General features: G+C 46.1%; 108 protein-coding genes, 11 long non-coding RNA genes and 33 other non-coding genes across 279 annotated transcripts in view; 84 read left to right on the forward strand and 68 right to left on the reverse strand.

Moving 5' to 3' along the window:
* Positions 1-1,622: 1,622 nt before the first annotated feature.
* On the reverse strand, positions 1,623-3,499 carry LOC125969162 (centriole, cilia and spindle-associated protein). Its single transcript, XM_049720924.1, has 3 exons — positions 3,151-3,499; positions 2,689-2,987; positions 1,623-2,537 (listed from the first exon to the last, which is right to left on the reverse strand). Exons 1-3 carry the CDS (start codon positions 3,497-3,499, stop codon positions 2,343-2,345), a joined length of 843 nt encoding a protein of 280 aa, XP_049576881.1. The 3' UTR covers positions 1,623-2,342.
* Positions 3,500-4,763: 1,264 nt separating this feature from the next.
* Positions 4,764-6,741, reverse strand: ptp4a1 (protein tyrosine phosphatase 4A1). Of its 2 annotated transcripts, none has more exons than XM_068650666.1 (5): positions 6,599-6,741; positions 6,336-6,428; positions 6,119-6,249; positions 5,966-6,040; positions 4,764-5,822 (listed from the first exon to the last, which is right to left on the reverse strand). In XM_068650666.1, the coding sequence occupies exons 1-5, from the start codon at positions 6,701-6,703 to the stop codon at positions 5,663-5,665; spliced, it is 564 nt and encodes a 187-aa protein (XP_068506767.1). In that variant the 5' UTR covers positions 6,704-6,741; the 3' UTR covers positions 4,764-5,662. The 2 variants fall into 2 exon arrangements, with proteins under 2 accessions (XP_068506767.1, XP_049576884.1); XM_049720927.2 differs by having other exon boundaries at positions 4,764-5,826.
* Positions 6,742-9,461: 2,720 nt separating this feature from the next.
* Positions 9,462-12,039, forward strand: lgsn (lengsin, lens protein with glutamine synthetase domain). The gene is made up of 4 exons (XM_049720918.2): positions 9,462-10,237; positions 10,347-10,513; positions 10,668-11,207; positions 11,299-12,039. Exons 1-4 carry the CDS (start codon positions 9,649-9,651, stop codon positions 11,953-11,955), a joined length of 1,953 nt encoding a protein of 650 aa, XP_049576875.1. The 5' UTR covers positions 9,462-9,648; the 3' UTR covers positions 11,956-12,039.
* On the reverse strand, positions 11,935-16,201 carry LOC125969152 (protein FAM83B). Its single transcript, XM_049720912.1, has 4 exons — positions 15,114-16,201; positions 14,788-14,952; positions 14,220-14,344; positions 11,935-14,105 (listed from the first exon to the last, which is right to left on the reverse strand). Exons 1-4 carry the CDS (start codon positions 15,564-15,566, stop codon positions 12,266-12,268), a joined length of 2,583 nt encoding a protein of 860 aa, XP_049576869.1. The 5' UTR covers positions 15,567-16,201; the 3' UTR covers positions 11,935-12,265.
* Positions 16,202-16,334: 133 nt separating this feature from the next.
* Positions 16,335-27,725, reverse strand: myom2a (myomesin 2a). Of its 2 annotated transcripts, XM_049720903.1 has the most exons (34): positions 27,578-27,725; positions 26,247-26,376; positions 25,764-25,859; positions 25,557-25,701; positions 25,335-25,489; positions 25,174-25,266; positions 24,663-24,751; positions 24,555-24,593; positions 24,314-24,478; positions 24,088-24,249; positions 23,877-24,018; positions 23,468-23,679; positions 21,986-22,163; positions 21,796-21,917; positions 21,261-21,448; positions 21,059-21,185; positions 20,811-20,989; positions 20,634-20,748; positions 20,406-20,565; positions 20,238-20,344; positions 20,119-20,163; positions 19,887-20,026; positions 19,618-19,762; positions 19,484-19,543; positions 19,355-19,422; positions 19,172-19,285; positions 19,021-19,108; positions 18,903-18,941; positions 18,722-18,827; positions 18,146-18,309; positions 17,990-18,026; positions 17,884-17,906; positions 17,754-17,809; positions 16,335-17,441 (listed from the first exon to the last, which is right to left on the reverse strand). In XM_049720903.1, the coding sequence occupies exons 2-34, from the start codon at positions 26,351-26,353 to the stop codon at positions 16,734-16,736; spliced, it is 4,374 nt and encodes a 1,457-aa protein (XP_049576860.1). In that variant the 5' UTR covers positions 26,354-26,376; positions 27,578-27,725; the 3' UTR covers positions 16,335-16,733. The 2 variants fall into 2 exon arrangements, with proteins under 2 accessions (XP_049576860.1, XP_049576861.1); XM_049720904.2 differs by lacking the exon at positions 26,247-26,376 and having other exon boundaries at positions 27,578-27,720.
* Positions 27,726-28,505: 780 nt separating this feature from the next.
* Positions 28,506-32,330, reverse strand: cdc6 (cell division cycle 6 homolog (S. cerevisiae)). The gene is made up of 12 exons (XM_049720920.1): positions 32,010-32,330; positions 31,297-31,548; positions 30,942-31,208; positions 30,414-30,613; positions 30,146-30,294; positions 29,841-29,947; positions 29,620-29,759; positions 29,443-29,543; positions 29,308-29,369; positions 29,043-29,218; positions 28,831-28,971; positions 28,506-28,739 (listed from the first exon to the last, which is right to left on the reverse strand). Exons 2-12 carry the CDS (start codon positions 31,538-31,540, stop codon positions 28,650-28,652), a joined length of 1,677 nt encoding a protein of 558 aa, XP_049576877.1. The 5' UTR covers positions 31,541-31,548; positions 32,010-32,330; the 3' UTR covers positions 28,506-28,649.
* Positions 32,331-32,480: 150 nt separating this feature from the next.
* Positions 32,481-37,797, reverse strand: wipf2a (WAS/WASL interacting protein family, member 2a). Its single transcript, XM_049720921.2, has 8 exons — positions 37,207-37,797; positions 36,192-36,335; positions 35,988-36,120; positions 35,795-35,896; positions 35,044-35,661; positions 34,283-34,510; positions 34,108-34,209; positions 32,481-34,000 (listed from the first exon to the last, which is right to left on the reverse strand). The coding sequence occupies exons 2-8, from the start codon at positions 36,246-36,248 to the stop codon at positions 33,957-33,959; spliced, it is 1,284 nt and encodes a 427-aa protein (XP_049576878.1). The 5' UTR covers positions 36,249-36,335; positions 37,207-37,797; the 3' UTR covers positions 32,481-33,956.
* A 268-nt stretch (positions 37,798-38,065) lies between these two features.
* Positions 38,066-39,353, forward strand: mrpl21 (mitochondrial ribosomal protein L21). The gene is made up of 2 exons (XM_049720925.2): positions 38,066-38,577; positions 38,753-39,353. Exons 1-2 carry the CDS (start codon positions 38,257-38,259, stop codon positions 39,047-39,049), a joined length of 618 nt encoding a protein of 205 aa, XP_049576882.1. The 5' UTR covers positions 38,066-38,256; the 3' UTR covers positions 39,050-39,353.
* Positions 39,324-41,017, reverse strand: c5h6orf120 (chromosome 5 C6orf120 homolog). The gene is made up of 2 exons (XM_049720926.1): positions 40,863-41,017; positions 39,324-40,398 (listed from the first exon to the last, which is right to left on the reverse strand). The coding sequence occupies exon 2, from the start codon at positions 40,316-40,318 to the stop codon at positions 39,758-39,760; it is 561 nt and encodes a 186-aa protein (XP_049576883.1). The 5' UTR covers positions 40,319-40,398; positions 40,863-41,017; the 3' UTR covers positions 39,324-39,757.
* Positions 41,018-41,273: 256 nt separating this feature from the next.
* npepps (aminopeptidase puromycin sensitive) lies at positions 41,274-49,111 on the reverse strand. Its single transcript, XM_049720905.1, has 23 exons — positions 48,763-49,111; positions 47,642-47,726; positions 47,478-47,555; positions 47,225-47,346; positions 47,040-47,147; positions 46,766-46,966; positions 46,349-46,445; positions 46,240-46,273; positions 45,935-46,049; positions 45,691-45,855; positions 45,506-45,610; positions 45,359-45,419; positions 45,051-45,160; positions 44,917-44,980; positions 44,656-44,795; positions 44,450-44,584; positions 44,157-44,376; positions 43,948-44,090; positions 43,820-43,876; positions 43,644-43,751; positions 43,381-43,536; positions 43,133-43,180; positions 41,274-43,067 (listed from the first exon to the last, which is right to left on the reverse strand). The coding sequence occupies exons 1-23, from the start codon at positions 49,045-49,047 to the stop codon at positions 42,921-42,923; spliced, it is 2,784 nt and encodes a 927-aa protein (XP_049576862.1). The 5' UTR covers positions 49,048-49,111; the 3' UTR covers positions 41,274-42,920.
* Positions 49,112-50,131: 1,020 nt separating this feature from the next.
* Positions 50,132-52,356, forward strand: mrpl45 (mitochondrial ribosomal protein L45). Its single transcript, XM_049720922.1, has 8 exons — positions 50,132-50,271; positions 50,466-50,664; positions 50,830-50,947; positions 51,026-51,124; positions 51,254-51,302; positions 51,447-51,596; positions 51,849-52,022; positions 52,099-52,356. The coding sequence occupies exons 1-8, from the start codon at positions 50,218-50,220 to the stop codon at positions 52,195-52,197; spliced, it is 942 nt and encodes a 313-aa protein (XP_049576879.1). The 5' UTR covers positions 50,132-50,217; the 3' UTR covers positions 52,198-52,356.
* gpr179 (G protein-coupled receptor 179) lies at positions 52,195-60,165 on the reverse strand. The gene is made up of 11 exons (XM_049720902.2): positions 58,962-60,165; positions 58,706-58,814; positions 57,466-57,562; positions 57,190-57,386; positions 57,019-57,087; positions 56,575-56,684; positions 56,170-56,408; positions 55,965-56,103; positions 55,790-55,892; positions 55,567-55,707; positions 52,195-55,460 (listed from the first exon to the last, which is right to left on the reverse strand). Exons 1-11 carry the CDS (start codon positions 59,825-59,827, stop codon positions 52,509-52,511), a joined length of 5,022 nt encoding a protein of 1,673 aa, XP_049576859.1. The 5' UTR covers positions 59,828-60,165; the 3' UTR covers positions 52,195-52,508.
* An 830-nt stretch (positions 60,166-60,995) lies between these two features.
* socs7 (suppressor of cytokine signaling 7) lies at positions 60,996-65,841 on the forward strand. 2 transcript variants are annotated; one of them, XM_049721013.2, is made up of 10 exons: positions 60,997-62,794; positions 62,880-62,977; positions 63,050-63,157; positions 63,697-63,831; positions 63,971-64,116; positions 64,188-64,356; positions 64,427-64,555; positions 64,700-64,835; positions 64,908-65,032; positions 65,105-65,841. In XM_049721013.2, the coding sequence occupies exons 1-9, from the start codon at positions 61,464-61,466 to the stop codon at positions 65,008-65,010; spliced, it is 2,355 nt and encodes a 784-aa protein (XP_049576970.1). In that variant the 5' UTR covers positions 60,997-61,463; the 3' UTR covers positions 65,011-65,032; positions 65,105-65,841. The 2 variants fall into 2 exon arrangements, with proteins under 2 accessions (XP_049576971.1, XP_049576970.1); XM_049721014.2 differs by lacking the exon at positions 63,697-63,831 and having other exon boundaries at positions 60,996-62,794.
* Positions 65,842-66,392: 551 nt separating this feature from the next.
* sp2 (sp2 transcription factor) lies at positions 66,393-71,706 on the forward strand. 4 transcript variants are annotated; one of them, XM_049721298.1, is made up of 8 exons: positions 66,393-66,460; positions 68,072-68,148; positions 68,266-69,030; positions 69,149-69,370; positions 69,461-69,761; positions 69,854-70,037; positions 70,141-70,334; positions 70,584-71,706. In XM_049721298.1, exons 1-8 carry the CDS (start codon positions 66,454-66,456, stop codon positions 70,682-70,684), a joined length of 1,851 nt encoding a protein of 616 aa, XP_049577255.1. In that variant the 5' UTR covers positions 66,393-66,453; the 3' UTR covers positions 70,685-71,706. The 4 variants fall into 4 exon arrangements, with proteins under 4 accessions (XP_049577255.1, XP_049577256.1, XP_049577257.1 ...); XM_049721299.2 differs by lacking the exon at positions 66,393-66,460 and adding an exon at positions 66,467-67,668; XM_049721300.2 differs by lacking the exon at positions 66,393-66,460 and adding an exon at positions 66,467-66,705.
* Positions 71,707-72,034: 328 nt separating this feature from the next.
* On the forward strand, positions 72,035-79,592 carry abcc10 (ATP-binding cassette, sub-family C (CFTR/MRP), member 10). Its single transcript, XM_049721324.2, has 24 exons — positions 72,035-72,247; positions 72,886-73,090; positions 73,153-73,439; positions 73,602-74,284; positions 74,360-74,698; positions 74,783-75,010; positions 75,103-75,259; positions 75,358-75,503; positions 75,583-75,662; positions 75,727-75,898; positions 75,970-76,068; positions 76,132-76,321; positions 76,424-76,501; positions 76,577-76,765; positions 76,838-76,976; positions 77,076-77,253; positions 77,378-77,721; positions 77,777-77,946; positions 78,025-78,185; positions 78,266-78,519; positions 78,595-78,740; positions 78,815-78,912; positions 78,973-79,085; positions 79,143-79,592. The coding sequence occupies exons 2-24, from the start codon at positions 72,915-72,917 to the stop codon at positions 79,297-79,299; spliced, it is 4,584 nt and encodes a 1,527-aa protein (XP_049577281.1). The 5' UTR covers positions 72,035-72,247; positions 72,886-72,914; the 3' UTR covers positions 79,300-79,592.
* A 1,194-nt stretch (positions 79,593-80,786) lies between these two features.
* Positions 80,787-87,083, forward strand: si:ch211-69b7.6 (neuroblast differentiation-associated protein AHNAK). The gene is made up of 5 exons (XM_049721289.1): positions 80,787-80,896; positions 81,950-81,988; positions 82,070-82,187; positions 82,303-82,472; positions 82,544-87,083. The coding sequence occupies exons 2-5, from the start codon at positions 81,986-81,988 to the stop codon at positions 86,537-86,539; spliced, it is 4,287 nt and encodes a 1,428-aa protein (XP_049577246.1). The 5' UTR covers positions 80,787-80,896; positions 81,950-81,985; the 3' UTR covers positions 86,540-87,083.
* Positions 87,084-87,387: 304 nt separating this feature from the next.
* Positions 87,388-94,244, forward strand: nup133 (nucleoporin 133). 2 transcript variants are annotated; one of them, XM_049721290.2, is made up of 25 exons: positions 87,388-87,632; positions 88,024-88,139; positions 88,205-88,308; positions 88,369-88,602; positions 88,664-88,834; positions 88,978-89,133; positions 89,199-89,269; positions 89,343-89,490; positions 89,558-89,708; positions 89,779-89,936; positions 90,073-90,164; positions 90,265-90,428; positions 90,519-90,613; positions 90,708-90,932; positions 91,272-91,394; positions 91,505-91,604; positions 91,672-91,923; positions 92,030-92,163; positions 92,229-92,387; positions 92,466-92,601; positions 92,680-92,798; positions 92,953-93,033; positions 93,118-93,185; positions 93,284-93,372; positions 93,935-94,244. In XM_049721290.2, exons 1-25 carry the CDS (start codon positions 87,517-87,519, stop codon positions 94,069-94,071), a joined length of 3,399 nt encoding a protein of 1,132 aa, XP_049577247.1. In that variant the 5' UTR covers positions 87,388-87,516; the 3' UTR covers positions 94,072-94,244. The 2 variants fall into 2 exon arrangements, with proteins under 2 accessions (XP_049577247.1, XP_049577248.1); XM_049721291.2 differs by having other exon boundaries at positions 93,121-93,185.
* col9a1a (collagen, type IX, alpha 1a) lies at positions 94,050-101,436 on the reverse strand. Its single transcript, XM_049721296.2, has 32 exons — positions 101,172-101,436; positions 100,286-100,360; positions 99,790-99,828; positions 99,623-99,685; positions 99,181-99,234; positions 99,040-99,075; positions 98,939-98,962; positions 98,704-98,757; positions 98,570-98,623; positions 98,465-98,497; positions 98,327-98,383; positions 98,192-98,245; positions 98,034-98,087; positions 97,335-97,388; positions 97,213-97,266; positions 97,046-97,099; positions 96,921-96,974; positions 96,709-96,762; positions 96,569-96,622; positions 96,455-96,499; positions 96,335-96,388; positions 96,213-96,266; positions 96,086-96,139; positions 95,931-96,002; positions 95,740-95,775; positions 95,615-95,659; positions 95,511-95,543; positions 95,288-95,434; positions 95,101-95,155; positions 94,845-95,033; positions 94,660-94,737; positions 94,050-94,577 (listed from the first exon to the last, which is right to left on the reverse strand). Exons 1-32 carry the CDS (start codon positions 101,235-101,237, stop codon positions 94,369-94,371), a joined length of 2,058 nt encoding a protein of 685 aa, XP_049577253.1. The 5' UTR covers positions 101,238-101,436; the 3' UTR covers positions 94,050-94,368.
* Positions 101,437-102,001: 565 nt separating this feature from the next.
* Positions 102,002-106,193, forward strand: LOC125969368 (centriolar and ciliogenesis-associated protein HYLS1). Of its 4 annotated transcripts, none has more exons than XM_049721307.2 (12): positions 102,002-102,218; positions 102,525-102,654; positions 102,822-102,923; positions 102,996-103,063; positions 103,234-103,367; positions 103,444-103,499; positions 104,933-105,066; positions 105,141-105,186; positions 105,284-105,338; positions 105,399-105,480; positions 105,543-105,569; positions 105,645-106,193. In XM_049721307.2, exons 1-12 carry the CDS (start codon positions 102,084-102,086, stop codon positions 105,774-105,776), a joined length of 1,101 nt encoding a protein of 366 aa, XP_049577264.1. In that variant the 5' UTR covers positions 102,002-102,083; the 3' UTR covers positions 105,777-106,193. The 4 variants fall into 4 exon arrangements, with proteins under 4 accessions (XP_049577264.1, XP_049577265.1, XP_049577260.1 ...); XM_049721308.2 differs by having other exon boundaries at positions 102,549-102,654; XM_049721303.2 differs by lacking the exons at positions 102,002-102,218; positions 102,525-102,654; positions 102,822-102,923; ... (1 more) ...; positions 103,234-103,367; positions 103,444-103,499 and adding an exon at positions 103,509-104,798.
* Positions 106,178-108,255, reverse strand: mrpl4 (mitochondrial ribosomal protein L4). Its single transcript, XM_049721323.1, has 9 exons — positions 108,022-108,255; positions 107,740-107,821; positions 107,502-107,673; positions 107,378-107,429; positions 107,107-107,224; positions 106,927-107,033; positions 106,756-106,865; positions 106,544-106,617; positions 106,178-106,391 (listed from the first exon to the last, which is right to left on the reverse strand). The coding sequence occupies exons 1-9, from the start codon at positions 108,070-108,072 to the stop codon at positions 106,246-106,248; spliced, it is 912 nt and encodes a 303-aa protein (XP_049577280.1). The 5' UTR covers positions 108,073-108,255; the 3' UTR covers positions 106,178-106,245.
* A 288-nt stretch (positions 108,256-108,543) lies between these two features.
* On the forward strand, positions 108,544-112,002 carry taf5l (TAF5-like RNA polymerase II, p300/CBP-associated factor (PCAF)-associated factor). The gene is made up of 6 exons (XM_049721301.2): positions 108,544-108,709; positions 109,322-109,466; positions 109,601-109,705; positions 109,862-110,208; positions 110,267-110,692; positions 110,762-112,002. The coding sequence occupies exons 2-6, from the start codon at positions 109,325-109,327 to the stop codon at positions 111,557-111,559; spliced, it is 1,818 nt and encodes a 605-aa protein (XP_049577258.1). The 5' UTR covers positions 108,544-108,709; positions 109,322-109,324; the 3' UTR covers positions 111,560-112,002.
* A 502-nt stretch (positions 112,003-112,504) lies between these two features.
* capn9 (calpain 9) lies at positions 112,505-117,709 on the forward strand. The gene is made up of 19 exons (XM_049721294.2): positions 112,505-112,795; positions 113,267-113,336; positions 113,515-113,633; positions 113,702-113,835; positions 113,910-114,078; positions 114,333-114,502; positions 114,659-114,736; positions 114,866-115,026; positions 115,123-115,280; positions 115,577-115,785; positions 115,891-115,927; positions 116,018-116,098; positions 116,158-116,215; positions 116,314-116,378; positions 116,449-116,517; positions 116,801-116,879; positions 117,066-117,182; positions 117,249-117,307; positions 117,436-117,709. Exons 1-19 carry the CDS (start codon positions 112,592-112,594, stop codon positions 117,460-117,462), a joined length of 2,064 nt encoding a protein of 687 aa, XP_049577251.1. The 5' UTR covers positions 112,505-112,591; the 3' UTR covers positions 117,463-117,709.
* Positions 117,710-118,174: 465 nt separating this feature from the next.
* On the forward strand, positions 118,175-121,349 carry ltv1 (LTV1 ribosome biogenesis factor). Of its 2 annotated transcripts, none has more exons than XM_049721311.2 (11): positions 118,175-118,357; positions 118,746-118,877; positions 118,990-119,190; positions 119,249-119,336; positions 119,422-119,551; positions 119,665-119,878; positions 119,950-120,077; positions 120,141-120,274; positions 120,629-120,681; positions 120,790-120,990; positions 121,082-121,349. In XM_049721311.2, the coding sequence occupies exons 1-11, from the start codon at positions 118,355-118,357 to the stop codon at positions 121,193-121,195; spliced, it is 1,398 nt and encodes a 465-aa protein (XP_049577268.1). In that variant the 5' UTR covers positions 118,175-118,354; the 3' UTR covers positions 121,196-121,349. The 2 variants fall into 2 exon arrangements, with proteins under 2 accessions (XP_049577268.1, XP_049577269.1); XM_049721312.1 differs by having other exon boundaries at positions 118,990-119,181.
* On the reverse strand, positions 121,288-124,747 carry LOC125969372 (interferon gamma receptor 1). The gene is made up of 4 exons (XM_049721319.2): positions 124,488-124,747; positions 123,018-123,329; positions 122,795-122,940; positions 121,288-122,483 (listed from the first exon to the last, which is right to left on the reverse strand). Exons 1-4 carry the CDS (start codon positions 124,555-124,557, stop codon positions 121,896-121,898), a joined length of 1,116 nt encoding a protein of 371 aa, XP_049577276.1. The 5' UTR covers positions 124,558-124,747; the 3' UTR covers positions 121,288-121,895.
* Positions 124,748-125,281: 534 nt separating this feature from the next.
* LOC125969371 (uncharacterized) lies at positions 125,282-131,837 on the reverse strand. The gene is made up of 7 exons (XM_068650769.1): positions 131,662-131,837; positions 130,565-130,876; positions 130,335-130,480; positions 128,380-129,966; positions 126,917-127,228; positions 126,687-126,832; positions 125,282-126,318 (listed from the first exon to the last, which is right to left on the reverse strand). The coding sequence occupies exons 4-7, from the start codon at positions 128,447-128,449 to the stop codon at positions 125,659-125,661; spliced, it is 1,188 nt and encodes a 395-aa protein (XP_068506870.1). The 5' UTR covers positions 128,450-129,966; positions 130,335-130,480; positions 130,565-130,876; positions 131,662-131,837; the 3' UTR covers positions 125,282-125,658.
* Positions 131,838-132,260: 423 nt separating this feature from the next.
* Positions 132,261-137,413, forward strand: LOC125969373 (malate dehydrogenase, cytoplasmic). Of its 2 annotated transcripts, none has more exons than XM_049721321.2 (9): positions 132,261-132,405; positions 134,854-134,952; positions 135,082-135,178; positions 135,637-135,812; positions 135,899-136,021; positions 136,091-136,267; positions 136,385-136,498; positions 136,580-136,669; positions 137,071-137,413. In XM_049721321.2, exons 1-9 carry the CDS (start codon positions 132,352-132,354, stop codon positions 137,191-137,193), a joined length of 1,053 nt encoding a protein of 350 aa, XP_049577278.1. In that variant the 5' UTR covers positions 132,261-132,351; the 3' UTR covers positions 137,194-137,413. The 2 variants fall into 2 exon arrangements, with proteins under 2 accessions (XP_049577278.1, XP_049577279.1); XM_049721322.1 differs by lacking the exon at positions 132,261-132,405 and adding an exon at positions 133,499-133,658.
* A 414-nt stretch (positions 137,414-137,827) lies between these two features.
* Positions 137,828-142,099, forward strand: LOC125969369 (UTP--glucose-1-phosphate uridylyltransferase). Of its 2 annotated transcripts, none has more exons than XM_049721310.2 (10): positions 137,828-138,034; positions 139,201-139,316; positions 139,602-139,709; positions 140,197-140,382; positions 140,446-140,579; positions 140,643-140,928; positions 141,002-141,199; positions 141,284-141,526; positions 141,610-141,714; positions 141,824-142,099. In XM_049721310.2, the coding sequence occupies exons 2-10, from the start codon at positions 139,218-139,220 to the stop codon at positions 141,929-141,931; spliced, it is 1,467 nt and encodes a 488-aa protein (XP_049577267.1). In that variant the 5' UTR covers positions 137,828-138,034; positions 139,201-139,217; the 3' UTR covers positions 141,932-142,099. The 2 variants fall into 2 exon arrangements, with proteins under 2 accessions (XP_049577267.1, XP_049577266.1); XM_049721309.1 differs by lacking the exon at positions 137,828-138,034 and adding an exon at positions 138,892-139,038.
* A 147-nt stretch (positions 142,100-142,246) lies between these two features.
* On the forward strand, positions 142,247-148,933 carry vps54 (VPS54 subunit of GARP complex). Of its 2 annotated transcripts, XM_049721293.1 has the most exons (23): positions 142,247-142,416; positions 143,149-143,318; positions 143,448-143,689; positions 144,151-144,238; positions 144,321-144,355; positions 144,439-144,567; positions 144,629-145,014; positions 145,090-145,216; positions 145,279-145,386; positions 145,458-145,513; positions 145,594-145,690; positions 145,765-146,024; positions 146,154-146,289; positions 146,465-146,646; positions 146,714-146,826; positions 146,887-146,950; positions 147,048-147,153; positions 147,229-147,316; positions 147,386-147,507; positions 147,570-147,650; positions 147,751-147,858; positions 147,927-148,021; positions 148,315-148,933. In XM_049721293.1, exons 2-23 carry the CDS (start codon positions 143,159-143,161, stop codon positions 148,418-148,420), a joined length of 2,889 nt encoding a protein of 962 aa, XP_049577250.1. In that variant the 5' UTR covers positions 142,247-142,416; positions 143,149-143,158; the 3' UTR covers positions 148,421-148,933. The 2 variants fall into 2 exon arrangements, with proteins under 2 accessions (XP_049577250.1, XP_049577249.1); XM_049721292.1 differs by having other exon boundaries at positions 146,714-146,950.
* Positions 148,934-151,827: 2,894 nt separating this feature from the next.
* zgc:66455 (uncharacterized protein LOC393502 homolog) lies at positions 151,828-154,825 on the reverse strand. Of its 2 annotated transcripts, none has more exons than XM_049720460.1 (10): positions 154,681-154,825; positions 154,548-154,578; positions 153,441-154,253; positions 153,291-153,332; positions 153,105-153,205; positions 152,974-153,035; positions 152,700-152,860; positions 152,431-152,586; positions 152,083-152,345; positions 151,828-151,995 (listed from the first exon to the last, which is right to left on the reverse strand). In XM_049720460.1, the coding sequence occupies exons 1-10, from the start codon at positions 154,816-154,818 to the stop codon at positions 151,900-151,902; spliced, it is 1,863 nt and encodes a 620-aa protein (XP_049576417.1). In that variant the 5' UTR covers positions 154,819-154,825; the 3' UTR covers positions 151,828-151,899. The 2 variants fall into 2 exon arrangements, with proteins under 2 accessions (XP_049576417.1, XP_049576416.1); XM_049720459.1 differs by having other exon boundaries at positions 153,441-154,259.
* A 149-nt stretch (positions 154,826-154,974) lies between these two features.
* On the reverse strand, positions 154,975-156,590 carry b3gnt2a (UDP-GlcNAc:betaGal beta-1,3-N-acetylglucosaminyltransferase 2a). The gene is made up of 2 exons (XM_049720486.2): positions 156,219-156,590; positions 154,975-156,141 (listed from the first exon to the last, which is right to left on the reverse strand). Exons 1-2 carry the CDS (start codon positions 156,588-156,590, stop codon positions 155,248-155,250), a joined length of 1,266 nt encoding a protein of 421 aa, XP_049576443.1. The 3' UTR covers positions 154,975-155,247.
* A 269-nt stretch (positions 156,591-156,859) lies between these two features.
* On the reverse strand, positions 156,860-158,126 carry commd1 (copper metabolism (Murr1) domain containing 1). The gene is made up of 3 exons (XM_049720493.2): positions 157,806-158,126; positions 157,305-157,595; positions 156,860-157,129 (listed from the first exon to the last, which is right to left on the reverse strand). Exons 1-3 carry the CDS (start codon positions 158,085-158,087, stop codon positions 157,022-157,024), a joined length of 681 nt encoding a protein of 226 aa, XP_049576450.1. The 5' UTR covers positions 158,088-158,126; the 3' UTR covers positions 156,860-157,021.
* A 73-nt stretch (positions 158,127-158,199) lies between these two features.
* LOC125968920 (uncharacterized) lies at positions 158,200-160,699 on the reverse strand. Its single transcript, XM_068650614.1, has 4 exons — positions 160,559-160,699; positions 160,071-160,186; positions 159,978-159,992; positions 158,200-159,702 (listed from the first exon to the last, which is right to left on the reverse strand). The coding sequence occupies exons 2-4, from the start codon at positions 160,184-160,186 to the stop codon at positions 158,394-158,396; spliced, it is 1,440 nt and encodes a 479-aa protein (XP_068506715.1). The 5' UTR covers positions 160,559-160,699; the 3' UTR covers positions 158,200-158,393.
* Positions 160,700-160,782: 83 nt separating this feature from the next.
* Positions 160,783-181,632, reverse strand: usp34 (ubiquitin specific peptidase 34). Of its 9 annotated transcripts, none has more exons than XM_049720416.2 (79): positions 181,232-181,631; positions 179,649-179,742; positions 179,139-179,583; positions 178,850-178,900; positions 178,583-178,732; positions 178,430-178,497; positions 177,950-178,142; positions 177,805-177,866; positions 177,649-177,730; positions 177,476-177,568; positions 177,158-177,283; positions 176,940-177,069; positions 176,753-176,868; positions 176,357-176,680; positions 175,880-176,274; positions 175,540-175,754; positions 175,323-175,441; positions 175,112-175,239; positions 174,946-175,035; positions 174,730-174,825; positions 174,550-174,632; positions 174,310-174,464; positions 174,097-174,210; positions 173,930-174,029; positions 173,698-173,860; positions 173,510-173,636; positions 173,281-173,431; positions 173,103-173,203; positions 172,783-172,998; positions 172,570-172,698; positions 172,358-172,477; positions 172,164-172,247; positions 171,978-172,064; positions 171,704-171,904; positions 171,550-171,632; positions 171,303-171,343; positions 171,070-171,194; positions 170,847-170,999; positions 170,680-170,784; positions 170,268-170,323; positions 169,888-170,192; positions 169,664-169,827; positions 169,532-169,597; positions 169,288-169,434; positions 169,159-169,215; positions 168,986-169,063; positions 168,819-168,913; positions 168,557-168,729; positions 168,330-168,465; positions 168,188-168,266; positions 167,964-168,017; positions 167,798-167,893; positions 167,655-167,719; positions 167,508-167,583; positions 167,383-167,430; positions 167,156-167,221; positions 166,985-167,065; positions 166,819-166,904; positions 166,570-166,738; positions 166,350-166,424; positions 166,119-166,270; positions 165,870-166,023; positions 165,736-165,780; positions 165,496-165,600; positions 165,269-165,416; positions 164,887-165,191; positions 164,329-164,658; positions 164,110-164,267; positions 163,928-164,006; positions 163,721-163,847; positions 163,547-163,654; positions 163,369-163,473; positions 163,155-163,279; positions 162,955-163,078; positions 162,792-162,871; positions 162,583-162,723; positions 162,338-162,478; positions 162,120-162,276; positions 160,783-161,980 (listed from the first exon to the last, which is right to left on the reverse strand). In XM_049720416.2, the coding sequence occupies exons 1-79, from the start codon at positions 181,272-181,274 to the stop codon at positions 161,454-161,456; spliced, it is 10,641 nt and encodes a 3,546-aa protein (XP_049576373.1). In that variant the 5' UTR covers positions 181,275-181,631; the 3' UTR covers positions 160,783-161,453. The 9 variants fall into 9 exon arrangements, with proteins under 9 accessions (XP_049576373.1, XP_049576371.1, XP_049576372.1 ...); XM_049720414.2 differs by having other exon boundaries at positions 160,783-162,037; XM_049720415.2 differs by having other exon boundaries at positions 170,268-170,359.
* On the forward strand, positions 180,483-182,282 carry LOC125968931 (uncharacterized). Its single transcript, XR_011086826.1, has 2 exons — positions 180,483-181,127; positions 181,210-182,282. It is a non-coding gene; the product is annotated as an uncharacterized lncRNA (long non-coding RNA).
* On the reverse strand, positions 182,066-186,367 carry fam161a (FAM161 centrosomal protein A). 2 transcript variants are annotated; one of them, XM_049720456.2, is made up of 8 exons: positions 186,039-186,367; positions 184,604-185,323; positions 184,106-184,477; positions 183,876-184,045; positions 183,471-183,638; positions 183,217-183,316; positions 182,761-182,885; positions 182,066-182,677 (listed from the first exon to the last, which is right to left on the reverse strand). In XM_049720456.2, the coding sequence occupies exons 1-8, from the start codon at positions 186,213-186,215 to the stop codon at positions 182,425-182,427; spliced, it is 2,085 nt and encodes a 694-aa protein (XP_049576413.1). In that variant the 5' UTR covers positions 186,216-186,367; the 3' UTR covers positions 182,066-182,424. The 2 variants fall into 2 exon arrangements, with proteins under 2 accessions (XP_049576413.1, XP_049576412.1); XM_049720455.2 differs by having other exon boundaries at positions 183,876-184,477; positions 186,039-186,366.
* A 253-nt stretch (positions 186,368-186,620) lies between these two features.
* On the reverse strand, positions 186,621-189,698 carry cct4 (chaperonin containing TCP1, subunit 4 (delta)). The gene is made up of 13 exons (XM_049720467.1): positions 189,396-189,698; positions 189,214-189,266; positions 189,061-189,150; positions 188,879-188,987; positions 188,518-188,782; positions 188,322-188,454; positions 188,103-188,242; positions 187,899-187,995; positions 187,681-187,791; positions 187,465-187,595; positions 186,997-187,231; positions 186,798-186,911; positions 186,621-186,721 (listed from the first exon to the last, which is right to left on the reverse strand). Exons 1-13 carry the CDS (start codon positions 189,511-189,513, stop codon positions 186,707-186,709), a joined length of 1,611 nt encoding a protein of 536 aa, XP_049576424.1. The 5' UTR covers positions 189,514-189,698; the 3' UTR covers positions 186,621-186,706.
* A 347-nt stretch (positions 189,699-190,045) lies between these two features.
* On the forward strand, positions 190,046-194,503 carry pus10 (pseudouridine synthase 10). Of its 3 annotated transcripts, XM_049720465.1 has the most exons (18): positions 190,046-190,214; positions 190,438-190,566; positions 190,662-190,877; positions 190,952-191,038; positions 191,108-191,142; positions 191,209-191,323; positions 191,414-191,475; positions 191,543-191,588; positions 191,648-191,712; positions 191,775-191,860; positions 191,937-192,062; positions 192,136-192,192; positions 192,274-192,350; positions 192,420-192,475; positions 192,565-192,682; positions 192,756-192,898; positions 192,973-193,072; positions 193,154-194,503. In XM_049720465.1, the coding sequence occupies exons 2-18, from the start codon at positions 190,441-190,443 to the stop codon at positions 193,190-193,192; spliced, it is 1,554 nt and encodes a 517-aa protein (XP_049576422.1). In that variant the 5' UTR covers positions 190,046-190,214; positions 190,438-190,440; the 3' UTR covers positions 193,193-194,503. The 3 variants fall into 3 exon arrangements, with proteins under 3 accessions (XP_049576422.1, XP_049576420.1, XP_049576421.1); XM_049720463.1 differs by having other exon boundaries at positions 192,136-192,350; XM_049720464.1 differs by having other exon boundaries at positions 192,274-192,475.
* Positions 194,072-200,659, reverse strand: akt3b (v-akt murine thymoma viral oncogene homolog 3b). Of its 3 annotated transcripts, none has more exons than XM_049720469.1 (14): positions 200,320-200,658; positions 198,816-199,027; positions 198,585-198,710; positions 198,353-198,464; positions 198,134-198,278; positions 197,887-198,018; positions 197,688-197,753; positions 197,539-197,607; positions 197,314-197,436; positions 197,099-197,227; positions 196,585-196,799; positions 196,383-196,470; positions 196,074-196,176; positions 194,072-196,004 (listed from the first exon to the last, which is right to left on the reverse strand). In XM_049720469.1, the coding sequence occupies exons 2-14, from the start codon at positions 198,859-198,861 to the stop codon at positions 195,919-195,921; spliced, it is 1,440 nt and encodes a 479-aa protein (XP_049576426.1). In that variant the 5' UTR covers positions 198,862-199,027; positions 200,320-200,658; the 3' UTR covers positions 194,072-195,918. The 3 variants fall into 3 exon arrangements, with proteins under 3 accessions (XP_049576426.1, XP_049576427.1, XP_049576429.1); XM_049720470.1 differs by lacking the exon at positions 200,320-200,658 and adding an exon at positions 200,157-200,313; XM_049720472.2 differs by lacking the exons at positions 194,072-196,004; positions 196,074-196,176; positions 196,383-196,470 and having other exon boundaries at positions 196,581-196,799; positions 200,320-200,659.
* Positions 200,660-202,136: 1,477 nt separating this feature from the next.
* LOC125968923 (uncharacterized) lies at positions 202,137-205,224 on the forward strand. Of its 2 annotated transcripts, none has more exons than XM_049720488.1 (5): positions 202,137-202,276; positions 202,549-202,737; positions 202,919-203,506; positions 203,773-203,833; positions 204,948-205,224. In XM_049720488.1, the coding sequence occupies exons 2-5, from the start codon at positions 202,554-202,556 to the stop codon at positions 205,009-205,011; spliced, it is 897 nt and encodes a 298-aa protein (XP_049576445.1). In that variant the 5' UTR covers positions 202,137-202,276; positions 202,549-202,553; the 3' UTR covers positions 205,012-205,224. The 2 variants fall into 2 exon arrangements, with proteins under 2 accessions (XP_049576445.1, XP_049576444.1); XM_049720487.2 differs by having other exon boundaries at positions 202,138-202,276; positions 202,528-202,737.
* Positions 205,225-206,042: 818 nt separating this feature from the next.
* LOC125968904 (uncharacterized) lies at positions 206,043-210,612 on the forward strand. Of its 4 annotated transcripts, none has more exons than XM_049720435.2 (6): positions 206,043-206,205; positions 207,011-207,085; positions 207,150-207,323; positions 207,386-209,941; positions 210,042-210,102; positions 210,404-210,612. In XM_049720435.2, the coding sequence occupies exons 3-6, from the start codon at positions 207,161-207,163 to the stop codon at positions 210,468-210,470; spliced, it is 2,847 nt and encodes a 948-aa protein (XP_049576392.1). In that variant the 5' UTR covers positions 206,043-206,205; positions 207,011-207,085; positions 207,150-207,160; the 3' UTR covers positions 210,471-210,612. The 4 variants fall into 4 exon arrangements, with proteins under 4 accessions (XP_049576392.1, XP_049576393.1, XP_049576394.1 ...); XM_049720436.2 differs by having other exon boundaries at positions 207,153-207,323; XM_049720437.2 differs by having other exon boundaries at positions 206,069-206,205; positions 207,014-207,085.
* A 515-nt stretch (positions 210,613-211,127) lies between these two features.
* On the reverse strand, positions 211,128-217,802 carry LOC125968929 (small integral membrane protein 28). Of its 3 annotated transcripts, none has more exons than XM_049720495.1 (3): positions 217,659-217,802; positions 212,230-212,379; positions 211,128-211,755 (listed from the first exon to the last, which is right to left on the reverse strand). In XM_049720495.1, the coding sequence occupies exons 2-3, from the start codon at positions 212,326-212,328 to the stop codon at positions 211,345-211,347; spliced, it is 510 nt and encodes a 169-aa protein (XP_049576452.1). In that variant the 5' UTR covers positions 212,329-212,379; positions 217,659-217,802; the 3' UTR covers positions 211,128-211,344. The 3 variants fall into 3 exon arrangements, with proteins under 3 accessions (XP_049576452.1, XP_049576454.1, XP_049576453.1); XM_049720497.2 differs by lacking the exon at positions 217,659-217,802 and adding an exon at positions 212,900-213,184; XM_049720496.2 differs by lacking the exon at positions 217,659-217,802 and adding an exon at positions 212,652-212,887.
* Positions 213,362-217,169, forward strand: esf1 (ESF1, nucleolar pre-rRNA processing protein, homolog (S. cerevisiae)). Of its 5 annotated transcripts, none has more exons than XM_049720444.2 (14): positions 213,362-213,508; positions 213,591-213,685; positions 213,749-214,067; positions 214,137-214,360; positions 214,421-214,534; positions 214,605-214,714; positions 214,797-214,949; positions 215,064-215,178; positions 215,284-215,581; positions 215,673-215,815; positions 215,878-215,959; positions 216,050-216,144; positions 216,219-216,371; positions 216,443-217,169. In XM_049720444.2, exons 3-14 carry the CDS (start codon positions 213,791-213,793, stop codon positions 216,779-216,781), a joined length of 2,103 nt encoding a protein of 700 aa, XP_049576401.1. In that variant the 5' UTR covers positions 213,362-213,508; positions 213,591-213,685; positions 213,749-213,790; the 3' UTR covers positions 216,782-217,169. The 5 variants fall into 5 exon arrangements, with proteins under 5 accessions (XP_049576401.1, XP_049576402.1, XP_049576400.1 ...); XM_049720445.2 differs by having other exon boundaries at positions 213,762-214,067; XM_049720443.2 differs by having other exon boundaries at positions 213,437-213,508; positions 213,671-213,685.
* Positions 217,220-219,851, reverse strand: LOC125968924 (synaptogyrin-3-like). The gene is made up of 4 exons (XM_049720489.1): positions 219,628-219,851; positions 218,882-219,116; positions 218,655-218,800; positions 217,220-218,576 (listed from the first exon to the last, which is right to left on the reverse strand). The coding sequence occupies exons 1-4, from the start codon at positions 219,730-219,732 to the stop codon at positions 218,343-218,345; spliced, it is 720 nt and encodes a 239-aa protein (XP_049576446.1). The 5' UTR covers positions 219,733-219,851; the 3' UTR covers positions 217,220-218,342.
* LOC125968932 (uncharacterized) lies at positions 219,036-220,762 on the forward strand. The gene is made up of 2 exons (XR_007481383.2): positions 219,036-219,160; positions 219,620-220,762. It is a non-coding gene; the product is annotated as an uncharacterized lncRNA (long non-coding RNA).
* On the reverse strand, positions 219,946-222,793 carry zgc:136472 (uncharacterized protein LOC678514 homolog). Its single transcript, XM_049720468.2, has 11 exons — positions 222,625-222,793; positions 222,198-222,398; positions 221,904-222,031; positions 221,682-221,819; positions 221,490-221,597; positions 221,303-221,428; positions 221,045-221,242; positions 220,864-220,984; positions 220,581-220,762; positions 220,413-220,502; positions 219,946-220,339 (listed from the first exon to the last, which is right to left on the reverse strand). Exons 1-11 carry the CDS (start codon positions 222,791-222,793, stop codon positions 220,253-220,255), a joined length of 1,548 nt encoding a protein of 515 aa, XP_049576425.1. The 3' UTR covers positions 219,946-220,252.
* Positions 222,246-224,966, reverse strand: LOC125968930 (cell death-inducing p53-target protein 1-like). 3 transcript variants are annotated; one of them, XM_049720500.2, is made up of 7 exons: positions 224,917-224,966; positions 224,040-224,120; positions 223,756-223,910; positions 223,612-223,689; positions 223,303-223,471; positions 223,099-223,234; positions 222,246-222,380 (listed from the first exon to the last, which is right to left on the reverse strand). In XM_049720500.2, the coding sequence occupies exons 3-6, from the start codon at positions 223,895-223,897 to the stop codon at positions 223,126-223,128; spliced, it is 498 nt and encodes a 165-aa protein (XP_049576457.1). In that variant the 5' UTR covers positions 223,898-223,910; positions 224,040-224,120; positions 224,917-224,966; the 3' UTR covers positions 222,246-222,380; positions 223,099-223,125. The 3 variants fall into 3 exon arrangements, with proteins under 3 accessions (XP_049576457.1, XP_068506974.1, XP_049576456.1); XM_068650873.1 differs by lacking the exon at positions 222,246-222,380 and adding an exon at positions 222,708-222,844; XM_049720499.2 differs by lacking the exon at positions 222,246-222,380 and having other exon boundaries at positions 222,980-223,234; positions 224,917-224,964.
* Positions 224,630-226,841, reverse strand: LOC125968925 (lipopolysaccharide-induced tumor necrosis factor-alpha factor homolog). Its single transcript, XM_049720490.2, has 7 exons — positions 226,670-226,841; positions 225,941-226,064; positions 225,696-225,767; positions 225,545-225,625; positions 225,380-225,463; positions 225,090-225,315; positions 224,630-225,024 (listed from the first exon to the last, which is right to left on the reverse strand). Exons 2-7 carry the CDS (start codon positions 226,035-226,037, stop codon positions 224,904-224,906), a joined length of 681 nt encoding a protein of 226 aa, XP_049576447.1. The 5' UTR covers positions 226,038-226,064; positions 226,670-226,841; the 3' UTR covers positions 224,630-224,903.
* Positions 226,842-226,921: 80 nt separating this feature from the next.
* pdia2 (protein disulfide isomerase family A, member 2) lies at positions 226,922-229,801 on the reverse strand. The gene is made up of 11 exons (XM_049720466.2): positions 229,499-229,801; positions 228,855-229,058; positions 228,667-228,800; positions 228,451-228,588; positions 228,199-228,315; positions 228,007-228,132; positions 227,749-227,940; positions 227,557-227,677; positions 227,299-227,477; positions 227,107-227,208; positions 226,922-227,030 (listed from the first exon to the last, which is right to left on the reverse strand). Exons 1-11 carry the CDS (start codon positions 229,740-229,742, stop codon positions 226,971-226,973), a joined length of 1,617 nt encoding a protein of 538 aa, XP_049576423.1. The 5' UTR covers positions 229,743-229,801; the 3' UTR covers positions 226,922-226,970.
* Positions 229,802-230,300: 499 nt separating this feature from the next.
* Positions 230,301-232,476, reverse strand: LOC125968928 (protein PERCC1). Its single transcript, XM_049720494.1, has one exon. The coding sequence runs from the start codon at positions 230,962-230,964 to the stop codon at positions 230,404-230,406; it is 561 nt and encodes a 186-aa protein (XP_049576451.1). The 5' UTR covers positions 230,965-232,476; the 3' UTR covers positions 230,301-230,403.
* Positions 232,477-232,624: 148 nt separating this feature from the next.
* Positions 232,625-244,098, reverse strand: tmem131l (transmembrane 131 like). 4 transcript variants are annotated; one of them, XM_049720426.2, is made up of 34 exons: positions 243,887-244,098; positions 243,402-243,475; positions 242,058-242,101; positions 240,289-240,360; positions 240,067-240,190; positions 239,852-239,968; positions 239,605-239,709; positions 238,933-239,010; positions 238,680-238,833; positions 238,507-238,565; positions 238,318-238,423; positions 238,149-238,245; positions 237,947-238,091; positions 237,703-237,873; positions 237,569-237,638; positions 237,374-237,497; positions 237,223-237,292; positions 237,046-237,155; positions 236,902-236,971; positions 236,692-236,825; positions 236,439-236,581; positions 236,181-236,373; positions 235,901-236,086; positions 235,676-235,825; positions 235,059-235,575; positions 234,791-234,924; positions 234,553-234,716; positions 234,275-234,463; positions 234,108-234,186; positions 233,925-234,022; positions 233,713-233,851; positions 233,556-233,626; positions 233,338-233,477; positions 232,625-233,218 (listed from the first exon to the last, which is right to left on the reverse strand). In XM_049720426.2, the coding sequence occupies exons 1-34, from the start codon at positions 244,008-244,010 to the stop codon at positions 232,871-232,873; spliced, it is 4,599 nt and encodes a 1,532-aa protein (XP_049576383.1). In that variant the 5' UTR covers positions 244,011-244,098; the 3' UTR covers positions 232,625-232,870. The 4 variants fall into 4 exon arrangements, with proteins under 4 accessions (XP_049576383.1, XP_049576381.1, XP_068506823.1 ...); XM_049720424.2 differs by having other exon boundaries at positions 233,925-234,025; positions 243,887-244,097; XM_068650722.1 differs by having other exon boundaries at positions 237,569-237,635; positions 238,149-238,423.
* Positions 244,099-244,469: 371 nt separating this feature from the next.
* Positions 244,470-248,538, reverse strand: mnd1 (meiotic nuclear divisions 1 homolog (S. cerevisiae)). The gene is made up of 8 exons (XM_049720425.2): positions 248,380-248,538; positions 247,796-247,861; positions 247,657-247,714; positions 246,862-247,010; positions 246,661-246,735; positions 246,478-246,592; positions 245,468-245,512; positions 244,470-245,080 (listed from the first exon to the last, which is right to left on the reverse strand). The coding sequence occupies exons 1-8, from the start codon at positions 248,380-248,382 to the stop codon at positions 244,974-244,976; spliced, it is 618 nt and encodes a 205-aa protein (XP_049576382.1). The 5' UTR covers positions 248,383-248,538; the 3' UTR covers positions 244,470-244,973.
* A 447-nt stretch (positions 248,539-248,985) lies between these two features.
* trim2a (tripartite motif containing 2a) lies at positions 248,986-258,608 on the reverse strand. Of its 4 annotated transcripts, none has more exons than XM_049720453.2 (13): positions 258,566-258,608; positions 254,016-254,206; positions 253,699-253,951; positions 253,349-253,500; positions 253,103-253,283; positions 251,823-252,170; positions 251,192-251,570; positions 251,020-251,120; positions 250,745-250,912; positions 250,452-250,620; positions 250,284-250,354; positions 250,080-250,220; positions 248,986-250,003 (listed from the first exon to the last, which is right to left on the reverse strand). In XM_049720453.2, exons 2-13 carry the CDS (start codon positions 254,147-254,149, stop codon positions 249,851-249,853), a joined length of 2,250 nt encoding a protein of 749 aa, XP_049576410.1. In that variant the 5' UTR covers positions 254,150-254,206; positions 258,566-258,608; the 3' UTR covers positions 248,986-249,850. The 4 variants fall into 4 exon arrangements, with proteins under 4 accessions (XP_049576410.1, XP_049576409.1, XP_049576407.1 ...); XM_049720452.2 differs by lacking the exon at positions 258,566-258,608 and adding an exon at positions 256,460-256,741; XM_049720450.2 differs by lacking the exon at positions 258,566-258,608 and adding an exon at positions 255,481-255,647.
* Positions 256,797-260,521, forward strand: LOC125968934 (uncharacterized). The gene is made up of 2 exons (XR_007481385.2): positions 256,797-256,995; positions 258,598-260,521. It is a non-coding gene; the product is annotated as an uncharacterized lncRNA (long non-coding RNA).
* Positions 260,238-271,161, reverse strand: fhdc1 (FH2 domain containing 1). The gene is made up of 12 exons (XM_049720434.1): positions 270,703-271,161; positions 266,505-267,027; positions 265,783-265,844; positions 265,141-265,243; positions 264,956-265,041; positions 264,373-264,473; positions 264,156-264,226; positions 263,981-264,088; positions 263,778-263,848; positions 263,567-263,684; positions 263,325-263,489; positions 260,238-263,263 (listed from the first exon to the last, which is right to left on the reverse strand). The coding sequence occupies exons 2-12, from the start codon at positions 266,871-266,873 to the stop codon at positions 261,440-261,442; spliced, it is 3,078 nt and encodes a 1,025-aa protein (XP_049576391.1). The 5' UTR covers positions 266,874-267,027; positions 270,703-271,161; the 3' UTR covers positions 260,238-261,439.
* Positions 271,162-271,245: 84 nt separating this feature from the next.
* Positions 271,246-277,526, reverse strand: arfip1 (ADP-ribosylation factor interacting protein 1 (arfaptin 1)). Of its 4 annotated transcripts, none has more exons than XM_049720473.2 (10): positions 277,110-277,526; positions 275,629-275,921; positions 274,761-274,862; positions 274,585-274,693; positions 274,168-274,269; positions 273,647-273,759; positions 273,295-273,516; positions 273,058-273,215; positions 272,743-272,917; positions 271,246-272,668 (listed from the first exon to the last, which is right to left on the reverse strand). In XM_049720473.2, exons 2-10 carry the CDS (start codon positions 275,917-275,919, stop codon positions 272,513-272,515), a joined length of 1,428 nt encoding a protein of 475 aa, XP_049576430.1. In that variant the 5' UTR covers positions 275,920-275,921; positions 277,110-277,526; the 3' UTR covers positions 271,246-272,512. The 4 variants fall into 4 exon arrangements, with proteins under 4 accessions (XP_049576430.1, XP_049576431.1, XP_049576433.1 ...); XM_049720474.2 differs by lacking the exon at positions 277,110-277,526 and adding an exon at positions 276,887-277,061; XM_049720476.2 differs by lacking the exon at positions 275,629-275,921.
* Positions 277,527-277,571: 45 nt separating this feature from the next.
* On the forward strand, positions 277,572-288,143 carry fam193a (family with sequence similarity 193 member A). Of its 6 annotated transcripts, none has more exons than XM_049720427.2 (22): positions 277,572-278,002; positions 279,068-279,142; positions 279,411-279,656; positions 280,543-280,715; positions 280,802-280,969; positions 281,034-281,313; positions 281,396-281,520; positions 281,630-281,777; positions 281,842-281,916; positions 281,992-282,066; positions 282,147-282,256; positions 282,332-282,571; positions 282,796-282,943; positions 283,008-283,115; positions 283,419-283,718; positions 283,802-284,072; positions 284,217-284,561; positions 285,237-285,519; positions 285,589-285,775; positions 285,853-286,849; positions 286,963-287,044; positions 287,303-288,143. In XM_049720427.2, the coding sequence occupies exons 1-22, from the start codon at positions 277,778-277,780 to the stop codon at positions 287,394-287,396; spliced, it is 4,755 nt and encodes a 1,584-aa protein (XP_049576384.1). In that variant the 5' UTR covers positions 277,572-277,777; the 3' UTR covers positions 287,397-288,143. The 6 variants fall into 6 exon arrangements, with proteins under 6 accessions (XP_049576384.1, XP_049576386.1, XP_049576385.1 ...); XM_049720429.2 differs by having other exon boundaries at positions 284,217-284,519; XM_049720428.2 differs by having other exon boundaries at positions 281,067-281,313.
* A 2,240-nt stretch (positions 288,144-290,383) lies between these two features.
* Positions 290,384-293,507, reverse strand: tnip2 (TNFAIP3 interacting protein 2). Of its 2 annotated transcripts, none has more exons than XM_049720478.2 (6): positions 292,888-293,507; positions 292,205-292,498; positions 292,045-292,125; positions 291,711-291,974; positions 291,491-291,607; positions 290,384-291,325 (listed from the first exon to the last, which is right to left on the reverse strand). In XM_049720478.2, exons 1-6 carry the CDS (start codon positions 293,179-293,181, stop codon positions 291,050-291,052), a joined length of 1,326 nt encoding a protein of 441 aa, XP_049576435.1. In that variant the 5' UTR covers positions 293,182-293,507; the 3' UTR covers positions 290,384-291,049. The 2 variants fall into 2 exon arrangements, with proteins under 2 accessions (XP_049576435.1, XP_049576434.1); XM_049720477.2 differs by having other exon boundaries at positions 290,384-291,328; positions 292,888-293,504.
* A 788-nt stretch (positions 293,508-294,295) lies between these two features.
* On the forward strand, positions 294,296-297,220 carry sart1 (spliceosome associated factor 1, recruiter of U4/U6.U5 tri-snRNP). Its single transcript, XM_049720439.2, has 2 exons — positions 294,296-294,475; positions 294,611-297,220. The coding sequence occupies exon 2, from the start codon at positions 294,622-294,624 to the stop codon at positions 296,953-296,955; it is 2,334 nt and encodes a 777-aa protein (XP_049576396.1). The 5' UTR covers positions 294,296-294,475; positions 294,611-294,621; the 3' UTR covers positions 296,956-297,220.
* Positions 297,221-297,849: 629 nt separating this feature from the next.
* On the forward strand, positions 297,850-304,033 carry LOC125968907 (oxysterol-binding protein 1). 3 transcript variants are annotated; one of them, XM_049720447.2, is made up of 17 exons: positions 297,850-297,984; positions 298,614-298,762; positions 298,880-299,088; positions 299,151-299,262; positions 299,325-299,436; positions 299,496-299,694; positions 299,764-299,866; positions 299,937-299,994; positions 300,252-300,419; positions 300,490-300,735; positions 300,882-301,002; positions 301,094-301,197; positions 301,263-301,358; positions 301,431-301,615; positions 301,679-301,908; positions 302,544-302,615; positions 302,772-304,033. In XM_049720447.2, the coding sequence occupies exons 2-17, from the start codon at positions 298,623-298,625 to the stop codon at positions 302,915-302,917; spliced, it is 2,301 nt and encodes a 766-aa protein (XP_049576404.1). In that variant the 5' UTR covers positions 297,850-297,984; positions 298,614-298,622; the 3' UTR covers positions 302,918-304,033. The 3 variants fall into 3 exon arrangements, with proteins under 3 accessions (XP_049576404.1, XP_049576405.1, XP_049576406.1); XM_049720448.2 differs by lacking the exon at positions 302,544-302,615; XM_049720449.2 differs by lacking the exons at positions 302,544-302,615; positions 302,772-304,033 and adding an exon at positions 302,025-302,225.
* Positions 304,034-304,242: 209 nt separating this feature from the next.
* On the forward strand, positions 304,243-306,730 carry casp3a (caspase 3, apoptosis-related cysteine peptidase a). The gene is made up of 6 exons (XM_049720816.2): positions 304,243-304,453; positions 304,595-304,719; positions 305,054-305,182; positions 305,323-305,498; positions 305,614-305,725; positions 305,857-306,730. The coding sequence occupies exons 1-6, from the start codon at positions 304,392-304,394 to the stop codon at positions 306,084-306,086; spliced, it is 834 nt and encodes a 277-aa protein (XP_049576773.1). The 5' UTR covers positions 304,243-304,391; the 3' UTR covers positions 306,087-306,730.
* Positions 306,731-307,099: 369 nt separating this feature from the next.
* On the forward strand, positions 307,100-316,060 carry stox2a (storkhead box 2a). 3 transcript variants are annotated; one of them, XR_007481519.1, is made up of 5 exons: positions 307,100-307,597; positions 312,265-312,417; positions 312,482-314,996; positions 315,309-315,778; positions 315,874-316,060. XR_007481519.1 is itself a non-coding variant. In XM_049721249.1 (4 exons), exons 1-4 carry the CDS (start codon positions 307,264-307,266, stop codon positions 315,514-315,516), a joined length of 3,210 nt encoding a protein of 1,069 aa, XP_049577206.1. In that variant the 5' UTR covers positions 307,100-307,263; the 3' UTR covers positions 315,517-316,060. The 3 variants fall into 3 exon arrangements, 2 of the variants coding, with proteins under 2 accessions (XP_049577206.1, XP_049577207.1); XM_049721249.1 differs by having other exon boundaries at positions 315,309-316,060; XM_049721250.2 differs by lacking the exon at positions 307,100-307,597 and adding an exon at positions 309,887-310,973 and having other exon boundaries at positions 315,309-316,060.
* A 428-nt stretch (positions 316,061-316,488) lies between these two features.
* tll1 (tolloid-like 1) lies at positions 316,489-331,767 on the reverse strand. 4 transcript variants are annotated; one of them, XM_049721251.2, is made up of 21 exons: positions 331,578-331,767; positions 330,239-330,657; positions 325,858-325,959; positions 325,467-325,775; positions 325,181-325,298; positions 324,009-324,187; positions 323,752-323,857; positions 323,539-323,663; positions 323,109-323,224; positions 322,772-322,874; positions 322,572-322,688; positions 322,347-322,492; positions 321,858-322,053; positions 321,649-321,774; positions 321,367-321,527; positions 321,123-321,303; positions 320,869-320,994; positions 320,357-320,484; positions 319,121-319,334; positions 318,427-318,677; positions 316,489-318,204 (listed from the first exon to the last, which is right to left on the reverse strand). In XM_049721251.2, exons 2-21 carry the CDS (start codon positions 330,411-330,413, stop codon positions 318,070-318,072), a joined length of 3,114 nt encoding a protein of 1,037 aa, XP_049577208.1. In that variant the 5' UTR covers positions 330,414-330,657; positions 331,578-331,767; the 3' UTR covers positions 316,489-318,069. The 4 variants fall into 4 exon arrangements, with proteins under 4 accessions (XP_049577208.1, XP_049577210.1, XP_049577209.1 ...); XM_049721253.2 differs by lacking the exon at positions 331,578-331,767 and having other exon boundaries at positions 325,467-325,619; positions 325,695-325,775; positions 330,239-330,861; XM_049721252.2 differs by lacking the exon at positions 331,578-331,767 and having other exon boundaries at positions 321,123-321,527; positions 325,467-325,619; positions 325,695-325,775; positions 330,239-330,861.
* A 1,589-nt stretch (positions 331,768-333,356) lies between these two features.
* On the forward strand, positions 333,357-344,028 carry pcm1 (pericentriolar material 1). 9 transcript variants are annotated; one of them, XM_049721228.2, is made up of 38 exons: positions 333,358-333,543; positions 334,291-334,402; positions 334,531-334,767; positions 334,833-335,171; positions 335,531-335,701; positions 335,783-335,902; positions 335,974-336,163; positions 336,274-336,383; positions 336,484-336,757; positions 336,829-336,964; positions 337,122-337,331; positions 337,445-337,608; positions 337,674-337,885; positions 337,956-338,107; positions 338,193-338,322; positions 338,389-338,562; positions 338,639-338,808; positions 338,890-339,072; positions 339,156-339,399; positions 339,468-339,613; positions 339,679-339,755; positions 339,878-340,058; positions 340,137-340,453; positions 340,531-340,686; positions 340,825-340,881; positions 341,027-341,199; positions 341,267-341,398; positions 341,460-341,565; positions 341,626-341,751; positions 341,831-341,928; positions 342,001-342,135; positions 342,211-342,453; positions 342,535-342,661; positions 342,731-343,006; positions 343,106-343,311; positions 343,387-343,482; positions 343,545-343,660; positions 343,730-344,028. In XM_049721228.2, the coding sequence occupies exons 2-38, from the start codon at positions 334,307-334,309 to the stop codon at positions 343,737-343,739; spliced, it is 6,090 nt and encodes a 2,029-aa protein (XP_049577185.1). In that variant the 5' UTR covers positions 333,358-333,543; positions 334,291-334,306; the 3' UTR covers positions 343,740-344,028. The 9 variants fall into 9 exon arrangements, with proteins under 9 accessions (XP_049577177.1, XP_049577183.1, XP_049577180.1 ...); XM_049721229.2 differs by having other exon boundaries at positions 337,674-337,882; XM_049721220.2 differs by having other exon boundaries at positions 333,357-333,543; positions 341,460-341,751.
* Positions 343,792-348,064, reverse strand: asah1b (N-acylsphingosine amidohydrolase (acid ceramidase) 1b). Its single transcript, XM_049721257.1, has 14 exons — positions 347,898-348,064; positions 347,777-347,823; positions 347,255-347,345; positions 347,089-347,175; positions 346,940-347,018; positions 346,772-346,846; positions 346,644-346,689; positions 346,430-346,574; positions 346,304-346,358; positions 346,125-346,206; positions 345,802-345,933; positions 344,521-344,644; positions 344,241-344,297; positions 343,792-344,164 (listed from the first exon to the last, which is right to left on the reverse strand). Exons 1-14 carry the CDS (start codon positions 347,964-347,966, stop codon positions 344,075-344,077), a joined length of 1,179 nt encoding a protein of 392 aa, XP_049577214.1. The 5' UTR covers positions 347,967-348,064; the 3' UTR covers positions 343,792-344,074.
* Positions 348,065-348,591: 527 nt separating this feature from the next.
* On the reverse strand, positions 348,592-350,693 carry frg1 (FSHD region gene 1). Its single transcript, XM_049721261.2, has 9 exons — positions 350,536-350,693; positions 350,117-350,184; positions 349,904-350,026; positions 349,770-349,827; positions 349,580-349,694; positions 349,386-349,490; positions 349,218-349,309; positions 348,816-348,926; positions 348,592-348,729 (listed from the first exon to the last, which is right to left on the reverse strand). Exons 1-9 carry the CDS (start codon positions 350,589-350,591, stop codon positions 348,693-348,695), a joined length of 765 nt encoding a protein of 254 aa, XP_049577218.1. The 5' UTR covers positions 350,592-350,693; the 3' UTR covers positions 348,592-348,692.
* Positions 350,694-352,402: 1,709 nt separating this feature from the next.
* LOC125969331 (uncharacterized) lies at positions 352,403-355,037 on the reverse strand. Its single transcript, XR_007481520.1, has 2 exons — positions 354,665-355,037; positions 352,403-352,578 (listed from the first exon to the last, which is right to left on the reverse strand). It is a non-coding gene; the product is annotated as an uncharacterized lncRNA (long non-coding RNA).
* On the forward strand, positions 352,471-448,759 carry fat1a (FAT atypical cadherin 1a). Of its 3 annotated transcripts, XM_049721216.1 has the most exons (32): positions 352,471-352,596; positions 409,609-409,877; positions 411,576-414,842; positions 419,383-419,697; positions 423,947-424,008; positions 426,208-426,543; positions 426,773-426,989; positions 427,447-427,515; positions 427,934-428,073; positions 431,748-432,023; positions 432,112-432,322; positions 432,865-436,938; positions 437,015-437,211; positions 437,287-437,440; positions 438,344-438,577; positions 438,666-439,052; positions 439,463-439,677; positions 439,752-439,889; positions 439,964-440,107; positions 440,230-440,427; positions 440,934-441,518; positions 441,654-441,876; positions 441,962-442,096; positions 442,170-442,327; positions 442,645-443,119; positions 443,725-443,878; positions 443,963-444,073; positions 444,161-444,801; positions 445,103-445,237; positions 446,456-446,515; positions 446,741-446,776; positions 447,206-448,759. In XM_049721216.1, exons 3-32 carry the CDS (start codon positions 411,605-411,607, stop codon positions 447,757-447,759), a joined length of 13,872 nt encoding a protein of 4,623 aa, XP_049577173.1. In that variant the 5' UTR covers positions 352,471-352,596; positions 409,609-409,877; positions 411,576-411,604; the 3' UTR covers positions 447,760-448,759. The 3 variants fall into 3 exon arrangements, with proteins under 3 accessions (XP_049577173.1, XP_049577174.1, XP_049577175.1); XM_049721217.1 differs by lacking the exon at positions 427,447-427,515; XM_049721218.1 differs by lacking the exons at positions 427,447-427,515; positions 446,456-446,515; positions 446,741-446,776.
* LOC125969332 (uncharacterized) lies at positions 390,486-391,379 on the reverse strand. The gene is made up of 2 exons (XR_007481521.1): positions 390,656-391,379; positions 390,486-390,566 (listed from the first exon to the last, which is right to left on the reverse strand). It is a non-coding gene; the product is annotated as an uncharacterized lncRNA (long non-coding RNA).
* Positions 448,760-449,613: 854 nt separating the features above from the next.
* On the forward strand, positions 449,614-468,114 carry mtnr1aa (melatonin receptor 1A a). The gene is made up of 2 exons (XM_049721258.1): positions 449,614-450,112; positions 465,966-468,114. Exons 1-2 carry the CDS (start codon positions 449,920-449,922, stop codon positions 466,844-466,846), a joined length of 1,074 nt encoding a protein of 357 aa, XP_049577215.1. The 5' UTR covers positions 449,614-449,919; the 3' UTR covers positions 466,847-468,114.
* Positions 468,115-468,463: 349 nt separating this feature from the next.
* On the forward strand, positions 468,464-532,412 carry LOC125969320 (sorbin and SH3 domain-containing protein 2). 14 transcript variants are annotated; one of them, XM_049721237.1, is made up of 29 exons: positions 468,464-468,620; positions 470,248-470,392; positions 514,719-514,774; positions 515,208-515,297; positions 516,102-516,128; positions 516,187-516,305; positions 517,438-517,782; positions 518,589-518,715; positions 518,833-519,008; positions 519,570-519,636; positions 520,304-520,354; positions 520,426-520,639; positions 520,700-520,814; positions 521,550-521,621; positions 522,857-522,913; positions 523,370-523,419; positions 523,804-523,985; positions 524,172-525,845; positions 526,340-526,422; positions 526,724-526,821; positions 527,036-527,150; positions 527,232-527,360; positions 527,484-527,678; positions 527,810-528,436; positions 529,533-529,832; positions 530,229-530,297; positions 530,640-530,677; positions 530,776-530,882; positions 531,069-532,412. In XM_049721237.1, the coding sequence occupies exons 3-29, from the start codon at positions 514,765-514,767 to the stop codon at positions 531,131-531,133; spliced, it is 5,202 nt and encodes a 1,733-aa protein (XP_049577194.1). In that variant the 5' UTR covers positions 468,464-468,620; positions 470,248-470,392; positions 514,719-514,764; the 3' UTR covers positions 531,134-532,412. The 14 variants fall into 14 exon arrangements, with proteins under 14 accessions (XP_049577194.1, XP_049577191.1, XP_049577192.1 ...); XM_049721241.2 differs by lacking the exons at positions 468,464-468,620; positions 470,248-470,392 and adding exons at positions 505,774-506,420; positions 514,874-514,958; XM_049721234.2 differs by lacking the exons at positions 468,464-468,620; positions 470,248-470,392 and adding an exon at positions 505,767-506,420 and having other exon boundaries at positions 514,874-515,297; positions 527,235-527,360.
* Positions 493,486-499,044, reverse strand: cyp4v2a (cytochrome P450, family 4, subfamily V, member 2a). Its single transcript, XM_049721256.2, has 11 exons — positions 498,693-499,044; positions 498,455-498,567; positions 497,939-498,024; positions 497,622-497,812; positions 497,288-497,357; positions 497,079-497,205; positions 496,828-496,986; positions 496,626-496,728; positions 496,274-496,408; positions 495,834-496,013; positions 493,486-495,706 (listed from the first exon to the last, which is right to left on the reverse strand). The coding sequence occupies exons 1-11, from the start codon at positions 498,880-498,882 to the stop codon at positions 495,528-495,530; spliced, it is 1,533 nt and encodes a 510-aa protein (XP_049577213.1). The 5' UTR covers positions 498,883-499,044; the 3' UTR covers positions 493,486-495,527.
* tlr3 (toll-like receptor 3) lies at positions 499,205-503,141 on the reverse strand. The gene is made up of 5 exons (XM_049721255.2): positions 502,767-503,141; positions 502,039-502,458; positions 501,765-501,959; positions 499,770-501,622; positions 499,205-499,640 (listed from the first exon to the last, which is right to left on the reverse strand). The coding sequence occupies exons 1-5, from the start codon at positions 502,953-502,955 to the stop codon at positions 499,403-499,405; spliced, it is 2,895 nt and encodes a 964-aa protein (XP_049577212.1). The 5' UTR covers positions 502,956-503,141; the 3' UTR covers positions 499,205-499,402.
* Positions 532,413-533,051: 639 nt separating the features above from the next.
* On the forward strand, positions 533,052-537,636 carry LOC125969329 (PDZ and LIM domain protein 3). The gene is made up of 7 exons (XM_049721260.1): positions 533,052-533,218; positions 535,554-535,705; positions 535,765-535,849; positions 535,915-536,102; positions 536,734-536,861; positions 536,929-537,040; positions 537,321-537,636. Exons 1-7 carry the CDS (start codon positions 533,126-533,128, stop codon positions 537,490-537,492), a joined length of 930 nt encoding a protein of 309 aa, XP_049577217.1. The 5' UTR covers positions 533,052-533,125; the 3' UTR covers positions 537,493-537,636.
* Positions 537,637-537,729: 93 nt separating this feature from the next.
* LOC125969060 (neuropeptide Y receptor type 2-like) lies at positions 537,730-540,458 on the reverse strand. The gene is made up of 2 exons (XM_049720742.2): positions 539,487-540,458; positions 537,730-539,144 (listed from the first exon to the last, which is right to left on the reverse strand). The coding sequence occupies exons 1-2, from the start codon at positions 540,456-540,458 to the stop codon at positions 538,803-538,805; spliced, it is 1,314 nt and encodes a 437-aa protein (XP_049576699.1). The 3' UTR covers positions 537,730-538,802.
* A 2,112-nt stretch (positions 540,459-542,570) lies between these two features.
* Positions 542,571-544,197, reverse strand: LOC125969063 (lecithin retinol acyltransferase-like). Its single transcript, XM_049720746.2, has 2 exons — positions 543,688-544,197; positions 542,571-543,429 (listed from the first exon to the last, which is right to left on the reverse strand). Exons 1-2 carry the CDS (start codon positions 544,195-544,197, stop codon positions 543,274-543,276), a joined length of 666 nt encoding a protein of 221 aa, XP_049576703.1. The 3' UTR covers positions 542,571-543,273.
* An 879-nt stretch (positions 544,198-545,076) lies between these two features.
* LOC125969062 (lecithin retinol acyltransferase) lies at positions 545,077-546,270 on the reverse strand. The gene is made up of 2 exons (XM_049720745.2): positions 545,665-546,270; positions 545,077-545,391 (listed from the first exon to the last, which is right to left on the reverse strand). Exons 1-2 carry the CDS (start codon positions 546,235-546,237, stop codon positions 545,239-545,241), a joined length of 726 nt encoding a protein of 241 aa, XP_049576702.1. The 5' UTR covers positions 546,238-546,270; the 3' UTR covers positions 545,077-545,238.
* fgg (fibrinogen gamma chain) lies at positions 545,865-551,850 on the forward strand. Its single transcript, XM_049720744.2, has 10 exons — positions 545,865-546,009; positions 548,857-549,008; positions 549,086-549,154; positions 549,226-549,412; positions 549,883-549,967; positions 550,051-550,181; positions 550,730-550,863; positions 550,944-551,128; positions 551,200-551,477; positions 551,589-551,850. The coding sequence occupies exons 2-10, from the start codon at positions 548,949-548,951 to the stop codon at positions 551,765-551,767; spliced, it is 1,308 nt and encodes a 435-aa protein (XP_049576701.1). The 5' UTR covers positions 545,865-546,009; positions 548,857-548,948; the 3' UTR covers positions 551,768-551,850.
* A 6,346-nt stretch (positions 551,851-558,196) lies between these two features.
* On the reverse strand, positions 558,197-560,322 carry LOC125968389 (uncharacterized). The gene is made up of 2 exons (XR_007481305.1): positions 559,935-560,322; positions 558,197-558,640 (listed from the first exon to the last, which is right to left on the reverse strand). It is a non-coding gene; the product is annotated as an uncharacterized lncRNA (long non-coding RNA).
* Positions 560,323-560,354: 32 nt separating this feature from the next.
* cpe (carboxypeptidase E) lies at positions 560,355-565,076 on the forward strand. Its single transcript, XM_049719376.2, has 9 exons — positions 560,355-560,743; positions 562,605-562,801; positions 562,879-563,046; positions 563,155-563,272; positions 563,335-563,517; positions 563,625-563,764; positions 563,835-563,934; positions 564,018-564,136; positions 564,416-565,076. Exons 1-9 carry the CDS (start codon positions 560,509-560,511, stop codon positions 564,512-564,514), a joined length of 1,359 nt encoding a protein of 452 aa, XP_049575333.1. The 5' UTR covers positions 560,355-560,508; the 3' UTR covers positions 564,515-565,076.
* Positions 565,077-565,214: 138 nt separating this feature from the next.
* Positions 565,215-566,974, reverse strand: LOC125968384 (secreted frizzled-related protein 2). Its single transcript, XM_049719377.2, has 3 exons — positions 566,452-566,974; positions 566,291-566,371; positions 565,215-565,937 (listed from the first exon to the last, which is right to left on the reverse strand). Exons 1-3 carry the CDS (start codon positions 566,972-566,974, stop codon positions 565,630-565,632), a joined length of 912 nt encoding a protein of 303 aa, XP_049575334.1. The 3' UTR covers positions 565,215-565,629.
* Positions 566,975-570,010: 3,036 nt separating this feature from the next.
* dchs2 (dachsous cadherin-related 2) lies at positions 570,011-584,904 on the reverse strand. Its single transcript, XM_049719372.2, has 22 exons — positions 583,577-584,904; positions 582,690-583,508; positions 582,423-582,617; positions 582,116-582,347; positions 581,804-582,040; positions 580,844-581,273; positions 580,005-580,591; positions 579,725-579,912; positions 579,408-579,507; positions 579,170-579,339; positions 578,114-578,930; positions 577,815-578,054; positions 577,078-577,212; positions 576,725-576,934; positions 575,534-576,394; positions 575,199-575,315; positions 574,560-574,771; positions 574,280-574,431; positions 574,069-574,199; positions 573,714-574,000; positions 573,471-573,612; positions 570,011-572,610 (listed from the first exon to the last, which is right to left on the reverse strand). The coding sequence occupies exons 1-22, from the start codon at positions 584,474-584,476 to the stop codon at positions 570,185-570,187; spliced, it is 9,588 nt and encodes a 3,195-aa protein (XP_049575329.1). The 5' UTR covers positions 584,477-584,904; the 3' UTR covers positions 570,011-570,184.
* A 144-nt stretch (positions 584,905-585,048) lies between these two features.
* Positions 585,049-587,892, reverse strand: msmo1 (methylsterol monooxygenase 1). Its single transcript, XM_049719378.2, has 6 exons — positions 587,804-587,892; positions 586,941-587,197; positions 586,687-586,835; positions 586,185-586,311; positions 585,955-586,109; positions 585,049-585,848 (listed from the first exon to the last, which is right to left on the reverse strand). Exons 2-6 carry the CDS (start codon positions 587,193-587,195, stop codon positions 585,656-585,658), a joined length of 879 nt encoding a protein of 292 aa, XP_049575335.1. The 5' UTR covers positions 587,196-587,197; positions 587,804-587,892; the 3' UTR covers positions 585,049-585,655.
* A 440-nt stretch (positions 587,893-588,332) lies between these two features.
* Positions 588,333-594,454, reverse strand: klhl2 (kelch-like family member 2). Its single transcript, XM_049719373.2, has 15 exons — positions 593,991-594,454; positions 593,226-593,345; positions 592,952-593,058; positions 592,756-592,877; positions 592,514-592,676; positions 592,289-592,398; positions 592,109-592,225; positions 591,640-591,789; positions 591,460-591,577; positions 591,164-591,361; positions 590,876-590,977; positions 590,589-590,717; positions 590,377-590,517; positions 590,064-590,207; positions 588,333-589,682 (listed from the first exon to the last, which is right to left on the reverse strand). Exons 1-15 carry the CDS (start codon positions 594,056-594,058, stop codon positions 589,654-589,656), a joined length of 1,818 nt encoding a protein of 605 aa, XP_049575330.1. The 5' UTR covers positions 594,059-594,454; the 3' UTR covers positions 588,333-589,653.
* Positions 594,455-594,610: 156 nt separating this feature from the next.
* med28 (mediator complex subunit 28) lies at positions 594,611-596,457 on the reverse strand. Its single transcript, XM_049719380.2, has 4 exons — positions 596,269-596,457; positions 596,027-596,093; positions 595,826-595,938; positions 594,611-595,701 (listed from the first exon to the last, which is right to left on the reverse strand). The coding sequence occupies exons 1-4, from the start codon at positions 596,425-596,427 to the stop codon at positions 595,498-595,500; spliced, it is 543 nt and encodes a 180-aa protein (XP_049575337.1). The 5' UTR covers positions 596,428-596,457; the 3' UTR covers positions 594,611-595,497.
* A 233-nt stretch (positions 596,458-596,690) lies between these two features.
* On the reverse strand, positions 596,691-599,723 carry lap3 (leucine aminopeptidase 3). The gene is made up of 11 exons (XM_049719375.2): positions 599,505-599,723; positions 599,276-599,391; positions 598,886-598,940; positions 598,547-598,812; positions 598,312-598,476; positions 597,935-598,093; positions 597,745-597,869; positions 597,361-597,552; positions 597,139-597,218; positions 596,960-597,072; positions 596,691-596,890 (listed from the first exon to the last, which is right to left on the reverse strand). The coding sequence occupies exons 1-11, from the start codon at positions 599,598-599,600 to the stop codon at positions 596,704-596,706; spliced, it is 1,554 nt and encodes a 517-aa protein (XP_049575332.1). The 5' UTR covers positions 599,601-599,723; the 3' UTR covers positions 596,691-596,703.
* A 416-nt stretch (positions 599,724-600,139) lies between these two features.
* On the reverse strand, positions 600,140-601,798 carry clrn2 (clarin 2). Its single transcript, XM_049719379.2, has 3 exons — positions 601,051-601,798; positions 600,703-600,882; positions 600,140-600,615 (listed from the first exon to the last, which is right to left on the reverse strand). Exons 1-3 carry the CDS (start codon positions 601,301-601,303, stop codon positions 600,347-600,349), a joined length of 702 nt encoding a protein of 233 aa, XP_049575336.1. The 5' UTR covers positions 601,304-601,798; the 3' UTR covers positions 600,140-600,346.
* A 132-nt stretch (positions 601,799-601,930) lies between these two features.
* Positions 601,931-606,808, forward strand: tapt1b (transmembrane anterior posterior transformation 1b). The gene is made up of 14 exons (XM_049719374.2): positions 601,931-602,159; positions 602,476-602,606; positions 602,742-602,860; positions 603,124-603,286; positions 603,365-603,500; positions 603,657-603,754; positions 603,914-603,983; positions 604,070-604,150; positions 604,228-604,337; positions 604,768-604,827; positions 605,256-605,324; positions 605,396-605,472; positions 605,558-605,733; positions 605,824-606,808. Exons 1-14 carry the CDS (start codon positions 601,946-601,948, stop codon positions 606,087-606,089), a joined length of 1,770 nt encoding a protein of 589 aa, XP_049575331.1. The 5' UTR covers positions 601,931-601,945; the 3' UTR covers positions 606,090-606,808.
* Positions 606,809-607,560: 752 nt separating this feature from the next.
* On the forward strand, positions 607,561-624,987 carry prom1b (prominin 1 b). 11 transcript variants are annotated; one of them, XR_007481310.1, is made up of 28 exons: positions 607,561-608,120; positions 611,254-611,315; positions 611,394-611,420; positions 611,513-611,718; positions 611,900-612,020; positions 612,090-612,153; positions 612,223-612,312; positions 612,424-612,447; positions 612,600-612,817; positions 612,886-612,960; positions 613,029-613,092; positions 613,314-613,322; positions 613,414-613,573; positions 613,706-613,858; positions 614,176-614,299; positions 614,435-614,538; positions 614,612-614,696; positions 614,775-614,921; positions 615,335-615,406; positions 617,321-617,413; positions 617,520-617,537; positions 617,680-617,733; positions 618,036-618,116; positions 618,334-618,402; positions 618,480-618,569; positions 622,931-623,046; positions 623,285-623,477; positions 623,598-623,702. XR_007481310.1 is itself a non-coding variant. In XM_049719438.1 (28 exons), the coding sequence occupies exons 1-27, from the start codon at positions 607,838-607,840 to the stop codon at positions 623,668-623,670; spliced, it is 2,682 nt and encodes an 893-aa protein (XP_049575395.1). In that variant the 5' UTR covers positions 607,561-607,837; the 3' UTR covers positions 623,671-623,702; positions 624,022-624,987. The 11 variants fall into 11 exon arrangements, 10 of the variants coding, with proteins under 10 accessions (XP_049575395.1, XP_049575405.1, XP_049575398.1 ...); XM_049719438.1 differs by lacking the exon at positions 623,285-623,477 and adding an exon at positions 624,022-624,987; XM_049719448.1 differs by lacking the exons at positions 623,285-623,477; positions 623,598-623,702 and adding an exon at positions 624,022-624,987.
* Positions 615,486-615,556, forward strand: trnag-gcc (transfer RNA glycine (anticodon GCC)). Its single transcript has one exon. It is a non-coding gene; the product is annotated as a tRNA-Gly (tRNA).
* trnag-gcc (transfer RNA glycine (anticodon GCC)) lies at positions 615,673-615,743 on the forward strand. The gene has a single exon. It is a non-coding gene; the product is annotated as a tRNA-Gly (tRNA).
* Positions 615,860-615,930, forward strand: trnag-gcc (transfer RNA glycine (anticodon GCC)). The gene has a single exon. It is a non-coding gene; the product is annotated as a tRNA-Gly (tRNA).
* trnag-gcc (transfer RNA glycine (anticodon GCC)) lies at positions 616,047-616,117 on the forward strand. Its single transcript has one exon. It is a non-coding gene; the product is annotated as a tRNA-Gly (tRNA).
* On the forward strand, positions 616,231-616,301 carry trnag-gcc (transfer RNA glycine (anticodon GCC)). Its single transcript has one exon. It is a non-coding gene; the product is annotated as a tRNA-Gly (tRNA).
* trnag-gcc (transfer RNA glycine (anticodon GCC)) lies at positions 616,414-616,484 on the forward strand. The gene has a single exon. It is a non-coding gene; the product is annotated as a tRNA-Gly (tRNA).
* On the forward strand, positions 616,599-616,669 carry trnag-gcc (transfer RNA glycine (anticodon GCC)). The gene has a single exon. It is a non-coding gene; the product is annotated as a tRNA-Gly (tRNA).
* trnag-gcc (transfer RNA glycine (anticodon GCC)) lies at positions 616,783-616,853 on the forward strand. The gene has a single exon. It is a non-coding gene; the product is annotated as a tRNA-Gly (tRNA).
* On the forward strand, positions 616,967-617,037 carry trnag-gcc (transfer RNA glycine (anticodon GCC)). Its single transcript has one exon. It is a non-coding gene; the product is annotated as a tRNA-Gly (tRNA).
* trnag-gcc (transfer RNA glycine (anticodon GCC)) lies at positions 617,142-617,212 on the forward strand. Its single transcript has one exon. It is a non-coding gene; the product is annotated as a tRNA-Gly (tRNA).
* Positions 618,629-618,699, forward strand: trnag-gcc (transfer RNA glycine (anticodon GCC)). The gene has a single exon. It is a non-coding gene; the product is annotated as a tRNA-Gly (tRNA).
* On the forward strand, positions 618,923-618,993 carry trnag-gcc (transfer RNA glycine (anticodon GCC)). Its single transcript has one exon. It is a non-coding gene; the product is annotated as a tRNA-Gly (tRNA).
* trnag-gcc (transfer RNA glycine (anticodon GCC)) lies at positions 619,118-619,188 on the forward strand. The gene has a single exon. It is a non-coding gene; the product is annotated as a tRNA-Gly (tRNA).
* Positions 619,310-619,380, forward strand: trnag-gcc (transfer RNA glycine (anticodon GCC)). Its single transcript has one exon. It is a non-coding gene; the product is annotated as a tRNA-Gly (tRNA).
* On the forward strand, positions 619,499-619,569 carry trnag-gcc (transfer RNA glycine (anticodon GCC)). Its single transcript has one exon. It is a non-coding gene; the product is annotated as a tRNA-Gly (tRNA).
* trnag-gcc (transfer RNA glycine (anticodon GCC)) lies at positions 619,686-619,756 on the forward strand. Its single transcript has one exon. It is a non-coding gene; the product is annotated as a tRNA-Gly (tRNA).
* trnag-gcc (transfer RNA glycine (anticodon GCC)) lies at positions 619,864-619,934 on the forward strand. The gene has a single exon. It is a non-coding gene; the product is annotated as a tRNA-Gly (tRNA).
* On the forward strand, positions 620,039-620,109 carry trnag-gcc (transfer RNA glycine (anticodon GCC)). Its single transcript has one exon. It is a non-coding gene; the product is annotated as a tRNA-Gly (tRNA).
* Positions 620,223-620,293, forward strand: trnag-gcc (transfer RNA glycine (anticodon GCC)). The gene has a single exon. It is a non-coding gene; the product is annotated as a tRNA-Gly (tRNA).
* On the forward strand, positions 620,406-620,476 carry trnag-gcc (transfer RNA glycine (anticodon GCC)). The gene has a single exon. It is a non-coding gene; the product is annotated as a tRNA-Gly (tRNA).
* trnag-gcc (transfer RNA glycine (anticodon GCC)) lies at positions 620,587-620,657 on the forward strand. The gene has a single exon. It is a non-coding gene; the product is annotated as a tRNA-Gly (tRNA).
* Positions 620,769-620,839, forward strand: trnag-gcc (transfer RNA glycine (anticodon GCC)). The gene has a single exon. It is a non-coding gene; the product is annotated as a tRNA-Gly (tRNA).
* Positions 620,945-621,015, forward strand: trnag-gcc (transfer RNA glycine (anticodon GCC)). The gene has a single exon. It is a non-coding gene; the product is annotated as a tRNA-Gly (tRNA).
* Positions 621,124-621,194, forward strand: trnag-gcc (transfer RNA glycine (anticodon GCC)). Its single transcript has one exon. It is a non-coding gene; the product is annotated as a tRNA-Gly (tRNA).
* On the forward strand, positions 621,401-621,471 carry trnag-gcc (transfer RNA glycine (anticodon GCC)). Its single transcript has one exon. It is a non-coding gene; the product is annotated as a tRNA-Gly (tRNA).
* Positions 621,576-621,646, forward strand: trnag-gcc (transfer RNA glycine (anticodon GCC)). Its single transcript has one exon. It is a non-coding gene; the product is annotated as a tRNA-Gly (tRNA).
* Positions 621,755-621,825, forward strand: trnag-gcc (transfer RNA glycine (anticodon GCC)). The gene has a single exon. It is a non-coding gene; the product is annotated as a tRNA-Gly (tRNA).
* On the forward strand, positions 621,931-622,001 carry trnag-gcc (transfer RNA glycine (anticodon GCC)). The gene has a single exon. It is a non-coding gene; the product is annotated as a tRNA-Gly (tRNA).
* Positions 622,106-622,176, forward strand: trnag-gcc (transfer RNA glycine (anticodon GCC)). Its single transcript has one exon. It is a non-coding gene; the product is annotated as a tRNA-Gly (tRNA).
* Positions 622,282-622,352, forward strand: trnag-gcc (transfer RNA glycine (anticodon GCC)). Its single transcript has one exon. It is a non-coding gene; the product is annotated as a tRNA-Gly (tRNA).
* On the forward strand, positions 622,460-622,530 carry trnag-gcc (transfer RNA glycine (anticodon GCC)). The gene has a single exon. It is a non-coding gene; the product is annotated as a tRNA-Gly (tRNA).
* Positions 622,638-622,708, forward strand: trnag-gcc (transfer RNA glycine (anticodon GCC)). The gene has a single exon. It is a non-coding gene; the product is annotated as a tRNA-Gly (tRNA).
* trnag-gcc (transfer RNA glycine (anticodon GCC)) lies at positions 622,813-622,883 on the forward strand. Its single transcript has one exon. It is a non-coding gene; the product is annotated as a tRNA-Gly (tRNA).
* A 139-nt stretch (positions 624,988-625,126) lies between the features above and the next one.
* On the forward strand, positions 625,127-627,846 carry fgfbp2b (fibroblast growth factor binding protein 2b). Its single transcript, XM_049719454.2, has 2 exons — positions 625,127-627,475; positions 627,747-627,846. Exon 1 carries the CDS (start codon positions 626,768-626,770, stop codon positions 627,464-627,466), a length of 699 nt encoding a protein of 232 aa, XP_049575411.1. The 5' UTR covers positions 625,127-626,767; the 3' UTR covers positions 627,467-627,475; positions 627,747-627,846.
* A 304-nt stretch (positions 627,847-628,150) lies between these two features.
* anxa5b (annexin A5b) lies at positions 628,151-633,406 on the reverse strand. Of its 2 annotated transcripts, none has more exons than XM_049719449.2 (13): positions 633,251-633,406; positions 633,100-633,143; positions 630,976-631,060; positions 630,628-630,722; positions 630,275-630,388; positions 630,016-630,106; positions 629,765-629,844; positions 629,559-629,609; positions 629,118-629,211; positions 628,958-629,053; positions 628,790-628,848; positions 628,608-628,730; positions 628,151-628,467 (listed from the first exon to the last, which is right to left on the reverse strand). In XM_049719449.2, exons 2-13 carry the CDS (start codon positions 633,100-633,102, stop codon positions 628,405-628,407), a joined length of 954 nt encoding a protein of 317 aa, XP_049575406.1. In that variant the 5' UTR covers positions 633,103-633,143; positions 633,251-633,406; the 3' UTR covers positions 628,151-628,404. The 2 variants fall into 2 exon arrangements, with proteins under 2 accessions (XP_049575406.1, XP_049575407.1); XM_049719450.2 differs by having other exon boundaries at positions 633,225-633,353.
* Positions 633,407-633,966: 560 nt separating this feature from the next.
* Positions 633,967-636,897, forward strand: uchl1 (ubiquitin carboxyl-terminal esterase L1 (ubiquitin thiolesterase)). Its single transcript, XM_049719455.2, has 9 exons — positions 633,967-634,103; positions 634,204-634,215; positions 634,546-634,674; positions 635,068-635,209; positions 635,334-635,419; positions 635,737-635,784; positions 635,869-635,938; positions 636,129-636,187; positions 636,337-636,897. Exons 1-9 carry the CDS (start codon positions 634,071-634,073, stop codon positions 636,418-636,420), a joined length of 663 nt encoding a protein of 220 aa, XP_049575412.1. The 5' UTR covers positions 633,967-634,070; the 3' UTR covers positions 636,421-636,897.
* Positions 636,898-637,012: 115 nt separating this feature from the next.
* On the forward strand, positions 637,013-651,625 carry LOC125968412 (LIM and calponin homology domains-containing protein 1). 6 transcript variants are annotated; one of them, XM_049719435.2, is made up of 32 exons: positions 637,013-637,569; positions 641,300-641,370; positions 641,489-641,558; positions 641,811-641,917; positions 641,979-642,009; positions 642,073-642,183; positions 642,278-642,405; positions 642,624-642,694; positions 642,847-643,045; positions 643,100-643,234; positions 643,658-643,969; positions 644,043-644,285; positions 645,076-645,294; positions 645,849-646,157; positions 646,235-646,489; positions 646,785-646,994; positions 647,122-647,160; positions 647,560-647,689; positions 647,758-647,906; positions 647,979-648,218; positions 648,290-648,530; positions 648,695-648,988; positions 649,056-649,146; positions 649,215-649,240; positions 649,428-649,541; positions 649,786-649,878; positions 649,950-650,112; positions 650,180-650,270; positions 650,346-650,414; positions 650,483-650,591; positions 650,672-650,774; positions 650,847-651,625. In XM_049719435.2, exons 1-32 carry the CDS (start codon positions 637,474-637,476, stop codon positions 650,870-650,872), a joined length of 4,545 nt encoding a protein of 1,514 aa, XP_049575392.1. In that variant the 5' UTR covers positions 637,013-637,473; the 3' UTR covers positions 650,873-651,625. The 6 variants fall into 6 exon arrangements, with proteins under 6 accessions (XP_049575392.1, XP_068506729.1, XP_068506730.1 ...); XM_068650628.1 differs by having other exon boundaries at positions 642,624-642,693; positions 642,840-643,045; XM_068650629.1 differs by having other exon boundaries at positions 642,624-642,693; positions 642,840-643,045; positions 646,268-646,489.
* Positions 651,626-652,031: 406 nt separating this feature from the next.
* tmem192 (transmembrane protein 192) lies at positions 652,032-657,717 on the forward strand. Of its 2 annotated transcripts, none has more exons than XM_049719451.2 (6): positions 652,032-652,330; positions 652,872-653,024; positions 653,112-653,373; positions 653,452-653,574; positions 656,298-656,403; positions 656,632-657,717. In XM_049719451.2, the coding sequence occupies exons 1-6, from the start codon at positions 652,304-652,306 to the stop codon at positions 656,744-656,746; spliced, it is 786 nt and encodes a 261-aa protein (XP_049575408.1). In that variant the 5' UTR covers positions 652,032-652,303; the 3' UTR covers positions 656,747-657,717. The 2 variants fall into 2 exon arrangements, with proteins under 2 accessions (XP_049575408.1, XP_049575409.1); XM_049719452.2 differs by having other exon boundaries at positions 652,875-653,024.
* Positions 652,815-655,041, reverse strand: LOC125968420 (uncharacterized). The gene is made up of 2 exons (XR_007481313.1): positions 654,878-655,041; positions 652,815-653,018 (listed from the first exon to the last, which is right to left on the reverse strand). It is a non-coding gene; the product is annotated as an uncharacterized lncRNA (long non-coding RNA).
* Positions 657,718-658,952: 1,235 nt separating the features above from the next.
* Positions 658,953-660,530, forward strand: LOC125968421 (uncharacterized). Its single transcript, XR_007481315.2, has 3 exons — positions 658,953-659,609; positions 659,827-659,938; positions 660,013-660,530. It is a non-coding gene; the product is annotated as an uncharacterized lncRNA (long non-coding RNA).
* Positions 660,531-661,845: 1,315 nt separating this feature from the next.
* On the reverse strand, positions 661,846-662,468 carry LOC125968419 (uncharacterized). Its single transcript, XR_011086835.1, has 4 exons — positions 662,332-662,468; positions 662,172-662,235; positions 662,020-662,114; positions 661,846-661,942 (listed from the first exon to the last, which is right to left on the reverse strand). It is a non-coding gene; the product is annotated as an uncharacterized lncRNA (long non-coding RNA).
* Positions 662,469-663,892: 1,424 nt separating this feature from the next.
* On the forward strand, positions 663,893-670,025 carry marchf1 (membrane-associated ring finger (C3HC4) 1). 3 transcript variants are annotated; one of them, XM_049720243.2, is made up of 9 exons: positions 663,893-664,254; positions 666,159-666,215; positions 666,321-666,388; positions 666,715-667,398; positions 667,557-667,737; positions 667,804-667,948; positions 668,809-668,853; positions 668,951-669,203; positions 669,289-670,025. In XM_049720243.2, the coding sequence occupies exons 1-8, from the start codon at positions 664,177-664,179 to the stop codon at positions 669,199-669,201; spliced, it is 1,509 nt and encodes a 502-aa protein (XP_049576200.1). In that variant the 5' UTR covers positions 663,893-664,176; the 3' UTR covers positions 669,202-669,203; positions 669,289-670,025. The 3 variants fall into 3 exon arrangements, with proteins under 3 accessions (XP_049576200.1, XP_049576199.1, XP_049576201.1); XM_049720242.2 differs by having other exon boundaries at positions 668,951-670,025; XM_049720244.2 differs by lacking the exon at positions 668,809-668,853 and having other exon boundaries at positions 663,895-664,254; positions 668,951-670,025.
* Positions 669,717-910,505, reverse strand: tma16 (translation machinery associated 16 homolog). Of its 2 annotated transcripts, none has more exons than XM_049720249.1 (7): positions 910,501-910,505; positions 671,152-671,258; positions 671,009-671,046; positions 670,859-670,943; positions 670,548-670,696; positions 670,424-670,466; positions 669,717-670,292 (listed from the first exon to the last, which is right to left on the reverse strand). In XM_049720249.1, the coding sequence occupies exons 1-7, from the start codon at positions 910,501-910,503 to the stop codon at positions 670,091-670,093; spliced, it is 627 nt and encodes a 208-aa protein (XP_049576206.1). In that variant the 5' UTR covers positions 910,504-910,505; the 3' UTR covers positions 669,717-670,090. The 2 variants fall into 2 exon arrangements, with proteins under 2 accessions (XP_049576206.1, XP_049576204.1); XM_049720247.2 differs by lacking the exon at positions 910,501-910,505 and adding an exon at positions 671,378-671,515.
* tmem154 (transmembrane protein 154) lies at positions 672,405-675,488 on the forward strand. Of its 2 annotated transcripts, none has more exons than XM_049720251.2 (8): positions 672,405-672,590; positions 673,182-673,271; positions 673,534-673,608; positions 673,686-673,727; positions 673,811-673,984; positions 674,068-674,122; positions 674,194-674,270; positions 674,922-675,488. In XM_049720251.2, exons 1-8 carry the CDS (start codon positions 672,485-672,487, stop codon positions 674,924-674,926), a joined length of 624 nt encoding a protein of 207 aa, XP_049576208.1. In that variant the 5' UTR covers positions 672,405-672,484; the 3' UTR covers positions 674,927-675,488. The 2 variants fall into 2 exon arrangements, with proteins under 2 accessions (XP_049576208.1, XP_049576209.1); XM_049720252.2 differs by having other exon boundaries at positions 673,814-673,984.
* On the reverse strand, positions 674,927-676,442 carry LOC125968817 (uncharacterized). The gene is made up of 2 exons (XR_007481375.2): positions 676,298-676,442; positions 674,927-676,070 (listed from the first exon to the last, which is right to left on the reverse strand). It is a non-coding gene; the product is annotated as an uncharacterized lncRNA (long non-coding RNA).
* On the forward strand, positions 676,382-712,772 carry fbxw7 (F-box and WD repeat domain containing 7). Of its 4 annotated transcripts, XM_049720233.2 has the most exons (14): positions 676,382-676,785; positions 680,519-680,679; positions 685,824-686,075; positions 686,166-686,672; positions 701,790-701,872; positions 702,543-702,684; positions 704,843-704,977; positions 705,976-706,099; positions 706,188-706,324; positions 706,745-706,858; positions 708,014-708,195; positions 709,051-709,276; positions 709,342-709,552; positions 710,308-712,772. In XM_049720233.2, exons 3-14 carry the CDS (start codon positions 685,893-685,895, stop codon positions 710,574-710,576), a joined length of 2,313 nt encoding a protein of 770 aa, XP_049576190.1. In that variant the 5' UTR covers positions 676,382-676,785; positions 680,519-680,679; positions 685,824-685,892; the 3' UTR covers positions 710,577-712,772. The 4 variants fall into 4 exon arrangements, with proteins under 4 accessions (XP_049576190.1, XP_049576194.1, XP_049576191.1 ...); XM_049720237.2 differs by lacking the exons at positions 676,382-676,785; positions 680,519-680,679 and adding an exon at positions 682,958-683,131; XM_049720234.1 differs by lacking the exons at positions 676,382-676,785; positions 680,519-680,679; positions 685,824-686,075; positions 686,166-686,672 and adding an exon at positions 688,155-688,367.
* dctpp1 (dCTP pyrophosphatase 1) lies at positions 736,125-736,892 on the reverse strand. Its single transcript, XM_049720254.2, has one exon. The coding sequence runs from the start codon at positions 736,798-736,800 to the stop codon at positions 736,342-736,344; it is 459 nt and encodes a 152-aa protein (XP_049576211.1). The 5' UTR covers positions 736,801-736,892; the 3' UTR covers positions 736,125-736,341.
* On the forward strand, positions 736,951-740,621 carry gatb (glutamyl-tRNA(Gln) amidotransferase, subunit B). The gene is made up of 13 exons (XM_049720241.1): positions 736,951-737,115; positions 737,337-737,490; positions 737,566-737,679; positions 738,523-738,721; positions 738,796-738,918; positions 739,038-739,151; positions 739,245-739,329; positions 739,399-739,443; positions 739,512-739,704; positions 739,771-739,904; positions 739,964-740,042; positions 740,120-740,257; positions 740,395-740,621. Exons 1-13 carry the CDS (start codon positions 736,973-736,975, stop codon positions 740,527-740,529), a joined length of 1,656 nt encoding a protein of 551 aa, XP_049576198.1. The 5' UTR covers positions 736,951-736,972; the 3' UTR covers positions 740,530-740,621.
* Positions 740,679-750,511, reverse strand: fhip1aa (FHF complex subunit HOOK interacting protein 1Aa). Its single transcript, XM_049720222.1, has 13 exons — positions 750,344-750,511; positions 747,397-747,464; positions 746,880-747,061; positions 744,673-745,335; positions 744,111-744,269; positions 743,953-744,039; positions 743,710-743,877; positions 743,530-743,609; positions 743,293-743,462; positions 742,400-743,221; positions 742,150-742,328; positions 741,957-742,077; positions 740,679-741,449 (listed from the first exon to the last, which is right to left on the reverse strand). Exons 3-13 carry the CDS (start codon positions 746,985-746,987, stop codon positions 741,268-741,270), a joined length of 2,739 nt encoding a protein of 912 aa, XP_049576179.1. The 5' UTR covers positions 746,988-747,061; positions 747,397-747,464; positions 750,344-750,511; the 3' UTR covers positions 740,679-741,267.
* sh3d19 (SH3 domain containing 19) lies at positions 751,235-757,314 on the forward strand. Of its 3 annotated transcripts, none has more exons than XM_049720223.2 (18): positions 751,235-751,319; positions 752,911-752,950; positions 753,084-753,195; positions 753,320-753,464; positions 753,524-754,282; positions 754,540-754,611; positions 754,685-754,869; positions 754,932-754,975; positions 755,038-755,197; positions 755,268-755,309; positions 755,466-755,532; positions 755,696-755,826; positions 755,906-755,967; positions 756,069-756,304; positions 756,439-756,479; positions 756,567-756,744; positions 756,905-756,990; positions 757,071-757,314. In XM_049720223.2, the coding sequence occupies exons 1-18, from the start codon at positions 751,250-751,252 to the stop codon at positions 757,176-757,178; spliced, it is 2,538 nt and encodes an 845-aa protein (XP_049576180.1). In that variant the 5' UTR covers positions 751,235-751,249; the 3' UTR covers positions 757,179-757,314. The 3 variants fall into 3 exon arrangements, with proteins under 3 accessions (XP_049576180.1, XP_049576181.1, XP_049576183.1); XM_049720224.2 differs by having other exon boundaries at positions 754,935-754,975; XM_049720226.2 differs by having other exon boundaries at positions 753,341-753,464.
* On the reverse strand, positions 757,430-759,477 carry rps3a (ribosomal protein S3A). Its single transcript, XM_049720250.1, has 6 exons — positions 759,330-759,477; positions 758,613-758,716; positions 758,308-758,495; positions 757,933-758,141; positions 757,744-757,853; positions 757,430-757,605 (listed from the first exon to the last, which is right to left on the reverse strand). Exons 1-6 carry the CDS (start codon positions 759,464-759,466, stop codon positions 757,478-757,480), a joined length of 876 nt encoding a protein of 291 aa, XP_049576207.1. The 5' UTR covers positions 759,467-759,477; the 3' UTR covers positions 757,430-757,477.
* lrba (LPS-responsive vesicle trafficking, beach and anchor containing) lies at positions 760,106-855,299 on the forward strand. 6 transcript variants are annotated; one of them, XM_049720214.1, is made up of 57 exons: positions 760,106-760,934; positions 767,302-767,533; positions 767,977-768,077; positions 768,281-768,376; positions 768,442-768,563; positions 768,629-768,755; positions 768,842-768,961; positions 769,427-769,573; positions 769,962-770,159; positions 770,271-770,404; positions 770,940-771,048; positions 771,162-771,314; positions 771,392-771,560; positions 771,625-771,698; positions 771,778-771,840; positions 771,995-772,092; positions 772,172-772,264; positions 772,357-772,465; positions 772,544-772,625; positions 773,913-774,036; positions 774,108-774,300; positions 777,570-778,553; positions 778,628-778,812; positions 778,945-779,098; positions 779,361-779,541; positions 780,555-780,658; positions 781,060-781,167; positions 781,282-781,423; positions 781,512-781,869; positions 784,676-784,818; positions 786,038-786,119; positions 786,293-786,426; positions 786,991-787,052; positions 793,613-793,677; positions 794,525-794,633; positions 799,778-799,944; positions 808,731-808,855; positions 808,970-808,984; positions 811,539-811,682; positions 813,100-813,236; positions 824,142-824,259; positions 824,557-824,659; positions 825,606-825,721; positions 825,783-825,895; positions 828,404-828,544; positions 829,636-829,755; positions 831,960-832,112; positions 838,051-838,218; positions 841,843-841,932; positions 842,844-843,036; positions 843,534-843,608; positions 848,739-848,894; positions 850,087-850,254; positions 851,744-851,845; positions 851,911-852,107; positions 854,245-854,396; positions 854,486-855,299. In XM_049720214.1, exons 1-57 carry the CDS (start codon positions 760,785-760,787, stop codon positions 854,574-854,576), a joined length of 8,349 nt encoding a protein of 2,782 aa, XP_049576171.1. In that variant the 5' UTR covers positions 760,106-760,784; the 3' UTR covers positions 854,577-855,299. The 6 variants fall into 6 exon arrangements, with proteins under 6 accessions (XP_049576171.1, XP_049576170.1, XP_049576175.1 ...); XM_049720213.2 differs by having other exon boundaries at positions 760,107-760,934; positions 786,035-786,119; XM_049720218.2 differs by having other exon boundaries at positions 760,107-760,934; positions 786,035-786,119; positions 842,859-843,036.
* On the reverse strand, positions 813,789-815,372 carry mab21l2 (mab-21-like 2). Its single transcript, XM_049720245.2, has one exon. The coding sequence runs from the start codon at positions 815,119-815,121 to the stop codon at positions 814,042-814,044; it is 1,080 nt and encodes a 359-aa protein (XP_049576202.1). The 5' UTR covers positions 815,122-815,372; the 3' UTR covers positions 813,789-814,041.
* LOC125968807 (zinc finger protein 271-like) lies at positions 844,270-848,204 on the reverse strand. 2 transcript variants are annotated; one of them, XM_049720239.2, is made up of 3 exons: positions 848,040-848,204; positions 847,444-847,553; positions 844,270-847,241 (listed from the first exon to the last, which is right to left on the reverse strand). In XM_049720239.2, exons 2-3 carry the CDS (start codon positions 847,544-847,546, stop codon positions 845,224-845,226), a joined length of 2,121 nt encoding a protein of 706 aa, XP_049576196.1. In that variant the 5' UTR covers positions 847,547-847,553; positions 848,040-848,204; the 3' UTR covers positions 844,270-845,223. The 2 variants fall into 2 exon arrangements, with proteins under 2 accessions (XP_049576196.1, XP_049576197.1); XM_049720240.2 differs by having other exon boundaries at positions 847,444-847,594.
* dclk2a (doublecortin-like kinase 2a) lies at positions 864,029-876,134 on the reverse strand. Of its 6 annotated transcripts, none has more exons than XM_049720232.1 (17): positions 875,571-876,134; positions 872,182-872,522; positions 869,432-869,564; positions 868,963-869,061; positions 868,851-868,901; positions 868,709-868,791; positions 868,220-868,301; positions 868,018-868,126; positions 867,475-867,532; positions 867,290-867,409; positions 866,940-867,086; positions 866,743-866,876; positions 866,569-866,646; positions 866,398-866,494; positions 866,204-866,284; positions 866,004-866,117; positions 864,029-865,521 (listed from the first exon to the last, which is right to left on the reverse strand). In XM_049720232.1, the coding sequence occupies exons 1-17, from the start codon at positions 875,755-875,757 to the stop codon at positions 865,243-865,245; spliced, it is 2,193 nt and encodes a 730-aa protein (XP_049576189.1). In that variant the 5' UTR covers positions 875,758-876,134; the 3' UTR covers positions 864,029-865,242. The 6 variants fall into 6 exon arrangements, with proteins under 6 accessions (XP_049576189.1, XP_049576187.1, XP_049576185.1 ...); XM_049720230.2 differs by lacking the exon at positions 875,571-876,134 and adding an exon at positions 874,443-875,540 and having other exon boundaries at positions 864,029-865,518; positions 866,210-866,284; XM_049720228.2 differs by lacking the exon at positions 875,571-876,134 and adding an exon at positions 874,443-875,539 and having other exon boundaries at positions 864,029-865,518.
* nr3c2 (nuclear receptor subfamily 3, group C, member 2) lies at positions 887,522-922,872 on the forward strand. 2 transcript variants are annotated; one of them, XM_049720220.2, is made up of 9 exons: positions 887,522-888,031; positions 888,980-890,668; positions 910,022-910,149; positions 914,631-914,747; positions 915,084-915,416; positions 916,436-916,580; positions 916,980-917,110; positions 918,958-919,115; positions 919,771-922,872. In XM_049720220.2, the coding sequence occupies exons 2-9, from the start codon at positions 888,999-889,001 to the stop codon at positions 919,924-919,926; spliced, it is 2,838 nt and encodes a 945-aa protein (XP_049576177.1). In that variant the 5' UTR covers positions 887,522-888,031; positions 888,980-888,998; the 3' UTR covers positions 919,927-922,872. The 2 variants fall into 2 exon arrangements, with proteins under 2 accessions (XP_049576177.1, XP_049576178.1); XM_049720221.2 differs by lacking the exons at positions 887,522-888,031; positions 888,980-890,668 and adding an exon at positions 894,120-896,840.
* Positions 922,873-924,472: 1,600 nt separating this feature from the next.
* Positions 924,473-948,033, reverse strand: arhgap10 (Rho GTPase activating protein 10). Its single transcript, XM_049720238.2, has 23 exons — positions 947,499-948,033; positions 942,620-942,715; positions 942,275-942,336; positions 941,301-941,372; positions 941,111-941,212; positions 939,650-939,760; positions 939,260-939,364; positions 939,010-939,139; positions 938,830-938,936; positions 938,658-938,752; positions 938,490-938,571; positions 938,362-938,404; positions 938,194-938,262; positions 937,848-937,922; positions 936,637-936,721; positions 935,873-935,931; positions 934,477-934,582; positions 932,817-932,976; positions 931,400-931,541; positions 930,494-930,656; positions 927,201-927,278; positions 926,059-926,150; positions 924,473-925,416 (listed from the first exon to the last, which is right to left on the reverse strand). The coding sequence occupies exons 1-23, from the start codon at positions 947,650-947,652 to the stop codon at positions 925,328-925,330; spliced, it is 2,277 nt and encodes a 758-aa protein (XP_049576195.1). The 5' UTR covers positions 947,653-948,033; the 3' UTR covers positions 924,473-925,327.
* Positions 948,034-948,805: 772 nt separating this feature from the next.
* Positions 948,806-954,545, forward strand: prmt9 (protein arginine methyltransferase 9). The gene is made up of 14 exons (XM_049720089.2): positions 948,806-949,107; positions 949,726-949,929; positions 950,008-950,156; positions 950,317-950,553; positions 950,627-950,794; positions 950,972-951,074; positions 951,163-951,272; positions 951,372-951,564; positions 952,056-952,239; positions 952,855-953,204; positions 953,264-953,586; positions 953,654-953,807; positions 953,870-953,992; positions 954,177-954,545. The coding sequence occupies exons 2-14, from the start codon at positions 949,729-949,731 to the stop codon at positions 954,396-954,398; spliced, it is 2,517 nt and encodes an 838-aa protein (XP_049576046.1). The 5' UTR covers positions 948,806-949,107; positions 949,726-949,728; the 3' UTR covers positions 954,399-954,545.
* Positions 954,546-954,575: 30 nt separating this feature from the next.
* tmem184c (transmembrane protein 184C) lies at positions 954,576-957,858 on the reverse strand. The gene is made up of 10 exons (XM_049720091.1): positions 957,390-957,858; positions 956,976-957,106; positions 956,879-956,915; positions 956,599-956,804; positions 956,462-956,536; positions 956,297-956,390; positions 956,096-956,208; positions 955,912-956,011; positions 955,646-955,817; positions 954,576-955,570 (listed from the first exon to the last, which is right to left on the reverse strand). The coding sequence occupies exons 1-10, from the start codon at positions 957,504-957,506 to the stop codon at positions 955,287-955,289; spliced, it is 1,329 nt and encodes a 442-aa protein (XP_049576048.1). The 5' UTR covers positions 957,507-957,858; the 3' UTR covers positions 954,576-955,286.
* Positions 957,859-959,171: 1,313 nt separating this feature from the next.
* On the reverse strand, positions 959,172-967,946 carry ednraa (endothelin receptor type Aa). Its single transcript, XM_049720092.2, has 8 exons — positions 967,703-967,946; positions 966,258-966,729; positions 964,033-964,160; positions 962,402-962,600; positions 961,670-961,822; positions 960,946-961,079; positions 960,759-960,867; positions 959,172-960,685 (listed from the first exon to the last, which is right to left on the reverse strand). The coding sequence occupies exons 2-8, from the start codon at positions 966,684-966,686 to the stop codon at positions 960,548-960,550; spliced, it is 1,290 nt and encodes a 429-aa protein (XP_049576049.1). The 5' UTR covers positions 966,687-966,729; positions 967,703-967,946; the 3' UTR covers positions 959,172-960,547.
* Positions 967,947-1,008,897: 40,951 nt separating this feature from the next.
* On the reverse strand, positions 1,008,898-1,011,951 carry pou4f2 (POU class 4 homeobox 2). Its single transcript, XM_049721805.2, has 2 exons — positions 1,011,283-1,011,951; positions 1,008,898-1,011,100 (listed from the first exon to the last, which is right to left on the reverse strand). Exons 1-2 carry the CDS (start codon positions 1,011,535-1,011,537, stop codon positions 1,010,117-1,010,119), a joined length of 1,239 nt encoding a protein of 412 aa, XP_049577762.1. The 5' UTR covers positions 1,011,538-1,011,951; the 3' UTR covers positions 1,008,898-1,010,116.
* Positions 1,011,952-1,027,919: 15,968 nt separating this feature from the next.
* LOC125969580 (uncharacterized) lies at positions 1,027,920-1,076,437 on the forward strand. 2 transcript variants are annotated; one of them, XR_007481623.2, is made up of 6 exons: positions 1,027,920-1,030,816; positions 1,030,959-1,031,095; positions 1,045,465-1,045,519; positions 1,050,218-1,050,393; positions 1,065,209-1,065,344; positions 1,076,221-1,076,437. It is a non-coding gene; the product is annotated as an uncharacterized lncRNA (long non-coding RNA). The 2 variants fall into 2 exon arrangements; XR_007481621.1 differs by lacking the exon at positions 1,076,221-1,076,437 and adding an exon at positions 1,071,052-1,071,202.
* lsm6 (LSM6 homolog, U6 small nuclear RNA and mRNA degradation associated) lies at positions 1,072,170-1,073,461 on the reverse strand. Of its 2 annotated transcripts, none has more exons than XM_049721806.2 (4): positions 1,073,310-1,073,461; positions 1,072,615-1,072,728; positions 1,072,413-1,072,526; positions 1,072,170-1,072,333 (listed from the first exon to the last, which is right to left on the reverse strand). In XM_049721806.2, the coding sequence occupies exons 2-4, from the start codon at positions 1,072,706-1,072,708 to the stop codon at positions 1,072,299-1,072,301; spliced, it is 243 nt and encodes an 80-aa protein (XP_049577763.1). In that variant the 5' UTR covers positions 1,072,709-1,072,728; positions 1,073,310-1,073,461; the 3' UTR covers positions 1,072,170-1,072,298. The 2 variants fall into 2 exon arrangements, with proteins under 2 accessions (XP_049577763.1, XP_049577764.1); XM_049721807.2 differs by having other exon boundaries at positions 1,073,276-1,073,345.
* Positions 1,076,438-1,082,458: 6,021 nt separating the features above from the next.
* Positions 1,082,459-1,087,489, forward strand: part of znf827 (zinc finger protein 827) — a 38,157-nt gene continuing 33,126 nt past the window's right edge. The window contains exon 1 of one of the 3 annotated variants that reach the window (XM_049721796.2): positions 1,082,459-1,082,940. In XM_049721796.2, coding sequence (XP_049577753.1) covers positions 1,082,898-1,082,940 — 43 coding nt within the window. In that variant the 5' untranslated portion in view covers positions 1,082,459-1,082,897. The remainder of the gene's footprint in view (positions 1,082,941-1,087,489) is intronic. The other 2 variants (XR_007481618.2, XM_049721797.2) reach the window with 2 other exon arrangements.

Genomic DNA, 1,087,489 nt, shown 5'->3' on the forward strand with positions numbered 1-1,087,489 from the left:
AGATTTTTTTTCCCCCCTCCCTACAAAGTTTGCTTTTTTTCATATCTGTAAAAGGTCAAGCGAGTGTGACTTCTTAGCGATGAATGCAAACTTCTTCGGACAATGAACAAGGTGTCGGATTGATACGGTGAGTAAACACTCCACTCCTTCAAATAAAGAAATAAAAGAACCAACACGCCCAGTTGGACTCCCCCGTGATTCCAACTTGCATCGTAAAGCTTATTGAATGACTTTCGTGACTTGTAGGTCACTCTGCAAGCTTGTAGCTTTGCATCGTCGTCACGAACATCATGACAGAGGCATTAACTCTAAGGGGATAAATGTAAAAAGAGAAACTGGAATCATAGACCAGATTCTACCTTAATAAAAGTGACAAACTATTTTATTTTAGCATCTTCGTTACCTAATATCTAGATGAACTTTTGAGGTTGGTTTGAAATGTCTTTATTTGCCGCAAAAGGTCAAGGGAGGGTCAAAAGGTCGCCTGAGAATTGCAGTTGACATTTTTCCACAACTCAAGAGATACTCCATATGTTTAAAAAAATACTACTACTACTACTACTACTAACACACGCCCCCCCCCCCCCCGCCCCCCTCCCTGCGAAATGGGGGACAGCGAGCCTCCGAGGGCCCTTCGGCTGTCATGGCTGCTTGAGGGTGACCTTCCCCCAAAGACCCTTTTCTACTCTTGTTTGTGAATAGAAGCAGCCTTTGTTGGTCTTACAATAGGGAAATTCCAGTTTGGCAGCAGGAGAATCGACACTATCAGCGTCCCAAAAGATCTACATCCTTGTTTCTAAAACATATTGTAAATGCAGAAGTGAACAGCAGAATTATGTGTCGAAATTGCTTGACGACATCTAAAAGAGCATGTTTGAGCTTTTGCAACTCGCTGCTCGGCATATTATCACGCTCCAGTTATCGCCGATGACCCCTCCGTGCCGTCCCGCGCGGAGCAGCTTTCAAACGTTCCACGTTCGACTTTCAAGTCATATTTTTACTACGACACGAGCTAATAATATAAAATAAGGAAAAAAATGCTCACCTGTTGAAGAAACGTCATGGAGGTTGGCGGGGGTGGGGGGGGTTAAAACTTGTGAGAATCGGTCGTCTTTGGGATTATTAGTATGTTTAACAATAACAAAAAATGCCAAATAATTTTTTTTTAACATTTATAACATTGCTTCTTTCTTCTGACGTCACAAGAGTGTCGTTCACAAGTTGGCCGCCAGAGGAAAGTGTCGCTCCACTTAAGCTGATGTTTAGGACTGGAGTTGCGGGGGGTACAAGGTGGTCTTCAAGTGGAGACTCCTCAGGAACCATCTCGAAAGATCTTCTTGCATCTCCTTCTTTGGTATCTGCGTGCGTGCCACGTGCGCGGCGCGCCTCTCTTTGCTGCTTGCTTGAAACAAAAGCAAGAAAACTTTATTCCACCCTGCGTCAAAGCACAAAAAAACAAGACTTATGTGTGATTAACTCTGAGCGAACAATTAAAAACGGATTCATTATTAAATATTTTAATCACTTGACAACTTACTACATGGTCATTTAAATAAAAGCCTTATTATACACGCTCTTTTTTAATTTAAAGCCATTTAAAAAAAAAGCCTTGCTATACATGGTCATTTATAAAATCATTTATTCTTATTTATCTTTATCAAGTTAGTGAACAAAAGTGTGTAAACGAGTGAGCGCGTACTTCCTGTTCTGTCGGTGATATCACATTTACATGCACCAAAGTAGCAAAAAGGCTGTCAAAATGGACTGTGAATAAAAGAAAATACATATTTTGTCAAATGTAGAAACATTCTTTACAGATACAAACGTTAGTGCTAGTTAGCCGTATCTTCATTTGCAAGTTTTTCATCAATTCACGTCGGTTTTGTTTTTCACAATTCAAACACACTAAACCGCTACAACATCAAGGAATAAAAATAGAAATATCTCCGCTTCACATAAGCATGATTGTTTGTCCAGCTTATGCTGGTGTGCGTTTGCATAGTTTGCACGGCCGCGTCAGTTCTCACAAACGAGGTCAGCGATAATAAAAACAAAGCTTAACACTCCGACGTCATCATATTTCTAACCCTTAAAGTATCTACAATCGAAATGTTTCACTGCAATTAACTTGCGGAAAAACCAAAGCACACAATTTCCCTTTGGGATAAAAATAAATACAGTAAAATAGATAAATACAGCACAAGTACAATTTATGTAGTGATACTCTCGAATGTGATTAAGGACAGAAAAACTGTGGAATGTTAAAGACTTTGAGTAGAAATGTGTTTTTGTTGCGCTCCATCCAAACATTTTTATTTTTGGGTGGAGGCGTGTCCTTTCGTCTACCTGACCCGAGCAGAGAAGCAGCGCATGTACTCCGTCACCCAGCGCTCGGATGTGGACGTAGTCAGCTGCCAGCGTCTCAGCTTGTCCGGGTCGGCTGAGCGAGCGCGACGGCGATCGGTGCTCGCCGGACGCTTGTCGGGAGGACGCAACATCGTGGTCGGTGTCTGGACACTCGCGTCGCAACGCTCGCCCTGAAGGTGGGAATTCACCATTTTTTATGTCCTCATTAAATTGAGTGTCAGACCTGAGCAATAAATTTGTATTTTTTTTGTGATGCACATTATCAATCAAGAGTTTACGATACATTAGCTTAGCAGTAGCTTACCTCAGTCAAGGACTTACATTGTTGGGCGTTACGACTTTGCTGGTGGGAGCGTCTTCGCATCGGCTCCGCTGGTTGTCCCTGGCGCCCCCCAGTGGCGGTTGGCTCTTAGCGCGCTCTGGTTTGCGGTCAGCTGGCGACTTGTTGCCGCGGCAACTGCCCTGGCGAGGGCAGGATTGTTCCGTCAGTACCGCCGTTGCCTTGGGTGGATCCGTGTTCGAGTCGGGTGAGTCTGCCGACCCGTTGGCGGTCTCCAGCTCGTCTGAGGCGCCGCTCGGGTTTGGAGAAGGTGAGACGGCGTTTTCTGTCTGTGCCACTTCTGTCGCAAATCCAAAGAAAGAACATTCATTGTTTGTTTGAGCGCCTTTCTGTGACAAATCAAAAGAACATCACATCCTTTCCTGCTGACGATAGAGGTCGAAATTAAACGCTTAATCGGTCATCACGTTACCATGGCAACATTGAGCATGCCGGTGTCTCACCTGCAGGTGTCACTGCGTCGGCGTCCACGGCCTCCTCCTCTGCTTCCTGCTCCTCCTCCTCGTTCGACGGCTTCCTGGCGTCAGGACTGGAAATCAGCTGGTTTGTTACGGCGGCAACGGACAGCGGAGCCACCCGGTTGCATCTGGCCCGAGGTCCGGCGGTCCTGGGCGTGGACTGGCCGCTGGATAGCACAGAGCCGCCCTCCCAGAACCAGGGCTTGTGCGAGTGCTCCATGACCCGCCGAGTCAGGCGGTAATGTAGGGAATCCTCGTAGCATTTGGAAAAGGTCTCCCACTTGGGCTCCCGGAACTTCTTCATGTACTCCGTTCGGACTTTCTTGGTCACCATGGCGACGAGTGTGACGTCACTGCTAGGATGCAAGTGTGAGACAAAGCTTAGGGTACATACACTTTCCCAAAATAGACAAAGATATGCAAATAAATGGCCTGTATAGGTCTATCCTCCTTCAGTGCAAAGTAAAGCAATATTCCGCCAAAGCAGTGGTCCCTGAGTTGCTTCTTGGTTATAATAGTGGATAAAACCAGTTGAAAGCCCCAGTTTTATTCCAAAACAGTCCATTGACAGTGAAAAATATACACCAGCATGAATTAATTATGATTGGGTTACTGGTTCGATTTGTAACGTGTCAGTAAATAGTAAACAAACGAGGTGTGTTGTTTGTTTCTTACACGACATTTTGCAGCGGTTTCCGGCAAACGGTCCTAGGTGACGTCACCCGCCAGGTAGAGTAAAAGACCACGCCCCCTTTAGGCTGATCTCGGCTAAGTGGATCTACTCCACACGCGCGCTGTCACGTGACACGCAACCTGTCAGCTTCAATGGAAACAACATTCATTATTGATTAATCACCTGAGCTGCTCGCGTTATTAGTGGTCTTTTTGTCGAGAAAACGTCTTATGCAGTGTTGAATGTTGAGGTCTTGTAAGGTTTAGAAACGCTCAACGACGACGGGCGCGTTCCCGCCGTTCAGTAGGTTTGGGGAAACACAGCGAGGCGTTTAAAAGGCGACGATAACGGGACCGATTTGAAACTGTTCCACTCACACAGCACTTCCCGGGAAGGAGTTCGGGATCCTATGCTAAGCTCTTGAGTCGCGTAAATCCCTCTCGAGTAGTAGTAGCATTGGTTCGGTTCTGTTCAGCCCTGCAAGAGGCAGGGGGAGTGTAAGCTAACGTGAGTGGAGACAACCATTTCCGGTTTGGACCTTCAGTGTATGAAACGAAAGAAAAAAGATATAGGGTCCTAAAATAATTACGCAATCAAATAATCACTGCAAACTAAAATGTCACCTACTAAAAAATATATATCTCGTCTTGATTCACTCCGATGTGCGATAAAAAGATATTCTTTTGTATGTATAGCAATGTATGTATGACTGTACTGGAGCGCTTTTCCGGTGACGTCACGAGCTGCACAAGATGGCTGCAATCTCGAACATGTCCACAAGATGGAGCCATTTGCCACTGAAGCCCATTGAAAAGCAACCTGTTGTCGGGGAATATAATATATTGCAAAGCCTCCTGAGATGAACAGCAAAATTCCAATTCCTTACTGAAATGTCATGTCACATTTAGAAGTAAAGAGAAAACCATGGCGGTTTGTCACTTTAATAGAACCGTAACAAGTTGGTCAACAGGTACAACTTTGCTGCTCACAAACTGAATCACTCACGTCCATCGATAAGATATAAATAGCCAACCAAGAATAAGAATAATCATCAAATACATCAAATTATCAAGTATCCAAGAGTTAAGTTAGGGACATCAAATGAGAAGGCGTACAAAATAGCGCAAACGTCAGGTATCCAGTTTGAAAAAACAAATAAACAAAATCACATTGTGGCAGTTTAATTAGTAAACAAAAGCAAAGAAGCTAATCTAGACTTTTAATGAGACAAGATGGCCGTGAGGACAAACTGGTAAGGAAGGAAAGGCCTTTCAGCATTTGATAGCCTTGAAATCCAGCTTGAGGTCCATGTACTAGTGCGCTTTGTCCTCACTGGTAACACACGAGGCGGCGTTGACAAGATCGCCAGTAGCGACAATTAGCATGTCAAAGGCTAGTAGCTTCAAAAGGTCAAAGTTGTCCTAGTGTGCAAAAACTCAACTTTGCACCGATCAAATTGGCAAAAATCGGTGATGTCCAAACAACTAATTGGCAAATATCAGCTCTTTAAAAAATGAATAATTAGCCATTTTTTTCTGCCTGTTGTAAAGCTAAATATACAGTAAAGGCCAATAAATAAATTAAAAAGTATTGTAAAAACAAATGATGTTTTGCTATTTGTTATTCATTTTTGCAGTTGTGTTATTTCATTCATTATACCTTTTCAGACTTTATTACGCTAAATATTGGAATCAGCCTAAAAAAAAAAACAAATCCGTATCGGTGGGACCTTTCTCCTAGTGCGCTTAATCGAGAGGACAGAGCGTGTACTACGTAGTACATGGACCTTAAGATGGATCTGGAGAAAATGCTGAAATGTTTTTGTTATTTACGGGCTGTGAGACAAAGGCAACATGTCGTTGTCGACGTCCTACTGGATGCAGCAGTTGTTGCGATGGCTGTTGGAATCTTTGAAGCGCAGGCGCATCTTTGGACGATATTTCTCCAGGTAGAAGAGCTGCTTGCTGTTGAACGCGCCACGACGCTTCCTGGACCAAACGAAACGGCAAAAAAAAAAAATTATTAACATTTTTTGGGGATGGCAAAAAAAAGATAACATTTTTATGGGATGGCACGTTTTATTTCTTAGCCGTGACGGGTTACTGCAAAGAAAATGTTGCCACTCACTGCCGAATGAACTGCACAGCATCTTCATACTTCATGCCGCACTCAATGAGGGCGAGGGCGACCAGGACGGGAGCTCTGAAATGCAAACGAGACATTGGATGGGGAGCACGGGGCAACGGCGGCGAGGCAAGGCAGCTCGGGCCGGCCGCTCACCTGCCGAGGCCCGCCACGCAATGCACGGCCACGCAGCAGCCGGGTTCCTCGCGGAACTTGAGCTTGAGCAGGTTGAGCCAGTCGTCCACAATCTGGTTGGAGGGAGGAGCGCCGTCGTCAAACGGCCAGTCCTGCGTGGGGGCGGAAAGTGGGACATGCGCAAAAATAAAAAAACGGCTCGCAATGCTCATAGAGGAAAAGAACAAACGTGACTCACCAGGACTTGAATTCCCTCCTTAACGACCAGCGTGGCGTCGTATGTGGCCTCGCACACCCTCACTGCCGTGGTCACGCCGTACTTCTTCAGCTCCTGCAGGCGACAGGCAACACGCGTCAAACACCACCGTGGCTACGGTCGCTAACAACGATTAGCAACTGCCCTCGTCACTGGCCGTCAATGGCAAACAACTCTCACATTTTGGGACAAACGAGGGATCTTTCAACATTATGACAATTTGTGCGAGTCGAGACGAGGCTCACCTCAATGAACTTGTTGAGGGTGGCGTTGGTGGGGTTGTGAGTGATGAGGAACCTCATGTTCTTGTAGGTGATTTCCACCGGTGCGGGTCTGTTCATGCGTGCCATGGCGACAGGTAAAAAAGAAGCGGGGGAAAAAAGGCAAGATGGCTTCGGCACAGGGAGGGGAGAGCTAGAGACGCAAAACGTAAACAGTTTGGCGTGGAGGGACGGGGATCCTCCGGGCGGCGGGCGTCTCGTCGGGTGACCGCTCAGGGGGTGGCGGGCGGGCGGTCAGGCAGGCGGGCGTGTACGCCGGGGAGGGTGGGACAACAAAACGAGGCGGCTTCCACCTTGCTCGTGGCCGGGCGGGAGCCGACGGGGTGGGGCGGTGCGCAGCGGGTCAAGTTACCCCATCCAGGCCGAGTTGTCGCTGGTTGCGGGAGGCGTCCCGCTCGTGGCTTCGTCCTCCTGAGGCTCAGGTGCGTCCGGGCGGTTGCGGAGTTGGACCGTTCACTCGTCTGCATAAGCGGCGTGCTGAGCCTGGCAGTAGTCTCCGCTGCCCTTCAGAAACTCCATAAATGTGCGACCCAGAACACCACAGAACTGCTGCGAGGACGACATCAACAACAAACTCAACGCTTTGCAAGAAACGCACTTCAAAATCACTTGACAGCGTATCCCTAGCTTTATAGAAAGTCCTGTCTCACTTGTCGTCATGCTAACAAATATCAAACTTTGCTAACCACTAAAGCGGGGTGGATGTCAAGCGAGCTAACGAATTAAAAGAAACCAGAGTGAGCAAGATTTAAAGCCTTGTGACAGAGAATCAGCAAGGGACAGAAACCCGTCTCAGAAAGTCGCAAGTAATTGATGCGTACGCCCCAAAAGGTTTAGAGTGCAATCCCAAAACATTAGCATTTCAAACACATGTCAGATTTGGGGATATCTTGCTTGTCACATTGCAAATGATTGGCAATTGTAAGAGGGAGATTGTTTTTGAGAGGGGGTGGGGGAAAACTTGCAGATTTTCACTATTTGCGTCAAGACTCTGCAATTAGTGGGGGCACACTGACAACAATAAAAACACCTTCCTTCCACCTTGTGTAAACAAAGTCTTCTCGAACTTGTTGGAAAGTTGGAGAATGTCTGCACCTGCCCTGAGCAATGGCAACTAAACATCTTTATCTTCATTAGATGGTGTACGTAAAGAAGAATCTCACTGAGCATGTTTCAATGTGGTTTATTTGCATGGTCGCCTGTCGTCATCGCAACAAAGCTCTGCCGTGACGTCACAGCGTCTGACAAGTGTGTCATCAAACTCGACACCAGCCACTTGTTCTTAACTTAAAATTGGCATTTAAGGCGACTTTGTATGTTTTGAGTGTTTTATATTTACGAATCTTGTCTTAAAATCTTGTTATAACACACGTCACGAGAACGGCCGGCTAAATCCGCCATTGTCCGGTTCAAACTGCATCTGGCCAACATGGCGGCCCAAGTGACAAAGAAGGAAGCAGAAGACGCCTAATGAGTCTCGAACTTGACACAGTAGATTCTAGGTTTGGTCGTACGGGTTGTTAGCGAAATGTCAAAAGAAAGCACAGAAGAGGTTGCCTTTTGTGCCGCCGCCATGTTGGGCTGACAAACGTAATGTCGCCGAACATGGCGCCTCGACAAAACCACAGCGGGAGAAAAAAAAAACACCAAAACACAACCAAAAAGAGGAATAACATGCCCATTTTGATCCCATACAAAGTAGACGAATGTCGCTTGTAGAACAACTCGAGCCAAGCTACCGCCATCGGCTTCCGAGGAGCGCCCACATTGTGTTATTTTCTCGTGCCTTTATACTACATTTGCAATCTTTAGCTGACACCATTAGACTTTCCGAACCAGCTTTAAAAGCGCAACGAAGCCGTGATTTTTAAAAAAAAAATTATGGGGGGGGGGGGATGACACTCGTGCAAACATACAGAAAAAGAGGAACATGTTTATAAAAAAACAATACTCACTGGGATATGCTTACTCATTGAAGATTGTAACTTAATCATACAGCCGGTCCTCAGGTGGGGAAACGATGAAATGCTTCTTCACCATTCGAGCCCGTCGTTACGTTACGTGAGTGAGCGAGTGGAGCCCAAAGTCTTCACAATCGAGAAAGCAAAACCAAGTACTTCTTTTCAAGACCTTCAAAACAAAATTCTCTCACATGCGTAAAAATTTTTTAGAGCCCGAGTAAATGAATTGGAACACACCCTCCGTTGTAACATTATATAAAATGATAATATTTAATTGCTGATCGTCCCCCAAGACGTTTGTTTCTCTTTGGAAGGCGCTTTTTAAGTTTATGTTGAAGGATAGCTCAGGAGGCTAACGTCATTTCCTCTGATGCAACCTTGATGCAGCTCTTCAAACCCCACCCTGACAATAAAAAAAAGTGACACACATTTTAATCTATATCTTTTTTTAAATGTACAAAATCTTTTTCAAAAGTGGAAACAAAAGGTCAAAATAAAAATAAAAAATCATGAGCTTTTTTCGTTCTCTTCGGATTTCATCTTAATGTGCAAACACATTTAGAGAACGTTCATCACAGTACAAACCGACCTGCTAAACTTTTTTTTTTTGTTGATGTGTCTGTTTGTTTTTAATTCCAGTCTTCAAATCTACCATTCGGAAACAATCAAACAATGCAACCTGGAGTGTCATTCTGTCTATATCGTGCAAAAATGCATCCATCAAAGTCACTATATATGCTCCTGGCGCTTTCCTGTTGTCTCCACACTTTGGTTGGCGTCTTTCTGGAAAGGCAAAAAGCAGCTGACCTCGGCATTTTTGCACTGCCGGGACACAAAAGGCCCCTAAATGGTAGCCGGCGGCAACCAATTGGTTACAACTTATGTCATTTCTCTGTCCGGCGGGTGAGAGCCAGTCAATCCCCAGCTGCTGTGGGGCGGGGAAGGCAGAAAAAAGAACCTTCCACCATTGTACCAATTGTGTATAAAAATTAATGTGCCACTGAGGACCTCACTTGACAAATTCCACAAAGCAGAGTTGATTCAAATGTACAAATGAATGACTCTGAAGATTCCAAGGTGACTACTCCGCACTTCATGGACTCAAGCAAAAGCCCGCGTAGGAGCCAAGACCAAATGGACGGCACAGGAATGAGCGTGCAGAGAAGGAAAGGGGTGAGAGTCACGCCCCCCATCGACTGGGTCCGAATCTCCCACAAACCTCCAGACTCTCCTGTCTCTGGTGGACCTCCAACTGAGCCATTGGACCTACCCGCGATGGAGGGACCAGACGTCGGGGGGGACTTGATTCGGGTTCCTCTGAGTCGGGCTCCGCACAGGCAGACTGTGGAGCAACTGAAGAGCTTCCTCAGGGACGGAGCGGCTCTCCACCCTGGAGGAAGTCCTTACTCTTACCTCCACGGGGGCAGCGGCAGCAGCCCTGACGTCAGCCCACAAAGAACGTTCAGTACCTTCAAACCTCAGCCTGATGCTTCCAGAGAGAATTCTCCTATTCAGGTGCCTCCCACCATGGAGTCATCCAGCTCGTTCAGGCCCGATGCCAACACAAATAGGCAGATAGAATTCCCGACTCGCATATGCAACAGCGGAGGCTCCCGCGGAGAGACCAAAGCTCCTCATACAGGTCGGTTGTGACAGATTTACGATGGGGATTGTGCAGATGTTTTGGAGAGATGATGATAAATCGTTTTCAGACACGAGCCTTACGGTTAGAGGCCCACTCTTGTCTGTAGATCACGGAAACGAGAACCTGGACGCGTCAGGGAATCAAAGGTTCATCTCCAGCATGGAGATCATCAAGCAGCAGATGGCCAGGGAGAACATCAACTTTGTACGATTCGAGGCCACTGATCTACACGGGGTGTCCAGATCCAAGACTGTGCCTGTCCGCTTCTTTCATGTAATCACCTCCATCCATCCATCCATCCATCCATCCATCCATCCATCCATCCATCCATCCATCCATCCATCCATCCATCCATCCATCCATCCATCCATCCATCCATCCATCCATCCATCCATCCATCCAACATTCTATCTAACCTTCATTCCAGGAAAAGGCAGTGTACGGAATCCCAATGCCAAGGAGCTACCTGGAGCTGACGCTGAGTCCAAAGAGCAACGAGGTGGACCACGCCAACGCCGCCAACTTCAGCAGTGACATCCTCCTGATCCCGGACCTGTCCACATTCCGGATCCTCCCGTGGGCCGAGCAGACGGCGAGGGTCATCTGCGACCCGTGCACGGTGACGGGCAGCCCCCTGCGGACGTCACCTCGCCTCCTGGCCAAGCAGCTTCTGGGCCAGCTCCAGAGCCTGGGCTTCTCCCTGCGCTCCTCCTTCACCTACGAGTGCTGCGTCCTGGGGGCGCCGGACCGCATCGGGCCCAAGACGTTGCTGTTTCCTGCCACCACGCTGCTGGGTAATCACGACCTGCCTTTCTTCCAGCAGCTGGTGGACGGCATGTACTGCATGGGCGCCGACGTAGACAGCATGGCCTCGGCCAGCGGGCCAGGCCAGATGGAGATCAACCTGAGGCCCGAATTTGGCATCGCGGCGGCCGACAGCGCCTTCACCTTCCGCACCGGCATCAAGGTTCAAAGTTGTCTGCTTTATTTCCAGACTCAGGGTCCGGCGTAGCGCCAAATTCTTTTCCTCTCTTTGTTTCTGGTCCTGCAAACAAAAGGAGATGGCCCGCAAGCACAGCTACATCGCAAGCTTCTTCACGGACGACGGCCTCTACAACGCCGGCGTGCTCTCCCACAGCCTGTGGGACGCCGGCGGACGCCGTAGCCTGTTCCAGAGCGGGGAAAAGGCGACGGGCGAGCTCTCCGACATGGGCCGGCGGTGGCTGGCCGGGCTCCTGACGCACTCGGCCGCCCTCAGCTGCCTGATGTCGCCGGGCCTCGGGTGCCGGAGCCACATGGCCAAGGCCGTGAAGGACCCGAAGCGGATGCTGTACGCCACCTACGGCTGCAACGACAACAGCAGCTCTTTCAACGTCAAGTCCCACGGAGGACGCGAGACCCACATCGACAACAAGCTGGGCTCGGCCATGGCTAACCCCTACGTGGTTCTGGCCGCCACCGCCGCCGCCGGACTGGACGGCGTCCGGCGCAACTTGACCATCGAGGGCGGCTTGCACAAGGCGCCCGGTCAGCAGAAGGAATTTGCAATTCCCGTCAAGCTGGACGACGCCCTGGAGGCCTTGGCCGAAGACCACGTCATCCGCAGTGCCCTGGGGGAATCCTTTGTCCAGTACTTCATCGCTATGAAGAAGTTTGAGATTGAGACCCAGGAACTGGATGACGAGAGGAACAAGTGCCTGGAATATTTTATCTAGACTCTTGCCACGATCAAATCAAATATTCAAATGGACGTATCATTGTTACCATGGTACAGTTAACAAATAAAGCTGAAGTAGAAAGTGTCGTCTTGTTTTTATAGCTTATAGTTGAAATGTGACTTGTAAAGTTTCAAGTCTGTCCTGAGTTGTCTTGAAAAACCAAGCCAAGTCAAGTCAAGTCAAAGAGATTCGGTTGTATTTCCATCAGGCCGAGAAACTCGGCGTTGAGGGAATACAAGACGTCGCATTTGTGTCTCTTCAAAGCGAGAAGATTGCGAGCACCTGACGGCGTTCACCGTCTTCTGGTCTATTTGTTCTTCCCGATGAGATTCCCAAACCGCTGCATGAACCGTTCTAGTTTGTTCTCAGTGCCGCCGGCGTGTGTTTGGTGCGCCGGGTCGTTGTCCGAGAGCTGCACTCCGTCGCCTCGCTTGGCTTTGTGTAGCGGGACGCTAGAATGTAGCAGGTACTCGTAGCGACTGTAGGCCTTTTCCCGCCGGCTCTCGTAAGCCGCCTTTTCCTGCTCTTCTGGATTTTCCCGCGCCGTCTCCGTCATGGCCGGGTTGGGCTTTCGTTTGCTGGAGCGCTGTGATGAAAATCGGTGGAAGGTGAACGAAGACTTTGGCTTTTCGCTGTCCGCCGTGGACCTGCCGATGGAGTTCTGGCTGCTTCGGTGCTCGTTGGCGGTTTTTCCCACGGGAGACACCCGCGAGTTTGAGCCGGAAGAGTTCTGAGATCTCAACGAGGCCTTCCTTTGGATGGACTTCTCCTCCTTCTTGGAAGTCTTCTTTTCTTCTGAGTTTTTGCCTCTGGTGGAATTCTTCCGCTGTAGCGTGGAATCCTCCCGATGATGACCTTTCACCTCCGAGGGAGTCAAGTTTTTTGGAAGAGTTTCCTTTTCGTGAGGCGACTTTAGTTCTTGAGAATCCGGCTCTGTCTCTTGAGATCCAGATTTTTTCTCAGTCAAGTGCTTTTTGGAATTATTGTCTTGGTTTCTGGTTCTGTTTTTGAGAACATCAGCACCATTGATGGGATTACTGCAACCTTCTTTCTCCTCGGGGATTTCAATGAGAGACTCCATGGTTCTGGGGCGCTGGAGACCACCGGGGTACTTAAGGGGCGACTCTTTGAGTTTGTCCTCCAGTTGGGTGGCCGAAGTAGTCCTGGCAAGCGGTTCATACCATTCATACGCTGGGGTCGCCTTTTGCTCGGGACCTCTTTGGATGTCAAAGTACAAAGTGGAGCTGCTGCTGTCATCCACCTGCTGCGAATCGAGATCTTTGTGGTTGGCGTCCTCCTCCGCGACGTTCTGCCTCGCGTCGAGGCCTCTCAACGAAGATTTGAACTTGGGCCGATCCAGACTTTGGTAGATGGTTCGCAAGGACTCTTGGCTTTGCCTGAGATTGTTGTACTCCTGTAAACTGAGTCTCTTCTGCCGGATCTCTTCCAAGCGGGACTTGATGTCCCTGGATCTGTTGTGGTTCCCCGGCGGCTGATGGTCGTTGAGTCCCGTGCGGCTGTTGTACGGCGACGTCAGCGGGGACAAGGCGTCGTACGCTCCGTCGAGGTTCGCCTGGCTGTTCAAGTACGTATCCATCTTCCATCTGTGAAGGGAGGTCTCGGAGTTGAAAGGGATCAGATTCTGATCCAGACCGTAGCGACTTTGGTGTCGAACAAGTTGGTGAGACATCCGGTTGGGCACCGGCAGGCCGGAACCGCTCCTGTCTGGAAGGATGTCTTTGGTTCCCATCCTCAGCCGAGTCATGGAGTTTAACCTCTGCAATTCTCCACCATAACTGTGGCCTCTAGTCATGTGGTCGGGAAAGTGGGACAGATGTAGGCGGTCCTGCATGCTGAGGCCCCTGGTCATCATGGCGGGTGCATCCAAGAGCTCATCCTGAGCCCTCAAGCCGCGGGTTCCTCGAGATCGAACGTGGAGTTGATGCAGTGAAAGTTGGCTGGAGTTTGGACTACGCAGGAGCGCCGCCGCGTCTCTCAAGTACTCAGCCTGCGACCGTTCCTGCAACGCTTCGGGGACAGTGGAGCGAGCGTAGAGGCGGCGGAACTCTTCGTCGTAGGAGCTCACCAGCTGACCGGTGACCACCAGTACCATGCTCACGTTGATCTTCTCAAAAGACCACGTGTAGCTGGAAGGGAAGGAATCCATCAGTTAAGACTTGAAAAGATAGCCGTTGTGCTTTTTGACCGTCAAATTTGCCATGTGTTAGCATAGCAACTGTTAGCATCGGATCAATTCTCACCTGTAGGTTCCATACAAAACGCTGCGGCAGTCCACCAGGATGAATCGCTGCTCCAAGCCGCCGTGGAACTTGACGCCGGACTGACAGCGATATTGCTGACCTCGAACCGTCCGCACGCGAATGTTCTGATGGTGACAATTCCAATCTATGAGTCAAAGATGACATTGACAGGAGGCGTGTCTCCACGAAGGTGGATTCGTCAAGACCCGACACGCCGACTGACGTTTGATTGAAGTGGAGGACTGAGTTATGTGTGTTCTGTTGGAGTCGATGCTGCTTGACAAGAAAATCCGGACGCGCCGCAACTCACGCCGAGCCTTTGTCATCGCCGTATTTTTCATAATAAAGCTTGATAGCTATGGGAGAGATGCGATCACGTGAGCAATGGAGCTTTTGAGCATATCATTCTGCATTTTTTTTATTTCAGTCGGACATTTTGACCATTTCTTGGGTTTTGACTTGACCTGGAGAAAACCTCAGGTTGGAATTCGATGAAGTATGAATCACGTAAACTACACATGGATGCGTGTCAGCAGGCCTCGTCACTCAAGCGGGATTCGATCGTCACCTTGAGGTCTTGGATGTTGACGCCTGCTCTGTGCGACATGGCGTGGAAGCTGCCAAAGTGGCCCTCGTCCAGGAGGATGTAGACCACCACTCCCCGCAGCGTGGCGCCCAGGACCTCCTTGAAAATGTCCACGTCTGTGAAGACGTCCATGGCTATGGCGATCACCTAGAAACACGATGTTTTGAAATTGACAAGATCGATATCCAACCTTTTTATTGCACTCGTTATTTTTCTCGTATGCTCCAAAGACCCTTACCATAAATAAATAAATAAATAAATAAATAAATAAATAAATAAATAAATAAATAAATAACATAATGACTCACCTGCTTGGCATCCTGGATCTGCTTGCGGACCACCTCCTTGATGGTCGGTGTGTTGGCCCTGGGCGGGTGGAAGAGTAAACTGATGCTGGTGTCCTGGTCCTCCAGAGTCACCTCGGGCCAGCCCAGGTCAAGGTCGGGCACCTCCTCGTCCGACTCCAGCGGGAAGTAGGTGGACGGTCCGGGCTCGCCTGCAGGGCGCCGCACCTCCACGTCATCGACGTCCTCTATCAGGGGGACCTCGGCGTTCTCCAAGATGAAGCGGATCTCCTTCTCGGACAGGAAGTGGTTGATCTGCTCGGCCTGGAGGAAGTCGTTGTAGGCATCCTTGCCTCCGCACAGCAAGGCGTAGATGGCCAGACGGTAGGACTCCTTGTAGTGAGGGTGGATGTAAGGAGGAGGATCGCCATCCTTCAGAGCAGACAAGCCCGACAACAAAGACTCCTTGGACGCCATGGCATCCCCAACCTTCTCAATCTGAAAGTCTGCTCCTCTAAATTCGAACTTGAGCGACAATTTTCAAGTCAACAAGTGCACTTTGGGAAGAACTACATCTTTCAAAGTCTGCAAGTTCAAAGACAACAAATCCAAGATCCATCCACAAAGGTCATAAATCTTTAAGTCCACTTCACCACCTCCATCAAGTCCTTCAAGACCGGCTCTACAATGTCCAAAAGTCTATCAAGTTTGCAAGTGCACGCTACCAGATCACTCTCCAAAGTCTACAAGTCCACTCTATGAAGTCTAAGTCCTCTACCCAAGTCAAGGCAGCCATACTTGATGGACAATTCCACACTTGAAGTCTCCAAGTCCTTCATTTGACGTTGAAGCCGCTGCTTCACACGAATGGGCTCCGTGCAGTTGCTTTATCCTTCATTTTTTGTCTTCTCTCTTCGTCTCGTGTCTTTTTTGCTAACCCTGCAGCTAATACGTTGAGTAAAGACACCAGAACCGGTCGGCCCAGTGTGAGTAAACAAAGTTGGGCGAGTCTTTCCCTGCAACGCACACGCTAGCACTTGCCGGATCTTACCTTTGGTTTGGTTCCGACTGAGCTCGGCTTACCTGTGGGGATGTCAGGTCCTGTGTGGCGTCACGCGACTGAGCGTGCGTATGAACAACCTGTTGTACCGGCTACATACACCGACAAGCCTCGCCCACGGCGAGTTTGTTCAGCTAGCCGGCGGGCCTTACAGATGACACTACAAAACAAAAACTAAGACCAGGTCCATACGTCAGTGCCATTGTTTATTGAGGATATTTTGCATTACACATCCCCAGAAAAAAGAAGAAGAAAAAAAAATAGAAAAACAGCAGGAAACTGTGGAGCCTAAGTCATGACGTAGCACAAAATGCTAATTTGTGGTCGCCTATCTTGACTTGGTAGTTTAATTTCAAACTTGATGTGCGGGTAGATACTTCAGAAACAAGAAGAAGAAAAAAATTTGCATACTAGATCTCTCTTTAATGCTGACAACTTGAGATAATTTAATAATAGAATTGCAGAATCAGGATTTGGGGATTTCAGGGCTGGGGGTCACCAGTTGGAGACATTCCCAAGGAATTGGAGACCTGGAGATTTGGGGAGTTTTCAAGGCTGGGGGAGAGGGATTTCAGGGCCACCAACTACTTCCTGGGTGGGGTCGGAGACTTCATGAATCTTGATGGAGTGGGCGATTTGACACTGGGGGTCGGGGATTTAGGACTAGGGGCAGGGGTGGGGGACTTTGCTAATGGTGTTGGAGACTTAACGCCTGGAGATTTGGGGGCCGGAGTGGGAGACTTTGGAGCTGGGGTGGGAGACTTTGGGGCTGGGGTGGGAGATTTGGGAGCTGGAGTAGGAGATTTTAGGCCTGGGGTTGGGGATTTGGGGGCTGGAGTGGGAGACTTGGGAGCTGGGGTTGGGGATTTGGGAGCCGGGGTTGGGGATTTGGGGGCCGGGGTCGGGGATTTGGGGGTGGAGGCAGGGGTGGGGCTCTTCATGGACATGGCTGGGGTCTGGGATTTAGACGGGGCGGGGGTGGGCGTCGTGGAGGCCGGGATGACGGCGGGCTTGGCCATCTTGGGTTGGCCCAGCTTCGACTCTGGGATCTGCTCTCCGTGCCGGTACACGCTGACGGTGATTTCCACAAACTCGCCGCCGTACTTGTTGCGCACGTTGATGCTATACTTGCCCGAGTCTTCGGGCGTCACCTGGTTGATGACTATACTGGAGAACTTTCCGCCGTCGAAAGTGATCTTGGTGTGCTCGTTGGAGACCACCTCCTGTTCATTCTTGAACCAGGTCACCTCAGGGGTGGGCTCGCCCCACACGGTGCAAGTCAGGCTCAGGGACTGGACGAGGGGAAGGACAAGTGGAATGTTTGTCAAAATGCCTAGACCACTACAAACCATAAATATATATAATAAATATCTTTATAATATATATATAATAAATATATTTATATATAAAATATATATTGTTTCAGTTTGGTTACCGCCCTGTATGCTAAAATGAGGAGGGCGTGGCCGGTGTTTATGTCCTGCGGGTTCCAACACTGCTGACTTTGGAATGCAGCAGGGGAACTGAAGCTCCACCCGAGGCCGACGTGCTAGCGTTTGCGTGAACACAGTACTTTAGTGGGATCCCAATCTTGTTCAACGTACCTTATCCTCCATGATAGTGACCACGTCGGGCAGGCCGCCCAGCACACGGCCGCGATCTGACGAGACAAACAAACGCATGAGTGGAATGCATTCACGTCGAATGACTGGACATCCCAGTCGAAATACTCACTTTTCTCCGCAAAAGCAGCAGCCCTGAAAAAAACAGAAGGAGTTAAGTTTTCTCGGAAGAAGCAGCGAGAACACGGGGTCGATATTGACACAGATGAATGACTTACTTTAGTCTCAGGTACTCCTCGTAGGCGTCGGTGTACGCTGCCCAACGACAAAGGAAGGACATGTCAACCTCAAAGCTTCCTAAATGGCACACTTCCTGCGTGCTTGAGACTCTTTTTTGTGTTCAAAACAATGACATCATCCGAGGTAGGCCATACCTTGTCCGGACAGGTCAAAGGTCCTGGCGTGGGTCTTGACACCGTCGGAGATCTCGATGGTGTACAGCCCCTTCTCCTTGTCGGACGGGTCGCAGATCTGCATCCAGGCCATCTCGGCCGTGCCGCCGATTCTCATCTTCTCCGAGGAGGCGATCTTGCTCTCCCTGTAGATTGTGATTTTGTACGGTCACTGTTTATTTTTTATTGATTTGATCTTTTTTTAATTAATAATAATCATACAATAATAAATAGATATAAATAATATAAATAAATAATATTAATACAATTAACAAAATAAATTATTATTATTTAATTTATTTAATATAATCAGATCTATTCTCTTCCTCTCATTTGTTATTGTTTTTGTCGTGTCCGATGTTTATATTGTCTATCTGTTTATTTATGTATTTAACTGCTCACAACTAAATTTCCAATAGGAATAAAAATTCCAAGAATAATCTTTTGACCAAAAACCACATAATGAACGGACAACCGCTACTACAAAACAAGACATTCATTATCAAATCAGCAATGTGTCAGTAATTAATTGAGGGGAGGAAAAGACAAAAAGGCTACTTGTGTTTCCACACGGTCTTCATCTCTTCCGTGTAGTAGTTCATGTAGCATTGCAGACGAATACCCTCCGGAGTACACTGAAGCACCAGCTCGGAGGCCGATTCGCCTGGAACACAAATCGTTCATTGTCTCCACGGCAGCGACGGAGACACGTGCATACGTATCAATAGTGCGGACCCACCGGCGATCCTAGCGAGGGCGTTGATGATGTCATCAAAGACTGCAAAGACAGAATGTAAAACACCATGCATGAACAGGAACAAGAAGAGTGTCCCAAGCAGGAACCGGACCAGTCGTACCTTGTCCGGAAATGTCATAGGTGGACGTGTCCTTTCCACGCTGGTCTCCAATCACAGCCTTGTAGACACCTTGATCCTTCCTGGAAAACTGAAACCAGCAAGAAAGCGGTCAATCCGTTCGTCCGTCAATCACCATGAGTGAGTTCCTCACCAGCGGGATGGGGATAGCGCAGGCTCCCGACATGACGTTGGGGGGGGTTTCCGGAACCATCTCCGTGTCTTCTTTGTACCACTGGAAGGTGGTCTCCTTTTTCACGTTGGCCACCTGCAAAGAGACGCAGGTGTTGACCGCGTTCGCAAGGCAACGCCAGCCACAAAGGCCAACTTGCCGGACCTTGCAGGCCAGCATCACTGTGCAGTCCTCCGTCACGGCGAAACCCAGAGACTCGGAGAAATGCGCACCTGGAAGTGAAGTAACAACGTGAAGAACGAAGTGACGGACAAGCAAACCTCGTGAGTTTACCTTGCTTCCTGACGTATTCTCGCCTCTGGAACTCGGCTTCCTTCAGAGCAGCCAGGAAGACTGGACGGACACATGCTAACATTAGCATCTGTGCTAGCAGTACCACAGCGAGCGGGGTGCGGATTGAGGTTTACCATCTCCGACCAGGACCAGGGAACTCTGCGTCTTGGCCTTGCCGTCGTGGATCTGGACCGTGTAAGTGCCCTCGCTCTCTCGGGTGAAATTGTCTACGATCATCTGGATGACGCCCGTGGACGCGTCGTGGCTTATCTTATGGCCCTGAGACAAATGCCGACAGACGTGCAAATTGAAAACGAAGACCCTGCACGGGAAGTCCGCCATCTTGTTATGAAGCGGCCATCCTTCAGAGACAAACACCGCCCACAGATTTGAATATGCTTACCTCTTTGCCGCTGGTCACCTCCTTGTCGTTGACGACGAACCTGTAGGTCACGGCGGGCGTGAGCTGGACGGCCTGGACCCAGAAGCGCACGTGGCCTTTTTCCAGGACCTCGTAGTTCAGGCCGTGCTTGAGCGGGACGACTGCACGAAGGAGACAAAGTTCGGATTTCAACTGACTCCCAAGTTACGCTGGCCAAAGGGAGGATGGAGTCGGCATCAACCGTGACACTCACTGGGATTTCTGATAGCATGGCTCAGCTCCAGCATGGCGTTGAGTGCTGTGGGTAAAAGACATCCAATGTGAGGGCAAAGATTTGGGTCAGAGGATGACGGCCCGGTCTTGGCGGCATACCATCCTCGGTGAGAGTGTGGCTGGCGGAAACGCCGTCGGTGTCGGTGACCAGCACGGAGTAACGTCCCAGGTCATCTTTGTCGGGGTTCAGGAAACTCAGTCGGGAACTAAAACGGACACCAATTCCAAGACTCTGACTGGAGATGTTTTGGGGGCCGGCCATCTTACGTGCGTCCTTTGGTGGTGACGTTGACGCGAGGGCATTCCCCGATGGGCTTGTAGTTCTTGGACCACACGAAGGCGGAGGTCTGGCTGATGTCGCTGGCCTCCAGAGACAGGAAGATGTCACCCGTTTCCTCATCCACGCCGGCCACGATCTCCTTGGTGCCTGGAGACGCCGGGGAGCAGCGTTAAGGAAGATCTGCTCGGCAGACCCGGTGAAGACTGAGGCGTTACCTGGGGGAGGTCTGGCGCAGACGGCCTCGGTCACCAAGGAAGCTCTCCCGATGCCGTGAGCGTTGACGGTGCGAACCCGGAACACGTACCACTCGCCCTCCTCCAGACCGCTTACCTGCAGGGCAAATGCCAGCTGGAAGCTCCATCCAACAACAAGCGTCAGGTCTTCGGTCTCACCTGCATGTAGCGCTGGCTGATAGCGTTCTCATTCAGGGCGACAAAATCGCACGAGCCCTTCTTGGCCATGTCCACAAAGTACCCGGAGACGGCGCTTGCCCCTGTGTAGACCGGAGCTTTCCAAACCAGGACCAGGGAATGACTACGGACCTCGCTGAAGGTCAGGTCATACGCTGGACCTGCAGGCGTGATGACCAACCACATTTATTTCAGCATCCGAGCTCGAGTAACGTGACGGCGAGGCTTACCTGGCTGCTCCATGGTCCAAGCTTCACACTTCATCGGGAGACCGGGGGCCGAAGGCACGCCCACGCCTGCCACGTTGGCCGCTTGAACTTTGAACTCGTAGAAGGTTCCCTCCGTCAGGTTATCCACCTAAAGAAAGGCAAGGCAAGTTGGTTGCCAAATATGTTGACGAGCTCCAAGCTATGGCCGATGGACTCCACTCACCGTGCACACTCGGTCCACGATGGGACCCACGTTGACCTCCTTCCAGACCAGAGTTTCGACATCCCGCCGGTCCACGTAGTAGGCGCTGATCTTGGAGCCGCCGCAGCTCTTGGGGCTGCTCCAGGACACCGTCATGGAGGAGCCGTCGCAGTTCAGCAGGCTGATGCCGTAAGGGGCGCTGGGGGTGGCTGCCGGAAAGATTAGCGTCAATTCATTTCATTCCTTGCCCATGTTTGTCCCTGAAAACACTTGAAGCTCAAATCATCTCAGCGTTGGCGGGTGAGTGGTGGGTGTATCAGTGTTGGATCAGAACCTCACAACTCTTCAAATGTGACTAGAATAAATCATGTGGAGGAGGAGAAGGTGGTTGTGGTGGTGCGCAAATCAAAGAGGGAGTGGTTCGGGGTCTAGAGGAGCATAAGCCTTTCATACATACCATACTCAAAGCCCCCACCTGGCAGAACAATACAACGGCAGACAACATGAAAGACCCAAAAGACAAGCAAGCGCTCCAAAGTTTGCAAGCGGTGCTTACCCAGCGCCGGCTCCACTGCGATGGGTCCCGATTCCTGGGACTCTTCGCTTAGTCCGAAGACATTGACGGCTTGCACCCGGAAGACGTAGGTCTCCCCTGGCGTTAGGCCGTGCACCACAAACCTGGAAAGATCAAATAACGTGAACAAGGAGCTAAGAGTGACTCGGTCGCATGAGCAGATATGCTGGACCTGTTGAGTTTGAAGGGTTTGTGGTTGCAGGCAAACCAGTCCTTGCTGCCCACCGCACGAGCGTCGATGTAGTATCCCATCAGGCCTTGCTGTCCGTGCTTGGGCGCTTCCCATTGGACGAAAACGGACGACTTGGTGTTCCGGGTGGCGACCGGTTGGCCGGGAGCGGACGCCACGCCTGTTTGTCGGGAGAGACGGACGGGAGCCGTTAGCTGTTAGCAACTGGGTGGCTAACCAAGCAAACGTTGAGTTCCGGTGAAGGGTGCGCCATTCAAAAAAGATGTGAGTTAATCTTGTTGCCACTTTGCTTGCCTCTTGCTGACCTTTGACCTGTTTTTAAACAAAAAAGTAACCTTCCTTTCTTAATACCAAAGACTTTCTCCGGTTGCTTACCGAGTGTCGTCGCTATAGAAATCTCAATTTGATCATGACTCGGGTCAAATGGACCCAGGTCATATTTAAGTAACCAACTATCACAAACAACAACAAAATCATTGCTTCAACATCGTTAACCCCATTAGTGAGCATTTCATTCTTGACTTTAAACTCCTTATGGGTCATTTTGACCCGCATGTGAGGAAGCTTAATGTGCTCAGAGGTGAAACAAGCAAGTCAAAGTGAACCAAGGTGTTCTTACGTACCGACTGGCAGCACGCATCCTGCAACACAGCGTTTATATGGTCACCCACAGGACGGGACTTGGACCACGTGACACCCGCGCTTTCCCTTACCGTCCGGTTCGGCCTTCCTCACGGGCCGCGAGGGCTCCGAGACCCGGCCGACGCCGTACGCGTTGAACGCAAACACCCGAAAGTGGTAAGCGCCCTCGTCGGGCAAATGGAAGACGGCCAAACGGGGCGAGCGAAGCTCCACGCCCGCGTCCACGCGATGCCACGCCCCGCCGGGCTCGCCGTCAGCAGACAAACACTGAGATGACACACTTGGTTCTTTTGCACCCTGAACGCTACACACAAGTGCGCGGACACACCTTCTCCACGACGTAGGAGAGCGGCGCCGGTCCGCGCCGACTGGGCGGCGTCCAGCTGAGCACCACGTGCGTTTGGTAAATCTCAGACGCGTGAACGTCGCTGGGCGGGCCAGGAAGGCTCTCCTGGCCTAAGCATGTTAGGGTTTAAGATTTCAAGTGCGCTTTAAGGTTGTTTTACGTGGGCTGAAGAGGTTTTAGACGGGTTTAGTAAGGTGGGTTTTAAGTTTGATGCAAGGTGTTGATTTCTGGTAGCAAAGTTTAAGGTTCTTTCAAGGTGGCTTTAAGGTGGATGGTGGCTTTAAAAGTAGCTATCAGGTTTTTGAATGCTAAGCTATAAGGTTGCTTCAGTGGACACACAGTGAGGAGCTACCAGAATCCTGGTGTACCTTCCCGCTCATGATTCTTGGCGACAACATGGTACTTTCCCTGCGTCTTAATCACTACGAAAAAAAAAACCACGAGTCATCGCCTGGATTTCCTTTCGCCGCATTTACCTTCGGCGCTACCTTCCAGCTTGGCGCTCTCGGCGGCGTCCAGGGCCGTGACTCTGTCGGAGGGTCGGGAGGCCCTGCTGATGCCGGCGCTGTTCACGGCGCGCACCCGGAAGCGGTACGAGTGGCCCTCCTTCAGCCCGTGGACTGGGTACTTACACACCTTCACCGGGGCGTCGTTGCATTGCACCCAAGAGTCGCTGCCCACCTCACACCTGAAGCAAAAAGAAAGAAATTAGCAACACATGCTAATTGCTACATAAGGGGTCGGCAAACTTTTGCATTCAAAGATGAAGTAAAAGAAATCATAAACAACTTTTATATTATATTTTTGTATTTGATGTCAACATGTTCTTTTTAATAGGTGACTAATTCGTTCCAATTGAATTCTTTCAAATTCCTTCATTCCCACCTGTCCACAAAGTAGCCGACGATGGCCGCCTCGTTGACGGTGTTGGGCGGTTTCCAGGCGACCAGGATGTAGTCCGAGTTGATGTCGTAAGCCTTGACGCTCATGGGGGCTCCGGGGGCGCCGGCCACCGGCACGGCGGCGTCTGGGAAACCAGGAGCAAAGCAAATCGTTTGAGCAAATGCTAACATGCTAGCACGATAGGGGGCGCTACCTGACACAAAGAGGTAGGCGCAGTGCTCGGAGGTGCCGTCTTTGGTGTAGACGCGGATGGTGTACAGGCCCTCGTCGTCCTTAGCCAGTTGGGGCAGAACCAGGCGGGCCACGCTGCCGACCACCGACATGTCCACCAGGGGGCCGGGTTCCAAAAGTTTTTCTGGAAGAGAAGAAGAATGGTCAGCTTCAACACCGGAATCATTTGCGATGATTGCGGGACTCACCGTCTCGGTACCACTCGACGAAGGGGGGCAGGTTGGGGAGGTCGGGGACCACCACCAGGGTGCACAGCAGACTGGCCGACTCGCCCTCCGTGCCGAAGGTGACCGGGAAACAATGCACCAGGCTCACCTCCAGTTTGCTGAAGTGGCTTCCGCTCAGATGGGGGACTATAATTTGGGAAAAAAACTGCTCGCATCTGGATTCCATATAATCAATTCTTTGCGGAATAATGTCTGCTCTTACTTAGACCGATCTGGCTGGCCCATCCGCCTCCACTTGCGCCTGCACACACACACAAAGGTAGTCAGTCATCACACCGCCCAGTCAAGACGATTGATTAGGTGGACCTACTCCTGACGGCGACGGTGGCCGCGCTGGTGGCGGTGCCGTGGGGGTTGGTGGCCACGGCGCTGTAATCCGCAGAGTCGCTCACTGCACACCTGAAAAATGGTGGACCATACAAAATGGTCCAATCATGGTCAACATGGGGTCATGAATAATTGCGCAATATTTGGGGATGAGACTGTGGAATAATATTACTAAGTTGTGTTTTTAATCAAAAGACCAATGTGGACTGAACAGAGACCACTGCAGGGTGTCTGAAGGACAAGCAGGCTTGAAAAAAAAAAAAAAAAGCGAGGCAAGAATTTGAGGCTCCAATGACGCAAAGGTCAGCAGAGCTGTAAACAGCTGACGAGTCTCCAAAGATATCAGGAGGAGCCGCCCCCCCCCCCCCCCACTTCCATGACAGCGTTGAAACATTTCACCCCAACGCCCAAAATGTCCCCTCGCACAAAGATTGCAGGCAGCCATTATTTAGGCCACAAAATATTTGTAATATAAGTCATTTGTGCTGTCCTACCTGCTAATGATCAAACTGTGGACTCCATACTTGCTGTCAATCTTGTACTTTCCGGGAGTACTCAGAGGGTCCACCGGGACGCCTCCTTTGTACCTGCGCACGAGCGTGACCTTTGACCTCTGGGCATAACTCGACGTGGAAGACGGCGGTAGGGGCTGTACCATTTAACGACGGGCATGGGGGTTCCCAGCACGGTGCAGAAGAGTTTGACGGACATCTTCTCCCACACGGTGTGAGGGCGCAAAGCCACGATGAAATCGGGCATGCGGGGGATTTCCTCCAGCAAATCCACTCTCCTGTACATCTTCTCTTTCACCTGATGATGGACAAGAGGGATGGTTCGAGGAACAAGATCTTGGCGGACAGAAGCGGAGCGCGCTTGCCTCTTTCTCGATGGCCAGACTATCCACTTGAGCCTTGGTGGAGATCCTCATTCTGTGGAGTTCCTCCTGGATGGCAGCCAAGCCCTTTTCCACTTTTTTGCTGACTCGCAGGTACTCCTCCGTCTCTCCTGTCTCCTCGCTGGTCCTGTTGAATTTGGATCAAACGTTACGGTGATTGAGGACAAAGTGGCCACGCGGCATCCTCACCTCTGCCGGAACACCGGGATGGTGTACGCTTGTTCCGCCATCGCCTCCGTGGCCGCGGCCTGCACCTGGCTCGCCGACTTGGAACTTGACTTCTTGCTGAAAGGGGGGGAAATAAAAATTCAGCTGGCGGCATTTTGTCTCGCAATTTGTTGCTATGGAAACCTCAGCAAGGACTTGGAGCGAGACATTTGCACTTGACATTTGGTGGCCACAAGTAGGTCATGCACCCTGTGACACGGGCCGCGGGGTCGGGGGGGGGGGCAGAACAACACCAGCATTGCCACATTTTCCCAAGCGCATTGGAAAAAAAAAAAAAAAAAAGGAAGCGGCTAAGCATCAGCACTGTGGAGCCGTTCTTCAAACGACGCCATGCTATGGAGGCAAAGCTCAGCATGAAGGCCAAGAAGGAAAAATGATTTCCCACCCCGCGCCAACAGAACGCAGCCAAGCAGCGAGAGGCAGCGTCCGTCTCGGCGTGGGTACCTTTGCTGAGAGACCACGATGCGCTTGGTGCTGTACTGATAAGCCAGATCGCTTTTCACTTGGCTGTGGCGCTTGCGCTTGTACCAGGGAATGACTGTGGACGCCATGACGGGAACGCTAGAAAATGAGCCTTGACCAAGGGGGTGGGGGGGAAGGGGGGGACAGCATCTTCATCATCACCAATAATAATTTTCTCTGTCTGGCTCTGCACAAAAGGAAAATACTAAACAAGAAAAAACAAAAGCACCATTTTTTTTTCAGTGAGCAACAAAATGAGCAATCACTTTGTGCTGCTGTCCAATGACACAAGCAACCAAAAATCAGCCAGTCGCAGATGCTGAAGTCAGAAAACTCCCCAAAAAGCAAGACATGTCAAATTCTTTGACAGTTTCACATTGGATCCTCGTTCACACAAGAGCTGCAAAACAATTCGGTATACGATGTAACATGCATGCCGGGCCAGTAGGCGGCGACATCACTCTTGCAAACATATTTGAATTGCCATACAGTAGAAATCCAACGCTTTGCCCATCAGGGCACAAAAGTCAAATATGCTATTTTGCTTCTGATTCACAACTTTTTTTAAAAACAAAAAAGGCCATTTTGCCTTCCGGTCCATAAAACATTCTCAAGTCCAAACCTGACAGAAGGCCTCACTGAAATTTGGTTGAAATATCGCTCACGAGAAGAGCCACAAAATCACAAGGACAAACTCAGCGGCCTTTGAAATGTTTGGCCCGACAACCTCAAGGCGCTCAGCTATGAATAGCTCACAGCTGCTGTCAGCCGTGATTGGATAAGTACGTCTTAGCAAAAAAATGTTTGCTTTCTGGATTTTTATTGTCAGTTTGACAAGAATGAACTAAAACGACTAAGCTCATCTTTATATTGATGACTTTTGTGAGTACAATCAGCACGTAACATTCAATTCATAGTTTCATTTTTCTATACACAGCTCTGTTGTTACGGGTCGATTTGACCCAAAGCTACTTTAGCCGTATGAAATGATATGCTGGTGGTTTAAATTTCCGGGCTCAAATGAACTCAGAGGATTAGAAATGTTAGTACTTTGAGATGAGGGTTTTGGAGGGGTCAATTTGACCCCAGGCTCTGTAAAGTCTAAATATATTTAGAAAGTCAAAAATGTCAGAAGATTCTTTTTTCCCTCTTGTTCTTCAGCTGTCTAAAAAGAACAATCGACATGGACGGGCCACTTGGGCAGTCGCCAAGTCGATTTGTCATCCTTTAGCGGGCGGGCGGGCTGTTAAAACCGCAATGTCAACAAGAGGTTTAGTGGACAATTCCAAGCGGAGACAAAAGCGGGAACTTACCCCCGAGAGATTAAATGAGCGCAAAGCAACGGCGGCGTTGGCGGACGTGGATCAGGAGGCACTTTGCTGGTGGGAAGAAAAACATTGGCCACATTCGCCCCTCGCAGGCCACGGGCATGCCGATCCCCTTCCACCCCATGTATGGACGCGCCGGCGACTATATATAGCTAGGAGCTACAAATTTTGCTTTCTCTCTATCCATCAGACCAGCTTCTGATCATCTAGTAACTCATCCACTCATTCATTACTTTCCCTTCTTGCCCCCGTTAGTAGTTTTATTATTGTTTATATGAATTATTCTAATATTTCTGCTTTCCGGTAATCGCCACATTACTGTTCTTCATCGGTAAATGATTCGATTTAGCAGTTAATTGGCATTTATGTTGATTGACTTACAAATATACAGATCATTTATTTGCGAAAAGGTGGCAAAAGCCTGACGAAACCTTTTTAGGTTGAGGGCAAGGGTCGCGTGTCCTCCTTGGCTGACAGCAGTCAGTTATTTTTAAACTCCTGAGACGCACACGCCTCATGTCTTACTGTACAAGTCAGACGATCTTTCCGCCAGCTCAGAAACCAGAGGAACTGATTTACACGTTTTTTTTTTTCCCCCCCAAACCCGACACAAATAGTGCTTTGCCACGCCCAAGGAATACTGCTCGTCTTTACCTTGGAAAGGCGGCGAATGACTTTGGTCAGCTGATAGACGTCCCACAGCTTCGAAAGTAAAAAATGAGCCATTTTGAGCTCCTCCTCGCCAGTGGCCTTGCTGATGTAGTCCAGCTTGAAGAAATTCTTGTATTTATAATTCGTGTTGTGGAGGAACCCGACACAAACAGGACCCAATGTGGATGTTTTTGTCTCCCTCCGGTGGCCAAACCGATGACTCTTAAAAGTCAGTCATTTTTATTGACATTTGTTGGAAAGGTCAAAATAAATTTGATTTTATTTTTCCAAAAGTGTCACTTGGTTTATTGACGACAACAAACTCTCAGACTTTTTAAAAACTGTTCTCAGCAAAAATGAGAAGAAGTAAAAAAATTCCATAAAAACGAATTGACGGCGGCGGCGATCACGGGAGCCCCGCCTCCAGGATGCTTCCGACGAGCGTGCGATCCTTCAGAGCGTTTTCAACCGCCTTCTCGTCGAGCTTCAGGAACACCTGAAAACAAGCAAGAAACAGGATGAAATGTTGCACATCGTTTCAGGGTGTCTTGAAATGTCTCGAGGCCAAACGCTGGAGTTGCCGATACCTTGGTGAGCCGAGCTTCTTTGGCCTTCTTGAGAGCGAAGACACCGCGACTCTCCAGCAGCGAGCAAAGCGACAAACACTCCGACTGGCTGACCCCGCCCACCTGGCGTCGAGCGGCTAGTCGGCTGTGGACCTCGTGGAGCTGCGAGGGTGTGACGAGAAAAGGTCAGCGCGCTAAGCTGGGCAAAACGTTGGCTCGCACCGCGACGTTACCTTGCCGAGCAGGACCTCCTTGCTCTTGCCGGCCCGCACCAACATCAGCAGGCAGCACACCAGAAGTTTCTGCTGCAGCGGGAAACTTTCGTCGGTGCACGATGCCATGCGGTCGCCGTACACCTCGGACAGGACCCGCGCCACCTGGGGGACGCCGGCCGACACGCTGGACGAGTCTGAAATCACACGCGTGACCTCGGCGTGAAAATCAATCGACTAACAATGATGATGACATCATCACGAAAGCAGCGGCGGAGGCTCGGACCTGCGGCCGCACGCTGATCCGCCTTCTTCCTGTGTTCCGACTCGACGATCTCCACCGCCCGCCTGCCAACACACAGTCCATCGAATCAAGCAACCGATAATATCAAAGGATCGATCGTTCGCCACCGAGACGAACCTGCAGATGTCCAAGGCCTTCCTGGCGTCTCCCGACACCGACGAGACTTTACGGGCGCAAAACTGAACCGCTGCTGCGTCCAACACGCCTTCCGTGCATGCCTGACGACAATCGAATACAGACATGATAAACTGGACACACACAAGACAGCCTCACGCGAGTGTATCGCATGGGTACCTGCGCGAGTCGGTCTTGCACGATGGCGCTGAGCTGTTCTCGGCTGTACGGCGGGAAATTGAGCAGCAGGGGGCGACAGCCAGGCCTAGCCTGAAGGCGGGGTAGGATGCGGTCCGTTAGGTCCAAGGCGTTGGCGATTCCTACACCACATAAGCGTAATTTTAGAAAGCGGATCTGGATCGGACCTGGACATCCTGACGAGCAGATGACGATCATCTTACCGACAAGACAGAGTCGGGATTTGGGCAGGTGCGGCCACTCGAAAATGGTGTACAGGACGTCTTGACTTTTGCTGTCCAGCTGGTCCAACTCGTCCAGAACCAACAAGCTGAACAACAACAAGGAACTATGTTGAAGTGGTTTTGTTGAAACCAAAATCCAGTATCACTTGTCATCTCGGTCCCACCAAAACTATGTCGACGTAAGTTGTGAAGTTTCATTTGAACAAAAGTAGTGCTTTGCTACACCACTTATAGGCAATTTGGAAGCGCGTGTTGTCAATTAGTCAGGGATTTTGTGTACTCACACAGCTGGTCCAGGTCCGGTCAGGTGTTTCTGCAGACCTTTGGGGCCGGCAGACACGCTTAGCTTGTTTGCCAAAAGTGGGAAAATGGCGTGCGAGCTGCGCAGGTTCATGCAGTTCACCAGCAACGTCTGCACCTCCGACAACTCCTCCTAAACAACAAAAAGAGATGCTTTCATTGACCTCTTGGCCCAAAACTATAACTGGAAAAGGATTTTGAAAATCACCTACTCATGATTTGTGGATTTTATTTATTTGGTTGAAGCTTTACCTTCATATCACGCAGGACCCAGTTGAGACAGGCCGTCTTCCCTGACCCGGGCGCTCCGGAGACGTAAAGGCTGCCGGGTAGCCGCCGCACGGCCGTCTTATCCAGGAAGCTCCGGATGGAGGCGCACTCCGCTTCTCGGGAGACGAGGCGCTCGGGCGCCGCTGTGTGCAGCGCCTGCTTCACGCTCGCCAGGCCCTGCTCTGCAATGAAAATAAAATAAAAAGTATTTATTTGGATCGAAATTCCAATCACATTTACAAATGCAGTGCACTTGTTGTCATTTACAAAAAAAAAATATATATATATAGCAGAAGTCGTTTGTGATGACATTTTGCTTTGAGAAGACGTTTAGAATTTAGGTAACTGCATTATATTAGTTCACCACTAGATGGCACTAAACACAATGGGATTTAATTTGGACAGGGCATCCTATAAAAACTCATTTAAATCTTACAATGTGAGATTTGTAAAGTTCAGCAAAACGAACCAACAAGTTTTCCGCACGTTTGCGAGCCAACAAATACTTACTTTCAGCAAAGAGCCGACATGCCTCAGCCGCCGCCGCTTTCTTGTCAGGGCTCGGCCTCGCCGGGCTACCGGAGACCAACTCCGGGCGCCTCGGCGACGAGGCCGCGACGGGAGAGGACGGCGTCGGCTTGCGTTGACCCGGGACGGTGGCATTTTCGTCGAAGATTAAACGTCGCTGAGAAAACTGCGACACCCGCGTGGACGTTTTGCTCTGCTTGGGAGGCGACGCCAGCAGGGCGGTGTCCACATTGAGAGCATTGTCATCAACTTAAATCGGACAAAAGAAATTGACATTGAATTAGGGTTGCCATTGTGAACCAATTTAAAGCATTTTAACATCTGTGCAAAGACTCACCTGTGCGTTTCCGCGGGCTGAGGGGAAGCCTCACCGGGGTGGCCGGTGAGACAGAAAGCTGCGTCGGCGAGCCGTGAACGGCATCCGGTCGTCGGGGCGACAGCGCGGCGGGCGTCATCTTCTTTCCATGGGGTTTGGTGGGCTCAGGCGGGTTTGTTTTGGGCTTGGTCAGCACCCTGGCGGATTTGCGTCTGGGGAAGGACAGGGTGGGCTGAGGGTGAGCCTGCGAGCGAGTGCTCGGCATCTCCAAACCTAGAAGAGAAATAAAAATGTTTGATTATTCATGAACCGTTTGACCTCATTTGGAATTAAATATTGGGGGGGAGAAAAAAAATGGCAGTCTTAAGCAAATGCGCAAATTTAAAGATGTGTAACAATGCGATCTAAGTTTTTTTTAAAGAGACAAAAACATCTCTGAATGAGCGTTGCCAAAAGTGGACCTTTGCGGCAGCGCGGAAGGTAAAAGTTATTTGTTTTAAAAGATCTGATTCGTAGCGCCAAGGAAAAACGAACAATTTCACAATTTCAGAACACGCCAAAACACAATTTGATCAAATAATCAACATAAAGTGTCGATCCAATGCAAACAATTGAGGCGACTTGGATCGTTTAAAGGGCGAATATAATCATCGATAGTCGCTTACGTCCGTATTTGACAAATACGCACCCATAATATGCCATATCGGTACGACTTAAAGTGTTTATAAACTCACCTTTTTGTGAGGGTCGTTTAAGAAAAAGTTGCGTGTTGTCGTTTTAGGGTCGTGCTGCTCCTGCTCTTTTCTTCTTTGCTCTCGAACGCCGCAAAGTTCAGCGCCAAATATTGACCGCCTTCGCAGCCGCTTCCGGCCGACTTGCCGCTCTCTGATTGGTCCAACCCTTTCCAGCTCAATGTTCATTGGCCGCGCCCCAAAGACACCGGATGTTACGTTTACAGGACCATTTGAGGCGAGGCGGGAAATTCGACAGCTGTTGGTTTTGCCGGGAAAAGAGTTCAACATTAACATAGAAAAATGTTGCATATTCTGCGACTTTCAGTTTAATTTCATGCATCGTGCCATGTTATGAATGACACGTTCGCCAAATTTCATGCTGATTGAAGAAATTGGCGTCAGGGGCTGATATTAAGACCCCATCTATTTTAACAAGGATTCGAAGGAAAAACAAATACTTCACTCCTTGACTCCCCTTTTCCCCAACAGGACTAATTTTATTCAAAAGGTTTTCATGTGATAAAAACATGGCTGATTAACAAGAAAAAAACCGTGATGCGGCAAATGTGACACCAGAGTGACCCTGAAGATGATCATAATGAAGATGATGACGTCATCTGTGCACGCTGCTCCTCGTTAGAACTTTCCTATATTACACTCTTTGTACAGCACAAAAATAGATCAATGGTAACTAGGATTAATGTATTCTATGGTGTAAATATACATTTGCAAATAGATTCCGATTTTGTTTTAAATAAAAATAAATTTAGCACAGGTACCGTTATGGGACACAACGCGTGTAAGGCCACTGACGAGCAGCAGGGGGCGCCCCATCTGAAAGTGTTTTTTCATTTTGTGGATTCACAGCTGAATCGGTTTTTATTTTTTTCCTTTTAAGCTTAATGATCATTAAAAGTGACACCAAGACGCTCCGTCCTCTACATTCTCTCTGGCACTTTAGTGTTTCTTTTTTATTTGCTTTGTTAGCTGCTAGCAACTACGACCTGTACAAATTCTTGCATAGTAAAAGCAGCTGTGGGTCGCTTCCTGGCTGATGGACGCCGGCAACCCCCACCCCAGCCCAACACCCCCCCCCCCCCCCCCCTTTTCTTGAAACTATCCCTTTACGGTCAACTGGCAAAAAGCGGCCCAGTGAACGCAGGTTTTCCAAAAGTGAGACACTGGCTCTGAATTTCTAAGTTATGGCCAATGTCCCAGTGCCGCAAGTGCAAAAATGGGCATCATGCGTCTCTGGTGGCCAATGTGCAACATAAAAATTGTAGTAGAAATCCCCCCCCCCACCCCCCTCCTCCAAACGTTAACAAGCGCAGAAGATGGAGGGGATAGAAAGAAGGGGCTCAAAACAGGAATCAACAAGTTTCCCCCAAAAGACTTGACACCCTTCGGAATGTGAAACTCAACGAGCAGATGAGGAATCCAACAATCGACTTTTCGGACTGCCATCATTTAAGCTCCACCCGCCTTTGGCACATGGATGCAGTCGTTCCAAGCGCACCCTGGAGCGACGAAGAAAACCAAGCAGCAGAAAAAAAAAAAAAAAAAAAAGAAAGGAAGGAAGGAGAGAGCCCACATTCATGCATGATCATGCTTGTGTGTGTGTCCCACAAGATCAATGCTGGCACCCGACAAAAGAAAGAAAAAAAAAAAGAAGTGTATCAAAAGAGGGAATGTGCAGTTGTGGACGCCTGTGAAGATTTTTTTCTTTTTTGGTCCTCAAAGGTTAAAGAAACACAAACATCAAAAAGTCTCATGAGGTTTCTTCTCGTCTAGTCCACATGGCTGGTGCTGTGTGTGTGTTTGTGTATGCGTGTGTGTATGTGTGTGTGTGTGAGTGGACCTCCTCATTCCCCACAACACCAGACCGCACCAGACCAGACCAGACGCTTGGCTGCTGGGTTCAGGTGTTGAGCTTTAAGGTGCGTGCGTTCACCTTCCCACTGGTGGAGCAGGGGGGGCTCCTCGCAAAATGCCTGGGGAAAAAAGAAGTGGAAAGTAAATAAATCACACTGATGGACACACAACATACAAAAAGAATCTGGACAACTGACAACAACTGGACTGGCTTGGCTCGGCTTACCCTTGCCACTCTTACTGGGGTAGACCTTGTTGAAATGGCGATACTCCTCCGGAGGTGGAAGGTCCTCCATGGGGTGGAAGTTGAACTTGGATTCAAAATCATCTAGAGCAGGAAGAGAAAGGAACCTCGTCAGCTCGTTGTACGCCGCGAAGCGAGGCTAGCGTGAAGGACTCACCCATGATGAACTTGGAGGGGGTAGAGCTGGTGGAGTGTCCGTTGCGAATGGGTGGTGGCGGCGGTGGGGCTCCGGCGGGGTTGCGGGAGGGCAAGGAGGACGGGGGCGGAGGTTTGGGCCCCCGGCCCGCCGACTCCGTCGGGGTTGAGCTGTGGCCGCGGTACGGCGGGGGCGGCGGAGGGGCGTCGCGGTTGCCGTTGCGGGCGTTGGAAAGGGGCGCCTGAGGGGCTGGGTGGGGGCACATGGCACATCATGAGGTGGGGGCAACTCAAAAATCAATATTCAATAAAACATATTGCTTGGAAAGGATCGATTTAGACGTATACTAGAAAGACATGATAGTTATGCAATTAATAAATATGATCTGAGACGGACGGTTAAAGTATGCGTGTGTGCGCAAGTCAGGCAAAGGTTGGAGGGAAATGGCGACGGCGAGGTTGTTTGAGAGTCAAAGTTGAAAGAGTAAAAAAAAAAAACAACAACCCAGTGACGACGTGAAACAGCCTGGCCCCACTCTGCACAACCAAAACAACACAGCGACCCGTTCAAACTTGCAGGTAACATTCCAGCACGATTCAAAGGCAAACTCGGGTCTTGTCCACACGTGTTATCAAATGCTTCACGTCTTCCGTGTCGGAAAATGTTCAACTGAAGCTGTTCCCCCTAACCTTTGCGCTTTGTTACAGCTCCAGCTGTTGTGAAATGCGCTGAAGCAATGTGAGGGTACGCGAAATGACGTGTTCAGTGTTTTCACATGTTACCTGCTCTGCGCCCCGGCGGCTCCCTGGCGGGGGGCGGAGGTCGGCTGACCTGCGGGGAAGCTGACAAGGATGGCGGCGGGGGCGGGGCGTGGTTTCGCCCCTGCGCCGTGTGCTTTTTGCTCAGAGAGTTGTGCCTCTGTGGCAGCTCCGGGGCGCCACCGTCCATCTGGGCCGGCCCGTTAGAGAGCGGCGTGTGCGACCTGTAGGGCGGCGGTGGCGGCGGCGCGGAGGAGCCGCCGGTGGGGGGCCGGCTAGAAGACAGGGCGTTTTTGAGCACGTTGGAAGGAGTGGAACCTCGGTTGGGCGTGGGCGGCAGGGGCTTCTGCGCCGAGGACGCCGACACTTTCAGGTTGGGCGCGGGCGGGGCGTTGCTGCGGCCACCCCGGTTGAAGGGGGGCGGAGGGGGCGGGGCCGATGTGCTGTGCTTCATGCCGCCGCCTGAAGAGCCTCCGCCAGTGTTGGGGGGGCGGGTGATGTCGGGCAGAGAGGGCCGGTGAGAGCGCTGCTGCTCCGGCGGTGACGGCGATGACGAGCGGCCCGATGGAGGACGGGGCGCCGACGGCCGTGACCCCGGCGGTCTCAGGGCGGACCTGCCCACCGAGCCGCCGCTTGAACCGTCTGAGGGCGGCAAACCATAAAAATCAAAATCAGGAAACACAAACATGTCAAGTCAATGTACATTTACCAAATTCATTTAAGGCTGAATACAAAAAAAAGCACACAATAATGACATTGTTATTTTTTTTTTTACCTCCAGCTGGTCGCAGCTTTGGCAAGCCTCCTTGGAAGAGGCCCCCCATCCCCATTGGACCTCCTCCTCCTCCTCCTCCTCCTCCTCCACCTCCGCCAGATTCTGCAAAAAGACAAAATCGATAGGGACTATTGAGCCGCTGCTCTGGCTACAACAGATAAACAAGCCAGTTGAGAAGGATCCGCTTGCTCACTCTCGATGATGGGGGCGCTGCGGTCGTTGACCACGCCCACTTTCTTCAGCCTGGCCCCCTTGTGGATGTCGGACAGCAGGGCCCCTCTGCCTTTAACCTCGGTCGAGCTCAGCTTGGGAGGAGATGTGTTGGCCTGCCCGGGAAGGGGAACGCAACGGGTTAAAACGACTTGGACGGGGCCGGGCCGACTAAGAGTTCGCTCACCTGATGGAAGGTGGGGGGAGGCGGGGGTCCCGGAGGGGGTGGAGGGGGAATAGGCATCCTGTCCCTCGATTGGCACTTTCTTCTAGGACTTTTTCTTTAAGGACACTGACTCAGTGCCTCGGCTGCTGTGATATGCACCCACTCCTAAAAAAGAAAATAATAAAAAGAAATGACACACACGGCTTGAACAATTAATTCATACTGAGGACTCAGTTTGAGGCCCACAAATGAGTTTCTCCTGCTGGCCAATCCAGTGCTGCAACATGTGACACGAGCGAGCGAGCGCACGCATGCACACGCAATAAATGACTCAAGTCTCCGCATCTCCCCGAACAGGTTTCTTTCTTATTGTTGTTGCTCGCCGTGGAATCCAGCCCAGCAAGCCGGGAAACATGCGGTGACGTGAAAGTGAGAGGAAAATGTCCATTTTAAAGAACCAACACAAATACGACAGTATCGACTCGGGCCTGACCGATGCGGAATTTTTTTATTTGAGGCCGGTGCCAATTTTGATATTTGGCAAAGTAAAAACGAGGAAAACTGTTAGAACATGTGAGTATATTTGTTAAGACCTTGATCACTTAAATGAAATCATACGTCATTTCTTCATCGGTTAACTCACGAGGTTGACACAAGCCAAGCAGACGGGTAGTCGCCCCCTGCAGGCCAGCCGAGAGAAGGCTGGGATCCGACACACACGGAAGTTGTTCTTTTGACACGTTCAATCAACCAACCAGGCGCCCTTTGCAACCAAACATGTCCCCCATGGTATCATTGAAGATAAAAAAAATACAAAACAACATGGCCAAAGGTTGGCGGTGAACGAATTTCTGAGCTATTTTACGGGCAACATGAAGGCCCGAGTGGTGCCAAGGTGTCACTAGTACACAAGAAGCAATTGTTTCATAATAAACGCGTTAAACTCTACAGAAGTTGAACGACCAAGCTCGCTTCAAGTTAGCTGTTAAAAAAATCCTTTAAAATTAAAAGTTAAGTTAGCCTCAGGTTTACTTACCCAAACTCGACAAGGAAGCGATAAAGCGGCGTAGCCAAAAACAACATGGGTTGGGGGGGATTGTCTTTGTGGCAAATCCTTCTTTAGGTTCTTGGCGGAGAGCAAAATTCAAGTGAGAGGCCACTGGGCAAGGAGGAAAAACACCAGCACCAGCAGGCAGGTTAGCCGGCTAGCGACGCCCCTCTTAGCTTCGCGCTCCACGTCCAGAGGCGGTTAGCCCGAGGGGCTAATCGTCCGAAGTCGTCTATGAGTGCAATTAGCAGGTTAGCTCCGAAGCTAACGTGCTAAAGTGAAGCTAACTGCTTAGCATGTAGCTGTTTACGTTCAGTTGTCAGCGGCCAGGAGCGACAAGTTAAGGCGACGACTCGTCGTGTTCCTCCTTTTCGGAGGCGGCGATGGATCCAAACGTTGCGGGGAGACAGTTTGCCTTTAATTTCAGGCGCACCGTGAAGGCCTTTGCGGAGCCATCCTGTTTTGCTGGTTGGGCTCCTGCTGACTTCTTCTAAGCAAGCCCGGAAGCGAAGCGAACAGAACCCAAGCAAGCCAGCTACACAAAATGGAGGGAGGCAGCTTGGCTGGCGGTGCGTTCACGCACCGCGGAAACTGGAATCTCTGTCACTGCGAGTGGATGTCTGGCCCCCAGATAGATGGAAACACTGAAAAAACAGTCTGATAGATTAAATTAGAAAGCTATAGACATTGGTTGCACACAGTAAAGTGATTCACCAACATGAATATGATTTAATATTTCGCCGCAGTTACGGTGAATCGTGATATGTATAAAATGTGTGTAGTATGAAATTTCAGTAGTATAAATGCACATTCACAGAAGTTTATCGACGCATGCGCAGTTTCAACCAATTTATGGATCATGATCCTATTCTACCTACAAATTATCCAGAGGCCTGCCAAGTTCCACTAAAAGCGCAAAACGTATAAATAAATAATATTTGGATGACAGTGTATATGAAAATGTATTGTTTAAATAACCAACTTAATTCACTGACCCATTGAGAACACAGTCAAAGTCGTCGCTACTCGTCAATCTTCATGTGGAGAACATCTCTGGTCGACGCACTTCCGGCAAAGATGGCGCTGATGGTGGCGACCTTACGGAGGACATGGCGCGTGTTGAAATCAGCATCCTCCGTCCTTCCCCCTGACGCTGCCCGCTCACAGAGCTCAGTTAGTAGCCACTTAGTTCCCGTGACCTCGTTGTCCAGACCTCCATGGCCGGAGACGAAGCTGGTGCCCGAGGAGGAGCAGCGGCGGCAGCACGCTGTCCTGACGAGCACCGTCAACCGGCTGATCGAACAAGACGATTTCGGCCGTCTCTTCGCCATCGTGCACTTCGCCGGCCGCCAGTGGAAGGTGTTGTGGACAAAAATATGCTGTTGATTCAGTTTAGACAAAATCAGTGCTTTGGTGCTATCTGATTTCTGATCTTGTGGCATCTTGGTGCCCAAGAACCATGTTGAGTTTTAGACAAACGTTACTGCCATCTCAAGTTTGCCTAAGTGACACCGTTCGCTTATCCGTCCCACAGGTGACGGACGAGGACCTGATCCTCCTGGAGAGCCACGTGGAGGCGGAGTGCGGCGATCGATTGTTTCTGGAGAAGGTGCTGCTGGTGGGGGCGCGTGACTTCACACTGGTGGGCCGGCCGCTGCTGGCCAAGGAGCTGGTACGCGTGGAGGCCACCGTGCTGGAGAAGACGCAGTCGTGGCCCAAAGTGCACATGCGCTTCTGGAAGCGCCACCGCTTCCAGCGCAAGAGAATCATCGTGCAACCGCAGACCGTGCTCAGGATCAACCGCGTGAGGCTGGCCCCGGCGCTCACGTGACCGCCGGCCTCCTGGTCACCGTGTGACAATTGGGCACACTACCGGAATGGCTCCCTCGTCTGCAAGGCAAAACTGTGGACAATTGCGTACAATGCACCCAACTCGACCCACCAATAACATGTACGTGTTGTACTTGTGCGCACAAATGTCATGCAGGAGTTGGAGGCGGTAGCCGTGGTAGCCGCCCACCTGCTCCGAAAATAGCTCAGCTTTGATGGGACATTGTGATTTCCTTGGAACAGTGATCTAAAAAAACAATTAATTGTTGGCAATATATCATTAAAAAAAACAGATTTTAATGAAAGCTTTCTTGTAAACACTTCATAGTAATCATCATAGTAAGCATTTTCCTTCTTTATTGAACAAAAGGTCCTTCCGAAAAGGGCCCAAGTGAGCTCAGGGGGACGCGAAGGCACCAGGGCGCTAACGTGCTAAGTGCTAACCCAATCGTGCTAAAAGGTGGCTGTGCTAAAACCTGATTGTGACTGACTTCACGCTTTCATAGGTGGCGTTCCCTTTCCACTTGCGCATCATAGCAGACTCTTTTCCTCCACATTTGAATCTGCTTGTTGCTTTCCAATTGTGTCGTGTGTGTATCATGTTATGTGTATTTTTGTTTTTCACAAGTGTATTTTGTATCATTCATTCCGAGTGGTGTGGCCATCGCTGCCCGTCAGTGGCCCGCTTGGGCGAGACAAGCAACCGGTTTTAAAAGAGGATTTCCAGAATGATTTCCAAAAGTCTGATGAGATTGGTCCAGAACATGGAGTCCTCGTCAAAGTCCGGGCCGTCGACATCGTCCGCCTCCGTTTTGTGGGAGTCCTCAGCTGAGGAGCCTGTGGCGAAGTGGTCCATCGGGGTGGCGGGATCGCGGTAGACCCTCATCTCAAAGTCGCTGCGTCGGTGCGACGGGTGCCCGTAGATGGCGACCCCCACCGGCCGGGCGAATTCAGCAGGTACGACCACGGCGTCGCGGCCGCAGGTGACCGACTGCAGCTTGTAGGCGTCGAAGCTGGGCCTCAGCGTGGCGTCCGACACGTACAGGTCGGCATCGCCCGTCACGCTCAACATGTGCAGGATGATGGCGCCGTCGTGGTTGAGCCGCAGGTAGCTGTAGTTGCCCGCGCCCACCTGGCCCCGCACCACGTGCAGCAGGACCCATTCGGCGGGGACACCAGCCGCCGCATCCTCCGGCCTGCACAGCGGGCAGCGTAGAAACAGGAAGATAACGATGGCGGCGGCGGCAGCAGCGACGCGGGAAGGTGTCATTGCAGCGGACACATGTGGCCGACAAATGGCAGCTGTCGGTCGGCGGTGACGTCACTAGCTGGACGCCGCGTTGGCCACATCTGCACAATCACATCACGTTGTAAGTAAAATGCTTTTGTCCTGTTGTCCATAAACAGGTGCTAAGTTTTAAATATGCATCTCATGAACATTATACTTTTATGATTGGCATTATTTCAAAAGACCGTTTTATTATCGAACACAGAGCGGCAACAAGTGCCACGCTGACGCTCAGCTTTGTTTGCAACCCAAGGACACTTTGTACAACTTTGGCTATGTTCACACAAGCAACATTTCAAAGTCAAATGCACACTTAGAAGACGAGTTTTGTTTGTATCGCCAAAAATGGACTTGTTTGGCTTCGTTAGCTACTTAGCGGCTAGTCGCAATGAGTTCATGCTCCGCTCAGGTCTCGAGTGAAAACGACCACAAAACGCGACCAAAGCTGAGTCTACGTAAACGAGGATAAAGAAGAAAGACACGTCAATCATTAATAACATTTAAACACGCTTCTGTGGTCACTTACGCGGCTGACAGTTGCTCCCCATTTTCCCTTTCTACCGTAAAGCTCAACAACCTGCTCAGCGAAGTTGCTCTTCTTCGCCTCACCGGTCACCACAGCGACTGCAAATACTCAATGGCGCCCTCAACAGGAAGAGACGTGAACTACCACTAAATTGACTGCTTTTAACAGGGATTTTTAATTCATATTGCCAGTAATTTATCGACATTAAATTGCCAATTACAGTTATTGATATCATAAAACACGACACGAGTGTATATTAATGCTTGCATCTATCATGGACGTTGTTTTTTTTTTAATTTTGCAACCCTGCTAGGCAAAGTGCAGTCAATGTGAATTTTACTGCAATTGATTTGTGAAAGTGGCTCCCAAAATGTCGTTTTAATGAGTTAATCACGCAAAAATAAAGGCACGTTGTATAATCCTTTCACTTTAATGAACACCGAGCATACTTCGAACATAAAAGAAACGAAACAATAAATATTCCTGGGTGTGATGTCCGGGGAGGTCTGGATAACTCAATGTTTCCAAAAGGACATCAAACTCTAAATATGATATTCTTGTACTCCTACCACAAATCAAAATCATTGCGTTTCTTTCGTCTTTTCATTTCACTTTCCACAAAGCAGTCGACCAATTAATTTAAGGCTTCCGGATAAGGAAGGGGTTGGGGGGGGTCATTAGAAGAGAATTACGTCATCATCAGGTGGTCTTGTACAAACTTTAGGGACGGACGGGGGTGCAGAAAGGTTCTGTCGTGTAATTTGTAGGACTGCGCTAACCTTGCTCAAACAAAAAGCTTCAAAATGGAGGATGTGGCTGGCCTAGGTGTTAACAGCAACTGACCTGTCTGTCCGAAAGATAGAAAGAAAAGACAAAGAAATAAAAAATTAAAAAAAAGGAGAAAGGAAAACTTTTTCTAGTAGTGTGTTGGGAAATTGAGAGGGGGGAAAAAAATCTAATCAACACAAATTTTCACACAAGATGGGTTTACTGAATAAGAATTCATAGAATTATTAGAACAGAAAAGTATTGGCTGAAATACTTAGTTATTTTGTCCATGACAAGCATTTTGTCATGTTTCAGACTTTTCATCTATTTCTATTTTCACCTGTGTATTTTTGTAGCATATTTTTGGCCAATATATTTTTGCCCCCATTTTCCCTTATTCATTTCTCTCTCAAAATATTTCAGTCAAAATTAGGTAGTCACATTTGTCTGTATTTTTGCCTAATTTTAAAAAATAATTTCTAATTTTCAATCATTTGTATTTTTTAGCAATTTTTTTTATGCACCATCATTTTGTGACTTCATAACTTGCCTACATCCCCAATTTTTTCCTCTAATAAACACCAAATCAAGAATCTCAAGTGATAGGGATTATGTTGTATTTTTTTTACATCCCATATAGGTTTTTGATATTTTTTTCAGAATTTTTTTTAAATTTTCACTCAATGAATTTACTGTACTTCTTTCTCAAATGTATTTGAGTATTTTGTACTTTCCACCGCTCGATATTGTTTCGTCGTACTACTTGCATTTTGTGTGCTGGGAAATCGAAAAAGTCAAAATAAAAACTCGCCTAATAATACCAAATCAAGATTCTCACACGTGATTAGTTTGTTAGGAATTCATATTACCAGTCGGACTATTATCGATCGGCCGCACTGATTTGACGACGTAAAAAGTCGGAGCGCGCGAGCCGACCTCCCGGTGCCTTTTTAACACACTTGGCCGACAACGCTGAGCCAGTCATGCATGATAAACAGGGCTTCACAGTTGTCTGGAGGCAGGCGGGGATGATGACGACGAGTCTTGGCGGCGGTCGGGTTAAGAGGGGGCGGGGCTAAAAACAAGCATCCCTGTCAGTCCAGGTGTAAATGATGTAGCAGTCGTGTAGTCTGTGTAATTCTTGGCTTTGCGGTGTTCAGCGTCTGGAGAGAAAACCAACGTCCGCGGTCCATTTTCTACCGCCTGAGGAAGACGGAGCGGGGCTGGCCTGGAAGAAGGGGCGGGGAATGGTAATGGAGCGGAGGGGAAGTGGGGCGGGGGGTGTGCGTCTCAAACGGGCGGCGCCTTGCGCTGCATTAGATAGTGGTGGATGTCGTCGGCGTCGCGTTTGAGCCAGGCGGCGTTGAGCAGGATGTTCTCGCAGCACTGCTGCACCGTGCGCTCCACCGCCGGCGTCGGGTGACTCTCGAAGAAACTCTGTGGGGAAACGGCAGATGTTAGCGCGGCGCCAGGGTGAAAATCAAATCAAATCAAAATCCCACCTTGACTTCGGCGGCCATTTTGTCGATGGCAAACCCGTCCACTGTCAGCTGGAAGGATGACAAAGAAAATAAATGGCAACTGTAAATGTTGAAAATGTTTCTCACAATAATTAGGAAAGCGATAAAAAGGCTCTTGTTTAGTTGCGCAAGTGTCCCTAATGTTTTGACTTGTGGCGCTCTTATCCATCGGAAACGCAGCGGCGCTACCGCTAAGTGTCATCACATGATTTTATTGTCACGATAATGACCTTGATGAGCCGGGACAATAAAAATCCGCCCTGGTAGTGATTATGAAGTTCCTCCCAGTTGTCCTTGACAAACTTCCAGGCGGCTTTGCGGCCGTGTTTGCTGCTGCCCGCCACGCCACCGATCACAGACACCGTGTCCTGCGGACGGACCTCTTCCTGAACGCAAAAACAACACACACACGGGTTAACTCGTGCGTGTGCGCACCGTGGTTGTTTTATTTCTTTTTCTTTCGATCGGGGAAATAAATCAAGCTTTGGCTTACCGAGAGAGCGAAGGTGAGCACTCTCTGGATGAGGTCCGGCGCCGAGATCGCGCCGAGTACTCGCTCGATGCGATTCTTCTCCTCCTGCATGTCGGCTTGCTTGTGAAGCTGCGACAGAAGGACGCGTCGTCAACCGTCTACCAGAGGAGCACACACAACAGCGGCGTCCGTCTTACCTTCAGCATGGTGTCTAACGTGTTGCTGTCGCCGTGCTTCAGCACTGTTAAATAAACCTGAAAACCAAGACAACGTTAACCGTCCGCAGCGTAGTACCGCTTTGCGCCACAACACGCGTGAAGTTTACCGGGCTCCTGAGGTCGGCAGGCAAAATGTTTTTGCCATCCACGTGCTCCTTGAATCTCCGCCGGGCCTCCTCCAAGGTGGGCTTGTGTCCCGCCTTGCCCAACTTGCCTAGAACCAGACTCCTGAGCAGAGCGTCCAGGTGCCCTGCGGGGGGACAACATGATTTAAGAATCAATCAAAGCCGCCTCTACCTTCCCACCGTCGTCTCACCTTCTCCAGCCTTGCAGTCCCAGCCCAGGCGGAGTCCGATGGGCGTGAAGAGGTCTTGGATAAACTCCTGGATTTCGTCGTGGTAGTCGGTGTGGGACAACAGCGAGGACAGGACGCCCAGGTTGCAGCTGAGGTCGCTCCACACCGTGTAGTTGGGCTCGTTGACAAAGGCCTCCATCAGACGCAGCACCTCCACCGTGCTGATCATGCCTGCGCGGGACTTTGCCACAACACATTTATTACCCGTGTGACAAAACAAGACTTTTTTTATGATTTATTTATTTTTAACTCACAAGGGAGAAGAGGTCGTTCTGAAGGCTGAGGCGGTCCACGGGCTGCAGGCTGAGGTCTCGGATACCGGGCAGCAGGCTCTGCAGCATGGATGGGCTGTACTGCATGCGGTAGAAGCCCACCGTGCCGGGATTGATCTGAAAAGCGAGCGGCGGGTCAGAGCCGGTCCGTGTCGTCCGTTCCAAGGCCCCCGTTCGGGCGTGCTGACCTTCACCCACTGGTCGGGGGTGACGCCTTGCAGGGTGATGATGGTCTGGGGTTTGTCCAGTAGAACCTGGACTTTGTTGCAGGTGGGGTCCTGGCTGGTGCAGATGCTGATGGGTACCATCCAGTAAGGGCAATCCTCACCTGGGAAAGATCCTTAGCGTGAACTTTAATTTCCATACATACAGATGCAATGATAAAGCAAAGAAATTGGATAGAAGTTGAACAGCTCTTAAGTAAACAAATGTGTTGAAAAAGTACTTGCCATTATGAGGTCCGCTAGCGCAGAACTTCTTCTGAGAGATTGTGAGGACGCGGTCCTCGCCGTGCTTCAAACGAGACGGACGAGGAGTCACAAGCCAGTTCCTCAAAGTTATTGTTTTGTTTTTTTTGACTCACCTGCTCCTGCTCCACCGCAATAATGGGGAAGCCCATCTGTTTGGTCCACGAGCTCATCACCGTGGCGATGGGTTTGCCGCTGGCTTGCTCCAAACATTCCCAGAGGTCCTCTGAAGAATAAAATACACGTCTTAGCGTCCACGGTTATTGCTGGCAGTGAATTGGTTAATATACAAAATACAGCCAAGTGCGAATAAAGAGGTTAGCACCATTCATTGGAGTACCTCGTTTAATAAAAAGAAATCTTTAAGGCGCTTTTTCTTCCTCGTCTTCCTGACTAGTACCAAAAAGATATGGCGCCATCGTACCTGTTGAGGCATTTTTGTGCTGGAACTTCAATAAATAGGCGTTCATTCCTTTCCTGAAGTCCTGCAGAGAAGCAAGCAAAGGTTCGGTTAGTTATTTTGGGATTCGGAAACAAATGACAAATAAAGTTTTTGGAAATGCCGGACCACCTCGTCGCCAATGTAGCTGTGCAACATTCGGATCACCGACGCCCCTTTGCTGTAAGAGATGGCGTCAAAGATTTCGTCCACTTCGGACGGATGGCCCACGTTCACCTGAGGGAGGCGGAAGACGAAACGGGCCGTCAGCGCGGCGAAGCGACGGCGCCGCCACCGCTGACCTGACGGTTGCCCACCTCGATGGGATGACTGCTATCCAGCGCGTCCAGGTCCAGAGCACGCGTGTAGTCGGCGGACACAAACTGCGTCCAGATGTCGTACTCTGGGAAGCAGTGGTCCACGCAAAGGTACTCGATCCAAGACGCAAAGCCCTCGTTGAGCCACAAGTGCGTCCACCATTCCTGCGGGCAAAACAAGCACGCGTTGTCTTCGTGGCCGTTTGGAACATTTGGTTGATTTGTGCAGCTGTCGCCAGGTTACCATGGTGACCAAGTTTCCGAACCACTGGTGAGCGAGTTCGTGACCCACCACCAGCGCCACCCACTGCCTGGAAGACGCGCACGAGTTCTTTGGGTCAATAAGCAGCGCCGTCTCCCTGCACAGAAAGCAAACAACACGCTCTGGAACCACAATTTTTTCGTTTTTTTAAATGATCCAGTTTGATCCAGTTTTGATCCAGATATTTGCCAGCAATGTAAACGCACATGAGTTGCGTTCATCACAGTTTTGCTCCCATGGATCCAAACTACATTTTTGGATCCAAACGAGCAGGAACGGTTAGCTACCTGTAAGTAACAAGGCCCCAGTTTTCCATGGCACCTAAAAAAAAAATTAAAAAATCATTTTTCACAGCGGCTTGTGTGCTCGCAGAACGTTGCGGAGACAACCACCCACCGGCAGCAAAGTCGGCAATGGCGATGAGATCAATCTTAGGCAAAGGATAAGGAACATCGAAGTAGTCTTTGTAGAACGGTAACGTCTTCGTTGCCACCTGAACACACGGAAAAAAATTTAATGAGTCCCCAGCGGACGAGCGCTGCTTACACCGACAACACGGATGAAAATAGGGGCGCTCGTTTCCAAAAGCACAGGCCGTGTTGCCAGATAAGCTACATTGTTGCTATATATAGCAACTGGCCGTTCATTTCGAACAGGTTCATGTTTACATACAAAAATAATGGTGCTTGTTTGGTACGACGAGAACTAAAGAAAATTCCAGAAGGGGGGAAAGAACAAAAAAAAAGGTCAATGTCATTAGTTTTTTTTCTTCAGCAGAAGATAAAGTGGAACGAGGAAGACGGGCAAGCTCACCTCCAGGGCAAAGCGACCCTGCTCGGCTTTCCCCACCGGCGTGTAGACGCGCACCAGCACGCCGTCCGACGACTGACTCTCCACGTAGTCGAACTCGCCGATGACGAACGCCACCAAGTACGTGGACATGACGGGCGTGGTGCCAAACTTGATCTCCACCAGGTCCTCCTCGTTGGGGTTCGGTTGCCGCTCCACCACGTTCTGGAGGAACGTAAATGCGGAGATGCTAACGACGTGCGCAAAGATAGCGACGGGAAGTGGATTGTTCTCGTACCATGTTGGACAAGGCCACGCAGTGCTTGGGGACGATCAGCGTGATATCAAAGGTGGCTTTGATGGCCGGCTCATCCCAGCAGGGGAACGCTCGGCGGGCGTCCGTGGCCTGAGGAGTTCAAATTTCAGATCACGGTAGGAAGCAACTAAAGTCTGGCCCGTCCGGAAAAGGCACAAACATCTCACCTCAAATTGCGTGACGGCAGCGTAGCAAGTCTCGCCCGCGGTGTTGGTGTATTTACTCCTGTAGAAACCTTTCATTTTGTCATTCAGCTCCCCGGCAAACTTGATCTTCAGCACGCCAGAACCTTACAAGGAAGAAAGAGCAAAATGTCCAATAAAGTTACGTAAGAAGATTCAAGCACGCCTTCTTGGGCAACAATTCAATTTTTGGGCGTTACCAACTTTTAAAATGAGCGTCTTTTTGTAATCTTCTCACCTGTCTTTAGAATTGAAGGAAAGGACAAGGTCACCTTCTCGTCCTCATTTTGATAGTTGAACCCCGTGGCGTCAATTTCTAAAAAAAAAAAAAAAAAAAATACAAGACTCAAGTGATCATGTGATGAAAAAAAAAAAGCGGTGTGGTACAAATCAATCGCTCACCGTCTCCTCCATGAGGCACAAAGGAGGCGGTGATGATGTCGATGTCGGCACAATTCATCACAATCTGATTGGTGGCTTGCGTTACCTGCACAGGCAACACAAACAGATCCAAAGTTCACAAATCATCTCTTTTCAAGGAACACCATTTGACCAAAAAGGGACTTTCGGAAATTTCGGGCGGACAAACCCTCGAGCCACTCCATCGAGTCTTTGAGTGAATTGTTGGAACTACTTTGAGAGGTTGGAATCTACTCACACCGCTCACGTTCATGTGTGTGGGGAAAGTTGACCATTCCAACGTCTTGAGAATTGTGACATAGGACGGAATGTGACCAGTCAAGAAGTGACCTTACTGTGAAACAAGCAGAGCTTGCTATGTTTCTTCTTCATTTTTTATTAGATCACATTTGATCTGGAAATAATTGTGTCTTGGAGATTTTACAACAGTGATAGGATAGAAATCACTATGTGTGTGAGATTATCAGCGTAGACAACACACAATACAAACAAAAGTTAAATGATGAAAAGTTACCTAGTGTTGCTTTAAGATGAAAAAAAATCCATGTGTGTGTTGTGCGTGTGCGCGTGCGTGCGTGCGTGTCGGGCCTTGTCAAACACTAACCATCTTGCAATTATCCATCCACCGACTACGAATGACATTTGTTCTTATTAATCTTATTACGTTAATATTATTACCACCACAACTGCAAACAGTTGTTTAGCGGTCACGCACCGGTGAGGAAAAGGGCTTAATCGCGCAGGCAACATAAAAATACAATGATTAGTCGCAGTGACAAGCGATGTTAGCTAGCGCGCTAATTGCTAACCGCTAAGCTAACATGAGAGTGCAAGTCTTGGGCGATTTGGCGTCCAGACACACAAAACTGAAGCATAGCAGTATCTAAAACAACAACATTAAACATTAGTTATATTTTAATGGAAAATGTGCACGTCGCCATATTTCTTCTAAATGGGAAGTCCTTGTTGGGCTACGACAGGCGAGCTAATGGCCAACTGACTGACATATTACATAAGGGAAGAAAAAAAAAAAATCAAGAGTGCATTGAGTGAGTGAGTGAGTGAATGACAGGCGTGTTGTGTCACGTTTGAGTTGCAAGTACCTCCACCATCGCCTGCATCTTGCCGCCGAACGTGAAGTTGACCAGGTCGGGCTGCAGAGAGAGCCCGTAGTTTACGGGGTACACGTCCGTGGGTAGCCGCTCGAAGGGCCTCCTTTTGGCCATGGCTGCTGTACACTGAGCGGCCGCTCTCACCGTGGGAAGATCTGCAACGATTTGACGGACTTTTATTAGTGCGCACGGGAGGACAGTGGACGCTGGTCGGCCGCTGAGTCTTTGCACCAGCAGGGAGGACTGCGTGAGCGTGCGGCTCAGAAGGAGCGACATCAACCGGAAGCTTCGCTCTCTCGCTGTCGGATCACACTCACAGCGAGTCTCCTCCCGTCACGAGCGGAATTTCCGAGGTCCCAATCGGAAGCGGTTGATGGCGTGGTCCCACCCCACCAGGGCAACACACTCCGCCCAGGCTACCCAACAGCATGCCAGCTTCTCAGACAACACCCTGAACTGGTCGCCAGCCAAACAACCAGTCAGTCACACCCTCATGCACACCGGAGTCATTCCACGTTGCACGCATGTAATAATAATGATCATAATAATAATAATAATAATTAGAACCAGTGCAACAATTGCTCCATACAGTGCTGTACATGGAGCAAAATGAAGTCACACAATAAACGCAGGTAAAACAAATTCATAACCAAGACAACAAAAAACACAGTAAAAAAAACTAAATTTATATGAATATAAATGTAGTTTAGTAATAATAACAATAAAGTTCATGAATGCTTAAGTGTTTGGATAATGTTGTAGTGTCATTAAATCATTTATACTCACTTTATCCGTGGACGCGTTGCTTGTTGTTCGTGTTACGTAGCCTGAAATATTACAATATATTCAACACTACGAGTCTAATAAAATGAAAAAAATAATTTATGAAATGTAGCTTGATCACGTCAGTTTTTGAAATGGAATGAGATCTCTGATACTTAAAAAAATATATATACCCCTTCTTAATTGAAAAAGTGGACAATCAGCGGACGCATGTGTGACGTCATGCCAGGTTTGTGTGCTCACCCTTTGTCGGATCACGTGCGCGCGGCCACGTTTACCCTGACGTCACGGAACCGCATTGGGGTGCGGTGCGCGCGCACGCTACGTCAGAACAGCTCAACTTTTTCTTTTTTTTTTTTTAAATCTTCCAAGCCGATACCCGCAAAATGAGAAAATGAGATGTGAGAAAGTACAAATACTTATGTATTTGTGAAAATTTGTTGCTATTCACTAAAATTGTTGCTAAATTATCAAATGGCTATGGTGTGTAAGTGTGAGTCAAATCACATTTTTACTTTTGTTATTTTAAAGATTCTGTTAAACCAGTAGCAGCATTTAAAAATGTAAATATTAATTGTACGTATTTGTCTGTGAAGAAATGGTGCGTTCAGTGAACAACACCGGAAATAGTTTTCTTTACAATTTCCGCTAAATGGCATCAAGATGGCGGCGCCCTCAACGAGAACGCTAGCGGCGTTACAGCGAGCGACATGGAAGGTAAACGACCATTTCACCTTTGAAGCATTTTGTTCAACAAAGCAGACTAATTTTGTTGATCTAGTTGACGCGTTAATTGCACATTCTAAGTCACCGCCTGAACGTAGCGTTAGCTAGTGACTGGTTAGCAAGCATATAGACTCCTCTCAGCAGCGAATAAATAAATGAGCCTTTGCCCGTCATCTTCCCACAAGGTTTCCCAAACTTCAGCGGGCGTGCCGCGGCACCCCGTGCCGCTTTTAGTGCCCGTGCGAACTAAGAAGCGCTTTTATGTCCCACCGCCCGTGGGCATGAAGGGCAAGAGGGATGTCAACCCCGAAGCCAAGGCCAGAGCGGCTGGTGTTGTGTTCCGGCAGGAGTACATGGAGAGGCCCATCAATATTTCCTGTACCGGTACTGGCTCCTTTCTGCTCAAATTAATTTGCTTTCATTTGAAAATAAATATGGACTCTTCCTGTCAACAATTGTCCAACATGCCACCTAGTGGCAGAAAGATGACTTCCAAAAAATGTGATCCGACCGTTTCACTCTTCATTCACTGTTTTGTCTGTCTTCCAGCGGGAATCTTTGACCCCTACGTTCCTCCCGAAGGCGATGCTCGTCTCTCCTCTCTGTCCAAAGAAGGCTTGAAGCAGCGCACGGAGCAGCTGCGGCAGAGCGCCTCCTCACAGTTGGCGTAAGATTACGCCGTCGCGAATAGGCCCGGACACCTTTTCGGAACGGTCACAAAATGTTTTGTTTTTCATCCTTTCAGAATTCGTAAGATCAAAGAGTTCGACTCCGAGTTCTCCTCCAAGGATTTTGCCGAACGAGCCCAAGAAATCTTCACGGAGGCTCACAACGTGCTGTGCACGTACGGAATTTCTTAGTTGTCGATGAATACTTCTGTAAACTTTGGGGGGGTTATAAAATGTCAACAAACACTAATTTTACAAATAATTATGCAACTTGAAGCAGTTGATTCCTTTCAATGTTTGTGCAGCTTCAACAGAGAGAAGCTTCACTCGCTGGTGACGGAGCGCTGTTACCCGGTAAGAGGTCTGGGCGTGCTATGGCGACACTGACCACCTAAATAATTTCGAGACTGTGATAAGATAATTAGTCAAAAGAACTAAAAGACAACAAAAAGTATTTTGTAGCCCCATTGGGTTTTCTCTCGGCTTTCTTCATGGCAGGAGATGACTCGGGGAAACCGCTACAAGACCCTGCGCTGGCGCTTGGTGGAGTCACTGGAGCCGCCCCGCGTGGTTCACGCCCGCTGCCCCGACATGGTTTCTAAGGGCAACCTCTACGGCCAGGTGACGGTCCGCATGCACTCGAGACAGGTAAGACACTTGAGCTGAATTGGTCAGACTATTTTTTTTTTTTTTTTTTTTTTTTTTAGGGTTACAGGCTTTTTTATTTATTTTTTGTACTTGGTGAATAATTTAAAATACAATTATTTAATTTTTAAATTTGTATTATATTATTTATATTTGTATTTTTTATATTATTTTATATTTCTTTATTATTTTTTTGCATATTGAAAAAGAGTTGGAGCATGTGCGCATTTGCGTTGACAAAATGTCCTCCGGCAGATTCTGGCCATCTACGATCGCTTCGGCCGCTTGATGCTAGGCGACGAAGCTCAGCCCAAGGACGTGTTGGAATATTTGGTCATGGAGCGCCACCTGGTCAACCCATACGGACGCTGGCGACTTCACGGGAAGATTGTGCCGTCCTGGGCCCCCGCCAAGGCCCCCGTCATTAAAGTAAGCAGCAGTTGCCGTCACGTTCACTTCAGGTCACCTCCAAGGGCGCTTTGCAACTTGAGCTCCTTCTTTTTAGACCGTGATGATCCCCGGTCCAGACCTAAAGCCCGAAGAAGAATTCGATGCCCTCAACTACAAAGTTCCCAAAGCAGAGGCGGTGCAGTGGTCCAAATGAGCCTCCAGGTAGTGCTGCATTCAAAGTCCATTGTCTATTGGAGCACTTTTTGGTTGCTTAAATTTTGGTAAATCTCCGCTTCCTCTTTTTGTCTTTATTTTAAATCATTCAAACCTCATAAAAAGAAAGCGAATAAAAATGGACGTTCACAAATACAAAGGTTTATTTCGTTTGACTATGCTGCATGATGATGATGATGATGCATGGATGGATGGATGGAGGAAAAATTTAGCACGCAGCTGCATCTCTAAAAGGTCTCCTCAAAACCCGGTTCCTTGAAAAGCCTTCTCGCTTCCCGTCGGGCCTTGAGGTCACAAGTCGGGCGGGAATATGAGCGCTTCCGCCGCGCATTCGGCATCGTCTTCCTCGTCTTCCTCAGGGATGTTCTCAGGCTCCCACGTGAAAACGTCAGAGTTGTTGTCAGCGAAGGATCCCGAGCGACTTCTGGCCATCTCCCAGGGACACAAGGCGTCACGACGGCCCAGTGCCAGGCTGGCTTTGAGTTCGTCCGTTATGTCCTGTTCTTCTGTTATGTCTTCTTTCTCGCTGCTGGGCGAGGTTGATGTTTGCGGCTCCAGGATTTCAGCAGGAGTACCAACTTGGTCACCGCTCGTTCCTCCTGTTTCTGAAAGCAAGGTTTCTTGCTCTGTGGTGTCCTCAGTCTCCCAAGGGCAGACGCTAGCCCGAGAGCTGTCCTCTTTCTTGAGAACTTTGTCTCCTGCCACATGAGTTTCAGAAGCGTCTTGAGGGTTTTCCATTTCCCACGGGCAAACATCTCTTGTGGTATCTTGTCCCTTAGCAGACATTGTGTCTTCAGTTTCCCATGGACAAACACTTTGTCTAGAGGACTCCTGCTTTTTCAGAACTTTTGTCTGGTCCACACTTTCTCCAGAACCTTGTTTCTTCACAACCTTTGGTTCTTCTGTCTCCCATGGACAAATGTTTTCTCTGGAACTGTCCTGCTTTTTCAGGGCTTTTGGTTCTTCTGTCTCCCATGGACAAATGTTTTCTCTGAAACTGTCCTGCTTTTTCAGGGTTTTTGGTTCTTCTGTCTCCCATGGACAAACACTTTCTCTAGAACTGTCCTGCTTTTTCAGAACATTTGGCTCATTTGTCTCCCAAGGACAAACATCTTCCCTTGTGCTGTCTTGCCTTTGCGTAGACTTTGGTCGTTCGGTCCCAATTTCGCCCGTCGTGGTGTCCTCCCACGGGCAGACGTTTTCACGGGCAGTATCTTGCCTGATGTTTATGGAGGTTTCCGAGAGCTCCGTTTTTTCCAATTCTGACGTCTCCCAGGGGCAAATATTTCCTCGAACGCTGTGTGGCTTCTCTACTTGGGAATCCAGGCGCCCGATCTGTTGTCCAGGATCCCGGGGACAAATATCTGCCTTGATTGTAATTTGCGAAGCTGTTGCTTCTCGTTTCCCGTCTTCTACAAGACCATCTGTCGTTTTTGGTGGCTCCGGAAAATCCCACGGACAACTTTCTTGGGTCCGAGTCATTTTCCTGTCCTGATGCATCGCAGGAACTTGTTCTTTTGACGCACCAGGGAAGACTGCGGCTTTTGCTGCTTCCCGTCGTGAGGGCACCTTGAGGGACCCCTTGGTCTGGACAGGGTTTAGGTTCTCATACACGACTTCTGCTTCCCAAGGGCAAACGTTAGCATACTCGCTATCTTGTTTGATGATGGGTACAGGAACTTCTGCTGCCTCCCAGGGACATACATCCACGGATGGCTTCAGACACAGTTGGGTCTTTACCGGATTGGCATACGGATTTTCCGTAAGATCTTGACACTCCCAAGGACACGCGTCCGCCCGACCACTATCCTGCCTTGTCGCTGTGTCCTGCTGTTGAGGTGTTTCTGTTTCCCACGGGCAAACGTCTGCTTTCAAGCTTTGCTGCTTCTTTACGGCCTCCGCCAGTCCTTCCCACGGACAAACGTCGGCTTGAGATACGTTTTTCAACGCCGCCGCTGCCGCCGCCATTCGTTTGCTTCCTCTTCTGTGAGTGGACGGTGTCCTGGAACTGCAGGTGCTTATGCTGCTTCGTTTGCTACTCTGCCTGGAGAGGTATACGTTTTCGTAGGTGCCGTCGTCCGTATCGACTGGGTGGACGGCGGATCTGACAATCACCAACCTTCTGGGGCTCCTGTCGGACGAATCCCCGGAGGACAGTCGCACGGCGTTCTGCTTCACCAGGCACGGTTTTCCATCTGTCGTGGTCATGCTTCTCTTGCGAAGCGTCCTCTTCTCCACGCTCGGACGCCGAATGGACGACCTGGATGACGACGAGACGCTTTTTTGGGAACCTTCTCTATCTAGGACTTCATCTTTGTTTGTTTTGTTAGCCGCTTCCACCGAGGTCAGGAAGGATTTGACAGAGAGCCACTTGGTGGTTGTATGTCGGAAGGAAAAAACTCGCTGATCTTTGTCCGCTTTGGTTCTCGGAGAACCCGGCGCACTGGCGGAGACCGGGAGTTTGGGGGACTCGGCGTCGCCTTTGTCTTGCGATAGGTTGTTCTCCGTGAGCGGGAAATGGTCCCAGGGACATACCAGAGCAACCGGCGAGGACGGACATTCGTCCTCCTGAGAATTTGCGTAGGTGACACGCTTTTGGCTCTTATCCCCCGAATGTTCCGGCTCCACCTCCCAAGGGCACACCTGGGTTTTGTCGTAAGTCTCTGACTGCAGAGCACTCCTGGTCTGCTCGCTAATAGAGAGATTGGATCCGTTCCCCTTGGACATGTTCTCCATGGAATGAGTGGATGTCAGACTCCACGACTTGTGAAGCCTGCTGTGATCAGGAAGGTGCAAGAAATTGGTATCGATGGTTAAATTTTGCGCGCTGACCGATTTGCAGACCGCCGGGTGCATGTCTAAAGAGTCCGTCTCTGATCTTTGGGACGATCTTTTGGCCACGTCAGCCCGAAGTCTGGAGGAATCCCGCGAGGATGAATCTCTTTCGTGGGTGTAGTAATGATCGCACTTGCGTAGAGACGGTGATCGGGATTTCATGGAACTTCTGATGCTGAGGTTCTCCGGGGTCCTCCTGAAAGAGCCCGAGTGATTCCTGCTCCGGAAGGATCCGTCTCGGTCCTCCCGACTGCACTGCCGGCTCAAGGGGATCTCGGCGATGCGCTTGATAAGCGATCGGCCCAAAGCGCATCGAGAACTTCGCTTCTTTGGCAGGTGGGGGTTGTTTGCTGTCATCTTCTTGGATTTGTTGACTTCCAATTTGATGTATAATCTCTTGAGTTCGTCCTGGTTGAGTACAAGGCAGGAGGACAGAAATGGACAAAACATCAGAGGAAAAGTTTGCGATATCTTTCTGTCCAGTTGCAAAATGGCAACTTTGTCGGAACTTTACCCGAAAGTCATCGGGATCCACGCTGCGTTCGCTCCAGGCCGAGCGAAAGCTGCTGTTGAGGTACGAGCGCCGCAGGTCCACCTCGTCCTCGTACACCTCGGCGGCGATCTCCTCCCTGCCACCTTTGCTCATGTACAGGAACTGTCAGAAGACCACAAATCTCAGACTTCCTGTTTTGAAAGCAATCAAGACTTAACTTCAGGTCCTCAAGGATGTTCTTCACCTTCGGGATAAAGATCAGCGCGAGTGTCACCGTGATGGTCACGTGGGTGTGCGCAAAGGAGAGCAGCAGCATCCAGTCGGGATGCAGAGAAGGAAACGAAAACCTGAATGGGGGAGACCACGTTAATTCTCCGTCGGGTTCCTTTATCGCAACGCCGATCCAGCTCGCCGTTTACCGGCACAGGTGGAAGACGGTGGACAGAAGCAGCTCATTGTGGATGGCGATGCCCATGTAGCGAGGCTCGTGGAAAGCCGAGGGTACCGGCCGGACGGTGGTCCACAGGGAACTGCCCCAGCACAGGAACAGAAGCTCGGCTGTGGGAGCGCGTCAGTGACAATCAGCTGATCTGCAAGCAGGTAAGATTTTCTTCCGGTCCTCACCGACAGCCATCATGTAGTCCCAGCGGTCCAGGTAGCAAAGGTCGAAGCCCTGACCCTGTGCCGTGGTGGTGCTGACGATGACGGGAATGTTCCTGTCTCGGTTCTGGAGGACGCTCACCGTCCAGGCGCACAGGAACCAGCTGGCCGTCATCAGCATGACGCCCAGGATCCTCAGAAGGTGCAGGCTGGACATGTAAGGAACTCGCTGGGCCGTGCGGGACAGGAACACCTTCAGAACCCTGGAGGAACATTGACAACTTTCCAGATGGCAGACCTTAACCCAGACTACAATTTGGAGCCACGCTGTAAATCCGAACCCAGTGAGGAGTTCGGAGTCTCTCCAGGTCATCTGTGAGGTGCAAAATGTTGTCAACTTTTCTGTCCATGCACGTGCTCTGATCTGACCTGTACATTTTGAGAGTGAGCGTGCCGTAGACGATGGAGAAGCCCAACATGCGGACCCAGCGGAGAAGGATGCACCTGAAGGTGCTGGGTTTGAAGTAGAGGATGAACACCTGCGCACATTATGGCTTTCATAACTGCTCTGGCTTCACATGCTAGCCGTTTGGCGCGCCTGCCCCGTCGTCCGGTAATCCAGGAATTAGACCGTCCAGCCACTCGAGATAAGAGCATCAGCTCAAAAAAAAAAATGTGATACATGATTGTGTTGATGACGCACGCGCGTAAGCGGACGGCGTGCACTCAACGTGTCCTTTTAATCAGCACAAATGCTGAGCTGGCCGTCGAGGTCTGCCAGCAACACCGGGGAGACGAAGCTCTCCACCGAGAGAGCGACGCTAAGCTAAAGCTAAGCAAACAGAAGCTTTGCGTGAAGAATGTTTCGCTTACTGGGAAGTAGAGGAGCAGCGAGCCAAACAAGATGGCCTCCAGCAGCAGGAGGCCCGACGCACGAATCCGCTGGAAAGCAAACAATAAATTGCTTTAAGTGAAGTGAAACTTTTAGACAAAAGTAGTGCGTGTCCGCCATGTTGCAAAGTCTTTTGTTTTTGCAGTTGTTACCTTGCTCCTGCGATGTCGGTAGGCGGCCAGCATGCTAACAAAGACCAGCACCATGAAGGTCCCCTGGGCGGCCATGACGACGGCCCTCAAGGGTCCGTCCTCCTGTACCCGACAGGGGGCGCCGTCCCGGCACCGCCCGCACCCCGGCCAGCACGGCACGCACGTCGGCAAGGACGGGTAACACGCGCCGCCGTCATCTGCACAAAAACAGCCCGCCATGCTAGTGAGGAATTTTGAGCCCTACCCCAAAATCAAAGCCCTAAAAGACCATCTTACCTGCATCTTGATTGGCCACGTCCGGGTCGTAGTAGCCATCTTTGCAGCGGCAGCAGTACTGACCCAGCCGGAAGCCTCGCCCGCTAATCGGCACACACTGCGGCAAAGTTGATTCCAATTGAACATTTCGAAGAATCAAGAAGACAATTTTAATGCACATAAAATGGCTAACTAAGTTTTTTTATGTAATGTTTTTGCATAAAACATTTTTACACAGATTTTTTTTTGCCTCACAAATAGTAAACACACAAACACATTCTTGCTTGTTTGACTTGTGTGTTAATCTACGTTAAAAGCTAAATGGATGCATAAAACCACGCCTGAGTGTTTTATCCTTCTCTGAAGGAAGACCGGCGGTCAGCCACGCACACGAGCGCACAAACACACACGCGCACACAAAGTATATCCCATAAATGGTGCAAGCTGAACATTAAAGTGATATGGATTAGATTTTAACGCTGGTCCTTTATATCAGTATGCCGCCATTTTGAATGCTGTAGTTACATTATTGAGTCATCTTAGCTTTAGTTTCACTATAGCCACAAAAAAACTGATGACAAAAATATGTTGTTGTGTCTAAAGGCAGAAAATAATGCAACTAACAGTCAACAAAAACATCATTATTTGCATTTGAAGCTAAAAGTAGCTAACGAGCATTTCTTTGGTTGCTCTGAAACTATCTTAGCATTTTTTGACTGTAGACAGACAACGACAAACAAATTAGCATTTAAATGTTGAAGCTAATGTGGCTAACAGGCCTTGGTTGATTAGGGTTGCTCTGAAACTATTTTAGGATTTTTTTTATACTGTAGACAGACAATGAAAACATAATTTATAGCATCTAAATGTTGAAGCTAATGTGGCTAACAAGCCTTGGTTGGTGTTGAAATCCAAGAAAGGTTCTGTTAGCTTTGTGTATCCGCTAAGCCGGGCAGGTAGGATGGGACAAGAGGTGCTCTGTGGCTTTGGGAATTTTGTTTTGTATTTTTTTTTTCACTTCTACTGCTTTCAGACCTCCGCCAGGGAGGGGAAGTGTGTCAGCGGGCTGGATTAACGGCATAATCCCGCAGAACATCTGCAGCCGCCATCTTTAAATAGACCACCCGGGGGAAAGGACTCGAATTATGAATGGAGCCAACCTGGGTCAGAATACTTTGGGATTTTTCAGGATAGTTTTCATTTCGACATTCTGTTCGTTTTCTGTTAGCAACATGCTAACAAGTGACGTGTTGTTATTTACTTCCATGCTGGTGCGATTGCACTGGTGCGTGTCTGCAAACCATCCGTCCTGGGTGCTGCACTGGTCCACGTCCATGTTCTGGATGTCCACGTCCACGCGGATCACACCCCTACGCACACACATCTTAATGGATTAATCACTCACATGGCAATTTGCAATCAGATTGGTAAGGATGTGTTTTTTGGGGGTTTGTTCATGAGCTAGGCGAGTCCCAAGCTCGAGTTGGATCGCAATTGTGCTTGTGTGGCGTGCTGACCTGAACTCAGGGGTGAGGTCGGGCTTGAGGCCGTAGAAGGCGGTGGACAAGGTGAGCATCCACCTGGGTACGAAGCGGCCATCTTTGCAGTCCAGGTAGGGGGCGCCGGCCCAGCGGACGCCGCTGCCATTGCTCACGTAGCTGTCACCCCGACTCCACTTGGGCGTTTCCAAGGTGCTCAGGTCGTTCAGCAGGACCCGCTTGGCGAGGGCGGGCGGCCGGGTCGTGTCCGGAAATTTGAATCGACGGAACCAGCCGTCGTCCGGGGCCGGGGCGGGCGGGTGCAGGCTGTCCCACGTCTTGGATAAGTCCTGGAGAAAGATGCTGGGTGCCCCAGTTTGGGGGCCGCGGCTGGCCCGGAGCACCAGCTGGGGGGCAATGCCAGTCGGGTCACAATCGAAGGTGAGCAGCGCCAGACGGATCGGCCCAGCGGCCTCCAGCAGGGCTCGGACCAGGGCGTGGTACCACTCCATGTCTTCGGGAACCGAGCTCTCACGCAAGTCGCTGGCCTGGAAGATCATGTTGAGGAAGTTGGCCGTGTTAGCTAGCGCGTCCAGGGCCGGACGGAGGGAAGTCCGCATGCTGCCCGGAAGCGGGCCCGGCCGCCCGGGGGGGCTGTAGGCCCGAGAACAGCGTGCCGCCCCCACGACAGAGGAGTCCCCCGTGTACAGGAAGGTCTCCGCTGGTGACCAGTCATCCTCCAGGGGGGCTTCCGAGGTGCTGAACGAAGGCCCGGTCGGGTCCGGGGTGGACCCAAGAGGTTCCGGAGAGCTAGCGTTGAAGGAGTCACTGACGTTTCTCAAAGAGGCATCTGCAGTCACCTGACCTCTGACCAGCGACGGCAGTAAAAAGAAAAGAAGAAACATTCTGGAAGCTTCCGTGGCCAAGGATCACATGGTGACAGAAGTTTGGAAGATCATCTTCACAAGAGGAAACCTCATCCTCAACTCCAGATGTAGCACCAGGAACTCAAGAGGAACCCCAAAGTTTTCTTTCCAATGTTGCTTCTTCTTCCCCCTTTACGTCTTTCTCTTTTCCTGCTGCATCACCAGCACCCGAAGAGCCTGCAGCTTCTTCTTCTTCTTCTTCCTTCTGTTGTCAGATGGGCAGCCCCCCAACTTGTTGTTCTTTTGCGTCGCTCAGCTGCGTGTTGCTCCATAAGAGTTTCCAGAAGCTCTGCTGATTACACTCATCCATCCTACGCCTTCCCATCCCATCCCTCCCTCCCTCTCGCTCGCTCGCTCTTTTTTTGTTTCTCCCTTCCTCCCCTCACACATGCTGCTTGCTCAAAGGTGATGAGAGTGAGAGGGCATTTGCCGTGCGTGTGTGTGCGTGTGTGTGTGTGAGTGTGAAACTAGGGTTAAGCTGTGCATCATTTGGGATTAACGCAGCCGACGTAAAGACTCACTGGATGTGCTTTTACTGTGCTCATGCACACACACACACACTCACACGCACACACACACACACACACACACACACTGAAGAGCACCACACATGCACATTGTTCTGAAGTGTACCCATGTAGCGTCTGTGAGGTGTGATGCAGGCCAAAAACCCTTGTTGTGGTAACCATGGCAACGGCTCTCCTCATTCATGCACACACACACACACACACATGCCAATGCACACAAACACACTCGATACACTGTGTCACTGATTTTAGCGTTTAATATCACGTGTTCGTCATACATGAACACGTTTGTGACGATGACAACCTGTGAGAAATGAGATTTTTACGTTTCATTTTTGCCGTCAAGGCAGACCCAACAGCGCCCCCTGTTGGCAAAGTTGCCGCAAATCGGATTGAATACCGGAAGTAGTTCACATCGAGCGTCTTTTTGTTGTTTTGCTGCCACCTGTTGTATAAAAGCTCAGTTGCACTCACTCGCTCACTATATGAAGACCAAAAACTCCCTTTTTGTGGTGAACAGTATTTCATGACTCCACAGATGAGCAAATATAACGTGTTTTATAATGCACGTTTTTTATTTTTTATTTTTTTGAGGAAAGGTTTCGCACATTTTTTATTTTTTAAGACTTTGTAAATGAATAAGCGTGTGTGGGGCAGGCACAAAAACGTCGTTCAGATGATTTCAGTAAGTAAATCAAGTCAAGATGATTTGGTGCGCTCATCATCGTCGTGTCGTCACGAGTGATGCTGAGCGCGCGGGTGGGGCCTGGATGGAGAGCAAGGTGCTGGCGCTCGCGACGCCTGCCTGCCTGCCTGCCTGCCTGCCTTGCCTACGCCGTGTTTCACTGAGCGGGGACTCTGCGGCCGGCCTCCGCCTGCACGCCGCCGCGGGCCAAGCGCGCACCGCCGCAGAGGATGAACGCAGCGGCTGACGTCGTCCTCCTCGTCTCCTATCGGCCTTTTGTCTCGCTGCGCCTCGACGGGAGCTTCGGCCCCGCTTTGGCTGCTGGCTCTTCGACTTGTGCTGCTTTCGCCGAGATGTGACGCGCGCGTTGCCTGCCGATCGTGCGCGCGCCATCCAGAGCAAAATGACGAGCGACGCGCAGGAAATGTCGCCCGACTTCGTGCTCATGCGCCTGGTCTCCGCCGCTGAGGAAGACCGCCCGGATGCAGAGAGCGGCCCCGCGCCGCCGGGGGGGGTCGTGGTGGCGGGGCTGGGCCGGGAAGCGCTGGCTCACAAAGCAGCCTTGGAGCTTAGCCGAGACGCGGGCCTCGAGCGGAACAAAGCCCCGGCCTCTTGCGGCCCGGCTGCACCTGACGGCGGCCGCGGCGACGGCAGAGGACCACCGTGTGCGCCTCCTCGGCCTCGGAGCCCCGCGCAGGCTCCGGGATGCGAGTTCGGCTCTGGTCTGCGTCCTCAGCTGCTGGTCTTCTCGGACTTTGTGCGGAACAGGGACGGAATCTTAGAACTGAACCAGCAGAGGACTCCTCTGGGCTTAGACCTACAGAGTCCGGGCTCGGGGGCCGGTTGCTCTGAACTGTCCCTCGGTAACAACACTCGGACCCCGGAAGAGGTCCAGCAACAGCAGGATCAACTAGACAGAATCTGGGGGACGTGTCCTCCGGTCCCTCGGTCCACGGAGCCGCAAGGATCTGCAGAAGTGTGCCACGGACACCGACTGCTGTCCAACCCGCCCGAGTGGCCTTCGCCGTCCTCGCCGTCGGGGGGTTCCACCCCGCTGGCCGTCATCGACCCTGGATGGACCTGCGCCGGCCGGGACCGGGAAGGAGCCGTGTTGGAGTTGGCCCGGAGGTTCGGGGAGCTGGGGGTGGGCGCGGTACCAAAGATGCTCCTCAAAGCGGGGGAACTCCCTCATTGCGCCTGTCAGGGGGCGCACGCGCCGGGTGAGGAGAATGCCGACGACCCGGCCGTCACCAGCGACGCTCTGCTTGTTCTGGAAGGGCTCGGCAGCGACGAGGTGGCCGGGCTGGGCTTGCAGGACCGGAGTCCGGACGACAAGGAACGGCACCGGCACTTTTTAGTCGGCACGAAACCAGAACTGGACGGCAAAATGCCTTCTTTCCGGGCGGAAGTGACAATGGAGGAGGTCAGCGATGAGACCACCCGAGCTGCCAACCCGGTTTCGCAGAACTCCCCACCGGCCTCCACCCCCCGCAGGAGACCGGAGAGGTCCGCTAGTGCCCCACGGACCCCCTGCGGGGCGACCAAGACGCTGAGGGTGGCCGCCTTGGCCGCCAGGTCCAAGAAGGGCTCTCTGAGGGTCCGCCTGAGCAGATTATTCCGCACCAAGAGCTGTAGCGGCTCCTCGCACCTGCTGGACCAGGACTGCAGGAACCCCATCGGGACCCTGGCAGACGCGCACATGAGCGCCTCTGGACCTGCGCTAGACTCGGACAGGTGAGTAAAGCCTGTGAAAGGACCTTGACGAGGATTTGTTATGGTGATGCTAAGCTAATCGTGTGCACTTGTTGTGGTTGCTCAGCGTGGATCCCGAGGCAGCGGCCGGGAGCAGCGGCAGCAGCGGCGGGCTGAACCGGGCCCACGGTGCCTTCTGTCCCGCCTCCCTCTCGGCCTTCACCGGTAAGATCACCTCGTCGGGCGCACACGGTCACACAAGTTGACACTGCCGCTGTTGGTCTACTCTGAACGCAGGGGAGACGGTGTCTCTGGTGGATGTGGACATCTCCCGGCGAGGGACCACCAACACCACTCACCCGCCCACGCCGCCGCCTCCACCACGGCGAAGTCTCAGCCTTTTAGGTACTTCTTGACTTTCTGTCAATATCACTACTTCCTGGCACGTGGATAATTGGAAATTCGGACACCACGTGTGGATTAATTGCGGAAAACGCGGCCTTTGGAGGACCTGGCCTGTGGATTTAGACACAGCCTGCTCCTCCACTTCCTGTCTGTCTCTACTTTCTGTCTGCATGTACTTGCTGTCCATTTTCTTGTCTCCCTTAACCTACTTGTCTGGCCTCAACTTCCTGTCTACGTCCTTTCTCAGTTTCTTTTTTGGCCACGACCTCCTTTACGTCTGTCTTTGTGTCCTCAATGTGTCTCGTCTTTGGCTTCTTCTTTGTCTGTACTTTGCATCCAAACTCAGAGGCGGCATGTATTTTTGTATTTTCGAATCAACACGTCCCCCTTTTTCCTCACTTCCTTCTGTCCGGACTTCCCACCTTCCTTCCTTCCTTATCTTCCTTCCTTCCTTGTCTGCCTACTTCCTGGTGCATTTCCTTCCCTTCACATACTTCCTTCTTCCCCACCTTTGCTCCTTCCCTTGGCGTCTGCATCAGACGGCATCTCGGGTCCCCAGTCGGGCGGCTTCCTGTTGAGCGTGATGGGTGCGTCCTTGCAGTCCCTCCCCCTGCCACTCCCCCCTCCCGCTCCTCCCTCGCACGCCACCATGCAGCACAGCCTCAGCCTCAACGGTAAGATGCAAGGATGACAATACGTAGATATGAAACAAAAAGACAGAGCGGGACCAAATGGAACAGGACGGGAGTGGACAATGACAGGGTGGGACGGATGTCTGGACGCTCAAGCCTTCGGTGCGTCGTATCGTTTCAGACGCTTTCCTGCGAGCGCTTCCTCACGTCAACCCAGCGCAGGCCGACACGCCGCCCGCCTCCAGGCAGGCGCCGCCGTCCGTCCTCTGCGCCCTCCGCAGGTCCGAAGCCAGCAACTTCACCGCCAGCCTCCGAGAGCTGGAGAAGGTAAGCCGTCCTCACGTCGTCCCTGCCACGCTGTAAAAAATGCTTGATGTTGAGTTTGCGTGGGTCCGCAGTGCGGCTGGTACTGGGGTCCGATGAACTGGGAGGACGCGGAGATGAAGCTGAAGGGAAAACCCGACGGATCGTTCCTGGTCCGAGACAGTTCCGACCCGAGATACATCCTCAGCCTCAGTTTCCGCTCGCAGGGCGTCACGCACCACACGCGCATGGAACACTACCGTGGTGAGACACGGCTAACGCTGAGCCAGAACGTATTTTATTTTTATTTTATTGCATTTATTTGTGTTTTTAGGCACATTCAGCTTATGGTGTCACCCCAAGTTTGAGGACCGCTGCCACTCGGTGGTGGAGTTCATCGAGCGCGCCATCATGCACTCCAAGAATGGAAAGTTCCTCTACTTCCTGCGATCCCGAGTACCAGGTACGTTCGATGCTGTGTGGCCCACCAAATAAATAAAACAAAGACACTGTGTTTTTAAATCAGCTTTTCAGTCTTTCATCCTGCTAGCCTAATGCTAATGGGTGTTGCTAATGTTTTTATTTTGTTTTGTTTTTTGCGATACAGGCCTTCCTCCAACGCCAGTGCAACTTCTGTATCCCGTGTCCCGCTTCAGCAACGTCAAGTCCCTGCAGCACCTTTGCAGATTCTGCATCCGGCAAACCGTGCGCATCGATCACATCCAACAACTTCCACTACCCAGGTTCCGATTACCACAATCGAAGTAGCGCTACCGGTTGCGCTTTGAAAAACTTTTTTTTTTTTGTGCACGCAGGTCGCTGGTGTCCTACTTAAGTAAGTTTTATTACTACGACCCCGAGGAGGAGATGTACCTGTCGATCAAAAGCATCCGGGCGGCGCTGGAGGTGCACACATAGCACAAATAACGACAACATGAACGTACGTCAAAGCACGCGTTTGTTTATTATGTTGCGATTCTGATGATGATGATGACGCTGGTTTGAATTCAAGGCGCCACGTGGAGGCCTGAGTGTCGGCCAGAAGGAGGACCTGCTCCCGCTGCAGCTTCTCGGTTCTTGTTGTTCCTGCGCGGACTGCCGCCGATCCAGTGTTCAGGAGAAGTTTGCCGTTGTCCTTCCTTCCTCGAAGCTCCGTTTGGAGAGCAAAGGGCAGATGGACGCTAAAGTGCTTTTTGCTTTGATTGTTTCTGTTTGGACCGGTCCTCCCTTTTCTCTCCAGCCTTCTCTTTCTCTCTTTCTGTCCAATGTGATGATGGTGGCTTCAGGATGCTCTCAGGGCAGACATGCACACACATGCTGTATTTGTTGTCTCAATGCAAGGAGACCTCAGAAAGTCACTCAGCAGTGGAAAAAAAAAGCGTATTGAGCAGGATGTCACTCATTTTGCATTGACGCGGCCATTTTAGGGCGAATTTTGCCATTCGCCGGAGTTTGAAAAATTTGCCCTCGAAACTCGTTTCGCTGATCGTTTTAAACAACGGGATCAGAAGCAGAGGATGCTTGCATTGTTTGACTGGAGGTTCCAGTATATGATGTCATTGTTTGATTTTGTAAAGTTGACTTTTCCCATCATCCCTTGCTGCAAGACAATTTGTGTGTGCGCGCTTATGCGTGCACGTGTGTCTGCCCTGAGTCGTCTTCATGTGTTGAAATGTGGTTTGCTCATTGTGTTTCTCACAACATGGCGGCTCTTTTTTAAGTCAACATAAAAGAAAAAATGCAAACTTGTGATGTCTGCTTTCTCTTTATTTTGTTTGTTTCTCCACTAAAAACAAACTTTTTTAACTATCATGCTTGAACAAAAAAGTTCATGATTTGGCGTGTTGAGTCTTACATATTAAAGTTACTTCCTATGTAACTATAATACACTTATATAATATAATACTACTATAATCCTGTAAAAAAAGAAAAGAAAAATTAAGTGGTTGTGTGTGTTTGTTTGTGTGTAATTCTGGAAATTTGGAGTGTGTAAACTGATTGGCCAAGAGCTTTGTCATTCTTGTTCGTACCGCCCCACCCTTCAAATCTCACATTGGACGTTTGCCACGTCACTCAAACTTCAACCCTCCTCTAATAGGCTGGAAGGTCGCGCGAAGAAACGCCCCTTCAAGCCATTTTCTCCACAAGCCATTGGCTTAGCAGTCATCCATCGTTTGACGTCCGCATAAATCCCTCTCCAATTGGCTATATTGAATCGCAATCACGGCTATGTCTCAATGCGATTGGTCAATTTTGCCGCCAATCAAGTCTCCTCTGTGCGTGGATTGGTGCAGAGGCGAGCGGGCGGATTCCTCACGGCGCTCGCTGCGTTTCGAGGCTGAACGGACAGCGAATGTCGTCATGAGCGGTGGGTAGGAATTCAAACATTGGCGTTTATATTACCTTCTACTTGGTAAAACATGAAATTTGCGTGGCACGCGACTACGCGCCACTATTCCGCGGCCAAAGGATGGAAATTAAATCCGCCCTGCGGGGGCTCGCGTCAAGCCCGAAGCCGTCACACTTCCTGAATTGGCTTTCGCTTTTCTGTATTGCTACCGAAGAGTTTAACTCGCTAACTACGCGGATGCTAGCGTCACCGAGCTAGCCCGAGTAAGCTAAGATGCTAAGCTAAGATGCTTAACCCATAAATGGCCCCCTACTCCCTTTAATAAAGCACAATTTCACGTGCGTGGAACCCAAATTGTTTGTGTATTGCGGCTTGTTTTTTTCCCGCCGTTGCTAAAACGCACACAAAATAAATCAGATTACATTAGCCGCTAGTTGTTAGCCACTGCTGCTTCTATTTTTTGTGTGTGTAGCTTCTGTGCTAACGTCATTAGCACAAACAAACCAAGGCGAGCAAGCCGGCTAGTGATCAAATGACAAATTGAAGTACTTGTCACTACTACAGAGTAATGTGCTTTTTTTTTTCCCCTCGCAAATGCAAGTATACATTTGTTAATGTTCTTATTCTGTGTGGCATTTCTCTCGTAAGGTATTTATTATTTGGTTATCTTCTATATAATTCGATAAATAAAGGTCAAGACACTTGTTATGCACCCTTTTTATTTGGCAATTATTGTTTTGCTGCTTTTGTTTTTTATTGCAATGCAGAAACAGCCATGTTTGAAGTCGTCTTCAGAATTTAGTGATGATTTCAAATTTTAGGCTAGGATATAAAGAAGACTAATTGCAGGGGAGTCCAATGCAAATGTATTCTGATTTCTTCAACTTGCATGGGGGAAAATTATATTTTGCTGCAGCTTTGTTGATCAAGCCCATTGACTGAGCAAATAATGGTGGCCCACTAAATTACACTTGTTGCATAATGGTAGGGACATCAATAAAATTGATTTGGAAACTGAGAAATAGTTTCGTTGCAACCATGTGAGTTGCATGTTTTCTATGCATTGATCTCCCTCTACGGTTACAAGGGACTTAATGATCCTAACCTTTGACCCTTGTGCCTTTACACGTTTATAATAACAGTAAAAACAAGCAGGTGTTGTGACGCTTTCACAAGTTCATGCATCCCTCAGAAATAACGCCATCGATTTTGCAGTCTGCTATTGCGTGAGTCTTTCCTCTTGCTCCTTCTGTTGCATTTTTTTTTTCGTTATTCATGCACATCTACATCGTTCCTTCTATGGCTTAAACCTACCGGTCTCCTGAATGTTTTGATGTTGCTAAGCAACAACGTCCTGCTTAGTCAGGTGATGTGCGTGTGTGCTTGTACTCCCCAATACGTTGCGGTGAACCTCCATTTGACATTCCTGACCTCCCTGACTGAGAAAAAAAAAATGCAATAAAAATAGCAAAAAAACATTGATTTATAACTTGACCCCTTCCACATGATTGAAAGTGATTAAAACACATCTTCCTGGATTACAAATGTAGCCATGAAGCTGCTAAATTGACAGAATATCGGCCATGACACGCTATTGCTCATTTGATCCAATTTTTGTTTGTGTTGCAGATTTAAAGGACAACATGGCCACCGTTGTCGCTGTCAGTCCCAGTGAATATCTCCAGCCCTCGACCATCACCACACAGGTGAGGCAACACAGGAGGAGATGTGCTAGATGTATTTTTTTTGCACAATTTTAAAGGGTTGTATGGCAAAAAATTCAGCTTCTTCTAAAATTCGAATCGTCTTGTCTGTGTGTACAGGGAGAGAGCCAGCCGTCTCCTTTGGCCCTGCTGGCTGCCACCTGCAGTAAGATCGGCCCGCCCGCCGCCCAAGCCCCTGCCGCCTCGCCGCCGGCCCCGCCGCAGCCTCGTCGTCTACTTCCAATCAAACCGGCTCCCATCGCACCGGCGCCTCCCAAGAACCTGGGCTTCCTCCAAGCTAAGGGCAATGTGATCCAGCTCCCGGCCGGCCTGGGCACCGGCGCGCCCGGCAGCCCCATCGTGCTCACCATCCAGCAGAGCCCGGGCCGCCCCGGCCCCCAGTCCCCCGCCAACATCCAATACCAGGTCATGCCGCAGATCCAGGGCACCCAGACCATCCAGGTGATGCAGCAGGGCGGACAGATCCAGCTCATACCGGGCACCAACCAGGCCTTCATCACCACCCCCATGTCCGTGCCGGCCCAGGCGGCCGTCGCCCCCGTGGCCGCCCCCATCCTACCGCAAAAGACGCTCGCCATCAAACCTTCGCCCAAAACGAGGAAGTCGAGCGCCGTCGCCAACTTGGTGCAGTTGCCGCTCAATGTGGCGACGGGGGAGGTGGGCGGCGCTCAGATCGTAACCGAGACGGCGACGGCACCCGCCGTCGTGGGAAAGCCGCGACGAGGCAGGAAGAAGAAAGTGGTGCTGGATGCTCAAGCCCCGGCGCCGCCGCAGCCTTCGCTTCCTCCGCTGCCGCAGGTTCCTTCTCCGCCCCCGGAGCAGATGGAGACCATCGTGATAGAAACTGCGGACAACATCATTCAGGTTGGGAACAATGTATACAAAGCGGCGACCCGGGAAAAAAAAAGAATGTCGACATTTCCAGCCACATCATTCACAGATGGCTGACCTTGAGTAATCAAGTTTGATTTTGTGTCTGCAGGCGGGGAACAACCTGCTGATCGTGCAGAGTCCCGGCCAGCCGGCCATGGTACAGCAGGTGCAACTGGTGCCCCCTAAGCAGGACCCTCCTGTGGTCCAGATCCCCCAGCAGGCCCTGAAAGTGGTGCAGGCCGCCTCCGCCTCGCTGCCGCCCGTCCCGCAGCGCCAATCGCCCGCGCCCTCCGGCCTGCAGGTGGCGTCACCGGACACGGCGCCAACACAGGTGTGTAAAGCCGACCCGTCTCGCGAGCTGCCAACTTCTCCTCATTCCTTTCCAGTGCTGAACAATACGCAAAATGTCTTCTTTTGTCAGCTCTTTTTTAAGACGGGAGCCGGCGAGTGGCGGTCAGTGCAAATCCAGGATGCCATCTCCACGGCGACGACACCTACAACTCCTGTCGCCACCCCCGCCTCGCCGCCCCCCAACCCCGCCGTTGTCAAGAAGACTTCGACGGGCGGCAGAAAAGAGCGCACACTGGCCAAAATCGCACCGGCGGGCGGAATGATGGCGCTGAACACGTCTCCGCTGTCGTCGACGGCGCAGGCGGTGCAGACCATCAGCATCAATGGCGTCCAAGTGCAGGGAGTTCCTGTCACCATCACCAATGCAGGAGGTGAGGGAGGGATGACCTTGAAATGTCGCCCAGTGAGTGGGGCGGGCAAAATGATTTAAAATGATGTTTTTTGTTTTTTTTTCTTCTTTCAGGCCAGCAGCACTTGACCGTGCAGACCATGCAGGGCGGCGGCCTCCAGCTAGCGGGGGTGACGGCTCACGGCCAGCCCGCCATCCACGTCGACCAGACGCTCACGCTGGAACTTCCCGGACACGCCGGTGAGAAGAAGCGACGCATGGCCTGCACGTGCCCCAACTGTAAAGACGCTGAGAAAAGGTATCACGCAATACAAGCTGCAGATGAACTTGCTCCTCCTCGTCCTCTTACAATGTGGGCACGGGAAGGTCACTAACGCTGTCCCCCGCCCGCCCGCCCGCAGGCCGGGCGACGTGGCCAAGCGGAAGCACATCTGTCACTTTCCCGGCTGCGAGAAGACCTTCCGCAAGACGTCGCTGCTCCGAGCGCACGTCCGCTTGCACACGGGCGAGCGGCCCTTCGTCTGCAACTGGGTTTTCTGCGGCAAGCGTTTCACGCGCAGCGACGAGCTGCAGCGTCACGCCAGGACGCACACGGGTACGCTGCTCGCACGCCACACGTCTCAAATGTCGAGCTCGGTGTGAGAGGCTGGTAGTTGAGCCAGAACTTATTCTTCTGGGCCACTAGTGGCAACTGGAGGACTCGCAGGTTTGTTGCACCTTCTGCCACCTAGTGGAAGAGCCTGGCATTGTTCTGCCTGTCACTTGTTAGTTGACATCATCTTTGGATGTCAGTTGTATTTTGTTGCAATGATTAATCTAACTTTTTGTGTGTCTGTGTGTGTAGGAGACAAACGCTTTGAGTGCAACCAGTGTCAGAAGCGTTTCATGAGGAGCGACCACCTGACCAAGCATTACAAGACACACATAAACACCAAGAACCTGTGAGAAAACAACAAGACTCCACATTGAAAAACTGGAGTTCGTCGCTTGTCCCATACTGGGACCCCGAAGCCACTGCTTCAAAAAAAAAAAAAAAAGAAAAAATGGAAAAAGCCCCATCGTGCGACTCTTGCGGAACGTCATGTACAAAGAAAAAGCAGGCCGAAGAGACTCCTTCCAACTTATTTATGAGCCCTTTTGGAAACGGACAAAGTTGACACACACCAGGCTACGTGCAACGGCAGGACTCCAGTCAGAGCGGCCTCCATTTTGTGTCCTTATCTCAAAGCAGCCACCATTTTGTTTACCGCCGCAGTCCCCCTCCTCCTTCTCCGTGTGCTTAAAGCTGCCAGGGTTAAGTTTTTAATGGTTATTTTTACATTGACATTTGCCGCCTACTTTTAAGTTGACGCATGTGTATTTTTCCCGCCCAGTTGCGATTCTTTTCGAACATTCGTTTAGCAAACATTTGCGACCTTGAAAGACGCAGATGCTGCCTTCACTCACAATTGTTCGCCCCTCAGTGGGATTGGGGCTCAATGCCAATTTTGCTGAATCTCTTTGTTCAAGGATTTTGCACCATAGTTGACACCAGTATTATCATGCACATTTTAAATATGTTTTTAACCTCATAAGCTATCAACCGGTTGGACCACAGTGACGCGACAATCACCACAGGATGCAATCACTGGTGTGCGTGTGAAAGCGTTAAATCCACATCAAGCAGCGTCTGAGCACTTGTTCCCCTTTTACGCAAAGCAGCTTGAGAGACACCGCCGACCCCAAAGGTTGAACTTGGCACGAAAGGAGACGCACAAAGTGCGTGAAAGGAGAGGGGCAGAGTCTGCTGGTATTATTTATGTTTGTCCACTCCCTCAATGATGTAGTGAAGGAGGAGGACGTTGTACATACAGTGTATTGAAATATGATGTGTGACATTGTATATTTGCTTCATTAATGCTTTGTAAAAGACCTCTAGAGACCATTTTCTATAATTAAAGATGCCTTAGACAGCTATTTAAAATAAACTTTGTCCTTTTAATTTATGTTCCTTGCTAACCTCTTGTGCGCTGTTTTGTCCAGTCTCAGAATTTACATTTAATAATAGTCTAATTTCTAACAATTTAATGTTGTTTGAGGTCAAGCCAGGAAACCAGCAGTTTATTTTATACCGTGTATAAATAAATATGAATATATAGTATTATATAATATTATATATATATATATATTATTATATTATATATAATATTAAAAAAACGGTCGAGTCCTCGTTGAGGGCGACGCGTGATTGGGTGACTGCTTTTGACGTCACCAGGAAGCGACAGATTTACGTCGAAAAAACGACAATGACGATTAATTTAATTTCGAATTTGATTTTTAATTTCAAGATTTGTTTGGACTGCCGTTGTTTTTTAGCTTTGGGTGTAATGATTAAAAATTTGTAAGAAATAAAATATATGTCACCCGGCATATAACGTCATCAATAAGCGACAGATAATACTGTTATTTTACTTTTATTTCAATTTGCCGTCATAGTGTGTTTGTCTGACGTGGGGTTAAAGCGCTGAGGTGAGTAATACACATTTACTATTGAAATGGCTTATGTTCTCGTTTATCAAATATTGTTAAATTTGTGTTTGCGCGTGTTTACTTTCGGGGTCCAACCGGTTTGGCACCTTTTCGTCATTCGTCGAACTTCTATTTATCTCTTAAGGTAAGTGCTGACATTCCTTTCGTAAAATACCACAAAAATATTCGCTTGCTTTAAAACGTCCGTCCAAACTATAATACGACATCAGTTTCCATCTTCAATGCAAATAGAATTTGTGATAATTAATCATTAAGAGACATATCCATTAAATGCACCTGCCAGATGAGTAGGAAAATAAATAAACATATTTCACGATCTACCAATCATTAATATTAAATTAAAATGGCAGTTGCACACCAAAATATGATGTTTATTCATTTCTAAACTCACAGCCTTTACCTTACCTACCTAAAAACAAATTAAAAGTGACTACTAGATTCAAAATGAACTCTAAAATATGATGAAAATTCCAGAACTATTACAACCCTGCAAAGAACACCACAAAGAAATGTTTTGCCTTGAAGTGAGAACCTTTTGTCATCTCGACACTGATCGTCTTATTTAGATGTAATCACCCTCAAACCAACTTAACTAACGGAAGTGTTTTTCTTCTTAGATAGAGATGTGGGTCAATTAGAGGCCGGCATGGGGGTCTACGGGCCCACGGCGCTGCTGGTGGAGTTTTGCCACACGGACCAGCAGCAGCCGTTCCCGTTGTGGCAGGATGGACACGTGGGGGTCTGTTTCAACCAGCTGGTCCTCGGCGTCCTGCCCCACACCGTCATGGCCGCTCTCGCTGCCTTCTACATGGGCGTGGCCAGGTAAACATTGGGATTCTCTCATTTCAGAACCACAATTGTGAATTGACTGTGAATGTTATTAGGTGCCATCTCATGTGGGCAGCGCCACCTTGTGGCAGTTTGCTGCGCTTAGTGGCGTCAGCGTTGGCGTCGGCGCTGTTCGCTGCCGACGCGGCGCTGGCGGTGGCAGCCCGGCGGCCTGACATGTACCCGGACGCCCTCGCCGGCGGATTTGGCGCCCTGGCCTGGCTGGTCCACATGGGCGCGGTGGCCGCCCTCCCGCGGTGGACGCGGGGCCCTCTGCTGCTCAGCCTGTCCGTGCTTCTGTGCGTCCCACACCTCGTCATCACCTTCCTCATCTACCTCCAAAGTATGGAATTTCACATTATTTATTTATTTAAATATGGGAGGATATTTTGTCAAATTGTTTATTATAGATAAATTTAAAAAAATTAATTACACTTTTATTTTGAATTGGTTTAACTGCAAAGTGAAAATAGGTTGTTGACAGTAGGCGTTTGGAAATATGTAGGAACCCTCCCTGTGACCTCGAGCGGAACCCTCCTTTTGGCACGCTTGGTTCTGGCCGCCGCGAGGACGCTTCCCGTGTTGCTGTACTTCGCGGGGGTAGCGTGCCGGCCGCCATGCACACAAGGACCCATGTCGCTTGGCCAAGACGAAGATGCGGCGCCGCTGCTTCCTGAGGAGGACACAGGCGAGATGGTGGCGGAAGACGGCAGCGGCTGCTTCTCCCGCCTTTTCTACCTGTGGCTAACGCCACTTTTGCGGCGGGGCCAGCGGGGAGAGTTGGACCGGGCGGCCCGCGTCTACCACCTCCCCCGCAGCCTGCGCACCGCTGTCATCCGGCGGCGCTTTCACCGGAGCTGGGCCACGTGCCGCTGGGGGCCGGCGCCTGACCCCTGGCCTCGGCCGGTCCGCGACTTCGGGGAGGAGTTGCCCGAGCTGGTCGGCGACGTGAGTCTGTTGCGCGTCCTGCACGTGGCCTTTGGAGGGCGCTATTACGTCCTGGGGTTGCTGAAGCTGGCGGTCAACATGCTGCGGTTCTGCGGGCCAATCCTGCTCAGCCTCTTGGTGGGCTTCATGGAGGACCAGGATGCCCCAGTCAGTAACGGCGCCTGGTGCTGCGCCGCCCTCTTCGCCAGCTCCCTCCTCTGCGCCGTCCTCCAGAACATCTTCGCCTTCCAAGTGTCCAAGGTGGGACTTTTGTTTGCCACACACAACCACACTGTGTTTCTCATTTTGCCATCCTTTTTGTTGTCTTTTCTTTAGGTGGCTCTCTCGGCCCGCGCCGCCCTGGTGTCGGCCATTTACGTCAAGGCGCTGCGGGTGGGCGGCGCCGGTTTGGCCCGTCTGTCCTTGGGGGAGGTGGTCAACCTGATGAGCGCCGACACGGAGCGCGTGGTCAACTTCTTCAACAGCTTCCACGAGCTGTGGAGCCTCCCCTTCCAACTGGGCATCGCTCTCTACCTGCTTTACCTGCAGGTGGGCGTGGCCTTCCTGGGCGGGCTGGGCGTGGCTTTGCTGCTGGTCCCCTTCAACAAGTTTCTGGCATCTCGCATCGTCAGCAACAACCAGCACATGCTGCGATATAAGGACGCCCGCGTCAAGGTGAGCCCTCGATCCGAACAATCTGCCGGAATCGCAGTTCAGTAATTGACAGCCGTCTCAATACTTTTGTCAACGTGGTCCCAGCTGATGACGGAGCTCCTGTTGGGGATCCGCGTCATCAAGTTCTACGGCTGGGAGTCCTACTTTGCCCGTAAAGTGGGGACATGTCGTGGCGGCGAGCTGTCGCACCTCAAGGCCGTCAAGTACCTGGACGCCATGTGCGTGTACACGTGGGCCGCGCTGCCCGTGGTCATCTCCATCCTGACCTTCCTCACCTACGTGCTCCTGGGCCACCAGCTCACCGCCGCCAAGGCAAGCGCAGTAGCAGCTAAGATGCTTCACGGCTGCCTTTGACTTGGTCTGCTTGTTCCACGCCATTGACAGGCGTTTCCTCTCCCCTGCAGGTGTTCACCACATTGGCGCTGGTGGGAATGCTGATCGTTCCTCTCAATGCCTTCCCGTGGGTACTGAACGGCATCCTGGAGGCCAAGGTGTCGCTGGAGCGCATCCAGCGCTTCTTTGGACTCACCAACCGCAATCTGCAGGCTTACTACGCCCTGGGTAGGCTCCGCCTCTCGCCGCTGACGCATCGGCTTGTCACCTTGCGATGTAAAAATCTGAATGTAACTTTTTTTTTTTCTCAAATGTTTCATCTGCAGTGTGGCCTGAAGACAAGGAGACGACGGTGCTGTTGAATCAGGGCACGTTCAGCTGGCAGGGGCCCCAGGGGGATGCCGAATTGGACAGTGGCGCCCCCACTGGACCTCTGCTGCTACTGCACGGCCTCAATCTCAGCATAAGAAAGGTGCCGAGACACAACCTTGGCCAGTCGTGGCTTCCTAACCATGGTGTTACCATGACGACACGCGCGTGTTGTTTTCCAGGGGTCGCTGACGGTGGTGGTCGGAAAAGTGGGTTGCGGAAAGAGCTCATTGCTGGCCGCCATCACCGGAGAACTCAACAGGTAAGGCTCATTTTTCTTTCAATTTTTTTTCTGGACCTGACGCACGTGTGCGCCTCCTTGGTAGGCACAGCGGCGTGGTGTACGTGGCGGATCGCGAGCGCGGCCTGGGCTTGGCGGCGCAGGAGCCGTGGATCCAGCACGCCTCCGTCCGCGACAACATCCTGTTTGGCAAAAGCTACGACGCCTCCTTCTACCGGGCCGTGGTGGAGGCCTGCGCTCTGGCCGACGACCTCGCCGTACGTTGACCACGCCGCTCGCAAACTTAACCTTGGGTTTATTTTGAATGCGCTGCGGCGGTTTCTCCCAGATTCTACCAAACGGCGACCTCACCGAAGTGGGCGAGAATGGCGTCACGCTGAGCGGAGGCCAGAAGGCCCGATTGGCCCTCGCCAGGGCCGTTTATATGGTGAGGCGCGTTCGGCGTTCGCACCTTTTCATCCTACAGCACACGTGATTTTCATGCACGTAGGACAAAGACGTGTATCTGCTGGACGACCCGCTGGCGGCGGTGGACGCCGAGGTGGCTCGCCACCTCATGCGCAAGTGTATCCTGGAGCAGCTGGCGGGAAAGACCAGAATCCTTTGCACGCACCGCGTGGAGCTGGTGGACGCCGCCGACGTGGTCGTCCTCATGGACAACGGCACCGTCGTCAAAACGGGTCAGCTGCTTTGTGATTGGCTGAAAAATATGAAGGGAGAACGCATGGCGCCCTCTAGTGGGGAAACATCTCCGATGAATGGCGTCTTGCTGTTGTCTTCAGGTTCGCCAGCGGAAATTCTTCCTCTGCTGGAAGCTGAACCGACGCAACTCGACGAGGAGCACGACGACAAAGAAAAAGGTGCGTGAAGTTCTCAGCTTTCTTGGATGCTTTCTTCTACTTTTATTGCGACGCTGCTACGATCTATGCGAGCAGAAGCTGAGGTGGAGGTGGAGGAGGAGACTTCCCTCCGAGAGCTTCGTCTGGACGACGACGAGGGCGACCGTTCGGACTCGGAGAAGAAGCAGGCGGGAGGTCTGTCGTGGAAAGTGTACCACGCCTACTGGGCGGCGGTGGGTGGAGTCCTGGCCGCCTCCATTTTGATGTCGCTCCTCGCCATGCAAGGTTGGCATCCACTTTGACGCTCACCTTCCGAGCCGCTCGGCGTTGTCAGCGTGACGCTAGTGTTGTCCGTAGCTTCTAAGAACGTGTCGGACTGGTGGCTGTCTCACTGGATCTCGGCGCTGAAGAGCAACGCGTCCGCTAGCGCCAACCGTTCCTGCTGCGGCTCCCCTGCCTCGCCTCGCTTGCTGCTCTTCTCTGGCGGGAGTTTCATGTGAGCACACACCTTATCAAACATCTCAACTTTTTTTTTCCAAAATAACTTCTTTTATACGTGACTATAAAAGATGATGAAAAATGATGCTTAACTTAGGTCTCCTTTGTCGCCGGCGCCGGAGCCTGGCAGCGAAGTGCGCTTCTACCTGGCGGTGTACGGCGCCATAGCGGGCGCCAACAGCATCTTCACCGCCCTGCGAGCTTTCCTCTTCGCTTACGGCGCTCTCTGCGCCGCCGCCTCCATCCACGACCGACTCCTGGATCGCGTCGTCAAGGTGAGCACGAGTTTGCCTCCCCTGATGCGTGTGTAGAGGCTGTGAAGCAACAGTTCCCTGTAGATGGCGCCATTGAGTCACTTTTTGCGGTCACGCTAAAGATGAGCGGGGCTTGTGTCGGCAGGCCACGGTGAGCTTCTTCGACACCACGCCGCTGGGGCGCGTCCTCAACCGCTTCTCATCGGACGTGTACGCCGTGGACGACAGCCTGCCCTTCGTGCTCAACATCCTGCTGGCCAACGTCTTCGCTCTGCTGGGCACGCTGGCCGTGATGACTTTGGCGCTGCCTTGGCTGCTGCTGGCGCTGCCGCCTTTGGGTCTGCTCTACCTGCGCACGCAGTCCTACTACCGGCACACCTCGCGCGAGCTCAAGCGTCTGTGCAGTGTCACGCTCTCGCCCGTCTACTCGCACTTCTCGGAGACGCTCGCCGGCCTCGCCACCATTCGGGCCAGCGGCAGCTGCGCCAGGTAAGAACAAACCGGCGTAGCGGACGCACGGAATGATCAGCGTTGTTTTCGTCAGGTTCGAGGAGGAGAGCGTGCGTCGGCTGGACAAGAACCAGCGCTGCTTGTTCCTGAGCAACGCCGCCTCGCAGTGGCTGGACATCCGCCTGCAGCTCATGGGCGTCGCCGTGGTGACCGGCCTCGCCGTCGCGGCTGTCGTACAGCACCACCTGCGGGTGGTGGACCCGGGTAAGGGGCGGGGCTTATCTGCTACCTGTGGTCCGGTAACGTTCACAAGCTGCTATGACATCTTAGCGTGCGTTTCAGGCTTGGTGGGTTTGTCGCTGTCGTACGCGCTGTCCATCACCTCGCTGCTGTCGGGCCTGATCTTCGCCTTCACGCAAACCGAGATGCAGCTGGTCAGCGTGGAGAGAGCCCACGAATATTCCAACCAGCTCCCGGCGGAACCTCAGCAGCAGAACCCGGAAGTAGGCAGGCGGGAAAACTAACAACGGCCACCCGAAGAAACCGCAAGCGACTCAGCGGCAGGTCCGGTTTGTGTTCCCAGCTGCCGCCGTCGTGGCCCCAGTGCGGGAGCGTGGAGTTCCGCCAGGTGGTCCTGGTGTACAGGGAAGGTCTTCCCGAGGCCTTGGACGACGTGAGCTTGGTGGTACGAGCCGGTGAGAAAGTGGGCATCGTGGGCCGCACGGGCTCGGGCAAGTCGTCTTTGTTCGCCGCGCTCTTCCGCATGGTGGAGCTGAGTCGCGGCGAGATCCTCCTGGACGGGCTGGACGTCGCCAGCGTGGGGCTCCATCAGCTCAGGTGACCTCTCACGGGCTTTTAAAAGTTGCTTAGCTTTTCCAACTGCCGTCTCTAAATACTCTGTGTTCTCGGCAGATCCAGGCTAGCCATCATTCCTCAGGATCCTTTCCTGTTCAGCGGCACTGTCCGAGAGAATCTGGACCCCTGTGGCCAGCACCAGGACCAGCAGCTTCTGGAGGTCCTGGAACAGTGTCACCTCGGCTCCGTGGTCAATGCCATGGGTGAGGGACGAGATTCGGTCGCATCAGGTGATCATTTACTTTTGATTGACGAGGTGCTTCTCTGTGCGCGCCAGGTGGTCTGGATGCTGAGCTTCTGGACCGAGGCCGGACTTTCTCTGTGGGTCAGCGCCAGCTGCTGTGTCTGTCCCGCGCGCTGCTCACTCAGGCCAAGGTCAGATCGCAATCCTCCGCTTGACGCTCGGCGCGGATGATGACGGAAGCCTCTGCGTAGGTTCTATGTGTGGACGAGGCCACGGCCAGCGTGGATCACAAGACGGACCAACTGCTGCAGAAGACCATCGCCGACAGGTTCCGGCACCAAACGGTCCTCACCATCGCGCATAGGTCAGTGTGTGTGCGTGCGTGTAGGCGTGTTGGCGTTCACATGTCCACATGCACCAGGCTCAACACGATCATGGACTGCGAGCGTGTGCTGGTGATGCACGCCGGGAAGGTGGTGGACTTCGACACGCCGGCGGCGCTGTGCCAGAAGGACGATTCGCTTTTCCAGCGGCTCCTCGGCAGGCAGGGAAGCGCCACATCGGGATCGACACTTTGACCTTTTTTTTTCTTTGCGGATTTACGCCGCCGGACGTTCACGTTTGTAAAATGCGGCACTAGAGTTGAAGTGGAGCCTTGACTCTGCCATGACCTCAATATTTTTTGTTATGAGCCTTTTTTTTTTTTTTTTTATTGATACAAAGAGGTCGTTCCAATATGATTTGTCATTTTGTATGTTAGAAATTTATAAAGAAAAACATTTTGGCACAGGATTCACAATGGCCAAAACTGGTGGAGACGAGGAATGAGGAAACGGCTGTAAAGAAATAAACACAAACGTGTCATACCTGATGTTTTGTGTAAAAGTGGCTTCCCGAAACACGTCTTTTCATTACATGGCCATTTCTCATCGTTCTCGCCGGCGCACATGTACCGTGTTGTTGTTGCTTGGCGTCACCATGGGGACGCCAAAACTTTGAGTCACGCTCGCCAACCAAGGAGTGGCGAACCACCTTGTTTCTGGTAAAGGAAATAGTTGAAGAAACACAAGCAATGACTGAATCCTCTTGACAGTACAGTCCACTGCCTTGATTTTCCTAACTCCGCCCCCACAACAGTGTCTCCGCCCATGACCTGGAAGCTCAGCTGGCTGAATATCCAGAGTCACTTCTAAGCACTTCTGTGTGAAACAATCAGAGGTAAGCAGAGCTGCAGAATTTTCTTAGAAGTGAAATAGGATGTTTTGTTGCCACGCCCTGGTTTGCACACACAGTTGATTTTCTGCGCCATTTATTTTGGTGTCTTTTGAAAATTTTGAAAGACTAACTTGTTCTTGTACACACATGAAAGTTCTTGAGATGACTTCTGGAAGTCTTGTGCTGCAATTATGTTCAAAAGTATTTGTTCTTGGTAATTCAGCTTCAGTAGCCATCTTGCATTTTGCTTGCGACAGGAAGTCCATCCACCATTTTGTTTTTGGTCGTCACGCGGCAACCGAGGTTGACAAGTCGCCATAAAACGAAAGCTTAAGGTCAAACGTGTTAGGTGCCATGTGCACAGCTTGAAGTCTTCTTGCCCATGTAAAGCTTCACACAACGTGTTACGTAAGCACTCGTGTGCGTTCTGCAGACACACAATCACGTTGACTCACCGTCGACGCCCGCAATTAACACCCGCCAAGGTGTGTCAGTTTCATGAACAATCGACACGCACACCATACAAACTCACTGGAGATAGATGGACACACACAAACACACACAAGTAGTCAAACACAATCACTTGCACACGCACACACACAAGTAGTCAAATACACAATCACATGCACTACACTAAAATACACACACTGGCACACAAAGACAAAATAACAGTCACATGTAGTCAGACGCACAATGCACAAACACTGGAAAGAATCACAGTCATACGCACACATCTGTCATCTCAACTAAAGGGCGTGTGTGTGTGTGTTTCATATGTACACTTGATTGTGTGTTTGTGCCTCGCCAGCGTGTGTATGTGAGGGGCGTGGCCCGTCCGTCGCGTGTGTAACCTGTTTGTCTACTTTCAGGTGCTCAAGAGGTCCACCTGTTCTCTGTTGCTGCCTTGCATTCCCGCTGACACACACACGCACACACACACGCATGCAGATGGTGCCTCAGGTAAGTTTGGAGTTTGTTGTTGTGTACTTGAAAATATATCATAGTACGCTGTCCGGGTTGTACTTTGTGCTCAGCTGTGAATGATTGCCGCTTGTGTGTGTGTGTGTGTGTGTGTGTGTGTGTTGTCGTAAAATGAGAAATTTTGTTCTTGAAAAGTGGAAAGAAAACTTGCCATCCTGCTCCGAATTGTTTTTTGACACTTGAATGATGTATTGCAAAAATGGTCACGCATGTTTTTATTTTTTATAATTTTTATAGTGCAGTATTGATCGCTTGTGAAGACTATGAAGTTTGAAAAACAACAAAAGATGATCCATTTTTTTTTACTTTTGCACCAAACCTCAATAAATAACATTAAATGAACATGAGAAATTTGGGGTGAATTCAAACTCATCCATGTAGTTTAGAAATTATGAAAAGGATGGAATGTTTTTTTTTATTTTTAAATCTGATTCATTCACTGTGAAAATAATCGGTAGTTGCAGCCCATCTTAATTTTAAGACTTCCCCCGTTTTCATTGCCTGCAGGTGTCCCGATACTTTTGTCCACATCGTCTCAACTAGACTCAAGTTTTGATATCGCAATATTCCTGTGCCAACGTAATTGTCAATCCGATGAAATACACTGTGTCCCGATACTTTTGTATCGAGACTCGGCGGCCACTTGATTAGGTACACCTTTGCACCGAATGTCATCTCCCAAAAAAAAACGACTCTAACTTTTGACACTTGGAAGCCGCAGGAGTGTTTGTCATCCTTTTGCAACCGCAAGGCGTGTTCTGTAATCTCCGTGCGGCACATTGTGCACATAGTGCACATACTCTACTTAATGACCACCAATCAAATTGAAAAAAAACTCTCGATTGTGCCACCAAGCTTAAGCGAAGACGAGAAACGCCCCAAAAGACGATGACGCGCCGGATAAACTCGTTTACCTCGCTGACATTCCGCCGAGCATTCCTGCCGCCGGCCGATGTTCCCACATGGATGACTCGCTCGAACGCAACGCCGTATTGTGTCGGTTGGAGTTTCACATTTTTCTGTCTTCTGCAGGTTCATTCTTCACGGTGACAAATTCCACGACCATCAATGGTAGAAAACGTTCCCAAAGTCAAACGGTTCCCTTTGAATTGTCATGTTTGAAGATTTCTGGCCCTCTCGCCCACCCCGCAGGCGTATCACTTCAAGCGCAGGCTCTCGGAAGCCCTGACGCTGGAGCGATCCGAGCGGGGAGCCTTGGTCATCGCCAACATCGACGACGTCGATGGAGCTAATCAGGAGCTGAGGGAAGGTGGGCAAGGCTTTTGAAAATTCAGACCCTCCATCCTGTGTTTGCATGTCGAGAATGAGCAGACCCACAAAAAACCTTCTGCCGTGTCCACCAAATGTCAATTTATGTTCCTCAGGGGATGAAGTGGTCGGGGCGACCATCAAGTTCGACCGACTGACCAAAGATGAGGTGATGGGTGTCCTGAAGATGATGGAACCGTACGATGACAGAATTCAAGTGCTCACCAAGAACAACATGAGCAGGAGCATGGGGAACCTCAACCAGGGGGCTGTCAGTCCTGAAACGGTAAAGGAGGTCACCTCGCCGAGCCTGCTTGACATCCCCTAATGTTTCCGCTTTTGTCCGTTTGTCCTCAGATGCTGCACAATGCTTACAACAAGCTCTACGACACCAAAATCAAGCGCTTCATGCACAAGGACATGTCTAATGGCGAGAACCTGAAAGACTATGTGACCCTCCCTCGCTCCTCCAAACTCAGAACCAAGCAAGACTCGGACTTACCTCGTCTGGGGGTGGACTTTGGACGCCTGAGTCCCAACACGCTCAACAGGCGTTACAGCGCCGGCTCCGAGAGCAATTACGCCGCCGACGGGTCGGGAGCGTTTGAGCACGAGGCCAACCTGAACCTCCCGCCTCTGGGCGTAGGCCAGGTGAAAGCGGGCAGACGGGTTCAGGTGCCGCAGATGCTGAACGCTCGCGCTCCGTCTTTGAATTCACACGGTGGAGTCTACTCTGAAATGTATCCAGATGACGCTGGAATGGCCCTCCAAGGCACTGACGGGAGGTTCCTGAGCTACGACGATGATGCAGAGTTTGACGTGGACAGTTATGACGGATCGCCCACAATCCATCTGGCCGGACAGTCTTCTCGATTAAACGCACCCCAGTTCGATCTGAATGGCCGCAGCGGTCTTCAGGGGTCCGCTTTCGACGTGGACGGCCGTTCAGGTGGCTTTGACATCAAAGGAGCCAGGACCAGCGGTGATGTGAGAGTCCCGAATGCTCAGTTTCAGGGAGGCGGTGTGACCATCCCAGCAGTTCGCTCCAAGGTCCCGTCTGGAAAGTACAAGGCTCCTAAATTCACCATGCCAAATTATGGTTTACCAACTGTTGAGGTTCCAGAATTTGATGGGGACATAGGCGGTATGGACATGCCCAATGTACCCAAATTTAAAGTCGATGGTCGAAGCGCTTCTTTAGGGATGCCGGGTGTTGATGGAAAATTCCAAAGTCCAAACTTTAAGATGCCTGATTACGATCTCAATGGCCCTAATTTGGACCTCAGATCTCCTAACGTGGATTTCAATGGTCCCAATCTCCGAGGTGACGTCAGTGCACCTGATCTTAAAATGCCCAAACTCGGTGTCAAGACCCCCAATCTGGACTTGAACATGCCAGATCTTAATGGTGGCATTGATGGCCCCAATTGGGACGGAAACCTTAAAGCTCCTAAGTTAGATTTGAACTCACCAGATGTTGACCTTCCTAATATGCCCAAAGCGAAGTTTCCCTTATTTGACCGTCCGAATTTCAAAGGTCGTACCATTGAGCGTGACTCAGATGATTGGGACATGGGCATCGATACACCCAAATTCAAACTCAAAGGTCCCAAAGCTGATTTAGGGATGCCTAATTATGATCTCAATGGTCCTAACCTAGGCCTCAAGTCTCCTGACTTGGACATCGGTACTCCTAATCTCAAAGGTGGGTTAAATACACCAGATTTGACGATGCCTAAACTTGGTTTTAAGACCCCCACACTGGACCTCAAAAGCCCAAATTTGGACCTGCCAGATGTTCATGCCCCAGACCTGAAGGTGAAAACTCCCAAGTTAAAAGGTGGAATTCACGGCCCTGACTTGGACTTGCCCGACGCCAACTTTAAAACGCCCAAGTTAGATATGGGATCACCGAAAGCCAAATTTAAATTTCCAAAAATAAAGATGCCAAAACTCAAGCGTCCGAGCCTTAAAAGTCCAGACCTGAATGTGGATCTCGATGCTCCAGATATGGACGTCAAAGCACCCAAGTTAAATTTCAAAGGTCCCAAAGCTGATTTAGGGTTGCCAAATGTTGATATTGATGGAAAGTTCAAAAAGCCAAACTTGAACATGCCAGGTTTAGATCTCAATGGTCCGAAGATAGATGGACCTAACCTGGACCTCAGTGGTCCTAATCTCCATGGTGGGATAAACGCACCAGATTTGAATATGCCTAAACTTGATTTTAAAACCCCCACACTGGGTGTTAAAAGCCCAAACATGGATTTTCCTCATTTTCAGGGTCCCGACCTGAACCTGAAAACCCCGAAGCTAAAAGGCGACATAAATGGCCCTGACTGGGACCTACCGAGTGCAGATCTTAAAGGTCCAAAGATAGATCTGAAAGGTGACATCAACATGGGTTCACCAAAGGCAAGAATGAAGATGCCCAAATTCAAGTTCCCAAAATTCGGGCGTCCAAGCCTTAAAGGTCCTGACATTGATGCAGATTTCGATGGTCTGGACATGGGCATCAACGCACCCAAACTCAAAGGTCCCAACGCTGATTTAGGGATGCCAAATATTGATATTGATGGAAAGTTCAAAAAGCCAAACTTGAACATGCCAGATTTAGATCTCAATGGTCCCAAGATAGACGGACCTAACCTGGACCTTACTGCTCCCAACCTGGACCTCAGTGGTCCTAATCTCCATGGTGGGATAAACGCACCAGATATAAAAATGCCAAAACTCAATTTAAAAAGTCCAAAACTAGACTTCAAAGGGCCAAATGTGGACTTGCCAGATCTGAACGGTCCAGATGTCAATCTGAAAGCCCCAAAGATAAAAGGTGGCTTGGATGGTCCGGATTTGGACCTTAAGGCTCCCAAGGTTGATCTGAAAACTCCAGACATCAACATTGGATCACCAAAAGCTAGATTTAAGTTTCCCAAGATGAAGATGCCCAAATTGAAGAGTCCGAGCGTTAAAGGTCCAGACCTGGATGTTGATCTCGATGCTCCAGATATGGACATCAACGCTCCCACTGTCAACCTCAAAGGTAGCAAACCAAACTTGGATCTTAACGTTGGCGGGAAATTCAAGAAGCCAAACTTAACTATGCCAAAGATGGACTTCAAGAGCCCTAAACTGAACCTGAATGCCCCAAAGTTGGATCTCGATACTCCAGACTTGGATGTTAAGGCTCCAGACCTAAACCTGAAAGCACCAAAACTCAAAGGCGGACTGGACGTCAAAAGTCCCGACCTCGACATCGACGCGCCTAAAGCAAAAATGAAATTGCCCAAAGTGAAATTTCCCAAGGTCAATATGCCAACCCTGAACGGACCAAACATCGATGGTCCAGACTTTGACATTGATGCGCCAGACGTGGATTTCAGAAGACCAACGGGCAAATACAGAAAGCCGCATTTGAAAGTGCCGGATGTGGAGCTGTCGGGACCAAACGTAAAGTCACCAAAATATCATGGGAAGCTCAAAGGACCCGACGTGAATGTCAAAGCGCCAAAAGTCAAAGGATCTTGGGACACCCCCAAAGCAGAGCTACCAAACGTGGACCTCAAAGCCCCGAGGACGGACTGGAACGCCCCAGAAACAAAATATAAAAAGCCTCACATAAAGATGCCGAAAGGGTACGACACGGACCTGAACGGAGGCTTACAGGGTCCAGACCTCAGTCTCCCCGATGTGAGAGGTCCAAATTTGAAGCCATCGATGCCGTATTTAGACATGGATGACATCGATGTCAACGGACCGGACGTGAGTCTGTCAGGAACCAACGGCAAGCTGAGAACTTCAGATCTGGATGTGGACGACCCGACGCTCAAATTCAGGAAGACGTTGCACGGTGGCTCGGGCGTGCCGCTGCCCGGGCTCGACTTGGACCAAGGCATGATTCATTCTCGCTCCAAGGGCTCGATGCAATCAGATTTGAATTTCACACGCACGGACCTCAACATTGACGACTTCACCGGGAAGTATCACGTCCCCGGGTCTGACCTGGACCTCCAGATGCCCTCGACCTCCACGGGGCTGACAACCGATCAGAGGGTTACCCGATTCAGCGGCGCCACACTGAACGCAGACTCCATTTTGCACCCGAGTCACGCCGTGAAAGCCGCCCACACGTTAAATGACGGCCGCTGGTCGTATTCTCAGAAAAAACCTGTCGATACCTCGGACGGATACATGGTGACTGTTTTCCCCTCACAGGAAGAAAGCGAGATTAACCTAAAGCAAAAGTACGGCAGCCTCGGAGGCCTTAATTTTGGCTCCGGCGACGTCAACTTGGAAGTTCCCGATCAAGACGAGCTGAAAGGATCCACTTTTCTGTTCTCCAACCTCGTTTAGTCAGGCTGGCGCAAAATCAAGAACAAAAGCATCTCAACGAAATGCAAGCTCAGTTCCGCTCCACGCTTGTTGTCAATTTTAATTGCACGGTGCAATATTACATGTTTACCCAATGTAGAACAAAAATCTTGTGTTGTTTTTACATTCTGACTTTATTCTGCTAATGTTCTTTTGAATGACATTGTGAGGTTCTTGCCTGTCCTCTGTCTTTCGTTTTCACATTCTTCACGCATACGATATATGTCATGTACTTAAATAATAACTCGTGTGACTCGGCTGAGTCAGTTGAAGTATTTAAATGGCGTTGAACGGTAAAAAAATGTACATTGGGTTGTTTTATTAAATAATTGTGATGCTTGTGTGTGTGTATATAAAACACGTGTATATTTATCTGCGTTATGTGTTGTAAATGTGGCTCATCAAACTGTAATGGAAAATATGAAGTTTCAGGTTTCTTTTCCTTCCTATTTGCTATAATGGTAAAATGAAAACAAAATGTAACTATATGCAGGCTTGTGTCCAATAAAAAGGACGTGACTCAAAATGGCCTTTTTTTTTTTTTAGTCCATAAAAAATACAAAATTTTGCCTGTCGGTGGTCTGTAACCAAGAAAAAAAAATGTTACAATATTTTCCAGTTAAGTATTAAATAAGTTCAAAAGCTGCATAAAAAAATAAATATAGAGTAATGTTACTAAATAGCAAATAAAACAGTAGGTATGATATTATGTAATATAACTCCTCCTCCCTTGGCAATTATATTGATTTTTATTTAAAACTGATTTTTTTTTTAATATTCCGATATGCCCCCCCCCTCCCTCCCCTAAAAATATTTCGCAGCATGTTGATGACGTCATAACCAAGCGACTTCCGCGCGCTATCGAATTGAGAGCGCTGGCGGGGAAAGCAAAAGGTGCCATTGCACTAGTTAAGAGGATAATTACGTTCTTCTTTGGATAATTGAGCCTCACGGCACCGATGTTTTCTCCGCGTACCGGCCCGAGTTCGGCTCGCCGGCAGCAGAACAGAACCCCGGCCAGGAGAACGTCCAGCAGCCTGCTGCTCACCCCGCGGAGGACACCTCTGTCGGCGAGGTTGCTGTATTTTTACGATTATAATTTAATCAACACTTGCTTCGTTCTCTCGAAACAACTTTTACGATTATAAGTTAATCAACATTATCATGAAAGTATCCGTGTTGTTTTATCATTTAAATCAACTAAGCAGTGAAGACTTCTGACTTCAATCACATCAAACTTTATTGCTAAGCGTTGACAAAAACAGACAATCACGAACAAACAAAATAAATTTGAAAAAAAAAGTCTATATGATATGTTGTCTACACCTAAAATGCTAATCGCCTGCTTCTTGTCATTAGCACAAGATAATTCGAAAGTATTGCGTCATAAGTGTAGCAGTTTTTGTAAACTTAACTTTGTTAATTTCTATTAAAAAACTTGATCTGTGTGCTTATGTGGCGGACAGAGCAACCCCCAGTCGCGAGCAGAGCCATGCCGCCGCCGATGGCCTCAACTATGACGTGCAAACGTTCGGTTCTTCGCTTCCTGTCAAAGTGATGGAGGCACTGACCATGCTCAATGGTAAATAGGCTGACAAGCATGCCCCCTTTGCGTTCCATGATGACATCCATGCCCGTGTCGTCCAGGCGAGGAGCAGATCTCGGTGAAGGTGAGCGAAAGCGGCTGGGCCTGGCTGGTTTACGGAGACAGACTCATCATCTGGAAGGTCTGCCAGACGGCCGTGGCCAAGGTATGTTGACATTTTCTTTTCTTTTCTAATATGGCCGCTGACCTCGTTTTGCTGTTGCAGCTGTGCGTGTGCAAAGAGCTGCAGCTCCCTGCAAGCCAGTACGACTACACGGCCGAGCGCGTGGCCGTGACGTCGTCCGGCCCGCTGGACGCTGCCCCCGTGCAGGCCGTATCCGTGCTGGCCGTGACGGCCGAGGGCGCGGCTCGCTTGTGGCCCAGCTTGTCGCAGGAGGGCAACTACGCCGAGGCCGACCTGGACCTGGGAGACTTGTGCGCCTTTGTGGTGGCGGTCAATGTAAGCGGTCTTTTTAGTCGAGTCGTACATTTGCCCACGCCGTGTTCTTTGCTCCTGGCAGGGCGGCAGCTTTGTGGTGTCCTCGGCTAAGAGTCGCATGTTGCGGGTCGGGTGCGACGGTTCCCGAAGGCTTCAGTACCGAGCGCTGCAACAGGGCCAAGGCGTGTTGTCGGGCATCGGGCGCCGAATGTCTAGCCTGTTCGGCATCCTGTCGCCGCCTACCAACGACACCGTGAGTGCTTTCATCATTCAAAGTGAATGAAGCTTATATTATTTGGGGGGGGGTGGGATCAGATTTTTGTTTTGTTCAAATGGTGCGAATTGTGAAGTTGAGACCTTTGCTTTTTTTGACATTGTACTTTTTTGTTGTTGCAGCTAAACGGCGTGCTGTGGGTGGGCGCCACCGGCCACCTGTACGCACTGAGCAACTCCCGCCTCAGCAAATGGGAAGTGGACGAGAGCTGGGAGCAACAGACGATCAGCTGGGACATCCCGCAAACTCTGAACGAGAGCATCGCCGACGCCATTTGGGTGAGTCGACCACTTCATCAGTCCCTCATCGTGACGTTTGTCTCACGCCTCGTTCCCTCCACCAGGGCTCGGAGGGCAACTACGAGGAGATGCGAGACGGCGTCAATGTGACCTTTCTGGACGTGAAGCTCAGCGAGTGAGTTGGTCGTCTGTCTTTTTTTTTTTTTTTTCCTTGTGTCGTCATTAAACAAAGCCTCGCGCTCTCCCAGGCTCGGGCTGGTGATCCTGGCCGCCGCCTGGCACCCGTCCGACACGCCCTGCCTGGCTTACTTCTGCCTGGTCACACTGCAGGACCTGGGCGCCGCCATCTCCAATCAGTTAACCGTGGAAGTCACCAACTATAATCCCCCCTTCCAGGTGAGTCCAGGTGATTTCTGCCACGAGATGGACACGGTGTGGAGATTGTCACTACCGTCTTTCTCAGAGCGAGTCTGAGCTGCGCTCCACGCGACTCCTGTTGCCACCTTCTACCGGCGCCACCGCCTTCCTTTACAACGAGGAGCTCGTCTTCGCCTGCTCCACGGGAAGCGGCAGGGCGGGCCCCCCCGACGAGAAGATCCCCTTCAACGACTCCGGTGGGTTCCTCGACGGGGCTACAGACTCGATGATGTTTTTGGAGGTGACGTCGGCGCGTTTCTTCCCTAGGCGACGCCATCCGCGGCGGCGGCTGCTGCGCCAACCTGCCCGTCGTCTTCTCCCAGAATAGCGGCCTGGTCGCCGTGGTGGCCCGGGAGAGCGCCTCTATCCTGCCCGAGACCGTGGAAGAATCGCTGTGTTCGTCTCTGGCGGCGGCCACGCCAGAAGTTAGTCGCCCGAAATAAAACCTTGCCTCATCTGCACGCTTTTCTGAGCCAATTGAACAAGATCATCTTTATTTTCGTAGTTCCTTGACTTACAAGTTGCTGATCTTAAAATGAGTCCCGGTGTTCCCCATTCAAGGTGTCCATGATGGAGCAGTCCGGTCGAGCTGATCCCGTAGCTCAAGAAGACAAACCCAAGCGCTTGAAGGCGGCATTCTTGCAGTTCTGCCGGTAACCAGCAAGACTACATTTTTATCAATTGGCGCTCAGTGTCAATTTTATTTTCACGAGGTTATGTTTTGGATTTTTTTTCTTCCTGCTACATCCTCAGCAACGACCTCCTGGGCGCTCAGGCGCTTACCAACGAGCTCTTCCCGACCGGCGACGAGGCGGTGCAGAGCGGTGAGCTGGACGCCATGGTGATCCAGATGAACCTGGACCTGCTGGACGATTACCCGGCCTCAGACCCCCGCTGGGCTGAGTCCGTGCCTGACGGTGAGCGCCGTACCTTGACGTCCACCAACTTTACAATTAAAGGTGGAAGTCAAGTCAAGGTGCCGTCTAAAATGTTTCTTCTCCTTTCAGAGAGCGCCGGGTTCCCACTGACGTCCCTCATCATCCTCCATCAGCTAGAAGATAAGATGAAGGCCCACAACTGCTTCATGGACTTCCTGCTGCAGGTACACAAACAGCACCTCAGGTTCTCTTGGTCCACAGAGCGTGCCAGTTGAAACCTTGACAAGTTGGTTTGACTTTCTTTTTTCCCCCCATCAGGTGGGTCTCCTGGAGCGTCTCGGCCGCTTTCGGGTGCGCTCGTCCCCCATGGCCACGCGGCTGCTGCTGTGCGAGCACGCCGAGAAGCTGCAGGCGGCCATGGTGCTGAAGAACCAGCACAGCAAGCACGGCGAGCTGGTCAACCGGGCCATCGCCACGGCGCTGCACAAGAACGACGTCACCGTGCCGTCCAGCCTCACCGGAGCCGACGTCTTTTTTCGGGAGGTGAGACGGGAGCAGGCTTCTTAGGGGCTTTTGGAATTTTAAATTACTGTTAGCTTTGATTTGTTTCTTAAATTATTTAGTTACGGAAATTGAATTGGTATTCACGGCAGCTTGGTTAGTTATTATTCGATTTTTTTTAATGCCTGTTAATATTATATGAATTATTATATTATTTTTAAAACAACTAGCCCCGCACAAATCAAAAACAGGTACACTCGTTGACCTCTCAATGTTTTCACGCCCTGTCCGTCGGTCTAGCAAAAACATTTCATGGGTTTTCCCAAAAATGACGAGATGGGACGTTCTAAGAATTGCACCTAATGGAAGTGGCCGTCACAGGTTTCGCAAATCTCCACTATCTTTGATTGTCTTCTGGAAGAGGAGGAGAGGAGCTTGAGGGAGAAGCCGGTGGACTCGGTGCAATGGGCCGAGGTGGTTCTGACCGTCAACGTCATCATCAAGGTGAGCGGAGGTCGGTCCAAACGGAGAAGGACCGGCTTCTGAGCACATTTGGGGAAAATAGTCAGATCGCCAAAGATTTATTGTACTTTTTTTTTTTTTTTTTTTTGCAGGATATGCTTCATGCTGCGTGTCAGTACAGAGAGAGCAAAGCGTCCATGTACCGAGCGTCTGAACGTGCCGACGTAGACGCCGAGTACATCCCGTGGACGGGTGAGAGCGACAAATGAACGGGCTGAAGGACTTGATCCTGTTTCTCACGCTGGTGGTCCTCCCGTAGCGCTGGGCGGGCCAGGAGGCGTCCGCACGGTCATCTCCCGCCAGCATGAGCTCATCCTGCACTCCATGTACCCCCACGCCGACTCGGAGCTGCGCGGTGTGCTTTGCGAGCAGCTGGTGGCGCTGTTGGACTTCTACCTGGGCGGCTACGTGGCTCAGCTCAACTCCCTGAAGCGGCAGCAGGGGCAGGAGCGCTACAACAGCCTCGAAATGGAGTACAGTCAGCGGCGATTCGAGCTCCTGGCGTCGCTTCGTGAGTCTTCACGCAATTTGAAAAAAAAACAAATGCTGTATCAGCAGAAATAGGAGCTCACAAAGTCTTAGCAGAAGATATGTGACTGACTTGTGGGTCGCTTCAGTGGAGCTGGGTCAGTACCAGTGGGTGGCGGCGCTGGCTGAGAAGTACTGCGACTTCGACATCCTGGTTCAAATGTGCGAGCTGACCGACAACCAGAGCCGCCTGCAGCACTACATGAGCAAGTTTGCAGACCAGGTACACCGAGCGCTCCGAACGCCATCCTACTCCCAGCGGGCCTTTTGACTCTCGTCGTCTCGCAGAACTTTGCCGATTTCCTGTTCCGCTGGTACATGGAGAAAGGTAAGCGAGGGAAGCTTCTGTCGCAGCCGGCCGCTCAGCACCAGCAGCTGGCCGGGTTCCTGCAAGCGCACCAGCACCTCAGCTGGCTCCTCGACATCCACGTGCAGCAATACCACACCGTACGTCTTTCGCCGCCGTCTCCTTCCTCCAAAACGCCCGGCGCGTCCTTTAAATTGGACTTGCCGCTTGGAGCGCAGGCCCACGAGACGCTGTACAAGCAGGCCAACGCGGAGACGCGCTACTTTGCCAAGAAGAAGACTCTGCTGGCGCTCAGCAAACTAGCGGCGCTGTTGTCGCAGCTTCCCGAGGACCAGCTGGTCAAACAAGTCGACGGTAAAAAAAAAAAAAAAAACACTTCCTGGAACTTTGTCCTCACGGGCCTAATGAAAGAATTTTCTGTTTGGCCCTCAGAAATTGTGGAGCAGGAGCGCTTCTTGCTGCACCAGGAGACGCTGCCCAGGCAGCTTCTCGAGGACAAGCAGCAGAACCCCGACACCATGCCCCTACTCAGCGCTCACCAGCTGGTTCAGGTCAGACACAATGTTGGACGCACTCATTATTTGTCCAAAGGAAACTCGCATCAGTATAATTCCGGCTGGCGGCAAAGCACTACTTTTGACCTCATGAAGCGTCGCCATCCACACCGGTGACAATCATTCCGTGCGCTTGTGCTGGCTCGCGCAGCTTTACATCTGCGACGACAACCGGAGGGCCAACGAGTACGACTTCAAAAAGGCTTTGGATCTCCTCCAGTACATCCACGAGGTCCCTTCCTGTCGCCGTCGCACGGGACTGTTTTGATAGCATTTGTGCTGACCTTGTTTTTTTTTTCCTCTTCCCTCGTTTCAGCAGGAAGACGATATCAACATCCACTCGCTCAAGTGCCAAATTTTGGGAACCGTTCTCAGGAGAGACGAGTAAGCGCTTTTATTTGCCTATTTTTGTCAAAAGTACGTGTATTTTGGAATGACGGGAACGTGACCTGAAGATGACTTCCTTTCTGTTCCTCCTCCAGTTGGTCGTCTGTCGACGGCAACGACGACCCGCTGGAGGCCGCCAAGGACAGCATCTTTGTCAAGATCCTCGGCATGCTCACGCAGCAAGGTGAGTTCCAAATCTGCTTCGTCTTTTAGTCCATCACATGCACGAAATCGGTTTTTAAACGATATTGCAATGCAGGAACAATTTTTATAGAATCACTCCATTGTTGTGCTGCGAAAAAATACAACAAATAGGTCAAATGTGCTTAAAAATAAAAATATATATTGAGCAAAATAAATCCAACCAAATATAAAAGGCTAACGTTTCACTATTATTGTAAAATACAAAAAAAATGTATACATTGAAATGATATATTTGCAATCATATTTAAAAGAAAAATACAGTTGATTAAATATGGAAAAATGTCATCCTTTTATTACAAAATGTGTCAAACATGAAAATATAACTATTAATAATAATTAATTAATAAAAAAAAGAATGCATTTATCCCACAAAAAAACATTAGCAAGAATGTGTCATTTTATTTATCAAGCCAAAACATCATCGTTGATCATCTTTGGGTTTTTTCTTTTGCCACAATTTAGCGATTGATTGTTGAACGGTCATTGTCCTTGTTGCCTGTATCGTCTCGCGACGGCTCGTAACGCGTCCGCCGATGCCGCAGGTGTCCGGCTGCAGACGTACCTGCCGGAGGTCAAGGAGCTGCTGGAGCTGGACGAGCTGAGCGCTCTCAGGTCCAAACCGTACTTTGAGTTTGTGTTGCGGGCAAATTACGAACATTACCTACAGGCGCAGATGTGAACACTTTCTTTCTGGTTTTTCCTCAAAATCTTTTGTATAGTAAAAATAAAACATTATAAAAAAATCACTTTTTTCTTTTTTGTGTAGGGAGAAAAAAAACGGTCAGCATTTTATCAAAATGTCTTTTATTTCCGGTGGAATGTTGCTGGAATAAATAAAAGCAGTGAAACATTTTTGGGACTAAACACGAGTTATTGAACGTATTGACACATTTACAAGCGGACACAAAAGACCACTTTTTTTTTTTCTCCTGGCATTTTTCTGCGGCTGGCCTGTAGAAGGCGCTCCGCTTCCCGCTCACATGTCAGTGGGGCCCTTGAGAGCCGATTCTTTGCCCCCCATCACCGGCGACGCCACGGCAGGAAGGACACACTGCGATGACTCGCAGTATCCGGCGGCCCCCGACGGTCCGGGGGGGCCGGGAACACCAGGAATTCCGGGAGCCCCACGAGGGCCCCGGAAACCGTCGTGCCCGTCGCTGCCATACGCCGACCGGCCTGGCTGCCCTGTTTTCAAAAGGAAGCATGTTACGTATTCAAAACTCCGTCACATGCTCGCCCAGCCCAATGGCTCCAAGTGCTGGTTTACCTGGTAGACCAGGAGTACCCGCAACTCCTTTGGGGCCACGGGCGGTGAGGCCCCGGTCCCCCCTGTCGCCTTGGTCCCCTGTGGATGAAAAATATCCAGCAGCGTTACGATTCTGTTTCGTTCATGGAATTAAAACTGATTTGCCAATTTGAATCGTTTTTTGTTACACGCCCCCCTAATCCCACCTTTGGGTCCTTTGCGACCCAGCAGCCCGGGCGGTCCCTTGAGACCGGGAAGCCCTCGGGATCCGGTGTGACCGGGGAAACCGTTTTCACCGCTGGACCCCGGGGGGCCGGGCGGTCCCGGGGGCCCGGGCAGCCCCGAGACACCCGACTCGGGTCTGCTCAGGCTGGCCGCCAGCTGGGCCAGCTGCTCTGTGAAGCAGCACCGCTATAAGTTAGGACCACGGCGATCACGGTGGTGACAATGACGACGCCTCACCTTGCATGACTCTCATGCAGACCTGCTTGATGTGCGTGTCTGTCGGTGATTTGCCCTGCGTCAACACAAGCGCAACTCATTTGCTCCAATATTGACTTTGTGGAGTATGAATGAAGCCGTTTTCAACCATCGCAAGCAGGCGGCCAGTTTGCCTTTTGCTGAAGACTGAAAAGAAATACTTTCTCACCGCGGGTCCCTGCGCACCAGGCAGCCCCGGCAAACCCATGTCGCCCTGCATGCCACGCGGTCCCACTTGGCCCGGTTCTCCCTCTTTGCCCTGCTGCCCTCGCCCGCCCTCTGGTCCTTTGTTCCCCGTCTCGCCTGGTGGGCCCATCTGCACGCACAAAATAGATCAATATATATTACAAAGGCCCAGCCCCCTCCCAAATGGTGTTTTTGGGCCAACGTACCGCTCCTTTCTCGCCGGCCTCGCCTACTTCACCCTGCAAGACAAGACACAAGTTGCAGGAGAAGAAGCACGTCCGAAGATATTTATAGCCCGGCAGTCGCTCACCAGGTCTCCTCGATATCCGGGCGTCCCTTCGGCGCCCGGGGGTCCCTGGAGTAGACGCCACACACTTTTGTGATCCCGTTAAGAAATTGTGCAATGACACTTTTGAGGATGAGGAAAAAACGCACCTGCTCTCCTTTTGGACCATCCAGACCCACAGAACCCTGACGGGGGGAAAAAAAGAAACAAATGTAAATTGGCATCGACCTCAGCGAGGTCATCTAACAATACGCAGAGGCTAAAATTTGATTAAGAAAACTTAAAAAATACTTTCCAACACTGATGAATCACTTGTAAAAAAAATTCTGTATTGTCTCACCCTGTCGCCTTTCTGGCCTTGATAGCCAGCCGGTCCAGGGAGTCCGGGAAGACCCACGTCACCTTTGCCTCCCTGTCACAACACATTTCAAATAGTTAAATAGATGGAACCCCCCACCCCCTTTTTTTTTGCTAGCAGAAGTTGAGTGGTCTCACCCGTGGTCCCGGTGCGCCCGCCGGTCCAACCGGTCCTCTTTCCCCTCGTGCACCCTGACATCAAACAGTTGATTTGGGATCATCCGGCCGAGTGTACCTGTCTCTGGATTTACTGGCGACCACTCACCGGTCCTCCTCTGGGTCCGACAGGCCCCACCTCGCCCTGGTCGCCGCGCTCGCCCTGGAATGAAACCCTGTCCAGTTAGAGTTCAGCCCACTTCACCAGGAACGTTTTCCAGACTTCCATACTTGGTTTCCCGGAGAGCCCATCAGTCCCGCAACGCCCGGATCACCTGACGCGCCCTGAAAAACAAAAAAGGGTGTGATTAATTTTGATCAATAGTTTTGTGACCGATGGTGCTTTAATACCTTGGGACCACTAACTCCTTTTTGGCCATAAGAACCTGGAACCCCCTATAAAAAAAAAGCACAGAGTTATTCACTTAATCAACAAGTCATTTTGTTGCTACTAGTCAGACTTACAGGAAGACCTTGAAGTCCACCGTCGCCCGGAGCTCCATCCTTGCCAGGAAGACCCTGATGAACGAAGCACAGAATCCCAACCGTAAAGCAAACCAGAGGTCCTTTTTGGGTCTTACGAAAACCGCTAAGATCAAAGTCACCTTTGAACCAGGAAGTCCAGGGATTCCTTCACGACCGTCCGGACCCGGAAGGCCCTGCGAGAGTGACACGTTGCCAGGCAATTAGCGGTCAATAACCCCCACGAGGGCAAGGGAAAACTAAATCCAGCTAGGAGCTCGTTAGCATATGATAACTATTTTGCTTAGTTAGCCTCAGTTCAAGTTTCAATGCTAAGTTGGAAGCTAATGCTCACAGCTTCTCCCTTTGGTCCTGGTGGTCCTCTGATTCCGGAAGGACCTCGATCACCCTGCAAAGACACCAAGACCACGTTTGAGGCGGCCATAACCGTGGTGGCGCATATTCAGCGAGTGATCTAACCTGCACCCCCCTGGGTCCAGTCTCTCCGATGGCTCCTCTTTGGCCAAAGTCCCCCTAATTTTGTGGGGGGGTATTGTTAGACTGCTTGTGGAACAGAGACATGACATGGGAATTTTTTTTATTCCCCATAATACTAATTTGTAAGAAACTTGATCAGGGGAACTCACCGGAGGTCCCTGGCGGCCTTGAGGTCCTATACCCCCCAAGTTCCCTCGGGGTCCCTGTTGGGTGACATCTTGGGCATGAGTGGGACAAAATCTGAAAGTGAAGTGGAATTTGTGCATCTTACCCTTTCACCTTTGGAGCCCATGATTCCCGCCAAGCCCTTGGCTCCAGCTGGGCCCTGGAAGTAGCATGTTAGCACGTGTTAGCTAATGCCAAATAATGAAACAATTGTTCTCATGACGTTCTATAACGACTGTCTTAATCAAAAAACAAATGATTGTCTTTGGTTATTTTATAACTGGATGTTTGTATTTTACTAGTTTATGGCCAAATCATTTAGATAAAACTATGTGGGCCACGGTTAGTGCTAAGTTAAATTGGCTAGGACAAAGTTACCTTTAATTAGCATCTTTTGTCCATAACCTAAAGCCTCAGTTAACGTTTATAAATATTACTTTATTATTGCTTTAAGTATATGTGTGTGCCATCAAAGTTAATTGTTTAATCACTATTTTATTTTTGTGTATAAAGAAGATGGTTCGATTTTGTTTCCACCTGCTCGGCTAATTAGCGCTATTGTGACGTCAAAACATCAGGCACAATATTTACTTCTACGATAAATGTTCATTTTCATATATATGAATTAGTTTTGTTGAAAAATGTTTGAATAAGAAAGAAGAATATTTTCACTATAGACGCAGGTGGATTCCAACACATTTTGGTGTTGCACATGTTTGTCCACCAGAGGGCGCTGTTTCACCCATTGACTTATCAGACTGAATGGTGATAGTTGGGAGATGGTCTGGATATGAAGGTCGCTTACCGGAAGTCCTTGAGATCCAACTTCTCCATGTGGTCCTTGTTCCCCCTCCATTCCCTGAAAACATCTTTGATCATTCAGAAAAGTACTATAGACATTTTCATTAAAGCAAGCAGGGGGTAACCTTGCTTTACAGAAAGCTCAAGTACAAGGACCATCACCTTGTGTCCTTGTCTGCCGGGCTCTCCGGACTCCCCCTTCACCCCCTTGTGACCCTGCAAACAGGAAACGACTACTTGGACCAAAAAGAACATTCATGTGGATTTTGTTCTTTGGTGTCGAGGATATAAACGTACTTTCATGCCAGGCAGTCCAGAGTGTCCCGACAGTCCAGATGGACAAGCGCTAGGGCACTAAAACAACAATAGCAAGTTGATTGCCAGTTAGCGTGTGTTAGCATTAGTTAAGCATCTAAAGGTCAGTCCAGAACCCACCAGTTCTTGGCCTTGATAAACCCCTGGCGGACCCTGGAAGAAACATTTCGTCAAGCGTTGGCACCAGCAAACAAAAAAACGTAGCAGCATCTGAGTGGAATTTACCCGGGTTCCCACGGCTCCTGTAGCGCCCACTTGGCCCCGCTTGCCTCTGGCTCCCTGTACCGACAGGTAACTTTCATTCTTATTGTTTCGATTAGACCAGTTGGAGTTGGTAGTCGGGATGTTTGGGTACTCACAGGAGGGCCCGCTTTGCCCATTTCTCCTGGGAGCCCATCAGTCCCTGGGATTCCCTGGTCAATCCATACAATATAAATGTCAATATTGTTTTTATTTATTTTCTTATTTTTAACTATTGCTATTTTTATTATTTATGTATTTATTTTATTTTTTAATTTTTTTTTAACTATTACAAAAAGGATTTTTTTTTTAAAGAGATTTTCTTTACTAAAAATAATTCTTGGTTTTACTCACATCCAAGCCATCTGGTCCAGTACCCTGGAAGAAGCCACACATCCTTCACTAACAGAAAGAACGTCCCAAACATAAACACGAACAACAACGCGTGTACTTACCGGCTTCCCGACCGGGCCCGGTGGTCCGAGATCCCCCTGAAGACAAGATCATGCACAAACGCTGAGAAAAGTTTCAAAAATCAGCCAGTGAAAGACAAAAATGTTTCTCATGTTGAATTGGATCACATTTAATCAACTCACTTTGGGTCCTTTTACACCCGTTGGACCTGGATCTCCGGGAGGTCCCACAGGTCCCTACGCAAGACAAGAACATTGCTGAGATTCTGATGTTACTATTTTTTTCTAAAATAAAAAATGGGGGGGCACAAATGTGCCCAACTTCCTCCTCCTCCTTGCTTTATATGCCAATCGAAGGCCGAGTAGACGGGTAACAGAAGCTCAGGCACCGGAGCCGCATCACCTCTCCACACACTGGTTCCATTCTGCTCCGTTCCCCGAATCCCCCCCACCCGAAGCCCCCCCGCCGCCATTTCGCACAAATAGAGCCCTGTTTCCATCAGGAAGCCATCAAGGCCTTCCAAAAAAAAAAAATGGTGCTCACATCAGCAGCAGCATTCAGCTAGCTGCACGTGACCGAATGGTCTCATCTCGTCTTTTTGTGTTTTGTCATGGCTCCACTTACATCTGCTCCCGGAAGCCCTGCAGTTCCTGGAGCTCCGTTTTTGCCGTTTTCCCCAGGAGGCCCCTGCAAAACAAAAAAAAAAAGCAGTGTAACACCTGAGCAGGCGTGTGTGTGTGTGTGTGTGTGTGTGTGTGTGTGTGTGTCTTTGTTTGTGTGCGCTCACTCACTGGGCCGCCGTTGATTTTGGAGTCCACCCCTCGCTCGCCCTGAACACAATAAATTGCTCCGGTTGTCATTTAGTTGAGAATTTGGGCCAACATAAAAGTTGGTAGGCGTGTCTTTTATGAGTAGACCCACAAAAAAATCTCAACAAGCCATGCCTGAAAATCGACTGGAAGTCGGCCATTTTGTCTCAGATGGACTATTGAGCGTAGCATGACTGAAAAGTTTGATTTTTATATTGGCGAAAATTAGTTTGATTGCATTTTTTGTCAATGTTGCCCGTGAAACGATTTTTTAGTAACGCAGTTTGGGAGGATGTGTGAAATATACATAATTAAATAAATAAATAAATACAATTGAACTTGTTTGAAATAATGGAAGCAAGTTTGGAGGCTTTGATGTTGTTCCAAGCAGCTTTTTCATTAGCATGCACTGCCTTTGGCTTTCCTCAGCAGAACCTCGCAGAAGAATCTAGGTCAAAAAATAGGATGACAAACTCACGTCAATCCCGTCCACGCCGGGCACGCCGGCAATTCCGGGTGGCCCCGGCGGGCCTCTTGGACCCACCGGGCCCCTCTGGAGGATAACAAGAAAAACAAGTTATTTGGAGAGTCGGCATTGGACCTCCACACAGACGCCCTTTGTTCGGCTGATCCGAGGTCAGTGTGGCGGGATTAGAGATCCGTGCCACGTGTGAACGCCGCCGTCAATGTGTGTGCGTGTCCATATAAACACACATTTGAGAGCCGTGCTTGGCTTCTACCACCAAATAATTTATTCATGTTATGCACTAAAATCATTTCATCAGGTCCGTTCCAATACTTTTGCTCACTTGGAAGCTCCATCGCAAAAAACAATTCAGATGTTTTCTATTATACTCATTGTTGAGTTGAAACCCAAATATTGAGTATTCGGATAAAAAAACAAAAGGCATTGACCTTTGACCTTCCAATACCTTTAGAGGAGTAAATTGAGAATTGTCCACCACATGAATCGAAACGGATTTCATAATGCCACAACAAAAATAAATGCAAGCAGATTAAAGATCTAAAATATAAAAACTCTTATGGAGGTCACAACTAGCATTGAATATAGAACCAGCACAAGTCGAGTCCACTTGCGGTTCCACTTCTAATCCTCAAACTGAGGTCCAAGAATCCCTTGAAAGCCGTTTTACAGTATTTAATCAAAGTCATTAGGTTTGGATTATTACCAAACGTCGAGCCGTCACAATCATAATTTTGTTTGCCGTTTCTTGACACAAAATAAACAAGTTCCACTTCCACCTGATCTCAAAAGCAAGAATGGTGATCGTCAGCAGGTCGCACTCGGTTTCCTAACAATTCAAGCCGTAGCGACGTTAGAAAGAAGTGGAAATTTGCATCACCTGAGCGGAGGCGAGGAGAAGCGCTTGCAGGAGAAGAAGCAGCTGGCAGCTCCCAGAGAGATCCATGGTCTTCCCGGGATTGACCGTCGCACCGCGAGTCCCCTTTTTTCCAGATTTTACACGATGAGTCAAGAAGAGGCCACCTGTTGGCCTGCCTGCCAGTCCCCCTTTTCCTGCCTCCCTCCCTGAAGGGACGCTGGGAGGAGCTCCCGTGTAGGCCGAGGACAAGGAGTCTACCTAAAATGGTCTGTATAATTTCCTGAAGGTCCATTTGCCACAGAACTGCTTCATTCCAATTCAAAATTTGGAATTGTTTTGAATGTCAGATTTTTTTCAAATGTTTTGCGACATGACCATTTCTGGGCCAGCACACTTCCAATTTAGTAGCAGCTGGACAAAATCTAAGTTAAGTTATGAATTGGGAGACCAAAATGTGGCAAAAATGGGATGTCATGCTCAACCTTCAATTCTTGAGACTTTTTAATAGACATGTTTGGTTTATTTCTTGTTACTTAGTACATTGTAAAATTAATACTAAATTGTCAAATAATTCTGCGGTGGGCAACTCAACAAATTTTTGAGTGTCATTGCATACCAAATTGAAATTTTCAGGATGAATTGTTTTCAAGTACTCCAATTCATAAAGTAAAAACTCCCATTAATAAAGTAAAACAATACGGACATAAAACGAGTCCATATAATGTCATTTAACGAAATACATAACGTGATCAAATTTAATGTACAGCACGCTGCCAACATGCCCAGCCACAAGAGGGCAGTACAGCAATTGCGTGTTCGCCCACCACCACCAAATTAGAATGAGAGCGTAGAAGAAGAAGAAGCGTCCTTTTTAAATGCTCGTTGATTTAACGGTCGTGTCGCGACCCGTCGCCTGGGAACGAGCGTTTGTTGATGTCGTTTTATAAAGCAACAAAAATACAAAACGTCCAAAATGTTTTAATAACAGAAAATAGCGTTTTTTTAAACCACACTTCGCATTCACCGTGCTTGTTTGTGGGCTTTGTTGAACGCGGACGAGCCGCCGAGGTAAGCGAAACAAAAACTTGCTTACAACCACTTCAGATTATTTATAGCGTTTTGTTTTGCATCGTAAACTTAGTTTTGAATGTCATGTAAAAGTAAACAAAATAGTCCGAAAGTGTGTTCGACGCTAAAACGACAAAAACAAAGCAAAATAACAACAAAAACTACCATAAAATAGATGATATATCTGCTGGTGTGTCATTACAAACATAAAGCACAATATTGCAATGCCCTCTCACATGTTTCTATCTATTCAAGCTTGAATTTGTATTATGAAATTGAAGAAACAAAAATGTTACTGTTGTTCAGAATTCCAGCTGGCCTGACTTGCAGGTGACGATGGACAACCTGGACTTCTCCGAGGAAGAGATCCAGCAGCAGCTGGTGCTTCTGGGCTACACCGACGTCCCCAAACACAGACTGCGAGAGTTCAAGCAAGGTGAATTAAAGCTTTCAGTTTCGATGATCGAGCCCTTGCAACTCCATAATTGTAATCGTAAAACTTGCTTCCATGGCCAGCCCATGATGAAGTGAATAAAAGCGAAATATAAGTGAAAACATGTCGAGAGCCTCACAAAGGAAATTGACTGTCCAACTTGTCGTCAGATCTGGAACAGTTGATTCAAAATGGCGGTCGGCCCAAGGTGGCCACCATTGCTGCCTACGATAGGGGTGAGCCCGGACCTCCCGCGTTCACCAAGGAGAAAGGTATGTGTGTGTGCGCACCCGTGCCGTTTAGCAACGTGCAAGCCTGTGTGTAATGTTTGTCGTGTCTTCCAGTGAGACCTTGTGACGTGGGCAAGACTCCCGGAAGCTTTTTTATACATGACGAGCAACGTCGCACACAGGTGAGAATCCCAAGTTCAAGTTTCAAGTTGTACTTTCTCAAGTCTAAAACCTTTGACCCCAATCTCACTCCATAGAATATAAAGCAATTCATTCATGGTTTGCAGTAGTGTGTGTGTTATTGTTGCAGTTTGTTGTGTCAAATGTGTATTGATTCTTGCGACACTGTTAGGTCGTGAGCCCGCGTTCCAATCAAGATGGCTGCTCGCGTCGACACCGCGGGGACTTGTTGGAAAGTTCCCACAGCGCCGCGACGCTGATACCAGACACCCGCTGCAAACACTTCATCAAGAGGAAAGTGCTGAGGTGCGTATCGATCGTAATCATGCCGACGAGCCTGTTTGCACGCGTCTGAAAGCGCCTCTCGCTTGTTGATGAGCAGGAAGCGTGAAGGACAATCGCTGGTCTGCGATGAATCCATCTACAGCCAAGATTCTGGTAAGTCTTCCACTCGTTCGCATCACAGTCAAGGGCCGTCGCGTGCAATCTTACGAGCGTCCTGTGGGGGGCGCCTCAATCCTCAGCGCTGACTGACTTTTGGCTAATCAGCTTAGCAGCGTCTTAAGGGTTCTCGAGACATCCGTCTTCACCCACCTCCGCCTCTTGGCCACCCCGCAATGTACCGAATGTGCCGGGACCGCGACGAGAGCTCCCTGAGCCCGTCCGTTTCGTCCGGCGAGGAGGAGCGATGGACCGACGACTACGACAGTTCAAAGGACCAGACTGGAGAAGATGCCAGCGAAGAAGATGAGGGTCCGACGAAAGACCAAGTCGGAGAAGATGGTAGCGACCGAGACGCCAGTGATGAAGACACGGGGAGTGACGAAGATACTCGCAGTGATGCCGGCAGCGGCGTCAACTCCATGATGACGTCTGGTTACGGGACCCTGATACCGGGAGAAGAACGGGATAGTTGCCGAGACGATACCCGCATGAAAGACAGTAAAGAGGACCCCGGCTCACGGGACAGCTTTTATGATGATGACAGCCTAGAGTTAGAAGATGACCAAGACAGCTTTTGTGGAAGCAACGTTCCCCATGAAGAGCGGAAGGAACCAGAGAATGAGCAGTCTCACTGGAATCTAAACGCTGACACCAGGAGCGAGGACCAGAAGAGACTCGGGGCAAAAACTCAGGAAAACATTTGTGATCTCCTCCCGGACACTAGCGGTGAAGATGATAAGAAACCAGAGCTGGATGATGATCTCCATCCTGAGACCAGCATTGAAGATACTCTTCCAGAAGACAAGAAGCAACCAGAGAACACTCAACAGACGGACACCGAAAATGAAGATGACAAGAAAGAAAAAAGAAACTATTGTCCTCCTTCTGACGAGCGGAAACGAGAGGAAGACAAACAGCCTCTTTGTGATCTCCATCTTAACGCAAGGGGTGAAGACGTTCTTCATGAAGATAAGAAAAACCAGCAGTTTCAGTATGACCGCCACTCTGGTGCAATAAACGACCACGTTCCTCATGAAGACCAGAAGATGAAGCCTTATCTAGACCTTCACAGCAAGGACGGAGATGATCCTAATGAAGTTAAGAAGAAACCCGACGAGTCGTACCATGACACCAGGATTGAGGCGGATGAAGCAATGGGCGGGCTTCTGGGCAGTGAGGAAGAAGAACGCATCAGGGACCGGGACAAAAATCCCAGCAGCCAGAACGTCCAATTCCTTGATTCTGAAGGAAGTCTTCTCAACTGTGAGTCGAACAGAAAGCTCATACGCCAGGGTACGTGTGACATCACCATGAGGTCATCACAGGCTCTTGGACATTTGGCAGCGTCATTACGTTTTTTGGGAGAAGCAATTGACATTTGATGGACGTGCTTTGCTTGTGTCAAATTGCGTGTTGACGTTCCGCAGATTGCTCCAGTTCGCTGTCGGGTCGTCTGTCGGAGCTGCGCTTACACGAGGCGGAAAACGACAAAGCCAGCGTGGCCGCTGGCCACATGGAGGAAGACTCCCTCAGCACCTTTGGGTCCTTCACCACGTCTTCGGTACGTTATTTTTTTTTTTTTTGTAAATTGATGATATCGTCAAGCTCTTAAAAGATGCTCTCCTTTGGTTCCAGACACGATCGAGAAGCGAGAGCGACTTCCGCACCAAACCCAAATCCTGTAAGAACAGTAGCAAGAACCTCAAAATGACTTTTTTTAATTCTTCTCCATAATCTGAAGCGCCCTAGTCAAAAATGTCCCACCTGTGTCATTCCAGTCATCCGGCCGATCCTGACCCAGCAGACCATCAAGAAGGAGGACCCGGTGGCCAGGTGAGACTTCGGAGTACTCGTGGTCCGGTAGCACCTCCTCGCGCTGTTGTCGCTCCGCAGGTATTTCCAGTACAAGCAGCTGTGGGACGAGCTCAAGCTCCCCGGGGAGCAAGATCACCGGAAACTCCGCTGGGAAATCAGGGTAGGGATTTTTCTGTTTCCAACAGCACAAATTCCCTTAGTGATTTTTTTTTTTTTCCACAGGAAAGACTTGCATACCGGCAGCCGCCCGTAAGTAAAAACCCCAAAGTTTGAAACCCCCCACCCCGTGAGGATAAGCGTGACGTGCGCGTGTTTGTGTTTTAGCCCAAAGCTCGCCGGTGTTTGGCGGCCAACAGCTACGTGGTCCCCACGGAAAAGAAACGATCGGCTCTGCGCTGGGAAATCCGCAACCTCATGGCGCACCCCCTGCCGCAAAAGTTCACGTGCCGCTTTTGAAGCGTCTGCAACTTTTGTTTCTTTTAAGAGACAACAAGCACTAAAACAAAAATGGGAACTGAGGTGGCAACTTGCAGGAACAGGAACATGCAAGGAATTGAAATGAGGTGACGGATGGACCCTAACGACGAGAAGCATCACTTTTAGGCCTTTTAGCTTTTTCCTGACACACAGGAGCAAGGACATGCTGGAAATAGTCCCATTCCATGATGTTATCAACTCTTGGCCTTTTTCTGCTTTTTTTTTTTTTTTGTGACAAAGTAGGGGATTAGATGCTTCAGTGAGGAAATAGTTGATATTTTTAAAGGACAGGATGTGAGATCACCAAAGGTTGGTAAAATTACGAAAGTGACAAGCTCTAAGCTTGTTTTTCTTTTTCTCCCTCCCACCAGAAATAAAACTTTTTTTTTTATATAATCATTCATATTTATTTCACACACATACACACAAAACAGACGCACGAGGAAGTTCAGGGCAAGTCGGTGTAGGGCAGTTTAAATGGGTAGAGCGGTGTGTAGCGCTGGTCGTGCCAAAGCAGTTTGTCTTCCAGGAAGCGCAGCGTCTCCAGCGTGAGCACCAAACCTTCGTGCTTCAGAAGACTGTGCACATTTAAACCTGCGCCAGCACAAACACACAGGCGACATCATCATTTTCCTGTTCCCATTCAAGTGAGGTGAATATATGCACAACAGGACAATGGATTGAACGTAAGCAGGAACAGGATCAAGTAGGAAGTAAAGTGACACTTGCAGGAACAATTAACTCACCGAGGGCTGGGATGAGGTTGACCGTCTTGAGAGTTTCCGTGGCCTTCAGGATGTTGTCGGGAAAGTTGTCATTTCTAAAGAAAGCCACGTGGGGACAATACAAGGATTTCGGACAGGAACATCAACAAAATGACAATGTCGGATGAGCAGAAACAATTGCAGCTATGCGCTTCTTCAGATAATCAAACATGATTCTCAAGTAGAAAACATACACGTCGACTATGAGCAGCGACTCCTCCCAGTTTTTGTGTGCGACGGCGTCCAGCAGGTCCCGTGAGTCCGGACTGGGAATGTCGAGGGAGTCCACGACATGAAGCAAACCCTGGATGGAAGGACACCAGACTTGAATTCTGATCATTTGTCATCTACCAAACGTGTCCTACCTGGGCCACCTTGGAGCTCAGGGCCACTTTGAGCCCCAGCACTCGCACCTTCATGGGCAGCATGTAGTAGTAACTTTTGGGCCCCCGGGGACCGTGGGACACGCCCCCTGATGACATCACACCACATCAGAACCGCGAGGCAGGACAACAAAGGGGCGGGGCCACCGGACTTGGGCTCACCTCCCCTCCAAAGAGGCGAGCGGATGCTGCCGTGCCGAGCGCGGCCGCTTCCCTTCTGCTTCCACGGCTTGCGCCCGCCGCCCCTCACCTCCGACCTCACCTTGGTATTGGCATGACTCTGTCGTATTCACACACACACACAGGCGTGTTCAGTGCAGGCAGTTGTAACAAGCACGAATGAGACTACTTCTGTGCATGCAGGAACAGGAAAGGAGGAATAGCATGCAAGCACAAGGAGCGAGCCATAATGACGCAGGAACAGGCAGCTTACGATGCGTTTGTAGTCCCTCTGCCACAGTTCCACGCTGTGCACGATGTCCAGTCTTGCCGGCAACAAAAACAGTGACGTCAAAGGTTGCATTTGTGTGTTTCTGCACGATGGCGACCCGGCTCACCTGGGGGGGACGGCAAAGACATCGGGATGCAGCTCGGCCAGGCCAAGTGGCTCGCTGTCCCGTCCCTCCAGAGCATCCACCCACAGCCGCACGGCGCTCCGATAGGCGGGAATATCGGCGTCACAACGCCGCAGGAGCGGCAGTGGGGAATCTGGCGGGGGCAGCGGGCGCCCTGAGCCAGAAAATCACAGTCACTCACGGAAATACATTTGGAGACCAAATTAGGATTTGCACAAACTTGTTCTTGGCGGATCTCGCATGTTGGCGGGCAGCAGCAAGTTGGGCGGAAGAGTGTTTTCACCAGCCAGCGACGATGCACACTTATAACGACACAATTCACACAATTGTCATTCATTGTAGGCACTGCCAAGGAACAAGATACTGTTATTGACATTTAAAAAAAAAACGATAGATAGATAGATAGATAGATAGATAGATAGATAGATAGATAGATAGATAGATAGATAGATAGATAGATAGATAGATTGATTGATTGATTGATTGATTGATTGATTCTTACTCGTTTTACAGCTCCTCTTCCGCAGAGCAGCAGAGTAAATCGCATAAACATGTTGGTATGTGATTGAGGAAAGAACGAAAGAAACGAAAAAGAAAGCAGAGTAACGATTGAGTAAACAGGGGTCGCTCCCGGCCCGGTTCGCTCGGAAAGTCCACGGGGAGGTCGAGCCTGCTCGGTTGGGCCAAGTGGAGCTTGTCAACTGCTGGTCCGTCGCGCTTTGTTGTCGCGCACTTGACAAGACGCTTGATTGTGACGTCATCACGGACATCGCGCGAGAACTGACTGAATTAAGTATATCTGTTAACAATAGAGGGACTTTATTTGTTTGGAAATCTAATTAAGTTTCATATAATTAAAAAAAAGCCACGTCTTGCTGCTGTGAATTACACACAAACTAGAGAGGCGGCTTTTATGATTGGCAACGTAAGATGGCCGCCTGTGGCTTTGCCTTATCGAGAACATCATGTACTTCACACTCCATTCAAAAGGTGTCAGTAGTGAGTCTTGACGTTCTGAGTAACGGTAGCAGGCCGCGATGAACAAGAAGCAGAAGAAGAAGGACCGCCAGTACGATGGAGACGGATGGGCGGAACAACCAAATGGTCCACAAGAGAAACTCGCTGTCGTCCTGAACCCGTCCGGAGTGGAACCAGCCGCGCATCACTGAGTGGACCGCAGGGGAAATGCAGTGAGTTGAAGACGGTGACTGGTAAACGCTAAGCGTTGGAGCCGGCTGTGGCGGGCTCACTTTTTGCGGAGGCGCTAAGTTAGCGGTTAGCTCTTCGATCACACATCACAACGGAGACATGGCAGCCTTTCGATAACTACATCTAATTTTCCACAGTACGTCTTATTAATTAATTGACACCCAGTTGTAAGGACGCATTATTGCCCTCCACGTCAAGCTGTTAGCTGGATGCTTTGCTGTCGCTTTAGCCATTTCAAAGTTCTGTAACATTGTTCTAATAAGAAGTTTTAAACATTACTGTTAAATTCGTCATTTATATACCTGGGTTAACTCCACTCCTGTCAGAGACCAATATTCACATTTGGTCCTTTTTTTTATTTGGCAAAAGATTGTACTATTTATTCTTATAGTCATTACAGCTTCATAAGTCGACTACACTTATTGTGTGTGTGTGTGTGTGTGTGTGTGTGTGTGTGTGTGTGTGTGTGTGTGTGTGTGTGTGTGTGTGTGTGTGTGTGTGGAAACTGTTAAATGAATTTACACAAACTGGTAGAATTGCACTGACTTCTGCTCACCGTCATAATAAAAAGACATCTGTGGTTTTGCGTGCAGGTCATGAAGCGGGTCCGCAATGAGCAGATCCAGTATGTGGTGGCTCAGTACCTCAAGCGCAGACAGTATGTGGACTCGACCGACGGCTCCCTGAAAGCCGCCAAACTCTTCCAGACGGCTGAGGAGATGGCTGCCAGCCTCACTGGTAAAAAACAAAAACTACAGATGAATCACATTTTGAAAACGAATCAAAACTAACATAACCAAATTAAACCTAACTTCATTCAGCTTCACCAAGATCACTGACACGTGTGTGTTTGTGTGTGTGTTTATGCGCAGTCCAGAGCGAGTCGGGTTGTGCCAACGTGGTGTCTGCGGTGCCGTGCCAGTCCGACCCGCAGCAATACGAGTCGCAGTACGCCAGGCTGCGCTGTTTCCTGTCAGGTAGGTTACGGCATGTTCCTGCCACGCCGCATTCCACTGATTGAATCATTCCACCTCTGCGTGTGTGTTTTTTTAAAATTCTAATTCATCAAATAATCGTAATATACATAAATTGAATTGAAATAAGTTGAATTTGTAATTTGTCCGGCGCTCCAGAAGCCGACATCTCATGGGCCAAGGAAGTGAGCGCGTTACTCTTCCCGCTCTTCGTCTACCTCCACCTGGACATGGTACGCTGCGGCCTCAAGTCAGCGGTGGACGGCTTCTACGCGCGCTTCCACGCCGCCTTCCTGCAGGACAGCGATCAGCGCGCCACGGTGGAACAGCTGCGCAACGTCTTCAGCACTCCCGACGTGGCGGCCAGCCCGAGGCTCGCCGCTTTCCTGGAGCACAAGTACGTGGTGCGCCTCAGCGAGGGCGCCCACGGCTACCTGCTACGCTACCTGCAAAGCGACGACAACGGCGCCATCTGCAAAGTCCTCGGAGCGCACTTGCAGCTGGAGGTGAGCGTGTGAAGCCGTTACATGCAAACGGATAAATACATCAAACTGCTTTCCGTAGGTGAGCGCCTCCAAGCGAACCGACTACCAGCTTTACGGGGCGGCGGTCGGGACGGCCCCCTCCGCCGGCGCCCCTAACTCCATCCGGGCGGGAGCGGATGGCGGCGAGGAAGGCGTCGAGGCGGCGGCAGAGCCGCTGCCGGCGGGCGCCCCGCAAAACGAGGCGGCCCTGGAGGCACTGCGCGACTGTATCAAGAAGGTCCGCGAGGGTCCGCCCTCGCTCACCACCGTGTGCTTCTACGCCTTCCATCACACGGAGCGACTGCTCAACACCGCCGAGGTGTCGCCCGACAGCCGCCTGCTGGCCGCCGGCTTCGACAACTCCGCCGTCAAGCTGTGGAGCCTCCGTGCCCGCAAACTCAAGGCCAGGCCGCACGTGACGGATGTGTCGCGGGTACACCTGGCCTGTGACGTCCTGGAGGAAGAAGTGAGTACTTGTCCTACCCGCCCAGAAGAATTTTTTTCCTCGTTGACTTTTTTTTTTGTCCTATCCCAGATGGACGAGGAGGACACGTCGGGCAGTGAGGTCAAGATGCTGCGTGGCCACAGCGGCCCCGTGTTCCGGACCGCCTTCCTGACAGACAGCTCGGGCCTGCTGTCTTGCTCCGAGGACACCAGCGTGCGCTACTGGGACCTGGGCAGCTTCACCAACACAGCACTCTACCAGGGCCACGCCTACCCGGTGTGGGACGTGGCCGTGAGCCCGTGCAGCCTCTACTTCGCCAGTGGCTCGCACGACCGCACCGCCCGCCTCTGGACCTTTTCGCGCACATACCCGCTGCGCGTCTACGCCGGGCACCTGGCCGACGTGGACTGCGTGGGCTTCCACCCCAACTCCAACTACTTGGCCACCGGCTCCAGCGACAAGACGGTGCGGCTGTGGAGCACCCAGCAGGGGGCCTCGGTGCGCCTCTTCACGGGCCACCGCGGGCCCGTGCTGGCACTGGCCTTCTCGCCCAACGGCAAGTACCTGGCGTCGGGCGGCGAGGACCAGCGCGTCAAGCTATGGGACCTGGCCTCGGGGGCGCTCTTCAAGGACCTGCGGGGTCACGCCGACAGCGTCACCGGCCTGTCCTTCAGCCCCGACAGCAGCCTGGTGGCGTCCTCGTCCACCGACAACACCGTACGGGTGTGGGACGTGCGCGGCTCGCAAGGCGCGGCGCCGCCCGACGGCTCGTCCGCCGAACTGGTGGGCTCGTACGCCGGGAACACCGGCAACGTGCTCAACGTGCAGTTCACGGCCTGCAACCTGCTGCTGGTGACGGGCAGCGCCCGAGATAAAACCGAAGCTTAGAGGACACCGAGGCGGACTTTCTCCTTTGTGGATTTGAGCATCAGCTCAGCCTTTGCCGCTGGCATCGACAAATGAACACACATGCATTGTTTCTATCCAAGAAATAATTGTCAGGGCAATTAAGTGGAATTGGGTCAATACTGGCAGCGCACTCAACGATGCGTCACGCCACAGCGCTGGAGAATCGCTGATGTCAGCGTTATTTCAGTCACTTTTTTTCTTTTTTCTCAGTCGTTTTGATGTATTGCCACGCACTAAAAATGTAAATATCAATTTGTTGTCTGGAAAGAAGCACACTTTTGAGAGGTTATGTATTATTATTATTATTTTTTTATACCAAGTAGTTTGTCTAGATGGTTTAGATGCTTGTCGTCACTTCTAAACTTTTTGTTTGTGGCCTCTGGTGGCCTCAAATTAAAATAAATCACGTGACAAAGAAAAAATTGATTCCGCCATGTGACTGTCAGTGCGTGATGGCGCTAGCGAGCAGAGAAAAGCCCACAAACCTATAATAGAAGAATGAGATCCCACGAGTCTTGACTTACCTTTTCTGAAAGATGATTAGAATCCAAGGAATGAGGACCTTACATTTCTTGTGTGGCTGAAATCAACTTGTTTTTCTGACGTCCATGGCTGATAGTAGTTGGCAGCTAAAAAAAGAAAAAATCCAAAGTTGAGTTCTCAGTTTTACTTGTGGCACTGAACATCACTTACCGTAATTTGTAATTGATTTTTTTTTTTTTTTTTTTTACTGCATTCATTCACTGATGACATCATAATGACAGGAAGCGGCCGCGATCGAGGTATGCCATCGAAATGCATGCTATTGAGCCTTGTTGACGATTGCCTCTTTGTGCCCTTTGGCCGTCATTCCAGAGTGCAGAATGCGGCGGGGCGAGGCCCGAGAGGACAAACCCGTTTTCCAGGAGGGCGTGGAGGAGGTGACCCGGGCGCCGCGCTGCAGAGACCACACACGGCTGCGCCGCGCCGCCGCGCTTCACTTCTCCGCCGCTTCGTCCATCCGCCAGCATCATGCCCCTGCAGTCCACCCTGTCGGGGGGCCGCGTCACCCGCGCCGCCATCGACACGCAGATGGACGGCCGCTCTTTCGAGGAGCTACGTCAGGAATGCCTCCAGAAGCGGGTCCTGTTCGAGGACCCCGACTTCCCTGCGCAAGACTCGTCGCTCTTCTTTAGCCAGGCGGTTCCCGTCAGGATGGAGTGGAAGAGGCCGCCGGTACGTAGCGCTTTTTCCCTCCATGTGTTTGCATCTTCACGGCAATCCATGCTTGTGAAGATGTTGTGTGTCAAAGACTTGCATGCATGTGGCCATTGCATCTCATGAGGCATCACGTTTGTCCTGCATGGAAGCCAACTGTCACATGATGCATCCTATTTGAATGTATGTTGAATGGACGTAGAATGAACTTGCGGTGTGTTACTTCTTTCGACTGCTGCCATTGGCTAATCCGTGTGTCAACTTACTACACACACACACACACACCCCAGCAAGAAATGTGGCGTGTGTGTGTTTTGATTGATAAGCTTGGAATGTGAACATACCTGCCAGCTGGCACGTCACTCAACCTGTTTTGGTTCTTCTCCTCCTCATTCTCTTCATTCTTGGTCTTCCCCCTCTTTACTCTTAATCGACAACCCCCCCTCACCCCTCACCCACCGACCCCTCCCATCTTTTTTGTCGCCTCAGGAGTTGTGCGCCAACCCAAAGTTCATCGTGGGCGACGCCCACCGGACAGATATCTGCCAGGGACAGCTGGGTACGTACAAGGCGGCAAATATAATAATATATACGATATACATGTGTAATATATATAATATTTTAAAAAATGCATTTAATCTAAGTTGAGCATCACAGATAAGGAATCCGGCCGAGGTTCACGCGGAAACTTTTCATCTACTGGTGTCGTTTTGAAGATTGAACTTCCACTCCCGCAGGGGACTGCTGGCTCCTGGCCGCCATCGCGTCCTTGACTCTGAAGAAGGACGCTCTGGCCCGGGTGGTCCCCCACGACCAGGACTTTGAGCACCGCTACGCCGGCATCTTCCACTTCCAGGTAGGGCGCTGACTCATTAGCAGATTCTGTGCATCTGCTTGATATTTTTTGACTGGGCCCGTTTGCAGTTCTGGAAGCACAACAAGTGGCTGGATGTGGTGGTGGACGACCGTCTGCCGTCCGTACGCGGCCAGCTCATCCTGCTGCACTCGGCCTCCAACAATGAGTTCTGGAGCGCCTTGTTGGAGAAAGCCTACGCCAAGTAACCGCCACGCTTGTTGTTGGGAGGAAGGAAGGAGTAAGTGGCTATTTGCCAACACGTGTTTTTGGCCGCAGGCTGCACGGCAGCTATGAGTCGCTGAAGGGCGGCAGCACCATGGAGGCCATGGAAGACTTCACAGGCGGCGTTGGCGAGATGCACGATACCAAAACAGCCAAGGCGGATCTTTTCAACATCATGAAGAAAGGTCTGGACCGAGGATCCATGATGGGATGCTCCATCGATGTAAGAAAACTGGCTTGTGATGTCACTTAGTAGGCCACGCCCCTTAAAGGCACACATCAACATACAAATAAGTGCGCTTTGTGCGCTAATTGATTATAAAAAAATTTACCACCAATCAGTTTAAATCGTAAAAATTCAACTTAAGCATTTCCCGAACCAAAAAAATAATGAAAATTAAAAACTTTCTCGAAAAGTGTAATTCAAACTAATTGAATGTAAAAAAAAAAAGCAAAAATCGAAGTTGTTGGTTTCAGATCACCAGCTCGGCCGAGTCGGAGGCCAAGACCAGCAGCGGCCTGGTCAAAGGTCACGCCTACTCCATCACTGGTGTGCAGGAGATCACCTGCCGAGGTCAAAGGGTCAAACTGGTCCGCGTGAGGAACCCCTGGGGTCAGGTGGAGTGGAACGGACCCTGGAGCGACGGGTAGGGCAACAATATTGCGCAATTGGCCTTGACCTTGGCTGGCGACCAGTCCATTTTGGTCTCCAAGGCATCGCTCACACTGCTGCTCAATTCAGATTTTTTTTTTCTCTCAACTAAATATTTGTAGTTTTTTTGTTTTGTTGATTTTCCCGGCAGTTCCCGAGAGTGGGACTATGTGGACCAAGGGGAGAAAAATCGAATTCTGCAGCACTCCTCCGAAGACGGTGAATTCTGGTGAGTCTTTTGCACTCTAGAATTTTTCTACTCAAACAAATAATTTTTCATTACTTCAGGCAAAAAGTTTCAAAATGTTGGTTTGCGCTTCAAGAAGCTCTTTTCCATTTTGTGCGCACGTGCCGTCAGGATGACGTTTGAGGACTTCAAGGCCAACTTTGACAAGGTGGAGATCTGCAACATGACGCCGGACGCGCTGACGGACAACACCAAGCGCCACTGGGAGGCGCAATTGTTCGAGGGCCAGTGGATCCGCGGCTCCACCGCCGGCGGCTGTCGAAACTTCATCGGTGAGGAACAAACTCCAAAAATATTTACCTGCTTGAAAGTTTGGACTTGCTTCCGTGTGATTTGTGGCCTGAGAGTTGTTGCGCGTCGTTGGGCAGACACCTTCTGGACCAACCCGCAATTCAAGCTGGAGCTGGCGGACGCCGACGATGACGACGACATGTGCAGCGTGGTCATCGCGCTCATGCAGAAGAACCGACGGGAGCTGAGGAAAGAGGGCATGGACCTCCAGACCATCGGATTCTCCGTCTACGAGGTCTGACTGAGCTCGGCCCGAGTCGTCGTTCAGTTTGCTCACTTACTCGGGTGGCCTAAAAAGTCTACACACCCCTGGCATTTGAATAGGGGTGTGTAGACTTTTTAGACAATTTCGTTAAGAGGTTCTGTACTCACTATTTCGTTCATTCTTTTTTTTTTTTGGTCCATGATATAATTCAGTTTTGTTCTGGCCTCTAATTATTTTGAGTGTAATTTCACTGCTGGCCACTAGATGGTGGCACTTTCGATCATGTGTTCTAATGTTTTTCTAAGAGATGGAATATTGATGTTCAGGCTCCCAACAACGCCGATCAGCAGGGCAAAGACTTCTTCCGCACGCACGCGTCCAAAGCTCGCAGCAATACCTACATCAACCTGCGGGAGGTGTCGGAGCGCTTCACGCTGCCACCGGGCCGCTACTTGCTGGTGCCCAGCACCTTCCAGCCGCACCATGAGGCTGACTTCCTGGTGCGCATCTTCTCAGAGAAGAAGGTGGCTGCCCTGTGAGTACCGCCCAAAAAGATGCACGCAAAAATAAAGTTGTTGATAAGATCATAAAATTTCATTTTGATATTATTTAATGAATCTTTTACTTCATTGGTCATCAGGGAGATGGGCAGCAACATAGACGCGGACCTGCCTGAGGTAAGCGCATCATCCACATGTCAATCACCGGCTAGGCCCCGCCCCCTCACAGTTGATTGATTTCCCCTCCAACCCCGACCAAACCCGCAGCCTCCACCGCCCAGCGCTCCCGAGGATGAGACGGATGAGGAGAAAGGACTCAGGAGGCTCTTCGACCAGCTGGCGGGATCGGTGAGTCCGCTCTAACCCGTTTTTCGTTGGGGACATTATTTTATTTCATTTTATTCCAGGATCGAGCCATCTCCGTCAGGGAACTTCAGCACCTGCTCAACGGTGTCCTCAGCAGCCGTACGTCAACACTTTAATTTTACTTATCTTGGACTAGCTCCAGCCGGGCCACGAACCGAATGAGGACAATCGTGCCAGAACTGTCTTTCTGTCCACAGGCAAGGAGATCCAGTTTGATGGCCTGAGCCTCCACACGTGCCACAGCATCATGAATCTGATGGACGTATCCTTCCTTCATCACTCCAGAGAGCAAGAAGGCAGCGCTTCGTTGTTTCTTTAACTCAGACCGGCAGGTGGACAACACCGGGAAGATGGAGTTCCAGGAATTTAAGGTCTTCTGGGAGAAGATGAAGAAGTGGATCGTACGTGAGCCGCACGGCAGTCGCTGGCAGTTGGGCCAGGTGCATCATGGGAGATGTTGACCTTGTCTCGCTTCATCGTCTTCTGCTGCTGCTGCTGCTTCTCCTCCTCGTTCTTCCTGGTCTCCTTGTTCTGGTTCTCTTCTTTTGAGTCTCCTTCTTCTTCTGCAACTTTTTCTGGACCTCATGGATCTTTTTGTTCTTCCTCTTTTGCTTCTTCTTCTGGTTTTCCTTCTGCTTCTCCTTTTGGCTCTGGTTCTTCTGGTTCTTCCTGTGTTGGTTGCAGATGCTCTTCCTCTCCTTTGACACAGACCGCTCCGGCAAGATGTCCTCCTACGAGCTCCGCAGTGCCCTCAAAGCTGCAGGTGAGACTCAGTCACTGCAACCTGCAGTGTTGTACTTTAACCACCAGGGAACCTCATTGCATCTCCCTGAAATGAATAAAAATCGATGATCTTTAATTCTTATTCCAAAAATGCAACATTATTCAAACTAGCATGTTTTGGACATATAACATGTTCTTAAAAAAGCCACTCTGATGTGTGGTGCAGGCATGCAGCTGAACAATCAGTTGCTGCAACTACTTGGCCTGAGGTTTGCTGACGAGAAGTACGACATCGACTTTGATGACTATCTCACCTGCATCGTCCGACTGGAGAACATGTTCCGTAAGTCCCGCTGTGACAAACATGCTCAGAACGGCACAGACGATTAATCCGGGGATTTTTTCCCAGGAGTTTTCCAGGCTATGGATGAGCACAAGAAGGGCCGGATTCGAATGAACATGTTGCAAGTAAGCTAACGCAAACATTAACGCTAAACCTCTTTAGTATTGTTGATTTTCACTCATCATGGGTGGATGTGGAATATAGTGTACAGGGTTTTGTATTCCATTTAACTTCGTCTTTGCTTGTCTGTCAGTTTCTGATGTTGTCCATGAACGTGTGAGACGACGCCGTGAACAAAACGGAAGCCTACAGAAGAACAAAAGTTGTCTCGTTCTCATAATATGCATACATATACATAAATGCATGTTCTATCATTGTGCTGTAAAAGTTTCTAGTCTGGACAGGAATGGAGCAAAGAATGTGACATATCGGTTTGAGGGCTTAAACTTATGTTTGATTAGAACTTTTTGATTTTCTTTTTGTCACCACTATGAACCAATAAATTGTGAATAAAGCCGTGAAATATTTGTTGTGACTTTTTTTTGTTTACTCTTTAGACAGTCTCAAGTGCAACACTTCAGTTTTTTTAAATCACTGATGCGTGAATTTTATAAAATAAAAGATAGTAATAGGGAAAAAATATGTTTTAAAAAATATTCCGCCTCTTCAAGTTTAAGAGTTTCAATTGATTATTAATAACTTTCGGTCTTGACAGATCCAAAATGTGAAAAACGAAACCAAAATTCTGTTTTGTTTTGGTGCGAACTTATACTGTACGTACAGTAGTAAAAATAAGGCCATACCAATCCTGACACTGGAGAAAGACAAATCAACAACTTGAGCGCACTTAGGGGAATAATTCGACTTGTCCCTTCAAATTTTTAGCACGAATTATTGTTTCAAATGCATCGTAAGAGGAAAAAAACATTATTAGAGTTTATCGTGAAGTTTAGTAGTTCGCAAACGACCCCTTCCTTCTACAAGCAATGGTTGCGTCCAGTGCTGACGACATTGACAAAATGGCGGCGCTAGGAGTCAACGTGATCGACGAGCATCTTTGCCTAATTTTGACCATTTAAAGGTTAAACTGTTACAGTTGAGGGAGCAAAACGACAGCAGCGTCCGGTTTGACTATTTCTACGTAAGCCTATCCCGAGACCAATAAGAAAGAAATGGTAAGTTGTCACATTTTGGATGAGCCTTTGCTTTCCAGCTAACAAGCTAACATTGGTGGTCATAGGTAAACATGCTGCTGCGAATTAAGTTATTTTTAAATCCTTCTTAAACCACTTCTATGCCTTATTATTTGTCAGGTCATGTTTATTCCCGGACATTTAACATGAACATGTATGTACACGCTTTGAAAACTTACTGGTTTAACTGTGCTGCTTTAGTATGACGCACAGAACCCCAAATATCAGAAACAATCATTATTAAATGGTTTAAGATCTGCAATAAGAAAAACATCCGCCACTCATAATGAGGCCTCGTGAAGTGCCTTTATTTGGAGAAACGTGAAAAAAAGTCTATCTAGACTAAACAGTCTCAATCGTTTTCTGGCAGCCTCACCGCAAGAAAAAGTCCTTCATTGAGAAGAAGAAGGCCGTGACCTTCCACCTGGTGCACAGGAGCCAAAGGGACCCCCTCGCGGCAGATGAGAAAGCGCCTCAGCATGTCCTGCTGCCTGCCGCCAAGGTGCCAGTCAACCATCAAAACAGCGAATCCGCAATTATGATGATGAAGGGAGGAGGTTCCGCTTAGTTTACTGGACGTTGAATGACGGCGAGACTGCTGTTTCTTGTGACAGGCGGACGTGGAGAAGCGCCGGGCTGAGCAGAGAGATTTCGGCATCTTCTTTGATGACGACTACAATTACCTGCAACACCTGAAGGAATCTTCTGGACAGACTGAGCTGTTGGCTGCTGAGCCCTCGCCCCGCTTTCACCTTCGCAGTGATGATGGCGATGGTGTTGAGAATGACGCTGACGAAAAGGAGCAGGTAGTACCCGTGAGTTCATCTACTGTCAAAAAGAATTCAAGTAAGGTGACTATTTGTTGTCTTGCAGGCGGTGAGCATCCAGCTGCCGTCGTCGGTGTTCGCCTCCGACTTTGAGGAAGATGTGGGCCTCCTCAACAAAGCCGCGCCCATCTCAGGTGAGCCCTGGAACATGTGATGCTGACAAAAACGAAAATGATCCTTCACGCTAAGTCGTGATCACTTCTATGCGCTCGGTTTCAGGTCCGCGTCTGGACATGGACCCCGACATCGTGGCCGCTCTGGATGAGGACTTTGACTTCGACGACCCTGACAACATGCTGGATGACGACTTCATCGCCAAGGCCAACATTCCCAACTGCGCCCAGCTCGGGTGAGGCTTCACCGCCGCCACTTTATCTTTAGGAATTCCGAACTCTGACGCTGGGCCACAAATCAGGCAATTTTCAATTTATAGTCAGGCTTGCTAAACATCTCGTTTGACAGCGGCGACGACGATGGCGACGACGACTCGTGGGAGGACACGGACGATGACGGCAGCTTTGGCTCCGGGGGCGCCTTCTCGGACGAGGAGGGCGGCGCTCGGGAGTTGCTCTTCGAAGACGAGGAGACCAGGACTCGCTTCACCGAATACTCCATGACGTCGTCGGTGATGCGGAGGAACGAACAGCTCACCCTGCTGGACGACCGCTTCGAGAAGGTCCGCACGCTACTTTGACAAGCTAGATAGCGACGGACGCGTCCGCGTTGACGGCGGAATGTGCGTTTTAGTTTTACGAGCAGTTTGACGACGACGAGATCGGCGCCCTGGACAACGCCGAGCTGGAAGGCTACATTGCGCCCGACAGTGCTCGTCTGGAGGAGGTTATTAAGGACTACTTCGCCCAGAAAGCCAAAGAGTGAGTTCTTATCATCATCATCTTTTTCATCATCATCAAATGTCAACGTCATTTGTGCTTCAGGGCTCTGAGGCCTGATGACCTGGGCCCAAAAGAACTTTTTGTTCTTCAAGAGGAGGAAGATGAGGAGGAGGAGGAGATGGAAACTTTGGTCATCAAAGCTCCAGAGGAGAAGTGGGACTGTGAGAGCATCATCAGTGAGTACCACATTGCTCCGCTCAACGCCAAAAAATATATTCATGCAATGCATTAATTTATTTTATTTAAAAAAAATACAATCATCACATCTATGGTGTACTTTAGTTTTTTAGAAATATGTATTATTATTCAAAAGTAAATTATGATTAACAGTAGTCACATCATAATGTTTAAGAACAAATTAAAAGACTAGTGTACATTTTACTGCCACCTAGTAGTGTACTAATAGAATGCAAATGTTGGTAAAATGTCATTTCAAACGAGCGCCTCCTTTTGCTGCGGCATGATCATGACAGCCTGCCAAGGACCTTTTTGGCAATGAATGTGGAATTAAGCCAAACGTTTTCCTGCAGGTACTTACTCCAACATCTACAATAGACCCAAAGTCATCCCAGATCCTGCAAAGGTACCAACCGTCATCACCCTTCTTTAAAAAAAAAAAAAAAAAAGCTTTTTGTTCTCAAATAAAATAAGATGCACGACGTAAACTTTGGACTGTCGTTTTGCCGTCCAGGTGAAGCCGATCCGCGTCTCCGCCAGGTCGGGCATCCCTCTAGACGTCCTCCCCGCAAGAGGTCCCACCGGCAAGCAGGTCGAGCGAATGTGCAGGATCAACGACGTCGACCTGCCGCGCGCCGCCACGCTTCCGCGACAAAAAGACGAGAGCAAGGACCAGAGGAAGGCCCGCAAGAACGCCATCAAGGAGGAGCGCAAGGTCAAAACTCGCCTGGCTTACATCCGGCTGATTCCGTGAGATGATGGCAAAAGGTCCAAATTCAGCGGCTGACCTCATTTTGCATTTGCAGGAGAGGCGTGTGGAGAAGAAGGCCAACAAGATGGCTTTCAAGGAGGAGAAAGTGCGCCAGGAGAAACAGATGCTCAACATCAGGAACAATGTTCAGGGCCTCAAACTCTCGTAGAAGACGCGGGACAAATGGCGCAGGACAAACACGGGACTTCTTTCTGCCTGGTTTGCTTTTTTTAAGACTCTCGGCTAAATACAGGAGGTCAGTTGACCGCTTGCTTGCCTCTTTATTGTTCAAACCCATGTCAATTAAACAAGCACAAAAGGAATATCCACGATAGTAGCTTTCCATCCACGGCTCGACCGGTTCTACCCGTTTGACTGTCGCCACGGCAACGTGGCGTGATGCTGCCGAGTCGGTGCCCGTGTGCATTCCACAATGGGTGAGGCGGCCATGATTCACAAATCAAACGCACCGACGGGATCGTGATGCGCTTACACAATTATGGGAATTTTCCACGAGTGGGAGTGTTTGGTTTTCACGGCGTGACAGCAAGCTGAACAGCTGCCATGTTGGCCACAGGAATGGGATCCAACCAGTTGTCAAAAGGCCTCAGAATCGTCACCATCGAAGTGGTTGGCCTCTTCACCAAGTGCAAAAGGAGGAATAACGAATCAAACGTGGCGAGAAGACAGTTAAAGGTTGTGATAGAAAAAATTGAAGAGATATAAAATAGAAACAGAATAGCAAAAGGAAGCAAAGCAGATAAGAAAAGCAGAGGAATGATTTCAAATCCACCTTATTGTGTTTTTTTACTTGGCTCTTTGCAGGTCCCTGAGTCATTTTTCAAAGTGTTCTCTGGTTCCTCCTTTTGTCACCTTTCCATGTAACCCACAGCCTGGTCCCCATCGCCCATGTCCAAGTTCACCCTGTCCCCGTGGGGACAGTCGTAATTCGAGCCCCAGCACCCCTCCTCATCGTCATCCTCCACCTTCTGCTCTTCTTCTTCCGCTTCCTGCACTTCCTCCTCCAGGCACAGAGGAAGACTTTCCACCTCTGTGGAAACGCTTAAAGAGGAGTCGTCCACCGAGATGAGGCTGTAGTGGCCGGCGCAGCCGTCGACCTCGCAGCAGCCCACCTGAGCGTGCAGAGCGAGCTTGGCTACTTCCAGACACTTGGGGAGAGGTTCCTTGGGGGCCTTGGCCGGCAGCCTCCGCGCCACCACCGCCACGCAGATGAGCAGCGTCGCCGCCACCAGGACGCTGGGCAGCACGACCAGCAGCGTCGCCCGCCCCGACGAGCGCTTCACGCAAGTGCGACGAGACGACCCGAAGTCCAGCCGGCCTCCCACCGAGTCGCTCACCCATCCCCTCAACGTGACGCACTCGGCGGAACCCGGCGGGAAGGTCACGTCTCTCCGGCAAACGTTCTGGTGTGGACCGCAGAAATCCTCCACCGCCCCCTAAAAGGAGCCAAGGTAACGCCGTCAACATGTGATGTCATCATCACGTATGATGTCATCATTACGTGCGATGGAAAAATATTTAAGATATCAGCAGATAAAAGCTATTTTAAAATTAGTGAAAAAAAAACTAGATTGTATATCCAATTACCGCTAACGCCCTAAAAAAAAAAAAAAAAAGGTCATAAAGTCAGATACTTCAGGTATTGATGGTGGTAAAAAAAATATTTAACTATTTTGCTGATTCATTGGTTCCCGGAATTTGATTTTTGCCAATTATCAGAATGGGCATCTGCCAATTGTGTTCTTACAAAGTCATACGTAGCATTGAATCTCAAAGTGGCGGCGCCCCTTGTGGCGTGGCGCAGTTGCGGGTCGTGGCGCAACGGGTTGCGGAAGCTGACAATGGCGCTCCCGTCGTCCGCCTTCACGTCCACGTCAGGAAAGGCCAACTTGCCTGAGCCGCAAAAAACAAAAAATCTGTCGATTCATCGGTAAACCGATTTGATAAATGAGTGACGGCAGGCTACTCACATTTGACGTCGGCCATCTTGAAGCTGTTGTACGTGAAGGTGGCGGATTTATTGAGCGAGCCTCTGCCGGGCGCCACGGCGGCCACGCTGACGTAGTGCACGTCCATGGCGCTCTCCAACGACTTCCACACCCAAGCGCTTAGATTTTCGTAGGTGCGATGCGTCGTCTCGTGGGGCGTCGTCTCGTGCTGCTCGGAGTCGCCCACATAGACCAGGAAGCGGACATCGGCGTCTTCGGCGTACTGCCAGTGGACGCTAGCCCGGCTGTCCGTGCAATTCACCGTCACGTTGGTGGGCGGCGCTAGAGACACGTCTGAAAAAGAAGCCAGGCATGAGCGATCCTCAGAGGTTACACCTGCCTGCTTTTGTATCTATAATACTTATCAACTCGCTCTTTTAGCGACCTAAAAATTCTCAGTTCACTTCAACACAAAGATGGCGTCAAAGCACTACTTTTGCCTAAGTGAAGCTCCTCAATTCACCTTGACATTCCTTGCAGCAAGATGGCGGCAAAGCACTACTTTTGTACTAACGCTCCTCAACATTAATGACTACTTTGACAGATTTAAACTCTTCAACCAAGGTCAACATAGTCCCTGGATGGCGGTGAAACTTATTTCCTTGTGTCGGCTGTGTGATCATTTGAGAGCAAAGTTGGAGAAGCAGTTCTTCTATTGTGTTCAATTGTACCGAATAGTTTATTGCAGGCAAAACAAGGTGTGTGCGTGTTCGACATTTTAGCAGGTCATTAATCCCGACGAACGTTGGACTATACAATATATCGGAATGGGCCACTGAGTCACCCAAATACTTTACCTTATGCACACAACTCACTCACTCACCTCACCTCACGTCGATGCTCATAGCTCTATACATAAAAAGAAATTTCCTCGTCTTGGGCTCAATAAGGTTCTTATCTTATCTTTGCACGTTGACCCCAATAAAAGTAGAATTCCGTTTCAGTCTTGTGACTTTGTGCGACATTTTGAGCCCAAGACAACGACAGAGCAGCTTAACTCATCTTTTTTAGCCAATTAATTACAAACACCAGTGTAAAAATTAGGATTTTTTTTTTGCTTTGTAAAAATAATATTAATAGGATCTATATTGTCATAATTATTGTTATTTGGTTTTTCAATCTATGGCAGGGTAATTAACACATTTTGACGTATCACAACTTTTGCTAGTGATTTCGTAGAGTTGGGCAAACTGGACAAACGAGATTTCAAATGTTACATTTCAAATAAACACATGCGACACAACATGGGCGATGGGGTTGAGGAAAAAAAAAGAATTAAAAAAGTCAAATCTTTTTAATTATGAAATCTGTCATGTTTACTTGTCGATATTTATAATTGAAGTAGATGAACATACTTGGAAACTGTGCTTAACGATTTTAAAGTGTGCGGGACAAGAAACAAAAAATGTTGAGAAACAAGTCAAAGAGAAATAAGATGTGGAGTCAACCCACCGGCCGGCTGTAGGGACAGCGCGCATTCCAACAGCATCAGGAGGGCCGTAAACGCGACAATCGCAGGCATGGTCCCTCAATCCAAAATCGGAGCGCCCACGCGGGTCCTCATCACAAAACAAACCCGATTTAACATCACAAATGGACGTCAAACGATGAAGTGGCAACACTGGAGCTCGTCTTTTGCGCCCAGTTCGAACGTTAAGGCGACCGCGCACACTCGCTTCCTTACTTAACTTTTTCTGAGGACTCAATCGGGTTTTACCTCTGAGTCGGAAGTTACCTGCATGACGTCACAGCCACTTTCAAATTAAAAGTAGAAATGTGAAAAATGCGGATTAAAAAAGTGCCACTTAATAGTCAAGACAAATGCGCGTGTCAGGTTCTTAAATCATGTTAAATACACTAATGTCGCTTAGCAGAGACAATCACACAACTCAGAAATATCATGCTCTTTCAATTCATATGACTTTCTTGCAACACAATTACTATTTATTATTTTCAAAATGATCTATTCGGATTTTATTTCACCTGGAACTTACTTGAAAACTTCATATAAATTCTGATCATTTTCTACGCGTGAATTTGGCTCCGTACTTGGACCAGCCGTCCTGCAATCCTAATATTAGCCACATGATGTCGCTAAAGGAATATGGATTAAAAGAAAAAGAGAATTGCAAATGAAAGAGCTACAGCAATTGGAATTCATTTTCTAGTATGCAATCGTGCTAGTAATAGACTAAAGTATCAATATGTGAGTAAAAAAACACGTATACTGCATTCAAAGCTTTTCATTTTGATGAAACCAAACGTTGTGTAAACTATTATGATTTTATTAATTAATTTGCATGTCTCATCAGCTGCAGTTCAAATTATTCCACATATGTCAATTGTGTGGCATATACGTATAACTGTATATCATACATATACGTATATGCCACACAATTGACAAGAATAAGAGACAGAACGAGATCAAGACGGAAATTACTGGAGAAAGAAAGCTTTACAATGTAAAAATCAGTTGTATTCTTTCTCATGGCTCTTATCTGCAATTTTCCCTTGGTCCATTCAACTGAAAAATAAATATAAATAAATAAAATTCAAAAAATTACGGCACACAGACAAAACACGGGCCGGATCTGGCCCGCGGGCCGTAACTGACATATGTGCTTTACATAAACCCTCGAGAGTCCAAGAAATGCAGTAAAGCACAAAGGTGTTCTCTCGTTCTTCCTTTTTCCATGTTACCCACAGCCTTGTCTCCGTCGCCCATGTCCAACTTAGAGTTCACGATGTTCTCATGGACATGGTCGTCATTTGAGCCCCAGCACCCTTTCCCCTCCTTTTCCTCCTCCACCTTCTGTTTTTCTTGTTCCACTTCCTGCACTTCCTCCTCCTGGGGCAGAGGAGAATCAAAAAAGCGGGCTCCTTCACTGAGATGAGCTGGACCCTCAGACTGTGGTGAGTATTGGACCTGCAGCTCCCTACTTGAGCGTGCGAAGCAACTTTGAATCCCATTTTTGCAACAACCAGACACTTGAGGAGAGAGAGGTTCCTTGGGGGCCTTGGCCATCCGCCTCCACGCCACCACCGCCACCACCACGCAGATGAGCAGCGGCACCAGGACGCTGGGCAGCACGACGGGCAGCGTCGCCCACCCCGACGAGCGCTCTCTGCAAGCGCGGCGAGACGGCCCGAATTCCAGCCCGCCGCCCCCCGAGTAGCTCACCCATCCCGTCAGCGTGACGCACTCGGAGGAACCCGGCGGGAAGGTCACGTTTGCCCGGCACACGTTCTGATGTGGATGGCAGGAATTCTCCTCCACCGCCCCCTAAAAGGAGCCAAGGTAACGCCGTCAACGTGCGGCATCATGCGTGTTGTCATCACGTGTGATGTCATCACGTGTGACGGAAAAAATATTTTATGAATATAAAATCAGTGAAAAAAACCAAATGTTTCTTTTCTGTCTAAATATTAAAACATAAGAGCAAGATCATTTAAAAATCCACAGTAACAAAAATATCCAATTACCGCTAACCCCCTAAAAAAAAAAGTCATAAAGTCAAATACTTCAGATAATGATAGTGTGAAAAAAATATTTCATTCAACATGTTTTTAGACTAATTTGCCGATTCATTGGTTCCCGAAATTGGATTTTTGCCAAATATCAGAATGGGCATCAGCCAATTGTGGTCTTACACTGTCATAAGCGGCGATGAATTTCAAAGTGGCGGCGCCCCTTGTGGCGTGGCGCAGTTGCGGGTCGTGGTGCAAAGGGTTGCGGAAGCTGACAACGGTGCTCCCGTTGTCCGCCTTCACGTCCACGTCAGGAAAGGCCAACTTACCTGAGCCGCAAAAAACAAAGCAAAATCTGTCGATTCATCGGTAAATCCAATCATTTGATAAATGAGCGACGGCAGGCTACTCACATTTGACGTCGGCCATCTTGACTCTATTGTACGTAAAGGTGGTGGAGATTGGGGGGAACAAGGGTCTGTCGGGTACCACGGCGGTCACGCTGACGTAGTACACGTCCATGGCGCTCTCCAACGACTCCCACACCCGAGCGGTTATATTTTTGTAGAAGTGCTCTTTTGTCGCATGTCGTTTGTAGTCACTCTTGGGGTTGCCCACCTCGACCCGAAAGCGGACATTGGGTTCCTCGCCATATTGCCAGTGCACGGTACCCTGAGTGTCCGTGCAATTCACCATCACGTTGGTGGGCGGAGGTAAAGGCACGTCTGGAAAAAGAAGTGAGAGTTACACCTGCCTAGTTTTGTATATATAATTCTTATCAACTTCTTATCAACTCGCTCTTTTATCGACATAAAAGTTCTCAGTTCACGTCAACACAGTTACTTGACACAAAGATGCCGTCAAAGCACTACTTTTGCCTAAGTGAAGCTCCTCAATTCACCTTGACATTCCTTGCAGCAAGATGGCGGCAAAGCACTACTTTTGTACTAACGCTCCTCAACGTTAATGACTACTTTGACAGATTTAAACTCTTCAACCAAGGTCAACATAGTCCCTGGATGGCGGTGAAACTTATTTCCTTGTGTCGGCTGTGTGATCATTTGAGAGCAAAGTTGGAGAAGCAGTTCTTCTATTGTGTTCAATTGTACCGAATAGTTTATTGCAGGCAAAACAAGGTGTGTGCGTGTTCGACATTTTAGCAGGTCATTAATCCCGACGAACGTTCGACTATACAATATATCGGAATGGGCCACTGAGTCACCCAAATACTTTACCTTATGCACACAACTCACTCACTCACTCACCTCACCTCACGTCGATGCTCATAGCTCTATACATAAAAAGAAATTTCCTCGTCTTGGGCTCAATAAGGTTCTTATCTTTGCACGTTGACCCCAATAAAAGTAGAATTCCGTTTCAGCCTTGCGACATTTTGAGCCCAAGACAACGACAGAGCAGCTTAACTCATCTTTTTTAGCCAATTAATTACAAACACCAGTGTAAAAATTAGGATTTTTTTCTGCTTTGTAAAAATAATATTAATAGGATCTATATTGTCATAATTATTGTTATTTGGTTTTTCAATCTATGGCAGGGTAATTAACACATTTTGACTCATCACAACTTTTGCTAGTGATTTCGTAGAGTTGGGCAAACTGGACAAACGAGATTTCAAATGTTACATTTCAAATAAACACATGCGACACAACATGGGCGATGGGGTTGGGAAAAAAAAGAATTAAAAAAGTCAAATCTTTTTAATTATGAAGTCTGTCATGTTTACTTGTCGATATTTATAATTGAAGTAGATGAACATACTTGGAAACTGTGCTTAACGATTTTAAAGTGTGCGGGACAAGAAACAAAAAATGTTGAGAAACAAGTCAAAGAGAAATAAGATGTGGAGTCAACCCACCGGCCGGCTGTAGGGACAGCGCGCATTCCAACAGCATCAGGAGGGCCGTAAACGCGACAATCGCAGGCATGGTCCCTCAATTCAAAATCGGAGCGCCCACGCGGGTCCTCATCACAAAACAAACCCGATTTAACATCACAAATGGTCGTCAAACGATGAAGTGGCAACACTGGAGCTCGTCTTTTGCGCCCAGTTCGAACGTTAAGGCGACCGCGCACACTCGCTTCCTTACTTTAACTTTTTCTGAGGACTCAATCGGGTTTTACCTCTCAGTCGGAAGTTACCTGCATGACGTCACAGCCACTTTCAAATTAAAAGTAGAAATGTGAAAAATGCGGATTAAAAAAGTGCCACTTAATAGTCAAGACAAATGCGCGTATCAGGTTCTTAAATCATGTTAAATACACTAATGCCGCTTAGCAGAGACATCCACACAACTCAGAAATATCATGCTCTTTCAATTCATATGACTTTCTTGCAACACAATTAATATTTATTATTTTCAAAATGATCTATTCGGATTTTTTTTTTCACCTGGAACTTACTTGAAAACTTCATATAAATTCTGATCATTTTCTACGCGTGAATTTGGCTCCGTACTTGGACCAGCCGTCCTGCAATCTAATCATCACATGATGTCGCTAAAGGAATATGGATTAAAAGAAAAAGAGAATTGCAAATGAAAGAGCTACAGCAATTGGAATTCATTTCCTAGTATGCAATCGTGCTAGTAATAGACTAAAGTATCAATATGTGAGTAAAAAAACACGTATACTGCATTCAAAGCTTTTCATTTTGATGAAACCAAACGTTGTGTAAACTTATGATTTTATTAATTAATTTGCATGTCTCATCAGCTGCAGTTCAAATTATTCCACATATGTCAATTGTGTGGCATATACGTATAACTGTATATCATACATATACGTATATGCCACACAATTGACAAGAATAAGAGACAGAACGAGATCAAGACGGAAATTACCGGAGAAAGAAAGCTTTACATAAACCCTCAAGAGTCCGAGAAATACAGTCAAGCACAAACGTGTTCTCTCGTTCTTCCTTTTGTCATCTTTCTGTTACCCACAGCCTTGTCTCCATCGCCCATGTCCAACTTAGAGTTCACTATGTTCTCATGGACATAGTTGTCATTTGAGCCCCAGCACCCTTTTCCCTCCTTGTCCTCCTCCACCTTCTGTTTTTCTTCCTGCACTCCTTCATTGAGATGAGCTGGACCCTCAGACTGTGGTGGTTGGTGATACTTAAGCGTGTGAAGCAACTTTGAATCCAATTAATCCAATTTTGGCAACAAGCAGACACTTGAGGAGAGGGAGCCTTTACCACCGCCAAGATGATGAGCGCCACCACCACCACCACCACCACCGCCACCACCACCATCACGACGGGCAGCGTCGCCCACCCCGACGAGCGCTCTATGCAAGCGCGGCGAGACGGCCCGAATTCCAGCCGGCCGCCCCCCGAGTCGCTCACCCATCCCGTCAGCGTGACGCACTTGGCGGAACCCGGCAGGAAGGTTGCCCGGCACACGTTCTGATGTGGATGGCAGGAATTCTCCTCCACCGCCCCCTAAAAGGAGCCAAGGTAACGCCGTTAACGTGCGGCATCGTGTGAGTTGTCATCACGTGTGATGTCATCACGTGTGACGGAAAAAATATTTTATGAATATAAAATCAGTGAAAAAAAACAAATGTTTCTTTTCTGTCTAAATATTAAAACATAAGAGCAAGATCATTTAAAAATCCACAGTAACAAAAATATCCAATTACCGCTAACCCCCTAAAAAAAAAAGTCATAAAGTCAAATACTTCAGATAATGATAGTGTGAAAAAAATATTTCATTCAACATGTTTTTTGACTAATTTGCCGATTCATTGGTTCCCGAAATTGGATTTTTGCCAAATATCAGAATGGGCATCAGCCAATTGTGGTCTTACACTGTCGTAAGCGGCGATGAATTTCAAAGTGGCGGCGCCCCTTGTGGCGTGGCGCAGTTGCGGGTCGTGGTGCAAAGGGTTGCGGAAGCTGACAACGGTGCTCCCGTTGTCCGCCTTCACGTCCACGTCAGGAAAGGCCAACTTACCTGAGCCGCAAAAAACAAAGCAAAATCTGTCGATTCATCGGTAAATCCAATCATTTGATAAATGAGCGACGGCAGGCTACTCACATTTGACGTCGGCCATCTTGACTCTATTGTACGTAAAGGTGGTGGAGATTGGGGGGAACAAGGGTCTGTCGGGTACCACGGCGGTCACGCTGACGTAGTACACGTCCATGGCGCTCTCCAACGACTCCCACACCCGAGCGGTTATATTTTTGTAGAAGTGCTCTTTCGTCGCACGTCGTTTGTAGTCACTCTTGGGGTTGCCCACCTCGACCCGAAAGCGGACATTGGGTTCCTCGCCATACTGCCAGTGCACGGTACCCTGAGTGTCCGTGCAATTCACCATCACGTTGGTGGGCGGAGGTAAAGGCACGTCTGGAAAAAGAAGTGAGAGTTACACCTGCCTAGTTTTGTATATATAATTCTTATCAACTTCTTATCAACTCGCTCTTTTATCGACATAAAAGTTCTCAGTTCACGTCAACACAGTTACTTGACACAAAGATGCCGTCAAAGCACTACTTTTGCCTAAGTGAAGCTCCTCAATTCACCTTGACATTCCTTGCAGCAAGATGGCGGCAAAGCACTACTTTTGTACTAACATTCCTCAACATTAATGACTACTTTGACAGATTTAAACTCTTCAATCAAAGTCAACATAGTCCCTGGATGGCGGTGAAACTTATTTCCTTGTGTCGGCTGTGTGATCATTTGAGAGCAAAGTTGGAGAACCAGTTCTTCTATTGTGTTCAATTGTACCGAATAGTTTATTGCAGGCAAAACAAGGTGTGTGCGTGTTCGACATTTTAGCAGGCAAAAGCCTTAGTCAGTGGTTCTTAACCTTTTTGGAGGTACCGAACCCCATCAGGTTCATATGTGCCATCACGATGAACCGCCTCCTTCAACTTTTGCGTTTGGAGTGTCGGGCGTCTTTTTACCTTACTTTTCCCCTCCGTTCCACACATGCGCAAAAGAGGCCTGACTTTTGTTCTTCTTCAACGAGATGGTGGCAAAATACTACTTTTGTACTCTTCAACAAAGGTCAACATCGTTTTCAACCCATCGGCCAGCTGTGCTTAACGATTTTAAAGTGTGCGGGACAAGAAAAAAAAAATGTTGAGAAACAAGTCAAAGAGAAATAAGATGTGGAGTCAACCCACCGGCCAGCGCGCATTTCAACAGCATCAGGAGGGCCGTAAACGCGACAATCACAGGCATTGCAAGCGTGGTCCTTCAATCCAAAATCGGAGCGCCAGCGCAGGTCCTTGTTATATCCTTACTATTTTCCAGGTTCTTAGTTGGGGTTTGTTCCAAAATTTGTGTGGCACAGGGCATGCAACGAAGGCGGGGCGTGGGCGGGGCGTGGGCGGGGCAATGAGCTGGGCTCCTCCTTAAAGAGAACCGGACCCCTGAGTCAGCACTGAGGCCAACCTGGCTCGTCCCAGGTTAAGAACCACTGATTTAATAACTCTGGATTATTTAGTTGATTTGTGGCCCTTAAGAATAAACATAAATTGACATTTGGGGACAACACACATACGCACAATTCTTCATTTTGTGCCCCACAATAGAAAAAGTGTCTGATTGTGTATAATGATGTTGTGGAGTACATACACAGTTAATGATTGACACGAAAACGGTTTAGTAGCATCTATTTTTGTTCTTTAAATCTCATTAGGAGACTAGACTGTGGGTGGGTGTGAGCATCACTTTTCGCCATCCATTCGCGCATGCGCAGCTCCATTTCTCCTTCTGTCAAGGTGTCATTCTTGGTGGCGGGAAGGAGGACCCGGCCTACATCTTTATCATCGTCGTGGTCATCTGCGCTGAGCGGACGTGATTGAAGAACCATGTTGACGCTGCTGACCTCCATGTATCTGGTGGCCCGTGCCATTTCGTCGCAGGTGAGTCCCACGGTCCGTGAACGCGACACACCGACGGTGGTGCAAACACGGTTCACGAAGTTGCTGCTGCCGTTTACACATTAGGGTGGCGGACCATGAGTGCATCTTTTTTTTGCACATGCACCGGCGCTTTCCCCTTGACGTCACAGGGTGAACTTGTGAATGTGAGTGACACACCCAAAAAAAATACTTCTTGGTGTGGTGTCTCTTGGTTTCCAAAAGGATGAAGAATGTTTGTATTTGGATTAAATTGAATGGAACTATATAAGGATGGGATAGAAAATGGTTGCATCTGTTCTCGGAAAACTGGGCTTGCATTAAGATCAGATCAGACGGCGCTTGTTTAACGATCTGGCAGACATTCCCGTTGAACTTTTGATCCTAGTTTGTAAAGTCTCTGGAGTGGACTATGTTTCTTTAGGTTTGGATTTGAACTATCTGATGCGAGATTGCAAGACACATTACAAAATTAAAAATAATTGAAAAATAGTACACTAATACCGCTCAGCACAGACTCGCTCTTACAATTCATATGACTCTCTTTCAACACAATTACTGTTTATTATTTTCAAAATGATCTATTCGGATTTTCTTTCACCTGGAACTTACTTGAAAACTTAATATAAATTCTGATCATTCTCTACGCGTGAATTTGGCTCCGTACTTTGACCAGCAGTCCTGCAGTCCTAATAATAGCCACATGATGTCGCTAAAGGACTATGGATTAAAAGAAAAAGAAAGATTATAGCAAATGAATGAACTATAGCTATGGAATCATTTTCCTAGCATGCAATCATGCTAGTAATAGACTAAAGTGTCAATAAGTGAGTAAAAAAAAAAAAAAAAAACATATACCGTATTCTAAGCTTTTCATTTCGAAGAAACCATACGTTGTGCAAACTATTATTATTATTATTATTATTATTATTATTATTATTATTATTATTATTATTATTATTATTATTATTATTAATTTGCATGTCTAGTTACATTTCCTGGTCACGAGCCTTGTTTGGAGCAGTGAGCGCGGGAAGGGTGGCGCGATGCCTCATGGGACTTTGAGTCGCTTTTGGGGAGGCTGCCAGGCGTTGACTCTGTTAAAGGACTACAAGTCCCACACGTCACGCGTGAGGAAGGAGGTGGCCTAGCCAGAGGTGACCCCCAAGCCTCCAAGCACAAGCGGCTGAGTCTTCCTCCATCCTCTCCTCGCTCCTCTTGCTCGCTCGTCCTCGCTCGTCTCCTCGTCCAAGATGGTAAGAACAACATTGCAATGTTCTTCCAATACACCAAAATTTGACGACCTATGTCCCTTTTCGCCATTTTCCCCTGTAAGCTTTAATATGCGCCGATCAATGGCCGCCTCCATGAATGTGATTGAATGACATTTCTTCTATTCTTCGATCGTCCATCGTGACCCATTTTGTTGACGGAATGACGTGATGGGAAAACGCTAAAATACTGCACGGCAAAACATGATGTTATTGAAACTTGAATATATTTGTTTGGATTGCGGTGACGTAATCAGACTTGTGTCACGCGACTGTGCAAGAAAAAAAAAGCCACTTCAGTTTTAAATAGGACGACTGGAGAAAAACAGCCGAACAAATCATGATACACAAATGAACATTGGACGTGGCAGTCTTGAGTCCAAAATGCAATTGTGCAACTGTTAACTGGACAGAAAATGTGAACCGTTAATGATTATTTTGTGGTCAATTCGAATCAGGGACGTGTGCAAACGTGCAAAGTCATCTTGCTTCTCGTGGATCCGAATGGACTTCAGTGTACACTGCACGGGGAGGAGACTGGGCATCTTAACTTCTAATTATAGTTTTTGTAATTTGCACATCAAGTTAGAGCAAAGCCAAAAGAAATGTAACATGAGTAGAACTTTTCAATGAGTGATGCAACATTGTCTTAGTTCCTGTGGTTCTTATGGCCTCAGAATATTTCTCATTCATTTTGGTCATTTCATATTGAGGGCCTGGAATGGATTGCAGGTTTCACTCAGCAAGTCTTGATTAGGGTTGGACTGTGAGGAAGGACGCCAACATCTTTGAAGACCACAGCGGTCACGTTGCGATCGATTCAGTGCCGTGAGAGTGGTTGTTAATGGACATCGATGCATCTTAAAGTTACAGCAACATCTAACACAATGGACACTAAATGGAAGTTTGTTTCCAGTCGAGCTTTTATGAGACAGACATGTGACTAATCGCACAAACGTGCAAAGCCATCTTACCTCAAGCATCTCCAACTCCGCTTCAGTGAACAGACATGGCAGCAGACATGGCATGTCATCTCTAAATTTAGCCCAAGTCATTTACATATAAAGTTACACAAACTGACGACAAAGATAGATGTCCACCCTCCCTGGTCTCCCGGGTGCTTTCTTTTTTGAATTTGTCAGGTTGAGGCGAGGAATAAAGAGTGTTTGCTTGCCCGCAGGCTGAACCAATCCGAGTTGTGGTGACCGGCGCGGCCGGACAGATCGCCTACTCGCTGCTCTACAGCATCGCTAAGGGCGACGTCTTTGGGAAGGAGCAGGTGAGGTTGCCATGGTAACGGGATGCTGCCCTGATCCATGGATTGATACTATGTATGAAGAATTGTTTCCAAGACAAAAATAAACATCTTTACTGTTAATGCCACATGATGTTGTCTTGTGTGTGTCAGCCCATCGTCCTGGTGCTCCTGGACATCCCGCCAATGCTGCCGGTGCTGGACGGCGTGGTGATGGAGCTTCAGGACTGCGCCCTCCCGCTGTTGAGGGGTGAGCCGCCATCTTGTCACCTCATCCCGGCTCAGCTTGAGTAAGGGCGCTTAGGAAACGGGCGCAAAGATCGCGGTCGCCGCTTTGAGTGCGTTGACCAGGTGAGGAGGGAGGGGGCCCTCACAAGGCAGCCAGCCAATCGGAACGGGGATCGGAGGGGGCGGTGAACGGCGACTGAAGTCCGCTTTGATAATGACAACAGCACGCTTGTTATCATTTCGTGCCAATCTTCTGGAAGCTTCTCAAAGGTTGTTTGTCCTCCAATCGGGGAGTGACGACATACTTCCATTTAAGAATCACTGCAGTTAAAGGGAAATAGTTTGAAGGAAGTAAATATATAAATAAATAAAACATCATTTAGACCAGGGAAAAGTGACAACTACGAGATTTTGAGTGTTGTCCCCCTCGCGTGCTAACGGCTAATCAAGCTCATGGGCGATATCTCCTCGTCCTCCCAGAGGTGATCCCCACCGACAAGGTGGAGGTGGGCTTCAAGGACATCGACGCCGCCATCCTGGTGGGCTCCATGCCCAGAAAGGAGGGCATGGAGAGGAAGGACCTGCTCAAGGCCAACGTGGCCATCTTTAAGACGCAGGGCGCCGCCCTTGACAAGTTCGCCAAGAAGACGGTCAAGGTGAGCGCAGACATTTTGCTCACAAAATCGAAAAAGTTGCAAAGTTAGCGCTGCTCCGACCCTCATTGTCTCGCTTCTGTGTGGAGGTTCTGGTGGTGGGCAACCCGGCCAACACCAACTGCCTGATCGCCTCCAAGTCGGCTCCATCCATCCCCAAGGAGAACTTCTCCTGCCTGACCCGGCTGGACCACAACCGCGCCTGCTCGCAGGTGTGCTAACGCTAACCGCCATACCGTGTGAAGCGAAGCGCGCTGACGCGGCTTGTCCTCTGCCCGCAGGTGGCGCTGCGCTGCGGCGTGTCCTCCGACAAGGTCAAGAACGTCATCATCTGGGGGAACCACTCCTCCACGCAATACCCGGACGTTCACCATGCCAAGGTCAACGTGCGCGGCGCCGAGGCGTCCGCGTACGACTGCGTCAAGGACGACGCCTGGCTCAGGGGAGCTTTCATTTCGGTGAGCAAAAAAAAAAAAGAATTGTCATGTCAAATCTCTCATCATATGATATACCACGACGCCACAGACGCCAGGAACGAATCAGGACGTTTTCTCACCTTGTCGTCGTTTCTTCAGACGGTGCAGCAGCGCGGCGCCGCCGTCCTCAAGGCCAGAAAGCTGTCCAGCGCCATGTCGGCCGCCAAGGCCATCTGCGACCACATGAGGGACCTCTGGTTCGGAACCAAGGAGGTTCGAGCGTCCTGGGCTAATGCTAACCGTGTGACTTTTCTTCTTCTCCATTTTATTGACGTTTCCTTTTTGGGTGTTCAGGGTGAGTTTGTGTCCATGGGCGTGTACGCCGGCGGGAACTCCTACGGCATCCCGGAAGACCTCATCTACTCCTTCCCCGTCCAGATCAAAGTCAGTACTCAAGTTATTCAACTGCTGTAGATCGCTCTTCAAAGCGGGGAATACATTTGAGCCACATCCGTGATATAACGAACTTAAATGTGGTGTAACACACTTCTTTGCTTAGAGCCTCACATTAACTTAGTTTGTTGACGCCAAGCTGTCACAAGGCCGATAGTAAAGCACAACTTTTGTCCAAATGAAGAGGCTCAATTCTCTTCAACATAATCCTGTGGCACCAGGTTGCCACAAGATGGCGCCAAAGCTATACATTTCTTGTTTTAGACTGCATGACCAGAAAAATTGTGTTTTAATTGTACCACTGGTTTTTTAACCTTATTCTGAGTTGAGTGCACATGTATGTTAATTCTACAAAGTGAGTCAATTTCGTATACTTGTGACATGCTTTGCAGAACCGGAGCTGGAAGATGGTGGACGGCCTCAGCGTCAACGACTTCTCCCGGGCCAAGATGGATGCCACAGCCGCCGAGCTGGTGGAGGAGCGTGACACCGCCCTGGACTTTCTGTCTCAGTGACTGAGACCAGTCGACCCCGCTTGCCACCTTTGCTCTCGGCTGTGAAGACCGACAAACCCGCGTGTCCCGCCATCACCCGCACTGTCCCAGTGTGTGTGTGTTTGTTTGTTTTTGTTGTCCTCAGGCATTTCAAAGCTGTCAATCATCACAACCTGGCGTTGGCAAAAGCTCTCATAAGCAACAAAAGAATAATAAACCCATCAGGCTGAACGACAAAACACTTTTAATCGTTGTGATGTATTCAAAGTGAGACAATTTCAAAAAAGTTCTTGACGGTTGGGTTTTGTCTCAACACTTGCGATTGAGATTACACGGGATTTGACAACCAGGCAAGCGTAAACAATCGGCTCTAATATTAAAGACTCCAAAACACTCAATAAATCAGACTGCAAAACTCTACAAACGACCTTAATTTATAGAAACGTACGTCAAGAGGTTGACAGCAAAGTTTACCCAATCTGCACTAACGCCTGTTAATTTGTTAAAGCCAAATATAAACCAATGGTACTCATAAACTTTGTTGGAATTGTAATTGGCAAATTCTAATTGATGTATTAGAATTGAACAGGCAAACATCCGGCACCCGTGATTGACAGGAAAATCTGACCAATCAACTCTGGCTAGACTGTAAACTTCCGTGACTTTAGAAATTGGAAGGGGCGTGGTCGCCTGAAGGCTAAGCTAGGCGGCTATTTGGGCTAGCTCCCAGAAAAATGCTCGCCGAGCCACATTGGGCCCATAAAGGTCAACTTTGTGTGGCGCTGGACTGAGTTAGTTTTGGAGGGCGACAGAGTTGACGTGTTGGCTTTTCTGACCCTGACTCGCTTCTTCTAGTCTTGAGGTGAGCACGTCGTCTGTCAAGCGTTGAAAGCGCGTGCGCGTGCGAACTCGTGCGTGTCTTTTTGCATTTCATTTCTATCCAAAAGCAAACGTGCACGAGTTTTAGATGAATAATGATTAAAAATGTTATTAATAATAATGATCATGAAAACGGTTCAAACTTGTTGCACAAAATTGTCCGAAACCGATAAACTGTGGATAATTGATTGTAAAGAGTATTTGATCAATTGGTGTTTGAAATGATTATCAATGTAGAAACTGATAATACTTTAGTTCTATGTTTGAACTACAACGCTAACCCTAAGCCAGTCGAAATGTCAACTTAAAGCTCACGTTACAACACGTTTTTGTTTTTTTCGACATCAAAACAAATAGCGTACACTTCTGTTCCATCAGGAGGGGGGGAAAACACCCAGAGGAAAAAAAAAAGACAAAAAAAGTACAGGCGGAGTAGTGTGAATAAAGGAATCAAAATAAATAGATTTATTTTTCTTTCTGACATCGGTACATCATGCATTATTATTATTGTTTGTGCCTGTGCCCAACGATATCTTTTTAACCATAAAAATACATTTTCAGGATTTTATGATTGGAAATAATCTCAAAATCAACTTACATCCATTACCTGTACCACTTGTCCCCACACTGGAGCCAGCAGTCAGTAGGTGGGGGACACCCTGAACCGGTTCCCAGCCAATCACAGGGCAAGATGAACGACCATCCACACTCGCATTCTTATCTACAGGCAATTTGCAGTAAAATGACAGTGACAAGGGTATATTGATTTTATGTTGTATTTTGCCGGCCTCATCGACAACCCTTTACATACAAAGAAGGCTTTATCTCGCTACGTGTAATTGGCTGGCACGTTTGTGGGCGGGGCTGTCAGTCAGCGTTGTGAGGATGAGGGGGATGAAGGCTTTGCCATTTGTGAGGGACGCACTCACTCGGTCGCTTCGGCGTGCATGAGCTTTAAAACCACCGTGTCTGACTTGATGATGGCGGGTGAGTTTGGATTTTTAATCCTTTTTTTCCGCTCCAATCACTTTCACCCAAAAAAAACCAAAAACCTGATTTGGAACAAAAACCATCGGCGCACTTCTTTTCCATAAATATCAATTCCCCTCAGTGCAGACGACTTGAAACTTGTCTACTTCCTGTGCGCAGATCTCACTGCAGCAGCCATGACGGAGTTCCAGGAGAAGCTTCGGCAGCAGCACGAGGAGTCCATGTGCCGCGAGCTGGACGAGCTCGTCGCCACGGCAGGCGATGCCGACGCGCAGGTCAGATGAAAAGAGTTCAAAGGTCACGGCAAAACCACCAACAGGAAGTCCTACTCAACACAAGCTTTTTTTTTGGTTGCTTTTCTGACAAAAAAAAAATTCAATTCAGTAGCAACTGCTTAAAAAAAATGCTAAAATTTCTTTTTGTAAGGAGCGCTGGGATTGGACAAATTGCCCCAAATGTCGGACTCGCTTGCTGGCTTGCCGTGTGTTTTTCCTCGACGTGAGCTTGTGAGCGGCGGCGACTCGTCATCCTGTTGAAGGAGCCGCTGTGTCTTTTTTCAGAGTTGCAAGAAGGACTTTGAGGGCTTCAAGAGGCTCTTCCACAGGTTCCTACAAGTCAAAGGACCTTCCGTGGACTGGGCCAAGATCAAACGCCTGCCCAAGGAAGCCGTGAGTAACCCGCATGAGTGCCGGTTCTTGAAATGAGCACGCCGTGCATGCACACGCTTGGAATAGCGGCGGCGCCACTGAAGGTCAGCGCCAGGAATAGTTGTTGTGTTCGGGCAATGAGCGCCAGACCTTTGGACACCTGCTGGCCATGTTGAAACGCGCCTCGGGGTCAGGCCGCAACCTCGCGGCCGCTCGTGTTGCGTCACCGCCCGTGTTGACGCTTCACGGCTGACCTTGACTTCAGATCGGGTTTGTCGTGTGATTTTGATTTTCCTCATTGGACTAAGTGTAAAAAGAATTAAATTGATTGAGAAATTATTAAATAAAAATAAATGATTAAATACTGACACAATGATAAATCCTCTCCTCTGTGAGGGACAATCAATAAGTTACTTTTATGTAATTTTGAGATGTCCGACTTTGAGAGTGGTCACCGAACGCACCTCCGGTCGGCGACGCGTGTGACATAAGTCGTTGTGTCGTCGAGGTGGTGGCGTACGAGGAGATGGTGGCGGCTGACGTGCCGGCCGACGTGGCGGCGTGCCTCAACAAGCTGGCGGTGGTCAAGCTCAACGGAGGCCTGGGCACCAGCATGGGCTGCAAAGGCGCCAAAAGTCTCATCAGCGTCCGCAACGAAAACACCTTCCTCGACCTCACCGTCAAGCAGATCGAGGTCAGCAAGCCGTCAAGCCTTCTCCTTCCTTCCTCTTCTGCTTCTCATCCTCCCTTTTTGCAGCACTTGAACAAGACGTACGATGCCGACGTCCCTCTGGTGTTGATGAACTCCTTCAACACGGACCAAGAAACCAAGAAGATTCTTCAGAAGTACAAACATCACCGACTCAAGATACACACCTTCAACCAGAGCAGGTACAAAAATGACAAAAACGGGCAGGTGGACACACACACACACACCAAATGTGTGGTGCTTAGGTACCCACGCATCAACAAGGAGTCGCTGCTGCCCATCGCCAAAGGTTTGGACAGCGCCGAGGCGTGGTACCCGCCGGGTCACGGCGACATCTACGCCAGCTTGGCCAACTCGGGCCTTCTCCAGCGACTGCTGGATGACGGCAAGGAGTACATTTTCGTGTCCAACATCGACAACCTGGGCGCCACCGTCGACCTGCACATCCTCCGACGCCTCATCGACCAACCGGCCGACAGGCGCTGCGAGTTCGTCATGGAGCTCACCGACAAGACCCGCGCCGACGTCAAGGTGCGACCCGAGGGCACCTCCCGGCGCAGCCGCTCTAAATGTGACGCTCACTTCCTGTGGTTGTGACTTTCAGGGCGGCACGCTGATCCAATACGAGGACCACCTGAGGCTTCTAGAGATCGCTCAGGTTCCCAAAGCTCACGTGGATGAGTTCAAGTCGGTCACCAAGTTCAAGATCTTCAACACCAACAACTTGTGGATCTCACTGAGCGCCATCAAGAGGTTACTCCAAAACAACGCCTTGGACATGGAGGTCATCGTCAACCCCAAGGTCATGCGCACACCACGCCGTCAGGTCTCGTCCTGGTCTAGGATGTGATGTCACTTCACCGTCTCGTGCGATGTCTCCGCGTAGACCCTGGAGGGCGGTCTGAATGTGATTCAGCTGGAGACGGCAGTTGGCGCAGCCATCAAGAGTTTCCGCAACGCCATGGGCGTCAACGTGCCGCGTTCGCGCTTCCTGCCCGTCAAGACGTCCTCTGACCTCCTGCTGGTCATGTCCAACCTCTACAGCCTGGACGCGGGTTCACTCACCATGAGCCAAAAGAGGGAGTTTCCCACCACGCCACACGTCAAGCTGGGCAGCTGCTTCTCCAAGGTCAGTTGCGGGCTGTGACATTATAGCGTTGGCTTACATTCATGTTAGCAACACATAGCTTCAGCGCTAATTTGCTCCGTCAGGTCCAAGAGTTCCTGTCCCGCTTCGACAGCATCCCGGACATGCTGGAGTTGGACCACCTTACGGTGTCAGGAGACGTCACCTTCGGGAAAAACGTCTCGCTTAAGGTGGGAACTATCGTGATGCCTTTCGTACCAACCATGTTAACACTTAGGAAGCAGCACCACATACAAACTTAATTAAGAGCAACAACAATGTATGAATTTGTGCGGGCAGGGAACGGTGATCATCATCGCCAACCACGGCGACCGTATCGACATCCCCGCCGGAGCCATGCTGGAGAATAAGATCGTATCAGGAAACTTGCGCATCCTGGACCACTAACAAAAAGGGGACGGCGACGAAAACGAAGGCAGGAAAACCAAAAGTGTTCTTCTTCATGTTCATGTCTGACCCACAAGCGGGAATCGTTCAAGCCATTTTTGGTCATCAAACTGTTACTGTCCGCAACTGTAAGATTTTGAGGTCAATAAATGAAAAATCTTTATGGTCTGCCTGTGGCTCTTTTTGTGAAAGCAATCACTATATGTGAAGAAATAAAACAGGCAATGCTTATCAATACCAAATTGTTAGGAATCGCGAAAAGGCGGAGGTTGTCCGACTGGTGTGATTCCGTGCTTGTCCAGCAGGCGGCAGCAAAGCGCCCGGCGAATCACCCGTCAGAACAAAACGCCGCTAGCCGTTCAGCAGTGCGCGATGGTCGGCAGAACGCTAGTAGCCGTTGGTGTCCTCAGTGGGTCCTCGCGAGTTAGTGTGATGGTGAGGAGCAAAGGAAACAACGTCGGCTACTGTGCCGCTTCTGACGACAGGTAAGCGAGGAAGATGCACCAAGCCCGCGCTTTGGTTTTGTTGGTTGGATTGCGTGTTTTGCTGACTGGCTGTTTGGCTCTCAGCGTAGCTTGACTTAGCTTAGCAGCTAACCTGCTAGCGTCAGTGTACGTGGAACCGCCGAGTCGAATTAGCCTTAGCGTTAGCTCGGCCGTCTAACATTACAGCGGTGTCATTTGAAATCAAACATGGACGTTGCTCGTCTTTGTGTTGACACCAAGTCATAGTTTGTGTCGTGGCGTCTGCTGTGGGTCAGCGAGAGCTCCGCTGTCAACGCCGATGCTAATGCTAAAGCTACGAGAGTAAGTCACAGCTGCTCGTCCGGATTGACAACTCAGCCTTCAATTCACAAATCCTCCAACTTCCACAGAGTCGCCAAAGACGTTGCACGAGCCCCTCTTAAATTTATGACATTAGATTCGATTCAACTTTACTCATGTCACAGGTGCAATGGGACATTGACTTACAGTTGACTCCATTTTCTCAAATAACAAGCCAGCACTTTCATTTTTGTCTTGTTTTGCTTTCACTTAGTACAAGCAAGCGTCAGTTAGGCCCTTCTTCAAGTGAAACATTTTCATTAAAAAAAAAAAACAATAAGTACCTTAGCATGTGGGCAAGGAGAGCCACCACTGCTGTTTAATGTAAGAAACAACACAATGGCGCTTGGAAGGCATTGCCCATGTTTAACGCGTGCTCTCCCCTTCGAGCAGCTAGCTGGTGATGGCAGCCCGCCCCGTCTCCTCGCCAGTGCCTCGGCCCGCCGTCCCAGATGGGCTCTACCGCAAGGAGCGGGACCCCTCGTCGCCCTGCCCCTCTCCCTCCTCCTCCCGGCGTCGGCCGGTCCGCTCGCTGCCCGACGTGTGCCCCAAAGAGCCCACCGGTGAGGACAAACGGTGACGCGAACACATCGCCTGTGTGATGATGATGATGATGACACATCAAAACGTCACATTGAATTGGATTAATTGTTCAGCCCTAATCAGTGGCATCTTAATAATGCTCTGCGCAGGCGATGGACGGGGCCTACGCGAGGGTCCGTCCGTGGTCTCGGAGCACGACCGCTGGACGGTTTACAGTTCCAAGGTCAACCTGCCGGCGGCCCTCAACGACCCGAGGCTGGCCAAACGCGAGTCGGACTTCTTCACCAAGACCTGGGGTTTGGATTTTGCCGAGACGGAGGTGATGCCGTCCTTCTGCCTCGGCAACATCACGCAGGAACACTTCCGCGCGTACCTTCAGGAGAGCGCGCAGGTGAATGCTCGTGATGTGGATCTTCTGGTTTGTGTGATTCAAGTCCACCAAAGCCTTTCTTAATTGTGTTCTTTTAATCTGAAGACAGACTTGTTTTTAGCCACAATTCTCCCGCGTGATGTTATTTTAAGATAAGTCACATGAGGCGCTAATATTGACATTCTTGCTTACTTAACGCAGCTCACGCCACATTTCCCCGCTTCCTTGTTTCGGTCGCTCTGTTGTCCTTTTTGCGTCAACATCTTCCTCATGCCTGCCTCTCCCTTTTTGAACTTCTATCGTCACCTCATTCTTGGTCTTCTTTGTCGTCTGCATCCTTTTGGTGGCACCGCTCACCGTCATTCCTTTTGCGTCATCTTCCTTGGTGCTAAAGCTAAGCTAAAGCTAATTTAAAAGGTTAGAAAGCTGACAATTTATCGTAAATGTTACAACAAATGTTACGAGTGTTTTGTTGCTTTCAGAGGGAACGAATCCACGAACGATGCAAGACTCTTTGTCCAGTCAAAGACGACTTTGCGGACGCCATCTATAGCGTCAACAGCAACCAAGGTTCCAGTTCATCTGCTGAAGCCGTCATGCAGGCTTTAGTCATGTGACTAATTTTTTTTTTTTTACCTTTTGGTTCTCATAGAAAAGTCAAGAGCAGAGTTGGACCAAGTTCCCAAGGTAACAAATTTGTCTTGTTCATTTGCGTCGTCCAAATGCACCGCCAGAAGATGTGAGTGTGGTTGACGGTGATGACGTTTCAGATTTTCCTGAAACCCGACTTTGCCCTGGAGGAGCCCGTGACCTTTAACGCCGTCCTGCCGTGGTCGCACTTCAACGGCGGCGGGCGCAGCAACCGTGACGTGGCCTCCTCCAAACTGCTGCAAGAGAAGGTGGGTCTACGCGTGCTTCAAAGTGACCTCTGATGTGACAAGTGTGCGCCCGCGTTTACAGCTGAGTCACTACCTGGATGTGGTGGAGGTGAGCATCGCGCGGCAGATCTCGCTGCGCTCCGAGGCCTTTTTCCACGCCATGTCGTCTCAGCACGAGCTGCGGGACCGCCTAAAGGAGACGCAGGAGGCGGTGGCCGTTCTACGGCGCCGCACCGCCGCCATCGACCGCATCATGTGCCAGGGCCCGCTGGCGGCCCTGCGCGCCGCCCTGGCGCGCAACAACTGCGTCAAGCTACACGGCAAGCTAAAGCTAATGGCGGCCGTGCACCAGACGCAGCCCACCGTGCAGCTGCTACTCTCCACCTCTGAGTTTGTGGGAGCGCTGGAGCTCATCGCCACCACCAAGGAGGTCCTGCAGCAGGAGCTGCAAGGCATCCACAGCTTCAGGTGACGTGACGGCGGCTGTCCCAACCATTCTGCCATCTGTGGGCTCACGTGTTTTTTTCCCGCCCGTGTGCGTAGACATCTGGGCTCTCAGCTGTGCGAGCTGGAGAAGCTGATTGACAAGATGATGGTGGAGGACTTCAGCATGTACGCACGCAGCGAGCTCAACCGCAGCCTGAGGGACGACACGCAGCTCCTGGAGAAGGTCTGTTCGGAAGTCAATCCGCACTAGTCCAAAGCTGACCCGGCTCTCGTGTTTGTGTGCAGGAACGTCTTCAGTCACTGGTGTTTGGCCTGCTGCGCCAGAGAAAGTTGGACTTTTTGGACATTTACGGCGACGAGATGATTGCAGCGGCCAAGGCCATCGTGTCCCAGGTGCGACACCGATATTTTTTGCTCTCCGTGCGTTCACCGGAACAGGAAGTGAACTCCTTTTGTGTCGACAGTGCGTCGCCGAGCGGCTCCTGTCCATCGACGACATCGACACGGAAGTCGTCACCAAGTAAGTTGCGGCGGCTCCCCGACAATGTCACAGATGAAGAGGTCACAAGTGCGTCACGCCTGGAAATGTCCCACCTCCAGGTTAGCCGAGCAGATGCGTCTGATGACCTTCCCTCAGTGGTTTGAGTTCCTCAAGGACGTCTTTGACTGCTTCCTGCTTTTCCTCCACAGGATGAAGGTCAATTGGCATGTCTCGCTTATCAATTGGTCTTTCCAATCCATAACGCAGAGCGTGTTCTTGTCTTCTCCCAGGCCACGCTCGGCGTGATCCGCTCGGTGGTCTTAGAGGTTCTGGAATCCGCCCGGAAGAATTCCTCGGCGGCGAAGTCCCACCCGGAGCAGCTTCGGTCTCACGAGGCGGCCGGCACGTGCGGGGACGTCGCCGAGTTGGCCTACCTCACGCACGACGGCCCCTTTATCAGCGACGCCCTCCACGGCGCCCAGCGAGCCGGAACGACGACGCCGCCGGGGACGCCGGACGCTGACTCGGCATCTGGAGACCAGAACTTCATGTAGGTCGCACTCAACTCCCGCGTTCCCTCCATTGAATTCCAGTAGACTCCAAATGAAAAAATCAGAAGTTGACAGACTGAGTGCGCTGATAAAATGGCACGACTGGCGTTGCGATGAACCCACTTCAGGTACAACAGCGCCGGCGACACGATGCCGTCCGACTTGGAGCTGAACCGCGTGCTCAACAACATCCAGGAGCTTCTGCACGCCGCCTCCGACATCAGCCACGATCGCTGCGTCAAGATCCTCACCGCCAGAGCCAAGGTACAAAAAAAATAAAATATCCAAGACAGACTTTGGTTTGTCCACAACGGTTAAAGGAAATTGTATCCCTAAATATAGATTTTTCTAAAATGTTCTACGAAATATTTTGTAACTGCGAAAATCTCTTTTGTTCAAAAGTGTTTTGGAATTTGTCTTTTTTATTTTGACACACCAGGACGGTTCTCTGGAGCGCATCAGCTCGGGCGAGTTTGTGGACCTCTCGGTGGCGGTGGAGTCCTTCGCCAAGGACACGGAGGAGCTGTGCGGCAGGCGCAGCGTGTCCCTGCGGGGGGCGCTGCAGAGTCAGGCCGACCGCTTCGTCCACCGCTTCCACGAGGAGCGCAAGACCAAACTCAGGTGAGCGGCAGCCGTCGCTAGAACCACCGTCGGGCATCCTGATGAAGACGTGTCGCTGCGCCCGCAGTCTCCTGCTGGATAACGAGCGTTGGAAGCAGGCGGAGGTTCCTGCCGAGTTTCAGGAGCTGGTCGACTCCATGGCGGACGGCACCATTGCGCTCGCCGTGCGCAAAGCAGCAGGTAGCCAGCCGCCAGCACGTACACTTTGTTCAAAGATAACGCCGTTTCACCACATGGCAGGTCCAGATGAGAGGAAGCCGGGCGACTTCCTGCTGGTGAAGGGGAACAAGTACGCCGTGGTGGGGTAAGTGCGCTCACGCGGGTCACGTGACCTGCACGCGAGCAAAGAGCCAGCCTTCTTCACCGGCTTTGCGTTGGTTGTGGACCGTGGCGGTCTTCAGGACGGTGCTGCTCCTCATCCGGATCTTTCTGGAGTACTGCCAGTGCGTCAACGACATCCCGGCCATCGCCACCGACATGTTGATGCGGCTGGCTGACCTCCTCAAGGTCAGAACCCTTTTGACTTTTCCTTCATTTGCTCATTGAATCCATCTCAAAACGGTGTGTTTACACGCGTTGCAGCACTTCAACTCTCGCAGTTGTCAGCTGGTTCTCGGCGCAGGAGCTCTGCAGGTGGTCGGCCTCAAGACCATCACCACCAAAAACCTCGGTAAGCCCCCCCCCAACCCCGCGCTAACAATATGAATGTGGAAATTTGACGCGTATGCGTTTGTGCTAGCGTTAGCCTCACGCTGCCTGCAGCTGGTGGTGTTCTACATTCCTGTCATACGGCAACATTTTGAGAGCAAACTCCAGCCCAAACACTTGAGCGTCCTCAGACACTTTGACCACATCATCAAGGTAACCACACGGCCGCGCGCATCCACTTCCGGATGACTTTGTTGATTCTCACGTGCGCGCAGGACTATAACGACCACGTGTCCGAAATCTGGGCCAAGCTGGTGGCCATCATGGACAGCGTGTTTGAGAAGGTGCTGACCAAGGTACGGAAGACAACAGTAGTAGAAAATGGCTAGATGGATGCTTTCGTTTGAATCCGGGGTGTCGTGTCTCCTTGCCACGTACGTCACGGCATCTGCGCAGTATGAGGTGAAGGCCCCGATGCCGTCGGCGTGTTTCCGTAACGTGTGCAAGCAGATGGTCAAGATGCACGAGGCCATCAACGACCTCCTGCCCGCCGAGCAGACGCAGGTTCGCCACGCCGCTTCCCGTTTGGGCCTCCTGGCGAGCGATCGGCTGACGCCGGTGCGTATGCGTAGATGCTGTTTGTCCGGATCAACAGCAGCCTGAAGATGAACCTGAAGAGGCAGCTGACTCGACTCGGCGTGGTCAACGACGGCGGGCCTCAGCACGGGTAACTTGCTTGCTTTGAAATATTGCGCTATACCATTCAATAATAATAATAAATAACATTTCTGATACCCCTTTTTTTCAGACTAGTACAGTACAAATACTCAATTCTTGAATAGTCACCGATATCAAGTACCGATACCACTAGTGCTTAATACACATCAAATTATCCCCCAAAAATAAATCTGATTTATTGATTAAAAACTTCAACGGATAATCAAATAAAAACTTTAGGCCAGCAAGTCTCCTGTGAGTGGTACGGTTGTATTTCACTTGGTTGTCTGCATGTGTTCTCAGGCTGGTGGTGGTAGACGTGGCCTTCTACACGGAGAACGTCCAGGCCCTCAAGAACCTGGAGACTTTGGACCTCAACATGGCCGAGATCTGGGAGCAGAAGAGGTGACCCTCCGCTGACGCCGCCGACAGCAACGTTATCGGAAACAAGATGGCGGACGAGCGGCGGGTCCGGATCGCGACGGAAAGCTCAACGTCTCGCGTGCACAAGGACGCTCTTCGCCAGCAAGACAACCTAGCGCCACGAATTCAGCGACTGTCTTACTAGCAACGTTATTGCTCCACTACAAATGTCACTTTTGGCCCACTCGTACGCAAAACTAGTCCAAGAATCCAATATCCTACACACTTGTCCTCACTCGTAGGACTTTACTAGCAATCCAAAGCTGACAACTGACGAGTACTTATGAAGTGGAATTTTAGAATCTGACCAGTTGAGACCAGTCAAAAATGATTGGTTCATACATAACCCCCCCTCCCACACACACACACACACACACACACACAACCCGAAGAAGCTGTGGACCAAACTGTGACTTCTCCTTAAGTGCAATGCGGCATCTCAGGAAACCTGGGACGTTCCTTTTCACAAGTTGTACATTAAATTGTTTTTCTCTTCAAACCTGAAAAAAACCTTTATTGAATCAACAGATGTTATAAATGTGCCTCGACATGACTGTGATTGCGTGTGTGGGAGAGATTGAAAATGAGATAGTGTCAGTGAATGTTTGACAGACAAATTTTTGTGCGAGTGTGTTGTCAGACATGCAAATGTGTATTGAAGGCTTCAGTGACGTGCTGTGAGGTTCATGACTGGGGAGGCACTGACGTCATCCCCCCAGTAAAATTTGTCCGTACTAGTGATGTGCATTCCAGTTCTTTTAAGTGAACTGAATCTTTAGAATCAGTTCACGCAAAAGATTCGTTCAAACGAATCGTTCAACAAATCACCCCCCCACACACACACACTGATCTTTTTTTTTTTTTTTTTTTTTAGTAAATCAAATAATCAAATGGTCAAAGCTTAAATAAATGTGAAAAGTGCCACACCCGCCCTCACCCCCACTTTCTGATTGGCTGTTTGATCCGTGACGTCATTCGGACACCCCATTAGGTACACCGCCATGATATTTCCCTAATAAAGTGGCCTGTTATTATGTACACTTGAAAATAGCGGTGTACCTAATGGAGTGTCCGTGTGATTCCCTCGTTAAGTGCAGGTGCGTGAAAACTTTTAGCTCCTTTTGAACGTGAAAGAAGCTAAAAGTTTTCACGCAGGTGCGCTTAACGAGGGTCACTTGGAAAACATGTTGGAACGCGGCCCCGAGGACTAGAGCTTGAAACCTGTGACCTTTGACCATGATATTTCCCTAATAAAGTGGCCTGTTATTAGGTACACTTGAAAATGGCGGTGTACCTAATGGAGTGTCCGTGTGATTCCCTCGTTAAGTGCAGGTGCGTGAAAAGTTTTAGCTCCTTTTGAACGTGAAAGTGGCTAAAAGTTTTCACGCACCTGCACTTAACGAGGGTCACTTGGAAAACATGTTGGAACGCGGCCCCGAGGACTAGAGCTTGACACCTGTGACCTTTGACCATGATATTTCCCTAATAAAGTGGCCTGTTATTAGGTACACTTGAAAATGGCGGTGTACCTAATGGAGTGTCCGTGTGATTCCCTCGTTAAGTGCAGGTGCGTGAAAACTTTTAGCTCCTTTTGAACGTGAAAGTGGCTAAAAGTTTTCACGCACCTGCACTTAACGAGGGTCACTTGGAAAACATGTTGGAACGCGGGCCCGAGGACTAGAGCTTGACACCTGTGACCTTTGACCATGATAGTTCCCTAATAAAGTGGCCTGTTATTATGTACACTTGAAAATGGCGGTGTACCTAATGGAGTGTCCGTGTGATTCCCTCGTTAAGTGCAGGTGCGTGAAAAGTTTTAGCTCCTTTTGAACGTGAAAGTGGCTAAAAGTTTTCACGCACCTGCACTTAACGAGGGTCACTTGGAAAACATGTTGGAACGCGGGCCCGAGGACTAGAGCTTGACACCTGTGACCTTTGACCATGATAGTTCCCTAATAAAGTGGCCTGTTATTATGTACACTTGAAAATGGCGGTGTACCTAATGGAGTGTCCGTGTGATTCCCTCGTTAAGTGCAGGTGCGTGAAAACTTTTAGCTCCTTTTGAACGTGAAAGTGGCTAAAAGTTTTCACGCACCTGCACTTAACGAGGGTCACTTGGAAAACATGTTGGAACGCGGCCCCTCGAGGACTGGAGGTTGACACCCCTGGTTTAAGTGAAAAGTGCCACACCCGCCCTCACCCCCACTTTCTGATTGGCTGTTTGATCCGTGACGTCATATGGACACTCCATACCACCATTTTCAAGTGTACCTAATAACAGGCCACTTCATTAGGGAAAAATCATGGTCAAAGCTTAAATGAAAGTGAAAAGTGCCACATTGATGTTTTAATTTTATATTTGTTGGATTGTTGTTGATGGTGTTATTATACCGAATGTGTTTGTGATTGAATAAAAGATTGAAAAAAAAAAATCCGTTGTGCTGACATTTGTTATTTTGGGGGACACCAACTCATATAACAACGTAAAACACATACATATTGTCATATAAAACAGTTAACCAAATATCAGATTTTTATGTTTTAATTGGCGAATATAAAAACAAGGAATAAAACACCAGACAAGTTTTCACATAAATGTTTATTAAAATAATAATAATAAAAGTACATTTCAAACCAGTAATCTAATGTGAAATTACAGTAGATATATTGGACAACAATATTTAGGCGTATATATGCATACACGTTATTTAAAAACTACGATAAGTGTTATAAAATAAAGATTACCCAAAGAGAAGCATACGTTGTTGCATAACGGCGCATCCCTTCATGCAATAAAGTTAGCCGTTAGCTTGCATAAAAGAAGTGGTGGTTCAGTGAGTGCTTCTTTCTTTCTTTCCTTGGCAAATCGTCAATCGACATTCTGGCTTGCATAGTTCACGCCAGGAGGAAGACGCAACACGTTCACTGACTGATCCGTTGATGCACGGAAAGGAAAGCACTTCACCCATTATCTCGTTCGCGAACGGGAAAGTCAGGACTCACTGATCCGGTCTCGCGATGAACTGGTAATGCAACTCACTCACTCACTCACTCACTCACTCACTCACTCACTCACTCACTCACTCACTCACTCACTCACTCACTCACTCACTCACTCACTCACTCACTCACTCACTCACAGATCCGTTCCGTTGGTGAACGGGAAAAGCAACTCGCGACTCGTTCGTGAACGGGAAGTGACGTCATTTCTTCGTTTTGTATTGCAAGGTGGCACCAGCTTAAATGCGCATTACCGACACCTACTGGTTAAAGTCATATGAACTGAAAAAAAAAAAAACCAAAAAAAAAAAAACACGAACATTCCCACAATCAAATTTGACTGAAGGAAGAAAACATTTGAAGTTTGCAGCTCAGAGCCAAATCAAAGTCAAGGATGTTGCAGTTGTTTTTAGTGCGAGTACATAATCACAAACAGTGGAGAAGGAAAAAAAAAGCAGGTCCTCATCACTTCTTGCCGCCTTCCTGAGAGTCAGTGTAGACATCAGACGGCGTCAGCGGGCTGAAACGGAGCAGCGGAAGATCTACGGCCGCGCGTCGCTCCTGGCAGACACACACATTTTCAGCAATCAATGGCTTGAATAAAAGAAAAAAAATTGTGTAGCTGGAAGGGATGAAGTCAGAAACAACCTTGTGAATGGGCCAAGCGTCACGTGGCCCCCTGGCGGGCGGCGGAGGCGGCGGCAGGTCCGAGGCAGCGGGGGCGTAAGCGTTGTCATCGTCCGGATAGCGGCGAGCCGAATCGGGCGTCTGGCCTTTGGGCAGGAAGGTGCCGCAGCGGCGACGGCTGTAGAGGACACACGCCGCCGCCAGCGACATCAGCAGCAGGAAGCTGAGTAGGAAGAACAGCACGTACACGCCTTTGGTCTCGCCCGACGGGCCACGACTGCACCCTGTCACACACACACACACAACACACACCTTGTGGGACAACGGGCCAAACGGGCCACACAGTGAGACAACGGTTGTCATGGTGACCTGCGGGCTCGCGGTCCACACACACGGTGCCCACGGGTCCCAAATGCGACTCGTCCCGGAAGCCGTCTTTGCAGCGGCACCTGTACGAGCCAAACTGATCCAAGCAGTCGGCGTTGACGCCGCACAGCGCCAATTGGGTGCCGCATTCGTTGACGTCTGCCATTTGGAAAAAAGAATTCAATTTCAGTTTCTGACATTGGTTGAGGACAAGAAACTCAAATGTGGCCAGGTCTGGCGGCCAAGTTCTCCTCATAGCAAGTCGATCTCACCTCCAATGGAGACCGAAGCGACGACGCTGTGATGCGGACTCCCAAGCGGGCCGACGCTGCTGCCGACCATCTTGTGGAGGTTCTGGTGGATGCCGGAGAAGGCGTGACTCCGCCCACTACCCACACTCAGCCACATGATGTAAAGTTCTCCCGCTCGAAGCCTGGATATCATCATGTGATATCATTTTTTTTTTTTTTTTTATTCCGCCTTTCAACATATTTGTTTGTAAAAGCGATCATGTACAAAACTAAACTACCAGCAAATGTAACAAACCTTTTAATTCTTTTGAAGGACAAGCTGATGGGGATGTGAAACCCGTCCAGATGTTGGAGGACCTGAAGAAGAGGTCATTGTCATTATTCATAAACGCACACGTTGGTCAACAAAAGTTCCGACGGCCATACCAGAGCCCTGACAGACTTGATCAGTGACCCGTCCAGATGATGCTGGTTGCGCTTGTGCTCCTCACTGAGTTGGACCTCCACTGACACTTCAAACAGCTGATCTGCTCAGAGAGCGAGCCGGGACAATGCCGAGGACAGGAGTGAGGCGGACGGCTTGTGATCGGTTCCGAACCGATGTGGACTCACCGCCGGGCTGATGTAGAGCTTGAGAAGTGTTCCAGATGTTGACTGCAGGCGACATGTGTGTGCGTTAATAATAGTCCATCGAATTTCCCATTATTGGTAGAATACAATTCTGATTAAATTCATTTGACACATCAAACTGTTAGTACTCACGTGTCCCTCTGTGATCCAAAAGTTCTCCGGAGGACGAGGACGTATTTGTGACCTTCATCTTGTTTTGACCTGGTTCCGTTGGCTGGTGTTGATTTTCTGGCAGATTTGGTCCAGCGTTGGCGCTCAGGGTGGGAAGGAGGCCGCTGGGGAGTTGGTTCACTTGCTCATGTGCTGGTCCCGTGGGGTCAGATGGTTCCAAGAGGATTCGGGGGGCGCCTCGTTCCAGACGGGATGTTCCGTGGGGTGACTCAGGAGCGTCGGCAATGTTCGAAGAATCAAACAGGGGGAACCCGGCAGCGGTCGCCGTGGGACGCCGCTCGCGCTCCCCCGCTATCATCGGTCCAAACTCATCCCAGTCCTCAAGGTCCCAGTTCCCGTCCGGCCGGGAGGTGCCATCTGACGGGTGGTAGGCCAAGGGGGGTCCGAAGGTGCGGTAGCGTGCGTAGAATCCCCGGTACTGCTGAGCGGGCCAGCCGCCGATCAGCAGGACCACGCGCAGGGTGTCGGACAGTGACGCGTACGTGGCCTCGCGCCAGCACCCCCGCAGGACCGGGTGACCCGCGGAGGTTCCCGACGAAGGTTTGACGGGCTCATCCACGTGGATTTGATCCTGCTTTAGGTGACAGTCCCCATCAGGGGTCAGGTCCTGGAGGTGCAAGTGGACCCGCTTGCCGGCGGGGGCTTGGATGGTCCAGTTACACCACAGGGGTGGGTTGGCGCAAACGTAGTCGGGAGAGAAGAAGTCGCCGCTGTCGTCTCTCAGACGCCGGTGGCAGCTTCTCAGGGCGTAGAAGGCCCCGCCCCCTTTACCTGCTGTACCTCAAGTAATATAGAACACACAGTAGAGACACTAAGGGAGTTTCACCAGTAAAACAAAATCCAACTCAAACGAAGTCAAACTAAAAAGAGTGAGAGTAAAGGAAGCAGTGACGTGTTGAGCTGAAATGCAGAAATAAAAATAATAGAAAACAAAGTCAACCAAATTAGACATTGGAGGTGCCGTCTAAAACATAAATTGCAACAATAATTCCAATGACTCGTGTGCGTTCCAACGATGAGTGGCAAACATAACATCGATGGTAAGAAGAACACCAAAGGTTGACTAACCAGAGACCGGTTTGGTTTCGTCCCCCGGGAACTGCAAATAGATAGAGCACAATTTCATGACACACAAGTCAGCAACCATGCAAACAAGAAGGTGCGCCCCAACAAAGCAAAGCGTTTCGAGTGCTCTTCTTACCTGCGCCTTGGAGGAGGTCCGCAGAGTGCCTAGCACAAGGCTCAGGACCAGCACGTGACTTTTAAGGGTCATCGGTTTGCGAGCAAACATTTTTTGGTAGGCTTGTATTCTTTTTGTTGTTGTCTTTTCGATACACATGCATGAAAAGTGCAGAGGCGGAAGTGACGTAGCCGGCCACCTCTTGTTGTTTCGCGGGCGCCTATTCCAAGTGCGCACGTGCAAACGACTGGGGCTAATCGGGGCGTTGATTGGTTGTCGTGTCACCGATGGCCACCGGAGGGAGACAAAAACATCCACATTGGGTCCTGTTTATGTCGGGTTCATCACAATACGAATTATAAATACAAGAAATTCTGTTGGAGTGGATTCTTGTTTGTTATTTGAGAAACATTAATACATCATCGATGACACAAGTGGTCTTGACTGATCACCAGTTATCATTTCTTTGACATTAATACTCAATATGACATCATCATTTTTTCCATTGTATGAAATATGATACCCCAATAAACATCCCATCAGTAGCCGAGATTTCACTCTTTGGCATTTGACGTGCTGAGCCTCTAATCAAGTTTCCGTCCGAGTGCAGGTCTTCCACATCCTCAGCATCTCCTGCGCCGTGCGACCGTTCACCACCATCGACTTGGTGTGCGCGCACGCATCCTCGCCGTCCTTCTCATCATTGTCGCCATTGCGGTGGACCTTGCGGGCGGCAAAGCCCGGGTGTTTCTGTGGGATCAGACCCAGTTTACGGAGGCACAGGCCCTCGTAGACCTCGTGGACTGGGAAGAGGAGGACGCGGCGGGACACGTCGTGAAGACGTAACGCCAGCGTGCCGGAGAGCAGGAAGCCCCTCGATGCAACGCGAGGCGGATACGTTCCTGTGAAAACACTCGGTGGGACAAAGTCCGGGAGAGCCCGGTCTGCGGCCGGGCGGCCGTTGAGGACGACGTCACTGACAAACAGGAAGTCTCTGCCGGTGCGGGGCAGAGACTCCAGGAAGTCCAACACCCGGAACGTGTTGACAAAGGTGTCGTCGTGGGCCTCCAGGACAAAGCGGGCTCGAGGACAATTGCGACGAAACCACTGCAGGAAGAGGGCCTCCTTCAGGCTCAAGTTGAGGGCCGTCTCCCTAAACTCCCACTGGAGCAGGTCCCCGTGAAGCTCTGCCTCCCGGCCCAGCATGCCTTGCAGATTTGGGTGGTGGTCCTCAGGCGGCGTCCGCCCCAGCAGGAAGACGATGGCCACTGTGCGGTTAGCGTGGACGCCAGCGCGGCCCCACGTCTGGCGAATGGCCTGCCGTCGCCCGAAATGCGGCACCAGGGACTTGATGGCGAGCAGCAGGAAGGGATCCGCTTGTCGGCACCCCAGACTCGGAGCGATGACGACATCGGACTTCCTACAGTGCATGTAGAGCAAGAAGTCCTGGAGGCTTCGGGGCAACGTGTTGTAGTCCCAGACCTGATGTTCACAATTGTGGAAAAAAAATTGAAATGACCCAAAAACATACACTTGCGTGGCGCCACAGTCTCCATCACCTGGGTGACAGCTCTGAGGTCCGCTCGGCACGGGTTCGGTTGAGGCCCGCTCAAATCCAGCCGCCGCTGCTCGCGGTTCCAGAAGGAGGCGCGCGTGCGGGGCTTGAAAAGTGTGCCGTGGTCTCGGCCGGCTTTCCAGCTGAGCGTCGCCAGGATGCTGCACGCTAACGCGTTGAGCAGGAGCAGGAACAGGAACAGCAGCTTTGGCACGGCGGCCGGCACACAGCAGGACCGCACTTGCGCCCGAGCAGCCGCTTTTACGCCCGGCCCCGCCTGCAACGCACGTAGCCATGCCGGAGTCTGGACGAGGACTCCGGGGGGACTTTCAGATGCTTCACCGGCGCTGGGATACAACGGAACATTTGGGAACATGGCGCCGTGTGGCCTCTGCGCAATATCAACACGCACGTCCGCACAAAGGATGGCTTTCTCCCGCACTTAACAGGCGTCACACGCTTGCAATCAAGACCCCCACGTGATGCTGAAAAAAGATGAACTGGTTTTTCTCAAATGGGCGGGGGGGGGGGGATGTGTCTTTTTTTCGGTAGGAGTGGAATAAAGTGCAACTGCACATTCACGCCAGTAGGTGGCAGAAGCAGTCTTATTGACATATGATTGTGATACAATTAATAATCTCTTGGGAGCGGGCAAAATATTTTCATTCTGAGGGAGGCTAACAAAAAAAATTCAGTCTGTGAGTCATTTTGGATCCAAACAAACATCATCAAAACGTGAACCGCAGGAAAGGCGGGTCACGAATCAGACTCGGTGCCTCAGACATCCTTTTCAGCACAACATGAGCCTCAAGCGCGCTGAACGGCGGCGTCAATGGCGGTTTGGATGGCGGCCATCTTGTTCAGCACGTGTTGTACGTTGTGCTCGTCCATCTCCACGCACACAAAGTTCGACTCCTGTAAGACAAAATTGTCAAAACAATGGAAGCCGCGTCAAATTTGCCGATATTGTCCGGGAAGCGATCCTGTGTTATTGTAAGACTATAACTAATATTTTGTTCTGACATTTGGCAGAATTATGATCAGAAAGGGATTCCACCCGACAAAGTCTAGGATTCCGGAAAAGGCTTACCTGCTCGCCGTTGCCTAGCTCCAGCTCCAGCAGGGCGAGTGGCCCGCCGAGTGGCGGCCCGCCGCGTCTATCTGCCGTTTGGAGGTCCAGCCTCCAGGACAGGCCCCTAAGGGCGGGTTCCCAGCGGCTGTGCGCCAGGAGGCTTTCACGGACGCGCCCGCGCTGGCTCTTCCAAAAGCGGGCCAGGGCGGCAGCCTGCTCGGGGGTGACGCCGCCCGCCCCCTGCTTGCAGGTGTGGGCGGTGAGAAAGGCCTCCAGCTGGGCGTGGTCCATGTCGGCCGTGGCCATCGACTAGGGAGGGGAGGGTGCAGAACGTTAACCGTGTCACCCCTTCGGTTCAGACCGATTCACGTGACATCACATGTGACGTCATTAACACTCGCTGTCTTCACCAATACATCAATGTCTTTACTTATCATCAATAGCGTGAAGAGTATCTAGCAACAATACTCCGTGTCTTTACGAATAACATCATCACAGACAGTTTGTAGTGTTTCTGACCTTAAGGAGCGCCTTCATTTTGTCGTATAAAGCCTTGAAGTGTTCCGGAGTGGCCTCGGGGTAAAGTTGACTTTTCAAATGTTCCTCCGTCACGTCGCTGTTTCGGTAAAATATTTGCTGCGCGACACCGCTGAGCAGTGCGCCGAGCAGACTCCTGGCTGACTCCGTCTCCGCCATCTTGGACTCTTCCCTTGTGACACTGGAAAATGACGTCACATCCGTGCAGCATTCTGGGGCTTGGAGTTTATCTTCCGCGGGCCGACCGAGTTCATTTTCACGCATTCGATACACCGAATAAAACGGAATAAATAAATAAAATATGAATGAATAAATAAAAACATATGACTTCACAAACGTCACGTAATGAAACGTTTTTAAAAGGGAAATACAAGAGTAAAGGCGTGAAAATAAAGCTTTAATGATGAGCAAGTCGTTTTTTTTTTTTTTTTTACATCATTTTCTTGCATTATATATCAGTCACGTGAGCGTGCTAATGCCAGTTTAAGCTTATCATATAGCAAACAGATTTCTGAAGAGTAAACAAAGAGTTGTTGGTCATCAACAACCTCAGGCCCATCTTCCTCTTTTTCATGCCCCATACCGACCTCTCCGCGACCCGCGTTGCCCTCGTCTCGCCCCACCGCCACCTCGCCCTCTCTGATGTTGCCTTCGCGTTGCCCAATTTCTTGTTTGTCCTGGCACCACCCCACCGCCACCTCGCCCCCTCTGATGTTGCCCTCGCGTTGCCCAATTTCCTGTTTGTCCTGGCACCACCCCACCGCCACCTCGCCCCCTCTGATGTTGCCCTCGCGTTGCCCAATTTCCTGTTTGTCCTGGCACCACCCCACCGCCACCTCGCCCCCTCTGATGTTGCCCTCGCGTTGCCCAATTTCCTGTTTGTCCTGGCACCACCCCACCGCCACCTCGCCCCCTCTGATGTTGCCCTTGCGTTGCCCAATTTCCTGTTTGTCCTGGCACCACCCAACCGCCACCTTGCCTCCACCCATGTTGCCCTTGAGCAGCCCCATTTCCTGTTTTCTGTTGTGCTCCGTGCCCACGTCTTCTTTGCCCCACTGTTTCCCACTCCTCTTCTGCCCCTCCTACTCTTTGCGCCCACCCTCCTGCTCCTCTACCTCCTTGTCCCCCCTGTCGCGGCGTGCTAATCACGGTTCCGCCTCCCACTGCCCCTTGCCCCCCACTTTTCTGCCCTGCTCCCTCCGAGTCGCCTTGGTCCAAGTAGCATTGAGGGGAGATCTGCCCCATGGTGGAGCAACTGGTGCACATCATGGCATTGCTGGCATAGTCACAGCGAAAGATATTTTGCAGGCCGCCAACATTTTTCCCCAAGTTGGATAGGGCTCTTTTCAGGTTGTCGACGGGTATGGGGGGACCGCTTTTAGGTTGAAATAATTTGGAGAAGACGAGCACGTGTTCCTTCCATTCCTGGATGCCCTGTACCAGTCTGAGGATGCTCAAGGCGCTCCTTCTGTTGGCGCAGCGCCTGTCGCAGGGTGACGCGTACACATACAACACTAACAGACCCGACTTATCCTTATTTGTAGCCCAGGCGCTGAACTTCTCGAGGACCCGGTATTCGGCGTGGTCTGCCCGGCCGATTTCCACAGCACCGGGGCACTTCAAGGCCACGTCGTGCCACGTCATGGACTTCTGCCGGCACGCTTTCAGAACATCCGGCCATGGCACCTGCGCCCTGTGACATTGCATCGCCACGTCGGGCCACCTCAGAACGGTTGCAGCCAACACATTGTTGTCCTCGTACACGTCGCAGTCCAAGATGGTTTTCTTCACATCCGCCTTTTGGACTTGATTGAGGTCGTATGAACCTGGAACGACGCCGGGCGGGATGCTCACGGCCATACTGAACATGGGCAAATCGCTAACACAGCAAACACACACAAACACAAACGCAGACACACGCAGTTACCTCCCCACACAAATGACGCTCAAAGTTTCTGTCGAATGCGCACTTTTCAAACTGCTGGGTTAAAAACAACTCAACAAATTGGAGTGACCCAGGAAGTTAGGTCATTTTGCAAGCCAAGTATATATATAGTATATTTACTAACTTGACATTGCATTAGATTAGGTTTCTTGACTGAGTGTAAATGAACAGCTGACCCGGGATGACGTCATTGTGGTGACCAAACTCACCTATCTAGCTGGAACCTGCGGGTGAGAAGAACCAAGGCCACGTTAGTGCTTTACAGAGAGAAATCCAGCACAAGTCTCGTCAATCAAACGTACTTGTCGAGCATTGCTTTGACTAGTTTGGCAAGTGTGTACTGATCCACTGCAGCGGCCATCGCTGACGACAAGACAACCAACAGCGCCACCACCAGGTGCCTACGCAGCATTGCCATCTGAGTACACAAACACAAAACGCGTGCTTATTCGTGTTTACCTGGAAACGATCAGCGGAGATTTTTATTTTATTTTAGGGGAAAACACAATCTGCAAAAAGGTCTTGAATAAAAGAATCAAGTTGTATTTTGGAAAATCATTTGCGAAAATGTCGTTCTTTCCTAGTTTAACTTTGAAATGACTTTATTCTATTTTATTTTGGATTCCTCATTATGAAGATCACAATATGTCAACCCAACCAAATAAATCTTTGTTCTTTTGAATGTGGTTAGTACCTGTTAGTCACAATATGCAGGAAATAAAAAAATAAAAACAATAAATGAGTAAAGATTAGTTCGATTTTTGAAGAACACAAGAAGGCTTGGACTTACGTATCTGGAAGATGAGGACAAAGACGACGACTCATGCGCACGGCCAGCGACCTGGGAACATTATAAGGTCAAGTTTTTTTTTTTTTTTTGTTAAATCATCTTTGCGCTGCATGATCGTGCTGATAGCAGATGCTTCACCAAGATAATCGAAAAAGAAGAAGTAGCCAGAGGAACAAGACAAAAACTTGTGTGGGAGAACAAAATGAAAACCATTCACACCGCTGTACATTGTCAATAAAGATCTTTTTATTGAGAGGTTGTGTGTGAAATGAAAGAAGGACAACACAAGCGGCTAAAACTCAACAGCAGAATGGTCGCCGGGAATGGTCGCTCCAGTCAGGAAAATCAAAACCGCTGACTGGTCCGACACCAACGACTGGCTTTATTTGCACCTCAGTCCAATAAAGCACCACTTTCATCTATATAATATATATATATGTATATATATATATATACTATATATATACACATACATATATATAATATATATACATATATAATATACATTATATATTATATATACACACGTACACCCACACGCACATATATATATTTATAGTTTTCATATACACCTTCAGACATCAAGTTTTTGTTTTTGTGGTTCTCATGTACGCGTAAACTGTTTATCGCAACAAACGTGTCTACTCAAGGCAACTTTTTTTTCCTTTCATCTCACCGTCATCGCTTTGTCGTTGACAAAAGTACAAAAAGTGGCACAGAGAGGACGAGCAGTAAAAATGCAATAAAATTAAATTACGTCAAACAAAAATCCTCACTTTTTGTATAAAATAAGAAAAACACTTTGCCCTTTGAAGAAGAAAAAAAAAAAGTGCGACTCCAAGGCAACAAAGCGGGAGGGAGAGGGGGGGTGTCAACCTTACAGTGACCAATGATGTCACGAGGAGGGCGGGTCTTTCGCAGTCAGTTTGGTAACCGCGGTGACGGCAGCTTCTAGTGTCCTGCACAATGCGTCCAGCACGTCCTCTGTTCCCTCCCCCGCTGAGAGGGCGGCGTCTTCCTGGAGGGGCGGGGCCTGGGGGTCGGCCGCTCTCTGGTCCGGGTCTTCCCGTTCCACCATCTTGTCCGCTTTGGGGGAGGGAGCGGTTTGCGAGGGGGACAGGGCAGCAGCGGGTGCGGGCTCCGCAGGGCACGACGGGGGGGCGGCGTCGGGCGGGGACGGGGGGTCCTGCTCGGTGCCCGGGTCGATGAGAGATGAGGAGTCCCGCGTCTCCGTGTCGGAGGTGCTCGTGGGCGTCAGCGCCCCTTGCCGCTCGGACTTGGATGACTCTGGGCACGGTGGCGGGCCGGCGCTGGCTTCGCCGCAAGATGGAGGCAGGCCGGCGGCGGACGTGCTGGGCACCTCGTTGTCTTCGTCGTCGCTGCTCACGCGCCGCCGCTTCACGGGGATGGCGCCCTCCTCCTCTGATCCCGCAAACGAGCACATGACAAAATGAGTCGAAATGCCAATCGTGAGGCCTCCTTTGAAAAAGAATATACTGTATTTTCTTAATCCACTTGAGGGCAGTAAAATGCTGAAAGATGGATAGCGATGGAAACGTACCGTCGTTGCGGCGGTGGCGGCACGCGTCCGCCAGCGCGTCGCGGCGCTGCACACAAAGGTGACACCGCGTCGTCAGTTCTTGAAGGGCGGGCCCCAGGGCGGGGTCGAGGGTCGGCGGCGACTGCACCGACAGCAACAGCGTCAACGCCCGAAGATCCTGCAACAACAACGCACGTTGACAACATGACAGGTGGGGGGGCGCACAACAGCGTACGTACCGCGTTGAGCTGGCCGGCGGTCTTGCAGAGCTGCGGCCAATCAGAGGCGAGCTCGGGCCGCAGGCCACCGCGCTCGCTCAGCACGCTGGCCACCAACACGCCCGCCAGGCTGCAGCAGCTGGCGCCCGACAACACCTGCACCTGGGAAACACATCTAAGTCACATCTTTGGCACAGAATCAGCTCCGTGTGGCCGGGAAACCAAAGGAAGCCATGTTGTGTGCGTGCGTGCGTACGTGCGCGGACCTTGTGCAGGAAGCACGTGAGGAAAGCGTAGATGGTGTTGTTGTTGAGGAAGCCCCGCTCGTCCATCAGGACGCGCTTGATGTACTCGCTGAAGGCGGCGTCGTCGCACAGCAGCTTCACGCACGTCTTGGACAGCAGCGACTGAAAGAAACGCACAGATGATGGGGCGGGGCTTTGACGCCAGTACGACGGAGCGGGACGGCTCGCACCTGCGACTGGCACAGTTCCGTCCAGAGTTTAGGGAAGAGCGCAAGGTGCAAAGGAAGTCCTTCGTACGCCATCAGCACACCTGGGGGTGGGGGGGACAAGCCAAAAGTCAGCGACACGCACCCCTCCCGGCGGCCGCCGACCAATGGGGCGGGCGACACGCACTCAGCTTGACCAGCGTGTCGGTGAACTTCTCGCAGTTGATGGCCACGCGACACACAAGGTGAATGAACTGCTGGTACGGCAGGAAGTAGTCCAGCAGCATGCCGTCGTACACCTCGTCCTTGCCCTGGTGATGGAGAAGGTGATGTGGAAAAACGAGCGATGAGAGTGCGCAATTTGAAAGAGGTCCCGTCCCGCCTGACCTTTGCGCTCTCCACCATGGATGGCAGCAGACACATGTTGAGTTCGGGCCTCGGGGGGCGGACGTTGCTCTTGGCCCCCAACAGCTTCATGTTCTCGCGGCAGGGCAGGTACGGGCCCGGCGACACTGCACAACGACAATGGAGCGGCACGCTCGCTCACACCCACCGACCGGGAAGGCCAATCTGTCGAGCGGCGCGGCGGATTTCGACTCACTGGGAATGTTGCTGTGGTGGTACGTAAAGTGGTTGTGTTGCAGGAAGGGCACCAGCGTGTGCAGGAAGTCGTGCGGGCTGAGCAGAAGCACTTCCTTCAGCACGTCTGCGGAAAGCAAGAGGACAAAAAGGTGGGTTTGGGTCCCGGGACGGAGAGAGGCGGCCCGTCAGAGGCTTACCCAGGCACGCGTTGCGAAGCTCGGGTGGGCTGTACGAGTTGAGCAGCGTGAGGAGCTTGTGGGCAAAGTCAATCCTCTCCTGCCACTGGATCAGAGCCTGCTTGACATCTGCAAGGGATGGAGAAGAGTGACGAGAGTTCTGGAGCAAGCAAAGGATCGCTTTGGAAACCTTACCTTTGCGCTGCAGGTAGGGCCTGGTGGCCTTGAGCACCGACAGGAAGATGGAGAGCAGCTCCACCAGGTCTCCGGTGACGTGGCAGGCGGTGGCCTCGTGGTACATCATGTGCAGCGTGTTGAACGACTGCGGGGAGAGAGGGGCTCGTGTTGGACGCCTGCTTCGGAAAAAACATTGCGACCCGCGGCAAACCCGGTTCCGTCTACCTCCGTCATGAGGACCAGCCCTCGGTTGAAGACCACCAGCAGTCGGTCCTCGTCGTTCTCCAGCAGGACCCGGAAGGCGCTGGAAAAACCACCGTGTGCAAAACGTCAAATCCCGCAATACGCTAAACGCAGCTAATCTGATGCTAAGCGCAAAAACTAGAGGGAGAAATCCAATGGGCTACCTGATGAGGGTGGTCCAGCACGAGCGTCCGTCCAGACACCTGAGGTAGCAGCTGATGGTGGTCTTCTTGAACTGTTTGACGTCCTCCACCTCCTCCTCCCGCATGTCCACTCGCTGCGCTGCGAACAGCTGCATGAGGTTGAAGAGCTCCTCCACCGCCTGTGAGGGAGGGGGCGAGTTAAGTCGGCGGCGCGGAGCAGCGAGCAAAGGCGGGGCGTACCCGTGGATACTGGCTGGCGTGCGGCGTCAGGTTCTTGAAGGCCCACTGGATGTTCTGGTGCGAGGCCAGCTGGCGCGTGAAGGCGGGCGACTGCTCGCAGCACATGCGTAGGATGCCATAGTAGGCGGGCAGCATGCCGCGGTTGAACAGCACCACCTCCTGGTCGTCGTGGTCGGCCAGAATGTAGTTGAAAGCGATGTTCTTGGTCACGGCCGGGTTCTGCACCACCAGCCGGACGTTTTCGCTGCAGTCCACGCACACGTTGTACCAGAAGGACAACAGCGCCTGCTTGTTGTGGTTGGTGGCGATGGCCGGCTCCGACAGTTTAGGCTGCCGCAAAACACACGCCCGCCAAGCGTCAACAACCAACGCGACAACAAACTTTTGGATTTTGAAGCCATCTTTTTTTTCCCCCTGGGTTCTGACCGCACACTATACAAGCAAGTGGGAACTGAGTGCACAACGCAGTACCACATTGGGCCACAGGGCGGCGGGCTTTTTTTTTTGGTCATTGCAATAATAATGCAAAGTGTGCAAGGTTGCGAGTTCCACACGTACCTGGAAGAGGTTCCACAGGTCCATGAAGTAGAGGGAGAACATGAGCTTCTCCGTCTTGGAGATGAGGCAGTAGGTCATGAAGCTGAAGTACTGCACCAGCTTAGTGTTGCCGTGCACGCTGGCGTCCACGTAGAGCTTGGCGCGGGCCAGCAGGCCCAGCAGGAGGTTGTAGACCTGGTGCAGCACGGCCGTGGTGTCGGGCGACAGCGGCAGTTCGCGCGTGGGCAGGTGCAGCGAGCGGGTGGAGCGGAACATCTGACGGAAGGAGTTGCTGGGGATCAGCGACACCAGCAGGTACGCCGCCGCTGGGTCGGGAACACAAATCCTTCATCAACGGGCCTCGGTTACTGCTGCTGGCTTTTCGGGGAAGGCGGAGACCTACAGGTGCGCACGCGAGGGTAGTTGTGGGCCAGCAGGAAGCGTTCCACCCAGTTCTCCATGTTCTGCAGAACCCAGCTGTGGGCCAGCTTGTTCCGAGGAGTTTGCCCCGCCAGCCAGTCCAGACACTGGGACGGGTTGTACTCGATCACCTGAGCGATCAAAAAGTTGAAGAGGGACAAATACTCTGTGTGTGTGTGTGTGTGTGTGTTTGCGGTTTGTAGTATTCACCTCCCAGATCCTCTGCAGGATGTACGTGGCGAAGGAGGGCATTCCCGGGGGGCCGCCTACAAACTCCATCAGCATGGTGAGCAGCTTGAAGAAAGGATTAGCAGCCTGGCCACAGCACAATTACACACACATTTAATTCTTGTACTCAGCAACAGAAATGAACGACAAAAAATCCCTTTTTGAAAAAAATAAAATAAAAATTGGCACTTTTCAGAACGATTTGGTTCATCAATGACTCACCTCAGGCGTCAGCTTGGCGATGGAGGTGAAGAGCATGGAGACGATCTGAAAAACGTACACGGTGAAGTCAGCGCAAGGTTAAGAAAATCAATTAAAAAAATAAAAATAAATAATAATGCAGCGCGTAAACGCACGTGCTCGGCCAGGCGGTTGTTGTAGCGACAGAGGCTGAAGATGAGGTTGCACGTCTGCCGGATGTTGATGCCGTCTCGGATGTGCTGGAAGAGGAAGGGGAAACCTTTGCCGCCCGTCAGCGCCGCCATGTCGCTTTGGGACAGCGTCAGGTGTCTGCCGAGGCGCCGCCATCCGTCAAAAGCAGGAAGGGGGAACGGAAAATTCATTTGGAGAACTTTATTGAAGAACAGTTTCCCGTGGGTGCTTACCGCTCGGAGCGCGACTGCTCCACCAGGAGCGCGACAAGGGCAATCATCTTCTCCAGAGCGGCCGGGCGATACTTCTCCTCGGCGAGGGACAGGATGTCCTCCTCCTCGTCCTCCTCCTCACCTTCCTCCTCTGACAGAACCTCCACCTGTAGCTGAGGAATGAAAACGACTGAGGTGAGTGCTGCTTTTTACCGCCAGTAAAAAAAATAAAAAAGAAAGTCTTCCACTGACGTTTTCCGGTCCTTTGGTGCCCATGTAGAAGTGCACCATGATGGAGATGGCTTGCAGCGACAGCAGGAATTGGCTCTGGGAAAAAAAAAAAATTAACAGCTAGACAGAAAAGCACAGCGGAATCTTCTGAATATTTACTTTTTCTTCAATAGATAACTAAATTCTACCCCGTCCAAACTTTTTTTTTTTGCCAACAATTTCTTTGTCCCTTGCGACCCACCTCCTCCTCTCCCATCTTGGCAAACTCGTAGAGGAAGGCGAAGTACTCGGTGAGGTGTTTGCTGTGCGGCTTGACGCCGTGCTCCATGATGGACAGCAGCGTCTTGACGAAGCGAGTCACGCACGAGCGGCTGCCGATGTCCTCCACCGAGCCGTCCATGTCGTCGGACCTGCGGGAGGGGGGAAGGGGTCAAGGTCACATCCGACAGTGCCCCCATCCTGCGGGGGTGCCAAAACAAAGAGAACGCACCCATCCTCCATGCCAGGCTGCAGGTAGAGGTGAGCGTGGACCGGACGCAGCCTCTGGATGACGTGGATGCACAACCTCTGGAACATCTGAGCCCAACAGCAGAGCACTCAGGACATGTCGTCAACAACGACGACACAATGAAGAACGGGAAGGTGAAGGCACCTACCTGTCTGACAATCTGATTGGGACACTTGATGAGGATCTGCATGGGCCACCAGTTGTCGTCTGCCATCCTGTCCAAAAACCACTGACAGGAGAGGGACATCATCATCATCATCGAGAAAGTGTTCACAACAACCGTGTGTGTGTGTGTGTGTGTGTGTGTGTGTGTGTGTACCTCACAAGCTGCCTGGCTGTTGTTGAACTGTTTGGTGAGGAGTTCAATCCACTGCAGCATAGTGGGCTGATGAGATACAGCAAGAAAAAAAAATAATTGAATTCCTCTGAGAAACTCGGTAGGATTAAAATTATTCGTAGTCAAGGAAGCATGAAGGGGTGGTAATTTGTCGACTTTTTTTTTTTAAAGCCCTGATTATAAAATGACGCTCGAGTGTGTTGAATGACCTTTTCCTTGGAATGAATGAAGGTCTCCAGGACAAACGAGGTGCTGAGCTGAAAAACGAACGCAAAAGGGAGGCAGACGTCAGCATGGGGCAACTCAAGTCCCGACTAGCGAGTGTGCACGTTACCTTTGCCGTCATGAGGGAGATGGCTTTGGGGTCGGGCAGCGTGCTGGGGATGCTGCTGCACAGATGCCACATGAAGCTGCGGCCAAACACGCGTCATTAAACATCATGGTCATTTATTGCGACGCTGCTGCTGCTGCTAACACTGACCCAAAGTAGGTGTGCTCAAATATGTTCTTGTCCTGGAGGAACTGCATGTTGTCGTGCCAGATCCACTGCAGAAGACACACACTTAAAGAAAGAAAGAAAAAAAAAAAAAGCCCACAGACACACAAGTGTGAAATCAGTCGTACCTCCAGCAGGTCCGGCGAAACGTCAAAGGTGAACTCCTTGGCGGCGTCCTCCTGAAGCTCCACGCGTTTGTAGAACAGCATGTAGGCGCTGTGCGTCTGACACACGGAACACAACCAACGCGTCAGCTACACATTTGCACGCTTACACGCAAAAGCCGCTCCTTACCTTCTCAAAGGAGAAGTCCATGAACTTGTCGGTGACTGAGTCGTACGTTTTGGTCTGCGGGAAAAAAAGAATTAGTGGCTTTCATTCAACAGTGATCTTATTTAGCGTTAGCATGAAGCCAGCGGACTGGGAAAGCGTCGCGGCACGTCGACATCTTCACCAAACCGTCGTCACTTTGCATTTCGGCATCCAATATCGGCATGTGACCCCGGGCGGCATCTTACCGTCATCTCTCCGCCGAAGCACTCGGACGCGAGCTGTGCCGAGTCGAAGGGTTTCACCTCGGCGTCGTTGAACAAGTACCTGCGCGGACGCCATTTTTTTTTAAAAATCATGCCGTGTGTGCTTGCGTGCGTCCGCCCTCACCACTTGTTGTTCTTGTACGCGTGAGGGTTGACGATGTCTCGTATGAAGCTGTAGTAATGGCCGCCATCCGCCGTGCCCGTGTGCACCGTTACGCCGATCAGGTCGTACTCGGAACTCTCGGACGCCTTGGACTCGCCTTAACGCAGCGTCACGCGCACACAGAGCAAAAACATCAACGCACACAATAAGCAGAAAAGACACACAAAATCGGCTTCTTTCTTTCACACCTTCTTTGGGTTCCCCTTTGGCCATGAGGAAGTGTTCGGTGTAGGGCGTCATGTCGAGACGCAGCGGGAAGGAGAAGTGCGTGTTGACCTTCTCCTTCATCATGGTGACCATGTTGAAGGTGTAGCGCATGGTGTTGAAGCTCAGGATGCCCGGAAGCTTCTTGAAACAAGCCCTGCGTGCACATACAATTTCTCAACTCAGCAAAAAATAAATACCCGGGAGCCATTTTGAATGGAAAATATTCTCTGCTGCGTGGCTGACCTTTTCTCCGCCCGGACCTTCTTCCCGCAGTGGGAGCACGTGTACATGTTGTCGCCCTCCAGCGTGTCCTTGATGGTCACCTCGTCCAGAGACTCCTAAATGCGCGCACACACATTGTTGACAAGGGGTGCACGCGTGTCTGCGTGAAGAGCGGCGGGCGTACTCACGTAGATGTTCTTCATGTCGGCCACCTGACACCTGACCGTGTAGAACTCCTCGGCCGTCTGGCTCACGTGGCCGCAGTCCTGCGGGAGCGCAAATGGGCGACAGAATGACGCTCGGGAACGTTTGATTGGTCGACGGGGGAACGTCGGCGTGCCGACAATGTCGTCCGACTGACCAGAGAGACCACGTTGTTGGTGATGACGCCGCCGAACAGAGTCTTCACCGTGTCCTTCTGTGGAGGCAAACGTTGGACCGTCAAGCGAGGTGGAAGGGAAGTGTGGAAAGAAGGCGGGGCGGGCCTTACCAGCTCGTGCGACATCTCCTCAATCTTGGTGATGAGGTCGGTGAAGAACTCCGTCATGTCCTTCTGCTCTCCCGTGTTGAGCGGCTGCTTGTCCATAGTGTACGTCTTGCAAAAGGGCCGCGGGTTGTACGCCTTCCTCTCGCTCTCCTGCACGCAGACGGGCAGTCAGGAGATGGAACCTCGTTTTATTCTCATGTGCTACTGAAGTGGCCCCTTTTAAACCCTCTCGGTGTATAAAGCTCACCATCAGGTAGGTGAACATCTTCTGGAGCTCCAGCAGGGTGGTCTTGTGTTTGATCTCTTCGGCGTACTGCGCACGCAAACAGCGAGGCGACATAAGTGCTCCGAACGGTGAGGAAGAGGAGGAGGGGCCGACCTTGGCGGTGAAGATGGCCTGGCGGGCTTCGGGGATCATGTAGAGCTGCTGGATGGTGGACGCCAGGTAGCAGGTGGCGCCCAGGTTGGTCAGGCCCACAAAGCGACACTCGGCGCGCACGTCCTCGTGAGGCCAGTAGTCCCACTTGTACGGAGCGTGCGAGGCTGGCGGGCAAACAAAACATCAACCGGGTTCAACGATTCAAAAGCCGCCAATCTTCTCACCCTGCATGTGCTGGGACATGACCCAGTTGTGAAGCAGGCGGTAGTTGTCGGCCGAGCCCTTGACCGTCTCCACCAGCAGGTCGTAGGCGGCGGCGCGGGCGGCGTGCGACTTGCACTTGGGCTGGGCGCGGTCGGCCAGGCTGGGCAGCAGGAAGAGGAGGTTGTGCACGTCGCGCAGGAAGTCCTGGCCCTCGCGGGAGAACTTGAACGGGGGCTTGTGCTTGAGGACGCTGGTGGCCAGCCGCAGCAGACCCGTCAGGCCGTCGTCCTCCACGCTGCCGTCCTGCTGGTCCAGCATCTCGCGGCTGCGCGGCAAGCAAAGCCTTCTTGGCATCTCGCCTTTGCGTGGCAATAAAAACGGAAGAGGCGTGCGCGCCCACCTTCGTATGCAATCTGCCAGGTGTCGCGCCAACGCGTCCAGGTCCAGCAGGGTACTCTGCACCGAGCCCGCCAGCCACAGAGAGGGAGAGACCTGACGTGAGTTCAAACACACCGACAACGCTAGCCAGCAGCAACAAACGCCCGTCCTGCCTGTGCCTGCTTTTATTTATTTATTTATTTTTATTAAAATAATCATTTTTTAATTTATCTTTATTTAATATATTTTTCCCCCCTTTATTTTTATTAAAATAATTATTTTTTATTTATCTTTATTTATTTAAAAATATATATATTTTTGGGGGGTTTTTGGGGCGACGCAGTTGTGAACGGAAAACATTTGACAAGTATATATCTTCACATCTATCAAAGAAGCTTCAAACTCATCAAATGAAAAGAACAAGCGCGTCCCACCTGGGTGGCGTCTTTGACGTGGATGTTGTCGATGAGCTTGCACAGCAGCCAAAAGTATTCTTTGCAACCGCTTCTGAGGGGCGGCTCCTCCTCGTAGTCCTCCATCTGAACACCAAAGACGCGTTACCCTCCGAGTCATCGTCGAAGCACTTTTCTTTTTTTAATACCCTGATAGGTTTGACAGCTTGCGCGTCGGGCAGAAACTTGAGCAGCGTGGACGCGGCGAGCAGCAGGAAAGATCTGTTGATGGACTCGCCGCCTTCCAGGCCCGAGAGGGAGAGCTTGTAGAGGCCGTTGCACGCCTCGTGACGCACCGCCGCCTGAAAGAAAATCAAATATTGCCGCAGGGGCGGAAACACAGGCGGAGAAAGACCTAGGGGGCGCTCTCACCTCGGGCACCAGCAGGGTGAGTTTCCTGAGCCAGTCTTGCAGACGCTCGCTGTCGGCCAGGCTGGACTTGACGGACGACGAGCAGTGGGCCCAGCTCACCAGCAGCCACATGGAGTAGTGAGTCACTAGGCACACACGAACACGCTCACCATTAGCGTCTGACAACACCTAGCGCTAACGTCCTGAAGTGGAGCGTATCGGCCAACATCTCATCAATATCTCCCGACGCTCACCTTCATGTCGAGACCGGTGATCCGACTGGGCCTTCAGAACTCTGTGGAACAAAGATCACATCCAATAAATCGATGGCACAGCTAAACAAAATACCAGATAGTGAAAAGCGCTTTGTTACGCCGAAAGTATATTCATCGACATCCCAGTTAGCTGAAGGCTAGTTTTCGGTGGTTTGTACACGCTTTGCTGCCACCTGGAGGATGGGGGTGGAACATGCAATCCCGCTGCGAGGCGACGTTTGCCCACCTGTGCGCCAGGTTGTCGTAGGTGTAGGCCACGTTGATGAGCCGCTCGATCAGGTTGGTTCCTTGGACTAGGCTGAGGAACACCTGAAAGGCAAACAAGGCAGTTGGAGAAGAACCTGATGGATGGATAAGAACGTGCGTGTGTGTGTAGCCACCTCGGTGAGTCTGGGGATGTGAAGACTTTTGCCGTGTTCTACAGTGGACTTGCGCGACTTCCCCGGCCAGGCCCGCTTGCGTTGGCCATCGGCGAGGCCGGACCAGGAGAAGACGTCGTGGTAGGCCAGGTCCAGGTCGGCGGGGTCCACGGCAAATTGGCAGATGAGCTTCAGCAGGCAAGCCAGGCAGTCCAGCAGCCACTGGACACAGCGGGTAGGAAATTCAATTATGAGTTTGGAAAAATGGAGAAGAGACTTCCTGGTCGCAGCTCACCACAGTCCAGGACTCCCGGTCTTTGGGCTCCAGGATGGCGGAGTTGAAGATCTCCAGGAGCAGCTGCAGACCGCCAGATGAAACAAACTGGAAGGACGAAGGGTGGAGGATGAAGAAGGAGAGAAAGTTTGTGACATGCTGGACTTGCTGTCATCCGTGCAGGTGCTTTTTTGTTGTTGTTGTCACCTTGCAGCTCCACGAGTTTTTGCTGTTTTCAATCTGGTCCTCGCTAGAGTCGTCCGAGTCGGGGTACAGGTCGCTGTAGCTGCCCTAAAAAAAAACACACACATTCAGGCTTAAAGTAGTGTGTCGACCGGCCCAACCATCAGGTTTGAAAGAAAAACAAAAAGGGAGGAGGGAGAGAAGGAGGAGGGTCTGACCGTGGACTCCCTATGGATGCGCCTGTTGGGCTTGCCAAGTGCTTCGATGATCTCCAGCGCGTACAGAAGCTTGTGGGCACTTTTCATCCTCAGCAGCTCCTTCCAGCACGGCCCTTCGTCCTGAAAAAAAAAAAGCAGCAAAAAAGGCGAAGGGCAGGCCGTCAGCACACACACGCGAGCGAGCCAGACGGCGAGAGCGATCGGCTGCCCACCGTGCCGTCGTCCGAGATGTTCTGGAAGGCCCGTAGCATCTTGGGACACGTGGGCAGCAGCATGAGAAGCTCCCAAACGCGGCGAGAAAGGTTCTCGGCGTGTAGGTGCAGTTCCTCGCAGCGAGCCATCTGTGCGCACACACCAACGTGGACAACCATCACGGAGAGCCAAATAAGATACGAAAGAAAAAAAAAATGGTGGTCTCGACCAACCTCGGGAGCGTGGTGGCGTTCGCCGTGGGTGGGGCTGGGTGCCTTGAAGCAAGCCAGCATCTCCAGCAGGTCAAAGAGCGTGGTGAGATGCGGCTCCTGTAGCAGCAGCAGCATGGGGATGTGCTCCTTCTGCGGGGGAGGCAGGCACGACGCCGGCAGCTGCACGCCTTCGCCTTTGCGCTCGCGGCGAGGCGCCCCCAGAGACACAAACACCATCTGACGCCACGCGGTAAAAGAAGCGACGCGTTTGAATGCTTGGTATTTTTCTTCTCCCAATGGTCAAGAGGTTCAATCATTTGCTGCTCCCAGACGTTAGTTACCTGCATGTCCTTGAAGCCCAGCTCGTGAAGAGTCTTCTCGTCGTAGTCTGTGGTCAGTTCGTGGCCCGACGAGATCATACGGACGGGTCCCATCAGACCCCCTGGAAAGCACATTACCGCACGTTATGTTTCTTCGGAGACCGGAGTGAGGGTGGGAGCGCCGTGGCGCCAAGCGGACCTGAGAAGTCTCCCGGCTGCCGGCCGCTCTGGCCGAACTCCTGCAGCTGCGCCTGCTGGTTCATCTGCTCCTTTTGCAGGTTTTCGTACCAGTGGGTCACTTCGGCGCGCAGGTCTGCCACCTGATCGCTGGGGTACATCTCGATCGTCATCTGCTTGGGAGAAGACGGAAAAAAATGTGTTCAATTACTAACCCCTTGAAATGTGAATGAAGAATGACGCGAGGTGACCTTGTCGGGAAGTCCGGCGGGCTGACAGACGATCCTGAGCGGCAACGATTGTTTGTCGCTGAGCGCCTTGAGGTGGCTGCCGATGCCCGTGCCCTCGATCTGCCACTGGCGCAGGTGGTAGGCGAACCTGCCAAAGGGAAGGAGGGGGGTGAGCGACGAGGCGCTGTGATTGTCCCTTTGGGTCGTACCTGCGCCTGAAGGCCTCCAGGTGCGTCTTGAGCATAAGCAGGCCCCTCTCGATGCTGGTCAGGCCCGACTGGGGGTCCTTCTCCAGGTTGGCCGACGCCATCAGCAGACTCTCCATGCACTTGCGGATGAACTCCTGCTCCTTCTCCAGGCCCGTCTTACCCGCTGGACACGCCATTAAGTAAGCGCCATCAGCACAAAACCCGAAGCGGCGCCAATCCGACCACTACTGACCGTTGATGTAGTAGGAGTTGATGTACTGGATGGCGGCGCGACTGATGTCGGCCGACTGAGCTCGGAGGGCGATGCCCCACAGCTGGTCCATGCCGCACAGCTGCAAGAGAGGATGGTGGTAAGCGGCGTGAGAAGATGGGTTGAGACCCGGACGGGCTGGGAAAGACCTCGCAGTTGGCGGCGTTGTCCAGTGCGCTGGTGGCCAGCCGGGCCAGGTTGCAAAGGTGCTGGAAGAGGTTCAAGCCTGTCATGCTGATGGTCTCCGGCTTCAGCTGAGGCATCTGGACACACAATAATATGTAAATCTCCACTTCGTTTAAAAAAGAACACGTTGAGCCAAAACGGGCAGAAGGTGTTCATGTATGTCGGCAGGCTGGTACCTTCTCCAGGAAAAGGTGCTTGTAGGTCTCCATGCCCATGGCGTGCTGGTCCTTGCTGCGCACCTGGTTGAGGAACCAGTGCAGGGCGTCGTCGTAGCACTCGGCATCCTCCACCAGGCAGTGCCACAGGATGTCCACCTGCTCCAGACTCAGTCCTGAACAAAAAAAAAAAAATCACTTTGAGGCGTGCATATTAAGAGAGCTAAACCAGATGGTGTGTGAGTGAGTGCAAGATCTTACTGAAGTGGTCTGGAGATCCCAGCGTGGAGAAAACGCACGTGAGGAACTGAAGGCGCACCTGCACCTCCGCACTGTGACTGTACCTAAAAACGGGGCACAAAAAACGTTGGCGTTGAACCTGAAGTTTCAACTTGCTGGTGTCGTTTTCTCGAGCGGTGTGTGTCAAATGGGCAGACTCACAGCGCAAACTTGTGGCGTTGCTGCCGGACCTCCTGGATGTAGTGCTGGAGGTTGTCGAAGAACAGCTTCATCATGTGCAGCTCCTTCTCGGCCCACCTGACCCACAAAAAAAAAAAAAAACGACGGTTCTCAAATGTTTCACTGACAATTATAAAAATGTGAAAAAAAAATTATGCTTGACATCAAATGATTGATTGGCCTTCACGCCTTACTCACATGGTGATCCAGTGCGTGTCGTAGCTGGAGCCGAATTGCTGGAAGGTGCCGAAGAGCTTGGGGAGGAGCCTCAGCGAGACAACCACGGACCTGAGGGCACACGGGCGCTCCCGCTTAGCAGAGCTCACTCGCCCGCCTGAGGGCGGACAGCGGGTCGGGTGCTCACCGGTGGTGCGCCAGGTTGTCCAGGCAGCCCTCGATGAAGCGCATGCGGATCTGCCGGTCGGTGAACCAGCACACCAGCGAGCAGAGCAGCTTCTCGGCCTCGTTGATCAGACCCTCCGACAGGTGGCTCTGAAACGCGGACGGGCAAATGTTGGATGTAAAGTCTTGGGAAGAGAACGGGAAGTCCCCGATGCGGCAAAAAGTCAACGTACGGCGTCGTCGTCCTGCACCAGGTCCCACAGCAGCGTGTTGCCCTTCTTGCAGACGTTGTCCAGGTTGACGTCGGCGACGGCGTGGCCGCCCGAGTGCTGATGCTTGTGCACGGCCGGCCCTGAAAGCCCAACGCAAAAGCTCTCAAAATTGAGGAGACACTCGATTCAGCGAAAATCGACTGCGGCTAAGCGAGCCGGCGAGAACTTTGCGCCGCACCTTGCACCAGGTGCTCGTGGTAGATGGACGCCAGGTTGGGGAGGTGCTGCTGCAGGTGTGAGCTGAGCTCGGCGTGCGAATTGATCTGGACCAGCTCTTCCTCGCAGCCCGACTCCTCGCCGTCGAAGTCGGCCATGTTCTTTTCCGACTTGGCGCTGACCTGCGAGCTGCTGCAGCTCACGTCGTCCGTGCTCAGCATGTCCTCCACCGTGGGCCTGCGCTCAGGAGGAAAAAAAAAACATAAAAGACCAAAATGGCAGATGAAAGCACACACAGACCAAACTTAAAAAAAAAAAAAAAAAAAAAGCGGCTGCTGTTGAGGGCGGTGACGACGACTTACCCATCGTGATGGTGGTTATGATGATGATGATGATGATGGTGGTGGTGATGATGATGCTGGGGGCCAATGAAGCGCCGGCAGTTAAAGATTTCTCCGCCCATGGCCTCGCCCAGGAAGTTGGCGGGCCGGGCCACGCAGGATGGATCCTGAGGCCCCGCCCCTCCCTGACGGGGACTGACGTCGGGCACCTGGGAGGTCTGCGCGGACGAGGACGCCACGCACGTGTCCATCATCCGCATACGATTCTCCAGGGAGGTGGACGCGGCGGCGGCGGCGGCAGCAGCCATGATGGCGGACGTCTCCGGGCTGAAGGGGAGGACCTTGGCTTTTGCGCCGTCGCTCAGAGCCTCGCCCGCTTTCCTCTTGCGTGACTCCGCTTGGTCCCGGGGGTCCTTCTGTCAGACGGGGGCGTAAGTCAGTCATGTGATTACAACCAATCAGATAGGATTATTGATTCCTTAGTAACATTCTTCCCACCTCCGCCTTGTGCGACCTGCTCTCAGCAGACACCTCTTCTTCCTCGTCCTCCTCTTCATCATCATCGTCGTCCTCCTCGTCCTCCTCCTCGTCTTCCTCGTCGTCGTCGTCGTCATCTTCCTCGTCCTCCTCCTCCTTCAGGGCCTCGCTGTCGGCCATGTCGTCCGAGTGGACGTCGCTGGCGGGGCTGCCGGCCGACTGGCTGGCTCCGCTGGAGGCCACCTCGTTGCTGGAGGCGTCGCTGCGGCCGCTGGTGCTGCCCGGCCCGCTGCTGCCTTCCTCAGCGCTGTTGGCCGTCTCGTCTGAGCTGCCCTGCATCGACTCCTGGCAAAAATTAAAAAAACGACAACAAATGAAGAAATGCCAATGAGGTATTTTGAGAATTGGCGTACAAACCTCGGTGTCGGAAAGCCGATGCTGTCCGCGCTTGCCGCCCGACATCATCTGCTCGTCCATGTCGCTGCCGGCGCTGCGCTGCGTGTCGCTGCTGTCGGGGCTGGCGGCCGGAGAGCCTGAGCGACAAACGTCACGCACCACAATGACGGGAATGGAACCAAACTGTTGTCGTGCGCACGGCACTCACCCTTCTTGTTGCCCACGGCCATGTTGGTGTTGAGCAGCGAGGCGAAGGAGCTCTGCTTGGACACCTGGGCTTTGGCGGCCAGGGCGTTGTTCCACAGAGCCTTGATGAGCATGGAGGCCAAGTAGAGCGTCTGCAAAGCCACCACAGCGTCAAATCCAGATACAAGCAGTCGATCCGTGAAGGCGATTGGCTTGTCAAGATGCGACGCTTTGGAGTACCTGTTCGGTGTGCGCGCTGGGGTGCAGACCCGAGACCAAGTTGAGGACGTGGCGAAGGGGCGCCGGGTCCAAGTTCTTGATCAGGGAAGGGAAAAGGTCGTGGATGTAGCGGCTGCAGTGCTTCAGCTGGGGCAGGAGGGAGATGTCGTTGAGAAACAGCAAATGAAAAAAAAAACGGATCCATTCGCATAAAGCGAACAGCAGAGGGCGCTGTTGAACTTTTCAGACCAGCTCACGCTGGTTATTTAATAGCGTTTTCATTTGATGCATCACTTGGATCTTTTGGACAATTTGGAACCCCATCGCCGAGGTTTCTACCTGAGCCGCGGCCCAAATGCAGTCCACGTGCTGCGTGCTGAGTCGGCCCTCCGCAGCCAGGAAGTTAAGGATCACTTGGCACTGTTTGATGATCTGAAGAAAAGCACAATAAGACAAGACGTGGGCCTTGGGAACGTTTCCAGCCGACGGTGTGAATCTTGCTCCGCTCGCACCTCGATGTGCAAATTGGGTCCAAAAAGGTGCTCGATCACGTTGTTGTGGATCAACCAGTCGGCCAGATCCTTGGCGATCGACCTGAAACCAAAACACACGCGTTGATGACAACTCGGTACAAATCGACACACAATAACGCACACGCCATGACTTACGTTTCAGTGTCGGACACGAGAGACTCGTTGTTGCAGACGTCGTTAAAAGTGTGCAGCTGGTTCTGAAGGGGAGAACATTTTTCATTAGAACAATTCAAGGAGGAAACCAAAAAAAGGGGGGGGACGGGGTTTTAAGGCGACTGACAGTGATCTGACTGAGTCCGGCCAGCCGCATGGTGAGCGTGGGCGACATGAAGTACTTGTAGGCCAGGTCCAGGCTCTCCTTGTCGAAGCACAGCGCGCTGTCCAGGGGCTCCTTCACCGTGCTCCACATCAGGTCGGCCATGTTGCGCGCCGCGCTCTGACGCAGGTCCTGGTCCGAGAGCTGGCACAGGTACCTGAGCGGACGAGACACGTTTGGATTCCCGTTTGACGTTTGCATGGGCCTGAACCCGTACTCAACAAAGTGCTAGCGTAGCTTAAAAAAAAAAACAAAAAAAAAAACGCTAACGATGTTGGTTCTTTGCTTGCCGGCCCGCCTCTTCCCGGGTCATGCGAGGAGAGGCTTGCCGGCGGCCAGGAAACGGTCGCTATGGTAACAAGGGGCCTACCTAGCAACAAGCGCACGGTGCGCCAGGATGCGGAGGAGTGGGGCGTTTTAAAAAATAATAATGGGTGCACTCACCGGATGACGTAGGAGCGGAAGGGGATGATGTGCTGCATGACGGCCGGAATGTGAAGCCATATCCGGATCTGAGGCCGCACGCACGCACACACACAAGGAGCAAAATTAGAGTTGGGAGCCGAGCGGGTCATCCTGCGCCCCGTCCTAACTCACGTTAGACACGATGCTGATGAAAGCGTGCGCGATGGGGAAGGGGAGGCTGTCGGGCGTGGCGGCCTGGAAACATTCCTTCATCAGAGAGAGGCCGTGCTTGCCGCAGAAGAGGCAAACGTAGCGCAGAAGGTGCAAAGGAACCTCCACGTCCTGAAAAGCACCACAAGCACAAGAAGGTCAACCATGTTGTTTTTGTCCCCTCTGTCCTCGCTTGGCTGAATTATTAACACTTTACTTTTGTGCTTGTCAAAGGGTGTTTTAGCTTACATTCATGTCACAAAAGGAGCCCAGGATGCTGCTCTCGTGAGCAGGTATGTCCTGAGAAAAAAAACAAAAAAAACACGACAAGTCATCCTTTTAGTCACCATCACGAGGGAATCCGCTCAATCTACGCGACATGCATTGGGACAGCAGACAAGACCTTCTTTATTCCAGTAGCTCAAATGGAAAATTACAGTCGATTCAGTAAATGCATTGGGGATTGGGGTTCCTACTTTATTTTCTACATTCCAAATCATTTTCATCATGATGTGTAAGTGTGATTGCGCATGTTCACCTCGATGGTGGGGTGCGTGTTGTGTTTGTAAGCCGTGTAGAGCGGGAACTGGATCTGGAAGATCTTGGCGGCGCACAGCAGCAGCTTCTCTCGCTCGTCGGTGCTCCACGAGCTGAACGCGTCAAGCTCGCCGCCATCGCCGTCCTCCTCCTCGTCGTCGTCCTCCTCCTCCTCGGCCTGCTTCCGGTTCAGGTCGGCGCCCGGGGATTGGGCGTCCTCCTCCTCCGCCGAGTCCCGCTCCACGTTGACGGGCTCGTCTTCGCCGGGCGAGGCCGGCCGGCGGGGACCCCGTTGGTCGTGGTCAGCGGCCCCCTCGGGGGCGCGCAGGCGGCACAGGCGGTCCCTGAGGCCGGCGATCTGTCCCACCACCAGGTTGATGAGCGCGTACACCAGCTGGTTGAAGACCTCCAGGTGCTTGTACTCCTTGAAGCAGCACAGACATTGTCTGCCGAGCAAAAAAGCCAGGCCGTCAGTCATCGCCACGGCAGCAACGCCAACAATTCAGCTCACCTCTGCGTCCACGAGCTGATGTGAGCCAATACTCGCAGCGCATGTTCCTTCTTCAGCTGGAAGCCGCCCTCGCTGCCGCCATCCGCGTCCGAAACTGAGGAGCGAGCGCAACGTCACAAATGAAACAAATAAATAAAATGTTCAAGCTTGAACTGTTGACTAATGACAATTTGTCGGGGATGTTTAGAGCACCTTGTCATCTCCATTCATTCATGTACGGGGGCGTCACCGAGAGAAGCAGATAAAGATTTTGCAGGGTTGGGGGTTGAGGGGGGGCGTCAAAGGTTGTAAACCAGGTTTTTGTTTCTGGTGCCGAAGCGCAAGCGTGTGCTGCTGCCGCAGCAAGTCTGGGTTCAAAGGTCGGCGGCACACAACATACGGAGCTGCCGGTCGACCGGAAACGCACAGCCGACAACGCTCCCCAGCAACACAACTTTTGAAACGTCAGCAACATTTTAGGGTATCACACACCTCATAATAATAATCAATAAATAAAACACACCCAAAAAAAAAAAAACATGAAAAGATTCCTATTGTGCTTTACATTTGGCTTGTTGCCCCCAAAACAAAACCTCACGACAGGAAAAAAAGGGTTCAAATTTGAGAGCTAGCTTTGTGTGTTGTGCTTTGATAGATTTGAAGATGTCACACGTTTTTTTTTTTTTAACCTGTCAACTCCATTAAAAGAAAATGGAAAAGTACAGTGAAATTCATCTTGAACTGCACAACCATGTCATGTTTTAATTAAAACGGATTTGTACAGTCTTGATCTCGGATGTCGCGGTATTGAGCACAACACGAGTTAGTTGACACTTTAACGTAACTATTCCTCTCTTTTGTTGTCTATTCTAGTCCGCTCTCACGCGTAGGCCATAGCCGACATTGTCCCCAGCTCGCAATTTTGGAGTAAATCCGACCGCAAAAAACAACAACAACACTCGATCCCAACATCCGCTGGCGATGAGGTGGTTATTAGGAGAACAAATAAAAAGAGACACGCTCAGGGAACAAAGTTGGACGGTGCTAGCGTTAGCTGAGCTAACGGCTACGACGATTGACTAGTTTTGCCGAACGAGACTAGCAGGAAGGAAGAAACGACAGTGACTTGGATAAAAGTCACGACCAGATGACACGAGTCCATCTTGTTCGGGCTTGTCAGTGTGGCCAAAACAAAACATGCATCGAGCTGACAAACATCAAACAAGGTGGCTAGCGGGCCTAGCTTATCGAGCTAACTTTTCCTGTCGCTTGTATTTTTCTGCGAGACTTTTTCCAGGACATTTTCACGCCCTTGTGGAGGTAACCGTCGACAACTGGCTGACTAGCCAGGGACGACTGTCTCACACTTGGCGGACGGACGGACGGATATACAAGGCCCCAAACTGCCTGACAATACGAGCCGACAAATGTGACAATTGGACACCAATGGATTGAATGATGGCTGACGTGAAAATGCACACCGACACGATCCCAAATGAGGTGTGGGGGGGCAAGTTGCAAAGAGCTAACGTTAGCCAGCAAGCTAACGTTGATTGTGTGTGCGTGTTGTGTGTGTTACTAGCCGAGCAGGTTGCCCTCCTCACTTTCGTTCAGAACCTCCACCAGCTCGGCGCAGTTTTCACACATCGTTGGCGCAGAGGACGGCTCGAGTGCTCCGCGTCAAACCATCCTCCGGACGGGGGGAAGGAAGGCGGCTGGACGGCTGACGGCCGGGGCTGGCCTTTGACTTCCAGGCTGCTGCTTGGGCTCCCAAATAAAAGCCAACGAAGGGCCCCTCGCGGAGGCTACAGCGGTCGGCGGGCCGACCGGAGCACGGAGCTTGTTGGCGAGCAAGCGGTCGACGTTGGCATCCGAGCGACAGAAGAAAAACAAACGGCGGCCGAGCGAAGCCGACTGAAGCCGAGTCACTTTGCAGGCGGCTGGACGTTCGTTAGGAGAGTGGACATGGCCGCCATGTTTAAAACTAGGAGGAGGGAGGGGCGGGGGCTTATGGTTGACGCAGCCTGCGCTGCTCTTCGGCCTTTTTCGACACTTTCCGGCGGTCTCCGGCGAACTCGTGTGCCGCACGTTGGGCTTTCACGAGGTGTCGCGAGATTCTACCGTGACGTCGTCAGTTTCACAAATTAAAAAGTATGATTATTAAAAAAAATACAAATATGAAATTTCATACGTGTGTTAAAAACTGTAAAAACAAAAACCTACAGTTTTCTCTAAAAGTTTTTTTTTTTTTAAAGATTCGCTTTTAGGCGCTGAGGCTTGGCACCGTGTTGGTGAATCAATGGCGCCCTCTGCTGTACTAGGAAAAGCATTGCAGCTCAGCGGAATCAACAAAGGCAAAACAGCATTTGCATCAATTTCAAGAGCGATTTCAACCTCTTTTTGCGCAGAAAATGAAAAGAAATACAGTTGAGGTCGAGTTATGTACTCATACTGATTTAATATGAAAACCCCAAAACATCACAGAACTTCTGAGACATGCTGAATTGCTATTTCATGCTTTACATCAGGTGAAAATTCCATCGGCAATAAAAAAGGCATTTAAATCAAATGATGAATTATGGATAACATGATCAATTAAGTTTAGGGTCAATTATGTTACACATTTCAATAAAATTCACCACAGGACATTATTAAGAGTGGTACAATCCCTTGATTTTTATTGAGAAAATGTGCTTCCTTGCAGGTGACCTCTTGGTGGCCTTAAACGCGTGAAGATGTCATACTGTGGGGTTTGGTTTTGGTTACATCATGGCGAATGGCTCGCATTCTCAGTGCACTAAGCCAGTTCCTCGTCGTCCTGCTTCTCATCCTCAGCCTCCTCCACGTCTCTCTGGTGGTCGTCGTCGTCCTGCTTCTCATCCTCAGCCTCCTCCGCGTCCCTCTGGTGGTCGTCATCGTCCGAGTAGTGACCGGCGTCCTCGCTGCCATCAGGCGAAGCCTTGTCGCTTTCCTCCTGGTCTTGGTTGTCTAGGAAGATCTTCCGGTAGTGGACGGGCAACAGGGCGCCGTCCTCCGACTCTGAAGTCTCGCTGGCCAAAACGGGAGAAGACATCGACGTTTCGTCATCTCAAGGAGGTTCGAGTAGTCCCTTGTCTACGCTGATCGCAGTTACCGTGTGGTGTCAGCGCTGGTGCGTGCCGCCACCGCCGCCGCCTTTCTGCTGAGGAATTCCTCGCTCAGGTGGACTCGGTGCAATGTGTCAGCAAAATGCTTCTGTGCCGCCTGCTTGGCGTTCTTCTGTTATGGCGACAGAAAACATCTTCAGAAAATTAAGGAGGAGGAATACGATATACATGGAGACAGAGACAAGTTGACAACCAAGCTAAGAACGTGCTAATTTGCTATTTTATCTCTCTACATGTGTTGCCCCACCGTTTGTGTTCATATGTTTCTTACAGCATTCTATCACCGCAACCACTAATGCTATCTATTAGCCTGTCAATGAAGTTTTCTATTATGTGTCAGCATTAAGCTAGCAGGGGCAAAGTCACTGTGCTCTCAAGGCACCTTGTATTTGGTGCGTACAAATCTGGGGAATTGTTTTTAAGACATGTGACTTGTCGTGTACCTGGGCAACCTGCTCCAGCAACAGCGGTCTGCTTTTCACACGCTCCTCCATCTCCTTGATCTCCTGCTGATATTCCCTCCTGCGCTGGCGGTCTTGTTTCCTACGAGGAGCACACAAACATTCTCAAAGTCTGATTTTTGTCACCACACGCTTCCGAGTCCACCTGCATATTTCCTGCTTTCTGACATCTCTGAGGTGGGACGGCAGCTTGACGTAAAAAAAAAAAAAGTGGCGCTTTGTCTGGCGCCTCTCACCTGAACTCTTGGAGTTTGTTGCCGTGCGTGTGCGTGAGGGCCAGGTGCGGGTCGATGGCGCTGGCCCGCTTTTGCACCAGCTTCTGCAGCGTCTTCTCACGCTCCTTCTGCCTCTCCGTCCAGCGTGCCTCCTCCTGTTCGGCCCTCCTCCTGCGCTCCAGGGCCTGCCTGCTCACACAATCACACCGGCTTTGTCCACCATTTCCTCCAAATGTAGTCGCCCCCTCATGTTGTCAATGACTTACTAGATGAACTTCTGTGAAGGATCTACATGGGCTTCTGGCGGGACAGGCATGGAGTGAGGGTGGGGGGGGTCCTCGAAAGGAAACTCAGTCACTAGCAAGGTGGCTAAGGAGGCTACGCCTTGGGAAGGAAGAGGAGGCGAGGGATCTGCCTCCGGGGTACCTCACGGCCTGGTGTCGCTTCTTGGTGGCGTCCGTGTCCTTGGCGGGAAGGAGCTCCACGCTCCCCGACAGGGACGAGCAGAGGCTGGAGTCGGGCGTGCCGGAGCGCCGGACGCGCGGCCAGCGAGGTGCCGTCGGGCCGCCGCACTCCTTCTCCTCCTTCGGCTGACGCTGCGAAGAGATGCGGGCCGTCCTCAGTTGAAAGGGCTGGCACGCGGTGGTGGGCTTCACCTCTTTGGTCTGCTCCATGCGTTTCTGGAAGCGCTTGAAGGTGACGTCAAAGTCGGGCACGTCCTTGTTGACCACCGGGCGGTGGCTGAAGGTCTGAGCCTGCTCGCTGCACCTCTTGCTCTCCGCCAGCCTTTTGCTGAGCGTGCTGGGAGGGGCCGAGGCGCTGCGGAGCATTTCCTGGGCTCTCATCTGCTTCTTGATGGATCGGTACAGCTGCTCCTCCTTCCTCTGATCGCCCGCCGCCGACACTGACTTGGGCACCGGCTTGGCCTTGAAGGGCTTGGGCCGCTCCGGCTGGACTGGCGGCTCCTCCTGCTGCTGCTGCTGCTTCTGCTCCTTCTTCAGGCGTTCCCTCTCCAGGAAGCTGAAAGGCTAAGAGACAGACCCCGCCACACATTACACGGGGAACACGAATGAGGTATCTAAATCATACATCAGAAATAATGATTCGTTTTCGATGAATCGTTTCTACACGGTAAAACGAGAGAGCCTCGTAACCTTTGTCTTGAGGTGGCGGTTGTCGGGCATGCTGCGACGAGGTTCCCGCCGCCGCTCCTGGAGCTCCTGGTAAAGCGGCAGGTGGACGTGCGCCGGCACGGGGCTGGCGCGGAACTTGTTGCGGCACTCGGCCATCTCCTCCAGCTCCCGTCTCAGCCGAGCGTTCTCCAGCTCCACCTCGGCGCGCGTCTTGATGCCGCGCCGCCGCCGCTCGGCCTCACGCTGCCGCCGCTCGGTCTCGCGCAACGTCATCTGGAAGGGCCTGGGGACGGTCACGCCGGGGACCCTTCGCCGAAGCCGGAAGCTGTCGCGCTCTCCCGGTAGCGACGTGGACAGCTGACGGGTCCGAGGCGATAGCTTGAAGTCGGTCCACATGTTCTGGATGAATTCTTTGGGGCAGAAGAGCAGGCCTTTCTCCACGTCGGAACCCGAGGCGTCGTCCGACCTAGACGACGCGCCCGAAGCTCTCCGGAGCTCGACGGCCGAGTGAGACTTCCTCAGATGCTGAAATGCGCCTGGCCCGTGTTGTTGCGTGTTGGGCGCGGCCAAGGCGTGTAGCTGCAGCTTGTGGTGGTACATGCTCTCCAGCTCGGCCATGGTGCGCAGGTGAGCCTTTTTCAACTCCTCCAACTTGCTGTAGTACTCCTCATTGGAGAAGAAAATGCCGGTGGGTGCCGAATGGGCCACGACCTTCTGGTCGCGCATGTCTCCGCCCGCCACCTGGAGTGAGTGGGCAGACAGAACGAGCTTAAAACAGAAGCACACTGAGTTTAAGCCTATTAGGGCTCAATATGGAGGGAGGCCCACCCAGGGCGGCTTAACATGGCGGCGTCAGGTCGCCTCCAGACGCCCGGCGTGACAAGGCAGGGTGTGGGAGGACAACAAGGATGGAGGATTAGCAACAACATTGCCTACAGAATGACGTCTAATCTCGCCCATGAATAGACAAAGTGTTCCCATCGGCACGATGACGTTTATTTTGGTACAACCCGTAACGTGTGCTCCACGCTTACTAAATAAACGTTTGAAAGCAAAACAGTTCTAAATGACTAAATTTATTTAAAAGTTGAAAACAAGTCAACTGTGATGTACAATTGCAGTAATGGAAAAAACAAGTTGAAGCCAATGCAACATTTTGTGCAGTTAATCTCAGCCTGCAACTAACAATTATTTGAATAAGCAAGGGCCCCAAAATAGAAACCTGTGGAACGCCATGCCTTAAAAATACAGTTAGTTAGATCGCAAAATTATAAATAATATACCTTCATTGTAAAGTAATAATACAATCATTGTTATTGCAGAATTTTGACGTTACATAGACATTGGAGCACAAGGAGAAACTTCTAAGGTGCTCCATGAAAGACAAAGTACAAGTTGACGTGATAGTGGGAAAGTCGCATTTCAAGCGGCAATTTTGCTCGACTCTTTACCCTACCTCGTCCTCCTTCTCTTGCTCCTGCTGGTAGCCGTCGCGGTTGTCCGCGTGAGTCGTGTCCGAGTAGGGCGTCTCTTTGTTGCGTTCGTAGGAGGCCAGCGGTACCCTGGTGTGCGGGTCCACCGGCCGCTTAAGACACGACGTCACCAGCACGTTGTTCCAGTGCGCGTTAGCCATCGTATATGACACGCAAAGCGGCCCTCAAAATAAGAATAATTGCCTGAAAACGTCACAGGACAATAATTGTGGGAGTGATTTGAGCCTTTCTGCGCGTGCCTGGAGCAGGCAGGGCGATTAAAACGGAAGCGGTCGTTGCCTAGCAACAGAACCAGCCAAGTTGTCAAGGAAGTGACGTTGCGTGATAAGTGTGTCGCATGCCACTAAAACCAATATTATTTCTCCATTTTCGAAGGGTTGTTGTATTAAACGTAATTGTATTTTTCAAACGTCTCAACATTATTGAGATGAAAATAATTGATTTTTTGTGAATTTTACAACTCATCCCCTCATTTGTTTGCTGAGCTCACTTTCATTTGTCAGAATATGAAGATGTTACAAAAAAAAAACAAAACACAGAGGCACTTGTGTAGTTCCACAAACAAAGAATTTTATTAACTTAGGCAACATATCAAGAGCCTGGGCAAGTTGGGTGGATGGTTGGCGCCTAATTATCGGGTGTTGACCTGCAAAAAAGAACACAACAATGATCGACTCAAGTACGGAATGTAAATGTGGCGCGAAGGAGGGGCTCGGTCGTACCACGTCGTCGATCTTGAGGATGCTCCGCACCGTCTCGGTGGCCAAGGTGAGCGCGCTGATGGACACCAGTAGCGGCTGCACCACCAGCTCCTCCAGGATGTTGGAGATCCCGCCCTGAGGCAAACGTGCCGTCAACAACAATCCAGGGGCAGAGACGCCAACGGTGAGCCTCGGCTATATTTTGGGTTGACATAATCACCTTGCGCACGTTGATGCCGGCCGTCTTGTCTCCCTGCGCGTGCCTGTTGCGCAATTCGGTGACGGTGCAGATAGGGTTGAGGCCGGCGTTCTCAGCCAGCGTGGAGGGGATCACCTCCAGGGCGTCGGCGTACGCCCGCACGCAGTAGGCCTCCATGCCGGCCAGCGTGCGCGAGTACTCGGCCAGCCGCACCGCCAGCTCGATCTCGGGGGCGCCGCCGCCGGCAATCAGAGCCCTGCGGGGACAGGCAGACATTTTGCGTTACAGAGGAACGACACACGGCTGGGCAAGTTGACGTGTGCGAGCGCCCCCTTCCTCGCCGGGCTGACGTGACAGCCGGGCGAGAACAAACGGGAGCGCGTCGACATTAATATACCTCCACTTGTTACGCCCCAGCGCCAAGGAAATGCACTGGGGCGCCTTTGAAGGAGGATTTTTCGGATCGTTAGCGTACGCAAAAGGACAGACCTCCTTTTGACCAGGCATCGGATGACGCAGAGGGCGTCGTGGATGGACCTCTCGGCCTCTTCGAGCACCAGCTTGTTGGAACCCCTCACCACGATGCTCACCGTCTTGCCGGGGTTGGCGCAGCCCGTGATCTGAGGAAGGCCCGCTTGGTTACAAGCAATGTCCAGCGACGCGGCTCACCCTTTTGCCGCCCGCCCGCCCGCCTCGTGCGCGCACCTTGATGAGCTTGCCCGAGCCGTCCAGGTTGACCTCCTCCACCATCTCGGCGGCGCCCAGCATCTCGGGAACAAAGTGGTCAATGTGGGCGATGGGCTTGGTGCCGAGGGTCTGACAAGAGAAAAAGCGTTAGACCTAGAAAGGAAAGCTCCCGTGCAAAACAAAACATTTCAAAAGCTCAACTTTTAATTTCTGCTTGACCGTTTGTCGCTGCTCACCTTGCAGATGAACTCGATTTCCTCCCTCTCGATCTCCTTCACCACCATGATCTTCATCTTGTTGAGGAAGTGCAGCCCCAGGTCGCTCAGGGCATCCCTGTCGTGACGCCGGCGTTAGCCTCGTAATTAAAACGCTCAGCAAATTCATCAACGGCGATGAGAGCGGATTGAGTCATTATAACTCACAATTGATCGACTTGTTACCTGAGGATGGACTTCTGGATGAGTAGCACGTTGCAGCCGGCCTTCTTGATCTGCTTGACCATGTTGAGGATGTACGCGCGCTCCTCACGCAGCACGCGGTCCATCTGAGCGTAGTCCGACACCACGATCTGGTTGTCCATCTGCCGCGGGCGCCAACAAAACAAAAGATGGCGTCAGCGCCTTGACACGGGACGGCCACGCACGCCGGAGGGCACTCACGTCCGTTTTGGGCGGAGATAAGCAGAACTGGATCAAGCCTATCTTGGCCTTCTCCACTCGACTGACGCCGGCGCTCGCCACCCTCTGGGTCAGAACCAGCCCGTCCACCAGCTCGCAGTCGTCAATGGTGCCCCTGAAACCCGAGACTTCGCCATCACATGTGGTCACAAAAAAAAAGGGTGCAGGCGCACCTTACCCGAGCTTCCTGGTGACTTTGATGTCCTGCAGGTCAACGCCGGTGGCGGTGGCAGGGTCGATGACGCGCATGACGGCGTCCACGCTCATGGGCGCCAGCAGGCTGGAGTACTGCGACACCACCTTGGAGCAAAGTGACGTGGTGGCGCTGTTGAGCAGCGTCTCGCGGTCGCTCAGCTCCACCGGCCTGCTCATGGCCGTCAGCACCTCCACGCCTTTGTCCACCGCCTTTTGGAACGACTCTGAGATGGTGGTGGGGTGGATGCCTGTGACCCATTTTGGAAGACGTGTTAGAGATCGTCCTGCCGATACCATAACAGCGACAAGAATAAAATGGACCATTCCACTCTTTCAATTCTGACCTTTTTGGAGCAGTTTGGAGCAGGAGTCAAGGAGAGCGCCAGCGATGACCACCACCGACGTTGTGCCGTCGCCCGCCTCGATGTCTTGCGCTTTGGACAGTTCTACCAGCTGCAACACAGACAGCCGCCCGTGAGAGGGGCACGCTGACAGAGGCTGGAAGATGCTTCGGGGCGGAACGTACCATTTTGGCAGCTGGGTGCAGGACCTGCATCTGCTTCAAGATGGTGGCCCCGTCGTTGGTGATGGTCACGTCGCCTTTCTCATCCTGGATCTGAAGACAAAGAGGTTAGTGGAGGGCGTGGTGCAGAAGCGTTGGGGTGATGCCTTCACTGACCATCTTGTCCATTCCTTTGGGCCCAAGGCTGGTTCTGATGGCGTCGGCCACCGCTGTCACGTGATTCAACATGATTAATTATTCATGAGCGATAAAAGTGGGCATTAAAAGATTCAATTCATTTCTCTACCGAAAATTGCTTTACATGAATTACAATTTTCCAAATCAACAATTTTAACTACCTTTGGCAGCAGAGATGTTGCTGTAGCGGATCTGAGCCGGCTTGTCGCGGTCCACGTACGCCCCTCCTTTGTAGATGCCTCCATTGGAAGCCTTCGGCATAGCCATCATTTCGGGCATCGCGATGTTATACTCGATGGAAAATGTCGAAGGGGACGCTCACAACAGGACCGATGAGTCCCCGGGACTGGATGTCGAGTCTTGCCTTGAGATGGAGAAGGATTGTCAAACGTCGACCCGACCGATTTCAGAAGCTTCCAGAGCGGCCCGGGGAAGCTGAGAAGAGGGCGCGCAAAGATGACGTCAGCAGACAGTACTTGCTGAGCATCGAAACAAAAGATTGCATTGAATTGAATGCTTTGTTTAGACATGTAAACCGAAAAAAAACAAAAGTAACTACGAAACATAAAATAAAGAAAACAAATGGTGATAAATGACATCATTTGTCACAAATGTTTCACTCGACTAACTTCTAAATACAGTAAATATCCTTCATGTAACGATTAGAAAGAAATACCGACCCCTGGGCAACACCACGCATTATCTGCTGTTGCTCTGTTTAAAATTGTTTGTAAAAGTCTGGATGTCCTAGAAATATATTTTTATTAAACCCATTTTGTGTGCAAGTACAGAATCACGTGTGAATGAAAACGAGCTGCTCTGGGTTTGATTACTAAGCCTGCTCGATGTGAACCGCAAGGAACGGAAGCACTTTTGAATTACCTTAGCATGTTAGCAGACAACTTTATTTGATAGGGATCACTTGCCGAATAAGTGTTCTCTTTATTTTGTCTCCTAATCGCTGCTAAACGTGCACTTGGGTCAGTATGTGTTCAAGCTAAGCTACTTTAGCCGCCGGTGTGACGCACACATGCCGCACTGCACGAGTTGCGTCTTTGCGCGTCAAAACAATTCGTGACGTCAGAATCGTGCAATGAACCCGATTGACAAAAATCACCATTTCGAGTATTGTCAAGATTCGAATCCTAATGTGAATCGGGTGCATGTGGAATCATCTGGTGTTGTGTTCTGCTGTGTGAACAGGAGATGTTGCCCCTGAAGCAGAAGGATAAGGAGATCATCAAGAAGCTGTTGGCCTCAGGTTGCTGTGCTCGCTGCGTTCTCCGGTTCTGCTGCATCGGAGTGCCGGACGCCTATAGGCACACACCACCGGTGAGGCAGTCGAAAATTCACCCTTGCACGGACTAGACCAGATAGATGCAGCCAATATGACAGACGGTTTCATCCAGGTGTTTGCTCCTCAACAGGAAACGCTCAAGGAGCTTCGAGCTTTCGTGAACGCCTCAGAGGACGGCACATCGTCCGAGTCGACACAGGAGGAAAAGAACAGCTCTCAGAATGCCGCAGAGTTCGAACCGGCCAGCAAAAGAAGCAAACTGGAGGAGCCGGCGGAGGAGCCGGGCGTGTGCGTGGTGTGCTTGGGCGTCCTCCAGCATCTCAGCGACGTCAGCCAGGCTGTGCAGGTGACACCTGCACACAAATGGTATAATTTATCAATTTTGATTGATAATAAAATGAAAGAAGTTTGTCTTGACAGATCGCCGACGCCGTCAGAAAGGAAAAGTACCAAGTGGACACTTTGGTGCTGTCCATCTCGTTGCCTGCTCAGATGTGCGTCCGCGAGGTCAGTGTCGTTGCTAAGGCTTCTCATGCTTGCTGCTGTTATGTTGTTGACGCCCGTTTGAATCCGCAGCATTCTTGTTGGCTTCATGTGAAGGATCAAGTGAGGTAACAAACTTTTTTGTGGCAAACGATGACTTGACGATTTTGATGAACTGTCGCGTGACCCGCCAGAGCCAAATGCTGCGTGCTGGGCCGCGATGATGTCATCCAGGTGAAGGAAGCCTTCAAGTGGATCATGCAGGACCTGCTGGCCCAGGAGCTGGCCGGCGTTGCCGTGGCTACCAAGGTGAGGGCCGCATTGGACAGAACGGCATTTTAAATTGTCAACACGGCTAAAAAATGATTGTGGCTAAAATTGGTGTGTTTGTGTTTTGAGAGTGCGCTGGAGGTCAGCGTGGGCTTCACCCACCCGGAAACGGACGCCGACTGCTACTTCCTGTGAGTTGCGAACCCGTTCCCGTGGCAACGCTTTGAGCCGGAACGATGACGAGATTTTTTCTTTTAGTGCCTCGACTTGTCCCGACTGCTTCAAAGCCACCAAGAACAAACAGGTGAGCTGGCAAGCGGCGTCGCTGAAAGATGGTTGGTGACAAGTCGTGTGCGTTTGCAGTCCGTGTTTACTCGGATGGCGGTGGTGAAAGCGCTGGAGAAGATTCCGGACAGCAAATTCATCAAGTAAGTCCCGCCTTGAAGAAGAAAAAGTTGCGTGAACAAAAAACGGCCGCTTTGTTTGTCAGACACTCGCCATGCCCGCCGTCCCGTCCGGGCAGCAGCTGCACGCCGCAGGACGTCCAGTGTGTCCACGTGTCCGTCTTTGTGGCAGGTACGTGGCGGGACACGTCAAACGCGGCGCAATTTTCTTTTTGCTGATGTGCCATTTTTTGCACGGCGTCCATCAGGGCGCTACAATAAGTTCTGCCGCAGTTTGCCGCAGACGCCGTGGCTCATTGACGGCCAGCGACGGATGGAGTCGTCCGTGGAGGAGCTCATCGCCGCGCCCGTGCTCACCGCCTTCGGAGCGCAAGGTTAACCTAGCGACAATTGTTTGCAAGATGGAGGTCGCCGGCCGTAATGGCAAGTTTGTCTTTTTGGGAGCAGGGTTTAATTTCTCGTCATCTGGCCGTGAAGACGTTGACGTCCGCACGCTGGGAAATGGTAATCGGCGACAAACACGCTGCCTTCCTCGTATCATCGTCACCATGATGACCACTCCGCCGTCTCCTCGTGCTCTTCCAGGTCGACCGTTTGCGCTGGAGCTGCTGAACCCACGCAAGAGCAAACTGTGCGAGGAGGACATGAAGAGCGTGCAGCAGGTGCGGCGACACTTACCATGTGTGTGTGTGCGTACGTGGTGCCGTGATGTCCACAATCCTGTGTTGCAGCTCATCAACGCGTCTTCGGAGAAGATCCGAGTCCGAGATCTGCAGATGGTCAGCAGGTACAAACCGACGACGATGGAAATTCTCTTTGACGATGCACTTCCCCGGAGGCGACCCAATACTTTTGTCCAAATGTTGGCGCCTGTAGAGATGCCATGAGTCGTATGAAGGAGGGCGAGGAGGAGAAGACCAAGTCCTACCTGGCGTTGGTTTGGACGCAAAAGTCCATCCAGAAAGACGACATCGCCTTCATCAACCACATCAAGGTGGACATTTTGTTTTGCTAGATCGACTAGAATCATCCGGCATTGACATGTGCTTTGTCTTTTGTCCCTGGAGGACCTGACGATAGACCAGAAGACCCCTCTGAGGGTTCTGCACCGTCGCACCTTGGCGGTGCGCCAGCGTCTGATCCACAGCATGAACGCCAGCTTGCTGGACGAGCACCACTTCCGACTCAGCCTCAAGACGCAGGCCGGGACGTATCCTCTTACACGCTGTCGCCTTCCAACTTGAGATCCAGTTGTATTTTGTTCTCCTCAAGCGCTCCCCTTAGCTACATCAAGGAGTTTGTCCATGGAGACTTTGGGCGTACTACACCAAACTTGTGTCAGCTGCTGGACACACACACGGATATCCTAGAACTTGATGTACAGGTACTCCGCAAATCTGGATTTTCGTCTCTTCCTCCTTTTCGTCTTTTCTCATTAACCATGTCTTTCTGTCCTGTCCCTCAGTCCGTCGACGTGGACTGGCCTCCCGCCCTGCCGGACTAAACTGCACTCACACAGGCACAGTCCACATGGATGCGGTCCAAACAGGTCCATTTGACATTAACAGAGTCTGAACAGGTCTCGTTAAGACCTATTAAAATAAGTCTGGTCCAAATTGGTTGTTCCTACTCAGGGCTATGTGATTTTTTTTGGGGTGTTGCATTTAACACTAATCTTAGTTGCTAAATATTGTTTTTTTTTTTGTTTTATAACCCTTTTTTGAGGGTTGACTTTTAGTTAATAGGTCGCCATGATAACATGCTTGCGACAGTCCAATGGCCGTGTCAAACTTGTTTTTTTCTGCCATTAAAAAGACTAAATTAAACTGCCTTAATGGGTCAAGTTGTTACTGCAGCGAACCCAGCAAGACGACGGTGAATTGCAGATTTGATTTTTAAAATGATTTGTTTATTGTCATTGGAAACACCGTAAGAGCTACGGCACAAACGAACAATTTCAAACGTAAATTTCTGCTCTTACAAGCAAATAAATAATCATTTCAGCCATAAGATCGAAGAAATACCTTGTCCCCCATTCCGGCCGGGTGCTGTCGTCCGTATAATCTGTAAAATTGTGCAGCCGCAATGAAAACATGTCACACCTCAACCGTGAGCTACATTGCCGTTTTAAAGAGTCGCGCCACCGCTGACGACTCAGCACTTCCTGAACCACCGGAAATTCGCCAAAATAAAAGCAGAGTGTCGAATAATTGCGCTCAAAAATAAAGCCTGGCAATGGAAGGATTAGTAAACAAAGCTCGTCAAGTAATAAACAAATTAATATTTGTGAGTCAGTTACACAAATATTTGTGTTTCATGGCTTCTTTTTTGTCATATTAGATTGCAATTTGTGAAGAAACAAAGAAGTAAAAAAAGAGAGTGGTGAAATGTATTTGTTTTAATTTAATTGAAAATAAATACTAGCACAGCAAAGCAAGTCCAACACTGGGTTCTTGCTCTAACGTTTTGGTAAGAAAACAAAAACAAACCATTCAAAAACAAAACTAAAGGGAAAAATAAAGACTTCGGTTAATGAACCCATCGTCATCTTCAGTATCCAGCAACTTTTACAGAGGTGCTTTTCATTTTTTACCAGCTCAACAAATTAAAGAAAAACAGGAAAGGGACTCAAGAGAGGATGGCGAAAACCCGCGGAAAAAAAAAAAAAAGCTGCCACTTCTTTTTCTTTTTGAATCTTTCAACCTCTTGTCGTAATGGTCGCTGGCAGCAACAGCATGGCAACGGAGGAGGAGATGGGACGGGGGTGAGGTCCATCTCCATGGCGACAGACAGGTTACAAAAAAAAAAAAGACAAGAGAGAGCGTATTGCATAACTATGTACATGACACTGGGCGGTGCCATTTCACGGGAATGTTTCTGGAATGAGACGGAGTTCTGCGTCTGGAAGCGTCATTTGCACTCAAAGTGATTGGTCGCCCTCGGAATGAAACGACCACAAGTCCGTCTGTGTGTGTGTGTGTTGCGAACGAAACAAACAAGTGTCGCGCCAACTCGCCACTTTTCTGCAAACGTAATGATTCCTTATTTCATTTGTTTCTTTTTGCCGCTAACGTTAACTTGTTAACCTTGAAAAATAACAAACAATAGGAATTCCGGCAGACTAGATGCACAACTCCTGAGTTTTGGCGCTGAAAAAAAACGCGTCGGGTCCCGGACGAAGCCAAATCGAGCGCCTCCTCGCTACACTAACGCGGTAAAAATCCATATTGTCGTTGCGGGCGAGAAGCTGCTGGGTTAACTTAAATCAAGCGCTGCCCAAACATGCCTCCCTGCTAGCGTTAGCATATTAGCATTTCAAAAATCAAACACAGGCGTCTTGTATGTGTTTAAGTACACGTTTGTGTGGCAATGTGTACAAGTGTGTATCTGCTGTGTATTTGCATGTACTGTGTGTGTCTATCTGTGCAATTGTGTATGTTTACATGTCTGTATGCGTGTACACATGTACATTCCTGTGTGTGTATGCGTGCATGTTGTCGTGTACATGACTCATTGTGTGTGTACGCACGTGTGTACACGTGAGAGGGAAGGGCGGGGATGGTCACACAGCAGCAACGATGAGAGGAACGCTCGTCCCTGTTAGCGAAAGCATTTCCACGGCAATGACGACAAACGGAAATGTGGTTTTGGCGTGCGGTACGGTCGGGGCGAACCGGGAGTCATGCACGTTAGTCTCGAGCGAAGCAAAACAAAGCGAAAAGCGTGCGGATGCGACGGTGGTGAGGGTGGGCACACGTAAGGCAACGTTTTTGGTGCTTTGTTCCCGGGAAAATAAGAAAAAAGCGTCTCGTCGTCATCTTCGGCTTCCGACGCAAGTGCAATAACGGGGAAAAAAATAGGGGGGGGGGGGGGGGGGGGGCGATCATCACCACAAGGACGAGGAGGACAAGATGGCCGTGAAGATGGTAATACTGAGACGGAGAGAAAAATAAATACGAACAAAGTTGGCCTCCTGCAGAAAAATGTGGCCAACTCCTGTTTAGTGTGGGAGCGAGCCCACTGTGCAAAAAAACTCTTTAAAGTCCACCGAGAGACTTCCCGACTTCCGTCCGCCCGCCCGCCCGCCCGCCGGGACAACAGAGAGGAGAGACTGGTACTGGTTTTCCCTAAAATGGCTACGTGTTTTCCTCAAAATGGCCGCCGGTGGAAAGGAGGCAGGCGGGGTGGGTTTAGGGCAGGGTTCGGGTCGGGACGAGAGGGGGGGGGCGCTCACTCCCGCCCGCTGGCCGAGTAGGAGAACTGCGGGAAGTGAGGCCGCCGCTCGTTGTCCGCGGCGTCCATGCCGTCCTCGTCGTCTGCGGGACAAGAACATGCACGTTAGCGACCGAGCATTTGAACCCGACAAGACTAGAAGGGTCCCTCACATTTCTCCGGTGGCGTGATGGTGATGGTCTGCGCCGTGAACTCTTCGTCAAAGTAGCGCGTGTCCGTCTCGGAGCTCACCTGAGGCTGGAAGGGCGGGACCATCTGCAAAGGAGGCATGGCCAGCAAACAAAGATCAGTTTTGTGGACAAATGTGGACGACACGCAATTTGAACATTCCTAAAGTGTGTTGAAACTTCAAACAGTGGCTCCAAACGTGGGTCATTGGCCTCTGTGGCTGTTCATTATCGGCCCCGAAAAATCACAGCGGTTCAATTGCCTGTTTTCCCGCGAGACGGAGGCGGTCTCACCTTCTTGTCGTAGACGTCCTGCCAGTCGACGGTGACAAAGAAACTGTGTCGCATGATCTCCTTGGCGTCGTCCGGTCCCCCGCCCAGCCTGAACATATTGATGAGGAAAAAAAAAAGGCGCTGAGTGGCGGTGGAGATGAAGTGGGGAAGAAAGGCTGGGAAGAAGAAGAGGAAAGGAGAATGAGAAGAGGAGCTTTCTCACCGCTTGTTGGGGTCCTTGATGAGGAGGCCGGAGAGCAGCGACTTGGCGTCGGCCGACAGCGTGCGCGGGAACTTGATCTCTTCCATGAGGATGAGCTCAAAGAGCTTCTCGTGGTCCTGGTTGTAGAAGGGCAGCCGGCCGCACATCATCTCGTACGTCACCACGCCCAAGCCCCACCAGTCCACCGCGCGGCCGTAGTCGTTGTCCTCCAACACCTGTCACGCAAATCGGCAAGTTCGGCAAATTCAAATCCGCAAATGATTCGGCCAACACCCGAGTATAGAGACAAGCCCAACTATGTCTGCCATCCAGTGGTTGATAGTGACATTACAACTTCAAACTATACAACCTGAAAATAATAAAGACCTGTTGAAGCAAACTGGAAAATATATGAAATGTTTTTCTCTCTTTGGAAAGCACAGCTGAACCTCAACTAAAATGGGTGTTGCCCCCCCCCAAAAAAAAAAAATCTGCAAATAGGTGAAGCTTCGGTTGACAAGCGCGCTTTGCTGACCTCAGGCGCCAGATACTCAGGCGTGCCGCAGAACGTTTTCATGGTGGCCGTGTCGGTGATGCCTTCTTTGCACAGGCCGAAGTCGGTGATCTTGATGTGTCCGTCTTTGTCCAACATCAGGTTCTCCAGCTGCTCCCGTGCAACACAAACACAAGAAGCTCCCGTGTCACATTTGGAAAAAACACGCTCGAGACGATTGTCGGGCGGAGCGCCACCTTGAGGTCCCGGTAGACGATCTTGGCCGAATGCAGGTAGTCCAGAGCGGAGACGATCTCGGCGCCGTAGAAACGCGTGCGGTCCTCGGAAAACACTCGTTCCCGTGACAGGTGGAAAAAGAGCTGCGGAGAAGAAAGACTTTGAGGGAAGAAACGAACCAGGCGGGGCTCGCGTCATTCGACAAGTGTAAGTCATGTGACACAAGCCAACGATCCCGTTCTGACCTCTCCTCCGTTGACGTACTCCATGACGAAGCAGAGGCGGTCCTTGGTCTGGAAGGAGTACTTGAGAGACTGCGGCAGTGTGACAAAGAGCACGACTTGATGCTTTGTTTCGTTTTGGACGACCGACGGGGCGCCGCCACGACACTCACCGTCAGGAATGGATGCCGAGTGTTTTTTAAGACCCGACTTTCTGTGAGCGTGTGGGCGACTTCGTCCTGTGGCGAAGTAAAAGTGTCAGCGAGTGCGTAATTACCGTAAGTAATCGGACACAGTCATTCCTCGTTTTAGGGGGAAAAAAATCTGACTGTAGTCCATGTCGTAAATTGCACAGCCCCTCCCTCTCCCTACCTTGGCAATGATGACTTCCTTCTTGAGGATCTTCATGGCATAGTAAGTTCCGCTGGCCTTCTCGCGCACCAGGATGACTTTGCCAAAGGTTCCCTTGCCCAGAAGCTTCAGATAGTCAAAGTCATTCATTGTCTGCAGGATCAGGTTGAAAAGAGCTTCAAAAACTGCGTGGGACTCCATTGGGGAGACATTTTTTTTTTTTTTATCTCTATCATAACAATGTGACTTTGAAACAGTGGAGACAAACCTTCCGTTTGTAGTGACTGATGGAGGTGTCCATCTCCTCCTCGTTGACGTTCTCGATTTGTGAGGTGGGGCTGCACAGGATGCCCTCCTCCTCCTGCTTGGCCAGCGACTCGGCCACCATCTGGATGGCCTCCGCCCACTCGTCCCTACCGGTTCGGTCAAGGGCGCCGTGGCGTTAGCGCCGCTCGTCTTTCTTTTTAATTTCGAGAAAAAGGCTGACCTTTCGTCCGGCGTGTCCACGTGGAAAGTCCTCTCGATGACGGTGGTCCACTGGAGACAGCGGATGATGAAGGTGTTGGGTTTGGGACGCTCCGTCTTCATGAGCTGACATTCTGAAAACAAAGAGCGAGCTAACCCCAATGTAGCGCTGCATGCTCCATGTGTATAATTCGAACAAAAAAAAATGTAAATTTCTCTGGCAGAACTTCAGAAAGAGTGGGGCAGCGTCTCACTTGCTACTGAGAAGTTATTGAGCGGGTAAGCCAGGTCCGAATCCTGCGGTTTGTCTTTGTAGCCGATGAAGGAGCCGTCCGTCTTCAGCAGGAAGTAGCGAGGACGCCAGTTCTTGATATACTCGCCTGCACACACAAAATGTCGCACGTATGTTTTTTTTTGGGGCAAGTTTCATCCTTGTACGGATTGGCTTTTAAAAAATGGAAGATTATGATTTACAAATTGCTCACCTCTTTTTTGTACCCATCCTTCTTTGACAACGTTCTGGTCGCTCATGGTGGCGTGCCTCCTCTTCGTCACAGATTCTCCCAGGTTGAGGGCCCGTCCTCGCCGCCTTCTCGTCACCTTCGCTCTCTCTCTCCTGCCTCCTCGTTTCCTTCCTTTCTTTTCTCCTGTTCCACTCCTCTTCTTCTGTGGTCAGACGCTGCCCTGGTGAGTCAGCCTGGAAGGAAACAAAACAAAGCCGAGGTCAGCGGATTGCTTCCTTTTGCGGGGGACCGCAACACACTTCCGGTCTCCTCCGTTGCCTTCCCTCTCTCCTTCCCATGTGTCTTCCACATTTTTCTCTTTTCTTTCTTCCCTCAAGTCCTCCTCCACCTTTTGATTCATCTTTCTGGGCGTGCTCCTTTGCATGCAGGGCATTAACGGATTTAAAAAATTCTTAGTGCGTTAGGTCTGAGTAACCATTGCTCATACGGACTGTTTTATTGGGGAACTCTTGTGATGTGGCTACTTTTATTTTTGCTTGCTTATTCTGCAGCCAGGTCAACATTGCCAACAAGAATCTGTCCTCATTTGCTTTAGTGGAATAAATAAGGGTTCGATCAATCTACCAAAATGTGCTCTGGCCGCTCATCTAATGCCGCTTCATGATCCTCCAGTGGTAGACAACAAACCCGACACAATGGCCAAGCAGCCGGTGATGCGCTTCCTGAGTCGCGACCCTACGGACGGACCCCCTCCACCCAAGCAGGATGGTTCTAATCCACCGGCCCCGGTGCTGCGCGTCCATCACGCGTACAAGCAAACAAACAAATGGAACCAGAGCTTTTGTTTCAAGGGCGTGTGTGGTGTCATTTATTTGTTACATAACAACATCCGCTAGGCGCACTTCCATGTTCTTGCCAAGGCGAGCAAATAAATGTCTGCCGGGCAACGGAGAGCGGTTGGAAAGCCGCCCGTTCGGCGTCTTACGTCCGGTGCGAGAGGCGGCGTGGGGTTCGCCGGGCGTTAGGTTGCCTTAGGTTCGGGGATTCGAGCGGAGGATGCTAGCGGGAGGAGGGGCGTGGGGGGATGCTAACGGATGCTAAAGTGGCGGCAGCGCCGCCTTCATCTTTATTCGAGACGTGCTTGTAATAGCCATGACAATTATAGCGGGTAGGGGGGGCCATGGCGAGGCCGCGACTCCCCCTCCCCTGCCCTTCCCTTCCATCCCCCTCGAGATAACGGGCAGCATCCTCCCTCCGAGGGCGGCCGACCAGCGAGCCCCGCTAACCGCAGCTGAGCAGCTAGCCTAGCGTGCTAACCTCGCTTCCCACCCGCCACAACCGGCCCTCCTCTCCCTTCCTTACCCTCCTCCCAAAAAAAATCCCAACGTCTGCTCCTCCTCACACGGCCCCGGCACGAGGAGACCGAGAGCCGCCTCCCTGGCCGCCTTCCTTTCCTCTTTCCTTCCTTTGCGCCCGGGAGGACGGCGGCCCTTGTCGGGCGACACGGTCGCCACGGGCGTCTCACCTGGTGGTCGAAGAACGACCGGGATGCCCCCTCCCAGTCCTCCCCCTCCGCCACGACGGCCGCTCGAGCATCCGACGGTCCCTCAGTGGCGAGAGCAGGAGGCGGACGGATCCATAGCCGCCGGTCGCGAGTCCCGAAACGGACAGACGGGGAGAGTGAGGCGGCGGCGGAGGACAAACGGACACACACACAGACAAACGCCGCTCGTGTCCCTCCGCCGCTGCTCCGCTAGGAAAAAAAATCGCTCCTGCTCGGTTCGGCTAGACTCGGCTCGTCTCGGCTCTGCTCGGTTCAGTCGGCACGTCACGAGCAGCCAGCCAGATCTGACCCACCGGGAAGGGCTGCTGATGCTGATGCCTTCGCGAGCTGTTGGACGTCTAACTACTAGGGCCATCTCAAAACAACTTCAACTGGGCTTAGTTCGTGTATATTTCTACATTAAAAGGCGTCAAGTTCCCAGAGGTTCACATGCAAGCCCCTACCGATGGTAACGGAGTAATCATGATTTACTCTCGGGCTAAACGGATCGATTCGAGTGAAGTGGGGGCTTTACAGAGTGTACATGAAGGCAGCATCGCTCTCCTCAAAGCATCTTGGGCTTTTGTTGGTCCCTGGCTTTTGTTGTGTGTACGTGTGAGTGTGTGTGTTTGTGCGTGTGTATGTGTTTGTGTTGCTGATTTTTCTCATCTGCAGAGAACTTTTATCATTACTATATGACTTGAAAAATCACAACAAAATTTCCAGTATTTTAGTCATCATTGTACTTTTGGGCTTACCAAAATCTACACACACACACACACACACACACACAGTTATCCTCTCCAGCCCCCTCCTCCTCTAATGTGAATGGCCTCTTTGTTTGGCAAACCTGCTCTCAGTGTGGCTGCAGGCGTGCATCAACAACACTACACATTGTTACTTTCAAGTTGTTATTCAACAATGATTAACACAAAGGTGACAAATAGCTTGCCTGGATAAACAACAACAAACAAATATGCACGTGTGCAAGTGGATGTATGGAAAAAGTGGACGTATAGAAAACCATGAATCTGTTAATTGCGTTGATGCGCAAATCACTTGTCAGGAAGCCCTACGGAAAACATTTTAAGTGAATTAAGTGCTGATTAGAACTGCAACAAATGTCTAATACGAATTTTTGGATTTGTTGACATTCGCAAGTGTATGAGATGCGCTTAAAACACGCCAGTAAATCCATCAATCAATTCGGTTTAAATCAATTTAGCCAACAGCGCTCTCCAGCGGCTGTAGTTTAAAACGTCAACATTTAAACTCAATCTGGAGCCTTTCTTTTTAATTTTGAGGTTATTCTAACCTCAAATTATTTTCTAGGTTATTCTTTGACTATTGTTTTTACTCAATTTGATGAGCACTGATATTAATCAGGACCCTGCTTTGATGCCAAACCATCCTTTGAGTCCTTAACCGATTTAAAAACTTTTAAAAGAATTGCCCCATGCAAGGAAAATGTCGATTTTAAAAATATTTTTAGACAGCTCAATAATATAACATAATTAATTCTAATATACACTTTTAGACAGCTCAATAAGATAACATAACAATTAATATAACAATTAATTATGACAATTAGAAAAAAATACTTTAATATGCTTCATTTCTGTTGGCATCTCATTCTATTATTCTATTATTTTAGCCTAACAGCTAAATGTTGCCTCACCATTTTGCTCCCTTCAAAAAAAAAGGAAAATAGTTTGCCCACTCGGTGGACCAGCTTGAAATACTGGTTGAACTATTTTCGTCTCTTCCTGCTCAGCCTGCTGTTGGACACATCGCCAAACTATTTCTTCTTTCTTCTTAAGCTTGTTTTCATACAGGCAAAAAATGTTGCCAATCAAAGCGCAGAACAGGTTGGTCCACAAATAGACCAACACTTTGTTTGCAAGAGCAGGCAGTCATAGAAGAAACTCGCAGTTGACAGGTAAGCATCTTTTAAACGATCCACTTTGATATTTTATGTTTTCATGCGTTAAGTTCATAAGAAAGATGAAACCGGACCATTTTTCATTTATTAACCAGGCTAAATCTAAGCCACCAATCAATTATAGATACATTGATTTTATATACAGTAAACATTAAACTCGAGTTTGTAAAAAAAAAAAAAAAAAGGCTATAATTCAGCTTTCTGTTGACATTACAAAAGGCCAAGTTTATGATTATTAAAAATTTCAGGGTGCTTGTGTCCGCTGACAGTCGACATGAGGCCAAAATCTTTCCAACTCTTCCCGTTGCTGGGCTCACTGCTGCTGGTGCTGCCGTTGGCGCTCGAGTCCAACGCCATCACCTTGTCCAGGTGCGAACTGCGAGACCGGCTGAGACAGAACGTCTCGGCGGCACTCTCGGAACGCAACCGGAACCAAACGGACCAGGTTTTGCTCATGCGTAAGTCTTGCGACACCGCTCTTAAGTTTTAGTTCGTACGTGAGACGGGAATAAAGCAAATTCACCTTTTACACAATTCGGTTGAGGCCAATATTTACGGATGTGAACACAAATAAATGGAGCTCATCATAAGGTCAAAGTTCATTTTATCTGAAATCTCTACTTGTTGTTCTTGCCGTAGTTATGTGCCACCTGGATAAGATCTCCGGCCTGAGCACAAGCAAAGTGCACATTCTTGGTGAACGTGCCACCACCACCACCACCACCACCGCCGCCACCACGACTGTCTCCACCACACCTGCCAATCAAACCAACATCGGCAACCAAACGGTCAACTCGAACCAAACGGTCAACTCGAACCAAACACTCAATGGGGTCAACGACACAAACGGAGGCAATGACCTCAACCAAGAACAAGAAGGAGAAGAACAACCTCCGGCGGAAGATGAAGAAAACTATTTCGCTGTAGTAGACGTAGATGAAGCTTATGAGGAGGAGGGCGAGTACCTTTACGTGGCCCAGGAAACCAACACTCACTTTTACGACTGGTTGAAGCTGATGGAAAAACTGAATGAAGAAGACATCCAGTTTGATGAAGAAATGTTGGCCGTCGCCGACGACCAAATGTGCGACGCTGACGGCGAGTCTGACGATCACGAGAACATGGATTGGTCGTTGGGCAAGCACGGCATCTTCCAGTTCTCCGACGGCTTCTTCTGTCAGACAACTGCTCGGTGCAGCATGAACATGTGCAACAGCACTTGCGGCGGTGAGTGCCTCCGTCATCCAATCATAATTGTTGACCGATGAATGGTCAGAATTGACCAAAAACCAGACAAACTAAGGAAGCAAAAAACACAGAGAACCAAATCTTAACGTAATGTAACCCCAAAAGCTCAGATGCTGATTGACAAAAACTAAAAAACATTTTTCTTAACAGATACAAGTGTCCTCGAAACAAATGAGGTCATTTGAACGCTAACATGCTAATTAGCTATCAGTTGAACTCCACCATCATCCTTCTTCCTTCCACAGTGTTCACCGATGACAACATCACAAACGACCTGGAGTGCTTGTTCCGCACTAATTATTGGTGGTAAGTAACATCACACATCTTCAACAGTTTACTACTCCGCCATTTTGATGCTAATGTTAGCTTAGCTGTCTGAGGCTGTTGTGGTGACAGATCAATACAATTTTAAGGTTGGTATGGCTCCTAAAATATAATCGTCAAATCCAAAAACGTTATCATTTTAGGAATTCTTCCCATGAGTACTTTCTGATACATGTTGCCACCAAAGGGAAGAAAAGGATTTTTTAGTCATGTAATGAGTATTTTAAAACTCACGGTGGCAGTATTGTGTCTAGTAGGCATTCCATATGTTACCTGGCGAGCGTGTCAAACTAGTTTTTCCACACTTTGAGACTCACTAAACCAACTTCATGCCACATTCTTGCTTATTTGCATACATGAGGACATGAGGGCATGGGGGCATGAGGAGGTGTTTGTCATAATGGACAAAAGTTCTAAATTCCAACACGTTTGGAATCAAAACTTTCTAAACATAACGTGAAGCCTTCTAGAATTCCCCTTTCAGACAAATTCCATCACCACCATGTGATGTGTTATGATGATTTAACATTTGTTGGATTCCATCCAAACCGACAGTTTATCAACCATGAGAACACCGTGAGAAGGAAAGAGTTCATGTTTTGTTTGCCAGGCCAGTGTGGTACAGGTGCAGCAAAATCATAACAGTTCTGTGTCAGGTGGAAATTCACGGAACTTCACATGACTGCTGGGAAAAAATAAAAAGTATTTCGCAAAACTACAGCTGGACGGGAACTTCCCTAGCAAGTTGGCGAGTACCGGATGTTCTTGTCTCGCTGCATACTTTTGTAGTAACCGCAGACTTTTAATATACAATTGGGTATCATCTGCAAAACAAAAAAATAATGTTAGATTTACACATGCCATCAAAGGGAAGTATGTAAATGCAAAACAGTAGAGGGCTAAGTACACATCCCTGCGGGACTCCACATTACAAATGCGCAGTTGAGATTGCTTTCAAAGCAAGCAACGCTGTCTTTGAATGAATTCCAGAGATAATGATGACGGCTTCTTTTGACATGTTTGGTTACGAATTTCTCAGAAGTGATTCGAGGCGGCTAATCCTCGTTTTTTTTTCTTCTTCTTCCCCACCCGACAGGTACTTGGTGATGACAGTGGGACCTAATTGCTACCAACCTGATTTTTTTAACGAGTGCAAATGAGCTGTCACTTACAATGTACACTTTTTCTTTGCAAAATATTCATTGCTAATTTTGATATTACCGAGATCATGAGTTATTTTTCGTAAAAATGCAACATGCGTATGTTTTGATTAACTTATTGGCTGACAAGAATGATCAGCGATGATGGAAAAACAATTATTGTAAACAAATCAATAAAGAAAGAATCAATAAAAGGCGTGCCGCCACTCAAAAGGACGATTGTCATCATTGTTTGGAAGTTCAGCCTGCAACAGGAAATGGAAAAACTTTTTTGGGGCAAGTATAGAAAGAACACACCCTGCTGGAGAATGCTTTTGTTGCGCACATCGAATTAAAAAGTTTTTCTTTGGCCAAGCCTTAGCATTGTGCTACTTTTGCAATACATCGAGCAGGAAATAAATTTCTGCATCTAATTGGACAATGAAAATAACCATAAGTGGATGGCACCGGTAAAATGACATAAGGCCTCGACTAGATTACTTCCGTCTTTCTTGTTTCCAACATTCATCTATTTTGATAATTCTACGTGATTTGTTTGTTTTGAGAAAACTTTTTGGGGAGACTACTGCTTCCCCACGCTCAAGTCCTCCACGTCTACTAAGTGGAGAACCTGACCGACCGAGCTCAGGTGGGAATCCAGGAGGCTCAAATTTAACTCCAAAAAAGGTCAACAAAGCTGGCGGAAGCATTAAAATACTCAATGAGCACATTTCAAAAGAACAAAGAATCTCGAAGAAAGAAAATAGTCGCCACGTGACGATAGCAAAAATGGACTGAAGAAAACCAGGAAATGAAATAGAAGCAAAATGACCAAACAAGACACTTGGGTTGATTTCTTGACCCGAGGAACAGCTGTGAAAGCACACTTCTGTAGGACCCAGAACCGACCCCAGCGGGCCGTTTCCAGCCCGCCAGCCCTATGTTTGTTGGAATCTCCCCACTCAGCATTTCGAAAAATCTCATTGGTATCCATCAAGTGTCACCTTGCCAGGCTAATTAGTTTTGTTTCCAGTGCCGCGAGACAATGCAGGCATGTACTTTTGACTCGGATCCAAGAGAGAGGTGGAAATGACGAAGAAGGATGTGCAAAGTGGAAAATACAAACAGGTTAGTCCACAGTCGGTCCTAACACACAAATTGATGGAACTTCAAGTGACACAAGCAAGCCTGCGCTGACACAAGTGACAACATTTGGTGAGGATTCTTGATTTATTTGTATTTTCATGATCTTCCTGCGAGTTAGCCATGAACATGTGTGTGTGTGTGTGTGTGTGTGTGTCTGTGTGTGCGTGCGCAATCTACTCACACAAATACAAACGTGTTCCATTTGCCGGTATGCACGTCTTTCGCACACATCCAGTGCAATGTTGTTTGAAAGTTGCTTCGTGGTCGTCACACTTCGTTTATAAGTCATCTAGTCTTGTGATGTTTATGATCATTCGTATTTATTCATATTGTGGCAACACCACAATTACACACACACATGTAAGATTCATAGACACCCAAAAAATATGTAATGTTTGATATTCTCGGTTTACGTCATCCATACTGCTCGCGTTATCTAATCATGCAATGTTGCCGAGTCGTTATTCACATGTATCCGTGTGAATTTCTTCCTGCCATATAATCAGTTTGCTGTTTAATTGTTGTTTTTAATTGTTTCCAATTTTTCAGCGCGGCCGTCGTATATTATCGCGCGTAAAATACTTGTCGTCCAATATATGCCTATATTTGCCAGCGTATATTATGAAATATATTTTAGGCTTGTGTTGTTTTCATGGTTTGAATTGTATTTTTAGGCTGACTATCTCCTCCCTCCCGCACACATAATGACTTGCAATTTAGCACAGACACAATTGAGGCGGCATTCCATAAGCTCTGCTTCCTCAATTAACTTCTGCCCGGTGTGAATTAACAAAATTGCCTTAAATAAAGGTTAGAGAAATAAATTGGAGGGGAAAAACATAAACACGCCTTTGATAATGGTCCTTCTTGGCAGAAGGTGATCAAATCCAGGACCAGAAGAAATAAGACTCAGTCGCCATTTCCTGGCCCCCAGGCTGGGCTCCAACAGGTTGGTGGTCTTAGCCAATCGTAGGCCGTTTCTCATTTGCCCCAGTTTAATCTTGTTCTCATAGCAGCTCCTGAGATGAGGTCAGAGTGGAGACTGCTGCTGCTGGTCCTGACGGTTCTGGCACCGAGCTTGTCCCAGGGCCGCATGATCACCAGATGTGAACTCAAGAGCAGACTAGAACAGGCCATCGACCTACCGAAAGGCCTTGAAAAGTTCAGAGAAGTCATCGTGTCAGTAGGTGAGAAGTCTGGATGGAAATGGAATGAGCTCAAGATGCTTAACTGTCTTTATGCTTTGCAGTATCATGTGAATTGGAAAGAATGTCAAATCTGAACACCAGCATAGTCAGGACTATCCCTACCAATTCCATTTTAATTGAATCGACAACCAAGGCACCCGCCGAACTTCCAGAAGCAACCAACAGCACAATTGCCCCAGCACCGCTAGAAACAACTAACACCACAATAGCCCCTGCGCCACTAGCACCACCAACCAACAACACAATTGCCCCAGCACCGCTAGAAACAACTAACACCACTATCGCCCCTGCACCACTAGAATCATTCAACACCACAAGAGCCCCTCCACTGCTAGAAACAACTAACACCACAATAGCCCCTGCGCCACTAGCACCACCAACCAACAGCACAATTGCCCCAGCACCGCTAGAAACAATTAACACCACAATAGCCCCTGCACCACTAGCACCACCAACCAACACCACAATAGCCCCTGCACCGCTAGAATCAACCAACACCACAATTGCCCCTGCACCATTACCACCAACCAATACCACAATAGCCCCAGCACCAGCAGCACCAACCAACACCACTATCGCCCCTGCACCGCAAGGAATATCTAACACCACAACAGCCCCTGCACCAGTAGCACCAACCAACACCACTATTGCCCCTGCACCACTAGAATCAACCAACACCACAATAACCCCAGCACCACTAGCACCAACCAATACCACAATAGCCCCAGCACCAGTAGCACCAACCAACACCACTATCGCCCCTGCACCACTAGAATCATTCAACACCACAAGAGCCCCTCCACTGCTAGAAACAACTAACACCACAATAGCCCCTGCACCACTAGCACCACCAACTAACAGCACAATTGCCCCAGCACCGCTAGAAACAACTAACACCACAATAGCCCCTGCACCACTCGAATCAACCAACACTACAATTGCCCCTGCACCACTACCACCAACCAATACCACAATAGCCCCAGCACCAGTAGCACCAACAATCACTCCTCTCACCCCTGCACCAGCCAACAGCACAACAGCCCCTGCCCCACTAGCACCACTAGAATCAACCAATACCACAATAGCCCCAGCACCAGTAGCACCAACCAACACCACTATCGCCCCTGCACCACTAGAATCATTCAACACCACAATAGCCCCTCCACTGCTAGAAACAACTAACACCACAATAGCCCCTGCACCACTAGCACCACCAACCAACACCACAATAGCCCCAGCACCAATAGCAGCAACCAACACTCCTCTCGCCCCTGCACCACTAGCACCAGCCGATAGCACAACAGCCCCTGCCCCACTCGCACCACCAACCAACACCACTATCGCCCCTGCACCACTAGAATCAACCAACACCACAATAGCCCCTGCACTAGTAGCACCAACCAACACCACTATTGCCCCTGCACCACTAGAATCAACCAACACCACAATAGCCCCAGCACCAATAGCAGCACCCAACACTCCTCTCGCCCCTGCACCACTAGCACCAGCGGACAGCACAACAGCCCCTGCCCCACTAGCACCACCAACCAACACCACTATCGCCCCTGCACCACTAGAATCAACCAACACCACAAGAGCCCCTGCCCCACTAGCACCAGCCGACACCACTATCGCCCCTGCACCAATAGCAGCAACCAACATTCCTCTCGCCCCTGCACCACTAGCACCAGCGGACAGCACAACAGCCCCTGCCCCACTAGCACCACCAACCAACACCACTATCGCCCCTGCACCACTAGAATCAACCAACACCACAAGAGCCCCTGCCCCACTAGCACCAGCCGACACCACTATCGCCCCTGCCCCACTAGCACCAGCCGACACCACTATCGCCCCTGCACCACTAGCACCAGCCGACACCACTATCGCCCCTGCCCCACTAGCACCAGCCGACACCACTATCGCCCCTGCACCACTAGAATCAACCAACACCACAAGAGCCCCTGCCCCACTAGCACCAGCCGACACCACTATCGCCCCTGCCCCACTAGCACCACCAACCAACACCACTATCGCCCCTGCACCACTAGAATCAACCAACACCACAAGAGCCCCTGCCCCACTAGCACCAGCCGACACCACTATCGCCCCTGCCCCACCAGCACCACCAACCAACACCACTATCGCCCCTGCACCACTAGAATCAACCAACACCACAAGAGCCCCTGCCCCACTAGCACCAGCCGACACCACTATCGCCCCTGCCCCACTAGCAGCAAGCGACACCATATTAGCCCCTGTGCTTTTCACAACCACTATCATAACACCCATCGCAACCAGCAGCCTCGCAATAGATGCTGAAGCAACGAAAATCAACCCTGAGCTGCTCGAATTCCCATTAGAAATTCCTGACAACGAAGCAATCGAAATAGTGCAGCAGGCCGAGATTGAGGCGCTGAAGAAGCACATAGATGGATTGTGGAGCTCAGAAGAGGCAGCCAGCGGAGGTGTGCGGCGACGGCGCCGGCAGGTTTCAGAACACAACACTTATTACGGACTCTTCCAGCTGTCGGACAAGGATTTCTGCTTCTCAGGTGATCCTTGGACAAAAAACTACTGTATTACATCCTGCAGAGGTGGGTCATCAGATCGAGGCGGTTGTTTTATAGTATGTAGATGCTAGTGAACTGCATGTTTCTGAACCTGAAATGTACTACTTTCTTTTTCCCATTCAAGCGTTCATCGATGACGACATCACCGATGACGTAGCATGCTTTGTGAAAAGTCGGTACTGGATGTAAGTTTTTGTCTTCTGACGCACATTGCTAATTCAATGCATTTAAGGATTCTGAAGTATTAGGACATCAACAGGAAGTTCAAATGGAAGACTGTGGTCATATTTACGGAGGAGATTTTTTTTATGGCTTACTTACGTGTGTTAGTTGTCAAAGTTTTTTTCTTCTGACTGCACGTCAACGAAGGTTTCGATCACGACGGAATGGCCACGCCCATTTTGCTTGATTGACTAAAGTGCTGGAGTCCAAGTGGAGTATTTGTCCATGATTTGTATTTTTTATTTGTATTTTCCTCTTCAACAGGAGTATATTCCGCTCGGCCAGCACCCAATGTTACCAAGTCAGCCACTACTTTGACACATGCGGTTGATCGAGCGGCGGACGCATTTTCAACAACGCCAAGAGACATGTTTGAACGAGGGCCTACCGGAGCTTTGATGGATTGTATTTTCTCTTTTTTCTTTTTCTTCCTCATGCTTCTTCAATAAAAATGCACGGCAGATTCCCACCAATCAAGTCGTCGTCTTTCTCTTGATGGGCTGCTGGTGCCGTCCTGTTCCAATTTGATAAACATACGGCCGGCGGGCCTCATGTGGTCCGTTGCCGTCGTTCATGGGGCCCAACCAATAGTTCTTGAGTTCGTTTAGTCCCCGCCCCCTTAATTTTTTTAATTTATTTATCATTAAAAAATCGGTTCATATGGATTACTTCAAAAACGTAGTCATAACATATTTTCATAACTAATTGGTAAATTGTCATTAAATGAAAGGAAATTCTTATTAAAGTTAGTTATTTTATAAATATTGCACATCTTTCTTATGCCTTTTTCGTATTTGTGATTCATTCATTTCTGGCCCCACATGTTCTTTTTAAATTTTTCATACGATTGTAGATTAAAATAATCTTACATTTCATCTCCACATTTGAGGTCTTTCATTTTCGATGTATACGTATTCCAGAAATAATGTGAATTATAAAACACCTACACTAATAATTCATTTCACAGGTGCCGCAAATTGATAATCACTTTGCTACGTTTTCATCTGGATTTTTTTATTTTGACTGTTGGGCAGCAGAGGGCAGAAGAACACAAACAAGCTGAGCCCACACACGGTCCCTGTCTACCACAAATAGCTAGGGGTCCACTCTCCATGTTGTTTGGTATTCGACTTTGGTTACAAAACAAATGAAACTCGTAAGTCAAGGTAGCAGTTCTGGAAGCAATGTGAAATTTGACATCCTTGTCACACGTAGCGACCGCTGGACCTGATCTCCGGGCAAAGCTTGGCCTCCAGATCCTCGATCTTGATGGACTCTGCGTCCTTGGAGCTGCCGAGGCTGGCGGCCCGGGTGATCTTGCTGAGGGTTTCCTCGTAGGGCGGCGGCAGGTAGACCATGACGAAGACCCCGTCCGAGCCCGTGGAGCTGGTGCTGGCGTGACGCTCGGCGCCGCGGCTCAGCGACGACAGCAATTCCGCATCCTGCGGGTCCAGCGCAATCACCTTGGTCAAACCCAGCTGGGAGGCCGAGGCCCGGCATCGGCGGCAGATGGAGACCGCCAGCGGCACCAGCAACAGGACCGCCACCGCCGGCAGGACCACGTACAGAAGCAGCTCGTACTTCCTGTCGTCGCCCAGGTCATTCCAGTTGAAGCCCTGCGTGCATAAAAATTTTTTTTTTTTTTACGACGAAAAGCACTGACAACATTCATTTGTTTCCGTCTCTCTTCTGTCCTTCTGGACTTGATGATGGGAGGTCAATCGACCCCGTAGCTGGCCGGCTTGTTTTTATACTTTGGATTGTCGGAGCGAGTGCTATTCGTTGGCTGCGCATGCTGATCCTCGCTGATGAGGATCTGCAAATCTTCTCATCTCAAGCTATCAACGCCCGCTCTGATCTGGCGACACCAGATAAGACGAGAGCCTCAATTGCTCTGTCTGTCTTTCTGTCTGTCTCGACTGTGTTAACACTTCCACTGATAGATACTTTCTTTTAAAAGTAACTTGAACATTTAACTGAGTAATTGTTTTTGAGTTAGATTGCAAGTTACTTTAATTGGTTAGCAGAAATCCGCGGGGAAAAAAAATGCACGAAAATGTGAAAATGTGCAAGTGTCAGGTTGCTCTCACCTGTTGCTCACGCCCAGAGGGCGCCGGGGTCACCCAGTCGTAGGAGCCGCGCCCCGCTGGGCCGAAGCGGCGCCAGCTGCTCTCCAGGAGGCCGCGCATGCTGCCCGTGCTGATGATGAAGATCTGATGGCGTTCTGCTCACGCATGCCGCTTTGAGGGGTAAACAAGGTTAGGGGAGGGGGGCGATTAGTGCGATGGGCTCAAGAGGGGCGGCGACATGAGAGCAATGCAGGGCAGCGATAAATCTGTCGACTGGCCTGAATCCTGATGTTGGGTCGCATGCATGCGTGCGCACGTGATCGACAGGGAGGAAAAGGCGACATCATCGCTTGAACTTGAATGTTGAAGATGACCAAACAAATCGTGGCCGATGTCACTGTTTGAATGCGAGCGTGCAGGAGTTGGACTTTTGTGAGGCTCACTTTCTGCTTGTCATGTTGTTGATGCCCAAACAGATGCCGAGGGCCGCTGACGTGCCACTGACATCCATTAATCCCCATTGGAATATTACAGATCACGCATGCACACGCGCGCGCGTGCACACGCACACACACTCTCATCCACACAAATAAAATCATGCAGTCACACAAACATGCAAAAAACATATACACAACAGGTTAGTGACGCCTGACGTATAAATTCCACTTCAGAAAGCGACATTATTTCTTACTTTTTTTTTCTGTTTGGAAAATAATACGTGTTGTTTGCCTTCAATCAAACGTGCCATGTCTGAATTCAGAAAGTTGCACACTGTCGCATATCAAAGTGGCAACGGTGCGTCAGGTCGTTCGCTCCGTGCGTGCGGACAGTCGGCGGCGTGCCGTCAACATCTGCACGGCTGCTCAGAGTCGGGATTATGTCGCTAGCGTGCCCGTGAAATTTATCACGTGGCGCGCCCAGGCGGGATAGAGGCGAGCGTGCGAGGGGTCTGCATGACACCCGAATGGTGATTTGCGTCGGCCGCCGTGCTGCCAGGGGGCGCTGTGTGACACGCGAAAGGGCAAAAGTGCCTCCAATCCTGCCGACACTTTGATAGAAACGTTTCCCTTCTCCTCCACTTGATTGTTTGCTCATATTAAGTTAGTTATTTCTCCGCCTTACTTTTCCAGTCTCTCTGACATCGTTGGCTAAATTTTAATCAAAACACTGCCATTCATTCTTGCCATTGCGCTTTCTGTCCCTTTTTGCTTTCCGTAGTCTTTGGTACGGAAGTGCCGTGTCGTGTTGCATGCTGGGAAAACACGTGTGCCGCAACTATAAGGTTCAGCTAAAAAATCAGGTAATATTTTAAACCTTTACACAAGTAGTGTCTTTTCCAGGATTCCATTAGTTTAATTTTCATCAGTATCGCTTTTTTTTAGTTCCTTGCCCGCCCGTGTTTGCGCTGCTGACCTCCATTTTGTGTCGAACAACAACAACAAAACAACAACAACAAACACAGCACTCAAGTTTCTCAGTATGTATTTTGCCGTCTTATTTGCAAGTGTACGATGAAATTGACAGTGTTTATACGTTGTAGCTTTCGATTTCAGAAAGGTGGCAGCCTAGAGAGGTGGGTGCCATGTCAGGCGCAAAGAAGGAAGATGGGGCGCCGGCGGACGAACGTTTCTCGCGCGTCAAGCGGGACCCACGATTCTGGGAAATGCCCGACCACCAGCAAAAGATCTCCATCGACAAGCGCTTTACGTCCATGTTCCATGACGAGCGCTTCAAAATCAAATCCACGGTGGACAAGCGGGGACGACCCGTCCAACACTCCACTGCCGAGGACCTCCGTCGCTTCTACCAGATCTCCGACGATGAAGATGAGGATGACGACGAGGAGCAAGTCAAGACAGGTGACAAAGCCTCGACCGACTATTATAATAAAGATGCACGGATGTCAACTAATGCTTGAATCTTCTCAGGTGATGAAGATGAAAACGAAGCCGGCTCGTCAGATGACGAGGAAGACGCGGAGTCGGGCTTGGATTCCTCCGACGACAGCGGTCCGGACCTGGCTCGCGGCAAAGGTAACGTGGAGACCAGCTCGGACGAGGAGGACGAAGCTGAGGACTTCCTGCAGCAAGAGGACGACGAGATCCAGCACGACTGGGGCGAACTCTGCAAGGATGCCGAGCGCAGCGAGCAGGTCAGCTCGGCCTGAAGCGGCCCGTGTCGACCGGAGGTCTGAGCTCGCCACCTCTTGCAGGTTTGGCGCCGGCTGGCCATCTGCAACGTGGACTGGGACCGCCTGAAGGCAAAAGACCTGCTGGCCATACTTAACTCCTTCAAACCTGAAGGGGGCGTCGTGCTCTCCGTCAAGGTAAGGCCGCTCGGCCCGATCGTGATTGAATCGAGCTGCAGTATTTCAAAGTTTCATTTGACTGCTGCAGATTTACCCGTCAGAGTTTGGCAAGGAAAGACTCCAGATGGAGGAGTCACAGGGCCCGCCGGAGCTCCGGGCACTGCCTGATGATTCTGAGGACGACACCCAAGAGGACAGGTGACCTTCTCACGAAGGCCGTGATGCTAGCACACCAAATGTCCGCGCCTTTTGGCGGCTCGATGACGCATTGTGTGGGCAGGTCGTACCGAGAGAAGAAGCGCGACTACCAGTTCAAGCGTCTCAAGTACTTCTACGCCGTGGCCGAGTGCGACTCGGCCGCCACCGCCGCCAAAATCTACCAGGAGTGTGACGGCTTTGAGTACGAGAGCAGCTGCTCCGTTCTGGACCTCAGGTACGTCGTCGTCACGGCAACTAACAACGCTTCGCACAGGCGCTAGGCTAGGCTAGGCTAGTTTATCTGCCTCTGCTTCAGTGGCTGCTCTTTTTTACATGCGTGTCCATTCAGGTTTATCCCCGATGACATGACGTTCGAGGACCCTCCCAAAGACGTGGCGACCGATGTCAACTTGGCCACGTACACGCCCAAACTTTTCACTTCGTCAGCCAGCGCAACCTCCAAGGTAGTCGTGGGGGGCCGGGAGGCGGAGTCTACACTGTGACATCACAGGAAGTAGCTCAAAGCGTGGGAGGTCAATCGCTCGGTCAGCCCGATCTGGTGCATTCAGGTGGACCTGACCTGGGACGAGACGGACCCGGAGCGTGTCAGCGCCCTCCAGAGGAAGTTCAACAAAAACGAGCTTCTGGACATGGACTTCAGGGCCTATTTGGCGTCATCGTCCAGCGAAAGCGAGGACGCCGACGCTGAGGAGGAGAAGGAGGACGAAGGTCAGCAGGAAGGCAAGGCGAGCAAAGACCAGGATCAGTTGGAGAAGTACCGGCGGCTGCTGCAAGGCCTCCACGACAAGGAGAGCAAAGAGCAGCAGGAGGCCCAAAAGATGGAGATGGAGGTCACCTGGGTGCCGGGTAGGATGAAGAGCCCAAAAGGCGACTTTGAATGCCTATTTTAAAGGTCTGAGATGGGCGTTTCATATTGTGCTGTGCTTTGCTCCTCCAGGCCTGAAAGAGGCCACAGAGCAGCTGGTGAAGAAGAAGCTGGAGAAGAAGCAGCAGCAGCAGCCCACGCCCTGGGAGGAATTCCTGCAGAAGAAGCGAGACAAGAAGGCGGCCAAGAAGATCAACAAGAAAGCCCAAAACGAGGTCAGCCCGTTAGCATAGTTAGCACCTAGCCGACCAACACGCTCACGTGCGCTCTTCGCCAGGACGGCCAGCTGAGCGACGACTCGCTTCCCGACCCCGTGGACTTCAACGACCCGTTCTTCCGCCAGGAACTCACATCTAAGGGTGAGGCTTAGCTAGCGTGCGGCAAGCTAGCGCACACGTAGGCCCAGGCATGCGGTCGAGTCGTGACAACTTCCCGCTGATGCTCCTCAGAAGGCAAGACCAAAGACAAGAAGAAGAAGAAGAAGAAAAACCAGGATGGAGAAGAGCGTACAGCAGAAGAACAGCAACGTGTGGACCAACACAAGGTTTCACATACACACAATGTGCTTCAAAATATGTTTGTGCGTTTTATCACAACTTAATGCGTGCGTTCGTTCAGGCCGAGATGTCCCTGCTGATGGACGAGGGCGACGAGGACGAGAGGCACAAACATTTCAACTACGACAAGTTGGTGGAGCAGCAGAACTTGAGCAAGAAGAAGAAGAAAAAGTTGATCAAGAAGGGAAACGTGCCCGACGAGGACAACTTCCAGGTCAGAGTTCCGCCCACCGCCGTCACCGCCATCCGCCGCACGTCATAACGCCGCCGCTTTTCCGCTTGCAGGTGGACGTGTCGGACCCTCGCTTCCAGGCCGTCTTCACGTCCCACCTGTTCAATCTGGACCCGTCGCACCCGAGCTACAAGCGCACGCGGGCCACGCAGAGCATCCTGGATGAGAAGCGCCGCCGCCGAGAGGAAGCGCACAAACAAGAAGATGCCACTGACAATGGCGCTCGCGAGGCGCCTGGAGATCGCACAGACCGGGACGCCGCTCCCAGAGAACCCGCAGACCGGGACGCCGCGCCCGAGCCCTCGCGGGACGCCAGCTTGTCGCTACTGATCAAGTCCATTAAGAGCAAAACGCGTGACTTCCAAGCGCGTAAGAAAGCAAAAATACTTTGAAGGTCCAACTACGCTTCCTGCATGGACACTGAGGGCCCAACTTTGGATGAAGCCATTTCTCTCCTCCAAACACGAAGGGGACTTTTGTGAGCGCTCGGCATTCTATTGCGGACTGTCGAGAACTGTGGACATCATGTCCAGGACAAACGACGTCGTTGAAGGCCTCAAACGTTTGAGGTCTATTTCTATTCCTCTGGGAGGTCAAAGTGAAATGCACGTCAGTCGCCACTAGGGGGAGCTCACGTAGCACAATTACCAACTAGCGCCACAGCTTTCGCTTCATTTTAATTTGTATCAAGCGTCAGTATTTGACACTTTGCATTGTAGAACATTATGTAGGTCATTCGTTATCCTAAAATCAAATAAAAAAAGCAAAGCAACCAAGAAAGGTTTCTTTGTGCCTGAATTAATGTCATTCACAAAAGCTGTGAGCGTTAATGTGATGGTGTTGCTGGTTTTATTTATTGACTTTTTTTTCTCATTTTTTATCATACATACATTTGAGCATATCACAATAAAATATTAAAATCACAAATATTTCACGTGGAGCGGAACATTCAGGAAGCCGCTGGCCTGCCATTTTTAAATTGCCTTGCCACCATGTCCCTCAAATCCCGCCCCTCTCTTGCTGCTTGTCAATCACAAAGTGAGCCGAGGAAAAACTTCCGCTACAAATGTCCTTTTATAATGTGTCTTCTACACTAAAAGAACATGCTTGTGTGTGTGTGTGTGTGTACGTCAGTGACGTGCGGTGAGGCACTGACTCCTTAAGTCAGATTTACAAATATATATATAAACCCAAAAAGGTCAATCAATCAATACTGATTAGTTCGTATGTCATCAGAGTTCTACGCGCACACACTCTTCGTGGTCTTACCTTTATTTGTAGATGAAGTTCATGCACCTATCCATCGCCACAAGAAGTTTGGTTACTTTGTTGTCCTCCTTGTTTTCTTTCATTTTGGCCAGCACCCCATGAAGCTCTGATGCCAGCAGTCCCAAGACTACAGCTGGGGCTCGTTTATCATCACTGACGTCATCAAATCCCCCCAAACGCCCCCTTCAGTTCACTTTTAGCTACATCGCGTAAAATAACGAGATCTGTGCTTTGGTTGTGACGTCCGATGTCTCGTCTACCTCTATCTGGGGCAGCATTAATCAATGGTTGGCTCACGTACGCCCCTATCGGTGCGGCAGAGTACTATCTGCCTCAACCTTTTCCTTTTTACTGCAGTTTTATGTCCCATCAGCAAAAAAAAAAGCGTTTCACCTTTGTATTTGAACGGAAAATATGCAATTTCAGCGATTTGGACTACAAAAATGTTTGAAAAGATCAATGGACAAATATTAATATTAATTTTATGTTTTTTTGTTACTTGTCATAATCACAGGTGAGGAAGAGCCTCACCTGCCTCCCCTGACCGCACGTCCCTAGTGTACGTGTGTGTGCGTGTGTGTGAGATACTACCATGGTGTGGCTGCAAGTGTGCGTGCGCAAACACACAAAAGCAAATAAAGCGGGTTGCCATGGCAACAACATAATCGCCTTAGTTACGGGCCGTTAGAAGGCGGGCGCTACGGGTCTGTGCTGCTGCTGCGTGAGCTTCTGCGGGTCCAGGGTCTCAGTGAAGGGCGGGGCTTGGTAGGGTTTGGTGGTCACGATGGTGGCACCGTTGACGATCGGGTAGGGCGTGGCCCGGGCGTGACCGGGGGCGGTGTCCAGGTGTTGCCACGTGAACAGGTTGGCGTGCGAGCCGGACATGAAACGACGCAGGGCGCTCAGCGTCAGCACCGTCTGTTGGTGAGCGCACAAAGTTAGTCTTTGATTTGAAAAGGGCCCTAGTGACCTTCCAACTAATGAAGCTTGACCGACCCAGGTGATGATGGAGAAGAAGCAGAAGGCGATGGCGGCTCGGGCGGCGTCGGCGCCCTGCGACAAAGGCAGCTCGTCCGGTGATGTCGCCTGCCACTGATTGACCAAGAAGCAGAAGCCCACGAACCACAGGAAGCTGGCCACACCTCAGCACGCACAAGCAGAAATGGCAAGTGTTTCAAACTAGGGTTTCAAACCAGAGTTCCACAGTTTTTTTCTTTTTTTACCTGAGCAGATGAGGTCAAGCAGTACGGCGCGCCGTCTGTCCGTCAGGCTGCTGAAGGACGGAAAGACGGCGTCGAGGAGCAAGAAGAAGGCGCTGGCCAGGAAGCAGGCCACGCCCACCGTCACGCCAAAGTTGCAGGCGTCTGCGTTCTTGTTGAAGACGCACAGCAGACGCTCGCTGCCGATGTTGACGTAACCCTCGTTGACGATGCAGCTGAACACCACCATGGAGAACACCTGCCGCGAGCGTCACAAATTTAGCTCAGTGGCGCCCTACGCAGGTACGGCTGTCTTCTTTTAAATCATCTTAAACCCTTTTTTTTAACTTATTTAAATATGATTGAAATGCAAAGTATATATTTTTTAATTATAGAGGATTGGTTGGTGACTAGTTCAAGGTGTGATCATTAGTTTGATCAGTTTTGAAACTGAAAGTATGCAATACAGTAAATACATTGAAATATATTTAAAAAAAATGCTTGTAGGATATTCAAATGAAATGGACGCGGTTAAAGTATGACGTGCAAATTGCATCCCGCTGCTCATGTGCATCATGAACGTGCGGGTTCCAGCTCTGGACAAAAGACGCCAAATACTGAAATCGATCAATACGAAGCCGCATCGATAGCTTAACAAACGTTTTCATGCTGCACCTAATGTGATGTGAGGAGAGAGACAAAGAGTGCAAATGCAGCCCCCCCCCCTCCCTCCCTCCCTCCTTTTTTTTCTTCTTCTTCCAGATGCTCACCCACGACAGCAGCCTCAAGATGGTCCGCGGATGCGTGAAGAAGGCGACCGGGTCGAAGACAAGCTTCCCGGCTTTGGCGGCCCCGTACGCGGCCGCTGGCTCCATGGCGGCCTGCCCCCCTCTGAGCGAACTGGTAGCGACCTCCACCGGCTTAGCGCGGCTCCTTCTCCCCGCCGTGAGAAGCGGACGAGACGGCGACAGAAGCAGCTGTGCGCCGCTGTGCGCAGCCGCAGCTTCCAGCAGCAGCCTCGCGATGACGTCACACCTAGACTGCTGCCTGGTTGTTATTGGCTTGTTTGTGTTTTTCCAAATAGCAGGTCTTTTTAAATTTTATTTTTAATTGGTAAATCCATTAGTTATTTTATACATTCTTAAAAAAAATCACAAAACAAAATTAGTTTCAATGTCATGTAAATGTTTTGCTCCAGTAATTTTTGACATTAATAAAAAAATGACTTCCAATTAAAAGTAATGTTAAAGATTATACTGACAAAGATTTTCCTCATTAGTAGTAGTTGCAATTTCTCTGTCAAATTCCCAGCCAATGTGGCTTATTTTTGTCATACTTTTTATGAAGTCAAAACAAGGACAATTCTTTTTATAACCGCTTTGACTTTGTCTTCCACTAAAGTTCCTGCTTGTTGATCTTTCTCTCTTCCTCCTCTTCTTCATCTTTCAAGGCCTTCACGTACTTGCTCCTGTCATCGTCCTCCTTTTTTTATCCCACAAAAAAAAGCTGTATTTTTAGCCAATGTTTCATTTACGTGCACAAAAAAGACATTTACCTTGATTCTGTCTTTTGCCGCTTTCTTCATCTCCTGGTGAACAAAAGCAAGCAGAGCCTTCACCTTCCTGTCACCTGTGTAAAACACCGCCTGGGGGAAATATAAGACTGTTGAGGATTCGAACGTGCTTCACACTTTTATATTATTTTGAATCTTTTGTAATCATACTCTCTCCGCGTAGACGGCGGGGAACAGGCAGAAGGCCGGATAGCCGCCCTGCACCGACATCTCGATGTCATTCGCCGACGCGTCGATGCGAGCCACCACCACGTCGTCGCGAGCCTCCAAGGCCTCTGCTAGCTCCTCCCACAACGGGAACACGGCGCGAGACTCGGGACTGTACGGCACGTCTGAAAGGTCGCTTCATTAGGTACACCCTTTTCAAGTACAATTGAAATAAATGTGTATAAATGAGTGACTTGTGTGTCCGTGTGGTGTGTTGTGTACTCACAAAACAAGACAAATACAGTCTTGTTGGGGTTGAAGGCAACTTGTTCAAAAGTACTTCCCACGAGTTCCTTCACTGGACGTTGGTCCCATCCTTCTGGGATGGGCTCGCTCTGCATCTTGGCCTGATACACAAAAACACACACTCATCGTTTCACGTCACACCCGCGACAGACTGGCCGTACCTTGGCCTTGCCGTCCAAGTAGTCCCGGCAGAAGGCCTCGATGGAGTCGGCGTCTGGTGCGGACGAGGGCAGCTGGTAGGTCACGTGGTCGGTCAGGTTGACCAATCGCACGAGAGGAGCCTCATAGTCGCGCACGCGGAAGTACTCCATCAGGCGGCCGTTGCGCGGCTCCGACACGTCCACCAGTACAAACAGAATCTGAAGACACACGTGGAAGAATTCATTTTGTGCGTATGTGTGCGTTTGCATGTGCGTTACCTTCATTCTGAAGACCTCGGCGGCCGCGTTGAAGGCGGCGTGCAGATGGGGGAAGTCGGCCGAGCCTTTGTTGACGAAAAGGAGGGCGTGGCTAAGAACGGGCGACGACAGGATCTGGTTGGCCGTCTGATGAATAAATTAAAAATTACTTTATTCGAGAGTTTTTGATTCGGTCGTCCTTGGCTACCTTTCCAGTGTATTCCGTGACAGGCTCCATCTGGTAGACGCTGACAAAAGTCATCAAGTCAACTTCGGAGGTCTGCGGCGTCATCCTGTAGGCCTGAATTAGCTTAGACTGCGAGGAAATGCGGAAAAATGGAACCCAAACTCAATTTGTTAGTTACAATCATAAAATCTTCCAAGAAAAAAATGCGTGTACCTGTTTAAGGAGCAGCACCACGTCATGCGTGACATCATATTTACTGATGACATCATCATTCTGCGTCACGGCAAAGCTGATGTCCGGGAGACTGACTGCGGCCGAATGAAATATCCGAACGTACTCGCTGTCCAGCTCCTACACAAACACACACACACACTTAATGATAACAATAATCTTATTGATGAGAAGCAAAGCCAGAGACAGTTTGATGGCGATCACCTGAAAGAATCCGAGCACGCTGAGCTCCTCCTTCGAGCTCACCAATTGGCTGAGATCGGTGATGAGGTCAGCAGCAGGCCCCGCCCTCCTTTTCAACCACGTCACAATGGAAGCGGAACTCTGAGGAACTTGAATTGCACACCACAGTATTTTCTCATAGATAAAAATATTTGTGACGTCGTTTTTTTGGGGGCTGTTAAACATCTTTTATTATAGAAGAAAAAAAATAACTACATTTTGTGAGTTAAAATTTTTTGGGGAATATTTTAGGGGTGAAAGTGAACTGGAACTCACCAGGGCAAGCGACAAAGTTGAACTGCTCTCCGAAAAGGTAGAGCCTGATGCTTGGTGGTCCCGTTGCGTTCAGTTCTTTGGCTAGCTCTTTGTCTTTAGTCACGTCCACGGTTGCCAACTTGACATCGGAGTCCTGAAGCTGGCCAGCGGCTCCTTGAAAGACTTCCGACAACCGACGGCCGTCTGCAGACAGCGGAACATCTGACGGACAGAAATGGTCAAGTCGATTTAGGATGGATGGAGTTCAGCTTTTTTTTTTTCAAAGTTAATTTGGACAAACCTACATAGTCAACAAACATTTTGAAACATCAACACAAATTTGAGTGTCCACAATTTTTTCAGTACATGCTTTAATTGAACATTTCTTGGAGATTACATTTCATTTTCACAGTTTTGACTAACACAATTCAGACTTCATAAGACTTACAGAAGTGCACCAGTAGTTGTTTGTAGGTCCTCAGTGCTTTGTTGAAGTTTATCTTGTTTAGCAGTAAAATTCCGTCCTCCTCCAGGAGCGTTTCGGCTTCTTGGCCACTAACAGCGAGGCATAAAGCCGACAAAAGCAGCACCGGCAGCAGCAACAACGGCCTCGCCATTGTTGCAACGTTCCGTTCCGCAAGGTAAGACGGAAATGCCCGTCTGGGGGACTGAACAGGTAGTTGTGAATGTTATCAGGCCCGTCTTGTCGTTCATTAACTTTTTATCTCAGCGCTCTCATTGATGGTTACTCATATCAAGATGATTGCTAATAGTTGCCGAATGCACTTTACCTAACAACAAGGTCAAAATGGAAAACACATTTATTAAAGGTACAGCGCCACCTATTGGTGGACTAATAGAATGCAATGACCTAAATTCGAAGCGTGTGCTTTGAGGCGGTAAAAAAAAGTTGATAAAGTACCATAAAAAGTGTTGTAATAATCCACAGTCAAGATTTACGGTGTACGTGTAGATGCTTTCCGCAGTGAGGGCAGAAGTGATGAACGTCCCACAGGTCCGCGATCATGAAAGGAATCAGGCAGAAGCCACAAACCAATCTGGGAACAAAGTCAAAGTTTGCATAAGGTGTTGAGATATGCGAATGTGCTGACACGCTAATAATTACCCAGAAAAGGCCAAAATGCAGCATAAAGCGAAGGCTTTCTTCCCGGGAATATTTTGGATTTTGGTGGTGACGTCACGGCGGCAGTGAGGACACTGAACGCTGCCCGGAGAGTCCAGCAGGTTGGATGAAGTCGAAATTTGTTCTGACGTCGGCTGGGTCACCACCGTGTCTGTTTGTCAACAAATCAAATTTATTTAACGCTACTTCCACTTTTGGTAGGTTTCTACCTCCCAAAAAAATCAAGCCACCCAAAATAAAAAGTAGAATTCTCATCATCTGTGACTTGGATTTATTCCATTTGTTCCGTACCCAACGGGGTTGGAAGGGTGACGACTGGAGACGTCTGCGGCGGACTGAAGATTGTTGGCATCAAGACAGGAAACGGATCTGGAAACACAGTCGGCGATGAAAAAGCCCGACTTATCGCAGACACCGGACGGTCAGCAGTCTTACTGGTTTCTTGATAGGGAGGCGGGTTCGGAGAGTGCAAAATTGAAGCGTCGTAAGAAGGCGGAGGGCAAAGGTCAAACCCTTCGAGGTCCACAGAGGAAGGCGGCAGTGTGGCCACCTCGTACGCCGGAGGGTCCATCAGCATGGTGACAAAATTGCTGACAAGGAAGACAAAGTGGCAATCGGGAATCAGCAGATTCAGTTTACAAAAGGTGAAAGGTCATCAGAATTAAATAAATCTGGCTAGAGTTCGTGTGAATGTAGAGGATGTGGAGCAGGAGTCTTACCTTGGAGCGAGTCACGAGCTGAACTGCAAGGATGGAACATGTTAGCTGTCGTGGCTAGTTGCGAGATCAAAGCCGTTCAACCTGTTCTTTACCGCAATCAAAAAAGTTTTCATAACCTATAATTAGCTTACATTTGACTTTCACTATATAGGTCATGCATAGCTTTCAAAAATGACTCCAAGCAAAATCAAATATTTGATGAAAAATAAAGCAAAACGTTTGTTGAGTAGAATCATACTAATAAAGTTAACACGGTTTTGAATCGGCCGACTATTGAGAGGATTTGAGCTTTTGATGCAATAGAAAGGGAATGTGACCTACAATTCAAACGAGTTGACGTCAGATTTTCGGCTGGAAACAATTTAAAATTTTTGACATAACACAATGCATGCGTTCACTAGCGACTTACACAATACTCACAGAACTCGTTTCGAAACATCATTTCATTCCACATAGCGCTTAATCCCTTTTGGGGTGCGGCACGTTACATAAATGAGTAAGATTTGGTTTGAACACAAAGTACAACTTTGTATTATACAAAAAAAAAAAGATTTATTAGTCAATTTGCAGAGTTGACAGGCATTATTTGAAATTAAAAAAATACAATATAACTTAAAAACAACAGAAAGCAAGCAACTATTTTTCCCTAAAACGGTTAAATAACAATAGCAAATATATTACTTGGAATGGAAATAAAGATTAAGCAATTAAAAAAAAAAATCTGCATTGTGTAAATCTGCATGATGTTCATTCTAGAAATTCTAACGATGATTGTTAATTGAAATATTAGGCACATAAAAACTTAAATTACTTTTGGGGAAAAAAAAAATAGCAATCAATAATCAATAAATGAGCACACGCTGGCTAATGGCCGTAGCCCCCCCTGTTGTACACGTAAAGACATTTGTGGCAACGAGGACAGTAGTGGTGCACATTCCAGCAGCTGGGAATGCAAAACGGAATCAGGCAGAAGCCGCAGAAGAAGCTGAAATGCGAGCAGAAAAACTCACTTATTATTCCGGACATCAATCAACCACACAAGCGACTTACCATCCAAAGAGGATCATGATACACGCAAAGAAGGACCACGACGAGGGACACAGGACTTTTACGGTGGTGACCTCGTTATCACACTTTGAACATCGCACGTAACCCGGATGGTTCCTCAGTCGGGTGATGGAGATGGTCTGTTGTGGTTGCGGTTGCGTCACCACCACTTGCACCGGCGTTGCGTGCGCGCCGCCGCCGCGGCGTGCTTGGTGTCTCCGCTGGCCCACTGAGAGACAAAAAGACGGACGCGTGAGGACAAACGAAACATACAGTGGAATGATGTGACGTACCTTCAACGGTTGGATGGATAAAGACTGGCGACGTGTCGCTGGTGGGCGTCCTTAATACGGGAAAAGGATCCGGCTGGACGTTGACTGTAAATATTTTGAGGAAATATTAAATAAAAAATAGGATTATTGTCTGAAAATGAGAATTTGAGATTAAGATTTACATACCAACGCGTGAGTGATAGGAGGAGATTTGAGACGTTACGATGGGCGAGCCCAAGATGGAAATTGGACCCGGTTGGAGAGTTCCTGCAAAACAACCACGGCCTCACTAAATGAGGGGCTTGTTGCTTGATGGATGATGTCAAATGAGGTTTACCCTCTCTTGGTTGACGGGTGAAGACTTGAGACGTGTGGGTGGTTGTCACGACGCGAACTGGAGCGGCGTTGACTGCAAAAACGGTGACACGCTTGGTTGGCAAGACATTTTGGAAGACGTTGGAATTAAATTGATGGACATTAAAGGCAAAATTGAAAGAATCAATCTCAGATTACGTCAAAAGGGAGTTTGTTTATCACTACAATGGTAAACTGCTTACTAGGGCACCAAGAATTGGGACTGACTTGTCTCTTCGTAGGGTGGCGGCGCCTCGGAGGGCGTCTGGTAGGTGGGTGGAGGCGGTAGACGGAGCGTTGCCTCCTCGTAGGAAGGCGGCTCCATTAACAGGTGATTCTGTCAAGCGGTACGCTGCAAACAAAAGGAAGAAAAGGTCATCCAATTAGCACCAAAACCTGATTTGGCGTCTCTGCCAAGTCGTTGTATTGCATGGGTGGAGGCAGCGCTGGACAATTAACAGTCATTCGATTACGTACTAAAGTTAGTTTTTCATATTTTTTACTCGTTAGTCTGTGCAGCTAAACTTTCCTTTATTATTATTTTTTTTACATTATTCAAAACAGTTCGAAACAGCGACCATCTTAAATATTACGTGCGCAATTCAAGCCTTAAAAAGCGCGTGGTGATCGAAAGGTAACAACTTCCGGAGTCGTGACGTCATCGAAAAGCGGCGCAACCTGATTGACAAAAGTAGAAAGAAACACAGCAAATAAGATCGTTGCGCGCTCAAGTTTCACCTATTAAAAATTTGTCTTCAGAGATTTTTGTATGTCAAATGTGTTTCTTAGATAAGCCCAAACTCAAAACCCTAGCTAGCAGGCTACATGCTAATCCTCTGCGGGGAACCGAGTCAGAAATACCTTCACTGATTTACTTTCACTTCTGCCAAACTCTCAAAAGTTTTTGTCGCAGCTTTAAGAGTGCGATAGTGGAGATTTTAAAGCGTCAAATCTTACCTTGGGCAAAGGACGAAGCCAACTGAGTGGAAGACTTGCAAGACTGAAATGACATCACCTGGGCGGCCTGTTGGACTTGTTTTGCTTCTGGAATGTGAAATAGTTCATTTTCCACACAGCAACAAAAAGACAAGTCACAATGACTAATGACAATTCTAATGTGACAAGCGAGGTTACAATGATGGAAGACATTTTTCTCGTTCATCATCAGCCAGTTGTCAATACACATGAAAAAAAAGTGCTGACTGCTGCTTTGATTTCTGTCCCTCAAAGGAATTTTATTGAGTTGAAAAAAATGTCATCAAAGCTCATCTTTGCCAAACGTCGCATTGTCGGCTTTCTCCACAGACTCAACCGCTTTCTGAAAAACAAAAAAGAAATTGTATTCATTATTCTCATAATGATTATTATTTTGAGGTTAGCATGCAGATACAAACTGCTTCATTATCGTCGTCGTCGTCTTCCTTGGGCAAAACTCCTCCATTGTCCAGAAACTTTGACAGTGTCTCCAGATCTCGGTTTCCTGAGTACTCCACCGGCTGCAAGGTGACAATAGAAAAACTTGCGAGTCCTCACCAACCTACTTAAACAAGTACGAGTGTGTGAGTGAGTGAAATGTGTGTCGGTACCTCTTTTCCACCCGCGGGAAAATATTTCAGCGTGGGGAAGCCGCTGATGGTGAAGGCCTCCAGCTCGTTGGCGGTGGAATCCATCTTGGCGATGACGATGTCCTCGTGCTCGGCGTACTTCTCACCCAGCTGGTCCCAAATGGGAACTAGCTCCTTGCAGTGGCCACACCAAGGAGCATCTGCAAAGGAGGACAAAAATCGTCATTTTATTCATTTGGATTGAGTTCATGCTTTGAGGACGCTTCATGGAGAACTCACAAAATTCCACAAAGACATTCTTGGTTGGATCCAAAGCAACCGACTCAAAATTCTTCCCCACCAGGACCTTCACGGGTGCTTTATTCCAATCCTCGGGCACGTCTTGACTGCGATAGTATGGCTGTGTTACAAAACAAATCCATTACAATGAGATCAATACGTGTGTGTGTGTGCGTGTGTGTGTGTGCGTGCCTTGGCCGTCCCATCCAGAACCTCCTGACACAATGACGGCAGGCCGCCGACGAAATCCGCCGTGTCCACTTTGAACTTCTTGCCCGTGTCCATGCTAATGATGCGAGCCGTCGGCACGTCAGCTACCACCACACCGAAGAATTCCAGCACGAACAACACATCGCCCACCACGTCGATGGTAACGAACAGCATCTAAAGCCAAAAATCCACGTGTTGGACAACATCAACGACAACTTTGGCGGCCATATTAAGCGCTACCTTGCTCTTGTGGGTCTTGGCCAGGGGCCGGACTTGGTCCACCAGCGCCGTGTGGCTCTCCACCGTGGAGTTGATGAAGAGGAGGCAGTGAAGGCGAATCCTGGAGCTGAAGATCTTATCCCCCGACTGCACAAACAAACATCATCAAGGCCAATTGTGTGTGTGTGTGTGTGTGTGTGTGCGTGTGTTTACCTCCTTAGTGAAGGGGATGATAAGCTCCAGGCTGTTTTCTTGGATGAAGCTGGTTAGATTGCTTTTGTCCAGCTTGCCGTCGTCAGACAAGGCGTAGTCCACTCTCTCGTCATCAAACTAAATAAAAAAATAAAATAATTATGTCAATTTATGCAAATTTATGCGAATTTTGCCACCCACCAAATTTATTAAAAAAAATGCAAGAATCATTTTATTTTTATTTATTTCCAGGATGCTGTGAAGTCCACATACCTTTTTGAAGAGCACAACCGTCTCAGATTTCACTTCATACTTCTGGAAAACCTCCGGAGATGTCGTGATGCCAAACTCCGTGTCGGTCATGTCCATGACCAACTGGGAAAACTCCTTGGCTGCGTCGCTTTCCAAACTCTGGGTGAGAAAAGTGGAGTATGAAGATCCGAAGATCCATCCATGCGTGTAGATTCAAAGTGCTGAGGACGGACGGACCTTAAAAAATCCCACGACGGTGATGTTGTGGGCGTCAACAAAGCTGGCGGCAGAGTCGGCGTCTTCCAGGACCAATGCGCCGAGATCGCTGCGATGCTTCAACCACTGGATGATTCCATTGACTGTCCTCTGACCTAGAAACAGTTTGATTAGCTTTAGGCGACAATAGTGATTTTATTTTTGAGTACCGTTGAAGTCGATGGGATTCTTTCGGTCGCCGTGGACAAAGAGCTTGAGAACGGGAAAGCTGTCGATGGCAAACTCGTCGGCCAGCTCCTTCTCGTTGGTGGCGTCCACTTTGGCCAAGGCGATGGCGGGCTCGTCCGCCAGCTTGGCGGCCGCCTTGGCGTAGATGGGCTCCAGCTGCTTGCAGTGGTCGCACCATGGGGAATCTACATGCGTGGAAAAAAAAAAAAAAAAGTTGAAACGCGACTAGGTGACTTTTTTTTGGACCCTTTGGTGATAGGACCTGAAACTTTGCTCCCTGAGCACGTGGGAAAGTGGAGGCAGCAGAACATCTGGACAATGGGTTGCTTGCTTTAAACGTAGCTCTTTAATACTACAAAGCTATAAAGGATACATTTCAAAATGGGAAATGTTTTTCTTTTAATACAAAATAAATATAACACTCGTTCTAGTTTTGTTTAGATAAAAATATCATTTTTAAAATGTTTTTTTTTTTTTTTAGATTACCGTAAATTAGAATACTAAGGAACCAAGAAATGTGGAGCGTATGGCTTTGAAAATGCTAATTATCTAAATAAAAATATTAACTTATATTTTTATTGCAAATCAATTGTAAATCCTTTCACGTGACTTGTGTATTACTCACAAAATTCCACCAATAAATACTTGGTCAGGTTGAGCGCCCAGGCAAAGTTGTTGCCATGGAGCACCATCACGTTTCTGTCCTCGTCTATCCGGCTGCTCTTCTCCTTCTTGGGTGGCTCTTCATCTTCCTTCTGGGTCTCTTCGTGGTTCTTCTCCGTCTCAGCGTGCTCATCGCAGGAGCCCAGCAGGAGCAGTAAGAGCGGCAGCAGGAGCAGGGACGCTCGCGCTAACTTTGGCATTCTCATGTTTGCGAGGTATGGGAAAGTCTCGTCACGTTCGGAGCCTTTTTGACATCATTTGGAGTGTGTGGCACAATTCTACTGGCCTCGCCTTTTAGCCAATCAAATGGACTCATTCTGGCCTCTCTTTAAATTGCCTCGGATGAGCAAACGTATCTTTTCGTGCCTTTTTAATACAATAGACGTCTTTATTTTATTTATTTTTAGCTCTTTGACGACGGCTTTCGTCATAAGGAAAACATCAAATACCAGAAAATATGACCAACATTGGCAATGATACTAAGTATGAGTTGGACATATTTCTGCTTTCATTCATCCTCCAGATAGTTAATAGTTGTTTTTTTTTTTTTTATTTCTACGTAGTCCTAATTTTTTTTTTAAATGTCTGCTTCAAACTAAAATGTTTGACTTCCACTTTCGTTCGTTCTTATCATACTTGCGCCAAATTTGATGTCTAATTTTTTTAATATATTTAAAATTATATTAAAATACTTCTTAGAGGGACGTAACATACAGCCACATTTCCCATCATGCAATTGTTACAACAAAGACTTACAAATAAAATTTAAATGTAAAATTTATTATTTTTTGCACTTTCAGGACTCTTTACAGACACAATTTGTGACAGCAGTGATCATAAAAGGCCACAATAAAAAAAAAGATTTTGTCAATGCAGCACATCCGCGTCGTCCGGATTGGGGTCCCAGTTGGCAAGCAGGTCACTAAAGTCCGGTTGGGAGTTTTCCAGGCTGAAATTCATGTGGGTGTCTCGTGGGGGGGTGTCCCCATCGTGAAGCTCCGGAGGGTCCGGCTCATTCCAGAAACTGAGCGGCAGGTGCCTTGCGTTCATGGGGGGGCCCTGGCCTTTGCCCCGGGACTCAAACAGCTCAGCAAGGGGGCCCAGCTCCGAGGAGGGGTGCTCCTCGCGTGCCGATACGACCGTCGGCTCGTCGTAACCCGGACGCCCCACGTTGATGTCGCTGCCCTCGTCGTAGACATCGTGAGCCTCGCGTCGGCCGAAATACCGGCGGACGTCGCGGCTGATGACATCGGCGAACCTCAGCAGACGCTCGGTCGCGTCCTGTGGGTCCGACAAGACCCGGGGCTCCGAAACCATCTCGTCTTCATCTTCATCTGTGGACCACCTCTCCTCCTCTTCTTCCTCCAGAGGGAAATAGACCGGGGATGGTACCCGGAGCTGCAAGTTGCGCATGACGCCCGTCGCCATCGTCGTGAGTGAGCTGCGCTGCGCTGCGCTGGCAAAAAAAAAAATGCTGACTGTATATATACGCACGCCTCAGCCAAAGTGGGTGTAAATATTTGTGTTGGTCAAATAATCTTTTGTTTACTTTAGCGCCCGGCAACTAGGAAGAGGGTCTGCGCCTTAATGGACGCTCTGCTGGGGGCACAATGGAAAGTTGCCGTGGGCACGCACACGTACACGCATAGACAAACAAACGTGGGTTTTATGAGGTAGTTAAAAGGTAAAAAGAGCGTAAAATCGAATTTCACGCCATTTTGATCTCTAAAGGAGGGCAGAAATTAAGCCAACACAAACTATATATAAAGCTTTATAGTATAAATTACATGATGCCAATGTCTTAATAATAATAATAATTTATAAAACATATTCTAAGAAACACTAATTAGCTAAAATGATTATGGGTTTAATTATGCAACGTTATCATTATATAACTGTCATTATGTAAACCAAATCACTTTGTGCCTTCAATTCATAGACGTTATTTTAAATCCATTTTTAACCATATTTAATTTAAATCTATATGTACATAATTCACTCAGTCTTGTTTGATATATTTTGCTAATATTAATCTGGGTATTAATATTTAATCTGGTAACTTTTTTTGCTATCTTTAAATTTAATATGTTTTTATTTATACCGTTTACAAAATACATTTAATTATTTTGTTTGATCTACACTTTTTATTAATTTATCCAACGTTGATTTATTGTTACATTGGTTTAATTATTACATTTTTAATTAGTAAAATTGTCTTTTGGATAATTACTGAGTCTGATACTTTTCTCTTCGTTCCTAATTTGCAATGATATTTTAGTGATACATTTAAATGCCCAATTTGACATTTTCATATATTTCCAAAAAGCGTAGCTGTGTCATAAAGCGTCATCAGAGGGTCAACTAAATCAACACAAGTCAATTACATTGTGTTTATGTCTGCATGTGTTATCAGGACCCCCCCTGGTCATCAGTATCCTGGCTTCTGTGTTGACTTTAGGCCTCAAGATCAATAGCGGCAATATGTCCGCACTCCACCGTCTGATCGCAAATTACACGCTCTTTTAGCCACACGAGCTCTATGTACACACTAGCGCACATAAATACGCAGACGTCATCTTTTTTCCATCGCTTTAAAAGCACATGATAGTTTGGAGATTGTTTCATCATCATCATCACAAACCTTAACTGAATTATATGTTTTTCTAGCAAGTTAGTGTTATTTAAATCCCCCCCAGAGGTGACAACACAAACAAAACTTGTAAACACAATATAGTTTCTGATTTCTGTCAAAAATATTACGTCCATTTGATCACAAAAATTAAGCACAATGTTTCTGTTTCCGACCGCGCAAATGTGACTTGGCAAACAGATTTTAAGTCCATGCAAAACTGGAAAAAAAATGTACTTACCTGCATTCTCTTCGTTGGCCAGTAGAGGGAGACGTGAGGCTTGTAAACTTTTACAGAACTCTGGGGGCAAACAAAAGTCAGAGAAGCTGTGTCGAAACTGTCAATTTAAAATAAAGAACTACTCACCATTTGAAGACGGCCGTCATGTCTGAGAAGATTTATTTCCAAGTTGATTCTGAACACAGCTGCATTTCAAACGAATTCAACAAAATGGAAACTTTTTCAAGTAGAAAACCTTGTTTTTAATTTTCTATGATCAAAACTGCAAAACATCTAGAAAAATATACAACAAATGTCCACAACGTTTGAAAATGGGAACATAAAAGAAAAGGAATATTCACATTTTCCCCATTATTGATAAAAGAACATTCATTTTTTTTACTTGGTGGTATACGTGTTCTATATGTTTTTGCAATTATTGTGATGCTTTTTTTTTTTCTTCTCATGGTTGTTTTTCTTTCTTTCTAAACGTCGCCGCAGTAGCCCGAGTCGTTGGATAGCTGCGAGTTGGAGCTGCGATTGGACGAGGAGTTCCAGATGTCCAAGTTCATGTGAGGGCCGAACGGGTTGAAGCTGGAGAACGGGACGCCGCCGCCGCCACCGCACGCGGGCGCCTCTGCCGTCTCACGGGCGAAGGGCGAATGCGGCGGCGTGACGGGTGACGCCGGCGACATGGGTGACGCCGGCGACATGGGCGCCGAGCGCTCGTGCTGCAGGTGGCCGTGGTGGTGGTAGGGGGCGCTCTGCGGCGTCCAGATGGAGCCAAACAGGCTGGACATGGGCGACAGGCTGCGGGTGCCTGAGAAAAAAGGCTGCCCAACCACCGGTTCTTCGTTAAAGCGCGTCAAAGCCAAATTGATTGTTTCGAATTTTTTTTAGCGACTGACAATGTATGGTGAATATGAAAACGTGTGATTGTGAAGACGGTCACCTTGGTGCCCACGCAGGCGGCAGAGTCCCAAGTGGAGCCTGGGGATTCTTGGGTATGTTGCTCACTCCAGCCCGCCTGACTGGCGGGGGGGACGGCGTGGCACTCTTGATGAGGAAATCCCGCCTGCATCGCCGCGTTTCCTGTGGGGACGGTCACACGAGGCTTAAATGAGGATGTGTGGTTAGTGAGCACACGCGCCAATGTGAAGGTTTGCGTACCGATGTAGCAGCCGTCCTCGCTGTAGGCGTACGGATTGCTGCAGTGGTTGTTGCCACTTCGCCATGCAAACCTGCGGGAAGAGACAAACAAAAAATATTACGTACACGCACACAGTTGGTGACGGGTTCTTCCAAAAGTGTCGGGATGGCATCGTACCCGTTATACGGCCTTGGCGAGGTCGTCTGAGGGATGAAGGGCAGCGCTTCGGCGGTGCTGGTGTTGTACCGGAACTCGTTGGTGAGCGGAACCGACGGTGCCGACCACGTTTCCTCGGGCCGGAAGTGACACGTCAGGTCTTGGGGAAAAAGAAAATAAAAATCAGCTACAAAGATTTTCACATGCAAGGATGTTTTGGACGGCCTGGTTACCCGTGTTCCTCTCCACTCCTGCGGCCACGGCGGCAAAACTCGGGGCGAAGCTGGACACGGCCGGGTCGGGACTTTGGCACTGGTCTTTACGGTACACGCTGCTGGTTGGAACACGTGACAGTTACAATTTAAAAGGGGGGGGGGGAGCATGAGGAGCCACTTTTAACGTGAGTCATTAAATACTTGAAGGGTTTGCAGTTGGCGTTTGCAGGCTGGTAGGCGTCTCGCTCTGCTGTGTACATGTTATACTGCATCGGATCCCCTGGAGGGTAAAAAAAAAAAAAAGCAGTTCGTAAAACGTGGGACCACGTCATGACTTGCCACTTCATGAAATGTTTTTGTGCGTGTACTTTTTCTGGATGAAGTCGCGCAGGCGTGTCTGGCTTCCTTGTCGCCCTCCACGCTGCTAGCGCTGCTCCAGCTGCCCCAGCTCCCCCTGCTGGCCCGCACGCTGCCCGACGAGCTGCCCGAGTCCGAGCCCGACTCGCACGCGCGCCGTTCGGCCACGCACTTTCGCCGACTGCGGGCGGGGCAGGCGCCTGCCGGAGTCCGAATAAAACAGCCGCGATGAAAGTCCCGCCGTCGAATACGATTGAGCGTGCGGGCAAGAGAGGGAAGCTTTGCCCACCGTTTTGTCTGACGGCGTTGTCGGCACGCGGTCCGGGTTTGGGAGCTTCGACCGCCGGGGCGTTGCAGCAGCGGTTTTTGGTGCGCGACGCCGTCGGGTTGCGGTCCGCCGCGCTCCAATCGGGCTGCCTCTCCGGAAGCAGCAGTGTTTTTTGCTCTGGAGCGCTGCAAAGTTCCAACCGAGACAATTAGCGACGAGAAAAAGCCACGAGGAGAAAAACGACTGGCGGGCGGCTTACCTTGAGACACAATCCGTCTTCCGGCGACTTTTCTTTCCCTTATTATTATTATTACTAAGATTACTACTACTACCACTACTGCCCGTGTCGGCAATTGCTGCCTTTTTGGGGGGGTCTTTGTTGTCTTCCCTTAACTGTAAGAGAAAATAACAATAGTTTGATTGCAAGTAAAGAGCAGCACTGACATTTTCAGTGCAATAGTTTGGTTACGCTCAAATGTTTTTCTGTTTCCAACGTAAATCAGACAACACAAATTCAACGCGCTGACCTGTAGCTCGGCGTCAGGCGCCTCGGCGTGATTCATCTCCACGGGCTTACACAGCAGGAGGCCCGGCCTGGGTCCGGGACCGAGCGTGACGTTTTGCGGGAAGCCAGCAGGAATTTCCACGGGAAACATAATGGCTGCTGGCACGCTGTCTTCAACTTTCAAGTCCGCCGGCGCTTTTTTGGCCATCTCGCTGACAAACGACGGTTCGTTGTTGTTGGACACGTCTGGGTCCGGCGTCAGAGGCGCTTCGGGTACCGGTTCTTCGTACTCCTCACGCTCCTCGTGCTCTTCGTCCATGGGCGCCGACGGCGCGGCGGCCGCGCTGGTCTTGTACTTGCCGTAGTAAAGGGACACCTTGTGTTTCTTTAGGGGTTGCGACGGGGCGCCGGAGGAGCTCTTCTTGGACGACTGAGGACGCTGAGCGGGCCTGTTGGACAGCGCCGGGGAACCGCGACCTTTGCCCTTATCCGAGGTGTGACACGAGTCCACGTAGCTCTTACAACTACCCTTGGGTTTACTTGAGAGGGGGAAAAAAAAGACACAATTTAAGTATGTAAACAACTTTTGTTCTGTGTAAGCAAGATGGTGGAGAAAAAAAAAAAAAAACCCCAACATACTTGACACCGTTGGGTGTGATGTTGTTGACGGGGGCGTTGTCGCGGGACAAGTTGGAGTTGTGGTTGCTCCGGATGGCCGGCACGGAGAACTCGCTGAGGATGTACTGCGCCTGATGGAAAGCCATCAAGCACACGCCCAACAAGGAGAAACTGGAAAGACACACACAATGAAGTTGGAGGTCCGCCAACGCTAACCGCTAACTTAAATGTCAAGTAGCAACTGACCAGGTGAAGACAAGCGTGACCACCCAGAAGGATTCCTCCCAGCTCGGGCCCGGGACAACTTGAGCGCACAGGGGCAGCATGTGGTGGGGCAACGTCACGTTGAGGGTGAACGGGAAGCTGGTGCCGCGCGACGTCACCAGCACCAGGTCGCGGATCACCCAGGACGACGTGAAGTCCGGCGTGAACCTGGACGGGAGCAATCAAACAAGTTTGCTGACATTGCGCGACATTTGCTTTTAGCCTGCCAGACAAAAAACAGGAAGTAGCGAGTCCGACTCACGCTACTGTAATCTCGGCCGAGCCGTTGCGTTCGAGGCTGAAGGAGCGGCACTGCAGCACCTCGAAGCCGAAGCCCTGACACTTGTAACCGTTGACGTTCATGGACGTGACGGTGAGGGGCAGCTCGCCGGCGTTCTCCACTTTGAAGCTTTTGCGGATGGCGAAGAGCGGCTTGTTGTTGCCGCGCAGGCCAGCTACGGACGGGATGAACCGTTACAATCCATTCATGATTAAAAAAAAAAAAAAATGGAGCCCTCACCATCTCTGCACTCCATCAGAGTGGACTGAGGAACGTTGAATCGCAGGGAAGCCCCCGGACCGGGGAGCTTGCCGCCAACTCTCAGCAGCTCTTTGGCCCCGTGGCCCCTCACCGTTACCATGTCAAACACGGTCAGGTTGTTCCTGAAAATGTACACACACAAACTGAGACCACATTTGAAGCTCCTTAGATAAGACGTCAGAGCTCTGATTGTCTAAATTGGACCACTAGACTGGCTTGTAGCTCTGCGTACCTGATGATCAGGATGGTGGTGGTGGGCTTGTGCTCGGACGGCGTAAACACGACGGCCACTTCCCGGGATTCCCACGGTTGGAGCAGCAAGCGCAGGACGCCGTCACCTCTTGGGGTCTCCGCATCCTCGCTCGCCTTGAAGACGGGCGAGAAGTTATCGAGGAATGCAATGAAAGCAACGAGGAATAATGTTTAGTTTTTTTAAGCTCACCCTGGGTGGTACATTCAACAATGAGAACTCTGCAGTACTGATGTTGACCGCCAGGGGGCTGATGTCAAACCTGCAAAAGAAAACTGCTATTTAGAAAAGGTGAAGGAAAAAAAAAAAAAGAAAAACCCCACTACGCTGTTGTACCATTTGGTGAGAACGTCCAAAGCTCCAAGTGGGGAAGGATAGAGGGAAATAATCTGGATCTCCACAGAAACCACAGATGACGAAGGGTTCTTCAGCAGCAACGTTTTCACCTACAACACCCAAATTTAATTTCTCACCATTTGTTTCATGTTACGACGCCAGCGATTGGTCACTCACCTTGCTCTCGTTAATGGGCGTGGCGCCAAAATCCAGTGGTGACGACGTCTCCGTGGGGAGTCTGGGCCACCTGAAACATGGAAACAAGCCGCTAATAAAGCATTTTATATTTTGAAAACAGAATTGCATCTAGCCATTTGTTGACGCTGACCTGCAAGGCAGCTTGTCTTTATTCTTCTGCCAGCGGGAGAAGAGTTGGCCGGCCAGCTTGCTATCAAGCGTCCAGGAGGAGCGCGAGAAGTCCGGCAGGAGCGTGCGTTGCCACTCTGAGCGATCTGGACGCCAAGCAGAATTCGATGAATCGTAACCGAGCGTCTGATTTCAAAGACTTATTTTCAGGCCTCACCTGCTTCGGACAATTTGAGCGGGCACGGTCGTCGGCACTCTCGCTCGGACTCGAAGACCAAGTCTCCCTGCTGAGACGGGAGAGAACCAACGACTCAATGTGGCTTCCGCGACGCCAGTTGACGATTTTCCTACCTCGGAAGGGTCGGCGTGAAAGGAGAGAGGGACGCGCACGGATGCCCCCACTTGGGTGTTGAGGCCGAGCGTGAGGGAGTGACCGGCCGGCGGCGCCCGGTCCGAGAGCCGGAGGGACAAGATGGACCAACAGCCCTGCGGCACTGTTAGCGGGCCGCCGAAGTTCAACACCTGGCGGGCGGAAAGAAAAAATTGCTGTCGACTACACTGAGTCAGCATCAAATCGTTTTCCCAAACGGCGCACCTTCATCGCCCCCTGCAGTTTGGGAGAGAGACGAGCGCCGGTCACGGTGAGCGGCAGCGGGAACGGGTTGGTCAGCCACAGTTCCACCTGCTCTGTGGTTTTTTGTTTGACTTGGAAAAGGCTGGACAGGTCCTCCGTGCTCCACCTGCGGCCGGGTGCGTGTCAGAACCGTCCGGCTGATGGCCATATTGGAATGTGTTACCTGTGCGCGATATGTAATCCGGCCAGGTTGTGCGTCATCTGGTTGCCGAGCACCTTTACGCTGATATGACGAACGCATTTGCTTCCGTGGCCGGAACCTGGAACGGCGTGGAAAAACAGATCGGTGAATAAACTGTGAGCGAGAAAGGGGCAAGGGGAAAAGTTTGGACCTCTGCAGGTGAGGGTGGCCACTTCGGTAAAGTTTTTGGCTTCTGAACGCAGAAGAACTCGATTGATTTCCAGAGCGGCGTCCACTTTGGATAGCAACTGCATGTCCTGGGTGGGCGGATTCAAAACACAGAGAAGCGTCAAACATGCATTTGGATTTGGAATCAGTCCCCCAAACACAAACAAGTCACCTTTATGTAGAGCCTTTTGCTTCCGGAATTTTGCATATAAACTCCTATTTTTGGTTCCCCTGCAGCAGAAATGACAGAAATAAATGACACGCTAAAACTAATTCAGTACAAAAGCAAGCAATGCATGTTTTTTTTTTTCTCCCTCTCCAGGGCACGACAAGGAAGACACCCACCGAGTGCGGCCTGTCCGTCAGCGGGGACCGTGAGCAGCAACAGGATGTGCTCAAGGACGTAAGGCTTGAGCTTGTCCAGATCGGCGGGCTGCTCGCCGCGTGCCGACAGGTCCAGCTGCAGGCTGAGCCGCTCCTCGTTCTGGAGGCAGGAACCCTGCGTGGGTGTGTTGGCAAGACGCCCGGTGAGGCTTCCCAAGCACGAGAATTTTTGGACAATACTACGCAGAATAAAAAAAAAAAAATCCACCGGTACCTGTGATGTGATGAACAAACTCTTGGGCAGGCTGCACTCCAGCAGAAGACCCAGAATGGTGATGTTGGACACATCTTCCTGCACGAGTAACAAACACAAATGCTCTGGGATTCAAAGTCAGATTTTTTTTTTTTTCCAGTATGGGTAAGTCAGTATGAAAATACATGGATTTAAACACAACTTGTTGAAGCCACATGACTTTAAAATCTGCATAATTGTTGCATAACATTGTATAAATACTGGTCTGGCAAGTCTGGATGATTTTGCGTACGATAAGGAGTGTCAATGGAGTACAGTAAGGTTACGTAAGAGCCTTTTTTTGAAAGCAGAAGCAGAAATGCGGACGTACTGAGCAGCAAGAGTGACACTGCCAGGCTACTTCCTCTTGCGTGGCTTTCGTCTTGACTTTTACATCCCTTAAACGCGCGCAGACTTTCACTCTCTCATAAAATAAATAAATAAATAAATAAATAAACACAGCCACACACCCTTTTCCCTTGGGGTGTCATTTATATTGCTAATTATAGCAGCGTCGGTGTCGGATATCAGTTCAAGTGAGCGCTTGTGCACGCCGGACTGTGTTGTGTCATCCGAGCTGCTGACGCGACACTTTTTCTTTTTTTTAATTGAGTTTTTGCACGACAAAAAAAGCGTTTTAGGAAACGTGCATACCTGAGTTTGGGTCAACTTGATGCTCTGGATATGCGGGAACACCAACTCGCTGTCCTTTCGTTGGACAGATTTTAACGAGCCCTGGTGGACACCGACACCAAAGACCTGAGAGGAGGGGGGGGGGGGGGATTATTAATATTAGTTTAGCACAGTTCCACAACAAAGCAAACCCAAAGAGTGGAGCTTTTCAATAAAATTCAATTTTTTTTTTCTTTCTTTCTAAGAAATCACACAAAAGTCCACTGACCTGATATGAAAGCAGCCCGTGGGCTGATGTGTTTATAAATAACGTGTTTTCTACGTTGCCCTCCTCGGATGGGAGGAAAATGAGTTTAAAAGATGTTTTCCCTCTGGGGGGGATGACCTGGAAGAAAAAAATAAATAAAGCAAATGTCACTTCAAGAGGCCGGAGAATGGGGAGTCAAGGCGATATGAAGCAGGCTCGCTGGCTCGCTCGCTCACTCTTCTGTGCGAGGAAGGTATGTGAAAGTGCCTGCTGGACGTAAACATAGACAGCAGTGTCACGGGAAGCTCCAGGCTGGGGTTGTGGACATTTATGGTTTCGGCTCTCGGCAGCCACAGCGGCCTAAGGAAGAGACCACGGACAATGAGTGATGAAAGGAAAAAAAATATATATTTGTAAGGTTTTGGGCATTTGTGTAGAGCAGGAAGTGTGTGACTTACTGATTCCCGAACTTTAATATCGGAGGTTGGAAATGCAACGGCCTCCCAACCTCCGAATGAAATACGGACGAGCTATTGGAGAGAAGAACGACGTGTTAGAGGAGAGTTACATGAATTTGGCATGAGAAATAGTCGGCAACTTATCGCGCAGGCTAACGATTAGCATGTTAGCAACAAGCCGGCAGCAGCTGATTTAAAAAGTGGGTCAAACTTTGTTGATGGACTCAAACACTTTCCCAAAAGCAAATTAGCCGCATTTTGCTGACGTCACAAGTCGCTGCGGCTAATGGTTAGCGTACGCTAAGTGCAGCTGCACAGTTCCTTCACTGGCACTTCCTTTAAACAGAGTGAGCAGTCCAAACATGGTTAAAAATGCACACGAGGGTGAGCGAGGGGGGGGGGGGGGCTGACTGCGCATATCCCCTTGTTCGAAACGGGGAAGCATAGTGAAAGTAAAAGCAGCTCCTTGCACACCGACGGTCATCTGGCACAAGTTGTGAGGGGGTGAAGATAACAAAAGACGAGGTGCTAAATGATGTCGACTTTGGAACGGGCTCAAGCTGAGAAGGAAAAGACTTTTTCTCTTCTCTCACTCCCTCTCCCCTTGGGGAAAATAATTGCTTATGAACTACGTGCTGCTGTTTTGGTTAGCAACAGCGTGTGAGTGAGAGAGCGGCCAAGGGTTGTGCCCAACGTCTCAGGTGACGGAGGCGCTAAGTGACGCCTCTCCGCTCGGCTGAGTGGCGAGTGGCTGATAAGACGGGCACGTGAGAGGTCACGCGTCAAGGTCAATGAGGCGCTTGTCACCTCCCCGAGGTTAAAAGCAGACACCCGGCGCCGCTCGGCAGCTTTGGATGGGAACGAGAATCTCTTAACCGATTTCGGATGAGGTGAGAAGACTTTTAGAATTTGAATTATGCTGAGTTTTCCTTTTCTTATTGACTTTTGGTCGTTTTATTAAGTTTGTTAGTTCTTATTAGTTCTAATAAACCCCGGTGGCATTCCTTGACTGTGTCTTGGCTGTCAAGCCCAGGGTTAAGGCTTTCACACTTGGGTCAGGCGTGGCTTCGAGTTTTAACAAGGGCTGCGCTTTAAAAAAAACATTTTCATTTCAAGCATGTCGAAACTAATCTCCGAAACCACTTTACGAGGTCATTAAGGTTTCCAGACAGGTTTAGCGTTTCAAAGTAGGGTCACCCCATTTGAAGTTCATGAGAAAACCCAAGAGATGCCCCCGGGGATGGACTCATCGTGATGCTGATTGTTGATATTTCCATCGATGGAGGGAAAAAAAAAAAAAAAAGCATTCTCTTGCAGGGGGAGCAGCTGGGAACGACGGACCTCCCCTCCATTTTCTTTTAAGGACTTCTAAAATTAGTCAGGAATTCTGTTCTGTGCCTCTCTCTTACCCAGGCCCCCAAACTCCCACCGTAACCCCCCCCCCCCCCCCAATAATATAAACAACATAGCCAGAATGCAGGGCAAGGCCCGTCGCAAACACAATTACAAGCAGACTGCAGCACATTGAGAAATATTTGGAATATGCAAAAAAAAAAAAAAAAAAAGGTATTTGGATCAAGAACTGGGAAACTGGTTTATTCAGAAACAGGTGAGCGAGCTTTTTTTCTAATTCAAAACAACAAGCCGCAGTATGATCACAGGCCAAGTTCGAATGAAGAACCTGCTTTGACATTCTTTGTGTCTTGCCCCCATGTCGACGGGGTGTATTTAAGGTCTGCTAGTTAGTTTTGCATTGTTAACCAACCTACCTGTCTTGAAGTGGAAGCTCGTCTTTTCTTGGCCCCTTTTCCATCTACGAACGAGAGAGAATTGTTAAGACCTCCGCCTGGTGTCTAAAATGTGATATTTTTTTTGGGCGGGCAAAATATTTGAGGCCAAGAAAACAATTTTGTCACATTCTTATAGATTAAGTGAGCACAAGAGCAGCTGATGTAGCGCAACAATGACAACTTGTGTCGTCGCTGCCTGCAAATATGCTGAAGACGCAGAAAAGTATTTCCCCGTTGACAGTGGAGGAAAGTTTTCAAGTCAAGCACGCTAATCAACCTCCATTTTGCACGCATGTCTAAGCAATTTCACCGGTGGGAAAACATGTTGCATGCATATTAACATTTAATTATTGTTTTAATTAGCATTTAACCCCCACTAATTGTCATAAGAACACATAAGAGACCAATTAGACGTCTGAGAACATGAGTAACAAAGTGGGCGACTCACGCATGAGTCTAGTATTTACAAAAGACCCCGCCCCCCTTCCAAATTCCACACCTCCCTCAGGTACGACAGTCAGCTGGCGACTTCGCTGGAAGTTATCGGTTAACGTGCGCTTGCGTAATCGCTCGCTCACTCACACATTTTATCGTTGCAGAGTGAGTCATTTAAATGACACTCCTTTTTTGTATCATCATTTACAATCAGCTATCATCCAAGGATATTAAATACCAAAAATAGTCAAAGTTTCTTTATTTAGCTAAGTTGAATAATCACACGCGTGTCGGCAAACATTTCCACTATAACCCAATAATATTAAAAGCGGATCTTTATTGCTCCTTTACAAAGTTGTACTTTATGATAACGAATCAAACAAACGTTATTAAAAAAAATATCATGGCTGTAAACAGTATTGCACAATGATTATGTGCAGAATCAACTTTGTTTTAATCAAAAGCAGGATGTACATGTGTTCCTAATATTGTGGAGTTGCAAAGTGTCGTGGGGTCGCCTGCCCTCCATGCGCAATTGCACCCTCCATAATGGAGTGCAAACTGGGAACATGGGGTGCGTGCAGCCGCATGGCGGAGGGGGGCACAAGGCTCCGTTTGCATGGCATGTATCGGACATTTGCATTAATTACACATGCATAATGTGTATGCAAAAATAAAATTGCGATAATAGTCAATGGAGTGCGCGGACAATGGAGGGGAAGAGTGGGGAGGGGGAAACGTGCACATGTGCACCGGACAAGCCAAACAATAGATGTCACACACGTGCTCCCGATCGGAACTCTTTTTGATAGTAAAATTAATCAATAAACAAATTACTTCCGAACAAACAATATTTGCACACGTGCATAAATAAGAAGTTGTATTTACCTGCAGCGGGACAAGCGTGTCTGCATCCTCCGGCTGCCAGACCTCGACCACGCTGGTGGCCATTTGACTCAGAGCTTTTGAATGGGCGAGAAAAACAACACATCAGATCAGATGTGAGCCGGGAAGTTTATTTAGCGGCGCTCGAGAGAGACATCGGCGGTATTTCAAGTAGCTCATGATAAACCGTATTCGCTTAAAGAAGCGACAAGTGTGACGTGACTTGGCATCGCTTTGACAAAGACTCGCTAGTTAGCAGGAAGCGTTAGCACGGCGGCTAACCCAACTTGCTCACCTAAACAAACCTTTGTGTTGCGTTTGTTTGATCAACTAATCTGAGCGATTAGTGTTGAACAATATAATAATGAGTCTGTGGGCGTAAATAGAGCGATGGAGGGGGGTATTAAAGCTCCATTTGAGGCTGCTGTCAAATCAACATTTGGCGTACTTGACATGACGAGAGGAGGAAAAAAAAAATGAAGACGGACCTTGTCTCTGGGCTCCTCCGTACTGCACGCACGGTAAGATTAAGTGCAATATTCCCAGTAGTACGTTGAGCCACGTCTTCCGGTGACAATAGCTGCCCTGCTGGAAGTCCTGCGGCCCCGCCATGCCTTGTGTTTCGCCACACTACCGCCGCAGCGCTCGCTCGCTCGGTGCGTCTTTCGATCTCGGGCCACAACAGCAACAGCCGCTTGCTCAACCCCCGCCCCCCCCCCGCGAGTACTCCGTCCCTCCCTCTTTCCGTGGACTCCACACGCGCATGCGCAGTGGCGCACGCACGACTACATCGCCGACGTGGTCGCCCAAAGTGAACGCGAAAAACGGCACAATAATAAAAAAAAAATATGTCACGTCGTCCATGAATTGTCAACTCATGGGAACACGTGACAGTCCACAAATAATCACACACTCTTCAACAACACACGTTTTCATTGATAGAATTCATCAATCAAAAATTTGGGAAATTCCGATTCACATTTTTCCCGAATCCCAATCATTCAAACATCATGACGATCGGCTCTGAAGACAGGTTGGGCAAGCACACACATGAACACACAAACAAGCGTGTCAAGTGGGTGTGTCCAAACAAACTTGCACTCAGGCATTTATTGAAAATTTTCCCTCTCTCTTGCGCTACTTCATAAGGGCAGCACATTTTCAACAAACAAACGTGGACAGTGTGCAGCTACAAAGCCCCCCGTCAAGAAAAGTCATCCACATCTTTTTACGACACAAGCAGTTCTGTTCTACTTCTCAGAAGACACCGGTAGTCATCGCTGACGTGCCGCGACAGACCATTTTGTTGGCTCGAACTGAAACACGACTTGTACGGGCCTGGCGTAGAAACGGACAACCAGGAACTAAAGGAACTCGATGATGAGAACAATAGAAAATGGCTGAATAACGACAAAAGAACTCCTCAGGAAGTCCATTTTTTTTTAGACTAACAGGTGCAAGCTGTTTTTCGACAGCAAGCCGACAAAATGGATGCCCTTGTTTTGTCTGGCTTCGCCCAAAAAGTCAAATATGGGGCGATGAGATTCATCTGGCAAAAATGAAGGACCGAGTCAGTCAGTCCAGGTAGTCAAAGTCCTCGGGGATCCCGAAGGCTTGGTCGATGCGGCTGTCATCAAACGTAAACTTTTTCTTAATCCAAGATTTGATGGCGAAAACGTTGTCTAGAAATACAAAAAAAAATAAAATGTATACGCCTCGTCAGCAAACTTTTTAGGCAGCAAACTGAATTGTGCCCTTCACTCGCGAACTCTTGTTTACTTTCTGTTTCTATAGCAACCCATTTAGGCGGCAAAGAAGTCCTGCTAGGGTTTTGCCAACCATCAATGGAATCCTGTTTACATTCCGTCCCATCTTCTATAGTGACCCTTCTCGGCAATTAACTAGGCCTTGGTTGACCAAAATAGTCAACGGTCAGCACGGTTACACTTGAGGAATCGAAAAACAGAGAGCGAGCCTGCACGTGTCAATTGTTTCACAAGCGGCATTTACGTTCCCTCGAAATGAATTGCGAGCAGGGTGTGGCGGAAAATTCCCCATAAATGTCTCACCTGTCCACCTGGAGACGGCTTCTTTGGCCACGACGTTTGATTTTCCTGCAAAACGTGTAAAGGCAAACTGGTTAGTGGATTACTCACTGCGACATAACCGTTTTATTAGGTCACCAAACAATCTGAATTATTGAAGCAATTGATGATCAGCCCTCGGCTAATTATATCTTCAATAAATGGGAACGAGATAATGGACGACTGTCGCATTGTTTTTAATTATTTATTTAAAATGAATACGGTGCAACAAAAAAAATAAAATAAAATCCTCATTGTTTTGCAATTTTAGTCTGAATTTATCTGACTGACTTTTTTCATTCCACCAACTCCAAATAGTCAACAAAAACCATGAAGCTGCAGGAACTTGAGGTAAAACCGCATCCATAGTGTGCAAGTGTTTATCGTGGATGCTTCAAGTCTGTCTGTCAATCATGCGAAGTGAACATTACGTTCCCTCGCATGTCATGTAATTGATGCTTCGCACGAAGTTGCCGTCTTCTACACGACATTCCTTCAAATAGACGCTTTGACCTCCAAGTTTATTAGGGTAGTTTGTGATAAATAGTCGCAAGGTGCGTTGTACTCTTACATCATCAACGCCGACCTCAAGTGGACTTTTAAGTACTCTAAATGCCATGCCACTGAGGTGTGCCATCAATTATAACTAAAATAAACGCCCTTCGAGAAAAATAGGGCTAGTTAACGGAAATCACCTCAGTTTTTATTATCCTTCTAATAGATGTCGTTAATATAATAGACGCCTCATTTGAATAGACGCTCCACCTAACAAACAATCCCAATGGTGGTTATGTAACATTTGTTTTCCACTTACTTTGTACTTTAGCATATATTTTTGATTTTACAACTGAAAGAAACATCTGCAAAAATTGGCAGATTTTTTTTATGTAAAAGAAAATACAAATAGGCAAAAAATCTCCCCCCCAAAAAAATATCTGCCAATATATTTTTTGCAGATTTTAAGATACTTAATATCGGGCTAGGCTAGTACTCACTCATCTGTTCGACAACTTGCGGGTCACACTCCTTGTACTTGTCCAACTCGGTCTGCAGCTGAGCTCGCTCGTCTTTCAGCGCTTGAAGCTCCTTCAGCATGGTGCTTCTCTCTTTCTGCACACACACATTCAGCTTGTGAAGATACTAAAAAGTTTCACATGCTCAAAAAGATTCTTTGTTACTGTATCCTGCCGTCCTTCTTTGGCTTTTCCAATGGCGTCCTGCAGGGAAATTTGCCGCTGCTTTGCCTCAGACACCTTTTGAGCGAAGACAATCCTGAATTAGAAGATTGCACACACTATGAACTAAACATAATGGTTATCATAAATAAAAGTACTATCAAACCTCATTCATGATCTATTTTTTTTTTAAAGTGTGCTCACTTGTTTGTCCAGCTCCTCCAGTTTCAGTTCGCGAGCGTGCAGAGCTTTGCTGGGGAAGGCCCAGTAGTAGTTGGACGTGCCTATGCGCTCACAGTCCACCATGTTGTCGTCCACCAGGCTCTTCAGCACATCCTTCACCGTCATGGCCTCTGAAAGACATCAAAGACGCAACATGATTGGTTGTTGAGTAGTAGCTTGCAGGATACGAAAGAAGTTAGGCATGCTTAGCTTTTTATTATTATTATAATAAGAATATAAACATGCATTTTGCAATGTAGATGCACACCAGCAGCAAAAACGTCTGCACAGTCAATAAAACGATAATAAATGCATGTGCCTCTCGAACATCAACAAAGCAAAAACATCTGCGGCCTGTCAGCCACTTGGAGAGAATGTAGCAGAGCCAGAATGACATCTGAAATGTGACACTTTGAGGAAAAGAAAAAAAAAAAAAAATGGCAGCGTTCTGTTCAGAGCTACACTAGCTCGGAAGGGGTGCAGAAAAAAAACTCTTCCCCTTCTCTCCCCATCGTCATTAAGTAACAACATCATGCCCGAGTAAGGAGCGCCAAAACATGTGCTTTTAATCACAGCCCAGCCCGAACATCTACATTGTTATTGTTGAAGTAAAGGCAATTTTACAGACTGGAGTGCTGTGGTTTTGCTACATGGTGTAGCACTGCTGCTTAAAAGAGTCTCCGGCTCACTTGTAAAAAGGAGGAAAGCCCATAGCAATTTGTATTTGATTAAAAGGCTTTTTTTGGGGCGAGGTCCAATCATGGATTTTTAACTTACGGATTCCCTTTGTTTTCGGGGCAATCTTCTCAATATCTTTCAGCTGAAAAACATCCTTCTACAAAAAAAGAAAACAGTTTTGTGATTTATTTTGGAGACAACAACCTTCTTTTTGTATAAATCACAAAATATTACTGACGGTTTCAAAGAAAATCTCCATCATGCGACTTCGCTTCTCCTCAAAACTTAATCCTTTCTTTTTGGACTGAAACACAGTAATGATAATACAAATGTCAATATCACAAATAATACACTCAAAATCACAAATACTGTTAAACACATTATTTATGGTTAACCTTGAAGAAGTAACAAAACTGTGGAAACTTCAACCTACTAAATTTAAACCTTGTACAAAAAGCCCCTTAATAATTATAAAACTAATTTAACAAAAGTATTTTTATTATTATTTAATATTACGTTGAAAATATAAACTCATCCACTAGGGACGTAAAATGAAATTCTGTGTCGAGACGACAATTTTTGCGACAGGCAGCATCCATTTACGACGACTGTCCAATCCGCAACAATTTTCTCAGAATGTTTGACCTTATCAATACTTTTTACAGTCCATAAACTTAAGAAATAATTTCAACAATTCAATAATATAAGCCATTAGAGTAAAACGTTTGAATTTGTTGTAAGTTTATTCTTTAACATATGACTTAAGTGGAATTCCAGCTCGAACCTCGTCCAAACGTTACAAGGGACAACAAAATAACTCACCATTTTGATGGGCAGGCCACCTACAAACGTCCACCACCTCTAATGTGTGACAAATCTTCGTTAAATCGTGTTTTGTCGTATTTGTCTTGCCTGGTTTGGTTTGTTTTTAGCTCAAAATGAAAATCAAGCGTCGAAATGCCTCTGAATTTCCCGCGGAACTCTGTCAAATGACCGCGCTGTGTTGTGTTCACGTGCATCTTGGAAATTATGAAACCTTCAATATGGCTACGACGCAGCTATTTCTGTGTTGAAAAATGTATCAGAAAGAAATTTTCTTGTCTTGTTAGAAAGAAATCTTCTTGTCTTGGCGTTTTCACAAAGCATACACGTTCTTCCCCAATTCATGTTTAGATCATCAAAATCAGGTAAAAGGACTGATTGTTGTGAGTTAAACTTTTTCCGATGACAGTGAAGGCACCTTTGCTTTTGCTGAATTCTACTATTTAAAAAAAATAAAAAGATAAAATACATTTATAATAGTTGTAATATTACAACAAATGTATATATAAAATATCAAAATGCTACAATATGTTTTCACGTCAATTACAACTTTCAACTATTTAGCACACAGCACATCATAAAAATAAGAGGCCATCAAAACATCGTTTTTTTATTGTCCGGTGGACATTTTAATTCCATTCAAAATGAAAAGAAACAACAAAAAATGAAAAAAGTAATAATTTAATAGGAATGTGTAGAAAAAAAATTCTCAGAAACTGTGCAACCATGTGTTCTTTGTACTGTCAAACTATTGATTTGCTACAATTTACTTTGTTAGTACGTAAGTGTAAAATGTTTATTTTTGAAGGTGCAAGACGTCACAATATAGCAGATCGCACTTAGTGACTCAGTAGCACGTGACTTAAGTTTGTTTTGGATTGCCCCTTGGATTGACACTTAATAAAGAGCCATGCGTATATTTAGCGTTGTTGTATCGTACTGTTACGTCGCGGACGTGCACGTATTTTGCGCTACATATTTTATTTGGAACTTGAGTGTATTATCCGAAGAACTACAACAAGACTTTCTCCGCAACAGTGTTAGTTTTTTTAATCTTTGTATTACGGCTTAGCGCTTAAAATCTGAGAATGAAATGATCACATTACATTGAAAATATTCATTTGGCTATGATTCCCCCCCCCCCATATTTTTCTTCATTTTTTTTCCCCCTTTTCATTGTGGCACCTATACTTCTTCATATAATACTTTATAAGTAATCAGGCAAAATTTAAATACTGACTTTTTTCTTTTTTTGGTCACTGCAATTCAGAATAGCTGTGATGGAATGTTGGTTTGAAGTGATTCCTAAAAGGACAAAAAAAAAAAAAAACAGGAAGTCCCAGTGGCACAAATAGCGCACAACAGGTGAAGGTGAATGAGTGCAAATCTGCTCCTTACGTAAGTGTACACACACACGTGTGTGTGTGTTTGTGTGTGTGTGTGAGATCATTTGTGTTCAGTGCATGTGGAGCTACTGCAGGTAGCGGTAGACTTTGAAGCAGTGGTTCCCCGAGTCAGCCACCACCACGTGTCCATCCGAAGTGAGCGCCAGACCTTGAGGCCCGTACAGCGGGTCGGCCGACGTGTTGATGTAGGATAGGAAGGACCCGCTGCCGTCAAACACCTGACACAAAACAAAAAAAAAATCATTTAAATGAGAAAATAAAAAGTAAATACAATGCAGAAATATGGTAACTGGCCTGTATCCTGCTGTTGCCCCAGTCGGCCACGATGATGTTCCCGTTGACATCCACGGCCACCCCGGTGGGGGCGTTGAACTGACCGTTCCCTTCGCCGTTGGAGCCGAACTTCAAGAGGAACTCGCCCTCCGTGTTGAACACCTGCGGCGTATTTGTCCACAATTCAATCCCGATCGATCGGAAATCTGTACGGCGATGGCGTACCTTGACTGAGTGGTTGTGAAAATCTGTTATGATGATTTCGTTGTTGTTGTTGACGGCAGCAAAGTGAGGTCCTGAATGGGGGAAAAGAAAATAAATCAAAAGAAGTTGAAAGGCTGAAAACTCCAAATTGTTTTACGGGTGAATTTTTTTGTTCACGTTAGCCGTCACCTGCAAACTGCTTGTCGCCGTTGCCGCGGTTACCAAACTTGGTGACCATCTTGCCGTTGATCTGGAAAATAAAGACGCAGCAGGCCTTGTTGTCCACCACGATCACGTGACCGTTCCTGTCCACCGACACGCCCTTGGGACCCATCAGCTTGCCCGAGCCGATCTTGTTCTACAGAACAAAACAAAAAAGCCATCCAGATTATTGTTCTTGGCACCAAGATGGCACCGAAGCACTACAGTTGTCTAAATAAAGCTTCTCAAGTGATAGTTGCTTGGTACGTTGCCCGGCTCACCTTAAATTTACCGTCGGCGGAGAAGATGCTGACCCACTTGTTGTCATAGTCGGCGATGATGATGTCTCCGCTGGGGTGGACGGCTACGCCCGTGGGCCGCTGCAGCTGACCGGGGGTTCTGCCCCGGACCCCGAAGCGACTCCGGAACAGGCCTTCGTTGGAGAAAATCTAAAATAAAAAAAATTGAAATAACAGCAGTAAAATAAAGATTTTTTTTTTTTAATTAAATAAATCAATAAATAAATAGCAAAGGGCTTAACCGTGTAGAATTGTACCTGCACGCACTGGTTGTTGCTATCTGCAATGAGCACTTTGCCCACACATGTGGACACCCCCTGCAAATTGGTGAACTCGCCTTTGTTTCGCCCTTTGCTGCCTGCACAGATGCGAAACGTTCTGGAAAGTTCATCAAAATGTCCAACGCAAACAAAATGCGAGAGCGCGTACCGATTCTGAAGATGAGGTCGTCCTCGATGGGGTTCTCTTTCCGGCGGCCGGTGCTGTACATGCTGGCGGGCCTCTTGAAGGCCCGCTGCTTGACGTGCCCGCTGCTGCCCGGCGATTTGAGTCTCTTCTTGACGCCGTCGGAGGCGACCGAAGCGTCGGCCGACTTGCTGGCCTTGGTCCTGAAGGGGCTGCCTTTGATATGCTCCTCGTACAGGCGCAGGGACAGCGTGAAGGTGCCTTCTTTGGGGGCGGTGAACAGGTACTCGTAGGTGCCGTTCTTGTTGTCCAGGATCTCGCCGTCGCCTTTGCTGCCGTCGGCCGCCGAGATCTCCGCCGTCAGGACGGCGTTGCCCATCTTGCAAAGGCCGCCGTCTTTATCCTGAGCAAAAGGCAAACATGGGTTGATTTTGCAACATTTCAGGCATCCCCCATTTCATCCCTGATTGCAATTTTGCAAAATTAACCAAGAAGATTTTACGTTGTGAATTTAAAACACAATGTCTGAATGTATTGTACTGCCCCCTTGTGGCCAAAACAGGCACACCAGAAAGGGAAACACAATTATTTTTTTTTGTTTTGCATTATATTCAATATAATTTTTACAAAGAACAATATTCTTTTCATTTCCAACCTTGGTAGTGACGGTGACGGAGGTGGGCACGCCCGCCACGCAGTGCCGCAAACCCTCGCCGGTGGCCACCGTCTCGGACGCCACGGCGTTGGTGGTGATCACGCTGCCCAGGTTGTGGATGGACTTCTTCACGCCCTCCGTCTCCAGGCGGAAGTCCAGTTGGTCGTTCTCGCCGGGCCGCAGGGGGAGCTCTTGGGCCGCCAGCTCCGCCAAACGCTCGCTCATTTGCTTCTTGACCAGCAGAACCTCGGCCTCGCCGCCGTGGCTCAGGGCCTGCTCGGTGAAGTCGCAGCTGCTGCGGATGCCGTCCTGGCCTTGCAGCAAGCCGTCCAGCTGAGACTGCAGCACCTGCACGAGTGGTTATCAACAATTCTCCTTATGTTGTGTGTTTTAGTAAACACGTTTACAAATGTAATCTTCAATAAAACTCACGTTTCAAAGTCAAAATCATACTTTAAAAAACAAAAAAACTACAATTAGTGTGCACAATTCGGTAAACAGACAATTTTGTCTCCATTCAACCGATTGTACGTTTTAGGACAGGCAGCAGGGGGCAGCATTGTTCCATAGTGCTCTATTAATTACGTCAGCAAACCGGCTGGGACACAAACAAAAAACTGTCAGCACTCTTTTGGCGGCCAGAAGACTCGCTGTCTAGTTCTTTTTGGAAAACACCGACACTCAAAGACTATCAAGTACCCCGAAGAGGATCACAAAATGATCATCCTCGGACACCGTCTTGTTTTTGAAAAGGACCGACGCAAACTCACGTGAATCTGCTTGTCACACTCGTCTTCTGGTTCACCCCCTGAGGCCATTGTGATTTTACATCCAAGTCCAAAAGCCCATTAGTGGTGCACGGTCTTTCCCCCTCCCCCAAAAGAGACCCCGAAACCCTTTGCAGGACTTCGTCCTCGGATGCAGTGCGACACACCCTGCCAGTGAGTGCACCCTGTACACTGGCTCCATCTATCTACAAGCAGACGGAACGGAACGCAAACTCGCTCACTCCACCCACCCGCCAGCCCGCACGGCGAGGCTGCCCCCCCCCCCCCCTCCTCCCCTCCCTCCTCTTTCCTCCCTCAGGGCTCCGCTGGTTCAATTGTGAGTCATCATGGCATGTGATCAAGCTCCAGGGGCCAGCAAGCCGAGCAGATGATTGCTTTTGGGGTGAGGAACGGGCTAGCAAGCGCGAGACCGGGACTCTTCTTCACTCATTAGCATTAGCAGACTCTAAACTGCCAAACATGTAAACTGATGTTATTTTGAGGTCAGCCCACCTTCTGCTTGAGGCCAAAGTTGACCTCCAGCTCCATGAGCAGGACGCTCTTGCGAACGTTGAGCGTCTTCTGGAGTTCGTCGAAGGCGGCGTGGATGTCCTCCTCGATGGCGCTCTTGCGACCCGTCAGTCGCTGCAGGATGCCGGAAAGCGTGAGCAGGGCGCCGTCGATCTCTGGCAACCTGGCGAGAATATATTTTTTTTAGAGGACAGAAAGTTCTTTTCAAAGAGTTTTTTTAATGCGTACCTTCTCTTGACGGCGTCCATCTGCTCCTGCAACGAAGCCTTGTGTTGCTCCACGACGTCTTTAAGCGGCACGGTGGGATGTTCTCCGTGCTCGCCGCTCGCGCACTCCTGACACATGGCTGTCTCGCACGGCGGACAGTAGAACTCCATAACCTGAGCCGCAATTGAGCGTTTGTCATTTCCATTTTGAAATGAAAAAAAAAATATCCACGACAATTTTTTAAAACTGTTTTTTAAGCTAACACAGACACACAAATGAAAATAAAAAAAGCTTTGGATCATTAAATATCAAAAATAAATTCTGAAGAACATCATTGTGCGATTGGTTTTAAGCTAGTCGGCAATGCTCACGTTGCCTCCGTGGTTGGGGCAGGAGAGCAGCTGCCCCGCCGCCACCGTGGCCATGTCGTTGAGGACAGCCGCCGCCTCCTGATCGCCGCCCGCTCGGCGCCGGCCCGGCGAGCGTTGCAGGACGTCCATCAGGTTGGTGATGAAGAAGTTGTTCTGCAGCGCTGCCACACCCTTCTCGGGCAGGATGGACGTCTGGCGGCACACGGGGCACGACAGCGTCAGGCTGTGCGCCGGGATGTAGTTTTGCAGGCACCTGGGTTGAGGCGAGACATTATTTAAAATGTGTCATAGTCGAAGCAAAAAAAACAACAACTCACCTTTCACAGAAAGTGTGCAGGCAGGGCAGAACTTTGGGGTTGTGGTATCGTTCCAGACAGATGCTGCAGATCAAGAACTGCTTGTCGATCTGGCGCACCACCGGGCTGGGAATGCTGCTGGCGTCAGCGGCCATCCTAAACGCGGGATTCGATAATGGCCGCCCCGGCTCTGCCTCTTATTTGCCTGAGCCCTGCCAGACATAAAGTATCACCTCCATCAGTGATGACCTCCTCCAAGGCGTTATTTCGAAAAGGTGCGCCGGCTGTCGTTATCCCGTCACGGAGAGGAAAGGACAATCAACACTTTGGAGTTTCCCTCGTTTTACTCACTGATGGGATCAACAAGATGAAATGTTTTTTAAGAAGTAGCGCACCGGCGCACCACCTTCAAGACCCCAACAGTGTCGGCACACTTTTAGAATTGTCTGATTTAATCAGCTGATATTTCAGCAACACATTCTCAAAACTTTTGAAGGAAAGATACAAAAGGTTGTAGCGCACCCGATTAATAATAAAAGCAGAAACAAACCTCATTTAGCGCTAAACCGTGTTGCTTTTATATCCAAATTCATCCATTGACAAACGTTCCGAGCGACGCACCCCCCCCCCCCCCATTCTTGAGAGTAGCAGCCATCCCGCGGCGAGTCGCTCTTAAGAAGCACTCTCGACGGGGCTGATCCATAATGAAGGAGAAAACAGAAAGCGGGGCATTCTGTGCTGGCTCCAAAAATAAACGCCTTACCCACAATGCACCAGTGACAGCCGGCTTGACTGTCAGAGCGTCCTTTTATTCACAAAGTGACTTTTGTTATCAGGCAGAGCCGGCCGGGGAAAGTGTGTCAGTGCCACAACAAGCTGAAAAAAATAAATAAATAAAAAAAGCCGCTGGGGCTCAACTGCACTGCATGTTTATTCTCGATTATGTTTTTATTTTTTTTCCCCCGCCTAAATGGACTTCCACCACAAAGTGCGGTCTGCTTTCAATTAGCACTCCAATGAGGTAATGCGATGTGTTCACTGTCAAATAATGCCGCCGGGACATCGGCTAAAGGTTAGCCATAAGCGCTAGCCTGTGTTTTGCTGACACCCACGTCACTCACCGACCACCTCAATAGAAAATTACTAAGTGGTCAAGATTTATTTTCACGCTTCTGGCAGTGAAAACAAACTCTTTCAAAAACAAATCGACATTTGGTACACCTGCTGAAAAGTGATAAATGAAAATGCCATGATCCATCGACCATGGTTGACTTGCTAGATGCTAACACAACCGCGCGCGCCCGCCTCAGTGTACACACACACACACACACACACACGGACGGCTCTTATGTAATCCCATCAAGCAAGCTATTCCCGCTTACATGCTGGAGAATAATAAAAAAAAATGGAAACATTGCGGAGAGCAAGTGGGACGAAACAGGCGTCAACACAAAAACATCGTCACCGTTGTCGTGAGCTGACTCACTTGTAAATACTTGAGAATGGTCTCTTCCGCTACCTCCCGTCGCATCCCTCTTGTCCTCAAGTAAACGTCGTCTCGCTGCTTTTGAGCGTGCGGAGCATGGATGGAGGGATGGATGGATGGAGGGAGCGAGGGAGGGAGGGGAAGGAGGAGAGGGGGGGATGACGAATGGGGACCGAGCAGATGGAATTATGGGCGCTCCCGACGGGGAGCCTCGGATGCTGACTCACCCCGCAAAGCCAGCTGTTATTATTCATTTGAAAATGAGAATGTATTTATTTATTTATAGATTTTAATTAACACATAATTTAAAAAAATACTTCTAGTTATTTAGATTTTTTTATCATTTCCTTTAAATTTCCAATTAAAAATTGTTTGATTCTTCTCTGTAGTGTTTATTTTTAATTCATATCATAGATTGAGACAATTATTTTGCACCTAAATTTACTGCTGCACCACAGTTCATTGTTATTCACTATTTTTTTTTTTTTTATTAGCAAAATTGTTATCTGTTATGTTGTTATCTTAACTGTTATCTCGCCTGAGTAGGTGCTGCTGTTTAGGTTAGCAACGCGCTTCAAGATGATGTCACGCAAAGCCACTTCCAATCTAATCTGGAGCGTCCAGCGGGTGCAGGGCGACGTGATATTACGGCGGCAGGCTTGGCGGGTGTCGAATGCATCACGTGACGTCAACGCACTTGTCATCGTCACGTTTCTGGCCACGCCAGATAAGACCACAAACCGTCCGTTTGTTATTTTTTGTTGAAGCACACAAGCAACAAGTGACAAGCTAATGTTAATATTTTTTTTGATTTTCTGCAGTTTTGCAGGTGATGGAATTAAGTTTCAAAAAAAATTAATTTGAAAAACAAACCATAGAGACAGACTTGAATGAAAAATGTCAACATTGCCAGTCGACCACACAAATATACAACTAGCATCATATGCTAAAATGTAAAAGTGAATTTTTTGTCACTCACATGACTTGCCAGCATCCATTTGTCACGTCAATCATCCTCAATGTTAGTCGCCACTTCCTGCCTTCCACTCACTTCAAGCGAGAGCATCATGGCTGCCCGACTGTGTGTGTGTGTGTGTGTGTGTGTGTGTGTGTGTGTGTGTGTGTGTGTGTGTGTGTGTGTGTGTGTGTGTGTGTGTGTGTGGTGCTGGTCAACTAATCCTCATCTTGGATGCGGGATGGGAAAAAAGGCAGGAATGCATGTGAATGCTTGCAATAATCCAAACAGACTGATAGCCAGACAGTGTGTATGAGGGGGCGGGACTTAAGGGGGTGGCAGCGGGGGGACCAATCAGAAGCGACTGTTGATGACCACTACATCCCATTGGATTATTTTTGGATGTTTTACTTTTTTTTTTGGGTGAATGAGTTACGTATTCTAGGGTTTTATTATTATATTATTTTGTATGTGGCATCGGTCGGGTCCGATTGGCACAGAATCAGGAATTTGACCTTTGCAATTATCTTCTTTGGCAGGCACGGGTTTTAATCGATAAGGTAGGGTTGGACTTTAATCACTTAGATTTTTTCTTCATTTTTTTTTTCACTTACGATAACAGCAGTTTGTGTTCACATGGAGGACTTTTTCCGCACACATACACACACGCCAAACATTAACACACGCACACACTCGAAGTACCAGTTTGTCAGCTGCAAAGGCCAATAATTAACTACATGACTCATCACCAACAGACAAATGTCAATAAATGCTATTAATAGCTCGCTGTGTTTCTAATAATTTGACCTTCCCGCAGAGCTACAAAATTAAAGAAAAAAAACCCTAATTACTTTCAATTAGTAAATAAAATAAAATGATGAATTAAACTTTAAAAAAAAATCAGGGCCGGACAGAATTTTTTAACGCTAAAGGAAGATCAACTTTTTTGCATCTTCAAAAACAAAATTAGAATAAATTTTCCGAATTGACTCACTTTTGGCTTCTCATTAATTATTAATGGCGCACTCACAGTTCATTTCATTAGGTACATTGACATAATCTATTGTGCTGGATAAAACAAATTAAGCGCTCACCTGGATTTTATTGGGTTTGAAAAATAAAAAACGGTGAAAGACGAGGACGAACGATCATTCTTAACGTTCACTGGACGTCTATGAAGTGAACGGAAAGTTCATTTGGAAACCGCGGCATCCATCCCGTACCAACTGGCAGCACGTCAATACATTTCCAGCTCAGTTCACTCGAACACGACCAATCACATGCAAAGTAACGCCCCCCCCCTTAAAAAAAAAAAAATCAAAACAAAGAAAAAAAAGAGTTATTTTTCTTGTCTGTAAATGCTTACGAATAAAGTTAATTTAGCACAATAATGAACAGGAATAATCATAAATTGTCCAATTAACTTTTAGAAACCAAATCGCTTATTAAAGTAAAATTATCATTTATGATGATTTCAAATCGAGTAACAAACAAACTATTTTTCGAAGGAACACATTCGCAAGTGTGCTCTGGGGCTAACAATTCCTGAAAGGTGTCACCATGGCAACACTACATCAATGCAGCATCCCATTAAAGGCTCCTTTCATGGAAAAAAAAAAAATACAAAAAAGTGAGAAGAGAAGGATAACGTTATTTGCATTTCTGTGCCATTAATGATTTTGTCCAATGGAATGAGAGCTTTTATTGTCGGTGGTCGGAGGGGACTGTGAGGAGGGGCTTGGACTGTTTAGCATTCAGGGTACACAACCACGGGACCACCCTAAGAATTCTTTTCATTTTGGAACAAAAATGATCGGTTCAATCAAAACAGCAGACTTTGTATGTCTTTTTAGCTTCTTGAGTTTTTTTGTGGGTCTACTTTTGATGGACAAATTTAATTTAGCCTTTGGGGCCTAAATTATTGTTTTTAAAAATGGAGAGGGTGTCTGACCCAAAATGGCACTTCCTATTTTGTGGGTCTTCTCATAATAAAATTGCTGCCCTAATTTCATGTTGCTGAGTGACTCTCTATTCAGTGGTCTATTTTTTTCTTTTTCTATGTGTGAAGAAACTGCCAAAAAGGCAATTTCGAAGACCTTGGCATAGCCTTACTAGAAAAACTTGTCTTACCTCATGTCTTTTTCCATTTTTGTCCCTCTTAGGAATCCACACTCACTCACTCACGTTCATCTCATCTGCATTTAAAAAGAAGCAAGCAAGACTTTTACACAAATCATGCAGCAAGATCAACAAATAGAACACCGATTCAAAACATGAGCTACCACGACATGACTCACTGTGATGTCAGCAAAACCTGTCCGTCCATTGCAGGTTAACGCAAAAATGCACCAAGTGTGGTAGTAGTAGTAGTAACGCATTGAAGGTGGGTATGTCAGGAAAAGTTAGCATGACATGTTAGTGAGTGAGTGAGTAATGTTGAGGTGTAACATTGAGCTGCGGGATCAAGAAGGATTGAGACGAGCATAATCCCTCACACATGACCGCTAAAACACAAACACGGTCACCGGGGACAGGACAGCAAGTCACCTCTTCTTTGACATCTCATTAAAACATACATCTCCTCAACATATGACAAAAAAAAATGCTTTTTGAAATAACAACAAAATACAGGCACACGTGCACATTGTCCTCTTAATATATTAATATTTTGACAATACATTTCAATAATAAAAAACAATACTAAAAGATCCTAACCCAATAACCAAAAGGTTGAATCAAATAATAAAATAAGCACATAACGTTAGGGATGCCAGACGATGACGCTGCGAAATCCTCTGCTGCCCTCTTGTGGCAAAGAAACACTTTTGCAGCGTTAAGTGACGGCTCACTGAGTTGCTATGGCAACCGCACTGGCGATTAACGCTGCATCAATTGAATGCACCTTCTGCTGTTCCCACCTTGGCCCACCTGGGGGCAGTGTAAAACAGATCGATGTTTCTGAACCACTTTTTCTCACGATATAATGTTTAATTATCTTTTGTTTATGGTTGATTTGACAGTAAACCTCAAATGGGAGTGGCATTAGTTAGAAGCCTCTTTCTTTTTTAACAATTTTTTAAGAAGTGTAACTTGTACTTAAATCTGTACCGTAAGTCTTACCCACGAGTTTCAACCAGCCGAGTTCCATGTTAATGTGTCGTGACTTTGCCGTCGTCGTGGCGGGCAGGCGAGCACTTTGGTCAAGCAAACCAGTACGAAACCTCGGGCAACTTGGCTGCTTCTTTTCTTTTCTACACAAATAACTTTACTTTTCAATTTATACTTTCTTCTTCTGGTCTCTCAAATAGTATATTGTTGGGTGTGTTATCCGCATGCGGACACCACACTGCCCCCAAGAGGCCAAAGTGTGCATAGCAGGAACATTACTGTACTAATGTTCTTTACTGAGGTTAGTTAAAATATTCATAGTAAATACTTTAAAGAGGAAAGGAGTTATGTGTTATTTTTATTCTTCAAAAATAATAATTTCAAAGTCCAGAATAAATATTAATTATATTAATATAAATATGAACAGAATGTCACTATTATCACTTTTCTTTTTAAGCAAAATGATGCATTGACTGTTAAGTAGATGATAGTGGCCGTTGTCCCTAATATTATGACCATTGACCAATAAACTGGCTGTTATCAGACCACACACACACACACACACACACACACACACACACACACACACACACACAGGCACAGACAATGTGCCATTGTCTCTTTTGTGTGCCGCCCGCTTGATTTGCATCACAACGTTCATCCACACAAACACACACACACGTGATGAGAGAAGTACTGTATATAAAGCTTTAATGGTCATAAAAATATGTCTTTATATTATGTACACAAAGCAGCTGTATGGATGTCTTGATATGAATCTGCGTGTATGGAGCTACACAAGGCTTTAAGGCAACAGGCTGTTTGGTGTGTGTTAAGTGTGGTTGCCATGGAGATGGTGACAGTTTACTTTACAATGTCAACGTTGATAATAAAAGACACGCAAGCGTGACAAAATGATAAGAGCGAAAAAAGGACACACAGTGTTAGGGCCACACAGAGAAGAATAAATTGGGGATATTATGTAGGGAAAAAAAGGCAACATTTTGGGAGAAAAGTTGAAATATTACATTAAAATTATATTTGCTGAAAATACAAAAAAAGGAATAATGCATTGCCAATAAATTCTTTGCATCAAAGTTGAATCTTTGGTAAAAAAGAGAATGAAGTGGGACTTTTACCAGACCAATTATTAACATTCATTTCTTAAAGCTACAATTTTATTGTCATAATGTTTCTTTCTTTTTTTTTTTTTTTACTTTCCAATGAAGCCCTAACACTCGTTTGTCCAAAATAACCTTCAATATGGACGCACGCACATTCAACATCATCATCATCATTAGGTACCCCTTTAAAAATCTCAGGTGTACCTAATATTTTGACCAGCTGAGCTAAAGCTATACACACACATTAAATAACCAGGTGCTACATTCACAGTCAAATTGTCAACTCCCGCAAAAAAAACAAAAACAAAATAATAATAACAGGAAAACTCACATCACAGTGTCTTAAATGCTCAGTTAGCATTAGCGTCGTAGCGTGGCATGCTTCCCCGTGACGGTATGGGGGCGTCCTCAAAACACTACCGACAGGCATAACCAGTACCGTACGTTGTATAACGGGTTACATGTTTCTCTACAACGTGGTAGTTGTGTACATTTCTAGAAATGTAGCGCTAATGTTCACGTAGAGGCCACATCATGCAGCGGGTTAGCATAAAAAAAAAGACGTCCACGTACAATCATTGAGACCGAGAAAGGAATGTGGTTTTAAGTTTTGTGGCGACTATCAAATCTGGAGGATTTCGATCTCGGTGATTGTCAGTATATGACAATTAGACGTGCAACGATTAATCGAAGACTCATCGATTATCAAATGATTTGATCGTATTATTGAGAAAGTTGCCGATGAATTCAAAGACGCTAGCTTGGTTGCGGTTTACTTCCAGCTAGGTTTGACGCTTCTACTCGGCGTCCCCGAATCCCGAGGCTGTGCAGGCGGTGTCTGGCTACGGTACGCGGCGCGACTGCTCGCCTTGACGCTGTGCACTCGCCGCACGCCCGTCCGCTCCTCAGCACCGGCAACGGCTAATTTCGTCTGCTTGACCGACGCCTGCCGACTCAAAGCGGCGGCGGCGGCGACGTGAGCCGACCGTTCCTTCTTGGTCCGGGAAGACGACGCTACTGTGTTGCGGGCGAAGCTGGGAACGTCGGGGGAATTCTTGGAGCTGCTGCTTTCCGACAACAAGCCACCCTGGACTTGCGTCAGGGCCCTCATGGTGGAACGGCACATCTTCTCTTCGGGCGCCGGTTTAGGGAGATTCCTCAAGGGTTTGGCGCTGGGTTTATTGAGGGAGGACGTTTTCTTTAAGTTACTGGAATCGCACGCGCATCTTGACGTGCCGATAGGGAAGCCGCCGCCGCCGCCTCGCTGGGCTTTGGAGTCGTCAGGAGGTAGACTGGAGTGTCGCTGGGGTCTGAGGGTCTTTTCGCGGCGTCCTCTCGGTGGGGTGCTTTGGTCGCGGTGGGGTGGATCTAGAGTGGCCTCCGCTTTCTTTTTGCTCCCCGTCCTGGTGAGTCGGCTAATCGGCACTACTTTCCGCATGCTCTGGCTTTCGCTGCTGGTTAGCGTCCGTACAGCGGCGCCGCTTCCGCCGAGACCGCTGCTAGAAGAGCTAGCGCCCCCGTTGGCGGCATCGCTGCCTTCACCCCCGGCCTTGTTTTTCGGTTTTCCGCTCCGAGTCTCTTTCACCGCAGCGTCGTCAAAGCTTTCGCTTCCCCACTCGGGCGGCGTGGCAGAGGCGACGTCCATCGTTCTCGGTATCGAAGACTCCCCAGAGTCCAAATGGGCGGACGGAGAATTGAGCTCTCCGGGGCTCTCCCTGCCTTTGTCACCCGTTCCAGGATGAAGTCCCTCTTTGGAAAGAGACGAGCTGTCGACTTCTGAGACATCCAGGGTGACCGAGCAGTCGGCTTCGGTGCAGTCCGGGACGTAAAACGCCGGCCTCTTATTGGACAAGGGGGTGTCCAGGGGCAGGGGGGTGTCGCAGGTTGTCGAGGAAACCGAGCTGGTTTCGTCCTCTTGCGTCAAAGAATCTATCGCTAGTCCCGGATCTGTATCCAGAGTTCCGGAATGCCTGTCTCGTTCCAGATCAATCACCTGGACGTCGTCCTGATTGACAAAATTTAAAGTCTGGAGGTGAAAGGCTTGCAGAGAAGGAACCAAAGTGTGCTTCTCGACGTTCACGTTGATGTGGCCGCCGAAAGATGGAGGAGGACACGAGTATCTGCTGCTGTTGTTGTTGTTGTATCGGTCCTCATCGGCCTTCAGCCCCGCCGAGGAAAACCTGGCAAGAGGGCTGATGGGTTCGGTTTCAGCACGAGGAGACGTCAGGTCTCGGTTGTCCATCCAAGGTGCGCTTTTACGTTGCGGGGCGCGGCCCGAGCGCGGCAGGCTGTTGAACTTGTCTCCGAACAGCTCCAGGTAGCTGTTGAGGTCTCGGTCTGCGATGGACGTCAGGGTGTGGCGGTGGCGGCGGGCGCTGGACGAACGTCCCGGCGGACTGTGAGGACTCTTGGACCTCCCCTGGAAGAAGTCCAGGAGGCCTTCCTTGGTGAGGGTCTCCACGTCATTCTCGCTGCTGCTGCGAGCGAAGGCGCTGCCGCCGCCGCCGACTTGGAGCGACCACGCTAGTCGTTTCTCCTCCAGCTCCCTCAGCCGACGCTGCCTCGCCACCTCCTTCAGCTCGCGCTCGGCGTTGTCCTGCGAGAAATGAAAAGCACCTTTAGAAACGTAGGAGAAAATTTGAAGCGTGAGAGCCAACCTTGACGGCTTTCTTGAACTTGACGCAGAAGTCGTGGAAGATGCGGAAGCCTTCGTCCAGCTTGAAGGCGTCTTTGTCCTCGCAAAAGAAGTCCACCAGAGCGTTGCCTTCTCTGCAAAGGTCCAGACGACGACGCTTCAGATCCGTCAGAGTCTTCATAGAACTCTGAGAACAAGTTGGTAACGACCCGATGATCGATTTGTCACCATATTTCTTGACGATTGATCGACCGAGTGACAGACCTGGAGGAAAGGCTCCAGTTGCGGCATTAACTCGGGATCTTCATGAACCTTCTCCTCCAGAGTTCGGATTCGGACATACAAGGACGAGAACTCCAGTTCCATGTTCTCCACCGAGATCCTATGCAAGAACACAGTTTTACTACTCGCTCGACAAACTGAATTTTCATCAATTCAACTTGACTAGATTTTTATATTATTTTTTTGACGTTACCTGGCGGCACTCTGGATGTGGATCAGTTTTTCCGGAAACTTTAACAGCGCCTTGTCTTTTTTCTTGGCCTCCTAAATGAAGAAGCATGTTTGTGTGGTTCATGTTTTTTGTTAAAATATATTTTTTTTGTGTGTTAATCCAAAAGGAATAAAGTAAATGAAGATATGTCAATGAAGCTATTTTAAAAAAAAATGTTTTGTTACCATAGCGACAAAGTGCAGCAGGTTCATCCCCGGCTTGTTGGCTTTGGTGTCGGCCAAGGAGAGCAGCGACGACAGCTTGAAGCCGACCGCGTTCCCCGCGTAGCCTCCCTGAACAAACGTAAACAAACCGGCTAGCATTTCATCGTCTTACCGCTCCTGACCTTACGTGGCATACCGCGTTCATGATGTTTCCCGCCTGCAGCACCAGATGCAAAATGGCGTGAAGCTCCTCGCAACACATCAACTCTGTGGAGTAAAATTAAGAAGAAATGTTGATCGCTCTATCGTTAGCACATAAAAAATGCAAAAATGGTCCAGTGGACAAAATGGGCGATGGAGTATCAGGTGTGAGCGCATTTGAAAGCAGACACCGCACGGTGCGTCACGCTTACCTCGAGTGGCGACTCGTGCCACATCTACGTCGTGACTCATCAGCGCGCAGGATGGAAGGAACTCCTCGCCGAGCACCATGGCTTCGATGCGCACTTCCAACCTGACCCCCCAAAAAAAAAAAGATTATGACAGATGTTATTTATTTATTTTATTTTCATTTATTATTCTATTTATTATTATTTGTTATTATGTTTTATTTATTTATTTTATTTATTATTTGATTAATATTTTTTTTATTTATTTTAATCATTTTATTTCTATTTATTTATATAGTTATTTTCCATAACGATATATTGCAGTCATGATTTATTACGATTTAACATTGTGATATTGAGTCATCATAAGAAAAATATTTTGCCGTAATGACGATATATGAAACGATACGTGATCGATTTTGCCATAACAATATATTTAATGCATGATACATTAAATAAATCAACGATATGTGAATGATACGTACATGGTGAAATAAAAAAAAAATTCTGCATGAATCCCACTCAATATGAACTTTTATCTGATCACAAAGCTTGCAGTAATCCCCCCTGACAAAAAAAAAAAAAAAAAGTCAAAGAAAGGACTCACCGAGGCACCTGGATGAGGAGGAACATAAAAGAGTCGGCCAGCGTCAGCTTGTCCGGGTCGCCTCGGAACGCCTGCAGCTTCTTCATCTGCGGAAGGCAAAGGGGAAGGAAGGAAGGAAGGAAGTTGTTTGGTTGTCATCGGCGTGACGTGACGCGGTGCGGCGGTCGACGTGCTCCAACACGGACCTCGTCCGTGTCGGGCAGCAGCTTGAGGAGGTCTTTGAGAGGCTGGGCTCCGTACGCCTCGCCGCGTCCTCGCCGTATGTCCTCCACAATGCAACGGTTGGACCTAAAGGGAGGGAGGATGTGTCACAGGTGCGCCCTTTTCAATAAGTTCACAAAAGACGCTTTGATTACATTGGCCAGGTTGTAAAGAACCTTTGAGAACACGCAGGAGGCCTCGGAAGACAAAAAAAAGGCATTTCTTTCAAGAAGAAAAAAGTTGTCATAGTTTGGGAATACATTTTCAGAAAATAATTCAATTGTACTTCCAGATAAAAACTTGATGCACAGGAAATGTAGCAGAAAAAAATTCCTTTTTATTTTAATTGATCTTGAGCGACTTAAGAAGTGCTATTTTTTTTTTTGTTTCAAGTTCCAAATTGCTCCGCTAATGATGCGTACATCCACGACGGATTAACATTCCTGTCGCCTCCCGATATTGTGTGTGACGCACTGGGTTCTTACGTAATTTCATTTCCTAATCTAATCAAGGACAAACAGAAATGTGACAAAGCTAATTAGCAAACACATGCTACGACATTAATCCACCGAAAAAAAAAGGGGTTGTTTGTTTAAAGCCAACAAATGACGGAGGGCAGGACTTACTTCTTGAACTGCTTGAGAAAAATGCCCACGTTCATCCCCCTCTTGGAGTCCAGGATGCTGATCTGCGACCAGACACAAGGGGGCGACATGTCAAAAACCGAACAGGAAGTCTGAATACGCTGCAGTGTGCATGCCGGGCCAGTAGGGGACGATGTCACTTCCTTCTCCAGGTGAGATCTTTTGAACGCCACCCATTGATTTATGTCGCGTATGCTAACCAAAACAGCAGCACTTAAGAATAGCAATGAGCTAAGCAAGTGTTCAGGTCCTTTTTACTTTTTTGTACACTTTTAAATAATAACAAATAACTCATCTACAATCTTTGATCACCTGCTTTTTGCCTGCAGTATTAAATTACAGAACAGGTTACTGTGCATGTTTTCCCAGAGTGAGTCATGATGCAACACGTTTGTTTTTGGAGATAAAAAAAAAAAACTCTCTAGGTAACTTGGCACCGTTACTTAACAAATCCCTCGAGGGAAATTATTTAGTTGCACACGCAGCAGTCAACACGGTGTTTGTTGCTGCCATGACACTTTTGAAATGGCATCTGCTTCTCTTGCACACTCAGAAGCACCATGCTAATCGTTTTTTATCGTAAGCAATTCCAACTTTCTTTTTGTGTAGGTGTAAAATGCAGGATGGGAGAGGAATGAGACTTTCGATGAACTCTTTGGAACCTCTTCAGAAACAATGAGGCTGACCCCGAGCTTTATACTCACCTCTTCCTTGCTGCTCTCCTTGAACGATCGGGACCGGTTGAGCCCAGCCGCCGTCCCGGGAGCGGACGCCGCCCCTCGGCCTGCCTCATCCTGCTGACCAAACAGCTCCTCCACGGAGCGGACGTCTATTTGGTACTGCTGCTGCCGTCCTACTAGTGTCCAGATGTTGGGTCTCTCGCGGACCTTCTCCTCGGGGATGGGCTTCCAGAAGAAGCTGCGCACCCGGCGCTTCTTCCTGCCGGGGTGGGCCATCATGGGGGGAGGCGGAGGAGGGGGTGGGGGCGGCAAAGGGGGCGGCGGCGGCACAACGGCAAGGGGGGCCGCGTCCGGGGCGGCGAGGCCGTGGCTCTGGGGCTCATTGGCCAGCATGGCGGGGAGCGCTTGTTAGCATAGGAGCGTTAATGCTAACTACTTTCTCGCTGAAGACTTTTCAGGTACTGGAAGAGTCGGGACGGCGCCTTTCTGTTCTGAACGGCTTCATCACTCAAAGGGGGACCTGGGTGGCGCCACAGCAAAAAGTGGGCTAAAAAAACAAGAAGGAAAAGTGACAATATGATAACATAATTATGATGTCATAGTTTCAAATTAGGATTTTAAAATTCATCAGATCTCGCGAGTGAATTCCACGCACGAAGGTCTCCTGTTTCATGCATGGTGTAAACGACAACAAAGACAATCCTCGCATTAAAAAAATGAGGCGTTCACTGGCAGCGTGGAAAAAAAAAACTGTCTGGCAGTTCTCGGATGACAAAACTGCTTTGACATCAATCTTGTGACATGATACCTTTGTTGTAAACTAACAATGGTGGACAGACAGATTCAAATCAAATATTTGAGTTTTTTTTTTTTCCTCATTGGTGTCAAATGAGACGCATCAACATTACGTCTCGTTAGCCGCCCGACATTTGGTGATTCATCACGCTCATGTCGATGACATTTGACCTCCCTGTGTGTCAGTGGCTAAGGTTAGCTTGTAAAAAAAAATATTTTTTGTTTTGAGATATACACATCCCCCCCACCCCCATAGAAAAAAAATCCTAGCTCCGCCAGTGGGTCCACTTGCTGCCGACCCCCCCCGGGGTGATCCCTCCAAATGCCACGCCCGACATTATGTCATGTGACACTCCTTTAGGCCCAGCCAACTGCAATTGATACTCGTTTCACCGATTGACACAAAATTGGGCGGCTTATAAAAGTCTCGAGGATCATTCCAGAAAGAGGAAGTCGGCCATTTTGGTTTGAAGCAGCCATTTTTAATTTTGTAGCTCCCCTTAGAAAGTTAGTAAAAATAAAACCCTGACACTATTTTATGAAATGACACAATATTGTCATCATCAATTCAGATTCAATTCATAGTTTGACGTCTAATTTTGAGACAAAATTAGGAACAAGCAGCTCTTAGCTCACCAAAACCGAGTTCCAGTTTTCCAAAAGCAGCAGAAACTCAGTTTCAATTTGCGTTACGTATGAAGGTCAAGCTGCCTTTCCTAATCCCCCCGTCACTAACTTCCAATTTCCTGAGGCGCCGGCCGGAGGTCTTTCAGCAACGCCGCGGGGGCAAAGGGGTGCCTTGCGACGGGGACGCACCGGGACAATCCGCCCGACTCGGTCGCCGTGGGAACGCTCGTTAGCGGACCGTTTTGGTTTTCCATCCCGCTGACCACCGTGGACGGACGGGATGATGGAGGTTACTTATTGGACACTAGATTGGGTACACTCTTATGTAACACTTATATTAAGAAAGGAAAACAAAGAGCGGCATTATTATAAAAAATCCCGGATTAAGTGATTACAGTAGCTAAAGGAATTGAGAATCAGACAGGCGTGAATTCATTCAATTTAGGGTTTTGAGCAAGTGTTTGGGTTTTTAAAAACAATGCAGGTATTATTCTTGCTTTGCTGCCTAACGTTCTTCAGGGCAACTCAATTTGGTCCCTGATGAGACACTCGGCTGGCCCACAATTCATCAACGTGACTATAAATAGAACAAGGCGGGCTCCTTCCATCACTGCATCAAAGTGACACGCAAAAAATAAAGCCTTTTAATTCACTTGAGGGACTTAGAAAAGTCGCAACAAGTCACTGTTGAGGCAAGTGTGGACTTGTGTGCCAGGTTGTCTGCAACAATGGTGTTTTTTTTTTTTTTTTTTACACTTTGCTGACTCATTTGCATACTGCCCATGGATGGCTCATTCATTCAAATCACATTTAAAAAGCAGCATGAGACAATTTATTTTAATTCTTCACTTTTCCGGTCGGCTCTGATGAATCTGTCGTTTTTTTTCAGGCCAAAGGCTGATGAGAACCGAGCACAGTAACTAACAATAGATAACATATTACATTTTAGACCGTAAATAATTCACACTAGAGAATTACAACATGATCAAACTGGTCCCGCTTTGTTCCGGTCGAATTACGGCCGCCGTTTCTCTCGTGTGTCACCTGAGCAATGCGATCCGCCGCCTAAGCAAAGTAAAAGGCAAATCCATCGCTAGCATCTCGGCCCGGTTTGTTTTAGCGCCGACACTTCCGTCGGTGTCGTGATTTAAAGTTGCAGCAGGTGCTGGCGTCGTCGCTGTGGAGACGACAACCAGGGAAGGGGCGGGGGGAATGCAAACATGTTGCGTGCCAGCCACCCCTCAAACCCCGAAGGGCACCCAGACACTCACTTGAGGATAGGAAATACAAATCATCTGGACAAAAACATTTAGTGAGATACATCCGTTGATTGGACATGATTTGGAAAAAGGTGCACACCGGCCTCAACTGGTGACTTTTTAAATGTCACAGAACGACTTTTAAAAAAAATGTATCGCGGACAGCAAAGAGTGGGACAGGTGTTTCATTTGAAGTCGTTGATGCCAAACGTTTCACATCGGTAAGACTATAAAGAACATTCGAGTGGACTCTACGTTGGCAGCGACCATTCAGCCGGCAGCCCCGATCTCACACAAATAAATCAAGCCCCCACCCACCCACCACCACCATTTTAGAATCTTCCTTGGTGGGATGACGTCAGAGGGTTGAGTTTTCAATGTGAGTCTCAGCCACCACAGCAACCAGCCAACCGCCACCCTACCCACCCCCGCCCAAGTGACCCGACCTGGGGAGTTTTTTTTTTTTCTTCCACTGGGGTATTGTTTCGCACACTTGAATGGATTGGCCTCTAACTCATCTCAGCAGGCATAATCGTGTACAAAAGCCAAGGAAAGGCTGCCTCCAAACTGGTGCAGAGTTGTAAAAAGTTTTAAAAGGTCGTGCCGAGCTCTCAGACGGCCAGCTTGCTAGCTGTGAATAAAAAGCTAACAGAAAAGCTTTGAAAAAAGGATTCATTACATGAACCAGGAAGTTAACATTTGCGGCCAAATAGGGCTATTGCTCAATAATTTATGGAAAAAAAAAAGACTTAACTAGAAGCTAGCCTTGCTAACAAACAAAATTGCAATATGCTACCCATCACTGCTGAAAAAAACAACATGCAAAGGCCGATTAAATTATTAATAATGGGGAGTTTTAATTAACACTATAGTGTCACCAGTTTTTTAAAATTACAAATGAATAATATATGATTTTTGTCAAAATAACAAGAATCCACTACAAACAAGTAGTGAAAAAAGTAAATCGTCAAAAATAGTAACTATAAACATATTAATTAATATAGTAATTATAACTAACAATACGTTGATCACCATAAAAAAAACTACAAAATTGCCTTAAGTTTTGGAACATCATTCATATAACAGAAAATAATTTGCTCCCCAAAAGTTCGTGCAAACTTGTGAATTTGCAATTTGGTAAAATAATAATAATTAAAAAAAAAACTCCCTGAACACAACCAAAACAAAATGGGCCAAATTTTCAATACTTAGCAATAATTACTTTATTACAAATATAGTAATAATGACGATTTAGTTTCCATTAGATGTCAATAAGTGCAACAGATTCGGAACCACAAAGTAAATAAAACTATATTATGATGTCATTGTGGACCTCTACTGCATTGCAGAACCACCTCACGGTGACCTTAGTGAGTTGACTCCGCAGGTCCACACACGCAGTGGTACTGACGCACACGTTTGGCCCAAAAAGGCGCACTCGAAACCGGCTACACACCGCAAGGCACTGGGAACCTGTCCGCATCAAGTTCCCAACATCGCACATTCAAAGACACACACTGGTGAGACGAGGCCTCACTTACCGGGTAAGGATGGTTCACTTCGGTCGGGACACGTCAAATAATTTTTTTTAAAATCCGTTCCGACACCGTCGGACTCGCAGAGAACTCGCCAAGGGGATGAGGACCACCTGTCTGCCGCCGCAGAGCGTCTGAGTGTGCAGGGAGAGGAACCGAACCACCAAGCTCAGCCGGCCAGCCAGCTGCAGCCTGTGGACGTACTGAGTGCGTGCTCGTGCGCGAACACGACGTCAGGTGGAGGGGGCGCGTTCACGAGGAGATGAGTCACGTGGTTGTAAGCGGAATGAGCGGGAAAACAAACCGTTAAAACAATGCTAGCTTTGATTATGCTAGCTAGACATAATATGTTAAATGTATAAAATTATCAATATTACCAAATAAGTTATTTGTGTTATCTTTTGGTCTGATTTATTAGATCGATGAATATTTAGCTAGCTATATTTAAACCTAGCTGTCGATCCCTAAAAAGGCTGTTTTCTGACATTTTAGCATTAATTTCAATGTCTTTTGAAATCAATTAACACAACAACAACAAAAACAAAGTCCTGAAAATCCAAAAAGTATGTTTATTTTCCCAAATACTTTTTTTTTATTGTGCACATGACAAAGTATATATTGAATCTTAAACATTCCAAATCATTTTAAACCCAACACTTTTTTGAATATTTTTCCTATACAAAGATACACTTTCACATAGCACTTAGCATTTCGTTCGATGGAAGTCTGTAGGAAAAATGCACTAATCCTAGACTACAGGGCGTGAACTAGGCGAAATTACAAATATATAAACCTTTTTTCATATATCATTTTTGGAGTGTCAAAGCAGAGTCACACTCGCAAACTATAAAAAGTCAGCGGTACAAAACTGAGCAAACAAGAGACTGCTAGTTATGAGTGTTTGACATACTAGCTTTTTAAAAATATATATATTTTTTTATTTTTAAACCAAGAAAAGTGTTAGCAGCTTAAAGCAGAGTTATGCTGGTATTTGAAACTTTACAAGAAACATTTCTCAAGATAAACTATTTTGTTTTTTTTTCCATCACACCTAACCTTTTTGTACTTCCCAAACATTTTTCATGCAAAGTTTTAAAATACAATGATTCATATGTTGTTAATATAAGTAGTTTGGAGTGCTTAGAACTTTTTGACTATTAGCATGTAACATGGGAACGGAAGTGGAGTCAAGGCACATTTTGTCCGAACATTTAGTCAGTCCTTCATTGTCTCTCGAAAAATAAGATGCCAGAAGTCAGCGCAAGGGATTATGGACAAACTATGAGTAATTATTTGAAAATAGCTAACGATGTCACGTTTGTCAAAAATTGTTAGAAAAAAAATGTGCTTTTTGGATTGAGAAAGGAATAAGTATGTCAGTCTAGCAAATGTCCTCAAACTACTTTGATTAGTGGTTCTTAGCATTAGCTTGGAATCTTTGATTACCCTTAAACTTCAGGAAGAGGCTGAGCGAGAGTTGCACGGAATGTTAAAAATGGTCTCTCATGCTGAAAAACGATGACAAAAACGCGAGTTTAATTCCGTTGGGTTACAACATTCGTATCGCTTTTATAGAAAAAGGCATTTTTACAGCTTGCTTAATGCGTTCACTGCGGTTTGATGGATTTGTCAAACGTCAAAAGTGCATTTTTTTTCCCTCAGAGATTGTAGCATTGAAAATGACATTTTTATGGACTTTTTTGTTGCTTAAAAAGATTGTTTTGGAAGGCCATCATTCCTGACAGGGGAGAGGAGAGGAGGCTGAGGAGAGGAGGGGGGGGTCCCTGTAGTTTTTACTCATAGATTAAATTCTTCCTTAGTTCTCCTCTAGCCAAGATGGACGCTCGCTGCCGGGCGCTTTCAACTTGATGTGGAACTGCTTCATCGTTTGCTCCAGCTGCTGCTGGTTGCCCGAGTAGTAAGCCGCGATGGCGTTGTGGAAGAGGATCAGCTGGTTGTGCAACACCTTCACCTAAAACCACAACAGGTCATCCTCTAAAAGCTCTGACATCACAAAACAAAACAAAACAGCCCTGTTTTGCCAACCTTGTTCTCCTCCAGGAATTTCAGCTTAACGGAGACGTCGTTGCGCATCCTCTCGTACTTGTCGCGGTGCGCCTGGAACAGTTGCTGAGAATGCTCGATCTTCGGCAAGGTGTTGTTGTCGCGCGGGCCCAAGTTCAGCTCCTCTAGGTCGGTGCGGTAAGCGTCGTACTCCACCCTGCCGACGGACATCCGGTTTTAACGGTGGGGGGATAGCATTCCGTTAGCGTAGCCAAGATGCAGCGAGAAAAACAATCGATGCGACACACCTTGGGAATTAAGCTTTTTTTGACTAAGGAAGTTTGAAAAGCAGATGACCTGGCAATCTCGTATTGCTTGATGTTGATCATGGTGTCCTCGATGGTTTTGTCCACCAGGGTGTTGACGCTGTTGATGAAAAAGTTGATGGCTGCCAGCAGAGTTTCTCCATTTTTGGACAAAAGCTTTTGAGTGTCAGCGTTGTAACCAAACTCCTCCTAGGAAAAAAGCAAAAAACTACTATTCATTTTTTTTTTCCTTTATTTTTTCCTCATCAATTCAGATGAAGGCACTCACGTGGAGTTCCGGAGTCTTGAGGCTGAGGTCCGCGAAGGCGTCGCCCAGCTGCCTCTGCGTCTGCATGACCTGCGCCAGTTGGGTGGCCAGCGTCTGCGCCAGCTTGATGACTTGCTGGTACTTGCGCTTGTTCTCACGCAGCACGTCAATCTGGGCCTCCAGATCCAGGTCCACCGTCTTGGAGCCGCGGCCGAGCTTCTCCGATAGAATCTGACGGGTGCACTGGAAAAGACGGTTTTTAATTGATTACATTTTTATGCAATTTATCTTTAACAACATTTTAGATTTGCTTAATTACGCTCCAATTAACACACACGAAATTAGAATAATAAAAACGTTTAGACAGAATTACTTTATAAGTGTTGATGCTCCACTTTCTAACAAGGTCCAGTTTCTCCATGGCTGGAGTCTTCATGTCATCGGACAGGACCAGCGCTCCACTCGGTGGCTCCGTTTTGGTCCCATCTGCGCGATTGATAAGACTGATTAACTTATGAAAGGCAAAGAGCTGCATTGGAGGAAGGAGAGGATGGCGGTGAACAAAGAAGAAAGCAATTAGTCAAATATTGGTGGTAATCCAAATTTCAAAGCGATCACATCCAGAAGCCCTGAAACTGAAATTGCTCTTTTAATTTGACAAAAGAGCCAGATGTATTTCTTATACACTACTCTGAGGTTTGATTATGTGAACTTTTATTACAGACTTTAATGGATGACTCAGTTTCAGAGCTCACGATTTTGCGGTGACAAAAAGGAAATCGATAAAGCCCAGTCTTGTTAAGAGGAGGCGTTTGGGAAATGGAGCCTGCAGGAAGAAAAAGCCCAAGAAAGGTACGCTAGCGGTTTCCATCTCTGGCCCGTCACCGTGGGTACCTGTGTCCGCCTGGCTCTCGCTGGAGGAGCGCGCCAGGCGGCTGGCGACAGCCAGGCTGGGTGAGAAGGGAGCCACCGGGGACGAGGGGAGGCTGGACGACCCTGGGAGATAGTCACAAGTGACATCGGGGACGTTTTGCATCATGGAGAGTTCACGTCTCATTTCGATGACGGCCGCAAAACAAAAGGCGACGTGAAGCGTGGAAAATAGCCATGGCAACGTGCATTATCTCTCCGCAGAGATTCACATTTGCATTTCTAACAGGAGGATGAAAAGCGACGTGGAGGGCTTCGGGGCTAAAGATGAGAGGAGGCTCATTGAATTCAAATGACGTCAGCCTCGTTGCGGAAAAGGAGACGTTGTACGGTTTGTTGCCAAGGTCCTCGTTGATTCCGAAGAAGACAATCCGGATTTACCTTTGTGCGGTCCCGATTCGATAACGCCTTCTGTCGTTGATGCATAGTTGCTGGAAGGGACGCAAGACTCCGGAACGTCAGGGAATGCCGGCTTCCCTGGGAAAGACTCCTGTGGGCGTATATTAAAATGTCAGGTTAAGAGCTGTAGAAGAAAAAATCGATGCGGTCATGCTCACCCCGCAGAACACTTCGTCCGGGTTCTGGTCCAGGTCTCCGTTGCTGGTGACTGCGATCTCAGCGGCCGAGCTCCTCTGGGATTCCTCGGCCATGTCGTCCTCCTGTGATAGGGAGGACAGAATCGCATCCTTGTTCGTTACAAGGTCACGAGGACTTGAGACTGCTGTGGGCCGCCATCTTGAGGCAGGGTTCACCGACTTGAATACGGGCAGTGTCAGACGTTACATCACTTTTTTTTTCCCCACGTGTTTGACTGGCAGACATGAAGAGTTCCAGGAATAAATGAAAAGGATAGAAAAAAATCAAGTGGTGAATTTTTTTTTTTTCCATTGGAAGGACAAAAACAAGAGCGCCAGGAAACAAGACGTGGGTCACAACTATAAACACAACTTGTCTACACATATTTAAATCACCATTCCACCAACCACGAAACAAACCCAAAGTCCACGACGTCCCGGCAATAAAAGCGTTGCCGTGTGCGGCAAACATTTTTACTTTGCGGTGTCACGTGACCAGCTCGTAAATTCTTAAAAGGACCGTTTGACGCCAGCACGCTGGCGGAAAAGAAGAGATCACCAAAAACAATGCCCACCATTTTGAGTCTAATTCCTTTGATTCCATTTGGGACAAAACATTTCGGGCAAGAAAATGAACATTTGTTGTCATAACAGAGCCAAACCACACAACAGCGACACTTAGACCAACTCCATCGCTAACACCACAAGCGAGACGACGACAGCTAGAAAAATCACATCACGACAGCCAATCGAAGAGGAATGATTGCGGAATCACAGGGAAGTAGAGAAACCACCACCGCCAACCAGAAACAGGAAGCACTCAAAGGTCACAATTGCGCACAAGCGTCACCTTTGTCCGAATGTCATCATCTCCACATTCCTCTGCTGCATCCACAGTCGGGCGTCCATCATTTTCTACACTTGGAGCCTCATCCCTGCCCTGGTCAACATCTTCGTTGCCGCTTCCTGACTTATCCTCGCCACTGTCTATACTGACGTCATACAGCGCTTCGTCGCCTGACGCGTTATCGCTCTCGTCTACGTTCGGAGAAGACGGCGGTGACGGGTCACCGACGCGCGGACTCTCCTCGGCTTCCACGCGAGGGTCATCGGCTGAGGTCTCAAGACTACCCTCAGACATACCTGGAAACAGACAGATGGAAGGTTATGAACCGGTCCTAGATTTTTCCCAACCAGGCCAAACGACGCCGTGAGAGGTTTGTTTCAAAAATACATGTTTGAAAATGGCCGGAAACGTGCAGACAACTGCATTTTCCCAAGAAGAACGGAAGCATCACTTGGAAGGATGCCCACTAATTTGCACTACGAACACCAACAACAGAACGGACAGAGAGGAGCCGCTGTGTGTTGCTAACCTAGCAATTCAGTTGCAATATTTCTTGACTTTTTCCTCGTCTCTCTGTGACTACCTTAGAAAAAGTCACACACAATTACATTGACAATTAAAAATATATATATAACTGAGCAAAATCATTTTCGCCGTCTACAAAAAAAACATTTTGGGGGACAACTGATTGTGCCACTTGTTGCCAACACTGCAGTAAGTTCAAGATCGTATTCTATGGTCATCATCACTAAAAGGCTAAATTTAAGTGTTTCTAATATACTGAATTTTCAGCTGATTTGCTTAAGTTTACATTTTGTCGGAAGGAAAACATTGAAACATATTAATCTTCTTGCAGCAATAAAAAGACAGTAAAATCAAAGGTTTTGTGGTTGGATTGGCAAATTTACCATCTGACAGGAAGTATATTTGAAAAGGAAGTTTGGACAACCACTCCTTGGCTTAGATTTCAAAGTACAATGCAATAAATGAAAAAAATAAAACTTTTAAACGTTTGACGTGTTAAATGCATTTTCTGGGTCATTATGTGGCCACATACACAATTTTGAGTCAGCCTTCACGTGTACTATGTAAAGGCAAAGTTTCCAACAAGAAAGCTCGTTTGTTAACGTGAATAACCAAGTCCAATTATGACCATAAACAACGGAATACGTTAATACAAATCCATAGAATCATATTAATTACGACATTGTGGTGCTTTAGTATTTTTTTACTGCCTTTCCACGACGGTGACGTTTCTTACCAGCTAGCTTAGCCACCTGGGTAGCTAGCGAGTTAGGTACAAGCTAACCCAAGCTACTCCTATTTTGCCACTTGAAACAACAAAACTGCACCAATTAATAAATAAAAAAAGATTCGTGTCGTTCCCCAATTTTGTCACATAAGTGATAGGTAATCACTGATCACACGTCATAAGGAAATAACTGTGTGGGGTTTAAAAAACGAAGAAGAAGTAGTTAACGTACCTGTCAATGGCCGTCGTGGCTAACTTTAGCGGTTGTCGTTAAGTCCCAAACTGTGTGTCCTACGTCCAGGAAACAGCAACTGGGTTCCTTGTAACACAATAAATACAAAAAAGCCTCTTGATCGCGGTGGTCGGGCCCTTGCTCGTATACCCGACTTCGAGTTTGGACCCCGGAAAAAGTGATGAGCGACAGAGAGGGTGGACCATTTGTTGACTGAGTTCTCCCCCTGGTGTTAAAATCCTCAGCTTGCAAGTTTTAAGAACGGCTTTCGTTTCTTCGTGTATAAAGTGTATCTTTGGTGAATTAAATGTGTGTGGGGGGATAGGACGGATAAACGAGGGTCTAGTTATATCTTTATAAGCGTTTGCGGTTGACCACAAATTGCCTCGTTCTGTTTGCGCACCCCCGTGTACAAAAAAACTACATTTCCTACAATTCCCCGCGCTACCGGACGCATAGTGACGTCACAACGCCAACCCAAGCCAAGCTGAGGCAGCGCAGACCCAACCAAAGCAGCCATATTGGTCACAGTCAAGTCGGCTTTTATTTTGCACTTTTCCTCGTCGGCCTTTCCCCTTGTTAAAAAAAATCGTTAAAAAACATAACCCGCGTCCGGCGTCCCACTGGAGAGCCCACAGAGCCTTGACGGCCTGCTGTGTCGCAGAAAAATGAGTCCAACTGATGCTAAGCGAGGGGCTAAACGCAGGAAGAACAAGCGGGGCGGTGGCAGTAGCTGCAGTGCTGTCTGCAATAGCGGCACCAGTAGCGGCGTCATCGGCGGCAAGGCCGGGGTCGCCTCGGCCCTCGGTTGCACGGGAGCTCCGACACCTGCCGGCTTCCTTGCACCTGCCACGGGCGGCAACATAGGTTCGATGTCGGGCATCAACGGAGAGGTAAGCACCCCCCTCCCCTCCCTTCCCCATCAAGCAACCGAGCATGTCGGCACAGGGCGACAGACATAACGACGCTAATCTGATGTGGGCCCGAAACTGATGACAGGAAGACGCCTAGCTCTGGTGCCCTTACCCGGGCGCACCGCTTAAAGCGTCTTTCCCGGGAGATTTTAACTCTTTTAAACTATCCATTTGAGCCTTTATAGCCACCGTAAACATTACAGTTCGAGGAGGTCCAACCTTGTAAAACCGACGTGACCATCTTGGTCACATCTTAGCTTAACTTTCGAAGCTGATCTTAGCCACACGTTCCCGTCCATTTAAGTCCCCTGGGTCGAAATGAAGTTCTATTTCGACTCGAGGAGTGATTCCTCAGATAAAAGGACACACAAGTCAAAAGGAAAAGTGCTTTTCAAAGCACCACGGCCGCAAAAATAAACACCGATGCTAACCATGCTAACGGCTGCACTTCCTCGGGCCTAGAGGCGGTTCGGTTCTACAGCTGCAATGTTTACTTTTGAGGTGTGTTTGGGAATTAAAATAGGATTTCACACTCGTAATTTCCTCTAATTGTCGTACTTGGACTTTTAAAAATGTGCGTTTTGGTTCGTAGCCGCATATTGCACATGCACTAACCATATAGAAAACATGTATGTAATATTTTCCATTTGCTCTCAGCGTCTCTGATTGATATTCAGTAAAATAAATTAAAATGGAGCCTGTGTATCATCTTCCTTTAACTGATATTAAGGAAATTATGACATTATAAAACTGGTGCTAATGTCAAAAATGTTGGTATCATCGGAGCGTGCAAAATATATAAACAGACAAGAGGAAAAATAAAGACCAGATGAATTCAAATAAAGTAAGAAAGTCAAGGACCCGGGTTTATGAAATCTTGGTCAGAGCTGACTCGAGTTTGCAGATGACGGTCAAGTATGCGGTGTAGTTTGGCACGCCAACATGCATAAGGAAAAAAAATGATTTCAGAGTAAAAAAATGAACTGAACAGCCGGTTGTGTGGTGTCGTTATTTGCTTCTCATTTGTGTGTTGTCATTCTGCAGCTCAAAGTCAACACCAGCGTTATGCCGCAGTTCACCGAAGGACCCGTCAACGCTGATTTCACTGGAGTCCTCCAGGTAACCTTGTCTTTTAATTGCACTTTGCCTCCATTAGAAATGAGAAGAAAGTTCGGGATGATTTTGCACAAGCATTTGAAGTCTGCTGGGAAGAGTCTCAAGTCTGTAAATAGTCACTTTGTTGCCGCACCTCCGTTGTCACGGCAACGTAAGCTCTGCATCACTTCTTCGTGCTTGCTTCCGAGACCTTTCGAAAGTCTTCTTTTGGTCCAAGATAGTTCCCAAAGATGGAAACATGCCTTCAAATGAACTTTTCTCTCCACACCAGACGCCCTTCACCTTCGGCCTGAATCAGCGAGCCCCGTACACGGCCGGCGACCGCTGCCTCTTGTGCCGCTGCGAACGCAGCAAAGACGGGCCCTGGCCCTCGGAGGCCGGAGTCCCCGACCATCGGAACGGCGCGCCCGAGTCCGGCCAACCGCCCGCCGCCCTCCCGCTGCCAATGTGGGTGTGCTCGGACTGCCGGCGCACCGTGGAGAAGGAGGACCGGCACACTGCGCTGGAGCAGCTGGGGGTGAGTCACTTTTGACCTTGAAAAAAAAAAGTCAATCTCAAGTTACCACAATTAGCGCTCGAGATCAGTAACGAGGATCAGCCAATCGTTGTCGACCTTTCCCCGCTTTGTTTTTGTTTGCGAGTGGAAAAAAATCGGGCAAAACTTTATAGCGAGAAGTCAGCAAAGAACAAGCGCGGAGCGAAAGGCGCAGCTGAGTTGGGCGAAATTGATGTCAGCTGCGACCCGCCGTGCGAACCTAGCCCAAGGTTTCGTCACTTTCGATTTGTCTTTCGCACCTCACAGCATCTTTTTGGGGTGGGAGCAGGCGCGCCGTTTGGCACGTTTTGCCCCGCAGCTGCTTTTTTTTCCCCCCACCTCCTCCGGTCACGGCGCGAATTTGAGGCCAATCAGTTCCGACATTCCGCATTTTCCACACAAACGGCGAACAGTCACAGCGACGTCGTCAGCTGTCGAGAAAAGCAGCAACTTGGCCGACGAACGCAGCGAGCTTGTTTGTTTGCCGGCAAATGGATTAAGTTGCCTCATTTGTCGCCTCTTTTGGTTGTGATTCGGTGCGACGTCCTCGCGAGGAGATAACGTACACCCCATTAGGGTCATGTGAAGGACATGTCAAGCCCGCTGATCTTTTCGCTTTGCTTTCGTCTTTGAATAATGACCGTCTTTAATAATTGACGCTATTGGGGGCTGCCTGTAAAACTAAAAATAGCGGAGGGGAAAAATCTTGTGATTCACCACAACATCAGACACAATCGTTCTGTTTTTCCCTGTGTTGGGATTTTTTTTTTTTTTTTTTGGAAACGTGCGGCAGGGTTTCTCTGCAGTGTTAGTATTTGCGCCTTCCAGTTCCTCCTCTACGTCTCTCATCATACGCTTTTTATTTCAGAGTCAGGACTTTCTTTTGCACATGCCCGTGGGTAACGGCACCCTGGGCCCAGACGCGGTGGCAGCGGCGGACAGACTGAGCGCGCCCACGCCGCCCATGCTCCCCGCCCCTGACCTCGCCCCGCCCGTACCCGGCGACACCGCGTGCGGCTGCGAGGCCTGCAACGAGAGGCGGTAAGCCCCGAGCACAAAATATAACTCCCTTTGCTCCGGCGAACTTTATCCTTCAAGTTTTTTTGTTTTGTTTCCCCGCTCGGCAGAGAGCTCTCGGCAGAGTCGGAACGGGAGTCGCAGCAACTGCAGAAGCACTGGTCGGAGGTGCGCTACCTGGTGCGCTGCATCTACCGGCAGGCCGGGACGCCGCTGGCGGACGACCGTGACCATCCGCTGGAGCGAGACAAGGACAGCATGAAGGAGCTGGTAGACAGGTACTCAACCCGTTATTGACGACAGAGGAATTGTCCTAACTGACGGCTCGTTCTTTGAATCCAGCCAATGCATGACATCATCAACCTCCGTCCTCAGACTCTGCGAGAAGGACCCCTACCAGCTATACCAGCGTCTGGAGCAGCAGGCACGCGAGTACGTGCTGGAGATGAAGGTGCGGCTCCTCAAGCACCTCTCGGCCGGCTCCAAGACACCCCCGGGTCCCGCTGGGGCGGGAGCCGCGGCGGGGCCCCCGCAGGCCCACCAGTTTGTGTCACTGCTGCTGGAGGAGTACAGCGCCCTCTGCCAGGCGGCGCGCACCATCAGCGGCTTCCTGCTCACTCTGGTCAGTCGCTGGCTAGGCTTCGTCTTTTGTTTTTTTTAAAGTCTCATGCGGTTCGATGAGTTTGCTCCCCCTCCCCGCGCAGGAGAATGAGCACCTCCAGAAATTCCATGTGACGTGGGAGCTGCACAACAAGCACCTTTTTGAGAACCTGGTCTTCTCAGAGCCCATCTTGCACAGCAGCTTGCCTGCACTTGTTGCACAGCTCAAGTAAGCTTCTGATTCGCTACTAAGAGATACAGAAAGTCAAGACCAACCCCTTTCGATCCATCTGATTAGAAACAAATATTAGAAAACAAGACTCGCATTCCTTTTCCAGACACGGCACGGCGTCGCACGACTCGTACAGCGTGGACATGTACAGGACCTTGCTGGAGAGCTACCAGCGGCTCGAGCAGGAGATGGCGAGCGTGGCCGGCCAGTGGCAGGAGTGCGAGAAGCGGATCGACGACTACGTCGACGAACAGGTACGTCCAACGTGCTTTCGAGGAAAGAAAAAAAGGCGTTGAGATCTTCGTGTCTCTCTTGAAGTTATTGTTCAAAGTGGAGGGCCAGAGTTTTACCAACCAAAGAACCGAGCCGCACAAGTCGCCGGTTGGCAAAAACGTAAGCCCCCCTCTGTCACCCATTTGATGATTAAACTGAACTCGGCGTGTTTTCAACCGTACGGGGCTCCCGCAGACTTTAAAGACAAAGCAGCGACTGCTCAAGGAAGACTGGGAGTTCTTCAAGCAGCGGCGATACGTCGAAGAACAGGTGGGCGAGACGGAAAAAAAAAAAAACGCAGAAGAAATGTGCCCGTGGGCTTTTGATACATTTTGTGGTCTTCTTGGCAGTTGCCCAACAATAAGAAGCTGGCATGCGGGGACAACTTCACAGACACCATGAGAATGCTCTCGTCGCGTCTCAGCATTCCGGACTGTCCCAATTGTAATTATCGGAGAAGGTGAGCGGATGATTTTGCTTCACGCCTATTTATATTTGCCGATTTCATAGAAGCAATTATTTTGTCGGCCCGAAGGTGCACGTGCGACGACTGCAGCCTCTCGCACATCCTGACGTGCGGCATCATGGACTCGCCCATCTCGGAGGACCTGCCCATCAAGCTGCAGGGCGACAACACCCCGCAGGACTACCTGACCCAGGTGCACCCGCCCAGCCTCTCCTCGGGCAGCTCGCCGTCGGGCTCCAACTCCAGCTCCCCCATCACCGTCCAGCGGCATCCCCGACTCGTCCTGCCCGCTGGGGACGGCAACACTTTGTGAGTCCGCAGAATTGTTCTTAAATTATGGTTTGCGATGATAACAAATTGCTTCTCATAATTTTCCATAATACCATAAACAATTGTAAAAAAAGAAAAAAAATGTCCCTTGCATGCTAAACCAAATTGCGCCACAAGGGGGCGCCACCGATGCTAAAATGGAACAGCCTTCAGCTTGCACCTACATTTAAGGCCTGAGTGTTCATTGCGCTTCCTCCGCCAAGTGTCAGCGACGACGACGAAGTGCCTCCAATGTCCGCCAAGTACGGGGACATGTACCCGGTCAGCGGCTACCATGACAACGGCGTGGCGACGCTCAACGGACACTGCGGCGACGTGAACGGCGGCGTCAGCGCGGCACAAAATGCGGTGGTAAGTATTGCGCTTCCTAGTTTCCTCAGCGTCGCCCTTATGGCAATCTTTTCCCCCGCCGCAGTCACCACGCATCAGCAGCAGCGGTAGCTCGTCGGACGGCGACGAAGAGGAGGTGAGGCGGCAGCAGGAGACCAACAGTCCTCCTCCGTCGTACAACCACCAGCAGCAGGTACATATAAGCTTTTATATAGTGAATGGGCCTGGACTATATGTTTTTTTTTTTTAAATTTTCTTATTACATTCTCTTTGCCCCAATTATTTTTTTCTAATATTTTTATTTTGTGTGACTTTTGTTCTATTTGGGTATTTTTTGCCTAATTAGATTCATCCCTCATTACGTCATAGTAGTATTTTGTCTTTATTTTTTTTTAAAATAATTTTGATTATTTTTCTACAGTGTATTTTTTTTTTTTTGGTGTGTTTTCTAATATTCCTTATTTCCAACGTGTATTTTTTATTGATCCATCAAAAGGTCGAGCAGGTCCAGCACGCGTGCGAGTGCCACGTGTGTAACCAAGACCCCGGCGCCCCTGGCAACATCCTGGGCCCGGCCGGATGCCTCCCCCCCGGGCAACTCCACTCGGCGCCTCCCCCCGCCGCCTTGGGCAACCAGTTCTTCACGGACAACGGCAAGATGGCGGCGACCAACCCCGCCCGGCCCTCCCTCCACCTCTACCCGCACATTCACGGACACCTGCCCTTGCACAACTTCTCCCGACCGCTGCTGCACCCCACTCTTTACCCGCCCAGTCCTCCCCTCACGCACAACAAGGTGAAAGCAGCGTGGCGGAATGGCCCCGGCGCCCCGAGTTGGTATTGGCCAACCTAACGGCTGCTTTGCTTCTCCTCTCCAAGCCTTTGCCACCCAACCTCACGACCAACCACTCGGCTGCCAAGCAGCCGGCCTTCAGCCCCGGGCCGCCCGAGCATGTCTACCAGAACAGCTTTGGCGTTGGGGGCAACGGAGGCGACGGTGGAGATTGCGGCGACGGCGGAGGCAACGCGGGCGACTGGAACAGCTCGCTGCCGTGCCTCTCGCTCAACTTTGAAAGCCTGTGGGATGCTGCCGTGATGAAGAGCTTGGATCAATCAATCAGTCAAGTGCTGCTGCCAGAGTTGCTTCAAGGTGACCAGCATGAAGGCGACACAACGTCTTTGGCCACTAGGGGGCGGTATTGTCTGCTGTTGTTCATAAATGGGTCGACTGTGAATTTAAATTTTTCCTGGCCTGTATTTGTCTGACCTCAACCAATGTTATCCTCTTTCCCAGGGGAAATTCTGGACCCTCCCCTGGCCGACGTCCCTCTCCCGCCAACGCCGGCAGTCCCCCAAGCGGACCACCATCACCACCACCCCTTGCTTCCCGCCACCCCCGCCCCCCACCCTTCGTCGTCGTCATCCTCGTCCCTGTCCTCGTGTTCGTCGTCCGAGGCCCGCGATCAGAAAAAGAGCGGCGCCAAGAAGAAGTGTCTGTACAACTTCCAAGATGCCTTCATGGAGACCAACCGGGTGGCGATGGCGACGTCGGCATCCATGGCGTCCGTGTCGTGCACCGCCACCACTGTCCAGTCAAGTAATAACCTACCTATCCACCTAGCATCTAAAACCTCCTTAGGTAATCTGAGATTAGGTTCGTGCTTTTACGAATGGACGTGACTCCACACACACACACACACACAACTAAGGCTTACCTCAGCTCCCTGTTAGAAGAGGTCAATTTAGGGTCACCTGAAAAAGGATATCTGTAGTCCATTTTAGATTCATCCTGAAATTTCGCCCTAACTTCCTCATCAACTTTTTTTTTTAGTGTACTTACATATTGTGATATAACAGGATGTGCCAATGCTAGGGCAGTGCTTGCCTGACATTTTGCGGCTTTTGTTTCTGGCAACAAGAAGCCTGGCCGACCCAGTAACTTTTGCCACTGTTATATTAACTCATCACCCCCCCCCCCCCCCCTCGAGCTGTACGTTACAAAATCATGTGTCATGGTTACCACTTTGGAAAGAAGCAGTCAAATAATGATGACTCATGTTTTACGAGAAACGTCTTATCATCCGTGGCGAACCGTTTCCACTTTAAAGGACTTTGTGGAACGGGGACAACATTTTAGTGCGTACGCAAATGTCTGTTTGTGATAATACACACACGAGCATTGTCGTCCGTAGGTCCAAAGTTTGAGTGAATGGGACACGAGTGTCCGTCATATAAGACACTATGGAAGTTTTAGTTTGTAAATGTCCTTCTGTGTTTGCTTTCGATCATCATGGATGTCTTCTTGTCTCCCCAGATGATGTATTTCACAGTTTAGGTAAAGAGGACCACAGGCAAGTCTCCCCAGCCGCCCCCCGAAGCAACCCCAGCACGCTGAGCCCCCTCCCGTCGCTTTCCGCTCCTTCCCTTCCGCCGGCTCCCACCCCGCACCTCCCCGCCATGGGGCCGCAGTCCTTCCCCAAAATGGCCGCCCCGGCGCCGGACCTGGGGGAGATCCACCCCGGGCTGTGCCTCCCGCCGGCCGAGCCGGCCATCTCCTCGTCGGACGGTCCGCTCAGCGCCCCGCCCAGCGTCTGCAGGTAGGTCGGCGTCACGCTTTGAGCGCGAGGTGTCGGCGCGCTGAACGTTTTGTCCCGTCCGCCCCGCAGCGATCCCGAATGCGAGGGTCACCGCTGCGAGGGGAACAGGGCGTACGAGCACCCGCCCTACGACGGCGAGGAGAGCCAGGATGAGGACAGCTGTTCGGAACACAGCTCCTCCACTTCCACCTCCACCAACCAGAAGGAAGGAAAGTACTGTGACTGCTGTTACTGCGAGTTCTTCGGGCACGGCGGGGTGAGAACGCAAGATAGCATTTTGACCTTTAATATCTAGAAGTCACGTGTGAGGTTCTGGAACTTTGTTCCTCGCAGCCTCCGGCGGCGCCGACCAGCCGCAACTACGCGGAAATGCGCGAGAAGCTGCGCCTCCGCCTGACCAAGCGCAAGGAGGAGCAGCCCAAACGCGAGGAGCATCAGCCGGCGCCCGAGCGCGACGGCACGGGCGGCGGCGTGGAGGACCACCGGCGGGTGGAGGACTTGCTGCAGTTCATCAACAGCGCCGACAGCAAGCCGGCGTCCAGCTCCAAAGCGGCCAAGCGGGCTCGCCACAAACAGAAGAAGATGGAGGAGAAGGCCCGGCAGGAGGCCGAGGCGCAGCAGGAGGAGCAGCGCAGGCGGCAGGAAGAGGAAGAGGCGGCGCTCCAACGCGAGCTCCTCCGGCTGCAGGAGCACTGCACGGCCAAAAAGAAGAAGAAGGACAAAGCCAAGGAGAACACGGCGCCCACGCCAAACAACAGCAACAACCCGCAGCCTCTCAAGCAGACAGCCCAGAACGTGCTGGACCACCTGCGCAACGGCAAGTCGCACCTGCTCCAGAGCTTCATCTGCCCCAAGGACCTCCGGCCGGAACCCCGAGCCAACGACCAGCACGGCGAGCGGGGCTTCTCGCACCTCCACAACCACAACGCCGACGGCAAGGTGAAAGCCAAGCCCGCGGCCAAGCTCGTGGCTTGCGAGCACGCTCCCGTCAAGAAGGAGCCGGAAGCCAACGGCGCCGTCAACCCCGCAGAGACCAAAGCCACCCGCACCGGGCCCGTCGAGGCGCCCGCAACTCCCTCCTCGGAAGCCAGGAGCAGCAACCGGAGCGCCAGCGGGAAAAGGCAGCTGAAGGAAGAGCACCGGCGCAGCCCGCTGGCGTCCAACCCCTCGCCCTCGCCGCCGCTGCATCTTCATCCTCATCATCCTCCCCCCTCCCAATCAGAACACACGGAGCAGAACGGTAAACCCCCCAGCGCAGAGTCCCCCCAACCCAAAGGCAAAGCCAAGAAGAACAAAAAGAAGAAGGGGGACAAGATGAACACCTCCATAGGTTGGTGTCCTTCTATTCGGCTTCCACGCCATCGACAAAACGAACCCAACGTTATTTCGACGACCGTAATAGACGTTGTGTATTTATATGCTAATACGTTCTTTTGTGTTCAGATGACGTGTTCCTGCCCAAAGACATCGATCTGGACAGCACTGAGATGGACGAGACGGAGCGAGAGGTGGAGTATTTCAAAAGGTACGAATGTTTTGTCGGAATTTGAAAAAGCTGATGTGATGGCGGTTTGTGTTTTTTGGAACTATTTTCCCACCCCATTGGAAAAAACAGGAGAATCTGTTTTTTTTTTAAATATTTTCTTTTGTAATTTAATTTCATTTTGCAATTCAAACCTTAAATATGGCGACTCGTATTTGGAGGCGTATTCTCCCCCAAAATGTAGCACCTCTCTTAAAACGACCGGCGTATTTATTAATTGTTCATCATGTGTGTGTTCAGGTTCTGTTTGGACTCGGCCCGGCAGACGCGTCAGCGGCTGTCAATCAACTGGTCCAACTTTAGCTTGAAAAAGGCCACCTTCGCAGCACACTAAGCTCAGCCCATCCCTCCAAAAACAAGCCCACCACGCGTCCCCCCCCCCCCCCCTTTCTACTTTCACTCGCCACCAATCGACCTTTCACCCCGACTGTTTCTCTCCTGACGCCGCCTTGCTTTTTCTTCCTTCGTTCCCCCCTTGCCCGCCCCCCCCCTTGCCCAAACGGACCTGCTGAACTCGGAAGAAAAGCAAAATCCGGAATTAGCGCCCCCCCTCCCCGCGTGCTTGTGTGCTTTTCGTCGGCCATTTTCTCTGACTGAACAAGCCATGGTCTGATATGATTACGAGAAAGTGGAAGAAAGAGAATTATTATTGTTAATTAAAAAAGCTGTATTTGACATATTGTGGCTTATTATCCCCATGCCCCCCCTCCCCTCCCAACCCCCCCACTACCTCTCCTCCCAAACTCGGCGTCTCAAAAGGGGCTTTGGTCAGCCGGCGTCCACTCCTTTCGCAACCGCTCAGAATACTTGACAGTTTTTTCTTTTTTTTTTTTTATAGTTCATGTTAAAAATAAGTAAAAAAAAAAAATGTTACCAGATACATTTTTTCCCCTGTTTTTTGACATTGCGTAGCCATCTTGTCTGCGCGCCAGTGAGAGAAGAGCTCACTATCAAAACGATTATAGAGCGTCTATTGTATTAACACTGAAAAAGCCCGACTGGCTACTTTTTTTAACATATTGTTAAGTAATATGGAATCATGTCTTTCTTTTTGAAAGATGGAATACACTATAGTATGGCAGGCTTGTCGTTTGTTGTCTTATTTTCTGGCATTTATGGATATGATCCGGGGGGGGTAACCTATTAGCACAAAACTACAGTTAGCTACTAGTTAGCTTAACTTAGATTTTTATTTTACATAAGTAGTGCAACATCTGTGCTTTTAGTGGACAAACTTGTAGTTATATTTGAAATATGCTGAGTGGTGAATTAGCTTAGCATAGCAATTGCCTTCAGTGTTAACCAAGCATTTACGTTTCTTGAGTAAGACAAAGTATTTAAATATGCTTAGCATTTAGCTTAGCCATAGCTTAGCTCGGGGACGACTCACAATTACGCCAATTTATTTAACATTTACATTTTATCTTTTCATTTTAGATATATATGACAATTATAATACAAAATCAGTAGCTATATATATATTTTTTAAAAATCTAATTTTAATAATTGGGGCAATTTATTTGTACCTTCCCAGTCATACTTGCTGTGGGTTTGTGAATGTATGAACAGTTCATATCTAAGAAACAAATTAAAGTGCAAGTCGGAGCGATTTCTGGGCTGAGATAGCAAGATAAACGAGATCCAGTAAAAGTATGCAGCCGCTCACGGTGCGTCACATCTCACATCGGGTTTGGTTATCATCATATAGTGCAAAGAGAAAGTCGTTGTGCAATGGAGTAAATTCCCTTCGTACTCAGACGGCGTCAAATGAGGTCATGGAGATGTGAAACATTTAAGCAGATGGAGCCCCAGACAGGACGTGGGAAGAACATTTCAATTGTGGCCGCATCATTGATATTACGTGTGCAATAATATTCATTTATGGGTTGAATATTCATCCCGTGAACAAGTAAGAAAATTGCTTTATCTAGAATCTAGTAACTTACTGTTTCCCAAAGAAGAAAATTAAAACTAGCAGCTGCTCTAAAAATGGAGGAAAAATCACAGAATTAAAAAAAAAAAAACCTAGAAAAATCCAAAACTAGTTTAGCTCTGGTTCTGTACAGTATCTACCTAGTTGTGCGATACAGGATGAGGAAGTGAAAGGTCGCCGTGTGGTTGGTGCCTCCTTTGAAAGGTATGTGGAGCACGAAAATGGTCACGTCTTTGAAGACATCACCCAGCTGGAAACTCGAGTGACTCATGCATCCTCGTGTTCATTTTGCATTCAAAGAATGACAGCGTGTGTCATCTTAAAATAGGTGCTCACCCTTGGTACTCCTGCCAATATGCAAATGAGCAAGTGGTGAGTGTCAAAAAGTTTACAGCCATTGATTTCTGTCATTTTTTTTTTTAGAAAAAGAAAAACCTTCTAGGTGTATTTTTGATGGACTCTTTAGGTACAGGAGAAAAGTAGAAAACTCAATTTGAACATTTGTGTGTGTGTGGAAATTCCCATTCCCAAGATTAAAGGTAGTCACGTAAACTATCGGGCAGCTTTCCAAGTGGTTGTAAACGTGGAATCCCTCAAAGGTTCCCACAGCAGTCAGGTGGGCGACTTAAAAGCTGTTTTTTTTTTTGGAGGCGGTGGTGTTGGGGGCGTCCAGTTATTTTTATCCTGTTGGGGGAGTGGGGGCTTTTTTTAGGGTCTTTTATTTCAGCCAAATGACACAGGATAATCATAGTCATCTCTGCTGCTATGAGAAATGGTGGCTAAATAAGTTAGCATTTTCTTTTTTAAAAAAGCTCTTTTAGCTCCATAATACTTAGGTTGTAATTCGTTATCGTCGCACCCGTATTTTTATGGACATGCTTTGTAGACATCCTACTTCCTTCTCAAGCAGGGGATGTCCGACTTCCTGCTACGAGACTCCACCGAACTCGTGACTGATTCAAATGCAGTGTGTCATAAGTGGTATGACATATTTCTTTGTTGCCGCCCATGTCTTTGTAATGATACACTAGTCGTTTGACTGTATGTGTGTGTGTGTGTGTGTTGTGTGTCACATGATCCATTCAGGAGGCAGGCCAAGGGGTTTTCCCCACCACACGTAAGTAAATGTTTGGTGACTCGCTATGGGGTCGCTGACCTTTTTGAAACTGAGAGCTACATTTTGAGATATGTATAGTCAGATATTCATCTATTTCCCAATCATCACTTCTACAATGTTCCTAGGAAATCGTAATGTCTTGTCGCTAGGTATTTTTAGAATGTATGCAATGTAACTTCATATAAGCCACTGTGTGTTTTTGGGTGGTGGTGATTTTGCATTAGGGGCATGTTGTAAAAGTGCTTCATGAAATCGTGCAGCCCACAATCAATTTTATTTTTAAATATTTTATTATAAAAATAGACAATCACCTCAGATGGGGGGGAAAAAAAAGCACCATATTTTCCAAAATTGCGTTCTTTACATACATTACAAATTAAATAAATATATTTCTATATTTGATATAAAAATCTAACAGTGTAAGAATATCGTATGGCTTTTTGTGTAGTATAATAAATTATGAATAGATTTCTAGCACCAAATGAAATTTTATAATTCAATAAGAGGAAGCTTATGCAGTCGGCATCAAAGTACGTGAATGAAGTCTCGGCCCATTGTGATATTTTTGACAAAAATCTTTTCGATTGGATGGGGTTTGTTTCTGTTTACTATTTTTATTAGTTTTGGGGTTTTACGTAAAAATAGTAATTTAAAAAAATGGCGTATTGTTGTTTTTCGGTGGGTTTTCCGAAAACGTTAAACGCTACGTGCTTGTGAAGGGAATGGCGCCAAAACAATCTTTCCATATAAAAATTGCACAAAAACGGTGAAATATAGAGAATGGATTCCGATCCAAAAATATTTGCCCATTATTAACCATGTGCTGGCCTTCGACTTAACACGTGACCTGAGTCCTAAATGATTGTTGCTGATAAGGTGCAAAGTAAAAGTCCAGGTTGAGGTATTCCATGTAGTGCGCAAATTGTCCCGGTTGTGCTCACAAGGTGGCGCACTCCTCGCAGTGGTTGAGGTACCGGGCAGCGTCGTCCTCGCTAAAAGTGGCCAAGCAGCGCGGGCATTGCAGATCCGACGGGGCGTCGTCGTGCCGTAGCGCCGACGGCACCGCATCAGAGGGAGCCGACTGACGTTGCATGTTGACCCTTGCCCCCGCACGGTCCCCAGCGTCCCGATGGTGGCGCCGCGACGTCGATGACGTGCGATGGCCGATGTGCACATGACACACGGGGGCCTGCCTGGTTTCCCGGCTAGCTCCCTGCTAAAGAGATTGAGTAGCCGTTAGCATGTTGCGTGACACAGGAGAATTGATAACTGTGCAAAAATAACCTCATGATAATTCTGAGAAGAAAAATATTCCCGAAAAGTCCAGTTTCAGTGATGGAAAATCATTTTAAAAAAATCATTGTTAGCTTCTGTTCACCTGTTTGTGTAGTTGCTGTTTCAAGTGACAAATTTGCTCCTTGAGATCTTGAATCCGTCCCTGCGCTCGCTCCCGGTCGGCCCGCTCCGATTTAAAATCCTCCGTGTAGATGAGTACCTAAAGAATCAAGCAAAAACAAAAATGGATTTTTAATTTTATTTATTTTTAAAAACGCCTGCACTCCAAAAATGATTCTATCGAAAGGTGAGGTAGCACCGACCTGCTGTTCCAGTGTCTGGATGCGTTCCCGGTCTTTCTTGCCGGCTTTCTGGGCTTCTCCTCGCAGCCTGGTGCACTCGCTCAGTTTGTCCTCCAGCAAGCCGTTGAGTCGGCAGATCTCTTGACGGAGCAAGGCGGCGCTAGCCGAGGCTAGCGAAGGAACTAGCGGGGTCCCCGTCATGCTCTTGAGGCGCTGGCACAGTCCTCGGATGTAGTCCTCCCTGCTGGAGTCGTACTTCTGCCACTGCGAGTTCAGACCTTGGACCTGCGACCACACGTCAGTTGGACGGTGTTCCGCTCTGAAGAGTTTTTTTTTTACGAGTTTTTATTCTTACGTAGGCAACACGCTGCTTCAGCTGCTGATTCTCCTTCTCAAGTTGTTGGGAGTTCCTACATCTGTCTGGCGTCTCAGGCGGCTGTATGGAAATAAGGGATGGAATTTATAGAGCGATTGTTTCTTGTTATTACGGTTGGCAAACTATAGGGGGCGCCCACCTGCGTTGCAGCTTGGTCGCCCGCTTGCGCCTCGCCCGCCTTGCTCTTCTCCAGCTTGGCCATCAGCTGGCGGCACACCTGGACGGTGGCACCCAGCTGGCCCCGCAGCTGATCGGCCTCCTCAGCCAGCGACGTGCACAATACGGCCCTGGTGGCCTCGGTGGAGCGCAGCCTCTGCAGCTCCAGCTCCTTTTCGAGTTCCCCGTTCAATTCCTTGCAGCTCTTTGCGCCGCACTTGACGTTCTCCAGCTCCTCATCTTTCTGACGTAGTTGCTCGCTCAGCCTCTGGATCTCCTGGAAAGAGCTCTTGTGATCACTATGTAGCCAGTGAGTCAGTTTTTTTTTTAAAACATTTTTGAGAAAGAGAAAAAGCAAGATTGCTTGCATTGTGAAAATTTGCATTGAAATCAAAGTACAGACTTTTTTTCTCGCCATTTTTAACGATTCAAACTTTTGGGTTCACATTTTAGTTCGAATTATGATTTTTTTTCTAATTGACAAGATTGCCTAAAACTATTGCCTGCTTAGAGAGAAATGAAAATGTTATTTTGACAATCATGACCCTCCAAAGTTCTCCAGCGACCCAGTTCGGGAACCCAATCCACAGTTTGAAAAACCCTGCGTCAGTCATCCTAAACCCGTAAAAACTAAATAGCATGAATGAAGAAAATCTAAATGTCTACCTCTTCTTGTCTGACCATTTTCAAATCCGTCTCCACGCTCTTCTGCTTCATCTTGTAGATTTCTTTGCACAAACTCTCCAGCAGAGACTTGGACGGCCCTACCACCAGCGTCGGTTTGTCGCCCACCGCCATGCAAATCCTTTCGTGGCCGGCCAGCCTCAACTTGAGCTCGGCTATGATGTTGTCCTTGATCGCCAGCTGCTTTGCGAGGAGCTCCATCTCCTGTCGGCTCTCGTGGTACAGCGTGTTGAGCGTGCTGTAGCTCCGTTTCTTGTCAGCGTCGGCTGGGTCCATTTTTTTCTTCTTGGCTTCTGTTAAGTTTTACTAAGCCACCATTTGACGGTTTCCCGAGCCGTGTTTCCCTTCGAATTGAGCCGAGGAAGACGCACTGTTGATAGGGCGGTGCGTCTTCACGCTGTCGACGATAATATAACCGAGCGGGGGATTTCCTGGGGAACTTCCCTTGGAATTTTGGAGATTCGTCAAAGTGAGCACTGTGTACCCTTGCAGACTCACCGTCTCCGAGCGACATGATGAGACAAATTGTCAATTTGTTCTGTTTGATTTCTTTAAATGATCCCCCCTAAAAAGAAATAGAAGATAATCGTGAAAAATTGAAGTGCTGGTGGTGCGTTCAAGGACTGTGGGAAGTCCATCGATTTCAAATCGAATTCAATTAACCTCCGACGAATTGAATATGAATGTTTGTGTAGATGTTTATAAAATGACTCAAATATCTGCGCTGATGTTGACTCATGGGTGTTTGGCAACAATTTTGAATAGAACATTGCAAATCGCCGTAAGCCAGTGTAGTTTACAGGGTTTCTACACTTACACTTAAACGCGGCATCACAACGAATTCCCCTGCAGTTCCGACAAATACAACCTGTTTTTGTATTGTCATTCAATGCATCATGTTGATAAACACGGGTTTGCCAATCAAGAGTTGCAGAGAATCAGAAATAATTCCCATTTACCGGTACATGAACAAAAAAAATATGAAATGGTGTTTTAAAAATGTCCGTCTTAACGGTTCCCCACATGTCTGGCAACACCGTACCGATGAATTTCCCTGTTGTGTTTTATTCTGATTTTAGTCATTCATTTGGTAATTTAAAAATTATTTTCCTCACCTGTACACGAAACCCCCCCCCATATAAATCAGGTTTCAGTTTATATGAATTGCAAATAAATAAATACTGAATAAATGTATGAAAACAAAAATAATTGAATTATTTCATGCAAAATGTACAGTATTGTACATAACACACAACTGATCTGCAATCAACAAATGTAATCTTCTCGAAATGTACCTAATGTGATGAATTAAACAAAAGTTTCGTAATTGTTTTTGACGCGTACCTGCTGCAATAATCCGCCTGACCTGTAGATGGCAGTCAATTAACTTTACACAACCGGAAAAGACTTTTTCAACGGAAAGTGTCGTCCGCATTTCGTTACCCGAATGGTCGGAGCTTTGGCGAAAACTCAAAGTTGTACATAAAGGATTCCTTAGCTCACTTATCTTGATATTGCTTTGCATAACGTCGAGCACAGGGGCGGGGATTCCCTTTTCTCCGCTTGCTGAGTGAGTAAAAATATTTAATTGGGGCAAATCGTCTATGCTAGCTTGTTAGCAACTCGAAGCTAGCGTCATTTTGCCATCGCTTGTTTACAGCCGAGATCCCCTAAACGAATTTTTGTTCCGAATTTGTTTTCACAGAGGAAATAACAATGGGCTCATCCAAGAAACATAAGGAAAAGAGTCGCGACAGGGAAGCCGAGGACCGCCGTCGCGAGCACAAGAAACACCGCCGTAAGGAGCGCGACAGAGACGCATCGGACCGAGATGGTGCTCGGGAGAAAGAGAGACGAAAGCGATCCGCGTCCAGAGACAGGAGCGGACGCGACAGCCGCAGCAAAACCGAGAGGAGCGGCGGGGAGCCACGCATCAAGAAGGAGAAAATTGATAAGGCGTATGAGGAGGGAAACGGTGAGGTGCAAGCTCAGTCCGCCAGTGGAGATGCATCTCTTAGCATTGACGAGACCAACAAGCTCCGAGCCAAGCTGGGCCTGAAACCTCTAGAGATGAATGACACCAAGAAGGAACTTGGCACCAAAGAGGAGCCACTTGTGGCGGAGACCATCAACCCTGCGCTCATCCAAAAGCAGAAAGAGATGAAGGAGAAGCTGGCTGCCATGAAGGAGAAGCGCCTGCTCAACCAGAAGCTTGGTAAAGTCAAGACCCTGGCTGAGGATGACTGGCTGGAGGACACCGCCGCTTGGGTGGAGAAGAACCGCCTGGCGGCAAAGGAGAAAGAGATGGCGGAGAAGAGAGCCAAACTCCTCGAGGAGATGGATCAGGAGTTTGGCGTTAGCACCCTGGTGGAGGAGGAGTTTGGACAAAGACGGAAAAACAGCGCATACACAGCGCGGGATCTGAAAGGTCTTAAAGTGCAGCACAAAGTGGACTCCTTCGGCGAGGGCCAGACGGTCATCCTCACGCTACAAGACAAAGGCGTGCTGGAGGAGGAGGAAGACGTGCTGGAGAACGTTGGGCTGGTGGACAAGGAGAAGGCGGACAAGAATGTGGAGCTGAAGAAGAAGAAGCCCGACTACAAGCCTTACGAGGAGGACGAGAGCGTGGAGGACATGCTGACGTTCAAGTCGCGCGCCGTGCTGTCCAAGTACGACGAGGAGATCGATGGGGAGAAAAAGAAAAGCTTCCGTTTGCAGACGGGCGGCGTGGCCGACGGCGAGCGGGAGCGAGAGCTGCAGGCCATGCGGGAGACGCTCCACAGCCAGGCGCAGTCGTTGGAGATGCCCTCGCTCATGATTGCGTCCGAGTACTACTCTCCTCAGGAGATGGTGGGATTCAAAAAGACCAAGCGGCGTGTGAGGAAAATCCGGAAGAAGGAGAAGACGACGGTGGCGGACCTTTTGCTCCTGGACGAGTCGCGCAAGACGGACTTTGGCTCCAGGACGCGCGGGCGCGGACGCAAAGGGGAATACGAAGAGGACGCAGAGAACGACGGCAGTTGGCCACACGAGACAGCGGCGACAACGGTGGTGACGGATCAGTCGGACGACATCCGTACGGCGGAAATGGACATCAGCGACGACGAGGACTTCGCGCCGCCCGAGCCTAGCGTCATTGAGGAGGACGAGGCCGAGCAGGAGCTGCAGAAACAGCTGGAGAAGCAGAGGAAGCTGCGGCAGAAGCGGCTCCTCAAGGACTCCGGCGAGAAGATCGCCGAGCGGGTGAAACGGCTCTCCAAAGACGAGAGCGTCGACGACGCCGAGAAGCGCAGCAACATTGTCTTCAATGCCACCTCCGAGTTCTGCCGGACCTTGGGGGACATTCCCACCTACGGCCTGTCGGGCAACCGGGAGGACCAAGAGGACATGATGGACTTTGAGCAAGAGGAGGAGAGGGAAGGTGCCGGCGATTCCAACTCGGACGCCGAGGACAACGTGGGCTGGAGCAGCGTCAACCTGGACGAGGAGCAGAAGCACCCCGACTTCGCCACGGCCTCCGCCACCATCCTGGACGAAGAGCCCATCGTCAACTCGGGCCTGGCCGCCGCCTTGCACCTGTGCAAGAACAAAGGACTGTTGGAGACGGAGATGCAAAAAGTGGCCCGCGTCAAAGCCACCAAGGGCGCCCTGCCCAACGACAACTACTGCATCGAGGACAAGATGGGCTTCGACGACAAGTACAGCCGGCGCGAGGAGTACCGCGGCTTCACGCAGGACTTCAAGGACAAGGACGGCTACAAACCCGACGTCAAGATCGAGTACGTGGACGAGTCGGGCCGCAAGCTGACGCCCAAGGAGGCCTTCCGGCAGCTGTCGCACAGGTTCCACGGCAAGGGCTCGGGCAAGATGAAGACGGAGCGCCGCATGAAGAAGCTGGAGGAGGAGGCGCTGCTCAAGAAGATGAGCAGCAGTGACACGCCGCTGGGCACGGTGGCGCTGCTTCAGGAGAAGCAGAAGTCGCAGAAAACACCCTACATCGTGCTCAGCGGAAGCGGCAAGAGCATGAACGCCAACACCATCACCAAATAGATAGTTGTTGTTTTTTTTTCCCCACACACACCTAGTACTTGTGTTTTACAGTCATTGCTACAGATCTAAAATGGTTGTAGGTGTGCTAGTTAGTCAATAAAATGTAGACAATGATTGTTTTTTTTCCTTCTTTATTTCTTGGTCACGTACATGCTACTTAAAATTGAACTGAACTTCAACTGTTGTAAAGAACTTTGGAAATGATTTAGAAACAATGTTTAAAAATCCTTGGACTGTCACACTCAACAATAAATGATTGCAGACATTTTTTTTTTTCAGATTCCTTAGAAAGATATTTGCCAGCAAATTTTACTTTTGCCAATTTTCTGACATGCAAAAAATACCTGCAACTGAATCATATATGTCTTATTAAAATCCATGAATAGAAGTAGCAGCTTTGGTAAGCAATAGTGTCGACACGATGACATCACTGCACACGTTTGGTGAAAGAAAATGGATGTTACGGTAAGTAAAATAGCGTTGACATAAAAATATTTGTAGAAAATATCCTGCATGTAGTGAATGTTGATATAAATAATCTAAACTGACATTTTGGACTTGTCCTCGTGGAATTCGATTGACATTTGCATTATGAAAATGAAATTTTCAGTTTTATTTTTTCGTTACTAGCTAGTGGTTAATACACACCGTCCGTTCACGAATAACTTTAATGTTTCATTATTTTAAAAATATAATTTTATAATTGTCAAACATTTTACGTGACGTTTGTGGGCGGAACCAAAGTTTGATAGTTGACTTCTCTTGACTGCAAAATCTGTCAACAATCTAAGCAAAAAAAATATATATCTGCCCCATAAAAAGTTGCCATATAAATAACATTCCACATTACATAATTTAAAATACAACGTAATTGTTTACAATTTGTATAATTTAGGAAAGGTGGCTGTTGTCCGTCTGACGTGTCCGGCCGGGATGGATGACCACTTCCGGTCTAGCTAGCAAGCTTAGAGTGGCGGCGAGAGTTTAAGGAGATTTTCATGCCTTGAATTGGCTTCCTGCTCTTTTCAGGTAACTGGTTATTGCTCCACGCTACACAACAGCTCTATTTACAATATTAGATTATGTTGCCAGCCAAGTTGTTTCCATTAAAATGTGGTAAAAAAAAAAGTTTCCGGTGAAAAGACGTTAGCTCGCCACCGGCGACTGGCTGCCCTCAGCTGACAGCTCGCACACAAACACACGCGCAACTGTGTGTTATAAGTTAAATACTTGACAGTTGCTTGAGTGTTAAAACAAATTTAATATAATCAATACCGCTTTGAATGTCAATTTGTCCAACCATTTTACCCGGCTTGTCATAATGATGACGAGAGGAGCTTATGTTTACTTGTGTGTTATCACAGGGCGTCATATGTTGCGTATTAGTCACTTTATTACATTTCCCTCTAAACCTTTTTTATTGAATAAAATCTCATCAATTAAAGTTAAGATTTCAAATGTAGAGATCCAGGTCAGTGTTAGGGTTTCAAGTTTTTCTATGTGTTTATTTTGATGTGTCTTGGGAAGCCATGTTCTTGCTTTCCCGTCTTCCTTCCTTCCTTCCGCCCATTATTTTTAAGTACATTTATGTATAGTCAATAAACCTCACCTACTTTTGGTCTGTTATGTCAATAAGCTTTACCATTTTCTCCCTCCAGGCTGCTGTGATGTCATCTTCAGAGTCCAAGCCCCCCACTCCGACCCTGGGAGACTCGTACAAGGGCTGGCTCTTCAAGTGGACCAACTACATTAAAGGTTACCAAAGACGCTGGTTCGTCCTTAACAATGGGCTGCTCTCATATTACCGGTAAATATCCTTTGCCATCACCTTGAAATGAGACATTTAAATGTTACAAAAATAGTTCAACGAATGTCATAGTGCTCTTACATCCGATGATGAGATCAACAAGGATCTTGTTCGCAGGAGCCAAGCCGAGATGGGCCACACGTGCCGCGGCACCATCAACCTGGCCACGGCTAACATTGTTGTGGAGGACTCGTGCAGCTTTGTTATCTCCAACGGGGGCGCGCAGACGTACCACCTGAAGGCCAGCTCGGAGGTGGAGCGCCAGCGCTGGATTACCGCCCTGGAGCTGGCCAAAACAAAAGCCTTTCCCTCGCCGGATCTATCCGGTGAGCTGAAATTTCCCATTTCACGTTCCGCCTCCCTGACCCTCCGTCGTCGTCGTCCGCAGATGATTCGGGCAGCATGGAAATTCAATCGACCCTGCGCACACTCAACGGCAAAGTGGAGGACCTCAACACCTGCAACGATCTTATCGTCAAGCACGGATCAGCCCTGCAAAGGTAGGAACCCGAGATCCTCAGCCGGCCTGAGGATTGACAACTTTTTTTTTCACCCCAAATAGATCTTTGTCAGAACTGGAGGGCATTCACGTCGCAGCGGACATGGGCGAGAAGATCAGACAAGTCACCGAGAGGGCCACGCTCTTCCGAATCACTTCCAACGCAATGATCAACGTAAGTCCCGGCCGGCCGACGGTGAATCCACGACGCGGCTGACGGACCCGCTTGCGTAGGCGTGCCGAGACTTCCTGGCCATGGCTCAGAACCACAGCAAGCGCTGGCAGAAGTCTTTTCAGCTGGAGAGGGCGCAGAGGATCCGCTTGGAGGAGATGCTGGAGCAGCTGGCCAAGCAGCACAACCACCTGGAGCGAGCTTTCAGAGGAGCCACCGTGCTGCCGCCGTCGCACGACGACATGGACGGAGGAAGCAAAGGTTCAAATTCTTCACGCCGAAAATAAAAGCCGGCGTGAGGTGTGATCCTCCGTCCGTACTTTGTTTCAGGCGGATTGTCGGGAAAGGGGGATGCCAGCGACGAGGATGACGACAACGAGTTTTTTGACGCCATGGAGTTCATCACCGTTCCCGCGGACCCCAAATATCACAGGTCACTTGTACCTCCTCCGAGACTCAGCGCTGCTCGACGAATTTTTTATTTATTTATTTTTGCTCTACAGGAGATCTAGCAGCGACGCAAGCAGGCTGAGCAACGAGACCGGCGCGGACGACCTGTCGGTAAAGTTGCCTTCGTACACGTTGACGTAACATCGGCATGACACGCTCTTGTTACCACGGCGATAGGGGCAGAGGTAGGGTGTTACGACTAGCGAGAAGAGAGGAAAGCAAGCGAGCGGAATATGAAGACAGAAAGACAGACATTTTCACTCGCTCAGGCAGTATTTCATCATCGAGCTCCCCAAATGAGACCGAAGCCGATTCCATCACTCCGAGCGAGCTCCTCTGTCCTGATCTTCGTTTTCCTCCTGATTCAGTTTGACGAGCTGTCGCTGGCGTCCAGCCCGGAGTCCCCGCCGCCTCTGAAGCCGGAACCGGTCAAGCGACGGCGGACGTGCATCCCGGAGAAACCCAACTACTACCTCAACCTGTGGAGCATCATGAAGAACTGCATCGGCAAGGAGCTCTCCAAGATACCGATGCCCGTGAGAAGGCCCGCCTCCCACCCGAGCGCGGACGCGGTAACGCCAACGTCGTGTCTCCCCCGCCCTCAAGGTGAATTTCAACGAGCCGCTGTCCATGCTGCAACGCCTGTCCGAGGATCTGGAGTACTACGAGCTGCTGGACAAGGCGGCCAAGTGTTCCAGCTCGCTGGAGCAGATGTGCTACGTGGCCGCCTTCACCGTGTCGTCCTACTCCACCACCGTCCAGCGCACCGGCAAGCCCTTCAACCCTCTGCTGGGGGAAACCTTCGAGCTGGATCGCCTGCCAGAGTGCGGCTACCGCTCTCTTTGCGAGCAGGTCCCGACTTGCTTGTAAACTTCTAAAGTTAGGAGATCTGACTTGCCAAGAGAGTCTCAACTTGGAATTTGTATTTTTCATTCATATCGTGTAATAGTCTCTAATTTGACGGAGACGTGATTCCGTCCAATTGTTTGTGCCCTCAGGTGAGCCACCACCCTCCCGCGGCAGCCCACCACGCCTTTTCCGAGAAAGGGTGGACGCTCCGACAGGAAATCACCTTAGCCAGCAAGTTCCGAGGAAAATATTTGTCCATCATCCCCTTAGGTGAGTCAACCTTTTCATGCAGTTCACATTTCCGAGTAAACATGACGCAGCGCTTTTTAAAAAAATATATATATATTTTTATCTTGCTCAGGCTCTATTCAGTGCATCTTTGCCAAGAGCGGCAACCATTACTCTTGGAAGAAGGTGACCACCACGGTGCACAATATTATCGTGGGGAAGTTATGGATCGATCAGGTATGATGATGACCTGTCAGAGTATAGTCAGAACTTTTTGAACGATTTTTTTTCCGCCCTTCCAGTCAGGGGAGATCGACGTGGTCAACCACAAGACGGGCGATCGCTGCCACTTGAAGTTCACTCCCTACAGTTACTTCTCCAGAGATGTGCCAAGAAAGGTGACTCGTCCATTCTCTATTCATGATCTCTGCCGAGAACGCTATCGAGATGTCTTGTTTCTGCGCGGGCAGGTGACGGGCGTGGTGACGGACAAAGACGGGAAGGCGCATTACGTGCTGTCGGGCACGTGGGATGAGAAGATGGAGTTCTCCAGGATCATGCAGAGCAGCAAGAGCGAAAACGGCGCCGAGGGCAAGCAGAGGACCGTCTACCAGACTCTCAAAGCCAAGGAGATATGGAGGAAGAACCCGTTGCCGTATGTCACGCCGCCGGCCGGAGCAAACAGTTGCAGATGGCCTGAGATGTTTTCTTTCTGCAGAGAGGGAGCAGAGAGCATGTACTTCTTCTCCACGCTGGCGCTGACGCTCAACGAACCCGAGGAAGACGTGGCGCCCACCGACAGCCGGCGGCGGCCCGACCAGCGTCTCATGGAAGAGGGTCGCTGGGACGAGGCCAACGCCGAGAAGCAGAGGCTGGAGGAGAAGCAGCGGACGGCTCGTCGGGAAAGGGAGCGGGAGGTCGTCAAGGCGGCCAACACGCCCGACGAAGGTAAGAAGCCGGCTTGACACGTGGCTTAACGCTTATGACTCAGCCAAAGTCGGCACATTTATGTCCGTGTTGTGTGTCTTTGTCTCCTCTTTGCATGTTTGTGTCCCCACACTAAGCTTCCTCTCAGGATTCAAACAGTGACTCGCCTTTGAAAAGCAAGTACTCATTGTCATGATAGCCCAAATGTGGTACAAGGGCTCCCCCTAGTGGTACTCAGTGCGTGGTGTATGTAGCATGTAAAGTCATCTATGTTTTTGTCATCATTTTATGGTTTAACTATTCAAATGTGGAATCTTAGTGGTTAGTAGTTTTGTGTCTTTCTAGGCAATTGATAGTTCGAGGCGGCCATCTTGCACTCTTTCCAAGATAGTGATGTCACTTTCTAGCTAGCTAAGTTTCATGGCTTGCGTGTTTCGTGTTGTCATTCCTCACCTTAGTCTTATTTGCGTTCTAGCCGGAGCCGATGAGATCGGAACGGAAGCCAGTGAGATTTCGGACGAAAGCAAGTATCACCACGTAGCTTCGTAGCGTACATTCGTATTAGAAGTGAAGATCACCGTAGCGTAGTCGTGTAATAGTCAAGTGACGGACTGCTGATGATTTGACAAACCGTGTTTGTGTGTGCTGACGTTCAGCTGACACGGAGGACGCTCCTAACCTTCACACTGATTCTTCTCCTCCTCCTCTTCTTCTTCCTCCTGTCACATGCAAGTAGCTTCCTAACGTTCTTATTCAACTGTAGATATTCTGAAACATTAAGAGAATTACACATCAGGTATTTAAAAGGACTATTTGTTTAAACCCGAAAGCTTAACGCTAACGCACAATGCAAGTAATTGCGTTCCTCTTGCTCTTTCCTTCAGCCGTCCATCCAGACAGCTACCAATCGCTGTGGTTCGAGAAGATCCACGACCCCACGTCGGGAGAGACCATGCACGTCTACAAGGGCGGCTACTGGGAGACCAAGGACGGGGGCGGCGGCTGGGACCTTTGCCCCAACATCTTCTGACCATAGGCTATGGTGGAAAAGGTTACCAAAAAAAAAGAATTAAATCAGAATTTTGTTCAAATTGACAATATTCGGAGGCTCATTTTCAATTCAAACAAAGATAAAATACTTGAGGCTGCAAACAATTTTTTTCTTCTGCACTTTGTACAATCTTTGCTTCCCTACAGACTGAAGGACTGTAGTGGATGAGATCATTCCGTGTTTTCCACTTTCAAAGTGTGCTTACCTTCTGTCATCAAATACTGAGTGACATTTTTACATGCTGTAGTATATCTCCCCCCCCCCCCTCAAACTGTGGTGCCTTGACATACGAGTTTGATATATTCCACATCAATACTCGTAACTCACATACAGCCATGTAGACACAAGCAAAAAAAAAAAAGTACTACAATTGTAAGATGCTGTAATCCTTTCTCATAAAGGACTCATGAGTGTTGTTATATTATCTGTCCACATGTGTTGTTGGAAAAAAAAAAACCTGACTTTTGTTGCTAACAGTTAGCATGTCAATGACATTTTCCATTATATGTTAGCATTAGTGTCGCGGGACGTTACTGAGGCGGTTAATTTAAAGACATTGTTATTCTCTTGTTTTATGTTTAGTGGGCGTGGCGTCAAAGAACTTTAATCCTTGCGTGAGGAATATTTGCTAAAGGGCTGCTTTGTTTGAGTTGAGTCACCCGCCACTCGTATCTCAAGGTGTCACTGCCCCTTTCTCCCAAGCTTCATGGTTCACAATCGTGTTCGGAATCAGTTTTTTGTAATTTCGTCTGTTACTTCTGCACCAAAAATGTACATGAGTATACTTTGTAAAGAATACATTGTTCCTGGTGGTTTTGAGATATCGGTGATCTGCACTCCATTTTGGTGTTGAGAACTTTCAGAGCTTTATTGTTGTGTTATTTTACAGGGTAAAAAAAGAGATGTGTAGTTGTAATCTTCCAAGATTTTTGGGACATCGGTTTTGAGAGAAAATTTGCATTTTTTTTTTTTGGAAGTAGGAACAATAATTTTGGTGTGCATTGCAATGACAAAAAAAATAATTAATGCATAATTTTCTTAGAAAATATGGGTGAAAAATTACATTTTACAAGAATAAAATTGTTATAAGAAAAATTTGTTTTTTAGTATTTTTTTATGTAAGAAAAAAATAAAAGAAACGTTTTTGGATTCTGGATAAGCAGATGATGCATGGATGGATATTTTTACAAATTTAATTTATCATTATTTACATCGATTTTAGGGCTTTTCTCCGGTTTCACCGCTCGCACGGCAAGCGCGTTCTTTAAAACGAGCGCCCCAAGTGGCGTGACGTCACAGTCTTTTGTTTACTCGACCGATGTTGCTTGCGAGCAGTTAAAGTCGCACCTCCCTTCCAGTCTTCCTCCTTATCGACGGGCGTGGACTTTTTTTTTTTTTTTTGCAAATTCATAACCTGTGACGCGAAAAACGTTTCAATCATAAACGTGTAAATATGTCGACTAACGGACCCGTGGGAGTCGACTGCACGGACGCGAGAAGAGGCGACGGACAAGCGTGAGTTGAAATTATTTATTAGCCACCTAGCAACCGTTCGTTGTCGCCGCTGACAAAGAAACCAAACACCCACATTGTGTAGTTTTTTGTAAAATTATTTTGATTTTTTTAAAAGTTATTTGTCTGTTCTTCTGGTACCAGATCTGAGAGTTCCACGGATGTGGATGCCCGCAAGGCTCAGGCACAAAGCCACATATACAGCCTCGCGTTCCCCTCCATTGGACAATGTATCATCATCAACAACAAGAATTTTGACAAGAGGACAGGTTTGTGTGATGTACAATATTATATTGACAAGAAGACGTGAAAATAAATATATATATTTTTTTATGGGGCTTAGTCATAGTATTGTAAAAACAGAAGCAGTTTTGGAGGGAATAAATGAAGTCTTAAAAAAGAATTTTACAAGATATCTCAACAAAAATATCATATTGAGCTGTGAATTTAGATGTCAATGTGTTTGCTGTTCGTTTTGGAAATTGTCATGTCAGATATCTGGCAGGAAGTGCACGTAACCACAAATGTGCATCACATTTCCTCTTTTGAAGGAAATTAAAAAAGTGAGTCTCTTTAATTCCAAAGTTATTTTTGTTGCCGCAGGCATGAATCAACGAAATGGCACCGACGTGGACGCAGCCAACGCCATGAAAGTGTTTGCCAAGTTGGGTTATAAATGCAAAGTCTACAATGACCAGACAGTGACGCAAATAAAACAGGTGTTAACTGCAGGTGAGCACAGCAAGCCACTCTCACACTCCAAATCTCCAATTATAATACAACAGATTCAAATCTTTCACATTTGAAATTCTAAATTCTGTTGAGCTCATTTGAATTTTTTTTTCCAATTTATCAACTATTTTTCCGCCCAGCGTCTAATGATGATCACAGCGGCTGTGCATCATTGGTGTGCGTGTTGCTGAGTCACGGCGACGAAGGCGTCTTCTTCGGCACCGACGGCTCCATCGAGCTAAAATACCTCACCTCACTTTTCCGCGGGGATCGCTGCAAGACGCTGGTGGGCAAGCCCAAACTCTTCTTCATACAGGTACCTTTGTGATATATTGGTAGAAAAAAAAAAAAAGTACATTTGACAAGAAATAGAACGATAAATGAAGAAAAAAGTTGTCTTGTAAATAAACAGAATGGATTTTGTGATGAAGGCGTGCAGGGGCACCGAACTGGACGCTGGTATCGAAACGGACAGCGCCGATGACGGCACCACCAGGATCCCCGTCGAGGCAGACTTCCTCTACGCCTACTCCACTGCGCCAGGTCTCGCCGCATGTCTTTTTCTAAGAAACTTATCATTTTCTTGTCATTATTATAAAGTTTTTAATTAATTTTTAATGTCATCATAATAATTCCACCCCATCCATATATTTATTTCTTCATCATGCGTGCAGGCTACTACTCGTGGAGGAATACCATGACGGGCTCGTGGTTCATCCAATCGCTGTGCGAGATGCTGACCGAGCACGGCCGCTCGCTGGAGCTCCTGCACGTCCTGACCCGCGTCAACCGCAAGGTGGCGCTGGAGTTCGAGTCAATCTCCACCACGCCGGGCTTTGACGCCAAGAAGCAGATCCCGTGCATCGTGTCCATGCTGACCAAGGAGATGTACTTTGCGCCCTGACCCATACTCGTTCTTTTTCCAATTCTTTTGGGTTTACACGTATTTCACCGGAGTTTGTAGGCATTATTTAGTCATATTTGTCTTAAGTATTTCATGAGAAAGGGTCACGTTTGTTTGCTGTTTACACAATTCAGGTAGATGTGAAGCCACTAGTGAGGCATAAGCTGGGAAAATGGAAATATAAACTTGAAATCTCTTTTTTTTCTCATTATCACTGTTTACAATTGCATTTCTTATAAATTATATAAATTTAAAAGGACATTTCAAAATAACCAAGTCAAATTTATTTCAAGATGGAAAGCAAAGACAAAAAAAAATAATAATAATAAACATAGGAAAAAAAAGAAACCTTGAGAAGGTTGACCAGGCTGCGATGGATTCTGAGTGGGCCAATTAACTCGTGTGGTTGAATGTTAAATGCATGAGAGTCCAAAAAGTTCAAATCAATCCCGAGTTTGAAATGTTTTCAGTAAATATGTTACAAATGTTCCGTTTGACTTCATTCAATTTTTTTGGTAATGATTTGGATTGACAATCTTGTGACCTGACTTTGACTTTGACTTTGACAATTTGGTGCGTTTTTTTTTTTAAACTGTGACGTAAGGGTTACGTGTTGATGTCAAAATAAAACTCAATTTGAGAAATGCTGTCTTACGGTTCTGTCATTCCTACAGGCGAGTGTTGAGATTTTTCATTTGTAAAAGATTGCTTAAAGGTATTATAAACAAGTTGTCTCTGAATTATGGTACTAAAAAAGTTAAACAACGAGGCCTTTACGTAAAGGCGGATTTTAAATAATTCCCTAAACTCATCTCTAAAAACACGTTATTAATTCAACACCGTGCTCAAACACGTTTAGATTTGTGGGCAGTAACTCAAAAGTCCGACTAATTAAGATGCTTTCAACCTTAGATAATCAAATATCGTTGTTTTTGTCGCCTTTTCGGATAGTAATTTAAAAATCTCCGAGTATACCTTGAACGCAACACTCTCCCCACACTTGCCCGCTCCAAACTTGACCCCAAAAGCACCAACGGCGTCACACGCTGCTCCTCGGTTGCTCGTTATTTTCGACCTAAATATTCTCCACAAATTCCTTTTATTTTATTTTTATTGTCTTTAGTTTTGACAGAATGAAGCTGTTTCGAAGTCGAGTTTGTGACTTCGAACTTTAGTGATGGAGGAGAAGGTGCTCGGGATCGCCCCGCACTCCCTGGCCGTGGTGTTGTCGAAGTTGAGCGGCCACCGTAAGGACGAGACGTCGGTCACCCCACCGGTGCCAGCAGCAGTGGCGGCCGGGTACCAGGTGTTCGCGGACTTCAAGGCCACCAACATGCAACATTTCTGGAACCAGGCGCTCACCCGGGCCCTGGCTGAGGTCTTCTTCCTGGGCTGGTTGGACGAACACGTGCTGCTGATCCGCGGCCGAGAAGATCACCTGCAAGTGCTGCGGAACGGATGGACAAGAAGAACCCTGAAGGCTCCGCCGGGTTTCCACATCACCTCCTTAGGTGGGTCCAGTCCTCCATTTTGTTTATTTAAATACACTATACCCATTAACACTAGGTAATTAGTCAGTATTTGGCACCACAGCGGTTGTTCCTATCTAAAAAAATGTTCCTAAGTCGGAACTTTTTTTTTTCCTGACATTAATATCATAAACTTGATTAAATAAATATTGCATAAAAATATGCAAAGAGGTTTCCCACAGTCTACTAACAAACAAAGAAAAACAAACAAACAAAAAAAGTTCACCATTGTTCAGCAAAATGCCAATTTATTCATTCATTCATAAGTAAAAAAAAATATTTAGTTGATGCTCGCAAAACTGATGCCTTGTGTGACATCATCCAGTTTTCTTTTATGAGTTATCGATGGGTTCTTGATGATGCTTGCTTGTGGTCACAACATACATTTGGGTGTCGTCCAAAGGTGAACGTTTGCGCTCGAGTAGTTGTCTGTGTGGAGACTGAAGCAAAACACCGATAAGCACAGGAATGTTTGTCTTGGAGCTAATAGCTCACTTGCCGTACCAGTATACGGAACACTGCCGTGTGACTGAGAAAAAAAAACAGCCCTACGTGATGATTTTATCCTTGAAGAGTAATTAATATGAAGGTTGGGGCCAAATATCGATGCAAAATCGTATAGCATCGCTTGTTACATTGTTTCGGAGTGTGTGAGTACCGATACCAAGTATCGATATTATTCACATTTTTTTGTCATTGTGTTAAATGAAAGTTAATGTATCAATATATTGATGGTGTCATAAGTTTTGATTTGGTTCTTTATCGATTATGTCACAAGTCATGTTTCGTGTATCGTCCTTGGTCATTTCGATTTGAAAAGCTAGCTGGATTGATAGAAAATTATCGTTTCGCTATATTGATGTGGCTTTGCGGTTCCCACCCCTTCTTTAAAGCAGCGGACAAAGGTTGTGTGTTTTCCGTCAAAGGGGTTTTAGCAGCGAGCGTTAAATCCCATTAGTTGGGGGTCTTGGTATCCGTTGGATACACAATTGGGGCAGCAGGAAGGAAAAGCATTTTTTTTTTTTTTTTTTTTGTGTATCCTGAAAAGTGCTGTCTGGAAGGAAAGGGAGCGTCCCGCCACAGAATGACGGGAAACGGCAGGAATTTGTTTTTGACTCCTTTTCCGTCTATAGATGAAGTTTACATGAGGCGTCTTAAAAGTTCCACTAGAGGGCAGAAACACTCAGGCTAGTAAAGAAGTTACAGGCCCAACCAAAGTGTCCCTCGAGTGACCCGACTTGAGTTTTTTTTTTTTTTTTTGGGTGGAAGTAAACTCAACTCAACACACTTCACAATTAGTTTGACAAATAGTGCACAATTCATAAAAAAAAAAAAAGGCTGCTTAATGAAGTTTCCTGTCAAACTAAACACAAAGCAAAGTCCTTGCTAGCTTAATGCTAATGCTAAGTAGCTTCTGTGTTGTGATTTATTAATCCTTCAAGTAACCAAGTGATCACAAATGGTTCTGTAACAACATGACCATTTTAAATTGTCAGTGTACCTCATTTGAAAATATTATACTAAACGAAAACATTTTTTTTTTAAAAAACATCAGACACAAAAACCTCGAGAACAAAGCGTAAACATCAAAACCATAGTCTTTGGTTTTTTTTTTCTTCTAACCATTGCGGACACTACCTCTACCGAACCGACCGGATTTGAACCCAGAACCACCACGGCAAGACTGCCGACCACTTGTGCCACCGTGCTGCATATGCTTACCTATGAACTGAATACCAATGAAGCCAAATCAATAAAAAGTCACATGACGTATGACATCTTCCCCATCTTCTATTGTGAGCAACTGCCACTTTAAGGTGGGGGGGGGGGGGTTGTGTGTGTGCGGGGGGGGGGGCTCTGGTGGTGCTCGGCGAGGTAACAGCTATGAGCTCATCGGCTTGCGTCGTCATGGCAACAAAGGCTGTTGCAGCACTACTGAGGAATAAAATGGCTGGCGTGCTAGTTCACCCCCCTTCCCTTTTCCTCCTCATCTTTTCTCTTCTTTAGTATCGGTGAACTGGAGCAGATTGGTTGTGACACCACGAGATGCCCCCCCCCCCCCGTCATTTCGTGTGCACCCCCTCTTTTAACAAAAAGTCACCAAGGTGAGGATGCAGTCAGCTGACTTCATCCGAGCTTTTTTTAATGTGGACGCCCCCCCTTCCATGCCCCCCCCCCACACACACCTCGCATCCAGACGCATGCACACACTTTCTCTCTCTCTCTCACACACACACACACACACACCCTTCCTGGAGGTGCTGGGAGCAGCTGCAGCATTAGCGGCGGGAAGAGGAGCCGTTGACTGGAGTTTGCCCCCCCACCACCTCCACCCGCCCTCCCCGACCGACTCTCTCACACACAAGCGCCCCCCTTCCCTCCGTCCCTCCCTCCCCTCCACCCACCCCTGCGTTAATGAATGGATGCTACGGCTAACGGATCGCCGCCGCCGCCACCGCCGCCGCCGCCATCGAGGCTGGATGTCTATTCTTGACTTGATTTCTTTCTTCTTCCTATGCTCTCCCGTTTTGGCTTGTTTTTGTTGTCTCCCTCCCCGCCCTTCACTCGTGTTTGTCAAGGGTGGAGAGAAAAAACAGAAGGACGACGGGGGTGTCTGTGCGTGCGTGCGTGCATGCGTGCGTGTGTGTGGCGGCGCTCGACGGGGATAAAGATGGAGGTGAACGTGGCGTCCCCGCCGCTCGGCGTACTACCGTTGGGCTGAATGCAGGAGCTTTGATTTGGACGCAGCTTTTTTTGCCGCTTTTCCGGACGACGCTGAGCTATTGTCAGGCCTCGATGGGAAAGGAACAATCCTGAAAACGACATCCGCCCCCCCCTCCCGCCCCCTCCACCCTTTCTCTTTTTATTATATTTACCCCATTTCACCTCCTTCCTACCTTCCCCTCCCCTCCCCACTCCCCCGCATCGGAGCGTAATGTGCCCCCCCGCGCATGCAAATGGTGGCCGGGTGATGCCTCCCGGGAGGGAGCCCGCCACGAGCCGCCGCCGCTGCCTCCACCGCCGCCACCGCGTCGCTGTTCGTCAATGAGACGCACGCCGCTTCTTCCTGCCATGTCCAGTGGGCCATCGCTCTAGCGGGACGCTCGCTACCCCATGAGGGGGAGGCGCTGAGCCCCTGAGGTTGGTCCACCTCCCCCCTGCCCCCCCCCTTCACCACCCCTCTCCCCCCCCTCCCACCTCCCCTAAAAAAAAAACAAGGGGGTCACGATGAAGAAGAACCGCAACGTGCGGCGGGCCTGGGCCGGCTCGGAGAAAGACATCCGCGTGCAGAAGCAGCACCTTCCTCCACCTCCTCCTCCCCATTTCTCGCCGTCCCCGCCGAGTTTTCGGGCATCAGGTGAGTGCGTCACCTCAAAACCCCCCCACGAAAAGGATCCACCCATGGATGACCATTCACCTCACCACACTCCAAAAACAAGAAACAATATTGTGTCACCAAAAGAACAGGACATTTTCGCTTAGCTTGAAATAGTGGAGTACCAACTCTGTGATCTAATGTTTGGGCTTGAAAAAAAAGGGGGAGTAGCGAAATTAGTAAGACATTAGAAAACCCGCCGATTTGATTTTTTTTCACAGTTTATCGAGTAATCGACCGGCAAATGAATCAGAATTTCAGTCTCTAGTCTATGAAAGAAGAACGAAAAACAATCTTTGTAGGTTTTATTACATTAGCAAACATTTATTACTTTAAAAACAATCAAAGTTTTGGAAGATTTTCGGATTTGTCCCAAACCAATTACTAAAGAAATAATCAGTTTGCGTATTTTCTTTATTGTCAATTCGAATTACTTTCCTGTTTTTGAAAGTAGTCACGGATATTTAAAAATATCCAATTCATTGAAAGAATTTTTTTTTTAAATTATTGAAATTGTTCTCAACATGCGTAGCAGCACTCTTTCACTTCTGGCTGTTTTCCTCTGCACTACTTTTGTTTTTGTTTATTTATTTTTTTGCCCCAGTGACTGGGCCACTTTCGAACCACTAATAAGATTCATTCATCTCATTCATCCCATCATTGTCATGGTTGAAAAAGTTAGATATGGTCGCCGCCGCAGCCATTTTGAACCTATTTTCAACCTTTTTATTCACGTGCTATGACGTAATCTATTGTGAAATTGTCTAACTAGTGTAGAGATTATATTTGTAGTTGTTGTACTATTTGCTTTGGCGCTATGAAAGAAGAAGGAACGTAGTGCCAGAAAAAATCATCTTTGACTAAAAAAGATGGCAAAACCTCGCAACTCCAAATTGTGCACGCCGGCTACGTTGGGTGACATGAAGCGATGACGTCATAGCGTCGCTCCACTGACCGTCCGGCGCGGTGTCGCGGGAGGCGCTACGGAAAGGAGCTTACGGCGGGGACCGTGAGCTCGCTACGAGTGACATCACGGCAGAGCCTGCTCACTTCGACAAAGGCGACAGCACGTGGCGCGCGAGTACTCGTTGTCGACGGTTGCCGCAGCAGCTAGCACACAAACAGGAAGATGAGCGAGCGAGGGAGGGAGGGAGGGAGAGAGGGAGAGAGGACGAGGTGGAGCTAGAGCCGTTTGACCATTACGTCATAGCTTCTCTCACTCACCCAGCCATGCTTTTCTTTTCTTTTCTCTCCCGCTGGCTGTCTCTGGCAGGTGACGTGTCGCCCATCAGCATGTCGCCCATCAGCCAGTCACAGTTCATCCCGCTGGGCGAGATCCTGTGCCTGGCCATCTCGGCCATGAACGCCGCCCACAAGCCCGTCAGCCAGGAGGCTCTGGTGGAGCACCTCACCGCCAGCTTCCCAGGTAAGCTCCGGCGGCGGCGGGTACGACCGGGTGGACTCCCAACCCATTTCTCTTTCCATCCAAGGCGTGCCCACACCCAGCTTGGAGGTGCTGCGACACACCCTGAACATGCTGGTGCGAGAAAGAAAGATCTACCCGACTCCAGAGGGCTACTTCATCGTCACACCCCAAACCTACTTCATCACGCCGTCCCTCATCCGAAGTAACAACAAGTGGTACCACCTGGACGACCGGCTGCAGGAGCGACAAGCGGCGCCGGTGCCGCCGGTGCCGCCGCAACCTCAGCAGTGTACTTCGCCCAAGTCGGGGAACGTCACGCCGTCGGCGCCCGCTTGCCCGTCGGAGAAGCCCTCCCGGAAGAATCACAGTGACTCGTACAATTCCCGACGCGACGAGCCGCCGCCGAGGCTTCAGAGTAAGACGGCGAAGGAGCAACAGAGCAAGACCCCCAAGGACCACGGCCAAGCTCCGGCGAGCAAGGAGCAGCGAGGAGAACCGCCGTCCTACCCCTACCCGCCCCCCCTCACGTCCCCCCCTGTCCAGCAAGATCCGGCAGACAAGAGCAAAAGCGTGACGTCGTTCCCGTACAAAACGGACACCCTGACCAAAAAGAAAGAGGCCAGCGGAAGCGGCGAGAAACAATCCAAGCGCTTCGGTCTGCGCCTCTTCCGCCTGAGCTTCAAGAAGGACAAGATGAGGCAGCTGGCCACTTTCTCGGCGCAGTTCCCGCCGGAGGAGTGGCCGTTGCGCGACGAGGACGTCCCCGCCGCCCCCATCCCCCGCGAGATCGAGATGGAGATCATCCGGCGTATCAACCCCGACCTGACGGTGGAGAACGTGGCCCGCCACACGGCCGTGATGAAGCGGTTGGAGGAGGAGCGGACGCAGAAACACAAGGCGGGCTCGTCGGCGCAGCACAGCGCCCGCGGCCGACGGGGCCGCGGCCACCGGCGGGTCCCGCACGGTAAGTCTCGCTCGCACAGCAAGCCGCGGACTTCCCGAGGGGAGCCTTCCGAGGGTTCCAACTGGGATCTTCTTTTCATGGAAAGGGATTACCGCTTCTTCAGCCACTCGCTGGTCCGCTCCCCTCGGGAGGCCATGTACACCCTGGAGCGGCGGCGTAGCGGCGGCGCCGCCACGTACCTCGTCCACAGCAACCCCAACATCACAGAGTCCTACTGCCCCGTCACGCCCGAGTGGGACGTGTCCGGGGAGCTGGCCAAGAGGAGGACGGAGATGCCCTTCCCCGAGCCCTCCCGGGGCACCTGCCAGTCCAGGGTGCAGAGGAGTCACAGTCACAATCAGGAGCGCAAGTCGCGCCACGACCGCTCGGACCAGGCCAAGGAGCGCTCGCGTTCCATGGACAATTCCCTTAAAGGGCCGTCGCTCGGCCCGCCCGAAGACTTTGAGGCCGGAGCGGACGAGCGGGGCGGCGTCGGCGGCGCCGCCCACTACTACACGGACGACGGCACCCTGCGCGCCTCGCAGAAGTCGGCCCACTACTCAAGGATCATGTTCTCTGCTGCTAAGTTCCACTCGGATTTCAATGTGCCTGATTTGGGGAAAGGGAGCGCGGACGAGTTGAGGCTCCGCAGTAGCGCCGAGAGGAACAAGAGCAGAGACAGCCTGCCGTCCTACAACGAGCTCATGGGACTTTCTCCCAAGCCCTCGGCGGACGAATACTTCCAGTGCAATACGTCAAACGAAACAATCCTAACTGCCCCCTCGCCTCAGGCAAAATCAGAATATGACACGTTAACCTCATCGGGAGGACGCCGAAAGGGCTCTCCGGCAGACCGCCAAACGCCTCACCTCACTTCTCCGCACAAGATGGAGTACAAGGAGGACTTGTCGGCGGCCAAGGGTCAAAACGGCGGCGGCGGCGGATCGCTGCGACTGACGCCGAGCCAGACGCCGGAGCCGGCGCAGAGCGCCCGCCTGACGCCGCACCAACACAATGTGGACCCCGGCGGGGGCGGCGGCGGCGGCGCCATCAAGAGGAAGGAGATCTTCAGCAAGGACACCTTGTTCAAACCCCCCCCACACAATGCCTTGTCCGCGGGCTACGCGGACAGCAGCTACACCAAGTCTGGCACATTGCGGAAAGCCTCGCACGCCAAATCAACAGAGGCCCTCGACAATCCTGAGCCCCAGCAGCCTTCCAATTCCGCCGCTTCCTCGGCCTCGCCCGCCATGTTGCAGGCCTGCCTCGAGCCAACCGTCCCGCCCGCCTCCTTCGACTACTACAACGTCTCGGACGACGAGGATGACGAGGAGGCGGAGGAGGACTCGCACAAAGAGTTGGCCAAGGCGGAGGACGGCAAGGACCATCGGGAAGCGGGCGGTAACGGCGGCGGCGGCACCGTGGTGGGCGGCGGTGGCGCCGGGGAGGGAACCATCAAGTGGCTCCTGCAGCGGGAGAAGGAGCACGATCTGCAGCGCAAACTGGAGAGCAACCTAACCTTGCTCAGCCCCAAGGAGACGGAGAACGGCAGCAGTCAGAAGTCGGCCCACTCGGCGCGCTTGGACAGCATGGACAGTAGCAGCGTCACCGTGGACAGCGGATTCAACTCGCCCAGGTACGCGTCAAGTCGTTCATTACATCGACAACAAACCCATGATCAAATTTATCGTTTCATATTTTAATAATTCAGTTTAAAGACCATTTAAAAAAAAAAAAGTGAAAGCTGCTGGATACTTTTTCCACATTTGTTTGGTTAGCTAGCTAGCTAGCTAGCTGGCTAATGTGCTTTATTTATATACTGTGGCTCATTTCATACATGAGAAGTTTGAATTTGAAAAAGCCAGGTGGACTTTTTTTGTAGCCCATTCTACGGTCGGTTCTTGATATGCCGCGGCGACTCTCTTTTTCATCGCTTGATGTTTCGCAGGACGCGCGAGAGCCTGGCGTCCAACACGTCCAGCATCGTGGAGAGCAATAGGCGGCAGAACCCGGCGCTGAGCCCCGGGCACCACGTGGGCCCGGGCGGCGCGGGACTGCCCTTCAGCTTCCGCGCCATCCCCGAGCCGCCCGCTCCGTCGCAGCCCGACAAACTGCAGAAGCCCGCCAACTGCCTGGCCTCCATCACCAGCGTGTAGAAGCCAGGGGACGACTTTCTTTTTTTTTTTTGCTTTTCCTTATTTTTTTTCTTCTGGTATCTCACACATTCACACACCTTGGGACTCCGGAGAATCTTACTGGGACTGTTACAAACAAACAAAAAACAGGCATGGCTTCTAGAGACTGTTCCCACAGCTTCAACAAGAACTTGACTGCAAAAAAAAAAAAAAAAAAAAATCATAAGGAAAGGCCAGAAGACTTCACAGAAGACTTTTTGCTGACTTATCTGGAGATTTACCGGTATGGGAAAGTAGTAGAGTATAGGATTCAAGTAACATTTGGAAGCTTTTTCTATCACCTCATGTCCAATTCAGTGTTCTTCTTCCCGAACAAAGGCTCAACGGATCAGCACAATGTGGAGACCACCACAAGAAGAAGAAGAAGGAGGGATAAGGAAAGATAATACCGACATAAATCAGCTCCGGTTTGTGTGGCGCGATGCAAATGATGTAATGTATACTCCATACTTTTGATATCCTAATTATTATAACGGTGGTATTAAAGATGCTATGTGACCAAAAAGCAGGTTTGGACAAAATGGCCTCCATCCTTACACTTGACATTTTGTTCATTAGCCGAAGAATTGTTTTCAAGTACCTCGGGTCCTCTCGCCAAAGGTCAGCTGGGATGGGTTCCAGTTACTCTGGAACTCAACGACGGCATCTTGGATAGAAAATGAATTCGGCTGACGTCGTTTGAACACGCTGTTGCCGATTCTCCCCAAAACATCTCCCACCCTCACCCCAAAAAAAAAAAATCCAAATTGCACAGATCTACGTATTGTTGTGACTGGTGAGTGTTTTGGTCATATATTTTTCCAAATTAGTCTTTTATTCATAAAGTTTTATTGCCGTTTAGATAATCTATTGTTTTGTTTGAATGGGCGGGAAAAAACACTGCAGTACCGCTGATGGACAACAGGTGGAGGTAAAGTAAAGAGCCAAAGTCAGTTCACTTTTAGAAACAGTTAATATTGTAATATCTGTACATAATAATACAGTATTTTTTTTACTTATAGACATTTCTGGAAAAGACCACAGCAAAATTGACATTTTTTTTCTGATATCTCATTCCTGTAATTTTATATTGTGTAATTCTACACACCCATGTCCAAATGTCAGGTCTTTGTGATTTACAAAATGAGACCAAAATCTTTCCATCATGAATTTGACCTGTACCTCTGTACATTCAAACTTGTTAAATGGGAGTCAACACAATTATTTTTAGGTTAACCATCTAAAGTGCCTCTAATTAAACCCATCAGCTGTTTTTTTTTTTGTGGGGAAAAAGTTTTAATCTTGGTCTCATCTTTTTAAATCACAAGAACCCCTTGTCGATTTTTTAAAATATCCACTTTACGTGTATGTTAGTTGTGACAATAATACACCAATTTAATGCGCTTTTAACATATTTAATTACGATATTTTCATGACTTTTGTGCCCTTTCCCGGCTTTTTGGCCGTGATTAACCGGATGCCTCAGGACGACCATTTTGGTTCGACGTGGCTCACTCGGCCAAAAAAAGGTAAGTCATGCATTTGTCGATCTTTTCAACCTTTTTGTGGACTTTAATAATGTGGAGGACGTGTAGCACTTGTCGGCGTCACAGACACAGACTCTTAATAATAATATTAAAACACATTAGTTGGGGATGTTCTCGAGCTTGGCACGTTAAGGGCGAATTGTCGTTCTTCCATTTCAAAACATTTGACATACACACATCATCTCTTACACACCGATGCAGGAAAGGAACGTGCGTTTAAATGGCGAGCAGCTACAAAATGACAAGGCAATAATGTAGTTCCACACGACTAGTGCTGTCCGTCGTGTCCGTCCTTGTAGCACCATTGGGAACGTTTTCCTTGCCCGTCGTGAATATTCCCTTTCTGATATCCACCGAAAAAAAAACAGTTTATTTTGTCCATTTTTTACCTCTAAAGTGTGAATAATGCTACATTTCATTGCATTTCGTCTGTGAGTTAACACGATTAAGCACAAATACATACGGTAATTGAGAAACTATTATATTTGGTTATGTCTTTTTTTTTTTTTTAGACTGTTTGCATGGGAGCCAGTGAGCCTCAAGATTCAGCGTTGGCACCCATTTTACTGCGCGTTACCACCACCTTGTGGACTGGTAAGGAACTGCACTGCCAGTCAGGTAGCTCCACGTTTTTTTCAGATTGTTTGGCCTTGTTGGAGGTCTGATCATTTTTTTTCTTCTCTCTGTGGGCACACACAAACACACACACACACGCATACAGTCAACACAACACGTGAAGCCATTTTGGGAGCGGTAAATAGGAAAAAAAAAAATTCAATAGTCTGTACAGTCCAAGAATGGAGGATGCGTAAATGTTCCATTTTTGCAGGTTCTTTAGTTCATCCGCAATTTGTCATTCTCGCATCCAACGAGCAGCTTAGACGTCCGCGACAAACGTTTGGAATTCACTGCGTAATTCCACGCCTGGTGTTCTTTTGGGGGGAGGTAACAATGTCGGCGTCCATGGGACGAGAAGGTTTTCGGGAGGTCATTTCCTGGCGTGAAGGCTTTCCTGGAACTTGGTGCTGGAGTAGCGGATGTGGAAGCCCTTCTTGCTGATGGTGTCATCACTATGGAAACGGATCAGCAAGGCGTCGCTTGGTGAGTAGATTCCTTCCCTGGGCTGAGGGGAGGGAAAAGATTGTCCAGTTTGAAATGATATTTTATAATAATAATAATAAATCTGATTCAAAAAGTACTCTTAAAAAAGGCATACTTTCGCCCAAGTCGGACATTTTTTGTATTTTTAAATGTAACAACAAAATTAAAAAAATAATTTCTCCCCCTCAGTTGGAGGTGAAGAAATTTTTGGACTTTTTTTTTTTTTTTCTCCACACGTTCTTACCCCCGACCCGCAGAATCGTCCGAGCCTGTGCGAGTCTGCGTCGTAGCCGTTGTAGAGTTCGATGAAGTCGTAGCCGCAGTCGGCCTCCTCTTCCACCTCGAAGGTGACGAAGCTGAGCTCGATGCCGTAGCCCTGCTCGGCCGTCAGCAGCCACTCGCAGTCGCTGTGGCCCGGGTAGTTGTTGTCGCCGAACTGGGCGTGCGAGTACAAGTTCTTCTGCCGGACGTCCGCCTTTAGACGGCCGCCGCACTCTGCGTGCAAGACAACAATGCTTGTCAAGCTTGGGTAATTTCGAGATAAGAAAAGTGCAAAAAAAAAAAAAAAAAATACATTAAATATTACGGGGAGGCCTTTATTTGTACACAATTTTAAAAATATTACATTAATTACTATTATGGTGTTTTATGCAAAGAACTAGCTTACAGCTGAGATTGTTAATGTGCTCTATATAAATAAAGTTTGTGAAATTTACTGCATTTAACAGCTTAAAGAACAATTTAAATTGCTTTTAAGTGCAAAAAAAAAAAGACTGCCGGTGGGTGTACTTTTTATGTTAGCCACTAGATGTAGACATTGATCCAGCCAAAGTTTTACTTGCGCCGGTTTGTTTACTGGAGTCATTGAGAATGTCAAATGGCTTTGTTGTTTGTATTTTTTTGAAAATATTAACAAAAACACTTGTGGTTTAGCGTACCGGTGGCGTGAGTGGCCTGGAAGCCCTTCCGTTGCACCGAGGCGTCGGAGATGAATCGGAGGTACATCCGGTTGGCTGTGGACACCAGCGGCTCGGGAACTTTATTGCCGCATAACCTCCCCAAGATGGCCGCCGCCTCGCCGTCACCGTCGAAGGCCTCCAGGTGATCGTAGGCGCACTCTTGGTGCTGCTCAATCTCGAACTCGCTGAACGTCTACACGGTAAGGGAGGAACAAAGATTTTTGAAAATATTCTGTAGCATTTCAACTTATTACCACTAAAGAAATTATTTGCTTTCAAAGTACTGTTATATCCCAATTTTCATATTTATTTTATGAAAAGTGTGTGTGTGGGGGGGGTATTTACTGTCAAGGTTGAGCACGTTTTATTCTGGGGCATAATGTCTACCACGTGTTTGTTCAACATTTTCACTTACATAAGCGATTTTAGGAGATTACGGAATTAAATGTTAATGACCCCGCGTCAACGGCGGAGGGCAAACCAGGTTACAACTGGCTCTGATGAGTGTGTGTGCTTTTAAGACCTCAAGCAAAAGCACGTCGTATAGTTTCAATTTTGATCCATCTACTATTTACATACTTTAAATACTGGATTCAAACTAAAATGATTGATGTGCAAATGAGGCTACTTTATGAAAGCAGGTGTGACGCTCCAAACCAGCAGAGGGCAGCATGTTACTGGATGTGCCTTTACTACAAGTAATCGGTGACAAGGAAACACCAGAAGTTAGCAGCACGTATGTATTCAAGTCTTAAAGGAGCAAATTTAAAATTTACTTACTAATGTTTTTTTCCAAATACATCATTAATGTTATTATTCCCAGGATTTTTTATTATTATTATTTATTTATCTTACCACAAAGACACATCACACATTCGGCCATATCATGCATGAACGTATGAATGTGCACACACAACTGCGTTTGCGTGTGTATGTGTGAGGGAAGCAGATGGGGAAAGTAACCTGAGGCCTTTTTCAATTGCATGAACGCACTCGGCACGTTTTAGCCCACTTACAGAAAAGTGCATCTTTGATTTAACTCTGAGTGGCGCATGGAAAATATTACAAAAAGCAACTTTACTGTTTGGACGGACAAAGATGGCGGCAAATTAACCTTGTCGTTGATGAAAAAATATGCCATGGCACTTAATTGGTTGCTTTTTGTAAACGGAATAATCTAGATTATGAAAAAAATGATGTCACGGGTCTACTTACGATCCTGACGCGGTGTCCCGGCGTGGCCGTGATGTCCCAGGTGCACTCCTTGCGGCTGGGGTACTTATCGGGCCAGTTGGGGCTGCTCAGGCTGCCGCTGGCGCTGTGGATCTTGTGCTCGCACTCGGCTGCACATACACGCAAACACGCACGGTGAGAGGAAGTTGAAATCAAGGCTGCACAGGAAGAGGTCAAAGGAAATGGAAAGGGAACAGGAAGCAGCGAGCGGGAGGCATTTAAAAAAAAAAAAAAAAGCACGCTGACAACTTGAGTGTGAAATGGACACGGCAAACAATGCTGAGTGTAATTACACGCACACTCCTCGCGATAACGCAGCAATATGCCGCAAGCGCCAAGTTCTGCTTTATAGCCACACATCAATACGAAATTAATAATCAATATATTGATTCCTACAATCACCCTCAAGGGTTTTATGCCCGCCGTTGCGAAATATATCTCATCCAAATGGCATGAGACGGACGACCTTAGCCAAAGGTTGTGCTTTGACGCACCTTCCTTGCAGTCGTGCTTGTTCTCGTGCAGCACGAAGCCGTGGCGACACTGGCACACGTACGAGCCCACCGTGTTGACGCACTCGTGCTGGCAGCCGCCGTTGTCCTTGCTGCACTCGTCCTTGTCTGACACAAAAGCCGCGCACATTAAAACAAGCTAGCGAACACAAAGTGCTTCTGACGCTCGGTGCTATATTTTGTTTTGCTATGTCATGTTCTGTAACACTCAGGAAGCCACATCAAGGTGTGTTCACCTGAGAAGAACTGCGCCTTGAAGCCTTTCTTGGACACGGTGTTGTCCGACTTGAACTCGATCCTCATGTTGTTGTACTGCGACGTGATGACTTCAGGGACCTCGGTGCCGCAGTATTTCCCGTGCAGCTTGGAGTCGGGCGACAGGCCGCTGCGAACCTCCACGTAGTCGTACTTGCACACCTGATCGAGACACGGTGACGTGGCACCTCCAGCAGATGGCGCCGCAGCAAAGGTTGATCTCACCTCGTTGCCCTCCAGCTCAAAGGCCTCAAACTGCATGGAGATGCGATACTGCGTGGGGGCCACCACGTGCCACACGCAGTTCTTGTTGGGCGGGTACTCCTTGGGCCAGCCCGGCGTGCTGATGGTGCCGTTCAGCTTGGACAGAAGACCGCCGCACGCCGCTGTTTGGAAAGAAGGGCGCTTATGTCAGGAAAAGCGCTTCTCCACTTCCCGACACACGTCATCAAAGTTGAGGGTGAGTAGAGAATACACACTTCAGCGACACACACTCGTCAGTGTTACCTTCGCAGCTCTTTTTGTCCGGCGCTAGTTCGTAGCCCGGATCGCAGGCGCACTTGAAACTTCCCAGCGTGTTGACGCATCTCTGCTCACAGCCGCCGTTGTCCGGTTTGGAACACTCGTCCTCCTCTACGATATACAATTTAAATAATCTGAATATATAACATACAATAAATCGAAATTTTTTGCGCCATTTTAGAATCCAAGCTCACCCTTGAAGAAGTTAGCGGCGAAGCCCGCCTTGTTGACCGTGCCGTCCGACACAAATTTCATCCAGAGCGTGTGCGAGGTCGTGCGCACGTCCTCGGGTTTGTCGTAGCCGCAGAATCGGCCAATCAGAGGGCTCGTTTCAAGCGGCCCGTCTCGCACCTCCAGGTAGTCGTACGCGCAGCTGTCGTGTCGCTCGATCTAACGTAGTAAAAACGTAGTCAAATGACGAAAATCTAAAACTGTACATTGATGGAGTCACGTAACTTTTTTTTCTTTTTAATTCCAAACCTGCATGATGACTTCTAGACCACACACACACATGCTAGCGCAGACATTTAGATTGCCATCTTATTAGAGCATGAAATCCAAACCAGACGTTCCCACGCACACTCGTGAGACTTTCCTGGACTTTAAATCCATATGACTCCCCCCCGCCCCTCCCCTCCCAGAGTTTGACCCCTCCCTCAGACACGACATAGGCACCTAATCACCTCGAAGGCCTGAAAGCTAAGGCCCACGTTGAATCCCTCGGACACGGTGATCCTCCACACGCACTCTTTGGAGGGCCGGTAATCGTCGGGGTAGTTGGGCGACTGGATCTGTCCCGAGTCTTTGATGATGTCGCCGCCGCAGATCGCTAGGAGAAGTCGTGGATCACGACGGCGTATATTTAAGTGCACAAAATTCCAGAGTAGTTTTCTTTTTTTTTTTTTTACCTTCATAAACGGCAGAGAAGCCTTTCCCCACCCAGTTACTGCTGCTCCGGAATTCGACCCACATTCTGCTGTCGGTGGAGGTCAGGACGTCAGGAAGTTTGTCTCCACAGAACCTGCCTGTAGTTCGCACGTCTCATTTTTTTTTTCATGATTCACCGGTGTTTTTTTATCGTTCTGTGTGTGTGTTGCAAGCGTCTGACCCAGCAGAGGAGCTTTCCTCCAGTAGCCGTCGCGCACCTCCATGTAGTCGTACCAGCACAGGCTGCTCTTGTACAGGTCCATGGTGGTGAAGTTCAGCACGATCTGTTGTCAAAAAAAATAAAATCGTGGTTCGCTAGGTCAAACTTCTTTCATCCATTCCTAATATAATTTTCATGATCGAAAATCACATGATGCAAAAGGCTCTTAACCGGCGCCTGATAGCAGCCAGGCATGGCGGCCATGTTGGTAGGGGCAAATTTACCTTTATGCGTAGACATTGGAAATAAGTTGGAAATATTTGTGTGTTATATATAATATATACACACGTGTGTATACCTTTTCTCCAGGCGTAACAGATATTCTCCACACGCAATGAGTGTAGGAAGGGTATCCATTGGGGTAACCGGGAGATGAAAAGTTGCCTGTGGAATCTTGCAGGGTCTCTCCGCACGCTTTAAGACGATGAAAAAGTCATTATATTGTCAGTTAGTTTTCTTCGTGCTGGAGATTGGGTGTACTTAATAAAATGGCCCAACAGTTGATGTCGTTCGACAGATGAGATCGTAAACCTCGGTGATAAATTTGACCCCAAATTGACGTCAACGAGGTAGTAGGGGACCGCAGGAATGTCACAAACGTGCGCAGGAAGCCGTCGGAACGCAAAATGTGACGGAAGCACTGATGATGAGCTCATCTTACACACACACACGCACATGGCCGCACACACACGCGTACAGAGCAGTGTCAGAGTAAATATAATGAGTACCTGGACATCTATAGAGCTTCCTTGCCTGTGCAATGTCTCCTTTACTGAGTCGAGTCCGCTGGCCAATGGCAGGCCGGACGCCGTTTTCGTCCCTGGATGGAAGGATGGTGTCAAGGAACATCCCCCTTTAACACACACAAACGGAAGGAACACCTCCATTATCGGAAAAAAAAAATCTGAATGTTTTATTCTGACATTTGACGAATTGTTTACCTCGAGAAGGTGTTTCTGGCGTAGTGCATGATGCTATCAAAGTCGTACGGCTCGCCCAGAGAGTTGACCTCGCCTGGCTCCATCTTCAGGAAGTTGTACTCCTGACCTGGGTGAAGCGGACACGCACACACCCGCACACACACACACGCACAAACACAGAGTCGAAAAAAAGTTTTATTATCAAATGAGCGTTTGTCTGTCTACATGTGTTGCTCCACTGTTGGTGTTCAGATATTCGTGGGTAGCGCGGTCCTCACCTGGTTGAATGTTGTCGCGTATGATGGTGACGTGGTCGTCGCGGTCGGGCCGCGTGTGCTCGTGCCAGAATCCGATGACGTGGCCCAACTCGTGCACCACGATGCCAAACTTGTCGCAGTTCTTGCCGATGGAAATGGCCTGGGGCCCGTTGCCACGGCGACCCACGTAGGAGCAACACCTGAGCAGAGTTTTTGTCAATTTTGTTAATTTTATTTTATTTTATTTGACAGCTTAGTTGGATTGTGTTACACATTCTGACACACACACACAGTCAGGATTTCCTGCCTCGTATTACATCCAGCAAAGGAAAAGCAGCAGGATTTATTTATTTACATCCAACACTTGGATCGTGCGCCGTTTCGTAACTCAGTTCTGCTTTGCCGAGCTAGGCTAACAAATCTGATTAGCGTTATCCCGCCAACTGCAATCGGAGGTCTGCGACTTTTGTTTCTTTAATTCATTCATCTGTTCAATGGCGTGATTCGTGCCACACACACACTGGCATTTTTTATTTTTTTTTGTCCATCTGTCTGTCTCCCCCCTCATGGCGCACGTGTATTTGTCCATCCGATTAAAAAGGATCTAATCTCTGACACGGCCGCCATCATCATCATCGTCATTTTTAACTGGCCGGGATGTGTGCACGGATTAGCTTTTTTTTTTTTTTAAATCCTTTTAAGAAAAAAAATCTCGAATATTTTTCAAATGAATGAATGGCATTTGAGGCCTCCTTTCATGCTTGGCGACAAACGAAAGCTGCAAACACTTTTAAGATGCCACTGCTCGGCCAAACAATGCCTTTCTCAGCAGCGTGGACACACACACACACACACACACACACACACACGAGGAAACCCGCCGAGCGTACAAACACTTAAAAGTCCGCAGTGTGATTGGCGGGATGTGGAAACAGGAGCGGGACAGGAAGGAAAGCGGAGCCATTGTTGAGTGAGCGTATCGTCTCACGCTGTGACAAGGTCACACACACACACATGTCCGCACATACACACACACACACACACTAGTGCTGGGAAGTAAATAAAAGAAAAACTATAAAGACTTTATTACTGTAAGTCGTTTTTCAGGTATTGTTTTTCCACGAGGATTGTGAAAAAATTTCAGCAAACTCAAACATCAATTGGGACGAGAACTTGGCTATGCAGTAACTCACCCACATGGTCTGTAGGTGAACACGATGTAGCTCTCCTCATCGGTTTTCTCGATAAAAGACACGCACGTTTGTTTCTCCCAGTGTCGCATGGCCTGCTTGAACATGGCCCGCTGACTACCTGTGAAACAAATATACATCAAACCCAATGGTACAAAATCCAAAGCAACGATTCCCATTGGAAACAATAGAAATCCAATCAATTGGTTTCAGACATCCTGATCCGATGTTGTGTTAAAGAGCCGAGCGGGAAGGATACGGCTTCGACTACCAGTTCCAAAAATCTCACCGGTGAAGTTCCCGCCGATGACGTAGGGAATGACCCCGCCGGGCCAGATCCTCTCGGCTCGGGAGGTGGCTGCTCGAGGAAAGCGGCTTTTGTATCCCGCTTTCATGCTTTTGCCACTTTGACTTTTGTGACTGGAGTTTTTCCGCAGAAAGTCTACAAAGCAAAACAACTGGGTTGGCAGTAAATGAGTTTTTTTATTTTCCATCAGGTGGTTGAGCGTCATCTTACCCAAACCGAAAGTTCGTATCCTCTCAAGCAGCAGGTACAAGGAGGCTCTCTTTTTTGCTACACGGGGTTCCTCCAGACCACCTGACGCAAACACCCACAAAAATCAAGAGTGAGCAATCTTAGCACGGGCCTGGCCACATTAAGCCCCGCCCACCTCACTCACCCGACGTGTGTCCTCGCAGGGTGCGCGTCAGATCCACGGTCCTGTCGATTTGGAACATCTCCAGGTCTTCCTCGTCTAAGGCGATGTCGCCCCAGAATGCAGCTGCAACGAGCGCACATCACTTCGATCAGTTAACGTCTTCCTTTTTTTTTTTTTTTTTTTTCCAGCACAAGAAAACCACGTGAATGGAAAACCACAGTGTTGCTGTAAATAGCACAAAGTCAAGCGTGCATACGGAGAAGGTCAACGTCCACGTGCACTCACGGTAATGCACCAAACTGCAGATGCCCACATGATCCATTTTTTCTTCTATGGTTATCAGCACGTTTTGGAATGAGATGTTATCAATTCCATTTGCCTCCTTTCTGTTTTATGGATGTTTTCAATAAGATCGCATGTGCTCACATTCAAAGCTCCCCCCCCCCCCCCTCCCCCCTCGCCTTGTCAAAAATCCTAACCGGATGCTTGACCTGAAGTGACGGCGACGTTGCGCGTGTGAACTCTCCCGACTCGCATGGAGTGACTCACACTTTTTACACACTAAAATATTCAAGACTCAGGGGCATCCTCCATCTGCTGTCGCAACGCTTCCCCTCCTATAAAATGCAAAGTCCGGTTGGAGCACTTGGGATTTTATTTATTTGATTTCCCGTACAGCCCCAAAAATAAACCATCACGCTCGGTTTAATCATTCTTCCGTCGTTGTATTAATCAGCACCCAAGATGAACCTGTTTTGCTATTTTTTTGGGGGAAATGAATTTATCGGTTGATCTTTTGATTTGGACTCGAGAGTTCAAATACGAGGTCACGCTGCAGGTTGGCCGAAAAGTGTGCACGCGCCGCTCCATGTGAGGCCTTGTAATATTATTCCAGCGCATTTGGCCGTGAACATGCATATTAAAAAGAGATTATCTCTTTGCCCCGTTGGAGGATTTTTGCCCTGAAAGTAATCATTGTACAAGCCGCTTGTTGATCCGCACTGAGCGTCGTTTTGGGGCATCTCCAGATACTAGATGGTTTAGATATTCGGAAATCAACAGTCACGACTTTATTGTGAAGTTGTTTTTTTTTCCCCCATTTTGAAGTCACTTCCTGTTCCTGCTAGGGGCAGCGGAGCTTTTGCCCCAAGTCGCTAACAAAAAATGATTCGTTAGCAGCGAGGAAGGTGACTTTACCTTCCGAGTAAAGCACCCATTGAATATTGATCGCAATCGAGCGGACGCTTAGCAGGTGAGTGGAGTAAGGCAGAATGGCCGACTCATCGCTTTGAAATGAAACACCGCCCACCCGCGCTGCGCAAAAACAATGAGCAAAAGAAAACAGTGAATGTGTTTGTGCTGAGGCGGGAATCCTGAGGAGGACTTTCGGAAGCTCGGTGGCAGCCTCGGGAAAATCCTGTTTAAAGCCGCATGTACGCCAGCCACGTTTCCTTCCTGACCAGGAGCCGCAGAGCAGCGTCGGCCGACACCGACCGATGCGCTGCCCTTCAAACGCTAACCTTACTCCAGGCGCTGTATTGGGAATCGGATAAGCGGCTCTCGAACGATTGCATACGCATTTTCGTGAACAAAAACAAAGAATTGGAAATTGAATACAACTTAATAGAAATTTTGACAAGCTTAAATTGGAGTGAGATACTTAAAAGAAAATGATTCAAACTTGGACTTGGGCGCAAAAATATGTGACAAATTTTCATCAAAGAAAAAAATATATTTATAGTATAATAATATATCATATTTATATATCATATTTATTTTTTTATATATTTTTTCATTTAGATATATATATTTATTGATTTATTTAAATCTTGCCTTGACTATTCAATGCGTTCGAACGCGTTGGAAGGACAACGAACAAGTTTTGTCTTTAGGCTTCCTGGTGAAGAAATCTACTGCTTCGCAACGTGTGTGTGTTTGTGTGTGTGTGTGTGTGTGTGTGTGTGTGTGTGTTTCTGAGAGCCATGATATTGGAAGGAAGCATGAATGACTTGGGAGCATTCTGTGTTTAAGCATGTGTGTGTGTGTGTGTGTGTCATCTCCAGCTGAGCGGCAGGATGCAGACAACCAGGAAGAGATAAGCACGGGTGAATGGAGTGAGCGCTACGTGTGTGTGTGTGTGTCCACGTAAGGAAATCACAAAGACCTGGAAGAGTGTGTGTGTGCGTGTTGTCTCGCAGCGCGGGCCTCGGAGAAGATAAGCAGACAGGCAAATAGCGCGCTGATGTTTTCCCAGTGAAAACAGGAGGCGGAATAGCGACGCGTTCAGACGATGGCACGGGGTCAGTGCCTGGAATCGCCTCGTCTTTGCACACGTTGGAATGTTTGCATGCGCCCCATTGGTCAACCTCGTCATTTGTCAGCCAATCAAATGAACGCTAGCCACACGCGGTCATCACAAAGAAACAATATTCCGATCAATTCCGATGTATCGGCCGCCGAAGCTCTTAACATAAACGGTCGGTTCACTTATTTTTCATTCGTTTGTATCTCGTCGAAGTTGCTGGGTGACATTGAAAAATGATGACTCAGCACAAAGGGAGGTGATGGAATGTGCAGAATTCCAAGGATTCATTTCCTGCACGGTCAATCGATATCGCGGAACCTTTTGATTGGCAACGTCATGCGGACGAGCCCGAACGAAGCACACACGAACAGATGTAAACATGCTCGACTCAATGATTCAAGATTCAAGAGGCCTTTACGTACGAGATTCTTTTAACACCAACACGAACGACTCTGCTTTTTTTAACCTACAAGACTCACTCAGTTCCTCCCGCCCGACGTATATAGACTTACTGTCTCCTTGCACGACACACACACACACACACACACACGACTGAGTCACGGGATTAAGCATCCACACACACACAGATGAGAGTAAGGTGCACACAGGCAAAAGGTTGTCAGGTTTATGCATTTGGAATGTCAGGAATGTGTGTGCAAGTGTGTGTGTGTGTGCAAGTGTTTGCTGGTGTCAGCTGGTGGATAGTCAGTGTGTGTTATTAGCAGAGGTGTGTATTTTGAATTATTTTGCTACCTTGAGTAGTTTTGGGGAGATATTTACATTTGTCAGAGTGGTTTGAATGAGTATTTTTATTTTTTTAGGAAGACTACTTTTACTCCGTTACATTGAGCTACATTGTGTTCACTACTTTATTGTAGCACATCACAAAAAAAAATCAAATTCACTGAACGAGGGAATTAAAATCTTCAGCTGATGAGATGCATGAAGCCCATCTGGCACTTTCACACAAGCTTTTGGTCAAACTTTTGCTAAGTCAGCAATGTGCGAAAAATGGGAAAGTTCGGGCGGGCAAATGATAAATGTCCTAAAAAATTTGGGTTGGGTCGGGCGTCTTTGCAAGCCTGTCCACCACGTTAGCATCTGTGCTAACGTTTATGACGGTATTGTTTCGAAGCTAGCGGTCACGTCGCCCCGCTCCCGACTTTAGCTGTCCCTTAGGATGCCCTGAGTCACATTTTGGCTGCAGTTAGCGCCCTCTGAGGTTAACCTTTATTAGCCAGCTGTTATTCAGCCCGTCACAGCCCCGAATATCTGCATTGTACGCACGTCACCCTCTCCAGGGATTTTGTACAATAGTAATCGAGTACTTTTGTGGACTTATACGGCAGCCTGCACCTTATTGATACCAATATAATTTTTAAAAAATGCATAAATTAAAATGTACTTAAAATAAAATACTTGAATGCAACTGTGTTGCAGGCTACTTAAAAGTGAAATACAACTGAACTGTGCGAACTCATTCACTGTAATATACACCTGCAGATAAAATTATGAAATCGCTGTGGTGTACCACTAGAGGGAGCAACACACTTTAAGATTTTTAAGATACTTTCTTTTTTTTTTTTTGTCTGGCCTATAAAAGCTTGCACAATACCAGTGTTGTAATTTATTGCTATGCTGTTCCAGAAAAAAAAAACATCCCACCTGTTATTGAACCTAACCTTTAATTCTTAAATATTGCTCAATATATTGCAATTTATGTGATTTTTATAGTTTTGTCATGAAAACTCGATGTGCCGGGGAAACAAATAGGGCAGATTTTAAATCAGTGTAAAATTTTCATTTTGAAAAGTTTATTGAAAAACTTGGCCAGTACTGACTTGAGATTAAGTATCTTTTATATTATATAAATCATAAGAATTGACCACTCTTTCATTATTAATCAAGCATATGTAGTGTCCTGATGCATGCTGTATTTTACGCTTCAAAATAATATTATCATCACATAGAAGGCTACTTTAATAATATATTCGGATATATGTAAGTGATGCAAAACTATTGATAAGCACGCTGGCATCTCGCTATCGCACGCGCGCGCACGGAGCGTAACGATAAAGTGCATGCAATGCGACTGACCGGCTTTGCACGGGTCCTTGTAGTCGATGGTGTCGGGCCTGTCATCGTCGTAATACTCGTATTCGCGGTCGTCGTAGTCCACGCAGAAGCCCACCTTGGCCCACACGCTCAAGCCGGCCAGCAGCAGCGTCAAGCAGCGCATCTTGGCGGCCAACGCCGGCGGGACTCGCTCCATCCGACCCAACAAGCGCAAGTGGAGTAGAGGCGCGGAACGGGACGGGACGGGAGCGGCTCCTCCAACGCCTCTGCCCCGACCGGCCCCCGCGCTCGCCCCGGGCGGTCGCCCCGGTCACCGGTCCCCCGGTGAGCGGCGCTTAGGACGCCGCTAAAGTGCTCTTGTGCTCGCTGGCCGCGCTCGTCCGTGAGCCCCCCATCGCGCTCCGCCGCCGTGCCGACGCCGAGGGGCCGTCACCACCGAGCTGGAAGTCCCACAAGAAGAAGAAGGTCCGTGAAGGCAGTGCAACCCGGACTCCCGCTCCAAACATCCGCCCGGACGCGCACACACACACGCGTGCGCGCGCACGCACCAACTAACTACGGTAATTCAACGACTAAAGTGGGCGACACACTTTTGCAAAATAATGTCGATGTATCGTGTGTTACTACGGTACAACTGTCACCTCCTTTGCAAGTGAGTCTGACAATCTGTGCGTGAATCTACCTCTCTCTCTCTCTCTCTCTCTCTCTCTCTCTCTCTCTCTCTCTCTCTCTCTCTCGCTCATTCATGTTCTCTCTCTTTCCTATCTAGCCGAATCATTTCACTATGGCCGGACATATTTCAGCACAATTAAAAATAGTTACACTGTTTACATTTTCTCCTTATGTTGTATGCACCTTGTCCACCTGGGGGCAGTATAAGACATATTGATATACTGTAATTGAGGCTCAGCTAATCTCTCAGCTTCTCAGCACGTCACTAATATTGGCCGTTCTTTGCAGAGGATAAAGAATATATTCTAGTGAGTACACTGTTGATATTTTCTGCCGACAGCGGCACAATTGTGTTCAGGTATGTGTTGCTTAAAAGGAAGCACCATCATCAGATGCTAATGGTGAACCCATCAGCCAATACTAGCGTTTCCCGTTGGATGGTAGCATTGAGGCAGTTTAGGCTAAGTGGTTGTTTTGCTAAAAGAAGCTGAAGCACACGGAGAACGCCCACGCCAGCACCGGGAGAACATGCGCGCTAAGATTTGAATGCAGATCAACAGTGCGAGGCACAACGGCTAACCACTTGTGCGCCGTTTCAAAACTATTTCCAACGACATTATCAACGAGCGTCGTTAATCTCCTGCCACATGCTCCAGCGCGCACACACAAAACCAAACACACTGCTTACCTGCATGCTGTCATCATGCCATTCTTCAGAGTCCTGGAGTGGGGGGTCAAGGTGGGATGGCATTGGGGGCATTGGTGGTGGGGGGACTGGTATGATTGTGCTAGTACCCCCCCACCACTACCACAATCTCCACAACCTTTACAAGATTATCAGACGCTGTCCCTGTTGTCGCTAATCTCGGCCTGCAGCAGAGGTACTCTGCAGGTAGCGCCATTCTGACGTCACGCCGCCAATCCAACCGACAAGCTGTCCAACCGCAAACATGGCCGCTGCAAATCCCTCGTGTGCACGCACACACGCACACACGTTTGCATGCGTGTTTTTGAGAGTGCGTTATAATGCACATGTTTAAATTTGCATATTTGTGAGTGCATATTTTTGTGTGCATGTGCCATTGTGTTGGTTTGCGTGTCGTGTTTTCTTTATTTGCCATTTAGTTGGTGAAGAAAAACCTTGAGAGACTTTTGCAAACAAACTTTGGCTTTGAAGAAACTCAATTGTGCGACACACACATACACAAACACACATTGTCTATGCGTCCGGATCAGCAAAATGTCTGCATCCAAAGTATTGAGATTAATGCTCCCTGCAGGTATTTGTGTCCCTATTTAAAGCCAACATCGATCCGTGCGTCCCTGAAACTTTGTGAAAGTACCTCACCAGCATTTAGGCAACACACACACGCACAAACACACACACTTTGGAGAGTGGAGAATAAGTGCTGTGGTTTGCAGATTTGGTAGATATGGTCTTATTAAGGTTGCAAAGGCCTTTCTATAATTGCTTCGTGGGCCAAGTACAGTTAATGGATATTTTGAGGGCTTTCCCAGATTCAAAAAGTCACCAATTTTTTTATGCTCAGTGTTTCTGATCGAATTTGAGCCAGCTCTTGAAGGTCATGAGTGATGTAATGACAGGTGATGAAACACTGCGACTGTATCACGTTCCACTTTGTTGAGATCACACCATTCCTTCCTTATCGATGCTGATATGCTAATTGAGGCTGCTAATTGCTCCACCAAGGCTAATTGGCTATGCGGCTTATTGATGTGCAGCATTGGCAAACTGCCGCCAAAACTGCTGATTTGACTTTTCCCATGTAAATTTTGAACAAACTACATCAGAAACAATTTACATGTTGGTGCACTTTTTGCTTATCAGTGAAATGTAAAGGTAATGCGTATGCTTATATGATTTGTTTTGAATTGGCAGTGCTTATTTGTATGTGCAAATAACTTACAGAGCAAGTAACACAATACAAGTAGCATTAAAATAGTACGTTTATTTAAATAGATTTGAAGAAAAAGCCAAACTATAGATAGGTTAATTATTGTACAGAAAGAATGATAGAGAATAAATACTATATTTTGTTATCATAATGATATACAGGAAAAACTCAATGAAAAAAACAAATTTAGCCAGAATTATTAACATTATTAAAATACTTTCTAAAAACAACATTTTCTCCATTTTGAGAAGTCTTTGTAAAGACAGGTGACAAATTTATTGACATTTCTTCGACTATTCCTTTGAGTTACTTGTTTGTACTGTACCTTTAAGGGTTTGCGACATTTTTTCTGTCGCAGTTTTGTGACGTCTTACAAACTTATCGCATAAAACTGCAATACATCCACGGACTTATTCACGCAATTAAGTCTATGAGTGTAGAGAGCTCGGTTAACGTATAAACAAGATGAGGTAAAATGCTGAAAATTGTCAAATTAGCCATAGTCGGTTTTGCGTTATTTTTTTCCCGAGGCGGCACTGCGCCTTTAAGACTAGTCGCGCCATCCTTGTCGCACTTTGATGACGACATACTGCTTTTCGGACAGTGTGGTTCAACAAGACAACCCAAACAATTGGTTTATTTACACCAAACAAACGCAATAGAAGCGGAAAAACCACGTGATTGACAGCATTGGCATTTTCTCCATGGACCCAACGAAGCACAACTTCTAAAGCTACGGTAATTATTATATTAATTCACTTTGATCAAACAAGTTAGCTAACACTTTACTCACACGCTAAGTATCCGAAAACAGTGCGAATTCGTTTGTTATTTTGGATTATTTGTACCGTACTTGGTCAGGTGGCTTTAGTTTAGCTGGATTATAGTTTTGGGAGACAGTTGGCGTGACCTAATGGCAAGATGCTAACAGTAGCATTAGCCAGGTAACCCCCCCCACCCTCACACACGTTTCATTCCCACACAAGTGACGCCATTAGCCTTTACAGCCATTTATTATAATATTAGTTAGCATAAATTTTGTTTTCGTGAGGTGAGACCGATGCTGGACTACTCAGAAGCTACATAACGAGGGTCGTGGGGACGTTGCCATGGTGATTCCCGGGGCTCGGAACCACTTCAAAGTTGCGCACCCCCTCCCCTTCCCTCCCGCGAGATAACATGTCCGCATTTCCAGCAGTAGTTTTTCGGCCTTTCATCGTTCGTGGCGGTTCGCTTTGACAGGGCTCTGCGTGTAGGTTGGCTCTTTCTTGCGTTCCCTTTTATGACGCACAAGTGACGCCTTTCAGAGCCGTTGTAACCGCTGCCTAACTGCAAGGGGGTCAACTTGGGGAACGCGAGTCATGTAGCTCGGCCCGTGTGAAAACGTCGAGGGGGTGGTAGTTAAACACTGAAGGTAGTTGGAGCCTCGGGTTGGTTTATAAACAAAACTTAGTCATTCTTGAGCATTTTTGTTGTTGTTTTCAGCTAAGTGGGTGGTAACATGGCAACCGGAGGCGCTCCTTTGGATGACAGCGCGGACGAGCTGCACAACTGGAGCGTCACCAACGCTAGCTTGGAGGACCGACTCAACAACATGGTAAAACCACACTAAATAAGTAAAAACTACATTTGACACATCAGAAGCACAATTGTACACATTTGTGTACCTTTCAGAATTTGTTGTTGTTGTTGTATATGTTAATATCGATGCTTGTGACATTTCAGGACTGGAGTGGGACGCAGCAGAAGAAGCCAAACCGCTCATCAGAGAAAAATAAAAAAAAGCTGTCAGCTTCCTTGGTGGCGGAAAGCCGCCTAACCAACGACATTTCGCCCAATTCCACCCCGTGGGGCGTCCGCCGCAAGACCGTGCACGTCAAATACACCAGCCAACGCTCCGTCCCGGACCAGGCGGAGCTGGACAAGATCCACCAGAGGATCAATTTCTCTGACTTGGATGAGGTGAACATGATTACATTCATGTAGTTGCAATGCAGGTGATGACTTCTTCAAATTCTTCATCGCAGAGCATCGGTAGCGACTCCCAGGGCCGCGTGACAGCCGCCAACAACCAGCGGCAGCTTATGGCGGAGAATAAGAAACCTTACAATTTGGTCCCGCTGCACGTCAACACCAACAAGAGCAAGGAGCTGCTCCTACCCGCCACCTCTGCTCCTTCCACTCCCGCCGCCGCCGTCGTCAAGGTAACCAGCAAGCAGAGTCCAGCAGCGAGGGATGACTTCAGCTCCGGGGCTACCCCCAAGGAAACGGCAACGAGGCCACTGCGTGGCAGCGCTGATAGATCGGCAGCGGTGGCGACGGCAGCACGCTCAGACTGCGAGGAAGGAGAAGTTGTCAGCAGCTTGGTACGACTTGTTTCGCCGCATCAGCATTTTTGGTTATTTTTTTCAATTTAAAGTAAATTCCTGTTTTCATGTGAAGGGTAGAAATTAAAGCCTTTTTTAAAATCTAATCAATACTTTTAGATTTACAGCTCTCGTGATCATGTGTATTTGAGAATATAATTAACGACTGAGAGAAGAAAGTAGGATGAAAGTGAGGCAGGACTGTATTTAGGGCAGTTTATAAATACGCCACTCTGGTTGCCTGCTGCAGTTGGTTCTTCTCCTCGTGACTGCGACCCGCTCTGGCCACCAAGAGTTTCACTCCGTCTCACTCTTTTTACCTTTTTAACACCATTACCCCTGGAAATTTTGTCGTGCAGCTGGTAAGCAAGCTGATGCAGATCCGCGAGTACATTTGTAAGGCCAGCTCCATGCGCGACGACCTGGCGGAGAGGAACGATGTGCCGGCCAACGTGGAGCGCCTCTCTCATCTCATCGAGCACCTCAAGGAGCAGGAGAAGTCCTACCTGCGCTTCCTGCAGAAAATGCTGGTGGGTCTTCTGCTTTGTTTGTCCAAGTAGCTTTTCGTTTGTGGAGAACCTGGGCAAGCGTCGCCTCTGCTGATGCCACAGGCTCGGGAGAACGAGGAGGAGGACGGTAGGACGCAGGATTCTGCTGTGGGCTCCGGCTCCTTGGGGGAGAGCGCCTCACTCAACGTCGACGTGAGGTCTTCAGACGCGTCGAACGCACCAGTACGCCTCCTCGCAAATACTCCTCAGGGTCGGTGTGTCGGAGTTGTTGGGAAATACGAACGTCGTTGCAGGGCGACTGGGCCGACCCGTCCATGCGAGACCTGAAGGAAGAACTGGAGAACTTTCGCAAGCAGCACGAGCTGCTGAAGAAGATGCTGGAGCAGCAGGATCAGCTCAGGGCCCTGCAAGGCCGCCAGGAGGCTCTGCTGGCCATGCAGCACAGTGCCGAGCGGGCGCTCACAGTCATCGAGGATGCGGCAGGTGAGACTCAGACCACAAGTCAGGATTGGTATTTTCACTGCAATAGCGCCCCCTAGCGGCCTACCTCTACGAATGGCAGATTGTTGGATTTTTGTTGTCGTGTCTTTGAGTGGTTACAGAAACCACAGGCAGCGTGTCCGGGCTGAGCATCACATCGGAGCTCAATGACGAGCTCAACGATTTGATCCAGCGCTTCCACAACCAACTGCAAGACTCTCAGGTACGTCGGGTCATAAGCGTGCACACGACGACTCGTGCCTCGGCTGACTTGGGAGTCTTTGCGTGTTTAAAATGGAATTGTTCATATTGTCCCACCATAGAGCAAGTCGGTGCCGGACAACCGACGTCAGGCAGAGAGCCTCTCCCTCTCCAGAGAAGTCAGCTGGTCCCGGGGCCCCCCGGCCTTTGGCCCCCCTGAGCACAGGCCTGTACTCCACTCGGCCTCCGGGCCCCACGGCGGCCTTGACGGCGGGGCGACGGCCGCCAGCGCCAAACTCACCAAGCTCCAGGAGCTCCAAGATAAAAAGGAAACCATGGACAAGATCTTACACGAACTGCACTCCCTCAGAGACCAGACGCTCAACAACAATTATTGTAAGAAATGAGCTTTTCAAGTGATTTAAGCCGCTTTAAGTTATGCACGTTTTTCTTTTTTTCTTTTTCAGGTGGAGCGTTGTCAACGCGGCGCAGTTTGAGCACAGGCGGCTCGTCAGATTGCTCAAATGCAGTCGCGGCCGCCGCTTCCTTTCATCCCTCGCTCCCGCAACACGCAGACGCCGCCAACTCCACAGACAAACTCAGGTAACCCAAAACCACACGAAAGCCAAATGATTTATTCAAATAAAAATATTTGTCATCAAATTCTTGGTCACTTGTTGCAAAGTCATTACATATTTGCCTTCCATTTGACATTTAGGTAAATTCGATTTTGTTTTTTCTTCATTTTGCCCACAAATAGGAAGCTGAAAGAGGTCCACAAGCGCCTTAACGAGCTTCGGGAATTAGTGCAGTACTTTCAGCAGACGTCAGACATGATGGTGGACGCGGTTAACGAAAATGTCAAGGAGGACGAGGAGGAGGAAGACGAAGAGGGGACGGAGGACGGCTCCATGCTGGAGGCCATGTTTGACTATGAGCAAGACAATCGCCAGCCCCCCGCCAACATCAGGTGCGCGCAGATCCGTCGTGGCTTTGTGTCCTCACGGGAGGGATGCTTTTGTACTCGCCCGACTCGAATGTCACACGGGTGTGAAATTTCAAACCTTGCCTGGTGTGCTTTAGGAACTCGCAGCGCAGTGGCAACTGGGGCGACTTGAACAGCGTCGCCAACCGCTGCGGCGTCTCAAGTAGCACCGGCGCAAACAATCGCGACAGTCGACTCAACACGGAGATCAACAACCGCTCGGCGGGCAACCTTCGCAGCTTTAATATCCCCTCAGCCATTGGTACGCACACACGAGCCACCTTCCAGACTGTATTTGACCCGGTTTTGGCTCCTCCACCCCTGCAGAGTGCCAGTACAACCGTGACACGGCCTACAATTGGGTGAAGGATGAGGACGGTCTCAATAACGAAGTCGCCGGCGCCCACCCCGAAGGAGCATCTGGCTCCAGGTCAGGCAGCAGCCTGGCCAGCGAGGCAGGCTTCTCCCAGGAGCGTCACCAGCAGAAAGCCAAGCAGAAGCTACGCCAGCTCCAGGACCTTGTCGCCATGGTCCAGGTGGTAAGATTAACAATGTCCACTTTCCCAAAAATGTCTTTGTATTTTGACAGTGTTTGTCTCTTGCGTCCAGAGCGACGACACAGACGCCACCACGGCCAACGAGGAGGAAAGTTTGCACCAACAGCAGAATAACACGAGAGTGAGTGCGGGGGGGCCCCCGCCAGTTGCCGGACCCCAACAGGATCCCTGTGGATCGGACGTGGATTTCTACAGCAAGGCCAGGTATGTCAATTCGTCAAAGTCGGCCCCCTCCACACACCTCCGCTTTATATTCTTTCTTGCCTCTCTTGACGTGACTCAACAACAGGGAGAAGGTCTACAAAGAGAAGCTCCGTCAACAGAAGCAGGCGCTCAAGCAGCTCCACAAGGAGCGCCAGATGCTCGGCGAGATCCAGGACAAGATCCAGGACCTCCAGTTGACGTGTCCAGACTTGCAGGTACCTCGTTTTATTGCTGACAGACATGATCACATTTCAGAATATGGCGTCTGTCTGTTTTTCCAGTCATCACTGTCCAGCCAAGTGAGCGAGCCGAGTTTAGTTTGGAAGATCCCGGCCGCAGCTTCCACGCCGGCCGTCGTGCAGCCTTCCTCCTCCTCGGCGGCGGCCAAAAGCAGCCCAACTGTGCTCAATGCCACCGCTCCCGAAGCTGCTGCCGCTTCAGTCCCCGACAATGAGGTAGCAACAGGCGAAAAACCCGCTCCAGGTGGAAAGAACCTTTCAAGCCGAGTTGCCCTTCTTGTTGCATCGCCAGCTGCTCTGGTCAGAGATGCGTCGCCGCCAGGTGGCGCGGGAGGACCTGCGGCAGCGGCGCAAGCAACTGGAGTCCCTGATGGCCGAGCATCAGAGGCGCCTCGCCGGCTCCCCCTGCGGGACCGAGGAGCAGGCGGGTCCCTCCCAGCTCGCCGAAAGCCGCGATGAAAGGTATCAAGCCCATCCCAGACATCGAGAAATGGAACTCAATGAAAAGAGCTCAGATTCGTTTGCCGGCGTTGGCGTTGTCAGGACGATGGCCACCTGGGGCTCCACTCCCTGCAACCTGGACCAAGACGAGGACGGCGACTTTGGCTCCGAGCACAGCAGCGAGGAAGAGGACAGCTCCGAGAGCTGCTCTATCGACGACGGCCGTGTCTTCCCTAGCGGCGGCATGATCCAACCCATCTACACTAAAATGAAGAACCAAGAATGGTCAGTCCAGAGTCAATCACCGTATTTTCTTTTTCTCTGCGTCGTAGCATAAAGGTTCAACTTGTGTTGCTCTCCTTCGACAGTAACCCGAAGCCTTCGGCATCCTTTTCCTGCGGGACCAAGCAGCAACAGCCAGCGCCGCCACCCAGAGGCTCCGACCAATCCGCGAGCCAGCCTGCGAGCGCCAGACGTCAGGAGAACCTCTGCTGGGCCTCCGAGCTCTCGGCGACCGAGGGCTCCTCCCACTGGCAGGAGCAGATCGGCCAGCTGCGGACGCAGCTGGACTTCAGCACCAACATGTGTCAGACGCTGCTGCAGGACCAGCAGGTTGCCGCTCACCTCGGGTCTCGTGCGAAACGTTGAGAAGAAATTGCAACGCAATGTGTCTCCCCAAGATGCTGTCGTACATGCTGCAGAGCTTGATGACGGGCTCGTACGGCGCGTTGCCCAACAACCCCGTGTCGCCGCAGGTCCACCTGCTCATGCACCAGCTCAACCAGTGCTACACACAGCTGGCCTGGCAGCAAACCAATGTGCAAAGGTACAAAAATTAATGACAAATTGACGGAGCGTGGCTTCACACGTTGCCCGTCCGCGCTCTTCCAGACTGAAGCAGGTGCTGAACGAGCTCCTGCGGCAGCCCCAACATCAAATACGACAGCAGGCTTCCCCGTCGGCTGCAGGTTAGCGCACGTCATTTTTATTTTTAAAGACAAAAATACATTTAACTTGCAAATGGAAAATGGAAGTGAGACAGGTAAATAGTCTTCGATTTGGTATTCAATCTCCTAATTTCTTTTTTCAGGATTCGGCCTGTTTCCTCTCTTCCCCGCCCCCATGAGCGACTTCCATCAAGGTGCCGCCACCCACGCGAGTCCCAACCAGCAGAAGCAGCACGCGGACCCCAACACCTCCATCAAAACAGAGTACCTGAGTTTCCCTCCTCCGCTCCAGCGCTCGCCTCTTAACGCGACTCCCGACAGACGGTAGGGCTCGCCGATTCGGGTACGGCCGTGTTGCGGTTCATTTTGCGCGCTTCATTGCGTCACCTGACTTCCTTTTAGAGCCACGGGCTGGAACAACAACCACGTCCCAAACAACGCCGTGCCACATCAGCCGCCTCCAACAGGAGAACGGACCCCTTCCTTCTCTTCTCTCTTGTTCTCCCCGCCGCCACCGCCGCCGCCGCAGCAGTGGCGCCACAGCCCTTGGACCGAGCGGGAGTCGGAGGCCAGTTTCAGCAGCTTGCCCGACCGCGCCGATCCCACCACCGTCACCAAGACCTTTAAAAGCGGACGCAAGGCCTCGGCCCAGGCCAATCTGGCCTCCCGCAGCAAAAGCCGGCGCAGGCGCGGCAAAGGAGCCCACAAGAACAATGGAGGTACAATGTTTCAGTAATTTTTTGAGGGATGGCCCGAAGCCGCGTCATCTGCAAAAACATGCTTTCCACCACTCCAGGTCTGGAGAGCGACAGCCTGAGCAGCACGGCCGACTTGGACCAAGAGAGGGCAGCGTCGGCTCGTCACAAGGACCAGCATCTGTTGGACAAACTCACGCAGGAGAAACTGAACAGCAAAAAGACGCCGGGCAACAGACCAAACGACATCTCCTCTGGTACGACAAAAAAAAACAAATGCTTGTCGGCCCCTCTGCTTTCGCTTGCTTGTTCGGCCACGACTCTTTTCACGGCTTGCGTTTCTTTTGAAGATGTTCTTGCGCATTTGTCATTGTGTTCATTTATCCTACTGACAGCCTATGCTTGGAGAACACCCTTCCTCTCTAACAGAATTGCATGCACAGAAGCTGCAGGTAAAGTCGCCACGCATTTCTTTTTTTGTTTGCTCCCCACCCCCACACCAGCACCCCCCAATCCCCACCTCACCCACGCATACGCACGGCCACACGGTGTTAGCGACCGGAGCTCTGAGACAAAACGTTCCCGCTGTCCCGGCAGACGCCAGCAGCGACTTCTCGTTGTTCGAGGCGCTGAGGGAGACCATCTACTCTGAGGTGGCCACGCTGATATCCCACAACGAGTCGCGGCCTCACTTCCTCATCGAGCTCTTTCACGAGCTGCAGTTGCTCAACACCGACTACCTGCGGCAGAGGGCGCTCTATTCCCTGCAGGTGAGCACACCTACCCGGAAGCGAGTCGTGTAAAGGGGGGATCCATTTGTTTTGCTGGCTCCTGCAGGATTTGGTGAGCAGGCACCTGGCAGAGAAAAGCGCCTCCCAGGAGATGTCCCCACTGGGTACGGCGTCTTGGGCCACCGGCGGCTCTCAGTCTGAGCTGACGCCCAGCGAGAGCTCCACCATCAGCGACGCGGTAAAGTCGCCTGGCCTTATTTTGTACCGGTCGATGGCATGAGTCGATTCTGTATATTTAGGAAGTGGTGGAGAAGACCTTGACGAAGCGAGACGACATGGAGTCGGTGGGGAATGACAGCACCTTGTCTTCGACCAACCTGGATCCGTTTTCCAAGGACGATCTGGGTACGCCCGCCCGCCCGCAATGGGCGAACAAGCGAAACAATGTCGGGTTTGACCGCGCAGGCAACACGGTCATCCACTTGGACAAAGCTTTGGCCAGGATGCGCCAGTACGAGCGCATAAAGCAGAAAGCCGACTCGGACCTCTCCAACGTTGAAGCCTCTGCCGCTGCTGCCGAAGCCACGGACGGTACGCACGGCCTCCGACGCCACAATCCTCGATCTTTAGAGTCTCTCTTGAAAATGTTTCCGCTCCCGTTTGTGAGCAGAAGGTGCCTCCGGTGACGTGCACGCTCCTCAGATCGACACCACCAAGCTCAATCGTCAAATCAAGGACATCATGAGCGAGGTCATTCCCTTCCTTAAGGTAGCACCGGCAGACTTTGCAAGCTGAATGTCAAAAGGTGCACTCGTAAAGAACCGGTGGCTCCTTGCGTAGGACAACATGCACGAGGTGTGGACGCTGCGGCTGGTGACGATTCTGCGCCGCAAGGTCCTGGAGCTCACGCGGCAGAAGGACGAGAGCAAGGAGTTTGTGCGCTTCTTCCACCGGCAGCTCGGCGGCATCCTGCAGGTAACGCGCTTTCAATTTGTTGCCGTGACGAACGGGCAGAACTGTCGTGTTTAATGTTTTTTTTTTTTTCTCTAGCATTCCCTCAGTCGCTTCCTGGGCCAAACCCTGAAGGACTGCGGCGAGGACCTCCTGGTTGAGGTCTCGGACATCCTCTTCAACGAACTGGCCTTTTTCCGACTCATGCAGGACTTGGACAGCGGCATTGCCGTCTCCACGGAAAGCAGGCCGCAGACGGACCAAGCTGAGCAAACTGATTCCCCGAATCCGGAAAGCGCAGCGCTCCAAGTTAACCCGTCAGCCTCTTCCGATGAAGACGAGGTCTGTGAATCGGTTTGCGACATTAACGCGACGCCACGTTCCCACCCAACCGAGCGCCACTTTGAACTTTCTCCATCGTAGGATAAAGATGACAGCGAGCAAGAGGTTCTCCCTCCTCCCCCTCCTTCTCCGCCTCTCCCTGATGATACGAAAAACGGCAATGACGAAGACGACGAGGCCGATGGTCAGAGGATGCCGCTATCCATCAGTGAGAAATGAAGTTTAAAATGATCTCTCCAGTCCTTGTCAGCTGCTAACTCTGCAATATCTTGCGGAGGTCTTTCCATAGCCGAGAGCCAAGCCCTGAACAACTACGGCAGCGGCGAGGATGAGAACGACGATGACGACGAGCGAGAGCCTGAGGAGTTTGAGGCCGCGCCCGCCGACGTGGAGACGTCCCTGCAGGCTGCGCCCGCCGACGTGGAAACATCCCTGCAGGCCGCGCCAGAGTCGCCTGAGCCAGAGGTGGCTTTCCAACATTTTGTTGAAACCATATCAGGCTGTGAAACCAAAGAAACTAAAGAAACTGACCTGAAACCAGCCAACGCCAACGGTGGGTGTGCCTCCGTAAATGTTTTTCTTCCCCACTAGTTGGCATTTATTCTTCTACTTCATTCCTTAGCGCATCTTTCATTTTGCATCCTTTCTCCAGAGTGCAGCGAGCTGGCAGATTTCGCTTCGACTGAAGAAGAACCCGCTGAGGCGGTAAGTCACAACTGCAATGAAGAAGACGACGCAGTTGGCGCCGCCGCTGCAGCCGGGGAAAGCATCATAAGCTCTCAAGTCCACACAGCCCTGAAAGACTCAAACGCCACCGGCACCCCCGACACCGAATCCCCCGTCATGATCAATGTCGACGTAAGTACGAAGAACATTTACGAGGACATTTTCAGACATCAATTAACTGGACTAACTCTGGTCATTGTTCTGCAGGAAACCGTCTCCGGCAACAGCAGCCAGAGGACGTCGGACGAGGACGACTTTGTGCGGTTGGACGAGCTTCCTTTGCAGCTGCCCGTCACCAGCCAGGTAAAAGCACCAAAAGGTGACAAATGCAAAGCGAACCATTTGACGGACGGCTTGACCGACAGGAGGAGCTGCAGAGGAGGATCGTGGACGAGCAGCGGAACAACGACCTACGCGTGGAAATCCTCGCCGATGCGGAACCGGTGCTGGTGGGGAATGATGACCCACCTGAAGGAACCAGGTTAGATTTTCATATGAGGCGTAGTGTAAATTACAGAAGTGTAATTTTTTTTTTTTTTGCGTGTTTCAGAATCTTCTGAATAAGTCATGAAGTGCCCCATCTCCTGCTGTACTCATGTAGGTTTTGCACCATCTTCAATTAATTTTAATGATACTTTAACAAAATACTGTAGTTCTATAAGCTGTACTGCACACACATAAGTTGGTAGTTTTGATTTGAGTGAATGGGTGAGGGGTGGGTTGGGTTACAAGTCAACACTGCTGACAAGTTCAAATGCCTAATTGGCTTTCTGTTTGTGTTGTTCTGGAAATGGACTTTCCATGTCAGGACTGTTACGTTTTAAATAAAATGTTGGGTGTTTTAATAAAGGCTGAAGTTGTCATTTTTTTCCCTCGTAGTCGGTGGTGGGTTGGTTCACCAGGGCATGCAGGGGCTGGGGCAGTCGCGAATGTACGACTCCAGCGTGCCCGACGACACTTGCATCAGCGTGGTGTACGTCGTCAACTGCCGGGTGTCAAGAACAACAAATCAGAATGGCAAATTTGAGACATGATCAAAATTGTATGATGTCACCGCTCACCTTGTTGAGGACGGGCTTAGTGGACAGGACATCGTACAGCGTCTTCAGGGACACGTTCTGTCAAAACAAAGTCACAAGACTTGTAACTATTGCAATGCAATTCTACAAGGGGAAAAAAAGGGCAATTGAGGAAAAGCCCGTTTAAAAAAGTCTGGTATGTCTTTAAATTTGTAGTTTAAACTTTACTTAAAATTTGGTAAAGGGAAAAGTAACAATAAAAATATCATATTTGTAACGTAAAATAAGGTACAAATAAGGCAAGAAATGTCGTTTTCCTCACAGCTTGTGACGTTTGGTTCATGCACTTCATGGCGGGTGTCCGGCGGTCGTCCAAGAACAGCGGGTCCTTCCAGTGGTCGTAATTGGTTTCTAAAACGAACCAGCGGCCCAGCTTTAGATCGATCCTAAAAAGAAAAGAAAAAAAAAAAAAAAAGCATGAGACACTGGGGGTGGATTTTTTTTTTTTTTTTTTTTAGTCAATCAGTTGACAAACGCTCCGTCGGTCATGCGCTTCGTGCTGTCATTCGTTGCGCAATCAATTGTTTTAAGAGCAACAACACAAGTTCAATTTTTTGTTCTTCTCCACCCAACAAATAAAGGTTGTTCAAAAATAATTTTAAAGCCCCCCCCCTCCCCTAATAGACCACTTGGCGTCCTACGTCATCAAAAGCGGCGCGAAATCGATTGGAACGAAAAGACGCCAGACGTACGTCGTGTTGATAAGTAAGGTGTTTTCTTCTCTTTTTTAATAAGTTTTTCAATAATATAAAACAATATCAAGACGACTAGCTGTTGATATGCGAGAAAAACATTGTCATTTTTCTCAATTCCAAGAGAAACGGACATTTCAAACACCGAAGGACACAGACTTCAACGAGGACGTTTCCAGAACTTCTTCCACAGCTGGTAAGTCACTTTTTTGTTAAATTTACTTTCTGACTTCCAATGTTGTGTAAGGAATTGTGAAATAACATTGAATTAGCAGCGTTAGCATTAGCGCTAATGAGTCAGTAAACACCTCAGCAACTTCCCCAATTTGACGCGATTCTCACTTCCCGTTGATGTCACTAATTAAACTTATTTTCTGTCTTCAATTGTTGGGTAAGGAATTGTGAAATAACTTTAATGCTTGTGCGTCTGAAAAATTCCCCAATTTGACGTGAATCTCAGTTCCCGTTGATGTCACTAAGTTTGCTGTGAAGTCTTTCTTTCTTTCTTTCTTTCTTTCTTTCTTTCTTTCTTTCTTTCTTTCTTTCTTTCTTTCGACATATTTCTCGGTTTCGACACTAAATAAAAATTAACATCGGGGCGCTTCAAGTCATTATTTAACACGTATAAAGGGGGCTTGTCTTCAAGAGTTAAGTTGGACATTTTCAGTTAGAAATTCAAGACATTTTCAGGAGGAAAATGTAAATAATACAAAAAAAGTGCAAATCTTCCATAAATAAAGTAGCATTTGTCAAGAATTAAGTTGTAATTTTCCCCTCAAAAAATATATAGAATATCAAAAGTCATAACCAAATGCAAGCAAGTCATTTCTGAAAGATGGCGTGACTCTTACTCGAGGACATCCAGACTGGTCAGTCTGGATCTGGTGATGATGCAACCTTGCCCCGTGCTGTTTCCTCCCAGGATGAAGTAGGCGGGAGCCAGAAGCTTCGTCTGAGCCAACTGAAACTTGGCTTGCTCGTAGCTACATCACAATCAGAGAAAATAACACAACAGTCATCTTTGAAAATGGCTAAAATAGTCCTAAAATTTCACTTCAAACTAGTTTGTGTTGAGACTTTTTCTAGATCGACTGATGATAGACGTGTCTACAAAATTGCCAAGTAAAACTAGCTTCAGCTTAATTCTTCCAGATGAAAAAAAAACTTAAAATACCTGGTTGCGTTTTCCAGTACAGAACGAGTAAGGAAGCTCATCCAGAAACCGTCTCGCTTTCCAAGGATCCACTCCAGGATGCCTACTCGACTCGAGAACAGAGCGTTTGTGTCAAAATCGTGCAAAATGAAAACAAATTCTCCGAAAATAATTCGACTCCTACGAGAAAAGTGACTGACCGATATATCCTCCATCCAGACTGAAGCGTTCATTCATGGTGAGGGTGAACGTTTTCTGAGAAAGGAGACGACATATGATCAGATCGATACAGTTGATATCAAAAGTCGGCGTGTCGATGAATTTACAGGCTTGATGCCAGTCAGCATGCCCACGTAACCGGCAAAGTTGGTCGATTTGAAAACGGTGCGGTTGTTCCTCTTGAAGTCCACGTTGACCACGATAGATTTTAGCTGCTCACTCATGACCCAAGACTTGTTCTTCACGTCCCATCTGACACACACACATTACTCCATCATTGCACAATCATTGATTTGTCTCAAATGTAAAATGGCAACTTACCCCATAAACAAACCAAAATCCAGGTTCCGACCATGCAAGAGGTTTCCTATCAAAACAAAAAATAATTTGGCTGATTGATTTATATATTTTTGTAAATATACAGAAGTCTGATTTAGGAGCAGACTGACCTTTTGGGTCCTCCGCAACCACTGAGGTGCACACGGTAAACACCTCATAGAAGATGTTAAACAGGACGATCTCACCTACAAAAATTAATAATTAAAAAAAAAATGGCGGAAATAAATAAGAGGCCTGATTAGTGTACCTAATGAAGTGACCCGGGAGTGAGCGCTTACCGAGAGGAACTCCCGACGCGGCTGCTATTCCTTTCATTTCGTCACCAAACGGGTACGGGAGCGTGTCGGCAACCAAAGGCTGCAGCGCGATACAAAAACGGATTAATATAATAAAAGAAATCATTAAAAAAAAAAGATAAGTGACTCACGAGAGTGAGGTCCATCAGCTCGATGAGCTTCCCGTCGGGAACAAAAGCGTTGGCCAAGTCTCGCACGGCCTCAATCATGCTCACCAACTTGCATGCAAATCACAATGAGAAATGTGAGACAGACAAAAATAATAATAATCATAATAATAGTGATGAAGATATACACCTCCGCCTTTTTGTCGGTGATCATAGCTGTCCATCTGTCCTGTGGCGGCAAGTCCAAGTCCACAGTGTACCAGCTCACAGCGCCTCGAAACCTACATTTCAATTGGGATTTAACGTCATCAGTTTTTAATATTTGAATAATTCACAATAAATAATTCATTGTGTACTTTGACATGAAATGATTTTTCTGCTATATATTTTTTTGATCCAAGTGATTTATTGCTAAATTAAAGATGTCCAAAATGCCTTCAGGTGCAGTCTGAAATGAACACTCACACTGTAATTTCTCTTGCTCTCTCTCTTCAAATCATTTTGTGTTGACTCAATACCAAAACATTAACTTCTGGTAGCCTTAGAATACTCTAAATTGTTTATTCAATCCCATTTTGATTACATTTTCCATTTCTAGTTTGCATAAAAATGAGAGCAAATTTGAAACTGTGCACAACGAGGTGGACTTGAACGCACCATGGCCCAACCACAAAACACAAGACAAAAACATTAGCATGCTAATTTGACTTACGTCGGCCCACTCGGCGGATACATTCCCGTTCGACAGTCTTCTGTATACTGCAAATAATAAATACAAACGCGGAATGACAAGATCATTCTTCACACGCCCTCAATGAGACAATGTAACTTACCGGCGGTACAAACTGTGACGACGTGACTGCGCTTAAAGCAGCTAAAATAACCAAAAGATAGCGAGCCATTTTGCCGAATACACAATGTTTTGAAATGACTCGAGATGACTGCTACGGTTTTCCTTGTCATGCAAAGCCGACTTATGTTCCATCGTGGGGCGGGGGAAACTCGGAAGTCTATAAATGTTAATTAATGTTTTGTTACTCAAAGTGACGGGGAAAGGCGGTTGTATTTATTTTTGACATGAATACATACATGTTGAAATCTATTAGTCTATAAATACAACTGGTATTTTTTGAGTAAAATGGAGTAGATATAAAAAAAAACACCCCTTCAATGGGTTCTTCCATGCGGAAGTGTTTGGCGAAGTTGCTTTGTTTTCGGTTGCGACATGTGACTAAAACACTAAAACACTCCCACACTGGTTAATCGTTATCATTGGTTTAAATAGTGGTGACAAAAATCCTACATTGTTTTGGCGACAGGAACAGATAGGTATAGATAGATACGTATTAATTAAAACTTGCATCTCCCTCTAAATACAGTTAGTAATCCAAGCATGAAACAAGTTTGACAAGATGAGTGTAGGCGATTAAAATAACCTGAATTTAATTATGATTATTCAAACCTGTACACACGCACACACCTTTGATCAAAATGTGATCTATGAAAAAGCCATTCCTTTAAAAGAGATATATTTGCAGTAGATACTTTTTAATGCTTCTAAATTATGAACGATACACAAATGAAAACATTTATTGGGAAAAAAAACAACAACAACAAAATAAAACAGTTCACTTGCAGTATCGATCCGCTTTCATTTTGCTCCTCCTGTAATGATAAAGATATGCCATTATCATGACACGCATCATAAATACAAGTGAATAAAGCGACGTTTGTGTTTGTTCGGGTGGTACCTGTCGAGCAAAGCCTCGTGAAACTTCCCGTCTACTCTGGCTTTCTTCAATAAGGACGGCTCCTCCTCGTTCAACCGCAGGCGGCGGTCCTGGAAACTTTGAAACTTCTTCCTGTCAAATCAGATTTACATGTAAAAAAAAAAAATGCTATCAGCTTGGAATGAAATGTATCTGCAAAGTGTTTGTGTGGACGTAACAGTGAAGCAAAGTAATGAGCAGAAGGCGAAAGTTGCTGACATGCACAAAAGTGAATCCAAGTCTTGGACGCAAATTAAGAGGCCGTGTCGAGTCAACTGACCAGCAAGTAAAAGAGGAATTTGGAGCGGGATACAGTTGGACCTGAAACAGCGCTTGTAAAACCAAACTATAAAAACACACTTAGTGAATGTCCACTTCACTTACACGTAACTGAGCTCGCAGGACTTGACGTTGCCTCTGTCCTCGTCGGCGATGTCATCTTTCGGTTTGGCGTCTCGCTCCGCGCACGAACGGATCTGCAATCGCGCAGACGCTCGTTACATTGTCGGCTCTCGTGAGGGTTGCGATGGAAGGACAATGATCGTGCCTCACCTTCAGCATCTCGCCGTCGCCCGCCGTCTTGCTGGTGGCCTCGATGTCGCCGCTCTCGCTGTACGAGATAAAGCAGCTGTTGGCGGCCAGGAGCGCCGTCCTGCCCTGATCCAAAAGGAATCGAAACCGTTTTATGTTGACGGCAGCTCTCGCAAGGCTAAGCTACACTTAGCCAGTTTGTTGTTGTTAGCTACCTCTTGAAAAACAGGCTCCCACTGTTCCCGGGATCCGATGGCATCGGCTCGGCCCACCACCAGGTTGTCCGCGTTGAGGCCCACGTACTTCCCGTAGCCCGACTTCAAGGCTATCCTTGAACCAGCCAACGACAAAGAATGAGGATTTCGTTTATCATCCGTCAGAGTAGCTTTGCGAGATTTGCGGCACCTGTTATCGGAGAGTTTGACCGCAGTGAACTGTTCAGGGGGGTCCGGTCCTTCGTCCTCTGAAACAAAACCAAATGAGGCTCTATCTCCGAATCAGTTTGTGCGTCGACTCAACAACCAAAACTGCGGTCTCACCTGGGTGCGGTGCGCCAACCGTGAAAAGCCCCGTGTCCAACGCATGGATGTACGAATTGTTATGCATCTCGATGGCCACCGTACCCACGATGTCGCCAAAATGGCGGACGGCCCACCAATTGCCTGTTGACAGGGAATTTACCGTTATTGAAATACGATTGTATGCGACACATCAATACTGAGGAATAATAAACAAGTAGAACTCGCACAGACCGACAACATCTAGTTTGGATTCGTCATCTTCTGCCTTTCGCTTCTTACTTTTGTCCTTCTTCTTTTTCCTGTGAAAAGAAATTGGAAATTGCAACTCTCACTTCGTGTTGATCACAAAACAAGAAAAAAAAAATCATAGCCGTCCTAAAAATTAACCAAGACTAAGTCGAATTTAATCGTGCATCTCTAATTATCAATGCTGAATGCATCAAATTCAATTTGTCATCAGGGTCACGTTTTAGCATGCTCACTGAATGTTCAGAGGATTTCCAGTAACATGTAAAACATGCTAAATATTGTTTATCCTACTGGCTCCAACTTTAACCCTGTTAGCAATTAGCACAAATCGCTAAAGCCATTTCGAATTCGTAACTTTGAGCCAGCTCGCTCTATTCTTCACCAGCGATTTCTTGACTTACTTATTTTGTCCCTTCAGAACCAATTTGGTCGATTTAACACGGGAATATTCAGCCATCGCGTAAGAAATGAGAAAATTAGCAAAGTAGCAAGCTAGTACGAATACGTAGGCGGAAACGGAAGTATGACAACAACTACGGCGGCCGCGGAGGCACAGTCAATTTCGATATTAACTTTTTTTTTTTTTTAAGCGTCAAAATTGCAATTTATAGTAATACAATAGTAAGTTAGGATAACTTGCTGTGTTGCCATTATCACTTTATCTATGTTTGTTATTATTAAGTATAATGTATAGTCAATATAATTTATCTTTTTCTCCCTCCACATTGCCTGGATAAATTGGTATATAGACCGGTAGAATAAACAACAATTCTTTTTTTGTAGCAGACAAGTTTGTTAAAAAAAATACAATCTATTTCATGCCACCAATGACCCTGTTTTGTCTGCCTTATAAATCCTCACATTTCCAATCTTTCAATGAGAATCTCAACCATGGTTGATTATCTCTCTCTCTAATAATTAAACATACATCAAACTCGCTTTGAAATATTTCAGTACAGTTGATGATCCCGTCTTTTTTTTTTGTTCATGTCAAATGTCAAAATAGGATTTACAACAGCACATCACAGGTGTAAATCCTCTTCTGTAAGCTCCTTTCTTCCAATAAGCAGCAGGGCAACTCGTCCTCCACAATGACGGCATGCACCACGCTCCATTTGCCGAGGTAAAGCTCCGTGAAGCAGAGCAATAGTGAGCTCCACTCCGCCGTGAAAACCATCAAGGTTGACCTCCATGTTACAATCTAAGAGCTAATTTTGATTTCAACAAAACAAAAGTGACGTGAAGAAAGTTCTCGATACAGCAGAGAATAATGTTAATAATCTACAGCGATCCCCGCCGGGGGTGTTACTAATTAAGTTCCTACAAAGCTCATTACGGTAATTAGCTCGCATTTTGTCACCCGTTAATGGGTTCAATTATTTTACGCAAATACTGACTCACATTTTCACATGATTCTCACGTAGAAGGAGAGGTGAGCCAGGCTAATAGCAATGTTAATAATACACTTGAATAATGTTATTAGGAAGGGCTAATAAAAGTCTTTCTCATGAGATGGAGCTGAATTTTAGTGAGAGAAGTCAATATTGTATAAAGCTACTTTGTTGCAATGACACATTCATCCATTTTCTCAATCAATTACAGGACACGTTCACCAAAATTTAATGATTTAGGGTGTTGAATTCAACTTTAATTCATTTTTATGGGGCGTGAGGAATCAAACTGTGAAGCAGACACTCCCCAGCACGATGACTCCTGAACAAATTGTAGTTGCGCAGGCTACCACTAGGTGGCAGTGTGCACACATTTGCCAATGTGGCGTTTTAAGTGCAAGATAGAGTAGGAAGACTTGCTTCCTTTTTTTTTTTTTTTTTTTTACAAAGTCATCTAAATCCTTAATGGCAGTAAGTCATTTTAAATGCAACACACAGACTGCCCTTATTAAGACACATTCGTGGTTTAAAGGCAACATATTCTATGAAATGGACTTTTTAATTGCTTGTGTACAAATCGTTTTAGTCTCTGAGGCCGTCCACTAATCAGGTGTTAAATTCACCTATTAAAATCAATTAATGAATTAAATGAAATCTTTTGTGAGTTGCCGGTTAAATTAAATCTTTTGCGAGCTGCCTATTTCATTCAATGGGTCTTTGAGGGAACCGTTCAGAATTTTGCCGGATTGTGACATTGCATGGCGGCTTGGTTTGTTGTTTTCATCCGCATGACACAGACAGAACCACTTCTCCCCCCGTAACAAGCTAATATTGTTGACTTGCTGCCATCAAAAAGCCTTGATGAGAAAAGCGTGAATAATTGAAAAAGGCTTCAGTGTATTTTTAAACTGCTTTTTCCATCCATAATGCAGGACACTTGAATCCCAGTGACACTGACACGCTGCCGCTGCTGCCACTGCTGCTCATCATCATCTTCATCATCATCATCAGCGTCGTCATCATCATGATCACCGACAGCCATCTGGTCCAAAACTGCGCCGACACAAACAAGTAGGTAGACAGACGAGCGCATGATCAGCGTTTAGGACTAGCATAACACAAGGTGCTCAAAGCTATTTGCATAACCCAGATGAGTCCTTGTGGTCATACATATAGTTTGTAAAACAAAATAGTCCCAGCTAGCGTTTTCCAATTCCTGTTGCTACTCCCAAACACAGCATGTGATAATGCAAACACAAAGAGGCATCCCGCTTGTCAGAAGTGAGATGAACAACAAGGCAAGCCTCTCCCCCCCCCCACCCCCCCCCACCCCCTCCTCACCCGGCGGTCGGCGGTTGCCTCGTAAAAAAAGCAAATGAGCAAAAATGGCCGTTTGAGGATTCCTCGCGCGCCGGCTAATCGACCCGGCTCAAAGAACAGTTGGAAAATAATTAGACCCTAATTAAAGTCCAAAGCCGAGACGATTAATGTTCCTTGTTGTTCATCGTCAATTTTGGCAAATTTGGGGAAAGAAGAAATCCAGTTAATGTGGTTGTAAACAATACGAGAGCTCTCGAGAGGGACAGACGGAAAGAGCGAGCGAGACGGAGGGTAGAGACCTCTGCCGAGGCTCGAAAGTTTGTCAAACCAATCACTCGGCCGATTGATCAAAAAATCCATCGCCGATTAATGCCTGGAAGCAGGCATTCCTGATTAATTACTGACTACCCAACCGGCTTACTGACAGTGGCCAAGGATACGTCGCCATCAACTGGTGAGTGTTTGTCATTACATATATATATATATTTTTTTTTTTTTATAGAAGTTCTAATTTTAAATGTGAGCTGGCCGAGACTCTCTCCAAGGATTTGTGTGCACTGTCCTTTCTTTTCTTTTTTGTTTATACTCTTCTGTGTATGCCCTTGGTCATGCGTTTACACGTTAAACGAGAGTCAGATTGATAACGGCGACTTTGAAGCCAGACTCATGGTCGTTTGAGGCGACCGTTCGTCCTGAGCCATCGCGGACAAATCAATGGAAGGCCGCCGGCGTCGCTTGTGAATATTCCCACCACGTCCGTAGTTGCGGTAACCTGTCGGGACCTTGCCCAAAGGACGCCCGCGGGGGCCACCGAGCGGCCAATCGCGTCACGGACAATTACGATGCGAGGCACTCGCAGCCGCCGGATGAAGAAGGAAAATATTTAATGACTAGTTGCATGAATTTGAAAAAGAACCAAATGTTTGTCAGTTTGTTACCCAGCAGGAACTTGCACTTGCTTCCGTGCTAAAAGCAGGCGTCATCAAAATTCGAGCATCTTTGTCGCACGAGCGAGTGAGTCTCCCCCCCCCCGACGGCGTGCGCGATCAAAACAGATGGGCGACATGATTGGCGGCGTCGTGTTAATTAATGTCACGACTGTTAACGGCCGCGCTGCTCCAGCGCCTGCCTCTCCTCAAGGTTGACTCGCGCCGTATTTTTGCCCGGGTTGCTTGTTTACCCGCCATTTTTTTTTTTTTACTGCGCCGTAACTCTTCGTTTATTAGCATATACACAGCGGCGATAAAAAAGTGCGTCGGCGGAGTGATGAAAATGATGGCTTGCGCCCTCCGTTGCGCTCCCTGTCGCACCGCCGAGCTCGGCTGAATCTTTCCAGAAAATCTCGAATGCGCTTAATGTTGTTGACCGAACGGATGCCTGCCCCCATCTGCGTTTGAGTAAATACATACCACCAGTCTGTTTGTTTGCTATGTGGCGTTGAAATTAGTTAATGGGGAAGTAGAGGTTGGGATGAACGAACGAACGAACGAACGAACGACGCGAGCAAATAGTTTGGTTTAATCATGCTGAGTTTGGTCGTGAGACTTTCAACAACTGTTGCGACTTCACCGCTTTTAAAGTACACTTAGACTTTTTTTTTTCTTGAGCGGCTGAGCTGCAACGTGATCATCAGCGCTTCGGAGGAAAGTAAGTCTGACATTTTGTGAAGTAATCCTCTCGACGGAGCGCTCGTAAAGCTGACTGCCGTGGGATTTAAGACGACTCAAAGTAATGCTCTGCATTCCCCGCATATCCTTGCGTAACACTCCCGTGTTAAGAAAAAATAAAAATCCCTTTGTTATGTCGTCCTTGTGCTCACCTGACTGAGCGTTTTCACGCCTGGGATGACACGACCTGTCGAACGGTATGTTCGTGACTCAGTCAGGTTGATTTCCCTGGAGAAGTGGCGCGAGGGAATCCACTCGGCGATGTAAAGCAAAACAGGTGACAAATTCAAGTTGGGCCGGGCTAATGAATGCGGAGGTGTTGAACGCTTGCTCAGGAATGAGAAACGCCTGAAAAGGCAAGAAAGAAAATCAACCTCGGGGTTGTAGATCCGCAAATAGGAGGCGCGGCAAATGAAGCGATAAGTTCTTGAACGATCCAGGCGCATGCGAGACGTTGCGGCGGTTCACAACAGAGCATTTCCTGAAGCTATTTGTTTGGAAAAAAAATCGGTTCCACATTATACAGCAAATCATCCGCGGTCGAAGATTGTAAAGACTCGACGGCGAGAATTTGGTTGGCTGAACTTCGGGCAAATTGATGAACTAAACAAAGCGACTGAATGAAGAAACCGTACAACTTTAGAACCTCTCACTTGCTAATGGCCGAACTTGGCGACCGGCGAACTGACCACAGCATATTTTGGCTAACCGACTTATCGAGAGAGCCATCCGACTCCATAAAATGTCGCCGCACGCAAGCTTGTCGTCATGTAATGAAGTGTCCACTGACAAGCAAGGTGTGCACTAAAGTGTTCACGTCAATGTTCCTCTTGGCTAAGGCGACGTTCCCTCCCTGCGCGTGATGGATGCCTCGGCCCAAGACGCAAATTACGCCGATCGTTCATCTCGTTCGACGTGATGCTGAAGCGCGCTGCCGTATAATTGAGAAAGCGTGTCAACAGCTGTTGACTGGCGGACGGACATTAGTGAAGGGCAAAGAGACGTGCCTCCCTTAGCTAGCGCCGCTAACGTGTCTGCTAGTTTTCAGAAAAGGAAATGTCAAGATGATTTATTGGAAGTGGATACTATAAAATGCATCTTTTGGATCAAATGTTATTATTTATTTCTGATAGATGATGATTACTGATGTGGTTGGTACCCAACTGTGTTTTTAGCGTAGCATTGTCAAAGCTAACGGTCCCTTATCAGCAGCTAGCATTTATCGGAAGGAGTGCGAAAGGCAAATAAATGAGCCCCGCTTTCCAGACCTCCGCTGGGAAATTCGAGCGCAAAAGCGTTATGCTGATGAGAGCGCACGCCGAGTGAAGCCAAGTCGCGGCCCCGGAAAATGAAAAACAATGAGCTCAAAGGAGCTGAAAATCTCTTCGGGGAAAGGCAGACGCACGATTGCGCCGCTGCGAGCCGCTCGGTTCCCCCCGAAGAAACGGCAAAATCAAAACATCCATTAGGGGAAAGTTTTAATCAAAAGAGGATACACTCATATTGGATAGAGCTACGGAAATATTAACTCCACGGATCTGCTCGTTAGCTTCGTGCCAAATCTCTTCAGTCTGGATTTTTTTTTTTAACGGGTTTTCCAAGAATGAATTGCTATTTTGAAAACAAATGTAATTTTTTTTGACAGCGAATAAGTGAATCTGAAGCATCTCCTCGGTTTGTATATTGTGACTTCAATTCATCATTTTGTTTGAGTGAAATCTGCCATTCCGCCATTTTATTTAGTTTTTTTTCATTTGGCCATCGATTCCCATCTGCGACTCGCTCCCAGCGCGTAAACACAATTTCCGAGCAATTCGCTCCTTATCAAGGGTGACCTCTTTGGCAATGGGTGTAATTCCGCTTGTAACGTCTCTCGGCGATCCCTCTTTGTGTTTGTGTGCGTGTTGGTGAATGTGCGTGTGATAACATTAGATTTAGGGGAGTAAATGTGTTCACTTGTTCGCCGTCCACCTGCAGAGCTCAGATTAAAGTTAAATTATTGCTTGTCTGGGGGCTTCCTGCCGACGCTTCCGTCATCCAGCTGCGGAGAAGCAACAAGTCTGCGTTATCTCGCGTCTGGAAGGCAAGCAGGCGTGTAAACTTTCTCGGCAAAATGCCAGATTGTTCGGTTTGGAAAAGAAGTAGGATTCGGGCCACGCTGTAAAAGAAAATTTCATATTGTGTAGTTTAAGACTGAAGTTGAGAAAATAAAACTGCACGACTATTTGGTTTGATTTACGCAGATTCATGTTTACTGAAATTTATATAAACCATAATCAGCTAATAATAAGTTTTTTAAAATTGTCATAATGTATATTATTGGAAAGAATAGGGCAATTAAAAAAAATTGAAAATCTTTTTTTTTCAAAATAAAATACATCCCCCCCACATTTTTTTTTTTTTAGAAAATGTTTATTCCTCCATTTTTTTTCCAATAAAGCTACTTCATAAAAAGCCATTGACAATTAAATAATTCATCATAAAAGAAACTATAAGCATTTACTATCAAAGTAAATATTAAAAAGAATTACAGCTCGTGCATTTAAAACAATCACAGAGTCCACAAACCGAATGCTAACGCAGCTATGTCGTGAAATTCCTGGCTTCCCGTTTTGGCCTTCCGCCGCTGTTTGCTCAGAGGCTTCGGAACGGCACCAATCGTATCTCCCAGCCCGATTGATTCCGGCGCATTTCATCTCATAAACAAGAACATTACCATCGCATAAACCTTTCAAGTGTGTCCACTCACACCGAGAGTTCTGTTTTGTTTTTTCTCTTGATGGAAAGTGCACGCATAAAGGCTACGTGCCCTTGCGCCACTTTCACAGGCCATTACGCGCAGCCACGGGCCCGAGGCGGCCTCGCCCGCGTGACTCGCGGCGAGCGAAACATCCGTAATTAGATCGCCGGCAATTTGGAGCTCTCCACTCGACGACGCCCTTGAGTGACGCGCGCAAATATGTGTCGGCAGCCAGGTGGCTTGCGTGAATTTGCCTCACATTTAACGCTCATGGAATGGAAAGTACTATTAGCATGCTAACGGTTCGCGTTGATAGTCACCGTTTTTAAGGAATTGATATTTGAACACAAAAGCTGAAGCAACACATGTAGACAGATAATATAAATCACAAACGGATATTCTATGACATCTTGAAATTATTAATAGAAGTCTATTCTCCTTCGATGCTAGGCTTTTCGTTTTAGCTAGGTGGAAAAGAATAACTGGAAGAAGGAAGCTAATGTTTCCTTTTGATTTCTACGGTCGCTTCCTTCTCGAGGTGGGCTAATTTTCTGACAGCCTGGGTCAACCAGGCTGGAAGCCCTGATTAGCTTTTAGCATGCTAACTCCCGCTGAGCTAAACTATCACTTCTTATCGCACACACACTTTGAGCGTTTTGTTTTATCAGCTGGCTGGCGGCCATTTTTTTTTTTTAGCAATGATAAGGAAGACAGCATGAATACCTGTATTGTCATTTTTAATCGAACGGTATTACTTTTCCATACAATACGGCATTCTGCGAGCTAGTATATTGTGCATTTTGTTTTTTTATTATTGTGGGAATCCATGAATTATTCATGGCGGCGCTTGGAGTTATAAGACATGTAAATGCTTTTCACTGACAGACAAAGATGGACAGTTGCTATTCACTGGTGACTTGAATGTGCTGTGAAAAATGGCGTTTAAAACTTGATCCCATGTGTGGAAATAGCAACTCGGAGAGGATTTTCGATAGATTTATAAGCAATTTATGTTTTTGCTTCGTCAGGCTTTGTGTTTTGCGCGTGGGGAACTTGCTTTTCAATTTCATGCACCGTATGTCATCATTTCACAAACCGTCTTTTAAGCCTTTTCATCACATTTTCGAATCAGTAACACATATTCAAAATACAAATTGTATATTGCAAACAATTTGGGATTTTTTTGCATGTCAACCTAGTGAAATATTTGTGGCATACGTCAGTGCTTCAAAGTCTAAACAACCTCTAATGACTTAAAAGTGAGACTTCTTTTTTTTTTTTTTATCTACTCTCCATCTAAGTGGCAGATGGCCACCCGCCCTGAGACAGCTTGGGTCGGAGGGCCTTTTTATTTTTATTTCCCTCTCTTCTGTCAGAAACGTTTTGCGAGCTTGATCGAAAAAGGGCCTTGAGGCATTACCATCGGCTGCTAGATTTGTTTTGGAAGAATTTCCCGTTGCCAGGTTCTGATACCTGCTTTGATGGGTTTAATTAATCACGTACAGGAATAACGTCATTTGAAATTTAGCTATAAGGAGACATATGACAAATGGGATCTTTTATTTGCTCGTATGCAAATAATTGCATTCCGGCGTGGAATTAAACGAGTGCCGTTTGATTAATTTAATACGTTATATTTATGCGCAGAAAACATGAGAAAAAATCTATAATGGTCTGAGAGATTAGGAAAAAAAATTAGGAGCAAAAAGGCATTTTAAATGTGATTTTACTGTATTTGAAATTCTCATTGAGCATTCCACGTGTCGTCATTTAGCCCATGGGAGGGAATTTGGTTGCTAAACTTGTGGAGATTATAAAAAAAAAAAAAAAGAAGCCGAGGTGCAACATCAGCACTAAGCTAGTTCACCGCTCACACACACATAGCCACGATTTAACGAGCATCTCTTAAGCACCGGCGTGGATTAATGGAGCTTGACACAAAGCCTTTTCACTGGCTTTATCTGAGTCTCCCAAGCCTGGGTGGGGAGCGGGGATATCAGGGTTTTCCCCACTCCGTCTTATTTACGGTGCTTCACTTGACTTTTTATGTTCGAGCAACTTTGGCATAACAAGTAACACGCTAAATCACATGTATACACGAAAATTTTCCTCTTTAAAATATCAATAATGCTGATGATCGGAACAATACTGCAGTTTAGTGTCGTTTCTGTTGGGTAATGCTAGCTTCTTTAGCGTGCTTAGTTCGCTAGTTAGCTAGCAGTTGCTAATTTCTAGCCAAATAGTCAAATGACTAAATTTTGATTTCTCAAAAATGTGTATTTTTTTTCTCTCTTGCGACTGTACATTTGTAAAATAAGAACTTAATTCAATACAATACAAGAAAGCAAAATTATTCAGTCCAAAGCTGGCTGCATTTTCACCTGTAGGGGTCACTAAAACCCCAACACGACTCGCTTGACACTAATTGCGTTTTGATTAAATCATCAGCTTATGTAAGAAATAAAACCAGTCAAATATTTACAAATATTCTCCTTTTAAGCTTGCAGTAGTCTGAAGCCCTTGTGAGTGTCCGCCATCTGGTGACCTTGCAGTAGTAATCTTTGGAGCGTGCTAGCTAAATTGACAGCGTGCCGGCTAAATTGACAGCTTAATTGAGATGGGGAAGCTCTTTTACTCGTATTTCGCAGAGACAATGCCTGAGTAGTTTTTCCCATTTTTAACTCACCGGTGCAACATATATCCTTCACATTTATTTATTTATGTATTTTTATTTATTTGTTTTTAATTCATATTCCTAACTCTACATGTCCCTATTCAAAATTCCAGGTTTTGAAACATAAAAAAAATGCAAGTTTTTATACAATCGTTAAATTCTTAACACGACTCGCACGCATACTTTTGCCAGGCGGAATAGCCTCGGTCATGCTAACGGCGGTTGTGTGTATCCTCCCAACTTGAAGTATTGATGTGAGTCGTGTTTAATTAGCGTGATGGCAGAGCTGACGAGAGAAGCTGGCAGAAGAAAAGCCGAGATGCGGAGAAGCGGTGAGTCTTCCTCTAACAGCGATAACGTTTTACTGGAATTTCTCATTTCTACCTTTTACTACCCCGGTGGACGGACGGATCGATCAATACTTAAATCACTGTTCGTACCGTTATCAACTTTACATAACAGTAACAGTAAAATCATCATTTTTTCCCAAAGTATAAAATTAGAATGTGATATTTTCTTTTTTTTTTAAATGGGGCAGATTAAGAGGAACTATGAGAAAAAAATCATTGCACTCACAAATACTTTGAATAAATATAATCCTAAAAGTGCCCTTGTGGATCCACTGGGACCTGCTAAAGCTCGCTAAAGGGCAACTTAAATCACTCAAAAGCACTCTGCCGTCTTTTCTAACGTCCTTACAATAAATTGGAGACAAAGGAAGATTTTTGACCTTTTTTTTTTGTACAGCAATTACCTGCGATGCGAGTACCTGCGGAAAGCAATCTAAAAAAAAAAGAAACTTCATCTGTTTAATTACAATGTCAGGGTAGGACATACAAACACTCATTTAAAACACACAAGCTGTGTTTTAATCAATATTTGTATTTATTTGACCCTTTTACCTTATTACGTTGCCAAATCCTCACTGTTAAAAAAAAAAAAAAATCAAAATGTGGAAATTTAAATAAATATCCTTTTTATGGTTTTACAGAGGTGCCTTGAGATGATCAAATTAATTATTTTACGAATCAATTTACGACAGACCAAACTAACTAATTCACGTTTGGACAATTTCATCAAAAGGATGGAAATGATGTCATTTTCTGATCCAATTCATCAATGAATGGACAGATGAAACAATTATGTGGATAATTGCTAGATGCAGCTGTAAACTCAACAGCAACACACAATAAATGAGTGCCAAAAAAAAAATGGTCAGTTTGTGAGTGCCTGCAGACCGTGCACACACACGCGAGCACACACACCCACGCGCCCGCAGACGAGAGAACATCAATCTCCGGCCAAATGATTTGCTGACTGCATGAAAGCACTCTCATCCGTCTTTCGCTCTTTATTGAAGGCAAAGTGGTTGGATTTTGCGCAGCCACATGTCCTTGTCTACCACACCTGGGGAGGCTTTGTAGGGGGGGTGGGCAATTTTGCAAAAACAAACAAACAGAGGAATTTCACCTTAAAGACAGAATTGCGTTAGATGGTCAAGAAAGTGCTGACAATGCATCGACAGAGTGAAGCCCTGCAATATTACCGTTCATCTTTTGCGCCTCTGCTGTATTGCAGATTTTGAAATTTTATTTATCATTGAAGAAATAGCTCGGCGGCTTGGCGGCTCGGTAGCGCACTGGGTAGCACGTCCGCCTCACAGTTAGGAGGGTGCGGGTTCGATTCCACCTCCGGCCCTCCCTGTGTGGAGTTTGCATGTTCTCCCCGGGCCCGCGTGGGTTTTCTCCGGGCACTCCGGTTTCCTCCCACATTCCAAAAACATGCTTGGTAGGCCGATTGATCACTCCAAATTGTCCCTAGGTGTGAGTGTGAGTGCGATTGGTTGTCTGTCTCTGTGTGCCCTGCGATTGGCTGGCAACCAGTTCAGGGTGTCCCCCGCCTACTGCCCGATGACGGCTGGGATAGGCTCCAGCACGCCCGCGACCCCCGTGGGGACTAAGCGGTTCAGAAAATGGATGGATGGATGGATGGATTGAAGAAATAAAAACGTGCGCTGACAACATCCTGCCTCGCTCGTGTGGAACGCCAAGAGGCCTGTTGACGGCAACTTCATGCGAAAAGAGCCGATGACCTCGAGTTTGATACGTGACAGGCCGGCTTAGCCGGCTCGATTCCCTCCTGATTGGTGTTCGAAAAAGAAAACAAAAGTCACCGCTTGAGGTCAGCACCACCTCGGAGGAGCTAATGCATGCTGCGAAAATCCAAATTTAGCAGGCAAAGGTCGCGCCCTCCGCCGAGGCTCTCCAGACTACTAAACATCTGGCTCAGACGAAGCTTTCCAAGTTCCTGCAGAGACCATGAAGGAGTAAAAAATCAAATCTGGCCATCCAAATTTTTTGTCTTTACGACAGGAAATACCGTTTGCAACCTTTTAGGAACTCTGACAAAATAGCAATATTAGCGGCTCGGTTTCACGTCAGATGTCGGCGGACGGTGCTAGCTGGCTAATGTTGCGGGCTTCGAGCGTGTGCGTGTACATAAATACACCTTTCAAGTACACGCCTCAAATTAGCAGCGTAATTGGGGGTTGATGTTTTTGTTCGGCGGACGCGCGCCGGCCGTTCCGCCAACCCACCGCATCCCGCCAGGCGTCCTTCCAAGTCGTTGACGGGCGATTTTTTTTTTTTTTAAACCGCGTTGTGTGTGCTGATAATATACACTGCGGCGAGAACCGGTAGGATTACAATCCCCGCGGGTGGCGTTTAACGCTTCGCGGCGAGCCGTGGGCCGAGATGACGGCGAGACTTTACAGCTTTGTTGAACGTGTGACGAGCGTCGGCGACGGTTGTTAGTCCAAATGAGGAAGAGAGGAAAAAAAAAAAAAAAAGAGGCAGTTTTTATGGCCTCTTGTTGAGGATGAGGAATAAGCCGGGCCAAGCAAGCAATTGTCTCCTTGCTCATAAAAAAACATAAGTTGACAGTGTAATTGATGGGAGGAAATGGAAGACATCTTTTAAGGTTAATATACAAACCCGTTTGTGGTTCTGGCCGGACTCCAGATGAAAATGTCTAAAGAGGCGGAGCCAAAGGCTTTTTACGCTGCACATTTGAGTCTCCCCTAAAGACTGAAAACAAATCCTACTCGGTTTTTCTTCATTCATCTTTGGCTTTATTATTATTTTTTTTTAAATGTAGATTGTTTTGGCCACTACATCAATTTTGGTTTGGAAGCGGAAAAACAATTCCGCTTGGTTCTTTGTTCTTCTACCACATTAGCGTGCCTTGTTTCATCCAGTCTCTGAAATATATTATATCAGAGATGTCATTAATGATTTTCAAATCGTTAATCCATCAATAATTTTATTGCTTAATCGTTGAATCAAAATTCCCCACTTCATTAAAAAAAGAGGACATTACTTTGAATCGACTTTCATGCTCCTGCAAAGTAATTATCATCGCTGAGGAGATGGCGTAAAACGCTTTTAATGGCCGCCTGACCGTTGGCTTAAGGATCAAGCTCTAATTTTACGTACTGCTTGTAAAAAAAAGACCATCAGGTCTACTAATTGATTAATTAATCATGTACGATGGACTGACTATGAAGCGTGCCTTGAAGTGATGAAGTCATACCGGGATGTAATACTTGGTCTGGCCAGCAGAGGCGCTGTTGATGGCTTTGTTCTTAGCTAGTAATTATAAATACTTTTTCAGTTTTCATTGTTTTTGCGGTATAGTTGTGTTAATAAATAGTAATTTATTTACTTTCAAAATGTGAAGTATTTGGGGGTTTATCAAATCAAATATACAAGTACATTTCAAGAATGGCTTCATTCAGCTTTAATAAGCGCTAATTTGAGATTCTTGTAAAGCGAAACGCAAGCAAACTCATTCATTAGCGCTAATTTATTGAGTTGGGATTATTTATCACAAATCGCCTCGTTTGAAAACCAAATAGTTTGGATGTTACCGTTGAAAAAAAAAAAAAAAAAGCCCATCACCGCCACAATGGAATGCAGAATAACGCACAGGACGGCTAACGTAAACAGAAAAGTCATTTCAATTGCAAAACATTTCTTTATGCAAATAATTCTATCTATAACGCCATTGCCCTTTTATCAGCTTCCATTTTTCCCCGCGGGTTGAGTTGTCAGCATTTATGGGAGCGGAGCGTCAGAGGAATTCTAACTCGAAAGATTTAACTCACCAACTGTGTGTGTTTGTGTGTGTTGTTTTTTTTTTTTCTCGCAGACTTCAAACCACCTTCAGAGCTAAGCAAAGTTTGATCTCGCGAGTTGTTTTTGTGGGCTGTCACCCCAAGTGAATTGAGCTCACTTATGGTTAGGTCAGCAGGATTCAAATAGTTGCTCTTTACCAAGACTACAGGATCATGTACGATCGTAAAAAACTACAATACTCTCCATGCTAATCTTAGCATAAGCATTAGCTTTAAGCAAGCAGGTACGGAAAGTCTCTGATAAATTTGCACGCGTTAACTGAACTAAATTGGAAAAACAAATTAATCTAGTTTTGAAAATCTGGAAATGTCGCAGAGGTCCTCCACATTGTTGAAGATGGCTTTTAAAATCTTGGAGGTTGTTTAATTAGACGTGGTGGGTCGAGAGAGCGTTGCATTTTGTACTTAATTGCTTCAAATGATGACTTTAATGGACAAAATGGCTCACGTGGGCGCTCCAGCGTGAATTAAACAAAAAACGGAATAAAAGGAGGCAGATCTTCCATTTTACATTGGCTGTCAGATGAATATAAAAAATGTTCATACATGTCCAATCTGGGGTGTCTGTGACATTGCTTTTGGTTTGAACTCCGAGTAAACTTTCCACTCATGTTCCCGCCGCATTTTTTTTTTCTCTTTCCCCTCATCTCCACACATGGACAGCCGCGTAGACGCCTGAAAAGCGAGCGTCCGTCTCCCGAACGTTAGTCTGTCATTTCCTTCGGAGTCAGCCTGTCTGCTCCCGAAATAGCGAGCGAGCGGGCGGGCGGGCGACCTCAGCGCAGACTCCATTTACACGACTGTGCGGTTTGGACGCGAGGCCGGCCGGGCCGTGTTCCTGCTCACCGAGCACGGAGCTGCTCGATGTTTCATTTGGAATCACACATACGCATTGGCGGCTTTTTTTTTTTTTTACACAATAGAGCTCCATGTCCTGCAACCGCCGCACCACAAAAACGACTCAAATTAAATAATACATAATGGATGAGGCGGAATAATAGAGTAGCGTGAATAATACTGGCAATACAAATGGAACTGAATAGAAATTTTGCCAGCGGTGCCTTGCGATCAAGTATTTGTTCCGTGACCACGCTTGTAACTCCAAATGTATCTCAAATCATCTTTTCCTATTGAAATGAATGGAAAGGCAATTAATCTGTGAAACACCTCACAGTCCAATTCCAATTTTCTGGGATTTTTAGTTTCAATTAAAATGGTGTTTTGACATACAAATCTTGGGCGTCGCACCTTAACAACTAAACTTACAGCAAGGCAGCTAAAAGATGTTTTATGGATGAAAGCTGGAAACAAAATGTGATCCATGATGAACGAGGACGTCGGCGCAAAGGGAGAAAGTGCATCAATCATATATGACGTGACGCAAAATGAAAGAACTTCATCCCGGGACATCGATTAACCTTCGTCTGCTGCTTATTTTACAAACGCGTCTCGGTGACAACCTTGAAAATGACAACAAATAACAATGTCCTCATTGTGATTGACATATCGTATTTTCACGTGTCCTTTTTTGTCTGGCGTATGGCGGAACGTGAATGACGATTGAAATAGCATGACGGGAAAACTTTTCAATAAAACATTTCGAAAACATCAATCTAATTTTAGTTTTCATCCACATTTCTAGACCGATTCAAACATTGTCCACTAGTCCACTATTGTCTGTTGATGAAGAAAAATGGGCAGAATGAAAACATAAGCAAAATGACGGGCGGTTAGCTCCGCCTCAATCAGTCAGCCCGCAAATAATAGCTTGGTCGTCAATCACTTTAAACAGAATTGCATCTTAAAGAGTCTCATCAGCGTTTCAATCAGAATGGAAATCACCGCTTGGGAGCCGGCTGAAGTTTTAATGGCGCATTAGCGTCTCCACCTGGCCCCCCAAAACATGCCAGGTAAAGGATATTTACGACGGCAGATGCAAATGAGACGCCAGGATAAGTCAGCGTCTAATTGATGCGCTTAGAAACGCTTTCGGAAAGCCCCTGGCCGAGACGTATCGCGTTTGCCGTCCTCCGGCGAGGTGAATCCGCAAAGTTAGTTGGAGTGGCGGCGCAAACATCCGCTTATCACCGCCGCAACGACGATTGCCGCAGAATTATATGCAGTGTTTACCGAAGCTGCATCTCATTGATAAGGACGAGGTTGGAAGCGCTGACGGAAAAGGCCGTGTGTGTGTGCGGTGCGTGTGTGTGTGTTATTATAAATCCCGGGAGAGAATTTGGCGCTAGCCAGAATTGCCACAGCAAATCGACCACATCCCAAACGACTGTCGGCACATCTTTGCTAGCTTAGTGGTGAAATAACGCTACACTGTTCATCAAAAAGTGATTACAAACTGAGGTATGAGTGAGAAAGTGAGTTTGTTGTTTTTGTACAAGCCACACCGCGAAAATGGCCAATTTTGCTAAAGGACAGGACAAATATCATCAACATAGTTTACGGTTAGCAACAACGTTAGCATGTTTTTTCTTTGGCATTTTTGTTCCGTCTTAAAACAATCGTATTTTAGGTTCAACCTTTTGATATATTTGCCTCCCAAGGCTTCCTCGCCGAACTGAAGTCGTCAGACTGTCGCTTCAAGAAAGCCGCCGGTTGAAAATGCCGGATGACATTTCTGTGTCAACGCTTGTCATTCTTTTCAGCGGCGAAAACAATCAACGGCTGTCGCCATCGCTCCGATTCCGTCTCTCCACTCCCAAAGCCCATTCCCGCCTTTGTTTTTCCTCTTAGCAGCGTCACACTTTTTTTTAAATTTTTTTATACATGCCATCATGATTTTTCCGTACCATTTCCTTTCTTTTTATTTTATTTTATATTAAGCAGACAGCAGCTGTCGCCTTTAAAGGACTATTTTCCTCTTCCAGAAGGATTTAGGATTACAAGGTATAGGAGTAGCTCTCTCGCTCTCTCGCTCTCTCTTTGACTTTACACTTCCCGCTGTGATGTGTGCACAGTGACAAACATAAAAAAACCGTCACAGAAGAAGAAAAAGGTCATGTGAGAAGCTTCTTCGCGAAACCTCTCTTGCAATTTTCCAAGATGTGTCAGTACGGTGTCTGAAAATGGATTTTCGGGGAGGGAGGCTAGCGATGGCTGCTAAATGGTGCTACCCAAGCAATCAAGCGTGACAAATTTGCCGCCCAAAGAGGAAGTCGCAGATGCCGGGAGGGAACTCGCTGTGAATTTGTCAGCCATGACTGTCATTAGCGCCAAGACCAATCCGGTCACATTTCCGCGAGGATTTGACTAATGGTTAGCGAAGTCACTTGTGGTGGTTTTACTTCACAATTTTTTTGGGCTACTAAACACCACAATCGCAAAAAAGTTCAGGCTTACGTGTGGTGACATTTCAAGATGCGATTTAAAATGCGCTATAACTTCTCAAGGTGAACTGTCCCGCTATTTAGCGTTTTGGTTCAAAATCTACTTTGTCACTCTGCTAACCGCTAAGTTGTCAACTAGCATGCTAACCTCCCCGATTATTGTAAAAATAACACATCTCCTTGTATCTTTTTTATTAGACTCAATTTTAATTAGAAAAACTTATTGCTCATTAAATTTGTGAATCTTATAAGCAGTTATTGTGCTTAGCAATGTGTGGCTAACGAGTAAGCTAATTCCTTCCTTCCTTTCCTTTCTTCCTTCCTTCCTGCTTCTTGAGTGGTTGTTTACTGGTAGAGCAAATGAGCTTTCCAGGGACCTCCTGTCAGGTGTTTTCTGAAGGTCACAGGGAAGTGTCCGTGGAATTCCAAGAGTCCTTGGCACGTCTGCAGACAGACACGCATCTTGATGCGGCCGGGGGCTCGGGCCAGGGGGGTGCGTCGCCAGGGATTGTTTGGTCGCTCTACAGCCTTGAGCGGATGCCTTAAGCCGGCGGCTGCTTTGGCAGCAAACGCTCGGGAGCTCGCGAGCTGACGTCTGGCAACTCTTTGCTGACATCTTTGCTCCGCCATTTGGGAGAAGACAGAACGTTTGGTACCGAGACATGATTTAAATATCAGTCCGCGATGGAACTGTGCCAGAGGAACGTGAAGCTTTCCAGCGGCTGATTCGCTATCGCGAGGATAATGGGACAGATGTAATGATGTCGGAATGTTGAACAAGAAGGTTTGTGACAGTGCAGAAAAGTGGAAGTGACAGCGTAGGACAAGCAGGATGACGGCGAGCGAGAACGAACAGCACTCTTTTTGAAAAGGCCTCGTTAGAAGTAACGTTTCCATTCATCTAAAGGCGGGCTGGTTAGCATGATAATTTCATGAGAGCGCTTTCTTTTCATTGAAAGTGAGTCCAACGGGAAGATACAAGATGGTTTTGGCCTCGAAGGAAGACATCAAGGAATATAGAAGGTTACGTTCAGATTCACCCAACTTTCGATTAAATTAAGCGAACGACAAGCTTATTAATTAGCCGCTCGCCGCTGGGCAAATTGACTATCGGCTAAAAGCAAGAAGCAGAATGTATCCTCTGTGGCTGCTACAAAATCTTTTTTATTTTTTTTCATCTGTTGACGTAGCGCAGTAGGTGACATCGTGCGGTTGAGCGGGTTTCAACGGGAGGTCACGCGTTCGATACCCCCACACGTGTAATAACCGCGGCATCGTTGCTCACTGTCAGTCCGCCCAAACAATCCTCTCTTTTTTTTTTTTGACAGTATTGATTCTTTTTTTCCCCCCCCTGCTGTTGTGGGAAAGGTCTGCGGCATCCTCCGGGCCGCCGTTGCGGCTTTCCACGAAGCTGCCGTTTGTCAGGCATCACTCCGGGCTCGGCGGGAGACGGATAACCTTTGGCTAACTGATGAGGTTGAGGCAAAAAAGCCGTTGCTCGGGAAAACAAGACAGTGATTCAGTTGTTTGCTAGTTGCCGCCTCCAACTCGCCAGCCTGAAGTTTTATAACACTGCGGAATTTTCATAAAAAAACACATTTCAAAACAAAAAAAACTGTTTTAGCCAAAGCTATCCTAAAAGTTGTCGACGCAAACTTCTCATCGACGGAGAGACTTGTGAAAATTTCAATTTTGAACACACGCTGTGTAATGGAGTCCACTTTTCTCCACGGCTTCAGGAAAGAAAACACATTAGCATGATTATAACCTACCATTATATCAAATTATGTTTCTTCCCGTTCACATTTTCTTTGCATATTGAATAGGGCAAATTGCTCTCTTCCACCAGTGCAAGGCACAGGATATAATTTTGCAAGACGAATTTCGGCCATATTTGCCTCGTTGCATGACCATCAGGTACAAGAGCCGGTTGACATCCTGTAATTACATCAAACGGATGCGGAGCTCTGATATGAATAAGAAAGTCTGAGTGCTACAAAGACAACTAGAGCATCCACTCCAGGTTTGTTTCACAGACGTAAAAAGAAATTTGGGTAAGTCTCCACAATGGACCAATTTGGCCAATCACAGCGCAGCGTTCGGCAAAAGCTAAACGTTCGGCTTCTCAGTTCCTCAGTGCGCTAATTGTTCCTTGCAGAGGATAAAGAATATCCAGTGAATATTGTGATTTGTCTGTGTTGCATACTATTCATATATCCATTTCATAAATGATAACAAAACGGCTACATAGATGCTAGCTCGTTGTTAGCTCGTGAGCCTTTGTATGTTGGCATTAAGCTAGCAGAGGCTAAATACACAAATTGTACATGTCTTTGTTTACTTTGACAGTGAGAGTGGCAATAAACTGCTCGAAGCCTATTTTTTTTTGAAGAATATTGACTAAAGTTAGGACATTCAACATCCTGAAGCACTGAAGAACCATCAGGAGTGAGAAGAAAACGAAAGCCAACCCCTTTGAGAAATCACTCATTCGTCACGTTGCGTCTCGTTTCCAGGCGACGAGAACATTTTCTCAAATTGTGTCATCAAACGTTTGTTAGCTAAAGCTAAAAAAAAAAGGAAAAAAGCTCAATAAGAAAAAGATACAGGTGTGACCCTCTTGGATGAAAACTTGCAGCGCTAACATTTGTTTGCCGCTAGATTGCAAACAAACAAAAAAGGAATCTCATTCATTAGCAGAAAATTGGCTTTTGATATGCCAGAAAATCTTCTAAATGAACAATATAACGCAAGAGATAGCACTTCCATTTTATACACGGCGTACCCCCGAGTTTGCTGTTCCGGAAAGCGTCGGGACAATTTGGTCTCCAATTTAACTTTGCGTTCATGTTTTTGTAAACAAAAAAAAAAAAACATTTTGAAGAACCTCATCGACTCAAAGCTATGTGTAAAAATTAAAGACAATCTCGAGATTTTAGTGAACATTATTATTTAACATTATTTTTAATTAATTTGTCATTTGTCAGCCTGAACAAAGCCTCCTTTGTCAAAAACTAGGAAACGCATCGCCGAGCTTGTAAACGATTACAACTTGCTGTCACAAAATGAGCGTTCTCACTGACAGCCTTGCTTTGTTTTTGATGTTTGACGATTAAACTTTTAAACTCCATCCCCTCTAAATGGTCCTAAAAGCTCCTTAATCCAGCGGAGATGAAAGCTGGCCCTTTAGAGCACTAAATCGTTTTGTGTTTTTGTGTGTGTGTTTTCTTTTTTCCCCCGGCCAGAGTCGAAGCTAAAAGGGCTGCGGAGGGGGGGAGGAAAAAAAAAGAAAGTAAAGCAAAGCAAAGAAGAAGTTAATCACAGCAAACGACTCTAATGGAGTCTGTGAATAAAAATAATGAGACATGAATTAGCATAAAAGCCACAATTAAAATGTTTGGAAGGATTTGTCGTTGCGCATAATGAGCCTTAATGCAGACGGATGTACCGCTAACGAATGTGCGCGCGTTTCATGCTAACTACTCCAAAACAAACAAAGGGTTTGAGAGACAAATATAAGGACGAGGGAGTAGAATGAAAGGAAAAGATGGAAAAGAGAAAGAAGCATGAATAAATGGAGCTAGACCACACACACATTTTTTGTCATATAAAATTAGCATAAATGTGGAATATGCTAACGACATATTGCGCAATACTACAATTCAGAATGACGTCGATATAGTCAATTCTTATATTGTTTTCATGTTAGCCGCTTGTTTAGGGATGTACTACATCATAATAAAAGTTTTCAGCCAAATAAATCATTTTTCGGAGTCTTGCGGTCGCATTTGTTCCGCCAAAGCTTTTACAGCACAGGGAAATCTATCTTGCTCATTCCCAAGGTGAGAAATGATGAGAAATTCAATTTATTTGTTTGTGTACGAGCTATCTCCATGCTGCACTAGCCTCTTAACACCGGGCTTCTTTTCATCGCCTTAAATTATTTATTTGATGAGATTCCTTCGACCTGGCGGGCACAGCTTTTTTTTGGGGAGCGTAATTGGATTTGTCCGGCTGCGTTCTGGCGAAGAGAAAATGAAATAGTGACAGAGAGGCTTCAAAAAATTTGTTTTTTTTTTTGGCCTCAGTCAAGTCAGTGTTTGCAATGTTGCTTTCTTGCCTCGGACCTCAAACTCGCCAAACCGTGTGAACCGACGCTAAGGCTACGCTATGCTAGTTTTGCACATAGAAAGTTTTCCAAGCTAAAAATGAGCCGCTTTGAAACATCGGGAAGATTTCTGGGCCGATTGCGCTTCTCCTGCGGCTGTTGTGCGGCGTGATTGATTATTTGTCCCCGCTTCAGACCTTCCCCGACAACACGGGCCTCGGGAGAGAGCGCGGCGCTGCCTGCTGACAAATGTGTTGTTGCTAGCGCGTGTGTGGCGCCGACTCGACACAACACAGTCTCGGTCTTCACGTTTGTATTCCGCTCTCGACAGCCGCGACTCGATGAAGCTCACTGGAAGTTCTCTTTGTTGCGTGTCAGCAACACAACACTTTCTTTTGTTTGGATTTTTTTTCCCCCGCCGTGTATTTTATGTCCTTCTGTCCTATGTGTCTATTCACTTTGTCGGGGAAGATATATCTGAAAGAAGTATCAATGTCATGTTTTATTCACTTTTAAAGGGAAGCGGCATTTTCAGCAACATCTGTGCTGCGACTATATAAATGTATCTCCACTTGAATGATTTTATCAAGGCCATCTTCAAGGTCACATCAGAAGTCAGTTCATTCCGAAATGCAAAAAAATGTTAATGTGGCTAAATACATGCTCATAATGGTTCTTCACTAATGCCAGGACAAACCATTAAATCATAGCGCAGCCCGCAACAGTAATTGGCTTGATATTTAAAGAACCGGCACGCAGAAGCAGTTAGAGGCAGATGTTATCGCCCCGCTCTCCTTGGTCATCAACATTAGCAAGCTAGTCATTAGCCCGTGCTTATTACGCACATAAAACCTCGCAGCGCTCAAAATGCTTTCCTGCTTTGTTGGTCTGCTTGCGATGACAAAATAGAAACAACGAACTACATTTTTTCGGGTTTGTAAATTCACAACAATTGAATATACTGAATATGCTTTTTATTGGATGGGAAGGCTACGTCAATATTTTTCATGCCGGAGGATTAACCTTGATTAACATACGGCGATAGCGTTAAACCTTTGCCTGGGCGATGTCTCGTGAACTAGCGTTGACCCGGCCTATCTTCTCCTATTATGGAACAGCAAGTAATGCACATGAATATTCACACCGAGGCCTTGTGAAAGATCCTGACGGATTACTGTCGGGATTAAAAGAGGTTCTCTGATGGGAAAAAAAAAAAGAAGTACTAGGAGGTGCTAGCGGACCGCTAAGACTTGCTAGCTGACCTCCAGTGGCCCATAAGTTGCTAGCAGACTACTTTGCAGAAGTCGCTAACATGCTAAGGACTCATATTGAATGCCAGCGGAGAACTCTGAAAAATTAGCGGACCACGAGTTGTGTGCAGTTGCTAGCCGGCCGCTACACTTGCTAGCAGACGATTAAAAATTGCTAGCAAACCACAATTATTTGCTAGCAGACTATTATGAGCAGATATCAAATGACAATTAGTGGCTAATGGACAATTAGGATTTGCTAACAGAATCCAAGGAGGTTTTTGCAACTAGGAGTTGCTAGCAGACTTTTGAAAAAAAAAAAAAAAAGGTGCAATAGCTGCGACCCGCCTTGGCGTAATGAGCACAGAAATGAAGCTAACAGAATTGTTAAAATATATTTTCAGAAAGCAGCGTGAAAAATGGGATGTCGAAAGTACGCTCAGCAGTCGGGAGATGAAATTGCGGTGAGGTGCAAAGTAGGTTAAAGGGATTATTTGACAGCGAGCGAAAAAGTCTCGCCCTTCGAAATTGATCGTCACCGCGAGCTGTGCTGGATCCTCTTTTTTTGTAGCCGGTCTGATTGTCTGACCCTTTTTTTCAAGTTTCCTTCACTTTAAAAAGAACTGCAGTGCCTTTGAGATCCGTTTGCTTCTTTTGGATTTTGCCAGCTGCTTTTTCATGATAAATTTCAGGCATTTTCCTCTTTCAAACCATCCGTGAAAAGACGTAGAAGGTCGGACAGTTTAGCGCCAATTAGGCCTATTCTTGAGGTCTTTGGAGGATGGATTCATTCCAGAGATTTTCTCCAATCGCTGCCAAGTTTCAATGATGTCGACTAGACAGATAAAAATAGAAAAACACCAAATTGCGAAAGATAAGAATTTTGGTAATTGCAGCCATTCAAGCATAGCGGTAAAGTTTGATGATTAAGTCCAGTGTCCACTTTTTCAGTCCATCAGAAGCTCCTGCAATTTTACCATTTATTTTTTTAAACATCACACGACATCTCAACTTGTGCTCACACATGCACAGCTTTTTTTTAAAGCTAAAAATTAAGCCAATCCCGATGTGCTGATGTGGGTCACGGAATCACTAAAGCAGATTGGGGTGTCCCACGGTGACCATATTACATCTTCATCTTAAGCCTCTTCTCCCAGGCGAGACACCTTCAAGAGATTTATGAAAGAGGGTAAAAAAAAAAAAAATCTAGCTTTATAAGCGCCTTTCCTGGAAGCTCGATTGGCATCTTGAAGATCCGCGTGCAACCCCTTTGACCTTGCGAGCTGCTGCTTTAGGAATGTTTTGGACACTTCATTAGGTACAGCATTTAATATCAATTTCGGTAGACAAACTTTCAAACGGCATGACACAAAGGGAAGCACGAGAAGATACGCTTTTGAGTTTTTAATCTCCTAACACTGACAGGAATGCTGTGGCGTATTCTCGCAAAAGACTTCGCCACGTCGGTGTCAAAAGTGAGACCTCACCTCGTTACCTTGCTAATTAAAGCTAATACACTCGAGTTTCCCGGCGAGCGTAGCCCGCAGCTGGCGAGGAAAGAAAAGACGACGGAAAGCGTGTCAAAAGAAAGAAGCGTTTGATTCCCACGTCTGTCGGAACAACAATCAGACAATGTGGCCAATTAGCACCGGCATAACTCCAGTTGCTCAATTTTTTTTTTTTCTTTGCCCTCAGTTTGACTGGAGGAAGAATGGAGAAGACTTGTTTAGACACGGTTCAGGCGCAACAAAAGACGCCAAACGCCCGAGCTAGCTTGTCGTTCCGTAGCGATGCTATCGTGCAAAGGCTGATCTTGGTAACTGTTGGAGGATTCGCTTGAATTGATTCACTGACTCAAGTGAATCAATTGGATTCATAATTTGCTTTCTCCATTGCAAAATGACAAAAAGCAGTCAACTATCACCTTTCACTTCTCTTGTTGCATTTTTTTTTTCTCTTCAAGCAGCTGGGAGGTTTTTTTGACCTTCATCCAGCGCATTCCGTCGGGCACCTCAATGGGAAACTATGTGCACTTGCTGCCAGACACAATAAATACTTTTCTTCTGGAGCGGCTTATCCGAAACAAAAAAAAAAAAAAAGAGAAATGTAGACTTTTCCCCCAAATAGACGTCCCCAGCAGTCATTATGGGATGGAGATATTTTTGATCACGTCGTAATGACATGTCATGATAACAAACATGTTTAAATACTTGGAACAGTCACATATGAGAATATATTTTGTATTATTTTTAGTTTATTTATTTTTTTAGGTAATGAAACCGAAATAATTTGTGATAAAAGAACCAGTAAAATAAATGTATTTTTTTCTTTACATACTGAACATCGAGCTGCCTCGTGATCGCAAACACGGATTTGTAACCTTGTAATTTTGCAATTCATATTTCCCCGTTAACAGTTTTGTCCTGTTTGAGCCTTTAGGAAGCCTTGAGCTTGTCAAAGGTGCTTTGATTTGTTTGTTTGGCCTTGCTGGAGGTTCGCCTTCTATTTAGTCTCACATATCAATACGGACAAAAACCCCGGACCTGGAAAACGAGAGCCAGGGGAAAAAAAATAAAACACCAGTTTCATTTCATCCACATGAAATTGGGTGGCAATTTTAAAGATGAATTTCAACCATTGATGAGAAATTTGGGGCAAATGTCCACGAAAAGAATGGCTGCCGTTTGTTTTGAATTAGCCCTTCCCCTGAAAAGTTATTTTTTTAATTTCAATATGATCCGTCGCTCTTCTGTGGAGTGAATGTGAAGCAGTTCCGACATTTTGACTTCCACCTCAGGCAATTTCCCAGAGGTCTCATATCGGGCATTTCTCTTCTTTCGTCAGACGTTTGATTGACGGCAGGCATAATGCCATGTGTGAAGGGATACTGACTTTTACCGTGCACCCCGTGAACTTTGCTATGAAGTCGTCTTCCAATAAAACAAAGATATGCTCGATACCCTTGAAAGATTAATAGATTATTAATCGGATGGATTATCAATCGGTTTGGTAAATCTTTGTCGTACTGAACATCGAGTCGCCTCGTTATTACAAACACGCTGTAAGAGTTGCAAGTACGCCGGATAGAAAATAAAATAAAATCAATAACATTTTGATTTAGTTATTAAAAGCACTGTACAATGGAGGCACGTAAACCGTGTTCCCTGAAGCGACGACTTAGGTGATGACTTAAAATGTCAGCGAGAACATAAATGTACTGTACGGGGAGAAAAATCAAATCATTTCACACTTTCCGTCATTTGCCCGCAGTCGTGCTTTAATCTTCTCTCTGCGGAAAGCACTTGTCTATTTCATGGGTAGTTTCACAGGAAAACTAAAAAAGGCGAGTGCAGCAGACACATCATTATATTCTTAGGCAAGAGAAGCTTGGCTAGAAAATAAACACCTGCATTAAAGAACATCTCACCGGGGATGAAAACGACAATAGGAAAAGCGAGCTGTGAGCAACGTGTTTACTGGAATGTGCTTCCTGTGAATGGAAATAGAAATGCAAAGTCACTAGGGACATTCTTTACTTAAAATACTGGAGGCCTTCATTTGAGAGAAGGCCTTGACTCATTTATGTATTTGAATGGATGACTGCTCGCAAATAACTAGCTAGCAACTCCTGCTAGTCCCCTAGCGAGTTCTTTTAGCCTGCTAGCAACTCCTGCTAGTCTACTAGCTAATTCCTTTAGTCCGCTAGCAACTCCTGCTAGTCTGCTAGCGAGTTATTTTAGTCCACTAGCAACTCCTGATAGTCTGCTAGTTTTTTCTTTTAGTCCGCTAGCAACTCTTGCTGGTCTGTTAGCGAGTTCTTTTAGTCCACTAGCAACTCTTACTAGTCTGAGAGCAAGTTCTTTTACTCCACTAGAAACTCCTGCTAGTCTGCTAACTTGTTCTTTTAGTCCGCTAGCAACTCCTGCTAGCTAGTGTTTTTAGTCCGCTAGCAACTCCAGCTAGTCTGCTAGCAAGTTCTTTTAGTCCGCTAGTAACTCCAGCTAGTCTGCTAGCATGTTCTTTTAGTCCACCAGCAGTTTTGAAGTGATTAAAATAAAACAATGCTCCAGACAAGACCAGAGCTGATCAGTTCTGGCCGCAGTGTCTATTTTAAACCCGTAAATGATTAGCTTCGGTGGCAATTTCCTATCTTAATTTCAGCCGCGATGCTATTTGATGAATTAGAACGGCCTCTCGGCTAACCCGTGACCTTTGGGCCCATATTCCTCCAGGTAATTACCTCTTGGAGCTTAGTCTTTATATTGTATATCATTGCACCGGACAACCGGCTCGCGCCGAAACCCCGCAATGACCTTCAGGACAAAGAGCTTGACATTTAACTGGGATGGTTTGTATTCCATCCGTGGTCCACTACAGCTCCACTACGTCTCCAATGTCAAGAGATACTTTTCTCCTACTCTGTTGGAATATTGCTCGGATAAATTAGCATTTTTTTTGGTGCAAATATGGATTTTTAATGAAAAGCTTTTGCTGCCTGAACATTGAATAGAACCCTTTTGATCTTCCAGCGCACTTCATTTAAGAAAAGCGCTTTGTGTTGGTAAAAAAAAAATAAAAACACTATGGCATCTTTCAAAGCAAAACAATTCAAGACGCTTTAAGAAATGACGTTAGCTCCCGCTATAACAGACTTGATCTCTGAGCCCGAGAGATCTGAAAGCAGAAAGATTGAGGAAACAAAAACAAGTCTGGAAGTCTGAGAAAGAAAGAAAGAAAAAATCGACTGGGCACACAAAGCGAATATTGTAGATTTGTCCACGTCAATACAATAAAATAACCGAAGAAAGTCAGCATTATTTGTGTTTCTGGGTCATCGGGGGCCGTAACGGCGAGCTCGGAGTCTGTTCAAGTGCACTGAAAGATTTATTAGTCAAGAGTCAAGAAGAAGAAGAGAGCGAGAAAGAGAAGGGAGGGAGGGAGGAGGGAAGCAATACGTTGCCATGCAATGATGAGAGACAAGATGATGGGCTTCAGGTGGTCTCCAGACACACGCCTCATCTGAGGGGAGGCCGAGATAAGCCTTCGCCGTGCGCTGCCTTCGCTGACCCCATCGAGACACTCCCTCGATGAAGAATTTAAAAAAAAAAAAAAGCACAAAAGACTCAAATCTCAGTTGGTGTACAAAAATGTTGCCTTAAACGACCTTGGAAAAATGAAATATTCCTCGAAAATGACAAATTTCGTCATTGTAATGTCCCTTTTTGTTGTATTGATTCTTTTCCTCGAGCCAGTTCCTCACATTTTCTCCATCTTCTATCATTGACTTTGTTACTCCAAGAATATCATCCATCTTAATTAATACCTCAGCGTACTTCCACGAACGAAACAAACCTGACACGAGATGGCCGGAAGATTGTCACGCTCATGCCGACAATTTCCAGACAGAGAACTAATGAGAAGGACTTTTATAATGAAATAAAAAAAAAAGATGTTTGACTTTGTGCATTCCCGCTCCGTCTTCTTTTATTCCCATTGATAATAGCGCAATTCCTTATCAGCACGCCGCTGGGAGAAATTCTGTCGTCAAATTACATCCACTTAAAACACACATACCAGTAAATCGTCTAATGTGTGTGCGTGCGGAGAGAAAAGCTCCTTTCAAAGTCAACCAATCTGACTTAACCTCGCCATGAACACCAATTTTATTTTATGCGGCAGCTCGAGCTCCGAATAGAATCAGATATTTTCCCTTCTTTCTATTAAGATCAAAAAAAGTTCTTCTTGGAAGCGGTGACGCATTAATCACTTTTCCAACTCGCCGCAATCAACTTGCAGCTCATTTCAAAAACATCTTCAGTCCATACAAGAGTCAAAAAAAAAAAAATGGGAAAATCGGTCGCCCTTGATTACAGGCTGCCGATTACAGCCCTGCGTGGTGGAAGTCGTAATTATTTACATGCCAGAAGACGAGCCGCCTGGTGTTAATCTACACCCAGGACCTCCTTCACATCAAAAGTGTGTCTGATAGCGTTGTATAATTTAGAATTAAAAAAAGTTTTCCCTTAGGGCAGGAGCATGCGATTCATTATTCTAGTTAATAACGATACGTATGTAAGTGCCAACAAGTTTGTCATCACAAGGCAAGTTTCATTATAGCAATTTTTTTTTTTTTTTTTTTACTTATTTCCTTCCATTTTATGAACTTTAATAACTCAAAGGCAGCATGCGGCCAATTTTATTATCTTTGTTGCAAGGATGTTTTTTTTTTGGTGTGGAAGACTCAACGAAAAAAGATGACTTCATCATTTCAAGATAAAACATCAAATATGCAGCAAAAATAAACGAAGGCAAATTTTATTAGCCGAGTCGAGTCCCGACCACATTTCCCTTCCCGGGAAGTCCACATCCCGTATTACGGCCTGCGACGTGGGTGGCACGGGAAGGTGCGGAAACCCAGGCTATACTTTAAAATCCCTATTAAGTGTTTTTTTTTTTTCCAGAAAAATAAGAATCCAAGTTGTGTTGAACATGTTTTGGTGTGCGCACCTATTAATCACGTCTTGTGGCTGGCTGCGTGGCTTCCAAATGAAACAGACGCTTTTTTGCTGTTAAATGGTGAACAAGCGAATTTTCCGACCTCTGGGAGGAGATGAGTTTTTGCTACGTGAATTTTCGATTCCCCCTTTCCATATGCTTTTCATTTACTTTTTTTTGACGGCACAGAGTGATCTGTATCAAAATACTACTAGCTGGTTGTCGTAGTGATTGTGCAATTGACTCCGCAAATATGATTCCATGATTCGATTCAAAACGATTACGATACGATTCTGCACAAAATGCAAATTAATTGACATTAGCGTAACGTCTACTTTTCGATGTGGCCGTAATTCTCAATTTTTTTGGTTTAATCCTCATAAAGTGCTGATATAATCACCCACGTGGTTTTGCTGAGTCAAGCAGGAAGCGGCCCAATTTCAACGCAGCGGCCGTAAACGTTGTTTTGATTCGTCACCCCCCTCGCCGTCGATACGACGATAACGAAGCATTATTATTCGGCGAGTGTGTTCCACCAACGGGCCGGAATCCATTTGAGGCTGTTTACTTTGTGCTAACGCTAGTGAATCAATGCTTCAATGCGGGGGCATCGATCTCTCTTTCTGACGCCGATGCCAAAAAGGCAAACGAGGCAAAAAAAATCCGGCCGGGTTGAATCGGAATTTATTCCAGCCGCATGCGTCACTTTGTGCGTCACTTTTCGGTGCCGCGCGCACGTTCGACCACAATCAGCCTCGGCGAGACCGCGCGCTCTTATTTATGAGCCGTACACGCTGCGCTAAATTGACATTTCCAAATAAAAGTTGCTACAGGAAGCAAGTTTGTCTTCCAGGGTCAAAGTGCCATTAACTGCTGACGAAGCAATATTTCAACAGCCAGTCAAGGAGTAGAAGTTGACCCCTGTTGAATAAAAGCAAAAATGTAATAACATTAATAAATCGAATGAAAGATTGATATTGGAATAAATTTGAGCGTCGGAGGAGTTCGCTGTGTGAATGGAGAGAATCTTGCGTGTGCTTGTGAAGGAAGGAACAGATGCAGAGGTGGTGGGATTAAGACGAATGCAAAAAAAAAAAAAAAGGGTCGCAGTATCAAAATTGCATAAGCCTCTCAAGATAAGCAATGAGAGATGAAGGGATGATCCCACACCACCCAGGAGAAGAAGCTAATCACAAAGGATTGGAGATTTCAATGGGAGACTGTGTCAGCTCTCATACAAGGTCGACAAAAAAAATGTAGCAATAAAATAGAATTTAAAATTTCTTTGAACTTTTGCTTTCATAATTTCTTGTTATATCACAAGATTTTAATCATTTTTATTTTATTTCTTAATTTTATATTTTTCTTAACATTAATTACTTGTAATTTTGATACTTAATATTATAACTGTTTCATGTAATTTTGATTTATGACCAATTTTACAATGCTATATCCCAATTGGCATAAATACAATTATTCCACATGGTGTTCTTGATTGTAACGAGCGCGATGTTTAATGCGAAGAAAGTCAAACAATGTGGGTCATGTGGCAGCTTTGACGGGATGAGTCCAAATCGCCATTATGTTTCAAAGCAGGTCAATCCTAATCTGGGAAATGGCATGTCGTCGTATTCTTCATCATTCCGTTCATCCTCAAATAATCCCTCGGCAAATGCGTGCAGCGCGCGTGCCGGAAGTCTCCGCCGCATCTGTTACTCAACTTTATGATGATCAAATATATGATTTAGTATATTTAATTTGCTTCTGTCTTAAAAAGCGAGCTGCAAATGGGATGGACTAGTTTTGGAATACATGAATTCTTTATCCTCTGCAAAGAGCTTCAAACCTAAATTCCAGATTTTTGGTGTCCTTTCATTGTGGGTCCGATTTTTTTTTTTTTTTTTTTCCGTGGTTATGATTGACAAGCATAGCAATTGCCCTCTTATTTGGTAGAGCCGCCCTTTGTCACCCAACGGTCCTTTTATCGTCTGCCAATTCAAACGAGCTTCCGCGGCGGCATGTTGTTTCATTTTAGCCCGTCAATGTGCGATGACAGATTTGGCGCGGTGCGTCGAAATGGATCAAAGTGGAAAGAGAGCAAAAGTGGGGTCAATACGCTTATTGCCTTAAACGAGTCCAATGAAGCTTAAGAGGATAATCCCGGTGGAAATCCCTCGTCGTGGTGGCTGGCCGACATGTTTCCCAAATGATGTCATTTTTTTTTTCCCCCCCTCTCCTGTGTTTGCGTGTTGGGAGACCGCAACGGGACCATAAATCACACGAGAAGGCTCGTATTGGAACACTTTTTAAAAAAAATAAAAGTGGTTATTGTGCAGGCAAAGGCAGTTTTTACTTACCTGTCGGCAGCCTCATGCTTTTACGTGTACACAATCACAAAACGGTTTTAATATTACTAGAAATGTTTTGTACGATTATGGGATCATGCTTAAATTTGTAATAATAAGAAGCATTAGATGAAAATTCTCCATTTTTTCCATTTTTATTATTCAAATAATGTATTCTTATTTAAATTATTACAATTTTCACTCATTGAATTTAGATTTTTATTTCATTTAATTCTCCCATGATTTATTTGTGTTGTTTTTTAATTGGAAAATAGATCCAGATTAATGCGTACAAATTCCAAAAACCGCCGGGCGACTGACGAAAGTTTACCAACGCGATTCGGCTGTTGAGCGGCGACAAGAACGAGCGACGTTGGCGTCGCGGGAGCGTATCTTAGCAAACGGGCTAATCTGTGAATTCGGGCGTCCGTGAAATGTGACACGGGCTGCTGCTCAAAGCTATGCGGCCGTCAAACGCGGGATAATCCGTCACGTGCCGGCGTTGTGTTAAAACGCACCGGACTGTGCCGCACACATTTAATCCACCACAATAGCATTGTTACCTCCATCAAGAAGGTTTTCATTTACCTGCTTGGAGTCCAAACTCAGAGCTAACCTGCACAAATCCCGCGTGGTCTGTTCAATCTGTGCCAGGTGGGGATAAAGCGAAGCAAAGTCAGCTAAAATGGACAAAAATGCAAACTAACACGAGGCAGTACGCTCAAATGGGTCAAAAATGAAAAGTACACCAGGCAGTCGTCCGTGGAGTCGGTAAAAACAGTCGAAAATCAAAATGAACTCACATAAATATCATGTTGAGGTGAAGCGATTGTCCGCATAATAATTTGGAATCAGTGAAAATCAAAAGCAACACAGTTAAATGTCAGGTTAGCGTTATCAGTCTCGCATTCAAATTGTGTTTTCAAACACTGACTGGGAAATAAATCATTTGATTAAAAAGCGGAAGAAAAAAAAAACACACACGTCATGTTATTTATCCTTCTGGCGAAATTGATGAATTTCAATCAACCTACCAACCGGTGACAACCCCGAAATGAGCCATATGATATTTGTGTACAGTTCCTCCGCATTTTCAATTTCTTACAAAGTGACATGTGGTGACACGGATTGATTTGGATCTGAAAACCCGCTATGTTAGCCTTGGGAGAAAAATATGAAGAAGCTGCTTGGAAAGGTCAAGCGATGGGTATTTTTGCTTTGACTTAAAATATGAACACTGTACGGCAAGTTCGGTTCAACTCAAAAAATCAAAAGAACTTAAAAGAAACCAACAGCCTCAGCTAGCTTAATGCTAACATTACAATCCCTTTGACATGCTAACAGTTAGCATGTCGCAAATGATATTTCAACAGGATGGATGTTGCTAGTTTAGACTAGAAGAACGCTGGCTCTAAATAATCTTTAGCGAGTAGTCGGCTCAAAAGTTGAAGCAACACCGTTGCAGTCGGCTAAATGTGCTTCCTAGCGTAAAATTGACCAAAAAATACGGCCGCGACCTGACTTCACATAAAGTCAAGGTCAGTCCCGTGTAAACTGCTTGATCCATTTCAAGGCGGCCGTCCCGCCCGACCTTCCTTAATTCCGTTCAATTCGAGTCGCTATTTTTGCCGGGCTTCCTGCGAAACGGACCTAAGACTTTTATTAGCGCCGGTGCCGGTGAGAGAGAGCGTTAAAAATGGAAGGGACGACTACGAGGGCGACGACACTTTGATTGGTCGCACTCCTTGGCTGCGCTCTGCTGTGTCTCTGCTGGAAATTAGCAGCCGGACTTCTCGTCGATGTTATTGACTTTTCACTAGCCTCCTTTAGCGACTATTGCAAAATTCGTCCAGCTGTCGGAACCAAATTGACATGTTGCTTCCACTCAGTGGTGTGAAGCAACAAAGTATTGGTACTTTTTTTTTAAATTGCTACTTTTAACTCAATTTCTTTCAAATATTATACTTTAAACGATTCCATTGTTGTTTTCAGCTAATCGTCGACTCGATAGCTAAATGAACGCTCGAATAAGTTTACCTTTGATGCTTTTTCTCTGTGGGATGGGAAGAAAAATGACTCCTTGTACTCCAGACAGAATCCAGGAGAAAATCAATATGTTCTGACCGAACATGTTTGCAAAGCGCTTCATAATCGTTTTTTCTGCTCCACCGAAAAGTGAGCGACGTGAACAAGGTGTTGCGTTCAGAAAATCGTACAGCGACTGGAATGCAAATGGCCACTTTTTTTTTTTTTTTCCCCCCATCTGGACAATCAATTCTCATTCCACTCTGCCGGGGGACGAGATTATGGCAGAAAATGATCGGTCTTGTTGGTCTGATGTGGATCTATAAATAGCGCTATCCAGTTTGTGTGACGAGCTAAAATGATGGACCGTCAATGACAGCAAATTTTCATCACAGATGTGAAATACTGTGAAATATTAGGCTAGCTGGAAACCCAATGGGGCCCAAATGTTTGGAAACTGCACCAATCCCTGGCTCAGGTGTCGTTATGCCAGAATTTTCCAAATTTTCCGCTCCAGGGTTCCACAGCTAAGCCCCTCCCCTTTTCTCTGAGGCCCAATTAGTCCCGGTTGACACGCTGATTGACAGGCATTATCGGTTAAGCATTGCCGCCCACGATTCTCTCTGGATCGGAATATTCCAAATGCACACTGAGCAGAAATCACAATGGCACCACTGGTTCAGGCTTAATTTGCCCTCCTGGGGGGTTCCTGAAAGTCAAATATATCACCCCTTTTTTGGATGTTTATTATTAAGCCAGATGAATTCTGCCTAGCAACAAGTGGCCGACTGCCAGTTATAATCAACCGCTCTGAATTCCACCTTCCAGCAATCTTCGAATCGACATGGCTGGCTCCAGAGTTAAATACAGTAGGAGCGGCCCGGTTTGAACTGAGGTCAATTCTATTTAAAGAGCAGACGGTCAGACCCCGGGAAAGAAAAAAAATAAATAAGAAACAAAACAATGAGGCAGCGGAACACGGGAGGAAGGCCTGCTAAATTAAAACCAAGCAGTGAACCAGTTGATTGTTCCAAAAAAAAATCACATTTTGAATGATGTTCAAATGGGCTAAAATTTGAATGTCCTCGGCCAGCGTTGGCGCGTAATGTGATTTTCAAATGATGCTAATCTTCATCGTAATCATCAAAACTGGCAATAGCTACTCGTAAAATTTAAATTCTTATCATTAATCATGTTAGATGAAAGGAAAAATTATGCATGTTCGCCTATTTAAAATCAGGCGGCTAATAACACGCCTGCTACTCGCTTTGGTCAAAATAACCCGAGGATTAAGAATTACACCATATTTTTTATTATCCTCGCTGCTTCATGCAGTCCTCCCACTGAGTGATCGCTAGCGGCTAAAGCTAAGTGCTACATAGCTAGCGGCTAAAGCTAATTGCGGCAGTATGAAGGCAAAAACTAGCATAAATTCCATTTTTCACTAATGAAGGCGGCATTTTCCTTTTTATTATTTCAGACTGAATAGCTAGGAAAGCCCTCCAGAGATGCCGCTATCTGTATACAAGCTATTAAAAAGTCATTTTTCCATAAAGTGTCAGTTTGAAACGGAGACTGATTAACTTGGCTGACTTGTAAAAGTGACACAACTATTGTGTCTCTCGCCATTTGCATTCCGTCGCTCTCCCGGCTCTTTGTCAGCGGGGATCAATACGCCATTTGCGTGCTAATGAAATCCAGCAATAATCCAAATGAAGGAGGAAGAATCGGCCCTCCCCACTTGACACGCGTTAGCGCTCCGCACATTCTCATTATGTTTCGCCGCCGTCATTAGCATATTCAATTAAACGGCCCGTCCCTTTTGGAGGGGGGGGGGGGTGCTATCAGTGAATTCCCAGGCTCAAATTAGGATGAGACTAAAATCAAATAAATGCAACTTATTTAGCATTTGATGAAAAACTTCTTTGCTATTTCCTTCCCCCCAAGGTCTCACAATTTATGCGACTTTAACATTTTTTTTTCCCCCCCAAATGTATGCTTATTGGTATTCTTCCAATGTTACCAAAAGCAGCTAACCACACGTTGACCGCGGCGGATACTCGGCAGGAACAAAAACACGGACGGAGCATGAAGGCAACGCAGCGGTCTGGTCACAAAGGCGGCACGCGTGTGGCCTCCTGGCAACGGGGACGGAGCTTCGCGGCGGGCCGTAGCAGGAGCAGATGCTCCAGTCGCAGGGTTGCCGGCTAAATATAGCCCTGAAATCTCATCCCCGTGATGTTTTTCCGCAGGGGAGCCGCTTTTCAAGAGTCTGTCAAAACGCATCTCAAAAACATTTCGAAAATAGGAGCCATTAAGACGAAAAATGGTATCCGTCTTAAATACGTCCCACATGGAAAAAATAATAGTTCGGTAGATTTAATTTCAGTCAGCATCAATTATTGATGTCTCTGAATTTTAAGGGGGATTTTTTTTATGTGCGTGCGTGGTTAACATTATTAAAAAAAAAAACGGCAAAGGAGGAAAAATAAAGCTCAGAATTAACTCAGCTCAACGTTGTTCTCGTACACCTCGTTCCAACAATTGCATGAAGGTGATCAGGAGGCTGTTCAGTGTCCAAGGCGTCCTACCTTAGCATGAAGCAAAAGCTCCTCTACATACTTTATCAATTAACTTTATATTTTTCAAAAGTTTGCCGGCGCTCGTAATTTATGCGGCCGCTTGTTAATCACGTCGACTGAAGTGTCGTGATTACGCCGTTTCATTTATTCATTAAAGGGTCCAGTTCCACTAGCGTAGCAGCGCTAATCCAGGGTGAAATTGCGCCTTGATGGCGCGTGCCTAGCTAAGCGACACTCCGCCATTTAATTCATCATAAAATGCGACCGCCCCCCCGAGTATTTGTTGGGGAAATTAGATTAAAGCCATGGTCGTCTTTAATGTCCCTGAGTCATCATCAGCATGCTCAAGCAAAGGCAATTATGTCTCAAATGATGCTAATTGGTCGTTTGTCAAACGGCGTCCACTGCGGCTGAGACCGTGGACATTAGGGCTCGTTAATACAGCCTCAGTATTATTATTATTATTACGTGTGATGTCATCAGAAAATATGCAGAGTTGTGTTTCAGTGTATCGGGTTGTGTTCTTGTTTTTGTGTCAAGAGCTTGTCGCTAAAAGCGTTTTTGTCCAGGATTTATTAAAGGGCAAACTTTGCCAAGGGCCACTTACCAAAACCATAAACTAATTCCAAGCCAAAGACAAACCATAACTGAACGATTGCGGGAAGCTGAACAACCAACTGAGCTAGTTTGAAGAAGTAGCGCTAACAAAGCTTGGTGTGGGTAATTAAATGTCTTTAAATCCCATTTTAATCATAAATGAACTTTCCCACACAAATTAAGCTCCAATCATTGAAAACAATCGGATTGAGACAGAGTGTTAAAAGATTGTCGGATCAATCCAATTTCCTCCGATGCTAATCAGTGTTTTTATCGCGGCGCTGTGTCACTCTGGCGTCGAGATAGCATCTGTTAGCCTCTCTTTTAAGGTTGACTTGTTTTTTTTTTTTGAACATATACAGCTGTGCTGTGCAGTAAAACCTAACCGAGAGGTATCGCCGACGTAGCGATTAGCGTGATTTACGGCTAATCCGGTGCAGTGTGACAGGTTTAGCCTCTGATTATGCTGCTAATCTATTCTTGCCGCGAGCAGACCGAGCGCTTTGGTGCTTATTTGTGTCCTTGTCCACTACAACACTATTGATCTATTCGCTAGTGACGCCTTCAAGGCATCTACTACCCAGAATGAGCAACTGATGCTCAATTTCTTTTCCTAATATCATTTTCAACGAGATGATTTAATGCCCAAGTCTTGAGACAGTGATTTAAAGCGCACCGTCGTAGCTAGCATTAGCATTTTGATGGAATGAGCTAACAACAACTTAAAGCCAAACATTTATGTGTCCTTAACCACCAAATCCTTACTTCCTACTCCTAAATCTAATCTGCGATCCAAACTTTGAAGCCGAATCTACAAAAATCCAGTTTTCGCCCCCGACTCTCTGAAGCGATCCGTTCCCCCGACCTTCATCCCAATCAGCCCATTGTTTCACCAGTCAGCCAATCAACTTAAAATTGTGACTTCCAATTGTGAATGGCTGCCACTAAATCCATTTGCTACTCCTTGAGCCTGCCCATACATTCAATTAGTCTTGATTAAGGGCCCGTGATCTCATTCAATCAGAGCGGAGGGCGCTGAGTACTTAATTTGTCCTTTTTTCCCCTCCATCTTTATCGCCATGGTGATCCTGGAGGACGACAAGGCCAAGTAATGTCTCTCATCTGCTGTCTTCAATTGTGCGGCAATTGATGTGTTTCTCGGGTGGCTCGAAAAATGTGATTCGTTCAAAGCAAATTTGATATAGTGGGGTGGGCAAAGCGGGAAAAAAAATCTTAATGTGTGGGGGGGACGACTTTCTTCCCTTGTCCACCCTCTACTGCGCCCCTGTGTACTTCAAATTAAGTACAGGGTACTTTTGCCACCTCTGCATTCCACACATCATAATGACTCGGTTTCCAACGAGCGCTCATTTGCCATCGTTAAGAAACAAAAATCGTTTTCTTTCCTTTCTGCATGCCTCCTAATTAGCCGCTCGTAAATCAATTCAAACAAAAGTCACGATATATAAAAGCTCTTTTTGTTTGTCGGAGGAGCGTCGTGTGAAAACAGTTCTACAAAATAATGAGAGCAGCTTAATTGCGATTGAAAGATGTGTTAGATTTGCTCATAACAAGGGCAAATGAAAGCGAGAACAAAACGTAGCTGAGATGGAAGACATCTCTTCATTAAAAATGCTCAGGGGAAAAGGCTGTCAAAAGAGGCTGGTGACTCGCTTTCATCCACACTTGCGCAACAAAGAAGCAAAGAAAGAAACTAACACAAAAGTTCAACTCAAACAACTGTGCGGGTTCGTCCATGTTGGCTAACTCACACAATGGACAGATGAGCGAAATAAAAACTAAGTACAAAGCGCTAGCTAACTGTGAAATATTAATCAATGTAGTACAACAATTTATTAGCTCTTTTGGCTAACAAAAACGAAATATTTGCTAGTCTAAGGCACCTTTACAAGCTAATGCTATTCCATTCAGCTAATGCTGGCTAGCCAGCTAATAAATGAAATCACATTAGCTTGTAATGCTATATAGCGTGTATCCTTAACAGATAAATAAGAATAAAAACAAAAAAACGAATGCTAGGCTAAAACTAGCACATTGTATCCTATTTGTCCACGTTACAGTGGCTACTTTGCTAATGCTACACTAGCCATATTAGGCATTATAGCATTCCTTTAAGTTGTCTATCTCTGGTTTGTTTGAAATAAGAACATGTGACAGGTGCAAAACTAAAGGATTGGGGAGCTCAGCGATTGACTCAGTCTCGATTACTTCCAATAAGCTTCATCGGTTCGTGTTTTCTGCCTGTCTTCTAGGCCAAATCCCGCAAAGCCATCAAGTCCAAAGAGGATTTACCAAGTTAATCTAGCCGTAAGGTACGCAAAAGAAATTAGCTTAGTTGGACCGTCAGCTGGTGCTGGTGTGCTCTAGTCACGTAGGGTCACTCAGAGTAAATCGGGAGTCAGTCAGATTAACCGATCCATCAACCGATCAATCAATCACCGCCCTTTGGATTTAATCCAAATAGGCTCCAATCAGGAATAGAGAGATGGTGCTGCCAAGCGTGAGTTAGATGATTATTCAGAGGCTTTGTTACAAAACGAGCTGCAAGGGCCCTTTTAATTACACTTATTAAAAGCTAGCAAAAAGTCAAGGTTAGCTCGGGAAGGTTTGGACAAAGTCGCCGCCGACAGAAGCGCAAGGTACAACCCACCAGGGTCTTGTCGGATAACGTTGGCTGAGACTGAAGTGCAAAAACGTGATGGGCATTGATCAAGTAGGAGTTGAAAAGGTTCCCTTCACGGTCACGCCGCTCGATTCACTTTCGAGAGATTGACGCGGACTAAATAAATGTGATTTTCGAGGCTGTGTAAAGGAGCAACATTTATCTTTGACACAAATAAGCTACTTAATGAAGTAAGACCTTTTTTGCCTCGATGGAATTGATTCAGAAGGATTTTGAGTTTCGGTCATCGCGCGAAATGGCGGCAACACTCGAATCGTCCGACAGTTTATCGCGATCAGCCCAAGAATATTTTTGAGCGAGCGGCCCTGCATCGGTGGGAGGCAAACAGCAATAAGAAGGCTCGCGATGAAAACGTCCGATTAGCCAGGGAGAGCCATCGGCCGAGGCTCGCTTCTTCAGATAATTCACGGCTAATCTGCGCTCTGCAGGTGTGCACCTAGCAAAGCCAGCACTTTGCCAGAGATTTCCTCTCTGGGCGCTTATCTTGTCAGCAGGAAGAGCACACATGAACTCACAAACAATAAAAGCCTATCAAGGCTTTCAAAATGCTTTTCGCTCTCATGTCTTTTGGCTTTCATGATCAGTCACTAATTTGATCCATCAGGAAATGTTTACGGACGATAAACTAACGCAGTCTGTCTTTACCCAACGGTGTCGATCTTTTGAGACTGGCTCAAAGGAGATCCATTCACGCCAAACGTTTTTTGTGAAATCGTGCGAGGCTAACGCACCTGAGATCAAGCCCCCCCCCCCCCTAAATATTTTTTTGTTCTTGTAGTTGTTTACCGATAAAAAAAGATGTTCCAAAAATTAACAGAAATACTTTAGATTTTATAATTTTGCATTTTTATATTAAATTCTTTAAAAGTATTGTTTCACTTGGTGATTATGACTTTTCCCCCCCTCGAAAGAAAAAATTTCTTGAAAATATATGGCTTTAATTGAATATATTTTTTGGTCTGTAGTCTGTTTGGTTTCTAACAAAAACTCTTGTTGCCCTGCAGATTGAAAGAAAAAGAAAAAAAAAAGGAATGAATAATAAAACCAACTGATGCTTGAGTCCAATTTCTAATACAAAATAAATGACCTGTTTCTCCCGCTTGAAGCACTTTTACTTTGAAGGAGCCTCGCGCGGCCTTGCGCTGCTGACTCAAAAGTGAATGAAAAATCTCGCTGCAGGCCAGAAGGTCATGTTTCTTCACGAAGTCTTCCATGGCTGGCGGCGGCAGCAACGTGTCATCTCCTCTCCACTTAAGTGCAGTTTCGTGACCGCCAGTCTATTAAAAGCAGGAATGAAAAAAAAGTTATGGCAACACGCACTCTGGCAGCAGAGAAGAATCCACACATTTACTCGTCGAGATGTTTTGTCCACGCCGTCTAACTCCTACAAAAAAAAAATGTGCCGCTTGGTCCTCATTAAATGCTAACGTCCATTGCAAGCTAGTCCCTATTTTTGCCCCCCCCCTAAACTTTTTGGGCTTTCTCGTGCTCTCTTTCCGGCGACTCAGCAATTCTACGACTATTATTTCCAGCGATTGGTTTCTGAGGGAACCAGAACCTCGGGCGCGTGTTCCCGCTCGGCAGGATAGACGATAAAAGCGCGGCCGGCCGGTCTGTCTCTCGGCACGCCGATGCGGACGGATGCAGACAAAGTCTCTCTGGGCTCGAGCCCTGCGGGCTGCGGTCGCGCTCTTCCGCCTCCTCCTCTTCTTCTTCTTCTTCCTCCTCTTCCTCCGCACAGTTGGCCATCTCTCATCGAGGCACATTCTCATTGGCAACATTGCAATGTTTCCCCGCCGCCGATTTGCAGGTTTAATCAAGCGTTTCCGGAATTGTAGCACAAACTACAACAATGTTGGCAGAAAGTTTCTTTTTCTTTTCTTTTTTTTTCCTTCCTGTGCTTTAAATCAACGTCGTCAAGGCCTGATCACAACATTGGTATTCGGGACAGCCTGCAAATTCTACTTTTTACGCCTGCGATATTAATTATGATCATTTTTAATTCCTTTCTGAATATTTATAAAATCTTGAGGAATATGACTTCGAGTTAGCTTAGCGACATACCTGTGCGCTACCCGGGCAACTCAACTCATTTTTCTTCGGGACAGTCTGTCGAAAAAATGTTTGTTTTTTTTTACGTATAAAGAATGAAGAAACACATTTTGTATTTGAGTGTGTTTTATTAGTTTTTTGATTCATGGCAAGCAAAAGTGAAGCGTGCGATGGTGTAGTTTGCCTTGTTGTTGTTATATTGATGTTGTTATTTTGCACGCCATCGGCAGCCACGTCACGCCGGCTTGCTTTGGAGATTAATGGCGCGGGAACGAAGAACAATGAAGGAACGGCGAACACAACAAATCAAACCTTTGCAACTTTTTTTCCCCCCTCTTATCTCAGATTTTAAGGTGACATCGTGGATAATTTACACATTTGTCAGTGTGCCTCCTGGTATAAATTCATTTGGAAAAGGCACTGTCCTTGAAATGTGTTTTGTTTTTAAATCTGTGCTTCATAAAACTATTCTCGTTGACCTCTTAATTTTATATGAATTTCAGTTTTCACTTTGGATTTCATTTCAAATTTTCAATTATCCAATTTTTTTTTCCAATTATCCAATTAAATATCCAACAGTGACAATAGCTTTCCATGCGACCAGTTCACGTTAGCACGTTAGCCACAGTTGTCTTTGGCGGGTCTCTTTCAAGCAGCGCACCTTCGCTCCTTATCAGATTCCTCACCAAGTGTTGACCTTCACATTCAGATTATCAAGACACCCCACCCCCCACCGCCAGCACCAGCACCAGCCTCCCCTTCCTCTCATCAAAGTCTGGCTAGATAAGAAGTGACTGCTCAGTGACTGATAGAGACCTTCCGCAGCCGAGAGATTTTCTGTTATCGGGCCAAAAACCCAGGTGGGGCGGTGCGCCAGAGCATATGGCACCGAACCACGACTCAATTAATCCAATTTTTATTTTTTAAGTTTGGCTGCCACCGTTAAACTAACCCAATCATCTGCGACATTTAAAATTCGCCGAATTAGTCAGCCACCCACCAAGGGGCGAACACCTGGATAGCAAAAAATTGAGATGAGGCTTAGTCAGATGCTCGTGCCTTGAAAGAAAGAAATGTTTGTTGTCCGGAACTTCATGATTGTTATATTTATTCAAAGAGCCCTTTTTGAAATGATCTTTTAATCTGAAACAGAGCACACAAAAAGGTTGGGTAATGAACGACATGCTAACAGCTAGCTACTGCTACCAAGCACCAGATTCGATTCGAACTTGATTTTTTTTTTTTTTTTTTTTTTAATGGAAACATCAAATCCTCTCCTCGGGTTAATTAGCGCACACAAAGCGAGCGGCCATGTTGATTCCCCGGCTGCTGTTCTCCTGCCAAGAGGCGTTGCAGGTGGGCCAAATAACACGTCCATGGTCTTTGTAGGCGGCTTTTAATTGAGTCCCACTCTAACGCCACACAAGCGCAAAAGCAGATGGTACGACGGTTAAGGCGCTCGGCCAAAAATAATCACGGCGGCGCGGGCGCACGTGGCGAGACCTCATTTGAGCTGCCATCAAAGTGGTCGTAGCAGAAAATATGGCGGTGATATCCAGTTACTTTTGTCCAGCAGTATAAAAAAAACAAAAGTATTATGTCATCAAGTGAACTACAATTCCTGGACCTTCCTTTTGCAATTAATACAAAATATATTTTTGGCTACTCTGCTCTAAGTGGCTGAAATTCTGCCTGTGGCCAAAAGGGGGCGCAGTGCATCAACAGCTGTCTGATTTTACCGCTTTAAAGGGACGGTTTCGGAAACTTTCTTATTTGGGATGACTCGGATTCACAGACGTGGCGCTTTTATGTCGGCTATCAAGAGAGCCCCTTCATGCGGATACCGTTTGTCTTTTTAACGGCACGGCACCGCAGTCGCTTTTACGACGGGATAAATCTGAGCGCTACAGACTCGTCGTATTCTCTCACTGTTATTTCATATTTAATATCATTCCTTGTTCAAAGTCTGCCAAGATAATTTTGCGGGATTTTTTTTTTTTAAGTTTGAAACCTTTAGCTCAGCTAGAATCTAAAGAATTCGACCCGCGCGCGGAACGGCTAGCATAAATGTGATGCTAACCGTAGGATGGGAAATGGAAATGTCTTGGCTCAGTTACATTATGAGCTTGCTTATTATAATTATATATATGCTGATGTCGCACAGTGGCATGGAGAATTTTTATGGCTACATTAGAGCAGGAAATGGATCTGATAGCAGGATGGAAAGTGTCACATTTAAATAATTTCATAGATGCTAATGTGAAGCACATAAAGCATTTAAATAACATTTTTGGTCTGGTTTTCCAAGGAGCACCTGAGGCTCACTGAACCTGTATCGTTTGTTTCAGACGTTGTATTTCCAAATCCACAATTATTAATTCATGAACTCTGTATAACGATTTTTCTTATCAGTGTGGGCAGACTTTGGCGTGTTTTTTGTCAATTAACATAATACAAACCTCGGTTTACTCAACAAAGCGATAATGAGGCCGCAAAGACAATGAAGATAATTAATAAATGTCTGAAGATAATTAGTCTTGTTAAAGTAATTAGCTTTTGGCTAAGAGACGTCAACACTGAGCGGTTGGCAAGAGATGTTTTTAAAAACATGCACCAACATGGGCTAATTTTCATATTATTTTGCCGAAAATTAGCGCCGTACTGATGAGAAAAGGCTTGAACAGATTAATTAAAAAAATATTTCAATGAGAAAGATGATTTGGAATAGGAGTGCTTTGAGTTACAAACACTGGGATGGTTGTGTGCTGTCCAAGGTATTGTTTAAAACGGCGGCAAAACGGGGGAGATAAAAAAAAAAAACACTTTTCGTCCTAGTAGTATCACTAAAACGCTGTTATTAAGATAATAAGAGTTATAGACGAAGGAGGCTGAAAACAAAATGAAGGAAATAAATGATAGGAGGCAGCAAAGCAGCGAGGCAAAAAAAAAATACACAAGATAATCCTTATCTGGAAGCGGTCAAGGGTAAACGCCGACACTCCCGCGTGTGACATTGCAAATAACCCAAGTTTGTTTACTTTCAACTATAATAAACTTAATCTGCGCTTATTCTTAAAAACGACCTTGGAGTTGCCTGACGCACTAAATGGGGCCTTTTATTGATCACCCGTCGTGCTTGTGTTAGCCTTATAGCCTAGCTTTGGTATTGCATCTTAATACATCACAAACATTGCCTCCATTTATTCTAGAATGCGCACAAATAAAGGCCTCGCCCACCATGGGCAGTATTTGCAGAAATATGGTGTTTTTTATTAAAAGGTAAAAAAAAAATGTCAAGAGGCACTAAAGGCGCATTTTCTTTTAGTGCAGATGAAATGAGAAACTTGAGGCTAACATAAAGCATAAAGCTTTATTATGATGGTGAATCATACACAGTGCTGCTACTTGAGCAGGTCGCCCACTCTGCCCCCCCCCCCCCCCCCCTCCCCCCCGCCATATTTCACACTTGAAATCAATAGCAGGCAAGTTGGAGCTCACATAAAGTCGTACGACATCCGTCGCCTACGTTTCATGCAGGGATGACCACGTGAGCTAGCATAAAACAGCAATTTTTTTTTTTTACACTTTTTTTTTTAACGAGCTTGAGGACAGCATGAAAACGGTCTGTAATGGCGCAACCTCCTCAATCCATTCTGCAAGCGCTCGCCTCCGCTGGCGATGAGATTCAAAGAGGCTCTCGCACCCCCTCGTTGCCGACATGTCGGTCCGCTACTCCTCTTCCACTCCAGTCGAGTGGCAGCCAGTGAAAAGAATTTGTGGCAAATGTTGTCTGCCTACGGCTGGGCGATATTTTGTTTTGTTTGATGCGTAAAAGACAAAAAATGTGAAATACATCGGCTCAAAACGTTTGCGATTTGTTTTTAGAATGCTAGCCTAGCTAGCGATACTTGCTGCCCTCTGCTGGTCAGAGTAAGACCCTGCACACTAACAGCTATTTTGTATTTTCCGACATTCGGTTCGGAAGATGAAAACTGTCACTTTAAATTCCGTATCGACATATTTTGTTAATAATCGAGATCGTACGATATGAAAAGATATCTTGTAATCTTTTTTTTTTTGCCAGATCACCCAGCCGTCACAATTCCGACGTCCATGGGTTTTAATTTCAACTCCCGTCTTTCTGTTTGGAGCAAGTTCGACACACAGAAAATGGATGGATGGAGAAAAAAATACATCGAGCAATATGTCACCTTCAAGGGTTCTCGTAAATGCATGGAAAAAAGCCGCCCACTCGCTGGGCTGTTTACACTGGAGAGCGGCCCTGATTGTTACTCGAATACCGAAAAAACCCCTCAATGGCTTCAAATGACATCTGGATGAAGAAGTGCGAGATAAAAACGGATGAGGGCTGTCAACTTTGACTGGAGCAAATTATCCACTGTAGACGAGAAGAGAGAAAGACAATTATGGGCGAATGACAGCTGCGGGGAGCAGCGTGATAAACGGCACGTAATGCGTACTCCACCCCCCCGCTGAGTGACGGAGAAGCCAATCAAAAAGTGGCGGGGGGAAGGAAAGGAAAGGTGGGGCCGGCCGACACTCCAACGGAGTCCATCGTGGCCCCTCGCCAGCTACTTGATGATTAATGCCAGCGCGTGCAGGTGGGAGCACGGAAGCGTGGAGTTAGAGATCACTCCAGTCCACATAGGCCCAAAAAAAAAAAAGAATTTTCTCGTCTTTTCTCGCAATTATAATTCAATTATCCAGCCATTTGACAGCCGGCTCGTAACTCAAAACTCAAATCAATTAACTTACTCGTACCTCAAGGTATGTTCATATTTACCTGGGGGGAGTGGCGTGGTTTTTTTTTGTTTTTTTTTCCGTCCGCGATCGAATTGGCGCGGAAGCCTCGACGAGCTGTGAAGGTTGAGGCGAGAAAAGACACGGATTGACACTCTTCTGACCGTGGAAATGTGTTTACACAAAACGGCTGCCTTACGTAACTAGCAGATGGGTAGCACGCACGCACACACACACACACACACACACACACACACACACACACACACACCTTTGCAGCAGATGGATACTTCATTATTGCCGAGAAAAAGCCAGCCTTTGTTTTGAGCTTAGAGGTGGACCGGCAGTCAATTTCCAACACTAAATGAAGTCAGTGTGCACTTGCTAGACTTTAGTGCGAGGACGTGGACGCTTCACACACATTTTCCCAAAAGTGAAGACGTGTACCTTGACAGGTGTTTTTTTTTGGGAAAGACAAAACGAGTCAAAGACGTAACCAATTACATTCATCATCGATGAAAAAATGAAAATCAAGTTTCTTTGCTGTATGCTTGATTTTATTTAGAGAGAAAATATAATGTAAACAACATTTGGATGACGAAACAAAAAGTATACATTTGCAATTGTTCAACTTGGTGGCGGTTGGACTTACGACTTGTATTCCCGTGGCAGGAAGTTAAAGTGCAAATGCGACGACGCGAACGGGAAATAGATTCGTGCACCCCCGCCCCACCCCTCCCCCCTCGCGGGTTCGAGCGTATTTTATTACAATCGCCCAGATTCCATTACTACGCCTGCTGTGTTGCTGAGCACAAATACAAATATATATCTATCAGGCCAAGGATGACTTATGCGCTACAAAAGAAATGGAATAATAAAGCCGATTGATCGCCTGCGATCCACACAATGGACATTGTGGTCCGACATGGCCAAGTTACTTCTTCTGGATTCCAAAGACTCGTCTAGCTTGCTAGCTCGTCTTTGTCAGACTCACTTTGGAATCCTCGTTAACAAGTTGTTTGAAACCCTCTTTGTGCCAAGACTATTGTAGTCGGGGGGAGGGGCTACGAGAGCAAATAGTTTTTCAATTCCTTTCAATAAAACAAAAGGTTTTGATCTGAAAATTGAATTACAAGCTTGGCACAAATTCAACGTATTGCTGTATAAGTCTAATCATATCCGTTCTAAATAACCTTGCATTACAATCAGACCTTTCTACACAACATTAACTACTTTCTGTGTGTGCAGATGAATGTGTGTGCGTGTGTGTGTGTTTTTACCGTCACTACCAGCGCAGTGCGGCTGTGCTGTGTTTAATGGTCCAAAAGGAGTGCAGACGCCAGTAATGGCCCCCTCATTGTTTTGCAGCTTACACACACGCACACACACACACACACACACACACACACACACACACTGTATGAGTGAGCCTCTTGATGGCAAGTGCACATTTCATTCCAATGTCAGCCTATCCAGTGTCCATCTTCACGAGTTACGATGTGGCCGAGCGGGCTCCTTCAGACTCGATTTACGGAGCGCCGTCCGTTCCCGTTGGCTTTGGGTGCAATTGAAATCAGAAATTAGATTGCCGTGAAATAATGTTTCTATTTTGGGTTTTGTTCAAATGTGCAGGCGCGATCAGGATGGACTTGGTCGCTATTAACTTCATCTGGTTCTTTGGTGAACAGCTATTAAATCAGGAATGTTTCCTTATTTTTATTTTTTTTTAAATGGAATAATTTAGCACGAGTTGTACTTGGCTGCAGCGATGTGTCGTGTTGTATAAATAATGCTAATCAGTTTGCGTTTCCCCAAGGCGGAGATGCGTGAAAAGGATGCAGGTACATCTATCTCCAAAGCGTCCAAGCACGCCACTTTGATGTTGTGCCTTAAGGTCCTCCCAAAAAAGATTTTTATCTCCACTTTTTTCACGCCGTGCTTGATTTGTGAGTCGGTATATTTGTTTTTTTTTCCTTCTCCAAATATGCATCGAGAGAGTAGTAGTCCATTCCAAACTCCAAATCGTTTGAAGCACATTTTTTGGGCCATTTTCAAGGAATGTCCAAACCCAAATTTGACCTCAAGATTCTGCCCAAAACTTTTTTTTTTTTACAAGATAACTTTTCAGGGTTTTGGCTATTGTATGCACAGTACTTGTCGTAAAACACAAAAGCCTCACTAAGTCATCTCTACAAGGTTAAGAGGCGAGATAACCTTCCCAACGGAGCTCCACCAAGTCGCTGTGTGATTTCACACTCAGGCTGGACTGGATGGAAATAAATCAGAACGAAATATTTATTTTAAAACGGACATTTAATTGTTATTTAGGTGACAAGAGCAACATCGGGAGTCATTTAATTATTTAACGTCAAATTGAAACCCTAAAAGACTTTTGTGTTAATATCATAGACGTAATGGAGCCAGTTCATTAAGCCCCGCCTGCCCTCTCCGAGAATTGGCGCCAAACTCGCCGTATAGTTTAAGCGCATCACATCTGCCGTGAAACAACGGCCGGCCGGGCCCTCGTCCAAACAGAGTTCCAACAAACGTTCTGAAACTCTGCCAGGGTGAAACGATGACGCCTCCACTCCCACGCCAACACAATTGGATGGAAGCCGTATTTATTTTATTTTATTTTATTTTATTTTATTTTATTTTATTTTATTTTATAGAAACATCAATGGACATTTCTGTATATGCACCAATTTTATTTTATTTTATTTCATTTGACAGGGAATTAGACAAGAGGCTAGTAGAAAGTGTCAGTAGAAAATGGCCCAATGTAAAAGTTGAATAAAATAAAAGATACGAGTAAAACTACAAGCCTTCACAATTTAGCGAACAAGTACACCAGATTTTACCGATACGTCAAATTTTGCAAGTGACAAAATTTCTTGAACAACCACTGTCATTTCTTTATTGATTTTTTTTTTTCTCAATTTGATTGAACAAAACGTGGCTTTATTGCTATTTATGAGCCTTTTTGCCTTTTGGCGTCCATTTATCTGCCCGTTACATGCAACGGCGCCGGCCCATAAAGGAGAGTTCATTTGCCGTTGTTACGTCGAGTCATAAAAGCTGAATCTTGATTTACCTTTGACGCGGAATCGTGCGATGGGAAAATTGTAGCTCGGTGGAGCTTGGGAAAAAAAGGGAAGTCATCAAAAATGACAATGTGGAAAAAGCTTTTTTACAATCAAAATGTCGCTGCAAATGTTCCTTTTTGTGCCGAGCATTTTGTGCTAACATCTTAAAGCGGAAGGCAATAAATAATAATACATAGCTTTCATTTATTTATTTATTGATTTGAAATATTGCAGTCTGGCATTGATCATGGGAGGCAATATCTGCAATGGCCGCCATTTATCTTAGTCAGGCTCACATTGATTGTTTTTCTTTTAGCGAATATGTTCTTTCTGAGGACTTACAAACTTTCTCTTCTCATGGAGTACAAAGGCACGTTTTGCACGTTTGCTAATAAACGAGCTTGATTAGCCGCTGCTGTTTTCCCCTCACGCCGTTACAATTATGCTACCGCTAACGTGAGCCAAATGGAAATTCCCTCCATTTTGTGGTTGCGGACCACCCGTAGTGAATTTATGAGCCTCCCACTTGGCCCAGTCAACACGCCCGCATGCAAATAAGCTCCGGCACTTGTACGCGGGTGACGGCCACGTCGTCGCTATTTACTCTCGGGCGGGCGGGCGGACGACGGGCAGCTCCAAAGGTCAAGCGCCAGACGCTCGCGGTTTTTCCGGAAAGCCGACACCGGCGCAGCTGCGATCGCCCCAGCCTTCTTTGTGCTGACAAATAGAGCTCGTTAAAATGAACTATTCATTAATGGCTATTCACAAACAGGAGGCCTTGAGCTAATCTACTCGCCTTGTGAAACCAGAAGAGAAAAAAAAAAGCGTTCGATTAGCATAGCGGGTATTTTCCGGCTAATACAATTTGGAAACAGCCACATCTGCCTCCGGCTGTGAAATGTATTATGACAAATTTTTAAAAAAATTAAAAATGTAGGCGGGGGCCTATGAATCGAAAAATCGTCTTCTCGAATTTGAAAAGTTTCCAGTTTGGGTGTTCGGGGAAGACGAAAAGCTTAAAATCTTCTGGCGATTGAAATCGAGCAGGACCGCGACGCTCCGAGGTTGTTTCCGAACAAACAAACAGATTTCAAACGAGCTAAATTTGGGCAAATCGACAGCTGAGTAAAGGATGATTAATTATGTCGTGGTGTGTTTTCAGCAGCGGCGGCGGTGGCAGTGCGTGCCGTCTATTTACATTCTCTAATTGCCTCTCCGAATAGTGGCTAATTGCTTCGGCGGTTCGGTCCCCCAGGTGGGGGTAGGTAGCGGCTCCCCGTCCAAAGCCGCCGTTTGTAACGCTATCTCATTGATCTTAGCTTTAGTTTCCTTTCATGCACGTCGGCGCTGAGATTTCACAGTGTTGTGAAAATAGATCAGCTTTCAAGGCAACAAAAAAAAATGGTGGAATGCGAGGAATTCATATTAGCATAAGCACTTACGAAGGCGTGGCGGGAAAAGTGACCAACGGCAGAGGACGAATGGCCAATGGGTTATTCATGGTTGGATGGATGGATGGATGGATGGATGGATGGATGGATGGATGGATGGATGGATGGATGGATGGATGGATGGATGGATGGATGGATGAGCTACACATTTGGGCCCTTCCCTGGATTCTGAGTCCCTTTGGCCGAACACATCCTCTTTTATTCTTTCTACCTCTCCTCCAATAATCTGAAAATTTATACGGCGATTTTATGGTCCAATAAGAATACAAAACACCCCTGAAATGACTTTTTATGAGAATGGCGGGTCCCGTGGGGCGGTCCAAAGGTGGAACCGAATGAATGATGATGCTAATAACATGCTAAATCAATGCATCCTCTTCCCTTCCGGAATATTTAAGTCTCATCTGATGTATTTTTGACTCTCCATCGACATCTGCCATGACCGCCGGCTCCCCGGCAGGCCGCGCTGTCGTGAAATATTCACATCATTTTTTTTTTTTTGCTGAGGTCATGCAAATTTGATGACTTCTCGGTGCGCTGAAATAAACATTCCGCTTTGTGAATATTTGAACGCTGATTAGAGCGCACGCATCCGAAGCGAAGGATGGATTTAATGACGAGGCCTTTTAACGGCGCTACCGGAGTCGGGGACACGTCGTGATTGGGTTTCCCACTTTGAGGAAGAATCCCCCGTCATGTTTTCTTGGAGTGCTTGGGGGAGTGGGAATTGTCTCTTATTACTTCCAGCCTGAATGTTGTTTTGGCGCATTGACAGCGAGCACTCCCCCATGGTCGCCTCACTTGATTTCAGAGTCATTTGGACGCGCCGGTGCTGTTGTGGGGACCGCTCTCGCCATTTTGTTTCATCCGCATGGACTTGAAACATTTCGGGAGAGAGTGAGGCATATGCTAAATGGGGTCTCTTTGGAGGGGGGTGGTTTTGGTGTGTAGCTTTTGTCGGAAGGTGCTTAGAATTGGATTTTAAAATAATTCTGGAAAATACTGAGTATTTGTGCGTGTTCCCTAAGGATTCTGGTGCGGCTCATACTTAATCAGCCATTTAGCAAACCGCTAATGAGCCATCACGCACACACACATACATTAGCCTGTCGCTGAGTCGGCATTGTGCGAATGGAGCTAAATGCCAGGTTGCGCCAAGGCCAACGCAGTCCGCGACCTTTTCGATACGGCCGGATCAATACGGCTCGCCTTAACACGGCGTGCATTACTTTAAGCGTACACTTTAAAAAGGTCAAGAGTGATAAAGGAAGTCAGAAGCTGCTGTTTCAGTTGACTGTTGAAACATCCGACCCGACTTACACTCCGGTTTGCGTCGAAAACATCGTTTCAACATCAAGCGGGTCCAGCCGCTTTTGAAAGGCCGCTTCCTCTGCTTTTGATTTTTTTTTTTTTGTGTGTGTGCAAAACATTTCCGAGGCGCCTCGCTGAAGGGGAGGCGTCAAAAGGCGGCAGGTGTTTGAAGTGCGGGTAAAACGGAGGTTGCGAAGGATTAAGGTGTTCAAACAAAACGCCCGCCGTCCCTGCGAGCCTTGATAGGCAGGCGTGTGGGAACAGGCTGTGCTGTGACGCCGCTATCAAGAGGGACCAACTTGCGGCATTGCTTCAAAACAGACGGAAGACTTTGAGGCTGAACGCCCAGCAAAAATGACGACTCGGCGAAACCCGCAAAGCACCTTTAACAATTTTCAAATGTCGTTTTGACAGCGACTCTTTATTCATTCATCCTTAAATTATAATTTATTTATTTAATTTGTTTAATATTCATTCATCTTTAAATCTTATTTAGTTAGATCGTCATTTATTTTACATTTATTCCTCTTTAGATTTTCTTTATTCATTTATTTATTTATTTAATATTCATCTTTAAATCTTTAGTTAGTTCGTCATTTATTTTACATTTATTCCTCTTTAGATTTTCTTTATTTATTTATATAATATTCATTCATCTTTAAGTCTTATTTATTCTACATTTATTCCTCTTTAGATTTTATTATTTATTTGTGTTCATTTATTTATTGCAGGATTATATTTTTATTGTAATTACATGTTACCATTTGTAAATCAACTCGGCCTCACGGTGGTTTTTCCGAGTCAGGTAACGTAGCTGTGTGATGCTCAACACAAACAGTAATTTAAATTCCTCTTCAGGAAGGAAAAAAATAACACTTCCGAGTCAATACACCTGAGAAATGGACTACATGATTGGCACTTGGCCTCGGAGACAGCTCAATCCCATGTCATCGCTGGCACGCATCAAATATCCATGAATAAGCACAGCCGAGCGAGCGAGCGAGCGAGCGAGCGTTCCGCCGTAGCCGGATAAATTAATGTCAAATCCGCAGCGAATATTTAATCTTACACGCTTGCGTTATCTTGCAGGTGAACACGCTGAAGGTTGAGCTATTTTTAAACAATCTGCATGGAGCCCATTTAGGGGGGCGGGGGATAATAATGTTAGATTTCTCCAGGAGAAAACCGCGGGGACCGTCCGATCGATACGCAAGTGTGTCGTTCCACCCTGATAACAAACATGGAGACAAGAGTCAATCAATAGGTCTGCTGATTTATTCTGTCAGAGTTTTGGCAAGTGACCACTTATCCCCTAAAGATCCAAAAGACTGCAAATTATTCTCGGATTTCAGCGGAATGAGACAAATGTCGGTTAGCGTCAAGACTTGACCTGTGTAGATTTCCCGAACTTTTGAAAGCACCCGCAAAAATTGGCGCTCCCAAACCTCTCCCCAAAATCTCAACAAAATCTTTTTATCAAAGACCTATGTTGATTTTAGACGACAGAACAGACGTTGCAAAACTGGGCACACCTCAATCCTCAACTATTCAAATTATGACTTTTCTCTTTGGGAAAAAAATAAATATACCATATAATATATTAGAAAAAAAGAAAATAATATATATAAATAGATCAAATATATACTATTATCCCCAAAAATAAAACTAGATTTTTTGTAAATAAATTTGGGACAGGTCAGCTGTCTCCATTTGCCAATTTCCCATCCATGTTCCTATGCCACATTTTTAACAAGCACTAAGTTGACAGCAGGGGAATTTCTTCCATGCAAGATCACAAACACCAGCCACCATCACTTTCAAGCGAAACAGCTGCCCCTCGCAATTGCATCGAGGAACAGCAAAATGGGGACACGACAAGACTGCGTTCACTTCCCAAGACACCGCCGAGATGTCTTTCCCCTGTCGCAATGTTGACATTTGTGTGTTTCTCTGTGTTTGTCTTCACGCTAAGCTTGAGGGAGAAGTCCATCAAAAATTAATGAATGCCAATCTCTGTCCAGTTTCCTACCACTGAGCCCCCGCGGAGGTGGCAAACTCCTGCCCGTAAAGACCTAGTGGCTTATTACAATAACAAAATTGTGAGAAGATTCCATCCTCAGGGTGGCTGATCTGCTGTCCACACACAAACATGATCATCAGAGGAAAAAAAATCACTCTTAACACACTTCAGACCACAAAATAATCTTCAAGGGTCATTTCATAAAACGGTCACCGACCATCAAACTTGGACAGCGGACACTCGGCTCACTTTGTGTTCATCGTAGCAACTATATACTTTTTTCCGAACGTGCTTTTTCGCCATGTTGGCGTCTCTCCGGGAATCACCGTCGAATAGAATCGTCTCTTTTTCCGCTTCAGGCTGCTCCGTTAACGATTTAGGGAAGCGTGTTTTTGGTTTTTGTTGCTACAGAATAGCATGTTTAATAGCTACGTGAAGACGATAGTTTGCCAAAGGAGACGATTATGCAAATGACTACTCTAAGCAATGGTATCCTCTTTTGAAGAGCCACGACAAGGACGCTCACGCAACACGCTCGTCACGTATATATTGCGCTATAAGCTCAACTCGTGCTCCTTTAAGGTTCTTTCATTTCATCCCAGCAGTGATTTCACCAAGATGTGAGAATCGGGAAGTAGCCGAAGGCCCCGGCGGACATTCCCCTTAAGCTTTGGAAATGTGAGCGGCCGCTATTAGATAAGCAAATGTGCATGCATAATGCATCGTCACGACGGCGATTGGATTTTTTTTTTTTTTTTTTTCGCTGCTAAGGAGCCAACCGAGCGTCTTGTCGAGCATTTGAAGTGTTAAATGCTGTCTGCTGTTTGTAATTTCATCTTTCTTTGAGCGGCAAGAAAAATGCGGCTGGAATCACGTTCAAAGCACTGTGAATATTCCCGTTCAAATATTAATGATTCATTCTTTTTATTTTTTCCTAGAGAAAAATATTTGTTCGTGGGATAGTGAATTCTTGTAGAGTTACTACCGTATTTTCCGGACTATAAGTCGCTCCGGAGTATAAGTCGCACCAGCCATAAAATGCCCCAAAAAGTGAAAAAAACATATATAAGTCGCTCCGGAGTATAAGTCGCACTTTGGGGGGCAATTTATTCGACAAAATCCCACACCAAAAACAGTCATGAACGAGCAACAACAGGCTAAACAATAGCAACAACAGGCTAAACGATAGGTATGCTAACGTGACAAATACAAACAAAGAGCTGAGAACGGGCCTGACGTAACATATAGAGTGATTAAGGACAACTATTACATGAATAACATGTTTATAAAACCATCGGTGTCACTCCAATTCATTAAATAGCAACAACAGGCTAAACGATAGGTATGCTAACGTGACAAACACAAACAAAGAGCTGAGAATGGGCCAAATAATAATAAATAATAATAATAAATATAAGGAGCAAAAATAGAGCAAGTGTACATACAGCAGACAGTGGACTTGGATATGGTGCTTTAAAGTGTTAATTGCTTTATTTGATGTTTTCTCTATTTTTTATGTTTTGAATATGTTCAAGATAAAGATATAAAAGCATGTGAAGTGATCAACTATACTAAAAATAACATGGGAAGTGGTCAACTATACTTGTAAGTAAGTGGACTTAATGCTCAAGTAAAAATTTGTGAAATAAAACATATATAAGTCGCTCCTGAGTATAAGTCGCCCCCCCACCCAAACTATGAAAAAAAGCGCGACTTATAGTCCGGAAATTACGGTACTTTTTTTTTTTTTTTTTACTATTTTTATTTATTTTATCTATTCATTCTTTTTTTTTCCTCAAATGTTTCTCTCCTCTTTAGATTTATTATTTAATCTTATGTCAGTATGACATTAAAATAGTCAAGAAAATCCTCCATACCAAATGGTGTCGGTTATTTATTTTCACTTTCATCCTTTCTGGCGAGTCAGGAGGCGTTGCGGGATTGAAAATCTCTCCAATGTCTCCGTCTCGCCGTCTTTAAGACGAGTCGCTGATTGTTGTTTCCAGACCATGAAAAAGCGACGGCAGATTCTGTTTCTGGTCGATAGTGTGAGAAAAGGCCCAAGTTTTAATCACAACATGAAATGATGCCGCCTGCCTACCCGGGCGGCGGCGGCGGCAGACGAGCGCGATGAGCGTAACTCGGCATCACATTACGGCGTTTCTCCACAATGGCGAGCCTCTATTACAAGGCTTTGCTAATCCATCCATGAAAATCCATGTCCAAAATGTGCCTTTTGTGTATAATCCCGACACAATTTATGTGGGATTAGGGATGAGTGCAAGGTGGGGGGAGGCAGCCAGGCATACATGCCAAATATTGGAAACCATAAATATCAATGTCAGTGTGCTGCTCAATTGAAAGACTTTTAATAAAAAAAAACATTGAGCTATTTTAGCCTAAAATGACCCAGGTCCTGATTCTCCGACTATCCCCCTGTTGTCTTCATGCTAAGCTAACAGGCTAAGATGACAGGCTAAGCTAACAGGCTAATTTGGGTGCATCGTTGATGTTCTTATCCCCCTGTTCTCTTCACGCTAAGCTAACGGATTAAGCTAACAGGCTAAGCTAACAGGCTAATTTGGCCGCATCGTTGATGTTCTCGTCCAACTTTTAGGCGGCAACGCAAGCACCATCAGTGAACAATTTTGGATTAAATCCACCGCGCTTCTCGCCGAGAGAAAAAAAAAGATTCTTAAAAAAATATATTTGCAGCTTTCTGGCATCAACTTCTGCGCCATCTGTGCACGCACCACTTGATTGTTTTCTAACGACGGAGCGATTCAGTCCCAAACTGGCTTATTCCTGAACCCTGAAAAATTTGACTTTCTTCTCCGCAAAACCTGACGGAAAAATGTTCCGAGTTTTGTCTTGAAAGCAATTTGACTCTTACACCGTATTAGAGGAAAATGCAGTTGAGTTCCCAAGGTTGAGGCTCAATTTGCATGCAAAGCTAAACGCACGTACTTGTCTATTTAGGCCATTTTTTTTTTTTCCCCACTTGCAATGCGGCAGGCGGGTATGACGAGGCAATCGTGGGAAGTCTCCAAACAGGTTACGCTACAGCGCCGTGTCTCTATTTATCATTTCTTTTGCTGATTGGGGGGAGCTTCCAGTGAGGGAGGGGGAGGGCATCACCGCAGGGCTCGTCCACATATATTATTCTAATCCAACCTCTCTTTATTTTACCGTTAAAGGCCGACTGTAGAGCGGGCCGGCGCAACCAGGAGAGCTACCTCGACCTCGCCGCGGGCGTACGACAAGTCATCTGTCTTTTCTTGATCTCCGGTTTCGAGTTACCAGGGAGGGAGGGGGGGGGGCTCACAGCTAAAGACATTAGTCACCGTGAAAAGCAGGACATAACTCACTCAACGCGCCAGACGTAGCCAGCCACCGGGATGTCTCAATGAAGCCCCATTTTGCCGTTAGGCTTTGATTGATGTCTGCCGTGACGGCATCGAATAATGGATCTGGATCGGATCGCTGTTCCGTTGGTTACCAACAAGAACAAATGGCGGCCATTAAACGGTCAACAAAAGTTGAACAAAGAAACCAAGTCGAAGTTGATCATCTTCCTTAATAGGTCCCCGTTTATTCGGGGCATCAGTGTCAAACTCAAGATACGGCCCGCCACATCATTTTATCTGGCTCGTGAAAACAAAATGTGCATGCTAACAATTTTTATTTCCATTCATAATTTTAAAAGTATTTGAACAGTTAAGACCTCCGAAGGAAACTATGACTATGATGCGGCCCGTGACAGAAATTAGTTTGACACTCCTGATTTGGTGGGTTTGCACTTCTCGAAATACAGATTCAGCAAAAATGTTTTTTTTTCCATTTTATGTACCGCAGTAGTACTACTTCCTCCAAAGGCGAGTCTGAAGCAAAAAAAAAGCCACCCAGGACGCAAGTGCATCTGCTCTCTGTCACAAGTTAATAAAGCACTTCCTGTGCTTTGGTTGACAGAGGTCGCTTTAGTCCGCCAGTGCAAAAAAAAAAAAAAAAAAAGCCCGCAAGTCTGTCCCTCCATCCACGAGGTCCATAAGGCAGCGGGATGTGCCCCCCCCACCCCCCTCCAGCATCGAAGTGCGCAAACACTCGCAGGGATCAAAGCGGAGGAAGCAGCCGCGGGCGTCACCTGACCTGAATTCAATTAAAGCTTTACAGGCGGATCAGAAGGCAAGGTGGGGGCGGGTCACAAAGCTCAACGCCGTCTCCAACTAAACTGAGGTTGAGATGGAAGAAGATGAAACATTGAATGCCGCTGCCCTCCCCCTCGCTTCCTCTTCCTCCTTCTCCCCTCTCAAGCTCAATAATTCTCCCACATACGAGCGCACTCAAAGCCCACAGGTCTTGTCGGTTGCCTCAGCCCGTGGGCAAATGTGATTTTAATGAGCTCCTGCCGAACGGACACGAGGCCCGCATTCTCACGCCAGACCAGCGAACGGCTCCTGGGCATTTTGGGCCGGCCACTTCTCAGCGTGGCGTCAAACTTAAGTTGGACGTGTGTGTTGAATGAAGACATTGGTGGATGAAAGGTGGGAGATTCAATATGCCAGAAGCCAGGAGTGCTTTGAGGGAGGTGTCAAGAAACTCAAAGGGGATTTATCGTGAAAAGTCTACTTTTTAATAAACTTGATTCTCTGGAGGGCTTCTCTGGCTAACCATCAAGTGCGGAAATTTGCCAGAATGTTCAGGTAGCAGCGGGGCTAATTGTGTGGTTCAATGGCGACATTGGCAGATGGAACTGAGTGGTTTCGTGGTGCCAGCAACGGGAGCGCTTTTAGGGACGTGTTGCAAAATTAAAAGGGACTTTTTGCAGAGAAATTATTTTTTAATGGCTTGTATACAAATACTGTTGTTGGGTGTCTGGAGAGCTTGAGTTGGAAATTAGACATCCATGTAAATCTCTCCTGAGTTGCATAATGCCCAAAATGTTTGCGTGTAAGATTTTTCTTTAATTGCTTCGTAACATTGCAGCTCATTCTGACATGGATAAATTTAGCAGCATCGTGCCAGAAACAGGAAAAGTTTGAGGGAAGTGCCAAGACACTTTTTGAGGGGACATATTATTTTTTCTTGTTTGAACACAGTTACTTGGGTTTCTGGCATGCCTGCCATTCCATCAACATCGAGAAAAAGTCTTTAACAAAATGCCAAATGCTCAATAAACTTTTGCTGGAGTGTGATATGACAGTACGGCTAATTGTATTTGTTGAAAATAGAGACTCAGCACAGTGTATTCATTGTGCCATTAACAAAAAAATCTAATAAATTAAATTATTATCAAATTCAAGTATGATAGTTGAGGAATACTTTTCCTAGAATCATATATTTGATTTGATTTCTTTATTAGTTGCCAATACGAAAGTAGTTCCAGTCCACGGCGGAGTGATACGTAACACCGCGCGAGACACGCTCGATTGGTGCACGGCGGAGGCGGAAAGTGGTGAGGAAGAGGAGGCTGGTGAGCGAGAGACCGCTCGGAGCTGCCACCAGATGGATCTTCGGCGAGCTAGAGGGAGCTCCACGTATCACCATGCCGACATTTGGACTACCTAAAGTACCCAGCAAACCTCCCAAGCTTCGGGATTAATCTTTATTTCTTTGGGAGAGGAAAAAAAGGTACGTGGCGCGTTTTTTGTCCTGAAATAGTCCCTGTTCCGAGTGGAATAAAGTGTGGAAAAGTTACGCGTTAGTTCGCCTTTTATGGTTTTTGAGAACGAAATCACGTCGCCGCTGTTGGGTTGAGACTACATTTTGATTAAAACTCAATTTTTTTTTTTTTTATAAAGTAGTGAGTGTGATTTTCGCGTTCGTTGTTTGAATAAAAGCTCGCTTTTTTTTTTCCATCTTTCGAACAAATTCCTCTCTCGACTAGTTGCATGAGGTTGATGTTTAGAGTTGGGGGATGGGAATTCAAACTACTTTTCATTTAGCGCTTCACTTTTGACACAAACTCAAACCTCGTATTTTAAAATAAGGCCAGGCATTTATTTGCGCCGTTCTTGTCCTTACGCGTAAACCTTATTTTCCCCTTTGTTTAAAGTAAGATATTTAAAGTTGGGCTTTTTTTTCCCTCACAATGGACGCCCACGAGCAGCAGATGGTTCTTTGTACCTGCAGGCTATGTGCGTTCACATTTAAGGTGAACACGAAAAAGCAACTCGCAAAATTGTTCGCCCCCCCCCCCCCCGCCCAGATTTCTCAATTCCGTTATAATGGTAATTGTGCTGGCATTTTATGCGCCGGGAACTACTTTGATGACCGCACAGGAGCCGCGAGATAGTGGAATTTCTTTATCCATCGTGGCATAATTGATGGTGAGGAATAAGTCTGCGAAATGGAATACATTTGCATAATGGGATGTGTACGCAACGGTGGTTTATGGGCAATTTGCGGCGTGCGCGCAGAAATGAGTCAACGAGTCACTAGACTGCCCCCCCAAAAAAAAAATAAAAAAAAATCATGTATTGTGCATGTTATTGTAGCTTTTTTGCATAAAGCAGTGGGACTTATTTTGCATCCAAAATGGCAACAATAATCCCCAATGCGCTATTTCCATATTTAGAAGAAAAAAAAATTGTCACTCAAGAAAATACTACTAAAATGAGGTTTTTATTTGTTCTTAGTCAAGTGTCCGTGTCCCGTCTTGTTTGGTTTGTCCTCAGCGTATAAGCTAAAGAAGGAAAAAAAAATCCTAACTCGGAGTAGCAATGAAATGGATCCTCGCACCAGCACCGTTTTCTTCACAAAGGACCTTCAAAGTAATCATCAAAATTTGATCCCATGTTAGCTGGCCTAGTTTCAATTTTTCCGTTTGTCAAGACTGTGTTTCCCAACCTTTTTGAGATAAGTCACACCTCTGTATCGATCTTAAGCCCACCACCAAACAAAAATGTTACAATGTATATTGAAATGGTATTAAATGGTATTGATCTGGGCCTGTTTGGCTGCAAAGCTATTAGGCAGTTGTTTGAATGGCAAGGTGATTCCACAGGTTAACTGGACTCTGTGCTATCTCGTGGAGGAGCATTTAATTGTTCTCCGTGTGAAATTGGATACTTTCCCACGGCACAGCGCACAGATTGTGAATCACTAGCGAGGATCAGGATGACTGCTCGGGGCTTTTTTTGGGGGGGGGGTGAATTCCCTTGTAGGAGTTCATTAATACAGGAGCCAGAAAATGCCCGTTTCAAACCAAAATGGCCGACTCTCAGGTGTCTATTTTCCCTGCGTCTTGTTACGATAGATGTTAGCTTTTTATCGGACCGATGTTAAAATGTCTATATTCACGCTCGGATCTCGTTCTCGTTTGCGCAGGTGGTACGGCAGCGGCGCGAAAAGGTACGATGATGGGCCGGTGGGCGCTTTGTTCGGCCTCGCTGCTCCTGCAGCTGGTCTGGACGGCGGGGGCCGCCTCCCTGCGCTTCACGCAGCCCGTTTACAACGCCACCATCTACGAGAACTCCGCCGCCAAGACCTACCTCGAGAGCCAAATCAAGATGGGCATCTACGTCAGCGAGCCCGCCTGGGAGATCCGCTACAAAATCATCTCCGGGGACAACGAGAACTTGTTCAAGGCCGAGGACTACCTGTTGGGAGATTTTAGCTTTTTGCGCATCAGAACCAAAGGGGGTAGCACGGCCATTCTCAACCGGGAGGTTCGAGACCACTACGTGCTGACGGTGAAAGCGACCGAGAGGAGCACCGACGCGGAGTGCCGTGCGCAGGTCGCCGTGCGGGTGCTCGACACCAACGATTTGAGACCTCTCTTCTCGCCCACGTCGTACAGCATCTCCTTAGCCGAAAACACGGCCGTTCGCAGCAGCGTGGCCAAGGTGACGGCGACGGACGCCGACATCGGGACCAACGGGGAGTACTATTACAGTTTCCGCGAGTGGACGGACATGTTCGCCGTGCACCCCACCAGCGGCATGGTGACGCTCACCGGCCGGCTGGACTACTCCGAGACCAAGCTTTACGAGTTGGAGATCCTGGCGGTGGACCGCGGCATGAAGCTGTACGGCAGTAGCGGCTTCAGCAGCACGGCCAAGCTGACGGTGCGAGTGGAGCAGGCCAACGAGAACGCGCCCGCCGTCACCGCCGTGGCGCTAGCGCCCTCCGACGCCTCCTCCGACCCCACCTACGCCATCGTGACGGTGGAGGACGCCGACCAGGGAGCCAACGGGGAGATCGCGTCCCTCAGCATCGTCGCCGGCGACCCGCTCCAGCAGTTCCGAGCCGTGAGAACCGGCCCGGGGAGCAAGGAGTATAAAATCAAAGCGGTGAAGGACGTGGACTGGGAGAGCCAGCCGTTTGGATATAATCTCACTCTGCAGGCAAAGGACAAGGGCAGCCCGCCTCAGTTTTCATCCGCCAAATTGGTCCACGTCACCTCGCCTCGGTTCAAAACGGGACCGCCTGTTTTTGAAAAGGCCCTTTACAGGGTCAACTTGAGCGAATTCGCCCCACTTCACACGCCTGTCGTCATGGTGACCGCTCTCCCGAAGCATCCCCAGCCCAAATATGCTTTTAGCCGCAAATCGGAGCAGTTCACCATCAACCCCGACACGGGCTTGATCAGCACGGCGGCGCCCGTCGGCGCCAACGCGGCCGCTCGTTTCGAGCTGGACGTCACGGCCGGCGGCGGGAGAGCGGCCACCAAAGTCATCGTGGATGTAACGGACGTGAACAACAACGCGCCCGAGTTCCGGCAGACGTCGTACAGGGCCGGCGTTGACGAAAACGCCCCCGTCGGAACCAGCGTGGTGACGGTCCAGGCCGTGGACCTGGACCGAGGCGAGAACGGCTACGTGACGTACAGCATCACCAACGTCCAGCCGCAGCCGTTTGTCATCGACTACTTCTCCGGCGTGATCAGCACCTCGGAGCTGCTCGATTACGAGCTCATGCCCCGGATTTACAGTCTTAAAGTCCGAGCCTCTGACTGGGGCTCCCCCTTTCGGCGGGAGGCAGAAGCGCTCGTCACCGTGACCTTGAACAACCTCAACGACAACAAGCCGCTGTTCGAGAACGTGGACTGCGACGTGACCGTGCCGAGAGATCACGGCGTGGGCGAGCAGATAACCACCGTGTCGGCCATCGACGCCGACGAGCTGCAGCTGGTGCGCTACTACATCAAATCGGGCGACGAACTGGATCTCTTTGAGCTCAACGCAAACTCCGGCGTGCTTTCCCTCAAGAACACGCTGAGCGAAGGCGAGGCGGCCAAAAGGTCCTTTCACAGTTTGCAGATCGTGGCCAGCGACGGCGAACGGGAAACCCGACCCATGTACATGAACGTGACAGTCATCACCGCCCGCATGCCCGTGCAGGTCAAGTGCGTGGAAACGGGCGTGGCCACCATGTTGGCCGAGAAGCTGCTCCAGGGAAGCAAGGTCCACACTCAGGCCGAGCCCGACGATCACTTTGCCGACATCCACTCCATCAACAGGCATGCGCCCCGCTTCGCCGAGTCCTTCCCAGGCTCGGTGGAGGTCAGGGAGGATCTCCCCGTCGGGGGTCGCGTCGCTCATTTAGGCGCCGTCGACGCCGACAGCGGCTTCAACGGGAAGCTCGTCTACGTCATCTCGGGAGGCGACACCGAGAGTCACTTTGTGGCCGAAATGGAGACGGGCTGGCTTTTGGTCTATTCGCCTCTCGACAGGGAAACAAAAGACCACTACACGCTCAACGTTACGGTCTACGACCTTGGTGTTCCGCAAAAGTCCTCTTCGCGCCTCCTCGACATTAAGATCTTGGACGCCAACGACAACAGCCCGCAGTTTTTAAAGGACTCGTACTCGGTGGAGATAAGCGAGAGCACTCCGGTGGGTACGGAAATCATCCAGGTGGACTCCACGGATAAGGATCTAGGGGAGAACGGCGCGATCAGGTACTCCATTTTGGGCGGCACCGACCACTTCGCCATCAACGCCGAGTCCGGCGTGGTGACGGTCACCAAGCCTCTGGACCGCGAACTGCGTCCCGTGTACGACTTGAAGGTCACGGCCCGCGACCTGGCCGAGAACGAACCCCAGCGCGTGTCCGCCGTCCCCCTCAGGATCACTCTGGAGGACGTCAACGACAACCCGCCCAAATTCCTGCCCCCGAATTACCGCGTCAAGGTGCGGGAGGACCTCCCCGTCGGCACGGTGGTCATGTGGCTGGAGGCCCACGACCCCGACGTGGGGCCGTCCAGTCAGATCCGCTACGGCCTGATGGACAACGGCGACGGCCACTTTGAAGTGGACAAACTGAGCGGGGCCGTGCGGATCGTGCAGAGCTTGGACTACGAGAGCAAGCAGGTGTACAACCTGACGGCCAAGGCCAAAGACAAAGGCAAGCCCATCTCGTTGTCGTCCACTTGCTTCGTGGAGGTGGACGTGGTGGACGTCAACGAGAATCTCTACCGGCCTTTGTTCCGCTCCTTTGTGGAGAAGGGATTTATCAAGGAGGACGCCGCCGTCGGGACTTCCGTCATGACGCTCGCCGCCGAGGATGACGACAAAGGCCGAGACGGGGAGATCCGCTACTCCATCCGGGACGGCTCTGGCCTCGGGATATTCACCATTGATGAAGAAACTGGTAAGTCATTTTGCAATAAAAATCAAAGATTGGTGTGAACAATGAGATGGAGTATTCCTGCTCCTTCTCGCTCGCGCTCTCTCTCTCTCTCTCCCCTTTCTCTTTTTTTTCCCCGAAGCATTGGGGGCAGGGGTAGCAGCTGCTTGCCAGACCTAAGCGGACATTCTTAGCAGTCGCCGTGGAATGAAGCGAGTTTCTTTCTCCCCGCCTTGACCTCCTTTTCTTCCCTTCTTTGTTGTTCACGCTAATCTTTTCGACTGTTGCCGGTCGGGATTCTTGCATCGTGGTAATCATTTTAACAGCTGAGTCAAATTAGCTCCAAAACTAAGCAGTCTGGAATTCCAGGAGTTCCTGCAGCACCCACGCCTTCCCCCAGACCCCCCCTAAAAAAAAAAAAAAAGAAAACTCACAAGCACCTGATGTGGTTGTTTTGGAACTTGCTTGCTAGCTTCCTGTGTGGCGAGACCAGATTTCATGCAGTAACATTTTTTTTTAAATGATCATTGGAAATTGTAAACTGTAGGCTCAAGTGAGATGTTCAAAAGTGAGGAAGGGGGGTTGAGTGGGTCAAGGAAAAAAAAAAAGCCTTCGGGGCTCATAAATTTGGTGAGGGTCTGGATGAAGATACAGGACTCTGCAAAGATTTTTCAACCCATTTTATGATCTTAGGAAATGGACAGACATCGTTAGGAGGATCATGTAGGACCTATAAAACTGACAGGTCTGGATAAGGCGACATAAATACAGTACTGTAAAAAAAAAAAAAGGGGGGGCGGGAGTGCGAGGTCGAGATGTAGAAAACTGCTAAACGAATTGTAGTGGGCCAAAGAAAATTCCAACATGGCCAAAGATATTGGCGGGTTTCCGGGTAGATTTACATGAATGCCGTAACTGTGTAAAGAGTCTCGGACCACCCGGGGAGTTTTTATAATCTGTGGTGGACTGATACAGATAGCGGGATGAGTAAGCCATTCATCGCCGATTGTAGAGTGGGCCAAGAAAAAAAAAAAGTCTTTTTTGGGTAAATAGAGAGATGTACAAAAGTAGCCTTGCCGTGTTTCTGGATTTCTTTCCGTTTGGATTCAGAATTGGATACACGTGAGATTTTTTTTCCACAGGCTGTTCCCTTTGGGAAACGTTGGATCTCAGGTATATTTAGCACCAAGTGACGAAGGGGGGGGTGTCAGCTGTGGTGTGTTTGACCCCCCCGTCGTAATCCAATATAATGTTGTTTTACGAGCGACCAGATAACCGGATGCTTCTTCCGCTTTCATGGAAAGCTCGTCTTCGCCTGGCTTAGACTCCCAAAGCGATGATCAGATATGGATTGATTGACTTGCACCCCGCCATGTTGATCATATCCTAGACGAGCGGAATGCGGCCGAGGTGGAGGTTCGCCTAAATGGAGGGTGCGGTTGCTAAAGGCGTAGCAGCAAGTCGAGCTATATGCAGAGCCGCAGCTGCATCTTGCGGTGGACGGAATGTTTTGAAAACGGAGCAAAATTAGAAAACCGGGAGAAAAAAAAATGTAGATTTGAGTTTGACTTGGCAGTTGTCAAATAATTTTTTTCTTCAGAGTCCTAAAAGGTGTGCTCTGTTCATTTCCGCTACAAACGAGATTTTATAATGTATGCGTTGCCCTTTCTTCTGATAATATATGCATTGCCCTTTTGCTACATTCCTTTGTGAAACCGTTATTGTATTTTCCATTACAGTTTAAAAAAAAAAAAAGAGAGAGAGAGAAGTCAGTTTGGCTTTTTCCCACTCTTCTTGCTGCAAAATGTCAAACTTTTTTCATCGGAGCCGTAATGGATAGATGTAGTATTAAGCGGGCTTCCTCTTTGGGTTAGCGCTCAGATAAAATCGACAGGGAGCGCAAAGCGCCACCTGAATCCAATCCAAACAGTCTTCCCGCTTGAGCGCCGTCGCCGTGGAGACGGCGGCAGGAATGCACGCGACGGGACGAAGTTGATTGCCGCAACCAAAAGTGCACTTTGCTCGTTGAAAGGATGCGGCGGCACTTCTCAGCCGCCGACCCCATTAAAGACACACTAAAGAAAATCCCCGCTGCGCCCGATTGAAGACTTTGTTCATTTACCTGTTGCTCCGAGTCGTGCTCAAACTTCGATTCAGGGTCAGTCAGAATAATGAAAAATAAATTTAAAAAAAATCTTTGATACCGAGCATTGCGAGGCCTCCACCAAGGCCTTCCGAACTCGTATTATTTGACAAACGAGACGTTTTATAAATTAGAGAGATAAACTTGTTCAGCCGACGATCACGTGGTATGTAACCGTTAAATAAGAAGAGAATCAGTTTTTTGTTTTTTCACCACCCAGCCAGTTCAGACTGAGGCAAACAATCGTTTGTTGTATTATTAATGCCGCTTGTTTGTTGTCGTTGTAAAATGAAATTTAGTATTCGCTTTCATTTTGAGGCTATGAAACTTTTCATCGTTTTTTTCCCCCCCCTTCGAGAAAAGCAATGAATAAAGAAAAGCAGCGGGACTAAAATCAATCAAGACTGAACCGACCGCGCATACACAAATGGGCTTTTTTTTTCGAGTTTGCATTCTACGCAATCACAACGTTAAATCGGTAAGAATAACGTGACGTGTAGTTGAGCCTCAAGCGACCTCAGATGTTCCCTTTGCTTTAATCGGTATCCAAGAAGTAGCTCCCGGTTTTTTACTTTTGTTTAATCAGTAGCAAGAATCAATTCTAAAAAAAATATATAAAAATATAAAAAAGTAACAGCCTTAGTTGTCAGTTATTCCAAGTGAGAATTGCTAATGCTAAGTTTGCTAACATATAGCACGATGCTAACTAAGCATTTACCTTTTAATGAACTGATATTTTTCTAACACATGGCAAAACGTCTGGGAACTTTCTTGGCAAGTCTGGGGAACTGTTAAAAAAAAAAAAAAAAAAGAAGTTGCCCGGTAACACAAAGATTCCGTTCAAGCCTTTTTCTATGTTTTTTTTTCTTTCTCAGTGCGCTTGCGGAATGTGAAGCGTTTCAGCAGGTCTGCGGCACAGAGACGAAGTTCGTTTATGGAAGCATGTGAGCGGGAGGGCTCGCGGAATGCGGGTCGCTAGGGGGGCTAGCGGCAGTTAGCGCAGTTCAAAGCCGGGTCCCCATGCCTTGCTGCAAACAAGCGAGTACTTCTGTTTCATCCTGACTCGCTTCTACCTTAACCATGTGGCTTGTTTCAATAAGGCCTTTGTGTATGGGAGTGCAGTGTACACATACAAAAAAAAAAAAAAAAATGGCCGCGGGTCATGACACTGCACGTCTTGCTCAGCTCAGGTAGCTTTGAATAACAAAGCCTCGGGGAAAGCTTGGCAAAAAAAGAAGTGGAAAGCAAATCTGGTTTTGTCTTTTTTCTTTTCTAGTGGCCTAAAGGCACTTTTTTTTTTTTCTTCTTCTTCCAAGCAGCTAGGATAACGGTGCGGAATGGGTGCGGCTAGCAGATATATGTGCTTTGTTTGTAAACTATTCAGTCAGGGTGGGGCGGATCAGGTGGCAGCACTCCCGACGTACGTGAATCATCTTTACGATCTGTTGATTTTCATAACGTTTGTTCCGGGCCGTAAATCAAAGTGTAATTGTTATTTTGCTTTTCATGAACATTAGGAACAAAAGTTCCCGCAAATATGTTCTCAAAAACATTTCTCGCTTGATTATCATAATATTATCTGCACATTACAACTTGTCTAGTTATTTTTGTAAGATTTCCAAAATATTTGCTAGCGTTTTGTATTTCTCTGGATTGCAGCATTCTTCGGGTAAATCCCGCCCCCTTCTTGCCTCGAGTCTCCAACCACCCACCCCCCCCAGCAACTTTTCATGACCTGAAGCCACTATTTGTCTGCTCTCGCTTCCAAATCCCGGCTGCTGTCATTCTACAAAAGGCTGTGTCAACAAAGCGACACGCTTTGTAAACTATTTAGGTCGCCTAAAATGTATACTGTACGTTTTTCTTTGAGTCCTTTTAAGTCATGCGTACCTCAATGGTTTATTTAGCTTTTGGTGCGTCTATTTTTTTTTTTCACCAGGAATTCATTTTCCAAACTGTTTATTTTAGTTCACATATTGAAATCACGTTAGGATACAAAAGCAAAATGGCAGAATTAATCTAATTTTCTAATTGGGTGATTTTGTATGACATTGAAAATGTTCAAATTATTTTTGATGTTTTTAAATTATTTTCTCCTAAAGATCAGTCCATCCTCACGACTTCATTTTTCTTTGACTAACCCGACGTGGCCATTCTCCTCGTGACGCCATTGCGACTGAGTGCCTTTCACCTGGTAGTTTGAAAGCTCTTTTGTTTGCTTAGCTGAAGATGGTCGCCCCCGCATGGCAGTAAAACAACCTTCCCTGCTGGCGAATGTAAACAACGCCCGACGGGCTTCTCGTTGATACTATAGCATGTTGACACCTAAACATAACTCCTGCGATCGTTTTCGTTTGCAAGATTTAATTCATTCGCCCCCAAAAAAATCCCTGGCTAAACTCTATGGTCTCATTTCTTTAGGCATCATCCGGACGCAAGAGCTCCTGGACCACGAGACCACTCCCCACTACTGGCTGACGGTCTACGCCATGGATCGAGGCGTGGTTCCGCTTTCCGCCTTCGTGGAGGTCTACATCGAAGTCCAGGACGTCAACGACAACGCGCCGCAAGCGTCAGAACCCGTCTACTACCCGTCCGTGATGGAGAACTCCCCCAAGGACGTGTCCATCATCCAGATAGACGCTGTGGACCCGGATGCTAAGTCTAGCGATAAGCTCAGCTACAAGATCACCAGCGGGAATCCGCAAGGCTTCTTCGCCATCAATTCCAGAACAGGTAAGACTGCTTTTCGGGCTACATGAATTGCTAATTGCCTGCTAGCCTTTTCCAGAGATTTATGCTAACTCTATGCTAGCACTGGCACTTCCACACCAACATTTGGCCACGCCCCTTTTTAAATTTGATAATCGATTAATCGTTGCACCTCAACACAACTGCTCATTTATGAAAATGAAGAAGAAATTTCTCTTTTTTTTTTATGGTCTGTGCCTGAGGGGTCCTCTCTCCTGTTTTAAAAGTACTTTTTCTCAAGCGGCAATTCGCAAATGGCGTGACCATTAATATTTCATCGGCTTCTTATGAACTGGCCCGTGCCTTACACACTTCGGCAGTTATGTGCGTATGTGTGTGTGTGTGTGTGTGTGTGGTCCTTCCCCCCCACCTCCCAAAGGTAGTCGCAGGCTTCAGAGTTATTTTGGTTACTACCGCCAATGTGATCTTTCTGACCAAATAAGGACGGCGAGCGTTTGTAGCGCCCCTCCCTCTCCCCTAAACCGTCCTGGCATAAGTCATGCATGGGTATTCCCAAGTAAACGGAGGAAGTAATTAATGCAAGAGCACGCTTACTTTCATTTCCCCCCTTCTTTGATTAAATGTGCCAGGATGGCGAATAGAGAGGGGAAAAAAAAAAAAAAAAACGCCGCTTGCGCTCCCATAGGATTTCAAGTCGGTTGAGTTAATTTCTTCCAGTGGCAAAGTGTCATCAACGTCTAAAGGTGTAAAAAGTTATTCAACATCAAATTTGAATGTTTTCTATTTGCAAAAGACTGCACAATGAGACACGACAACCGCGTATTGCCGGTTGGTGAAAATGTCGAAATTTACAGCGTGCGAGGCTTTATTTTTCCATAATGACACGTTCTAAATCTGCGTCGGCCGGGGCCCCCGTCTTGGCGTTCATGCACAGCCTGTGAACCAAAGGTTGGGAAAATAAATGAAAGCCTATGTTTTGCGTGCGTGCATGTGTTTCAAGCTAAGCTAACAAGCTAAGTCGTCCTCCTTTATCTACTGCAGCTTCACTTGGTGGTTGTGGTTGCCCAGCACTTACTGGAATATGACCTTCTCCGACACAAAACTTTAACACTTGAAATCCTCAAGCGGCTCTTTTTATCAAAAATCAAGTACGAAACGGCTCAAGTCAGAAGCTACTTGAAAAGAGGCGGGAAAATCTGGAATGGAAGTGATGGCTTTTGGTTCTCCGCTCAGAGTTTGAATAGTGTCGTTTTTGTGCGTCAAGGAAGGTGCATGGATTTCAAAATCAACATCACAAGATGGAATTTGCGGCTTGCCAGAGTTCGGGGTGTGCCAACTCGCTCAAAATGTAAACTAGGCAAGGCTGCTCCAATTTGTGTCACGATGGGTGGACAAGCGTTCGTTTGAATCCCACGCACGCATACTTGACTCATGTACACTTCAGTCGAGGCATCCCACTGCATGTCAGCTTTTATTGTCCCTTCGCGGAAGATTTGTCGCCGCACTTATTAAAGGTCGTCAATGGCGGGCGCCCGTTTTTTTCGTGTGTCGTTGGAGTTTGAACGGCATGCCGGTAAACGGCATGTTTGTTTTGCGATAGTAACCAAGCCAAACACGGGGAAAGAGATTGTTGCCAAGGACGGATGACAATCTTATCACGCGGCACCCATGCTAGCTCAATTAGGACTGGGACTCCCCGTGCGAGATTTACGATGTCTTTTCCTTAACTGTAATTTTTGAAATGATATCCCTACTTAGCGTTTATTACCACTAGGTTACTATAAAACCGAGCTTAGAACAAAGAAAATTACATAACCAAACTACAAAATTTGGCCTTACGAGTCTGCTAGCTTAATGCTAACTCTCAGTGCTAATGAAACTAGCATTGATGTTGCAGTAGGTAACGCTTTAAATAATAAATAATAATAATAAATAAATTAATTTGTCGTTTTCTGCCTGGCATTTGTCGCTATCTGTAGTTGGGAGTCGTTCTGGTTTGGATACAAGCGAAGGTGAAAAAAAAAATCGGGTTGCTTCTCATTGTTACCTTTTCACCAGAGACGCATTCATTATCACGGGAAGTGAGATAGGGAAAGGATAACTCCAACAACTTCCTGCGTTTCCTGGCTATTGTCCACAGGTCAAACTATTCTCGCACTGCCAGTGAGAAGAATATTACTTGAATACTTTTACACAACTTCTTTCTTTTTTTTTTGCTCACGTGTCATGACTCATGACTATTTCTGGACGAAAATACTATTTAATGACCTTTTGTGTCCCATTGCAATACAAGCTACTTACTGTATCTTGAATATGCAGTTTTTTTAAATGGGACTTTATTCTATTAAGAAAATAAATCTTGTAAAATCATAGGTGAGTGATTAAAAATTAGCGATTCTACTTTTCCAACTTCCCTACTGGCCTCCATTTTGTCTGTTTTTTTTATACATTTTCCACGGAAGAATAGAACTCCCCCCCCCCCCCCCTCGCCCGACTACCGCGACTATAATTACCGTCAGCTCTCCTCGGCCCACGCCTCGCGACAGCTTTGTGCGCGTTGGGACAAAAGGAAGGCCTGCGTGTTGGAAGCGCCGACTTCATTTGGCTCGTCAACCCCATCATTTTCCACTTTTCGGGATCGTCCGCGGATCCTTTGCATGAAAGGATGGGTTCTGTTTAGCAAGCAGTCATTTTCGGTCCAATAAAGCTATATAGGAAGCAAACTTTGGAAGAGATGAAAGTATTCGGTGAGATGTTTGCCTTGGCCTTGAATCCGCCGCTTTGCTGTCATCGTGCAACAAAACCAGGACAAGATGTAGGACGCAAAGGCAACCAAAAAAAAAAAAAAAACTGTGTTTCTCTGAATCATACTTTGGCCTCCGCTAGGCTACATGTGTCAAGTGACACAATTATTTTTTTTTTTTTTGTAGCTCCCGAGTTTGTTTGGCAGCAAATATGCAACACATTTTTCCGCATTTAGGACTATTTTCAGAAGATTGACTACCATTTCCTTCAGCCTTGAGACCAAATATGCTTTTTGCTCTTCAGTATTCCAAATTTTAGATATGAATTTTATCTTTAACAACAAGTATTGGATAAGATTGAAAACAAAGACTCATTTGTGCCATTCAGGGTGAACCATTTATTCTTCCTGTTGTTCGAGTGAAGGTTATAAGAAAAGAAAGCACATTTGTTTGGTCTTTTTTTTTTTTTTTTTTTTCCTTTGAATGAAAATCAGTAGTCTTATGTTTAAGATTAAAAAGAGCCAAAAAGGAAAGGCCGAAAATGGAAAAGTTGCTCGAGTGGCCGGCTTGTCTTTTCCTAATTGCAGTGCTGAGCATGCGACTATTTCTGGGCGAAACCGTAAGTTGTGGGCTTCGCGCTCCTCGCTGGCTTTTGGGGTTTCGGAAATCCTTTGCTCGATGCTAATCGGGTCGCGTTGCGGCGATGGGGCCGCTCTTGGTGCGGTCCGAGCTGGCTCATCAACTCGGCGCTCGGGTGCAATTAACGCTGGCAGGACGAGCACGAGATGCCGCTGAGAACGTTGCCGCTTAGCCAGATTTTCTTCCCCCTTTGTCTGCTTGTTTGACGAGCTGGATTTATTTAGCGTTTGGCAAACAGATGCCCCCATCTAGCCAATCGATGAGGCGGAAAGGCACTTTCTGCAATCAGCAAGTGTCTTTTTTGACACACACTGAGGCAGGAGCTGGAAATGAAGGGTCCTAATTGGGAAGCCATGTGAATTGTTTTTATGTTAGCTAGCAGACTATTTTCAGATTCAAGGATTATGTTCAGCTTTGAATGATTGGAATAGACTCTCGGGCTAAGGATTTTTTTTTTTGGTTAGGTTGTCTGTGAATTAGCTAACAAGCTAACTCCTGGTTTGGCGAGAATACCGTAAGGATTAAACAAGGGCTGTCACAAATGAATCTTTTTGGAATCGATCATCTCTATTGCTAAGAAAAAAAACGACAAAAACTACTTTCTGATTTAGTTGTGTCTCTTCCCCGTTTTTAGATACGTTGTGAGTTTTGTTTGTTCAGCTTGCGCAGGAATTAAGCACTATCCAGCTGAGCTATTTGGGCTGGTCTTGGCGGGGCTTTGCGACATTTCGCACGTGTCCGTCTGGCAGCTGTCTCGGCCCAACAGTTCTTAACGGCGGAAACGTTTTTTACGTCTACACCTGTGCATGTTTTACAGTTTTTATGACACTACGTTATTTCTGAATAAAGTGTATTTATGATGATTTAGTGATTATTTTTCACCCCTATAGGCCTTGTTACGACGACGTCGAGGAAGCTGGACAGAGAGCAGCAGGACGAGCACATTCTTGAGGTAAGGCAGAGACTAAGAAGTTTAATGTGGCTCAGGGAAACTGTCTTATAAGGGTCGGTCGGATTTTCAAAAGATTCTGGGTGGCGCTACAGATCCAATATGGCCGCTTTAAACGAAAATTGCAGACTTCCTTCTTTTAGAGTTCCGGAGATTTTTTTTTTTTGCTCATAAAAGTACATTTCTTCTTGCTATGTAAAACTGTCTTTGGGGGTTTAAAAAAACAAATCCATGAGGGTATTGCTCATCAAAAATTGATGCTTCAAATCTAAAAGCAAACATTCAGTTTGGTCCTTTTTTGCAGACTCTCGTCCAGGTTAGCATGTGTTAACATTTAGCACTGGTTAGCACTAAAAAGTAAAGTCCTCCCCCCCTCCCCTGCCTGTCCCCACCACTCTGTCTTATACACTCGGAAACTGCAGTCGATGTTTTCGACTCCAGGCTTTTAATTGACCTCGGCCTCGCTATCTTTCCTCGCCACACAAGCCAAAGTTGATAATGGAGCCGTTTTAATTGCCTTTTTTTCTCTCCGCTTCTTCTTCTCGGGCTTTTAATTACAGTCGGGAGCGGCGGCGTTCAGCTGCTCGTACATCTGCTGCCTGAGCCGCGTTATTTCTCATCCTCGGATTGTGATACATGTTTCAATTAAAGCCGTAGAATGCGGTTCAATAGCAATTTCCGCAGACGGTGTTTAAAAACGTGTTTTAAAACAAAGGTACAAAGAGGCAGAGTAGAATACATAAGACGATAAATACACCCTAACAGCTGTTTATGCATTTTAAAAACCTTGACATAACCAAACGATACTGTATTTTATAAACAGTGGAGATTTCTAATCAGTTCCAGGGTCTAATGGTGGCGACTCAAACATTGTTTTTAGTCACAATATGATACCAGTGTAGAAGTAAACTGCCGCTATCAGTAAACAAAACACTCATGTTAGCGTTCCGAATTACCACGTGAGTGTTAGCCACTGTCAAACGTTTTTTTTTTTTTTTTTTTTTTTTGCAAAATCAGACGCACCCAGTCGGAGGCGGGTAACTTTGGCACAGGGGGTCAAAGGCATGTTGGTAGGTTCCTGTGCCTGGTTGTAAAACACAGAGAGCAGTTAGGCCAGCTCGTCGGTCTGCATGGGAGAGGTTGAGCAATGGGGGGGAGTAGCAAAGTGGGACATGCCCGGGCATGCTAAGGAATCAGGTCCCTGGACCAGGAAGAGTGGAAAGAAGACACAGAAGGGGGAAAGGCGGAGGGAGGCTGAACATCTGCTGTGAACAGTGGGCTTACACAGCATGCCTTTCGCGCAACCTAGATCACTCACTACCTGAGTGCTACGCAACTGGGCAAACACACATCCTTACGTGATGATGCAATCGCCTCGTGTATGACTGAGTGTATGACAAGTGCAAAAGGTGCAATTTCTAAGTTGAAGTACGCTGTTACTCATACTTCATTTTTAAATCAAAGTACTAGTGAAGTATAAAGTCGACTTAAAAGAAGGTAACCACAGTCGGATGTAAGTCACACTATTGAAATGTAAGATTTTAAACCATTGTAAAATGTAACAAGCGAACCAGCTAAATAGTCCAAAAAAATTTTTTACACGATTAATATTTTCCCCCCACAACACTACTACTATAGTTTGCTAGCTTGCTAACCACGCAACTGAAAATACTGCCATCTACTGGTTGGAGTCTGATACTGCACTAAAATATTCAATTCTCATAAAAAAAAAAAACAATAACATTAAATTAACAACTTGTCTTTATCACATGAGCCCAGGTTAATTCCCAACATTCTCCATGAACACGGTGTTGCACGCTAACAGCTAATAGAACTAGCCAACCAATTCTTCTTAAGTCTTGTATCAATGGTGCATTTTGGCAGAAATCTGCAGACGCCCCAAACAACTACATTAGCAGGCTAATTGAAATGACGCTAGCAAATGGTGTGTAGCTGGAAGGTGCTTCTTAATGGCGGCGACATTTGTTGAGCACTTGCGGCGTCTCATGCCAGCAGTACTTTTTTTTTTTTTCCATTCCCTGAGTAAAAGCCTCAATAATGACACAAAGCTACATCTGTTCTTTGTGTGAAAGTCAGAATGGATACCGCTTCCCAAAATTCTCAGCCTTCCCAACGGAAAGGCTTTTAAAACCATCACAGTTCCGCTGAATTAAATATTATTCCGATTATTTCTACCAACAGGTCACCATCTCCGACCACGGCATTCCGGCCAAATCCACCACGGTGCGCGTCATCGTGCGTGTGCTGGACGAGAACGACAACCGTCCGCTCTTCCTGGAGAAGTTCTACAAGATCAAGCTTCCCGAGCGCGAGCGGATCCCCGAGAAAGAGCGGCCCGCCGCCCGGAGAGACCCCGTGTACCGCGTCTTGGCCTCCGATCGCGACCACGGCGCCAACGCCGAGATCTCGTACAGCGTGGAGGAGGGCGACGAGCACGGCAAGTTCTTCATCGAACCCAAGACGGGAGCCGTGTCATCCAAGAAGTTCTCGTCGGCTGGGGAGTACGACATCCTCACGGTGAGTTTTTGAAAGTCGGAGGCGGGCGCCCCCGCCGTGAGAGTCTCCGAGGGAGAGACAGCGCAAGGAAGATTGTCTTGGCTGACAATCTCCTTCCCGCTTTACTCTCTCCATAAGACGAAAAATCGATATGAATATGGAGATTGTGTGTGTGTCGCCCATATCAATTAGTTGTAATAAAAAAAGAGCACGCAGAAGCTAACGCGCTATCGTTGCCTGACCGTGTCAGATCAAAGCGGTGGACAACGGGCGCCCTCAGAAGTCGTCCACGTGTCGCCTCCACATCGAGTGGATCCCCAAGCCGGAGATTCCGGCCGACGCCGCCCCGCTGGTCTTCGAGGAGTCGCCCTTTTCTTTTTCCGTGATGGAGAGCGACCCCGTGGCGCACATGGTGGGCGTCGTGGCCACCGAGGCGCCGGACATTCCCGTGTGGTTCGAGATCACAGGTAGCCCACGTCGCACATTTATGTTGCGGATATTCAAATGTATTGGTCTAGTCATGTGACTTGTGACATCAGCAGAGAGACTGGAAGAGCCACAGAAAGTCCTAGATTAGGACCAGATCGTTTTTAGAGAACAGAAAGTTACCGGTATGCATGAAAAAAAAAAAAGAAAAGTTTCCAAAAGTCCTATTCAGTTCCCCTTTAAAGGGAAGAGTGCATTTTAAGTTTGTCAAAAGTTCACCCGACAACTAATTTGAGTCTTTCAACGGAACCCGGTTTTGAAATCCACAAAATAACTCAGATTTTGTTCAGTGTAGCGCTAACTTGTCCCATTTTATGACCTCTCAAAAAACTTGGATTGAACTTTCCTGGCACATTTCCTTCTCCTCCTCAAGCACTATCCCGTGATTTCTTTCTTTCTTTCTTTCTTCCCTCTCTGGTGCGTTGTCACGCTTTCAAGGCGACATAGAGGACACTGAGACGTTTTACGTCCTTCAGACGACTTGCGACCACAACTGTACAGCAGAAGGTAGCTGCTGGCAAACTCGGTGTCGTTTCGTGCCTCACGTTTACCCTCCATTCGATTTGAACATTGTTTACCTTTTATTTTCACATTGTCAGTATGTTCTTATCGCCTTTGTGTTGAGTGTTTTATTTATGTTGTTTTTAGCTTGGGCGCGTTTACATGACAACCAAAAGAAAACACTGCAATGTGCATGCCAGGCCTGTAGGTGGCAGTGTCACTTTGGAATGACACAGCACCACAATCAATAAATCGCAACAAAATGAATAGTTAAAAGTGCAGTTGTCATGTAAATAAATGTCAATTTTTTTTTTTTACACATCTGGTACAAAACTCCACCACCTCCGACCCTTGAGTTATCTCCCCTTTGAGTGTTGTGAGCATACAAACTACATCTTTTATTTGATGGTCCTGTTTCTCCCAGGCGGAAACTACGACAGCCGCTTTGACGTGGGCAAGGCCAGCGGCACCATTATCGTGGCGAGGCCGCTGGATGCCGAGCAGAAGTCCAACTATAACCTGACGGTGGAAGCCACGGACGGGAACAGGACGGTTAGCACACAGGTAAGGAAACCAATCTTTTTTGACTTGACCGCCGTATTCGGTCAGCTCGGGTAATTAGATCTGTTTCGCGCATAGGTAATTAGCTTTGTCTATTTTGTAGATAATAAATTTTGCCTGCAGTGGTTAATCGCTTGTCATTTAATTGTTGTGCAAATCCATTCTGTGAGATGAGACTTGCGCTAATGAAGGCTGACGTGTTTTAACGATGCTAATTAGCATACTGCGGCAATTAAAAAAATAAATCCTTTCCTGAAATTTGAGGAATAATGTCAGTAAAATTCATCCGTTCCTGCAGTTGTAATTTCACCATCATAAAAGTCATTTTGAGCAATATTTTAGCATAGTTAATTAGCATATACGTTTTTTTTTTAAATTATGAATGAGTCTATTTTTACGGGAATGTAATAATAATCTTGTAAGTGCACAACGAAGGATTTTTAATCATTGCTAAATCTGTGCTTAACAATTAATATTTCCAAGAAGAGAATGACCGACTTAAATTCTTATCACAAACGGCGCTTCTTTTATTTCCAAGAAAAAACGACATCGGGAGTTGTTTGCTTGAAATTTGTAACTGTAAATGAATATGCAAATGTGCATCTTCACGCTTGGAGAAAAGTGTCTGCGTTTTTCTTGCGATGCCGTTCTCACGGTCACGCTTTGTCTGTGAGATTTAGCGACGTAGCGACATGCTAGTTTTGTGGGGTCTTCCACGCTCCGCCGTTGCCACCCTTTGTCCTTGGTTGCGAAAGAATCCGTTTGTTGTCGCTGGCTATGAATGCGGCCTTTCATCATCACGCTTCTTCTCGGTTGAAGCCGAGCCGAGCCGAGCCGCCCTCGCTCATCCGCAGCGCGTCCTTTCATTTAGTGCGCCACTTCTTTTTCTTGCCATCTTACAAGCGACAAACATCAATGAATTGCGCTCAAAGGTGAACCGATTCTTGTCATTTTTGTTTCTTTACAGGCAGAATTGAATATCAAACTTACATTCTTGTCATTTTGAAGAATGACTCATGGTAATGAAATTAAAGAGCAAATTACATGTAAATTTGTGAAATGTGAATGACCGAGGGACGACTAGACGGGCTGACCTCAATAGATGTGTGTGAGAACACGTAAGCCCCAAATCACGAGTTGTCGCCGCAAACTCGATTCTCAGACAACATGTAAGTTTTGTTTGCCTTTCATTCAGTCTTGCCGAGTTTGTCTCCAAATTAGACTGGGTGGGCAATCACACGCATCGCAAAGGCGACCTCGTGAAAGTTCTGCTCCATTATCTTGTCTTCAATCAAAGTCATGTGGAAGCTACGCCTGACACGCTACGTTGGCCTATTTTCTCTGGCTTTTCTTCACTTTTTTCTTTTAATAACATGCTTACACGTATATACCGGGCTCTTTTCATGACGCAGTGTATGCAGTATGGTGTTAATCCTGTTTTGGTAACATGTGTGCGTGCCCGTTGCCAGTGCCCGCAACCTGCCACCTGGCAGGGGGGCCCGGTCTTTCCAAAGCCAGTCCCAGTTGGGGGCGAGATCGGCACAAAACACCCCCGCCCCTTCCTAATTCTGCACAAAAGGTTACTTCATCACATTGAATCCATCTTCCTTCCTAAGAGTCCTTTGTCATGTTTCAAGTCGGAAGGACCCGAGGATTGAGCAAATGCTAACAGTTGACATGCTAACATAAGGCGAGAATGGTACTCTACACAAAGTTCCAACAGACTGATGATAATTTTGGGTGTAAAATATCTTATTTAACAACATTCTAGCTTGCTAATATATAGTTAGTGTGATAAAAATAAATTGACGAGTTTAGTAGCACTAAGAGGATGTTACAAATGATGCTAGCATGATAGCAATTGATGTTCTAACTAGCATATAGCAATATACAGAAATAACTAAAGCAGATAAATAAGTACCAAAGTGAGAGTGATGACTAACACTCGTTCAATAAAGATTTGCCGTAATGCCATTTTGAAAACAAACAAAACGCTAACATGCTAACACTTGCTATTCCTGGCAGCGTTGTTCTTCTCAGCCATTTTGTCTTTGCACCTTTCACTCACAAGCATATGCTTTCTAAATTCGACCTTTTATTCCCCGCGTCCATTTCTGTCATTTCACCCTCACAGCTTGTTTTTTTTCCCCTTTCCCAACCCGTCCATATGTCATGTGTACACACACAGTCACAGTCACGCCTCTGCACAGCGTTCCCTGGAGGAAGCTATGCACACACAATCACGCACACGCGCACAACCTTAGCATTTGCAATGTTGTTTGCCGTTTTGTGATCACTTGTCCCCGTGTCGATGACGTCTGCTTTGAGTGAAGTGATGATTCCATATGGTGATGGTTACCTATTCCAACAAAATGGTAATTGGGTCACTTGAAGCATGTGTGTGTTTGTTTGTGTGTGTTGTGAGACATCAGGGATCTGCTGCTTTCTGATGTCTGGCATGACATGAGAAGACATGCCTGGAATGGCTGCTTAAGGGCGCAAGCATGCAACAGAGGCCCCCCATTCCTGAGTGCCACTTCTGGGCAAGAGTGTGATGTGAAAGGTTCCCTAAGGTAGCGGCTCGCTAGCCCATCGTCCAGAGGGTTCTTGAAAAGCCCGATTCACTCGGCAACATGACATTTGGTAGACGTGTCTAATATGAATTGAAAAAAAAAAAGATTCTGCCATTTTGGTTCAAACGTTGGCTTGGTAGCTCCATTCGGTTTTGGATATAATTTCGCTGTGAACGCCAGATTTATTCGGCGACGTAACATTTGTGTAGCGAATGAATCAGGACAAAAACGTCTCATGATTCCAAGGAAGCACATTTTAGCATCATTGAAAGATTTAATTCTGAGATTTGGTCAGATTTGGACCACGGATACTCGACAGATGGGCGAGACGGAATTGCCAGGGATTTGAATCTTCTGCATCGCGTGTGGGCGGAGCTTGATCATGCCGGTGAAGTTTGATGACTCGCTAGCTTCGGTATTCCACGGCAGTCTGCGATTAGCGGTAGCGGCCCTCGACACGAGCGAGCCCGGTGAGCCGCGTTGCCAGCATGGCGACGGGCTATCGCTCCTCTCAGGTTCCGCCCGTGTGTGTCGTAGAGCTCAGCAAACAGCGTTACGACCCTCAAGAGTGGAGCTGCACAGCTTTTGTCTTATTTATTTTCACCTCCTTAAGGGATATCACCCCCTGGTGTCTGGTATGCAGGTGTCTAATCGGCCCTGATCCTTTTGTTCCCCATGTTTGGCGACGTTCGCTGTGAAGCGGAGATGGCATTCCAGCAGCTCTCCGTAATCCTCTGTCGGAAGTCCAGCAGACGAGTGGCTGGTGTTGATAAAACACTCTCCCGGTGGAATTTTACAGCTTGGTGGATGATGTTTGGAGTACACAAAAGCGGCATTGGGTTTTTTTCCTTTTTTTTTTCTGCTGATCAAAGGCAGAGAGGAACATGTATGGACATTTGGGGCACAGATTTGACTTTGCGGAAGGACTTTCATCTATTCCAATTCATCGTCGCTGTCACATTTTTGTTGAAAACATTTCCCAGTTCATCATTTTGACATGGTAAAATGGTAACAGATGAGGTTGATATTTGGAATAAAAACCGAAACGTCACGCGACCGTTATCGAGGGATCGCTAATGACAAAAACTCGGTCTTCACCAACAGGTGCTCATCCGCGTCATCGATACCAACAACCACCGGCCCGAGTTCTCCCGCGCCAAGTACGAAGTCAGCGTGCCCGAGGACGTGCCGGTGGGAAGCGAAGTGCTCCGCGTGGACGCCACGGACCAGGACGAAAAGAACAAGTTGACCTTTACCCTGCTGAGCAGCACCGACCCCTTCAGCTTGAAGAAGTTCAAGTTGGATCCGGGCACGGGCACGCTGTACACCGCCGAACCTCTGGATCACGAGACCATGCGCAGCCACGTCCTCACAGTGATGGTGAGTGCGCGTGATGTCGGTTTATAAGTTTTGCACCATCCTTGTTATCCGAATGACTTCATTTATATTATTCGATGTTCCTTGGCAGGTACGCGACCAGGACATCCCAGTGAAACGCAACCTGGTGCGTGTGGTGGTCAACGTGGAAGACGCCAATGACAACGCGCCGTGGTTTGTCGGCACGCCCTACTCGGGCCGCGTGTTCGAGTCCGCCGCCGTCGGCTCGGCCGTGCTGCAGGTCACGGCTCTGGACAAAGACAAAGGTCACAACGCCGAGGTCGTCTACAGCATCGAGTCAGGTAGGAAATCAAAAGGAAAAAGCACATTAGCAACATTAGCATTTAGCAATTAGAGCATATTAGCAGCCTGGAAAAAGTGAAACTAAGCTAAAAAGACATTTTCCAACACAGAGCCGAGCTAATAGATTAATTCCAGCTAAAATGAGGTCAAAGCAGTTACGCCGATATGCTGACTTTTAAACTTCAGCGAGGGCTTTTCACCCCAATTATGGTGAAAAAAAAAAAAAAAATGTTGGACTTGAGGCATTTGGACTAAATGAAAGCTTTCATTGTAATGTACCACAAATGAAGTCATGAGTCAGCCTACTGGATGTTTGTTGGAATCTTCAGGAACACGTCAGCGGCTTTGTCTGGAGTTTCCAAATATGTCAGCCATGTGGTCGACCCCCGGAATTGCCCGCATACTTTTCTGCTCTAATGAGCTTTTTTAAACACGTGGCTTTTGTTTGAACCCACATGACTTTTGATGCTTTATGACCGTTTTGCTCCATTCCATCAATACCTCACTACGGCAAATCAAATCATCTCATTTGTCTCGACAGGAAATGTGGCAAATTCCTTTGCCGTGGATCCCGTCTTGGGCACGATCACAGTGGCCAAAGAACTCGGTCGAAGTGGCAAGACCCGCTTCGAGCTGACCGTCAAGGCGACCGACGGCGGTGCCACGGCGCTGTCCACCACCGCCGTCGTCCACATCGCCGTGACCGTCTCGGACAACGCTGCCCCCAGGTTCTCCGAGAAGGCCTTCTCCGCCGACATCAGCGAGGCGGCCGCTCCGGGGAGCTTCGTGAGCTCGCTGGAAGCCGTCAGCCAGTCGTCGGTTTTCTACCAAATCAAAAGCGGCAACACCGACAACGCCTTTGACATCAACCCTAATTCGGGCGTGGTGGTCACGCAGAAAGAGCTGGACTACGAGGTGACCCCGCAGTACAAGCTCCTGGTCCAGGGCACCAACATGGCCGGACTCGCCAGCAATACCACTCTGGTGATTCATCTGAAGGACGAGAACGACAACGCCCCCCGTTTCCTCCAGCCGGAGTTCCAAGGCGTGGTCAGCGAGTCTGCTGCCGTCAACAGCGTGGTTCTCACTCGAGAAAACGCTCCCTTCGTCATCCGTGCCTCGGACGCCGACAGCGACCGCAACGCCATGTTGGTCTATCAGATCGTGGAACCCTTCGCCCTCAATTACTTTGCCGTTGACTCCAGCACCGGCGCCGTCAGGATCACAACCGCTTTGGATCGTGAGCAGAGGAGCCTTTATCGCTTTACGGTGCAGGTCCACGATCTGGGCGTACCTCGGCTCTTCGCAGAGACGGCGGCCAACGTGACCATCGAGGTCATCGACGTCAACGACTGCCCGCCGCTTTTCAGCCGGGACGTCTACGAGGCCACCGTGGTGGTGCCGACTTACAGAGGCGTGGAAGTGGTCCGAGTCAACGCCACCGACTTGGACTCGGGACCCAATGCCAAACTTCTGTTTTCCATTTCCGAAGGCAACATCGGCGACAAGTTCAGAGTAGACGCAAACACCGGCGTGATCTCCATCCAGAATGTCACCCAGCTGAGGAGCCGCTACGAGCTCAAGGTCAGGGTTTCGGACGGGAGATTTGCCAACGTCGCCGCCGTCAAGATCCACTTGAAGGAGAACAAAGAGAGCAAGGTGAAGTTCACCAGAGAGTCCTACAGAGCTTCGGTCCCAGAGAACTTGTCAGAGAAGAGAACGTTGGAAGTCATCGCCGCTGTCGGTAACCAAGTCAACGAGCCTCTGTTCTACAAAATCCTAAATCCCGACAAGCGTTTTGAAATCGGACGGACGTCGGGGGTGGTCGCCACCACCGGGATCCCGTTCGATCGTGAGAAGCAGGACACGTTTGACGTCGTGGTCGAGGTGACCAAGGAGGAGCCATCCGAAGACGCCGCCCATGTTGTTTTGACGGTGACGGTGGAGGACGCCAATGACAACGCGCCTGTCTTTGTCAACCTCCCCTACGCCGCCGTGGTGCAGATGGACGCCGAGGAAGGACAACTGGTGCGACAGGTCACAGCGGTGGACAAGGACCACGGTCGCAATGCGCAAATACACTACAAACTCAAAGAGCCTCAGGAGCACTTTGACATCATGCCCACGGGAGAAATCACCATCAAGAAGACGCTGGAGAAAGAATCGCTTAACGCCGACTTTGTCGTGGTCGTCGTGGCGACAGACGGCGGCGATCCGCCATTGTCGGCGGAAACGGAAGTTCCCATTACCGTGGTGAACCGAGCCGTCCCCGTTTTTGAGAAAGCCTTCTACACCGTGGAAATCCCCGAGAATGTCCAGGTGCACACGCCCGTTCTCCACGTCCAGGCCAGCGACTCCGAGGGGCCTCGTATTGTTTATACCATCTCCGAGGGGGACCCCTTCAAGCAGTTCTCCATTGACTTCAACACGGGGGTCCTTCACGTGGCTCAGCCTCTGGATTTTGAGACGCACCCAGCCTATAAATTGAACGTCAGGGCCACCGACTCGCTGACCGGTGTGCACTCGGATGTATTCGTGGACATCATCCTGGAAGACGTCAATGACAACTCGCCCGTCTTTCTGTCGAATTCCTACTACGCCGCCATCTCGGAGGCGTCGGCTATCGGTACGTCTGTCCTGCAAGTCGAGGCCACTGATTTCGACACGGACCACAATCAGGAAATCTTCTTCCAGTTGGTGGAGGAGAAGGGGAAAAGCTCAAATTTGTTTGCTGTCGATCGCGACACGGGACTCATCTCCACGGCGCGAGTACTGGATCACGAGGAGAGCCCGCAGCACCGACTGAGAGTCCGCGCCACGGACGGAGGAGTCCCCGCCCTCTTCAGCGACGTTGTGGTGACTGTCGACGTCACGGACCTGAACGACAACGCCCCCGTTTTCGCCGAGCCGGCCTACAAGGCGGCCGTCAGCGAGTTGGCCTCACGCGGACACTTTGTCACCCAAGTCCAAGCCTCGGACGCCGATAGCTCCGACGCGGACAAGCTGGAGTTTGCGATTGTCTCGGGGAACGAGGACCAGACTTTCGCCATTGATAAGAAAAGCGGCGCCATCGTCATTTCCAACCACCGCCGGCCGCAAATGCAGCCGCGCTACCACCTCAACGTGTCCGTGTCGGACGGCGTTTATCGGAGCTCGGCCCCGGTGGACGTCGCCGTCATCGGCGCCAACTTCCACATCCCCGCCTTCACTCGGTTGGAATACGCGGTGGAGTTGGTGGAAAACTCCCCCGCCGGCACTTTGGTAGCCGAGGCCAAAGCGACGGACGACGACGAAGGCATCTACGGGCAAATCACGTACCGCATCGTCAACAGCGTCGCCAAGGACAAATTCACCGTCAACGAAAACGGCGACGTCTTCACCTTGGAGAGCCTGGACCGCGACAGCAGCGTGGAGAAGGTCATTCCCATCTCTTTGGAAGCCAGAGATGGTGGCGGTAAGGTGGGCTTTTGTACCGTCAACGTGGTCCTCACCGACGTCAACGACAACGCGCCGCAGTTCAGGGCGGCCGAGTACAAAGTCACCATCGCGTCGGACGCCCCGAGGGGCGCATCGGTGGTGAAGATCGCCGCCTCTGACGTCGACGAGGGAAGCAACGCCGACGTGGAGTACTCCATCGAAGCCGACGTGGAGAACGTGGCGGAGAACTTTGAAATTCACCCAACGTCCGGGGTCATCGTGACCAAAGAAAGCCTGATTGGTCTCGAGGGCGAGCTCTATGCGTTTTTCGTCCGGGCCAAAGACACCGGAAACCCGCCGAAACATTCAGTGGTGCAGGTTTACATCCAGATTGTTGCGCCTGAGACGCCCATCCCCAAGTTCGCCGAGCCTCAATACCGCTACACCGTGGCCGAGGACCTTCCCATCGGCACGGAGATCGACGTGCTTCGGGCCGAAAGCGAACAGCCGCTTGCGTACAGCCTCATCAACGGCAACACTCCAGAGAGCAACGAGAACGAGGTCTTCGTCGTGGACAGGGACACCGGCGCCCTGAAACTCCAGAAGAGCCTGGACCACGAGACCACCAAATGGTACCAGCTCACCTTGCGGGCACAAGCTCAGCACAACGGCTACGACGTCGCCGCTTCCGTCAGCGTCAACATCCAAGTGAAAGATCTCAACGACAACCAGCCGGTCTTTGAATCGGACCCTTACCAGGCGGTGGTGGTGGAGAACCTCCCTGGCGGAGCGCAGGTGGTCCAAGTCAAAGCCAGCGACCTGGACTCAGGTACCAATGGCCTGGTTCTGTACAGCCTGGACGCTAAGCTCAACTCCCAGGACATCGCCGAGCTCTTTGCCATCAATGCCGAAAGTGGTTGGTTGAGCACCCTCAAGGAGCTGGACCGCGAAAAGCGCAGCGAGTACTCGGTGGCCGTCGTCGCCACCGATCAGGGCGACAAAGTCCAACACGCGACGGGCACGCGGGTGGAGGTGACAGTGGCCGACGTCAACGACAACCCGCCCCGCTTCACGGCCGAGGTCTACAAGGGCACGGTCAGCGAGGACGACCCTCTGCCCAGCGGCGTCATCGCCATCCTCAGCACCACCGACGACGACTCGGAGGACATTAACAGACAAGTCAACTATTTCATTACCGGTCAGTTCGATTTTTTTTTCTTCTTCTGTTAGTTGTCTGTGTACATATGTAACTCGTATTTTCTTTCATCCAACAGCCGGAGACCCTCTGGGACAGTTTGCCATCGAGCACGTGCAGAACGAATGGAAGGTGTCGGTCAGGAAGCCTCTGGACCGCGAGACCACCGACTATTATCTGCTCAACGTCACGGCCAGCGACGGGATCTTCACGACCAAAGCTGTGGTTGAGGTCAAAGTGTTGGACGCCAACGACAACAGCCCCGTGTGTGATAAGGTAACGGCGATTCAACAGCGAATCCCGTCACGTCGGGGGTCCAGTCCGAGTCTTGACTTAGGCTTCCCCATTTAGTCTCTGTACAGTGAAAGCGTTCCCGAGAACTCGCCAGCCAGCAGACTCATCCTGCAAGTCTCAGCCACCGACGCCGATATCCGATCCAACGCGCAAATCTCCTACGAACTCCAGGGAGCCGGCTCGGAACTTTTCTTTATCGACCCTGAGACGGGTGAGTTGACGTTGTTCCAATTTTGGGCGGAGTTCAACATGCTCAAAAAGTCAAACAGCCAGTGTAAACAAAAAAATGCTAAATGTTAGCTTAGCGCTACCCAATTTGTGGTGCTGGGCTGTTTTGATTTCATTTTTGAAATGATGTTATCTATGTTATCTACACGTTTTTTAACTAACTGCCAGTTGTGATGGGGCCAAGGGCCAGCAAAACACCCTAGTGGCCAGTTACATATGTTTTTTTTTTATTTATTTTTTTGCAACCATCCAAGACTATTTCCCTTCAGGGCAAGAACCACAGCAGCAGTAAAATCCCAAGTTGCACACTTAGGTTGAATTTATGTCTGTTCTACTTGTTGCCTGCAAATAATGCCGACTGGAAGAGTCCCTAAATCATCACGCGCTCCATCAGGCTACTGTATTTTTATTTTTTTTTCTTCCCCCATGAGAGCACATTCTGGCTCTAAGGCATTATGTCCCCCGCATTTAACTTGAGCGCCCAAGGGGGTCGTTATAAAGGTGCCGTTAATGTATAAATTATAGCATACAAGATGGGCAAAATCTGCTTTAAGAGGCACTAATGTTCCTTTTTATCCTTTTTTTGTGTGGCCGTCTGACTTAATTACATGCTTTGGATGCTTTTTGCACGCTATGGTGCTGGAAAATACATAATTATGTCTTTTTTTTTTTTTTTTTGCTGGATCCATGCATACATTAGCTGACCTTGTTCCCTCCAGCGTGAATTATCATAGTAATAAATCAAATCGGGCAAGGGAAGCTTTTTCATTGGCCAAATAAAATACTCAAGCAGTGCTTCGTGAAGCCACATATTTTTCTGTCAAATTTACTGTTAGAAAAAAAGCTTCACATTGTGTAATCGTAATTACACCGTGTCATCTTTCAGGCGAGCTGAAGACGCTGAAGCCCCTGGACCGGGAGGAGCGTGACGAGCATCGCTTCAAAGTGCGAGCGGTGGACGGCGGGGGGCGCTTCTGCGAGGCCGACGTGCACGTGGCCGTGCGCGACGTCAACGACAACGCTCCCGAGTTCACCGCCGACCCGTACGCCTTCGCCGTCTTCGAGAACACGGAGACGGGAACCTTCGTGGCCAAGCTACAAGCCGACGACGCCGACAGCGGTAAGCGACTCGCCTCCCGCCGGCCGATCAGACAAATGCAGAGATGAAATATCGGTCAATTTTGGGATAATTGTTGAAATACTTCCAGGGCTCAATGGCGACGTGGTCTACTCGCTGCTGGGCTCCGGCGACGGTTGGTTCTCCATAGACGAAGTGAGCGGAATCATCAGCCTGGAGCGGCCGCTGGACCGCGAGACGCGGGCCCTGTACGAGCTGGAGGCCCGCGCCTCCGATCGGGGCTCGCCACGCCTGTGGGCGACATGCCGCGTTCTGGTCTCCGTGCTCGACATCAACGACAACCCGCCCGTGTTTGAGCGGCGCGAGTACGCGGCCGCCGTACCCGAGGACGCGGCCGTGGGCGGACAAGTGCTCAGGGTACAGGCCGCCAGTCGGGACGCGGATGCCAACGGGGAGATTGGATACAGCATCGTCAGCGGAAACGAGCACGGGGTGTTCAGCGTGGACCCGAGCACAGGTATGGGACCAACCCAGGAAAAGCCTGTCCCGCTATTTTGCGAATGAAAACTCTTTTTGGTTATACTTTTGGGTGTAATTCCAGTGTCAGCCTCTAGGTGGTGGCACACTACCATTGTACTGTATGTAAATTTTAAGAGTGAAAACAGGAAGTATTTCAAGATCAGTTTTTGCTGAAGATGAAATGAATCCTTTCAGTGCCTAGAAAAATGAGATGCTACAAAATAAGATAATCAATGAATTAATACATTGATCAAATTTACAAAATTAATTTGAATAAAAGAGTTTGTGGAATGGGAAAAATAATACTTCCCATGACAAGAATTTTTGGAATGTCGGTCTTGGAATGATGTGACTCGCTTTGATTGACAGGCGGACGTCAATCCGATGTAATCTTTTTGCGTTGTTCAGGCGACATCTTTGTGATCGCGCCGCTGGACTACGAGACGTCTCACGAGTACTACATCACGGTGGAGGCCACCGACGGAGGCTCTCCGCCCCTCAGCGACATGGCCACCGTCAACATCAACGTGACGGACGTCAACGACAACGCGCCCGTCTTCAGCCAGCGCGTCTACGCCGCTGTCGTCGGCGAGGACGCCGAGCTGGGCAGGACAGTCTTGACGGTGAGGGACAAACCACGACACTATTTGACTGGAAATTCTATTTTCTGAGCAATGTGCTTCCGTGTGACCCTCAGGTGGTGGCCGAGGACGCGGACGGGCCGTCGTACAACCGCGTGCGCTACGCCATCGTGGACGGCAACAGCGGCAGCCCTTTCATCATCGACCCCATTCGAGGCGAGCTCAAAGTGGCCCGCCAGCTGGACCGGGAGCAGGTAAATATTCTTTTTGAAGAGTCTTATTACATTCTAGATTGTTCTTGATGTGTGCGGATCTACTTTTCCTCCAGATGTCGGGCTACACGCTGACGGTGCTAGTCGTGGACAACGGCACGCCGCCGCTGTCCGCCAGTGCCGTGGTCAACGTGGACATCTCCGACGTCAACGACAACCCGCCGCTCTTCTCCCAGGCTAACTACAGCCTCATTATCCAGGTAATATGAATATATTTAAAATCTGTTTTTTGACAACGTGATTTGCTATGTGGTTGTTTTAAAAAGCAATTGTTTTGTTCCCACATCAAGATTGTTCTCATCTGTTGTTGTCGGTCCCACAGGAGAACCAAGTTCAGGACAGCAGCGTTCTGCAGCTCCTGGTGTCCGACCGGGACGCCTCCCACAACGGGCCGCCCTTCATTTTCTCCATCGCCGGCGGCAACACAGGCGACGTCTTCCGCATCGACCCGAACGGCGCCCTGCTCTTGTCGGGGCCGCTCAACAAGAACGTGAAGGAACACTACCTGCTTCAAGCACAGGTCAGATACGCCGACTCGTTTGTCTTCACTCTGTGTTGACTCCTCTTTACTGTTTCTAGTTTTTTTTGCTTTGCATTTCCATCTGTGATCATGTTGTGAGGGTCCACGGTAAAAGCCAACGTCTCCAAGTGCCATGAGTGGGCGGAGTTGTGTGCTAAGGGACAGAATGAGAAGATAGAATGATGAAACGGAGGTGTGATGTTTCTTCGGACATTGCGGTGGAGTCAGCAATTTTCCTTCCAACTGTGCTGTTTGACCATCTGTGTGTGTTTGTGCGCTCCAGTGCCTCATGAATGCCAACAGTGCCATCTGCTGGATGTAAAGAAAATATTTTACAGGGTGCCTGTTGATCCTCGAGAAGTCCCAAAAGGCTCTAAATCGTCAATCGATTTTTCAAAAGACTTAAAAATCTTATGATTGCAAGTGGTTGCAAATCTCAAATTCCTTCTGATAAACAAAATGAGCACGTCACTTTGTTTCTGAACGCCGCCGCGTTTGACTTCCAGGTGTCCGACAGCGGCAAACCGGCGCTCTCCTCAAGTGCCTACATCAGCATCCGCATCATCGAGGAAAGCGTTTACCCGCCCGCCATCCTCCCGCTCGACGTTTTTGTGTCCACGGCCGGCGAGGAATACGCAGGCGGCGTCCTGGGCAAGATCCACGCCACCGATCAGGACGTCTACGACACGCTGACGTACAGCCTGGCCCCTTCCTCCGCCGCGTCCTCGCAATCCTTCTCCGTGTCGGCGTCGGACGGGAAAGTGATCGCCCTGCGGCCGCTGGACGCCGGCCACTACCCGCTCAACGTGACGGTGACCGACGGGCGCTTCACCGCGGCCGCCGACGTCAACGTTCACGTGCGGCAGGTGGCCCGCCAGGCGCTGGAGAACTCTATCGCCGTGCGCTTCGCCAGCATCACCCCCGAGGAGTTCATCGGAGACTACTGGCGCAATTTCCAGAGGGCGCTGAGGAACATCGCCGGCGTGAGGAGGAGCGACGTGCAGCTGGTCAGCCTGCAGCCGTCCGAGCAGGGAGACCTCGATGTCCTGCTGGCGCTGGAAAGATCCGGAAGCCCCTACCAGTCTCAGGAGGTGAGAGGGACATTTATTTATAAGGAATTTTTTTTTTTTTTGATAAGAGATCAGGCAAGATTTTCTTTCTAGTTTTTCACGCAAAAAAATCAAAATTTTTTTATCCCATTGTGTTCTTTTAACGTTCTCCTCCAGGTGGTCTTCCGCAAGCTGAACTCGTCGGCGAGCGTCATCGAGGAGATGACGGGGGTGCGCATCGTGCGGGTGGCTCAGAAGCTTTGCTCGGGCATGGACTGCCCGCTGCGTTTCTGCGACGAGGTGGTCTCGCTGGACAGGACGTCCATGTCTACCTACAGCACGGCGCGCCTCAGCTTCGTCACGCCCAGACACCACAGACATGCCACCTGCCAGTGTGAAGGTCGCTCACCACACACACTCACACACACTCAGGATGGAAAATGGTCCAGCCCACATGTCTGACATCACCTTACATCTTCCAACAGGTGGCAAATGTCCCGTGCTGAACAACGTGTGTGATCACAGCCCTTGTCCAGAGGGCTTGGACTGTGTGGCCGACGTGCACACAGACGCCAAGTACACTTGTGTGTGTCCTCCAGGGAACAAAAACAAATGTTCCGGTAAGAGAACATTCCAAGGACAAATCCCCAATCTGAGTCCTAAGCCCTAACTCCTACTCTGTCCTTCGCTCAGACGGCCACTCGTTGACATTCAGCGGCAGCGGCTACGTCAAGTACCACCTGATGGAGAATGACAACAAGGAGCAGATGAAGCTGTCCCTGCGCCTGCGCACCTTCTCCGGACACGCCACCGTCATGTTCGCCAGGGGCACTGACTCCAGCATCCTCGAGGTACGTTTGTGGCTTTTAGCAGTACTGCGGTTCCGCGTCGCAAGGTACGAGAAGACGTGAGTGGCCAACCCGCAGCTCAAAATGGTTGGCCGTTCACATGAGCAACGATGGGAATTTGGGAAAAGAAAATAACCGAGTTATTTTCAGGCTGGGAGGCAAGCACGGAGCACTTTTCCACACATTCCGCAATGGCCAGACTCCATAGGGAAAATGTTTGAAACATTTCACAATGCCACACGTAATATCTGCAAAAGTATTGGGACACTTGGCCAGTAGGAAATGAAAAATCCTTAATACCTCCTCTTTGTTTTGGACAGATTTTGAACGGTCGCTTGCAGTACAAATTCGACTGCGGCAGCGGCCCCGGCTTGGTGTCGGTCCACAGCGCCATAGTCAACGACGGCGAGTGGCACTCGGTCTCCCTGGAGGTGGACGGCAACTACGCCAAGCTGGTGCTGGATCGCGTGCACGCCGCCTCAGGAACAGCGCCGGGAAACCTGCGAACCCTCAACCTGGACAACAGCATCTACTTTGGCGGCCACGTCCGCCAGCACGCCGCCTCAGCCGCCCGCCACGGACGCAACCTACCAGTGACCAACGGCTTCCGTGGCTGCATGGAGGCCATGACGCTGAACGGCCAGGAGCTGCCCCTCAACACCAAGGCACGGCGGGCGCACGCCGTCATGGAGGCCATCGAGGACGTGGCGGCCGGTTGCACGCTCACACCGCCAGAGAGCTGCTCCAGCAATCCTTGTGGCAACGGTGGGGTGTGCAACCCCAGGCCGAATGGAGGTATGTTGTGTGACATGCTCCTTTTGGCTGAAAAAAATTTGTTGACACAATTTTTGCCCCAAATTTTCAACGGCACCCAAACATGCATTTCCAGTCTTTCATAGCCTATAGTGCCCTCTGTTGGTGAAACGTTGGTACTGCAGCCAAGCAATACGCTGTAAAAACAGTCAGGAGTCACCATAATATTTTTCTTGTCAGATAGTTGATTGGCACAATGTCGGCAAAAGTATTGGGACATCTAAATAAGTTAAAAAAAAAAATCATTATTTCAAAGTTCACTCTCATGCCAGGGTGTTGATTTGCACAAAAGTATTGGGACCCAGTAGACGTTCAGGAAATGGAAAAAAACTTCATCCAGTAATACTAATGGGGGTGTGCTGGGTTAATGTGCTGGTTATACACACTCAACATTTTAAGGGGGGGTGTCGTAATCCTTCGCCAGCCGCTTGACTCATCCGACGCTTTAGCCATCAGGCTAATTAAAGAAAAAGCGCAAGCTAAGCAGCAGTGAAAAATGGAGTGAGTGAACGAGCTCCGCCCGAGGGGAAATGAGCGGAGCGCTCAAAAGGAAACATGCTGATTGCTGTCTTATTGGACTTCCTCAGGCTACTTCTGCAAGTGTCCCGTCGCTTTCATGGGCGCCCACTGCGAGATGGCCGTCAGCCCCTGCGCCTCCAACCCGTGCTTATACGGTGGCACATGCGTACCCCGCGGGGACGACTTCTACTGCCAGTGCAGGGCGCAGTACTCAGGTCAAAGGTAAAAGCGTTCAACTTGGATGCCAGCCATTATATCTTTTGGCCTGTGTTGCAGATTTTTTTTTTTTTTTTTTTTTGACAACAGGTGCCAGATGGGTTCATTTTGCACGGAGAACCCGTGTAAAAACAGCGGCAAGTGTATCGACAGTCTGGACGGGCCGGTGTGCGAGTGCGAAGCCGGTTTCCAAGGAGAATGGTATGTAAAATAGCATGTCGAATTTTTTTTTAGAAGTATTCCCCCACTCGGAGCATGACGAAACATCTGATGTTTTTTCCGCCGCAGGTGCCTGAACGACGTGGACGAATGCTCGAGGAGCCCGTGCTCCAACGGCGGCCGCTGCCACAACACATACGGCTCGTACGAGTGCAACTGCTCTCTGGGCTTCGGCGGCCCGACGTGCGATCTGGCCGCCGACGTCCGCAACGACTTTGTGTCTACCTCGTGGAACATCGGCCTGGAGGAGGTGGTGGGCATCGTGATCTTTGTCTCCAGCATCTTCATCCTGGTGCTCTTCTTCGTCCTCCTGCGCAAGAAGGCGTGCCGCGCCAAGTCCAAGACGGAGGACGACGACAAGCGAGGCGGATCCGGCGCGCCGCATTCTTTCCTCCAGAGGCCGTACTTTGACGCCAAGTTCAACAAGAACGTCTACTCGGACATCCCGCCGCAGGTGCCCGTACGGCCCATCTCGTACACGCCCAGCATCCCCAGCGACTCGCGCAACAACTTGGACCGCAACTCCTTCGAGGGCTCGGCCATCCCCGAGCACCCCGAGTTCAGCACTTTCAACCCGGACGCCGCGCACGGCCATCGCAAAACGGTGGCCGTGTGCAGCGTGGCGCCCAATCTGCCGCCTCCGCCGCCTTCCAACTCTGTGTCGGACAGCGACTCCATACAGAAGCCAAGCTGGGACTACGACTATGACGGTGAGTCGGAGCGAAGGCGCAATTGTTTAACAAAAAAAAATATTTAGTGACTTTTAAAAAGATATAATAATTATTTGTATTTAAAAAATGTTTTTACTATGTTAATTTAATTTGTACTTTGTTGTGAAATATACTTTTAATTAATGAATTATTGCATTTTTTTTATTAATGCCCAAACTAGTAATACAAAGAATACATTATAGTTTATTACAAAACCTTTTTGTAGATTTCAAAAATGACTATTCCTGTCCTAGAAATAAGCTACAATTTGTATGTGACACTTTGCATGTCGACCCTGCAGCCAAAGTTGTGGACTTGGACTGCGTGACCAAGAAGCCCGTAGAGGAAAGCGCATGTCACCCTTTCAACACCAGGGGGAGCATGTCGGAAGTCCAGTCGCTCAGCTCCTTCCAATCCGAGTCGTGCGACGACAACGGTAAGCCACTTCTTCCTCCGCACTTTCAACGGCCATCATCAAATCTAAAATTTAGTTTTTCTTTCGATATCTTTCTCTCATCTGTTGCGCTAACTTGTTTTCTGGACTCCCAATGGTGGTGGCTTCCCGAGTCACATGATGTTTTTTTTTTTCACTCTCTCTTTATTCTTGCTGCGGGGCACAGCTCCCATATGGATCAAATCTGTCCACAGGTCCAGAACACGCTTTTAGAATTACAAAAAAGAAAGGCCTGTAAGTTCTTCTGGGATGAAACAAAAAAAAAAAAACAGTAGCATGATGGTGTTCCCTACCATTTTTTTTTTACGTGGTCGACATACGCACGGCAACCATGTTATGTTTAAAAATTCTTGCACGTTGATTATTTCATTTAAGCATGCTCCCTTTTTCTTTTTTTTATGTTAAAGCAAACCTCAAGGAACGTATCACAATGGTATTCATTGTTCTCTCTTCCCATTCACTCATCACGTCACCATCCAATGCAAGACAGCTATCAAAAAATTCTGCACGTTTTATAGATTTTCTAAATTGACTCCCAATATTTGCATCATGAGCATACTCACTTGCAGCAGATTTTTGATACAAGTCTTGTCTACGTGTCATCAGACCGAATTGTCATTGCTCATCCTCCACAATGAAAATGAGCCATAAAATGGAATTCACGGATCATTAGCGTCTCATTTCCCCACACCCCCTCGCCTTTTTGGGGACGACCGTTTAAATCCTTGGGGGATTTCTTTCCAAAATATGTGTGTAGCAATAGCATCCATGTTGTCATCCACAACCACGCCCCCCTTTAAACGTGTTACCATTAGGAATGGGCATGTCCGTAAATTTCTTTGAAAGACAAATTGAAATTTGGGGAAAAGTAGAGCATCTGGTCAAAATTAAATTTGCAAAAAAATAAGTGAAAGAAAAACAAATATTCCAATATGTACATTATTATCATGCCAATAGTTCTGAACGATATTATTATTTTGGTTATTTCTATTAATATGAATAATATTTTGGGGAATCTTAGAAGACAAGATTTACTAAAAGAAAAAATGAATGTAGCTTCATGCCCTCCCTTATGATTCATGTCTTTGTTAGAAACACCAATGTTGTGTGTTAGCATTAGCGCCATGTTCCCTCCATGTGTATCGTTCTCATTTTTTGTTAGCATATATGCTAATGCTCCATCATCTCTCCTCTTGCAAGCCTCCATAGTGACTGTCATCCACTTTGTCAACTCTGTGCTTGACACGGTGGAAGGAGAAGGTACTATTTTTCCATTTGTCGTTGTTGTCGTGTGGCTAGCAGTCACCATTTTATTTTAGCTAGCTCGCTAACAAGTAAAATGGCAACGCTGTCAAATTGGCCCTCCACGTGTTTTGTCACCTTCACAAAAACTCCCGTGTCCTGCTGTGTTGTTAGCCCTTGGCACTTTTTAATGTGTTTTCTCTCTTTCTCCTCCTCCTGTTCTTTCATGGATACTTTTTAAAGAGTCTTTTTTGGCTCGTGAGCTCAAGAACACAAGAGGTGACTTTTTCTTTGGTGTTTGTGTGTTATCGTGAGTTTGGGTGCAGCTAACCACTAACCCGACGCTAACAATCAGAGCTTGTTTTGCTTTTTGTGTGCTGGTGTGAAAGCTGAAACGTAAATTTGTTAGCGTTCCCTACGCATGGTTTGGTGAGTTCCGTTTGAAGGAATTCTATTTGGTAACTAATTCTTTTTTGGGTTGTCGCTAAACTCTACAGTTCAAAACAACTTGAAATGCCTGGAGTTATCGCAAACTTGCTTTTTGTTTGTTTGTGTGTGACCAGATGTCCAAATCCTTGTTATTTTGTTTTACTCGAGATGTCGTGGAGTGTTATTAAAAAAAAAGTGGTGTGTTGGTTGCATGGCTTTATCAACGTTAACAAGACGTTAGCGTGAGAATGTTAAACGTTTGTGTTTTCCCCCACCCAGGATACCACTGGGACACGTCCGACTGGATGCCGAGCGTCCAGCTGCCGGGCATCAAGGAATTTCCGCAGTACGAGCTGGTGGAATCACCTCCCACCACCTTGTATAGCGACCCAAGCGCCATGGACACCGATTACTACCCGGGCGGCTACGACATCGAGAGCGACTTCCCTCCGCCGCCCGACGACTTCCCGTCCGGCGACGAGCTGCCGCCGCCGCCACCACCCGAGTACGGCGACACGCTGCGGTCCGGCGCCACCGAGGGCACCCGCCGCCGTCCCGCCCTGCCGGAACTGTACAGCCTCGGTCAGTACTTGAGCCCCCACGGCGACGCCGCCCCGCCGTCCTCCACCACGGCCACCGTCGGCTTCCCTCCAGGTCGGGACTTTGACGACATGTCGCTGTCGCTGTACGCGTCCACCGCCTCCTGCTCGGACATGTCGGCGTGCTGCGAGGAGTCCGAGGCCATGATCAGCGACTACGAGAGCGGTGACGACAGCCATTTTGAGCGGCTGTCCATCCCGCCGCTGGGCTCCCAGCAGCACACTGAAGTCTGACACTGGATCCCCACAAAAAGTGCCTGCAGCAGCCCCACGAGCCCTCCTTATTTTTATTTTTTTGGTCCGCTTTTACACCTGGTACGATCTGAGTCCACAAAGGGACTGATGCATACTTGCCAACCTGGTATACCTTATGTCACCCACTTAGGATTGCCAAATGTTTCTCTGTATTAGTGCGCAATTTGTATCCCCAGTGCCCGTGTCACATATCCCTCCGCCCAGCGGTCTACAGCCTTTTTAAGAGTGTATAAGTGATCAAGTCATCACAAAAATCTCAAAAAATCCATAGATACGCCGCACCGGACGACAAAAAGTAGCGGCTTATAGTCTGGAAATTACGGTATTTGTGACCAACCATTTTCTTTCCTGGAAAACTGCTATTTTCTCTCAATTTAGGTTTTGCAAACATTTCAACAGTATTAACCTGTCAGACAATCCATGGCATGTTAGGGAGAAAAAGTCAAGTCACGGGAAATGGACTTTCCGATTCAACAGTTCAAGATGGAAACAAAAAAGAAAACCTCCCCGACAATAATAAAGAAAAGTTCACAACAATTTCTATCAATAGAACATTTTCTACAAGTGGTGATTTTCAGTGTAAATGTCTATGTACAGTTTTGATTTCAAAGTAGATTTTGTAGATATTTCAGTGCTTTTATTTTGAAGAAACTGTGTGACATGATCGGCCTTACTGTGCTAACGTTCACGAAAAAAGTTTGTCGTTAAAAGAAAAAAAAGGGTCTTCAGTGAACGACTGCATTATTCATGTTTTTTTTTTTAATGTTTGTTTGTACATGTTGACGTTGGAACCTCTTTTATTTTTCCATCATGGAAACGGGACCCGATGATATTTTGGGTCGTCATGGATACCACCCGTGTATGTGTATGTATGTGCGAGTGTGTGCGTGAGCAACGCATCGGTCTTATTAAGGTTTTTATTGAATTACTGCCACCAGCTCACGCTTTCCTACTGGCAATAAATTATTCCTAAAAAATACCTATCTATTGCTGTGTGCATCTTTTTTATTTCTTTTTTTTTTTTGTTACGGAAGCGTGGAGGTACCAATGGGTAGTAAAACTACGGTATAATTTATATTTATAATTTTAAATGAACATGTGGCCGTAGGGGTGTATGTACTACCGCATCAAGACCACAAGGGGGTGCTGCAAGACAGGCCTAAAAATGATTGTAGAGAGCGTGTTTAAAAAACTGCAAAAATCAAACGGTAACAATCGCTATTGTGAACACTGAGAGAGAATATAAATAAAAATATAATTACAACTAAAAAGGAATAAAACACTTTAAATGTTATAACAGGATTTTAAATGATGGGTCTCGAGTCTGTTAAAATATGACCGTGTGTGTGCTGTAATCAGAACCGGAGGACCTCGGTGCCAGGGAAGATTTATACCTTAAATTAACCCTGAGAGATAAGAAAGCCATTAAAATATTCTAAAACAAAAGCCTCAAGTCCAAGGCATAAAGGGAGTACGCTACTTGGGGAATAGTTTTGATATTTTCAAAGTCTGAAATGAGCACAGATTTCCCTTATAATATTTTGATGACTTATCACGACTTTCAGACATTAGACATTCATATTTTGTTTTTGTTTTTTACATTAAATGTTTTTTACATGTCGCCTCCTCTGGTGGCATTTTCATGAAAGACGAGGAAAAATCGTGAATGAAGAACGCGCCGTCGTGGGGGGGAGAAAAAGTGAATGGCTGAGCTCCATGAATGAAGCCTGCAGTTCTTCTGTTCAGCCTCAGGGTGGGAGTGTTTCCCCCTCCCGCCCGAAAACTGACAACCCAAAACACCCCCCCCCCCCCCCCCAACGTGGTGCTTCGGGCGTGTGGAAGTTGTCACACACAACACGCGTGGACTCGGGAGAGGAGAGACACGCCGCGTGAGGCGAGGGGAGGAAACAGAACAAGAGGGGATGGTGCGGGGAGGAAACACAAGTCCACTCGCCGTCACTCAAACCGGGAAAGGGCGAGGAAGGAGGCGGTGGAAGATGAGGACCGGAGCCCCGCCAGGCGACCGAGTCCCGGCGTTGGCAGTGGGAACCCGCCGATAGCGCGCCGAGTCCCCCGCCGGCCGGCCCCTCGGCTCGGTTCGTTCACTTTCGGGACAATCAAGTTCGTCCTCCCTGTACAATGGTCACAAATGGGTCTGAGCTGAACAGCACCGCGCCGGACCCCGACGACGACGCCGCCGCCGTTCTCAACCGCCCGCCGTGGGTCACCACAACTTTGGGCTGCTTCCTCATCTTCACCATCGTGGTGGACATCCTGGGCAACCTGCTGGTCATCTTCTCCGTCTATCGGAACAAGAAGCTCCGGAACGCAGGTGTGTTGCATTCCGGAACACCGCGCGCAATTTTGGAGCAAACTTTGTCACAGTCGTTTTACAAGGTGACATTTTGCTTTATTTTCGAGAATGTAAATACTCTTTACTCGACGGGGTATAATTGGCTTAATTGGCATTTTATAATGTTCTCCAAAGAGAAGTGCATTTGCCACGCAAGGGGGCGGGGTCAATAGCACTTTTTAACATAAGAAATGTCATGTTTTAACAAAAAAAATAACGATTTTTTTTTCAAGAGAAATGTCAGTTTTCGACGTGATAGGTTTCACGTTTCAATGTGAACACTTTCATGTTAAAACGTGGCACAGTCCTTTTTTTGTCTTATAAATCAAAACTACTTTTTATATGCTTTTCTTCTATAATACTGCAAAAAGAAACAGTAAAAGTAAGAAAGTAACAGAGGTTGTGAGAAAAAACAATGTAGACAAATATTTCAGATAAAAAAAATACATTATAGCGATGCTGTGAGTAGTTACTTGCTGTGTTTTGTGATGATTTATTGCTGGCTGATCTTGTAATAATTCTTTTCCCCAATAACAGAACTATCAAAGCTCGCTACTCAACCATTAGCCCGTGTCAAGCTTCCATTCGTTTTTATTATTATTGTATTTATTTCCACCTGCAGTTCAGTGGTCAGCTTCCTGTTGAGGCAAGCTACGTTATGTTCCTTTGCCCTTTTTGTGGCAGCCGGCTCGCGTGGACTGGCCACAGCCTACTTTTTGAAGCGGAGGTAATTTCACTGACCCCAAAGCGCGAGAGCGAGCGAGTGAGCACGGAGAGCCGAGCAAAGAGCAACAACTGAAGCAATTATTGGCAGTCTGAAGCCAAAGGGGGAAGCCGCCTCATCCGGGCATTAACGCTTCCCGTGACGTTTCGGCGGCCTCCGGACAATCGATGCGGCTCTGAGCTCGGGGCATCGATCTAATGATGTTTTCGGCGTACCTCGTCGTATTTTTAGCCGAACTCAAGTGTCCTCTGAGTTACTTTTGAGTCTAGTCAATTAGCTGGATTTAGCAATGTCTTGCATCAGCTTGCAATGACGGCTAGCGACGTTGTTGACTGAACTTGGTTTATCAAAATAGTCATCAAAAATGTGTGAATGCAGGTGTGCTCTGGAATGATGAAGTTCGCGCTGCCGGTGGATTCGGTTGACTCATTCACCGCCAATGACAGAAATAGACGTTCAAGATCCATTTGAACTGGGCTGCCAGTGACGGAGTTAAGGTGGTAGTCGTCGGGGCTCACCGTGGGACAATGGCGACATGCTCTTATTGCGTTAGTACTTCTATGTGTACACTTGGATATTAAACCGGCGCATTGAAGTGTGCCGCAAGTGGGAAGATGGAGGCGGTGGGGGTACAAGAGGTACATTGAGAGAACGGCCTCTTTGAAGTAGCACCATTCATTATAGCTAATTACATGCAAGGGGGTCGTAAAGCAGCCTCCACCAGAGTTCACCGGCGAGCGTAGTTAACTTGCCAATAACCAAATGCCCCAGAACGGAAAAGTTCCGACAATCTCCAGCAAGTGATCGAATCATTGCGTAATTGTGTTTAGCGGCCCTCGCTGTCCCCCCCGGGCGGCGCCGTGTCTCCGAGGTGCCGCTTTCCGATCGAAGATGGGGTGGGTGACGTGCGTGCGTGCCTAACTCGCCACCGGCCCGGTTTTGGGGGAATTGTATGCAAATTGGCAGACAGATGGATTGACGTCCTTCTCCGTCGTGCTTTCGTCACCGGGGGCTCTTCTGGAATTCTCCTTTGGCTTAACATTTGTATAATACCGCTAATACGTGGCTGAGCAGACGCTTATCAAAATAAAAGATAAGAAAACAGCACGCCCTCAGATAGCCTTTTCTGTCACAGTTAGCATCGGAGATAGCATCGACTTGACTGACACCTGCGTTAATGTCATCACTCAACATTCCCCCGAAACATGCTCAGGGTTGGTGGGCATCTTTTCTCAACGTTTTTCATAGCGGCATGTCTGATGACGCTAACACTAGCTGTTGTATATCTATGGTCTTGGCAGCTAGGTTCCAAGCCTGCAAGCTAACCCAAAAGTGGACATACTTGCGTTATCTGTCATTTTTTGAGGCAATTGTTCATAAAAACAAGATGTTCTGGAGCGAATCCGCAAAAGCGATGCCTCGGCTCGCGCACGGGAAAAACATAAACCCCGGAGTTTGTTTTTGTTATTCCATTGACTGTTTTGAATGTGACACGCAAGTTCAACCCTCAGCGATTGCGTGACTTGGCGGCGTGGCGGCCGGGATGTTATTTCCGGCTGTTTCCCGTTCATTAAAAGGAAAAAAAAAGAAAAAAAAAACCTCTGACGTTCTCGTGGCTCTGGGCATAATGAATATTTCACACACGCACAAGAAAAAAGAAAAACAGTCATGCAGAATTATGCGGCATTTGCCGAGGTCTCCTATTAAAAATGGAACGTTCCGGCTTTTCTAAATATCCACTGGCTTTGTTTTGGGAAGATCCTCAACGGAAATTGGATCATGAAAGCGTAAATGGATGAGTGAAAGGAAAACAAATCCGCTTGTGTCCAATGTGAGTTTCCTGCTTGAAGAATTTCAAAGACTTTGTGAGCCACTACACATGATTTTTATCACGTCGATCCATTTTGCACGCGTGTGATTTTTGACGGCGGAACGGATTTAGTTGAGTTTTTTTTCTTTCTGAAGGATCTGACTCATACAGCTTTATTTCTATATTAATTCATATTATATTTTTATATTCATATCTCCATCCAGGAGGTCATACAAAAAAATTTTTTTTATAAAATAACTAAAAAACATTAAGGAAAAAAAAAATTCCAATTTGAACAAACTTAAGATATTTTATTCTTTGTTTCATATCTGGCGGAGGTCACCGCCTTACTTTTGTGCCTTTATTACAACTCGGAACTCAGCGGTAGTTTATCATAAAGTTGTCGTTTTTCCACCAAGTTCATGGCAGTCGCATCAACCTCGTTATGGACAATATTAATTTGTGTTTGAACAGCCTGGGCGCCATTGTTCAGCTACGCTGCACAGCGGGCCTGCTTCCAGCCGGTATCAGGGGAGGGGGGCAGGCGGCTTGTGCTGTGATGACAAGGACTGTCTCTTTTGTCAGCCCGGCCGAGCCCCCCCCCCCGCCCCACCTATCCGTTGAGAAAAGACTCGGGGAAGGCCGCTTCCTCTCAGCTACCTTCACTCATTCATCATCATGGAGATGAGATCAACATTGCAGAAGCCATTCATTGAGTCATTGAGTCGTAGTAATTTTCCACACAGTTGATTGAGGAAATTTGCTTGAATGGCTAACAGATAAAACGATTGCGAAACTTGCTATTGGCCTCTGGTACTGTTTTTTTCCAAACAAAGCGCCAAAAGGTCACTAAAACAAAGTACTGTATTTCAAGTATTTTCCATCAGCAAACTCATCTTCGCGCTAACACTTATACAAGCAGTCATGTACCCAGTGTATTTTTCCAGCGCGTTATCGTGCCAGGCTAGCCAAATAAACCCAACGGCGCGGCGGCAAATCCTGCAGTATCAGTCGGGAATATGATAGCCACGTCTTGATCTGCCAGCTCTCGGTAGGGAAAACAGAAGGTACGCAGGTGTTATTTAATTAAAAGCGCATATTTGGCTGCTTGCGCCCGCTGCTCTCCAGGCCCGCTCGCTGGGTCCCGTCCCGCTACGCCGCCGAATGCCACGATAAGCATCAGAGCGGACGCGGCACGGCGGCGGCTTAAGGCCGACGTCTCAGACGGAAGATGGCCCAGCGGGTAAAAAAAAATTGCGCACTAATTAGGAAGCCCGCAAGAGCCGGCGGGTCATGACTCGACAATTAATTTACAGTTTGCCAGAGAGTGGGAGAACCACGATTAGGAGATTGGGCTTTCTTTACCCGCTGGGCGTTTAATTCCAAGTCTGAGACGATGGTTCCGAGAGTCTTCGGACCCGATAACCTTCCCGTGCGAAGACTTGATCGCTAATTATGTCTGCCCGTGCCCGGCGACACCGTCTCGGGATTAAAATGTTGTCGATATGGCAAAGATCTAATTAGCTATAGCTGATCTCTTTGCTACAGTTCGCCGCACCGCTTGATGCTATCTTTTGTTTGGCTAACCTTGTCGACGAACACGTGGCGTGAAAGCCGAGACCAGTTAAAATACTGTAAATGCTCCGATTTTAGGACGATTATAATACTTCATATGAAACAGCGGAACACGAAGAGTTTGGCAAAAAAAAAGAAAGGAAAACGTAAATTTTGGCCAATTAGGCTTGACCTTGCAGATGAGACAAAAGACAAAAATTTGAGAAAGGAGTAAATAAAAGGTGACTCGTCCCCAATATGAGTCACACATTTTGTTCCTGACTTGAGTTTAAAACGTTGAAAGCGATGCGCTATTGTGCTGCCATAAATCACGATTAAGAATGTGTCAAGGACGGGGAAATAAAAAATATTTTGTGCGTGGCAGCTTCACGCTCGAATGGCGAGAGTTCGACTTTGACGTCATTGCTGTCTTGTCGCGGGTTGACAGCGTATATCCAAGCACGTCGGCGTGTTGTTTTTTTTTTTTCCCAAATCTATTTTTTTTTTTGGGGTCGACCAGGCGGGAAACGCCAAGCCAGCAAGCCCTCCTATCAGCTCTCAGACCATTTTATGATTTTCTCATATTTGCAGGATTATCTGCACACACGGCGTGCCGGCGCTAATCCCCTTCCGAAGATATGCTTTGCGTTATTACGCGTGATGCGTCCCTCCTCAGATATCACCAGTGAGAAAACGGCTCTCTATTTTCTCTTTTTGTCTTTTTATGCTTTTACATTCTGCTGAGACTTTCTCTCCTTCTTTTTTGAAATGGCTCCGTTGCGTTTCCCTTTTGACCTGGCCGGCTTCATGTTACCTGACATCCTGTCTGTTTGTATCACGCTGACCCGGCGCTCCTGCTGAGGTCCAAAGATCTCACGCTTGTTCAAGCCTCATACCTGCGGAGGGGCTCTTGACGCAAGCGTTTTGAATCAAACTCGGTTTATCGCTTGCAGAACCCTAAACAATTCTGCCTTTAGGGGGCGCCTATGAGTATCTTTACGGTGGAACGTCATCATATACGCACACGGTCATGTGACCTTGAGTTGACTTCGAATTTTGTGTTTCATGTTTCAAAGTTTAAATTCGGTTGCCGTCCAGAAAAAGCCAAACCTACGATCCATGAGGCTCGTTCGTCTAATTGCAAGCTCAAGAAAAAGAAATGGCCAACTTGCATCCTTTTAACTCTTGCCAACAGCAACTGCTGTGATAACGTTATATTTCCTTTTTTTTTTATTATTGGATATGCGAGTATGGATGTTGTGGTCCTGCCGTGACAACAGGCTCTTTATCGAGGGCAACCCCCCCTCCCTTCCACCCCACAAGCTTGCTTTATCATGCGCGCACGCTCTGGCTCAGATATTCTCTCTTTTATTTTTGATTAAAAAAAAAAAAACACTTAATGAGACCATACATGAAAGCGTGAGCAGACATTTACTCCCAACACCCTCCTCCCCGTGCGCTTCAGCATTCCTGTGCTATTTGTATGTATTTACAATAGTCTACAGTGGAAAGTTGTTTCTGCTTGACGGGAGCTCGGCATGACGCATGCTGCTGCTGCTGCTGCTGCTGCCGCTGCTGCTGCTGCAGCTCAGGGCAGTGAGAACAAGTAAAAAGCCAATGCTCATCCAAGGGGAATTATGCAGAACACATGCGCACGGCGAAGCGCTAACGACTCCATCGCATGCACGCGCACGGCTTCCGCAACTCGCCCGTGGGACGAGGCGGGAAGAGCGCCAGTTTGAATCCCCCTCTCCGCCAAACGGGACAACGCAAAAGCGGAATTATTTTCCCAAGGTGCCCTTGAACGAAGCACTTAGTCGAACGCCGCGACTCGGCGGCGGGCCGGCAGTGAAGAAGAAGAAGAGTGCGTGCGTGCGCCATTCAGCAGCTTCCAGCTGTGAATGCGTCACATTGCATGACCGTTAAAGGCGGGCGCTCATGGAGAAAAAAATGCGCTCGGCCTTGCCTGGCGTAGAATGTTTAACACAACACTTCCACATGGCTACTACTTAGCGTGTCACGGAATGACACCACACAAAAAATAGGCCCCGGTTGGTCAAGTTCAAAGCACCATGAGCCGCTTAATAACGTGCCTAAAATGTACAGCTACTAAATTTGATACGAGTTAAGAAACATACTGTAGCACTTTTGTACATTTGAGTTTTTTGTGTGTAAATTTGAATGTATATGAAAGCAGGCTGTGAAATTTCTCTCATTTGAGTCGGTGCTAGCCGCTAGCTATAGCAGGCTATAGTAGCTAGCAGGCTAACATGCAGCCTGCCACCGATCAAATGAAGGGACTCGATACTTAAATGGTAAGCCCCAGTGGCTTGATGCCCAAAAAATATAAAGAACAGATATATTTTTTTTAAAAATCAGGAATAAATTGTTTTCAGTCTTTGCACGTTGTCATCAGGTCTCTTCAAACATATTCAATGTCCTTCAAAACAAATCACTGAAATCACTTAACAGGGCGTGATCAATGGCAACGGTGTGAAATGACGATTATTCCGGCAGACACATGAATGTCATTCGACGTCGCTGCGGTGAATGGAGCTCCATTCAACCGGGCCGAGCGAGCGTCTCGATCCTCGCTGTGGCTCGCACGCCATTGGAATTTGCCGACACAAAACAAAGGCAGGGGAGAGAGAGTTCATGTTGACTTTACCAAGATGCTCTCATAAGCTGAATCAAGAGCAAAAGGATTAAAAAGAACAGGTTTAGGATTTATGAGTGGTGGTTCCTTATTTGAGGTTTGGTTTTACGAGTGGATATATCAATGTTGGGTTTAGGATTACGGTTTTGAGGTTCAGGTGTTGAGCTACCACTTTTTAAATTCTCTGTAAGTTTACTAGTAATATCACAGTTGAAGTGGAGGAGAATGTGTCGTCCCAAGGAGCTCTGACCTGCGCTTTATTGGACATTTCACAGCGACACGCTGGCACACAAACACAAAAGATTTCTCATCAAATCCCTCCATGAACTTGCATTACGCAATATCCACCAGCTCGGAATGTTCCGGGATTCGTCTTGGAATGAACCAAGTGTTGTCGTTGAGGCACATGAGAGTCTGGAAGCAGCAATAGCGTGTTTGTCCTCTTCTTTTTTTTTTTTTTTTTTTAACGGCTTGCAGTTAAATTATATTACTGTTATGGTTGCCTTATTCCAATTAAATCGGGGATTAACGAGCTGTAGCCACACGACAGGATTGTGATTTATGATATATACCGTATTTTATTTTATATTTGTATGTACACACCTTTCCGATTTTGTATCACATTTTAGCAGTGTGGAGGCGCACTAAATATGAGGAAGGAGATTATGACACATTCCTGTTGGAAAAATAATTAAATTGTAGTGACCCATAAACGCTGCGATTATCGTATACGATGCTCACATGTGGCGTGATTTAAAAAAAAAAAAAAAAAGGGAGATAGAGAGAGGGTAAATGCAATATAGATATATCGGTGACAGCAGTAGGACAGCGAACATAAAACGCTGTCTGCTGACTCTTCCGGAGCGGCGGTCGAGCAATTAATTTTCAGTTTCAAACCCGAAGCTTTCGGATCAAACGGCGCTGTGCCGCAACTGAAGTCGGGAGTCGATAAGCAAGTTGAGGGAAAAGTCAGCTGCTGGAATTGAAAACTTTTACTTTTTTTCTATTATCATGCTGAATTTGAGTGAACGACTAAAGGTGGCCTCGAATGGTCGCAGGGTCGTGACTAAGAAGCTGACAATAAAACATTAAAGCAACAAAAAATGGATGTGTAAAAATGTTTTCCACGAGTGATTCTTACAAAATGCTCAACGATGGGCAATGTTGCATCGCGCATCGATGCGCGCGGCTTAACGTTTTTACGACGACTCGGCGCCGATCGTTTCCGAATCACGACTCGCCGCGCTAACACGGATGATAAGATCTGAACCTGGGAAGGCTAAACCGTGACAACTGCAATTATATTCGGATTAGTCAAGTGATAGGAGCGTGGAATATTTCTGTTCTGTTCGAAAAAATATCCCCGATTGAGTCTAACAGAGTGGAACTTTTCATGAATTCCTCATGCATTGTTGCATTTTTAGTGACTTACCCCGAGGAGGCGGGAGGGGAAGGGGGGGAGAACATCCCCCCCACCCCGCTGAGTGTGAACAATGTCTGGCTGTGCCTCAATTTGTTGTGAACGCAAAAAAATTACCCGACACGTTCTGAAAATGAATTCAATTAGTCTACGAAAGCCCGCTGACGTAACGCTCGCTTGTTCGGCGCATACGTAATTGGATCCTAAATGAGTTTACGCTTCTAAACCTTTAAGGGGGGGCGGGGTGAGGCTTTTGGGATATGATTACCAAGAATTTCATTTCCTGAAGAGGTAAATGACATGTTGCCAGAGTGCTTACAAGCTCAAAAGGCCGCCACGAAAAGGAAAAACAGTCCGTCACGAAGCAACTTGAAAGACTTCAATTAAAGCGCCCGTCGAGCGTAGCGGCGGCGTGCGACTTCTCCGAGCAGCAGTTGGCCGTCGGTGTCGGCGGATATTACATCGTTTTGGGCTAGACGCAGATTGTCTGCCAGCGCCCGAGAGATTGACGTCTGTCTGCCAGCTGTTGCGTTGACACGCGATGCACTTTACCGCCGCGCGTCGGAGCTCGCTTGAGTCACGATGCACGCGATTCAAAAGAAAGATAACTTTTTGGGGGGAAAAAATATTATTAAAAGAATCACGTGCGCACAAGACATTGTCGGCCGCTCCTTCCGCCGAGCGGTTAGCGCCCTAAAATAGGAAATTAGAGAGCCCGTCCAAAGCTGACGCATAATGTCAGATTATGCCCGAGATAAGCGCAGCAATAACACGCGCCTCATCATGTTCGGGGCCTTTACGATAATATGTGCGCCCCGAAGACGCAGGGAAAGACATTGAACTCACCGCTACGCTAACTATAGCGTAAGAAGATTACACGCTGAGCTCTTCGCCAGTCAATTGGGGTCAAAAGCGGCACAGAATAATCATACACGCTGGCCGACTTCCATTTTACACGGGAATCGCTACGCCGACATATAGGCCAGAATTTTTTTGGGCCGAGGTTAATTGATGTGACACTTTTGCTTATAGCCGTACTCAAATGAGAATTAGCGCAACCGTAAATGAAATGTGCGGTTTGGTCGGGTAAAAATCTTGGTCAGAAGATACAAACATGAAGAATATGGTAGATGCTAACCGTTAGCCTGTGTGCGAATGGCGTCTCCGTCGCATGCTAACCTTAAGCTAGCAAAGGCCTTGTACTTGTTTTCAGTATGTATATTATTGTTTTAATTTTGACAGTAACCTTCAGCTGAAAGTAATCAAACTTTACATATTTGGACGGGGGGCGAGGGGAGTGAGAGACAGATGGCAAGAAAAGCGCCCCATTCATGTTTGCTGATAGCGCTCGCAAATATTTCACCTTCAACACACAGCGGCCAAGTTGCCAGCATCTGTCACACCAGGAAAGTGGGGCAAAACAAACAACACGTGCTGGGCATCAGCTGTGCAGCGGTGCGGGGTCCCGCCGTCCCATGAGCCAAACACACAAGCGCTACGATGTTTACCCATCTTGCATTCCCGTAAAGCTGGCACCGTACGGGGGATATTATGACATGTGGTCGATTGTCACTCGCATACTAAGCACTCGATTAAGGTGACCTCGCTCGTTTGCTCTTCTTGTCCCGGTCGGCTTTGAATGTACTTCAGGGAAAGAGCATGCTGGAAAGTGCGGCATGCCAAAGTCCCGGTCGGCCCTGAATTATATGTTTATGGTTGAGACTGATGTCTAAGAATGAAGTTTGTCGCTCATTGCTAAAATTATGAATGGGGGTTTCGGTGTTGTTGTCCAGTAACGCTAATGTTGCTAACGGACGCTAACAGAGACCTGCGGTTACGTTGTCGCGAAATGGCTTCTGTTTACTCCCACCACTTAAAATGGCAATATTTCATGTTACAGGGCTCGCTTCTTATAATGCTAATGTTGCTAGCGGTCGCTAACAGACACTTATGTTCGGCTTTTATACATTCCCACTACTATAAACAAGCTAAATTGTTTCACGGCTTTCTTGTTCAGACTTGCATTAAATTCGCAACGAGTTCCCTTTCGGCAATCGTACGTTCCAAAAGGGAGTCGTAGCGTCGCTTACGCTGCGCGTTAACCTTCCAACCTTGAAGCCCAACAAGTACAAGTGTGCTCGTTCTGTAATGAGCGCCAGTTAGTCCTCATTAGCGCCTCGCCATCCTGGGACCTGAATGACATAAATGGGATGCTTCCAATCTTCTGACGGGATCAAACTGCTCGCTAATTGCAAAATGGGAGCCCAAGACCGACGTTCATTTTGAGCGTGCATTAGCGGCCTTACTATCTTCAACCCTAAAAACCCTGAAGCCACATCGGAAATGCAAGCTGGATCTTTTTATTATGACACTTTCAAATATAGAACCTGTTATTTGTGGACGGACATCTGTCGCTCAAAAGTGAGCGCCGCCCGCCCGCCACAACGTGAAGCACGCCATCGTTAGCATGTCTCAGGTTGAATCCCCGAGACGCGACACAACATCAGCAAAGGCATGTGTCCGTCCATACAAGATGCTTTTTATGTAACAGTTGGAAAAGCGCTCCCTCGGGCTTATTTTCTTTTTCTACTCATAAAGCAGCACAAGTTGTCACACGACCAAAAAGCCACAAAGACTTCACTTCATGGCGTTTTTTTTTTTTTTTCTTTTTTCCTCCTTAATCCATTTTGCTTACTAGTTAGTCTCCCTTGGGTCAATGATGAGCCTATTCCAGCTGAACTCAATGTCAGCCAATGGCAGCGCACGTACAGTAAATGCATCTATTGTTATTGTTTCAACTGGAATTTTTTTGGCTTGTCCTTTTAAAAGACAGAACTGGTGGACAATGGTAGTGTGCGCTCCTAACTGGGTCAACCCGTTAAGACGCACCCCTCTTCCTCCCCCCCCCCCTCCCCTCCCTTCCCGCCAAGCTCGGCCTTTTCAAGACAGGCCACGCTCCGACCTGGCCGGCCCGTCAAATAGCGAGGCGGTGCGCTAGAAGCGATGAAATGTTTTCCGCCGGGTCAGGTGGCGGGGCGAGGACAAGAATGAAAGTCTGTTTTCAGCAGATAATTCTTCTGCATTGTGTGTCGCGACGCTTTCTTCTGCTTTCTCCGTCTCACTACGGGCCCAAAATCCAATTCATATCCCGCTTCATCATGTTTGGCAATTTTGTCTGTGGCGGGGTCTTTTTTTTTTTTCCTACCACTCTTCATCCTTGTTATTGAATTGAGGAAAACACAATGTGGGCCTTTTTCTTTTTTGTGATCCTTTAAAAGCGCTTGCGTTATGTCAAATTGACTTTTTGATTGTTTCCGGAGAATGTCAATTGGTGTTGCGACACCCAAGACTGCTTTTAGAGTCGGTCTAGAATGGCCGCACCGGGGTCAAGAGAGACCGTTCTGTTTTCTCTCCGTTTCTTGGCTCCACAAATCCCCCCCAAAAACAGAGAACATCTGCCAGCAACACAAAAGAGACGGTAACATCTCCCTGCGGGGCTTTATTAAAGAAAATCCCCACACCGCGTTTTCCATTTCAAAACATCACCGTTGATCTTGGTTTGAACGCTCCGGGTTTCCGTATACATAAGTTATCAGCCCGCGTGCGCGCCAAGCTCCGTGAGAGGAGTCGGCCCAGGTTGACAGGTCGGAGGTGTCCCGGGGTCCCGTCGCCCCGAGGCTTGCCTTCTAACAGGCGGGCGTCTTCCCGTCCCGTTTACCTTTCAAACCGAGCTGCTGTCAAAACACACTGCAAGTCGGCTTTGAATGTGCGTGTGTGGCTTCGGCGAAAGAAAATCTCAGCTTTGCATTGGCAGTGAGCAAAGATTGAGGTGTTTTTCTTTGATTCTGACTGCTGACGACGTAGCACGTTCTGTCTAGATCCACTGAATGTGTGTGTGTGTGTGTTTGCGATGTCTGTGACTGTCACGACCAAATCCCGGTGATTACACGGATAAAAATCCAATTATTTGGGAAGAATTGAAGCTTCTATTCACTAAAAATGTGGATTGAGTTCCAGTAGCACAGTTGAGCCACACGATTGGCTCTCGTTTAATTTTTTTTAGCTTAATGTAGCCTGATGGTCTAGCCTAAAGCAAACCCTGTCCGACTCTAATCAACTGTTCCTAACCTGACAAGATGAAAATTCTTCATACCAGTAGATAAACGTGATGCTGGTAGCGTGATGGCCTGGGGCTGCTTTGCGACTTCACGACCTGGACAACATGTTGTGATTTGATGGGATGGAAATTCTAAATAAAATCACACTTTAAAAACTTCATTCCACTGCTATTTACTTGGGTCAGGGTTTTTCTGGCATGGTTTGTGCCAACACAAATAAATTGGGAAATACATTTTTGGGTTGCTAATCCGTTTGAAACTTCAAAACCAGTTTGCTCATGGCAAATCATTATAATGTGTGTGTGTGTGTGTGTATGTGAAAGAGCCACTCAAAAGCAATTCGCACGGCGTACAGTTGGCCCGAGACGTGGAGGATCAGGTGGCGAAACACGAGGACGTGCTGGGAGCTGATTGGACGCCAGCCAAAAAAGAAAAGGAGGCATTGTAGATATCAAGACAGATACGAACGAGGCTGGCTTGAAGGTGCGAAAGGCGAGATTGGCCAGATTACAATTTGACCACATCCTTTCCCTTGTGGGAAGGATTTCCACGCGCTTGTTTTCATCTTTCTGTATTTACTTTTGAATCAGATAATCGTTTTCCATTGATGCTCTTTGAACCTTGGTGTACGTTGGACTTGAAATCTCAGCGGAAGCATCCCCCGCCAGAGTACCTACCTGTCTGCCACGCTTACGTTCTCCGGCGAGGCGGCCGAGATGACAAAACACCACGGGTGGTGTCACGCTGGATTTCAGCCAGAGCCTCACAGCTGGTGGTCTGACACGGCCTGACAGGTCCAGTCAAGTCGCGCCGATGAAGCCCCCCTGGACAAACTTGTCCCGTGTCATGTTGTCAATCTGATTCCACGCTTTGAGTGTGTCGCCCAAAAAAAAAAAAAAAAAAAAAAAGATAATAATGATGGTAACACTTTCAAATCACTTGTGTAATCAATTTCTTGGCATCGTTTAATGTCAACTTAGCAGTGAAGATTCTGTCTTTGGATGTGATCCAAATTAGACATCTGCAAACATCTGCTTTCACGTTGGAACACAACCGTGAACATTTTTGCCGATTTCGTACTCAGCCTCAGGTTATTAGGTCGTTACGGTAATATTTCTGTTTGTTGATAAAAGGATGGAAATGGATGTAGGACTTCCTCTGGCTTAGTGTTGTCATACTGTTTCTGATCTCAGTGAGCCAAAAGGTCACAGTGAGCGGGACACTGGATGGACCCCCCCGGGCCGGGCCAGGGCCTGGTCGGGGTGAAGCATGTGTACTGCAAATATTCTCCAGTCAGTCCAACTCCTCCCCAGCAAGTAAGCCACACGAGCGAAGTCCGCCAGGCATCCTTTTGTCCTCTTTGCTTAAGTAGGACAACAACGACGTAGCGTTCCCCGTCTGAAGGGGAGCACCAGCAAAGGCTTTCTGCTGACTTGTCGCTCTGTCAAACTGTCGCTAACATGGCAGCGGCGGATTGTTTCGCTGACGCTAGCACCCGCGTCGGCGCTTAGCCTCGGACGTACCCCGAACGCGCCGTGGGGTTTACTTAACTCGATTGCCTTCCGCCGGAAGACGACATCTTTAAAGAAAAAGAAGTAGTCATGCTAATGCTAAACAGTTTAGCATCATTTCAGATTGCAGTACGAAAGTTGAATTAGTTTGACTGTGTTTATTATCTAATTGTCAGTCGACTGCCCGAAAAGATGAAGAAGCTGGAACGAAGATGTCAGTCACATAAATCACAAGGCACCGCCATATGATTTAAAAAAAAAAAAAAACAGTCATCCATTCAACCCCCTTCCACCCTGCTGCTTTGCCTCAGTACTTTCCAATCCCAGGGGCCATTTAGGTCAGGCAGCATGTGGCGCATTACGGCTTTTACCTAAATCCGCATCCTTTTTCCTGCATCTCCGAGCGGCCACGGTCAGATGTGGCCGTGCACGTTTCTGCGTTTCATTATTAACGTGCTTTACGTTCCGGGCGCCCGTTTGCGGCTTCTGGAAATAGATTTGATAAAGGAGGCGAGGAGATGAAACCTGGCTTCATTCACGAAAAGACAATATCCCTCAAATCCAGGAGTAGGAAGTGTATTCCTTGCGTTAGAAGAAAAGTTGCTCGCTTGTAGTCGTCGTCTCTGGCTGGAGCAAAGTGACCTCATTGAAACGCATTGATTGGCACTCACAAGTGGGAAACATTTCATACTGCTTTTATGATCATTTTTTATTTTTTTAAATTTATTAAATCGCATCCCACGTGTACGAATTAAAAGCGACAGCGCAGATAACGCCGTCTCAACCAGAAACAAGCAGCCAAAGGTTGAAGTTGGCCGTTTGGAAAGCGAGCGGCGGAAAAACAGCACGACTCCCGGCGGCGAACGGCCCGCCCGCCTAACGATGTTGTGATGCGGCGCGATCCAGCGGAAGGAGACAGCTCAGCGGCTTTCGAAACAACATCCCCCGCAGAGACGCGCCGAGGTGGCCGTCTCATACGCTTGTCTCAACACGGCAAACTCAGCCAAGTGTGAACTTTTTTTTTTCCTGGCCGTTCGAACCGAGTCACTGACTCGCCGCGCGCCAGCCGTTAATGAAACAAAAGCGGCTGGGATTAAACATTGACGGCGTTTCGGTTTACGCGAGGTTCGTAGATAATGTCCAATTAAGCTCTTGGCTAGCGTCGGTCTCCTTGGGGGAGGTCGTAATGAGAGCGAGGCCGCAGAGCAGCTGACCAAGGTAAATAAAACGCAGCACGCGGACCAAGTGGATCGCTCTCAGATTCCAGAGTCTTCCAACAATAGCCCACCGTGTCCTTGGGAAGTGCCAGAACTGGGATTTGGTAGGATTTGGGGGCATGGGTTCCTTTGAGATCACTTTTCAAAGGAAGGCGGACAGTCCTAAATCCACCACCGATTTTCCGGCGTCCTTTTTCCGACAACACCGGTCACGTCCTTCTGTGACATTGGGAAGTACTTGACATGTTTGAAATAGAGAGTTTGGAGTAATAGGGCTGAAGCGGAAAGACAAAGCAGAAGTCCAATCAATAGCGGATGACCAATCAGTCCGCTAAAAGAGCTCGCCGCTCGTATCCTTGCCAAGGTCAAGGCTGCTGCAACAGTCGAGTGTAGCGCTTTGACGCCGGGCCTGCCCAAGAGAAGACCAGTCATGAAGCGGATAGACATCGCAGCTATTAACGTGTCAGCGCAGATTAGCTGCTGGCTTGCTGATAGACGGACGGACAGTCAGTGTAAGTCGCTCGCGGCTCCGACGCTGTCGCCGTCAAAGCGCCTGTTACTGGAAGCTTCTTCTGCACGTGAGCAAAGCCACGCGTCTTTGTGTATGTGTGTGTGTGAAGACACAAATTAATGTTAGCATGCGATAATGCGAACGGACAGTCGTGTTGACATCACGAATGTACGAGCGGACGCTGGCCTTGTAGACGTGCGTACACGAGTTGTTTTTGTTCACAAAAGCGAATGAAATTGAAACCCCAAAAAATTCAATTTAAGGAAACTTCATTGATAATAAAGTCATTCTATTTTTTTGTTTGACCGCAGGCAACTTCTTCGTGGTGAGCCTGGCCGTGGCCGACCTGGTGGTGGCCATCTACCCGTACCCGCTGGTGCTGGCCTCCATCTTCCACAACGGCTGGAACCTGGGCTACGCTCACTGCCAAATCAGCGGCTTCCTGATGGGCATCAGCGTCATCGGCTCCATCTTCAACATCACCGGCATCGCCCTCAACCGCTACTGCTACATCTGCCACAGCCTCAAGTACGACAAGCTGTACAGCGACAAGAACTCGCTGTGCTACGTGGCGCTCATCTGGGCTCTGACGGTGGTGGCCATCGTGCCCAACTTGTTTGTGGGCTCGCTGCGCTACGACCCGCGCGTCTACTCCTGCACTTTCGAGCAGTCGGCCAGCTCCGCGTACACCATCGCCGTGGTCTTCTTCCATTTCATCCTGCCCATCATGATCGTCACCTACTGCTACCTACGCATTTGGATCCTGGTGATCCAGGTGCGGCGCCGAGTCAAGCCCGACAACCGGCCCAAGCTGACGCCTCACGACGTGCGTAACTTTGTCACCATGTTCGTGGTCTTTGTGCTCTTTGCCGTCTGCTGGGCGCCCCTCAACCTCATCGGTTTGGCGGTGGCCATCCGGCCCGAGGTGGCGCTGCCCCTGGTGCCCGACTGGCTGTTTGTGGCCAGCTACTTCATGGCCTACTTCAACAGCTGCCTTAACGCCATCGTGTACGGCGTGCTCAACCAGAACTTCCGCCGCGAGTACAAGCGTATTGTGGTGTCGCTGTGCACCGCCAGACTTTTCTTCCAGGACAGCTCCAACGATCAGGCCGGCGTCGGCGGCGACAGGCTCAAGAGCAAGCCCTCGCCGCTTATGACGAACAATAACCGCGTCAAGGTGGACTCTGTCTGAAGAAGAAAAAAAACCAAAACAACCAAATATGAAAGAATGGAAAAGCCTCAAGTGACTGCGACACGGTGCTAATTTGACCTCCACAATCAGTACAACAGGGGTGCATATTATTATCTTCTTATTCTTATTATCAGCCACTTTGCTTTAAACTTAGATGACTGCTGCTCTACCAAGAACTCCAAGTGGGTCAGCTCGTAGTCTGGGACCAAGTCAGCTAGTAACTTCTGCTGGTCCGCTTTGGAGCCGGCTTACAGCTGTTGGTCGACGAGAAGCTCCTGGTGCTCCACTAGCAGCTCCTTGGAGTGTAGCAGCTTCTGGTGGTCCACTAGCAACTTCTAATTGGTCATCAGCAACTCCAGCTTCTATCGCTCTGCTAGTAGCGTGTGAGCACCAGCTAGTAGGCTGCTCTAGCAACTTCTACACGTCTGGTTGTCCGCTAAGTAGTCTGCTGGCAATTTCTGGTGTTGTAGCAACTCCTGAGAGTCCCAAGCACTTGCTAGTGGTTGGAGATCAAAGTCTCTTAACTTCTAGTGGCCCGCTAGTACCTCTCGGCAACCTGCTAGGAACTCACAAAGGTCCACTAGAGTTTCGCTAGCAACTCTTGGTGTTGATGCAGCTCCAGGTTGGCTCACGCTGGTGATCGGCAGTATCTTCGAGTTGTCCGTTAGCCACTCGAAATGTTGAAGCAGCTCTTGGTGGTCCACAAGAAACGGTCCAATAGCAACTCTTGATGTTGTACCAACTCCAGGTGGTCCACCATCAAGTCCAAGTGGTCCACTGGCAGTTTCTAGAAGTCTGCTAGCATTTGCTATTGCTCTCTAGCGACTTCGGCTTTTGGCGGTAAAACAGGGTTAACGTCTACTTGTGATCTTCTTATCAGGCACTTTTTTTTTTTTGCTTTGTAGCCGTAGTCCGGTCAACAAATGTCCAATGTTTTGTTTACACTGATGGTATGTATCATCATATTTATTTTCTATGTAGCTATATTAGTAATACAACATATATAAAAAAATAAATATATATATATATATATATATCAGGTTCCACCCAAGCCACGCCAAGCCAAAACATTGAATAATAAGCTCATTTGTGACACTTAATAAAGTGCTGTTTTATTCTTCTGAATCCCTGCGATACAAACAACCCCCCTTTCATGACGTGGAACATATATTTTAGTAATCAGGCCATCCTGTGATCTCATTATACTGTATGCATGGATATCAGGAATTGTTCATAATATGCAAAATAAAACAAGTTACATTTCACAACGTTGTGTTGCTCTTTTTACAGCTTGGCTTCGCTCACTTTCATGCACCACATCACAAAATGTTCATTTTAAAATTTGCAACGTTACAATTTTATGGTGTCATTAAAAAAAAAAACTCCCCAGAACAGACTCAGCAGTAATTTTAGGCTTATTTTTTCATCCATATTTTGGAACGCCCACATTTATGCTCAAAAACCGTGACAGAAGACGAGGGCCATTTCCCTTAATTGTTTCACAAATCTATAATATTGGTCTGGCCTCACTTGGTCTATTATTTTCACGCAATATTAACACATTTAAAGCGGTGACAATAACTCGACAGTAAATTTATAAACTCTTGAACGCCCCACCGGCTGAGAAGTGATAAACCCCGCCCATTTCCGGTTTGCGCGGGACCAAACCGCCTGGCCTCACTTAACCTCCATCGAAAGTCTGGATGGCTAAAAAGTGAAAATATTGACTCCATACTACTTTTTGAAAGAAGAAATGAAGCAGCAAAAACAGCAAGTGAGTACGTGCGGATTCATTCTCACTTTTGAAATGTGCTAAACGAGAAGGTGCAGCGTTATCCAATTTGGCTAGCAAATTAGCAAGTCTGTTAGCATCTCCGAGTGCTAATCAAGCAATTGCTAGTGAGCCGCTAGCAACTTTCAGAGGCGATTTAGTCCACTAAAGTGAATTTGTGTGTTAGCCTCACTCCGGGCTGATGATGTTGTGTTATGTAACGCAAGCACTGGCCATCAAAGCAAAAAGATGGAGAAAAAAAAAAAAACACGGCACAGAACTCCCTTCCCCCATCACTTGCCCTGTAATCCCGGGAAGTGTGTGTGTGTCTATATATATGTGTGTGTACAGTAATCTGTTGTTGCAGTTTTTTTATAGGTCAACATGTTAGCAAATGAAAGAGAAACGCATGGTTTGATTCTGGGTCAGGCCTTTCTGTGTCGAGTTTGGATGTTCTCCCCGTGCCTGCGTGGCTTTCCTCTGGGTATTCCGTTTTTGTGCCACATTCCAAATATCCCACGTTACAAATCTCTCCCATTTTGTCCTCTCGCTTCACTTGACTTTAATCTATCCGGCGTGACGTCATCACTTGACTGCAACAGCAACACACTCAGGATTGTTAGCGGATTAGTTTCATCTCCAACGTCGAGTACCACAACCACTACTACTGCCTGTGTGTGTGTGTAGATTCTCTAGCTCTTGCTGCCAAAGAGTCTGACTCACATTTCAATTTGCGCTCAAGTAGCCCTCCATTGCCCCTTATCGTCTTTTTTTTTTCTTTCTTTTTTTGGTCCTCGTGCTCACTTAACAAATTGCGTAACTTTGTGAGCGCTCGCCATGTCAAATGGCGGCGGGGGCGTTGGCCACACAGAAAATGATGACGCCACCCCCTTGGATTAATGAGACGAGGCCTTATTAATTTGATGACACTTTTGACTCTTTGATAATTTCCTTTTATTTCTACATCTCTCAGACAGAGATTGGAGAAATTTTCATTGCATTGGGCTTTGGCAAAAGAAGTAATAAAAAATAAAAGTAAATAAAATGATCCGAGAGCAGCCAATCACATTTTCATTACGTGAGGGGCAGTGCCCTACCACATGCAAGCTACTTTACCCCCCATAGGAAATAACGGGACTAGAAGTAATCAATTGTTAGGTCAAAATGGGGCTGCTGTGAACGTTTTATGAAGTGTAGAAAGATTTTAAAGATGTACTTGTGCTGGCATTCTTTCAAAATAATTGTGCTGGAAATTGTATCCATCATTTCCTTGTCGTGCAAATTGTTAACAAACGTGAAACACCGTTAGCCGCAAATTAGCAAGCAAGCTTAATTATTTGATATTGGACTGCTCTCCTTAAAGTTTGTCTATGCGCTTTTGTTTTTGGGGCTAAACGAGAGCGCGAATCGGAAGAGTGACTTTGAAGCAGCTTGAGTATTTGGCAGCTGAGTGATTTCCTGCACACGCTCACAGCGGCGCACCAACCAGCGTCCATATGGACTTCATCAAGTGTGCTGTGCTGGGACATATGTCTCCTCCACACGTCCTCCGCATACATGCACTTGCAATTTTACACACACACACACACACAAAAAATAAAATAAAAAGCTACATTTTTCTGTGGCGCAGGAAATGTATGGAAACAAACGGGGCCGTATGCGCCCGCGTGCCACGCTTGCCAAGTGGCACGCAAGGAAGGATGAAAGGCAAAAAAGGAAAGGACGACAAAACAGCAGAGCTAAAAATAGACGCCAGCTTGTGATTCGGCAAAGCGGTAAGTGACATTTTTATGAATTCGTTCCTTGGATGGAATTATATATTTTTTTTAAATTGAATCCATAATGAGGCTATTTTTCCCACTTTCTAATAGTTGTGTAATACTTGCATAACTTTTGTCTGTCGTTTTTATCATCACATATTTTTTGTGTCTTGTCCAAAATGCTTTTCTCTTTGTGTATTTCACATATTTTTTCTTATGTTTATTATGATTTTATCGAGACTTTCAAAATATTATTAATAGGTTGCAATATTCTCTAAAATTTGTGATTTGATTTGTGTGGTTTTTTTTCACACCTGATTTAAACAGCAGCTTGATTTGTTGTCGATTAATCGATCATGTTACGATTACATCTCTAGTTATAACGCTTTTTCTGGAATACTTCTTATTTAACTGCCTTTCTTTATCACAATATGGTGACCAGACATAAAGTTAAAAAAGTCCCAAAATGAAGCTCCTTGACAGTTTTAACATTATAAAACAATGACATGTTGATATAAAGTTAATGTGTGAAAAAGGCCCAAAATGAAGCTCCTTGACAGCCTTTAGCATTCTAAAACGATGACATGTTGGCATATTGGCGAGGCGAGCGCGGTTGATCCCGGAGGGCCGTCGCCCGCTTGACTTGGACCACAACGCAACGTGAAGCTTGCAAACAAAGCTTGTCAGTCAGCGGGCGGCCCTGCTCCGCTCGTTAATCTCATGCATATTTAAGAAGGAGATATTAAAAAGCAAAAAAAAATGGCAGGTCTATTTTTAGCACGCCGCCTGGCACACTGTTGGTGTGTTGCACGTGAGGCTGCGCAATGTCAACACAACAACAAATGTCATGATGATGCACGGGGGATGCCGTTTTCAGTCGTTTTGTGCCCAAAACGGAACATGAAAAATCACTCATGGCAAGGGAGAACCATGCAAGCAAGCTAAGCAAAAAAAAAAAAATAAAAAATGCAGTTCGGAGATCATTTTGTAGTATAGTTTTCGTCTGATGTTTCAGAAGTCTTACTGGCTGGATTTAGTCAACATTTTGTCCTTGACCTACTAGTTTATTTTTATTCAGATTTGGTTGCAAAGATATTTTCTATTTACAAAACATAAGCGATATAATTAGCAGAAATGTTGCTATATACTGGCTATTTTTAATCAGATTCTGTATTTAATTGCAGATAGTTTGTACTTTTGCCAAACACATTTGAGCAGAATTTGGTATGAAAAGCAGTTTCGCTTACATTTTGGAGTCTTTCAACTTTTTAGTGGAGTATTTTGCTGTTTTTGTTTTCCCCTCTTTCCTTTGCAATCAGTCTGCTCTGGGAAATCAAGCAAGTGGCGATTCTGTGATTAGTCTACTGTTTGTGTGTGTGTGTGTGTGTATGTGTGGAAGAGAGGATAAGCTCGGCCTGTCAATCATCTCGCCATCGACGGCCTGCAGAAACGTAAGCCTAGAGCACCCCGCGATAAGATGTACAGAAAAATATCCAGTGGGGATGAGGCAAATGTACTCGCCGGCGGCTGCCGGGATTCCGACAAAATATTCATGCAGAGAAGACATGAGGGCGATTGTGAGAGAAGCCTACAAATCTATCAGTCACTCGCTCAGTGGAGACGCAAGAGCTATCAGGAGACATTAGCCGGGCCGCTTTCGATGTCTCCGTCCTCGGAGAGCCAGCGCAACGCTGATGTCTGTCTGTCTGTCAGCGGGACATCTCAAGAGCATGCAAAAGACACGCACGCATACACACAAGGGCACACGTGGCACGGATTCATCCAGATTTCATGCCGCAATCCAAGTCATTGGACTGCTCCTTCCGCTTGGCCATCAGGTGGCGGTAGAGTGCAATACACTCAAGGAGACACAAAGAAGAGCAAACGTAAATGAATCAGTCAAATTTTATTTGCACTTTTGACAACAGCGCTTATTACTTTAGTGTGCGTATGACTTTTGTAAAAAAAAAAAAAAAAAATGCCGTGTATGAGTGGCACACATGAAGAGAAAATGCAAATGACAAGCAAAGATCTGAAAATGTTGGTTGGCACGGCCCATGCGCTGCGCTGGCACGGAGAAAGCGGCAAGCGCTCGCTCGTTATTGCCTCTGCCAAGGAGATTTTTCATTTCAGCGTGGGTTTGTTGTTTTGTTCTTCTTCCAGAGTGAAATCTGTCTCCTGTTTTCATATCGTAACCTGCATCGTTTTTCCTTTTGGGGTTCTTCATTATGTTTCATTAAAAAAATAAATGTTCACATTTCCAAGCAAGCCATGAGTGGTGGGAAGACATCTAATCAAAAATCAAAACGCAGACAATACAAAACATGCTAACGGTTAGCGCTGATAACCCGCGACAAACAGTGGAGCAACACATGTAGACAGACACCAGAACAAAACTTGGAAAGAAATTGAGATGACAGCATCTTAGAAGAACTATTTGTGTCTGCATAACTGTATTCCCAACCCCCACACAAGCCGCCACGAATTTGAGACATGCAGCTCGGCCAGTTGCTCCGCTCATGCGTCCGACCCCCACTGCCGCCCTCTAGGGACCGGAACAGGAGGCGCGTGATATTTGTGCATGCAGGCTGTCACCTCCTCAGTTGATGAGCGGCCCTTTAGTGTCACATAACAGGCGGCCGTAAAAGTAGAATGGTAAAGCCACCTGCATGCTAACGTGCCGGACGGATGATCTATGCAGACGTTGTATCGATATGAAACGAGTCGTCAATATGCTACTTTTTATAATGTGTGGACACGCAGCAATGTTTGATGCGCGTTGCCCTCACCAGTGGGTAGCGTTTCATCAACAAGCATGTGTGTGCGCGTGTGTGCGTGCGTGTGTGCAAATCTCACAGGGCACCGAGCCGCTTCCTCCATTTTCCAGCTCACCACCGAGCCCCCCGGTGACATGACAGCTGGTGGGCGCTCACACGCAATTATTTTTTTGTAAACAATGCTCTGCATTATATTGAAAGCTGTTCCTAATTTTTGGGCTCAAAGCTAGGCGCGCGTGTCCAGTAAAAGATGATTCGATTCATATCTCGATAGATTCGATACGATTCCAGGACATTGGAACAGTTCGATTCCCTCTTTTAAACCGCATTTCCGATTCGAATCGGCTTTTGTTACACCAGTACGTATTTTTTAAGACTATTTATTTTCTACCTCTTTTTAATATATTTTTTCTTTTTTTACTTTATTACAAATGTCATTTGTTATATTACTACAAATGTAATTTCTGATAGATTAGGTGGACGAAGATAGACTCAAATGAGCCTTTTTACAATTTGACATTTTGGTTTCTGGTTTTTTTTAGCCCCTTCATTTTCCACAGCCAGATAAATGAAACAGAATACAAATAAACGGTCCCCGAGCATTGTCGGCACGCTGTCGTGTTTATGATGTCGGCGTGGTTACCTGTTTGCGAGCAACACACCCACGTGTGTTAACCTTTACGTGTGCCGTGAACTTAATTAGCGCTGACGCGTGATGAAAACGAGCTGCTTTTCCACTCGCTACTTTGATGGATGTCGACGTTCTGCCCACAGATGTTTACGTTCTCCGTTGATGTAAATAATGCGGACGTTATGTGAATGGGGCGAATGGTTTATTTTGATTTATTCATTTTTTGGAGCCAACTTGCTTTTAGTGCACCGTGAATGTCAAGCATAAGGCGTAACGACATCCACCGATGACGAGCCCTTGTATCATTCATGTGACATACCTTCACAGCGGCGGCGTCTTGTCAGCGCTAGGGCGGATCAAATGTATCCTTTTGCGTGCGTCCCATCAATTTTTCACAAACCTGCCGCTCACTGCTAATTTTAGCATACTTGTGTTTCCCAAAATAGCAGCGTGTCTGCAAACAATGAATAATTCCATCCGGTCTTTAAAAGGCACACATGTACATGTTTTAGCAGGTGGAGTACAGCCGCCGCGTTGTCGTTGGATTGTAGCAACATGATACGAGCTAGCCGCGCTAGGTAGCTAGGTCAAATGGCTACGTGAATAGCAGGGCTATCCTCAATTGTTTCATGGATTTGAGATTTAAAAGTGTCCAGTCCACTGAAAAGTGTGTGTGCTGACTTTGTCTAACGCTAATTTGCTAGCTAACGGTCAATCAGCGTTATCAATTGTCACCAACCTCCGACGCCATTTTGCACTCTGCCAATCGACAACTCCTTCATTCAAATCAACTCCAATAAGTACAATGACACAACACTTCTCGGTTTTTAGAACAAAAAATACATTTCTCAACACAAATGACCCCAAAGGTTTAGGTCAGCTGTACTTTTTGTACAACACAAAATCTTGCTGAAGATCATCCAAGTAGATTGATGGCCATGTAGGGAAACACACCGGCAACTTCCTTTTTGCCTTCAACCCAAATGACAATAAAAATACCGCTCTTCCATAAGTTTCTCGCTACAATAGCTAGCGGAACACCATCGAGAAAGATTGATGGCCAAGTGGGGACCCTCGCTGACAGACAGACAAGCGAAGGGCAAAGCGAATAGGTGCTGACGGATGCTTCTACCGCCCGCCGCGCTTCTCCCCGCCCATCCTTTTTCATAAGAATGTCCGCTCCATCTCCTTCGCCATCCCTCAGCGAGTACGCGTTCCACCGCGTTGCCGCCATTTGTTAGCGACGACAAGCGCCTCAGGTTCAGCGCCGCTTGTTACGAGGCGTTCTTATTCTTCGCTGGGCCGGAGCCAAAAAAAAGGAAGAAAAAAAAAGTACGTTCAATCACGTTTGTCCTTGGGCTAGGCGGCGACTTGACTCGCCACTCAAGGTTCTTCAACATTCTTCTTACAATTTAACATTTTGAACCACTGTAAAATGAAAAGGAAATAACACAAGAGGTGTATTTGTCATTTAACGTTGAGCTAAAATTCAAATTGTACTACTTGTTTGGGGGCAGGTATGATGGAGCCCTATCAACTCTGCCTAGTAACAAGTGATCTCACAAGTCTCAGAAAAAATACACAAAATGTTTTATCCATCTATTTTTTCTTTTTGCTTGATTTGGAATAATAATAATCTTTTAGTTAGGACTCATGCTAAACAGTTCATGCTAATCCACTAACAGATCTCAGCGAGAACTTTTAGATGCGCTTGGGCACACATTAGCTAAACAAATGGTCGCGCAGCGGTGAGACCTGCGGGGGAGCTTGGCAGCTGTGAAGGAGAGAGCATATTGTATTTTAAACAGATTTTATTGGGTTCCGTTTACAAAATCAAGCCAGATAAACGGTGGCTCTTGAAAATGCGATGAGATCTGAAACGTCTCTTTGAAAGCAATTTTGTTGTTGTTGAATGACTACACTTCTAATCTCCCTCTTTTTGTACCCTTTTGCCTCGTATTCGACATTGAAATGCACATTTTTCACGCACCGACACTCCTGCTTTCTTTCCGGCGACAACCGTTAGCCACGCTAGCTGCGCCGCCGAAGGCCGCGCCCCGCTGCCGCCTCCTCCCATCGTCACGGCGTCTAATTTATTATTTGCCTTAACACTTAAGCATGCGCCGCCTTTTGTTTGGTCCCCCCCCCACACGCTCGCAGAGTATTGATCAGAGTGTTCTTTTTACGCTATTGATCGCCCCATTAAAGATCTAGTCAGTAATTAAAGGTAAATTGTCAAGACGGCACGGCAACTGGATATAATTAACTGCAGGGTGATAGCAAGCGGCTTGGCTAGCACCTGTGGCTATGCGCTGTGTCCACGATGAACCCTCCTTCAATTAGGAGGTCACGCAGCGCCACAAATATTCCCACCATACAAATTACGTAGCGATCAGTTATCGATTCAGCTCAGCTCAGGCTGAGTCATCAATATGACAAATTACAACTTGAGCCGTTGCTGTTTTTATGCAGCATGTAGACACATATGCAATCTGGATCAGATGCGGGTTCATTATTTGAGGTGTATTTGATTTTCCCTCGGGGATCAATAAAGTCTCAATTGTCTTGTGATTAACTGGCAACTTAAGGTTGGACATAGTGAGTTTTGTTTATTTATTTATTTATTTTGTATTTATGTTTTTACAAATGTTTTTTTTTTTTTTTTAAATATTTTAGTATATATTTTTTATTATTTTTACTATTGTAGTGATTCACATGGCTGAGCTTCCCGCAGCAGGTGCAGTCTTCTTTCCCATTCCCCACGACATTTACAATTGTCGATTTTAAAGAAAGACTTAGTCTATATATCCCAATAAAGCACTTTTTCTTAAAATGGCATGAAAGAAAATAAATCGAAGCTATTGACAACGTGAATCTGACTTTCTCGGAAGGTGACAGGCTAGCGAGTGCCGGAATGGAGCTTCAGACATCATCCCAAAATAAACCCCGCACTTTTGCCTCCCTGGCTTATTTGTGTGACGCTGGATCGGAGCGAGATCTCATAAGGTTTATTTTGTCCTTCACTCCTCCGAGCCGCCCGTCTATTTCTGGCACGTGCTATTTTTAGCAGCACGCAAACTGACCAATTTCAAAGCCGCACGTGACGCGCTTAGCTCGTGTGGCTAACAGCCGCCTCCGTCCTCCTCCCCAGTCGCAGCCCCCCCCCTCCGTCACCACCACGGCATCTTTCCCCACCCAAAGCTTCTCATTCAAATTGTTCTTTCCCTGTCTCGCTATGCAAGCCCCCCCCTCCCAGAGCAGACTCCCCCCTCGCCGCCCCCCGACTGGCTTCATTGAGTCACGTTTTGCTTCCGACTCTCACCGAGCCCTGCAGGCGAGCCATTTCAGGATATTTCACAGCACACAGCACGCCAACACCGAGCCTGTCACTCCCGAAGATTTGGGAACGCACACTGGCACGTGCTCCTCACACGTAGTAGCGCTATGCGTGTGCTTGCGTGCGTGAGATTTTTTATTGAACGTAAAACCAATCGGTTGCCTTATTTTGAAGCCTTTTCATTTCTTAAATTCTCACAGAGGGCATTTTCTTGTCTAAAAATAACTCATCGAGATCATTTCGAGATATACTCTGAATGGTGCCTGCAAACCGGGAAGTTCATTACTCGGAGCCTCCTTTCTCGCGAGCTCTTCTTTGACTACTAAGATGATTGAATATTTGTGATCCGTTATAAAAGATAGCGAATAATTGTAGTCGGGTCACAATGCCGATTAAAAAGTTGAAAGTCTGAATTGTGGGCGAGCGCACGTTTATTTCTTTCTCCACGTTCCTCCTCCTCACCTTCCTCTTGCACTCGCGCTCATTCAGCTCACGCGCCCTCCTGTCTGCATGAAGAAGCCGAGCGCTATAAATAGAGGTGTTTCCCGTGCACGTTCGGGTTATCACTTTTACGGTTGCAGTCGCAAACACACACACACACACAACCGAGCGCCTACCTCCACACTTCCCGATCCATTCTCTCGATAAGAACCCCCGGCCGGCACGTTGCGGTGAGGGCAGGCTACTCATGTTATGTTGCCGTTCATTATTAATGACAGCTTTGGTCTTTGCAAGATGAGCGTCGAAAGGCTCAAGAGGGAAGAAAACATGTCTGCATGTTTCAATGGACAGACGTGAATATCGAATTGTGTGAAAGGAAAAGTCATGTTTAGATTGTGTTCATGACAATGGAGAGACATATGTTTACATTGTGTATGCGAAGGGACAGGACTTTTGCTTAAAACAGCAGTGGGCCTAGAAGTCTTCCTTGAGGGACGCCACACTACTCTCCCAATGTCGTTTTTTTATATAAAGAACATTTCCAAATGGACGGAAAGCATCACAATGGAGACACGGTGGTCAATTTTCATCAAAGGCTGTTCCACAATCTCATACGACCGGCGCGCACATAATTTGGTTTCCCCACAACCGTGCAGCTCTTATCTGCCATGTGCACTAAAGCGCCGCATGGCGAGCGGGCCCGGCCACCCCTAAGTAGCAATGGATGCGTGCTGGGGGGGGGGGGAGCTCCGACCGCTAAATGCACCCGTCGGCCGCGGAATTATTGCTTCTTGCTTCGCCCGCGGACAAATTGATCGGCTCAGGCTGTATTTACTTTGCGACCTATCGGGAATCTAATGTAATAGAGGCGTTTAAATTAGGTTATCATCCACCGGGCCCATGTCTGACCGATTATATGAATGGAGAGAGGATGGATGGATGGATGGGCAGATGTTTGCATTATGCACATATGTGGGATTGGATGAATATGTGAATGCAAGTCAACTATAAATAAAATGTGTGTGTGTGTATAAATACATATATAGTTCCATGGAAAGAAAAACAGACAGGGATTGTTTTCAATTTTCTACACTTGTACATTTGGGAAGTACGAAACCCATTTTGGAAAAGGGCTGTATCTGTGCTCAGGACAGATATGCGGCAGTTTGTTTTATTTTTGGGGGGGGTGGGGGGGAGTGCCAGACATAAAGGGATGAAACATTTTCATGAACGGGATTATTCTAATGCACTTTGGCAGCCAGATGAAAGCCGCCCGGACGAGGCTAAAGCCTTCACACATTTAGCATTCACAAACAGCTCCTCACCGTATTGTCACATTGTTGTAAACAATTTCCTGGATGTGATGCTGCTTTATTCCATTAGAATCATTCATATTGGCTGGATAAGTGCGCATAAATGAATATAGCACAATGCATAAAATGGAACAAGCATAAGGAGGCCAATTCTCATACGAATAAGTTATGGCGCCTATTGTATGCGGTGACGTTGAATTTTTATGGCTCTCTGTGTCTGCAATAAATCGCCAGCGGCTCGTTATTCTAGTCTAATCCACAGGGAACAGTCAAAAAATCTGATAGACCTTTGGGGAAGAAAGACCAAAAACGTCCCCAAAAAAAGATGGCCACTTAAAAATCAAAATGGCAGCCGTCCAGTATGTTTTTGAGAAATGGCTTCTTGAGACTTTTTTGTGGCGCTACTCATGGAAATAATTACCAATATTTTTGTATTTATATCGTGAGGAAATTATTAAGCGATGTCGTTGCATGCTGTGGTCCCATTGATTTAGAAATTTACAAAATGATGCCTTCAATTTCTGCAGTTATGTTCAAACATGCCTTAAAAACGATTATCGTAAAAGGATGACTTGAATGTATTGACACTATTAGAATTACTTGCGCGTGGATGGTTGCAGTGCTAAATGGGCTTTTCAGAGAGATGGCTTTTAGCCAGGAATCCCAGGTGGCAAAACCCAGCAAAATGTATGTCCATGTTGAAAAAAAAAAAACAAATACAATATGTCCAGTCCGTTCAGTGTCATCGTTTCCCGACGCTTTTGGCTTCTCCTGGCGGCTGTTGGCCGGTCGCGGACACAGACTTTCCATTAGCTTCGTGTTGTCAGTTTGCGACCACTTACTGTATAAACACGTTTGAACACACTGAAAGCAAATTGACAGCTGTGGACAAAAAAAAAGAGTTTGTCTTGGATGTTACTGACTTTATTTTACATTATTTTGACGTTAGAGGCATATTTTTTGCAAAGTTTTTGGGTTTGGACTCTGTATGGGGCAGTGAGGAATTGTGCCCCATGAACTCTGCCCGGCAACAAGTGACCTCGCTTTTTTTCCCCTGTCTCTCAACCGCCAATTCTTGGTATCGTTTTGTCTCACGAAGTACATTTTGTGACATGAATAACAATCGAAAATGTGTATTTGATGCACTACGAGATATACCGGCAAATCCAATTACGCTGTCCTTGACCTAAGGTTCAACTTAGCAAAAATTGAATCCGACAATAACTTTTTTGAGACAGCGCATACAGTATAAGAAATAGAAGCTTCCTATAGGAAGCAATAGCAAGAATACAAAAACATCCTTAAGGTAAAGCGGAATTACGTCGGCCTGTTCGCAATCAAAGATTCTGCGGCGCAATTTCATCACGGTTTCTCACAATTTGATTTATAGTTAAGTTTAAAAATGTGTTGTTTGAATTTAAATGTAAATTGTAAAATGATTTAAATGGATTTAGATGAATATTGTAAACATTTCAAATTGATTAATTTTAATAATTAAATAATTAATTTATTTATTGAATTGTACATAATTCATTGATTGTATTTTTATCATGACTTTTTAATTGTTTATTTTTATAATTTTCAGAATTTAATTAGGCATAGATACAGATCATTTTAAAACTAACTAAATATAAAAAATAATTCAAATAGCTTTTCATGTGATGTGTCATTGTCATTTAAATATTTTTAGAACATTTAAACATGAATTAAAATTGTGTATTTATATATTAATAATCAATATTAATTCAAGCTTTTTTTTAAACGGCGGTATCTGGATGTCAAAGCAATCACGAAGAAGGTAAAATGCTTCTGGTTTTATTTGAACGCTCGAGCGGGAACAGCCTGCGAGCCGCCCGCACAAACCAGCCAGCGTCTGCTCATGGGGAAAAAAAGTTCAGAGGTCCTTCTTGCCTGGTGAGAGCGCAGATGGTAGCGAAATTAGCCAAAGCAAAAGTTAGCATCTGCACGTGACTCAACCGTGGAGTTTGCAAAAAAAAAAGAAAATCTGCTTGCAGTTGTCTTGACAGCCTTACTTTAAAAAGATGTAGAAAACATCAGAAACATCGCTTTCAAATGAGCCGTTCCTTCAGTTTAGACCAAAATATTAGGAACAACTCTCCGTTGTTTGCTTCTCAATTCAAACCACCGGCCAACCCACCGGTACATTTTTCTTGGAAACTTGCAAGCGAGCGAGTTGGTTAACAGTTGCCAGGCAACCGCTCACGTGAGCGACGGGATGCCGCCGAGCACCCCCCCGCCCGGTTGGTTAAATGAAGATTTTTTTTTTCTAAAAAGTTTATAAATAACCTGAGAGGAGGTTGAGGAAACAAGGGGTAGGCGGCGGATTGATCTTGCACCTTGTTTTTCCCGTGACTCGTGTATCACAAATGGGAATCAGGTTTATCCAGTCCTGTAATGCTGAAGGGTGGCGAGAATCTCCGATTTTAAAACAACTATACGTACTAATTCGGGTGTGGCACAAAAAGATGACCTCAGCAAAAACGGACCGCGACTGTACGTACCCTTTGCTTGACAGCTGATGAGATCAGAATTCACAAACAATGTGAGGTGATAAAAAGACCGCATAAATCACAAGAGAAGGAAGTCCACTCAAAATCTGAGAAGGCTATCTCGGTTCCCTGGAGGCGAAGCTCAGTCCAGCCGAAGGTGCTCGCTTGCCTCTACATTAAAGACACTTTGGAGTCTTTGATGTATCTCAAGTACGTTTTGAAAATCATCAAGATGGCAGAGTCTTCAAAAAAAATGTTAAAGGTATGCATTTTTGCAGACATGAAAGAAAGTTTAGAGCAGTGCCCCCCTAAAACATAACTGTAAAAATAAAATGAAAATAAATGTAATCAGAAAGTGGTATTTTTAGGATAATTTATTAATTGAGTTAGCACCACCTACAGGAGCGGAGTGGAACTGTATCCTGACTTTTCCCTCAGCCCACATGACGAGTGATTCCGCATTTGAAGTGGTAAATGACCCATAATGGCACCAATGTTCACTTTTTAATCGCTTGGCCGTGCCTTTGTCACCGAGAAGCTTCACCACTTTCATCCCTTAAATGGCGGCGAGGCGCTAAATGAGGTTGACGCTCTGTCTATGCCGTCTCGCGCTATGCTAATGCTCGCCTTTGATGTGGAAGCATCGACACGGTGGGAGGGGGAAAAAAAAACAGGCAGGAGAAATGAGAAGACTTTTTTTTTTATTTTTAATGAGGACCTTTGTGACCCAAAATGAATCCCAAATTTGATCCATAATCAGGGATTTTAGCATAAAACATGCTCGTGTGTCCATCAAGCTAGCTCCTTTCCGCTCCAACCAAAAGCTAGCATTTGTACAATTTAACTGACTTCTCTCTGAATCTATGTAAACAAACACCTGCTATTTTAGGAAATAGTTTCCTTCTTGCCACGAATAGAAAATGAAGACTTTGAAAAAGTTATTCCGCCCTCCCCCCCACCTGTCTTCGCTGTAAGGGAGGCATTAAATGGAATCCATGCCGTGTACTGTATATTATTCAGCACCGTTTCCATTAAGGCAGCTATAATTGTCACGCCGAGAGGGCAAATGATACACGCACACACACACACACACACACACACGGACCTCTGAACATAGCAGGTAATAAGTGGCGGTTATTTTAATTATAAGTCAGACCGGCTGCGAGGGACACGGATACAGTGTGCGTTATTGCAATTTAATTAAAGAATTAATGAATAAATGAATAGGAGAACTCAATTTTCTCAGGGTTAAGCGTACGCCTACAGATATACCATAGATTTCATTAAAAGAAAAAAAAAAAGGTAGGTAAGGAAGGATGGATGGAGGAAACGCCGATTTCTGTAGGGGTCGCCGATGTCAATTTCAGTGGAGGCGCACACGCATGAACACACACGCATACACACACACACACACACACGGGACTTCAGCCACATCACAGCAAATGAAACGGGACCGAAGTTTAAAAAAAAAAATGAAACTTCAGCTTTTTCTTGAGGGATGAAACCTGTGTCTGGTTTTTGACTGATATTAAATTAATTACTGTGGTGGCCATTTTTTGAGGCGTTGGTTGTTGTAAAAAGTTTAAGAAGCGCTGCAATCCGACGCCGTTCCATCAGCGTTTTTTTTTTTTTAATTACGTGCATATAAAATTGAAGTACGCGCGTGCTTTTCCGGGCTGTGTTTAATCCAAGCCGAGAGAACGCCACCCGCCAGAGCCACTGGCAAAAGAAAAACAAGCACCCTTTTTCTCGCTCGGCGCCTCGGCCACATCTCCAGCTGTGCGTTATTATTGCGAAATGACTTAAGACTCATTTGCGTACGGCCTGATTAGCATGTCCTCGCCGCACGTGGCATTTTAGCAGTTAGCGTGTTTTATTTCTCTGGTGATGTTAATTAGAAACACAAAAGCAGCAGCAAGAAAGCAGCAGTCACCCCTCAAAGGAGTCTCGCTCGCTCGCTCACTACTTGTCGTAATTACCGCTGTTGCCTTTTGTAGCTTGCTAAACACGCGGCACACTTGAGAAATGTCACAATAGAACGACTCGAAATAGAGTCAACCCCACGATATCCGTTCCCGTCGCGGTCCCACTACTTCTCGACCTTTTCTTTGTACGCTTTGAATTTGATTTCATCTATCCTCTTTATTTTGGGTGTAATTCCACTGTTGAACACTAGATGGTGGCGCAGTAAGATTGACACTCAATTTGAAGGGCGAAGAGCGAAAGCAGAAAATATTCGCTTTGTACGCTTTGAATCTAATTTCGTCTCTTTATTTTGGGTGTAATTCCACCGTTGAACACTAGATGGTGGCGCAGTAGGGTTGACACTCAAGAGTAAAATCATTTTTCAATCCTGCTTTTTAGACCTACAGAAAGCAGTGACGCCAAGTTCATTTTATAATGTTCATATTCGGACATGATTGTTCATGTATATGATGAAATGCTAAGCTAAGTTTGTATAAAAATTGCTGATATAAAATTATGATTTCACTTGGACTGGTGGTCTAGAGTTAGCCCACTTTATTTCTCAGTGGCTCCTATAATACGTGGTAGAAATCAGCGTTGACGTTTGAAAAGTTACTTTGATGAAGCTTGCGTCTGGTCCAGCTATGATTAGGCAGCCAGTCAGCCTGGCTGCACTCCCACTGGTGGCCTGCCGTCTTTTGCCTATTTTTTTTTTCTTTGTATTTTCTCGTAATTATTCCATCTTTCCCACCGCACAAAGTCACCCGAGAGCAGCCTATCTGTGAGCGGCAAGCATCAGCCACACTTCATTTCTATGCCGCCCCAAGCCTCAATCAAAGGGCAGTTTAGAAAATGACAAACTAAAGTGAACTCCCAATTGTGGCAACTTTTTCCAGAACTTTTATAATCTTTGACAGGTTTATTCCATAAAGCAGCGGTAAGCAATAATTGGTTTTCTTTGTTCCGAAACATTCTCTTTTGTCATTGAAATGATTGCAATTTCCATTAATCCTTTGGCTCTCACCCAAAACAACAAAATCTTTGTAATGTGGATTTTAATGAAGAGAAATAATTAAGTATTATACTTTATAAACCATCCAATAATTGTATAAATATTTTTGTGTCACACTGCATCAATTAAAACTGCTGTGGCCACATGGGGGCAGTATAACACAGACAGACGGCTGTCTTGTTCACTCAGCACTTGTCTTTGCAGCAGACAGGCATGTCTCAACTCCTCTTTAATCTCATCTGTACAGCACTAATATTCACCGTTCTACGCGGAGGATAAAGAAGATCTGATCGCAAATACTGTTATATTGTCTCTGCACACGCTGTTGCCGAATCATTCGTGTTTAGATGAAACAATGGCCAATTAGCATTAGCATTAAGTTAGCTGGGCCTTTCTTAATAAGGGAGTAGTGTAGCTGTTTTTTATACGCAAGGTATAAACAGAAACTGACAAATAAGATATGCATAGCTAAAATTTTGACATCTTTCTAGTTATTTAAAATGATAGTAATGGGAATACTACTACACGAACACACACGCGTCACTATTTTATTTAACAAGAGCATCATGGGAATGCTGCTGGTTTAACTCGTGTTTATCTCTGGAGATAATTCCAAAAGTCCTCTCCTGCTCAGGAGTGAAATTTGAGCCAAGTGTGTTGCCGCATGCACACGAGCCCACTTACACACACACACACACACACACACACACGGCAGGGCAGGGTGTATGAAGTGCATGCGTTGGAGGTGGCCGCGCCAGCGCCTCGGAGCCATTCGATGCGACTTGCCCACAGTTCTTGGCCGTATTAAGCGGTTGGTTTGTTTGTTTGTTTTGGGCTCATCCCAAATTCAACTTAACTGTGCAAATTATCCTCGCATGGGCTCATTTAAGTTAAGCGGAAGCCAAACAAAAACACTGTCCCACTTAAAGTGTCGAAAAAGTTATTTTTTAAAAATAGCCTTTTTGCAATTCATTTTTTATTTTGTAAGATTTTTTTTAGTTGCACGTTCAGCCAGCAACTAGCCAAGCGACGTTTTTTTTTTTTTTTTTTTTCTCTCGAGGCTCCTGACCTTTATGTGGCGCTAGCGGGAACAAATAGAGGGTGCCAAAAAGCCGCCGTCAGCATCGGAGAAGACGCCGAAGTGCAATCACATGATGGCTATTGACATGCTTACCTGACACTTTTTTTTTTTTTTACCCCCACGGCTTGTCCTTGCTCGGACCATCATGCTTTAGAAAACCAAAAAAAAAAAAAAGCCTCATGTGTCAATGTCTCCTTTTGCACTGACATTGCTTTGCTGACTCATAACATCAATAACGTTGCGGGAGGCTAAGTGCTCGTTACGAGTGGCGTAGCGTGAAGTGCAACATGAATGTGGGGGGGCGGGGCACTACGAGCATTCCGTGAGGATGAAAACGAAGCTGCCCTTGACTTACATTGTGTCACTTAAGTGACCGTTGTTTGTCTTTACTCACACAACAGTGATATTATCGATAAAATTTGAGATTTGGAATAATTTTTTATCCAAAGGAAGAAACGGAAATGCGCCGAGGAATTTTTTTTTTTATCTTTCCCATATAGAGGGGCTTCTGATACATCGTCAAGCCCTTTAACGGACCAAAGGGAGACTTCCAATTCCCCCAATGTTAACACGTCTCGTGTTTTAAGACCTCTTTGTACATTATCTCCAAGGTGACGGATGTTTTTCCTTTCCCCGATCTTTTACGACAACAACTTATCTCCGAGGTGACGGATGTTTTAGCCGGCGGCGAGAAACCAAGAGCCGTTTCGACCTCCCTAACGGGGTCACGTTGACTTCCAATGATAAAGCTGAGTTTGCAAGCGGCACCATGATCGCAGTGAGCGCCATTGTTTTCGTATTCGAGTGGAGAAACAAACATTTGCTACGCTAGGAACAAATGGGAGTAACAAACGCTACACACCAAATGTATATGTTGATCGGATCAGCACAGGGTGGATGTGTAAGCTAGCTTTAGCTCGTGGCAGAGAATAAAGAAGATATGACCGTGATTATTGTTATATTGAATGTTTGAGCGTGTTGCTGCATATTTGTGTTGTCACCATTAGCATCAAGCTAATGGACCAGCGGCATGAAGCTTTGCTAAGAAAAGGATCACTTGATTGTGTTAGCATTACCATCAAGCTAGCAAACCAGAAGCCTGAAGCTGTGCTTAAAAAAGGATAACTTCATTTTGTTAGCATTAGCATCAAGCTAGTGGATCAGAGGTATGAAGCTATGCCCTTTGTTTTATGTTTCGTTCTTAGCTTAACGTCTCATAATAAAATGGACGACAGACTTCTCATTAGTGTGCAGTGTCCATAATTAGGTGGGAGATTTATTATTAATGGAGGCCATTAAGGCCTCCGTCCTCCCTCTTGGGCTTGATTGACACCACGAGGGTGCCATGAAGGGAAAAAAAATGCAGCTTGACCTTGACATAAGGGCCAATGCTAACAGTCGTCCACGTCCTGCGCGGGATTAGCCTTGCGTTAATGAGCTGCAGCCGTCCGTCTCTTGGTTTTGGGTTGTTTTTTTTTCCAAAACGGCTTTTTTTTTTTTCTCCTGGCTTAAGTCTTTACCCAGAATCCCCTGCTGTTATCCAGTTATACTGCATTAAATTAATCCTCCTCAACTGTCTGACCCAGAATGTTCCGGCCTGCCTTTGCGTTTTGACCGCACTCGTTTGTTTCGTAGGCAGGCCATTCCTGTTAGCCCCAAAGTGTCCTTTCATGCAAAAAACAGAAACAAAAGTCATTTATTATGGACCAGCCTTCATTCCTGAGGGCTTTCTTCTTTTTTTTTTTTTTTTGTTCGCCAATGCAACCGTGTGTATGGTTGCACTTGGAGAAGGATGGCGACAATGAGGGAAACTACTGGATTTTCGGTTTTGAAAATGCTCCGTCATAAATTTGTGTTTGTCCGCTGGGCTTGTCGCACAGTCGTGAACAACAAGCTGCACTTGAAGCCATGCGGGGAGGCAAAAAGAGCAACGCCAACAATCCGCCAAAGACTAATGAAATTGTTTGTGTGCAGTGAAAAGCGGTCGGTGGCATTTGGCGAGGTCAGCGCGCGAAGCACTTAAGCAACAACTTTTGTGTTTTAGTCCTCCATAATCACTTAAAGTAAAATGTTGGCTCAGTCAACGGGGAACAAAAATATGTAAATATAGCCCGAAAGGACATAAATTCTAATCGGGACTTAAATGAAGAATTATGCATCGTAAAAAAAAATAATAATAATACTAACCTTGTCAACAATTTATTGCACATGCAGCTTGAAAAGTGCACATTTTAAGGACAGCCAAGGTTGCCGATAACGACGTTAAATTGCGCTTTGACCGCTCCAAAGGGGTGAAACTTGCAAAGTGTTTTTATTTCTACCAAATTATCATTCGTCAAAGAAATAATCGCCAAATATAGCACATTGAATTCAAAACACGGCGCTCCAACATTATAAGTCTTTTTTTTTTCTCCTTTATAAATAATTATAAATAACTATAGATAAATATAATTAATTATAAATAAATATATAAATAATGATGGATACTAAATTCAAAATATTTTCCCCACCGCTAATTAAAATTTTTGTTAATTGTCTTCTTTACCGTCATCATCCAGCGGACCATCAGCCCTCCTCCCACACGCGTGCACGCACGAACGCGGACGCACACACACAGCGGCCGCGTCTTAGCGCTGTCAGACGAGGATTAAGGCTTTGAAAGGCCCAAGCGTGGGAACTTCTTGGAAAAGGGAGGAAAATGACATGAGCGGGGGGAAACAAAAGGGCCGGCACAACTGAACCTTCGATTCACTCCCACGCGCCCAAAGTGGCAAACTTTCGAGCACCTTTGCGTTTTCAAACTACATCAATGGCTGCGACGCGTCTGACGAGCCCACCGGAACCAAAGCGAGAGCGGGCAAAACTTTCCGCAAAACTCAGTTTCAAACCGCCATGGAAGAGAAAAAAAAAAAAACTCATCTCCCATCCTTCCGTGAACAGGATTCGTCCAATTTCAACTTCTCGGAATGGGGCTGAGGAGACGCGCGATCCAATTTGTCTCTTCTTGTTTGTTCTCCGACTTGTTTATCCGAGCCGGGCGCGGGCACGGCTGACAAATAGCCCGGCCGGAATGCGGGAAAAATCTCCAACTTTTATCCCACGGTTGGCCTTCTCATCCATCACGTGCGACGGATATCGTCGCATCCAATCGCTTCCACCTGCTTTTCCCTCGCTCGAGCTTTTTCTTTTTTTTTTCCCCCTCCCTTTCTATTTCTCACTCTCTTTCTTGTCATCCTCCTGAGGATTTGGCGACCTACTTCACCATGCTATCAAGGCTTCTTCTTTTTTAACCATCTGCTGTAAATACACACAATGTGGACTTGTCGCACCTTTGGAAAATAATCCGTCGCTTTGATGCCGTGCCCTCGCCAAATGTTCCGCTCCAATATGGCAAACGGGAAGTTGGGATTTATCGTCTAGGTCCCCACGCGGCATCTGCGCTTCATTTTTATAACACCTTTCTTCCCCCCCCCACCGAGCTATTCTTTGGACATCTGTCTATTTTGACATTTTAGTTCTCTCACTTAGAGCGTGTTAGCCTTCTTTCCAAGTGAATGAAAGTTCTGTCGCTGTGATCAAATAATAAAAGTATAAATATAAAATAAAAATAAAATAATAAAAAAATAAAACTGATCCTAAAACTAATGAATACAAATAAAATAAAAAAAATAATTTAAAACGTAACATTCAAAATTAAAACAGCCAATCCAAAATTATGGTTCCTGTAACTATTGCTGTGATTAAAATTTTGCTTGGGTTGACTTTATTTTGGTACCATTGGTTCAATAAAGCGATTTCAAATTAACTGGTGGATTCTTAACCAGAGATAGAGAAAGAATTTGCATATCGCTGCTAGACCGTGACAGACGCAAAACAGTATTATACCTTTTATAAAAACTGAGTCTCAACATCACGGCCACACCAAAAAAATCTACTTACCATTGATATATTTTTTTCATTATTTATTTTTTGCACGTGGATCTTTCTTTTAGTACCAAGAAGTCATTTGTCAAACAAGCGCGGCCAATAAACAAGCGGCAATCAAAAGAACCACGGCGAGGATAATAGTCCCAAGTCCCACTTTTTGACTTTCGAGACGAAAAGTGGGCCAGGAACACCTGGAGGAGCCATCGAGAGCAATTCAACACTCGCAGGAAAACCTTTCACGTTACATTTGTCCCTTTGTGCAAATAGTTGGGATGGTCAGACTTGGACGGCCAAGGCCGACAGCATCTGCGACTCGCAATTAAGCTGAAAAGCGGCTGAGGGAGAGCGCGGGAAGACGGCAAAGGTCGTAGGGAAGTCAGGATAAGGAAGGGGGTACAAAGCGGATCTGGAATCCGCCGTCGTCCTTGTTAGCGCTAATGATGTGCCGCAAGGTGGATTTTGCGTAAGATCAAGCCGAGGAAATAAATGTCACATTCATCAAAAGAAGTTGTTTGCTTCATGACAGATGCTTAACGTGTTTTCCGACGTTTACCAAAACTAGTAGTTTGATGTCACTAAGGCGGAGCTTACGCCTGACCATTTTCAGTTTTTAGAGTTTTACTGGCGTCACAGCACAGGTTTGACACGATACTTTGTCAAAAGGGCTCTCAAAAGTGTACTGCTAGCTTAAAGGCTAATTTATAGCAAAATGAGCTAACAGAACAAGCTAGCTTATGACGAGCAGTAGAGATAAAGAAAAATCCACTAAAAGACGACAAAACAAAACAAAAAATGTCCGCCCGGAAACTATAATCAATCATTATAAAGCTATATTTTTAGCGCCTAGAACAGAGCTTGGAAATGATCACTTGCACACCTTCGGGTCGTGTCTTTGATATTTGGTGCGGTCTGGTTTGATGAACTTCTTTGTATCTTTGCCAAATGAAAGTGTTCAAATGAAGATGTTGCCCGCACAGTCAGGTTTTATGAACGCTAGCCATTTTTTTTTTTCACCGTCGTGCACTTAACAGCATAGACGTCTCTCAAGGTATAGCACATTAGCTCGTAATTAACTTAACGCCCTCGGAAAATGAGCGAGGGAAAAGGGGAATAAGGAAAGGAATTAAAGAGGGGTCGGACTATGTCGTTCCCGGGTCCGCTGACTTCCCTCGGCGCGCTAATGAGTGCGTAATTAGAGTCGCCGTATAAATGCCACGCTGGCCTCGGGGATCGTTCACACCGGAGTGAACTATGGCGTGCTTAAATGAAGCGGAACGCTACGCCGGCGACCCGCGTTTTTATGACGAGAGGCGGCTCTTGGCACGGAAGGTTCAGGTGGTCAACATTAATTCAGTGTTGAACGTCACGAAGAGCAGCGCATACGTTTTTCCAGCCTTTGACCAAGCTAACCTGTACGTTTAGCAGACCTAGCAAAAACATTTTTGGGAATCCAACTTCATTTTGATGTCAATTATAATACAGAAGCTAAAGTAATTTTTTATATTATTTTTTATCGAAACGTACTTTGGGTGCTGAAGACGTTTGAGGTACGTTGTTAGTTTTATCGACAAATTGTCAATATTTTGAGCGTAGAGCACCTTTGCAAAGATTATAATGGCCAGCATCTTCTCTCATCGGCTGACAGTCGCTATTCCAAAGTCGACATGTGGGAAGGAAATGGTGATCCATCATGTTGTTCCCCCCCCCTGCCCTCCTCCAAAATCAAAGCCCCTGGAGACCACCAAACACCTGTCTCCACTCTCCCGAAGCTGTCCAATGCGGAAATTACACCAGCGGAACGCATTGATGCTAAACCAAGTGCTACCGAAGCAGACATGTCTTTGAGTGTGCGTGTTCATTTCTATATTTTTTTATTTATTTTTACTGCCACCTAGTGGGCGGAGTGTGCGATGCCCCATGAATAAATCCATAAAATCATGATGCAGGCATAATCTCTCTTTTTTTTTTTATTAAAACCATCATTACAAATTTGAAGTTTTTTTCTTTTTTTTAAAAGCTGAAAGGGATTAATGGCGTTTTCGCTCATTTCAACCGGGGAAGATGATTCCCTGGCAACTCAATCCCCTGGCCACATGATTGCTTGTAGCGTTATTTGGAATATTTCGCCACCATTTCATCATCTACCACATCATTCAAATTCACGTGGGATTTTCTTCCTTCCCCTCCTTGGGACTCGTTTTCTGGCCCTCATTAGGCTTTTTTTTTTTTTTATCTTTCAAGACTACTTATTTATTTATTTTTGTTTAAATCCCACTGCAACCGTCGACTGGGAAAATATAAAACGTTGTTTTTGCGGTCGGAGCATGCATCGCTAATGTCCGCTGGGCCGACGATATTCTAATTCTGACCCACTTGTGTGCCTGTCTGATGATGTTCTGAATATCCACGTCTAAAGACGCAAGGAGAGAGATGCCGATGACATCATCAGGCTCCCAAGTGAAGCTCCTCCATTCATCTCGGATTACTCCTCATTGACAAACGTGCTTTTGCTCCATTCACCCACATGGGATAGAAAACTCAAAACGTGGGTGAAAAATGTCTGTCAGCAGTTGCACTCAAAGGGCGGCCGTGCTCTTTGGTGGCACACGAACGTGAAGACCCCCCGTTGTCTAGCTCCCGAACGTCACGAGCAAAAACAAACAAAAAAAGTCTTACTTTCAGGGGACAAAAAGTTAAGAACAAAATCTGAGAGGGAAAAGTCATTCTTCAGAAATAAAAAAAAATATTTTCCAGCAGAAAGTTATACTATTTGTTAAAATGTAGGCGTGAAGCAGAAAATGTATCCTTAAAATAAGTAGAAATTCAAGGTTTGGGGGCAGACTAAATTGTGCCCCACACATCCTGCCTAGCAACAAGTGACCTTGCAGGCAGTACATCTAAAATATTAAGTCAGCTCCTAAGTTCCTCCTCAACTTCATGACACTTTTCCATGCTAGCAAAATGTCATGACGAAACAAGCGTCAAACAATTAACAGCGTCACTTAATGTGATGAATGTGATGGGGACTCACCTTGAAAGTGATTTTACGGGGCATTCTGCCAGCAAGGTGTCTTTTACAGGCCCGCCGCGCTCTCTCTTTGACTTGGCCCACGTCCATCTTTGAATATTCATTGACAGACACTGGCCGGCCGAATTCATTTGTCATGATGCTTATCGTATGGCCGCAACATTTAAATATGCACATCGACAAAAGTATGCGCATGATTGACTTCTCTGTGACAGAATATTCGGCGACATCGGGGCTGGCGGATGCCGTAGGAGACGTTCAATGACAAATGGAGTGCTTCATTTAATCAAAGCTATTTTTTCCGTTTGTTTTTTTCTTTTTTTAATTAATTTATTTTTTCAAATCAACTCCAGCCCTGATTAAGATATTTGGGAGTGCAGTAATTAATCAGTGGCTTGGTGTGTTAGCCACTTCAGCCTGATAAAATGCCTCCTTTTAAGTATCCATGCGGGTAAAGAATTTAAAAAAAAAAGTGTACATTTATTTTTAATTATTTAATACTTTTCATACTTTGTTAGGGTCTTGACGAGGACTGTTTTCAAAGGTTTATAAGAAACTGCTAAGCAGGGTTTATTTTTTTTTACAGGCAGGTGCGCTAACAAGCTAGCTTACAAAGTTTCGGACTGCCCGTTCATTGTTGAGTCAGTCAAAGATTGACTTTTAGACTTGCAGAGGGTGGTGTGAAAATGATAAGTGACCTAGCGTCTGTACGCTATTACACCCCGTTATCATCCCGCGCACCTTGACTCCGCCCCCATGACCGACCGCCCGTCCTTCCCCCGCCGTACGCAAAGAATGGGAAGGGGCAGGCGTGGCGCCGCATACGGAATGCTTGGTGCAGCGTGATTAGCATTTGCAGGGCAAAGGGGCAGAGGGGAAGCGTTTCGAGAGGCAAAGTGGGGATCATTAGTAAGGGCCAAAGTCAAAGCTTCAGCAAGGTTAAAGCACGTTGGGATTCTTGTTTCCGAACACTGAATAAGAAGCACTTTCTGTACTTTGACTCTTAAAACCGATGAGCACACTGGGATATTAAATTGGGATTTTTTTTTTCCTCACCTTAAAATAATAAATGGGTTGAATGGAAAGTTTGAGAAACTCAATTCAACTTTATTTACATAGCACTGAACGATCCTATTACAAGAACAAAATCTTGAGCGCTCATCGATTTGTGATGGACCGATTTTTTTTTTTTAGGATCAATGTCAATTATTAGTAATGAATTATATTTGGCGCTGATTTGCAGTAAAAGGTCAAAACAAATGAGCAAGAATAAACAAGTCCAAGTCACATGACTTGAGTCTCACACCTCTGCTAAACACGATTTGTTTTGACAGTTTTTGGCTAGGGTGGCGATCGTAAAGTTCAAAACCCCCTCAACCTGATCACAGTTTGGAATCCCAACCCCTCACGTGCCTTTTAACCCAGTTCATGTCGTTTTCAGGGCTGACAGAGTTAGCCCAACAACAACAAAAAAGAAAACCCAATTATTTAAGCAAATACGTAACATAAAATGATTTTTTTAAGGTTGCTTTATCTTCCCTGTTTTTCTTGCATCCCACTCACCAACCTATTTGGTTCACATCCTTTTGACTGAGCGCGGCACCTCCCGATTGAATCTTTGTGTTGCGTTAATGTCTTTTTAATGGAGGAGGAAAATGACCTGATTTCTGTTCAACAAGACGGCAAAAAGGAACACGGCGAGGGGAAGACGCGTGGGCGATTATGTGTGTGTGTGTGTGTGAGTGACTCGAATCAAGCCAGGGAGGTTGCGGCGTGTCATGAAGCGCTCCGGTGCTGCTCAGTCAGGTCTTGGCGCACTGTCACTTTCTGTCCTCGTCAACGCTTCGTGCGTGCATGCGTACGTGTGCGACGTCTCAGATGTGTAGCCACAAATGAGACGATGCCTAACCCTAACCTTTTTTCCCGTGTCCTGAGGCAGCGCTAGAAACAATAAAAGAAAATTGTTTTTTTTTTGGTTTGGAGTTCTGATCGCAAAGACGAAGAGTTTGAATAAAATCGCGATCTATCTTGCGTCGTTTCTTAATCGCGCTGCTGCCTCCTTGTGAACATTCGGGTGAACTACATCGTGTTGGAAAAGCAGGCCAGTGCTGTCATGCGTGTGTCATCATTTTTAATCATTCTGCCCAGTTAACTTATTTTTCACTCTTCTTCTTCATCGTCCTCATTTTCGCCATCCTCCTCTTCCCATCTCAATTTCCACCTTTTTTTTTCCCCCCACCAGAATTGTTCTGGCTTTCTAAAGAACTCGGCCAGCATCGATTATGCCGCTCGTTGAATAATTGAAATAATCGTCATTCATTCATCATGCGCTGACCTCTCCTATGACGATGAAGATCATTTGTTACGCTGTCCTGTCAACATTGGTCATTTATCCTCATTGACCTCAATGGGCTACCGTAGTCGCATCGCACTCCGGCATCAAAATGATTCTGAACTTGTTTTGATGTAAATATGTATTATCGCCATAAGTGTTTTCCATTATATTAAAAATAATTTAAAAAAAAAATAAAAAATTGTGACTAGAAATGAGAATAAACAGCTAACTAGCTTCTAAGCTAGCTTCTAAGGCTAGCCAGCATTAGCATTGCGTGAAGCGTACATCGAGGTCGTTTTGCTGTAACGGAATCTTGGGAAGACTTTGAATTTCGTGACCTTTGCGCCGCTAAAGTCTAAACAACCCGCGACGCACTCACGTAAATGTGCATAAGATAATGAACAAAGCTTATCTTTACCGACGTTATCGGTGGGACATATATGGGAAGAAAAGGATTAAATATGCCGTAACTTTAGTGATTGCTATCTAAGGTGCTTGCTGGCCTTGTGGTTATGAGGATGTATTTTTGATCACACTCCCGTTATGAAACCTGAAATATTGATTTTGTATTCATGTAATTCAGTATATACATCAAACAATTTTTAAATTAGAATACAAATAAAGGCTATGTAGAAAAATTCAATTTCAGATCTAAATTTGACTATGACTTGGGAAAATATTTTTTCATGTTGAATTAATGCAGAAAGAAATTTACATCCAGTACTTGGTATTGAGGAAAACTATTGTTAACAAAAAACTTCATTGCCTACATTTCATCCTTTCACAAATTTTTTTAAAGACTCGTCTGGGCTTTGTCGCATTTTTCCAACTGTATCCAGATGCCGCATTCGGGCCGCAGGATGAGCCCAGCCGTCGGACTCAGCTCTTCACGTGTCTGGCTAGTTTTGACGTTAAAGTTACGCAAAATGGAAGATAACACCACTTTTTCCTCCATGAGGGCAAAGCGTTGACCTGGCAGAGTGGGAAAACAATGAGAAACCAAATATAACATTCAAATTAGCATTAGCACAAGGAGAAACATTAGCATGATTATGAGACGTATTCCCGTTAGCTTTAGCATCATGAGTTTCGTTCTTACCGATGCAGTTGCGAAGTCCGGCAGAGAAGGGGATGTACGCATACGGCGGTCTCCCGGTCACGTTTTCCGGCAGGAAGCGTTCGGGACGGAATTCCTCGGGCTCAGGGAAGTAGCGAGGATCCCGGTGAAGAGCGTAGGTGACGATGATGGCGTTGGTGCCGCTGGGCACTTTAAAACCATCTGGCAGAATACCATCAAATATATTTTCAAAAATGAATATTGCGGACTAATGCATGTATTCCGGTTGTCGCTATTAGCATGGATGGAAATTTATCGATCAGAACCTGCTGCGATCAAAGCTAACATAAGCTCCGCTATTATTTTTTGATTAGACTAAAATAATAGTCAAACAATGGGACTTGAATTGTACTCCAATCTTTTCAGACATGTTTTGACCCTCAACGGCCACCGTACACAGGATAAAGTTAGCTCATACGTACTGATTTTGGCATCTTCGCAGAGGCTGCGTGCAAAAAAGGGTACGGAGGGAAAGAGGCGTAGGGCCTCCTTGATGACGCACTCCAAGTACTTGAGCTGCTTCAGGTCTTCCATGTTGGCCACGCGGTCCGACGCACCTTTGGACCCTTGGGGTTACTAATTTTGACTTGGTTACCCCGACATTTCTCTGAAGGCTAGCAAGGCACTTCAAAGCAGCTGAGAGCAGAACTGAATCATGCCCCGCGTGTGTGTGTGTGTTTTGGCTTTTTGGATTTTCACAGCTCTCATTTGCCCGAAGCGCAACTCCAAACAAACACATTAAAGGCACTGAGTCAGAGTGTGAGCGTGTGTTACCAAACACTTCCCGAAGCTCGCGTTGAACTTTGCGGTGCACGTCGGGGTGAGAGCCCAGCAGATGAAGGGCCCAGTTCATCGCCGCTGCCGTCGTGTCGTGGCCCTGCAAAAAACAACACCACGTTCATGTAACTCGAAGAAACGATTTGATATTATCATTATAAATTTAATTCAAAGATCCATTTGAAGTGGGGATAGCAACCCTGAACATGAAGGTGTCCACTTCCTCCTGGATGTCCTGATGGCTCATGGAGTTCCCGTCCTCGTCTTTGGTCTTGAGCAGCATGTCCAGGAACGCTCGCCTCTTCCTGGTCTCGGATTCGTCCTCCTTCTTGAGACTCTCAGCTCGCTCCCGAATCACCTGACAGGAGTTTGTTCTTTTGAGTCTCCCTAGAGTGAAATCTCCGATGTTCTGGTTATCTATTCATTCATCTATATGAGCAGGAGCCTTACCTCATACGTGAATGAATGTAGCAATTTGAGCGTGCTCTCGTGCACGTTACCCTCGCCAAAGTATTTGTATGTGAAGTCGGGCCAGAACCATGGCGCCCTCTGTCGGCGGCTGATGATGTCACTCATTCTTGAAGCAAACGCAGGCGCAGTGTATTGTTTCTTTGAACTGCCCAATGCGTTTAAAAAATGAAACATACACTTCAACTTACTTGTAGACACTTTGGACATACTCCGACTCAGAATTGCTTTGTGCGTAGATTTTCTTTCCCATAGCAGTTTCTACAAAATAGATACAGAACTGCAAAATTATCAACTTGTTGTGATTCCCTTCATTGGCAAGATGAGGATAGAGAAACAAAGTCGACAAAAATATAAAAATCTCAGTTGAATTGTGCATTGTCTATTTCATTGGGCTTTTCGGGCACAATTGAGTCTGCCCCTTGATTTCTGCCTAGCAACAAGTGACCAATGTGATGTGATTGCATCATTTTCATTGGAACAGATCAGAAGCCAATTAGTATTTTTAATTTGAATTCCACTGACCGCAGATGATGTCCAGGGCGCACAGCGTGATGTAGTTGAAGCAGTTGAAGGGGCCTTTACCCGCCTGGGGGGCCAACTTGTTCACCAGAACCTCAGCCTGTTCGTTCATCACTTCCAGGAAGTCCTGCAGGATGGTGAAGTGGAACGTGGGCGTCAGCATCTTACGCCGCTGGCGCCACTTTGGGCCTGTGCTGTCAAAAGTGACAATTTGAAAATTCATTTTGAGCACGAGTTGGAAAAACTTGCCCCCGATAGTGTCATAAAAGTTCTCTATAGGACCGAGCCCGAAATTGAAAAGGTCCGTCGATCTGGAATACCTGGTGAGCAGACCGGTTCCGAGCCAGGGATGGAGGAAGCTGTAAGTGATAGATTTGTCCATGTGAACAGGGTTGCTCACAATTGGCTATAAGGAGGGGGAGAAGCATCAAAAACATAAATAAACTGCCATAAACAATATACAAATATTCATCCATTTTATTACATTGCTTTATTCAGATTTCAGCAATATTATAATAATATTCTACACATGATTTATTTAATTTTATCACTGGATCACTTGCTGCCCACCCAGCGCAATAGAAGACAGATATCCGTATAGATGGCTCAGCTCCTTGCCGAGGAGAAAGAATACGTGACGGTCTGTACCGTTATGCCGAATGTCTTGTTGGATTTTTCTTTGGTATACTTGTTCAGATTCGCTTTTACTTCTGCTTCCTTGCCTGTTTCTCTGTTTGTCCCCACATGTGACTATAATATTGTAGTGGAAATTGTGAAACGACAAAATGCGGGGCGGGGGGGGAATAAAAAGTGAAGCACTTTTCTTTATACTGTACCTCGACAGTCTCGGCATGATAAAGAATCACACATGGCACGGTCCCAAGCCAGAGTTTAATCAGCGGCATATTGCGGAATTCTTCTACATAACCCTGAATTTGCTGGAAGAATTCTGCAAAATAAGGTACGACTGATCGCATTTGGGTTTGTACTTGTACACCTTTCAAGTCGTGGAAAACATTTCTGTCTTGGAGCCAAAACGTTTGAGCTTGCATCTGCACCGCGACGTCCACTCACCTACCGCGTCGGTTTTCAAATCCAGCGCGTTGCCAATGAAGGGATACGTGCGGCTTACGGCCGGGATGGGCCTCATGACCATCCAGTTTTTCAGATACGTGCTCAGCTGTTTGTACGTGAGCGCCGCCAGAACCAGAAGCAGGCCGACGCCCAGCAGCGGCACCGAAACACTGGCGGCCACGATAGCCATGTCGCTAGGCTGTTGTTGTCTCGGAGTAGCGGGGGTTTATATAGCAAGTAGTGGCCCAAAGCGCCCTTTGTGCTGTTTATCTTTAACTACAAATAGGTCACTGTGTTTAAAGTTGGACTCTTTATGTCATAATCAGGTAGGCGGACCAACCAACTGCCAATGGTTCAAGGGCTGATGGCAGGGGGACTCTGACAAGCTGCTGTAGACTGGTAACAATAGTTGGGGACCCCAACGCACGGCTGATATTGGTCCTGATTTTAAAAAAAAGATATATTTTTTTTAGCCTATGTAAAAAGTTTGTCACTGAGATCAGCGGTAACTCTTCTTTGTCTGTTGGACTTTACTATACTGCCACCCAGTGGCCAAGGCCAATCCCGTGTACCTAATGAAATGTCCGATCACACCAAACAGTGTCAAATCTGGTTTGCAGTAGCATTTTTTCCGAGTCCCGGTTTTCCTGTAGCATTGGCGCCAAAGTGAAATCAAATCCCCGAACCCGTGGCATAATTCGCAAGGTGCTTTAAAGCAGGGGTGGGAATCGATTGGTCATGCCGAGGGCGATGAGCAGCTTCTGACGGAAGGCGACCACCCGTTCCTTGTGCACGGGCCAGTGGAGGACGCAGCGTTGCCTCAGCATGCCGCGGCGCAGGAAAAGCGAGCGCGATAGCTTGTAGTCGTGTACGTCCTGCAGGAAGACCAGGATCACCGAGTCTCTGCTGGCCTCCATCACCTGGTGCAGCGCTTGATGGGCCTTGAAGCTGCAAGGCGGGGAAACCAAAGTTATGTTAGTCTTATGTGCGACTCGGTGATCAGAGAGTTATGCTAGCCGTTTGTTAGCCTGAGCCATCTTTCCTGAAGTGGTTTAAAAGAACAACGAACAACGGTACCGTCTGCACCACGGATCGCTGAGGAGGCTTTCGGTGACCACAAAAAGGATTTTGCGGGAGTTCCTCATGTTCTCCACGATGGACTCCAGCTGGGACATTCCTGGCACCGAATCCCGGTCCTCCACGCAAAACTTGCACGCCTCGCCCTCCAGGGGCACCATGGCTCTCTCCACCCAGTTGCCGTCCTCCTCGGCGTGAATGATGTAAGCGTCGTATTCAAACTGCCGGCCCTCCTCCACCGTGGCGTCGCTGAAGCCTAAAGCCCGATTGACCAGGACGTTCCAGTAGAACTGGATCCTCCAGCCGTGGAAGCGCAGCAGAAGCGCCGTCGCGGTCAGCAGCACCACCAGAGTGCTGCTCAGTATGTAGAGCGCGTGGAATGGCGCCAGGTCCTTGCACGAGAGCGGGTCGAAATCTTTGATGGAGCGGTTGAAGTAAGCCAGCGGCGTGTTGCACACGTAGTGGCCGGGGATGTTGCTGCTGCTGATGTTTGTGGTGTTCAGCCACGTGATAAACCACAGGATGCTCTCGCAGGTGCAGTCGAAGGGATTCTTATCCATGAGGAGATAGCTAAGGTTGGCCAAAGGAATCCGGAACACCTCGGGCCTCACGGCCGTGATCAGGCTCCTCTGAAGACGTAAGACTTTCAGGGAGGTCAGGCTGTCGAAAACGGAGTCCTTCAGGTTGTTGAGCAGATTGTTGCTAAGGCTGAGCTCACGCAGGTTCCTCAGCCCTCTCAGCGCCTCCACGGGGATGGCGTCTAGTCCGTTGCTGTCCAGCTGCAGGCTGGCCATGTTCTCCAAGCCCTTCAGGTAGAACACGGGGCCGCCAGGATTGGCGTCATTCCACAACCGCGCCAGGTTGTTGTGTTGCAAGTTGAGGACCTTCAGGTTTGCCAGTTGGCTCAGCAGGTTCGCTCTCAAGTTGGCGATGTTATTGTTGCTCAGGTCCAAGTAGACCAGCTTGGATAAGGGCTGGAACGGAGAACCCTCCAAGTTCAAGGACATGGCCGTCAGGCTTTTACTCAGCGTTAGGACCCTGAGAAGGGGAACGCCGACAAACGACGTGGAGCTAAGGCTGATGGTTTGGTGGTTGAAGGACATGTGAAGCTCCTGAAGTTGACCCAAGCCTTGGAACTCCGTCCCGCTCAGAGTCTGCTTGATGAAATTAAAATCAAGGTAAAGGTGGGTGAGGTTCCCCAAATGGGAGAAGGCGCCGTATTGAATCTGCAAAATGGCCGCCGCCGTCAAATTGAGCTTCAGTAACGGCGACCCGCCGAGTGAAGCCAGCGTCTTATTGGAGATGCTTTTCATTGATGCGTAGCTGCTCCAGCTCAGGTCCAGATATTTGAGACTTTTCAAGCCCGTAAAGGTGCGCTCCGTAATCTCCCGTGCTGAAGTCCTCTTCAAACACAAAGTCTCCAGGTCGCCCAGCGGCCGGAAGGAGAAGTCGTCGATGATGGGCGTGGCGGAGGTGTGACTTTTCACCAGAGCTTTTGTCAAGTCCAGCTGCTTCAAATTACCGAGACCCTCAAACGTCCGCTCGGTCAAATGCTTGATGTTGTTTTCCGACAAGACGAGCTCATCCAGTTTGTTGAGATACTGGAACGAGCCCGGTTGGATTTGACCCAAGCCGTTCCCGGAGAGGTCCAGCCAGGTTACGTTGGTTTGCTGCAACTCTTTGAAGGTGTTTGCGGTCAGGGTGACCAACTTCATCCTCCGCAGGGACAATTTCTGGATAGACGTTCCCGACAGCGCTACGCAGAGTTTGGAGATGGCCGTCGTTCCCATGTTGCTCCCGTCCATGATGAGGATACGAAAGTGGGAAATAGTCTGCAAGGAAGCGGGGTCCACCTGTGGGGAAAAAACATGGCAGCTCTTTGAACCCCAAAACCCATCCCGCATGTCCTACTCAGGCTAACTTGATTGAATTTGATTGAAAAGCTACCAGTGGCCGATACCGGCACTGGCCCCTCCCTAATAATTTGTCCCATACCGTTTTGATGTTGGCGGATTCCAGGTTGAGGACCTGCAGAGATGCTGAGTGGCTAAAGAGAGCAAAGTCATCTGCGGCCAAAGTTGAGAAGGTGTTGAATCCCAGCCTGAGCTCCACCAGGTTGGGCATTTGAGGCCTGGAGCCCAGCTTGGCCGAGTTGAGATTGTTCTTAGACACGTCCAGGAATTGTAGATTCTAAAAAAAATACAGGTGGAGTCACATGACTTGAGTTGACTTAAGGGGCCCAAAGCCACCGGATAGCGGATCCTACTACCTGTAGCCTGGCAAAGACTTCCCCTTTCAGTTTCAGCCTGTTGCTCGACAAACGAAACCTGGTCAGGTTCCCGCAGGCGCTCAGATCCTCTTCCTGGATGACGTGCATCTCATTGTGGTCCATGTTCAGAGTCTGCAGCAGGGGCAGCGTCCGGCACAGTCCGCCGTCCAGCTCGGTGATGCTGTTGAAACCGACGTCCAGGTGCAGGAGATCCGCGTAGGGGGCCAGGGCCGCTGGCGGGGTCCGGCTCAGGCGATTGTGGGACAGATCCAAGCTGGTGATGTTGCCGGGGAGGTCGGACGGCACCGCGGTCAGGCTCAGGCGGCTGCAGTCGGCCGTGGTGCCTTGGATGTGGCAAGTGGTCTTCTTCTGGGAGGACTCGACGAGGAGAACCAGCGTGAGGTGCCACAGAAGGATCACCTGTAGGAATGGCAGGCAAAACATGTTGGAGTGAGTGGGAAAAAAAACTCCAATATATAGTTTTTTAAATCTTTTTTTTAAAAATGTGCTAAGACCTGTCATCATTACAACATCAATAATTTCATTTTTTTAATTTTATGTAGACTGCTGCAATGAATTTCCTCTTTTTTGGGTGGGGAGAATTATTCAAATAAGCCGCACGTTCAATTAATCACCCCCCCCCCCCCCCTGTTTGTTTGTAAAATGAAACAAAACTTCATTTCATTCATTTTTTTTTTCTGTCATTTACTCAGAGGAAAGAGACTTACCAAGTTGTTCCCGTCTCTGCAGCTCATGATTTCCAAACGAAGTTGTATTTCCTCCGTGCAGACATCAGAGACGTCAATAAGCTTTGTCAGAGCAAAGAAACACGGACATGAGATTTCCTCCTCCGCTTTCACTTCTTCTTTACGAGGTTCGTTTTCAAAACACACACACACTGCAAGTTTCAGCGCCATGCTGGCAAGCGTGAACTTGTCTGTTGGGTCTCCATTTTGGCTCCTTCAGAAGGTTCTCTCTGCGAATGATTCAGCTGTCATTTTCCAAGACATAATCCAGGTCAAACATAAAAAAAACAAATAATACTTCCTGAGTGGGCGGTACTTTTACGTACTTTGGCACACATGCGCGCATGCACACACACGCACGCACACGCACATGTGCGAGAATCCAAAATGAATCTTGTTGGCAAACTCAACCTGCATGAATGCGTTTGTATTTCGCTGGCAAGACAAATGACCGCTAGAGGGCAGCAAAGCTCTAGTAATCTTCTGTTGTCTTACTATAGCGACTGCCTTTGTATTTTTTAAACCCTCATTTACATGTTAGGTGGCAATTATTTTCCGTTTATTCTGGTTAATTTATTTTTACACTTTTTTGACAGTCAATAATGTTGGAAATGATTTTGTGACAGTTTTACCTTCAATTGTAAAGCCTTTGCCCTTTTTAGTATTACTAGTATTATTATATTAATAGTCTGTATTTGTTTATTGATTTATTCTTTAAATATTTTTAAGTGACAGTAGTTAACACAACAGCAGCTTTCTGTCTTTATATTCCTGAGAAGAGCTTAACTTCCTTCAATGTTGAAGTCCTCCTCGGCTGAACTGTTCTTGTGGGTCATCATCATCCGAGCCACGTTTCCTAAAAAGGAACAGGAGACATTCAGAGTCAAATTCCTTATCCTAAAAAAAATCCAGCAAAGATTTAAGAACGATGGAAGATGGTCTGCTACCTCATTCACCCAAGATGGCAGCGTCCTGAAAAGCAGTGTGGTCCCTCATTCAACCCCAAATGTCTGCATGCAATAGGATTGCACCACTGCAGGGTTCTTAATCACCTTCTGTCCCCCCCACCCCCTTTTATTAATTGGATTATCAGGCCCATTTCTTAAATATAGAAGGCAAAAATCTACCAATAGGATTTGCAGCTTAACCCGAGAACAATCAGGGAAAGAATTCAGAAAATTTATTTGTAAACATGCTTTCTTCTAAGAGGCTACTTACAAATGAAATGCTTGAGATTTTAGGAACTGCGCACAATCCTGGCTACTAGACTTCCTCTACGCTGTGGTAATGTACTTAAAAAAAAAAAGGAATATATTAAAACCTGAAATACTGCTGAACACCAAAACAAATCAAAATAAAACAGACAAACACAAATTAATTATTTATGCTATTCTAAATAAAAAAAAATAATACATTTAAAAAAGATTATCTTGAATTTGAAAGAAAAATACAAACAAAAAATCTGCCTGGCTGCGATTTTGCTTTTTGTTTGGGTATCTTGTGATGTTGCCCCGCAAAATAAAAAATCTAATATGAAGTAGTCATCATTGAGACAGACTCATCATGTCATCCAAGGCCGAAACAAAACCTGTTGTGCTGTACCAGTCTTGGCCTCAGTGTAATCGTAACAATAACGTAACAGGGCAACGTGTATCGCTCGTTGTGCTTTGATAGACATGAAGAGGTGCATTGCATAACCCGCGCCAGCTTCCCTGCTTCATGCCCTCATAAGGAGAAGCATAAAAGGTGCATGACAATGTTGGCTGCACAAGCGGGATGGAGTGCCAAAGAAGAAGCACGTCGGGAAAGACATGAATGAAAGTGGACAGAGATTAAAAAGGAAAACAATTTCGGAACAATTTTCCCTGGGAATTTAGCATTTAAAACTGCCCAGCCACTTGTTGCTAGGCAGAATTTGTAGGGCACAATTAAAACTGCCCCATTTGCTTGTTGCCATAACTATCAGGGCACTTGTTGCTAGGCTGGATTATAACTGTTGTAGGGCTCAAATTTTTAACTGCCCATTAACTTGTCGATTTGGTAGCTTTAGTAAATTTCCATTAAAATTGCCCATCAATAATCAAGCTCTGAGAATTCTTCCTAGCAACAAGCTCTAATTCAGCCCTATGAACTCTGCCCGTACGCCAAGCGGTAGTTCATTCGCAGGTTCGAGGATTTTAAAGAGCTCTTAAGACAATGAAGCTGGCCTGATATGATGTCATTGCCAGACCATGACTTCATCTACTCAAAGCGCCCATTCAGCACCATCACGCCACCTTCTAACGCTGTCCAGACATCTGAACTTCACCGTATCAGCTGTTCCAAATGTGGATCCCTTTGAGAATGGAAAGATGTGAGGGCGCGGCGATTAAAAAAAAAAAAAAAAAAAAATGTGCGTGCCAGGCTGCTGGTTTCACTTTATGGATACCAAGAGAGAAGATTCATTAAGAGATTCATTATAGACTTGACTCATTATGCTTATGATTACATGCTATTATTTACATTAGCATTTGTTAGGTAAAATGAACAACGTTACATGTTCATATTTAATCTGGGCAAGGTAGCCAGTGATTAAATGGGAGCACAGCTTCAACGACAACACCAATACATTAAATGTGCTCTCCATCATTATCTAATTGCCCCGCCATTAGTATATTCAATAGTAATCCTGGATTATCACATCATTTTTGCCCTCTTTGTGATAACAGTCAAATTGACTCAAGGGCCAACGCGTAATGCACAGAAGAGCCGGCGATAAAGAACTAAATGCAACACTCACACAAACATGAATGCACGGACACAGAAAAGGTCTTGTTGACACAAAGGTCAACTATCAATAAAGTTCTAAATTTGAACTCCTTAAAAAAAACACATTGAAATGAGTGGCATGTCATTAATCTGTTCCAGCCCAGATTATATTTGTATATTAAAATGGTCACACATACATGTTTAAAAATGCTTTAGCATCTGTTGCTCTCTCAGTGTATAGAAAAAGTTGCTAGCAGGCTAACTCTAGCCCGTTGCCGTGGTTACCCCGTGCCAATTACTCCCAGGCTATTGGTGGACAAGAACAATTTAGAGAAGCCATTTTGCGCAGTACTGCTCGATACACAAAAAAACACGGGAACAGTGGTGCTTGCTGACGTCATCCTGCCAAATTCCGAACCACCGGTTCGTCGTAAAAGGACATGCGCTCCCCCCTTTTCCGCCTCCCGTGAGGGTACTTGTCCTTGTCGCTAGGAAAAGACAGAGAGCGGGAAGGAGGAGCGGACAGGGAGCCGGGGGACGAGCCAGAGAGCAGCAGGCGGGAGAGCGAGCGAGCGAGCGCAGGCAGGCATCGGACAATTTCGCCGCATTGCTATTCGATCCGGTCCACCCGGTGACCCCCCGTGAAGAAGTGGGAGTTGTCCGACTCGGTGAATCCACCAGGCAGGCTACTAGTGAGCAGGTGGACGGACTCCTTAGTAAGCAGGTGGACGGTCGCTTGCTTCGCTCGCTCCTCGCTTGTGTGTTTTACGTTTACGCGCGTGAGTTAGTTTTAAAGTGAGGTCGGTCGTTTATGTATTTATTTATTTTATTTATTTATTGACATGGAGGACGCCGACAGGCTAGCCAGGACGGGGCTGTTTTGCTAAGGTAAGGCACCTTAACGAAAATCTCACCTTACGTCATCTTTATTCATTTTGTACGAACCACCATTCAGTTTTAATTTACCAACATGTCCGTGATATTACTAGCCTAAGTGACCCCTGGATGTCCGCGCCAGGTACCGGGGCAGACGAGTACAGGCGAGCCGGCTGGGGTCGCCCGTTTTGACGCCTTGGCGCGTTCGAGTGAGCCGCTCTTTTTTCCGGCACATTTATGGAAGAGATAAATATAAAAAAACGATGCGTCTGTTCTCTTCATTAAGACCCTGGAAGGATTAAGACGTGGAGTGATACCGTAAACAAAAGCCTAATGGTCCGATTGACTGGTTTTATCCCTCAATGCCGCATAATCGTTTTTGTCATTCACTGCGTATTGTAAAATGCGTTCTGCAATATTCAGCAAATGATTCACGATTAATCCAGATTATTTTTTCACGTATGTACACAAAATAGGGGACCAGGATTTTGTTGGTTAGAAAATATGTCATTAAATAATTGATCAAGTGTAAAAAGAAGTTAACGATCTGCTATTCTTATTCTAAATGAAAGTGGCTTTAAATTTTGGGACCAGATTTGAACAAAACCTGTTTTTGCCAATCAAGCAATTATCAGAAAGTACACCCCAAATGCCTTAAAAAATGTCAATTTTTAAACATTTAAATCAAAGTGTCAGCTAAAAGTTTGGGAACGTCAACATGTAACCAACATAATTTAGTAGTTTGTCAACAGGTTTAATTTTTTTAACCTGAGGTATTTGCTACCTAATTGCCAGTTTTGCCCAAATTGAGAAAAGCTTGTGAGTAAAAAAACAAAAAAAAATTCCTTTTTGTATAATACACTTTAGATGTTTGATAACCTTCTGGGAAGATTTTTTTTGTGGACCCCCAAGAATTACAGCTCCGGGGTCCCCAGTTTGACCGCCACTCGCTATCCAAAACAGACCCATTGTGGTCATCTACTGCTATACAACTCGACAATTTAGCCTCAGGTTAACTCTTGTTTGGCATCGTCAAAGGAATTCCAACTCGGCTATGAAATACTGCATTCTTCTTGCTATTTTGACCCTCCTGTCATCGTATTGAAACTTACTGGTATAACTGGTATGGAGGGATGTTGGTAAAACAGTAAGGCTTCTCTGAATGGGGGGGGGGGGGGGGGGGGGGGCGGTCCGGGAGAGTGGGAAAAGTGTAACACTATCACTCCGGGAACGTCACGCCACTCCCATTGTGGCCTACCTGGCCTGTGTGCTACCCAGCAAAATAGAAGTGATGTGGGATTTAATGTCGTATAATCGTTTTATATTTCCTGGGTTAAGCTCGTAAAACGACTTAAATGCCGATTTCATGAGTAGTCGTCATCAGATAATGTCTCGCTTGTAAACAGAGGTGCACCTGCCAACTTGTTTGGAGAGTGTGTGCGCGTGTGTGTTTAAGTGTGATAAGTCAAAGTAACGCAAGCTTTTAACAGTGCGAACAACAATAATCGAGACTTAACTGGTCAAATTTAAGCCACCGTAAAGCTTTTATGGGAAAGTGCGTTTTTGTATATTCACGTGCAAAAACAATATGAATAGAAAAAATGAATAGTTTTGTACGACTATCGGCTTTTTTTTTTTTTTCTTTCACACCCTGCTCAGTATTTTCATATTTTTGTTTCCAGACTTGTTTTCGAAAAGCAGATGAGTCAAGTAGCACTGGAAAAGCTTACAAACTGACAGATACGAACGATACGGCCTGAGCTTTAGCTTTAATGACATAATCCTTTGGAGATTAGACTTACTAACTGTCGACAGCGTGAAGTTTTTTTTCTTTTTCTCCCCCCCTCTATCTTGCTGCCTTAACAGCCTGCAGGCTCTGTTTTTATATTTTCCTGACATTTATTATGATGGACAGAAAGGAAAAACACAAAAATGGCAGAAAGCCCAGACCTCAACACCATAGTGACACAACTCATTTAAGTCATGGTGACAAATTGCGGCGTGGTGTCTTATTAGCGGCAATTATTTGAGAAAATACGGGAACTACAAATGTAATCATTCGATGGCCCTAAAACTGAATGTAGCATAAAATCCTTTTGCTCAGCTTGCCGTCAATACGAAGTCGTTAATGGGGTACTTTGGCCCCCTTTTTATGTTTTTATTGGTCCCCTGATAGCTCTGGAGGTTACATCATTAGCGCCCATCGCTTGTCAGCTTTTCGCCATTCCTCCGTGATCCTTGGCACGTGAGCGGGAGATCTGGGAAAGCGCAGCTGTTCCGACGTCCCGGCCCGCCGCTTTGCCCGAGCGCCCCTCCGATCCCTCGGCCAACTAGGCTCGTGTCGATTTGATTCCCCCTGCGTTACCGCTTTGTCACCGACACACTTGTCGAGCCAGCGGCAGTTTCGTTTTTACATGTTGGCACTGAGTAGCTGTCCCTTGCGGCGTCATGGTTGATTTGCATATTTAAGGTTAAGGCAATGTTATTCCTTTGTCCCGTCTGATAAAACCGGAGTCACATTTGCATGGCACATTAGCGCTAAGGCTACGACGAAGCGGATAACCGGTTGTGTGTATTTCTGCGATCCCAGACGGCGTGCTGCACAGTAGCCGCTCGCGTTGGTTTTAAGTGTCGGCGGGGGTCTGAATTGGAAATGCTAATATCAGTCGTTACATCATCCTTCTGGGAATAGCAGCCAGTCTCGAGGTCTGACTGTGTGTATAGTCGGACTGGCTGCGTGTGGTCACGTCCAAATATATACGCTCCCGGATGAATTACACTGCAGTAAAATAATCAAATGACGTGAGGCGGGACAACGCACGAGAAAGTTGAACGTATTCGTAGTGAGATGCAAACTGCGTAGGAACAGACCAACAGATTTTGATAAAGCTCGCCGAGCTGAAGCCTTGTTAGGGGTCACTGGCAGAAAAAAAAAAAATAGCCAATGACGTGGATTGATGTCATTTCAATTTATTGTGTAAAATTGATTTCAAATATGAGTACAATTGGCAAGGAATTTTGGTCAAATTTCAACTTCAGAGGCTTCTTGGCTTATTTATACCCGCTGCCGTGCCATTAGCGGCGAGGAATGTTAGTGTGCGTGTCGGGCAGCGTCGCCACGTCTCGCGGGGCGACGTGACCCGTTCAGGCGATCCAAGTGTCACCGCAGGAAAGTGAAAGAAAATATCGGCGGGTGGAATTCGACAGGGTTACGTGGAAGTCAAACGCTCTTGCATAGCTGCGCGTTGACCACGTTGATACTGAATAATTGTGTAAAAAAATAAATTTGTACTGATTCAGATTGTTTACTCAAGTTTTCAAAAAGTCCTGTTTTTATACAAAAGCACTATTTATTTTTTTTGTGACCACATTTTCAGGCGTTTGGAACCAATTAATGACATTTAAATGAATTTCAATCAGGAAAATTGATTTCACATTCAGCCAAATTGAGTCACTGATTCAAATGGATAATATATTTTCAAATTGACTTTTGCATTGACAATTGACGCTAATTATATACAGTAAGTCGGCGCAGTTCGGTGCCAAGCGTGACATGGTGGAATGCGATAAAATAGAAGATAGTCGGACCCTGACACGTTGGGGGTGGGCTAACGTTCCAGTGTCTGTAAATAGCAGGATCTGATCACCGCTTCACCCAAAGAGGCAACTCTCTTTGCCAGTCACTCTCGCCTCCCCCCCCCCCCCCCCCCTCCCCCCCCCCCCCTCCCCCCTCTCTCTCCCACCTCACTCTGTTGTCCATCCTGAGCTTTAAACACATGTCGGAATACAGCCCCGACAGGACGGGGAATTCATTCCGACCGTCTGAAAGAAGGCAGGAAAGCTTCCAAGAAAAATCCAAGGATAGGTGAAGGAAGTGAAAACATCTTTTTGCTTTGATGAGGGTAAGAGTTGAATTTTGTTCGGAATGTTGCACCTTGCCGGTCGAGGGGTCATCACCGGGGTCAGATGTTGCCAACAATACCCTGGCCTCTGCCGTGACGTTTACTAGAAACTGAAAGTTGTATGCTAGAAACGATGCTCTTAGCTGTTTACCTACCTCGAAATTCCTTTTTTTGCACCCTTTCTCTCCTCGCTTGAGGCTCTTGTTACACTTTTTCACGCTTGACAAAAAGCCGACGCCGGTGTGCGCTCTGTTGAGGAACGTCACCTCAATAGGTGTGCAATGATGGGGTGAGTTCCGTTTGGGATATTTTTAAACTTTATGGTAGTGGCTTTATATCAGGGTTTAAAAACCACTTACAAATTGGGAGATGCGTCGTCTTCTGCAGCCAGCCCAAAATGGGCTTCGGAACCCTGCGATGTTTTTGGCTGCCCTAGACAACCTTAGAGGGCAAAGGGTCTTATCTAAAGGTAGTAAATATAGCAGCACCCCCTGCTAATCAAGTCGCTCTTATCTCCGCACTGGACACTTAACGCCGGTACCTGGGGAATCTGGACTATGCGTACGGAATGCCGCTGATAGGCCTTCTTCGCTTGAAGTGGGCTTCAAATAGCAGACCCTTATTGGAATAGTTTGCTCACCTAAATGGAGCCGGTGGGAGGGAGCCTTTTTCGCATTCACACAGAGTAAAATATTGATTTCTTATTTGGGTTGGAGGTGCTCAGAGACCCGATTTTTAATTTATGACTTCAGTTTCCGCTAGAAGCAATATCAGACAAAACAATTGTTTTTAGACCGAAAGGAACTTGTTTTGTCGCGTGTAGCTCGTTCGGCGGACGACATCAATTCATGGCTCAGCCCGGTTCCAATTTACATTCAGTCCATGTGTCCCTTCACACCCCCCCTGTGCCCTTTCCGCCGCCATCCAGAGCCGCGTATAGAACCGACAAGACGCCTCCACTTGTCACATGTAATCCCGTCTCCTTCCGCGCCCTCGACTCCAGAGAGTCACCGGGCTTGTCGTTGCATAATTGCATTAGCGCTCCCGTTGCTCGTTAGCGGCGCCCGTGACGCAATCCGCCGAACACACGGGGGCCCCTGTGTCGCTTGCGCCGCCGACGGGCTCGGGGTCAGCGTATCGGCCTCCCGACGGGCGCTCCAGTAATGAGTGGTGAGGTTGAACAAACAAGGCAAGATGACAAAGACTTGTTGAGCGTGGGGCTGATTAAAACCAAATGCCGAATGCCATTGCGTTGTTTTGGATAGACGACATGCTGATTAAAACCACCATCAACTGCGAAATAATTTTTTTCCAGCATAACACACAAGCTAAGCCAAGAACCAATATGAAGTTGTTTACCAAGCAGATGTTAGACGAGCTTAATTTGCTTGCGTATTTGTAGTTGTTTTGCATGAAAACCGACCATAACAATTATTTTAATCCAGCCGGCATCAAAGTTTGAATTTCTTATTTTTAATTTGTTCTTTACACGTTACGTCTTTGTCGCGAACGTGACAGTTTGAGCGCCCTCCCCGTAAATCCAGCACAGTGTCCACTCGAAATGCCAGCTCAGGTCTCGCATACTTGGCATTGCGTTGTAGTTGAACATTTACTCTGTGGAATCCTGAAGGGGGGACTGAAAAAGCAAAACCTCAGTGAAATGTTTGACTCAGGCTGCAAAGTAGCAAATGAGGTCAGCACTCTTGTGCCCGCTGCCTCACAAGGAAATGTTCAGACGCGCTGAATGCTAAAATCTTGCTCCGACCGGGTCAACCGATTTAGTGGGTGATCCTTACTTCATAAGCAAATTTGGAATCATTTAGTACACCTACCGTTAATCTCAAATTCAAGTAAAGTTCGACTATCAACATGTTAACTGAGCTAATCGATGTTCGACCGCATTTTTCCGAGTGACGAAAAGTTATATCTCATTGTACAATCCCAAAAAAAAAAAAGTCCGAAATTTTAAGTCTTCTATTCCACTTGAAGTGAGTTCCTTTTGAGTCGCCTAAATTTACTGCGGTTTATCCAGCGACTGTAATTTAGGCTATGGTGTACCACAAAAAAGACGTCCATGCGTAATCATACGCCAATGTAATAACCGTGAGAGTGTAAAACCAAAAAGTCACAGCTGCAGGTGCTCAAAACCTCAACTTGATCAAAACCAACCATGTGCAGTATTTTGTATTTGTTTTTATATTTTTTTTTGGTTGACCCACTTTTGAAAGCATCTGTCTACTGCTAGAACAGCATCTTTTTGTTTTAATAACCAGATGCTAACGATGCTAACAAATGAAACCGCTAAACAGACGGGTGGATGTGCTATTTATGTCAAGAGCAGGCGAGAGTGAACAAGGGAGATAAGCTCGATAGCCTCAAGGGTCCTGACCCCGGCGCCGTCCGTCTCTGGGACAGCCACCCAAAGGATGTCAACAGATTAAGCTCATCAGACGATGGATTTAAAGACTCGAGGAACTCGTTCGTAGCTGATACAGAAGTTGTTCTTGTGTGCTGAAAATCAAATATCCCTGCTCGTTATCAATGAGGTCCTCGTGTAAAAACTTCGGTCCCTCCGGAGATGTGACATGAATGTCCTCTGAGACACGGCGGGTCTGCCGACTAGCCAACAGGAAGAAAAACTTTTCCCAAATAAGGCTTTCATTCTTTTAAATACGGCATATTTTCGTGAATGCATTTCTGGGGGTCAAAACAACATTCGGCCTGGGATTCAAAACAAGTCCGGCAGGTCCAACTCTTATGTTGCGGCCACCTACCAAAACTCCCAACTGAAAATTTTTGCCTCGCCTGCAAAATCGAGTGAGCTTCACGAGGTTGCTTTCGTCCAGCCATAACATTCGTAGCGCAGTCGCAGCTGCTGTGACGCCGCAGATCTGCCCCCGAGAAACACGATCCTATTTACAAGCCGACCATCATTTGGATGCCGCCAGCTCGTGACGCCACCTCTCATGATTTACCCGCTCCGCCCGGTGCGCGCGCCGCTCGCAGATAGATTTACGAGGGACGGCGTGCGAAGGTGAAGATTGACTCTCCAGGGGCCGAAAGTATCCCACAACCCACGGCTCGATATAGACCCGGCCGGCGTCTTGTAAAACGCTTTCCCTCGGTTAAATATCGATGATTTACCCCTCTCGGAGCATTTTATGCCTCATCCAATTCATAAAACCGACACCTACGGAAATAACTACAACGAGAGCCGCCTCGGCTTAACAGTCCCCATTAGGGTTGACCCCAAAAGGTGACGCTGCCGTTATGAGTCAGTCATACTTTTAGATCGATAAGTAAATAAAAAATTCAACGGAAAAAAATGTTAAGACACAATTTTTAATTTTCTAGACAAAAAAATGTATACCTCTGTTGCTGGAAGAATTAAACATCTGCAGCATAAAGTGCAGAAACGCGTATAATTGGTCTTAAAGTCTTTCTGACGATCAATTGTTGTCGTAGACGGTCAACTTTGTTTCAGCCCTCGTTCCACGAGCACGCGGAAACGAATCGCCTTGTTTGCGAGGCAGCCCGGTGTTAATGGGACAGTCGATGATGGTGGTGTAAAGTGCTTCTATTTGCGTTAGCGCGCGGAATGTGGATCCACGGCTAAGGGGGAAGTCATTTGTGCCTTTTGCGGCACCTGCCGAAATGTTTTGTTGCCGTCGCGGTGGCGCTCATCCCGGCTGTTTATATGCGTGGATGACGCGAGCCTCGATTTTTGTCTCAATCCAGGTCGTAAATGTGTCAGCTAGCTTAACGGCGCGCCCGCGTTATCCCTTCAGTCGGTAGCCCGAAGCACTTAGCATTCATAAGGCCGCATGCCTTTTCCCAAAATGAATCCCCCACGTAAGTGGAGCCTGTAATGAAACCTCGATAAATTTTATGTTCTGTACCTTTTTGTAGCATTTATATTTTAGTTTGAAGAAGCTTTTTTTCGGGTCACGTTGATCCTTTTCAGGGTTTGTTTTGGTTCATTACAGAAGTGGTGAACACGCACTTGCCGGTTTGTCCAAATTGTATACGAATCGCAAAGAATCTCAGTCTTTATCGTTATGTGTGGGCGGAGCTCGGCAGCAACGTTTCTTTAATGTAACGAGTTTGTCGCCAGAAAATCGAACAATGAAGCTAAATGACACGGCACGCTAGCCATGCGCTTACATTACGCGAGCCATAACTCGAGTCTCACCGTGACGTGCCACTCACAAATGCGGCCAGCCGGCCGAGTCTTTTCGGTTTTCAATTTCCTCCATGGCGATCGCGCCTTCTTTAGCTTAGAGCGACACGAGAGAGTTATGGGCGCAGCGAACATTGCGTTCTATATCGTGTGACCTGGACGCTGTGGCTAGAGTCAAAGACAAAATATATATTTATAAACGAAAAAATCTTTTTCTGATTTTTGCAGGACGGCGCGTCACCCAGCTTTGAATCTCGACAAAGTGCTCTTCAATATGAACACAGGTACGGTCGAAATTCTTAGCGTCACTCATTTGCCGCTCTGGCGTCGGTCCATAATGAGCTCAATGATATTTGACTGAGAACCTCGATGTGACTTGGCAGTCGTCCCGAGCAAACTCGCGTACTACTGTGCCAGCTGGAGATGAGCGCTTCATCTTGAAAATCTACACGCACGCGCTGTGCCAAGGTTCACATTGTTCTCACCGTCAACAACCCGAAAGAGTTGGCGCACCTTTTCCACAGCGACAAAAAAAAGCCATGTTTAGCCGAAATCGATTGTTCAATATCAAAACTTTTTAGGTCACGCCAAAAAAAAAAAAAAAAATCATTTTGTTTGTGCTGCTGTGATTTTCTCTGTGCATGTGCTTTGTTTGCGCCGTGTGTTCGTCTGCATGCGTTTGCTGTGCATGTGACCACCCGGCCGGGATGTTCTCAGACAGCGGCGGATGTGCTCGCAAAAGCGTCGCCGTGACGCTCACGCTCTCGCCCATGAAGAGGGTCCAGAGCTCACCCAATCTGGCCTCAGGTACTAAACCCCCCGCCCCCTTTCCCAAGTGAACAAAGAAGGCATAGTTTTAACATCCTAATATAGCAATGGCTCTTATTTTTGTTGTGTTATTTTGTTGCTTTTTGTTGTCAACCTTTGGGGGTTTAAAAAATGTCATCTTGGTCGTTAAACTCACGACAGCTTGCATCTGTCATGTTCTGCTTAAGCCCCTTGTGGTTTTTAGACAATCATACTTCGTTTTTTTTTTATCCAATCTTAATGTTTATATTGCCTGTTTTGATTCAAGGGCAACATTTATGAGTTGAAAGGTCCCTTAACTTTTCTCAAAATACCATCCATCCATTTTTTCTAAGAGTGCTTGACTCCATTGGGAGTCTATCACAGTTTAATTTGAGTGGACGATCCGGTGCGCATGTTTCTACAAATATGTTTTTGTTATTTTTTCCCAAGGTTGCAATCAACAATAGGGATTCGGTGATGAAAAAAGGGCCGAGTTACAACAAAAGCTGTTTGAGTACACTTTGTTCAGGGTCACTTAAGCTGTGTTGGATTTGTTGTGGTGCAATGTTGGAATCTGGACTCATTGTTCACAATTCAGTGGGACCTCGAAAGTGTCCCCCTGAAGGTTTTTTTTCTCCCACCTTTTGGAATTTCACCCCAAAATGTTGCTTTAAATGTCTTGAAAGTAAAAGCAGCAGTTTCTTGGGATACAAGTTTAATTTGTTTCTTAACCACTGGTAACTCAGAACTGGACAAGTCCTGAAATTTTTCCGGATTAAATCTTTGACTTTTTTTTTTTTTGTGTGTGTCGCTGTTCTCCAGGGAGTGATCCTCACTCAACAGACTACAGTAAGTCTTCTTGCGTTTTATTCTGTTTGGCTACTGATGCTAATTAAGCCTCCTTCAGGTTCTTGGCGGTCTCACAGCGCAACCGATGGCCTTAAGAACGGCGACTCGATCAGCTCGTCTCTGGCCGCCAAAGGCTTCCGCAGCGTCAGGCCCAACTTGCAGGACCGAAAATCGCAGGTAAAAAATCTCTAATAGTCTTGAACACTTAAGTTTTCGACTTCTGGTTTGTCATGTGACAATAATCGAAACGGATGTGTTTTTTATTTTTTTTTAACTTGGATTTGGTCCGCAAGGATGACAATCACATACCCTCGCCCCCTTCACGAAAAGATAGCTTGCATTTCACGCCAGCCATCGCTAACCCTTCCGCCTCCAACTCACTCACTCTTTTAGCTGACAACCTGAGTTCCGGAAGCCAAATAATGTTCTCCCACAAAGAGCAAGCAACTTTAAAAGAGTCCTACACTTTTACTCGCGTTTCCTCACACACGGAAAGCAGCGCTAACTCTCTCCCGAATGACGCATCGGCTAACACGCGAGTCCAGGAACGCAAGGTATCCAGTCTGACACTGACCCCCGTCACCATCCCAGATCCGCCTGAACACCTTAACGTTGAGACCGCAGCAAGCCCCTCCCCCCCTCCTCCCGTGCACCTCCTGACCACCCCTCCTCAACCCTCCACAAGGACCTCCTCGCTCTCCATCAAATTGTTCCCGGAAAGCCAGAAGGATCCAGAGCCTTCAAACCAACCCGCCGCGACCTCAACTCACGCACCACCACCATCACCAGGTTTCGATCCATCTCAGGACCTGAAGTCTCCTCCGGCGGTCCCACCGAGGCCTTCTCCTGCTGAGCTGTTGGTACAAGAAACAGACAGCTCAAATTCAATTGAAGATGATCTTGGTGGCAGCAAAGTGGGGAGAAACAAAAACCACACACACCGACTTGTATCGCTTTTGGGTTTTTCCAACTTGGTGCTGCCATGCAAGCGAGTCAACTAACTTTGGTTCTTGTCGTGTGTGAGCATCTTGTCTGACCCTCTGTTGTGTATTACGTAACTGCAAGTAAGTGTAAAGTACATTATATGGACAGTGCAGATGGGGTTGCGACGACCCTCGGTGTCCATGTAGTCTATTTGCACTTGGACTAACGAAGCCTTTTCCATCCACAGCATGAATCAATGAAGACCCGCCGCGGCCTCGTGACGCTTCTCCGTGTTGCTTCTGCTCATGCTTTGTGACGGGGCTGCTAATGAGCAAGGCCACTAAGCTCTCTTCCTCCCTCCCCCCCCTCCCTCCTTCATCACCAGGCCCCCCTCCCCCTTGACTCCACAGCACGTCACTCCCCCTTTCTGAGCCGCAGCTCCGAATCTCTCGACTACCCGTCGGGCCTAATGTCCAAGGGGCTGTCACCCAGCCCGTATGTCGCGAGCGCGGCCGCGTCGCCCCCCGCCTCCCCCGTGACCGTCTCGGCCCTCAGCCACTACTCCTCCTCCACGGCGGGTCTGCTGGACGAGCTGCAGATCTGTAGCCTGGACTCGCCCGGCGCTTCGCCCACGCCGTCGCCCACCCTCAGCCACGTCTCGGTCTTCACCGCCGCTGGCCCCGACGACGCGCTAACAGCCGCCGCCGCAGCAGCAGCCACTGTCACTAACGTAATTATGATCCCAGCAAGTCACCGCCGCATTTACGCAAAAAAGCGCCGCTCCGCCGACTCGCATGGGCTCGCCATGCCGCGCCACCACGTGTTGCTTTCATCTGCCACTAAGAGCCTGTTCTAAACCACCTGCTTGATTCCAGACGTTCGCCCGAGCCCACGCGACACCTCTGCACTCAAAGCGCCGTTCTTTGTTCCTTTCTGTGTAATGCTCCGGCTGTAACTTTATAGCTCTGATTCACGAACCAAGAAAGGTGACTGACATTGAAGTCCATTTTCATTACAACACAGAAGCAAAAAATGACGACCTCATTTGAAAATCAATGTCAGTTTCTCTCCGCGGCTGAGCAAAACCACTTCCCGACTGCTATTTCTGGAGGTGCGAGTGCATCTGAGATGCTTTACACAGAAATGTAAGCTTTAGTGCCTCGTTGTCATTATCATCAACACAAGTAGAACTGTCCTGTAGTTTTGCTTCTCATTCAGCAATATTGTCATCAGCGACTAACAATCGTTTATTCAAATACCTTTTTAATGTGAAATAATTTGTCTCTGTATCACTTTGGATGGAAGCGCTTCCTTCAGAGTAGCCTTCCATCATGTCCACTGTGTGTATGTGCGTGCGTGCGTGCGCTTGACGCTATAACCAAACTAATGGAGACTCGGTCTGTCTGTTGTCTATTGTTTAATTTTTTTGGGACTGTCCTCCTGGAATCAGCCGTCCTTCCCTTTTTAGAACACATTGACGTCATGGAATTAACACGTGTGTTGATTATCTTCTGTTTGTGGTCGCCCTCCTCACAGGGCCAGGTGCTCTCTCATGCTATGAACGGCGGCACGGGCCACAGCGCCAGGCCGCTTTCGCCGCCATCTTACCCGCCGCCGCCCGCTTCATTCCGCACCGGACTCCTGAGGCAGAGCCAGACCTCTGGTAACCATTATATTTTAGTCTCATCAAAAAGCAAATAAATAAATAAAATAAAAAAATGTACAGATATATATGTATAAAAAATATATATATATACAGTCTGTATATTCTCTGCTTCAGAAGGCAGCGAGGCGTTTACCCGAGAGTCCGTGGTGTCGGGCGACGCCAGCTTCAGCAGCACCGTGCCCATCGCCCGCTTCTCCGAGGAGGAAACCAAGGTGTCCGTCATCAAAGCCCCCCACTACGAAGGCATCGGACCCGTGGACGAGTCGGGCATCCCCATTGCCATCCGCACGGTGAGCATTTTGACAGCGGTGGAGAGGATTAGCGCGTATTAGCATTCGCTCCTGTTACGGCTCCATGTCAACGGACAAGAACAGAAATAAGAAGAAAGACGAGGAGTCCCTCCAGACACGTCCCTTTGTGAGCAGACAAACATTTTTGCGGCCTCTCCATGTGGTAACCGTGGAGAGTGAAGTGGTAATTGGCCCCCAGTCCGGGCGCTTTACATGCGCCGGCCAACACTCTCCCTCTCTGCCGAGCCTCTTCTGTTTTTTATTGCTGAGGCCAAGCACCGTTTTTAGTGCGAGTGAATAAAGGCACCATTAAGTGTGAGTGACTCGAGATGTGTAGCGTACATACCACACTTCACGTAAAATATATTATTAATATATATATGGCAAAGTGGCAGATGGCCATTTGGGCTACAGACAAAGAACTCTGTGGCTTTCTTGCCATTGATATGCAGTACAAGCAGTCAATACAAAACATTATAAATCCGTCGGGTGAACGAACAGGAGACACTTTTCCGCGTGCTAACAGTTGCTACGCTAACATTTTTCTTCCTCTCCCCATAGACGGTGGATCGGCCCAAGGACTGGTACAAAACCATGTTCAAACAGATCCACAAGGTCCACAAAGCGGGTAGGTGAACGTGACTGTACCGTGACCCTAAGAAGCTCCCCATTCATTGCGTGATGAATTAATGACGGCTCCCCTGGCAAAGAGCTTCCTCGGTCCCCGAGCCAGAACTCATTAGGCTGCTGGTGAAGACTTGCTAATAAGACACAATCCGTCCCGGGGGAAAAAAAGCGCTCCAATTTGGAAAGTCTGACCGCAAACGTCCAGTCCAGCATAGGGCTTGTTTGTTCCTGACCGCTCGGGCTAGAAATACCAAAGCTTGATTGCGTAATTGTGCGTGTGAGTGTTTTCATCCCGATGTATGAAGACAAGCAAAATACCTCGGTGGGGTGCCGTCGACCTCAAAAGCGACAAGTCAACGGCTGGTTTTATCTGGAAAAGTGGAAACGTGGGAGACCTTTTAAAGCTTCACAGCTGGCTGATCAAGGCATGAAACGTGTGTGTGGTTTCGGGGGGGGAGGCGTGGATGGCATACAATGCTAAATATAGTCCAGGCCAATAGGGGGAATGTCGTGGCCGGCCGGAGCAGAGCACTGGACAAATAAAGGGAAGATTTTTCTTGGAGTGGAAAAAGCAAAGCAATCGGAGACATCTGCCAAATGTTGAGATTATTTAACGCACGCCAAAAAAATTACACTTGTGATTGTCTCATCTGCACCTTATTTTTCAGACGACGACTATTCGGACACCTACAGCGCAACATACGCCGTCGTTAACAATGGTGAGCTACGCTTTACGAATTGACAAATCATCACGGGAAGTTGTTTATATGTTGTCGTCCATCTTAAACAGACGACTACGGTGTGCCGCCAAACGCCACCTTGGCCCACCCGGCCCCACGCACGCACACCTACAGGCCGCTCGCCAAGAGCCTGTCGGACAGCGGCGGACTACGCCACGCCGCCCGGGATCCCTCGCCGTCGCCCGTGCCCCCGCCGCCGCCCGCACCCTCCTTGCTGCAGTTGAGAGCCCGAGACAGCGACCGTGACAGAGACACGCCGGATACGTGAGAGATTATTCACGTCAATTTGGAGTTTTGGAGCGACGTAACGCTTCTTTTCTGTAGGAACCAATGGGGTCCACCCGACAGGAAAGTGGACACGCGAAAGTACCGCGCTGAGCCGAGGAGTATTTTTGAATATGAACCAGGGAAGTCCTCCATTTTAGAGCACGAAAGAGCTGTAAGTATTTTTTTTTTTCCATTTCATAAATAACAACTCCATGTGCCAGCAATGTATTTTTATTATTGAAACATTTCGGCCATTTTCCAAGTGGGATCAATCAGTTCATGATTAATTGTTGATTTTTTTGTTTTGTTTTATGGTTGTTGTTTTTTTACTATATTTGAATATTTTTTTATTCACTGTCATTTCAGATAACAGAAAAGACTCATAACTAGCGTGTCAAACAAAAATAAACACCCGGCCCACTTGCGAGCTCCGAGTGCACTCATCTTAATGAATGGTCGTGCTGGGCCTCGTAATTCTAACGCTGAGTAAATACGCGATGTGTTTTTTTGTTTTGTTTTTTTCAATTGCACTCCTCATTGTGTTGCCTTTGTGAGTGTTGATTGCACAGTGCTGTCAGCAGCCACCACCAAGCCTCTCTGCTTTTCAAGCTGACTCAGCGTTCCCCCACAAACCGCAGTTAGGCCAGATGGATGGGATAAAAAACGCGCTCTGGCATCTGTGCAGGAATAGGGTTAGAAATCGGAACAAAAGAAGCCCTATATATTTATGTTCCTATTTGGAATAGCTTTTTATTTCTTTTGCCCTCCAAATCTTCACCCATGGTCCGCATCCACCTCCCTCACATGTTCCTCCTCCCTAACCATACACTCCATGTTTGACTTCTCTCCATACTTCCTTCTTCTTCTTTCTTGTCTCTCTTCCCACTGTCACATTTTTTTTTTCCAGACCTATGATGACATAGATTTAGAGAACGAGCCTTGGTATAAGTTCTTTTCCGAGCTGGAGTTTGGCCGCCCGGTAAGTTAGCTTGTAGGCCGCCTAGCTACTTGTGAGCCCTCTCTCGCCTTCTACTAGAGGGCTGCACTCACTTTTACTCGTGCGTGTGTGTGAGCGTATGTGTGTGTGTGTGTGTGTGTACAAGTAGACTGGGTGGGGATAGCTGTGTGGGCATGAAGTAGTAGTTTGTTGAGTGCTTGCTGTTGCTTCTCTCTCCCCCACCAACTGTCCTTTCTGGATTTAATTTGCAGGTTTGTTTGCTATCAGGCATTGACATATTGAGTATCAGACCTGTCATTTTTAATTAGTGGTAGAAACTGTCAAAAGCAGTCAGGCTAAATTACTGGTCAGTAATAATAATTAAAAAAAAAAGTATACAGTTGAAGCTCAAAGTCATTCTGTGTTTAAAGTCCCAACATGGAATGGACGGCGGGAAGCAAATTCCCTAATTTCCCAGCTTCTGAGTTAATATCAGGTGGAGCAGCAACTTTTGAAAATGTTTGAGGAAAGCCAGGAAGAGAGTGTGAAGTTAAACAACCACCACCACAAAATGAAAAATAATTGACAAGCCCCTTTCAATCCAGTAGAAAGTGGAAAACTCTTTCTGTAGTTTAGTGGCTTTAGCGCCCTCTGCTGGAGGAAAGTGTTAGTGCTATTTAGACGCAACTAATACACTGCAGTGTGTTTTTGTCACAACCCCTTTTCTTTTGCTTCATTGCTCACACTGCATGAACACATTGTGTGTGTGTGTGTGTGTGTGTGTGTGTGTGTGTGTGTGTGTGTGTGTGTGTGTGTGTGTGTGTGTGTGTGTGTGTGTGTGTGTGTGTGTGTTTATATGCACTCGGCGGTCACTTCAATTTTGAATTTTGTATCGATGAGTATTTTACAAAAACCTCAACAATCTTATTGCGGTTGTACAAATGTATTCAGTGACATGATGTGACTTTTGACATTTAATCAAAAGTAAAAATGATTATCTTTCAAATATCTCCAATCTTTTATTGGGTTGCTTGTGACCAACTTTAAAAAAAAAAAAAAGACCGTTCGCTCTGCATGTGCGTGTGTGTGATTCGGAAATTAATCCATGCATAAATATCCGACTTCTCTAATGGGTGTCCACTCTTCTCCACATGTTTTTTTGTTTTCCTTCTTTTCTACCGCTCCCCATGATGCCACCGCTGCTTCTCCTCCTTCACCTCATCTTCACCTTCCTCCTCTTCCTCTTCCTCCTCCCACGCTCATCCCTGCCGCTCAAGCCTCCTAAAAAACGGCTGGATTATAATCCAGACGTCTCGGCTCGCCAGCGCATTGAGGTAATTGATGTATGACTGTTGTCGTGTTGAACGAGGCTTCTGAAAATAATATCATGCCGTATTACAGCGAGTTGCCTTTGTTTACACTTTGTTAGTGTTGAATGATACTTCATTATTTAGGTCCGTTCCAGTTGATCCAGGCCATGTTTATATGGCAGCATTTGGACCCCCCCCCCCCCCTCCTCCCTTCCCCCATGCCACCTTTAGCATAGCTCCTTTGCTAATCAGCCTTCCTTCTCCAGAGCGCAAGCGGTGCTTTGTTTTTGCTAAGGTTCACCACGTGGAACCATCATCTCCGTGACGCCGGTAGGGGAAGGGGGGCGGGGGGGCCTTTTGAGTGTGACACATCCAGAGGAGCGTGCAGGATACGGTGCAATCGGAAGTCGCTCCAGCTTTTGTTTCCTTCCTTCTTCAGCCCGGCTTATTTTTCTTTTCTTATTTTCATCTGTCTTCCAGGCGACCCTGCTGGTCGCTCCTGCCGACAAGCTCCACGAAAGACCTTCGAGGTAACCCTCTTGTTTCTTTTATTTTTGCCCCCCCCCATTTTGCCCCTCCCCCATCTTGTCAACATCACGGCTCCATGCTCCGATAGAGCACTGTTCTCTTGTCCTTGTCCTTGCTCCCCTCTTGTTGACATTTAAATGGATCCGCCTTTATTTGCTCAAAGCGATGCGTTGGATATCTTCCTCGCTCTCCACAAACCTTTTGAGTGTGACCTTCTCCTCCTCGCTCCATCCTTTCCTTGTCCTCATCCTTTGCTCTGACTAGAACTGACACAGTGAGCAAAAATAGAATGTAATGAATAGGTTGAGTTGTCAAGCGTGGCTTTTTAAATGAGCACCAAAAAGTCTTTCCCAATATGTTGTTGGAACGTTATTGCCGTGTTTCAGCGCTGCCAGCGACTACAGAAAGCGAAGGAAGTCAGAGCCTGCCGGCCCCCAGGCGAACTCTCTGCCGCAGCCAAGCCAAGCGGCGACGTCGCCCAAAGCGCCCGACGCCAGCAGGTCCGCCGGCGGCGCCCCCAAGAAGCCCGTCACTCGCTCCTCGCCGTCCTCGCCCTCACGCACCAAAGGTACAAACTTGGACGGGCTCCCATTTTGTCTCTTGTGTGTTTTGATTGTAAAAGCTTCCCCTCCTTCCGTTCCGCCCTTTCTTGCTCGCTGACTGCTTAACATGCTTTCCTGCTTTTTCTTCTTCTCCTTTCCTACCACGCTGCTCTCTTGTGGGACGTCTTTAAAAAAAACACACAAAAAAAAAGGTGGGGCCGCATGCGTCATGTATTCAAACACTTTGACCTCTCCGGGTCCTTGCTGTCACTCCTCCCTGCCCCCGGTTCCGCTACGTTTCCCAGAGGAGGCGCCGGCGACCTCCTGCGAGGAGGCTCCAGTGCCGCCCCCGCCCAGCAGCAAGCTCAGGTCGCGGAGCTGCGACGACTTGCTGGGCGACAGTCCAAACCGGCGTCGCGCCTGCCGTTCGGAAAGCGCCGGCTCGCTGCTGTGCGACCGCTCGGGCTCCAATGGGTCCGTGGGCTCGGTGCCGCGCCTCCGGCGCCGGCTGCCGCACGACTCCCCGGCTTTCCTCAAGCTCTACCGCAAGATGCACCACATCGACAGGGCTCACCTGCTCCCGTCCGATGTGATCCGTTCGGTCCGCGCTCGCATCCTAGAGCTGGAGCAGCAGCCCCATCTGCACCTGCACCGCCTCTCCCCTTGGGCGCCCTCTGGTGGATCGGAAGTGCCGCGCGATACCGTGCCCACGCGCATCTCCACCTTTGAGAGTCTTATCGAGAAGTCCAAATCCATGCCCAACTTGGGAGACAGCGAGGCGGCGTCGGGCGCCACCACGCCAGGTGGCTCATCATCCCGAGCGAGCAGCGGCGGCGCCACGCCAAGTTTTCCAAAACGCCGTTTCTCCATCGAGTCTCTACTGGAGGAGGACGACAGCGGCAATCAGCCGGCACCTCGCGCCACGGACCAGTCGCGCAAACCTCGTAGCCCACCCGAGGGTCAGCCTCGCGTGGGGCCGGAACCCAACCGCGGGGCCTCCTCCCTGGCTCCTCCCGCCCCACGAGTGCCGCAAGCCGACTACTCGGACAGCGAGCAAGATGCCATCGCCTCGGACCTCAGCGACTTCATCCAAGTGGAGGGCTCTTCCTTTTGCAGCGAGAGCGACTTTGACCACTGCTCCTTGACGTCCTCTGAGAGCTTGTACGGCTCCGCCATTCTGCACCAACACCGCCGTCATCACCTTCACCACCATCACCACCCTGGTCACCAGAGTGTGGGCCAGAACCAGGGCTACCAACATAGACACCTCATTAGCTCTTGCAAGGGTCGCTGCCCGGCCTCCTACACCCGCTTCACCACCATGCTCCGGCACGAGCGTCAGCGGGCCCGTCAGGACCCTCAGAGACCTCCGCCTCCGAGTCGCAGCATCCGCTCCCTGGTCCAGAGCGCCGAGTCCCAGCAGTCCATGTCCAAGCTGGCCTACTTGGTCAGCCCAGTGCCTTTTCACAAGAAAAAGGGTGGCGGCGGCGGCGGCGGCAGCGGTCACAGTCGCGGAAGCAGGCCAAAATCCAAGCAGGCCATCTACGAAGCGCTGGACGCCGCCCTGAGGGACATCTACGAGCACATCCGAGCCGAGCGTGGTCACAGGGGCGCCGGGACCCCCGACGACAGCATCCTGAGGAGAATACTCTCCGAGCTGCTGCCCAACGTGCCTGAAAGAAGCTCTTCGTTGCCGGGAAGGAGGTGTTGGCACGAGGCCGGCCCAGACGGGTACGCCTCGTACCGGGGCGATCCACTCACGCCGCAGTTGCAGTCCCCCCGAATCCGGTCGCCAGTCAGTGCCTGTTACGGACGCCATTTGGACGCCACCAACTGTAATGATTACGGGGAGGAGCATGGCAATGAGAATGGTGTTTTATATTCAGGTGGAGATGACGCAATGACATCATTTGCTCTTTGTCTTGTTCACCACAATGTTGTGTTTTCTTGACATAACTACGTGAATGTTCCCACTGTAAATTCTCAAGAAAAAGCCGTCTTCAGCGTCTAGTCCCGACAACTGAGGGCTTTTCTAAAATTACATGGGAATTTACAGAATACAGTGAACCCCTGCCTACTTGCATTTGGCTTTCCACCAAATCTCGACTGTCAGGAGGATTTACCGTATTCAGAGTGGTGCCCATCTCTTTGTAATAATGTATGATCAATCATTTGAAATATTTCCCCCCATGTCTCATTTTTTTGTAAATGTATTGGCATGTGTGTCTGTTACATTTTGGGTTAAGGTTTCATGCCATTGTGTACGTATTGCAATGACATCATCAACCGTATTGTGAGCATGCCCATTGTTGTCCCTCACGGCATTGCTATGCTAAGTGCGCTAACGTTGCGTGCTGTTTTGTCTTATCGCCAATCACAGACCAGGATGTGCCCACCAGAAGTTATTCTACTATGGACGGGCGCCGCACACCCCAGAATCGAAGAGGAGCTCCCGAGAGAGAGGTAGGAGCCCTCGATTGTGCCACCGAATGACAACAACTGGCTTGTTAGCATTAGCATTGTTGGATGTATTGTTTTGGTGTTTAGCTCTGAAAGTACTCGCTGCCTCCAAATGACAACAATTAGCTTGTTAGCATTAGCATTGTTGGTTGCATTGTTTTGGTGTATATCTGGTGATACTCGCTGCCTCCAAATGACAACAACTAGCTTGTTAGCATTAGCATTGTTGGTTGTATTGTTTCGGTGTTTATCTCTGGTAATACCCGCTGCTTTTCTTCTGTCTCCAACTTTTTATTCCCTCTAGGTATCCCATAAACAGATGACACAACTCATTCTGTTCTCTCTCCTCCATCAGAAGCAGCCCGCTCGAGCTATTTACGACTTTAAGGCGCAGACGGCTAAGTGAGTACGGATTGAAGCATGAACGCCTTAACCCCAAACGTCAGAAAATGGCCGTTCACTCCATTGAACTTTACATGTAGTTTGTTACGCCAGCATTTTCACATCCTACCATCACACCTGACTGGCTTTGACTGCACCTTTGCTATCCGTACACCGCATGGCTTCCAACGAGTAAATCGTTGTCCTCGCGTGAAATAACCCGACTGCGTCACAGGGAGCTGACGTTCAAAAAAGGCGACGCGGTGAACATCATCAGGCAGATTGACGGCAACTGGTACGAAGGCGAGCACAGAGGCCGGGTGGGGATATTCCCAATAGCTTACGTGGAGGTGAGTGCACCACTAGCGTGCAGCTGGCAAAACTCAGAATCGATGCGTGGCGTTGATCAGCTCTCAATTCTGCATCTTTAGAAGATGGCGTCTTTGGAGAAGCCGCAGCCCAGCCGCCCGCCTCCGCCCGCCCACGTCAGGGAGATCGGAGAGGCCGTGGCTCGCTACAACTTCAACGCTGACACCAACGTGGAGCTGTCTCTCAGAAAGGTAGCTTGCGCACACCCTGGGCCTGCACGCCAGCCAAGTGAATCCGACGCATCGATACTTGGTCTGGTTCCCGGTTCGATCACATAAAGTTAGTCCAAAGCTATGTTTCTGTGTCTGCTACAGGGCGAAAGAGTGATCGTGATCCGGCAGGTGGACCAGAACTGGTACGAGGGCAAGATCCCAGACACCACCAAACAGGGCATCTTTCCCGTAGCCTACGTGGACCTGCTCAAGCGCTCGCCCTCCAAAACCTCCGTCCACCACCTCCACCACGTGGACCCCCACGGTTACAGGACATCCAGCTCCACGCCCATCAAAGTAAGGGAACGTCACTGCAACAGTGGGAAGTCGATGATTTGGGAGGATCACTCTTCTATCAATTAGATTAACGTTGCTTATATTTTGTCTTGTGATTGTCAGCATCTTTACTTTCTCTTCTCTCTTCCAAGCCTTTCTCGCATCTACCCCCTCCATCCCCCACCCCCGTCCACGACCGCCCGTCCACGCTGCTGCGGGCGGTCACCCACGAGTGGCTCTCCCTCACCGTGGACGCCCCTCCCCCCCACGCCCTCTCGGCCACACCCGCACCCCCCACTCCGCCCCCTCTCCCCGGTCATCTCGCTCTGTCCGTCCACAAGCCTCTCGCCGCCGAGTATCCCTCCGACGTTTTAGGGCGTAGCGCGGGCGAGCAGTCGCCCGCGGCGAAGCCGAGCGAGTCGCCGAGAGCGGCGTCGGAGCCCTTGACGTCTCCGAGCCGCTTTGACGTCCAGCTCAGTGTCGCGGACCCTTACGATGAGCTGCTCTCTGTAATTCCCGATGACCCGGATGGGTCACCGGCATGTTCCGCCACTAAACCTCGATTTGACAAATCTCAGCCTGAAGCAATTGAATCAACAGAACACGAGTGTTTGAGAGCCCGTGTCCCGAACGAAAGCCCAGTTGAGTCTCAGAGGCCTCCGTCAACAAGAGGGAAGGCCGTTATTGAGTTATTCATTCAGGAAGAAGATGATGAGGAGGAGGAAGGGGAGGCTAGAGAGGATGAGGAAGATGTTTTTACAGGCAGACTCGGTACACAGGTAGAGCATTTGTGAGCTTTCTTTGAAACGCCCCCGTTTCCACCAAGCAGTACAGTTTCCTTTTTTTAAGGTGCGTTTTTTTTTTTTAAATAAATAAATGAGCCCAGCTATCGCTTTTGGGTCCCTGCTGGAACCGGAAACCGACAGAGCTGTGCCTCCGTGAAACAAAATACCGTCGCCCTTTTTGTGCCTCAACACCAAACATCCTTTTTAACATCAAATATGATGTAACGCGAACTAAACAACGTCAGTACACGTGTCCACCATTATTGAATATAAGAAGAGTAAAGTTACACAAATTTAAGATTTTTTTTTTTTTTTTTTTCCATGTTTGTGAATTAAAGTTCAGTTTTGAACTGTACTGCGGGGCGGAAACATGTTCTAAGTTTTAAATAGCTGGAGGAGCTTGGATAAGATATGGAGGAAAATATTTGTCATGTTGAATGTTGCAGTCGCATGCCTCGTTTTCTATTTCAAATGACACATTTTGTTACAAAAGTAGATGCAAATCTGCTTCATACAAGAATTCAGTATGCACCAGTATTCTTTCTAACATTTTTTTTGGAACGAAGTTTACATTATGTTATGACTTTTTTTTTTAAAAAACTTTCTTTTAAGTCTTCCTTGTCCTCAAAATAGTGCTAGGCGTCTAGTTGAAGTGATTCTTAAGTAGAAGCAGAAGGCAGGCGTTTTCTAAATACATACATAATTATTTTAAGAAGTTTTTTTCCTAGTGCATATATATATACGTATATATATTTGTATCAATAATATTGGCCTTTTTCTTCTAAATAAACAGATGGTTTTCAAACGTCTGTATGTAATAGGATAATAGTTTTTTATTAATTTTTTTATTCAACACAATGTTTTTATCAATTCATATTATCATGTTGGCTTGAGCACTCTGAATATGTAAACATTAAGAACTTTTAAAAAATGTGCAGTCAATGTATATTGATTAATGAATAAAATAGGATTTTTTTTTATTCATTCATTCAAAATGTTTCAAAACTTTCCTCCATATCTCGTCGGGCCTTAATATTTCCGTTTAATTGAAGTTGTGTATTCAGTGTTGTGTGTCATTGCCCCCCACTAGGCTGACGTCTGTTCCCCCACTCGCTCACCTTCTCCTCCCACCGACCCCCCGTCACCTTCCTCGCCGCGCCCCGTGCACTCTCCCCCGGCCTCCCCCCGTCCTCGGCCCCCTCCCCTGCCCATCTTCTCCACGTCGCCTCCCGTCTCGCCCTCTCCCCCCTTGTCGCCTCTCCACTCCCCAGAGCCACTGACTCCCCCCCACACTGCCAGGTCTCCCTCGTCCACCTCCCCCCCGCTCCTCTTTTCCCGCCGCTCCCCCCCGGCTGTGCCCCACCCGGGCCGTAGGTCTCCCAAGATGAAGGTAAACTGGTGTCAGGTGGTTGCTGAGGCTGAACTCTAACACTTGGTGCGGCTTGTTTGGGAATGACGACTGGCCAATCAGTAGTGGAGCTCAGAGTGGCTATTTACTGCAGAGTAACTTTTTGCAAAGAAAATTCTCAAATACTTTTAGATCGTATTTCTCGTAGGAATTCATAGCGTGTGGTGTTGACACTAATGCACTTTGTCCCACTAACGACCGTGCGGTTGAAGATGATGAGCTTGAGCCAATGGCGGTTGCATTGTGATGTTTCCCGTGATTGTCAGCCTTTAGCGAGTTTGTGTTTGGCTTAGCCTGTGCTCGACGTGAGGCTTGGTTTTGCTCGCGTTGGAAAAGCCCAACATACATTCTGCCTCCTTTTGTATGCCCGCCGAGCAGGATCCAGTGGTGGGTGGGAAGCCGCCTCGTAGCCCCATCTTGTCTCGGAGGCCCGCTAGAGGTCGAAGGGTAGGGTCTTTGCCTCTTGCTGAACGCTGCGTGCTAAGGGTTGCTTGAAAGTGACACCGTCTTTCAGGAAGTCATTTCAAGTCACTTCGCCGATGAGTACAATAGATCCTGGTTGCTAACAAATTGTTAGCCTCTTGTGTAATTGGGAGGAAGTCCTGATGTCATTTGTTGTTTTTTTTACGTGGAAAAAATCCTAATCCTTTTTTTTTTTTTTTATATTGTTGATAAATTGATGCAATCTATGTCATGTTGTTAGATGAGACTCTCTCCAAAAATATTTCTGAATGACCCTTTTGGTCCGTGAACAAAATAGTTGAACCGCATGTTTTCTTTCCTTTTCAGCGATTAGTCCAAGAAGCCCTCCACGGCGGAGGAGACCCGTAAGTCATGTTTACACTGTAAACTTTTGTGGAGTAATTATGACAGTAGCAAGTGCTCAATCATGCGGGTAGGTAACAATCGACTGGCGTTTTTTTAGCTTCCAGGCCGTGTACAACTACACACCGCGTAACGAAGACGAGCTGGAACTGAGGGAGGGCGACATCATCGACGTGATGGAGAAGTGTGACGACGGATGGTTTGTCGGTAAGCAACGACGCAACAGATGATTTATTTGGAGAGACGAATTCCGTGCTTCCCACTGTTCACTTTGGGTTTGTAATTCAATGAGCTGCCACTGGAGGTCACTGCGAGCCCAAAGTTTACATCTGTCATCGGCAAGCGTTTCATTTGGCTCATTCATATGTTATTGTTCTTGATTGTTCACAAAAGGGACATCTCGCCGAAGCAAGTTGTTTGGGACCTTCCCAGGGAACTATGTGAAGCCGCTACCGTGAATGATTCCTGGCCCCGCCCCCAACCCCACTTCAGCACACACGTGCGCGCGTGTATGTGTACGTACGTATGGCGACGCAGCTCTCACTAGCCATCTTCAACAGAAGACCTCGTCGGTACAATTTTTGGTTGTTTTCAACTCTTTGTTTTTCGGACAAGACGAAAAATGACGACAATGGGGAGGGCGGAAAAAGCCCACGACACTTTTTTGTTGGCGTTTGCAGCACACTTTTTTTTTTTTTTCTTCTTTTTTCAAAACAATTCTCACCCCAAAGACATTCGACAATGAATTCTGAGTTATGTTACGTAAATGTCACCGGTTCACCGTTACCACTAGTGTTGATGCACTTTAACCAATTTGTGTTTGTTTGTTTAATGTCAGATTTCACCTCAGAAGAAGAAGAAAGTGTGTCAGTGTCAGAGGGCTTGCCACATTTTCACTTTTTGTATTTATGGGCGCTCCAACATTGGGGAAAGATTGTAGCCTTGTTTTTGCTTTATTTACGATTGTTGGTGAATGCAACTGAACCCACTTTGGAACCATTGCTTCTATTCATAGGCGCCATCCCAGAAAAAGCAAGATTTAATATTTTGTTTTATATATACACATTTACGTGAATTTAGTACGTCTAAATTGTTAGATTTTTTTTAAATACAAAAAAATTATTTTGCGTTTTGGATATATGTTTTAAATTATGTTTGGAGTGTTTTTTGGTCAACTATACAGTAGTGCGCTGATTAAGAAAAGCTATCATGATTGAAAGCTGTCACTTTAGTTGTCTGGATGACATAAATTTGCAGACTCATATATTTTGAACCACATTTTAGCTGTGAAGGCACACAAAGGAATTTTATTTTATTTTATTTTGGGACACTGACTACCGTTGAAGCACCTTAAGATATATAATTTTTATCATAAATTCACATTGTGTTGCTCACATTTCAGTGCGTGTGTGTTTTCAAAGCCTTTTGTACGTCGTCAACATCCACCTGCTTTATAAAACACTAACTTGATTATTTTTTCCCTATTCTTTCCGATCAACAGCGCCATCTTGTGGGTGTTTTCTACACCATTTTTTGAGACTGATATCGCCTTAAAAAAAAAAAACTAGCTCAATAGCCATGTAATGTGATAAATGCAAAAAATACCTAAAGAATAATGTAGTGGAAACCGCTTATTTGTAAACAAACCACACATGCGCACACACACAAGTGTCAAGTATTTCTACTTTTCATTTTACGGGGCTGTATTATTAATAAACGCTTAGATTTATGATCTTATCTCTTTTATTCTTCGATTATTTATGAGCCATTTTTTCTTTCTGCTGCTTTAAAGGCTTCTGCAATAACTTCATGGCAGTAAAGAATAGGTTTTAAAATAAAAAGAGCATTACATTGACTGCTATGCTAAGGCTGTGACAAAGTGTATGATTAGTCTGTAGGAAAAGTCAATGCAGATGTTTTTCAGCATTAGCATTATGCAGATGCTATCCAGCATTAAGCTAGCGGACCGTGGCCAAAATAAACGCAAGTAGGATCAATTCTATCTTAAGTTTTATGAAGTAATAAACTCCAAATCCAATGACATTAAGAAAATATCCCATAATGCAGTTTTTTAGAAGGGTTGGATGAAAGGATGCTGGGCGGTCCTCCAAGGTGGGTGGGTGGGGGGGTGTCCTGCGGGACCTCTGCATATGAGCGGGCAAACCAAAAAAGGAGTGGAGTCAAGAAGGGGGGCTGGAGGGGGAGCCACCAGGCTGTAAACTGTTTGGGGACGATTTTTGATGGGGGAGGAGGTGTGTGTGTGGGGGGTACTGTCCTGAGAAGTATTCCGAACAAGAAATGCGAGTGCCAAAAAACTGACCAATGGCGTTCCTTTTTGGGGGTTGGACCACGGCCTACCATCCCGGTCCACCCCCGACGGGTTCTTCCTTGATATCACTTCACTGTCAGACTCCCCTCAGTGTGTCGGGACGTCGCCGCTGAAAGGGGCCATGGCATTCAAGGTGGTCCTGAACGGGCCAGCCCCCTGGGGCTTCCGTCTGGTCGGTGGCAAAGACTTTGCCCAGCCACTCACCATCTCCAGGGTGAGTTTGTGATTTATTTATTCCATCTCATTTGTTCCATCTCCCAAAAAAAAAAGTTCTTATGGTGGTTGGGGGGGAAGGGGTTGCTTTCAAAATGGGAGTGACTTTGCACCTGTGCCAGTGTGTTTGCTGTACGCTTAGATACAAATAGCATCTTGTGTCATATATATATATGTATATATGCAGTGGATATAAAAAGTCTACACACCCCTGAACAAATGCCACATTTTGATGCTTCAAGAATTTGGAACTAAGAAACACTTCCCCACCAAAATCTGAATTCCATTACAGTTATACGAGGGTGTGCAACAGCTTTATTGTTTTCTTCCAAATGAGTTGTATAGTTCCTATGTTACATGGTTGGTAGAGTTTTGTTTTATCTTGGTGTGGTAGTTTTATACCACAAGAACCTGACATTTGAACAGGGGTGTGTAGACTTTTTATATCCGCTGGATTACACACACAAGGTTTTTAGCACATGCGGGAGTTCCAATAAATGTTACCAGACACTGCGATGTAGTGTGTGTGTGTGTGTGGACAGACTGATATTTACGGTACAATTTACAGATTCCTGGTGTCGGATTAATGTATCGGGTCCTTTTGAAGCCGGTCGATACTAGCCACTAGTACTCCAGGAAAACAAAAGAAAACTGACGTCGAATAAGTCTTCCTTGCCAGTAGTTGGCGCTCTACTGCTGCCTTTAGACACATCGGCAACTCATAATGTAGTGTATGTCAGAAAGAAATTCAGGTCTTCCTTCAGAATGATCTGTCGGTTTTATTTGAAAAGTTATGTACCGTGAACACTGGTAGTATCGTTACTTGGTATCGGTGCGTACTCGAGTAGATAGTCATACAAGTCTGAAAAAGTGGTAACAAACATCCCTACACCAAAAGAGATCATATTATCTCCAAACAACTACAGTGGCCCGCAAGGCTCTAAAAGCCAAGATGACCAAGAGATCTTTTTGGGAAGTGTTAAGACAACAAGTTGGTAAAACAAATACACGACATGAATAACGAAAGTTGAAAAGCACATTTGCAGCGTGCATGACATGTGAAGAGTGACACAAGAGCAGGAACATTACAACAATTTAGACGCGATTCGATCTACTAATCCATCACCAGTGCCTGAGTGCTATTCTTAGGAAAAGACATCAGGAACAACTGGAGCCATCATTACAAGGCCACTCTGTGTGTCTGTGCGTGTGCGTGCTTCCACTGCCATTTTAGGAGAGGAACATCACCTCTTGGTCTTTATGGGCTGCCAGTAGAATGTAAACACAAACGTTGGCTGTGTTTTTTTTTTTTTTCTTTTATTCTTAAAGCGATATATACACACATACACTTCGTGTGACATAGCAGACCTTCAGAATTTCGGATATTAACCGGGCAATACCAATGTTTTTATTTAAAGTTTTTTGGGTTTTTTTTTTTACTTATTTGACAGAAAATTTGAACATTTCAACATAATTGCGTGACTGAATTTGAAAAATATATTTCTTTTGCGTTTCACCTGTGCTGCTTATTTTCCTTTCCATGCAATACGGAAACATTATCAGCACATAAACATATAAAAACATACATAAATATCTCCAGTGGATAGCCGTTAACATCCTCGTCAGTATGCAGTGGCGTTTATTTTGGCGACTCAAGTGATCCCGTGAGGAAACATCTGTTTATTTTTTTGCCACATGCAAGCTCATGTTCACCAACTGTGTGCTAATTTTGGCGACATGACAGCGAGAACAAAGCCTCGAATATGCGTTGTTTGCATTTTCTCTAAGTCTCTGTCTTATACCAAAAAAGAACAATCCTGAAAATAAAAATTTCTGTATATGACAATAAATGTGTATTTATATTTCTATCGAACTGGTAGTGATTGATAATTAAATATTATCTGTGGAAATTTCTGTGGAAACCAAAAGTACTTTTTGCTAATTAAAAAATAGTTTGGGTGCATGAAGAGAATCCCCGCCCCCAAAAAAAGAAGAAACAAAAGATTAAAAAAAAAAAAAAGTGCTCATTTCTGACATTCCAAGCAGCAAAACATCTGATGCGTGCTGTAAATCAGCACTCCCATTTGGAATCCACTTTCAAGGTCTTATTTATAGTCACATGACCTCATTGTGTGGCTGTGTGTGCGCGCCTGTAGTAATGTAATAAGGTCACCCCAGAATGTTCTTTGGCAACCTTCAACTTGCTCTTCTGCGACCTCTCGTTCGCCTTCTCCCATCTGATAGCAGATCAGTCCAGGAAGCGCCAAAGCAGAAGTGTAAGAATGGATGAATAAGTGACGGAAGGATGCGCCACATGACCGCTCTCCTCTTCCTAGGTCACGCCTGGGAGCAAAGCGTCCGTGGCCAACCTTTGCGCCGGCGACCTGATCGTGGCCATTGAGGACTCATCCGCCGCCGACATGCTGCACTGCGACGCTCAGAACAAAATCAAACAGGCGACCAATCAGCTCACGCTCACCGTGGAAAGGTGAATGCAAATCTCTTCAAAATCTTTTTATATTCCAACCATATTTGTGGTGTTCTTAGAGGCGGAGCTAAACTGTGGTCGCCGCTGGTGTCGGGAGACGGCAAAGTCAGCCCCTTTAAGGTCAACCTGGAAGCCGAACCGCAGGTTAGTAGTCGTACCCGAGTTGAACTGCTTCTGTCTGTCCGTTTCAACTTTGACCTTTGGCGCAGGAGTACAAGGCCATCGGCACGGCGCACAACCGGCGAGCTCAGCCCTTCGTGGCGGCGGCCAACATCGACGACACGCGTCAGGTGGTCAGCACCACCTATAACACACCTATTGGGCTCTACTCATCTGGGAACATCCAGGACGCCATGGAGGGACAGATGAAAGGAATCGTCGCGCCCAAATCCGAAAGGTCAGTAGCGCCGTCATGTCGCTATGACAATATAAATATTCATCAAGCCAAGCTTGAGTGTTGCGTAACCTGATGACGAAGCAATAAATGCGTTGTTCCCGGCCATTTCCTGCTTAGACGGGCCGCGCCGGGCATTCGGGGTCGCTCTTAGTATGTTGAAAGATGCGCCGAGTGAGTTTTTGTAGGTCAAGTGGAATGACTCATTGTTTGGTGCCTCACCTGTTATGCAAGGTATAATAAGTGAGGTGGTATTTTTTAGTAAATATATTTAAAAATAAATATTATATAAATATTTCCAAAAATTTGCAACAATTTTTAGCAATAAAAAAAAAAAAAACAGTCTTTGCAAATCCAAAATTCAAATTTAAACACTTTTAGAAAACTGTTAATATATGCCCATCTCACCTTGAGAGATACACAACAGGTATTAAGCGGTTCGATATTGCTTGTTTTGTGCATTTCAGCTTTTTTTTTTTCCATTTTGCATCATTTTGTAAAATGCATTTTCTTTCTTTCATTAAATTGAATAAATCCATCTCTGGGGAGCGAAAGCGATACCTGAGCCAAATTGAATCGAATGGTAAACCCACTGAAGCAAATGGAATCAGCCTTGTGGCGCTCTTGCACGCAGCCCGAGGACGTTGGCTAACATCGAGGACTCGGACGTCTATCGCATGCTGCAGAAGGACCATGAGGAACCGGGAGAACCTCGACAGTCGGGATCCTTCAAGGCGCTGCAGGAATATGTCGAGAGCGACGGTCAGTTCACAACGACCCGAAATGTGGAATGCTGATGGAATGAGGTTCTGAGATACGGTTCCTGCAGGCACTAAGCCGATAGTGACCAGGACTGTTAAGGCGCCCACCACCAAACCCAGCGCTCCCACCGGAAACCTGCAGAAACTTCCCATCTGCGACAAGTGTGGAAACGGCATTGTGTAAGTGCATATTAACGTACCATCAAATTACAATGCCAAATATAACAGGGACCAAAAACTGTGAAAATCTTTGAACGACTTGTAATTCTATACCATGCCACAAGATGGCGCAAGGCAGATCATAGACAACCAACGTATCTGTTTCAAATGAGTGGGGTATTCATTTCCCAGTTGTATAGCTTGGAGTTGTTAAAAAAAAAACCTTGGGAATTTTTATGTTTAAAATAAACCCAGTAAATTTAAATGCTGCTTTTTGCATTTTTTTTTTCTTTTTTCACAGTGGTACAGTGGTGAAGGCCCGCGACATGTTCCGCCACCCGACTTGCTTCGTGTGCGCCGACTGCGACGTCAATCTGAAGCAGAAGGGTTATTTCTTCGTGGAAGGCCAACTGTACTGCGAGACCCACGCCCGGGCCAGGAGCAGACCCCCACCCGAGAGTCACGACTTGTAGGGAAGGGACTCACCCACCGAGGGACACCGCCTGGTCACCGCTTTCCTGTCCAGCTAAATGACATCACTTCCTGTTCACCAATGTCCCCATTTCCAGTTTTTGATTCATCATTGAGCCAATAAAGACACCTCAGCCTACCAACAATCTTTATCTTTTATTATTTATTATATATATATATATATATATATATATATATATATATATATATATATATATATATATATATATATATATATATACACACATACACACACACACACACACACACACACACAATTTTGTGTCCAGAGTCTATATAGGTATTGCTGTATTCAAATCATACTGGTCAAATTTCTGTTTTCCTTTGGTCAAATTATGTTATCTGTTTTTCTTGTGTCCACTTTTTTCTTCAAGGTATATGATGGTGAAATGAGAAACCAGGACGGAAACGGATTCCTTGTTTGTCAGGACTTCGCTGCGACAACTTCCGCATTCCCCGTCACCTGACCCCTACTAACCAATCAGGTGCTAGCAGTTTTGGCGGTTGCAAGTGAATGAGTAAAAGTAGAAGTCATTTTCAAACATAAATGTCGATATATATTTTAACAAATCAGCTTTGTTTTGATACATTTCTAAACCTTTGATTCAACTTAATTTTCATACATTTCTGAACCTTGCAGTGGTATATAGGTCGCACTATGTAGATTGCGTGTCTGGCATTGAAACTTTGGTTTTATTCGGGACAGGACTGGATCAGCGCAAATCTTTTTGCCACCAAAAATGCTCGCACACTCTGCGCCTTCGTTGAAAGCCGTGATGAAAACGGGGCGAGCGAGGCGCCGCTCTCGGTCAAAGCTTTAAAATGACATCATAAAGTTCTGATCCACGGCTTACGGGTGTTTTGTGAAAGGGCGACAGAAGCTGTTGCATGGGGCACCGCGCTCCGCTGCGTCACCTTTGAGCTTCGGTGCGTGACTGCGCGTGAGCTTACCTGCTCGACTTTATAAGCCGGCCAGGTACCCCTGACCCGCATCTACTCACCACTGGCCCATTTGCAGAGACCTGAATGATACCCGGCGCTGCTTCAGAGCCTTGATTCTCCTTCAACTTCAGTTTCGGCTTCAAGTTCTGCTCAACTTCAAGTTCTCCTTAAGTCCCTCTTCTGCTTCATTTTCAGCTTCGACTTCAAGTTCTCCTTCAACTCCGTCTTCTGCTTCATTTTCTGCTTCAGATTCTGTCTGCGTGGGCCAGGCTGCCCGATTGGACATCATGAGCATCCCCACACTTGTGGTGGCATTGACACTGACGTTGTGCGCCTGGATTACGTGATCTTAAAACTTGTAAGCTGGGGCAGGGGCCATTTTGTTCATCTTTTTGTGGATGTTAAAGGGCCTGTAGCACGTGCAGACGTCAAGGAAGGCGCTCCTGTAGTTGCTGTTCATCCAGCCATAGAGAATGGGGTTGACGAAGGTGGAGCACATGGCCACCACGTGGAAGGCGCTGAAGAGCAGCTTGAAGTCGTCCATGTAGACCACACGGCCGTCCATGTCCACGGCAAGCTGGAAGGCGTGCAGCGGCAGCCAGCTGACGCCAAAGACGGCCACCACCGTCACCAGCATCTTGGTGGTCTTACGGCGGCGGCGGTGGGCGCGCGACAGGCGGCTGGCGTTCAGCTAGCTCCGAGAAACACACAAAAATAAAGGTATTAGCATTTTTAGCATCATGTATTCCAAAGCACTATTTGAAGCTGGACTCTGTAGTTCATTTTAGGACCATCCTGAAATTGAAATTTAGGCTTCTTAGTTCCTCTGTGCCACAAGATGGCAGCAAAGCAACATTTTATTTTATTAGATTAAGCTACAGGGCCTTTCTCTGATTACCACTACTGGAAAAAATGTTACAGTAAAGCTAGTCGCTATATTATGATCTTGTTTATGTTTGTCTTTACAGCAGTACTTGGAGAGCAAAATATTTGTAAGGCGGTGCTCGATGTATAAAACTTTCTATGATCTCACCTTGCTCCAGATGCACGCGTAGGCTCCTGTGTTGACAGCCAACGGCAGGCCGTACTGCAGCAACAACATGGCCAGGCTGTAGGGGGCGCTGCCGCTCCCCTCGGGCCACTTCTCGGCACACACCTGGATGGACTTGCCGGGCGCCAAGTGGAAGGTGGCGTACTCTCTGAAGATGGCCAGCGGGCTGGCGAAGAGCACGCTGACCACCCAGGTGATTGCCACCACAGCGGCGCACGCCCGTCGGGACATCCGCGGCGCGCCATCCGGGCGACGTGCCACGCTGCGGAGGCGGTCCACCGCAATAACGTTCAGCGTGATGGTGGACACGTGCACGGCGGCGCCCTGCGCGCACGGCAGGGCGAAGCACAGCGCCTGGCCGAACGCCCACTCGCCACGGAGGGTGTACGCCAACGTGAACGGTAAGCAGAGCGATGCCACCAGGAGGTCGGCCAGAGCCAGATTGGCAATGAAGAAGTTGGTGACGGTTCGCAGGCGGCGGAAACGAAACACCACGTGGATCACTAAGGTGTTGCCCACCACCCCCAGGGCGATGATGATGCCGTACGCCATGATGAGCGCCGCACGGACGGAGGGCAGGTGGGTGCTGTCCTCCAGGCCCGGATAGGCCGCCTGGTTCTCAACGGGCACCGTTCCCATGCTGGCCCAACAGCAGTTAGCGTAGGACTCGGGTGCCGACAGCCGCAGTGCCTCATTTGCCGCGTCCATGTTGCGGCGACCCCATCGGCCGGCCGGCTGACCTGCCGAAGCAACGTATAACGTCAGTCTGTAACTAAAGATATTCGGCGCTGTTTGAGAAGCTAGAAAGTCAACGCGAGTAAACTCCAGCACCGGAGGTCCCCAATGGACCCATGTGTGTGAAACTTTGAGGCGGAGGAGCCGATGAACAAGGCGGTCAAGGTGAGCAGAGGGTTTGAACACGGGACCTCCAAACTCAAAGCAAGAATCCGACATTTTGACTTCACCGGCGGAGCTACTTTCACACAATCTTTAAAAGCTTTCAAGGATTTGCAAAAAGTGCTGGCAAGGAAGGTGCCATCATTTTCCAGACATATTTCAATAAGACAGAATGACAGAATGTGTCATGCGTATTTTTCTTTTTTTTTTTTCCCAGCTTACCTCAATGTGCAAGTTGACGTGAAGTTCTTTTGCTCTCCAGGTCCATGGGCAGATGACGGGAAGGAAAGACGCAAAGCAGACGCAAGCTTGGTCTCCACTGAGAAGCCGGCTGAAAATGCGACGAGCTCCGACTGCGCGTCACAGCCCCCCCCTCAGCCCCCCCTCCCCGCCCGCCGCCGTCACACAGGATGCGCATGCAGGTCAGACGCTCACATAATTGGCTATCGTTTCTGTTTTCGTCCATTTCTTTTGTTCTAAAAAGACTATTTAGATACTATTATTTTGCAACTTGATAGAATAGAATTGAACTGTTCTTGTCACAGTTCCAGAAACAAAGAATCCCCATCAAAGAAAAAAAAAAATAAAAAGAAAAAAAAATACATATTTCTTGTCACTGTTCCAGAAACAGAGAATCAGAATCTAAAATTTAAAAAAATAAAAATAAAAGAAAGAAATTTAAAAGGATAAACACACTTCTTTTTTTCATTTCAATAAATTTAAAATTAAACTCCTCATTCATTCCTCACTCCTTTCCATCAATTCATCCATCCATTTATTATTCCTTTCATTCATTTATTGATTCCTGGCTCTCAACTGGTCTGGTCTGTACAACGTCCCGCTCGATCCTGTTCTCAAATTGATTTCAGTCTATCAAAGAGAACATGATGAGACATAGGGGTGATTGATTATTGATCAGTGCCATCCTTCCTCTCTTCAACACTGCCCCCAAAACACCGCAGGTTGTTTGTTGGCCCTCGTATGATGGCACCTTTTTGAAGCACATTATCGATCGAGTGTGATAACCCGTGACAGTTTTGTTTGTAAATGTGTTGCGTGTGCGTGCGTGCGTGCGTGCGTGCGCATGTATCTAGGCTACGTTCATACATATACATGGATGGCCAGACATTACGCAACAATGTCTTTTCCCGAGATTGCGTGACGCGCCATTAATGAGCAGGCTCATCTTTGAAATCTTCTTAATGAGCACATTTATTTATACAGCATGGCAATTAAAATGCGATTTAATTAAAAAAAAATCAAATACTTTGAAAGCGCATGTTTATGTCTCTGTTAATCTAGAGACTTTACCCTGAATGCTAACGAGGTAATCGGAAAATGCTCATCAAAGTCCACAGGGGTGGGTTGGGCAATTTGTCTGATTAGCTGAGCATCTTCTCCTCTGACTATATTTACCTCAACATTTAAAAATATGGCGCCGCCAACAATAACTAAAGATTCATTACGTGTACGAATAGGCTAATTCTATGCAGGTTATTCTTGCTTGATGCTGCAATAAAATAATATTAATAAATAAATGAGAAAACAATAATGTGATCATGAAATAATAAAAATATGAAATAATGTAATACTCAAATAATAAAATAAAAAAGCAAAAGTTTTAATACCTGTACAAATAGGGTAGTTCTCTTCGGGTTATTCTTGATGCTGCAATGAAAAAATAATTAATCAATAAATAGAAATAATGAAATAAAAATAATGATGTGATAATATAAGAATAACAATAACAAATAAAATGAAATAATATAATAATAAAATAATTAATAATAAAAATATAAAAGATTATTACAATAAATAAACAGATGACTAACTGCCCTTTTGACCTTTTTGAGGTGCCACTTTGTGGTTTAACAAGAGTGAACGTGAGATTTTGCCAGTAAACAAGAACATTTGTCATTTTCTTTCGGGCAACGTTCCTTCACACCACCTCAAGTGTGGGAAAGCTTCCAGCCTGGCATCCTCGGAGGCCTGGCGCCGAGAGAATAAAACCACAAACAAACAAGAATGCTAACCAATCGCATGCATCTGGGAAAATGAGCTGAACTGTGTTACTTGCTTACTAAGAAGAAGAAGAAAATCGCATGGCAGCTGCTGGATAAGCCACCAAAAAGTTCTGATGTTTCATTTTTTCATCAAAATAAGTCGCCATTTAAAGGGGTGTGTAAACTTTTAATCAAAACAAATCAAGATAAGCTTGTGGAAATACATTTTTAATGGTCCCACAACAACTTGCATGACATCATACATCCAAACAGTCGTAGATATAGCTCACTGCAACTTGAATCATCACCTTCACTCGTAAAAATGTTTTTGTTTTTTTTTCTCTCTAGACACAGTAAAAATTCAACTACCACCAAGACACTAAACCAACAGGTGGTTGTGTTTATTTGGACCATTTTTTACACTGTAATAAGAAAATAAAGTAATAAAGATGTTTTTAAAAAGACATTGAACATTTACAGTAAACGTACAACAAATGAAGCAACAGGTGGCGCTGTAATACCAACGTTAGCTTTTTGGTAGCCCATTCGGAAAATTTTATGTACTCAACATAATATAAAATAAAATAAAAACTACATTCATATTTATCAAAAATATTGTAACACATATAGGTCAAAGTAAAAATATATGTCTATTTTAACCTTGCAATATTTAAAAGTTTATTTGACAATATTGGATGTGTATATTCTATATGAATGTGAATATATGTATTTACAATATGTACTTTTCTAACATTCATTTAGTTACAGTATTTTTACAATTATTATTATTAACGTACTCGCCAATATGTATGTTTCAGTTCAAAATGTTGACCTTTGTTATTTGAAGGCGATAGTTTGTCGAGGCCTTTCTAGGCTGCCATCCAGATGATGAAGGACAGTAACAGCGTGGCCAAAAGGGTGACGGGCGTGGCGCAGCCCAGGTAAAGCAGCACGGCTGCGCCGCACAGGGCCGTGACGTACGAGCTGGTGCGGCTGCACACAATCTTGCGCACCGTTGTGCAGAACTGCAAAATACCATAAACAGTCACAACTGTTTTTATTTTGCAATCATGATTGAAGGCGAAACAAAGTTCGATGGGGGGGGGGGGGGGGTACTATGGGGGCAAAGAAAAAATGCTTCTATGCCCCAGGTGCCAGGCCAGATAAACAACCTTTGACTTTTAAATGTTTATATAAAATCACACTCATCATTTATTTATATATCTAAAATTAATAATGAAAACAAAAACTCCAAAAAGATCTTCCGGACACATTTGCAGTACCTGATAGGTCTGGTAGCTGATAGCCATGCCGTATCTGCAGTACATGACGTAGTGCTCGCAGTTGTACCACAGCAGGCTGTAGGCGACGGCCCCCAGCAGCTTCTCCGCCCTTCTGGCCACCTCGTCGGCGTCCAGCGGCGGCTGCTTGCACACGCCGTCCATTCGGTTCACCAGTACCGGCGATCCGTACGCAAAGTCCCGCAGCGAGTCCACTCGCACGCTGGCCGCCTTGGCCACCACGCCCAGAAGCAAGCGGTTGTTGGTCACCATCTTGTCCACGGCCGTCTTGTCGCGCGTGACGACGGGGAGAATGTCCGGGATGAGGTGGGCGACCCGGCCGTCGCCCAGGTAGATGCCAAAATGCGTGAAGAGGGTCCGGGGCACCTCCAGGAGGTCGCCCCTCTTGTACCGGGACAAGTCGTACCCGGAGGCCGGGTCCTCCTCCTTCTCCTCCTTCCTGGAGGTGGTGAAGAAGAAACTGAGGAGCTGGTAGAGGAACATGATGGGCATGTGAGGGCAAGCCTACACCTGGGCGCTTTTATCAGGTCGCGAGGTGGGTTGGGTCGGGATTAGCCATGGGCCGACCAACCATGCAGCGGGACTGGAAAGAAAGGAGCTTTCTCTAAGAACTCAGTGGTCGCTCTGGAATGTGAAATCGGGGATTCATTTGGAGGGTATTAAGGTCGAGGGTCCGCATCAGGCGCAAATCCTCATTCCGAAAAAGCTCCACCTGAAAATCAACAGCTTTCATTGGTAAATTCGGTTTTTGTAGCTTACCAAAACATTTACACTAAGTTTGTTGAACTGTGAATTATTGTTTATGAATAAGAACAAAAAGTACACTCAATCCAGCAAAAACTTAAACTTGTCAAAGTTTTCTAAAACACACCTTCAATTATTTTTTATGTTTACAAAACCACATAAGTTACTTTTGTTGAAGATCAAATTGTCCTGGAAAGAAAACTAAAATAATGTACATTCACTTTTGAAAAGGGAGACTATTTTTCATAGTATTAAGCCATGAGGAACAAATCGTCATTCAGAAAAGGTCGACCGACATTTGTTGGCCAATTGATAAACCGCTTTGGTTGTTGAACTCTTGCCATCATGACTCAGCAACTTTCCGTCATCCAGAAAGACTCTCTATTTTTTTTTAATTCCATTAAGTTTATTGACGACTAAATTGCTTTTGATATTGACTAAACCTCGTTGCTGATATTCGGGGTTGTGGGTGTGCTGGAGCAAAAATGGCGATGTTCGTGTTTGTTTATGCTGATATTGTCTTTTGTGGAAAAACTTAGATAAATGCCTTTAATTTAATAAAAAAAAAAAATTGGTGAGGTCGAAATGCAGTAACTCGTTGAAAACAAACAATACAAACCACCCAAATCAAGATCCATAAAAATAACATGTTTTATTATTTACACATTTTCACACAACAAAAAAAAAAGACACTTTAATGAAATAAGCCAGTTATTGTCATTACAGGCAGAACACGTAAACACTTCTAAGGCACGTGGTTAACTTTAAACATAGTTTAAGAGTCGGGAATTAACCAGCCATCCACAGAGTGAAGGGGATAAGAATTGTGGGTAATGTAGTCGAGGTGGCCATGCCGCCAAAGAACATGAAGATGATTCCCAGAATTGTCGTCACCAGGATGCTGCGTCGGTCTCTGATCGCCGATTTTATGCACTCGCAAAACTAGAGGGGAACAACAACAACAACAAAAACAGAAATGCGTTTAAAAATAGAATGTTACTATTTGATACCACAAGAGGGCGACAGAGCACTACTTTGAACTGACGCTCCAACATAGTTCCTTGTAGGGCTGACTGATTTGTAAATGTAATTTTAATCCCGCCCCAACCCCTCAAATAGATGTATTAGCAGATGCAAAACCACGAGAGATAACAAATATTGAAAAGAAACAACAAAATGCCTCGTGTGAAAGGGTGGCCCGAACAGGTAAACTACCTGTTCAGTCTGTCGGCTGGCGGCGCGTCCGTATCTGCAGTGCGTGACGAAGTGCTCGCAGTTGTTCCACAGCAGGCTGTAGGGGAAGCTGCCCAGCAGCGCCTCTGCCCGGCGGGCCACCTCCTCTGCGGGGAGCGCCTTGGCCCCCTTCGCCGCCCCGACCACCAGCCCGCTTCCATCCGCCCGGTTGACCAGTATTCGAGAGCCGTACGCAAAGTCCTCCAGGGTGTCCACACGCACCGTGGCGCGCCGGCACAAACACCCGATGATCAGCCGCCCGTTGGTCACCACCGTGGCCAGACGGCGTTGGTCGTCGGTGAGCGCCGGTAGGATGTCCGGGATGAGGTGAGCCACCCGGTCGTCGCCCAGGTAGACTCCGAAGTGAGTGAAAAGCGTGCGGGGTACCTCGAGGAGGTCGCCCCGCTGGAGAGGCGGATGAGGCGGCGAAGGTGGGGGTGAAGCTCCCCGGAGCTGGGTGGGACGCTCTTGCGCATGCGCAGAGCCGAAAACCAGCACTTTGAGCTTGCAGAGGAGGGAGACTTTCTCCACAAGGAAGGCGAATAAGTTGATCATGGTGACACACTCGCTCGCCTTGCTTCTGATGAGCTCCTTTTATTAGGAACGAGGAGGAGTAGCCCCCCTTTCGCATTTCCAGCCCACCAAGACGCTTTTCATCACGTGTATGTGCTTTGTTGGTTTGTTGGGGAATTAGCAGCACATGCATGCACACAAATAAGATTAAAGCATAAAAGTCACGTTTGGGTTGATTCTTGCAAAAATGCCATCCCCTGAGGCCCTCTTGCCAGTAAAAATAAATAAATAAATAAATAATGTGTGCAGAAAAATTCTGGCATATTCTATTGTGAGAGGTTGCATGGTTGTAATTATGCAAAAAAAATTAATGGAAGAGGAGACTGCAAGGTTTTTAAAAACTGCCATTCAAGTGTACAATAAGGTTCACTTTTTAGCCGTTTGTGAGTTAATAATGTGAAATTTTACATTCAGACAAACTTGCAAATGCGTTCAAACTAGCATACGAAAGTAAAACTAGCATTGCATCCCATAATGTGGCCCGTGTGTGTGTGTGTGTGTTTTTAGCCTACTTTCTATAAATACATTTGAAATTGAAGGCAAATTTGTCTGCAAGTGTTCAATGCGACCGTCAACGTAATCGATCACGTTTTTCTAGACGTAGCTATATTTCCGCAGACGTGATGGAAGAGTTCACAAACAGTCTTGCACATCTGCACTCACTCAAGGCGCTTTTATGTTTACACGGGGTCACATTGCATTCCTCACTCATAAAGGATCACGTCTTCTCGTTTGATGGCCTTTGCAAATTAGAAAAACGTGGACAAAAATACTTTCATCTGTTGATCTTCTGTCACAATTGCGCTAAATGGATCGAGTGTGGGCTACTCGAACATACGCTGAGCGCAAAATGCCAACCCGTAATCATAATCAGATCAAATCGTTTGACCCAATTTGAGGTTAAATGATAAACCCCAAAAGGTTGAGTTGGTTCATTTTGTCCCAATGTGGGTCATTTTGACCCCCTTCTTTTCAAGTGCACTGGAATTCCAACCACAACCCACCAAACCTTAAACCTAACTTTAACCTCTAACTCAACCCAAACATAACCTCCAACCTTAAATCTAACCTCGTAAAAACTGTTTGCAAAAAGTTTGCCCCCCCCCCCCCCCAGATTGAAAGCAGAGAAGCGCAAACTGGTGCTTCCAAGAGGAACAGACCAGAATGGCAATGAGGATGAGGATGAGGAGGGGAGGGGGGAGGAGGATGGCTCCAAGCCGCCGCGCTTTTCCCAACGCCGGGAAAACATTCCTTTTGTCCAGATTAGCCCAATCCTGTTGCCGTTGTACGACACGCTCGTCATTTCAGCCACAAAAGCAACGACGGGGCTCTGCTCAGTGCTTGTTGACCCACATGGTAGTGAGCTCCCACGGGGGTCAGCGACCCGTAATTTGGGGGGGGGGGGGGAAGCAAAATGGAGTCATTTTTGTCGGCTAGTTGATTCAGTGGTTGAGTCTTGGTGTCGAACAAGATTTTAATGAGTGGTGCAGCGACCCCCCCCCCCTGCCTCGAGCATACTGTGTCAAAGTTTGACGTTAGCCTTAACGTCAAGCCATTTTTTAAAGGGGCGGGATGCCAAAGTGTGAATAAGAAGCTTTTTTTTCTGCATCCATCACGCCACTTTCAGCTGATCAGACTTAGCTTAGCCTAGTTTAGCTTAGAGTCTACGACCGACGCTTGAACCCGAAGTTGGCCGCACGGGTCGACCTTTGCCCAGCTTGGCCCGAGCGGGAGACTTAAGAAAAGTAGTTGGCAATCAGGGTGCCCCGGCTATAAACTCGGCAATCCGCAAAACCATTTATGGATTATTATTGTTGTCGTTAGACTTGGCGACTTTAGACAAGTTTTGATTGACAATTTGAAGTCTGATGACATTTAGGTCGCTGTGTTCAATTGGCACGAAGAGCATGTTGAGGTTCTCCAAAAATGTTCTCCGCTGTTTTGGCCTCACTCACTCTTGAGTCAACAGAGGAGGCGTGCGGCCCGGGAGCTCCCAGGTTCAGCCAAAAGTTAGCAAAGGCACCCTGGCACGGAGCGAGACGCTTTCCATCTGCTGCGGACTCACAACGAGGCCGGTTCACTTCAAGTTCAGCGGTGTTGAGGTCCGCCCGCCGGTTCACGCTGGGGTCGCTCTTCAGGATCGACATCCGTCTTCTCCTCGGGCCTGCGTGTCATAAAAGCGGGTCAGGCAGAGGGAAGGCCAAGGCACAAAGTCAACAATTTATGACTCGACATTCGATCTAGTGACATCATTACTGTGTGTTACCTTCAAGTACAATATTATCGATTTTTCTCGTTACTAGAACGCATTTTGAAAAATGTGATGTTGCCTCAAGGGTTATGCTTCCCTGATCCATAAAGGGCTCCATTAGGTTTTGGGGTTCTTCAAAAGAATTAAAAAAAAATTTTAATCATATTTATGATGACTTTAAAAGCAATGACAAGACAGAAGTTTGAACATCTCGCACTTATTTGTCAATTATAGAAGGAACGTCAACATACTCAAATCTGGGAAATGCTCCGAGTGGACGTTTGAGTCATGGTCAGTGTGTGTGTGTGTGTGTGTTTGTGTTGTTGACATTTGTACCTCTCGTCAAACAGCCCGCAGAGGACCTTGTTCCCGATAAATATACGGTGGCAGTGAGTGGAAGAGCTTCACACTCAGCGAGAAGGACCAAGAGCAGGACCCCAAAATGGCTTCATCACTGGTGGCCCACGCTGGGCTGGTGCTGCTTTTCTCCATGGCTTCCGCCGTAAGTCCAAAACAAAATTGTCGTTGCCTTTTTTGTCAAAACAAAACAGCAGTTTTATTTTATTTTTTTAATTCCAGCAAATCCGAGGAGACAACATTGGCATCAGAAACGACAACAGCATGACGTGCCACCCCAACGACGGCTTTGTGAGTACGCGCCCGAAGCCGCCCGCCGATTCTCCGAGCGTCTTCACCGATGTGCTGAGTGGCCGTTTCAGGGCAAGTACTGTCCCACCACGTGCGGCGTGGCCGACTACATGCAAAAATACACGTCCAGTGCCCACGACAATCTGGACGCTCTGCAAAATGAGCTGGAGAGCATCACCAACCTGACGCAGGGAGCGCAACAACAGGTCATCTACATGAAAGACAGCATTCAAACGGTCCAGAAGAACATCAACCCTGGTAAGTTGCTCATCTTCCTCTTCAACTAGCAATGTCATTAGCTAACAATTAGCATTGTTGTTGTTACAGCAAGCGGAGCTCGAAACACGAACGGTGCAAGAAGAGTCGAAAGAAAATTTGCACACATTCTTTATCCTCTGCAAAAAATGACTATGAAATCTTTTTTTTTTTTCATTTTTGAACAAGTCATCCAAATATCAAATTAAATATCTAATATCATGCTACAGTCATAATATCGTCATGCAATCAATGCTCTTTAATGTCCATTGAGAACAATAGTGGGCCTAAAATGGAGCCCTGTATCTCGATATATCGTTATCGCACAGGTCGGGAATTGTATTTATTTTATACAGTATTGTAGGGTATTATACGAGGATATGATTACATTGGAGCGATCGTTTTTTGAATGGAACGACGGGCCAGAGCAGAAATTAAAAGTCACGTCAAACATGTCCGACTTGTCTTTGTAGACGTCTACTTCCAAAAGTCGTCCAATATGCTGGATGACGTACTTCGCTTTGATAGGATCATCATTGAACAAGAGCAGCAAATAAAGTAAGATGACCGAAGCCAACTTTGAGCTTTGTTTTGAAATACGGTGAGAACATTTTTGAACCTAGCATGACTTTCCGCCACAGCGAACTGGATGATGCGGTCACCGCCAACGAGAGGCGAATGGCGGACTTGAAGATGCTCTCCGTGCAGCTGCAGAAGACGTGCAGCGAGCCCTGCAAGGACAGCGTTGAGATTCAGCCCATCACAGGAACAGGTAGAAACTTGACAAAAATGGTGCCCTGACTCGCCCACGTGCACACGAGATGACCTTTAGATTGTTTCCCAACATTTGTACCCTTTCAGTGTTTAGTCAGAGACAGCGAAAATCAATATGTTACATAAGCGGAAGGTAAACAGATGGAATTTGGCGCGAGCGTTTGGCTTGGAAGTAGCGGGAACAAACGCACTGCAGTTTGTGACTATTGTAAAACCAATTTAAAACACCAAACACAATATTAAATTAAATTATTTTATATATATATATATATATATATATATGATAAATATATGATAAATATTTAAAAATATAAATTAAAAAAAATTTAAAACATTTAAAATACCAAACAATATTAAATTAAATTATTATATATATATATATATATGATAAATATATGATAAATATTTAAAAATATAAATTTAAAAAATTTAAAAAATTCAAGGCCAATTGAAACTACAAATTTTAGATCTATTTTTTTACTCCATTTTTTCAGGTTCCCTTCTCTGGTTCTGACTGACTACATGATGTTGTTTTTTCTTGATCAGATTGCCAGGATATCGCCAACAAAGGTGCCACCATCAGCGGTATTTACTACGTCAAGCCGGCCCAAGCCACCCAACAGTTCCTGGTCTACTGCGAGATTGACAGCTTTGGGCGCGGCTTCACCGTCATCCAGAGGGTTCGTAGCTTCTCAAAAGTCGGTTAGCGTTGATTCAAATCTGAGAACGGCTAAATGAGCTTTTTTTTTTCTTTTTGTAGAGGCGGGATGGTAGCGTGAACTTCCACAAGGACTGGATCCAGTACAAGGAGGGCTTCGGCTACCTCTCCCCCGACGACAGCACCGAGTTCTGGCTCGGCAACGAGAAGATCCACCTGCTGTCCGTCAGCAGCAACATCCCAATGGTGCTCAGGATAGAGCTGGTCGATTGGGACGGCAACAAAAGGTACACCCCCGACGACCACATCGGGTCGTAAAAAAAAAATCTCTCGACGTGAACGCCAACGTCCCTTGCAGGCACGCCGACTACGCCATGTTCCGGGTGGGGCCGGAGATCGACATGTACCGCCTGACCTACGGCTACTACTTTGGCGGCGACGCGGGTGACGCCTTCAAAGGCTTTGACTTTGGCGACCATCCCAGTGACATGGCCTACACGTCGCACAACGGCATGCAATTCAGCACCTTCGACAAGGACAACGACCAGTACGAAGGCAACTGCGCCCTGCAGGACGGCTCGGGTTGGTGGATGAACCGCTGCCATGCCGCCCATTTGAACGGAAAATTCTACCAGGGTGGGTTGATCAAGTGGTCACACTTCAAGTACTCGAGTAAAAGTTCTGATGATGAAATGATACCGTATGCTAACCGAGAGTGAATTGGGTTCATTTTTGGACACCCTCCAGGTGGGCGCTACACCGAAAAGGACGCCGGCGAGTTCGGCTATGACAACGGCATCATCTGGGTGACGTGGCACAACCGCTGGTACTCGTTGAAGGAGACCACCATGAAGATCATCCCCGTAACACGCATCGCGGCAGGTGGCGGACAGCAGGCGGGTGTGAAGCAGTTTGGAGAGGTTTAAAAAAAAACTTTATGAAGGAACATTATTGTCGTTGTTCGTTATTGTTTGAAGCTCTGAATAAAGTTTTGTTTTTGCCAAGCGTACTTAAATCAGTTGCTTATCTCCAGGTGGGTGACCCCGACCCGAGCCCCCACTTTTGCACAGCACTGGTCCCTAAGCACAAGGAAACGCTCGCTAGTTCTGAGATTTCATTGTGTGCCCTGTACCAATGAAATTCTCGACTGTCTAGCCAAAGGCGCCCTCTGGTGTTGGAAAGCTTAATCTCAGTTGCAGGTCATAAATCTAGCTCATATTGTTGAAAGGTGCAAATATTATAAAGTGCATTATTTCGGTGTCTTTCGGGATTCTTTTCAACTGGCCATTTTTTTTCAGATTCACAAATCACAAAAGTGATGATTTTGATTGTTTAAAAAGAACTGTTTGTACCAGCCTACTTCATCTACTAGCAAATTGTTTTTGAGGCATCTCTTCATTTGGTTAACTATTAATTGGTAAACATGAGTTAGTACATAGAGTACACTAAACTTTGAACTTATGACGCACAAATTAACTAGTGAATTGATTTTGTCACAAACGTGCCTAATTAATTGATCAATTTAAAAATAAAAGTACCCTATTTTCCAAACTATAATTATAGCCTTATATATGGATCAATTGATGGATTTGTTGATCCATACTGGTTGTACATCGTGCTCTGCCAAAATGTTTCAGTACGTTTTAGTAAGACGAGTAAATTACAAGGTCGCATCGCTTTCCAGCATTACGGCAACCATGGACTAGCGTTGGCTCGTAAGTGAACGATTTGTTCAAAAGAACGAATCTTTTCCGTGAACGGGAGTGAACGAATCACTTCCTAAAGTGATTCGTTCTTTATTCTGTTCATATGACTACAACCAGTAGGTGTCGGTAATGCGCATTGAAGCTGGTGCTACCTCGCCGTAAAACAAAACGAAGAAGAAAATGACTTCCCGTTCACCATCAACTGACCGGATCTGTGAGTGAACGAGTTAGTGAGTGATTTGCATTTCGAGTTCATCGCGGGACCGGATCAGTGAGGGAACGAATCGTGACTTTCTCCCGTTGCGATCGAGTTAATGGGTGAACTGCCTTCCTTCCCGTGCATCAACGGATCAGTCAGTGAACGCGTTGCGTGAACTATGTAAGCGAGAATGTAGATTTACGATTTGCCAAGGAAAGAAAGAACAGTGCGCACACTGAAACACCACTTGTTTTATGCACGTTTTCGCCAAGCTAACGGCTAACCATATTGCAGGAAGGGATGCGCCGGCCGTTATGCAACAACGGGGAGATTATGCTTCTCTTTGGGTAATCTTTATTTTATGACACTTTTTAAATAACGTATGCACATATAAAAATTGTTATCCATTATATCTACTGCAGTTTCACATTAGATTGCTGGTTTGAAATTTACTTTGATTATTATTTTATTATTTTAATAAACATTTGTATAAAAACTTGCCTGGTGTTTTATTCCTTGCTTTTATATTCTTTTATATTATTTTAAAACATAAAAATCAGACATTTGGTTAACTGCTTTATATGTTTTACGTTGTTACATGAGTTGGTGTCCCCTTAAATAACAAATGTCAGCATAACAGGTTTTTCCCAACCTTTTATTCAAACACAAACACATTCGGTATAATAATGCTATCAACTACAACCCAACAAATACAAAATTAAAACATCAATGTCAACAAACAAGGCTGGACTGGGAGATTATTTTCAGTCCTGGAGTCAGTACTGAGGCCTTGCCCTCATGAGCATGTTCACTCTCGCACTTGAACGTATGGCACAAGGTCTAGCTCAGTGGCCTAATGGTAGTGTGTCAGCCCTGAGACTGGAAGATTGTGGTTTCAAAGCCCTGGCCTGGCTAGTTGAATATTGTTGGGTCGTTACCTTTTTACAAGCAAAACGTATTTGTGCGCACACACATGCACACAATCATTCTTTGGGTTTTGATGTGGGCGGTCACAGATATCACAGGTATCCGAGATATCCCAGATATCTCACAGAGAGAGAGAGAGAGAGAGAGTCAGAGAGAGAGAGACTCTATCATGAGCAAAGGTCACATGTGTCAAGCTCTAGTCTTCAGGGCCGCATTCCAACATGTTTTCCAAGTGACCCTCGTTAAGCGCAGGTGCGTGAAAAGTTTTAGCTTCTTTCACGTTCAGAAGGAGCTAAAACTTTTCACGCACCTGCACTTAACGAGGGAATCACACGGACACTCCATTAGGTACACCGCCATTTTCAAGTGTACATAATAACAGGCCACTTTATTAGGGAACTATCATGGTCAAAGGTCACAGGTGTCAAGCTCTAGTCCTCTGGGCCGCGTTCCAACATGTTTTCCAAATGACCCTCGTTAAGTGCAGGTGCGTGAAAACTTTTAGCCTCTTTCACGTTCAAAAGGAGCTAAAAGTTTTCACGCACCTGCACTTAACGAGGCAATCACTTGGACACTCCATTAGGTACACCGCCATTTTCAAGTGTACATAATAACAGGCCACTTTATTAGGGAAATATCATGGGCAAAGGTCACAGGTGTCAAGCTCTAGTCCTCTGGGCCGCGTTCCAACATGTTTTCCAAGTGACCCTCGTTAAGTGCAGGTGCGTGAAAACTTTTAGCCACTTTCACGTTCAAAAGGAGCTAAAAGTTTTCACGCACCTGCACTTAACGAGGGAATCACACAGACACTCCATTAGGTACACCGCCATTTTCAAGTGCACATAATAACAGGCCACTTTATTAGGGAACTATAATGGTCAAAGGTCACAGGTGTCAAGCTCTAGTCCTCGGGGCCGCGTTCCAACATGTTTTCCAAGTGACCCTCGTTAAGTGCAGGTGCGTGAAAACTTTTAGCCACTTTCACGTTCAAAAGGAGCTAAAAGTTTTCACGCACCTGCACTTAACGAGGGAATCACACGGACACTCCATTAGGTACACCGCCATTTTCAAGTGTACCTAATAACAGGCCACTTTATTAGGGAAATATCATGGTCAAAGGTCACAGGTGTCAAGCTCTAGTCCTCTGGGCCGCGTTCCAACATGTTTTCCAAATGACCCTCGTTAAGTGCAGGTGCGTGAAAACTTTTAGCCTCTTTCACGTTCAAAAGGAGCTAAAAGTTTTCACGCACCTGCACTTAACGAGGCAATCACTTGGACACTCCATTAGGTACACCGCCATTTTCAAGTGTACATAATAACAGGCCACTTTATTAGGGAAATATCATGGGCAAAGGTCACAGGTGTCAAGCTCTAGTCCTCTGGGCCGCGTTCCAACATGTTTTCCAAGTGACCCTCGTTAAGTGCAGGTGCGTGAAAACTTTTAGCCACTTTCACGTTCAAAAGGAGCTAAAAGTTTTCACGCACCTGCACTTAACGAGGGAATCACACAGACACTCCATTAGGTACACCGCCATTTTCAAGTGCACATAATAACAGGCCACTTTATTAGGGAACTATAATGGTCAAAGGTCACAGGTGTCAAGCTCTAGTCCTCGGGGCCGCGTTCCAACATGTTTTCCAAGTGACCCTCGTTAAGTGCAGGTGCGTGAAAACTTTTAGCCACTTTCACGTTCAAAAGGAGCTAAAAGTTTTCACGCACCTGCACTTAACGAGGGAATCACACGGACACTCCATTAGGTACACCGCCATTTTCAAGTGTACCTAATAACAGGCCACTTTATTAGGGAAATATCATGGTCAAAGGTCACAGGTGTCAAGCTCTAGTCCTCTGGGCCGCGTTCCAACATGTTTTCCAAATGACCCTCGTTAAGTGCAGGTGCGTGAAAACTTTTAGCCTCTTTCACGTTCAAAAGGAGCTAAAAGTTTTCACGCACCTGCACTTAACGAGGCAATCACTTGGACACTCCATTAGGTACACCGCCATTTTCAAGTGTACATAATAACAGGCCACTTTATTAGGGAAATATCATGGGCAAAGGTCACAGGTGTCAAGCTCTAGTCCTCTGGGCCGCGTTCCAACATGTTTTCCAAGTGACCCTCGTTAAGTGCAGGTGCGTGAAAACTTTTAGCCACTTTCACGTTCAAAAGGAGCTAAAAGTTTTCACGCACCTGCACTTAACGAGGGAATCACACAGACACTCCATTAGGTACACCGCCATTTTCAAGTGCACATAATAACAGGCCACTTTATTAGGGAACTATAATGGTCAAAGGTCACAGGTGTCAAGCTCTAGTCCTCGGGGCCGCGTTCCAACATGTTTTCCAAGTGACCCTCGTTAAGTGCAGGTGCGTGAAAACTTTTAGCCACTTTCACGTTCAAAAGGAGCTAAAAGTTTTCACGCACCTGCACTTAACGAGGGAATCACACGGACACTCCATTAGGTACACCGCCATTTTCAAGTGTACCTAATAACAGGCCACTTTATTAGGGAAATATCATGGTCAAAGGTCACAGGTGTCAAGCTCTAGTCCTCTGGGCCGCGTTCCAACATGTTTTCCAAATGACCCTCGTTAAGTGCAGGTGCGTGAAAACTTTTAGCCTCTTTCACGTTCAAAAGGAGCTAAAAGTTTTCACGCACCTGCACTTAACGAGGCAATCACTTGGACACTCCATTAGGTACACCGCCATTTTCAAGTGTACATAATAACAGGCCACTTTATTAGGGAAATATCATGGGCAAAGGTCACAGGTGTCAAGCTCTAGTCCTCTGGGCCGCGTTCCAACATGTTTTCCAAGTGACCCTCGTTAAGTGCAGGTGCGTGAAAACTTTTAGCCACTTTCACGTTCAAAAGGAGCTAAAAGTTTTCACGCACCTGCACTTAACGAGGGAATCACACAGACACTCCATTAGGTACACCGCCATTTTCAAGTGCACATAATAACAGGCCACTTTATTAGGGAACTATAATGGTCAAAGGTCACAGGTGTCAAGCTCTAGTCCTCGGGGCCGCGTTCCAACATGTTTTCCAAGTGACCCTCGTTAAGTGCAGGTGCGTGAAAACTTTTAGCCACTTTCACGTTCAAAAGGAGCTAAAAGTTTTCACGCACCTGCACTTAACGAGGGAATCACACGGACACTCCATTAGGTACACCGCCATTTTCAAGTGTACCTAATAACAGGCCACTTTATTAGGGAAATATCATGGGCAAAGGTCACAGGTTGTCAAGCTCTAGTCCTCGGGGCCGCGTTCCAACATGTTTTCCAAGTGACCCTCGTTAAGCGCACCTGCGTGAAAACTTTTAGCTTCTTTCACGTTCAAAAGGAGCTAAAACTTTTCACGCACCTGCACTTGACGAGGGAATCACATGGACACTCCATTAGGTACACCGCCATTTTCAAGTGTACCTAATAACAGGCCACTTTATTAGGGAAATATCATGGTCAAAGGTCACAGGTGTCAAGCTCTAGTCCTCGGGGCCGCGTTCCAACATGTTTTCCAAGTGACCCTCGTTAAGTGCAGGTGCGTGAAAACTTTTAGCTACTTTCACGTTCAAAAGGAGCTAAAAGTTTTCACGCACCTGCACTTGACGAGGGAATCACACGGACACTCCATTAGGTACACCGCCATTTTCAAGTGTACCTAATAACAGGCCACTTTATTAGGGAAATATCATGGTCAAAGGTCACAGGTGTCAAGCTCTAGTCCTCGGGGCCGCGTTCCAACATGTTTTCCAAGTGACCCTCGTTAAGTGCAGGTGCGTGAAAACTTTTAGCCACTTTCACGTTCAAAAGGAGCTAAAAGTTTTCACGCACCTGCACTTAACGAGGGAACAACACGGACACTCCATTAGGTACACCGCCATTTTCAAGTGTACCTAATAACAGGCCACTTTATTAGGGAAATATTATGGTCAAAGGTGTCAAGCTCTAGTCCTCGGGGCCGCGTTCCAACATGTTTTCCAAGTGACCCTCGTTAAGCGCACCTGCGTGAAAACTTTTAGCTTCTTTCACGTTCAAAAGGAGCTAAAACTTTTCACGCACCTGCACTTAACGAGGGACTCACACGGACACTCCATTAGGTACACCGCCATTTTCAAGTGTACCTAATAACAGGCCACTTTATTAGGGAAATATCATGGGCAAAGGTCACAGGTGTCAAGCTCAAGTCCTCCAGAGTTAGGCTTTCAAAGTAGGGTTTAAAGCTAGGAGTAGGGCTTCAAAGTAGCGTTTCATGCTAGGGTTAGGACTTCAAAATAGGCTTTCATACTCCCAGTCCAGCCCTGAATGCTGTTATTTATAATAAATATGTTATGTAAAATATATTGTGTTTGAATAAAAGGTTGAAAAAAAAATCCATTATGTCGACATTTTTAATTTTGGGGGACACCAACTCATATAACAACATAAAACACATACATATAGTCATATAACGCAATTAACCAAATGTCTGATTTTTATGTTTCAATTGGCGAATATAAAAACAAGGAATAAAACACCAGACAAGTTTTAACATAAATGTTTATTAAAATATTATTATTAAAAGTAAATTTCAAATCAGCAATCTAATGTGAAATTGCAGTAGATATATTGGATAACAATATTTATTCATATTTATGAAATACACTTGTCAATAAACTTGAACTTGCACATTTAAAACTTGCAATGATTTCTCAATCACAAAATATTTAACACATTGGAACAAAAACAGATACAACATTTGAAATTTACAAGCTTGTGTTTTGAATAAATCACATTTCCCAATAGACTAGATTTGACTGTTATTTCAAACTCAACATTTTGAGACGTCTCGGAATGCCACATGGAGGAAAATCTTTCCAAGCACCATCCGGTCGGTGGTTGAAGATCCTCTTTTGCTGAACTTGACGTTGATGCAGCTTTTACGTTGTCTACAAGTGGAGCTTTTGGTTGACCGCATGCTGGCATCTGTGAAAACAGAATGGATGGATCAGTATATTTTTTTAAAGGTGTTTTCACACTTGGTCCCTTTCAGCCCTCGAAGCGAACTCAGATCGATGACTCAGCATTTTTTGCGCATATGTGAACGCTCCAACCGTACTCAGACTCCTTTAAAACGAACCGTACTGAGACCTCCTCGGGAGGTGGTCTCAGTACGGTTCGCTAAAAAGTCAACGGTGCGGTTCGCCTAATCTTGCATTGTGAACACAACGCGCACTGGGATCACTTTGCTTTTTTCCACTGTATTGTAACCTCCTTGGCTTGCCGTAGATTGGTCACGTGACTGCAGGCGCAAAAACCAAAACTGTCGTGGTAATAGTTAACGTAGAGAAGCATGTGCCGTTCAAAGTTCTGCCACGGCACCTGGTCGCGGCATCGTTTGGGGAGAAGACGACAGCACTAACCGTAATGCGAAAGTATTTCAAGAATTTTCGGAGAGAACGAAAGCAGCCGGTTTTGATAGAACTTCTATACATAAATGTTGCCAGAATCAGATGTTCTTTGATCATTTTTTGTTGCAACAAAGTTCTTCTCCGCCATGCTTGTTTTGTGCGCTAATTTCACCAGAAAACACACCAGTGCAAGCGCAGCAGCAGACATTTTGCTGGAACTGAAAACTACTCAGAATGCAGTGCAGTGGGAGTGGGAGAGCTCTAGAGGGACAAGTGTGAACAGAAAGAGGACTGAGGCCCCATCAAGGCTGAACTGAACCAGAAAGAGAACTCGGTCCTCTTTGAAACACACTCACAATGTGAACACAAAAAGAACTGAGTTCGTTTCCTCTTGGTTCACTTTTTGGTCCACTTAAAGAGGTCTCAGTTCGGTTCTTTTAAAGGGGTCCAGGTGTGAAAACACCCTAAATCACTAACAATCATAACAGTTTCAAAGATGGATCAGTAAAGGTTCTGTATATTCCCCCCCCCCCCTTGCATTAGCTGTGTCATTATAAGAATAATACATATAATATTATTAATAGCATAATAACAAACAAGTTGTGACTTCCAAATGTTCCAAGTTGTTCCACACTGTTGATTAATTTATCATGAAAGTTAGCAAAACGAGGTTAGCTTGGTTAGCTTGCAGGACCTCACGAGTGAGAGCTATCACCCAAAACATTTTACCCATCGACTAAAACGGCTTACTTTAAGATGAATTTAAGGTCTCTGCGTGTCAGCGAACGTTTAGGTTGTTCCACACTACGTTTGTCGATTAATTCTCTGGAAAGTTAGCAACACGAGCGCTATAGCAAAATAAAGCTTACCTTTTGACCAAAACGCGGACTTCCTTGAACGATTCGTTCGAACGAACCTTTTGGGTGAACTGCTTCTAAAGATTCAGTTCACTTAAACGAACTGGAATGCACATCACTACCGGCCCGAGATATTTTTGTCTATATGAATATGAATATTTGTATGTTCTCCTTCCTCCTATATAGTAAATATAGAGTCGGTTTCCCTCCATATGTCCGCTGTCGCACGGACGACACACCCCTGCAAGCTGCACTCGCTCACGCACGCACACAGACTGCTGCGTCAGGTTAGCATGCAGCAGCAGCGACCAAACAGGAAGTGAGAAAAATCCGCCAGCGTGTGTCGCGGGCGGGGCGTTCTCTCACAAGTTACCATTCAAAGCACGTCATTGTCTTTAATTTTGAAAGGCATACACCAGACGTGCTCGTCTCCTGCTTTGTAGCTTGACGCTGATTTACTCAGGTACGCATCCCCGCTGAGGGCAAAGGAAGAGAAAAGACGAAGAACCACCCACCATTCATTCGTCCATCCATCCAGCGAGCCCAGCATCCTTGTTTTTTTTAGGCGGACGCCAAGCATCCCACGATGGCCATGAAGGCGCTCCTGTTGCTGGTGCTGGCGGGCGCGACGTCGCGCGCGTTGTCGGCGGATGGGGAGATCTCCTTCGAGTACCACCGCTACGATGAGCTGCGCAAGGCTTTGGTGTCCGTGTGGCTGCAATGTCCCACCATCGCGCGCATCTACACCATCGGCGAGAGCTTCGAAGGCCGCGAGATGCTCGTCCTCGAGATGTCCGACAACCCTGGCACGCACGAACCGGGTCAGTCCGTTTGGTTAATCTGGACATTTGGCAATCAAAGGTGGTTTTAGCTGCATTTATTTTCGCCGCAGCCTTTCGGTGGGATCGTTCTGCAGGTGTTGATGCGATCGGTAGCCGTGCGTAAAAGCGCATTACTCTATCGTCACCCCCCCCCCCCCCCCCCCCAAAAAAAAAAAATCTCAGACGCCATTTTGCAGCTCGATGCCGATCCGCGGTGATGATTGTGAGTTGAAAGCTGCTACGCCATTGTGAAGCCGAGCAGGTGCAGCGTTTCCTGTCACGAACCACAAACAATTGCATAACGCCAAATAGAATCATCATTCGCCAAATGACGTCATAATGATTTTACCTGCTTCCGTTGACTATGTATATTATTATTCAGTGCATGATTAATTAGATCTATTTTTTTGAATGCATCATCGAGCTTTTACTTTGCAGTTTCAGTTATATAATGAACAAAAACTCAACTTGACAGTCGAGCACTTTTGTTAGTTTATCACAAATGAACCCTAAATTCAGAGTAAGTTGTTTGTGCTTTCCTTTGGCCTTCTCTATTGTAGATTGACTCTTCTGCCTTTTTTAGAACTAATTGAAAGGTCTTTCTTTAAAACGAGCTGTCATTGGTACCGTACAAATTTTATGTATCAGACGTATTAGTGGTATCGATTGCTTGGTATCGGAGTACTCGAGCGTCAAGCTTGTCGCTATGCATGTCAGCCAGATCATATCTATCACATTAAAACACGACTTAGTGGACATTGGTAGATTTTCCGTGCATGCATGTAGGAATAAAAGTTTGTGGAGCTTTCTATTGCTAACAGATGTCTCGCCGCCAACATGGCTATGACCAAAACAGAGCAGCAATGTTTTTATAGCTCCCCTCAAGGTGCCTGGCTAAGGCGGGGCGGAAATAGCGGTCACCGTGGCAACAGATCGGCTTAGCGTGCTGAGCCGACCGCCGGCTCGTGGTTGGCTCGTGCATGGGCCGTCTCGGGAGAGAGTAGAGCCACCACCGCCCCCGCCTTCAGCTCCTCCCCCTCCCATCCGATCCTCCACCGTCGCCCACCCGATTCTGCATCTGTTCGGAAGCTGCCATCTGTCAGAGGGTTCTTACTGTGTGTTTCCGCTGGTCACCTGACAACCCAGTCTACCCTTTCACGGTTGCCACGGCAACTGCGGGCGCCCGCCCTTCCCCTCAATCCTCTCACCCCCCCCCCCCCCTCCCCGATGACGTCATGATGCCGCCGCCGCAGAAACCGTAATGACAAGCTGCCGTGGACAAAATGACACGTCAGTGAAAAGCTGACTCACCTGATGCCAGATATTAGACACGTCCTGGACATTATGTAGCATGTCACAAATCATTGTTCTATGCTGCTGTTCTGTATAAATTGCCAAAGAAATGATTCTGTAACAGCTTCTGAAGGCCAAATTAGTGTTTTTTTTTTCCCATCTTTTCTCCATGGTGCTGTTTTGTACAAGCCGTTTTTGTTGTTTTTAACTTTTGACACTGGTTAACTTTATTTGAGGTCTGACTTTCAATGGTCTCACTATCTTTAGATCAGCCAAAGCTGCCATTTGGTTGTGTAGACTTTTTATATCTACTCTGTTTGAGGAGGGGCACCCCCAGAAACCATTTATGCCACACGAGGACATAAAGAGTTAATTGCAGCCTTGAAATCATTAGTCAGAATGGGAGCCAGATTGAAGGTTTTAAAAATAACCTGAGCACCAGATGTGCTACGTTTGCGTGTGTGTGTGTGTGTGTGTGTGTGTGTGTGTGTGTGTGTTACTCAGCCGAGAAGTCCTAGTTGTGAAGACGTTTGAGTAACAGCTTGTGTGTGTGTGTGTGTGTGGACAGGCGAGCCGGAGTTCAAGTACATCGCCAACATGCACGGCAACGAGGCGGTGGGCCGGGAGCTTTTGGTCTACCTGGCTCAATACCTTTGCAACCAGTACCAGCAGGGAAACCAGAGCATCATAGACCTGATCCACAATACACGTATCCACCTCATGCCCTCCATGAACCCGGACGGATTTGAGAAAGCCGCCTCTCAGGTGACCTCGGCCGGGCCGACGATGCCTTCGAAGGAGCGCCGACGCTTTTAAGTCACCGTGCCGGTTTTTGTGTTCAGTCCGGGGAGATGAAGGACTGGTTCGTGGGCCGTACCAACGCTCAGGGGGTGGACCTCAACCGCAACTTCCCCGACCTGGACAGAATCGTCTACGTCAATGAACGAGAAGGTGGAGCCAACAACCATCTGTTGCAAAACATGAAGAAGTCTGTGGATGAAAACACCAAGGTGGGTCAAGGACGCTCCCGAACCGATTAATTGTCGATTCATTTTGACAAGGATAAATAATACGTTGTACACAACTGCAAGTCAGTGTTGCGTTGTCTCAATTTGTAGCTGGCTCCCGAGACCAAGGCGGTGATCCACTGGATCATGGACATCCCCTTCGTCCTCTCTGCTAACCTGCACGGCGGGGATGTGGTGGCCAACTACCCCTACGATGAAACCCGCAGCGGTAAAATCACATTCATACAACTCTAGCGTGAAGCGAAACTAACCATTTGTTTGTCACGGAAGGCTCGGCCCACGAGTACAGCGCCAGTCCCGACGACGCCATCTTCAAGTCGCTGGCCAAGGCCTACTCCAGCTACAACCCCGTCATGTCCGACCCACAGCGGGCGCCCTGTCGCAAGAACGACGACGACTCCAGCTTCAAGGACGGCATCACCAACGGAGGAGCCTGGTACAGCGTTCCCGGTGGTAAGAAACCGGATCGAGACTCAGAATTCCAACTCTGGCAATAACAGGTGTTAGCATTTAGCTACTGCTAAATACGCTAACAAGCTGCTGCTGGTGGTGTTATGCAGGAATGCAGGACTTCAACTACCTGAGCAGCAATTGCTTCGAGATCACGCTGGAGCTGAGCTGCGATAAATTCCCAGCCGAGGACTTGCTCAAGAGCTACTGGGAGCAGAACCGCAACTCGCTGGTCAGCTACATCGAGCAGGTGGGCGGAGAGACGCCAAATAGCTTCGGACGTGAGCAGAATGATGTTGACGTCGTTGGGTGTTGTTCAGGTTCATCGTGGCGTTAAGGGCTTCGTGCGAGACCTGCAGGGCAACGCCATTAGCAACGCCACCATCTCTGTGGAGGGCATCGAGCATGACATCACCACAGGTGGACATGCAGACTCGTTTAAAAAATGGACAACATACATAGCAAGCCGCTTTCAAGTGGACATAATTGTGTGTTTCTTCCAGCCAAAGATGGCGACTATTGGCGTCTGCTGACTCCCGGCAACTACAAGGTGGCAGCCTCGGCTCCGGGATACTTGAGCGTCATCAAGAAGGTGGCCGTTCCGCACAGCCCCGCCACCAGGGTACGAACAAAAGCAAAATCATCTTCTATATGTGCATTTAAAAATATGGTATACATACCCAGTGCTTCTTTGAGTTGAGTCTTTTTTACCTCGAGCACATCCCGAACCAAAACAACCCGGACGTTTAACATCCGGGAAAAAAAAAAGTCAAGAAGAAACGAATGCTTCAAATACCACTAGGTGGCACTGCAGGACACCGACGTCCCACCCACAAACACGAAGACGGACCATCAGGCATTTACTGTTTATATTCTCGATGCCATTTGTGTTTTTGTGAAGGTGGACTTTGAGCTGGAGTCTCTGATGGAGCGCAAGGAAGAGGAGAGGGAGGAGCTGATGGATTGGTGGAAGATGATGTCCGAGACACTCAACTTCTAAACGGACGCCCGGATGACGCCCTGCTCCCATCAGTCCTTTTCTTTCTTTCTTCATGTTTGAATAACCTCCACACACACAGAAGGAACTTTGTTTCGTTTGCTGTCATTTTGTTGTTTATCGTGATGAGTGGTAACCACGGCAACCATCCTAATAATTAATGAGACACACAAACGCACAAATCAATAAGGACTGATGATTTTTTTTTTTTAAATATCAGCAATGATTACAGCACAGCTTGGCTTTGAGCACAGAATGACTTCTTATGAATATTAACGTGTATCTATGAAAATATATCCAACTGTATTTATTAAAGAATAGCGAGAAATTATCGTGCGTGTTTTTGTAACGTCGAAAAAGCAAACCCAAAGCCATTCCTTCGTAAGGTGCAACACCCAAAAAGGAACCGTGAAAGCTTTTCTTCATTTCATTTGAATGCACGAGGCAAAATATGAACTCATACATGTCATGTATGGAAGATATGATGAATGTATAGCTGTTGGGAATTGAACATATATAAGAATGAAACTGATTCAACAAATAATAAAAGTCCCTGGTTATGTTGGCTGAGTGTACAGTGTGTATTTTTGCGTAATCATATTGTATACCTTAAATGTGTTTATCAATCATTTAAGATGAAATCATTAAAAATAACCAGACAAAACTGCATCTTAACATGTTAATGCCATTTGATTGTCCCAAAAACGTGAATACAAGATCAAATTTTAATATTTACAAAACCAAAGGTGAAAAAAAACGAATATTGCACATGCACACAACAAAGTGATTATTAGCTAAATCATTATTTATAAAGTAGAAAATAAACATGGGAGAGCAAATATGAAAAATGGAGTCAAGAAATGAAAATGTTTGTTTCTGTCTGTCATGCACAAGTATGAAAATACAATTAACACAGCTGAGAACATAGCCAGCTAGCTCTCATGTTTGGCTTGAGAAAAATTCAGGAGTACAAAAATAACAAACATCATTTGCATTTTTTCCAACAATCATTTCATTTATGGAAATATTTGCTAAGTGTGATTTTATTCATTAAGTGAACTTTCAGAAAGTTGTACAAGCTTAACTGGCAGTGGAACCTTGGAATTCCAAATTTTTTTTTAGCATTGTAACTTGCGTATACTCCGCGAAATCCTCTTGAAGTCGCGGCGGCCCTTCTGCCAGCGTTTGAGCGAGGTCACCACCAGGCGTCCGTCGTCCATCCTCTGTCCCACCACCAGGTAGGCGGCGTTGATGTCGTTGATCTCGTCGCAGACGCAGCGCAGGCCGTCTTTGAGCCACAGCGCCGTCTTGCGCAAGTCGCGCTCGCTGACGCCGTGCAACTTGTAGATGGTCTTGCTCTTGTTCTCCGGCACGATCCGTGTGTCGCCGTCCATGTAGGAGATCTCCTTCACTTTGATTTTCAGAGCTCAAAGACAGAAAAAGGCCATTGTTACAATCCAAACAGATATTTAGATTTATTATAAAATATAAAGATTAGTGTTGTATTCTCCGACTGAATGTAGAGCTGAGAACATTAATCGGCAAGTAATCGATTATCAGTTTAATCCTACTTGAATCATCGATTAATCGTTTGGAGGCATTTTTTAACCTGAGAATTGTCTTGCGTCAGCCTCTCAAATGTAATTGTTCCTTAATTTCTGCTTGTTGCCGATACAAAAAAAAAAAAATCGTCTGAGCTTGGCACGTTTGGAAAAATGTAGAAGATTTTTCAAACAGATCAACTATAATACTGAAGAAATGTCAATCGTGAGCGCTTACCAAAATCGTTTTTGCACAAGCTGTCCACTATCTCGTTGTCATTTTCATCGGTTTCCTTGCAGGCGTCACACACTCTGGGCACTGAAAGACAAAAAACACAACAACACTTCTGTAACCTCATGAATTTGTTGTGTTTGGAGGACGAGAGACGTCACTCGCACCTTCTACGGCGTCTGGCACGGCGTTGCGGACGTCGGTGGGCGGGATGCACAGGTGCTCGCCGTCGTCGGCCGGGAAGGCGCTGCAGTCGAGCATGGGGGGCCACGGGAAACCGAAAGCGGCCATGACGGGCGCGCAGCCGCGCTCCACGCCCTCGCACAGCGAGCGGCACGGCCGGACGGCCTCGTCCAGGTCGGGCAAGCAGACGGGCGCGAAGAGCGAGCAAAGGAATTTGCGGGTATCCGGGTGGCAGCGCTTGTGCACCAGCGGGATCCACGAGGACGCCTGCTGCACCGCCTCGCTCATGCTCTCGTGGCCCAGCAGGTTGGGCAGACGCATGTCGCTGTACTCCATGTCCCGGCACAGCTGCAGCGAGGCTGGGATGGCTTTGCACTGGCTGCGCTTGTACGGGCGCTCCTCCGACTCCTCACGCGGGGCGCCCGACTCGTACGGGCCAGCGGACGCCCAAGCCGACGACGTCAGCAGCAGGGCCCACGCCGCGGACAAAGCCACTGCCGGCGTCATCTTGTGCGCGCAAGACTGCAAGTGGGGGTCTCTCCCAGAGACTTTTCTTCAGTCAACACTCTGGGAGGAGTCCCAGGCGCGTCCTTGGGGCGGGGGCGTCGCTGAGAAGGACTGTTCCTATAGGAAAAAAAAAAAAGTGTGAGTCTGACATGATTTCTGCCCAAATAAAGACTTGATTCAACTTTTTAGAAAACAGTTTGCGCCCGCCATTTCTTTTTGTTGTTGTAATTCTGAATGTAATTTCTTTCTTGACCACTAGACGGCGACATACCACGTGTGAGACTCCTCTTGTCAGATTATGACGTCTGGAAAATATTATTTGCAACTTTTATCTCCTAAAGCTTTACGTTTTTGGTGCCATTTGACTTGCATGTGTACAGTTACGTAAATATCTAGAGACTGGGTGACGGCTAAATTTAGCATAAGCCTTATTTTTGTCCTAGTCTTGTTTCCCAGCCTTCTTTGTGGAAATCATAACAAAAGTGGCTTGACGCGTTTGCTTCATTGCAGCCAAATCAGCCATGTCGGCAGGTCATCTGTCTGTCCCGGGTGCTTTTCAAATAGGCAGGAAACGTCAGCCGGGGCGTTTAGGTCTGCTCAATGGAGCGTTCATTTTCCATCATTAGAAGGATTGTGGTGCACTTCAGCGCACCCGGGGGTGGGGATGGGTTGGGGCGGGGGGCAGTGAGGGGTAAAGGTAACCCGATGCGGACTCCACACTTCTGCTTCTTCTCAGACGCCAACTCTTTGCTTCCTCTTTAAAAAAAACAAAAAAAAACATCAACAACCTCGCAACAGCCTTTTGTGTGACGTTTGTCAGGAAAAATCTTTTTTTTTTTTCATTGAAAAGTACACAAAGTGGACAGTTGGTGATTAGTGTGTCAAATTCACGCTTTTGTGCGTCACATCAAAAAAGCTCAACATGGGGTCCTAATTGGGTCCCGCTAAATACCTCCTAATTTTGCCTGTCCAAAAACAGAACAGCATGGCTTTGCTGTTATTCTTGCTACATGGCCAAGGCCTGAGACATTTTTAGACTGGAGGTGGTTTAGAGCCAGGGACACACAACAGGGGTCTTGCTATGATGTGTGTGTGTGTTGTCCAAAGACCCCATCCATCAATGAAGGGGAAGGGGGGGGGGGGTGGAGGTCACCTGCCCTCCTGTTTCCAGCCCCAAAACAACCCCGGCTGCTTTCCGAGAGGGTTCAGAGGTCACCTGACTTGGTCGTCACAGACACTCTTTTAAAGAGGTGACATTCACGCTTGAGGCCTCGATCGCATGTTGGGCTTAGGAGACTGACAGCAGCTATCAATCAATACCTTTATTTTGAATGCTATGGAAAAATAGCACATGGATATTTGTTTGTTTGAATTTAAAGTGTCATTGCAATCATTTAAAAAATAAAATAAAAATATTGCATACAATGGCTAATAATAATATGATTGGAGGAAATAAATTGGAGACCATCTGTTTTGTATCATATGATGGCAGCAGCAGGCAAAACAACAACAAAACACACACACACACACACACACAAGTGATTTGATTGAATCCAAATGTGACGCTTGAGGCTGCTTCGTGTATCCAACTTTGACCTTCTCTCGCATGCCCGCCGCCAACTTAAACCCCTCCCCCGCCTCCCAACCACCGCCTTTGGCCCAGAGGAGCTAAAACATGCTCTTAGGTTATATTCCAACAGCTAAAATTTCTAACAAAATATTACTGTAACCATGACTGGCTTCAAACTGTGAAGAAAAAAAAAAGAATCAGACAAGATAAACTCATCTTAACGTGTCAATTTAAAGTCTTCAAATGGAATATTGGAGTAAATACTGACCAAAATATGGAATTTTGTAAAAAGAAAATGGAAAGCCTTTTTTTTTTTTTTTTGGTGCAGGAGCACAATAGCCGTTCCGAGGTTGGAACATGAGCTGCTCTAAAAGGCACTTTTAGAATGACAGTGAGCGATAACAAGCCAACTTCTCCGGGCACGCTCCATATGGTTTGCATAAGAGACGAGGTAAGCACTTGTGTGATGAATTACCTCCACCGAGGAGGTCAGGCGTGCTTTTTGTTTGCTTATTTGCGTGTCCATCAGCGGGATTGCACAAACGTATTTTCGTGCTTTTAGTATCTTTCGCGATCAGCATTCATGAAAAGCCTCAATTTTTTTTCTTCTGTTTGGCCAGATCACACGATACGGTGAAAGAGCTCCTCCATCAGTCTGGAATCGCGAATGGGAGAAAAATAGCAAAGTCGCACACCAACGCGAGTCAATAAATAACGGCGCACCTCCAAGTGATTACATGGAGGGTCAAGGCCGCAGTGTTTATTGTCTCGGCGGCCGAGACGTCTGGTAGAGGTTTCAGCGTGCCTCAATGTTTGCTGAGACGGGGAGGGGTGCACTGAATGAACTTCTGTCATTTTGTATTGTCCTTGAATCATGTTGCCGCGTAACGTAACATTTTTGAAGAGGTATACCTCAACTCATTTCATGAAATGAATCATATGGTAGATTGTGAGTTTTGAACCTGGGCCTTCAGTAGTGAATTATTGCTAACGCTAAAAACGCTGTGTGGCGAGGTATTTTGGACACACAATTCCATTTCTCGTCTAATATAGCACAATCAATATTTATCAAACATTTTCAATCAAATCCATTGTACTCACCAGAGATGCCGATGTGCGATTTCTTTGCCTTCTTTTGAACGTGGCCCAAACATTTTAATTTCCAGGTTAAAACAAGCAAGCCAAAGGTTGGTTGACCTCGACTCATCAAGTCCAGTTTTTCTTGAAAAGTGCATGTCCGCCATTGTCCTTCCCTAAAAAGCAATCTTTGAATCCTGTTAAGATCAACCAATCAAAAAGGTAAACAGAACAAACTAGTTCGCTGAGCCAATCAGAAGAGATGAAAACGCTTACGTCACACTGAGCCGTTGTAAAAGTGAAGAGCGGTGAATCTAAAATCGGATTGGTTCAAAGAAGAAATCCCTGACACAGATTGAATCAGGAGATGATATTCATGTGACATAAACTCAATTAAAGCAACTTTTTACCAAGAAAATTCAAAAGTATACCTGTCTATTCGGTCATTCTATAACAGGGGTCTCAAACTAGAGATTGAATCTGGACGTATGTGGGTGACAGAGTAATCTACAAAAAAAATGTTCAAGTATTCCAAAAAAGTCAAGCTGAAGCTAAACACTTGATCAAACTTGGATTTCTGCTTCAAGCAGACTTGCGGTAAGGGGCCCCGAATCCAGTCTGATACCCCCCACCCCGGCGTCAGATATAATTGGAGAGGTCCTGGGGCTCCTGATAGTGAGCGACGAAAGCGAAGGGGAGAATGTTGGCGTCATGGCCGTCGGTGTGAGACCCGTGTTCCTGGCCAAGGGGGAGTAGGCGTACCTGGGATAGGATGGCCGCCGCCTCAGGCTGCGTGCCCGAGATGGTTTGCGGGGCGGCACTGTCCGCACCCCCGGCTGGGCTACAGATGTTATGAGCGGAGGCGGCGGGTGATCCAGGTCCTTGCGGCCCCCTGGGAGCTCCTGGTCCGGGAGCATCCCGATTTCGGTGAAGACCTCCGCCAGAGTCTGGAAGCAAGGCTCCCAGTCTAGCAAGTAGTCCCATCTGCGGTCCCCGTCCAGATACTCCAGAGAATCTGCAGACTTCCCTTCTGAATTCCTTTCTCTAATCCTTACAAGGAGTCCTTGTCCTGGTCCATCTTCTTTGAAATGGTGCAGACTTTCGATGCTGGCCATCCCCGAGACCAAACATAGACCGGGCGATAAGAATTGTCCTGACCCAACAGTCACAGATTGGCAGGATGCTGGGGTTTCCAAGATCCCTTTTTCATCTGGTTCGCAGCAGGGGTACTCGTTGATCCACTTGATCTCCTGGTCCTCGGCCGTCTCGCCTTCCGCCGAGCCACGGCCGCTCTGGATGGAAGGTGTTTGGCGGCTGGACGCGTCACAGTTTTTCGTTATGATGACAGGTTTCATGTCTTGCAGTGAGAAGGCTTGGTCCGGTTGCTTCAGGTTTGTGGCCGTGTTTTTGAGGCCAGCCTCTTTGAGTTTTGATCTGAGCACCAAGCCGACGAAGACAACAAGGATCAGCAGGAATGCAACAAGTGAGATGCTTAGACTAAGGATGTGGCTGTCAAGCGTCACCCCAACGGCCGCCCCGGCCAAACTGGATACGTTGATAAAAACCTGACAGAAAGTTGTCCTGGACCCTGGTCGGGGACTTCTGGCGGACACGACCAGCTTCAGTACATCCTCGCCGCCCTGTCTGCGAAACACAGGTCCTGACGCATAGATGGCTCCAAAGGTTTTATCAATGGAGAAGATTGACGGTGGGTCCAGAAGGGAGTATTCCACCAACCCGTCCACACCTCCATCTTGGTCCAGTGCCATCACAAAGCCAACGGCATCCCTTGGCTTGGCGTTTCGGGGCAGGAGGAAACGGTATTGGCTCTGTGTGAAGAGGGGACTAAACTCGTCCACTCCCTTGACAGAAACATGCACTTGGACTGTCGCCACCTTGTCGCCTTTGTCCCGGGCTTCCACCACCAAGCAGTACTGGCTCTCACGCTCGTAGTCCAAGGTCTGCCGGGTGTGAACATCACCGGTGCGGGGATCCACGGCCAAGGCGGACTCTTTCCCACTAGAATCTCCGAAACAGGAGGACAGGACGGAGTAGGTAAGTTGTCCATAGGCGCCCATGTCTTTGTCGACACCACGGATGGCGCAGACGTGGGTGAACGCTGGAAGATTCTCCAGCACGGAACAATTAAACGTGGGGAACAGGAAGAAGGGACCGTTGTCATTCTCGTCCAGCACGGTGATGAAAACCTTGGTGAACGCCGTCTTCCGATCTTTTGTAGAGTCGTCGCCATCAGACACCCGGACGATGAGGGTATATTCGGATTCTTCCTCGTAGTCTAGCGAGGTGTTGACCACCAAAAGTCCAGACTCAGGGTCCATCTTGAGGCGTCCTCCGCTGTTCCCTGAGATGATGTCATAGCGCAGTAGACCGTTGACTCCCTCATCGGGATCTGTCGCATTGACCTGCGCCAGGCTGGTGCCCGGGTGGCTGTTTTCGCTGACTCGAACGTGATACTCTGGCCTCGGAAAAACCGGCGCGTTATCATTGCAGTCCGAGACAGTCACCATGATAACGGCGGAGCTGCTGAGACGTGGCGTCCCTCGATCGGATACTCTCACCGTGAGTGCGTAGTTCTTACCGATCTCACGGTCCAGCGGGCCACACAGTACCAGCTGCCCGACGTTGTTCATCCGATTCTCCACCTGTGTGGTTTTGACTTCCAAACAGAAACGCCTCTCTTCGTTTCCTGCAAAGAGGGCGTAGTCCAGGTACGTGTTTTCGGGGCTCCGGTCTCGGTCGGAGGCAAAGACGGTCAGGAGCGTTGCGGCAACGGGCGCGTCCTCCGAGACGGTGACGGTGTAGACGTCCTGTCGAAAGAGCGGCGTGTGGTCGTTGGTGTCCAGGATCAACACATCGATGGACGTGACGCTAGAGAGGACGGGATCGCCTCCGTCTCGGGCTTCGACGAGAAGACGAACGAGGTTACTGTTGCCGGTGGCCTTCATGGGCTTATTGGTGAAAAGTGATCCTGAAAGATAAACAAAAGTAAGTACAATGTGAAGTCAGAGCAACAGGCTAAGCTAATATTAGCCACGTGGACACAAAAGTTACAAAGAACAACAAATCAGCCCGAGCAGCAGTGGTTTTCATCCTGCTTGGCGTATTTGAAACCCGACAAATGTGGAAAAGGCGACCAATGTGAAAAATGTTTCACTAAAAGGTCGATGAAGTGTTAGGGCGGCTAACACGGCGCCATAATACAAGAACTGTTAACACATCCTTTCTCTTGTTAGCATGACCCGCGTACCTCCTTCATTTTAACCCAAACCATGTGTACACCATTACAACACACTGGTGCGGCGGTAACGTTTCACCCCACCAACCGATTTATTATCCGCCTGCTCTGCTGAATTTTCGACACATTGGCTTGATTCATTTTGACTGGGTTGTGTATTGTTTCACAAACATAAGGAGGCCATTTTAGCTAGGCAAGGATCAGATGGCAGTATTAGTTTCACTTTTTGCACTCCTCAACAGGAAGCTGGGCAATTATTCTCATATTTAATGTTCCTGAGCCCATGAATTACCTTCAGGGAGGAAAATAAAGTTGCATATGGGGAAAAGTAACCCCCCAAAAAAAAGCATTAACGCCAAAAGCTTGTTAGGTGGTGATTCTTTGCCAAGAGACAATGTTCCCTGTTGGTGTTATCCGTGTATTGGAATGTTCCAAAGAAACCTTGATGCAGATTTTGAAAGAATTACCAGTCCGTTGTGGTCACTGGCATTGGGTCTCGTTGTCGCAACTAGCACGAGTTCATTATTGTAACTTGGATCGCATTCTGGCAAAGGACAGATATTTCCTTGAGTAAGGCTCATTAGCGTTCTTACCAGTGTGCGGTTGGACGTAAAAGCCTTGTAAAAGAGACGAGAGTAGCTTGTAGGTGATCTTGCCGTTCAGTCCTGAGTCCATGTCGGTGGCGGACACGTTCAAGACAAACGTGTCCGCCGGAGCCAGCTCCGACAACTCCGCCTTGAGCAGACACAAATACTCAAATCAGACCATAATCCATTTCAATAAATAAACTGAAATTTGAATTTATAAAGGTCACATTTTGCCTTTTTCACACAAACCTGGTATGAGACCTGGTTGAAGATAGGACTGTTGTCATTGACGTCCAGCACCTGGACTTTCAACTCTCCAGAGGTCCGGTGGAGAGAATCTGATGCCCAGATGGTCAGCGTGAACTCGGCCTCCTCCTCAAAATCCAAAGCTCGGGTCAGCGAGACCACGCCGGTGTACCGGTCCACAGCGAAGGCGCTTTCTACGCCGGCGTCTCCAGCGAAACTGAAGGTGATGGTGGGGCCGAGGTCGACGTCATTTGCCGTCACCTGCGTCACCACGTATCCCGCCGGTACATCTGTGGAATACAGTTGACGGTATGTGGGTCTTCAGTTTTTAAGCTGTTCCTGTTCCTGAGCGTCTTACTCTCTGAGAGCAGTACAGGTTCCATGGGAGGGATGGCGGGACTGTTGTCATTGACGTCTACCACTTGGAGCCAGATGGTGGCGGTACTGCTGAGTGGAGGGTTTCCTTTGTCTGTCACCTGCACCACCAGCCTGAAATGAGAATAAAAATCATCCATCCATTCATCTAGCCCTGCTGACTTTCGGACTGATTAGTTGTTGTGTTAGCATACTTGTACGAAGACGTAATCTCACGGTCCAGCATCGAGTTGGTGGCAAGGATCCCACGGACTGAGTCCAGGATGAAAGCGTCGTTTTGGTTCCCGGAGATGATGGAAAACTCAATTTGCCCGTTTTCTCCGTTGTCTTCGTCGTGGGCAAAAAGCTAAAGATTGGACGTATGCTTGTTAGCTTGTATGCTAAACGCTATTGCAATGGGTAAAAAAAAAAGTTGGTGGAGGATCCGTTTTGTTTTTGTTAATAGTACAAACTGCAAAGTGTGAAGATGCCGACCTGCATGACGTAGGTGTTGCGCCCTTGGCCCTCCCACACGGCGCTCCGGTAGACATCACGTTCAAAGACGGGGGCGTTGTTGATGGCGTCCCGCAGGGTAACGTCCACCTTGCAGTAGGCCGTCCGCCTACCGTCCTCTGCCAGGACCAGGAGCTCCACTCGAGGGCTCGTCTCAAAGTCCAACGCGTTGTCCTGCCGTAATCGAATCTCACCTGATACCAAACAGTTTGCACAGAATAACACAAACAAAACCGATGACACACAATTCTGAAAATGCTTATTTCCACACAAGCAAGACTTGTTTGGTTTACGCAAGGTGAATGTCACAAAGTAAAGTCTCAGCCAAGCGAGTCGTAAAATTGACAACCACCTTTTGGGAAGTAACAAACAACATGAGTAACTTATTAGACTATCAAGGAGATGTTATGGAAGGCTGGAACACGATCCCCAATTGTGGGGGCTGGAAACTGCTCAGAGATGAAGCTGATAATTTGTGCTTGGCAAGGAAAGATGGTGCAGATATTTTTCTGGCAAAGATGTTTTTACAGATGTCGTCATGGAAAATAAAATGGCTGATTAGAAGAGAATGTGGAATTAGCATTTTGGCGGAGGAAGGCCACAGTCTCTCGGAGTCTTTACCTGTGTGGGAATCGATGGAAAATGCGCCTTGGTTGTCGTCTGGGAATATGGAATATGAGATCTTTTCCGATTGGCCTTCAGATTGTCCCTCAGCGTCAACTGTTGCGATCCACGTACCTGGAAATCAAGATCACTGGTAGGGCTAGTTTGTCAAAACAAAATGACCGACTTCCTGTTTGGTTTCTGACTTAGCTTCTTAAGACGCTTTTGTGGCTCTAATCATGCCTACAAAATTAAAAGAACTTTTTTTTTTGGCCTTGATTGTGAATCTACTGGACTAAAATATTTCCACCCAAATGCATAAATTGATGACTGAAAATATAAGTGGTACTAACCCGCCGTGCTGTTTTCCGCAATGGTGGTATTGTAGACGTTTTGTGTGAATCGCAAGTCTTCGGTTTCTCCTCTGAGGTGGACAAACACCAGGCAGCTCGTCGTCAGCACGGGATTTCCACGATCCGATACCGCCACCCGCAACTTCCTTCCGAAGAAGCCCGCCCTCACCCGTCGCCTCATTGAGATTTCTCCTGTTTCTGCATTGATGTCGAAAAGATTCTCCTGGTCATCGGGAAGGAAAAAACGAACGGTCCCGTTAGGACCCAGGTCGGGATCTGTCGCCGTCACCGTGGCGAGCACTCGGTTCGGAAGCATCTCGGCAGAGACTATTGCCTTGACGGGATTGCTGTCACAGACGGGAGCGTTGTCGTTGACGTCGTCCACCTGAATAGTTATGGACACTATCGAGCGCAACGGGTCTTGGCTTCCACCATCTGTTGCCAGAACTTTAAGGGAGAACTGGGACCTGGTCTCCCGGTCCAGGGTCTTGGTAGTCCGGATGTCACCGGTGGAGGGGTCGACGGAGAACGCGCCCTGACTGTCATCGTCCGTCAGTGAGTATGTCACGTCACCGTTGGTTCCGTGGTCAGGGTCCAGGGCGGTGACGGCAAGGACCGCTGCCCCGGCCGGAAGGCCTTCGCTGACGGAGGCGCGGTAGCTGTCCACAGTGAAGGCCGGCGCATTGTCGTTTTGGTCCAGGAGGAGCAGTTGTAGCTGCGTGGTGGTGCTGAGCGGGGCGGGGCTGCTGTCACGGGCTTGGATAGTCAGCGTGTAGTTCTGATGGTCCTCGCGGTCCAGATTCTGAAGGGTCTTGACGGCTCCTGTGTGCCCGTCGATGGCAAAGACACCGTGGTCCTCACCTGAAGATGATCACACAGATTACACAGACTGTGTAGATAAGACTTTTTGTGAAAAAATATCTTATAGCGCTTCATTAGTTGGGAAAAAAAATATTTAAAAAAAATAATAAAAAAAGAGTTGTGGAAAAAAAAACCTTTAAATTTATACCACTTTTGTAGTTGGAATAAAATATATAAAAAAAATTAAAAAATTGTCTGGAAAATATTTGTCTGGAGATTAAATCTATTTTTATTAAAAATTAAAATACAATCAATATAAAAAATAATTTTAAATAAATAGTTTTAATTGGCTGACAATTGCTCTCGACGTGCACAGCATGACGTGCTCACCTAAGATGGCATAACGAACGGTGCCGTTCTCGCCAACATCCGGGTCGGAGGCCCAGGCAGTGTGCACGATTCCAGGCGGAAGGTTTTCCGGAATGCTGATCTGAAAGGCCGACTGCGAGAAGCTTGGCGGATTGTCGTTGTCGTCCAGCACCGAGCAAAACACCGTGGCGATGCCCGAAAGAGGTCGCGGGCCGCTGTCACGGGCCTGGACTGAGAACAAGAATCGTATCACGCAAATTGAACCTGCTTGACCCATTTTCTTTTTGCCTTTACTTTTATCCACTTGTTAAGATTTCATCTTTGTCTTGACTTTTTCTTGGTGGGATGGGGGCAGCGAGGTTGGGTGGTCCTACCTCTCAGGGTGAAGTGTGGCTGCTGCTCCCGGTCCAGGAAGGCTGATGTGGTGATCAGGCCGGAGTACGGGTTGATACTGAAGAGCTCGTAGCCGGGACCAGGTAATAGACTGTACCACACCACCGCGTTCTCCTCTGGGGAATGCACTCAATTATCCATCACAGAAACCAAAATGTCACTGCTCGCTAATGGGCAGGTTCTTACAATATTGTTTCTATGAAATAGTCTTTTCCAAGAATGTGTAGTTACTGTATTTGTTTTTTTAGTTCGATGGTTCTATATAAAAAATAAAGTTTGCGCTCATTTGGGTCATTGACAACAACCATAGACTTTATTGGCACATATGGCTCGGATTATTGACATCATCGCCAGAGGAGACCTTTGAGAAACCCCAACCAACCACCCACCCCCACTCTAAACCTGCCGCTTGCTGTTTTTGGACTCGACTCTCTCCTTAGAATGTTTGTGAGAACCCCCTGGTGACCCCCTCCCTCTCAAAAAAAAAAAAGAAAAAAATACGAAGCCGCTGTCGAAGCAGCGACAGCATTTGAACAGAGCCGCACTGTCGGCAGCAGCAAAGCAAATAAATGGGACTGGGAAGGTCGGCCGCGTTCAAATAAACACCTGTGATTACGGGTTAGATGTGTGAGATGATTTCCAGTCCGAATGTTTATTTCTATTGTGCGAGCTGACGATTTTCACAAAGTGCTAGAAAGAAACGATTGGATCGCAGTACCTGAATCCTCATCGGTGGCGGACAGCTGGACCACCAACTCTCCGGGTTCCCTGTTCTCCGCCACGCTGGTGACGTAGACGTCGCGGCTGAAGACGGGCGGATGGTCGTTGATGTCGACCACCTCGACCGTCAGGGTCTGGCTGGATGAAAGCGGAGGTATGCCGCCGTCTACCCCGGCCACGCTCAGCCGGTGGAAACGTGCCGTCTCAAAGTCCAACGGCGCCGAGAGCCGCAAGAGGCCTGCGTGATAAAAGAAGTCAGATTTACGTTGAGTTCACGTTTTATTCATGAAGCAGTACCTGTTTTCTCCTCCAGGGTGAACAACCCTCTTTGGTTTCCCGCCAGTATGACGTAAGACACGGTCCCGTTCTCCCTCTCGTCCGCATCCGTCGCCACAAAATGGTGGATCAAACTCCCTTCCACCGTGTCTTCTGCAACCTGGACCACATCAGCCGACTTAAACGTAGGTTGATTATCGTTGACGTCCAGCAGAAAGACCCTCGCCGTCACCGACGCGTGCCTACGCTCCACCCGCCTCTCGGCTTGGTCGCTGGCGGTTACGGTGAAGGCGTAGGCCAGGCTGGCCTCCCGGTCCAGGGGCGCTACCACCGTCAATCTACCGGTCCGAGAGTCCAAGTTGAAGGGGAATCCCGGTGGCGAGGCGAGGGAGTACCACAGCGCGCTGTTCGGGTATGTCCCGTCCTCGTCTCTGGCGCAAAAGGCAAACGCCAGGGATCCGATGGGGGCGTCTTCCCTCAAGGCAAACACTATTAATTCGTCGGGGAACCACGGTGGATGGTCGTTGACGTCCTCTACCGTCACAAATACCCGCACCTTTACGTTCCCGCCGACATCGTCCTCACCGAGCGCAGTGAGCTCGTACCGGGCAGCCGCCTCGTAGTCCAGAGTCTGGTAGACATAGATGTCTCCTAACTGAGAATTGACGCCAAACCGGAAGTCCCCGTCACCATCGGTGATGGAGTAGCTCAATTTATTTCCGGGAGCCGTGATGCTAACGGAACCAATCACGGTTCCCGGCGGGTCGTCCTCTCTGACCCTCAGATGTCTCACGACTGTTGGGAAGGCATGTCCGGACTGGTTCTCTGATCCATACACCTGGAGAGGATATTAGATTTTCTTTCTTTGCTTTTTTTTTAGATTAAATACTTTGTATATTTAAGTAAACAGCAGGAGAATACACCCTAGATTGGTCGCCAGCCAGACGACCATTCATTCATTCACAATGCCAACAAACTAACCCTAATGTACCGCTAGAAGGAATAAACGTGTCAAACACTGCCACCTGGTGGATAATTTGACATACAGGTCATTGGAGCAAGCTACAAGTGTAGTACCTGCACGTGAATGAGTGCAGTGCCCTCTAGTGGTGGAGATCCGCCATCTCTGGCTGTCACTTGGAGGATGTAAGTGGCTTCTCCGCTGTGCTTGAACAACGACGTCGTCCTGATGTCGCCGCTCTTACCGTCAATCTCGAAATGTCTCAAACGTTGACCTTCCGCACCGACTGACATAGAAGAAGATTTGAGAAATGTCCTAGAAACAACTTAATTAGATTGAACAGAAAGGACCTACCAGTTACCAACGACAAAGTGACCGTTCCATTTTCGCCCGCATCCAAGTCTCTGGCAAAAACGTTTGTCACGAACGATCCTGTTGGCATTCTGGGCGATATCTGACAAGTAAATATACACAAGTCAAAAATGTTCTACACATAAAACATGTTCTGTGCGGTGCCACAAGTGTACATTCTGGTTATGATTGCACTTGTGGACCACCATCCATCTCAGGGGGCGGCCATTTTGTCTCGCACCGTCACGTAATGGTGACTGAAAATGACATCATATTAGGGCTCAGCTTCGTTACCTGTCTGTCTGTCGCATAATGCTCACCTGGACGTTGCGCTCCTTGCTAGCCGGCAGATGCCTGAACTGCGGCGTGTTGTCGTTGACGTCAGTGACCAGGATGTGGACTCTGGCGGTGGCATTGCGACGTGGGCTGCCATGGTCGGCAACCATCACCTCCAGGGTGTGCTGGCTGCTCTGCTCCCTATCTAACTCCACCCAGTTAACAATCTCACCTAAGGTTGCATGACAGGAAGTTGAGGACGGGTCATAAAACAAAATGCAAATTGACAGTTGCTTGTCGGTCATAAATAAGGAATAGCTTTACCCGTTTCAGCATTGATGCGGAAGAACTTCCCATCCGAGAGCAGGATGAAGGAGAGCTGAGCGTTTTTCCCAGAGTCCCGGTCGGTGGCGGTGACCTGCCCTACTAGAGCACGAGGCGACGGCCCCTCTGGCAGGACCAAATAGTATGTAGCCCTGCTGAAAACTGGCGAATTGTCATTGACGTCCAGCACCAGAACCACCACCGCCGCTGTAGCGTTGGTCTCGCCTAACGTAGCAACTGCTCTGAAGCGATAGGCCGATTCCCGCTCGTAGTCCAGATCATCAGAGAGGTACAACCACCCGCTTCCAGGATGGATCCGAAAGGGAAACGAAGGGGAACCTGCTTCCTCCTCCAGGGAGTAAACCAGTTCTGCGGTTTTGGAGGGAGCCCCATAGATGCGTTGGGCCCTCACCTGGATCACCGGGGAGTTCTTTGGAGAACTCTCACTGATCTCCACCTGGTAGACCAGCGTCTCAAATGCCAGGCCATCAACTCGGGAGGCCCGGTCCACATTGACGGTGAGCGTCAGCGTGCCGCTGCGAGGGGGTTCCCCACCGTCTTCAGCCGTGATTTCCAATTGAATCGGCCTAGGGGGAAAAAAGAAAGAAAAAAAAATATTATTCTGACAAGACAAATAATTATATTATCTATTATAATTATATATAATATTTTTGTCTTAAATTCAAAATTATTAAAAATATATATAATATATTATTTTTGACACCAATTACTACTTTCCTATTAACCTGAGCTTTGCTACCATCTTGGGGCATTTAAAAAAAAAATCACCAAGCAATGTCTTGTAAGCCAAACTGTTCTTTTGGTAAAGTTATTTATACCTTTCTTGAGCGTCTGCTCTCAGAGTTTGATTGAGCGTAACCGTTCCAAGGTCCGGGTCCACTGCGAAAACCTCGCCATAGCGACCTCTCAAGTAATAGGTCACCCGGCCATTGACGCCGCTGTCATCATCGTGGGCGTGGGCGATGTACACCGTGGTGCCAGGCGCCGTTTTTTCCCATACAAAGACGGAGTCCCGGAGTTTGGGGAATACGGGCGCCGCGTCATTAACGTCAGCCACGGTGACGTTGACCCACGCCCCGCCGTAGACCGGGGAGGATTGGGCGAAGCCCTGGAGGAAGAGCAGGGCGTACGGTAGAGTCTCATGATCCAGAGGTTTCACTGTGCTGATCAGGCCCGTCTCGGCGTCCACGACGAAAAGACCCCGCGGGTCGCCGGAGGAGATGCGGTACGAGATGGATTCCATTGAGTCTGTGAAACACAAGATGACATCACAGAAGGACGCTAAACCTGAAATGTGTCAGAATAAATTTTCCATGAATTGCCTGATCGGTCCTTCAGTATAGAACATTTTCAACAAAGAAAAAAATCCATTGAGTATAATTACAATGGAATTAAGTAAGTGTTTGTCGCATCACGCACTTATAAGATTACAGACTATCTTAATGACACCTAACCTTGTTGTTTCTGATTTAATCTTTAAGGCCTTAAGCCATTAATTAATGAAGTGGCTTGGCGTGACTGCTGCCTGCTGTCGTGAAGCTTCAGCCCTTCTTCAGGTTGGTCCAAGTTTGCTGGCACTCTGCATTGTCATCTGTTGATCTACTTAAATAGGATTAAACCTTAAAGGGGAGCCGGAGCCTTCCTGTTTGCCTCTTCACGTCTGGAAACTAAACTGGCACGTTCGAAACAATCCATGAAGATGTTTCGGAAAATGGTCTTGTGGGTACGTCAAAAAAAAAAACAACCACATTGATAAATATTTGATCAATTCAACCTACCCGTTGGGTTTGTGGCCCGCACGGTGCCTACGCTGGTACCCGGTGGGGCGTCTTCCGGCACGGTGAAGTCATATCGGGATGTCTGGAACACGGCCGGAGAAGGGACGCTCGACATGATGTCGATAATCACCTCGGCCGATCGGACCGATGACACGCCCCCGCCGTCCTGCGCCGTGATGGCTAACTTGATACTTGTGGCGCCCGGGCGTGTCAATGAGGACTCGAGATACAGAATCCCTGTCGGGTACACACATGATTGATCTGGACCTGCTAAGTAAAGCGAATCTGGCCCGCTTCCCGAGTTTTGATTACCTGTTTGTTCATCAAGGGCAAACAGAGAAGACAGGTCGCCGGGTAGGATGTGGTAGGTGATGTCGCCGTAGCGACCGGCGTCGGCGTCAGCAGCCACAACTCGCAGGATCTCGGTGCCGGATGGCGCGTGACTGCTGATGCTGGTGGCGTATCGCTCTGGCTTGAACACCGGCGCGTTGTCGTTGAGGTCTTGGATCTCCACGTGCACGTACGTGTACGCGTAGAGGCCTCCCTACCAAGCCAAGAAACGGAAATTGAAAAAACATCGAAAAAAAATATTGAAAGTAGGAGTTTTTAGTATACAGACCGGATCGTCTGCTCTGACCAGGATGTCGTAGGCAGTCTGTCCGGCATCTCTATTAATGTCCCGGGAGACGCACAGCTCTCCGGTCTGAGAATTAATGTGGAACAGGTTCTGGTTCTGATCCAACCCATCAAAGACTTCAGGTACGGAATAGACCAGGACACTGAACTCTGGACTGTCCGCATCAGTGGCCACAACCTAGGAAAATAATATAGGAAAGGTTTGGTGTCTGTGAGCCAGAAAGTGTCTCGGGGGCGGTCCAGTACGTACTTGCAAAAAACAGGTCCCGGGGGTGCTGTGTTCCATCAAGTTGGCATTGTAGAGACTCTGCTGGAACACCGGCTCGTTGTCGTTGACGTCTTCCAGGACCAGCCTGACCGTGGCGGTGGTCGACCTGGCCGGTTCCCCGCAATCTTCCGCCACCACCAGGAACAAACACACCTCCGGCTGCCTCTCCCGGTCCAGTTCTCCGGTTGTGAGGACCAATCCGGACTCCGTATCCACACTGACCGGGCAGTCCCAGTCGGACTTGAGGATAGAATAGGTGATGTCGGCGTTGACTCCCTGATCCGAATCGTGGGCCTCCATCTGGATGACGGTAGTCCCTTTAGGGGCATCCTCTGAGATCTGGACCGCAAACACGTCCTTCTCAAAAACCGGGGCGCAATCGTTGGCATCGGCCACCTTCACGAGAAGAATCGTCTCGCTGCTCAAACGGGGACTACCGAAATCCAAGGCTTGGATCTTCAACTGGTAAAGATCCTTCTCTTCCCTGTCGAGATGGGAGCAGACGCACAACGCATACAGAAATTCGTCCGTCTGCTTGAGAGCGAACTTCCCATCGCCGCCCTCGAGCTGGACCGACACCATCTCCCCTTGGCCGTCCGGGTCCGAAGCGGAAATCCGGGCCACGTAGTCGCCGATCTCGGCGGCCTCAGAAACCAGCGTATCTCCATTCTCGCTGAGGAACAATACGCTGATGATGGGGCTGTTGTCGTTGACGTTGTGTACCTTCACAAGAACCAAGGTACTGCTGGACTCTGGCTGAGCTCCGTTGTCTTTGGCCGTGACGATCAGCTCGTGGAAAACCTGCCACAGTAACAAACAGTTTGAAGGCAGTAAAGCAAAATTAGTCGGTAAAAAGAAAGTAACTCCACCTGTGCTTCAAAATCCAATGGCTTGTTGAGAAAAACCACCCCGGTGGTCTCGTCGACGGCAAACAACTCATCGCTGTCGCTCTGTCGCCGGTTGATCCCGTAACTGACCCTGGCGTTGTCGCCCTGGTCCCGGTCCGTGGCGTAAACCTGGCACACGGACGACCCCACCGGAGCATTTTCCGGCACGGACGCGTCATATTTGCTCTGGTTGAACACAGGCGGGTTGTCGTTCTCATCTATGACCCAGATGTTGACCCGGAGCCTTCCGATCTGGGCGGGGATGCCGCCGTCAAAGGCCTCCACGGTTAGAGTGTAAAAGTCATAAGATTCTCTATCCAATCTTCTGTCCAGAACCAAATCCAGGCCAGGCTGGTTTCCAGAACCTCTGGGCTGCTCCAGCCGGAAGAGCTGCCCCATATGAGCCTCTCGGATCCGGTACCCCTGGGTGCCAAACTCGCCTTCATCCTGGTCCCGAGCTCCTTCGAGGTGGAAGCGACTACCGGGTGGGCTTATCTCAGAAACATTCAGGTCCACTTGCTTGGAGGGAAACAGCGGCGAATGGTCGTTGACGTCCTCCACGTTGATCCGAACTCTGACCACCTCCCCCACTAGGGTAGCCACCACAAATTCGTACGTCCCGCGAGTCTCTCGGTCGAGAACTGTCAATGTGGAGATGATGCCCGTGTCCGGGTCGATCTCCAGATCGCGGAACACGTGCGAGTCGCGGCTCTCTGAGATAAAGAAGCCGACAGTCGGACCACTCAGACCGGTGGCCAGGTCGCCGACCACAGTGTGAGCGGGCAGACCCTCCGGGATGGACAGCGTCAGGTTGGACGCGTCTGCCCATAAGGGGGCGCACAAGAGCGCTGGAATCAGCAGTGTGTACACACTGAGATACATTTTTTTTAACAGATCAGATTAGGTGTTTTTTTTTTTTTTGTTTTGTTTTCAAGACCAGTAATGAAATCGCCACTTTGACATTGTTCAACTCTAACTTCACAGGCTAAAATGGATCCATAGGTTGACAAACAGCCTCGTATTCTACTAGATCAGATCTGAGACGCGGCACACTACATTCAAGAATCAAAGCAAGAGCAACAAAAGTTGGAGCAAACCATCTTACCGAATGATGTGCAATTGGTGGAAAACAAGAAAGTGAGAGAGGGAAACGAATATCTTCTTTTTTCCTGCCATACTACCCTCGTCTGCTGAAAAACAGAATTTGGACACCCTTGGATTAGATTTAAAAAAAAAAAAAAATCACAGAACAGTTTCCCAGTCTAAAAGTCTCCGTGGCAAACTCTTCAATGGATGCACCCCGACCCGACTGAGTGCCTGTCCCCATCTGTGCTGCCTTCTGCCTTGCCACACCTACCGCTAATCAGGCCGCCAGATTACGTCGCTAACAGACGTCACAGGGTGTCCATGAGGAAGACACAATGGCATATGGGAAAAGACAAATTATACATAGACAAATTTACATTTTTATTCAAATATGAACACACGTATATAAAAAAATGTGGGTGACTAAATCTATCAGAAAGTTATAATTAAAAGTGCAAAGTCCAGAAAGAAGCAGCTCACCTCACATCTCGTATTTTCTCAAATAGAGGACGTCCCTGCGCTCAATACTATTAAACATGCACTTATGTGTTCTATTTTGTGTTTTCCTTTTGTCCTTTATAAAACACAAATTTCACTTGCATTTTTGTGTTCTGAAACCTGAAAATGCCTATTTTTTTGTTTACGTTAAACAAATGCTATAGAAGAAAATTTTGTAAGATGGTCAAATGTCCTGTTTATAATTCAACAAATTATTTTATTCATTTGATATTTTTAATTAATTATCTGATTTATAGGTTTTCAGAATTTTATCCTGCCAAATGTCAAAATTGGTAGTGGTTAAAAAAAGAAAAAAACATATCAGTCAAGCCCTACTAAATAATATTTAAAGAACAAACAGCAGCCAAAAAAAAGAGAATGTTTATGGTTGTATTTTTGGCCAAAGAGAAAACCGCAATACTGCCAAAAAAAGGCACTGACGTGACATTCCGGTTTGAATCCAGATCAGATTTGTTTTTACTGCATCTTCTTGCCCTCTCCGTCTTTGTGCATGTGCTTGTTGTATTGATTGTCAGTGTTGAACAGCTTGTCCCACCAAGTGAAGGTGGAGGCGTAGTTGCCCACAAAGTTCATGTGGTGGAAGTCGTGGAAGCGGGCGCCGGCGTAAAACGGTACCAGGTGCAGTGGGTTGATGGGAATGTCGTACCCGCTGGGGACGGCAAAACAATTTGCATTTGCTTTTTTTTTTTTTTTTTTTTTTTAAATGAGGTCAGCATTGCCATTGCCTCAGCCGAGAAAACACGTGGTCGTGTTACCTGTGTACGTCGATGGTCTCCAGCAGGCGCACGGCCACCCAGGCCCATAGGAAGAAGACGTGGTTGCAGAAGATCATGATGCCAATGAAGAAGCCCGCCCCCAAGATGATGGTTTCGGCGGGGTGGGCGTACTCGGCCTGCATGCCAAACGGCGACTGGTGGACAAATAAACGCAAGTGCCGATTCAGCGGAGTCGCCGGATATTGATTTTGTGCGTCAAGAGGACTCACAGTGAACTCGTGGTGGACTTTGTGGATGTACTTGTAGATCCTTCGATGGTGGAGAAGTCGATGGAGGAAGTAGTGCCATGCGTCCTCCACCACAGCGCAGCCGAAGCACTGAGCCATGACGTATGGCCTGGACACACACATGCACATGCCAGTGTTATAATAGTTTTAACTCTTCATAAATATTCAAATAATCGTGTTAGTTAAAAAAAAAATATATATATATCCCAATATGTTCTATCTGGCACCATCCTTGTCTAAACAGGACATTCTGATGAATATTTTTTAGAATTTGAATTAAGCAACAAAATCAACTCATTTTTATCCAATTTAGGGGGCGGCCATTTTGCCACTTTCTGTAAATGACATCACGGTTGCTCACAACCAATCACGGCTCAGTTGCTTTCTGAATATGGTCATGTGACCTTGGCAATTGAAGTCGTGATTGGTTGTTACTTGAGCAACATATACAAGCATGTCAATACTGTATTGGCACGCCACTGACCATCGCGGCATGGAGTCCCAGTCGTAAGGGATGTTGAAGAACTCGGTGAAGTAATACGTGCCGCAGATGAGAGGCAGCTGGATGAAGAAGTGGTTGAACAGCAACATCTTGAAGCACCGCCACTGCTTATCCCATGTCTCTGGCTTGTCCTGCACGCAGCACACAGATCAATGATAGCAAGTCCTTTGGCGCTATCTTATGGACTTTCGATGTAATTACAAACTCCTTTAAGTGAGGACAGGAGACACACTGACCGGTTGGATCTTGTACTTCTGCATGAAGGGCAGGAACTGGAAGATGAAGCCAGGGAGGCAAAAGAGGAAGTAGATGAACTCATGCACGATGAGCGAGCCCCAGGTGGCAATCTGGAACTTTGTGTAGTTGTCCATCATGTAGTCCCACGCGTGCTTGAACGGGGACTGCAAGGGGTTCCTGGGCAAGAATGCGTCCACATACTCTGCCGCCAGGTAGGCCGAGCTCAAGATGTTTGCTGTGCCGTTCACCTCCATGACTGCGATGCAGAGAGACATGTGATATTAGGATTTTTTTCCCCCCCTTTTAGTCAGATACCATTGTTTTTTTTCTATGAATTTGTCATTTGAACTTTACACTTTTTTTTTTTTTTTTAAAGGGATACATAAGGTAGCTAAGAGTATATTTAATTGTCTTTGTAGAAAAATATTTGGTCTGATCTCCATAAACGCTGTACACACAATACAAAATGCATGTCATTGAAAAACTATTTCCAAATTGAGATAACATGAACAATGGCCTTAAATACACATAAGGAATACAAGTATTACTGCGCTTGCATTTGTTATCACACTATGATAAGATGTCTATATTACGACTTTTAACCTAGCGTCATTTATTTGAAACTTTATAGTACTAGCAAACAACCCGTTTGACCACATTTACAGCAAATATTTAAATTCTAGTAACAAATTTAAGCTAAATAAGTGGGTGGCTACAACATCAATTAGCAGGGCTCGTATTTATACATTTCACCACGAACAACGCCAGTTCGTGACTTCATCCTTCGCTTTAGTGTTTAATTGTTGAATGAACATTTAAAAGTTAAGCTAATTGTCCGTTTATTCGCATTATTTGCACTCACCTTCGCACTGGCTTGCGTGTTGTGTATGTGTGAAATGTACCTGGTGGCCTCGCGCGTCAAGTAGTCGAGTGACCAGCCTTACGATTGGCCAGCGTGGAGCGCAAGCCTACGTCACGCTGTCTCTGATTGGTCAGCCACATGAAGCGATGATAGTGAGACTGAGGATCTCCACAGCGACAGCCAATCAGAAGCCGAGCGGGGCTTTCATAAGGTCTTCATACGTGAGGAGGTTGCGTCTTACAAAATACGTATTGAACAGATGTGTTGAATTACATAAATCCTCCAAATTAAAAAACGTCAGAAAAAAAGGAAGTATCGTATTCTTTAAAATAAAAAAAAAATCCTTTTTTTTTTTAATGAGGTGGAAAAGTTAGTTTTGAAGAGGGGAGCGAGTGCCCTTTGTTTTCCATGAAAAATAGACCAGATCAAGTCATATCCAAGAAAATTTTTAACAATTATTTAAAAAAATAAAATAAAATAACGGTTTTGTGTGGTGGCTTACAACAACTGGAGGGAACAAACAGCATCATCCATTTAAATAGTTTACTGATTTGGCAAAGTTTTTAAAAACAGATCACTGTATGTCATTTCACAGCTTTTTCCTTTTAAATACAAGAAGCATAAGATTTATTAATAATGCTCTACAAAACATGTAATGAGAAACATATTCAAAGGTATTAAGCCTACAACAACAGTCCTCGATATACAGTTGACGAAAAGAACGCAGCAAAAGCAGTCACTGAAACGGGAAAAGAGAGCAAGGGGTGGTCTGCTATGAGTTTGGTCACTTTCTGGAATTAGAGAAGATGCTCTAAAATCGGCAACATTCATAATATGTTCATTTACTGGGTTAATCCGTAGGGATGTTGAGCTCGTGCAGTGGACAAACATGGCTGCCGGGCAACAGTAAAGCACGTGCGATCCTGAAAAATAATCAAGCTATATTTTTTGTCTATTTTTAGAAATGGGATAGTTTTGACACTTTCTGAAAAAAGCTGATTTTTAAAAATAAAATAGGGATCCTTACAAGAAAAATAGGTAAGAAAAAAGTAGCAAAACAAACTAAAACCTGTCATTTTTGAAAAACGTTTTTTGAAGATAAAAAAAAAAAGTTGACAGGGAAAAGAAAAGCGTAATTTTTCAAGAAAAAGTCCTATAGGGGGGTGTAAGTCAGATTTTTTGTCAGGTATGCCAAAAAAGCGCTCCTCTGTAGAAACAACCACAAACTATTTTGTTTCGTCACTATGCTCACAAAGGCATCGCGAAAAGGAAGGAGGACGCGGCCAACCGTTTAACATTCGGGCGTTCTTGAACGCTCTAAAAAAAACACATCAGCAGCCACGCACAGTGCGTTCATGCAGTCGTCGACTGAAAAAAGCACACCAACGTAAACGCATACACGCACACAAACGGGCTCACGAGCAACGGAGAACCTTTGAAGGCAAGCGCCTTTGAAACAATACGCACAGACGCTCCAGCAAGGAGAAGATTTTCCATAGTCCCACTTGAGGAGCAGCAGCCTCCCCTCTCGCAAATGTTAGCACTTTTAGTAGCTTTGTGTCAGTAGTCATTTGGCAGCGGCCTCTGCCCCCCCCCCGCCCGTTGGCCAGGCCACCGACCCGCCCTCGACGGGATTAAAACGCCGGTTGAAACCCTCCCTATGCTCACGTTAAGTGCAAAAAAAATCCTCACGTTCGTCAACGTCACCTTCGTCGTCGTGGCTTCCGTCTCGCAACTTGTCGACGTCAGTGACCAACGTGCAAATGTCGCGTGAGACGACGACAGATCCCACATGAGAATCCAGCAGGATGCAACTTCTGCTTCTAATCAGCGACGGGCGACTCCAGCAGTCATAAGGGTTTGTCGATCACAGTCACACCTGGGGATTCAAACCAATCACAAAAAAGTTGTACATTTATTTAGTACAGTGATTCTCTGTAAAAGTACTGCTAGTGGTACTTGGGCTCCCTCTTGTGGTAAACGAAGGAACTGCAGCCCAAATGCACTTCAGTTGTATTTTACTTTTGAATTCAACAAGTTAGTATTTAATTTTTAAAATCTGTAGTCTGTTATACACCTTTCGTTTACCTTCCATGTGCAATTTTGATTTTTAATTAACATTTTGCTGACATTTTTCCCCAAAACTTTTGGACTGTTCATATTGGTTTTCTTGTATTTTGACAAAAACAAAAATTAAAAAAAAATTGAGAAAAAAACTGTGGTGCCTTTCGGTTGTGTTTTTTTTGGGGGTCCAGCCCACCTGCATAACTGCGTCCCGTGCTCATGCAGCTTGGCAGCAACGTCCACTTGTCCGAACTGGGGTTGTAGAACTCCACCGACGCCAAATTGCAGCTCCCGTCGTCGCCACCCACAACGTACAGCAGGTTGTTGACCGCACACACGCCTGAAACAAAGGCCGGGTCACGCGGCCGCTGCGTCAGACGCCATTTTGTCAGCGCTTTATGAAAAGTCGTTTGGGATCTGATTCTCTATTATCATTCATTACACCCAGTGACTAATCCACTCGGAAATTCAGCACGTTCCAATGACTTGCCCCCCAAGGCCAGCCTCACCTGCGTTACGACGACACATATTCATATCGGCCACCTGCCGCCAGCTGTTGGAGGCCGGGTCGAACACTTCGCAGCTCTTCCTTACCAAGGGGCCGTCATGGCCGCCCACGGCGTACAGCAAACCCTTCAGCACCCCCACGCCTGGCACAGGGAGGAAAAGGAACTTTTAAATGACGAATCCCTGCACCACGGCTGGAAGGCGAAGACCCCACCTGCGCCGCTGCGTCGGGTGCCCATTTCGGCGATGTAACTCCACGTGTTACTTTTGGGGTTGTAGGCTTCCACCGTGCTCAGACATTGCCTGGTGGCGCCGTCGTAACCGCCGACAGCATACAGAATCCCTGACATACACGCGGATAGAATTCAACAGGTTGTGCATTGTGATTTCTTGGCCACAAGAGGGCAGTATGATATTTAAACAAAGAGATGACTGTCTCTTCTAAGCTAAACATAAAGCAAAAATGAATGAAGGAAAAATGATAAGTGAGTGAATACTTACCGTTAACAACACCCACTCCCACGCTGCTACGTCGTGTGCTCATGGGCAACACGTGGAACCATTCATCGGTCTTGGCGTTGTACGCCTCAACGGTGGACAGACCTGCAAAGTTGCACAGCAACAAGTCTGAGTAACAAAAAAAATTCCCCCAAAAATGTATAGTGACAACTCTAAAATTAAAATTAAAAAAAGGAAATCAGAAACAAAAAAGATCAAAATTAACAAAAAGTACAAAAAAAAAATAATCTAAAAATAGAAAAGGGGGGGTTACGTCACAAACAGCGGTACCTGTGCTTCCGTCAAAGCCTCCCACGGCGTACAAAAGTCCGTTGAGCACGGCGGCACCTAGTGTGGATCGGCGGTCTTGCATGCTGCTGACGCTGGTCCAGCGGTCCATCATGGGGTCGTAACAATCCACCGTACGCACACGCAGGGAACCGTTGAAGCCCCCCACGGCGTACACGCATGTTCCCACACACACCACGCCTAAAGGGGGAAAAAAAAAAAATTTAGGAAACATACTTTTGACTGAGTCGAATCGGGACTTTATCAGTAAGCTAATATTAGCCTGTTAAGCTTCCTACCTGCTCTGCACCTGCGGGTGGGCAGCTCGGCCACCTGGTACCAGCGCTGCTCCTCAAAGTCGTAACATTCGACGCTGCGGATGGCTTTTGGCGCTTGGCCGCCGACCACCACCATCACCTGAACACGAGCGGCAGGTGACGCCAAGAAGTTTCCTTAACCCTAACGCAACGATTTGATACCTTGGGGCAGCAGGCGGGCGTCCGCATGCGCGTGCGTGCTGTCTTCATCAGCGCTCGCTGGTCAGCGGGCAGCAGGTGGTACTTCATGGCCTCGATCAAGTAGTCCTTGCAGGCGCTGCTGTTCTTGATGAGGGACTCCTCCTCCACACGCTGACATCATGAACAAGTGTCCAAACAGATGGCGGTATTTATTTTCAGAAATCGAGCATGGATGGTGATGCCCAGACTGGAACGCCCTCACATGAGGTCAGGGCGAGCCAGTTGCAGATACACGTTTAGTCGTTTGTTGAGCAGGACTGAGTTAAACACACAACTTGTTAGCTTAGACTTGCTGTCAAAATATGAATTAAAAAATAAAATAAAAATAGCACACACATCCACAAAAAAAAACACCAAGTAGCATTTTTAGCAAGTTACGTTTCCAAGTTGTCATGCAAGTGTAAAAAGAAGCCAACTATTGGGGAGGTACCTGCACCAGATATTCTCTGGTGAGCAGGGGCAGGCGCACGTGCTCCATGAGGTGGGCCAAGTGCTCCTGGCGCACGTCTTTGTCATGGTTGACCCACGCGATGACCGATTCGAAGACCTGCGCGTTCACAACGACGATGTCAGGTGCGTTGCCGCGCCGTTGCACGGGTGTTGTGCGTACCTTCTCCTCGGTGGGAATGGTGAGCTTGTCGCTGGCGATGAGGCTGGAAACCTGCTCCATGCCCAGATTGAGGAACTCCTCGCTGCCCACCACCTCGCTGAAGTGTTGCTCTGAAACAAAAACCACAACCTTTCATTATTTATTTTTTAAATAAATAAATAAAACACACCCTCCACAAAGTGAGACCAAAAAAAAAAAAAAACTCCAGAAAGAAAGTGTAATGACCTGCGTAGCAGTTGGCCTGCGTGAGCAGTTGCGAGCAGGCGTGCAGGTCGGCGAAGGCTCGTATGCCCAAGCAGTTGGACGGGTGCAGCTGAGAGCTCAGGAACTCGCAGCACGCCTTCTTCACCTCGTTCAGCTGCAGCAGACCCGCGGCCGGCAGCAGAGCCTGACACAATCAACCGTGATATTGCTTTATTATTTTTAAATATGGTCTCTCGTTCCCCGTTTTGTATCGTGCGCGCTACCTGCACATTCTCCTCGGTGACTTGTATCTCGGCGGTGTAGATGTAATCCACCAGGAGTCCCAGAGTCCACCCATCCATCTCTTTGATTCTCACGCGCTTGGCTCGACTCTCGGCCATCTCGCCTGTCGCACGCAAACCGTTTTGTTTCCTCGTAGGGGAACGTCCGGGGTGAGGTGTCAAAGGAATAGGAGGGCACCTGTGAACATGGCGTGGAAGTACGGGCTGCCAGCAGCGAGCACCACGCGGTGAGCGGCGATCTCCACGTCCTCTGCTACGATGGTGACATCACACAACAAGCTCTGACTGTGGTTGAAAGACAGAAAGACATTTAAAGTATCTACGATGAACCCCAAAAAAGTTTAAGTGGTCTAGTAAGCTCAAAACATATTTTGAAAAATTAAGATTGCTGTTGGAAAGATGAAATGTTTCTTCTTTCTCTGTCAGCCAAATGCAGTCTTGTTAATTATTACCTGCGCAGCTCGTTCATGACTTTGAAGGCCTTCCTCATGTGTCGAGGGTTCAACGTGACCGCACCTTGTCTCTCCACGCCGTCTTCTTTGTCCAAAGCGTGTGGACAAAGCCTTGTGCACCTGTGCCAAAAAAAAAAAAACATTTTTGTTTATCTCAATAGTGTTACTCACCAGTGTTATCAAGAGAAATGTTATTTAATTGTAAATGGTTGATTTGCATCTTGGAAAAGCTCTACAGTATATGAAACAGAATTATTGATGGCAGATGTTTTTTTTTTTTTATTAGTACATGCCGCGGGTTACTTAAAAATGGCCGGTGGCCCACCAGATGGCCCACCGGCCATATGTTGGATACCAGGGCTATTGGACATTATTAACATGAAATGCTGTACTCGAAGTCCGTGGAGATACTGGTAAAATGGAAGTAGAAATCGAAAATAGGAATATATAATCTTTCTGAAGAAAACTATAGACTGCTAGCACTAATTAAAAGGCTTGAGAAAGCACTCGTGTCATTGTGTTGACTTCAATTAAATCACGTGGCACACCCACGCAACCACAAAAAGAAAGAAAATATAATAAATTGAAACTATTCCGACAAAAGCATACTAATGCAGGTTTTCAACCACCATCACCACCACCTCCCCCATCCCTCCTCACACAGCGCCTGTCTTAATGCGGCACCATCCGTCACACTACGAAACGTCAACACACACGCGCGCGCTCACATTCTTATTTATTCCTTCAATTCCTACTTCTACTCACAGTGGATGCGTGTCCATGGTTCCGCTTGTATTCAACGGCAGCACACTTGGCCCAGCAGCATGCACCATTCCATATCCGCGCGGTGTTTTTCGTTCTCCTGGTCGGTCGCGCGGCGGGTGTGGTGGCGTTGGGGTGGGTGGGGAGGTGGGGTGCTATAGCTTACACCGGAGCCCGACCGCGATGACTCCGAGCGGACGTAGATGCCGAGGCGAACCGGCAAGCTTGGGGAACAAGACGGAGCTAGCTGGTAGCCACTTGATAAGCTAATTACTTGGGAAAAGGGAAGTGACAGGAAGGCTAAATGGGAAGTTTTTCAATGCTCTCCCCGTGTGACTCTCCTCGTTGCTGGATGTTGTGTGAGAGAAGACGGGCGAAATTACATGTTTTTTCCCCCTCCATTCTCCTTGCTTGCTTGAGACGCACAAACAAGGAGACGTGAAAGAGGGTCTTCGATGTCAAAAAGGAGTCGCCAAAGAAATCACAGCGCCACCCAGAGGTGGAGGACAGGTGCTGCTGGAGAGCAACGTATTTGTCATTACAGGCAAACCTGTGCCCATTTAATAGTACGCCAAAACAAACGCACATAATAAATTTGAATACTCAAGACAAAAAAATCAAAATAACATTTATGAAGCTTTTATTCAATGATAAGTTAATATATATGAGTGAAAAAAAAGCAGTTTTTGACCTGGAAAATGGATAGTGGGCAAAAATAATCACAATACTGAATTATGAATACAAAGAGAGCTTTTCATCCACTAGCAAAAAAAAAATTCACACAAATGTTCCATGACACATTATAATGACTAAAAGGGAGATAAATCAAGTCAAACAGTTGGACTTATCCTCTCATCCATCTGTGATTGCAAACTGAGACAGACGATAGCTGTGAAGACGGCCAGTACAAGTCTGTCATGGTGTGAAGTCACCCAACATATCTGAGGCGGCATGATGTCAGAAAAAAATAAAAATAAGAAAACACGCAGATGCTATCAGTGTCAGCATGAGCTCATTCAGGCACGGGAGACGTGAAGCACACTGAAGATACTCGCCTTTGAATCTTAATATTGATAGTGAAAATAATGAAGTTGCAATAATATTTTGGGAGGGAAAGAATCTAATGAGAAAAAAATTGCAATTATAGGAGAATATTTTTTTTTTACAACAATTCTCTTCGATCTACAGCTAAAGTGGTGTTGCATCATGATTTAACTGGCTACTACTTTTTTGTTTGTTTGTAAACAATCCACTATTGTGGCTCAAGCTTTCAGCTCTAATGGCTCTCCATTTGGCCTTAATGCAACCAAAAACATAAGCTTCCAAAAGTCAAACAGCACTGAAAATTTGAGCTGGTCCACGCACATCTCCATCTTCCTCAAATGTACAACCAACAGCGATCACCTTGTATGATTTGTCCTTGGCAGAGGTAATAACGCTAATTTCCAGTTCTGTGTACTTTCTCAAGTTTGATTTAACTTGTGCGAGTAATCCACAAGATTCCATCCCATTAGTTTGGCTTTAAAGGTGCGGGAGGCAAGCTGGCTGAGGCCTGCTCCAGGAAGGCCAAGGGTCCAGGCGGCGGTAGGTCACTGGGCTTGCGATGCTGCACGCTGACGTCTTCCAGCACTTGCTGCCAGTGGTGCAGCTTGGACAAGTGCTTCTGCACCAGCATCTCCTTTCTCTGGAGTTCATTGCGCAACTCAGACACATCCTGGAAGACAAAGTCAGAGTATGTTTTAATTTCGGCAGCCAAAAACATGCAATTAATCTAGGCTGATAACATGCTTGTATTTTTTTTATGTTATAGTATTAATATATTAATTATAATTCAGTACCTCCTTGACCACCTGCTCAGGTTTCTGCACTGAGAGCTGAAGCCTCTTCTGCAAGAAGAAGCACTCCGTCTGCCGGGCCACGTCCAGGAACTTTTGGATGCACTGGTCCACTCCTGGAACAACCAGAAACTAATAGTTTGAATTATCTAATAATCAGAGACGTGAGATTAATGTTTCAAATAAAGAAAAGTGTTCACCAACCGGTTCGGATCTCCTCCTGGTCAGTTCCGTTCACGTAGTCTTGGCTTACCAACGATGCGAAACAGGCCTGAGGAATAAAGGAATTGATTAATTTTTTATATTATTTTGCAGTAAATAAAACTCATTTTAGTCACTTAAAAAGAAACAGCAAGTTAGGCTAAAGACACGAGCGACAGCTATGCTAAAACCAGTTAGCACTCCAGGCTATCTTTTTTTTTTCTTTGTTTAAATAAGAGTCTCACCTCGAACGAAGCTTCCAGTTCGTCCACCAGCGTGTTGCTTCCTTGGCTCCGGTTCCCCGGAACGGGGAAACCGGGCTGGCCTGGGCCACCGACGCCGGGTATGGGATGCGCGCTTGGCGGCTGCTGTCCGGGGAACATTCCGCTCATGGACGACGACATTGCCGAGACAGATTGTGACTGACTTCCGGATTCGACATGCGCATGCGCGAACACGCCTCTTGAGCCGCCACCTTTGTGGGGTCAACGTTCCCTCAGACTCAAGAGGAAAAGCATTGAAATCATAGCTTGCTAATCAGATATTTTATATTGTTTTGTATTACTTTGACTATTAAATGTTGCCAACTTTGCATCCATTAAATCCTGGTTATCCTGGAAGGTGGATCAAGGTTTATCATTTTTAGTACTCAAGGAACCACTGCGACTTTACAAATTTGCTCATTTATTGTGTGCCAACGCGGCTGCAAACTCAACCAGGGTACGTGTGGGCCTTCCCGACATGCCCTTCTTCAAGTACGGGATTTCATCCTTATTGCTCATCACTCCTGCGATGTCCAGATGAGCCCAGTGCGGCGACGTGACAAATTCTCTCAGGAAGGCTGCTGCCGTGCACGCGCCGCCCGACCTACCAGGAACCAAATCGGAGGCCGTTGGAGAATGTAAGGCTTCCTACTTTTCTGTTTCTGCTACGTACCTGCTGTATTTGCCGATGTTGTTGAGGTCGGCCAGCTGGCTGTCCGTCACCTGTCTGGTGTAATGCTGGAACAAAGGCATCCGCCACACTCGGTCGCCTGTCACGATACTGGCCTACACAGACGACACACACTTTTGTCAACATCTCACTTTGAAAATATGCATCTGTGTGTGTGAGACCTTGTGCATTTGCTCCCATAACCAATCAGAGTTGGTGAAGACTCCCGTCGCCGCCGAGCCCAGCGCGACGTCCATGGCGCCTGAAAAAACACAATTGTACTGTATGTGTGGGATTTAAAAATCGGCGTGTACCAACAGGACCGTAAATAAATATTAAATATTAACCTAAATTGGGGTTTTGATGAATGAGTTTTAAAGGTGTTGGAACCCCTAAAATCTCACCTGTTAGCGTAGCAACATTAACAACAGCCCTGGGGTTGAAGGTATGTGCGTAACAGAGCGCGTCGGCGAGGACGAGCCGGCCTTCTGCATCGGTGTTGTCCACCTGAATGGTTTTGCCATTCTTTGCCGTTACGACATCACCTGGCTTGGTCGCCTTGCCGCTAGGCATGTTCTCGCACAGCGGAGTTAAGCCTGGTGGAGGAACAAAATTAAAAATAATAAAAAAAAGGTTGTAAATTAGACAACCAACTATGTCCTGTTTTTTAATAAAAGGATAAAAATTGAATCATGTTTTTAAATCTGACAAAATCATTGTCATGATAACAACACAGAGTGATTTCAACCAGAGTATGTGCCATATATGAGAAAGAGAGCTCAGCTCACCGATGACGTTGACAGGCAGCTTGAGGGCCGCTGCCGTTACGACCGCGGCGCACACGGTGGCGGCTCCGCCCATGTCGGCTCGCATCATATCCATGGACGCGGAAGGCTTCAGAGAAATGCCGCCGCTACAAAGAGAAGATAAATCATACGGTAACGTACGAGTTGTCAGGGTGCGTTTGTGGCAGCCTACCTGTCGAAGGTGATGCCCTTGCCCACCAGAAGAAGCGGGGCCTGGGCACTGTCAGGTGAGCCCTGGTAGTGCAGCTCCAGGAAGACCGGGGGCTCCTCGGAGCCTTTGGACACACTGAGAAACGCGCCCATCCCTTGCTCCTCGATCCACTCCTGAGATCTGAGGAAAGAAAAAAGTCCAGTTGACACAATCCACATCTACACCGCAACTCAACCAGTGACACTTCAGTAAGAATTTATAATCTTGATGCATGGGTGAGAATTTATTTTGTTGTCAATAATCTCTAACAAATACTGTATTTGAAATTACCTTCACTCTTCAGCTCAAATTAACTATGCATACAAACTAATAACAATAATGAGTAATAAATATTGTACCGTTTATGGACTACGACCCGGTCGCCATATTGCGCCAGCCGCTCTTCAATGGTCTTGGCAAACACGGTGGGAGTGATGTGATTGGCTGGGGCTTCCATGAGGAGGCGGGCTAGGTTTTGGCCTTCGGCGTACAGCACTCCTTTCTCCCACGCTGCCAGGTCAGAACTAAACGCAACCACAGATGAATTCCATACGTTGAGATGAATATATGAATAAACGACACTCCTGGTCGTACCTGGCGTGAGGCTGCACAGTCACTTTGGGCTTTTTCTTGGATTTCAGCTGGTCGTAATGAAACAGGCCCAGTAAGGCGCCCTCTGCTGCCGCCTGAGGGTCACCGCAGCCATCCACCTCCACATGGCTCACGTCCAGGTCCTGGAGAACCCTGCAGCCGGCCGCCACAGCCGTGCGGATGTTCTCCTTGGCGGAGTCCCAGTTTTCTGCTTGGCACACGCCGGCCGTGACATCATCTAGACCGACCACGGCAACACACGGGAAGTCCTACACGACAGACAACAAGTGATCACTCTGGTTATGAATTGTTTTTTTTTTCTACAGATGATTAATTGCCCACCTTGTGGACTCCATAGAATACTCTGCTTTTTCCTTTCTTGAGCGACGGTCCAGAACTGCAAAGACATAATGTGTCATTGTTTTCTTCACATTGAAGCAAGGAGTCCAAGTGGAAATTTAAATAAGAATACTTCAACAGCACAAGGACAAATAATCACGTTTGAGTCTGTATTGTAAAGTTTAATAAATCAGACAATGATGGCACAACAATCTGTTTTAAGCCTTTAAGCCTGTTTTAACAAAAATAAATATTCCGTTAATATAAGGATAAAACATTTTTTGTTTCACTTTCAATATGAAGAGAAAGTATGACACTGCAGTGTTATAATAATTGGACTAATGTGAGGAATTATGAAGGTTTTAAAAAAAATGTTGGTGTAGAGAAACTTACATTTTCAGTAATTCGGACAATTTTCCAGACACTTGGCGGTCAAAACCTGCTGCTGCCTCAGTCAAATGATGGCTGCCTTCCTCCTCCTTCTTCTCAAAAACTCCAAGGACCAAACCCTGCGGAGGGCAAAAAAAACATCTTAGCTGATATTTTTGGAAAGAGGCGACACGTGCAGAAAAAATGAAGAGTTTTTGAAATGTTGAATTTTGTCTGGACTCCTGTCACTCACTTTTCTTTCCATCTTGAGACTTTTCGAGGCACAAAATGTCCGACAGCATGTGCTCCGCGAGAGTGGCAGCACGGCAGCTCTCCTCATAAGGAACATATTCGATATCTCAGGATCATGTGTGGGGACAAAGTACAAAATTACAACAGTACGCGGAGTTAAAGGTCGCACTCGTAAGCTGGAAGGCGATCCGTGCGGAAGAGGTCGCTTAATGTGACGTCATCAACGAGCGACTGATAAAGTGATACAAAAAATAAAAGCTTACGTAAAATCAATTTCTATTAAATATGTTTCTAAATGGTTTGTCTATCCAGTTGTTTCAATAAAAATATATCAGAAATTAAAACGTGAATTTTAATGAAAGATTTCATTTGTGTGCTTCTAAATTTTTATTGGTATAAATGTTCTCTTAAGTGAGGATAAAACAGACGTACCAATTTAATAATAATAATAATAACAATAATAATAATAATGATAAAAGGTTACAAGTATATTTTGAACAGTTTCAGCAGCTACTTAAGATACAAAATGTGCTTCCTTAGCAAAACACTAAGATTCTAACAACAATAAAAAATTGACACATTTCTTTTAGCTAATATACAGAGGCCACGAACAACATGCAAAAAGAGATTTAAAAAAAAAAAAGTTTTCGGTTATTTTATGTGCTCTCGCCTGTAACTATGTCATTATGGGCATTAATATTGGCCATTTGGCTCACATTGTCGTCCTCAGATCATGAATGTGAGCCTTTCACAATGAACTAGCAGGAAATCTGATCCAATTGTCATGTAACATCTTGTCTACTTGGCAAGTTTCAATCACTGGCACCATCTATACTTTAACTGTCAGTAGAGCAAATCCAGCGAGGAGATGGTGGGCTGCTCTGGCACCTTGACCTCTGCTTTGGGCAGCTTGACCCGACTCAGGGCGACCACCCCGCACACTGTCAGATGAGTGCCCACGCTGGCCACGCTCAACCAGAAAGACCAGTCAAGCTCGTCGTTCAGGACGACCAACGTGAAGAAGTTTTCCCGGTAGTTGACCACGCGCTCTGTGAGGCGGTGGTGCCTCATGGCTGCCAGGAAGCAGAGGGCGGCCAGGGAACCGAACACAGCTGGAGGCACAACAGCGGGAAATGTTTTAGGGTGAACTGAACAATTTTGAGAAAAAATTTAATTTGCTCAATTTGTTCATCACGTACCGGCAATTATATTCCACAGATAGAGTCCCTTGTGACCCTTGATGCTCTGGTAGGGGACCTTCCGTGCATTGTAGATGCTGAAGGACAGACTGACCAGCGCGAAGAACATGGCTGCCAGCAGGAAGAGGATGACCATCATGTGAAGGCCGCCGTTCAATGTGCGCACCAGCTTTGGAAAAACTGCAGGACACACACATGGGTTGAGGTGTACGGGTCATAGGTCACAATGTTGGAAATTGCTTTGGAATAAAAGAAACAGTTGTTGAAAGTTTGACTCGTTTTGGTTTTACTCATGAAATGTGACAGAAATTAGACTCCAGACTTTGCCATGCAAGATTTTTAGCCTACTGTGGATTTTGGAGCGCCTGGTCCCGAGCCCGCACTTCTTGGTCTTGCCTCCGCGGAACAGACCGTAGTAGACGTCCCCGGTGAACAGCTCCAGCTCCGGGTGGGACGCGTTGACGATGTCGACGCCGGTTTTGCACAAGATGCGCCCGCTGACCCAGCGCTCTGTGGACAGGGCCACCAGCAGGAGAGCCACGGATCCGACGCACAGCACCGAGGCCGCCGAGAAGCTTATCCGTTTCCACAGCGAAGGCATCCTACGACGACCAGCCCTGCGTGTTGTCCCGGGAGAGGGATCACCGCGCCGGGCAGCGACCGCAGCCGAGCGCCGCCGGCTACCTCCTGCATCAGTTTATCCGACTGGCTGAATTAGAAAAAGGAATAGTTGTCATAAAACGAAAGACGTTGGCACGCTCGTAACTAGGGAGGGAGAAACCGAATCTATGGCGGTCAAAAGGATCCCTTACCGGAGGGAAACTCTATCCTACATGCGCCACGCTGCTCTTTATGCAAGGCAATAAACAGCAAATTGCCTCTGGGAGGCATTTAATTGGTGACCTTTAGGCACGATACAAATATAAAAACCATACACGCTTGGGTAATTGTGTTCACTCGAATCCCAAAGGTTACAAGTGTATTGCAGCCCTATATGAACGTAGATTGGGGTTTTTCAATATTTAAGGGTTTTTTTCCAGATACAAGTCGAAAAGTAATCACCGATGGCTAGAAACATTCGATGGTAAGGAATTTCTAAATAATTTACGATATTTTATATTTTATATTTTTCTATACTCAGATTTGTTGTTCCATGTAAATTATTTTTTTTAAAAAAAGTAATAAACTACTGTGGGCGACCACAAAGCGTCGTTGTGTGCGTGATGCCGTCATAGCGTTACGCATGACGTCAGTCGACCAGGCAGCGCTCAGTGTCGCTGTGAAGATGGCGGACTCGCAGTCGACGGGTCTGGCGGACGATCCCGAAAACGAGGACAGGGAGAGCGCCGGGAGAACGTTGAGGACTAGCAGGGCCAAGTGGAAGGACGGTGGCACGGATGGCTTGCGGTTTACTGACAAAAATGTCACCGGGAAGGAAAAGAAACGCAATCTGTCAGGTGGGAAAGCTCGTCCGGCTGGGGGCTACTAGGAATAGCCCCTCAGTTTGACAGCAATGGCAAGCCGCTGAGGGGTATCCGAGGGGAACGTCGACGTTAGTGGATGCTAATCGCTCTTTAAAGACGTAGACCTTATTTTAATACCGTGATTTTATCATCCCGTTAAATTAAACAGTAGTTCCGATATCATGCGAGCAGACTCATAACAACACATTGACACTGGACTGTTTATTGTTTGTCCAGTGCACTAACTTGTTGTGCAAATTTAAAAATATTGTCATTAATTTGACTCCATGCTGCATGTATGTTTGTGCAGATCTGTCCCTGATCAGGTTTGTAACCACTGAGCTCACCAGGGGCTACTTCCTGGAGCACAACGAGGCCAAGTACACTGAGCGCAGGGAGAAGGTCTACACCTGTCTCCGCATCCCCAAGGAGCTGGAGAAGGTGAGCCAAAACTTTATATTGTATAATTTGAAATGCAAGATGCTATGCTAACTGCTAGCTTTTGTGAATCACAAGAGTCCTTGGCTCGGCCCAACTCAGTGTTGACCGCACACGTCTTTTTTTGGGGGGGTTTAGTTGATGACATTTGGATTCTTCCTCTGCCTGGATGCCTTTCTCTACATCTTCACGCTGTTGCCCCTGAGAGTGCTGCTGGCACTCCTGCAGTTTCTCACACTGCCGTGCTGTGGTCTTGGGTAAGGGGGGGAAAAAAATCCATCAATGCAATATATATATCAATATAGTCTAAAAAACGTGATATGAGGAGGATATGGTAAAAAGTAATTCAACATAAAAGTTTATAGTAGGTCCTCAATCAGTTTTCTCCAAATGCTTTTGGAATCAAATCTCCAAATTCACTTAACAATAAGCGTGCCTACGTCATCAGTTGAACCTTGGAGTGTATTATTATTATTCGTTGCCTATAGAGGGCAGTAGATAACTTGGTCTCATGCTATAGTGATGGACGCCTCCTCCAGCCGGCCCAGGTGTGCGATGTCCTGAAAGGCTTCATCATGGTGCTGTGTTACTCCATGATGAGCTACGTCGACTACGCCATGATGTACCACCTCATTCGAGGCCAGTCTGTCATCAAGCTCTACATCATCTACAACATGCTGGAGGTACTCCCAGAAAGACGAGGATCATCATCACGGCGGCGCTTAGCCTCATCATCTCCGTCCTGCTCCGTTTTTGTGCAGGTGGCCGACCGCCTCTTCTCATCATTCGGCCAGGACATTCTGGATGCGCTGTACTGGACGGCCACGGAGCCCAAAGAGAAGAAGAGGGCGCATATAGGCGTCATTCCGCACTTCCTCATGGCTGTGCTCTACGTCTGTATCCTTTGCTAAATGTCTCCCTAACTGTCGGCCAAAAAAATTAGAAACAAAATATCAATTTGTGATCTAGTGATAGGATCGGGACATCCTTTTTTATTTGTGTGTTCTCTATTAGCTTCTTGTTTTATTTCCTCCTTAATTTGCTTGATCTCAGTTCTGCACGCAATCCTTATTATGGTCCAGGCTACGACGCTCAACGTCGCCTTCAACTCCCATAACAAATCGCTCCTGACCATCATGATGTCCAATAATGTGAGTAGTACCGCTCATCACATTAGCTTAGTTTTTTTTTTATTTTTTTTTTAAAGAATGGATTTGAACTGAAACAAAGTGTAGATTGGAGAAGTACAAAGTAAAAAAACACCTAATGTTGTTAACAGTGGGTGTGAAGTTCTTTTTGTCTCCTCGCAGTTTGTGGAAATCAAAGGAAGCGTTTTCAAGAAATTCGAGAAGAACAACCTGTTCCAGATGTCAAACAGCGGTAAGTGAATCCCACGATGAAGCCAAAAGGTCAAACGTCTGTCTACGCAGGGATTCATTTTCTTTTGTATTGTACGTTGCCCTCAGACATAAAAGAGAGGTTCACCAACTACATCCTCCTACTCATCGTCTGTCTGAGGAACATGGAGCAGTTCTCCTGGAATCCCGGTAAGCATGTCCATAAAGTCACATTGCGCAATTTTGGACAACCTGTCAAAACAGCCAAGCTGTTGTTTTCCTTTCAGATCACCTGTGGGTGCTGTTTCCCGACGTGGCCATGGTGATTGCCTCAGAGATGGCGGTGGACGTGGTCAAGCACGCCTTCATCACCAAATTCAACGACATCAGCGCCGACGTGAGTGCCGAGAAGCTCACGCTCGGGATGTTCCGTTATTCCGTGTTGTCATCACCTGAGTGGCTCTTTCTGCATCATTGATGGGTTGCTGCACAGTTATGCAATGGGACCTACTGACACAGGAAGGGATTAGCCACCTTAGCTTCCACGCTGTCAAAGCTAATCACTAAAATCTCGCTCACGTTAAAACCTGGAGTCCATCTTTCTCAATCGACACATTCACGGTTACGCCGGCTAATATGAAGCTGCCGGGATTCAAACCCAGAACCTCTCGATCGTGAGACAGATAAGCTAACCACAGATTACCCACCGGGCTGTGATGCTAATGCTAAATTCACGTACGACGTACTAAGCACACGAAAATTTGTCCTTTATTTATTTTGATGGCGATTGTATCACTGTTGTCATTTTGCCTACATCGGCGTCACAGGTTTACGGGGAGTACCGAGCCAGTCTCGCCTTCGACCTGGTCAGCAGTCGACAAAAAAACGTGAGATGTTACAGTAAATTGTGTGTGCGTGTGTGTTTTTTTAAATGAAGTCAATTTCAAGTGATAATTTGTGTTTACCGTCATATGAACGCGTCTTTGCCGTGCACTCTTAAAGCTACTGGGTCAAGGCCAACCCAAATATTTATACAAGGGTTGCTAAAAAAAAATATATATATGAATCATGTTTTTTTTTTTGTAATAATTTTAATCACAAAAATTAAGACTTTTTTTATGAAACAAAATATGTAATATTAATTATTTTAAAAATAAAGATAAACTTAGAGCCTTGCATATTAATAATTATTTTTGTACGATTATTCCAATGTTGCAATTATGAATATTCATTAGGATTTATTATGTAAAAATTGTAACTAATTAATTCATACCCAGTGGCATCACGATTTTGATCCAGTATTTGTATTTGACAGGCTTATACAGACTACAGTGATTCTGTGTCCAGGAGAATGGGCTTCATTCCTCTTCCTCTCGCACTTCTGGTCAGTAGCCTCACACATAAAAGTTTATTTCTTGTATTTGTAAATTTTATTGCACATATTTCTTCACCCAGCTGATCCGCGTGGTCAGCAGCTCAGTGAAGATCCAGGGCTCGCTCTCCTTCATGTGTGTGCTGCTTTTCTATTTTGGGTAAATGTCCGCCTTGGTGCTCTTATTATTATTTTGTATTCTAAGAATGGCACATTCAACCCGTGCATCATTTGTTTGCGAGCAGGCTGATCACTCTGAAGGTGCTCAACAGCATCGTCCTGCTGGGGACGTCGTGCGCCTTCGTTAAAGACGCAAATATGGAGGAGAAACTTTTCGAACCGCCGCCATCGGCCGTCTCCAGCCGCGTCAACTCACGGGCTCACCGCGCCAAGCCACCTCACAGTGCCTCGGCGCAGCAAGGTACCATCAACGACATTTAATAGGAGCTAATGCCGTCTCTGTTTCGACCAGCACAGATATCGTTCCTAAAACCCGCAATTGTTCCCACAGAACCAACGACGGACAAATCCGGAATACCCTTGGCGTCTGTCAGCCCGCAGCCGGCCTACGTGGCAGAGAGCACCGCCCTCCCCGCTGCCACCATTCCCAAGAGCGACTCCGACGTCTTCCTCACCACCCCTGACGAGGAGGACAACCTCATCAAGATCATCAACACGGACACGGGCCTGGACGAGGAGGTGTTGGTTCCTCGGACCCCCAAGAAAGACTTACTGGAAATCGATCGCTTCACCATCTGTGGCAACCGCATCGACTGAACTCCGGAACGGAGGCGGCGACCGATCAGTATTTATTAATTTATTACAGACACAAACCAGCAGAGGCTTTAAGCTGTTATCACCTGCCGGCCCGGCGCAAGGAGCCCACCGGGGCTCGCCGGACCCGCTGCCGGTTGCTGCGCGACCTGCTTAAGACAGCGTAGAGACAGAAGTCCCGGAATCCAGAGATGTGAATTTGTTGCTGTCAAGGTTACAGCTGCACTGTGTGTGTTTTTTTTTAAAAAAAGCACAATCCACAGTTGGCCATTGTTTTAAGAAAGAACAGATTTTATCATTTTTTTAAACTTTTTTTATTTCTAGTGAACAAATTTGATGTTTTTACTGAAGTGGCAGGCTTGTCTTAACAAACTGGAATCCTGATGCCATTTTTTTTAACATTTTACTGAGTCATTAGCCTGAAAAGCTAGCAGTTGTTCTGCCTGGGGGGTAGATAGTATCATTATTTTTAAGGGTACAGTAATCATTTGCGGAGGATAGTGACTGAGCCCGATCCAAGGGTGTGTACACTTTTTATACCAACTGTACCTAAATGCATCGATCTCATCTTTTACTTGCTGCCTCTTTGATTATTTAACTAAATGAACAAAGTTACTGATAGCTTCTTGATTTGCTTCTTGCTCAGTCATTGTGTGTGAATGTGTGCGTGTGAGATATATTCTGAACACAACAAGAATAAAAAAAATATGTTTTAGAATGTTTTCGGTGTTACATCTTAATACGCTTCACCCAGTCAGCGCAATCATATACGTAATATGTTTAGTATTGTAGTTGTATTTTAAAGTAGTGTACAACTGCACTGCATTAAAGTTACAGCTGTTCAAAATGGAGGACAAACAAATGGTTTGAAACCACTAACTTTGATGCAGCGCAATAGATAATTGTTGTCAAACATGAACAAATCATTTAGGAATAGTATACAGGGAAATTCATATATAGAAATGGGCCAGTTTATTATAATTATTATTATATTATTATTATTATACAATTGCAGTGGCTAGCCACTAATGAAATGACGGCACACAGTTGTCTACTTTTGCTGTACTGTATTCATGTTAGTTTTTTTGCCAAATATAAATATTGTGTGTTCTCATTAAAATCCAATTTCATCCATATTTCCATGTTTTCTGGAATTAAACTGCATCGGAATTCGATCGAGTGTACCTAATGATATGTCCCTATGCCAAAAAGATAATGGCGCTGAGAGACGCGGGTAACTCAAGGAACCGTCAACAAATACAACGAAATGTCGCAAAACGGCTATCGCTCTCTTTGCCGTGTACACATCAAATTAATCAGTAACAGGCTTTTTAATAGTTAATGAATATATTTTCAATATATTTGTTTCATTTCTGTTTTTGTTCTATTTTTATGAAGCATTATTTGTGTGCGTTACTTTGGTGACGTTCCCTGGTCTGTGTAAAGCGGGATTTAGAGCTCAGCCGGCGGGAGGATGAGTGACAGGCGGCCCGCCGCACGTCAAATTCTTTTCACTACCCCTGTCGAAGGAGCGAGGTACCCCCGGGGAAGATGTGTATAGACAGTCCGGACGGAGCCGACTGGAGCTAGCGGGAGTTTGGAAAAGTTACCGCCCGCTTAATTGCGCCGCTCAGGTGTGAGGTCGTCCGGGGTTCCCGACTGGAGCAGGTGTCCTCTCTTCTTCGGACAACTCGTCTTCGAACTCCCGGATTTAATTTTTATACCCCCCTGAGTGCCCTCCATCCGGAGGCATGTTGTGGACACGGTGGCTCGTCTTGCTGCTCTGCTGGTGGGGGGCCGTCAGCGCCACCACCACGGCCGAGAACGGCCAATATGAGCTGGCCAAACAAGGTGAGTCGAGAGCGGACCCTCACCGGCAGCGCTCGCCCCCGCCGGTGGAGCCGCTGGATTTTGGCTTCGTCCCGGCGGCGGTTTATGACACCCACGCCTACTACGAGCCCGGAGCCATCGGGATACTCTTCCATATGGTCCACGCTTTTCTCTACGCGGTCCAGCCGAATTCCTTCCCCAAAGGTCAGGTCATTTTCAATTGCTCAAACTCATAAAACAACTTTTTTTGTCGCCACTTTTCCAGCAACGACACACAAAATTCTGAGTTCCCTAATTAATTGTTCCTGTTTTTGACCAGAATTCCACATTTCTACCTAAAAAATGTAAATATGACATTCAAGAAAAAGTCCAAATCATAACCGATAACATCTCATGTGACGTTCGCAAGCTCAGCCGTGATAGATCATATTCCTTTCTTTTATTTAAATATCAAATTTCTATAAAAACTGGTATGAAATTGACATTTTTCCTCATCATTTTTCCTCTACCCTTGCTGATAATCCAGTCTACGATTATAAGGACTGGGCGATTCATTCAAGTTGATTTATCAGGATTTGTTTAGATTTTTAATATATATATTTGTAATTTTTCAGGTAATTTTTTGCGGCTTTCATCATTCATTCGTGATCCATGCCGATGTGCACTGCATATATAAAAAAAACAATATGGATAGAGGGGAGCTATCGTCGCACATTTAGCTAATTAGCTAATGCTAGCTTGCTATAATTCTACAATACAATACTTTTTCAATGACTTTTTGGCATTTAAGTGAGAGCGCTTTCTAATATTTGATCTTCTGTTAAAGACACGGAGGACATGGTGCTAGCTAAACAACAAAGTCCAAATGCGCGCCATCAAAGAGCAGATGCTATTTACACAGAAACTATTTACACACCGTAGATAATACGCTTGACATCCTGGTCGTTAGTTTTATTTTATCGGTACATTAGGGGAAAATCTTTTTGTTTATGTTACCGTTCATATATGCGTCATAGGTGCATATGGGCCCTTCCGTCATACCTGTCTTGATAAAGAGGCCGCCGCTTTAGTGCATTGACCTTTCGGTTTCCATGGAACTTTTGTGGTTTGACCAATTTGAACAGGAGTCAATAAATCTTTCATTCTGCAAAATTCTGAAATTAATCTAGCACAACCACTAATACCACTTTTTTTGTTTAGGAATGTAATTATATTTCCTATTTTTTTGTGGGTCTTGTTATAAAAAATAATTTCATGTTGATCGCCACACCGCGGGTATGTGCTCTAGTGATGCTGATCCCATAAACCAACGTTATGATCAGATTAATACGAGTTGCGGCTCAATAGCCATCAATTACGTCGTCGCTGTTGTGGCGTCACATGACTGGTGTGAAGTCAACAACGAGCTGCCGGGTAGAATCCTCGTGGATGAATTTTTAGTCACGCCACGTTCGAAACCCACTTAGTGTGTATGTGAGTCGTCACGTTGGTGTGTTGTCGAAGTGGAATAGGATTGGAGGCCTTTAAGTCGCAGCCATTTTTGGTGCGCGGGGTTAGGCCAGCGGAGCTGGCTAATCAATTAACAGATCAGCGATTAGGAGAGGCTTTCCTAAGTCACCTGCATCATTGCGTAAAACTTTAATCCACCTGGACCATATGCTGCCATTGCCGGGAACTCTCCGCCTTCAGCATAACACAGGTGGTCCACATCTGTGGAATTGTTGGGCAGATCAATAAATTGGTGTTGGTCAGCGTGTGAATCTTTCATTATATTTCATTTATATTTTGTTCTGAAGCTGAAAATTAGTGTTCACTCCCACAACGGCAAATTTAACAGCTCCGTTTGCTGTATTTCGTTACTCTGGGTTCTGGTAAATGACACGTTGATCCTCACCCGTCCCTTCAAATCCGTGTGAAGGTTTGGCTTGCAGTGAAGAAGCATTTTGGGCTCTTTCACTTGTGTGAGGAGTCTTATCCGTCTGACAAACACACACACCCACTGGATAGATTAGAGGATTAGCATTCCCGGAGCTAATGCTAACCTGCTGAAACTGCGACTAGTGCAGATGGCATTGTCAAACACACACACTCACTTGTGCCAGCCATACAAAAAAATGGGTCAGTCTTGTTTTGTCTGTTCCACTTCTGGGCTGTGATTGGTCGTAGACTCGTGCCTGCGCAGCTTAAAACATTTTTATTTTTTTTAACACTACATAGGGATGTTTCCTTGATTGACAAGTGGCCATTTTCTCAAAATATTCCTTTTAATTGAATAGCTAAATAATATTAAATAATATTAATATTATGAACTTGCTTGTTGAGTAGTTTAGGTGAGGTGGGTGTGAGGTCACAGAGATGTCACGTCGGTTCAACATCTTCGGTTAATCTGTCCGAGCGGGTCAGCGCCGAGGATTGTGCCCGACTATATTTACGCTTTACTGGAAGACTGGTTGTTTGCTTTAATCATGAGAAACTTGTTAACCTCACACAGGGAGATTTGGCAGGAAGTAATTCAGACAGACCAGTTAAAGAAAGTATTCTTATACGACAAATGAAGAGAATACAGAATTATTAAACAGAGTTTTAAGTTTCTAGTTTTAATTGTTTACATGTGTAATTGGGATGCTTGTTGCCCCCTATCCCGTTCCTTTTCGTCTCCAGTATCTTGCCCTCCTACTGGGTCACTGAACTAAGCTGTCTAAGCTTAGCTGCCCTCTGCAGCTAATGCTAACTAAGAAGCTGCGAAGAAAAAAAAAAAAACAGGTGGTGCCGATACGATTCACTTGCGATACATCAGCAGACTTGCACCCCCCCAACCCCCCCACCAAATTCCTTTAAATTCAACCAGATTCACCAACCTGGGGGGACGGGTCTGTCCAGGTGGTGTGTGAGATGGTTTGGTTCTCGGAAACCCTCTCTGTCAATCAAAATGGATTATCATGGTCACGGCTGAATTTTTGTATGTATGTCAAAGTGTACCTAATGAAGGGACTGGCGAGTGTACGGAAGCATGTGTGCGTGTTTACCTGCTGAGCGACAGTGGAGGGAGTGGGGGGGGGGTGAGTCACAGCACAGGTAAGCTTAGCGTTAGCTGACCTACATAAAACACGCTGACATGTTTTGCACTTCGCATAATTGTGCTCTCACGGTAAATATTCCCACTTGTTGCTAGGTAGATTTATCGGGGTACAGTCAATTATGTTGCTGATGGGTATAGTCAAGTCATGTTTTTCCACTTGTTGCTTGGCAGAATTTGACCATGTTATCCTCTTGTTGCTAGGCAGAATTCCATCATGACCCCCATTAAAATATTCATGTTTTTGTTTTTTCTCCCCAGATTTAATTGTTAAAGTCATTCAACAAAATATGGGAGGAATCAAATTTCATGAATGGAGAAAGGTTTGTCCTCTATTTCCTTTTGTATCACATTTTAATGGTTGACACTGACATTTTTTCCTCATCATAAACACGATGCAGCCGGACAACGTCGTCCTTCTTCTCGAGGTATGCGCCTCAAAACGTTCAACCTCAGTTGAACCAACCTGATTGGTTACCAAGGGTGACTGACATGTGTTGTATCTCCGCCCACTTAACAGGGGGCATACTACGAGTTGGGCTTCCTGGTGTGCGCGACCATCGGCGTCTTGTTCGTGGTCCTGGTTCCCCTGGTGGGCATGTGCTTCTGCGTTTGTCGTTGCTGCGAGAATTGCGGCGGGGAGATGCACCAGAGACAAAGGAAAAACGCCGACTGCCGCCGAGGCTTCTTCACCGCCACGCTTATCGCCACCACCATCTTTATCATGTGAGAACACCAAAACAATTTAGAAAAGATTCATAGACCACCAACATGACTGTGCTTGTTGCTAGGCAGACTTCATGGGGCATAGTCATAACTGCCCGATCACCTGTTACTATCTTAGATTAATAGTGTCGGGGTCATATTTTATTTAAATTAAAAATGAATCAATTGATGTGTGTGTCAGCCTGGGGGTGCTCGTGGCCTACGCAGCCAACCACAACATGAGCTCCTACATCAAGAACACTCGGCGGTTAATCAACACTAACATCAGAGACTTGAAGACGTTCGCCAACAACACACCTGCGGTAAGCACTTTAAGGTGGAAACTTAAAAAAAAAGAGCGCCAAAATTCACTTTTTGTCACTTTCTCACAGCAAATCGAATACATGACAGCGCAGTACACGACGGCCAAAAATAAAGTCCTGTCCGAACTTGACAGTAAGTGGCTTTAGGGTACATTTCATGAACGCCTCCTAAAACTTTTTTTAAACTCTATTCTCGTGGTAGATATTGGACCTTTGCTGGGCGGGAGGATTCACAGTCAGCTGGAGAAGGAAGTGGTTCCCTCGCTGGATACGGCTTTGCGTATGGCAGGAGGTACATGCTAGCTCGTTAGCCGTTTTTTCAAATGTTGGTTTCATTCTAAAGATCCTCTCAGATTGAAAAAAAAATTCTCTTTCTTTCATTTCATGTTCTTTTCTCCTAAAGTAAAAGTTGAGAATGCTATCAAAGGTAATGAAGAATGTTCTGGATTTATGTTTGTGACTTGAAATGTGTTTGAGCGTGGTGGTTTGTGTCATATTTGTGCTCCTCCCTCGTGTTTTTTTTCAAACCATTTTGATGGTCAAAATGTATTTTTGATGGGGAATAATGTTGCTTTGCAGCCATGCGTGAGACAAAGGAGGCCCTGGAGAGCGTCAGCTCCTCACTGCAAGTCCTCCAAGAAGGCACAGACCAGCTCAAGGACAGTCTGTCCACCGAGCGAGCTTCTCTGTCCAACACCTTGTCCGACCCGGCCTGCACCAACGGCGCCGTGTCGCCGAGCTGCAACGTCATCCGCGCCTCGCTTTTCCAACTCGGCATCAACGCTGACTTTTCAAAGGTGGCTTCCGAGCAAGATTTCAAAATAAATGAATACAGGAACAACGGCTAAATAAAAATTTTTCGCAGCTCCCAGATGTCGATTACGCCTTGGAGAATGTCAACACGGTCCTGAAAACGGACCTCAGCAACATTATTCAGAAGGTCTGTCTACCTGACATCTACTTTTTTTTTTAGATTCTAACCCATTTTTTTTCCCCCTACACATTTAGGGCTACTCGTCCTTCAATGACACGCCGAGGCTGGTCAAAGAACAAACCAAAAACATTGTAGCAGGTACACAAACAACCTCCTTGTGTTTGCTTGTACTGTGAACCCTTTTTTTTTTTTTTTTTTTTTTTTTTTTTTTTTTTTGCTGCGGCTACATTCTAAAGCCACTTATAATGGCTCGTGTAGAAAACCATCTTTTTAGCTTTAAACACTGTACCACTATTAATATCATCACATTCTTTCACACCCCGTTTTCATTTGCCTTCTTCCGGACAACTAAACTGCAGCGTTACCTCGTGAGTGATCCTCAATGAACTTCCAGAGTTAAACGAAATAATCATTGTTACTGTTTTGTGTATTAATTGTGTGTGTGACGCTTGTGTTTAGGAGTGAAAGGCATGCTCGATAAAATCGGCAACGAGATCAACGGCTTCACCAAGATGTTCCCGGTGGAGGCGTCGCTGGCCAACTTCACAATCTTCCTCACTCAGGGGCAGAAGAACATTGAGTCCTATTATGCACAGATTGACCAGCTCGACTTCTACAGGTTTGCTTTGAACTAAAATGGAAATGAATATCGGGATACTCCAACCATTTGATGTGTCCCAATTAATGGTTTAATCTCTCTCCAAATGTGGGATATGCTCCAGCATAAAAGTTGATTTAAACTTTTCTGCAGGTGGATTGGCTGCGTGGCAGTGCTGTGCACGGTGGTCCTCATCCTGTCCTTCAACATCCTGGGCCTGCTGTGCGGCACATGCGGCTACGACAAGCAGGCCACGCCAACTACTCGCGGCTGCCTGTCCAATACGGGCGGGAACCTGCTCATGGCGTACGTACAAAGAATAATAGACTTAAAACAGAGATTTGGTATTCCAACTCCATTTTTCCACAAATTGTTGTTGTTGAACTGAAGAAACTCTTTTTTCGAATAACTGTTCTGATTAGATTACAACAGATTTAGAGAATGTAAAATAATTTAGTGTAGGGTTGACTGCCATCTACTGGCCAAATTTGGGTTGGCAGCTTGTTCGATTGCCATTTTATTTCCACTTTTTGCCTTTATATGCCGGATAATTATTTTAGTCCCACCACTACACTCTGCGACCACACATTAATTAATGTCTTGTTTTTTTGGGTCTACGACAGCGGCGTAGGCTTCTCCTTCATCTTCGCCTGGGTGCTGATGGCCATCGTCACCGCACTGTTCCTCATCGGGGGCAATGTGGAGAAGCTGCTGTGTGAACCCCTGGCCAGCCGGCAGCTGTTCCAGGTACGGCCCCTGTCGGAGCGTGTTGGCAATAAAGATATTCTAATCTCCTCCTCCAAAGTGTGCTCCCGATTTTTTATTTATTTTAAATGCTTACATAATAGCGATATGCCAAATAAAGGGTTTCGCTTTGCTTAGATCATAGACACACCTTTCCTGGTCCATCCGGCCAAGAAGAACTTCCTCCCTGGAATGCTTTTTCAGAACCCAAACATTGACTTAACTTTGGGGAGCATGTACAGGTAAAAGAAAAATAATATTTTCAAATAGTTCACATTTGTGATGGGCTAGCTGATGTTTTTTGATTATTTTTAGGGAGTGCTACGATAACAACGGCCTATATCACGCCCTGCAGCTTGAGACCATGTTTAACATCAACTCCTTCCTCAACAGAACAGTGGCAAGTGTCCCGCTCAAAATGTGACTTGCTCGTGATAAGTGTTGTGGAATTTTAATTTGATCTTCTGCTTGTCATCAGTACAACAAGGACCTGGCCAATGTGTTTGACAGCGTGGAGGTGGACCTCCAGGACATCTCGCTGCTGGAGCAGGCGGGCAGAGACAACCTCATCAATTTTGCCAACACGGGCATCGGAATCATCGATTATGAAGCATACCTGGCTGAGGTGGCGAGATGTTGATAATTATCATGTTATTAATTAACTGCAAGGTTGGAAGTTGCATCTTGATATGTGCTTAATGAGTCCGTTACTTCCAAGTTTGGGAAGAGCTGTAATGAGGCACAGTCACCAACAGATGGCAGCAATGCACAGTTATAGCTTTTAAGTTAGTCAATCATTTGGTCAGTTAGTTGTTAGTCACTCAGGCATGGAGTTAGTTACTAACTTAGTGACTCGGTTGATTTCTTAATGAATTCATTAGTTGATTTATCAGTCAATCAGTTGACTGGACTTGATTAAAATAGATGAACTTCCCTTGACGGGAGTTGCTCACTGGATTTTTGGTTAGAAATAACAAATAAATCACAAAGATCGTGGAACTAAAAGTATAAGCTTGATGTATGGTTTTTATTTTCTAGGTCAACAAGGGAATCACGCTCGTGGACCTTCTGACGTTTGCTGTTGACCTGGAGGGCCAAGCTGACCAGCTTGTGAGTTAATAAAGTGCAAAAACTGTTAAAAATGTTGCGCGTTTTGGTAGAAAGTATCGACCATAATGCTTCTCAACAAGCATTGGTGGTTCAGTGGTAGAATTCTCGCCTGCCATGCGGGAGGCCCGGGTTCGATTCCCGGCCAATGCATCGTCCTTTTCTTAAAATGATATCATTAAACATCTGGCGAAACACACACCCAAAAAAAAAAAAAAAAAGATGTTGCGCTTTTGGTAGAAAGTAACGACCATGACACTGCTCAACAAGCATTGGTGGTTCAGTGGTAGAATTCTCGCCTGCCACGCGGGAGGTCTGGGTTCGATTCCCGGCCAATGCAATGTCCTTTTTTTTTCTTCTTAAAACGAGATCATCAAACATCTGGCAACACATACAAAAAAAAAAAAAATGTTGCGCGTTTTGGTAGAAAGTAACAACCATAACATTGCTTAACAAGCATTGGTGGTTCAGTGGTAGAATTCTCGCCTGCCACGCGGGAGGCCCGGGTTCGATTCCCGGCCAATGCATCTTCCTTTTCTTAAAATGATATCATTAAACATCTGGCGAAACACACACCCAAAAAAAAAAAAAAAAAGATGTTGCGCTTTTGGTAGAAGGTAACGACCATGACACTGCTCAACAAGCATTGGTGGTTCAGTGGTAGAATTCTCGCCTGCCACGTGGGAGGTCCGGGTTCGATTCCCGGCCAATGCAGCATCCTTTTTTTTTCTTCTTAAAACGAGATCATCAAACATCTGGCAACATACAAAAAAAAAAAAATGTTGCGCGTTTTGGTAGAAAATAACGACCATAATGCTACTTAACAAGCATTGGTGGTTCAGTGGTAGAATTCTTGCCTGCCACGCGGGAGGCCCGGGTTCGATTCCCGGCCAATGCAACAACCTTTTCTTAAAATGATATCATTAAACATCTGGCGAAACACACACCCAAAAAAAAAAAAAGATGTTGCGCTTTTGGTAGAAAGTAACGACCATGACACTGCTCAACAAGCATTGGTGGTTCAGTGGTAGAATTCTCGCCTGCCACGCGGGAGGTCCGGGTTCGATTCCCGGCCAATGCATCTTCCTTTTCTTAAAATGATATCATTAAACATCTGGCGAAACACACACCCAAAAAAAAAAAAAAAGATGTTGCGCTTTTGGTAGAAAGTAACGACCATGACACTGCTCAACAAGCATTGGTGGTTCAGTGGTAGAATTCTCGCCTGCCACGCGGGAGGTCCGGGTTCGATTCCCGGCTGATGCAACATCCTTATTTTTTCTTCTTAAAACGAGATCATCAAACATCTGGCAACATACAAAAAAAAAAAAATGTTGCGCGTTTTGGTAGAAAATAACGACCATAATGCTTCTTAACAAGCATTGGTGGTTCAGTGGTAGAATTCTCGCCTGCCACGTGGGAGGCCTGGGTTCGATTCCCGGCCAATGCATCGCCCTTTTTTTTTCTTCTTAAAACGAGATCATCAAACATCTGGCAACACATACAAAAAAAAAAATGTTGCGCGTTTTGGTAGAAAGTAACAACCATAGCATTGCTTAACAAGCATTGGTGGTTCAGTGGTAGAATTCTCGCCTGCCACGCGGGAGGCCCGGGTTCGATTCCCGGCCAATGCAACATCCTTTTTTTTTCTTCTTAAAACGAGATCATCTAACATCCGACTACAAAAAAAATGTTGCGCGTTTTGGTAGATAGTAACGACCGTGAGGCTTCTTAACAAGCATTGGTGGTTCAGTGGTAGAATTCTCGCCTGCCACGCGGGAGGCCCGGGTTCGATTCCCGGCCAATGCAACTCCCTTTTTTTTTTTTTAAACTTCCCTAAACATGTGGCAAGCGTTACCTTGGTTCCCAGATGTTTTTCTTTCCTTTGTATTTATTTCTGCGTGTGTGTGTGTGCAGCCACGTGGCGCTCTGGAGAACGCGCTGAAAGGTCACGCTAGCAGTATCCGACAGATTCACAGAGAACTGGTGGTCCCCTTGGAGCAGGCCATGGTACATTCCAGGCAACACACATACAACACATGTTTATAAATGATTCTACACAAGCGACGACACTTCAACATGACCTCAATTTCTCTCCTCTCATTCACTGTGACAGAAATATGTCCGTGCCAGGGTAAGCGCGGTGACACTGGTTGTTGTGTTTTGATTATAGCGGTGCCGTGGTGATGTGACCTTGTGCCCTGTGGACCCATTCATGAATATTCACGAACGACACATTATATTAGGGTAACGAGTGTTTTTGTGTTATCGTGCAGAGCACCTTGAATCAAAGTATAAAGCTTCTGCAGAAAACCTCCAGCGACCTGCCGGTGAGGCGCTACAATTTTTTAATTTCTTTATCAATTTTTATTTTGCATTTTATTCAATATTTTACTGTGATAGTGATCATTATAAATGTTCTTATATTTTCTTTTTAGCATTATATTTTCATTTTACTTTTATTTGACCGATCCACTTAGGTGTAACTTTTATTTTGTCATTTATTTTTTGCTTTCAGGTGACTTTTTAGCAATTTTGCAATCATATTTCATATCTGATTTTATTTAAATCGTACTTTTATACACCATATGCTGTGTGACGTGTCACTCATATATTTTCAAATATTTTTTAGGTGAAGGTGACCAACATCCTGAGCGCCCTTGATGCTTCGGAGTACCTCATCAGTAACAATGCCTCACATGTGGTCAAACAGGTACATGCATAAAATATGGAACAGGGTGAATTTTAGGGGCAGTGTGTAAAAGGTTTAGATTTTTCATTGTTCATTTTAAAAACTCTACCGATTTGATTGATATGCAAAAAATATGTGCTTGCATTCTAATAGTTCACCACAAGATGGCACTACATATTGCACAATGTCGTTTGAAGTAAAGCAAGAATTATAATTTGCTTTTCTTGCGTGTGCTCAGGAAACCAAAAACTATGTCCAAAGCTTGGTGGGTTACTTCAAACAGTACACAAACTGGGTTCACGACTCTGTGAGTACGACTCCACAAAAATTTTACACTAATGCCGTAATGATCAAGTATATAATATGTTTTGATTGTTCCTGCAGCTGATTGCAGAGGTGGCTCAGTGTAAACCCATCAGCAACATTGTGGACAGCATGGAGATTGTCGCATGCAGCTTCATTGCTGACTCAGTGGTAGGTCACCTTAACACTTTCAATTTGACATTTTAAATTATGTAATTTCACTTTTATACGCATTGGTGGTTCAGTGGTAGAATTCTCGCCTGCCACGCGGGAGGCCCGGGTTCGATTCCCGGCTAATGCAACTTCCTTTTTATTTTTGAGTTTGTCCTAAAGGACCAGGGGAACATAAACATGATCCTCAGATGCTAACTTTTGGATTAATTTGCGATGTTATGTTTCTCGTGAACGTGACAGCAACTCTGCTCCGCTAAACCCGATCGTGTCCATCTGTAGCGCATGTGATGTAACTTAACGGCCCATCTGGTAGAGCTCGATCTCTGCAAAACGGCAGTAGTATTTCGTAAGCATTGGTGGTTCAGTGGTAGAATTCTCGCCTGCCACGCGGGAGGCCCGGGTTCGATTCCCGGCCAATGCAACGTCCTTTTTTTTTTTTTTTTTCCCTTCTTTTCTTAAAACGAGATCATCAAACATCTGGCAACATCCCCCAAAAAATGTTGCGCGTTTTAATAGAAAGTAACGACCATAATGCTTTTTAACAAGCATTGGTGGTTCAGTGGTAGAATTCTCGCCTGCCACGCGGGAGGCCCGGGTTCGATTCCCGGCCAATGCAACGTCCCTTTTTTTCTCTTTTTTTAAAACGAGATCATCAAACATCGAGCAACACAAAAAAAAAAAAAAAAAAAATGTTGCGCGTTTTGGTAGAAATTAACGACCATAATGCTTCTTAAAAAGCATTGGTGGTTCAGTGGTAGAATTCTTGCCTGCCACGCGGGAGGCCCGGGTTCGATTCCCGGCCAATGCAACATCCTTTTTTTTGTCTTCTTAAAACGAGATCATCAAACATCTGGCAACATAAAAAAAAAAAAAAAAAAATGTTGCGCGTTTTGGTAGAAAGTAACAACCATAACATTGCTCAACAAGCATCGGTGGTTCAGTGGTAGAATTCTCGCCTGCCACGCGGGAGGCCCGGGTTCGATTCCCGGCCAATGCAACAACCTTTTTTTTTCTTCTTCTTAAAATGAGATCATCAAACATCTGGCAACATACAAAAAAAAAAAAAAGTTGCGCGTTTTGGTAGAAAGTAACGACCATAATGCTTCTTAACAAGCATTGGTGGTTCAGTGGTAGAATTCTCGCCTGCCACGCGGGAGGCCCGGGTTCGATTCCCGGCCAATGCAACATTTTTTTTTTTTTTCTTCTTAAAACGAGATCATCAAACATCCGGCTACAAAAAAAAATGTTGCGCGTTTTGGTAGAAAGTAACGACCATAATGCTTCTTAACAAGCATTGGTGGTTCAGTGGTAGAATTCTCGCCTGCCACGCGGGAGGCCCGGGTTCGATTCCCGGCCAATGCAATTGCCTTTTCTTAAAACGATAGCATTAAACATCTGGCAACACACAAACAAAAAATGATGTTGCGCTTTTGGTAGAAAGTAACGACCATAACACTGCTCAACAAGCATTGGTGGTTCAGTGGTAGAATTCTCGCCTGCCACGTGGGAGGCCCGGGTTCGATTCCCGGCCAATGCAACGTCCTTTTTTTTTCTTCTTAAAACGAGATCATCAAACATCTGGCAACACAAACGAAAAAAAAAATGTTGCGCGTTTTGGTAGAAAGTAACGACCATAATGCTTCTCAACAAGCATTGGTGGTTCAGTGGTAGAATTCTCGCCTGCCACGCGGGAGGCCCGGGTTCGATTCCCGGCCAATGCAACATCCCTTTTTTTGTCTTCTTAAAACGAGATCATCAAACATCTGGGAACATACAAAAAAAAAAATGTTGCGCGTTTTGGTAAAAAGTAACGACCATAAGGCTACGTAATAAGCATTGGTGGTTCAGTGGTAGAATTCTCGCCTGCCACGCGGGAGGCCCGGGTTCGATTCCCGGCCAATGCATCTTCCTTTTCTTAAAATTATATCATTAAACATCTGGCAACAGGCACACACGAAAAAAAAAAGATGTTGCGCTTTTGGTAGAAAGTAACGACCATAACACTACTCAACAAGCATTGGTGGTTCAGTGGTAGAATTCTCGCCTGCCACGCGGGAGGCCTGGGTTCGATTCCCGGCCAATGCAACACCCTTTTTTTTTCTTCTTAAAACGAGATTATCAAACATCTGGCAACACATACAAAAAAAAATGTTGCGCGTTTTGGTAGAAAGTAACAACCATAGCATTGCTTAACAAGCATTGGTGGTTCAGTGGTAGAATTCTCGCCTGCCACGCGGGAGGCCCGGGTTCGATTCCCGGCCAATGCAATATCCTTTTTTTTCCTTCTTAAAACGAGATCATCAAACATCCGGCTACAAAAAAAAATGTTGCACGTTTTGGTAGAAAGTAACGACCATAATGCTTCTTAACAAGCATTGGTGGTTCAGTGGTAGAATTCTCGCCTGCCACGCGGGAGGCCCAGGTTCAATTCCCGGCCAATGCAACAACCTTTTCTTAAAACGAGATCATCAAACATCTGGCAACATACAAAAAAAAAAAAAAAATGTTGCACGTTTTGGTAAAAAGTAACGACCATACCGCTTCTTAACAAGCATTGGTGGTTCAGTGGTAGAATTCTCGCCTGCCACGCGGGAGGCCCGGGTTTGATTCCCGGCCAATGCAACAAACTTTTCTTAAAACGATATCATTAAACATCTGGCAACACACACACAAAAAAAAAACCAAGATGTTGCGCTTTTGGTAGAAAGTAACGACCATAACGCTGCTCAACAAGCATTGGTGGTTCACTGGTAGAATTCTCGCCTGCCAAAAAAAAAAAAATGTTGCGCGTTTTGGTAGAAAGTAACAACCATAACATTGCTTAACAAGCATTGGTGGTTCAGTGGTAGAATTCTTGCCTGCCACGTGGGAGCCCCGGGTTCGATTCCCGGCCAATGCAACATCCTTTTTTTTTCTTCTTAAAACAAGATCATCCAACATCCAACTACAAAAAAAATGTTGCGCGTTTTGGTAGAAAGTAACGACCATAAGGCTTCTTAACAAGCATTGGTGGTTCAGTGGTAGAATTGTCGCCTGCCACGCGGGAGGCCCGGGTTCGATTCCCGGCCAATGCAGTACCTTTTTTTTTTTCTTCTTAAAACGAGATCATCAAACATCTGGCACCATACAAAAGAACGTTTCGCGTTTTGGTAGAAAGCAATGACCATAACGTTGCTCAACAAGCATTGGTGGTTCAGTGGTAGAATTCTCGCCTGCCACGCGGGAGGCCCGGGTTCGATTCCTGGCCAATGCAACAACCTTTTCTTAAAACGATATCATTAAACATCTGGCAACACACACGCAAAAAAAAGATGTTGCGCTTTTGGTAGAAAGTAACGACCATAACACTGCTCAACAAGCATTGGTGGTTCAGTGGTAAAATTCTCGCCTGCCACGCGGGAGGCCCGGGTTCGATTCCCGGCCAATGCAACATCCTTTTTTTTCCTTCTTAAAACGAGATCATCAAACATCCGGCTACAAAAAAAATGTTGCGCGTTTTGGTAGAAAGTAACGACCATAATGCTTCTCGACAAGCATTGGTGGTTCAGTGGTAGAATTCTCGCCTGCCACGCGGGAGGCCCGGGTTCGATTCCCGGCCAATGCAACATCCTTTTTTTTCCTTCTTAAAACGAGATCATCAAACATCCGTCTACAAAAAAAAATGTTGCGCGTTTTGGTAGAAAGTAACGACCATAATGCTTTTTAACAAGCATTGGTGGTTCAGTGGTAGAATTCTCGCCTGCCACGCGGGAGGCCCGGGTTCGATTCCCGGCCAATGCAACGTCCTTCTTTTTTTTCTTCTTAAAACGAGATCATCAAACATCTGGCACCACACAAAAATGTTGCACGTTTTGTTAGAAAGTAACGACCAAAATGCTTCTCAACAAGCATTGGTGGTTCAGTGGTAGAATTCTCGCCTGCCACGCGGGAGGCCCGGGTTCGATTCCCGGCCAATGCAACGTCCTTTTTTTTTTTCTTCTTAAAACGAGATCATCAAACATCTGGCACCACACAAAAATGTTGCACGTTTTGTTAGAAAGTAACGACCAAAATGCTTCTCAACAAGCATTGGTGGTTCAGTGGTAGAATTCTCGCCTGCCACGCGGGAGGCCCGGGTTCGATTCCCGGCCAATGCAACGTCTGTCTTTTTTTTTTTTTACGAGCTGACCAAACATCTGGAAACATTCATGCGTTTTGTGAGGACGTAACATCCCCATTGCTTCACTCCCACATTCCACAAGCATTGGTGGTTCAGTGGTAGAATTCTCGCCTGCCACGCGGGAGGCCCGGGTTCGATTCCCGGCCAATGCAACTTCCTTTTCATTTTTAAAAAAAGTGCTCTTTTGTTGTTTTTCTAGAATACCTTCTGGCTTGGACTGGGTCTCTCCAGCATCCTCCTGCTCCCCAGTATCATCATCTCCATCAAACTGGCCAAATACTACAGAAGGATGGACACGGAGGACGTGTTTGAAGAGTGAGTCCAGACAGCACCTAAATTATATTACTTGCACACGGTAAAGAGATCCAATACAAGAGCTGTAAATCGCTTTTCTTTATCTGTCTGAGTCAGAATTCTTTCCCAGCTCTTGTAATGGATATCAATGTGTATTGATACTTTATTAACATTTATTCTCTCTTCTCCTTCCTCTGTTTTTCAACTCACCATTAATTTGTCGAATCGCCATTTTTCATACTCACATGATTTCCCTCAGCACCACTTACCCGTGGCTCGTTGCACTTTGACTGTCGTCACGTTTCGTCCTCACTTTGGATCTTTACCTTCATCTTCATTCTCAAAAATCATCTCCTCTCTTGGATGAATCTTTCATTTTATGCTTTCCGATGATCTTCTTGACTCTGGACATTTTGCCACCGGACTCTTGTTTTACATTACAGGTCATACAGGTAACCACGGTGAACAATACCTTTTTGGAAATCGCCATGGAAACACTGGAGTTAGCCCACTCTCGTTCTAATTTGCTCAAATTCCCTTGTGTGTGTGTGTGTGTGTGTGTGAATGTGCAGTAGCTCCCCCTATAGTGACACCCTGTTCCGATTCCCTCGAGCCTCGGCTCCCTCAATCTGCGTCGACTGCTGATTCAAAATGGAGGTCGTCTCCTCCGTAACAAGGTAAAAGGTAAATCCTCTTACAGTAACGTTTCAGCGGTAGCCGGCTGCCAACCATCGGGATCGGAGTCTTATCCTCTTGATCAATCATCTGTCACTTTTGTCTCTGATGTGACAAGAAGCCATGAGGAGAAGAAAGCTGCCGCCTTTTTGTCTGTTCACGTTGGATTTGCCAACTTGTGGCAAGATGTGTAATTCTCAAGAAAAAAATATATTTTACATGAAAAAATAAAATGTGAAAAAAGGGTGATTTTGCAACAATAAAATTATAATTGCACAGAAAATAACATCATATTTGATAAACACTTGTTTTTGTTCGCAGTGCACAAGAAAACTGGAACTGAAGCGCCGATCATCGCGAGTGCTCGTTTCATCTCCTCATTTTAATTGAAGTCCCAAACTCAACAAAGGCAAGCAAGAAAGCCCGATTTATTAACTGATTCTCGACGTCGGCACCTCTTCATTGCCCAAGGTAACTCGACAGATTTCCTGTTCACGTTTTTGGATGATCCCACAACCAAAAGGGGGGGAAAAAATGTCAACAAACAAGTAGGAACTCTTGAACTTGCCAGCCAACTCACATATTTATCCAAAGCTAACTGAGCGTGTTTTAATTTACCTAACTTTCCCGCGTAGCTACTTCCATCTCTATACTCTCAGTCACACGCAGTCACATGGACACATGTACATTTTTTATATATTTTTTGTTAATGTTTGTTTTTCTAACATATGTATAGCAATTCTTTTTTGGGGTAGAATTAGCCTTGTTTTTCATGTGATAGCATCGATAGCTAGCATGGTTTGGGCTCAATAATGTACATCATGTTTTGTAATATAAAAAATATATATATATATATATATTATAAATTATATATATAATTTGACAATTGGAGAGAATCTGTTGGTATATTTAAGTACCCATGGTCCATTGTAATGTTTTCAAGCTAATGCTAAGCTAACAGCAGCTTGTGAACTGCTTTTGCCCAACTTCCAAGATCATGCAAAACTAATCCGACAGAAAATAGTAAACACTGATGAAGTCAACTCGTGAGCTACTTTCCCCTGATGTTCCTAAGCTAATGCTAAGCTAACAGGAAAATATGGTATTTCCCACAAAAATGAAATAGCATCACAAAAGAGTTAATAATGCTGTGTGTATGTATGCGTGTGTGGGGTTTTTCTTTTCTGGCAATTGGCGGTATGGAGGGGCCAAACCCAAGTCCCAGTGTGTGTGTGTGTGTGTTTTTAGAGGTGGGCTCAAATCTATGAATAAAAAATCCAACAAGTGTTGGCTTTGTCTCCATGGCGGCTAACAGAAGCTCTCAGTCACATGTATGATAGAGTCGAGGCGAGAGAGCCGTAATATTAGCCACTTTTCCAAAGCACACACAACGCAACGGCTCGTACGTTTTTCGGGTGTTGACAGCGACTCGGCTAAATAAGTGGTGTGATCTCAATGCATACATTTAGTCCGAAAGTCCACACGCACAAATGATGGATTTCTTTCACGTCAAGAAATGGACAGAAGTAAAGTTGTTGTCATACAAAAACAAAACGGATATTGTATCACTGCACACACACTATGCTCTTTCCCTCCCCCCTCTTGATTGATGGACTTCCTGAATGGCCCTAGGGTGTTCGTCAGGAAATCAGGCCGGCAGACTAAACATTGCCGCCACTCTTCTACTTTTGGTGTCCCCTTTGCGGTCCACTTAACACTTGAAAGAGGTCCTCTGTTATCCTCAGGCCTCAATCAAAGTTTGGGCTCAACCACTTTCGGAAAACCCTCAGCGTCATACGCACAGTGGTGCCTTGTGATTGAATTTTTTAACAACCCCCCCCCAAAATCAATCTGTGCAATCCAATTCAATGTGGCACGTTATTAACAAAATGTACCCAGAAGTCTGTTATATAAAACTTTTGCAAATCCGGGTAAACATTAAGAAGTAACGTTTATTCTGGCACCTGAAAATAAAAAGGATCTAATTTCATCTTTCACCCTCTTAATAGGAATATAGAAACTCACAACGTAAGCATACATGTATAAAAATATGTATCAATAGTGAAAGAAGGGCTTATGTGAGATTATATAATGTGTCATGAAGAGTTTTACCTCGCTCGTTATGTGTTCCGCATCACTGAAAGTCCCCCCCCCCCCTTTTCCCCTGAGAATATATCACACACGCCAGACGTGTGTGTGTTTGCACGCCTGAGTGTGGCATGAGGGGGAGGAGGAGCCACGTGTTGACCCGAAGAATGATATCTTTGTGCACCTCGACACCATACAGCCGCTCTCGGATGTTTTGGATAAAGTCAAAATAGAGCCAGAACAAAGGTGGAATTTTACAAGGGAGATCAAATGTGCATTTTATGCAAAAATTATGCAGATTCAAATTGGTAATTTCATGAGAAAATGTCATTTTATGTTACAAAAAGTTCAAATATTCTAAGTATATGTTTTAAAATTGATGGAAATTGCACTTTGGTCAGTTTATTAATTTGATTATTTAAAAAAAATCCCCAAAATGGAAATGTATTTTACCCAGATAAGGTTTTTATATTGTGATAACAAATTAAATAAATAATGTATATATGGAGCAAAACAAATTGAGATATTACATTGGTGATTTTACGTATGATAAAATGATTTAAAAAAGTGAAAAAATTAAATAAGTGCAGAATAAATTATTTAGATTTTGTACTAAGATTATGAAAAAAAGTTCAAACATTGTCATTTCTTTTTACATTAGTTCACCTAATTTTTAGTTAGTTTAGTTAGTTAGTTCTACCTATTGTTTAGTCTAAAAAAAATTGCAATTTTTTGGTCTAAAAACAATTGCAATTTTTTATTTCCACATGAAAAAGTCTTGCGTGTCTGTACCCCCATGACCCCAACTCATTCGTTGCCCTCCCCGCACCACATGTGTAGTGTAGGCGGAGCCAGATATACACCAAAAGAAAGCCGTCTTTGTCCATCACGACCTTATAAAGCAGCGCTCGGACCCTCTCTGGCTTCCGCGCACCCTTTCCCACTTCCCGTATACGTCCCGTAAACATCACTTCCAAAGATGTGGGCCCGAGTTCTCGTTCTCGTGATGGCGGTGTGGGCGTGCCACGCTCAAAGCAACAACGGCGTCAACCAGCAGCAGCAGCGGAGCATCTGGGACGAGCCCATCCGCTTCAGCACCAAGAGCAAGGACGCCTGCACCATGGTGGTGTCGGGGGCCTCCGACTACACCCGCCTGCGCGTCTCCTGCAAGGGCCCCACGACGCCAAGCGGTGCCCAGGGCCGCGTGTACTACTGCGACTTCCAGGGCAAGCCCAATCTGTGCCGCGCCTACAGTCTTAACCCGCGCCACTACTTCACGCAGATCATGTGGGAGCTGCGCAAACTGAATCACGCCTGCCAGGGCGCCAAACTCTACCGGCCGCCCATGTGTAAGAGGCACCCCGACGAGGTCCAGATGACCTTCCTGTCTGCTTGGCCTCGTGCCGCCAAACCTACCAAACCGGCCGCCGGCTCCACCGCCGCTCAACCCAAACCCGTCGGCACTCAGAAGCCGCAGAGGCCTCAGACACCCGTCAAGCCCCAGGCGGGCAAAGCCGTCCCGGCCCCCGCCAGGAAGACCACCCCCAAACCGGCTAAGACCACCGTGAGGCCCTCGACGGATCTGCCTGAGTCTAAGGCGTCCCGCTTGGCCACGGAGTACTGCTGGAAGAGCTTCCACGGCATCTGCTCATACGTCATTGGATTGTTCAAGAACTGAAACAGACGGGTGAGTCACTTTTACTTTGTCTCTATCTCATAAAAACTGTGCCACAATTTTAGAGCTATGTTTCCTTTACTGATGTGTTGTTGCTAGGCAGACTTCACAGGCAGTATTGAGGCTCCCCATTGGCTAATTAAAACATTTTTGGAGAAATTGGGAAGAGAAACTCTAAAAAAATTGAAAGATAAAAAGCACTCAGAGTTTATTATATTATTTGACTTTATTTATTGTTTTGAGTAAAATGACTAATTCATACATCACGCTTCTGTTGTTTCAGGTGGGGGACACCACTGATGGATATGTCACATGACCTCGTCATTCTCAACTGAGTAAACCGCTTGAAACGGAGGCAGAATAAAATCAAGAGTTCCACTTTTTATTCAGCTGTGTGTTGTTTTGCCTTCTTGTCACCTTCTTTTTTTAAGCAGTTTCCAATCTATCAAAGACCTCCTTGTTGGGCACTCAGCAACAACGCGTCTGGCGACTGGCCTGGGAAGTTGTTAACATCGTGAAAGTTTAATTACGCTGGTCACTTGTTCAGCTGTCAACACAGAGGTGGCCTGTGTGTTACACAGACTGACCTCCTGACCTGGAAACAATCTGTTATAGTTGGACCATGAGCATCGAAAAAATACTACTGCATACTTGCACATCCAAACACAAACCACACGACAAAAAGAATTGGATTGTACTTCATCAATTGAAAAGTTTATTATTGAGTCAACTGTCAAAAACAAAGTGCAAACATGGAAATGGGATCAGTCGTAAAATTAGCGGAGCGTCTGTTAACAAGCGGGACGGACATGAAAGTGAAACGTTAGCTCCCGTAAAAGATGGGCGAACGCATTTTCAAAAGCACCCGGCGGCTCGTCCGTTTTGTGTCACATGCGATGAGTTTGTGTGGTGAGTAACTTTGAACGATCTTGTTGCCATGGTTACGCGTCATCCCCACCGCAGAGAAGGAGCAAAGCCTTGCGGTAGTCGCCGCTGGTATCACTCTGTACAAACAAAAACAATACACAAAATTTTTGTCACACTATACTAATACATTCAAGTTCAATTTTTACGCTCTTGTTTATTTTCTTACAAAAGATCTACTCAAATAGTTGCAAAACAATAACTATGAAGATGTGTGCACCTTGATCATGGAATAGAGGGAGCAGGCAAACATCCTCCTGAATTCTGTTCTGATGTCCAACAAGTCCACTTCGCTGCGAGTGGCCATCACTCGGATCACCGTGTTGTCGTCGGTTCCCGCACCCTGACAACGTACAAAAGGTCAGTAACCATATCCGTACATCCAACTATTGTTCGTCATACCTTCATTGCGTAGTACAGAGTCTCGGCGAAATAGGCCGGGACACTCCTGGCACACTTCACTGTAGAGGGAAAGAATTTTTTTTTGTCAACAAGAATCTTTTATTTTTAATAATACAAGAATCAAATATATATATTAACAATGCTGAACTTGTCTTTCCCCTTCCTTACCAACAGCGAGCAGGAGCTCCCTGAGGCTTCCCGACGTCTCCCTTCTGATGCTCTCCTCCATCTCGTAGCCTGACAGCTTCATGTAGGCGTCAAACACTGAAAGAAAAAAAAAAAAAGTGAGCCGGCGAACGTTGTTTTTGCCGGCCTGCTGCCCACGAACCTTTCCTGAGGTGCTGGGCGCTGCGGTTTCCCAGGATGGTGACAAACGTCTGCTCGTCGGTGCCGAACTTATGCTCGCCCGCCTTGAACAGGACCTACGACGACGACAGACATTTTGGGATTTTGAAAAAGACATCATTAATTAATTTCAGATAACTAACATGCTAATTGGTAATTACTTTCACGTAATTAACACGCTAGCCAAATATTTAGTAACAACAAAGTAACTGTTTCAAGTTTAAAGGACCTTGTTAGGAGGCTTTAATCTTAATGCTTCTTTATCGCCATCTACAGGCTATTGCAGGTCATTGCAAGTCTAACCTAACGGATTTGTTTTTCTCCTTAAATCAAGGCTGTTCAATGTTAGGAAGATCGTTTAAACACATTCCTATATTCAATCAAGTCATTAATGATGCCATTTTGTCATATCCTCCAGGCTTACCTCAGCATCAGCCTGGATTTTTTCCTCCTGGATGCCAGTCTGCCTGTTGGCCTGTGTGGACAGAATGAAGAGATGAGAAGATAATCTTTCCATGGCTGAATAATACATGACCGCAAATAGCGCATTATTAATGCCAGACAATTTCCATGGGTCAATATTCAAATGGCTCCCAAGAGACTCGATAGATCTTAGGAGATGTTGCTGACCTGGAGCAGGATGACCAGGAGCCTCTTGAAATGACCCGAGGTATCTCCTGACACGTCCTCCTCGAGGTCGTCGTCGTACTCTGGTAAAAACATCGACGCATTATCAACATCCATTTTTGTTACCAGGCTTTTCATCCATAATTTTATGTCGGTAATATGAATCATTTTCCAACAAAGTCATATTTTGTCACTTTACGTCAAGTACACTGTGATATAGTAGGGGAACATTAAATGTGCTAAAAGCAGGTTACCTTGTCTGTAGGCAGCTACGATGTCCTTCACCTGATGAGCGGTCCTAGAGGCCAGTATCTCCACTAGCACCTTCTCGTCGGTGCCTGCCCCCTAGTGGTCAAAGAGCACACTCACAGTCATGAAGGTCCAAGTAAGTGTGGTCAAACTTTGATGATTTCTACCTAGAAACATTGAGAGGTGAATCCAAGGTACCAAACTCAAGACGATGAGGATTTTCAATTTGACGCATGGCAACTTTTGACTGGCTAGTAACTTTACCTTGATGGCGTTACGGAGTGAAGTGACATCATAGGCAAGGGGTGGCGTCATCAGGGACACAATCAGCGTCTCAAATTTACCACCCAGCTCTCCCTTCAGGTCTTGGATCAGGTCCTGAAAAGGTCAATTTACACATTTTTTTTTTTTTAAAACAAATGAACACAATTCCAAAAGGTTTTTTTTTTTTAATGAAAAAAACATGCTAGTTTTTGAGAATAATCTGACAAAACTATAGTTTAAAATAAATGTTTTCTCAAGAATCGTACGATAGAATATATTACAAGAAAAAAAAGGTCAAATTTTACATATGTCATAGAAATTATTTTTTTTTTTCACATTAGGTGACCTCTCACCTTTCCAAAGTGAGTCTTGTAGGCGGTGGTGATCTGTTGACGCTGGGCGTTGTTACGGGATGTCAGCAGCTGCAGGATGGCTTCCTCGTCGGTTCCTGCAACCATAAAGTACGACACATCATTAACACAACACAAAATGTGGAAAAACAAAGCCCTGTGAATATTTTCCAAACATACTTGAGGCCTGTGCTGCCTCCTACATTATCTCATAACTTCATTAGAAGCGCGTGTTTAGCTAGGCCGCGTCTCAAATTTCACTCGTGTTTGTCTAGCGAGGGCAAACCCGAGCGCCGTCGCGGTCGACTGAGGCATCAGGTGACCTCGATGGAATAGCCTTGAGCGTCCTACCCAAGCCTTTCATGGCCTTGTAGAGAACTTCAGCGTCGCTGGTGGCGTTGAAGTTGGTGCTGGCTTTCACGGTTCCGCGGCTGGCCTGCAAACACAACATCGATAATATTTACTTATTTATTCGGTAATATTCTTCCATGGCTTTTACTCAGTAGGGTGGCGGCTGAGCCTTTGGGCAAACTTGTAATTAAATATCTTTACCATAGAATGAATGTGTGCATTGTTAGCAAAAAAAAAAAAAGCAAGAATGCGTCTTGTGGCAGACAAATTACAGAATCGATCAAGAAAATGAAAAAGCAAGCACGAGTAGATAACGACTTCCAGATGTGCGTCTCGCAACGATTTTGCCATTCGCTCGTTCGTTCATACAAAACGGCTCTTGTCTGACGCAAAAAGTCACAATTGAATCTTTCGGTAATGGATAACTGCGGATAAGAATGTGCAAACTGATCAATATTCCGAAAGACGACGCTGATGCGATCAGAACGGAACGCACGCTCCCTCCCATTGTCAAACACGAGTGACTCAGCAGCCGTGTGGCGTCTCGCTCCAAAGGGGGCGAGATGTTTGGAGAGCAGAACCGCAGGAATGTCACTGCAAATATGACGGCCAAATCATGTGGAAGGCCAACAAAAAAAAAAAAAAAAAAAAACAAGGGTGCAGTTTGTGTTTTTCCAGCCAGGAGGAATTCCAACATGCAGCAGTTCAAATCGAATCAATGTCGGAATTCCTCTCGGGACAAACAACAACGATATCTAGAGTAGAACACAATGGGGGATCGCTGCCACCGATATGTTGGAGATCGATTAGGAATGTTTTCAATAAGTCATTCACGTCGTCTGCCTTTGCCAAATTTCAAGGTCCGCAACTTGTTTGTATTGGATCGCAAAAAGTTGACATACACTTCTGTGCTGGCTCGATTCCATTGTTGAAGAATAGCCATGTTAGCAGTTAGCAAATGACTGATAATCAGAATCGAGTCATGAACCTCAGGAGTGGGAGGCAGACGAGCTTAACACTATGCCACCGTGCTGGCCGTACTCTGCACGGCTCATTTGAAATTCGATCCGCTCGATGTTTGAAGTACTGTCTGCCTTCTGAGCTTCCCACAAACATCTCGGCACGTGATCGCGAGCAGAAGTGAGGCGATATGAAAACGTTCCATTTCCTGCCAGTTGAACTTTTGTCCGAACATTCTCCGAGAGCAAGTTGCGACCTGATTTTGTCAACTTTGAAAGAGGGGGGGGGATTTGGAATGTTCCCTCTACGTATGTACACATAAAGGAAAGCGACCTTATCAGCCCCACTCCTTTTGTTTATGGACTATCCGGTTGCCGCGGATACGCTACGAGGGAAGTCCCTGGCTGGCCGCAGACGGCAACCGCACCGTTTGAACGACGTGTAGCGGCTCCACCCTGAAAAGGGGCGCTTCTCCTTTAAAATGGAGGCTGGCTTTTGGACTCTGACTGGAAAAAGGGTGTTTTAAAACAGAAAGAGACAGACACCCCACCCAAATGAGGAAAAACATGAGTCACTCAAACTAAACTTTCCTTCCCCAAAAAAGAAGTGCATTTTATGACCATATGACACTTAATCATCCTTGAGCTAGTTACCTTAGAACGAGGAAGGAGGGCTGGGCGTACTCAATTTGCAATTACATTTTTTAACAACTTTGTTTAATGATAGATGTATTAAGAATTACATTTGAGGATATTTTAGAGTTTTTGGAATTGTCCCTGCTTCAAAGGTATCACAAATAGGCAAGATTCTCATGTCTGGGATGAATTAAAACTACAATTGGCAAAAAATTCGTCAGTCGTTCCACTAAATTGCAGTTGCACAGAAAACTGGAAAGCCGATGAGTGTCGAATGAATGTTTAGATGTGTGCCAGTCGAGGAGGGGGGAAAAAAGCCGATCAAGTATTATGTAATTTTAAAAAAAAAAAGTGGGCGTTGTTTTGGGAAGTCTTGGTGCTTTTTTTTCTTTACTATCATGAGTCATAGATTTGCATATATAACGGATCTCGTTTCTTTCAAGTTATGATGACGTTTTACTACGATGCAGAATTAAGTTTTTTATTCAGTGTGGTGTGTCAAGAAAGGAAATGCAGGAAAGTGACTCACCATTTTGACAGGAGTCGGCTGTTTTTTTTCTACGAGGAAAAGTTCTGTCAAAGGGGAAAAAAAAGTCACAAGTTTAGACTTTAGCAAATAACAGCCAAGGTTTGAGTCCCAGGTCACAGTGCTACCTGGCCGAAGATGAAGGTCGCCTTACCGCAGAGATGCAGCTGTCACGCCCGGTGAGTGCACGGAGAGAAGCGGCGAGGTGAAGCGAGAGAGGACGAGAAGGACAAGAAGGACGATCGCTTGAAATCTGCTCGGAAAAACTCTTATGGGCGTGCGAGTGAGCGGATGCGCCGCACCCCGGTCAGCGCAAAGCACCTTGGGTGATGTAGTCCTCTTCAGGCTGCGGCCAAAACGGAAAAAGCGAAAGAGTCGATAATGAATCAGAAAAAGCTGAAGTTGAACTCTCCTTGCTCCTTTAGGGTCATTAAATTATCTCTTTGTGTTTCAGAAAACTTCCATATTAAGAGCAAACAGCGATGCTACTTGGTGACTTTTTTGGGCATGAGTCAATTTCTTATGATTAATAATTAATGGATGGAGGAGTTGGATTATCTTTCACAGTTTGTCTTGGCACAACTCAGTTAAATATAACTGTATGCGCTTGGCAAACATGTCATGAGGCGTAAATGATCGTGTCTACTAGAAAATATGATTATCTATGATATTGAAGGAATGGCACAAAATAGCTTGCTTCATCGATCATAGCTATCAGTCATGTTTTATATTTTTTACACGTTCTCGTTGAACATGTTTATACTAAACTTGCATTTACACTTCTTGCCTGTGAGCAATACTTTTAAAAAGTCAATTAAATCAGTTATTGGCGACAACCAGCCAGTTGTGAGAACCCACCCCTCTAGAATTCCCCTTAATGGTACGACCCGTGTCATATAAATAAACCCGAATTTGGCGACGCCGGAAAATCATAAAAGTTATCCTGAGATAAACGCAAATTAAACATTGACAAGATGGAGTGGACACCAATGGAAATCAACCCTGAGGTGAATTATAATATCCGCGACCACCTTTAGTTGAGTCTTTCAAGAGGACCCTGAAATAATTCATTGTTTTTCTGTGTGTGCTTGTGTGTTACACTTACAGGTGCTGAACAAGGTGGGTAACAATTTGGAGAGTAAAAAAAACTCGGACGCCGAGTCACAGCGTTTAAATGTTAAGTTTTGACAAAAGCTTCAAAGACATCAATTTAGCAACAACGGGCCAGTTCGTCGACGGCACGACGCCATACGACGGTATTGTGATGTGAAAATGGTTTTAAATATCGTTTGTAAAAAGTGTGAATCGACAGCATCCTCCCTCGTGCCACTGTTAGCTTCTCGGCTAGCTATGGGTGTGGTCTGTCTGGACCACTCGCATCTCCCCACTAGGCCGCTCATCTCGCCTCTACGTGTCTGTTTAAATTTCATTTTTGATCTTTTTCGCTAGTTAATGAGTAAAGTCGGCGTGGGGGAGGACTGGCGTTTCGTGGACGTCCTCGGCTTGGAGGCCGAGCAGCTGTCTGCCGTCCCGAAGCCGTGTTGTGCCCTCATGCTGCTCTTCCCCATCACCAAGGAGGTAATTTGAGGAAGATGTGAATTGCAGACTGTTTTTTTGGGGGGGGGGCAATGTTGGGGTGTGGCAGTAATCCGTCCAGCCTGCATGGCCCTGGGGTGTGGTGATGCTGAGCTTGCAGAGATAGCGGATGCTGATTGTAATGGAGATGAGTCATCAGTTGATGTAGGGACCAAAAGGGGATTTAGGGACCAAGCCTGGACCCCAACAAAGGATGGCTAACTCATCCCTTAAACCCCCGAAATGTGTTGAAAAGGTCTGTCTATGGGCCCGTCATTCAAAACGTTAATCTTTACAAGCAATGCAGTCACAATTAGTTTTTTAAATATAAAAATGACACATTAATCAAACAATGAATGTATTTTATGACCGTTTGTTTGTGATTTTGTGTCTCAGCATGACTCTTTCAGACAAAAGCAGGCAGATAAAGTGATTCAAGGCTCAGACGCTTACTTCCTGAAGCAGACTGCTAACAATTCCTGCGGCACCATCGCCCTGCTACACGCGCTGGGAAACAACCAAAGCAAACTCACTTTCGGTAACATTCTAGATTGTTTGGGTTCTTTTTTTTTTTTTAGGACACTTTAGCAACACTAAGCATGGGAAATGATGCACCCTTTCTAAATAGATATAGTTTTAAAAAATCTTGTCTTTGTTCTCAGAGAGTGCTTCCATGTTGAAGAAGTTTCTGGATGAAACTGCCAAGATGTCTGCTGATGACCGTGCCAAGTATCTGGACAAAAACAAGGTGAGGAGCATATTCGAAGGAAGCTATGCATATTTTAGATTTTCATATTATTTTCTTGTTTTTGATCAACTTGAGCCAACTATATGCTGTTTCAAAGTTGGTCATCATGGTGGTATTTGGAGGCCTCTTTATTTTAGTATTTATTTTTTTATGTTCTGTTGCGCTTTGGCATGAATGTTTATACATGTAGATGCAATTAATGTCCACACGGGGGCGCCACAGATCAGCAGCTCTCTCAATCTTGTTTCTAGATTCTTCTGGTGTCCAAACTAGTTTATTGCCCTTGAGTTGTCCAATTGTAAAATCCTTTTGTGCAGGCAATCCATGATGCTCACAATGAGGTTGCTGCACAGGGCCAATGTCGGGTAAGGTAACTTACACGCAGCTTTTTTTTTTCCCCTCCAACATGGACAAATGACTCAAAGTAATTATTTTGAAAATTCCCACAGCCAGAAGCAGATAAGGTCAACTTCCACTTTATTGCCTTTGTCAATGTGAATGGACAACTTCTTGAATTTGGTGAGTAAAATATTTATGCATTTGCTCAAATAGCGCCCTCAGCTGGCAGTAGATATATTGACTGTAACATGTGACGCTTACAGGGTAGATATGCATGGCATCTGTAAAGCTATTGAGAGGGAATTTCGAGGAAATGACACACTGATTATTATTTTTTATTCAATTAAGTGTTTACTGTCTTGCTGTTTAGACGGGAAGATGAACGGCCCCCTCGACCACGGCGCCACCAAAGATGAGACCCTTGTAACGGTATGTTATTGTAAACATCGTTTTTGATTTGACCTCCTCTTTAAGAGTAAATGCATCTGAAAAGTCTAAGTCAAGGCACCGCTAAACTTGGATTGCCTCTCACATGTACGTCAACCTGTTTGTTTTCCCTCCCGCCAATTTGCGTCCAGGATGCTGCCAAAGTATGCCGAGGCTTTGTGGAGCGAGGACTCGGCGAAGTTCGCTTCTCCGCCGTGGCTCTGTGTCGTGGTTAAATTATGTAGACCACTAACACATTTATCTGCATTTTCTGGTCACTGTCACGCAAGTATTGTGTTCACTCAAAACACACACGAGGTTATACACACACCATATCGTGAACTTTTAGCACAACAGTTCAAGACGAGCAGAAAGTGTTGCTTTCAATCTCCTTAGATGTGAACAAACAAATCCCACTGCTGTTTTTTTTTTTCCCCCTCGTCTCCTTGTACTTTTTTGTTACGCTTGAATGCTTTGTTTGCTTTGTTTAGATGACTGCTGCTAATTGGTTGATCTGATGTTCCTCACAGCCTTAATGTAGCTTTAACAATGTGTCTGTTTACATCAAAGACTCAATTGGAAGCATATCAAGAGTGTAATTGAGTTGGTTTGCTTTACTTTGCACAGTTAGTTGTGTGTGTGTGTGTGTGTTGCAGTGTTAATTGCACTGTTGGTGTGGCCGTTACTGACAAATAAAAAAGCTTTTGATGTGTGCAGGTGGTACAAGTGATTATTAAAAAACAGCAAACGCACATCAGTGTTAGATTTGCATTTAATAGGATAGCTGCAGAGCCTGAATATTTGTCAATTAAGGATATGAATGACACGGATTTTGGATATTCGTCCGGTCTCCACGTTCTCAATCGAACTCCTGTGAAGTCCTTAAATACTGTTTTACCGCAGCCATCTTGGTCAGGTATTTAATCATTTATGACGTCTGCATAATATAACTTTCCTTTCATTTATTCAGTGATTTTTAAAGTCACAAATGTGAAATAATTGGACCGGTACGCCCCCCGCCTCCCCTGCATAGGGTAGATTCCTGCGTGCGCGTCCCCGCCTCCTCGTGCGCGCGCTCGCAGCGCCATTGGTGGAGAACAGCGTCCATCGCTGCCGCGCGCGCCCGCCTCCTGAGCTGGACAAGTATTCTCCTTTTTGGTGGCATCGTGGTTGGTCGTCGCGGGAGGCTGCTCAAGTGCCGTCCCCGCCCGGAACATTCCCCGGAACCGCATCGTAACACTCGAGTGTCCGCCGCCGAGGGTCCCACTCACGAATTAGCCTACCCGGCGATGGCCAGCCCGCCTGCGGGTCGCGACGTCCGCCCAGAGTCGGCGGAGGCGAGCCGCCCGGAGCCTGCTTGCCTGGAGGCACAGAAATGGATCGAGGTAAGCGGACTCGAGACGAGCCGGGGTTGGGGCACTGGGAGTGGGGTGGTGGTTGAGGGACGTGGATATAAATAAACACCCCCTGCACCGGTGCACCGTCACCTGTTCCGTTGGGAGGGTGTGTGAGTGTGTGTCGGGTTACAACACGAAAAGTTTGACATCCCCTCAGTTATCAAATGATAACGACTCACAAACTGAGTTTTTTTGAAAACTGCGTGTTTATTCCACGCCATCAACAGTAACGCCCCCTTATTTCACGGTGGTTGCCATGGTGATGAAACCGGGCCAACGTTCACGCACCAGCAGCATTCGATGAAGATGATGATGATGCGGTGAGATTAGGGTGCATCATCCGCTTTTACTCTTGCTTTATAAATATATATTTATAAAGCTGAGTGGTGAATCACGATGGCAACAGCAGTATGACCTATTTTTGTTTTCCAAAAACATTTACAGTAGTCCCTCGTGCAGTTAGTTTGGTTCTATCTGCCAAAGTTTTTTAAAAATTCGCTCCACAATGGCCATCTTTTTAAAATATTTAATGGAACTGTATTTTCTTCTAAAAGTGGGGACAAATTAACAATAATCAATCAAACTTTAAGATGCTGGCTTTTATTATTTTTTTGCAACTTTCTCCACTTCCTACTTATCAAAGTCAAAGTCAGCTTTATTGTCAATTTCTCCACATGCCAAAGACACACAAAGAAACTGAAATTTCGTTCCCCCCTATCCCACGGTGACAAGACATGGCTCACAACAGACAAACAAGTAAACAAGTATAACAAAAGCGTGCTGAATAAATAATGAATAAATAACACAACAATAAATAAATAAGAGGAGCAGAAAAAAAAAAAAAAGGAGCAAGTGCGCGTACAGCAGACATTCCCGAAAATAGCGCAACAGTGCCCCACGCTACGCAGAAGGGGGTAGCGAGTTCAGGGCCCTAACAGCCTGGAGAAAGAAGCTGTTGGCGAGTCTGGTGGTGCGGGAGCGCAGGCTCCTGTACCTCTTCCCAGAGGGCAGAAGGTCAAACAAAGAGTGAGCCGGGTGACTCACATCTCTGGCAATCGAGGTTGCCTTGCGGGCGAGATTCTTATTGATTGAGATTGTTCATGTTCTCAAAAATTCAATCCTTTGCTGCTGTCAGCGATGCCCACTACTGCCTTCACTAAAAACCGTCGAGACTAAGTCATATGCACTAATGGTTCTCTGCATATCTAATATCTCGCCAGTCCCATCGCAGGCCGGCATGATTGCTGTACATTAGTACAGAGTGAAGTCTCGGTCTCCCGCTGTGGCGTTTTGTTGTCCTCTGCTTTGGAATTGTGTGCAAGTTTATTTTCAGCATCTTCCAGGCTGCTTCTATTTGCAGTGCTCCTTTTTTTTTTTTCCACACTCTCACAGGTGGCGATGACTCAGGGTATGGGCCATGTAACGCTATTCTAAATGTGTGTTAGACATTGCATGAGACGCTCCTCAGATGGTCTATATTGAGTGACGGCATGGGCAGACTCTCAGATGTCAGTCTCGCTTCCATAAGTGACGGTGCGGCGCCACGTCATTTCCACCCGACAGGAATTCGGCCAAACAAAAACATAACCGCTGCAAATAATAAATTGCAGACTGATGCAGTTCCACTCCAGTCCTGTAGGGGACTGTGGGGGTGGGTGGGGGTCACCCTACAAATCCCTGTAATACCACACACACACTCAAACGTGCGCGCCAGATGTCGCAGCCGTCCTCGGTGGCAGATTAACCGAGTCCCAGACAGCACGAGGCGTCTGCAAACAGAAAAAAAAAAAAAGCAACACAGCAACACTGAGTGAAGGAAGCTATGCGAAAGAATGGTAGCCCGCACACACTTTGGCCTAAGGCGAAGGCTTTTACTGGGCTTTGAATGTCACGTTTGCCTCACGCAGCGTTTAGTACACTGTCACGCGGTCGTTTGATTTACACGGGAAATTCCAGATCTTAATTCAAATGAGAAATTGACAATTTCCCCCCCCCCCCCCCCCGGGGCTTCATAAAAGCTCCTCCCTTTTTTCCAGTTTCATTGACATTTAGTCAAACTCTTCAAATCAATCCCCCAATCATGCTTTTGCTACACAACCAGTTTATTGTTGTTTTTGCTAGCCTCAATTTTTAAAAATATTTTTATAAAGCCGAACAACATCAAAGTGCTAAAAATGGGCCACGAGTGTGCGTAATGCGGCCATGGATGGCCTGAGCATTCAAATCAGCCTCCGAAACCAAGCGAAAGGTCTTGAGGGTATTTCAGCGCCAGTCGCCGAAATCCGAGCCCCTGCGGCCCTCATGGCAAATTACTCCGCTGTGACGCGTTGAATGGCAGCAGCAGCAGCTTCCATTTAAACCCCTCGTCATGTGTGTGTGTCTGTGTGTGTGTGTGTGTGTGTAAGGGTCAGTGCTAGAAGTAGGCCAAAGTAGCACTGACTTGTCTTGTGCTCTGCTGTATCGCACAAAATGATGTTGTTGTGCTGTATTTTCATCATTCCACGCATCCATTTTTTGCATCCATCCAAAAATGTCGTCCATTCCTGACGTTGGTCGGGAACGGTGTTTAACTGCACCGTCACAATTTCTGGGTTGGAAATTTGTGCTGACGCAAGTGCTGCGTGCGGATTAGCAAAGACAACAAAGGGATTATTTCGAGCATCCAGATGCGTGTAGATTTGAGGCTTTAATCTCGCACGATAGCTCAGAGTGGACGGTTTTTGATAAATCAGCATTTTTATACTGCTCATGGATGGATCGACCATTAAATCTCACCTGTTTTCTGAATTCGGTCAGGCACTGTGATGTCATTTTCACTCGACAACGAGTTCCAAAATGGCCGCCCTGTGAATTGGATAAACACGGGTGTCTTTTGCTGCTTAAAATGTCAATAACTATCAATTCCACATACGATATATTATATATGTAAAATGTATATAATTTATACAATTTTATATATATTTATATCTAAAATTTCTGACTTAAAAAAGGTTAAAGCACCACAAAGTAGTGGCTAATTTGCGTTAGCATTAAGCTAGCAGACTGAAACCCTCAGTTATAGTAATTTTTTGTCTGCTGCTTATTTTTGCGGTAAATTAGGAGTGACCTGATTAAATCCTTGCATTTAAATATTGCTTTCAAAGCTCTTCAAAAAACAATTTTCCCAGCCTCACTGCGCTCTCATTTTCTTCCCTGCATCCTACATACAAAACACAAGTCAACAAAAGTACACGCTGAGTACCTCTCTGTCTTTTTTGGCCAACTAAATAATGCATGAACATGCTGTTAATGTTTTAAAAGCCTCGAGTCGAAGCAACCATCGCAGATGTGATGAGCGGAAAGATGCCAGACAAAAAAAAAATAAAAGAGTTGAGAAGAGGATGGCGTCGCCAATGGGAAACATCTGGAAATCTTATATAAGAGGGAAAGGGGAAGCGGACACAATAGGTCATATTTTTATGATTTGCGCACATGCCGGCACACACGTGCGCTGCGTTAAAAAAACAGATTGGAAATAATCTAATAAATCAACAAAGTGAGCAAGGACACAGAAGCAGACAGAGGATGAAGCATATTCAAACCATATGAATTTTGGAAGAGAAAATGGAAGGAAATAATTTTTATTCATATTTGTATTATGGGCATGAAAATGTATAATCGGGAAAATGATCGTGATTGATTTCACATCTTCCCTAACTTGCCGTTTACTGTTCGACAGGCTGTCACAGGGAAGAGCTTTGGAGACAAGGACTTCCGAAGTGCCTTGGAGAACGGCATCCTGTTATGCGAGTAAGACCGATGACCTCACACAGATGGCCACATCACACACACACACACACACATCAAGCCCCTCTCTGACCTTGGCTATCTGTTGACCTCCCACCATCCCCACCCCTCCCCCTCCCAGGCTTCTGAGTGCAATCAGGCCAGGTCTGGTCAAGAAGATCAACAGACTGCCCACCCCGATTGCTGGCCTGGTAAGGACAAACCCTCGGGCCTCAGGAAAAATCCGCTTAAAAAAAGATTCATTTGGAATTATGGTATTTTTTTTATTTATTAATTAATTAATTTAATTTCTTCATTTATTTAATTTGGCTTTTTTTTTTTTTTTTGAAGCCTCCAAACATTGCCTCCATCCAGCATAAAACGAGACCTTTCGTCTGTTTGTATTTTTGAAATTGTTTTTTAAGTGATTTAAAAAAAATAATAATAATAATTTCCTCTTCTAGGACAATCTGTCAGTCTTCCTCCGGGGCTGCGAGGAGCTCGGCCTGAAAGGTTCACAGCTCTTTGACCCGGGAGATCTCCAGGACACCTCCATCCGAGCCAACCTCAAGTACAGAAAATTAAGATTTATTTATTTAGTAAAAGTGTTAAATAATCTTCTCTCCCAACAGGGACTCGGACTGCAGCCGCAAACTGAAAAACGTGAGTTGCATCTTTTTCCCACTCGCTGTGAAGCTCCAATTCTAACCTTACTTCATGGTGCAGGTTCTGAACACCGTGTTCTGGCTCGCCAAAGCGGCCGGCGGCTGCGCATCCTACAGCGGACCCACGCTCGACCTCAAGGAATTTGAGGCTCTGCTGGCCAACATGAAGGTGGTGAGTGGGGGAAGACATTCTTTCAAATAGACTGTGCGAAATATTAAAAATAAAAGGCAAGGCTCCATTTTGTCTTTTGTTTACGTGTGTGTAGGACAGCGACGAGGCGGCTGACGGCTCGCAGAAGCGCAGCGTTCGAGACAGCGGTTACGACTGCTGGGACTCGGAGCGCAGCGATTCACTCTCGCCGCCCAGACACACTCGAGACAACTCTCTGGACAGGTCAGACAACCACAGTTGATAGACAAACAAAGATGGATGCCGCAAAACAGCTAGAATTAGCGCAAGTCCATCAGTTAGCTTGTTAGCTACAGAGTGTTTAGTGACTAATCCTGCTTTTTCCACGATTGTAGCTTGATTGTGAAGTCCAACAATAAGACTGCAGTCATAGTGAGAGCCATTCATTCAACGTTGTTAACACTCCTTTGTTTTATTGACAGTCTGGACTCGTTTGGCTCACGTTCGCAGCACAGTCCTTCTCCCGATGTGGCCAACCGAGGCAACGTGGAAGGTTTGTTCCCGAAAGAAATATTTATGATATGTAAATTTAAGTTAGACTCCAGAATGTCAAATAAGGGGGGGTTAGCTAGGTCGCTAGGTAGCTAATTAACAAAACAAGATGTTATTGACTGTCTGTCCTTTAACGCTTTACAATGGTGTCAGGAAGAGACGGCGACCCTGAGGCGGACGGCGGCAGGAGGCCCGACGTGCAAAAGGACGACATGTCAGCCCGGCGTGCGGCTAGCGGGGAGGCGCGGACCCCCGTCCTCTTCAACCAGTTCCTGCCCAACCGAAGCAACGCCGGCTTCTACGCCCTGAACGCAAAACGCAGATCTCATGCCGAGGACAGAGAGCAGCGCAGGTAATGTGGAATATTTCCAAGTAGACCGACTCTAGCTAACGTAGCACCAAACAGTCCCGCCGAGGGCAAAAAGAGCGTCACCTGGGCGGGGGATCACCAGAGCCCAAAAGAAATTTGCGAGCGGACCAGGATCGAAAGGTTGGAGAAGGCGGGCATCAAAGTGTTGCCTGCGGCACTTCGCTACGGAAGGTTAGCGCTTGGAGTCTTGTGCTCGGATCTGGTCTGCTGAGTTGTGAACCCGTGTTACCGGTGCAAAACGATGAGCTGGTTAATGTGATTGGCTAGTGCTGTGGTGTGGGCGTGGCCATGACTAACCGCTTGAGAAGTGCTGACTCGGTGGTTGTGGCAGTGGCGGGCTTTTGTAAGAAACTTAATGGCATTGATTGTTTCTCAAATGTTAGCTAGACAGCGCTAGTTAGCTAACCTCAGTCAAATGCATTTAATCGTTTTGCGAGTAGGCTTTGCTTGCTAGACGAGGTTTGGTTTTCGGGTCATCTGGATGGACTAACGGTGCGGGCCAAACGAAATCCGTGCACGTCACTAACGCTTGGCATCACGATGGACCTCTTGGCATCCCTGAAATGACTTGTTGCCATCCCATCTTCAACTCAGCCCTTCCTCCACCTCCCCCACCCCGGAGAGACCAGCTTCCCCCAATATCATCCTCCGTCGGGATAACGACTTTTTGAACTCGCAAAAATCCGCCTGGGACTCGTCCTCGGACAGCGGAGGCGAGGCGGAGGGCCAGAAGGTACCGGACATTCGCAAAGATGACCTGGCTTCCCGACGGGCTCCTCGGGGCCCGGCGGTGCCCAGGGTGCATCAGTTTGTCATGGCGGCGCCGCTGCTGGAGTGCAGCAGCAAAGACCAGCAACGCTGGGAAGGCATCAGGCGATCCTCTCATAAAACGCTCAAGGACATCAGGTTAGACTGTGTGCGCACGCGTGTGTGGTTTCACCATCGTTGTGCTCATTATTTTATCCCGACGATTGGAAAGCGAGCTCGAGCAAATCCCCGACATCATTACTCGCCAAAAAGAAGAGGAGGAGGATGAGCGTGAAGAAGAAGCCGAGGACGCGGCAAGGGTTAAACCCGACAAGCAGATGGACGACCTGGCTCTCAGGCGAGCTCAGACTAGGCCACGCCCACTTTACCGAGACCGACCAATGAGCTTGACGTCGGCCCCCATGAGCCAAGCTGATGTGCAGAAGTGGGAGAGGCTCAGGATGAGTGAACCCAGGTGCCCCCTCAAACACGCACAGGAAATGATCAATGTGTGTGTGTGTGTGTGTGTGTGTTCCAGTTATCCAAAAATAAAAGCTGTTAATATAAGTGTATCAAGAAGCTAACCGGTGTAAAAACATCCAAACAGTCCAGTCTAGTCGAGTGACAAGAAATGCAAAGAAATCGTAAATATAAATCTTTAAAAGCACGCCCCCTAGTGGTTGCTTGTTTTCCCTCGAAAGCAACTTTAGTTCCCCCTCGCTTGGCTCCTTTTCATCACTTTATTTATTCTCCTCATTATTGTGCACTTCATTGCCGTCTGACAGGCTCTAAAAGGGCAGCGAATGTGCCAGTCCTTGGTGTGAACGTGTATATCATTGTGTGTGTGTCTGTGTGTGTCTGTGTGTGTGTGTGTTGCAGAGGAAAAAAAGAGGCGATTGTTGGCTGTGTGCTGAGTCTTTTGTTTTTTGTCCTCTTGTCGCTGATGTCATTAGATCGCACAGAGGAGGTTTTGTGCGCCTGAACATCACATGGAGAAAATGGCTAACATGCTAATAGTTGCTACGCTAACATACACTCTAGCAGATTATATCCCGAGTATAAAAAGTGCTAAAGCGGCCTAATTAGGATTTTAGATCCTTGGATCATGACCTTTTGTTAGTTTGGGACTATTATAAATGAGAATGGCTACAATGCTAACAGTTGCTAGGCTAACACATAGCAAGTTCCTGGACTTCTTCTCTGATTCACTTGATCCTTTTTCTGGAGTTGCTCATTTCTTCTCCACTGTGTGTGTGTGTCTGTAGCGAGCCTGACCCGGTCCCCGTTTGTCAGGCTTGTCGGAAGAAAACGTACGCCGGTGGCGGACGGGGTCGTGTCAAGTCGGTGAGGTTCGGGGGCGTGACCGAGATGGGGCGGCCAATAGGCGTGCCCGAGTCAGGGTTGCTAGGACCACTCCGCTCTCAGGCGACGGTTGCCGTGCCGACCATTGGCCTGGGCTCCCTGCTCTCAGAGCGGGAAGGCAGGTACAAACATGGCCGCTTGCGCTGGTTTGGACTGAGGCCAATGATACGCTAGTTGGCTCGTTAGAGTGCTCGGTAGCAGGCTTTGTATTTAGCAATCTGCATTTGCTCATTTCACATTGGGTGGTATTTCAGTCAGCTAAAATGTTAATCGTTTCTTTGTTAGCGTTTGGCAAGATTATAAAAAAGTGCTGTGGCAGTTCTATGAGTATTTGACACCCAGTTTGGTAATTATTACCAATGAGAACTGTTATGAGAGTTGCTAACATGCTAACAGGTGTAGTGCTAACATATCGTAGATAGTCGCCAGAGCCTTCTAGGTGTTATTCAAAAGTTGAAATGCTAACAAGTCAACAGTTGTGATGCTAACATACTGCTAGTACAAACATTTTGAATTCGACATCCTGTTCTGTGGTCGGGTAATATCATAAATTCAAATGTCTAAACCGCTAACATGCTAACGGTTGCACTGCTAAAATATATCATTTGCGTGCTCAGTTTTGGCTACACGGCATTAGCGCCAACCAGTTTTAGAGCTTTATGTGACACCCTCACAGCCTCACAGATGGAGGACAACCCAGTCAAGTGACCTCACCCGGCTCTCCGGAGGCTCCTTGCTCTCCGGCCGAGCTGGACGCTCGTCTTGCTCAGTATGAGCGGAATTTGAAGGAAGAAGAAGAGGAGGAGGACAAAGAGGAGAGGATACCAGATATTCACAAAGATGACATGATGGCGAGGCGAACTGGAGCGTTCCATAAGCAAAGCGCTTCTTCGGCACCTTTCAACCGCTTCTTGCCTCTGCCCGCCTCAAAATACAAGGCCCAGGTTACTGATCCAGGCGCCAAGGAAGTGGACAAAAACATCAGGTGGGAATGTTCGGACGTGTCGACTAACCAGCTCGTCGGTGTGGAATTCAAACATCTCACTGGAAATTTTGTCGTAGAGCGGAGGAAGGGATAATTCCCATTGAACGTAGCCCACAGGGTCCCGACGAGAGCAGAAATGATGATGATGCTAATGAGCCTCTTGCTAACCCGAAGAAGGACGACATGATGGCTCGCAGGAAGAGATGGATCCAAACATCCAGTCCGGGCTTCAGGCAGTTTCTCCCAGTGCCGGGTGTGCTTAAAAACAACACCGTCCAAAGTTGTGCTACGAAGCAGACAGCCAAGCGTGTGGAAAAAATGGCAAGCGAAAGGTATCTTTCGAGGTTTGCTTGTGGAGCTTGCGTCAAAGTTGCTAACTTGGACTCGTACGGAAGCCTGGAAGTGCCAATGTTGAGGAAACATTTTTGAATGGGGTAGCTCGTTCTACCGAATTTGGTTAAAGTCGTCGAATGGATCAGAAAAACGAAGGCTAAATGCTAAAAAGGTAGCATTTTTTGTTTTTAGCATTTAGCCTACGTTTTACCGAATAAGTTTGGTCGTGCTTTAGCGCTAGCATGTTTGAGACGTGATGACAGCCTAGCTTGGATTTGATTCCATTTGTCTCAGCGGTGGCGTACGACCTCTCGAAAACCCGCCCAGGAAGGAGATTGTAGACGAGCAAAAACAGAAGACGGCTAATGTGACAAACTTGGCCTCTTCCCTGGATGATGTCGTCCCGCTTAGTGAGGAGGCGGGGTTAGGAAAGGTCAATAAGATGGCGGATCCGCCGACAACAAAAGCCTCCTGGGTGAGGGATGATGATCTACCGCCAATGATGTGAGACGCCCTCCCAATTTCTACTGCATGTGTATTTCCATCCGTGTTGAATTGACTTTCCCGTGCCCGAGATGTTCGGCCATCTTGGACCCTCCCATCTTGTGTTCACTTCATTTTGTCCTTCCAGGTTGAGCCGCCGAGTTGCTTTAATGTCCGGGGACGCCGAGTAAGTTTGACGACGCGGATATGGACGACTCTGCATGCTGACAATGACGATTTGTTTTTGTACAGTTGAACCTCATTTTTGAAAACAGTTTTTTTTTTTAATCAAGGGAATACGGTCAAAGTCAAATATTCGCAATGTGAGCCCGAAGGTTAAAAAAGAATAAAAAAAATAAAACTCAGAGGTTCCACTGTATTACTGTATCATGGTTGCTAAAGCTAACATGCACTGCTAACCCTTTAGCTTTGTTTTATTTACGTATTGAATTCAACTTTGCTAGCTTGGCTCCATTAACAACACTCTTCATTTTTGCAGTTTGTCCTTTTCCTTTGCGCCACGATTCATTTATCACTTGTCTCGTAACGACGCTCAGTCTCACAAACGTGGACTTTCCCCGTTCAGGAGCGTGAGCATGAGCGACATGGTGGACCAGGACGAGGCGGGGCACCTGCCGCAGCTCAGCCTGTCGCGTTACGAGCGCATGCACGAGCAGTACAACAACTTCCAAGACGAGGACGACCAGTGGCAAAGTGTAAGAGACCGTCTTTGCTTGGTTCTGCATAACAAAAAAAAAAAATCTGGTCATCTTTAATGCTACAGGACTTGGCTCGTTGGAAGAACCGCCGCCGCTGCGCCTCGCAAGAGCTCATCAAGAAGGAAGAGGAGAGGAAGAGGATGGAGAGGATGAATGGGGAGGCAGGTGACAAGAGGAAGAGCATCAAGACCTACAAGGAGATTGTGGAGGACAAGTAAGTGTCATCCCCTCAGAGAGACTTTTATGGCTTGATGGTTCTGAAAATATCATTTTTTGGTGTTCCCAGGGAACGGCGAGAGGCGGAGCTATGCGAGGCGTATCGCAGTGCGGCCACGCCAGAAGAGGCGGCCATGGTTCTGCAACGCTACGCTCTCCGTTTCACCATCAGCGACGCCACGCTGGACTTCCTAAACCTGCCCCGCCCCGTCGCAAACCCCGACGCGACCCACAAAACCGTTTGTGAAGACTCCGAGCCGGAATCAACACAGCGGAAGACGTGTGAAGACTTACACAGGAGGGCGGAAAAGTAAGATGTTCAAATTGCCAGCCCCTCCCCCACCTGTGTACTCATCGAGTCACGCCACTTTCCTCCTCCAGAGATCCACCGACTTCAGAACCTCCGCCATCCCCGGAAAGCCACCAACCTCCGGCTCCAGCGTCTCCCAGCAAACCAGAAGCAGCGACCAAAGCAGATGCAGAACCCCGACCTAAACCTCCGAAACCTAAACCCTCTCCAAAGCCCGCGCTTCCCTCGACGCTGCCGCCACCGCCCGTCAAACCCGTCCCCCTACTGGCGGCCAAGCCTTATCGCCAGCCGAGCAGCACACACGGAGTCAAGGTAAGGAAATGAGAGCTTGGAGACACAGCAGTGCTTCAAAACCTGATTAGATTATTACAACGCCATCTAGTGGATTTGCTCAGGCACTGCTGCACCTGCCCATAATACAAACACCGCTCACCCACTGGCTCCAATTTTAATTTGTCTGTGTGTCTATAATTAAGATGGACGGCCTGGTGCGTGTGAATGGCGACACGGAAACTTCGCCGTCCGAGAAGAAGGTCCTGGTCACACAAGCCGAGAAGGACACATCTTCTACGTCGGAGACGCGAGACACGTCGCCTCCTCCCCAGCCGGCGACGGCTTCCTCGTCTTCCTCATCCTCCTCGGCTTCCTCGTCCTCCACCATCAGCTCGCTGTTCAGCGGGAGGAACTGCGTCACCAAGACCACCATCGTCACCGAACTGACTCAGACGGTGGTGGAGCCGCACGCCGCCGACATCCACGGCCACTGCCAGGTGACTTCTTATATATGTCCACTCGCAGAATGTAAATATCTCACTATAATTTGGATTTGATTTTCAGGTGAGCGTTGAGAAACCGGCAGAGGGAAAGCCGTCTCTGTCGTCGTCATCATCGACTTCGATAACCAGCATGCATTGTCCCAGTGTTTCGGGTACGACGCCAAACGGTCGGGTAACAATGTCGGGCGGCAAAATGACCGTGTGTGTTTTTCCTCCGCAGATGGCCAAGACGAGAGCAGTATGAGCGTGAGTTCACTCCTCAACTTGTCGTCCTTCGCTCCGCTTCTCCTTCATCCGTCAATCGGACCTCTTGTTTTGTTCAGCCCTCGTCCACTTGTCCTCTGACCTTTCCTCTCTTTCCGTCCTTTTGCTGTCTCGACATGCGTGTGTGTGTCTTTGTGTGTGTGTGTGTGTGATTGTGGGGTGGGGGTAGATTGAGACCCCCATGTTGAACTTGGCTAAGCGTGTTAATCACTGGGTCTGGGACCCCAATGAGGAGCGTAAGCGCGTGGAAAGGTGGCAGCAGGAGCAGGAGCGCTTCCTAAAGGTACCCCGGTGGTCATTTGTGTGTGTGTGTGGGAGGGGGGGGGCTGTTGCCATGGTTACTAATGATGGATCATTTAGTTATACTCATGGGACACCTAATTAGGTACCCATCCATTCATTTTAGCAATTGGCTTTTTTGAAAGTAGTTTGACTTTTTCTCCAGCATGCTGTCATTTATCGTCTTGCACTCGGTGATTTTGTTTTTGATCGGAGCGACGCTGACTCTGACCTTGTGCTGCTCAAAGGAGCAGTACCAGAAGGAGCAGGAGAAGTTGAAGAAGGAGTGGGAGAAAGCGCAACTGGAAGTGCAGGAGGAGGAACGCAAGCACAACGAAGAGGTACGGCGTGACGGAGAACTTTGCAGGCTTGCTAAAAAGAAATCCTCAAACAACTTCACGCGCTTCTTCAGGAGAGGAAGATCTTGGAGGAGACCGTAGCGCCCCTCAGTCCCTGCGTGAGGACGACGTCGCCACCTGCTGGTGACAAAACGAGTGTACCCCTGCAACAAAATGGCCACAAAGACACGAAAGGAAGTGAAGAGCAGCATACATCCAGGCTGCAATTTTTGCATGGTGAGACTCATTTTTCAAGTTTGGATCAAAAACATCAAAATAAGTTCTACTTTAATTTGTCTTTTAGACGATTCCAAGCCAGCCAAGAAGTCCGGAATGTGGAAGACGGCCTCTTTGGACCGGAACACACAACCAAACGCAGTGCACGGCGTAAAAAGGTATTTTCCAACTGTGTGTAAATATTTTTATAAACATTAATTCATTATCTTGCAATACTCGTGTTTTGCCAACAGGTGCGATTCCCACGATGGCATCCCCGGAACGCAGACGCCGTCTTCACCCTTGCCTCCGTCGCCCAGCAGGTAGGAAAACAGACCCGTGTGCAAACCATGACAAGTGTGTTAGAAGACCTTTGTGTGGCGTACTGCAGGTGCGTTAGCGGAAAGAGGCAATGCTCCGGTTGTTCTCAGCCGCTGGGAAAAGGAGCGGCGATGATCATCGAAACGCTCGGACTCTACTTCCACATGCAGTGTTTCAAAGTGCGTACAAAAATGTGTGTTTTTTTTTTTAAACATACTGTACATGGACAATAATATAAGTTCACAAAACTTGTGTTCAGTGCGGCTTGTGTGAGGGGCAGCTTGGCGATGCCACCACTGGGACGGACGTGAGGATCCGTAATGGGCTGCTGAGCTGTCACCATTGCTACTTGGCAACCAGAGGTGATTGATCATTTTTGCCACTAGAGGGCAGCAGCGAATTTCACAACTGCTGCTTTTATTTTTTGTTTACAGGCCAAGGACAACCCACCACACTATGATGATCTCCCGACAAACAATCCTCATCATATAACTTTACTGAAATATCTATGAGAACTCGAAACATACTCCATAGTGTGTTTGTAAGCATGACCAGCATATTTATGACTAGACAAGCACAATAAATCAACTGGAATAATACGTATAGTGACCCCTCCACAATATTACGATATAGTGTGGGTTCACTGTACTAAAACTGGAATAATACACAGTATACACTACAAGAACTTTCTTTTACGTAGTTAGCGTGACCGTTTTAATGCCTTACCTTCTCTCCCATCTTTGTTTTTACACTTTTGCATGAACATAAGTTATTGCAAGTATCATTTAAGTTTGTCGTACGTCTTCGTCCATTTGCATGTTGGCTTTGAGCTCTTTTCCCTTTAAGCCGTTTCAACCAGTGCCTTAATTCAGTGTGTGTGTGTGTGTGTGGGGGGGGGGGGGATTACACATGGACCTCAAAATGTGTGTGTGTTGTGACATGAAGTGAAAAATTCCATACCAGCAAGCAAAGCGAGTGGATCAGCCTCTTGTGCATCCTGTTCTCTCTTATAGAGCGTAAACCAATGACACGTATGTAATACCTGCTGCTTCCCTCTTTCTTATTTTCTAACAGCATTTCATAACATCCTCTCATGCGCTCTTCAATGCAAGTGTTGCCTCCATTTCATCTGGCCGAGGAAGGCTCTGCTCGCCGTATTTTATAGCCACTGTATGTTTGTCAATAAAGATGTCCAAAAAAAGGTTGTCCTTAATTTTATGTGTGATTTTTTTTTTTTTTTTTTTTGTACAGAACTTTGGATGCAGCTGTGGTAGTTTTGTGCTCTACAAATAAAGTTGAGTTGAGTTCATATGATTTTAGAAGCGACGGCGTTTGGACAAGGCACGATTATTGTATAAGTCATTTTATACTATATAACTAATGCAAAAAGAAATGCAAAATAATATTTTCGTAAATAATGACGTGGATTATAATAAATTTGGAATTTTAATGACGTAAAATAATCGTTTATGTATTTTTGCGGGATTAATTATTTTTATCATTTGTTTATTTACTAAATATGTTTAAATATTTGGCGCGTTTTGAGAATATAAATATAGCGGAAGTGCAATACGTCACGTGACAGACATCGGCGAGTGCTGCATTTTGGTAGGCACCGTTTTGCTCTGTTTAAAACTCAACATTAGGACATATACATTTACTGTCACCCAAACTGTAGCAAACTGTGTTATGTGTACCTTGTGGCAAAATTAGACATTAGTTTCCGGAATCGCAAACATTTTTATTTTCTTCCGTCGTGTTAGTCATGTGATGATGATGTTATCGTACGGAAAGCTGGAGGCACCAAAATAGCTTAGCACTCGTTAGCTTTTATTTCGCCACTTGCTAAGAGTTTGTAATGTGTCGAAAAGAGGGCATATTTTAAAGTAAAATGGAGTCCGGGGGACCCTTTTATAATGTGCGTATCCAATAATTTATATCACTTAGTCGTATTTTTGCTCATAATATCGTATTAGCCAAAAAAGCTAGCATGGTTTGTGTGTTTTTTTCATGACAACAAAAATACTTATGTTAGTATGTCCTCGCTATATTTAAAAATGGCACATCACATTCCGACTTATCTTAATTTTATCTGCCAAAGAATTATGATACCTATAAAACGATATTTGTCACAGAAGTATCAATCTGTCTGCAATTTGAATAGACTCCTCTTATGGACTGAACTAATACATTTGGTTTATTTACTACATAAGACGAGAAAGTTTAACAAATTACTGCTTGAGTTTCACCTGTCCTTTTTGTATTTGCTGTAAAACGCACTTATTTTCATTTTTGTGGTCTTTCTATAAAATAACAAAAATTAGTGTCAAAGCATTGTTTAAATAGGTATCGGTCTCAACAAAGTAAGTTGACGTGATACATCTGGAGAGGCCTTTGTCGAGTATGTTTGGGAGAACCTAAATTTAATCTGGATTGTTGTAGAAATCATTGTTTTGTAGCAGGCAGGCTCTTCGGTGGACATGACTCGCAGCGAGGAGGATTCCCTGGTGGACGGGCCGCTCATTTCAGCAGATGCCCTCCACGCCGCCATCAGGAGAGAATTTCACAGCGTGCCCACCGCCTGCCACGCCATCCTGCTGTCTCTGCTGCATGTATGGACAGAAACACACAAACACGTTCCAAATCAAAAATTCCTTGGGGAGTTAAAAAGGGGCTTCTCACGTTATATGTTCCTCTAGGTGGTGTACGTGGTTCTGTCCGTGTGCGTGGCCGTGCTGTGCGTGTTAAAACTGGGCCAGGAGGAGGTGTGCGCCAGCATCCTAGGGTCCGTACGGGGTGACAGCGCGGTGGTCTTCGGCAAGGTGGCCCTGTGGGTGCTGGTTCTGGTGTTCACCCGCTGCGCCCAGTACCACCACGGCCGGGCCCGCAACCGAGGCTACCTGCGTTTCTACAGAAGCACCAGCACGCTCAAGCAGCTTCCTCTCGCCGTGCACTCCGCAGGTAACGGCCTGCGATGTCACGCCGTAGACGCTAGGTGGAGCTCATGTCGCGCTAATCGTGGTCTACCTGTACACGCAGGGAACGTAATGCTGTTGGTCGTCATGGCGGCGCGGCTGCCGGTTGACGTGCACATCTACGTGCTGATCGGCGTGTTGGCTTTGGAGCTTCTTGTGGCGTTGCCTTGCCTCATCTACTATACAGGTAAACATTTTGTCCAAAGAGATGGTTGAAAAAAAAAAAACAACAACACCCAAAGTTTTGGTTTGTACTCAAAACTACCAGAAGGGGGTGCTACAGTGGTACCACCTTTGTAGGTAAAATAGTTACTAACGGGATTTCATAAGCAGCGTGAAGAAAGACACCCTGTTCGATCTCATTGCTAACTAACACACACACAAACACACACACACACACCAGCCCCCACACAATGTGCGAGGCCATTGGCATGACAATAGCCGCCCTGCCCTTTTCAAACCCGACGGCATGACAATCGAGCATTCTGCTCCGTCCCTCCCTCCCTCCCTCCCTCCCTCCATCCATCCCGCAAGTGATCTGCTGATCTTTCACTTTGGCTCACGCACACACGCGTACTCCATTCCGAGCGTTACACGAGTTGCCTGGAGTCACCGTCCCATTCACACCGCGGCCACACTGAGGTGAAGAAGGAAGATTGCAGTTACCGAGTGTCTGATAGGATATTGATCAGGTAGATAGTCTTATTGAAAGGAAATCCATATTAAAGGCCTATTTTGGCTGCCACGGGGCACAGATGGCGAGATAGCACACACACATGCAGGTGAAGATAAGGTATTAGTGTTTAGCCTAGCCACAGGCTGGCGAGCCCTCGGCCACTCCGCCCTCACACACACACATTGTCCTTATGTTTAGTGTTTGTGGAGGTCAGTATGTGCCACATTCCCGCTTGGATCAGTGTAGTGAGCCGCGACGCAGAACCAAGCCCCCCCCCCCCCCAAAAAAAAAAGCAAATGTGGATTTAGGATATTTAGCTTTCGAGGATGAACTTAAAGATGCAGTGTAAACTCTTAAGGAGGAGGGGGGGACCAAAGGTAGGGCAAGCCTGAAGTCCATACAGGAAGGCCTCGTTCCACTTCTCTTTGAAGTGCATGCTCGATTGTGAGTGGGAGTGTTTGCGTGAGATTGTGTGTGTTATTTTGGGGGGCTCGGCGGTATGTTTCGGGCCTCTCATTTGAACATGAATGCGGCCCACGCGCTCCACGCACATCAAAGCCGCTCCTCGGCTTTCAAAGGCTCGCTGCTTCTTGGCTGCAAAACCGCTACAGGGCACATGGTGGCTATGCCATGCCAAAAAAACAAAAATGTACCTTAGCGTGCCACTCGACAGCTAGCACAAGCTAGGCTAACGTAGCAGTCAATGTCGGCGATACTTTGAGCGGCGCCGATTGCTAGCATGTTTGGACTGCTACTTTAGCCACGAACATGAGGTAGCATTAGCCTTTAGCTCGTCGCGCCTCGCCGTAATCACCTTGAAATGCACACGACCGATTGCTGGTCGCTGACCCGGGCACGGTCTGAGCACCGTCCGTCTTGTCTGTGCACTCTCGTGTGACAGCAACCGAGAGAGAGAAAGCGAAACTGACATGGAGGTGCGAAATGCGGCACCTCCTTTCAACTGCTCCTTCCATCTATTCATCCATCCATCCATCATTGGCATGTCTTGTTTGACCGTTTTCAGCATGAAGTCATGTTTTGATACCACCATTTATTGAGTCCCCACCAATTTCTCCTATCATGGAGCAGCAACATTTATCGGCAAAACTAACCCATCAAACATGATAAATACACTAAATTGATTTTATAATAAATGTTTTGGGAATAGTACTGGAGGTGTGCCATTCCACAAATCAATAAATGCATCAAACTATTGCGCTTGGTTAAATGCTTCTCACGTACCGCTTGTATTTACACTCACACACACACACACACACACACAAGTGTATTTAGGGCCTCATTATGCAGGAATGCTCAGTATTTCTTTGGATTGTGTCGATGCTGCGACGGAGCAAAGCAAAGGTTGCCCTCTTTAGAATCTCCTTGACAATTTCCTCCGACTAATGACGCTGCAGTCTTATCAATACTGTCAGGCCCGCTACCCCCGAAGGCACTCGCACCGCCATCATCTTAGCGAGCGAGCTAGCTAGCTATGTCGTTTCCATGAAAACAGCTTGGTGCCATGCCTGTGAATATTCTCATTCATCCCAGGACAACGTTAGCCTAGCACAAGCTAGTGTAGAGTTAGCGATATAAGGACAGAAATGCAAAGCGTTGTGGGCATTAGCCTGCAAGCTAGCTGGTGGCTAGCGTCTCCTGTTGTGGCATTGAAAGCTCAATTGATATTTATTTTCACTTTAAAGATGTAACTTAATAATAATTTGATTTTGTGACACACATATTCTGCCTTCTCCTGCGGCGACCACCCCGATGCTCCACACTTTGCCGCTGGGCCCGCCCCACCCATTCCCCCCCGAGTCAAGGTATATGTTTAGGGCGTGAGAATTGGAGCTTTAAGTGCAGGATATGGCGGCCCATAAGAGCTAAGTGCGGGTTATAACGGCCCATGTGTGTGCGTGTCCAGGGAATGGATAGCCTTTAAAAGGGGAGGAGGAAAAAAAAAAAGCAGCGGCTGTGCACTTTCCCACCTGCATCATTATGGCGTCTGAGAAACTCTCACTGTCAGCTTACGTCTTTGTGTTTTGGGACTAAATATAAAGGACAATCGAGCAGCACAATGAATTGGATTGCAGCATTTAATCGGAATTCAAAACACCACTGTATGTTGTGACTGAGCAAGATTTGACCTTTGACCTGCTTAAGTCTTGCCACAGTTCTCCCACCGCTGAAAAAAAAATAATTGACAGAATGTCATCTGCTTTTGCTTCCTCCAGTCAAAGTGATGATCTTCAACACGAAGCGAGCGGCGCCCGACGTCAGCCAGGAAGAACACTCGCACAACTTCAACGTGGCTAGCTTACCCACGGAGACGGGATTCCGGTAGGGCCACACGCACACACACTGTAAAAGTTGTCTCTGCCATGCTTGTTGACACAGAGGTTAACAGTGGAGCTAATAATGTTAAAAGCTGCCCCCCTGCCCCCGAGCACACTGCAAAGCCACCAAAACCTTTACTGCCGCTATTTTTTTTTTTGCCATGTCGGAGACTGGGGCTAGTTCTTTCAAGCGGTCCTCGTTTTGTAGTGTTAACGTGTACGTGTGTTTCAGAGAGGGTTCCTGCCTGGAGGAGGTGGTGGAGAAGCAGGCGGATCTGATCGAGTACCTGAAGCAGCATAACAGCTTGCTGAGCAGGAGGCTGCTCAACCTCACCGCCCAGCACTGAAAAGACACTTTTCGGACCCCCACCGAGCACGCCGTCCATTTGAGTGAGTCAGACGTGTACTTGCCTCGGATGAAGCAATGTGGTGCCGGTGGGGGGTGCACTGAAAATGGCCGACATTTAAAGAGGCGTCGCGGGTCACAGGTGAAGGCAAAGTTGGGGGGGTTGGGGGGGGGCGTTATCACCGAGCGTCCCAGGAAAGCTGCTACTCTGCTTTTTTTAAAGGAGGGTTTGAATCTATATATATAAATACTGTGCTACACCTCATGTCTTTTGTACATAGCAGTGCTTACTGATTTTTTTTTTTTTTTTTAGGACCTTGAGCATTTTTTTGTGGTCATTGTCTGTTTTTTTACCACGACTTTGACCATATGACCCTCATCGTGCAGGATTTCGTGACTATTTACAGCGGTGGGGATCCTCACATACAGCAGGGACTTATTGTTTTCCCGATTATTTTTCTTTTTATCCCGTTCACCCACTCATTCGTATTTTTTTTTTTTAAACTTATAATATATTTATTTTTCATGGCAGTTATAATTCATGTTAATTGTTTTTGCTGTTTGTAGTCAGTCCGGGTCTCTGTCCTCCAGTTCTGTGTATTGCGTATTACATTTTAACAGTCTAATAATATCCGCAATGTTATTTGTTTGCGTGACAATTTTGAGTTTTGATTCGGCATGTTGAGATCTGTACAATAAATACCACAGAATTACATCTTTGTTTTTAACTTTTCAAGAATCCATTTAGCTTACTACACAAGTCAAAATACTTTTCTGTGGATTTGTCATTTAAACTTTCATGTTTCATGAAACAAAGTAAACGTGGACTGCAATTTTTTTTACTTTGGCAGTACATCACCCAGTTCTTGACGACGCACACAATGATAAATCCAGAAACAATACACTCAAACATTTTTTTTTATTAAAAGGAATAAAATGTATTCAATAAACATTTGAAGTGCATCCAATGCATGATACAGGCTCTATGTACATCTGTCCGCTCTTTGGTCCACAGCTTGTTGAGTCCAGCGCCATTTTCTTTAGTACTGACTTGATTTTTCTTTTCTTCTTTGGCTTATTGATAAAACAAGGTGCTTGGACATTTTTAAGATCGTCTTTTGTGCCCCTCATTCTCTGGTTGTTATTATTATTCGGAGTTTATGGTAGTTGGGCTCACACGTGCTCTCGTCAAACCTGCAAGAGAAAGTAACAGTGGTTGGATTATGAGCCCCAACTGACAGCGAGGGAGGTAAACTCCAGTTCAGCGTGCCTGTGCCGACATAAACGAGGGGGCTCAGGCATTCCTGCCCCGCTTTTAATCCTTCTTCCGCGTCATTAGCCAGATTTATGTCGAGCAAGGGTCCCGCGCGCCTCTGTCGCTAATCACACACACCTACTCAAGTGCCACCTGCAACCTCTGGTACCCGGGGGGGGGAAACCATTTTGAGTTAAAAGCCCAAAGATGCCATGAAAGGGGGCCCTTGCACCTCCTTTTTCAAGGCCAAACCTCAAATTGATCACCAAACTTTGAGAATTAAACGGTGTCTGCAAATTTGCATCACTCAAGGATAGCTGTTTCCGTTCGGCCATTTTGGGTAAATTCCGCTAATGTAAATAAATGTTTGCTTACCTGTGGCCTCTTTAAAAGCTCCACAAGATTTTTTTGTCCTCAGCGGTCTCATCAGGGGAAGGGCACTCTGGAATGCAGAGGTAGGCATCGTCGGTGCAGGCAAAAGTGCCGATGGTACTTTCTCCTCACATTCAGGAAATCTGCAGACAGGTTTGATGTCATTAAGTGTACTTATTATTGTTATGATGACACATTTTTCTTGTCACCATTCTCCAACACCAAAATCACGTCAGATGACTTTAAGTGTACTTCAGGTTCAACCCCCCCCCCCCCCTTCCCTAATAAAGTGGAGCACAGCCACCAAGCACATGACCATTTCCAAAGTCCCTAATAAATCCACTGAGCTCCCGCCGTTCACAAGCTGCAGGCCAAAGCCAGGAAGAGCATAAAAAGTGCCAGATGACTTTATGACACCCCCCCCCCCCCCCCCTCCCTCCTCATCTTCCAACCCCCATCCCCGATAGAGGGAGAACCCCAAGCCTGGAGGCATACGAGTCTTTACATTCTCCTCCCGTGACATTTTGTTTAATAAAAGCTTGGGGGCGTATTTGCATGGCATCTTAACGCCCGGATTAACAAAAGCACCGGACAATGGAGACCCACCGAGTTGTGTGATACCCCGGCGGCGGTACTCATCTGCTGATGATCCCCCGAGTCTCCAAGCTCTCGTTTTATATATCTCACCTGTTGCATTGCAGCTAAGTGTATAATTAAAGCCAATCGTAAAAACCAATCCAAGGTGCCCACACATGCAGTTTCGGGTTCTCGAGCGGGTAATGTTCCGATTTACGATGTTTTGTGGTGGGAATTGAACGTATCGATGAGTTAATGACATAAAATCGACTCGTTTTTATTAACTCACACTTAACCAGCAAACAAAGTAACGATTTGAGCGTAAGTATTTACCGTGTGAACATTTGGAAATTATATTTGTTCAAAAAACGTGATAAATTTATCGAACGAGTTTTTCGTTCAGGAAGATTATATAATTTACGACGTTGGCGGTAAAACGTGAACGCATCAATCAGTTGCGATGATTGGCGATAGTTACGGTGCAGATTTACTGCACTATGAACAAATGTAGTTATTTTAGAGCTATTTTATATACGATAGCGCGCATTTTTTTTATGAAATATGTCCATTGTTTTTTTTATTCCCCCCCTCTCTTGATTACATTATTTACGGTGTTAATGGTGGGATGTGAACGCCTCAAACATTTGAAGGATTCTGCAAGGTAAACTCAAATTCTCAATTCTTTTACCGCATTTTAGCGTCGTATTCAAACCGAGAGTGGCTATATTTCAATATTTACCGTTTTTAGCTTCTTTTTTTTTTTTTTTTTTTTTTTGCAATGGTATTAGCACCTCTTTTTGTCTCATTATTAAATCGGTAATTTATCCTAAAAATACATTGGTGCAACGCTAGCCGGCAGATGTTTGCAGTACAATCAGGATTGACTTTCGGGAAGTTGTTTAACTTCTTCTTACTTGGCCTGGAGATGGAGGCTGGTTCCACCACCACCACCACCACGGTGGCCAACAGCATCAGCAGCAAGGTGAACAGGTAGAACAGGTTGAAGATCCTCATCTTGGATCTGATAAGTCCTGCTTCTGAGTCTTACTGGTGGTTCTTTTCAGCCCAGAAAGAGAAGACAGTGCCGGTAGAAGATCCTCCTGAAATGGATGATGTCTCTGAAGCGTGTCCGCAGTATTTTCCAAAGACTTGAGAGCTAAGTGACAAAGGTGCTTCTCCCCCCACCTCCTTTATACTGGCTTCTCCAGCAGCCCCCCCACCCCACCCCCAAGACCACCCCTCACCCTCCACTTCAACTCCTCACACACACAAGCATGGCACATATTGACCCCACATGTAGAGGGTAATTCAAATGACAGGAAACCCCCCCCCCCCCCACACACACACACGCACACACCCGAGCCTGCAACTGTCCTCTTCAACACACACACACGAACACACAACTGTACACACTCCATATGTGCAATCAAAATACAGTAACAATCTTGACTTTTTTTTCCCTTTTGACAAACAAGCCATAAATAAATCTGTATCTGATAAACAATATCAGATTTATTATACATAAATATTTTGGTTTTATAGGTGAGGTTCATACAAAAATAAATGCAAATGATCCATGAATTAACATGAAAAGCAGTTAATATTAACAATATTAACAAATAGAAATAAAGTCATAAATAGTTTGAATATTATATATATTATTATTATTATTACATTCATGAAGATACTTTGTACATTTTGATTTGGGGCAAAAAAAACCTTTCCACCTCATTAGTGCGTCTGCTCATCTGTCCGTCCGGCGTCTCCTTCGCAGCGTTAGCGACTCCTCTATTGAGCGCGGCGCTAATCAATTAGCACATTAAGATGAAATGTTGCCCATTACATGTGAATGAGGATTAAGGCAAACAGCAGGACGCTAATGGAGCGCCAGACCTGCAAAACACTCCCTGAGACTTTGAACAAGCATCTCCCTTAAGAAACCCGCAAAAGTCAACACTGTGTTTGTTTGTGTGTCCGTCTTCGTGCATGTGCGCCTTTATGACTTTATGGTATTTGCAAAAATGTCCGTGTGGACACGGGCAAGATTCCTGGCGGATTTGGCAAACGCTCTCCTCGGCCCGTTTTTGTTTCTTGTGTTGCGCTTTGCATATCAGCGGCTATTGTCTTTTAAAAAAGTTTTATTTTGCCCAATTTGAATATGCTAATGCATCTCCAATTGTCATTCACAGCCACCTGGTAGCCAACTTGCTATGTGTTGTGTTCTATACGTGTGTGCGTGTGTGTGTTTGTTTGTCCTTAAAAAAAAAAAAAAAAAAAAAAAAAAGTCTCCCTGCCAGGTTTTTCGGTGTTGTAATATTTGCTCTTGCTGGGGGATTAAACGCCTAGACGGGGGATTTTCCATCCTGCTCAAACATCACCAAGTGACCCACACCGAGGAATTCAATCAGTGTGACCGAGTCGTAATCGTTTATTATTTTCATAACGGAGGGAATGGAAAAAGATAATCACGTCATGAACAACAGAGGCCACAAGATCCAAATTTCAATGGGCAGCCTTCAGCATGTGTTGCGTGCGTATTTTAGAGCGCCATCTATTGGCCGAGTTGATTGCGAGTCGTTAAAATCGTGCTCGCGACACGCACGCAAATTCAGCCAAGCAGAAGCCGATCGTCTCGCGCCACAAGCACGCTGGCCGTCTTTATTGCAACTAGACGGCTGACTGACGGAGGGCTCAGGGGTCAAAGGGCAAACTCAACAGGGAGTCCACCCAGTCAAGATGTCCCCTCGCCGGGGGCTTCGGAGGCCAAAAGTCAGCTGCTTTGTTGGAGCCCAGCTCAGACACGGCGGCCACGAGGTGCTGTCAGGAACAATCCAGTTTGTCACTTGGCTCATTTTAAAAGAAGAGGAAAATGAAAAATGCCACAAATCGAGACGGCGTATTATTTTCTTTCCTTTATTGTCACTGTCTTCATTTCATGTGTCTGCCTGCTGATGGCTCTCTGCTTCCCTCTTGCAGCCGTGTTGACACCTTCATCTGAAGAGCACACACACACCTCATAAGTGTTAAACAAGCTTTTCACGCGTGTCTTACGTTGTGTTGCCTTTTCCTACCTGTCCGCAGGTCCTCGTCCGGCGCGATGCAGATGGAGGCGACGCCGAAGAGCGTGAAGACGACAAAGGCCGTCACGATGAAGGCCAGCTCAAAGCTGGAGAAAGGCACTTCCATGTAGGTATGAAAGAAGCATTCATGGAATTTTTTTCACCTAAAAAGAGCGTCCACAATTGCTCTCTGGTAGTTCCACAATTGGCCACTGTTGTTTACTGGCGCTGTGGCACAGTTAATAATTTCAGGAAAGTCATAAATTTTGCATAAAACCAGCAACGTGAGCTAAGGAAGGTAGTTTAAAAATAAAAAAGACTCACCACAAGAAAAATCTCAACCTCATTGTGTAGAGTTCCCATACACATGAGTAGAAAGAAAAGAAACTTGAATCCCAACATACAGGTCGAGTCCCGGAAGCAAATATGAACACACCCTCCTAGTGCAATGTACACACACACTCCCACACACACACACTCAAGAGCCTCCCGTGGCTATGATGTCATGTCGTCAGGCTCGCAAATGGAGGAGAAAGTTCAATATGGCGAGGTTGTCGTCCTGGTCTTCAGACAATCAACTCGTCATTGTGCAGGTAAACGCACATCCCTTCATTGAAACAAAAAACAACAAAATATATTTACAGCGCACTTATTGTGTTATTCCAAAACTAAATACTATAAAGCAATTTCTGTTTCTTAATTGTACAATTAATTGGGTGTAATTTCACTCTCGACCACTAGATGGTGGCACACGTTTGAAACTAAATTTGAAGAAAGAATGAAAAGAAGTATTTTTAGTTGACTGAAAACAAATTTTAGAGCTTTTTTTTGCAAATTTATAAGATTTTAGAACTCATACAACTAATAACAACCTCATCTTTTTGAGTATCAAGTTTGACACACTTATCTGGACGTTTGACTCAGTTTTGCTCCCATCATTTACGTTCATATATTCAACAAAGTGAAATTGAACAAAGTCATACTTATAGGACGTCCACGTTCCTCATGGATCATTCCGGCCAGAGTGATGAGGGCAAAAACCAGGAGGGAAAAGACGACGGTCAGCGCCTCCAGCTCACCCAACAAGATGGACATCATGGTCCAACACGGGTAACTATGTTAGCATTAGCACTACTTCCACACACATACACTTATAGGGCAGTGAAGTGCACGCTTGCGCCTCTCAAATTCAAGTCGGATCATGTTAACAATAATTAATTAATGAATGGCTTTTGTGCCTCTTTGTGTGCTTGTTTTAACACTTCTCCTGTATCTACTCATTGAGACATTTTGCAATCCACCTCACTGGCATTTTTTAAAAACTATTTTTCAAATCGCTAATATTGAGTAGAATACTTCTAAAATCTAAAATAATATCTAAAATAATAATTATTTAAAATATTCTTCATAATTATTCATTAGAATATTATTATAATATTATAGAATGATAGTTTCTGTCTTAGAAATGCATTGTTTTTTTGGGTTGTTTCATTTTGCGGGCAATTCATTTTAAGCTAGCAATATTATTACTGGATGCACAATACGCCTCTTTGTCCTCTTGCGGTAAATTGAGGTCATACATCACGCACAGACACACACACACACACACATTGGTTGTTATTTTTAAGTCAGATAAGTGTCTATTTCAAGGAAACAACAAGTGCGTTTGTTGTATGTGTTTTTAGCATCCCCGAGCGCGTCGTGTAATCCCATTAGTTCCGAGATAAGGGCGGGCGGGCGGGCGGGCGGGCGCGCAGGCGGGGGGCGGATTGAGGTTAGTCTAAGCCTTAATCCCCTCGCGGAGCGTATGCTTATTATTACCCCGTATGCATGGCGAAATCCAGCACGCCAACACACACCTCTCTCTCTCGCTTTGTCAGCGGGGGGGAGGGGGGGGGGCGCACGAGGAGAAGGCGGACGGACGGAAGGAAGGAGGGAGCTGCTGAGTAGTTTCCCAGTCGCCATGACAACCTGACACCCAGCCATCTCTACCGCTGTCTTTGTGATCTAATTCCACCATCCGGATCGGGAAGCGCAAGGAGAAGCAGGACCTGCCTGGTCTCCTTCGGCGGGATGGCCGCCCATCGGAGGACGGGGAGGCGCGGGGACGCCATGGGACGAAGGCCAACGTGCGCTTGAGTGTGTGCGTGTTGCCTGGAAACCGCCAGCATGCCTGTACACCAGATTACGGTGGTCCCAGCCAGGGAGAACGGCAAGAGCGCCTCTCGGCCCAAAGACAGGAATGAGGTAAGGTGCCCCGACCCACTTCGCACGGTGTGAGCCACATTTGGTACTTCGAGTAAAATGTACCACTTGGAGGTCAAACCATGTTAGCAAATCTGATGAGAGGTCAGCTGAGCCATCAAAACTGCTCCGATTTGGTTTAAATGGAAAAGGAAAAGTTACTGACAGGCTTTTGCCACTCCCAGCAAGCTTTTATCACTCTTGTGGGCTTTTTATGCTCTTTTTTTTTCTTTTCTGAGTGTGACAAGACACCGTTGGGGTGGGGGCACATCCCAGGGTTACGTCACACACACATACACCCACACACTTAGCCAACGGGTGTGTTTCCCTCGAGAGCGAGAAGGGGAAAGACAGATTTAGAAATGACCTAAGATGACTGATTACGGTATTGTCGCTGAGATTTGTTTTTTTTTGGTAACACTCGGGGCTACTGTCCCTGCACATTTTAGGAGATATTTGTCGAATAATGAGTTTTAGGATGCTTGTAAAGTGGTAACTTGACATATAGTTACATTTCAACCACACTTGAATCAAATTACTCCCATCGCAAATCATCTTTCCCCATTGAAATGAATGTAACCGGCATTAATTGGTTCCAGCCTTGTGAATGATACTATTTGCCAAAAATGAAATTAAATTGACTTTAATTTTCGTGCAACAAAAATCAAATTCAGTTCAAGTTGAGATTTTGCCATATCATGAATATTCCCATCTTGTTATCGGCAAATCGGTATCCATCTAAATATATTCAGTGGTGCTCTCAAGCCGCACCACTTAATCCGTCCACAAGTAGCGTGCACATGTTCAACTCGGCTGTCTTCAGCCTCCATCGCAGCCAGGAGAGAGTCACCACGGGGGCAGGTAGGCCGTAGCTGCATGGCTAGTTGCTCATTTAATCAACAATTGCCGGATCTTCTTGACGCCTGGAAGCAAACAATATGTGGGCGATGTCGCTTGAGCTCCTGAGTCAGGCTCATGAATCAGACAAGGGAACGCCGCGCTTGTTAAAACAACTGTATGAATAGCACCAGGTTGTAAGCATCCATTTTGTTCCAGCGTTTATGTAACGTGTACAACACTGTTAAGGAATGAAATGAAAAGCAGAGGCGTTTTAAATCTAATCAGACGTGCGCCGAGTTTGTTAATTGACCGTCTCATCACAAGTGATGAGGGTGTGCACACTTGTGCAATCTCGTTATTTCTTTGGGTTGAAGGGGGTGTAGACTTTTGAAATTCACTTAATTCCTTTTGTTTATTGTAACATAACAAAATGAAAGAAATGAGTAATTCTGGGGTTTTTTTCCACTCAACTGCAGCAGAACGGAATTTTAAATTCAACAACAATCAGCGTCTTTTAATAACATTTCCAGACTCCTGATGATGATCACACGTGCGCACTTCTACATGTGCGCATAGCCGAAAAGCACAGAGCCGCTAATAGCAAATCAGGCGAGCAGAAAATCCCTTGATCAGCTTAGACGAGGCCTTCTTGTGGATGCCTTCTCTATTTCACTCTATTGTACCAGCCATGTCATCACAATTTGGGGGGGGGGGGGGGGGGGCAGCCCTGCAAATATTTAATCTGTTTGTAACATTACCGTCATATATTCTTTATCCTCTTTAAAATGAATAGTACCGTTATTTTTTGCTGACTACAGCAACTAACTGAGAAGTCATAAAAGGAATTGTTTATTTTTCTTCTTTTATATCAACGTGACTTTTATACAGTACTGCCTCCTGTTGGCCAAAGCCGGAAGGAGCAGTACACTGAATTGGATTGTAGCATTAAATCATGATTCACAAATTGGAAACATTGGAGGTCATGCGGGTTGACCATGTGCCGTTTTCACCCAAAAAAAAAAAATTCCGCCGTAATGATTTCTTGTCTTTTCGTCTTTCCGCTTCAGGGCTCCCAGGCCAAGACCCCTGGTCGCTCAGGCAGTCGATCCAGCAACATCTCCAAGGTAACCACACTGACCTCCCGGAGTGTTTGGGTAAACCCAAAACAACATTTAATTGCATCAAATGTATTTCAAAGTGAGCGCATTGGTTCTCGTGATCTCTTCCAGGCGAGCAACTCGACAGCGGGACAAACCAGCAAGACGTCCGTCACTCCGTCTTCTCAGGATATTTGCAGGTAGATTGTTTACCGTTGCTAGCATTAGCCCATCCTGCGAGAGTGTGTCTAGAAGAGCATTTCATGTCCGTATAAAAGATAGTCTTGAATTTTGACAACCTCTCATGCGTCCACCCATTGTGCTCATTTCACCGCCACCGTTTTCATCATGTCATTTTAATTGTTTTTGTAAAATTACAAAATAATTTAAATCAAAGAAATAATTCCGTTTTTCTGTATTATAAAATTCTGTGGATTTTCATATATTTTGCATGAAATTTTTAATTTGTCACCTCATTGTCATTTCATCTCAGCATCCATTTTGTGTGTGTGTGTCACATGTTCAGTGTTGTCCACTTGAGCCGTGTTGAGGAGGATGTGTCCGAATTGCCCACCCCCATTGACAACAAGACCTCGCGACGAGCTCCCATGACGGTTCCTAGCGCCGCCCGGGGCCCCTCAGCCCCGGCCCCGAAGAAGCAGGTGAAGCGCCGCCATCGCCGGAAGAGGAACAGCTTCGACCCATTGGAGGCCAAAAACCCGCACCGCCACGAAACCCGGACGGAGGACCCCTCACGGGTTCCCCCGACACGCTTCCGCTGCCTGGACTCCACCTCGGAGGACGAGAAGCCGGTGAGCCGCAGCTGGACTAAGGAGAAATCCAGACGGGCTCGACACCGCAGCCAGAGCAAGAGCGGCGAGGACGTGACGGAGGTGATGGAGTTGCAATCGCTGGGCTCCGACGAGATGAAGGACGACCGACCCCTGGTGGTGGACGACGGCGTGAAAAATCGACGCGGCCTCAGTAGCAGCGGGAACAGCTCGCTGAGGGAAAGCTTGCCCAGTATGGACAAGGAGCCAAGTGCGCCCAACAGCTCGTCGGAAGACGACGATGAGCTGATCACTAAAAAGTATCAGGAGAAGGGGGCGGGGCTCGGGGACATGTCAGCGCCCACTCCTCAGAAACGCTGCGGCGCCAACGGCGCCCCGCCTCACGTCTGCTCTGATGACTCCGAGTTGGAGGTGTGCAGGTCAGTCAGGGCGTGCGGCCACAAGTGTCAAAGAAGGTCCACAATAATGGACGTGTTGAAGAACTTTGTGTGTGGTTCCAAATCCACTCGAGTCTGGCAAATGGATGCATCCGGAACATTCAGACACTTCCTCACCGCTGGTGCATTTTTGTGCGCAGGATCTGCCATTGCGAGGGCGACGAGGAGTGCCCGCTCATCATGCCCTGCCACTGCACGGGCAGCCTCAGCTTCGTGCACCAAGCGTGTCTCTACCAGTGGATCAAGTCGTCGGACACCCGCTGCTGCGAGCTCTGCAAGTTTGATTTCATCATGGAGACCAAACTCAAACCTCTGCGCAAGGTACTCACCCACGGCCGTGAAGTGAATTTCAGCAGCTAATATTTTTCACCTCATTTGTTTCGCCAGTGGGAGAAGTTACACATGACCAAGAGTGAGAGAAGGAAGATCTACTGCTCCGTGATGTTCCACCTCATAGCCATAGTCTGCATGCTGTGGTCCGTCTACATCCTGATCAAGAGAACCACAGAGGAGATCAAACTGGGCAAGAACGGTAAGTGCCATCAGATATATATAAAAATAAAAAAATAAAAGAATAATAAATCCAATCCCCTCCCCGGACAGTAAACCTACAAAAACCAGAGAATAAAGTCCAAATCTTACAAGAGTTGATGTTATTTTACACAAAAAAAAGAAGCCATTTTCTGCCTTGTAATATGACAACTTTATTCTCAGAATGTCGTTATTCCTTAAAAAATGCAGAGAAAGAGAAATCCCATAGAAATGAATTTATATCCAAATATTTGAGGAAGAATAGTAGAAAGTGATGTGATTTGGTCATGTGATCGTCAATGCTATCAAATATTGGCTACTACACGATATGTATCACGGCCACTTTCCAGCGCAAATGAGTACAGCTTTATTAAGCCAATTAATCAATAACGTACCTTGGAACCGACGTGACACGAGATGGAACCGAAACACGACTTTTATACTTTGGCTTGAGCTTGACAGCTTATACATTTTCAGTTAATAATGGAGCATAACCACATAGCCTTTATTATTTCAACTTAAAGACTTTGTTCTAGAAACATTAAACATTTATGTGGAGCTGCAATTGTGTGTTCAATTACTGCTCATTTTTATTATATAATTAAAATTCATAATAAAATTAAATAATAAAAATCTGATTTTTTTATTATTTTATTATTTATTATGATTTTTCTTTAGAGTGGTAAAGTTTGAGAACTATTGCTCGTCTGGATAATCTTTTGAGAGGCCACAAGGTTTAAACCAATCAGGATCCAGGAGGCGTGGCCATGATACATGCTTATAAAAGTAGCGCTCAGTCAGTAGAAGTCAACCAGCAAGCCAGAGAGAGAGAGAAAGATAAATTAACACTGTTGGTTGCAGAGGAATTTTGGCGGATTTCTCTCCTGAAGTACTATACCCCCCAGGGTAAGCACGGCTCTGCATCTCAACCTGTGAGCGATGTTGGCGCCCCCTGCGGGCCGAATAACCCCATTAAAGCCGTGTCCCCCTCCCTTCTCCCCAGGTGTGCTGGAGTGGCCCTTCTGGACCAAACTGATCGTGGTGGCCATCGGTTTCACGGGGGGCCTCATCTTCATGTACATCCAGTGCAAGGTCTACCTGCAGCTGTGGCGCCGCCTCAAGGCCTTCAACCGCATCATCACTGTGCAAAACTGCCCCGATAAAAACCGGCTCGACATCGGGAAGCCGCAGGCGGTCGCCGAGGGGACCGCGGTGCCGCCGGACTCGGACGCGGCAGGGCATAATCCCGTTTGAAGGTGGCGACAGTATGCAGTCAAGCCGGACTGGTTCATCTTGTTTTCATGATTTTATCTTCAGCAATTCACTTTTGTGTCTATCAAGGTGAATACAAGAAAGCAGGCAGTGGATGGTGACCACGAAGAGTGATGATGAGGTCTGGACTCCAGAAATGGACTGTATGTCGTATTTTTTTACGTTCCCTTTATGCACTTTGTCAAACTGCACTAAAGCCCCTTGGTACATTCCATTTGAGCTAACGGGTGGGCAAAGTACAGCCCGCAGGTTACATGCAGCTTAAAAATTTTTAAATAATTATTTTGTTGAAATGAACTAACATAGTTGACATCCACATTCAAAGTCTTTTTACATCATCAACAAAAGGCCTGTTTTATCAATCCAAAAATGAATTAAGGGCCTGGAGTGACTACGATGCAACCCGCCATGAGAATTATTTTCCTTTTGCTGATTGGCTGAGAGAAGTCACATGGTATGGTTTCACTTTTGGAAGTGAATCACTAGAATAAAGGACATTTTCTACAATATTGAAATTTATTAACACACCCATGTAATTACTTGAAATCAAATTTGGTTCGGTGAGTTATTTGTATATTTTTTGCCACTTTTGCGATTGAGCAAACATGATCATTTGTGGGAGGTGTGACGTTTTAAAGACGTTTTCATTATGGCGCTACGTTTAGAAATGACATGTTAGTCACTTTGTTTACGTTTCTACCAGAGACGCCACAAAAAGTTGGGAAACCCTTCCCGACACCACTTTTTCATTTGCTAAAAAGACACATTTAGCTTGTTTGTGCAATAAACCCAATGTAGAAAACGTGTAGAGTTGTTTGTGGTTAAAAAAAAAAGTCTTTGGGAAGTCTCATGCAAGACAACAAAATAAATCTTAGTCGGAGTTAGACATCAGAATGTTTTCGTCCAACTCTTCATCACTATCTTCATCATTATCGCCCAACTCTTCTTCTTTGTTGTCCTTTTGTTCCTCTTTGTCATTCTTCTGGTCTTTTTTGTCCTTGACTTCCACACCAGTGTTGGAAACCTTCGTGAATTTAATGTTAGGAAGTTTCTTCAGATCTCCCGTCCATTCCCTGCAGTACAGAAACATTTCTTGACTGCAGAAGATGTCTCAATAAAGAGGTTGTGGATCAACCTCTGCTCACCATCGTATTTTTTTTTTATTATTGATTTATATTTACACTGCCAAGAGTGATTCGCTCACCTGAATGTTTTGAGATTTTTCGTGTTGATGAAGTCTGGGATCTCTGTGAAGACAAAGCACGTTTATATCAATATTTTTTTATTACAAACATGTATGGAGTTAATGTACATTTACAAGTACGGACCGAACCCGGCGCCGTGAAACAGCGCCCGCTCGCGCTCGATGGTTTGCTTGATGAAGTCCTCCCTGGCGCCGTGGAGACGCCCCTTCCGGCCCTTGATGCCGTTGACCAGCTCGATCTGCTCCAGCTCGCCGTCAAATCGTTGCAGGTACCTACAACACACACAAGAATAACAACTCAAGCTTTTTTGTAATGCTGGACAGCAAGGTGTTGTAATATTACACTGCCCCCTGGTGGCCAAGGCACGTATAACATGACTCACAAAATGTTTTAATCTTTGTGCAGAATAAAATAATTTTAAAACGCTGCCCCACCTTTCGATGATGTCACAAGCATCCTTCATAGTGTACGTAGTCTTTTCTGGGTCCAACTGGGTCTGAAACCATAACAGCTTCTCACCTGAGGATGGGAAATATATCCTTAATTAAAAATTCAACACGAAAGGAAATAGTTAAGTAACTTACCAATATTATTCAGACGGGCAGCTTTTTCAACTTTGTGTCTGCAGAAACAAAACAGTACGCCATAATGCAGGAAATATTTGAAAGCAAAACATTCAGATGAAAAGCAGAGAATACGTCGTATGTTGAGACCATCGTAAACCCACCGGTCTTTCTTCCTGAGTCGTATTTCTTCCCGGGCCAAGTAGGCTGCTTTCCGACTGTACGGATGCACAACCTTCTCCGGGGCTTTTCCCTTCTTCTGCGTCTTAGGCTGAAGACAAATTACAATTATATCGTATAAAGGGATGTTACATATATTGAAATGTCTTTTTTCATTAAGATTGTGATCGATTTGTTTCGTTGTTAAAGCAAATAAAAGATGGGTCTCACCATTGCTGTAGGGAACTCGTGGTTAGTTTGTTGACAGATGGACCGGAAGCGGAAATGATAAAGTTCCGCATGGAAAAAGTGTTCGGGTGAAACAAAAGCAGGGAAAACAAGTCCGTAGTTTCTATGGAACTTGAGTTTATCCGGACACCCCCAAAAAACAGAATTAAAAATGTATAAATTTATCAACTAAAAACTCATCTGTTCAGAATTTCCAAGACAAAATATCAATATTATATTTACTTTTTATTTACTTTATTTCACCAATCACAAACTATGTAATTATAAACAGCGTAAATTTGCACAATTTTTTCAAACAAATTATTAGGGATTATATTTGTCATTGCTTTGAAAACAGACTGCATCCAAGTTGCTAAATCCTCCTTGTCATGTTCCTTCTGAGAATTCTGAATCATTTTTTTCATGAAATGCTTGACCCCGACATTAAGACAGATATTACTCAAATCCATTCATTTTACACCGTAATAGGAATAAAGATAATTTACTATTACAACCCTAAAAGTGGGCCCATTTAATCTGACTATATTAATAGTAATTTGAAAATGTATTGATTATATGATCTGCGTTTCAGATGGTACAATTTCTTCCTTTTCTCCACAATTTGCTTGCCATAAGAAGTTATGGAAAATAAAACTAATCCCAGATGATTTAAACCATGAGAATTCTGCCTAGCAACAGGCAGCCAGACTTTTTTGATTGGTTTATAGTGCACATTTAATTCCGCCCTGAGAACTCCGCCTTGGGGCAAGGGGTCAGGGCCTTGAAAAGTATATTTCTCACGCAAAGCATTCAACATGCAGGAACAGGAACAGCCTGGGTGTAAGGAGGCACCCAATTAGTTCATCGAAAAGGTTGACACTGCAGGTTCCCGCTCATGCATACCTGACAGCCTGCAGCAGGAATGCGAGCGTGCGGTGGCGAACTTGCGCCGACAAGCACAAAAAAAAAATTGCGTCACACCCGAGTTACTGGTCTTGGTGGGCGTGGCTTACCTCTGTCTTCTTCTCCTTCCTCTCCCATCCACGTAGGTCAGACTTGTCAGGAAGTTGCGATGCTGTGACACACAACATAAAACAACACGATGGCAACATGTCCGCCCCGAGGCTTTCTTCTACTAGCATGAGAGACCGACACAGGAATACCCCACTGTTCCTGCTCCTGTTGTGGCTCCTCACAAACACCTGGACCAGAACAGGTAAGGATTTTTTTTTTTCCCCTGTGTCAGCAAATTCATACAATTCTAGTCTAAGGCCGACTCCCAGAGGACTCTTTGTCTTGTTTTATCCCTGATCCTGATGACTAATTCTTTCATCCAGTCAGAGCAGGATCACTCTGGAATTGTCTTTATCGTAAAAATGTTACAGTGCGGCGCTTTGTGAAAATTTTTACGATAAAGCAAAGCGATCATGGCGGTAACAAAATCTCCACTTGTGCTTTTGCAACCTTTTTGATTTTTGTGGCAAGTGCTTGACAGGAAGTGGTAAGTTCCTGTATGGTGTGACTAAAAAAAGTACTGCAAGGTATGGATTCCACACCATGTAAATACAACAAGGCCAGTATCGCCAATACCAGAGGTGGTAAAAGTGGTTGGATTTTGATTTTGGCGGATTAATGCAGTTGAGAGGTTCTGGGTTTGAATCCCTGGCTGTACTCTGGGTGGTAAATAAGTTGAAACTCAGGAGAGAATTTGATTTGTTTGTATTTTTGTGGAAAGTAATCATTTTTTGAGACCTATGAATTCTTCCTCTGATTTTTTGTCTTCTTTGTGTTTTTGTTGCTGTTGTAGTGTCAAGCCAAGATGAGGTGATTGAAGAAGAAAGCCAAACAGTGGGAATATTCACAGACCAACAAGTCGTGGAGGACACGAAAACTTTCGGTTAAACAATATAGCATATGTTTTTTTATAGACATGATATCACAATAACACATCTGCCATTTGTGGAAAACAAAATGGATGAGTTTAGTGTTTTAGAACATGTATGCAGTACACAAGCCAGCTGTCATTATAAAACTTTTATGACACATATTGTTGGTCTCATTTTCTCAAATTCTTACCATTCAAGAGAAAAAAAAAGAATTAGCTTTAATAAGTAGAGACATCTGGCAGCAATTTTTTTATTTTTTTTTATCATTTGTAGAGCCGACATTATCCAGCCCCAATGCTACGCCATCATCGGAGCTCTCAACCACCCAGGGCAGTGTCTTGGATCCAGGTAACGCCAGAGATCTTTGTCATGTCAAATTAAAAGTAGAAAAAAATACATTTTGAAGAAGCTTTTTTTTTTTTCAGCCTCTGCACCAGAAGAGCTTGGCTCAGGAGTGGACAGTCGAGGTATGCATACATAGGATTGTAATATTTATAATTTATTTAATTACAAGTCTTAGTAGTAATTGTCGTGATTCTTATTCTGTCAGAAGTGATTACAGATAATGTCAATTTGCTGGACACGACCTTGAGCCCCCGGAAGGCCGAAGGTCTCAGCATCACCATCATCCTCATCCCGGTGGCCCTGGTGGTCTTCATCATCGTCAGCGTCATGTTCGCCCTCTTCCTCAGGCGCAGGTTCAAAATGGAGGCTGCCGTTCATGGTACGAGTCGACTCGTACGAAATGAAAAGTGCGTTTCGGTTCTTATAACTACACACAGTAATTTGAGTTTTGTTTTTTTGTAGAGTCCACAAAGGATGATCCATATCTGGATGGCTCCAGTACAGAGAAAGTACCAATGTACGTACTTTATATACATTTAATGAATTTATTTAAAAATATGTGTTGAAAATACAATTTTGTGTGTCCAGGCCTATGTTTGAAGAAGACGTTCCTTCAGTGCTGGAGCTGGAGATGGAAGAACTGGACCAGTGGATGATCAAAGACGGTACTTTTTAAACAGTTGTAACGTTCCATCAACTGCATATCAGGAAAAAAAGCAAATTTTAAAAATTAGAAACAGCTCCCATTATGTAGAAAAGTTAATTTTAATGATATGACAGCTGTTTCCATTGTGTGACCGATGCGTTACGACACACACAAACACACCCACACGCTCTTACGACACAATCCCGTGTGGCGCAACATGGATGACCTCCTTGGTCCTCAGCTGAGAAGGCCGAGGTCCACTTACTCAACCTCGCTGAGGCTCCACGAGGCCTTTCCCGTATTTACTTTCCGCGGAAATCGAGATGTGCGCACAACAGTTTACACAAGACGGAAAAAAGAATCGCAAAACAAGACTGTCATGGAAAGGTCAAAGGTCACGTGCGAGGATGACAGAAGATAATTAGAATGTCACTCGAGCGGTTTGGCGGTTCCTGCAATCGGGGTTGCTGCAATGACAAAATTAGGCAACAGATGGCAGGCAAAATACACAATCCATGCAAAATGTTTTAGTTGTGATGAAAATATGGACAAATGTTTTTTTTTTGTTTTTTTTTACTGGGAAGTGAGACTTCACTATGTTGATAAGTTCCATTTCCTGGTCTTTTGTCACCATCACATGTTGCCTCTCCCTTTGATTGTTTGGCTGCAGGTTGACGGCGTGGAAAAGCAAGCACAGCACACCCTGAAGTCATATTACATTTCCCCAATTTTTTTTTTTTTCTGTGGGTGTGCTCATGTGAGGCCACGCTCTGGGAAACGCTGAATTTCATCTTGATAATCTTCAACGGACAGCAGCACTGCATTCTATAGGGTCCAAAAAAAAAAATACATCAAAACACACAGTTCATGTGGTAAAAATAGTTTTGATTCTTAGTTGCAGTTTTTGCTTGTGGCACTGATCTCAATGTGAATGCAGTTTTTTTTTAAATGTTCTGTTGTAAATATACGAATGCATCACAGCCAAAGATGTTATTTTCTGTAAGTGCTTTTTGTAAATAGACTAGGTATGAAATGTTTAATTAAATAAAATGATATGAAGATATGGATTTGTCAAAATAATAACAAATTTATTCTCAAATTCTGACATATTGTGATTTTTTTAATAGTAAACACAACTTTATTTTGGGCTAATCTTTTTCTTGCATTTTTTTATGATTCATCTTTATTTTTAGGGTTTTGTAGACTGGAGATAATAAAGTGGTTGCGCTTCAGTTGACTATCTTTGACTTAATCAAATGAAAAATGGATCCCCACGCTTTACGCTTAACACGAGTTTTTGATGCTAATCAACTAGCGCTCGCGTGCTAATCTCAGACAAGAAACGTTAGCTTTGTCCTCCAGGCGGCTTGCTGCTTCTATAATCAGGAACATTTTAATCCATTTGAATTCCGTCCAGAGGTTTCCATGACAACATCTTCTACAGAACTTGCAAATCATGTCAAATATATTTAGAGATGAAAGTTGTTCTCACTAATTGATTCTACGTGATCTGGTGGCAAATTATTTGACAGGAAATAGCACAGACAAGTAGATTGTGAGCGAGTGAGTCATGGAGAACGTTTCATCATCATTATGGGGCAACATTTGCAGTTCCTGGGAATATTTTGCTTTTGGCACTGGTGCGTTTTTCAACATCCTTTAGACCGGACGCCAGCATGGGTTGCCCACTGCTCAAAATCACACGCTCGGCCCTCGGCGATATCTCCCACTTTCAGACGCTCCCTGGAGGATTCCCACACCAGGCATGCAAATGAGCAGCAGGCTCCAAATTGGCTTAGTCCTAGCAGCAGCTTCATTTCTACAATTAAAAATAGAGAGAAAAAAATAGGAATTAATATGTAAAATATTCTTTCAACAAGAAAATTATATTTTTATTTCAGTAGGAAAAAAAAGGATTTCAATAGAACAACAATAAAATAAATAATTTTAATTGTTAAAATGGATGGATGAAAAAAGGAACAACTTGGAAAAGTAATTTTAGTAAAAGATGCAGTTTAGAAGAAAACAAATCCGGATATTACCTACGTCATTTCCTAGCGCCTGCTTGGAAACAAATCCTGACGTCATAATAACGCGACGCCTATTAGTCAAGCGAGAAAAGCTAGCGGTGGCGGCTAGCGGCAGTCAAAGCCCAATTGCTCCCGTTTGACAAGCAGTTTGCTCCCGTTAAGACGCGCCCCCCTCCGTCACAAACACAGGCCGTGACGGACTTGGTGCGAGCGGCAAATACCCCCGACCGCTTTAAGCGAAGCGGCTAACACAAGCGGCGTTTTTTCACGAGCACCCCCCGCGCGGACGGATGCTAAGTTAGCCGGTGCCGCTAACGTGGTCGCCCGCGGTACCAGTGCGCTTCACACTGGGAAGAGAAGACACGAAAGGGAGGGCATCATCCCACCGGAGGCTCTGGCCGGCGTTTGCTCCTCGTAGCCCATGAGGATATCTCGCTTGGGATACGCCGCCACAAGGAGCTACAGGAGAGGCCCTTCGTCCCTGGCCGTCCTTGCGCTTGTGAGGTAAACACACTCGGGCATTTTCCATCCACGCGACCCGGGGTGCGAGGCACCACTTCGTGGGCCTAGCATCCTTTAGCATTAGCTTCTTAGCAACGTGCTAACTCTAGCCCGCATATCGTGCTTATTCTCCTTAAAAGATTCAGCCATTATTTACATTTCTCTCCCCGAAGCGCCACTACCGGTATGGTGTCCTGTGTGTTTACACGATCGGAGTGGCTTTTTAAAAAAATGCCAGCAATAAAGTCGAGTTCACTCCCTACTTTCTCAAACTCGGCAACTAACTTTGTTCAAAGTTCTATTGAAGAACCTGAACCTCGTTTGTGTTGTTGCGCCACACGTCTAAATGTTCAGTGTGATTCAAAGTGAAACTTTTTCCACCTTGATCGTGTCAAGTTTGAACTTGTAGCATATCTGCATAATAATCAACAAGCCTGCCGAACCTTTATAAAGTCACAGTTGAGTAATGGAATGAACTCTCAATGCTGTGAAGCAAAGTTCTGGTCGAGCATCAACAGGACGGGGAGGCTTCTATGACATTCAACTAAAATGACAAGTTTAGAACATTTATTGAAGGTCCAGCAGAACTTTGGGTCTTCAGTACTTATTGAAATCTAGTTGCTCCGCATCGACAGTAAGCATTACCAATTTTTTTTTTTTTGATACGATAAATACACAATGGGCTGTCATTCGTCTTATCGCTTTTTTACCTTCAAAGCGACAGCATCAGGGAGCAACTTGGGGTTTCGGTATCTTGCTCAAGGACACTTCAACTTGGTCACAATGGCTGGTATTCAACCCCCCCCCCCCCCCCAAAATAACAGTGGATTGGCGTTTATTGTTGTAACATTGCACCCCCCTGGAGACAAGCGGCTTACGTGCGTGGGAGTCACCTGTCGTGCCGTAAATCTGTATTTCAAGTGTGTCATCTGGTGTTGTCTGTTAAATGCGCTTTTCATTTTCTTCTCAGGCTGTTTGTTTTCAAACACGTCCGTTTAGTTGACTCGTTTTGCTAGCTTGTAGATTTAATGTTACGCGGCAGTTGACGCTTGAAGTTAATTTGTAAGTCATCTTCAAGGTTGATTTATTTTTCCCTGATAATGCCATTCAAATTCCCCAACCTTCCAGGCCTCCCCTTATTACCTTGATTTTATTGGCGTCATGAGTTGGTCAGAAGACGCACACACGCACGTTTGTCCTTTTGAAGAGCGGCAGTCATCAGAACATAATCTATTTATTTCATTTAAATCCAAGAGAGAAGAATTGCTTCGTTTCCTCCCCTGTTCCGCCTGTCGGGATCGATAACGCACTGAAAGATTGCAAATGGAGAGCAAAGATGCTTCGAAAACAGATGTTTGTCCGTTCTTCTCCCCCAACTCATAATCACATGAGCTTTTTGTTTTTTTTATCATTTATGACACGTTATAACTCCACCATCGTCCCAGTCCTGACCCGTCGCCGTCCTAAAAAGAATCGGCAAACGAGATCAAAACAACCCCTCGGACCTCCTCGGCCGATTTGAAAGAAATCAAAGAAGAATGCAAAGAATGAGAGTCTCTCAGGTGGCGACGCATTCCTCAGATGTTTCAGTAGTTGGAATCCCTCGGCTTATCGCTTCTGTGTTTGTTTAAGATTACACGCTCGTTTTGCGGGAGCGCGCCGATAAGCCGGAGCGATCCGCGAATAACATCGCGTCGGGAGGAAGGGGCGCGAGTTCGAAACGGCGAGAAGAACGTGGTGTGTGGGCAGCGTGAGATTAAGGAAATTAAAGGGCTTCTCCGCCGTTTCCTGCGAGAGATAAACACACACCCACGGCGTCAGCGTGACTCCCGTTCAGCGTCATCCAGCGTGATTGGCTGCTATTGTTTCACGATGAGCTCATCATATCCTGTTTAGTTCTCGAGATGATCACCTGTCGATGGCGGAATTAAGGTTGAACGCCGTTTGGAGTGCAATGCCCTTCAAGCGACAATTTGAATTTGATTCATCACACCATTTGCTCCATTAAGAAACCAAGTTGAAAGGCAGATTTGAATTCTTCTCTTTTAATTCTTCTATTTTTAGAACAGACCCCAAGGCTGCTCATCCTCGGGGCTAACTCGTACCCGCTAGCTCATTATTTGACATCGCTACAAAGCGTTTTTTTTTTTTGCCCCTTCTCACATATGTGCGAAACTGCTCACCCCTCCCCTCTCTGCTCTGTCCAATGTCACCTGTCTTCATCCAAAATCTTTAGCAATAAGCTCGAGATTAATGAAACAGGTTTTTGGGCTCGCCTACCCAGCTCTATTTGTCCCCACGATTGCCCAAATATTAAGTTTATTTCCTCGCTGATGGCGTCAGACTAGACAACCAGAGCTGAACGCTTAACGTCGTCTTCAACGGATTCTTAAACCAGCAGCGGCAGTTTCGAGTTCTGCTCACTTGGAAATGTATGCAGATCAGCTCTGACCCACATTCCGTCTCACTCTGAATTATTTACACTCGATCAAACTTAAGGTAAGACGTACGCTCTTAAATATTGACCACGTATCGGGATGTCTCCATCCATCTTTTGGAACCGGAGGACTGTTGAATTTGTGAAATTGACTCCGTCTGAACGTTTGAGGCACTTTTGGAATGTGCGTAGGACGGACTAGGTCGTCTTTGGATCGGAAGGTTTTCCCCCGGTGGCGACGCAGACAGCTGGGAGATCAGTTAAAGTGCCTTTAAGTCTATTAGGAGGGGATTATCTCTTCGTACGGTCAAAGTGAACTAAGCGCTGCGGGAGAACAAGCCCTTCACTTTTTTTTCGCCAAGCCATTATGTCTTCGTCCGCCTCGGAACGGCCTCCGGATCTAAGAAGTCCTTCATGATTGATCGGCTTCCAGGATCCCTTTTGACACCAGACATTGGTTTTGCAGTGGGGTGGAGAAGAAGAAAAAAAAGCTGAACATTTCTTTTTTTGATGGCTCTCCTGCTCCACCTGCCATCCAGCGTTGAGATTTCAAGGTCAGGAAATGATCGTGCTGTGCCTCTGCCAGCCAGTTTGGCTGATGGGAGTTTCCATGGCAGCAGCATGTCGCAGGCAGCTCAGGTCCGCCGCCGCCACCACCACGCTTCCTTCCCCTCCGGGGTAAAAAAAAAAAAAAAGCTCGCCGCCCACAAGACCACCGTGCTAACAGGTTGTCTGCGCGCTTGCACGATCCCAACAGCTTGACGAGCAGCTACATTCCGACCGTTTGTGTCTTGTGTGTCGTTTGTCGATTGCCATTTTCACTGTTGGGTGCAGCACTTCAGACACATGGCAAAATGAATACATGGATTTATCCAAGCTCATTGTACAAAAAGGGAGGTCCTTCATTTTATTGCAAATTCTTGAGATTTCAATTGGCCCCGGCCCCCCTTTCTCTCTTTTGTCTCACACTTATCAAGTGTCGCACCACAGCTGGATTGGCCGGGCGCACATCTGTTCTTTTCCCAGACCTCCAAATCCACAACTCTGAGTCAACAGTTTTTTTTTTTTCCTCTTTCTGTACTGTACCTTTGACTTTTACCTAAATGCTAATTTTGTTAGCTTCCGTACCTTTGACTTTTAGCTAAATGCTAATTATGTTAGCATCCTCTTGGCAACACAACGGTTTTGCCGGTCAGTAAATTGTATCGTGTGCTGTTTACATTTTACCGTGTGGCGGAACGATATGACATTAAAAGAGGATCTTATCTTTCTTTTTTTTTTTTTTTTTACTTATTCCAGGCGGCACCGCAGCGCCGTGACCCTCTGATGACCTCAGGGACAGCGCCGGCGGCGGCACTGACCGGACCTTTGTGCGCAGGAGGCGTCCAGGCGCCCCCCGGGCCGGCATCCGGCGCCGAGACCAGCTCTCGCGGCTTGAGCAAATACAAGCAGATAGAACTGTGAGTAAACACCACACCTTTTTTTTTTCCGTTGCATTTTGAATCGCTCAACCAGGACGAGTCGAGAAAGCGTTTCTGGTATTTTGTAACACGGAGCTTTTGAAGTCTGATGGTGAACCTGGCTAATGTTGTCACTCCTGTTTTTGGAGAACAGGAAGACCTCAACATATAATCTAATAAGTGGACTCAAAAATTCTCACCTAATTATATACACGTGGGAAAAAGCACGTCGCCTTCATTGCATCGCTCGGAAACTCTTATTTTGGTTCCCATTGTCCCCTAAAATATCCGAGCCGCCACAGGGATCTTCTCACGGTGAACAAATGTGACTAACCCATCACACGAGGGGGGTGGGGGTGGGGGGGTGTTTTTAACAAGGCTTTTCTCGCAGGAAGCCATTTTAATGACTTTCCCACCTTTGGCCGGTAGAGTGCAGCCGACCCTGAAGAAGAAGTAGTCCGCATCTGCTTGTTGTCATCACTCGGAATGAGAATAATAGTCTTTTAAAAGACGGGCTGTAAGCATCTGCAAGAGAAAAGACGCTGAGGAGTTGACCCCGTCTATTTCCTGGTATTCTCCTCAAGCCTCATGTCCCGTCCGTCCTCTCTGCTGCAGCGACCGACCACTCTGCTTTTTGGATCGATACGTGCGGGCACTGAGCTGACACGGTGAAAAGCAATATTCATAAATAATGAACTCTCCTTTTCCTGTGTTCGCGAGGAAAAGACCATAACGGTAAATAGGATTCGAGATGAAGCTCAAACTGGACTGTTTGGGTTTCATCTTTAAGCCGCGCTGTTATCATCAAAGCGAACAGGAGGCAGCCTGTGAGCAGCTTTAAGTGTGTGTGTGTATTTATATGTGTGTGTGCAGCTGTCGGTGTCATCGGTTCACTGGCTGTGTGTTGGGCTGTGCAAACCCGAAAAGACGCTTACTTACAATAGGGCAGGATGTTGTAGAAAAAAATAACCTATTTGCATTTTTTTTTTGCTTACAAGTAACAATTTGCGATACCGAGATAAAGTATTGTCAATGATTGACGCAAACGGTGACGTTTGTTCAAAACATGAACACAAGATGGCTGCCCTCCGGCTTAAAAGAATCAAACTGGGTTGACTCCAACTTTAATTAGACTTTTTTGTTACAGTGGCTTTTGTTGCGCATCAGAGTGAGATAAAAAAAAAAAAAAAAGCCTTTCCGCTAATCACGTTAGCGCTTATGAGTTTTCATTGTTTTGAAACTAGGCCCCCCATCCGTATTTAGGTCAAATAGCTTTTGCGGTTATTTTAGAAGCTCTTGCCAGATGTGCATTTGATCAACTTTGCTTTCTGGGTATGTTGAGCGAGTTCTTCGTTTTTAACGGCGTACACACACAACCAGACGATATCAATTGGCCAAACGTCACCTCGCAGTTTGCAAATCATCATCTCCTCGTGGGATGTTTCATTAAATTTTGTTTTGTGACAAATCAATCAATGTAATGCCCGATCTATTAATATCACACTGCTGCCACGCTTCCTTTTGGGCGAGAGAGTCATCCTATCTCTCGTGCCCCCCCGCCCCAACCTTCGACGGCATCTGGTTACTATCTCATCCGGGCTTGGCGAGGGAAGCGCAATTAATAATTTGCTCGGGACTCGGTTTGGGCAAAAAAAAATGGTTCGAACAAAGTTAAAAACGGCTGCTGTTTGGTCAAAGCGGTCATCCGGAGCATTTTGACCGATTACAATCGTAATCTCCCGTGCCCTGTTGGCATCAGCTTCCTAACTACTTTACCCCTGGATGCCCCCCCCCACACACACACACAAGCGCACCATCGCATGCAAAGTGGCTTTGCATTTCTCGTTTGATTCCGCCAGACCGCCCCGCTCGCCCGCCCGCCCGCCCGCCCTCCCGATTAATGGAAGCGTCGGGAGCTCAAATGTCATTCGGAGGAAAGCACCCTCATCGGCAACTTGGAGGAGCTCAGTCTGAGCGTAGCGGCTTGTGGTGGTGGGGGGGGGGAGGAGTGCGCGAGTACACAGTGTCGAACAAGGATCGAGCATCCTCAGTGCGCGGCGGCCTGAGTCGGGAGGAGTCGATTGGCAAGGGCGAGAAACTCCTTGTCATGTTCGTCCGCGGCCCGAAGATAACCCCATCCGTGACACGGAGTACCCGAGGAAGCGGCGCCACGCGGAATACAAAGCAAAATAGAAGCCGGAAGTGAGGGCAACTTGAAGAGATTACACAAACAGGAAGAGAGAGGGGGGGGGTTGTTCCTTGAGTTTATTTATTGATTCATTTAGCGCCACTAATGAGCAAGTGGATGTGCGGCTGTGGCTGCAGCAGCATCATCTCCTCTCTGATGAAGAGGCTGGGCCGCACCGTGTGCTGCTCGGACCTCCTGTCCTGCAGCAACACTTCGGAGCAGCTGCAGCGGTTCGCCACCACCGGCAACCGGCCCAAATCGAAGGTACCGCCGCTCACGTTTGCGTCTCGCGGTACCAAAATTCAGACGGCGAAAGCGAACCGACGCCGAGGTCAAACTTCAAAACATTATAAAAATAAAATTCGTTGAGAAAAATGGAAATGTGGAAGAATAATGAGCACGGTGGCCTCGCGTATTTGTTCGGGCGCTTTGAAACACTTGAACTCGAACAAGTGTTGCATCAGAGAGCAGCACGCTAATTGATTCTTTAATGGAAACGGCAGCCTTGACAACAGCGTGCTCCAAATCAGTCGTTTCAAATGGATTGCTCGAGTCTGGCTGCAGTGATTGGCGCTCCTCCTCCTCAAGTGGACAAACAAATTCTCCCCCCCCCCTCCTAAAAGGAACAAGGAACAGGCAAAACAAGATTGCACACGTTCTCCAATTTCCTTTCTCTGTCCAACGAGTTGAGAGGCAGCGAAATGCTGATTTTCATTCGGGGTGAATGAAGGCCACTTTCACAATCCAGGTTATGAAGTCGCAGAGGTTCCAAGACAATTTTTGCTCACACAATTAACAATAGAATCGCTCAAAGTGAATTTTTTTTCTTTTCTTCACAATTTCAAAGCATTCCCGAGCGTGGAAACAAAACAATTCCTCGCACAATGATTTGAGTTCAAACTAAAGTCGGCTACTTATATCCACACGTTTTAAAAAAATCATGGCTTTTCACGCGGCGCTTCCACTTCCTGTGGGACCACGCGAGGGACCGACTCTAAATAGAAAAATCAATTAAGAGCTTCTGCGTGGAATTGGAGAGGCCAAGAAAACAAATACGGATGGACTGGAAGGAGAAGCGCAACTCCGGGAAAACACGTGTTACCGAAAAATAATAGGTTTATAATTAGAAAATATAGTATATAAATATATGATATATAAAATAATACAAAAAATGTATTTAAAAAAGTATTAAATTGACTTGGCAGCCCAATTTAGAATTCTTAATTTGTGAGACTGTCGGTGCCATCGCAGGGGGCCCGGCCCGCCCCGGCCCGCCAACCACGTTTTGAGACCCTCTCCTTTTTGACTTAACCAGTTTGCATTTCAAGTCAAGTGGACGCCGTCAATAGCAGCTAGTAGTACTTGTGCGCATTTATGGAAAGTCAATATCTTGTCTACTCTCACCTGCTGTGCTCCGAAAGACGCACACTTATGCCATTTTCATTTTGTGTGCTTTTCGCACACCTGCAAAGAAGATTCTAAAGTGTTGCCCTCTTCAGTGTCTGGTGTTAGGCTAATTGTGCGGAAAGCGCTAATGGTTGGTAGACCGTCTCTAAAAGCCTCGAGATTGACTGTCGGCCTTAATCGCTTCCAGGTCCTTGATCAAACTCTACAGAAGTCGTCGTGGTCGGCGGGGCATCAGAATGAAACATTCTGACAGCGAGTCGTTAAATTCTTCTGCTCGGTGTCAAACGTTAGCCACAGCCCGACGCGGATGAATTGCGTGTACGGACCATCAGCAGTTGACCAAATGTTTACCAAATGTTCATAGATGCAAAGTGAGCACGGGTGGAGCTAGAGGGGGGGCCGCCGGGGGCACAGTGGATCCCTGGTTACACTTTTCCCCATAATTCCCTTTTTTATATATATATAGTATAAATAATATAAATATATATATAATATATAAATAATATAAATATATATATATAAATATATAAAAATAAAATTTTAGATATTTAATTATTTTATTTTTTTAAATTAATTTTTATTTTTTTAAAGAACTTAGCACTTAACAAGTAGCCACCGCTAATTTTAACATTTATTGTTATGATAAACAACTTTCCCCCGACAGTCGGGGAATAATGAGCAACATTTGCATGAGCTAAAACCAGAGAAGAAGCAACAAACACCAAAGTGCTTCAACCTCAATCACATCCCACAGTAAAAGTTTTAACTATTCATAGCCTTTGGTTGTCTGCGGAGCGGTGGTCCCGAGGGGGGGTTCTGTGCAATCTGAGATTTGTCTAATGCTTCCCACCGCAGTGCTGAGACCACGCGTGACGGCTGACATTGTCCTCAAAGTCAAATGAACGGCTTTTCTTCCTGAAACTTGATCAAAATAGGGTGTGCGAGCTTCCCGGAAATTTTTTCTCTTGTCTTATGACTTGAGAAGATTTTGTCTACTTTTGCCCAGCCCATGAAAATGAGCTTACAAGGCCGGATGTGAACATGAAAAGTTTTATGTATTTTAGGGAACAAATCAACTTGACTAATTTTCTCGACTCAGTTCTTGACTCGTTCATTCGAAACAAAGATGTCGTTGTTGTTTTGTGGTAATTTTCCACATCTAGTCTGAACCATTTGTCCGAAGCAACAAACATTTTAAAACAAGTAAGCTGCCAGTTGCAGAATGAGATGTTTTTTTTTTTTTTTTATCCCTTCGGGAAATGGGTCAGAGTGCCTCTTGGAGCATTTTTGGTTGTTGACCCCCTCCTCGTGGAATCAATTCCTGGAGTTGTATTCCTGGACGAACTTAACGTGACATTTCCAAATATCTGAATCCAACTGTGTGAGCCGCATGGCTAATCAATAGAGTTCTTGTAAAAGCTTGAAAACACTGTGGCATAGAGAAATAATACAGCCTTTTTAGATTTTTTTTTTTTCTCTCCATTCATCACAACTTATCTGATTCCAATCCTGACCGTGTTTTCTTTCTCGTCTTCTGCCACCCCTGCAGCATGTCAAGACCTTCTCCTCGTCAGACAGCTTAGCGAAGGTGCAGGAGGTAGCAAGCTGGCTTTTGGAAATGAACCAGGATCTGCTGTCGGGGGGCAGCAGCAGCAGGCGGAGTCGGGGCTCCGGGGCGCCGGCGACGAGAGGTAACGCCTCCTCCTCCGCCGCTCGGGCACCCCAGCAGCCGGCAGAGGAGGCCGACGAGGATGACCACATGAACCGGGTGCTCGAGGACGAGGAGCGGCCTCGCCAACAGGTGACCCTGACATTTTTACATTCCCAAATCACGCAGGTATTTGAATATGTGAACACGGCTCCAATTGTCCCGCTTTGTCCAACTCTCCAGCCTGAGACCTCGCAGGAGGACGTGGACAGAGGACCGCAATGGGCGCCCGGCGACTCTGCCCCCGGCGACGACCCCCCGGAGGACGGCGGGGGAGGCCAGGATGCTCCCCCCGGCAAGGTGAACCGGGCCGAGAAAGGACCCCGCTGGACGTGGAGGGCCGAGCAGAGGCAGCGCACTCAGGAGGATGAGGAGGAGGGGGACGAGGAGGAGGAAGAGGAAGAGGAGGAGAACAATAACAGCAGTAGCGGTCACCAGGCGGAGGAGGAAGAGGAGAGGACAGAGGGGGGGCAGGAGCAGAGGAGGACGAGGGAGGAGGAAGAGGAGGACGAGGAGGAGATGGACCAGGACAGCGACGACTTTGAGCACTCGGCGGAGAGCGGGCGCGAAGAGGAGGAGGAAGAGGAGGATGAGGAAGCAGAGGAAGGGCTGATGTCTCCCTCCATCAGGAACAATGCCACCGTCGCCACCAACAATGTGGACTCACACCAAAGCTCCTCCCACAAGAAGGTAAGCGTCACACCTCACTCGTATTTGGAAGCGTTGTCGTCAGCCGATCCAGCTGCAGTTTTTTGTTAGCAATTGGCGCCCTCTCTTGACCGTAGTGGGTTACTGCACCTTTCCCTTTTGATTGGCTCTAAAAATAATGGACAAAATGATTTAAAAATTTGTTTTGCCCATTGAAATCAACAAGAGAGTTTGTTAATGCTTTCCAGAAAATTCCCAACATTTATGTTTTTTAACAAAACAAATATTACACAACAGTACTATAATCTACTAATTTGAATTACATGGTTAGTCTTGTCTGTTTGCATTCAAATATCTGACTATATATGTTTTTATTTAAGATATTGCGCTGTTTGTTTGCTATGGGTAGCTGTTGTTACTTGTATTGTGCCGCTCCCTTTCCACCAGGGGGCGGCATTTACCCAAATGCTTTGACAAACTGGACTGTACACTTCCTTAAACTGTTGCCTGTCCATTCACGCTTACATTATCTAAAAATTATGCTTCCGATGTTTGGCCACGTTTGCAGCTACAATTTTTTTTCCCGTGCAGTGCTTATTTTTAATAAAAGAGCGAGGGAGGGGAGGAAATTCACCCATAAACCCATTACGACGACGATATCCGTTCATGAGCTACTACCGCTACATGTTTGCACAAAACATGGCAGCAAAAATATCAGGGTTCCGTACGTACCTTGATTTTACAGTCACACTTCGATACAAGTAGTAAAAACAAAGCAGGAATGGATTTCACGAGAGTTAGTAGTGAATTGGCAAGAGCCCATCCATCTGTCGGGCCTCCGTGCTCGGCTCCGATCGACGTTTTGGCGCGCTAATCCTCCTCAAACAATGGCGGATGTGAGAATAGAAGAGAGGTTAAACCCCATAATTCTTTGTGTGGCCACTGTGTGTTTGTCGACTGCTCATGTTTGCCGCCCCCCCCCCCCCCCACCACCCTGTTGTGATCATTTTGCTTGGCACGCTCTTGCAGGCGTTTGTTTCTGTCATTTAGTCATTATTAAATAATTTTAATTCATAATATATAAAATTTATATTTTTTAAAATGATCAACAATAATTAAATAATAATAAATAAAATAAATATATATATATATATATTATGAAATAAATAAAATAATAGTTCCTGGAATGTCCGCCGCTGTTGGGTTGTAAGGTCACAAACAAGGGTGGGGGGGGGGTCGAGTATGCTCGCAATGAGGAAGTTCATCAGACACGTGCGCCACGGTATGAAGCATTCCGCCACCAAAAGTTCATGGGAGCAGATTCCACAGCGTCTCCGGGTGGGCGGGGTTGGGGGAGGCCACGCGTCGGGCGGCAGCTGCTCGCCAGTGACATCACAGGCCAGACACTTATTAAAGGGGGCCCGGCCCGTCAGCGGGGGAGTTTGGACCAGACTGGAGTCAAGCGTCGGTACCGCTTAGCTTCCTGACTTCTTGCTGGAATGTGATTTGTTAGTTTTTCTTTCCTCCCCGGCTTTTGCAATGCTGCGGCATTGCCCCATTCCCCGTTTCTCGTCTAGCGGCGCCCGTAGAAAGAACGTAAATAATGGCAAAGACAGGACTTCCACCGAAGCGCCGCCGGAAGGCAAAACCCTCGATGTGGCCGATCCCTTACCGCCTCAGAAAATCCTGCGAATTTTTAGCATTAACATCATCACTCAGGGTTTCTGCCGCCGACGGGTAAGTGGCAAATGTTTTGAGTGTGCCGCCATGGAAACTGACAAAAAATCTTTCACTTCTAGTCATTTTTTTAAATAATCATTAAGATAAAAATCACACTTGAGAAAGTTCAACAATCTTGAAGATCATGAAGTTGGTCAAAGTTGTCTATCTGCTGATAAATTCCAAAAGATGGAGATTATTCGTGTGATTCTATATCAAATAATCCGAATATCAGAAAATCACCCCCCCCCCCCCCCGCATATGACCTTACAAAGTCTGTCGCCGATGAGTCTAATTTTAGGTTCGATAAAACGTTGCGAGAGACATTATGCGTCATACTTTAAACGGGAAGTCGCTGTGGCATAACTGCCACAATCAACCTTTAAGATTTATTTGTTATGGTGTGTTTGATTTATGCCAAACCCAACTAAAGCAATCATTTAAATCAACTGGATTGTTTGGGGTATGGTGTGGTTAGATTTCGGGGGCGGGGCTAAAGGCACTTAGCGCCATCTTTCCGTCGGCGGCTGTGCGGCACAGTTGTCGGTTGATTTGGTAATAATAACCTAGCTTATTTCTGCCACCGCCGCGTGGTGTTAGCTAGCTCCGAAGCTAGCTAATCTCTGTTTTTGTCCACTTCTATTTCTCATCCTTGATAACAACACTCTTTCTGATTTATTTTTTCACCTTAACAGTAACTTCAAAACACTTTTTAAATAAATTAAATCCATTTGCTGTTTGCATTTAACTAATTGTCGATACACAAATGCCATCCATCTCGCCTTTAGCCGTTAGCTCAACGTAAATAAGGAGCATGCAGGGGAATATTGCAGGAGGTTGAATTCCGTCGCTCTCGGGCTTCGAATAACACAAGCGGGGACCCTTGGGGTCGGAAGGGGGGTCATCTGCCTTTGGCTATTCTGGGCCACATACCCCATTCGGATCTAGGAGTGCCCAGGTCAGCTCCACGTCGCCGGTGTCTGGCCCAATATGTCAAAATTTTTTAAATCTTTTCAAAATGGATACTGTCTTTTCTCAGGGTCATTTTCCCATGAGCGACCTTCTCCAAGGTGCTCAAGCTGTGCTCTTGTCATCAGTTAATGACGGCCTTTAAATTTCTCTTTAACAGGCTTGTTACCAATATAGTTTTCCCGATGGGGCGATTTTCAACCCTGCTGACTGCACTCCTTGACCTCTCCGGATGTTATTCTGCCCTGCCCCTTTCCCCCCCCCCCCCCAAGTTCTTCCACCCCATATCTTGTTTTGCATCTTTTCTACAATTCACCCCTCCTGTTTGATATCACAAAAGAGCCGCTTCTTTCGTTCAAAGTGCACGGAAAGCCGAAGAAGAAAAACAAGCCGGAGTCGTCGTGCCTCTTCCCCGGCCGGTATTCGCGTTTGGCCGACGCGGTATCAAGTGCGTCTATATTTAACAGCAGTAAGGGAACGGTATTGTAGGTGTGTGCGTGCGTGTGTATGGATCTACATACCTCAGCGGGCGTGCCAGATGGCCGGGCGGAAATCGAAAGAGGATTCGGCGCCTAGCTTATGTCGACAGTTCATAGACGTACGGCGGATGTCGTTGTCCAGTAGAGGTCGCTGTTGTCACTTTTTTTTTTTTGTCTTGAATTGAACAAAATCTGATGTTTCGAAGTCACACGAAATTTTCAGACAGCTCAGGCTTGCTCACCCTCAGTTTGCCGACCTTAAATTACTCTACAACGGAATATATCCCCTGGATGACCTTGGTAACATCCCTGCCAAGTTAGTAAGTGATGATATTTCGTTTACACGAGCTATGTGCCGCTTCGTTTGACCTCGGGTAGAAAAGCATGTCCGCTATAGTCCTTTGACGCCTTGCTCCATGGACACTCGCCAGATCCTCTTGCACATTTATTAACCTTGCTGGGTTGGAAAAGCCGTTTTATTTGAAGATCACCATGTTCACGCTCCCGACAGCAAACTCGAATTTCTTTTCAGTCCAACTTTTCATCCTTTTCTTCTCCTAAAGCCAAAACACGGGAAATTGCTCTTTGTGCAGTAAAAGCCCTCCTCGGATACATTCCGCCGGATAGCAATCTCGGGGCGAAATCGATTTTTCGCTCGAGCCAAAAGAGAGTTGGCCTCGGCAACAAAACATGGCATCACGCGGGCCACAATAAACACCTCCAATTACGCCCCTGCTGCCCTGCAGTCACACAAAGGTCCTTTGATAGAACCATTAAATCATCCCAGTCGCTCTCTCAGGTTGCCCAATCAACATTTTCATGTTGTTGGTACACTTATTTTCTCGTTTTTTATGTTCTCTCTACCTGCAGGCCAGTGAGAGAAAGTGCTTGTTGCTCCACACGTCAGATTTGATAAGTTCATTCCGCCATTTTTTTTTTTTTCTCCACGACTGGCTTTTCTGCACACTGTAAAAAATGCACAGAAGCACAAAAACGAAATTTAAGTATGACTTCTTATGAAAAGCCAGTTTTTCATTGATCTGCCCTTTTTTAAAAGCAGGAGGCCATCCCGGCCTACCCAAATTTTGATTTAATACCAAGGCAACTTGTTTTTTGTAACGACAAAGACGCGCACGTCACTTTGAATTTTACACTGCAAAAGATTCAGACTTCTTCACCTTCGATAGATTTTCCACGACCCTGTCACTAACAAAAAATCTGTTCTCCTCTCTCCTCGGTGTCCTACTGCCGACCTTTTGCCGTGAAACCACGTGAACACACAGGTAAGAGAAATTTCATTTTTTCATTATGTGCAGTATTTGATGAAGGTTATTTATTTGGGTGGACAGTTTTGACTTGAGATGGTTGATTTTTGCTGGTACAGTGCTTTCTGGTTCATGGGGGCTCTAAATATTTAATTGCTGCCTCTAGGGGGCAGCATGGCCTCAACGTTATATTGGTCTTTGCTCGTCCTTCATGTTTCAAGAGGAGGGAATCTTCCCTGGCATATGTTGGCCGTTCTTATCTACTTGTAAGATCTTCGTGCCTATGTGGCACGGCTAATTTGTAATATTGCGGCCACTTAACACACACGCCTCAAGCCCGTCTGCCAAAGTGACAGTTGTGCTGATTAGGAAGCACAGCCTCTCTTATATATATATTTATTTTTTTCCTCGCATACAAATTTTCACCACTAAAAGCTCGGGTAAATATTCCACTTATATTGTGAGTGTACTCTCAACGCTGCATTATTAAGTAAGTTTGAAGGAGTCCTTGGCGCGACAAAATGAAGCCGCCGACGTGCCAGGCATCTCCGGGCGACTCGTCACAAGGTCGTTTGCTGAAGATCAATCAAATGAAATAGTTAGTTTCAAAGTTTAGTTTGAGGGGGAAAAAGAATTCTTCACTGATGCGCCGACCAACACTTAATCAAAATGGTCTGATTGGATTTGGAAGACGCATCTGAATGCCACGCCGTGTTTTTAGCACATTAGCATACCGTCGCTGTCTAATTAATGAAGAGATTGACTTTTAGCATAATAGGATTGTCGCTATTCTCCACCTTTTTTGCAAAATATACAATAAAAATGTATATGGCCATTATTACAAGGAGAGTAACATCACACACAAATTCACAAAGTTTAAAATGTACATTGCTTAAAGTGACAATGCTAATTGTTAGCCTTTGTGCCTATGGAATTTCCCCATTGTATATTAGCATTGAGCTAACGGTGGTTGTAAATCAGGGTAGGTCAGAAGGCTACGGACACGCCTTCAAAGAAGACTCCATCCCCTAAACCTGGCGCCTACGAGATTTAGGAAAGTGCTCGTTGCAACCACCGTCATAAATTGCTTTTTTATAGCGACGGCAGTTTAACAGTCCCAACTTTTATGATAGTGTCCCGGGCCTCATTATCCCTGAGGTTTATTTAGGAGGAATAGACATTGTTGGTGGAAGCGTGTGCAAATACCAGTAGATAGACGGCGCTGGGAAAAAATGGGCGGAGACAAAGTCTTTCATTCAAGGAGCATCAGCAATCATCCTCCGCTTCACTCTGCGATGGCCTTCAGTGGCAACCCCGCCCCCTTTATTTCTATATTTAGTAGCATGACTCAGGTCGCTTTTCACTTTTCACTTCCTGTTGCCGTTCACGTTTTTGTCCTCGAAGAAATATTGCTTTGGTTTTTCCCAGACTTAATCTGGTCTAATAGCAGGCTCAATTTGTATCGCTATGCTAACAGTCATAATTACCGCAAATCTGGTATTAAAAAAAAATAATTACTCTTAATACGAGGACCCCCATGAGTATTACATATTCCTGGTTTTGCAAATTTGCATTCACATATTCTCTCATGAAACTTATCCTCATTTGTTTGCCGACAAACTTTTCTATTTGCTAGTTTTGCTCGTCTTTTTCTTTTTTTTTTTTTAACACATTGCAAAAAAATTAAAATAATCTCCCCTAGCCACCCACACACAAAATGTCTTTTTTTTTTTTCAATTTGTCTGTTGTAAATTTAAATACGAACAGGCAAAACCTGTTAAAACGCATCTGCCTGTTATTCATTATTCATATTTCCCTCTCTTTTTATTCCTTCATATTATACTTACTACTCCAAATTTCAAGGTGTACCTTCAAACTCCAAATCTCCCAAACCGCCATAGCCGGTGAACATTATTGGCTCGCTGCTCAACTGCTCCAAGCTGATGGCTCAGCGGCATGTGCGCTTCACGCTTGGCCTCCCCTCATCTTCGACGTGCCTCCTTCCTTCACACCCTCTCGCCAAAGTGCTGATCTGGTCCGCCTGGCCTCTTTTTTTTAATTTGCAAGGGGGGGGCGGACTCCCAAGGGCCCCGCCGCAGAGTCTCGTACTTCTGCTCGGTAGCCCAAAGACAGCTGTGGAGAACACCTGCCTTATTAGCGCATATGTTTTTATTTGAAAGAAGATAAGCTATACTTTCTTTTCCAAATAATGTAAAATAGTGAACAAGTCGGTTTTGTCAAAAATACCTGAAGGACCAAGAATGATTTAAACTGGAGCTCCGCCTCACTTGTCCAAATGAGGACATATGAATGGAAAGTAATCATAGAGAGATAACGAATAACGATGCGGCGTTATCGGCCTGCTGGTTTTTTCAAAAATGCCGTCTTGTCATACCGCACGGCAATTAATCCGTTTTGTCGTCCGATTCACAGGCAGATACCTCATCCGATACTCTAAAGACACTTTTGCAGTTTCCTTCAAAGATTGTTTCCACTCTGCTGGGGCATGAAATTGCTGCGTGAGATCTTATCTTTGTTCCTTAGAGAAGGGAGGGGGGGGGGGGGGGGTGTTGCGTCATCCCCATGAAATTGAAGCCTTAATCAGCACTATCTGCTAAACGTCTTCACTAAATTGCCAGCCTCACCATAAACAGCAAAACCGGAGCGTTATATTCCCCCGGATGAGGCCAGAGGCGCTCAATGCAGCCCGGAGGCCGACATGGAGAGACTCCTGTTGCCAGGCAACAAGTTTACAGATGGGGGGGGGGTGAAGGTACGGGGCGAGTAGCGGGGTCCTCCTCTGTTGCCCACGCCCCTGCCTGTCCTTCGTCATCCTGGCGTCTGGATTAGCTCTGCGGCTCGCTCGGTCCGTTCAAGTATTGATTCGATTCGAGTCTGCTCGTAGCCGGCCGGCGCCAACCCTTCAAATGTCTGACATCAGTCAAGCTGCAATCACCGCGGCCGCAATAGTTGTCACGCGTTTAAAAAAAAAATAGAAATACTAACTCGCAAGTTTTTGCGCATCTTGGCTTGCCTTTTATTTGTTTCCTGAATGTGTAATCGGCCAAGTCGCCCCCGCTGTGAAGGGGGCCCCTTGTTTGGTGTCGTCTGCCCTCCGATCCTCCGGCCACTCGTGCCCATTACCATACAGCTGTCCTACCGGATGTGGTTGGAGACGCAAGCGCAGCAGATGGAGCGGCCCGGATTAAAAGCGCCAGGCCGCTATTCCGGGTCGACCCTTTTGTCAAAAAGGCGCAGGTCATTTATAGTGTCGTGAGCCACGCCTTCTCTCCGTGTCAAGCGGATGGACGCTAACGATAGTTTTGAGGAGTTCAGCGGATAACAAAGTAGAGTCATTTAAAACGGGATAGCGGAGCAAATAAATAAAACTATAAATTAGCTTTTTGGAAGGCTTTTCTCAAAATCTCACGAGGTATTGCAGAGGGAGCCCAAAATTCAGCCCTTCATGCCGGATTAATTTAATTCAACATGGAATTTGGCAGATTTGGCTATCATGACTATAGCCACCAAAAAATAAATCAGAACCCTCTCGTTGCACGCCAAGAAACCCAAGTGTGAAAAGTGTCAGAGCCGTGCCTGGAAAGACGCAAGCAACCTGGCATTTTGTTTTCCAAGCGGCCATTTTTGTTTCGATTTGGCAATTTCGGGAGGGTGCTTGAAAGATAAACTGCGTTTATCGCTCCCGATAAGTGTTTTGCAGGCCGTAGGCTGCCCGGCCCTGATTTAAAGGCACACTTTGAATGCTTTTGTGTCTGCATCATTCAAATCGAAGGCCATGTTTCCCTTTTTCCGTGCCATCTGCTGCCTCACTGATGCAGACGCTCCATAAATCCTGCTTAGCTTGCTTTAGCCCAGGGATTCCCAAACGGCCGCGCGCCCAGATTAAGTGTCATGGCGCTTTGCTATGAGAACTGCACATTTACATTGTTGGTTTTTTTTTCCCACTCCGTCTCAGGCTTTGTTTTTTTTACTAACTAAGTCTTGTGAACAAAAGGCCACGAGAACCGAACCCATGCCTGCGAGTTGGTGGTGCATTATTAAACGGCGCATTCTTCTATTCTTTGTGATGTCTGCGCTAACAATTCAATGAACAGCGCCTCCTACGAGCTCTATTCAAAATGGCCGGTTATAGTTTTGACCTTGCGTTTGTTTTCTATACGAGGTAGGAGGACGATGCCTTATGTGTACTCTTGACGCGTGGGCGAGTGTCGGAACATTGTTTGCGACACAGACTGCAGCGAAACTTGACAACGCGGCGCATCCAGCGGTTTCGAAACTTTAATTTATTCACATAACATCTGTCGCGTCGTTACGCGTTTGCCGTCTCCTTTCTCGGCGAGCTCATCGCCCTCGACAAGCGCGTTTGTTGCAAAACAAAGCGGTTTGAATCGTTACGCTAGCTGCGCTGATTATTTACGCTAAACGGGGGTTGATGTATTTCCAAAACATTGCGAGCTGTTGCTAGCTTAAGGCTGTTTGCAGACCAAACGCCTGGCTCGAGATTGAGGAAGTCGTAGTTTCTTTGTTAAAATAAAAAAATGATAATAATGGAAGTCCACAGTTTCCCATCAGACAGCCACCATGACTGGAGTTGAATCATTTCCGCGTCTTCTGTTTGCCGCTCTTGCATCATTCCATTTATCATCTTTGTGATACTTGCGGCAAGTTTCATCATTTTACTTCAACTCCCCCAGAAGATTTCCGACAAAGATATTCCCTTGTTCCCATGCTTCGCCTAGCGCCAATCTCCGTCTGACGTTCACCTGTACGGCCCCCTGGTGGCCAAATTGTGTCATTTCAAGTCAGGCCGGCCTTGCTATCAGCGGCTCTGCTGGTGGCCCGTCAGAGATAGCGCTAATCTCAAACTGGACACTTTAGACAAGAACCTTTGCTCTGACGGCGTGCCGGCTGGACACATCTAAACGAGATCAAACGTACTCTTCACCGACTGAAATTGGATTGGGAATCAACATGGGTCGCCCGTTTTGTGCCGCCCGCCGCGCTGTCAAACGTAGCCACAAATACTTAGCGCTACTCCTTTCATTTAGCTTGTTAGCTGCCCCATGTCCTTATTCAACTTTAATTTGTTTCACAAACACAGAGGAAGAAGGATTTAAATGCCGCCCTTTGAGATCAATTATTTGTAAATGGTTGCCATTGCAGGAAAAAAATAATAATAAGAGCCACATTAAAAAAAAAATACTTTCAACTCCAAATGAGTGGATGGATTTTTTTTTTTTCAACAATTGACATTGGAAGATTAAAATCCTAGTAGCGTAATCTTTTGGCAAGGTGACATTTTTTTGTCATTCGGGACAAATAAGCGAGTATATTTTCATCTTATCGTCCTTAAAATAGATTTGGAGGATGCCTCAAGTGTTAAGAAAGGATGATTTATTCCTAAACATCATGAACGCTATCCTTTTGGGAGTACCTAATAACCGAGGATTAGCTTCAGGCTGTGTGTTCAAGCTAAAACGTTAGCATTTGTAATTTCCCACAAGCGTTAATAAGCGTTTACGTATAAACTCTCTTGCATCAAAGGATCACTTTTTTTTTCCTCCCCGAACAAAACCAACTTGCTTTGCTGGGTTTTTGTAGGTGTGACCAGTGCGATTAAGGTTTTGATGGTCGGTATCGGGGGAGGGAGGGGGGGGGGGGGGGGGTGTCGAAGCTTTACAAAAGGGCCAGAAGGAAAGCCACAAAGGAGAGGCCGGCCCCATTGAAAGGCCACGACGCGGCCTCTCCTGCATGCCAGGCATTCCAATGCGCTGTGTAAAGGTTGGGCGACGAGGTGGCCTTTTCGCACCGCCGTCTCGTCTGAGGCGCCTTCTAAAGCCGTTCTGTGCGCTCCGACGACACCTAGCTTCAAATATTTGCCCACTTTGCGGGTCGCTTACCTCACCAAAAAATGCCAAGAGATAAATATGATGCTAGGTCGGGTATGGCGTGAGCGTATTAAAATAATGGCCTTTTTTTTTTTTTTTGCCGCCTCAGCAAAAAAACATCCACAACCGTATTTAAAGCAAATAAAGCGTATTTTTGTAATATCAACATAGATACTGGCGACGCGGGAAGCGAATGATATTCCGAAACAGCTGTCGAACGAGAGACGGCAGCAGTTCCCGCCGCCCCAAATCCTTCTGGTGGGAAGCCTTCCAACTCGGCGAGAAGAATGGGCCTTTCTCCAGCTAATGTTTAATGCCGGGCGGTGAACTTGAGGCCGGAATACCTCTCGAGCAGCGATGCGTCTCTAAACGGGTGATTGTCCTCTTTTTTTTGGGGGGGGGGTCCCTAATAACAAAACAAGTTGGAAGCGTGAACCTCATTCCAGGCATGACAGATGCAAAGCGTGAGGAGGAAGGGGACGGGTGGGAGTTGATGAATAAGGAAATGATGAATCATGGCAACGGGCGAAGGATAATGGAGCATCGTCTGCGCGGAGTCGAATTAACATCTCGCGCGGCCACCCACGCGACAGCGCCGTTGATGTTCGAAGGGGTCGGGTCAAAAAAGGAAAGGAAGGCGAGAGCCGCCGCGATGCGCTCGCTCGCTCCCGAGCGACATCAATGGACTGCGGAGGAAATAAATAGGCGGGCAGAGGTCAGCGTTAGCAATTATCGCCAGTCATTTGGACGCTCAAGGAAGAGTCGAGGGACAAATGGTGCCGAGCTTGCTTAGCAGCACTTGCGTCATATAATCAAAAAAAGCTTTTTTTTTTCCCCATTCAGATTTGTTTTTCCCCAATTAATATTTTTTCCTAATCCCAAAGTACAACTGTGATCAGAACGTGATTCTCAGAGTGATTTAATTAACGGTGATACCGTTCGACAGTATTTATCGTACACGTGAACATTTCAAAAATACAAATTTTGCCTGATTTTTTGCCAGTCGGTAATAAGAGCAGTGAAACCATCTGCTGCGTTAAGTGGTCAGCGCTGAAAGGCGAATATCGCTCCTTTTGAATCGGTGTGCAAATAAGCAGGTGCACCAACAACGCAAACTGGACTGGGGAGATCATCTGGACTGCTGCTTGAGCTCATTGTTTTGGTCTTTAGCGGCGTTCTCCGATGCATTTCGGAAGTTTGCATGCTCAAATGTTAAATGACTGAGCAAATATTGGCAACGCAAGTAGTCATGTCGATTGCCAGTAAAAACCTCAAATTGCTACGCCCACGTCCATTTTGGACAAATGGAGCAGTTTTCGAAGCTCCTCACTGTGTGCTCATCCAAAATGATCTTCTCAGCACCTCATTTGAGGAGGAAGGGAAGGGTTTGAGGGTGTGGTTCGTGCATCAGTTGTTTGTGCAACAAGTGTTGGTTGGTAAGGAGATCGTGCTCCAATGAGGGATGCGTGTAAATCCTCGGAGAGGGCCGGACTGCACCATTCCTCTCCACTGGGGAGGCTCTAATACGATCCACGCGGAGGAGTCGTCTTTTTTGCAGCGTGCGCAGAGGAAGACGAGGACGCACACTCGCTCGCTCTCTGCTCCCCCGCTCGTTGCTTTCCGCTCCTCCTCCCCTCCCCGTCATTACTCCCCGCTCGGCTCTGATCGAGCCTTCAGTCCGCCGTCACCCGCCGGATCGTTGACACGGGCTCTCTCGCTTCGTAGCCGGCGTCCGAGTGGAGCTCATCTTCGCGCGTTAACTCCCCACACGGCGAGTTGAATTCGATGCCATCGCTCGGGGGGATTGTACTGAAAGCAACGCGAGTGGAGGGGTGACGTGCCCGAGCATGTTCGCAGCCGAGGCGACGTCGGATCTACCTGCGAGTCGGCCGCCGGCCTCACGCCGTCACAGCCCCGTCACCGCCCCCGCAGAAACACCGCTACACTCCAGCCAGCGTCACTGAGCAGGAAGGAAGCGGCCACCGGCTCCCCCCTAAAAAAAAAAAAAAAAAAAAATAGGAGCACCATGGGGTTCTACGGCACTTTGAAGATGATTTTCTACAAAGTGAGTCACCGTGTCGCCTCGCTGTTTTTATTATGAGTTTTTTTGTGTGTTTATGACGCGACACTCGCGGGTCAGGTTGCGCTCTGTCACTGCGGAGGACGGAGAGTGGCGTGGCGCAGAGCTCCAGCAGCCCAGGGCGGCCTCGACGTTGCTTTTATTTGTATATTCTCCAAGCCGATATGTCCTCCTCACCTCGCCAATTGGGCACATTGCGGACGGGTAGCGGCTTCGGCACTCAAGTGGAGTTTTTTTTATAAAATGACAAAAATGTGGACGGACTTCATTGATTTGTCGCACCGTGCTTTCGCAACGACACTTGGGGTTCGCAATCTGTGGTTGGGGGGCCAAAGGTGGACCCATTCGGGAGTTGACACGTTGTTTGCATGTTGGGCTCTTATTTTGAATTTTTGTGATGATTTTCTTGGATGAAGACTCATATTTCTTTTTTTTTATTTTTTAAATTACATTTATGACTTAAAATATTATCATTGGTCATGTTGATGGATATGTAAGCAATATTTTAATATACCGGCAGTCCAAATGAGCCACAGCGTTGACGATCAATGGATTTATAATATTAATGAATTATAATGCGAGAGTTCCCACGCCTTATGGTTATATTTAATGAAGAGGTCATAAAATAGATGAAAGTGGCCTGTGTGTTAATTTAGTAATTACCAACTAAGCTTCACAAAGCTCAGAATGTGCCCAATCACTGACAATCATTTGGTTAATCGTTTAAAAGATTTAAATAACAACCTGAATTTGATTAGATAACCTTCTAAAGTCAGAAACTTGACTTTCTTCAGCCCCACAATTGCCCTACTTCTTGCTTTGTGTCTAACAGTGCTTTAAAATGCTCTTTGTATTCGTACTAGTCTGCTTGAAACCATCACAAAAGGCTATTTTATTTTAATATAATAGCGGACTTGTATAGAAATAGCTGGACACTGAACCACATTGGCTCATTTTGCAGCAGTGGTTGTTTCGCGTGCATGTGATCTGTTGCCTGTCCGAGTCTCACACCGAGGGTACGTCTCCCCACTCCCGTGACATTAAACGTTTGCCCCCCCAGGCTCGGACCTGAGATAATGGGTCACTGTGTCAGTTTGTTTGAGGTGGAGGAGTATCCTCTGGGATATTTGGTGGTTGGAAGCCATGAAAGGTGAATCTGAAGGAACATTGCCACTCTGTTGTAATTCAAATCAGCCTTTCATATTGAAATAGCCTGTAATTTGGTTTAACTCACAAAATAATCATTATTTTTTTTTAAATATAGCTTTGTATTATGCTTAATTAAAATTAGCATTTGTTGCTTTCAATCAATGGGCATTGTGCTGCTCCTGAGACACAAACTTGGACGTAAAAGCGCAAAAAAATGTAGTACCTTTAGAAACCCACAGGGGGCGCTGTTGAAATCACTGAAAACAGGTTGTCAGCTGCTCTCATTGTAAACCCAATGGGAAAACCCTCACCATGGACACGCCTTGAGCCTTTTAAGTACGCGCACCAGCGCCGCTCGCTACATTGACTCGGTTTTCGACATTCTTAATCCTTCCTCCGCCGTCGCCATGTTTGTTGTCAAAAGGTTACGCCGAATGAATAACGTGCGACTTCAGAGGGTCGTTTCGCATGCGAGCGGGGAGAAGGAAATCATCAATTGTGCTTTAGATCACAGTCTTAATGTCTTGAGGGGGGTTTGGGTGGCGGCGTTGCATTAGCGTGCTAGTCATGTACACGTGCCTGCCTCTCCTCCCATCAGTCGCTTTTCGCGCCATGATTCTGTAGTCTTTTTTCAGATACAGAAAAGAATGGGCGCAGTCACTGATAGCCTAGCCTGCATTCTTGGCTTTAGTTTAATGCTTTGGGTTCTAATTAAAATACCAAATGTCCCCCTTGGGACCCGGGCGATGTGGCGGCGGCGGTGGAGGGGGAACACAGTGAAACTGGCCAAATTATAGAGACTGACAAAATAAACGGCCAATCTGGAGGAGAGCCGACTGTTATCAAGCCACTGCAGATCCAGACAGTACGACGTCAAGTATGCAGATGCTCTCCGGAGTTACCACACAAGTTGCATCGTGGGACAATTTTAGTGTTTGTAACGGTGCTTGGAGTCCGGATGGTCCAAAACTGCCATGGTGCACTTCGCTTGTCATCATCTCGCGGCGTTTATCGTTACGCATCAATTGCAGGTGCAAAATAAAAAGTTAGTTTCAGATCCTTAAAGGTAGATGTAAATGTTTTCATGTTAGAATCAATCCATAATTTTTTGAGGCTATTGTACTGACAATTTTTTTTTTTTTTAGCAACCTGAATATTATCGGCTGGAGGCAGCACGGTGCGCTAGCAGTTAGCTTAGCCTAGCTTGACAGCTGTCAGAGACAACGTGGAGATTATTCTGCTGTTTTATACCTTCAGGATTGTTGATGCTGCTGCTCTTACTTTGGAGCTCATTAACTTTGTACGCGGCGCGTCGGTTGATATATTGATCCACCCCGTTCTTCGGCTCCCCCATTAGCACAAATGTGAGGCTAGCAGATTTTAACTTGCCGGCCTGCAGACACAATGCTAACGACGTCCGAAGCGGTTCGGGGAAAAAAAAGGTGGTGAAATAAACATGACCTTTGACGAAGAACTTTGCTTTGGATTTGAAAGCAAAAGTATAAATAAAAAATGTTCTCCTGGTTGTTTTGTTTCCACGAAAGTTCAGCATTTCTAACATCGTCCTCATTTTTTGATTTTGTCCTTAGATGAAGAGAAAGTTGGACCATGGCCCCGAGGTCCGATCTTTCCCTTCAGGAAAAAAGCCCTGCAAAGGTCCCGAGTACCCAAGGTAAAAAAAAAAAAAAAAAAATCTGAAAACTGTCACATGCCTTTCACATCATCCAACATCGAAAGAAATGCAATATTTAACAGGCGCTAGTTTTAGTCGTCAAGGCCACGAAAGGAAGCGCGTCGGGGATGTTCAAACGGAATGACGCTTTCCCGCCAGCCATCTCTGATGTTCCTCATGAATACTTGATGCGCATGTTGCCCCCATTAAAAATACACAGACACGCGCAACGGGCACTTAAGTGTAAACGTGGCCATGTAACCGACTGTGTATCGGCATCCCGGCTCATTAAATATGAATCGATCATGAAATAGACCCTGGGCTACCCCCCCACCCTCCTCGGCTCGACTCGCTGGGGATTTCTTTTGCGTCAGTCTTCTCGCAACGCAAAAGACGGCAGTGGACGACATCAAATATCGTGCATTAAAAATGGAAATGGAGATGTTTCTACTTTTTACACTGATATATACGTTTGAAAAGTTGTAAAGTCGTTTAAAAAGGCACATTTTAACAAAGTCTATTTTTGTCCTTTATAGAAAATCAATGACTTGATTCCAGGTTCAAAATGGCCGCCGTAGAACAATTAAAATAGGCTATGATAGCAGTCAAGCTTTTAGGAGTAAAACAGAGAAAAATATTTTAAAAAAAAAATTCATTTTTATCGTTCCAGCCCGACAGGAATCGTGCCGTGCCCGGCCACGCCCACCACCTTCGGCCACATCCGGGCGGCCAACGGTCAGGGCCAGCAGAGGCGGCGCATCACGACCATCCCGCCCCCCTCGGGGCTCCACGAATGGCTCCGGACCTTTCAGGTGAGCACTTTTTTATTTTTCATATGACTTGAAAGAAAAACCATCATTAATTTAGAGTGACTCCCCAATGTCTCTGATCCAACGTCAACATCCAACTTCAAATAATAACAGCCGCCGCCTCCATTTTTTTTTTTTCTCTGTGCCGGGAAAAACCCTGGGCTGGAGTAATCATCAATCCCAGTTCGCTCTTACTCTCGCGCCATAATTGTTGTCGTTGCAGCCCCGCCTGCACATCACTGGAAGGCACCGTAGCGTGGAATTGGAATTAGCCCGAGCTGTCGAGAAGGGTGGGAGGGGGGGGGGGGAGTAAAAGCAGATGAAGGGACGACATGTTGTCGGTGTTAAGAAGTTGAACAGATGCTATCGTACGTCGAGCGCACCGATAACGGCGGAATTATATTTTGAGCTTGTTATTAACAGGGCCGAGGATAAAATGCTAATCCGGGGATAATTAAGGGAGTCTGTTTGCAGGTTTCGAGAGGCGGATCCGACAGTTACGCTCCACGGCGCCGCCGCGAGCGGAGCCAACGCTTTTTCCCAGCGATCGGTTAACCGATTGTCTTTGCCCATCCGTCATATTTATAACGGGGCTTTTGGATAACTAGTTGGAAGCGTGGTACGGTTTTAATCGACTCTCTCGTCGTCACCGCAAACAAGTTCACGTCTGAGCCGTGACGGATGAGATTTGAAGCCGCTTATTACGCCGTGCGTACGTGCGTGTGAGTTTCTCCAAGACAAGCCCTCGGGCCACTTTGGCATTTTTGGAACGTGACAGCTTCTCGATTGTACAGGCGGCTCAAAGCCAAACGTACATTCCGTACATTCCGCAGTCACGTCTCGGCCTGTCGGGCTTTTCAGGGAAAAAAAAGAAAAAAGAAAGCGACGATGCAACAACAGAACGGGTCAGCGTTGCCGCCGACGTGAACGAAGCGATAGATGACAACGCGTGTTGAGCCCAAATATGCATTCTGCCAGTCGGCATTTTTTTCCGTTGGCTCCCAGCGTGTCGTAAAAATCATCAAATCGCAACAAATTTCAATGTGAACAACACAAACGGCATGGATGGACCAAACCATTTTTAACGTGGGGGGGAGGGGGTTCCATGTCGACTCAAATTGGAAAAAGAGAAAATTAATTCGTGACAACCACCATTTGTTTCACACTTTGCCATAGTAACTAAAACATCAAATTCCCTGACGGGCACCTTGAACTCTTTTTTTTTTTATTTTCCTCCCCTCACTGTTTTTCCACACGCCCCACTAGACTCTAAAGTTTGACCACAGAAATGTTTCCAAAAGCTCCACTTTTCTCTATTGGTGGGCCATTTGCGAGATTTGATCCACAGCCTGGTCGAAAATGACTCCCAAATAACAGCCCAGCTCAAGAAGTTCAGACGCATTGGTTTAGGGGAGTTCCTCAGAATGTTGAGAAGCTCCATAAATAAGCCAAGGACGCCGGTGTGACATAAGCGTTTTGCTGGAATACAAAATATTAGACAAAAATAGATTTAAATATGGGAGGACGTATAAAAAGAAAATTGTCAGACATGGCGTTGAATGGAATTTTTGGGGGGGGTCATTTTTATTTGAGGAATTCGCTTTTTCTAGCTCACCATTCGTCATACTTGGCCGCTGCTCATACGTCATCTCCGTCAGTGTTGTGACTCCGGCTTGTGGTGTTCCACTTTGCGTGTTTGCATCCTGAAATAGGCGAGGACGCCTGCAGCTCTTTCCCGCCGTCGCTTCGGAGGGCACGTCGGGAGTTGTTTACTCTTCTCGACACCAAACACAAGGCGGCAAGGTGCCCTAACGACAAGATTACATAAGCGTGGCCCCTCAAAACTCTTTTTTCGCTTAAACCTGCATCGACATAAGACAAATATCAGATTAAATAAAATATTAGGTGAGAATATGCTACGAAGACACCAACCTAATCGAGGTATTTCCAATCGGAGAATCAATTAGACACGCTGCAGCGGTACGGGAGATGAAGCGAAACTCGCTCGTTTCAAGTCGTGGAAAAAGTACTGCTTTCTTCATGACAGATCCTGACGGAATAATTGCTTCAAAGCCGTTTCCATGGCGACCGTTTCCAAGCCGCTTTTCGACGTGCGTGATTATTTTGAAAGTATGTTTGAAGTCATATTTTATTTTTGCAGAGCTGGTCCGGCCCCGAGAAGCTGCTGGCGCTGGACGAGTTGATCGACATCTGTGAACCCACGCAGGTCAAACATATGATGCAGGTCATCGAGCCGCAGTTCCAACGCGACTTCATCTCCCTGCTGCCCAAAGAGGTGAGGAGAAAATATAATGGACCCTCCAGTTCAATCCGACACCTTTTCTCCACGCACACATGTTCTCTTTTAGCGCTTTGTGTCAGACATCAAGCTGTTGAATGGGAACACCTGACATGTCGCTAGCGCTAATCCGACCGCGCCGCGGCCTTGCGTCATTCACGGTGACTCAAAGAGGACTGGAGATGCCTGTTGAACAGGGGAAGTCATTGTATAGTTGCTGTACCTGTTATTTAAAGTCCATTGAACGCCAACTCCAGTCTGGTATGGTGGCCTGTGCTTTTATAAAAGGTCACAAAAAAGTTTGGGATAAATAAAAAAAAGGGAAAAAAATGGAAGGCAAAAAAAAAATTTGATACAAAACAAGGTTTTGGCAAAAAATATCTAGAGAGGAAATTTAAAACGGTATATTACAAAAAATATTGATTGACATATACTAGATAAGACAGAAAAGTAATAAAAAAAATACTAAAATATTACGGAAATAGTATGGTAATAGAAAAATCTTTGGAAATAAATAAAAAAAATTCTGCAATTACCATTGGAAACTACAAAATTTAACAAAAAAAATTATAAAGAAATGTGTAGTTTTTAGAAATACCAATATGAAGCAAAAATCTAAATATTTTACTCATTATAGAAAGTATCAATTTAAAAATACATACATTTTAAAATAAAGGGTGAGGAAAAACAAATGAAATAAGGAAAAATCTGCTGCTGCTTTAATCCGTTTTGTGCATCTTCTGTCTGCGCTAGCAAATTAGCCTCCAGATCTGTTGACCACATGCTGAATTTGTCACGCAACGGTTAGCTCTGGTGTCCATATTTTCCGCAACTTCCTGCGATGAAGCAATTTGACTCTTTCCGACTGATGAAGCAAATGCGGAAAAAAAATTAATCATTGTCATCATCCTGTTCGTACAGGACAATTATGGCTGGAGGTGCTCTCTGTTCCCCCATTGTGCCTTTCTCACATCTCGCTCTCGCCGTTCCCACAGCTGGCGTTGTACGTGCTGTCGTTCCTGGAGCCCAAGGACCTCCTCCAAGCCGCCCAGACGTGTCGCTACTGGCGCATTCTCGCAGAGGACAACTTGCTTTGGAGGGAAAAATGCCGGGAAGAAGGTGCGTGCTTAATCCTCTGCAGCGACACGTCGCTTTGAAGTCTTTGCGAATGACAAGTCATCTTTCCCTCTGGCTCGCCCACCAACAGGCATCGATGAGCCTCTGCCTCTCAAGAAGAGGAAAGTCGTCAAGCCCGGCTTCACTCACAGCCCCTGGAAGAGTGCCTACATCAGGCAGCACAGAATAGACACTAACTGGAGGAGAGGGAACCTCAAATCACCTAAGGTAGCTTTTTTTTTTGGCCGCTTCATCTTGATAAGGGGAAATCTTAGAGTGACTTTTAGGTGAGGAGACCAAATTTCGACCAAGGTCAATTTGACAGAAAACGAATGGCCCTCAAACACTTCCCTGAGGAGCTCCTTTGGGGGTGAAACAAACTGGACCTCAATTCCTCCAAGGTGCCATTTTTTTCAAACAAAGATTTAAATCATGTCGAAAATGAAAGGACCTCGAACGCTTCCCTGATGAACTCCTGTTAAGAGCATTCGTCCGGCCGGCCACATTTATTAGACGGGACCCACCTGTCGACTTCAAAGATGTCATGTGACCAACCTCAGCGGGGAACTCTGGCTACTACACCTGCAGCGCTGACTGACATTTTACGCCGGTTTCTCTGATGTTAAAAAAGTCTCTCTCTTCACTCAGGTGCTGAAAGGTCACGACGACCACGTGATCACCTGCCTCCAATTCTGCGGCAACCGAATCGTCAGCGGCTCTGACGACAACACGCTCAAAGTCTGGTCGGCCATCACGGGGAAGGTACGTTTTGGTTTGGGTCCAGCTGGCGGATCGAAATCCAACGTTCCGCTATCCATTTACACATGTGGATATGATTGTTTGAGAGAAAAACACGCGGACTGAGCCTTCATCCCGTGCCAGATGCTCTCCAAAGTCTTTGATATGAACCGCAGGACTTGAAATGACTTTCAGACTCGTTTGGTTGTCGGGCGATACTGTGGCACATTATAAAATGGATGCCAATACAGACTTTATTTCAATCTGATGATGTGGCACGTCCAACAGCAGCGTTGGTATTCCGAGCTAGCGTGGCTCTCGTGGTCGGGCATTGTGCGGCGCCAACAAAAAAAAATGGAGATGGAATGTGAGGAATTTGTTGTTGCAGCGCTTTGAATACCAATCCTCTGAAGTCTTCCTTCTTGCACAGTCATACACAAGTTCCTCACACGTTAGTTGGCAAAAATTAGACGCAGTTTCAGTGACCGGCTGCGAATTTGCCCGACTGCTGAAAATGGAGCACACGTCCGGGCTTCGACGAGCGAGAGAGGGAGCGGAATTAAACCCAGTCGACCATTTGGGCTCAAATTGCCTGTCCGTGCCAATAAAAGTGCCGTGTAAAAGATACATTGGGATTAGCACCATCTGCATGTAGCGCCTTCCACGCACTCAGCATTCCTTTGCAATCTGTCCGAGTGCCATTGGACACGCTTGAACCCATGACATCACTTCAAATTGTGTAGGAAACAAAACGGAACTCGGACATGTTCCCGCAGAATTTGATCTGTTATAGAAAATAAACAAGAAGTCCAAGAATGCCTCAAATTCCGCTTTTCCTGGAAAATAAATGGGCCCCCAAACGCTGCCCTGAGGAACTCCGCTTGCAGTTTTATATGATCTTATCAAATCACAGACAGGAGAGGGACTTGGCACAGGTCGCTCCCCGCAGTAAATCCCCCCCCCCCCCACGTATTTTTAATTGAATTAATCGTAGATCCCGGAATACAGGCACACAATGCGGACACACTGCGCAAATCCAATTGATCGGAAGGATTTCTCGTAAGCGCGCTAATCAATTGCTAATCTAGCGCAACTAATGAGAACGAACGAGGGACGCGTCAGCCTGTCGAGCCGCAGAAGAAAGCTGATTTCTCTGACTTCCCCTTCCTTCCCTCGCAGTGTTTGAGGACGTTGGTGGGCCACACGGGCGGCGTGTGGTCGTCGCAAATGCGAGACAACATCATCATCAGCGGCTCCACCGACCGCACGCTCAAGGTCTGGAATGCGGAGACGGGAGAATGTATCCACACCCTCTACGGGCATACCTCAACAGTGCGCTGCATGCATCTGCACGAGAAAAGGTGAGGCCACACTCTCTTGACGCTTCTGGCGTTGGGGTTGGGGGGTCAAAAAAAAAAAAATGGACTTGGGTGGTCCTGGATAAGAAAAATCCTAAAATGTGTCCAGCAGCAAACAAAACAGCATAGCTCGCCCTTGAGTTTTGCTCTTGGCGTAGGTAAAAAGTAAGAGAGTGCCTGCTCAGCACCTTTTATCCAAATGCTAATTCCTTCCTGGCCCTTGCTGCCCTTTCTGGAAAGTTGTCCTCGAGAAAAAAAAAAAAAAGCACGTCAAGTAGTTTTGGACTCATCCTGCTGACGAACCAGCAAACAAATGGCGATTAAAAAAAAGTCGGCGGGAGGAAGTAATGAGCATTCTGCTAATGTTGTTTTCTCGCTTTAATGGCAGCTGCAACCTGACAGACAAAAAAAAGAGCATCTGTGTCCACGTGAAAGTGAGCATGGTGGCCATTAAACAGGCCCTCTTTAACCGAGCCCCCCCCCTCCCGCTCACTCCTTCACGCCACCATTACACCGGGGAGCCTCCAAAGTGCTCTTTGCGCCTCGGGGGCCCGGCAAGGTTTTGTGTCGCTTTTGACGACCGAGATTTGAAAAGCAGACCGTGAATAACGCGCCGGGCCTTTCTTTTTCCAAGCAGCGAGGCCTTTTGTAATTATACAGCAGGTTTGCTCCCGCATGGCCCGCAAACGGAATGTGCGTCAGCGACCTGTTATCGGTCGGCTAACTAGTTCCTAGTAAACGGATAGATTAACGTCAACAAAATATCCGTTCTGTGAGCTCCAGGGCCTCCGGTGGAGCTTTTTATATTTTGCCAATGGTGATTCGAAAGGAAGGGTGTGATGACTTTTGTGTGTCCAGGGTGGTGAGCGGCTCTCGGGACGCCACGCTGCGTGTATGGGACATCGAGACGGGCCAGTGTTTACACGTCCTCATGGGCCACGTGGCGGCCGTGCGCTGCGTCCAGTACGACGGCCGGCGGGTGGTCAGCGGCGCTTACGACTTCATGGTCAAAGTGTGGGACCCCGAGACGGAGACGTGCCTCCACACGCTGCAGGGTCACACCAACCGGGTGTACTCGCTACAGGTGAGCCGCCGCCGCCACGCGAAAATGGGCCGCGAGCCGGTGCCAACGTGTCCATTTCGATTCAGTTCGACGGGATCCACGTGGTGAGCGGCTCGCTGGACACGTCCATCCGAGTGTGGGACGTGGAGACGGGCAACTGCATCCACACGCTGACGGGTCACCAGTCGCTCACCAGCGGCATGGAACTCAAAGACAACATCTTGGTGTCGGGCAACGCCGACTCCACCGTCAAGATCTGGGACATCAAGACGGGCCAGTGTCTGCAAACGTTGCAAGGTGGCTGTCCACTCATTTTTACTCGGTTAAAGAAACTAGAGCAGAACAATTTTGGAAAATCTTGCACATCTTAAAAGGTTTCGAAATTCCATCCTATGTGTTTTGGATTCCACAACGGTTCAATGTCATTTTAAATTCAATTAATCGCTCATCCCGAGTGACATCTCATTTGTGTCATAATGACAAATGAAGAACACGGCCAGCTTGTTTATCGGCGTGTGCGAACAAAGCTCTTTGCGTTTCATTTGTGGTTGCGTGAACTCCATTAGCGCCAACGGTGGCACACGGGAAGTAGCTTCAAAAGCCGCCCTGAAATTTCCCTCATTAGTGAACAATCGGCTGAAACAAAAAAAAAAAAGAGTTGCACCATGGTGAGATGCTGAAAAGACACACAGGGTTGAGCCTCGGGCGGATGTTTACGTCCGAGATAACGGGGGAGGGGCTTTGTAGGCGGTGTAATTAGGTCAGTGAACAATGTCCGCCATTCATTACCTTTAATGACACAATAGGTGGACAACAGCGCCGTTGATTAACGGCAGCGGCGGCCTTGGAAACAAACGGTGGCTGGATCCCGCTGCCATGGCAACGGCGGCTCTAAACGCCCTTTTGTGTTTGCTGTCGCCTCAAATTGATTTCATTAAGATATCGCTTTCAAGCCTCTCGCCGGCTCGGAAGTCAGCGGACGCCGCCATCTTGACCTGAAGCGTGATCGCGACACAAAAAAACATTTGTAAATATGACGTCTTGTCTGGCAGGTCCGCACAAGCACCAGAGCGCCGTCACGTGCCTGCAGTTCAACAAGAACTTTGTGATCACCAGCTCGGACGACGGCACGGTCAAGCTGTGGGACTTGAAGACGGGCGAGTTCATCCGCAACCTGGTGACGCTGGAAAGCGGCGGTAGCGGCGGCGTGGTGTGGCGCATACGGGCCTCCAACACCAAGTTGGTGTGCGCCGTGGGCAGCCGCAACGGCACAGAGGAGACCAAGCTGCTCGTGCTGGACTTTGACGTGGACATGAAGTGAATGCGCGCTTGTTACGGGGGGGGGGGGGGGGGGGGGGGGGAAACAGGAGGCGCCACCCCGATCGCAAGGGCCGATTGTTGCCATGTACAGAGAAGCACCTCCGAGACCCGAGGAAGATCTCCGTTGGAATTTCAACCCATCCTGTTGCCGTTCCTGTTCTGAACCTCAACGTCATCAACTGTGAATTCAACCCCCCCCCTCCTCCACCCCCACCTTCCTGTTGCTATCAGCAACGAATTCCAGTATTAGGACACCCTCACCCCTTCTCATTGTTTGTCGGGGGAAAAAAAACAGGATCACTAGCAACGCAAGTGTCATCAATCAATCTTGTTTTCCAGCCTTCCTTGGCGTTGAGTTGAAAAAACAGGAACAGGTGCCCACCTACCAACCTCCCGCAGGAACATCAACGCTGTCCAGTTTTTTGGGTCAAGCTTGGTGGTCCGCTCCAGTCTTCGTTGGATTCTGTGGCCCACCAACCACCTATCAAGTCTCCCTATATAAAAACAGTAACAGGAACGCCAATGCTGTCCAGAGTCAGACCTCTTTGAGTTTGGAATTGAAAAAACGGGAACAGGAACGTCATTGCTGTCTGTGATCTGAGTTTTTTTCCAGCCCAGCTGGTGCGCTGTTAAAATCTTCAAAGTTTAGGAATTCTGCTTCCCCCCTTTCCTTGCCTACCAACCTCACACTTACAGGAAAAGGAACAAGAACATTAGTATGTTGCTCCTCAGTCCAGCTGTGCGTGTTCCATCTTCCCGACTTTTCGCCAACTCTTCTTGGTATCAGGAATGTCAATGCTGTCAGGGGTGACGTCTGCTTCCCTCCATGCCCTCTACCGGGCTGGAAAGACAGGAACAAGAACACCAGTGCTGTCCGGATAGGTTCAGTCCAGCTGGGGTGTGTGGAATTCTGCTGACGCAAGCCCCCACCCTTCGCCCACATCTCAAAGGAGGGGAAAACTCAATTCGATTATTCTTGAGTCCATCTGGGGATGCGTTCGGAGGGTCCAGGAACAAGAACGGCATCGCTGCTGTGTAATTCAGTCCACCTGGTGGGTGATGTGGCTGCTTTCTTCTGACACAAACATGCTGTCCAGCTGGTGCCATCCTCCATGTCTCCACGGAAAAAAAAAAACGGAAAGTTAAAGCTGTCCTCAGTTTTTCAGTCCAGCGGTGGAGCACTTACGAGGCTAGCGTGCACCTCCTCGCAAAGACCACCGCCACCTGCCACCTCCCAGCCTGTGGCCAAACTGTACTAATGCTGCTAGATGAATCGGCGGGACGGAAATAGTCACTTTTTTTTTTTTTTTTTTGCTGTGACGTTTTAGTCCCAGGCGAAATTCCAAATTGAACACTTGTGTTTTTGAGAGGGGAGAAGAGAAGACAACAAAATAGCAAACATCCTACTTTTTTTTTTTTTTTTGCCTCTGAAACTTGAGCCAAACGTGCCTCTACGAGGCGGAGAGGACGGGTTCGCCTGCCAAGAAAAAAAGAAGGAAGCATGAGTGTTAGCGTGTTAGCGTGCTAGCGGACAACTTGTGAACACATTCCTCGGGAAAAAACGGCGGGAATGTATTAATGCTGCGTGGACAAAAAAAAATAAACACTTTACAGGATTTCAATGGACAAGAACAAACAAACAAAAAACGTCCTGGCGTGTGATTGGTTGTCGTCCGTAGAGGGCCCGCCCACCTGTAAAGTTTTAAGTGTTACACATGGTGGGCAAGAAAAAAAAAAGGAAAAAAAAGGTGAACCTTGTAGCCAAAACTTCTCTCCAAAAGTCACAAGCTGAACTGTGAAAGTGGTTGTAACACTGTATAGTAAACAAAAAACAAACAACAAAACAAAACAATCTTGCTCTTTCTCCTCATTTTTCTCCCGCTGTTTAATTTATGGTCTGGTTTGATGAGCCAGATGTTTTTTTGTTTTTTTTAAAGTCTTTTTTTTCAGTTCAGTTTGTGTTAAACTGCCTGGCGAAAAAAGACTAGACAGACAGAAAAAAAAACCTTAAAGGGATTTTTGTGATTTGTTTCATTCACCTAGAATTTTATTTTCTTATAACTTAAAGTGCAATAAAATGTGGGTTTATTTTACTTTTTTTTTTTCTTTTTTCATTTCAAGCAAAAATCCATTGTCTGTTTTGTTACCTTGTGTGAAGGAATCTTCTATGTTGAATAAAGCAAATTATTTGGGTAAAGTTGTCGTGAAGGGAGTAATTTGATTTGTTTGTGGTTGAGCTCGATTTAAAAAAAAAAAATGCTGCTTTGCACTTAACGCTTGAAAAGATTTGTAATCGTAACATTTAACTGAAAATGTCAAAAAAAAAAAAAAACGACCTTCCTGTTGCTGCAGTCTCCCTTTTCCCTCTGTGAAATGAGGAATTGTTTTTAAAAAAAAAAAAATACTTTTCTTGTGGCTCCTCGGGGTCCATCTCTTTCATTTGTCTTTTTGCGGAGATGATGAATGGACTCATTTCTCGAGGTTATCGGCCATTTATCCAGCTTGCGCTTTTTTATTTTTTCGCCACCTTCATGCTTGATGAACGAGCGGTTGCCGCCACCAAGGCCGCTTGAGATGGAACGCCCCCCCTTACCTGCAGCTTACGTTGCTATGGTAAACATTACAAAGTCTTTGTGGATGCCGGCAGCCTTAATCGGACGGCTACACTTAATCGCATTTATAACGGTTGTTGCCTGACAAGTGACCGAGTGAACTGAGCTCCCTCAACGGCTGATAAGATATCATGAACGTCTAGCGGAAGCCCCGAAGCCAGTTGAACTTCAAATGTAACGACATGAAATGTAATAAGTCAATTTATCATGGGCATAGTAGTAAAAAAAAAATCTCAAGAAGTCCTTAAATAATACACGGTCGGCCATTTTGGTTCAAAATAACCATTTTGATTGTCTAGTGGCACCCAGAACAATTTATCCCAAATGCTCGTTTTTGTGACATTTGTGTAATCTTCATTGAGTTTCGTTGCTATTCCTTATAAAGCTGTCCTTAATTGCGAAAAATCCATGAGAACCAAAATCTCAAGCAATCTTAACGAGCTCTGCAGTGGGAACATCCCGGTTCACGTCCTCCCGTTGCTCACCGTCCTGAAATCTCAATTAGTGCAAAGCCAGCGCATGAAAAGTCCCAGCGGCCCAGCAGCCAAGGCAATTAGTCGCTAAGAAGAAGACCACTTGCATTCCGGCATCATGGCGACGCTCGCTGGTCAGATTGGGGGCGGGGGTGACACCCTCTGCCGCCACACCGCCCCCACCCGTGGTTGACATGGTGTGTCGGCAAAGGCCTTGATCAGAATGATGCCATTCCTCCCCCACCTTTTGCGTGAGGCTGTTGGACATGACTCACATGATGATGATGATGGTGTGTGTGGTGGGGGGTGAAAAAATCCGATCAAAGGCCGTCAAGATGAAACGTGAACGTTTCAATCTTTTGACACCAGGCGGCAAGAAAATGACATTGCTTGCATCATATCAAAGAAACAGACAAAATATTAGGCACAGATCACTTTCACGCTGATTGCAACTGCACTGCATCATAACATTTGGACAATAATGAAAAGCTAATGCTCTCATCTGAAGTTTACTAATTATTTAGCAAAAATTTAAAAAAATACTCATTGGGAAACTCCATAGACACTCAGGCTAACAACATAAGATATTAGAACTAACATGAAGACCAATCATGGATTCTTTATCCTCACAACGAATGACAAACTATCATTTGACCCTTAAGGGCTTCCGTAATTCTGCTCGTTGAGCCAAACCATTATTGTTTTTCACCAATCTTGGCTTGATTTTACTTCAAAATTTTAGGAACAGTTCTCAGGATGATTCAGCCAACTCTGGAGCACCCTAACGACTTAAATCCCTTTTATTTTTTTCCTCGTAGTTGACGCTTTCTAAAAAGGGCCACCAACCCTCCTCAGGGAGAGAAGATGATGCGTCACGGTGGAGATGCTGCTTTGCTTTTAACACTCCGCGCATGCGTACATATGTGTTTCAGTGTATGTGTGTGTGCGGAAGGAAGATTTGAGGATGAGTGGGGTGTGTGCATCCCATCCATATTGCATGAGGGAGAATCCTCATTAATCAAAGATCCACAAAAGCAGCTCGTTATGTTAATTGGATGCTTGTTTTCTAATGAAATGCTCTTCTCTCTCTGATAAAGTCTCAAGTAACCGTGTCAGAGAATGCTCGTCTTTTCTTTTTTATCGTGTATTCATCATCTTTATTATCTTTGGTATGTTTTAGTCAGCGTTTTTTGTCTTGCCTTTATTATCTTTTCAAGCCTAACATTGATCATTTTCAATGTATTTTTTAAAAATGATCCGCTCAATACAATTTCAGTGTTTTCATTTTTATCACCCTCATCATACAAGAGAACATTATTCAACATAATTGTAAAGTTGTGCTCTTTTTGGTGTGCCCGCTCTGGCCACCATGAGGCGGTAGTGTAAATAATCCCTTAGACACCAACGAAGAAGAATAGACTTCCTCAACATTCAATGACAGATTGAAGATTACCTCCTCCATGCTCAGGTATGTGCATGTTATTTATAAATACAGAATATAAAGTTGCAGATTGTTGAACAACATGCACTTACCTTATTTGCAATTGAGACTTCTAAATCCTCCCAAATGTCATTATCTCAACATTTTCCTACTGAAATATGAATGAAAAGATCAGTTGAATTTTTTTTTTTTTTTTCTAGTGTGATTGGTTGGCTATGAGGCAACAAAGAATGTCTGCGAGATGCTTTTAATGCAAAGTGACTGGCTGCAACATGAAAGGAGCCAGATGAACAATCAGTTTGGTGCAGCTCTGCTCGAAAATCAAGCAGCACCACTGTCATGTGATGTCATGAAAGGCAAAGCAGGCTGCGACCTGTCTTGGCTGAGACAGATGTTCCCCGGCTCTTGTTAGGTGAGCTCGTTAGCGCCATCGGCTTTCTGCGATTAGCGGCGATGCTGATGAAAGGTCATGTTGGGGCGCTGACTGATGTCGCCGATATTTAAAGAAATTTCCGATTAATCGGCCAATTAATTAAATTTCATGGATAATGTTGATTTGACAGTATTATTTGAATCTAGTTTTTTTTAATTCTGATTTATTTCTACGTACTTATGCAAAGCATCAAAGGCATCTGGTTTTGAAATGTGCAAGTGAGTGTCTGTCATGTCCAGCCTTCACGCAGCCGTCCATGCTGCTATCAGCATCGTTCACTCTCTCTTACCTCCAGTCAAGTGATTGAAATGCAACGAGCGTGTTGCCGGCCGGCTGGAAGGAGGTGCAGAAGAAAAGAAGCGCTGCCAACTGACATCCCACTCGCGTTCGTTTGTCACCTTTCATGGAGGCTTAGATGCACCTTTTCTTTCATTCGCTTTCCACTGCGTGGGGGGCGGACGACGTGACATCTCCACGCATTTTTGGACAAAAGTAGACATTTTTTGGCCAAAACTTTGTTTAAAATCACAGAACATGTGCCCGAATAATCAGAATGTGTGGGGCCCCAATAAAACTTAACTATAGGATTTGTTTTCTAATTTAATATTTTTTAATACATTTTTATTGTAGTTTTTTCATTTTAATTTAATTTAATTTAATTTAATTTAATTTAATTTAATTTAATTTAATTTAATTTAATTTAATTTAATAGAGGAAGGACAGGGAAAGGTGGACAAAGCACCAGTGTGACTCGGAAGCGACTCGGAAACTTTTTTTGTCTTCTCCTTATGATACAATACAGCGTGTCGGTGTTATCGTAGCGTAGTTTGATTTATCCGCCTTGCCGTCACTGTCATCTTCATTTCACGCAGACAACAGCGAGCCGAGATGCGAACAAAAACAAAACGTGGCCCGCAGGCCTCATCAACAACATCAAAACATGTCCGCCGTGAATGAATCATCCGTTTGATTCATTGGGCCCGATTAATTCCGCGGTTCATCAGTGACGCAGGGTACGGTCGGTCGGCAGAGCGCCCATGCGTGAGGACGAGACAATCGTAAAATCATCATGGATTTCCACGGGCCATGTTTGAAGTCAATTTGCAAAGAGAATTGAATTAAAGTCAAATTAAACTGAGATCAAGTCAAATTATTCATGCGAGTCATCAGCAAAATGTTTTCATGTGCGTGATTTTTACATCCGCTTGGTAAAATTGATTATTAGCATCCTGCAACAAAATGTGGCTTCAGTCTTTAATCTAGCAAAAAAAAAAAAATGCTTTTCTCAAGGTGTTGTATTAGCAGTCGTCGTTAAGCTAGCTCCGCTGTCCACGCTAATGATCTCCCGCCGTTGTTTTCCCGCCCCGATTCGGGCGGCGTGTTTACAGTTTAATGCCGCTCATCAAATTCTCCTCCCGCACAAGAAGCCCCACGGCTGCGTTGTAGCTTTAGCGCCGGGCGGCTAACAGTCCCATTAGCAGGCAGGTGAGATGAATGAGTTCCCCCCCCGCCATGAGGCTGCCGTTGTCGCGGGGCCTTAAATCAATGGCGGCTGGCAGGCGTGGAAACAAAGCGCCTGCCAGCCGATGTGCCTTCGGAGACGCCCGCCGCCGCGTTCACCTCGTAGCGCCTTTTAATATTTTATCAGCGACTCTTTGCTGAGAAAATGTTGCTACTCGGATAGAGGTGGAGCACACTGTTACTCCAGGTTTTTATTATTTGTAATCATAACGTGTAAAAAAATAAGCATAAGTCAAATGAATAAATTACAAAATAACCCAGTTTTGGGTGGGTTTGTACTAGCAACCATTTTCGTGGTTTCTATTGAAAAAAAACCTCCCGTCTGCCTTCTCCATCCATCCATGCATCCTTCCATCTGTATTTTCCAAGTGGTTGCGGACATAATCGGCGAACGGCTCACATCACATAATGGTGGCGGATCGCCCGCCGTCTGTCGTCTGGCCGTCCGAGTGTCGGCGACTCTCGCGGCGCGCCAATCTGTAATGACAGGTCGGCTTCCGCACCAGCGCCGTCGTGTTCCGTTTGTGGCCATTAAGGCCGGATGTGATTTCCTTGCTTGACATTTGCACACATGCGAAGCCATTAGTGGACAGTCTGAGTACAAAACACCTTTCAGGAGTCCGTCATTCACAGCCCACATGCGCCTTTAATGGAATCCCTCCATGGAGAAAAAATACTTTTGGCATCTACCACGGTGCATCCTCCATTTTATCAGACTCTTATTTTTGGCCTTTAGATAAACGACTATCCGTATCATCTTGACATGCCGGTTGCATCCATCCATCCATCCATCCATCCATCCATCCATCCATCCATCCATCCATCCATCCATCCATCCATCCATCCATCCATCCATCCATCCATCCATCCATCCATCCATCCATCCATCCATCCATCCATCCATCCATCCATCCATCCATCCACCCAAATCCATCCATCCATTCATCCATCCATCCACACATCCACCCAAATCCATCCATCCATCCAGTTCCATCCATTCACCCAAATCCATCCATCTATCCATCCATCCATGCATCATTCCATCCATCCATGCATCATTCCATCCATCCATCCTTCCATCCATCCATCCATCTATCCATCATTCCACCATCCATTCACCCAAATCCATCCATCCATGCATCATTCCATCCATCCATCCATCCATCCTTCCATCCATCCATCTATCCATCATTCCACCATCCATCATTCCATCCATCCATTCATCATCCATCCATCCACCCAATTCCATCCATCCACCCAATTCCATCCATCCACCCAATTCCATCCATCCATCCAATTCCATCCATCCATCCATCCATCCATCCATCCATCCATCCATCCATCCATCCATCCATCCATCCATCCATCCATCCATCCATCCATCCATCCATCCATCCATCCATCCATCCATCCATCCATCCATCCATCCATCCATCCATCCACCCATCCATCCATCCATCGACGCGTGACTTCATTAGCCGACTAATCCGCTTCGGTTGAAGATTAGACCAGAAAAGTATCCGGGTGCTAATGGGACCTCATGGTTGCCCCCCCTGTGTTTATGTTGCTGTCTCACTTTCCACCCAATCCCCAAAGAGATGTCTTCCTTAACACGCATTCCAATTGATGCTTGGTTCCCGCGTGGTGGCTTCTCTGCTGACATGCCTCTTTGCTGCACTTGTTACAGAGCCAAGCGCTTGGACGTCTTTCTAGCCTCGCATGAAGAGCTTTCAGCCATAGAGTTAAGTGGACGCCGTCAATAGAAGTCAAAGTTGTATAGCTGGAAAAAAAGTTTCAGGCGCCTTTAAATGCAAAGCGACGCAAGGACAAAACGCTGTCAGTCAAAGGCCGTTTCATGAGTACTTGCTATTCCCGACCGATCCTTGGCGCAGCGTCAACACATTGCTGAGAAGACCGTGAATAGACGTCGTTTTTTTTTTTAACTCGGGACTTTCCATATAAAAAGGTGTTTTTGCGTCGAATGAATGCGAGATCGGACTATTTGTCAAGTCGTTCAATTAGCGTGTATAACGTGTCGCTGTGTGCGGGTATGTGTCAATAGGGGTTGTGGGAAGTACAAATACGTGACTGTTCTTGAGTGGGGTTTTCAGGGAGTCTTTATTTTGCTCACATCTTTTGACTTTTATTACATTTGAAAACAGACGTCAGACGTGATGTAAAAGCAGATAAAGTCTGCCTGATGTTTCTTGCTAATAGTTTTCGTTCTTTTCATTCTTTGTGTTAAATCGGTTGCTAAATATTTACATATAAATGAGGTGACGATACATTTCTCCTATTTGCTAAGTTTGTGCTCAAGCCAGAACCATGTCTAATACAAAAATATGTCTCTTTGGTGCCGTCTGGTGGCATATTGTTGCAAGTTTCACTTCATCCGGCCATAGCCTTATCTAATAGGAAAAAAACTGCTTTGCTGCCATCTTGTGGCCGTTATAGGCAATTACTAAGCAAAAGTAAATCTGCGCGACTGGACAGCAAGATTCGTTTTTGCTTTATCATCTTTGTATTGAAGTACATTTCAAAGTTTATTTTAAATTATTTATTTAAAAGTTTTTCAGCAAAGTTTTTATGACTAATATTTTTTTGAAGTATCGGTAGGTCTACTTAAGTACGCAGTACTTGTGAGTCAGTGCAAGTGACTCTTATTTACCTCACCACTCTCCAATGTAATCGTCTTTGCTTTGCACCCCAGCGTGAAATGACTTTTGGCTATTGAGTCCACCCCCCCCCCCCCCCCCCACCCCACACACACACACACACACACAAAACCTGCCCTACTTTCAGTTCCCATCAATGGCCGGCCACCTAATTGTTGTCGGCAAGGGGGCCTGAGATTGACACAGCATCAGCCGCCCCCTCTGGTTGTTAATCATATTTGTGGCATGACGTGGAGAGAGACGTGAGAGTCCTTCACGTGACATTTGGTGGCATTTAGCAATCCGAGTAAGTCAGCAAAGGTTGCCATGTGCGAGAGGCTTTGGATCTCTACAGGTGGAAAATATTTTATACATTCGATGTGTGTGGAAACCGCAAGAGAAGACAATTTGTAGTATCTAAGCATCATGCAGCCGAACAGTAAGTTGGACTCTTGAGTGCAATTAAGGAAGGTTCTTCTTTGTCTCCAAAGGAGGCTGCTGTGGGTGTTTTCTTGACAAAGGTTTGGAGGTACACACACATACACACACTTTGTGAGGCGGTCCAACTCCTCGGTGTCGTTCCGCTTAATTAATGTTGTACCATCTGTCTGTCTCCTGAGGAAGAAGACCTCCAGCTGCTTTCTTTCATTTCACCTGCGTGAACGTGTGTGTGTGTGAGTGTGTGTGTTGATGTGAATGACTCGGGCGACATTTTTACGAGCATGTATCTCTGCATGTTGTCCGATTAAAACAAAGGTCGAATATCCTAAAATGTCAAATCAACTTAATCGATATTGTCGTCAAATATTGTTTGTGTTTTGCATATATATTTACATTTTTTTTTTTCAAAATTTGTAACTCTTAATTTTGAACTCTTATTTGCTGAGTCATCTTGCATGCATGCTTCAGCGCTATCGATCACGGAAACGAGTGATTAACGAGACAAATTAAACATTCTGCCCCCACTTGAAATATGGACGTGAAATAAGAAGAAGTCTGGCGCTGTTAGGATTTAAAATGCATAGTAGATAGCTCATAATGTCAAATATGCTGACCTCATTGAAATGATCCTTCTTTAAAGTTGTTCCGGATCTATAAATCGATATCATAAATGTTTGTATTGAGCCGCCCTGTTTCGAATTTTATGCTAAAAAGTAAGAAGTTGACTTTTTGTTGGATTCTAATTCATGGAAAAATATCAAGTACAATTTGAGTGTGAAATTTGTGTTTACATGCCGACCCGATTCCATTTTCTGACATCAAAATTGTTTTGATTAAATTGTACTTCACCCCTTGTGTCGAGAAATATCGAATCGTATTCAACAAGAGAGGGCCAAGGGTTGACCCTTGAGGGACTCCGCATCACTGCTATTGGAAATTAGAAGAATAGAAAATAGATTTTAATTTCGTGCAATTTTAAGGACAATTTGTCATCGTTTCGGGGATTTTTTTTTTTGGTATCCAAAGTATCGGTGCTTGGTATCGGTATCACGTAGGAGTCATACAAAAGTGGTATCAAACATCTCTCAGAAATAAGACTTAATAAAACTGATTTATTTCGTTACATTCTCTTATATTATGTTGCGTCATTATTGTTGCAGTTATTTCTCGAACAGTATTTCCTTGAGTGCCATCCTTAATCGATAAAGTAGCCTTGTTACCGCCGCTACTGTTTACGGCGCCTTCTGCTTCTGTCCATCGGGCTTTGGGCACGCCGCCGTCAAACAAATCACGTCGTGTCTCTTCTCACTCGCAGCTCCTTTTATTGTTTGTCCATCACTCTGATAGGCAGGAGCGACCTTGAAGCCTCACATATTCGCCAAGGACGGCGAGCCAGCCGGGAGAGATAGATTGGAAAAACCATCACGCTATGTCGGATGACGTCTGTTCGGCTCCATTTCTATGCACACGTTAATTTATTTATTTTTTTTCCAGCTGTATAGAACAAAAGTATTGGGACTTGCATGGTGATCTCATCTGCACCGGTCGATGAATAAATGGTGATGGAAGATTAGAGGTCGCTTCAGAAGGTCAGCAAGCATGACCAGTGAGCATTAACCTTGAGAGAGAATGCAAACGTATGAACCGAAAGTTCTTTTTTCAAACATTCCGACTGATAACATTAAAACCTATCGCGTTTCCCCCAAACGTCTTCTGCTCGAGACTCAAATTAGGAATTCGGTGTGGGAATGTGGCCGAACGACAAAGAAGTTTTAATCGTCCAATTAATTAAAACAAAAAGTCAAATGTGTAAAATAATTTTTGGTCCCTTAACACATAGCAAAAAGATGAATTACTGCAGAACTTTTGAGTGCTCAACAAAAAACTTCAACATCCGAAAGTCTAGTTGAGCTTGTTTGGACATTTTTGAGCCTGATAAAAGGAGGTCTAAGTTGTGGCGCAGGTAGTGTCACATGATTTTGGTGAATTTGGCACAGGCAGAAAAGTTCTGCACTCTGCCGATATACGTGGTGGATGTCATAATATTTCAGTGCTGTACTTTTTGGTCTCAAAGTACTAGCCTCATCCTAGCTAGCGCTAAGCTAGTTCGTCTCTCAGGTCTGTCAAGTTTGAAAACTGTCTGTTGCTAGCTAGTTAGCCGGCCAGCTATTCCCATAACGGTCTTGCGTTACCATGGAGACACACAGTGGACAGCGTTATCGAAATAACATATTTGCCTGTCCCTTCATGTTTTTATTTGTATTATTTACAACTTGAGGGCAAACGATTCGACTTCCATAACCGGGGGGCAGCCTCACATTGGAAGTTTAATGGTCCACCAAACAGTGCAATGAAAGAGGAGGCAGGGAGATGAACTGAGTGACAATGGCCCGCACGCACTTATGCTGAATATATGCATCCATTTTTTTTTTTTTTTGTACCCGTGTGGCTTCTTCTCAACTGCTTCTCATTTCCACACTCGACTTGTTCCTCCTGACTGTCTTTATCGGCTGCAGGTCGACGGCGCAAGTGGCGGAGAAGTCGTGCATGTCATCCGAATCCTTCGAGTGATGGCACAGGTACGAGTCAGCAGTGTGTTTGTTCGTCATAAGAATACATATTTACGATTTAGAGGAATGAACTAGCCGATGTTGGGAATGGACAAACTTGTTTCTGATGTGAATGGGCAGATGGAACTTTGTGTCGCTTGTATACATTCAAAGGCAAAGCCAAAAAAAAATAGCTTTTGAAGAATTATAAAATTAATTCGGTCTATAAATGCCAGATGTTAGGTTTCATTTTTAAAAAAAATCATTTTTATTGTATTTTATGTTATTTTAAATATCTTTTTTAGGAATTTCGTTTTTGTTAGCTATAGCGACCTCAGATAGATGGATGTTTTCGTGTGAGTTGTGGCGTGAGCGAGTCCAGTGAAGGATGAGCCGAGTGGCAGCTCACACTTTTGATTTCCCGCAGGCGCAGTGGAATTCCAAATGTGTGTTTTTTTTTTTATTTTATTTTTCTTCTTCCCCATCCTTATCCTGTCACCTCCATTTTCATACTGGTGCCAGCTGGGGTTGGGCTGCCTTGTGTTTTGCTGACATGCACGCGCTTGGCTTGTTATTTACCCAAGAAGGTGACGCCGGCTGACCTTGGCGTCACTTTAAATTTTCAGTGCTGAATGAAAAGCGGGCTCAGCGACACCTCTCATGTTTGAGCATGTGACACAACACAAAATCCTTTTTAGTCTTGTAAAATGTGGCAACATGTCACGCCGCAAATCCATCATGCAAATCTCTTTTGCACTTCCACCATAATTCTATTAACTCCCTCTCAGTGTTTATCATTTCCAACCTGGAGACAAAAGTTTTTTGCAAGTTCTTTGGACGATTCCGTTATCTCGAGAGCGTCGCGTAACAATTTCAAGCGGCGGCGGCGGCGGCGGAAGTCGTGTGTTTAGCTGCAACTTGTAATTGCTTTGGGACGAGCTCTAATGCTTCCTGTGGAGGCTAAGAAGCCAAGAAGACGGATAAGCTGAAGGGGCGGGATGGACACGGAGTGAGTGCCTGCTCTAATTTCACACTGATATTGCTTGTGTGTGTGTGTAGTGTGCTTAAATGACCATGTGGAAGAAATGGATAACAAATAGAAACAATCACTGCAAAGCAACGCCGCGACGTAATCACATCTTCCCGAATCGTCTATTATTAAATCCATGCGATGAGCTCATTTGCATAATTTCTTTTTGCACTCATCACGTCTTAATAATAAAACGTCTTATGACAGTGAACCCGTTGTCGCCCCGAGGCGCTGTCTTGACATCATTGGCCAACTTTACAACTAAGTGAATTAGCGTAGTCAGCAGACAACAGCGTAATTCCGCACAGGCGTAAAAATAGACCTGGCCCTCCGCGGCTCCTCGCTCACCCTCTCGCAATGTGTCGGCGTCAGCGCCACGCACCTGCCGAGGCCACGCTGTTGGTGTGTGTGTCTGAAGGTCACGTAGAATGTCAGATCTTCTCAGTGACTAGAAAAAAAATGCTTTTATGTGCAATGTGCATTACAGCCACCTACTGGTCAGGAGTGGAACTGTATGTAAAGTTAGATACAATGAGTTTCAGTTTTTCCGCTAGCAGCAAGTGGAATTTTCCACTCTCTAAAAGAAGGTTGACCATGGTGAATCAATATGTGGCACCTTTGTGTATATCTTGGGGCGTTTATTTTGTTCCCTCGCAGGCGATAGATAGCGTGATGCAGGAAAGCGTGCTCATGAAAGTTGAAGAAATGAGCTCCGCACTCCACTGGGTGCTGAAGTGAAGTTGAAGCGTGGAGCAAGCGGAGCAGAACGAGGCTTTTCTGGCTCTATGAGCAGCGGCCGTCTATCGCTGTTGTTGTTTGCAGCTTCCGAACCACTCGCACGTTATCTTGGGCGGTCGCTCAGTTAGCTTGTTTGTTATTGTTGGTTGGTTAATTAATTGGCTAAATGGACAATTATCTTGATTGATTTTTTTTTTTGGGTTCAAGTGTTTGGGTTGTTTGTTCACTGGTGATTTTCTTGGTTAGTCAGATTGGTAATGGTAAAAATAGCATAATTATTATTAAATTCTTTTTCTTTATATCTCAAGGCACCGTAGAGTGCGTCGCATCACAAAAGTAGCCGTCATAACGAATCAGGCCAATCACTCATGATGCATCATTAAGTCAAGACATTACTCATCGGATCAATAACGCACCCTGTGGATCAATGAGGCTTTTTTTGACCTGTGCGGGATGCCGTTAATTGCATCAGCCTGCCAACTCGCCGACGAGTCTTCTGGGAGTTTGACGGCGACCGAGCTCGCCCGACCTGTCCGATTGCGTTTATCTCATTTATGTCTCGGATCGGGAAGCCGGTTGGATTATCGGCATAGGTGCCGACGTCGCTGATAAAGGAGGTTTTGTCATTAGAGGGCCAGTGGCAGATTTGAGGCTCATGTTTTTGCCACCTGGGAGCTGCTCTGTCATCTTGAAAAATACATTTTACATACAATCATATTACATATAGTCAATATGAGGGAATCTATTGGAATGCGACTTAAAAACAATCATAAATTTGTGTCAATAAAGTTATAATTGAAAAACAAGTGGAAAAAAAACATTTTGAATTGTAAATTTTTGTCAATAAAGTTATGATACCAGTGAGAAAAAATTTGGAATCGTAAATTTGTGTCAATAAAGTTATGATTGATAAACAAAAGTTGTAATGAACAAGTGGGAAAAAAACCCATTTTGAATTGTAAATTTGTGTCAATAAAGTTATGATACCAGTGAAACAAAATTTTGAATCGTAAATTTATGTTAATAAAGTTATGATTGTAAAAAGTTGTAACATCCGAGTAAAAAAAGAATTATGTTGCAAGAATAATGGCATATAGTTAGTTTGGACAAAGATATACAGTTGTGAGATCAAGTCTTAATATTATTGGAGAAAAGTCAAAACAAAAAACATTGTCGTCATTTTTTCGAGATTTAAATTGCAATGTTACAAGGAAAGAAAAAATGGTCAAATATGTATTGCGCTGATATGTAAACACTTCAATTGTTATTAAAGTCCGTGTGGAATAAATTGGGTCTGTACGGGCGCCGGTTTGAGCCGCAGTCATGTTGACAGCTGTGGCAGCCGCGTGGGAACCGAGAAGCTCTAATTGAACGGAAAGGCACTTCCCGGCTGCTTCTTTTCCTGTCAAAGGGATAAATATAGAAGTTAGCGGGAAAGGCGAGCGGTGCAACCACTTATTAAAACGGCGTAAAAAAACACAGCAATATAATTTGAAACTTGGAAGTTTCCCGAAATGACACATTTCGGCCCTTTTCGCCCGGCTAACGGCCCTAACGTACGCCACGCGTACCGTGGAAAAATTCCCCGATCTCGCCCACGCGGATGAAGGGATTTATTTCTATTCTATTTATTTCTCATTTCTCAACTCTGTCAGGAGAGAAACAGCCGACGTGCATGGAAACTCGTACAAAGACTATGTGACCCATGACTGCTAAGCCTCATGCGGAGAAAAATCGGAGAAAAACAAGTCATGGTCGCATAAATTCAGCAAAAAATTTTGACAGACAATAATAAATAAAAAGAAGTTGCAAAATTCTAAGAGTGAATTTAAAATGGATGTATTTACTGTAATGTCGGAAAAAAGTTTTCCGTACATAAATCGCTAAATACAATTCATCCGATTAATCGATGGACTAATCGATTCTAAAAATATTAGCAGGCCAAGTTGTAAGAATTTTCAAAAAATTTAGTTGTACTATTACAGCAAAACTACATCCAAGGTATCCATTGTCATTTATTCTGCAATAAAAGAAAACACACTTCTCCAAAGTTCCACACTGGTGATGTTGGCGCTGTTCTGGGCCCATTACTTTTCTTTTGAAGCCGAGTGTGAAATGGGCTTTAAATCACTTTGGCCGCTCGCAGCCACATTAGCGACTCGCGCGAAAAGGCCGTCTTATCTGTTTGGCTGCAAATGAGCAAAGTCATTATTGCGGCTTCTTGGGTTCGGCGAAATGCAGCCCGAGCCAAAATCCTCTCAAAGACGGCACGACAAAGGAGGAGGGGGGGATTAAATGCGTTGGGGACACACCAGAGGGCACCGTCGACGACTTCATTTGAAATTATCGGCTAAAGTACAAAACAAAAAAGTAGCTTTGCTAGCTCCTGGACTTGCGGTTTATTTTCAGACGATTGTCCTCTTTCGAAACTTGCGGGGAAACTTTTTTTTTTTAATATCATTTGCATCCTTTGAAAAAAAATCAATGTTATGATTTTGTTATTGGATTGTCGCTCAGAAGCAACAAGAGTCATTTAAGTCCCGTCAGTCATCCCTCAAGTGTGTCTAATGTTGAGCGGAGGTCCTCTTCCAGGCAGGGCAACGCGGCCCCTTTAATTACAAGTACCGAACAAATGTCGGCTGTGGGGGTTCAGCCATCATGCCTTTGTGTTCTATCGGCCTCCGGCGGCGAGGCGAGCTACTCGGAACCTCTCTCGCTCTCTCTCTCTCTCGCTATCTCTGTGTGTTTTGTCGGGAGATAGAAAATGACAGCGTCCCCACTCTCATCTCATCTGGCTCTCAGGAAACTGTCTGCTGTGATGAATCATCTCATCATGCTGAGATGGAGAAGAGGAGGGAGGGGCTGTAGAAGTACACAGTTCCTGTTTGGAGGTTTCTAAAGGCACCCTTTTTGACGATAAAAAAAAAATACAAACATGCCTTGAGATGTGGCTGGCCCGCGGGTCGCTGGGCTAGCTTAGCAAATGTTAGCATGCTAAGAAGCTAGTTGCCTCAGGATGTCCTTTTAATAAAGCGTAGGCGCTTTGATGAGGCAAATTCCGTTTTATGTTCTACATTAATCAGCGAGCTCCACTTGTTCCTACCCCTCCTCCTTCTCCTCGCAATGCAGGCGACACCCCAGGATAGCGTTTCTGCCCCGTCGGTGGCGTGTTCAGAATAGGAGCTTCTTAATTAGGCCTCTGATGCTCCAATCAAGACTAATGACGGCCATGTCTCCACAGAGGTGCACTGGTTCCATGTACTTAAAAGTACTTCAAATATAGCTTTCTTGCGCTAAGCTAGCAGCGCAACAGTTAGCATGTAAACATTTTCATTCTAAGGTAATTTAAGAGCCAAATCTTTTATTCCTCCTTCCAGCTCAGAGTGAACATCAATATTGTTGGAATTGTATGGATGAATTTGATCTTTTTTTATTCTTCCCGCAAATCCCTCGAGCTGGCCGGCGCCAAGATGAGATGTTAGCTCGAGTGGCGGCTTTCAATGTAGCATATATAAACACAATCAGATGACTCGGCCGATTGAAATAGGAGGCCTGTGGTAGTAAAAAAGATGTAATCACTGCGGCCTTTGTGAATAGCTGGCACATGAATATCTCCAAGCTGCTCCTCCTACGCGCTTGTCATCTGAAAGGCTTTTTTTTTTTCTCCTTCCACGCTAACACACACCATTATTCCTCAAACTAGAATGATGGTTTCCTCATCTTGACATCTGCTGGGCTCCTCCGTCATGTCCGCCATTGGCTGTCCTACATGGGGGGGAGGTGTTTTTTATTATATACTAAAGAATAATTATAGAATGATGTAGCATCGTCGTAGCTAGCATAACATTTCATCCAATATTAGCCGTAAATTACAAGATGTCTTAATGCCTCAAACTCATTGCAGAAGATGAGTAAACAAAGTTTGAAAAATGTCACCTCGAAGATGATGAAGGGTGTTCCCGCCCTCGGCTGCGAGATAAACACATTTTCACCTCCGTCTCTGTAATAATGATAGATGGGGAGGCTTTTTTTTTTTTCTTTTGGCAAAGCATTCGTTAGCTTGCGCAGGTTGGGATGAAGCTTTTATGTTCTGCAAGGGTACAACACAAAGTCGGAGGCTCCCCACGGTCGTACGCCAAAGTTAAGACGGGACCCCTGGAGAGTGACATATGATTTAGAATGACATCATCAGACGTTGAGGATTAAGAGGCCTGAGGTTAAATTAACGCAAAAGACTTTCAAGTGGATTTGCAAAAGTTTCCCCGGTGATACAACAGCGAGTGCATTATTCATGGAAACTACTCACCTTTAAAGGTGACGGACGGAAAGGGAAGTGGCATTCTGCCTTTTTTGCCGCTCCATAGGCTCTTGACAAGATGTTAACCTGTTAGGTCACTGCTCACTAACTCCTCAGAGTTCCTGAAAATGAGAGGGGAAGCCTAAACAAGACGTTTCAAGTCATTCCAGCTTTTATTTGTTTTAGGGATTGCGGGGCCTGAGTGTATATGGAGGTTGCGGATTCCCAAAAATGCAAGCCGCCTTCATCCTCCACTCGTTCGTCAACTACTTGGAAAAGCAGAGCAAGGGCAAAAAAAAAAAAAGTGAGGATGAGAGATGCCGCCGAGGGCGCTTTGCTACACTTCACAGGCAGACATCTAATTACTTTTCTACCTAACTAACTAACGAGGACTCGCAGCACAGCAGGGGGAACAACAAATATCTTGCGGTCCCAGCATAAACATGGTATATATGCTCTTTCATGAACAAAATATTAAATAAGAAGCAAAAAACAAAGTCAAATATTATTCGTAGAGGTCGGGGACCAGACATTGACATGAATAGTGAATTATGAAATGTGCTTTATAAAAAAATATATAATAATGTCATGAAGTGCTGTTTTTTTTTCACAAATATAAAAATATATTAATTTTTTTTTCTTAAGGGGCTGGAACCAATTAATACCATTTCCACTCATTTCAATGGGAGAAGGTGATTTGAGATATGAACTTTTTTTTTAGCACAGTCACCGAATGAACTAAGTCAAGGCACCGAGTGTGTACGGTGAATCACGAATCAGCGGTGACTCACTTTTATGTACATACACTCAGCTATTAGTTACATTCAATTTCACAGCACATAAAGCTGGCTGTTATTAGTTTTTCCCCCTCTCACACTGCGATGCGTACTCAAAAGCTCGTCAGCCGTGGAATATGCCGTACCTCGGAAATCTCCGAAATCAAATCATTAAACAATAAAGCCCATCTGCTTGCAAGTCAGCCCACTCACTGGTCTTAAAGCAAACTCCGTTATCATTCCGTCCTCGTCTTAATGCGTCTCAAGATAAGCCGTGAGAGCTGTTGCCTTGTTTTTCTAAATGGAAATGATTTCTTTCCACCATCACCGCCATTATCTTCACCTGCATGGAAAAGGTGACTAATGTGTTAAGTGCAGCATAAAAACATCTTAATTTCCATCAATCCTTACAAATGTGACATTTATCGGCAGTCCATGTCTCGGGATGCATCAAAATAACTCAAACGAATAACTCTCCAAATTGCAATATTTCACACTTGCAAATGCACTTAACTAGTTAATTCGTAAAAAAATACAAATTGTATACATATATAAAATAGTTTATTTTGATAAAAATATTGATTAATTCTGGTATATTTTTAAATCAATTTAATCATCATGAATGAAGTATTCATTAAAAACATTGGGGGGGAAAAATGCTAATATATCACAAATTCTGCCGAATGAACACTCAATCCCGCATGGCTCCTTCCCGTGTATCGTTTGGTGCCGCAATTAAATGCCAAAAGTGTTGCAAGGTGCCGCCATGATTGAGAATGTTAATTAAGACCTCGCGGGGGTGTTGTGACATTTGCACGCCGGAGAGGCCGAGGCGTAATGAGGGGCGACGCTGACAGCGTGGGGTTTCAATCGGCACCTGCTTTTTATTGATTGGGACGCCGAGCAATATTTTTGACGATAGAAAGGCGCGCTTTTACTTCCACACCGCACACGTCTTTTGTTTTACAGCGGCGTGTAAATCATAGACAAGCAATCTGGCGGCACGGCCAAACAATGACAGATTGTTTGTCCCGCCGCTTTTTTTCATTCAGCGACGGGCCGCAAAATGTTGTGAGGCTTGTTTCACCCTAAAAAGGAAATTTTGGTATGATGCGAAAAGCCCATAACGAGAAATCACTGTTTGGTCGCTAGCTGATTAGTTGCTACGTTAGCTCACATTTTTGTTTGCGTAGTTGTGGTGTGGAAAATGAGTGAATTTCAAAAAAATATTCACATTAATTAAATTACTAAAACTAAAGTTGAAAATATCATTTTAGCTAACTATTCTACTTGCTAGTTATAGTTTTTAAATTATTTGACGTGTCGGTAGTTGGCTAGTTAGTTTTGGAAGGCAAACTAACAAAAACTTTGTACCGTACTTTTTGGACTACAAGTAAAATTCACACCAGTCAAAAAGAAAAATGCTTTTGTGTCATTGTGAAATGACATTTGTAGAGGGGTGTGTAGACTTTCTATACCCTCTTTATACTATTGTTTGCGCCATTGGTGAAGTTTATTCTGCAGAAAATCTGACTTGTTTCCAAGTGAATTGTGGTGTTGCGCAGCGGGGTTTGTTTATGCGACTGTATGATTTATTTGGCTCCTATTGGCACCTCCCTGAATTCAAAGAATTCCGTCTGCAGGGGGGCCGGAATTACCCTCATAGAGCTGTCAAACTCAGCCGTGGGCCGGTAATAATTTCTTTTATTTTTTTTAAAGAATATGCTGGCTGCTTCACGATGACTTTCTTCTTCTTTTCAAACACGTCGTTAAAGCGTCCGAAAAAAGCTGGAACAACAACTTGATGTAAATGCCGCATTGGTGTTGTTTTGGCAAGACAACTAAAATACAACAATAAAAACGAAGATGAAAATGTTATCAGTAAACGATTTGATGAGGAAGTGAGTGGCTAACCGAAAGAAAGGCGGCGAGCTCATGACAGGAAGTGATCATTCAAAATAAAAGTTTTGCTAAGACCAACTGTGGACTTATGTAAACGTTACAAATCATCGCTAGGAGCGTTCCCAATAAATTTCAGATGAGGTCAGCTTTACTCACTTGCTGTAATTTATTCGTCCACTAGACAAGAAAATGTCGCTGCCTCATGTTTTAATTATGCCCACTGCTACACCGTGCGTGTGTGTGATTGCAGACTCCATTTTTGTGACCCTGTTTTTATATGTAATCCTCGTCGTTTGTCTTTTTACGTAGTTGACAGTGTGTGTCTCCGCCTGGTTGTGTATGTGTGCGTCCAGGCTACATGACTCACACGCCGACTTCAATTTCACTCTTTAGGGGTTCCCAAATAGGTGACCGCACAATAAACGTCCTTCTCAGAATGCTTAATCTCCACCCCGCCCCGCCCCCACCCGCCATTGAAAAGACGTTATATGTGGTCAAAGTCGGATCGTTCCATCTGCGCCTGAATTGATTGGTCCCTCCGCCTCTTCGCCGGTGCTCGGCTCGCATGATTGAGGTGCATCCTAATGACGTCCCGGAGGCCAGGCGCCGTTATTGAAAGCGGCGCCAGGCAGATAACTGAAAATTGAAATTCGCTGGAAAATTCCATGAGGCCCAAATGGAAAATTCAAAACTAGAATGCTGGTTAACCCATCCAAACACAGCAACTCCCACATGGATAAAATCGCAATGGAAGAATCCGATGTCTTGCATGTTTTTGATTTTTTATTTTTTTTACAGCATTCACTTCATGTATTCAAATAGCACTTTTGGGTTCTCAGTAATCCCACACAAAAAGAAAGATAAATGAATTCTCGCGGTGTGTACGGAATGCTAATTTCCCTTAGAGAAAATGTGAGTGCTTCGTTCTCACCATTTTCGACAAATGGAAGCATGTCTATCTGTGCAATGAATCACATGTTGGGTGACTGAAAACAACATCCCTAAAAAAAAAAAAAAAAAAAAAAAAGGAGCTGCATTTAGCCTTTTATTGTCGTACATAAAAGCGGCCATTACGGATACAATGTCACCCTCCTCCGTCCTGAATTAATGGAGCCGGTCCAGGGAAGATGGCCGCCATTAACGAGGGAGGGGCAGAGGGGGGGCTCCTTGCCGCTCATTGCGTGATGACAAGTTCATTGTTGGGTCACGACCTTGAACGTAATTTCGGGAGGGAGCTATTCTTGACTTTTTCGTGCGGCAAGGAAATATGTTGAGATTTACGGCACGCTTTGCTAGTTAGCATAAACGCTCTGTATTTATTTTCTAAGCCGTGTGTGAAATAAACAAAAAATCCAAGCAGCGTGAAATAAATGCAAGCAGGGTCTTTAGGGACCAGCCCAAAAAGGCTGCTAATCGTCTATTCATCCAAACATTTTACGCAGAGTGGCTGCGACCCAATTTTCCTTAAAATGTGCAAAAAAATGCAAAAATTATGCTAAAAGCGCCAACGCGCCGGGACTCTTAGTCTAATTTCACCACTTTCCCATCCGAGTGTGTTGTCGGGATATTTTGTCACCTTATTACGCGGCAAGATTGCGTTTTTTTCCCTCCTGTGACTTTTCACATCATCGGCTTTACTTGCGATAATTTCATTTGCATTGAAATGTTATTAGTTAGCCATTTTGGTTGGAGTCGGCCATTTTGGGGTAAATTTCAGTCTTCGGTTCTTCCAATTCACTCTATGGTTTGATCCATTAATGCTTTTTCCTTGATTTCTTATAGGGAGGGGGGGGGGGGAACTCTAATGGGATTATTCAGGGGAGCTTGTAAAAAGGGTTGAAGTAGTTTGGAGAAAAACGAAAACAACAACAAAAAACACCCTGAAGGACAATAGAAGCACTTTGGGCCTCTCCCGTCCCATCTGGCCTGTGTTTGGCGGTGGGAACGGACCGCTTCAGTGGCACGTACTGAATAGAGGGGGGTGCGTATTTTGGCAAGAGTGCCAACCCCCCCCGTCCCCCCGTCCCCCTCCTACCTTGGAAGTTAACGGAAAAACATACATTAATTTAAGTTCTAATGAGAAAATGTGATTACTTTGGGGAGGGGATTGCAGTTTAAGAATTTTTTTTTAATAAATAAATAAATTGGTATACTGTTTATCCTGCTCATCTAAAATAGCTATATTACACTTTTCATATTTTATTTTCATTTTTATTGAGTGATTGATTGCATTTTCTTCTTCTTCACGTGCACAATGAGACAGCGCCATCTATGGAGCAACTGCCACTTGTTGCTATTATGCCAAAGAATCCCCAAATTGCCCATTTTCATTTTTTTAAATAAATAAATCGGTATACTGTTTATCCTGCTCATCTAAAATAGCTATATTACACTTTTCATATTTTATTTTCCGTTTTATTGATTGATTGAATTTTCTTCTTCTTCTTCACATGCACAATGAGACAGCGCCATCTATGGAGCAGCTGCCACTTGTTGCTATTACGCCAAAGAATCCCCAAATTGCCCATTTTCACACCCCCAATGAAAAAATGAATAACACACATCCCTGAACGAGACGCTCATTTTGTTCTCTGATAGTGTTTAAATCCTTTAAGAAGCGACGCCACCCACCGTGAAAATGTTTCACCTTTGTAGATGTTTTGTTTTTCTTCCTGCCACTGATGAAATATGTGGCGAAAGCATCGATCCCTAACTCAATTTCCTCGTTGCGCGGCGCCAGAGAAAAGCAATTATTAGGTAATGTGAGACGAGTGGTGTGTACAATAATTAAACAGGCCTCCCTGTAGATGGTGGGATGTTGCTCGGCCCAACCCCTCCCTTAAACAGCCACTGGACCAAAACAGCCACAAACACACGTCACGCCGAGCTTTAGTTCCTGATGAGGGGCTGATTTATCTCCACCAATAGTCGTGTGGGGCCCCCTTTGTCACGCCGCCATACAAACCTCCCCTTGGTGTTATTGTGTGTGGATGGATGGGGGGTGGGGGGGCTCCCAAGTGGATGAGAGGCGGAGACTTCATCTACATATTGTTTTATGCAAGTTAAAAAAAAGGAATATGTTGGTATTTTTCATAAATGTATACAAATACATTTTATTTATGTTTTTCTAATTTTAGAAGGAAATTTTCATTCATATTATCTGTTGGAAAAATATATATCAGCAATATTCAAAGGACAAAATGTAAGACTCTTTCATGTCATTTTTTTAAAAAATATTTTTTTAAACAAATGATTCCCAGTGTGACCCTATTGGACATAAATGTAAAAATACCTTTTGTTGATTGTGAGCATTTTACAGTTAATGTTATCGTAATAATATAAGTTATTGATTTATCTTTTTTTATTTCTGACATTTTGTTTTTTCCTTTCAACAGGGATGCAAAGCGAGGTTCCTCTATTCCTTGGCTGGGAAGAAATGGAGAAGAAGAGAGAAGTGGCGACCGTGTGATGACCCGGGAAGTAAAAAAAAAAAAAAAAAAAAAGGAGTAGAACTGCTGCGAGACAAACGGCTTCATGGACAAAGGCGCCCAGGGCAAGTTGGCTTCTGCTGCACACTTGATCACTCAGGCAAGGTTAGACTTTCTGGCAGTGGCCATCAGCATACTGGAATGAAACACACGAGGGGGGTGAAGACTTTTTGGGGTTGTCAGTGAAGGGCTCCCCCCTTTGGTTTGTCCGTGTTTGTGCGTCCGGGCATCCGTCGCCGCCTCCTCCATAGCAACAGTGCTTCATAGCAACAGTCTCTTTGATGGAGGACAGCCTTGGAGGCCATTCACAGAGTCGATTTGAAGTACAATACGCGCCACTATCACCATTCACCATCTCAAGGAACAAAACGCTCACAATTTATCTCCCAGTAAATTTGCTTGGACACTTTTAGACTTTTATTTCCGTTTGCATGTCATTCATACTAATCTTTTCATATCCAGTAAAATGTGAGTCAAAATATTGCAATTAGGAAACGTTTCTCCAAATATATTTTTACATTTTAAACTGAATGTGCATTATTATGCTTCTTCATGAGTATAGCATAGCATGGTCCAGGTGTCCCTAATAAAGTGTCTGAGAGTAAAAGGTGTCAAACTAGATTTTTCTTTTTAATGAAGAGAAAGAATTCGACACGCCCTAATTGAACTTTTCCCCTCATCAGTTGTGCATGCAGAATGTGAGCAGACAGTGTAGAAAAGCTTCTTTTCTCGAGTCCAATTCCTGCAGCCCCGCTTTGATCAGTCAATAGCGAGTTGCGTCGGGACGTCACCGCCGGCTAGCCGTCGTTTTTTAAACGCCAAATGGACGCCGGCGGCTTGGTGGAGGAGGCGAGGAAAAAGCTTTTCATGCTTCAGATTTTTTTTTTTCTCATTTGGAGCTGAGCCATGCAAAGTTCACGTATTAGACACTGATCAGTGTTGAGGCAAACCGTAATAAACACCTCACTGTTAGTCAAAAGTAAAGTTTATGATGGAATGTGGTGTCTTAATACAGACGGCTACAAAATGGCGTACTTTCCTTGAAATTTGGTTTCACGACATATAATGGTATTTTTTATCGGAATATTTATAATTTACTGTATTTTCCATTTAATATACTAAATTACTTATGATTTGGAAATTGGTTCACTGTCTGGTAGCTTAGGGGTTGCTAGATGAATGACTCTTGCAAAATTAAAAGTGAATTCTTTAATTCAAAGTTAAAGAACTTTACTTTGGCTGAGGCACATGTAAAACAAAAAATGAGTAGCTTGTTTACATGCCTGTTGTCACAATATGATCTTATATATTACATAATGTGTACTATTTTCAAAAGATGATTGAAGATCGATTTATAACCATCGACAACTATCTGAATGCCACCAAAGTCCCACATAATTAAAAAAAGAAATCAGTCCTTGTATTCAGTGTACTTTTTCGCCGAGCCGTGCACTTTGCTTGCGGGATACTTCAGTCTGTTCAGGGCCATTTTGCGGAGGACGGCTTGAGGCAGGTCCACGCGGCACTTCTCAGCCAGCTCCACCAGATAGATGAAGACGTCGCTGAGCTCATGGGCGAGCTGCTCCCTCTCCGAGTCGCTCCAGTCTGGCAGGCCATCCGCCACCTCGCCCTTCCACTGGAAGAGCTCCGAGACCTCCCCGACTTCGCCCACCATGGCCAAGAGGAGATTGCGAGGCTGGTGGAACTTGTTCCAGTCGCGCTCGTCGGTGAACTCTGCCTGCATGCGACGGATGTCCTCCACGCTCGGTCCCGGGCTGAAAGTGAAGTGGTCCTCCGGCAAGGTACCGGCGTGCGGCGCGGTTCCATTCACTGGACCATTGTCAAATGTCTTTCCGTTTGTGGCCATCATGTTGAAGCAACGTGGTTCAAAAGTATGGACTCGTCTTCTTCGTCCGACTCCCGCCAAACGACCAACCGGAAATACGTCATTTTTTAAAGCCCTGGAATTTGTAGTCTTTCACGTGGGTTACGTGCGTTGAAAAACTACAATTCCCATCTGTCACTGCGCTTCACAAACCAACATGGCAGCGTCCTCCTCTACATCAAGAGTTCGCTACAAAATGCTGAAAAGATTGTTATGGGGTCCCAATATGTCATTTACAGTCCGGAGATTAAACGTAGAATCTTTGCGATATGAATGTCAGGTGCAGAGCAGAGCTAAAAGGTTTGTGAAGATGATAAAATGGAGTAAATTGCGCTCGAGTTGTGGCTAACGTGCTAACTATTTTAGAAGCTAGCTGCACTGTTACTTTTTATACAGTGGCTAGTTTGCCGTGATTGGCAACTTGCTCATCTTTTCTTGTACATCACGTGATAACTGCGAGTTTAAATTATGCTGAGTTAGAAATTTCTATTAATATTTTGATTGGTGTGTTCACTTTGCAGAGTTCCCATGCCCCTGGAAGGCGTGGTCGGCTTGGAGATTCACGCCCAGATTCATTCAAAGACTAAAATGTTCTCGGGCTCAGCAGTCCACTTCCAATCGCCTCCAAATGCTCTTGTGTCCTTCTTCGATGCCTCCTTACCTGGCACGTTACCTGTAAGAACAGTCCTAAGCATCACAAACTCATTTCTAGTCCATCATTAATCATTAGCGCCGTTTTGGTCCCGCCAGGTTCTGAACAAACGATGTGTGGAGGCAGCCGTGATGACGGCTTTGGCTCTCAACTGTCGCATCAACAGGAAGTCGCTTTTTGACAGGAAGCACTATTTCTACGCCGATCTTCCTGTGAGTTTTCGGTCCAAAACGTCATTTCCTGTTTGGTAGACCACTTCAGAACCTTCGGTCAGCATCAGCTATACATTTAGTATGAAGCCATGTTTAATAAGTCATCTCTGATTCCAATTTCCTGTTGACCGGTGTTTTTTTTTTTTTCCTTTCAATCGCCGCATTCACATTTTCTTTTTCTTTTTTTTCCTCTCCGCTGAGGCCATTGTGTTTGTGAAATCCCACCACTGCACTTCACTACCACCTTGCTCGTGGAGCATGAGTCACGTTATACGATACAGTTGCCACGGCAACGCGGGCAGCTCGTACGCACCGAGGGGGCAGCGCTTGAAATACGGGAAGCGGATGAAATATTTATTATTCTCGTGCTTTTCAGGAAGAAAAAAAAAGAAGAAACCTTGAGAGTGAAAAAGCAACAAGACGCCCGCTGCATTTTAATGAACGGGTGCAGCCAGCCTATAATAGTTTTTTTTTTCAGAATTCACAATTGCTATCTCCTTTTTTTTTTTTAGCATAATATTAAAACGGAGTGGTTTTAAGGCTGTGGCGTTGAACTGGTCCTCATTATTATGCAGCAAACATCTCCCAATGTAGAAGAGCACGAATGGGAGTGGGTGTTCAATTTATGCCGTGAAGGAGAGAAATAAGAATAATGTTTTACTTCTGCCAATTTCAATTGAGTTCACCAACCTTGTCTTGCGAATGCTATGTCAGCACGAGTCTTTCCAGCTGGGTTTGACTGCCCCCTAGTGGCAGAAAGTGTGCATTTCTGAAAGTTTTCAAGAGAAAAAAAGCGACAGCCTCTACGAGTAGCCCGATACCTAAAATTATATTTCCCGTCAGGCGGGCTACCAGATCACGCAGCAGAGGCGTCCCGTGGCGGTGGATGGCGTGCTCAACTACAGCCTCCTAGGCGGCAAGAAAGGGAACCAAGTGGTCCGGAAGAACGTCCGCATTAAGCAGATCCAGCTGGAGCAAGACAGCGGAAAGAGCTTGCACGATGACGCCCGAGCACAGACGCTCATCGACCTCAACCGAGCGGGTGAGAGCCCCCCTTCGTGTCCCCCCCGCCTCCCGGAGCAAAGTGACATTGAAGCCTTGTGATGTCACGGTCAGGCGTGGGCCTAATGGAGCTGGTGATGGAGCCCGACATGACGTGCGGCGAGGAAGCGGCGGCGGCCGTTAGGGAGCTTCAGCTCATCTTGCAGGCCCTCGGCACCTGTCAAGGAAACATGTCGGGTAGGACGCGCTTGTTGTCACTCGGTATTAGAAATCACAACTGATGCTGAACAGATTGGAATTTTGCTGACCACTACTGGGGGAATATTTGAGTTCACCAAAACGAATGGTCTCTACAGAGGGCCAGCTGAGGGTGGACGCCAACGTGTCGGTGCACGGACCCGGCGAGCCGCTCGGAATCAGGACGGAGGTGAAGAACATCAACAGCATCCGCTACCTGGCCAAGGCTATCGGTAAGTGCGTCGCGTCGACTGGAATTGACCTCAAAGTGGCCACGGGTTCACCAATCCCCAAAACTGCTGCGTTTTCGTTTCTGTCACGGCCAGACTACGAGATCCAGAGACAGATGGACGTCCTGCGGCGAGGCGGCAGCGTACACAACGAGACCCGCTCCTTCGATTCCAAATCCGGGTGCGCCTCTTGAAAATGAAACACTTTGACAAACATTCTTTGTGCATAATAGTATTTGTTTGTTTTTAGGACGACAGTCCCCATGAGGGACAAAGAGGGTCTCCAGGACTACAGGTGAAACTCTAGTCAGTTAATCAAGTCCGGTAGTCTCCGTCACGTAACGCGCGTCCCCTCCTCTTCAGGTTCATGCCCGAGCCCAACCTTCCGCCGTTGGTGGTGTACGAAGACCCCGACTCCGTTCCGTCCGGCGCCGACGTCCAACAGGCGGTGGTGGTGCAGAGTCTGAGGGCCGAGCTTCCCGAGCTGCCCGCCGTGAGGAGAGAGAGGCTGGTGAAGACGTACGGCATCCTGCCCGAGCACAGCCTCACCCTCCTGGTCAGTCACGCTCAAACTTTGTTGACATAAAATGGTTTTATCGAAAGCACATGAATTTTGTTGCAGAACGAGGACGGCCTGGTGGACTACTTTGAGCGCGTGCTGAAGGCCACCAGCCGGGAGCCCAGGAACGTGATTGGCTGGGTGACCAACGAGCTGCTGGCACTCCTCAAACAGCGAGACCTGAACGTCAGCCAAAGGTGACAACTTCCAGTGAAGATGTGTGGTGATGTGACAATTGCCCTGGTTGTGATTTCAGTCCCGTGTCTCCATCCTCCATGGCCCAGTTGCTGGAACTCCTGGAAACGAGGCGCATCTCCTCTTCAGCGGCCAAGCAGGTCACTCCACATTAGACACAGCATGGACACACAAGGCTTCGGATTCCTCATTGAGTGTGTGCGCGCATATGTGTCAGGTGTTCCAGGAGATGTGGAGGCACTCAGGTGCGAAGACGGCGGTTGAGATCGTCAGCGAGTTGGACTTGAGTCTCGTTAGTGATGTGGAGCAGCTGCACGAGGTCTGCGCCAAGGTCGTGGACTCGCATCCACACGAGGTCGGGAGTCGCCGACACATCTTGTTCATTTTAATGATCAAGAAATAATCACTGTTATTTTCTATGGGGTATACTTATGCCCCTCCCCAACACCCAAAATGTATTTTAATTATTTTTTTCTTCCTTGTTGCATTTAGGTGCAGGCCTTCCAAGCAGGCAACAAAAAAGTTCTGAACAAGCTGATGGGGTCTGTTCAAAAGGAGACCAAAGGCCGAGCCGACCCGATTACGGTGCGTAAGATTCTGCTGGACAAGATTTCAAAAAGGGTGTGAGGGGATTGTCCATATCGATTGAATTCATGTAAATAAGGAACAAATTATTTATTTGTCCATAATTAATAAAGTCTTGATTTATATTTTATAAAGTAGTCAAATATATTTATACCGAGCATCAAAATGACATGAACAAAACAAGCACAACATTGAGACTGTTGCATCTTTTATTGCTTGCCCCTACAAAAATCAAGATACCTGGAGACTATTTTAAAATGTGAAACAAATGCCAAAAGTCTCTTTTAAAAGGCGCTTGCGAAAAGACCGCTTTGTAACAGACAGTGCCAACTGGTGCCATGATAAATAAAACACAATAAAACACCCCCCAGCCCACAAATCAGAAATATTTCAATTACCCAACCACCTTACATGACGATATTGCTTATCATTCGTATTATTTTGCATAGTGAATCCTTACAATATGTACAAATCATCAAATTGGCCGGAGTGACCGAAAGTGGAGGAAACATGGCTTTAATCATAGACTGAGATATAAGAAATAATAATATTAACAGAAACGGCCATTTTGAAAATGACCACGCCATTGCTCCGAAGAAGACACTACTGCTGGATTGTGCTTGCTGATGTAATGTCGCTAACGCTAGGTCTGGCCAGAGTCCAAAATGGCCGCCCACCCTGAGACAATTGAATTAAAGGGCCATAAATATTGTTTTTATATCTTTGGTTGGTGGCCTAAAAAGATGATAGAAAAATAAAGATTTCACATAAGGAGTTGAATTACTCTTCCATGGGAATGTAAGACAAGATGGAGTGCTCCTGGGCCAGGGCGGCCAGTTCTTTCAGGAACTCGCTGAAGAGGACGGTGGCGAACACGTCGGTCCGCTCGGCGGGGATGCTCCTGGGCTGCGGCGGCGGCGAGGTCTTGAGGATGCCGCCGCCTCGCACTCGATTGTTTTTTTCTGAGTGGGATGAAAACAATATGCTTAGGCCCGAGCGGTATAAATACTTATTTTGCACAGGTAAGATTGTCACACTTGAAAAATATCTCCCATATTATTTCTACACTTGAATGAATTTAGTTTTTAATCCTATTTTGGATACAAGCGATTTAAAATAAAGTAAATAAAGAATTTTCTATATAATAGTAATGTAGCTGAAAAAGAGTAAATATAAGATTACATTCAATTTAGAGAACTATAAATGAAATTTGAAATGGAATTGAACAGTTTGTGGTGTTCCCACATTGACCGCTAGAAGGCAGTATTGTATAAGAATTAGCAGTACCACCACATGAAGCGGCTCACTAGGATGCTGAAATATTTTTTCTGTAGAGGATGAATATATTTCCATGGCTGTGATGAATTTAACATTTCTATCTAAAAAAATCTGGACAAAAATATTTACCTCTATAATTTTGCCATCTTTGTTTATATCTGTGATACACAAAAAACAAAAACCTCCTTCACCTGCTTCTCCATACAGAGTGTCCCTGGTCAGGAGCCAATGTTGGGCAGCGACAATCATCTCAGGAAAGTCCTTACTGCTCACAGCCAGCTGATCGATCTGGTTCTTCACCGTGGCCAGAACCTGACGAGAAAATCAATCCAGGTAAAGCGTGCCAAATCAAACAACCTCGGGTGCGGCTGGGATGCGCGTTACCTGGTAGAGCGAGCGGACGGTAGGCTGGAAGACCAAGTTGGTGTTGAGGAGGAAGGAGCGCAGCAGAGGTTGAGGGTACGCGGCCAGCTGAGCCAGGATGCCCGTCAGCAACAGGTTGACTTGCACCGAGTTGGACAGCATATTCTCCAGGCGTGAAAACAGGACGCTGACAAACGGACCTGCCGACGTTCCGGCAGCGTTAATGAACAAGACCGGATCTTTCGGCAACGATCGAGATCAAGCAACTAACCCGTAAAAGGTGCCGAGTGACTCTTGGTGGAGCCACGGAACGCCGACCCAAACGGCGCCTGAAGCTTCTCTGGCTCCGGCGTCTCTGCGGAGAAAGAAGTGAAGTCCATTTTCTCGTCTTCTGCCACGTCGGCACTCTTCGCCTCTTTTGGAGCTTTAGCGCCCGTGTCGCCATCAAACGTACGGATGAGCTCCTCGTACTGAGCCAGGAGGTCCACGCCTGAGTCGGTGGGACTTTTGCCATTCTCGGCCAGGCGCTTCTGGGTGAGTCCGTTCTTCCGGGGCTCGGAGTCTTTGCGCGGTGGCGCCTCCTCAGCGGCTGCTGTGTCTTTTTTAGCTACCAGATCGTAGACCTTGACATCATCCTCGAACTCGTTCTCCTCGATGTAGGAGCCCTTCACCAGCAAAATGGCCGACTTTCTCATCTCCTCGATGTGTCTGGGGTGCTCGGCAGAAGGCGGTGGCGAAATAGGCGCATCTTTGGGTTCGGCGGTTCCTGGCGAGCACGCATCGTAACTGTCGTCCCACTCCAGCTCCAACTGGTTGGCCGGTAGCCCGGTCCTAGGATGCTGCTGCGCCGTCCGGAGAACTCGCATCCCAGACGCCGGCTCCTCCAGGACGCCCGGCTGGTATTTCTCCGGAGGAGGGTCTTCACCGTCGTACGCCGCCGACCACACCCGGCACGCCCGCATGCAGGCGGCGATGCGCTCGTGGGCGTCGTCCAGGTAGTGGAGGTAGCTGACGTCCAAGTAGATCTCGGAGCCGATGGTGCAGGAGGAGTTCCCGGCGGGGTCACCCTCAACCGAGACGCCGTCTTTTTCAACTTTGGGAAAGACGGACATGTTGAAGGGAAAAGTCTTCTACATTTTCAGTCTTGAAGTATAAAGGATTCACCTTTGGAGAAGAGTATGGACTCCAACTGTCGGAGTGGCGGCGGGCTGCGCTCAGGCGAGCAGCAGGATGGCGTCAAGGCCAGGATCTTGGCCGCCGACGCCGAGTAGAAGTCGCGCTCCCGCACCACGCGACGCTGACTTAGCATCATGTGATTGCACGGGATCAGGTACCTGCACATGGTGTGATGTCAACAACACTCTGGGTTTTTTTTTTTTTTTTTGTGAGCCAGAAGTTCACCTGAGGATGAGTTGCAGCATGACATCTTCACACTGCAAATCGATGAGCGTGCGGAAAAGTGCCAGTGACACGATGCCCAACTGGAGGAAAACATTCCAGGTGTGGGGTGAGTCTCAGAAATATTTTTTTTCCTCACAACAATTAAGTGAAATTTGATTTGATGTTGCATGGAGGGCGTACCTGGAAGGGTGTGTTGATACGGCTGACCAGAGTGTCCAAAATGTGGACGTTCTCGTGGCGGTGCAGCAAGATGAAGGACAGGAAGGTCTGCAGAAGGGCCGGCTCGCTGATGCTTTTTAGGAACAGGTCCAGGTACGCCGTGGTGGTCATCACCTCCTCCAGGGTAAGCTGCGCCACCAAAATATGTGACATTAACCCCAAACAAAAAAAAAAAAATGCAACAATAAAAAATTTGGTATGAACCTTGTGCAGAGCAGGTGCAAGTACAGGCACGAGGAAGCCGTTGTAGATGTAGCCCAACAACTGGTCTCTGATATCAGGATGGGCCACCTCAGAAGTTAAAAGAGGAGTTAGCGATATTTGACTTTTAATGTTTAACTTTTTTCTTTTTTTTTTTTTACCTGGATGACAGCATTGCAGAATTCCAGGGAGTTGAGAAACTGGACCAACGAGGGCATTCGGAGGCAGTCGTCTCTTTGCAGGCAGTGCCATTCATCACTGGAGGCCTCCAGCTTGGTGGGAAGAGACGAATACAGACCGCTGAGCCCCGTGGCAAGAACCTGAGGTCAAAGGTAAGATGATTATTTCATGTTTCTCATTACAAAGGTCCACTTGAGTGATTCGGATAGTAACAAAAAAAGCAATAATCAATTTACACTAACAGCTAATGCTAAAGTGAGTTAGCGACACAGCATGTGGTGTTTACGTGACCTGAACCAGCGTGAATTGGATTTCTTTGCGCTCTCTGGGTAATTAATTCAGTGTATTAAGAGAACAGAAACAATTGCATCACTGGTAGTTTATCCTCAGGGTGATTATCCTTCTATGACCAGCTAAGACAAGCCCATGTCATTCCGGGTTAGCCATTGTTAAAAGCTGCTTATTTTTTTTCTATTGTGCCACGACTGAGGCTTAGCATTGTGGATGTGGGATTAGCATAATTAAATTAATCGTTACACTGACCGGACAGAAGAAGGTGTTGTCCGCCACGTGTTCGGCCACCCGCTGGTTCTCCGCCGATAAGGACATGACGAGCAGCAGCGCGTCTCGCGCCTGCTGCCCCACGGCCCCCTCGCGGTGGATGAAGGGGATGAGCAGCGAGAAGATGAGGAAGTTGGCGGCGCCTTGGTCCTCGCTGGTGTGGAAAAACAGCTCCAGCACGGATGGGTCCTTGGCTAGGACGCAGCAGAGCTGGTGGAGGAGGAGCACAAGCTGGGCCTCCACGCCGGGCGTACCCCCCGGGCCCGAGCATGCCGAGAGGAGCATCATGAGCGGCCGCAGCACCGGCTTGTGGTGCAGGAGGGGCTGGCGAGACTGGCACACCAGCATCTCGTACATCTTCAGCTGCTCCATCTTCATGGTGTCGGTGAACTCGCGGCGCAGGCTCCAGACGAACAGGCGCTCCATGACGTTCTCCATCACCACGAACTCCAGGATGGGGCCCATGGCGCCAGCCTTCCCGCAATCCTCTTCCATCAGCAAGAAGAGCATGTGCTCCACGTAGTTCTGCACCGCGCTGGCCTCATCCACCGGCACGGGGCCGAAGCGCGGTCCGCCGCCCAGGCCCAGCGAGGCCGCCGAGGCGCCGCTGCGTAACGGGTCGTGTTTTTCCAGGATCTTCACCACCTGCGAAGAAGAAGAAACCAGAGTTGAGGTATGAAACTTCCAATCTTATGTTGTACATTTGGTCTGGTGATGGATAGTGTAATTTTTACACCTTGTACTACCTCAAAAAAATACTACCAACCTTAAAATACAGTTGCGTAGTAGGCCTAAGTGTTCGTGTAAAATATGACCTAAACAATCTGTGAATGTACTTTAATATTTAAGTTAACTCCCGTATAAATGATTAAATCCACTAAAACACTCCCTAAAGTCGCAATAACATGTTTCAAAAACTTTTCCACTGTTGAGTAACTCCAATAGAGCAGTCAGTAACAAAAACAGAAACCAACAATTACCTTTTTATCTCATCATCAAAGGTGAAGCTGTAAATCGCTTGCCATGCTGACAGGTTAATAATCAAACATGATTTGCTAACTGTAAGCTAGCAATCTTTTGTCCCTGAACCGTTTCCTTCCCTTGCGTGCTTTATGGACGCCACTCCGGTGACAATAGACTCCGCCTTTTTCCTCGTCTACCTTTTGCTGTGGCAACAAACGCAAGTGGGTCGATGGAAACGGGAGCCTGCTGGGAGCTGAGTCCCGGCCGGGGAATAAAATGGCGACTACAAAATGTTTATATAGGGAGACCAAGATATTCTAATATTTAAATATATTAAATATAGCATACTGTACTTTATCTAAAATACACAGAACAAAATGTTTTTAGTCACGCCGGCATCAACATTGAGCAGCGTTCAACTTCCACATCTGGAATGAAAATGTCCTTGTTCATGCCAAAAGTCAAATTGTTCGAATTTGCGGGCGTTCCCCCTTGTAAATTTCCAAGATCCTTGGAAAAGATACAAGTTACATGGAGGAAGAACATCAGGCGTGCAAATTTTTTTTTAGATTCAAAGTAACATGTCAATACGTTGATGTGGGCGTAGCGCCGTTAGCGTGTCCCACAGGGGCCGGGCGAGCTGAGACAGACATGGCCGCAACTGCCAAAATTCCACTGGCAGGAGAATCCCGCAGCACGTAAGTGTTGCCGGGACACGGCCCGGAGCACTTTGTGCCGTCACCGGAGCGACAAATACTTTTTACCGGGCCTCGCCTTAATGACTAGGCAGCGTTACTTGAACCTCCCCAAAAAGATTCAAAAGCAACAATTATTCTCATGATGTCAACGCAGACTGGAGACTGCGGGGAGTTGAGGACGGAATACTTTTTTTTTTTATGTTCATTGTCAAGACGTTGAAGAGTCGAAAGCCAAGTTGTTGTTTTTGGCACGCTAACGGACTGTTGTGGTTTTGTGAAAATCGAATGCTGTGAAGTAGAAAGAGAGGAAAATATAGCTAAAATTGGAAAGAGGTTTCGGGGAAATAAATTGACTGAATATTGTCCCAGGTAAAAAAAGAAATGGGGAAAAAAAAAGAAAACAAGCAAAAAAAAAATCAGAAAAAAGCCTCAAAATTTAAAAAAAAAAAATGTTTAAAAAAACTATCCTTGATATGTGAATATTTTACTTCTTTTTTACATTGTGGAGTAGATGTTGCTGATATTTACCTGAGCCCAGTGGTTCTTGAACACAATCATGCACGTCTCCGGATCCGCCCCTCGGATCGCCACCGACGACGGCCCATCTTGGTTTCCGTTGGCGACCATAGAGGTCATGGCGGCGACCGCTCTTTATGACTTTTTCACCATGTCATAGAAGAGCATCCCCAAATGCTGCTACTGCGGAAGACCTGCAAAAACAAAAACTCTCAGTGGAGGTTTTTGCCTTGAAGAACAACGCCGTGCGTTGTTCTCCCGCCACGCTGCCGCTATGCAAGCTATGCTAGGCATGCGGGAACAATAACACGCAAAGTCACATGACTGGGCCCAGGAGCCCGTTTGGTGGCCGAGCTGTCAAAATTGTTTTTTGGACTAGCCCAGGCCTCCTTTTGACATCGCCATAGCAAATTTCTAAAAACCCCTCTTGTCCAATCACAGCGTCCCATTTTAAATTCCCACCAAGGGCGTTCAAAATCTTTCCCATCTGGTTGGAATTCCACGAAAAGGAATGTTGTTGTGGTCTTACCTTGGTCGGAGCATCTTCAAGTCGAAACGCTGAGCTCGGCCGAACAAGACGTCCTCGTGCCACGCCGGCTAAACAAAAACAGAGAGAGAGCTTGGGAATGGTTTTGCGTGAGGAGTGTGGGAGGCGAAGCGTGCTGGGAAATGACTGGACGTGAGTAAGATGCTCCGAGAAGCACGTGGACGCTAGGGGAGGAGACTCCACAGAAACGGGTGAGAGAAAGTCCACAGTGAAAGATGACGACTTCCACATGTGCAGTGGGCGGAGCGTCTAGCCAGTAAAGATTGGAAAAAAAAATGGCAACGTCAGCACTTTCTCATCACCGCATTCCTTTAAGGAAGTCCTCAACATTCCAGGCCGGGAAGACAATAAGAGCATTGTCCTGGACTGTTAGCACCAAGTTGTTACTGAGAGGGCGTTGGGGGGTATGGGGTCGTAGGGGTCATCGTGGGAATTGTGTCATGTGTCGTTTGCTTTCATGTCAAATAAATAGAGGACAACTGGGTTAGCGGCGACCGGACGGCTGTGTCTTGGAAATTGTAATCGGCGCCTTGAAATACTTTATATTGCATGTGCATTAATTACATTAGTTTTGTTAGTTTGCTTAATTAAGAGTGCAACAAAAAAAAGATAAATTAAAAATACGTGAGTTGAGTCACCTGCCAGTTGCCAGGTTTGTTTGCAGAGTCAAAGCAAAAAAAAAAAAAAAAAAAAAAAAAAAGCAGACAAGCTCTAAACAAACAAAACGCTGCTGTCAGCACTTCGACAAGCTTTCACTTGCACAGGTGTGCTGTGCTCAAAAAGCTCCCGGCAAGGGCAGGGCAGGGAAGGGCAGGGCACACCTATAATATTCTTGCAAAACTATCTTTCTGTTGACTTATCGTTTATCTCTAATCAGAGGAAGCATTGAAGAGTTTCTAGGCGGTTGCCATGGTGACACACGCCGGGCGACCGAGGCGATAGCGGCTGATAAAATATTTAAAGCTACACGTGAAGTTGCTGCAGGGCAACAAGTCAGGAAGGAAAATGCTAAATGCTATCATATTAATGGCCATAATATTTTAATATTCTTTATTCAAGATGGCGTCTGTTCGGCATCCAGTAATGTGCTAGGTCAAGAAGATTCCGACCTTATTTCAAGGACGATAAGAGACAAGCCCGTTGAAACTGTGAGCTTGCTATCTTGACACTCACGCGACGGCAAAAGCTAAATTGACATTTTGTATGAATACAATGCAGGCATGCGATGACATCACCCAGACTTTTATCTTCCTATGAGGCCAGCAGGGTGTACAATAGGCTTCTGTCTCCCTCGGGAATCTCGTTGCAGGCTTGTGTGCATGATGTCTTACTCACAGATTTTTAAAAAAATGGCCATGGTGGCGCTCGACATGTGGAAGTGAGTCAAATGTTGATTCAACGGTGTCAAATATTTGCTTTACTTTGTTGAAAAAGGAACCAGATTTCTTTGTTTATCCAATTTCAGACTGTTTAACTTCTTTTCATGAAACCGTGAAGAACCGGTTGATTGTTTGGCCTTGGTGGAGGTTTGTGTGCTAATTGATTACGCAACCTTTGTGTGTACATAATGCAAAATATGTAATATTTGTCGGATATCGCTGGTGGTTCAAGATGATTTTAATCGTACACAAAAAGGTGCTTGTAAAACTGCCTTTTTGGGTTTATATAGTAATAAATGCAAATCTTTTCTAACCGTTTTCTTTCTGTAATTTTTTATGTCTTTTGAAAATAATATTTATCAATAAGGGGTTCAAAATAACACGTCATAGGAAATGTAAAAAAAAAAAAAAAAAAAAAAGTAAGCTTACGCAAGCAGTCAAAAAGCATAGAAGAGAATGAGTTGAGGCTAATCCCAAACTCGGGAAACAGCTGAGCCGGTCGGTGACATCTGCTCAACAATGTTGCGTGATATTTTTCATTTTCAAACATAATCCAATAATAAATCTGCACTTTGTTTTGAAACCTTTATAAACAAAAAGGCATTCACATGGTTACACAATTGAACAAAATCCGCATTGTTTTTGCACTTTTGTTATTTGCACTTGCTTGATGGCACTTTGTAAACATACTTTAGCAAGTACTATATTTATTTTGAATACATCATTGTAAATACCTTTTTTTCCATGGCGAGTTTATTTCACTGTTCGTTTTTGTTAAACACTCGTGAACTTGTGACTTTTGACATTTAATCACATTAGTGTGACCTGAGCTATTCTTCCAATGAAATCAATGCGAGGCATCACGTGATTCATCATTGTACTCATTCACGATGACCTAGTCATAAATGCTGATGACGTCATAGACTGGGATGTAGAAATGTGGCTTTTTGTGATCCCAAAATAGGAAATAACAAATATGTTAGAACATAATATCGATGTTATAATATAAAACAGAATTATATTTCGAGCATAGACTCGAGTGTAATGGAATGTCAATCGGTGTGACGTCAGCAGGTAACGCAACACCTGCATCACACCTGATATTTGAGCCTTCAAATCACTCTACATAGACGTTCTTTTGGCGTGTGGTTAGGAAAGCGTTACACAAAAAACAGTAAAACCAACAGGCAAGGAAATGGAAGGGGTTTTTTTTGTATTTGTAAGAATTTTAGGGAGTGTCCCACGAAATTTGTCATCAGAGAAGACTATCCAAAGTATTTTAAAACAACGACAATTTGTGTGTATGTGGGGGGGGGGAGTGGTAACATCGAGTGTTACTTTGGTAAACGATAGTGATAAAAACATTTGTGATGTTGGTAATCGTAAACATAGGTAACGAGCGCCCACACATGCGTGTGTCAATCAGAGCCGCGCATGCGCACACGCACGGTGAAGCCAAACTGGAAAAGTCGCATCGAGTGTCAACATTTAGAAAGAGAGAGGGGGAAAAAAACACAAGCCATACGGCATACTTATTTTCCTTTTCTTACCGTGTGCTCCCCGCAGACACTAAGCCACTTCCACAACGCAGTTTAAATCCTTTAAATCCCAAGGTTTAAAGCGGTCTTGACGTGGTGGAGAAATAAAGAGGTGTGGAGGAAAGCCAAGGAGGCGATTTGACTGCAAAGGTGAAGGGAGGAAAGAGCCGAACCGCTTAGCCCCGCCCACACGGATGATTGACGTACCGTCGCGTCAAAGCGTCTCTTAGGTTTGCCTTTAAAAAGACACAAAGTTATATAAATTCTCAGATTTTAGGTTTGATATTGTTTTTTCCGTAATGTGTCACTGTCTAGAGCTTTTATGGCATCACTATGAAACATAAAGTGAAGAGCTCGACAAAGAGATGTAACGTAATACAGTACAGAAGTTGTAATTTGTCTCCCTCTGCTGGACAAAAAAGTTACATAAGAAAATAAATACTGTAATAAATACTGCTACTAGTTCTCTACTTAGTTAACGCTGTAAAGGAACTGCCCCAATTTACCTGAAGTACTTTGAGAAGTATTTTGATAATAATTGTGATACACGTACTATACAAAGCTCATGCACTATTAATTGTACTCTGGTTCCCTCTAGTGTCAAAAGTTCGAAAACAATTGTATGTAATGCTATGATATGGCGTGATAAAGTATTATCATTTAATGTACAGTGGATTATTATAGTAACAGTATTTGATTGTATTTGGGTTTAAATGATATGAAACAAATTTATTGCGTTAATCCCGTAGTCGCCCATCATTTTGGTGGGGAGGTGGGGTCCACCCTGTTGCGGGGTCCCACCCACACAAATTACCGCAGTTGGCAGGACCACTGTGACAGCCGTGGACGCACACACATTCTCAAGGCAACACGTATTAATTACTATTTTGTAATTTGTTACTCTTCATTGTTTTCATAATGGCTGAAGTGAGGCGCGGAGAAGAAGAGGACCATACTGAAATTCACCACGCCATCAACCAAGCAACAGGTAGATTAGTTTACAATACAAAATAAAAGTCAAATTGACTGTAATAGTGCGTAGACACACAATAGTGTGTTGGTATATGAATATTAAACCATAATTTAGATGATTTATGCTTTGATTTGCAAGTCTAGATCAAACATAAAATATTACAAGTGCTGTGTGATGGCTGTAAAATATATTTTCCTTATCAAAACATTCTGGTACGGATTAATGGCTTTTCCATTCATTTCAATGGGGGAAGATGATTTGCGATACAATCGATTTGTAGTTTCGAGTGTGGTCATGGAATAAATTGTCTGGCATCTCAAGGCACCTTTAATAATCTGATTTGTGAGTTTAAAGAGGGAGGCAGATGGTTTGTTGTGCAGCTGCTGTGCTGTGTGTGTGTGTGTGTGCGGCTGTTGTGGTCCAAAGCATGTAGTCAATGTCAGCATGTGTTAGAGTGGCACAGACACAGCTGTGATGGGGGGGAAAAAGTATTTCGCTGACCTCAGCAGCTTCACTCGTGTCCACTCACACATAAACATCACGACACAATACAGTATACAATGTCGTTCACTTTGTGCAATTGTTGAATATTTATTTAGTTTTTTAATTCTTATTTAATTTTTGTCAGATGTTTTTACTTGAATGACTTGCCAGTGATTTTTTTTTATTATCATTGTGATTATTATCATTTTATTATTTTATTACGATATCTTTGATGTACTTCCTTATTTTTTTATGTTTTTTTTTTCCACCTGAGCATTGTTGTGTGGCTCGGGCTCCACCTTCTTGACTGACAGCATTCCACCTGATTTGAACATGGTGATTGTGGGGGTGTGCCTTTAATTTTTTGTTTTTTTTGTCACACACACCGGTCGGTATAAAGACATTCAGTTTTACTAGTTCATCCATCGGAGAGAATTCAAATTGAAACCAACTTAATAGTGGACTTGACATATTCCAGAAAGCTCCTCAGAAGGTAAGGAGCGTGTCAAAAGAGCTCTCTTGTCTTCTTGTTTAAAACAAGGAAGTGGCGGTAGTTTGAAAGCTATGTCAGGCTAAAAACAAATGATAAAAAAAAAATAGCAAACAAGTAACACATGTGATAGGTGCTTCATATATAGATTCCTTTAACCAAAAATAATTCTATTCGCTTTAAATCAAATGAGGGCTTTGTTTTTGACCTTTGTATTTTCTCCATTCATTTTTGTAGATGGTAATTAGGTGGGTTAATTTTTAATCCCAACGACTTCACTGTTTCTTTTTAAAATACTTATTCAACAATCTGTCAATAGAAACAGCACGAGAAAAAGATTTACAAACAAAAATGCCAACGGTTTTAAAAATAAAGAAATATTATTGGAAATGAAATAAAACAGGAAGGCAGCCATTTTGTTTGAAGTTGATATTGGAGCAAAATCCAGGGCTTGTACTTTGCACCTCATCATTAAAGTGAATAGTTTAAATTTCTGGTTTTCACATTATGACATCCAGACTTTCACGTTCACTTGCATTGCTGGTGTTGCATTGTAGCAGCTAGCTAGTTGCAGGATTCTTACCTGGCAACACACTATTCATTAAAATGGCAACCTTCTGTTCATCTTCACAGATCATCTTGACAGAAACAAAGCAGACCTTTTCCAACACTGGTAAGTTGTGATTATGTGATGATTTATCCTAGTCGCATATCTTTAAAGTCTTTTATTTGACAAAAGCAGGAGCTACTTTTTATTTGAATGATTCTTTGTGGATTTTGGTATTCTAAATGGTGTGTTTTCAAAGGCGACCGGAGATCATCTCAGCGGAAGCTCTGGATGACGACAACTGGTTCTCAAACGCATTTTCCGAGTTCTTTTCTTCACCCCCTCAATCCATCTGGTCCTCAGGCATCCAGGTTTGTTCTCGCTTAGTTCATGTGAGGGAGATGCCAAATTTTTGAGACACTTTGGAAGTGTTGATTCTCTGGGATTCAAAGTTTAGAAATCATCTTGCTAAAGTTTCTGTTTTCCACAACTCAGCCCCCACCATCCTATGACCAGGTGATTCAAGAAAAGACCAGAGAGGAGCACATTGTTCAGCCCACTGCTGCCCCTCGACGTGCTTTTTACTGTAGCGCCGCGACCTGCTATACACAGACTGACCCCGACAAGGAGAAACCAGCCGGTAAAAACCACTGGATGATGCACTGAGAGTTTTCCCATCTGAGTGTGATTCTTCCTCAGGTAAAAAGCCGCAAAAACCTCCAAAACCATCCTTGACTGGACCTGAAAGTTCTTGGAAAAGTGGTCCACAAAAGTCGCAAGAAAGACGGGACTCAAGCGATCAGTGCAACAGATCGGTCACCGTCCACTGGGAGACCACCGTGCAACCGGACTCAACGAGTTTTTCTGTTCCTAGCTTCGAGCCAAGACCTGTCCCGCGTCCTCGTGTAAAATCCAGAAAACAGACAGAAGATAACTTTCAGACATTGTTCAAACTTGAAGATGATGATCTCCTGACCGTTGCTAGAGACTCAAATAGGTATCTGAAGCAGCTGCTGGAGGTCTTTAGTCCCAACGGAGACCAAGAAAATCAGGAGGAACAACTTCATGGCGAGATGAACAGTCATCGAAACATCCAGTCCAAGATCCAGGCCTTCGAGAGCCAGCTCGCCCCTGAGCCTGCGAGTGCCTCAGAACCGATCAGACCGCAGCCTCCACCCAGAAAGGCTGTGGGGCCACCAGTGTCCGCTAAACCTCCCCTGGCATCTCAGAAACCCGCCGGAAATCCCGTGCGAGAAGAATTGGAGACCCTGCTCACAAAGGGGGGACCCGGGTTCCGCTCGCGCCCCCCGTCGTTGACAAGAGACTACAGCATCCACGACGAGGAGCCACCTTTGCCGCCGAGACGGCCGGCGGAGCCGACCAAGGAACCGCTGAAGGCCAACCTCAACATCAACAACCACAACTCCGCCGCTAGCGACTATGCCGTCACTCCGGCAAGTAAGTGAAATTATGGTTCAGTTTCAATCACAAATGCTCAAGCAGTGAATGTAGAATTTGAATAATAATAATAATACATTTTATTCATAATGCACTTTGCATTTCTGAGAAACCTCAAAGTGCTAAAGGTTAGCTGAAAGTGCTAAAGCTCAGCACAACGAGCCTAGCCATTGCTATCAAAACTAGACTAAGATGCTAACGACAATTAGCTATTTTACGATTTAAAAACGTGCGTATTTCTTGCTTTGTGACCTCAGATCCCGCTCCTATCAAAGCGAGACCGTCTCTAACAAGAAGGCCCACCACTATTCGAGTCCCCAGCCAAATCTGTGAGTCGCTTAGCTAAAAATAAAAAGCATGCTAGCAAAGCGCTACGAAAAATAACATGCTATGTCCCATCAGCCACAGAGAGTCTTCAGGGCAATCCTCCTCCACTTCCAGTTCGGACACCTGTCGGCGATCCTCCTCCTCTTCCAGTTCGAGTACCTGTGGGCAATCCTCCTCCACTTCCAGGTCTGGCACCTGTCAGCCCCCGAAACACGGCACCCGTGCCCAAGCAAAAGTCCTTACCCAGCATCTCAACCCAGGTATGGATTTTTTTCCGAGCACAAAAACTAAACGGAGCATGAATACTTGTCGTGTTTCTCAGCAGGGACCGTTAAGTGTCAAGCGGGCTCCGTCGCTGCCAAATCGGTGAGTCGAAGTGAAAATCTCCCTTTTTGAAAAAAAATTGACGCCATTTTGTTATTCTTCAGGCATCAGAGCATAAAAAGAACGCTCCCACCGCGCCCACCTCCAGCAAAACCCGGTCCGGGACGACCGCCGCCGCCAAGCGTGCAGGCTGCCAAGCCCTCCAAAGGTTTCCTTCTCCCTCCCAGACCTGTCCAGGGTCATCGTCTCTATGACAAATTCACAGTGAGGAGATCCCCGAACGCACCTCCCTGTTCCCATGACTCCATTTTTAATTTGTGTGTCCTTCCCAAAGCTTCCACACACCCCAGACTCCACCGGAGAACCGTCATTCCAGGTCAGATGGGCTTTTTATTCAATGAGTCAAATTGTCGCATGTTGCTAGGCAGGATTCGTAGCGCTTGCTAACAACCCACCCATTGGCTAATTAAAGTCAGTGTCCCTGAAGTTCCTCTGGTCTAAAACCTTGGAGACCTTGCGCTTGTTTGTGCAGGCTGCAGGTCCCACTGGCAAGAAAGAAAATGGACAAATCGTTCAAGCCTTACATGACTTCACTCCAGGTGACCTCCATTTTGTTTTTTTGTTGGATAGCATTGCAAAAATACACCACAGATGAAAATACTACAAATTTGCTTGCTCCTAAATGGAATGCGGTCTGGTTAAATGTAGTTCTAGTGATTTTTTTTTATTTCATGGAGATTTTTTTTTTTGTGGTTTCGTTAGAGGGTCCAGGAGAGCTGGGCTTGAAGGCCGGTGACATCATCACCATGGTGGAGCGTGTGAATGGTGAATGGTGCAAGGGGACTTGTAAAGGATCCACTGGTTACTTCCCAGTTAACTTTGTCAAAGTGATGGTAAGTAAGAGACAGTCGTCATCTATAGTGTCAAAAAAAAAAAAAAAAAAGTTTATCATTGTGTTCTTTCTCTAATTAGTCAGGTGCACCACCCAAACCTGTCCCGGATAAGAAACCAAAACCACTTTCTGCTAAAGTCAGGTCAGTTTTCTTTTCTTTAAAACATTCTTGCGCCCTATTTTTTTTTTTTAATCCAGTTTTATTTTTATTTGACTTCTTGCATGTCTTTTTGATGTATGAAGCGGTCCAAGATGCGTGGCCCGCTTTGATTTCGCCGGTGAGAGCGGCGAGGAGTTATCGTTCGCGGAGGGCGACGTGATCCAGCTGCAGGCCTACGAGGGCAACGAGTGGGCCCGCGGCCAGTTGGGCGCCGCTTCTGGAATTTTCCCTCTCAACTTTGTAGAAGTTGTGGAAGATCTGCCGCCAGTCCCCGCTAGGCAGCAAAGTCGGGCTACTGTCAAGAAGGTCGCATTGCCAGGTAAGAAGACATACAGCCAACATTCAAAAAATATGTAACATTTTGAGTAATTTCCTCAGTCTAACTCTTTGATTTAAAATATTATTATTATAGCGTATTATTCAGAGCATAATTGTGCGCCTCTTTATTCACAGGCATGGTCAGTAATCAGTCAGAAGCTCTCAAGCCAGCTCAGGTAGCCCACGTTTATAATTACGGTGACCCAATTTCTGGGTTTTTCGATATCCGAGCTGTCAAATCTTTTATCGTGTTGCCCCCTCAGTCGTCGGTGGAATGGGCGCAGGCTCGACACGACTTTGAGGGCGAGGCGGAGGACGAGCTGTCTTTCAAGCGAGGCGATAGCATCCTCGTGACCAAGCACATCGATGACGAGTGGAGCTGCGGAAGACTCAACGGCAAAGAAGGAATCTTTCCGAAGGCTTTTGTGGAGAGTCGCACAGGTATGACGTCCACACATGACGGTTGTTAGAGATTCCAGTTTTTCCAGTTAGACTCTAGGCTGGACTGCTAGAATAGTGTAATTGCACATCCACTACAGTAGGTGGCAGTGTCGTGCTCATTATCAGTGTGTAAGTTTTTTTAAATTTATTTTATGATGAGCTGGTCCAACGTCACCCCCTGAAGGAGTGAAGGGAAGGGCCATGTACGACTTCACTTCAGACTGCGACGAGGAGCTATCTCTGCAGGTCATTTTTTCAAGGATATTTTTCAAATATGTATCAAAGCATTATAGCATCTTGACATTTTTTAATTGATTGCTTTGCAGATCGGTGACATCATCACTAACCTGGAGTCCATGGATGACGAATGGTTCCTGGGTGACTTGAGAGGCAAACGGGCCCTAGTGCCTAAAAATTACATTCAAGTGCTCTGATATATTGACCCACACCTCAGCCAATTGTTGTACAATGCAGTATTTGACATTAGCGAATGTTTTCTGCTGCATTACATTTCTAACTGTGTTCTTTGACAACTAATTCTGTAAATAAAATAGCTGTGCACTAGCACCATCTAGTGGTTTATCTCTGCATTGCAACAATAAAAAAAGACAATTTATAATTTTACAAGCATTGCAAGGGCTTGAGCTTTTAATTGAACAGCAATGACAAAAAGACAAGTCCAAAATTGGTCATTTACATTTTTTTATTATTAAATCTGTCAGGGCTTTTATTTCTAGACAGACTCCTGGATGGGGGGCTCGTAACCGTCTGCCCTCTCCACCTTGGCTCCGGTGTCGTCTCCGGTTGCTTTGGCAGCGCTGCCTGAACTGCCCTCGCCGTGGAGCTCCATCAATTTGCCCACTGTGGAAGAAACACAGGCAATGTATTTAACAGCCAGGATGAACTAAACAACTAGCGGCGCGCAGATGTAAATATCAATTCATATAATTATTATTTGTAATATTCAACCTAAAGGCAGAGTTTAGAATTGCGGCTTACGTTCAAACTTGGGCTTCTTCAACATTTTGACTTTGCGGACGTAGACATCGTGCAGGGGGTAGATGGACTGGCAGGCCTTCTCGATGTCCTTGCCAATGCTGTCAGGGATCCTGAAAGAAAACCCCAAATACCAAAACGTCAATATCAGAAGGGACACCAACGGCCCAAACACGACTGCGCGCCACTCACAGCTTGTTAACGACCTCCTTCAGGTCGTTGGTTTGCACCTCGCGGGTCATGATCTCTACCATCTTCTTGCGGATCTGGCGCACTTGCTGGTGCTGGGCGTACGAGGTCTTGCGGATCTGGTTGGTGCGCTTCTTGGTGAAGCCCACGCAGAAGAGACGCAGCAGGTAAGCATCTGTGGTCTTCACGTCCACATGGGCCTCGATCATGGTCTGGGGAAACATTGGGAACCACCTCAGGTTTAGGCACTATATAACAGGGCTGCAACGATCCAGTATTTTGATCGGCGAATCAATTTTTGTGCCATCTGCTAATCGGATAAAACTGCAAAACAATGGAGATGCTGGATGTGAATGTTCTGTCCACAGATGGTGTTACCTGCCACTTCTTGACCATGGAGCACATCTTGTCACGGGTTAAGTCCATGCCGTGGAAGTTGGTGAGGCAGTTTTTGCCCTGAACATCCTCCGTGATCAGCTTGAACTTGCGGAAGGCGACCTCGTCGTTCTGCAGGTCAGCGAGGCTCACTTCGAACACGCGACCCTTCAGACCGTCTGAGGCGATTCCTGGGAACAAAGAAGGTACAAAAACGTTTGAGGCCGTTTAAGCAGTCAGGAAATCGCCATACAGCCCATTTGATGAACCCCAAATAAAGTTAAGCTGTTCTAGAATATTAAACTTACTGGTTCCCTGAGTCCTGGTGACCAACGTCTTGCCAAGATTGCGGATGATGAACATGGCTGGTGCCTTGACATCATACCAGTCTTTTTTGGAGAAGGGATCCACACTGGAGAAAAAACACATTTTTAGTTAAGATTTAAAGGATGCCAGGGAAAAAAAACATTACCTCTATAGAGGATACAACATTTAAAATTCCAAACATGGTGTGAACTAGTTGGAGTGCGTCTTTGTTACCTAAAATTAGCTAAACACCACTTGTGACTCCTTTCGCTCACAACTAATTTAAACTTCAAGTCACTACATAAATTCAACAACATATGCAGTTTTATCTAGACACCATCACCCAAGTGTACAGAACTAGCACCGCATTCGAAGAGTTAATACGGTAGTAAACGTGACGCCGACTAACGCCGTGCTAACATGCATTAGCTCCGGGAAACGCTTGTCAAACCTCCAAGAAGATTGAATAGACTTCTGGTTATCAGTAGGCGGTTAATATTAAAGTTAATTACGGCATAAACCTACAATTAAATATATCAACGAGCATGACATTGTAATGGCTGAGGCCAACGCTCGACCGACGCAGGCCTGCGTCGACGACGGTAGCCCAAGTTATCCGCTAAATATCCCGTTCATCCGCCCTTCTTTTATTACGTTTTGTGTAATAATCTGAAGTGTGCAGATTCACTGATACTCCGCTGGGTGAATTTCGTACTTACATCTTCTTTTTGGCACCCTTTTTGCCGCCTTTAGTCAGCCTCTTATTCTTGCCGACTGCCATGTTGGCTACAGGGAGTGAAAGAGGAGGAGAAGAAGAAATCGCGCGAGAATTCAAGAGAACGAGATCGAGGCTCATTTGTCCTCTCGCGATGCCTACTCGAGAGCGATGTGCTGGCCCAGCGACGTGCCTACGACGGCCACATTGGTAAGGGCAATGTTTCCTTCAAAGGTAATGCATGTATGTAGATTGAAGATAAATCACAATTTACTCATTTCGCAACCGGTTTTCATGAGATTTAATTTTTGGTTAACGTCAAAGTACGTCCTATTAATACAGAACATGAAATAAAGTGGCAACCTGCAATTTAACTTGATAGCACCGCCCCCCCCTAAAAAAAACACCTTTCACCACCTTTTATTTAATAATGGATTAATCCATCAAATTTTTGTCAAGTAACAATTTATTAAAAAACAGGAAATGAATACAAATTAACACCGCAGGAAATGCGCTAACAAAATGATTATGATTCAGTTACTGGTTTGTGAGTAAAACTAGTAAATATTATTTCTCGATTTACAAAGTAAAAGCAGATGCTTGTAAATGTTTTGATTAGATACAAAACTGGGATTATGCTTTCATGGAGGACTACAGAAATAAAATAAAAAAACTTTGACGTTTAATTCTGGCGACACCTGAGCCGCACACCTGCCGCGCTCGCCACCTCTTGAGCGGAACCAGCCCGCTCCGACTGACTACTCCTCGGCGCGCATGCGCATACTTCCTCACTCGCGGGCTTCTACTGTCATGGCGGTGACGGTCTGAAAGCTACCGGGGCGCATATCAGGAAGCGAAGGGCGGACGCAGCGAACAGCTGGGTGAACGCTTCACTCTCTTCAGCCGGGCTTGAGTGGACTTTCCCGGCTCGACGAGACGACCGGACACCACCCTTCCCACCTCTCCTCTTCCGTACGCGGAGGTTCATTTGGCGTCTAAGCGAGCTTTGAGAGTTTGGCGCCGCTACCTGTCAAGTGTAGGGACTCAGTGACAATAGCAACTTCCGCCGGTTGTACAGTGGCTCTTTTTTGGAGGCTTTCCAAGGAAGCGAGCGTCGGGGAAAGGCAAGCTGTGGTTCTACCTGCCACCCCCGACCATTACCTCACCCCTGGCTTCTCCTTTGGACGGCATTAATCCGCCTGTGGGCTATCAAGTTACGGACTCGAAGAGGAATAGTTCGTGGACAACGGAGCGGCACTCTTTGTACTTTGACTTTATTTATATCGAATGGCGAGGAAGCTTCTCTTGCTTATGTGCCTTTAGACTACCACCACCAACTCCGGAGGGACATTAAAGCGAGCCTTTTCGCTCCCTTTCCGCCTTTGACTGAGCACCTCCGCCATTGGAGGCGAACAGGTGGCTTTACCTGTGGACGCCACCTGCCCTCCCACCTTGAGCAATGGCGAGCGAGGAGGTCACGCCGGGCAATTTGCCGCTCAACCCCGCTGTACCCATCCGAGGTATCCGGATGAAATTCGCCGTGCTGGCCGGCCTCATGGAAGTTGGGGAAGTTTCCAACCGAGACGTCGTGGAGACAGTGTTCAACCTGGTAAGCTGATTATGCGTGCTCAGAATAGGCCCCAGGTAGCACCTTCATGCTGGGATGGATCATCGTGACATGTTGGGGGAGAGAGTGATATGTCTTGTTAACACTGTACACACACTAAAATACACACTCCTGTCATGCTGCTTTTCACTGTCAAATCCCATCCGCTGCTTGTCAAGCAGTGTCCTTGAATTGATGAATTTGCATTTCATCTTTGGGTCAATTCTAGAACACTGGTGTCTAACTCGAGGCCTGGGGGCCAGATCTGGACCACCACATCATTCTATACAGCAGATAATGAATTTTAAAATGTCAAGCAATTAATAATGTTGAGATTTTTCAAGAGTATTTTTGCATTTTGTTGATTTTTCTCTGACTTTTATGATGATCCGTCACTACGCTGGGAATCACTCACTATTAAATAAGCTGCCGTTGTGCATAAGTGTCAGTTGTATTAAGGGACAGATAGCACAGTGAGTAATTATTAGCGTTGACGCGTACAGAAATTAAAATGTGCAAGTGGTAAATCGAATGCGACGTGATGACTGGTGTCAGGATCCTCATTGCCAGGAGCACATTGGCTTGTGACATATCCAGGTCAGTATTTGTTGGCGTACAACCTGTTGTCCACCTCTATCTGTCCTTATCTTACTTCGTCTGGTGGCGTCCTGACAGGATTCTCAAATCGAAAGTTTTTCCTGGAGAGGGCGACAAAACCGGAAAAGGGTGAAGGGCGACATGCAACTGGAGCTGGGCCGGTTTGGTGGCAGGACGGGGGATGGGGTGGCGGCGGTGGGGAAGGGAGAACCTGCAAAACTGCTTTGTCACAGTGACAAGTTTATCGTATGGTACGGTAAAATCTGTTGTAGTGTGTCACGCCTGAGAAGAAGCTTGTAGGAATTCAAAATATCGGGAGCCTTACTAGCTTGGAATCGATTCCGGGATGTCGATGACCATTTGTTCAGTTTTCACAATTTTTTCAGAATGCAATTATTTGCTGATGGTGGAATCATAATTTTTAATTCATCGATTGATGTCCTGTTTTGTTGGTGTTTTTTTATTTTTATTTTAAATGCACCTCACGTACAGTGAAAAGTGAAACTGAAAGTACGCTTCTGCTTCTCTCCTCCCTGAAGCACGATATTTCCTTGACACTAATTACTACTTTCCTATTATTCCGGGCTTTGATACCATGTTGTCGCATTTCGGAGCAAGATTCCAAAAATAGCCTTTTTATTAGAGCGCTCATGTAGTCTTTGTGTGACCTACGGTGAAACTCATCAAAACATATTCGCTCGTTTTATGCTTTTAGAAGTAATCAAAAGAAATTGTTTCCCCCCCCCGCCATCAACTGCAGTGTGTGTGCGGTTATCTACGGGTTGTAAAGCTTACAAAACACATTTTTGCATACTGTAAATATAGCCAAGAATTTGCATCCTGTCATACATAAATGATTTTAACCTCTGACGTTTACGTCCTCCTGTGAGAACACAAAAGATGGAGAGTATCGGGCCCCGGTGTGAGTCACTGGCCTACTTCCGAGCCACGCGGCTTTCGATCACCGTTAACCCGTTTTGTGGTTTTCCACCGTCGCTTTCTCGCTCACCAAAGCTCATTATTACTAGTCTGCGGTCGATAGATTAGACACACTGGCAGATTAAAAACAAACAAGTGCCAATAAAACAAACTGTACCATCCCATAAAAAAATACTATTCCGTACATACCGTATGTTAACGAACATGTCATACAAAGATTTAAAATTGGTCACTTTGACAACATTACAAGGAAATCACGATGCTCAATCACCGGTAAGCTATTTTTAGAAGATGCTCATCGGCTTGATGTTAGCATTATATCGCTAATGAAAAGACGAGAACGTAAACTTCAAATCTGTATATGAATAAAATTTCAGGCGTGTGTTTACATAGGCACCTTGGGAACTGGCTTTGACCAACTCAAATGAAGCAGAACCTTTTGACTCTTTGTTAGCTGTCCAAAGGTCAACTTTGTCTCGACACCTCCTGGGAAAATGGCTTGTAAATGTTTGACTCTCTTTTTCAATCGGGAAGTTGTTTTATTTTTTTTAGTAAGGTCATAGCTTGTGTGTCTTTCCGACTCTTACGATGTACTGCAGGTAAAGATGGGACGACCATGGGTTGGTCTCGGACAGTTTCTTGCCGCAATAGTCAAGAAATGGACGAGGTCCAGATTATTATAATGAAAAGAAAAATAACTGTTTTTTTTTTTGGGTTGAGATAAAAAGATGTTCATTGTTTTAGGTTAGTTTAAAAAGAATATTCTAAAAGGGTGAAAAACGGTTTAGCCTTTAGCATCAGCAACCGATGTCACTTTGAGGCAACGGCGAGTCGGTTTGGTTCAAGTGAAGGACAGACAGCTGGCCTGGCAGCCGGACTCCCGGCTGATCCGCTGGAGTTTGACGAGTTATTGGTCTGGAATGTGGTTTTACCTGAAGGCAAGGTCACGCTGCAAACATCTTCACTCTTGCTTCTCTTTGCACCATTCAATAGACTGCATTTCACTTACCCCCCCCCGAAAAACTCACCTATTTGCTGCTCCAGTATTGCTTTATGGTCATCTGGGTGCTCAGGAACTATAAAGTGAATTTTATGTACCCCAAACAAAGTGTCTATGGTGTGATGTCACAATATTTTGTGCTAGCATGCTAGTTAGCGTAAGGTGCTACTTTGTACTGGATGAGCACAGCGATTGGATAATAACCAATCTGGAAATGTTTCAGACATCCTGAGCTAGTATCGGTAATTTTCAGCCAAGTCAAATTGTTTTGAGTCTTACCGTAAGTCGTCACTGGCAAATAATTGGCGGTGTGAAATGAGTTTTCCGCCCTCTGAATTTTCATTAGCTCTCCATTAACTTGACTGATCCAAGAGATAAACGTATTCTGGGGTCAGTTATTACTTACGACAAATTGTATTCCGCACTAAAACGATTTTAAAAATGTAGTGACGATCATGCTCCAGATCCCCCCTCCAGGATTTTCCCCCAAGTAAATCATCCACATTTCCATCCATCCATGACATTAGTAAATAATCGTCAGACACACACCGCTTCCGATACACCACAACTTTTTTCTTTTTAATGGAGCACTTTTTCTTGCCAACACCAAACGTGTAGATCGGTTAAGGTTTCTAACTGCCATAATGAGGGCGTCGATTACAAAAGGCAATACCTGCAATACTGGTTTTAGAACAAACAGAAAAAAAAGAGAGTCTGGTTGAGTCGGACTGACTCATCCATGGCAGTTTCTCAAATTTTGCAAATGCCACTCCAGCAAACGTGGTGGTCAGCTCACGGCGTGTACCCAACAAGGAAATTCTTTGTTTGTTTTCAGATCCAATCGCCTCCTTTCCGTCCACGCCTCTTGGCCACTCTCGCATTCTTCAGCATGACCCCGACGAATGCCAAGCGTTTCGAGTTTTCATGCGTTGCGCAACTTTGAAGTTTGAGCAGCTTATCCGTGATGATGATTTTGTCGGGGCAAAATTAGTCAAGTATTAAGACTCATTTCCTGAAAAGCCATTTCCCTTCTTGCTTCTCTGATGCAGAACGGATCCTCAAGTGGTGGAACCATCCCAAGCTGCCATTGAAGCTCTTTTGAAGATATTCTTAGAAAAATATTGTCTTTGCTTTTTTTCCCCCTCAACACATTTTATTATTTGGTTGTCAAATCTCCCCATCTGAATATCCAAATGCTTCCGAGTCCAATGATTTGAACTTTATTTATTCCACTTTGCGGGCCACTCTATTCGAGGTCATTGTTTTCCGCCACTCCTGGATAAAGTTCATCAAGTGGCCGCGTGATTTGTTTTGACTAGCAGATCGGAGAAAACGAAGCGGTGCGTTCGAGTGCCTTCCTGTGTGAAACGTATCATAAGCGCTAACGCTTCTGCTGGGAACTGTAATGAGAGTGATCAAGCATAATAAGGTCAGTGTGGTATAAATTAGTCCTGGGATTTGCCGTTAGCACGTGTGTGTGTGGTTGCACACAATTTTCGGAGTCAAATTTGGTATATGGCAGATCGCATTATTTGTGAAATAATAAATTGGATATCAACGGAATTCCACTTAACACTTTCTTAATTACTTCTGCTAAAGCTGTTATTATTATTAAATATTATTATTGCAAGAATGCTTTTCTATCATTTTTTTATGTAATGTCCTGCAAACAGGAACCCCCCCCCCCCCCTTCCTCTTTAAGCATCGCTCAGATCAGATTATTTGCCTGACCTCCCGCCGACGCCAAAATGGCTCACGTGCGATCTGTCCGTGACCAACGTCGCTCTCGTGGACCGATGCGCTCATCCAAGCGCCTTTGGTTTGATGAGATGGCTCGTTAAAAAGAGGATGCGTTTAAAGGGCTGTTGGGGGGGGGGGAGAAAAAAAAAAAAAAGTAGGCCACCGGCGCCTCGTCGCTCTGACAGCTCGTTTGAGTGTTTTTCGGCCTCGCTCTTGTCGGAAAGGTTGATATCGCTACTCGTGGATCGGATGTTGTCATGTGGAACTTGACAGCCGGTGTTTTGTTTGTGTTTGCCCTTGATCAGGCTTTTGAAATAAAGAATCTCGAATTGGAGTACAGCAGTGATTTTTTTTTTGTGTATGTTTTTGGGCTGAGTGGCTATTCGAAATTGTGAGGGGCAGTCAGGCGAGAACGCTGATGATTGATTACGGCAAAAAATGGCAGACCGGCGTGACACAGGTGGCCGAGGACACGGCCGTGGTTATTTCTCGATTAGACGAAAAAATGCGCCGATTCCTCCGCTAACCCGAAACAATAACCAAACTCGGTCTACCTTTCCCTGCCGCGCTCACGTGTTCTTCTCCATGGTGACCATCGAGAACGTACTTTGTCTTGCGCCCTCGGTGGCTGCTCGGCCATGATTAATTCAGGTAGGCCTCGGGGGGATGGTGGAGAAGAGCCGGACTGGGTTACCAAGCCAGGGGGGAGGATCTGGTTGCCACAAGGCGACAGTGTTTAGGTGCACAGAGACACTCGGGTCCGGGCTGCAGCTGGCAACCACAGTGCTTGCTCCTGATATAGCGACTGTATGCTAATGATGGAACAAGCCAAACTCTGTGTGTGTGTGTGTGTGTGTGTGTGTGTCACTGTGAATTCATCCGTTCAGCCGCAATCCGAATGTGAAGCTTGCTGTCACACAGCTGAAGTAAAACAACTCCACAAAGGGAGGGGGTCTTGCTGAAGATCACATTAATTTAAGATCTCAGCGTGACATAACACGTCCAGATCATGATTGGCTCCATCACGGAATCAAAGCGGAGACTAATCTCGTTCCGTAATTAATGCCGAGCGTGTCCGCGTCTTCGTAGTTTCTCTTCGCCGTCCGTCGGCAATGATGGATGGATGAGTCGCCTTGAGTGGCAGACTCATAAATCAGAACTTTGTGAGGAGAAAATGGCGCCCGGGAGAGGCTAATGGCGCATCTGGACCCAGCTGCACTCAATTCGTACCTGAACCCCATGTCATTGTTTGTTTTGGAAAAAGTGTGTGACGTGTGTTCAGGCCTTGTAAATTTTTTTTTATTTTTTTTTATACTGGGTACTTGTTAAAAATAAAGCCGTTTTCCATCTTCAATTTTTTTCAGCTTGACATATTTGGCCAACCAAATTGATATCTTTTTTTATGCTCTTGGTACAAACGTGTGGAAAATAATTGAATTTTTTGCATTAATGTGTTTTTTTTTTTATGCTGCCAAGGCCACTGTGACCTGGAAATTCATTATTTCTTTCTTTTAATGTGATAGTTAAAGAACGCTCGGCATCATTTCAAAGCCCGGCACATTCCATCACTTATCCCAATCACGTAACGTGCTGTAATTTTGTTTGGACATTATTTGTCAGCGGCGAAACAGTCATTCCACGATATATTTTTTTTTTTTGACGAGATGGATGATGTCATATCCTGGCACGAGGTTAAACGAGAAATGCTGTTTCGTGCCATCTTTATTTCTCGCGGAACACGCAAGCACGTAATCTCACCGCGCTCTAATTGGACAGCCTCCGGTCCTCGCCGCCATCCACGTAATGGCCGCCTCGTACATCATGTGTTCGTTTTACGCCGTTGATCCGGAATACGACGAGCCTCACCGTCGAAATTAATTTTGACGTCTATCTCGTTACTCTCCTTATCTCCTTTCGATGAGGCCGGCTTCGATAATAAAAACGCCACGGCCGCTATTTGAAAATGAGATATTGTGACTTTTATGGCGGCCGACAACATTTATTTGCCAGCAGATTGATGTCTTTTTTTTTTTTTTTTAAATTTAAAGAGGGAGTCAACTAAAAAAAAAACATTTCTTTCTCTCGTTCTCCCAGCTGGTGGGCGGCCAGTTTGACCTGGAGATGAACTTCATCATCCAGGAACCCGAGAGCATCGTGTGCATGGTGGAGCTCCTGGACAAGTGCGAACCCACCTGCCAGGCGGAGGTGTGGAGCATCTTCACCGCCATCCTGAAGAAGAGCGTGCGCAACCTGCAAGCCTGCACCGACGTGGGCCTCATTCAGCTGGTGCTGCAGCGCGTCTCCAACACGGACAGCATGATCGCTGGTACACAAGGCCAATATTAAACCTTAATTGATAATCGGAGTTGTGGGCCACACGAAAAGCTTGACTCATTTTTATTTCAAGATAGTCTAAAATGTAGCCCGAAAAGGTTTGATTTGTTGTCAGCCTCAATTCTTGTTTTTGGATACTTGGCTGGGCTTGCGGTGCCGCTTTGCAACGACTCTGTCGGACCGCCTTGGTAAATTGCTAAGATTACCGGGATCTCTTCTGACGGGGTTTGCATCAGTGCCCTTCTCGCCAGCGAAAACAGCGAAGGCCTCCAGCACCAGTGCAGTCAAGTGAGGAGGAAGTAGATGTTAACTCGAGTGGAAATGTTCCATCTTTTGACATCGTTCCTCTGATACGCAATCATCTAAAGTTCATGAATTCATGTTAAAAAACATCGTGTTGAACTACTGTGACTTTTTTTTTTTTTGTCCTTTCAGACTTGCTTGTGGACATGCTCGGCGTGCTCGCCAGCTACAGCATCACGGTCAAAGAGCTGAAGCTGTTCTTCAGCAAGCTGCAAGGAGAGAAAGGCCAGTGGGTGAGTCAGAGGTGGTTGTTGTCTCGAGCATACATGTGAAGAATGTACTTGGAAGCGCTCACCCCCCCCCCCCCCCCCCCCTCGCCCTCACCCCAGACCTCCCCCGCCCCACCGCATTAATGTCCTTGTCACACAGAGGTGATGGCTCTTGATGTTGGTCCAGAGCATTCCTTTTGTGTTTTAATTTTTTTTAAATCTTTCAGCCTCGACACGCCGTGAAACTTCTGTCGGTGTTGAAATACATGGCTCACAGGAACGGCCCAGATTCCTTCTTCAGCTTTCCTGGCAAAAACGCAGCCGTAAGTTCACATCGATATCGTAGCATGCCCCACAAAAATAATAATTTGGTGTTGCTTACCAACAGGCGATAGCGCTTCCACCCATAGCAAAATGGCCGTACCAGAATGGCTTCACGTTCCACACGTGGCTCCGCATGGACCCTCTCAACAACATCAATGTGGATAAAGACAAGCCTTACCTCTACTGGTCAGTTCTCCATGGCACGTCATCGTCCTTTGAAATCTTCTTACCCAATTTATTTTCCCATTCAGTTTCCGCACCAGTAAAGGCCTCGGCTACTCGGCGCATTTTGTGGGCGGTTGTTTGATAGTGACCTCGCTGAAAACCAAGGGCAAAGGATTCCAGCACTGTGTCAAGTACGACTTCAAACCTCAGAAGGTAAGATGGCAACCAAGAACTCCGAGTTCTCAGATAATCCCTTTATTTTTTCTTGTTTACAAAATGTGACATTTCTTCCACTTCAGTGGTACATGGTGACCCTGGTGCACGTCTACAACCGCTGGAAAAACAGCGAAATTAGCTGCTACGTCAACGGCGAGCTGGCGTCCTTCGGAGAGATCGCCTGGTTTGTCAACACTAGCGACGTGAGTAAAAAAAAAAAACTTCGCTCGAGCCTCGCTAATTGGTCTAAAGCAGGTGTGCGCAAAATGTGCCGCACCCCTGGGGGCCCATTATGGGGTGACTCAACCGCAGCATCGTGTTGGGGAAGGGGGCGTGGCTTTAAAAGTCGACGAAAGGCTGTGCCACGACTTGAAAACGATTTTTTTTTTTTGTGGAATCACTCATTTTTTTGCCAATCACTCACAAATCAACGCATGCACCGACCGATGTCACAGCATGACGGATTACAATCACGTTCACAAAAGAACCGGCGGCGAACGCCAAGCAAGGCTGGCATCGAGGATATTTATAGCACATTGTCCTCATATCTTTGCTTCTATTTTTATCTCTTTTCATCATCATATCTTAATATCTTTTCGTTCTATCTTTAAAATATTTCTTGGGCTCGTTGGAGTGCTAAAAAAAAAAAAAATGCTTTTGTCCCGCAGACGTTCGACAAGTGCTTCCTCGGATCGTCCGAAACGGCCGACGTCAACCGGGTCTTCTGTGGCCAGATGGGCGCCGTTTACTTATTCGGAGAAGGGCTCAATGCTGCGCAGATCCTCGCAATCTACCAGCTGGGGCCAGGCTACCAGGTGACACGGCAAATCTGCAAAAAAAAAATAAAAATGTCTTGCACCCAAATCATCTTTCCCCATTGAAATGAATGGAAATGCAATTAATCCGTTTCAGCTTCCCCTTAATCCCCTACAAAAAATATTGTGTCATTTATTTTAATGACGAAAATAGCACTTGATAGTAATAATAGTTTGTAAGAACATGTTTGAGTAACGCACACAAAATATCGACGCACTTTGTGTTGCAGCTGTATGTTTTATATTAGCAGTGCTATTTATTCAGGCACCCGAGGGCCACAACGGAATGACAGATGGCTGTCACTTTATTCTGAGGCCTCTTGTTTTTTTTTTTTTCTTCACCCTTCTTTTCTTTTTCCTCATCTTGCCTCTCCCGGTTGCTCCTCAGGGCACGTTCAAGTACAAGGCCGAGAGCGACTTGCTGTTTGCCGAGCACCACAAGATGCTGCTGTACGACGGCAAGCTGTCTGCCGCCATCGCTTTTGCGTACAACCCCCGCGCCACCGATGCCCAACTCTGCCTCGAGTCCTCGCCCAAGGACAACGCCTCCATTTTCGTGCATTCCCCGCACGCGCTCATGCTGCAGGTAAGAATTACCCCCCCCATTTTTTTTATGGAATATTTTAGTCACCTACTTTATTATAATCTGATAGGAGATCTTCGTCGACTCGTGTAACTTAATTGTTTGTTTGTGCAGGACGTGAAAGCGGTGGTGACTCACTCGGTTCAGAGCGGCATTCACTCCATCGGTGGCGTGCAGGTCCTCTTCCCCCTCTTTGCACAGCTGGACTTCTGCCAGCCCTCCAGCCAAGAACTGGACACCTCTGTCTGGTAACTATGGAAACGCTCGTACTCTTCACATATAGAAGATGTGTACAGTAACACAGTGTGTCAACACAAACTATGTGCCAGCCTGACACATTTAAGACAAGATTTTTTTATTATTATTATTATTTGACCCAAACCAAAATGGCCAACTTCTTTTTCTTCTCCCTGAGACTTTTTTTTGTGTGAATTCTCTTACGTCGGACATGTCCACACAATTCAGTATCAACGGTGCTATTTTTTTCCCTAACTTTCCAGAAGGCTCTGCTGAGTTTCACCACTAATTTATTTATTTTTTTCCCCCCCATGCGAGCTTTGCACCAATTACCTGCGTGCCTTTTTCGCTCTCGTCTCCCTTCCGTCCTTCTCGAGGCGACACCGTGTGCTCCGACGAGGACGCGACACCCTCATTCAATCACATCACATGTCGTGCGCGGCCGCCATGGCACCGCAGGCTTTGTCAGCAGCAGCTCACGCAGATTATTGTTCCTGTCTGTCACTGTTGTGACTCTTTTTGTCCCTTTGTGCGTTTGTCTCCTAGTTGCACGCTGCTGTCTTTTGTGATGGAGCTGCTGAAGAACTCGGTGGCCATGCAAGAGCAGGTCCTGGCCTGCAAAGGCTTCCTGGTCATTGGATACACTTTGGAGAAGGTTGGTCCAATAAGTGTTAACTCCGCTTTGATTCCCAGTCACTCCGAGTTTATTCTTCACACACATCATCACTCCCCCCTCCCCTTCCTCTTTTGTGTATTTTCTATTTGCAGTCGTCTAAGGTGCACGTGACCCGGCCCGTCCTGGACATCGTGCTGGCCTTCTCCAGGTACCTGAGCAACTTGCAGAACGGCATCCTGCTGCTCAAGCAGCTGTGCGACCACATTCTGTTCAACCCCGCCATCTGGATCCATGCCCCGACCAAGGTAACGACGCCATATGGCAAATATGCTAGCTAAGGACTCAAACGAGAGTCTGAATATTTGTATTTGGTCTCTCGCAGGTGCAAGTGACTCTGTACACGTACCTGTCCACCGAGTTCATCAGCACCGTCACCATCTACAACGCCATCCGCCGGGTGGGCACCGTGCTGCAGGTCATGCACACGCTCAAGTACTACTACTGGGTGGTCAACCCGCAGGACCGAAGCGGCGTCGTGCCCAAAGGCCTCGGTAAGTGATTTGAGTGCCCGGCGTACACGCCACACAATGGACAAACGATCTGCTTGTTTCCCAGATGGTCCAAGGCCAAAGGAAATGCTGGCGCTGAGGGCCTTTCTGCTTTTGTTCGTCAAGCAACTCATAATGAAGGTAAGCTAGCTGGTGGATACTTTTTTAGTGTTGAGCATTTGACATAACAATGTGACGTAATGTGACAATGTTGTTTCAGGACAACGGTGTGAAAGAAGATGAGCTCCAGAGCATCCTCAACTATCTCCTCACCATGCATGAGGTGAGTGTACAAAATCGCCACTAGATGGCGCCATTGTTCAACACTTTGTTTCTTGCTGCTGCTAACAAAATCTGTAACGCATCTTTATAAATATTTGTCTACTTGGAACAATTATAAAATATGTGCCGTATGACTTGTCTTTGTCCCTCAACAGGATGACAACCTCATGGATGTGCTGCAATTGCTGGTGGCACTGATGTCGGAACACCCCGGCTCCATGGTGCAGGCCTTTGACCAGCGCAACGGCATTCGGTATCGTTGTACACATGCCGTTGTGTTAATATTGCTCATCAATGGCTTTGTGTGAAATTGGTTTTATTTTCTGTCGCAGTGTGATTTACAAGCTTCTAGCATCCAAGAGCGAAGGCATCAGAGTGCAGACGCTCAAAGTCTTGGGATACTTCCTCAAACATTTGCCACCCAAGTAAGCACAATGCAAGCCCGCACTCAAATGAAAGCTGCCAGGCATCTATTTTTCTTCTGATTCATTTTGTTTTCTTCTTCTCTCTCTATCAGGAGGAAGTCGGAGGTCATGCTGAGTCACAGTCTCTTTTCCTTGCTCACGGAGAGGCTGATGCTCCACTCGGCCCAGTTTTCCATGACCACCTATAATGTGCTCTTTGAGGTCGGCTTACCTTCAATGACATCATAGAATGATATGTGAATGTATTGTCTATGAATTTCTCCTCCAATCCCGCTTCAGATCCTCGCCGAGCAGATCTGCACACAAGTGATCCATAAACAGCATCCGGACCCCGACTCCACTGTTAAGATCGTCAACCCACGTAAGTCCCTGTCCTTAAATCATCACCCCCCCAACACATAAATTTGCTACCCCGAGGGTGTTTTTCTTTTTCTTTAAAAAAATAAAATAAAATAAAATACACGCCATCTTAAATAAAGGACCCCTATGTTCTGCTCTGGCTCAGAAGCGCCTTTGTTTTGCGGGATCCCTCCTCCATTTCTATTTCTACACTGGAACACATGCAGTCAGTCAGTCGATTTTTTTGGTTTTCAAAAAGGCTCTGGCACGAGCTCAAGCAAACTTCTCTAATGTGACAAGGTCCGGCTGCAGTCCCACGCTGATTATGTGCAGCCACGGCCGGCCAGAGAGCGGCGGTCTGCTTCCCCCGGCCCCTCCCTCACCTCGTCTTGATTTTAATCTGTGACAAAGTCTCAAAACGGCTTTCTGATTGCCATCTTTAGGAACGCCAGAGCCAATCAAACTGCGCCGAGGAAATGCCGTTTCCCTCAAATTAACTTGGACAAACAAGACGGGAGCGTTACGCCATGCCTCCGTCTTCTTGCCGGGGTAATTTTCTGGCAGTGAAGGTTCAGCAGCAACTCGTAATTTGCACGACTTTAGTCGTAGGAACTACGACGCAGCTAAAAGGGGGATGGTTAGCGGCGAGGTCTGAAAAGACGAGTGTAACCCAAACCCCAACGAGCACTGACGTTGTCTCTGTAATTCATCTACTAACTGGAACCAAAGCTTCCACGGGGGCCCCGGCAATACCTTAAGCATTACTGTAAGATAGCCATCTACACGTGCAATTTTCTCTTCGCCCCGCCATTTTCCAGAGTTGGCATCGTGACGGAGTGATTTGCACATCATGTCCAATCTAGTAACGACAGGCCATTTTTTTTTGTTTGTTTTATAAAAAAAATAAGGCCAACATTTTCAAAACTTTTGCCATCATTGTGACATCTTAAATATAACAAATAAACTACCCTAATTTAAGATGTATAAAGTTAGGACTTTTTCTGTGAATAATTAAATATTTTCTCTGAAACAAAGCATTTTTTAAAATTTATTTCTGTTATATTGAGATTTAATATTGCAATATACTTCTAATGAGAAAATGTGACTATATGCTCATGAATTTGAACGTCTTCTCAACAAAAAAATGAAATTTAATTTTGTATTCCCGACTTTTCCCATGATGAATAAAACATTTTTAAAAAAAATATACAATTTTATTTCAGTAAATGTATTTTTTCGTCTAGAAAACATCTCTTTCTAAAATCTTTAACAAGATCCTAAAAAACACTAATATATATATTTTTTCCAGAGATTCTGAAGGTCATAGCAGCCTTACTGAAGACCTCTACACTGTCGCCAGAGAGCATGGAGGTGCGCAAGGTTTTCTTGTCGGACATGATCAAGCTGTTCAGCAACAGCCGAGACAACCGCAGGTAACACACACACGTGCACACACACGCTCACACACACTCCTGACGCCACTGCATGTCCCCCCCCCCCCCAGGAGCCTGCTGCAGTGCTCCGTGTGGCAGGAGTGGATGCTGTCGCTCTGCTTCATCAACCCGCGCAACAGCGAGGAGCAGAAAGTCACCGAGATGGTGTACGCCGTCTTCCGCATCCTGCTCTACCACGCCATCAAGTACGAATGGGGCGGATGGCGCGTTTGGGTGGACACCCTGTCCATCACCCACGCCAAGGTCAGAGAGCTCACACACCACTGGAAGTCACACTCCGCTTTATTCATCTTCGTCATTATTTCCTACACCGATGAGGGTTTGTTTTCCCGTCTACACTTTTCAAGACACGCCCAGTCACTGTTAGCGGCAACATTAGCATCACGCGGGGCCCACAAAATTAGCACACCTTCTGTTCTAACCGAAGCCGTCCCATTATCGTAGCATCAAAGCCAAGAAGGCAGTGCGACCAGTCAATCTGGCCTCTTTATTTACATATAGACCGGCTTTCCTTCACAGATGAAAATCAACCGCTGGCACTTCTCATTTGCAAAAAGCGCCGTTTAGCGCTTGAAGAAAAGTCATTGTGGCTATCGCGTTACGGCCGTCTGTTCCAAAACGGCAAAGTAACCGTGGGACGGTGTGGAGTTGTGGTCTGGGGGGAGGTTAAAAGCCTCAGCAGAGTGAAGGGTGAGTTAAAGATGTGCTTGTGATGGGAGGCACCCACTTGACACAATGTGGGTGCAGGGATTGTTGGTAGTCTGAAGGGGGCGCAAGTAGGCTATGTGCGTGTGTGTGTGTGTGTGTGTGTGTGTGTGTGTGTGTGTGTGTGTGCTTTCAAAGGGCCTTAGAATCAAAATAAAGTGCGTATGATGGAATGCATGCTCAAGTGACTGGTGTCTTACATCAATATAACTTATAATATAACTAATATTTGAATTATTTGATTCAGCGACTGTAAAAAGATAGTCACAGTGAATTTTTATTTTTTCAAGTGAGTAAAATGTAAAATGTTTATATTTTTTTAGATATACACCATCTTGGCTACATTATATTTAAAGTATGTATTAATTTAATTCAGGTATCAAGAATTAAATGTAGTATGCCTCTTTACTTGATACATTTTAGAGTCGATATATGCAATATTATGATTAAAATAGTCTTGTACGTTTTACAATAATGTATTTGTAATGTTTTTCTTCCCCCCCAATTTAGTAATTTTTTTTCCCAATATATATTTTACTTTATGTATGATCAAGACGATAATATCTTTAAAGAAACTTTATTCTATTTTATCTAATTCCAGTAAATGAATTGGTAGAAAATTATTGTACATAACAATATATAGTTTTGGAAATCTGGTATTTTTAAAATAATTATTTTTTGTATTTTTTTTTCTATAGTTGTAAAGATATTTACCTTTATACTATTGCAAACTCTTTCAATCCTATTTAGATATATTAAATATTATCAAGACATTGTCATATACCTCACTGTTTATTGTCTAAGAGTATTTCCCTTAACCCTTAATTTTCTTTTTCCACAAAGCTTAATGCTATGTATTTTTTTTTTTGTGTGTGTCACCCTTTCTATCTATCCTTTGTGAGATTCCAGCCCCACAAACACACACTTCCAAGTGCTGTGATTCGCCACAAAAGATACATGCATGCGCTATAAAAAAAGCTAAAGAAACTCAATTGCAATTTTATTGTCCCGTTTGATAGATTTCCTGCCACCTTTGTAGCGCCCGAGCTGTTTGTCACTGTTGCTCTCTCCTCCCACTGCTGCAGGGCTGCGTCTGCGTGTGTGTGTGTGTGTCTTTGAAAACGAGTCGCTAGGCGCACGCCCTCGCCTTTTCCCTCTCGAGGAAGCCCTTCTCCTCTCCGAGCCCATTGAATATTCATCTGAGCGGCGCGGTGCGGCGCCCGCCGGAGGAACGAGGGCTCATAAATACGAGCCATCCTCCCGAGAGCGTACGCGCCTTGGCAAATATGTTCCCACTTCACGATTTCGTTTCTTTAGCGTCAAAAGCGCGACAAATTGGAGGCAACCCGTCCCGAGGTGTGTTTACCGCCAGCCTCTTTTGTTTGTGTGATGCATAGTTGGCTCGATTTTGTCGGAATATGAGCATTTTTATATCATTTGACATCAAAGACCCCGATTATCAATGTGATTAAAAAATGACTTTTGGGCCATTTTCATTTGATTACCCCTCGTCCATCTCCCATATACCCTGACAATCTCCCGTTGACTGTAGAAGATAATTTTTTTTGTGTTTTTTTGGACGATGTATCACAAAACCATCCGGCATCTGTCAAATTACCGTTGCGGTACTTGAAGGGATTGATTTTGGTGGAGGAGTTGCGTCTGGTTAATTGGAGGAAAGTCGCTTTGTGCTTTCGTTCCGTTTATTGACCTTAACAGGCACGCACACTCGAGTCTTCGCGAGCAGATTCGGACTTTTTCGTTATCGTATTGGACCACGTCGTCCAGTTTGGCCCCGCCTCCTTTGTCTGGTTACAATTTTAAAAAGCAACCACCCCAACAGCATATTTGTGTACTGATGTCCCACTCGGCCCGACCGCACCATTTCCACGGCAACTGGAACGCAGCCTATTAATTGCGAGACCTGCCTAACATCCAATTAAGGCCAAACTAATGGCGTGGCGGCTCTGAAGTCCGGGAGAAAATGACGAGGGGAGGGGTGAGGGAAGGGGGGGGGGGGGGCTGGAGCAGCAGCAGCAACAACAACAACTGCTGCTGCACTCTGGAGGCAGCTATGGATTAGCAGTCACTGCTTCCCACTCCAGAAGATTAATGAGCAAGCTTGTAGCGGGCTAATTTAGAACAATAACGCCTAATTAATTACAAACAATCAGCCGCGCTTTCTTCCCAGCTTCACTTTCTTCTCATTCCAATTACTCACCTTCTTTCTTCTCCTCTGTTTCCGCTTTTAGTCATTTTTTGGGTTTTAGCCCCCCCCCGACCCTCTCGCCTTCCCTGCTGTTCAAATAGCCCCAGGTAAAAAAAAAAAAAAAAGCTGGAAAGTGGGTCTAATTTCACTCAAGCCCCCCCCCCCCCCCCCCCCCCCCCAACCCATTTCCACCATCTTTGACTTTCTGTCCTGCCGCCCCAGTGATTAATGCGAGGTCTCGTATTAGGCGTGGGAGGATTTGCCAATGCCGGACACGCACTGGCTAATAGCGTCCGCCGCTAATCTATGAGCGCTTACAAGTACGGCCTCAGCACCGAGCGTTGCGGTTATGGACGAGCAGTCTCCTCCATCCAGCGCTATCTGATGCTAGCCAGACTGATAGGGGTTAATCGGTCTTAAGTAGCTGCGCGTACAAGAGACAGGAGGCTTTTTAACATGGCGCAGTTAGCCTCGAATGCTATCTAATCAATACCGGAATGCTACTCAGTAGAGTGATGCTTCGTGAAATTCATTTTGTAAAGATTCTTGAGTCAATTGAGTCAAAATAATGTTCATAAAATCAAATGTGTCTTTACAGGTCACCTACGAACAGCACAAGGAGCACCTGTCCCGCATGTTCCGCCAGTACCAGCGTCAAGAATCCACCGGGTCTCTCGGCACAATCCGAACCGTCTCCGGAGTCAGCCAGAGCGCAGAGAGCGCCGACGCTACCAACGGCCCCCCCTCTACCGTCATCGAGCTCACAGTGGACCAACCCTCGGTTGTTTCATCTGACCCACCGGAGGCGTCTGTTATCACGTCCGAAGTGGCGGAGGATGAACAGACGCTGTCTCAAGAGGCTTCCAAAGAAGATGCTGGGATTCCAACCAACAACTTAGAAGAACAGGATGGAAAAGCAGACCAACAGGAACCAGCAATTGAGCTTGAGAAGGCAGATCATCTACCAGAAGCACCTCAGAGTGAAGATCCTGTCGCGGTTGAGGGACAAGTTGCTAAAGATGAAGACTCGAACGATGAAGGAACTGCCAAAGATGATCCCAAGAATGAGCAGGCATCTCCGGAACCTTTGGCCCCTCCGGACAACAGTTTGCCGGGTGACACCTCGGTCCTCAATGAAGACTCGGTGGACGTTTCCTCCATCAGCGACCCGATCGATGACAGCCAGGAGTCGTCGTACGACGGCCGTGATACGAAGCCGGAAGTTGGTGAAATGCAGGAAGTTGCTTTAGAAGAAAACAATGAAGAAATCCCACATGACGTGGAACCGGAGAGTGCAGAGACCTCCCAGGCACCCGAGAGCCTTGAAGAACACGATAAGGATGCGACAAACCCATCAGAGGTGGAAACCGCTTCTGTGGAGCAGCAGGCCACAGCGCCCTCTACAGGACAGGAGTCAGACTCAGCCGCTGGTCAAGATGGAAGCGCCTCCGGGGAGCAATCCCCTTCGAGTGGCACAGTCACTTCTGGCCAGAAGACCAAAGAAATCAAAATAGCCCGTTTAGATGTGGCCAATGTAGCATTGGACACCGAGAGACTGGAACTGAGGGAGACACACTCAACAGTATGTATTTTAATTTTTTTGTAATAAATGTTCCGGTGCGATCGCAAGGTTTGACTTCACACTCGTATCTACAGGAGACGAGCCAAACGGCGACAACAGCAGCCAGCGGTTCCGCCTCGGCCCAGCCGAAAGAAAGCGAAAACTCGGTGCCGCGTTCCCCCATGTTCCGCATCCCGGAGTTCCGCTGGTCCCACATGCACCAGCGCCTCCTCACAGACCTGCTCTTCGCCATTGAGACGGACGTGCAAACGTGGAGGAGGTAGACCAGCTTTCTCTTGATAGGAACTGAGCCTGACTTGAAACTCTACTCCAGGAGAACCCCTAATTTGAAAACCTGAAGTCATAACGTGTATAAAACTGGAATGCGGTGTCTTTTTTTCCGTCCGTTCAGCCACTCCACCAAGACGGTCCTGGACTTTGTGAACAGCAGCGACAACGTGGTGTTTGTGCACAACAGCGTGCACCTCATCTCGCAGGTGGTGGACAACCTGGTGATGGCGTGCGGCGGCATCCTGCCTCTCCTGTCCGCCGCCACCTCCTCTTCGGCAAGTCTCCGGGACAATGACACGAGAACCGTTATCCATCTGCATTGACCTTTTGCTAGTCACGTTAGCCCACCGTTAGCCGCTAACATCGTTAGCGTGTCTTGTCTGACCTCCCTTTTATGGCTTGCCGTGCTTCTATGCGTCTCGGGTATTCGGATTTATTGTTTCTAACTACATTTGCAACAGCGTCCACATTTTCCCCTTTTTTTTTTGGCGTCTCCATCTGCTACCTTCACGTCTGCGATGTCTGTTGCTCTTCCAGCACGAGCTGGAGAACATCGAGCCTTCTCAAGGCCTGACGCTGGACTCCTCCGTGGCCTTCCTGCAGCGCCTCGTCAACCTCATGGACATTCTGGTCTTCGCCAGCTCGCTCAACTTCGCCGAGATCGAGTCGGAGAAGAACATGTCGTCGGGCGGCATCCTGCGGCAGTGCCTCCGCCTCGGTAGTGTCACGTTGAAGTTTTTTTCTCGTTTTGAAGCATCGCCTTTGTGTGTCTTCTCTCCGCTCGCCATCCCTTATCTTGTTATTATAACCCCCCACCGCATGGCAACGGTCGTAAAATGGTCGCTATCGTGATGTAGTGATTTGGCCATAATGGCTTCGGCTGCGCCGCCGCGTCGAGTGAAAAAGCCAAACCCACCCTCGGGCCATTTTCATACTTTTTATTCCGGGCTGTTAAAGACACAAATATCGAACCCTAACCTCGTCTTGAACCCGAATTCGAAAACCCTTCCTACCCAAACGTTAAGTCCGCACCCTCAGTTGAAACGGTAACTCAAATTGAAAAGCCAAATTGCAATTCTCCCGACAAAAGCAACAAGCCACGAGACACATAGCCGCATTTGTTATAAAATGAATATTTGATGAGGTATGCGCTTCCCATTGAAGGCGCCTAATCCGATTTGGGTAGAGTGTAACAAGGTTTTAGCGTCTAGCGGCCCACCTCCCCCGCCTCCCCTACATCTCCCCCTTTTTTATTTTTTTATTTTTTATAAATGGCCGTATGAGAGAGTGGTCCTAATGGAAAAAGCCAGACGGAATAATTCCCTCCTTGGCTTTCCAAATGGCCGAGATTTGTCAGTTGTCAAGCAGCGGCAGCGGCGGTGAGTGTGTGGGGGGGGCGGATTACAATAGATGACACGAGATGACACGAGATTACAAGTGTGCCGAGTGAAGTAGCAGCAAGACGTTATTTGCCGCAAAGGCGTCTCGGTGCCGACTTGGCGCGCAAGTCGGAAAGCGTGATTACTTTGGTGATTCAAGAGCGCACCTTGCACTGTGTGACCTTGGAGCAGACACGCTGAACCAGGCTGACACCACCTTGTCACACACACACACACACACACACACACACACGTTCATTTCCTGTCATCCAGAAATATACTGTCTCACTTTGTATACAATACATTGTGATTTCATTTTTTTTTTTTTTTTAACGGCATCTCTTCTTTGCAGTTTGCGCAATGGCGGTGAGAAACTGCCTGGAGTGTCAGCAGGTCCAATCCAAGTTCAACAAAGAAGCAAACGCCGCCATTCCCGGCAAGTCTGCGTCCGCACAGGCAAGTCTAGGATGTCCTTTTATTGTATTTATTTTTTTCTCTTTCACCCTTGTGGTAACTTCCAGACCAGATTAAAGCTCTGCCCTTCCCTCCCGACTGACCACCGACCGCCCGCCAGGCGTTATTGCATTACCTCACGGCTTATTGTATTACCCCCCCCCACCCCCAACTTCATCATTGTTGTTTTGTTGATCTGATCCGGCGACTTCCAGTAAAAGTCACGCCGTTCTTTCCCTGAACCGCCGCCGCCGTGCGTGTTAAACCTCATCTATAATGCAGCCCGCTCTATACAAAAGCCATTACGTTAAGGACGCCGCCGTCCCGCCGGGATACCCGAGCCCCCCCCCCCCGACTCGTTTGCGTCTTGTCGAACAAGTCAAATGTCTCTTTGATTGGCACAGAGTCCCGCGGATGCCGTGTCAGGCGGGATGTCTCCCGTACGGGATTTTGAGAGGCTACTGCAGGACATGGACATCAACCGCCTCCGGGCCGTCGTCTTCCGTGATATTGTGAGTTGTGGAAAGCGCAGTTGAAAAAAAATTTGAAAATGTGTCCTGACTGATTTTTGAAAATGAATACAAGTCAACGCAGATGTTGTTTTAGTATGTTTTGTTTTGTTCCAGGAGGACTGTAAGCAGGCTCAGTTCTTGGCTCTGGCCGTGGTCTACTTCATCTCTGTGCTCATGGTGTCCAAGTATCGAGATATTTTGGAGCCCCACAAGGACAACAAGCATCCCCAGCGAACCCAGTCGACCCGCAGCACAGGTATAGAAGATCCCGTTTTGAACGGTGACTGACCCTCACTTGAAACCTTGAAAGATTTTTTTTTTAATTACGTTCACGTTCTGTGTAGACAGCAGTGCGTTGCCCGCCGGGCCCGAGTCGGAGAACGGCGTATCCCTCCGCCGCTACGACTCCGGCCTCGGCGACGAGCACGCCTCCGTCGCCGCAGCCGGCGAGGCAGACACGTCCTCTGGCAGCACGGCTCACGGCCCCGACGCCGTCTCGGAGGCCCTGTCCACGCTGTCCTCCGAGGTCAAACCCGTCGACGCCAAGGGCAAGAACGTGAAGGACATCTTGCGAAGCCTGGTCAGCGCGCCGGCCGATGACATCATGGTGGACGCCGGACTGCTGCCACCTGCTTTTCTGGGAAGCGTGGCGGGCGTGGGCGACGTTCCCAGGGATTCCCTGCAGATTCGATCTTTTGACAGGTGAGCGCAACTCTTAACACGGAAATATAAATGCATTTTACAGCTTTACAATTTATTAAAAAAAATTACAGGCCCTTTAACTCATTCAAAGATAAAATGGATGTTCTTATATTCGTCAATGGCACTCAATGAGACTTGTTGGCAATTTTTTTTTTTTTAAAACAAATGAACACTCGTCAGCTTTTGTCTCGCGTGTTTGATGGAGCTGTCAGTGGTTTTGAATGTTCAAATCCCATGCCAAGTGGTCATAAAGAGAGTTTTCACCCGTGGGCGGTGATATATGTCAAATCCTGCTTTTTCACTTTTCTCCTGCGTGTTGGTGGGCGAACAAACGCTGGTTTCCCCGGTGACTCCATATGGTGATTCCTTCTCAAACTCGACAGTTTCATATCTGACAAAAGCTGCTGACCTTGAAAACGTCTCCGCGCGGTTCCTCCGGAGGATCCAGAGGAACATTTTGTAACCGAATCCTCTTTGAACCGAGGGATCGTGACTCTGTCCGCTATAAATGCTCGGTAACCTCGCCGTGGGGCAGGAGAGGGGGGAAACGCTCATGTGGTGAATCCGCAGACAGGCCCAGGTGAGAAGGATGCTTTCTCAAGTCTGTTTCACATTTGGACTTTGAGAGACTCCTCCACGGGGGGAGATGGACAAAGTTCTCACAATTGGAAGAAAACACCTCCTCCCTGTCGGTCAGCGAGTCCAACCCCCCCCCCGACGATGGGAATTCCGCAGCATCTCCGCGATGACGGCGTGTGTCTTTATCTGAGGAATGCTTTGTCAGGTCTGCGGGTGCTTCTCATATCAGGGGGATTAGACTGGCTCCTGCCCGCTGAGCACGCCGGCCGCTTTTACGGGGAAGGAGCGCTGGAAATCATAGAGCAACAGCTCGGTGAGTCTCCTCCTGCAAGGCCCGGTTCACAGCCAGACACCTTTTTTTCAGCAGGGCCTGGAAAGAGGCTTTAACGTAAACACCCACCATGGGGCAGATGAAGCCTGCCACTTGATAAAATCAAAATGGTGGTACCAGGCTAACATAACTAGTAGGATTCTTTTTCCGCCCCAATCGTTGAAGTATTATTCATCTGTAAGTAATTACAAAATGAGGGCACTTGTAATTTTTTTAAATTTGTGGTACGGGTAATGACATCAGAAATCAGAAAGTTGTAGATTTGTAGAAGTTATCTCCTCCCGCGTCCATCACTTCAGGCATCGACAAACAAACCACGACAACGAGACGAGCTGACATTCTACACGGACGCGCTTGCCAAAACACGACACCTCTCGTCTCGTCCAGACGCTCGGATTTACGAGAGTGACATAAGGGAGGGGGGGGGCAAGAAATCCTGATAAAAACTGGATGTGGGTCAGAGGGTGAAGTATCCCCCCCTCCCCCGCCCCCTCCTGGGTTGATTTATTTACTAGCACAGACCTGGTGGATTTCTCCCATCCATTTCTCAGCCGTGCCCCTGTTATGACAGGCAGTCTGCAAATATTTGCTGACACGAACCAGAACCAAACAGTGTCATTGTACAAGCCGCTGATTTAGATCAGCAGAATGTGCGAGCGTTGGACGGCGGGGATAGATATACACGTAGCGCGCTTGTTTGCATTCCTGACGTGCGTGTACAGAAGACTCGTGTCGGCGCTGAAGTGTTGTTAATGGAGCGCTCGGGAGGAAGCTCGGCATGTCCGAAACAAACAGAGGTTCTCAAAAAAAAAAACGCCCTTCAAAATGGCCGACTGTAAATGACAGATGACACAAAATGGAGGACTGTATATGATTGACATGAGTTAAATTGAGGATAATAATGAGGACTCTCGGTAAAAAAATATTAAGCTCACTCTACCTGAAACACACACACACACACACACACACACACACACACACGTTAGGCCTCCTGCGTTGTGGCTCGTCACCGTTGCTGATGTCTGGGGTGACCCACTCATGATAAGTGTGGCTAATGACCTGCTGAATAATTTAGCCGTTCCTTTACAACCAGATGGAAGGCTCCACGCAAACACACTATTTATGCACTTGTGTGTGTTTTAATAGTGTGTACGTTTGCCGCGCTCTTCTTCACATCCCGATAGGCACGTCTTGCGTTGCGGTTATCTGAACAGAAGCTAAAGTTAGCCGATAAAGTCTCTCCGGCCTGCTTCCAGTCGGTAAAACTGATTGATTTCAACTGTGCAAGTTTATCCACAAATTAAGTAAATGGTGGAAAATTGAATTTTGTGAAGAATGGAATCAAATCACACTGAAGGACTTTACTCGTGATCATTTATAGTTCTATACTTTCTACCTTCTGTGCTAATCCAGCTAGCCACTTGGCTACATATGCACATCATACGTCAACTTTTTTAAGACCGTGTTAGCCTTTGGTCTCGTTCTGCTTTCACTGTACTTAAACATGTGCGTCGCATGTTTGACCGAACGTCTGCAAGCGTGTGTGCGTGTGTGTGTGTGTGTGTGTGTGTGTCAGCAGCAGCAACAGCAGTCAGCGATTAGGCTCTGCTTCCCCTGTGTCAGCACTGATAAGCAGGGCCGGCCTCGCTTTGATACGGCCAGCGCTCTGTCAGAGCCCCTGCTCCAGACTGACGGCTTATCTGCAGCGCCGCGCTCGCCCTGCCGTTTCCAGCGCGCTCGCTCAAACCACATTACTTCACTCTCATCTGGAGGGACACTTTTGGGGTACCAGGAAAAAAAAAAAAAAACCTGGAAGTGTATCTTCCCCCAAGAAGACCATCAATCATGGAAAAACTCCTAATGCATAATTTTGAATTCCAAACTTTTGTGGCGCAGGAGTGTCGTCCTTGCTCCAAAGAAAGCCGGCGCGACATCTCCGGTGCCGACCGCCGCCCCCGCCGTGTCCCCCGTGTCGCCGGCTGATGGCGTGGCCGTGGTTTCTTCTGGAGATGCATCACAGACCAGCAGCTCTGCAGACGGTCAGCAGACACACACACACATGCACGACCCAAACTGAATTACTTGGCTCTGCAAGAAATCAATATTTATTCAACAATGCTACTCTTCTGTGTGCCTTGTGCAACATAACTTGCTTATGTAAAGCCACGCTTGCCAGTGAGACATTTAATCACATAAAACTCCAGCTCAGCTTTTTTTCAAATTAAATTTAGAAAATATCAGCAAAATATATTTTCTCATATTAGTTTTGTGGATTTAAAAATAGATTGTTTGAGAGAAAGTCCAATCGTGACACAGAGGACATTCATTTTTTTTTTCAATCAGCGATACTTCATCACACCACACACTCATTCATCCCAAGCCACATCACACACACATCACTCCCGAGGACTTCTCCCTTCTCGGAGACTGGAAAAACAAGCAAGTAGCGTAATCCTCCTGGTGCATAATCTTATTTACGAGGCGCGAGGAGGCCCATTTACTGGCTGATCAATCAAATGTAGCCGCCCTACCTCGATGCGCAATGACGTCATCAAGCAGCTTTGAGAGCGACGAGGCTAGTTTTGTTTCGCCCCAGCGACGTCGCGATACGTTCACTTTCCATGATTTACGAGTCGGCACAATTTTTCCGCTAGCTGCTAGAACAGATTCCCTTTTCGCGTCGCCGCGCTACCGCTACGTCACAGCGTGCGATTCGAACCCGGCTTTAAATTCCATTTCTGTGATTTGTGCCGATTCTATTTTTTTTTCTTTTGCAATAAATAACCCCATAGTAGCCAATGCGCCACTTAAAAATCAATCAAACCCTGATACTTTTCATCGAGGTCACTTTCCAAATTGTGCAAGCCTATTTCTCGGCGCAGGGGAGGGGGAGGGGCGTGCTAAGCGAGTGACAGTGAAACATTACCGGGCCCTAAGTATGTCATTTAGAGGCCTCCATCATGAAAAGCTCTGAATTGTAAATTGATAAGGAAGACGTATTGTGCCCGGAGTACATCATCCGCTATCTTAACCATAAAAATGATACTTGTACCCCCACTTGCCCTACTCCACCATAAATCGCTCCCTCCCAACATTTGAATGGAAGCCATTGTATGATTTCATAAGAGGCATGTTTCCAGGCCCGTTTATGGCGCTTCGCTGGCCGCTATAATGTATTGCCTCCAGTGTGTGTGTGTGTGTGTTTCTGAGTGCGAGTCCAGACTAATAACAGAGTTGTGTGGTTTCCCCCTGCAGCAGGCGGCCAGCTTCCAGCTAGCGCTAGCTTGCCATCTGTCCCCCCGCTCTCCCCTGTGACCCAGCACACAGCCCCCAATATGAGGTGATTCATCTTTTTTTTTTTTATAACCAGCCTTTACACTCACACATTCATGTGCATACCTTTTTGTATTGATTCAAGTGGTCCCCGTTTAAAAAAAACAAAAAGAAAAAAAAAAGAACGTGACCTTGACCTGACTTCTTGCTCATGGTGTCTTCTTCATGATTATTTTCCAGCATCTCTGAGCGTCTGGAACATGCTTTGGAGAAAGCCGCCCCGCTCCTCAGGGAGATCTTTGTGGACTTTGCACCGTTCCTCTCCCGGACCCTGTTGGGCAGTCACGGACAGGAGCTCCTCATCGAAGGCACCAGTGAGGAACTTATCTGACTTTAAGGCATTCGGGTCAAATGGGAACCCCTAAAATATGAGCTTGTGGGATTCTGTTTTATTTGTTCATTTTTTTTCCCAAGCATTGAGGTTTCGGTAAAGACACCTTCGATCTCGTCCCTCCTTGCGTGATGAGCCGGTAGCAGCGCTTGAAGGTTTCCAGGGGCCCGGGTCAGAGGCCAGGCCCCTAATAGCGGTGTTTGGGATGTCTGCTGCCACCAAACAAAATGGAAAGTTGATTGATAGTTGCAGTGGGGGGGAGGGAGGGGTCACTATGTAGCAGGGGGAGGTGTGTGTTTGTACATATCCATGTCCCATCTTTTTGGTCTGGGGCGGCCGGACACTCCTTGATCTCTTCAAATGTCCCCACGGTTGGCCATTAGGGATCAATAGGGGACATATGTCGGACCTGTAATACAAAGCTCAAATATGTATTAGTTTACATTGGCAGCATGTCAGCTCATTAGTCACATCGATATTTGCCGGAACCACACCCGTTTTTTTTTTTTTTTTGTAACGGCAACTCTGTTTCGTTGTGCCCCCCCAGGTCTGGTGTGCATAAAGTCCAGCAGCTCAGTGGTGGAGCTCGTCATGCTGCTGTGTTCACAGGCAAGTCTCATCTTTATCTCCTCTCTCAGATGCCCTTTGCCGTAGTTTTGATTTATCAGCCTCACCTCGAGTCCACTAAATCCACAACAACAACAGAGTCGGGACTCCGAGCACATCCGCTCACTTATCTCTCCATTCCCGCTCCGGTCCCCCACTAAACGAATCCCGAGAAACCGGATCGAAGGCACCTCTGATCGCTGATATCGGCCGCACGGGTCAAGGGTGGGCGACCCGCTCGACTCCCCTTTGACCTCGGCCCCGAAGCGCCGAGGCGGGATGATGTCGATTTGATAGTGCTTTGCATTGATTGGCCCTTTGTCTCCCGGGCGCTAGCGTTGCCAAGTTTATTTAGCCTGCCGCCACATTCATGAATACTAATTCCGGGATCATAAGCAGCCACGGGCGGATCGATGACGGCCGCTGTCGATAGCGTCATTGCGGGATAGCCGATTAGCATCACGCCGCTCCTTTACCGCTGTCAATCTGAATCCAATATGGCTGTTGTGACCATTCGCGACAATACTTGGAATATAAAACCATCTTAACTGAAAAAAATTGTGTATTTATATTCAAGCCACAAGGATCGCTGATAAAAACCTGATAGTTTTTCTCAATTTACTGCACAGTGATACAAAAAAGAAAAAAAATCCCACATCTGATTAATGGCACTTCACTGGAAACCACGCTTTCCTTTTTTATTTTATCAGCTTTAATTTGCCAAATAAATAGTAGCTGCCATCTGGCCGTATTGCGCGTCTCCCGCTTTTTAACCCCTTCCCGCGCCGTCGGCCTCCGTCTTAACGGCGGAGAGTACGGCGAGATAGAGGCGAGAATGACAGGCTCTAATGCCGCTATTTGTCATATCTGTCAGAGTGTTGTTTAATGCTAATCTAATCAAAGGCCGAATCTCTGTGATTGTTCCAGCCAGGCCCGACTGCTTCCAACACCCCCCCCCCCTCCCTTTTTTTTTTTGGTCCCCGAGTCTGGCTATGCTCCTTTTGCGCCGAGCCATTCTCACCTAATCTACACACACACACTTTTCTAGGGAATCACCGGGATTGGCTCGCACAGTGTTGATTGCTTCCATAAATCATCCGGGCCAAATTCTTTCACAGCTAATGCAAATGTAATTTTATTGTGAGCAAGAAAAAAGGCGAACGCAGGGACAGACTTTCCTCCGGGCTAAATTACTGCATGTAATCATTTGCGCGTGTTTGTTCTCTTGTGTGTGATTGATGATGTCATTTAGCCGGCCCCTCCCCGCCAGAGCGCAGGAAGTGCCCGCTCCTCCCACAGGAAGCGCCCGGGCGGCCATCTTGAGCGAACAGGAGAGGGGCGGGGGGGTTGATGTTTATGATTGATTCCCAAGCCCACCTCATCGTCGATGCGATCGCACTCTTTCTGTGTGAAATTTTAATTAATTTCCCCGCACGTCAAGATGGAGTGGAGCCGGGGTGAAGGGTCGGGAGGCGAGGGACTCCAGAGCAGTTTTTAATCAGGGACCCCCGAGAGGCCGCCGCATCATGGCACTATTGAGGAGGCGATGGTAAACCGCTCTTTGATGGCCGACTCTTTTCTGAGCGGCAACAACGGCCTTTCCAATTAAAGGCCCATTTTGAGCGGACATTAACTGTTCATATTGATTTCCCACGTACCCTCCATCCAAAATGGCCGACTTGACTTCCTCCCAATCTTTGTCAGATTTAAATCCGACTCTTTTTCTTTAAAACCTCAAATGAATAACGTTTCAGGCACCAAGGATGGCGCCGATATGAGAAATCATCTCACGGGTTGCCGTACCGGTCGAGCAGCGTTTTCGTAGAGTCCCATAAATCTCCCCAGTAGCTGCGTTTGTGTCCTGTAGATCAGCCGTTATTGTCCGGACCTCTGTCAGCTCATCCATCCTTCCACCATTTATCAGAAATGCGTTCGGGACATGAGTGGCAAGGAAGGAAGGAAGGAAGTAATAGGGAAGGAAACGTAGCGCAGGGCCACTTGACTGGGCCATCCAGTCTAAATCTAAAAAGAACTATAAATAACCCACAATTAGCGGTGACCGTAATTCTCCAGTAATCCACTTAGGGCACATGATCATTTGTTCCCAGTGGCTCCGGTCAGCGTTAACCCGTTTAACAGATGGGCAGCGCTCGGGTCGGCCTGCGGGGAGACAGACGTTGACTTCCCTAAACACTTGGCTCCTCCCTGACCCTTTCACCCGTTGACCTCCAGGTTAGCGGCCAGAAAGAAGTTCACAGCCTCAGTCCGCTCGGTCGTCCCAAAACCGGGAAGCGCTTGCCAACTTCGAGGGCAAGAAAATCCCGAGTCGGCGAAAAGCATTCCTTCACGAAATGTAGCAAATGTGAATTATTAGAAAATTGACAAAAAATTAAAAAAAAAGCCCCCAAAAAAAAATCGAAATGATTCTTGTAAAAAAATTTTATGACGTCTTACTTGCAAGTCGAAGTTGTTTCAAGTGGAACGCGGCCTCCGAATAGCAATAAATCAAGTTCGGCGGTCATATTTCCTCCGAGCGGGGCTTTGATGGATCAGTCGCAGACCACGTTGCGCCGACCGCTCGGGGAGCCCGGGCGGAGAGGTGAGAGAAGTGGCGAGGAATGCGCTGAATACGGGCGACCGAAAATACTTTTCGGGCCATCATTTTCCCCTCCGTCTGTCAGAAGGCGCACCCCGCCGTGCGCTCAAGCGGCCGAGCGAAAAGTTCAAGCCCGGTGCGAGTCAAAGTGTTATTCTTGCAACCCCCCCCCCTCCCTCACGGTCGTGCCACGCGGCGCTGAGTACCCCCACCGCCGTCATTCTCCACTTCAGAGGGTCACGTCGTGGAAAAGCGAGATGCAGAGAAAACACGCTAACACCAACTGGCACTTAATTCTGCCAGATATGCGGGCGGCGGGGGGGAGGAAGGGGGGGCGGGCTTCCTGGCAGGAAGGCAAGTCGAGAATCAGATGAGAGAGTCCTTCAAGGGGACGGACGGATGGACAGACGGACGCGTGATGGAAAATGTAACTTAATCAAAGCTTGTGCGACAGATGCACTTTTTCGTTGTTGCTAATTGTTTTGCTAACAATTTTTGCTAAAGAGTCGCTAGGCGTGTCGCCAAAGTTCATTCTGGAAACACCTGCAAACCGTTTTGAAAAAGCACGTCTCCTCGAAAGCTTTTAATTCGCCTTTGTTGTTCCGACGAGCGCGCTGCGAAATTGCGTTTCGGTCGAGCGACGTTCCTCGACGAGCCCGCCCGCCCGCCACCCGCCCGTCCGCCTCTGAGTGATGTTTTCTTACCTGGCGGGTCGCCTGGGCCCAAGACCTTGGAATCTTTTCTTATGTTCATCCCCCGCTGCTGGGCCGAGCGCCCCGCTGGTAAAAAACGTGTTCGGGAGCCTTCGGATAAGACGGAGACGCAAAGGCTCGTTAACATCTCGGCCGTGATTGATAGTTCAAAAAGGAGAGTTCACTCTTGTCACTCCCCAGCGCCGGCCGGGGCCTCAAAAGTTGTCGCACCCTGGACGGCTATTACGCCCTTTTAGTGAGCGCCGGGTCCCCTCCTTTGAACGGGTTCTGGAGCAAACATGAGGAAACAATTACCGCCAAGCAAATGTTTCACCCTTGAACTTTGCCTCGCACCTTTCGTCACCGCTTTATTGGGACATTTACAGTTGAGCTTTCGTACGGAGCTAACGTCAACGTTGAGCGCATCAATTATCGGTGGACTGCAAAACGCAGTCAAATCTTTACCCTGTGTCAAAATCAAAGAAAAAAAATGTGAAGATTGTTTTATTAGTTAATGCCTTCCTTCCTTCCTTGCTTCCCCCTTCCTTGTTTCCTTCCTTCCTTGCTTCCCTCCTTCCTTGTTTCCTTCCTTCCTTGCTTCCCCCCTTCCTTGTTTCCTTCCTTCCTTCATTCCTTCCTCGGCCTTGCAAATACACAAATACCAAACAGCACAAATGACTTGTTGTTTTGGGGGCAGCAAAGACATGATTTTTTTTTTTTGATTTTGAAAGCCGCGCTCGCTCTGCTCTGGAGGGAGGCCTGCTTTTCCTCATCCTCGGCGGCGGTATATTTGGATGTTGATTATGGATAATCAGCTGTAATGACGGAAGTGCGTGGCATGTGTGCTTAGACTCAACGTCGCGGCCGCGGAACACACAACAAGCCGAGCGCCGTTCGGTTTTTCGCCTCGCGCCACGCCAAATTTCCCCGCGGCGTCCAATCGGGATCAAGGGGGCGGCCCACGCTCTCGACCCTATCGTCTGTCGGCAGGTCGGGTTAAAGGTGAGAGTTCACAAATGGCTGCTTGTATCCTCTCATCAGGGGCGCTGGTGGTCATACCCCCCCCCCCCCCACCAATTGAAGCCATAAAAGCCGCCGGACAGACAAAAATCCAATATTCCATCAGCGAGCTGGCTCCTCAGATTGGGGTCATCGCTTTTTTAATTCCACAAGAGTAGCCACCTCGTAGCCAGTAATGACGCCATTAGTCTTGTGTCCCCCCAAATGCCGATGGCGTTGGTCAAAGCTCCTTTTCGAGTCTAGCGAGCGGACGCTTTGTTGTGCTTTATTCTGCTCGCTACTAACTAGTGGCAGTTAACTAGTCCAGTTTGCAGCCAGTGAGTGAATTTGCCATAAATGTTCAAATTACATTTAATTATTATTATTTTTTTAACAAAATGAGGCCCTATGTCAGCTCTCAAGCGCAGAGGTTTGAAAACTCCGAGCGACTTTTTCCATAATACGTCTCCGTGTTGTACATTAGGATCGATTTCCCCGAACCGGACCTGTTTTAATCGAGGACGCCATTCCGCTTTGGCAGTCGTTCCGATCCGGCCCCGGTGTTTTTTATTAAGGTGGGCGCATTGTTTAGGGTAGACGCGCGCGTGTACTTCATCCGTCGCCAAATTCCGTTGACGCAATGACATCACTTGGCCCGGCCCAAAGCCAGCCGCAGTTTTTGTACCAAACGTCTGCCGAGTATTTACAAGAAATCTCAGAAGGAAATGTAACGTTTGCTCCTCTAGAGACTCTATTTATGGTCTGACTTCCTGTGGTGTTTATTTGAAATCCAGCTTGCTGAGGGAGAACCCGGTCTGGAATATCCCCCACGGCCGCAGGCAACCTAGTTTAACGCCCTTCAACCTTTGAGGCCGCCGAGACTTCTTTTCTTATTCCCCGATGCACCCGTTTTGTTTGGACCGCGCGGTAAACACGGTCAATGCCAATCGGATCCTTCAGGACAAAAAGCAGCTCTGAGTTTGAGGTTAAGTGCGGCGGGTGTTGTCGGCCGCACGAGTGACGGCGCGCAGGCCGTTTTGCGCCCGATTGATTGGCCGTGATGGCTTCGCGTTTCTTCACAAATCAGCACGAAAAGGCGTCGGGGTTTATACGGGGGAGGTTTTGTAAATGGATCTTTCCTTCCGACCCCCCCCACCTCGTCCCCGCGGACTTCTTAGGTTTACCGAAGGGCCGCTCGGTCCAAAGAAACGGTTTCCTCTGTTAGCTAACGACATGATGACAGCGGAGTTGATGCAAGAATGCAAGATGTCTGCCAATTTGGTTTAAGGCGGCCATTTTATTTTTTGGGTCCGATTGCAGTGAAATTTTAACCACATAGCTGACTAAAGCTAAATTTAAGCTAAAGCTAAATTTAATTGTCATTAAAATTTATTCTAAATTTAAGCTAAAGCTAAATTTACTTGTCATTAAAATTTATTCTCAAGAAATTACGCGATGCCTTCATTGGAAGTCCGCCATTTTGTTTTGACGCGGACATTTTGCGGTAATTTTTGACAGAAGTTCAACCCTTTACCAAAAATGCTTTGACATGGAATTGAAGCGGATCCTCAGAAGTCCTGTCTTTATGTCTCCACAGTTGAAAGACTTCAGAAACAAGTCCATACAGTTAACAGAATGACCTTCAGAGTCCAATAAAATGTCCCGTCAAAACACGGCTCATTTGTATTAAGTGATGTGGAATATGTAGTGCAGCCGCTTGGAGGGGCACGTCTTGTTTTTCTTCAAAAGTAGTTGAGTCGTTAACTCTTTCACATGAGGTTTTTCATGCATACTTCTCCAACTCCCTGGAGAGGAAGTGAGGGAAAAGAGGAGGGGGTAAAAAAAAAAAAAAAAAAAGCCAGGCCGGCTTCAGACCGGCCCCCTGTAACCTTGTTGCTTTATTATTCTTTTGACGCTCGCGTCGAAAGGTGTTGAAATGTTGGAACAGAACATGAGAGTCACGCCGACCGCCTCGCCCCCCCACCATCCCTCGTCTCGCCGTCCCCCGATGGCGGGTCTGGGGTTGTTTGGACTGACACCTCCAAAGCAAAACGCCGGTCAGAGAGACGAGGGAATTTGTATGTTGTTTTGAATGATGGATGCACTTTGAGCTCGGCTCTTTCAATCCTGCCCATTAATTCTCACGCCAACGTAACATGTTAGCGTTTCCATCTCATCCAATGTTTCCGCAGTAGATGATTTCAGCATAACCTCTTTTACATATTTCGGCTTTACTGAATCCATAATGTTTACTTTTTTTTATGCCGTGCTTGCAGGAATGGCAGAATTCCATCCAGAAGAACGCCGGACTGGCCTTTATCGAGCTGGTCAACGAAGGCAGGTAAGCAATCAGAAACAAAGAAATATCTTCTAAGGTCAAAATGTATTATTATTATTATACAAAGAAATATCTTCTAGGGTCAAAATGTAATATATTTATAATTATTATATATTATAATAATTATTTATATTATTATATACAATATATTATTAATGGTATATATATAATTTATACAATTATTAAATGTAATTATATAAATATATTAAATAATTATTATTTTATGCATATAATATCTAATTATAAAATGGAAAATTCATGCTTGATGAACTGAGACTCTTTGAGTAGATCTAGTATTGAAGAAAAAAAAATTAAACACTGTTAAAAAGTTAATTTCTTGAAATGTGTTGCGTGTGCTCGCATCACGGTGGTTATTGATAGCGGGCCGGGTCAGGGCCAAAGAGGCTGCCGTGGCCCCAGCGCCTCCGCTCCCCTGCTGCCCTGCGCTGAAACAGCAGGCTTGGGTTACAGTCGGACCCCCGCCTGCCCGCCCGCCTCCCTCCAACCCCCGTGCCGTCCCTCCTCTCCGACCCTTCGTCTGTTATTGTTCCACTTTGCACACCGTTGACCTCTCGGGTCCACGCGGCCAAGTTTTTTTTTCTTTTCCTCGCCCACAACATGCGTGTTTGATTAGCAGAGATAAGCGGCGATAGGGCGGGACACTCGCCGCCCTTCCTGTCGGACGCATCTCATTAACAAATCAATTATCGCCCGCACCCCGGGATGCCGACGTCTCACTCTCAACGTGCAAATTCGATTTTCTGCCCATTTTCTGCGCTTATTTCACCCCTCGTTTTACGGCTGTTGCACGGCTGTTTCCAGTACCTTCTAAATGTTCCTTTCGCTGCAGGCTGCTGAGTCACACCATGAAGGACCACCTGGTCCGCGTGGCCAACGAAGCCGAGTTCATCCTCAGCAGGCAGAGGGCCGAGGACATCCACAAACATGCCGATTTCGAGGTAAGATTACGAAATACTAACCCGCTGTGATTTATACACGGACACACAAATATAGGACGGTATCTAGTTTGTTTATTTTGACTTAGCATTTTTAGCTTAGCATAAGTCAAGTTTATTTGGACTTAGTATTTTGACTTAGCATAAGTGTTGACGTAGCATTTTTTGGGGGGGCTTTGGAATCTGCTAAAACACTTCATCAAAGTTCAAACAAGGAAACCATGAGTCTAATGTCCAGTTGAGGAAACGGGCCTGACACTGTGCGAAAAAACACCAGCAAGAAGAACTTGGCATCTCCGAGGAGCTGACTCGGCGTGGCCCGTCAAGTCGGGTCCGTCCCAAACAAGCTGGTGGCGGACGGGCGCATGTTGCTAAGCAAACATTGCGCTAATGTGGCGTAGCCGCCACACCCCCGTCCGCTAAAGAACAAACGTGGCCATTCACCGGGAAACTCGTTCCCAACCCGCTCCACCTTTCTTCCATCCCCGCCCTCTGCTTTCTAGATCTGCTCGCAATCATTTCCTGTACTGTCCATTATCCTCCCGCCGGCGGTGTATTTTAACCCCGGGACAGGAATACGGCGTCCTCGCCTTTCCTCTGGACCCGGCCCGCCATTAAAAGCTGCAGACAGACCTGAGAGGTTCTAGCCTGGAGGGTTGACTGCAGGCCTTGGCACCACCCAACACTGTCAAATCTGAAGTTTATTTCTCGCTCCATGGTCATTTTTCCCTCATACTTTCCTTTTTTTTTTTTTAAATGCTGTTATTGGCACTTTTTTAAATTCTCCTTAATGACCTGGAGGCCAGTTGTAGTCCACACGTGTTTGGGTATTAAAAGTAGGTCAAAAAGTTGACTGCTTTTTGAGCTAAGACGAAAACCAGGCAGTCCATACGGGACTAGATGGTTTGTGCAGCTAGCATGATAGACAAAGACTTGCTAGCCATTGTTTGTTTCTGTCCTCCAGGGTTGCTTATGATTTCCAGCCAAGCTTCGCTATCAGCCGTACGCACCGGTCCCATCATAATGACGAGTAATAGAAAGCCGTAACTTGTCTTTAATTGACAGCGCCTGTTGTTCATTCCTAAAAGTATTTTTTTTTTTTTTTTACAATTGAACCCCCCCCACCCTAAATGCGGGTTGCTCCTCAGTGACCCCCGAGAAGAAGTGAGAGCCCCTGATAAGTCTCGCTCTGATATTACGCTATTGATTTTTTTTGCAAGCTCTGTTTCAGCCTGATGGAGTCCACGCTATAATAAAAAGAACGGAGCAATGAAACATGCCCCCACGCGCACCTCCCTGCCCAGCTGGAGGTGTTTTGATTTTTTTTTTTTTTTTCATCTTCTCATCCCCTTGTGCTTCTGAGACAAAACACATCTTAGTTCTTCTCCACTCGTGGAACTCCGCGGGACGGAACCGGAGTAATCCTCAAAGCAGGGGACTTGAGTTATTACCAAGCTCTCAAAGCGAACTAGCGATGAAGATAACTTGACACGGGGGGCCGGTGAGGTGGGGAAATCCAATTACCTTTTAAGGTTCTTTATCTAATAGGATCCTTAATGTGAAGGGAATCTGCAGATCGCAACACAACAAATGATAGACGGCGATATCTCGCCGGGGAGCCGGAAAAGAAGGAGGAAGGGGTTGGAGAGATAGGAAAACAGAACAAGGGGGGGGGGGATCGAAGTCTCTCTTTTTATGGGGCTGTTCATTAGGGATGAAATGTGGTGCTCTCAAGGCCACAAGGGCAGATAAGAAGGTCCAGATAGGGAAGCGTGAGCAAGACCCGTGTCATTTCGATTCTTTCTCATCCTTTTTTTTTTTTTCCCCTTCACTTTTTTTTCTTATACACTCCCTGGATTTATCCTCCCGCTGTGAGATGGAGTAATTGAATCGGCGCTCGGAGAGCTACAATGAGAGCCAGACGATAGCACGCTAATTAATGTTTGCCGTCATTGGCCGCCCTCCGCTGAGCTTGTAAAATGAGCCCGGCCCTCCCCGCCACAAATTAACGACATTAATATTGAGCTGATGATTCTCGCGGCGTATTATTCCGCTGCTGCGAAAAGAATCAAAGAAAATTCCCCAAAATGAATTTAATTTTAAAACTAAATTAGAGATTTCACCAACTAAATTAAGATTTTTATCCGCAAATATTAACTACAGAAATAACGGCATAAATTAAGCGAATGTGCAAGAAAAAATAAATAAAAATCAATAAATATATTTGCAAATAAAATACCAAATGTGAAAAAAAAATAAGGAAAATAAACTGCCACTGACGTCCAAACTTCCCAAAAAAAGAAAAACAAAATCTCATGTCCAGACACCACAAAGCTAGTTTAGCAGCGGCCATTTAAGCGCAATATTGTTCTTAACACCAAACGCCGACTTTATAGTCCATTTATTTCCCAAAATAGCACTTTTAGCCGTCTCTTTTGCGCTGAGCGAGCATTTCCCGGCAGACTGCATCAGCCGAAGACCGTCGGGGGAACACAACTGTCTCCATCCCGCTGTCTTGTCAGCGTAATGAAGTCTCCCGGTACCTCCTCTGCCGCTTCTTTCATTGGGCGAGTCCGACTGAAAGATCAAACTACGCTTTTGCCAACACATAGAAACATCCAAATTAAATTCTCAAATATGAGCCAATTGTATTAATCTGCCCGACAACCAAACTGCTCTATTTTTTTTTTGCCATGACAGACAGGTCCACCCCGTTCTTGTTTCTATTTTCTAACTTTCCAGGTCACCTTGTCCGCCGTAAGCGTCACACACAGCATGCGAATGAAGAGGGAGCGCGAGTTCTCCCTCTCATCATTATCGAAATGCTGCACTTGTCACACGACGCCTCCTTCTCCTCCTCTCGCCGGGTTGGGAGGGTTAACCGGCATAATTGGCAGGAGAACACAGGCTCATTACGCCCTATCAGCCCTCTGTTTATCAATTAGAGTGACAGAGGAAGGTTGCCGCGGACGAAAACAGCGGAGACGAGCTTTAAGGCCGTGTTTGAAGACACGAGCGCGCTTGATTTGCAATCTCTTGACGCTCGGCGGCACATCCGCCGGGCCGTCGCTCCGCGAGGGTCTCCAATTTCTCACGTGCGTTGACAAGTCCTCCCGCGGGGTTTGCTTTACAACAAACGCGGTCTGGAACGCGGCGGGGTAAGCAGCCTTTTTCTGATTGCCCAGAATGCAAAATACATGGCCGAAACACAAAAGGGGAGGGGGAGGGATAGGTCAGGCAATCGTTATTTTATTTTCAGAAAAAGAAAAGACCCTCTCTCGCTTGATTTCCCCCCCCCCCCCCCCCCCTCGCCCCGGAGTTTCCAAATTGCAACATAAAACATCACCGGGGAATTCCGACAATGGGCCCCGAGAAAAATGAGGGTTTAAAAGAACAATGGCGAACAAAAGTCAGCAAATGACAATGGCTGACAGCCGCTTCAATTCTGGAATGATGCTGCTGTCATCCCGCCGCTACCCACTATTGATTTTTTTTCCCCTCCCTCCCTCTCTTGGGGCTTAAAAAAAAAAAAAAAATCTAATCCAGTCGAAAGAGATTCCGGCTAGCGGCCATCAAGGTTAACACAGCACAAAGTATCTTCCTCCTCCTCCTCTTCTTCGTCTTTAATGGAACGGTCAGCGCGCTCGGATGGCAGCTTCTTCATCTCCGCCCCGCAACTCCATCACTCTGCATTTGCCGCCATCTTTGTCCAAAAGTAACCTTGGACTATCCGCTTCAGCACACTCCATGTGGCCACTGAGGTGTTTTTTGGAGGTGCTCCCTGTTCTTTCCACCTCGCAGTCACTTCCCGGAGCCCCCGCCCCTCCCCTCTCCTTTCCAAAATACATCCACTGTTATTTATTTGAGCGCTGAAGGAATTGCGGGAGACGCGCATCTGCGTAATTGACTCGATTAACGCCAACTGTTTTGCTTTGGTCTCAACCGAGACACCGGGCCGGGCCGAGGAAGGTGCCGGCCGCGATTAAGGTGTCACGGCTAAATCGTACTCGCTTTTGCTAAACGTCAGAAAAGGCCCACATGCTGTTTATTATCATTCTGTCGAGCAATTCGTTCGGGGGGAAACCTCGACATGCCTAAACTGACAAATTTGCGAGTCTTCACTCCGATAGAAAAAATATGCTCCCAACACCGATTTGACAGATCAACGAAAAAAATCGGTCCGCAAGTTTGCCAAGCCACCCCGGAACATTTAATTGAGTTCGCTGGCTTCAACATCCCCGCCACCGAAAAGACTGGCGCGTTTGTCCTTTCCGTCACGTTGACCCGCCTTCATTAACATTTTCAAGTCCACTTTATGGGAGTGACCCCGGGTAGTTAACTGCTATTCCTTCTCCCCGCTTATAAACAAGCCTAACGGTGTGGTTTCACGGTGCTTGCCATGTGTTTTGGATGGGGGAGGGGCGGAGCGGGGGTTTTTTGAATGGCAACCATTCCTACCTCGCCTTTGCTCAATGGAGTGTTTATGCTCCCGCTGCAACTTTGGCAAATCCCAGACAAGCGGAATGGAAATTTTACCATCGCCGGTAGACTGGTCACATGACAGCCACCATTTTGCGGCCGTTTACCGAGCCATCTTTTCCCCTCGTTCTTAATCACCCTTGCCCCCAAGGGGTCAAGACCCGCCGCCGTGGCGCACAAAGAGACATAGATTGATAATTAAGGCGCTTACGCCGGCAGAAAAAAGCCTCCTCTAATGTGATTTATATCTATGGATCTTCTGTCAGATATGAAGAGGAAGCAATTTATGAAGTGAACTTTTGGGGAGGAAATGCCTTTTTAACCAGCTGCCATGTGTCATTGTCTCATAAGACTAATTTTCTTACAGCAAAGTCGACACCGGAGTCGCGAATCGGTTCCAAACAGGAAAGACTCGATCCCGATAACATATTCCGACAGAGAAAAATGTCCCGGCTATGGTGTGATTGGCTGTGCCGCGGGGCACAAGTAGCCATGTGTCCACTGTTATTAATCAACTTGACACCAGCACTGAAATTACCAACACTACTCCTTTTTTTTTTGCCTCCTTTACTCACTCACTTCAACTTTGTGCATTTTCGTTGAGAAATTGCACAGAAAAAAATAGCGAATAGCACCGTTTGATTGTTCTGGAACTTTCTTTCCTGCAGTCCCACTGCGCTCAGTACTCAGCCGAGAAGCGCGACGAGGAGAAAATGTGCGACCACCTGATCCGGGCCGCTAAGTACCGAGACCACGTGATGGCCACGCAGCTCATCCAGAAGATCGTCAACATCCTCACTGACAAACACGGAGCCTGGGGAGCTTCTTCTGGCAGGTAGGGCGTCATTGACTTCTTCCTCTGCTGATTGGTTGGGAGAGGTCACATGGCCTCACCATTTATTTATTTATTTTTTAAATCAGTCAAGGTATTTTTTCAAACGTTATTTTCATTTTTTTCCCTTATTTCATTCTATTTTAATCTTTAAAGATATTTATAAAATATCAGAAACATTAGTAAAAAGAAGTGCTAAAAAATAAATAAAGCAAAACTTAGTAAATTGACATAATTTCAAAATAGAAGACACAATTTAAAAAATATATAAGACTTAAATAATACACGCATATGCAAATACAAAATATTAAATCTAAGACGACTAAGAAATGCAGATTAACAGCCATAAATATCACAGATTATGACAAATTTTCTCCTAATGCATCCCGCTCATGTGATGACGCTTGTTAGGCTGCTGCAATCTCCAGACAGACGCCATTTGGATCCCCTTTTGTCTCCCCATCCATTTTATCGTCATGTACTTCCATGTCCAAGTCTCTCTCTTTCCTGTTCTCCTTTTCTTCTTGTAGCGTACTCACACAAAGGCCGTTCCGATTCAAATGGAAGCCGGCGTTCTCCACAAAGTCTCCCATTACCGACATGGCCGCTATTGATGCTTTTCCTAATGGCCGCCGATGGGGGCGCCGAGTCATTGGCGCGGAGCCTCGCAGAGCGGCTCTCTTTTCATAAATCACAATCAGTCCGGTGCCGTTACGTCAATATTTTCGGTCAATTACTGCGAAGGTCAGGCGGCGCGACTTTCGCACCACAGCGGCCGAGGCTCTCATTGCGGGAACATCTGGCTCGGAGAAATCGTAAAAAAAAAAAAGAACACCTGCAGCCCCACGTGAGAAATGTTTTCATATACTAAAGAATTTTAAAAAAAAAACTGTATGAGAAAATACTTTTGAAAAATATACCCAAATTAGACCCAAAAATAAAAAATGCACTCTTTCGACGGAAATAGAATGTGAGAAAAAATGCTGAGTGTAATAAATATTACTCATTTATTTTGGATTGATGAAATCGTTTATTATTTTTTTTTACAAATAAAATATACAAAAATAAATAGTTGCAAAATACGCTAATACTTTAAAAACAGAAATAAAAAACAAACTGAGAAGAAAAAAAGGAGCACGTGAAACAAAATGCACATTTAATAAAAAAATAAACACCTGTAATTAGATACTTGTGTAAAGTATAAAAATTAAATGAAAAATATGACATTTATTTTGGCTGATAGACAAAATAGAATAGATAGGAAAATGCACACTATAGAGATATAAAGTACAATATTAGCTAAAAAAAATATACACCAATGGAACCGATGGAAGCAATTGATGATTGCGAAAAAATTAAATTGAACACGAGCACTCTCGAGGAAGACATTTTTCGAAACAAACAAAGGCAATATGTAGCAGTTACCACAGTTTTGTTACACGCACACACCATTTAAAAAAAAAAAAAAAAGGCGTATTCCCCAAAGTTTCCCTTCAATAAAGAGTCGAGGAATGAAAATATTATCTCCCGGCCGGCTGCTGGGAATTGTCGCCGCCGTCTAATATCATCGTGACCCGCCTGAACGCAATTTGTGTCTTAATATCCAGCTTCCTGGCAGCCGCGGCCTCTCGAGGAAACGGCCGTTATGTGAGCTGTAATTTTTTTTCCCCCCTCCTTCATGTTTGTGCGCTTGGCGTCCGCCGAGGATTGCCGCCCGCCAGACAAAAGGCAGAATCCGTCGTTTTCACGCTCTCGTCTGTCACGCACCTGTTCATCCCTTCTCGTCCGCCTGTCCCATTTCCGAACATCGCACACCTCGACGTGGCGTGTTTATTCGGGTCACGATCCGTCGGCCGATATGATGGAAGCTGACCGAAAATTGGAATACAGAACCATACTAGCAGGTACTATTTTTAGTCCCTACTCAGCAGGGGTCGATAGCGTGACGTCAACCAATCAGAGCGGGCCAGATTGGAGCAATCGAGGACACACAAATAAAAGTCGATTGTTTTAATGAGCAATTTTCTTTTTATGATCCACATTATGCCCGGAACAATTTGAGAAGTGCCCGTAGGGATACAACCCATATCGCTGGTGTTTGTAGGCCTTCTTCTTTTTTATGGCTGCATCAGCATCCCTTTTTATTCTGGCTTTATTCTAGGGCTCCCCCCCCCCCCCCCCTTCTTTTCCTCTCCCTCATACGAGCAGCTCATTTTCTGCAGCAGAGGCGCTCTAATGGACACCCTTAGGCTAGAGGCTTCCCAGCCGAGGGACATCCATCTTTTCGGCTTGTCACACTCTCGCCCGCCCGCCCGCCCCGGCGAAAAATCTTTGTGATATGCACTCCAATTTTTCCCCACTAAATCAAATCTTCCGCCGCTTCAGAAAAAAAAAGACGAATGCTCGGCGCGCCGCCGAGGAAATCAATACGGGCAAAATTTAAACAGTATGGGGCCGTATCGATCGCGAGATGGAAAACGGACGGATTTGTAACCGCTTGGCCGGACAGTTAGCTGACCTGTAATGGACAAACTATTGATATTGGCATTACTGGATCATCCTGTGCTGTGTCATTTTTTTTTTTTTTGGGCCACCTAGAGGAAGTAGCAGAACCTGCTCAAAGATACAACAAAAGTAGATTCAGAGCCATTTGGATGAATTTTTTTTGTTCTTTTGCCTTGAACACAAATATTAGATATTATCAGATATGCACTCAAAAATAATAAAACAAGTAAAATACTAGAAAAATAAATAAATAAATAAAAATCATAAAAAATGAGTTGCAGCAAAGCAACGTCAAGTGCAATAATTTATTTTTATTTTTTTTTCACAAAAAAATAAACTCACTCAGAATTCACCCAAATTCTATCCTGACCTCTGCCCTCTAATGTGGGCATCAAGGTTGCTACTTGTTTTGATACTTGACCATGAAATTGACTCGGAACAAGAGCTTCACCCCGCTTCTGGCGAGCTTCCTATAGACGGCGCACACGCCACGGCGAGGACACGCCACAAGACAAATGCGCGCATGAGAAGCCTCGGCAGCTTGATGAATCTCTCCCGGGACGCTTCTCCTTTCCAGACCTAAATCACAATTATGATACATAATTGTCAATGTATCGCACGCGTTCAAGTCCAGGCCTGCACTGCGTCTACGTCGCCCCCTTCGCGTGCAAATTTTTTTTTTTTTTTCTGCTACCGGCGGAGGGCTGGAAAAGGAAATAGGACTTGTGCACGTCAATGGAGATCATCAGCGTTTAGCTTACATTCATCTAGCACAGATAAAGACAACATCCTTTTGCCTGCTTGCAGCTCCGCATGTTAAAAAAAAAAAGTTGACGGTGTTTGCCGGCCGCCTCCGGAACCAGCTGGGAGCCGAGTAAATATTCCCAAATTTAGGTCGGTTTGAAATCTTGCTGCCATCCATTTTCAATTATTTTACAAGTTTATGAGGAAAAACACTCCAAGCAGATGTTTGTCATAAAAGTCAAATCAAATTAAATCTACCGAGTTGCACTCCGACTAAATATTTCTCAAAAGGAAGTTAGAATAACGGGCGGCCGACCGAGGTCGTCGTAAGTCGAGTCTTAACAGCGCCGGGGATAAAAGATGGCCGCTCTCGGCCGCACTTTTGTTGCAACTCTCAGATTTACGAGTTTCATATACCCTTAAGAAAGTATATAGCCAAGGTCACGATAAAAGCTAGGCTGATCAATATCTGAATGAAAAAGCATTGAGGCGTCCCCGCTCCCCCCTCCCTTCCCCTAGCACTTTCTCGCCAGGTGCAATATGTGGCGCGTATCGATTGTCAGGGGCCGGTAGTTAGTCAAAGGCTATCTCCTTTGACTAACACCTTCAGCACCTCCTCTCGCTCCTGATAGATAGGTACACTCAAACCGCAGCTGTAATTACGCCCGGGCGCCAGCAGGCCATTTATTTTGCCACTTTTGCCCCCCCCCCCCACCCCCAACCCCGTCCTTCCCAAATATGGCCTTTATCTTGGGAATCCAGCAGTTCCTGCTAGCAGCGCCGAGGAACAAACGGAGGATGAGCCTCCGTGTTTTTATTCGCCTTTTTTTTTATATGATCCAAATAGCGGGCATCGCTAAACTGTGTTGTCACAAAAACGAGCTCCTTTAGAACTTCAAAAAAAATCATCATTACTTTTTAATGACGTCTGGCTTGGATCAAACATTTTTGTCGTCCTTCAAAGACTACTTTTACTTATTCTAAACGATGCTTGTATATTTCTAGTTTTTATCCCCCTCTCAGTTATTTATCCCCATCTAACCTTGAGCTCCTCCGCCATTTTCTTTTTTTGTCTTACTTTTCGGGGTGTGACGGACACGCGGGGCTGAGCCGTCAGATTTGTCACCTCCGTTCAAGAGCATCTCTGAAAGCTGGAGGTCAGGGGATTATTAAAATGGGCCGGTAATGGCGGAATTATGCAACCCGGGTCCGACGGATGCCCTTCATTACCCGGCAGCGGCGCTGATAAATGGCCATAACGGCCTGTTGTCAAAAACACCAAGGAAAAATGTGACGCTTCATCAAAAATACAGATGGGGCCACTTCAGCTTCGCCGTGTATTTACAAACCCTCGCCTTTCTTCACACTATTGATTATTATTTACGACTTAATGTCTTAAACGTCGTAGTTTTGGATTCGTGAGAAAATAGTCATAATTATTGCGTAATTGCCCACCTTTTTTTTTTTTTTTTTTTTCGCTGGATTTTTACGAGGGTAATTGCTGCTAATTGCAAAGGCGCGCATGAACCCGCTGATAATTAGGGCTCAATTTGCATGCTTTCATTTAGTGGCGGGGTACCGGGGAGGGGGGGGAGCGCTTTGATCGCTCGCATGCAACATCGCCGCCGCGTCTTGTTTTAGTCCCGAGTGCTTATAGAAAGCTCTTGAGTTGAATTGGTGGTAATTGGTCCGTCAAATTATTAGTAAGCCTTCCTTGTGAGAATATTTATTTTATTTTAGGTGGAAAAATAGATTTTGTACAAAATATATATACAAAAATGTACGTGTGATTATCTTGCCCTTTAACTGAATGAGTTAACATCTAAGTACGTGCTGAAATTTCAGTTTGTAAAACACAAGTCAGCTGTTTTGGCTAATGTCTCCGCTTAAGCGCACACTTTGATGGACAGTTTTACACTGGCGGATTTCATAAAAACGCGCCACAAACCACTGACATTACGCAACCCCAAAAAATGCAAGTAAACATTCAAACAAAGTATGTCGTCGCTAAAAACACACCGCAACTACTATTCTTGGACACCTTCAGTACCAGAAACAACAGTAAAGGTTTAAATTAAAACAAAATAAGGGCAATTGGGTTTTCTTCTTCTTTAGTTTTAGCACATAAATGAGTTTTGAAGGACAGTTTTACGCGACATGGTGTAAAGACATCACACCATAAAAGTCTCGCGTCTGAAAAGCAATTCTACTTTCAAAATAAAAGAAGGGCGGTTTTATACTGTCAAAAATACTCGGCTAACCACTGCGATTAGACGCGCTAGTAGCACAAACGGCAATAAAATGTTTATTAAAACAAAGAGCCCTTTTCCTAATTTGCAGAAAATAGTGTCGTTGGCTAGCCGCTATCGTATTCCGTGACCCCAACATTACCTCATCCCCCCCCCCCCAAACATTAGCCAAGGTGAATTAACATACACACATGTAGATGCTCTCTTTAAAGGTCCGGGAAGGGAAATCACCCGGCTGGGACTTAATCACAGCAAACAATCTCGGGCGGGAAGGTGTTTGCCCCTCTATTTTTTTAATTTGACTCTTGGCGACGACTCGCCGGAGCGCCGGCTCTTTGTCAAAAAAAGCCTGGCAGTGATCGCCCCGCATGACAAATCCTCAATCTCGCCATTTCTGCCCTATATGCAAATGGCGGCAAAAAAAAAAAAAAAAAAAAGAGCCGCTCGCGTTTGAGCAATTTGAAGAGGGGGGGCAATAGCGAGCGGTATTAATGTCAAATAAGCGAGGGCCGGGGAATCGGCGCCTCTCGTTGACCGTACACCCAAATTAATTTAGTGGAAAAGGTTATGTATGACTGTTTGTGCCCAAGCGCAGTCACTTGTGGTGATATATGAAAGCGGCTTCGCTCGCTCGCTGCCAGAAAGGTCATCTCGTATCATTTACATAGCCACGACATTTGCCGTACTCGCTCAAACGTTCGCAGACGGGAGGAAAAAATATTCCATTGCGTTTAAAACGGCCGATTGTAGATGGCAAATAATTTGTCTTAAACGCACAGCAAAGGCCACGGAAGGACGTTGAAGGAGCGTAACGCGTTTGTGTTTAAGGCCAGCAATTTTTCCTTGAGAGAAAAAAAAGAGCAATGGTGCCATTAAAACTTCAATTGCGAGTAAAGAGGAAAAGAAAAGAAAATAACGGACACCACTCGGACCTGTCAAAATGAAATTTGCTGGTCTTATATTGGGAGGATAGATGTCGGCCATTTTGTTTTGAAGCAGCCATTTTGGCAAGAAATTCTTTGTCATTGTTTCATCACAACAGTTAACCAGAATTTTTTTAATTTTTTTATTTTAATGGCTATATCCTGAACCTAATTGAATCTTTTCTGCTGGAAATGAAGGCGGTGTGGTGATTTTTTTTGAAGGACAGTTTTGTGATCACAAAGGTTATGTTCTGGGGCCGCTTTGCCACATCCGGCACACAATGTCCTATCCGGTTGTAATTCTTATCTCTTTGCATTATTGATTAAATCTGAACATGGATAGGGACAAGAACCATTATCGCTCGTTCTGCGGTAGCATTTACTAAACCTCAACTTTTTAATTATCTGTCCTGTTAACATCATTGCTAAAAGTGTATAAACCCGCCTCTCCGCTGTATTTCTTGAGTGACTTAACGAGAAGGCTGTCCAGATGCCTTTTTACGAGGGCGCTAATTAGTAATTACACAAAAGCGGTCGGCGCCATCCACCTCACGTCGGCCCCCCTTTTGTTATTTTAATTGTTGTTATTTTGAAGCGCGGCGGCAGCAACGGCGCGGCAGTAAATCGTGCCAAGGACACGCCCGAGCGGGATGAACGAGCGCTGAATAATTTATGGCCTTTGCGGAAGCGCAAGCGGTCGAGGTATCTTTCACGCTCTGTCGTCATTAGGACCCCCATTGTCACCCCCTTCCCTTCCGACACTGGCAGAGGTTGTCCCGTGCCCACCCCCACCGTACGTTACCGTCCGTCCTATGACTAATTACTCCGGCTCACCACTCCTGATGGATTAATGTGGATTGTGCGAGGCGCAAATAGGACTCCCCCCCCCGACCTTCTTTCGGGACATGTTGTGTCCTGATCCGGAGCTCAATAATTATTTTCCTTACATGAATCCCATCGCGGGCAGAATGATGAAATGCGTGCACTATCGCGGACAAACACACTGCGGGGACTTGAAAGGTTCAAGACACAAAATAGTCAGGGATGAGAGACAACCTGGACTGGTGGCTAGTTACTTTGTCACTTTGAGATACGAGCGGACATACTTTTTACAATGTCCGCAAACTGCATGGTGGCACTAAACAAAATGGCGGCACCGTAGCAAACAGTTTTTCAAAAAAGAGGCTTTAAACTGCTTCCTATCACTTCCAGTTCAATTTGACTTTCAAACTAAACATAAAACTAACGTGGTGTATTTTTAAAACAGATTCCGCATAGCTTCATGCTAACAAACAATGCGAGACACCATTAGCATCTTAGCACTTAGCGCAAAACTAATGAATGGCCTCCATTTTTTTGCCCCAGGATGCTCACAGAACGAATGAAGGAACGAGACTAATCTCTTATAAAGCCACTTGGATTCAATACTAGTAATTATAGTTACCAGTCTGCCCTTGGCAGAGGTCTTAATAGTTTTATCCTTAATCTTAAGGGTGATGCCTTTTAAGTTTCTCTTTTTTTTTGTTTTTCCTCCCAAACAGACATCAAGGCTTTAAGAGGCCCGTTTTGGAGGAATTGTCGTCATTTTCTCCCGCAAAGCTCTTTTAAAGGCCGCAGTGTGATCGTTGCCATTAGAGAGGAAGATTTGTGAGGCGCCCCCAGCTGGAGCATAAAGCACGCCGGGGTTCTTCCCGCAGCCGCCGCGCCGCTAAAACTATAAACCGCGTCCCCCCTGCAAACCGATAGCACACGTGACTGATTTGCCATGCGTGTTTTCAATTCATCGTAGCTAAAAAATGTAGACGGCGGGGATGAGTCCATTTTTTTTAGCATTATTCAATTTCATGCTAGTGTAAAAATGTTTTAATTCAAACGTCTTGTTCCTGTAGTTTATTTAACTCATCCAAAACGAAGCAACCTTTATTAGATGAACATTTGTTGGAATACAAAAGTTTATCCAATATCACTAATATTATTTTATGTAGTTTCAACATTATAAATATTTTTCTAAATGTCTGAAAATAATTCTTAAAAATGAAATATATTTGATTTGAAAGTAGTTTTTGTCGAACTCTGCAAATTTATAGACTTATTTTTTTACGACCGCTTACAAAGACACAGCAGATGCACCTGATTATCAAAATAAATCTTTTCCAGACTCTTATCAAAAGTTCTCAGAGCCAGTACCAAATGTCCCACAGATGGGTACCGGTTCTCAACCGGATGGGCGACCACCGTTCCCAAGTTTTTCACCAAAAATGACACACAATGGCAGCTTTATGGGGCATTAGCGCTCGAGCCCGGCCGTAGCACGCCGGCTAGGTAATTGCTAACACGTGTGCTCGTACCTCTCGCTGTCTCGCTGCAGCCGGCCCAGGGAGTTCTGGCGCCTGGACTACTGGGAGGACGACTTAAGACGGCGACGGCGCTTTGTCAGGAACCCCTTTGGATCCACCCACTCGGAGGCCACGCTCAAGGCCGCCGCCGAGCACGGTGAGTCACCTCGATGTTAGCTGCTAGCTGTTAGCGGCAGGTGCCCGATTGGATTCACTTGAGCCGCAACTGGTTTTACATTGTTTATTTTTCTGTTTCTTTATTGCACAACAGTGGCCGGTATCAATGGTAAGTAACATTTCTATTCTCTTTTTACTTTCTGAATATTCATATGGGAATAGCGTGGCTCAACGCTACACCGGTTTTAAGTACAATTGTGTTGAAGGAGACATTGTGCTTTATTTTATTTTTTAAATGTAAACTGGTGTTCTAATGAGGGATGCTTTTGTGAAAATACGCCAGGGCAAATGGAAGGCACCAAACCGCACTCACGGCAGGTGTTAGCTCCGCCGTACGATTTCTGTCAAGAAGATCTCAAAATATGGCTAGCTTCTTTTTTTGTCACCTTTTCTTCATAGCACAACATGGCAGGAGTCAAAATACGCTGCCTCCCATCTTGGGAATATATCATTAAAATAACTCTTGACTTTTTTTTTTTTTCTCCTTTGTAACCTTTCGTCTTGTTTTCGCCGACCCGACATTTGTTGCGGAAGCGCAACTGGAGATGAGAACGTCGGGCCCTGCTTGCCGAGCGCAGAGCGCAAAGGTCATATCTGGCTGTAATTATGTTCATCACACGCGGGGAAGGGGAGGGGAGGGGGTGGCGAAAAGAAACGCACCCTCTCGCTTCCCATCAGGGGACAGGGATGGCCCTCAATTCAGATTTTTTTTTTTTTTTTTTTTGCGGGATATCCGCGTTACGAACAACTGTCGTCATTCATGGCATGCCAAGATGGTCGCAAGACTGACGGTAAATCGGGGTCAACTGTTTACGTCTGGAAATTACCACCTCGCCGGGGAGGGGGGGGGGGGGGGTCCTGATGACTAATGTCTCTGTTCATCGAGGGACTCATTTTTGATACATTTTTTTTTATTGTGAGATTTATTCATTTCAAATGTTGTGATTCAATGTTATCTGCTTTTATTTCGATTGAAACTCAACAGCTCGGTAGATTTCAATACGGGGCAATTTTAATATCTATATTAATTAAGATCATGGAATAATACTGTAAATTGGCATTTTAAAATTACATTGCCTGGTAGCATGCAGTTGTTTAGCGCAGGGCGGCGTTTCCAAGTGAAAAGTGTCAAATTTGAAATCCATCTCTGTTTTGGAGCCCCCCCCCAAATCTTTCATGCCCACTGGCCTGGTGTGAACAGTCATGTGGTACGTATTAAGACAGGGGGGTGGGGGGGGGGGGCACTGGTAGTAATTTCAGCACAGCTAACTAATTCTCCAGGGAGGCCTAATTACAGGAAGAGCATTCTAAATATCAGCCGGCTGCATATTTTCCATGACAAGAGTTTTTTTTTTTTTTTTTTTTTCACGGGCCCCCAACTCTTCAAAGACGCACGTCGCAGCTGTGCGTGTTTTGTTTTTCCTTTTGCCCTGACTTGATCTACCTTGGGGTGTTGATAGAAGGCAACACAACAATGTTTGCTGACTGACTGGATTAAAAGGGATTACACGTGTACACACACACACACGCACACACACACACTCTTGTTCAAATGCCGGGTTTTTGTGATTTGCAAAATAAGACCAAATTGTTATTTGAAAACGTCCCACATTGTCACCGATAACCTGCATTGAGATAATGTGGTTGCACAAGTGTACACACCCCTACTTACAAGCGGGGGATGCAGTATTGACCCATCACTTTGAAACTGATGTTTGAAATGGAAATCAGCACACACCTGCCGCTATTGAAAGTGTTTCTGATGATTCTTTCCTTTATTTAAATTTGCAAAACTGTTTGGTTGTCATTTTGTTTGTGTTTTATTGTTCAAAATTTAAATTGAATTTTTATTGTATTTTTTTTACTTAAATATTTTGCTATTTCTCATTCTATATTTTACTAAATGTACTTTTTTTCTATGTACTTCTATTTTTATGATACTAGTGTTAGTCCTTACATTTAGTTTTGATTTATTTAATTTGAATTTGTGTTAATATTGAGTTTTTTCTTATGCATTCACTCTAAAACATTTTCTGTGTCATATGTTTTAGAATTCATTTTTAATTTCAGTTTTACAGTTGTCGCATGTCAAACACCAACCGAATTCCATTTTGGTTTTCCGAATTTGAATTGTTTTTACCCAAATTGTGTTTGGGCATATTCGAATCGTTCAACATGGGAACGGTGAAGCACGTGAAATATTTCCCGAACTCCTCCAACAATGTTTACTTTTTGATGCCAAATATGTGAAGTTAACAGTCCCATCATACGCTACGAGCAAAGCGTCGGTGTGTGCGACTTGGCAGCCTGTCACAACAGCTCTGCTAATTCTCTCATTAGTTTGTCATTTTCCACCTTGTCATTTCACCTCCATCATGCCTCGCGCCAGCTTGTCGTGAACTACTGGCAACGTTTCGGGCCTCGAAATTTTCAGAGTGGCCGCGTCACCGGCGACATGTTTACAACTGATCACTTTTTTTTTTCTGAGCAGAGATTAGCGACTTGGAGCACATGCTCGCATTTTAAGCTGCAACCACGAGGTGCTTCGGATGTGTATTCCAAAATATATATATATATAAAATGATTATTTTGAAGGTGGTGTAAAAAGGTGGAGGGTATTGAAGCATGCTGCATTCCTGGATGTCCTCTTGTGTGTCATGCAGTGTCAGAAGACGACGTGCTGAAAGGCAAGCGCTCCATCAAGAGTCAGGCTGTGGCTCACCAGAACTCCGAGAGCGACGCCTCGCTGGACGTCGACGACGACACACTGTCGTCTCTGGAGGAGAAAGATCTTGAAAACTTTACCGGTACGAAAAGAAAAAACTATTGGTGGTAACCTGGTGGGGTTATCTGGTGGTTCTTTTCACATGAAATAAAATTTTAAAAAATAGAAGTTGGGACAGCTCAAAAAGGCAACAAACGTTTGTAAAAATTTAAATTGGGTAGTAAAGCAAAATATGATGTTTTGCTAATGTCAAAATTGTCGACAAAGACGTTTACAACACTTGTCCCTAAAATTTAAAGCTATAAGCGAAAAGTCAGCAAATTCTTTTGGAGCAAGCAACTCGCTTCCTTTGTTGATCTAAAAAAACACTGTTGCCATAAATGTCAATAATTTAGATTTTAAAGCTCTATAAATGACCAGTTTATCCCAAAACAAATACAAGTTGTTTTTTTTAACCAGGGTTAAATGCTGACTGTCTGTCTATCCCTATGCAAGGATTTCAAGTTTTAATCTTTTTATTATGACAAGTGTTCCTAATATTCTGACAAGCTCACAGCGAACATCATATATGTCGAAACGGAGGGTGTCATTATGCGGTGGCTTTCTGTCGTCATACGCTTCAGTTAATTGGAGAGCTGCTCCTAATGTCACTCCACAAGGCAAGCAAAATATTCAAAAGCCTCACAGTGCCATAACAGAAACTGGAGGGTGCCCAGTATGACTCCATTGCTCTCTTAACATACCGTATCTACTTCAACCTTTAGTTTAGTAGCAGGGTTGTATCCAGAGCTGTTCCTAATATATTGACCCTGTCGCTGAAAACAACTATTTGTAATAATTCATGCTAGCTGCATGAGAGGCTATATGCTACCAGAGAATTAATTTATTTAAATTGATATAAAAAAAAGGGGGGGAAATATAAATGCACTTTTTGGGATACATTTCTACATATTTTAGATATTTGCACTGTATTAAATTAAAAACTTAATATACACCAAATCCAATCTACTTTGCCGCCCATTGGAATCAAAATACTGCTAATTAAATATTATAGTCTGGTAATCCCTTTATAACTGGCTCTATTAAAATAACGCACAGTGAGAATGCATTAGCATTTTTAAGAATTCCACTTGATTTAAACTCTTATGTATTTATGTCAAGTCATATGTGTGTTTGTGTGTTTTAACAATTGTCACATTGAGTCTGCAATTTTTGAAAATCCGCGAAAGAGCTTCGTTTGCATGTGGACAATCTAGAAAAAAAAATTGCAGGGGGATCCGATGCATTTTTTAATTATTTCTATCGGTCTGTTTTAATTTATTAATCATTCCTCCTTCTATTTCATAATTCCCTTAAGGCTTTCACGGGATTAAATATATTCATTTGTACGATTCCATCGTCTTTTAATTAACAAGAGATATTTTGTCCTTTTTTTAAATGGCCCCTTTCTGACTATCCTTATGTGCGCGTGCACGCGCATTCCCCCGCTGCACCGGCAGGCCCGGTCAACGTGAGCACGGCGGCCCAGCTGGTGGCTCCGGCCGCGGTGGTGCGAGGCACCCTGTCCATCACCTCCTCCGAGCTCTACTTCGAGGTGGACGAGGACGAGCCGACCTTCAAGACCCTCGAGCCAAAGGTAAACCGGAATCTTTTCGAGCGCTTTTTCTTTTGAAACAAAGTTGCAGGCGCGCGCATTACATGGTGCTACTCGCATTTACATAATTTAATGACAATACTGTTGTTTTAATAATTAAAAGTAAAACGAGAGAGCAAAAATAGTCGCGCTGGAGCTGATTAAAAAAAGAATTAATAGATGGCATGACTTGAATTTGAAATGCTACTTTTGTGGAGCTACAGGTGGCTCCTTTTCGTTCCTCTGTGGTTTCAAATATATTTTGAGGGTTATACATTAGCAATGCCGAACTTGAGTAAAATAATAATGGATTCATCTGAATGTTGCTCACACGTGGCATAGGAACGTTTGAAATAAATCAGTGGGAGGATTTTAACGTCTGCAAACAGGGAGCGTGCATTCATGCACGTTTCATTTTTTGGACATTTCACTGCGCCAGAAATGAGTGAATTTAAATGCATTCGTGCTTTTCTGCAACCCCCCCCCCAAAAATAAATTTAAGTCACGCCACGAGGCCTAAATTGTACACTTGCAACATTTTATTAACATTTCTTCCCCCCCTCCCCCCCAACCCCACCAAAAGAAAACCACCTTGGCACGATGCTTTCATTGCATTTTTTAAATAAAAGTTCCTTCACTTGGTGAGAACATTTAAAAAGGAAAACAAATACCTTCTCGTCCTTTTCCTTCTTCAGCTCCAAAACCCCCAAACTGTCTTTTTTTTTTTTTTTAACATCACGGTCGAGTCGCAAAACAAAACAAAAAAAATACGAGCCGGGAGTTTGCGTGGTTTTTTTTTTTCTTTCTTTTATAATTTGTCCAAGCTCTTGGCATTGGTAAGGATCTCCCTGGCCAGCCTCCACGTCTGCTTGGCGGCCGCCTCCAGAGCCGAGTGCGGCTTGCCCTGAAAGAGGTCCAGGTTAGGCAGGAAGTAGTGCGGGCAGCGTCGGCATTGCAGGCAGGAGATGAGCTGCAGCAGGATTCCGTTGAGCCGGTCTCCCAGGCACGCCTCGTCCCAGTCGGCCTCGCGCGGGTGCTTCTCGCACTCGTACAGCAGCAGCGTCTTCATGTGGTAGCTGTTGAGCGGCTGGCCGGGCAGCTCCAGGTGGCGGTCGCGCAGGGTCTTGAGCACCGACAGGCACTTCTTGCGGCAGCCGGCCATCAGCAGCCGGTTCTCGGCCTCGCTGAACTGCAGCACCCAGGCGTCGCTCTCGGCCGAGCTCTGCTTGCCGGTGAGCGAGTAGCACTCCTTGGAGAGCAGGTTGAAGCCCTCCGCTTTGACTTCGGCCACGCGGTTGGGGCCCGGCCAGGGAATGTGCGCCGCCGGCCACTGCGCCGCGCTGCGCGGCCAGATGCCCGTGCACTTGAAGGCCGGCGTGATCTGCACCACGTAGCGCTCGCGGATGCGCAGCCGCACCTCGCTGGTGTCCGCCACCATCTTGACCACGTCGCGGTAGCTGCACTTGTCCACCGCCTGCGCCACCAGCGTCTGGAAGCGCGAGCGGATCTTGCGCGCCGACAGGTAGCCCGAGGCGGTGATGAACTCCACCCACAGCGACATGCTGCGCTTGCGGCCGTCGCTCAGCTTGAGCACGGCGCAGCCGGGCAGCGAGCCGTCGTCCACGAAGTTGAACACGCCCATCTGGTTGAGGTAGAGCACCACCTCGAACTCGTTGGGCGACGTGACCTCCATGCCCTCGTAGCGCGCGTCGATCTCGCTCAGCGAGCTGATGAAGCGCGGCTCCTGCACCTCCACCTCCTTCAGCACGTCCGAGACCACCTTGCACACCTCGCGGATGGTCTTGGCGATGGCGGCCTTGCGCGCCTGGCACCGCTCGCCGTGGTACTTGTTGAGCTGGTACACCAGCTTGGCCTGGGTGGCGATCATGTTGGGGCACAGGTCCGGGCCGTACGCCGGGGAGTCGCAATAGGCTGACGGATCCAACGCTTACCGGTGGGGTGGGTGGGGGGAACACAAAACGCAGCTCCAAAAAAAAAAAAAAAAATTATATAGCCCAAACCCAAAAAGTTCTTACTCCTGCTTCTCGGCTCTACAAAGTCCGACCTGGACGCTGCGGCTCGCTCATGGTCCTGCCCGTCCGCCTCGGCGCACTTTTATGAATGGCGCACCGGAGCGAGAGTGAAGGAGGTCCGGCTTGCTCCTCCGGCAAGAGTGAAGGCTGCCCGGCCGCGCGCAGCCAATCAGCGGCTGCCGAAGCGGCTGGAGGGGGGCGCGCGACAGAAAGAGAGAGAGAGAGCGCGAGAGAGAGCGATTGATACACGCACACACACACTACATAAACGCGAGTGGTCCACGCATGCACCTTTACGCATTGGTGTCCCACCTCCCAAAAAAAAAAAAAAGGAGGTTAGCGATCTTTTTTTTTTTATATACCCTATATTAATAAAAACGCTGGCGCAGGACAGCAAAAAGATATAAGTGTAATTTTGCTGTGGCTTTATATAAAAGCAAAAACGTTTGTCTGACTTTTAGTCACGTATTAGCAATTTAAAAAAAAAATATGGAATGTGATTGCTCCCCAAAAATATTTAGCCTGTCCATCCAAGCACCCCCATAATGAACACTGAAATACAGTAGCATAGAAGGCCCAAGTGTTCATCAAAAACGAGGCTTGGTTTTAATTTAAAAAAAATAAACTAAATTAAAAACTAAATTGGCATGGAAATGTTTAAACGTAAAAAAAAAACAGTCCTGAATTGAACATGTTTTAAATAGACTACAAACTTAATTCTAATATCTTTGGTTGTATATTTAAAATTTTATTCTGATTTAATTTTGATTTTTTTTTTCCACTTACATCTGAGTACTCTAAGAACCCATTAAACATAAACAAAAACCCTAAATTGATTTCTACACATTTACTTTTACCAACTATTTGCATTTCAAATTTGATTTGCGATGATGATTTGTGACGCTTTATAAAGAAAGTAGCGGCGCTACCTCGCCGGGAGAGACTTCCCTCCAACAATTTGACGAAAACCACGCAATTATTCCGATTGAACAATTCAATATAGGTCAAGAGCCAACAGCTGCCCTTCTGTTTTTGCCGTGTGGAAAATGTCATTATGAGCTTTCGCAGCCTACAACGCTGACGATGGCAGTCGAGGGGGGAAAAAAATATACCGTAATGTTATGCTTTCTTTATTTTCACGTGCTTATTTTTTTGACAACGCATGACTGCGTTTGCTGACCAGATCTAAGAATAGCGGCGAGATGAAGCAAAGCATCGCGGGCCAGCTGTGAGAGCGCTTTCTCCGCTTAAAGCCGCAGAAATGTCAGAAAAAAAGCCAAAGATTAATTAGCTCTCTTTTGCTACACACACTCTGCACTTCATCAGGTTTTTTTTTATTCAAATCATGCCGTAAGGCTCCAGGCAGTGGAAGAGCATTTACTTTTATGCCGGGCAGCCAAACCGTCTTTTCTACGGCTATCGTCACAATTTCTGAGACCACATAAGATGGTGTCTCTTGGCGATAATTTTAACTCCATTCTTGTTCAGAGTAGCGACTCGGTGTCCTAATGTGGTGTTGGACGGTAAAATGGAGGATTATGGATACTCTTGGGGGGGGGGGGGGGGGGGGGGATCGCGTGGGTGTGCGACTGTTTATTATCTCGCACGGCGCTCCGGAGGAATAAATCGACGCAGGGTGGAGAGGAAGTGTCCAAATATTATGAAGGACACGCTAACTGTAGCTTCGCGTAATATATGATGACACAAAGCCGGGGGGCTTCTATAAAGACATAACGGATCTGTTCTGGTCCCCGTTGGCTTTCGCCGCTAGTCCCGATATGCTACGTGTGCGATCTGTCTGCATTGGAAAAACAATGAAAGAAGTAATAAGGTTGATCTAAAATATCCTAGCGCGAAAAAATATGTTAAAATCTGTTTTTAATTTTTTTTTTTTAAAGTATTTTTGCCATGTCTCCATTTTGCACTCCATTTCCCCCCCCCCCCCAGGTGGTCATCAAGCTACCGTGTATACATTTGCGATGACTAGAACCTCCTCCAAGGCCAGATTTGTTCCCAAAACATACACAAGATATCATCTAGAGAACATCGTGTTAGTGTTATGACTACAATTATGTGGGGGGGTAACCCACCCCACCCCCCCTTCGCTCCCATGAGCAACGAATACAAACGCATCAGATATGTAAACAGACATCCTCGCCGCCAAGTGTTAGCGATGTTCCTTCTCTCGTGGCAGCTGCTCGCTCCCAAAAAGAAAAATCATCGCAGGCGACTAATTGGCGGACGGCGGCGAAGCATCTGCTCGGCAGAGAGATGCTTGAGTGTGTGTGTGCGCGTTCAGCAGCGGCAGCACTCTCGGCGTTTTCAACGCCAGGCATCAATATTGCATGTGTTGTTGCAGAGCCGGGCTTTGAGCTTTCTAATACCGACTGAATGAGGAAGTGAGGACGGGCGGCCCAACGTTTTGTCAAGATATTCTGTATGATGTAAACGCTGATTGAAGTTCGGGCGGGGGGGGCTTTTAAATTTTAATTTCATCCAAAATGTTTTTACTTGCAAGGAATAAAACGACCGAGACAATACAAAAAGTGTTTCATGCAAAAACGACAAACCGTCCATTTTTTTTGTCTTCTTCTACAACCCTGCCAGTGTTGTACATTTCCTTGAAGGTCAGCATCCAGTGAGAAGGGCCCCCCCCATTGAGAAGACATTGCTAAGCCTAATTAGCGGGGCGGTGACGGCTACCCGGGGTAAGCCGCTCCGTCTGGATTGATGCTCGCTCGCTCGGAGAAAATCAGCCGAGTGTTTCGGAAAAGGAGCGAGCCGATCGTTACCCGAAAGCGGGAGCGCTCTTCCCCTCGGTGACCCCTCCCCCCACCCGCCCCGCGGCTGCCAATCACAAAGAGGCATGGGCTCTGAGCGAGCAGCCTATTGATTTTCCAGTTAGCGCCTAAGTAGTTTGTGCTATCGGGCTAACGGACAGGCCGCGCAGGTACGTCATTATCAATGAGCCTGAGGTAACTCTCTCTCGCTCGCTCTCTCAACTGAAATGAAGCATTGCTTGTATTATGCCCCCCCCCCCCCCCCCCTCCCCAAGTTGCAGGCTGTGCAATTCAAAAGTTGCATTGACCACATTGCTGTCGATTAGAATTCAATTAATTCTTCAGCCCTTTAGTGTAGGCACGGTGTTTTTTTTGTTCTTTATTTTCTCCAGCTCCAAAAGTAGACAAATAAAAATCACTTGACCGAGCCGTAAGCAGGCAGGACAGTCCACGTGAAGGCGATTGTGCACGAAGGCCTTCTTCTCTTCGTGGCCATCTTGCCACCTAATGAGAACTAATGTCTCCCTTCGAGTGCTTCACCCGTAAACAGCTTTGACTCGACTCGGTTTGCGACCGCACGTTCAAATTCTAACCACCAAGCCCCCACCCCCCCTCCCCCCGCCCACTCTTTGCTCGCACCTGAGCCAAGCCCCTCCATCATGCCTTGTCTCTGGGCTTGACTGGGACGGTGCCCCCCCCACCCCCCTTTTTTGATTGATCCCCTCGCTCCATCATTTATTCCCCTCGGCTGCCGTCGACACCCCGTGTCAAAGGCGACACCGCCGCCTGATGGATGGGCCGTCTCGCGGATGCCAGCGCGCCTGGTAAGCCGCTGATATTACAATCAGCACCTGTGTACCTGCTGTTCACTCACTATCGGATCCGGGTCAGCGGGAATTGAAAGATCGATTGTCCGGGCCGAGGCGTACGCCGGCGTGGAATTGTAAATGGACTTGAGACGGGCAAGCATCTGCATACTTAACGCCGGGAAGCCTCATGAATCCAAGTTTGATTTTTGGCCATGTTTGCCGGTTTTAGATTTGTGGCAAAAGGAACACGCCTCAGTTGCCATTAGGGTTAATGATCCATGCCGTCTGCTTGAAACGGGGCATCCGTTGGGTTGTCACGGCACATTACACAGCCACCCCGAGACTCGGTCGTAGCAAACGCAAACAACACCAATAATAATTTGTTCATGCAGTTTAATATTTCAAATTTTAAAGAGTCGTTTCAAAAATTTGATTCATTACAGCAAGTCGTCCAGGTCCTGAAGCGGCGTAGCAGCCCCGGACCATTATCACTGTTTAACTGTTGACATTGTTTCTTTTATCAAATGCTGTTTTTTTTTTTTTTTTTTATGCCATATGTAGCGAGCTGCAGAATCTTCCCAAACAGTTAAACTTTTCTCTTCAGAATATTTTTCAAAACGTTTTGTGAAACGCATGCTCTATTCGGCATGACAACCGCAGGGCAGTTGAACTTTAGATGTCCATTATATATAAATTTAAGTCCTACTCTTTGCCCGGTCTTTCAAAAGCCCACTTTGGATACCCAGCCTGAAATTCCCTGAGAGGGGTCTCCTTTTCACCCCGCACCAATTTAAGCCAAGCACAATAGTGGGATTAGGAAAGAATTTACTCCGGCGCAGGCAGCTTTTGACGCCAAGCTGTCACCAAATCGCCACAAAAATGTCAAATTGACGGCCGCTGTTTGCTTCCGTGCATTCTGAAGCGCTCCTCGATTTTTTTAAGATATCAGCGCAAAGCAAATAAATGTGTTGGATCCATTTTATAGATTTAAAAAATAAAAGCTTTATTTAATCTTAAAAAAATGAAAAATACATGATGTACATTATAAAAATAATTCAGAAAAGAATACAAAGGAAATTATGTGAAACAGCAAACCATAAAAATATGTAAATTATTATTCTTGATGAGTTTATTCCAAATTGAATTAGTTAATTTTGAAAGTCTGGATCATCTCACTGACCTTTTTGCCTCACGGCTGAATAATTTTTAATACACACTCCTTCTATCAATTAACCCCTAAGAGTGCTGCAGCGTTTTCCTAAATCCACTTTTTTTTTTTCTTTTCGGGTCACTTCAAAAAGGCTAAGCAGCCGAGGAAGAGAAAGGGCAGTAGAAAAGGCTAACCAGTTAGCAAACAGTGAAAAGAGGCTTTAATCCTTAATAGGCTAAATTCAGACTAAGTGGCCCCTAAGACGCTTTCAAAAGGGACTTTTCAGACCCGGCGTTTGGGGACTTGAATGCTTTGAGGCCTTTTTTTTTTTTTTTTTGTCGGGGGGGGGGTGAGGCTGTGCTTCAGAATGACGCTGACTGCACGCTGGGCTTGTTTATTTTCCTTTCATTCTCCTCTTAAATCGCACACCACCGCAGCCTTTTTACTCCAGTTTATTTTTTCTTGCCCGCTGCTAGTTTGTTTGACTTCCCTTGAGGGGAAAGGAACTTTTCTTCTTTTTTTTTTTTTTGTGTATGTGCGAGTGGTGATTACATCCTGAATTAGTCGCGTCGCCGGAACAATTGTGTCCGTCAGTCGTCGGTAAACAGCAGCCGTCTTTTCGACGCTTGTCATGTAATTGCCGTCATCAAAAAGCGTTTGGAGAATGGGGCGCTGATTTGATTTGATGGAAACATACAAGAGAAAATGAATTTGATACTGTGTGTGAATTTTAATGTGGTTTTGTACAATTCAGAATTCTGTAAAAAAAAGAAAAAACGGCATTGTGATGCCATTTTTAGTGGCTAGCATGCGAGACAAAATGGCCGCCTCGAGCTGGATAATAACAGGTGGATTTTTCATAGTTATCAAACGTCGGGAAACATAAAACATTTTAGGCCTTTTTGATTAGAGTTCACCTGTAAAGTCAATTCCGTAAATTTCTTTCTAAATCGTAAACAGTTGAGAAAATGAGCAGATGATTGCGTCACGCTCCACCGGATCAAGCCACGGAGACACGATGGCTGCTGGATAAGCAGCCAAGTGTGAAAGTCCGGTCATGTGGCTGCGGGTTTTTCCTCATTAGCCGCTATTGTTTTTGCCTTGGCACCTTCCTTCTCTCCTTAACGCCATCCTTGTGCTTATGCAATCCAGCCTCCACTATTCCTTTTCGCCTCCCCTGCCTATCACTCAATCTCAAAATCAAAATCCGTCTTAATTGGCTCCAGAGGGCCGGAGGAGGCTTTTTGTGTCAACGCTGACGAGGGTCCCGATTGGTCGGCGGGCTCAGACAGCCAACAGACCCCCTTGTTAGAGAGTCGGGTCGGCGAGGGGCTTTTGCTGGCTCGTTAGTACGATGAACTCATTGGCTGACGAGCCGGCTGACAAGGCCTGGCTTGCCTGCGTGCGGGGATACGACGAGACCTGAACGATTTTTAAACGAATCTAATTGCTCCCCCCTCACTATTGCGATTTACAGCGCGATTACATCGCTAATCTTTTGGGTAGCTACACAAGAGATGCTAACCAAATACACAGTCCAAACTTAGCTATAAAAGTTCAAATCAGCAATATTTTGTCACCGTGAGCACGTGTATGAATTTAAAGCATCTTTTGCTTGATTAAAAAGCAATTTGCGACCCTCAACGAGTATTAGTTTTTTTTTTTTTCTCCATTCTTTTATGAATTTTCTCTGCGCTCGGTCCTCTCTCCCCGCTTTGCTGTTTTGATGTTGATGGATCACCTCTCTTCCTCCCGCTCATTAATTTCATCACCTTATCTCCCACACAGCACTTGATTCCACCCAAAAAAAAAAAAGGTAATGATAAGTCCCTCATCCATTATCCTTTAACCGAGGCAGCCGCGCGGAAACACTTAATAACAGGCAACAAATTGAACTTCAATCACCTCATTTCCCCCCCCCCTCCCCCCCTCATGCCTCCATCCAATAGACGCTCCGAGTTATTCGCCACTTTTACATATTTGTGTGTTGACCTTACAACGCCGCCGCTAAAACAGATCGTTGCGCTAATTAGCGCCGTCGTCGTCATATCAGCCCCAAAACACGCTCGTGGAGGCTAGCCTACAACCACTTTGTCATTTCCGAATTCCAAAAACAAAATGGCGGCTTGAAAAAAGGCATCGGAAGGTTCCAGCGTGGCGTGCTTGGTGCTTTCCATTTCCACAGCCCCCTTCCTTCCTTCATGTGTCCCTCTTCATTCTTCAGCCTTTTGGGCGTCTGACAGTGACAAACGACAGCGGCGCAGAAATGAGCAGCCGCCACGGCAGCTTCGCCCCGGCAGGCCGCTCCAAACAGGTTGAAATAGGCGCGCAGACCTTGGCAATCAGCGGCGTTCCTTTGTTTTCTCTCTGCGGCGTGACGCCTTCAAATTGATCTGCCGGCGCAGCCGACCCGAATGCGCCGTTTCGCTCGGAATGAAACGTCGATAGACGTGTGCCCCGCCGAGACTTGATTTGGTTTTGACCTTCATTTCAATTTCTTCTTTACAAATGCTCTCTATCGTGGTTCTTAGTCAAAACTCTTACGTGTGTTTCGAAACAGGAATTTTTTTTAATGGTCAAATAGAAAGCAGATAATTTATAAATATTTGTTAAAGGCTTAACAACAGCTGCATTATTTTTTTATTATTATTTTATTTATTTTATTATTATTATTTATTATTATTTTATATTGCATGATTGATATGGAATCGAAAAATCATCTGGTGAGGAGCATTTTTTTGTGTATTTTGTATTGTGCTTTATTTAAGACCTTCACTGTAAAAATGGATCTTTGACGTCTATAGCCGTCCATGGCAGTGAACGAGTTAAAAAATGAGTGATCCGTTTCTAGCCTAACTATTTATCACTGGATGTGTAATAATTCCCGCACGGACAGTAACCTCCACGCCGTATCCATTTATCCCGGACGTGGTCACATTACGGCGCCGATAGTTTGTCAGGCTGCTTGTCACTCGCTCCGCTTTTTCATCTGCAAAGTAAAAAGATGAAGACCCCGGGGTGGGGGGGGGGGGGGGGGGGGCGATTTAAGGGGACATTGAGATTGTGTGAGTGTCACATGCTGGTAAAATATATTTGTCGGACTCCATCAGTTGCACGCATCTTCTTGACACGGGAGAAAAAAAAAAAATCAAATTTATTTCTGTGTCTAGATTGATTGACTCTTCCCTTGGAAATAATTTTAGGTTCAGGTCAAAGCGCGACGGGTGCGAGCGTAACAATTTCTGATGTGCTGTCAACCCGGCTGACTCGACCCCCTCCTCGCTGTTGCTAATTCCAGCATTTAGACGTGCTACTCCTCTACTTAGCGCTGCTTTGTTAACAAGGTCTTTTTGCTTCAAAGGTTTCCGCAACAGTAAAAAAAAAAGATTCGCCGTCACGAAACGCTTCTTCTCCTCCAGCGTTATTATTCATCGCACATATTTAAATGCGAGGCTGGCGGTTGAGTTGAGAGGAGCTCATTAGAAGGCTGGCCGAGGCGGAGGGGACCAGCTGAGGACAGCCACCGCTTGGGCTTGCTCTCCGAGGAATACGAGAGACTCGCTTCAAAGTCTCTGGAGTTCAATTAAATGTGGATTAGTGGCTGGGACAAGCTGACCGAGACAGAAACAGCAGCTTCTCTCTGCCCTATTCATACTCTCCTCCCAGAAAATATCAATATAATGCTTTTTTTTGGACATAAAAGAAACACTGTCAAGAGGCGCTTTGAGATACGAGCGACCCGACTTACAAGTTTGTCTCGTATCAATATGCCGATTGTCGTGGTTATCGTATTTCCTTCTACCACGCAGGTGTTCCTTGTTCTTCAGCCGCCATAAGTCACCTCTCAGCGTGCTAAATAGCTGCCATTTTAGCGCTAAAGGAATCCCTTTTTCATGGAGGCTGATCAATAAAAGACATTAATCGTGCTCCCCGGGCTGGAAGGTGAAAAATGAACTGGCGTGACCCTTCTGCTAGCTTCGGGTTGCCGAGGAATATTTATTTTGACTTTGGGATACAATTGTAAAGATGTCTTGTATTTCTATTTATTTATTTTATTTATTTTATTTATTTTATTTATTTTATTATTTATTTGATTTATTTGATTATTTATTTTATTTTGATTTATTTTGTTGCAGATTTTGGCGTACACCGAAGGTCTTCACGGCAAATGGCTGTTCACGGAGATCCGGGCCATCTTCTCCAGACGTTACCTCTTGCAGAACACGGCCCTGGAGATCTTCATGGCCAACAGAAGTAAGGTGGCGACATGCTACAGTGGTACCTCGACTCCCAAGCTGAATTGGTTCCCTGATAATGTGCAAAAACTCTAATTACACGTAACTCAAATCAAGTGTATGCATTGAAATGAATGGGAATGCTGTTAATCCATTCCAGCCCTCAAAACACACCAACAGAAAAATAGAAGGGTCGCTCACATTGACCCAGCAAACGAGAAGGTCGATTGGGGCATTCACAAGTCGAGGTGCCGCTGTATTCATTTAAACATGGGGAACGTTGAATAACGCAATATTTCATCGAATCTCACCACAGCCGCCGTTATGTTCAACTTTCCCGATGCCGCCACCGCCAAGAAGGTGGTCCACAGTCTTCCCCGCGTGGGCCTCGGCACCAACTTTGGCCTCCCGCAAACCAGGTTAGACCTCCATCAATTCCATTTTTTTAAGTTTGTGTCCATTCAGTTTTATTTTTAAATCTCATAGTATGACTAATATTTACACAATATATTCTAGTACAAAATAATAGTTATTATTTATTTTATTTATTTTATTTAATAATTTTTAATTTTTAAAAATGATCACAATGTTGACTAAAACAAAAAAAAAATTAAACTAAAAAAAACATTCAACACTTTTTTTTGTATCTTGCTGTGCCTTTTTTAAACCACAACATATGGCGCAGGAAAGAAAAAAAAAAAAGTTATTGACACATTCACGCTGCGTAATTATTCAATGAACAAGAGTGCATCGAGTGATGATTGAGTGTGCTCGTGGTAGTCGTAGTAATGTGTGTGCGTGCGTGTGTGTGTTCAAGTCCATTAATCAGGTTAGTTTGCAGACCGAGCCGGGTCACTTTGCCTCATTGACCTTCGACAGCCGCTCTCGAGGCACATTCACATGGGCAATATTGCTTCCATTGCATCCTCTTTTCAACATATGCAAAACTAATTATGAAAAAAAGTAAGCTGGAATATCCATGATTCCTTGATTATAAAATAAAAAAAAAGGTCTGCTACAAACAGGTCCATATTTTCACTTTTAAGAAGCCCTAATGACAGTAATCACCGTGTTGACAGTGATTAATTCCATCATTCCCCTTTGTTTTAATTGGATTGGGACTCATTTGTTTTTGTCCTGCCACATGTAGTAGTTGTGCACACTGCAGTTTTGTGTTGTTGTGTGTGTACGTCAGTAAGTGTGCGCCTTCGGACAAATTTATTGCGTATTTGTCTTGAACTAGTGAAGCTCTGCATATTTCTCACATGATGGCAAATAGAGCTTGCCAGCTTGTTAGCATTGCTTAGCATGTTAGCTACCATGTCAATATTTTTTAGCACAAATTTCCCTTGTTTTATTTTTCAGGCGTATCTCCCTGGCCACACCAAAGCAGCTTTTCAAGGCCTCCAACATGACTCAACGATGGCAACGTCGCGAGATCTCCAATTTCGAGTACCTCATCTTCCTCAACACCATCTCCGGTAAGGACGTGTCCCAGTTCGCCTTTTATCCCTCGGTCCTCATCTTCCCGTCTTCCACCAGGACGGACCTACAACGATCTGAACCAGTACCCCGTCTTCCCCTGGATCATCACCAACTATGAAGCAGATCAACTGGACCTGACTCTGCCGAGCAACTTTCGAGATCTGTCCAAGGTACTTAAAGGAATTAATTGTTTGAACGCGTCATCACGTCCACCCTGCGCTACGGCTAAATCGGCGGACGCCTTCGCCACATTCCTCGCTTTCAATCTGCCCCTCCTTTCTCTTCATCTTCGACTCGAGCCTTTGCATGATTCCGTTCTGCGGCGTCACATTACCCGGCAGAGTCTGAAATGTGACAAAACAACGGCACTCGAGCCGAGTGGTAATAGATGTGTATGACTTGTGTTTTATTCATGCTGTTGACATACATGTGGTATCAGTGTAGGATCGCTGGAGCGTAGCAGACTGCCATGTGTGCAAAAGGCCAACGTAGCCCCCCCCCCCTCAATCAAGCCTCCCCCCCACACACACACTTTTGCAGTCATGTGCTCCTCCGTGTTACCTTTTTATCGTTGTTACATTTCAAAGCGTTTCAATTTTTATTTTTTGGTTATACTAAAACACACACATGAAAATAGAAGAAATCCATCCATCCATAATCATCAACTCAGATTACATGACATTAAAGTTAGATACACGTTTTAGGAATAAAAGTTTGGGATTTAACACTTAGGCCTATTACGCTACTGTACCTACCGTGCAGCGGTTTTGTCTAGAAAACGAATTATGTGACAGGCGCCTCCCGCCGTGACATTGAGAAGCCAAAGTGGCGTGAACGCGCTCCTCCACACGTCACGCCATGTCATCGTCCGCCGGCGTAAAAGAGGCCACACGCAATTTATGCCCCCCCTCGCCTGCCGTGACCCCGGGGGGCTTTCTTATCATAAACTCTAACCTCCAGCTGACATCAAACGCTGCCCCCCCCTCCTCCTCGAGATAACGTTGTAGTCTCGATAAGCGCGCTGGAACTGACTTCATGTGTATATATATTTTTTTTTTGGGTGATGGCGTTGTAACAGAAGTAGCGAAGCGTTATCGAGCGCAGCGGACTTCTCGTAGCCGTGTAGGCTAATGGCGTATTGATTTTTGAGCCATGCGTGGCCCATATGTTTATCCCCCAGGCGCCTCCCCTACAACCATTTTCACCGTTGCAAAAACAGAAAACACGTTAAAAAGATTCTGAAGAACCCCCCACCCTGAATTACGTCAGCCATTTTGTTTGAAGTGATGTCACAAGGTCACATAGTTTGGAGAAGAATATTTTTTGACGTGTTGTGTTTTCCGCTTCATTCGTTCATAATAATCCCAGTCTTTAATTTGATTCATGTGGCCTTGAAAAATTATCAAATAATCCTCTTTTTGAACAATCTGAATAAAATAAAAAGCAATTTACGGTCTGCAAACTTTCCACTGTGCCGCATTGTGGACACTCCCGGGAATCGTTTCTTCCTTTTAATTACCCCAACTAATTCTTTCCGGATTAATCCGAGATGAATTCGCAGATGTTTGTCTCATTACGGCTGCGGTGTGTTAGCATGCTAACTCTCCGCTCTAATTAGAACCTTGCTATTGGCTCGTTTATCTGAACCTCTCGTCTCGGTCCCGGTGACATATTGGGCCAATTTGTAGCCCGCGGAATCCGCTGTCCGCCCCTCGCCAAGCACCTCGTCGTACTGTAAGTGCCCCCCCCCCCCACCCTCCCCCGCTATAATTTACAGCATTAACGACGTCAAGCCGACCCGTGCACGTGCACTTGCGCGATGTCGCCGCGGCGCTTTCACTATTTCTTATTTTATATGCCTCCTTCAAGCCTTTTCTTTTTTTAATGAGTCGGCTGTTATTAGGGTTATAAATCAGAGCAATGGCTGTGATGTATAATTCACCATGTGTACTCACCCCTTACCCCGGCGGACCCCCACCCCCCGAGGAAGCCGCAGTGTATCACTGTCAACTCGGAGCTGCACGGCACTGCGTAAATCCACGCAAACACACACTCGGGCACATTTCATATTGTCGTGTATTGTTATTGCCACTGTGGCTATTGTCATCACTTTCAAGAAAAACAAAATATATAATAGAAATTGCAGATATAAGAAAGAAAAATCTGTAGTTTTAGCGCAGGTTGCCGCTGCTCCCCGCCGGAGACGGAAAAAATAAATAAGGGATAGATTTTTACCAAACATTGCACCAACAACACGCCCCATCACATCCGCACACAGCAAGTAGCCCAAGCGCAAAATCAATACTCCCGATCCGGCGCGAGTCTCCCAGTGACAGGCGGCCTATGATATGAAAGAGATGCCATTGATCCACACCTCGCCAGACCCTCATCCTCAAAAGGCCATCATTCCATTAGCATCGATCCGCTATGTTTGTGTGCATGTGATGGATTAAGGCGGCGGCCGGGAAAATGAGGCGCGACCGGCAGAGGACTAATAAAAATCGAAGCGTCCTGAAAGTGATTTCTATAAATGGGGATTTAAATAACAGCCTCCAGACAAAAAGCTGCTGCTTATTCTCAGACTGATGTCAACTTAATATGACTTCATCATTTTCCGGGGTTACTCAAATGCTATTATTCAGCCATTAATGCAAAGTAATATTGAAATCCCTCCGCAGCCCATCGGCGCTCTGAACCCCAAGCGGGCCGCCTTCTTTTCCGACCGCTACGATTCGTGGGACGACGACCAGGTACCGAAGTTCCACTACGGCACGCATTACTCCACCTCCAGCTTCACCCTCATGTGGCTGCTGCGCATGGTAAGTGGCAAACTTAAAAACAAGCAGCTAAAAAAAAACCAAAAGAATGCTAAGTGTGTTAGCTAAATGCTAGCTGTGTATTGCACATTGTGTAGTAGAACCACATAATTTTGTCTGCTAGCTTAATGCTAACATACGTTGCAAAGCACATTAGACGGGTTAGCCAAACTAGCATCCATGTTTTGGTCATTATGCGCCTTGAAACTTTATTTGAGCAAACAGCAGCAACACATGAACTGACAGCATAAAGGAAAAAAACTCTGCATATATTGTTTATCCATTTTGGATGGAAGCAAAACAACCAAAATACCAAGCATTATTATTCCAAACCACCAAGCAAAAATATATCATGAAAATCTAATATATAAAAATAGTTTATTCTCATTTATTGTTGCTCATTTAATAGATCGGCTGTCCTCAAAGACCCCCGCACTGCAATCAAACAAGGCTTCTGGTTGAGATTATTTTTTAAGAGACTCAGTGCACACTGCAATATTGTCTCTGTTGAGTGGATGCCATCAATCTGGCCATACTGCCCTCCAGGGATCGGGAGGTTACTAAGTTTTTTTTTTTTTTTTTGCCTCCTCTACCCCCCTTTTGTATGTTATTGCGCCACTAGCTCACCATTGTCAGCGAGTCCCAGAAGGGCCGCAGCATTGATCCACGAGCATCATTAGCCGGCTTATGCTTAGGCCGCTTTACCGCTTGAGCCTGGTGTTAAAACTCTCCAATGCCTATTAATGTCCCACACGTGACCCTCTCATATATTGTCCAAATTATTTGTTAGCATAGCGGTTGGCGGGGGCGGCGGCGGCGGTCTTCAGGTATATGGCGGGCGTTTCACTTGGGGGTCTCGGGCCAGCGAGAGCACGATTGATCTGCCCTAACAAGATTATACATGATTAGAAATGCATCAGTGGCATGGCTTTATTGGCTTTGGAGGCTCACTGGGGTTACTCGCCCCCTCCCACCCCTCAACCCAATGATTGTTAGCCACAATATGACTCAATGCATCTGCAAAAATTGTAATATTGGCTGCAATAGGCCTGCAGAGGTTATTTAAATATTATTAATTTTTTTGTAATCCACAGGAGCCCTTTACCACGTTCTTCCTCAACTTCCAAGGAGGCAAGTTCGACCACGCCGATCGCACCTTCTCATCGGTGTCCCGCGCCTGGAGGAACTGCCAGAGAGACACGTCGGATGTCAAGGTACACCAACAAACAAGCGAGCCATGCAGTGATGAGAAAAAAATTCAGAAGGCGAAATCACAGTGCCATTCCGGAAGGTTCCGCTGCACCCTATGAACAATATTCCGATAGACACGGAAGAGCGGCAGCGCAAAAGAGGAATCGCGATGGCCAGTCACTTGCAATTACTATCCCGTGGCAATGAAAGCTTCCCGGTCCTGCGATCAAAGCCAAAGACTAATCCTCATCTGTCTCCCATTCAGCCGGGCTATAACCTGGACTTCAATCTTCCCCAGCGCCCCCCCCTCTCTCTCCAAATCTCTGCTGCGCTGTTGGATTTGCCCCCCAAAACAGCCCGGGTCGACTTTGCACACTTTTAACTGCTCCCCTAAAACATTTACAGTCCGACATTGCATGTCAAAGCAAGCTCAGGGTCTCTTGGCACCGGGTCACCGAATCGGGGGGCCGGTGGGGCGTCGAGGGGTTTTGACGCTTGATTGCGCTCGAGTAACCCCCCCCCCTCCTTCTCCTCCTTCACCCCGGCGATAAAACATGTGGATCGCGTTACAGCGTAGTTGGCCGACGCTTGATTGCGAAAGCGGCCGTTTTTGCTCCCGCCGTCCAGACCCGTCAAAGCGGATCAGAGCGACGGGGCTCAAAGTCACATCAAAACAACAAGCCAATCTGGACCGCATCACAACATAAGACGATCGGCCAATCAAAATCCGATATCTCCACATAGTTTGTTTTTCTTTTAATATGAAACCCAAACAATTTTATTTTTTTGAATAACTACAAAAAAAAGCGAAATCGTCGCTCTCCAATATTTTTTTTTTCCCCAATAAAAGCGAAACCAGCTTCCATTAAACGTCTTCAACTTAAGCTGGATCGAACCAAGAGCACCAAACGTTTTCTTTTTCTTTTCAATACACGTCCGCCGTCTTTTTCCACTCGGACACACCCATTCACTCCCGACGCAAAAGAGGAATTAGCAAAGAGACATTTCAATTTAGCTTGCCAAGTATACCTTTTAGCTTTAGCGTTCGAGCCATTCATGGAAGCCCAACGTCCCTCCCAGAGGCCAAAAAGCTCCAGTGTGTTATTTCTTCTCTTAAAAAAAGAGAGAGAGAAAGAGAAGGGGGCGATAATAGGCTACAACACCCCGATTGAATGCGTCTCTAGCCTGGGTGACGCTAGCATGACCCCCCAATCCCTTGACCCCTCGCCTCAGCCTAGAGGCATCAGAGAAACCTGCAACAGTGGTTGGAGGGGGGGGGTGCTTGGGGCAGTGACCCATGACAGGACAGGATTGGGGATCAGAGGGGCTGGCCTCTGACCAGGGGCCACTGCACATTACGCTGCGTGCGAGGCAGCCCTCCGGCCTTTTCTGCTCTACGTGTGTGTAGCACTTTTTACAGCAGCCCCCCGGGCTCGTTAAGGGGGGGGGCTTTTTTAGTCTGGGGTCGTCTTCTCGCGCAGTGAAGTCATTTCACAAGTGAGAGGAAGCCGTCGTGTTGTTTTTAGAGCCCTTGTGTTTGCTTGCTCGTTTGATGAGCTCTTTGCACTACATCGACATTTGTTTGTGTTGCTTGGAAGTCTCGCTGCCGCTTTTTGGAAGCCCAAAGTACGAGCGAGAGTTCTTTCCTGTTTGGCAGGCATCGTCTCACGTTTCCTAATTTTGTCTCCAGTGATTTTCTAAAAATTCACAAATATGTAGTTATCTAAACACTTTTTTTCCTCTCTAAAAATTGAAATCATTTTCGTGTTTGTATAACAGTTTTTTCCAAAAATTGAAATGAATTTTTTTATCATGTTTGTGTCAGGTTTTTTTTTGTTCTGATGTGACCGCTATGTCTGACGTAGCATCGCCTTAAAACTAGCTTAGCTATTCCAACACAATAAAAGCAAAATGTAAACTATTTTAACGTTCACAGTTTACCGCATAGTTGTGTATAACTTCCACCTTAATCATCCACTTGTTTACACGTCGGGGTACGTCGCGGCGTCTTAATTGAAGACGCATGGGCTCTAACAATAACACCAGCTCGGAACCCCGAGGGCGGCTTTGTCTGCGTTTGTTTACGCTCATTATGCTACAAGTTCCGCTTTGTTAGCGTTTGGGAAGGGCTCGCGTATTGCTGTCATAACCCGATTGCGTCTCGCCGTCGTACATGTGTTGTTTGCGACGGCAAATAAAACAATCCTTTTTTTTGTTCCCGGCGCAGGAGCTGATTCCAGAGTTCTACTACCTCCCTGAGATGTTCGTCAACACCAACTCGTACAACCTGGGAGTGATGGAAGACGGCACGGCGGTGTCGGACGTGGAGCTGCCCCCCTGGGCCAAGACCCCCGAGGAGTTTGTGCGCCTCAATCGGCAGGTAAGCCTCGGCGAGGAACGTAATTAGAATGAATTCAATGGTAACTCAAAACGACATTGTTATTTCCTGACGGGCTACATTGTGGGTACTTCAGCCTTCTCAGTGTCTGCGGCCACTGGGACCTGCTAACCAGCCGGTTAATATGACCAGACCCCAATCATTAATCATGCAATGTCTTTTTTTTTTTCTCGGGGGAGGGGGGTGTCCATCTGCATGCTTTTTGTGTTGTATTTTTTTCATGCCTCAAAGCGCTTGCACGGTACTAAAACTCGGACCCTCGTAGTATTGTTTGAGGGACCCTCGATGATGATAGCCCGGTTTTTAATACTTGAAAGAAAGGCCAAATGATGGCAGAGGATGAGGTCGAGGTACGGCTGCGTGGGTGGACAGCCTCGGCGGCGGTGACGGATCGCTGGCATTTGAGGGTGTCAGCTGGCACAGTCGCGAGAGGGATGAGCGTGGCACTGAGGAGAGACGCAAGAGTGAAGGACTTAATGGGCTCTTTGGTTCACTTTGGCTGCCAGGCGCGCTAATGGCCTCACCGCAACAAGGATTTAGTCACACACGCATATACACACTCCAGTTCGCCGTCTTCCACTCGCGGTTATGAGCCCGAGATGATTAACAGCTAATTAAGGTCCAATCTGGAGAGGCCATTAAAAGGCTCTCAGAGTAAAGGATTGCGCGGAGTGTCGTCGTCGCCGTCGCGGGCCATGCCAAACGGCAGCTTGTTTTTGTAGCCGCGAGAGCTTCTCGCCGGGTAATAAAAGTAATCCAACGTAAGTTATGACCGCTGGAACGGATACGCTGCGCATGTCTCTTGTTATTCTTCTGTATGGAAACACACAGCAGCTAAGCGGCCATTGTTGCCTTAACAGGAGCCCCCACGCTAGCAGGGAATGCTAACGGCTAGCATTGAGATTTGAACTTCAACCTTTAAGCAACCGCAAAGTATTTGTTTACGTTCTGTTTTGTTATTACTCCATGTTTGATATAGTTAAACTAGCAGGCTAAAGGGAATGCTAACGGCTAGCATCGAGATTTGAACTTTAACCTTTAAGCAACCAAAAACTGTTTACGTTCTGTTTTGTTATTACTCCATGTTTGATATAGTTAAACTAGCAGGCTAAAGGGAATGCTAACGGCTAGCGTCGAGATTTGAACTTTAAGCAACCACAAACATTCTGTTTTGTTATTACTTCACGTTTGATCAAGTTTAAGTGGGGAAAGATCATTTAAGTATGTGTTTGTAATCTATTTCTGGGTCATTTAAACCAGACACCGATTGATAATAATTCAAAACATATTCCCAGGGTAAAAGAAGTCTTACCATTCCTGTCAAAAATAGTCAAACTCTACACGTCCCAAATTTGCCGCTCCCTCGTTCATATTTGGCCACATTGTGCTCTTGTCCCGGTGCTGACAGACCAACAAACCGCACACAGGGTACAAATACGCAAGGGTATTCCATTATAAGTTGCGCGCTTTGTAAATCATGCCTTGCGTCTTCAGAAGGAGAACCTTTTGCTGGTGTTGAAGGGTCAAGACAAGTGAGTGATGGCTCTGACGCTGAGGAGCTTCCCCTCATCTGTTCGTGCGCTTTCCTATCTTCTGAATTCATCTCATGCTTGGAATGATGTTTCTCCTTTTGGGGGGAATTCGGTGCAACTCACAGCTGTTGAAACCGCAAAGACCGTTCTGAAGCGTCACTGGACGCATGTCCTATTAATATGACGCAAAGCACATTTCCAAAATGGCAGCCCTGTCCCACCATCAAGTTCTCACTCGTTGTCGACGTGAGCGTGAAAGGTTGTCTGTGATTGACTGGAAACCAATCCAGGTTGGAGTTTGATGTACATTTACTGTCAACTCTAACTATGAAGGGGAAAAAAAAAGATTACACTGTGTAAGTGGGCCTATTTTTTTTCCACAGAAAGTGAAAGTAGCTCCCGCATTTCTTCCCACACTTCCCAGCGGCGGCCATCCATAATGAAGCGTCATGTGACATCTGTTTACGTTGCTCCTTTATCCAAGCTTGCGCATAAATGTCAGTTTCTCGGCGCTCCCCACGTGTGCGCTGAGGTAAACCACCGCAAGACGTACTTATGCGCTGACGGAGTGAGTGAGTGTCAGTAGCCCTCCCCGTTAGCTTCACGCTAATCGCCACAGCGCGATGGGAACGGGCCGGCGTGGCGAGGCGCCGGCCGTGCTCTGGCTAATGTCAGACGGCGCTCGCCGGAGGAGGATCGTCCGACGGCAGGGGAGGACATGTTTACTGCCTTTTACGAGCCCCCCGCCTCCCCCTTCCCGATATTTCACTCGTTTTCTGCGGTGACATCACGGAGGGAGAGCCTGAGAAATGCGCTGATCTACTGCCGCTGACATGCCGGCTCGCTAATGTTGTCCTTCTCTTCAATCCTCCCGGATAAACTCCTTTCTTCTCTTACGTCTTTGTCCTTATCTGGACGTCTGTTCAACGGACAAGTCGTGTTAGTGGCTTCTGTTGAACTTTTTAGTCCGTCAAGAACGTCAAAGGTGAAAGCTAAGCAGTAGCTGGAGTGTTAGCACAGTTTAGCGACAGATAATAGAAGTTTGGAAAAGGGAAAATATGATTTTGCAATTTTGGTTATGCTGCCTCCATGAGATCATAACTCTCTTCCAAATGTTGATATAGTTTTTTGGAGAAGTATAAAATCGGTGTTGGTTACCGCCAAACTTGAGTCACTCCCGTTGGTTTGGCCCATTTACTCCCCAATCAGCGATGTTTACGTTCTTGCCCTTTGCCGTAAATTGGACCACTTAGCTCACCCTGGCCTGACGCGACGTCTTTGTTTTGACGAGATACTGGCCCAATCACCGCTCATTGGGATTCTTTTCCTCGTGAGGCTTCTCTTCAACTGGAAGAAGCCGGTGGAAGGTTTCGGGTTTCAATTTGCCGCCGTTGACCCACCGCCACAACTCTTGCAGTTGTGACCTGTCTAATTAGCTAAGCGGGTTAGAAGGTGACCTGAAGACCCAATCCGCGGTCCTCGCATGCGAAGAACGGAAACAACCGCTTCAAAGTTTCTCCCTCCTTACGTCCGTGTCGAGGCGGGCCCCTCGGTCCAGGCTTCTCGGTTGACAGTTGGCTTCTCATTTACAGCGACTTAATAAGGCCTTTAATCAGAGCGCTTGTCAACCTTCGGGCCGGGGCGAGTCCACGGAGTTGATCCCGAAGATCGGATTTCTGGAAGAAATAGCAGAAAGGTGGGGGGGTGAGGAAATATGAAGGCTGACCTGGAAGGAAAAGTTAAAAAGGGTCGGTTGTACTTAATAGTGAGAAATTATTTGGATTTAAGTACAGTGTACTTTTGTAAACTCATCTTTTGGTATTTACGGAATGTGTAATTGGTTCATAATTTGCTCTTTTTCTATTTGACAGGCCTTCGGCCTGACTTAATGACTCACCTTCTAAAGATAAATCCCATTCGGCAAAGCCACAAACCACAATGAGGCTCAGAAACATCACACAAAGATCCTTTGGTGGCCTTTCAGACTTTTTGAGAAGGAAAATAAGGATCACAGTCTCTCATAACAGAAAATAAAAAAGCCTTCTAAGGTGACGTTTTTGAGATCACGATCAAGAAAAACTAAGTGTCAGCCAGCTGCTTAACTGATCACTTAGTATCTTGGCATCTATGGGAAGGATCTCGTGTCTTGAGGAAAAAAAAAAAAAGAAAATATGGTGTCTGTAAAGTGTCGGCCTTTGACAGCGACTCAGTCAAAGTGTCCGTCTGCAGACGTCTCTTGGGTTTTTTTTTTTTTTTTTTTTTTGGTCCGGCGACATGCTTTATGTTTCAAAGGGGAAAATAATTCGAGTAATCTGACACAGTCTGGGCATGTTCGTTTTTTGGGTGTATTTTCATTGGCATTTGGGAGACGGCCCTGTTCCGCGACTGGAAGGAAAAAACACTTGAGATTTGGAAAAAAGATAGGACTGATCTAAAGAGCAGGGGTCTTCAATACGAGGAGCCCGGACCCGTGTGGAGCTTTTTACAAATTGTGTCAAATGCTTGAAATTGAACTCTCGAAATTCTTTGTCATCCTTTTTCATGGGCCAAGTAAAGTGCCATTTTAAAGGCCATTCAACCTAAAGACACAGGAAGTCGGCCATTTTGGTTTCAAGTGGCCATTTTGTCTCTGTAGCATCCTGTGGGATTTTCAAACAAATTCAAAGCCGGTTTACCCGAGCAACAACAAAAAATAACTACCGATGTCAGTCACATATTTCTTTCTTTTATTTGGCAGTTTGTTCTAATGACCAAATGTTTTGCAATTAATGAGCTCATCATGCATACACTGTATATTGATGTTTGTTTGTGAAGGTAATCGCCCCGCCGATGACTAATTCGATTCCCACTTTGTCAAATATGAAACAATAGTAAAGTGGGATCGCGGCGACTTCCAACGCCCCCTCGGCCCCTTTCATAATTTACATAAAGGCTGCTAAATTATTCATTAATTATCTCAGCAGCCCCTGCGGATGAGGGTGGCACACAAACTGGATGCTAATTGGCCCATCAATAATCCCGCCTGCTTTCTGGTGAAGGGGCCACTCCATCCCACCTCAGGAATCCGCTATCTGGCCCAGACCTTCTGCTCCTTCAACGCAACACACCCAAACCTGGCACAGACTCGAACCTTATCTTCATTTGCCGAGCAATACTTTCGACAAAACAATTCCTCTTTTTTGGCTTTGTTTCTAACTTTGAGAAGGATAAATCGATTAAGCTACGTAAAGTTGATTTTCCTAAGCATTCCCGTCTGAAGAATTACTTTAAGGAATTTCCTTTAAACTAGTTCTTGAAAGTGATTTAAAAACAAAATAGCGCACACACTTTAAAAAAAAAAAAAAGTGGTCTGCGCCAGAGTTGCTCTCCTGTTTTCTCCCCGCGGTTTCTTATGTGATTGCGAGCAAGTAATTAAGAGATTGGGGACGAATTAGCGACGGAATGAGCTGTCACAAAGTCACATTTAAGTGAGGGATGCGCTGCGGCTTGGCCGTAAAAATTTAAATGATATAAATTGCCGTTTAAGTGCAACGCCGGCTAATGTTTTGCCGCAAATTAATGTGACACAAGGCAGCAATGACAATCAAGGGCTGTCTCATTCTAATTTGGTCGTGCTTAGAGGGGCTTTTGTGGCGCCGACAGCTTTACACAAATTAACACAATTGCCTTCTTTTTACGAGGACCGCCATAAATGTTTTTTTCCCCTCCTTGGCTGGCTAATGAGGAGGCAAAGCGGCAAACGTCTCGCTGTTTTGCCGCGCGCTCGGGAAAGGCGAGAACAAAGACGGCCGCCTCGCAATGCCTCCCTAATGAACGACAAGAGTTCCTTTAATGGGACGAGGCCCCCCCCCAACGTCCCCCCCTTATGATCAGATATGGACGTGTGGTGCTTTTTGCTCGTTAGAGAAATTATTGGCAGGTTGCGCCGCAGGAACGGTTCACCGGCGCTCTCCGAGGACTTGACGACATTTAAGGAATTACCGCTCGTCGCTAACGACATGATCAACGTGTTTAGGGACGATGGCGCGCATCTGTCGTGTCATCATCTTGATTTCACTTCCAGAACTCACCAGTGAAATGTGGAGAAACCAAACACATTAAAAACATTTAAATTGATTAAAAAAAAACACTTTTTAGTGTCCCCTTAAGTGCTTATTTTCACACAAATCATCCAAACAAGAGGCCAAGAGTGCTTGCTTCAAGCTAACGGTCACTCTTAGTCAAACTCTAAAACAGATACTCAAAACAGAAGGGGAATAATTATTGTATATTTAAACATCAAACCAAATAATTTCATCTGATGCTAGTCTGCTTGCGTAATGCTAACCTAGCGTAATGCTAACCTAAACAGCTGCACGTGTTTGAGATCTGCCAATGTTGCCTTGCAGGCTCTGGAGAGCGAGTTTGTGTCATGCCAGCTGCACCAGTGGATCGACCTGATCTTCGGCTACAAGCAGCAGGGACCCGAGGCCGCCCGAGCCCTCAACGTCTTCTACTATCTCACCTACGAAGGCGCCGTCAACCTCAGCTCCATCACCGACCCCATGCTGAGAGAGGTGAGACCCTATTTGCTTCCCACCATGCGTTTTGTGAATTAAAATATTCACGTTTTGGATGAAAAGAAAAATATCAACTCATGTCAGAAGGTACGCCAGCCGAGTAACCTTCCGTGATAAAGTCTTGCGTTACAAGAAGATCCCGCTGAGTCAGTCGCATTAGAGCAAATGGATGCACAATGTGATTATTATAAAAGCATGTGTCCCTTCGCCGCGTCGGAACTTCATGGAGATGCCATTAGTTGCAACGCTAAATGGGTTGCAAGCATGAACAATGCGAGATTCGCTGAGCCAAGCACTCTGCCACCGAGTCTTCCTCTCCGACGGCTGCCTCCGCCGTGGCGCTCATTCATTATTCATGGCCTGCGTTCCAAGTCCGAAAGCGAAGCACACCAAACTCTGAAGAAAAAAAATAAATAAATGCAGTCTCGCCGACAACTTCCTAGCAAGTTCACCAATCTGATGCGAGATCAAATGGCGGCGTGACGCCAGCCGGAAAATCATCTTGCGGGCATCGTTAGCTCTTTTTGGTGGGATGGAGAATCTTTGTAAAATATTCCTTCAACCCGGAGAACTTTTTTATGCAAACACATTTACAGAATTAAAATATGGACCGAGCCCCACCGCGAACAGGAAAAAATGGCTTACATAATTCAATTTAAAAATAAATAAATAAATAAATAAATAAATACATACATAAATAAACAAATAAATAAATAAATGCATTTAGAAGGCTTATTAATGCCGTAATAATTTCCACTAACATCGTGTTTAACGTTCACCAAAATTGTAAACGTTAACCGATTATGCTTATCAGGAAAAGGCTAGGCAATTTATATTTAGCACAATTCCAAACACACTCATGCGTTTGTAATTGCACGAAAGCAGCACGACTAATAATTCAAGCGACGCTCTTTTGAGCAAGACGGAGATGAGTTTGCCGCTTTACAAGGAGATGGCGAACGTCTTCAGATGCCCTTCATGCTCAGTGAGTGCAGCTTCACGGGCACCAGGGGTGCATCTTTGATTTATCACCTCATTCACCCTAATTCCCATCCAGATGTGCTTTGGCCTTATAGCGCCCCCCCCGCACACACACACACACACACAGGCATGCAGATTCATGACCGTGCCGTGGCGGTCATTTGCACACACACACATGCACGGTCCAAGCCCTTTACACACACTTTTGGTTTAATGGATGAGTGCTTCTTCATTATTTTTGCGGATCATAAATACATGCACACACGTTTGAGGTAGCGTCAAGCGGCTGGTGCGTGTTATTTAGTCGAAAAAGAGCTTGGGTGTCAGATGGTGGTGTTAGCATACTTTCAGATAGCCCTCTGGGTTTTTTTTCTCTCTTTTTTTAAGGTAGTTTTTGCTTCATAAATTTTGGTCAAATATTTTGGCAAAAATTTATTTCATATTTTAATCATTTTCTTTTATGTTTTGATTTTTTTTTTACATTCCATTACAAAAGTTAGGCCAGTCTCGGCCTAGCACGTCTCTGCGAGCCTTCACGTGTCACTTTTTCGTCCTTAGCCTGAGCGCCTTAATTAGTAAAATAAACGCACAGCTTGTCATGCCGTCCGGCCGGCCCAACCTCGCGCTCTTAAGCTCGACCTTACGGGCGGAAGTGGCGTCGCGGGGGCCTGCGCCTCGTCAAACAGGCAACAAAGGGCGGGGTCGGCCGTTACCCGACCGACGACAAGCTAGCTTTGAGCCCCGCTTGCGGTTTTTATCGGAGGCTGGTCTTTGTCACGGCGACGAGACGCACATTTGCTAGGAAGAAGTAGTTGACCGAGGAAGTGGCTCGCGTGATCCCGGTGGCTCCGTTTGGTTTGGCTATGTATTTTTTTTTTGCTGCTGCCAGGTCCCATCTGGCCCAATTCAAACACAAGGACGTTTGGTGATGCCTTGATTGCGTAAGATGCAAAAAGTTCCTCAGAGAGACAGAAAGGTTTTCCAATTGGTCCTTATCGAGATATACACACGCTCTCGATTGGCTCATACATGTTTATAAAGGCATGGACATAAACGGACAGGATTGTGTGTGTTTTCCATCGCTCATGGAGTTTGGAATATCTCAGCTCAGTTTAGGGAATGTTGCCGAGACCGCTGCAGAAGCATGATTACTTCCTGTCGTGCCTCTGCTTGGAGTCTGCGTGTGCGCACACACACACGCACACACGCACGCACGCATTAATGCACATCTGTGTTGCCTCTGACCAAATAAAGAGAAGCACGCAGTCGATGATGTCGCCTTCTCACGGCCGCGCAGGGCTTCCCCCTCTTTCGCTGGTGATTACGGGAAAATCCTGCAACTTCTCACCAAGCGCAGCCTCGTCGCAATTGCGCACACTCGGCGGAATTCGGCAAGGAAATGAAAAAAAATATATATATATACCACGGGTTGTTTATTTAGTCTTTGGGTAGTTTACAGTAAATCTCACTGGTGGCAACAGAATGGCCACAGGCCGTCAAGTGAAAGGCAGTCATACATTTTATTTTGATTATTCAAAATATTTAAATATAAAAGTAGTTTTAGTTAGCTTTTAGTGATTTGCCTTTTTTAATTTATTAAACGTACTTGGGCTGAGTTGAAATAATTTTCCCTTTTTTAAATTACAATTATAATGAGAAGTCAGTTAAACAAATTAGCAATATGTGATTTTAAGGTTCTTTTATTTGTTATTGTCATTTATTTATCAAACTTTAAATTATCTTGAAGTATTTGTCAAATGTAATGATTGATGTTTCTTTATTTAATGAGTAAAATAAAGATGAAATAAAATAATAGTTAAATTACAAATGTATTTATGATTAAAAATAACATTTAAGGTGATGTTTCTAAATTTTTAAGTTATTTTTTAAATAAATGAAAAGTATAAAAAGTAAAAATAAATTAGAAGTATAAGACAATAATATAGAATAAAATAAAATCATACTTATGACATCATAATAAATTGCATTGCCAATTAAAAAAAAAAATTGTAGCTGGTGACTTTCTCCATTTACACGCAAATATTCAAATCAGCTTTAATAAAAAAATTTGGTCTGAATCTATATTTATTTATTTCCCCCTTGAAATCCCCCATCTTTTTATTCCCCCTTTGTGTTAGATTAGCATAAATTTGTCATGTTTGACACGCCGATCCGTCTTGTCGAGTGGCAGCGTAAATCAAGCGACCACGTCGGCGTCGTCAAAGGGCGTCGCCGCCATTTAAATGTATAGAATATAGAAAAGCCTCATCAGACACGGGCCAGCGCCCTCAAAAGAGATTGGCCTCGGCGACGGGGCCCCGCACCGCATAATCACCTGCGCATGAGACGGGAACGCGCTGACCTGCGGCGGAGACCTCGTAAACGTCACCGCAATCGAGATTGGCTGCGAGGAGTCGCTTCCACTCATTGCGGTGATTCTGCTTTTGAATTTGAAACTGAGCGCCATGATGATGTCCAGAGGCTGCTGGGCCGGCGTCGACTCTGACATTTATGGTCCTATACCTCTTCATTAGCGCCACCTAAGCAGCCTGCACGCCGCCGCCCTCCGCTTTCCCACGCGTGTAGGATGAAATTGAGGTGTGCGTAGCGAAAATGCTGACGCTCGCCGTGTCTTTGCAGGCTGTCGAGTCTCAAATCCAAAGTTTCGGGCAGACCCCCTGCCAGCTGCTCATCGAGCCGCACACACCCCGAAGCTCGGCTATGCAAGTGGTAAGTGTGTTTGCACCGATAACGAAAACTTCTTTCGACTTCTTTTGCAATCTTTATTATGCTCCAAAAGAAAGTTTCACAAAGAAAGAGTTTCACTGGTCCACATTCAATTTTGTTTTTACATCAGCAATAGATGTAACGTACGTAAAGACGGTCGAATTAAAATTTCAAACGTGGGAAAGCAGTCACGCTACGTCAAAACGATGATGAAGTGGATCGAACTTGGCTTTTAATGGTCTTTTCCCACCTTGCCAATTTCCCACCGCCCGAGTTGCAAAAAAAAAAAAAACGTCAAGTGCGGCCGCCTTTTAAGGGCCAAAAAATGGGGGCCGGCTGCCTGTGATGGGCCCCGAACCCCCTTGAGTCCTTATTAGCGCGGTGTCCCTGTGGTGCTGACAGCTGCCCGCCGACCACCACAAACACACACACACACGTCACACTCGGCGCTTCACACAAGAGCTAATTCAAAGGAGATGTTTTGCAAAGTCAAGATTGTTTCCCTTCTCGAGTCTTTTAACCTGGCCTCTTTGAGTGTGTTGTAAAGAGTGTCGGCATGTGAGTGCTCGCTAATGGCGCTGTCAGTGTGCCTGCTTGGCTATCAGGCGCATCAAGTGGATTTTCTTTCATGTTCAACACGGATCTAATTTCTCCTGGCGAGGGGGAGCAAAATGCTGCTTCAAACCAAAATGGCCGACCGACTTCCTGTGTGATTTTGCTTGTTGGTCCTTTGACCCAATTCAAAGTTTTGTTTCTTGCTGGCATTGACAAGTGACTTTTTCTATCCTATCCTAACGCTCTTTCTTTTTCTCTTTTTCTCCATAAAAACTACATTTCCCATTTTCCATCGTCATCATATCCGCATGTCGCCACCATCCCTCTGTTTTGTTGGGGGGGGGGGGGCACCTGAACAGTATCTTCTCCTGCAGACGCCGATGATGTTCACGGAGCAGATGCAGCAGGACGTCATCATGGTGCTTAAGTTCCCGTCCAACTCGCCCGTGAGTCACGTGGCCGCCAATACGCAGCCGGGCCAGACGGCGCCCGCCGTTATCACCGTCACCGCTAGCCGCGTCTTCGCTGTCAACAAGTGGCACGGCCTGACAGGTCAGATGTCTTGCTTCGATATTTATTTTATTTATCTTTATTTATTTTTATTTATTTTTGTTTATTTTTATTTATTTTTATTTTATTTATTTCCACATTCCAACTATATTTTTTGATTTGAGTTGAGAGTCTTTTCCATTGTTGCCTTTATTGATTAACGGGATTCCCGCCGCCATCGTCGTTCCCAAGCTCTGCGACCACGGAATAATTTTTGGCCGTCCCCTCCCGTTCATCTTCTCGCGGCGAGGTGGAGGATGACCTTTGATTTAGCCGACAGTTGACTGCGTGCAAATGGCTCAAATGTGACACTCCTAGCAGCCTTCATTTGGCCAAACGTCCACCTCCACGCATCAGCTGAGACGGATTCCTTCCCGGGCCGTCCCACACTGCGAGAAGAATATCAAATTTGATATTCCTAAATTTGTGAAAGTGACGGCTAATCGGATGAAGTCAAGCGGCCCGTTTGGCATCTGACCTAACTCATAATGTCCTTCCAGGTCATCCCAGTTCGACGGCGCAGCAGCCGGCGGAGCAGCAGTACCAACTTCCTGTGGAAATCGACCCTCTCGTCGGTAGGCTTCCCTTTTTTTCTTCTCAAAAGCGCCAACGCCACACGAGCTCATACGTGCATGAAATGATTTTCACGACGCTCGTCTTTGCGTGATATAGGCCCCGCTCTCGCGCGTGCGCCGCCATTTGCATGCAAATTGGAATGCAATGAGCTGTGGCCTCGGCCCGGCATTTCATCATCAAGCACCGCCACCGTCCTTTCTCCTTTTTCCATAACCCCCTCCCTCCCCCCTCCCTCCCCCGTCCAATGCATCCTCTTTGCTTTAATTTGGGCGCCGGGAAAAGGACGCGTGTCAGCCGCAATGAATACGAATGCGGTAATAATGCGTGATTGAGAACGCGCCCACGACGGGCTGTCAGGACAAATATGGCCGCCTCTCATCCTTCACGACTTGTTGATGAGGAGGAGGGGGGAGGAGGAGCGGTGGAGATGGGCCGCAATCATGGGCGGGAGACTCTCCTCACATTGCGGACACGCATCAGTCACTTTATTAGGGACACCTTCACCATCTCTCTCTCGAGAGAGAGCTGTATTTAAATTCATGTCTTCATTTTTGATTGAAGGGTTCTTCGTTTAATAACGTAGTGAACCCGGGTTTATCGCATGGAATAAGTTCCAGAGCCATATATATATAATATTATATATATTTTTATATATATATATATTTTTTTTTTAAATAGCTTTTGAACTCCCACATGCCATTTAATCACATCAACGCATTTTTAAAAAATTTAAATGCTAAAATCAAATGCATCAAATAATAATGTGAATTAGCAAAATGGTTCATTCTACTTGTACTGAATTACCCATCTCGCGCTTATCAGCATTTACACATGGAACATTCCGAAAAGCGGCCCTGCGAATCCTCACAACCGTCAAGCCTTCGCTACAGGTGCCGCTGGCCTTTCTCACTTTTTTTGAAGGCGCTCCTGACACCTGCTCTCTCGTGTTTTTTTTTTGACACCCCCACATTCCAAATGGACTCATCCGTCACATAATATAAACCCAAAGATTCCTCTTAAGGATGAGAGCGTGTCAGCAAAGTGCGAGAAGTGAAGTCTGCGTCGTTACTCAGCCTCTCGGCGCCCGGGCTGCAAAACCCCGACTCGAATAGATGTTAATAGCATAAAGTTCATTGGATAATGACACATTGTTTTTCCATTAAGAGGAGCCATCGGGTTTCCTCAAGCAGCTCAGAGCTCTGGACATCACTTTGCAAGAACAGAAATAGAGACTAAAACAACAAATGACAGAAGATCCAATGTCTGAAATTCGAATCATATTTCAAAAGAATTTTATTTTCATTTTATTGATCCACATGCACATGAAAAGCCAAAAAAAACCTTAACACTAATAGAAACTAAGCAACTAGCCCTGAATATGAATGAAAACTAATTACAGTTAAAAAAAAAATCACAACTAAAAACAAAATAAACATCAAGTATAATGAAAAATACCAAACTATGATCATGACTATATTTCCAAATTCATTTCTAAAGTCAAAATATGAACTTCTCACTGGAGTAAAAGAAAGGAGTTCAGCATCTCAATCAAAAGGTACTTACGATAGAATTATCATTGATGCATAAAGTCTGCTCAAATAGAAGGTGAGAACTTCATGGATCGTTGCTCATCTCCCCAATACGCTCGGAATTCTCAATGGAGACTTTTTGGCAACTGGCTGAGGGATAGGTGTGGGTACCTGTGTGCCTGGTGAAGCTTACCTTGTGAGAGAATGCTTGACCACAAAGTGAGCATGTAAAAGGTTTTTCACCAGTGTGGATTCTTGTATGACTTTTCAAGCTTCCCTTCAGTGCAAATCTTTTGCCACAAACTGAGCATGAAAAAGGTTTCTCACCAGTGTGAGTTCTTGTGTGAATCATTAAGCTTTGCTTTTGTGAAAATCTTTTGCCACAAACTGAGCATGAAAAAGGTTTCTCACCAGTGTGGATTCTTGTATGAATTTTCAAGTTTCCCCTCGCTAAAAATCTTTTGCCACAAACTGAGCATGAAAAAGGTTTCTCACCAGTGTGGGTTCTTGTGTGCATTTTTAAGTTTCCCTTCTCAGAGAAACTTTTGCCACAAACTGAGCATGAAAAAGGTTTCTCACCAGTGTGAACCATTGTGTGCTTTATGAAGGATTTCTTACAAATGAAATTTTGGTCACAAACTGAGCATGAATAAGGTTTCTCACCAGTGTGGAGTCTTTCATGATTTTTTGCGTGGTGCTTACTACTGAATTTTTTGTGGCAAACGGAGCATGAAAAAGGTTTCTCACCAGTGTGGATGCTTGTGTGCCTTTTTAAGCTTTGCTTTTGTGAAAATCTTTTGCCACAAACTGAGCAAGAAAAAGGTTTCTCACCAGTGTGGATGCTGCTTGTGTGCTTTTTTAAGCTTCGCTTTAGTAAAAATCTTTTGGCACAAAGTGAGCATGAAAAAGGTTTCTCACCAGTGTGATCCATTGTGTGCATTATGAAGGATTCCTTACAAATGAATTTTTGGTCACAAACGGAGCATGAAAAAGGTTTCTCACCAATGTGGGTTCTTATGTGCATTTTTAACTTCTCTTGTGAAACTCTTCTGCCACAAACTGGGCATGAAAAACATTTCTCACCAGTGTGGATTCTTTCATGACTTTTTGCGTGCTGCTTACGACTGAATTTTTTGTGGCAAATGGAGCATGAAAAAGGTTTCTCACCAGAGTGGATTCTTTCATGACTTTTTGCGTGCTGCTTACAACTGAATTTTTTGTGACAAACGGAGCATGAAAAAGGTTTCTCACCAGTGTGGGCTCTTGTATGATTTTTTAAGGATTTCTTCACTGTAAATCTTTGCCCACAAACTGAGCAGGAAAAAGGTTTCTCGCCAGTGTGGGTTCTTGTATGAATTTCTAAGGATCTCTTCTGTGAAAATCTTTGCCCACAAACTGAGCATGAAAAAGGTTTCTCGCCAGTGTGGATTCTTGTATGAATATTTAAGTATTCCTTCCGTGCAAATCTTTTCCCACAATCTGAGCATGAAAAGGGTTTGTCGCCAGTGTGAGTTCTTGAGTGCTTGGTTAAGGTTCCCTTCTGACTGAATATTTGGCCACAAACTGAGCAGGAAAACTTCTTCTTTGTGTGCTCTTTCAAACCTTTGCTATTAGCATAAACCAATCCACACTGGGAATATTGGCCATGTTGGTTTTGAGACTCAGCTGCAGCAGGAACATGTGACGACACGTCATAACTCTCTGATGGTGGAGCTGCTTGTGATCCTCCACAGTGGTCTCCATCACCTTCTCTGGTCATTTGTTGACTTGAGCTGCAGCTTGGAAGCTCCACCTCTTTGCTCACCTCCTGTTGACTCTCTTCTAAACTCTTGAAAGGGACACCAGTCAATGGCATCTTGCAGGCATCCTCCTCCTCCTCCTTTTTGACGTCATAGGTGTCTTCTCCCTCTGTTTTAATGTCGCAGGAGTCTTCCCCCTTCTCTTTATTACAAGGCTGCTCCAGTTCTTTCTCCTCTTTTATGGTGCAAAGAAACACCTGCTCCATTTGTTCATTGAAGTGATGGAGCTCTTTGCCCTCACCTTCCTCTTTAACGTGAGGTCGCTCTGGCTCCTGCTGCTCAGGATGAATGGCTTCACTGATGTCTGCAAAGCAAGACAAACACACATCATATCAATGTATATTAACAATGAAAGTTACAGTTGAAGAGAAATTGGTAAAACCTATACAAGGACTTCTTGATTCTGCCTATCACACATGATTTTGATAGGATTCCTCTAAAAATAAACACTGGAAGAGGATTCATAATAGAACATCGTTTTTTTCCTCAGTAAGACGTCGACTAACCTGCTCTGCGTAACACAACATAAGGCTGCAGCCAAAGAGCTTCCAGTCGTTGACGACTACCGTCCTTTTCCTCCACGGACTTTGCTGTGGTCCTTGCAACCATTTTCTCGCTGCAATCAGGTCGAAGAAGCAACAGACATTAATTCACACACTGAAACAAAGAGGAGAAGACGACCAGTATTTGTTTTACTCACATGGAGAACTAACAGAGAGCGTTTCAGTTACATTCTCCATCACCTCTGAGCTATTTCTGTTTTGGCTCCCCTTTTTAATGTTTTGAAGGTTGCCCTGGTTACAAAGGCTAAAGGGAGGGAGGGGACTTGGTGGCTGTAGCAACGCTAACGAATGTAGGAGCCGACAGGAGCTCCACCATCTAATTATTTCAACAGACATTTCGGTACAGACAAGAACCAGCATGTGATGATGGCTCATTTGAGATCAAACATTCGTCGAGGATAATCAAGCTAAATATCATAAAGTTAGCACTGTGGTAGCTACCATGCTAAAAGCAGCGGGTCGCACTTCTGTATTGTAGCCAAGCAGTACTACAAATAACGGTGCTAACGTGACAACTTAGGTCCATAGTCGTAACCTACCTCTTTCGTCGTTTTAGTGTAGCTAATGTTTACGATTCCCCACATAAGTTGATGCAGCCGAATACAAGGCAATTAGCTTCTGTTTCAGTGTTTAAACCATGTGCGGTTCTATCGTCGACCATCTACTTCCGGTCACGTAATGATGACGTCATTTGTGTGAGGTCCCGGATGCCCTCTAGCGGCAGTGTACACCACCGTCGGCGTGGTTTATTAAAGTTAAAGTCCCAATGATCATCGTCACACACACATCTGGGTGTGGTGAAATTTGTCCTCTGCATTTAACCCATCCCCATGTGATTTTGATCCATCCCCTGGGGGAGAGGGGAGCAGCAGCAGTGAGCAGCAGCAGTGCCGCGCTCGGGAATCATTTGGTGATCTAACCCCCCCAATTCCAACCCTTAATGCTGAGTGCCAAGCAGGGAGGCAATGGGTCCCATTTTTATAGTCTTTGGTGTGACCCGGCCGGGGTTTGAACCCACAACCTTCCAGCCTCAGGGCGGACACTCTACTACTAGGCCACTGAGCTGGTATTGCGCCCGAAGCGCTCGATAGCAAATTTAGCTAAAGCACTAAATGTCTAAGTGAGGCGAGCCGCGGGGCTAGCAAGGATGCTAATGCGCTAAAGATACAATATGTACAGAAAAGTGATTAAATGTGGAACTATGAATGTTGTGTTGACGGGTTTTGCGTCCTCCTCAGCCAGCAACATGGGCAGCCACCGGCGGCAGATCTCAGACCTCCTGGACCAGAGCATCCAGATCAGCTCGCAGTGTTTCATCGTGACGGCCGATAATCGCTTCATCCTGCTCTGCGGCTTCTGGGATAAGAGCTTCCGCGTCTACTCCACCGACACAGGTAGGCTAACTCAAACGCGGCGGCAAAATGGCGCAAACGGAACAAACCCGAAAAGGCAAATGTGCTCTCTAGCGCCATCCTTAGGTCACACCCAACAGCACGGAATGATCAAGCACAAGACGTGCGCCTTTTGATATTTTATTCAAACTAATCGAATGTTTTGCTGACCTAATTTCGGTGAACGAGATCATTTTTCATCCTTGCACTTTGTAGTACATTCCATCGAGCGCTGCTCCTAATCTTTTGCCTACTGTTGGTTCTGGCCAATACAGCCATCAGGAATGAGGTCAGGGGTCCTAAATGAAACTGTCCCGGCCGGGCCTCATCTCTTCTTCTACTTGTTTGCACTCGCAATCCTCCGCAAAGCGCCTCGGAATCAATTTCAGCAGGCCACGCTCCCCCTCCTCGCATGTTTAATAGAGGTGGCGTGTGCGTGAGGATGGCTCTATTGTGCGACTGCCACGGGGGTGTACAAGTGGAACACAGTTTAATCGCACACGCTCAACAGCTGACGCCGAAAGGGGGGACCCCTCCCCCCCCCTCCCCCCCTCTACGTGTTCCACAACAGGAGGGTTAACAATTACACAGAGCTGATTGCTACATGGAGGCTCCCGCATTCAATCTCGCGCGTGTGTGTGCGCCTGCGCGTGTTTGTGTGTCGGTGAGAGTGAGTGAGTGAAGTATGAGAGAGAGCAAGTGTCTAAAGTGTGTGCGTGTGCGTTCAATAGCGTCACCTTGGTGTTTATCAAGATGTCAAACATTTTATCTGCTCGCTTTCAAGGCCGCCCTCTTTAATAACACTCGTCTTTTCACGCTGATACAACTCAATTAGGCCGACTTTTTTTTTTTTTTAGGCCGGCGCAAATGTCAAGAGAGAGTTTGACGGGCCGAGGTCGCCCGTAATGAGGATTAGACGGCGGAGCCGCGGTCGATGGAGGGGTCTGAAATCTGACAGCAATTAGCCCCTCGCTCGCACGCGCAGACGCGAGACAAATATTTATTCTCGCGCAAGTCGGAGCGCTCGTGTTGATGTTGCGCCGCGAGCAGACAGACCGTGACAAAGTGCAAACATAGCCGCCGTGACGTCCCGCTATTATCTCATCACGGGCTGACACTCACGTGCCATAACATTAGGGACACCTCACTTTGGGACCCCTGTCAAGACAAACTATTTTCTTTGTTTTGTGTGCAGGCAAACTGACTCAGATCGTGTTCGGTCACCGCGACGTGGTGACGTGCCTGGCCCGCTCCGAGTCGTACATCGGCGGCGACTGCTACGTGCTGTCGGGCTCGCGCGACGCCACCCTGCTGCTGTGGTACTGGAACGGCAAGCTCAGCAGCATCGGCGAGAGCCCCGCCAGTAAGTTGAATTCATCCAGTTCATAGGTGTCAAACTCAAGGCCCGGGGGCCACTTGCGGCCCATCACGTCCTTTTATGTGGCCCGCAAAGACAAATTGTGGATGGACTTTATGTGTCAATACTCAAATTTCAAATTGGCGTCACTTTTAAAAACTACAGATATTGCTAGCACTTTATATTACTATTACCGCAATCAAACATCTACTCCATGGAAAGAATAGCGCCATCTGGTGGGGCACTACTCCTGCTACTGAGTCCCAACTGATGTTGTGATTTGCGGTTTTTCTCTCTGTGAAGTAACAACTAGTTTCATGTGACTGGGAAGGGGAGGGGTGGGTGCACACAGATTGAGTTTCCGCAATGTGTGTGTGCGCGCAGAGTGAAAGTGAGGGCCACTTAGAGACGTTCAAAACGTGACGTTCTGGTGGGGAATGGAAGGGGGGGGTCGCCGTTTGGCACATGAAAGTTCAGCACCGCCCGAGAAGAGGTGGAGGGGGGTCACCCGCTCGATAAAAGTGAAAAATGTCACTTTAGCGGCTTCTCTGCAGAACATGTGGGATTAGCAGCCATGAAAGCATAGCGCGCACGTGAATCACCCCAGGCTAGGTTGCCTGACGAACACGCAAAGTGATGTTACAAATTCGCTCGTTGAATATGGATGACATCACATTTATCGAAATATCCGTGTGAATGTTTTGTTTGTGTTGTTTAGTTGACATTTTTTGACATGTTCCATTATTTTCATGCTACTATATGCCTCATTCCAACAGACCGCAATGAAACACGCTCGGGCTCGTAATGCCTCACTTTGGCTTCATGTCTCTTCCAAGAAGCTGAACCGCTCATGCAAATGTACACAAACGTCTCTCGCCGTGCATCACGAACACTTGATGATGTTGACACCGAGGCTTCTGATTGGCTGAATTGCGGTCTGCAGCGATTCGTCAGACAACGTCGCCATCGACTGGTCACACAGGGAAATGACACTTGACTGTTGCGTTTTAGTGTCTTCAAAAAAAAAAAGAAAAAGCTCAAATGTGGGAAAGGCTCAAATTCAAATGTGCATTCCAGTATTGGCACAGGAAAAGTCTTATATTGCACTTGATGACTGGATGTCCTCAATGTAAATATACGACGTGAATGATTACAAATGTCAGTCAAGTCCAAATTTAGCTCAGAGGAAATGAGGGTTTCTTTGTTTCAGTTTTTTTTTTTTTTTTGGTAGGGCTTCTTTCAGCTCGAGCCAAAACAAACGGCAATAAATGCTTGGTTCTCTTCATCGTCTGCGTGCAACATGTGCACATCTGCAGCCAGCAAATGGGGAGGCATCAAAGAGATGACAGCATTTAAAAATGGCTGCCAATGACACCAGTTTTCAATTACCGCTCGAAAAAGCAACAATATGGATTCCCTTTTAGATGATTCCTTTTTACATAATTCACTTGAGACATGGAAGAAATGTAATGATGCCGTCCCTCCTTCTCCTCAGCGGGCATCACCACACCTCGAGCCATCCTGACAGGTCACGACTGCGAAGTGACGTCCTCGTGCGTGTGCGCCGAGTTGGGCCTGGTCATCAGCGGGTGCAAAGGTCAGCCACGTTGCGCAATCTCTTTAGCCAAGCTCCTTTTAATTGCCCTCCTTCCTTTCACACAGAGGGCCCGTGCCTGATCCATTCCATGAACGGAGACCTCCTACGTACCCTGGAGGGTCCGGAGGGCTGCTCGCGGCCACGCCTCATCCAGGCCTCGGCCGAGGGCCACTGCGTCATCTACTACGACAAAGGACAATTCGGAGTGTTCAGTGTCAACGGGAAGCTGCTGAGACACTTGCAGGTGGACGACAGCATTAAGGTTAGTCGGCGCACTTTGTTTACATTAACACATTACGTCATAACTACGTGCCATACGATTTGTATTATGTCACTTCCTGAGGCCAACAGGAGGAGGGGGGGGGGGGGGTTCCGTGTAAGGGAGCTTTAGCTGGAAGTCTCCCTGATTAAAGGAAAGGCCTCGGGGCCCTTTCACACAGAGAGGAAAAGCTACTTTTGATGGGTGCCGCTCGTTGTCAACTCGCATCGGGCACGGGGCAACATTCCACACTTGCCGTCGGGCTCGGACACCTACGCCATTAACTCCCCCCCCCTCCCTCCGTTCTCAGACTTCCTCCCTTCTTGACAGGAGATGGCAGCTACCGCCTTGGCCCGGCCCGACCCGTTGTTTCCGCTCTGGCCTGGGAAATGTAAATGTACGCCGGGCGCGCACACGTCTGTTTCCCATTAGGAGCCTCTGCTGATTGTCGGCCCTTAAACGTGTTCGGCGCGGCGCTGCAAACATGGCGGCTGACATATGTCATTGCCAGCGTCCAAAGTCGGCTTTATTTTTTAATTCTTGTTGCATTTTCACAAGGCGGTCCTTGGAAAAACGTCTCCCCAGTGAGGGGTCCCTCCAACCCAGAAAGTTTGAGAAGCCCTCGTTTCAACGGGGGGGACCTTAACGGCGCCGTAAATCTCGACTTTTTTTTCGCTCCCCCTCGTTACCTGCCAGAAGTTGAAAAAATTTGAGCGTCGGTTTCTCGTGGAGTCATACGAGCCAGCGAGGCCATCTTACTTCCCGCCGGGCGACGGGACGTTTGCCTTGAGGGGTCGCAGATTTACGAGCGAGCGTCGGCGGTCTGCCTCTTCTGCTGGCGCGGCGCCTCCTGCTGGGCGGCGGCGAGGTCGCGGACTCCAAAATACATTCATAATAAAACCAGAAACGCTGTGTAGTAACTCCTAGAAGATTAGTCGTGTCAGAACGCTGACCTTTGACCTCGCAAAGTCATTTTGAATCCAAAAGATGGAAAATTGAAACACTAATTTGTTGCTTTTCCACGTTAAAAAACCCCAAAGAGCCATAAAATGAAGCAGAGTTGCAGTGTTGTTGGATGCTACATTTTTTTAATCTGCTTAAGCCACCTGCAAGGAACCAAATGCGCCATGTCGAGCGTCGTCGTTGATTTGTGTACTTCCAGCCGTGCTGCGTTGCAGCGAGCAAGCAAAGCAGAGTAAATGTCAGCCTCACAGCGGGGGGCGCATCTTTGTAGCCAGTCTGGAACAGCGGGCGGCTTTGGGCAGGAGGGGGGGGGATGACTTCCACATTTTCTACACCTTGTAGGACGTCTTGCAACAAAGGAAAGTCCTCTACATGTGGTTTTACTCGCTTTGCATGGGAAGTAAATGTGTGGGAAAAAAATACTTATGCCATATAAGAAATATCAAATGAAAAAGTTTGGACCACATTTTTTTTTTTTATATAAAACAGTATGGGCGAAAAACAGAACCATGAAGAACCCGAAATATGAACCGTTGCCTGGTGATCAGCAGCCATGTTGAACGGCGGCAATTAAGCCCGCCCGCGCTTGATGGGAACCAGAACTCCCGATTCCGCGTTCGGGAAATGACACACAAACACAACACCGCTCTGATTTAGGCTGCCGTCATTTGTGACTCGCACAAATTCCTCAAAACCGACGGTTTAAGTTTCACTTTTGACTTTAATGTGATTTTGATTCAACACACGTGTTGGCCTTTTTTTTTTTTCTGCTGAGTCATGGCCAAGCCACCTGCGAGGAAAGAAACGCGCCGCGTCTTCCGTAAGCCGGCGGCGGCCGACCGGTGATTTGTGTGCTTCCCGGCCTTGTAGGCGAGCGGGAAAAGACGAGTAAATGTCAGCCTCGCGGCGGGGAACGCGTCGTTGCGGCGACACGCTGGCGGGAGGACCATGTTGCGTCCATATTTTAGACATACTTTACGAGTTTCTTTTCAATCGCAAACACAGAAGCTGTGATTTTTGTTTGGCGCTCTAAAAAAAAACCAAATTGTGGTCCAAAAAAGTCAAAATCACTTAAGACGTACACGCTAAGGAGTCGTAATGTTAGACTCTAACAAAACATAATATTATGCTAAAAGTTTAAAACTGCAATTTCTTTATTTTTCTATACTCTATTCAGGCGATACTGCTGAGCCGCGATGGTCAGTATCTCCTTACAGGCGGCGACGGTGGCGTCATCTCCATCCTTCGGGTTCACGACCTCAAGGTGTTGTTCACCTACCCGGGCTGCGATGCCGGCATCCGCTCCATGGCCATGTCACATGACCAAAGGTAACCAAACTACAATACAGGCTACACTTTATCGGTGTTATTTTATTGATCACCCAAAATGTCTGAGCCGTGTGGTTTGTGTGACGCAGGTGCATCATCACGGGCATGGCGTCGGGCAGCATCGTGCTCTTCTACAATGACTTCAACAGGTGGCACCACGAGTACCAGACCAGATACTGACCAAGACCCGACGAAGCAACCAACCAAAACCGTATGTGATGCAAATAATGTCCACTTGACGGCGCTGTGTTGAGTCCACGCTGAATGTATCCTGGCAATGAGAAGTTATTTTTCAAAACCACCGCAGAAGGAACGGAGATATATATATATTATATATTTTGTAGACAACAATGAAGAAACTTTTCATATCAGCTTGGTTGAGGGTGGAACGAGTGGTTATCTTGTGGTTTAAAAAAAAATCTATTTTTTAAGTCTATTTTGCTTTTTGTCTTCAGGTGTAACAATGCAAATATTTTCTGCGTGCTTTAGGGTGAATGTTGTACTTTGCGTGCGTGTGTTTGGGGTTTAATTATGAAGTTGCAAAATTTCTGCTAATTGATAATGGAAGGGGATTTATACAAATATGTAAATATCTATATGTATAGATATAGTTTTGCGGTTATCTTCCATATTTAAAAATATCCATCTGAGCATCATCTTCGTACAATTTTTTTTTTTTTTTTTTGCGTATGACTGAGCAGACAAGATACGTTAAAAAGCTCGACAGATAATGTTAGGCAGAACAGGAAGATTTTTCCGCTTTTCTGTCACATGATTACGTCCAACCAATCATCACAATGGTGACTTTATTAAACTGACATCCATATGACTGTTTCCTTAAATGTTTTTTTTGTGTGTGTGTGTGAAGAATCCTGACAAATAAATGGAATTTTCTAACATCAATTTATGAACTGACTGGTTATTTACTAAACACGCACAAATTCTGAAAATACATTCCAACTTTTTATTACTTCAAAATGAAACGCAGGCATGTAGCAGAGGAAATATACATAATTATATAAATATATATATATGGTATATATATTTGAATCAGGTGTGTTTAACGAGGGAAACTTGGAAAACATGTAGGAATGCGGCCCTTGAGGACTGGACTTGGACACCCCTGCCTTACACTGAGTGCCAAAAGCCCCAATGATCGTGAGCAGCAGGGGGGGGCCCCATTTCAACCCCTTACACTGAGTGCCAAGCAGGGAAGAAATGAGTACCATTGTTATAGTCACTGGTATGACTCGGCAGGGGTTTGAACCCACCACCTCCCAATCTCAGGGCGGACACTCTCCTCTCAGGCCACTGAGCTGGTAAACACTTGTATCGTAGTATAACACTTATAGTCATTTTTAAATAACGTGTATATATACGCCTAAATATTGCTAGCCAATATATCTACTGCAATTTCACATTAGATTGCTGGTTTGAAATTTGCTTTTAATATTATTATTTTTAATAAACATTTATGTTAAAACTTGTCTGGCGTCTTATTCCTTGATTTTATATTCGCCAATTAAAACATAAAAATCTGACATTTGGTTAACTGCTTTATATGACAATATGTGTAGGTACACTACACGAGGTTAAAAAAAAAGAGAATAAATAAATGAAGGGTTAATTGCACAACAAAAGCACTTCCTCGCACTTGGGATCGAACCAAGCTCTTTCCGAGCAAGAGCCCGAGTCACTAACCAGTCGGCTATTTCGACCGGCAGCCTACAATAGTTCGCTACACTTTCTTATTTATTTATTTAATTATTATTTATAGTATTTAAATAACGTGTATACCTATGTACGCCTAAATATTGTTATCCAATATATCTACTGCAATTTTACATTAGATTGCTGGCTTGAAATTTGCTTTTAATATTATTTTTAATAAACATTTATGTTAAAACTTGTCTGGTGTTTTATTCCTTGTTTCTTTATTCGCCAATTAAAACATAAAAATCAGCTTAATCATACATTTTATTATTTTTTTTACCTCGTGTAGTGTACCAAAATATCCCATAATTATCTGCCTAAGTAATTGTGACTAATTTAAAACTATTCTACTTGTTAATACCAACAAAATAACATATTCTAACCGGAGATTGCATTGACCTAATTTTCACATGGTCCTTGTTTACATTTTGCATGACAGCTGTCAAGTGCCACGTCAGGGCTGTTCTTGTGTAAGTTTTCCATAGGCTTCCTTAGGGTAGTGGTTAGTGCTCTGGGCTTTCAACCCAGCGACATGGGTTCGAATCTCAGTGGGACCAAAAAAAATTTTCACTGATCTAGTCGCTTGTGAGCTGCTCCATAAAACCATACATGTTCCATGTACTGACAGCAAGGCTTCCATAGGGTAGTGGTTAGTCCTCTGGGCTTTCACCCCAGTGACCCGGGTTCGAATCTCAGTGGGACCAAAAAATTTTTCACTGATCTAGTCTTCTTGTGAGCTGCTCCATAAAACCATACATGTTCCATGTACTGACAGCAAGGCTTCCATAGGGTAGTGGTTAGTGCTCTGGGCTTTCACCCCAGCGACCCGGGTTCAAATCTCAGTGGGACCAAAAAATTTTTCACTGATCTAGTCTTCTTGTGAGCTGCTCCATAAAACCATACATGTTCCATGCACTGAGAGCAAGGCTTCCATAGGGTAGTGGTTAGTGCTCTGGGCTTTCACCCCAGCGACATGGGTTCGAATCTCAGTGGGACCAAAAATTTTTCACTGATCTAGTCGCTTGTGAGCTGCTCCATAAAACCATACATGTTCCATGTACTGACAGCAAGGCTTCCATAGGGTAGTGTTAGTGCTCTGGGCTTTCACCCCAGCGACCCGGGTTCGAATCTCAGTGGGACCAAGAAAATTGCAACACAGTTGCTAGTGTAACCATATAACAATACACTTCCTTCGAGCTAGGGGTAGGGTTAGAGGTAAGGGTTAGGGGTAGGGTTAGAGGTTAGAGGTAGGGTTAGGGTTAGCGGTAGGGTTAGCCGCAGAGGTAGAGGGAGGGTTAGCGGTAGAGGTAGGGTTAGGGTTAGAGGTAGGGTTAGGGTTAGCGGTAGGGTTAGCCGCAGAGGTAGAGGGAGGGTTAGCGGTAGAGGTAGGGTTAGGGTTAGAGGTAGGGCTAGGGTTAGCGATAGGGTTAGCCGCAGAGGTAGAGGGAGGGTTAGCGGTAGAGGTAGGGTTAGGGTTAGCGGTAGGGTTAGAGTTAGGGTTAGCGGTAGAGGTAGGGTTAGCGGTAGGGTTAGCGGTAGGGTTAGAGGTAGGGTTAGGGTTAGCGGTAGAGGTAGAGGTACGGTTAGAGGTAGGGTTAGGGTTAGAGGTAGGATTAGGGTTAGCGATAGAGGTAGGGTTAGCGGTAGAGGTAGCGGTAGAGGTAGGGTTAGGGTTAGCGGTAGAGGTAGCGGTAGAGGTAGGGTTAGGGTTAGCGGTAGGGTTAGCCGCAGAGGTAGAGGGAGGGTTAGCGGTAGAGGTAGGGTTAGGGTTAGCGGTAGAGGTAGGGTTAGCGGTAGAGGTAGGGTTAGCGGTAGAGGTAGGGTTAGAGGTAGGGTTAGAGGTAGGGTTAGAGGTAGGGTTAGAGGTAGGGTTAGCGGTAGGGTTAGCGGTAGGGTTAGGGTTAGAGGTAGGGTTAGAGGTAGAGTTAGGGTTAGCGGTAGAGGTAGGGTTAGAGGTAGGGTTAGAGGTAGAGGTAGGGTTAGGGTTAGCGGTAGAGGTAGGGTTAGAGGTAGGGTTAGAGGTAGGGTTAGAGGTAGTGTTAGAGGTAGGGTTAGAGGTAGAGGTAGGGTTAGGGTTAGCGGTAGAGGTAGGGTTAGAGGTAGAGGTAGGGTTAGAGGTAGGGTTAGGGTTAGAGGTAGGGTTAGAGGTAGGGTTAGAGGTAGGGTTAGAGGTAGGGTTAGAGTTAGCGGTAGGGTTAGGGTTAGAGGTAGGGTTAGAGGTAGGGTTAGGGTTAGCGGTAGGGTTAGAGGTAGAGGTAGAGGGAGGGTTAGAGGTAGAGGTAGAGGTAGGGTTAGGGTTAGGGTTAGCGGTAGGGTTAGGGTTAGCGGTAGAGGTAGGGTTAGCGGTAGAGGTAGGGTTAGCGGTAGAGTTAGAGGTAGGGTTAGAGGTAGAGGTAGGGTTAGAGGTTGGGTTAGAGGTAGGGTTAGGGTTAGGGTTAGGGTTAGCAGTAGAGGTAGGGTTAGAGGTAGAGGTAGAGGTAGAGGTAGGGTTAGAGGTAGAGGTAGGGTTAGAGGTAGGGTTAGAGGTAGGGCTACCATGTAAAAAAAAACGGTAGTTTAACTACCGTGTATGGTAGTTTAACTACCGTGTATGGTAGTTTTTTTTGTTTTTTTTCTCCCAAAAAAAAAAACAAAAAAAAAACGGTAGTTTAACTACCGTGTATGGTAGTTTAACTACCGTGTATGGTAGTTTTTTTTTTTTTTTTTCCCAAAAAAAAAAACAAAAAAAAAACGGTAGTTTAACTACCGTGTATGGTAGTTTAACTACCGTGTATGGTAGTTTTTTTTTTTTTTTTTTTTTTTTTTTTCTTCCCCCCCAAAAAAAAAAAAAAAAAAAAACGGTAGTTTAACTACCGTGTATGGTAGTTTAACTACCGTGTATGGTAGTTTTTTTTTTTTTTTTTTTTTTTTTTCTCCCAAAAACAAAAAAACGGTAGTTTAACTACCGTGTATGGTAGTTTAACTACCGTGTATGGTAGTTTTTTTTTTTTTTTTTTTTTTTTTTTTTTTTTTTTTCTTCTCCCAGAAAAAAAAAAAAAAACAAAAAACGGTAGTTTAACTACCGTGTATGGTAGTTTAACTACCGTGTATGGTAGTTTTTTTTTTTTTTTTTTTTTCTCCCAAAAAAAAAAAAAAACGGTAGTTTAACTACCGTGTATGGTAGTTTAACTACCGTGTATGGTAGTTTTTTTTTTTTTTTTTTTTTTTTTTTTTTTTCTTCTCCCAGAAAAAAAAAAAAAAAAAAAAAACGGTAGTTTAACTACCGTGTATGGTAGTTTAACTACCGTGTATGGTAGTTTTTTTTTTTTTTTTTTTTTTCTCCCAAAAACAAAAAAACGGTAGTTTAACTACCGTGTATGGTAGTTTAACTACCGTGTATGGTAGTTTTTTTTTTTTTTTTTTTTTTTTTTCTTCTCCCAGAAAAAAAAAAAAAAAAAAAAAAAAACGGTAGTTTAACTACCGTGTATGGTAGTTTAACTACCGTGTATGGTAGTTTTTTTTTTTTTTTTTTTTTTTTTTTTTTTTTTTTTTTTTTTTTTCCCCAGAAAAAAAAAAAAACGGTAGTTTAACTACCGTGTATGGTAGTTTAACTACCGTGTATGGTAGTTGAACTACCGTTTTTTTTTTTTTTTTTGAAAAAAAAAAAAAACTACCATACACGGTAGTTAAACTACCATACACGGTAGTTAAACTACCGTTTTTTTTTTTTTTTTTTTGAAAAAAAAAAAAAAAAAAAAAAAAAAACTACCATACATGGTAGCCATACCTCTGACCCTACCTCTAACCCTACCTCTACCTCTAACCCTACCTCTACCGCTAACCCTAACCCTACCGCTAACCCTACCTCTAACTCTACCTCTACCGCTAACCCTACCGCTAACCCTAACCCTACCTCTAACCCTACCTCTAACCCTACCGCTAACCCTACCGCTAACCCTAACCCTACCTCGAACCCTACCTCTACCGCTAACCCTAACCCTACCGCTAACCCTACCGCTAACCCTAACCCTACTTCTAACGCTACCTCTAACCCTACCTCTAACCCTACCTCTACCGCTAACCCTAACCCTACCTCTAACCCTACCTCTAACCCTACCTCTACCGCTAACCCTAACCCTACCGCTAACCCTACCGCTAACCCTAACCCTACTTCTAACCCTACCTCTAACCCTACCTCTAACCCTACCTCTACCGCTAACCCTAACCCTACCTCTAACCCTACCTCTACCTCTAACCCTACCTCTAACCCTACCTCTACCGCTAACCCTACCTCTAACCCTACCTCTACCGCTAACCCTAACCCTAACCCTACCTCTAACCCTACCTCTAACCCTAACCCTACCGCTAACCCTACCTCTAACCCTACCTCTAACCCTAACCCTACCGCTAACCCTACCTCTACCGCTAACCCTAACCCTACCTCTAACCCTACCTCTACCTGTAACTCTACCTCTACCGCTAACCCTACCTCTAACCCTACCTCTACCGCTAACCCTAACCCTACCTCTAACCCTACCTCTAACCCTACCTCTAACCCTAACTCTACCGCTAACCCTAACCCTACCTCTAACCCTACCTCTAACCCTACCTCTACCGCTAACCCTAACCCTACCGCTAACCCTAACCCTACTTCTAACCCTACCTCTAACCCTAACCCTACCTCTAACCCTAACCCTACCGCTAACCCTACCTCTACCGCTAACCCTACCGCTAACCCTACCTCTAACCCTACCTCTACCGCTAACCCTAACCCTACCTCTACCGCTAACCCTAACGCTAACCCTACCTCTACCGCTAACCCTACCTCTACCGCTAACCCTACCTCTACCGCTAACCCTACCGCTAACCCTACCCCTAACGCTAAACCTACCCCTAACCCTACCTCTAACGCTAACCCTACCTCTAACCCTACCTCTAACCCTAACCTTACCTCTAACTCTACCTCTACCACTAGCCCTAACCCTACCTCTAAGCCTAGCTCGAAGGAGGTATGGTTACACTTTTTTGGTCCCACTGAGATTCGAACCCGGGTCGCTGGGGTGAAAGCCCAGAGCACTAACCACTACCCTATGGAAGCCTTGCTGTCAGTACATGGAACATGTATGGTTTTATGGAGCAGCTCACAAGCGACTAGATCAGTGAAAAATTTTTTTGGTCCCACTGAGATTCGAACCCGGGTCGCTGGGGTGAAAGCCCAGAGCACTAACCACTACCCTATGGAAGCCTTGCTGTCAGTACATGGAAAATGTATGGTTTTATGGAGCAGCTCACAAGCGACTAGATCAGTGAAAAATTTTTTTGGTCCCACTGAGATTCGAACCCGGGTCGCTGGGGTGAAAGCCCAGAGCACTAACCACTACCCTATGGAAGCCTTGCTGTCAGTACATGGAAAATGTGTGGTTTTATGGAGCAGCTCACAAGCGACTAGATCAGTGAAAAATTTGTTTGGTCCCACTGAGATTCGAACCCGGGTCGCTGGGGTGAAAGCCCACAGCACTAACCACTACCCTATGGAAGCCTTGCTGTCAGTACATGGAAAATGTATGGTTTTATGGAGCAGCTCACAAGCGACTAGATCAGTGAAAAATTTTTTTGGTCCCACTGAGATTCGAACCCGGGTCGCTGGGGTGAAAGCCCAGAGCACTAACCACTACCCTATGGAAGCCTTGCTGTCAGTACATGGAAAATGTATGGTTTTATGGAGCAGCTCACAAGCGACTAGATCAGTGAAAAGTTTTTTTGGTCCCACTGAGATTCGAACCCGGGTCGCTGGGGTGAAAGCCCAGAGCACTAACCACTACCCTATGGAAGCCTTGCTGTCAGTTCAAGGAACATGTATGGTTTTATGGAGCAGCTCACAAGCGACTAGATCAGTGAAAAATTTTTTTGGTCCCACTGAGATTCGAACCCGGGTCGCTGGGGTGAAAGCCCACAGCACTAACCACTACCCTATGGAAGCCTTGCTGTCAGTACATGGAAAATGTATGGTTTTATGGAGCAGCTCACAAGCGACTAAATCAGTGAAAAATTTTTTTGGTCCCACTGAGATTCGAACCCGGGTCGCTGGGGTGAAAGCCCAGAGCACTAACCACTACCCTATGGAAGCCTTGCTGTCAGTACATGGAAAATGTATGGTTTTATGGAGCAGCTCACAAGCGACTAGATCAGTGAAAAACTTTTTTTGGTCCCACTGAGATTCGAACCCGGGTCGCTGGGGTGAAAGCCCACAGCACTAACCACTAACCTACGGAAGCCTTGCTCTCACTGCATGGAACATGTATGGTTTTATGGAGCAGCTCACAAGCGACTAGATCAGTGAAAAATTTTTTGGTCCCACTGAGATTCAAACTCATGTCGCTGGGGTGAAAGCCCAGAGGACTAACCACTACCCTATGGAAGTCTTGCTCTCAGTGCACGGAACATGTATGGTTTTATGGAGCAGCTCACAAGAAGACTAGCTCAGTGAAAAACTTTTTTTGGTCCCACTGAGATTCGAACCCGGGTCGCTGGGGTGAAAGCCCAGAGCACTAACCACTACCCTATGGAAGCCTTGCTCTCAATGCATGGAACATGTATGGTTACACGAGCAACTGTGTTGCAAATTTTCTATGATAAAATGTTTTGGGTCCCACTGAGATTCGAACCTGGGTCGCTGGGGTGAAAGCCCAGAGCACTAATCACTACCCTATGGAAGCCTTGCTCTCAGTGTATGGAACATGTCTGGTTTTATGGTTGCACGAGCAACTGTGTTGCAAATTTTCTATGATAAAATTTTTTGGGGGGGGTTCCCACTGAGATTCAAACCTGGGTCGCTGGGGTGAAAGCCCAGAGCACTAACCACTACCCTATAGAAGCCTTGCTCTCAGTGCATGGAACATGTCTGGTTTTATGGTTACACGAGCAACTGTTGCAAATCTTCTATGATAAAACTTTTAGGGTCCCACTGAGATTCGAACCTGGGTCGCAGGGGTGAAAGCCCAGAGTACTAACCACTACCCTACGGAAGCCTTGCTCTCAGTGCATGGAACCTGTATGGTTTTATTGAGCAGCTCACCGATTGAAGGTGTACCTACACATATTGTCATATAAAGCATGATTAAGCTGATTTTTATGTTTTAATTGGCGAATATAAAAAAAAGGAATAAGACGCCAGACAAGTTTTAACATAAATGTTTATTAAAAATAATAATATTAAAAGCAAATTTCAAACCAGCAAATCTGATGTGAAATTGCTGTAGATATATTGGATAACAATATTTAGGCGTATATAGGTATACACATTATTTAAAAACCACTATAAGTGTTATACTACCATACAAGTGTTTACCAGCTCAGTGGCCTAAGAGGAGAGTGTCCGCCCTGAGATTGGGAGGTCGGGGGTTCAACCCCCGGCCGGGTCATACCAGTGACCATTATAACAATGGTACCCATTTCTTCCCTGCTTGGCACTCAGTGTAAGGGGTTGAAATGGGGCCCCCCCTGCTGCTCACGATCATTGGGGCTTTTAGAATGTGTATTTGACTACTTGCTCTTTATTTGGGGGGGACACCAACACATAATAAAACACCAGACAAGTTTGAACTGGGAAAAGGCCAGAGTCATGCACACTGAAGAAAATAAACATCAGCGTTGGATCAGGGAGGCCATTGAGATCCGCAAGCGGGGCCCGAGGACCATCAACAGGGATGAGGGAGCCTATATGCTCTCTACAACCTGGAACAGCATTCTGGAGAGGTGAATGGACAGCAGAGGGCGTGGCTCACCTGTCAAATCTGACAGGCGAGCCACGCCTTTATCCATCAGCTGATAGACGCGTCACTATCACATCTGTGACACTCTGATGAAGGCGGAAGAAACCGCCGAAACATGTCAGGTAAAGAACCTAAAACAATTTTTTGATATAAAAGAAACCAATAAAGTAAGTTTGAACAGGTTTTAATGTTTATTAAAATAATAATAATAAAACCAGCATTCTAATGAGAAATTGCAGTAGATATATTGGATAACAATATTTAGGCGTATATATTCATACACGTTATTTTAAGTGTTGTAAAATAAAGATTACCCAATGAGAAGTATAATCTCCCCGTTTTTGCATAACGGCGCATCCCTTCATGCAATAAAGTTAGCCGTTAGCTTGAAGGAAACGTGCATAAAAGAAGTGGTGTTTCAGTGAGCGCACTGTTCTTTCTTTCCTTGGCAAATCGTAAATCTACATTCTGGCTTACATAGTTCACCCATTAACTCGTTCGCGAACGAGAAAGTCACGATTCGTTCCCTCACTGATCAAGTCTCGCGATGAACTGGAAATGCAAATCACTAACTCACTGACTGTTTTACTCACAGATCCGTACAGTTGATGGTAAACCGGAAGTTGTCATTTTCTTCTTCGTTTTGTTTTACGGCAAGGTGACACCAGCTTCAATGCGCACTACCGACACTTACTGGTTGAAGTCATATGAACTGAAAAAACAACGAATCACTTTAGGAAGGCATTCGTTTACTCTCGTTCACTGAAAAGATTCGTTCTTTTAAACGAATCGTTCACTCACGAGCCAACACTACAGTATACTGAAATCTGTTCGTTGACACATGCGCTTGCTGCTCTCTTGTGGCCAATAGTAATATTACAAGAGCATCCCTAAATACTGCTGGGCGGAATGTAAGGGCGAGACTAGCTAACTCTAAACTTATTGCTAGCTTCTTCATACTGCCTGCCATCAACACTACACAACTAAGATGAATATACAGTCAAGAGAAAAAAAATAAGCAAAGAAATAGCTGGACTGCATGGTAAAGGGAACTTTTTTTTTATAAATTACTGCTAATTCATTAATAAAAAAAAAATCCACTTTTTTATAGCAGAATTTTAAAGGTAGAATTAAATCCTCCCACATTTGTGAATATGACTGAATTGAAGCAAAGCATTATATCGTCAGTATAAACACATACAGTGTCATGATTCTGAAGCAAAATCTGAAAAGTGTCATGTATGAAGATGATTCCTGCTTTGCAAGACTGTGACGACGGCAACATTCAGTCAATTACATCCTCTTAAGTCCTTCCTCAATAAATACAAACAAGTCTTGTTTAGCGCAGAGCACGACCTTGTCGTGTTTGTTGTTTTGTTTTTTCAAACCCCCTCCACTAGCTCGTGGGTGATTCCCGGCCCCTCAATGGCACCAATGTTGGGCGGTGACAGGGGCGAAGCGGAGGACAAGGGTGGCGTCGACGGAGGCGAGGGGAATGACAGCGGTAGGAAGACGACATGCTTGACGGGACATTCGGGGGAGGACGAGGACGACAACGACGAGATCGGGGCATTTGGAGAAGCATCCTGGGATTTGGGAGGGTCCGGTGATGGCGGCGAGTCGGCGGCGAGCTGGAGGGTCTCCTTATCGAGGGCTGTCTTCTGGTAAAAGACACGAGAGAAAGCCCCAGGAAGTTTTACATTGTCAATTTGGAACTTGTGTTTGACACTGTACAACTTGTTTTTAAAAGCAGTTTAAAAAATATCTCTTTTTCTCCACTAGATGGCACTAAACCCTAGCTCTAACCCTTTTTCCACTAGATAAGGCCAGCTTTTATTTATTGACTCTATGCTTGAAAACCTTTCCAATTCCTGCACAGCAGGACGACCAACATTTGAAGGGCAAGTGAGTGTGATGATGATGATGATGATGATGATGATGATGATGATGAACAAGAGACGATGGCAGAAAGTCAAGTCATCCTCTGAAAATCTCAGCAGACATGTTTTGGGGATTTTAACAGAAAGATGACGAGGACGCTTACGTCCAATTCCCAACAAGTATGAGTCCTATTAAATCCCCTAGCTGACCTTCACAGTCAGACTTTTGCAAGTGTGAGGAAGAATGTTTTGCAATTGCTTACCATAATGAGAGAGACGGCGGCGGTGGCGTTGCCTTGCTTGGCCGACGAGCTGAAGTGCGTCCTCAGCTTCCCCGTCACCTCGGCCTTCATGTTGTTCTCGGCGTTGACGTCCTCCTGAAAAAAGGACACCGGGTCAGAATCGTGTGAGCCAGCGGCGCCTCGTGCACAAAGGAAAGTGCGAGTGCGAGCGAGTGCGCTACCGTCACCCAAGGGTGCGCCTGGACGTCCCACGCCGAGTAGCGAGCTTCCGCGTCCACCAGCAGCATCTTGCCGATGAGCTCCTGCAGGGCCAAGCGGCACAAGTGCAACTCAAACATTAATAGCTAAAACAATAAGTGAATAATAATAAAAAAGAAATCATAAACAAATTCAAATGTTGTTAGCTTAGACTAACCTTGGCTGCGTCGCTGATGTTGTCCCAGTAAGGGCTGGGATAGTCCAGTCGGCCCAGTAGGATTTGTTCAAACAGCTCCTCCTGCTGGTTGCTCTCGCTATAACACAGCAGCAAGCCAAATTATCGTTGCAAATTGGCTCAATTGAGGCGCCTCATCCCGTCAGGACGCACCTCCGAAAAGGAGGGAAGCCACACAGCAGGATGTACGTGATCACGCCCGCCGCCCAGATGTCCACCTTGACGCCATAACTGCAAACAAACCACAACGTTTTGAATGTTTGACTTTCCTCTGCTTGTTTTTTTTTTTTTTGCAAATGAGCCCGACCCCAAGACGAAGCATCTCACCCAGACTCTGCAATGATCTCCGGCGCCACGTAGGTGGGCGTTCCGCACACGGTGTACAAAGGTCCTTCCACCACCGTCGCCAGGCCGAAGTCCCCGAGCTTGAGCGACTTGGTGCCGTCTGGCTTCTCAAAGACCTGATGGGTGGGTCCGGCACATTTGTTACGAGCTGGCGTGCGGTGGACAAAAATCAGACTGACCAGTAAGTTTTCCGGCTTGATGTCTCTGTGCACGATGTTCATGTCATGAAGGTACTGCAAGGCGGCGGCCAGGTTGTACACCATGACGCAGGCGCTCCTCTCTGTGTACTTGGCCGAGGACGTGATGGCGTCGAATAAGTCGCCACCCTGCGAAACACGCCAGTTACTCAAAGTTGTGCAGACTAACCGACTTCCCCACAATGACGCTTAGAGAGTCAGAGAAGATGAAAAATTAGCCTGGCCCACACCAACAATTATAAACGGCTTGTAATTGCACATGTATACCACAAGATGGCGACACACACCTAAAACAGAGGATAGTCCTGTAGACGTGAGCGTCAAACGTGTACCTTGACCAACTCCATGACGAGACACAGCTGCGAAGGCGTGTCCACCTCCTCCACCAACATGATGATGTTGGGGTGCTTAACCCGCCTGAGCACGGACACCTCGTTCTCGATCAGGTGCTCCTGTCAGACCACATTTGGATTAATGACAGGCGCTAGAAGGAATTGAAATGAAAATGAGTGACTACCTTGCCGCGGCACTTGGCCTTGTCGATGATCTTGAGGGCAAACTCTCTTCCCGTGGACCTGAGCAGAGACGCCGCCGCAATTTAAATGGCGGTGGCGGCGGCCATAACCGTAAAAAGAAAAGCACGTAAAGAGCTCACCGGGGAGCAAAGTGAAAGTTAATAGAGCGATAGAAGAATTCACCGACTTAATGCAGAGACTCAGCAAAGAGCTCGGAGAATCCAATTGTGCCTTAAGGGGAAATTCGCTAAGTCTGGCTCACTCCACAAACAGCAGCAGTTTGGCGAACGTCATCAGAAACGAGGCTTCGAGCAGTGTCATGCAAAACAACTGTGTCCTACCAGAGACCATTTAGCTTAATGCTAATATATCATAGAAAACACTATTTATACACTAACGGTTAGCATCAGTTGTCGCGGTTTAAGACCACCTGAACGCGCAGTCTCAATGTTTCCGTTTATTAGCACCCCCTATTGGTGTGAAGTGGATATACGGCGGTCAAATAATGAAGTCCGTAAACTTTAGTGTTGTGAGGGTGAACGTACCTCTCCACGCACTCTTTCACCACAGCAAAGTTGCCGTCTCCAATTACTTTCCCGATGATGTATTTCTCCAGGATGGCGGGGGAGGTCTGGTCGCCATGGTTACCGTTAACTGTTAAATTTAAGCACAGTGTCAGCGCAGCAGTTTAGACAGGAGGGAGGGAGGGGGAGGGAGAGGGAGAAGGTGAGGACGACTTGGACGTACCCTCTGGACTGGTTGTCTCCCCCTGGTGGCTGTTGAGCGAGCCGCTGACGTTCGAATTTGAACTGTGATGCGACGGAACCAACTACGGGAGCCCGAAAGGAACAGATATCATGTTTGTATTTCAATCAAATCAGTGCTACGGTCACCATGGCGACAGTCATCTGCCCATCCCTTTCACTTGTACGCTTTTAATGGTACGTGTAGCGACTTGAGCTCATATCAAGTCGGCCTCTCCCGTGTCACTAAATCCGAAAATCCGTCGGTAATTCGTGACTTGGCCTACGAAGGGCACCGCCGGCTTTGCCAATTGGCTGCATCGCCTCTTCCATGTCTCAAATCCAGACTCTGAGGTCCACTGCAACCGGTAATAATCCGCCGATAAACCAGATTAGCATTTAGCATTAGCTCCAGAAAATACTCAATGTTGATTTTCATAAAAGTATTTTTTAAGTAGGTCAAGAGCGATACTGGTTTGATGCAGCTTCTTACCTTGAGAGCAGGGAGACTTTGGGAGCTGCTGGGCGACGGCGCCGACGACTTGCCGGACCTCGGCCCGGTCACGTGACCGTTTACTGTGTGACAAAAGTAGAGCATCATCGAAAGGTAACATCATCGAATGTCCTCAACTCACCTGGAAATTTAGCAGGAGACTGAATGGTGGAGTAGCGCGTTGCACGCCTCGCTGAAAGCAAAAAAACGTTGATCTGGAGAAGAGAACAAGATCTCGCCGTGTGGTCTTTTACCTGCAGCGGGAGACTTGCTGCGTCGTGAAGGTCCCGGACTCTTACTCCTCCGGTTGGGAGTGCCGGAACGACTGGAGGACGACTTCAACACTTTGCACTCTGCCCATGCAAGACAATTGAAATCTGAATTTCGGAGAAGTTCTCATGAGACATGCTCAGATGCTTCGACATGAAAGCGGAAGAAGGATTTGTCCAAATGTGGTCATCTCATTGATGACTTTCCTGGCTTCACTTTTTCTTGGATGTTTGTTTACATAAGTGAACGCGGCGGCATTGTCTCGGACTGCAGCAACGGTTGTGCGTCTTCCGTTGCTAGCTTTACGTTCATCACATCTGTGCTGCATGAAAACAAAAGTCCAGCACCAAGACAAAGACGGGAAACACACACACACACACACACACCCACAGCATGCTTTGTGGGCCACACACCACAACAGGACACTTTTGTAGTAAATGGTCGAGGGCCTACCGCTCATAAAGGCTGCTGCGGACGCCTTACCGCTGTGATCCAACGCAAAGTCGTCATGGGCGTAGCGGAACTTCTCCGGACCGCAGGCGATGAACACGTCGTCGTCGCCGAAGAAGTCCTGCAGGCACGTTATCTGGAACGAAATCAATGCGTGAGCATTTTTCTGATGATTTTTTTTTCTTGCTTTTCATATTTTGGGGTATATGTTTGACGTGTCCACCAAATTTTTGTTGCAATGTCTTTTTTTTTTTCAATTAACGCCCTGCTGAGTGAATAAGTGCCATTTTTTTGGAAGGTGATCGCAGATAACTGCTGATCCACCCTGGCACGTCGTCTTAGTGGGAGGATGTTGGTGTGGGTGTGAGGTGTCCTGAAAAAGGAAATTCCACTCGGAGAGCAGCAGCGGGACTGAGAGGACTGAAATAGCTCGTGTGGGCAGCGGCGGCAGGAACCTCGGCATCCATCAATGCTACAAAACAGGCCAAAAGAACGACAAATCAAAAGCCTTGACAAAACGTTGTAATCCAATCTTGAGGATGGAAGCACAGCAAACAATGTTTGACATTCTTGGGCCGGGCGGCGTGAATTTGTGTCGGAATGTGCCAGCCGAGGCGATAAATGTTACAGTTGCCGTGGCAACCAAACTCCTCGGATCATCAAAATGGGCCAAGGCGGCTTGAGAGAGAAATTTCTGAAATGCCAACTTCAGCACCTCCAACAAAGTGGCTAACTTGAGCCATCTTGCGCTAGCCGAGTTGCCGCTCGGATGTAGGGCACCCATCCCTGAAGGGCAACTGGTGGAGCCAGCGCAAGCCATCACGCGGGCGACAACGATGTCAAATTCCTGCCCATTAAACGCAACATGCGCCCAAACGCAAAAAAAAAAAAAATCGAGGACACGACCCATCCATTGCACGCGGCGGAGACCCGACGTCTCGGGTCGTTAGCGTCAGAGATGAGCGCATCACCGCGCGAGCTGGGATGGACAAGACAGTTGGAGGTTGGATGCGGATCAAAAGGAGGCCATCTTTGTCAGCGGGAATTAACCACGGCGTGTTTGGAGGCGCAAATACAAATCTGTACTTTTGTCTTTCAAAGCTGCTGAATACAGTTGTGTGGCGGTGGTTCCGCTACACCAGCATGATGCCAACCAAGGCTGAAAAGAACGCCGGAGAGCTTGTCGACATCACACAAAGGCACACAATAGACGCCGTCCCCAGTTCACGACCCCCCCCCCACCCCTCCCTTATCCTTACCCGCCAAAACAAAACCGTCTCTTTGTCGCCTGCCGGACTTTTGTGTCTATTTTGTTCCGTCAACACTTTTGCCTACCCAAACATTTAGCAATGCTTTTTTTAAACGATCAATAACTAAGACATTGCAGATTTCTGGGCCGCTGACCTAAATGCTGCCGCTTTAATCCACACTTGGCCCTGAAAACTATCAGATGGCAGCCTCGTGCCACGCTGGCCTCGCTAATCTGTCCGAGGCCGCCAGCGTCGAGCGTGAGGAAACGTCAGAAGGACGAGAAACAAAGACAACCATCTACAAGAGACTGACCGTATCTCAAAGGAGAGAGAGAGAGAGAGAGAGAGAGAGAGAGAGAGAGAGAGAGAGAGAGAGAGAGAGAGAGAGAGACGCAGATGTTGCAATTATCTCTGCTCGGGCTCATTTCCGTTGCCGTTGCTCAGTTTGCCGACTTGTTTACATTCTCGGTAGGAGATAGTGAGAACTTCCAGGCGGGAATGGACTTTATGGGTGGTGAAACAGTTGGAATTGAGACTTGGATCAAAATGGAGTCATTAACATTCAATTGAAGTTCAACAATGGGAAAAAAAAAAAAGAAGAGCTCTTGAAAGCAGAGGCTGAAGATAAATGACAACGTTCAAGTTAAGACAGAGCTGCATTGTGCATGCACACACACAAACACACACAAACACACACAAACACACACAAACACACACACACGACACCTGACAGCTGAGCTTGGGTGCGCTCTTCCAGCCGATTGGTCTAATTATCCGGTGGTGGCATGGAGCCCCTGTAAATAGCGAGTGGGTGTGTGTGTGTGGGGGGGGGGTTACATTGGCACGTGTGTGACACCCTGCGACTGTTTGTGTGTTTGGGGAGCAGATGGCGGGCTGCAGCTGGGGGGGGGCGTCGGTCCTCAGAGGGTGTGTTGTGTGCATGCCTCCCTTAACTGGTGTGTGATCGATCTTCACTCAATACCATTTAGGCTTTTAGGAAGAAAAAAAAAAATTGTAAAAATAAATGACTATTTAGTAAGGCTTTTTGTAGTTAAAAAAAAAATGACTTGGTGGGTGGGGTGGTCCCATGTGCTCAAGCACTCATCGCACCAGACGAGATAAACGGTTCACAATAACGAGAGGGGCCGAGCGGAACGAGGTGGGCGTGAATTGATTTAGCGCACGTCAAATGTGCATTTATTTAAGCCTTGTTGACGTGATCGTGGCGTGGAGCTTGCGTGCGCGCCGTAATTAAATGCCTTATAATTACCAGGACTGCCGACACCCCTGAAGCCAATAAATCACTGTGGATTTTTTTTTTTTTTTTGTGAGCTAAAAGTATAGCCATCAGCTACTAAAGTGCACAAAATGGAGTCCTCTATACTCGAGTCTGATGAAGGACGGCTGACCTACATTGAATGAGTGCAACTTATCGATTCTGGACTCAATTTTGCTCCACACTGGCATGGAAAGAAGAGTTCAAAGTTGATGGATTCAAAGTACCTGCTTGCCTTGCAGCGTGTAGAGCCTCTTGACGGCGCCCGAGTCCAGCTTGATGGCGTCCGTGATGTCGGTGAGGACCTGCTCGAAGGAGTGCGCCGTCTTCCTGTTGAGCAGGACGCGCACGGCCTTGCGCGGTTTGACCCCGCTACGGACCACCGTCACCAGTTTGGGCTTGATGAAGTCTTTGGGCTGCTGGCGTTGGTGCTCGCCCCGCGGCGAGACCAGCGACGACAGCGAGCGCGACGTGCCCGTCTTGCAGCCCACGGCCCAGTTGGGGTTGACGTTCTTGGTGTAGTCCACGCGGCGGAAAGGCTCGTTGGAGGCGCACACGTAGCTTTCCCCTGCAGGGGGGAAAAAGCAATTGCAGTTGTTGAATTATTGTTTCAAAGTGCTGTGGTGGTCAGAATAGATCGATTAATCGTCAACAAATTGATTCTCAAATTAATCGCCTCGTATTTTTATAATTGACTAATTGTTCACTGAATCATCCCAAAGAAGCAAAAATAATAAACTGTAATCTGGGAAAATGTTTCTAATACACTTTGATGCAAATAAAATTGTACCAGATTATTCAATTAATTGATGGAATCGATTAATAATCTACTTTAAAAATACTTGATGCTAACACTTAGCTAGCTGCCTATACTTGACCAAATAATCTTGCTAATAAACAAGAGCTGCTCAAATCAGGAGGTCACATATTCACTAACATGTTCCTCGTGCAAAGCCCAAGTGTGGAAGCAAGTCAACAAAAGGACAAATCGGACTTTTCAACATTAGCCCGCTGAGCCGTTAAACTGGCCTTCATCCAAGTGAAAATTTATCCTCTAGCATTCCAGTTGGGGAGTGGACACACAAATATTTCCCCTCTCGGAGCCAGGACAAAATGTGACGCTGCATAGCTCGGCTCGCCTAAAGCGCAGCACATCGATCCAGCAGTGATCAGGTGACGTGCATGAGGGAATAAACCAGCACACAAAATAAGCCCTTCAAACCCCAAATGCCGGCGAGAACCTGAAATCCACATTAATGTGTGTCAAGAGGAAGGAAGAGAGGCTTCTGGGTGACAACGCCTGGCTCCCTAGATACTTGGCTTTATTCAGATTGCTAATTATATAGCGAGGGCGCAGAAGGAGGCCGCCGACTATTACGCAGCTGTCATTTAACTGTCGGGGGCCTTTTGGATCATCCCGCAATGTTGTGACGAAGCCGCTGGAACGATGAGTGACAAGTCCAGTCCCCTGGGGGGAGGGGGGGATCTCAGGTGCAGCAAAAGGGAAGCCCACTTCAGGGACATGACAGATGCGGTCAGTCCAGGAATCGTTCTAAGCATCCATAGAAGCTAAAGGTGTTCCTCACACTGCCATAAATGAGAATGCTGAGTAGGGCTTTGGTTGCCATAACAACTGTTAGCACAATACCCCCGTGCCACCTTTTTTTTTAGCACAGCAGCGAGGTCCCGCTCGGTAATCCCACCCACTCGCTGGTTTGCACACATAAGGGATGTTGACGGGCCTCAAACCAGATCAGCAAAGTGCCGAGGGGTGCAAAAAATGTCGACTCACGCGGCCTGAAAGATGACAAGAGCCCGCCCGGTGCTCGGCTTATTTGAACTCCTTTGGATATCTTGAAAGCTTTTTTTTTTTTTTTATTGCAGTCCAGAGGTCTACAGTGTACTTTAATCCTGATCATAAAAGTGAGTTGAGCCTATAAAGGGGGATAAAAAACTTTTGCTATGGAGGAAGCACTGAGCTGATGGATGTTTAAATGCGCTTGGGAAATAACATTTTATCGCCAAACAAATTACTTGCCAAACAGAATTACGGCTGATTAGAGCTCTATGCGCCAATGACTAGGCCTTGGTGAGATACCAGCAAATTTTAATGAGCGTATTAGATGGATGGATCGAAAAATAGGTATACAATTCTTGGCTGAAAGGAATTTGTGAAAATCCATGAAAATTTGACAATTTTAAAATACGCGACTCAACTCACCCCTGGCAAAAAATATGGAATAGTCTATTCATTCAGTTGTTTGATTTTGGAGGAAAAAAAAACAGATGACACGAAACTCACACAACCAGAACTATTCAAAGTTTGAAAAGTTTTGCCACATGTCTGTGATTTTTTTTTTCTACAGATGCAAACAACTGCATGAACATCCTCTGAGCCTGGTGATTCCATTTTTTTTTTTACCAGGGCCAGTCAAATATTTTAGCCTCGTGACGTCATTCATTCTTTCTGGGGTTCTCCCCACCTTACCCTCCACAAGGTCGTCTAAGCTGCTGATCTTCCTGCCCCCGTCCAGGGCGTACAGAGTCCGGACCCCCTGCGGCAGGTTGACGTTGTCCGACAGCGAGCGCGTCAGCTCCATGAGGAGCGCGTCCATGGAACGGAACCGGTCTGCGGACACTGCGTACACCAGACCCTTGAAGTACTTGTCTCCATTTCTGTAGAAGCGGACTTTCCTGGCCTTCTTCTCAGACGTGAGCGACTGCAAGGTTCGAGTCCGGTAGAAGCTGCAGTGCGCGCTGTGCGCCGGGCTGGCGGTTAGGAGCCGGAAGGAGCTTCCCCCGCCAGAGTGGGAGCCCGGAGCCTTCGGCGTCCGATGAGGCTTGCTGTCACGTTCCTCGAAGTGCTCCAATTCCAAGCTCCTGCTCAGCGACATGTTGTCTTCTTGGCGTCCAGTGTTTCTCAATGAAAACCAACTTTACTTGAACGGCCGGAGAGCCAGAACTTTCCTACAAAACGACTCTAAACGCGGGCAAAATTAATCGATTAAACATCTTAGTTGTCCTGAAGATCACAAAGTTAGTCCAAGAAAACTTGAACGAGGCTCGGGAAGAACTCCATCCGCTTGCTTTGGTTCCTCTGCGGACAGCGAGCGTCCAATTGTGTCAAATGAATGGATGGAGGGCGCAAGCGTGAGGGAGGGAAGCCCGGAAGCTCACACGACGCAGGGCCCTAAAGCCCGTCCTGTGTGTGTGTGTGTATAAGCTCTCCTCCTCCAAGTAAATTTTTATTTTTATTTTTGGTCACGTCATTTGATCAAAAGGACAACTAAATCAGATTGCTAACACATTCATCACAACATTTATAGCTAAAGCTAATTTCTAAAAAGCGCCTTCCCAAGTAGGGCTTTTAGACAAACAAAATAGAACAAAACAAAAATTAGAAGTATCCATGGGGATATTTCTTTCTTGGGAAGTGCAACTTTTATTCCTTGAAATAGGCCTAATTATAATTTATACCTTTATTCTCCACATAATAATCCTTTTAATCCAGAAATGTTATGGGTGTAAAGTTGTACATTTACAGTCAAACCTTTTAGGACTGCAATACATAATACAAATAATTAGACTTTTCAGTGAATGAAGTTACTATACATACCAGCCATGAACTTCCAAGGACGCAGCCGGAATTCTTCCCGTCGAAAGCAGCTGTGTCGGAAGGAAGTGAGCACGCAGCGCAGTGCGCAGATAGCAAATTGGCGCACTTTTCCTGCAGCCAGGCAACAGGATATCCTGTACTGCAGGATGACAAGCGTCCCAAGCTCCTCGATAAACAACAAGCACATGCTGCATGAAACGCTGGATTGTGTTAGTATTTCGTAATCAGGAAAAACATTTCGGTCAAACGCAAACTTAGTGTGAAGTTTGTCACGTGATTGACATCAGTAATATATTGTTTTGCCTGTTGCTGGTATGACGTCACTGCTTTTTTATATTTAAAGTTGCCTCGAGACTGCTGTTCTCATTCCGCCCATTCACATTGAAAATTTGCCTCGAAAGACTCGTGCTTTTCGTTTATGCGTCATCCGCCTGAGCAGAAACTGACCCAAAACAAATCCTCTAGCGCCCTCTAGTGTCTATTTTAAGACATTGCCAGAAGAAAACTATTCAGTCAAATGTGAATATAGAACTCACAAGAATTTCTTTTTCAAGATATAAATATATATATAATATATATAAACTATGTAACATAAAAAGTATAACATTATTTTGATAACTTATTTTCTAAAGCTTTCAGCAAAGTAATGTGGTTTAATTTATTTTATGGGTAATATTCCAGGAAACTTCAGCGGAGATTGTCAATTAACATCTAGCACGAGGAATAATTTTAGATTAAGTGGGTATTTGGCGCCATCTTGTGGCGTGTAAGAATGTTTAAAAAAGCGCAAAAAGTGAAAACCGAGTTATTTTTGTTCTTTTTAGCGAATAACAGCTCTTTCATCAGTGCTCATTTTGCTGTTATATCCAAAATGAATAATTGATTCTGTAGCATGAGTATGACCATTCGTGCACTCATAATTGACGTCAGTATTGAGCGTGTGATTTTGCACCTCCACGATTAGCAAAAATGAACTATGATGAATAGATCATCATTCTCATGAAATGTGTCAAAACACTAGCATGGCGAGCAGTTGGGGCGCTGACGCTTGTCTTTCACGATGCATACCAACAAAACCAGCTGGCAGGTTAACTTGCCTGACGTCAGAGTCGCTGGGCGCTCTCATTGGCTGAGCTCATGAGGAATTCCAAATATTGTCATATCAGGCTGTGTATTGAGCAACAAGGCTCTAAACTGAAACAATGAGGTTAAATGAGTAAAAAGTAAAATATATTAAATGATATGATGATGGCTTCAGGTGCAAAATTAATGTATTTGTTCCATTTATAGGTTCCATTACGATATTTTAATTGAATTTGTGATTAATTTTTATTGTATATTTAAAGCAATGTTTTTAAGTTAACTTTGTGTCATTGTGATTTTTCAGACAACTCAACTCACCGAACAAAGCTGTCTGGTTTCAATTGGTCAGTAGATGGCGCTGTTTGACAGGCCTCTTACTGTACAGTACCGACTGCCTCCTTTCCTGTGAGAAAGTTTTCCCCAACTTCTTCAGACTTTCTGGTCGAGAGCACCTGGAGCCATGTCAGTCTCAATCCTTCAGGGACTCAGCACTCGCCGCGTCCAAATGGAAATGTGAACTGGATGCTTTGAAGAACTGCACGACTGTAAGACTGACAGCTATCAACTTTGGACGAAAAAAAATATTCGGGAGTCACGTTTGTGCGTGTTGTGTGTGTGCGTACCAATTGCATACACACAGCGACTGATTGGTAGTTGACACAGGCCCGTCCTGTTCGTGGATGTTACACTTCGCATCCGTTGCCTAGCAACAGCTAGGTCTGTAGCGTGGAGACGACAGGAAGTGATGCTTTGCTGCTGCTCTCTGTGAATCGCACACTTGGTAGTGGACTGAACATGTAACAGTTTACATTAATATTTATGTACTGTGTGTAGGAATGCTACAAAAGGATTAAGAAAAATTGACGCCAAGGACCGCTCTGCAAAATACAAATGAGAATGTTAAGGAAAATGGTCAAAAGTAACTTGACTTAAGGATATGCAAGTTTAGAGAGCAGCTACAAATGAGAATAACAAATCATTAGCAGACGCTACCTCACTCGCATACAAATTCAATGTTTTAGGCGAAATCTGCCTCCAAAAGCCTCTCCGGGCTCGAGTCGGCGGTGTGGTTTTCGTCTCCTCATCGAGCTCGATGCCATCTGTTGCTCATTTTTCCATTTGGTTCCCGTTTCACGTTGGCCCGGGCGAAGCCTCGCATCTTGTGAAGCTTTCGGCATGCAAGAATTTGTTCATTTGATTCCTTCTAAATGAGGGTTTTGTCACGAGAGCGACGTTGTGAAGCCAACGCATTTGAAATAAGATAGAGTCACGGTGAATGAAATTGAATAAAAGGTACCGTCGGTAGTGCAGTTTAAATATCAAGCCTTGTTCATGTTGCTGTACAATTGCTTCAGTTTTGCAATTTATAGATGACTAAAATTCACCTTCAATCTAATTATATTCCATTTCAAACAAATTTTGATTCATTAATGAATCAAGGAGCTAAATGCTAACACACCTCCATTTTAAAAATTCCAAATATTTTGTAGTGTGAGGCGAAGATGCACAGAAACAATCTTGTTAGCGCTAAGGCTAATGCTAAGAGCATAAAGGTCATTAGTGACTGCTAATATTTCAAACAACAAAATTAGCTTTGGCATAAAAAGTGTCCACCAACAGTCTAGACAAGGGTCACCAGGGCAACGACAGATGCCAATGCATCTTTTAGCATCACGACTTTAAAAGTTAGCCGCCATCTTGTCTGCAAAACGAAACGGCAAGCTGTCGAGCCAAGTTTGTGCAGAATGTGTGCGGAGCTTGTAGAAGTAAATATTAATAGACAGCGGAGAGCAGCGGCTTGAATATTTCAAATCGGAGCGTCTCCGGCTGCATTCCTCGCTGCGATGCATTAACGCTACGACGCAGGCTCCCGCAAGGCGACAGAAGTGAAGGACTTTTTCACGTTCTGACCCTCTGCACTTGAGTTTAATGCATTGAGGGAGCTTCGTAACCTTATGACCTTTTCATTGCCTGCCACAATTGTCATCAGTGCTTTGAGTTTTTGATTCAAACAAGAGTATTCCGTGAGGAAACACGATAGATCCACGACAGAAACCCAACCCAACATGTCCAATTACATTTGACTCCTCAAATCACTTTAATTTGTCTTCAGGCACTTTTCCCATAACAACCTTCGGAACAAATTCCCGCGCCGCCGTTCCAAGAAGTGCGTCTTAGCCTGGCGTGATTTGAATAATTCAAGTAATAGAGTGTGTGAAGTGAGCGACGAGCAGCCTGCTGCAGTGTGGAGGTGATAGTACAGACTAAGTGCTGGATGGATTCTATGGCCCGATTGGGCCTGTCTGCACAGCGGAGGCGTCGTGACACACCGCTTAGTCCTGGCTAAGCCCTAGAATCCTTCCTTATCATACAAGTTGTGTTATTTAAACTCCAAAAGTCTTAGCTAGCTGTAGTGCTCATGCAGCTCAGTGCTGCCAATTGTGGCACAAAGCGGTACTACACCACACATGCATAATTCTTAATTCTGAGTTGCCTGCTGCCAAGACTTGAAGTCGGACTGGTGATTTAACGCCGCAAATCCAATCCCGACCGGGATGACCCGAGACACGCAAATTAACAATGGCCGGCGGCCGACTCACTTCTCATCCTCCTCCGGTGGCTCCAATTGGGTCTTTTGGATCCGAGTCAACGCAGTCATCTGGCTTTGATGTAAAGCAGGTTGACTGGTAATTATGCAGATTGCCCTCCATTACGCAGAAAGATGGTTTTAATGTCTTCGCCGGCCATAAAGTGTCATATGCATCACAGGGCCGGATGCATATTGTGCTTTACGGTGTCGTCATGTTTTTTCCGACATAATTACATTTTTAGAGTTGGATTTTTACCCGAACCCTGTGAAGATTTACTCTCCCAACATTTACAGGATGTAAGTGTTGTAAAATAATTAGATCAAACCGTTAAAAGTAACAGTTCGGAATTATTTTCAGGACTTCCCACATTCAAGGAGTTTTATACACTTGATAAATATTTCACTGCGACTTAGAAGACAAATTCCCAAACCTCCAGCGACTTTCAGGAAGTTTTCATTCTTGCAAAACTTTGTAATTACAAAAGTTTTGAAGAATGAAGCTAACAGATAACAGCTAACCTAATGGGAGGCTAGCCATACACGTGTTACTCGTTTTTTTTTTTTTTTAAAACTGGCATTGGTTGTGCAGCTGTAAATGTCTCATTAACCTAGGTGCCATTCATTAACGTTCCATTATTCATCTGCTTTGGACTTGCCACATTTCCTCTACGGTGACAATTTCACGACCGGCACGGGAACATTAATTACTTCTTTATTTGTTACTAATTAGGGGGGCTAAATTTAGCAGCAAGAGACGTTGCACGTAATTATGGGAAATACTGCTTTGACAGTATTGAAGAGAAATGAGGCACAAAAAATAAATGCATAAAAAGTTATTTATTTATTTCGGTATTTATTTGGGTATTTATTTAGGTATTCATTTATTTAGTATTTATTTATTATTATTTATTATTTAAATTCCTTGTTTGGCACGCCCGAACATGGCGAATAAAAATTCTTGAATCTTATTTATTTATTTATTTGAATGACTATTGTGTAACCGGGATGGTTAATTTGACCGCCCCGAAAATAATAATAATCTTTTAACAACTGGGCTGTAACGAACATTCGCAAAGTCCTCGTGAAAACTTGCCAGCGCATCTGCGGTTGTTTATCTTTTGTGATTTGTTCTCACTTTTCCCAACGTGACATTTAAAGATAAAGAAGAAATTAGCCGTCACGTCACTGAAACTAGCGCAGTCAACTTTCTGCGCTCAACCGGTGCAAAGCGTTCAATGGCATCTTTTCATCTGTGACGAGCACCCCTGAACTCTATCGCCGCCCGTCCCGCCACCGTCGTGGGCTGCTGCTAGATAAATATTAGCTTCCCTGGCGCGGGAGCCCGCCGGCCCCTTGATGAAAGCCATTCGTCACCGCGGCCGGATGACCTGTCTGCTCTGACCAGCGCGGGCCGAGCAGCCGAGTGTGAAGGGGATGTCTCGGCGCGGCCGGCAAATCATGATTTAATGCCTTTAATTTACACTGTCTGCGGGCCTTATCAAAAGGTTAGCGCGGGCAGCAGCAGCAGCAAGAGCGGCGGCGGCGGCGGCGCTTTGCTAAACTCAGCTATGAATTTTGGGAGAGCTTTGGAAATGGCTTTAATCGCTGATATAAGTTCCCGGGTATTGCTTAGTGCTGCTTTATTTCCCCCCCCCAAAAGCAAAGTGAACTCTTTTGTCATTACGTCCCGAGAGAAATGGTTTAATGTTTGTTAAATGGTGTTCGGTGTTGATTTAAAGGTTGCGAAATCATAATCCTGCTTTAAACAGCAGTCGGCTGCACTGAGAGAAAAGGGGGTGAACAATTCCGCACGTCCTACTTTTATTCGTCCTACACTAAACGTTTGTACATTTGCCCCTTTTTTTTTACACGTTTTGTTCCCAGGACAACAAATCAATTGGAACTAGAATGTTCTGGTAGTTTGGAATGGGCCAATGCGCTTTACCGCCACCTGCAGCGCCGGAGTAGAACAGCATCAAACTGACAGCCGGAATGAAATAGAGCTGATGAAAAGCGACCTCGGTGGCAGAACAAATGACAAGCGTCGGGTGTCGGAGGCGATTTACGACTTTCGGCGTCATGTCATCGGAGGACGTCTGCGATCGGCTTTACCGTAAACGTCCTCCTACACAGGCTCATGAGGAAGATTGGATGTGCCAGTGTAAATCTCCAACCTTAAAAGTGTCTGTGCTGCATGAAAATAAATATGCTAACGCTTCCTCTGCATTTCTGAATCAGACAGGACTTAAAAGCAACAATATTGTATGGTTCGACTCCAGGTCATGGTGACCGTAACCATTTCAATTAAGACACAAAGTTGTCTCTATTCTTGCTAAACCGCAACTTGGAACACAAACAATTGGCCCGAAGCAGCAAGATAGAGACTGGAATCACTTTCATACATTGGAAACAAAAAAAAAGACAAAAATGAAAACAAAGTAACCAAAGTTTAGCACATGCCCAGCGTCCAAAACATCAAACATTCTCAGGCAGTGAAAGTTCTTTACTTGGTGCGCACAACATCAAATCATCTGCTGGGCACGGTTTTAGAAATCTGGTAAACGTTTTCCACAAATCATTCACGGTGCCAAAGAAGTCTCCAGAATTTCCATTCGGCCAGCCAGGGAAGTTTAAACCACACCTAACCATTCACACAAACAAGAAAGCCAACTGGAATGAAAAAAGGCAAAATTAACCTTGATTGCGCGTATTTAGCTAGCGTTTAGCTTAGCATAAAGTAGGTTAGCTTAGTGTTTAGGGTTAGGGCACAAGCTGGTTGTTGTTGTTATTGTTTCTTTTCGCATCCAGAGTGTAAAAACAGCAAGTTCTGATATGTGGTTGCCAGGAAACCTTGTGGATCAATACAACTCCAGGGGCCGGCTAGCAGTTACACACGTTTTCCATCAAGATTACGTAGCGGACGAGACGGTCAATAACAGTAGAGACGTTTTGAAAACAAACAAGCACTGTACATGATTAGGATGTCTTCATTTTGTTTTAGGAGGTACTCATTTCTTTTTAAAACCACAATTTAGTTTTTAATTACAACAAATGTTCCCAGTGTTGTTTGTGCATAAAATTATATTATTAAAAATATTATATAATATATATTATATATGATATTATATTAGAATGTACAAATAAATCCAATTATTAATTTTCAAGTCATCACAGGCCTTTTTTTGTGTGCATTGTATTGATTTTAGCCTCTTTTGAAGCTAGACAATTTGGTTGATTCTGAAAAATTCATTGTTACTTTTGTGTGAATGTATTGAGGCCAAATGGTGGGCACTGCTTTGCTGCTACTAGCAGGGATGGTGTTGATTTAATCTTAATAAATTGGCAATCTAAAGCCCACCCAAATATATTTACTTTGAATATCTTTCTCAACTAAATTTCCCTTCATTGTTTTTTTGCTGCCAACTTCTTTAAGACACTTAATGCTTTACAAATGCTTATTATGCTTTCAGTTCTTAACTCAAAAGTGGGATTTATCTCTTATATTATTTCTACTGTTTAAGTGGTACTACATGAAGGAATGAATGTCAGAAAATCTCCTAGCAACTTTGCACCTTGATCAATAAAAATCCAAGGAAATGTCGCGTAGCGTGGGATGATATTTAAATAAAGTGCGCTATAGGAAAGTAAACACTCGTGTTTACTCCATCGGACTAATTAAGACACAAATACTCTTTTACTTGTTCTACTACAAAGGCCATATTGTGCTATTTGCTTGCTGGTGTTATTTTTTTTTCCCACTTAGTTTTAATCTCCAACCCTTACGACGTGTCGTGCCGCCAGCATCCGAAGATAATGAGTAGCGTAAAGAAAGAAAAAGTTGTTTTTGCAAGAGCGGCTTCCTCCTCCTCCAGCCTTGTGGGCTACAGCAGAACTGGTGTAAAGATGGCGGGGGAGGGAGAGAAGGGGGGGGGGGAGCATGCTGATGGCCATCGATCCAAACAGAAGGTGCTGTCTGGCACTCCGGGCCATTCACATACACACTTAGACACACACTGCTGGCGTTCAGCGCGCACTTCCATCGACAACTTTGCCAGTTTGTAAATTATATGAATGTGTTGTTGGAGGCCGTGCGGGTTTTTTTGTTTTTCAGCATTTGCTTGACGACCCGTCGCATTTAGTATTTTCCAGGCCTTTCCGGCAAAAACGAAAAGTACAAAAAAAGAAGGTAAACACAAGTATGCTAAGTGGCCCAATTGCGACAACGCTGGTGATATTATCCTAGCATTAGCATATTAGCTATGTAGCATGAGTTTTTTGTAACTAAACGCTTTTCACGGTGAAGTTTTCGTTTTCGGAATTTTGTCGGCCTAAAAAAAAAAACTCAATCAGTCAAAGCCTTAGACGGAATATTGAGCAAATATGTCTTCTTGGTGAGTGTCATATTTGAAGATGACAGACAGCTGAAAGGAGTATTTTCGTATTTCTAGTCCCATCTTCCTCGCCTGCTCTCCCCATTTCGACAAAAAACACTCCCTAAAGTGTTCCCGACCTGCTAAAAGTTATCTGTACCCTTTCCTCCTTGGTGTAAAAAAAAAGGATGGCGGTGGCGGCGGAGAAGAAAATGGTCATCAAAGCCAGACAAATTGACACCTTTTTGCCGAAGTGTCGCCAGTCCTCGCAATTTCGCACACTTTTCCCTCGACGGCGACGCTGCGACGGCGGCCAAACCTCGCCGCTTTCCAGATGGACGCTCGGCATCTGAATAATGAGTCACTAAGTGGGGAGGAAAGAAAGTTGCATGGGAATGTCTACGCGGCGTTTGCAAAGCGAGCAATTTCGCATCTCACCTGCGCTTACGTTTCACTGACTTTACACTCTGCGATTTATGTTGCCGCTTCGAGTTATACTGAATCACGAGCAAGGATGCTGATTTGACATTTTGAACTGAAAAAGTTTGTGTCTTAATAAAAAAAACTCCCCCCATATTCAGTCAAAATAATAAAAAAAAAATTGTGGCACACTTAACGTCTGATTGAAATAGTTTGGTTTTGGGGAAGTTGTGTTTTATGCAAATGCGGTGCACATTTTGGTTGCCATGACGACCAGTGGTGGCGCAACTTTTCCAACTGAAAGAAACTAACAATAAATAAAGCAGTGGCTCGCCCCCCCCCAAGATAAAAAACAAGTTTGGCATATTTCATGTGCAAAAACTAACTGTAGCAAGTGCTGCTGTTTATTTTTTTTGTGGGGTGCAAGCAAGTTTTGTGCCCACCCAAATATTGTGAAGGAACAGATGCTGCTGGAAAATTCAGTTGCGGAAGAAAAAAAAAAAAAATGCATGCACTGACTTTTTTTTTTTGTACGCTTTCCTACTTAAACTCTCTCACCAAATGTGATTATAAGAAGAAAAAAAAACGGAAAGCTGCAATTGATCTCTCCCACAAGCTTGTTTGCAACACTCCACACACACGCACACACACAAAACAAGTTGCGGCGTCCTCCTCAAACAAGAAGTGTGCGCTACAACATGACAGCACTGGCGGGCCACTCTCGCTGGCCTAGATTCCCTGAAATCCGCTCTGGAAGTGCTCTCGTCCTCAGCTGCCACCACGGGCGAGCGAGACGGGCAAGCGAGCTAGGCCATCTGTCTGCGGCGCGCATCAAATCCCAATCTGCGTTAATTTGACTGATACGAGGGCCATTGTTTGTTTTAGGCCGATTAATAAACGCTCTTGCGGTTAAATCACTGCGTTTCAAGTTTGAAAGTTATTTTTTCGCAGCTTGCCAGGTGTGCTGCGGGTCAGTGCTGAAAATTAGATGCATCTAAGCCGGGCAAATCAAGCTTTTATATAACAAGACAATCAAGACTTTGCCTTTGAGGGGATTTGTGGATCCGCTAAACGTGGAGCTCGTTCAAAAACACGATCAACTATTCAGGAAGTTGTCCAATAATCATGGTTTAATCCTCATTTGTACTAATGTTCGATTGTTTTTTTTTCTTTAACAGCAACGTACTTGATAACAGAAGATTGTCTAATTAATTTGTATATACAATATATTTTTTTACCCCCCCGGGTCACTTGTTGCCAGGCAGAATTTAAAGGGTGCAATTATAGTAGAATAAAACTATCGATCACATTTTTACTTCGCAAGAGCTAATCTTGAGCTTGTGAGCGGAAAGTCCAAACTCTTGTTCATGAACCATATCTCCCTTGTCCCCTTCATCCACATGAACGCACGCGCGCGCGCACACACGGACACATGGTGTGTTATGCAATGGGTGATGCCTAATTACCACTGACATCGCAGAGCCTGTTCACTTGCGAAATTAATCATGACACAGGCGTCACATTTCAGGTTTTTTCCCCCCCTGGGTGTTCAGCAGCCGACGAAACTAAGAAGTGCACAAAAATACAGTTTAATATCGGACACAAGGTGGCGCACATGAGAAAGCGGGGGGTGAGGGGGGGGGGTTGTTTGATAATTAGCAGGACAGGACGTTGTTTGTTATCTATTTGGACTCCAGGGAGCCGGATGGGAAATAATGAACTATTTCATGTGTAACGAGGCTTTAACGTCTGCAGAAAGTGTCTTGTGGGTCTTACGGTCTATTTATATACCCGGCCGGCCGGCCGGCGCTGTACTGGAAAGCGCTCGCAGTCAACCCACCCAGCTGTACGAGTAATGTTGGTTCACGATTACGAATAGATGAGGTGAAACCACGGCGACAAAGTGCGGCTGAGTGTGGCATAATTGATGTGACAAATGTAACTTGGTCAGGAGGGACGCCCGTAATGAAATTGCTGACTATATTATCCTTTGGGGGCGGTGGGCTAAGATTAAAAAAAAATAACTCTTGGAAATTGCAAACACGTTATACGGTAGGGTGACTCGGATGTAACCCCAAAACCCACATAATAGCATCTCCTGAAGAGAATTGGAAAAAAAGAAAGAAAATGGCCTGCGGTCCAGTTGTGGGCCGCACACCAGTGGTTGGAAACCAACACCTTAGCAAATTCCTCCGAAACTACTTGCTACCAAATTAGAACCCTGGATGTGCTTATTTGTGAAAGTTGTGACTCGAAATTGCCTCATAGATTTAAAAAATATATATACAATCACATTTTGTAAAATGTAGTTTCTGTATAATAAAGTTAGCATTCGCTCAAATTGTTATGTTAATTCCTCATCAGAAATTAACATGGCATGTCCGTACCTCTAATTTGTATTTGGCAACATTCCTATTTTTTAAAATTTTCAGCACGTTAGCATCTAAATGTGCGCCACAGAAATCATGTTTACAAGCCAAAATATCAATTTCTAACCGACTTGACACAGTTATGTCGAACGTTATTATTTAGTGATAATTCCCCGCATGTTAATGGTCTGATCCAGAGTCTGGCGGCAAGCTGTAAAGCCAGTGTTCCCACTGAATATGTATGTATGTCTCCGGCGGGGTAAACATGTTATTCCATTAAGCAGCCCGTAACCCGTGTGGCGGGCGGGCGGGGCGGGGTGGTTGTACAAACCCCAGGTGGCGCGTTGCGTAGTATGGGCGGAAGCGAGTTGACACATTTCATTGAGCGTTTAGACGTCCTCGAACGGGGCATCTTAAGGTGACTGTGTCAACGCAAAACTTTTGTTTTATACTTGCTTGGATCTGTTTACGGCTGATTGATTTGGATTTAGGGGCAGTGCCCCACCAGGTTGAAAAACAGGCCTGCAAAAATACAGCAAGTATTTGACCAACGCTAAAGAGGACACAAAAGGAATGAATGGACTTCTCCATTCATGAAAAAAAGATGAGCAATTAAGTTGGAGTTAGTGCAAGTGTACTTTAACGTACATCCTCCATTCTGCTCTTCGGTCCTCGTCACGTTGCAAATTCATGACTGCCTCCTGCAGACGTCTTGCAATGTGGGGTCGATGAGGGAGGGCGCTTGTCTGAGAGTTAACACGCTCCAGTTCACCTGTGCCCCCCCCCCCCCCCCCCCTCTCCAATGAGGCCTTCCAGCAGCTGAGCTTTCAGACAAAAAGTAGAACCACTCATCCTGAATGAAGCATCGTTATCTTGTTTGACGCTTTTTTTCTTTGCCTAAAATGCATATTATTAGTATTATATTTCTAAATCAGATGAGGGAATAATCTGTACTAATTCAGGTTTGGGAGAAGTTGCAAAAGCGGTAGCGCGCCACCTGGTGGAGGCTGGTGCAGCACATGGCTCGCTAAAGGAGTTTCCACAAAGTAAGGGCAAGGTTACGTGACGCACTCGCGACGATAAGACATAAAGCCAAAGTGACAAGCGCCGATGATAACCTCATACTGCCTGACGACCGAAACACCTACGGTGCGCACGCGCAACCGATTTTGATCATTCTTCCTTTTCATTATTAGATGGAGACGGACAATCCAGCAATTGGCTCGGGACACCATGTGAGACGATTGCACCCCCACCCTCCGTTTCTCAGCTCTCTCTCTCTCTCTCTCCCTCCCAGCCCGCACCTCTCCTCCTCCTCCTCCTCCTCCTCCTCCTCCTCCTCCTTCCACTTCCACTCCAGCGAGCGAGCGAGCAGAGCAGTACGCGGAGCGGTACACTGTCCTACCCCGCTTGCGCTTTTGCTGCAAAGCTCGCTGAGGATTTTCCCCCCTCCAATTATTAAGGCAAGGCGAGCTGTGCAGAACGAAAAACTGGCGCAACTATGCACCACGCTCTCTGTCGTGACTCCTTTTTATGATGATTCTCATCATTTAGTTTTTCTATTTGCTTTTCTTGACGCTCTTCTGGATGCAAACACCTGACAAGCACCCACCGAATGTCGTCTTTAAGGTGAGCAAAACAGCCCAAAAATAAGAAGGCAATATTTTTGAACGATTAGTACATGCGTGGAGTAGCTTCAAAGGTGTTTAATAACTTTTTTAATGACGCCCGGCATTTTATAAAAAACAAAAAAACACCAGTGTGCTGCAAGTTTAATGTCTTATTGCTATTATATTTATTTTCATGCACCCGCGCCTGTCAAGCTCGTCCAACCCAACCGTTCACAATGACGGATGTGTAATAAAAAATGGCATTTATAGTATTTATACAAAAACACGCAGCTCGAATTTATTTTTGAAAAGGGGGTGTGTACTCGTCATGCACGTGCCGCGACGGCTTTTAACCTAAAAATATCCAATCGCACCTTTGACTGTTATTTTGAGCTGTTTCTACACGTAACGCGCGTGTATGTCTTGCTTTCGGAACCAAAACAAAGCGTTCCAACTTTGTGTCGCAGCACTGTTTTGGCCGCCGAGGCTTGCAACTTTTTGATGGACAGGCGCTGCGAGCCAATCAACGCGTGACCTTTCGGTGCGTTCGTCCAATAGGAGCGCGGCCTGGGGCTGGCTTTTTACTGTCGCCCAGGAGACGTCACGTCGACTCGTTAACTCTTGCGAGGCACCTACCACCTGTCAAGCTGTTTATTAGGCTACAAAGTACAGAAATCAAACAAATATTTGCATTAATATACATTTGAAAAAGTCAAGGATGACTGGAGGCGTGCCTTTGTAGCATGACAATTCATCACCAATGATTGATTGCGTCTTTGAATAGAGAGTGCAATACTGCTGTGACCTCTAGAGGCGCAGTTGAATAAGTTTCTTTGACCGATAAGTGCAAACAGGAGAACGTTCATGAACGTTTCCATCCGACAATATGAATAAAATATAGTAATGATAAATTTATCTCATATGATTTCTCCAAAAAGCATTCCTGTATTCATGTTATTTTTTTCAGGTGACTCCATGAGACAGCGATGGAGACCAAACGATACCAAAGTCTCTTTGAGGGAAGCGACGCGGAGAACAGGTGGTCTCAGATCCCCGGTACCATGGAGTTCTGCTGTGCCCCCGAGGACTCCAGCCTGGGCGGAGGCGATGTTCTGATGGACATTGCCAACGTCACCGACCCCAAAGAGGGTGGCGGCAAGAAGCCGGAGCAGCCGTTGCTTCGTCCCGGGCCGAACCAGCACTTGGGCCTACCGCACATCGGCAACAGCTCCCTCCATGGCCCTAAGACGGAAATGGACTCCAAGGAGCTTTCCAAAACCGTGGCAGAGTCCATGGGGCTTTACATGAACGCTGCCAGGGAGGCGGACTTTGCCTTCGGTCAGCACGGGGGCTCGGCCAGCCCTGGAAAAATGCCGTACCCGGTATGCGGGCGGACTCTTGAGGAAAGCCAGTGCATTACCGCCAAGAGCCCCAAGCTGAAAGGGTTTCCGTTCCCGCAGTCAACCGGTGGGGACGGCACCGCCGGTGTCCCGGTGAGCTCCGCTTCCTTGCTGGCCTCATCGCTGTCCGGCAGTCCCCAAACTCCCAGCCCGGGGGGCGGCAACAACATGGTGTCATCCACCACCACCAGCCCCCCGGTGGGCTTCGGCCCAGCGTGCTCGCCCGTAAGCCACCCGGCCCTAGCCGGAGTCAGGCGGCGGAATTTGTCGGCGTGCAGCCCCGTGGAGTCCAGCACGGTATGTTCGCCGCCCCTCATGAGGTCCCCCATGTCCAGCCCGCGGAGTATGACTAGCGTGAGGTCCCCGCCATCCTGCAGCGTCAGGTCATCCGTCTCCAGCCCCAACGCGGTCCGGCCCCCCGCCTGCAGTCCGGCCATGGCCATAGGAAGCCCGCAGAACCCTTCTTCGGGAGGCTTCCTGGCGTCCAGTCCTACCGGTGAATTGGGTTTGGCGCGTGGCGACACCCGTAGCCCCGAAAGGGCGGGTCTGACCGACGAGCCGGACTTCAAGCCCTTTGAGTTCCCCAAGGTGGAGATGGTGGACGGCGAGGTGTTCAACGTGGGTTTGGACCAGATGGGCATGGTGAAGTTCATCAAGAACGAACCAGGGACTGATTTTCGGAGCATGTGCTCGGGGGGCTCCAAATGCAACACCTCCGGTGTGCCGTTTATCACGCAAATCAAAAACGAACCTGACAAAAACGCCGGGTGCATGAACCCGCAGTCCTACGGCCGACAGTCGCCGCCGCTCGGCCTCTTCCCCGCGGCCGAGACCACCTACTTGTCCCTGCGGAATAACATTGACGAATACAGCCTCTCCGGAATCTTAGGACCCCCGGTGTCTCTCAACGGGAACTATGACCCCGACGTGTTCGCCAACGACGTACTGTCCAAAGGGGTCAAGCAAGAATCCAACGAGAGCGACTACTACCACGAGAGCAACGGCGTGCCCACCTCGGCCATTGTTGGAGTTAATTCCAGCGGACACTCATTCCATTACCAGATCGGCACGCAGGGAACAATGTCGTTCGGGCGGCACGACGCCCGGGACCAGTCCAACCCTTTGTTGAATCTCATTTCGCCTGTGGCGGCGTTAATGGAGTCGTGGAAGTCGCGGCCGGGCATGCCGCAGGGCTCGCTGTCAGCCCGGGGCGACGGATACCCGGGTCAGAACTGCATCGGTGACGGCATGGCGAGGTAAGCGATGGATTAAAGCTTTTGGTTGAACTTACGGGGGAACAATTTTTGGGTGGTCTTGCTCTTGCATGATGATGATAATATTATCATGTAAGTTTTTCAGACATTTTCCAATCAAAAATTTTGACTGTTTTTGTCATATTTTGACTTAATTCACATAAAATTACTTTTTTCACGTTAAAAACTTTTTGTTCAGATGAAAAAAATTCAATTACAACTTTATTCTGATGACATTAATTTCTTTTGTATTTTGACTACGAAAAATTTGACTTGATTGACTTGATACAAACGAATTAAGTTCCCTGGCCTTATATGGAGAATCTGGACTGTATTTGCAGCAAGCAGGGCGCTTTGTAGTAGTCATGAGGTGTCATTACACCAGGCACTTTAGAGAATAGCAGGCTAAAAATGAAATGAAAGCAACGACGCGCACTTGACTGTACTGTGTGTTGTTCTACTGTACGGCAGCTTTAGCACAGCGGCGCTCACTGGGAGCAAAAAATGCGGTTTAATGGGCCAGCGTGTCAGCAGCGTCATGAATTATGAATGATTGATGACGAGCTTTTATTGCCAGACTGACGAAATAAACAATTACGAGTGCTCAGGGGTTGGAGTGTATTGTGGAACTGGGCAAACAGGCCAAAGGAAACCACTCTAAACAACTCAATAGCAACAAGCGCTACGGCAAAGCTGTATTTCCAATATTTTGATGAATTTAATTTTTGGTGGAATACTTGGACTATAGTTTTGGTTCACTAAAGTGTCACCGATGAACACGAAATTGGGCTGGCATGTCTGCCGTTACAGGGATTGACAAAAAAGTCTGGAGCTCAAAACTAAACAGCTAGGCGGCCATTTTGATTTGAGGCATTTGGTGAATTCTTTGACAAACTCACAAATGAAGCTTAATTGGAAAAAAAGTCACTTTTGAACCCTGACCCCAGTTTTGCTGATAATATAAAATTGGGCGGACATATTTATCAAAACCTTTCCGGTTGCCATGGTCAAAATTGAAGTTAGCCATTTTGGTTTTGAAGTAGCCATTTTAGGCGCAAATTCCAAGGTTCGTACTTTGGCTCGTATCCACGCTGACAGGATCACTGCCACATTAAGTTCTAATGACATCCAGCTTAGCCTTGCTGGCAGACACGACGTCAGTAAACGAGTTGGCCTACATGCTCCGAGCAGACAGAGAAATTTTCGCTACTGTATTCAAGGCCTTATATTTCCTAGGAATGAAAAAAAAAAATTACATAACCATTCAACATCCCTACAAACTTTGATCCGCAGAGAGCTTTGGATAACAGCAAAAATCCCCTGGCTCCCCTTGTTCCTCTCCTTCACTATTGGTTTCCGCTCAAAGTGGTTTTAATTAAAGATGGCTTTTCATCTGAGCATTCTTTGCGTTTTAACTCGCCATCCCCAGGAGAGGAGGATTTTTCTCTTGTTTGACGTTAATATCACACGCTGTAAAATCAAGTTTACATGACTTGAATGGCGCGTATTTCAAAGACGCCCACTTTGTATTAAGATGGAAGTATCGATGTCGCCGACAAGCAAGTCGAACGACTCGCACTGGACGCCGTCCAACGCTCAATGTTCTACGAAGCGGCCGAAAAGGCGTACTCCAGAGAGCGTCTTAATGAGCCTTTAATTGTATGTTCCTCCGCTAAATCAATGGATGCAAATGATTTGATGAATCCAGACACAGCTGGATACTAAATTGCCAATTAAAGCTTGCGCGTGCACGAGCCGACTCCCGATGCATTGTGGCCTCCTGCCCGTTGTTTTTATGGCGTAATATTTCTGTAGTGCTTGTTATTTGCAACAAATTTATCCTCACCGGGTTATGTTTATGACAATTGTAATAGAATTAAGTTTTCTTTTTATTTCTTTTGTTTTTAATTGTCGTTTTTTTTTCTTCATTAAAGTAAAATGAAAGTCAATTAAATTGCTTTAGATTCATGTGCAAGGCGGTAAAACGAAACTAATCAGAGTCATTTGGTATAGACACTTAAGGTTTGGCCGAAACTTATTTTGAAATACTGAGAAAGTAAGGTGTTGAATTATTTTCATTTTATATTAGAATAATACTTTGGTGGGCTTAAGACAGAGCCTTGAGGAACACCTAATACTTTGGTGGGCTAAAGACAGAGCCTTGAGGAACACCGGGGACGTGATAAATCCAATCACATGAATTAAAATGATGGACCAAAGGCATCTTTTTTTTTTTTTTGCCATTCACCTGTTGCACGCCGGGTTCCCATTTATTCTATAGACTCTGTTTTACGCAAGTCGCTACCATTCATAAGAGAGACATTGGTAGACTTTTTCCAGTATCTTTTTCCCAGAGTGAGCAAAAATATTCTGAAGATGTCTTGTTCTGCGTTGGGGCGAGCACATGAATAAATCACTCTGGCTGCAAGCAAGAATGAGGTTATTCCCCGCCGACCCACCACGCCTCAACCCCGTCCCGCCTCCGGTCCTCCCTCTATGGAAGCGTTCACCTAGAGCTCATGAATAGTTAGCGCGCCGGTCCGGTCAGGCTCAACGAAAGCCCGACGCTTGTCGCATTGAAGACTCTTTATGGAATGAAAAGATGTTTTTTTTCTTCCCCAGTCGTGACGCATTTCCCATTGGCTAGGCAAACTACTGAACAAATGAATCATTCCCCTTCTGGCAATATTCAAAATCGTTCACGTGTTGGGAGCCGTACGGCGCCATTGTCATTGATGTCGAAATTTTTGTTGTTGCAGAGCTACAAAAAAAAAAAAAAAAAAAACTTCAAGTTGTTTCATTCATCAGGTAATAATTGTCATTTATAAAAATATACGTATAGAGTAAAATAAGTTTTTTTTACGAGGTCACCCAATTGCAGCTTGTAACACGAGATTTAAATTTTGTTTTTTTGGAGTGAGTGCTACTATAGCTGCCACCATTGTGCACATACTGAAAGCTAAAAGAAGAAGTCACGTTAACATTCACACAACGCAGGCCGGACCCCAATAAAAGTGTGACGCTGTTGGCTGGGGTGTGCTCGGAAGGGGCCGGGGGGGCGTGTGGGCTTCTCCCAGCATGTGTGAATGCTTGTCCTCCCTTGAACCTCTCCCTAAAAATACGGCCCAGTGACAAGAGGACCAGCTTTTCATGCCAGTTCGGAGCCAGAGTTGCACTTTTAACCCCCTCGGCCCACTTTGGTGACGTGAAATGCGTTTATTGACTTTCAAGTCACTGCTTTCCTACATAAAAGGATGAAAATGATTGTTGACAGGCTGGTGCTGCTTTTGCTCTGTTTTGTTGTTTTCAAGTTTTTTTTTGTTTGAGAAATTCTAAAAACAAGGTTACTTCTACTCAATAATTCTAAATAATAATAATATAAATGTTTTCAGTAATACTAACGAAAACCGATTTCAATTAAAAAAATCAGTTTTTATTTAATATGTGAGTGCATCAATTTTTTAAGATGTATTTATTTATTATTTGTGGTTAAATCAAAACTAAAGTCATATTCTTGTGCGGTGTTGAATATCTTTGGTATGTTCCGACGAAAGAATGGCAGAAACTTTTTACCAAGACTCATTCAAGCGTGGAAAACAATGCCACAAGTGTGCAAAGAACGGTTGATCGTTTTTAACCCATTCCTTCACAAATTATTTCGACAATTTACCGTTCACACTTGTGTGACAGCTCATCAAATTACAGTTAATGTTTTTGTGGTTGCGCCAGCTTGGCGCCGTTTGGGTATTGTTTTAGAGAAAACGAATCCATCATTCAATCTGCTTTTGACATAAAAATAAAAGTCCTGTGTGATTGACCACACCTCCGATCATTGTTTAGCATTTAATTCTTGACTTGGCGTCGCCCTGTCACTGTTTTCGCCTTGGGACGCCACTTTGGGTAAAATGGTTCCACGGAAATGTCACGCCCATTCAAAGTGTCATTAGCTCATGATGACATTCAATTAGCGCCATTAAAATACCTGAATAAACAGTAGGTAGTCATTTGTGGTGACAAAAATAAAATAAATGAGATGTTTGTGTGAATTAATAATCCAAGGCGTCCTTAATGGCACCAACCTAGATTGGCTTTTTGGCGCCTTTGATTATGTGCTTCTTTAACGATTTTTTTTTAACGGGCTAAGCTAGTAAGCTAGCTAATGTTAGCATCAATAAGAAAAAACGTGTTTTGAAGAATGATTTGGCGGTTCAATAATACAAAGTAACACAGAGAAGCAATTACAAAAAGGAAATGGTGATCTAATACAATATTGTCTTTTTTATTTTAGTGGATTTATTAGTTATTTTATTGGGTTGCTGGTTTTATTAGTTGATTTATTATGTACATCATACCACTTAGAGCTGCGGTTTTGTTTTGTTTTTTTGAAGTGCGCTAGACATAAAGTTGACTCGAGTCACAGACAAATGAAGTCATTGTCTTTTTAAACGTTTTCAGTATTTTGTCATGTCATGTGACTCGTGGAAATGGAGCACACAACAAACCCAGTATTATTATTTTTTAAGGCTTATTGAAATAAAGCGTGATGGTTTCTTACAGAGCAGCTAATCTTTTTTTTTTTTGGTTTGAGGCAAATCATTGAAAGAAAAATTGCAAAAACTACACATTAGATATCATTTATTTATACGTAGCTAGCGACCTGCTAAATGGTTTTATGGAGAATGACTTTAAAGGCAGCCGGCATGACACACTGACCCAGCAGGTTTAAAAAAAAAAAAAAAGAGGCGTCTGAGGATCAGATGGCAGCTCCAGGTTTTGCTTTACTGACACAGCGGTTAAGCATGAGATCACAAAATGACTCATCGTGCCATTGCAATCTGCAAGAAACCGTTGCAATTAAAGGCAAATCAAAAGGTAGTCCGGACTCTCCCCAACACACCCAAGCTCGCAGCAGGCGGCCTTTCTTTGAATCACCAGCCAAAATTGGATTTGATTGAGCTTCAGTGACCCCGCCAAACTTTTGAGGGACTTTTGGAATGTCTTAGTGGGAAACAAGGAATTAGCGAGCTTTAATACCAAGTAGGGGGCAGATAAAAGGCCTATTTTCAAGTTGTGGGGTATTTAAGAGTGCTCTGATACCAGGATCCGATACTTCATCCAAATTCAATGAATCAACAAAGTAATTAGGTTACTTTTTCAAGGTAATTAGCAACACTGCCCAGTTCCTGCTTTTTGTTTTCGCCGCTTCACACAAACTTCCAAATGCCTGCTGGCTGCTTCGCTATCGAGGTTTTGGGTCTTGAACGCAGCGCAGTCAATATCTTTTGTGAGAAACCAAAATCCCTTTGATGAGATTAATTACGAGAGTAATCGTAGTCACGCACGCTAATATTACGTATACTCGGCCAGCGGGCGTATTTTAGCTAACAAATTAGATGGGGAGGTTTCTGGTCCACCTGTACCACTGACGCCTTGGAGGTGAATTTGCGTCATATCAGCTGGCGACAGAAAAGAGATCGTTCAGGATCTCCCGCTGCTTAAAATACACATACAAATATTTGCAATGGAGTTCTTATAAACACTAGCTTAGCATATGCCTGAGGCAGACGAGTATGCTAAGCATTTAGCTAGCTGTCTAGACAAACACCTTGGGTAATGCCTGCAATAGAAATGTCTGGCAAATTTTATAATGCTAAATGAAACTGAAATTTTCAAATGTCAAATTTTAGCCATGGCTGCAACATGCTAACTTTGATGCTAACTTTGAATCCACTCTTAAATTCCCCCCCGAGCAGGATTATTTATGAATAATAAACATTTGACGCTTCGGAGAATCTGACAGGAGGGCGAGCAAAGAAATCCTAAATGGGATTTTTCAGCTCGCCAAGCTTCGAAAGGAATGTCTCACTAAAGTTCAATGTTACATAATCCCCCTCGGCCTAAATATTTAATCATGGCATCATCTTGCTTCGCCCGCCTTGCCCTTTTTCTTGTCTCAGGGGAAAAATTAAAGCTCACGTTTGGTGTGATCACAGAGACAAGCAGGCATGAGGCGCTTCAGTTACGAGTCGCCTGCCGAGCGTTGCACCGCATGCAAATCTTGTGGCTCCAGGGCCCTCCGTCACGGGAGAACCGGTTTTCCTGAGTTGAACTAGATTCTTGCCCAGGTGGATAAGCTTATCGACGCAATGTTTACGTTGGACGGCGGCCAGAGATGGTGAGCGGCTAAACGTTTCAGGGCCGTCTTTCTAACTTCTGTAGTTCTACAAATCTCAATCTGCTGATCTATTGATTTTTTTAGTTACTGTTTCAAAAAGTGAAAAATGGACGAGCCCTTCACACAATGTTTTATTTTTTTTAAGACGATATATTCTCCCAGAAACTTTGACGATAAATGCTATGACAAATGTATCATTTGTTTTACGCCACTGATATATTTAATATAAATTATTTTTCAGAAAAAAATCTATTTTAATTCCTCAAGAATATCAATACACTGACATTGAAATGGAGAACTATAAAAAACAGACTAAATTACATTTTTTTTAAATAAGTATTACTCAATGATGCTAACGGTCGCTACATTTAGCTAGCAGCTAGCGAGAGACGCAAATATTGTGTTTTTTTTTCTCTCTTACGCTGCAGTGGTCAACAGGTTCACCTTACAGATTTGCATAAAACTACTTGTTGGAGTAGGTTGCACGTCATGCGACAATAATTACACAACCCGCAAGCAGGGCGATGGACTAGATAAGTGGTTTGAAAATGCTGTGTCTTTTTTTTTTTGACCTTTCACGATTGACTTGAATCAGTAATGACAAGGAGTGAATCACTCTCGGTACTTTATAATAGTTTTTCTTTCATGCGCTGTGAGTGAGGTCAAAAGTTAAATTACTGACTTTGAGAGTCATGATAGATGGCTATAAAAGGTCCAAGTTGCATGTCAAATCAGAATTTTATTTTCAAATATGCCCGGACGACCACGGCTGCGGCGAACGGTCAAGTATGAATCGAGTCGTTCCTCCGGGGTGGAATAAAATAATACAAATACACAAATTTATGAATAATGCATCCGTCTGGTACATGGAGTTTAAATGTGGTAGCCGGTGGACAAAATTACAGGACATAAAGGTCATAGTGCATTTTAGATTCTTCCAAAAATGTCACCTGAAGGCCGACCAGCGCCTTTTATGAGTGGTGAAACCACTTAATGATGTCATGACGGGTTTTTGTTGATGTTTTTCGTTTGTTCATGTTTCCTTCTCATGTCGATTATACGGAAGAGTTCGCATGTTTTTTTTTCTGCTCAGAGATTATCAGGTTCAAAACGAGGTCACAGACAGCGGCGGGTTTTTGTAGCCGCGGTGGTTCGTCAGAGCTAGCGAGCTCTTTTTTGTTTCGTTTCATGAGATGATCATTTATTACTCTGGCTGTTTTTGTGTTTTACTAAGAGGTAGATTTGTAAGGGTTGCTCAGGTAACAATAACACAACAGGATGCGGCTCTATTTCAAAAAGAAAATGCCGGAATGTTTCCGATACTTTTGCCATGATGGAATTTATTGGACATCTGCGATATGGATGAGTGGTTGAGTGATTCCCCTCAAAGGGCTCCCTTTGCTTTCGGTCCCCATGTGGCCAACACACACACACACACACACACACATACACTCATACTTGTAAACAAACCCAGCTGCGATGTGGGCATGCTGGCATTCCGATGCGGCTTCTCATTTGCCGTCATATCATTTTATGATCTTAATTTACCATCCAGCGATAGGACGCGGTTCGCCCTATCGAGGAATGCTACCCTTCTTTTTTTTTTTTTGGCTTTGCTTACTCATGGTTGACAAATGTCGACTGTAATTTCTAAGGCTTGATGTTAGCAATTAGCCACATGCTAGTAGAGCAGTTCAATCTATTTGCACCTGTTTTCTTTTTCTTAAAATATGGTATTGAAATCTGGGATTAAGATGAAAACATTTGAAGATTTGAATCATAATTCAATCCACAATTTTTTTCTTAAATTGCAATATAACAGTTCAATGCGTTTCTACATGTTTGATACACAAAAATGAAAACTTTGATGTAAATATGACATTTCCGTGTATTTTAAATAAGCATGCAATATAAAAAAATGATAATTATGATAATCAAATAGGACAATGTGAACTTGTTCTATGGTTAGCATCACACCTTTCCTGGCAATTGTTTTGTTAGCTTCCTTGAATATTTAAAAAAATAGTCTCAACATGAAAATGACATTTTGAAAACTCCCCACACTTCTATCTTCTTTGTTGACATTTGATAACTCCCCACACTTCTAGCTTCTTTGTTGACTTTCGGGAACGACTTAATGACTGCTCAGCGTTGCGATGTCACAATGACATTTTGAGAACTTGGATGAAGGAGCGTGCCTACAAACACGGGAGGCGTCCAAATGCAAAATGCATGGGCTTCTTTTTTTAGAAGGCCCGCCTTCTATTTCAAGGCGACGGGGGTCGTGACGCCAGACACCGTGGACACCCAGGAACATTCTGACTTGTCAACAGTTCATTATGAACGTCTTTGCTCGCGGGTGAGGTGTCCTAAGGAGAATCTGGACAATGTACTGAATGTCTCATCACGGGTCAGGTCATTTGAAGTCCAGTCCACAAAAACCTCTCGCACCTTTTATGATGAAATCTAGAGGATGATGGACGTTTGTGGATGTTTGCAAAAAATATTTTTATATTGTAGCATAATGAAAATAATGCGTGATAAATAGTTTGGGGATCATTTTACATCTCTCAGTTTCTTCCTGACTTCCTCTGTTATTAAGCCAGCAGATGATAAGTAAGGGCAGCAAAAGTGGGCTTTGCTTCCCAGATGGAGGTCTCAGATTTGCCGGGGACTTGTGGATCCACACGGGCTTACGTGAGCTTGGTGACATTTTGTAAACAACAGCTGTGTCGATGCCAATGCGCGGGACTTTTACAATGTTCCATTTAAAAGTTGACTTCGGATGATTTATTGACGAAATGCGAGCCTAATTCATCGGCGGGAGGAAAATAATCGACGGCTGAGATGGAAACTAAGTTTACGAGTGTCGCTAAATATTTTCCACTGATTTGCTATTCATTTCAGAGATTTCATATTGAAAATTGACATTTACAGAAAATAAAAAACAGGGACATGATTTAGTGCTGAATGTACCAGTAAATAAACTCATGACCAGAACTGATATTATTATGTTTTTATGAATACTGCTTTGTCATAAAGATGAGGATTCCGTGAAACAGCAAAAAAGAGTCATTTTATTAAATATGAGAATGAACTCCGCCATGGGTCACTGCCCCCAGTTAGCCTCGATGCAGCAGACTATTAAAAATTGTGATTTTGTTTTGCTTTTTTTCACGGTTTCTTGTAGTTCACAGTTTTTCGAGAATACTTTGGAGTAGGCACGAGAAAGAAAAATCAGCCCCCGAAGCCCGTATAATTAAGCAACATGAAATTTGTCCATCATGAGTAGACCCACAAAAACAGTCACATGGAATCATGCCCAAAAACATAATAGACGTTTTGGTTTGAAGCTGCCACTTTTAAGGTCAAATCGGCGACAGTATTTCTAGGAATCTTGGGGACTTTTTTTTGCGGTTGCCACTGAATTTGAACCGTGTATTCTAGGAAATATATCTACAAACAAACAACAAACTTGTTTTTGTATTAGCATAGCTTGATGATTGACAAAGCAAATTGAGGTCACATTGCTGTCTAAGTTTTTTTTAAAGCATCCAGGCTTAATTTATCTCCTTCGTGACATACAAAGCTGTATTATTTGAATAAAATGTTCTTGACGCGATTACTAGTTTCCTATTAGGAACGCTTCGTCGCCATCTTGTTTCCAAAAGCGCCATAACTCGGAAATAAAAAACGCGAATGAGTGAAGTCGTAACGACGTGCGGGGTTTGACTGTAATGGCAACGGTCCGATGCTTAACTAAAAACTCGCTATTTAAAGACGGAGTATTTTTCTAAGAGTCATGTGGCGGAAAACGATTAGAAAGTGTCGCTTCGGAGATCCCCCGCCTTCATTACGGCTAATTGGATTGAGCGGGGGCCCACTCATTGGCCCACATTTATGCATTGACACCACGTTTAAGGCGCTTAATGTGAAAGGCAGCGATAGCACCGGAATGACATGTAAGCCTCGCAATCCAAAAGGATGTTCGAAGACTTTCAGAGGTGGGGTAGAAGGGAAAAGGGGGAGCGGGGGCGGGCGGCTTGGCGCTAACATAATCTCCGTGATGCTAAAACGGAGTGACACGGAGCGCGCGAGACCGACGTAGCATGTCGATCCCCGTGAGACGTTTCTATCGACAACCTCCCCCCCCCCCCACCTTCATGCTAACCTGACAAAAAGTTTGAAGGAATATTGGAGGCAAGCAGGTTCTCTTGGCAAATTGCACTCCGCTGCTTGGAAATATGCACGACTGGCGATGTGTACGCGCTTGACCTAGAAAACGCTGCCTGTGCAGCTGCACTCACAGTGCAAGTCTGATTTTCATAATGGGACTGCATACAGTGTAGTAGTTGTGCGAGCTACTTACTGCATCATTTGACAAGATCCAGAGATTTAAAGTATTAGATGAGCGATACTTCAAGTTCAGTAAATAAATGTTATTAAAATCCCTGTAAAATGAAAATAATGTCTTCTAAATTTGACACGCCACAGTGTTATTTATCCCTGGCTAGCATAACGCTGGCAAATGGGAATAGTAAAGAAAAATGGCCAAGTACTTATAAAAAAGGTTTTATGTAGCTCTGGAAGCATATTGGCCTGGTTTTGAAACATTTTGTATTTTTCTGAAACACTACTTTAGGTTTTGTGCGACGTTAAAGCGTGTTTTCCCAAATATTTTGGCCAGATTTAACGCTAATTTGTTATGACTTTTGAAACCTGGAACATTCCCATATATGTATAATATACTGTATATATTATATATTTCTATAATTCTCCTTATGTACTGTTTGCTTCTGAGAAACATTTTGTATGCTATTTTCAAGTCACGCTAACTTATTAGCCAACATGGTGGTTAGCTTGTTTGCTAACTTGACAGTTTCTCCGAAGAAGACCTAAACAAATTCATTATCGATGGAAGTAAGATTACAATTGTGATAAATCGGTCTTAAATAATGAGTTCTCTTGGCATTGACACATTTGAACTGACCAAGTCATGAAAATGAATCAGTAATAAATCAGAAAATAAAGCTAGCATCGGTTCCAGCCATCCTTGTTAGCCTCAGCCGGCGCGTTTATCAGCGTCTGCAGCCTTTTCAATAAAGCCCTCGTTATATTTAGACACTTTATAACCCTACCTGTCTGTAAACAGGAAGTCGGGCAGATTACGGCCAACCATCTGGACATTAATACACAATGAAGAGCCAAAAGCCATTTTGGCGCTCACAGAGTAAGACTTGTTATTCATTTGCGTGGGACTCAGTGTGCAAACGGCGGCGCACGTATCTTCCAAAATGTATTTACACGTCTTAATGATTCTTCTCTTCATACTGAAGCTAATTTTTTTGCGTCTCATAGTTGTTTATGCATAGCGCCGTAATCCTATTATGCTCACGATGAGACCCTTGTGACAGTGGAATGACTTTGTTTTAAAAATAGAAAAAGCAATGAGAGGAAATACAGAAAATGTACACGCTCATATGATGAGGTTAACACGCCCACTTGATCCCTTCTTGTGACTTTAAAGACAGATTTTGCAATTTAGGGTCAAACGTTGTGGTTCCGGCGTTGCAGTTTTTGTGCAAATTCAAAAATAATCATTTTCACACATCTCATAAAGAAGTAAAAAGGCAAAAGAGCAAAGTAGCAAGTGAATGACTCAACAGTTTTCCTTTCCGTGGAAACGTGGCGTAATTCCCAGCCAGAGGAGTGTTAGCTTGGGCGATAACTGCGTTTGAACGGCGTCTTTGTGCCGAAGCCAGATTTGATGATTAATTAAAAGGGGCGGGGCCGGGGGAATAAATGACAAGTTTGTGGAGAGAAGTTCATACATGCACGTCTGTGCCGGCGAAACACGAGCTTAACACATGACTGTGGCAGCTTCGGGCGAGAGGCCAAGGACGCTCGGGTCAGATGACAGCGAGCGCGTAAGGTTGCATTTCCAACACGCTCGCCTTCCATCCAAACGAGTAGCCTTAAATGCTACGTTAGCACTAATGCTAAGTCTGGCCGAAGAGAGTTCAGTTTGAGGATTCCAACGTCCGTCCAAAGGTTTTAAGAAATTAAATAGTCGTGGTGGGACGACACTGGGACTTCTTAATGTAATGTTATTTCAGACGGAACTTTTTCAGTCCCATGTCCTTCAATCCCGAAATCCCCTGCAGACCAGCAGGGAGATTGTGGAAAAGGGCATCCACATGCACCACTGCAAATGCCGCGCCTTATTAAATATACATCACAAAAGTGTGAGGCAGCTTTCACCTGAGTCAAGGTCACCCCGACATGACCCGTGTTGGCTTTCTACCCATCTGCTTTGAAGAGCGAGTCGCTGACTAATGTACGAGTCGACTTTACGACTTTGCGTCGGCGTTAACAGCTTGAAGTCAACTAATCATGAATGTTTCGGGCATCCCGTCTTCTAATTTGGCAGTTTACTGAGGTTAAATAAATTGTTCGCTAATAGCATATAGCCTAGCACTGCTAGGCCGAATGAATTGCAATTCTTTCTCAGAGGAAAATAGACAAAGCTGCTTGTGTACTTGATTACACAAATGATAAAAAAATAGAATAAATCCAAGCACATTCTGATGGTCATATATGATGCGGTCACTGAACACGCGGAGTGGCTAACGATTAGCCAATTGAAAGCTAGCCGACTTTACATTCTCATTTGCTGACTTGTCACAGATACTTTGGATAAATTTGATGTTTGGAACTTTGTTGTTTTTGATGTTTTTTTAGAAATATTTGGTTGTTCATACTCAAAAGGCGTTTTCCCCAATTTCTGGCTAAACTTAGCTAACTGGCTAAATGTAGAAATACAACTTCTGAATGCTATGAAAATAATTAAGGTGCTAAAAACTATGGTCAAACATGGTGTTTTTTTTTTTTTGTGTGGCAAATCCTAGCTTTTATTGAGCCTTCGGTTAGCCCGGTGCCGCTCATATTGCGGTAAAAGGTTCTGAATGCAATTAGTGCTCATCCTTTTGTACCATTTCCAAGTAAACTCTCGTGAGGACATTCTGTCCATATGCGCGGACAGCGGTTTTCGCTTTTTGCGGTATTTTTTCAGTCAAAGCTAATAGCGTTATGTCCCTCAGCAGGTGCTGCATTGTTCATCCGTCGGCCATCTGGGCCCGTAATCCTTCGGAGGTGAACAAACTGAATTTGAAAAAGGTCACTGCGCAGACACTTTTAGCTTAACCACACCACTCCCATGTGAGTGTGTGTGTGTTTTTTACCCTACAACTTTCTTTTCCTAGCGTATGTTGTGCTAGCTTACCAGGTCGCAATCTTAGCTTAATGTTGACATTTTATAAAAGTGGTCTACTTCCTGTAATCGCGTCATTCCGTTTCATGCTCTCTCCGTATTAAAATGTCATTATTCAATTTTTGAATTTGGTCAAAATGTGGCTGTAAACTGTAACTCAGTTAGCATTAGCTTAGCGTTAGTATTGACAGACCAATTGACAGGAATCAGGCATCCATACAACCTTTAGTGATTTTGTTTTTGAGGGGGAGAAACAGCATGACAAAATCTGCTGATAAATCAAAATGGCAGTCACACAAAGTCACATGGACGCACGGCTAAAACGATGCAAGTCCATCACGTCCATCTCTGTCTCCACGCATATTTCTTTGCTGACTGCGTGCCGTCAGTTACTTCCCAGGCGCTGACGAGCGAGCACTTCTCGAGCCGACGTGCAGAATGTGCAATGGCGGTGCTAACCGCCTGGACGGGAGCCAGCTGCTTACAGCCCACTTCTTTTTGGTCTTGGAGGTTTTTTGCAGCCGTCCGACTTCAGCCGGCCGCTCGGCTGTTAAGTGGACAAACAATAAACACCCCCGACGTGGCTAAATTTAGCCGTCATTTAGTCGGTCTGAGTGTGTGTGTGTGTGTGTAAAATCCACCGAGTCTAAGGTCTGCTCAAACCACGTCGGGATGCTAAATGACCGGTGGCAATAGAGAATGATGACATGTGACAGTGACTGCACAGGCTCGCTGGTAACATGTGTCAGCCGACGTTAACCCACATTTGGCGTCAGGCCTTTTTTCCCCCTTGTCACATGTGAGATGGAAAGGTCGCCGTTTGAAAGGGATGCTTTTTGGCATGTTCACTTTGACTTTGGCCACTTGCTTTTTTGATGTTGAGGTATCTATCATCCAACCATCAATTTTCTGTTTTTGTTAGAGTAGCTGGTTAGCTTGTGCCTATTCCAGCTGACTTTTAGCAATAAAAGCAGGGCACGTCCTTAAGTGGTTGTTATCACATGGTGCTAGTCCTTTTAAAAGCCCTTTCATTTGAAGAAGATAGGTAAACACAAGCTAACTCAAAACAAGCTAATTTCAACAACACAATAAATCGGTTGTGTAAAGTATACTGTAATTTTTTTTATCCTATTTTAGCAAATGAATGTCACAGACTTAATTATTACCTGGAAACAGTTTTGAATGGTGGGAAAAAAAAATGCATTTAGTTGTTACGGGGCAAACCTTTGCATTATAATGCTCAATTTGGAGAGCAGTGCACGAGGAGTGTGCTTTTGTGTGCGCGTGCATGCGCGGTGTCGAGGTGGCTCAGGTCAAGGCTGATCCCTTTCAACATAATCTTCCTCTCCAGGGATTTGTCCCGCCGGGGACCTCTAAACTCTCGGAGGTCACCTGTTGCCCGGACCCAATCAGTCATGCGCCGTGCGGGAGAAAGCGACGTAAGCATTAAAGCCAGACACACACCGGCTAGTTTTCACGACTCGCCGACCTTCTGTAATTAATTTGGCTGAGATGTCGTTGCAGTCTGAATTAGTGGCATGCTAACGCTAACGCTCCAAAAATGCAAGAGCGGCTCGGGGCCAACTGTAATTTGTTTGCAATTGTCCGGTTCCTTCTCGGCAAGTGAGGTGTGCGGCTGGCTTCAAAATGAAAGTCTGAAGTTGATCCACGTCGACCCAGCGCAGCTTTGAAGCGCGGTGTTTATGCTACGTGCCTATTTTGGGAGATTTTGGCCGACAAGCAGGGATCTTTGTCTTCTTATCATGGACATTCCAACACGTGTTAATCATTTTGCCAGTTCCCATTGTTTCCGAGGAGACCGCGCCACCCTCCGTGCGGCTGTTTGCTTCCGTTTTAAACGGCCAGCTAAAAACAGCCGTGGCCAGGGATCAATAGCAGATGAGCGCACGTGAGGCGCACGTGAAGCACCGACCCCTTGGCGCTGCTAAAGATATTTCCAAAAAATAAATAATCTGTGCCGTTGGGGATGGCTCAATGAGGCGGCGAAAGAGTTGCGCGGATGAATAGCGCTATTGTTTTAATAGAGGGTAATTTATCTTTTTCAGTAATTATTTCCATTTTGCCCGGGCAAAAGGCATTGGACTACAATATGCCGAAGTAGCTAATACGATTTAACTAAATTACTTTTAAAATCAAGTTCAGTTTATTTTTTTTGAGGTTACACTAAATGTGGAAGACATTAAAACTGGCTTCTGATGCCCTCTGGCGCCCCCTCTGGCCTGAAAAGCCTGCGTAGAGTTGGCATTTAAGTTGGAGACAGATTTTAAATGGTCACTTTTAGTTTGTCGTGGCTCTTGAGCGTCTCGCTGCCCGCGGCCTGAACCAGCTCCCCCGGGAGGCTCCGACTGTGCGTGAGTGTGTGATTGCTTTTGTTTACACTCCAAACAGTCTTGTCTTTGTTCATGAGAGTGATGATCATGATTTTGTGTTTTTGGGAAAGGTCACTCGAAGTTTGCGTGCATAAACGTGGCTGGTAGGTCGTAATAATGACATCACGTTAAAATGACATCCTGTAAAAATCAGGAGACATATGGTATGTTGGTGTGCCATCAAAATAATTCCGAGGCCCATATAGAAGGAAAAAATGCAAATGAGTAAAGTTGGAATCCACCTTGAGAGCGCAATGAAGTAGCAAAGTCACAAAAGGGAAGTCTCGGCTTTCGGTCGAACCGGGTGCCAGTCGGCCGGTCGGGCGCGATGCCAGGGTCACCTTGGCGAAGGTAACCCAATCCCCTTAGGCTCTCCTGTGCCCTCTCTCTTTCTCTCTCTCTGTCTCTCTCTCTTCTCCTCTGCCGAATGGGGGTCAACCTAAATGTTTAGACGGTCTTATGTAAGCTCCCTCCCTCCCTTCCTCTCCTTCACTCACCCCCTCCCCTCTTTTAGTTTTGCTATGTTCACTTTGCCAATATGCAAAGTCGAGGGCGGTATAAATAGATTTCGAGGTGTGCTTGGGTGTGTAAAGTCAAGGAGGAGTGACTAAGCATGTACAGTTGACACATCTGATATTTCAAAGTCTGCATATTTCATGCGGAAATATAGTCTATCTATCTCGCGAGCTGGCGAGCTGGCTAGCTAGCTAGCTAGCTAGCTGGCTCGCTATTTATCTATCTGTTTATTCACCTATCTGCTTATTTATCTATCCCTTTATCGTCCTTGCTTCCAATTATACGTGTCGTACTATTCCCAATGTCCGAATGACGAATGAACGCGCTGAAAAGGCCAGAGCAAGGACGAGCCGGAGTAATCTCAGCAAACAGATGCGCGGCAAGTCAAAGTCACGGCGATGGTGGCGACGTCAGCGAGATAACATTGTTAAGGCCCAATAATGAGCCGTGAGGTGGCGGCGGCGGTCAGCCGGGCTCACGTGGTTCCGACGAACCCCGCTGACCCACATAAGCACATTAGCGAGTCCGCCGCATCTGTAAACAAACAGCTAAAGTGCACAAACACACACACACACTAATGTGCAGAAGAAGTCGTGCAGAACAACAGTGAATTCGTTGCGCACGTAGGCCAGTCGTTCGCAGAGTGGCCACATAAAAGCAAGACCAGGCCGATTTCTCGATTCTAATTTATTATTTATATTAGTATTAATTTACAAGCAATGTAGATTTCATTTCCAAAATGGCCGCCTTCCTGCTCAATTTGTCTCATGGGTCCCTCTGACTTTTTAGTGTCTTTTTGATAGATCAAATATCAGACTGATGGATGAATTTATTTATTTATTTGTGTATTTATTTATTTAAGCCTCTTTTTTTATGGAAATGGCTTCCAAAATGACTTCTTCCAACAAAACTTGGTTGAATTTCCTTGAGACTTATTTGCGCATTCAATTAAGCTTGACCCATGTATCTGATTTCAGTACTAGCGTTAGCCACCGCTACCCGTCCAGGCGGCTTCTATCATTATTTATATTGGATGGTGTGGAACAGGCAAGGCAGCAATGACAAAAAAAAAAAGCCACTAGCATCCGCAAGACAGCTTCTGCAGCCATGTTGCCAAGCTGTAAGTTACTGTAACGTCCATGATGGAGTGGCTTTGAGTGGAAGCTGTGATGAATCACTTTTGGGACTTCCCTGCTGCAAGGCCTTTTTTTTTTTTTTTTTTTTCCCCAGCGTGCAGATTACTTGAGGAAAAGCTAGAGGATAAGTCTCGGCCTAAACATCGTTGTGTGTTAGAGCGGGCCTTAACTTCTATTCTTATCCTGCGTGTAAGCAGCCCCCCTCCCCCCCCTCGCCGGTCTAAGAAGAACCGGAGGCCTTGTGTACCCGCGCCGGTCGGGGGAAATAAACATCAGCAACACCAGTTAGCTCTCTTTGTGTGTTATCTTTAAGAGATGAAAGGACGCAGAAAACAATGAAGCGGCCGCCTTGGGCTTTCTGCGGGGAAGGAAGAAAATAAAAGGAAAACAAGAGGGAGAAGAAAAAAAAAAGCAAGCGGAGCGAAGAATGAGACCTTTTGATCCGTGCAGTTGGTCCCATTGAGTGAAACGTGTTGAAAATCGAGACAAGACGAGGGTCTGGGCGGAAAGATCTCAGTTCACAACATTGGAGGGTGGCATGGTCGCACGATGTGATGAAAAGGAAATTTTCCGGGATTCGAACCTCGGCGCTTTTTAACATGTGCCAACAAATGCTGTGTGAAATGTGGATTTTTTTTTTTTTTTTGTGCCAACTTGTCTCCATTTTCAGCAGTAAAAAGTTCATATTTTCTCCATAATTCATTTATTTCTCCCATGGACAATTATTCCGTCCACTGAAAATGACATCACCTACTCAACAACCAATCACAGCTCACCTTGCTGATGTCACATGACTACAACCAGAAAATGTTTTCTTTATGAATCACTCCTCATCTTGCTTGTTTGTATCATTTGGATCGATTTCGAGTCGAGCAACATTCACACCAGCTGCTTAGTCAGGTAGCGGCTGGTGTTTAGTTTAGAGCTTTTTTTTTTTTTTTTGGTTTGTGCACAGTCACTGCAGCCTGTCAGCTCTGCTTTCGTAAGCGGGCAGTGACTGACCTATATACTCCTCTGGGGGAGGGAAAGTCACCTTGCTGCTGGACGGGCAGACCGGCTGGCTCTTTAGACGAGTCGGGACGCACGTGTCGTGTGTTTGCCTTTCGTCACGGTGCGGAGCGATTGATTGTGATGTCAACGCCCGCGTCCGTGTGATAAGGCCCGGTATGGCTCGCATGTGTGTTCTGTAGATTAACATGCTGAAAAACATGGCTGGACGTGGATTGGATTTGCACACACACACACGCTGACATTATGGGGAATGACACGGCCCCGTGCCAGGGAGTCAGACAAACACCTCACCAGAGACTCCTCTAAGCGTCCTAACAAATTGAATGTGTGTGTAGATGGACGAGGGGGAATTAGATCAGCGCTCCTGATTGCAAGCGAGTGCGCCGCCGACGCCGGAGCCCTTCCCAGCTTGGAGGAAATGCGAGAGAGCAAGAGAGAGAGAGAGGTTGGCAGCTGCCTTGATGAAGGATGGAAGGAGAATGTTAACCAGACAATCACCTTGCATCTCATTGATTTAGATGCGAGAGGGGCAATTAGGACAGCAAAGAAGAGGGAAGCTGAGGCCACTTTGGATGTTTTGATACAAGGTGTTCTCATCGGGGTGTACATGCGTGTGTGTCTGCACGCAACGTTCGTGCGGGTTATTCGAGTATCCCATTTAAAGGGCGCTGGGCGAAATGCTTGAAAATCAGCCATCGCAGAAAATGATCTTTTTTGAGGTGCAAAACGCACAATGAAGAAGTTGCCCGGTTGGGTAGCGGTGGCTAACAGGAACTAGCAGGCACTCCGCAAACTGCCTGGTCGGGTTCATTTGGGGGATTTTTAACATGCTGATATATTTGTGTTATGTCCTTGCAGCTCGCCGCTCAGGCAACCTTCCTCGACAGCCAAGGTGTGCCTAGTGTGCGGGGACGAAGCGTCGGGCTGCCATTACGGCGTGGTGACGTGCGGCAGCTGCAAAGTCTTCTTCAAAAGAGCCGTGGAAGGTAGGATGCTAAACTTGTGTCGGACGGAGAAAACGGTGGCGCTAATTTTGGCGGGAGGTTGAAAAAGGGGGCAAGATTACAAGTGGGGTCTTGGTTTGGTATATTATTAAGTTGCATCGTGGCTGTTTTCATTTTTGGTGGGTCTTTGGAGATTAGAAAAAAAATAATCACAAGGTCACATGTGAAATTGAACAAGAAGTTTTTGGTTGGAAGGAGCCATTTTGGGACCTAACTCTATTTAAAAGAAAAAAGATTAGGAAGAAAAAACGATGAACCCCAGACTGATTTCCTTACATGAAGTTTTTTTTTTTAATATCCCTTGAGGGGGGGCTACTGTACAAGAGAGCTTTTCATTGCTGTTGTTTTGCTTACACCCCAAAAAAAAAAAAATCACTGTGAAAAAGGGCGATGTGAGGTCAGGTTAAATTTGTTCTCTTAACATTTAAGTGTTTTTTTTTTTCATTTAATGAATAAAAAGCAGAGCCGCCGTGGCAATCGGCCGCCTTGGGGTGTTTTCCTGACAATTTCAACAAGAGCAATTGCGCCCTTTCCAAATCAAATGCCCATTTAAGCCTGATGATGTTTACACACCGTCGCCAGGGAGACCGACCGACCGACTCCCCGTCCTACACCTTCACCGTCCGAAAACAACAACGGCAAAAAAGGATGGCTGTTTCTCGACAGCCGCCGGTTATGAGGGCGCTCCGTGAAGGTTGCCGGCCATCGCAACTCGCCTGACCCCTCCCCGTCATCTCCAGCCCAAAGTGTATAGAGAGAGGAAGCGATGCGGCCAAGCGAGGAGAGGCAGAGGACAGCCAGGCAGCGTTGAGGAAGGACGAAGGAAAAGTCAGACAGATAACGAGGCGGGGGGAATTGAGAGGGATGGGAAGCCATGCGTCAGCACCGTGACATCCCGCCCCGCCCCGCCCACCCCTTTTTTATTGCACTATTTCCCCCTCTGAGTGGCCAATGGAGATGAACAACAGAGAGCGGGCATGTGTACAAGGGGAACAGAGAAGACTCTGACCCTCAGTTTGATTTCTTTCGGCACTTCCTGCCTGGAGGGACGACTAGCCGACTCATAACTGCAAAAGTAATTAGCATTCAACGCTTGCACTCGTCTGACTGCGGCGGGTAAACTACTAAAGCTGGACCAAAACACGTTTGGAGATTTTTATTTTTTTCCATAATGAGTCCTCGAAACTTCAGCAAATGCGAGACTCGCATTATTTTGCCATATTGTGTCACTACAAAGGAAATTTTATTCTGCGGTTGTCGGCCATTTTGTTTTGAGGTAGCAATTTCAGTAAAGCTATAAAAATGAGGTCTAGATTATTTTTTTTATTTTTTTTGAAGCAGGCATTTTTGCGGTGCATAACACAAAAAAAGGACGAAGGGAAAAAAATTAGCTTCCGTCACCAGTTTCACCAATCCACACAAAATTTGGTGGTCATGTCTGTCAAAGTCTCTAGGACCCATGCCCGAAATTAAACAGGAAATTGGTCATTGGGGTTGGGGCAGGCCTTTTGGAGCCAACACCAAGAAAACGGGCCAGGAAAAGAAAGTCAAAGTCCCTCTTACCGGTCTCGCTAATTAAGACAAATTTGGTGGACGTGTTTATCAAAAGAGGAGGTACGGAAGAGTCTCAAGAACTAAAATCAAACATGGTGATTTCTAATTGAAGCAGCCTTTCCATTTTAACTTCTGCCCATCATCTGGCATTTCTTTCCCAGCATGACACGTTAAAAAAAACCTCGCATTGTTGTTGCTAATGAACTGCGGAAACGGCCAAACGCTTCTCCTGTTGAGTTTTTTCTCTCTACATTTTAATAAAGAACAGCTGCGCCCAATAAACAGCTCCATGCGGCGCTGCGCATCGGCGTCGGGACGCCAGCGCATTATTCACATGTCATCAGCGGCTTGGCGCGTCGGCGCTCGGTAATAATATTCCCCTTTTAGCCCGCCTGGCTTGTTTTTGCCAGTCACTCTTATTGAAGCGCAAAGATTTACTAACGGCAACAGCCCCGCCGCCTTGCTAAAAAGCCAGCGCTTGCCAGTCCGCTTACGTCTCCCACTGGCAAAAAAAGAGAGGTCAGGCGAGGACGCTGGCTTGCGCTGTCGGGGCGTCCAATCGCTCCTTTTTTCCCAGCTCGGGACGGGGCCTCCCACGGAACTGAATGGTTCAGGTTGTGTGTGTGTGTGTGTTTGGAGGGGGGGGTGGTTATGTAACAACAGCTGGAGCGCAGCCACCTCGCCAACACGTCTAGCAACATACAAGTCGTAATCGCGAAGGATCCAGACGCTTGCACACATTCGTGTTCAGGCAAGTGTGTGTTGCAGGAGTAACGCTACTGTAAGCGTGTGTGTGTGTGTGTGTGTGTGACCCACATTGTTGGAAGGTATTTGGGTTAGAGGCAGCAGGCTCTGTTCAATGCAGCTTGGAAAATAGACAGTAAGCATGTATGGGTTCAGCTCCAGGGCGCCCCCTACAGTTTTACACCAAAGAAGCTAACATGCTACATTTTACGAGGAAGGCCTGAACACATCTGTGAAAAGGACAACTCATGACTGAAGTCATTCTTTTCAAAGAGGTTGGTCGTCCGCCTCAAGCAATTGACACTTTTTCTGGAAATCGATTAATGCATCATCAGGTTGTCGATGATTTTAACACGTGGGGTGATAAAAGCGGCGGCGTTGAATGGAGGCTCTTGTACTATAGAGTCCGGGGCAGCCCCTTGTTTCCTCGAGGCTTCAAACGCTGCTGTGTCTTTAAAAATAAAATGTCAGCTTGGCTTTACTTCAAAAAAAAGTCTGTGCGCATAGTGTATTTTTTTTTTTTTGAAGTGTGTGTTTCCCTTTCAGTGATGTAACAGGATGCAGCGATACACAAGAGTGGGTGATTACTAAGAGCAACATTACATAATGCGCAATATATTTTGGGTATATGAAAATAGAGAAATAAATCATCGCAAAAAATACATAAATATCACAGCCGTTTACAAATAATGAAAAAAATAATTTTACATTTTACAGCTTTTTCCACTTCAAGTGTATTTTTGCAAACTGTAGTCAGGCTTGGAAGAAGACGGGAGATTTTTTTTTTCTGTCACTGGTCAACTAAGCAGCCATTACTTGCCAGAAATTCCTGCATGTCAGCTTCTTTGCAATTTTTGGGGGTATTTTTTTAAATCAATTTTAGAGTCCATCGCTTGCCAATTTTTCTCTCTTAAGTTAAATACTACCTGACAAATTATCTAAGACATCTTTCTTGTACTGAAGGCAACAAAATACTCCCAAAATATTTGTTACATATTATTTTTAAATAATATTAATATTGATAATAATGATAATAATGATAATAATAATGGTCTGATAGTGGCCTAACACATGCGCATTTACTTTCTTCTGCCCACGTGACAACTTCACAATCATTAACCCGACTCCGGGGAACGAGCCCAAAGGTCAAGAGTTGCAACGCTTTGTGTGTGTGTGTGTGTGTGTGTAAGGATTTTTTTGTTGTTGTTGTTGTCTTGGGCCCACTGGCCGCTCCTGCCTGCTATGTGTTTCCTGTGTCGCACTTTACAGCTTTTTAGAGCGGGAAAAATGAGCTTATGTAACGGTCATGTGACTTTGCCAGAAATAGTGAAGCGGGGCTACAGCTGCTGCCTCTCCTCCTGCAGCTCGCCTCCTTGGCTTTTGGCAAACGCGCACACACACACATACACACACACGGCCAAATGCGCTTGACGCCAGGACGTACAAAACAGTGCATGTGAAAACTAAAAACTATGTGTGTGTGTTGGGCAGGCGAAATGCAAGATTGTTTTTTTTTCTTGTCAAATCGTCAAGTGGAGCGGCATGGACTACATAAGTGTGTGTGCGTGTATACATGTGTAGGCGTATGGCCCTCCGAGTCAAGAAGGAGCGAGGGATGGATGTATGGATGGATGAATAGAAGAGGAAAAAAATGAGCGGACTGGTTGTAGCCGAGGGCTAGACGTTAGGCGTGTAAGCATCACGGTTTCGCCGGCCAGCTTTGGCTTTCCATGTGACATTCAATAGTACACTGCTTTATTTCGGAAGGTGGCGTCGTCCGCTTTTCATATTTGGCACCATGGACGGTATTTGTTTGAAGATGGAGACTAGCGCGTTAGGTAGCAACTAGAGTGGGTTAACTCTGTTATTTTCATTCTGCAGGAGTGATTGCAAGTTTTATGGGCGCAATAAAATCTGGGGGATTTATATCTTGGTGATTTATACGGCAATGGCTACTTCATCGTGACGTCTTATAGAAATTGTGTTTTTTCTCAGATCTTGTGTCAAATCATTTTATTGATATGACACTTTTATCACCGACTAAGGTCATCAATGTTTGGGTCATAGGTACAGTCAGTTGAAATTCTGCCCTCTGCTGGTTCAGGTGGGGCGCAGTACTACTTTGCCCCGAATGCTAAATCATACACGGAATTTTTTTCCGATAGGTCAGCACAACTACCTTTGCGCCGGAAGGAACGACTGCATCATCGACAAGATCCGACGGAAAAACTGCCCGGCGTGCCGCGTACGCAAGTGCCTCCAGGCCGGGATGAACCTCGGAGGTGAGGAGTTGCCAGACTCAATGATATTTGCAAATGTTTGCGTCACTATCGGGAACCACTGCTCACCCACTTCTACACTTGCCTGTGGCACACCGCAGGGTTCAATGTTGAGCCCCATTATATTTTGTTTATGTGCTTTTTTGGCCAAAAATTTGAGCGCAAAAAAGTCTACAGCCAAAATAAAATATATGAGACCTGATTGAAAAACTGATCCATGCTCTAATTTTCTCCAGGTTCGATTATTGCAACAAAAAAAAACCTTTCTCGCCTCATCATTTGGTTTTTCTGCCCCAATTACCTACCCCGCTATGACTAACAATGCTCTCCTCCCAACAGCTCGTAAATCCAAGAAGTTGGGCAAGTTAAAGAGTATCGGCGATGACTCGCAAGCAGCCAAGGAAAGCCAGGCGGCGGCCGGCGTGGACTTCCTGTCGTCGGAGAAGGAGTTGAACGCCACCAAAGCCGCCCTGGTGCCCCGAGGGGCCAGCGTGGTCACACCTTTCCTGCCGCCGTCCATCTGCAGCGTGCTGGAGCTCATCGAGCCCGAAGAAGTGTACTCGGGCTTCGACAACACGCAGCCCGACACCACCGACCACCTGCTGTCCAGCCTCAACTGCCTGGCCGGCAAGCAGATGGTGCGCCTGGTCAAGTGGGCCAAAGTACTTCCAGGTTGGTGCGGCTATTTTGAGGTTGGGTTTTTTTTCATTTAAAATGAATTTAGAGTATACATATACACACTCGAGTAAGTATTTTTATTTTTTCTTCGTCATAAGGCATCTTTTGACACTTGTTAAAGTGCCTCAAGCAATTCACTCCATCAGGGCACATGTTGAACCTTCCACTTTCGACTAAATGCGAGTCCGATAAAATGCTAATGAAAAGCCTCTTGTAATGCAATTCCGTATTTTAATGAAGACGATTTTCATCCTCGCTCGCGTTGTCTGACAGGCCTCCCACTTTTCTTTCCTTTCGGGCCCTGGAAACCATTGCGCAAATCGTCCGGAAGATTACCAATGAAATCCTATTTGAGCATTAAATAGAAACGGGGATTTATAAGAGTGAAGGCATTTACATCACTGCTTTGGCCAGATGTTGCCTCTGATGCGTCTCATTAAAGTGCAGTTAGATGAGATAAAGATGTTCCGTGGGGTGATATCAAGCAATTAGCTTGAAAGTCAGAGGCGGGTTCAAGCCCGTCGTCTTATATTGGCGGTCAAATCGAAAAAAAAATCAAGATTTGGCATTTGCGTTCAATTCAATGGGTTGGAAAAAAATGCTTTCCAAGCGTTTTGAGTTACAAGTGTGCCGATGGAGCTCTCAAGTTGAGGCACGGGCGTATCGTATTACAGAATGCCAGCGCCGCGTTTGAAAAGGAACAAGGCGACATCCCCGCAGACGCAAATAGTCCCAGCGCCTGGCGGATAAGTCGTTTGTCTGTCCTCACTTGGCTTTTTTTGTGTTGTTATGTGGCGCATGCGGAGCTCCTCGCCAGGCATTGATTGAGAGTTTGGCACCGTTCCCATTCCTGCTTCTATTTCGGGAGGCCCCTCGCGCGGCATCATAACTGGAATCCTCGCCGGGATTTTTATTTTTTTTTCATGTTAGCGGAAGATGCGCTCTGACGTGCGGATTATAAATGAGCAGTGGTGATAACAGAGCTGACACTGTTTTTTTGTTTTTGCCGATAGGTTTTCGGGGCCTGCCCATCGAGGACCAAATTACGTTGATCCAGTACTCGTGGATGTGTCTGTCCTCTTTTTGTCTCGGTTGGCGCTCCTACAAACACACCAACGGACAGCTGCTCTACTTCGCCCCGGACCTCATCTTCAACGAGTAGGTGATATGGAAGCTAATTTCTGGCTTTGCCGGATATTGTCGATTATCGGGCAAGGGTGTCAAACTAATTTTTGTCGCGGGCCGCATTGTAGTCTTAGTTTCCCCATTATGACTGTCAACGTCTTACATTATTTACGGTATAAGCTACACGACACAAACTGATGAACTAGTTTTGAAATCATAGACTAGTAAAAACTGTTCAAATCGTTTAAAAAGATAAAAGGTAATAGAAGTTGCTAGCAAAAACAAAGTCGATGCAAAAATTTGTCTTCACGGGCCACATCGAATGATGTGACGGGCCGTATCTGGCCCCCGGGCCTTAAGTTTGACACCTATGTTTTAGGACAATGATGAGAATTTCCAAACCCATGTCCGTCTTTCTTCGCCTATTTCCAGGGACCGGATGCAACAGTCGGCCATGTACAGCCTTTGTCTGGGCATGAGGCAAGTGAGCCAGGAGTTTGTTCGGCTGCAGCTCACCTACGACGAGTTCCTCTCCATGAAGGTCCTGCTGCTTCTTAGCACAAGTAAGACGAACAGAAAGAGTAAATACCTTAGCAGTCACCTCTACAGACCGCTAGCAGCCTTCAGTGGCTATTAAACACTGCGAAATAACTCAAAAAGCCAACTGGGGATGCGCACTTCATGAATTTTACATGCTGGCGGTGGTGGAACGAGAAGCTGGCGAGATTAAGCGGCGCGGTGGCAAAGTTTGAGAAGTCTGCAGGCTGGCTAGACATCTTTGAACCACCAAGACCGGTGCCAATCAGTGGAAATATTTATGGAGATGGCGGCATGCACCGAAAAAGTTAGATGACACAGATTTTTCCAGACCTTCTGATTGGACAAAATGCATTTTGAGAGAACACCAAGAAGCTACCAAACTCAAGTTTGGTTCAAGAAGTAGGATGGAGATACTTTGTTAGGTTTATTCTTCCGATCTGAGCCGAGGGGACATTTAAGGACAAAAAGGGAAGCCATCTTGGAAAAACAAAGACAAAAGGAGAGTCAAAGGGGGGTCAGCGCCGGGCCTTCTGTTGCCGTGGCCATTCTCTTCGGCGCTCGCTGCTTGCCTGGACCTTTGCCACGGCGCACTGCCAAGACCTGCAATTTTCCTCTCTCTCAACTTCTACGTCATTTAGAAAAAGGAAGGCTGCGCACAAAAGATCCCCAATGCTCAGCACCGTTTTGGACGTGACTTTAATTTTGGCAGGGTACCAAATAGTGTAAGATCAGGATTCAAGTTCGAGCGAGCTTTCGAGTCAGGCTTAGGTGAGTTTCCGACTGATCCTAATCGACTTTGACGCGTCATATTCAAGAATGAAGTGGTCAGGGTAAGGTTCAAATGAAAGTGCGACTGTAGCATTTGGAAGCCCCGGTGGGGGGAAGTGCTTGTGAGTCATTTTCACAAGCCAGCGCGCCATCTCCTAGGCGACTTTTGCGTCGGTCGAGAGCAAGCTGGCCGAAAGGGAAGCGAGTGTTTACGTAGTAGTTGTCAGAGCTCGTCGGCGTACCATGAGCGCCTCTGGCTTGGAAGCGACCAAAGCGCGAGGGGATAAAAAGGACGAGAGGAGCTGCTAATGCTCTCTGACCTTGGGCTTAGGTTTCAAGCCAGCCCGCGGTGTCCGATGACTCTGGTTGGATATCGGCGAGGCGAGCGCTTTCGCCTCACCTCTGTACAGATATGATACCGCAAATGAGTCAACGCTTGAAATGTTCCGGACTCGGAGCATTTTGTAAGGATTCTCGTGATACCTTCAAAGTTTTCCTAGGGGGTCACGACGGAGAGACTTTTAAATAAAGTTTCATGCTTTTTGAACGGACTGCGTTACCTGCAGCAAAAAAAAAAGTCTGAAAACAATTATGGTGATATGATCTGTTTGGGGGGGAGGGGCGGGGGGGTATCCTCTGTACTGCTCCGAAATGCCAGGTCAGTTTCTATTCAGGGCATATGTAGGTCAGCAGGAAGAGAGAGAGAGAGCAAAAAAAACAACAACAAAAGGTCCAGAACACATCTTTTGGGTATTAGCAAATTCTCATCATGTCAGCCATGAAATTAGTCCAGGCTCCGTGCACCAATCTGGTTTTGGATCTTCTTGGTGTGCGCCGTGCCTCGAGGTATTTGCTCATTTATGCAGAAAGAGGTGAAAATGATCGTACGAATACGCAAGCGCGAGATATTGACCTCGGACATTTCTCGAAACAGACGCGATGGTAACCGACAGAAAGCGGCCGACGGGCGAGCCGTTCCATCGGGACTGCTCGCTCTTCAAACCGTTGCTGAATTTCAAAAAGTCTTTTTCTCCCAAATACTATTTGCGATTCTATTTAAGACTTAAAAGCATCCCGGTTGTCTGCTCGCTTTTTTTCGCAGTTCCCAAAGAGGGTCTGAAGAGCCAGGCGGTGTTTGAGGAGATGCGAGTTAATTACATCAAGGAGCTCCGCCGCTCCGTGGGCAAAGCCACCAACAACTCCGGCCAGACCTGGCAGCGTTTCTTCCAGCTCACCAAGCTACTGGACGCCATGCATGGTGTAAGTATCCCCCCCGCCCTCGCCTCAAATGGTCCCGCCCCTCCTTTGGCAGCATGCAGGGAGGTGTTAGCTGGCAACTTTGGCCCACTGATTATCATCTGACTTTTTTTTTTGCTTTCTGGAATAGCAGCAGGGCGGATTTGGATCATACTTAGCGGTTGGCTGATGCAGTAGCTCCAAATAGGGATTACTGCATCCCAATCCGCCCTCCCTCCCCGCCCCCCGAGGGGTTACGGTTATTTCGGCCGACCAGAACAGAAGGGTGATCGATGCCAACTGACAGTTTTCTAGATCACAATGAGCTGTGGTCACTGTAATGCGCCACGCTTGCCAAAATTCACAAACATTAATGAGTGGATGAATGGGGTTCATGCATCATAGATGCGGAAATCCAAAGCGCCCCCTTGTGGTGAGGTAAATCGAACTGGAAATGGGTCAAAGTCCATTCCGCTGCATAAACAAGGGTACAGTTAAAGTCCGTTTTGGGTGTTCTGCATCAAAGCAGAATCATCTGTGCCTAAAAAAAAATAAAAATGAAGCTATATAAATAAATATATTTATATTTAATACTATAATAATATATTTAATATATAAATTTAAAAAATGACTGAAATTCATCTGTATGGAAATAAAATTTGTTTTGTTTTTGCTGCAGCTGGTGGCCAACCTGCTGGACTTCTGCTTCTACACCTTCCGCGAGTCGCAGGCCCTTAAAGTGGCGTTCCCCGACATGCTGGTGGAGATCATCAGCGACCAGATACCAAAGGTGGAGTCGGGCCTCACCCACACCATCTACTTCCACAAGAAGTGACGGGGGGCAAAAAAAAAACCTTTCAAAAACGCTTGACCGAGAACTCGGAGCAACGGCAAGGTGGGGAAGCGCCGCGAGCGAGCGAGCACCCATAGCGCGGCACCGGAACGCGCTGGAGGAAAATAAAGGACCGGAATTGTCGGGTCGGGAATATACCCGCTCTGCCATGCTGCCCCCTCCCTCCCATAACCCTTTTTGCACCCCAAAGACACTATCTTTTCAATGGAGATAAAGCCATACATTTCCTAGGATGTGCTAGTGCTACATTCACACTAACACACCACACGACACAGATGCACTAAAAATCCCCCCCCCCCCTCTAAAAAAAAAAAAATCACTCAAATTAAGTGTGGCTTATGCAGTCTTTCACATCCATAAATCAATATACAGTATATACTATGCTAATAGACATTGCTTTGCAGCGCATCTACAGCAGGATAACGGGACAGGAAAATAAAAAATAAAAAAAATCACGCTTGACTATACGGCCAAAGGTCTAGTTGAATATATTCCAAGGGCTACAGTACAAGTATAACATATTTACATGCTTCACCATGAGCTCACTCTCCAATTCAATTGGTGTTATCAAATTCTAAAATGATTCATGAATTTTTATGTGTTTGAATATGCAGGAGGGAGAGAAGTTTTTGGAAAAATATCCAATCACATGACTCGAAGATTTTGAGAAGGCTGTTTTGAATGATTTTGAGCTCATTTTTGCAGTTCAGATGTGCAGTGAAACAATGCAAAGTAAATATGCAAAAGGTAAACGGAGGGTGTAGAATCAAGGCAAGAATTTTGAGTGATTCAGTTTGTAAAAAAATAAAAACAAAACGATAAAATGCCACTAATGAATTGGCCGGCTGGGCGGTAATGGGAGTCGCTCGTTTGTGTTCTATCCAGAGCAGCAGTCCGGTTGCCGTCTGTTTTTACTCACAAGCAAAGCCAGCCCTTTGTGACCCGACTCTTCCCACAATTAATAAAGCATTTTTATAAAAGTTGTCTATTTTATTTTTTTTCCGAACAATCCGCTCATTAAGGTGCTTCATTTGTTACCCATGCCGGGGGAAAGATTTGTATAGTGACCTTAAATGAACAATGCAAGCGCAATCACCCTCCAACTAAAATGATGTCCCAATTTTGCGAGTTATCTCGAGCCCCACCAAATTTTTTTTGTAGTTAAGAGTCCTCAAAAGAATTGTAGCAAAAACTGTATGCAATTTTGATTTTTAGAATTATAAGCACATTAATTATTAGTACTAATAACACCTTAAATTGAATTTAAACAAATGAATCCATAATTAGTTTCTTTTTTTTAAATTTGATTTCTCCCGCTACGAGTTAGAACTCACAAAATTTGGACATTGATGCTTTTCATTAAATAGCGAGAACACACACGCACGCAAAACACACTGTACAGTTGATTTACAAGGAGACTTAATCCGCAGTGCTTAATGTACAGCTACTAACTAGCGAGAGCTATTGTAAAGTTGGGCGGTCATGGTATGATTTTGTACACTTGTGGACTTTACGTATATTTCCCAAAAACCGTGATGCTACTGAGAAGCGTTAACAGCGCGACCCCCCCACGACCCCCCCCCCCATCCCAACTACTACTTTCCCAAATTTGACAGTGTGAAAACTGTATGTGAGTGTTGGTTGCTGGATTAGCCATATCCTATTTGCTTCATTTTTTTTGCACAAAGGAGGTATGGTTGAGAAACAGCTAGCGGGCGCTGTCCTCGGGCAATTTCGATATAGCCTATTAAGGAATCGGGATATTCCTTCTTGACGGCGGTCATTTTGAATACAGTGGAACCTCTATCCTGTCAAAATTTCAACTGGCTTTTTTGGCCCTGTAAAAAATAAATAAGGAACTAAATAAATTGGTCTTGCTTGTTGCTAGGCAGGCTTAATAGGGCAGAATTAGCTATGCCCTATTTAGGAATATTGTGAAATGTGAAACTAATTAAATTTTGAAGTCATCCAATGTGAGGAAACAGGAAGACAGTCAGACTGTTACCTCGTGGCATTTTATGATTATTAGAAACAGTTGCGGTTTTAAAAATGCTAGCAAGATTGGATCGTAGCCTCGCATCACAAAACCACCTCGAGTGAATTGTAAACAAGCGGACGTTAGCTTGAGTGGCTAGGTAAATGTTTGAAATCTGAAACAAATTGAGAATAAAAAGCCAAAGAAAAGGTTCCACTGTATTTAAATTAAAAAAAAAAAAGGAAGGGAGCATCCCCAAGCTAACCCAAATCCCGCCTATTTGTTTGTCCTTTGTAAGGAACCCACGCTAACGTCTAAATATGGTTGAATGAAAGTATTTTTGAGAGAATTATATTTTGGTGGAAAATAATATTTAAGTACTTTTGTGTAAAAAAAAAAACAAACAACAAAAACGCAAAGTTCTTTTTTTTGTAAAATGTTGATAAATAAATGCATGCGTTTTGATGACGAGGGCGAGATGTTTACATTGTATTTAAGAAACAAAAGAAAGAAGGAAAAAAGGGAAACCTGTGCCTTTTTTTAAATCGCACTCAATTTACAGTTTAACACTATTGTACATAGGACAAAAATGCTTCTTGTTCTGTTGAGTGTAAAGGATTTTTACGGAATGATGTGTTTAACCCCCACTTTTCTGTGTTGGAAGGAGAAATGAATGTATGATTTGCATTGCGACAGACTTACGACCTGAATGTGAGACAGAAGACATCTAGAATCTTTTTTCCCTCCAATTTTTTGTTACTTTTTTTCTCTCATCAATGTTCGTGCAATTAAAACAACAAATATTTCTTATTTTGTAACAAAATGTGTTAAGTGATGGATAGCATTTTTTTTTGTTTTTCTTTGTTTTTACGAGTTGTTGCTGTTGAGATGATTTCCTAATCCAAGGCGCGATTGGTGACCAGCACCACAATAAAAATCAACAAGTCACCACACCTCGTTGCTCTTGTGTTTATTTATTTAGGTAATTAAAACATATTTATTGGGTGAGTTAAATTTTCAGTGGACCCCCTCATACTCATGATTTGGCACAAGCTAAATTTACTGATTTAAAAAAATATATATTTTATTTGTTTAAAACCTAGAAATAAAAACAAATACTTTTTCATAATAAGCATCAGCATTTTTTTTTTTTTTTTTTTAATTGCATTCATATTCAATTTTAAAAACAAACTTTTTTGGAGGGCAGTCATGTGACATTCATTGACCACGTTTTGCTCGGTCGAATCGACGGGCACAATCCCAAACTCAATTCAGCTTTGGCTGAATTCAAACCAGCTGCAGCGGCGCCACGTCGGCCGACTCGGAAGCCAATAAGACAAAAAGGTAGAACGAGTTCACCGTTGACCTTGCAATCTGCAAAGGCATCAGACTGTTTTTTCGATGTATTTTCCCAGCCTCCTCCCCATTGAAATGCGCAAGCCCTCTCCAAATCTCCCCCAGATTTTCAATCGCTTTCACTTGTTGCCGTGCCAGATAAACAGAATCTATTGGATCAGTCCGATTTCACGGCTGCGCCCGCGCACATGGCGGCAGCGTCTTTGGCTTATTTTCCCCGCCACCAATCCACCTCCCTCCATTTTCTCCAGTCTTTCCAATAAAACGTGGATATTTGTTGAGACTTTTATCTATTTTGTTTTTACTCAAGTAGCTGTCCGGAATGAGAATACCTTTGTCACCATGAATCTGGCACATTGACGTAAACGCCGCTGAGTCATGGCGTGGGGAAAATGGATGGGAGGTGACGATGGTCGCCGAGGAAGGATGAAGGACACTGCATCAAAGCGTGGCTGGAACGCCGCCAGGAAGCGTTGAGGAAGGAGAAACCAAGTTTTAACTTTCCGAGCCCGTGTCCGCTCTCCAAACATTTCAGTCATTGCCGATATTAACGCAACCCTACGAATCTTGACGTGAAAAATAATTTGGTATTTCCACGGACAAGCATAAGTATTAAATAATAAGCGCAAAAATCATTGAGGAGACGAAAGTCGGAATGTATTCATGAGTCAGATAGTGTTGGAGAGGACAAGGAGGAGGAGGCGCAGAGTTGACAGACAGTCTGGCTGGTGTCGCCGTTATGATTCAGCACTATTTCCGAGAGAGATGGTGGATGGTGACAGTGATGGAGGGGGGAAAAAAATGTCACCCACCTCATTAGTGCTAGCTTACTTTGTTACGTAATGACACAGCACAGCTACAGTACATAGTGTAAACACACTCAAGTCACCCAAAGTACCAAAGTGCTACTTTACGCTAGGATTTATTTTGAAAAGAAATTATTTTTACACTTTGACACGGCTCACCAGTTTTCTGAAGCTGAGCCGTGATTGGTTGATACCGTAGATGACAACTGTGATGTCATTTTCAGTCGACAACAAGTGGCAAAATGGCCGCCGCCTGAGTTTGCGACTTAACTCGTATTCCATAAAGCAAGAATGCCGTGTTTCGGTTGTTTTATTATTAAAAAATTATCACCATTTTTACTGTATTTGATGAAGTAACCGGACCGAGAAACAACCATTTTAGTACAAGTCCTTTGAAAAGTTATCAATTTGAAAATTTATTTCACTGCAATAACACTTATTGAACATTGCTTGAGAGTGTGCCCCTATCAAATGTGTATAAAAATGAATCCAGGACCCTTTTACAAACAACCATAACACCACAAATCAGCATTTGAAAATATTGCAACCTCTGGTGGCATAAACTGAAGTGACGTGCTTCCACCATCAAACCTCGTGAAACAACCTCACCAAGACACAAAATGCACTAATTAAAATACTGCATTTTAGGATATTTACCATAAAATTCGTTTTTTTTGGTTTAGAAATAAAATCATAATAAATCAAGACATTGTTTAGGAGTGTCTGCTTTAAAAATAAAAAAAAAATAAACCACCAACCGCCCCAAAAAATACTAAGGATAAAAACACTTGGTTCCGATAATAATAAAAAATAATCTCAATAGATAGTTAGGTCCTCATGCTGACAAAAAAAAAAAAGTCATCCAGCATTAAAAAGGCACAATTGGCAGAGGGCCGTGATATTTGGATGTCTGCTGAAAGGAAGCCAAAGAGTGCATCGATCGTATAAAACGCGTTTTTTTTTTGTTTTTTTTTAAAAGTCCAAAAGCCACGTTTGGAACGTGCACAATATGCAAGCAAAGCCCTGTCCATGATTTATGGCCATACATACCCGTTTACATTCAGGGCTCGACAAGGCACGTCGGTGGGAGGGGGGGAGGGGGGGCAAGGGTGAGGGGAGGTGTCTCATGGATACCATGTATAAATGGGCGGAAGAAAAACAAATAGGTCCATGGCTTGAGAGAGAACACAACAGGTGAGGCGAAAGCGTAAGATAATAATTCCATCATTGTGTCCGTTTATGGAGGCTACAGCATCTCCACATAGTTCTCAGGAATGAGGCCCCGCTTGCCCTCCAGTTCCCCCTCCAGCCAGCCCGGCTCTCTGGACTGAGTCACTGCAGAAGGAAGTGGTGGTGGTGGTAGGGCGTTTAGGGGTAAGGTGTTCAGGGGGACGGGAGGGAGTAAGACAGCAGAGGGGAATCAAGTGAGTGTGAGCAACTGCACTGCTACGTTTTTTTTTTTTTTTTTGGATCTCACCTGGAACTAACATTTTGACGAAAGGCCTCACGTGCAATAAATATGACCACAATCGTTTAAGAAAATTATTTTGAACATTTGATGATCCACTAAATATGACCAAGGGTGTCAGCGTTACAATTTCTATTTTAAGAATATTTCTTAAAGGCACTTTAATATGATGCCGGGGATATTCGGACAATATTTTTGATATCGGAAGATGTTAGGATGTCAGAGTTTATGAACAATATGGAACCGGCATTTCATTCTTTCAGTTATTTCATTGTGGTCCGCAAACATGACAGGTGATTGGCGTTATGGGATTTGTCACAATTAAGACTGGAGCAAGAGTACGACACCCAGATTCTCATTTCCTGTAGGAGTGATTAAGACTCCGTCGGAAATCCGAACCCACCCCCACCCCGGCCATCCCCTTGCCCTCCCTCTTTGGTCTTATCTCTGTGGTGGACGGAAGATCAGATCAGGAGTTCGTTTTTCCTCCCGATCCAATATGCACTTACCGGCGTTGAAAATTGCGCCGATCTGGAAGGAGAGCTCCGAGTCGTGCTCGGCCTCGCACGGGTACACCGCCTTGGCTTTCCTGCCTATGACGCTGAAAAATGGAGGCAATCAGTGAGCGGAGCTGCCGTGCGGTTGGCGGATTAGACAGCGCTTCCATTGAGACCTAATACGTGATCTTCCTGGCTTTGAATCTAACTTAGGACTTAGTTTAGACTTTACCGAACCTTTCATATTACATCACTGGCCACTGACAAGTATTTTTTTTTTTTCACGATGGCAATAAGCATCACTTTGGTTCCATGATTACAATAGTGACTTGCAAATTCACCAATTTTTTTTCTCCCTGATCCTCGCTGAAAAAACTCACCTATTCCTGTTTTTTGTGCTCCTTCTGAAAGGCCCTAAGATGCCACATGATGCCACCAAAGCCCTGCCTAGTAGGAAAGTAGTACATTGGCGTCAAAGAAGTAAGTTGAAATGATGAATCACGACGACTGAGGAATAAGATTGGAATGTTGGGCTAAGTTTAGCCTGGGTTGTTAGTGGAAATTCTAGCATTTCATTTTAATCTTGGTGTTGCGTTTTTGAGGATTTCCGATTCCTTGGTTTTTTTTTCCTCTTTAATCTGCCGTTGATGCATTTTCCCGTAAACAACTGCGTCATTTCAATCCTTCATATCACACGCTTTGAGTGGAAATAATTAAAATAGGGAGCCCAGATTTTGGTTTGTGCAAAAACAGAGATAGAGGAAAGCTGTTCATTCCTGGGAAATGATTAAAAAAACAGCAACATTTGACTGTTTTGCCTGCCATCGCAAAGTGTTATCTCCGAGCCGGCAGCATTGCCAGGTAGGCGCCGAGCGCTTCCAGCGTGCGCGGCGCGATCGATAAATATTTCATATTCTTTTCTTGCAGAGCCGCAACAACAACACGCAATGAAGGAGGATAAGATGTTTGGAGGAAAAAAAAAAAAAAAAAAGAAAAAGCAACAGGCTTGCAACAATCACATTTTCTACATTTGTTGTGTTGTTTCGACATTAACAGCCTGGCCAGAAAAACGGTCGAAGCATTTAAGTCAAATCGGCAAATGACAAATTAAGGATCATGTTCAGGAGTGGAAGGGGAAATTTTTATTTTTTTACCTCTCAAGTGGCTTTTCTTTGTCAGGTGTGCAGCCTTGCTGGCATTCTCCTAACCAGGTGGCTGCTGCCATGGACGCTCTGCGGAACAAAACATGACAGCTTAACCTCAAAATATATTAAAAATATATATATATAGAAAACATATTTTGGCTACAGAGTTTGTCTTTTTGTAAAAAAGTGACATAAGGGATTTCATGAGCCAGCGGTAGTGATGGCAAAGAACAGCAGACGCCCCGTTGTCATGGCGACACGCATGAACCTTCCACTGAGCCTCACTCGACTTGACTATATGCAAGCGGTGTTGCACGTTCAAACAGCATGGAGGCCAGGCCGCCAGCAATCGGACCGCATGGACTCCATCGATTCGACCAACCGCTTCCTCGGAATCAATGAGCACATGTAAGTCACGTGGTGCTCGACTCAACTCTCGTTGCTGGAATGAACAAATCCTCGCGTCGTGAGCTGAGTCGCTCTGACATTTTCCGCCGCGTGCGTCTTCTTCTTAAAAAGCCAACTTTCTCAAAATACATCTGTAACCATAGTTACAATTTGAAAGGCTAATGCTAAGCGTCCCAAATCATATCACGGTTTATCGGTAAACCGCTTCACGGCTAATCCGGGGCATCAGCGGCTACGGCTGTGCTTTACATCACCCGCTGTCAGAACTGCCGATTTCTTGGGCGTGAACGTCCAGGTCTGGACGGGGGGTCCGGGTGAATGCAGAGGAGAGTGGGAGTGGAAGCCAGACGTCCCTCTGCGTTGCATGCCTGCCCTAGGGCCAGCGCTAATACATCACAAAATGGGCAAATTGCTGCCTAGCTGCCGCTCCCATAGAGACGCTAATCAAGGGAATTAGAGAGAATGGCCAGGGAGGGGAGGGGGGGGGGATGTTGGAGGTCACGAGGATGAGAGAGATACTGCAAAGCTTTCCCCAACTTGTCCATACCCAGCGGTGGATGCTCTGTTGGGACCCCGCTTGAGGGTGATTTATAGCTCCGCAGCGGCGCTGGCCCACTGCGGGGCTCAGCTGCATCACATCGCCACGGGGGGGGGGGGGACGGAGCGCCGGCGCGCAGCAAATCCACTCATTAACCCGGACCTCGGCGCAACCGCTGTTTGCCCTCGTCGCGGTCGAGAGGATGAGATGAGGGGGAAAGTCACTGACGTTTATCTACGACGATTAAAAGCATTGAAATAAATCGACGCTTAGGCGATTACAAACTAGCGGACACGTCCTAGAAAGGCGTTCGATGCGGACGAGGTAAAATGGATTCATCCGGAAAAAAAAAAAAAAAATTGCGCTCACAATTACGGCTAAGCCAAAGCGAGGGAAATCGCTCATTCCCGTCGCTGTGGTGGCAAAAAATAGCAATGTTTTTTTTTTTTCCCTTCCCCAGGAGCTCATCTGTTGTTTTCCTCCATCAGCGAGAGAGCTAAGCCTTTTCGGTAAACATGATTAAATGATGTAAATGGGGACTTTGCAATTTGGGCCTTGTGGGGAATATTTACACGTATAGAAAAATATTTAATACTACTTTAACTCTTTGAGCACCGTTGACGTGATATGACGTCAACGAGAACCGGAATACTGAGCACTTTTCCGCTAACAACCCAGGCTAAAATTAGCTCCTCCCCTATATGAAAAAAGATTTTAGTCTCTCAAATGAGACATGGTCGTTACAGGACTGTCTCCTGCGGTGATGTCTGCGGTAGGTTTGAATATCAACTGAGATTTTGGATCTGGGTTGCGATACGGTCCCGCAGTTGTCAGATTAGCGGCAGTCGAGAATTTATCGGCAGACAAGAACCGCCGCTTCTCGTTAAGACGACGGGAAACCTGCCCCGCAGCAGCCGCGGCTTTTTCATCCCGGCACGCAGCTCCAAGTAACAGGATGAGGAGGGCGATCGAGTGTCATTCCGCTAACGGGGAAAAAAAAAAAAAAAAAAGGCGAGCGATGGGATTTCTGGTAGAAAGGGGCTAAAGCCGAGAAGTTGAGCTCGTCGTGCCGAGCGCGATGCGTTTGGGCGTGCGGGGAATATAAGTTGCGAGCCACCGTGTTGTGATTCGCACCAGTTTGCCCGCCAGCGGGATGTGGAAGGACGAGTGGTGTTGGAGTAGAAGAGGAAGAAAAGTAACGATGCCACTGTGAAACGCTGCTAGCAAAACTGTGAAGCTAAAGCTGATTATTAGTGAGGAAAACTCGCGCAATGTTACACTTTGAACCCGGAGACTTCAAGTATCTCGGATCGCATAACGTAGCAGAATTAAGACATGGGAGATATAAAAGCTCAGTTGAACATTTGATGGAGAATATTTTCAGGATTTTGGAGGGTTTAATTAAAAAAAAAATAATTAAAATTGCTATTGCTAAGATCGTGATCTTGCCGAGGATATTAATCCTTTTCAATTTGAAAAATAAAAAAGATTGGTGGAGTGCTGACAATGAAACTCATTGTGTACCAAAATAAAAAAAAGATGAAAAAAATCGGATTTTTTTTCCACTCGAATGACAACCGAGGGTGAATAATCGAGGAATACTCTATAGTGTCATTAAAAAAAAAAAAAAGTTAATCTATGCGACTGAGTCAGACTGTGCCTTTGCAAAGTCCCCTTTGTGACATTCATGAGGGCAACGGAACAGATTCCACTTCTTTTTGGGATCGGGCCGAAGCCGGAGCTCCGGGGTGCCCGCCATCTCAATTTATGAGCGAACAAAGTCGGGATGACACCCGGTGACATATGGCGGAAGTCTTCATGAAGGGACGGGGGCCGGGCGGCGACGAGGGGGTAAACAAGATGAATATCTGGCCGACGTCAATACGATTTACGCGGCCAAAGCGCGGCCACCTGTCCGCCGAGCAAATAAGCCAGAAGATTTATGATCTCGTCCCGGCTTGCTTGCGGCCTTCTACGTATGAAAATGTCTGTAATTCCAGACTTGATTCACAATTGAAATGAAAGTCCTTTTTTGGCATCCATAGTGTCTACTATGCAAAATGAGAGCGAGGGGGGGGGAGGGGGGCATGTATTGCATAATAACTTGAGGAAGGACTCGCGGAAGGGTCGGAATGAAAGAGGAAGCGGCATAATCTTCCCCTCTGTCAGCCGCTGATGGGAGTCGGCGAAGGGCGAGCGAGGGAAAGATTTCAAGGTGAATTCATAGACATGACACAGCAGCACAAGAAGGATGTGAAGCGTGAAGCCACAATTCATCCGCCGCATCGACATTCAGGACGACATTCACGGGCCCGTGCTGCTGCTCTGTGTGTGTGGGGGTGTGTGTGTGACTCACCTGGAGTTGCTGGTGCCCGAGGAGAGGCCGACGCTGAGAGGCAAACGCTCGCTCCTCTCCGGCGTGGCCGCCTCGGAAGCCGAAGCGGACGAGGACTGCGACGACACCGACTCGTTGCTGCCCATTGACGTTTTGTCCGTGGCGAGGTTGGAGGAGTCGGAGGCTGGTGATGACACGGATTGGTTAAAAATGTCTTAACAGTCTCGCATATCAAAGCTGATTAATTAGCAGTGACATCACAAGTGTGCATTACAATCTAAGAGATTTTTTTTATTCTTAAAGTCGGTGATATCGGACACATGTAGCGTCGCACTTTTTTTTTTTATCCGCCTTAAATTTCCCTCAACCAGCCGACGAACGGATGAGACAACCTAGACTAAATCCATTATCGGCGGCTGCTTAAAAAGCTTAAAAGGGGATTACCACGGCCAGCCTAGATATTAAAATTTGCCAATGCGAAGATTTAAACGGGTCCGGTCCCTTTTCATGATTGCACAGAAAGCAAGAACCCTCAAAACGAGATGGTGTGGGTGGGGAGTGTGGGGGGGGGGGGGGGGGGGGTTACCATACATAAAAATGTTTTCATTAACTAGAGACGAGAGAGCCTCTAGAGTTTGGTCATTAATGCGGTTTTAAAAATAGCCACCTGTCAGCAAAACGTGGCGGTGAACATCTCCCGCAGTATTCCGGAAGGTTGTGGTGTCAATAATGGATAGGATCAAGTCCGTGTGTCCACACTGCGGCGAATCCAAGAGCAACTGGCTTAGCAAATTCTAACCTAGTTTTTGTTCAATTTTAATTAAAATGAATACGCCATTGGCGTGACGCTATGAATCGACGGACGTGATGTCATCCAGATGAGCCGCTCGACCATCCGCGGACGGAAAGATGGGCGGCGTCTCTTACCGGTCGGTATGTCCATGACTTGCGGGTTGTAGACGGCCAGCGGACGGCTTTGTCGATTCATCTTCTTGGACTGCCTCGTGGGGGCGGAGACGGTCGGGGCGGCGGGTGAGAGAAGGCACGACTCGGGAGCATCGGTGAAGATCTGAATACACGATGCGAAGATGAGCTGAAAACAACTGGCCGGCATACGTCTGTCTACCTGTTGTGTTCACACTTTCTAAAAAAAAACATTTTCTTCAAACTTTTGCCAACATCGCGGGCTTGGTTTTTGAATAATTCATGAAACTTCAGGAATAAGCAGGGAGGTGCATATCTAGAGTGAAGCACAATTTGATGATGTCGAGAGACACCATCGTTGGGAAAATAAAAGCGCTCTCCTCCCCCAGCCCAAAAACGTAACTAAAGTACGTCTTACGGGGAAACTAGCCTCGGTCTGTGATAGAATAAAACAAACTTTGTCCCGAGCAGTGTTTACACACAGACTTCAGAAGCGGAGTTTAAAGAGAATAGGTGTGCTGAGGAGAACGGAAGAGCACTGAAGGAGGATCACAGAGATGAGGAGGATGATGGTGGTGGTGCGAGGAAGGGGGGGAGTCGAGGCGAGAGAAAGTGGCAGAGAAAACGCGAGTGTGAACAAGCGAGGCAGACGCACGGGAGGATGGCATGAGAGAGAAAGTTTGTTGGAGCAAGGCAGACAAGGAGAGAGAGCGAGAAAGTGAGAAATCTGATATGGCTGAGACTTTGGGCTGCCTCTCTGTGGGCAGATGGAGGTGAATGTAAAACGCGGCTGCTCTGCTATCGGAAGGGGATTGACAGTCTCCAGTTGGACTCTGGCTGGGTGGAAAGTTTCTGTCTGGCAGTCGCTACGTCAGTCCAAAAAATGTTGCCGCGCTCGGGCTTCCAAAAAAGGCCCTCACCGGAGTAGGCAGTGTTATTGATTGTGGGTCGTTAAGACTTTTGTCAATTAATGTCAAATACACAAGATGGATGGATTTCAGCACAATAATTTCAATTAGGGACGTTCGATATCACTTTTTGTCAGACCGATACCAGTATGATCACTCATGTCTTCAGTTGTCAATGATACCGATACCAAGTATCGATATCACTATTTTTAAACTGAACCCACCCCTAAAAAAAGACAGATAATTTTAAATAAAGACCTACATGTTCAAGGTAGCCATTTTCTTCAAAAGTACAGTAAGTATAAAGCTAGCCAAATAAATAAATACATTAAAAAAAATAGAAAAATAAATAAACGACAAAATAACAAAATAAAGAAAAGAATGAATAAATAGACAAAAGAACCCAATAAATAAACAAATAAATAAACAGACAAACTAACTAAATAAAAATAAATAAAATTGAATAAATCATTAAACTGTTAACACGCTTCCAAGTTTGTGAGAGTCGCTACCTTTTCTTGGTGCTCGATGAGGATCTCCACCACGATATTTTGGAACTTGAGGTCCATGATGGCGGCCACCGTGTCCTCTTGCGGCCTCATCAGCGTTGGGCCGAAGACCACGCCCAGGTTGGCCACCGTCATCAAATTCTGCTTGCTGTGCGCAGCCACGCTGTAGAAACACGGCCGAAAAAGTCAAGACATGGAAAAAAGTCAATCGGACCATTTCGTAACAGGTGGCCATTAATTTTTAAAATTGCTTTTACAAAAGATATAGTAAAGACGTGAAATAGTTTTATATAAAATTGGAGCATTTTAGAGTTAGCTGAAGGAAGAGCTCCGTTTTGAAGACTTTTTTTTTTTTTAAAAGACAGGTGAAGGGATTTCACAGTGAAATTCTGCTGCAGTGCGGTGCGGCGCATCTGCAGGGGGAAAACTGCTTCTTAAATAGCTCCCGATGATTCCTTTGAAGACAAAAACGCCGGTGACAACTCGCATTTATAACATCTCTGAAACCATTTCAGATAGGAGTGTGAAATTCTGGCTCTGCTTCCTTTCCCCTGCAGGACATGCACACGCGCCAACTTCAGGAAAGAGAGGAAAAAAAAAATAGATATATTCAGACTCTCTCCAGTCTGGAGAATTTCACGGCGGATAATCCAAATTCAATTTCAATAGCGCTGGCTTTTTTTTTTTTTTCTTCTTCCCTCTCCAACAAGAGCCCGATCTCGCAGTGGGATTCTATGAAATAAGAACCGGCAGACTTTCGCCGCCGCGGGGAGGAGTGGGATTATTTACTTATCCTCAATTTGCTCATATTAAGTTTATAAAAAGCTTGCAGAGGTAAAACCTTGTAATGTTGGCTAACGTTATTTCTTGCTGATCTAATCTCGCTGATAAAAAGTGACGTGCAACTGTTGATCACCCGCAGTTGTGCAAGTCAGGAGCGGGGATGTCCGAGTATGGAGAATTGATATTATTTAACAAATATATTCATAAATAATTATCAAAATGGGCATTTATTTTAATCACTAGTATAGAAAAGATTTGCCTGTTTGTGATGATGTCACAGCTAATTTGCATACGCACTGCCTCCATTAATTAAAATGCTTTTGGCTTTAAAGGGGAAGTCAAGTCAAAAAATTCTTACGATATATTCTTTGCACAATCTTGTTTTTTGGACTATAAGGCATTTTTCTAAAGAATAGGTCATTTTTTTTGGAAAGACTTTTAAATAAGGCGCATCATAGCACAACGCAGTAGAGTCAAATTTACAAATATAATTGCTTACTGAGCTTCCAAAATATTTCTTACAACTTCGGCCGAATAGTCAGTTCCTTCAACAGATGCCTCCCCCTCCCCTCGCCCATTTGCAGTTGAGCAAATTGACAACCCCTTTGGCGGTTATTTGTTAAAATACACGAAAAGGCGAAAGAAACGCGCTAACACAAGCGAGGCTGCTGGCGGCATCGGTGGCGAGGAAAGAGATGGAGTGACAGCAGGGAAGGGGGAGTGAAGACTGAAGAGTGGGAGTGAGGGAGAACGAGAAGAAGAAGAAGCATGTGGAGTGAGAATGAGGAGACGGACAGGCGGGCGGGACCGAGCCAGTTCCGAGCTGGGGAGGCTGCAGATTGCATGAACTATGACCACTGTGGGGACGGCCATCACTCACTTGGCCAGATGCTTCATAAACAGCCCGAGGACTTGTCGATTCTTCTCCGGTAGCTTATGGACAAGGCAGTGGACGGCCTGGATGCGAGACTCTGGACTGCCGCCCTCTGTAACACACACACAAAAAAAAAAAAAAATCGAATAAGCAAGTGGCAGAAGGCCAAGAGCAGAGATTGCAATCATCCTATCAATTCCACTTATGGGCCCGAAGCGCCTAATAGGACACATTACGAAAAATAAAAAGTTAGCAGATCTTTAAGGACGCAATCATCGGAGGGCAATAAACTACCAGGACGGAGGAGGGGGGGGGGGGGGGGCGGTTAAGGGCAAGGGGATGATGCTTTCCCATTTACGAGGTGTAATGGTAATATACAGCCTGCTGGAATTTGGCAGTGGAGAAAAAAATGGGGAGGGGGAGGCCTGGCAGAGGAGACAGATTTACATTAAAAAAAAAAAAAAAGAATGGCTTAAATATCTCCTCACACATGGGCATCTGAGCGCCCACGCCGGGTAGCATTACTATGGGAACGTCGATGTGGGGAGGGAAAAAAGGATGGCGTCATCTGTCAAAGAAATAAATACAAATCAGCTCTAATCCACTTTTCAACCCTGCTTCTCCTCTCATTGCGAGCGCCTGATAAAAATGTCAAACCTCATCCAATTATAAGCGCTGGTTTTCAATCAGATTTAATTAAAAACAACATCATGAGGATGGTTGCCATTCAAGGTCAGAGGGAACATTTGGAGGTAAATGAAACAGCAGGCGAAAAAAATAAATAAAAGTGAGATTAAATGTAAAGTCACACACACAGGCAGGCAGGCAGGCACGAGTGTTCCGGAGTTGAGTGGCTCATGAATGCCACTCTTCATTGATGCGCAACTCTCACAAGTGTCAATAAAAATTTTTTTTTTAAAAACTCTGAAAGGAAAGTGAGTGAGAAAAAGTTAAAGAAAGTCAGTGGAGGTGTTGGAAGCACTCTTGAGGAACGCTGCAAAGGACTTGAAGTCAACCAATCCACTTTCAGGTGAAGTGCTAGTACTCTTTAGGAATGGCGGTTATTTTATGCATCAAATCCCAACTTTTATATTAAAAATAATAATACAATTTTATATAAAAATACACAAAATAATCTCAGATTTTTAAAAAAAATATATTTTAAGTGAGAATTCACTTTTTAAATTCACAATTTTAAAATTAGAAGCGCAGTGTGCTTGCTTCAAGCCGTCTGTCACGCCCAGTTTACTGTAAAACTGTCATATGAGAAATGAGAATTCAAAATGATATATTTGATGGGCAATTTTTTTAACCAAACCAAATCATTTTATCTAATGAAAGTTTCCTCGAATGCTAGCATAACATGCAAAACACGATCGGTAGCGGTGTTGGTGGGACTTACTCGCCGGGCTGATGAATTCTTTGTAAAGTCCGTAGGTCATCAGTGGCTCGGGAAGGCTCCTGCACGGGCAGAAGGAGAGTCGAAATAAGTGAGGGAGGGGGGAGAGGAGGAGGGGGGGACAGAAATAGCAGCCCTAACTGTTTTATGGGGTGTGTGCACAGTCATGATTAATGCGGGCCGGGCCGGGGGAATTAGATGGCGCACGTGTTGAGATAACCAAGTTCATCTGAAGGTACTTTCACTGGCGAGTTGGACGCCATCCAGCGGCATTTGAAGACTCGGAGGAAACTGAGGACATTGGTCTTATCCCAGCAAGCCGGACACAAAGTAGACAAGTCAAGCGCAAGACTTCCAAGTAATCGACTTTAGAAAAGAAATGAACTGGAGAGTTATTTAAAAAAAAAAGAAAAAATTTGGCAAATATATTACACGCGTTTCGATTCATGGTATTACATAATGGAGGATTTAAGCTGAATAATCAAACACAAAGCCAAGATTCCGAAGTAACAATTGTATTGCGTTGACCTGAGCACAAAAAGAGTCAACAGTGGAGATTTTCAGCTGACAAGTGAAAATAGCTAAAAAAAAATAATAATCTGCAAGATTTCACAAGTTTGCACTCATAAAGGTTTACGACATACTTTGACTACAGAACACATTTCCATTTCCAACAAGAAAAAAAATGGCATCTAAATTGAACATGAACTATGGTAGAGGTCAGTGTACGCTCATAATAATAATAATAATAATTTAAAAAAAAATACCTGAGGTACAACTTGAGCGCGCTGGTTATGGTTTTCACGTCCCACTCCTCGGAGGTGCACAGGTCCACGTCGTTGCTCTTCTCATCTAGAACAAATTTAGGAACATGAAATTGTGCAGAAAATAAAAATACTTACTATATTTTTTTTTAAATATTTTTATATTATAATATATATATTTTTTTAATGAGAGCATGAACTTAAAATAGACAATTTCTTCTTTTTTTTTTAAAAAGGAGGACTGTGTTTAGGGAAAGGATTTGAATCAGTCCTAAGAACAAATTGGGACTTTTTCTTAGCGAGGCGAAAATAAATATATAGAGTGAAAATTGTAACGAGACGCACCAGGCGATAAAAGCGCTGCGTCTGGGAGGCCTTTCGGTCCCGGCGGATGTGAAAGGAAGTTAGCACTTCTGCACTCATTACAAGATTAATTAATCCCTCACTACTTCAGAGGCTGTGCCGGGACTCTGGAGACTTGTCGGGCTGGGAATGGGAAAGTCGCACAAGCGTGCCGCGTCATACGGCAGACGCGGGGAACGTTCCTCATCTATTTTTGCCCGACACCGTTTCCTGGATGCTTTATCCCGCTTATTTCTTCTTTGCCTCAGGGGCAAGTTTTCGCTGGGCAGACCCAGACACCTTTCGATACAGATTTGATTAGTTTGGACAAATGTTGGTCATTTAACCGAGTTTGGGGCGGGGTGGTTTTTTTTCTGTGAAAACTATTCTCATTTTTTTTTTAAATAATTTCAAAAAAATGCCACAAATTAGCATTTAATAGGAAAGTAGTAATTTGTATCTGCTGATCTGACAAGCGAGCATTATTCTCTTTCTAAGGGCACATTTCTTGTATTGAATCTGGGTAGAGTATCAGCTAATGGGAGAGCGGTGAGCGTGCAGCTTTGGGGAAGACGAGACAGGCCGGGCCGCTCCCACCGCCTGGGTTTGTTGTCATGCTCAATGCAGCGCTGGAAAAGTGAGTCTCGCGTCTGCCAGAGCAGGCGAGGAAGGGGGGGGACGCGACGAGGCAAATGAAGGCTGAGGAAGGATACGGAAGGCCAAAGACGAACAAATGTGTGTGTGCGTGCTCTGAGTCACAGCCAAACTCTAACCTTGGCCTATTTTGAAGAAACCATGTCACACACCGCTTTAGGACACCTGGGAACTGTTATGAATTGTGTAACACACGCACACAAAAAAAAAAATCTTACCAATCATTAACGAGAGGAGCTTCTGAACCTTGGAGCTGACTCCCACGACTCTGTACAAGCCTTGGTCGTTTATACCTGAGCAATAATCATAAAATGTTGCTTGAGTGGCTTTGCAGAGGCTTTAGTTGCATGAGAACGAGCAGAAAACATTAAATAAGTGCAAGACAAGTTGTCAATTGCAAGGAAACACATTAACGGGACCCAAAAGTGGCTCACGCCTGTCCCCTGGTGGACAAACACGCACACTGCAATACAGTAGCTCCTCCACCTTGGTTTTGTTCTCTCTCTCGGTTTCGTAGCATCAGGCTTAATGACGAATAAAGTTTTTCTGCATGATTATGCTCACCTCGTGTCTCGATGGCGCTGATGGAGTTCTTCACAAAAGTTAGACCCACATCATCCAGCTGAGCGTCGACTACAAGAGAACAATGTAAATATTTAATCAAATAAAAATAAATTGGACGCACTACTTTTTGGCTCATAAAAAAAAAAAATACATAATCCCAACACTTACTGCCTCTTTCTTTAGAATACGTTCTCCCAAGATATCGTCCAATCTATAATGAGACATATTTATATTTAGACATTATTCACTTGGGTGTGAGCTGCGGTAATGACAAAGTGCAAAGGTGTTTGACTCACCAGGTCCTTCCCACCCATGGCCAGCATCCAGAATTTGTGGTCACCTTCCGAGAGAGCCTGCACTGTGAGGGCTGTGCCGGGCCTGATGAAGACGGTGGATTTCATCAAAAAGAGTCTCATGGAAACACGAAAAAGGCGAGCCGCCATTTCCAAGATAACCAAACTTACCGATCGGTAATGTCGAGCTCCAGGCAGAACCTCCTGTCCAGCACATCTGTCGTTTTGCGGAGGCAGGACTTGAGCGTGACCGACTCCGTCTCGCCCTGGAGGTGAAAACGAGACTATTGCCGATAGGTTCTGAAAGTTTTAACATGTCCGGTTTGTACAAATGCGGACTCACGCTCCTTCCGCCGGATCGGTGGTCAAAAGTCACCATATGTAGGATCTTCTGCTCTTTAACAAACGTGCAGTAGCGTTTTACCCAACTGGACCCGAAAGGTGGGGGTCCTGAAAAAGCAAAAGAAGATGATGCTGATACAGCAAGTGGATTTGAAATATTTGCATATTGAAGTGAAATTACGTTTTTCCTGGACGTAAAGGTAACCCTCGCAGCTGATGGGGCTCGTCTGTCGGTAATCTTGAGGCGCCTCTCGGATCCTTTTCATGAGGTCGTTGACCTCCGAACGCGTGCCCTCGAATCGACTCCTCGTCTGGGAGAGGACAAGTGTGACATTTGCGATTAGAAGAAAAAAAAAAAAAAAAGGCTCTAATTCTAAAATCTAATTTCAGGTTGAGTTCATATTGAAAATGTTTTTTTTTTTAATGTTTACATTTTGAATGTTGATCTGTAGCGCCTTTTTGTAATGGTCGAAGTCCTTGGCAAGCTCGAAACCTTGGTGATAAAAAGTGAAGACCGTCTGAAAGAAGGCCAGCATCTGCAAAAAAGAGGAGGACACATATGAGGACATCATGTGACACATTTTTGGGGTTTGAGTTTTGGAATTTTCATTTTTCTTGCATTTGATTTCTTTTAATGTTGAGTTTAGGTAGATCTTTTGTTTGCCAAGTTGACAAAATGTAAAGTGGATTAAAATGGATCTTAAAATTGACGTCTATATCGGTTAGTGAATGAGTTTAGGTTTTTTTTTTTGCTCCTAAACATTGGCATTTTACACCTAAAATTTACATAGCAGTATTTCCATGCGTGGCTGGGCACTCACCGGCTCGACGCACTCAAATTTCTTCCTCTCCTGAATCTCCTGCAACTTGGACACGTAGTCCAGCGACTCCTCCTGGAAGTGCTGCCTCATGGTTTCCACCTGGACGTCTGCCTGGAGGGAACACACACGTGGCAAAGATCACGTGACCTGGACTACGTTGCGGCGGGCGTTACGACTTAACGCGTCCTCCTTGTCGTCGCTCGATCAAAAAGGTTGAAATTTGAGCTGAAATAACCGCAAAGAACGAGCTGGAAGGAGCCGAGGGGAACGCTTGAAGAGAACAGACGATGATCCAAGGAGAGTCTGAATCATTCGGTCTGACTCAGGGCGATAAACTCAACCAGTGTCATTAGTGGATAAAAATATGAGCAAAGAAAAACCGAAGGACTCTCTTCTCTGGGTAACAATTGTGTATGCTCCTGCAACTGAAGGAAATCCCAACAAGATAATCACCATAATTATATGTTATGATCCTAACAGCAGAAGACTATCATCGGCTGTAAAATTCCGTTTACACGTCAATGAATCAACAATAATAAAAAGCTTTCGGGAGGATTTCCTCATTTTCTGGGCTTTGCTTCAATCGGAAAAAAAAAAAGGGATACGACATGTCAAAATGACTTTTTAATTGTCTTGAAACAAAAAAACAGCTAGCCCAGCCATCTTGCAATCAAACAACCGAGGAAATCTTTTGTTAGCTTCCAAATTGCGTCAAACTTGAATGTTGCCCCGCTGTGACATAACCCGGAGCTCATTTGCATATAAGAACGCCAAAGCTTGAATTCATTTTTATCTTCTGTGCAGACTTGTACCCGTTTGCTACAAAGTTTAGACAACGTCAACAGGTTCAAGTGTCTTCTCTTATCACCTTACATGGACACACGGGACGACAAAAACAAGCTAGCGAGAGGTGGCCGGGGGTCTCCGTTCAGATGGCGCTATGGATCGCGGCGGCCGCGGTTGACCTCGGTGTTACGGTCACACAGAGTGCACGCTTCCTCTGCCAAGCAGCCGGGAAAAAAATTGTCGCTGGGAGGTGCGTCACCGGGAGCCTCGAGTGGTCCGGCGGGGCTTGGCGGCGGAACACCGCAACCCAAACAAGAAAAAAAAAAAAAACGCTCGGACGCTAAACGACTACAGAGGTTGTTAGAGTTATCATTAAAATAGAAAATATTTACATTCTCAAAAGCATGAAAAATAAAAATAAGCTTTTACAATTTAGTTAGAATCAACTAATTCTATTTGTTTTTGGGGGTGGGGTTATTTTTCCCCACCTTAGAATTCTGCATAGCAACAGGTGACCATGTAAAATAATTACTGTGTGTGATTTAAAACAAATCAAAATCACAGCTTTTATTCACTAGATTTGGTCCAACTTAATTGATTTATTTACCTCTCCTTTGTTTTATGAATATCACTAGTTGCCACCTCAATATTTTGGAAACATGCTTTTCCAAATACCTCTTGTAGCTGGGGCTCCTTTTTCTTGGCAGACATGTTGAGAAGCTTCTCCAGCGAGCTGTAGTATTTCTCCGTCTCTTTCTCATACTTTTTCCTCTCCGCCTGCACCGAGAAGAGCCGTGTAAATGTCAGCGGAAGGCGAAACAAAGCAAAAAAAAAAAAGAAGAGGCAATTAGTCGTCATAACCTACCCTGACTGTGCCGAGTTGCTCTTTCCTGAACTTCTCCAAGGGTTTCATGAGGGTTTCTGTGATGTTTCTCATCTAGACAAGGAGGCCGAGACAAAAATACAAAACTCAAGAACGTCTTTAATAACATGTTATTGTTCATTGAATGACCACAATCAGCTCATAAATTTTTTTTAATTGGTTGTTACCCGAGCCCATGTTATTTTCCGTCCGCAAAATGTGGTTTTCAATTTAGTTGTCAATTTTATTAGACAAAATTATAGCTGCTCAAAATTAAAAAAAATAGTTAAGTATCTCATGGTGTTTTATTTTTTATTTTAGTGGAGCACTGTATTTTATTTTTATTTCTATTTTATTTTGATTTTCTGCTGAAAAAATGTGTTTTTCAATTCAGTTATCAAATTTATTACAGGCAGAATTATTGATGCTCCAAATAAAAAAAAAAATAGTATCTCATGGTGTTTATTTTATTTTAGTGTAGCACTGGCACTCTATAACCAATGAAGGCTTTTATGAATTACGCTACATTAGGTGTGTGTCGGGGGTCAACCAGCAAGACCTTTGGAGATCCAACCAATCCACATATTTTCCTTAATTCCCGCAGGGGTGCTTGAGCAACGGCGGCCCCAAGTCGGCTGTCATCTCCGAGTCACGAACTTCTGTCTGTCTTCTAATTACGTTGAGGATGACCTCATAGCGAGCAAGATCGTGTTTAAAAGCGCACAAAGAGCCGCTGCTCCCATCAAGGTGCAGCGCCAGTGACCCTTAGATAGGCAGTCAGGACTTGCCACACTATCAGCATTCAAGTCCCCAACCCAGCAGCCCCCTCCCCATTTTTCTGCTGCTGGAGAAAACGAAATTTGCCTCCCGGGAACTCTTGCAGGACGAGTACCAAATATGGACATTAATACGCGGCGGCAAGCGGTTGCAGGTATTTCCCAGACTTTTTCAAGCAAGCTCAAACGGGTCGCGCTCACCATCAGCTCTCTTTGGTCTTCCAGGTTCCTGAGGAACGAGGAGAACTCCTGCAGTGACTCATCTGGAAAACATGAGTTTAATGATTTCTGATAACGATGCAAAAAAAAAAAAGGAAAAGAAGTGGGGGGGGAAGAAAGTCCATAAAAGCAGATATTTTGTGAGGAGGCCAGTTTTTCAAGATATGAGGCATCATTTGGACTTTTTTTTTTTCATTTTGACACGGGAGAAGCATTCAAAACATTTGGGCCGGCATTAAATCGGCGTGCTTTGCTGTCGAGTCACTCAAGCGCGATTCGATTTAAACTCGACGTGAAATGAGTTTTTATTTTGAGTGCCGCACTTACCGATGCAGCGCTCGTCGTCCGTCTTGGCGTCGCCGATGTACTCGAACTGAAACTCTCCCAGGCACTGGGCGAACTTTCGCTGGGCCATCCCCAACTCTGAAAAATACATCAGACAACGTATAAGCATGTTATTGTTTTTTCGGTGGTGAAATTAAAATCGGAATCATTGCCATGACATCATTCTCCGCAACGTGTGCCAGACGACTTCAGAGTAAACTATCTCACGGATCTGATGACATCATCGCTTTTCTCCCTGCCTTGGGTATGTTGAACAGAAAACGCCACGTCATTTCTCTCGAGTGGCACAACATAAATCATCCGCCTGGGCTTTTGCGGTCTATGCAAACATCCTGTTTGTCTTGCAGGCCTCGGGCACCCCGCTGCAAGTCAAAACCCGCGTCAAGTGGTGGGCTCACGCTCCAAAAAAAAAAATAAAATAAAATAATCACTCTCCAAATAGCATTCACATGCAAGGAGGGCAAAGCTAGCCTATTTCCAGAGATTCCCCTGACTTGGCATGTATACCACGCCAGTGCTCGCCCCCTCCCCCTTGGGAAGCATCCGAAGAGGGTATTTTAAGACTGGAGCTGCGCAGTGTAAGGAAACGTTGGCGCGTCTCCGATGAAAACAATCCAACGGCAACATACAAAGTGTCTTTCTGTCCGAGTATCAAACAAAACGTTGCGGTCACTTTTCAAGTCTTAAGGTTCTTTGGATAATTTGCAAACACATGCTGTGGATTAGCATTCAAGTCTGGCCTTAAGGAACACGTGAGCACAAAGGATGGGGGGGGGGGTGGTCAACGCCGCCAATGAACAACTTTTGGAATCATCTAAGTAGAAGAAACACATGCGGTTGACATAACTGCGAGTCGGAGGAAATGGAACGAGACATACAAGAAAATTGTGGTGCAATCATGACTAGCGAGGTTTCCGCACTGTGACACGGTGGCAATGCTTTAAATAAAAAATAAAAAAATGAGAATCCATATTACACAAAGAACAATAAGAACACAGCACGAAATATATTTCAGAAAAAACATTTTTGGGTTCACTTTAAAACGTTTTTGGCGACCAAACGGTCGATAGAATTTTTTATGCTAGGATAATTGTCAACGTTAGCGCTTACGGGTATTGTTTATAAGGCTTTAAACCCAAAGTGACAAAACGGTAGATGCACTTTGTGCCGTGTTTAATTACTCTGGAATTCATAGGCTTGAAGTTCACGTAAAAAACAACAACAAATGATTTCATTATGTTGTGAAGTGATCGGTAGCAGCTATCAGTCAACGCTAACCACGACAGGTCAGCAAAATATTTTGGCAGCGTAAGATACCGTGGCGTATACAGATGAGCGAGATTGACTTTGAACGGACTGATTGTTCATCTGGAAACCAAATGTGAAGCGCACACCGTGCTGGAATCCAGAGCAGGGTGTGCAAGTCCATAAAAGGTGACTCTTGTCATGGAGCTCGCCACACTCTTATTTTGCACTACTTGGAATGACTGCGGTTTGGTTGCCAATGGTAACCGTCAAGTGAAATCTGCCATCTTGCACCCCAACTAGTTTGATTTTTCTTTTTCTAACCAACTCCCGTAAAATGTTGCACAACTGCCCGCGTTTTTATTAGCACCTTGTCAAACATTACATACGACAAGGTGGAGTTCCTAAGAAAGTATGAACACAAAAAAAAAAGATGTTAACTCATCATCTGTCTCATGGGAGGACAACTTGTTCTTTTTTAAAAAAGAATTTATGGTCCAGCTTGATTTTGTCTTATTTGTGTATGCACCCTCTTGCAACCAGTTTGGAGACTTCATCAGCTTGCACCGATACCACAAGTGTGTTTTCACAACATTACAAGGAACCCTGACACGCCTGAACAAAACGGAAACTCAACTTGAAGCAAGGTGACACTGTAAAGTCAATGTGTCACTTTGCGGACCATACCGCCATTTTGGAACGGAAAGCTAGCAAAGCGCAAAACTCACGACGGGATACATCCACCATTTTTAATGACCTGACTGCTGACCTCAAATCGTGAAGAAAGCGTCACTAAACCTAATTTGATTCGAGTAGCAAAATACTTTGGTTTTTGACGTCACGTAAAAGCTAATTGCCGTTAGCCATGCCAGTTAGCAAATTAAGCTAAAGCTAATTGGTGTTAGCCATGCTAGTTAGCAAATGATCCGCCTCGATAGCAAATCCCTAGAAATGATTTAATCAATTGTAGACAAGATGTTCCAAAGACTAATATTGGAGATTGAAAGAAGACGGGCGGCATCTTTGCAAGTGCGATGGACGCGATGACGCAAAGCTCACTCGTGCGTGTCGAGTAGCGCGAAGGGCGGATGGTTCAGGCGGGCCGTTATGAGGACAAGCTGTGCGGACTTCATTACATCAAACCCAAGGAATGAACACGAGATGCCGGCATTAATCAACAACAGGCGCCATTTGGAGAAGCAAACGTGATTTTGTGTCCTTGATACACAAAAAAAAAATGTCAAGTTTGCCCAGAAGCTGTCTTTCGACCAACAAGACAGAATTGTTTTTTTTTTTCCTTTCTTTTTGGAGCAAACCTGGGAAGTGTCAAACTTGGCTGGTTTCTCCGGCGCAAGTAAGAGACCTCGGCTTCTCCGGCTCAAGGCGATGAGTCATGAGTCGACTCCACCTTGCCGTCATCTGATGTTACAAGCAAGCTTTTCTTTTCTGCGACTGGGCTGAAAACATGGAAACAAACAGGCCCCGGTGGTGTCACGTAAACACGCGTGTGCCCCTATTCAGAGAAAGAGGTGTGGATGGAATTTTTTTTCGTTTTTTCCAAATCCATTTTCTGCCTTCCTTACAGGAGACTCAAATGAAAACCATTGAGTTTTGGTTTCCTTCATTCATCTTCAGTTCGTTTCAAAGTTTCCGCGCTGAAGATGTCCTCCCGTGTATCTGCTCGACATGGCCTGTTTATTTTGCTTGCTGGGCTCCCATCGGTCGCAGCTCGCCCTCGCCGGACGTTCAAAGAGCAGCCTGCTTTTCCACAGCCCCTTCCTGTTTCACGCTCCTCTATCTGTTCCAGTCCATTCCACTCCCACCCCGGCGTTTGCCCTCACCGCAGCCTTGCTAAGAGGTCACGACCCCGCCGTTGTCCCCTTGCCTACCGAGGACGCATTACTTCATCTGACACTTCCTGGTTGTCCAAACAAGTCTGGAGAGTGAGGTCATGTTGGAAGGCAACAATGACCATGCGGCCGGCGGCAGATGTGAATCTCTTTTTTCGGTGGCTTGCCCCCAAAGTCTTTAGTCTTGTTGTTTTCTCCAGTACGAGACGAAAACCTCAAACGTGGAGCTAATGCGAGTTTAATGAAAGGCTGTGATGTGGCTTTTTGGCAGAAGTCGTAATGTGATTATAGCGAGCGGCGGAGCAAGCCAAAACACACGGAGGCCGGCTAGTCTTAAAACCCAGACCCTTGCGAAGCTTTCCTAGGGGAGACCGGCAAGTGGCGCGAGGAAGTCCGGCTGCGGAAATGACGTTGGGATTTTCAACTCCCAGGTAATTCCAGCAACGCGTTTCCTAAGGACAACAGTTAGAGACGGGACACGGTTCCTGAGGAGGAAAGCCCGAGGAACAGAAGCCCATCTGCTTGTTGCTCTTCTTGTGGACACTTCCATGTCACCGCTCTTTTGGCCTCCGGCAGCCCCGCTTCAAGTTTCCTCTCCGAACCCAAGGACTTTCCGTAGCGGGACATCCTCCCAGCTGTGGGAGTGGAAGGGAGTTGCTAGGAGAGAGATGTCACATAACGGCAACAACGCATCGTTCCGAGGTCAAAACGTGAGCATCTTTTTTTTTTTTTTTTAACTGCAACACAAGCAAGAGAGGATGTCCAAAAGATGCGAGGCTTATTGTAGACCAGTGGTGTCAAACCTAAGGCACGGGGGGCCAGATCCGACCCATTGCATCATTTTTTTTGCAGCCCGCAAAGGCAAATTTATATCGACTTTGTTTCTTCCAAGTTTTAACAACACAGAGAATTGGGAAATGGCAAGATTTTTAAAATAAACAACCCTTAGCATAAAAAGTTGAGTCAACTGCCAACCAATGTCCAAAAGTGATGGCTCACTAAAAGACAAAAAAAAAAGCATGTGGCTATTTTGTTTCTTACCAAGATTGTGTGATAAAGATATCAAAAGAACCCTTGTCAGCTTCTTTTTTTTTTATGAGTTTATAAATGTTGCTGGGTCTAATTTGCCTTTATATGGACATTCCAGGACATTCTGGGCTTCTTCTGGCAGTGGCATTTTAATCTTCCTTAAAAGTTGGATTATTATTTTATTAGTGTTTCGGTTTGGCTTCAGTCTGGCTGGATCGGGGCTCAGGAAAGAATCTCCAGAGCCGGTGTTTTCGAGAACACCGTGGTCCATTTTTTGGCTCATTTTGTTACTTTGTTAAATAAGAATTTCAGAGCAGACGGGGCATGACAAATGCATTTTATGCCGTCTCAAGAGTTTACACCTCCTGCATTGAAAGCCAATTAAAAAAATGTGCATGCCCAGCCTTTTCACAGTAGAGATCCTGGAAACTTTCCAGACATGTCCTGCAAGACTTCCACCTTTCCCTTTACACATAGGTAGTATATCACCTGTAAGGCTCCAAAAACTACCTAGGTAGGCACAAAATTGACAGGTTGACTTTGTCACCAGATTCCTAGTCAATTGTTTTTCATGCAAAACACAGAAAAAAATTGCATATTAGCCAAACAAATTGCACAGGTATGAAAGGGGGTGGTGGTTCTGCAAGCCTCGTTCAAAACCAAGCAACACCACCAACAAACAGTTCATTAAAACGACTCAGTAAGGAGTCCAGCTGATCCCTACGGAGTAGACTCACGTTTGGTGGCGTTGATGAGGTTCTTTCCATCTTTGTACAGCTCCTTAATGAACCTGTTGGTTTTGTCCAGCTCCGCTTCGTGAGCCTTAATCTTCTCCCTGAAACTGGGGCTGTCCAGATAGCATTCGCTGAATTCCAGCGGGTGAAGTCCCATGTCTCCGTATGGTTCTCAACTTTTGGAAGTAAGGGGGGAAAAAAAGTCACTTCTGGGATAAAACTTAAGCTTTTGAGGTCAAGTCGCCGGCGGGCAGCATAACGAGTTAGCCTAGAAGCAGCTAACGAGGGTTAGCATGGTTCACTACTTGTATGACGCGCGCGAGTCTTGCTCTTCAGTTGTCAAATTTTAAGGGCAAAGAGGAGCTAGCAAAAGCGAGGTGCTGGGTTGTTAAGAAACGAGGTGAATACGGTAGAATAAGGTCCACACCAGGGCGGTTGTCAGAAAGTTGCCGCGTACATATTTGCTTTGCCCTCAATAGACGCACCCCACCTAGCAAAGTGACAGATTGAGAAACTCTGCTGACATCTGCGTGCGTGTAGGGGAGAAGAAGGCGGGAGGACTTCGCCCAAAGAGTTCCCAACAAGCTCAAATTTAAACGTTTCCCACTTCCGCTTTTGCACGGCAAATCAATAAATTACTAGCTCAAAACATTAAGACATGACGTGACTTAAAAATTACAAAAAAAAAAGTGAGTCCTAATTTTATCAATGTTGAAGCTTCTAACCTAACTCGCTTATTTAAATAGCCTTGTTGTCTCACGAGCTTGCTAATGCGACATCGTGATAAAATTTTGGGGAAGCCTCTTGATCTGGTCGAACAGCTTTGGAGCATCCAAATTTGTCCTAATTTATCCCTCACCTGGATTGTTTATTTGTTTATGGAAAAAAACCAATAAAAACGTTCATTGTTTGTAGAGTTTTGTATGATTTAATCGTATCAACTACAGCTCAAACTCAAGAAAATCATACTTTTTATTCGTTATTATATTTATAATAATCAATATTATTATTGTTATACTTTTCAACATTACTCGTCATTTAGTTGATAAAATGGGTTTTGACTAGAACTAGAATTTGTTTTATATGTCGCTCACCAGATTACATAATTTTGCCATTTCTGGACAAGGAATAAAAAAAAATTGATTGATTTTTAGAAGAGGGTATTTAAGGTCTTAATGCACTCCAATAGAGTAAATTAAAGTCATTGAACATATTGAATTAAACCCCACACATTATTTTTTATATATATTTAAAAAAAAACATGTTGATGCGGAACAAAATTCACCAGTGTGTTTCAAACCCGAGCTGTTTTATCGTAGGACCCGAAGAGCTAAATAATGCATTTAGCTCCGATTTACGTAGCCAGTATATTATTATTTCGGTAAAAGCTTACGTAGTGACGCTTTCGTTCCGCTTGTCCTAAACCGACTGCGAGATGACCTCTTGGAGAAGAAGAAGAATGTTCCGGAGGCTTATTATTAAAGACATTTTGACATGAAGTGTATCTGTAACGTCACCTAAAACGTCATTTGAATGGTTTAATATTTTTTCAAACGACAACAAACAAGTACGTCGTTCCTGAGATCATCTTGCTGTGATCTAACCTTTCACGGTATGTCAGCAATAGTGACGCGTGGCGAGATTTTTTTTTTAATTAATTAATGGGCATGACGAATAATTCACATAATTTGTCATCAAACATTACTTGTTCTTTACAGCATCTCAATTTTGCAGTCTGTCCATGCCAGAGTGTTGCACTCACAAAAATTCAGAAATAATATTTTAAACAAAACAGCTACATTGCAGTGTGTTCTAATTTATTGTCTGCCCGATTTTAATATTGCAAGAATAAACATTTAGAGGAATACTATATAACTGGATGAATACTAAGACAAAAAAGTTACCCAATAAAGGGAAAAAATAAACAATTAATTCCAAGAATTAAGTTGAAATGTCTTGGACGTATTCTCCCAATTTTACAAAACCAACAGCAAAAAATGATATTGTTTAAAAAAAAAGACTTTTCCATTCTGAGAATGTAAGTGATGTTTACAAGATCAACAGCAAAATGGATAATATCAAAATATTACGAGAATAAAATGGGGAAATTATGAGAAAAATATAAATGTACAAAATTATTGTTCATTTTATTAACAAGATAGAAATATTAGGAATGCTAGATGCAACAATTTTTCCGAAAATCAAAACTATCATTTCGATTTGTTTACAGGGGATGCCTAATGCCAGCGTAAGGCCAAAGCACGGTGGCAGGAGGACCCGAAGGCGGCGCCGGGAGGACCCGGCAAGAAATCAACTGGTGTCCAGCTCGCTGGAAAGCGCCCAGCAGTGCCTCTTCAGCCAAGACTATGGGCCCGCATTTGTGCACTACCTCTTGGTCCTCAACCTGGCACCAGAGTTCAAGGACTTTGCTAAGGTAATGTCTCTGAGCGCTCTGCTAAAAAAAAAAATCATAGATTTTCTAAATAAAATGTCTCGCTTGGTTTTCTTGCAGGAGTCCTTTCGCTTCACACTCTTTAAGTGGGCCGAGGAGCTGGACTCGGCAGGCCGCATTCAGGACCTGTTCGGCTGCTACGAGCAAGCGCTGGAGCTCTTCCCTGCAGATGAGGTCATTCTAAACAGCATGGGCGAGCACCTCTTCAGGTAAGCTCTCCATTTGAATGTCCATGCAACGTAACAGCTTAACACTTAACAAAATAAACTATTAACTGAAATCTAGCATGATTTGAAATTGTGGTTTTAAATGCTTAATGCCACTCCCAGTCAAAGTTATGTGTTTTCATTATTATTATTTTTTTTCCAGAATGGGCTTCCGAGATGAAGCGGCGGGCCATTTCTTCAAAGCCCTGAAGCTGAAGCCGGATTTCTCAGAGGCCAGGGAAAACTTCTACCGTGTGGCCAACTGGCTGGTGGAGCGTTGGCACTTCCTCATGCTCAACGACCACGGGCGCAACCGCAAGTACCAGCAGGCCATCCAGAAGGCGGTGCGTGGCGGTTGCAACACCGTGCTGGACATAGGTACCGGCACGGGGATCCTCGGGTGAGAAATGGCCGCCGTTATCTGCTTTGTGCGGCGTCGTCTTGCCTCATCGCTAACGTCTCTTCATTGTTAGCATGTGCGCTAAAAAGGCTGGGGCCGCCGAGGTTTACGCTTGCGAGCTTTCCAAGACCATGTACGAGCTGGCTTGCGAGGTGGTGGCCGCCAACGGGATGGACGGAGGCATCCGCATCCTCCACATGAAGTCCTTGGAAATGGAAGTGCCAAAGGACATCCCGCATAGGTAACACGCAGGGGCGTTTACGCCAGGCCATCTCACGGGGGCGGCCATTTTGTCGCTTACTTTAGCTGCGCATCACCAGCTAATAGGAGAATTCGTATCTCAGTGTAGTATAGGAAAACTAACAAAATAAAAATAAAATAAAAATCGCTCCCTCCATTTACTTTGTTGACCCACCAGGGTGTCGTTGGTGGTGACGGAGACGGTAGACGCCGGCTTGTTTGGAGAAGGCATCATCGAGAGCCTCATCCATGCCTGGCGCCACCTGCTGCTGCCTCCGCAGGTAACAACAAAAACAGTCATGGAAGGACAGTAATGGCTGCCACGTTGCAATGTAGCATCAAGTCACATGTTTTTATTTTTTTGCACAGAGGGGTGAGGCTGCATCCCGAGACCCTTCTGCGACTGGGCGGGTCATCCCCGCCAGTGCTACTGTATTCGCCATGGCTGTGGAGTGCCTGGAGATCCGGCGACATAATAAGTATGTTGGTTTTACAGTGTAAACACATAGACTTTCTGTATATGGACAAAAATGGCCGCAAATGCTGATAAATACAACCTGTTTTTTTTTTTCATTCAGGCTTTGCGTGTCCGACGTCGGCGGTCTTTCATTGGCGGCAGCTGAGCATCTGCGCAGTCCGGTGAGCTGCAGCACCGAACCGGACGACTCCATGGAGCCGTACACCACCGAACGACTCAGCAGGCTGCCCGGAGGCTACTCGGCCCTCACCGAGCCGCTCACCGTGCTCCACATCGACTTCAACCACGTGCAGGCGAGCTGAGATTTAAACACTAAATTCACTCATTGATTTAACAGGTGACGATGCTTTTTAATAAGTCCCCGCGTGCTCTTTTGTTTTCTCCCCCGTCTCTCCCGGAGCCGAGGATCTAACGACTCCGCCGGTTAATAATCAAAACCGTAATTAATTCTCTGGCGTTTGGTCTCCTGGAAGCAAAACATTTTGCATCATCGGCGGCCTGAAGGGATTGCCTCATTCATTAGCTCCTACCCGACTTTATTATTAACAAGTTTATCATGCAAGCAGGCAAGCGCAGACGCCGTGTTGCCGGGCAATTGGACTGCAGACAAGCTAAGCTAATTTATTCAGATCCTTGTCCCGCACATAACTTGTTTGAGAGGCGATATAGAAGGAATAAATTAGAGGGAAGTTTTTTTTTGGACGGTAAAACTTTAGGTTGGAAAACTAAACCGAAACGTAGCTTTATTTTAGTCATAAATAAGAATATCGTCTGCTTTTGGCAGGAGCTGGAGGGTCTGAGCTCCAGGCCGGTGCAGCGGGTGCGCCTCCCGGTGGTACGGGACGGCGAGTTGGATGCGCTGGCTGTGTGGTTCCAGTTGCACCTGGATGAAGAAAACAGCTTGTCAACAGGACCCCACGAGGACACCTGCTGGGAGCAGGCCATCTACCCCGAGCACACGAGCAAGGGTAAGACGAAAATTTATTCAGTGCACGGTGTCTAATTATAAGATAAGCGAGGGAAGAACTCTAAGGGGCAGAGGATCGCGCCAAGGGGTGTCTCACATCAGTTCGATCGATATCAGCGCTAATAAATTGCCGGTTTTCTATCCGCCAAGCATTTCCACATGCAATCACTAGAGGGCGCCGTTTCATCACTTAGAACACAACAATGCGGTCACGGCGCTAATCGAGTCAGACGCGCAGCTCGTCATCCTCCAGACGGCGGCTGACTCGACTGTCGTCGCCGCTGTCACGGGAATCCGTCAACATCCACGTCCATCAGCTCCATCCGCTTCTTTCCGTCCGTTGTTATCTGTGCTCCGTGATCGGCTCTGACACTCTTTAGCGATCATGAAATATGCATTTTGCTCTCACTTGACATGAAGACGTGAACAGATGTTACTCCTGAAGGAGTCCCCCGCCCCCCTTTGACTCTCATCGCTCTCCTTCCGCCCCCATTTCATTTACAATACTATCATCACCTCAGTCAACACTTGAGCTTGATGTCGAACTTTTTTTTATTATACTTTTTATCATACTGTAATATTATAACTCTAATTGAGTTTTTTTTCCCCCTGTCAGGTTTTGTCCTAAAAAGCGGCGACGAACTAATCGTAGAAGTGTCCTGCCTGGACGCCTACCTGAGGCTTTGCAGCGTGGCTGTCCTGCGAGGCGGTCAGGAAATATCTCTGAGCATGTTTCCGGACCCTCACGCCGGCGACTTTGCCCCCAACGCGGAAGCGGAACTGTGCAGTGCCCTGGCGTCGCTCCAAACACGGCAAAACCAAGACGTCTGCATGCTGGAGTGCTCGGAAATGGCGCTCTTGAACAATTCCGACTACCATCGGAGCTTTGCCGCCGCCTTGTCCAAACTCATCAGCCGCTTGAAGGCCCAATCTCAAAACCTGGAGGCCTCCGCTGATGTCTTGAAGGTATGGAATTTGATTTGGTGAATTTCCAGGTTGAGTAATATTTATGTCCAAATGTGTAGGAGCCCTGCTCCGCGGACCCTCTGTACGTTCTGGATGTGTCGGAAGGCTTCTCCATGTTGTCCCTCATCGCTGCCAGCCACGGCGGAGTAAAGGCCTACAGCTCGGTGGAGAAGCGCAAGCAGCAGGACGTGCTGGAACGCCTGGCGCGTGCCAATCACGTTCCCGAGGGGAGTTTAGAGTTCTGGCTTAACCACGGCGAGGACGAGCAGGGGGCGCTACAGAGACCCTCGCGTGAGAAACTTTGGAGCGCCATCTTCTTGGATTGCGTGGAGACGTGTGGGCTCGTCAGGCAGAAGCTGATGGAGAAGGCGTCTCTGGCCAGGTGAGGGAAAACGAAAACTCAAACTGTGCACATTTTTGGTTGAATTTCCATATTTGTATTCCCAAAGATGTCTGCTGGAACACGGCGGTCGCGTCTTCCCGCACAAAATGGTGGTGCTTGGTGTGTTGGTGGAATCAGACACGCTGCTGCTGGAGAGCGCCGTCCAGGGCCGTGAAGCCACGCTGGGCTTCAACATCGCGCCGTTCATCAACCAATTCACTGTGAGTAGCCAGAAAATCCAAATCTGTACAAGCCAATCAATCAATAATGTGTTGCGTTTCAGGTGCCGGTCCACGTGTTCCTGGATTTCTCCACGTTGGCGTGTCGACACCTCAGTGAACCGACAGAGCTCTTCGTTCTAGACCTCATGGATGCTAACGCTAACTATGAGGACAGAGAGATCCAGGTGGGTTCTAAACAAGGTTCTAGAAAGTGTTGTTTTTCAAATCCCTCCGTGTAAACAAAATATAATATAGTACCCGCTTAGCTGGTAGCTAGCGCAAGAAGCTACATTATTACCACGACCCAAAAAAGATTTAGAATTTAATGAAAAAATAATTAAAACTTGACAATGTGACTGCTCTCTCCAGGTCCAGATAACGTCATCGGGCAGAATCACTGCAGTGCCCTTCTGGTACGACATCCACCTGGACGAAGATACTCGAGTCAGCACGCTGGCTCCAAACTCTCACTGGAAGCAAGCCGCCGTGGTCTTGCAGCGCCCCCTCTTGGTGGCAGCTGGGGAGAGAGTCCGGCTCACCGTCAGGCTCCGCAACAGCAGCATCTCCATAGAGGTGCGAAAAGACGAGTGATGTTCCAACAGTGTGGCCGTGACCGGTGTTAACTGGTAGGTTGACTGTTTTTAAATTGTGCCGTTTGGCCTTTTAATCTCACGTCCTTGTTTAAAACCAGCAACAAAATCTACATTTTAATAATAAATATAAAAGGGAAAATATCAACATTACTGTCTTATTAGAAACAAAACACAATTAGTGCTTTATTGTTGGTTTTATTGAAAAAAAAAAATAAAGCTGTGGAAGGCATTAGAATTAATGGCCACACTCAAAAAGGCAAGAATGTTTTGGACATATATGTATTTTTTCAAGCAGTTAGAATCTTATGAGAACAACTTTTTTTGTCAAAATATTTGTCTTTGACCCACCCCCAGGATTGTAGCTTTTAATTTAAAAAAAAAAACAAAGTTGCTTTTTTCAGTAAATGTAATTTTAGTATATATTCTTAAAGAGAAAAAAAACTGGTATCATATATGAACAGCCCTATTTTTTTAAATTATTTTTTAATCATCATATTTCATTGTCAAGTCCTATTTTCTCATTATTTTGCCTTGCCTACTCCAAGAAAATATATTTAAAAAAAAAAAAGATTTCTCATAACATTCCGTCTTCATTTTTGTAGAGTCATTCTTAGAGTGCCTTCTCAGGTTGGCCCTTCAACATTCTTACATGACGTGACAAACATAACAACCGGTAATTTGACACCATCCCTGCAAATGAGGCTAACCGGCTAAGGCGCTATTGCTTGAGAATGTGACTAGAAAGTCTCTTCATGAGAGTCCACTGTGCGATCCAACATAAGATCAAGTGTCATTTCCTCACAGAACATTCTTAAAGCTGTCATGTTATCGATTGCCGCAGTTAGCAATGTAATTGGGTCCCGCCCGTTCATTAGCGATTACTCTTCTAAGTGATGACGATCAGATCCGCTTGGGCTGGCTCTTTAGCTCCATCATCATCATCACTCGCGTCACTTCTGACTTCCTGTCCTTGGCTGAGGCCGGCGGGGGCCGACACGGAGTGGGGTGTCTGCCCCATACCCTGGTAATGCCCCCCGGGCGACGGCGGATCGGATGCCACCTCACCGATGGCGTCCTGGGAAGCCGAGGTCGAGAGGAGGCCGGAGCGCTCGCCGGAGCTCTGTGCCTCGCCGAAGTACGGCTTCCGGGGGCGACCCATTACTGTTCGGCCTGTCAAATAATAATAATCAGAAATACACAAACTGACTGTCATGTTAATTGACTTAACAACAATGACTAACTGACCGACGTTGCGGACTTGTTCCGAGATGTCGGCCCTGACGTCGGAGACGTCCCACATGGCCATGAAGGAGTCAAAGCAGGAGCCCTCCTCGGCCTCCTGGATGTAAGGCTTGTACGTGAAGCTTACGTGATGAGCTATGGCCGCCAGGAACATCTCCACGCAGATCACAAAGTCCTGAGAGAGGAAAAAACGTTAGTCGCGGGAACGAACAATCTGATAAACCGCTTTAACCAACAACAATGGAGAAAAAGTATCTTGATATGTTCACCTGGAGCCCGGTGGCTACGGCCTCCACGGTTTGCCAGTCCCACGTGCGTTTCTCTGAGATGATGCCCACCTTCACCAGTAAGGCGATGAGCACAGCTTGCCTGCAAAATGTTCGTTAAAAAAATACTGTCGCGACAACACCCTGAATAAAATGATAAGCTCGAAAAACTCTCGAAAGTATTCACCAAAATGAGACGAACACCACCATTTTAACACACAGGAACTTGCCCACCGGCTTGATGGGACTCAGCTCCTCTCGTAGGGCTCTGTAGAACAGCACCAGGCAGTACATGGCAAACTGGATAGACACAAGATTGACATCATCTACAAATAACTCATGATATAATATATAGGAATGATTCAAACAAAAAAAAAATTAAAAGTACCAGCTGTGACATGTTGTTGACAATAACCAGGTAGGTCCAAGCGTTGGTGGAGCTGAAGTTGCCTTCGTCGTACACTTTGCATAGTTGACAGATGCTACCGAGGATAAAAAGAAGCTTTAAAACCAACAAATAATATATAAAAAAATGAATAGACGCATCGCTTACAGTGCAATAACTGTCGTGACAGGTCGAACCACCGTGTACTGCAAAACTCCCAGCTTGCATCTTAATAGCAAAACTCTTTGGAAAAAAGAAAACATCTGTAAGCTGAAACGTTAGCCGCTAAGCTAAAGTCAACTCACTCTCCCATGGGCCAGGGTGGGCAGCAGCAGAGGGGCGGGAGATGCTTCTGCTGCTCTTGGACCTCCAGCATCATGACCAAGCTGGGGTACTGGTTCTCCAGGTAGTTGAGCAGGAAGGTCATGAAGTTGTAGATCACGTAGGCCTCATAGCACTCGCGACACGTGTCCACGTAAATAGCGATGTGGGGATATTTCAGGGCAATCCACTGTAGAGGTTTTAGAAAATAATATGACGTGTTATCTTTTTGACTGCTACTTAAATAGCACTTTAATAACTTACACTGTCCAAGCTGTAGATTGGCACCATCCACAGTATTCTAGAAACAAATCAAGGAAGAGTTAAAAAGTATTTCAAGGACAATGTTAAACTTCTTTACCTGATGATAGGTTTTTGAAGCTCAGGTTGAGTGTAATGAACCAGATGCTGCAGAATGCCCCATAATGATATGGGGATGGTCATGAAGACAAATATTCCGGCTATGAACCATGCCTTGTTATGAGTGCCAACCTACATTAATACAAATATAAATAATAATTACCTCTCCAAAAAGCCCAATACTGTACCAAATAATGTTCAAAACAATCAGAACAGGTGACAAAAAAGGCCATTAATTTTAAACCCCTTTAAAATACACCATATATAATAAAAACTTGATGTTTCATGACAATTACAAATACTTAATATTACAATGACATATAGCAATAGTTTTTTTCAAATGAACCAATCAGTATATTTGTTTTAAACGTGTGAAATGCCCCACAATGCATCGCTCAGGTAATGAAGGACTCACCTCCGACTTCTGAAGTTCCCAAATGCACAGCGGCAGGACCACAAGAAGCAATAAAATATACAACAAAACCACCAGGGGACGAATCCATCTTCTCCAATTCCCACAAGAACAAGGCATTGTGACATAAAGACAAGTTACCAAAAGCTTCTTTGTGCCCAGGTGAGTAAAAGTCGTTGTTTTTGTTACGAAAACATGTTAATTGTCAGCTCATGTGATTTTGATTTACCCCAGCCGAGTGGCTAGGCTAGTGTTAGCTCGCCAGTAGTTTTGCCATGTAAACAAATGACGTGCGTGCCCGTATTATAATAGCCTCTTGATCTTTAGCACATTGTGAAACGCTATTCTTAAAACAATCCAAATTTAGCTCATTTAAATAATCTTAACTCTCTTGCTTTTCTTTGGTGGCAAGCCTCAAAGTTTACTTGTTTCCTTCTGTTGGCTACTTTTCCGCTTCCGGGTTTAGCCCCTTTACAAGCTAAGGTGTGATTGGTTGTATTGTTTCTGTAGGCCAATCGGTGAAGAGAATTTTATAGGAGGATTTGTATAGTTTGATTGTGATGCATGCTCTCCACTAGATGGCGATGTTCATTAACATTTGCTAATCAGTACAGGGAGTTTGCTTTTGGCTTTGGAAATTAACATCTTGGAGATAAAAAAATAAATAAATCTCATGTTCCTGTCTACTTAATAACTACCAGATTTATTCTGAACCTTTTGATGACCAAATTGATGATAGTGCAAGAATCTGCTTTCCAAGGAGGAGAATAAATCATCTTAAAATGCTTTTGTAGTCATAATTTAATTAAAATGGTGTTTGGGTTAAATGTTGACACCATTTACTTGCCATACCAGGGTAAAAAAAAAAATCTTGTTTGATCATAAATTTCATTAAAACTAAAGTAACACCACTGATAATCCCGCATATCTCACCCCCAAATGTTTGTCTATTACGAATTGTACGACTTTCAAGGTTCTTACAGCATGTTTGTCTTCACGAGAGTCAGAACTTTTTCTCCCCGTCGCACCCGCCCACTCGGTTGTTTCCAGACAGATTGTTCATGAATGTTTGACTTTCTCCTTTTGGCTTTTTATGAATAAGACATTGTCTTTGCCACGAGTCACTCGAGCGAATGGATGCCTCCGAGGGACGCTCGGGCAGGGGAAAGCCACCGGGGTTAGGGTGGATAAACATATGTCGCGTTTAATCACAGCCGAAAGGTGTTTCAGCTTAAAGGATGTGGCGTCCAGCCAGATTTTTTTTCTTTTCATGCAAAGTGTGTCTCGCAGGAGCGCTGAGAATTATTCTCGAGATGTTCGATACCATTATTTTTCCGATCTGTAGTAGAATTTTACTTAACAAAAACATTGTGCACAGTATAGCGACGACGATTCTTTCTCTTCTATCGAGTTAGTTGCAAGTCGATGTGTAGCCTTGAGTTTTCCCAAGATTACATTTCGCTTTTTCTTTCTGACCATAAAGATAATGTTTACGAAGAAAACATTCCCGCCACGTCGCGCTGAGAAAGGACAAAATTTTAAAATCTCCCCATTGATCCTGCTTTTGGCAACACATGTGACAATTGAGTTACGAGTCTCAAATTCCCACATCCTCTGCGAACGGAGATCAGGAAGCCTTAGGGCCTCGCCGGTCACAGCAGGTCATGGTGTGCTCGCAATCACTCCCAGACGTCTTTTTCTCACAGATTCCAAACGGGGAAACAAGAGCCCTCCTTGTGACTCTCCCCCGAGGAACCTATATTAGCACAGACTGGGGAAATAAACTCGCTTTGCAGGACCTGCCTTTATTGAGAGAAAAAAGTGATGCTAACGATGTTAGCAATGGCAGCGTCTGTACATATTTGGACGGTCCTTCTGTAAACTTTGAAAAACACTTCAACTTAAGATACACATGTAAAACACTCTTACAAAAATATAGACAGTGCTCACCAAAAAATGTTTTTGAAAATCATTTTCACAGGAGAACTGAATTTGACCTTAGCTAAAAAGTGCAAACAAGAACCAAACATTGAACAGTTGGACGGGTGCGTTTAGATCTTTCAAGACACTAAAGTTCAATTATAGCGTATATTTACTCTTAATACAAGGCAGAATACTTTTTTGGTAGCGAATGGTGATGCAATGGGGTAGTAAACCAAGAAGAAAACGTTAGCTTTCTGTATGTCACAGCTAGCTAGCTGCGACCTTAGCATAATAGCTCGTTAGCGGGTGTTTCGGGTTATTTGTTTTTGTTTTTTAAAGATTTCTTTTCATTTATATTACATTGTGGCAATAATTTGATCGTTGGACCGAGCTCAACTAGTTGTTTTTAGTTGTGAGGCTAAACTAGATTACCACGATGTTAACTGTATCCTCACCGAATAAGTACAACCTTGTAACTTCAAGTAAACAAATCGATAATGTGCTCATTCATGAATAAGCAAGCCCTTATTAAAAAACAAAATAGATAATAAAAATTATTACGACTTTCACTGTTCATCTGCCTTTGTCGTTGATTAATATTTACTAATACTGCCACTGCACATCTGCCTTTGTCATTGATTAATATTTACTAATAATGCCACTTTATAAAAGTGGACATACTACATGTACATGTTTTGTGGATTACGTGATCATAAATATCGTTGATATACTTTCAGCGTTGCATGGTTGGGAGAGGAAATCTTTCCTATGTACTTTCTGTGACCGTTTGTTTTTGAAATATTCACGATGCCGAGCCACTTTAAGCTCAAAAGTTGATGACACAATGAGGCTAAATGAATAATGAGTACATCCACGGGCGTGTTCGATGGAGAATTAATCGTCACTAACACGCTTTCCTGTTTTCCGACTCCCGGGATGGACGCGAGCGCTCGTCTCCCGTCATTTCCTCTGACAGCTGGTTGTCTTCTTTTCCATTGTGTCGCGTCGTCATGCTAATTTTTATTTTTTCACTGGAACCGTGACGGTAATTCGCAGTTCAAATGCATCCGGTGACTCGAAGTCCTTCAGGCATTTTGCCCGTTCCTTTGAAACCTTCTTTCCTTGGCGCCTCTACCAGTGTCATGCAAGGCCGTGTCGGTAGTCCTGGTATATTTCTGAAAAAGTCCGATAATGATGCATATATTTTGCAAGGCTAATACTGTTTGAGCGTCAAACGTTCAGTCGCTGTCTTTCCGTAGGCTGCGGTCGGTGAGCAGGTTGTTGGGCTCGGGGCTTTTGCACTGGACGCTGGTGCCGTTCATTGCTCCGATGCTGCTCAGCTGGGTATCCGAGTAGCACCAGCAACACAAACACGACTGCGAGGAACATGTGGAGAAATGTCGTTAGCGCTGTGTCAAACAAAACTGTATGTTGGAGGAAATACTTTACCTTAAAGCAATTTTTGAACTTTTTGCTAACAAAGTAGAGGATGATCGGGTTGATGCAGGAGTTGATTGTTGCGAGGTTGATGCTTAGGTAGTCCATTACCAAAAGGAAGCTGGAATAATCGTAAAACGCCATCAGTATCAGTTTTTACTTCCAAGTCAATAGTATATCGAGAACTTCTCCGACTTACTTGAACAGCTCGCAACGCGTCTGGTCATACTGGGAGTACACCGTCTTCTTCAGGATTCTGCTGAGGTGGAGCGGGAACCAGCAGAGGGCGAATATTAGGACCAGGCAGAAGACGGCCTTGGCTACTTCCCTTCTCTGCAGCGAGAGGGGAAAAAAAAATATCGTTTTCCATTAGAGCGGAGAGGTGTCTTAATAGCAAAGAAGCTAGCGAGAGACGAGCAAATGGTCCATTAAGAGTTCTGCGTTGAAACACTTTGACAATCCAAAGCTTTGCTCTACCAAGATGTTTATTTAATAGAGTATGTTAGCTAACCACCTTTTTTTTAATTTTACTTTGGCTTAACATTTATTTATCTTATCTCGGTACTGTAGCTAGCTATCAAGATCGCTATCCCACAATTTATCGCTTGTTGTTTATCTCACAAGATATAAACTGTATTTATCTTGCCACTAATTTATTGTCTTGACATATTGAACTACCATGCTAATGCTATTTTAACTGTATTGCTAGCTAGCGATTTCTCAAGCCACCCATCTTGCGTGCTATCTACTTTCTCTGTGTACACCAACACCTTTTTCCTGTTTACATTCTCGCACTCCCTTGACGCATTTTGGGTTGCTTAGATTATCTTATTTTCACCTTGGATGAAGTAAACGAATCACTGGAGTGGAGTTATCAAAAGTCAAAGGGTCAGAAGGAAGATTCTGGAATGAATCGGTCCCACCTGTTTGAGGTGCTCGCTCAGGGCGATCCGCAGGCTGCCGTTCCTGTTATTGAGCATTTCGCAGGTCATCAGCGCATAGAAGATGGCCGTGCAGGTCAGCGGGACGCAGAAGTAGAAACCGAACAGCCACCAGTCTTTCGCATCCCTGTAGAACTGGAAAGAAACATTCGTCTTATTTATGGGCTACCATTGGGAAACTATTATTAGTCATTGTCGTACTGCTAACGGAAGCACAAATGATCACACTGTGTACTTTTTAATATTGACAGAGAAAGGAATCCAGTGGACAGTAGGGAGTAAATATGAACTCGACTTCAGTACAGAAAGTTTTTGTACTTTAGCGCTGCAGCAGTCTGCTCTAAGGCTTGTTCCTTTTCTTTATCTTTTTTTTTTACTTTGATGCCGGTTGGTTGTTTGTACTGTCTAAGAGTGATTACACCATTAGGCAGCATGTGGATTAAATCTGGCTTCAGTTTTTTGTGGCTTCAGGTTTCAGGACTTGGCCTGTAATCAATTATGTCCTTGGGAGGAAAAATCAACAACCTGCAATCAACTCAAAAACTAAACATAGTAATCCAAACAGTCAATACATACAAGCAGGTGTGCCTCTTATCTTCTTTTAAAATTCTAGTCAAAACAAAAGTTTTGGGACACTTTCTTAATGACGAAGCACGTCTTCACCCCGAGTCAAAGCCAAACAGTGTAAATGATAAACACGGGATGACGTCTTACCACCATGAAGTCCGACTTAGGCTGCAGCATGCAGGTGTGCAAAGTCTCGTTGCGGTAGTCGAAGTGGACTAGGTTAAAGCCGACAGCTTCGGGGATGGCCAGCACCATCGACAGGACCCAAATGGAGAGGATCTCCATAACGGTTAAGAGCGGGATCCCGACGCCTTGCACCCGACTCCAAGACGCCACGGCTCTGTACCTGCCACATGAGAAGAAACAAGGATCTGATTTTAGCTTCCTGGCCAAATATGTCCTGAAGCTAGTCTGCGCATTTCAATGGATATCAGCTTTTTTTTCTTTTGTGCTTGCTATCCTTGAAGCTAGCGATAACGTAAGCTAGCTATCTCTTGAGCTACAACAGTAGATAACTATTGTGCTAACTATCAAGCTAGCTAAAGAAAAAGCTAATGCCATAGCTATTTTGCTAACTACAGTGCTGTCTATTGAATCCATATTATTTCCTTATCAGCTGTATATCAAAATCTATCTACAGAATATTTCTATCAAGCCATAACTCTCCACATTTATATCCTTATATATTTCTCTCGCTCTCTCTGTCTCTATAAACGGCAGCGCACCAAGCATCATCATCATAAACTGTTGAGTCAGCACGGCCCCATCAAACTTTCAAGAATCCATGCGGAGAGATGATCAATTGTTTATTTAAAATATCTAATATTTATTTACGTGACGCCGCCGAACAGACCCCGGCCTCCATCTTTGGCGGAGACGCCCGTCGGCTTGTTTGCTTGTTTGTTTCATTAATAGAAACGCGCTTGTCGAAAATGTTTTAGTAAAATCACACATCAAGATTTCATGGACAAAACAATATATTTTTCATGCCGCGTTTGAATCTCGCTGTTCGACAACATGGCACCATGTATATTTTACGACACGCTAAATGAATCCGTCCCTTTTTTCCCCTCATCATCCTCTAATATTGAAATATACAACTACACATATTTGTATTTGAAAGATAAAAAGAAATTCCAAGTACACAGAAAAATACTCAAGTACAGATATCTGAAAATTCTACTCAGGCTCAGTGTGTGTGTTCCAATTATATCGACTCCATCTTTAATTTCCTGGGGACTTCCAATAACCGTGACCTTAAACTAACCCTTCATCGTTTTTTTATCGAACCAACTTTTGCAAAAACAAGCTCTCAAACGCATCCTCTCTGTTTCTCATAATAGAAGGTCGTGAAACGAAAGCCTCGGAGAGCCTCTTATCTCGCCCGTTGTGTCTGCCGCACTCGACCGTCATTATTGTTTCCATCGGCTTATTTCTATTAACGACCACGAGCAGAGTGGAACCTCAGCGTATGCGCTCTTAAGACCGCTTTGGACGCTATACGTTACATCCGATATGCAATTTTTATGTACTTAATGTTGCAAAAATAGCCTGCCTCAGTAATGGAAGTTTCCAACATAAACAAAACGATCATGAATCATCCTCCACATGATAATGTACAATTAGTCCGAGGTTCCTGAAAAGTGATGACCTCCACATGAATAAATAAAAAATCACATGATTGCTTCCCCCTTTAAAACTCCACAGACTGAAATTGACCTGTTAAAAATCGAAGAAAATATTTAAATATAATAATTTTCTTCTTTTGTTAAACTGACCTGTCAACGCTGAGGGCGCACAGGTTCAGGACGGTGATGCCCACTGAGGCCTTCTGCAGGAAGGGAACCAGCTTGCAGAGGAACAAGCCAAAGTCGCTGTCGTAAAATGGCCAATTTGTTGCCAGGAGCTGCAGAAGAAAAAGACGAATCACACAAAAAATTAAAATGCCTGGGACGAACCTTGTAATCGGTAAATTAACAAATCAGGTGTTGGATTGTCCATCTTAAAAGGAAGGTTAGTTATTTGCAAATTGTATTTTATTTGACTTTATTACGCAATATTTAGTGAGCTTTTTTTGCATCCTGTACTTGATAAACACGCTTCATTAAAAAAAAACTAAATGTAATAAAAACAAAACTGACATGAATCGTTTTTGAAAATTAAAAACTAATAAAAACTAACGAAAAAACAAGTAATCCCAAATAACTTGCACTGAAAACAGGAGCTAAAATGAAATAAAAAAATTAACTATAACGCCAACTCCCAAAGCACTTTAACCCAGCGACCTATTTCCCTCTCTTGGCCCTTCCTGCGAGCATAATTGCTTCCCCGTGGCTTCGCCCATTACCGAGCCCACTTTTAACGTCTCATTTGATAGCCTACGCATCCTGTTTTACTGTTCCAAAATCACTTGGCGCTCTCAAAGCCCAGCACATTTAGCGAGTGAAGGCTACGGAGAGTCGTACTGTGTCGTCTTGCCACTTTCCCTTCAAGGGGATACGAGATAAGGGAAGAACCCCACGTTGCGGCTTCCCGGATCTTCCTATTGTTTACGCCAGGTGTTTAAGTTTTCCCACAGGCTAGAGGAAAGGGACTCCCGTCACTGTTTTTACTTCACGAGTGCCTTGATTATTTTGGGCTTCGTTATTACAGTTCTAAGGAAGAGGACGTAGAAGAGGCTTTAAAGTAGTGCCGTCGCTATTGTTTGAGCATTGTCTGCTTCCTTTTGTTGCCTCGCTACTAAACGGTCACTGTGACACTTGTGCCTTTATCATTTTAAGTGTTATTTCTAATGTCTAGCTTAATGCTATCACACAATACAAAACATCATAGATGAGCTAATAAAACTAGCATCAATCGCATGGGAAGTTACTTTTCCGACCTGCACATTTGGAAAAAAATATGTGAATGGACTTGACTAGCTTAATGCTAACACACAATACAAAACAACATAGATGAGCTAACAAAACTAGCATCAATCGCATGGGAAGTTACTTTTCGAATTTGCATATTTGACCCAAAAAAAGTGACTGGACATGACTAGCTTAATGCTAACACGCAATACAAAACATCATAGATGAGCTAACAAAACTAGCTTTAATCTCATGGGAGGTCTGTTTTCCAATTTGCATATTTGAAAAATTAAAGTGAATGGACATGACTAGCTTAATGCTAACACGCAATACAAAACATCATAGATGAGCTAACAAAACTAGCTTTAATCTCATGGGAGGTTTGTTTTCCAATTTGCATATTTGAAAAATTAAAGTGAATGGACATGACTAGCTTAATGCTAACACGCAATACAAAACATCATAGATGAGCTAACAAAACTAGCATCAATTTCATGGGAAGTTTCTTTTCCAACTTGCACTTTTGGGAAAAAAAAGTGAATGGACATGATACTAATATTAAGAACTGATGTTAGCTAAACACTTGAAGCCATTAAAGTACCAAGAAACAAATGTTGAATTTAACAAAAAATGACACTGACTGTTACTAACTAGCAGAACGTATCGTTAAATCAAACAAGGCTTGAGGGATCAACAAACCATTCCTCTTTTTTTTTTCCTGTCTTTCTTTAAAAAAAGTGATTTATCTTGCTGGAGTGGTTATTTTCACAAGGCCTCCAGATAAGGATAGTGACTAACGTCCCGGGTCAGCCAGAGGCAACACGCATGTGCGGCCAAATCTCGGATTCTCATGTTTATTTTAGCCGAGCGTATCCCAGCACCTCTCATCACCCGTGTAGCCACACGAAGGGGGCGGGGAGAAGATAACGACGGCACAACTGATTACGCTTTCCCGTCTATTTGCGCCCTAGCCCAGGCCATTCCAGTCTGTACTTTTTTTTAAATTTACTTTCTTGTGTATTCCACTCTTATTGGGTTGGACGAGGCAATACTTTTAGTAAATTAGTTTCGAATCAAAAGCAATAATTAGAATTTTTTTGGGTGTTTCACCGTTCTAACAATGTTGCGGAATAACGTGACGGTGACTCTACCTTATATACGTTGATGGGAATGTCGATGACTATGTAGATGAGGTCCCCCAAGGCCAGGCTAGCGATGAGGGCGTTGGGTCCGTTCCTCATGCACTTATGCTGGTAGATGATCCTCAGCAGGGTGGCGTTGCCCACCAGGCCCACCACAAACACCAGCACGGAGAACACCGTGTTGATGTACTTGAAGTAGTTGTTGATGGTAGTCCTCACCAAGCACATGGGCGGCGGTACAGGGCGCCTTTCCACCGTCACGTTGGACGCCACCACCGCCGCTTCTTCCGGATGGGTCGCGGGCCCCGGGGTGGGCCGGAGGGTGGAGGAGTGCTGGAGATATCCCGGCTCCTCAGCTGCGGCGCCGTTTATCTGACACATTCCTCTGGCTGCCACGCAGACCATTAGAAGTAACACACGCAAGGCCGCGTCCCCCATTATGGAACGTCGTCTGCGCTTTGATTCCGCTCCCCGGTTATCACTAAAGAAGAGAAAAGATCGTTTGTTTGTTTAGAAGTTGAAGAATTGTGCATGCTGCCAGAACATTAAGGATGATAACGATCCCTCTGATTCTTTTTCAGACCGATACAAGTACTGAACAGTTGAGTCGTCAGTGACACCGATACCAAGTATGGATACTTAAAAAAGAACGATTTATTTCGGTACATATACATACTTTGTCAGACATGACTTTAGTTCTAGATTGTAAAACAGCCACAAGAGGGCAGTCGCGAGTACCAATTTCACAACATAAGTATCGGCCCGATACCGGGTATCAGTACTCGCCCATCCCTCGATTGAACACAAAGCTATTCAGGACTGCAACAATCAAGTAGTTACTGTTGAAAATCTAAAATCCCTCCCATTTTGGGCAATTGTATATTAAGACCAGTATCTAAACGATTGTCAGAAATAATGATCAATTAATTTGACTTTATTGTCCCGAAGGCGCAATTTTGTATGTAATAGTGGAACACAATGAAACACAGAAATAAAACACAAACTTATATTTCATAAACTTATAAACAGTAAATTTTTTCTTATTTTATATTAAATTTATACCAGACTGATGCCTATAACAAACACTAAAAGCTTCAACTAAAAAGCCATTTTCCTGATGACTCTATTTCCTGTTCAAATCAATTCAGCGCGTCCACAGGGGGGGCGACAGACTTTCCCATTTGTCCCGTGAAAAGAGTAGGTAAAGTTTTCAAAAGCTGTCAGCTTGACTGCTAAAGCCCTTTGCATCATGTCGCGTCTCCTTCGCCCCCGAGTCGTTCCTATTTCAAAGTCCCGCCTGTCACCAAATACACAAAGAACTATTTAGCAGCCAGCCCTTCAAGTAGCATCACAGTTTAGCATCAGCGCCGTGCCCGCCGGGACCCGTGACAGCACGCAAACTGATCTGCGCATCAATAATAAATACAGTTTTTGCTTTTTTTTTTTCCACCTACCGCTTCTTATAAAATTGTCTGCCGCCCGGCCCCCTCGGAAAGCGTCAGGCAAACTTTCAGCTGAAGCCCCCAGACATCTGTATCACATCACATGAGTAATTAACGCGCTATCAAAGCCGCAGCCGGATCCCCTCTTGGTTTGAGCAAAGGCGGCCGTCTGCTCCGAGGTACCGTCGCATTATGGCTCACTGTTTCCTGTGGAGTGTGTGTGCTCTCTTGTCTGTGTGTGTGTGTGTGTGCACCAGTGAGACACGTTGACTGGGTGGGATAGTAAATCTCCACCTCCCTCTGGTAACGGAGCAGGCCCCCCTTTGGAAGCAAACCCTCTAGTCTACTCAAATTGCAGCTGGATTAAAAAAACAAAAAAAAATCTTAGACCTAAAACAATATTTTTCACTATTCGGAGAAAGCAAAACTAAATTATACAAATAAGCGAAAACCAGAATCAAGACAAATGATGCTCTCAGCCATGACGGATGGAGATATTTTAGTGGAAGGTAGCACAGGGAGGAAAAGTGCTTCGAGGTCCATTATGGATTTCGAAATGGACCGTTTATTGTGACGTGTACTGAGAGCAGGAAGCGGGCAATAGGCAAAATCCACCTTTTAAAACAAGCGGAAATATTCCCACGGTCCCGTGATTTTAAAAAAATCATGCAGATTAAATATATATAGCAGTTATAAAAAGTCTACACACCCCTATTCAAATTCTGATTCAACGGTACCCCCTTACCCCTTACCCAAAAACAGATTTCATCAAGTGTAATTAGATGCTGTAACTTTTGTGTGTTGATATTTACCTTTAAGGGGTGTGGCCTCTTTAATGACATCAGCAGCTAGAGTCTGATTGGTCGGTTACCTGCATGTGAGCATTAGGGCGCGAGTTGTGGTCTACAGCAGCTCCTTGCGACTGTGGCTCGCCCACATGTGAGAGCATTACAACACCGAAATTATTTACTTTATTTATTTTTATCGGTTGTAACTTTTTCCTTTCGTTCACGGTTCACTTGCAGGCTTCTTCCTCCGTCGTCCGATGTGACTTAATCGGGTAATGCCAATATTTACCGGCATTCAAAATTAACAGGATCGTGTCGTCTTTAATTGTACTCATGAATACGCCGTGCCTGCTTAATAAGTCATGGTCATCAGTGGCGAATATTTAATTCATCGGGATGCGAGTTGCAGCCCACCACCTCCCTTTATTTAAAAAAAAATAATAATTAAAAATTCTCCAAAGTCCCCTGATTGCTGTGACATTTCAACTTTTAGCGACAGAGCCTTTGTTAGTAAAGCCATTAATATATAAATGATGAAACCTTTACCTGGTCCCCCGTCGACGCCGGCGCCGCAGCAGCTTTCATGTTGTTGTTGTTGTTTGGATGCTAATCGGGTATTAATGCCATTCCGTGTGAACTCCAAGATGGCAGCCTGCCTGGTAATTCACACGCTTGTTCTCTGATGGCATCTGTCGAAGCGTGCTCCCTTCGCTTTCTCTGCATATCGGTACATGCCCGATGGGAAATTTCAAGCCGGCCCCAGACTGGAGAGGATGTAAGCAATTTCTTAACTGGGACACTTGCAAGAAGGGGAAAAGGAAAAAAACAAAAAAACAAAAAAAAAAACAGTACAGCAAGAGAAAGGCAGAAGGGAAGGAGGTTTGAGGCCAATTCTACTGTGACAGCCTGTGACAGAAGGAAGACATTTTAATATCTTGCCAGGCGTCATTAATTTGGGGCATAAGAGTGGCGCAAACAAAAGTTAGAACGCACACAAGAGCGGCGGCTTGTGTCGTTTTATCTTTGTCGGACTTTTTCCAGATAAATATCAATATACTAACGAAGCAGTTTTAATTAGGAGGCCACAAGCTAGTAATAATGACGATATCGGACGTAAAACAGCTAGTTACGTTTTTTTTTTTTGTTAAGTTTTGGGGAAACTCATCTCAAACGTTCAAATAGCCATTTGACTCTTAAAAGTAACTTTTGAAAGTAACTAACTATATAATATTACATATAATGTTTTTTATATGTATATATGGATATATTTATATATTTGTAATATTTTTAAGTATATATTTATATATATTTAAATGTCACTATGCAATGTAAATCTCAGTTACTAGCACTTTGAGATTACAAAAGTCTAACTACAAGTAAATAATCTCCGTAACATGATCCTAAGCAAAGCTTTCCATTGTTGCGTCCTCACTCGGGCGTACGTTTTCATTATCTCGATATCTTCAGTCTTGCGTCGTTGACGTGTCCGCAGGCTAAACACAGACGTGCTGATAGTGAGTCTTTAACATGACTCGTTCAGCTCGGACGCATTCTTGTTTCGAATCTGGCTCTTGTTGGACTGACTCTTTAAAAGATTTCCTGGCCTTGTCAGAAAACCTGTGAATACATATTTGGACTATCTGGGAGATCATTTGAACATAACGTCATGGAATACGCAGAATTTGAAGTCGTTTTTTTTCTTAAATATATTTGTCATTGTCATCAAAGAAAAAATTGCCCTGACGTTGAGGTCAAGGTCCTTAATTTGGTCGTGTCGGGTTTTGGTGGAAAAAAAAAAAAGAAGAAAAAACCATCTGCAGACAATTTGTGTTTTTTGTAAACACAGCTGCGAGAACTGACAATAACAGACTTGGATTCGAGAAGTGACTGATTGCCACGTAGCAAATTGGTGTTTTGTGACTGCAGAAAATGAAATCAAATTAAAAAAAAATCAAGATGTTTTATAAGACACGGGTTGCTTGGCAATTCAAAATTCTGCCAGGCTATCTTTGGTCATAAACTCGGTCGCCGATCTTTCCTGCAACCTGTTCCCAAGTCTCCATCAAAGCCAGTTGCTCTTTTAATTGGTCCAAAGCTCCTGGACTGGTCCCCCGTCTAGGCCTCCCTGCAGATCACTTAATCCCTCCACTTATTCCTCTCGATTGCCGCCGGTGTTGTTTTTCAGCTCCGCTTTTAGCGTCAAGTCATTGTGTTTAAAGGCTGAGTCATTCGTGCCAGCCGCAACCTTTTAACACGCTGTGTGTGTGGCTTCTTTTATTGCCGAGTTAGACCGAGAAGCCAGACTCGAAAGACGTTCACAATAGTTTTGGTTTAGTTTTTAGCTACAAATTTATTTAAATGTATTTATTGAAAATTATTATAAATTTTTAATTTATTATTTTATTAATGTATTAATTTATAATATTTATTATTATATCTTAATTTATATAATATATATTAATTTATTTATTTAAATTTATTTATTTAGTTACAAACCTGCAATCATATTTTTATTTTATCGTTGTCCCTGCTAGCCTTTTTAAAAAAAATATTTTCTATTATTCATTTTTAATGTTTTATATTATTAATGTATTAATTTATAATATATTTATTATTATATCTTTAATTTATATAATATATATTAATTAATTTATTTTTATTTACTTATTTAGTTACAAAGCTGCAATCGTTTATTTTTATTTTATTGTTACTGCTAGCCTTTTTTTTTTGCTAACTTTGAGTGGTTTAATAACTATTAATTATTAATATTAATATTGTATAGGATAATTTGGTTCTGTTTTTTGAAAATACTTTGACTTTAGGTGGTCTTAAATCTGGACGTGAGACCCTTGGCGGTCCGTTGACTGGTCGCCACAGACATTTGATTGCTTCATCGTGTTGTTAGCCGTCGATATCTTGACTCGATTAATCGCATCTTGGTGTAATTTTCCACGCCTCGTTTTGTCTTTGGCGTTGATTAAAAGCATAGTTGGGAAACTTCTTCAAAGTACCGCCAGACCTTCATGCTTGATTTGTATTTCATCGCGATTACCAAAGGCGAGAATGTTTTTGGGATGCAAAGGCTCTTTCGGAGATCCACGAACGAGGCCTCCTTTATCGCGAGTAAAGCGGGAGATGTCAAAGGTTAGCCGAAACAAAACACAAAAGCATGTGGCCGCGGTTAAGTCTTTGATAAAGAGCTAATTTATCAAACGTGACATGTCGTCTGTGTGTATTCTGGGATAAGACGGTAACCGTCTGGACTGAGAATTTCTACTCTGGCTGACTTTTTGCCATCACACAAACAAAACCATCGAGTCTCGAAACACTCAAACCAAATCCGTCGCACTCCAAGCAAAAGATAAAACCTTTGATGGACGTCATGGCGCTGATTAGCCACAATTGGCGGCATATGCATATCTAAGCGCCCCTCCGATTGCTTGCGACCTTTGACCCTCTTAATGGGAAACTTATTCCACCCTGAGGGCCAAAGGAACTTAAGGGGCCCACCTGTGTTGACAATTCAATCCAGGAAGCTTGAAGAAACACTCCTGGTCGGGGGGGTGGGGGATTTATCGTATTGTTTGCCGGCAGGACTCGAACTCTTAGTAAAGAGTCGTTCTGAGGTTTGACTCGCTTCAGACCTTCTGTGGCCTGACGAGCTTCCAAGCAAACCTCGTCAGGTCTCATGTTACATGTTGTTGTAGTGAAGACAATTAGATTCCATTGATTCTCGTTCAAGGAGCATCTAAAGCACTTTGACTCCTCCTCCTCTGTTGACGTTCTTGTTCATACCAAATTCTGAAGGACCATAACTCTCCAAAAGCAATGTGTGCCGTCAATCCAAACGACGTCATTACCAGTCTCATAAAGAATACATCAACGGGGCACACATGAAAAGATCCTCATATGAGACCCCTGGCGCCAGGCCACCATGTTCGAGTCCGACAACTGCTCCGTGTTCCAGAATTGGAGTTGTCCTGTAAAGGTCTCATGAAACGTGTCCAAGGAAAACATGCACCCTACTGACCTGCGGGGGAATGTCAGCGTGGGGCCTCGGCAGACTCTCCGGGGAGACCCAGCAAGAGATGATTTAATTACGCTACGAAAACACACCCTGTTTGTGTGTGGGTTGCTGCGTGTTTTGCGCTCGAGCTTTGCTTCCCTTTTGCGCCGCTGTCGGAGTTAAACCGCAGCGTGAGGGGCACTTACATGGAAGATGTTTCAATTACGACTATGCGGTGTGGTGTCTTGAGTTTAATTAGTACTGTGACCGCTCATTGCCTAATGGAAACGCCATTAAACCATGCTAGCAATAGCATTATGCTAGTTTTTGTAGTCTGTCTATGGCGTTTTGCATTGTGTGCTAGCATTAAGCTAATGGACTTGTGGTAATAAAATGGGTCTGTAGCACCCCCTAGCTGCTGAGGTTTATTTTTTTTTTTTTTAAATGCCACCCAAAATATTTTTAAGTTGCGGTACAAATATTCTGTAAGCTCTTATTACTTTTTTATGAAAGCAATTTTCATAACTGGGGAATATTTAGTTGGATTGCCCAACTTAAAACTTTTTTTTTCCCCACTTATGGGGGCTTCCAGTGTTTTGTCTATATATTTAACGGCTATAAATGACTTGGAGTTTAGCGTGGGAAGTTTGTGACTGCTCGCAGAGTTCAGCCAGGCCTTGGCTCAGTGCCTAGAATATCAATGCAAAAAAAGAGAAAATAAACAATTAGTGGCAGGAAGTCATCCCCTATTCAACTGTAGTTGTAAACAAACGCTCTTCGGCGTTCATAACGTGGTAAGTTTTTCAATGAAGTTTGTTTTCTTGTGAATCGTGTAATGTTGTTTTGACAGCAGTCGAAAATAGTTATTTATAATATTTGTTTGATTTTAACAGCAGGATGGACAACAGTTAGCCACTAGCTAAAATGCTCCTTGGCCAGTTTGCTATCTAAACATGTAAAGTAAAAAATATTCAGTAATGCTGATTAATCAATAGAGTATATTTACATACTTAATTAAACTTCTAAAAATAGTTTACTGTCAAGCAATAACACTAAAATATATTTTTTAAATATTTAGTAATGAAATAATAAAGTACATGCATTATGTTTTATGATAATTATTTTGCCACGCTGTCGATAATATTTAAAATTTGTGGAATTTAGGATGTAATAAATAAAATATTTAAACTTTTTAGAACTTATGATATAACTTTTATTCTTTTAATTAACTTTTACGTATCGAGCAAAATAATATATAGCATATATAATTTTTGCAATTCATGTAAAAATATACTAATTGATAGACGGCATAAAATGAATGTGTGCTTGTCATGTCATGTGCGCTTCTGGAAAGCAACACTAGATGTCAGCATTGCACCGTTTTTCGGCCAGTCTGCCTCTTTCTGATTTTATTTAATTGTGCTGTGATAAACACCTATCCGGTTCATGCATTCTTCCTTTTTTTTTTGGATCCAATCAAACATTGACGTACTTTTATGTTTTTATCTCATTAACTCGACTACTCGCGGTAACAAACAAGTTTTTCCCAATCACGGTTTAAATACTTCCAAAAAAGCGTCAAAGTGGAAATGATTGCCGGGGAGCGAGTCTATAAATGAGTTAAGAGTTAGAACAAAAGCAGGCTGTGATGTCCTTTGGCTCCCACTCGGAGCGAGACAGATGCCTCTCCGTGCAACTTCACAGCCGAGGAGCTCAGTGAGTGATGAAAGCCACGAGCCGGGGTCCCACTAGCGAAGACCCCCGGCTCCTCGTCTGCCTCGCAGCCCGCCAGCCTGTGCGAAACCCCCCTTCTCTTCATTTAGACGGGGAAAAAGAAAAGTGGGGCTTTGCCTTTTAATGAAGGCCTTGGTGGATTAGGCCCTCGCTAGCACTTTAAAGTTGCTCTTGACAGGTATCTTTAAGTTCACCAAGTTTGACCAGATGGAGCATGTATATTGTATCATGTCTTTGAATGTGATGCTGCTGCTGCTGGTGGGGAAGAGAGCTTTCAAACAAGAGATGGAAGTGAGGTTCGGGAACAGGGAGGGGAGGGGGAGAGCAGGGCTTGTGGGTAAAAACAGCGCCTGGATCTGGCGCCGGATTAAATAAGACGGGCGGCTAATTGTTAATATTCATCGATATGTTTAATCGCACGTTGAAAAATTGAACGAGGAGCGACCCCGAGAGCTTCCCGACGACCCTTTTATGAGCCCAACGTTTCTCTCGGCGGGCCAAACAAACACGATCCAGTCAGCGGGATCAAACGCGAGCTGGTGCGCTCGGATTGGACCCAGGCCCGAAGTTGATTTACTCGCAAAGTTTGCTGCGAGGAGCATCAACAGTTTGGTGCGACTGCCTGCTGTTGGGGGCTTCTTTTTTCTTTTCTGGAACCATTTTTAATGGAATTCCTTTGCAAAATGTCAGCTTCAAACCAAATTGGCTCGCTTCCTGTTCGACTGCAAATCATGCCGTAAATCTACGACTATTCTATTTTTTTTGGGCTAAAAATTGCCAAAAAAATAATAAATGTAGTAAAAGTAATCAACTATATCTTATATAATAATTTCGTCGACATTAAAAATATTAAAAGTGCCCCCAAAATATCACTACAGTGAACTTTAGTCCCTTGACCTTTGTAATTGCTCCCTCTAACGACCAAACGTGGAAGTGACACTAAGCGGCCACAATATTAGGTACACCTACATCATCAGCTGAGTCGAGCTCAACGCAAAAGTTTTTTTGGTTTTGCCATTGCACAAACCACTCCCTTTTTTTTACTTCATCTCTTTACTACATCTTTAACTCATCCGGGGGGAAAAAAAGCAAGTTGGTCAATTTCCTCAATATTTTCCGTCCACTTACGCTTGGATTTCATCATCTTTTTTTCCCCCAAAGTGAGACCAGTCCGATACTTATCGATTCCGTTTATCAGAACACGTATCGTAGTCATCCGAAAGCCACGCCGATGAGCGGACCTCCGTGTTACTAAGCGCCCCCACCTTCCCTCCCGCTGTTAGTCATCGTCTTCTTCTCCTTCTCATGCTCAGATGGTTCTTGAGTGAGCAGTTAGGATTTCAAAGCAATGGCCACTGCTCTTTTGCTTCTGTGAATTAATCATCAAAAGGAGACGAGAGAGCAGGAGGGGAGGAAAGGAAAGGAAAGGAACCGGGCCTGCTTTGGAAAAAAATCAATGGAGCCATTCGCCAGACGTGAGGATGATGGGGGCCTTCAGTCATCCGTGTGTGCGTGAAGACCTTCTGAATTGTCTCCTCCAATCGGCATCACTAATACAACAGGAGGCGCGGGCTTGAATGGTGCTCAGGTATATGAAAGAATCCCTTCAGGGTCAAAGTGGGGTCATGAGCATCCGTTTTTTCAGCCGACCAAGTCACATTTGATCGTTTATTGTCAGAATGTGTGTTTGACGTGACATTTAGTGTGAGACCGGGTGTGTGTCGTCACTTTGAGTGACAGTCTGACACGGTGTGTGTGTGTTTCTGCATTGACCGCAATTTGACTATTTGTTATTGTGATTTAATTTAATTATTTTTCAATATTTTAAAATACGTTGACAATTTCGCCGTCCTCTATCATGCTATATCTAACTGAGCTAATGAAAGCAGGAATGATGAAAGACACACACACTCGCGAAAAAGTTAAACTTTTTATATTTGACGTTTGCAGGCAATAATATTTAATGATTCACACTTGGCATAAAGGAATTGAGTGTGTGTTTGTGTGTGTGTGCTTTACCTTGATGTGTTTTGATTTATTCCTTCAGCCCTCGGGTCATACCTGCGAATTAGGCCTCATCGATGAGGGGAAGAGCATCTCCCCGATCCCAAAAGTGATAATTACCAACAGTGTTATCGATCGCGCTATTGATGCATGGTTAATTGTTTTTCTTCTTCTTTGCATTTATGTATCGGATCCATATTATCATCTGAGCGCTTTGACCTCCAGCCGGAGAGAAAACACGAGGGGAAAACTCTCATTAGGACCGTTGGAAGGAGAAAAAAAAAAAAATCACATTTCCTCTCTGTAGGCATGACTTATGTATGTTTATGAAATTTATTAATTTCATATTGTATCAGACACGCAGTGTTTGACCTCAGCACAGCCTTGAAGCGAGTTAGTTTGTCTCCACGGGCCCGCCGCTAAAGGTTCATCTCATCATCCTATTGATCCGTTACATTACGCCGAATAACCGTGAATATTATCATATATCATTAACGCCTAATGGATTTTTTTTTTTTTTTTTTTTTAAAGCATGAAAAATAAATTCTGTTCAATTAGTCGGCCCTTCGCATAAACTCAAGGACTTTGTGATTGGAATAGGCAATTCTAGTTTATATTTTATTGGAGGCAAACATCCATTTATTAGTGCAGCTTGAGAAAATATTGGCAAACAAGTGCAATGATGAATATGAATAGTAATATATATTATTCTTTTATCCTCATAGTTTAAGACGTAATTATCAAACTTCGAAGTGTTTTTTCTTTTATATTAAAAACATTTTATGTAATTTTCTGTCTAAAATAACATTAAGATGACTCACTCAATTAAAGTTTGATCAACACAAAGTATAAATGCGTTATTATTTTTGAATATTTAAGTTTGCATTATTAATTTTTTTTCCTTGTCTGTTTTCCAGCACTTGCACTGTAAATAATAATAATTAAAAAAAAATCCTTTGGTTTGACTTAATGCAAACATGTCCATCACCCGCTTTAAAATGTGTTAAACTATCATATATCATTGGATTATTTTGAGGGAACGAGGGGGAACCGAAACGTCAAACACAAAAGCACTTTTTTTCCTTTTCGCCACAGGGCTCCGTCCTAGGTACCCTGCATTTTAATTCGTCTCAATTAACATGCATGTAAACGTCTAATAAGTTGTTGGGCAATCCGCTTGGTCACCTTGCTGCGTGGCAGGTGTTGCTGGCGCGTGCGAACCGATTGGCCGCGATGGCAGCCGGCCTCTGCCAGAACATCTGCTGGCCGTCACAACACTTAGCGCGCATCCTGCCCACCCATCCGGGGACCGTGTCTACGGCTCGGAAGACAGTTGTGTCCTGCCCGACCCGTGACCACCGCCGAGGTCCCGCAGGAGGGCGGTGTTGAGTCCTGGCACGTATTCACCAGGCGGTAATTAGCGGGTGTTTATTTTCACCTGGTCCCTCGTCCAACTCCACCCCTCCCTTACCTTCTACTGTTGAAGGTGTGTTTGTGCTGTTATGCCCTCTGGCTTGGCTGCCAGCTTACTCCCGCTGATCTGAGCCAGGAGGCAGACTGCCGAGGAATACCGATCACCTCGCCCGGGCGCCCGCGATCCCTTTGAGCTCCTCTCTGGCATCTTTCCCCCTTCTGCCAGTTTCCTCATCTGCCGCTTGTGAAGTTGACAACAAAGACATCCTCGGGGTCCTCCTTGATGCGAGACCCGCTCTTGATCTTTTTTTTCTCCCCGTGTTTTTTTGTAGCGCAGCGTTGCGCTACTTTCATATTCCGCCGGCGCGATATTTACACGGCGCAAGACAAAGAAGCAGGGCCGGCTTTTCATGTGCCGAGTACCCCCCGTGTCCACATGTTAATCGCCTGGTAGGGGGCCACTTGACACGAGGGCCGGACGCCGCTTAAAGACCAAGGGAGCTGAGTAACATCGCCCCGTCCGTATAGTTTGTGTCAAAGTGTAAAAGTTAATCGTGAACGGTTTTGGAAAAGAGTTGATTCGACTTTTGCGGATTAACATAACCTGGATGACTGAAAATAACAAGACGTCCATTTCATCTACCCCCTAGGTGTCAAATTCAAGGCCCGGGGGCAAATTGTCTTCATTTTTGAAAAACTAGATCTATCTTTTCAAAATATTTGAATCTTTTTTTCAGATTTGAAAACTAGTTACTCATTGATTTGACACCCCTGATATCCGTCTAAGAACCTTCTTTCTGTTCAGCAGTCTCATCCATCCATCTATCATCAGTCTCTTTATTTGACACTTTTGTCCATCCATCCTTGGACATCCTTCATCCATGTCTGCCCCACCCCCATCCAACCATGCTTCTTTCTGTCCGTCCATCCTTTTGACCTCTCATACGGGTTGTCACTGCAGACATAACATCCAATAATATTCTCTTCCCCCACACACATTCCCTCTTTCCTCTTCTCTCCTTACCCCACCCCACACCGTGCCTCAAGCCCCCGATAACCCTCTCAACAACCCCCCCTCCCCCTCACATTCATCCAACCCCCTGCCTCTATGAGGAGAAATCTCTGAAGAGCTAATTAGTGGCGAAATGGAGTCCAGGAACAGCCAGCAGAGTTGAAGAAGGGAGATTGGCACCGGCACGAGCGTTATCGGTCACGGCCTGACAGGAGGGGTGACAGCGAGCGAGCGGCGGCGGAAAAGCACCGCCTCTCGGCTGACAGAGACAATAACGTCAGCCTTTGAGGACCCGAGTGACGGCGAAGGCCAGAAAAAAAAAATACCGTCTTCTTCCTCAGGTTGTATCAGTGGTCACTAAAATCTTTCTGGATTTTCAATAAGTGTATCAACGGATGATTAGATTAAGTGAAAAGTTGTCGTGGTGGTGCAACATGTGCTCCAAAAATTTTGGGGCTATACAAGAGCGAAGCGCTAACAAGTAGCAACAGGCCAGGAACACGCTGGCAGGTATCGGGGAATAGTTTAGTATCCAAAGTTAGAACAAACGGTTCCGGCAAACAACGGGATGCTTCTTTCATGAGGATCATTTATTCATTTTGTCAGGTGAAAATCAAATCAGGATGCCTTCGAGCTAGCTGCGATACTAGACAGGGACTAATTAGCATGGGTTGTTAAGAGGCGACGTCTACTCGCGGATCGGCGGAAGCTCAATATTGATTCGGTTTTCCGCACCGAACTTGGCTGTCCGCGATTGTTAGGGTATGTACGATCTTAGATTCATCGAGCTTTGGAGTATGTCTGGCATTTTAATAACTCGGAAAAAATGGACAAGGGATACTTTGGGCATCAGACAGGGCAACAATATGCAATAGCATGCATGTGTGTGATTTTTAGTATTGAATTAGCAAAACCAAAAAAAGGGGACTTAAACGGGAGCCTTGAGGGACTCCTTGGTTTTGAAGTTTATCCTTTAGATCATCCTGCTTTTGTATGTTTTTTTTTACTCTTAATAATGCTCATATTGTCAAAGCCTTTATCTTGGTGCCACGTAGCTTCATGGATGATCATCATGTCAAGTGGTCCTTCAGGCCATTTTCTTGAATGGAGGTATCGAGAGAAGCAGAATGGATTCGGTCTCGTGAGAGTCACTCTTGAGGTCATTTTGGATTTCTGAAGTGTGTTTAAGTTATTTGAAGTCTTCAAGTGGTTGGGCTGGGAAAAAATAAAGGATTGATGGTCGTCCAACTTGGAAGAACTGGCAACTGGAACCCGAGGCCTTGTCGGGTCTACTGGGAAATGGCATTGTCCCGTTTTTGTGCCTTACTTTGGACTCTGCAAATACCGTGGGGTACATTTCAATTATTCATGGTGCCCTAATGACAAACATAGTCCTAGATACACAAGTGACCTTAAAAGAATTGATCATTTTCTTAATGGTTGGAACCACATTGCGCCTCGTCGTTACACCCCCAGCAACCGTAGCGCTTCATGTTATCATTCGGCTGGCGTAAAACCCGTCAGAGTGTCGAGCCTGTCCATCAATCCTCCAATTTGTGGATCACATACTATTTAATTTGATTTCCTATTTGCTCTTGTGGGAATGTTGCTGCCGTGTGTGGCGCATGAGTTTGCGGCTACGCTAAGTGGAGGTGACAGCCTTCAAACGCGGTGACCTCGCGATGAGGCCTCCGCGTTACCAAGGGAACATTTCTGGAGGCAACCCGCAAGGCTTTTTTTTTTTTTTTTAAGAATCATATGTTAAAAAAAAAAGCACCTTTTTCATAGGAAAAATAAATATATTGACGGAATAAAATAGGTTCCATCCCGTATTGATTTTCCCAAGCCGAATACATCAAAAGAACGGTCCCTGGATCGCTGATTATTTGCCGTAAAAAGTCAATACTTGAAATTCATAAAATGCTAAACACACATTCAGGCGCCAAGCTCGAGGAGAAAAGCCGTCAATGTTTTTAAAGTTTTACTTAGCGCAAGTCATAGATTAGTGATGTCAGTTTCACAGTTTCTATTAAAAAAATGATTTAAAAAAAAAACGCACGTGTCCCTCGGGGGCTGCCGTAGCCTCCGGCCATGTTCCCCTTACCTTAGGCAGCCAGTTGAAAAAAACGAGCTGATGCTTCGAGTCATTCTGCATCCCTGCATCTGTCTGAAAATAATTGGTCAGAAACCTTCTACACACACAAAAGGAGGCCATGAAAGCGCAATCGCTCGCAGCCAAAACACGCGTGTCTGACAGATCGCATTTTGAAAGCAAAGAACGTATAGATGCCACGTTCCGTGAAAACTAACATGACAAAAGTTTTTGGGGAAGGAAAGTAGCGTGGCCTTGGCTCCGCCTCCTTAGCTGCTCAATTAGAAGGTGGAGGTAGTCCAATTAGAGGACTTTGATAGCATACAAGTGCGTTAACGCTTCAAAAATATCACCATGAGCTTCTTTCATCCAATTTGGGCAAAATGGAACCTTTTTTTCTTTTTTAGTAGCTGAAGTCCTCCATAAACAAATGCTGACCGTTAACATACAGTAATATAGTCGGCCTAAGTGTTCAGTATTTTTTTTTTTGCTTAAAATACTGTACATAAGTATTATATAAATGTTAATTGGGAATAAAATAGGTTAAATATGTATAACATAAGAGTATTTATAAATATAAAAGTAAAACAAGTATTGATGTTAAAAAATCTGTACTTTAAAAAACATTTAAAAATTTGAATAAATGAGGAAAAATGAAATAAAAAAACAATAAGTAGAGTTTTAAATATAATTCACTGAAAAGCTTGTACTGTAAACAATCTAAGAAAATCTAAAATTAAGCACTTTTAAAAATGATCACAAATAATCATTGAATATTTATTTTTGAAATTTTATTTTTCACTTTTTTTTTGTCTATGAAGTGCTCTCTTATTTCCCATTCTTTTTGCCCGTGTCTAATGTGGCAGAAGAAAGGCTGGCGTTCTCTCACGTACTTTGGTGGGTGGGGTGAAGGGGAGGGGGGGGGGGCACAATACCACTGGGCTTTGCTTCTCCCTCTACCTGTACGGAAAAGGCGCAAAAATTAAGGGCGGAAAATCATTATTCTCCGAATGAGACGTCTCGGGTTTGATCAGAGCGTGAATCAAAGCCCGTCTCATAGACTACTTAAACATTCACTTTTAAAATTCCAACCTGATTGTACTTTTGATGGAAATTCCTCGCCATCCGCGGCTGCATCCTCTCCTGTCTCCAGGTCCTCTCGCATCCCTGTAGATATCCCACTCTGCCCTTCATTAGAATTCTCCGACGCGGGAGAAATGAGGGGAAGATGTAAATTCACTCGAAAAGAAAAAAGCTTTTAGATCTTTCTCGCCTTTTTTTTTTTTTATTCGCTAACAGGGGAAAAGACACAAAAGGAAAAAATAGTACTGTTGTACGGCGTCGTTGAGCCAAGCCTGACACCGGGGCACAAGACTCGGAATTTCATTAAGTTGCTTTTTTTTTTGTACGTTGTTGCTCCAAAAAAAAAGACTCGAGTAAACTTTCACTAAGGCCTCAAGGAATAAACTTTATGCAAATTTCACAAGAAGCAGCAGATAGAATTGACATTTGGGCTTTATGAAAAAAACAATAATTTTAAATAATTTTAATTTTTTTGTATATTTTTTTGCCGTTTTTTAATTGGCAACCTGCACCCCATACTATCGAACTTTTTGTTGATAACAATCTGGATCGTCTTTTCACTCTTTGGATGTCCATAATTTCCAAAAACAATTACAAATGCGGAGTCATCAGACCTCAGCACAAACTGATTACACAATTTAGTATTATTTTTTAGTAAGAATCTTGCATTTAGCATGTTGTTGTTTTTTTTGTTCATTTTCCTCAATAACACAAACCTGCAAATAAAAACTAATTAGGAAAGTTTTGTAGGCCATTTCTATTCATTAAAAAAATAAGACAAAAACTAAGAATATATTTCATGGGATTTAGTATTATTTTTAATTATTTTACAAATAAGGTTTTGTACAAAATGAGAATCAGAAGAATGGTCACAGGACTTGTAAACATCAGGACGCCAGCTGCCATCCATGTGAAGCCACATGTGAGCTGCCCCCCCAAAGGCGAGCAAAAGTGTCCTACGCCAAGATCGCTCCAGAAGAGCGAAGCTTTCAAGTTACTTGGCACAGGCGGCGGTGGCGCGATGAAAACGTCGGCTGTAATAAGTCTTGACCGAGCCGTCGAATGGCAGCCAAGCAGCATTTCTGCTCATTAGCAAGAAGCCGCCGCGCGCCGGCTCCCCGATGCTAATCAGCCTCCCAGAGACCTTTAGAAGGCATCCAGCAGTACCTCCTCAGCCCCGTTGCTTTTATCAAAGACGTACATAGGGGAGGGAGGGGGGGGAGGAAAGGGCCTTCTCCGGCCCCCACGTCCGAATGCAATGCAAAGTTTTTTGTGCATGAAAGGGAAGCTGTAGGATAATTTTGTGGCAATCCCCACCGAGCGCAGAGAACGAGCAACAAAAACATCAAAAGCACGGCGAGGAAACGCAAGAGGGGCCGTGAAATATTTAGCGGGACGGCCCAACAGGTGATCAAGGGGGCAGCGCCAGGCTAGGCTAGCATTAGCATACACACGAGAATGTCATTAGGAAACATTGCTTCATTGTATCATGCTTCATTTGTGATAGTCTAACAAGATTTATCATCTATATTTTTGATGAAAAGTAACTGAGTTTAGTGGGATTTTGTGCGTAATGTTATACAAAATGGATTCTGAGAATTTAGTAAGATTCTGCACAGAATTTTACATGAACGTGTCAATGGCATGTTAGTGTAGTTATGTATGAAATGTCTAATATTTATTTTAAATCATTCTTTAAAATCAAATTATTTTACACAAAAATCCCCCCCAAAATTAGCTGGATTCTGTCTGGAATTCCACACAATAAGAATTAAGCAAATTTCATGCAATATATATATATCAAGTTTGAAAAATGTAATTCTTTGAATATTTGTTGGGTTTATCTGGAATATAAGACCGAGTAAAACCTTCTCAATTCTCAAATCATATTTCATGAGTTTTGATGTCGTGACCCCAGTCACCAAGTCCTCACAACCACACACAAACAGGCACACACAGTACACACCCTCACAATCAGCCTTGACACAGATAGATGTGACGCTGGTGCGCGTTCACGCCAACCTAGTTGAGAAACTTTCTCAATTATTCATTAATATGAAATTGTGTTTGTCTCAAGTGGAACAGAGCGATAGTTTTTTTTTTCTCCCTCTCCCGTGACATTCAGGCGTCGTCGGAGGGGCCCCTCCGTGGGGCCACCGCCTCTCAGCTGACTCGTCTCGCACGAGGGAAAAAAAATACAAAAAAAAAAAAAGCAATAAAAAGGAACATTTCCCTCCTGATAGTTTGGAGGAAGCCCGAGTTGTCCTAATCGCGAGACCATTTGTAATACAGAAGACCGAGATGAATTATAAATTGTGTATGGTGGAGTCAAAGGAATTTGTAAAAAGTGGAGTTTACCAGGAAATGTTGTTTTTTCTCGTGGTTGGGGGGAAGGAAAATATTTCTATACGGTGGCATTATGAAATCATGATATGGATATTAACTCTTTCAATGAAAATAGAATAAAAGAAAGTCGCTTGCTGAGTTGAGCCTAAACTTCAACGTGATTTTGAGTGTGTGTGTTGTGTACTGGTATATCCTCCTAGTGGGGAAACAGTTTGTCGACACGTTTGTCATTGCAGTGCAGTGACACAAAAACGCAGGCGCTAGTCCAAAATTATTTGTCCAGGTCAGTGTATATATTCTGATTTTTATACCTTTGTGTGGACCTATCAGTCCTATCTTCAGTGTGTATCTCTCTTCTTGTAATATAGCATTAAGGGGACAAATTTAATTTACACAATGTTTTGTGGTGTGGGAACTAACACTCTTGAATGTAGGAACTTTTCTGAAGTTAGCTGAGGTTGTTTCTTGGACCATTCAACATGGTTTGATCTGTTCTTATATTTATGTGTTTGTGGGGACAAACACACACTCCTATCATAGGGACCAAATATTATGAACGTAGAATATATTTTAAGGATGTCAAGTTTTTAGAATGCAATTGTCATGTTTTCTACATTGAAAATCCTATTCTAATTTATTTATTTCTGTTTTTAGTTTGAATAGGAGCAGTTGTATTAATGATAATGACTCCCCGGTTGCCTCATGAAATTTAAACCTACCTGCAAGGCAGACACATCCGTACGTGATTCAGGACAAATAAAAACACTTTTTGGTGCACATGAAGTTGTTTTTGCGCGTTAATTGCATTGTCAGTTGTGTCTAATAAAGGCCGGGGGGACGGTTGGCTTTGTGAGGCTACAGAGAGGAACGGGAGGGGGGGGTGCAGAACAAAAAAACGCCCAGCTTCATTTTAAATTTAAATTCATAAAGTAGTTGCAAGACAGTTTGCTCCTGCGAGGGATTTGTTCGTAATGGATGATGGTACAGAAATCAAGCATCTGATGAGGGGTCACCATACTAAAAAAAAAAAAAAAAAGAATGTTTATTTAATTTTTAAAAAGTAAGTATATCTCAGGTGGAAAGAATTGGGCAGGTTGGACATTGGTGAAAGGAAGTGCCCATTTTTCTTTTCAAATTAAGAGAACATGATCGTGGAACCCTGACTGTTTTGTTCATTGATAATCACAACTACAAATACTAAATCGTACTTTAGCCATGGCTATATCGTGTTTAATTTTTCCGTATGGGCATTATGGTTAATGACACAGCTTGTCAGCAAAGGAGCCAGAACTAAAATTCGCATGTACTTATTTGTGTCAAAAAGTCCAAGGCCTTGCACTGGCGCTTGGATTCACATCAGGTGCTTATTAACCTGCACTTGAGGAACAAGGCTGTCAGCGACACCAGGGCGAGAACAGTGCCTTGACTGGAAAGACTCGGCACCTCCATCCATGCTAATGATCCCCGAGCACCGCGCATAATTAAAGCCCCGGTCGTTACCCCCTTCGTCTCCTGCCGGGTGAAACGCGAGGTGGGGGCGGTATTCGTCGTCGCCGTAGCTGGAGGAGGTTCGGAGAACTTCACAACGTCGGCGGGTCCATTATGTATAATTTCAAAACGCCGTCGCAAGTGCACGGAAAAGAAAGTTTTCATTTTTAATGACGCCGTCATGAATTATTCCATTTATCGTACACATACGCGCACGCTCGTTCAAAGGTGGCTGCTGGATGAAAAGGTGAACGGCGAAGAACCCGCGTGTGGCGGCCGGGCGAGCAAGGCCCACCTGTTGAACGTTAATGACTTCCTTTCAGTCATTTCACTTATCTAATACATTTGTAGAGCGAGTTAATGAGGCTAATTACATCGCTTCGCGCCAGGGCCGTTGTACGTACTCGTGTTCGTCTTTTGGCACAACGGAATGAGTTTCTATTGCTGGGTCATGACACAAACATGCGCTGGAGAATCATCGAGCCAATAACGCGAATATTCCGAAATCTTAAGTAGGAAATTGCCGAGAGTGAAAGTTTGCGACTGAGTGACGAAAAAAGTTTGCATGCGGGTGGCATCATAGGACTACTTTTATCTTAATGAAGCTACTCAGTTCACTTCAATAGGATAGGTTGTAAAATATTTTAAAAACTTTGCAAGCAGTATTTGAAGTTTTTAATACATTTGAACACGAGTAAAAACTGATTCCTAATTTTAATTATATTTGGACATCATAAAAATATGAAACAAAAATTAACAACTAAAAAAATACTAATAAAATAAAAATAATATATATATTTATTTTTAAATGTTCCCATGTTTCCCCTTTTAATTACAACATTACCCGTTGTTGCACAACCAGGGATTCGCTAGGCAAGAAAAAAAAGCGGCGCTTTATAAACCAATAATGATTATCTTTAATACATGATTCATTAGTATGTCCTAAGGAAGCACTGTTTTTATTCCTAACAGGCTGACTTGACTGCTCGCTATGTGCGTCTGTGTGTGTGTGTGTGTGTGTGTGTGTGTGACTGCTTCACAGTCCAAAACACCCCCCTGACTTTTTATTTTTATTTTTTTTTAGTCTTAAAAAAGAAGATGAAGAGCGCCTTGCACCCTAATTGCTATCTATTATGTATGACAAGTCTCATGTTTGTTATTCTCGTGTTAATGAACGTATTAAAAGCGACGGGGCATTTCCATCCTGCAGCATGCATACAAGTTGCTGTAATACTCTCGTTTGACCAACAGGTGCCGCTGCACACTTAGAAAAACTGCTTTTTTTACTTAACTGGCTTGAAACAGCTTAGAAACTTTTCCTTATTGTGTTGTGAAGTAAACAATTAGAGGCGAATTTATTACAACTTCATTTTACGGTTAACTGTGATTTTTTTTTTTTAACGGCATGAATAAAATGTCTCTATTTACTATACACTATTTTTTATGGAGCATAAGCGTAGGGGCAGATGACACTGTGCCCTTTGGCAGGGTCAGCAGGAACAGGAACCCCCCCGATTATCTTTTCGACAGGATTCTTTACATGGTGGTGCTTCTTGTCAAATGCTCTACCACTAAACACATCTGTATTTAGACGTTGCATGGGGTTAAGTAACACGGATCAGCGTGCGTAGGTCCTCGTTTGCGTTCCCTGATCCAGGCACAATACTCCCCCACCCTCCAGGAGGAGGCCGCAGGGCCTGGGTCAGCCATATGGTGGCAGAAGACCCCCTCCCCACCTCGGGACCTCATTCCCTAAGCCCTCAAGGAAGAACCAGGCCTCCTCCCTCACTGAGTGACATTGAAGGCCAATCAGTGACACTGAATGACTGGTGCGGAAACCGTCTTAGTTTTGCTTGATTGGAGAGCGGTGCGATAACGGAAGCCAGACATGGCCAAGCGGAAGAATGTATGCCGACAAGTTTTTTTTTTTTCAATTCACTGAAAAAATATACAATTTTTACAACGGATAACCGGAATAGCAACAGAAAATAACAGTGCTTTAAAATTAATATTTAATTGTTGTTGTTGTTGTTTGTATGGATTAAAAAACAATTTTATTTGACCAAATATAATTAAAAATTTAAATATTATTTTGTTTAGCCATGATTTTTAATTAGGGGCAAACATTTATTTTGCAAACGTACGTTCGACTCCACAAGTACCAGAGTTACTGGAGTTCATTAACCTCATGAAATTACTTGCATTTTATAAAAGTACTTATTTTTTAACATCATTTGTCACATTTAAAAATTAAAATACCCACTCATAGTTTGGATACACAAGATGTGCTTTAATACGAACTCTTTCGTCAATGCCACCTAGCACGTGTCTCTTCTTCATCTCTAATGCAAGATGGCTGGCCTTTTTGTATGCGGAAAGCGCACCTTCTTTGTGATTGTTACAGGTGGTCTCCCCCTTGATGCAAAATATGGATGCATTTATTTATATATGTGACATATGAGCTAATTATGCAGCAGGGGAGGTGTGTGTGTGTGGAGGGGGGGGGCACGTGGGCCCCTGACCCTTCCTCACCCGCCCGCTAATTAATTAGCCATGTTTACGCTCACCATTACAACCTTGACAGCTCGTTAGCCCCTTCATCCTCATCCTGCGACAAATTACCAGACGGAGGGAACTGACGCTGGAGGTGGCACGTTCGCGTTTGTCGCCCCACGTCGGGGACCCCGAAAAATAAAGGCCCAGATGACTCGCTCGTCACAAGTGGTGTCGTGTCTCCGAGATATGAGATATTCAAATGAGACGCTAACGGAGAGGGACCGCGCCGTGCCTGATGGCTAATGTTAATGTTCTCATTTGAATATGAAAAGGAAAGCCTTGCCCTCATGTGTGTGTATGTGTGTGTGATCAAAAAGCGCTCAAGTGTGTGTTCTTCAGGCATGACTGACAAGACAATGGAGGCAAACAGTTGTGACTATTATGGGATGGATGTAGGGCATATTAGATCGATTGTCGTGGTATGGAGACAAAACAAGATGGCCGACTTTGTTGAGTCAGTTAGTTATTCGTGTCAACAGGTCTTAGAAGTGTGCCTCCCCTCATAGTAAACTGAATTTTGAATATGTTCTAATCAAATCATCTCAATTTAATCTATTCATGGTAATTATCTCACGTGTCAGATTATCAACATCACTTTTTGACCTCCATCTCTACGGATCAGCCTTGCGAACTGGGGGCAAGGTTTGTTAGCCAAAGCTGAAAACAATGAAAAGTGCCCCCGCTGGATCTTTACATATGATTCAAAGATGGATTTTTAAATACCTTTCTGGCTAACTTTGATTTCCAGATCCGTCCGGAGGCTTGACGGACAGACGTTAATAAAACAAAGCATCGGCCGGTCTTCGATGGCCGCGGGCCGTGTCGGATGAACACTCCAAAAAAAAAAAAGTGTTTTTATAACACGGGGGGAGAATTGCCATAGTTAAAAATAATTAGTGTAGCTGTAATGCAAACGTGTTTTTCGCCCCCCCTTAGCTGGGGGGATCATGACATGCTGCATTACCCCAAGAGCACCCGCAGCCATGTATCAACCTAATTAATTTTCCACTAGCGCTAGCTACACCTGTGCAAGCTAATGAGATCCCGCAGCAAAAATTCTGCCCTCGACAAATATATCATTGCTCACTTTTGATTGACCCTTGTTTAACAATATAAAGTGAAATGTTGACAGTCCAACACAATCTATACGCTTTCCCCCCAAAAACGAATGAAACATTTTTGTAAAATACGATTTGGGGTTCAAAAATTCGATCACATGGTCAATAATAAGAAGTTAAAGGCAAAAGTTGCGTCGTCTCACCAGACAACGAACGGAAAAGTCTTTCAAAGTCATCAACGCAAACATTGACTCAACTGTTGAAACGATGGCGCTAATATTGGACCGTAGGGGGCGCCGGCAGCGTCGTCATGGATTTTTCAATCGTAACTGTTCAAGTGGCAAATTTTAAGATGTTATATGCGCTTTATGCAAGCAAAATAGGGCCTTGGTTCTTAAAAGCCGAGGGCGTCTTTAAGAATTGACACACCCTCTAAAACATACATCGCATGAAAACGACTTAAAGGGGGCCCCGGCTGCAATTTTAATACAAGTGGCGGTGTGTAAAATAGCATTTTAGCGCAGGCGGGCAGCAGCAGGGGCGCCACAAAGCCGCAGTCTGAAAGAGAATACGCCGCTCACATCACATGTGAGAAGGCAAACACGCTGGCAGGCGAGCCTGATGGAGAGTGACGAGGACGACGAAGAAAAGGAGGAGGAGGAGTAAGTGAGGAAGAAGCTAAGAATCAACCAAAAGCTGATTTCACCTTTTTGCATCACTTTGCTTTTTTGGAGCACATGTCCGTTCACACCAGATGGAGGGAGTCCTTTTCTTTTTCATCAAAGTGGAGGTTTGATGAGTTCATCTAAGTAAATAACAAAAAAAAAAAGATGAAGAAGAGCTTCATGACACGTCTCATTCATCCAACAACACAGAAAGTGGAACAAAAGAACTTGAGCAACTAACTTAGCTTTCGGACCGTTGAGCGACTGAACTGAACAGTTGTGCGAAAAAAAAAAAAAGAAATCAGCGATTGACCCTCGCGCATAGGCGGTTTTACAGGGTGGCCAAGGGGGGCAGCTGCCACCTTCACTAAATGTCTTGCCACCACACTTGCCACCTCTTGATGTGGCAAATACTAAATTCAAAATATTAGAAATGTCCATCGCTTGTATGTATTCTGAAAAAAGAAAATGGAGATGTTTTTTTTTTTTAAATTGGAATATCGGGGTAAAAAAAGATATGGAAAAAAAAATCCTCGTTATGGCTTTCCCCGTCGAGTCGGACGCGTCCGTTTCCAGATGTGGAAGGCGTAGCGGTGACTGATTTAAGGTTTGCGGGGATCCGATGGCCTCGGGCAAGTTATTCTAAGAGCCCCCTGATGTCAGTGGGACTGCCTGGCGGAATAAAAGGCGAAGCAATAAAGTGGGGGAGAAAGTAGCACACGCGCATTGAAATTGGGGGGCCTCCCTGAGGCGATGGCCCAACTGGCCCGTGGTTAAATCCTCCACTGAAAGTGTAATAATCACACCAGATCCCCACAGAGGGAACCAGCGTGTGTGTGTGTGTGTGTGTGTGTGTGTGTGTGTGTGTGTGAGCGATGGGGGTGAAGACACAGAGACACCAAAACAAAAGCTGTTCTTCTCTGTCTTGTTCTCGTAGAAGAAAAACAAACCAGAATGTTGACGTTAAGAATACGGGATTACGGCGACGCTTGGAAAGTTTCCCTCGGTCTGTATTGAATTTGTGTATTATGCAAATATTTTCAAAAGTCTTTGTCTATCATTTTAATGACATCATAAAACAGAGCACTGTGAAAAGTCAACTACGAAATGAAGTCGGCTCGAAATGCCACCAGGCCATATACACGCCCATTCTTCATGAACTTTCCTGTTAGCACCCTCTATTGGTAGAAAGTTCATACTGCAGGCAACAAGATTTTCCATTACCATTTTTTTCAGTTAATTTTAATAAATTTTTAGAATCAGATTTATTTTATTTATTCATCCCTGAGCCAGTGAGCAATTTTGCGATGTCCGACAGCCTCAATAAAAGGCACCGCGGCGGCGTTTGCGCTTTTGTTCTCGCCGCTAGCCGGCGGGAGGTGCGCTAATCGTGGCGGCTAAGGTCAAACTAATTAGCGCGCCGCTTGAACCCGCCACTAAAAGTCGCACAAAAGATGTGACAGAGGTGAAATTAATCGAGCGAGCTAAAAACGGCGTAATTAGCTCGAAAGAGGATACTTCCGCTTTTATTTTGCAAAACACTAAAGGAGTGCGAGATAAGGCTTTTATTTGTAAAACGATGTCGTCAAAGAGAACAAGCACTGCTTCATTAAACAGACACAATGGCGGCTAACGCGCTTTGTTTACATATGTTAAATAAAGCGCGTCATTACGCTTCACTGGCTGCTAAGTGGCGGCTTTTAAAGGGCCCGGGAATTCAATTAGACTGTTTAGTGACCCCCCTCCCGCCCCACAAGTGTCATTATGCACAAGACTGAGGGTGCAATGTCCTGTCAGCCATTTTGAAGAGTTGTTGCCAAGGTTTGAACACCGCTATGCTAGCTAATCGCTAATTTTTGCAACGTGACCTAGCTAGCAATTTAATTCTTGTAATACCTGTATTCCCTTATATAATTTTTTTTTAAAGGGTCACACTGGTTATTAGTTAAGCAATATTTAGAGCTAATATTTATTTGCAGTAAAAAAATGGAATAATGCAGAATCCAACACTCCAACACCAATTAGTCGTTGATTAATCGATTCATTGTTGCACTTTTAAAACCTCAAAAAATGAACACAAATATTCCCCGAGATGGTGACAATTTTATTGCTTTGGCCTGAGCGCAAAAAAAAAAAAAGTAATCAAGGTGTGTCCCTGCTTCCACCAGAAGAGGTCTCCGACGCCTCCCCCGCTTCATCGCCTCCAGTCTGTCATTCCAGCGCCGCCCGTTAGCTCGGCGTTAGCGGAGAAATGCTAACGAGGGCCCCGCCACGACTCCTCCGAGGCCCGGCTAAGTGCGGGCGTGGGGTGGTGTGAAGTAGGGGGGGTCGGCATGCAATGAGGAGGGGGGGGGGGGGGGTCCCAGTGGTTGTTTGCCTCTTTTCCATCAAGAGCCCTCATCTCCTTTATCCCCTTTGTGGTGGAGGCCCTCCTCGGGCACTTCCCTCTGAGGGGGGATCTAAAAAGAGCAGCTGCCGGGGAACCAGTGCCATTTCCTCCTGCTGTCACCCTCCCTCCCTCCCTCCTCTCTCCCTCCCTCCCTTTTCCTTCCCTCCTCACCCCTTATTAATATGCATATGAACTTGTTTCTCTTAGTTCCGAACTCCAATGACAAAGTGGGAAAGCATACGCCTGAAATATTCATGACAGTGCGCGGTAATTAAGCGGCGGCGAAGGCGACGCCATCAACTAGCTCACTTCCAGATTTTTTTTTTTTTGTGTGTAAGGGTTTTTTGTGTCTAAAACTGCTTCGCTCTTTTATTTTTTTCCTTCATCAGGACTAAAAAAAGACACACGTTGTCCTCTTTGCCTTTTTCCCGAGCTCATTCTTAGAAATGAGACGCTTGTGACATCATTAGCTTGTGTTGACCATTAAAAGTTAGCTCTGTATTAGCTCTACTTTTTTATTTTTAGTTATTTGAAAACATTCATTACACGTCCTCCATGGAAAAAAAATGGAAATATCCAAAATGTGAAAATAGAAAGAAAAATCTGTTAAATCACTTAATAATCTGCAAGTGCAGAACTGCAACAATGCAGAGCTTGATTTATGGTGTAATATCACCAATCACCACTAGATGGCTGACGTATCCAGATCTTACCCTGTATTATAACGTGAGGCCCAATATATTTTTTGGTGATTTGGAATGATATGCAGGACAAAAATACCACCTCGGCAATATAAAAAAAATTAGTTGATTTTTGTGGAATTATATTAAATTTAAAAAAAGCTTTGCAGCTTTTCTGTCGGGCTCCACATGCATTGAAAAATATACGAAATGTAGAGAGCACATATTATAGATATGATATATCGAATCCAATACAATAGCAAGATGGTGTTTTTTTGGGGCTATGAACAGAGAGACATTGAAGTCAGAGGATGCAGCTGAAGGAGAATGAGGAAGGCCACCAGAGAGATGGATGGTGGTGGTGGGGGGGGTCGGGGTACGCAAGGTGAGGAGAGAGGGGAGCTAGTGGGCTAGAGGGAACGAGGAGGGTGGGGGGGGGGGCATACGAGATGTTTGCCGATGCTTGACAGCGAGGTAGATTGTATCTGACGTGAAGCCTGCAGATGAAAGGAGAGCGGACAGCTGGCCCAGTGCACTCGGCGCACTCCGACGCTCACCTCGCAGTCCTCCTTATCCCCGCCTCTCCCTCCCTCCCTCCTCTCCTCTTCTGGTGACGCCTCCCCACTCCTCTCTTGGCCTCGCCTCGCCGCCACGCTGGCTTGTTTGGTCAATAAGCATTTATTAGCGGCCGTTACACGCGACCTCCCTGTTGCATCAATTATGGATAGACGGACGGACGGGAACATCTGCAAAGAGCTCGGACTCACAACCTGGCGCGGATTAGATGGGATTAGCCTGATTCACGGGAGTCTCGTCGTAAATCGGTTCCTGATATCTGGAATGGCTTTTTATTCCCGCTAAAATTTGCATAGCATTAAAACTTGGTTCTTGATGTCTGTAATATTCACATTTATAAAACAAAACATTTTTTTTTTTATGATACAGCCATTGTTTGATTGTTTCAGCCATCTTGAACTTCAAGTGACCTGTTGGTATGATCGCAACAGCAGAAAATTTAACACACCAGCTTCCCCATTCACATCGGACATCACATGACACCAAGAAGGAAAAATGAAATGTTTAGATATGAATATGGCTCGACACGATTGTACAAACGAGCTGCTGTCCCAAGAAAATAACAAATAGTGGAATCTCATATTCTAAAATTAATTTACCCCGAGAGTCAAACAGTTCGTAAACTGAAGCAATGTTTCCAATTAAAACAAATGGAAAGGCAATTAATCCGTTCTAGCAGCAGAACGGTGTTATATTTACCCTATTTTTATTGAAATTCATTTCTGTGGGTTTGCTAGCTTTTCAGCAGAAATTCTTTTTTTTTTTATTCAAAATGATTTTTTCTTTCTCTCAATAATTATATTCTTTGATGCTTTTCTGTGCACACGTGGCGTAACCCTGGACCAGGTATTTTCTACTTTGGAAGGAGCATCCCTGAAGTATAGCGCCTTGTCTTTATTCCATTTCCCGTCAAAGCCTCTCCCGCTCTACCTCGGAGGCATGTGCTCGCCTGTCAGCGGCACTTGTCGAGCGTCGTTCGTGTGAAAATGAAGATATGCTTCTGCGCTCTGTTAATGCAATGTAACCTCTGTCAAACAGCAAGTTTTTTTCAACCCCCCCCCCCCCTTCTTCTTCTTCTTCTTTGCAGACTTTGAACAAAAGAGCTCCGCCTCTTGTGTGTACTGGAGGGCGGCGCGCATCCCCAAATATCAGCAACGGCAGGTTGAAAGGCGCAAAATAAGGTCAGTGTCACCGCGCTGCATTATTAATGTCCGACTGTTTATCGCCTGGCCCGTTGCATCGGAGCGGCCCCGCCATGAAATATTGATGCAATTTCCCTCGGCTTAACACGTAGAGGAAACGACGGTATAAAGAAACGAGGTGTAACACCGGGTGGGCATCCATGATGCCCGTTCGTGAGGAGTGTCAACCAAATCACTGCTCAGGTGGGCACCCGATGTAGTTTCATGTTAGCGCCGCTACACGACCTTCTGGGGCTATGAGGGGAGACTGTGTACAGTATATATGTAAGTGTATAGGAAAAAATGATTCGATACATGGCGTGATTCAAAGACGGTTTGATTCTAAAGTGGAATCATGCGAATGATTCGATTCAGAGTCGTATGTCTCAGTCGAGATGGTTTGAGTTTCTTGTTGTCCTTTTACATACAAGTATGAATGAAATGTAAATGTTTGCTTTAAAAATCTAGCTTCTAAATAGAAGACGATCTAATAAGTATTTTAGTATCGTTTAAAGTGGAACGATTTGAATCGATTCGAGTCGATTCTTAGTGACTGTATTTGGTAAATTTCATATTTATTTGTACAAATCCATATTATTAGATATGTATGTATTTATTTTAAAAATGAATAGATATCGTATTTCCACATAGGCCCTTCAATTTTCCATTACAAGTGTGCTCATTGGTCACCTTTTTTTTTTTTTTTTTGAACAGGCACATGCTGTCGCCTCGTTGTCTTCTCTTTGTCTCTTTCATGTTAAAATCGCTTACTAATTAAGCCAAATGCCACCGCATCCAGTCCACACGCACACACACTCTAAGCTCTCTAATGATCCACATGTGCCAGCATCTTTATTATCCGCCCCGCCAGCCAGCCTGCCTGCCTGCCAGCCGGCGTGCATGCGTGTGCACGCGTGCATCCACGCGTGGCGGCGTCTAAGTGATTGTAAATCACCCCACACAGTAATGGCGCAGATTAGCACCCTATCAAAAAGCTTTCTTCATGCACCATGCGCTAACATCTCGCCGAGCCTAAGTGTTTTTTATGCGAGAAACGAGAAGAGCCCATAACGGCCGCCCGCCTGTCCCGCCATCGAGGCCTTCCCCCGCGTGATTAATGCTCCAACGGCACAAGGGAGGAAAAACGGCAGGTTGTCGTCACGTTTGCGAATATGGCCGACATTCTGCGACAGATGAGAGAAGCTTTGATTTCCTCTTCCTGTTTTGGGAAAGCGCCCCCCCCCCTTCTTTACTTGCCTCCCCCAGCTCGCACCGCCTGCTATTGTGACCCATGAATTATTGATTAACCCGGGTAATAGAAAAGATATAACTGTAGCGTGCTTTTGACCTGCCTCTTCTGCAGTGGATCAGTGGGAAGGCGGGCATATTATGCATGCAGATGAGAACATCAAGTGGGGCTATAAATTCAGACGGCGTGCCGTTTTGCGCTGACATCACGCGGGTGAGGAAGTCGCACTCTGTCAGTTTTTTTTCCTCAACAATTTTAGAACAATTCTGTAGCGCTGTAACACCTAAAAATCCTTCAAATTTTAAAACCTATTGAAACATAAATTTTAATATTCAAGGTTTTTGTTTGTTTGTACATGATCACTTGTTGCTAGGCAGAATTTATAAGGCTCAACAATAACTGTTTTATAATAAATTTAGAACAATTCTGAAGTGCTATAACACCTAAAAATCCCTAAAAATTTTAATCCTATTCAAACCTATACATTTTAAATGTCAAGCTTTTTTTGTTTTGTTTGTGCATGATCACTTGTTGCTAGGCAGAATTTATAAGGCTCAATGATAACTGCCCCAGAAATTACCTTAAGGTCATCATGCTTTAAATTAAAAAAAATATATAAAGAAACTTTGGAATTTTTCAGTATTTTAGCAAGCTGCTCTGAGATTTGCTGACTTTGCAACTTTAAAAAAAAAAAAAAATGGAAACAAGTGTCATTTTTAAATCTGCCCATGTTCTAAATCCGAACCATCTTGGAAGTTATTCCGCTGGGCAACAATCCGTACGATGATCTTCCAGATCGATAACCCAAACGCTGCCTCTTCCAATCCAATCCCATTTTCCAGCTGCGTTTTTTTTTTTTACGTTCAACAGGCTGTGAAGTGTGTATATAAATATACAATTAAACGCCCCAGTAAGCTGCGTGGTGTTTTCATTAGAAAAGGCACCTTACAGGACTTGACCGGCGGCGGTAATTGCATAGCTCTGTGTTTACATTTATTCATGAAACCACCTTTTTTCATCCCCACTTCCACCTGTCACCCTTTCCATTTGAGACTACCATCAAACTCTTGCCCCCCCCCCCCACCCCATCTCCGACGCCACCCTCAGCTTGTTCACCGGCGAGTGATTTTGCCCAAATCTATGTGCACTCAGCCACATCCTTTATTGATTACTGGCAATGCAAACAGTACGACCTGGCGTCATATACATAATTGGACAGTTGTCAGGGGAGGCGGCTTCGCTGATAACCAGCGTCTTACTTTCACTCCCTGGCGGATGTGCACGCTCTCCACACATGGCGGATAAATATAGATAGATTTTTTAAAAATTCTTTATTTTATTTATTTTATTTATTTTATTTATTTTTATTTATTTTTATTTATTTTTATTTATTTTTATTTTTGTATTTTTTATTATTATCATTTTTTATTATGGAGGCTTGATTGGTGTTTAGATAAACCACCATTGTGGACCATCTCTTAAATTTCATCATAGCCCGTCTGATTCTTTTCCAATTTTGACGCAGATTATTTTATGTCGTCATGTTTCTTTGCGGGAAAAATCAAAATGATGCCAAGTAAATACACGCACCTCTGTCCGTCTGTGTTTGTAGTACAAACGGCAGCCTGTAGGATTTCATTTTGAGAGGCGCGGTTTGAAATAATAACACCTTAATGGCTGCTAAAGTCAACACCGGCCTGTCTCGGGAAAGACGGGGGAAAAAAAACCAAGACTCCTTTAAAGTTTGTAGTTTAGTAATGAAAAGCACACAGTGGCTGCTGCAATTACCTGACCCGTGACACCGAGGCGATGAGTCGTCCCGGCAGAATCCCAGCTTAGCCCGGGCGGGTAATAGATTCAGGCGCACAAATGCTGGAAGCAGCCGCGTGTAATAACTCTATCAAACTCACGTCTCGCCCGTGTGTGTTCGACACACACCATTTTACTCCTCTCCGGCTTTTCTTTTTCTTTCCATTCCCCGGGAATGCTTGGCTTGAGGGCGTCGTGTGAGTGGGGTCAAGGTTACAACCGCTGTTTGTCTTACGTGTATCCGAGAAGGTTCGGTATTACCAAAGGATCGGCACGTGGAGACGGACCGACGGGGAGGCAAATGAAGCGGCACCCAAACACCATTCATATTTAATATTGTGTAGTCTGCATAAGAGCGGGAGCCTCCATTCGCTAGCGTAAAGCGCTAGCCGGTGCTACAACGGGCCTGATGGAATCGTTTTGTTTATTGATTGCTGAGGTTTCGCTATCTTGTGGATACGACGCGATCAGTCATGAAATTTGTAAGCAACCAGCAGAGGGTGCAAATCATTCAGGCCTAGCTGCTTTGCTGTATAAACAGGCTGCGGTAGAAATTTAAGTTGAACAGTAAAATTTGGACTTGGGCGGTTTTAATGGATTCTAGACATTTGCAAAATATGGATTTTATTTTATGACAGTGGAATTATTAACTTGAAGCTGTGATTTTGTATATTGTTAGCATGCTACCCGGTTGTCGCAAGCTAGCGTAAATTGCGTACGGGTACCTCAATGTTGCGACTCGAGTGGAAGCGACATGCTCAGTGATCCGATACCGTGGAGGAAGTCGCCGCTGCTCTTTCCTTTGCTCCTTTCAAAGATGGCAGCTTTGACTCCAGTATGTGTTTGGAAAACAACATTCTGGACCATAACAAGGATTTTTTTGCACAACAGTTAGCTACTGTTTTAACTCAAAATTGTCAATCTATGAACTCCTGCTAGTCTAAACAAAGTACTCTGGTTAATATTCTATTTGTGAAATGAGAATTAAGATATATTTATCCTTTCTAATCTATTTTAGGGGGCTTCCATTATGGCTTTATACTGCCCTCTGCTGGCAACTAAAATTGACATCAAACTGCCCTTGGGCTTGCATTGTGAATGTCACGAGACCAAATCCAGAAAAAAGTGTTGTAAGTCCAACTGAGTTCTAGAGGGCACCTCCTGACCTGTTAGAAGTTTGATTGTAAGGCATTGCAGGAATTTCTGGCAAGTAGTGGCTGTTTAGTGACAACAATCTCCTGTCTTCCTTATTTCTGGGCTCTGCGGCAAAATAGCTCTTCTTCTGGCACTAATGGAGCCATTTTTCTGGATCTTTCCCACTGTCTGTAAAAATCTATTGTCCAAAATCGGATTTCTGCAGAGGTTCTGATTGTAAACTTTGGGATCACTCAACTAGCTCTGTAATGTTGCACAGTACTGTAGGTTGAGAGGTGAAAAAGGAGTGGGGGGGGGGGGGAGGTTTGGGGGTCTCAGCACATGCTGGAGTAGCTGTCGGCTCCTCGCAAAGAGTTGCAAGTGTCAGTTTATTTTATCTCCCGCTTTTCATCATCCTGACAGAGCCCGCACGGGCCGAGGTGGAAGACGAAACCACCTGAGAGTCTCTGGAATTTGCCGGTTTGGACTACAAGTCATTAGCCCGGGCCGGAGAAGTGCGCCCTGTGCCCCAAGCACCCCGACCCCCCCCCCCACCCCTTTAACCGTTGACGGGATGATTGACAGCCAAGCTGGGCTTTGATGGCGCCATCATTACGGCCAGCGCCCGTGACACGTGCTTGAAGGCGACCGAGAAATAAGGCAGAGGCCATTCCAATGCGAAGCGCCGAGACTGCAGATTAGTCCGAAACGTCTTCGTAGCAATTTCGTGCGCGGTCACTGCATGACGCAAGCAGCTGATTAGATGATGTCATCACAAGTGTCTGCTGTAATGTATAAAATCGCTTTTAACGCTTCAATTTGGCACGTTAGAGTTGGGATAGAAGATTTGATTTTGCCTTTTAAATAAAAATTGGTGATTTCTGGCAGATTTAAATATCATATTTCCTGCCTTTCCGGCATTGAGAGAAAAATCGGGAAATGTCAGGCGATTTCTCTTTTGGGCCTTTATTATTTATTATTTATATTATTTATTTTATTTTTGACATAAAAGTGAATGTCATTATTTATGTTTTAGGTTGTAATCTATTAATGTCTTTTTTTTTTTAATTATCCAAACTTTTGGCAGAAAATTTGCCGTTTTTTTTTTACAGATTTCCAAAGAGCTAATATTTGCCAATTAAATCTGGCCGATTAATCGCCTGCCATTATTTTCTCTCATGGATCAGTTAAATTAAAGTCCGAGAACGTCGACTGAGCCGTTGTATCCATCCATTGTTTCAACCCCTGCGAGTAAACAGTTTACAGCAAACAGCGACCCGGACAAAAAGCGTAAAAATGGCGTCTTTTCCAGCTGCTGTTTTCTTTTCTTTTCTTTTTTTCTCCTTCTGCCTGTAGGGGGTGGCCCCTCATTACAGGCCTTTCCCGCCTCCTTTATTTCACTCCATTAGGCAGCTCTCTCCTCTCTCGCCTGCACATATGACACGGGCCTAATCAATACTCTCCCACTGGCTTCCTCAACGGGCGCCTCCAATGAATAGATTGCAGTGGAGCATTAATTGAATTGTGCCGCGTGTGGAGCGCCAGAGCGCACCTTTTATTGGACAAACACAAATATGCTCTGATAACGCCTCAAACCACCAACTAGCCACACAATCTTTTTCTTTTTAACACCCCCCTCCCAGACATGAGGTAGTGCGCTACATCAGTTAGCCTCGCGCCGCTAAGGTTGATGTTAGCACCTCAGGCTTCTTCTGGTGGAGGGGGTGCACCCATGGGTGGAAGAAGTAAGGGGGGGTGCTGACAGATGGTTCGGTGGTGGCGATTTGATGGACAGCGGCTTAAGCCCCCCCCTATACGCCACCTGTCAAAGTCGGCCATTTTCCGCCATTTTTTCCAGGTAGCTGTTAGCAATAATGCGGAATTAGGTGGGGCGAGGTGTCCTTGTGCCCCGCAATGCTGACTCGGTATGAATTTCACACCTGATCTTATCACTTCTCTGATTGAAAGCAATCCTAACTTTCAAGCAAGTTATGGCTCCATACTTTTATGATCTAATTATTCATCTAGAATGATATTTTTCTACATCACACTAGAGGCTAACAATATAATTTTGTAATCACTGTAAATAACCCACTTGGCAACGTTTGCCGACGGCGTGACCACTCCCCCCGTTCCCGAGTCACTTAAGCAGGTGTCGAAGCAAATATTTAGCTCATTATTAATCTTTAATAGCATTCCCGCACTGGCTCACCCCCCCCCCCTTTTTTTTTTTTTTCCTAAGGTCCAGTATCTACGATTAAATCCCCCTACTCTCCCGTAGATATATGACACGTAATAACGGCGTGAATAAAAAAGAGATTAATAATTTAGAGTGAGCCAACAAATTAGGACCATCATTAAAGTAAGCAGGGCTCGGCAAGCGTTTTGCATAAAAGCGAAGGCGCCCCGGTTCAAGGTAATGCCGCGGCTCGTCTTGATAAAGAATTACAACATTAATTCAGCCGACGCTCGACTCATTGCCCCGACGTCCCCGGAGCATTTTCCCATGGTCGTCAAATGAAATAATGGCACCGACCGAGGCGCTTCATTTCCATTTTTTACCCATCACACCTTGACAGAGTTTGTAGTTCACGTGTGTGTATAATTCAGGGCTGCTTCTTTTTCATCCCCCCCGAGGCTGGGGGGGGGATTGGGACACCGGTGGTCCTCAGTATGTTCCCCCCCCCAACACAAACACTCACACTGTGACCTCTGTGGGTCAATGTTAGAATCACAGACATGCGAGGCTTTTGATGCGACAGCTTGACAGACGTCCTAATTGACTCTCAAAGCCGTGTCAAGTGAATGATTTAGTTATAATAATAGTTATGATATATTGACGACAATATTATGTCACTGACAGTTGAAAAAAAATTAAAGAACTGTGTAGCTTAATTAGCTCGTAGCCTCAAACGGATCCTGTCCTGTCTTGTTTTGAGATTGCGCAATGCCAGGTGGCTTTTGCGCAATCCCGCTTCTGTAATTTTGATGCGCACGCTCGTAGCTCCACCTGCGCCGCGTTTTGCCCTTAAAGCGTACGCCTTCAATGCATCCCATCCCCGCTGAGCAAACACGTCACCTCGCACAACAAGCTCCCCTTTCAAGGCACGCGTCGCTGGAGGCGGCGTGTGATTCCGCCGTTTACCCGCCGTTTTGAATTCTTAGTTGAGCTGGGATGAAAAGATATCTGGAAGGAAAAAAAAAAGAAAGGATGGCAGAGATGTTTTAACCTGCTGCCGCGTTTCACCGGTTTTGCAGAGATGCTTTAATGACGCCACGCTGACATTTTTGCCTGCCGGGACGAACCTGCTTTTTTTTTTTTTTTCTTTTTTCGACTCCCTTGGGTGAAGGCAGCGCCCTCTGATGCCTCGCGCAGTCTTGCACTCGGTGTCGTGTTGATAATGAAGGCTTTGGGGTGCAGGTGGTTTTACATAACTGCTTTGGGGTGACTTGTAAATAGGGACAATCCTGTGACTGCCAATCATACAGTATTACACACTGACAGATTTATACCAGGTCTGAGTCCTACTTGGGGTTAGTTGGGACTGTATAACCAACCCACATACTGGTAGCATTACCTGGCTTCTGTCTTGTCCTGTCCTATCTTGGATTGCCCTGCCCTGCCCTGCCCTGCCCTGCCCTGCCCTGCCCTGCCCTGCCCTGCCCTGCCCTGCCCAGCCCAGCCCAGCCCTGCCCTGCCCTGCCCTATCCTATCCTATCCTGTCCTGTCCTATCTTGTCCTGTCCTGTCTTAACCTTTCCTATCATGTCTTGCATTGTCCCTTCCTGTCCTATCTGGTTTCATCCTATCTTTCCTAGTCTGTCCTGTGCTGTCCTAGCCCTTACTTTCCTTTACCATCCTTCTCAGTCCTACCCTATCCTATCCAATCCTGTCTTAATCGGTCCTTGGTTTTATCATGTCATTTGTCCTGTCCTACACTTTACCCTGTCCTGTCCTTTGTTGTCCTGCCCTAGTTTGTCATTTCCTGCCCTGTCCTGTCCATTCCTGTCTTAACAGGTCAATGTTCTATCCTGTCTTTTGTTTTCCTGTCCTGCTGTCTCATCCCATCCTGACCCGTCATCTCTGTTCCATTTCTTTCTGCTGCTTTATTTGCTCATCACCTGCTGGTCCATTCTGTCTGAGCAAACCGCCCGTCCTTTTTTCTTACTCCCAATCAGAATTCACGTGCCGTTCATGCGCACCTGAAGGCAAAGCAGCTCCGCTCAATTTAGCGGCTCTGATAAATCACCATTAATTAGCTAATAAAAGCCAGCAGGTGGTTCGCGGCCCAAAGACATCCACCTCACCATCGTGAATAATGTATCGTGGACTTGGGGCCGGGCGGAGGGGGGGGGTGGGGGCTCCAATCAAGTCTGTTGCTATTCGGCTATCCAGCCCAAAGGAATACAAGTGGCACTGACCTCAACTCCAGCATTGCGTGTTTGCGCATGTATTGTTCATGAGCATATGCAAAGGTTGACAGCCCAAGACCTCCGCACCCTCTCCCAACTGAACACAGTCAATTATTCAAACATCAGACAATTATTATTAGCTTGTTTTGTTTACTTCTAATTAGTTCTGACAATCTAGCCAGCTAACAAAAAAAAAAAAGGCATCTATGCTAGTGCTAATACAAAGCCAGCTAACAAAAAAAAGGCAACACTATTGTATTCTATTAGCATCTGTGCTAGTGCTAATACAAATCGGAAAATCGTATCGACTAATAAAACTGGATTATACTCATGAATAATCAAACTAAATCAAACATAAGCATTTGAGATGTCCCAAAGTTCTTCATTTCAGGTGCCAACACGGTTTACTGACTTTGACGCCGTCTTTATCCCTCAAAGCCCAGCGTTGACGACGTACGCCGCTTATGTCATTAGCAAAAGTTGAGTCGTTTACCAACGTCCCGCCTTGTTAAATGTGACCGCGCGCTCGTCGTTGATGTATTTTTAATCATGCTAATATTTTAATTAGCCCCAGACCCCCTCCTCAGCTCCCGCGCTGCCGCACAGCCTCTCTGGCTGCATGTGTAATCTCAAGAGTGCGATATTTAATGTGACGTTTCTACACGCACATATACTCTTCGTGTTTTACAGATTGAGATTTTTTTTTTTTTTTCTTGCCATAGAAAATGGTGAGATAATGGTGACTTTTTGTATTAAAATAATTCAGGTAAACATTTATGTGTCTATTATTAGAAACCATACTGCAGCTCTGCTTACCTTTTGGTTTTGGTTTGTGAAGTCCTGCTTGAAAGTGGCGCATCTTCATCTAGCCTAGCTTCTAAGTCACAAGGCGGAAAAACGTAGATCAAGTGACGTCGCACAAGCCTATAGGCTGTTTTGTAATTTGATTGACGGGTTGAACTTGAGCAGCGCGTGTCTCTCGTCATAGCCGTGGGGCTTTTTTTTTTTTTTTCTGTTTTTTTGATGATGAGATCACGCGAGTGTGTGACCTCAACGCCTCATCGCTCACCACTGTCTCATTCCCTTTATTTACATCTGTCTTTAGCATTCTAATTACTCCCTTTATTGCTTTGCCCCGGAGGAAGCTGTTACACCAAGGGGAGGCGAGTTGAGGGGAGGGGGAGTAAAATGGAGTGGGGGGGGGGGGTGTAACCAATATCAGAGCCACAAAACCGAAGATGTAAAAAGGACGACATGGCTTGCCAGTGAACCTTCCATTTCATTTTAGTCCATTATAAAGTAAATGTTTTGCTTCAATTGAGTTTAGGCACATTTATTTATTTATTTATTTATGTTCTAATTTTATACGAGTTGGAATGAAATATGTTTTGGGCTCATTTTTAATTTTATTTTATTTTGGTGACATAACATTTGATTTACTTGCCTTTTTAATATTTTGCTGTTGTTACACTTTTGCTTATTTTCAGCAAAATTTTGCAGCTTGATTTTTCTTTGTTTTCACCCATTTTTTTGACAAAATATTTCTGCTCTAATAACAGTTTTATTCTGAACCATATTTGGTTACTTCCTTTTCCTTCAGTCTATTTTTGGGTGAAATATTTCGTGTCGTCCCATTTCTGGGACCAATCCTGTTATATAACACTACTTCAATTTTGTCTTTGCACCTATGAGGATAAAACAATCTTCTTTAATCGTGTTTTGGTCCGTTTCCGGATGAAATTTATCGCTCGTCTTCTATTGCTCACACTCAAGGTAGACCTTGACAATACAAGGTATTTCTGACATTTCCAGAACAAAATTTCATAACAAGCATTTTGAAAGACTCTCCTCTCCCCAGCGGTATCTATTTTTCGTCCTCGTATGAAATGGCGTGACGACGGGAGCACTGCAGCCTTTTTAATGAGCTCTCAACTTTAAAGACTTGAAGGATATTAACAAGCCGCTTGACAAATGGCACTTAGAAGCACATTAAAGACACAGCTAATGGCGCGCATAATGACGGCTAATTTTCGATCAGATATAAATTAGAGCCCCCAACAGTTATTTGCCTTAAGGACTTTATGTAAATGATCCCACTCGATGTGTGTGTGTGCACGTGCATGCGTGTGAGAAAGAGAGTGAACACAGCACTCACTGTGCTGATGATTAATAGATTGGCAACAGAACCTGCCTGTCCGGGTCACCATTAACACACACACACACACACACACACACACACCCCAAACATGGCGAGTGGGGGTTTGGCGCCTGATGAGCGAGGCCCCTTTTCCGTTAAATATTTGATAGCCAAGAGGCGCTTTTTTGACGCCATCTTTAATGTGGGCGAGGTCACATGGCAGCCCGCCTGACCCAACGCGTCGGCCATGTTGCTGTCAGAGCTCATGCTAGGCTAACGCGACTAGCCACGAAATTGTTGTTTTTTGTAGCCGTTATCTACTATTTTTTTTTTCATTCGTCTTTATTTTTTAGCTGCAGCTAACAATAAAATTATTATTCTTTTACAAAAAAAAGACAATTACAAGAATTTAATTTTTTGTGTGAGTATTAAACCAAAGAGCTGCATAGGCTTATGGGAAAAGCAAATATTTTTATATTGTGCTCAAATCAAATGTGTTAGCGCTGACGTCACTGTATTTTTGTAACCTCGAATCTTTGGCTCATTAACTTATGAACAATTTAATAAGAATCCTAATCATTCTCTCTCTTGCTCTCTCTTTCATTCTCTCTCGTTAGCTTCTCTCTCTCACTGCAATTTTTTTATATTAAACTGGAAAAGCCTTCCTCGTGTGATTTCTTTCATGTGTTTAAAAGCATTGAAGTCATAAATGTTTAATGCAGAGGCGTCAAGTCTCGTCTACGCATGTGTGAGCAGGTGGTCACATATACGTTGTTTATTTTTTTTTTAGATTTTTAAAGAATGTTTTAGGGATTTAAGAATTGAAATAAACGTTAATAATTTATTAAAAATATCCGTTCAGTACATTAGCCAAATTAGCTTCTAGCTTCTCATTGGGAATGTGCCCCATAGATTTTACAATTTAATGTATTATAAATATTTACTTAATAATTTCTCTGAATATAAAATAAGATAACCATTATATTTAGCAGTCGGAAGTGAGGACACTGTCTATATTAAGCTATCTTGTAGTAGTCCCCACCCCCAAAAAAATCATAGCTGATTGTTTGTATGTGTGAGGGGTATAAAATAAACACCTAAAACACTAACGGATGCATTAATATTAACTCTGATATTAATATTTCACCACAATAAATAACAACTGCAGAGGCCACATGTTCACGTTGACAAATCAAATTTTTGTTTTGTTTGATTACAGTGACGTCGGATTTGTGCGACGTCTCCTTTCTTTTTTTTTTTTTTTTTTTTTTTTGAAAGGCAGACACTTGGCGTAAATGTACAGTTAAAATATTCCACTCGTGGGTCCCCAGGCGGAGCTCCGACAGTCCCTGACTTCATTAAAATTTCATCACTAGCCCCTCAGTGCGTGTGTGTGTGCGCGCGCGCGCGCGTGCGCGTGCGTGTGGGGGGGTTGTGTGAGAAGGAAGGAGTGATAGTGGGATATATATTGTGACCAAAAGAGTCATATAATAATGATAATAATAATAATAATAATAATACACTAAAAAAGAAGCAAAAAAGATTGTCATGATGACTGCTGCCTTTTGTTTTAATTTTTATTTATTTTATTTTTTAATGCACGTGGTGTGTTCATGCATAGAAGAGAAATCCCTTAGAAATAAATCTGGAATTTTGTATTGAAATTTATTAAGTATTGCATTATTTTGTATGGAGTGGGAGAGAAGAGAGCAGTTTGTTGTCAGTTGTTGGAAATTAATTTGTCGAGTAGCAGACTGAGAACAACCTGATTTTTTGCAAGTGTTGCAATTTCATAGCTTGTCTTCAATTTACTAATCGTTTACTAGTCTTATTTTGTGTATTCAAACATGTATTGAATGTTTATCAACTTTTTGGGAAATAATTGTTCGGGTTAAAATTTTTTCCTTCTAATGTTTTTTAAAGGACGTCAAATTTAGGCGGATTTTCGCTTGGTCCTTTTCCCGCGAATAGCGGTGCCTGTAAATATTACATGATGTGTGTATGCTGTGATGTTCATATTTTTTTCCAGTTTTTGTTTTTCACAATATTGCGTGCGTGTGCTCTTGCGTGTGTGCGCGCGCTTGTGCATCATCGATTCGCTTCCCTCACGTGGGTGCCAAAGCAGCAAGCGTGCAGCTTGTCATCATTGTTAATTTCACATCCCGAAGAGACCCTTTTTCTCACACACACACTCCTCGGCTCTCCCTGACCAGCAGTAATTAAGCTAATGACTCCTTAAGTGGCGCTTCATAATGATCTTCTTTTCATAATTCCATGTGTAATTTAATAATTCCGCCCTTATTAGCGTATTAAGTGAATGGCTCATTTAGGAGAGGGGGGGGGTGTACCGGGAGCATCTTTTAATTGATGGCTGTCTGCAACAAAAGAGCTTCTTGATGACATCAGTCAATGTGTTTATTAGGAAGACAACCAAATATCTAATTTTGCCTTTGCAAAGATGATGATAATAACGAGTATGAATTCAGTCATGTGTTTGTTGTTGAGGGACGCTCCATTTGGGTTTTTTTTCTTTACAAAAATATTTCGGTTGTCTTGACTATTTTACAAACCACTTGATTTTTTTTTAGCAATTTCTTAGATGACGACCATAATTTTGTTTTCAAAGGCAGAATTGTGTGTGTGCGTGTGTGTGTGTGTATACACAATCATATATATATATATATATATATATATATATATATATATATATATATATATATATATATATATATATATAAAGCACAAATACCTATGCAATATAAAAAAGCATTTCTGAAGAAATTATTGAAGTAAAACACACCGTTTAATGTACCTAATGTTTTGACTGCATTATAAATAGAAAACAAAATATCCTTGATTAAATAATGGAAAAATTCTCAAATGTCAAATCACAGTATATCTCCTGCAGGTGTACCTAATGTAATGGCACGAAGTGTTTCTAATATTGCCACCCTCATGGCGTTGACGTCATGTGATCAGAAGATTGTGTCCGGTATGGCTTTCGAAGGACACGTTCGGTCGGTCGCTCTCCCCGCGCGCGCATATTGAAACTCTCCATAATCTTCATGCAGATCCTTCAAAGGATGGATTTAAACACAGATAGGTATTTTTGGGGAGAGGGTAATGGGGCGGTGTGGGGGGGGGGCTCGTTGGCAGGCGAGCTGTTTTTCTGGCAGGCTGACATCTGGCAAGAGCCCCCGCCCAGCTCCCCCCCCCCGACCCGCTCCAGGGAGCCTTCCAGGCCTCCGTAGAGCCCCTGATTAAGCCTCTAATAGAATATTAGCATTTGCTCTCAGGTAAGCGTAAACTGTGCATGGGGCTGCCGCCAGTCACGTGACACCTTTTGAAAACAATCATAATCCAAGTTGCATTTTAACAACAAAAATGGCAGCGTGTGATAGGTAGCCCAATTTATTTATTTGATATTAGGAGTTGTGCATGCACACACTGCTGTGTTGCTATAAAGCGTTTTCCCCTCCTACCTTATCAATAAATAAACAGATGAATTCATAAATACAAAATAACATTAGCATGTCTGCTTGGATTTTTCCCCCTCCTTCCAAATGGCAAAGTTTGTTCTCTCATGAAACACACATTGCAATTGTTAAATAAAATTCCATGAATAAATTATAAGCGGGGAGGGGGGGGGGGAGTATTAATACTAATTTAACCGGGAGTTTTTGTTCGTTTAAAATAAATCAACATACACCATACAGAAAATACCTCAGCTAAAACAGCAAATACAGGGGAAAAAAATTGGAATAAATGTGCAATCGATGACATTATTTACATTTCGCTCTCCCGCTTCCACGAAGCGATCAATCGAAACTCATCAAACGAGGTGATTCGTACAAGCAAAATGACGCATATATTTGTACAAATAAATAAATAAATAGCGGGGAAGGGGTGGAAATAATATCTATTTATATATATACTGTCTATTTATAGCGATTGTACCACCTTAAATGTTCGTGGAAAACGTGAGAATTCGTTCAAAAACAAGAAGAAGAAGAGGGGGGGGGGCGGTGAAGGGTGTGGGAGGGGGGGAATCCCACTAAATATGTAATGAAGTAAACATGACCTCACTCCATAAATAGTTCATAAGGAGCAGCAGGCCCACGCTGGACTGTAAAAACAAAACATTGGAGATGATTTGATCAAATCTGCCCATCCCTGATGAATTTTGCCAACCCCCCAACACACACACACACACACACACGCAATAAGTGGAATTAATACGAATAAATTGCACGTTTAGACACGAAAACGAAGGTGTAAAGGATACATTTACAAAGATGAATATTTGGCAGTCTTCGTTATCATTATTATTATTATTGTTAAATTTCTCGTGGACCCTGCAGTGACTCCCAAGTGCTCTCAGTTGTTCCGCGTTCTGTCCCCGTTCACTTTTTTTTTTTTGTGTGGAATTCAAAAGATGAGTGGAATTTTGAAGTCTTACTTGCACGCTCCGCGGGACTCCTTCTCCCCCCACGCGCTGTCTTTTTTTTTTCTTCTTCTTATGCACAAAGACATGAAAAAGGAGTGTTTTGTTTGTTTTCAAATAGGAACTTATATGATACAAAGCGTCCAGTTGGAAAAGGTTGCGCGTGGCGTTTAAACGCACGCCGAGTACTTCATCCGTTTCTGTTTCTGCCGCTGGTTGCAAAACCACACGCGCACCACGTTTTTCTTGAGGTCCAGCTTCTCGGCGATGGCGGCGATCTTCTCCGACGAGGGCCGCGGCTGGATGGCGAAGTAAGCCTCGAGCGAGCGCTTCTCCGGCGCGGCGATGGACGTGCGCTTGCGTTTTTTCTCGGCGCCGTTGAAGAGCTCGGGCTTGCTGAGCTTCTCGCGGTGCGACTTCTCGGCCTCCTCCAGCCACGCCTGGAGGATGGGCTTGAGCGCGATCATGTTGTTGTGGGACAGCGTCAGCGACTCGAACCTGCAGATGGTGCTCTGGCTCAGCGAGCCCACGCCGGGGATCTTGAGCGAGGCCAGCGCCGAGCCCACGTCCGCCTGCGTCACGCCCAGCTTGATGCGCCGCTGCTTGAAGCGCTCGGCGAAGGCCTCCAAGTCGCGCGGGTCCGCGTCCACGTCGCTCATGCCCATGTGCGGCGGCAGCCCGTGCGCGTGCGCCATGCTCAGCGCCTGGTGCATGTGGTTCATGCCCGCCATGTGCGCCGGGTGTCCCGGCGTGGACACCACCGAGCCGTCCGGCCCCGCCATGGCCCCCAGCGCCAGGCCCGGCGTGATGTGCTCCAGGAGGTCGCCCTCCAGGGCCTGGTGTGGCTGGTGGTGGTGGTGATGGTGGTGGTGATGGTGGCCGTTGCCGCCGCCTCCTCCTCCTCCGCCTCCTCCTCCCAGCGCCGACGGGTGCGAGATGGGCACCGAGGAGGCGGACGATGACGACGAGGAGGTGCAGGGCAGCGTGTTCATGGTGTGGTAGGTGGCGTCCGGCTTGAAGGGGCTGTGGTGCGGCGGCGGGTGGTGGTGGTGATGGTGGTGGAGGTGGCTCTTGCTCTGCGTCACGATGTCCACCGCGGCCAGCGCCTCAGCCCGGGCCAGCAGACTCTCGTCCAAGCCGCCGAATATATTGCTCTGCAATTGCAAATGGAACGCGCTCATGACGGCTCTCAGCTGGGAATTGGCAACCCCCTTCTTCCATTTCCACATTTCCACCCAAAAAAAAGGTCATAAAAATTCATTATAGGGAGGGGGTGGGGGCAAACGGGAGTTTAAACGCTCAACCGCGATATCGGGGCGAGAATGTGGCTACCTACCGGCGGCGTGGGGAGACAGGCGCGTCGCATCGCCTCCGAGCTGGTGCTGATGATGCTGCTGTGGCGGGAGGAGGCACACGAGGAGGCCGAGGAGGAGGAAGCCGAGGAGGACGATACCGCGTTAGAAGTGGCGGAAGACGAAGTGGACGAGGTGGAGATGTTGGCGCCGGAGTGCAGCGACGCATACTTGGCTTCGGCCAGGCTGGCGTGCGCCATGGCGAAGGGCTGCTTGCTGCTCAGAGACATCATCATCATGTTGGCGGCGGGTCCGAGCGAGCGGCCGTGCTCCCCTTTTTAACAAAAAAAAAAAGAAAAAAAATCTGGGGAGGAAAGGGATGACTCCGCCTCCACCTCGTCTTCTACTTTCTTGGGATTTCAATCAATGCAGGGAAGGGAAAAAAGTTAGCACACGTCGAGTTTTTTTCAAAACGAATGCAGCTCGTTTTTTCCATGCGCGAAAAAAAATCCCCAAATCAAATGAAGCTTTTTAGATGAGTCCTTGTTGACGTCAAGAATGTCAAAAAATAGCCGTAAAAAAAAAATTAGAGTTAGCCAGGATGATTTTTTAATGGAAGAGAAAGTTTCCAGGTGGCCGCAGGTTGGCTTCCGAGGCTCCGCCACGATGCCGAATGCTGCTGGGACTCCAAGTGGCGACGCTCCTAGGCGGAGGGCAGACTGACTCTGCGGTCCCCGCCCCTTTTCTCTCCCTCCCTCACACACACTCTCTCTCTCTCTCGCCATCACACACACACACCCACGCGCGTAACACACACACACCTGCTCCAGCTCCCCCCTTTTTCATGATTTATTATTCTTCATTAGGCGCCGCATCGTTGGCGCCGCAGGGGGGACTCCGCGCAATTTGACCGTACCTCTGTTTTGCTACAATCTTTTTCAACTCAAAAGCTATGAACTTCTAATATCGTTCTAATGCATTGCAATTTAGTCCAAATGTTATTTAATTGTCGAAATTCGTTGTTTTAAATCATAAACTCCAGTAAAATATAAATATATATAAATATATATATATATATATATATATATATATATATATATATATATATATATATATATATATATATATATATATATATATATATATATATATATATATATATATATATATATAATTGGTTGACATATATAGGTGTGTGTATATGTATTACATTGTGATAAATGGATGTTATTAATATTACAAAAGCTTGGCTACTCTTACCCACCAGAGCTGCAATAAGCAAAAAGCATATTGCAATTATTAAGTAAACAATTAAGTAAATATTTAAGAACAAAGGTTGCGTAATAATTTGGCACGATAGATTGTGAAATAGAATATACTGTAAAATAAAAAAAATCGTCTGAAATTTCTTTAGAAACAAATGACAAAAATGTTTTGTTGTATAGGTGTAGAATGATCAAAATATTCACAAATCCAAAAGTGATCACTTAGAGCTTTTAACAAAAATAAAAAGCGTTGAATAAAAATGCATGTGACAGCAGGTTGTCATTTTGCATTAAAACGTCAAACAATGATGGAATTAACAGGCGGCTCATTTGTTTAATTTATGGGTGCCATGTTACCTCCCCCAGTGCGGCAGGGGGCGCTGCAGGCATCCTCCCAACACTCCCCTCGCCACTTGAGTGAACGCGTTCATGAGTGACGTCACGCCTTTCCAATTAGTGTCTGCTCGCATGTATGTACATGTACGCCTACCCCCCGATAAAATTTTCAAGAAAGCATTCATATTTCACCACGCTAAATCGCCCCATATGAAATTTTCATACACGGGTGAGCCGGGAAGGGAGGGGGGGGGGGGGGAAATCCCTCCCTATATGTCAAATAAATGTTGTTTTTAATTCATAATTATGGGTAACAATTAGCTTTTTACCAAAGAAATGAGGTGAAGGAGAATGTGCAGCAGTTATGAATATATGAATATCTTTTTATCATATATCATGTAGCTTGTACACAAATTAAATATCTCTGACAATAAAACTACAGAGTCAATTCCCAAAAGGATTTAGTAGGACTTTGCCAAACAATGTTTTTTGGTGCAAAAGTCAATTGTCCAAATTTGAAAACACACCGGATAATGACTAGATGTCACAATTTAATAATCTCGCTTGCACAGGCATTATCTTGAATAAAACATAACAGCATGGAGACGATTCCCAAAAGGATTTTGTAGGATTTTGCACAAAAAGGGTCGATTTGTAGAAAACAGACTTGAAAAGACATCATCATGTAATGAATGGCTGTTATGAAAACAATATGGCGTGTACGGAATTTGTCTTGTCCAGCACATCAGCTAGGACCTTTCCCAAAAGGCTGGATTTTGTAAAATAAAAATGCATGAATTTTATTAAAATAAAACACCTTGACCCTGGTGAGGAGTCAGAAAATGGATCAATGGCAATATCATTTAAGCAGCTGTTGACAATAATACAGAACACTATATAGTATATTCCAGGCAGATTTAATAAAATAAGAACACACAAAAAATGGTCAATACAAAACTAGATGTTTTATGATTGTAAAAGCAGATTTTCGGCAAAATCTGAGCAGCAAATTTAGTAGGAATTACGGTGGATCAGGGGCGGAGCTAGGTGGTGGCTAGGGGAGGCCGCAGCCACCCCTTGACACTCACTAGCCACTCCCACACCTAGCGGAAAATTTTCAATATGTGAAAGGTTTTTGTCATTTTCACAATGTGCTCTTCTTAGAATATTTGATATTCTGCGTCAAGTCTTTTTATTAACTTCACATTTAAAAAGTAAACATACAACTGATCTGAATGCAAACTGGAAAGAAGAAAAATATACATGATTTCAATGCATGTATTTATTTAAATCAAATTATTTGTTATTAAATTATAACATAGTTACATTATTTCAATGAATTTATTGGAGGTTGATAAAGAGATGATAATCTCTGATTGCTTCAGCTAAATTCAAATCACTCCAAGAAGGCCTCCAGGAAAGCCGAGCTGAAAAACACGCGGTGCAGTTGTTCCTTCACATCCTTGCAAATCATCTTCCAGGCGCCGTCACACGCGTACAGTAATTGGAAGTCAAATTTTTTGTAGTTTTTAGGGGCTGCGAGGTGTGCAGTCTTACCTTACTTGAAAAAATTTTTTTTAAAAAAGTCAAACCTCGGTGGAGTTCCGCTCGGAGAAATAAGAAGAAAAGTACACAGCGTTGACTTCAAGGCTCTCTGGCAGCGCAAAAGTGCAGCGTATGAAAATAAAAGTAAAACAGAGCGAGCGCAAGCAGCAAAGCTTCTACAACTCAGGTGACTTGTTTGCTTTTTTTTTTTTGCTTCTTCTCCTCTCTCACAAAGAGATTCGCCGACTGCTACTCCCCCCCCCTGCCCCCACCATCATCATCGTCCCCCAGGAGCTCTCCATGTTAACAATCCCAATTACACACGAGACCACCCGAGACAGCTGTTTTTATTACCGAATCTCCGCTCTGCTCACCGAGGAAGAGAGAGGGAGAAGTAAATGAAGTCTCCCGACTGCTTCTGAGGTCCCTCCTCCCAACTCTTACAAGCGAGAGGTCAGGAAACGGAGGCTTTATTTATATTTGATCGTCTGTTCCGTACCTGGGACGGCGATAATGCCTCCGAGGCTTTAATGTGTTGTTTAAATGCATTGGGCCAAAAGAAGGGATTGCCTAAGTGGCGTCGGGCCCCTCTTGAGTGGATAATGATGTAGCAAATCACTGCTAACGGCTTGAAAAATGCGGCGGAGATGGGTCGTCATAGTTGCAGTAAGTCAAAAAAGATCTTTTTCAATCTTTGCGGAAAATGTTGTGACACGCTGGCTCCCTCTAGTGGTATGAGAAGGAATTGCAGTCGAAGTACAGTTCAGTTGTGTTTAACTTTTTAGCACACATTTTTGCGTTATTTGTATCTAAACTTTTAGCATTATTAGATTTTATTTAGGTATGATTTTTTAAAAATATTGGTCGCAATGGTCGGATTCTCGCATTCCAGCATTTTGACGGTGGCTGAATTAACATGCTAACTGTATGCTAGTGTTTTGTTGATAACCCGAGACGGTGACGGTTTAGTGGTGGAAAAACTCCACAAAACAGCTAGCAACCTTTTGGGATCGTGTGACTCGGTTGCTCGTATTTCTGTGGCCTGAGATTTCCCCGCGTCCGGTGCGCCACGTGCCTACAGGCTGCTGGGGCAGCAGATGAGAAGGTCAAGTCTCATAATAGTGTCACATAGCTGTAGGTAGTATGGATCAATATGAAGGCGTATAATACCTGACGGACACTCAAATAAAAACCTCTCTGGCAGACAAAAAAAAAAAAAAAAAATGAAATGAAATCTTTTCTTTCCCTGCTTCCATCATATTGCCTTTGTGAGAAATGGAAGTCACCGAACAATATGATAGCACACGTGTCTGCTTGATGACATGAAGACTATTTAAATAACCAATAGAAACATGTTTTATAAAATATTCGCCCGAGACATATTTTGACAAAATTATTCTCATCTGCTTGTTAATTAAACAGATGAATCAATTCTGCCCCTGAAATGAAGTTACAGTCTTAACTCATTCGCTGGCAGCCCAGTTAAAATACAACTTTGACGTCTATATGCGTCAATGGTAGTGAATGCATTATATTATTTTCTGATTTTTTTTTTTTTTTTTTTATCCTGGCTGGCTCGGTCGAGCACGTCATGCCGTGAAGCGCATTTAAAGGCGCGGGCAAACGAGGCATTCCACGTTCCTTTGAGTGAACCTGACCTCGTACGTCGACACTCGAGTCACACCTTCTCACAACATAAAGCATGTCAAGTGCCATGCAAAGTGATTAATGCCGCGCAGGAGTGAAGCTGAGACCGGGGCGAACATCCCTCATTAGTTTGACTGTCCCGCGCGGTAATACATTGCTTGTCAGCGGCGTGATGCTAATTGACCTCCTTTCCCCCTTTCTTCTGCACAAATGAAAAGATTTCCTCCGCCGTGTGATGGCGCGTGTCACGATGTGATCTGACAAATTAAAAAGCTCTCGCCTGTCACGCTGTCATCGCCGCCTCATCAGCTATAATGATCAGTTTTCTTCCACCGCAATCCAGTGTGTGCGCGCGAGTGTGTGTATCGCACAGCCGAGCGTCGCCGCCGCTCATCGCCACTCTCACCTGCGTTTGTTTGTCTATCAAAGATGATGAAGCGTCGTTAACCCGACACGATCGAACGCTAGTTTTCTGTCCATTTACATTCATCCAGAGGTCCCAGAGGTTGTGCGATTTAGAAATCGACCGGTGGGAAACGTACGACTCAAATAGCTTATGCATAATGGCAGATTTTTCTTTCCAGAAATGTGGGAGCAAATCCTTGCGGAGGAATAGGAACCGGCCGGTCTGCAAATAGTCCAAATCCACAGGAAAGGAAAAATGTACCCCAAGTGGCGTTCCTCAGGGAACTTTACTAGATCCATTTATTTTTCATGAAAGGTTCCGAACCATTTTTCTTTCTTGCAAAGGATATAATTTATAAGGATTCAGTTGTTTCAATAGATACGATTTTGAATGAAGTTGACCTAACAAAATAAATAATTTTGAGTGGAGTCCCTCAGGGATTGTACTGGATCAAAACTGTCCTTCAAAATCAAATTATAGCTGCATAGGCGTGACCAATTCCACATTTTCTTTCATTTTCCTTTCCTCTACTTCTCTGCGACCAGTAGCCTTAGCATGCTAACATGACGACAACATTATCTTGATGTAAGTGGCATAGAGCCAGCGGTGATGACACGCGGTGATCAAAGTGAGTCGTTCAGGAGGTTGGACAGGGCCATGAAAACGCAGGTCTGTAACGCTAATGTTGTTCAAACGCTCCGCTGGTTCACTGAGAACGAGTCACTCCCCCCCCCCCCCCCCCCATAACTCCCCTCCATGATCCTCTTGTGTCCTCCCCTCCAAGAGGTAATGGTGCATGGTTGGTCGGGTGACAGGTGTCAAGTGGGCCCTCCTCAAATCATTCATCTTGCTAAGTAGAAAGCTAAAGAGGATTTTTTTTTTTAATGCCATCTTCACTGTAAATACTCGGTGTTGCATCATCATGATGTCATCACATACTGGTCACAATTTTTTTTCATTAAAGAAATATCCGAATTCATACGCTTCCATACTGGACCAGCCAGTATAATTTTAGCATTAGCATCAATGCTAAAGTTGCTTCTAAGATTTATGCTAGCGCTCATGAATGAAGAGCAGATAATGTCACAATGTTATATCGCTTGATTTTGCTAGCTTCTCCTCATGCGTTAGCATTGTTGCTAACATTGCTATTTGTAGGCGTGAGCAGGGCTTGGACAAACTTCATAAAATCATGAATACTAGAAAAGTGAGCAAGGTGCAAACGTCCCAAAATGTTCATTAAAATCAATAAAAGTATAGAAAAAAAAACCCAGAAAGGTCATTGTCATATATTTTGAATTTAATCACCCAATTAAATTTGATTATATTTGTTGTAATGATTTCACATTCAGCTGTACTGCTGCCTTGCTCAAAAGATGAGTAAGTAAAAGAATGAACATATAGAGACGAGCAGGTTAGCATCCTCCCAATAGTGTGTGTGTGTGTGTGTGTGTGTGTGACCAAACCCTTAACCATGCCCGCCTGTCTAAGCACAATCCCGCTGGGATCTGCCACGCTTTCCCTCTCACACACACACATGCACGCACACCCCAGTCATTAATTCCTGCTTTGCATCTCCACACCATGTAATATTTATGGGTCACCACAGCTTTGTATTCACAAATGGAAACGCCGGGAGAGAGAGAGGAAAAAAAAAAGCGAGGCAAAAGACACGGATACCTCAATCAATCCCGTAAATAAGGTTCACGCTGTCATGTCGCGGCTGCTTCCCGCCCTTCCGCCAAAGCCGCCGCCGCCGCCGCTTCTGCTGCTTAGGCAGCGTTCTTGTCTATGACCTCTAAACAACTGTTTTGGATGAAGAAATGACAGGCGAGCTTTTGAGGTGGAAGTCTCGCTTTAAAAGTGAGCGGCAGTTCGGGAGCGCTTAAGGCTAAAGTGCGATGAATGGGAATGGAAGCGGCGAAAGTGCATCAGTCAGTGAAAATAAAAAATATATATGACAGTGTCGTCGCTGAGATTGAGTAGCGACCAATCCCGGGTGTTTCAAAATCTCCAAATGCCAACCGGAATTATAGCAAATCAACAGTGGGGTCGACACAGAGCCCTGAGGAACTCCCAGGCGAGCCCCCCCACCCCTCCGCCGCCCCGCCCCCTCGGCCTCCCGTGGAGATTTGAGACTTTGAGCTCTAATCCACTCCCCGAATGTGCTGAGCATCCAGCCTTTGCCAGGACCCGATGTGTCACCAGAGTGCTCCCCCGGGAGCTCCGTCAGCCAATGACAACAAAGTAGCCAGATGTCTGACGCTGGCAACGTCCCAGAAGCGAGCGAACCCGCCGCGGGCCGCACATCAAAGCTACCTGAGAATTTACTCTCGGGCGCAAAAAAAAAAAAATCTGTCTTGCTTACTCTACACTTCCCATTAATAACAATCTGGGAGAATTTGTATTTCTAATTAACTCCTTTCTTTCGGCGGCCGCTGTAGGACGTCGACAACAGGAAGTCGGATGCGGCGGCGGTGATGGCGGCTTTGAAGGAGCAGCATCAGCTTTAAACACCTCCTGACTTTGCCCCTTCGTAAACAAACAAACACACGAGGCGTCAGCAGATTTTGGTTTAATCGGGACTTTTTCCCGCATCTTCGACGCGTTTTATGCTTTGACCTGATTTTGAAGTTGAAACAAAAATGGCCATAATAATAATCTAGGATCTTATGTGGCACATTCCAGTGCATTTCGAAGTAGGCAAAGTGTTGCTTCACGACTCCCCCCCCCCATTCTCCAATTATGCATATTACCTTTTCCTCGTTCACAGTTCACGCTAATGCTCATTTGCATTGCTCTTTTTGAGCGCGCCGTCTCTTTAAGTTCATAGTTAACGCTGCCCTTCATCGCATCCCCTGGGTGACCTTTTCCTCCATTTTATTTTGTGTGTGAGTCTACTTGGCCGATTTAAAAAAAAAAGATAAATTATAACATATATTTTTTTGTGTCCATATATTGTCCATACGCTGTGCATCCCGTCATGTTTATAGGCCCAAAAATTGTATTTTCTCTTCCTCGGTGAGATTTCCTCAACTCCAGCCTGCACCGAGACTTTTATTAATGTCTGCTGAATAATTGAACAGGTTAAAATTACCATGCTCTTTTTGAAAGAAAAAAAAAAATCTTCTTTTGCCCACACAATTAAACAGCATTATAGTGATTTTTACTGGAGTGAGAATTATGACTGCTTTCTGTCTCTGTGATGGACCCTCCAAGGCCTTCTCCTGTTCACTGCTTGGCTAACCTATAGAGTTGATATAAAAAGTCTACACACCCCTGTTCAAATGCCAGGTTTTTTGTGATTAAAAAAAAAAAAAAAAAAGACTTAAGACTCCTTGCAGAACCTTTTCCACCATCAAGTGCATTCAGGATGCTACATTAGCCTCCAATTTGTTAGCATGTTAGCATGAAACAATTCTCCAATAGAGGATACTTTCTTCTGGCTTGTTTTGTTGTCACTGTTGCGTTGTGCTTTTTGTTGTCTTGTCTCCAGGCATGAGCAGTGCGACATAGCTGCATGACTTTTTTTGTTTTTTAAACTATTTTTGCCTTATTATAACAACAAGACCAAAGCTCTCATGAGATTTCATAGGCCGAGCGAGGCAGCATGGGACTGGTAGTGTAAAAGATCACAGGCCTGAGCTAATGCCACAGGGAAGAAGGACCCCCAAAACCCAACCCCTTGCTCTTTCTTGTCTTCAAAGCTTTGAGACGAGGAGATGCTTCCTATACTTGTGTTGACTTGTGTTGTTGCAATGCGTTGGCAGTGCAGCGTCCTTCTGTACGTTAGCATAGCAACTGCTAGCATGGCGGCAAGTTAGCAGCTCTTTGGAAAGAGTTCCTGACGTCGGTGAGATGTGAAATTCTTGTAGATCCCACATGAATTCCCTTGATTCTTTTTGTTGTCCGTTTTTTAAATCAATCATATTTCATTTTCATAATAGTATTTGGCTTGGTCTTTTATTATTACGTCTATTGTATTTGTGAATATTATTATAATACATTAGATTTTTTTTTTTTAATTTACTCAATTTGTCTCTGGCAAGGATTTTCCTTCAGTCAACATCAAGGGCCACATCATGAGGGCCTCGCCACAGGTTGACACTCTCGCCATGCAGGTTCTCCGATGACCTCCACGAGGAATCGTGCGGGCGGGCCGGCCGGCCGGCGCCTGAGATGCATCCGCGAGGGGTTCCTCCACCTAATATGCTGTCTGGCCGCGGGGCCTGTGGGAGCGCGCTTGGATTATTATGTTAATGCATGTGCCTCCTGCCCTCTGCTCGGTCCCAGCTGGCCCGGCTGTCGTTAGGAAGTGCTTTGCTCTGACAGAGGAGTAATATGCTCCATGATTGAGGGGGGCCAAAAGATCGAGCTCCACAAGAGCCGCCGATAAGCATATGATAAAAGTGCCATTGTGTGTCGATGCTTTAGACACACGGCGCATGACTGAGCAATTCCTATGGATTTCTTCCATGCATATGGATGAGGGGTTTTCGTGCCCCCCCGTCCTTTTAATTGCCCATAGCATTACGAGTCGGTTATATTGTAATTTTATTGCGTCTACTCTTTCATTATGTTCCCGCCACGGTTCACCCATAAATATGACAGGCCTACACATTCAAGACAAATTCAGTTATTATTTACAGGCATATATTCTTTATCCTCTGCAAAGAATGACGAATATTACTGCTGTACTCAAAAGATGAGAGAGGAGCTGGCTCGCCAGTACGGAATGAAAACTGTTAAAAAAAAAATTAAAAAAAATTTTTCATTATGTTTTGTATGTTATATATTTTTCTCATATTATATTTTTTTCATATATATCTCCATACATCCATTCATTTCAATGGGAAATAATATACATAAGAAACGCATGGAGTTTTTTATTCCCTTCAAAAGTAAACGTTCATTTCTTGAAAAGCTTCAAAGTATGAGCTTGTGTGCAGTGTAAAAAAGTGTTGTAAACACAGTTTAAAGAGGCTTTCATTTCCCTTTTAGCACCCATCCTCTTTCTTTCTTTGCTTTCACCTCAAAAGCAGAACTCTGACGTTTAGTTTGCTATTTACTCTCCAATTACGAGGAGAGGCTCTCCGCTTCCTTCACGAGAGGGAAGGACTCCTCACAAAAGACTCCTCGTCTTAATCCGGCTAGACGTGAAAGTGAGACACGAGTGAGTTGATGGAGATGCAATTGCACTTGATGAAAAACCCAAACAAAACACGGCGGCACGGGCCTGCTGAATGGAAGGCGGGAAAGGAAGGAGGAGGGTGTGGGAATAACACAAAGCTCGCGGCACGCTCCTGAGGACTGGAGATGAAAAACGTGAGAGGGAGAGATCGTCTCTGTTTGCCTGACATATTTACACAATTACGTGCAGGAGGCAAAGTTGATACTTCTTCATATGAAAAAAAAAATTCAGATCAACTGTTTTTCCCCAACTTTTGGGTCATGTTGAGTAAACAAAGGTTGTCCCCTCCCCGGCATCATTTGGAGAAAACAATTAACCGCGGCCTCTCTAATGAGGCAATGCGGTGAGATGATTGTGTCAAGCAGGTGACAGAAGCCCCGCCCCCCCCCCCCCCCCCGGCTTCCCCCCCCCTCCTTCCTGTGCCGACCGGGGGTGTAAATATGCCAGCTCTGCCGTTTTCAGCAGCGCTTACACTCCCAGTTCAAACAATGTCTCGGGGAGATAACTGTGACAGCTCGGCAAAATTCCCAACAAAATCTCGGCAGCAACCAGGAATAGCTCTGATAAGCGCCTTCCTCCACACATGATAGAAAAAAAAAAAAAAAAAAAAGATGCTGTTGTTCGTTTTTGTGCCGCTCGAAGGTTTTTGTGATGCTGGAAAGTGTGTGAGACAAGTTTTTTGTATCCACACGTTTCACATTTGCGTATGTCCGCTAGCTTAATGCTAATCTAAAATGAAAAACGTCATAGACCTGCTACTGGAAATTAGCATTGCTGTAAATTTCCAATCAAGTAGAAGTAAAAAAAAAATGTAATTGTTTATTATTTAAAATGATCACTGTGTTGATTTGACTGACTCATATTTTTTGCACACCCTTGAACTCTCCGAGTTGGCCGCACCGGTGTGGAGAATTTGTGGCGGCTGAATCAGGAAGCGTTCATTTTTGCTCTGTGTGGACGTCCACTTGATTTGGTGGTCACTCACGTATGCCTTTTAAAGTTGTGTAGTTGCAGGCGCTGTGTAGGCATCAGTAGTCTTCCCTCTGCCCCTCATCGCTCGTATCTGACTGACTATGAATAATTGACCCCCGTATTCCGGGCACTGGCTCATTACCGGGGGAAGCGTCCACCCGGTTTTGTGAGGCTACGAGCGCCCGCACTCCCGCCTCGGTGTCCTCCCTCCACCCGTCCTTCATCTTTAATGGTCTGCGCTGTGATCCGGCTTCTCCAGCCGTCCACGCTTCATGTGGCAGATCTGCTTGGCAGTAGGCAGGAACCGTCCGCTTGCCAGGACGGACTTCTTTAAAGATTCTCTTGTGGATTGGACGATTTTTTTGGGGGGGGGTATGGGAGGCAGGAGTCATCAAATACAAGAAGGCGGGAGAGTGAAATGTGACAAGTAGGGAAAGTTCACTGGCGTGGAGTTTGCAGACACTCGCTCCAACTAGAGGAACATGCGTGTTACGTTGAGGACATTTTGATGCGGAAGTCCATGTGTGAGAAAAGTTGCACCAGGCAGAGGAGTAACTTGAACAATCCTCGCTACATGGATTTCCTTACCTGTCCAACCATCTGTTAACTGTGGTGCCCATTTGACATCTGTTGCTAACCAAAACAGCAGCGGCACTCGACTCAGATCAGATCCACCAAACCGTCTTTCGCCTATATGTGGTATAAAAAGAGGCTAATCACTTTTAATATAAAACTGTTCATATCGATGATACACTAAGGTATGCAAAACTATGCTATGCTAAACCAGGCTATGCTAGCTTTTCACTTTAGCTTTTGGTGAAGTACAATACTACAATAAGCTAGCCTAAAGTATGCTATGCTATCAAAATTATAAATGTAGATACATGTCAGATTTGAGTGTTTATTCCCTCTGTTTATGTTAAATACATTTATCTATTAATCAATCATTCTACATTAAGCTAAGCTAACTAATGCTATCCTATCCAAATTTGTCTAAACTTAGCAATATTAAATGCGATTTAAGGCAGCTTTTGGTTTGTTAGCTTAGCATAACGTACCCTAAAGTTGATCAGCTTTTGGTGTGTTAGCTTAGCTTAGCTTAGCTTAGCTTAGCTTAGCATAACACACCATAACGTTGATATTAAAATATAGCTTCATAGTGCCAGTCGCACATCCTGGATGGGAAGGGCCCTGCTCTGCGTGGCTTCCCGTGACAATAGCACATTAGCATCCATCAACATCACATAATGGCCACCGTCAAAAGCGGAAACACGCGCAAAGAAGATGCTCCTCTTTATTAGCTGTCATCATTCTCCGGGAACATATGTGCAAATAAATGGCCGGCACCACACGGGGCACAAATGCGTCCCCCCCAGACAAAGTGTGTGTGAGAGGAGGGGTACGTTCGGGGGTCTCGGAGATGAAAAATCATCCCGGCCGCAAATGCAGATCTGGCCTGGGCCGCCCGTGTCAGTCGTCATTCGTCACTGTCGGCGAGGCCGCCTCTCATTAAGTGGCGTAGCTCCAGCCGCAACTTAATTTCCTTAAGAGGAGCGGACACCTGATTCAATTGCCGGCCCATTACGCACTTGTTTTTCGCCTCGCCCACGGGCCCCTCGCGCGACCCAACAGGAATACGCGGCGGCTATATTAAATGTGGCCGACATAATTCCCAGACACATGATTCATGTCTCGCCCACAGCGTCCATCGCTCACCGGACGGGGCCCCCGCCGCTCTTTTTCTCACCGTCATCGTGAGTAAGGTTGAATATTCTCCATCCCCCTTTGATATTTCAACACTTTTGTTTTGTAATCAGTTCGTCTTTTTAGTGTTGACTATTGACACGTAGGCCTTTAACGGGCGTCCCTCGCCACTTGTTATGTTGTCACTACTGAGCGTGGCTCCTCGCCAAAAATGACTTTTTGAAAAGCACTCCCGACACCGCTTGTCTCGTCTTTGCGAGGATCACACGGCGTAAGATGTTCTCCTTTTGTCCGTTTGACGGCCGGTCTCCGTAGTTTACCTTTCAGTCTCAGCCGTCAGTCGAGCGGTTGCCGTTGGAGACGGTTTGTCGTCCATTTAACTGATCGCTGTTGTAATTTTTTTTGGCATAGCTTTTATGGCGTTTGATGCTAAAAAGACTCGCGGGTTCATTTCACATCTCGTACTTTGGTCAATCATCTGACTCCCATTCGGTTGTATTGCCATGGAAATAATATTGAAAATGAAAATATATATATATATTTTTTAGGACATGCCTGAAATCATCCAGTAAGAAAAAAAAATTCAAAAAAAATAATTTACAATGAATATAATTTCATCTAATTAAAGAAAAGTACTATTGTACCGTTAAAACCAAGTCGCTGTTAATAAAAATAAGACTTTGCTGCTGTTTTTATTTTTGATCACTTGACAGCATTTCAGCTTCACTCAAGCACAATCTTCCTGCTGCCTATTTTTGTTCCTATTCCCCATCTTTTTCCTCACAGTTTCCTCTTCTTTCTTGTTTTATCCATCCGTGCTGATGGTGGAGAATCGCTCCCCCCCCTCCCTCCACCCAAGCACCGCCATTCCACCCCAGCTCGTCCTCTCCAGGAGCATCAAAAAGAGGAGGACCCACACGGGGTGTTTGAAGAGCCCACCGAGGCTCCCCGATGGGTGGCGAAGCGGCAGATGCTGGAAAGCGCGGCGGTGTCTCTATCGAGCCGTCTCTTCTACTTTTGTTGCCTTGGCGCGCCGGCATCTCTGGCAGCCAACTCTATTGTCGCTTGTCGGATTCCGCCGTTTCCTGCTTTGGCTTTCGCCGTGGCTACCGCTAGCAGCTGCAGCCGCCATGCTGACTGCGTGGCCTTTAGCACCCCGGGTGTGTGATCAACAGCAGACTCCATCTGGGTCTGTGGACTGGAATCCTGAATCTTAACTCTTAACCCGAGTCGGCCATTTTGGACTTTGTTTTCACTTCCTGTCAGTGGAATCTTCACCTGTCTCAAAAAGCTTTCTCTAAGACTGAATAATTTTTTGTGGTGTTCCTCAGGGAATCATACTAGATCCATTTGCGTTCTCCGATCTTTCCTTGTCCCAAATGAGTTAGCCTGAATGTCATGAAGTTTATTGGACCATTCTTGCCATTATGTCTTCTTCTTCTCCTTCTTCTTCGCTTTGGAGGTTCTGCTGGAGTTCAGTGTTTATATTTTCCGCTATGTTTGCTTTTATAATTCAGCATTACAACTCCACTATCATATTTCATTAAACAACCATTTAAAATGCAAAAATCTTAATATTTTAGGTTTGCGCCCTTGTATGCGGGTGTGTGTGTGGGCCGCCTGTTCGATCCCCCTCACGTCGCCATCCAAAAGGGACCCCCAGTGAAAGTCTCTACACATGTAATCCTTGTCGATGAATTTAGGCTTTTTTTTTTCTTACATTATTAATGAATATTTCAGTAGTTATTGCAACGAGCTTCTCATGTGCCTCCTCGCTGCTCCCAACGCTCATAAGCGAAGCGCTCGTCTAATGATTTAATTAATAGCATTGTGTCCGCACATGAAACGCTTCTATTTAATCAGCAAAATGGAGGGAAGTGAGATCAGGGAGGGAGGAAGGAAGGAGAGTGGGTGGGTGGGAGGGGCTTGACTGTCATCGCTTTCCTCGCTAAGCCACTAGTAAGCCCTGGGACAGCTACATTTAATTGAGAGTTAATAAATAAATGTGGTTAGAGTAATCCCTGGATCCTGCCCCTCAGAGCTGCGCCTGCTCGTGTGTGTGTGTGTCTGTCTGTGTGCGTGTAAGTGTGTGTATTAGATAATGGTTTATTTACTTATGACATCACAAATTGCAACTATTGCAATGGAGTCTATTCTGGTGCTTCCGTAATGTACACTTCATTTTCAGATGATAAAATGAAAAAATAATAATTAGTATTAAACAAAAGTAAACAGAAATTCTTGTACTTTTAGTCTTATTAGTCTTTTGGATGAAAATGCTTATTAGCTTAAGTCACTGACTTGTAAGTTTAATCAATGGCTAAAATGCGTCATTGTGATAGCCGTGCTAGCACCTAGCTAACATGAGTCCGTTAAATCCAGGTTACTCTGTATTACTATAATTTAAGTGATTTTTAATACATAGTTTTACGCTGAATTCCCTTGAAGAAAAAAAAAATGTCTTCATGCTATATGAATGGCTGCATTGTGTTCACACACACACACCCACACACACATTAGGCTGACTGAAAAGAGTTTAGAGTGTGTTTAGTTAAGTCGGGGCAGCCTGCGGTCCGTCAGCCATCATTTATTGATGATGGCTCTTTGGAAAACGTGCTGTAAAAGGAAAAAAAAAAAAAAAAAGAGAGACAGAAGAAGAAAAAGAAGAGTCCTAATGAAATGATCAACGTTGCTGAATAAATGATGAATGGGAATAAGAAAAGGCAGGGGCTCTCTCTGCGGAGTCAAGAGTGGAAGCGCTGCCTCATTAGTCATGCAGTCTCATCACGTCCTCTTCTGGACAAGATGCCGACACTGGCGGGAGGGGGGGGCAAAAAAAAAACCCCATCAAGACCTGTCATTGAATCCCATTCCCAAAAATTACCACCTTCTTTATCTTTATCTCCTTTTCTTCACCCGACACTGGCAACCGTCAATGGCGAGCCGTTCTGCTTTTGCACCAATTGAAAAAGACAACTTTTTTTTTCTTTTTTTTCACACATACCTCGCTTCTTTCTGTCTCTGTGGACAACGTAAGTGATTCCAGCTCATGCAAATGATAAGGACGGCGCCCCCACTTTCATCGTCGGGGTCTCATTAGCCAAGCAGAGGCCAGACGTTGATTATTCTTGCCCGGGAAAATATCTGGAGGGATCGAACCCGAACGCCATCGCCTGATTCAAGCTGACCGCTCCCTTCTGGAATTTATTTTTCCGTTTTGCCTGGATTGTTGTGGCAGAACCAATTGCAGAGCCGTGACCACAACGGCGAGTCCTCCTGATGTGATAATCGGATCCGAAAGGGGGCATTCAATTATTTAATGGCGACACAACCGAGTGCCATTAAAGCATATTTTCAAGCGTGGTCACAGGTGCCTGTCAGACCCCTGAACGGGCCCCGCCTCCCTCCCTCCCTTTTTCTTCCCCCTGTCGTGAATTGATCCTCATCCAAATTAGGTGCGTCCTCGAAGGGCTCCGTCAATACATTGACTGCTTTTATGAGGGTCATCAAACAACCATTAGCGGTTTGGGGGGGCGGAGGGGGATGTTAAGGGAGCGACCGCCCGAGGTGACTGATGAGCCGGGGGTGGGGGCGAGAGGGCGCAGGGGTCCGAGAGGACAGGTCGGTTATTGAGTGCCGAGGTCATTAGTTAAGCAAATCCCAGCTAATTTGCGGCAAAACGGAGCGGCTAATATCTAATTAGAACCGTTTTGCCACCAATGTTTCTATGAGGAAGATACGGCGGTTGGGTAAACAAATACAGTGCAGCTCAGATTCTGGCTAACGAAAGTCGTGGCTCGTGATATGCTTTTGGTAATCCATGAATCAAAAATAATAATAAATTTGTGTTTTTGTAGCAGAATAGCTCATGCTGTTGGTGTTGCGCTTTCCTAAAAAGAAAGCAAAAAATGTTGACTTTGCTAAAATGAAGATGTTACATAATCGCCCCTCCATCTGATTACAACTGATTTGTGTTATTGACTGACCAATTTGCAAAGATCAATCATGATTAATCACAGTCACAAATCATTTCTGCCCAATGAAAAACATGCCTGAATTTTTTTGGAGGGAAAATCTCTCATCATGCCCAAAAACGCTACATTTTTTGTTGCCTGCTGAAAAGTCGGCCATTTTGATTTGGAGCAGACTTTTGGTAGCACATTCCAGAATGTGATTTTTAACAAATTCTTAGAAGGGAATTTCAACCCATTGATCCTCAATTGAAAGCAGGTTTTCTTGAAAGATGCCCGTTCGCAAAATAGAGGCCTTAGGTCGACATGATCGTCCCCATTGTAAAAACACCCCCTCCAAAAAAAAAAAGTAAAAACAAGCAACAAACAACAAAACACCCATGAAACAAACACACAGAAAAAGAACAAAACAATGCTGATATACCAACAATAGACAGACGAAAGAAAATGCCCTGGAGTATTCCCTAAGGTAGCTCGCAGGTATTAGCGCGCTACTCTTTTGAAAGGCAACACCAACGCGGCGGGGGTGTAAACAACCTGTCAGACGCTTGTCAACACTTCACACTTTGTCAATTACGTCTCAGCCGCGCATCCCCGGCCTGATTAACATGCGGCGTTTTAAGTCTAATTGTTGCGGAAAACAGTGTTTTATGTTGCCGCAGTGGTAATAGGCGACGATAGATGCATAAAATTAGCATACATTTCCCCGGACTCGGAGAATATGTGATCGTTGCGCCACAGAGAATTGCTCTAAGTTAAGGGAAGTTAATTTCATTATCTCCTCCTCCTCCTCTTCCTCCACCTCCTCCTCGTCGTTTAAAAGCCTCGCCACTTTGCAATAATTGCAAAACAGAATAAAAGATTAGCCCGGGACGGCATGACGGGCGTTAATAAAGTGTGATGGAATGTGAGCGTTCCAGAGCGCGAACCAATTACGGCAGCCAATCTCCGGCAAAGGGAGGAAAGCATTGATGGTGCGGCCAGTTCAATCTGTGTATGAGGCAACTGATGGGGAGCTAGCAGGCTAATTGTAGCATGCTAATTGTCACGCCTCACCTCAAGAAGGGAGGCCATTTGATTTGACCCAATATTGGGAGTAATTGTTTTTTATTATGGTTTTCAAAACAAGGCAGTCATACTGGTTTGTGTACAGAATTCCAATTTAAATTAAAATTTAATTTCAAATTCTTGAAAATATCACATTTTCAACGAGCCTCCCTTTCAAGTTATGGGCGGATAAATGTGTGGGGGGATTATTCAAATGACCAAAATCTAGAAGGACAAACTCACAGACACATTTTAGGAAAGAGCTAGCTTGTATTAAGCTAGCTACTAGCAAATGCTGCTAATACGTATGTGCTTCCAACAACCCGCTGGCTTTTTACCTCATTGGTTTTGACACAATAACGCTCGAAAATTTACCCTGTCAAATTTCAACGTCACAAACAGAGAAACTTAAAGCACCCAAGACACATTTTCGGACAATAATACAATCAAAATTTTCAGTCAATAATATACCAAAAGTAAAAATAGTCGACAATAGAGTTCAGACATCTTCTCTTGGCTTAATTGGACATGATGACACATGTAAGTAGGTTAGAAAGGTAGAACCTGGCACACACAAGCATAGCAATGTGGCCTCATCAAAAACAATGCGCCGGCTTCCTTTGTTGTCAAACTCTTCCTCGCGTCATTGCATATTCATGCGGGTGTATTTAAGCCATTTCTGCTGGCATAAGCATGCAAGCGCAGCGGCTCGGCTGTCACTCCCCTCGCCGCTCTTTGCCACTTAACCTACCTTGTTACTTTGAGAACATGCCATTTCATATTCCTGACGCTCGGCACGGATCACGGGCCTCCACATGCGCTAAGCAGCGTGATTTGCAGTCGCTTGGGGGAACGGCGACGAGTAGCGACGCTTGCAGGCTGATGAGGCGGCTTGCGGGGAGATATTGAAAGCATTTCTCTCCAACAATAAAGCATCAAACACGCTTCTCGGTAATGGCGAGATGGAATGGACTCATAGCAATTGCAAGATACTCAGGCGGGATGGTTGTCACTATAAATATTTGCCTTTTGTGCTGGAAAGGCCTAGCTTGGAGAATGAACTCTACCCAGGCTAATGTGGTTCCAAGATTGGAATAGAAAAATATTTGTTGCTTTTTAGTTTGAATCTGTGTATTATTTGTTAAATTCATTTCTAAATGGAAATTTTGATCCAAAAATGTGACTGATAAGTTTGCACACACATTGTTACTGCCAAAGTCGAAGCAGTTGTGTCTTTCGCCGCTAGGCAGAGCTGTTGCAGTTCTGGCGAAGCTTCAAATTTTGCATGGTGTGCAAATTAATTTTGTTTGAATTTATTTTTATTTGTTGATGTTTTTATATAGTTTGTAGAAGTCTCTTATTAATATTAAGTTACAATAGAAAAAAAAGTAAATCCGACTTCAAAGGCACTTCCTGTTTCTGAGAACGAAGCGGGAAGATGACGTCATGCTACAGCGCTATAGCTAACGGCCGACCTACGACGACGCGACATCGGTAAGTTAATAAGTTGAATAAGTTAATTAAAATACCCGGTTGTTCATTTGCAGGTCAAAGTGGTATGTATGTTTTACTTTTACTTTTGAATTTGATGCATATGTTTGTAAATCTAAGTTTATTTGATGCGTTATCTCACCAGTTCGACGGTGTGGCTGTGATGTCAAAGAATCAAGATCACCGTAAACATCTGTAACAAAGAATTATCGTCTTTTTAGTGAACAAACCGGCCCACAAATGGTTCACATAATGGATGTTCAAAGAATGAAAACTTTAAAGGTAAGATTTTACCTTGTTTATTTACGTAAAAATGAAAATTTAAAAGTAAAGTATTATCTTTTCATGTGACAAGCACCAAAATGGGATTAATTTTTTCATTTAATCATATTGTGATGTTTTATCATTGTTTTAATTTTTCATTTAATCAAATTGTGATGCTTTATTTTATTTCTTATCATATGACTTATTGAATTTGATAAATCGATTAATTTGAACCTCAAATGTTGACATTTTTGTCAGTACGTGTTTATTTACTGAACTCAAAAATTAACAAATTGATCCAAAGTTAAGGTAAGTTTTTTCGTATATTTGCCCAACTAAATGCAATCATGTGGACACTTAAAAAATAGGAAGTAACATCTACATCCATTCCAAAGGTGTTAGGGTTCCACCTAATGTGCTCTCTCCATGTGCAAAGCCATTCGCAATTTACCAAATCAGTGCGACCATGAATTACCTTAATTAAAAACATCACCCGCAGCTCTTTCTATTGATCGCCGCCGCGTTAAATCAAAAGTAATGTTGAACAGTTAGCCAGGAAAGCGATAGCTGATTAATCAAGTGCCGCTCAATCATCACGTCTTTTTCACCATTTTTTTCTTCTTTTTACGCAAAATTTTTCCTCCCTTTTCCTTCCTTTCAAGCTCGACGTTTTTGTATTTTTAATCATTTTTTTATGCCCGTTTTTCTCCCTCAGCGCTTCATTTGATGTTTTGTAACTTTTTCATGTGTTGCCAGTGGACCGCCCCCGTTGCAAAAAAGGAGACGCTTCCCTTCTCGGGGTGGCGAGGGCGGGTCTGAATATTTTGCCATTGATGAGCGCCTTTGATAAGTCCTCCTGCGCAGGGTCCTGAGTGATGTCATAATGGTGGGATGACGACCGACCGCGGGCAAAACATCCCAAAACCGCAGTGGCGGGGAGCAAACTTTTTTTTTTTTTGGAAGGCCTTCGGCATTGCCTGTGTTAAATATTACAGCAATGTTTACCCACTCTGGAAGTTGTGGGGCGCGTTCCACCGGGGGAGTTTGTGGGGGGGAGGGAAGGCGTGTTTATGGTCAAGCCGTGGCGTCTGTCAAGCTAGTTAAGTCGGGATATTTGATCACTTGTTGTTTTGACTGCCGTTTTCATTCCTGGCCAAGACTTCATAATGCATGAAGACATTACGTAGTGATGAAGAAGCTTGGCGGCCAAGTCGAGGAGCTCAGGAACTTTCTGGAAGAAAACTTCTCGCTACTCGGTGTACATTCATAGGCGGGTTCACATTTTAGGGGCTAGTTAGTCGGAAGTTGGACACTATTTATCACACCTGTTTACACTCGAATATTTTAATATCATTTTACATTAACTCTGCCCAGCGGGAAGGCCCAGATTAGCCAATCCGACGGCCGATCTAAACTCAAGTCAAGGCGCCGGCGTATCGTCTTAAAAGTCAAACTTAGTCGAGCGCTTGCCGTGTTTCCTGTTGCAGGTACGGCAGCGATCTAACAAAAGGTTACAAAGGAAAAGAGGCAAACTTGTGTCCTGGTTTCCCTACTCGATAATGATCACTTGAAAGTGTGTGTTTTTCCCCCTGCCGCTCTCTCTCCCCGCCAACGGTGCGCTGCAGATGAAAGGTAGTTCCGGGGCTAGTGCACCGGCGCACATCTGACTGAGGCAGGTGTTAGAAATGTAGATGGCTGGCGGAGACTAAAGACAATACAAATTTGAAGTGAAACACTACTGGCACGCCTCCTCTGTTCTTAACGCGTCAAGCCCCGGGCCCATCCATTATTCATGCCGTTGTGCGTTTCGTCGCCGAGGTGGAGGTGTCTGTTGCACTTAAAGAGGCGGGCGCCACCTCGCCTGGCAGAAAAAAAAAAAAGAAAAAGGCCCCCTTGTTCTGCCTGAGCCTTTTTAATGATGGGATCAGGGGGCGAGAATTGGTGGCTCAAGCGCCAAAAGAAAGCAAGACGAGGGAAAAGATGATGATGATGATGGGCTGGGTGAAGAGGTGGTGGGGAGGGGAGGGGTGGAGTGGCGTGGGGGGGGGGATTTTTGTACACTGGGGGTATTTTTCAAAGCAGCGCCGAGTTGAAGCCATTGGGAGACTCCTTTGACTTTAATCTTGGGCTTGCTTCTTTGAAAATTACGACCGAGGACCACGGTTGCTTCATTAAAAGACACACTCGCTTTCTTGTGTAGTTTCAGCCAGATTTTTTCCCCCTTTTACTTTTTTTTCTATCTATATATTATTTTTGTGCATGCGCTGCTGATTTCAGCTTCCCAAGCTCTTGTCAAAAAAAGCCCATTGAGCAAGTTTGGAAATTTGGCCCTTGGATGCTAATTGCTATCTTTTAGGTGTCCACTTACTGGAGCTCTTTAGGTTTCATTCCAGGGAAAAAAAAAATGGCTAAAACTTTCCTGTAGTTATGACATGTGTTGCTCATCCTATGAATTTTTGGGCTTAATGATTTGGAAAACTAATATTCTGGAATTTTTAGGCATTTCTATTTATTTATTTATATTTATTTAATTTTAGGTAATTTTATTTATTTATATTTATTTATTTATCTACTCATTTATTTATGTATTTAACAGTGGCATCAACCTTACTTTATGTTCAACCTGAATACATTTCTTAAGCTCTGTAGATGTTGAAGGGAAGGGATTATATCATAGTTTTCTAGGTAATACACGTGTGACATTTCCCTCTGTCGTCAGTCTGCTGTGTACGGAAAAGATCATTAGGTAGGAAAAACAAGTGTTGCTGCGACGGGATGAATTGGTTATTAATTGCTTCTTGAGCTCACTTGGAGCGGAATTAAAACGATCAAAACGCCTGGTGTGACCCGGTGACTTTTAAAAGCGACAGCTCAGACGTATTTGTGGAAAAGGTTGCACTCATTCATTCCGACCGGTCAATTTGTTTTATTGCATCTTGTGGAACACAAATCAAAACGCGTCAAAGAGAAAGCAAGCACACAAAGAAAAATGAAACCACTCCAGTTGAGTTTGAGTCAGTTTAGTTGAGATTGCGTAAGGATGTGTGCACTTTTGCAATCATGTTATCTCAGTTGTTTTAAGGAAAAAAAAGTTTGAAGATTTATCCTGCTTTCTTTTTTTGTACACCATAAAAATGTGCCATTTTCTCAGGGGTGTGTAGACTTTTGATCCCATCACCCCTTTTGTTATTGACTTGCTTGACTGTGTAAACCGAACAAAAATACAATTGAAGAATTAATATTCTACACAGGCAACTTACATTATTTATTATTTAACTCCTGATCTCATTGGAACTCTCAGGTTCATATTTACAATCATTTTTTTGCTAACCAAAACAGAAGAACCTACTAGAGCCCATAAATAGTCTTTGATGACAATTAACATTCCGGTTGACAATTTTGTGTTAATTTTTTTCCTAACTCTCTCTCTGAGTTTCCCTCCTGAATCTCCACTTTATAAAGTCATCACAAGTCCACTCATAAATGTTCAGCATTCTCTAAACGACCTGAAAATTGCTTTTTTTTTTGGTTTGTTTTGCTCCAGCCTTGTGCTTGGTGAAAGAGCCCAACTGTGGCTTGCGTACACATGAAACAAACAAAGAGACACGCCGAGCACTTTGATCAGGCGATCCATAAACAAAGCCTCGCTCTCAAAGCCACTGCAACGGGGCTTTGAGTGTGCACATCAAACTGCGTCAAATCATCAATAATAAGCCCCGAGTCCTCGGAAGGCTGCCACTCTCATAACGAGTGCGCACATGGTGGACACCGTGTTGCGAGTTGACAAAAACTTGACTTGATCTTGCTGGCTAACAAACAAGCAGATTATGACCAGAGAAAGAACTTTTCAATCCAGTTCAACTTTCTCAATGACTTCTTGAGACTTTTTGGTGCCTCCTGTGATGATAAACATGTCTACCAGATTTCATATTTCATATTGTTTTTTCAAATCTTCCCAAAATGGCTGCTTAGAACCAAAATGGCAGACTTTGTGTTTTACACCTTTACACTTTTTCGTACGTCTTGTCCACCCAATTTTATGTTAATATTAACCTGTTAATGCAAAATAATTGTTTAGATTTTTCCAGGCCCTCGCCCTAAAATGGTTGCTTCAAAACCAAAATGGCCGACTTCCTGTTGAACTTTGTCAATGGCCCCTTGAGACTTTTTTGTGCAACCTATTATGGTCCACCTAATTCAGTGCCGGTTGGTAAAATCAATGATGGCACCTATGAATAACTTTTGGAGCATTCATGTTGAGGACCCCCTAAAATCCAAACATTTCCACCACGAATGTTGTCGGGCAGAGACGTACAGTTGAAGAAGTTTGCACCCCCCCTCCCCCTTTCCTTCAATCTGTTCGTTCTTGTTAGTGTACGCCTCACTCTGTGCGCAAGAGTATTACCCTCAAACAAGTCTGTCCTCTTTGTTTGGAGCTCTATGGGGACCCCCCCATGCGCACCCCCTCCTTGAATTAGAAAAAAAAAACTGTTTTGGAAAGGCATGTGTGTGGGTGAGAGCGTGGAATCAATACCGTCTTCGTCTTTCTCTGACTTGATTTAAATGAGGGGCTACCGGCTCTGAAGTTGCTCCTCGCCGTGCTCATCATGAAAAGAATGCGCTCGCCGTTATTTTTTATTTTTTTTGCGCCGACTCCAAAGCCCAGCTGGGTTACCATGCGCATATTAATAATTTAATGCAAATAATCATCGCCTATGCGCTTTGACGCGTGGGTTTTTGGAGCTGCTAAGACAAAAGTATGAAAGCGCAGGGGCCTTGGCGTTGCGTCGAGGAAAATAAAGTGAGATGTTACGCGGGGCCTCTTTTCCGGCGTCTCCGCGGGGCCCGCGTGCCTGCCGGGAAATCCCCACGAGGTCCGCACCAGCTCGTCAACTTTCCGTCGGTTTACATCCCGCCGTTCTTTCTTGGTTCAACCTTCGGAATGCGTCAAAGCTTCTTAGCCCCATCCCACCGAAGTAAAGATAATCGCTACTTGTCGCACCAAAATTTCACCATTTTGGACCAATGACGACCCAACTGAGATTCCGGAAAGATCTCCTATATAGAAAATCGAAACACCCAACAATGGCAACAATTTACGTAAAATTTGTAGGCTGGCCCTGATGTTTGGCTTCTTACCTCGCCATATGTCAAAAGTGATACTTGAACCAAATCATAGCTTGATTGGCGGCTCCACACATCACACGGAAAATAAGAAAGAAAGAAAGAAAAAAAAAAAAGATATGAAATGTGCTTTCCCTCGGGTGCTTTGGAGCTTCGACTGCTCTGCGCTTCCCTCGACGCTTCAATAATTCATGTGCGGGATCTGCGCGGGATTGAGCGGATACTTTTGTCCAAATGGACGGAGAATTGCTTTTATTTACAGGAGGCTTATTGTGGAATTTGCACTCACACTCCTGGCTAATTTCATGGACAATTTGTTATTCTTCACCCTTGACCTGCCTCTCAGAAAATAAATAAATAAATAATGAAATAATTATATATATATATATATATATATATATATATATATATATATATATATATATATATATATATATATATGCGCTTAATGCAGTGTGCGCCTGTGGACATTGTCGTCCGGCCGTATTAGCAGCATCTCTGGATTCCTTCCTTGTTTTATGTGGATAATTTGCTCCTGATAGTAGGACGTTTAGTGCGTGTGTTTGTGCGAGCGCAAGAAATGAGAGAGAGCGATTGCGAGAAAGCGAGCTGATGTGGAAGGATGAGGGGAGGCCGAGACAGGAGAGAGCTGCCCCCAGTAATGAGGCCCTTTTATGGGCTTTAATTTGTCCCGCTCCCCTGGGAGACTGATGGATGGCTCTCTTTATGCTTCCACCCCCCCACCCGCTCCACCTCACACATCTGTGATACGCAGGATTTATTTATACCCTGATATTACCTCTCTCTAACAAGTGCTGCCTTGCCATAAAGACCCCCCGCCACCCCCCCCCCCCCCCCCCCCAGACGGATAAATTCGATGAAAAAAAAAATCCTCATTTATTGTGATTCTCCCTATTTGTTTGTTTCTTCTGCGTATAGGCGGGTGGAGAGTGGAGGGAGCGAAACAATTTCGCCCCTGGGCAATTCATTGCAAATTCCGGCTGAGAGGACGTTTCAAGCAAGTTTATCAGCAGTTGTTGGCAAAGGATTAAAAATGACCAGCAGGAAGAGACGCGTTTGGGTTGACAGCGACGCAGCGGTCGGGAATAGTCCACGCCGCGGCGTACCTTTAGCTTTTGTTTTTCGTTGTTTTGTTGTTGTTGTTTCAAAAGAACGGACGCCGCTTGATTCCCAACCATGCCACAAGTTCAAACGGGCCGATGTCATTGTGCGATTCGATGCGCACGTGCACTTGTTGCTACTTATGCAAGATAAGCTAGCATAATAGCGTGTTGGAAAGGTCAAAGATCAGACATATTTGCATTTTATTTGTTAACATGCAACACAGAACAATTTCCAATAAATATTTGAAAGTGTTTTGTTGAACGATATAATGAACTTCAAACTATACTATTAAAAAGCCTGTATTTTAATTTTTTTAAAAATAGTTAAATGAAAACTCAAGTAAATGAATACATACATATCTATTCAAAAAAATGAATAGGGTTTTAAGAAGTTCATATTTTTAAACTCTGCCTAGCAACAAGTGACTTCAAACACCAGAGAACAAATAGCTCAGCAATTATTTTTTATTTCTTTGTCCTTTGCAAGCTAAAAACAACTACAAAAAGTTCTATCATGGAGTTGTTTATATTTTTGTTGTTTAGAATAAACATTAAAATGATGTTTTAGTCATGTAGCCCGCCCGAATACCGCTGGTGTATTTTTACGATTAAAATGCTTGAAATCGTACAACGACACGACAAAATCCCTTTTCCCCTGTCTCCTTCCATCCGTCCTCTTTCCCTTTCAGCCCGATTGCAAAAGCAGCAAACAGAGCGGCAGCGGCGGCAAGGAGAGCAAACAGGGCGAGTAAACACGAGAAAAATATCGCTTTGCTCTCCCGCTGCCCCCTCTGGATATGTGAACGCCGCCGTCTGCCCATCTTGCGTAGTACAGTAGCTCGGGCCGGGGCCACGCTTTGACATGAGGATTGTCAAATCGCACCTCCGAGTAGCTCCTCGCTCGGAGCCGGCACCCGGTTTACATAATCCTCTGATCCCAGGGCCAGCCAGCCCAGCTGGAAATGTGACTACACCTCGCTGTCTTTGAGCTCTTTACAGTGACGATAGCAAGGAAAGCTTTACTAAGTCTCAAATTTGAGACCTCACACAGCTACCCCTGACTTTGGGATTCTCCTTTTATTGCGGGCACAGACTGGTGCTGACCCTCACCGAGGATGGAAGCCCACCGGCAGCGCCGCCTTTGGCACTTTGCTTTCAACTCGGCGAGGTGTCCCGAGCTTCCGCCTGGACGCGCGACAGAAAGCCATCTGTCGGCTGTGATCGCGCGCTTAAGCGTCTTCATTAAGCCTCATTGGCGCTTTGTTTGATTTCAGTGTCCCCCCCCCCCCCCAAGTATGCATGAGGCGGGGGTGTTTACATGACGTTTTGTACTGAAAGCGGACTGCGCTTCAGCTTGAGGTCACAAACTGATTTCTGATGAAAAAGCAGCAGTTTCAGCATTTTCAGCAAGCCGTCCAGGTCCTGAAGGAACAAAGCAGCCCCAAACCATCATTTTACTGCCACAGAACATTAGTGTCATATTATTGGCTCATTTAAGTTTATCTAGGTGTAATTCAACTAAAATTACCATTTTCTTTCGGTCGGCTATGACACTGTGGCATCTCTGCCATCCTATTGATCATCCATTCGTCAACGTCGCCGAGTAGGAAAAACTCCCAAAAGCACATCGCCTTCTCCCCCCCCCCCCTCCCGGTGTTTCTTTCACCATCCATTACAAGTGTGTGACAGCTTCCAGACGGCATGAGAGGAGTAGGGCGGGGGTGGTGAACAATGCCTTGTGACCCTCAGTCAGTACCACCCTGCAGCTCCAACTCCCAGCAGGCCTCCAGAGGTAGAGGTGCTGGATGCTGGACCCTCCACTCTCCCCACCTCATCCCATCGCCCCTGCCCCTTTTGGAATCAATTGCTCTGCAACACCATACAAACGATCCGGTGAAGCCCATGCATCACTGCGTGCACACACACACACACACATACTGCACCACCAACAATGACCAGCCACGTGGCTGGGGAGTGTTAAAAGACAGTCAAGATGGAGTGTGACCATTGGTGTGGCTTGTCAGCCACTTTGGCACTTTGGACGATTTGTTTCCTGTTTTGCCATGTGGTAAAATGAAGGAATCCCCCAAAGGTCCCTAATTTTCTGTAAAAATGAGTCTTGAAATGTCAAAACTATGGAGTCCGCATTGTTGGATTCTTTGGCACATATGTTGACTTGAGTCAGGCTAATGTGTAACCTTTGCACACCTACCGGTTGAAACCAGTCAAGGTAATCAAATAACCATTTTGGGACAAATATCTAGCAGAAAAGGGCTCATGTCTTGATCTTCCTGGCATCTGTGAAATAGTTCACCAGAGATTCTCCAGTCTGCTGGTCGTCACTGTTAGCATAACATTAGCATTAAAGGCCCCATGAAAGTTCAAATAGGAAGTCAGCCATTTAGAAACTAAGCTACCATTTTCAGGAAAATATGCCCAGGGGGCCTCGTCCTCATTTTGATTTATTTCCTGTTTGGCTAAAATCCTCGTTAATTTACAGTTTTATTGAATATACTTTTGATGATCTTTTGTGATATAAGGAAACTGCAAATCCGCAATTGGTAGATCTGAACACCTCTCTGGTCAGGCCTATTGTTGACTTCAAGTGTTGCATTAATCTCACTCCCAGAGGTCCCCTTGGAGCCAAGTGCCCTCCCCCTCCCCCTTTCACCCACACACGCACACGAGCGATGACGAAATTGTGTTAATTTAGCCAGCCAGTGGTATTAACCATATTATATCAAATAAGTGCCACAGACAATTGGGCAGCCAGCTCGCTGACTTGGTTTTAATTGATTTTTTTACATGCTCTCAGCCGCCCGTGATTTGGTTTCCCTCTGACACTATGTTTATTAAAGGCAGATTGCATAAAGGAATACATAGATATTGTTGGCGGGCTTCATATGAGCTCCGAGACGGCGTTTTAATATTGGGGTAGGAGTTTATTTTGATTGAAGTCGATATGTACGTTTCAAGAAGGGGGTCCACCTTCACCCTGCACTTAATAGTCCAAGTCAGGAGATTAGGAGCAGGATGGACTCACAAGCAAAAATGACCTTTTATAAAGAATTTTTTGCAAAGAAAACAACTTTGACCTGGATCGGGTTTCCGATAATCGATTAGTTGTCGATTAATCGATTCATTGCGTAAAGCTGTTTCTATAGCCTCGGCAAACAGTTCCTTTTTTTTAAAATTCTATTTCCTGCAAGTGTATAATGTCTCTTTCTTCTCGAACATCTTTTACCAGCTGTCTGGGTCTTAAAGGCATGCTGTTCAGCCCCGGAGAAAATCCCCCCTAATCATCTTTTTGTGTTGGAGGGCCACAATATGCTGAAGCAGGCAGGGTACATGCACACACACACACACACGTTTACGGAGGTTGCCAGCCCGCCGCTTTCTTGTCGCCTTCCCCCCCGGGGGCGAAAGGAAGGCGGGAGACGAGGTAGTGCAGAGTGTTGGCTATAATCACTTGTTAGAAGGTCTGCCTGAAAGATCGCTACAACTACTTTGTGCCTTCTAACTGGTGCCCGTACCAACATTTTTGAAGTGGCTCGGGGTTATTTTTGGTTTATCGGGAACAAATCGGTCTCCGTATCGTAAAAAATAAAATCGAATATAGTGCCAGATATGTAATCAATCAACTGTATTATTTCTTTATATTATTTTTGATTGTGTAGTAGAAGAAATGAACGATTAAGAATGCCTTCCAAGTAATTTTAGATTTATAAAAATTTCAATTTATTACGATTATTATGTGTCTAAGCTAGCTGTCTGCGTAGCCTTCTTAAAAATCGTATTGTGAGTTCCTCTTGTTTCCACAGTGATCTGCATTAACTCTTTTGTAAGAAAAAAAATGAAGAAGAAAAAAATAGCGCAACCTTGGCCACGCTTCAAGATAAAACCTCAGGTACCGACAGACGGACACGCTCGTCGTCGTCTTGCATTATTTTCATCCCTCGCATCATGCCAAGAATGAAAACTGGCGTGGCGATGTTGTTACCCAATGTTCTCTCTCCCGGGCTGTATATCACATCATAAAGAATACATAAAACTCCTTCTAAAAAGAAAAAAAGGCAGGGGAGGAAAAAAAGAAAAAAACTCCTCAGTCTCCAAGGCATCGGCGCTGAGAAGCAGCCCCTGTTTTCAAACTCTGAACAGAAACAAAAGAAGTTTCCTTGCAAGGAACGGGGAAAAAAAACAATCTTGCGCGTACTGTGACAGGAAAAAGAGGGACAATGTTAGCCATAATAATAATAATAATAATGATGAAAATAAAAATAGTAATAATAATAATGTGACCGCTGAAGTGAAATGCCGTGGAATGAATTGAAACGAATGTTAAAGGGAAAGGTTATTTTGAAAATGCATAAATGTTTTGAATGGGAGTCACTCCGAATATGTCGAATGAAATGAATCGTCGGAATGGTTTGAATCGGTCAAGCCATTCGGGGAAGAGGAGGGAAAGTGTCTCTTTATTTCGAAATTTTGTTTTGGAATTTTGCACATGGGGATGAATCCCAAGTCGAAATAGTCGGCATCGGTCGAGAAATGCGGAAGGAAGAGATAAATACCGTTTGCAAACGGTTTCTTCGTTTGGGAGTATCGCAAATGGGAATGGCTCCTTTTGAACGGGGATGGATTCGTTTGAATCGGAACGAGTGACTCGACTCATGAAAAACTACGCTGAGAGGCAGCCTCCAAAAAGCAAAGGCGGTCCGCCATTAGATGCCGAGCGGAAGCCGCGGCGGACAGAAGGCGCCTTTGCTTGCCAAGCCGAGCGCGCTCGGCGCCCGCGGCGCGCCCCGAGCTCGTCTTTGACTCAAAGCCCGCCTTTCACTTCTTTTAGCCTCATTCGCATGTGGCGCGCTACACGCAAACCCGGCGCGCTCGCAGCCTGCCTCCTGTGCGTGCGCACACGCGGGCGCCTTTGTGTGTTTCCCAACCGGCGCTTGGCTGTTTTCGTGCTGCATGTTCGCAAATTCACCTGAGGCGCACCTGTACGATCAGCGTGCTGAGGCGGATGCAGAGGAAAGAATCGCTTGCAGAGATTTCGATAGAATATTTGAGAGAACTAGGCATTTGTTTACTTTGCCCGTTCATAAATATGAGAGCTATATTTTTGTTAAGTGTAGCAGTTCAGATTTGGTCTTAAGCTCTCGAGATTTTGAAACCAAACTCCAGACCGGCCATGGACTAACTTTTGCGACTTTCAGTTTCATCACAATATTTTGAGCATCTGACAGTTCCCAAATGAGAAGCCCATTCCCTTTTGCTGAAGCTCAAGATGTCTTTATCAAGAGGAGCCTTTTCTGACAGCCCAGTCAGTCTCCTTGAGGTGACTTGGCACCTCAGGGGGGGCGGGGGGAGTTGGGGGGGGTTGCCGTGTGGCCGTCCACTGGCAGCTAGTGGAGTGGAAGTAGAAGAGGGCAGTTTGAACGTAATCGCTTTTGACTGGCACGTGTTACACGCTCGGGCGCATCATTGATTGGGCGCTTGTTTGCTCAATCACGGCCACGGTCCCGCCCGTCTGCTCGGTTCCGGCGGTCGGGTTCGACGAAAGCAAACGTGATAAAACGAAGGTTGGGATGACGACGACCGAGATAAAACAAGCGTCCTGAATCATCGGCTAATCTTAGCACTTTGGTTTTTCCTCCGCGGACACTCAGCATAACACCCTTCCTCCTCATCCTCTCTTCCACTTCACCCTCCCTCCCCCCCTTCCTCCCCCACCCACCCACTCGCCCGTGTTCCAGACATGCTTTTTACAGCTCGGAGGATGTGGGAGAGCTTGGTGTCATGGGTCAATGTCACTCAGCCAGATGTTTCCTTTGGCACACACAAGGGCAGCCGAGACGGCGTGTCCAGATGTTCTTCTCCTGGACCATCAAAGATAAATTAATTGATAATAATTATTGTAATGCTCCTATCCGTGGAGAGCTTACGTGTTACTTTTCTCGTGCCCGCAACCGAAATGGTGAAATTTTTCCACTAGAGTCAAAGACAGAAAAGAGAAGCTAAGACGCCACGGCTCTGATGTATGATCATTTGTATCCTTTATTTAGGATGATAACTCCTCTTGACAATGGCCGGTAAACAAGAGTGTGTCTCTCCGCAGCGAGGTGAGCTATCGCACTTTGATCTGATATTGATCGCCTCCCCCCCCTCCCCTTGCTCCCGCCTTCTTCAATCACTCCCCCGTTAAAACATTGGCGACGGCCCGAGGCGTTGAAGCACAGCGGCGAGGTTAATTGATACCCTCTCCGCGCTGTTAAAAGAAAAAGAAAATCATAAACAGCTATGGAAACACTTGTATTGGAGTTGATTTTGAATGATAAGTTAATCATTCTAATAAAATCCAGTACAATAAAAATAATATAATTAAAAAATACGATAAAATATACAATTCATTTGTTTCAAATTGAACATCAAATGTTTTAATTTGACATGTTCACGTACCTGACAGCAATATTTCTGTCCTATCATCTGTCATTGATGATCATATGGAGGAAATGTAAAATCTATACATTTTAATTTTATGTATATAAAATCTATATTTTATATATTGCAGAGGCCTTGATATGAATTCATGATCATTTCACTCCTTTTTATGTTAAGAGGAAAAAAGTTTGTGTGTTGTATTTCCTTATATGTGTGTTTCATTTCTCTCTCTGCGGGAGCGAGGCGGAGGTGGGGGGGTGCAGGTGTGTAATGGGTGAGATGATGAAGTTTCAGCGTTCAGGTGGATGTGTCATCCATTACGGCCAGCAGAAAGGCGGCAGATAAATCACCTTATCAGGCCCCGGCCTTCTCCCCGCTGAGCTGAGGCGGGCTAGCGAGGGGGGGAAATCCATCACGCTCCACAAATAGGACATGACTCAGACATCAACGCGCTTGTGTACACGGCGAGGTGCGGCTTTAACGCCGCACTGCACCTCCTCTCGGGGGCGTCGGCTTGGCAAATCTGGGTTTACCTAGTGTTTACATCCTGGTGACTGGGTCGTACCATTTTTTGCTCAATTCTTGGGGGTCTCGAGTGTAAAAATCACATTGTGCTGGTTGGGATGTACCACTTCTTTTACAGGGATAGGGGAAGACTTTCCAGGATTTTAAACAGAATAATTAAAAAAAACAACAAAGACCTGAAACAGACCTGGACCAAAAAAAAATGAAATTAATTTGACCATAGTAATATCATATGATTACAAATGTCCGTATTATCTCTGAATTGCTGCTTTGAAAATGTTAAGGTTTAGCCTCCCCTTTAAACCCAAATTTCCCAAATGTTTAATTACAATTCGCACGCACACACACGAAGTTACTGTACCTCGATGGCTTCCCATGGCTGGTTGCCAGGCAACAATAATGACAGTGACCTTTTCGAAATCAGTGGGATATGTCTCACTTGTGGGGCCTTGCCAGTTATCACAGTGCGCACACACACACACACACACACTTTTTTGTTATACACCGCCACACAAAGACTTTTTTTTTTTTTTTTCATTTAAGCGCATTTTTGCCCTTGAGGAAACCCGGAGGAGTTAGCGTTCCACTCGCTAGCTGCTTGTCACCCCCCGCCCGCCCCCCTCCCCTTTTGCTCATCCTCTTAACGTAAGAGCAGTCTATTGGTATTCAGCAGCACAGGTATGTTAAGACAGCAGAGGGCTTTTTAAACATCTTAGCCGCTGTTTGTTCTGTCTCTGGCGGGGGCCCCTGGTGTCGTACACCGGGGCGCTTTGGGAATAAGACAAGGAGAATTGCAAATTTGTTTTTCGCCGGCGACAAGCGCCATGTTACTCTACTTGAATGTTTTGTACATAAACACTCTCAAAGGTGGAGTGTTTTGTTTAATTTTTGGGGTGTTTTATTTTTCTTGCAAGAGCATCCGGGAGGTTCACTTGTTTTGATTAATGACTCGTCTACAAAGCTCGTTTGATGCCGTTGTTGTTTCGTCGGAACAAAAAGGCACAATACGCGACATAGCGTTAAAAGGGGACGTAGTATGAATAGTTGACTTTTTAATGGCTAGTATATAAATAGTTGGTGTTTTGGAGTGGCCTTCCACCCACCAAGTGTGAAATTAAACAACCGGGTAGAGTGTTTATTTGACTAAAACTGGATTTTGTTGTCTTGTCATTGCAGCCCCCATCTGATTGAACCGAATTGAAAATTGGAGAAAATGTGGTGTTTGTACAAGGTTGGTACCTACTTTTTTTTTTCCCCCAGTACAACATTTATGAAACTGCTGCAAGACCCTCAAGCGTGTTGATAGTGATGGCCGTACTATATTTTAAAGGAGGAGCTCCATCTTTTTAGAAAATAAATGGATCTAGTGCAGTTCCCTGAGGAACGCCGTTCTAAAACGATTGTCGTTCTATTGTTGTTACTTTTGATGGATGTTTGAGACATCATCGTGCAAAATCGTGTATGCAAACTACACTATATTGACAAAAGTTTCAGGACAGGTAAGAAGTCCAGGATGTAAAGTAAAATGGGACAAAATGTGGATTTTCCAACCACCTTCTGGCAACACCTACAAAATGGAGTTATTTTTGTTTTCATTTAGGCAGATTAACAGCCTTGCACTTTATTATTATTATTAAATCTTATTATAGATCAAAATACCTAAATCGTCTGTAGAAAACAAATGGCTCTATTGAACTTCCCTGAGGGACGCCACTCTAAATTCTTCCCCACTGTTTGTTGTGACTTTAAATGAATGTCATTCAAATACAGAACATCGTTCCCAGAGTCCCACCACTTGTGTCCATGTAGTATACGTCAGTGTCCGATTCAAGCCGGACACAACAGGGGAGCAGTTAGCATAAAAGCAACAGAAAGTTTCCCCGGGCATCGATCGTGTACGGAATCGGGAAAAACCTTCGGCGGTTGTCTCTTAAGTCACCTGGCTTGCATGTGAATGACAAAAACTCGTGTCTGTCGCCCCTTTTATGAAATCCTTTACAAGTGGCCTGACACCAGGGCCTCTGCCTTGTGCAGGCTGTATATTTCTATTCATAATTGATGGCCGGGACCCAGACAGACAGAGCGCTACACATGTAATATGGATTCGCTCTCGGTTACAGATGCATGCCCTCATCTGGACTTGACTCTCGGCTGTCATTGTGTGTGCCCACACAGGGAAAAGGGCTGTATCGGCTTTTGGTTGGCAATTACTGGTGTTGTTTCATCTTTAGTTGGTTTTTCCATAAACATAACGATGTGCCTTTAAATTCGCAAACGGATCGTCCATCCCAGGTTATAGTTTCACTTTCTTTCCTGTTTGCCCTTTGTATCCTCTTGGAGAAAATGCATATAACGAAAATATTTTTGAATAGTTACATTGACATGGATGGAGCTTGTGTGAACAAAATTATAGTTGGACAACACCACTGAAGAGAGTACCGGCCTTCACCTGTTTTTATTTATTCATTTGCCTGTTTAAAAAAAAAAAAAAAAAAAAGACTTAAGTGACATTTTGGCCTCGGCGGAGGTCCGGGCCCTCTAGCACTCTCTAGCTTGAGGGCGCAGACCCGTGCAGTGGATTTAAAAATTGATTTGAATTTGGATTTGTCACAAATGGCACAGTTTGCTCTTCTTCCATATTGAAGTTTGTCGGAAATTTGTTTAGAAAACTGGCAAATTAGCTTTTGCTAGTCTGTTGGACAAAATCTTGAGCAGGTGGTCGGCTAGGCAATCTGAACTCTGCATTATAGTGACAACTGACTGCCCATGTTGTCCTCCTCACACATTAACTACTTTTGTCCAAATTGATTGAGTGCCCCCACAACCAATCCCAATGTCTCGCTCTACTTTAGTCCACCAGTCTCGACTGAAGTTCACAGAGGCCAGAGTTCATAGTCTGTGTTTCCATAGCAACATTTGACATGTCCTCCCACCAAAACAGAAAGTCTCTCAATTCTCTGTAATGGGTTTGACCTTTGAACCCTGTCTCTCAAGCAGACCGGCATCCCCGTTTGTGACGGCGGCCTGCAGCCACGCAAGGGTTAATAAGCAATGAGGCGCTATCGTGTCCTCTGAGTGGACAGGTGAGGCTAATGCTAGAGGCTATAGGGGCAAAGTACATTTTCATATACGTCTTTGCATTTGACAGTTTTGAGAGTCTTTGCTTAATCAATCAAAAGAGCAGCGGAGTTGACAAACGTTTCTTCAACTTGGATTACAAACATAAAATACCTACATTCAGATTAGTTAATTAGTCTTCGTTAAAAATGCTAAGAAACATAATGAAGGCATAGCAAATACCGGAAAGGCCAAACATTCATTTCCCAGGGTTGTCAAACCTTTGGTTTATTAACACAAAGTAGTCATGCTTCAGGTTTTTTTAATTGACTTAAAAGCTACGACCTCACAAAGGTCCCCCCCCCCCCCCCCATCATCATGACACCGCACCCATCCAATCACCTCCTCCCGCCAGCGTCGTCCGTTGCATTATTTATGCGCACTAATCAGGAACCCCCAGCTCCGGTCTGCTAGCTACCCTACCGCTAACATCACTTCCCTGACCCGACCCTCCCTGTTTCCCCACAGCGTTGTTGTGTGTTTACGCTAACGTCTGCTCATTAAGGGCTAGCCAAGCCGGGCTAGCGCTCGTTTGCTTTTTGACACTCTCCGAGGTGGAGTCCGGGGTACGGCTCCGAGCTAATCTGGAACAACAGGCGAAATGCACGTCGGTAGCTAGCACGCACAGATGTAGCCTACGAGGACTCGCGATCCAGCTTCATTATTGTCGTAATTAGCGCTCCTCTGTGGTGGTCCTTGGTGTCGGCCACGTGAGCCGTGACCTCCTCTCGGGAGGTAGACTGAGGGCAGACTGCTCTGAGCCTCTGCAAGCAACACAACTGTTTGCTCATTTGAAGCTCGGGCACACAGAAGCATTTTATTTGTACGATTACGGTTTTTAAGAAACATTTTAAAATGAATCGCCAAATTTCCACACCCTCGAAATGTTCCTGAAAACACGTTTGCGTTCCTCTCGAGGGCAAGCATGCGTCATTTGAGTTAGCGACTCCTGCCTTGTGCCTTTTTCCTGTTTCCAATGCTCGTCAAGGCAGGTAGCAAAAGGCGCTAACAGGGCAGCTCAAGGTGGAAGTCCCGTGAAGGACACGGCTCCCTCGGGGTGGCCTAGCAATGAGCGCGGGAGCGTGAAGGACTGCAGCCGTGGGCTCGCGACATTCCATTTGTTTGCGTGGCAACTCGGGCATTTTGCAAAGTACTCACAACCTATACTTATGATATCACTTTTCATAAATTAGATTAATCTCCAACGTTTGAGAGAGAGAGACAGAGCCAGAAAGAAAGAGAGCGAGAAGAGAGAGAAAGAGAGTATATACAGTACACACAAGAGGGAGAGAGAGAGAGTATACACATAAGAGAGAGAATCAGACAATATGCGACCTTAGCAATGATAAGTGATTCAAAAAATGGATGGATATTTAGAATCTTTTTATCGCTGTCAATTTTGACCTTAGCATTCTAGTAACAAAGTACAATATTTGTACATCACTGGTTCTATCCTGTCTTCTGTTTGAGTACAAGTAATGAAGTCGGTGTCCAGATCACCGCCACTGGGAATTCGGGGCCCCGTGAAGTGGCGCTTCCTTGAGCCTTGCTCTCCGCGCGCGCCCGATCCTCCAGAAAAACAAATGCTTTACATTCAAACAGCTAACAAGGATGCAATGTATTTTGACTGGAGAGTTTGCCGGTGTCAACGCGCACGCTGCATTAAAGCAGACGTATGCATAATTCACGCACGACAGCGAATGGCTACAGCGTGTCGGATGAATAAACTATAATGCTAAATATTTGACAGAATGCTAATAATTGCAGAAAGAATTCATTAGCATCCGCGAGGCATCCTTATGAATAATGGACCTCGAGGAGTGCGGGAACATCACGCCGGATCTTCCCATATGGGCCTGATACCTGATCACTTCATTCATGGCAATGCCGCTTTGCATGAGCGCCATGTGAAGGCCAAAAGCGCCATCTGGTGGTGATGCAGAGGGCTAAATTTTGGGGGATTTTGTTCCAACCGTGCGCTGAAAGGGGGTTTGGGCGTTTACAGGTGCCTCAAAAAAAAAATGACAATTTGCAGAACATGTTAGCAGTTGAATTCAAAAAGTGAAACTCCTAATTTGATTCATTAAATTTAGTGACATTATTCATAATTTTGATTAATCTTACATATAATACATACTAACACAAGAAACAGTTCTGCAAACATTTTTATTTCACGTTATATTTAGTTGAATTGTAACCCTGCGAACTAACTTAAACTGGAAAACCCGCTACTTCCGAACTAATTAACTAAAAACTACAAGGATTAAAGTTTGGTGCATATTTTCGAATACTGACTTCTTCCTTGGTCGATGTGTTAACGCCCAATTTTACCAGTTTCAGAATAATCCAGCAAAAGTTTATTCTTTTGTCTGTTGCTTCAGCCCTTCTTCTTTTTTTTTCTTCTTCTTTTTCTTCTTCAATGCCACGCTAAACATTTCAATCTGAGTTTAAACTGGTTGCTCCAGTCCTGTAGATAGTTGACTAGTTAGCGCGTTAGCTAATTAGCAAGGTTGTTAGGCATGAAAAATGGCCACCCAGCTGTGCGTTGTTTATGCAAGGCGAGGCCTTTATGTCTCCAAGCGGACAATTATTGGAGCGGAGGCCGCTTTTGAAGAAAATTATGTCATAAAATGACACAATGTCAACATTTTTACAGTCAGGGAGGTGTTGATACATTTGAAACGCTAACAAACCGTGTCGCGTCACTTGAGGTGATCAAAGTTGACTTCTGTGTTTCCCCCAGCTGTCTTTTTCTGTGAAAAACCAATGTATATTTCAAAAGGGATTGACTCCCCATCTTGCCCTTTTACAGATTTATGCATTTGCAGATTATTTATATCCGAGGATGCGGCGAAAAGCCGCCTCTGTCACGAAGAGACGGCTCGGCTCACTTTCGGCCGCGAGGTGCAAATGTTTGAAAAGAGGCTTCTTCCAAGGCCGGGAAATCACTTCGATGTTGTTGTGAAGCCTCCTCTGCATCTACCACAAGTAAGAAATCACTCATTTCCATCTCACCAAATTCAATTATTATGGCTTTGTAAGGAATAAATGTCTTAAATTAAATTGATTTTTTAAATTAAAATAATAATAAGAAGAATGATAATAATAATTAATAAGATTTAGTTAAGTGGAGCTATTTTTCTATCAATTTTAAACTCTTTCTCCATTGAATAAAAAAAGAAAAACTCCCAAAATTTCACCAATGATGAAGTCACCGGCAAGGCAACACAATGCTGTTAATTAATGATTACATCGCCGGGGACCTCATCTTATGAATAGCCTGTGGATAATTAAAAACCCGGACTTGGACCGCCAAGGATCTTCCGGGACGTCCAAGCCAGGGAATTCACACACAATACACAACAATTGACAATTTGCGGCGCAATCTGAAGAGAAAGCGCACAAGGCCTTGGCCCCCGAAGAGCGTAAATAGAAAAAAAAGAATATGTGTAAATGGATATTAAAAGCAATGTTCTCGTCACCGTTGCTGTTTTCACATCGCCCCCCCCCCCTTCTTCTCTTTCCTACCTTTCACTTTCCTCCCCGAGGCCACGAAACACTACTTTTACATATATTACCTTTTGATTAATGGAGCCGTATTCATTATTCCGCCCCGTCGCTAATTAGAAAACGCACTCCCGCTAATGATATACAGTCAGAATAATACTTGCCCACGAGGCATTGCCATCGCGTCGGCTTTCACGCTCGCGCGAGCTCGCGGTCCGGGGCGGCGACGCAACTTTTGCGACTCCATTAGCACGGGAGTCACGGTGTCATTGTTGTCTGTCGTAATGAGGCCCTCCCGTCTCCGGAGAGAGGAGGCTTGATGAGGTACGAGTCGCTCTTAATCAGCGTGCGGTGGAGGCCGGCGTGATTGTTTTTCTCCGTAGCATTCAAACAGATATATCGGTATCGTATTTTCAAATCCAGTCAACCGACGTGTGTTCGCAATTGAAGGATCTGTCCTTCATTGAATTTTTTTTTTGTTGCTGTATTTGTGGTCAAATCAAAGCGATGGCGAATGTAAAGATAGTGCTTTGACGCCACCATGAGGTTCATAACGTTGATGAGGTGAATGCAATAATAACTCCCTCACGATGAAAAGCCAATATTTGGATTGTCCGTTGTCCAATCACCCTCGTGTGGCTTTAGCGGCCCCCCTACTGTTCTAAAAGTGAGGACCATCCATATCACACCTACTACACACTTTTTCCCCCCTACTAATGCAAGCTATTCCCCGCGGCCGCAGCGTGACAGAGGTAATGGCTGGAGGGGTGTGATGGAGGCAATGGGTCACAGCATGTTAGCGACAAGGTTACAACAACTTTCGGAAGGGGGGGGGGGGGCGAGGCGTTTCGGGTTTGGTGTAGTAACGGAGCAAGATCAGCAACAAAGCCGCTCTACAAATTCTGCCAAATCGGTCAGAAACAGACTCCATGAGGTCGCCGTTGCCATTTTTTTGGTCGTAGCCAAACCGGTTCCGCATTGAGGTCCACCAGAATAGCCTTCCCGGGAACTCCGAGCAGGTGCAAACAGTCAAAAATGACAAAGCGGCTCATTTCCAAGGTCAGCATTTTCGAAGATTACGTTATTTTCTCCTTTCCACTCCGTCCGAGTGCCATTAGAGAGCCGTGCGCTGCCATTAGTGTTGTAATGGAGCCTTCTAGTTCCGCTTCGGCCTCTCTGCTGACCGAGCTCTCTCGTTAAATTATAACGGCCGTGTGATTGCGTCATTGATTCTCATCGGGAATTACATATTCTTCTAAAGTTTGCAAAAAGAAGTCGCATTGGACATTGCTGAAAACGAAAACATAAATCCAGGAAACGCGGATGCGATGTACTTTTCTTTCTCACTTAGCGCAAATGTTTGTTTTATAAACTTTGAGCCAAAGTGCTCGCCACAAGATATCATCGTTTTGTGGCAGTTTGGCAAATTCCAGTAGCTTTTTTCGGATTAGGCTGTCGTCGGCCGATTGTCTCGTTTCGGGACGATTCTCCGATGGCGAACGTTAACGAGAAGCTGACGGAAAATAAATCACAAGCGATGTCGAATTTGTGCGCCTCCCGTGGCGGCTCCTGTCAGCCAAAGGTTCTGTGATGGCAAAACCACTTTTTTATTATTTTTTCTTTATTTTCCTCCGCCCCACCAAGTGTTTGAAAGCCGCCACATTTCCTAACAGCGTCGGCTTAAAGGCAAACACGGGCAAAGTGACAAGTGGAAAGAGCGCCGCAGTTGACATATTCCCCATCCTTTCAGCGTGTCATCTCACTTTCTCTGGACACCTGATGGATTGTGACAGCCTATATTGGCTCTTTCATATGAAAGAGAATTTAGCCATGAAATGTTAATGAGCTGGAATTTCTTGCCGCGTTTTTATTACAGCCCGCCGCTTTTTGAACATTATTCAAAGCAACACGCACAAATTCCACTGTTTGCCATCAATTAATCATGCCTCCTTGTCACCCAAGTAGCTCGCCGCCTTTAATCAAGAACGGCGCCAGCTCCTTGAGAAGTTGTTGCTTTATGATCACAACAATTACAAACTTAAAGGCGATTATTTGAGTACGTTTATTTGTTTCTGTCGTGCCCGAGGCGAGCCAGGGCGGGGCACATTTCCTATTTGAGGAGACAGAGGCTAAAGGCTGCTCGGATACTACAATAGAACCCAAAAGTCTTTTGTTCCCGTGTCCTCAAAAGTTTTCAAATAAACATTCTCAAGTTTAACTTTTAATCCAGACATCAGTCAGACTTGATCAACGTCTTAAAAAAAATGATCCATCAAAATCGGACAAATAAATTGAGAAGGGTGCTAACATAAAATGTTTTTCCGTGTCAGCTATCAAGCCGGAGAGCCATGAATTGTAAAATTAAAACAATTCTACATTTCAAAGCCCCTTTTTGGTAAAAGTTTCCACCAACAAAGTCCAAAACAAGATGGCCGACTTAATTGGTCTTAATTTTTTATGATAGACATGGCCACACAATTTCAGCTCCATCTGTAAAACAGAAAGTTGTTTTTTATTCTAAATTTCCCCCCTCCTTTTCTTTTTTAATTTGCCAGGCCTCCGCCAAACTAAAATGGCCGACTTCCTGTTCAGTTCCTGACTTAGGATTTTAAGACTTTTTCCTGCATCCTGTTATATTTTAGAAAAGTTTGAGGTCATACGCGACTCGTTGCTTCAAGAGACTACAACTAAACAGCCGTTCCAAACTTTTTCTATCTTTATTTACCACTGTTGCGTAGCACACAGGGAAGAACAGCCAGCACCCCTCAATAAGTGATAGGCTCAGAAAGACGCAACAGTCTGGAGGATTTTCAGGGTCCGTCTAATTAGTTCCCATCAAAAATGTAATTCCTTTTTTTTTTTTTTTTTTTCGGGAATAACGCCGCCGGGGCCGAGTAGCCCAAAGCGAACATACCTGGCCGAGGACAAAATATATATAAATATCTCTGAAATAATGAATGAAAATCTTGTAACCCGGAGCCATAAGTACATTTATATGCTTGACACGAACACGCCATCAATGGCGGCTCCCGCTTCTAATTGAATCCCTCCGACGTATGTGTAATCTTGCCATTAATATGAATGCCGGCCGCGCTTAATATTTCACGTTTCTCGTAGATATTGTGAGCGTCTCATACATCCTTCAAGGGCATATTCATTAATAAACTTTTTTTTCTGATACTTTTTGGAGATTTAATAAGCAGGTGAGGAGGAGGATGATGTAGTGCGCTGGAATGTATTTTTACTGACACCTTATTAACACACGGACTCGTGTCGTGTTATTTATAACGTGGCGATGTTGGGTTGAGGGATTCGCAAAATTAATATACGGTAAATATGACATGTTTATGTGATTTATTTTTTAATTTAAATTACTGTAATGACCAAATAGCCACTGGAAAAACATCCAATAACAGGAGAAAAGATAAAAATAATTTATGGCATTGTTTCCATTGATAAAATAGTACACCACATGATTAAAAAAATTTTTTACAGGCATTCCACTTGATTAAAATCTTAACAAATAACTATTGAAAGTTAAGAGGGATTTAAAATATCGTCAGTTAGGCCTTTTACTTTTATAACAAAATGATAAAATAACACATTTTGGATTTATCACAGTTATACAAGAGATTGTTTTATTGACATGTTCAACTTTTATAAATATAGAAAAATATAATTCATCTGTCTGGATCATCACAATTAGTGAACAATATATTTATGTATAATTTGCATTTTTCTTTCTCCTTTTTGTTTCATTTTTTTTTGTGATCTTTAAATAATATTACCGAGATTCTACATTTTAATAAGTAATCCCTTACACTACTGTAGTTACTGTAATTATTTTTATAACACTGCTGCGCAATAGGGAATCAATTAAGCGCACAGCGTTAATTCCTAACTTGTTCAATCGTGGGGCCAGTCTGTTTGGATTTGGGCCCTGATGGCTGAGCCCCACCTTTAACAAGGCCGCCTTGCTCTTGTATCTGACAGTGCCACCACACACACACACACACACACACACCCTATACATAAATAGAGGGAAGGAGAGATCTAAAAAGCCCCCGTCGCAAGTGCCATTTGTCTGCAGGTTAACAGAAAGACGAGATATAGGGCGGGCGTGAATAATTCAGGCTCCCACAACACATGCACTTTTGCTTTTCAAGCATGAGTTATAATTTAATTAGCAACTTCTGGTGCCTCTGCTGGCCTATTTAAATATTAAAATCTTCCGCCGATCACATTGGATTAGCCGGCGCCGTGAAATTCCCTGAGATGTCAGTTGTTGTCTCAGCCACCGACTCCCCCGCCCACACCCCCCTCCCACACACACATCACTTTCACTTCTCCCCGTCTTATCACTCTCGTCGCCGTTTGTTGTCGTCGTCGCAGTCGACTAGTCCATTAGAGACAAAAGGGGGACGTGTGTTGCGGACCTTGGGGGGAGGCCTTAATGCAGGGTCGCCGCGTGTTAACACGCCTTGGACCAGATGTGATTGCGAAAAGGCTGAAGAGGCAACAACGCTCATTAAGGGATGTCGAAGGTTTATTTATATTTCAACAACAAGGTTTGCTTTATTGCTTCTTTTTTTTTTTTTTTTTATTGCTTGCTGGTCGTAAAGAAGGACACCTGTTGGTAGGCAATGCAAAACGCCATAGATGATTCAATGCAGAATAAACCTTTAAAGTGAATGGTGGGGATTTGAACACACACAGTGCAGCAGCACATGTAGACAGGCAATGTAATTTTTTTTTTTAAATATATGCATGCAAAATATGGGAATAACCAACCAAAAACCAATACAGGCTCACTAACTGCGATGTGGAATTCATCAGTCTTCAAAATGCCACTTCATAAAAGTGACAATTTCTCCTGGCATTTATGAAATCCTCATTAGCTTTTCAATGTTAACTCCATTTGACTTTTACCTTCAGCAACCTTTCTGTCAGTAAAGCACTTATACAATCTCTTTAGATACTGCAACGTCTCTTTGATGAGTCCAGAATGCTGAGGAGGTGGTGTCGCTACATACAAGCATGTTTACAGCGACATGACATGTTTAAAGCATGTGACGAGGCCTGCATGCGTAGACGCTTCAATATTAAAGTTGACAGTAAGTCAAACATGACTTAGGAGGTCGAAGTAGAGCGTGAGAGACATTGACTTGCTATTAAAAAAAGAATGTGAGCGACAAAGAAGACACTAGTGTTCACCTTATTTCAACAAAGACAACGTTAAAACAAATCAAAACGTTTCTGGATGTCACTTTCAACTTTTAAATATTTCCTATATACATTTCGAGGCTAAAAAGCTACCTCGTAAAGTCCGGTTTACCGCTAACATTAGCCGCTAGCACTAGCTGCCTACTAGCTATTTTGCCTACTAGCTAGCCCCTTATTTTCAAAGGTATTTTTTGCAAGATAGGCAAATGCATTCACTTTCAGTTTGTACTTAGGAAAAATATATTTTAAAATTTAAAAAAAGAAAATGTAAATTTTTTGTCATTTGCCGCATGGAGACAGTAAAATTTTCTGCCATTGGATATTTTGACTTTAATTTTAAAGCAATTTGGGTGTCCGGGCTAATTTCTTTTTTTTTTTTGTATTACACTTTTCCATTAAGCCCTCGCTCACATTTGCCCGTCTTGTCTCTGTCTGTGGGTAATGAGCTCATCCCCAAGATAACAGTTGAAATACGTCAAAAGGAGCGTCGGGTCGCCACGACGATTAATACGGCTTCGGAGGCGAATGTGCCCGGCTTGAATTATTAACCCGGCGTTCCGTTTTGAAAAATGCCGGGTGGGCGCGAGATTTAAAGGGAGTTAATGTTTCACCATCAAACCATTTTAGGCTAATCTCGCCAGCTGGACGCGTGTGATGAAAACGCAGTTCCTCATCATCTGAGACTGAGTGACGGCGGGTCTTGAGGGGGTGTCGGAGTGTCTCCTTGCGACTGGCCATTGCTTTTAAGTGGCTGGTGCATTTTTCATGCTCGAGCGGTCGACGGGAATGTCTCGATTAAAGACCTATTCAAAATGGCGGCGGCGTGGGGGGCCTGAAATATTCATTGGCTATTGCAACGCTACACCACAGAGTGAGTGTTAATTAAGGAAGCAAGCTATACTGTATGCCGCACTTGGGACGGTGGGGGGGGCGGCTGGGGGGCTTTCAACGCAGCCTCGTGGCGGAAGATGACTTAAAGGAGAATGACATTCGGCTTTGCCCACACGTCCCGCCGGACGGCCATTTGTTGGGCTTTATTTTGCGCTGTGCTTTTAGTTGGGAAAATGGAAATGTCTGATTTGATGAAATGGCTGGAGCATCGTGGATGGCTACTCAATTGTTCACATGATGATATTCGGTTAAAATTAAAGTTATTTTATATGAATGGGAAAAAAATCATGTCATAAATGGTCCTTTAATGGATTTCTGGATCTGATTTTTATATTGTATCATGTATTCATTTATTTGCAATTTAAATATTTGCATTTGCATGCAATTTAAAATATAGGATTTTATATATCTTTTAGTATCTTGGTGCCAATATTTTTGTACATTTGTATCCACACTAGATCAGCATAACTTTGCATACTTTGCCATATTTATAGAGCTTAGTTTTTATTTTTCTGACTTGACTGATCATTACTTTACATATTTGTTATGGCAGTCCCTGAGAATAATAATCCCTAACTAAACCCTAATCCTAAAATATTTCTTCCAAACTTTTGTCCTATTAAAGCCTGTTCCATCCCAGTCCTCCATCCCATCCCAGGCATCCATATGCTTCCCCACCCCCAACAAGCATATCTCCCACGCGTTGACACGCAGGTGTACGCGCCCGCAGGTATCCATCCTTCCTTCCCAGTCTGCTCGGCACGCAAACCGCCCCAAAAAATCAAAGCGACACCTCTCTTTGGTTTGATATGCCATCAGAGCGAGCGGGAACGGGGTAGGGAGGGGGGGGGCTTGATTTTCTTTCGACGGCAGCGACACGTTTAAGTGCCCAAAAGTCTAAAAATGTCATCAGCGAGCAGCGAGGCGTAACGACCGCGAGCGTTATACCGACTATACCTTTAAATTATTGAAAGGCGCTTTTGGAATGCCAGAGTGTCGTGGATCAACTGCACCTATGCAGGGGTCAAGACGGCTGCCGTTCTTAATCTATTCATAAAAATTGGCGCAGCTGCGGCTGATAATTAGAAATCTGTATTTCCGCGGGCGACGCGCATTGCTAAGTTTGCACCTTGTATTAAAAGCATAATTCTACGACAAAGCCAGTTTAAGGGGGAAAACCTAATGTTATATTAAAGCGGAGTTAATCAGTGCAAGACGAGATACTTTATTATGCAGCGCAAATCCTTTAATGTGCAAAAAAAAAAAAAAAAAAAGACACAAGAGCAGATTATTATTATTGGTAGTATGACGACAGGTTAATAAAACTTTGGCTTTCTTAATTTTTCATACTGGTGAGTGTGTGTTTAAATGTTTAATGAGCCCTTTATGCTCCAGATATTCCAACAAAAAGGTTAATAAGCCTTAAGATGGAAGAGCGGGTATATGATAATCGACCCGCAAAAAAAAAAAAAAAAGTGCAGCGACATTAAAGAAGCCAAAGGAGCACTGGGGGAAGAAAGAAAAAGACACTTAAAATGCAGAATAATAATGACATAAATATATAGAATTATTCTTTTTTTGCTAATTATTTATATTGCTGAGCAGGACAAATCTATTTACAGAATGTTGATTTTTCTTTGAGGCACCTAATTAATTATTTGCCCCCAAAATAACACAAGCTTGTCAGGGTTGTGGACAAACGGGTTTATAACGATTTTGGACTTGCAGTCTTTTTAAATTCAGTTTTGTTTAGCTCCCCTGTACGTGAATTTCACGGGACAGCAACAACATGGCTCCTACGCGCCGTATTAGCGTGAAAGTTGTGTGTTACTTGGCGGGAAAGTTCAGAATAAGAAATGGAATCGCACCGCATGATGAAAATCTCCGACAATCCCAACGCCACGCAATGCGACCGAGAACTGCGCCGAGTTGTCGGCGTTAAACTTTGATGCCTCTTTGCCAGCCGAGCGGTAAGAGTAACAATTGTGCGGCGTAGCGGTAATAGGCGCAGCAGAAGGAAGCGGGGAATAAGGGGTTGGAAAAATGAGACGAAGGAAGGGGGGGGGGGGGTCGATGGTTAGAAGATAGCGGGGAGAAAGGTTATCTATGATTTAATGCCGATGAGATGAGCCCTGCCGGTTCATGCTGCTGTGATTCAAGTCAGCGCTCAGGACTTTCAGCTCGTTTCATCATGGTGCTCCTAATGAGGCCCGGGTCTGCTCCCCAATGTACGTTGGAAGGTGGGGGGGGGGGGTGATAACAACAGGTCCTGGAGTAGCTGAGGTTGGCTTGGATTTGGGAAAGGGGGTGGGTGTAAAAAAGTGGTGGTTGTCGCTCCAGGGCAAGCCACTTTGTCCTGAGGCTGTGTGAAAAGGTCACTGCCCCTGAAGACTCACCACAGGCAGGCGCTGTAGGGCGTCTGCAGGGGGGAAGTGGGGAGGGGGGGGGCTTGTTTTGGTGCAAACAGGAAGTGGCAGGTTAACGGGAGCGTGTCGGCCAAAATGGGTTTTGAGAAATCAAATAGCTAACTCTGACCGTTTCCTCGCAAAAGTTACTTGCAGGATAATCAAACGTGTTGGGACAGTTTGTGTTAGCTTTTAGTTGCTAGCTCATTAGCGAAGCAGTTCTCTTTGCTGTTTGTCTGTAGCTGCCCTTCAACTTAGCCATTTTGCGTTCTCTGGCTGGCTAGCTAGCTACTTCTCTTTCTCGCTAACTACAGTTCCCAATACAGTTAGCTGTCTATCTAGTTTTTTTTTTGTTTTGTTTTTATTTTTTGCTAACGTTTCCATAGATATAATTAAACATGTCGCGCATGGCGCTAATTCCTTAGATCTCAGTCAAATCCATCCGGGGGGACACTGTCAAACTGGTCCCCCTAATGAGGGGTGGCTCCAGGGGATATGAAAGGCAAAGAACGCTCCGAGTGGGTGGGGCAGGGAGCCTGCTGGTGGGGCGACCTGTCTATTGGCCTTTGTGCAGAGTTAATGATGCCGCTAATATGTTCTTTTAAAAAAAGAGCACACGGTGATTCATGGCTTTCATTAGCACCCGTGTGCCAGGGTAGACGTCCCGGCCTCGCTTTCTCTTCCCTGTCGCCGATCACACCCCTCTGTCCAACCCACCCCACTTTTTTTTTTTTTTTTTAATGAGTGCCTGGAGATGAGGTGGCACGCTTGACCCTTAATCATATGTGAAGCCGGTGTGGGGGGTGAGGCCGGAGGTTTTTTAGGGGAGACGAAGGAGGAAATCGGATGGTTGCTTGTCATCGTTCCGCTTAGGGCTGGGTAAGGAAGGGTCGCGTAGCATCCGATTTAAAACAACAGCTCGGGTTTTCCCGGACGTTTTGATCCTGAGCCCTGAGGTCGACATTTTGACAAGAGGGTCGACATACTCATTCTGCCTGTCCCTTACCCAACGTGTTCCATGATTAAATTTGGTACATGCATCTGAAATACAGTGAAACATTATACTTTGGTCTCTTTGTACTGCAGATATTCTTGCTAAATTAGAATTACGCATGTTGGACCTAGAGCGTAAACTCCCGCACTGCATCTCTCACCTCTGTCAGCCCATCAGGAGGCGGCCGGATAAATAAATGATGTCGAAATTACACACGGACATGCGGTATTTGCGCTCACCGTGCACCGAATTACACTTGTTTACAAGAGCCAGACAGGTTTTCGACAAGAAAATTTCAATAATTTACTCACCATGTGTCTTGTGTGTGTGTTGCTTTTTAAAAATGTAAAGCAGACCGCGTTAAGCAACAAACACACATGCACTGAGTGCAAGCATCCCCAAAAGAAAACCTTTCACTTCATTTTCCAATCTGTCAATTTTTCAGGCCTAAATTTCCAACGCTTCGGGTCGTGACCTTTTGACGTGAGAAACGATCAGTGGTGAGCCGGAGATGAAAATAAAAGCAGAAATGAAGCGACCGTACTGAAGGAGGGAAATGTGATTTTGTGCCCTATCATGCATAAAGTGTTGAATAATTCAACTTGACTGGTGGGATGACCTCAGGTAAAACGTGTTTACTGGTTGGAGGTGAAACCCACATTGCTATCTTGCTACTGAATGTGATATTTTTCTAATTTCTAACTTACTGGCTAGCTTCAACTTAGCCAACAATCTAGTTTACTTATCTCAGCTAGCTGTCAAGCCAGCTAGTCTGTTATCATTAAAGCTAGGTCGCTTTAATTTCTTGAAAGCTGTTGAAAAAAAATGTATATTGAAAAAAAATTATATTGAAAATCAGTATCTGCTTTACTGGTGAAACTCCACCGCCTTCCCGGAACACTCGTGGTAAACAGGATGCGAGAAAACGGTAGCGCGGCTCGCTAATTCGCCGTAGCGCCTCTCTCGCGGCCTTCTCTCCAGTTCAAAGCGCCACGATGCTAATGAAGGTTCCCGTTTACAAAGAGAAGCTTATGTAAATGTTACCTCTCCAGATGTGCCAACTAGCGCTCGCGTAGCGCTAGCCCCAAGCCGCGACTAACGTTAGTTAGCACGGAGACAAACCTTTGCGCCTACGGGGCCTGCCGCCCGAAAATCAATGTGTCTAATGAAATTTTGCCACACGTTATAATGAAGCAGCAGCCAATTTGCATTTGAAAGTGAAAAATAAGGAAAATGGGTTCATTTTACAGCTACGTGTTATTTATTGTGTCCTTTTTAATTGTAGCTTGCGCTCCTTTTGGACCAGATTATTTTTACTATTTGACTTCTTCAAAATTGTAAAATGATAACTTTTAATCTTCAAGAACATTTCAAATTTTGACCCTCATGTTTCTTCCTAATGGTCCTTGTTGTCGGGTAAACTTTTCTCAGTGAACATCAGCGGCGTGAACTCAACCCTCCACGTTATTGACACCATTAAATGCGTAACGATCTTATCGCCGCAATGATCTACCAACGTTGGATCTTAAACACCCTCTCCCCGGAGGTCGTGCTCCTTTCATGTACTGTAAATACCGCAAAGTCGCTAGGCTGGCAGGAGATGTTCAAGTTCCAGGCAAATGTACGGCAGGCGAACCTCGCCTCCAGCAAGACTGAAAGTGAGCATCAGAGTAAAACAGTTGTTGACTTTGTTTGAACGTCAGCGTGTCAACGCCCGCCTTGGGGGAACGCATCGCCGCCTCTCGACATGTGACAAAGACTCGCATGAATAACAATGTCATTTTCTCACATACACTTCTCCTTTTCGTCTTCGACTCAGCCCCGCCGACAACCTCTCGTCCCCCTTTTTTTTTTTTTTTTAGCGCTCCTCTCCAATTATTCATACGCGCTTTGAAAGTTTGGGCGCCGCGCCCCGGATTGACGGTGACACACAAACTACATTATCCTCGCCGTAAACTAACTTGCGCCGAGTTCATGTGTTTTTAATTGCACCAGTTGGGGACGCAGATGCGGGCACAGATGTGAGCAAGGGTGGCGGAGATCGGCGCTCTTAAGTGGTTCTTACGTGGACACGAACAGAGTTACAAGTTATAGATAAAAAAAAATTATAAGAAAAGATGCTTTTGTAAAACTTTGTAGATCTGTGGCAGTTCTTCAAATCAAAAATCCTGTTTGGTGAGGAGTCAAACAATGATGTGGATATGAAAGTGCATTTTCATTTTTTGTTACAGTTACAGAAAGTCACATTTTAGGTTGTTACCCAAAAGTTGTTTTACTTTTGGATCAAATTGAATTCTGAGTTGTTTGACTTTAGGACCCAAGATTTTAGTTTATATTTTTTGGGGGGAAAGTCGGTTTAGATTTTCTGGTTGTAATTCGCAATTGCTTGATTTTTGGACCAAATTTTAGATCATAATTCCCAGTTTTATTGTTTGACCAACGTTTTTTAAAGTTTAATTCAGAGTTGCGAGGAATTCCAAATTTATGTTAAAATTTTAGGTCAGATTTTTTTTCTCGTATTATCGATTTAAATTTGCCTACATTTTGAATATGATTTTGAAGTAATACTTTTGTCAATCAAGTGTTTTCATATTTGTATTTTCGTTCCAGTACATTACCTATTGGTGGGGGGGGGGCACCTTTGCTGTGACTTCTTTGCCTTTTTTTCCCCCACATCTCTCCCACGAAGGAATGAATAAATCATACGTGATATGGAATGCGATCGAGAGGGGACGAGTAGAGAGTAGAAAGGCGTGATTATTCTTTGCTCCGCTGAGGTCTTATCTTCCAAAGTGCCACTAAAAGCACGAGAGGCTTTGTGTCACGTCGCTGTGGGACGACGGCGGCTGATTTTGATGCGAGATGAAAGGTGGCGGCGGACTTTGCTGCTCAAATTTGGTGTCCTCCAGCAGAGGATGTGTGATATTGATGGCCGGGTGCCCGCAGCCAAAGCTAACGTTATCAAGCATCCATATTGTTTTACCTGCCGTTGCCCGCGGTGACCAATAAACGGGCGAGCGGCGCCGAAAGGTCTCAGCTTTCCAAGCGGGCCGCGAAGATGTCAAAGCGACCGCTTGGCTCGGCTACACCACACTTTGAGTTTGTTATAAATCATCCAAAGCATGAAGTGTTTGCTTTGATTTTTTTTACAACACAGGCAAGTCCAGATTTAGAATTTTAAGCAAAGATTTTCAGAGTTTGAACAAAAAAAACAACCCCAAAAAAATTTCCGGCCTAAATTTTCAAACAAGAGTACAAATTTGACCTACAATTTAGTCCAAAAAGTCAAACAATTTTGAATTTCTCACTAACAATCTACTTTCCGGAGTGGGAAGGGGGGCACTGCCCACCTCGCCAAGCGGGAGCAAGGCCAGCTCGTACATTAGCAGGAATGCGCTTGGGGACGGGACGTCATATAATGCGGAGTCCGTCCCGACGCTGAGTGCTGCTCATCTGCTCGCACTCGTCTTCTGCCCCTCCCCCCTCCTCAATTGTCCCGGTTACCCCCTCCCCTCTCGTGTCTGCACTGAAACGACTTTAGTCAGTGAAGGAAGAATCCATTTACAATGTGTGCTTTATAACATCTTCTTGACAATGCAGTCGTGGATTAGAGACATTTGTGATGAATCTTTTATAAAGACCCCCGACCCCCGCCCAAGTCTTCCTCCATCATCTTTCTTCTCCGTGTGTACACGCCACATGTGACTGTTTGGATGTCATTGCAGAAGAAGACAAAGAAAAGAGGGAAGAAGGGTGACAAAGAATTGTCAAGAGTCGGGCGAGGGGGGCATTAAAATTTATCTGTGTGGAACTTCTTTTTCCTTTTTGAGCGGCGCTTGTCCTCTCAGACGCCCAAAGACGCGCTCTGTCCTCATCAATTCTTCACCGCCATTTTGACACTCGCGCCGCTTCGTGTCTTTTTTGGAGACGTTTGCCTTTTTTTTTTTTTTTTTTTTGCCTACTCTTTAAAAAAAAGGGAGGAAAAAAACGCCCCCTTTCAAAATTAATGCCAACCCGAAAAGAAATATAGAAGCGCGTCTCAAAGCTGACAAGATGTTGTTCTACGTTATTCTCTTTGAAAAGCCATTTTGTTCGGCGAGCAAACACACGCACGCTTGTCTGGTCCGACCATGCGGCCCGTCTTTCTACTCCGCCGCTTAGCTGCAATGTGGACCAACATGCAGACCTCCACTTGGTCCATGAGAACTTTTTAAAAGTACCCTTTGAGGTTAATCTTGAGGGGAGTCATTTTTTAAGATGTTATATTTCCTACTTTTTGTGGATGCGGGTGAAATTTTGGAAAGAAAATTTATGTCCATGTGACCCAAAAAAAAATCTAAATGTCATAAGTTTGTATGTTTTTTAATATATATATTTACATGGAACTTTTGTCAGAATGTTTTTGTTCAGTTTGTCAAATTACTTATTCATTTAGGCCGATTTTTAGCTCAAAAGTTTTCTACTTTTGGACCAAATTATTATGAAAATTTCAGTTGGAATTGTTTTTTTGCACAAATCTTCCTTGATATAAATTACTACATTTTGAAAATCGTAGAATTCTGACTGTTGAATTTTCATAAACATTTTAAAAACCTTGTCCCGCCTCCAAACAACAACCAAATACAAAAGTCTCCCTAAAGTTCCTGGTTCCTAAAAGAAGTTCAGACAGTTTAAATCAAGTGTTACTAAACTTTGAATCAAATAAAATTGCATCGGTTTAATTTTTAAGTAACTTTTCAAATGCTGAGAAATGTAACCATTTTGTCCCTTGTGGCCTTTCCAGCTCACCTCCCCGTCCCCCATTGTCCAGATTATGGGGGGGGGGGATGCAAAAGAGAGCGCCGCGCACAGCACGACGACGCAAACGTCGCACGGAAGAGGACGATGAAAAATTGATGGGCTTTCCATTTGAATTCAAGGTAGGCATCACTCTGCGTAAGTAGGCCTGTCTCTTTAAATCAGAGGAACTGTCGCCCGTGTGACTGCCTGTTTACAAAATAGCAGCCTGAAAATGAGACCTGCTCCCCACGGACAAGCTAACTTGTCTAAATATAAATAATGAACGTCGGATAAATAATTCCCGCCGCTTGAATAATGCACACGGTGACGGAAATTCACTTACACCGGTGAAACTGGAGGACTCCAGGTAGTTTGTGTGCCAAAGTACAATCGGGGTGCTGTGAGTTGAGTCGCTGGTGACCCCGTGTTTGCCACTCTGACTTTCTACAGTCCAAAAGTTGAACAATTTGCAACTCTGATGGTCCAAAGGTGGAACGACTTGGAATTGTGACCTGCAATTTTCAGCATAAAATGTGATCCAAAAGTTGAAAAGTTCAAACACATAAATATTTGAGTTAAAATGCCAACAGAAATGTCATCCTATATTTTTTGGACATCATTTTAGTTCAAAAGTCAGTTTTAGAACAAACATAGCATTTTGGGGGTCTTCTGAAAAGTGACGATTATGGAGGTGAAAGGTTTGTGCTTGACGTGAGCGACATATTTGTTAGAAAAAAAAAGAAAACCTAAGAATGTGAATCTAAACGTTAGAAATATTTAAGAAAAACCTGAAAACCAATATAAATTTTTAAGTTTTTAATCTTGACAATCACAATTCAACTTGTTTGGTTACACTTTTCTTGGGGCAATGTCCACGCTCGCCCCAGGCTCCGCCCCCTTGCTCGGCTAATTTCAAGTAGGCATTTGGAGGACGTCGAGGTGGGCGTTTGCCGCTTCCTTTTTTCTTGTGTCTGGGTGTCCTCTGCAGAATAAGCCTTGTGATAAATGGCTCATTATGGGAAGTGCCAAACGCTCAAACTGTAATTAGCCTTAATTGGCTAATTGGATGGAGTTGTTGGATGGCATCAGCTTAATTGCTTCCCCACCCCCTCCCTCTCTCGTCAAAATGAAGTTGAACCCCCGGCTCCGTTTGCCAGAAAAAAGGCCGACGGATCGTGCAAAGATCCCTCGCACGCGTCGCTGAGCATACAAGCTGGAGGTGCTCCAAGTGTTCCGCTAATAACACCATCCCAAATTCACGCCCTCCAAATAGGTTAATGTGTTTTTGCCCAGAGGGACCGATCTACCTGCACGGCCATTAAGCAACAACGCCGTTAGCCGGCTGCCGGTGAAAACTAGAGGGGAAGAGACCATCTTGTGTGTGAACCACAAAGGGGCCTTTGTTAGTGCATTGGAAGGTGTCACGAGCAGGGAAGGGCAACCTGCGGCCCGTGGGCCTTTCACGGAGCACAAGGAACCCTGACATGGCCCCCCGATAGGTGAAAAGATATATATGAATAATGGACTTTTTGCCTTGATATTATTTGTGTTATTCTGATATGGTTCAAACTTAAATGTCATGTAAAATGTCCAGTGAGTGTATGCGGTTTAAACAACATAACTATTTTTGAATAAGTAGGTCACATCTTGAGTTTCTAAGTAAACTATCTGAGGAAACAAATAACCTATATAAATAAAATCAGTAGTAAATAGGGATTTTTTTTAAAGTTTGCGGAAACCCCTTTTTATGAGCATTCAAGTGGGAAAGATTTAAGATAAACAAGGCAAAAATAGATTTAAAAAAAATGTTTACTGTCTTGCATTGCATAAAAAAGCCTTTATTATTATTTTTAATATAAAAATCTTAATAAATTACTATTTATTACATGTTCAAAGCCATATTATATTATTGCTTTCTTTATTTTTAAATTAAATTTTACAATATCCTGATCATTAACGGGGCTTTTCTCTGTCACAGTACAAAGTAAAGCGCTGCGGTATTTGATTATATTTGGTGTCAGCCTGACCCCTAGTGGCGCTGCACTGCACTCCATTCCATTCGTCCAAGCTTGAAAGAATTCAATAAATTGAGAGCCAGGGGGGGCTAAAGAGCAAATATTACCAGTAGGGCCGCCAACTCGCCTGGCCTTGACCGTGCACTTGGGAGGCTGCCGTTTATTTTGGGCTGTGGTAGTGACTGTGAGAAGGACAGAGGGAGGAGGAGGGGAAGGAGAGATAGATGGGGGACACTTAAGCAGGCAAAAGAGAGAGGGAACAAGGACACAGGAGAAGAATGTGGTCAGAGCATCAGTGTAGTGACACAAAAAGCACATTGTCCTGATTTAACAGCCCTGAGCTTTCACTTCTCTTCGGCCCCGGACGCGCACACGCACTCAGCGCTCGTAAAGCTGTCGGCGGACTTTACAGTGGAGGAGCTGAGACGTGGGTGAGTCACTACGTGTTAAAGGAGGACTCGTGATTCAAGGGAGGGATGAGGAATGGGGGGGCTGCGAGCAAAGCGGGGAGGCGAATAAAGCCAACGAGGCGGCGGGCCAGAACTCATCCTTAAAGAGGATTTTTATGTGGCCCGCTAGAGCGCGCGGGAGGGGACGGCGGCGCTTGGTGATGCGCTACATCTTCATCATTTACGCAGCAACCATGTGGAGCTTATATCTACGATTGGACCCTTGTGCAAAAAGCCAATTACTGGAGCCCCTTTTGAACTCTGTCGCTAACCAAAACAGCAGCACCAACCCGATCGTTTTGGCCTGAGTATAAAAAGAACATTCAGATGAGTTTTTTGATGAATAGGTGTACCCCCATAAACATTTGCAAATGCCAAACAATAAGCAAAAAAATAAACAGATGAATCCCTCCATCTTAGCTGCCCGCCCACGGCTGCAGTTGAGTAACTCATTTTGATTTATTACTTTTTTAAACTGCTCGTGCGTTTTTGTCCTCTATAATAAGTTTATCACTGAGACATACTGGAGCTGACTGTTTTACAGTCTAGTCTCCAGACAACCAACCAAACACACGCACAGATAAATATGTGCCTCCTCAATGAATTTACATCCTCGCGTTTGAAAGTCCCACTTCTCCATTATCCGGGAATGCGTATTTTTTAATTATTCATGGCAGAGGCATTGAAGCAGCCAGGTCTTTTAAATTTTTCATTTCCGAGTGGCTTCAAACGAGATTTCTCATGAAAAAGGGACCTACTTTTTGTCATTATCTTTATTATTATTATTAATATTATTATTATTTTGGGCGGGTGGGATGGTGGTCGTGTCAGCAAATAGCCGTGGGGAGACGTTGACAGCAATTTGGCATCTCCCGGTGGCTCTTTACTGTTTGGTGACAGTGTAAAAAAAAAGGCGGAAAATCGAGGTCAATTGGCAGGAGGATTCAAGAGGGCCTCAGTGAAAAAAAAATTGTGGAAGGGAAGCGGCTGATGCAATGCCAATATTAGCCGCTAGATAGCGCAATAGGTTCAGTGCTGAATATAGAGATTCAAGCGCTCCAAAAAGGTTTGACCAAAAAAAAGTACAGGCACATAATATTCATTTATTTGCCAAAAAATAAATATCTTCTTTCAAAATTATTTTATTCCATTATTTTTAATTGTTTTAAATATTTTTAGAATAATGACAGATAAGTAAATAAATGATCCGCTGTTTTGTACAGTATTGACTTTAATGTTACAAATGTAACAAAACCCGTGTTATTGTATGATAGTCTCATTAGTCTTTCGAATTTTCTCTTGTGGACGAATCTGGGATGGGGAAACGGGGGATAGCTGAACACTAGGACACTTAACGTGTGGTGGGTGTCTTGGTCCTATAACACTTCCTCAACATTTCATGCACGATGACACAGCAGCAGCTTGCGGCATTTATCTTGGCGAGAAAGCCACAACAAATTATTCTTCTTTTTTTTCCCCCCACCGTACAAACATATTAAAGTTTTGGGCGCTTGCCAGACAAGCCGTGGATTACCTCGCACTGCAGACAAATTGGCAATTGAGGTGCCAGAGTAATGGAGGCTAATTGCTTGAGTGCTGGCTTAGTTTGCGTTTCAAACACAGATTGCAGGCCAACCTGGATGAGAGCACGAATAGCCATTTGCAAAAAAGGAAATAAATTTAAAAAAGCCACTGTTTTAAACATTGATTCCGTGCTATTTGGTAGCATTATAACAATCAGGACAAGCTAGCTCCTGTTGATTCTATTTTCTTCAAACAAAATAATTGTTTTCGTACAATATTTTACGGAACAGTTGTTCTCCTGCCTGTTTGTGTCGCTCCGTCTCGTGCTAACTAGCCAACAACATATGACGGCGCAGCGAGGGTACGGATATTGTTTGTTCTCGGTCCCCCCGAAGGCCGCCTGCCGGTCACGCACCCTCCGACCCTCGCCATCTGCATCCCGTCTCCGCTAGCATGGCCAAGGCGGCACAGGGGAAGCTGGCACGCGGGGCGGGCCTAACTCCCTCCCCGCGTTAAGAAGGGCGAAGGTTGCATTTTTGCGGAAGGTCGACCGTCCTTCCGGCTAAATAAAGAACCCGCTCCGGCCCCTGCACGCAATTCGAATCCCAACAAACGCAAGCATTTGATGGGTTTATGATCTCTAATGACGAGCTGATATGCTAGGCTAGCAGTACATATGTTAACCGTTAGCAAAGTAGAAACATGGTAAATGAGATAACAGTTTGAAGTTGGAATGATTTTAATCAAAAATGTAGAAAGAAGGCGTAGAAAGAAATGGCTCTTAGATACTTTAATGGCTGCTGCTGTTTTGGTTAGCAACAGACTTCAAGATTTGTAGTAGCTGTTGAGATACACGGCATACAAATCCATTGGTGTAGTGCTGCGGTTTAGACAGATGGTGGTGCTCCCAGCATTGCATTCCCCTCACACCATTCCAAAGTGGCCACCTTAACACCAGTCGCCTTTGTCCTTTCGCCTCCATCGATCTTGTTTGTGCTGTAGCATCCTGGCCAAAAAAAACATAGGGTGCCAATCTAATGACTTCCAGTACAAACATAATCATGCTCACGTTTGATTGACACCACCAGAGGTTGCTAGGTAGGCAGGTGTTAACATTTTTTGGGAGGGGGGGGGTCAATCACACCGGTTTTTTGCTATCCGCTGCTCGGCTCAGCCCCAATCCGCTAACACATAACCATTACGGGTGTAATGAAAACGGATTTGAATCATAAAATCGTTTTTTATACATGCCACAGTCACTGGACTGACAAGTTAATCCATACTGAAAAATGGTCTGCTTTCAGCCAGAAACTCATAATTGCATTATACCTCTCCAACTGAGCCTTCCTACCTTCTACGATTGGAATCCCACTAAATGGAACCAAAGCGAATCGTTCCGCGTTAAAATCGGATTCCTCGTATCAAAGTATGTGTGGAATTGCCTTTTAATAACCGTTCAAAATCACCAAATCAGAGCAAGATGTACAATACAGCTAAAGACAAAAATAAAAAAATGTATGCATATACAGTATAATTGCGCACACCCGAGTGGGAGAGCATCTGTTTGCTTTTCTTTTTATTTTTTTTTCCCCCCTGCACATGATGTCATGTCACGTGTGTGCAATGTTTTTAATTAGAAAGGTTCACCGCGGGGTCACACTCGGCTATAGCTCCAGTGGGTAAATATTTGCCTCACACTATCACCAGGCGCCATTATGGCTCTCAGGACTGCGCAATGCATTTCTATGTGTGTCCACATTAGTCAATGCCTACATCTTCCTGTATGCCCCCCCCCCCTCCCAACCCTCCCCCACCTCCCTCCCTCCCTCCACCCCTGCACTCTTGTTTTTTCTTTACAGCTGTAGCTCCACACGGTTTGATCAATAATGTGTCCTTCATTGTCAAGCTGGGCCTTGCTGACCTTGGCAGCCTTTTGTCTCCTGCCGAGAGGCCGGAGCACGCATGTACAGGTTGTAAAACAGGAGGGAAAAAACATAAAGGAGTAAAAAAAAAAAAAAAAAAAACACCTCCCTCTTGAGAAAATGCTTTTCCCTCAATGACCATGCAGCCTCATGAATCACATGAAAGAGGTCCTAGTTTAATTAGGCCATAACAGCGACTAAGTTACAAAAAAGCCCGATATACAGTATTCAATTTACAAAGTGTAATAGCCTTGACAAAAAAAAAAAAATAAATAAATTGCGCACCTCTCCAAATAAGGCGCCTCGTTTTACATCGGGACAAACAAGGAAAATCAAACATGACGATGAGAAAAATTGTATAGTTTGAGGGGACAAAAAATCCCCTAGCAAATATTCAGTCGGGTTTTTTTTTTTACATCAATTACAATCAAGCGTCAATTTGCGGATTTTTATGCTTCCACTGTATCTAATCGAATAGACGCTTGTTCCTCTCTGCAGTTAAGACAATAACTGACCCCGGCAGCTACGTAAGTGGAAGTTGACGTGTTATATACGTCCCACAGTCGCGCTCCTAACGCGCCAGAAGCAGTAATGGATTTTTGGAAGGCCATCTAAGTGACGGATTTCCGCCGCACTTTGCGGCACGTGAACAGGCGTCAAGACTACGTGACCACTAGTGCATCTCCAGTTTGTCCCTACCCGTTATATTTTCTGCCCCCCACCCTAAAAAAAAATTTGAATTCCTTATGCGTTTCTGTCATTGTGAGCAATTAGTTCAATATTATTAGCTTCTAATCCCTCCAAAGAAGAAACGCGGTTTAAACAGTCTTTTTATTGCTTGCTTCAGGGATAAACTGAATGATTGCTTCATTAGGTTGCCACCGGCAACGAGATATTAAGGCGTTTTATCAAAGGAAGTGGTTCTCTAACATATTACGCCAAGTACCACCAATGACTATTTAAATTTTATTTAAAACACCGCCTGCGTGGTTAATGAATGTATTTTCATAAAGCCCCACAAAATTGAATGAAAACAAGGCTCCAAACTCAGGATGTAACTCAAAACTCAGGATTTATTCACAATTCAACATTTACAAAAGATTCTTCAGTACTCATGTTGCAGTCAAACTAAAATAACAGCCACAAGAAACAAACCAAAATGGCACCCAAAAAAAATAGCATCACTAGACTTTCCTCTTCTGTGTGCTGATATAAAGAACTGTGGAGACAAATTATTATTATTATTGCGCAACATCTTGGCAAAAATAATGAGTTACGGAACGTAATGCGACTCTTACCATTGTTTCCTCTTAGAAAGGCATCACCGTACTTGTTCTTGAGCTGCCCGTTGACATACTCCTCAGTCTGCTCAATGGCGATGTTCATGTAACCATCCAGACAAGCGAGGACACCTAGAAACACAGATCAATATTATTTAAGTAATTAGCTCACAGACTTCACAAAACTAATCAAGGATGGAGGTTGAAGAGCTTAGGTGACCTCGGTAATCGACGCCTGAGTTCAGCTTGACCACCACCGGTCTGCCGATGATCTGCTTCAGGAAGTCACTGGGTGTCTGCTTTCTGAGACTCATCCTGGCTCAGCGTTAGGTAGCTACAAGGAGAATGAGTCAGGTTAGCTCTGTTAGTACAAAAACAAAATCACTGAATTAAATACAAATGTAAAATTATTTTTAAAACTAGATTTAATCAATTTAAAATAATAAAATTAAAATATTGGCAATATATTGAATTTGAGGACTAATAATTACTTTGAGAATTTATTGACTTCACAGAAAAGGGTAAACATATAAACGCCACTAGACCAAGTTAGCATCTTTTCTCGGTTAGCCACACGAGCTGCTCGCCACGTTAGTCACTAGCTGGGCTAACCAAACAGGCTTCACGCCAGCGACGTTGATATCTACTCCGTTAATCTTAACATGTTTACTAAATTTTGCATCGTACCACGACATTAGCATGTAGAGGCTAACCGCCTTGACTGGTGGGATTCAATGCCTGTTGATAGCGCTTGCTAATTAGCAGCTAACAAGCTAATCGAACTCGTTAGGACAACTTGAAGACGGAGTGAATATATATAACGTGTAAATAAATTTAAATACTGCAGAGCGCAGGTAGTAGTTTGTATTTTTAAGCATCACCTGATTACATGTTAGTGATAATATCCCACTGTACCTTTCAAACGTTGTGTAGACGATGCGAACGTAGCACTGGACCAGCATCTGTTTGACCAATCAGATACGAGTATGGTACGGAAGACGAGCAGAAGCAAGAAAGACGAAAGCGCAAAGTATGAGGATGAAAGGATAATGATCAATTATATTTCCCTTTGCAGATAGGTGATTATATAATTGTGTATTGATGCAATTAATTTTTATAAAGAGGCATTTTTTTTCCCTTTTCCGGACCATGAGACAATGGGGACATGAAAAAAAAAATCACTGTTGAAAGCAAAGGTTAAGACACCTGGGGACAGTTTTGAATTGAGAAAAAATGCATGATGTTGACGTTTTATTTTGTATTTTCTTATATATACCGTTTTTACTGCCATTGTTATTGCTGCGTCGTCCAGGTTGTCGGTCAAAGGTTAAGAGATGGTGTCGCATCTGATCGCGGCCGCCGCGGTCGACTGGAGTGCGTGAACCAAATGGCGCACAGCTTGGGTGCTACATGAAAAACGATGTCACAGGAAGGAAATAGGGCGAAAATATACAGGAGGACGGACGTGCGAGTTTGTGTTCAAACACAGAGCGAGAGAATGGATTCGGACAGGTTCCTTGTTAGCAGGGCATGGCTAGCGCCGGCGAGGCGAGAGGTTAATTCGCTATCTGTCGCTGCGTTCAACTTGGGTCACCGAAGCAAGTCCTTAAGTCATAAACACTCGTGGGTGAGAGCCATGTACAGGTAGCGCTCATGAATATTCAATGTTTTTTATTTCTCTCCTCACTGCTTTCAGTGCTTTCCCTTTTATTTAAGAAAAATAACAAATAGATTCTTCTTAAATGACCTCTAAAACTGTTTGTGTGTCCCAAAACATTACATTTCTATTATTAATCAGTTTTAAAATCAAATTTACATATAAACTACTGTGTATTAAACTGAGTGGTCAAAAATGATTTTTATTTTTTTTTTTATTGTGATACGTGATTGTACAGGCTTCGTAATGATTAGGGAACAAAAATATTGTGTACCGTTGCTCGCCACCTCGGGTAAGACTTGTTGGACAGAAAGCGCCAGGCAGCGCTATCAATTGCGCGACAAATCCTTGCTCCATCTCTCAGCCCCTTAACCCCAAGAAAGTGCCTTGTGAAATAGAAAGATTACGCCGACCGGAGATTCCATTGTAGGTTGGAAATGGAGAAATTGCAGCGGTGTGAAGGGCTGGGAGAAAGGAGAAGGCACTGGTTGGGAGGGGCGGAGCCGGGCCGGGGCGCCGTGTATCCTAAAGCAATAAGCAGGCCACAGGTGGGGCTTGGTGTCGGCGCAAGATGAGGCGATCGTCTGGACCGCCGTGACCCCGTCGAGGCCACGTTTTCTCTGGAGGTGAAACTTGATATGGGGAGGATAATGGAAAAGCTTGGGGGTCTTTTCATATCAAAACAGATGTGTGGACTGAGACAGACCCAGTAGAATACTTGCTTCTATCAAATCTCTTTACTGGATTGTAATAGCCCGGGATGGTCCAAATGTCTCTTTTGATTGTTTGCAATATTTATCATGAAAATTGAATATTGGGGAATTAATCTGTGATCCGACTAGCAAAGTCGGTAGGTTGACAGGTCTCAGTGTGTATCATTTAAATAGAGCGATACAATGTCAATGTTTACAGGCATGTTGGCTTTAGGTTATGTAACATGTTGGGGTCAGTCTGCGTAGAACCCCACATGCTACCCTCCCCCTTGGGCTTTGCTCCTGATTATTGGCATGCCAATGACGCATGGCACCCCTTCCCATGACTGACTGGCTTCTGACAACTGGCTGTTGACAGGCCTCGAGGGGCCATGCAAGGCTGGCCACAACCTTCATTTTATTCTGGGTAACTTCTGCCTTATTTTCCTTATGGTTAGTTTTTTGTGACCATTGTCATGTTCTTTTCTAAAATGTCCCTCATAAAGGGAACAACAGTTGTGTTTTTCTGCAATTGTCATGGAAACACATACCCAGGTCTAGGGACTATTTTAAACTCCCCCCCGTGGAAGCAATCAGTCCCCGCTGTCCCATGAAAAAAAAATAAAACACATATAATACCCGAGGCTTGGACTCTAGTCCTGTTTCAAGAGTCCCCTATGATCATTTTTAAAGACAGACCAACTGCTCGTGTTTCTATAGTAGATGTGGGAGAATTCCAGTTTCAAACTCACAGACCTTGTTTGATTCAAATTTGTCCAAATCCTCGGAATTTTCAAAATCTGATTTCCGTAGTCCACCGTGAAAGCAGGAATGGTACCTTTGTGTTGAATCAAAATAAACCAACCGTTAGCTAACATGCGTAGCTTCCCAACTAAGGACGGAATAGTGACGTAGACAATTCCGTCTGCTGTTCGTTCCCCCGGGGGGGGTCCCGGCAGCTCCGCTCGGAGCCGAGTTCCCTCCCCGAGGAACGACTCGAGCAGACAGTCTGACTGGGCCGGCCTCCGCTACAGAGCTCTTGAGGTTCTTCTCCCCACCTTTCCTCACATCACCTCATTTTCTACCAGCCAATGGTAACATCTCAACGGGGAGATATCATAAATAACATTTCAACATAATTATTCATCGGGAAAATATCAAAAAGCACTTTACATGATGCCCAAATTTGTGTAGCGCGCCAACTGGAACCCGCCCTCCCCTGCACGTTTTTCCACTTTGTCACTCTGCTACCAAGTTGTCAGAGTGACGCTGTTGAGATTTTTTTTTTTTTTTTGCTTGATGGATGGTGAATGGTGCTTATACAAGAAGCCACTCCAGCGCGCCCATAAATATGCATGGTGACATTTGGAACAAAGCCACTCGTCCTCTCTTTCCTGATGAGCTGTGCCGGCGTACTATAACATATTGCCATACTGTCCCACCTTGTGTTTCATAGCCAATCTCTCTGTTCATCAAGTTGGCAGATAACCTCTAGACGCTGACAGATGACGCGCATGCAAAACCCCGGCCCACGTTATTTCCCAAAATGGATGCTAAGACAAGTAATTAATGGGCTGTGCCGTGTCTGCTCCGATGAAGACGACGGCGTTCTCCAGACAGTTTGGAGGTGAAGGCCGTTACATTACTCTATTGATCGCCGGCGGGTCGGGGGTGGAGGCGTGTTCCCACATTCATAGACCACCGCGTGAAGAAGAATGCCCCCCCCGTGTTCTCATTTAAGACGGAGAAAATCTCCCTCACTTTTCTTTGTCCCCATGTTGTGTTAAAGGCAGAAATTTTAATAGGGCTCTTGCACTGGATCTCATTAAACGCTGCAAGTGTATCGACGCTAGCTTGCTAGCTAGCTAGCTATTGCTCTAACTATCTATTGCTCTATATATTTTTTTTAATATTACACAAAGCAAATATGCATATTTATAATATAAATAATAGACACCAAACTAAAACTAAGCATTTTTGAAAATAAATGCAACTCATTTAACCTAAAACAGCTTCTTAAAACGAATTAAAATTAAGTAATTATTAAAAAACGAAAAAAATCTGAATTGAAACAAAAACTGATCATGAAAATTCCCAATAACCCTGAGTGGAACGCTACCAAGTTGTTTTTTTTTTGTTGCTTGATAGACACTATAGACATCTCCTTTCCGTTTTCTTTTCTTTTATCCAAACATCACCCAGAGAAGAATAACTAACTGAGAGACAGCCGGAAGCATCTCCTTTCATAGCCCACACACATGCATCTCTCCCCTCCATCTTTTGACCACAAGTGGAACTGTGACTCAACAGCCGGGATACAGTACAGCAATCTTCCTTCGCCAGACCCTCTTGAATATTCATGGCTAGCAAAATAAGCTAGGACCCGTCCGTCTCTCATCCCTCCATCCATCCATCCATCCATGCTGACACCTAAGCGAGTCCACATTTTCCAGTCTTGACAAATTTAACATAAGCATCGACAAATCAGAACATTTGAGTCCAAATTTCACGACAGAATTGGAGTGCCAAATAGAACTCCAGAGTACAGTACGGCAATCTTTCCTCGCCTCTTAAATATTCATCGCTATCGAAGAAACTTACGACCCATCCGTCTTGTATCCATCTGCGCTGATATAAAGCGATTGCGTTCAGGGAGTGGGGGGGGGGGATATATGGAAGTAATAGAAGATTTTAAAATGGTGCGAGAGGGGTGGGTACGGTGGCGGGGACGGTAGGGGGGTATGTTTTACACTAATTCCCTCATCCCTTTTCGCAGGAGTGCCATGTTACAAGAGAATTCCTAAGGCGAGCCAATGGCCCGATAAATCTGCCCGAGCGCTGCTCTCTCTCAATTTGTCTCTGCGGAATGTCAGCTGGCTGCCATCCAGATGGCGGAGAAGCGCTTTTTCACAATGCGCCAATATAGCGGGAGAGATCCGGAGCGATGGATGGGTGGGTGGGTGGATGGATGGATGGATGGATGGATGGATGGATGGATGGATGGATGGATGGATGGATGGATGGATGGATGGATGGATGGATGGATGGATGGATGGATGGATGGATGGATTTGTAATTACTGCAACTTAACCTGCTTGACATTTCGTTTTTATTTCCCCCACTAACTTGGGACTTTCCTAAAAGTTGAATCTGAAGACTTGAGTTATTCACATATTTACTTACTCGCACATATGTGACTTCTGCTATTTACCGCGGGCCTATATAAAGCCTCGTCATCCGAGTGTCCATACACGGCCTCGGACGTCCACTTCTCGAGCAGGTCCATGCTGACAGAATGTACCGGGAAGAAAAAAAAAAAAAGAACGAGTAAGCCGAGATGCGACGCACAGATGCCATGCCAGAATCGTCTTGGAGCGCGGCGTGAAACACAAAATGGTCGTGTTTGGTGTCGCTCCCACATAGCTGGGTCCAGGTGGCGGAATGGCAGAGTGGGAGAACAGACCATGTTTGTGTGAAGATGCAACAACTCTCTCTCTCTCTATCTGTCTGCCTCTCGCAGCAGCCCCCTCCCTCCCTTCCTCCTTCTTCTTCTTCTTCCGATCTCTGGTCAAACAGTCTTTGTTCTGTATTTAAAGGTCGAAGGCGAGCAGACCCCGAGCTGCCTTCCGACCCCAACCAATGTATGTATATACACGCACACACACATGCAGTATATTTTTAATCTGCTCCTATTCTTGTATGTTTCCCTCATAAGGCCGGGGTCATGTACCAGGTCAGGCAGTGACCTGTTCGTGCGGGATATTGGGGTTTGGTTTCAGGAACGTATAGTTACCAACGACAGAATATAGAACAGCCAGTTGGTAGTGACCAGAAAAGAACGAGAGGGTGACCGTATAGGGACTGCTGGACGAACAAGCGAGTCGTGGCTCGACCCGCAGCTGTTAGGCAAAGCCACGGGGTCAAGAGTCGCCGGGTATAAAGCATGGGGACTGGAAGGCTCCGGGGCGGGCACTCGACAATTTTCCTTTGAGGCACTTCATTCTGACATCGCTTGAATAAAATCCTGGCACCTTCCTTAACAGCCAAAACTCAAAGCACCTAAAATTCATGAAATACTTTTGTGAGTCCTACTTTGTAGATAACGTCAATGGAGCTTGATCATAATAAAACACTCCAGCGACCCGACAACAAACAGAGAGGCTGCCACGCAAAAGCGCCGAAGGGGTTCATGTTACTGCGTGACAGTTGGCACGGGTGTCAAACCGGCGCCTTTGCCAAGCTTCGCTGCCAGGAGCTCAGCGTGGCCGCTTTTAATATTTCAATTGCCCTCCCCGCCCCACCCAGCCACCCCAATAGCCCGTGTTCCTGTCCGCAAACCAACCAGATTATGACAACGGCCCGCCTCGCCGCTTATCTGACGGTTGCCTAGCGACAGATCCCTGACCTGGCTTTGACCTCCTCTGGATAAGGTCAGCACCTGAAGGTGCTCCCATTGGAGGGCTGCCTGGAAGGGGGCGGGGCTTGGGGGAGCAGTAGAGGCAACAGCTCTCTTCTGCATACTCTCATGCAGCCTGCTGATAATAATGATAATATAAAAAAAAAAAAACTCCTTAAAAGCATCCTTCATGTTGTCCTTCATTACTTGCAGCAGTTATGCAGCAAAGTAAGGCCGCGAATAACAATGATTTGAATAATTGATTAACCTGTTATTTACATTGATCATTTAGCCGTTTGAAAATATCATTTTGAATTATCTTTTGTATCTGCCCATTTCACAGTTTGGGTTGTTGTTTTTTTTCCTTACGCTTGTTCACGAAGGGAGATGATGAAAGTCTCGCCACTGCAATCATTCACGATGGTGCAACCCGTTTGTTTGTCGTTCACCATCAACCAGGAAGTAGTCTGCTTAGCAACAAACAGGCCAACAAACAAATACAGTTTGGCCTCGGCAGAAGCTTTTAGAAATGACTGACCAAATTGTATATGATATACCATCTAACTTTATATAACTATGTATGATATATGTCCTTGTTTACAAGCTTTAAAATAACTCGTCCTCGTGTCACAGGACCTTCACTTCCCTCCGGGGGCCTTTCACAAGACCTCTGGCCCAGTTCACCCAGGGCAACCTAGGCTCCTCCTCTGTGTGTGTGTGTCGAAGAGAGAAGCCATTGAAGGTCAAAGGGCAGGAAGTTGGCCACCTGCCTCTGTCACGCTGGTGTCAGTGAGGAGGAGGGAGGAAGTGGCTTGCACAGACTTTGACTATGATTGAGCAAGGTTACCTCCGGTAAGATGTGAACGGTAAGGTCATGAAAAGTGCTTTGAAGGTTTTGTTGTCCATTGAAAAGCATGTCTTTTCAATTTTATTTTATTTTTTTAAAGTTTGAAAATTGAATGTAATATTTTAGAATTGGAATTTAATCATTTTTAAATAATTTGGACATTAAATGTAAATTTTAAAATTAATAAATGTAGTTTTAAAATCAATTAGATTTATTTTTAATTAAATCAAAATATAGTAACAATTTTCTTATTTTTTTTCAAATTTTATCATAGGAGTTTTTTCTTTTATGAATCATTTGTATAGTGTCCTTGCATGCCCTGCCTGTAAAAAGTATCCCAAGCCATAATCTCTATTATACACGGCAGGCCTCCCTCCGTTAATGTATCGGCTGCCTCCTGAGTTCCATCTGAAAAGTGTCCTTTTAAAGAGCAACTAACAAGGTAAAGAGAATGTTGGAGGCAGACCTAAATCACACGGCTACAAATAGAGGTGTCACAAAGATGTCCAGCAATTATCCCGTCTCGTTTCCTGATCAGAGTGGTCTGTTTTTTTTTGTTTTTTTTTTTTAAAGGGGTACTTTTTCACAGCTCAGGTTGTAACCCCCCCACTAGGCTAGTCGCCATTGGACTCCTCTGGGCCGCCTCCTCCTCGCCCTGCCGCGTGTGTTCACACCTCGGCCTTCTTGTACATCCCTCCATCCATCTTTTCCCTCCTTCCTTGCGTCCCGCCATGCCTCAACCTCACACCCTGCCTCCCCCGCCCGGCGCAGGAGGCTCGTTACCGTGGCAATTAGTGGGAAAAACTCAAATTAACCCTCTTGGCCGCCTGTAGGTGACAAAGACACGTTGGGTTTTCTGCTAATTGGGAAACAGAACAACATGATTAGACGGGGGCTGAGCAGGATGTGATGGGACAGGTTATTTCTTAACTTGCATGGCATTCAAGTGTAAAAATAAGCTAACCACGTAAATTAATACTTTTAAGTCCAGTATGCATTGATGTACCTGGATTGCAGGGCAGACAAATTGATTAAATCGATGAATTATCACACCCCTAATATATCTTTGGGAGAATCCTGGATCTATCTAGTTGTCTTTCTCTCCAAACTCCAGAAGCAAAAATGACTAAAGTAAACTCAATTTCATCTCCCCAGATGCCACATCTGCTTTGATGTGTTATAAAGACTAGTCAGCCATAGTTCAAAACCACTGCTGGCAAAAATGTTTGTTGTTCTTTTTATTTGTCCATGAATATAAAATTGGGAATTTGACTAAAAGTGTCACGATAAATATGGTTTTAAAAGGCCTTGTACTTGTTGCACTTTTTACAACAGACGATTCTCTGGACAAACTGTTCCAAGCGTCAGGGGAACTCGTTCACTATTCATCAAATTGTACATTAATCTGGATCTAATCCCTTACAAACATTGCACGGCATTCACGACCACTTTTCATTTTCCATCTACTTAAGTTTGGCTCTCTCGTGTAGGTCTCGGTCTGTTTTCGCTCCATTCTGACAAAGCTCGTCAGCGGTTTGAGGGCGCACTGATAGTCGCCATGGTAACGTGGCCACGACCTTGTTGGGGGCGCACACCTAAAGGTCATTAATCACCACTCCAGGGATATGTAACCATTGACAGCTCTCAGATTTCCCAGCTGGAAGACAAACACGACTAATGAGGAAAAGATGGGGCGCACGAATAAGATGTGATGAATGCCAGTCTATATTTCTCATAGACGCAAGGTCAGTTGAAACTTAGGTTCAGGGCGGTTCAGTAGTCGTGGGGAAAACTGCGGGACAAAAGCGCCTTGTTGGATGCACCAGTCGAGAGGAGGCGTGATGACAAACAACAGCGCTGACCATCAACAAAGGCGTTCTGTGTTAACTTTGTTTTAGTCAAGAGGTGAATGGAATATCCTCAAGGAGACTGAGGGCAGCTCGAGAGCAAAGTGGAGACTGTGGTGCTTAATACTACATTGACCTCGCCAGTTGTAAGGAGGCACACGAGCCAACAACAACACAGGGTCTCCTGTGCTTACTTGATCGAAGACAGATTTGACACAAAAGGAGATTAAGGGCAGGCAGCCCTGCGTCAAAGTGGAGACTGTGTGGAGCATCGTGCTGCAGTAATAAAACATGCTTCATGAAATGCACCAGTGTGAAGGTGATGTGCTAAAACTACTAGATAGACCGACAGAAAGATGATGTTGATGAAGTACTAAATAAACTATAATACATAGATAGCTCGGTAATATTTGTACAATTTGAACAAAGTGAAAAGTATAATATGGTTTGACGGTGAAATAAAATGGAGTGCTGAATTACAATTCATCCAATTGGATGTGAAGATGACAATATGGTGAGGAAGTAGGCTGTTGTTGTCAATACAGTACGTACACTACAAAGCTTTTGGGGGGCACCTTGCTTGTCGCGGGGGCGAGCACCTCAGCCACTCGCCGCGCGCGGGCAAGGCAGTACGGCGTGCGCGCGTGTGAGCGAGCGTGCGCGCGCGCCCGTCTGCTCTGCTGTTGCTGCCCTTTGATCCCCCGCATTAGTGTTAGTTAGGGGGGCTCCGAGGCGCACAGCAGTCAAGACAGCCGAGCGAGCAAGGCAAAGCGGCCCAGGCGGCGCCCCCTCCTCCGCGGCCCGGGCTCCCCTATTTTCCCCCCTCTCGCCTCTCTCTATCTCTCGTCTCCCCCTTCGACCGACGGTCCCGCTCTGAAGCGAGCGAAGCCAGCCAGGTGCAAGACCGAGCGAGGAGCAGCGGCAGCCCGCCCTCCTGCCTGCCTGCCCGCCCGCCGTCCGTCCGTCCCCTCCGGTCTCCTTCAAATGGGAGCGAGCCTCTTTTCTTCCGTCTCCCCGCGCCAGGACGAGAATGTGATTTAAAAACAAGCGTTTTGGGGAGGAAAATGCCAAGGAGGAAGCAGGAGCAACCCAAGCGCCTGCCTTCACGTAAGTCTCGCGGCTCGTGTGCGCCATTCTCGGCGGGGTTAAAGAGGTGAAAGAGACAAAAGAGGCTAGGTTATATTTCTCCCCGGGTTCTTCTTTTTTTTGCGGGTCCGAGCGAGGCAGCCATGTTGTTGGCGACGCTTTAGCCAGCCCCCGAGAGCAGCGGGAGGAACCGTAAGCGAGCGAGACGTTCATAATCGATTTTTCTTCCTCCTCAAAAAAAAAAAAAACAGCTCGCCAAAGGTTGCGGGTTCTATGTGTGCGGGGAGCAGAGGAGGAGGAAGAGGAGCACGAAGAAGACGAAGGCAAGCTGGGGGGGAGAGAGAGAACGCCACCGCGGTGTTTTTGCTAACATGTCCGCCTGCTTAGGTGGCTTCTCCGGGAGGACCCGGGGAGTGTGGCCGCAATAAAACGAAGGGTCAGTCGGATCAGACGAGCCCGAGTCTGGCTCGACTTGCTCCCCGCACCGAAGCCTGGTTAGCATTAGCTAGCTCCTCCACTTAATTCCTTAAAATAAGAAAGTATGAAAAGATTTTTTCCCCCCACCATTTTCTAGTTTCTCGCCTGTCAAGAGTGGCCATGATCGGTCACCTGAAGTTCATGGTCCCCCCCCCCCCCCTTCTGTTCCTCTTCATCTTCCTCCTTCTCTTCTTCCCCTTCGCAGGCATTCATTGCAGACAGACTCGGATCAATAACGCGGTTAGACGAGGGGGGAAGCGACACAAATGCCAATGTCGTGCCGCAGTAGCCCTCTTTTTAATAATAACACCATCCCCCTCTCCACACCCCTTTTCTTCTTTTAGCGAGCTCCCTACTTTGTCTCTTCAAATTTGACCCACCATCATATGTTTGGATCAGCACAGGCAGGGAGGAAAGGGGAGGCTGCGGTCGCACACTCGGGTCGCTATGGGTTCATGGTGGAGCAATGACTGGAGAGGCTTTTTCGGTTCCGTGTATTATGTTTTGTTATGATGCTGCACTGTGTGTGTTATGTTACACGTGAAGTGTATCGCTGGGTTGTTTTGGGTTCCGACTTTTGGGTAAAGGAAGTTTGAAGAGGCTCACACTGAGCCGGGATTCTAACCCAGAACCTGTAAGGTAATATGCACTAAGTTTGGGGGGAAAAAAAATGGCCTGCGTAGTGTTCTGGTGGTTACTATGTATGTCTCACCGTTGTGAGGTTCGGTGTTTGAATCTCTAAGTTGCATTTCGATGAAATTCAAGAATTTTAAAGATTAGTTTAAGAAAGTTCCCGAGACGTGTCGTAATTGCGGAAGGATCCGGCAAACATGGCTGCTGCTATTGTACAGAACATTTGTTGTGTATTGTTGCTTGGCATCGACTGGCAACATACTTGCGGACTGCGTGGGTTGAATCATCACCAAAAAAAATGAAGTGATGCGTCTTTCTCGGATAACCAATTACAAGCACCGGTGCAAAATTGCGTCACGCTCCTGTTCATCCAATTCACCTGTTATTTTCTCTATTTTATTTTCAATTAAAATTCATTGGCTTTGTAAATATAAATGAATTAATTGGCCCCTTTTTTTAAATAATTGCTTTTTGCCAATCTCTTATTCTGGTGATTGTTTTGTGATAGTTTAGCAGTTAGCATGGCTTCTTTTCTAGTCATAATACTTTTCAAAAGTCTTGTTTATTATTTTTTGTAGTATGTTTTATGTTTACAGGATGAGGGGAGTACGTGAAGTATTGGCGCCTCAGCTGACGTTTTAATTTTTTTCCTCTCCTCAGTTCTTCCCTCCCGTCCCCCTGCATTGTGTACTCGCTGGCTTCCAATGTGGCGGCCACCCCAGCACAAATTAGCGTTCTCCGTTTTGTGCTCTGGTAGTGTTGTGGTACACGACGTGGGTTTGATTCCCACTCACTGCTGGGCCCAAACCCGGATTAATTCAAAGAAGGTGGGTGGAAGGACTTTAATTTGGAGCTTCTGTGGCTGGTAGGGTGAATTTGAGTCCTTCGGTTTGCGACTCCTGCCGTGTTCTCGTCACGTAAAGTCGGTTTTCACACATGAATGGCGGACAATGCGAAAGGAGGAAGCCGTGTTGTTGTCATTTCACACGTGTGGCAGACAACGAGAGGTTGTCCTTGTCAGACTCGTTGTCACCTTCTAAGGTGCGGAGTGAGGGGCTGCTTGTGGAGTATGCGCAGGATGATTGTGCAAAACTGCTGTCATACAGATGTTTGCCCTCATGTCTATTTTTCCCCACCCCGTCTTTGTTTTACATTGTTGTTGTTGACTTAGGGCTGGATTTACTCCGGGTTTGCGCAAGCAAACAGATGTAGAAGCCGATAAGCTAACCAGGAACGCTGTTTTGAGTTGGTATGTTGTGGGAGGAGTGAATGCAAATTTAGTTTGGGTAATTTGTTTTATTAAAGGGGAAGATATCCCCCAAAACTTCTTAATAATATTTTGTATGTGCCCCCACTAGTCTAAACACGTTCTGGTTAATATTACATTTGTGGAAGTACCTGCTCAAGGGGCAGCCATTTTGCCACTTGCTGTCGACTGAAAATGACATCACAGTTGTCAGGTCATAGGTCACAACCAATCACAGCTCATCTTCAGAAAACTGGTGAGCCGTGATTGGTTGTGAAAACTGTCAACTGTGACGTCATTATCAGTCGACAGCAAGTGGCAAAATGGCCGCCCCCTGTGATGGATTAAAAACAAGTAGATTTTGCTCATTTGATTTATATTCCACAAACAAACATCACCCAGAACTTTGTTTATAACAAACAAATGGGAGTGTAAGTAAGTTTTCTCTGTTTCTTGTGAGAGATTTTATCACCCAAGTGTGTGTCTGTGTGCACAGCCTGGAAAGATGAGCATGCAGACGTGTGTGTGTGCGAGTCCATAAGCCAGCTATGGAGGTCACGGTACAGTATGGCGCCGTCACTCTTGACAAGTAAACATGACCTTTGTTGCCTCCGTGAAAAGCACTCTTCGTCTTCTTCCGTGACCTTGCGGGGCTCTTTTTATTTGTGTCGTTTTTACTTCGTTATTACTCGCTCGTCTGTAAATTCCGCGAGGGACGCATCAAACAAGGACGCCGCCGAGTATTGTTTGTCACCAAGCGCAAGTGGGAAGGGCACTGCCTCGCAGTAGAGTGTGGCCTTATAAGGCATCGTGACAATTAGGAGCTGGAGTTTCACACGATCACATCTGCCGTTCTTGGTTCCGGTTGTTTCTGGAACCAAAAGTTTCCCGGACGCTTTTGATGCCTACCGAATAGTTTTCAATAAATCATCCACGAGGTCATCATTTGTTTGAATCTCAAAGGATGTAGCGGGGAGCGTGTCGTGTGCGGTTGAGGTCGGAAAGTGTACCGGTCTTGAGTCCGTGCGAAGGCGGTTAGACAGGAAGTACGGTCGAGCTTTGGTGACTTTTGAGAAGGGCTCATTGTGTTGTTGGGTTGAATTCTCACCAATTCGCTATCCAGCTCAGCGGCACGCCGGGCGGCTCTCTGGCTGCCTTCCACTCGCTATGATTATGATGACCTTGCTGCGGCCTGGAGTTGAAAACGTTGGATTAAGAGAAAAGGAAAACGAGAGCAGGTTTCCATTTCACCCTTGGCATAAAATTTAAGGGGGAATTTCTGGCTAGAATCCCCCTTTCCCTCACTATCACCCCCCACCTTTCCCTCCTCAGATGGATGGTCATCGGGGTCTCTGGCTGTGTCGGTCGATCGGAGCTCAAGCGAATAATGATACACAAGCTTGAACTGGGAAATGAATTCACCACGCGCTGTCACAGGAGGCTACTGCGTGTGTGTGTTTGTGTGTGTGTGTTTCGTTTGATAGTACCTGAAATCACTGAGGCTGATGAGGATTAACAGTTAGCAGGGTAAGGTTTAATGGGCCCGGTTTCACCAAAGTAGCAAGGCCCCTATGTTTGGATCGATGGCGACACATAAATGTTAACCTTATTTGCAGCTCGAGACAAATGAGAGTGCACCAAGACAAGTCGGCCGCTTTTGTTCCTGAACTTGAAAGTGCACTTCACGCGTTCCAATATGTCATATTTTTTCACTTTTGTCGATCTCGCTGCTGTCCAGCGTTCGGATATAGATGACAACTTTTATCGTACCCTGTTGGGCAATATTTATATGTTCAAGTGAAGATATTCATTTTTAATGGCAAATGTACCAAGCATTTATGGCTTGGAAAATTATTCTCCTCACTTATCTAAACTATTCATTTGCGGGCCAACATCAATGGTCACTACTTTTTTTTTCTAAGTGCATTATGGGTAAGTGCCCTACATTTATGCTCCCTGGAGGCTCTGTCCAAATATTCATACTTTCAAATCTTTGCAGTTCTAATATCACATTCTACGGTATTACGTTTACAATTTAATCAACTTTACAAACTCTTAGGTATTTTTAGGTCACCTACCTGTTTTGTCCTAGTGTAGTTGCTGTCCATTAGCAAGCTAGCAAATAGCGCAGTCGGGAGTATTTGGACAGGTCCGACATTCGGACACCCCTACTAAATGGCGTAACCCCTTAATAGTGCACGAAAGAAGGAATAG

Source organism: Syngnathus scovelli, chromosome 5, assembly GCF_024217435.2.
Source record: "Syngnathus scovelli strain Florida chromosome 5, RoL_Ssco_1.2, whole genome shotgun sequence".
NCBI lineage: Eukaryota > Metazoa > Chordata > Actinopteri > Syngnathiformes > Syngnathidae > Syngnathus > Syngnathus scovelli.

Excerpts from the sequence above, each read along its gene's own strand:
- LOC125969162 (XM_049720924.1), bottom strand. The coding sequence starts at position 3,499 with ATGGTGACCAAGAAAGTCCGAACGGAGTACATGAAGAAGTTCCGGGAG. Across the intron at positions 2,988-3,150 it reads CGACGCAGTGACACCTGCAG|AAGTGGCACAGACAGAAAAC; the intron begins GTGAGACACCGG and ends GATTTGCGACAG. Across the intron at positions 2,538-2,688 it reads AAGTCGTAACGCCCAACAAT|GGCGAGCGTTGCGACGCGAG; the intron begins GTAAGTCCTTGA and ends TCCCACCTTCAG.
- ptp4a1 (XM_068650666.1), bottom strand. The coding sequence starts at position 6,703 with ATGGCACGCATGAACAGACCCGCACCGGTGGAAATCACCTACAAGAAC. Across the intron at positions 6,429-6,598 it reads CCCTCAACAAGTTCATTGAG|GAGCTGAAGAAGTACGGCGT; the intron begins GTGAGCCTCGTC and ends TGTCGCCTGCAG. Across the intron at positions 6,250-6,335 it reads AGGAGGGAATTCAAGTCCTG|GACTGGCCGTTTGACGACGG; the intron begins GTGAGTCACGTT and ends GCCCCCACGCAG.
- lgsn (XM_049720918.2), top strand. The coding sequence starts at position 9,649 with ATGAATGACTCTGAAGATTCCAAGGTGACTACTCCGCACTTCATGGAC. Across the intron at positions 10,514-10,667 it reads TGCCTGTCCGCTTCTTTCAT|GAAAAGGCAGTGTACGGAAT; the intron begins GTAATCACCTCC and ends CCTTCATTCCAG. Across the intron at positions 11,208-11,298 it reads CCTTCCGCACCGGCATCAAG|GAGATGGCCCGCAAGCACAG; the intron begins GTTCAAAGTTGT and ends TGCAAACAAAAG.
- LOC125969152 (XM_049720912.1), bottom strand. The coding sequence starts at position 15,566 with ATGGCGTCCAAGGAGTCTTTGTTGTCGGGCTTGTCTGCTCTGAAGGAT. Across the intron at positions 14,953-15,113 it reads AGATCCAGGATGCCAAGCAG|GTGATCGCCATAGCCATGGA; the intron begins GTGAGTCATTAT and ends TCGTGTTTCTAG. Across the intron at positions 14,345-14,787 it reads TCAACATCCAAGACCTCAAG|AACATTCGCGTGCGGACGGT; the intron begins GTGACGATCGAA and ends TGTCACCATCAG.
- myom2a (XM_049720903.1), bottom strand. The coding sequence starts at position 26,353 with ATGGCGTCCACAGTCATTCCCTGGTACAAGCGCAAGCGCCACAGCCAA. Across the intron at positions 24,752-25,173 it reads CACAGTTTGATCATTAGCAG|GTGTGCAGTGAGCGACTCTG; the intron begins GTAGGACAGCAC and ends ACCATTTTTCAG. Across the intron at positions 22,164-23,467 it reads GCTGGAAGGTAGCGCCGAAG|GCGTGGCGTCCGCTCCCGGC; the intron begins GTAAATGCGGCG and ends CCCGACAAACAG.
- cdc6 (XM_049720920.1), bottom strand. The coding sequence starts at position 31,540 with ATGCCGAGCACTCGCTCGCAGGCTCACCCTCAGCCCACCCTGTCCTTC. Across the intron at positions 29,948-30,145 it reads ACCGGACCTGGACCAGCTGT|CTTGTTGGTTCTGGACGAGT; the intron begins GTGAGTACACAA and ends GTTGTTGTTCAG. Across the intron at positions 29,219-29,307 it reads GGATCAGCGTGCGGCCGCAG|ACTCGTCCAGCGTGTCGGCC; the intron begins GTCCGAGCCTCC and ends GTGTGATTTCAG.
- wipf2a (XM_049720921.2), bottom strand. The coding sequence starts at position 36,248 with ATGCCTATTCCCCCTCCACCCCCTCCGGGACCCCCGCCTCCCCCCACC. Across the intron at positions 36,121-36,191 it reads CTCCCCCCACCTTCCATCAG|GCCAACACATCTCCTCCCAA; the intron begins GTGAGCGAACTC and ends CTTCCCGGGCAG. Across the intron at positions 34,210-34,282 it reads CCCCTCCAAGTTCATCATGG|ATGATTTTGAATCCAAGTTC; the intron begins GTGAGTCCTTCA and ends TTCCTGCTCTAG.
- mrpl21 (XM_049720925.2), top strand. The coding sequence starts at position 38,257 with ATGTGGAGAACATCTCTGGTCGACGCACTTCCGGCAAAGATGGCGCTG. Across the intron at positions 38,578-38,752 it reads TCGCCGGCCGCCAGTGGAAG|GTGACGGACGAGGACCTGAT; the intron begins GTGTTGTGGACA and ends TCCGTCCCACAG.
- c5h6orf120 (XM_049720926.1), bottom strand. The coding sequence starts at position 40,318 with ATGACACCTTCCCGCGTCGCTGCTGCCGCCGCCGCCATCGTTATCTTC.
- npepps (XM_049720905.1), bottom strand. The coding sequence starts at position 49,047 with ATGTCGCTCCTTCTGAGCCGCACGCTCACGCAGTCCTCCCTGCTGGTG. Across the intron at positions 47,727-48,762 it reads AGATGCAGGCGATGGTGGAG|GTAACGCAAGCCACCAATCA; the intron begins GTACTTGCAACT and ends TTGCCTGTGCAG. Across the intron at positions 45,161-45,358 it reads GCACAAAAATGCCTCAACAG|AGGACCTCTGGGAATGTTTG; the intron begins GTACGATGGCGC and ends TTTATTCTTCAG.
- mrpl45 (XM_049720922.1), top strand. The coding sequence starts at position 50,218 with ATGGCGGCGCCCTCAACGAGAACGCTAGCGGCGTTACAGCGAGCGACA. Across the intron at positions 50,665-50,829 it reads CATCAATATTTCCTGTACCG|CGGGAATCTTTGACCCCTAC; the intron begins GTACTGGCTCCT and ends TCTGTCTTCCAG. Across the intron at positions 51,597-51,848 it reads TCCGCATGCACTCGAGACAG|ATTCTGGCCATCTACGATCG; the intron begins GTAAGACACTTG and ends GTCCTCCGGCAG.
- gpr179 (XM_049720902.2), bottom strand. The coding sequence starts at position 59,827 with ATGTTTCTTCTTTTCTTTTTACTGCCGTCGCTGGTCAGAGGTCAGGTG. Across the intron at positions 56,409-56,574 it reads CTCACTCTCAAAATGTACAG|GGTTCTGAAGGTGTTCCTGT; the intron begins GTCAGATCAGAG and ends ATGTTCCTCCAG. Across the intron at positions 55,461-55,566 it reads TGGATCCCGATGACTTTCGG|GACGAACTCAAGAGATTATA; the intron begins GTAAAGTTCCGA and ends GTACTCAACCAG.
- socs7 (XM_049721013.2), top strand. The coding sequence starts at position 61,464 with ATGACGAGCGACGCGCAGGAAATGTCGCCCGACTTCGTGCTCATGCGC. Across the intron at positions 63,158-63,696 it reads GCGAAGTCTCAGCCTTTTAG|ACGGCATCTCGGGTCCCCAG; the intron begins GTACTTCTTGAC and ends CGTCTGCATCAG. Across the intron at positions 64,836-64,907 it reads CAACAACTTCCACTACCCAG|GTCGCTGGTGTCCTACTTAA; the intron begins GTTCCGATTACC and ends TTGTGCACGCAG.
- sp2 (XM_049721297.2), top strand. The coding sequence starts at position 68,026 with ATGACACGCTATTGCTCATTTGATCCAATTTTTGTTTGTGTTGCAGAT. Across the intron at positions 69,031-69,148 it reads CTGCGGACAACATCATTCAG|GCGGGGAACAACCTGCTGAT; the intron begins GTTGGGAACAAT and ends TTGTGTCTGCAG. Across the intron at positions 70,038-70,140 it reads TGTAAAGACGCTGAGAAAAG|GCCGGGCGACGTGGCCAAGC; the intron begins GTATCACGCAAT and ends GCCCGCCCGCAG.
- abcc10 (XM_049721324.2), top strand. The coding sequence starts at position 72,915 with ATGGGGGTCTACGGGCCCACGGCGCTGCTGGTGGAGTTTTGCCACACG. Across the intron at positions 73,440-73,601 it reads CTTCCTCATCTACCTCCAAA|GAACCCTCCCTGTGACCTCG; the intron begins GTATGGAATTTC and ends GGAAATATGTAG. Across the intron at positions 74,285-74,359 it reads TCGCCTTCCAAGTGTCCAAG|GTGGCTCTCTCGGCCCGCGC; the intron begins GTGGGACTTTTG and ends TCTTTTCTTTAG.
- si:ch211-69b7.6 (XM_049721289.1), top strand. Across the intron at positions 82,188-82,302 it reads TAATCAGGAGCTGAGGGAAG|GGGATGAAGTGGTCGGGGCG; the intron begins GTGGGCAAGGCT and ends TATGTTCCTCAG. Across the intron at positions 82,473-82,543 it reads GGGCTGTCAGTCCTGAAACG|ATGCTGCACAATGCTTACAA; the intron begins GTAAAGGAGGTC and ends GTTTGTCCTCAG.
- nup133 (XM_049721290.2), top strand. The coding sequence starts at position 87,517 with ATGTTTTCTCCGCGTACCGGCCCGAGTTCGGCTCGCCGGCAGCAGAAC. Across the intron at positions 90,933-91,271 it reads CCGACGTCTTTTTTCGGGAG|GTTTCGCAAATCTCCACTAT; the intron begins GTGAGACGGGAG and ends TGGCCGTCACAG. Across the intron at positions 92,388-92,465 it reads ACGTGCAGCAATACCACACC|GCCCACGAGACGCTGTACAA; the intron begins GTACGTCTTTCG and ends CTTGGAGCGCAG.
- col9a1a (XM_049721296.2), bottom strand. The coding sequence starts at position 101,237 with ATGGATCTCTCTGGGAGCTGCCAGCTGCTTCTTCTCCTGCAAGCGCTT. Across the intron at positions 96,500-96,568 it reads GTGGACTTCAAGGTCTTCCT|GGGGTTCCAGGTTCTTATGG; the intron begins GTAAGTCTGACT and ends TTTTTTTTATAG. Across the intron at positions 96,003-96,085 it reads CGGGCGCACCGGGACCACGG|GGAGGCAAAGGTGACGTGGG; the intron begins GTGAGACCACTC and ends GTGTTGTGACAG.
- LOC125969368 (XM_049721303.2), top strand. The coding sequence starts at position 103,679 with ATGTACCGAATGTGCCGGGACCGCGACGAGAGCTCCCTGAGCCCGTCC. Across the intron at positions 105,067-105,140 it reads GGTCCTTCACCACGTCTTCG|ACACGATCGAGAAGCGAGAG; the intron begins GTACGTTATTTT and ends CTTTGGTTCCAG. Across the intron at positions 105,187-105,283 it reads CCGCACCAAACCCAAATCCT|TCATCCGGCCGATCCTGACC; the intron begins GTAAGAACAGTA and ends GTGTCATTCCAG.
- mrpl4 (XM_049721323.1), bottom strand. The coding sequence starts at position 108,072 with ATGTTTATGCGATTTACTCTGCTGCTCTGCGGAAGAGGAGCTGTAAAA. Across the intron at positions 106,618-106,755 it reads TCGCTGCTCATAGTCGACGT|AAATGACAACTTTCCCGACA; the intron begins GTATGTTTTCTA and ends GGCTTTCTTTAG. Across the intron at positions 106,392-106,543 it reads CAACCTCATCCCAGCCCTCG|GTTTAAATGTGCACAGTCTT; the intron begins GTGAGTTAATTG and ends GTGCTGGCGCAG.
- taf5l (XM_049721301.2), top strand. The coding sequence starts at position 109,325 with ATGAAGCGGGTCCGCAATGAGCAGATCCAGTATGTGGTGGCTCAGTAC. Across the intron at positions 109,706-109,861 it reads GCTGCGCTGTTTCCTGTCAG|AAGCCGACATCTCATGGGCC; the intron begins GTAGGTTACGGC and ends CCGGCGCTCCAG. Across the intron at positions 110,209-110,266 it reads GAGCGCACTTGCAGCTGGAG|GTGAGCGCCTCCAAGCGAAC; the intron begins GTGAGCGTGTGA and ends TGCTTTCCGTAG.
- capn9 (XM_049721294.2), top strand. The coding sequence starts at position 112,592 with ATGCCCCTGCAGTCCACCCTGTCGGGGGGCCGCGTCACCCGCGCCGCC. Across the intron at positions 114,503-114,658 it reads AACGGACCCTGGAGCGACGG|TTCCCGAGAGTGGGACTATG; the intron begins GTAGGGCAACAA and ends TTTTCCCGGCAG. Across the intron at positions 115,281-115,576 it reads TCGGATTCTCCGTCTACGAG|GCTCCCAACAACGCCGATCA; the intron begins GTCTGACTGAGC and ends ATTGATGTTCAG.
- ltv1 (XM_049721311.2), top strand. Across the intron at positions 118,878-118,989 it reads TCCTGCTGCCTGCCGCCAAG|GCGGACGTGGAGAAGCGCCG; the intron begins GTGCCAGTCAAC and ends TTCTTGTGACAG. Across the intron at positions 119,191-119,248 it reads AAAAGGAGCAGGTAGTACCC|GCGGTGAGCATCCAGCTGCC; the intron begins GTGAGTTCATCT and ends GTTGTCTTGCAG.
- LOC125969372 (XM_049721319.2), bottom strand. The coding sequence starts at position 124,557 with ATGCCTGCGATTGTCGCGTTTACGGCCCTCCTGATGCTGTTGGAATGC. Across the intron at positions 123,330-124,487 it reads GCTGTCCCTACAGCCGGCCG|ACGTGTCTCTAGCGCCGCCC; the intron begins GTGGGTTGACTC and ends CTTCTTTTTCAG. Across the intron at positions 122,484-122,794 it reads TCAATGCTACGTATGACTTT|GGGGCGGTGGAGGATTTCTG; the intron begins GTAAGAACACAA and ends GGCTCCTTTTAG.
- LOC125969371 (XM_068650769.1), bottom strand. The coding sequence starts at position 128,449 with ATGCCTGCGATTGTCGCGTTTACGGCCCTCCTGATGCTGTTGGAATGC. Across the intron at positions 127,229-128,379 it reads GCTGTCCCTACAGCCGGCCG|ACGTGCCTTTACCTCCGCCC; the intron begins GTGGGTTGACTC and ends TTCTTTTTCCAG. Across the intron at positions 126,833-126,916 it reads CAAGATGGCCGACGTCAAAT|GTAAGTTGGCCTTTCCTGAC; the intron begins GTGAGTAGCCTG and ends TTTGCGGCTCAG.
- LOC125969373 (XM_049721321.2), top strand. The coding sequence starts at position 132,352 with ATGTTGACGCTGCTGACCTCCATGTATCTGGTGGCCCGTGCCATTTCG. Across the intron at positions 134,953-135,081 it reads ACGTCTTTGGGAAGGAGCAG|CCCATCGTCCTGGTGCTCCT; the intron begins GTGAGGTTGCCA and ends TGTGTGTGTCAG. Across the intron at positions 135,813-135,898 it reads TCGCCAAGAAGACGGTCAAG|GTTCTGGTGGTGGGCAACCC; the intron begins GTGAGCGCAGAC and ends TTCTGTGTGGAG.
- LOC125969369 (XM_049721309.1), top strand. The coding sequence starts at position 138,999 with ATGAGCTTTAAAACCACCGTGTCTGACTTGATGATGGCGG. Across the intron at positions 139,710-140,196 it reads AACGCCTGCCCAAGGAAGCC|GTGGTGGCGTACGAGGAGAT; the intron begins GTGAGTAACCCG and ends TGTGTCGTCGAG. Across the intron at positions 141,715-141,823 it reads GGAAAAACGTCTCGCTTAAG|GGAACGGTGATCATCATCGC; the intron begins GTGGGAACTATC and ends TTGTGCGGGCAG.
- vps54 (XM_049721292.1), top strand. The coding sequence starts at position 143,159 with ATGGCAGCCCGCCCCGTCTCCTCGCCAGTGCCTCGGCCCGCCGTCCCA. Across the intron at positions 144,239-144,320 it reads TAGCGTCAACAGCAACCAAG|AAAAGTCAAGAGCAGAGTTG; the intron begins GTTCCAGTTCAT and ends TGGTTCTCATAG. Across the intron at positions 147,508-147,569 it reads ACTTTGACCACATCATCAAG|GACTATAACGACCACGTGTC; the intron begins GTAACCACACGG and ends ACGTGCGCGCAG.
- zgc:66455 (XM_049720459.1), bottom strand. The coding sequence starts at position 154,818 with ATGTGTATCGAAAAGACAACAACAAAAAGAATACAAGCCTACCAAAAA. Across the intron at positions 152,587-152,699 it reads CGCTTCGGTCTCCATTGGAG|ACGTCAACGAATGCGGCACC; the intron begins GTGAGATCGACT and ends TCCAAATGGCAG. Across the intron at positions 152,346-152,430 it reads TGTGGACCGCGAGCCCGCAG|GGTGCAGTCGTGGCCCGTCG; the intron begins GTCACCATGACA and ends TGTGTGTGACAG.
- b3gnt2a (XM_049720486.2), bottom strand. The coding sequence starts at position 156,590 with ATGTTCCCAAATGTTCCGTTGTATCCCAGCGCCGGTGAAGCATCTGAA. Across the intron at positions 156,142-156,218 it reads ACCTCAGAGCTGTCACCCAG|GTCTGGGACTACAACACGTT; the intron begins GTGATGGAGACT and ends TGTGAACATCAG.
- commd1 (XM_049720493.2), bottom strand. The coding sequence starts at position 158,087 with ATGCGTGAAAATGAACTCGGTCGGCCCGCGGAAGATAAACTCCAAGCC. Across the intron at positions 157,596-157,805 it reads AAATGAAGGCGCTCCTTAAG|TCGATGGCCACGGCCGACAT; the intron begins GTCAGAAACACT and ends TCCCCTCCCTAG. Across the intron at positions 157,130-157,304 it reads AGCTAGGCAACGGCGAGCAG|GAGTCGAACTTTGTGTGCGT; the intron begins GTAAGCCTTTTC and ends TTTGTCTTACAG.
- LOC125968920 (XM_068650614.1), bottom strand. The coding sequence starts at position 160,186 with ATGGCAATGCTGCGTAGGCACCTGGTGGTGGCGCTGTTGGTTGTCTTG.
- usp34 (XM_049720410.2), bottom strand. The coding sequence starts at position 181,274 with ATGTGTGAAAACTGCGCCGAGCTGGTGGAGGTTCTGAACGAAA. Across the intron at positions 167,066-167,155 it reads ACAGCCAGGCAGCTTGTGAG|TGGTTTTTGGACAGGATGGC; the intron begins GTACACACACAC and ends CTCTCCTGTCAG. Across the intron at positions 162,038-162,119 it reads CCGCCACCGCCGCAACGACG|GAGGCCTCACGATTGGCATT; the intron begins GTACGTTTCCAT and ends TCTTTTTCAAAG.
- fam161a (XM_049720455.2), bottom strand. The coding sequence starts at position 186,215 with ATGGCTAACGCGCACTGGAACAACGTGCTGGTGACGTCGTGTCTTAAG. Across the intron at positions 185,324-186,038 it reads AGCAAGAGAAGGAGGACGAG|GTGGCGGGCGGAGACATGCG; the intron begins GTAGGGTAAAGA and ends CACTCACTCCAG. Across the intron at positions 183,639-183,875 it reads AAGCGACACCAGGCCGTGAG|GCAGGCCCTGGAGCGCAGGA; the intron begins GTACCCCGGAGG and ends TTGTGTGAGCAG.
- cct4 (XM_049720467.1), bottom strand. The coding sequence starts at position 189,513 with ATGCCCGAAATGATGGCTATGCCGAAGGCTTCCAATGGAGGCATCTAC. Across the intron at positions 188,455-188,517 it reads AAAGTCACCAGGAAGCTCGG|GGGCACCATTGACGACTGCG; the intron begins GTAAGGTGCGCC and ends CTCGGGTTTCAG. Across the intron at positions 187,232-187,464 it reads CGATGCCTGGTCAAAAGGAG|GGCTCTGATTGCCGGCGGCG; the intron begins GTCTGTCCTTTT and ends CTGTCCCCGCAG.
- pus10 (XM_049720463.1), top strand. The coding sequence starts at position 190,441 with ATGTTGCCCCTGAAGCAGAAGGATAAGGAGATCATCAAGAAGCTGTTG. Across the intron at positions 191,476-191,542 it reads GACGCCGACTGCTACTTCCT|TGCCTCGACTTGTCCCGACT; the intron begins GTGAGTTGCGAA and ends TTTTTCTTTTAG. Across the intron at positions 192,063-192,135 it reads CACCGCCTTCGGAGCGCAAG|GGTTTAATTTCTCGTCATCT; the intron begins GTTAACCTAGCG and ends TTTTGGGAGCAG.
- akt3b (XM_049720469.1), bottom strand. The coding sequence starts at position 198,861 with ATGAGCGACCAGAACGTTGTCAAAGAAGGATGGGTACAAAAAAGAG. Across the intron at positions 197,437-197,538 it reads AGTACGTCAACGGAGGAGAG|CTCTTTTTCCACCTGTCACG; the intron begins GTCAGAACGGGA and ends TCTTCTCCGCAG. Across the intron at positions 196,005-196,073 it reads CATCACGCCACCGGAGAAAT|ACGACGAGGACGGCATGGAC; the intron begins GTGAGGGACCCT and ends CTTGTCCCGCAG.
- LOC125968923 (XM_049720488.1), top strand. The coding sequence starts at position 202,554 with ATGAGGCCAAAATCTTTCCAACTCTTCCCGTTGCTGGGCTCACTGCTG. Across the intron at positions 202,738-202,918 it reads GGACCAGGTTTTGCTCATGC|TTATGTGCCACCTGGATAAG; the intron begins GTAAGTCTTGCG and ends TTCTTGCCGTAG. Across the intron at positions 203,834-204,947 it reads TTCCGCACTAATTATTGGTG|GTACTTGGTGATGACAGTGG; the intron begins GTAAGTAACATC and ends CCCACCCGACAG.
- LOC125968904 (XM_049720435.2), top strand. The coding sequence starts at position 207,161 with ATGAGGTCAGAGTGGAGACTGCTGCTGCTGGTCCTGACGGTTCTGGCA. Across the intron at positions 209,942-210,041 it reads CTGTATTACATCCTGCAGAG|CGTTCATCGATGACGACATC; the intron begins GTGGGTCATCAG and ends TTCCCATTCAAG. Across the intron at positions 210,103-210,403 it reads GTGAAAAGTCGGTACTGGAT|GAGTATATTCCGCTCGGCCA; the intron begins GTAAGTTTTTGT and ends CCTCTTCAACAG.
- LOC125968929 (XM_049720495.1), bottom strand. The coding sequence starts at position 212,328 with ATGCGCGGCCTCCTGGAGAGCAGCTGGCGCCGCTTCGGCCCAGCGGGG. Across the intron at positions 211,756-212,229 it reads CCTCTGGGCGTGAGCAACAG|GGCTTCAACTGGAATGACCT; the intron begins GTGAGAGCAACC and ends TTATGCACGCAG.
- esf1 (XM_049720443.2), top strand. The coding sequence starts at position 213,458 with ATGCTGGGAAAACACGTGTGCCGCAACTATAAGGTTCAGCTAAAAAAT. Across the intron at positions 215,179-215,283 it reads CAGCCAGCGCAACCTCCAAG|GTGGACCTGACCTGGGACGA; the intron begins GTAGTCGTGGGG and ends TGGTGCATTCAG. Across the intron at positions 215,582-215,672 it reads GGAGGTCACCTGGGTGCCGG|GCCTGAAAGAGGCCACAGAG; the intron begins GTAGGATGAAGA and ends TTGCTCCTCCAG.
- LOC125968924 (XM_049720489.1), bottom strand. The coding sequence starts at position 219,732 with ATGGAGCCAGCGGCCGCGTACGGGGCCGCCAAAGCCGGGAAGCTTGTC. Across the intron at positions 219,117-219,627 it reads TCTTGAGGCTGCTGTCGTGG|GTGTTCTCCATGGTGGTGTT; the intron begins GTGAGCATCTGG and ends CGCTCGCGGCAG. Across the intron at positions 218,801-218,881 it reads GCTTGACCTCATCTGCTCAG|GTGTGGCCAGCTTCCTGTGG; the intron begins GTAAAAAAAGAA and ends GTGCGTGCTGAG.
- zgc:136472 (XM_049720468.2), bottom strand. The coding sequence starts at position 222,793 with ATGGCGAGGCCGTTGTTGCTGCTGCCGGTGCTGCTTTTGTCGGCTTTA. Across the intron at positions 222,399-222,624 it reads ACAACTACTGGTGCACTTCT|ATGTTCCGCTGTCTGCAGAC; the intron begins GTAAGTCTTATG and ends TCTGTCCGTCAG. Across the intron at positions 220,503-220,580 it reads CCGCCGTCTACGCGGAGAGA|GCGGTGTTTTACACAGGTGA; the intron begins GTATGATTACAA and ends TATTTCCCCCAG.
- LOC125968930 (XM_049720500.2), bottom strand. The coding sequence starts at position 223,897 with ATGCTGATGGACCCTCCGGCGTACGAGGTGGCCACACTGCCGCCTTCC. Across the intron at positions 223,472-223,611 it reads CACCCTTCCAACCCCGTTGG|ACACGGTGGTGACCCAGCCG; the intron begins GTACGGAACAAA and ends GTTGACAAACAG. Across the intron at positions 223,235-223,302 it reads TGCATTTTGGCCTTTTCTGG|ATTGGTTTGTGGCTTCTGCC; the intron begins GTAATTATTAGC and ends CTTTGTTCCCAG.
- LOC125968925 (XM_049720490.2), bottom strand. The coding sequence starts at position 226,037 with ATGGAGCCGCCTTCCTACGAGGAGGCAACGCTCCGTCTACCGCCTCCA. Across the intron at positions 225,768-225,940 it reads GCCACCCTACGAAGAGACAA|TCAACGCCGCTCCAGTTCGC; the intron begins GTCAGTCCCAAT and ends CCGTTTTTGCAG. Across the intron at positions 225,626-225,695 it reads CACCCGTCAACCAAGAGAGG|GAACTCTCCAACCGGGTCCA; the intron begins GTAAACCTCATT and ends GTTGTTTTGCAG.
- pdia2 (XM_049720466.2), bottom strand. The coding sequence starts at position 229,742 with ATGAGAATGCCAAAGTTAGCGCGAGCGTCCCTGCTCCTGCTGCCGCTC. Across the intron at positions 229,059-229,498 it reads GTATTTATTGGTGGAATTTT|ATTCCCCATGGTGCGACCAC; the intron begins GTGAGTAATACA and ends CCACGCATGTAG. Across the intron at positions 227,678-227,748 it reads TTCTGGATGGGACGGCCAAG|CCATACTATCGCAGTCAAGA; the intron begins GCACGCACACAC and ends TTTGTAACACAG.
- LOC125968928 (XM_049720494.1), bottom strand. The coding sequence starts at position 230,964 with ATGGCGACGGGCGTCATGCGCAACTTGCAGCTCCGGGTACCATCCCCG.
- tmem131l (XM_049720421.2), bottom strand. The coding sequence starts at position 244,010 with ATGGCGGGGCCGCAGGACTTCCAGCAGGGCAGCTATTGTCACCGGAAG. Across the intron at positions 239,969-240,066 it reads TACCTTCCTCGCACAGAAGA|GTCATCCCCCCCAGAGGGAA; the intron begins GTGAGCGAGCGA and ends TTTTTCTTCCAG. Across the intron at positions 234,925-235,058 it reads CGCCTGACGCCGAGCTACAG|TTAAGGGAAGACAACAAAGA; the intron begins GTCAGCGCGTTG and ends TTTCTCTTACAG.
- mnd1 (XM_049720425.2), bottom strand. Across the intron at positions 247,715-247,795 it reads TGGAGATTTTCTTTGAAACC|AAGGATGTTTTTCAGCTGAA; the intron begins GTCAGTAATATT and ends CTTTTTTTGTAG. Across the intron at positions 245,513-246,477 it reads GCAAGTTGTCGAACAGATGA|GAAAATCAAACGTCGTGGCC; the intron begins GTGAGTACTAGC and ends CACGTTTTGCAG.
- trim2a (XM_049720453.2), bottom strand. The coding sequence starts at position 254,149 with ATGGCCGCTGACGCCAGCAGCATTCCCAGCCCGGTGGTGCGCCAGATC. Across the intron at positions 251,571-251,822 it reads CCGTCACCGTCACTACCAAG|GATAAAGACGGCGGCCTTTG; the intron begins GTTGGAAATGAA and ends CCTTTTGCTCAG. Across the intron at positions 250,221-250,283 it reads TTCACAACCACTCAGTCAAG|GTGTTCAACACGGAGGGCGA; the intron begins GTACGCCATCGC and ends AATACGCCGCAG.
- fhdc1 (XM_049720434.1), bottom strand. The coding sequence starts at position 266,873 with ATGCTGGCCAATGAGCCCCAGAGCCACGGCCTCGCCGCCCCGGACGCG. Across the intron at positions 265,845-266,504 it reads AGGAGAGCAGCAAGGAAGAG|ATCAGCATCCTGGACTCCAA; the intron begins GTGAGTATAAAG and ends GTCTGGTCGCAG. Across the intron at positions 264,089-264,155 it reads CGGGAAACATCATGAACGCG|GGAGGCTACGCGGGGAACGC; the intron begins GTATGCCACGTA and ends ACGTTTGTTCAG.
- arfip1 (XM_049720473.2), bottom strand. The coding sequence starts at position 275,919 with ATGTCTGAGGGTAGTCTTGAGACCTCAGCCGATGACCCTCGCGTGGAA. Across the intron at positions 273,517-273,646 it reads GGAGCATCAACACTTATAAA|TGCACCCGTCAGATTCTATC; the intron begins GTAATTCTGTCT and ends CGTCTTTTCCAG. Across the intron at positions 273,216-273,294 it reads TCAAGACTCCGGAACTCCAC|GAGGAGTTTGGTTACAACGC; the intron begins GTGAGTGCCTTC and ends CTTTTTTCCTAG.
- fam193a (XM_049720427.2), top strand. The coding sequence starts at position 277,778 with ATGAGTCCAACTGATGCTAAGCGAGGGGCTAAACGCAGGAAGAACAAG. Across the intron at positions 281,314-281,395 it reads GCGGCTTCCTGCTCACTCTG|GAGAATGAGCACCTCCAGAA; the intron begins GTCAGTCGCTGG and ends CTCCCCGCGCAG. Across the intron at positions 283,719-283,801 it reads CTCCCCTCACGCACAACAAG|CCTTTGCCACCCAACCTCAC; the intron begins GTGAAAGCAGCG and ends CTCCTCTCCAAG.
- tnip2 (XM_049720477.2), bottom strand. The coding sequence starts at position 293,181 with ATGGACCCAGCCGACGCTGACAAGAAACGGAGCTACAGCACGCTCAAC. Across the intron at positions 292,499-292,887 it reads AAATGGTCAGACAAGAAGAG|GAGATCCAGAGGCTGAGCGA; the intron begins GTAGACATTTAG and ends AGCTCTTTCCAG. Across the intron at positions 291,975-292,044 it reads TGAAGCAGCGTGTTGCCTAC|GTCCAAGGTCTGAACTCGCA; the intron begins GTAAGAATAAAA and ends GTGTGGTCGCAG.
- sart1 (XM_049720439.2), top strand. The coding sequence starts at position 294,622 with ATGGGCTCATCCAAGAAACATAAGGAAAAGAGTCGCGACAGGGAAGCC.
- LOC125968907 (XM_049720447.2), top strand. The coding sequence starts at position 298,623 with ATGTCATCTTCAGAGTCCAAGCCCCCCACTCCGACCCTGGGAGACTCG. Across the intron at positions 300,420-300,489 it reads TCTCCAAGATACCGATGCCC|GTGAATTTCAACGAGCCGCT; the intron begins GTGAGAAGGCCC and ends CCCGCCCTCAAG. Across the intron at positions 301,616-301,678 it reads TGGAGGAAGAACCCGTTGCC|AGAGGGAGCAGAGAGCATGT; the intron begins GTATGTCACGCC and ends TTCTTTCTGCAG.
- casp3a (XM_049720816.2), top strand. The coding sequence starts at position 304,392 with ATGTCGACTAACGGACCCGTGGGAGTCGACTGCACGGACGCGAGAAGA. Across the intron at positions 304,454-304,594 it reads AGAAGAGGCGACGGACAAGC|ATCTGAGAGTTCCACGGATG; the intron begins GTGAGTTGAAAT and ends TTCTGGTACCAG. Across the intron at positions 304,720-305,053 it reads GAATTTTGACAAGAGGACAG|GCATGAATCAACGAAATGGC; the intron begins GTTTGTGTGATG and ends TTGTTGCCGCAG.
- stox2a (XM_049721249.1), top strand. The coding sequence starts at position 307,264 with ATGGAGGAGAAGGTGCTCGGGATCGCCCCGCACTCCCTGGCCGTGGTG. Across the intron at positions 307,598-312,264 it reads TTTCCACATCACCTCCTTAG|GTGACGTGTCGCCCATCAGC; the intron begins GTGGGTCCAGTC and ends TGTCTCTGGCAG. Across the intron at positions 314,997-315,308 it reads AGCGGATTCAACTCGCCCAG|GACGCGCGAGAGCCTGGCGT; the intron begins GTACGCGTCAAG and ends GATGTTTCGCAG.
- tll1 (XM_049721251.2), bottom strand. The coding sequence starts at position 330,413 with ATGGAGCGAGTCCCGCCGGCGTTGGCCGCCAAGATGCGCTGCTTGACG. Across the intron at positions 325,776-325,857 it reads CCTGCGAGGACACACGTCGG|GTGGTCTGGAGGAACCCCGT; the intron begins GTGAGTGAGGTG and ends TGTTTGCGTCAG. Across the intron at positions 322,689-322,771 it reads GAGGAAAGCTCCTCTGCTGG|GCAGGTTCTGTGGAGACAAA; the intron begins GTCAGACGCTTG and ends TGCGAACTACAG.
- pcm1 (XM_049721220.2), top strand. The coding sequence starts at position 334,307 with ATGGCAACCGGAGGCGCTCCTTTGGATGACAGCGCGGACGAGCTGCAC. Across the intron at positions 339,614-339,678 it reads CAGCAAACCAATGTGCAAAG|ACTGAAGCAGGTGCTGAACG; the intron begins GTACAAAAATTA and ends GCGCTCTTCCAG. Across the intron at positions 341,929-342,000 it reads AGGTCATTCCCTTCCTTAAG|GACAACATGCACGAGGTGTG; the intron begins GTAGCACCGGCA and ends CTCCTTGCGTAG.
- asah1b (XM_049721257.1), bottom strand. The coding sequence starts at position 347,966 with ATGGCTCGCTATCTTTTGGTTATTTTAGCTGCTTTAAGCGCAGTCACG. Across the intron at positions 347,824-347,897 it reads CGTCACAGTTTGTACCGCCG|TATACAGAAGACTGTCGAAC; the intron begins GTAAGTTACATT and ends TATTATTTGCAG. Across the intron at positions 344,298-344,520 it reads TGAACCAAACGTCACAAGCT|AACGTGTCCCTGAAGACGCT; the intron begins GTGAGGAAAACG and ends TTGTTTTGACAG.
- frg1 (XM_049721261.2), bottom strand. The coding sequence starts at position 350,591 with ATGGCTGAATATTCCCGTGTTAAATCGACCAAATTGGTTCTGAAGGGA. Across the intron at positions 350,185-350,535 it reads GTTCTGAAGGGACAAAATAA|GAAAAAGAAGAAGGACAAAA; the intron begins GTAAGTCAAGAA and ends TTCTTTTCACAG. Across the intron at positions 349,310-349,385 it reads GCGACGGCGAGATGCTGAAG|ATCCGTTCGTGCGCGGAGCG; the intron begins GTGAGGCACGAT and ends GCGCGATTGCAG.
- fat1a (XM_049721216.1), top strand. The coding sequence starts at position 411,605 with ATGATGGGCCGGTGGGCGCTTTGTTCGGCCTCGCTGCTCCTGCAGCTG. Across the intron at positions 440,108-440,229 it reads ACTACAGCCTCATTATCCAG|GAGAACCAAGTTCAGGACAG; the intron begins GTAATATGAATA and ends TCGGTCCCACAG. Across the intron at positions 445,238-446,455 it reads CGAGTCGTGCGACGACAACG|CCTCCATAGTGACTGTCATC; the intron begins GTAAGCCACTTC and ends TCCTCTTGCAAG.
- mtnr1aa (XM_049721258.1), top strand. The coding sequence starts at position 449,920 with ATGGTCACAAATGGGTCTGAGCTGAACAGCACCGCGCCGGACCCCGAC. Across the intron at positions 450,113-465,965 it reads CAAGAAGCTCCGGAACGCAG|GCAACTTCTTCGTGGTGAGC; the intron begins GTGTGTTGCATT and ends GTTTGACCGCAG.
- cyp4v2a (XM_049721256.2), bottom strand. The coding sequence starts at position 498,882 with ATGGCTATCGTGGCCGCCAGTGTTTCGGTGCCGCTGCTGGGCGTCGGC. Across the intron at positions 496,987-497,078 it reads TACATTCATTCACGTATGAG|GTGATTCGGGAGCGAGCTGA; the intron begins GTAAGGCTCCTG and ends AACTCCTGTCAG. Across the intron at positions 496,729-496,827 it reads TGGACACCTTCATGTTCAGG|GGCCACGACACGACGGCAGC; the intron begins GTTGCTATCCCC and ends TGTTTTTTGCAG.
- tlr3 (XM_049721255.2), bottom strand. The coding sequence starts at position 502,955 with ATGGCGCTGAAACTTGCAGTGTGTGTGTGTTTTGAAAACGAACCTCGT. Across the intron at positions 502,459-502,766 it reads GCAGAGACGGGAACAACTTG|GTGATCCTTCTGTGGCACCT; the intron begins GTAAGTCTCTTT and ends CCATTCCTACAG. Across the intron at positions 499,641-499,769 it reads AGCGATCCGTGGTGCAGACG|CTTCAAGGCCCATCAAGCGC; the intron begins GTACCGTTGTTC and ends CCCGCCTTGCAG.
- LOC125969320 (XM_049721231.2), top strand. The coding sequence starts at position 515,132 with ATGTGCTTTGTTTGCGCCGTGTGTTCGTCTGCATGCGTTTGCTGTGCA. Across the intron at positions 525,846-526,339 it reads GAATGGTGTTTTATATTCAG|ACCAGGATGTGCCCACCAGA; the intron begins GTGGAGATGACG and ends CGCCAATCACAG. Across the intron at positions 530,298-530,639 it reads GGCCCGCTAGAGGTCGAAGG|CGATTAGTCCAAGAAGCCCT; the intron begins GTAGGGTCTTTG and ends TTTCCTTTTCAG.
- LOC125969329 (XM_049721260.1), top strand. The coding sequence starts at position 533,126 with ATGGCATTCAAGGTGGTCCTGAACGGGCCAGCCCCCTGGGGCTTCCGT. Across the intron at positions 535,850-535,914 it reads ACCTGGAAGCCGAACCGCAG|GAGTACAAGGCCATCGGCAC; the intron begins GTTAGTAGTCGT and ends CCTTTGGCGCAG. Across the intron at positions 536,862-536,928 it reads GGAATATGTCGAGAGCGACG|GCACTAAGCCGATAGTGACC; the intron begins GTCAGTTCACAA and ends CGGTTCCTGCAG.
- LOC125969060 (XM_049720742.2), bottom strand. The coding sequence starts at position 540,458 with ATGTCGGATTCTTGCTTTGAGTTTGGAGGTCCCGTGTTCAAACCCTCT. Across the intron at positions 539,145-539,486 it reads ACGCGTGCATCTGGAGCAAG|CTGAACGCCAGCCGCCTGTC; the intron begins GTGAGATCATAG and ends TCTCGGAGCTAG.
- LOC125969063 (XM_049720746.2), bottom strand. The coding sequence starts at position 544,197 with ATGCCCATCATGTTCCTCTACCAGCTCCTCAGTTTCTTCTTCACCACC. Across the intron at positions 543,430-543,687 it reads TCAGCTACCAGACCTATCAG|TTCTGCACAACGGTGCGCAA; the intron begins GTACTGCAAATG and ends GGTATTTTGCAG.
- LOC125969062 (XM_049720745.2), bottom strand. The coding sequence starts at position 546,237 with ATGATCAACTTATTCGCCTTCCTTGTGGAGAAAGTCTCCCTCCTCTGC. Across the intron at positions 545,392-545,664 it reads CCAGCCGACAGACTGAACAG|TTTTGCGAGTGCATAAAATC; the intron begins GTAGTTTACCTG and ends GTTCCCCTCTAG.
- fgg (XM_049720744.2), top strand. The coding sequence starts at position 548,949 with ATGGCTTCATCACTGGTGGCCCACGCTGGGCTGGTGCTGCTTTTCTCC. Across the intron at positions 549,968-550,050 it reads GAACAAGAGCAGCAAATAAA|CGAACTGGATGATGCGGTCA; the intron begins GTAAGATGACCG and ends TTTCCGCCACAG. Across the intron at positions 550,864-550,943 it reads GCTTCACCGTCATCCAGAGG|AGGCGGGATGGTAGCGTGAA; the intron begins GTTCGTAGCTTC and ends TTCTTTTTGTAG.
- cpe (XM_049719376.2), top strand. The coding sequence starts at position 560,509 with ATGGCCATGAAGGCGCTCCTGTTGCTGGTGCTGGCGGGCGCGACGTCG. Across the intron at positions 563,273-563,334 it reads CTACGATGAAACCCGCAGCG|GCTCGGCCCACGAGTACAGC; the intron begins GTAAAATCACAT and ends TTGTCACGGAAG. Across the intron at positions 563,935-564,017 it reads CGAGCATGACATCACCACAG|CCAAAGATGGCGACTATTGG; the intron begins GTGGACATGCAG and ends TGTTTCTTCCAG.
- LOC125968384 (XM_049719377.2), bottom strand. The coding sequence starts at position 566,974 with ATGACGCCGGCAGTGGCTTTGTCCGCGGCGTGGGCCCTGCTGCTGACG. Across the intron at positions 566,372-566,451 it reads CGTGCCAGACGCCGTAGAAG|TGCCCAGAGTGTGTGACGCC; the intron begins GTGCGAGTGACG and ends TTTGTCTTTCAG. Across the intron at positions 565,938-566,290 it reads CTTGTGCAAAAACGATTTTG|CTCTGAAAATCAAAGTGAAG; the intron begins GTAAGCGCTCAC and ends TCTGTCTTTGAG.
- dchs2 (XM_049719372.2), bottom strand. The coding sequence starts at position 584,476 with ATGTATCTCAGTGTGTACACACTGCTGATTCCAGCGCTCTTGTGCGCC. Across the intron at positions 583,509-583,576 it reads CATTGGATTTTGAAGCACAG|GTTTTCCACGAGCTGATCGT; the intron begins GTGGAGTTACTT and ends TTACTGTGGCAG. Across the intron at positions 582,348-582,422 it reads TGGTCAGAGCAGACGATCCG|GGAGGCCTCTACGCGTACAC; the intron begins GTCTGTATACTA and ends TTGGCTTGGTAG.
- msmo1 (XM_049719378.2), bottom strand. The coding sequence starts at position 587,195 with ATGGAGGTGAACGGCACAGCAAACATCTTGAGCTCGGCCTACCTGGCG. Across the intron at positions 586,312-586,686 it reads TGGGACTCCATGCCGCGATG|GCCATACGTCATGGCTCAGT; the intron begins GTCAGTGGCGTG and ends GTGTGTGTCCAG. Across the intron at positions 586,110-586,184 it reads AAGTCCACCACGAGTTCACT|TCGCCGTTTGGCATGCAGGC; the intron begins GTGAGTCCTCTT and ends TTTGTCCACCAG.
- klhl2 (XM_049719373.2), bottom strand. The coding sequence starts at position 594,058 with ATGGTGCATGCTGCTGGGCCAAGTGTGCTGCCGTTGAATACAAGCGGA. Across the intron at positions 592,226-592,288 it reads CCATTCCCACCGAGGAGAAG|GTCTTCGAATCGGTCATCGC; the intron begins GTACGCACAACA and ends GTGAACGCGCAG. Across the intron at positions 590,208-590,376 it reads TATGTGTCGTCGTAACGCAG|GCGTGTGTGCGGTCAACAAC; the intron begins GTGAGGCTGGCC and ends CCTTTGTTTCAG.
- med28 (XM_049719380.2), bottom strand. The coding sequence starts at position 596,427 with ATGTCGTCGTCCATGAGCGGAATGTTCCCCGGACAGCAGCCGCCAAGC. Across the intron at positions 596,094-596,268 it reads AACTGGAAGCTTCGTTCGAG|GCCTGTTTCGCATCGTTGGT; the intron begins GTGAGACTCTTA and ends TTTATTCCTCAG. Across the intron at positions 595,939-596,026 it reads CCAGGAGGAGATCCGAACCG|GAGTGGACCAGTGCATCCAA; the intron begins GTTGGTGAACAC and ends TGGTTGTTCCAG.
- lap3 (XM_049719375.2), bottom strand. The coding sequence starts at position 599,600 with ATGTTCCTTATGAGGAGAGCTGCCGTGCTGCCACTCTCGCGGAGCACA. Across the intron at positions 599,392-599,504 it reads GTCTCAAGATGGAAAGAAAA|GGTTTGGTCCTTGGAGTTTT; the intron begins GTGAGTGACAGG and ends TGCCCTCCGCAG. Across the intron at positions 597,553-597,744 it reads GCTGCCTGTCAACGTCATCG|GCTTAACTCCGCTGTGCGAG; the intron begins GTGAGCTGAGCT and ends TTCCTCCACCAG.
- clrn2 (XM_049719379.2), bottom strand. The coding sequence starts at position 601,303 with ATGCCTTCGCTGTGGAAACGGATAAGCTTCTCGGCGGCCTCGGTGCTG. Across the intron at positions 600,883-601,050 it reads CAGGCGCTCCAAAATCCACA|TTTTTCCAAAGCTGGTGCGC; the intron begins GTAGGCTAAAAA and ends TGTGTCCTGCAG. Across the intron at positions 600,616-600,702 it reads TCTGTGGAATATAATTGCCG|CTGTGTTCGGTTCCCTGGCC; the intron begins GTACGTGATGAA and ends TTGTGCCTCCAG.
- tapt1b (XM_049719374.2), top strand. The coding sequence starts at position 601,946 with ATGACGTCAGTCGACCAGGCAGCGCTCAGTGTCGCTGTGAAGATGGCG. Across the intron at positions 603,287-603,364 it reads TCATCTACAACATGCTGGAG|GTGGCCGACCGCCTCTTCTC; the intron begins GTACTCCCAGAA and ends GTTTTTGTGCAG. Across the intron at positions 603,501-603,656 it reads CATGGCTGTGCTCTACGTCT|TTCTGCACGCAATCCTTATT; the intron begins GTATCCTTTGCT and ends GCTTGATCTCAG.
- prom1b (XM_049719438.1), top strand. The coding sequence starts at position 607,838 with ATGTTGTGGACACGGTGGCTCGTCTTGCTGCTCTGCTGGTGGGGGGCC. Across the intron at positions 612,961-613,028 it reads TCAGCAACATTATTCAGAAG|GGCTACTCGTCCTTCAATGA; the intron begins GTCTGTCTACCT and ends CTACACATTTAG. Across the intron at positions 618,403-618,479 it reads CAAACTGGGTTCACGACTCT|CTGATTGCAGAGGTGGCTCA; the intron begins GTGAGTACGACT and ends TTGTTCCTGCAG.
- fgfbp2b (XM_049719454.2), top strand. The coding sequence starts at position 626,768 with ATGTGGGCCCGAGTTCTCGTTCTCGTGATGGCGGTGTGGGCGTGCCAC.
- anxa5b (XM_049719449.2), bottom strand. Across the intron at positions 629,610-629,764 it reads TCCTGGTCATCCTGCTCCAG|GCCAACAGGCAGACTGGCAT; the intron begins GTCAGCAACATC and ends CTGTCCACACAG. Across the intron at positions 628,849-628,957 it reads GGAGCTCCTGCTCGCTGTTG|TGAAGTGTGCCAGGAGTGTC; the intron begins GTAAGGAAGGGG and ends TTCCCTCTACAG.
- uchl1 (XM_049719455.2), top strand. The coding sequence starts at position 634,071 with ATGGAGTGGACACCAATGGAAATCAACCCTGAG. Across the intron at positions 634,675-635,067 it reads TCTTCCCCATCACCAAGGAG|CATGACTCTTTCAGACAAAA; the intron begins GTAATTTGAGGA and ends TTTGTGTCTCAG. Across the intron at positions 635,939-636,128 it reads TGGACAACTTCTTGAATTTG|ACGGGAAGATGAACGGCCCC; the intron begins GTGAGTAAAATA and ends CTTGCTGTTTAG.
- LOC125968412 (XM_068650628.1), top strand. The coding sequence starts at position 637,474 with ATGGCCAGCCCGCCTGCGGGTCGCGACGTCCGCCCAGAGTCGGCGGAG. Across the intron at positions 643,235-643,657 it reads GCGGCACTTCGCTACGGAAG|CCCTTCCTCCACCTCCCCCA; the intron begins GTTAGCGCTTGG and ends TCTTCAACTCAG. Across the intron at positions 650,271-650,345 it reads GCAGTGCACGGCGTAAAAAG|GTGCGATTCCCACGATGGCA; the intron begins GTATTTTCCAAC and ends TTTTGCCAACAG.
- tmem192 (XM_049719451.2), top strand. The coding sequence starts at position 652,304 with ATGGAGTCCGGGGGACCCTTTTATAAT. Across the intron at positions 652,331-652,871 it reads CCGGGGGACCCTTTTATAAT|CAGGCAGGCTCTTCGGTGGA; the intron begins GTGCGTATCCAA and ends ATTGTTTTGTAG. Across the intron at positions 653,025-653,111 it reads TCCTGCTGTCTCTGCTGCAT|GTGGTGTACGTGGTTCTGTC; the intron begins GTATGGACAGAA and ends ATGTTCCTCTAG.
- marchf1 (XM_049720242.2), top strand. The coding sequence starts at position 664,177 with ATGCCTGTACACCAGATTACGGTGGTCCCAGCCAGGGAGAACGGCAAG. Across the intron at positions 666,389-666,714 it reads TCTTCTCAGGATATTTGCAG|TGTTGTCCACTTGAGCCGTG; the intron begins GTAGATTGTTTA and ends TCACATGTTCAG. Across the intron at positions 668,854-668,950 it reads GAAGTACTATACCCCCCAGG|GTGTGCTGGAGTGGCCCTTC; the intron begins GTAAGCACGGCT and ends CCTTCTCCCCAG.
- tmem154 (XM_049720251.2), top strand. The coding sequence starts at position 672,485 with ATGTCCGCCCCGAGGCTTTCTTCTACTAGCATGAGAGACCGACACAGG. Across the intron at positions 673,728-673,810 it reads CTCAGGAGTGGACAGTCGAG|AAGTGATTACAGATAATGTC; the intron begins GTATGCATACAT and ends TTATTCTGTCAG. Across the intron at positions 673,985-674,067 it reads AATGGAGGCTGCCGTTCATG|AGTCCACAAAGGATGATCCA; the intron begins GTACGAGTCGAC and ends GTTTTTTTGTAG.
- fbxw7 (XM_049720237.2), top strand. The coding sequence starts at position 682,973 with ATGAGCAAGTGGATGTGCGGCTGTGGCTGCAGCAGCATCATCTCCTCT. Across the intron at positions 704,978-705,975 it reads TCTCCCTGCTGCCCAAAGAG|CTGGCGTTGTACGTGCTGTC; the intron begins GTGAGGAGAAAA and ends CCGTTCCCACAG. Across the intron at positions 706,859-708,013 it reads GGTCGGCCATCACGGGGAAG|TGTTTGAGGACGTTGGTGGG; the intron begins GTACGTTTTGGT and ends CTTCCCTCGCAG.
- dctpp1 (XM_049720254.2), bottom strand. The coding sequence starts at position 736,800 with ATGATGGCCACAAACGGAAAGACATTTGACAATGGTCCAGTGAATGGA.
- gatb (XM_049720241.1), top strand. The coding sequence starts at position 736,973 with ATGGCAGCGTCCTCCTCTACATCAAGAGTTCGCTACAAAATGCTGAAA. Across the intron at positions 738,919-739,037 it reads CTGTCAAGGAAACATGTCGG|AGGGCCAGCTGAGGGTGGAC; the intron begins GTAGGACGCGCT and ends TGGTCTCTACAG. Across the intron at positions 739,705-739,770 it reads AGCACAGCCTCACCCTCCTG|AACGAGGACGGCCTGGTGGA; the intron begins GTCAGTCACGCT and ends ATTTTGTTGCAG.
- fhip1aa (XM_049720222.1), bottom strand. The coding sequence starts at position 746,987 with ATGACCTCTATGGTCGCCAACGGAAACCAAGATGGGCCGTCGTCGGTG. Across the intron at positions 745,336-746,879 it reads TCAAGAACCACTGGGCTCAG|GTGGTGAAGATCCTGGAAAA; the intron begins GTAAATATCAGC and ends TCTTCTTCGCAG. Across the intron at positions 743,463-743,529 it reads ATGCTGCAACTCATCCTCAG|GTACCTGATCCCGTGCAATC; the intron begins GTGAACTTCTGG and ends CACCATGTGCAG.
- sh3d19 (XM_049720223.2), top strand. The coding sequence starts at position 751,250 with ATGGCTGAAGTGAGGCGCGGAGAAGAAGAGGACCATACTGAAATTCAC. Across the intron at positions 753,465-753,523 it reads CGACAAGGAGAAACCAGCCG|GTAAAAAGCCGCAAAAACCT; the intron begins GTAAAAACCACT and ends ATTCTTCCTCAG. Across the intron at positions 756,991-757,070 it reads ACGAGGAGCTATCTCTGCAG|ATCGGTGACATCATCACTAA; the intron begins GTCATTTTTTCA and ends ATTGCTTTGCAG.
- rps3a (XM_049720250.1), bottom strand. The coding sequence starts at position 759,466 with ATGAGCCTCGATCTCGTTCTCTTGAATTCTCGCGCGATTTCTTCTTCT. Across the intron at positions 758,496-758,612 it reads CACCAGGACTCAGGGAACCA|GAATCGCCTCAGACGGTCTG; the intron begins GTAAGTTTAATA and ends CTTTGTTCCCAG. Across the intron at positions 757,606-757,743 it reads GAAGAAGCCCAAGTTTGAAC|TGGGCAAATTGATGGAGCTC; the intron begins GTAAGCCGCAAT and ends TTTCTTCCACAG.
- lrba (XM_049720213.2), top strand. The coding sequence starts at position 760,785 with ATGGCGAGCGAGGAGGTCACGCCGGGCAATTTGCCGCTCAACCCCGCT. Across the intron at positions 772,466-772,543 it reads CCTATAATGTGCTCTTTGAG|ATCCTCGCCGAGCAGATCTG; the intron begins GTCGGCTTACCT and ends ATCCCGCTTCAG. Across the intron at positions 781,424-781,511 it reads CCAGTCGACCCGCAGCACAG|ACAGCAGTGCGTTGCCCGCC; the intron begins GTATAGAAGATC and ends CGTTCTGTGTAG.
- mab21l2 (XM_049720245.2), bottom strand. The coding sequence starts at position 815,121 with ATGATCGCCACCCAGGCCAAGCTGGTGTACCAGCTCAACAAGTACCAC.
- LOC125968807 (XM_049720239.2), bottom strand. The coding sequence starts at position 847,546 with ATGGTTGCAAGGACCACAGCAAAGTCCGTGGAGGAAAAGGACGGTAGT. Across the intron at positions 847,242-847,443 it reads TGTTGTGTTACGCAGAGCAG|ACATCAGTGAAGCCATTCAT; the intron begins GTTAGTCGACGT and ends CTTGCTTTGCAG.
- dclk2a (XM_049720227.2), bottom strand. The coding sequence starts at position 874,848 with ATGTCGCTGAGCAGGAGCTTGGAATTGGAGCACTTCGAGGAACGTGAC. Across the intron at positions 869,565-872,181 it reads ACACGCTGCAAGGCAAGCAG|ATAACGTGCCTGCAGGACTT; the intron begins GTACTTTGAATC and ends ATTTCGTTCCAG. Across the intron at positions 866,118-866,203 it reads AGGCGCACCCTTGGGTGACG|GAGGACGTCAACGCCGAGAA; the intron begins GTAGCGCACTCG and ends TCCTTTTTTCAG.
- nr3c2 (XM_049720220.2), top strand. The coding sequence starts at position 888,999 with ATGGAGACCAAACGATACCAAAGTCTCTTTGAGGGAAGCGACGCGGAG. Across the intron at positions 890,669-910,021 it reads ATCGGTGACGGCATGGCGAG|CTCGCCGCTCAGGCAACCTT; the intron begins GTAAGCGATGGA and ends ATGTCCTTGCAG. Across the intron at positions 914,748-915,083 it reads GGCCGGGATGAACCTCGGAG|CTCGTAAATCCAAGAAGTTG; the intron begins GTGAGGAGTTGC and ends TCCTCCCAACAG.
- tma16 (XM_049720249.1), bottom strand. Across the intron at positions 670,697-670,858 it reads GCTTGTGACATCATCGAAAG|GTACCTGCAACGATTTGACG; the intron begins GTGGGGCAGCGT and ends TGTGTGTTGTAG. Across the intron at positions 670,293-670,423 it reads AAAAATCTCAAAACATTCAG|GGAATGGACGGGAGATCTGA; the intron begins GTGAGCGAATCA and ends TCTGTACTGCAG.
- arhgap10 (XM_049720238.2), bottom strand. The coding sequence starts at position 947,652 with ATGGGACTTCACCCGCTGGAATTCAGCGAATGCTATCTGGACAGCCCC. Across the intron at positions 938,263-938,361 it reads GTATTCTAAAGAAAGAGGCA|TCGACGCTCAGCTGGATGAT; the intron begins GTAAGTGTTGGG and ends GTTCTCTTGTAG. Across the intron at positions 925,417-926,058 it reads CGGCGCAATTTTCAACGCCG|TGACTCAGTCCAGAGAGCCG; the intron begins GTAAGTGCATAT and ends TTCCTTCTGCAG.
- prmt9 (XM_049720089.2), top strand. The coding sequence starts at position 949,729 with ATGCCTAATGCCAGCGTAAGGCCAAAGCACGGTGGCAGGAGGACCCGA. Across the intron at positions 951,565-952,055 it reads TCGACTTCAACCACGTGCAG|GAGCTGGAGGGTCTGAGCTC; the intron begins GCGAGCTGAGAT and ends TGCTTTTGGCAG. Across the intron at positions 952,240-952,854 it reads CCCCGAGCACACGAGCAAGG|GTTTTGTCCTAAAAAGCGGC; the intron begins GTAAGACGAAAA and ends TCCCCCTGTCAG.
- tmem184c (XM_049720091.1), bottom strand. The coding sequence starts at position 957,506 with ATGCCTTGTTCTTGTGGGAATTGGAGAAGATGGATTCGTCCCCTGGTG. Across the intron at positions 957,107-957,389 it reads GGGAACTTCAGAAGTCGGAG|GTTGGCACTCATAACAAGGC; the intron begins GTGAGTCCTTCA and ends GTATTAATGTAG. Across the intron at positions 956,012-956,095 it reads GTGGTGTTCGTCTCATTTTG|GCAAGCTGTGCTCATCGCCT; the intron begins GTGAATACTTTC and ends AACATTTTGCAG.
- ednraa (XM_049720092.2), bottom strand. The coding sequence starts at position 966,686 with ATGGGGGACGCGGCCTTGCGTGTGTTACTTCTAATGGTCTGCGTGGCA. Across the intron at positions 961,823-962,401 it reads CTAAGTCGGACTTCATGGTG|TTCTACAGGGATGCGAAAGA; the intron begins GTAAGACGTCAT and ends GTTTCTTTCCAG. Across the intron at positions 960,868-960,945 it reads ACGCGTTGCGAGCTGTTCAA|CTTCCTTTTGGTAATGGACT; the intron begins GTAAGTCGGAGA and ends CGATTATTCCAG.
- pou4f2 (XM_049721805.2), bottom strand. The coding sequence starts at position 1,011,537 with ATGATGATGATGTCTCTGAGCAGCAAGCAGCCCTTCGCCATGGCGCAC. Across the intron at positions 1,011,101-1,011,282 it reads CCTGTCTCCCCACGCCGCCG|AGCAATATATTCGGCGGCTT; the intron begins GTAGGTAGCCAC and ends TTGCAATTGCAG.
- lsm6 (XM_049721806.2), bottom strand. The coding sequence starts at position 1,072,708 with ATGAGTCTCAGAAAGCAGACACCCAGTGACTTCCTGAAGCAGATCATC. Across the intron at positions 1,072,527-1,072,614 it reads CTCAGGCGTCGATTACCGAG|GTGTCCTCGCTTGTCTGGAT; the intron begins GTCACCTAAGCT and ends CTGTGTTTCTAG. Across the intron at positions 1,072,334-1,072,412 it reads CTTTCTAAGAGGAAACAATG|TTCTTTATATCAGCACACAG; the intron begins GTAAGAGTCGCA and ends TTGTCTCCACAG.